This window comes from Hemitrygon akajei, chromosome 14 (assembly GCF_048418815.1).
Source record: "Hemitrygon akajei chromosome 14, sHemAka1.3, whole genome shotgun sequence".
Taxonomy (NCBI): domain Eukaryota; kingdom Metazoa; phylum Chordata; class Chondrichthyes; order Myliobatiformes; family Dasyatidae; genus Hemitrygon; species Hemitrygon akajei.
Genome location: NC_133137.1, coordinates 92,052,881 through 93,131,063, shown reverse-complemented (window position 1 = coordinate 93,131,063; position 1,078,183 = coordinate 92,052,881). Strand labels below are relative to the sequence as shown.

The window sequence follows — 1,078,183 nt, the reverse complement described above, 5'->3', positions numbered from 1 at the left end:
CATGGGTGCTACATAACCCCCTTCCTGATGGGAGAGGGAAACACAGTCGATGAGTGTGGTACATAAGATCCTTCATGATGTTACTGTCCCTTTTCTGTATATATGTCCTTGATGACGGGTAGGCTGGTGCCAGTGATGCACTGGGCAATTTTGACTACCCGTCGTAGAGTCTTTCTGTACACCGCAGTACAGTTTCAGTACAATGCATTGATGCAGCATGATAGGGTGCTCTCTACTGCAAATCTGGAGAATGGCGTGAGTATAGATGCACATTGTCCAGCTCTCTTCTGCCTCCTCAGAAAGTAGAGGCATTGAGAGCTTTTCTGATTGTAAAAAATTCTTTTTTCGGTATGGATACCAAAACTGTGCACAATACTCTACGTGCAGTTTCACCTGGCCCTATATAATTGCACTGAAACATCTTTACTCCTCTACTCAAAATCTCTCATAATAAAGGCCAACGCACCATATGTCTACCTTCCTTCTTTGTTTACCTGTTCAAATTATTTTAATCATTCTAAATATATCTGCCTATATCACTTCCACTGGTAGCTCAGTCCATAGATCCATCATCCTCTGTGTGAAAAAAACCACTGGTCACAACCTACATACATGAGAAAGATTCATTTCTTTGCATTCTTCACTTTCTGTCCAATTCTCAGTTCATGTCAGTACTTTACCTCAAACTCTGTATGCTCTATCCTTGTTGACCAACATCCTATGTGGAACCTTATCGAGAGTTTGCTAAAATTAAAATGCAACACATCCACCTATCTATTCCACCAGTCACAGACACAACTCCAATCCAAATTGGAGAAAACTCCAATCCAAACATAGAAAGACTCCTGACTGAGAAATGCCTGCAGGTACTGGCTGCCTTTATTTTTGTTTCTCAGAAGGGTGTTTGGGCTGTGGATGTCTTTGGCAAGGTTCAAATTGGCACTTATAGACTAATGGTACCTTTGATTATGTTGGAGAATCTGTATATGCCATGATTTTATTGAGTTGCTGAACTTCCTGTGCTCTTTCCAAAGGTTGCCTGTTCTTTATGTTTTGTTGGACATTGACCTTCAGGAAGCCTTAGAGCTATTTTTCTTTCATTAAAAAAAGGTGGAGATTTCAATCTACTAATATCGTGCAATTGTGGTTAATTATTTCCAGGTTCGGTTATTTTCATTAACCCAGTCTTGATAGTTATCCATTGACAAGCCAAGGAACTCTGTACAGGTATTAAATATCTGCAAGGTACTGCTTGAGAAGAAGTGTCTATTGTCTGCTATGTGATGATGTGCAAGCTGTGATCTTCAGTAAAGGATGTCCAACTGACCCATTCTCAATGTAGACTGGTGTCAGGCTAAGCTGTACTCTGTCCATGCTATTCATAATCTTTCTCACTCCAGTGCTGAAATCGCCTCCAACCAATGAAGTGCAGTCATCTACAAAACAAATCGGATACTCTTCATCCTACATCACCTCCACTCGAAAACAAAGGTCAACACAGCCAGTGTTCAGATGACATGTGCGTTTGCACTCTTTCGAACAGCTAGCTTCAAGTCACTATCATTTCATTCATTGAAACATGTTAGTATTTCGTTTGATAGCCACAAAACAGAGAATGGTTTAGCACAGGAACAGACCTTCAGCCCATAATGCCAGTGCCAACCATGAAGTCATTCCAAACTAATCCAATCAGCCTTCATGTGGTCTGTATCTCTCCATTCACTGCCTATCTAAATGCCTCTTAAACATTACTATTGAATCTCCTTCCACCACTATCTCTGGTAGTATGTTTTACATTTTATGCAAAAAAAAAATTACCTTGTAAACCTTCCCCTCTTCTTAAAGCTATAGCTTCTAGTACTTGGCATTTCCAGCCTGGGAGAAAATCTCTATCTGCTTTATCTTTGCTTCTATCAGGATGCCCTTCAGTCTTTGGTTCTCCAGAGGAAACAGTCCTAGTTTGTCCACCCAGGCTTTATAGCTGATGCACTCTCATCCTGGTGAACCTCTTCTGTACCCTCACTAAAGCCTCCACATCATTCCTGTAACATGGCAATCACAACTGGCTCCAATTACAGTCTAACCAAGATTTTAGACAAATGCAGCAAAACTTCCCTCCTGTTATACTCAGCACTGCTTCTTTACCTCCCTTCCTCCATGCATTGCCGCTTTCAGGGAGCTGTGAACTTGAAGCCTAAGATCCCTCTGTACTGTCTGCAAGCACCCTGGTATTTAATGTGTTCTTTCCTTTTGCACATGACTACCCAAAATGAAACACCTTACACCTGTCCTTACCAAACACCATATGCCATTCCTCTACTCACATTCCCAATTGATCTATATCCTGTTCAGTTCTTTGACAATCTTCTCACTTTCTACAACTCCAGCATATTTTGTGCCTTCTACAAAGTGGCTAATCAGCTCACCTCCATATTCATCCAAATCATTTATATACATCATAAACAAGAGAGGTCCTAGCACTGATCTTTACAGAACACCACCGGTCACAGACATCCGGTCAAAATAACACCCCTCTATCATTACCCTCTCTCTTCTATAGCCAAGCCAATTTTGAAACCAATCTACCCAGTTTTGGTGGATCCCGTGTGTTTTAGTCTTCTGGGCCAACCAACCATGAGTAATCAAGGTGGTGATGAATTGGTGTATAGGAGGGAGATTGAAAACCTGGTTGAATAGTGCTACAACAACCTCTCACTCAATATGCTGGAGGAATATTGGCCAGACATCTATAGAAGAAGAAGAATGGCCCTTAACTCGGCAGTGGAGTTATTGGGGCACCATCATGACGGTGTTTCCGTAGCTATTCTTGTTTTTACGAGGCCGAGTTGCGAGCTCGATGCTCAACCTGACTTGGATTCGAACTTGGGAACCTTCGCTCCGGAGTCTGGCACTGATATTATTGCACCACCAAGCGGGACAGGGACATCTATGGAAAAGAGTAAATAGTTGATGTTTGAGGTAAAGTGAAGGAGAGGGTAGGGGGCAATTACTAGAAGTTTGAGAAATTGATGTTCATGCCATCAAGGAGGCTACCCAGATAGAATATAAGGTGATGCTCCTCTATCATGAGTGTGGACTCATCGTGACAGTAGAGGGGGCCATGGATGGATATGCCAGATGAACATCGATTTCTCAAACTTCCATTAATGACCCCCCCGCCCCCACTGCTTCTCTATTCCTCATTTCCCTTTTCCTTTCTCAATTTATATCCTTGCCTGTCCATCGCCTCCCTCTGGTGCTTCTCTCCCTTTTTGTTTCTTCCACGGGCTTCTGTCCTCTCCTATCAGATTTCCCCTTCTCCAGTCCTGTACCTCTTTCACCAATCAACTTACCAACTCTTTACTTCACCCCTCCCCTCCTCCCAGTTTCACCTATCACCTTATTTCTCCCTACCCTCCCCCCACCCTTTGACTCATCTTTTTTCTCCAGTCCTGCTGAAGGGTCTCAGCCCAAAACGTTGGCTGTTTACTCTTTTCCATGGATGCTGTCTGACCTGCTGAGTTCCTCCAGCATTTTGTGGTTCTTACTTGGATTTCCAGCATCTGCAGATTTTCTCGTTTGTAATTAATCTACGCATATAGCTATCTTATGTATTTATATTGATTGTGTTATTTTATTATTGTGTTCTTTATCTTGTGCTTTTTATGTGCTGCATCAGGTCTGGAGTAACAATTATTTTGTTCTTCTTTACACTTGTGTACTGGAAATTACATTAAACAATCTTGATGTATCGGCCATAAAAGGGGTGCGACAAACATTCATTCATCTGGTTTGCCATATAGGGAAAGATTTAGTACATTTGGCCTCTATTCCCTCAAATTTGTAAGAATAAAGGAAGATCCCTTTGAAACATGCACAATTCTTAAAGTTCTTAGCAGGATGGATACAGAGAGGATGTTTTCTTTGGCCAATGAGTCCAGACCATGGGTCATGGTCTCTGAATAATGGGCTGCCATTGAGGACTGATATGAGAAGGCATTTCTTTAAAATTTTCTCAGTGGCTGAGTTTTTGTAATTCTCCATACTGAAAGGCTGTGGATATTGGGAAATTGACATATTTCTGGATTTTAAGGGAATCAAGTAATTTGGGATAGTGCAGAAAAATCACATTGAGGAAGAAGATCATTGGTGATCTTAATGAATCACAAATCATAAAATGTTAGCAGGCAGGTCCAGCAAGTAGTTAAGAGAGCAAATTGGCCTTCATTGCAAAGGAGTTTGAGCTTAGAAACAGGCAATTGTTAGTGATGTTGGTGAGCCCCGACCTTAAGTGCTGCTCACAGATTTGGTCCCCTTACTTAAGAGATCATATGGTAGATTCAAAGTTCAGAGTTTATTTATTATCATAGTATGTGTACATTATACAATCTTGGGATTTGTCTCCCAACAGGTAGCCATGAAGCAAAGAAACCCAAAAGAACCCATAAAGAAGAAGACCGTTGAGCACCCTATATGCAGAGAGAGAAAAAAAACAAATCACGCAAACCAATCGGGTGCTGTAGAGCTGTGAGGGCAGTAGATCTAGTTTTGTAAGAATAATTTCTTTTTAAAAAAAATCAACTTTGGTATAGGCTGTTTGTTAGGCATCCACTCTTAGAAAATCTGATGATATAGGTTATACTCTTCATAACTTTGTATACCTCTATCAAGTCTCCATTCAATCTTCTATGTTGCAAAGGTAAAGTCCATTTAAAACAGAGATGCAGAGAAATTTCTTTCACCAGAGGGAGGTGAATTTGTGGAATTTATTACTACAGGCAGCTGTGGAGGCCAGATTGATCAGTTCTTGATTGGACATAGTATCAGAGGTTATGGGCAGAAGGCTGGACAGTGGGGCTGAGGAGGGGAATGAATGAATAGTGGAGCAGACTCGATGGGCCAAATGGCCTAATTTCTGCTCTTATCTCTTTTGGTCTTATCAATAATTGCAAGCAAACGGCGTTCTGAATTTAAGTCTGCAAAGAGAGTTCCATAGTTCAGCACAGAGCAGAGATTCATCAGATTATCTCCTGGGATGAGAGAATTTCCCTGACAAGAGAGGCTCAAACAGGTTTAGTCCGTATTCTTTGGTCCTTTGAAGAATGAGGGAGTTATCTTATTGAAATATATAGATCTTAAGAGACATGTCAGGGTAAATGTTAGGATACACCTCAATTAAGATTCAAGATTCAAAAACTTTATTGTCATTCCAACCGTACATCAGCTCTGCAGGGCAGAATGAGACAGCGTTTCCCAGGGGCAAGTGCAATCATAACATATAAAGGAACATACTTTCAAGAAGAGAATGTTCATTTAAAACCAAGGTATGTTGAAATTTCATTTTGCAGAAAAAGATGACTCTTCAGAATTCACTGTTCCAGACAGCTTTGAAAGTATGTAAAGTGGAGGTAGATACATTTTTGAATTGTCGGACAGGATTGAGGGCCATGAAAATATGGCACTTTGGTGGAGGTAAGGCCTGGGGCTGATCAGTCAAGACCACATAAAATAGTGAGGCATGCTTGAGAGTTCTGTTGGCCCCTTCCTGCTCCTATCTTCTTGTGCTCTTCTGGTTTTAATGAATAATGGAGTAGGCTCTAACAGCTCCCTTCCTTTCAATTACATTTTCTCACTAATACTTGGTTTTAATGTGGTCCTGCATATTCCACATATGCCACTTTCCATGTACAGCATATTCCAGGTAATTGGGACAAGTACATTTTGGCCCAATTAAGCAGCTGCCCAATTAGCTGAATTTTCTTGGGAATAGTTTACAAGGTCAGCATGGTAGCATAATGGTTAGCACAACGCTTTACAGTACTGGCAACTCAGGTTCAAATCCCACCACTGCCTATGAGGAATTTGTATATTCTGCCCTCGACCGTGTGGGTTTCCTTCGGGTGCTCTGGTTTCCTCCCACAGCCCAAAGATGTACTGATTGAAAGGTAAGTTGGTCATTGTAAATTTTCCTGTGATTGGGCCAGGGTTAAATCAGGGGCTTCTAGGTGGTAGGTACAGCTCAAAGGGCTGGCGGGGCCTATTCTACACTGCATCTTGATAAGTAAATAAATAAATTGTTCAATTAATTAATACATAGATAGATAAATAAATAGAGAGAAACTACCATATAACTGAGTAACAAATTATGTATTAAATGAAAGACGGAACAAATTAAAACACTGTAAAAACTACTAGGGCAATATAAAACTGTCTATTAGTTCCTTATCATCTACAGAAGAATTCATCCAGTGTACCTGTATGCTGCCGCATTCTTTTGTAAGTTACTGTAAGTTAATAAAATTAGTGCAGATAATGGACTACCTTTTGAATAACGCTAATAACGATTGTATCTTCCAAATCTCCATTTCCATTGTGACATTCAAGATGATGGCCGATACCTTTAAATTCTTTGTAAATCCTAACTTGTTGAAGTAGTGAAATTGTTTCAGTTTCACTCCCGGCCATTTCTGGCATCTCTGAGCCTGAATGCTTGAAACTGTAGTGAGCAAAACAGTTCTGAATTGTCTCACTGCTTTTTGTCACCACTATCTGTGACAAAAATCACCGCTTTTTGAACACAAGCACATGTAACTGATGCTATTTAGAAACCATTCGCTCTAAGCACTATAGCTAATGTGCACGTGTTTGATGCTAGTTAACAGTTTCCTGCCCCTACTAAGTGGTATAGTGCCCCAAGAAAGGGAATCACGGCTATTTTCCGATTGTTTTTTTTTTCTTTAAGAATTGTCCCAATTGCGGCTGCCTTGATTAACTGATGGCCCATTTAACCAGAATCCACTGTAGTAATAAAATATTAAATTAACTTTCTGAAAATAAACATTAATTTTCATTCAACACACACAAAATGCTGGTGGAACGCAGCAGGCCAGGCAGCATCTATAAGAAGAAGAACTGTCGACGTTTCGGGCCGAGACCCTTGGTCAGGACTAACTGAAAGAAAAGATAGTAAGAGATTTGAAAGGAGGAGGGGGAGGGGAAAATGTGAAATGATAGGAGAAGACTGGAGGGGGTGGGGTGAAGCTAAGAGCTGGAAAGATGATTGGCAAAAGGGATACAGAGCTGGAGAAGGGAAAGGATCATGGGACGGGAGGCCTAGGGAGAAAGAAAGGGGGAGGGGAGCACCAGAGGGAGATGGAGAACAGGCAGAGTGATAGGCAGAGAGAGAAAATAAGGGGGAGGGGGAAAATAAATAAATCAGAGATGTGGTAAGTTGGGGAGGAGAGGCATTAACGGAAGTTGGAGAAGTCAATGTTCATACCATCAGGTTGGATGCTACCCAGACGGAATACAAGGTGTTGTTCCTCCAACTTGAGTGTGGCTTCATCTTGACAGTAGAGGAGGCCATGGATAGACATATCAGAATGGGAATGGAACATGGAATTAAAATGTGTGGCCACTGGGAGATCCTGCTTTCTCTGGCGGACAGAGCGTAGGTGTTCAGCGAAATGGTCTCCCAGTCTGCGTCGGGTCTCACCAATATATAAAAGGCCACACTGGGAGCACCGGACGCAGTATACCACACCAACTGACTCACAGGTGAAGAGTCGCCTCACCTGGAAGGACTGTCTGGGGCCCTGAATGGTAGTGAGGGAGGAAGTGTAAGGGCAGGTGTAGCACTTGTTCTGCTTACAAGGATAAGTGCCAGGAGGGAGATCAGTGGGAAGGGATGGGGGGGAACGAATGGACAAGGGAGTCGTGTAGGGAGCAATCCCTGCGGAAAGCAGAAAGTGGGGGGGAGGGAAAGATGTGCTTGGTAGTGGGATCCCGTTGGAGGTGGCGGAAGTTACGGAGAATTATACGTTGGACATTATAATACGTTTTCATTCCCCTTTTAGGGAGTTTGCATGGGAAATGTTCAGAGCAGCACTAAGCTTTAAAGATTAGTCTATTGACCTTCCAAGTATGATAATGTGTAAAAATATTGTGTTTAAAGTATTTAAACTTTCTTCTTGTTGGGACAGGGCAGAATTATGTTTCCAGCTGTTATGAGGCCAAAGAATGTTGATTAAATTTAAAAGATTTTTAATAGATGATCGCTGAAACACAAAATTCTCCAGTTGTGGAATTCGCTTCCAGGTTTACTCAACTTTCAAGGTTAGCTTGGAAGGGTTGACTCAATAGGAGATGAAGGGGCAATGGAAGACAGAGGATATATGTGATTCAAACTTTTTGTTTTAAATGAGGTTAACCAGTTTAAAAAACTGATATTGTTGCAGGACAAGATATTAAGTTGAAGGCATCTGATTTACATATTTTGGCCTTTAGCTCTCTTATAGCTAGGAGGGCGCTTTAGTTCAAATGGAAAGATGTTTTTCCTCCTACTCATGCTCAATGGTTATGCAACGTTATGTCATGTTTAGATCTAGAGAAGATCCGTTGTTCAATTTCTGAATCTCGTCAAGACTTTCAAACATTGTGGGGACCTTTTCTGAATTATTTTCAAAACCTTCATTCATTATTTAAACTCAGATGTTGGCTATTATTAATTTTTATTATATGAGAAGGTATTTACCTTCTTTTCTCCTTAATGAAATTCTTCAGTCTTGGTAGGGGTTAGATTCTTTTTTTTGGGAATAAATTAGTATATTTCAATATAACTATTGATTAACTTATATGAATACAGGGTAATGTAATTGTTATTATGAACACATATAATGTAACTGGTGGTTTTTTAAAATCTTTTCTGACCTCTTATATAAACTTTCTTATTTATTCTGTATTCCCCTATGTAGAAATTCCCCTATGTATTTAGGGGAATACATAGGGGATTCTATATTCCCTATAGATTCCCCTATATTCCCCTGTATTCCCCTATGTAGAAACTAATAAAAATATTGGAAAGATAAATAAGGTTAAATGCTGAAATTGTCTGGTTGGTGACTGTCTTTTTTCACATTAATTTCTATATTAATTCTAGATTCATATTTGTTTTTCTAGCAACATTTTATTCAGAATGCATTTAGCAGGTACATTAAGGACTTCCAAACTGTAGCTGCAGTTCTTGATCACTCATTCCACTAGAACTGTATTATATTTCTCTAAACTTCATGTCCTGGCATGAAGATGTGTGAATCAAGCATAAATACAAACTCCACCCTGTGAAAGAAAACCATGACTTGATTCTCGTTGGAAGCTTCTGTCTGCTATCGAGCAACAGCAGCTTAATCATTGATACCCTGATGAACAAGGTAGTGATGTGCTTAAGTTTTACTTCATATGTATTGTATTTATAGTAAGGACACATCAAACTGTTCTACAATTCACAATGCTTGTTCATCTTACTTCGATAATGGTGTAATTCTCCTAAAATTTGCTTTCTTTGCAAGGACAAATAATTAAAGTCATGTGACAAAGGGAATTCATGTCCTAAAGCAACTGAATTCCACTCTTCTTGTGATTCATTGGTTTCATACCAACTCAAGGCTATGACTCATTAGTCATCAAAGTTAAAGGTTAGCATGTACTTTATATAAAAACATTTGTATTCTAGTCAATTTCAGAAAACAGTTGTTGATCCAATACACACTATATTTACCTGCCTGTAGTTATCCCAAATAAAGCCTGTTGGTAACATGAAGGTGTCCCTACTTTGCACATGTTCTAGGACATTGTTTTTCTTCTGTTTTGTTCTACTCTTTTTTCATACACATCCTCAACCTGTTTTTTTTTTGCTAACAGAACTTATGTGATGCCTCTTTGATCAATGGGCTTCCAAGAATATGATTGTACGGCGGAAGGCAATGGGAATGGGAAGTTCCGTTCTGTTATATTGATCATTGACTGGCACATCCCTGGCACAAATATACTTTCCACATCAGCCCATATCTAGATGATCTGGACTGTATTATCAGTAAACAACTTCTTTTCTGCACCTTATTTCTGATAAAGTTCCTCCCTGCACTTTATTTGATGCATCGGGTCGCAACTTTGCCATTTCTTTAGCATTTATCTGTTTTACGAGCCCAAGTTGCTATCTCAACACTCAACCCAGCACAGATGGAAAGCATGCAAGAAATCATGAAGGATTTGAACCTTGGACCACTTGCTCCGAAGTCCAGTGCAGATGCCACTACACCACCAGCCGGCTATTTCTGATGAAGGGGCTGAACATAGTTGAGATGAGGATACCATCTTGGAAGACACTTGAGGCTGAGGTAATTGACAGACAACAAATAACTTTCTATATGTTAGGTATATATTTGTAATTCTGAGAAAAGTCATTTTCATCCAGTCTTTGGATTTCAGCTCTTTTGTTCACATTTAGACCAAGATTGCATTGAGATATGGGCAGAAACCCGAGGTTTGGATGATTTAAGCACTGAGCCAGATTGAGATGGTCAGGGTGTCAGGGTTCGAAGTGAGAGATGGGTCGGTAGGGATTATTTTTGGGGGGGGTTTGTTGTTTTACTTTTTAGCTGGTCGGGCACAACATCATGGGCCAAGGGGCTTGTTGCTCTGCTGTACTGTTGCATGTTCTTTGTTCGATGGTTCAGCTCGCTGCTCTGTGGGACTTGCTCGTCTCTGAGCTGGATTGAGGTTGTGGCCTGCACATAGCAGACTTCTGAATTGGCTGCTGTGATGTCTGATGTTGTGAATTTCAGTTATAAATGCTGTTCCCTTGCTTTTATTGTTTGCACATTCTGTTTTTTTCTTCTTTCTTTCTTTGCATACTGGATGTTTGGATGTTTATTTCTTAATGGGTTCTATTGGCATTCCTGGTTTCATGGCTGCCTGTGAGGAGACAAATCCCAAGGCTGGATAAAGTATACATACTTTGATAATAAAATATAATTTAAACTTTGGCTCATCGGTAGCAATGCAGAGAAAAAGTCATTATGTTTAACAATCTCTGACAAATTAGTTAGAAATTCAAATGAGTAGGTTTTGTTTCCTAGATATAAATGGTACATCCTTCTGTTGCATTTGCTTAAACCCAGAAAATTTTGGCATGTTAACAAGACCCATTATTTAGGAAAAGTAGATAGATCCTGCTACTAAAGACAATTGCTGAATTATTAGTTAACTGGCATGGGGAACCTTGGTAATCTTCCTATAGAAATAGGAATAGAAGTATCTGGATTTGGCATTGGTGAGGTGTACACAGATATCTGAAGGGAAGTGGTAAGAATTGTAAAGACAAAATAGGTCTACAGATGCTGTCAGCTGGATCTTGCAGAACAAAGAGGGCTGGGGGGGTGGACAACCAACAGCTTGGGTTAAAACCTTGCATCAGGACCAGTCTGAAATGTCAACCCTCACCCCCCCCCACCCCTTTCCCAATTGCTGCTCGACTTGCTGAGTTCCTCCAGCAGATTGATTGTTGGCAAGAGTTCTAGCTCCACTGATCTAGACTAGAATTCAACTATCAGCATTATCTTAGAATACACAATGTACAGAAAATTATCCAAGACAGCTGTACTAAAGCCAACAACAAATCCTCCAACTTCTGGGTAACTTGCTTTCTCAGTCTATATCAGAACTGGCCATTTTTGCTGTAAATCAATATCTGCTGTATTGGCTCAGTTCTATTTTCCCTCTCTGTTACTACACCTTGATCTGTTATTTGCAAAATCATGATATTTCTTTGTCAACCCCTAATTACCCCATTAGCAATCAATCTCCAGAGCCAACCAAGCCTCAATCTTTTGCAGATATGTGTATCTTCTTTGTATCATTTACTATTCCCTCTCAGCAGTGTGGATACACAGCCGTACAATAACTGAAACGCTCCCATGCACATAGCCTTTGTTACCGTGCAGCTGGAATTTTCTTTAATTTAAACGCACACAGTTTTCAGGTTGTGTCAAAATTTCCAGCTCAGAGCAATGGTTGGCCCACGTAGTTGTAAAAAAATAACTAGAGGGAATATTGGTACCCTCCATCCCTATACTCTCCTTTCTGCAACTTAAAACTAACAATGTTTTCTCTTTCCCAGTTCTAATGAAGGGTTTTCAATTTGAAACATTAACTCCATTTCTCTTTCAACAGATGCTGTCTTACTCGCTGAGAGTTTCCCGCATTTTCTGCTTTTGTTTCAGATTTCCAGCATGTACGCTTTTTCTGCTTTTCAAAGACTGCCACTACTTGCTCATTGGACAATTGGATAGAGCACTGACAAAACAGAAGCACGGGTTAATCAAAAACTCGAGTAGTAATCAAGTAATTCCAGATCTTAGAGATCTTCAATAAAATTAGAGAATGGGGGAAAAGCTCAATAACTCCGGTGGAAATCCCATTCAATTCCATGCGTAGTCACTGCTCAGAGAATTAAATGGTCCCTACTTTACATATTTAATAATTTCTCCCTCTCTCAGATCGCATCCTTGCTGCTCAGAGAATTAAATGGTCCCTACTTTACATATTTAATAATTTCTCCCTCTCTCAGATCGCATCCTTGCTGCTCAGAGATAAAAGTTGGCTTTCTTTATACTTCTAGCTCAACGGCGTCTCAATAGCGCTCAGTCTAGCTTCGGTTTCCCGGGTGTCTGCTGAAATGTTTCAGTATAATTATTAAATAACTTCTAGATTTTTCCTGAATATCATCAGAGGAAGATCGAATTACCCACTCCTCCTGAAACAGGAGCTCAGTGTCTTCGGGGATCTCTGGAGCATTCAGTTGGGAGGCGGGTGGGGGGGGGGGGAGTTTCGACCCGCAGAGAAGAGTGTCAGCCGGTTTGTCCAATCGAGAGGCAGGATTGGCGTGATGTCGGGCCACTGGAAGGGGCCGCCGTGCGCTAGGTGGACCAATGAGGCGCAGGAGAAGGGGTGGGCGCTGTGGATGTGTGTTGTGGGTGGGGGGAAGCGGAGAGGGCGGAAAGGAGCGAAGTGGCGACGGACGGAGCCTGAGGTTCGGTGGGGGGGGAGCCGTGCAGAGAATTACCGGTGACTGGGATCCGGTGCAACAAGGATAAGAACATCCCAAGAGAGAGAGAGAAAAATATAATTGCTGAGAAAGATGCGAAAGTGACGAGCGTTTGACCCCGTTTGTTGGTTTCAGTTTTCCAATGTGTTGAGAAGATGGAGCAAAGCGAGATACTGAAGAAATTCATTGATCGAGTGCTGGCTATGAAAGTCCGCGACCAGAATGGGGATGATAACTTTGCCAACGACTTCATGGTGAGTTGCTGTGCGTCTAGTTGGTTATAATATTCACTTATTTATTTTTCTAAATGTGATGAACTTTCTTTTCATCCCGCGAACGCGGATTTTTTTTTGTGTGTGTGAGTGAAGTCGGCTCGCCTGACTGTGTCTCCTCCATCCCCCCCCCCACCACCCCACCTCCCCTCCGTTCGTTCTCAGCCACGACCCACCGGGACCAATTCTGCCAGCTCCAGGCTGTGCGGCCTAAGCCGCCCCCTCATGGCTCCTCATTCACTTTCAGAAAAAATAAAGCCTGCGTTTGTCTCGGGTTCAGTGAGCGAAATGCTTGTGTGTGTGTGTTTTTTTTAAAAATCGGGGCACGATAATAATTCAGAACCGCGTAAAGCTATAGGGTTCATCTTGGGTGTAAGCTCCAGGTTTGCATAGCAAAAAAAAATGCAATGAATTTGTCAGCTGTGAGTCAGAATTATGGAGAGCTTGCGGATGTTGCGCAAGACACAGGGGCGTTGTGTTCACTCGAAGTATGCTATGAGTGGTCTCGTGTTGTTCATTTTAAATATTTACTAATTGTATTTCAGAGCTTTTCTCGTATTCGATATGACATTAGACAGGGGAAGTAAACTATTGTTTAATTCTGTTAATGCTCAGTACTTGTATCAAGGGAAGGTGTTATCATTTGGCTATGCAAGCTGTGTGAAGTGTAGTTTGTGGAGATTGTCTATTGTATAAAAGCAAGAATGGGCTAATCTGTGATAATCCCTTTGGTCGAAGATCTTTCCAGTATTCTGTGAAAAAAACTCTCATGAATTTCATCCAATTGTGAAATATTATAGCGTGGATGGTGCTTTTGGGGACCTGCGGTCTACTGGGGTTGGGAACATTCAAGGAGGAAGGAAAAATATTTAATAGAAACTTGTTATCGATATTGAAATTGAAGTCGGGCCTCTGAAGATTCCAATGGCTTTACCATATCATCTAAACGACTGTTGCCCTGTGGAACTGATGCCAATTATCATGAAGTGCTTTGAATAGCTGATAATAGCACCTATCAAAAACTCTATTCCAGCCACATTGGACACTCACCAATATGCTTACTGATAGAACAGGTTCTATATTATGTACCTGGCCCTGGCATGTAGAAAACAAGGACACCTATGTCAGAATGCTGTTTCTGGATTTCAGTTTAGCATTTAACACCATTGTCCCACGGATGTTTGTGAACAAACTCGTCCTCTGTCTTAGTATACCACTGTGCAACTGGATATTGGGCTTCCTAACCAACAGACCTCAGTCAGGATGCACAGCCGCTCCTCCCTCCCCATCATCCTCAACACTGGTGCCCCCCAGGGCTGTATGCTGAACCCATTGCTCTTCACTCTGCTCACACAGGACCCAAGTCATCATATTGTCAAGTTCGCTGATGACACGACAATGGCAGGGCTCATCGCCAACAATGATAAGATGGCTTACAGAGAGGAGATGGAGGAGCTTAAGGTCTGATGCCAGGAAAATGACCTCTTAATGTCAACAAGACAAAGGGGTCATCGACTTCTGAAGTACTTGGGCCACTCAACCCCCTACCCTCCCCCCCCCCCCCCCCGCACATCTTTACATCAGTGGCAGAACAGTGGAAACTGCATGTGGTTTTAAACTCCTGGGTGTGCCCTTCACACAAACCTCTCATGGTCCCAGAACGCATCCTATGCAGTTAAGAAAGCTCACCGATTCCTTAGCTTTCTGAGGAGGTTGAAGAGAGCTGGACTTTGCGCATGTGTACTCGCGTCATTCTACAGATGCGTAGAAGTGAGCATCCTGACAAGCTGCATCATAGCTTGGTGCAGTAGACTGCTCTGCATTGGATGGGAAGGCTCTATGATGAGTAGACAAAACCACCCAATGTATCCCTGGCACCCGCCTACCCACCATCAATAACGTATATACAGAAAAGGGCCAGTAATATGAAAGATCCCGCCCATCCGTCTCATGGACTAACACACACAAAATGTACAGTCGATGTTTCGGGCCAAAACCCTTTGGTCCTGCTGAAGGGTTTTGGCATGAAATGTTGACTGTACTTTTCTCCATAGATGCTGCCTGGCCTGCTGAGTTCCTCTAGCATTTTGTAAGAGTTGCTCAGATTTCCAGCATCTGTAGATTTTTCTCTTGTTTGTGACTTGATTACTACTCTCGGATTGTTTGTTCCACTCCCATCAGGGAGGAGACTACATAGCATCCACACCAGGACCACCAGAGTCAAAAACAGTTACTTACCCCAAGCAGTAAGGCTGATCAACACCTCCACCCACTAACTCCACCTGTTTTATTATTTTCTTCAGTTACCTTACATACAGCCTAGCGTCACTTTACGGACATAGAGTGAATCTATGTATATAAACTATCTTAAGTATTTATATTTATGGCGTCTCTTTAAATATTATTGTGACTTTATTTAGTGTTTTCTTTTGTGCTGTATCAGGTCTGGAGTAACAGTTTTGTTCTCCTTTACACATGTACAGGAAATGATGTTATACGATTTTGATTTTGCAGTCTGCACTTTTATGAATGACGCAGAAAATGCTGGAGGAGGTCAGGCAGCACTTACGGAAAGGAACTGTTCTGATGAAGGCTCTCGGCCTGAAATGTCAACTGTTTATTCATGTCCGTAGACGCTTCCTGACCCGTTGAGCTTCTCCAGCGTTTTCTGTGTGTTGTTCTAGATTTCTAGTATCTGCAGAGTCTCCTGTGTTTATACTTTTCTGAATAGTGTTATTTTCCATAACATATAGAGCCTTTGAAAATATAAGCACTGAAGCTAGCGTTGTAGATGTGTACAAAAACTTTATCCAAGGGGAGTGACGAGCAAGAAAGTTTTATTGGGGCTAAAGCAAGTTTGCACCTTTGGGAAGTTTTCACCTTCCTACTCAGGAAAAATCAATTTACTTTAGAGGAAGACAGCCTAGATTTGCCAGATTGACTTTTAGTCTGAGGGACATCTGAATGGCCAATAATCATTGGGTTTAATAGTATTGGTAAAGATAAAATTTAAGGGTATAAGGAGAGAGTTTTGGGGCTTACGACCAAGATAGCTGAGCTCATGGCTGTCATTGAAGGGATGGAGAGTTGAAAAGGACCAAGAGGCAGAGCTTAAAATAGGAAGTGTCTGTGGATTGTAGGAGTGGAAATAGTCTGATGTAAGAAGGTTCTTATGTCAAGTAGTTTCTGGAATGGGAACTCCATTTAGGTCTGCACTATACTGATACAAAAGTAATGTCAGTGAAGCCTATTGTATTACTCAGGTTTTTACCAAATCTACACCTTAAACCCATGGTTCTTGATTAACTTGGTGTTTTTAAAAAAAAATCTGTTAATTTCATTTTTTGAAAAGACACTGGCCATTCACATCTTTGTCACAGAGTATTTAAAGATTCACAGGTAAGTAAAACAAAATCTTCATCTTATTTGTAAGGCTTGTCCTACTGTGTGCTCATGCTGGATTCTCAACATTAATCCTTCTCACTACCTAATTTTATTCAATAAGTTGCTTTCTAATTCTAAACCCAAGTGATAATTGGCCAACCGTCAATTTGGTAAATCTAGGCCACATTCCCCAAAGCAAGTTGATTTTTTTTCTCTGAGTATGGAGATGAAAATTTCCCGAAGTACTCCTGACATGCTGTTGTTTAAGTTTTACTAGTGGCCTTAAGACTTTGTTGCTCTTCATTCCCCTTGGATGAAGGTTAATGTACAGTTTGCTTTGCCAGTTGGAATTTGTGGTAGAGATTGGCAAAAATGATCTTCCCAGTATTTAATTTCTTCAGTTTTTCCTTTTTCTCCTCAAATTGATGTAATACTTAATAGAAGAATTAAGCTTTTATTTCCCGTATCAATTGAGCCCTGATTTCCTTATTTGTTGCCTTACTGCTTCAGTTGAACTATGGAAGTTCTTTGAGAAGACATGACCTATTAACTTGAGGTATCTGTAAATCTGTCAGTGTTTAAAGCAATGGGAGCATTGTGAAGTTATCAGTAATGTTTGAGGGGAGTTCTTTTATTGGAAGGTGAGAGAGACCCTGCTTCAGCCTACCAACTGTATTAGCCATTTCCAGGTCAGAAACAAGGCTATCTCCATCTCTGGAGACAAACTAGCCATGAACTTTTTTAACCAAAGGTAACACCCAAAGTTACCTTGACTTTATGTCCTCTTACTCTGCCTCCTATAAGGACTCCATTCCCTTTCCATGGTTTTATTTGTCTCCAATGTGGCCTTCCTTCTGCTCTGCCCTGTTGAGTGGAGGTAAACTTTATCTTCTCTCTTTTTCTGCACGTCTGTTGTCATCTGCTCTCCATTGGGACAGAACAAAGATAAGAGTTCCTCCAGCACTCATTTTCCACCCAACTGGCCTATGTATTAATGCCAAAGGTGAGAAAATCTGCAGATGCTGGAAATCCAAGCAACACCTACAAAATGCTGGAGGAACTCAGCAGACCACCATCTGTGGAAAAGAGGAAAGAGTTTTGGGCTGAGACCCTTCATCATGACTGGAAAAAAAGATGAGAGATGTTTTTAATGTATTATCCTTTGCAGTTTCTGCTAGTTCTGACTTAATCCTACCAACAGCCCTATCTTCCCCTTATCTCCCCTTTTTGACTTCATAGGGACCACTCACTTTATGACTCTCTGGTCTGCTCTTGTGTTTTAGTATAGAGATGCAATGGGGTCCAGGCCCTTCAAGCAGAAACAACCCCTGACCACCCTGATTTAATCCTAACTTAATCACAGGACAATTTACAATGAGCAATTAACCTACTTGGTACACCTTTGGACTGTGGGAGAAAACCCATGTATTCCATGGGGAAAACCCATGTATTCCATGGGGAGCACGTACAGAGATTCTTTACAGAGGTTGCCGGGATTGAAACTCTGAATATTGCACTAGTTACTACACTACCCTAGTGCCCTCCCATCCACACCCACCAGTCTTGGTCCCGTGGCTCCTTCCCACGCAGCCAGAGGTGATGCAACAACTCTTCGCACATCTTTCTGTTCTGCAGAGCTGTCTCAGCACATCAGAGGTACTAGCCTCCTCTCCATTGACTCAGTTTATACTTATCACTGCTTCAGTAAAGCAGTCAGCATAATTAAAGACCCCTCCCTCCCCCACACCATCCTTGACATTCTCTCTTCTCCATTCCCCTGGCGGGCAGAAGATGCCAAAGCCTGAAAGTACATACCACCAGGTTCAAGGACAGCTTCTATCTGACTATTGAGTGGTTCCCTGGACAATAAGGTGGACTCCTGACCTCGCGATCTACCTCTTTATGATCTTGCATCTTATCGTTTATCTGCACTGCATTTCTACTGTAGTTGTTTAAGTTTAATTGTCATTCAACCGTACATAAATACAGCCAAACAAAGCAGTGTTACTCTGGAGCCAAGGTGCAAAACACTGTATCGACAATCATACACAGCACAGGGCACAGAGCACATATCAGATAGCAAGCACATATATCAGTAGATTACAGTCCAAGATCCTGAGTCTATGAATGTTGCTGCAGTCGACCACCATGCGGCTTGTCTTCCGTTGAACGAACATTCGCGGGTGGGTGGGGCAGCACCAACTTCAGCTTGGTCTGCCCACTCTGCCCCTAGCACTCTGGTGGAGTGCACTGACTCCAGCGCCTCTCTCCTGAGCTGCCTGTAAACAGGCCACGCTGTGGCTTAAGGCCTAGTCCTCACTATGACTGAGGCAATGCAGCTCCCTAACTGACCGCCCCGCCATCCACCAATTAAATCAGTGAATCAAAATTGCAGCATAACATATTAACAATGTCCAACAGGGTCTTGTGATCACAAGAAAAACGACTAAGATGACCACTCAAGTTAAAACTGCACACCGCCTTCGTGCGCTGACTCCTTAGAGGCCTCTCTGACGCTGGCAGGAGCTCGATTGGCATCAAGTCCAGCTCCTTTGTTTTTCCGCCAATGAGCAACTCGCTGATGAGATAGACGTGCAGTACTTTAAGTTCTTAATGTCCAACAGGGTCTTGCAATCGTAATAAAAAATACGTAACTCCTTTGGTTGGACTGTGTAATGAATTAATCTACATGCACAGTACGCAAGAAAAGCTTTTCACTGTACCTCAGTACATGACAGTATTCCAATCCCACCATTTTAGCAGTGATTCTCTTCCACTTTTTCTAAGCTACTTTACTTCGTTTGTTGTTCATTTTGGTTTCTCCAATGTAGAGAAAGTCACATGGAGATTGAATCATTGCTTTGTGGAGCACCTGCTTCAGTTCAGTGGTTTTCTCTGCTTCCTGTTGCATACCACTGTAATTCGCAATCCCACTCCCATCATGGTCAACGATCTCGTACACTGCCGTAGTGGAGCCCAACACTAACTCGAGGAACGTAATCTTATCTTCCATCTGGATCCTTTTCAGCTCTCTAGAGCTAGACATTTCAGCCTGGCAGAGAAAGATAGCAGCTGCCTATTTATGCTTCTCATAAACCTCTGAGGTCTCCCCTCATTCACTGCTGCTTTCGAGGAAGTAAAAGAAAACACAAACAATATCCTTATAGTACATGCTCTGTAATCCAGGGAGCATTCTGGTAAATCTCTTCGATGTCTTTCCAGAGCCTTCACATCCTTGTTATAATGAGGCAGCAGAAGAGCACCTGATGTTGGAAAATTCAGTGTTCAGAGGGTTACAAAAAGCTTAGTACCTCACGCTTTAGGTCACCCTGTCGATCTTCAGGCTATGCCATTCAGGAACTTGTGCTAGTATTATTCTGTGACTATACATGCTGGATCATAATTCTATATTTACTGTATTTTGCACCTTGGCCCCAGAGGAACGACGTTTTGTTTAGCTTTGTACATGTCCATGGCTGAATGACAATACATTTGAACATGAAGATCCGACATCATTGTTCTAGTTAGTGTTGGGCTTCTCTCTGGCAGTGTAGGAGACTGTTGATCACAATGGGAGAAAGATTGAGAATTACAGTGGTGTAGCACAGAATCACCACTGAACTGAGGTAGTTCTCCACAGAGTAATCACTCAGTTTGTATATGGTTACTCCAATATAGAGGAAGCCACATTGTGAACACCAAATGAAGTAGGCTCGAATTGAATGCGGTGTTCCAGACTAATTAGAATTTTATAAATCTGCAACAGAATTTCTTGACTCTTGAACTGAGTGCCTCAACTAATAAAGGTAAGAAGAATGCCCTATTTTATTTGCTACCCTCTCAGTCTGTGCAGCCTCTCTCAAGGAGCCTTGGACTTAGACCCCCCCCCCCAAGATCCCTCTGTGCATCAATACTGTTTTGGGTCTTGCCTGTATTGCCTCCATCTGCCATTTCTCTGCCTCTAGTTGTTGACTAATTTCTGAAGGCAGCATTTCTCTTTTTGGTTCAGAAGTGATGCCTGTTGGATATATGTTATGTTAATCTGCCCTACCCTTGCCTTGGCAAACCCTGAAGGACATCCTCTTGGATTTCCCACCTTGCCCATCGTTGCAGCTTTGCAGTGGATTAGTAGCGAAACTGTATGCTTTATAGTTAATCTTGCAAAATAAGTAATAATTAAATATCGGATCCTGAAAATTAATGGTTTGTATTTATGAAGGATAAGTATTTTAAAAAAGATTGCAATTACAAACCAGGGAAGCACAAGAAGACCTTGGTGTTTTTTTAAAATAGTCCTTAAAGAAGTTTAACTTGTCATTCTTTGTTCATAAATTTACTAAATGTATTAGAAGTCGGAATGTTATCTGAAGGAGCGTGGATTTAAGGTTGTCTAAAGGCAGGCTCCTTTTTACATTTAAAGTTATTGAAGTCATTGTTTTAACTTGAAAATGGGGAAAATGCTGGACATGATAATTGGGGTAAAAAATAGACACTTGGGTTACTTTTGAATTAAAGGAAAGCCAAAGCATAAGTAAATAATTTGTTTGCTTTTTGATGAGAGCATTGCATTTAATATCTATTTGGCCTCAAAGAAGGCATTTAATAAAGTGATATTTTTGTGAGCAAAATTGAAAGCTTAGAACAAAATGTACCATGTCAGTATGGGCTTAAAAAGAGATTAGTATATTTTCCTAGTAGTCCTGCTGAAGGGTTTTGGCCGAAGTGTCAACTGTACTCTCTTCCATAGATGCTGCCTGGCCTACTGAGTTCCTCCAGCATTTTGTGTGTGTTGCTCAGATTTCCAGCATCTGCAGATTTTCTCTTGTTCATATACTTTCCTTCACCTAAGTGGTCTTTGGTCCTAGAGTCAGTCTTGGGATCATAAAAATGCAGGATGCACAAATTTTGCAGATGGTATAAAACTTGGAGGAATCAACAAGATGAAGGGAGTGATGGATTTCAGGAGCCGATATTAGATAAATTCAAGTGGCACAAGTTTAAATGTGGGAACATTTTGGGGAATAGTGTTCATAGATTTTAAAGTTTCTAAAGAAAGATGCATGGCAGACTAGAATAAAACACTTAATTTGAAAGAGATGTAGATAGTTTGTTTGAAAATTGTGGATTGAAGCCAAGGTGAACTGGATTGTTAGGCAAAACTATTCAAACAGTGTATAGTTCCTAATGTAGGAGCAGTTCTGGTATAGTCTAAATATGCTTTCAGTGAGATAAAGGTAGGCTAAGCAAATGAATGAAATTGAGAACAGGATGGAATAGAACACAAGTGTGTGTGACATTGAGAATCGGCTTGGATTCTGAAAGAACAGAAACAACCATGGTTATTTAGACTAATCATTCTTGCACCGCCACTCATTGAGATTATGGTTGATCTTTCATCATTGTGCCACTTCTTTGCACTATCATGGAAATCTTAAATCTATATGTTCGCTCTATTCTCATTATTTTCGCACCAGTACCAAATACACACTACAACCCAGATCACCCATTTTCCAGCTATTTAAACATTGTGATGGTTCAGCATATGGCTCACCAGATGATATTGGTTATGCTCCTTTCCAATCACTGTAGACTCAATACCTGTACTTCCATCAAACTTAATATGTTCTTCCATTTGGTCTGCCTGGTATCTGTAGTTAGGGCAGCAATGAAGGTCCTTCATCTTGGCAGTGCTCAAGGCTTCGTTCGTGTCAGTAGCTTCCTCTCTGTTTTCACTACTGTCAGTCATGCAAGTCCCAAGTGGAGACTCAGGAATACAGTCACACTCAGATGTAGAAGGATTCATCGTTGGTATTTCTGTACCAATTTTGTTTTATTAGTCAGGGTTGTTAGCCCTGAACTGAACCCTCAAAAATCTTTGCAATCTACTTTTGTGCTCTTTACTCTTATTCTTGTATTCTATATTTCCTTTTTGCACCAATATTTCTGTCCTTTTTTGATTTCAAATTTCCAGTTTTTGGATTTGTTGCTTTTCTTGACAAAAATAAGATGCTACCTTTGAGTGTGTATTAGATGCTATACTGAGTAAAAATTAAAGTTTTGGAGGTACTGACTGTAGTTTACCCCATTTCCCAAGCTAGATCAGCAGAGCCTCTTCATTCATTGGACTAGAAATTTGCTGATCAAGAAACTTCTCAATTACAATTTAGTCTTCAAATTTTAATCTTGATACTATTTGCTATTCTAGATTATATTATATATTCTAGATTAGATCATATTAGAAGTTGAAGTCCTCCTTTATCACCATTCTATCATTCTAGAACTTCTATCATTTCCTTGTTAAATTTATTCCTTTTGTTTATAAACTCCTAACAATTATGTTAGGCAGAGAATTAGAGTTGTCTGTTAATAAAAGTAAACAGTAATCACTAGAAATCTTGACCTTTGTAGCTGTTGGGGAAAAAATATTTCCATTTGGCTATGACCATGTTCATGGAATGCATTCAATAATTTTCAGAATGCAAAAGGCAGATAGGGGCCAGATTATTTAGTTATTTGCAATGATACATGGTTAATAAATAACTTCATGATAACCACTTTGAGGATGGGCAGTCATGAAAGAATTTTTAAGTTTTAGCTGAATTCCTTGCATATAAACTTTGCTTGTTCAAATTTAAGAGACATGAGTAAATGGCCAAAATAAATTTGGCAATTAGGTTTAAAAAAAATGCCAGTTGGGTGGGGGAAAACAGTAGTTATTAAATAATGAGTGCATTCCCTTAAGGATGTTTTCAAATGCACGGAGATGATAGTGCAACCTTGGTTAATGAACTTCAATATCTGTAGATGAAGAGGTTTTAAAAGAAACAAACCAAAGTAAGGAAGACTTTGAAATTGTGAACAAAAAATGTGCATTAAATTGAAGTGAGGGGAAAGTGGGTTGGGGGTATCCACCAGAAGGCATTCCTATGATTATAGCACCTTCTTAACATTATAAAACACAAGGAAGCAAGTTAAGTGATAAGAAAAATCTAAGCAATTTGTGATTGGAATCTAACTAATACAAAATAAGGGGAGAGAGACTTGAGAGATCTGAAAGGTAACTTCTTTACACAGAGGGTAGTTAGTACAGTGGATTCCAGTTGATCGGAACACATGAAGACCATTTCATTTTGGCCCAATTGAGCACCTGACCCAATTAGCCAAAGTTCCACGGAAATGGAGGCCTAAAAAAAGACAAACTACCTTCTGAGTAGCAAATTATGTATTCAAATGAAATGCAGAACAAATTAGAACACTATCAATACTACGGTATAATAAAATTGTGTATTAGTTCCTTTGTTATCAACAGACAAATTTGTCTAGTGTTCACTGCCATGTTGTTTTGATTGACTGCTAATTAACAGATTCACCACCCTCTGGCTAAAGAAATTCCTCCTCATTTCTTTTCTAAATGGACATACCTCTGGTTCTAAACTCGCCCAGTACAGGAAACCTCTACACTTCCACTCTATCTAGTATTTGATAGGTTTCAGTGAGATTCTTGCAAGATCATTACTAATGCCTCCATAATCTCTTCAGCTACTTCTTTGAGAAGGCTGGAGTGTGGCCCATTTGGTCTAGGAGACTTGTCTACCTTCAGATCTTTCAGCTTCCCAAGGAATAGCAACTGCACTCGCTTCTGCCCCATGACACTCTTGAATTTCTGGCACCCTGCTAGTACCTTCCACAGTGAAGACAGATGCAAAATACTTATACACTTTGTTGTGTGAATGAAGTCACCGGAGAAAAGTAATGGTAGATACAAAGCAGCTTCTTTATTTAATGAAACTAAGTACGGGAATTTTGGAATCGTTTCCTTAAGGTGATGTTGCCTGACTTTTCTTTTCCTGAGCTGATCTATTGGTGAAACACTAATTTCTGCCTTTATCTTTTCGATTTGGTTATTCCAAAACATTGTTGATCAGCCTCCCTTGTTCTGTTCCCTGTTACTTTAATATAACTCAAAAGTTACTGCACAGGAACTGCATCAAGTCCTCCTTCACACATTATTCCTTTTCTGGTAGCCGGTAACAGTGCTTCAAATTTAAAATTCTTGCTCTTGCTCTCTCTTTCCCTTTCCACCCCTACCCCTGTCAGTTGGCTTATAGTCACAGCCAATTCCTTTGTTTGCTCTTCTCTCTCTAGTTAGAGGACACATGAAAAGCTATCTTACTCTTCATCTGCAGAGCATTTTCTCTGCCATTCAAAGCTCCCAGACGAGAGAATGGTTTGGGACTGACATCAGCCTCAGTTGTGAAGGTGAAGTAAATTCCGGTCTTTGGTATTGGAGACATTTAGTTGAGTGGACTTGCATTGGTTGTACCAGATATGGAGGATCTGTATTGATGGTCTTTATGCTTTTTGATTGAAGGTGACTGGGCTGTGATCTGCTCCGAAGGTTTTTGAATGGTGTTTTGCTAGCTGTAGGACATTTTAACAGTATGAAGGTTTAAACTCCTAAAATTTGATGTGTGTGTGTGTATATGTATGTATATATATATAAAAAAATTAACTAAAGTAGATGGAAGTTTTGAACAATTACCAACACAAAACTGAAGTAAACTAATTACAAGAAAACTGGCCTTCCGATTGATTTCTAAACCACCTAACAATCAGTGGAGTCTCAGGTGCTGCCAAGGTCTGATCAGGCTCAGAAAATGAATGGAGAATTCTTGGTGTAATGCAAGGGAATTCCAGCAAGCTTGAGATCCTTCCATTCTAAAGTATGTGAATAGAACAAAATGAGTGATGTGGCACCATTCCATGCTTGCAAGTGATGAATGGAAGTCCGGAACTTGCAGCTATTCAAATTGCTGAGCAGCCGTGTCAATGAAGTTCAGAGAGACTTTGCTCTAGAAGCTGTAACTTGTAAAGCTTTCATAATGCGATAGAAACTGGATTTAATCTCAGTGGTTTTTTTTATTCTCTGGGAAATGGGTGGAATTATTTTATTTGTTAAGGGTATATGGAAGTCACCAGAGTTTGTTTTTCCTGCTTGTTCTGGAACTAGCTTAGTGGAGGGATATGTACTTTTATGGATGTTGCACACATTAACCACTATGCTACAATACTCAATTGACTTTAATGTCGGAGATTTCCAGAATTTTTTTGTTTTTTTAAAAATTTCCTCCTTTTCTGACAGGACCAGACAGATGGAGCAAGGATTTTTTTTTTTGTGTGGCTGGGATTTCTGGAACCATGGATATGGGACAAGTTATGGGGCCAGGTTGAGAAACTTCACTGAGTGATGTATCTGTGGGAATCTTCGTGGGAGATGGTCAAGTCTTTGAATGTACGGTAATTAATAAGGTAGATGGATTTCTAGGAAAAAAGGCATTGAGGGGTATGGGATGATGGCTGTTGTATTGAGATTGGGGTTAGTCACTTTTGAGATTGGGGGCGGTAGCACAGTGGTTAGTGCAATGCTTTACAAAACCACCGATTGGGGTTCAATTCCTGCTTCTCTCTGCAAGGAGTTTGCAGGTTCTTCTCGTGACCATGCGGGTTTCCTCTGGGTGCTCAGATTCTGGGTGTTTTTCCGAAACATGGCTGACGGCTAACATCCCGGATGTAAATGTAGAATTACCTGGTTTTACTACGGTAAGATGCCAAAAAGTGTGGGAAGAAGAAAGGAGGGGGACTCGCTGTCTACATTAATGAAAGATGGTGTAACCCCGGGCATGTGAGTACAAAGATCTCCGTTTGTGAAAGAGATATTGAGCTGATCACCGTGAGTATGAGGCCATATTACCTGCCTCGAGAATTCGCAAGCGTCATTGTGGTGAATGTGTATGTCCCGCCGCGTGCCAACGCAACGGTAGCGTGTGACGTCATCAGCTCCGCTGTTGCTAGGCTTCAGACACAGCACCCTTAGGCACTGGTGATAATTACAGGGGACTTCAACCATGTGACTTTGGACAAGACACTACCTGCTTTCTCCCAGTACGTGGATTGCTACACCAGGGGTAATAGGACTATTGACCTACTGTATGCAAACGTAGAGGAGGCATATAGTGCATCCCCACTGCCTTCATTGGGGAAAGCTGATCACAACCTGGTTTTGTTACAGCCCAGATATAAATCAATTGTGATGAGGCATCCCACTACCACACGCTCTTTTAGGAAGTGGACTCCTGAAGCTGAACAGGCCCTGAGAGACTGCTTCGGTACTACTAACTGGGATGTACTGCAAGGGGGGCTCTGTGGGGGCGTTGAGGAGGTCACTGAATGCACAACGGACTATATTAACTTTTGTGTGGATGCAGTTGTCCCTGTTAGAACTGTTCGCTGCTATCCCAATAATAAGCCCTGGATCACTAGTCACATCAAAGGTCTCCTAAACCAGAAGAAGAGGGCCTTTAAAGATGGTGATCGGTTGGAGCTTAAAAGAGTTCAGAAGGAACTCAGAGTACAGATAAGGGGGGCAAAGGAGCAGTATAGGAGGAAGCTAGAACAAAAGCTGCAGAAAAAAAGCATGAAGGAGGTGTGGGATGGGATGAAGATCATCACCGAATGCGGTGCAAAGCGGGGGGCGAACATAAGTGGAGATGTGGAGAAAGCGAACCAGCTGAACAACTTCTTCAACAGGTTCGACAGCTCAATCTCATCCTCACCGCAGAAATCCACACCAGGCTTACTTCCCTCACAGGAAAATAGCCACTCACAGGAGACCTTGCCCACGCCCAGGATTACGGCTGCACAGGTGGTAGGTCAACTGAGGAAGATCTGTACCAGCAAGGCGGCTGGACCGGATGGAGTTTCCCCACGATTACTGAGGGCCTGTGCGACTGAGCTGGGAGAACCACTACAGCGCATCTTCAACATGAGCCTGGAGCAGAGAAGAGTACCCAGACAGTGGAAAACATCCTGTATTGTCCCGGTACCGAAGAAACCACAACCAAAGGAGTTGAATGACTTCAGACCTGTTGCCTTGACGTCGCACGTTATGAAGACCATGGAGCGGCTGATAATACAGAATCTGAGGCCACAAACCAGGCACGCCCAGGATCCTCTTCAGTTTGCGTATAAGGAGAAGGTGGGAGTGGAGGATGCTATCACGTATTTGCTGCACAAATCACTCTCTCACCTAGAGGGGGTCAGTTGTGCTGTGAGGATTACATTCCTTGACTTCTCTAGTGCCTTTAACACCATCCAGCCCAAGATCTTAAGGCACAAACTAACGGAGATGGGAGTAGACTCTCACATGGTGGATTGGATAGTGGACTACTTGACAGATAGACCTCAGTATGTGCGGTTGGGAGACTGTAGGTCTGACACGGTGGTCAGCAGCACAGGAGCGCCGCAGGGAACTGTACTCTCTCCGGTCCTGTTCACCCTGTACACATCAGACTTCCAATATAACTCGGAGTCCTGCCATGTGCAGAAGTTCGCTGATGACACGCCATAGTGGGGTGTGTCAGGAATGGACAGGAGGAGGAGTATAGGAAACTGATACAGGACTTTGTGATATGGTGCAACTCAAACTACCTGCGTCTCAATATCACCAAGACCAAGGAGATGGTGGTTGACTTTAGGAGATCTAGGCCTCATATGGAGCCAGTGATCATTAATGGAGAATGTGTGGAGCAGGTTAAGACCTACAAGTATCTGGGAGTACAGTTAGACGAGAAGCTAGACTGGACTGCCAACACAGATGCCTTGTGCAGGAAGGCACAGAGTTGACTGTACTTCCTTAGAAGGTTGGCGTCATTCAATGTCTGTAGTGAGATGCTGAAGATGTTCTATAGGTCAGTTGTGGAGAGCGCCCTCTTCTTTGTGGTGGCGTGTTGGGGAGGAAGCATTAAGAAGAGGGACGCCTCACGTCTTAATAAGCTGGTAAGGAAGGCGGGCTCTGTCGTGGGCAAAGTACTGGAGAGTTTAACATCGGTAGCTGAGCGAAGGGCGCTGAGTAGGCTACGGTCAATTATGGATAACTCTGAACATCCTCTACATAGCACCATCCAGAGACAGAGAAGCAGTTTCAGCGACAGGTTATTATCGATGCAATGCTCCTCAGACAGGATGAAGAGGTCAATACTCCCCAATGCCATTCGGCTTTACAATTCTACCGCCAGGACTTAAGAACTTTTTAAAAGCTATTATTAATGCTTTTTGAGATAGTGATCTAGATGCATATCATATTTTTTACTGAGTTAAGTATTGTATGTAATTAGTTTTGCTACAACAAGTGTATGGGACATTGGAAAAAAAGTTGAATTTCCCCATGGGGATGAATAAAGTATCTATCTATCTATCTAAAGGTGTACGGGTTAGGGTAAGTTAGTTGTGGGCATGCTGTGTTGGCGGCAGAAGCATGGCGACACTTGTGGGCCATCCCCAGCATATGCTTAAAGACTGTGGACATTGACACAAGCATTACATTTCACTCTGTTTAATTGTACATGTGACAAAGCTGATCTTTAAATCTCTTTATTGACTGGCAAAGCCAGCTCAAAGTGCTGGATAACTTATCCCTTTTATTTCTGTTTATAAACTAAATTTTATTTGCCAGTTTTAAAAATAACTTTGTTTGCTATATTTCTAGAATATGTAGAATATCCCTCAAAACTAATGAATAAGCTCCTAGACCTTGGCCTCAATACCTCCTTGGGCAATTAGATCCTTGATTTCCTCACTTGCAGACCCTTGTCTCTATGGATTGGCAACAACTCCTCCATAATCTCCATCAGTACAGGTGCACCACAAGGCTATGTGCTTTGCGCCATGCTCTACTTGCTTTACTCTATGTCTGTGTGGCTAAGCACAGTTCCAATGCCATGTTCATGTTTGCTGACAGCCCCACTTTGCTGAATGAAAGGTGGCGATGAATCAGCGTATAGGAGGGATATTGAAAATCTGGCTGAGTGATGCCATAACCAAACCTCTTCCTCAATGTTAGCAAAACCAAGGAACTGATTATAGACTTCAGGAGAGGGAAATCAGAGGTCCATGAGCCAGTCCTCATGTGAGGATCAGATGTGGAGATGGTAAACAACTTTAAATTCCTCAGTGTTATTATTTTGGAGGACTTCTCCTGGGTCCAGCATGTGTGCAATTATGAAGGTAGCATGGCCATCCCACTACCTAAGAGTTTGTGAAGATTTGGCATGACATCTAAAACTTTGCCAAACTTCTATAGACGTGCAGTGGAAGTTATATTGACAAGCTACATCATGGCCTGGTATGGCCCTTCAACGGAAAATCCTGCAAAATGTAGTGGATACAGCCTAGTCCATCATGGGTAAAGCCCTTCCACCATTGAACATATCTACATGAAGCACTGTTGCAGGAAAGCAGTATCCATCATTAGGGACCTCACCACCCAGAACATGCTTCTCACTGGTGCCATCAGAAAGAAGGTACAGGAGCCTCGGGACCCACTCCACCAGGTTCAGAAACAGTTATTACCCCTCATCCATCAGGCTCTTGAACCAAAGAGATAATTTCACTCAATTTCACTTCCCTCATCATTGAAATGTTCCCACAACCTATTGACTCTCTTACAAGGTCTCTTAACCTTATGTTCTGGACATTTATTGCTTATTTATCATAATTTCTTTTTGTATATGCACACTGGTTGAATGCCCAAGTTGGATTGGTCTTTTATTGATTCTGTTATGGTTGTTATTCTCGTGATTTATTGAGTATGCCTGCAAAAAGTTAATGTCAGGGTTATATTTGATGTGTATGTACTGTAATTTGATAATAAATTTACTTCAAACTTTGAAATCATAATTGTCCCTTGTAGCTCCAAGCTACTGAAGTTCATCACAAAAAAAGTAGTAATCATAGTATCGAACTTTGGGGAAGCAATTAGATTTCCAATTTTTTCATAAAAGAAAATGCTAGGAATACTGCAGATTGGGCAGCATCTCAAAGAGTCATAGTGCATGAAAGATCAGATACATTCATTTTGGCCCATCTAGTCCATGCTGACCTGCTTTTCTGCCTAGTCCCATCCAACTGTTCCTGGACAATAGCCCTGCACACCTCCCTCACGCATGTACCTATCCAAAGAGATATGTTATAAGAGGAAAAAAAACAAGTAGTTTTGTAGAAGTTAGAAAGAGGAATCGTTCAGGTAAAAGAAACATCTGTGAGGTGAGACCAGTGGTGTTAAGATGGTCAGTAAGTGAATGGTGGTAGTGAAGAGTTTAAGGGCAGATGTCAGCCATGAAGACTGAATGCAAGTGCCTCATAAAGCTTTGTGTTTGGTTTCTCAAGTGTAGAGAATTGTGAATATCAGTTACTAAAGTATATGCCAGTTTGAAAGCAGTGCCACTGAGTTGCTGTCAGGTTTGGTTGTCTGGTTCTTGTATGGTGGGAAGGGTAAAAGTGAAAGGATAGATGCTGCATCTCCTGCAGTTGCAGGGAAGATGTCAGATATGAACAGCTCATGGGGACAGAACAGCAGACCATGGAGTTGGGAGGGAGGTGATTCCTTTTGAACTGCTGAATGGGGAAAGAAAAGTATATGTGACAGTGAAATCTTGTGGAAGTTGAAAACCAGGTAATGCTGTCCTTGCCTAGTCTAGGAGAATACAGGAGAGTGAAAATGTATGTAACCAAGGGCTCACTTAACTATGGTAGATGGGAAACCATAGTGTATGGAAATGTGCTTCCATATTTGTATCAACTCAGGTTAATTCATCATCAGTCTGTATTTTGCATCCCTTAATAAATTTTGTTTCCATTATCTTTTTTGTTTTCCCTAATTATTTTTAACTTTTGTCAGCAACCCAAATGATGACATTTTTAAAAATCCATCTACAGCACATCATTGGTGTGTTGCCTTTTGCCCACTTTTTCTTGTTTCTTCATCAAAACAATTACAATTGTTTGAGTCGCATGGTTGTTAATAAATCTTCAATAGCTGTCTGGGAAGAAAATGTGAACACATCTCGCCTTAGTCACTGATTTCGTCAGTGATTCCAAGGGCATCATGTCATGACCTGAACTCGAGAGTTGGGTATGTTTATCTCCTCTGGCATGGCTCCATTCAATTGACTGGAGCTATGCATCTGCATTTTTAAAAAAAATAAGCATTTTTTCAGCCTCATGAATATTAATGCAATTGATGACATTTGGAAGCAGTGGAAAAGGTCTTCTAACAATAAAGATTGTCAGAGGGGTACCAGTCTGGTTGGTGGGCAGGGCCTAGTACCTAGTTAGTGCTCTTAATACCTTGTGAAAAGACTGTGGCAGTGAGGTCTACACCACTGAGTTAAGTCATGATATAGAGGAAGTGGTATTAATGCAGAATTGTCTTAGCATGAAATCATGCAAAGAAAACATGGATGAAAGAAAGCTATAGACCCCTAACCTGTGACCTTTCAATAGGGTGGAGTACACAGGGGTTAATATCTAGGGTATGTTTTAAGAGAACTGCAATTGTCTTGGAAGATTTTAATCTACATATTGATTGGACATAGCAGACTGGCAATGGCATGTAGAGGAAGAATTTGTGAAGTATGTCAGGAATTGCTGCTTAAAACAGTATGTTATGAAACCTATGTGGGAGCATACTATTCAGAAGGATTAAAAAGTGCTCTTGTAGTTAAAGATTCGCTAGGAGGTACTGACCGCAGTATGGTAAATCCCAAGTGCTGTTTGAGGGTAAACACCATGGGATAAATTCCATTCCTTTCAATTTAAGTAAGAGCACTTATAGTATTGTGAAAGCTGAGTTGTCAAAGCTCAAAGTAAAATTTATTATAAGAGTACCTGCATGTCAACACGTACAACCCTGAGATTCTTTTTCTGTGGGCATGCTTAGCAATCTATAGAGCAGTAAACAGGATCAATGGACAAATTGTGCAAATGCAGATATAAATAAATAATGAGTATGAAATAACAAGAGTCCTTAAATGAGTGTAGTTATCCCCTTTTGTTTGAGAGCCTGATGGTTGAGGGGTAGTAGCTGTTCTTGAACCTGGTGGTGCGATTCTAAATTGGACTGGGAAAATAGGCTAAGAAGATAAACAGTGACAGATATTCAGATTGTTGATCCATCACACTAAGGAGGAATTGATCCCAGTTAAAGGATTCCATGGAAAAAAAGATGCAATTCTTAATAGAAGAGTTAACAGTAATGTTGAGTTAAAGAGTAGGACATAAAATGTGGTAGGTCAAAGGACTGGGGAATTTGTGGGATGCCACAGTGAAAGACTAAAGACCTCATAAAAATGGAGAAAATTGATTTTAGAGGAAATGTGTGTTGTATCATAACAATGGATATATAAATCGAGTGAAAATTGGTAAGGTAGGAGTGGGACTTCCTGGAGAGTGAGGTTGGTTGACTAATAATAGTAAACTAAATGACAATTATTAAGTAGTGATTTTTTTTGGCACGACTGTGTGGGATACTGCAAATATCCTGAAGACAACAAATGGACTACGGTAATTTCTAATGGGGGAATACAAAAATTCCATGCATAAGGGAATAAGGTATTAGAGATTGGCTAAAGACAGATTGCTGAGACTTAATGGTCTGCATGTAAAGATTTTAAAAGGAGTGGCTGCAGAGAATGGTGGATCTTTTTTTTTGGGAAATTTTTCAAAAAGGCACTAAATTCTAGGAGGGTACCATAAGATTGGGAAAATAGTAAGTATAGGCCAGTTTGACATTTATTGGGAATATGCTGGTCAGTAATTATAAGAAATAACACGTCATTGAGTAGAAACATAGAAAATAGGTGCAGGAGTAGGCCATTTGGCCCTTCGAGCCTGCACCACCATTCAGTATGATCATGGCTGATCATCCAACTCAGAACCCTGTACCTGCTTTCTCTCCATACCCCCTGATCCTTTTAGCCACAAGGGCCGTATCTAACTTCCTCTTAAATATAGCCAATGAACCGGCCTCAGCTGTTTCCTGTGGCAGAGAATTCCACAGATTCACCACTCTCACTGAATAATCAAATCTGGCCTGCATGGTTTTATGGGAAGTAAATAATGTTGGACAAATTTGCAGAGCTTGTAGAAGGGAACTTGTAGATAACGTGTATTTGGACTTTCAAAAGGCATGATGTACCCCAGAGATCAGTTTCTAGCCTTCAGGTATTTATAATTCATAAGGACTCGAAGGAAGGTATGAAAAATATGGTTGCCAAATTTGTCAGTGACATGAAAATTGGTAATAGGTAAAGTTGTGTTGAACAACATCATGATTCTGGAGCAGATAGATTAAGCAATTGGTGAAGATGTGGCAAATGGAGTTTTTTGTGAGGTAATGTGTTTTGGTTAGAAGAATCTGCTGGTGGATTATTGACCAAATGTGGAGAGATTGCAAATGAGTGAAGTTGAGAGGGGTCCAAGTGTTTTCGTGGATGAATCACAAAGGTGGCATATCCAGCATATAGTAAAAATGGTAAATGGCATGTTGGTCTTCATTTTAAAGGGGTTGGAGATTAAGAATAGGGAGGTTTTGTTAGAATTTGTGAGGTGAGGCCACGCCTAGAATACTGTTCACAGATCTGGTGCTTTGGCTTAAAAAAAACAGGTGAATTCCCAGATTATCCTAGGGTTCAGTTCCTGAGAACAATCCATACATAAACTGGTTTATTTTCAACTGAATAAATAAATAGTCTCCTTCAAAGTTGTAATGTGAAATCTATAGCTTTGACAGCCATTGAGGACTGATTTGCAAAGAGAAGACTGGGAAGGTCATAGTAGGTGACTGTGACCTTCATAGTTGACACAGGCATTGTTACGAACTAGTTAACTTTGACAAATATTCATCTGAATGCAGTCTGCATAGAGTGATAGGGAGGGGGTCAGTGAGGGAGCAGGCAATTTAAGAGAAATGGTTTTGATGTTACAAGACTAATTTCTGGGATGAGACAGTTATCTAAGCAGGAGAAGCAGGACAGTTTGTATTCCTTGGAGTTTAGATGAATGACGGGTGAACTTATTCAAACATAAAAGATCCACAACATGGTAGACAGGATTGATGTGGAGATGCTTTCAGTAATTGGGAGTCATGAACAAGTGGACCATGTTATGGCTGTTCTTTTAAATCTGAGATGTGTAGAAAGTTGTTCGTTGAGAGGGTAGTGAATCTTTGGAACCCTTGAAGATTATGGACTTGCAGGTCATGAAGAATTAACATAAAAAAAAAAGTTGAAGACAGCATGGATCAGCCATGATCGTATTATATGATAGAGCAGCTACAATGGGCTCGATCACCTAGTTCTTCTATTGTGTTCTGATTGGGGTCCTTTAAATGTGTTTGATGTATTCCAAGAGATTTGAATTCAGTTCCAGTTTGGTATTAAGTGTTAGTCTTGTTGCATTGATGTAGATATCTTTGTCCTTGCTATCACCTTCATTCTTAAAGCTTAATACAATTTTTTTTTACCTCATAAGACATAGCAGAATTAGGCCATTCAGCCCATTGAGTCTGCTCCCCCATTCCATCATGGCTGATCCTGGATCCCACTCAACCCCCATACACCTGCCTTCTCGCCACATCCTTTCCTGACCGATCAGGAAACGATTAACTTCCTCCTTAAATATACCCATGGACTTGGCTCCATTTGCATTTCGTAGAAAATGCCAAACAAAATTGGTTAAATCCAACATAATGCTTTTAGTTGCTTTATAATTATTTCAGTTCATAGAGCAGACAAAGAAAATGGTGTAAAATAGGTATGCATAGCATAAGAGATGAAAATATTGTATGCTCAATTATTTACCAGCAACTCTTAAAATTGGCATGCTGCATTTCCATTGTACTTGTGCATTAACAAGGAAGTACTCAGATTTAACTTGACAGAATAATAATAATTATTCATGACCTGTTCCAGTTGTCTACAAATGCAGTTTCTCATGTACTGTATCTGCTTTGCACAAATCCATACATCCCACAGTTATTCTGGGGATAAATTCACTAAAAGAAAACAGACCAGAATTTTTGTTTGGTTTTTCTGGTTTCTGCAGTTTCATCTGTGAACCATTTCTCAATGTCTTTGCTCTGTGTAACCTTTAGTCAGTCTGCAGATGTTACAAATGTTGCTTTCACATTTTTGGGAGGCAAAACTGTTCAATGTCTTTCGTAGTAACCTTGCACTAAACAAATTATCTTCAGGGCATGAGAATTTTAGTGGTCTTTATTCAGTAGAATTCTCTAGCTCTGTCTTGCCACATGGGAGGCACCTAATAGGGAGGAGTCAGGTTGGCACATTAGAGGATGGAAAAACTGTTTTGCATGTAAACAAAGTTTAAAAACGTATTCATCAACAACACCATAGATGCAGAAATGAGCTCGTTTTAAAAAGGGAGCAAGGCCTGTTGGGACTTTTGTGACGAACAGGGGTTTTCTTGGGTTATTAGTAAGTTAGCAAAGGCCAATAAAAAGGAAGTGATTGTAAGAGGAGCTGCTGTTATTGGAGTGTGTCAGCCTTCGAAGGGTCAAGCTTTGGCTCAACAAACTGTCAGACGTGGGAATTCACATCTCCCTAATGACTGCATTTATGGGAAATGCACCTAACTTCATCTCCTGACTGACGAGGTCAAGGAGCCGGAGCTGGATGGACTTGGGGCCATCTGGGAGTCTGAAAACCTCATTACCTCATAGATGAAATGTTGACTGAAGTGGTCAGACCCAGAGTGCAGGCTACAGATAGTAGATGGGTGACCACCAGTGGAAGTAGATGAGTAAGCTGTCAGTGCAGGGTTTTCCTGTGAATATCCATGCAGCATGTTAGAATGGACTTTGGGTGGTGCAAGAAAAATTAAAGTTGGAGGAATTTGTGGACCACCAGGTTTGAATGTTGAGCAAATGAGTTTATGTACAGGTGGTGGAGAAAGAGAATTAGTGAAGTATGTGCTATTCAAATCCCTTCAACCTTCCACTGACTGTCCTTCCATCCATTCAGTATCCATTCAGTTTAAATAGTTATCACATCACATTCTTCCAGAGTTTGGGATTGTGTCATTGGAAACAGACTTACGATGTGGTGAAAGTTTTTAATTGAAGAACATCTTGCATATGCAGTGGATTCCAATTAATTGAAGACATTGGGATCAGTACATTTTGGATCAATGGATCAATTGGGCAGTAGGTCCAATTGGCTGAAGTTTCATGGAAATAGTTAAAGGTGTGGGGGAGGGGTGCGGAAGACAAACTGAGTAACAAGTTATGTATTTAAATGAAACACAGGAGAAATTAGGACACTACCAATACTATTCAGTACTGTAAAACTGTATTACTTCATAATAGTTATTGACAGAGGAATTCATCCAGTGTACACAGTGAATAAATCAGCACAGATGCCTGGAACAAATAATGGACTGCCTTCATTCAATGATTGCATCCTCCAGATCATTTCATTGTGACATTCAAGATGATTGTCAATACCTTCAAATTCTTCATAGTTTCTAACTTGATGAAGTAGTGAAATCACTTAATTTTAACTCCTGGCTGTTTTATCTCCTGATTTTCTTAATGTGGTTTCAAGTAAACGGTTATGAATTACTGTTTATTTCTTGCCAGCTATCAGTGACAAAAAACGCTGCTTTTTGAACAGAAACATATGCAATTGACGCTATTTAAAAACTGTTCATTCTAAGCACATTGTTTTGTCTAACAGCCATGCTAATGCAATTGAGTAATGCTAGTTGAAGCTGTTAGGCAACTGTCTCCTGCCTCAATTAAGTGGCATAGTGTCCCAAATAAACAAAGGGAATTCCAGCAATTTTCTGATTAGTTTTTGTTCTTTTAAGAGTTGTCCCAAATAAGCAGCTGCCCTGATTAATGTCTGGTCCAATCAATTGGAATCCACTGCTTTTTCAATTGAACAGGAACACTTGAAGATTTTATATATTGTTGATTTAAGTGGCATTTACTCAGAATTGTGGGATCTTTCTAGACAGATTTGGAAAATATTTGTCAACCATTTGATATCTGCAGGAGGTGAAATTAAACTCTGCATTTGAATGTTCATTTTCAGAACTGGTGCAGTCTGTATCCTAAAATTAAAGTTTCGACCTTCAAAATACTGGGAGGAATGTTAAATGTTAAATCTATTTATAGGAATACCAGAAATTATGGTGAATATTTTTCTTGTGTTGTGATCTATTTTAAGCAATACTGTGTTGGAATTGGTTTATTCTGGGGTACAGTGAGAAGCTTGTCTTGCATACTGTTCATACAGATCAAATTGCTACCATGCTTTGAGGTAGAACAAGGTAAAATAGTAAAGCCAAATGAAGTGCAACAGCTGCAGAGCAAGTGCATTGCAGGTAAACAAGGTGCAAGATCATACATAATACACTAGATTATAGAGTCCATTTTATTGTGCTAGAAAACCATTGAGTAGTCTTATTACAGCAGGATAGAAGCGGTCTTTGAGCATGGTGGTACATGCTTTCAGGCTTTTGTATTTTGTGCCCAATGGGAGAAGGAAGGAAAGAGAATATATGGGGACTTTGATTATATTGGCTGCTTTACCAAGGCAGTGAGAAGTACAGTCGGCCATCCTTATCCGGGAGTTCCGCATGCGCGAATTCAACCAACCGCGAGTCGAGAAAACCCAGAAGTGCTCTTCCAGCACTTGATGTTCGAGCGTGTACAGGCTTTTTTTTCTTGTCATTATTCCCTAAACAATGCAGTATACAACTATTTCACAGAGCATTTACATTGTATTAGGTATTATCAGTAATCTAGAGATTATTTAAAGTATACAGGAGGATGTGCGTAGGTTACTGTGGATTGGGATTGGAAAAAAAAATCGGAAGGTATATCCGGTATTATTTAACGTCAGTCAAACGTTTGTCTTAGTATATAGTATATATTATACCTTTCTATGCATATAAAACACTTAAGAACATATGTTTCAACGCCGGGCTCGGGAAGTTCCTGAGTTTGATCCCGTGACAGACCATTTCCGAGTGCACTCTCCTCTGTGCTTCATTGATGTGAAGGATCAAAAACCAAAACCCAATAATTAAACCACTGCAACACACACAAAATGCTGGTGGAACGCAGCAGGCCAGGCAGCATCTATAGGGAGAAGCACTGTCGACATTTCGGGCCAAGACCCTTCATTAGGTATAGTGCTTCTCCCTATAGATACTGCCTGGCCTGCTGCGTTCCACCAGCATTTTGTGTGTGTGGCTTGAATTTCCAGCATCTGCAGATTTCCTCGTGTTTGCTTTTTAAATTAAACCACTGCATTGCTTAGTAATAATTGTAGCTTTCATCTGGGCAGAGCCTTTCTCACTTTATCCTTTAAAATTGTTCCGATTGTTGACTGACTGTAGCCTAACACTTTTACAATGACCGATGATGGTGTTTCACCTCTTTCTGATCGCTTTATTATTTCCACTTTATTTTCAATCGTGATCATGATTATTTTCGTGAACAAAAACACTGCAGATTCAGAGCTCGGTCGCCGTGTCCTAATGTCCACCGCACTGAGACAGGTTAAATAAGGTTTGGGGTTCTGCTGGGTCCTAAGGTCCACCACATTGAGACAGGTTGAATAAGGGACTTGAGCATCTGCGTTTTTTGGTATCCGCGAGGGGTCCTGGAACCAATCCCTCACGGATAAGGAGGGCTGACTGTATAGATGTGAAGGGGAGGCTGATTTCCTTGACGCGCTGAGCTTTGTACACAACTCTGCAGTTTCTTGTAATCATTGGGCAGAGCATCTGATGTGCTAAGTCATGATGCGTCATGATAGAATGCATTTTATGCTATTATCAATTAAAAATTGATGAGGTTCATGCCCAATTTTTAAGCCTCCTGAGTTGGCAAACTTTCTTAGCCACGTCACCAATGGTGGTTGGACCAAGACAGGCTATTGGTGATGTTTACTCCTTGGAACTTGAAGCTCTCAATCCTCTCCATCTCAGTACCATTTGATGATGACAGGAGCATCTGCACTGCCTCCTTCCTGCAGTTGGTGATCACTACTTTTGCTAACGTTGAGGGGAAAGGTTGTTGTCATGGCACCAAATTATTAAGCTCTGTATCCCTTCCTTTACTCCAACTCATCATTCTCAAATGTTGTTTCAATGTGGACAAAACTATAGGTTGTGAACTTTTGGAAGGTGCAGTCTCACCACTTCTGACTGCACATTAAACAGCTCCTCTGTGGAGAGAGTTCGGAGCACCAAATTTCTGGGAGTGCACATAATGGATGATCTCACCTGGTCCCTCAACAACACCCTTTTTGATCAAGGAAGCACAGCACCATTTGCGCTTCCTGAAGAGATTGAGGCCAGTGAGGTTCTTCCACCCCCTTCCCCTAACTCTAAGCAATTTTTACAGGGGTATTCAGTGTCCTGACCAGCTGCATCACTTCTGGTATGGGAATTGCAAAGCATTTGACCACAAGACTGTACAAAGGATTGTGAGGACTACTGAGAGGATCATTGGTGTCTCTCTTCCACCCATTTGAGGTGTACTGCCTACGTAGGGCCCTTAGCATTGTCAAGGATCCCTCGCATCTGCCCCACAATCTCTTTAAACTCCAACCATCAGGCAGGAGCTAGTATAGTATTAGGGCAAGGGCTGTTAGAAAGGGAAACAGCTTCTTCCGTAGCCTGTGAGACTATTCAACTACTTCCACCACCCAGGTCTCATCTCATGAAATGCCAGTAATGTTGTGGTGTTCACTTTTCAACTTGTCATAAATGCACCTTGTGCTAAATATCAATCTTCTGGAATATATTTTATTATTTGTTAATTTATTTGTTGTAATATTATTTTTATGTGTTGAGTGTGAGTTATATGTTGTGCACCTTGGTCTGAAAGAAAGTTGTTTCATTTGGTGGTATTCATGTATGTGGTTGAACAGCAGTCAACTTGAACCTTGAGATACAGCCCACTATGGTGGTATTATTTGCAAGCTTATAGATGGAGTAACAATAGAATTTGGCCATGTAGTCGTGAGTGTACAGGAAGTAGGGAGCTGAGGAGATATTCTTATGGAGCACCTGTCTAGAGCAGTGTTTCCCAACCTGGGATCTGTCGACCCCGTAATGATATTGGTCCATGGCATAAAAAAGGATGGAGCCTTTTGTCTAGAGTGATCATGGCCGAGTTGTTGCTGCCTATCCTTGCAGATCGTGATCTGTAAACAGGAAGTTGAGGATCCAGCTGCAGAGGAGCATATTGACTCCTAGGTCTTGGAGTTTGATATTGCTTGGACTTGTAGTTTTGAAGGCAGTGATGTAGTCTATATAATAGTCTAATGTAGGTGCCTGTACTGTCAAGATGCTCCAGATATGAGTGTGGGCCAGGGAGACAGCATCCACTGTAGACTTGTTTTAGCATGAGATGAATTACCGTGGTTGAGGTTGTTTCGGAGACTAGCGTCAATGTGTGCTCTGACCAGCTGCTTGAAGCTCTCGATGTTGAGTAGCTATTTCTTTTGCCCTCCCTCTCTTGGCTGATACCTATTAACCCAGGTTCTATATAGTTACAATAATAGCAGATCTTCTAGTATTGCCACTGTTTCTCTCTGTGACCGAATCTGAGGGTTCTGATGCATGCCAAAACTGCTGTCATTGATCAAGGAGACATGGTGCACTGTTTTCAGTCCAATCCAGTATTATCTGTGTTTTGAGCCGGCATAAATTTAAACTGATAAACTAATTCCATAGTAAAGTACCTAAGAAATCTTACATAGTTAGAAGGTCTTAAGTTGTAATGGTACAGTCGGCGCTCTTTATCTGCGGATTTAACCAACCGCGGATTGGGAAAACCCAGAAGTTTTCTCTCCAGCACTTGTTGTTTGAGCATGTACAGACTTTTTTCTTGTCATTATCCCTAAACAATACAGTATAACAACTATTTGCATAGCATTTACATTGTATTATGTATTATAAGTAATCTAGAGATGATTTAAAGTATACAGGAGGATGTGCATAGTTTACTGCGGATTGGGATCGATAAAAAATGGAAGTTCTCTCTCCAGCACTCGTGGTTTGAGCATGTACAGACATTTTTTCTTGTCATTATTCCCTAAACAATACAGTGTAACAACTATTTACATAGCATTTACTTTGTATGAGGTATTATAAGTAAGTCCGAACAGGTACCTCCGGTATTATTTAACGTCAGTTAGTCAAACATTTTTTAGTATATAGTATATATTTTACTTTTCTATGCATATAAAACACCTAAGAAACATATATTTCAATAATTAAACCACTGCATGGCTTAGTAATAATTGTAGCTTTCATCGGGACAGGGCCTTTTACATGTTCCATTATTCTTACTTTATTCTTTAAAATTGTTCCGATCGTTGACCGACTGTAGCCTAACGCTTTTCCAATGGCGTTTCACCTCTTTCTGATTGCTATATTATTTCCACTTTATTTTCAATCGTGATCGTTTTCCATCAACAGAACAGAAACACTGCGGGTGGCGGGTTCCGAGCACCGCTGGGTCCTAAAGTCCACCGTACCGAGACAGGTTAAACAAGGGACTTAAGCATCCATGTTTTTTGGTATCCGCGGGGGGGGGGGGGGGTCCAGGAACCAATCCCTCATGGATAAGGAGGGCCGACTGTATTTAAATCATGATAACTGATTAGTCTAATAGAAAACCTTTTTTATATATTTTGCTATTTTCTTGCATAGATATTTCAAAAATGAAATTCCTTCTAACAATGTTCAGCCCAACTCTCTGGTCATGTGCTGATATTATTGTTTGTATTCTTTTTACTTCTGGACTCTGGCGAACCAATCGTCGTACAATCTCTATAAGCATTATCTGATAATGGAGCCAGGATGGTGAACAATGAACTACATTCACTTTTACAGCTTTTATTTTAAAATTTTAATTTTATTTTTTCCCAAATCTCTCATTCCCTCAACTTTCCCAATTTCTGTAACATTTGTGAATTTTTAAGAAAGCTTTGCACTTGGAATTCTGGCCTACGCTCATCGATTTAAGCTATTGGAATTCCATTCTACACCTGCTCTATCTTTTTTTCCCTTCCATTTGAAGCTTCTACTTAAACCTACCATTTCAATCATGCATTTGGACATTCTTTCGAAGAGCCAAGTTGTTTTAAAATGCATCCTTGAAGAGACTTGTGGCATTATGGTATTAATAGATCTACATTATGTTTTCAATGTATTCTATGTATGCAAGAAATGAAGAGGCTCACTTTGGGTTGGTGTTTTCATGTAGGGTTTGGCTAAGAATGGTATCAGCCGAAACATCGACAGTTTATTCTTCTCCATAGATGCTGATTGACCTGAGTTTCTCCAGCTTTATTTTTTTGTTACTTTGAGTAAGAAGCTAGGACAGCTGTTAATTAATATTGCGTTTTCAGTCATACCATTTCTTTTCTATGGCTTGTTGTGTTTAGTAACCTCATTTTATTGTGCCTTTATCTTGTTTGTCTCTTAAGTATCTCCTGGGAACCTTGGTTCTTACCCACAGCTCTTAAAAATTCTTGAGCCTCCTCTGCTCTTTCAAAGCTCTTGTTTCCTTTTTTTGATATAAATTTTTTTGGGTCAAATTTCATGGTCTGTATTCAGTGCTAAACACCCAAGGAAACAGGACCAAAGTCTTGTGGAATTGTCTTTATACTGGATGATATTGGCAAAAGTAGATTAAAGCCCATGTTTGCTTTACAGAAAGACAAGTATAACTATAGGCATCTTTAACAAGTAATGAATTAGAAAGTCTAATTAGTAACAATTAATTTATTACCTTCAATAGGTGCTGATAGCATAATTTTATAACCCCAAATACGCATGTTAAACTTAATTCGAGTTAGCTGTATCCATTCACTGAAAGTTCAAAGTAAATTTATTATCAAAGTGCATATATGCCACTGTATACAACACGGAGATTCATTTTTGTGTGGGCAATTACAGTAAGTACAAAGTTTGTACAAGAAACATAGTAGAATCAGTAAAAGACCGTGCCAACAGGGGAACAACCAGTGTGCAAAAGACTGGTACAAAAAGAGAAAAAAAAGTAGTAATAAATAAACACGCAATAAATATCGGGAACATGAGATGAAGAGTCCTTGAAAGTGAAGCAAAGTGGGAACATTTTCAGTGATGGGGCAAGTGAAGTTACCGTCCCTGGTTCAAGACACTGATGGTAGAGGGGTAATAACTTCCTGAATCTGGTGGTGTGAGTCCTGAGGGTCCTGTACCACTTTCCTGATAGCGGCAGCAAGAGGAGAGCATGACCTGGGTGTGAGAGTCCCTGATGATGAATGCTGCTTTCCTTCGGCAGCGCTCTGTGTAGATGTGCCAATGGTGGGGAGGGCATTGGACTGTGCTGTATCCTATACTTTTTGTAGTATTTTCTGTTCGAGAGCGTTGGTGTTTCATACCAGACTGTGATGCAGTCAATCAATGTACTCTCCACCACACATCTCTAGATGTTTGTCAGAGTTTTAGATGTCATACCAAATCCTGGCAAACCACTAAGGAAATAGAGGTGCTGCCTTGCTTTCTTCATAATTGCACTTGTTTACTGGGCCCTCTAATTCCATACCCCTTTTCTTTTGGGGGGAAAATAAGGTTATGCTTGGAAATACTACATTGTTTATGTGAAGTATATTGATAACGGAGAAGTGAAGATTATAAGGGATGGTATTTTTAACTGCTCCATTTCCATCCCCACCCCCCTCCCTCTACTGTAAATGACTAACAGTCATAGGAAGTTTGTTGCTATTTTTGGGTGCATCCTTTCTGAATAATTGAATTCACTCCTTGTCTCAGAGAGATTACAGCGCCAAACCATAGTAGCCTCAGTGCCAGCATTATATCATTCACACACAAAAAAGATTCAAATTTAAGGTGACCTTTCTTATCTAGTTTTGTGCTGTTGAAGTGGAAATTTATAAAATCACCAAGTTGCACATGCTGTTGCTGATACTCCATTTTATTGGAATTGCATGTCTTTCAGGTGTAAGTCTGTGGGAGAAGTACTGTTGCACTCTGCCAAGTGGGGAAGCAGTTTTAAAATAAAGAGATTATCTGTTTTGTAATAAATAACTAATGACTAGCTAATGACTTTATGAACATAAATCTCAATTTTATAATTAATCTGTTTGGTCAAGAGGTGGAATTACTGAATAAAGTAAGGAATGTTTACTGTGAGTTCATTATTGCTGATTGGATATGATGTGGAGTGGGAAATGTATTTCAACATGTCTTCATGTTTAAGGTACCTGCTTTCCTTTCCACCAATGTTTTAATTGCACAGAGACTACTTAAATATGTGAAAATGTTATTTTTTTCTTGATAGAGCCTTGCTGCTTTATCACAAACCATTACACAAATAAAGGAAATCAAGTGTTGTGGTTATAAGAGATAATGCGTCAGAATATGGGGGGTGTTCAGAGAGATAAAAAGGATATTTCTTTTGACTAAGCAACTGTCATTTAAGCAAATGCTTAAAAATAGCTATGAACAGTTGACCTTACTTATTTTTGGGAAGTGGAGTCCTGTGTTCCTTACAAAGTGTTAATTTTTAATTTTCACTTTTTGATTTTTGTCAAGTACTTGAAGAGTATGAATGTTTTAATTGACTGTAGTAAGCTGAGCTTCATATATTCTGTTATTTCTGAGTTTCCCACATTACAGTAATGGTTAAGTTGGCACACCAGTAGTCAGGATCCCTGGAGCATTTCAATAACTTGAGTTTACATTCTACCTGGGCCGCTGTGGAATTTAAACTCAGTTAATAATGCGGTTCAGTGTTGGGTTGGCTGGGATGAAAATTATTTGGAGGTAAGGGTCCCTGTTTCACAGTGTATTGATTAACAGACTATTCTATGACAGCTATAATTGGGGATTTAGTTTTGTTCTACAGCACGTTTATCAACTGTATAGAATAGATGAATAGAGAGTCTTCAAAACAATTCAGTGGCACGTTTCAACGCCACCTGTCATTACCCCAGGGAGGAGTGGTATGTTAGAGATTTCCTCTTGTATCGCACCAAAAATTGCCCCATAGATTCTCCTACGAGTGATTTGCTTCCAAACCTGTCAATGCTCCTTCTCTACCTTAACAGGCCCGAAATGTAGACAGTGCTTCTCCCTGTAGATGCTGCTTGGCCTGCTGCGTTCCACCAGCGTTTTGTGTGTGATAGAAAGATGTTTTTGTGTTTGTACTGTGGGATAGTGGCTTGTTACTTCGCACTGAGCTCTTTGAATTAATAAGTACATCATGCAAATAACATGCCTAGGTAATCCATGTAAGCTAGTAAGAGAGCAAAATATTTTAATACCTTACACTGCACTTGCTGAATGCCTTCATTTTTTTTCTCCCACATCCTCTTATCCAAAATAATTTTTGAAAATTCAATCTTGTGCAAAGGTGCTAGAAGTGCATTTCACACTTCCTCTTGCAATATTTCTTTGCACTTTTCTAAACCTTTTGCATTTGATTTTGTATCTTGAGTCAACTATAATAATGAAGGGACAATAGACTTGTATTTCCATGCTGCCCATTGCATCAATTTCTGGGCATGCAAATACCTTATACCTAACAAATGACCTTTTGAAACTAGTTGTTGTTCTAGTGCAGGAAATAATGCAGATTGTTTTCATACAGCAGCCTTCAATAAATAAAAACCAGCAATAATCATATAAACTGTTTTAGAAACGTGAATGGAAGAATATTAACCATAACATGGCGTAAAACTGGTTTGCTTTCTCATACTCTAACATGGCATCTTTTAATGCTGACTCTTCAGCAACTTGGCCTATTTTTAGAAGCTTTTTTAAAAACTAAAGGAGGAAATGAAAGATTTATGAAGAACTTGGGTCCCAGGAAGTAGCTTGGTAATAGTGGTAGAGTAAAAAGGTTGGAACTGGAGAACTGTAAAAATCTTGGTGGGTAGGAGTGCTTGAATGTATTGCCCTAGTAGAGAGGGAATTGAAAACGGAGATGGCAATTTAAAATTGCTTGTTACTCAACCAGGAGCGAATGTAGGTCAGTACACACAGGAGCAATAAGTGAACAAGTCTCTGCAAGGTAGGATTCCACCAGAATTGCACTGCCACTGTATGACAAATTCTGTGCTCTAGTCTATAGAGATTTCCATTCAATAACAATGAATGTCTTCTACGGCACACATTTATGAATATATTGTCACTTGTCTTTTTTTTCTTGCATCATTGAAATATTTACTCAGTTCTTAAATGAAATTCTTAAACTAATTTCTTAAAAGAAATTCTGATTTTTTTTTTGTTGCTTTTGTTGATGTCAAAATTCATTGTCCTAGAGATGTTTGAAGATCAAATGTGAGCCTGAAGAGTAACTACCCATTGTTAACAGATTACATGTAGTTTTGCTCTCACCTCTCAAATACACAACCACAAAATTGCTGTGCAGGGCATTGGAATGATATTGTGGTTAAATTACCAGACTAACAGGACGATCTTGATTAGTAATCCAGGGACATAGGAGTTGTAGAAATTGCATTTAGTTAATTATTTGGAATTTAAATTCCAAGTAGTCTTAGTAATGATGACCAAGAAACCACTGGGTAGGGGCTGGGTGGAAAAAAAACTTACTAGGAGAGGAAATCTGTAGGTCTCTGGATCTGTATTAATCTGGCTAATTTTAATTGCCTTTTGAAATTATGCATGCCTTTTCAGTTGTATCATAGTGGCCCTGTGAGAGGATAAAGCTGAACGGAGCACCTGGCATTGACCTAGGCTTACAATCAGTAGAGTTGCTCCCAGTCCACTTCACTTTGCAGATGTCTCCTCAAAAATGTCTGTAGGATTGCTATCCATTCTGGACACGAGTCTGCAAACCTGTGAAGCAAGTAGCTTGAGTCCTTATAGAAGCCTGCTTTACAGGCAAACTGGTGTGCTTCTCCATCACAATCTTAGATAGTCCTATCATACTGCCAAAACAGATTCACCAGTAATCTTTTGTACAGGTTCCAAGAAATTCCTTGCTCTTAAGGATGATGGTACCCTCCGCTTGAATGCTGTGGGTAAGGGGAAGCATTTCACAATCGTGTTTAACCAGTCATACTAAGTGTATCATCCAACTTGTGTTCTTCAAGTTAAGTCCATGATACAGAAAATGGTTAAGAGCCTTGAATTCAGCATAAAGTTAAAGGGACCAGACCACTAATCCTGGTTGTATTAATAAGGTCTTGCACTCAAACACTAGGTGTTGTTTTACCAAAGCTGTTGAGTTTATTTCAATGCTTGCATATATCTGACAATGTGCAGGTTGCTCAGGTATAGCCTGTTCTCTAGAACAATACAAGTCCAAACTTGGTAGTCAGCCTACTTCCAATCATTAGCAAAGTGTTGGGTTTTGATCACAGTGCAGTCAAATGTGACAATCACCCCTGTAGTTGGGTTTGCAGGATTTCTGAGCTCCAAATCTCATCAGTCTTGATCTAAACATTGCTGAAGAAATTAAATTCTAGAGTCAAGGTGAGAGCAACTTCTCTGAGTATCAAGACAATATGGGGGATTCTGAATAATTGGTTAATCGAGGCAGACGCTTATTTGGGACAACTCTTCAAGAACAAAAACTAATCAAGAAAATAGACGGGATTCCCTTTGCTTATTTGGGACACTATGCCACTCAGTTGGGATTGGAGACTGTTGCCAGTTTCGAAATAGCGTCAGTCACATATGCTTCTGTGGCTGTTGGACAGTACACTTTTTTTTTAAAGTAGTGTCAGTTGCAGGTGTTTTTGTTCAAAAAGCAGTTTTTTTTTGTCACTAATAGTTGGTGAGAGATGAGCAGTGAGACAATTCAGAACTGTTTTGCTCACTGCGGTTTCAAGCATGGAGATGCTGCAAATGGGTGAGAGTGAAAATTAAATGATTCCACTACTTTGACAAGTTAGAAATTATGAAGAAATTGGCAAATTGGCAACCATCTTGAATGTTACAATGAAAATGAAGATGTGGAGGATGCAATTGTCGGAAGAGTACTAAGGCAGTCCATTATCCACACTAGGTGTCTGCACTGATTTTTGTCATTTACAGTCGATCAGAACAGCCAGATGAATTTCTCTGATAACTATTAGAAATTAATGCAGTTATATAGTGCTGTAGTAGTATTGGTAGTGTTATGATTAGTTCTGTATTTCATCTAAATACATAATTTGTTATCCAGTTTGTCTTTTATATCTTTTTAACTACTTACATGAAACTTCAGCTAATTCGGATAGCCATTTAATTGGGCCAAAATGTACTGTGTGCAAATTAATTTGAAACTACTGTATTTGACCAAGTGCAGCATTAAGAAGGATTTATCAAGTTAAAGGCATGTGGAGGGAGTAGTATCTTAGACAAAGAAAGACTGTTGTTTTATCAAACATCAATTATCTGGCCCCAGAACATCTCTAGGAATTCAAGGCAGAGTCCTGATCCATTCATTCCATGGTAAGCTCAGAAATGGGGACATTCCCTGCTAGTTGCAGATTCCATTTTATTCACAGTTCCCTGGAAAATGTAGCAATCTCTGCCTGCTTGCAGAATACCATAACATTCAATACTGGGCTGATAGGTGGCAAGCCACAGGCTATCACCAGCTCCAACACGAGTCTAACCACTTTCCCTGATGTGCAATGGCTTTACGACTGCTGAGTGCCCCACAATCCATATCTAGGAGGAGGTAGGCAAGTACAATATAAGCACTGAGCAGAAACTCAACTGGACCAGCCAAACAACCACTACGGCAATGAGAGCCAGCAGAGATGAGGTATCCTGTAGCAAGTGACTTGCCATTTGACATTCTGCTCCACAATTAACGAGGCATACATCAAAAGTGTGGTGAAATACTCTTACCTCTTGCAATTCAAACAATGCTGAAGGTTATTGGGCAGGAAGGAATGGCAGCATTGACTTCCATATCCACTAGTCTCATCCCTACTACCACCCCAGCCCCTCCTTTTCCCTAATCCTAGTTGTGTATTGACTCAATCGGTTACACTGACATTGCCACCAAGAAAGACCAGGACAGAAGATGCCTGGGAAATGCTACAACCTTCCACAACTATGAAGTTCCCTTCTAGGTTGAATGGTATCCTGACCTGAGTACAAATACAACAGAAGATTGCACTGAGGAAGGTGGCTTGCCGACACTTCAAGGGCAGTTGTGGATGGACGTACATGCTGGCAATACCAGTAGAGCCCTCATCCCAAAGCTGAATAAAACTTTAAAGCAGGAACATAATAAAAACAAACTCTCATGGTGGTTGAATTGAGAATTAGAACCAAAAAGTAGAAATTTCTGCTACGTTCACATTGAGCCTTTGTTGTGCCATTGCGGAATTCCTTGATTTGCAAAAGGAAATTTGTAATACTTCTGAAAAATGTTTCATCAAACAAACATTTCTAAATGGAAAGCACTTGGCCTTTTCCTGTTTCAATGTAGAATTTATTTCCTGGAGCTCAAGAACCTTGATCAAAACATCTACCAGATCATTTTAAAATATTGGTGCACTTAATGTTAAAAACTTTGTAACAGTATAATGGAGAGTACACTAAAGTGCAGTAGAAATCTGTAACCAAGACATCTATGTAGAGGTATACCAAATTTGTCTGTAATGTTTTCTGAGGAATAGTTGTCCTATATTAAAAGAAGTAATTCATAGGTAATTTCCAGCTCTCGATCGGACATGAAGGAGCTGGAATTTAGACCAACTGCAACCAGAAGTGGAATGCTACCTTCATCCTTATGGGTCATTCTGTGAGTTTTCCAGTCAAGAATGTACTTGTTGTCTTACTGATTCTCTTGTTGGATGAGTAAATGTTAGACTTTCTCCCTCCTACCCAACTCCATTATGGAACCTGCATACTACAGTCAAAAAGACATACAAGAAATTGTGATGGCATTCAATTCTGAGCATTGGTACCTGTTAAATTGTCATTGTCAAAATAAGAGATTGCAAGCTGCCTGCATCTTACATCCCATGGTGAATATCAGTGACTCTTGGACGGACCATAGCCTAATCCAGTCTATTATTTCTGTTAATCTAACCACAAAGCAATATCTACAACAGAAATGCTGCCTTAAAAAAAGTAGATTTAGAAACTGTCAGTTGTGCAAAATGGGTCTCCTGAGTCAACATATCACAGATACCTGATGTGCCCTGATCAAAATGAGCTCTAGTGTCTCTGTTGTGCCGACTCTTGTCTGATATTCATCGTAACTTGCCTCTGTTGATACTAGGCCTTTCTACCAGAAGAAATCAGGGATGATTTGAGATTGACCAAGGCATTCTGGATTAGAAATTCCACTGTGCTTCAAGGCAAGAGTAACTTCCCTACAGGCACCTGATGGGCAATGTCCAAAAGAAAATTTGTGGTTAGAAGGAACACATCAGTTTGTAAGAACAAAAATCCAGCAATTCTCCAGATACATTCCTCAGCATTGTCAAAGTCATCTTGTGTCAGCCTAAACACCCATGGATCGATCCTGCAGAGAACCAAGAATGGAGTGGCGCTCAGAACCTTCACTACTAAGGAGAGAGCAAGGCTATTGTAACCCTAAAGGATTATATAAGGAAACAGTACAATTTCCCTAATACTGCTGTTGTTGTTGAACAATGGATTTACACTGCTAACACCACTTCAAAGTTTAAACCAATCAGGAAAGGACAATTTGGTTGGGGTAATGTCTCAGAAAAAAATGTGAAAAGGTGGTTTTAAACACCTGAAGAGCTTTGAGAGATTGAAAACTAAAAGATAAATTTTATTTTTGGAAGCTTGTATGGGAATGTAAAATAGTAGCAACTATGCATACTGTATATTCCCATTTCGGAAATGAGTCTGTGACAAATTTGTGATGTAAACTGTACAAAACAACTATGGATTGTATTTGTGCGGTGCGAGTGATTGAAGATGGAGTTCTATTTATTTCTGCTTGTGGGGGAAAAGCAAAACTACTGACCATCAATATGAGTTACTAAATAATTTAGAAACTACGAAGAGCGATATTAGAATGCAGAATTCAGTACTATAGCAGATGATGGAACTTGGAGGTTTGTGAGCTCCCAAGGAGATTAGTGATAGACCTTGAGGAGATATAAACAGGCTGTTGGACAGGAAGTACAAAGTAATGTGAAGTCACATTGTTAGGTTGCTTTCTTTTCTACTCCACCAGACAAGCTTTTTGAACCACCTTTCTATCTTAGTTTCCAAGGTGAAGCTCTGAAGAAAGGCAGAGGTGTTTTTCCTATTGTCCTAGGGTTGGTGTTTGTATCTTAGTATTGCCATAATCAAATTGGCCTTTTCCTGTTATGGGAGCTAGTGTGCAAATTGTCTGTTGGATAATGTCCTCTCATCAGCTGCTGCCTTAATTTTCACTGTGAGTGACTGGTTCTGCTTTTACAATTTCCCTCCACCCAGGCCCTTCATTGACCCTTTCTTAATCGTCTTCTCAATCTGGAGCTTTTCCTGTGACTCACTTCATTCAACACTTTGATCAGCAGCCTCTAGTCTAAGCAATCCTTTACTCCTATTCACTTCCTCAGACATCTCTGAAATGACGTGATTGTGGAGGAAGGAGGATTTATTTAACCAAAAGTGTTGCCTAGTGTCTACTACAGGAGTATATTGAAGTCTCATTTTCAGGGCTACAATCTCAAACCATGTGTTGCCAAAGACCAAATTTGATTTAGAAACCTTTTTTTTTGGTTCATCATCCTTTAAATAAATGTATTAATAATGAAGGATGAATGGGAGAAAGCTGAAATGGAGAATAAAATCCCATATGCCCAAATGACCCATGTTTTGCTATTGATTATATGTAACTTTTGTGTAATAACTAATTTTGGGTGCTGCAAATCCTTTGCCCCTACTGCTGAGTAGCCATTGTTCCTGCTGCTCTCCTTTCATCTTTCATCCCAACCCCCATGCACTAGTCACACTCCTTGTAAGCGGTCATCCCCTACTTGCTGAATGACTAAAAGCCTCATACTGCTCATTTACAATTAATGCTTTACTTTTCCCTTTATGCTTTGCAACTGTCTAGACAAATGAATATTTGCGTTTTACTCAAATTTACACAAATTTACATTTTGTGTGGTATTTGATAATCATGTTTAGCAAATTAAATTCTGTAAAAAATTTAAGAGTGATCAACACGGACTACATTTTATGGGAAATGTTTTGCTGATTAAAACATTTAACTTTTATTTGGAATTCTCTTAATGATCTCTCATGTTATACATCTTCCATTGTTGGAGAATGTTATTTCCTTTACAACTCGTGTGCCTATGGAAAGCTCCTGAAGTAAGGATGTTTAGGGGAACACAGACTATCAAAAATTAAGTTAAATGAACTATGGATTGTTTAATCATTGACTTGTTTCTGTTCAGAGCTGACTTTTTAAAGAAAACTATCTCTTTAAATTAGATCTGATGAATCAAATGAGCTATGATCACAGGAAATCTTTTGAAACAGAAGAACATTATTACTGTATAGCATATTTGACTTTGCAGTATATGCTTTTGAATAAAAAACATTTAATAGCTATGAAATCTGCTATTTTAAACAATTTTAATGAAGCAAGTAGGCAAGAACTAGAGCATTGACCTATTTTAGTTCCACAATTAGCACTACTAAAAATCGCAGTTGGAATTTATTTAAATATTGAAATAGCCTCCTTGAATATCTTGATATCCTTTTTCTGTTTTAAGTGAATTTCAAGTGCTTCTGTTACATGCAAGAGCAGTAAGTGATGATTTGTTGTATCAGGACACTTAATCTACTGATATGGTAATTTGACAGAAATGTGTTAAGATCATAAACTATAGGAGCAGAATTAGGCTATTCAGCCCATTGAATCTCCACCATTCCATCAAGGCTGATTTATTACCCCTCTCAACCCCAATCTCATGCCTTTCCTTCGTACTCTTTGACACACTGAGTAATCAAGAAGCTGTCAATCTCCACTTTTTCCAGTGACTTGGTTTGCACAACTGTCTGTGGTAGAGAATTGCACAGATTCACCACCCTCTGGCTAAAAGCAGTTTTTCCCTATCTCTGTTTTAAATGGGTGTCCCCCTATTCTGATGGTGTGCCCTCTGGTCTTAGAATTCCCCACTATAGGAAATGTCCTCTCCACATCCACTCTATCTAGACCTTTCAATATTCTGTAGTTTTCAATGAGCTAGCCCCCCCCCCACCTCCACCCATTCTTCTAAATTCTGTGGAGTCTAGGCCCAGAGCCATTGAACGCTGCTCATTAAACCCTTTCATTCCTGGGATAATTCTCGTGAACCTCCTCTGGACTCTCTCCAATGACAGCACAACTTTCTTGAGATAAGGGGCCCAGAACTACTCGCAGTACTCCATGTGGTCTGACTAATGCCTTGTAAAGCCTCCCCATAACATCCTTGCTTTTGTATTCTACCTCTCAAAATGAATGCTAACATTGCATTTCCATTCCTTACCACCTGCAAGTTAACCTTTGATTTCTTTTAAATTTTTCTCTCTATTTAGAAAATAGTACACACTTTTATTTCTTCTACTAAAGTGCATGATTCCCTACACTATATTCCATCTACTACGTCTTTGCCCATTCTTCCAATCTATCCAAGTATTTTTGCATACACCCTCTTTCTCAAAGGTCTCTGCCCCTCCACCTATCTTTGAATTGTCCACATTTTGGCCATAAAGCCACCAATTAATTTATACAAATCATTGACATACACCATGGAAAGAAGCAGTCCCAACACCAACCCCTGCCGCACGCCACTGGTCACTGGAAAAGGAACCCTATATTCATCTTTGCCTCCTACCAGTCGGACATTCTTCTGTCCATCTTTCCTGTAATACCATGGGCTCATCTTGTTCAGCAGCCTGATATGCAGCTCTTTGTCAAAGGCCTTCTGAAAATCCAAATAAACAACATCCACTGACTCTCCTTTGTCTATCCTGCCTGTTATTTCCTCAAAGAACTCCCAACAGATTTGTCAGGCAAGATTTCCCCAAAGGAAACCGTGCTGACTTTGGCCTGTTTTGTCATGTGCCTCCGAGTACTTCAAACTCATCCTTAATAATAGACTTCAGCATCTTTCCATCCACTGAAGTCAAGCTTACTGGCCTATAATTTCCTTTCTTCTGCCTCCGTCTCTTAAAGAATGGAGTGACATTTGCAATTTTCCATTCCCCTGAAAGCATTCCAGAATCGAGTGGTTCTTGAAAGATCATTACTAATAGCTTCACAACCTCTTCAGTTACGTCTTTCAGAACCCTTGGTTGTAGTCCGTCTGGTCTGGTAATAGCAAAGACACTCACTTCAGCCCCCTGATACACTCACATTTCTGGCATTCTGCGCTAGTGTCTTTGACAGAGAAGACAAACACAAAATACTTAATAGGTTTGACCGCCATTTCTTTGTCCTGCGTTACTACCTCTTAAAGGTTCAAAGATACAATTTAATGTCAGAGAAATGTATACAATATACATCCTGAAATGCTTTTTCTTCAACCATCCAAGAAAACAGAGGCATGCCCCAAAGAATGAATGACAGTTAACTGTTAGAACCCCAAAGTCCTGTCTCTCCCCCCCCCGTTCTCTCCTCTTGCATGTAAGCGACAGCAAGCAACAATCTGACCCCCCAAAAAAACGGCCAAAAAAAAAACAAGCATCAGCACCACCACCTAGGACTCCAGCATCATTTTTTAGGAGACCAATATCTTCTCTCATCTTTCTTTTACTCTTTATATATCTAAGAAAACTTTTTATATCCTCTTTGATAATTTTGGCTAGCTTGCCTTCATATCTCATCATTTCTCTCTTTATACCTTGTTTGCAGCCTTCTAGTTTTTAGAAGCTTTCCAATCTCCTAACTTTCCACTAATTTTTGCTCTATTATGCCCTCTCTTTTGCTTTTATGTTGTCTTTGACTTCCCTTGTCAACCACGGTTGCTTCATCCTGTGTTTAGAATACTTCATCTTTGCATCTTTTCTACACCTTCCAAATTGTTCTGCTGTTGTCCTTGCTCGTGTCCCGTTCCAATCAACCTTAGGCCAGCTCCTCTCCCATGCCTCCACAATTCCCTTTTACTCCTAAGGAACCTTTAGGAGCAGTGATCATATTATGATAGACTTCACCCTGGAGTTTGTAAAGGAGAAGCTAAAATCAGATAGATACGATTTAAGCTTCTCAAACTGCAAGATGAAGTCTATCATATCATGATTACCGACTCCTAAGTGTTCCTTTATCTTAAGCTCCTTAATAAAGTACAGTATAGGTCATTAGAGAACACCCAATCTATTGCTATTCCCCTAGTGGGCTCAACCACAAGTTGCTCCAAAAAAGTCATCTTGTAGGTATTCTACAAATTCCTTCTCTTGAGATCCAGCACCAACTTGATTCCAATCTACCTGCATGTTGAAATCCCCTATGATTATTGTAAAAATGTCTTATTTGCATGCTTTTTCTGTTTCCCATTTTAATTTATCACCCACATCCTGGCTGCTGTTCGGAGACCTGTACATAACTCCCATCAGGGGTTTGTTAACTCTAGCCATAAGGATTTGATGTCACTGATTCTACAGGCATGTCGCCTCATTTGAGGGATATTATTTCATTTTCTTCTAACCAACAAAGCCACCCTACCCCCTTTGCATACCTTCCTGTCCTTTCAGTACAGGCAGTCCCTGAGTTACGAATGTCTGACTTACAAACAACTCGTTCTTATGAACCGAGGAAGGAGAATGCTGTCCGCCATTTTACGTCAGATCACAATGTCGTCTGCCATTTTAAGTTGTTGCCATTGACACTGTGTTGAGTGTGTAACTTTGTATTTGGCTTAAATTTTTCTTAGCAAGATTCACCCTGAACCCCCCCCCCCCCCCACTTTTCTAGTCAGCACTGCCCCCACTTGTCCCATTTAACCTGTCTCAGTGCAGTGGACTTTAGGACCTGGTGGAGCTCCGGACCTTATTTAACCTGTTTCAGAGCAGTGGAATTTAGGACCCGGCGGAGCTCGGGACCCATCACCCGCAGTGTTTCTGTTCCGGAAGACGATCACAATTGAAAATAAAGTGGAAATAATAATGTGATCGGAAAGAGGTGAAATGCCATCGGTCATTGGAAAAGCATTAGGCTACAGTTGGTCAATGATCGGAACAATTTTAAAGGATAAAGTGAGAATAATGAAGCATGAGCAAGGCCCTGCCCCGATGAAAGCTACAATTATTACTAAGCAACGCAGTGGTTTAATTATTGGAATACATACGTTTCTTAAGTGTTTTATATGCATAGAAAGGTAAAATATATACTATATACTAAGACAAACATTTGACTAACTGATGCTAAATAATACCAGATGTACCTGTTCTGACTTATGTACAAATCTGACTTAAAGACGGACTCGGGAACGGAACTCGTATGTAACCCAGGGACTGCCTGTACAGTGTTTATCCATTGATGTTAAACTCCCAACTTTGATCTTTTTCAACCACGATTCATCAACACTCACAACATCATACCTGCCCATCTCTTTGCAAGAGTATCTGCCTTATTCCATATACTGCATGCATTTAAATGTAACACCTTCGGTCCTGTATTCATCACCCTTTTCGATCTACACTACACACTGCATCTAGTTGTGTACCAACTGCACCATACTCAGCCCTATCACTTTGGTTCCCATAACCCTGCTAAATTAGTCTGCACCGTCTCCAACTGATCTAGCAAACCTGTCCGCAAAGGTATTGGTCCCCCTTGGGTTCAGGTGTAACCTGTTCTCTTTGTATAGGTCATGCCTTTCCTAGAAGAGATTCTAATGTTGGGAAAATTCCACTGATTGACTTTGCAGTCAGTTTTTTGACATGATTTAAATGGGCATTTGTGGTTAATATCCAGTTGCTATTTAGCACTTGTGTGAAATAATAGCACTGTTTGAATCTTATGATCTATTTTTAAAGCATTTACAGCACACAAATAGTCATGTAATTTTGAAATCGCCTTCAGCTTGTTGCGTGAACAGAAACATAACAAAATAGGCAAAGGGACAGGCCCTTTGGGTCTGTTCCATTTGGGGAGGATTATGCTGATCTTCAGTGTCCTGTTCCCACTTTCCCATATTCCTTGATCCTGTTAGCATTAAGATACATACCTGCTTCCTAAATATCAGCTGAATCTTTTACTGGCTCCGTGGTACAGAATTCCACAGATTCACTATCCTCTCTGAAGAAATTTATTCAAACCTGGTTTCTCACGTATAGTCTGTTTCTGTGGTTGTAATCCCCTGTTTTGGATTCTCTGACTGTTAGGAATATACTCAGTCTGTATTTGTATGACTGAAGTTTTAGCAGAGCTATTTGCTCTAAACTCTAATGAATAGAGCTCCCAAGTGACCCAGATTCTTGTCAGTCCTGCAGTCCAGGAATCTGTCTGATAAACCTTTGTTCTCATCAGAACAGGAGACCAAATCTGTGCACAAAATAAGGTGGAATCTCACCAATGCCTGTACAGTTGCAGCAAGCCATCTTTGTTCACGTACTCATCCTCTTTCAAGGAAAGCCAAATGCCGCTTAGTTTCTGAATTACCTATTGTTAGTCATGAAATTGAGTCTGACTCTTCATAATCTCATGGACTCCTGCACATCAAACCTTTTTGTTGGAAACTGCTTCTCTAAGATCCCCCAAGGTCATGCGCATTGTTTGAGTAATATTATCTATCCATCGTGGCCTCTGTCGTCCTCTCCTTTTACCTTCAGTTTGACCTAACATGAGAGAGTCTTCTCCAAGGAATCCTGTCTTCTCATGATGTGGCCAAAATATTTGAGCTTTTGTCTCACAGTCAAGCCTCCAAGGGTGCAGTCTGGCTGTATTTCTTCAAGTATTGACTTGTTGGATCTTCTTGCTGTCCAGCGAACTTGGATGCTGGATTCAAAGGTGTCAATTCTTTTGTATTCAGTGTTACTAATAGTACAGCTCTCACAGCCATACATCACAATTGGAAATACCATAGACTTGACTATATGGGTCTTTGTAGACAATGTTATGTCTCTGCTCTTCAGTATTTTCTGTAAATTTACCATTGCTGCTCTCCCCAGAAGTAAGCACCATTTAATTTCGTGGCTGCAGTTACCACCTAGTGCAGATACCTATGCTCCTTAAATGCTTGCCTACAGTGCCTTGAGCCTTCTGTTTGGCAGTCCATCACTATACAGCAGGGGTTCCCAACCATTTTTTTTATGCCACAGAACCTTACCTTTAATTGAGGGGTCTGTGGACCTTAGGTTGGGAACCTACGCTCCTGTGCTATACAGCTTAAGGTGAATAAATGCAGGGCTATCGACTGATGTTCTTTCAATTTTAGAGCTTTGTGGTATACATTTGTTCACTCACCCAATTTCTCTCAATTACATTGAAGTATTCCTGGGTCTCAGTTCACATTCCCTTTTGTCCCTCCTATCTTCTGTTGCTTGCATTCATGTAGATGTACATTTAGTTGTCTTTTCCAGATCCCATTGACACCCCACTAGTCTCTAGCACCAGGAAAAAGAGGCATTCATTCGCATTTCCTGTCTGTTGATTAATTCTCAAAATAACATGAATCTCTTGTGCTTTGGAATCCAGCCATATATACTCATTAGCAAGTCCTGATGAAGGGTCCCAGCCCAAAACATTGACTGTTTATCCATTTCTGTAGATGCTGCCTGACCTGCTGAGTCCCTGCGCATTTTATGTATGTTTTTCTGAATTTTTTTTCATCTGTGGGATCTCTTGTGTTTAGGAAGAGCTGGGCAAGCTGCTGAAACAGTAGATCCTTTCTTGCTAGGCATCTGATAATTTTGGGTGCAGGATACAAATTTCAAACTGCAGATTAAAGATACAGATATCCAAATCAGCCATGAAGGGATAGGGGTTGTGTACTTCACTGACAGCTATCTGTCAAGTTTTCACAGGCTGTGAAATGCAGATTTACTCTAATCCCACTTTGCTTGTGATCTGGCGAACAGACCGAAGAAAACAGCAAAGCTCTTCAATGAATCAGGCTAAAGATTCTGCACTGGTTTATGCAGTGTCTAACCCAGAAAGTATATCACTGGAAATGTAAATTTATATACTAAAACAGAATCCAATATAACATTAAGAGAACCATAAAGAAAGACATGCTATACTAGTTTTCTAAGGGAATGAGTTTTCACACTTGTAAAATGCAGATTTTGGTGATTGTTTAGTGTTAATAAGCAAATATCACTTGAGAATAAACCCAGTCTAGATTTACCATCCTTAAGCATTTTCATACGCTTCTGCTATGGAGCTGGTAAATAGCTAAACTTCATGTTGTTGCAATTATTTTATTTCAGTTCAAGGACAGCACATCCTATGGAGGAGAAAGCCGTCTGATTGGTGTGTTTGCTGTTGCTGGTTTAGTACGATGAAGAATAATAATATCACCATTTTTCCTGGCTCAAAATTGGGCTAATTATTTTGTGGTTTTGGTCCCCAAGGAAAAGGAGAATAGTCCAATAAGGTTACAGAGGAAAGAAACTTTAATATCTGTATTTGATCCCCAACTAGTTTACTTTTGGGTTGATTGTGTGTTATTAATTTCTCCACTTAACATATTGCTCATCTGGAGCTCAAGAATTGCTTTTTGAATTTTGGGTTAAAATTTCTTGCAACTTAGGTAGGCAGCAGTCACGTTTTGATTTGAGCACAAGAACACAGAAACCCCCTTTCTCTGCCTCCAAACCCAGTTAAACTCTGGAAACTTCCCCCACACCTACAGCAATTGTTCTCAGCAGACTGCTGTGTCAGTTTTTACTGAGGAGAAGAATTGCCTAATATTTTTTACAGATTGCTATTAGAACTAGAATATATGGTTTGTAAGTTAACAAGGTGTACGGGGAATTTGAGTCTCAAAATCAACCAATAGAAGTGTAGTTCAAGTGAAAGCTCTAGTTTAGGAGTTAGCAGGAGGGAGGACATGCAGGTTTTGGCCACATCAAAACAATAGGCTATTTGAGGCAGAGTACACGGATGCTTTAAATACTGGATTAATTATTTATTGCATATAAAAACTAGAAAAGCAAAAGAATACAAAGGCCAGCTACCACCTGTGATGGCTTGTGAGAGATGAAATTATTTTAGCTCTTCAAACAGTAAGTGGTAAGTTATTTAACTCCTGCATTGATTCTCTTTAGAATCAGTGAGATAGCATTTGGTCTAAAATTAGCATTATCAGAGGCAGAATGGTTCATTGGCAATAGATTTTACATTGGACATTTAAAAAAATATATATACACTGAAATAAAGCATTGGAGAGACAAATAACTTCTTGCAGACAAAGTGAATAACTGGTTGATAGGGCATTTGGATAAATGTTGAAACTGATGGTGAGAGTTCATGTGTTGAGGACATTCAATATTGTCATCAGAGTCAAAAATTTAAAAGGTGATGTAATTGAAATGCTGTGGTTGGGGATGTTCTGGGATAAACTAAGATTGGTTGAAAGCTACCATAAATTATTATGAAAGAACTTTTGAAACTTCTCTAGCTTGTTTTATTATAGGATCACCAAAATGACCCTAATCGTAAAATAATTTTGAGTTTATCTTGATGCACCCATCATTACAAACTTCAGTACTGATACAAGCAAATTGATGTCTGCCATTGTGCTTGTAGTGTTTTCCTGTGTGATGCTATACAATATTTAGAGATCATGTGGCAAACTGTTGCCTTTGGAATAGCTGGATTCTGTGAAGTTCAATTTCACCTAAAGTGGAGGTCTTATCAGTATTGATCATTGTGTAAGAACTACATTCAAGTGTTTGGGCAGTGAATCTTTCAATTTAATAAACAGTTTGCAGAAATTTAAAAAAAAGGATATCTAATGAATTAGTATTTTTAAAAAAAACACTTGTGTGGTTGATCCAATGGAATCCATAGATGTTGCCTGACTTGGTGAGTTCCTCCCTCCAGCATCTTGTGCATTTTCATATTTTAAGTATAATTTTTAGTTTAAATTACGTTAATTGCAAGGTGGAGTTATCTATTATTCCCACTTGAATGATCAAGTAGCCATGGTCTGAATTGTGTTAATTATCTACACCTGTGGTGAGGAGCAGTCAGTTATGTCTCATTCTGTGTCTATCTCATGATGCTTTCATAATTACTGCACTTGCAAAGCTGAACTCAGTTGTGTGACTTTAATTGACTGCTGGACATGAGCCTTCTATGTTTTTCTTTAAAAAAAACTGGCTCCTGGGAATTTTGATATAGAATGGGCATTAAATCGATAGAAGAACATTTACATTCTTACTAGAAATTTCATTCTGCAGAGTTCTTTGGGATATTTGCCACAGTTTTGTTAATGTTAATTGTCTTCCAAGCAGGGAAATAAATTGAATTTGATTTTGCCAAGCTGCTAGTTTAACCATTTTTTTTTGTGATACAGAATAATTTTGAGATTCTGCCCACTTTATTTTAACTTGCTTAAGATTCAGTTTGCATTGCAGGTCCAGTTATTGTATCATACATTAGTAAGATTTAAAAGTTGGTAACATTTGCTTTTGTTGAGATTTGTCTCGTATTTTTGAGAAACTGGAATTTAATTCTAGTTTTGTAATAGTCATTGTGGATAGATTGTGATCCTGTAATTTCTTACAAAGTAAAATTGATCTTCATTAAGCATTCATTAGGCATGAGGAAGTGTTAAATTTGCTTGGTCCAAGAGGAAGCTTGACCCTTGTGCTGCCTATGCTATATTTGTGCATATGTCCTCACTCCAGCTGCTTCCTTCATTTTCTAGATTCGTTCATGCATTGGCTTTGCAACATGAAACTGTAAATGTTCTAATATATGTGAGTCAACTAAACAGGATTTCAGCGTGATGCGCTAGATTGCCTGGTGTGGTTCCAGAGAGCTGTTGACTTGTTATTTATCATTCCTTTGGCTGAGTGCCCACATTCCATGTCTGTATACATAAGAGTATCAGATGTTGCAGTAGCAACTTTTACACTGTGCAATTGAGCAGTAAATTGTCTTGTAGATTTGCATGTCCCTTGAGAATTGTGTCAAGGGTGTAATTCTTGCGGAGGTTTAGATCCGCAGATTATCCAGCCAGAGTGCTTGGAGTGAGATTGTAACGATCTGATCTGAATCCTGAAGCATTCTAAGAGTAACACCTCCTTTATAATTCAGTTTGTCATGGGTCTCTCACCCATCCCATTGGGTGAAATTTCCACATTAGCTATTGATGTAGTCCCCTTGTTCCAAAAAGGATTTGGGGACAAGCTTTGAAACTATAGGCTAGTCAGCCTTGCATCTGTGACAGTAAAGTTGTGGCAGAAGAGTCGGAGGGACAGAATTTAATGTTCATTTGGAAAGCTAGGGAGTTTGTGGAAGTAACTAAGAAAATTGCTGTTGGATGAGTGTCTTTTTCTGATTCTGTTTGTAACAATTGTACCACAGAAGTTGATGGGACCTTCTGTTTTGACTTGGATGAGAATGTACGTGATCTAATTAATTAGTCTACAGACAACACGTAATAGCGCAATAGGTTGCCTAAGGATAAAGTGGGACATAGATCACCTAGAAAATTAGGCAGATTGGCGACAGATTTAATTCAGACAGATATAAGGTAATTCTTGCAGGTCTAGTAAATTGTAGGGACCATAAGAGTGATATGTGGACTGACCATGTGGTGTGTCCATAGCTCCCTCGAAGTGGCGACTGGGGTAGTTGAGAAGGCATTTGATATGCTTGGCTTTGTAGGCTGAGGCATTGAGAATAAGGTTCACATGTTTTGCAAATTTCAAAGCATTGGTTAGGCAGCGCTTGGTGTATTGTGTACAATTCTGGTCACTACATTGTAGGAAGGGGAAATTTTTAAAGATCTGAGGAGGAAATTTATCATTCAGAGGGTGGTGGATATCTAGAATGATTTGCCAGAGAAGGCGGTAGAGGTAAATAAAATTACAATTCCTAAAAGACATTTAGAGAGATGGTGAATAGGAAAAGTCAAGGGGGATATGGGCCTATTGTAGGCAAATGGAGTAAGTATAGATGAGCATCATGGCCAGCATGGAAAAGGTGAGCTAAAAGGGCCCATTGTTGTGGTGTTCAATCCTAATTTGAACACTTCCTACCAAGTGCTTGAGTGATACTAGTTTTGGAATTGACCTGATGGAGTGAAAACTTGGGCCATTGTTCACGACCATGGCAATGGGGGGGGGGGGGGCGGGGGCGGGTAATCTACTGTTGAGGATTCAAGATCTTGCTGTGCCATTTTAAAATGTATACAGCAGCAACAGTTGTACTTGTTGTTGTGTTAACGGTAACTTGCTGCTTTACACAATTGTACTTTTGAAAAAAGTTGGTAATGTGGGGAAGGGGAAAAATCAATAATTTTTGCTATTTCCCAAATGTTCTATCACGTCACTTAGGTATCTGAGCAAGAATAAACTGGGGAATCAATAAGGTGGTTCTTTGGAAGAATGGATGTAGATCCTTGGACTTCTGTGGTTTGTTAGTGCACTGGTGTATGGCCACCTGGATTTGGTGTTCATTGCAATAATGTATGTATTGAGTCTATTCAAGCACATCCTTTTTCTTCATTATTATGCCATTCGGAAGAGATAAACTAGTCAAATTAGATGTAATTCAGAACCCTGGATGAATGATATAGAGAAGCACATTCAAATCTCATAAAGGCTTTTTGAGAAATTAAACTTGCATATTTTATTTGTGATGTATTCATCACAATGTCAAAGAAACCAGCATTGTCACGAAAGTCCTTTAAGGTTTGCTTGTGTTCCCAGAGCTAGTTAATCTTTTGGTTATATTGTTGCTCCATAACACTATAATTAGCTTTTAAATGTTTTCTGAAGTGGTTTAAAAGGCAAATAAGGATTGTCACTAAAATGTCTTGCCAGTATGCCCACATCTCATGTGAGCCTTATTTTGCATTATGGTTCACCAATAGCTTCAATAATCTCGGAACTCTGCACAATTCTGGTACTGCAGTGGATTCTGGTTAATTGGGACATATCAGGACCAGTATATTTTGGCCCAATTAAGCAGCTGCCCAATTAGCCGACGTTTCAAGGAAATAGTTAAAAAGGCATAAAAGAGACACACTACTGTGTAACTGAGTAACAAATTGTGTATTTAAATGAAATGCAGAACAAATTAGAACACTACCAATACTGCTACAGTACTATAAAACTATTAGTTCCTAACAGTTATCAACAGAGAAATTTATCCAGTGTACACTGGTATGCTCTTTTGATTGACTGTAAATGAACAAAATCAGTGCAGAAAATGGACTGCCTTCGTAGAATGCTTTTGACAATGACGTCCTCCAAATGTTCATTTTCATTGTAACATTAAAGATGATTATTGTTACCTTCAAATTCTCTGTAGTTGAGGTAGTGAAATTGTTTCATTTCCACTCCAGGCTGCTTCTGGCATCTCCAAGCCTCAATGCTTGAAACTGCAGTGAGGGGAAAACGGTTCAGAATTGTCTTACTGCTTATTTCTCATCAACTATCAGTGAATCACTGCCTTTTTGAGCAGAAACACACACACAACTGATGCTATTTAAAAGCTGTTTGCTATAAGAATAGAGTCAGGTCTAACAGCAATGTGAGTGCACGCAACTGATGCTAGTTAGAAACTGTTTAGCAACAGTCTGTTAACCTAGTTAAGAAGCATACTGCACCAGAAAGCAGCATCCCGGCTACTTTCTCGATTAGTTTTTGTTCTTTTAAGTGTTGTTCCAAGTAAGCAGCTACCCCAGTTTAACCGATGGCCCACTTGACCGGAGTCCACCATATTTTAGGTGAACTTTTAAAAGATAGCAAGAAATTCTACTACAAAAGAAATACTTGTTTTTGAGGAATTACAATAAAATATATACAGAAGTAGCAGGAGAGGTTTGTTAAGCCAGAATTCTACTATATAATTTGAGAACAAAATTTATTTATAGTTATTTTTCCATGTATAAATTGAGCAATTGTTCCATGTTCTGGGAATTTCTAGCGACATTTAATGTGATGTATTACTAATAGACATGTTTCTGTCAGAATTTGTTTGGATGGTCAACCATTAAAGAGTATATTTTGTGTATTAAACAGCGTCTCAGAAGACTGTCAACTAAGTATAGAACTGAAAAGATCTATCCAACAATTACTGGAGAAAAGGAAGAAAATGTTAAAAAGAACAGATATAAAGATATCTTGCCATGTAAGTTTTCAGTTTTACATTTGAAATTTAAGAGTGACTAACATTTTGTGCTTTGAAAGTGCTAGTATTAATATTGCTTTAATATATTTTGTAAAATGAAGTTGATTATTGTCATTTTACTATATTACATGTTACATCACATTCAATACTTTAAACTGGCGTATCTGGCCTTATTTGATTGACCACCCTGTCCATAACCCCATCAGTTTACTCCTTATGAATCTAATATATCTTTAGGGAGACTGTTTTTCAGTTTGAAAACAGAATTCTCAAAGTACTGGAGATACTCAGCAAGGTGGCCAGAGTCTCTGAAGAGAAAAGGAGAATAAAGATTTTTGGTTGCTGACCTCTCACCAATTTAAGAGATAAAATGTTTGAAGAAAGTAAATGGTGGGAAAGCAGGGAAGTGTGGTAGAATAGTCTGGAAGGTAACACATGGGATCTAAGGCGCATTAGTCATTGGATACAAAATTCACTTAGTGGAAGGAATTGAGGTCGTGGTAGACAGCTGATTTTTCAGATTGGAGGTCTGTGACGAGTGGTGTGCCACAGGTATTAGTGCTGTGTTCATTTATGCTTGTCACCTATATTAATGATTTGGATGATAGTCTAAGTTTGAGAACCACACCAAAAGTAGCGGTATTATCAATGGTAGAAAAAAATTCTAAGATTATGACAGGGCCTAGATCAACTGGACCAGTGGGCAGCTGAATGGTGAAGTGTTGTATTTTGGAAAGTTAAACCTGAGCAGGACTTGCATAGTAAATGGTAAACCCCGGCGAGTGAAGAACGGAGACCAAGGGGTACAAGTCCAGAGTTCCAGGAAAGTGGTGACATAAATAGTGAAGAAGGTTTTCCACAGGTGTACTTTCATCAGTCAGTCAATTAATTGAGTTGTATAAGATGTTGGTGAGACTACAATTGTGTATTTCTTGTTAACTAGCTAGAGGAAAAATTTCTTAAGCTACAAAGGGTGCAGAAAGTATTCCCAAGGTGGTTTCTGGGAACTGGAGGGCCTGAGTTATAAGGAGAGATTGCATAGGCTGATGCTTTTATATCTGGGGTGCAAGATGTTGAGGGTGACTTCAATGGTATATAAAATCATGATACACGTAGGTAAGGTCTTTATCCTAGATAGGGGAGCATAAAACTAGAGGATATAGGTTTAAAGTGAGAGGAAGGGATTTAAAGAGGACCTGGGGGGTGGGGGAGGTGGGGGCTGACATTTTCACACAAAGATTGGTGGTTACATAGTTTGAACTGCCAAAGGAAGTTGTAGAAGCAGGTACAATTAAAATGCTTAAGACATTTAGACAATTGTATGGATAAGAATGTTTTGATAGATTTAGGCCTACCTCAATGAGCATCTTGTTCAGCACGGGCAGGTTGGACCAAAGGATCTGTTACTCTGCTGAATATACTCTGACTCTACGTTCCTGGTCGTATTCCTTGAACTTGTGTATGGGTGGAGAACTGGTGCTTGGGGAGTCGCAGTTGGTACTGGAAGGTTTGAAGGGTGGGAAGCTTGGTGATGGGAAAATGTGCACGTGGGTTGGTCTCACCCTGGATGTGAGCAAGCAGCTTGTGGGGATGCATGGATCAGAGAGAAGAGGGTGAAGGCTGGTGTAGTGGCAGTTGGTGTGGAGGAGACGAGAAAAAGGAGTTGGGGAGGCACGAATGAGAAAGAGAGCAAAAGCGTCACTCAAACCCAAGTGATTCTAACCTGGGATCCATGGACCGCTTGCTTAATGGTATTGGTCCATGGCATATAAAAAAGATTGGGAACCCCTGCTCTAAGTGGTCACTATGTCAGTATCTGCTTGATATGATAACAGATTTCATCCTTGATGTCTGTCTTTGAGAGATGGCTATGAAGATTAGAGAGTTAGCTTATATTTTCCAGGATCTCGCCATGTACCTGGTCTCATTTGTGCTCTGCAGCCAGATTCTGTTAAACCAGAAACCAACTTTCTGCTCAAGGCAATTCTGTTCAAACTCTTGGTGTGGCTTCTGTCTATTCTTTAAAACATTTAATTGTATGTGTTAATTTAGGTGAGGATTGGAGGAGGGTGATAGTTTTTTAAATTGAATTACTGCTAACTGGTTCCATGACCCATTGTTTTCTAATCTAAAATCTTGGCATAACTTGGTGTAAGTATGGAAAATACTGCAAATTTACTTTGTATTAACTTAATTCAATTTGATTAATATTTTATAGTTCTTGTAAAATGCTTTTGGTTAAAGTGTTAGAATCTTCCCCGGTTGCTTTTAACCTGTGTTTCTGCTTGCTAAAAATATCACATTGTTGCAATGCTTTTGTGGTTGTATTTCAAGTCTATCTGTTATTTCTGTTTTAGTATAAACTAGTGTCACTATAATTTCTGACATCTCACTGCTATATTCTAGTCAACGCCTCACAGTTCAATTGTATGAACTACTTATTTGTATTATTAAGTTCTCAGTAAGCGGTATGCAGTATGTTACATATGTAAAATGTCTTTCCTTTTCCCTCTCACACCACAGTTGACCATAGCAGGGTGAAACTTGCATTGAAACTTACAGAACAGGATTCAGATTATATTAATGCAAATTTTATTAAGGTAATGATTGTTTATATTTCATAGTATTTAGTGGTTAAAATTTTAAAGTCTGATTGATAGTGAAATTTGAAAGGATTTTTAATCAGTGTATAGTGGATTCTAGTTAATTGGGACACTTTTGTGACTAGTACATTTGGCTCTATTAAGCAGCTGACCCAGTTAGCCAAAGTTTCATGGAAACGGTTAGAAAGGTATAAACAAGACAAACAACTGTTTAACTGAGTAACAAATGATGTATTTAAATGAAATGCAGAACAAATTAGAATGCTGTCGGAACTACTACAGTACTATAAAGAGCAAACATGAGGAAATCTGCAGATGCTGGAAATTCAAACAACACACACAAAATGCTGGTAGAATACAGCAGGCCAGGCAGCATCGACAGTGCTTCTCCCTATCGATGCTGCCTGGCCTGCTGTGTTCTACCAGCATTTTGTGTGTGTTGTTGACAGTACTATAAAGCTGTATTAGATCCTAATATTTATCGATGGAGAAACTAATCCATTGTACACCATCATGTTCTTTTGTTTGACTATAAATAAACAACATCAGTGCAGGCACCTAGTGCAGATAATGGACAGCCTTTAAGCAATGTTTTTGACAGTTGCATCCTCCAAATCTTTGTTTTCATTGTAACATTCAAGACACCTTAATTCTTCGTAGTGCCCAACTTTTGAAGAAGCGAAATAGTTTTGTTTTCACTCCCGGCTGTTTCTGACATCTCCAAGCCTGGATGCTTGAAACTGCAGTGAGCAAAACAGTTTTGACTTGTCTTACTGCTTATTACTTCCCAACTATCAGTGACAGAAATCACTGCTTTTTGAACACAACACATGTAAGCGACATTATTTAAAAACTGCTCTAAGCACGGTGTGTTGCCAAATGACATGCACACTACTGAGACTAGCTTCAGTTGTGTGCATGTCAAATGGCCATTAGACACTAATGTTAATTAAGTGGCAAAGTGCCCCAAATAAGCAAATGGGATCCTGGCTATTTTTTAAACTAGCTTTTGTTTCTTGAGAGTTGTCTTAAGCAAGCAGCTGCCCTGTTTAACCAATGCTCCAATTAACTGGAATCCACTGTATTTATTTGTGCTTTGTCTTTGAAGCATGTTTATTCATTTCCCGTGTTTGCAAATAGAAGCATTTCTTTCTGATTGAGAAAAAGTAGCTCCAGTGTGATGCAAACTAACAATGAAGTTGTGACTTTTATTTAACTACTGTGGTTTGCCAGGCAAGAAATGACAGCACTGAAGAAGAATTTTTAATATTTTTTTACTGACCTTTGGGACCAAAACCTCATGCTGGCTTCCCCTCAATAGAATTGTTTCCTCTTTTTGCACCAGTGGCATCATAGCACTTTGTTCTTAATGAGCATTGGTTCTCTTAGCCTTGCATCAAGCACTTAGAAAATTGTATATTCACTCACTTATTTTATCTTCAAGTTTAAATCAGAAGCAATTTTTGATATTTTTTAATATCCCTGTTATTTTTGAAAATCCATGTGCTAGTCACATTGTCTTTAAAGGATTTTTATATGGTGGTAACATCTGTGGGGGAGAGTAAGACCATAAGATCCATTGTCTGCTCCACCATTCAGTCACGGCTGATTTTTCTTTACATGGTCCCATTCAAAGCTCAAATAATTTTTATTATCAAAGTACATGTATGTCATCATATATCATTGTGAGACTCATGGTCTTGCAGGCATTCACAGTAGAACAAAGAATTAAAATAAAATCTGTTAAAACTATGCACAAAGTCTGACAACCAATATGCAAAAGAAAAGAAACTCTGCAAATACAAATAATAAGATTAAATAAATAATAACTGAGAATAAGCTGTAGAGTCCTTGAGAGCAAGTCCATAAATTGTGGAGTCAGTTCACAGTTGAGGCAAGTGAAGTTATTCATACTGGTTCAGAGCCTGGTGGTTGAAAGGTAATAATTGTTCTTAAACCTGGTGGTGTGGGATGTAAGGCTCCTGTACCTCCTTCCCGATGGTAGCAGCAAGAAGAGCATGTGGCCTGGATAGTGGGGGTTCTTGACATGGAAAATTGCTTTCCTGCGACAGCACTCCTTGTAGGTGTGCTAAATAATGGGGAGGGCGCTACCTGTGATGGGCTGGGTTGTATCCTCCACTTGTTGTAGGCTTTTCCATTCCTGGGTGTTGGTCAGGATGCTCTCCACTGTGCACTTATAGAGGTTTGTCATAGTTTTAGATAGCATGCTGATTCTTCGCAAACTTCTAACTTCATTCTCCTTGGAATCCTTTATCCCTTTACCTATCAAGAATTTATCAGTCTCTGATTTAAATACACCCAGTGATTTTTGCCTTCAAAGCCTTCTGGCATCAAATACCATAGATTCACCAGCTTTTGGTTGAAGAAATTCCTTTCAATCTCAGTTTTAAAGAAACATCCCTTTTATTCCGAGGCTGTGCCGTTGGATCCTAAGCTCTCCTACTTATGGAAATATTCTCTCCACATCTACTCTTGAGGCCTAAAGTATTCTATAAGATTCCCCTCTTATCCTTCTGAACTCCCTGAATACAAAGCAAGTGACATCAAACACTCCTCAACATTTTTCATGTAGGATTATTCTTGTGGGCCTACTTTGATACCTCTCAATAGCCATACGTCTTTCCTTGGAAATGGGACCCGGAATTGTTCAATATTTCCAATGCAGTCTGACTTTATAACGCCTCGGCAGCTTATCTTGGCTTTTATATTCTAGTTTTTTGACATGAATGCTTTCAGAGTATTTGCCTTAGTTGCTATTGACTCAATTTACCAGTTAATCTTTAGGAAATTCTGTGTTAGGAACCCTAAGCCCCTTTGCATCTCTGATGCTGTCAGTTCATCCACCCCTCTTGTCACCAGCTCCTTCATTCAGTTCATTAATGTATAAAATGAAATGTTGCCGTCCCAACACAGACCCTTGCTAAATTCCACTCTTCACTGGCAGCTATTCTGAAAAGGCCCCCTTCCATTCCCTCTTTCTGCCTTCTGCCAGTCAGCCTATCTTCTGTCCATGCTAATATCTTATCTCTAACGTCATGGCTCTTAACTTGTTCATTAACCACATGTCTAGCACCTTGTCAAAGGCATACTGAAAATTCTAGTAAGTACATACACTGGCTCTCCTTTATCTAATCTGCTTGCTACTTCTCAAAGAACTAAAGGTTATTTATCAGGCAAGCTCTCACCTTAATGAACCTGTACTGACTTCACCCTATTTTACTGTATATACTTGTACTGTAAAACTTCATCCTTAATAATAGACTCTAAAATCGTACCAGACTCCAAGGTCAAGCTAACTGGCCTATAGTTTTCTGGCTTTCGCCTTCCTCCCTCCTTAAACAGCAGTGACATACTTGTGATTTTTCTCATCTTCTGGGACCCTCCCTGACTCCAGATCACTACTAATGCCTCTGCAATCTCTTCACCTACCACTTTTCAGAACTCTAGGTGTAGATATCTAAGTCCAGGTGTCTATCTACCTTCGGGCCTTTCAGCTAACCCTCGTACCTTCTTGGTAGTGGCCACTGCACACATCTCTGCTCCTTGACTAAGTGGTTTAATCCCACTTTTGCCGCCCTCTTACCTTATTATGTATCTTTAAAAAGAATACTTTTGGAATCATCTTGTCTATTTACCCTCATTTCACCTTCTCACTTTTAGTTTTTTTAGTTGTGCAGTGGCTTTTAAAGGCTTCCAACTAATCTTTGCTATATTGTATGCCTTCTCTTTTGCTTTTATGTTGTCCTGACTTCCCTTTCCAGTTATGGTTGCTTTGCCCTTCCCTCAGTGTGTGGTACCGATTCCTTGGGATGAAATTCTGCTGGGTCTCTCAGAAATTCATTCCTTACTAGGGTTCCCTTCCAATCAACTTTAGTCAGCTTCTGTCTCCTAAAATGGTGCCTCATATGACGGCTGTGTTGTGAGTTCCATTCCAACTTTACAGTATTCTGCTAATTTCTGAAGTTTCCTTTGCATTTATTGTTCAAGTAGCTGATAGTCACATCAGATATGATAGACTGCTGATACAATTGTATTTCTGTTATATTGACTGTCCTGTTGTACATATAAATGACTATAAACTGCACATTGCAAAGTAGATGGAGATGTAAAGATTTTTACTCATGTATGTGAAAGATGTAAGTAATAAAGTCAATTCAATTCAATTCTATCTGTTCCTTTACTTTAAGCTCTCTGCCTCATCAGACAATACCAAATTCAGTTTCTACAAGCTGTCCTAAAAAAACCATCTTGTAAACGTTCCACAAATTCCTATTCTTATGGTCAACTGCCAGTCTGATTCCACCCCGCCCCAGCTGCTGCCTACTCACATGATGAGGTCTCCTGAAACCTTGACTTTCTCACATCTTTTCTGCTTCCTGTTGTATTTTGTACCCCACATCCTGCCTACTATTTGAAGGCTATATGCAACTCCCATAAGGTATTCTTACCTTTTGTGGTACCTCATCTCTGCATGCAAAGATTCTTCATCTTCTGATCCTTTATCACTCCTTACTACTGATCTTTCATTTTTTGCTAATAGTGCATCTTTATTGCCCTTTTCCCCCTTATCCACCCAGCAATCTTTTTGATAGGATGTGAAAACTTGAATGTGTAATGCTCAACACGGATTCTCTTTCGGCCATATTGCCAAGATGACAATGACCTTGTGCCCTCCAATTTCAATCTGTCCTGCAAATTTAACTACATTTTACATGTACTGTGCACATTTAAATACAATATCCTTAGCCCTGTGTTCACAGCCTCCCCCTGTGTTGCCTGAAGTTAGATTCCTAAACACCATTCTTTATTTTAATACTCTCCTTCAGTGAGATTAGTGCATGATTGTTGTAAATGGATGATTGAAGGCCCTGTGCTGTGCTCTAATTCAGTGACTACACAAAAATTAGCTGGAGAAACTATCAATATGAAAGTAGGATTATCTCGAACTCCATAATCTTATTGTGGAAATGATACTCAGCTTTATAATTATGCCTGCATATCTAAAGTGCGAAGCTGAGAGAGGCTTCTTGGATTCTATTTGTTTTGCACTCCTTTGTTATGGATTTGGACTAGGCATAGCTGTTTCTTTTTGGGTGGGTCAGATAAACTGCACTGCCTCCTTCATCCACAAGTATACTTTGCTCACTCCAAGTTTCTTGCCATCTATAGTAAGAAATTCTAGTTATGACATTGAATCTGCCCTTTCTTTCACTGCCTTTCAGATCTAATTTAACTTTGAACAAAGCAGAATAGGGAGCAGGGTACTATTTCAGAATAAGACCACCAAAAGGAATAGAGCAAAGTAAAAGAAACCACCACTGAGTGAAGATGAAGTTTTGCTGAGGCGAGAATGATGGGGTGAGAAAACAGTCCTAAGAGCTGTGTGTGAGATGTTGGTTCTTCAAGATAACTGAATAACCACATTAATAGTCCTCTGAATAAAATCTCTAACCTGGTCAGGGCTGAATAATTAAGAATGACGCATTATGACTTTTTCTGAAGGAAGAAGATGAGGTGAATAGAAACAGTTTTATAAGCATGCAGAATTAAAATTTGAGGTAATGTTTAAGGCTACATGCATTATTTCAAATTGCTGCCATTCTTTTTAAGAACTAAAATTCAGTAAACAAAATCCATTGCTTTGATTCAGATTAGACTTGAGCACTTCGTAATTGTACTGAATAATAACGATCCTTTTTGTTATAGGAGCTTATTTAGAATGATTATCTTAATGAGGTAGAAGATGAACTGTTTTGGAAACATTTTAAATTGATCAATGTGCATTCTAATTATGTTTGTAGGGAGTTTATGGGCCAAAGTCCTATATTGCAACGCAGGGTCCACTAGCAAATTCTGTCCTTGACTTTTGGAGGATGATCTGGGAATATAAAGTTGCAGTAAGTAGTCCCATTTTTCATAGTCTTACTGGTAACAACTTTGAATGGTGTGTGTGAAGTTGTTGGAAAAGATGCATGTTCTTAATTGTTCTGGTTGTACCTCCTCCCACTTTGCTTCCTGTGAGAACTCCATTCCTTTCTCCCATTTATAGAGTCTTAAAGCTATACAACACAGAAAATAGCTCTTTCAGCCCAACTTATTCGTATCAACCAAGCTGCCTATATGAGCTAATTCTGTAAGGCTTTGTTTTGCCCATAGCCTAAATGTTTTGCATCCATATACCAATCCTGATTGTAACAGTCTCGAAGTCTCAATTGCTTCTTCTAGCAGCGTATTCCATTGACACAAAGTGGCTACCTCACCAGTAGCTATTATACCTTTAGACCTTGTTAATGTAAATATCTAATCAACCAATCACGTGGCAGCAACTCGATGCATAAAACATTCAGAAATGGTCAAGAGGTTCAGACCAAACTTCAGAAAGGGGAAGAAATGTGATCTCAGTGACTTGGAACATGGAAAGATTGTTAGTTCCAGACAGGATGGTTTGAGTATCTCAGCAACTGCTGATCTCCTGAGTTTTCACACACAATAGCCTCTGGAATTTATGTAGAATGGTGCAAAAAAAAAAAAAAAAAAAATCATCCAGTGAGTGGCAGTTCCGTGGATGAAAATGCTTTGTTAATGAGAGAGGTCAGAAGAGAACTGGTTCTAGCTGACATGAAGGCAACGGTAACTCAAAACTACGAGGTACAACAGTGGTGTGGAGAAAGATGCCTCTGAATGCAGAACACTTTAAATCTCAAAGTGGATGGACTATAGCAGCAGATGACCACACTGAGTTCCAATCCTGTCATTAAGAACAGGAAACTGAGACTACAGTTGGCACAGGCTCACTAAAACTTGACAGTTGAAGAATGGAAGAGCGTCACCTGGTCTGACAAATCTCGATTTCTGCTGCAACATGCAGTTGATGGGGTCAGAATTGGGTGTAAACAACATGAATCTGTGGATCCAACCTGCCTTGGTGGTGATGTAATGGTGTGTGGAATGTTTTCTCGGTACACGTTAGGCCCCTTGATACCAATTGAGCATGGTTTAAATGCCACAGCTTACTGGAGTGCTTTTGCTGACCATGTGCATCTTTTTATGGCCACCATCTACCCATTTTCTAATGGCTACTTCCAGTAGGACAATACACCACGTCACAAAGCAGGCATCTCAAACTGGCTCCAGAAACAGAACAGTGTTCTCCAGTGGCCTCCACAGTCACCACATCTCAATCCAGTAATTACCTTTGGGATATACAGCTGACAAATCTGCAACAACTGCTTGATGCTTTCCTGTCAACATCAACTAGAATCTCCAAAGAATGTTGTCAGCACCTTGTTGCGTCCATGTCATGAAGAATTCAGGCTGTTCTGTGGGCAAATGGGGGTCCTGTCCGTTACTAGAAAGTGTACCTAATAAAGTAGCCCCTGAGTGTATACACCACCCACTGTGTGACCCCTTGGGTCTCTTTCAAAGCACTTCCCTTTCCTGTGGAGAAGAATGTGGCTATTAATCTTATTTGTGCCTCTCATGATCTTATAAACATCTTTGACTTCTCTCCTTTGTTTAATTTATTCAGGTGAGACTTCATGCACACTATTTCCCTGTCCACTGATGCTGCTTGAACTCCCAAGTACTGCCAGCATTTTGTGATGCTGAGTACAATCAAAATATTGCAAAAATTGTCTCATATGCAGTCAGCTCAATTTTATAGTATGTTAGTTTATTTTGTGCTTTGCATTGGGAGATATGAAACAAGAGAATGACTTGTGCGATTTAACTTGTCTGAGTAACTGTTTTTGTACTTGGATGATAATGATTTTTTTGGAATTGTTTCTTATCGTCACCTATTCTGAAAGTGAAATTCTTGTATATTGTTCATCCAGATCAAATCATTACATGGCGCGTTGTAGTGGAATAAGATCAAACAATAAGAGAATGCAGGTGGAAGTATAAAAGCTTCAGAGACAGTGTAGGGCAGATAAACAATAAGGTGGCAGATTAATAAGATAGGTTGTGAGGTCAAGAATGCATCTTATCATACTAGGGAACCATTCAATAGTCTTATAACAGCAGAACATAAGGCTGTTGATGAAACTGATAAGTTCATGAATTTGAGATCTTTATTTGAATGAGGAGTATTTTGTGGAATTTTTAAAAAATTACAGCCTCCCTTTTAAATCTCAGGGGCTAAGAATAGGGTATTAGCTTGTACCTGCAATTAGTAAATGTCATTGTTGATGATCAGATTCTGAATGGGATTTTAATTAATCTTCATGTTTATTATTAATGTTCAAATAACTGGTACAAAGTTCAAAGTGTAGTTACTTGCTCCATTACTATGGGGTTTGTTCTTGGACCCACTTGTTCATTTCAACTATGTCATTTGCTAGAAGATCTTGATGGGCAAATTCTTCAACCACCAACATTTAACTCAGTTCAGAAATCTATAACAGTTTACAAGCAGTACGCAATAAATAGCTGTCCAGATCCCAGAAGTTTTTTGGAAACGTAAGTACGATGGAGAAGTCAAGTGGTTTACTTTATTGTTCAAGGTATAAAATTGAAACAATCTGGCAAGGCTTTTAAAGCAAAGTTGCAATGTTGGATAAGTTATACAGTTTCCTTCAACAAGTGGAATGGCCTTCTGTATTGTAACCTTTTCTTGGCCTGCCTTTTAAATAAATTATCAGATATTTTACTATTTTCTATTTCTAGATAATTATCATGGCTTGCCGTGAGTTTGAAATGGGAAGGGTAAGTTTTTCTGTCTAATTTCATTTGTGGCATTAAGTCAGTTAATATATTAAAAATGTCTCTTCATAATTCTAGTTGCTGCTTCTTCCACAGAAAAAATGTGAACGTTACTGGCCATTATATGGGGATGGTCCTCTCAATTTTGGAGACTTTCAGATTACTTGTGTGAGTATTTTGCTGCACTTGAATCTAGTGTTTGAGTGCTGGGGGGTGGGGGGGGGTGTTATCATAGTGTTACATTTGCTAATTGGACTACCAAAATCTTTTTCAGACAAGAGTCTGCTTTTCTTTGTTTCTATCCAGGTTAATCAATATAAAAAGAAGATTCATGGTAGTTTTGCTGTGACATTGAGCTTTTCTATTCCTCCTGCTTTAGTAGGTTGCTTCACATTTTGCTCCACCTGCTATCATTTACTTTAAATTCACTCTAACTTGTACCCCATTTGGGCTCCAATTTCCTCACTTTTTCCTTGAGCAGTTCATCAAAAGGCTGCAATGGTGAACAGCCGAGACTTTATGGTGATGCAGGATCTGTTGTGAGCACATTACATGACATTTAACATCCATAACGTGCAGGCTTAAGATTGTCAGCCTATGATCAATGGTGAGTGTGGTTTAACTGTGTAGTTGGGGTGTAGGATAGATTTTAATCAATGATGCGGCAATTCCACTACACGCAATTCACTGCAGTATTTAAATAAGCTAATTGAATTTATCTTTATTTTAAAATCATTAATGTGTATCTTGAATGGGTTTATTTGAGTGGGAAGTGGGTCTATTATCATTTATTGGTCTGCCTATATTTTGATTGGTTAGAGATAGCTTGATCTCAGTGAATTTCTACACCGTAGTGTAGATCAGAAATAAGTTTTAATTTCTGTTGACTGTTTATTACTAAGTTTAACTGCACCTTAATGCACATTCAAAAGATTACGTATAGATGGACAAAAAGATCAGCATAGATGTGATAGGCCAAAGGGCCTGTGTTTTTAGAACCGAGTCTTGTGTTCGTTTTCAGGCTTTAAAAATTTTTTTTATTCAGATACGGTCTATTTATTCTAGCCCTTTGAGCCATTCCGTTCAGCAGATCTTCAACTTAATCCTAGCCTAATCACGGGACAATTTACAATGACCGATTAACCGACCAACCATATGGGGGTGGTGGGGGAGTAAACCGGGAGTAATGCTGTCACAGGAAGAATGTAACAACTTCCTACAGGCAGCAACGGGAATTTAACCCGGGTCGCCGGTACTGTAAAGCGTTGTGCTAACCACTATGCTACTGTGCTGCCCTACTTGGTGTGACATTAATAAAAACAAAGTGTTTCTTTGCAGTTGGACAAAATCTTGAGTGCACATGGCATAACAGTAGTATGGGAGATACATTTCTTAACTCTGACCAGAATTTAAGTTCAAGTTCTAATATACTGATTTATTGAATGGATATCATAATTTGTAAACTGGGGGAGAAAAGCATTCCTGAAAGATGCCACTCTGTGAAAAGCACAACTGATTCACAGATTCCTTTCAAGGATACTACTGGCTATCAACATCGTTGATTCCAATCTCAGATTGGATAGTTATTCATTCCCTCTGAATCAGCTGAACAAGTCATAGAATTGTAAATTAAATCAAAAGAATTGCTGCCGTATTATCTTAATTTAAGAAGTTAGTGACTTGTTCAACAGAATGGTCATTAACCTCATCAGAGTTGCCTAATTTCCAAGATTAAAAAATTGGGCAATAATTTATGCAATGTTTGCTGCTTCACTTTTATTATTATTATAGGACATAAAAGTCATAGCATAGAGACAGCATTCTCTTCAACTGGTTTGCAATGGCATTTAGTGTTCAAAATTCATCAATTTCTAATTATTCATCCCCTCTTTTTCATGATCCAAATTTGTCAAGTTGGTGTACGTTAGGACAGCACTGCGGCACAACAGTTAGTGCGGTTGCCTCATAGCTCGGAGACCTGAGCTTGATCCTGACCTTGTTGTGAGGATTTTGTACACATTGCTCAGGTGTTTTGGTTTCCTCCCACATCCCTTAATTACAGAAAGAATCAAATGGGAAGGACGTGAGACAGGATAAATTGCACAGATGCAGAGAAAGGAGAGAGGAATGAGATTAAAAGAATTGATCTTCTGGAAGCTGGCATAGACATGATAAGGTATTCAAGTGGTGGAAAGTATCATTGTTTTAGTACTCTGCCTTGGTGCCGTAAATTGAAATTATAGCAATAGTGTTCAGCTCTATCAAAAGAGTGAAACCCAGTGAGTTCTTGCATTTATATAGGTGTTTTTTGCAATTATAGAGTAATAACATAAATTAATTGGTCTCCATTGATAGATTTTTTTCCCCCTTGTCCTTCCAGGAGGAGGAACAGGCAAGAAATGACTATTTCATAAGGACTCTATTAGTAGAATTTCAAAATGTGAGTATTCATGAGCTATAAGTAATAAATATACTTATACATAATGGATTGAAATTTGATTTTTACTATATTTGCATTTGATGGAAAATAATTGGCAATTATTGTTTAAAGTATCTAGAAACTTTAAAAAAGTGAATCTGTGGAAGACTGAAGTTTATTGTACTACTTCATGAATTTGTAATTGTAATCTAAATGGATATACACATTCACTGTACATGGGCACAATTGGTAGCTACCGTAGATTCCGGACTACAGAGCGCACCTGATTAAAAGCCGCTGGCTCTAATTTTAGAAAGAAAATCAATTTTTTACTTGTACAGGCCGCACCGGATTTTCGGCCGCAGGTGTCCCACGTTGTAATATGAGATATTTACACAGAAAGATATTACACGTGAGGATTTTTTAACTTTTAATTAAATCCATATGGTAACATAAACAAATACATATTGCAAATGCTTTTTTTCGAACCGTGCCTGTAACGCGGCTACTTTTAAATATACGTTGCGTATACTTTTTTTACTGAACAACATTCCAATATCTCCTAACGACTGGTAAAAAATATATATACTGCAGCCTACCAGGAAAAGTTATTGATCGCCTTTAACTTAAAAGCAGCGTTCGCTCAGATCCAATGCCGCTCCACCGCTCCCCCCCGCCTTCCCGTTTATCGCAAACTGGCATTTTTCCCACAAGACGCGGCGAAACCGGGTGTGACGTCATAGCATCCCGCGATGTAGTACAGAAAACAAATATAGTTAAAACACTTCTAACTTTAACTAGAAAATGAATTACTAAGCGAAAATATTATAAACTAAATAACTGCCATAAAGGCAGCACAATGCTTTTCTTCGAGTGTTTTCCATGTTGATGAGGGTGAGTACAAATGACTGATTTACAATAATTTAATTGTGAAAGTGCGCTTGATTTATCGTACAATTTCATTGGACCTCTGTGAACTACTCATCAATTTTATTGGTCTACTGTTACGAGGCAAAATGTTTTTGGCGGCATGAAAAAAAACCATGCATTAGCCACACCGTATTAAAGGCCGCAGAGTTCAAAGCTGTTCAAAATGTGGGAAAAAAGTAGCGGCTTATAATCCGACATCTACGGTAGTTATTTCTATCCCTAGTTACCTGCACCTAAATCACTCTGGTGTGGCATTGGTGAATTAGACAGTGAATTGGTGAATTACGAGGGTGTTTGTGCAGTGATGTGTGAGCAGAATGTACAGCAATGGGTTCAGCACAGAGCCCTGGGGCTGGGTGGGGGAGGTCACCCAATTTGTTGCAACATTACATGCGCCAGATGAAGTGTTGGTCCTGTACACTGGAATGGTATTACAAGTTTATCAGTCATAATTTGCCTTTCAGCAATGAATCCATTGGTGTCAGTACATTCACCAAATACCAATCTGGCCATTTTCCAGTGCAATTATTAATTTTGCTCCTTTTGCTTTTAAATCTGTGCTTGCTGCTTCTCATTTCACAGGTTTTTTTGATTGAAAATCTTCCCTAATTTGGATATCTGATTGCTTTTAAACCTAATTCCTGGTGATAAAGGCATGAGTTTTAATTTGTTAGTACCACATAATTAACATTCTCTGTTTATTTTGGTTTTACAAAGAAAGTAACCACTCTTTCTTATCTCAGCATAATGAGAAAGCAAATAATGTATACAGAATTACCCTTTTGGGTCTATTTTTGTGGTGTTTATTATCCGTACACCTCTCTTCCTCTTAATCCAAGCTTCTGTTTCTTTGGCAATGAGCAGCTGATGACTATAGTTGGGTATTAACATTTCTTGAATGCATTACCGTACCATAATTATTTAGTGTTTTTCTGCCAAAATACATGTTTGATGATGTAGTTGTTAAAGGAGAGGTGCCCTTTGAATGTGCAAGTGCCTTAAACAGTTTGCTCTACTGTGGCCCAGTTCAAAAACTCGTGTTTAATGAAACTGCTGTACTCACTTCTCCACTTTTTTTCCCTCAATTCCAAAATCCCTCATTTTCTGTTCCTTATTTGAAATTGGTTACTTTTGTCAGTCTTGGTTGCAGTGCTTGGAAAGTAAGTTCTTAACACAATTCTACATTACATATGCTCTCTCATCCATAGCGTTTGTATGGAGGATCCAGTGAGGTTTTGTTTCTACTGAAGTTGGACAAGTTGTGTGTAGATAGCCAGAAACATGTTTAGAAGCAGCGCAAAGTTAATGAATAAACTCTCTTAGGCATCATACTTGAAGATGGCATCCCTTAAATGTCAGTTAAAATCAATACCTGTACTTGGCTGGAAGCCGAAGAAGAGTTTTTTGTCAAATATGCTGGCAAAGCAGTAGATCCTTTCTTTTAGCACAATATTAATTTTGTAGAAGCTGACAATATATAATTGATTAATACTTTCCCTTCATTGGTTAACCTTCATTGTGCTTGTTACATTCAAAACTTTTGGTGAATTTTTAGAAAATAAAGCCATTTAATCTTTTTTTTTTATGCACAGGAATCTCGTAGAATCTATCAGTTTCATTATGTCAACTGGCCTGATCATGATGTACCTTCCTCATTCGATTCAATTTTGGACATGATCAGTTTGATGCGTGAATATCAAGAGCATGAGGATGTCCCTATTTGTATCCATTGCAGGTATGGAGGAAAACCCCTCTTCTTTGGCTTCCTCGTCTCTCAAACTGTACAGAGATAAGTTTGAATGTTGTACCATTGTTTTGTACTAGTTACCTTTGCTCCTTTTGATGTTTGGATATGAGGCAGTAAATACCAGAATATGATGCTATTTGTTGACTGGAATTTTTTTTCCATTGGGTCCAATCACCAGTACAAGATGCTTACTGTTCCCCATTTTTTTTTTCAAATTGCTGCCTTCAGACCTGGAAAGCCAATTTTTTTTCTTCTGATAATTCAAATCATTCAAAGGTTATTTAAATGTACAGTTAAACAAAAAAAGTTTCACTAAAAAAACTTACATTTCGAAACTTGAGGATTTTCTGCATCTGTTTTTAGTTAAAAATTTGCTCATTGACTTCAGTGAATGAAAATTTAAAAAATAAACACTAGCAGATACTCAAAACCTAAAATACTTCTATTTTGCTTTATTTGTCAAATTATTTTAACTAGATTTTTGAGTAAGTAAACTTTTTGTCATTGTTTCAATCAAGGAATGCCAATCTGCCTTTTGGAAATCTGAAAACTTCCTCAGATCATTGACAGAAAAGCTAAGTTTACAAATGTTTATTAAGAACATTTCAAAAATGTTCATAGATCTACAAATGTAATTACATGTGAACATTTAAAAGAAAGTTAATCTACAATTGGCTCTGAAAATGCCTGAAGTAAAATGATGAGTCTTTAGAAACAAGACATAAAAAGCCAAAAGGACTTGGCTTCAAATAATTATGGGCATTACAAGCTATGTTAAGTGCGCAATATTTGAAGACAAAAATTGGCCTTGGCACTTCTGAACTGGAGGAGGTGATTCATGTCTGCATCTGAAGAACTTCTGATAAACCTTGATGAAAAAGCTTTCTCGCATTTATTATGTAGAATGAGATGGACTGATGCCTATGAAATCATAGCTATAACTCAAATGATGTTCAATGGGGAGGAAATTGGAGGATAATTCATTCTTTAAAAAATCTGTGAAGGTGTATCAACATGTGCTTATAATGGTTTGCTCAGCTGGTTGATTGATTATCTTCACAAAGTTATTGGGGTGGGGAAAGGTAAATAAGAATAAATGTTCCATAAATTATGGGGAAGATAAAATGTATGCATTCTTAACTTTACAGTAGGGTAGGACTGGCTATATGGAAAAAATATTAATGTTCCTTTTGAATGATTTGTCATTACATGTAATGTCCTTTATACATGCACACATGGGGACATGAACTCTGTATCTTGTAAATTGTACTTAAATATTTAATACCTGGGGCTGACTGGAACAAAATTATTGTAACAATTAGGGAAGGTTCAGTATTTCTTGGGGTTTGTTGATGTCCCATATCAAAGTATATTTTCAAGATTCCACCATGAAGTTGGGATAGTTCTTTCTTAATCATAAATTTGTTGTTCGCCTTTGCTTGTTCCATGCTGTTTCTTGCAGCATGACGTAAGGTAGTTTCCCACCTGAACCTGCCCTGCCTTGTATTGCTGAGACACAGCATAAGCATGACTTGTAGAATTTACTGACTGAAAGGATATTGTCAACCAGCTGTCTGATCCTAGACTGTCCTACTATTGGATGCATCCTCTCTACATCTATTCTACATAGGCCTTTGAATATTCGGTAGGTTTCAGTGAGATCCCTCCTTGTTCTTCTAAACACCTGCGAGTACAAACCCAAAGCCTTCAAACACTCCTCCTAAGTTGACTATTTTATTCCTGGGAATATTTTCGTAAACTTCTTCTGGATCCTCTCCAATGCCAACAAATGTTTCCTTGGATATGGGGCACTAAACTGCTCACAGTACTTGAAATGTGGTCTGATCAGTGTCTTGTAAACCCCCTACATTATGTCCTTACTTCTGTATTCTAGTCCTCTGGAAATGAATGCTAATATTGGACTTCCTTACTGTCAACTCAGCTTGCAGGTTAACCTTAAGGTAATCCTGTACTAGGATTCCGAAGTTCCTTTGTACCTCTGATTTTTGAATTTGATCCCTATTTAGGAAATTGTCTTTGCTTTTACTCCTTCTACAAAATGCACAGTCAGACACTTCCTTACAATATATTCCACTTGCCACTACTTTGCCATTTCTTCTAATATGTCTAAGTTCTACAGACCCCTTGCTTCATCAATACAACCTGCTTCTCCGGCTACCTTTGTATCATCCGCAAACATGTCCACAAAGCCATAAATCCTGCCATCCAAATCATTAAAATGTAATGTGAAAATTAGTGGACCCAACTCCTACAGAACACCACTAGCCACCATAACCAAATGGAAAAGATTTATTCCCTCTCTTTGCCTTCTGCTAGCAGCCAGTCTTGTGTCCATGCTGGTATCTTTGTGGTAATACCATGGGCTCTTGTTTAGCAGCATCTTGTCTGCTAAAAAGTCTTCTGAAAATCTAAGTAAACAACAACTGCTGAATCTCCGGTCTATCCTGGTTATTATTTCCTGAAAGAATTCCAACAGATTTGTTGGGCAAGATTTTCTCTTAAGGAAACCATGCTGACTTAAGCTTATGTTTTCATGTGCCTCCAAGTACCCTGAAACCTCATCCTTGATAATAAACTCTTAACATCTTGCTAACCACTGAAGTTAGGCTAACTGGCCTATAACTTCCCGTCTTTTGCTTCCCTCCCTTCTTAAAGTTTTTTTTTGGGAAGATTTCTTCTGGTGCCTCCAGACTCTTTCAGAACCCTGGGGTGTAGTTCATCTGGTCCAGGTGATTTATCTAGTTTCAGACCTTTCAGCTTCCAAGAACCTTTTCCTTAGAAGTAGCAACTACACTTCTGTCCCCTGACACTCAAACTTCTAGCATGCTGCTGGTGTCCTCCACAGTGAAATACTACTCCCAGTCTCATTGTCTTTAATTTTGCACATCAGTTTAAATCATGCTTTTATCTGAAGCCTTTTGAAACTATAAATCATATCTACTGATTTCCCCTTATCTATTCTACCAGATATATCCTGAAGTATTTGTATAAGTTTGTCTAGCAGTATTCCCCTTTTATAACTACTTGCAGACTTTGTCTAAATCTGCTGGTATTTTCCAGAGTCTGTTTGCCCATCCTTTTATAATAGACTATATCATGTTCTGTAATCTATTCCTTTCATCCACCACTTTTTTTAACTTCCCACTCTTCAATCAAATGTCTCTGAAATCTAAACTCATTCCGCTCCTTCTTCCCCCCTCCCCAACTATCTCTCAAGCTTACATTTACACGTTGTTCTATTTCCATGAGTTTGAAGCTTCTACCTCAGGATGATTGGGTGATAGTATAGAAACAGCTGTTCAAAAACCTCACATCCCTGAATTTTTAAAATACCATGATGGGAAATTAAAGCTACAATTACAATTATCAGTTGACTAGAAAGTACTGTTATAAATTATATGTGGCGGTTGTCCTTCGTCCGATTGATGACAGAATATTTGTGTGGGACAGATTTTAAAGTGGAAAAGCTATTGCACTGGGGCATTAAAATTTTATCAACCAACGAAGTCTTGAGTCTGTATGAACAAGGGTCACAAACTGGGGTCTTCCTTGGTTTCAATGGATGACCAACAGTGTTTTCTGTGTCTTGTAATGCCTTTTGCTGATCCTGGAGGGTTGCAGTACTACCTTGCTGGCCATTGGATCTCACTGTAGGTCTCATTCTCCCAGTCCACCGGAGCTGACTTCACATGCCAGGACAAGCATGTCCTTATAATTTTAAAAAAATATGTATTTTATATGCTTCCTATAAACTTAATACTAAATTTGTTGCTGGGATTTAAAGGGAAGGGAGAAAGAGTGGCAATTGATGAAGAAACAATAAGTAGTTCAACTATATGAAGCTGTTGATAAAATACAAATGGGTTAAAGAAGGGTTGATGGAGCAAAATTTTTATTTATTGATTGATATACAGGGTGAATAAGCTTTTCTGGCCCTTGAAGCTAGGCAGCCTAGCCATCCCCCAATTTTATCCTAGCCTAATGACAGGACTAATGACTATTGACCAATTAACCTGCTAACCAGTGTGTCTTTGGACCAAGAGGGGAAACTGGAGCACCCAGAGGAAACCCATGTGGTCACTGAGAGAACATATAAACACCTTACAGGCAACAGCAGAAATTGAACCCCAGTCGCCTGTACTGTAAAGCATTGTACAAACGTTTGTACTAACCACTACACTACCATGTTGTATATGTGTTTTTACCATGTTAACTCTTCCTATGTAATTTGAAGGTAATACAATATTTTAAAGGCTTATTGTGTAGGCAGACAATCTTTTAAGACATAAGGTTGAGGTTAAACCCAGGATTTATAGAATTTGAAATCTGTAAGCTTAGTGACCCAATAAATTTAAACTTTAGATTATTTAACAGATTAAATCTGTAATGCAACATTGAAGTTTCATTCTTTGAAGTTAAAGCAGTTCCTGTACATTGGTAATGGAGATGATGCTGATGTAAAAGGCAGTGGTCTCACCAGTTTATGGAAGCTGACTGAACTGAGTCATTTCCTGAAATGCTGTTTTCTCCCACAGTGCTGGATGTGGTAGAACTGGAGCCATATGTGCAATTGATTATACCTGGAATTTACTAAAAGCTGGGGTGAGTCATCTCTTTTACAACTTTCCTCTTAAAGATAGGAAACTAATTACTCTCCTGGGAGTAGAAAATAGACAATACTGAACTATTTTCAGATTGAGGTTGGTCTCTAACATTCTGATGTTTAAGCTTAGTGCCTTCTACAAAATATTAATCTGCTTATTGACATAGCACTGCCATAAAGTACCTTCAGGGAGCTATTCAAAATTTTATTTAGTGTGAATCCAACAGCGTTAGATACTTTTTAATATGCAAATATTAACATAAGTTTTAAATTAATATATTATGGCAACATTTATTCTAGCTTTTTTAAATAAATCCTAATTGTTGTGATTCTACACAGCTCTTAAATGTCCTTTGGTTGGGGTTGGGTGTAACAATCTAAGGAAATTGCTAATCTGGCTAAGTAAAGGCACACTTTTTTGGCAACGGATAGCAAGTTAGATCCTTCTACTAATGATTAATGTAGACAGCTCTTTACCTGGAAGTAATTAAGTTTGTTTTTAGTATCTAAGGAAGCAAATAAATTCTTTCTAATTAATGTGTGATTATGCTCATAATTGGGGAAAAGACGATACAGTCACAGCTGTCTGGAGAAGGGGCTTGGATAATAAAACAAGCTTGGATCTACTTAAACATATCTCAGCAAGATATTACTTAGATTAATTGGAGTGATGTACTTTACAATCTTGAAAATGCAGTTATAAATTATTGAAGCATTATTGCTTTCAATGTCAATTTTTCTTTAATATTCATGTGAAGTGCTTTGGACTTTTTACTAGAACAAACCTAAGTTTTATTAATAAAGGTATTAATTGAATTACAGTTTGCGGGCATTTTTCCTGTTTTTATTGCATCAATTATCTGTTAACACTGAAATTATGCATATGAATTTTAATTATGTTGATTTTAGTTCTCATTTGTGCAAAATGTGTTCTCTCCTAGAAAATACCTGAAGAATTCAGTGTGTTTAATTTGATACAAGAAATGAGAACACAAAGGCATTCTGCAGTCCAAACTAAAGTGTGTACATGTCATACTTATTTTTTTGCCATTTATCCCTTGTTCCCTGAACCACCTTAGGTTGTTTATCGTTTGGTTTCCAGTTGAATCTAATCTGCCATTATAATTTTAAATGCAGTAAAAGTGGAAATACATTTGTAGAAGTGGTCAGGTACAAGGAAATGTTGAGTTGTTTGGCAATCTGGGCCTAGTTTTGTTGACATAAAATTTATTTAAAATTAGTTCAAAATAATACCGTGAACTTTCTGAAGCTGATAGTCATAAATTGTATTTATTCTTGAGGCTTCTGTGGTTTAAGGTTTACATTACCTAATGATTTCTTTTAGTTAACAGGCTTGAATTAAAGTTTAACTTGGCTGAATTCTGCAAATAAGCAATCTGCCCTTCATTTTGAAGAAGTGGCCTTGCCATGAAATTTATTTTTAGTAGAGCATTATAATATTTGGCAGTTTCCTTAATAAGGGTAAAAGAGGTGCTTGCTTGACAACATTACAGCAAGGCCCAAATGAGTCAGAAGATTCAACTCCAGATAATTTGGCACAATGTCACCGTTAATTCCCGAGTGTAGTTTAAAGGATGTTCTGTAGTGTCAGTGCAACTGTATTTTAGCTGGGGCCTTTTTGTTGTGCATCCTTGATTGGACATAAGATTGTTTCATGCTATTTGAAAGAAGAATGTGTGAGTTCTTTGGTTCATCATCATCTAACTGATGATCATGTTCACATTATTGTTTGTGAAATGATATTGCATTCAAATTAGCTGCCTCTTTTTGTAATTACAACAGTGACTATGTTTATAAAATTGTAAGATGGTAACAAATCATAATGGCATTAAGATTTTCAATCCCTTGTGCCTGCTATTCAATAAGATCATGCAGATCTTCTACCTCAAAAACGCTTTCCAGCGATAAACATATCTCTTGATTCCTTTTAATACAAATGTTCTTTATTACTCCTGAGTACACTTAGTGATTGAGCCTCCATCTTCCTCATGGCAAGTTAGAAAAAAACGTTTATTTACTATTTTCACAAATTTCATGGGAGTATATTTTATCTCAAAATTTTCAGGTACTGATGTCTGAATTCTCAGGACAAATTTCTGTTGCCCAAAAGCCCAAGCATAGTTATAACTGTAGAATAATATATTAAATTGGTAAGCGTCTTGGTGTTTTGAGACCTGATTGGCGTAATTATGGTTTTAAATTTATTTGGCCTCCACATGATCCTGTAATGATCATTTTCTTGGTATGCATAAGTTAGTTAAACATGTTCCAGGATATTTTGCAAGATACATTCCATTTTCTCAGACTTCATGGTAAATTTTTGAATTTAGTTATCAAGGAGTGCCTATTGTTTTTCAGGAGCAATATGAGCTTGTTCACCGTGCAATAGCTCAACTATTTGAAAAAGAATTGCAGAGGAGTCACTGTGCTCAAAGGCTATCTGATACGGTATGTTCAGTCTTTAGAAACATCACTTGATAGAAAGTAATTTCATTTTCATTCCTTGCAGCATGTGATTCATCTCTTTTGTTATGGTTTGGGAGTTACTTTCAGCTGGTCTGTTACCATTATAATTATTGTTTAAAGCACACCAGATTAACTTTTTTCCCCAGAAGTTATGTAACTTTTATGTGAATTTATGTCATATAGTTGTGAATGGTAGAGACAAATGGGAATCATTTCACCAGTTGGAAAAAATATTGAGGTTGTTCATTTTTTTAAAAAAAGTTTTAAAGGAGTTCAATCCTAAAGTCTCCTTTTTAAAAAAAGAGAAAGAAATGCTGTATTGCATGCAGATGGCTATTTGCTATTTTCCGGAAAGCCTGCTTCCTCTTGTTCATTGAAATGTGGTCACTTACAGTACCTGTGACTTTGACATAATGCTTTTTTTTAAAGTAGTGAACCATGAGTAATCAAACATCTGGGAAAAGCAATTCAGTAACAGGAAATTTGGCCAGCTCTTAGCAGCATTCATGCTTTTTTTTTGGGTGCTCGCTTGTAGATGCAAAATTATTTTACCAACTATCCAAGACAGTTTCTTGTTAATGTGTATTATGGTTGCAGGCAGGATATCTGGGCATTAATTAACTTTCACATCAGTGTAGAGTTGCGCAGACACACAAAGAATAATACAGTGCAGCTTGGATGACCAACATGAATATTTATGCTGTACATTGGAGAAATTGTAATTTAATGCAGTTAATGATTGTATATCAAAAATGGCATATAACATTGAATTATTAAGCACAGAAGTGGGTCTATTATTAATTTAACTGACACACCTGAAATTATAGCTGGAAGTGCCTACGTGATCTCTAGCAATAATTACTTCTTATTAAGATAACAAAATATTGCTCTTAGCAAACTATGATGCAGCCAGATGTGTACTTGTTGCAATTACATACTGCAGTTTAAAAACTGTAGCTAACAATTCAGTGTCTTATAACTATTCAATTTAATGAATGAAAAGGAATGGTAGAAGGGTTCTGTATGTTGTAACTAATGAGTACGTTCATTTTTTTAAAGGGGCTGCAAAAGCAATATTGTCAAACACAAAGTAACTGGTGCAGCAGGTTGATAAAATGGTATAGTTTGATTTTGGGCACTATAACCAAATACCTTTGAATATTTGCAGTATTTAACCTTTTTAGTGTATAATTACCTTTAACCACTTGCACAACTAAGTTATGCATTATACAATTGTTTTATGCTGTGATGGTTGGAAGTTTGGAATTTACTGAGCATTTTTAGAGTTCATAATTTTATAAACTAATTCTTGGCTGTATTCAGATTACAAAGCATATAATATACGAAATGGTTCAGCCGCTGCCCACACCATAACACCTAGATAGCTATTACTTTTATGGATTAGTGACATAATAACTTTATCTTCGAAGAACAGAATAATCACCTTTTGGTTGGGAACAAGCTCTGCAGAGGAAAAATTCCCACTTTAATTTTAAATGCATTCATCTGAATTTGCAGAGCAGGGAGTGTTTGTACAGAAGTTCTCCATCTGTCCATCCTGAATGTATTTTCGCTTTGTTTAGAACAGTGCCAAGGTTTGTTGTTTTTTTGGAGTCATCTCCTTATCTATTTGCATTAGTACTGTGGCAAGCATTTGGTCCTAACTCAACAACAGTTTTTATTGTGATAAACACAAAACAGACCGGGCACCATGACCCAGAGCGTGAACCCAAACAGTCTCCCACAGATGGGGGAGGTGACCATCACACATCCCGGTTACAGTTAGGATGACCCTCAAATACACAAGAAAATAACTGTATAACCCAAGCTAAAATGTAACAGTAAATGAACTGGAACTTCCCACCATAATCCCACAAAAGCATTTTAACAATAAACAGTATTGGTCATTAGAAATGCAGAGGCGGACTGTCGACTAATACCACCACCCCCCCAGCCCCTGAGCATCACAGTACTTTCTCTTCTGTTCTTATTTACCAGGCTCAGGTGTGAACTTTGAACATTATTCCTTTTCCTTTGCAGGCTTTGTGTTAATGCACTGTTTGTGTTCTCCTTGAATAAATAAATATCAATGCTTGCTTTTTAAGATCTTTGTTAGTTAAACTTTTTTGCCTTTACAATAGGATGATAACAGTTCTAAAAGAACAACTACTTCCTCAGTTCCTGCAACTTCGGATTCACCACCACCCAAACCACCACGAGTACGAAGGTAATTTGTTTATTTGAAGTTTTGCATAACTATAGAGTCAGGTACTATTTGTCCTGGATAGTGATAACCACAGCACAGAATTTCCTGAATTAGATTTGAGTGATTATAAACTGAGTCAAAGAGCATGGAAACTACTATTACTAAATTGCCAAGAAAAGTCTCAACTATCATAAACAACATACAAAATGCTGGAGGAGCTCAGCTGCTGTGGAGAGAAATAAATGATTGATTATTTTTGTGGCTATCAATCATTAAGTGAAACAGTATTTAATTTTCTTTCCATTCTCATGTTAATCATTTGTATATTAGTGTGTTTACCTTTTTCTATTTTTAAGGTATTTTTGTTTACCTTGCTTTTCTATACAATTTTTATGGTTTGGCTTCAGGTTGTGTCTGATTTCTGTTCATGTTATGAGAATTTCACTCCTTGGAAATATCAAATAGTTTGTTTAATGGAAAGTTTGACTATAACTTCAAACACTAAATATATGGTATTCCTGTATTAGTAATGAGTTACCCCAGCTGATTTTGCATAGTAACTCATGCTTTAGTTTATAGGAATTAATTATATTTGCTGGCTTCTAAGCATAAGAAGTGTCAATTCATAAAATAACTTTGGTTTGGCTTGGTTTAGTTCTGTTGGAATGCATTTTAGAAAACAAAATTAGAATCATAGATCATTACAGCACAGTAACACGTCTAATTTGCCAAGTCCCATCGAACTGCACCTGGGCCTTACCCCTGCATACCCCTCCCATTCATGTACCTGTCAATTGCTCTCAAATGTTGAAATTGACCCTGAATCCATCATTTCCGCTGGCAGCTCGTTCCACGCTCTCGCCACCCGCTGAGTGAAGTTTTCTGTAGTGTTTCCTTTAAACATTTTGCCTTTCACCTTCAACCCATGACTTCTAGTTGTAGACTCACCTAGCCTTAGTGGAAAAAGCCTACTTGCATTTACCCTGTCTATACCCCTCATAATTTTATATACCTCTGTTAAATCTTACCTCAATCTGCTACATTCTAGGGAATAGAGTCCTAACTTATTCAATCTTTCCCTATAATTCAGGTCCTTAAGTCCCGGCAACATCCTTCTAAATATTCTCTGCACTCTTACAATCTTATTTACATCTTTCATGTAGTTAGGTGACCAAAACTGGACACAATATTCCAAATCGGGCCTCACCAACATCTCGTACAATTTCAACATAACGTCCCAACTCTTGTACTAAGTACATTGATTTATGAAGGCCGATATGCCAAAAGCTTTCTTTACAACCCTATCTACCTGTGACACCACTTTAAAGGAGTTGTGGATCTGTATTTCCAGATCCCTCTTCTACCTCATTCCTCAGTGCCCTCCACTCACTATGTAAGATTTGCCCTGCTTGGTCATCCCAAGGTGCAACACTTCACACTTGTCCGCATTAAATTCCATTTGCCGTTTTTCAGCTCATTTTTCCAGCTGAGCCAGATCCCATTACAAGCTTTCATAGTCTTCCTTGCTGTTGACTGTACCCTTAACCTTTGTGCCATCTGCAGATTCTGATCAAGTTTACCACATTATCACAAACAAGAGAACATCTGCAGATGCTGGAAATCCAAGCAACACACACAAAATGCTGGAGGAACTCAGCAGGCCTCTTTTACATAGATGCTGCTTGGTCTGCTGAGTTTCTCCAGCATTTTGTGTTACCACATTATCATCCAGATTGTTGACATAGATGACAAATAACAGTGGACCCAGCTCCAATCCCTGCAGGACTCCACTAGTCACAGGCCTCCAATCAGAGATGCAACCATCTACAATCACTCTCTGGCTTCTTTCATGAAGCCAATGTTGAATCCAATTTACTACCTCATCTTGAATGGCAAGTGACTGAATATTCTTGACCAACCTCCTGTCAGGACATTGTCAAAGGCCTTCCTAAAGTCCATTTAGACAACATTCATTGCCTTACCTTTTATTAGCATTCCTGGTAACTTCCTCAAAAAGATTCTATAAGATTGGTTAGACACAACTTGCCACATGCAAAGCCATGTTGACTCTCCCTAATCAGTTCTTGTCTATCCAAATACTTAAATATCAGGTTCCTTAGAATACCTTCCAGTAACTTTCCCACTACTGATGTCAGGCTTGCTGGTCTATAATTTCCTGGCTTATTCTTAGAGCCTTTCTTAAACAATGGAGCAATATTAGCTATCCTCCAGCACCTCACCTGTGGCTAAGGATGTTTTAAGTATCCAAAGGAACACATTGTCAGGCCCTGGGGACTTATCCACCCTACTTTGCCTCAACAGCAAACACCAGCTGCTCTGTAATCTGTATAGGGTCCATGACCTCACTGCTACATTGCCTCACATCCATAGACTCTGTTTCCCGAGTAAATACAGATGCTAGAGAGCCATTTAAGATCTCTCCCATCTCTTTCGGCTCCATGGGTAGATTTCCACTCTCATCTTCAAGATGACTAATTTTGTCCCTTGCTCTCCTTTTTGTTAATGTATCTGGAGAAACCCTTGGCATTCTCCTTCATCTTATCTGCTAAATCAACCTCTTGTCATCTTTTTGCCCTCCTGGTTTATTTCTCAAGTGTTCTCTTACATTTCTTATCCCTCATTTGTTTCTACCTGTCTATACCTGCTACGCATCTTGTTTTTTGTAATCAGGGCCTCAATATCTATCGAAAAACAAGGTTCCCTAAACCTGTTATCCTTGCCTTTTTATTCTGAGAGGACCATACAAACTCTGTGCTCTCATTTTCACTTCTAAATGCCTCCCAATTACCAAGTATACCTTTGCCAGAAAACAACCTGCCCCAATCCACTCTTGTCCAACACTTTTTTGACACCATCAAAGTTTGCTTTTCTCCAATTTAGAAGCTCAACCAGAGGACCAGACCTATCCTTCTCCATAATCACTTTGAAACAAATGGCATTATGATCAACAGATGCAAAGTATTCCCCTACACAAACTTGGACCATAAATTTTGCCTTGGGTTAATTGTGGATTGGGACAGGTTGTTTTCTGGCAAATATGTGATTGGGAGACCTTTAAAAGTGAAATTTTGAGATTAGAGTTCTGTCACATTCCCTAATAAGGAGATCTAGTTTTAGATAGATTTAGAAAATTGATGCTTTGAATTGGTAATTTCCATTTAAAATAAATATAGTGATCTCTGTCTTCTGCATTAGTGTTTGAAGATCAGCTGAACATTATTTGGTTTGCTTTGGTTATGGGAATAAATATAGCGTTTTTTTTCTCTTTCTAATTTAGTCTTGAACCAACTTATATCACAAAACTGCTGTGTATATGAATACTTAAGAGTTCAATTTTCCCTCATCTGCTGAAATCATCTAGATTGACTGAAGATGATAGGTTGATTGCTTGATAAACTAAAATCACAACCACTTCTATTTAATTAAAAATTAACTGGGGGAAAAAATAAACGTGAGAAATTTTGCAGATGCTGGAAATCCAAAGTAACACGTACAAAATGCTGGAGAAACAAGTTAGGCAGATTCTATGGAAGTGAACAAACAGTCCACGTTTTGGGCTGAGAACCATCCACAGGACTGGAAAGGAAGGGGGAAAACATCAGAATAAAAAGGTGGGGAGAAGGGAAGGAGGATAGCTAGTAAGTGATGGGTGAAGCCATGTGGATAGGAAAGATGAGGGCTGGTGGTGAAGGAATCTCATAGAAGAGGTGAGTGGACCATGGGTGAAAGGGGAGGAGGAGGTGATGGGCAGATAAGAGGCCAGAGTGGGGGGAAAGGAGAGTGGAAATCCTTATTTTACTGGAAAAGGACATCTGAATCCGTGCTACCCAGAGGGTATATAAGATGTTGCTCCTCTACCATGAGAGTGACTTCAACATGGCAAAGGAGGGAGGCCATGGGCTGACCTTTTGAAACAGGAATTGGAATTAGTATGTCTGGCCACTGGGAAGTTTCACTTTTGAGATCATAGAGAGAACAATCCCTGTGAAAAGCAGGAGGGAGGATCCCTTTAGAGACGGGAAGTTACGGAGAATGATCTGTTGGATGTGGAGGCTCAAGGGGTGATGGGTAAGGATAGGAGGGACTCTATCAATGTTAAGACAGCGGGAAGATGGCGTGAGCGTGGCTTTTTTGGGAAATGGAGGAGATGTGGGTGAGGGTAGTGTTGATGGTGGAGGAAGTGAAACCCTATTCTTTGAAGGAGGACAACATCTCTGATGTCCTGGAAAGAAAAGCTGCATTCTGGGAACAGATGTGGTTAAGATGAAGAAGAAAACAGATGTTGGGGAAAAATATTAACTTAAGTATTTTTTAAACATCAGCGTAATTCAAAAAGCATTCATCCCAAAAGATTAAATTGAAAGACACTGCTCACACTTTTCTAAGTTTTGAAAACAAGTGACCTTTGCATTACAGAGGGCTGTTCCTAGAAAACAGTCTGTATCACTATTTTCCATAACAGGAAGTAGTATTATTGACATAAAATTGCAAAAATAATTATTCTTTACTTCACACAAAAATTAGTGATCTGTGAATTTTGTAAGGGTGAATTTCCATAACCCAAAGACCATAATATTTTGGTGGTGGGGGTAGGTAGTTTGTCAAAAAGGGTTTCATAAGGTGAAATTGCAAGCTTTGAGCGCAATTATATTTCATAATATTTTGCTGGAAGTCAATTGGATATCAGACAAAAAGATGTAATTATTTGCATTTTCATGATTGAGTATGCAATTTGATCGTGAACATGGAAGGTTATTTCTGTTGGGCCTATTATGGTTGAAAATCTATTTTTATTTTGTGTGCACCTGCTTTGCTGTTGCAGAGAAATTGAAAATTGTGCAGTGGTCTGTCAGTGCAGCAAGAGGCTTGTATGGTGTGATGGTCTTGTTACACCACAGTGGAACTGAACTGTTGTTTTTACTTTGCCCAGTGGTTTTCATGAAGAAAATGTACAAACATTTTAAAGCATAAAACAACTGTTTTGTTCTTACAAACAGAAGAAAATCTGAAGATGCTGGAAATCCAAGCAACACTCACAAAATGCTGGAGGAACTCGGCAGGCTGGGCAGCATCTATGGAAATGAGTAAACAGTTCACATTTTGGGCTGAGACCCTTCATCAGGATGAGTCCTGAAGAAGGGTCTCAGCCCAAAACATTGACTGTTTACTCTTTTTCATAGATGCTGCCTAGCCTGCTGAGTTCCACCAGCATTTTGTCTTTTGTTCTTAGACATTTAAAAGGTTGGCAGAAAATCAACTTGAGGTAATTGCCAAACACGTTAAGAAGTGCAACTAATTCACCGGCTCAGAGGCCACATCCTGCATCAGGCTGGCTTCTTATGACCCATGGGTTGCTTGATCTAATCTACCCGAGTAAGCTGTCCCTGTTCATTGCTACACCCTCAGCTTTTGCCTGCTGTGAAACGTTGCTTCCAGAGCTTGCTCCTTTTCAGGGATGCATGTGGGCTTGCCTTTCTAGGTTAGGTGTAAATGCTAAGTCCTGATCCACGAAGCGTTTTGACAGGTAATCAAGACTTTCTGGTTGTCAGGATGTTTAGAAGAAGTTGGATGTTAGAAATTAACAGTACTTATTTTAAAAAAAACAGGCTCTAGAAATATAGATAAATGGTTGAATTAAATGATTTAAAATCAATATATTAGTTAATTAAATACAGTCATTTAACTAATGAAAATGTAACCTGAAAACTTGGCATGTTCTAGCCCATTGAAATAAAAGGTATTGCTAAATTTATAGCAGATTAACTATAGCCAGGAAGCAGCAAAAGGTTCATAAATCCTTCTTCATTGGTGCATGGTTGGAATAAGTTTCTAGGAATTTTCTGGAAGTTTGAGTTTGAGCACACAAGTAGAAATGAGTAGGACTGTCACTCCACCCTCACTTGCAGAAGAAAGTGTCTACTACTGTACACTACCACTTCAGCAGCTGTAAGTAAGTAGTTGGTACTTTTAGTGACATATTGATTTTAATTTCAGTAAACGGTCTGCCATTTACTATGTAACAAACTGCCTTTCAGTATAATATTAAGGTATTTACTTTTATTGTGTTTGCTTTTTGTTTAAATTTAAAATTTATTTGTTGTCTTTTTAAGTGGTGCTACTGCCTAACCCATTCCTATGTTTTTCTCTCTGTGTTCCTCCTCTCTTCTTGACCAATAATTCCTTTAGTTGCCTGGTAGAAGGAGATGCGAAAGAAGAAATCTTGCAGCCTCCAGAGCCCCAGCCTGTCCCGCCCATCCTCACTCCTTCTCCACCCTCTGCTTATCCAGCTGTTACTACTGTGTGGCAGGATAATGACCGATACCATCCCAAGCCAGTTGTGCACTCGTATACACCACCACTACCCACAGACCTCAATGAAAACTACAACAAACCTGGAGATACCTTCAAGCAAATTGAAAACTCTGCTGCACACATTGAACCTATAGAGAAAAAGCTAGAAAGAAAACTTAGTATTGAAATAAAGAAGATACCACTCCAAGAAGGACCTAAAAGCTTTGAAGTATCCCCACCTGATACCAACAGTGCTCTTAGTAGATTGCCATCGAATAAAGTGAAACCCACTTCAGCAGCTGAGATGGAACAAACAAGTAAATCAGCTGAAGCTAGCTCTGGACAAATTTCAGTAAATTCAGAAATCCTGCAACACTCTGATACTACTCAGGAAGACAAGAATTCAGATGTTGCCCTGAGACCAATTCAGTTACCACTTAAAGAGAGAGCTCATGCCGTGTGGAGCAAGCCAAGCCATGAATGTACCCCATCTTCCTCAAGCAAGAATTCCACAGGTGATAAGTTGTACAACAATCAATACCATTCTTCTCAAGCAGCTGCTCTACCAGAAGAACCATCACCGATAAAGATACCTGCACATGTAGCAATGGACACGAGTGTAAACAATCAGCCTCTCAGTTTTACTAATCCACTCCATTCTGATGACTCTGAGCCAGAGGAGATAGACGTTGGGAATATAGTACCCAAAAATGTTACCAGTATTTTAACAAGTGCCATTGTTACTGCAACCATACAAAATGAAACCCCTTCATCAAGAAAAATATCACCTGTGTCCATTGCCCGAGAGCATCCACCCACTACCTTAAATTTAGCAGCTGAAAAATGTAAGTATTTATTTCATTTGAGGAATGTGCTTCTTTGATTTAATTATTTTAGTAGAAATGAATTTATCATTGCCAGTTGGCCTCTCTGGTACTTTTTTATGATTTATGCAGAACAAGACTATTTTACTGATAGTTGAACTCAATCATGGCGATAAGAATAATAAAACGTATTGCTATTATGCCACCTTGGTCTTTGCAAATGGGGCATTCAGACATTCTGAGGCCTTCTGTATCTTAATTGTGGGCTTATCCAAGCTGGGTGGATGTTACAGTTTTGCACATCAAGTGCTTGTTCAAATTTAAATGATAGCCAGTTAACTTGCTGAAGTCAGGTTGAGGTTTTACTTTCCTCAGTATATTGCTCTTTATAAAGGCATGCAGGGAATGCATGGGGATAAGGATGCATTATATAGTAGAAATTGAAACCGAGATGCTGGAATCATTCAAGGGCTATAATAATGCAGCACACTATGGTATCTGCATGAATGGTTTCTTCTGGAGCACAGGACTCCTCTGAGGGATATAAAAAGGCCATCATTGTCATGAAGAGCACTGATGCTTTCTGATCTGTGTTAGCCAGTTTCTAGACGATGTTGACCCTTAATGGCAACCTCTTCCAGGCAGTCATAGCAGATTAACATGTGGAGTAGTTTCCTTTCAGGATGGTTTGGAGTGGGATCGCATTGCACACATTTACTGCTGATGGTTCCTTCAAGAAAATGGATTATTCTCACAATCTTGCTCTTAAAATTATTGCTGTTTCTCTAACAAAAATACTCTGACACAATTTGTGCAATAATTACTGATCTACAAATATAAACAGGAAAATGCCCTACATTGCATTGCTGGTCCGAGAAAATATTACAGCGGTGCTTTGGCAGGGTAGATTAGAGGGCTCATCTAGGGAGGCTATTTGGGTGGAATTGAGGAATGGGAAAGGTGTAGTAACACTTATAGGGGTGTATAATAGACCACCTAATGGGGAGCGAGAATTGGAGGAGTAAATTTGTAAGGAGATAGCAGATATTTGTAGTAAGCACAAGGTTGTGATTGTGGAAGATTTTAATTTTCCACACATAGACTGGGAAGCCCATTCTGTAAAAAGGCTGGATGGTTTGGAGTTTGTAAAATGTGTGCAGGATAGTTTTTTGCAGCAATACATAGAGGTACTGACTCGAGAAGGGGCAGTGTTGGATCTCCTGTTAGGGAATGAGATAGGTCAGGTGACGGACGTATGAGTTGGGGAGCACTCCGGGTCTAGCGATCACAATACCATTAGTTTCAATATAATTATGGAGAAGGATAGGACTGGACCCCGGGTTGGGATTTTTGATTGGAGAAAGGCTAACTTTGAGGAGATGCAAAAGGATTTAGAAGGAGTGGATTGGGACAATTTGTTTTATGGGAAGGATGTAATAGAGAAATGGAGGTCATTTAAAGGTGAAATTTTGAGGGTACAGAATCTTTATGTTCCTGTTAGGTTGAAAGGAAAGGTTAAAAATTTGAGAGCGCCATGGTTTTCAAGGGATATTGGAAACTTGGTTCAAAAAAAGAGTAAGATCTATAATAAATATAGGCAGCATGGAGTAAATGAGGAGCTCGAGGAATATAAAGAATGTAAAAAGAATCTTAAGAAAGAAATTAGAAAAGCTAAAAGAAGTTACAAGGTTGCTTTGGCAAGTAAGGTGAAAATAAATCCAAAGGGCTTCTACAGTTATATTAATAGCCAAAGGATAGTGAGGGATAAAATTGGTCCCTTAGAGAATCAGAGTGGACAGCTATGTGTGGAGCCAAAAGAACTGGGGGAGATTTTGAACAATTTCTTTTCTTCGGTGTTCACAAAGGAGAAGGATATTGAATTGTGTAAGGTAAGGGAAACAAGTAGGGAAGTTATGGAAACTATGACAATTAAAGAGGAGGAAGTACTGGCACTTCTAAGGAATATAAAAGTGGATAAGTCTCTGGGTCCTGACAGGATATTCCCTAGGACCTTCAGGGAAGTGAGTGTAGAAATAGCAGGGGCTCTGACAGAAATATTTCAAGTGTCATTAGAAACTGGGATAGTGCCGGAGGATTGGCGTATTGCTCATGTGGTTCCATTGTTTAAAAAGGGTTCTAAGAGTAAACCTAGCAATTATTGGCCTCTCAGTTTGACATCAGTGGTGGGTAAATTCATGGAAAGTATTCTTAGAGATGGTATATATAATTATCTGGATAGACAGGGTCTGATTAGTAATAGTCAGCATGGATTTGTGCATGGAAGGTCATGTTTGACAAATCTTACTGAATTTTTTGAAGAGCTTATGAGGAAAGTTGACGAGGGTAAAGCAGTGGATGTTGTCTATATGGACTTCAGTAAGGCCTTTGACAAGGTTCCGCGGGGAAGGTTAGTTAGGAAGGTTCAATCATTAGGTATTAATATTGAAGTAGTAAAATGGATTCAACAGTGGCTGGATGGGAGATGCCAGAGAGTAGTGGTGGATAACTGTTTGTCAGGTTGGAGGCTGGTGACTAGTGGTGTGCCTCAGGGATCTGTATTGGGTCCAATGTTGTTTGTCATATACATTAATAATGTGGATGATAGGGTGGTAAATTGGATTAGTAAGTATGCAGATGATATTAAGGTAGGTGACATTGTGGATAATGAAGAAGGTTTTCAAAGCTTGCAGAGAGATTTAGGCCAGTTAGAAGAGTGGGCTGAACAATGGCAGATGGAGTTTAATGCTGATAAGTGTGAGGTGCTACATTTTGGTAGGAATAATCCAAATAGGACATACATGGTAAATGGTAGGGCATTGAAGAATGCAGTAGAACAGAGTGATCTAGGAATAATGGTGCATAGTTCCCTGAAGGTGGAATCTCATGTGGATAGGGTGGTGAAGAAAGCTTTTGGTATGCTGGCCTTTATAAATCAGAGCATAGTATCGGAGTTGGGATGTAATGTTAAAATTGTACAAGGCATTGGTAAGGCCGAATTTGGAGTATTGTGTACAGTTCTGGTCACCGAATTATAGGAAAGATATCAACAAAATAGAGAGAGTACAGAGAAGATTTACTAGAATGCTACATGGGTTTCAGCACCTAAGTTACAGGGAAAGGCGGAACAAGTTAGGTCTTTATTCTTTGGAGTGTAGAAGGTTGAGCGGGGACTTGATAGAGGTATTTAAAATAATGAGGGGGATAGATCAGGTTGACGTGGATAGGCTTTTTCCATTGAGAGTAGGGGAGATTCAAACAAGAGGACATGATTTGAGAGTTGGGGGCAAAAGTTTAAGGGTAACACGATGGGAATTTCTTTACTCAGAGAGTGGTAGCTGTGTGGAATGAGCTTCCGGTAGAAGTGGTAGCGGCAGGTCCGATATTGTCATTTAAAATAAAATTGGATAAGTATATGGGCAGGAAAGGAATGGAGGGTTATGGGCTGAGTGCAGGCCAGTGGGACTAGGTGGGTGTAAACGTTGGCACGGACTAGAAGGGCCAAGATGTCCTGTTTCCGTGCTGTAATTGTTATATGGGTATATTCTCATAAAACTCTTGTTAATTTAGAATTGTCAAATATACTACCCTGGCGACTAGTGAAGAATTAAATGTGACTAATTACACTTTAAACTAAGTAAAGGGCATCTTGAACTTAATGTTAAGATTCACAATGGGCGAGCATGTGCATCGCTTTTATTGGTAAAATGTTGAGTTGAAATGCACTGTATTTGTACTTAGTATGTTTGTGTTTTACTTCCTTGACTTTTTTTGTGTGGTGAGCATGAAACCGGAGAAAGATTGATACATGAGACTGGTGGAAATTGCAGCTTAATGGCAAACTGGGCAAAGTGAGACTAACTGACAAAAACAAGTGCATTAAAGCAGCTCTTGGTGTGTCCACATGATCTGGATTGTACAAGTAAACCTGTGCAATGATGTAGATGAGCCAAACTACCAGTTACAACTATTGGGCAAAAAGTTAATAATTATATGTGGATTTCTTGTGCCTGAGAGATTTTATGGCAAAATTCTTAACTTTTGAGCGAGAGGAACACCTAAGCTTTTGAACTGCTTTTTGATATTTGAGTAAATGCTAAAGTGAAATTATTGGCTTATGTTTTGCATGAGCATTTTCCATTTAAAATGAGTGCTTGTGTCTTTAAAAGAAAAAAGTTGTTGCCATAGCTATACTGTTTGTGTTAAATTATTTTCATTGATTGCATTAATATTTTTGGTTAACTGACATCCCCTGTCTGGCTTCATTTGATTTCAACTATTCCTTGTTTAAATTATGCAAGGCTGAAATAAAAATAGTATACTTGGAAGCATTTATGCAAAGAGGAACAGAATTAGCATTTCCAATTGAAGATCCTTTATTTGAATTAAAAAAGCCAGGAAAACTAAACAATTTAATTTGCAGACAGGGAACGTTGGGATGAAAGGAAATTCTGATAGGGTGAGGCCAGGGCTGCTGTGGAGATAAGTTTTGAAGTAAGTTAGCCGATTAAATGATGAGGCTAGTTAGAGAGAAAAAAAACACAAAGAAACGCAGGTTGTAAAACGCAGAGCTGTAGGGGATATCTGCAGATCAGATTTATATTACTTGAGTGGAAAAAAAACTAAATCCTGAGTAAATATTACAGATGGATAGATTGTAGCAGAACTGGTAGTTTCTTATACAAACAAAAAAGCAAATTGCCTCCAGATGCTAATTTCAATATTGAATCTAGGAAGTTACGTGATGGCCAGATTGTAAATGAGGCCCTATTCTTCAGGCTTCACTGTGATCTTGTAATATCCTAGGAGGGCACAGCCAGATGGGTAAGGGTGGAATGAAGAATTGAATTTGTGGGCAGCAGAACTTAGAAACTGACTTTGCTGACAATAACTGCTGCTTTGCATTCCTCTACATATGATTTCTCCAGTATAGAGGGGCTGCGCTGTTGAAACATAAAAGTATTGCAACTAAATTCAAAGTTCAGGGTAAATTTGTTAATCAAAGTACATTTATGACACCATATTCAACCCTGAGATTCATTTTCTTGCAGGCATACTCAATAAATTCATAGAATAATAACAATAATAAAATCAATGAAAGACAACACCAACTTGGGTGTTCAACCAGTGTGCAAAAGACAACGAACTGTGCAAATACAAAAAGAAAATGATATATAAATAAATATCGAGAACATGAGATAAAGAAAGTGAGTTGATTGGATGTAGTAACATTTCAGTGATGGGGCGAGTGAAGTTATCCCTTTTTGTTCAAGAGAACCTGATGGTTGAGGGGTGGTAACTGTTCCTGAACCTAATAATGTGAATTCTGAGGCTTGTGTACCACTTTCCTGAAGGCAGCCCCGAGAAGAGAGCATGACCTAGATGGTGGGGTCCCTGGTGATGGAGGCTGCTTTCCTGTGACAGCATTTCATGTAGATGTGCAGTGGTGGGGAGAGCTTTACCTGTGATGGATTGGGTCGTATCCACTACTTTTTGTAGGATTTTCCATTGAAGGGTATTGTTGTTTCCATACCAGGCTGTGCTGCAGCCTGTTAATATACTCACCACTGCACATCTCTACAAGTTTCTTGTGGTTTTAGGTGTCAATATTCGCAAACTCCTAAGGAAATAGAGGTGCTGCTGTGCTTTCTTTGTAATTGCACTGGCCTGCAGGGCCCAGCACATAAGTGCAATTGAATTCTGTAACTGGTTTACCCCTTCATCTGTAAGGATTGTGTAGTTTCCAGAATGGTGTTAAAGGGAATCTTGCATCTTTGGAATTACATGAGAAGTTGTGAAAATGAGTGTAGTTAGTGAACATGGGAGCTGACCAGTGAGCTGGTTAAAGAACCCGTAGTAGGTCAGAGCTTTATCACAGAGAGAAGTTCAGTCAATTTCACAAATTGGTGACCCACAGCAGACCCACAAGAAAGCAAGAAACTCAGAAACTGTAGAATATAAGAGACAGTTCCTTTGCAATGTTGAAAATGAAATCTATATGTGGTGGTGAAATCTCATTGAAGGTATTGGAGATTGTGGAACAGTCTATTGAATATGGTGAGATAGAAAGAGGATTAGGAGAATTGTCTGTAGGAAAAGAGTTAAGAACAGAGGTGAAATAGAAAAGATACCAATGTCTCTGTCAACTGTAGTAGAAAGGAAACCACAATTCAGAGTTTTAAAAAAAGATAGCTTCGAGGCACAAATGTGAAAAGTTCTGTCATTGAAATCAACATGACAGATACAGAGAAACTGAAAATGGAATGTCAACCTTACAGGAGGAAGTTTAATTGAGACATCTGTGGGATTGTAGTGAATGGAGACAATTTCTGGTTTCTTGCTTGTACAGCAGTTCTGCTGTGGGTCATCTATGTGTGATATTGACTGAACTTCTCTCTGTGACCGTGCTCTGACCTACTCGGGGGTTCTTTAAAGTTCTGCATTTCACAGCTTTCACACTGTGGTATGTTCGTTTTACTAATTTATTAATCTGATCACCATATTACTGTGGTGTCTCATCCCCATGGCAACCTTAACTTAATTGCATCAGAGATTATCCTTTAATTTCTATTTCTAACACACAGAATGAAACCATTCAGCCCATTGAATCCATGCTGCTTCCCAAGGGAGCAGTCCCATTTGATTTCTACTTCTGACAGCATAAATGAAGCTATTAGGCCCATGGAGTCCATGCTGGTTCCCAAGGGAGCAATCCTATTAGTCAGGTTCCCTCTCTATTTTATTCCTTGCAACATATCTCTCTTTCATGTGGAACACAGCAGGCCAGGTGTGTTGTTTGAATTTCCAGCATCTGCAGATTTCCTCGTGTTTGCTCTCTTTCATGTGTCCGTTAACATCTCTTTTGATTCATCTTGTCACTGTAGTTTATAGTAGCCAATTAACTTGACACATCTGTGTGAAGTGAGAAGAAAATGGAACATTGGGAGGAACTTCAGTAATGAAGTGAATATGCAGATTTCAGCGGAAATGGGATACGCAGTCAGACTGTTCTTACCTGGCTCCCTGGTGTGAAGCAGCAGCACTGTTGTCTCCTTTCCGTCCGTCCTGTGCTAACATTTAACTAACTTGTCGTTGTCCTCTCTCCTATTTGTGGCAGACTCTTCAACCTCAAAGGTTTACTGCATTTGTCTATAGGTGCTGCCTGACTTGCAAAATGTTGTCAGTATTTTCTGTTTATATATTGCTTGATATGTCTTAAGACAATGTTATATTTATTTTATAAACTGCAACATTGTGTGATTGCTACATTCTTGCTCTTTTGAGTTTGCAGAAACATTTATTTAGATGTATCATTGTAACTCAGATTTTGAAGTAACTGCAATACCTCCTGTATTCTGGGGTTAGTAAATGAATTTTATTTAATGCCTGAAATCTTCATAGTGGCATATATTAGGCTGATACACTTTCAATGCCTGGTGTAAACAAAAATGGCTGCAAACCTGAACAATAATACAGTATTCCAAAATAAATTTTAAAATTTTATTTTGAAAGGTACTGGGAACAAAGAAGATAGTCCACCCCCTTTGCCAGAAAGAACACCTGAATCTTTTGTTGTGGCTAACGAATCTGGTAAAGCTTTACACTTCCTTTTATTGTTAAAGAATTACTTAGTCACTTATTCTATTTACGTAGATACTGGTGGTGTGCACTTCCTTACGGCCTCTTTCAGCCAGTTTTGAGTTGAGGCAAAATTGATTTCCTTTTTTAAAAAGTAATAAAAATAGAAAATTCAACTGAGTAACTTCTGCCTTTTACTTTGGGTAAGTACTTGAGGACATTGTATAGAAAATCTCAAGGTGAAATAAGCTTGCAGTCAAATATAATTTGGTTACAATTTGAGATTTAAGTTTTCAGGACTGAACTTTGAGAGATTGCCAGGTATCTACTAATTTTAAAAAATAGCAAGTTTTTTTGGCTGATTGTGGCGTACTCTAGTGGCAGTGAATTTAAATGGTAACATTTGTTGAACTATTTTTTTCCTACTGGATTGTGCTATGCAGAAACCATATGGCTAATGCAGTAAAACTACAATTTAATGTCCAGCTCTTTGAAATCTGGATTGTTTTTGGCATCAAGCTCAGAGAACTGATTCCTGTGCTACAGATCACTTATTAGAGCCTTGGTTCCCACGCTCCTTAGAAGCTCACCGGGGTCTTGGGAAAATACTATTTGCTGTCAGCAATTTTTGAAAAGTGAATTGCGTTTGAGTATTATAGTGATAACTTCTAGTAGTCTAGAAAATCTGAGTTCTGCATCATTGAAATCCCCCAAGTGTGATGGCTTAATGGAGTTTTACTGTAATGACTAATGTCCAAACTTAGTTTTAGCTGCGCACCACTACGGGGAGTTGTTTTCAATCACATTCCCTAACTATATTTCTAAGCATGAACACTGAATGAAGCCTTCTGTTGGGCAGTTCTCTTTTCAATTTGATCCATTGTATATAATTTTCCCATTATTTTTATTCTATTGATACCTTCCGATTTACTTGAGCAAAAGATCAATACTACATATAAGTGGATTATGGTTAACAATCCAAGTTTTAATGTGATACAGGTGACCCCTGCACAATGGGGACAGCTGACTTCCCAGAAAACTGTCCACATTGTGTTCTTCTACAACGTGAAGCCACAATCGTTTGCCCATGTGACAGAAAATAAAAATTTGTTTTTTTTTCACACAAGTCTGTGAGAGCAAATTTTATTCCGTATTTCAATTTTATTTTGTGTAGTGATTTGTGAACTCTGTAAAGGCAGATTTCCATTGCTCTAATAGCGATAATATAGTGATAACTTGTAGTTTATGGGCATTATTTCCAAAAGTCATTGTTGCAGCAGATTTTGCAGTGAAAATGAAATTTAACAGTTTAAAAATGTATTTAAATTTTTGTTCAATGGTTTGAATTTTCCTTATAACATTAATCAATTTTAATTAAAATGTTGGGTATTTTTCTAGATGCTGCTGTTAGATCTGTTCATATTGGAAAGTCTGCAGAATGGGGTGGCTTTCCACAACCACAGTCTGTTGAGCAAGCCAAGATGGTGAGGAGTAAGGTAATAGTTTTGTGGACCTGTGTAATGCCATATTTAAGTAAATCAAAATCAATTATTAATAATCATATTCCATTTTAAAAAGATGTTTAAATACTTTTCCTTTTTTTTAAGCAGAGCCTAAAAAATCCGCGAAGTCAAAGAAAAAGTGAGTAAACAGCATTTTAAAATTAGTGTTTACTCTTTAGCTGATTAATTTAAAATGTATTTACTGAATGAAAAGTTGCCTTCTCTGCCCTTAAGATGCTTTGTTATGCTTGTGGCATGAATATATTCCTTTTTTAAATTTTAAGATCATAAGGTTCTTATTGCAAACAAGTCGCTGAATGAACAAAGATGGAGGTGTTTATTTTTCCTAACTTGATAGTTATTTGATCTAACAATAATAGAGTTGTTGACTCAGTGTCACTGTCCATCTCCATTAGTTAGTAGACAACAAATGCAGGCTTTAAAGGTGTGAAAACCCTTGAAAGGTTTTGAAATAATGCATCCAGGGTCATCATTTTCCCTTAAACATGAAACAGAATAAATTGCTCTTTTACATTTTGTAATTGAGGAAATTCAGTTCAGCAAAGTGTTTAAGTAACCTTAATCTCTTCAGATGCTAACTTTTTTGAGAAATCCATTAGTGAAGGTCTATACATAATGCTGGACAAAGATTTTGGTAGTTGTTTTTGTTAGGTCAGGATATTGTGAGATTTGGCAAACTGGAGATGGAAATACTCTCCTGCAGCTCTTGTCTAAGTGGTGAAGATTGCAGTTTTGGCAAATGTGGGTTTCTGCGGAGCACTCTGTTAATAGAATGCATTGCAGCCTTGGTCCAAAACATATTCAGAATCATGACTCCTGTATCAGCAGTTTTTGTTATACAAGTTTTAGTTTAAACTTTCTACAGATTTTTCCTACTCAAAAATTCCTTCCACTGATTCAAGAACAGCAAATTATTTAGTGGGATTTTACTATAATTAATCTTAAAACCTTTGTCAATTGTTTTTAGACTGTGCCTCCAGGTCTTCAAATCATCTGCTAATGACAACAGCTATTTGTGTGTCTAATGTGACATTGTACACTTCTGTCAATTCTTTAAACAACTCCAGCATCTACAGTCTCATATTTGTGGACTAGAACTATTCTCGGAAATCTCTTGTACATCCTTTTGGGGACCTTCACTCCAAAATAGAATATCATAGATATATGCCCAAACACTTTATAAACTTAATTTAACCTTATTGCTTTTGCATGTTGCCTCTGTTTTCAGATCTCTACTAAATGAATTTCAAGGTGCCCTGCCAATTTAAAAGGTCAATGCTTATATATGCCCAGAATTATGCTCAGTCTTCAAAGGTGTCCCATTTGGCTTGAAATTTGAACACTATTAAATAGCAATCTTGTATCTCACCTAAGTAAAATAGTCCAGATGTTAAGAAATTAGAATAAAGTACGAAGACAACTGTGCTGCTCCAAAGAGCGCTATTGAGGTCATTCTTGCCCCTGGCCATTAGGCTCTATAATGAGTCAACCTATTGCCGGGGAAATGATGACCCCCCCCCCCCCCTCTGGTTAGACTGTTTGAAGTAACTTATTTTTTTATTCTTTCTTCTCTTCTAATACTTGTACATTGTGTATCTGTGCACTTGTAATGCTACTCTGACACCAATTTCGTTTGGGATCAATAAAGTATCTATTTCTATTTAAAGATAGCAAATGCAGATAACGTACATAGAATGAGGAGCAAACTGTAGCTCCTGTCCCTTTAAAACTCTTTGGTAATATTAGCTGACCTGAGTGAACATTGGGAGCACTTCGCTGAAGTTAGTTTGCTTTTCTGGGTATCCAAGCACTCTAGTTCCTCTGACAACTCAGCCTCAAGTTTGTCGAGGACACCACATGCTTTGTCAGTACCTGAATCTGTTGTGGTTTTCAAGCTCTTACACCATGCAAATTAATCCAAAGGAAAGAGAGGAGAGATGCCTGTGATTAATTGATAAAACTGATAAAGCTGTACTAGTGGAGTGGCATTTAAAGCCTATACGGGTATCTGTCCTGCGCTTTTCCTTCGCTACGTCAACGACTGCTTTGGCGCGTCCTCCTGCACACATGCTGAGCTCGTTGACTTCATTAACTTTGCCTCCAACTTTCACCCTGCCCTCAAATTTACCTGGTCCATTTCCGACACCTCCCTCCCCTTTCTTGATCTTTCTGTCTCCATCTCTGGAGACGGCTTATCTATTGATATCTACTATAAGCCTACTGACTCTTACACATCTCTCCCATTTCATGCACATCTGCTCTCACTCCATCCGCCCGCCACCCCACTCAGGATAGGGTTCCCCTTGTCCTCACCTACCACTCCACCAGTCTCCGGGTCTAACATATAATTCTCCGTAACTTCCGCCACCTCCAACGGGATCCCACTACCAAACATATCTTTCCCTCCCCCCTCTCTTTCTGGTTTCTGCAGAGATTGCTTCCTATGCAACTCCCTTGTCCATTCATTCCCCCCCCATCCCTTCCCTCCGATCTCCATCCTGGCACTTATCCTTGTAAGCAAAACAAGTGCTACACCTGCCCCTTACACTTCCTCCCTCACCACCATTCAGGGCCCCGACAGTCCTTCCAGGTGAGGCGACACTTCACCTGTGAGTTGGCTGGTATGATATACTGCATCCGGTGCTCCCAGTGCGGCCTTTTATATATAAGTGAGACCCGACGCAGACTGGGAGACCATTTCGCTGAACACCTACGCTCTGTCTGCCAGAGAAAGTAGGATCTCCCAGTGGCCACGCATTTTAATTCCATGTCCCATTCCCATTCTGATATGTCTATCCATGGCCTCCTCCAACCTGATGGCATGAACATTGATTTCTCTAACTTCAGTTAATGCTCCTCCTCCCCTTCTTGCCCCATCTCTTATTTATTTATTTCACTCCCCCCCCTTCTCTCTCTCCCTTTTTTTCTCTTTGCCCCTCTCACAATCACTCCTTGCCTGTTCTCCATCTCCCTCTGGTGCTCCCCTCCCCCTTTCTTTCTCCCTAGGCCTCCCATCCCATGATCCTTTCCCTTCTCCAGCTGTGTATCCCTTTTGCCGATCAACTTTTCAGCTCTTAGCTTTACCCCTCCCCTTCCTCTCTTACCCCTCTCCTATCATTTCGGATTTCCTCCTCCCCCTCCTACTTTCAAATCTCTTACTATCTTTTCTTTCAGTTAGTCCTGACAAAGGGTCTCGGCCCAAAACATCGACTGTACTTCTTCCTATTGATGCTGCCTGGCCTGCTGCATTCCCCCAGCATTTTGTGTGTGTTGTATCCTCTTCCAAAATTCTAGTTTGGAATTCTCCCTCCATTCTCTGCCTATTCGTGCGTCTGTCTAAATGCCTCTTAAATGTTGCTGTATCTGCTTGCACCACCACCTTTGGCAGCATGATCTAGGCACTACCCACAGTGTTATTAACATCTTAAATAATTTGCCCTGCATATCTCCTTTAAGCTTTCCATGTTTTTGTCTTAAAATTATGTTGTCCAATATTTGACATTGGGGAAAAAAACTGCCTACTCTGTTGATGCCTCTTAATATTTTTTTTAGAAACTTCTAGCTAGCTTCCCCTTGGTTTCCAATACTCCAGAGAAAATAATTGAAATTTTTTTTCCAACTTTGCCGTAGAACTAATACTTATAAAAACGTGAACGCGGTGGTTAAGGCAACCGAAGTGAAGTGTACTAAGACAGTTGTGCAGCATCCCCCAATCGGTGCCTTCATGTATGACCTCCTGGTGACAATGACATCAGCCCTAGGCACTAGATGGATCCTCCAGGGGCTAGAGAGGATCATCACATGGACAAGAGTGATCTTTAATCCAGAGAAATCCAGGTCTCTGGTGTTAAAGAAAGGCAGACTTGTGGACAAGTTCCTTGCTATCCCATCCATCTAAGAAACCAGTCAAGAGCCTGGGGTAGGATTTTGACTGCAGTCTGTGGTGTGGCTGCCAACCAGAAAAGAACTAAGGAGTTAGAGGTCTGGCTCAAATGTGTGGACAGGTCAGGTCCACCTGGCAAATTCATGGCCTGAATCGACCAGCATGGCATCCTCCAGCCAGTGCTGGTATATGTTGTACAAATGTCAATAATCGAGGCTCTTGAAAGAAAGAGCAATAGCTACCTTCAGGAATGGTTGAGCCTCTCTCTCTTTCTCTCCCCCCCCCCCCCAATGTACTCGGAGAAAAATTGCTCTGTATGGGAAGAGGAATAAACTGCAGCTTCCAGTTGGTAGCCTGAATGAGGAGTTTATGGTTTCTTGTACAATAGGATTGCTGTTGTATAGAGATTCTAACAACCCTAAGTCTTGACAGCAGGCATTGAGGGTCCGGACAGGTAGAAAGTGGAAGGCCCAGGATACAGTGGAGTTAGCTGAGCCTTGTCTGAGCCACAGGAATCTGGTAGGGACAGTGGCATCTAGGCAGGTGGTGCTGGGCAGCTTTGCTTCAATCCACATCAACAGGACGCAGGACAGGCACAGACACAAACTGGTCCAGGAAGAGGTGCGAGCAGCTGTTGTAGTGTGTCCCACCAGAATGGTAGGAATGGGGCAGCAGGGAGCTTGAATTAGGTGGGAGGGTCCATTGAAGTGGAAGATCTGATCCAGCATCTGGCAGTTTGAACCTCAGCTCCTCAAGTTCATAATCTAGCCTATACAAAGTCCTGCCTAGTCCATTGAACTTTTTTGCTTGGGGCAAAAGCAAGGCACTATCATGTCCCCTCTGCCCTGGCAGAGGCACCCCTGGAGCATATCTTCAGCAGCTGCCCAAAAGCCCTGGGACAAGGTCACTGGCCCAGTGCTGAAGGCAGTGGCTGAAAATATCTCCTTGGTCATTAACAACAGTAGACACCTCCACCAAGCCAGAAAGCTATAACTTTGTTAAAGCTGGAGACCAAGTACAGTGTCAGCCCAGACCACCAGCAGGCTTGCTGACCCAGGCATCTGACTGGCAACTGAAAGTCTATCTTGGTAAGCAACTAAAAGTTCCGTGATTTCATCACATCATCATCATCATCATCATCATCATCATCATTGAGCCAATCACTGCCAATGACCATGATCACATGGTCATTCTGTAAGAAACCTCAAAGCAGGTGATCATGGTAGAACTGATAGTGCCTTGAAGACTGCTTTGAGGAGGAGTTCAAACACAAGAAGGCCAAATACCAGGAGCTGGTAGAGCAGTGCCAGAGATGGGGGCAGAGGGCACTTTGCAAGCCTGTAGAGGTTTTGCTGGCTGCCCGCTGTGCAGAACCTACTGTCTCCTTGGCAAAAGAAAGAGCCTCCATCTGGAGGCTGCTGAGTGTGCCTCCAGATGGCTATGGATCAAGAGGTATGACCTGTGAACCATGCTGCTGGGACACAAGCTGGGGCATGATCAACTTGACTTGGTCATCTGGCAAAGGTGTCTGATGTTGAAAGACCCAGAACAACCAATGACTGTAGGTTACATCAGCATCAGAACTAACACAAGCAACACATGAGTGAATCCCTTCTGCATCCTGTCCAAAGCTTCTACAGCCTTAATGTAATATTGCAACCAGAACTGCAAACAACACTTCACATGTGGCCTAACCAAAGTTTTCTACACTTGAAACATGAATTTTACAACTTTTATACTTAATACCCTGACTGATGAAGGCAAGCATACCAAATGTTGTCTTTATTATATTCTCCACTTGCGTCGCTGCTTTCGGGAGATATGGACTTGCACCCTAAGATCCCTTTGTACATCAGTGCTCCTAGAAATTACTATTTACTTTCCTCTTGCAATTAACAAAGTGCAACTACTCACACTTGTCTAGATTATACCCCATCTGCAATTGCTCCATCTGTATTTCCAACTGATCTATATCCTGCTGTATCCTTTGAGACCCTTCTGACTATCCATAACACTGCCAATGTTTGTATTGCCTGTTAATTTACTAATTGACCCACTTGCATATTCATTCAAAATATCATAAACAAGAGGTCCCAGCACTGAATCCTGCAAAAAAAAACACTTAATAAATCTCGAGTCAGACTATACCCTCTACCTCAATCCTCTCTTCTCTAGCATAGATAATTTTGAATCTTGTTTCTCACATGGATCCTGCGTGTCTTAATCTTCTCTATTAGCCTATCATGAGGGAGCTTGTGGAACACTACTGAAGTTCATATATACATTTATTGGCTTATCTTTATCAGCTCCTAAAAATTAAACCAACATGCACTCATTGATTGACAATTATGGGATAGAAGACGGAGTAGGAATGAATAATTTGGCTGAAGGGAGCAACTGACATCCGTTAATACTAACCAGGTGGGAATCGCAAGTGCTTACATGGTTCTAAATCAACTGTGTGCACAAGCTAAGCAAGTGGACGAGTGCATGGTGACTAGAATAATATGGGAATATTGCACAAAACAAAAACAGAATATTTGTTAAATGGTGAGTATGTAGTTTTAATATTCAAAGACTTGTGTCTCTTTGTATGCAAGTGAAGCAAGCAATTAAGAAGGAAAATGTTACTGTTTAGTACAAGTGGATATAAACATAAGTAACAGTATTATTGCAGTTGTGTAGAGCCGAGATGAGACAGCACCTTGTGTATTGTGTATAAATTTTGTTTTTGCCTAAGAAAGAATTTTTGGTGTTGTGAATATTCAGTACACTGGCTTCGGTGATGAAAAGTTTCCCATTTGAAGAGGATGAATAGATTGGCCATTATATTCTCCAGCGTATCAAAGAATGAGCAGAGAGCTCTTGATGCTTACAAAATTATTATAGGACTTGACACTCTGGATGCAGGAAGGATATTTCTCTTAAATGAGTTTATAACCAAGGCCCACAGATTGAGATTAAGGAGTAGGTTGTCTAAACAAGATGAGGAATACTCTACCCCAGAGGAGCATGGATGCTCAGTATTGGGTTTGTTCAGAACAGATAGATTTCTGGACATTGAGTGAATCAATAATACGGAAAAAATGTTGGAAAATGGCTCTGGAGTAGGTGGTCAGCCATAATAGGCATGGCAGAACTGGTTTCAATGGCTTTTTTTTAATAGTAATTTGTCTTGTATTATGTTCATTGTCTCTTCTGATAGGCATTTTACTTTCCTTTATTGATGCATTGCCTTTCCCTCCTTGCCCATAGTTCAACTAAGTGAGTATTATTTATAGCTGATTTATAGCAAATTAGTGTCTGTAGAATGATTTTTTCCCCTTTTCTGCCACCTGAGAAATAAGTGCTAATTAGATCATGTAAACATCTTGGTGGTACAGCAAGGGAGGAAGTTAAGCCAAAAAGGAACAAAGCTCCTAAGAGATTGAACTTTTAAGAAGTGGTGAAGAAAATGTTGATTATAGGGAAATGGAATAGAAGAGTTGATCTTAAAGGCAAGTCATTTTCAAATAGTCTATGGGGTGCTACTAATTTTCTTTAAAAACTTGTACACAGCCTGATCAATACAGCATATTATCAGAGGTTTCAAGCAATGCAAGGGAGTCAGTGTTACTATATTTTCTTTATTTTTACTTTTTAATTTGACATCTGTGTTTTGTAGATCGTCCAGTAACATTTGTGCCTGTTTTCTATTCGTATGTTATGCTTATTGGTTGTGTCTCTGCCACTGTTAATGACATTGGCTGGTATGCAGTTGACTTGTATGCTGGTTTGTTTGAAAAATCTAGGTTTAGATTTGTTTTGTGGACTTAGAATTAATTAGATATTCATCTTGGTTTCAGATACTCCTGAAACAGGCGAATGTGGGAGGCCTTCGGGTCTGCCCGGATTAGCTACTGCTGTTACCAAGGGTGAGGTAGGACATAGCCCAGAAACAAATGCAAAAAGAAGAAATCGTTGTTCTGATTTAGGTGGGTATATGTGATGATATGAACCTACAAGATCTGTTCATTTTGGCTCAATGATCATTTTAATTGCCAATTACTTCATTGGTAAAGATGATAAAAATGTTTTTCTCTCAAGTTTTTTACCTTATCTATAATAAAATTAAATAGAATTAATTTTAAAGTAATTTCAAAGGAGTGCTTTTCCAATATGACATGCCAACCTTTTGATTTGCAGTCAGGTAAATACATTAAAGCAATGCAGCAAGTTCATTTGGTGTAATTTGGTTGCAACTGTGTTTCTCCAAGCAAAGTGGAGAAAATTGTCTTTATTTTGTCTACTCTGAAGATTGGGGTCCTGCCTTTTGAGAAAGCCATAAATAGTACTAGAGCATCATAATCTGTAATATATTTCAGTAAGAAATTGTAAACAAAGTAATCAACTAAGAATCCTAGTTAAAGAAAATATTTGTATTAAGTTTGTAATTAACTTTTAAAAGGGTTCTAAAATCAAATGTACAGGAGATAAAGATAAAAAAATAAATAACGTAGTTAAACTTCTATTGAAATATTTTGTGTAATTCGATATTTGTTTCAATTTCCAACGTTCATCTGTTAATGAAATTTGAAATGAGTGGATTAGGAAATGTTGTACAGGCTCTCCCTGGTTAACAGTTGCCAGCCCCATACATGCAATACATTCCAATAAGTGTATTATTAAATTAAAATGAGAACTAGTCTTGGGGAGTTGGGAAGGGATCCTATTTGTGTGCAACTTCCCTACAATAACAGATATGTTTGTCTTTTAAGGACACAGGCTGCCAGTTTCACAGTGGAAGGCCACATGAGAAAGTTGGCTTGGAAATTGACAAACACTTCTATTGATACTTGTGTAGTGATAATCTATTAAACAATATAACATGCACTGATACTTCAAGCCCATTAAAACCAGCATTGAGTGTAGAACTTGCTGATTCTGTACCATTGTAACTTGGCAAGGGAAGACAATAAATAAATGTTCATGTTAATTGGTTCTTACCAACACTATTAGTACTGTAGAGTTATGGTTATTATATTGAATGATTGTATTTTCCGTCTCATGGACAAAATTAACTGAAGCAAGTTTATAAAAATGGAACCCTTTCATAACCCAGTGTTGTGTTTTTAATGTATCTAGCTGGCTGCAAATTCTTTGGCATCAAACCACAACCTCTGCAGTAGAGGATACAATCTAATCTATATATGATATTTTAAATGAGAATTGGTTGGATCAAAGGATTTTCATTTTCTTAAAGTGCCAGACTGATGAGATCTCTGACCACAAAATTTCTGCAAGCTTGCACTGTCAATCCAATTGCACATATTTAATTTTGTTCTGTTACATTCACACAAAATTCACAATGGTTTCTGATTGCAAAATGATCTGTTTCTATATTGAGATAAAGATCATATTGCATAAGAAACTATAAGGGTAAAAATACCCTGATGGGAGTTGTGTATGGGGCAATGAACAGTAGCCAGGAAGTGGGATATAAATTACTATAGGAAATAGAAAAGGCATGTCATAAGGGCAATGTTACAATTGTCATGGGGATTTCAATTTGCAGGTAGATTGGGAAAATCAGGTTAGTGCTGGATCCCAAGAGGGAATTTGTAAAATGCCAACGAGATGATTTAGACTTGATTAGGGAACCTAAGGTAAAGGAACCCTTGGGAGGCAGTGATCATAATATGATATTCACCCTGCAGTTTGAGAGGAAGAAGTAAGATGTATCAATATTACAGAGAAGTGAAAGGAATTACAGAGGCATAAGAGAGGAGCTGACAAAAGTTGATTGGAAAGGATGACAGTAGAACAGCAATGACTGGAGTTTCTGGGGGCATTTCGAAAAGTGCAGGACAAATACATCCCAAAGATGAAGAAGTATTCTAAAGGAGAATGAGGCAACCATGGCTGACAAGGGAAGTCAAAGACAACAAAAAATCAAAAGTGAGGGCATATAATATAGCAAAATATTGGTAGGAAATTAGAGAATTTAAAAACCAACAGAAAGCAACTAAAAAGGCATAAGGAAAGAAAAGATGGAATATTAAGGTAAACTAGCCAATAATATAAAGGAGGATACAAAAACCTTTTCTCAGATCTTTCAAGAGTAAAATGGAGGCGATGCTGGAGAGGTGGTAATAGGGGACAAAGAACTGGCAGACGAACTTACTAAGTATTCGGTGTCAGTCTTCACTGTGGAAGATACTTAGCAGTATGCCAGAAATTGAAGTGTGTCAGGATGCAAAAGTGGAAAGCTATTACTAAGGAGAAGGTGCTTGGGAAGCTGAAAGGTCTGAAAAATGAACAGTCACCTGGGCCAGATGGAATACACCCCAAGGTTCCGAAAGAGGTAGCTGAAGAGATTGTGCATCTTTCAAGAATCATTGGATACTGGAATGGTTCTGGAGGACTGGAAAACTGCAAATGTCACTCCATCCTTTAAGAAGGGAGAGAGGCAAAACAGGAAATAGCAGGCTAGTTTGATGTTGGAGTCCATTGGAGGCACATGATAAAATAGGTGTTACGAAGGTGAGTGGAGTGATAGGTAGAGTTGAGGAAGCATGGAATCAGTCTGCAAAAGGACTTGGTGTTTGGGAAAATGGGCAAAGAAGTATCAGATGGAATATCGTGTTGGAAGTGTATGGTGATGCACTTGGTAGGAGTAAAGACATAGACTACTTTCTAAATGGGGAGAAAATTCAAAACTTGGAGGTAAATAGGGTCTTGGAAGTACTCATGCAAGATTCCCTAAAGGTTAACCTGCAGGTTGAGTCGTTGGTAAGGAAGGCAAATGTAATGTTAGCATTCATTTCAAGAGGATTGTAATGAGACTGTACTTTGAGTATTGTGAGCAGTTTTGGGCTGCTTATCTAAGAAAAGATGTGCTGGATTTGGAGAGGGTCCAGAGGAAGTTTGCGAGAATGATACTGTGAATGAAAGGGTTAATATATGAGGAGCATTTGATGGCTCTAGTCCTGTACTTGCTGGAGTTCAGAAGACTGAGAGGGGGATCTCAGGGAAAGCGATGAAATATTGAAAGACCTAGATAGAGTGGATATGGAAAGAATTTTTCCTATAGTGGTTAGGTTTAGGACGAGAGGGCTCACTCTCAGAGGTGGGTCCATTTAGAACAGAGATTGGGAGGAATTTATTGCCATGGATTGCTATGACATTGATGCCCTGCCTAATCATGAACCTATCAATCTCTGCTTAAATGTACTCGGAAGTTATGGGGAGAAGACGAGAATAGGAATGAGACGGATAGTAAATCAGCCATGATGAAATGGTGGAGCAGATGCAATGGGCTGAATGGCCTAATTCTGCTCCTCCTATGTCTTAGTCTTATATTGATGTAGAAGAAATAGTATCCTGCTATGAATTAATTAGTATAATGCTTTTACTGCATTTATGCCATCTGGCTGGAATATTTGCTACTTTATTTATAAACAGGACAATTGAATGCTTCATTACCAATACTAACGTCTTTAAAAAAACATTCTCCTCACACCTCCTTACCTACCCTGCAGACATATTTACTAAGCACCTTCACATGAAACATAATGCCTGCAGTCTGAAAATGCATGATACTGGGTAATTGAAAGAATGTAAACTGCTTTTGGGTAGTTGTCTCATTTAGCCTCAAGCAAGGTACATGAATCCTTATAAACAATGTAGTGTATGTGGCCTTGATAATTACACTCTTACCAAAGAATATTAGCTGATAATTTGTAATAGGTATTGGAGAGAGTGATTATTTTGGATTTTTATTGAATTAGATGTCTAAAACTGTATTTGTAGCTAATTTGTTGCTCTAGAGCTGAAGTTAGAGAAGTTTACAGGGCAAGTGGATTGAAAATTGCTCTTAACTGCTGAGTTTATGGGATTTTTTTTTTAGTAGTGCTGAAGTACTTCCATTTGGTAATTTGAGGTTTTCTTTCTGAGAGTGTACAGCCTGCTCTCTTACGCCTTCCTTTCGTCTGGTCTGAAGAAGACAGGAAGACTGAAAAGGGCAAGGTGGTAAAAACAGGTTTTCTTCCAAAAACTCAGAAGTTGTCTTGATCGGAAGCATGTAAATGATCCTGCTTTGTACATGAAAACTCTCATTACTGACACCTGCTGTCCGATTGTCTTAATTCTTGCTAAAGATTCTTGGCAATCCTTTTTTAAAGGAATGCCTCCCTAGTTATTAGACAACAATAAATCTTTATTTGCAAATCAAGCTTAAAAGCAAGGCAATACCTTGTGGTAATTCTGTGGATTTGTATTTTTTTTTGTTAAACTGAGCCTTAATTACATGGGCAAAAGTGGTTATGGTAGAAGAATTCTCATTAAGATACCAGTGAAAGTTAATGGGTCTGTCTGATGTCCAGTGCATTTTTATTTGCTTGCTTTGCTGCTTTCTTTGCTTGGCTTCAAACATCTTTATAAAGTTTCCTATTCAGCAGTGGGACAAATTCATATATTCAGTTAATATCCCATAATTTTGGTGCCCTTAAAGCTTAGGAAGTTATTAGGTAAAGTCTTGTCTACATTAAAATAAAATAGATTCAGCATAGCAGGAGATAGTGACCTCTTGCCAATAATACATGCTGTATATTCTCACTCTTCTACTGAAGCATAAATGGGCATTGTTTATGAATATTTATGATATTCCTGATAATCATTAACTCTAATAATTCAGTTGAAGAAATGAGATTTGTGCAACATTTATATCATGTAGAAACTGAATTCAATAGACCTGTAAATATAGAAAATGCATGTGGATTTTAAACAACTGGTATTAAGTCAGGGAAAGCCTAGAATTATAGAGATTTATGATACATACAGAGACCATTTGGTCCATTATTTTCACAAAGATTGAAAACAGCTTCCCAACTTTCAGCAGTGTAGTCTTGCAGGTCATGGCCCCTCAAAGTACAAGATACATTTATTATCAAAGTATGTATACTCTAAGCACCCTTGAGTTTCGTCTCCTAACGGGCAGCCACCAAACAAAGAAAGCCATTCAAACCTATTTTTAAAAAAGACAGTCTAACATCCAATGTGCAAAAAACAACATATCATGCAAATTATAAAAGCAAAAAAACATTCAGAACAGAAGTTCATGAAAGTTGAGTCCACAGCCACGAAATCAGTCATCACAGTAGCCAATTAGATAGATAGATAGATGATAGATAGATACTTTATTCATCCCCATGGGGAAATTCAACATTTTTTCCAATGTCCCATACACTTGTTGTAGCAAAACTAATTACATACAATACTTAACTCAGTAAAAATATGATATGCCTCTAAATCACTCTCTCAAAAAGCATTAATAATAGCTTTTAAAAAGTTCTTAAGTAGTTTACTTAAATACATTATTAAATTCAGCAACCATCTAAGTAATTATTCAATATGGTAAATATTTCATGAGGATCTTAAAGATCTTCAGGATTTGTAAGATGTGCACTTTTTATTCTTCTATAACTCAGTATCCTCCCATTTATTCTGTTTTGCTTTCCTTTTTGCTTCACCAAATGTATTATCTCCCACTTCATTTTAAATTTAATTTACCACAATTTAACATTATTAGCTATATACTCCTGTACATTCCAACCAGATGGTTAATATTTGAATCATCTGTAAATTTCATTTCAAGCATGCAGGGGACAAGTAATGAATTTTATAAAGCCTTGATTAAAACAGATTTTCAAAAGTACTAGTCAAGCAAAATAAGCCTTAGATTGCTGGGAACATGCAATATTATCAATCCTAGAAATATAAAAAGGTCAGACAGCATCTGTAGAGAAACAAACAGTGGTGTTTTAAGTTTACCTTTGATCAGAATAGATTTCTCATAATCAGTTGTCCCTTTCTGGTGCTGAGCCAATTTTGGATTTGATTTTTAAAATTCTAGACTTTTACTTTAATTTTCCAGTCTCCCAAAAAAACTTCACTGTAATCAATACTAACTACTCTAAATGCACAACTGTTTGTTTACATTATTACCTCTCAAAATTCAATGATAGTATTTGAAATATGACCTTCTCATTACAAATTCATGCTGATTGCATGTGATGGATTCCAGACTATCCTCAACTGATTCAAATAATATGTAAACCTGGAGTTAAACTACCTGATCAGTGTTTGCTTGTTTCGTCCCTTTCTGAGGATAATGCAACATTTACAACTTCCCAGTTCTCTGTCAGCCCTGCAGGGCAGATTTTTAAAAAATGATCAAAACTGCTGCAAATTGTTGCTGTATTTAAGTTTAGGATATCTCATCAAAGGTGCTCAGGCTCTTAAACCTAGTAAGCAAGTTATCCCAATCAATAAATGTATGCTATATATACTAATTGTTTATTTCCTCCTTCCCCCTCTAATTTTGCATGTTCATTCAGTTTCAAGTATTTGAAGCTAGTATAGCTTATATCATTGGAAGTTGGGAGGTTTATTATGGAGCTTGATCAAAAAATCCAGTCGAACTTACTGTACTTCATAATCAACTGTAATCATTTATATGGTGAATTACAGTCATACTGGAATTGTACCATTTGTCTTGATCATGTAGTTGTAAATATCTTGTACATTTAAGATCTCCTGCTTTTTAACCAAAGCATAACTCATTACTAATTTACTCAAAGTAAATTTCCTAGAATGCCATAACCTCCATGCATGCATGCATGCTTGTCTTCTATATACACCTTTCACCTCAAAAATGCTGTCTTAGATTTTAATCAAACTTCATAAGTGACCTCCTCTTATCAGACAGCGGGTTCCTTTCGAAAATGAGCATGCTGAGAACTGTCCTTGTATCCTGTCTCCAAAAATCAGGTAAGGACCTTCATCGTCACTGCCCCAATACTTAGCAATAAAAACACCTGGAGGTGAGTGATCCTGGATTTAGGAACATGAAAGTAAAATCCACAATCTTAAAACATGACCCTGGTTTTTAAAATTTGTGGGGTGGTGCGTATGAAAATTAAAAACCAACATACAAATTTAGGTGAGGAGTTCTGGGGATTTTTTAGTACTGAACTTTCTATTATCCTTTACTATGCTTGCGTCACAGGTTAACTTTAGCGTGGCTTTAAATAGTCAAAGGTGGTTCTAACTGTATAATTTCATTCAGTACTTTAATGTAGTCTCATCAACACAACTAATGCTTGAAATAGTAGTTATCTAATGCTTGGACATCCATTAATTTGGCTGTTTAACTATATAATAACTGGTTTGCATATTTCTGGTTGTTTTGATGTTCGATGGACGGTGGTGGCTTTGACAAGGTAAGTTCCCTTCTGAAGGGCAAAATGTAATCTATTATTATACTCTCAATTCCTAATTCCCTCACAACATAGCAATAAGGAAATGTGTTTGCCTGTGGACAAAACAAGGCTTTCACATTTTGCAGAGGAGAAAATTTGCATATCGAATTTTCACTAGTTCACATTCTCGCCCATTTTGCTATTGGTATGGTTGAATTTTCAAATGATAATATTGCCCTCTTTCCTTAAATTTATAAGGCTCTTAGTAAACATTATTATTAATGTTTGATTTCCATCTACAATCTAGTTCATATTAATTGCCTTTGCACATTTGAACTATTTATGGGTAACAACTTGATGAATTTACTAATTCTTACTGTCAGGCAGTTAAAGTAATAATTAAATCCCATTGGCCTTGTATATGTTAATTCAGTGTCCTTGCACTATTGAGCTCAGTAACAATGCAAATCTGTCTTTGAGAAATGATCAAATGATTCCAGTAGCTTTATATAGGGAACTTTAGATTTAATGTTTTGATCCTTAATTTGGAGCGAAGCCCAAAATATTTTTGTTTTGCTGTAGCCTATCATTGCAAGTTTGTATGAAATGTCAAATTATAGATTTTCTTAGTTAAATTTGTAGGTCTTATTTATTTTTTAATTTATGTGCTTTGATATGTGTCTGCTTTCCTTTGCTGTTGTAATTTCCCTTCTCAATTTTGCTACTTTGCATTTTCTTACTCTAGTTTTTACTGCAATTTTTCAGTAGTCTATTGAAACATCTAAATGGGTTTAATTTACATTTTAATGGTTTTGTTGCTGAAATGAGAAAACAAAGGTATTTAAAATAGTGTAACAGAAATTATAAATTATTATCATACTTCATCATCAACTCCCTCCCACCCACTACCAATTTGCATCTCCCTAGCTTTGAACTGTGGTGAATTATTTTTACTTCTACTTCAAATTAATTTGTTTTCTTATTACCATTAAATGAGCTCTCCTGTTTGCTTGAGCTAATGGCTCATTGGTACAAGTTTTGAAAATGGAAAACTAGATACTTTATGATAACCCTCTACAGAGAATTTTGCACATACAAATTTGAATGTTGAGCCATTTGAACAAAAATCAGTCAGGTTAAATTGTTTAAAAATGTACACATGTGGATTGTGTAAAAGTATACCAAGTTGAATATGGTGAAGTGATTAATAGATTCAAAATCAGCATAAAAGATGAGTGAAATTTTATTTCTAGAATTTCTTTGGCTAAAATTCCAGAATTGGTGCCTGATCCGGAGAAAATATTACCTTTTTAACATGTGTAAAACCAGAGTGTATTTTCTGTGTTGTCAGCAATTTGATCTCTAATCTCCTCTGAACAAAATGCTGTTAGAAGCAAACTATAGATGGGCCTGTTCCTTTTGTATAACAGAACTATTTTAAATCACCTGTGCTGTATATCTAGTTAAATAAACTTGGTACCCTTTGGGAACAAAAATTGGATCAACTGAATTTCATGTCCTTGATTTGTACTGTAATTAGACTGCATAGGTCAGAAGTAATAGCTCTTGAACAATAACTTTAACAATTCAATTGTATAATATCTGACTGAATACCCTTCCCATAATCATTTTTATAATATTGTAGAGTGTTGAATTTTGTAATGCTGCTGTATATAAATAAGTTTTAAAACTTTAATTAATTCATTTTTTTCTCTTCTGCAGGATTCAATAATCGTTACACAAAACCAAAAGGACCAAGGGATCCTCCTTCTGAGTGGACATGATGGGAAAAGTGTTCTGATGGACTTTAATACTGGAGTGTTTTTCTTCAAGTGCCACTAAAGGACTGAAACATTGACAAAATTATGTTCACTAATTTTTTTTTAAACTAACAAAAGGCAAGAGCAATTTCGGTGTCTTCTCATTTACAGAATGGTACACATTTTACATCTATTGTAACTTGCTAAGACCTTTCCCGGGGGTGGATTCCGGTGCTAAATATCTCTGCTGGGACCATTTTGACCTGCCTTATTTCACACTTAAGTATTAACTTTTTTTTTCAAAAAAAAAAGTATTACAGGCCTTAATTTTGGGGGAATTTGTTACACTGCTTGTAGGATTGTATATTAATATAGTACAATAAGTATAAATAGGGAGTCTGTGGACATTTATTCTTTGCTAACTTCCAGAAACTATTATGTGCATTACTCCTTTGTGTACAGGGCAGGGTAGGTATATAATTGACTGTGTTGCAGGTATTAAATATTCTTAACAGAAGATGTAAGAAATCAGTGCATGACTTAAACCTTTGTGTACCAATTTTTGTAAATTATTTGCCCTGAAAAAATAGAAACATATTCTTTCGGGTGTTCTTAACTACTGGAAATGAGCAGGAAATTGCAGTTTAACAGGGGTTGAGATTGTAATAATACATTTGTAAATTGTAAGCAAAAGGATATTTTTATATTATATGCTGTTAATAACCAATCCCATTTCATCTGTTCATTTGGCCTTGAATTTAGTAAGTGCCTTCGAACAGTATGCAATCCTGTTAACATGAGCATTTGATTTTGTGCATCTGGAATTAGATGACTATCAGCCACACAAACCTGTATTTTACATTATATGGACCTGTCAGTAAAGATCTTGAAATAAATTGTTTACATTTTTTTGCATTAAAATACTCTAACAATTTAAGTAAAAAGAACATTAAGGATTTATTATGTCACTAATCATTAAGCTATTTCACACTCTCAGAAAAGACTGTATACAATGCTTTTAGTACAATTCACTTTCCAAAGCAAAAATTGTTGTAAAGATCCCTTTATGACTTCATAAACAAACTTCTTTAAATATAGCTATGTATATAGTTTAAGCAAAATCAAGACATTTCAAATGTGGGGGTTCTCCTCAATATGGTTAGAAGATAATAAACCTAATAAACTCCAGAAAATCTAGGCCCATTTTATTGCACCTTGGTTAGAAGGCACCATCATTTTCCCAAATAATAGATTTCACTGCACCCACCTCCAAGGCAAGTAAATCCCAATATAAATGGGACCACAACCGAACACTGACCAAAAAATAAACAAGCTACTTGCAGAACTCAGCCACTTTTGAAGGAGAATAGAAAGTTGACATTGTGAACCAAGACTCTTCATATGAACTGAGGGTAGATAGCCTCTTAAAATGGTGAGGGGGGGGGGAAGGATGGAGCAAGTGATAGGGTGCCTCCAGACGACTGAGTCTTCTCGGGGAACAAAGGATGGAGATACAACAGAAACTGGGAGATTATAAATGGAGAGAACAAAGAGCTGCAGATTATGGAAATTGTTTACGTACACAACGCTGGAAAAACTCAGCAGGTCAGGCAGCATCCGTGAGAAAAGAGTAGCCAACGTTTCGGGCAGAGACCCTTCATCAGGAATGGGGGGGGGAGGGAAGAGAGGGCCGAAGCCCAGTAATAGAGATAGGGGAGGGGATAGGGCCTAGAGGCGCCAGGTGGAAAACCAATCAGAGGGAAGATAAAGGGGGAGTGGATAAGCATGAAAGAACTGTAGAGGTAAAGAAGCAGAAAGTTGAAAAGGGAGAGAGGCAAAGAGGGACCTGGGGGAGGGGGAGGGAATTACCAGAAATTGGAGAATTCAATGTTCATACCACCAGGCTGGAGGCTACCCAGACAGTAGATGAGGTGTTGCTCCTCCTCATCTACCGTCTGGGTAGCCTCCAACTTGGTGGTATGAACATTGAATTCTCCAATTTCCGGTAATTCCCTCCCCCTCCCCCTTTCCCTATCCCAGGTCCCTCTCTGCCTCTCTCCCCTTTCAACATTCTGCTTTATCTCTACAGTTCTTTCATGCTTATCCCCCTTCCCCTCCATCTTTCCTCTTATTGATTTTACACTTGGCGCCTCTAGGCCCTACCCCCTCCCCCTATCTCTTATTACTGGGCTTCGGCCCTCTCTTCCCCCCCCCCCCCATTTCTGATGAAGGGTCTTGGCCCGAAACGTTGGCTACTCTTTTCTCATGGATGCTGCCTGACCTGCTGAGTTCTTCCAAGCGTTGTGTACGTATTCTTTGATCCACAGCATCTGCAGTTGTATTTTTATGGGAATTTTAATGTAAGGTGAAGAAGGGAACAAATTAAGCACAATTATAAATAACTAATTTGGATCCTCGTGGCATACCACTGGTTCCAGGTCTCCAATCTTGAAAATCAACCCTCCACTATCACTCTCGGCTTCCTACCACGAAGCCAATTTGGGATCCAATTTGTGAACACTGCCTGGATGTCATAAATAACTGATTTGGACTAACCTACCATGTGGGGCAAAAGTCTATGTATATGACATCAAATGTCTTGGCCTTGGCAATCTTGTTGATCATCACAGAAATCTTGATTAAATTTGTAAGAGACCTCCCACAAACAAAACTATGCTGAATATGCCTTATCAGGCTTTGACTTTCCAAAAAAAAATACTCTCTGTCAGAATCCTTTCCAACCAGTGATGCTATACTCACTGGCTCATTGTTCTCTAGCTATTGTTCAGTCTGCTGGTACCTCAACTGTGGTGCATGCAGATACTGATACTCCCCTTCCCTGCTTCACACATCATGATACATTTGGGCAGGTGTACATAATTTATTTACCTTCAAGATTCAACACCTTGATAATGTAACTGATTCAGAATATTGCTATCCTCTTCTGAAAGCACAAGCTTCTGTCTTTTGCCATAATAAATGAGGTATTCATTTAAGACCTTGCCGATTGCTGGTTTCACACAGATTGCTAGTCTTTAAGGGCACCTCAGCTCTTCCAGGGCTGGCCAATGGTGTAATAGAATCAACATTGGACTTCTAGGTGGATGGTCCTGAGTTCGAAACCAGCCAGGTCCCAACATGGGCAGCAACAGTATCTGTGCAGAAGAAAGGTGTGGCAATCTACTTCTGTATCTTGCCACGAAAACCTGATTGATAACTACACTATCCATAGAGTCACTAGTTGTCAACGATGACTCGATGGCACTCAACAACAACAATCCATCCTTAATTACTCCTTTCTTTATCTATAACTGATATAATTTCATGATTCATCTGCCAAGGATATCTCTGCCCTTCTAATTTCAAGTGTATCCTTGCAAACCTTATTCAACACAAAGGACTAGCTTGATCCCAATTGTCTACATGAGATATGCCTACTTCTTTCCTGACCAAAATTTTTAAAAGATTAACTTGCTAACTACCTCTCCCAATCAGTTTTTGCATGTTGCTATCTAATACCTTCAAAATTATGCTTGTCCCAATTTAGTACTTTAACTTATGGACCAGTCCTTATCTTTTTTCCATAACTATCTAGAAACTAATCAAATGGTTACTGGTCCAAAAGAGATCTACTACTGACACATTAGCCACTTGCAGAGCCTCATTTCATCAGAGATTGCCAAGTGTAGCCTCTTCTCTAGTAGGACCAAATACTAAACAAATTCTGCCCTATTTGATCCCTTTAGCACTATGGCATACCAGTCAGCCATTTGTGGGGAAATTAAAACCATATATTATTGCAACCCTATTATTTATATACCTCTGATTTCCTTACATATTTATTACTTAATTCTATTGACTCTTGTCAAGCAGGGGATGGGGGTATAGTATAATCCTATCAAAGTGATTATCCAGTTTATTATAATTTTAACCCATATAGTCTCAAAGGACATTCATCTGGAATTCTGCTTCAGTTCTATGCTGTCCCCACTAATCAATATTGCAGTTTCTCCTCCTCTCTTACCTCCAATTATATCACCATCAGTACATGCTTAATTACCTAAAACATCCAACAAGACTTTTAGAAATACAAATTAAGAAATTAGAGGAAAATTTGATTACTTTCAGGAATTTGTGCAAATGGAAAGAATGAAATACTACTAAATTCTGATTTCTGTAAGATTCTCAATGGTAACTATAAGAAAAGTAAATGAACTTCCTACAACACACTTATTAGAAACATCAGCCAATTTGCATTATGTGCCAATTCCCTGCATAAAAAACAGGGCATTCCATCTAAAACAGCAGGGAGGTTATCAACCATGTTCTTCCGCCATTCCCTTGAGCTTCAGAGAACTATTGCATTGCATAGCAAGTTTATTTTACAATCAGCCTGAAGTCAACATAATATTTTAAAAAGTCATTTGGCCCCAAAAGGGCTGATCTTCTATCTCCTGTAATACTAATTTCCCTTGATTCTCTTGCATCTAAAACTCTGATTTCTGTCTTGAATGTACTCACAGCTGAGTCTCCAGTGCCCTCTATAAAGATTAAAGAATTGTAAAGATTCACCACCGTCTTACTAAAGAAACATTCTCTGCCCTGAGCAGCCAAACCTCTCAATGAGTCTGTGATACCAGGTTCTGCGTACTCCAGATGGGAAGCAATACACTTACACCTACTCTTATCAAGTCCCATAAGAATTGTGCATGTTTTAATGAGATTCTTGCTCTTGAAATCAAGACAGTATAAGTCCAGTCTGCTTTACCTCTCCTATGACAAACCTACCATCCCAGTAATCAATCCGGAGCATCTTCATTACACACTTAATTATAAGTACTAAATATTCATCCTTTGGTAGGGAAACCAGACATTTATGCAGTATAATATTTAAGTGGTCTGACTGGGGCTCTAAATGGAGCAAGACAATTATAACACTCAAATCCTTTTTCAAAAAAGGCCAACATACCACTCGCCTTTTTAAATGTCCAGTGCAGCTGTGCAATGGTTTTCAGTAGTTTATTTACAAGGACATTTGGATTTCTCTCAACACAAATGCATTCCAATCTCTCATTATTTAAAAATAACTTTTTTTCTCTACTAAAGTGGATTATTATGTTTTGTAACTTCAGAAATGAGAAAAACTTAAGAGCCAGGGACACTCATGTACTTAGTTTCTCTTTCCTTTAGTGCGCACATACAGTGTGGTGGAATAATTACGTATACTATTCACATACTTTACATATAACCCATAATGAATTGTGTAAACAATGAATGCTTAATCAAACAATGTATTTACAATATTACTGAAATATTGAATGCACTACACTCCTTCCTGAGCTATAAACACCCACTCTATATAAGATGCATCTCAACTCAAATATGCAATATATTGCTGCCTAGTCATTATATAATACCATATTGTACAACTACTGTATAAACATCAACAGCATAGTAAATTTTAAATTGTTCCATTCAGACAAATATTTAATCACTATGGAGTATTTCTTACTCATCTACGTGACTGGGTGGGTGGGGAGTCATTCTGCATGACAGGTGAAATTTGTGGTTGTGAAACAATTTTAGGTCTAGGGTCTCCTCCGTGGTGGTTATTGGAGTTGACTCTGGGATTGCAGGAAATGATTATCAGCTCTGGGCACCATCCTTCTCAAACAATTGACTCTGCTGTCCTCAATGGATCAATGTGTCATCTCCACATGCGATCTCCACTGTGTAGGAGGGTTGGTCAAGTTCTGTCTTTAATCTTTACAAGTACCCACTTTTGATTACCTCTGTAGTCCTTCACCAGGATTGCTTGTCCAGGAGTAAAACATTAGACCTCCTTGTTTGAGGAGTTCTCAATCTGTCTCAGCAGTTCGTCCTGCATGTTCCTCCTGAAATTAGGTTTGAGGAGATCTAAACATGAGTGCAAGGGACGACCTAGAAACAGCATAGCTGGTGAACTGTTGGCTGTGGAGTGTGCTACATTGGGATATGCAAAGGGGAAGTTGACAAGCTTCTGATTCAGTGTGTGTATTCTGCTGACATTGCTTACGGTGCATTCTTTAGATTCTGAACAAAACTTTTCCACCAACCGTTTGTAGCTGGGAGTTAAAGTGCAGATGTGATATGCCTTATTCCATTGCATTAATTTTCATGAATGCCTGAAACATCCGCAATGAACTGTGGTCCATTATCACTGACTAAGCATTTTGGAACACTGGTCCTTGAGAAGAGGCTTCTCAACACATGTGCAAGGCTGTAGTGAAGGTTATTGGGATTACTTCTGGCCACTTTGTAGCTGCATCCACTACTGCCAAGAAATTTGTGCGCATGAATGGTCTTCCAAAATCTACAGCCAGGGTAATGTAGGCCATTTCCAGGGATAGAGAGGCACTGATCTTGGCATCTTCTGGATGTGCTGGCATCCCAAATAATGCATGGCAAACTGTTTAATCTGCTGATCTATCCCAGGCCATTAAACAAAACTTTGAGCCAATGGTTTCATTTGGACCATGGTTTCAGATGGACAGCATATAACTCCTCCAATACTTTAAATCTCAGCTTGGATAGTACAATTCTCAATCCCCACATAAGGCAACCTTTTTCAAGGGCCAATTCATATCAGCACTAGTCCATAGCTTTCTGCCAGAGTGCAGATGCAGTTGTTACTCCAAAAATAAGCCTATTTTAGCAATAAAGTCCTTTGTGAGTGTTTATGGTGAAAAACATTTGGACTCTTCTATCTTCATCTCCATCTAAGTCCACTTTGCTGAAATGCTTCTTTCCAGAAAGGTTTGTAAAGATATCTATCTTGGCTGAGGGTATTGATCTATTTTCAGTACTGAGTTGATGGTGACCTTAAAATCACCGATTCTGACAGACCCATTTTTGTTGGCTATTGGGACCACTGGCATTGCCCATGGGCTCCACTCATACTTGAAAAGAATTTATTCAGCTTCCATGTGAGCTGGCTACTTCACAGATGGTATAAGGAACCAGATTGGTTTTGTAAAACTTTGGTGTGGTATTTTGGTTTAACACTATTCTACCCTTGATATGTTTGAGTTTTCAATGCCATCCTTGAATTACTGCTGTGGCATCCACTTTCTTATTTTGCTTTCAGTTGACTCTATTCCTGGGGATGTGGCAAGCAAATAGTGGATTGATCTCCAATAAAGTTATCGTTGTTTCAGCTAGTCATAGCCCCACAATAACAGCCTTACAGTTTTTACCACAATCAAACTCAATGTGGCTTTTTGGTGTTGTATTTCACTGTTACATATGTCATCACACAGGAGTTATCTTTGCTATAGTACAAGTTCTTAGTTGGATATCTGCAGGCTTCGGTTCAGTATCTTTGAAATGCCATTCACTCATTTTGTGTAACTGAAACATCCAAGCCAGTGTCCAATTCCATTTTAATTAATTTGCCATTCAATTCTGATGTAAGGAAAATGTATGGCAGAAATGTGGCAAATGTTCATGGGACATTTGCATGGGGTTCTGCGTAGATATGTTCCAATGAGACAGGGAAGGGATGGTAAGGTACAGGAACCGTGGTGTACAAAGGCTGTTGCAAATCTAGTCAACAAGAGCTCACGAAAGGTTCAAAAAATGAGATAATGACAGAGATCTAGAAGATTATAAGGCGAGCAGGAAGGAGCTTAAGAATGAAATTACGAGAGTCAGAATGGGGCCATTAGAAAGCCTTGGTGGATAGGATTAAGGAAAATCCCAAGGCATTCTACAAATATGTGAAGAGCAAGAGGATAAGACATGAGACAATAGGACCAATCAAGTGTGACAGTGGAAAAGTGTGTATGCAACCAGAGGAGATGGCAGAGGTACTTAATGAATACTTTGCTTCAGTATTCACTACGGAAAAGAATCTCAGCGATTGTAGGGATGACTTGAAGTGGACTGAAAAGCTTAATTTTGTAGATATTAAGGAAGAGGATGTGCTGGAGCTTTTGGAAAGCATCAAGTTGAATAAGTTACCAGGATCGGACAGTATGTACCCCAGGCTACTGTGGGAAGAGAGGGAGGAGATTGCTGAGCCTCTAGCGATGATCTTTGCATCATCAATGAGGACGGGAGAGGTTCCAGTGGTTTGGATGGTTGTGGATGTTGTTCCGTTATTCAAGAAAGGGAGTAGGGATAGCCCAGGAAATTAATAGACCCGTGAGTCTTACTTCAGTAGTTGGTAAGTTGATGGAGAAGATCCTGAGAGGCAGGATTTATGAACATTTAGAGAGGCATAATATGATTATGAATAGTCAGCATGGCTCTGTCAAAGACATGCCATGCCTTACGAGCCTGATTGAATTTTTTGAGGATGTGACTAAACACATTGATGAAGGTAGAGCCATAGATGTAGTGTATATGGATTTTAGCAAGGCATTTGATAAGGTACGCCATGCAAGGCTTATTGAGAAAGTAAGGAGGCATGGGATCCAAGGGGACATTGCTTTATGGATCTAGAACTGACTTGCCCACAAAAGGCAAAGAGTGGTTGTAGACAGGTCATATTCTGCATGGAGGCTGGTGACCAGTGGTGTGCCTCAGGGATCTGTTCTGGAACCCCTACTCTTTGTGATTTTTATAACACAATGGATGAGGAAGGGGAGGGATGGGTTAGTAAATTTGCTGATGATCCAAAGGTTGGGGGTGTTATGGATAGTGTGGAGGGCTTTCAGAGGTGACAGCAGGACATTGATAGGATGCAAAACTGGGCTGAGAAGTGGCAGATGGAGTTCAACCCAGATAAGTCTGAGGTGGTTCATTTTGGTAGGTCAAATATGTTGGCAGAATATAGCATTAATGGCAAGACTTTTGGCAGTGTGGAGGATCAGAGGGATCTTGAGGTCTGAGTCCATAGGATACACAAAGCTGCTTCGCAGGTTGACTCTGTGGTTAAGAAGGCATACAGTATTGGGCTTCATCAATTGTGGGATTGAGTTTAAGAGCCGAGATGTAATGTTGCAGCTACATAGGACCCTGGTCAGACCCAAATTGGAGTACTGTGCTGAATTCTGGTCGCCTCACTACAGGAAGAACATGGAAACTGTAGAAAGGGTGCAGAGGAGATTTACAAGGATGTTGCCTGGATTGGGGTGCATGCCTTATGAGAATAGGTTGAGTGAACTTGGCCTTTTCTCCTTGGGGCGATGGAGGATGAGTGGTGACCTTATAGAGGTGTACAAGATAATGAGAGACATTGATCGTGTGGATAGTCGGAGGCTTTTTCCCAAGGCTGAAATAGCTGGCACAAGAAGGCATAGTTTTAAGGTGCTGGGAAGTAGGTACAGAGGAGATGTCAGAGGCAAATATTTTATGCAGAGAGTGGTGAGTGCATGAATGGGCTGCCAGCGGCGGCGGTGGAGTTGGAAATGATAGGGTCTTTTAAGAGACTCCTGGATGGATACATGGAGCTTGGAAAAATAGAGGGCTATGAATAAGCCTAGGTAGTTCTAAGGTAAGGACATGTTTGACACAGCTTTGTGGGCCGAAGGGCTTGTATTATGCTGTCAGTTTTCTACGTTTTTAGATGCACTGGGCTGTCCGCACCACTCTCTACAGAGTCCTGCAATTAAGGGAGGTACGGTTCCCATACCAGGCAGTGATGCAGCCAGTCAGGATGCTCTCAACTGCGCCCTGCAGAAAATTCTTAGGATTTAGGGGCCCATACCAAACTTCCTCAACCGTCTGAGGTGAAAGAGGCACCGTTGTGCTTTTTTCAAAACACAGCTGGTGTGTACAGACCATGTGAAGTCCTCGGTGTTGTGAATGCCAAGGAACTTAAAGCTGTTTACCCTCTCAACTCCAGATCCATTGATGTCAATAAGGGTTAGCCCATCTCTATTCCTCCTGTAATCCACAACCAGCTCCTTTGTTTTTGTTTTTGAGGGAGTGGTTGTTTCCTTGACACCACTGTGTTAGAGAGATGACTCCACCTCGTTATTGTTTGAGATAAGGCCAATCGATGTAATGTCATTGGCAAATTTAATTAGCAGATTAGAGCTGTGGGTGGTGACACAGTCATGGGTATACAGGGAGTAAAGGAGGGGATGTAGTACACAGCCCTGAGGGGCTCCTGTACTGAGAGTCAGAGGGGTGGAGGTTAGGGAACCCACTCTTACCACCTGATGGCGATATGACAGTAAGTCCAGGATCCAGCTGCACAAGGCAAGGTCAAGGCCAAGATCTCTGAGCTTCTTTGTTGAGCCTGGATGGAACTATGGTATTGAATGCTGAAATGTAGTCCAAGAACAGCATTCTTACATAAGCATCCTTCTTCTCCAGATGTGTAAGGACAGTATATAGAGCATCCCCCTCCTCTTGATTCTGCTTATGAAACCTGAAGCATTCAGTAGTCAACAATGGTCTGAATTCTAAATGTTCCTGCAGTACATTCATGACATCAGCAAAGCTCATTTCGGCTGGTTTGGTTGGAGCAGTTAAACTCCTTCCTTTCTTTCTTTATCAATCTTTTTATTAATTAAAAAAAGTACATATATATATATATAAACAAGAGAATTATCTCAAATATCTATATCAATAACAATTCTTATAAAAGGTAAAATAAACACTATCAAGATCATACATAGTATTAATCTAATAGTATGAAATAAAGAATAAGATAATTGATTCTCCTCTTATCATTCCATGAAAAGAAAAAAGATAAAGAAACTTTTATAATTTTTATATATATAAAAAACCCACTAACAAAAAAAGGGAGAAAAAAAGGAAACTGGGCAGCTCATACTGAGGGTGAAATCAAGAAAAAATAAAAACTTTCTGATCAAATCCAACGTTTCAAGGAGGTATCTGGAAGAGCCATATATCAAACCATATGAAAATATTGAATAAAAGGTCACCAAGTTTCTTCAAATTTAAAGGATGTATCAAATGTCCAACTTCTTATTTTCTCTTAACTTAAACAGGACATAATGGAAGTAAGCCAATAAAGAGCAGTAGGTGGATTAGAGTCCTTCCATTTAAGCAAAATGGATCTCCTAGCCAATAAAGTTGTAACAGCTATCATCTGTTGAGCGGAAACAGGAATATATCCTGCTTCTGATGGAATGATCCCAAAAATTGCTGTAAATAAATTCAGTTGTAGATCCAAATTCAAGACTTTTGATAAAGTTTTAAAGACTTCTTTCCAAAAATTATGTATCTTGATACAAGACCAAAACATGTGTTAAAGTAGCCAGTTAAACTAAGCAAAGTAATTTTTCACTACTGCACTCTGGCACTTGTTTTGCATTCACTTTTTCATTTGCTCCAAAATACTGCTCAATTCATTCAGTATACATCATCCAGTTATCTGTTGTGTATTTGAACACATCTTTCCAATGCAGCTAGCCATTTCTACTTATTTACTTATTATCACTAGCACCCAGTACTCACTGTTTATAAACCTGTGGCTGTACTTCTTGCTTGTTAATTTTGACTATTTTCTGCTTTTTTTAAAAAAACTCGAAAGTCTCTCTCCCTTTGTGAGGAAAAATGTGCTGTCCTTCAACAGGTAGGTAGTCATCTCGGGTTCATTTTAAATCTTCCTTGTTTCCACTGTTGTGTTTTGTAACTCCATAATCAAAAGTAAGCCATAGGAGCTGGTGCTACCCATGTTTCTCTTTCTTTAGTGAGGTGCATACATATGGCATTCACATATCCATAATTATTTAAAAACAAAAAATGCCTAATTGAACAATATGTTTACAATATTACTCAAATATTAAATACTCTAAATGGATGACCTCATATTTTTCCATATTGTATTCCATAATGTTCATGTCTGTTCACTTTGCTTGTTTCTATCCTCTTGAAACTTCTATGGATTCTCCTCTCAAGCCCATACATCACATCAAAAGCAAATTCTCATATATACCTATGAATATCTAGGACTCCATCATCAATCTATTGTACATGTTCACAACCTCATAATCCAAAAATATATTCCTTCTGCTTGTTGTTTTAACCAATCAGTTCATGCCTGTATATTACTCTTATTGTTTAATAATCTTCCTTATTTGGTGCTGTCTCAAAGTATTCCAAAATGTTTGTCAAACACTATTTCCTTTCACGAATCCATGTTAAATCTGTCAAATTATTATTTTCCCATGTTTGTTGCTATTTCTTAATAATATATTAAAGCATTTTCACTATTTCTACCTCAAACTATCTCATTTATTATTCAGCTTTTCCTTCCCTCCTTTCCTACCTAGTGCATTTTGTGCACCACAGTTCCTAAGGGACATTGGATTGCATAGAGGGAGAGTGAATTTAAAAGAATTGAACAGGGGCAGTTGGCACATTTTGTGCACTGCAGTTCCTGAAGAGTATTTGGATTGCATAGAATTATGCACTTGGCAAAAAGAAGTTGGCTTTAAGCAGAGCAGCCATTCTGTGAGTAGGCTAGTGTTAAGAGAAGGTAGCTTGAGGCATCGAGTTTTAGGAGAGGTGAAGGACATAGATTAGTTTTCCATTATTTATTCCTTCTTTCTTATTGCACATTTAGAGCAGTGGGGATGTCAGGCAGGGTAGTGGAATGCTCCTTTTGCAGGATGTGGGAAAGCAGGGAGACCTCCAATATCCCTGACTACTACACCTACAAGAAATGTATTGAGCTGCAGCTTCTAATAAGCTGTGTTAAGGAATTGAAGCTGGAACCAGATGAACTCTGGATCATTCGGAAGGCTGAAGAGTTGATAAACAGGACATACAGGGAGGTAGTTACACCCAAGGTGCAGGACAGAGTTAACAGAGTGACCGCCAGGAGGGGAAAATGGTGACTGGCAGCCAGTACAGAGCATCCCTCTGGCTGTAACCCTCAACATCAGGTATTCTGCTTTGGATACTGTTGGGAGGATGACCAAGCAGAGGAAAACCACAGCAGTCAGTTCTCTGGCACTAAGTCTGACTCTGGCTCAGAAGGGAAGAGTGGAGAAGCGAGCTAAAGTGACAGGGAATTTGTTGCTTAGGGGAACAGAAAGGGGGTTTTGTGGATGAGAGCAAGATTATATTGCCTCCCGGGTGCCAAGGTCAGGGACATCTTGGATAAGTCCACAGCATTCTTTAGTGGAAGGGTGAGCATTCAGAGATCATGGGCCACATTGGTACCAATGACATAGGTAAGAGGGGTGACAAGTTTTGCAAAGAGAGTTCAAGGAGTTAGGTGCTTAGTTAAAGGACAGGTCCTCCACTGTTGTGATCTCAGGATTGCTACCTGTCTAACACATGACTAAGGAGATGGTGCAGGAGGGAGGTCTTCAGATTTTTTGATCATTGGGATCTCTTCTGGAGAAGGTGGGATCTGTACAGATGAGACAGTTTGCACCTGAACTAGAGGGGGCTAATACCTTAGTGGGAATGTTTGCTAGTGCACAGTTGGGGGGTGGGGGAGGGGGAATTTAAACTAGAGTTGCAGGGGAATGGTAACCAGAGTGCTAATGGAGTGGCCAAGCATTTGAGCTCTCACAACCAGACTATGTAACAGTTTCTTCCCCCAAGCTGTCAGACTCCTCAATACCCAGTGCCTGGACTGACACCTTACTGCCCGATTGGCTTGTTTATTATTTATTGTAATGCCTGCACTGTTTTGTGCACTTTATGCAGTCCTGAGTAGGTCTATAGTACTTTTTTTCTGTGTTGTTTTTTACGTAGCTCAGTCTAGTTTTTGTACTGTGTCATGTAATACCATGGGCCTGAAAAAAACGTCATCTCATTTTTACTGTACCAGCAGTTATGGTCGAAATGATAATAGAAAGTGACTTAACTTGTGGAAAAAGATGTTGTTAAGCCAGAATCAAAAGGTAGTCTTACCTTCCAAACTGCATATATTGCAATACAATTATTGTATGAAAGGCAGGTGAGCTTAGGGCATGGATCAGCATGTGGAATTATGATATTGTAGCCATTAGTGACACTTGGTTGCAGGACTGGTAGATCAATGTTCCAGGGTTCTGTTGTTTTAGATATGATAGATGAGGAGGGATTAAAGAGGGAGGGATATTGCTAGTCAGGGAAAATGTCAAGGTAGTGCATAGTCAGGACAGACTGGAAAGCTTGTCTAGTGAAGCTTTATGGGTAGAACTGATGAATAAGAAAGATATGACTGTGTTAATGAGCTTATATTATAGACCACACAGAAGTCCATGGGATTTAGAGGAACAAATTTGTAGATTGCAGACTGTTGCAAAAAACTTAAGGTTGTGATAGTAGTTGATTTTAACATGTTGACTGGGACTCCCATACTGTAAAAGGGCTGGTTGGGAAAGAATTTGTCAAATATGTTTAGCAATGTTTCCCTAATCAGTGCATAGAAGTCCCAACTAGAGAGAGTGCAATAGTAGATCTCATGTCAGGGACTAATACAAGACAGGTGACAGGATTGTGTAGGGCAGGGGTTCCCAACCTAGGGTTCACAGAACCCCTTGGCAAGAGTCCATGGTATAAGAAAAATTGGGAACCCCTGTTGTAGGGGAACACTTCGCATGTAGTGATCATAGTGTCATTAGTTTCAAGGTAATTATGGAAAGGGATAGGTCTGATCCTCAGTAAGGACTTGGCAAGTGTGGTTTGGGGCAGATTGTTTTCTGGCAAAGGTGTACTTTGTGAGTGGGAGGCCTTCAAAAGTGAAATTTTGAGAGTGCAAAGTTTGTATGTTCCTGTCAGAATAAAATGCAATGAAAACAGGTCTTGGTTTTGGAGAGATATTGAGGCCCTGGTTGAGAAAAGGAGGTACATAGCAGGTAGGAACAAATGATGTACTTGGAGCCAAAAAAGATAGGGGAGATCTTAATTTGTTTTTTTTGTGTTTGTATTTACTTGGCACATGGACACAATCTATAGAAGTGAGGCAAAATAACAGCTAGGTCATGGATCATACAAAGTTTACAGAGGAGGTGGTGTTTGCTGTCTTGAGGCAAATGGCTGATCAAGGTGTTCCGTAAGAATCTGTGGAAGGTTAGTGCAGAAATTGCAATGGCTCTAGCAGGAATATTTAAAACTTCCTTAACCAGGGAGTGGTGCTGGGGTTTTGGAAGATAGCTAATGCTGTTCTGTTGTTTATGAAAGGCTCTAACAATAAGCCAGAAAATTATAGGCTGGTGAACCTGACATCAGTAGTGCTAAAGTTATTGGAAGGTATTCTAAGAAAGTAGATATGTAAATATTTGGATAGACAGAGTCTGATTAGGGATACTCAGAATGGCTTTGTGCATGGTAGGTCATGTCTAACTAATCTTATGGAGTTTTTTTGAGTAAGTTACAGGGAAAGTTGATGAAGGCAAAGCAGTAGATGTTGTCTGTGTGGACTTTAGCAAGGTCCCACATGGGAGGTTGGTCAAGAAGGTTCAGTCACTTGGCATTCAAGAGGTAGTAAATTGAATTAGACACTGGTTTTGTGGTTGAAGCAGAGAATGGTAATAGATGGTTGCCTCTCTGACTGGAGCCTTTGAATAGTGGTGTGCCGCTGGGTGTTGTTTGTCATCTACTGTATATTAACAATCTGGATGATAATGTGATAAACTGGACAAGCAATTTTGTGGATGGCACCAAGATTTGGGGTGTAATAGACAGCAAGGAAAATATCAAAGCTTGTAGCAGGATCTGGACCAATTGGAAAAATGGCAGATGGAATTTAATGCAGGTGAGATGTGTTGCACTTGGGAGGATCAGCCAGGGATGGTCTTGCAATGTGAATGGTAGGGCACTAAGGAGTGCAGTAGAACAGACAGATCTGGGAATACAGGTCCATAATTCCTTCAAAGTGGCATCACAGGTAGATTGTTGTAAAGAAAGCTTTTAGCACAATGGCCTTCAAAATCAATATATTGAGTAGAAGAGTTGAATGTTATGTTGAAATTGTATAAGATGTTGGTGAGGCCTAATTTGGAATATTGTGTCCAGTTTTGGTCATGTACCTACAAGAAAAATGTAAATAAGATTGTAAGAACACAGAAAATTTACAAGGATGTTGCCTGAACTTGAGGACCTGAGTTATAGGGAAAGGTTGAATAGGTTAGGATTTTATTCCTTAGAATATAGAAGATAGAGGAGAGATTTTATATAGGCATACAAAATTATGAAGGGTACAGAGAGAGTAAATGCAAGCAGGCTTGTTCCACTGAATTTGACTGAGACTAGAATTAGAGGTCATGGGTTAAGGGTGAATGGTGAAATATTTAAGGAGATCATGAGGGGGAACTTCACTCAGAAGGTTGTAATAGTGTGGAACGAGCTGCCAAATTAAGTGTTGGATGTGGGTTCCATTTCAAAACTTAAGAGAAATTTGGATAGGTACATGGATGGGAAGTGTATGGACAGCTATGGTCCACGTGTAGGTTGATGGGACTAAGCAGATTTATCACTCTGCATGGAAAAGTGGGCCAAAAGGCCTGTTTCAGTGCTGTAGTGTTCAATGCCTCTCTGAAGTTACCTTTGCTATGTTACAAGTTGTGGGAGCCATCCTAGAATACACAGAACACAATACCAGGAATAGGCCCCTCGACTCACAATGCTGTGCTGAACTAATCAAATGTCCAACTAATATTTTCTGACTATACACCGTCTACATCGTTGCATTCCTTACACATTCTCGTCTATCTAAGAGCCACATGAATGCTTCTATTGTATTTGACTCCCTTATCACCCAAGCTATGTATTCCAAGCACCCACCACACTGTGTATGGGAAAAAATCTCACCCTTGCCTATTTCCTTTGAAGTTACCTACCACTCATCTTAAATGCATGCATTTTGGTATTATACATTTCAATCCTGGAATAAAAAGGTGTATCTATGCCTCTCATAATTTTATGAACCTCCATCTCCCCTCAGCCTCTATATCCATAGAAAACAACCTGCCCTGCAAATTTTTGAACTTACCCATGCCCTCTAATCCAGGCACCATCCTGGTAAACCTCTTTTGCACCTCTCCAAAGACTTGACATCTTCATATAATAGGACAACCAAAAATTGAATGCAATATAGATGTAGCCTAATCAAAGTTTTATAAGGCTACAACATAAATTCCCAATTCATGAATTCATTTCGACTAACCACGGCAAGCATGCCATATGCCATCTTTAACATTGTATCAACCCGCATTGTAACTTTCAGGGAACTAGACTTGCAAGATCCCTCTGCACAACAGCACTGTTAAGGGTCTTGCTATCAGCACTGTATTATCTGTTTACATTTGATTTCCCAGAGTGCAACACTTCAGATTTGGCCAGGTTAAACACCATCTGCCATTTCTCCATTCATATCTGCAGCTGAGCTATATTCCCTCTGCATCTTTTCAGTCTCCTGCACTATGCACAGCACCACCAATCTTCCCATTGCCTGCAAACTTACTAACCCCACCCATCTCCATTTTCCTCCAGGTCATATATACAGGTATGTACCCCAAACAGAAGAGGTTCCAGTATACATCCCTGCAAAACATCACCAGTCACAGATTTCCAGTTAACGCAAGTCATACTGACCACTACCATCCATCTTCTATAGTCTTGATGCGACATCTACAACCTCTATTAATTCACTGAGATTTACTGCCTTTCAATCTCACTAATTACTTATATTTATAAAATTTAATTTATTAAAACAAGATTATTTTAAAAAAATCTTTAGCCCATCAGTTTTCCAAGGTTTTGTATATTCACTTTCATGAAGTCAAAATAACTGGTCAATTTTTCTGCCATTTCTTTATTTTATTTATTTAGAGATACAGCACTGAACAGGCCTTTACAGGTTCAACTAGCCACTTGTATAACTCTAGCCTAATCGCAGGACCATTTACAATAACCACTTCAACACTAATCTCAATTTCACCTACCAGCAACTACTGCACACTTTACCTTTTCATTTTGCCTTAAACTGGGATAAATATTACTTGTCAACTGGGTATGCTTTTGAACATGCATTGCTGTTCTGCTATCATACCTTTATATCCGTTACAGTCAACGCCTAGATCAAGTGTTCTTAGTTTTTAAAAGATCGATTTCAAACCAGATTTTAGTTTGAATTAAACAGTTCTCGATCTTAACGCGAATTTATGGAGGTACAGCGCTTCGAATCGCGCCGCCCAGCAGCCCCCGATTTAACCCTAGACTAATCATGGGACAATTTATAACGCCCAAATAACCTACCAACTGGTAAGTAGGTCTTTGCACTCTGGGACATACAAATTCCTGGCAGGAAATGAGCCGAGTATCTGGTACTGTAAAACATAGCGCTAATCCTGACCACCAAAGTCTTTCTAGCTCAACTTTTATCTTTCAAACAAAAACGGACATACTTTAGGCGCAAGAGACTGCAGATACTGGAATCTGGTACCACGATCTGGTGGAGGGCAGATAGGGCCTTCTGCTTATATCGCCCATCTCTCCCAGTCCCTAGTCAACTTGAAACCTCTACAATTCCTCTTTCTTCCCGCACCCCGCCCGTGCCGCTACGCAATCCCCGATTGAAAAGATCTTCCCCCTTGCCCGTTAACGCAACGACTGCCGCCGATCACGAAGAGGCGGTGGATCCGAGTACCCAAGAACACGGAGAAATAACACCGACCATAAACACGCACACAATAATCCCGGGAGGATTCCCCGGCGACAAGCGGCGCCATCAACGTCGCCCGGTGCCGGCCGGCCAGCTGACCGTTGGTGACGTCGGCGGCGCGGGCTGGGCTCGGGGGGCTCGCGCGCTGAAAACCGGCGGGAGCGCGTCCTTTTCACGTCACCCCGGAACCTGACTGCGCTGGACGTTACGGGCTTGTAAAGAAGTTGCCTGACTGAAGTGCCGCCGCTTTTCCGGTTACGTGGAGTTTACATTAGTTAAATAATACTAAAATGGCGGCGCAATTGCTTTAAATGTTATGTTTTTGTCCGGGGGGGGGGCGGGAGGAGAAGAAAATCACACAACTCCTCCTTCTGCCATTATGTCACAGACCCTCTCGGCACTTAGGGCCGGAAATCCCTCTCTTCTCCCGACGTTATCCTTTCCGCTTTCAAGTTTAACGGAAGCGGCCCGATATGCGATTGACGCGCAGCACGGCCAATCAACGCGCGCAGTTCTTGCGAGGGTTTGGATGACTACACCAAAAAAAAGCAGGACATTTTTGAACAAGGTTCAAGATGGCGCAGTTGAGTTATATTCGCGTTGTGGTGGAGAAAGATGACAGTGCTGAGCGGTCCGAGCTGCCGTCAGCTCCCAGCACAGAGGTTCTCAAAGCGAACTCGGCTTTGAACGCCTCGTCGGAGCATAATAAAACTGCAACAAAGAAAAGGAAGATGCAACCGTTGCCCGAAGGTTACCATAAGCCTACGGTGGAAGTGCGTGGCGCCAATCCGCCGGCTAGTTTGTTGCCGGTGGAGAAGGATAATGATGGGAAAGACAGGGACAGAGATCGGGAGAAGGGCAGTGGTAACACCAACAAACGTTGCCCGGAACTTGGTGTTAGCTCTAAATATACAGTGGCAACTCCCGTTCCTAGCCCTCTTCCTTCTCTCTACAGCTCCGTGACCTCTTCGCTCTATCTCCACTCGAAATCCAGTAAACCTTCCAAAGAAAAGTACAACAGCAGTAAAGAGAGGGAGAAGAAGCACAGGGCCAAGAAAGAAAACGGCGACGTCAAATTGCTCCAGAAAGGTACAGCTTTGCACGTGTTGTAGATAAATTAGGTTCAGATGTATGCATCACTCTGTTTTTGCTTATATTGTTGATCATCTTAATGGAGTAACTGTTCCCAAATGAATTTTTGGCGCCAGGCAAGTCTCAGAGATCTGGAAATCGACCTCAAAATGTCAGATGTCATGGAGCGATTACTAATCTTTACGGTCTCACTATTAGAATGCAGACCTCGCAATTAGATGTTGTAAAGTAGAACGTCATCAAGTTGAAATGTTTTATACTGCATAAATATTTTTATTTAACGTTAATTATTTCTAGTAAGCTAATAGTCACTCATTCGCAGGTTCAATTCAGTTCCATCTAATTTATGCTCTACCAATCTACCACTTTCTTTTATGTTTAAGTCCCATATCTATACCCCTATACCATAAAAAATAATATGTAGGTAAGGGCAACATTTATTATTAATTTCTAATTAGCTTTTAGAAAATGGCAGTGACCACTTGAATTCTTAAGTAGCAACAGTCTGAACTAGAAGATACCCTATGTTATTCCAGATGGTTCAGACACTCTCACATTGACTAAGCAGCAATGAGTTATTGACACTTGGAGGAAAGCTTACAAGTGCAATTATTTACACGAGGCTGTTGCCCTTGTGTGCAATAGAAATTTTGGGTTTCAGAGGAGTTGTCAAAGTACTTCAAATTGCAGATGGTCATACATGATGCTGTTATGGTGCAATAATAGTGGAGAGAGTGAATGTTCAATCAGGTATGAAATGGAATTCAAGAGGGTTTCTGTGTTCTGGATAATCCAGAATTGCTTTAGTGTAGGTGGAACTCCAGGTAAGTGAAGGGCCTTACACTTCTGACTTCTGCTTTATAGATAGGTTTTGGAGATCCAGTTGAATCCATCCCTCTGTAGTATCTAGCCAATGTCTTGACCTTGTAACCACAATATTTATGTGCTTCTTCTGTTAACATTCTCATTAGTAATGTAGATTTTTGGATTTGGTAAATTCTGCTGCATATTTATGGAAGACTATGAAGATAATGGTGATAGTAATGGTTATAGTTGCTGAAGCTCACCTATTGGAAATGCTTATTGCCTGGCACTTAAGTAGTACAAATTATATTTGCTACTTATTACTTGTGCCTGAATGTTACCTAGGTTTTATGCCATGTATGGATGGATTGCTTTATTAATCTACCAGATTGTGTTTGAAACTGAGCATTTTGGATTTATCAACCTTCACACTTATAATCTTGTCAACTGAAGGAAATGCACCTGGAGAAAATGTGATTGTCCACTTGTAGAAAAAAAATGCAAATTGGGAAGGGTTCTTGTTCAGATGTGGACTTGTATGGCCCAATACACATTTAAGTGCAGTGGACAGTTAATAATATCGGCCTTCTTTGTAAAGGTTTCTTATGGCAGTTATACAGGGCCTTGGTAAAACCACACCTGGAATATTGGAGCACCATACAAAGGAGTTGGAGGAACTCAGCGGGTCAGGCAACACCTATGAACGGTTGCCATTTTAGTTGGTGTCAACATTACCTGAAACATTGACCGTCCATTTTCCTCTATAGATGCTGCTTAACCCATCAGGTTCCTCCACCTTCTTTGTGCATTGTTCTAGACTAAATTGTTCTAGTATTTGTTGTCTCTTAGAGTACTAGCTACAGTTTTGCTCTTAATTAAATAATTGGTATGGAGGAAATGCAGCAGATTCATTGTTTATTCTTTGTAAGCCCATCAGCCCTACAGGGTGATCACCAACAACAGTTTGACAGGATCCTTTGTCCTGGACCAGTCTTTCAGACGTTCAAGGTGTAGCTCATTGGAGATCCTGCCTCACCTAGGGATAAGATCTTTGGAGCTTCTGTAGCACTGGGTTTTACAGGATGGGTTTGTTAGTCCCATGTCCAACCCTCCTCCTTTTGTAGCTGGGCAACACAGTTTGCAGGGGCCACTCCGGAACTGATTATCTGTTATTTGTGAAGTGGGGTGCCGTGCGCAATCATAATCGATTGAAAACAGACGTGGAAGCACGGAGTAACATCGGGAAATTCCAGGAAGACCTTCTTCGTTGCTGCTGAGAGGTCCAGGACTCTACTGGGAAGAACAGGCCCCCAGTCCTCGGGGTTGCGTTGCCTGTGGCCGTTGGCGGGGCCGTCTTAATACGCTTGACAGAGGATGGTGCTCGGAGAAGCTGTGCCGGAGAGGATGGTCGTTGGCTCGGAGGTTCGACAGACTCAGGTGGCTTTTGGTGTGTGCTGCGTCTGCGAGGCTGGTTTCGACGGAGCTTCCATTGTGTGCTGCGTCTGCAAGGTTGAGTTGGGCAGTGCCTTGGAAGTCCATAGCGGGGGTACTCCCTTCTGCCGCCGGCATGGGATGGCGAGTCTGTCGGGACCCTGGGGACTTGTGGAAACTGTGGTGATTTCTTTGGAACTTACAGTCCTTTAACATCTTGGACTATTTTTACTGTGCCCATAGTCTTTTTTTTAATCAATTATGCTATTGTTTGCACTGTTGTATGTGGTTTTGTGCAGGTCTTGTAGCTTTAGTTTTTGTCTGGTGGATTTGGAGCTCCTTTCCGGGGAACGTGCTAGATGGTAGCGCAATATTAATACGCAGCAGCCTCTCCGGACTCTGGATTGGGGATTGCCAAACGTTACGTGGATTTTCTGGTGTAATCTGTTTTGTCATATGCTTTTGTGATATCATTCTGGGGGAATGTTGTCTCATTTTTAAACTGCATTGCATTTGTGGTTTCTAAATGACAATAATCTGAATCTATGGGGAGTTCATCATTCATTAGTGGGTTGAAAATGATATGTATGATAGTCTCATATTTCTCTTGCACTTGCAGCAACCCAGTGACTCCTGAATGAAAGAGGACTTTACTATATACCATGCTGCAACCACATCTTGTAAGTTTGAGGTGTGATGTGCCCAGGGATAGTGATGGAGCACTCCAGGGGCCAGCTGAAAAATATTATTGTGTGAACGTGACTACGTCAGAATATTGCCTAACAACAACACACATAAAATGCTGTGTTCCACCAGTATTTTGTGTGTGTTGTTGTTTGAATTTCCAGCATCTGCAGATTTCCTCCTGTTTACTCAGAATATTGCCTGCCTGTTTGGGTATTACATAGAACAATACAGCACAGTACAGGCCATTCGGCCCACAATGTTGTGCTGACCCTCCCACTTTTTGCCACATCCTTAAATGCTGCTGAACACAATTTTTCAAGTTTGATTTAACTACTTGTCATTTGCATTGTGTGGTAGCTAGATCATTGTACACCTCTTCATATTTTTGTGCTAAAGTAAAATACTGAATTCTGCAAAAATTTTGAAGTAGAGGATACTGTAATTTGCCATCAAATCATGAGCATCTGTGAAAAATACAACTGGTAGACTTTGGGTCTTTTTTTTAATATTGGAAAAAATTTAAGTGATTATAGTGGCTTGGAAAGGGATCGTGAAGTCTTTGCAAAATTGCAGAAGTAATTTAATTTCTTGGTTGAAGGGGTGTTGGTGTAAAGTAAAAGAGTGGTAGTGAGAAATGAAGCTGTAATGCCCACATTCTCACCATATCCTTCCTAATCGTTCAGGATTCACACACATCCCAGGTGAAACAGTTATTTACCAACACAGTTTTCAGTTTAGTATTATTCACTACTTGCATTGCATCTGTCTCTATGGAGACTGATGCATGTGTGGTGACCCTTAATGTAAGGTCTTCAGTCAGACTCAAAGTATGACTCTGAGATTCCAAATTGTCTGTTTCTTTAATTTTTCAACCTATTCTCACATTAATCACTGTGTCCTTGGGATTGTGTGCTATACAAATGAAGCTCATTGGAAGATTTGAACAAGCAGTACGTAATTATACAGGTCATGTTATGGTCTTCTGAATTCAAGGTAAATTCAGGTAATTATTTTATTCCCATTTAATCTAGAATCTTAATTTATCTAAAGGTTTTGATATGAGGACATTTAAGAACTAACCGTACATTAGAGACATTCAACTATGAATAGCCTAAAATGTTACAAATGGCATGATTCTTTCCCTAAAGGATTATTAATTAATTATCAATTAATAATTGATATGTTTCCATTATTAAGGATGAGGCTTCATGGTATTTGGAGGCACATGATAAAACAGAATGAAGTCACCATAGTTTCCTTGAGGGGAAAACTTGCCTTTCAGATCTGTTGTAATTCTTTGCTGAAGTAACAGGCAAGATAAGAGAGTCAGTGAATGTTGTTTTCTTGGATTTACAGAAGGCTTTTGACAAGGTGTCCACACATGAGGCTGCTAAGCAAGTCAAAAGTCCATTATTTTACAGGAAGGATACTAGCATAGACAGAAGATTGGCTGACTGACAGAAGCAAAAAAGTAGGAATAAAGGTGGGGGGTGGGGGGAGCGGATTTCCAGTTGGCTGGCAGTAGCTAGTGATGTTCCACAGGGGTCAGTGTTGGGTCCAGTACTTTTCCTGTTATGTACTCAGTGGCCACTTCGTTAGGTACACCTGTTCAGCTGCTCATTTATGCAAATATATGAGCAGCCAATCATGTGGTTCAATGCATAAAACATGAAGGCATGGTCAAGAGATTTAGTTGTTGGTCAGACCAAATATCAGAATGGGGATGAAATGTGATCTAAGTGACTTTGATTGTGGAATGATTGTTGGTGCTAGGCAGGGTGGTTTGAGTATCTCAGAAACTGCTGATATTATGGGTTTTCATGCACAACAGTCTCTACAGTTTATGGACAATGATGCAAAAAACCCAAAAATAAAACATCCAATGAGAGGCAGTTCTGTGGGCAAACATGAAAGTCCTGTAAATGACAGAGTATAGAAGAGAATGGCCAGTCTGGTTCAAGCTGAGAGGAAGGTGACAGTAACTCAAATAACCACGTGTTACATCAGTGGTATCCAGAAGAGCATCGATGAATGCACAACCCGCCAAACCTTGAAATGGATGGGCTACAGCAGCAAAAGACGACAGACATAGATTCAGTGGTCACTCTATTAGATACAGGAAGTATCTAATAAAGTGGTCACTGTGTGCATGTTCAATTATCTAGATCAGGGGTTCCCAACTTGGGGTTCACAGACCTCTCAGTTAATGGGAGGGGTCCATGAAATAAGAAAAGTGTGGATCCCCTGAAGTAGATGATAGGATTGATGGCTTTTTGGCCAAGTGTGCAGATGATACAAAGATAACAGGGGTGCAGGTAATGTTGAAGAAGCAGGGAGTTTGCAGAAGGACTTCCTCTGTCTAAGGACCTGGACAGATTAGGAGAATGGGCAAAGAAGTGGCAAATGGAATAGAGTTTAGGGAAGTGTATGGTCATGCAATTTGGTAGGGAAAACAAAAGTGAAGACTGTTTTCTTAACGGGGAGCAAATTCAGAAATTGGAGGTGCAAAGGGACATGGAAGTCTTAGTGCAGGATTCTCAAAAGGTTAACTTGCAGGTGAGTTAGTAGTAAGGAATGTAAATACAACGTTACCATTCATTTTGATAGAATATAAAATCAAAGATGTAAATCTGAAGGTTTATAAAGCATTGTTCAGACCACATTTGGAGTGTTGCGAGCAGTTTTGGGTATCAGATCTAAGGAAGGAAGTGCTGGCAGTAGAGAGGCTCTGGAGGAGATTCATGAGAATGATCCTGGGAATGAAAGGGCTAACATATGAGGAGTGTATGGCTATGGGCCTGTGCTCACTGGAGTTTAGAAGAATGAGGGGGATCTCATTGAAACTTGCTGAATATTAAAAGGCTTACACAGAGTAGAGATGGAGAGGATGTTTTCAATATTGAGAGAGTCTAGGAACCAGAGGGCATAGTCTCAATAGGAAGACATGCCTTTAGAACAGAGATGAGGAATTTTGGCCAGGGGTGGTGAATCTGTTGAATTCTTTGCCGCTGATGGCTGTGGAGGTCAAGTCATTTGGTATCTGAAGTGGAGGTTGATAGGTTCTTGATTAGCAAGGGTTTCAAAAGTCATGGGGAGAAGGCAGGAGAGTGGTGTTGAGAGGCAAAGTAAATGGCAGAACGGATTCAATGGGCTGAATGGCGTAATTCTGCTCCTACAGTATGTCTTACGGTCTTAAGGATGTTATTAAACATAAGGTGCTGAAAATACTTGAGGTTATGTAGCAATTGTGAATGAACAATCAAAACTGATTAAAAAGTCATCAACTTGTAATGTTAACTTCATATTCATGTTTGCAATACTCCCAGGCATTTAGTATTTCTAGTGTTTTCTATTTATTTTGGATTTTAGTAGTCAGAATGCTTACATGGTATTAGTGTATGGAGATTTTGTTTTCTTACAATGAACTGCTACTTTCATAGTTACCATTACAAATATTGGCTTTATTCCAGAATTGGTAAGTAAATGAATTTAAATTTCCCTGCTGACGTGTGTGGAATTTGGATCCTTTAAATTGTTATAGGTTAATTTTGATTTTATGGGCTCTCAGAGGGAGAGACCAACATTTCAGAGCAAACCCCAAATAATCACTAAACACGTTAAGGATATTCATCTCAGTGTTTATAGGTTGTTAATTTAACCTCTGGTTTTTAGTCCACAAATGTAAACTGTATTCATTGTGATCAAAGTGTTGTTGCACTACTGTGGGCCTCTACGAGTGAGTCCTTTAATGTCTGTCAATAGCAATTAAACCATACTGACTTTTGTTGCATAATTTTTATTTCATTAAGTAAATTTGCAGATTCAGGAACTGGTTCATCAGGCTCTTGAACCAGAGAGGGTAACTTCACTTGCCCCATCATCGAACTGTTCCCACAACTATGGATTCAATCTCAAGGACTCTTCACTTCATGTTCCTGATATTTATTGCTTATTCATTTATTATTATTTTTCTCTTTTGTATTTACATAGTTTATTGTCTTTTGCATATTGATTGTCCATCCTGTTGGGTGTGGTCTTCCATTGATTGTTGTGTTTCTTGAATTTACTGTGTATGCTCATAAGAAAATGAATATCTGGGTTGCACAGTACTGTATATTGGTTAAAATAGGAAGGTAGTTATGAAGCAGAAATAAGAGTACTTAGCATTGTATTAGCTCAGTAGTATTAAGTGTTATTTGGTAACCGGAAAGACATAATATTCAGTACTGTGCAAAAATCTTAGGCAGCCTAGTGATATATATGTGCCTACGACTTTTGCATAGTACTGTATATGATGACACATATGTACTTTAAACTTTGAAATTCTACTCCAGTGCACTTTGAGGGTGCTCACGGGAGATGCTTAATGAAAATGGTGGGTTTTCTTACAAAAATGCTGTCAAACTGCTTGTCTTGGTTAAATTAAATAAAATTATAAGAAGGTTAGGACTTTATCGTAAGCATATCTTATTATCAACGTATTAGGCCCAGATAAATTGCCAATAATGTTTCTCTACCTGAGGCGTTATCAACTAGTTTGGCTGTTTGTTGGCATAATTTTAGTACATGATGCAGTCAAACTGCAGATTCATTGTGATGCCAGAATGTTGAATGAAATAATGTTCTTGTTTATTGTTTTGATTAATATTTGGAACTTAGAATAGTCCTACCCCAGAACAGGCCCTACAGCCTTCATATCGGCATCCACAATGATGCCAAACTAAACTAATCTCATCAAACTGCCTGTGGTCTGTATTTCTCTGTTCTTTACCTGTTCGAGTGTCTGTCCAAATGCCTCTTGAACACTACTATCATATTGGCTTCTACCAACTCCCATGGCAATGCATTCTTTCCAGGCACCTACCACCCTCTGTTTTTAAAAAAAAACTTTCCCTGCACATCTTTGAAACTTTCCTCTTCTCATCTTAAGCCTTTACCCTGCACCCTGGAGAAAAAGACTGCGCTGTCTGTTTGGCATAATTTAATATTTCATTTGGGTGGCCCCTCAGCCTCAGATGCTCTATAGAAAACAATTAAAGTTCTTCCAACTTTCCCTTAAATATCCCTTTATTCAGTCTTTAAAGCCTTCACATCTTTCCTGTAGTGTGGCAATCAGAACTGCACATAATTCTCCAAATAGCGCCCAATCCTAAAGTCTATACAATTGGCAGCATAACTTTTCAAATTTTATGCTCATTGCCCTGATTGATGAAGGTGTTTGTTAGTCTAGGCATTACAAAGAGCAAATCTTCAAATGAGATGTGTATTTCACAACATATTGTATATCTCCTTGAATAGATTATTATTTTGTTGCCGGCTCAAAAAAAAGGGGGGGGGGGGATTTCTCCTTCAAATTGGGGCCTGTAAGAAAAAAGTGTGGTACTTCTCCAGGATAGGCCTTACACTTGAAGATGGGCTGAATGGCCTCCTTTGTGGTTTGTGATTTGTATGTAAACAGCAGACAGGTGAGGTGTAAGCAAATTCAATAGTGTATTTGTGTCCTCTTCCCAGTTACCCTGTTCTGCACTGAGTGTACGTCAGCAAAGTAGGCAAATTATTGCATTAGTATCTAGAGTTCTAAAACATTGATCCAGAATGAATTCCCACCATGGTAGCTGAGGAACTTAAATTCCAGCATTGAACTAAATCTGGAAATTAATAAGGAATCTCATTTTAGTAACAGTAGCCAAGTATTCTTATAACAGCCTTTAGTAGATGGCTGGTTTTAATTGTGACTAATCTAGGTGCATCTCAGAACTGAATTCTTTTTATCTGGTTCTCTGAGAAATGTTTTATAAACTGGGGAAGTCTTGCTCATTATGCAAGTTGTTTAATAATATGATATTTAAGTATACAGATCTCAGAAATATGATAACTCATTTGAGGAGGATGTAGACAGAATGGTTGAATTTGCAGGCATGTTGCAGTTCAGTATTATGAAGCCATGCAGTAAGTATAAAGGGTTCTTAACATTTATCAATAAAAAGCAAGGAACATTTACTGAATCTTGTAGCTTTGAAGTTTAGGGATGCCCATAATAAGCACTAATAATTAGAAACCATGTCATGACTTGGAGTATTGTAGAGATTCACTAGAAATTCCAGTAAAAGATGGGTTAATTATGAGCATCATTGTAGAGATTTTGGGTGCTTCTTGGAGAGAATTATGGTGAAATGGGATAGAAATGTTCAAAATTATTATGGTAAATATTGAGATTTATTCTGGTATTTGGAAGGTTGTTAGCTAAATGCAGGATCTAATTGTCTAACTCGAAGTGTCTACACACGATACCCTGCTTAGCTTAGCACTTCAAACACTAATGTGTCATAGTTTTCACTGCTGGAGTTACATACCTCCTGTATGATACACTTAGGTTTGCCTTGTCTATTTGTATATTGTATCATTTACGATGTGGGAATACTCATTTATACTGTAATCATTGCTCTTGTAATCTTTTATAGTTAGTTGAAATATGTATGTGTGTAATCTCATTATCTATGTATCAATTTTATTTTGTTATTAACAATGATAATAAAAAGATGGAAAAGAAAAAGACATTCTGCTCAAATTATGTGCTGCACTTCAGGAATGTGGTGCAAGTCCCTGCTCTGCTTTCAAACAGGAATGAAATGGTGATCATGATATGGATCAGCTCTGTGTGGTGTGAATTGCTGAGACATTGGGCTGAGGCTGTCTAAATGGTTTGGGCAGGTTGAGGCAAGTGCAGTGCTGAAATGAGAGTCTTGAGTTGCATAATGGCTGGCATGATGAGTGTGAGCCTTTGGTGGGGGCGAGCTATGATTGGTGTTAACAGATTTTTTTGGACTATGTGACTTCTCAGTCTTCTCTCATCACATCCTATTTGGATGTGATCCTTGTCAACATACCTGATAACCAGGGGACTCAGGGAATAGAATTAGGTACAGTCAAGATTACTAAAGAGAAAGTGCTTGGGAAGCTAAATGGACTAAAGATAGACAAGTCTCCTGGACTGCATGGGGTGCACCCACAGGTTCTGAAGGAGGTGGCTTTGGAGATTGTGGAGGCATTGGAAATGATCTTCCAGGAATCAATAGACTCTGGCAGGATTCCAGAGGACTGGAAGGTTGCAAATGTAGTTCCGCTGTTTAAGGAAGGAGGGAGGCAGCAGAAAGAAAATTACAGACCTATTAGTCTGACATCGGTAGATGGAAAGTTATTGGAGTTGATCCTCAAGGACAAGGTTATGAAATACTTCGAGGTGCATGACAAGATAGGCCCAAGCCAGCATGGTTTCATGAAGGGAAGATCCTGCCTCACCAACCTATTGAAAATTTTTGAGGTAATCTCAAATAAGATTGACAAGGGAGAGGCTGTGGATGTTGTGTATGTCGATGATTTAGATTATGGATTAAATGGTTTGTGCCTAAATTTGCGGATGACACCAAGAGCAGGAAGTGTTGAAGAAATGGAAAGGTTACAGAGAAACTTGGTCAGTTTAGGAGAGTGGGCAAAGAAATGGCAGGTGAGATACAGTGTTGAGAAATGTACAATTGTACATTTTGGAAGAAGAAATAATCGGGCAGATTATTATTTAGATAGGGAGAAAATTCAAAAATCGGAAGTGCCAAGGGACTTGGGGGTCCTCATGCAGGATACCCTAAAGGTTAACCACCAGGTTGGATCAGGAGTAAGGAAAGCGAATGCTATGTTGGCATTCATTTTAAGAGGAATAGTGTATAAGAATAAGGAGGTGTTGATGAGACTCTATGGGGCACTGGTGAGACCTCATTTGGAATACTGTGTGCAGTTTTGGGCCCCCTATCTTAGAAGGGATGTACTGATGTTGGAGAGACTTCAGAGAAGATTTACGAGGATGATTCCTGGAATGCAGGGGCTAACATATGAGGAGCGTTTGTCGGCTCTTGGACTGTATTCATTAGCGTATAGAAGAATGAGAGGGGATTTAATAGAAACATTTTGAATGTTGAAAGGGTTGGACAGAGTAGATGTGGAAAGGCCGTTTCCCTTGGTGGGTGAGTCCAGAACAAGAGGCCAGTCTTAGAATTAGAGGGTACCCATTTAAAACAGATGAGGAGAAATTTTTTTAGCCAGAGGGTCCTGGATTTATGGAATCCGTTGCCACATGCAGCTGTGAAGGCCTGATCATTGAGGGTGTTTAAGGAGGAGATTGATAGTATCTAATTAGTCAGGGTATCAAGGGATGGGGGGGGGGGGGGAAGCTGGAAATTGGAACTAAATGGGAGAATAGTTCAGCTCATGGTGGAGTGGCAAGACAGACTTGATGGGCTGAATGGCCTACTTCTGTTCCTTTGTCTTGTGATCTTGTGATTTGTCCATGATTGTAGCAGTTACCTCCCCTGCCAACCTCTGGTTTGACTGGACCTCCCTTCCTACACTGGAAATTTCTCTAAAATAAAACTCCAGACTGGCAAAAGCTGAGCCAATCAAAGTGACAGAGTGATGGCTGCTTCTGTCACTCCAACTGCTGATGAAAGACTTTAGCATGTTTGTGATCTTTTAACTTAAAGGCAGCCACTCCTGGTCCACAGTAATGTCCCACATGGATACAGCCATGAGCCCATGTGTTAGTGCTGAGTGGCTGCACTACTCTCCCGAGCACACCCAACACTAGCTGCCACAGGCAGCTTTTGATCTGTGGTTCACCCTATACTGAGCCATGCAACAGTAAGATAATTTTGTTTCCTTGCTGCAGGAGTAATACTCAAGAGTTGAGCTCTCAAACAAGTTTCTGGTATATTGATATGATTTACCCTAGTATCTAATGTTAAAATAATCATGTTTAGTTCTTCCAGAATGCAGATTTTCTCATTTCTAGAAGTGTATTCTAAGTGTTAAGTGAGATACCAGTGTGTGGAAACAATGGGACAAACAAAGTTCAAAGTTGTTTTAATTTAAATTTAATAATGCTAATTGATCTTGGTGTGGGAAAATTCTCTGGTGAAATTACGCAAGTACTCTCTCCACAGGGAATATTGCTGAGGCATAATTTGAGATGAGAATTGGAGATTAGTAAATTTGATAGATCAAACATTGAACTTATTTTTTCCACTTATAAAGTTGTTTAAAGTTATACATAATATAAAGTGTCTAAGCCCAGTAAGAAATTTGGAGCAACTTGTTTATTCAGAGTGGAAAGAATATGGGACATGTTGACACAAGCTATATGATGTGGGTTTAAAGCAAAGCCAGGAAAGCATGTTAAGAATAAAAAGTAAAATGTTGATCAGAGTTCAATACGGACTATGTCTACTGGCAGTTGGGACAAATGAATTTCTGTTCTGTAGATTTGGTATAACTTACATAACCCATTACTGGCAAGTGCCCTGGGTTTGCAGACCTAAATAAATTTTTTTAAGTATCGTTGGTTACAGGAACTTGTCATGTATTCTGTTAATTTAGAAGTTCTGTTTTATTTAAGTGTTTGATTTTATAGGACAGAGGTAGTGGAGGAAAACCATTCCTTGACTGTTAACAGGAAGTGCATCTTTACATGAGGAGTACAGCACAAATACTCTGTTATCTGACTATTCAGAGATTCTGATTGATTGTTCAGCATCTGACTCATGAGGTAATATGTCGTGCTCCCTTCCCACTCACAGGAATCCCAGCTACCGTGCTCCATTTAAATGTGGTTCAATGAAAAAATTCTATGTTACTGTGTCCTGATGAAGAGTCTCAGCCCGAAACCGACAGTGCTTCTCCTTATAGATGCTGCCTGGCCTGCTGTGTTCCACCAGCATTTTGTGTGTGCTACTGTGTAGCTTGTTTTTTTTTTAATGAAAATCAATTAAAGGGTTTAGAATCTGGATTATTAGCAGTGACATGTTGTGAAATTTGTGTTTTGCACTGTGCAAGACTTAAAACTTCCTTAATAAAATAAAATAATGCTATAGATGAGTAATGAGGTGGTGTTCATAAGTTCACGGAATGCTCATAAATCTGATGTGGAGGAGAAGAAGCTGTTGCTAAAATATTGAATGTGGGTCTTCCTTCTCCCCCCAATGGTAGTAATGCAAAGTGACATGTTCTGGATGGTGAGGGCCTTTAATAATGGTTGCTTCCATCCTGAGGCATTGCCTCCTGAAGAGGAGTGTGCCCATAATGGAATTGGCTGAGTCTACAACTCTCTGCAGCTTTTTTCGATTTTTTTTTTTGTGCGTTGGAGGCTCTATACCTGGCAGTGATGCAACAGTCAGAATGTTCTTCACCGTGTACCTGTAAAATTTTTCAAGAGTCTTTGGTGGCATACCAAATCTCATCGAACTCCTAGTGAAGTAGGGATGCTAGTGTACCACCTTCATCATTGCTTCAGTGTATTGGGGCAGGATATTGTCACACAAGAACTTAAAAGTGCTCAGCTGTTTCTCTTCTGACCACTCAATGAGGACTGGTGTGTGTTCTACCAACTTTCCCTTTCTGAAGTCCATAATCAATTCCTTGGTCTTGCTGATATTGAATGTGATGTTGTTGTGACATCACTCAACCAGCCGATCCATCTCACTCCTGGATTCCTCCTTGTCAAATTGACAAGAACACTGATAGTCCAACAGCTTGAAAATATCCCGATTATCAGAGTTGTACTGTAATAGTAAAAAGTGTAATATCTTGGTGAATTGAAACTTTTGATATTCAGGTGAGAGTTTAAAAGGCAAGTAAATAGGATTGAGAAACAGACAAGTAAATAATCTACTTAAATATTCCAAAAAGGAGTTGAATGGCATATACTTGTTTTTTCTGGCAGCCTTTTAAAAAGAGATTTGCAAATAAACCTTTCATTATATAGTCTATATTAGCTGATTCCTTTTTTTTCTGATTGCGGATCAATGGAAAAGTAATGGGTTTACTCTTCAAATCTGATGCACTGTTCTCATTGCTACCATCAGGATGGAGGCAGCAAAGTGTGAGGGCACACTGTCAATGATTCAGGAACTGCTTCTTCCCCTCCTGCCATTTGGATTCTGAATGGATATGTGTGTATATATCAAATCAGATTTATTTTATTTTTAACTCATAATGGTTTTATTTTAAGCTCATTTCATGTAGGATTGATATTGGAGATATTTATATCTTGAATAAAGGAAAGGGTTAATTCATAACTGCTGTTAATCTGCCTCTCTACCAGAGGACTTTAGGTTCAGACCAAGGGAATTAATAATTGTCAGACACAGTTTACTTAAGTTTACTGTGCAGAAGTTTGCTGATGACACGGCCATAGTGGGGTGTGTCAGGAATGGACAGGAGGAGGAGTATAGGAAACTGATACAGGACTTTGTGATATGGTGCAACTCAAACTACCTGCGTCTCAATATCACCAAGACCAAGGAGATGGTGGTGGACTTTAGGAGATCTAGGCCTCATATGGAGCCAGTGATCATTAATGGAGAATGTGTGGAGCAGGTTACGACCTACAAGTATCTGGGAGTACAGTTAGACGAGAAGCTAGACTGGACTGCCAACACAGATGCCTTGTGCAGGAAGGCACAGAGTCGACTGTACTTCCTTAGAAGGTTGGCGTCATTCAATGTTTGTAGTGAGATGCTGAAGATGTTCTATAGGTCAGTTGTGGAGAGCGCCCTCTTCTTTGTGGTGGCGTGTTGGGGAGGCAGCATTAAGAAGACGGACACCTCACGTCTTAATAAGCTGGTAAGGAAGGCAGGCTCTGTCGTGGGCAAAGTACTGGAGAGTATAACATCGGTAGCAGAGCGAAGGGCGCTGAGTAGGCTACGGTCAATTATGGAAAACCCTGAACATCCTCTACATAGCACCATCCAGAGACAGAGAAGCAGTTTCAGCGACAGGTTGCTATCGATGCAATGCTCCTCAGACAGGATGAAGAGATCAATACTCCCCAATGCCATTCGGCTTTACAATTCAACCGCCAGGAGTAAGATATGTTAAAGTGCCGGGGTTAGGACTCAATGTATTTAAGTAAACTACTTAAGAACTTTTTAAAAGCTATTATTAATGCTTTTTGAGAGGGTGATTTTAGATGCATATCATATTTTTACTGAGTTAAGTATTGTATGTAATTAGTTTTGCTACAATAAGTGTATGGGACATTGGAAAAAATGTTGAATTTCCCCACGGGGATGAATAAAGTATCCAGATAGATAGATAGATACTTTATTCATTCCCATGGGGAAATTCAACCTTTTTTCCAATGTCCCATACACTTGTAGTATCTTCTATCTATCTATCATCTATCTATCTTAAGGTTACATACTATATATTAGCAAACTTGCGTCGCTCTGTTGATCTATAGAGACCCACTCATAGAGCCTGGGTATCTATAACCAAGTGAGCCCTGAGCACTGTCTGCTGCTGCTTTTTAAACATTCGTTATCACATAAAACTCCGATCATTGCCAGACGTCCTTGATTAGTGGTTACACAAAGTAGCTGTGTCATGCAACAAGCACCCCTTTGTTCCTTGCGTCTTGTGTCTCAAGCAACCCTAAGCTTAGCAGTTTAGTAAGGTGCGATTAGTTATCTTGCAACATTATTCGCATAGCATGACTAGTCAAGCTGCAAACAAGTCAGTCAGGTTTTAGCCCTTTTTGTTCTGTATATAATTCCTCAATGTCTGGTTACAGTCACATTATTTTACTGTCATGCTGTAGTTGAATCTTCATCAGTGTAGCAACTTGTTAATTTCTGACAATGTCGAGCCTAACAGTCAGTCTTAATTTGTTTACTTTAGTACAAAATTCATATGATCCAGGATAAGCAGCATTAAAGTTTTTCCAATTTCATTCAGAAGTATGTGTATACAAATCTTAAAACTTTTTAATCTATTACTTTCACTTTATTTTTCAATGCTATTTGAGAGCAGCATATCCAGATATAAAAATACTTAATATTGTCATCAAATTATGTTTGCTAAATCCAGTCTTTTGTGTTAGAAGATGCACAGTGTGTGCCACTTGGCTGAGGGGCTGTCTGCACAATGCAAGAGCAGATGTTTGAAATCATGTGTTCTTTAAATTGGATGTTTATTCTGTAATAATCGATTGAAATTCCAATGGCAGTAACCTTAAGTGCCTTTTTTAATTCAAGCAGTCATTGAGTTAATTACTGGTTTGAGGAATTGTGGAGTAAAAGATATTCTTTCCTTGAGCAATATGCCTTTGGTTGTCATAAACAAAATCACAATGAAATTAGTGAAAAGTATTAGCAGAGATCTATATATATGCTCTCAGAATCAGTATCAGGTTTATATCACCGGCGTGTGACGTGAAATTTGTTAATTTAGCAGCAACAGTTCAATGCAATACATAATCTAGCAGAGAAAAAATAATAAATAAGATTTTAAAATAATCATAAATAAGTAAATCAATTATGATATAAGTTTTAAAAAGTGCAAACAACAGAAATACTATACATTCAGCCCTCCTTATTTGCGAATCGTGAAAACCCGGAAGTGCTCTTCCAGCACTTGTTGTTCGAGCATGTACAGACTTTTTTCTTGTCATTATTCCCTAAACAATGCAGTCTAACATCTATTTTATGTAGCATTTACATTGTATTAGCTGTTATAAGTAATCTAGAGATGATTTAGAGTATATGGGAGAATGTGCGTGGGTTATCAAGGATCGGGATCAGAATCGAAAAAAACAGGTACATCCGGTATTATTTAACGTCAGTTAGTCAAACATTTGCATTTATATATAGTATATATTTTACCTTTCTATGCATATAAAACACTTAAGAATGTATGTTTCAGTGCCAGGCTCAGGAAGTTCCGAGTTCGATCTAGCGACAGATCACTTGAGTGCACTCTCCACTGTGCCGGCTTGATGTGGAGGATCAAAAACCCAAAACCCAATAATTAAACTACTGTGTTGCTTAGTAATAATCATAGCTTTCATCGGGACAGGGCCTTTCACATGCTCCATTAAAATTGTTCTAATTGTTGACCGATAATAGCTTAATGCTTTTCCAATGACCAATGGTGTTTCACCTCTTTCTATATATTACAATAAAAGTGAGGTAGTGTCCAAGGATTCAATGTCCATTTAGGAATCCAATGACAGAGGGGAAGAAGCTGTTCCTGAATCACTGACTGTGTGCCTTCACGCTTCTGTACCTCCTACCTGATGTTAACAGTGGAAAAAGGGCATGCCCTGGATGCTAAAGGTCCTTAATAATGGACGCTGCCTTTCTGAGACACCGCTCCCTGAAGAGGTCCTGAGTATTTTGTAGGCTAGTACCCATGATAGAGCTGACTAGATTTACAACCTTCTGCATCTTTTGGTCCTGTGCAGTAGCCCCTCCATACCAGACATTGATGCAGCCTGTCAGAATTTTGTCCATGGTACAACTATAGAAGTTTTTGAGTGTATTTGTTGACATGCCAAATCTCTTCAAACTCCTAATAAAGTATAGCCACTGTCTTGCCTTCTTTATAACTACATTGATATGTTGGGACCAGGTTAGATCCACCGAGATCTTAACACCCAGAAACTTGAAACTGCTCACTCTTTCCACTTCGGATCTCTCTATGAGGATTGGCATGTGTTCCTTCGTCTTACCCTTCTTGAAGTCCACAATCAGCTCTTGCGTCTTACTGACATTGAGTGCCAGGTTTTGCTGCGGCACCACTCCACTAGTTGGCATATCTCACTCCTTTACGCCCTCTTGTCACCACCTGAGATTTTACCAACAATGGTTGTATCGTTGTTGTAAACTTCTTTCAATCTACCTGATGCAAAGACACCAGGTACTACGGTGAAAGTAACTTTAACTCTTTATTAGCAAGTTACTGGAGAGAACCCTCCTTAAGCACTCTCTCTCGGAGGCTGCTTCAAGGGTCTCTCTCTCCTGAAGCAAATACATTTATTTTTATATCGTGCAGTCACATACACAGATACATGTGGGTTCACCCCTCTTAGTTTCTCTACAGATGAGTATTGTTAACTTTATCAGTCATAAATTGTTCGTATAATAGTTTTAATTGCTACTATGTCTGGCACAGGCTTACCATCCAAAGCTCCTGCCCGTGGAAATAGCCACTCCTTTTTTATGCTTATCTTGCAGGTGCCATAAGGAATACAAGGCAAAATAGGTTTCTCACAGCAATTAATCAGGCAATAATACAAGTTACCCTAAGCAAAACTGAAGTTAAATGTAGATCGCACACCAAGGATACTGTCACCTGCTCAGCTTATTTTATGGGAAAGCATTTGTACATCTATACTCTCTTTCACAAGCTCAGTTTATCTTATGAGAAAGCACTTGTACATTTATACTCTTTTTCTCAAGCTCATAGCTGCTATGACCCTTTAAAAAAAAATAGCCAGGGTCACAAGCGGCCTACAAGATGCTAACTTCTTAATAATACATCGTCAGCAAATTTATAGGTGGTATTTGAGCTATGCCTAGCCACACAGTCACGTGTATATAGAGAGTAGAGCAGTGAGCTAAGCACACACCCCTGAGGTGCGCCAGTGTTGATCATCAGCGAGGAGGATATGTTATCACCAATCCGCACAGATTGTGGTCTTCCAGTTGGAAGTCGAGGATCCAGTTGCAGAGGGAGGTACAGAGGTCCAGGTTCTGCAACTTCTCAATCAGGATTGTGGGAATGATGGTATTAAATGCTGAGCTATAGTCGATGACCAGCATCCTGACGTAGGTGTTTGTGTTCTCAAGGTGGTCTAAAGCCATGTGGAGAGCCATTGAGATTGCATCTGCCGTTGACCTATTGTGGCGATAGGCAAATTGCAATGGGTCCAGGTCCTTGCTGAGGCAGGAGTTCAGTCCGGTCATGACCAACCTCTCAAAGCATTTCATCACTGAATGTGAATGCTACCGGGTGATGGTCATTAAGGCAGCCCACGTTATCCTTCTTAGGCACTGGTATAATTGTTGCCTTTTTGAAGCAAATGGGAACTTCCACCCATAGCAGTGAGAGGTTGAAAATTTCCCTTCTATTTTTACCATTTTAAGTAATTTAACCTGCATTTAATCATTACTTGACTTGGAATTATGAAGTCAGAATCAGGTTTACTGTCACTTGCATGTGACATGAAATTTGTGACGAGATCTATTTGAAAAGCAACCTATTAGTTCTTTGCTCTTGTGGTTGCATATACAGTCAGCCCATCTTATCCGTGAGGGATTGGTTCGGGACCCCTCGTGGATACCAAAAAATGCGGATGCCCAAGTCCCTTATTCAACCTGTATCAATGCGGTGGACCTTAGGACGCAGCGGAACCCCAGACCTTATTTAACCTGTTTCAGTGCGGTGGACATTAAGACACAGCGGCGGAGCTCTGAATCCGCAGTGTTTCTGTTCATAAAAATAATCATGATCATGATTGAAAATAAAGTGGAAATAATCAAGCGATTGGAAAGAGCTGAAACACCATCGGTCATTGGAAAGGCATTAGGCTACAGTCAGTCAACGATTGGAACAATTTTAAAGGATAAAGTGAGAAAGGCCCTGCCCCAATGAAAGCTACAATTATTACTAAGCAACGCAGTGGTTTAATTTTTGGTTTTTTGATCCTCCAGATCAACCAGGCACAGATAGAGAGCGGACTCGGGAGTGATCTGTCACTGGATCGAACTTGGGAACATCCGTTCCCGAGCCCGGCGCTGAAACATACATTCTTAAGTGTTTTATATGCATAGATAGGTAAAATATATACAATATATGAAGACAAACGTTTAACTAACTGACGCTAAATAATACCGGATGTACTTGTTCCAACTTAAGAGCTTCCGATTTTTTTTGTTCCGATCCCGCTCCACGATAACCCACGCACATCTCCCCGTATACTTTAAATCATCTCTGGATTACAGGCAGTCCCCGGTTATGTACGAGTTCCGTTCCTGAGTCCGTCTTTAAGTCGGATTTGTATGTAAATCGGAACAAGTACATCCGGTATTATTTAGCGTCAATTAGTCAAATGTATGTCTTAGTATATAGTATATATTTTACCTTTCTATTCATGTAAAACACTTAAGAAACGTATGTATTCTAATAATTAAACCACTGCATTGCTTAGTAATAATTATAGCTTTCATCGGGGCAGGGCCTTTCACATGCTCAATTATTCTCACTTTATCCGTTAACCTTTAAAATAGCTTTGATCGTTGGCCGACTGTAGCCTAATGCTTTTCCAATGACCGATGGCATTTCACCTCTTTCCAAACGCTTTATTATTTCCACTTTATTTTCAATGGTGATCGCTTCCCATCAATGGAACAAAAACACTGCGGGTGGTGGCTCCCGAGGTCCGCTGGGTCCTAAGGACCAACGCACTGAATTCCCCGGGTCCTAAACTCCACCGCACTGAGACAGGTTAAATGGGACAAGTGGGGGCTGTGCTGGGTTTGGGTATTTAATCCTCCACAATATTCCGCGTGGGAATTTAAACTGGAAATGGCAGTGTTTTTTTTTACGAGGTTGATTTGCAAGCTCAACATCAACCTGGCACAGATGGTACGGGAGTCACCGGATCAACATCAACCCGGCACGGGAGCAGTCTGTCACTAAATTGAACTCGGGAACCTCCGTTCTCCAGCCCAGCGCTGATCTCACTGTGCCACCAGCCAACCGGAACTGGGGGGGGGAGGGGGGGAGGGGGGGCGGGGCGGGTCAGGGTGAATCTTACTAAGAAAAATTTAAGCCAAATACAAAGTTTAACTGTGTCATCGGCAACAACTTAAAATGGTGGACGGCATCGCGATCCGACTTTAAAAGGCGAACTGCGTCGCGCTCTGACTTAAAATGGCGGACGGCGTTCTCCTTCCTCAGTTCATAAGTACAAGTTGTCCGTAAGTCGGACGTTCATAACTCAGGGATTGCCTGTACTTATAATACTTAATGCTATGTAAAATAATTGTTATACTGCATTGTTTAGGGAATAATGACAAGGAAAAAAAAAGTCTGTACTTGCTCAAACACACAAGCTCTTCCGGGTTTTCGCGATTCGCGGATGGTTGAATTTGCGCATGCGGAATTTGCAGATAAGGAGGGCCGACTGTATATACTAAGACAAACGTTTGACTAACTGACGCTAAATAATACCGGATGTGCCTGTTCCGACTTACTTATTAGTAAGAGAACTTCCGATTTTTCTTTGATCCTGATCCACGATAACCTACGCACATCCTCCCATATACTTTAAATCATCTATGGATTACTTATAATACCTAATACAATGTAAATGCTCTGTGAAATAGTTATAGTGCATTGTTTAGGGAATAATGACAAGAAAAAAAAGTCTGTACATGCTCGAACAAGTGCTGGAAGAGCACTTCTGGGTTTTCTCAATTCGCAGTTGGTTGAATTCACGCATGTGGAACTTGTGGATAAGGAGGGCTGACTGTACCTCTTATAAGATGCTTCTTTCTTAAAATATTATTCTGGATAAGTTTTTTTTCCTGTTTGTAATTTACCTTTGTTTACTTGTCTGGGTACGTTGCAGCTATCTGAAAAGCTATTTTTTGGTGCTTGGACACAGCAGTCTTGTTCCCTTGACCTGAAACATCTAATAATTAAGTGCTGACTATTCTACTTACCAAGAGAGCTCTCCTCTGTGATTCTGACTACAGCTTGCATACTGCCAAAGGTAGATGTTAAATGGGCACTCGAAGTATAAAATGCTGCTATCAGCAAACATTAAATAGCCTATCCCAATGCCTTTCAAATCATTGTGGAGGACCTCAATCAGGCTTGTTGGAAGAAATCTCTGCCTAATTATCATTAACATATAACCTGCAGTACCAGGGATCCCAATGCACTTGACCACTGTTATATTATCTTTGCTTGAATATGCCTACCATTCAATCCCTAGACCACATTTTAGGAAATCTTATCACTTAACTACCCTCCTCCTTCCTGCATACAGGTGGATTTGCTAGACTGCGCAGTGTTCAAGAACTCTTCAGAGGATCTGAATAAATCACCACTGTTGTCACAGACTTTATAAAAATCATTGTAGTCGAGTGTGCACCCACAATATCATTCAGATACTTTCCCAACCAGAAACCCTGGATGAACCGTGAGATTCTACAATCTGCTGAGAGCCAGATCAGTAATACTTGGGCCTGACAACCAAGTAAGATACAAGGGATCCAGGTACGATCTCTGGAAAGCTAACCCATGTTCAAAGTGGCAATTCTGTACCAAAGTTAAATCACTGAAGGATGCTCGACAGTTGTGGCAGGGCTTGAATGCTATTACCTTTTACAAAGTGAAACCAAGTGACATAGGTGACAACTAGACGTCGCTCCCAGATGAACTCGATGCCTTCTATGCTCACTTTGACTGTCAAAACAGGGAGGAACTTTGACAAAATACCACAACCCTCAATAACCCTGTGATTTCAATCTCTGAGGCCAACATGAAATGTCTTCCTTTCAGAATTCTCCGAGTGGTAGTGATGGTGAGGTCTTCAGAAGTAACAGGTGGTTGGGTGTTAGTGCTTCCAAATCATTGGGATCACAGGATGCTTTAGTGAATTGGATGACCATTGATAATAGCCTGTACTTCCCAGAGGACTGTGTGGAAGCCCTTTTTGTCAAGATTCTGTACTTTCATGGTAGATTTGAGGACCTTTCCTATTGACCTAATCAATCTTCCCCATGTTTCTCCATGATGTACATGCCACAGAATGACATCAGAAATATGGAGATCCTTTAGAGAGAGATCTCAGTTGGTCTGACCTTTAGCCTTTTCAATCTCTCTCTCTCTCCAACGAATATCCTTGTTGTTCTTTATCCAAGTCAGACTGAGCAAGAGCAATGTTCAATTGCTTCCTCTTGCAACTAGAAACAAGAACAAGTTCTTAAATCTAAGAATCCAGGCCACTGTTCTCCACAAATAGATCCAAGATGAGAAGTGATGAATTGTATGTGTTACAGAGGAGAAGATGGCGGCGTGACGCAGCGCGCACGACCTCTCTGGAGAATGGATATCTGTTTCGTGTTAAGTAGGGATCCATGCATAATCCTGATTTGATGGAGGCAGACGTGAGAGCGTGGAGGAACATCTGGAGGAGCTTCTGAAATGCCCTCTTTGCTGCAGCTGTTACTGTGTGGTCCGGAATTTCCAGAGCAGAAGGCCTCTGAGACCTTGGCTTTGCTTGTTTCGGGGGCCGGGACGAGGTCGAAGGCACTCGACAGAGGATGGCGCTTGGGAGGCTGTATCAGAGGGGCTCCCTTTTGCTGCCTGATATCTTCGGGACTATTGGGAGTCGATCGGGACTTTGAGACTTTTTTAAAAACAGGGTCTGTGGTTTGAGTTTATCGAATTACGGTATTGCTTTGCACTGCTGTAACTATATTCTATAATTATGTGGTTTTGTCAGAGTGAGTCTTGGTTTGTCCTTTATTTTGTGATATCACTCTGGAGGAACATTGTATCATAATGTATGCATGCATTTTTAAATGACAATAAACGAGGACTGAGTGTCCTCATAATCTAATCTAATCTCCTCGTCAATCTGCATGGCATTTACTCCTCTTGACTTTCAGATCACTTAGCAGTTCTCCAGAACAATTGGATTTCACAGGCTTTCAGGCTGAAGAAGATACTGAGGCCCTCATACCCTTGTCTCATTCTTCAGGAATGCTTTCATCTTCAACTCTCTAGAGGCCACATCTTTTGGATTGCTTCAAGTGTTTACATATGTCCATTGAGATGCTTGAGACCTTAAGAATTTCTGAAACTCTGTAACAAAGGGTCAGATCCTAGAAGTTTCATTGTTGATGTACTTCAGCACAGAAGTACTATCAATCCAAAAATCTTAGTCATAAAGGACCTGTAACTCCTTCCTCCATAATGTGTTCATGTGGGTTGCCACCGTAGCAGTGGTGAGCTCCATACAAGAGATAGAAACTGACTTCAGTGGAACTACCTTAGATTTTCCCATGGTAAATGCATTGTGCACCTGAGAGTGCTTGTTGTGCACTATGATAGGTAGGACACTGCTCCATAGCCATCTTTGCTTGTATCTGTAAATTGGTGTAACTGCAACAGTTAGTCATGACCAACTTATTTTGGTATAGAGTCATCCCAGCCAAACCATTTCTTGCGTAGATCTTGCAATCTTCTTTGCAGACGGCACCACAGGACTTAGCATTCCTAAAGAATCATAGATATAAATAAATGTGAGAGGATCTCTCTTCTGGTGAGTGGTCTATCTCAGATCATGATATTTAAATTTGAACTTGTGATCTTCTCTTGACAAGCCAGGTTGTTTATCCTAACTGCATACAGGGATGTCTGCCTTGAACTGCTGCTGCCAAAGTTCATTCAACTTCAAAACTGAGATCCTGTTAATGTCAGCTCTGGCTGTGCACATTCTCTTCCATTACCATGTTGTTCTTTCAGTGGTCCATTCACAGTCCAACCCAGCATTGTTCTAAACATAAATCATTATCACTGCAAATAATTTGCAATGGCTCCAATGCTTTAGGCACATTTATCCCTATCAGCGGCTCAATTTCTGAATTACCGTAGATTCCGGACTACAGAGCGCACCTGATTAAAAGCCGCAGGCTCTAATTTTAGAAATAAAATCAATTTTTTAATTGTAAAGGCCGCACCGGATTTTAGGCCGCACCGCTACTTTTAAATATACATACGTATCGGTAACACAAATTACGTTGCATATACTTTTTTACTGAACAGCACGAACAAAATTCCAATATCTCCTAGCGACTGGTAAAAATATATATACTGCAGCCTACCAGGAAAAGTTATTGATCGACTTTAACTTAAAAGCAGCGTTTTCGCTCGGGTCTAATCGGGTCTGACGCGCTTGCGCAATGCGATCGGGTCTAATCGGGTCTGACGCGCTTGCGCAACGCGATCGGGTCTAATCGGGTCTGACGCGCTTGCGCAACGCGATCGGGTCTAATCGGGTCTGACGCGCTTGCGCATTGCGATCGGGTCTAATCGGGTCTGACGCGCTTGCGCAACGCGATCGGGTCTAATCGGGTCTGACGCGCTTGCGCATTGCGATCGGGTCTAATCGGGTCTGACGCGCTTGCGCAACGCGATCGGGTCTAATCGGGTCTGACGCGCTTGCGCATTGCGATCGGGTCTAATCGGGTCTGACGCGCTTGCGCAATGCGATCGGGTCTAATCGGGTCTGACACGCTCGGGTCTTGCTTTTCTTCGAGTATTTTCCATGTTGATGAGGGTGAGTACAAATAACTGATTTACAATAATTTAATTGTGAAAGTGCGCTTGATTTATCGTACAATTTCATTGGACCTCTGTGAACTACTCATCAATTTTATTGGTCTACTGTTACGAGGCAAAATGTTTACGAGGCGGCATGAAAAAAAACCATGTATTAGCCGCTCTGGATTATAGGCCGCAGAGTTCAAAGCTGTTCAAAATGTGGGAAAAAAGTAGCGGCTTATAATCCGGAATCTACGGTAATCTCTAGCAAATGGACATGTTTTAAGTGAGATTATCACTGGAATGTTCCATTTGTGGACAGGCATACTTTCCTGTGTATAGACAATAGGTAGTTCACAATAGTTATCATTGTCAACGCCAGCCACTTCCAATCCTGAAACAATGAAGCCGGTCATGATCTTCTCTTGACTCATGGTGCATGTGAGAATCTGTGTCCTTTTTTCTGTGAGGTTGAGCTTGTTCTTGAGGCCCACTGTGCAAAACACTCCCATGCTTCCTTGATCTCGGAAAGCATAAGTAACCACTGTTTTGTTACCTTTCTTGGACTTCTCTTGTACCAGAACTATGGGAAGTTTGCAATTATGATCACCAGCCCTTGTAAGACCATTAGATAGCAGGGCACTAATCATTGCGATGTCTGATTCTTTCACAGCTTGTTTTGATTCTGCACCCTTTTCATTAGAGTAAATATTATAATCTTATTTATTATTTATTGTAATGCCTGCATTGTCCTGGGTAGGTCTGTAGTCTAGTGTAGTTTTTTTCTGTAAACAACACATACAAAATGCTGGTGGAACACAGCAAGCCAGGCAGCATCTATAGGGAGAAGCGCTGTCGATGTTTCGGGCCGAGACCCTTCGTCAGGATGTGATATAATTCGGAGTGCCTCATTAGTGCTGGCTGAGAGCAAACACCCTGAATTACCTCTTGGAGTTATAGTCCTGACAAAGGGTCTCGGCCCGAAACGTCGACAGCGCTTCTCCCTATAGATGCTGCCTGGTCTGCTGTGTTCCACCAGCATTTTGTGTGTGTTGTTTGAATTTCCAGCATCTGCAGATTTCCTCGTGTTTGTAGTTTTTTTTCTGTGTTTTTTTAATGTAGTTCAGTCTAGTTTTTGTACTGTCATGTAACACCATGGTCCTGAAAAACATTGCCTCAATTTTACTATGTACTGTACCAGCAGTTATGGTCGAAATGACAGTAAAAAGTGACTTGACTTGAAGTATACTGAGATGCTTGCAACTGTAAACCTTATGTGAAATATCTTGCTGTAATCCTTGCTGATGTGTCCTGTATACAGAGCCAAAGCAGGAACCATTTTCTTTTAGGAAGGCAAACTTCTCGCTTTGATCCATTTTCTTCAGTGAGGGCACAAATCTAATGTGTGTTCACTCTCGCTGAACAAACAAGCCCTTTTCCCTTCCATTAGTTCCATTAACATTGTGACTTAGTTTTGTTTACATCTTTTCTTTATTGGAGGTGATGTAGCATCCTGTGTATTCCCAAATGCCGGGTCTGTAGCAGTCTTTACTTGCTGTTCTATAAAATCAACAATGTCAGTGAAAATAATCTTATGGTTGTGCCTTTCTTGCAGTTCACAGAATAGCATTCTCCATTTATCGCTAAGCTTATAGAGTAGGAACCATGTGCCTAATTTCTGTCTGTGTTCTATTTTGTGTTGCGTGTTTACTATGAGTAATTTGTCACATGGGTTGGGGCATAGAAATGAATGAGTATAGTTGGCTATTCACAATTGATCTAAGTTCAGTTTAGTCTATGTAGAGCCGGGGTAAGCCATGGGGTGTTATGTTTTTGTTGAGCGCTAAAGCTACCACTGGATTGCTATTATATTGTTATTAGATTGCTTATTTCATTCAGTTGCTAGTTTTAGTTGTGTTAGATTTTTATTGCTACAAGAGTGTTCGTCTTTGCTGGTTTCTTAATAAAGGGTCGAATATACTCTGAACTTTAGAGTTTCGGTACTTTGAAGCATGTCATACAGTGTCTGCCCCCTTGGTCCCTGAGCAGTTTTGGTTCATATTCAAGTTACCATTACATAAGACAATCTCTTTATGATGTTACGAACCCCGTAACTGGGTCACTTACCAGCAAAGATAGAGAGGTCCATTGAAGTCTGATGGTACTATTTTTAACAGTATTTATTAGTAAAAATACACAAAAATAATATCAATGCAAACATACAGATAATATACGTCGTCAATACTAAATCTAAAAGTGCGGGTATAATAATAATCAATAAGAAATAAGCTCTATCGTTGTCTAGGGGTTAATGTATTGTCCGATGGAAATATAACAGTCACTCAGTTCATGCAGGCTGCAGCCTTTGTTGGAGAGAGAGAGGGTTTTTAGAAACTTGCCGGCTTTCCTTTTATGATTTCGATCCGTCGGGAGTCCCGTTGGTGTGGCCGTTCACTTGTGGCCTCTCCTTTAGCTAAAGCTGTTCTTCCGTGGTGAGGCCGCCAATCCCAGGCAAGGGAAGGACGCACACGAGCCCCCCACCGGCTGTCGCTATTAAACGCTGTCACAGGATTTCTAGCATTTCTCCTGGTGCGTCTAAAGGGGTTGTTCCCCAGACCCTCTTTTATCTTTACTCACGGGGTCTCAGATGTCAATCAGGTTGGGATGATGCAATCCCTCAACCAGCCCACTCTGGTCGTCCCCTAGGGCTTCAATGAATAGTACAGTACTCAATACACAATTCCATCTCCAAGAGACAATAGCCGTTATCAGGGGTTTTTGTTTCGCTGAGGCCAGGACACATTCCAAACCTTGAGGATTCTGCGTGTCTCTCACTCATTTCCTGGGTCCCTGACCCGAATTAATAGTGATCTTGCGATTCTCAAAAAGGAGGGGGCGACTTTGTACCATTCGGCCCCTCAGAGTTGTGGCACATTCGTAACAATGACAACATGTCCAGCTCATGCACGTACTATGCTTCTTCCATGGCACTGCAACAACCTCTAAGGAAAAAGACTAGTCTAAAGAGCTTTTTCGTCTTCAGATTTGATAGGTTCCCAAGAAAGAGCCTTTTACGTGAAGGCAGATGCAATTTTCTGTTCAATACCAAAATCTTCCTGTAGTAAAGCCTTAGCTTTTAGATATCCTTTCTTTGGATCAACATGGTGGCAACTTTGACAAGTTCTCTCTGGCAACCTCTAGTGTACTGTTCAAGGTACTTGCCTTCAACACTATTTTCAAACCCTCATGAATGCATGATACTGTAAAGGATCTCCATCGAAGATTTGAATCTCTCTTTTAGGCAAAGGTGAAATGTGTTGTAGTACCAATAAGGTTGTTTCCTCGTAACATAAATAAAGCTATTTTGACCTCTGTCATCTGAAGCAAGAATGTTTCCATGCTGTAAGTGAATGTCCCCATGAGCCCTTCGAGCTGTTGGATGTGATATAATTCGGAGTGCCTCATTAGTGCTGGCTGAGAGCAAACACCCTGAACTACCTCTTGGAGTTGTAGCTCATGTTTCACAGATATTTGAGGAACAAATGAATCAACATTGACATTGAGTATTTTTTGTTTTTCTTTGTCTTTTCAATGTAGGAACTCACACCATAGGATTGTCCTGCTTGGAGCACTTTTAAGATTCACCACAGTTGAAGCCCTTAGCACATTAACTTTAGCCACATGAGCAGCAATTTCTTCCTCCAACTTAAGCTATTCCTTCCCTTTCTGTGGCTGCTCCTTCCTTTTCTGTCGATGCTACACTTGCTCTTACGGCACATGTTTATCCTTAAATAATCGTTGATGTGGTTAATGCAGCTAAATTAGCCTCTGTTTTAATACGGGGAGATGAGGTATTAAGTACAGAAGATGCTCTAGCAGCAGCAGAACTTTGAGTGTTGACATATTGGTACACTGTCCTGTGGTTCTATGTCATTCTGTGGGTCATCAGCTATATGCGTAGTTAAAACCTGCTTTGAAATTTGAGAAACATTGGTGGAAGGCGAGATACATATTCACATGTTGTAGCAATATGATCTTAAGTGAATGTTCATATTTGGTTCAACCATTTCTTCCAAACCATTGTGATTTCTAAATGACAATAAACTGAATCTGAATTGTTTCACATCCCCTATGAATGCACTACCATAGTCCAGGAATGCTTGAAAACCATCTAGCTTGTCTTTCCTGCTCAAGCTTGTGAAGTAATAAGATTAGCATGTGATGTTGTTTTGCAACAGTTTCAGAGATTAGTTAAGTCCTCAAAACAAGGTTATACTTGTAAGGCATTTTCTTTGACTTTCATAAGATCATTAATTGATGATATTAAGCCTTTAATTTTGTTCATGTTTGTTTTATATTCCTTTTGAAGATTTTCTACCTCCTAAAGCTTTCAAAGTAAGTTTAATTTCTCTTTAGCCAGCCCCAACTGCAGGGTCGTTGGTGCCAATTCCATGCTTTGATACACACGTTGCTTTTTCTAGTGGCATGACTCACAATTAACTCTTTGTTCGCCCACAGCACTGGTGATATTCAAATCAATAAACATCAACAAGCTAAGTATCCAAGCATCCAGATCAGTTAAACCAGACCGAGTAAACAGCCTTCAATTCAAACGTAGGCAACCGGAATATTTCCGCACTCTAAACAAAATGGCAAACTCTCAGGCAAACACCACATGATCGAGCTCCAGTCCCCAATGGACAAGCAGTGATGACCATTCAAAACTTGTGTTCAAACCACAAATACACAGCATGAACCAAAAAAAAGGTTGTTCATATGCCACAAGCTGTTCTAGTTTTACCAAGAGGTCCATGGTAATCCTTAATCGTAGACTGGATTTTGGTATAACTTTTATTGTTGACAAAATGTGGCTGTTACTTTAAAACAAACCAAAATCACTGAGAGATGAAGCCAGGAGATTAACATGTATGATGCGCTTCAAAATAACAAAGTTCCAAAGCAGAATTTGGTTATTTTGATCCTTTATTACGAAACCAACAAAGACAAATGATGATGTAGTGATGAAAAAGCAGCAAAACTAAGATAGCAATTTAGTTCAAATTAGCGAAGTAACGAATTTAGCGGTTGAACTAACGTATTTAAGCAAAGTTAGCAATCCCTAGTTAACATTCCAATAAAGTCCCAATTATGCAACTAAACGGTCAATCTAAATTAGTGTTCTATACATATGTAAGTTGTTTTACTAGCAGTCAAAAAAAATATTCTCCATGTCTTACCACCATCAACTAGGCTAAACAAAACAACTAACAAAATGAGCATATGTAACTATACTGATTTGTTTCTACCATGCCCAGCCCACATGACAGAAAATAGATACATGGCTTCTACAACATTTAAAACTTGGACAGATTTCAGTAGATTTATGGTAGAGTGTATATAGACTGGTTGCATCATTGCCTGGTATGGAAACACCAATGCCCTTGAAAGGAAAATCCTACAAAAATTAGTGGACATGGCCCAGGTGATTGTGTGTTAAGGCTGATTTATACTTCTGCATACGGGTTACACAGTAGGCCTGTTTTATACTTATGCGTATGTTGGTGTGTCTGTGTCGCTCTGCCAGTTCACCGCCAAAACGCTAATTGGCGGTGGGGTTTCTATGCCACTATGAGTTTCTTCGTGAGAGACATGGACGAGGAAAAGCATTTCAAACATTTTCGGATGTCGGTCGGTAGATTTGAAGATTTGGTTCATTGTCTCCAACCATTAATTTCGCATTGGTGTACGCACAGCCTACAGACATGGTGGAGAAGAAGCAACCTGAAATGCGATGCTACCAAGCAGACCAATTACAGTTGTTGCTGTCTGCGAGATTACGACGCATGAGTTACTTTCTTGGGGAGGTGCGAGTCACCCTATGGCGTAGGGTACATGATACCTACAGCGTAGATTTGACGCAGAAGTTTAAATCTGGCTTAAAGCCCTCCCTACCATTGAGCACATTTACATAGAGAATTATTTCAGGAAAGCAGCATCCATCATCAGGGATCCTCCCCACCATCCAGGCTATGCTCTCTTCCCACTGCTGCCATCAGGAAGCTGGAAGACCCACACCACCAGGTGCAGGGACAGTTACTACCCGCCAGCCATCAGGCTCTTGAACCAAAGGGGATAATTTCACTTGCCCCCTCACTGAACTGTTCCTACAACCTATGAGTTCAGGACTCTCATGTTCTTCATATTCATTGATTATTTATTATTTTTTCTCTATATTTGCAGTTTTACATTTTTTTGCACATTGGTTATTTGTCCTGTTGGGTGTGGTCTTTCATTGATTCTACTGTGTTTCTTCTATTTACTGTGAATGTCCACAACAAAATGGATTTCAGGGTTGTATATAGTGACAAAATGTATTTTGATATAAATTTATTTTGAACTTTAAAAAGTAATACAATCAATTGTAAATATCTCAACCTGCTCTGATTTAGAACTCCAGCCCCATATCTAACCTCCAGAAGCGACCAGATTTCTTTACGATTTTGAGCATTCCTGTCAGTTGGGCTGAATAACCTGTTTTTAATTTGTAAATATTCAGCATTTGTATTCAGACCATTTTCCTGAAACAGTCTTCCAATCAATGATGGGTCATTTCTAGTGATCCTTCTGTAGTTTAAGTTATGAGGAAAGTACGTAAAATTAGTTTAAGACAATTATATACTTATATTCATAGATATATTGCAGTTTTTCCAGTGGACATTGTTTTTTGTGGTTTAGCACATTGCTTTTAAGCTAAAGCTGTTGTGTGATGGTTCAGCTTCCACTTGTTCGGTAAACAAGGGTTACCTTCAGGCATGATCCATAGCTTGAATTAGCTCAGGCTGTTGCAGTCATGCAAGTTTTATTCACATTACAAGTTGAAATAAGTGTGAGCACTTCATAGAATGAGTACTGCACTTTGTTGAAATTTTTATTTTATTTTTAAGATCTGAAGAGGGAGATACTGATTACAGTTTTATTTTGAATACCCTATGCTGGATCTGTCCTTTAGGTTGAATATGTTTTCCTGAGACCTGTTTTTATGAGTCATGTGTTAGTGTTGTTTCATATAGGTAATGAACTACCTGGTAAGCTTTTACTTTATTTGAAAGTTGTGTGACACCACAATTCTTATAAAGTCACCGACACTTACTACAGAATTTGCTATCTGGTGTTGAGTTTTCTTCATATCCTTTTAAAATATGTGAGTAAGAAGCATTGCCCTACCATTCAGCAAAATAATCAAGACAGTGAGATAGCTTGAGATGAAGTTACATGTTGAAAGTTTGCATTTTGTAAAATTCTATGAATTTATAGTAGACCCAAATTTGTCTGGATATATGGTAGTTGAATGTCAGACCTTGTAAAAATGTGAGTCACTTATGTAAAATCCATTTCTACAATTTATATTGTTGTGGATCTGATGCAACAATGTGAATTAGAAGGTACCATCTAGATATTTCTAGTTCTTGTATTGAAATCTTGTGTTGAAGCTTTCTACAGATGAAATATTATTATCTGATGCTAGATTTATACAAGCAGAAAAGTTAGTGTTTTTTTTTGCCTTTCAATGTCCTGTCTGCATCCATTGAAGTATTTTTGATTGGTTGTTGCTGTTGTGAGAAAGGTGGAAACACATTTGTCTAGAGAGCTCCCTTAATCAGTAATGTGATGGTGACCAAATGATTTTGTTTTTACTGTTAAATGATAGATAATTGCTAGCCAATCCACTGGGAATAAGTCATCTCTCCATGTTCAGAATGGGGCTGTGGAATTAAATTGTTATAAAGAATTAAATGTTTTGCCACGTGCAGATTTCCAAACAAAGGTTAAGTGTAATAAGGCAGAGTTATTATTCAGCTGTTAAATGTTTCATTGCCAGCTGTTCACTTGTTTTTCAATCATACCTATGTAGATAGACTAAAAGTGAAACTGATAGATGTGAATAAATGCATGACCAAATACATTTCTCTCGTATCTGCCTCCTCTTTAACATCTCGTGTGGTGGGTAGGGGGAAGAAATTCCAGCAGTCCATTACAGAGACTTGTTGAGGCTGTTACAAGGGCAGGATTGGCTACTTGAGTTTCTGGGGTTTAGATTGATTTATTTAGCGATACTGTGTGCCATAAGCCCTTGTGGCCCTTTGAGGCATGCCACTCCAGCATCCCCACAACCCCTAACCTAATCGCAGGACAACTTCTAACGACCAGTTAACCTACCTAGTACATCTTTGGACTGTGGGAGGAAACCAGAGCGCTCGGGGAAAAGCCACACATTCCATGGGGAGGATGCACAGAGGCTCTTTACAAAATGGGGTTGAAATTGAACTCCAAACTTCAGAATACCCTGAACTGAAATAATGTTGTGCTAACCATTATGCTACCATGGCACCCAAGGTTTCAGAAGGGATAGGGAGGGATTGAAAAACATGGTTTCGGGTATGGCTTTGCTAATCAGAGTTAATATTGAAGCTGCAGAAAGGGAGGACACCATGGAGGGATTGTCTACTGATAATAACAGGGTTATTATCATGGGTGACTTCAACTTCCCTAATATTGATTGGTACCTCCTTAGTGCAAAAGGTTTAGATGGAGCAGAATTTGTAATGTGTGCCCAGGAAAGTACATGTGGACAGGCCGACTAGTGGTGAGTCCATTCTGGATCTTGTACTAGACACTTAACCAGGTGACAGACCTGTTGCTGGACAAGTGTTTCAGAGATGGTGATCACAACTCTCTGACCTTTAGCATAACCATGGACAAGGATAAGAGCAGATGATTTGGGAAAGCATTTAATTGGGGGAAGGCTAATTACAATGGTATTAGGCAGAAATTGGGGGTTGTAAATTGGGAACAGATCAGGGAAATGCACAGTAGAAATGTAGAGGTTGTTTAGAGACCATTTGCATGGCGTTCTGGATAAATTTATCCCACTGAGACAGGAAAGGATGGCAGAGTGAAGGAATCATAGTTAAAGTCAAGAAGAAGAATAAAAAACATGAGTTTTACAAAGCAAAAATCAGACAGGACTGTTAGTTAAAAGATTGCCAAAAAGGAGCTTAAAGGGGGACTTTAAGAGAGGTAGAAGGGGACATGAGGGTGAGTAGTAAGAAAGAACTTTAAGATGTTCTACACCTACATGAGTACTAGGATAACTAGAGTGAAGGTGGGACCATTCAGGGATAAAGGGGAAAATGCACATGGAGGCTGAGGAGGTAGCTGAAGTCCTTAATGAATACTTTGCTTGGGACTGTGGCAAATGTGAGGTCAGTGTAGAGCAGGCTGCTGTGCTAGAAAATGTTGAGGTTAAGAAAAAAGCAGTTTTCTGAAAAACGTTAGGATGGCTTTATCTCTGCTACTGGATGGGATATACCCCCCTTCCCTTGGTTACTATGGAAGCTGGAACATTGATAATGATCTTTGCAACCTAGTTGCAATCTGGCCAGTTTCTAAGTTTATTCAAGATAGTACTGGATAGATTTTTAAATATCAAGGGAATTGAAGGTAATAGTTCAAGTCAGTGAAACTGAGGTAAAAGATCAGCAGTGATCATACTGAATGCCAGAGCAGGCGTGAGGCACCGAATGACCTTCTGCTCCTGCTTCTGTGTCTTATGTTTTAAATATAAACAATAAGAGAATGTCATTGAAATGACTGACATTTGTACAACTCCCAGAGAGAAACTAGCACCTGGGAGTCAAAATATATTTTCACTAGCTACCGTGTAGGCATTTTCCTACTGTAGTTTTCTCGTGGGTTTACTAAACACATTGGACAGATAGAATCAACGTTCCCTCTAATATTTTTTTTAAACATGTGTGGACCAACTATTGCTCAGAACAGGAAATTTTTACATGGCCTGAAAGTTTTGTGGCACTTAAAAAAAATTATATAAAAGCAAATTCCAGCTACATGGCAGCAAAGGCTATGAATGCGGGAGCATTTCAGTTACTGTGTGGCTGTGCACCCAAGCATCTTAGAGGGAACAGTAGAAAGAATGAAGATGGTGGTAGGTTGATGGAAGAGATTTGAGTGTTGGCACACAAACAAAATTTTGTGTTGATTTCTTGTATTTGGACCTTGTATTGAACCTTCATGAAATATTTTGTAACAATATCTTAAAATGCTTTTTGATAATGATGACTAGTTCTATAACAGGGATTTCCAGCCTTTTTCATGCCATGGACCATACTATTAAGCAAAGGGTCCATAGAGAACCCTTGGGAACCTTTGTTCTAGGGAATCACAGTACTTGAAATGTGTAAACTGTTGCTTTATGCCTGTGGCTTAATGACATACCGTAGATTCCGGACTACAGAGCGCACCTGATTAAAAGCCGCTGGCTCTAATTTTAGAAAGAAAATCAATTTTGTACTTGTACAGGCCGCACCAGATTTTAGGCCGCACCGGATTTTCGGCCGCAGGTGTCCCACGTTGTAATATGAGATATTTACACAGAAAGATATTACACGTGAGGATTTTTTAACTTTTAATTAAATCCATATGGTAACATAAACAAATACATATTGCAAATGCTTTTTTTCGAACCGTGCCTGTAACGCGGCTACTTTTAAATATACGTTGCGTATACTTTTTTACTGAACAACATTCCAATATCTCCTAACGACTGGTAAAAAATATATATACTGCAGCCTACCAGGAAAAGTTATTGATTGCCTTTAACTTAAAAGCAGCGTTTTGGCTCCGCCGCTCGCCCCCCGCAGTCCTGTTTATCGCAAACTGGCATTTTTCCCACAAGACGCGGCGAAACCGGGTGTGACGTCATAGCATCCCGCGATGTAGTACAGAAAACAAATATAGTTAAAACACTTCTAACTTTAACTAACAAATGAATTACTAAGCGAAAATATTATAAACTAAATAACTGCCATAAAGGCAGCACAATGCTTTTCTTCGAGTGTTTTCCATGTTGATGAGGGTGAGTACAAATGACTGATTTACAATAATTTAATTGTGAAAGTGCGCTTGATTTATCGTACAATTTCATTGGACCTCTGTGAACTACTCATCAATTTTATTGGTCTACTGTTACGAGGCAAAATGTTTTTGGCGGCATGAAAAAAATAATGCATTAGCCGCTTCGTATTAAAGGCCGCAGAGTTCAAAGCTGTTCAAAATGTGGGAAAAAAGTAGCGGCTTATAATCCGACATCTACGGTATATCACTCGCCCAACAAACGGATCATCTTTTTGCCAATTAGGAAACCTTGTTCCATTGTCTATCACAGTTCCCTATGATACAAAATTTTTCAAATATTCTTTGTTTATTTCTTCAGTTATTTCATTATAAAGTCTTCTTGGATGTGTGTGTTAGATTTAGAAGGTAATTTTATTTTTAATATCAGAATAAAAATATATTAAATTATTTTGATTTTTCTGGAGCTTTTGCAAGATGTGTCTAGAAAATCAGGTTGTAAGGTAAGGTACATTAACCTCGAGTGGAATCAGTTTAGAATTGATGAAAGTACTCTAATTTGTGTATTTGCATCTTATTCCAGAGATTTGGACATGTAATCCAACCTGGTATAGCAAAAAGTTCTATATGTAGGGGGAGGCTTTCGACTAAGCTTTCATCTGTCATAAATAAAGATAGGGCGCCAAGGTAGTGTGACAGTTAGCCTCCGAGTTCAGAGTTAAATCACAGTGTCCTCTGTAAGGAGTTTCTGTACCTCCCCAAGGAACGTGTGGGTTTTCTGCAAATGCCCAGGTTTCCTCTCACAGTCCAAAGACAATTGGTCATTTAAACGTGTCGTGGTTAGGTTATGATTAAATTGGGATTGTCGAGCACCGCTGGGTGGAGTGGCTTGAAGTACCAGAAGGGCCTACTCCATACTGTATCTCTAAATAAATAAATACGAGCCATGTTCTGTTTTGAAATAGAACCAGATAGCCCAATTTTTGTTCCTCGACCATAAACATTTTCTAATGCATAAAAAGCTTTTAAGTGTTGTTTTGTCAACATTATTTAATATTGCTTTAGTATTGTTAATCCTGCATGGGAATTAGTTGTATTGCTCCAGAAGGTCAAGGTTTCTACTTTATGGCAATGTTTGCCAGGAGCAGATTTGATTTTTGTGGGTACTGGGAGAGAAAGTTTTAAATGTTACATATTTGAGTCACTTATTATTCAGAATAATAAGTATCTTGACGCTGTAGTGCTCCAAACTACTTTGCATGCATTCTTCATTATTATATTTAGTTGAATAAAAGGCATTATATTGTTTGAAAAATTATAGCTGTGGATGCATTTCTCATCACGTGGTTTGGAATGAATTTTGGATGAGGAAGTGGGATTGTTTCTTATCTAAGTGTGCATAAAGCAATAAGGTAATCATGCTTTGTTTACCATGGAAGATGATTTTCTGTATTTCTATGGAATTGAATTGGAATCATTGTTTGCAAATGCTGACCAAATCTAACAATTATTTTCTGTTCGCATTGATATTTATTAGATTAATGTTAAAAAGACATGTGGCAGTACCACTGTGATGCATTGATAGGAGGCAGGTTTATTGTTACATTACCAGACTAATTACCTCACATGTAAGGGGGGTTGCTCGAATTTGTGGTGGAGATGTCTGTGCATTTCCTTGCAGCTGGCTCAAAAGCATTGGCAGTTTCTTGTACATATGGTTGATTATTGCAGATAAGATTATGAAAATTCAAAATGCACAATAGCAGTAAAGACTCCTCCAAACAGAACCACAACTAAAAATATAGCTTTTTTAAAAACCATTTACTCCATAACCCTGATTGAATTTGAAGAGTTTGGAAGGAATTGGTAAAATAGGCTGTTCCTTATAAACCTGAATTGAATTCTCAAAGAACCATTTAAACCGGCGTTACAAATTTGTTGAAGCTATAGATGTTTTCTGTTTCATTCGCTTGCAGGTAACGGTGAAAAAAGGAAACTTAGCACAGAAGAATTTCAGTTTAAAAAAATAAAGAAGAAAAAGAAAAAGAAACACAAGGAAAGTGAAAAACGAAAACAGCCCAAAATGTGCAGCAAATCCATTCAAACAGTTTGTTCAGCGTTAATATCAGAAATCAAAGACCAGCAGTTGGCTTCAATACAAGATGAGAAAAATCTAACCATTCTCTACCCCGATGGACTGCCTGAATGTCTATCAGAGGAAAGTGATCACCCTTTGCCTACTGTGTTCAGCAATTCCAGTGTTGAAAACAAAAGTTCAAGGCAAAATAACTTGGAATTCAAAAGGTTTATCCACATAGAAGACCAGCCTAATGGAGGAGCTTCGGTTGTGCATGCCTACATGGATGAGCTCTCTTCGCTGTCTCCTGTGGAGATGGAGAGATTTTCAGAGGAATTTGTGAATCTGACATTTAGTGAGAATAATTCTGCAGCCTATTACGTCATGGGTATTGTTCATGGAGCTGCTGCATACTTGCCTGATTTCCTTGAGTACTTTGCCTATAGCTTTCCAAATGCACCAGTGAAGATGGAGATCTTAGGAAAGAAGGATATAGAGACAACTACCATTTCAAACTTCAATGCTCAGGTAGGGTGTGTGGGTGTGTAATTTAAAATTTAATATTAATGGCACCTCAGGAATTGGTGCCAATGCTTTCATTTGGAAGCTACAGCTGCTATATTTGACTAACGTAAAAATTTGTTTACACTCTGCTAGATTGTTGGGCAAGGGAGGGGAAGCTGCCTTGAATATAGCTTTGTGTGTTAATGACTGCCATGGCCAATCACCTATTGGAAATCCCATGCCATCAGAAATAAAAGCATAAGAATTTGTACTTAAGTTCTTCATTATATGTTGTAAGGGACCCTTTTCTCACTGGTGTTGATGATTGTTAAGGTTAGTGAAATAAACTGAAAGCCTTTCAGAGGGGTTAGCTAGGTGTCTAGGTCTCTAATTCTTTCCTTCCTTTCTGGATCTCTCTGGTTGGCATGCCACAAATGTCCATTGGAAGTCCATGGACATTCTTGGCTCTTTTGACCCTGTTTTCTGTAAGGATTCCATTCTCCTACTTCTTCTTTGTACTTTGTGAAATAAAAAGACTTTACAGATGTGTCTGAAATATCCTCCTTCCTAAAGTATGGCATCCCTTCTCATAGTGTACAGGAACCTTGGCTGCAAGTCAACAAGTTATCCACACCTCTACTCTCACCCCCCCCCCCCCTTGAACAGAACAACAATAGTTCCCTTAAGCCTTGTCTTCCACCCAACAAAGCACCCTATTCAGTCGATCATCCTTCATAATTTACAACAGCATCAATAAAACTCCACCAGTAGACACACATCCCTTCTTTCCCTTTCAATATTCCAAAAGGATCAGTTCTGTTGCAACTCTCTCTGTTCTGTTCCCCACCCCACATCTCAACCCCATCTTACCGCAATTTCCCTTGCAGCCACAGAATTTCAAATACCAATCCTTTACACCACCCAGGGTCCCAAACAATGAGAAACAGAGATTTGCATGCAATCTTCCATTCTAGGATACTATATTTGGTTCAAAGTTCAAAGTACATTTATCATCAAAGTATGTATACTATATACAACTTTGAGATTTGTCTCCTTACAGGCAGCCACAAGACAAAGAAACCTAATAGAACCCATTTTTTTTAAAAAACATCAAGTACTCAGTGTACAGAAAAGAAAATCATGCAAACAATAAAAATAAGCAAATAACTTTCAGAGCTGAAGTTCACGAAAGTGAGTTCACAGCCACGAAGCTGGTCCAGGAGCCTGTTAATTGCAGGTCATAACCTAAGTTCATCACAGAGATGAGTAAACCTCACGAGCAGCGAGCTTGGCCCGTCCCTCTCCTCTGGCCCAACACCTTTACCTTTTCAATCTGGTATGGCACTTAGATAATCCAAACAGTGGGTTGTTCTTTGCTCTCGGGCCCGGGGCTCAGCTCTTGTGTTCAGCCCATACCCAACCTTTCCAATCTGGCCCAGCACTTAAATCCATCAAACATAGGCATGTTTCTCATTCTTGGGCCTGGGCCATGCTTCCTCGATTCTGCCTTGCCTCAGTCTTGCTGCTTTACGTTGCTGCCAAGTTTGCTGTAGCAACTTCACAATGTGATTTCCACAATGGAAGAAGCCATTGGGCGATTGCTTTTTGCTTAATTCACAAGAGTAACCCTAAGCTGATTGCCTATTATTTTAAATCTACAACCTACTTCCACTCTGAGCTATCAGTTACTGACCATCTACGCTCATACAACAAGGCTCAACAAAACGCCTGAGGAACAGCACCTCATCTTCCATCTGGGTTTATTGAAGTCTTTTAGACTGCATCTAATTTTTCAAGCTTTATAATTTGTTCGTTCCCTCTGATCACCTCTGCCAGTCATCCATCTGATTTGTTACTTGGATTTTTTCTTCCCCCTCCCCCACTCTCTCCCTCCCTCCCTCCATCAGTGTGGCCTGCCCTGATGGCCAAGTTCTACAGGTCTGCTGTTAGCAACAACACACAACATAAATAAGCATAATATGCTTTTAACTATTAGATCATTGGTCTAACTCCATCAGAGATGATCCATTTGTTCAACTCCTTCTCTCCCCTCCCCTCCCATCCCTATCCCTACACCCAACAATTCCTGGAATTCAAAACTAACTTGCTTTTTTATTTTTCCTTGTTCTGACAAAAGGGTTAAGATCCGAAATATTAACTCTGTTTCTCCTTACACAGATGCTGCCTGACCGCTGGATGTTTCTTGCACTTTGGTTTTGCTGTGGATATTTAGTTAGCTGAAAGAAAATAACTATAACTCTAGTAACTATTTCTATTGGGAGTAGCAGTCTGTGCGTAACTATATGTTATAATTCCATGGTAATAGTATTGAATATTGTTTACCTATGAATAGGTGCAGGAGTAGGCCATTTGGCCTATTGAGCCTGCTCTGCCATTCAATAAGATCATGGTTGATCTGGCTATGGTTTCTGCTCCACCTACTTGCCTTTTCTCCATAAACCTTAATTCCCTGTTATGCAGAAATCTATCTAACTGTATCTTAAATATATTTAATGAGGTAACCTCTACTGCTTTCCTCAGCAGAGAATTCTGCAGATTCACTACTCTCTGGGGAAAACTGTTGTCTCCCCTGTCTCTCACTGCTCATCTCTGTAGTACGTCTATTACCCTGTATCTCGATCTTGTCCCTAAGTTCAGGTCTAGCTTACCAATGGAAAAACATGTCCTGCCTCTTTCTTATTTATCCCTTTCATAATTTTACATGTTTCTATAAGATCCCCTCTATTCTGAATTCCAGTGAGTATAGTCCATTGCAGCCCAATCTCTCCTCATAGGCTAAACTCCTTATCTTCACAGTCAACCTGGCGAATTTCCTCTGCACTGCCTCCAGGGCCAGTATATATTCCCTCAAATAAGGAGACCAGAACTTCACACATTACTCCAGATGCAGCCTCGCCAGTAACTTGCTCCCAGCAAGCTCCCATGCTCTTAAATTCAATTCCTTTTATGATAGTTAATCATATATTTTAATATTATCATATTTAAAATGTGTAATCACATATACCGGTAGTCCTATCTGCCACAAATATATTGAACAAGTATAGATGTCCATGCTGAAGTACTGGTCATTGTCTGTATACGTGATGATCCGTTGTATCTGGTGGCTTCCTGCTTTTATGTTGCTCTAGTAGAGAACAGCTTTCACTTGTGTAGCTGCACCTCCGATTTTAAAAAATGATCACTGCTTATAAGTATTACTGAAAATAGTTTGTTACCCAATATTTCATCCCTTTTAGGTATTTATATTTTAATACATTAATATGTGTATAATGCCTTTAAAATACTATTAGGCATATTTGTTTAGTGGTTAATTGGATACAAAGGAAAGTGCTGTGGTGTTATCCATGTCTTATCCCCATGACGTGTATACAGGTAATGAGGGCATAGTGTGTAGTTATAATACAATGGATTATGGTTAATTTGGACACATCAGGAGCAGTACATTTAAGCCCAATTAAGCAATTGCCCCAATTAGCCGAAGTTTCATGGAAATAGTTAAATAAGTATATAAAAAAAGACAAACTACCATTTAACTGAGTAACAGATTATGTATTTTAATGAAATGAAACGTCACCAATACTACAGTGCTATAAAATTATGTATTAGTTTGTAATTGTTATTGATGGATGACTTCATCCAGTGTATGCTGTCATGTTCTTTTAATTGACTAAATGAACAAAATCAGCACAAACACCTAGTACAGATAATGAACTGCCTTCATATGAAACTTTCAATGATTGCATCCTCCAAATCTTAATTTTCATTGTAACATTCAAGATGATTGATGATGTGTTCAAATTCTTCGTAACTCCTAACTTGTTGAGGTAATGAAATTGTTTTCATTTTCACTCCCAGCTGGTTTTGGCATCTCTAAGCTTGAATGCTTGAAACTTCAGTGAGCAAAACAGTTCCAAATGTCTTGCTGTTTACACAAACACAAAACTGATGCTATTTTAAAACTGTTCATTCTAAGTTGTAGTGTTTAACGGCCACATAAGTGCGCACAGCTGACACTAGTATAAAAACTTCAGCAACAGTCTCTTGTCCCAATTAAGCAGCATGGTGTCCAAAATAAATGAAGGGAATCCCAGCTATTTTCTCAATTAATTTTTGTTCTTTAAGAGTTGTCCCAAGTAAGTGGCTGTCCCTATTAATCAATTATCTAAATAACCAGAATCTACTGTATTTATAGTAGGGTATTTTAATTGAGTTTTTGTGAAGATTGGAAAACAGAATTAAAATAAATAATTTTAGCTGAATAACCTATTCTAATTGAAGCAAGTTGATGTTGTGGTTATTTAACGTGTGCTGTGCAGAAAGAAAATGTATTTTTAGGAACCATTCTTTTGGGCAGAGCTGTGGTGCCCTATTTGGATTTGCCCTGTGGGGTATTGTTTTATTTGAATATTGGTCACCCAGCCAAACACAGATATATACCCATCTGTACTTTTTCTATGTTTTTAAAAATAATATCTGCTTGGTCTCTGCACTTTGCTATCCCCTTCATGCTCCAACAACAGGAATTATCCATGAATCAGTATGGATAAGTTGTAAATGGGAGATAGTGATGGGCAAGCTGGGTTTGCAAGAAGCATTTAGTGCTAACAATGTGAGCCTCAAGATTGTCCAACACAATGAGTGGCAGCTTCTCTTCACGTTGACAGATCATCTGGATCTAATCACCTAATGCTAGAAATGCCGGAATGCATTTCTAGTCTTTCTCCCTCTCCCTTTGACTGCACAGCTCTCCCAAGCCTGGAGACCTTTATAGTAATAATCTTGCCATTCAGTGATTACTGTTGAGTTTATTACATCTGAGGGCAGAAGTTTGTGACTGGTTCCCAGTACAGTACAGGTAATACCTGAGTTGCAAATCTCTGATTCATACATATGCCCTCTATATTAATTTTAAAAATTCAACCTGCACAGAACTAGATTTGTTCTGGATTAGATTAGCTCTAGATTAGAACTAGATAACAGAACTAGATTTCGCTCTCCCTCCATTTTTAGTAATTATTTCGTATCACTCTTACATTAATTTCAGTACTATGGAGTTGTGGTTACTGTATCCACTTTTTAAAGCATATTTTTCATTTTGTGGACTTAGTTGACTTGGAGACGTCTTTAAAAACGGAATCTGTTTATTGCTCAGGAGCAGCCTGTATTGTTAATATTGGCATCTCTTTTATGCTATAATGACCCAATTTGGCACATTCGATTATCATTCTTCTATCTGAGAATACAGCCTGAACACTGAGCAAGGCACCATTGCACCTAGTCTGAGACATGTGGTCTGAGAGATTTAAAGGCAAAGATTAGAAGACAAAGGGTAGCAGTGGAGGGAGAGTTTCTGACTTACAGGTCTGTGGCCAGAAGTGTTCCACGGAGATCAGGAGATAGAGGCCTCGTGTGGCACCTTGTCAGAGGCCTTCTGAAAATCTAAATACGCAACATCAACTGATTCTTCTTTGTCTATCCTGCTTCTTACTTCTTCAAGGGTTTCCAACAGATTCGTTAGGCAAGATTTTTCCTTGTGGAAACCACACTGACTACTTCATCATGCGCCTCCAAGAACCCTGAGACCTCATCCTTAATAATCAACTCCAACATCTTCTGAACTACTGAGGTCATATGAATTGACTTAGTTTCCTTTCTTTTGCCCCTCTCCCTTCTTGAAGAGTGGAGTTTGCAATTTTCCAGTCTTTCAGAGCCATTCCAGAATCTAGTGATTCTTGAAAGATCATTACTCCTACCTCCACAATCTCTTCAGCCACCTCATTCAGAACTCTGGGATGTACACCATCTGGTTCAGGTGACTTATCTACCTTCAGATCTTTCAGTTTCTCAAGAACCTTCTCTATAATTCTGGTAACTTCACACACTTGATACTTCCTGATACCTGGAACTTCCACCACTGCTGGTTGGTGTCTTCCACAGTGAAGACTGATGCAAAATACTTAATCAGTTTGTCCGCCATTTTGTTGTCCCCTATTACTACCTCTCCAACATCATTTTCCAGTGATCCGATATCCACTCTCACCTCTCTTTTATACTTTATGTATCTGAAGAAATTTTGATGTTCACTTTAATATTATTGTCTAGCTCAATTTCATATTCCATCTTTACCTTAATGGCTTTATTAGTTGCCTTCTGTGGTTTTTAAAACCTTCCCAATCCTCTAATTTCCCACTAATTTTTGCTCTATTGTATGCCCTCTCTGGCTTTGACTTCTCTTGTTAGCTATGGTTGTGTCATTTTCCCTTTAGACTACCGTAGATTCCGGACTACAGAGCGCACCTGATTAAAAGCCGCTGGCTCTAATTTTAGAAATAAAATCAATTTTTTAATTGTAAAGGCTGCATCGGATTTTAGGCCGCACCGGATTTTCGGCCGCAGGTGTCCCACGTTGTAATATGAGATATTTACACAGAAAGATATTACACGTGAGGATTTTTTTAACTTTTAATTAAATCCATATGGTAACAAAAACAAAAACATATTGCAAATGCTTTTTTTCGAACCGTGCCCGTACGCGGCTACTTTTAAATATACGTTGCGTATACTTCTTTACTGAACAACATTCCAATATCTCCTAACGACTGGTAAAAAAATATATATATTGCAGCCTACCAGGAAAAGTTATTGATCACCTTTAACTTAAAAGCAGATTTCGCTCAGATCCAAAGCCGCTCGCGTAATGCGCTCCCCCCCCCTTCCCGTTTATCGCAAACCGGCATTTTCCCACAAGACACCGCGAAACCGGGTGTGACGTCATAGCATCCCGCGATGTAGTACAGAAAACAAATATAGTTTAAACTAAGTAGGCAGCACAATGCTTCGAGTGTTTTCCATGTTGATGAGGGTGAGTACAAATGACTGATTTACAATAATTTAATTGTGAAAGTGCGCTTGATTTATCGTACAATTTCATTGGACCTCTGTGAACTACTCATCAATTTTATTGGTCTACTGTTATGAGGCAAAATGTTTACGAGGCGGCATGAAAAAAATCATGCATTAGCCGCTTCGGATTATTGGCCGCAAAGTTCAAAGCTGTTCAAAATGTGGGAAAAAAGTAGCGGCTTAAAATCCGGAATCTACGGTACTTTTTCCTCTTTGCAGGATGTATGTATCCTGTGCCTTCTGAATTGCTTCCCGAAATTCCAGCCATTGCTTCTCTGCCAGTGTTCTTTTCCAATCGACTGTGGCCAACTCCTCTCTCATGCCTCAGTAATTCCCTTTACTCCACTGTAATACTTGTACGTCTGACTTCTGCTTTATCAAATGTATTGCTAAATTTATTATGGATAGAAAAGGAAAGTTAATAGAATGTTATTTATTACTTGAGAAATTAAACTGGAAATATGCAGGTTATGTCAACGGTGATCAACCCAATGTAATGAAACAAATACCACAGTTGATTCTTTTCCACCTTTATTAGTAGCAAGCTACGAGAGAGAACATTCCATCTGCACTCAGAGTCAGACACTCAAAGTCTCTCTCTGTCGAAGGACAGAGATACAGAGTTTTTTATACGATCTTTGTCATGAATGCCATCAACAGTGATAGTCTGAGACAAAGGCCACGTAATCACCTAAAACAGAGGTAAATGTACTTGACAAAGAACACTTCATCACATCAGGCAGAGGTAATCAGAAAACAGAGTATAGATTGTTACATCCTGCACGTGAGACAGGGAGTCAGCAGGACAAATTGATCCTTTAACATCCCAATACAAAAGAACAGTCAGATCCATAGACATTCCGGCTTCTCAAATAGAGCAGACTTAGTAATTTAGATGACACTTCACCAAAATTAAGAAAGGAATGTAAAGAATATCCTGCCTTATCTCCACCTTTTTTTGAAACCAAAAGGTGTGAAAAGTTAGGAGACATCTTCTTGTGGGTTTTGTAAATTTATAATCCTTATTTTCACTCAAAGAAGCAGGTGTGAATTTAAACATGAAACCAAAAGGTTTGGAAAGTCAGAAGACAACAGCTGCTCAAACTGCAGCCATTCTCAAACCAGAATACACAGACTTAACCTTACTTTATTGATCCCGAGGGAAAGTGGGTTTCGTTACAGCCGCACCAACCAAGAATAAGGAAGAAATATAGCGATATAAAACCATAAATAATTAAATAATAAGTTAATCATGCCAAGTGGATATAAGTCCAGGACCAGCCCATTGGCACAGGGTGTCTGACACTCCGAGGGAGGAGTTGTAAAGTTTGATGGCCACAGGTAGGAATGGCTTCCTATGACACTCAGTGTTACGTCTCGGTGGAATGAGTCTCTGGCTGAATGTACTCCTGTGCCTAACCAATACATAATGGAGTGGATGGGAGTCATTGTCCATGATGGCATGCAACTTAGACAGCATCCTCTTTTCAGACACCACCATCAGAGACACCAGCAGAATCAACAAACTGTGCCAATAGGCTGGTCCTGGACTTATTTCCACTTGGCATGATTAACTTATTATTTAATTATTTATGGTTTTATATCGCTATATTTCTTCACTATTCTTGGTTGGTGTGGCTGTAACGAAACCCAACTTCCCTCGGGATCAATAAAATATGTCTGTCTGTCTGAGATTGCCCAATTCCCTTAAAACTTTATCAGTTATACTTAAGTTTTATGGAGCTTTGTTGAAACTATATCTGGAGTTCTATGTTTAGTATTCATCTTGTTTGTTTTAAACAGGTTAAGCAAGTTCTTGGGAGGTTTACTAGACTGACACCTGGGATTGACTGGCCAGGCTATTCACTTAGAATCAGAGGTTGGTTCCTGGGCTAAGGGTTAATGTATGAAGAGAGCCTGAGCAAGTTAGGCCTGCATTCACTGGATTTTAGAAAAGTGAGAGAGGACTTGATAAAACCATGTAAAACCTCGAAGGAATATGACAGATTGGGTAATGAAAGGATGTTTTTGTGAGATGATTCAGAACTAGGTGTCACTTTTTTAAGAAATAAAGGGTCATTCGTTTAAGGTGAACTGAGACGAGCTTTTTGTGTTTCATGAGATTTTGGAGCACTTCTTCCAAAGAGGTGGGAGGGGTCTTTGAATATCTATGTATCCTGCTGTAAAAAATTGTTAAGTGATGAAAGGTACCATTTGTAGATGGAGGTGCAGAGTTGAGACAGTAGTCAGATTGGTCCAGAACTTACTAAATAATGGAGCAGGTTTGAGGGACTGAAATGGCCTCCTATTTGTAATTCATGAGTATGTAAATGAGTAAAACTAGATACATATTGTTTTGTAAATTGTAATAGGATATTTATTAGAGGTGTGTCAGTATCCATCTATGTTTTAAGGTTTGTTCTCATATGATAGTTGCTCTTAGATCATGTGAAGTTCAAAGCATCTTGCTATCAACTGAGGAAAGCAAACTGCAAAGCAGCTAGAATTAGCTTGTGTCTCCGATGTCCAAAAATGGATGTCACAAGTACATCAATTAATTTGCTAGCTTTTATGCTTTCTCATTGAAATGCATAAAAATGCTAAAGTAATTGATAGCATGGTTGCAGACTCAATATCTCTTGGCTGGAGTGTCAGGAGGCAAGAACACATTCTCAAGATTAAGGGTTGGTCATTCAGGACAGATGAAAAATTTCTTCACCGAGAATGTAGTAAATCTCTGAAATTCTCTACCCAGGAGAGCAATGGAAGGATTGTTATTGAGTAGCTTCAAGAGAGATCAATACATTTTTAGTTTTGGGAGAATGGGGGGACGTGGGGTACTACAAAAACTTCATGTTGAGGTTAAAGCGCAGTCATGATCTTGAATTACGGAGCAGGCAGGATTGATTGAATGGCCTTTGTTCATATTTCTTACATTTCTATGTTGTCCCTAAGCTTACATATAATTAAACAAAAAAAAAGTAAATAGTGAACATCTCTGAGAGTCATTAAGAGAAAAGTACAGTAATTTGATTTTTGTCAATTATGTTAAATGCATTTTATAGGGCAAAAGAAAGTAATACATCTTGCTGAACAGTATCTTTCAATGACTCACCTTGTGACACTTTGAAACAGCAATTGGCAAGTACAGTTAAGTGAAAACACTGGAAATTTGTAAAGGCTCCTTATCATTTTGTAATTGGGGTTTCTTTGTTAAGTTATTTTAACATATTTAATTATTTATAGAACCGGGCCTTTTGACTGTTTTTTGAGGAACTCTAGACTATTTGTGTGCATGACAACACAGTCAGTGGGACTTTGAAAACAGCTTAACTAAAGCAATATTTAGCATAGTAAGTGCTGGAGAGATTCCTTAATGTGAAATAGAGGCAGGATTAACACCAAAGCCTACTTTTACACTGAATATGATCATGGTTGATCCTCTTCCTCAAGTTCATGGCTGAGCATCAATAACAGCTAGGGGTTAAGAGTTCTAAAAAAAAATTGCAGCCCTCTGAGTAACTTCTTGTTTAATTTCAAAAATGCTGACCTCTAACATTGGTACTTCAGCGAGAAGAAACAGCCTCTCAGCATTTGGCTATCTCAAACCTTATGTTTCTGCAGTAATTCTTCTCACTTGTTGATGCACCATCAATAACTCTCGGAGACGTGAGTCGAGATAGGCTTTTATTGGCTGGAAGAAAGCACAGTCAGCAGCGACAGCAGCAAGAGCTCACCACACAACATCCTGGAGACTGAGGGGGGAGCAGTGCCTCCAATCGCCTTTATACAGGGGTCTGTGGGAGGAGCCACAGGAGCAGTCAGCGGGGGTGGGGGGGGGGCGTGTCCAGACAGGTAAATGTAGTTCACCACATTTGTTTAAATGATATTGTATATAAAGCAATTCAAGTAAATCTTCCAGAATACTGAGGATCAACTCAGTGAATCAATGCTGGACTGCAACCAAGACTTTGTTGGATTCGAAGATCAAAACTTTGCACAGTTAAGCTACTCACTGGAGTTACTTTTAAACAGAAAAAGTGGGAAGTTCTCATTTGTGCAGTTGGAAATTGAATTAATGTTATTGGTTGATAATCTTTCATCAGGAAAAGCTAGAGATTTTTCTAGCTTTAAGATGAAGTTCTAAGATGCAAGAGATAGGATTTCTCTGTCCTCGCATTCTACCCCAACACATCATCTACTGCAATTTCTGCACATAAACGCACCTTTTTCCTTACAGAATTCCAAATGGATAGTTTTGACCTCATGCTTCCATCTCTACTAATACCCACTTTATTCAATAACACATTCTAATTTAATCACAGAAATCCAATAACCTGCCTCTTCTCTTATATTCTGCCTTCCCACTATTCAGAACCCTAAAACCTTCCTAGTGTTCATGGTTCACAACATTGTCGTCTCTATGTCAGGAACTAAATGCAGATTGAGCAACTACTTTGCAGAATATCCCTGTACAGTGCACTAGTGTGATTATACTTCAACTACAACACAGAGTCTTGCCATCTTCAGAAGTTTTCTGATGACTCTGCCATAGTTGGATGCATCAGCAAGGGAGATGAGGCTGAGTACAGGGGAAACTTTGTCACATGGTGCAAGCAGAATCATCTGCAGCTTAATGTGAAAAAGACTAAGGAGCTGGTGGTGGACCCGAGGAGGGCTAAGGCACCAGTGACCCCTGTTTCCATCCAAGGGGTCAGTGTGGACATGGTGGAGGATAACAAATACCTGGGGATACGAATTGACGATAAACTGGACTGGTCAAAGAACACTGAGGCTGTCTACAAGAAGGGGCAGAGCTGTCTCTATTTCCTGAGGAGACTGAGGTCCTTTAACATCTGCCGGACGATGCTGAGGATGTTCTACGAGTCTGTGGTGGCCAGTGCTACCATGTTTGCTGTTGTGTGCTGGGGCAGCAGGCTGAGGGTAGCAGACACCAACAGAATCAACAAACATATTCGTAAGGCCAGTGATGTTGTGGGGGTGGAACTGGACTCTCTGACGGTGGTGTTTGAAAAGAGGATGCTGTCCAAGTTGCATGCCATCTTGGACAATGACTCCCATCCACTGCATAATGTACTGGTTAAGCACAGGAGTAAGTTCGGCCAGAGGCTCATTCCACCAAGATGTAACACTGAGCGGCTTAGGAAGTCATTCCTACCTGTGGCCATCAAAATTTAAAACTCCACCCTCGGAATGTCAGACACCCTGAGCCAATAGGCTGGTCCTGGACTTATTTCCACATGGCATGATTAACTTATTATTATTTAAATATTTATGGTTTTATATTGCTATATTTCTTCACTATTCTTGGTGCGGCTGTTAGGAAACCCAATTTCCCTCGGGATCAATAAAGTATGTCTGTCTGTCTGTATAAACTTCCAGATGCCACACTCAAATCCTTGCATTACTTTTCTTTACCATTCCAAAGCAACCTTGGGAAATAAAACCTTGTCTTTCAACTAGGTATTTTTAGATTTTGTACTGAACACCAAGTTTGACAATTTCAAAAGGTCCTATTTTGCAATAAGTTTTATTTTAAAATTTAGATTCAACCATCAGCTTGCACTTCAGCATTTTAGACTGATTGTTTCTTCACTTACCAACCCAACTACCCTCTTCTCTCACCATGCATTTCCACTGCTTTTCTCCCCTGCCTCTCAATTTTGTTTTCTACTGCCCTCCCAAATTTCATTATATCTTAAAACTTACATCTTACAGATAAGGAGAGGGGAAAAAAGGGATAAGAGTGAAATTGCAGTCAAGTGCCCTTTCAGCCATGGTAGAAGGAATTAATGGTTGCTTCATGCATGGAACATTTTTGTTTGTCTTTGTAATGTTTATGTTTTCAGAAACATTATACAGGCAGTCCGTGGATTACATACGAGTTCTGTTCCTGAGTCCGTATTTAAGTCCGTACGTGAGAACAAATACATCTTGTATTTTTTAGTGTCAGTCAAACGTTTGTCTTAGTATATAGTATATATTTTACCTTTCTATGCATATAAAACACTTAAGAAACGTATGTATTCCAATAATTAAGCCACTGCGTTGCTTAGTAATAATTGTAGCTTTCATTGGGGCAGGGCCTTTCAAATGCTCCATTATTCTCACTTTATCCGTTATCCTTTAAAATTGTTCTGATTGTTGACCGACTGTAGCCTAATGCTTTTCTAATGACTGATGGCGTTTCACCTCTTTCCAAATGCTTTATTATTTCCACTTTATTTTCAATCGCGATCGCTTCCCATCAATGGAACAGAAACACTGTGGGCATCGGGTCCCGACCTCCGCTGGCTCTTGAGGTCCGCTGGGTCTTAAGGGCCAACGTACACCGTCAATGGAACGGAAACACTGCGGGCAGTGGGTCCCGAGGTCTGCAGGGTCCTAAGGACCACTGCACTGAGGCAGGCTGAATGGGACAAGTGGGGGCTGTGCTAGGTTTGCATATTTGATCATCCACAATATTCCACATGGGAATTTAAACTGGAGGTGGCAGTGTTTTTTTTTTACGAGGTCAAGTTGCGAGCTCGATATCAACCCGGCACGGATGGTATGTGAGTCACTGGATCGACATCAACCCGGCACAGAAACCTCCATTCTCCAGCCCGGCGCTGATCTCACTGTGCCACCAGCCGACTGGAACGGGGGAGGGGGGGTGGTTTCAGGGTGAATCTTACTAAGAAAATTTTAAGCCAAATACAAAGTTAAACACTCAACACAGTGTCAACGGCAACGACTTAAAATGGCGCATGGCATTCTCCTTCCACGGTTCGTAAGTACGAGTTGTCCGTAAGTTGGATGTTCGTAACTTGTAACTACCTGTATTCAGTGTTTTATCTTTTTTCCCCAAACTGTCCTGGGACCTTAAATCTTGCTTCTTAAATATTTGCTTAAAAACTAAATTGTTAGTTGGCCTTTATTTTTCTGTACTTAATTGAGTTATTCAGAAGTATCGTATACTACTCAGGTAAAGATAAAACCTTTCCTATAACTTTGTAGAAAGATTAATTTATCTTGCTGTAGTGACTAAGGAGAGCATTATTATTTGTCAAAGTCCAGTCATGGAAATAAACACTTTCTATATTTAGATATTATATTGTAAAGGCAGGTTCACTTTATTCAAGATTCAAGTTTATTTGTACATGGAAATATACAGTGAAATGCATTGTTTGAGTGAACAATCAACACACCTGAGGATATCCTGGTGGCAGCACACAAGTGACGCCACACATTCCGGCACCAACATAACAGAAGAACAAAATAACAGCAGTAAACTAAACTCCCTTCCTCCCTCCCTCCCTCCCGCCCATGCAGATACAGTACATAGTCCTTTAGACCATAATATCACAGGAGCAGCATCATGCCATTTTGTCTCAGCTCTGCTCTGCCATTCCATCATGGCTAATATCCCTCTCAACCCAGTTCTAACTTTTCTCTGTAACCTTTGACATCCTGAATAATCAAGAACCTATCAACCTCTGCCTTTAATACACCCAATAGCTTGGCCTGCACTGCTGCCTGTGGCAATGAATTTCATAGATTCACCACCTCTGACAAAAGAAATTCCTCCTTGTCTGTTCTAAATGGAGTTCCCTCTATTCTGAGGCTGTACTCTCTGGTCCTAGAATCCCCCACTATAGGAAACATCTTCTCCACTTTCACTCTATCTCAGCCTTTCAATATTCCTTGGATTTCAATGGGATAACCCCTCGTTTCTTCTAAACACCAGTGAGTACAGGCCTACAGCCATCAAATGCTCTCGTATGTTAACCCTTTCATTCCTGAGATCATTCTCATGAGCCTCCTCTGGGTCCTCTCCAATACCAGGACTTTTTTTCTGAAATAAGGGGCCTAGAACTGCTCACAGTGCTGTTTGATCAATGCCTTAAAAAAACCTTGGAATTATATACTTGCTTTTGTATTCTTCTCCTCTCGTAATGAATGCAAACATTGCCTTTGCCTTCCTTACCACCTACTCAATCCTGCAAGTTAACTTTTAGGGAATCCTGCAAAAGGACTCCTAAGTCCCTTTACACCTCTGATTTTTGAATTTTCTCCACATTTAGAAATCAGTCAATGCCTTTATCATTCTACCAAAGTGCATGACTTCCCTACAATTGCTCATTCTCCCAGTGTGTCTAAAGACATTCTGTAGACACTCTGCTTCAACACTACCTGCCCCTCCACCTATCTTCATATCACCTGCAAACTTGGACACAAAGCCATCAACTTCTAGACACCCTGCTTCAACACTACATGCCCCTCCACCTCACCTGCAAACTTTGTCACAAAGCCATCAACTTCTTCATCTGAATCATTGACATATAACATGAAAAGAAGCGATCCCAACACCAACCCTGCAGAACACTACTAGTTACCAGCAGCCAACCAGAAAAGGCCCCCTTTATTCCCACTCTTTGTCTTCTACCATTCAGACAATCTTCTAATGGGCTCTTATTTTTTTTAAAAATAGTCTTATGTCCAGCACGTTGATAAAGGCCTCCTGAAAGTCCAAATAAACAGTATACACTGGTTCTCCTTTGTCTATTCTGCCTGTTATTTCCTCAAATAATTCCAACAGATTTCCAACAGACAAGATTTCTCCTTAAAAAGCAATGCTGACTTTGGTCTATTTTGTCAAGTACCTTTAAGTACCCTGAAACCCCAACCTTAAAAATAGACTCCAGCATCTTCCCAACCACTGAAGTCAGTCTACCTGGCCTATAATTTCCATTCTTCTTCCTCCTTTCGAAAAGAGTGGAGTGATATTTGTAATTTTTCAGTACTCCGGAAAGTTATTCTTGAAAGATCATTACTAATGCCTCTACAGTCTCTTCAGCTACCTCTTTTAGAACCTTTGGGTGTCGTCCATCTCATCTACCTTAAGATTTTTTTGCTTCAAATGTACTTTCTCCTTGATCATAGAAACAACACCCACTTCTTCCCCCTGACACTCCTGCATTTCAGGCATTCTGTCAATGTCATCCTGAGTGAAGACTGATGCAAGATACTTATTAAGATTGATGGCCATTTCTTTGTCCCCCATTACTGCCTCTCTAATGTAATTTCCCAGCAGTCCTTACATCCACTCTTCTCTTTTATTCTTTATATATCTATCAGGAAAGAAAACTTTTTGTAATCTTCTTTATATAAGCTTACCTTCATATTTCATCTTTTCTCTCTTTGTGGCTATTTTAGTTGCCCTCTGTTGGCTTCCCACTAATTGTTGCTATATTATATTACCTCACTTTAGCTGTTATGCTACCTTTGACTTCCCTTTACAGTCATGGCTGCTTCATACTCCCTTCTTCATATTTATGATGTTTCTTTTCTGCATCTTCTGAATTGCTCCCAGTAACTCCAGTCATTGCTGATCTCCCACCCTCCCTGCTAGTGTCCCCTCCCAGTCAACTTCGGCTGACTCCTCTCTTATGCCTCTGTAATTCCCTTTACTCCTCTGTAAAACTGATACGTCTGATTTTAGCTTCTCCTTCTCAAGCTGCAGGGTGAAGTCTGGCATATTATAATCACTGACCCTTGAGTGTTCCTTTACCTTAAGCTACTTTCTCAAATCTGGGTCATTACCTAACACCCAATCCTGAATTGTCATTTTCCTTGTGGGCTCAACCACAAGCTGATCTAAAAAGCCCAGGGCAGGCTGTCTTCTTTGGCCTACAGCCTGTAGTGGATTCAAGGCTCAAGCATACAAATCCTGAGCTGATGTGGTGCCTTCTAAAGTTATCAATGATGTTATGTACTATCTGACTCAACATTGTGTATTAGTTATTTGCAATCATAATTCTTAAAGTATAGAGATCACATTGACATATGTAGAATTGTTCTTTACATGCAGAAAATGTGAATTAAATATGTTTATAAAATGCCACAAGTAACCCACAATCCCTTAAACGATGACATATCTTTTCTCTGTGGAGGCAGTAAAGAGAAGAGAAATAGAGAGAGTCCTGGAATAGACCGTAGAAGTGGTTTTCAGCATTGGTGATAGGGGTACAGGAAATTCAGCAGTGAGAGTGGGGTGTTGGACAAGATGGCAGCAGCAGGGATGAAGTCCTATATGCTTTTTCAAAGTTTTTGCATTATGTGAACACACAAGATATGTATGTAGCTCAGCTTAATGCAATAGTTGTGTTCCTAAGACATTGATCATAAAGAGTTGCATTGTAGTACTACTGGCTATTTTTGCCTTCAAAGTAGATTCCCCACCATAATCACAATATAACTAATGCAGCCTGTGTACTGCAAATAGGTTCCCTAATCCATTAATCATATATCTAACTTGCATTATGGAAAGGTGCATTACAGCGGAGCTAGCTGTATTGGTTTGGGATGATATGATTAGTCTAGAACTTGGATGTTAGCAGGGAGCACACATTAGGGATGGTTTTCCAGTCATTTGTTTTAGTTGCAAAAGTGCTTATTCACTGTATACTGGTTTACATGATTTTAACCTGAAATAATTAAAACATGTTGAAAATTAAACTGATATTAAAAACTGGTGATGTGTGAAAAAGGCATATTTTGAGATGGTAAACTCTAAGAATACTCATTTTTAAAAGCTATTGTGTCCTGTAGTTTGATGAGTATTCACACTTTTAAGGTACTGCCAAAGTGATGTCACGAGTTTGATTTTAAAGAAAAAGGGGTTTGTAATTCTTACAGGTGTGTTAAATGGTGTAGTAGACACTATCTATGTAGATGTATTCCAAGTATTTGTAGGATGGGTAGTTTCTAACATATCACTAGTAGTATATTTTGCATGACTTCATTGGAAAAGGACTTTTAACACATTTTCCATGCCACAGTGATGCCATATACTGTAAATCTAAAAGATCTATTTTTATTGTCTATCCAGAGTCTTCATTGTCATATCAAGCTTGGAAGGGAAGATGATGATCTGGAGTATTTCAGTAGTAGTGCAGCGATACAGAGAGCTGTGTTACGGAGGAGAATGTGGGTAGACTGAGTGATGAGCTGGATGAATGGAATGTATTTTTGGTGTGGTTTCTGATCACTTGAGTAAGACATCAAGCAGTTGACAAGAGATGTGAAATACACTATACTCCTTTAATCCAGGATACTTGGGACTTTTTTGCTGGACCACCGGATTTTCCAGACTCTTAGATGTTATTCTTATCAATACTCCCATACAGTTTCAATTCACTTTTAGCAGTAACATTTTGAGAGAACCCAGTAAGTTTGTTTGTTTTTTTAAAAAAAAATTTTTATTAGTTTTTCAAAACATTTTACAAAATTAAAAACCCCAAATCCCAATGAGGAGCATTAATACAGTGCAAGATTAAGCATACAATAACAATATGCTACAAAGGAAGAGAATTTAACAAAAAAGCACCTAAATTAAAGACAAGTGAGCTTAGTGTCCTCCCCAAGCCCCACAACACAAGAAAAAAAAACAACAACTCCAGACCAACCACCACACAGTATAAAGAGTATAAGTCCGGACAGTCAAACTCCCAGACTGTGAATACACTTAGCAACAGAGGATAATAATGCCTACTACCAGAAAAAAAAGGGAGCTGGAAGCAAGGGACTGAAAAGAAGAAAATAAAAAGAGAAAAAAAAACCCTAGTCAGGAGGAAGATTATGAAAGTACTCGATAAAAGGTCCCCAGACCTTATGGAACTTTAGATCCGAATTAAGAACTGAATAATTAATTTTTTCGAGGTCCAAGCAGGCCATAATGTCGTTAAGCCATTGCGCATGAGTGAAGGTATGGTGAACATGTGAGAAAAAAGAATAATCTCTCTCTGTCGGATGGAGGAAACGCCATATATCAGAGATACCAAAATTAGAGAGAAACGATTGAATAGCTGAGGCAGATTTAGTAGGTGATCTGGTAACAGAGGACGATCGGTCCAGTTTAGGATCCAACCAACAGTTGAAGTCACCACCCAGTATAAGAGAGTATGAGTTTAAGACTGGTAATGAGGGAAAAAACCGTTCAAAAAAGTTAACATCATCAAAGTTGGGGGCATACAGGTTTGCTAGTGTAACTTTAGTGTTATATAGTTTACCAGAAACAATAATAAAACGGCCATTTGTATCAGATATTTTATTATGGAGTTCAAAAGGAATATTTGAGTTAATAAGAATGGAAACTCCCGTAGCTTTAGCGGCAAAGGATGAATGAAAATGCTGACCCGCCCACTTTGACAGAAGCCTGGAGTTATCAGAACAACGAATATGAGTTTCTTGGAGGAAAGCAATGTCAGCTTTGAGTTGTTTAATATGTGAGAATACCTTCCTCCTTTTAACAGGGTGGTTCAGTCCCTTTACATTCCAGCTCACGAATTTAAGTGCACTAGCCATTATCAATTACTAATGCATAAAAGGCAGCAGGCATATAAAAAGTCAAGCAGTACAATAGCAGTCTGGGAGCAGAGATGTAAACATAGATTCGTAAGGTCAAAATATAAACATGTCCTAAGCAATAAAGAGATGTTGGAACTGGAAAATTCACCCCACCCGTACAACCCAAAACTAGACGGCTACCAAAACAAGTAGCTAGCTCTACCAAAAAAATTAACCCAAATACAACTTCCAGATCTGTGTCATTAACAACAGTTCCGTATAAATACTATAGCAAATAATAACTAGTTTATGCACTAGAAAACATAACTACAGATTAGAACACCTTCTGCAGAAATATAAAACTTAATACAGAGAAAATCGGAAGAAAACCAAAACTAACCTACCCGCGAAAAATTATAGAAGAATAAAGTAAGAGAAAGGGAAAAAAAAAGGTAAGGAGGAAAAAGAAAAAAGAAGAGAAAGGGGAAAATTATAAATTCAAGACGAGTATTTATCGACCGTTTACAGAGAAGGGAGAAAAAAATTCAGAGATTAGAAAAAAAAAGGGTGAAGAAAAGAAAAAGATAAAATAAATAAATATTTTAAACAAAGGAAAAATAAATCGGCAGTTGAACTGTGAACCGACAAACAGGGAGGCCTTCACTAAAGACTTCAAACCTCCAAAACAAGTTAGAGTTAGTTGTAGAACTCTGTAGGTAAAGTTATACAAGAATAAAAATAGATTACACACACACCAAATCCCGGGAGAGATTGTCAACAGCCCTTAAAGTTTCAATGAATAATGTCTGAGTGATTCAAGTGAATTCCGAGTCCAAAGAAAGTAATTTTACTACGAGGAGTACTTATCCACCATTTTAGGAGGTCCGATCAGATTCCGAAGATGACTGGATAGCCGGAAGACTTGCCACAAACGCTTCAGCTTCCTTCGCTGATTTGAACCACTTGAATTTCCCGGAATTAAGCTTGATTCGTAGATCAGCAAGATTACGAAGGGAAGGTTTGAAACCACGATCAAAAAGCACTTTCATTACGCCTTTAAACTCAGCGCGCATCTTTAAGGTCTGGGGTGCAAAATCTTCCACAAAGCGAATGGTTGTATCCTTGAAGGAAGCGACCCCCTGTGACGCGCCTCTACGATCAGACTGTGTTTTACCTGGTATTGATGGAAACTCAAGATTACTGGTCGCGGGCGGGAGCCCAGAATTCCGAGGGGAACGTAAACTCTGTGTGCCCGTTCGAGCTTGGGCGGCTTCGGAAGCAAATCTTTCCCGAATAACTCACAGAGAAACTCGGCGAAAAACTTCACGGTTGATCCCTTTTCAGTCGCCTCTGGTAATCCCAGAATTCTGATATTGCAGCGTCTGCTACGATTTTCGAGATCCACCATTTTGGAAAGAAGTTTATTAGATTTTTCCTCTAAGCTGGAACAGAGAATCTTCAAGTATCGAACACGACTCTCTAAACCTTCAGAAGTCGAATCGATGCGAGATAAGTGTGCAGCATGTTTGTCCACTTTATCGTTGATCCGATCCAGTTTGTCTTCTAACTGTTTGAAAGCGGTTTTAAATTCCTTTAAGATTTCGTCTCGGAGCTTTCCAAGCGCAACCAGCGTCTCGTCCGACGGGGTCATAGTTTCTTTTCTCCCGGATTTAGAACTCTTGCTAGACATTGTAAGTTAGATATATTCACAGGCAAGTAAGAGATACCGAAATAATTCCTAACTAAGGTTTAAAAAATGAAGACATTTAGTGCAAAGATAGCGACAGTAACGGAACAAAAGTTCGGAGCAGCTAAACAATCGCCATCTTACCGGAAGTCCAGAACCCAGTAAGTTTAAAAGGAGCATGGGAAACAAAGTTAAATTTCAAGGAAGTGTGAGAAGCTGTGCCAGGTACCAAATTTTCCCAGTTCCCAGATAGTCTGATAATTTGTTATTGGATCCATTGTAGCGTTATTTTGCTTAAAATGGCCTAGGTTACAGACCTGTGGATATCACTGGATACCAATAAGGGAAAAATTACTATTAGTATTTTATTGCTACCAGCAATAAAATATTTTAATAATTCAAGCCTTATAATGTCAGCAGCATCGTACTTCCTCAGTCACAGGCCTTCTTTCATTGATGAAAAGAGTTATTTTTCCATCTATAATAAGTTGGAGGAATCATTACATAGAATTTGTTCTCCAAAATTTTGAAATAATCTAGAACAGAGGTTCCCAACCTGGGGTGCACGGACCCCTCATTTAATGGTTGGGGTCCATGGCATAAAAAAAGTCTGGGAAACCATGATCTAGAGCCACCTTTTAAAAAAAAAAGTAATTGGTATGATTAAGATGGTTTTGCGTGGCATTCCTTCTGTTATAAATTTAAATTTTTTTGAACTTGTCATGAGTAATGCTGTTAGACATGTACTCTTCTGAAAATGGTTGCATGACTTTTTTAAATAATATTTTTTATATATCTAACTAAAATGTCTTCAAAATATTTTGCTTCAGGGTTGTCGAATATTTCTGGTTAAGAGTTAGATTTTCCTTCTTAATTTGAAGATATATTCACACTTGGAAAGAATTCATTTAATTATGTACCATTAAATGAACACTATATTGAAATGAAGCCTTTGGCTGGATGTGGTGTAATTATACTTTGTGCTAGTAAATGGAAAGGAAGAAAGAAATGAATTTTACTTATCTTACCACGTAGAGGAAATTGGATTGAAAATTAGTTTGAAGGTTGAGGAAATGATTCTTTAAAAAAATGGCAAATCAAAGATGGGTATGCTTATTTGAGAGATCTGAAGGGTATTTCTTTTGGGCATTTAATAATTGTGCCATCAGAAAGTACCATCCAGCATCTTTCTATACTTGGTGGTGGTTTTGCGTCATATACTTGACTGCTTTGTTAACTGTAAATTTTGGAATTTAAACAAAGGCATCTTGTACTTTTATTGTTTGTCATTTTAATTAGTGCTACATTACATGTCCTCTATTTCTTTTGGTTTATATTTTGCATCAGTGAGAAGGCCTTCATTTTCACCTCGATGGTCCTAATATAGTGATTGTTATTACTATTTTAAAATGCTTATAAGTCTATGACACAGTATTTGAAGCAGAATATTGAACAATCTAAAGTTAGAATGTGCTTATTGAGGTAATAGATGGAAATTGGTAACATTGGTAAAATGGAAATGTAAAAGGACATGAAGATGTTTGTGCTTAAATTCATATATTCCAAAGTGAAGCTGCTGTTTCACCAAGATGGTTTTTTTCCTCTAACCAATTTTTCTTTCACCACTGTATTTTTCTCTCTTCCTGATTTAATATTTAAGTCTCCCATTCCAATTACTGTTAATTCCCTAATTCTTCAATCTGGTCATAATCATGTTCAGTTGCATTGATTCATTCAGATCCCACCTGCCTCGTTTCCCCTATTGTGCCAGGATCAGCATATTTATTCAACAACTTTACACATTCTTAAAACTTTATTGTTAAAAAGAAGTCCATAAGACATAGGAGCTGAATTACCCCATTCCACCCATCAAGTCCACTGCCATTTCATCATAGCTGATCCTGGGTCCCATTCAACCCCATATACCTGCCATCTCACCATATCCCTTAATTCCCTGACCAATCAGGAAACTATCAACTTCTGCTTTAAATATACCCACTGACTTGGCCTCCACTGCAGTCTGTTGCAGAACATTCCACATATTCACCACTCTTTGGCTAAAAAAATTCCGCCTTCTGTTCTAAAGGGTCGCCCGTCAATTTTGAGGCTGTGCCCTCTAGTTCTGGATACCCTCACCCAGAGGAAACATCCTTTAGTCCTTTCGGCATTCAGTAGGTTTCAATAAGATCCCCATGCATTCTTATAAATCCCTGTGAGAATGGGTCCAAAGCTGCCAAACACTCCTCATATATTAACCCCTTCATTTCCAGAATCATCCTCGTGAACTTCCTTTGGACTCTGTCCAATAACAATACATCCTTTCTGAGATATGGGGTCCAAAACTGTTGACAATGCTCCAAGTGCGGCCTGACAAGTGTCTTATAAAGCTTCAGCATATCTCCTTGTTTTTGTATTCTAGTCCCCTTGAAATAATGCCAGCATTGCATTTGCTACCTTCACCACAGACTCAACCTGTGAATTAACTGTCTGGGAATCTTGCACGAGGATTCCTAAGTCCCTTTGCACCTGTGTTGTTTGAATTTTCTCCCCATTTACATAATAGTCTACACTATTGTTCCTTTTACCAAAATGCCATATTGTACATTTCCCACTGCTTTCCATCTACCACTTTTTTGCCCATTCTTCTACTTTGTCATAAGTCCTCAGCACTACCTACCCTTCCACCTATCTTCATACCATCCGCAAACTTTGCCACAAAGCCATCAGTTCCACTATCTAAATTACTGACAAACAATGTGGAAAGTAGCAGTCTCAATACTGACCCAAGGAACACGAATAGTCACTGGAAGCCAACCAGAAAAGGCCCCCTTTATTCCCACTCGCTGTCTCCTGCCTATCAGCCATTCCTCTATCCATGCCAGTATATTTCCTGTAACACCATCGGATTTTATCTTGTAAAGTAACCTCGTGAGGCACCTTATCAAATGCCTTCGGAAAATCTAAGTAAATGACGTCCACTGCCTCCTCTTTGTCCACCCTGTTTGATACTTCCTTAAAGAATTCTAGCAGATCTGTCAGGCAAGATTCCTTTTTGAAAGGAAACTCAACCATGCTGAGTTTGACTTATTTTATCTATGTACCCTGAAACCTCATCCTTAATAACACTTTCCCAGCTACTGAGGTTAGGCTAACTTGCCTGTAATTTTCTCCTTTTTTTGTCTTCCTCTCTTCTTAAAAAGTAGAGTAACTTTTGCAATTTTCCAGTCCTCCGGGGCCCATGCCAGAATCAAGTGATTCTTGAAAGATCATGACAGATGCATCCATCCAATCAATAGCAAATAACTTGAACATTCTGCCACATCAAATCATGCCTCTGTAACTCTCGAGGTATGTGGCAGACCAGCTGTTATTTTTTTTATTGCTGTTGGGTTTTACTTTCAACAGTAAATGAGGTACTTTACTGTGAACTGGGCATAAAGTGAAAATGCTCCAATTCTTGGCACAGGCCTCAGAGATTTACAAAGAAATTTATTTTGTGTTCATACTCAATGTTATATACTGTAACATGGCAGGACTAATGTATATTTGCCTAACATTGTGTGTTTTCTTTTGTTTAATCTGATATTAGGTGAAGCGTACATATTCGCATGGTACTTACAGGGCTGGTCCAATGCGACAGATCAGTTTAGTAGGAGCTGTGGACGAAGAAGTTGGGGACTATTTTCCAGAGTTTCTTGATAGACTGGAAGAATCTCCGTTTTTAAAAGTAAGTATTTTTTTAATGATTGGAATCTACAGGTATTGACAACTGTTAGGAAATGTTCTGGACTGCATGTATGGTGAATACAAAAACATAAGAAAATAGGAGTAGACCCCAACCCTGCATGCCATTCAATATTTTCTTAGCTGATCTGCCTCAGGCTTCACCTCTTTTTTTTGTGTGTGTGTCTTTTCCTGATAGCCCTCAATTTCTTGATCACTAAAATGTATCTACTTCCTATTTAAATAACCTAACCTCCAAAAACCTCAGGTTCAGAGAATTCTAGAACTTAGCAATTTGTGCACAAAACTCATGTGACTAACCTCATCATTCTTCCAAGCAATAGTCAGTCATTGTTTAGTGAATGGAAAGAAATAATTTGTTATTGAATACCAGCAAATGAAAAGTAACACTAAAACCTCATCCATGTCTATTATGATCTGCTTAAAATCCTCGAGTGCTATCTAGTTTATCTTTGTACAAATACATATCTTTATACAAATGCAAGATCAATTGGATCATAAACCATTTGAAGGACTTGCCCAGGGATTTAAATTTCAAGCAATGTCTAATCATGTAATATCTGTCAAGGTTGGAATAATGGTAGTTTATTTGTGAAAGCACAATTAAGTTATATTGTTGTTATTGCAAAAGTGACCGAAATAAGTAGTAATACAAAAACTCTGTGGTATGGCATGTTTTGAATCTTAATTCGGAGCTGTACTAATTAAATCTAAATCAGATTTAGTTAGAGGTGTAAAATTAACAAAGATCTGTACTATCAGTGAGCTCTTACAATATCAGCCAACAGCGTTTCTGACTTTGCAGAACCAACTGTTCTTGGAATCCTTGTCTAACCCAGAGAGTATTTATACTTAAAAAAAACAGTTCACCTCAGAGGAGGAAAGTGATTGTGAGGCCATTTTTTGTGATTCAGCACTAGTTAGGTCTCAAAGGTATCAGATGGGGAAGTTTCAGCTATAACAAGCATGATTTTAAAATAAAATGCTGAAGTTAAGTGATTTAGTTTGGATTTTCATAAAAATTAGAGGAGATTTCTGGTGACTGCTTTTGAGCAAAATTTAATTTTGTCAAGTGTATTTTTCTCCTTGGCAGGTATTTTTCTTTGATCTTACAGAAGAACAATATTTACTTGCCTTCTGACTCAGAAAGATTCTATGTTATTAAATGAGGAATTAAACCAATACAAGTGGTTGCTTTGGTCACTTACATTTGTCCCTTCAACTGAAGATAAATTTATAATTGTAATTAGCTATCATAAGTATATTGAAATTCATTTTGAAGGAATTTGGTTGAATTTTGTAATTCTAACTTGGACAAATTTCTTTGTGAAGGAGACATAATAAAATGTGAAATTTTTTTGTTCCTTTTTTCTGTTAATAGCGCACATTGCCATGGGGATCACTTTCTAGTCTCAAACTTAAGTGCCGTAAAGAAAGTGATGATGGTCCTATTATGTGGGTTCGTCCAGGAGAGCAGGTGATCCCTATAGCAGACATGCCAAAATCACCTTTTAAACGACGGCGGTGAGTTCAGTGCCTAATGTATTGTGTTAACCAAGACTGTAATTTTATCTTCTAGATGATAAGCAATTGTGGCTCACTTGCAGTCATTTTCCCTTTAGCTGTTTTTCATAGGAATAAGCTCTACAATCTTTGCTTGCCTTAATCACCATTTTTTTTTCAGTTTGTATAATATCAGAAATGTTGTACTCCAGAATTAATTAAGAATTTAGGCATCCATTATACATACCATGCAAATAAAAATAAAACCTAAAAATACTGAACATGCCAAGCAGCATTCATGGAGAAAGAAAAAAACATTAATGATTTGGGTAAATGAATAATCAATAGAACTTAAGCTTCTGAATTTCATATTTAACTGTGGATGATAGGGTATAATAAAACTGGGATTAATGTAGACTTAATGTATATAGGTGGTTATGGTGGGTGCTAACTTGATGAGCTGAAGGGCTTCCTTCTCTGCTGTAAGTAGTGATTCTATCGCTGTATAACTTTGAGAATCTGTGATCCTTTGACTTGTATCTTTCAAACCTACCACTTAAATTGAAAGTATTGTGGCGACCCACTTTCTGCGCAGGCGAACCGGCTCACAAATAGCCAGCACGCGGGGAGAGACTTTGGTAATGCACCTCTGATGTCATTTCCGCCCGGAGAGGGCGGGCGCTAGGGTTTGAAATACCAGCTCTACGAAGTTTGAATAAACTAGTCTCGAAACGACTTACTGACTGCGTGTAGTTATTTCAGCGCTGTGTGTAGCACATCGGTACATTGGTGACCCCGACGGTCCAAACAGGATTTGGACCAAAGATGACCAACTCTTCATCTGTTCACGCAGTTTCGCTACAACTGCCGACTTTCTGGATGCTGCGACCACGCGTGTGGTTTAGCCAAGCAGAAGCCCAGTTCCAGATTTGGCAAATATCCTCTGATTCCACGCGTTACTACCATGTGGTGAGCGCCCTTGACCAGGAGACGGCCGCCCAGGTTGCGGATTTCATACAGTCGCCCCCGGAAGAACGCATATATGAAGCATTCAAGGCGCTGCTCATTGGGACCTTTGGCCTCTCACGGTGTGAGCGGGGTGCCCACATGCTTCACCTGGACGGTTTGGGAGACAGAATTGATGAACGAGATGCTTTCCCTGGCTGACGGACACAAGCCCTGCCTCATTTTCGAGCAAGCGTTCCTAGAACAACTGCCCGAGGACATACATCTGCTGCTGGCCGACGCAGATTTCAGCGACCCCCGGAAGGTGGCGGCCCGGGCAGACGTGCTGTGGAAAGTCCGTCGGTCAGATTACCAGGCCACGCGCCCAACAGCGGACCAGACCAGGCCCGGCAGGGGGGCGCACACAACACAGAGACAGGAGTGAGGAGGCCAGTGAACAGTGGTGTTTTTTATCACCAGCGGTGGGGCACAAAAGCCCGCTGTTGTCGCCCGCCCTGCCAGGGCCAGGGCCAGCTGCCGCTAATGACTATGGCAGCTGGCCACCAGGACAGCCTCTTGTACGTCTGGGACAAACAATCGGGACGCCGCTTCTTGGTCGACACCGGAGCGGAGATCAGCTTCTTGCCCTCGACGGGGTACGACACCCACAACAGGAAGCCAGGACCCACCCTGAGGGCTGCAAATGACAGCACGATACGGACCTACGGCACCCGCACAGTGCAGCTGCAGTTCGGCACCAGCCGGTTCACGTGGGACTTCACACTGGCCGCCGTGGCCCAACCACTCCTGGGGGCGGACTTCTTGCGAGCTCACAGCCTGCTGGTCAACTTGCAAGGGAAAAGACTGGTACATGCCTAGACTTTCCAGACGTTCTCCCTGGGTGAAGCCCAGTTGCCGGCCCCACACCTGGACTCCATCACGCTGTCGGACAACAAATTCACCAGACTCCTGGCGGGCTTCCCATCGATTCTGACACCGCAGTTCACGGCGGCCATGCCCAGACACGGGGTACAGCACCACATTCCGACCCAGGGACCACCCCTCCACGCCCGCGCATGAAGGCTCCCCCCGGAAAAGCTCCACCTGGCGAAGGAGGAATTCAAGCGGATGGAGGAATTGGGGATCATACAGTGGTCCGACAGCCCATGGGCCTACCCCCTGCACATGGTGCCCAAAGCAACAGGGGGCTGGAGACCATGCAGCGACTACCACAGGCTGAACAAGGCTACGACACCGGACCGCTACCCTGTGCCGCACATTCAGGATTTTACAGCAAACCTGCACGACGCACGGATCTTCTCCAAGGTGGACCTCGTCCGGGGATACCATCAAATCCCGATGCATCTGGACGATGTCCCCAAAACGGCATTCATCACCCCTTTCGGCCTTTTCGAGTTCCTCCGCATGCTGTTCGGCCTAAAGAATGCCGCACAGATGTTTCAGCGGTTAATGGACGCGGTGGGACGCAACCTGGACTTCACTTTCGTCTATTTGGATGACATCCTCATAGCCAGCAGCAGTTGTCAGGAGCATCTGTCCCACCTCCGTCAACTCTACGCCCAACTGAGTGAATACGGCCTGACAATCAACCCGGCCAAATGCCAGTTCAGGCTCGACACCATCGACTTCCTGGGCCACAGGATTACTAAAGACGGGGCAACCCCTTTGCCCGCTAAGGTAGACGCAGTCCGCCATTTCCCCCAACCCAACACAATCAAAGGCCTTCAGGAATTCGTGGGTATGGTAAATTTCTACCACCGTTTCCTCCCTTCAGCTGCCCGAATCATGCGCCCCCGTTCGCCCTGATGTCGGGTAAGGGCAAGGACATTACCTGGGACGAGGAGTCCGCCGCCGCTTTCATTAAAACGAAAGAAGCCTTGGCAAATGCCGCGATGCTAGTGCACCCCAGAATGGACGTCCCTACCGCCCTCACAGTGGACGCATCTAACATGGCAGTCGGTGGGGTGCTGGAGCAACTCATCGAGTGTCCCTGGCAACCCCTGGCATTTTTCAGCAAATACCTACGACCACCCGAGCTCAAATATAGTGCTTTCGACCGGGAACTGTTGGTGCTATACCTGGCAATCCGGCATTTCAGGTACTTCTTAGAAGGCAGGCCATTCGCCGTGTTCATGGACCACAAACCATTGACCTTCGCCTTCACGAAGCTGTCCGATCCCTGGTCGGCTCGCCAGCAGCGACATCTGTCCTACATCTCGGAGTACACGACGGACATCCAGCACGTCTTGGGAAAGGACAACGTTGTGGTGGGCGCACTCTCCAGACCAGCTGTCCAGGTCCTGTCCCTGGGGGTGGACTATGCAGCACTGGCGGAGGCGCAGCAGGCTGACGACGCGATGCCCAGCTACAGGACCGCAGTCTCGGGTTTGCAGCTGCAGGACTTTCTCATAGGCCCAGGTGATAGGACCCTCCTGTGCGACGTGGCCACCGGCCACCCTCGCCCCATCATCCCGGCGGCCTGGAGGCGGCGGGTTTTCGATTCCATACACGGTTTGGCGCACCCATCTATCAGGACAACCATCCGGCTGGTCTCCAGCAGGTTCGCGTGGCACGGACTTCGCAAGCAGGTCAGTGAATGGGCCAGAACATGCACGCAGTGCCAAACAGCCAAGGTACAGCGGCACACTAATGCCCCGCCACAGCAGTTTGAACCCACCCACCGGAGGTTCGACCACATTCACGTGGATATCGTGGGCCCCCTACCAGTGTCCCGAGGAGCGCGGTACCTCCTAACGGTGGTAGACCGGTTCACGAGGTGGCCAGAGGCGGTCCCGCTCACCGACACATCTGCCGATTCCTGTGCCCGAGCACTGATCGCAACCTGGGTAGCACGCTTCGGGGTACCGGCCCACATGACCTCTGACAGAGGCGCCCAGTTCACCTCCAGCCTGTGGTCAGCTGTGGCCAACCTATTGGGAACGCAGCTGCACCACACAACTGCCTACCACCCACAGTCGAACGGACTGGTGGAACGCTTCCACCGTCACTTGAAGTCGGCTCTCATGGCCCGCCTGAGAGGACCTAACTGGGTGGACGAGCTTCCCTGGGTCCTGCTTGGAATTCGTACAGTGCCCAAAGAGGATCTGCACGCCTCGTCGGCCGAGTTGGTGTACAGCACACCCCTGGCCGTCCCGGGAGAGTTCATACCAGCCCCAAGGGGGCAAGAGGAAGAACCCACAGCAGTCCTGGACAGACTACGCGAAAGGCTCGGCAACCTGGCCCCCGTACCAACTTCACAGCACGGACTGACCCCGACCCATGTGCGAAGGGGTGGACAGCGGCCCTACGAGGGGCCATTCAGGGTGATCAACAACAACGGGTCCACGTACTCGTACGTTCTAGACATTGGGGGGAAAGAGGAGGTTTTCACGGTGGACCGACTCAAACCAGCCCATGTGGACTTGGCGCAGCCGGTCGCGGTTCAGGCACCTCGGCGCAGAGGCAGACCTCCCAAACAGAGTCCGACCCAGACTGAGGACATTGGGGGGTGTATCGCCGGTTCTGGGGGGGGGGGGTTATGTGGCGACCCACTTTCTGCGCAGGCGAACCGGCTCACAAATAGCCAGCGCGCGGGGAGAGACTTTGGTAATGCACCTCGGATGTCATTTCCGCCCGGAGAGGGCGGGCGCTAGGGATTGAAATACCAGCTCCGCGAAGTTTGAATAAACTATTCTCGAAACGACTTACCGACTGCGTGTAGTTATTTCAGCGCTGTGTGTAGCACATCGCTACAGTATATTGATATTTTTGATGTCTTAGGGCAGTCAAAGTTACTTGGGACTGGTTAAGAAGTAAATTGTTTCAAAAATTAAAAACTATTTGGAAAGAGTTAAATAGAATGTATGACTTTAAATGTTTATAACTTTCTTCATTAATTCATATTAAAATACTTTTAAAATCTTCTGGCAGCTAATAGGTTAGATATGTTTGCACCAGGTTAATTTGATGTGGGTTCAGTGAGCAAATTTCCCAAGCAGAAGTTTGCACTGCATTATTGAACATCGTGAGAAGTCCAACCAGGGCAGTGCAAATGTCTCTTGGCCAGTGTTTATTAAGGGAAAGCTATACTACCTTAAGTCAAGAATTTCCAAGTTACGGGTATTTCTGCTGGTATGTCTCGGTAGAAGATTTGACCCAACATGTTCAAGCATTCAAATTTCACTTTATTTCCTCTAGTTCTTAATTTCCTTCAGAGTGATACTCCAGGATTATGTTTATCATTCCTTTAAGCAATAGTGGAGTCCATCAGTGCCTTCAAGGTTGTAGAAATCTCTATTATTTTTCCTCTGCATTTAAAATTGAGATTGTTCATACTTAATAGAATAACAACACTTAATTGTTCATTTGTATAAAATTATGATCATTGAATTTTTTAAATTGCAGAACTTATTGATGAATATGGTATCAAGGGATAAAATGTTCTTGGGCACTCTTAAGCAAAAGATTGGGTGAAGGAGGAAGTGTGGAACATAATGAAATGACTTTCATGTGTGTGTTTGAGGAATTTGTTTTAAAAGATGTACCTACTTTTGCACAATGTTAAGGAGGTGTTCTGCTGGCGTCTTGAATTGCTACATTCTTTTGGCTGGAAGTACACTCAAGTTGGGATTTTAGGGTTTATGTCTGGAGTAATGAAGAAAAAGGCAATGCACAGTACTGTATTTCCATTATCAAGATGGCGTGTGACTTTGAGGGAACCTGCAGGTGGTGCTGTTCCCACACAACTTCTACTTTGGGTTTGGGTAATGTTGCCGGAGGACAAATAGCTGGAATGTACTTTAATTTAGGTGCCACCCACTGCAGCCACACTGGGGAATCAGGAGGCAGGTTATTCACTGTAGAATTTCTATGGCTGATTCAGATTAGTGGAAGTAGTTGGAGCTTTCTCTTATTGGACATTGGTTGCAGCATGGTATGAATGGTAATTTCATCAAGAGGTGCCTCCTTGTTGGATAGATTGGCCTTACATGGCCATAAAATGCTTTAAGTATGGTTATTGAATGCTTTGCTTATAAAACAGAAAATTGATTGTCTGTAAGGTATTATGGAGCGAGGGAGGATTAAGGTCATGAAAGAATTTGGGTGGGGGAAAGATTGTTTGATGTCATAGATATTTTCATAAATGCCAAATAGTAATTTGTGAGGAATGATGTAGATTATTTATCTATATATTTTTTTAAAAGTTGACTGTCAAGAATTGCAAGAGTAACAGATTCTGAGATAATGTATGCAGCTTTTTCAAGGTTTTTCCAAATGAGCAAATGTATCCTTGTCCTGAAAGATCGCTAAAATTGGTGGTGCTTGGTTCTGAATTTTTTTTTTAATTCCTTGATTTAATAACTTAAAGTCTATATTATGTACAGCCAGCATGACATGATTTTCTGATAAACTATTTTGGTAGTTCTTGGATATCTGGGGTATCATAATGATTTTTATTTTATATATATATAGCAACAGTTGAATTGTTCAAAATATTTGAATTACTTTGTTCATATCTCTGAGTTCCTGTTGTCCTGATTAAAATAACTCTACAACTTTGAATTTTAGTCAGTGTTTCCAAACAAATTAATTTCAAGATCTTATTGATCTTGCCTTTACAATTACATGGTGCACTGATATTGAGATGGAACACAAATATAGGTACTAGTAGTGAAAGTGAGTCATAGCAGGATTGTCCAGAATTAGTATTGCTGAGATTAACACTCAGTTCAGAAGTCTGGATATAATTTACTTTCAGAATCAGGTTTATTATCACTAATATACGTCATAAAATTTGCAATTTTGTACAGATATACAGTGCGAAACATTAAAAATACTGTAAGATGTAATAATAAATAAATAGTTCAAAGGATGAGCTTCAGTAGCAATTAAACCTAAAGTGATGTGCATGCTGTTGGAATTCAGGATCCCAGAGTCACTGGGAATGCTTGAGCAACAAACATCTTTTATTTTTAAACTTGCTATACATTTAATTATTTCATCTGCAAAAAGTAAGTAATTTGACCTTGGGGAAAATATTCTGTGCTGGAGTGCTTTTGGAACCTTCACTGCCAGTTTCCATATTATCTATTCCAATAATAGCTAGGTAGATCTGATGCAGCTTGCCCTGTGAACAACAGTTCGACAGCTTCACTTGATAATGCAAGCTATAATGACTTCTATGTTTTTTTAATCTATTCAATATATGTACTCTGTAATTGAGTTATTATTATTTATTTTGTTTTATTTATTTTTTCTCTCCTATATTATGTATTGCATTAAACTGCTGCTGCTAAGTTAACAAATTTCATGTCACATGCTGGAACGAAGCAAATTGAAGTGCCATATTGCAACTGGTAACACAGCCTGTTTTAGACCTTCCCCTTGAACACACTTCTTCAAGGTGGTAGAAATTGATAAAGCAGTCCACATTTCGCATGAGAGATGATTTAATCTGATGTAATGTACTGTGTCAATGAAATTACTTTATTGTCATTCTTATGGTCGGAAGACATTTACAAATTCATTCATGATATGTTCAACCCATCAAAACATCAGTGATCTGAAGATCTTTTTGTTGATAATTGCTTCGCTTTTCAACAGCTCTCTGCTAAGTTCAATCTGCCCAATGCTCATTTTTTTAGATATCTCCAAATTAGACACTTTATTACTCCTTTAATTCCTAACTTCCCTGAAATGCCTGAGAAAAATGTTATGGACTTATTTCTTTCTATTAATCCACTAGGTAAAGGTTTAATATCATTTATTCGTGATAAATTAGCAGCCTTACGACGTGCCCCTGTGGATAAAATTAAAATGGCATGGGAGTATGATTTAAATACCTCCTTATCTGATGAGACTTGGGACTCGATTCTCAAATCGGTTAATTCAACCTCTCTTTGTGCTCGCCATTGCCTTTTACAGCTTAAGATTGTTCATAGAGCCCATATGTCTAAATCTAAATGATCTCGATTTTACCCTAACATTAGTCCGCTTTGTGATAAATGCAAAAGGGGCGAGGCCTCTCTCATATGTACTGGCTTTGTCCTAGCTTGGAGAAATTTTGGAAAGATGTCTTTATAACGTTATCGCATATTCTGAATCACCACCTAGAACCTAACCCTTTAATTGCTTTGTTCGGTTTCTGGGGTGAGACAGATTTACGTCTGAATTCGACTAAGTGTCGAATATTATCTTTTGCTTCTCTCCTGGCTAGACGTTTAATCCTCCTTAGATGGAGAGATGTTGCCCCGCCCACGCATGCTCAATGGCTTAACGATATTATGGCCTGCTTAGACCTTGAAAAAATTCATTATTCAGTTCTTAATTCGGATTTAAAGTTCCATAAGATCTGGGGACCTTTTATTGAGTACTTTCATAACCTTCCTCTTGACTAGGGTTTTTTTTTCGGTCCCTTGCTTTCAGCTCTTTTTTTTTTGTTGGTAGTAGGTATTAATATCTTCTGTTGCTAAGTGTATTTACAGTTTTGGGGGTTTGATTGTCCTGATTTATATTCTCTATATTGTGTTGTGGTTGGTCTGGAGTTTTTTTTGTTGCGGGGCTTGGGGAGGATACTAATTTTACATGTCTTCAATTTGGGTGCTTTCTCAATTATCTTTCTTTGTATTATATTATTGTATGTTTATTTTTGCACTGTATCAATATTCATTTTGATTTAGGTTTTTAAAATCTGTAGCTATGTAGAAAATGTATAAAAAAACTAATTTAAAAAAACATCAGTGATCTGTTGTATTTTGCTTAAGAAGGAAATTTTCAATAACTTTTTGCGTGGGTTGGAGACTGCATTATTCCTAGCATCTTACAGTGTAAATATTTCATGCAAATTTCCCACTCCAAAATGCAAAGACAGTGTAATATTGTTAACATAATACAATAGAGTTGTGTTTTCTAATGCTTGTAGATGATAATTGTAGATGAGGCATATGAAGCAAAGCCAAGACTCTATTGCAGTGGCATTGTTGTTACTAAGACTGATAACCAAAACATAGTGTACCTTAATTGTAGATTAAGCACTGCAAAATCTTAATTTTCTTTAAATGGGTTAATCATATTTTGAGACTTAAAATCCTTTTGATGTCATTGCCAAGCTACTTGTTCTTGATATTGATAATACTCAGAAAGTGTTAAGCTATTCAGTTTATGTAGTGCTGTTCCAACAGAAAATGCCTGGCTTCTCTGGAAACAATTAAGCATATATTCCACATTCAATACTTTTGCTCCAAGTCGTAGAATACCACACCAGAGAAGCAGGCTCTTCGTTCCATCTAGTCTGTGCTGAACTATTACAATGCCTATTCCCATCGACTGGCATCTAGGCCATATCCTTCCCATCAACGTACCCATCTAAATTTCACTTAAATGTTGAAATTAAACACACTTCCACCACTTGTGCTGGTAGCCCATTCCACACTCTCACCACCTTCTGAATGAAGAAGTTAGCCCCCATGTTCCCTTAAACATTTCACCTTTCACCCTTAACTTATGACCACTCATTCTAGTCTCACCCAAAATCAGTGGGAAAAGCCTGCTTGCATGCCCCTCATAATTTTGTATACCTCTATCTAATCTCCCCTCAATCTTCTACGTTCCAAGGAATAGAGTCCTAACCTATTCAGCCTTTCCTTATAACTCGGGTCTTCCAGTCCTGGTAAAAACCTTGTAAGTGTTCTCTATACTCTTTCAATCTTATTGATATCTTTCCTGTAGATAGGTAACCAAAAATACACAATCTCCAAATAGACACATGCTCAACCTTTTGATTCCTTACTTTGTATGTAAGCTTTCTCCACAACCATTATACTCTGATCTGGTTCCCATCCCCCTGCACTCCAGTTGATGGCAATTTTCCCATACTTTTGAGAAGCATAGATTTCTTATAATTGTAGCTATTTGTACTTAATGCTGTATAAAATAGCAACTTTGCCCACCTAGAGAATATAATCCAGTTGTTTAAAGTAGTACCACCCTAAATGATTTTGTTTTACTAGACCAGAAGTAAGTTATATGCACATCTGAATTTTCCAGTTTCAAAGGAAGGATTATGTTTAGAGAGAAATGGTTTCAAATATAGTATATGCCTTCTTGCAGAAAGACTGCAGATGAGTAATATAGGCCACTTTATATCAGCATCACTTGGGGAAATAAAGGGACAAGGCTAGAAAATATATTACATGTATTTAAAATGGCCATCTTTTGTCATGAATTATATTTGGGGTTAGCAGTAATTTGAATAATGAATGCTGACTTGCCAACAGTAAATTGCTGACTTGTTATTCTTCTTTCCTGCCTTTGATTTCCTTGATGTTTGAAGACCTGTATTTTCTTTGCAAATGACAAAATGTTTATCAACTGGATAAAAATAAAAAACTGAACATTGGCCAAATTTTGCATTTATACTTTTATTCATTTCCTTTAGAACTACCAATGAAATAAAAAATTTACAGTATCTACCTCGTGCAAGTGAGCCACGTGAAATGCTCTTTGAGGATAGGACCCGAGCCCATGCAGATCATATTGGGCAGGGATTTGAGCGTCAGACTACAGCAGCTGTTGGAGTATTGAAAGCTGTACAGTGTGGAGATTGGTATGTGAACTTGATTGCTTTGTCCTATATGCTGTGCTAATTATAAAGGTTGAAGAATAATTTGTCTGTATTTACTGATTTTAAAGCTGAGGCTTTTATACCTATATTTAGTACTTTTAAAACATTGTTTGACAGAAATTTAAATGGGTGAAGGTAAATTTTGGTATTAAACTTAATTTGAAGGTGATGTATGGAGATAGGATATATGGCATCTTTTTTGGGGTATATGTCAAATTTGATACAGCAGTTGATACAGCAGCATAGATGAACTGTTCATGAATTGCTTCTGGGCTTTCTAAAACTTTACTTTCTCTTTTTATTTAACTCCTCTTCCATTTTCACCATGTGGTAAATGTAATACTTTTCTGAAAACTATAAAAATAATTGTTTGCTTTGTAAAATCCTCATATTTAGTCTCAAAATCCTTATATACATTTGAGAAACTAATTATGCTTTTCCTCTGGTATCTGGTCTTGAAAGGGAATATTACACTAACAGTCTTGAATGCTTTCCTTCAATGATGTTGATATATAAAGACAGGCCTGTGAATATTTTTTTGTAAAGTGTGGGTAATAAATGATGAGAGTTGATCTGAATGGATGAAGTATGCTATAAAAATGGTACTGTGGTGTAAAACCAGTGACATCCCATGCTTAGAGTACTGGGAAGCTTTTAAAAACGAACAGAAGGCAACTATAAAAGTCATAAAAGGGGAAATGATGGAATACAAAGATAAGCTATCCAATAATATTAAAGAGGACACCAAAAGTTTATTGAGACATATAAAGAGTAAACGAAAGGTAAGAGTAGGTATTGGACCGCTGGAAGATGATGCTAGAGAAGTAGTAATGGGGTACAAGGAAATGTTGACAAACGGAATATGTTGCATCGGTCTTCAATGTGGAAGACACTAGCAGTATACTGGAAGTTTGAGAGTGTCAGGGAGCTGAAGTGAGTGAAGTTGCCATTACTAGAGAGAAGGTGCTTGGGAAACTGAAAGGTGTGAAGTTAGATAAATCACCTGGACCAGATGGTCTACACCCCAGGGTTCTGAAAATGCTGGCTGAAGAGATTGTGGCGGATCTTTAAGTAAGGATCTTTCAAGGCTCAGTATATTCTGGCTTGGTATTAGCATGGCAGATATTTGTATGGATGGAGCATTGGCTAATTGGTAGGAAGCAAAGAGTGGAAATAAAAGGAGCTTTTTTTGGATGACTGCCAGTGCCGGTGACTGGTGGTGTTCCACAGGGGTCTGTGTTAGGACCGCTTCCTTTATTGTTGTATGTCAATGATTTGGATGATGGAATTGGTGGCTTTGTGGCCAAGATTGCAGACAATATGAAGATGGGTGAGGGAGCAAGTAGTGTTGAGGAAGCAGGGAGGCTGCAAAAGGACTTAGACGGATTAGGAAAATAGGCAAAGAAATGGCATTTTCTAAATGGAGAGAAAAAAATCTGAAGTGCAAAGGGATTAGGGAGTCCATATGCAGAATTCCTTAAAGGTTAATTTGCAAGTTGAGTTGGTCGTGAGGAAGGCAAATGCAATATTAACATTCATTTTGAGAATACTAGAATATGAAACCAAGGATGTAATGTTGAGGCTTTAAGGCACTGGTGAGGCCCCTCTTGGAGTATTATGAGCAGTTTTGGGGACCCTTATCTAAGAAAGGATGTGCTGGCGTTGGAGAATGATTTTGGGAACGGAAGGGTTACCATATGAGGATTGATTGATGGTTCTGGGCCAGTACTCTCTTGAATTCAGAAGAATGAGGGGGATCTAACTTAAACCTATTGAATGTTGAAAATCCCCAATAAGATGGATATTTCCTGAGGTGCGGTGTCAGTGACCAGAAGACACAGCCTCAGAATAGAGGGACGCCCATTTAGAATGGCGGTGAGAAGAATTTCTTTAGCCAGAGAGTGAGTGAATCTGTGGAACTCAAGTGTGCAATTCAGCTGTGGAGGCCAAGTGCTTGGGCATACTGAAGGCGGAGGTTGATAGACTCTTGATTTGTCAAGGTGTGAAATGTTATGGGGAGAAGGCAGGAGATTGAGGCTGAGAGAGAAATGGATCAAACATGATGAAATGGCAGAGCAGACTCAATGGGCCATCTGCTCTGATAGCTTATGGTCTTAAACTGTGATTTGTATTGAGAAGCAGACATTTCAATTGTGTTCAGTGGTTCTAGACTAATTAATACAATGGCTGGGAGCGATACAATAGACATTTATCAAAATGGTAGTATTTCTTAAGTTGAATATTAAGTTTTATACTCTTAACAATAAGTTGAGAAGTATTTCTACCTACATTACTCATTTCACCCCTCCATATGTCTCTTATTTTATTCATTATGAGGAGAATGTTCAACTCATGCATTCTACATTGGCTCTCAGCTCCTATCATCTCATTTCAATTACCTCCTTGGAACCCATTCTCTCTAAGTTCCTCCAATTCTACCACACCTACACAAAGGATAATTTACAGTAGGTGGTTAACTTGCTAGCTCACCCTTGAGTCTTTGAGGAAATTGGAGCATTAGAGAAAGCCATGTAGTGACAGAGTGTACTTAGAAACACAGTAGAGATGATGCCAAAGATTAGGATCGAGCCTTGGTTGCTGGAACTGTGCAGCAGCAGAATTAACAGTTGTGTTTTCTGTGCTGCCCAGTTTCTGTGAATACAATGTGCTTTGCAAAGAATTTACAATAGGATGCTCAAATTGCAAGTATTATCAGGAGGACAAAAGTTGGGGAGATAAAAAAGCATGGTTTAAACTACTTTGTTTTGGGGAGTACCATATTAGATCCATGTGGCATTATACCTACATCGGACGTTTATTGTATTTGTCATACTCTCAAGACATAGTCTTGACCAATTTTTTTCTTCAATTTTAATATTCAAATCACTTTCCCATTTTTGTCTTGACTTATGGACTCCTTGTTTAATTGCCTGTTTTTGAATCAAATTATACATACAAGAGATAAATTTTTTAATCTTTCCTTTTTGAATTAAAGTTTCTATTTCATTGAATTTCGGTAATAACATTGTTTGACCTAATTTTTCTCTTAAATAAGCCATTAGTTGAAAGTAACAAAAAAGAGTGTTGTTTGATACTTTATATTTATTCTTTAATTGATCGAATGACATTAATATACCTCCTTCAAAACAATCTCCTATATATCTAATCCCTTTTTGAAACCAGTTATATAAAAGTTGATTATCCATTGTAAAAGGAATGTCTATTTTGAATTAAAGATCTCTTTGCTAATAAGGATTTCTTTGTCTCATCGTCAACATTTATCTTATTCCATAAGTCAATCAAATGTTTTAATATAGGAGATTCTTTCTTTTCCCGTATCCATTTAGATTCCCATTTATATATAAAATCTTCTGGTGTGTTTTCTCCTATTTTATCTAGTTCTATTCTAATCCATGCCGGTTTATCTTTCTCAAAAAAAGATGCAATAAATCCCTGCCCAATATTTATGCTTTTGATTTTGTAACAACCTTTGTTGATCTATCTAAAACTGGATCTAGACAAAAGTTAAAATCTCCACCTATTAATATTTTATCATGTGCGTTAGCCAAATTCAAAAAGACCTCCTGTATGAATTTTACATCATTTTCATTTGGTGCATAAATGTTCATAAGGGTCCATAGTTCTGAAAAAATTTGACAATGTATAATTAGATATCTCCCTGCCGAATCAATTAATACGTTTTGTATTTTAATTGGTAAATTTTTGTTAACCAAAATTGCAACTCCTCTCGCCTTTGAATTAAATGAAGCTGCAATAACATTTCCAACCCAGTCTCTTTTTAATTTCTGATGTGCAATGTCTGTTAAATGAGTTTCTTGTAAAAAAAGCTATATCTGTTTCCATTTTTTTAATATATGTTAAAATTCTTTTTCTTTTTACCGGCCCATTAAGCCCATTAACATTAAAACTTTAAAAATTCAGTAGATTAGTCATTATTTTTTTAAATTATATTACTCCAATCTATAATAATACCTAATCTTTCAACTTTCGTGGTATCCTGGGAAATCTTTATAAAAATCTCCATGTTGCTATGTGTGTCCCCACCAATCATCCAGGCAAAAAGGAAGAAGAAAAATAGAATATAAAGAAAAAAACAAAATACCCCCCTACTAATGTTGTGGGGAAAAAAACACAACATTACCCCCCTCTGTTGTACGGGTCATGGCAATCGCCATGATTACACACGTGAATCCCGTAGTAACCGATCCAAGGCTCCCCAGCCCCCCTGCAACATAAAAAAGTGTATATATAAGAAGAAAAAAAAAATACTATTCTCAATTAGTATTTCTAAAATTTTGCTTTTCTCTTCTATAATATCCATAGATGTCCATCACTTCTGTTCGTTGACTCTATCTTCATCTTTAATCCATTATGTTTGGAAGCCTCTATGTGTAATTAGTCAATAGATGAAAGTTTTTGTACAAACTCCTCCGCTTTTCGATAATCGGAAAAAAATATTTTTCCCTCCTCCAAAAAAATTATCAGTGTTACTGGGTGACGCATTGTAAATTTATAACCCTTTTCCCATAAGGCTTTTTTCGCTGGGTTAAATTCCTTCTTTCTCTTCAAAAGGTTGTAACTTATATCAGGATAAAAAAGAACTGGTTTCCCTTCCATCATCAATGGCCCGTTTCTATTTTTGGCACTTTGGACAGCCGCCTTCAGGATCTTTTCTTTGTCTTGGTACCTTAAGCATTTAATCAAAATTGATCGTGGATTTTGATCAGCTTGAGGTCTTGACCTTAAGGATCTATGAGCCCTTTCAATCTCAATTGGAATTTCTCTTTCCATTTCCAATTTTTCAGGGATCCATTTTTGAAAAAAAGTTATTGGATCTTCTCCTTCTATATCTTCTTTAAGTCCAACAATTTTAATATTATTTCGTCTACTAAAATTTTCAAGCTTATCAATTTTTCCCATAAATTGTTTTCTTTCTGATGTCCAAGCAGTATTTTCATTTTCTATTTTGTCCATTCTTTCAACCACGTCTTCCGTTTTAGTTTCCAAGTCCATAATTCTCTTTTCCATTTTTTCCTGTCTCTTTGTCATTTTATCAAGCATAATCTCCATATTTGTCATTTTTTTGAGTACTTTTTGATTACTTTTAATTACTTTTAATGCATCTAATTTACACATTATTTGCCTCAAAGTCTTTTCTGTATTTCCAGAAGAACTTTTATCTCCCTCTTCGTCTGATCTTTACGGAGAATCTGACTCTCCCTCAGATTCGCTATCACTTTCAGTTGCAGTGGTAACTGGGCTTTGTAGTTCTGGTTGCTCCCGTTTGCGCATGCTCCTTCCTTCGCATTTGCGCAGTTCATGTTGGCCTTTTCCTTTAGAAATGGCCGATGTTGCCGCAGTTTCCTGTTCCGTATCGCCGGTGGTATAATGTACCTGAGACCGCGGTTCTTTGGTAGACGTGGGCCTTGCTCCTGCTCCAACTTGCGTAGTCTTCCCGGTATTAGTTTTCTTCATCTTCTGTCTTTGAGGCATAGCTTGACACAATCCGGAGTAGTTTATAAGTAACTTTTAGAAAGTATTGACTAACTTTTCTTCATTTAAACATTAATTTATTAACTTTTTACAGGAGAGCTGGGTTCCAGCGTCTCGATCCTACGTCATCACGTGACGTCCCCTGGACTTCAATTCAGCCCATTCACACCACATCACAACTGTCCTGCACCTGATCCATTTGGGCCGATGGACCCGTATTCAAAAAGCAGTGATTTTTGATCATTTTGTTTTCATTTTTTTTTATTTTGCCTTTATGCAGGAAGATAAGAAGGCATTGTCTGCATTAGTTGTCCTGATTTTGTTCATTTACAGTCAATCAAAAACACATGACAGTGTACACTTGATGAATTCCTCCACCGATAACTATTGGGAACTAAAAGTTCCTAATTTAATTTTTTAGTCATAGTAGTATGGTACTGTTCTAATTAGTCTGTATTTCATTTAAATGCATATTTTTAATTATTGAGATACAGTGCAGATAAAGCCCTTCTGGTCCTTCAAGCTACACCACCCATCTGCCCTGATTTAACCCTAGTCTAATCGTGGGACAGTTTACAATGACCAATTTAACCTTCCAACTGGAATGTAGGAGGAAACCAGAGTACTCAGAGGACACCCACATAGTCATGGGGAGAACGTACAAACTCTTTGATGGCAACAACGGGATTTTAACCCGGGTTGCTGGTACTGTGAAGTGTTATGCTAACCACTTCATGCATAAAGTCAAAATTTTTTTTTTAAATCATTATGTTTTGAATCAACATCTGTTGGCCCAAAAGGATAATGTAACACAAGCACTTGCAACTGGTACTAGGCACTATTTAAAAACTATTCACTCCATGGTGTCTAATGGCCACATAAGTGCACACAACTGACATCAGTCCTGCCAAAGGGACTCAGCCCAAAAAGTCTACTGTACTTTCTTCCATAGATGCTGCCTGGCCTACTGAGTTCCTGCAGCATTTTGTGAGTGTTGCTTGAACTTCCAGCATCTGCAAATTTTCTCTGCTTTCTAGCTAGAAGTGTTCGGCAAAAGTCCCTTGTCCCAATTAAGCAGCATAGTGTCCTGAATAAATGAAGGAAATCTTGGCTATTTTCTTGATAGTTATTGTTCTTTTTAAGAGTTGTCTCAAATAAGCAGCAGGACTGATTAACTGGGATCCACTGTATTCATATGGATATGGATTGGAATTACAGCAGTACAAGTAGCAACGAAGAACTCAACAATATTTGAAAGCTCTGTGATGAAATCTGCAAAAAGTGCTAATGAGATGCCCAGCTGCAATGATTCCATAGAACAGCTAATAGAAGTTATTCTAGGTCAGACTCAAAAAAAACTCACTAAGCTTGAATCCCTGCTAGGTCCATCAAGAGTGTGTAAAAAGAGTTAAAGTAAACAGAAGAGTTGTGTAACAAAAAGTTAACAAGTCTTCTTTGAAACTATGCAGTGAACCTTTGAGTTGCTTGAACTAATTACAATTAATGTAGTCATTAGGCAAAGTTATTGTGTGATCTGTTTTATCGTGTGCTACAACAGCGTAATTTTCAAGTTAAGCAGTATATAGTGAAATTCCTGAGGGATCAGTGTAAGGTCCTATGCCCTTAAAATCTACTTATGATTAAATGTAATACATGCAAATGTGCAGAAGGAACGAATAACAGAAAAACAAACCACAATGAAGTCACAAAGTTAGGATATATGATGCTTCATTTGAATACATAATTTGTTATTCAATTAAATACTAGTTTGTCTTTTTTATATCTTTTAAATATTTCAATGAAACTTTGGCTAATGGGGTACTCACTTAATTGGGCCAAAATGTACGGGTCCTGATGTGTCCCAATTACCCAGAATCCATTGTGTATGTTTCTTTAATTTCTAAAGACTCCTCCTGGTGTCATTGCACAATTACTTCAACATTGTGGTTTCTTAATTACCGGAGTGTTTTTCTAACTTATTTAATTGTACTTTCCAGAAGATGTCATTTTCCCAGAAATGACAACATTTGCTGGTTCTGACCTCCTGATGGCTCATAGTGAGATGTTTGCAATGAGATTGCTCACAGGCTCTAAAGCTGTCTCAGCTATACTGACATTATACTGATTATGTGACCTACCTTCACTGTTGCTCTTTGTTCTTTGTGCTTCCCAACATTTCTTAGCTAGCTAAGTATTCTCCCAGAGCTTAGTAGGATACTTGACTCATATATCATAACATTATTTTATCCCTTTTTGCTCCTCTACTGACTTAACCTGTTCAGATCAGTGTTAGACTTTTAAATGCAATTCTATTTTCATAAAGTTATGTCATTAGGCAAAGGCAAACAAGAAGTCCGTTGTTATAATTTCCCAGTTGGAATCCTGCTTTTTTTCTATTTTACTGACAATTAATGTTATACTTACTGGCGTATACTTCACTTTTTTAATCTGCTTTGCTTGAAAAGTTTTCCAAACCATTTTCACACATTTTCAGAATCTAACAAATCCTGGAAAATTGCAACCATTGCGCCCTTTTTGGCAGTAAGTAATGAAGTCTTTAAAAAAAAATTAGGATGCATATCATTAGGTTCATGGGATTTCTTATTCTTCCTCCTAATGTTTGTTTATTCTTTCCCAGTGATATCTATTGTTTTATACTCCTCTGTTTTACCATTTGGTTTCCCACTTTTTTGTGGCCTTAATGCTTTTCATTGTGAAGACAGATGCATGTTATTTCTTTATCATGTTTGCTGTTTTTTTGTTCTCCATTTTTAATGCCCCTGTCTGAAATGTTCAGGAATATTTGTTTATGTTACTTTCTTCCATTCAACAGCTTTGTAGAAGCTCTAACTTAATAGTGAAATGTGTTGATTTGTAAAACAGCTTTAGAATATAGCAAATTAAATCGTACTGCATTTATACCTTAGAGAATTTCTATGAAAGGATTAAATTAGAAAAAGTATCAGCTTTATAAACTGGATATATTCTGTTAAAGGAAATAGCTGGATGTTTCATTGTCTGGCTTCTGCAGGGGCTCATATAGAGAATGTGTACCAGGAGATTTCATCCTTAACCCTATTTTCCAATATCTATTTGCTATCTAAAAGATTAGCTAAAATGGACTCTTTAATTTATAAGTCTTCCCATTTGGATGTCTGTTGAATATGTTTGAAGAGATTGGAATACCAAAGTTTGTAGTGAAGGTTCAGCAGCCAGGATTTTTTTGCTACACATAATTATTGAAATACTGTAAGTCAACATGAATATTGAAATGAAGTAATAAAACTGAATGTACTTTAGGGATTATCATTGAAAGAAGATGTGCTGAGTAGCAGGGTTAAGTCAAATAGTGATTTAATTAAGTTGTAAAATGTCTGGTTGGTCTGTGATTTATCATTAAATGTGTGGTGAAGTCTAGGTTCCATATTGCTACCTATAATGTTGCATACACACATCAAATTGAGAATGACAGGCACTAACTGTCAATCACCCTTCAAAATGAACAGTTGCCTCATTACTGAATTCTAGCTCAATGGGGTAATTTATTTTTTTCATTTTCAGGTCTGATCAACCTCGTATAACCAAAGATGTGATTTGTTTTCATTCAGAAGATTTCTTAGAGGTGGTGCAGAGGTTGCAGTTAGATCTACATGAGCCACCATTGTCTCAGGTAACTCAAGTTAAATAATCAAACACATTTGCAATTAATATTTACATATTTTAAATTTCTCCAAAATAGAAACTCAAACGCCAACTTTCTAAATGATTATTTATAGTTTTTTTTTACCAGATTGTGTTTGCTTTTCACTGGTGGCAATGAACTATAGAGCCAATTAGGATGGGAAGCTCTTTGTTCAGTTCTTATGGTTTAGGGAAGGGAATAATCTGCCAAAGCCACCAACTCTACCTAATATCAATGACCCCATTGAAGAATGCACTTCAGGTGGTGGGTGAAGAAGATATAGAGCTGGCGCATTGCAACAAACTTGGGTAATGTGTTTCAGGAGGAAGAAATTAGGCTGTAAAATTTTTTGTTTATAAAATAGCAGTTTGATCTTAGTTCTTAACTTGAACTTTTAATGGGTGATGTTTCCTGTTCTCAATAGATGAATGGATATAACCATGTCAGTGACATAATCCAGGGAAAAGTGCTTGGTTCTTATAACTGTTTCCAGAATGCATTTTGCCTTGGTGAGGCTCACTTCAACTAGTGCGCAAAGCAAGAACTAATGAAACTTGGCAAGTGAGTAGGATAGGTGGGGGCAGAATAGTAAACACAAATGAGAAATTGTTTAGTTCTTATGAGTGATTTTGGGAGAAACATAGGTATACCTGAGCTTGTGTATGTCAGAAACTGTTGTATCGATACATTTTGTGTTTACAGTTTTAATTGTTGGACCTGTTTTCTTATTTTTAGTGTGTTCAGTGGGTAGATGATGCAAAGCTCAACCAGATAAGAAGAGAAGGTATTCGTTATGCTAGAATTCAACTGTATGACAATGATGTGTACTTCATTCCCCGGAATGTCGTACACCAATTCAAGACTGTCTCTGCAGTATGCAGCTTAGCATGGCATGTACGGTTGAAACAGTATCATCCAGATGCAGGAGATCCACCTGCTCAAGATTGTGCTTATGAAGGCTCAGAATTACCAGCAGACACCAAGTGCCCAGTTATGAAAATGGAGACTGAAGATAAAAAGCAGGGTGATGATGTTACTGCTGAAAGTGCAAAACATGAAGAAATCAAGATAGAACTTAATATCACAGAGCTCTCAGAAATTAAAGTGGAGTCTGGAAGCACTGACTCACAGTATGCAGCTGAACTGAAAGATCTAGCTTGTTCAAATACCAAAACTGACTGTGGAGATGACGAACAGCTACTCTCAGTGAACACAGATGTGCATGATTAGCAAAACAACTTTTCTTATTGATATGTGTATATTCTTTGGAGCTTTTATTTTTTTTAAATGTATCTTAAAACAATGGTGTGATGTTCTTGCTTATGTAAGCTCTGTGAGGCAAGCTTGTTACTGTTCTTAAGACTGTTACATGGTAGGACAGAAAAGTACATGTAGCTTTGTAACATTCCTCAGTGCCTGTCCATAACTGTGAAATATAACAGCACTTAGGGGGTGGGTGTACTGTCACACAGCAGGTTAAATGGGGGGAGGGAGTTAAAAAATACTTTTTTATTTTTAGATAAAAAAGTAGTACAGGTAGAAGCAAAGTTGACTTCAGCATATACTTTTTTGTAAGCTGAGCCAAAATTGTTTCCCAATTCAAGCTTATCCATAGAGCTTATGTTAAATTAGCTGCAGGTTTGAATACTGATATTTGTGTCAACATGGTAGTGTAAATACATTTTTATTATTATGTAGTATGATTTCAAACTAAACTCTGAACCGCTTAATAAAGGTTCGGTGTACTTTGATTTTTATATACTTAAAGCATCAATTGTACTAGCCTTTGGTTGTTTTACACCAGCATTATTTTATTTCACCTAATGTAGATGTGATGAAGTTTGTGTAACCATGCAGACAAATCCAGACTTTCTTTGTTCCCCTCCCAGAGGGGGAGCAAAAGGAATAGAGTGCAAAGTTATCATATTCTAGATTTCAAAATAAAGGTATTCATTATGTGCTGTTCTCCAAGATGATGAAGTACTAGTGTCCCTTTGAAGTCAGTTTATACTGTAAGCATCTTTGCTTCTTTACAAAGTATCTGCAAGCTCTTCAATCATTTATGGTTCTGATATTAGTGTCAAATATTTTCCTGTTTTCTTTTATTCATGTGGTTTAGCAGAGAAGTGTTAAAATCTTAAGAATTTAATCACAGTTACATAATACAGTTAGTTTTTATAGGTTTTTCTCCTTTTGGATTAATCGCCTAAACCATCCTTTTTATGAGCTGCTGGCTCCACTAAATATGTGGCATTGAGGAAAACTGATAAAACAAATTGATGGAGGTCAAGGAGAAAACATCAGTCATACCTCAGGAGATGAGAATGATTGGTAGAGATAAATCAACAGTGCATTAATTCGTTGGGGCAATGTCCAAGGGCCCAACAATCTTGTGCTGCTTCATCAGTGTTCTTCCTTCCATCATATAGATTCAGAAGAGGGCACATTTGCCAATGATTTTACACTGTTCAATTCCATTTACAGCTCCTCAGCAGTTAGACAGTGCACACTTGTACACAGCAAGATTTAGAAGACATTTGGGCCTGGGTTGATGTGGTGAGTAATATTCGTACCACAAAAGTGTGAAACAATGACTATCTCCAACAAGAAGTCACCTATCCACCTACCAGTAACATTAAAACTAATAGCTGAGTTTTCCCCCATGAACTCTCTGGAGGTCGTCATTGACTAGAAGTCCAGTCAGGCCAATCCCATGAATACTCTGATATGAAGAGCAGGTCAGAGGTTGGGTGTTCTGTAACAAATGACTTGCAATCTGACAGCCTAAGTTTTGCTATGTACAAAGCACAAGTGATATTCCTAGGTGAGTACAAATCCAATGACATTCAAGATGCTTGACGCCATCATGGTAAAAACATCCTGAGTGGCTGGTATGCTAAGCACCATTAGTGCATGGTGACTATGGTGTGTACCATCTACAAAATACAATTTAGATATCTGCCTAAGCAATTCCAGCAGGACTTCATTTCCCATTGTTCTCTGTAAGGGGTTTGAACGTTTCCCCATGACTGTGTGGCTTTCCTCTGAGTGCTTCAGTTTCCTCCCTCAATACAAAGACGTACAGGTCAGTAGGTTAATTGGTCACATGGGGGTAATTGGGGGCCACAAGCTCATTGGTCCTGAAGGGCCTGTTACCGTGCTATATCTCAAAATTAAATTCATGACCTCTACCCCTAAGTGTACAAGAAAAAAATAATCCCCTAAAGTTGTATCAAGATTATTGATGTTTTCCAATTATTCTGCCAAACCTCTTTGAGCTTGTTCTAGGAAGCCCTGCTGTTCAATTATCTCTTGCTTTTTATTTGGTCTTCATTTAGTCTTCTGTGTTTTCCACTTAATCTCCTCTGTGGAATTAGTCACACAAGCAACCCCGTGGGTTTCTTCATATGACTCTGATTACAGTGTTGTATCGAAATATGAATCTTTTACTTGCAGGTGTTATTGCTTACAATCTAGTCAAGAATCATGGCAAACTTTTCCATGTCCAAGTTCCTCTGCAGCCTCTTTTATTTTGCCACTGTTGAAACTCTTCAACCCAAGAGCTATCGATTTTTATCTTGCCAACAAAATCATAAAAAAGAATCTTGAGTTAAAACATAAAATGCAAGAAATACTCTACAGGTCAGGTTGTTTCAGCATTTTATGAAATATTTATTTTAAATGCAAAGAAATACCAGAGAAAAGTGTACAAATGTAACAATTTTATTGAACACTTACTGCTTAGCTATTTGTTGACTCTGACAATACTGGTTTTCTTGCTTTTTCCAAAGAATGAAATCTGATAGAGTAGCCTTGATCATTATGCACATTCAAGTTTTGTGTAGAGGATATGTTATCTGAAAGGGCATTTAAGAATATTAGCATGGATAGAAGACTGGCAAACAAAGATGTGGCAGATATTCAAGAAAGTGCTTCATTAACAATGAGTACACAATCCCTTATCCGAAATCCTTGGGGCCAGTTGCATTTTGGAATTCAGAATCCCTCCTTATTGGTTCTGCGCCCCCCCCCCCCCCCACGGATACTTATTGGGAGTGCCATAGAGTTCAATGCTGGGTCTGTAGCGATTACATTTAAGAAGTGAATATGCTGTAATCAAATATGTAAATAATACAAAATAAGTTGCTGGGATGGAGTGGCAATGGAGAAAGGCAAGTTGTGAGGGAAATGGGTTACAAAGGGAAATTGATGTTGTCAAAGTAATATGGTGAAGATGGAATTTTCTTGAGTTTGTGTGGAAGAATGATGAAATAGATAATTTAAATGCCGAACTAGGAATTTGGGCTCCTTATTCATGTGATAGAGATGACGTGAATGTATGCAGGTGCAGCAGGCAATTTGGAAAGCTAATGGAATACTGATTTTTATTTCAAGGACTTGGGAGTATAAAAGTACGGAAGTCTTGCTCCAATTGTACTAGGCATTCATTACATCACGTTAAAGTATTGTGCACAATGTCCCTTTAAGATTCACCAGGATGCTTCAAAGAATGTGGAAATATTGAATAGGCTGGGTCTGCACTCATTGGTATTTAAAAGCACAAGGTATAAGCTGATAGAAAGATTGTTCGAATACTTAAGACGGTAAATACTGGGAGGTTTCTACCTGACATGGTAGAGTCTCAAGATCAGAAGGCGTTGTCTCAGAATAACAGTTGCCCGTTTAAGACTAAGATGAGGAAGATGTTTTATAGTATCTAAAGACTTGAGCTACTCAAAGAAGAGAGAGACTTAATTCTTAAGTGAATCAAGTGATACATGGTCAGGATGGGAGTACACTATTGGCTATAATGTTAGTAAATGGTGAGCAAACAGAATGGGATACCCCATTCATAGACTTTTTGGTATTTAGAAAAGTCCTGCTTCAATCCAGTTAAAGTTGTTGAGTTACTGAAAACAATTTTATTTCTTTGGCTTTGCAATGCTCCAAATATGATTGAATATGCCAGGTGAAAAATTTTTGAACCTGGTGAAAACAGAAAGTCATTGAAAGTCTTGGTTTAAGCCAAACTGAAATGTTAACAAAAGTGATTTAAAGATGGTGATCACTTCTACATTATATTTTTTAAAATTACTGGAAGATATTCCAAGTACAGTACTTGAAAATAAGAAATTATTTGTATTTTATGTTCTTACATAATGTGAAACTGTCAATTTTAGGGAGAAAATGGTCTTTCATGGACATTACAATGTAGCATTTATACATGGCTAGGACCTGCGCTTCCGCAAGTGCCATTTCTGAAATTTGACTCCTGGCAGTGCTGGTAATCCAAGCAAGTATCTTCCTGACATGCCCTAATCAGCAAACCTAATTTTTTGCTTTTACTTCATGTATTGCAATAATTGGTGCATGTTAAATAGTTGACAATAGTTACACCTTTTACAACCCAAGTATGGTTGCTTGTTTTAGTTACAAAATATGCAAAGTGGCAGATAATTTCTGGTTTTAAAATCAGAAAGATGTGTGCAGTTGTGTATTGGCAAATATGTAGATTCCCTTGAACTGAAATTATTTGCTTCCTAAAGTTCACAACATTGTTATGTACAAGATGGATGTCAATGTTGCTACCTTCTCTAAGATGCAGATTGTGCTATAACTCCTAAATATGGCACAAGCAGTCCTGTTCTTTTTCTGCAACTTATAACAGAACTTCAGCATCTGTCCATGATGTCTGTACTGACTATAATGCAAATTTAAACTGCACATTTGCTTGCAGGTGGCCTGTGTCCTTACAACAGGTTTCCCATGTTTTTCCTATCATCAGCCAGGAAAAATAATAATGTTCCCCCACACAACAGCTGCTGTTGACCTGAGCATTTTCTATATTTTCTGGTTTTTTTTAAGATTTCCAGTCTCTGGATTTTGCTATATGTGGCCGTCTTATTGGCACAACCAAAGCTTGTAGGTAGCAGGAATGCCAATCTGAATTTTATAATTAAAGTATATCCCTAAGAAGGAAATATATACTCTAGATAACTGAACTATCATGCTTATGTAAATATATACTGTTTGTTTTCAACTTAACATGTTAAAGGAAGAATTTCAGTTGCATAAAACACAAACGGCTTTTGCTTAGAACAAATAGCAGGTGCGGTGGCAACCTGTCATTAATTTACAGGGTGTTTATATAAAAACATTCACATTTACTTTTATAACCACGATGACATCACAATGCACGGGTGAGATTGTTATAAGGAATAACATTTGAAGTCCTATGGAGTTATTTTGACATAAAAGGATGAATATATCACGATTTACCCATGCTTTAGTACCAACAGCAAATGCTGGGAATAATCTGCAGGGCAAACTACGTCCCTGTAGGAGAAACGGAGGCGATGACTTTCTATCGAACAGAGCTGTTCGCCCTGACAGTTTCTTCCAGCAATTTCCGTTTTTTTTTGTTGGATGTCTTGATTGTCGCAGGTTTCCTTTTGCTCCTATTCCAGCTATTTCAATTAATAGCCACATGATGGAGCAGTTTCTAGGCCGGAAATGAAGAGTTCACTCTGCGTTAGTTTTCATCAGTCTTGCCTCATAGAATAAGTATTGTACCCTAAATCAACAATCGCTCCGATTACTAACAGCCAAAGGGGTATAAAAATAAAACTGAGCTTCATTTGTGCAAATTGCTCCAATCTTGCGCACACCGCCAGCTGAAAACCTAATTTAAGCAGCATAGCACATAAGTACCAAACCTCCTTCTTTAGGTTGGTACCATTCCTATCGTAGCCGGATTTACATCTTCCTATTATCTTTACAATTAACATGATTAAAAGAATAGCATCAAAAATCCAGAGCGGAATAAAGATGAGGAACCAGTTCCACGGAGCTTTATCATCCAGTTTCAGCACCAACACAATTAGGAAAAGCAGGGTGAAGAGCCAGGTCATCAGAACCCTCTGCGCTAATGACATTCTCATCTAAGAAGATGAAGCCACAATGCTCGCCACTCGGTGGTTTGTTCAGAATATTTCAAGAAACTCTTGCAAAAGGTAATCCGTTATGAAAATAAGTTAGTTGCATTTCATTTCAATTTACGACTGCGCCATTCGCTCTTTTGATGTAACACGTGCACGTCCGTTTTATTATTGATGTTACTACTTTGATAGAAGAACACCGACTTTATTCACGTGGAGCGTTCTCAAGTCATTCTCGGCCTTTCTTGTTACGATATACTGTGCGATTCAGAATCTGGTAAACAACCTTCCATCAGCGATCTCGGATCTCTGCCCGCTTCCAGCAGGCGAACACTCGGCTTAGGTGCCCGCTTAAATTCCGTTCCAAACGCTTTCTCTTGGCCCTTTGCTTTGCCTCGCTTCGGTTCGTTTTTGATTTGCTTTCACTTTCCCTTCAAACCCGTTATCCTGCTGAAAAAGAGCAATTCATGCCCCTTTAATAAGACCAGAGCTCCGCCTATATGCTCTGATCTGATTAGTGCTTTATATTGTTGTCATCGGTGTACCCAGTTCGAATTGTGCAGTTACATTGTCAATCACCAGTGTGACACACTTCCGGAATCACTGACACGACGGTTCCAAGTATATCCAGCGCTTTGTAGAATGGTGCACTTTGATGCATATAAATCAGTTCTCGTAGTTTTAGCCTCATAATTTCAGCCCTCTAAGATATCTGATTTATGAAAAGATGTTTCAGAGCCGGTAACAGTCCAATGAGGACCGTCAGTGACTGAAGAGCAAATTGAATTGAATTATCTGACAGCTGTACTGATGTTAAATCATCTGACTGTCCTGCATAGTTCTTTAAGTGGAAGAACTGCAGTAGATAAAATGGCTTCTGTAATGGAATGGAATAACTGAGATATAGAGCAGGCAAAGACATTACATCAGCATCCTGAACACACTATTCTCAAGTATTAATCTCGATCTCTAACATCTCCAGTATATGGAAAAATTGAGTCTGTATCATTTAACCATGTATTGTAACTAAGGGACAGGAACGTAATTACTTTCCAGCCACCTGCAACCTCATAAACTCTTGGAAGAAACAAAAAAACTTGTCTAATTAGGTTATAAATACCATTTGGGAAAACTCTCTTTCACCTTATTAATAAATGGTAAAAGAAATCTGTTGATAATAACAGCAGTGAAGGTAGTGTTTAGTTGATAATACAACTACATTAGAAGAAATCTGTTAAATGAAAATTAGAATGTTCTGATCTCTGTACACAAAAATGGTTCCAATTTTTAAAAGGGGGTAAATTTGTTTTAGTTTAAAGAATGTAATTAAATCAAAACATTATGAAGTAGTCACTATAGAAAAGCATACTCCATTCAAAATTGCTATCATGCCCAACCAGCTAGCTTTTAAACATTTTAGCCATGAGTTTCCATCACTGAAATCCACTTTTTTAAATAGATGAACTTTTTTGCATCAACTCTTTTCTAGACTTTTCAACAATTGCCTCAAATCCTAATTAATCTTTACAGGAAAATTTGTATTCCTATTTAGCTTATCTTAGCCACTCAGTTAATCACTTTAGTCACTGCCACTTTGTTATAAGTTTCAATAAATCAAGTACAGCCTCTCCTCTTATAGGCTTACACATATTGTGTCAAGAAACCTTCTTGAACACACCTAACAAACTCCACCCCATCTAAAACCCTTGCTCTAGGGACATGCCAATTGATATTTGGGAAATTAAAATCTCCCACCACGACAACCCTGTTATTATTACACCTTTCCACAATTTGTCGTCCTATCTGCTGTTACTATTGGGTGGTCTATAAAAAACACCCAGTAGTGTTATCGACACCTTCCTGTTCCTAACTTCCATCCACAGAGACTCCGTAGACAATCCCTCCATGTTTTCTTCCTTTTCTACGGCTGTGACACTATCTCTGATCAACAGTGCCACACCCCCACCTCTTTTGCCTCCCTCCCTGTCCTTTCTGAAATATCTAAAGCCTGGCACTCGATGTAACTATTCCTGCCCCTGAGGCATCCAAGTCTCTGTAACGGCCACAACATCATAGCTCCAAGTACTGATCCATGCTCTAAACTCATCCGCTTTGTTCATAATACTCATTGCATTAAAATAGATACATCTCAAACCATTGGTCTGAGTGCGTCCCTTCTCAATCACCTGCCTATCCTCCCTCTCGCACTGTCTCCAAGCTTTCTGTAGTTGTGAGCCAACCGCCTCTTCCTCCATCTCTTCAGTTTGGTTCCCAACCCCCAGCAATCCTAGTTTAAACTCTCCCCATTAGCCTTAGCAAACCTCCCCACCAGGATATTGGTCCCCCAGGGATTCAAGTGCAACCTGTTCTTTTTTTACAGGTCACTCCTGCCCCAAAAGAGGTCCCAATGATCCAGAACTCTGAATCCCTGCCCCCTGCTCCAATCCCTCAGCCACGCATTTATCCTCCACCTCACTCTATTCCTATACTCACTGTCATGTGGCACAGGCAGTAATCCCAAGATGACTACCTTTGTGGTCCTGCTTCTCAACTTCCTTCCTAACTCCCTGTAATCTGCTTTCAGGACCTCCTCTCTTTTCCTGCCTATGTCATTGGTACCAATACGTACCATGACCTCTGGCTGTTCTCCTTCCCACTTCAGGATATCTTGGACACGATCAGAAACATCCCGTACCCTGGCACCTGGGAGGAAAACTACCATCCACGTTTCTTTCCTGCATCTACAGAATCACCTGTTTGACTCCCTAGCTATAGACTCCCCTATCACTGCTGTCATCCTCTTCCTTTCCCTACCCTTTTGAGCCACAGGGCCAGACTCTGTGCCAGAAGCGCAGCCACTGTTGCTTCCCTCATGTAGGCCATCCCCCACCCCAACAGTCCTCAAGCAGGAGTACTTATTGTCAAGGGGTACAGCCACAGTAGTGGTCTCTAGCCTCTGACTCCTGCCCTTCCCTCTCCTGACTGTACTCCTCTGCATAAGAATGATGAAGTAACAGAGAAGTGCAGTATATGTAGCATTTTAGCTAACCAATTCCCAATACACAGATGCATCAAAACATAGCATACATAACTAACCAGTTTTTTTTCTTCCATGGTCTATTAATCATTGTAACCAGCAAAAAACAATGAACACAAGATGTCTGCCTGCTATAAATTCAGACCTTCATATTTGACTGCTGTGCTAGGTGCTTAATTGAAATATTTCTTTCATTTTTTTCAATCCAGTATAATTAAGTATAGGCAACACATTCCTTGCCTCCACATGAATTAAGAGAAATTTTCTTTATTTCTTCTATACTTGTAATGATATAAAGTGATGACAAGTCCTTCACTAATCATGCTGTGAATCCTTAAAGTACCTACAAAAACCAAATACATTTTTGAGTTTATGCTGTTCCAAAGTACTTATAGGCAATAAATTATATTGATTAATTTAAGTATGGCAAGACTACAGCCCCCAATTTACATAATCAGCAGTTAGTCTGGGAAAACAGCAACTTCTGTAGTGCAGTACTCTCTCAGTACTGCATTGTAGCACCAGCCTGGACGAAGTGCTCAAGTCCGTAAGAGCGTTCATAAAATTCTAACTCAGGCAAAACTGAAACTAATTTTTTTGTTCTTACATTCATCATCATAGTTTTCAGCATCTTCCTAATTATTGATATGAGATTAATAAATCAGTAGTTTCCTATTTTCTTAAATAACGGGATTATAATGATTTACCCCAAATCCACAAGAGCAATTCCAGATTCTATAGAACTTTGAAAATTAACAAGAGTCTCTGTTATCTCTGATGCCAACAGATTCTTTGGTACTTTTTTTTTGACAAGCAATGGGTTATTCCAGTTCCTCAAGCTTTGCTGCACTATTTCTGAGAAGGAAAGGCAGAATTCTAAGGAAACATTAAATAAGTTCTAATAACTTACAGTCTTGACCTTGACATGGATAGGTCCATCAACCAAGATGTTAAGAATAACTTTCTAAATCAGGACAATTAAACAATAGAGAGTTAATGTAAGAGAAATGGGGCTTACCAGTTTGTATAACAAAATCTAGTTAAATTGACCCTGAGCAGGGAGGATGATGGTCCGAAGTGAGTGAACAGATTTTTTTAAGGCTAACATGATGGTTTCTTCCTAGCAATTCTTTTCGGGGATGCCTCAGGAACCTTTTGGGGATTTCAAGTAGACTGAAAAAAGAAGCTTTACAGTTAAGATAATTGCTAAGCATGGAGCTAAGTAAAGGTAATATTATCTAGGCACTTATTAAAATCATTTGCAAAGGATGATGTTAATTGTACCAAAACCTAGATGATGTGGTACAGCTAAGAGGTCTGTTTCAGTGCTGAAACCAAGCTGGGTAGGTGAAAGAGAGCTACTGGAGGAATAGAAATAAAATCAAAAGATGACAAGCTTCTTGCATGTAGTAGGAATGGGAAAAAAATGGGGGATCGAGAGCAACATTCTCCCTAATTTTTTTACAACTGTATAGACCAACCATTGCTCTGAGCAGGAAAATTTTACATGGCCTAGGGACTGCGGTGCTTTTAATGTTTTTTTTGTAACATGCACATCGAACATACACAAATCCCAAATCCCAACACAAGTAACTGATGTTAGGCAGTCAAAACAACTGAAAGGCACAATGGAAAACTATGATGAAATGACTTGATGGTGTTGGCGTTCAGCGGGCCAGCGGTTTATGAACAATGAGCTACCAATTTCCGTTTGGTGTTTATTGTTACAATATGTAACAGTATTGTAACTTGAAAGACTGACAATATAAATACACTGAAGCTCTCAAATGCTTCAAAGTAAAGGTTGTGGTATGTTCCATATTTAGAAAATATATGGATTACTGTATATTCATTGACAAAATTACAGAGTATTTCTCAATTATATTAGCGTAGGTTTCAGAATTATATTAGCATAATTTCAAAATTATATTAACACTATGTAAAAGAAAATTGCAGCTATATGGCAACAAAGGCTATGTGTGTGAGAGCATTTCAGCTACTCTACAGCCGCACAACCATGCACCTTGGAGGGAACAGTGAAAGAGTCTGTTTTGAGGAGCTAACGGACAAGAGGATAAAAGAAGATACAGCACAAGATGAGGGGAGGATCATTTACGGTGTCAAATTATAGTGAGAATAGAGTCATGGAAACAGTTACTAAGTTTGAAATATAAACAGAAACTTCTTGAAACATTGAGACTCCCAAACAATTTCCCTGAAACATTAGTGCAATTTCTCTTTCCACAGGTATTATAAGATTTTTAAAATTTCAAACCTTTTTAATATTGCTGTCTTTTGTGTATCATCTGTTAGGTTTCATTGACTTACATTGTTTGGTTCAGAGTTACTACTTTCAATAAAAGATGAGCTTTTGTTAAGCTGCTTTTTTCCTGTTCTGTAACAACACAAGACTCTCGAGGTACTACACTATTGAGTCCAAGGAATTAGATCTCATAATACTAGAGGGGACTTCCTGCAGGGTTCATCCAGTGAGACATTATGGGTTGAGCTCAGGAATAAAAATGGTGTAGTCACTAGCATGGATTTATACTATACATTTCCCAATAGCCTGTGTGAGACAGAGGAACAGATATACTCAGTAGCCACTTTATTAGGCACACCTGTACACCTGCTTGTTAATGCAAATATCTAGTGAGTCGATCATGTTGCCAACTCAATGCATAAAAGCTTGCCGACATGGTAAAGAGGTTCAGGGCAGGGTGGTTTGAATATCTCAGAAACTGCTGAATCCCTGGGGATTTTCACACACAACAGACTAGACTTTATAGAGAATGGTATGAAAAATGAAAAATAAAAATCCAGCGAGTGGCATTTCTGTGGGCAAAAATGATTGTGTTCAGAGGAGAAGGTTCAGGCTGGTTCCAGCTGACGGGAAGGGGACAGTAACTCAAATAACCACCTGTTATAACAGTGGCGTGCAGAACAGCATCTCTAAATGCACAACACATTAACTCTTGAAACGGATAGGCTACAACAGCAGAAGTCCATAAACATACACTCAGTGGCCACTTCATTAGATACAGGAGGTACCTAATAAAGTAGAGACTGAGAATATGTCAGATTATGGATGGAAGTAAAAGGAATAGGGTAGTTGCAGTAAGTGACTTCAATTTCCTCAATATTGCCTGTCACTCCTTTAGTGCTAGAGGGTCAGAGTTTCATAGTCATGTCAACCACCCTGACTTCTTACAAGTAGGTTCAGTATGTGGCTGAATAGTTTGATTATTTATTTTCATTACTTCCAAATACTTGCATCATTACTTAAAGAATTTCCCACATTTTCTACATTTTTCTAGAGAAACCACACCTCCAACTATGAGAAATGTTATCATTTACCCTAAATCCTGTAATTATCGCCTCAGTTGTTTTGATATAGAGAGTGGCGTTGCATGGCTGGAGTAGATATTTGGTTTATTTAGTCTATTTTACATGTCTACCATCATCTAAGCATTAAATCTTTGATTTATATTAAGGTTATTTATTTGAGTTAATACAGAAGATTGTTTTACTCAGTAAAATATTTATGTAGAAGAATCTGGCCTTTTGACCCAGTTTGACTCATGTCACTATTCATGTTGCTGGTGAGATTTTTCTCCCATAAAATTCATCTATCCTTTCTGCACTTCTTTTTAATCCCTCTGTTCCTGTCTCTTTCATAGTGTCCTCCAAATTCAACTATCCTATCCATTTCCACTTGTCCATTTGATATTGCATCCCACACTGAATTGTCAAGTCAGAAAGTGTTCTCAAGTCTTTTGGGCTTGTATTCATAATGTCCTGACTCAAAATGGCAAGAATGTTACCACTGAACCAAGGCTGTTGCTTGAAGTAGAGAAACATGCAAGGGTGAAACTTGTGTGAAGAATGCCAATGTGAATACAGATGTTTGGAGAAGAAAATTCTCTGTAAAAGGGCAAGGAATTGAACAGAATGCTGTATCTCTTGAACCATGTATAGATGAATGGAATGCCTTTGTCAGTTTCAACATTATGTTAAAAAGAATGACTATTAAAATAATTTCTGTTAAGTTTCAGTCATGGGAAAACAAAATATTATTTTAATTTGTTTCAGTCTAACCTTTTTATTCACAATGAATATTGTTATTTTGTAAAATTCATGTAATATTTTGGTTTTATTGTAAAAATCCTAAAATATTTCAGAGGAATATTGTTAAAATATATTAGTAGTGCACATTTTTCATTTCAAAGATGCATATTTTAGCTTCATAATTAATGGCCTTATATTAGTATTCCTCTAATGTAAAATATTGTGTATACCTAAATTTGATTAGTTCCTTTCTTTAGTCAAGAGTTACTACAGTTAGCACCAATTATTTTATAACTGTTGGTCAGATTTTGCTATTTTTGTCATTGGCATATGTAACAAACAGTAATTTATTAACCAATGTAAAAAAATAAACAGTTATATAATTCTCCACATAATTAAGGACAGAGTGAAACAGGAACCTATAGGACAGTTGGTCTAACATTTGCCGAAAGGAGAATGCTGGAATCCATTATAACCAACTTGTGGCAGGGTCACAATGGTTGCAGATGCTGGAATCTGGAGCAACAGACAATCTGCTGGAGGAGATCAAGCTATAAACAGCTTCCATGGGAGGAATGATTGACGTTTTGGATTGAAAGCCTGCATCAGGATGTGGTATGCTTCACAATCAGAGGAGGTATTAAACAAAGACCATCTGCTTGCTTAGGTGGGCTTTAAAGATTCTGCAGCATTATTTCAATGAAGAATTGGTGAAATATCCTGGTATCCAATCAAAAGTTACCTCTCAAGGAGCTTCTAAATCAGATGTCAATTAATTTATTTAGTGTTTGTCATGAGACCTTGCTTTGAAAAAACCACCTGTTTAAATTTGCCACATTACTGCTGTACCTAACATCTAAAGCAACTCTTGAATTTGAGAACATTCCTATTAAATATGATCGAACTGGGACTCTTTTCATTTGTTCAGGCTCAAATTCTTCTTTCATGGTATTCTTTCTTCCTCCTCATTCCCTTTCAATAAAGGCTTCCTTCTCATTTCTATAATATGTGGTACTACCAGTCTTCTTTTCTCATCCCTTTTCTCTCCCCTGCCCTAAAAGCTCCTGCATCAGTAGCCACATATGTTCAGTTTCTGATCCTCCCTGTGTTAGGAACATTCAGTTTATGGACACCTACACGTATGAACAGACTTTGAGAGATCGGAGGAATTAATTTATCAGCTTCTGCAGAGCTGGTGGTGCCTTGCTGTGCAGGAACAGGACATTTCTGCTTGCCTTCTTTCCTCGCTATATCCCCCTGAACCACACCTGTTGGGGGTTGAGTCAAGCTGAGCAGAGCTTGGAGCACTTTCCGCATGCTCACAGTCTCATATCCCTGTAATGCTCTCTTACTCACTGTTTTTGATCATTTCCAACACATGAACAGTTCTCAGCTACCAGTCATAACCTGGGAATTTCCTGTAGCAGGAAAGTGTTTATAATATGCGATGCTATGGCGCCTGTTCTTATTGGAGCACCAAGATAGAATATTGCAGATCCTTGTTAAAAGCACAAAATGGTGGAAACTCTTAATAATCCCAACTGCATCAAATGGAGTCTAATCTGCCTATATGCACTATTTTAAGTCTTTATTTCAATCCCCTGGAATTCATTGTAGATTGCATTGATTTGGTGCTGCCTGTTGTTTTTGTAGTAAGGTGTAATGCAATATATAGCCAATCTACCAGGCAGGTAACCTGCCTTAATAAAATATACAATTAATTTGATAAACTACACCAAGAAATTAAATACCTTTCTACAGTACATGAAATAACTAATCAGATCCTGTACTGTAAAAATCAAGTAGGCAAAAATGTAATTGCATAATACAAATGCAAATTATGGACTAGCAAACCCTACAATAATGCAGACAAAAATCAATGGACATCGAGGGGGAAATGTGCCCATGGTTAGTCTTATCTGGTACCAAGAAAAATGGCAGTCAGTCATTCTAACCCAGGACATCTCTGCAGGAACTCCCGAACTACTTTATCAATGATCAAAATCTGAGATGGGGATGCTTGCTGATATTTGAGTTTGATGTCTTCATCCATCTGTCATCACATCCATCATGCAGGAGAACACATTAGCTTTCCTCTGCTTTTCCAAAAAGCTGCCTTATTAGTAAATACAAAATTGAAAAAAAAAGTCTATCCATGCATTGCTTTAAGTATTCTGTTCCAAAAGCAAAACTTGAAAGCTCTAGAATGTATATATTCACAGATTACTTAAAATTGTCACTCCTCGAGTTCCATAGTGCGCCTTAGAACAGTAACTTGATCCTTGTTTTGCTTAAGTCCAGCAGCACCAACAAGAGTAAAAGCAATCATCACTAAGATAAGCCTCAATCACCCATGCTGTATATTTGATCTAGAGACATGTATGTTCTATTATTAATATGGTGAAGGAATCCTAACGTTCCTCTGCGTGCTCACAAACTATCAAGTTCTACTTGCCTGATATATCCAGTCATTTGAATAACTTAGCTTTATTTGGTTTTCTCTACTTTATAGTGGTGGATGCTGAAGGAACCTATGTCATATCTCTTCATTAAAATGTTCAAACTTGGCCTCAAGTCTCTTGCAGATGTCAACCTTCTTATTTAGTGCAAACACCACCCACTTACTTTTCTCAGCATAGCATTGAAGGCTGTTTACTTAAAACCATAGTGGATGGAGCCACCGATATTTCTTGATCAAGAAGTTGCAGTCACACTGACCACACTGGTAGAGCTGTGTTGAACAGCACAGTAATATAAATATCGTGTCAATAAGAGCTGGCCAGAGATTTGGCATATTGAGGTGAGTAATCCATCTTGTGACACCCCAAAGCTTTTCCAATGTCTATAAAGTGCAAGTCAGCAGTATGATGTAACAACCTTCACTTGCTGGGATGACCGCAGCTTCAACAGCACTCAAGAAGCTAAATACCACCCAGGACAATGCAACTCATTGGATTGATACCTCACTAGACATTTATTCTCTCCACCATAGGCATACATTGACTGCAGTTTGCATCCACCGAATGTACATTGTAGCTAAATTAATACAAAGCTTCCCCCCCAAACATGGAACCTCCATCAGCAAGCGAGACAAAAAGTTCAGACTCATGGAAATGCCACCACTTCTAGGTTCCTCTCCCCTCCAGGTCAGATTTCATCACGACTTGGAAATATTTCAACATGCCTTAGCTGACACTGCATCTAAATCCCAGAACTCCCTCCTCAAGATTATTGTGGGACTATGCTCATGTGAAGTTTAGTATTCAATATTCAACGTCCAACTTGTCAAGGGCAATCGGGAAGCCTTGCCTATAACATCCAGATTCCCAAATTGAATAAATTGAGAAAAATGGTATGTTGGTGTCAGTTAACATCATGTTGCAGTTGATCAGTTAGGGGATGGCATTTGTTGCGCAGTGACCATTCTATTTGAAGTTTTACGGTAACGCATCCGGCTACTGTACTTGCGCTGCTGGAGTGTCTGATCGCTTGCCGTATTCTGTTATGTTGACAGTACGTTTTAGTAGGACAGGTATTCTGTCTTATTAATAGAACACGTATTCGGTTTGAAGGGTTTATTCTGTGAATTGCTAGAAATGGGAAATTGGTATTTGGCTAAATTTTGAAAAATTATGGTAGTTTGGCTAACTCATTTTTGGAGTGTTAGAGTAAGTAGATGTACACTCGGGGTCTTGCAGTAGTTTATTTTAGCTTTCTTTCTAGGTGTATTACGGTGCGTTCGGTAGATATCTGGTGCTGTGCGGTGTGTTCACTTTTTGGTGTATTGCGGTATGGATTATTATGCATATTTTGTGTATTGTGGGTAACTCGCCGTACATTCGGTGTAGTGCAATATGGAGTTTTAGGGATGAAATCGGCTAAGTACGCTACACATCTGGCATATTGCTATTGACTTTCTATATACTGGGTTTATTACAGCATGCTTTCTGTGTATTGAGGTGGGCATGCTAAGTCTTCGGTCTGTTACGGTAGGGATGCCATATGCTTGATGGGAGGAACGGTGGTGTACGGTGCTCGAGTTGCGGTGGGGTGGACGAGGGGTGCTGTATATTCGGTGTATTGCGGTGGGGTGGAGTATTCGGGGTATTGCGGTATGTGGAGCGGGTTGTGGGGGTCGCTGTATTGGGTGTAATACGGGCCGGGATGCGGCCCCCGTGGTATTACGGTAGGTTGGCGCTCGTCTGGCGGGTGGATGGGAAAGGCTGTTGCTCGGCGAGCTCGGCAGCCAGCGTCGCGCTCAGAACCAGACTATTAAAAAAAAAGCAAAGAAATCTGAGAAATCGACTGCAATCAGCGTTTTGAGGAGAGGCGGGCGAGGAGAGCCTGTGTAGAAATGGGAACGACCGCGGAAATTTAATATGCTGGTGAGTGATAACTTCGTGAGGGGGCTTGGAAGAATCATTTTTTTTTAAGGGAAAAAAAGAATAAGGGTGGTTTTGGACAACTATCGTCGCTGAGCTGTAAATGATGTGGATTAGAAATGGACGAAAGCGCTAGGATTTGCTAATGCTGGAAATAATGAAGATGTGGCTGGATAGGGCAAATTTGTTTGAATTTAAGCTAACCATCATGCCGCGCTGTTCTCTGGAAATAACAGCTCTCTCCTCGAGGTTCACCACAGTCTGATTCTTAAAGTCTTGTTCCTGTGAGGGGCCTATCGATTCAATCTGCCGGGCTGAAGATGCATTTTGTTGAATAGAGTTTTAACGTTGCCTTGTTGATGTGATGGATGTCGGCTCGTATTCAGTGGGCTGTTCGAAAGGAATAAATAACGTACTATTGCAGTTTTGACAGTGGTGGTGCTTCATTCTTTTTTTTTTCTTCAGTAATTCAGTTGTGTAAAGAAAATTGCAAAGGGATTGGAAAGGAAGTTACCAATTTTTAAGCTAACTCCGGGAAGCATCGTCCAGGAATTCAATAAATCCGTAAACCCCAGTAAAGAAAGTATTCCTTTTTTTTTTCTTGCTGTATCAATAACTTTCTGTTTTTGCAAATCGTATATTGCAGACATCTGTCCTCCTACTTGATAATAAATGAACATCTAATCTTTCACTGATTTAACCGCGACTGAAATTAGTTGTTTAGCAAGTCTTGATGCACTTGTCAATACTTTGGTCTTCATGTGGGTGACCTTGGATTATCAGTGTGCAGCATCCACAAGCATTTTTGAGGCCTTGCATTGGTATGACATGGCACACTGTGTATAACTTGTTCTTCAGATGCCCTCTGTTTTATCTTTGGTTTACCTATGTCATTTTGAGGTATCCCAGCGATAATTCCTAGTATTTTCCCTTATAGAGACCATTCAACTAATAATACTGAATAATGAGGTAATTTTTGTTTTTATTACAATAGGTAACAAACCAATTAGATCTGCGGCCCAGGTTATAAGTTCAAATTGAGACATAAGAGACTGCAGATGCTGGAACCTTGAGTAACTCAGTGGGTCGAACAGCATCTACGAGGGGAAGGGAATCTGATAAGTAACCTTACTCTACAGTGCGTTTCTCCTACTTCAAATTGGAAAATATTGTGGGCATGCTGTGGTGACGCCAGAATGTATGGCGATACAAGCAGGCTACCTGCAACCCATCCTCGGGTGGGTTGGCTGTTAACTCAAATCATGCATTTTTTGAACGTATGCTCAAAGGTACATGTGATTAATTGGAATCTAAATCTGAATTCATTGTGGTACAGGAAGCATGACTTTTCATTTTCTGAGTGTTGGCATTGAAAGTCATCTACATATTATCGAATAGACAAAGGTTCTCTGTTGATTAGGCACGTGAAAAGAACCTGCATGTTTCTGTTCCATTTCTTTTTACCTCTTCAACTTGTTAACATGGTTCATGCACTGCTTCCATTGGGCCTATTCCCAGTAAGATGTTGCCCACCAGTATGCTTCATAGTTTGAATGTTAGCTGATTGTATTAATGGATCTTTCTAGGGAAACTGCCCATTCATCTTTGGATTTGCCCTTTCCTCCATGAAACTTGCTGGTGTTTGCCTTCTCCTTAAAACAAAACATTGACTATTCTGTTTTTGCAAATTGCTGGCCTATTCTCATTTTTTCCTCTTGGTGTGTTTAAGTGTATTGCATCATCTTTTGATTTCTGCCCATATTTCTTGAAATAATCATATTTAGCATTTCTGAAGCACTATCTCTCCAATCTGGAATCTGCCCCTGTAGCCCTCTGAAATGACCTTTATCGAAGTGGTTGCTGACATTATGATAAATGTAAACTCTCCCTCTTTGGGATAATTTATCTGTGTGCCTTTGATATGATTGACCACACTGTCTCACCATCCAATTGAGACAGCTACATGCAGCAGGCTGCATTCTTATCTGTCCAGTAAAGCCACAGGATATTTTGAAATGGGTTCTTTTAGTATTCTTGCACCACATCCTCTGCCAAGGATCTGTTTTTGGTGGCCTCCTATTTCTCAGTAATGGCTATAATTTGAGAAAGTACAGAAACTGATTCTGTGGTTTTAGGACATGTGCTGACCGCACACAGATATTTGCCACCAGCATCCTTGATTATTCTCCAGTGATTCTAAATTGTCAGCTTGATTGCCCATTTTTCATTACTAAATATTGAAAAGACAAGCGTTAGTCTTCAGTCCTTTAACTCCATTTATTAGAAATTGACTGAGGGCTTTTCAGGGTAATTGGCTATGGCTCTCAGTCTATTTGTAACCTTGTTGTCTTGTTTATCCTTTGTGCTACTGACTGTGTTAAGCTTTTTTAATCTCTATAATTTTGCCAGATTCTGCATTGACCTTGGATTAAATCATTATACTTGCCTATCCTACTTTTACAATAGTTTGTCTTTTACTATTGCATTGCATTCTTGTCTGGCCTTCCATGTCCAGCATTAATAAATTTGTTATTGGAACCCTGTTACCTACATTGTTTCTTTTGACCTGCCCCATTTTCCCATCACATCCATGCCAAATGATTTTTGTGAATAAGTAATATCTCAATTTTAAAGTTATCCTTTTCAAATTCCTCCATGACTTTGTTGCTCCTATCTTTATAGTTTGCTCCAGTTTCAGACTCGACAAAATATTTGCACTCTTCCAAGAATGGTCTTTTTGAACATCTGGATTTTATGTGTTGTTGCTGATTGTGGTTTCGGCTGCTAAAATCCTGAGCTCAGCCATCCCATCCATAAAGCACTTGATCTCTTTCGAATATCAAATTTTCCGATTTTAGGTAACCCATTTCCCCTTTCCCGCTCCCAGCATCCCACACTGGGTCTTCCTCCATTTTTCCATCCCTCCATCCCTCATTACTAAGAGGCCACCCGCAATTGCCCACATGCCTATCTACTTGTACCTCTTTTCCATTGGTTCACTTTTCTTATTGCAGCCCCCATTTGGTTCCATCTTCCTGTTGTCCTCTTCTTACCCAGTTCACCCATCACCTACCAGCTTCTGCTTTTACCCTCCACTTCACTTGTATATACTGGCTACCCTCTCTCTATACTCCCAGTCATGATGCAGGAACTTGACACAAAATATTGGCCATCCCTTTGCCTCCACAGATGCTGCTTGATCCACTGAGTTCTTCCTGCACTTTTCCTTCAGATTCTGGCACCTGCCGTGTCTTGAGCCTCATTGCTGGTCACTACATTTAATAGACTCCATCTTTAATCTTTATTTTGATGACCCAGCCTTTCATTATCTGCCCTACTGTCTTCGTTTGTCACTAGTTATTGGACACTGAACCCACGTCTGTGTAATATGCTGTAAAATTTTGCTCAGTTAGAAGTGTTGTTATAAGAGAAAAAATATGTTGTGCAAATTGAAGAAAAATATGGGTAATATTACTATTCTTCTTAACAATGAATTTGACTGTGTTATTTGCAGTTGGATTACAACTGCTTTGATGGCTGCATCACAGCCTGGTATGGAAACACCAGAAGATCCCACAAAAAGTAGTGGACACAGCCCAGTCCATCATGGGTAAAGCTCTCCACACCATTGAGCATGTCTACATAAAGTATTGTCCCAGGAAAGCAGCATCCAACACCACTGACCTCCAACACCCAGGTCATGCTCTCTTCTTGCTGCTGCCTTTAGGATGAGGGTACAAGAGCTATAGGACTCACCACCAGGCCCAGGAACATTTATTACCCTTCAACAATCAGGCTCTTGAGCCAGTGGGGATAACTTCATTGAACTCCACTTACCCCATCATTGAGATGTTCCCACAACCCATGGACTCAATTTCAGGGACTCTTTATCTCATGTTGTTGAAATTTATTGCTTATTTAATTTTTATTGTTATTTCTTTTTGTATTTGCACAGTTTGTTGTCTTTTGCACACTCGTTGAACACTCAAGTTGGTGCGATCTCTCATTGATTCTATTATGGATTTATTGAGTATGCCCACAAGAAAATAAATATCAGGGTTGTATTCGGTGACATATATGTACTTTGATAATAAATTTACTTTGAACTTCTGAACTTTGATTCTAAAATATCCCAAGGTTCTGTCTTCAACTCCATTCTACTTTTAAGCTGAATTGTACTGGAGAGGCAGCAAATTTTAGGTTGGGGATAGGTGTTATTTGAGAAAAATGGTACTGGAGGCAGGAGTATTATTTAAGTCTTAGATGAATGCTGCATTAAAATTGAGGCTGTGGGCATGCTCCAGTTGCTCTGGGCTCCACGACATTTACTCCACTCTGTGCTGATCTGAGGCTGAGCCCGTGGCCTGCTCCGGCTGCTCCGGGCTTCGAGTCTGAGGACTTACTTTCGTTCTAAATGCTATTTGTTCACTTTTATTGTTAGCACGATGTGTTTTTTTTCTCTCTCTGCCATTGGATGTTGGTCGGTCTTTTTTAAATGGGTTTCGTGTTTTGTGGTTGTCTGCAAGGAGACAAATTGAAAAGTTATATAATGTATACATACTTTGATAATAAATGTACCTTGATCTTTGTACTCTGTCTTGTGAAGAAGTGGGAAGTGTTTTAGGTTGGAAAGGTTAGTAAGACCATCAAGTCTGAAGGACATAAGAATCTAATAACAAGAGTGGTCTGTTTAATTGTTTTGAGTTTATTCCACGTTTCAGTGTAATTATGGTTGATCTATAACCTAACTCTTTATACATACTTTTCCTTGTATCTTTTAGGTTAATTGAAATTTAGAATTTGCATTTAACCCAATATTAATCATCACTTTCAGAAGAGTTCCAATTTTTTGTAATAGATAGATAGATACTTTATTCATCCCCATGGGGAAATTCAACTTTTTTTTCCAATGTCCCATACACTTGTTGTAGCAAAACTAATTACATACAATACTTAACAGTAAAAAATATGATATGCATCTAAATCACTATCTCAAAAAGCATTAATAATAGCTTTTAAAAAGTTCTTAAGTCCTGGCGGTTGAATTGTAAAGCCTAATGGCATTGGGGAGTATTGACCTCTTCATCCTGTCTGAGGAGCATTGCATCGATAGTAACCTGTCGCTGAAACTGCTTCTCTGTCTCTGGATGGTGCTATGTAGAGGATGTTCAGAGTTTTCCATAATTGACCGTAGCCTACTCAGCGCCCTTCGCTCAGCTACCGATGTTAAACTCTCCAGTACTTTGCCCACGACAGAGCCCGCCTTCCTTACCAGCTTATTAAGATGTGAGGCGTCCCTCTTCTTAATGCTTCCTCCCCAACACGCCACCACAAAGAAGAGGGCGCTCTCCACAACTGACCTATAGAACATCTTCAGCATCTCACTACAGACATTGAATGATGCCAACCTTCTAAGGAAGTACAGTCGACTCTGTGCCTTCCTGCACAAGGCAACTGTGTTGATCTGTGTTGAAGTCTATCCTAACATCACATCTGAAAGTCTTGGTTCTACACCAGTGTTTCCCAACCTTTTTTAGCCAACCTTCATACTTGCCAACACCCCTCTTAGGCACAATATACTTTCTGGCACCCCCAGTGTGTAAAAACATATCTACCATATGCTAACATGAGGAAAAAATGGTTCTGCTTTAATATTTTTTTAAATCTTTAAACCAAGCTTACACAGTAACTCTGCGCTGTATAGCAGCTTCAGTATCAATGTTGATCCTTGTCCAAGTGGTTTCTAGTTTTTGTGAGTATGTGGTTCGCTGTACTGAATCCTCTTTCAGCCAGGTAGGAGGATAGAAATGTAATGAAGAGCAGTTTGGCTCTTCTCCAAAGACCCGGAAACTTTGTATGACAGTGTAGCCTTGTACCACAAAAGCCAACATTTTTGAAAAGCTTTTTTCTTCATTCTGAATTTTGATGATTTCTTCTTGCAAGCTCTCTTCCTGTTCTTCCACCTTGCAAAGAAATGGGTTGATTACCCAGTCCAGAATTTCCAGTTAGTTCAAATCCTTGAATTGATTCTGAAAATCCTTCAGTGACTGCAGGTATAAGCAGTACTCTTGCAAATCACTGTCTGTGAAAGAGAGTGCCATACCTCCCATGCAGGGAAACTGTGAGAACATTCTTTTCCCAATGCTTTGCTTAAATATTTCCAATTTTCCATAAAAGTAGACACTGCACTTTTTAGCTGGATTAAATTGAAATTTGCACCCTGCAGTTTCATATTTAGAATGTTCCTTTTGACATACATATCGGCTAGGGATGCCACATCACCACGTAGATCTTGTTTTCCAAGCTCTTGTTGACTTTGAGCAAAAATTCAACACAGTGTCAAAGAGATCAAAGACAATTTTTAAGCTGCAGCCTTTTGACAGCCAACTCATGTCAGTGTGAAGAAGCAAGTGTTCAAACTCTTCATCATTATCTTGGCAATATTGGTGAAATATTCTGCTATTTAATGGATGAGCTTTAATTTTGATGATAGCAGATATTTCAAGTGTCATGCTTGAAAAAAGTTGCTGGCTAAGGATTTTGGCTATGAGATGTTGACTATGAATTACACAGTAGATTGCAAACAACCTTGAATTTTCTTTTTGCATAAATGGCACTAAACCAGTATGGTGACCTGTCATATATGGTGCTCCATCAGTTGCATAAGAAATCGTGTTCCTAACCAGAGTGCTTTTATCCTCAATATACGTTTTGAGCTTGATATAGATTGATCCTCCATATTTAGTTTTATCTTTTTATAAAAAATAATCTCTTCATAAGCTTTCCCATTATTGATAAACTATACATAAGCCAATAGCAATGCCTCATTGCCTCACACAGTTGACTTATCCAGTTGTATCCCAAATTCTGTTTTTTGTAGCTTTGTGCATAGTTGATACTCAATGTCTCCTCATTTTGTCAATATGATGAGCTACAAAGTTAGTACTGGTATCCATTTTGAGAACAGTGCTGAGCACTTCTGATACAGCAGGCATTATTAATCTTTCACAAATCCTATGAGATTTTCCACACTTTGCTATCATTTTGGAAATGTTATAAGAAGCAACGAGACCACTATCAAGGTCATTTTTCGTTTTCTTGGCAAATGACTCGAATGTGCAACACTTTTCAGATGCTCCTTCTTCTTGAACTGAGTAATACCATAAGCAGCCTTTTCAGGGTGTCTTATGGAAGTATTCCTGCAATCTTGATAGTTTCTTGGCTTCATTAGACAGTACAGTATTGCAAATAAGACACATGGGTGTCGCTGATCTGGTGGTATTGGAATAAAAACATACTCCAGGTATGTAAGGTTGTAGTAATGCACTTTCTATAGTTTCGGTTTCTTAGCAGGATTAGAATTCAAGGCTTCATCGCCTTTAGACTCAGAGGGATCGTGCCGTACGTATTTATCCATCATTAATGGGACTAAATTGAAATTTAAAACTAACACAAACTGGGAATGCCTGTTGGATGTTGACATCTACATTGAATTGACACGGTTGGTCATGTCTTGTGTCTCAAGTTAGTGTGCTGCCTACCAGCCCCCCCAAGGATCTTGAATGACCTCCTACGACTTCTATTTCCATTAACGCCCCCTTAGGACATGTGATTGCCCTCATTGGGAATCATTGGTCCACACAGAATGTTTTGACTCTTTGTTTTGTTGTCTCTTTGACCAGTAGAAATAGAGTAGGTGTGGAGAAACCATTAGCTGTATATAGTAAACTGAGAATTTAAATCAAATCACTCACGATTTCCCTTTAATCCAAATGGTAATCCATGGGGGTTTATGGGTGAAGCAAGATTGACAGTGATGACTGTTGCTTTGCCTTTCCAGTAATTCCAAACAATTGGTGTTTCAGACTTTTTTTAAGCAAAAAAGAAATCACGATGTACTGTACCTAACTGTAATATTTGTAAGAGTTAATTGTGGAACTGAACCATCATTAAAAAGAATATTTGGCACTCAGCAAATCTATAGAAATGTCATTTATTTACAAAAGTGCAACCTCTAAATAAGAGAAGATGCACATGATTAGATAACAGCAGGGAGATTGCTGTGCAAGAGGAAACTGAGTGCTCATGAAATTGGCTTCCAGAACTAGGATGCACACTTCTTCATCTTTTCAATTTCAATTAATGTTTTTTTTTTAGAGATTTCTAGATAATTACAAAATTATTTTTAAGAAGCATTCAGGAGCTCAGTCCCCATATTAAATAAGCAATAAGTTCACTAGCGTAAATACTATTGCTAAAATCGATAACCGCATTAGACCTGAATATTCAAGGCTAAGTATTCAAGTCCTGATGAAAGGTCTCTGCCCGAAATGTCAACTGTACTTGTTTCCATAGATACTGTCTGCCCTTCAACATTTTGTGCGTATTTATTCAAGGCTAAAGGTTGCTTAAGAGTTAAGAAAGTAACTTTAGTTACAATGTCATTTATCGCATCTTTAGGCATTGCCTGTACATCATGTTTCTGACAAGCTGGACGATGAATGGCAGTGAAGGAACTGAAAAAACACACTAACAGTGCATCAGATGGAGCACCATATATGACAGTGTTTGTTATTTGCCTTTGGGCAGTGGAGTTGCATCATCAAAGTCAGGGATGCTTAAGTGGGGAAGATGATAAAGGCCTCAATCTAGCTGAAGGCAGTTGTCAGGTCCTATTGAGTTGCCAGCATTTGGACACAAGCAGGGAAATATGTCCTGGACTTCTGTAGCCACTGAAGTCTGAGACAAGTTTAGTGATGGATAACTCCTCATTTATACCTCTACATGGAGTCTACTGGAAGAGCTTGGTCATGTTAAGTTTTCTGAACATTGTTTTGGTGAATTTGCCTCTGATTTATGACAGCTACATCAAGCAGAAGAGAGAGATTCCCCCTCATTTGGGAAGATTCCCAACCATGAAAATAGGAAGAAAAAGATAAATTCAGTTTTTTAAAAACTCATTTAAATGTCAGTTATGCTGGAGTTTCATGAATATGTGTCTTAGTGTCTGTATAGTGCTCTGAGCTGCAATCAAAGTTGGAGAAATACATTGTTATGGGCATAAGCAGAAAGGAATATTCCATAAAGCCACCAAATGTGTAATTGAACTGCAGTAGTAGGTAATTAGCTTTATTAAGTGTAAAAATAAACAGCAAGTCTCTTGCATTTTTAAAGATGTATTGGAATGGGACAAGTCCTTGCACACCCTATTGTTGAGTGTTCAAAAGATGAGAAATTCAGTGATGACCCTTTTAGTAAAGTTTAAATATTAAGGTGCAAATTTTAGTCTTCTAACCTGATGTATTTTTGCCTGCAATTTGGAAAATTGGGTAACTGATTTCATTTTCATCTTGTGGTTTGAGATTCATCTTTACTATTGAACTAAATATACTGTTTTCCAGTGTATGAGCTATTTGCTGTGTTTTCAGTAAGAAGTAGCCAAAACCAACAGTGGAAGGCACTTACAGAACAAGTGTTTGGATCAAAGTTGAGGAAAACCTCCATAACTTCAGGTGATTTATAAGGTTGATCAGGAATACGGTGGCGGAGCTGCAGGCTGTTCAAGCTCACTGATAGCAACTACTATGGCAGTAATCTTGATGGGTTAAACAGCAGGGGAAAGTTTGATAGATTTGATCTTTCAGAATTTTTGATAGGTTTCACTTGGCTTTCAAGATTGAGATACAAATGGTCTCTGATGAATCAAACAAGATGAAAAGGGCTTTTATAGCCATACTATTGAAGTCAAAGGATTTGCAGGAACACTGAGAATATCACAATGGATGAGGTATTTGAGCAGTATGGCATGAGCCATAAAATTTCTGTGAATTTTGCTTTTGGTCTCAATTCCCAGCCAGGTTGGAAAAAGGAACATTTGGAGAGATTTAGATTAAATTAGGTTTAGATTAGTTTATTGTCATATACACCAGGGTGCAATAAAGTTCTTTGCTCCTGTGAAGCTCACAGAGTAAACAGTGTACATGGTAATAAATAAAATAAATACAGCAACAACAAAGGCAGCAGTATAATCTGCAGTGCAAAAGGAAATGTTTAAGTAACAGTAATGCAATAACCAAGGGACATAGAATTAGCAGTTTGAGAATATGGCCGCACCACACGGAATGTGAAAGAAGTGATTAATTCAGAAGTCTTAATATTAGTGGGGAAGAAGCTGTCCTCAAGTTTGCACTTGAATATTCTCCCAGAAAGTAAAGGAGGGAAGATAGAATGGTCAGGGTGGCAGGCATTCTTGACAATTCTAGTAACCTTCCTGAAGCAATGCATTGTGAAAGTGGGCTGGATGGAGGGAAGTGACGAGTCTGCAATAGATTAGGTAGTATTTAATCACTGTTTAATACTGCCTAATCCACTGCAGACTTGTCACTTTCTTTCATCCTGCCCACGTTCACAAGGTCCAGAAGAGAACAGTTGCTGTTAGCAGGCCGAGATGCAACCAACAGGATGCTTTTTATAGAAGTTAAAGAGAATTCTTATAGACAAGTCGAATCTTCTTAAGACATGCTTTAAGTTCCTGGGTATCAACATTTGGAAGATCTGTCCTGGGCCCAGCAATTATTAAGAAGGCATGCCAGTGGGTCTTCGTCTTTAGGAGTTTGAGGAGATTTGGTATAACCCCAACAACTCTTGCAGTGTAGGAGTACTCTTACATACGTACTCTTATGGATGTACAATGTAGAATATTCTGACTGGATGCATCACAGGATTGCAAGAGATGGTAAAGGATTATAAATTTAACTGTGAAGCCACAGCATAACCCTCCCTACCATTGAGAATGTGTGCAAGAGACAGTGCCTCAAGAGCATCCATTATTCATTCATAACATCTATGGTGGCATCCCTTATTTAAGATCCTTGACTTCAGGGAAATGCCCTCTTCTCTTTACTACCATCTGAAGAATCGCACTCAATAATGCCGCACTCCCCTCTGCTGTTAGATTTCTGAACAGTCCATGAACACTACTTCATTATTCCTTTCTTTTTGCATTATTTATTTGCTGTGACTTCCAGTTAATTGGGCCATCGGTTAATTGAGGCAACTGTTTATTTGGGGCAACTTCTAGAGAACAAAAACTAATTTAAAAAATATTTTGGATTTGCTTTGCTTATTTGGGACACTATGCCACTTAATTGGAGTAAGAGATGGTTTTAAAAAATATTTATTTATTTATTGAGACATGGTGTGGAAAAGGCCCTTCTGGTCCTTTGAGCCATGCCTCCAGATTTAACCCGCTGATTTAACCCTAGGCTAATCACAGGGCAGTTTACAATGACCAATTAACCTACCAACCGGAACGTCTTGGGACTGTGGGTGGAAACAGGAGCACTCGAAGGGAACCTCCACGGTCATCGGGAGAACATACAAACTCCTGACAGACAGTGGAGGGAACAGTTGCTGAACAGTTTCTAACTAGCAACAGTCGTGTGGACTTGTGTGGCTGTTAGACATTACACCATGCTGAGAGTGAACAGTTTTTAAATAGCATCAGTTTTATGTGTTTGTGTTCAAAAAGCAGTGTTTTTTTGTCACTGATAGCTGCTGAGAAATAAGCAGTAAGATGATTTGGAACTGTCTTGCTCACTTGTGGTTTCAAGTATTTGGGTTTGGAGATGCCAGAGGCAGCCAGGAGTGAAAATGAAATAATTTCACTACTTAAACAAACTAAAAATAAATGAAGAATTTGAAGCTATCTTGAATGCCACAATGAAAATGAAGATTTGGAGGACACAATTGTTGATAGCTTTGTATGAAGGCTGTACATTATGTACAGTAGGTGTCTGAGCTAATTTTATTTACAGTCGATCATAAGAACACAACAGATGAATTTCTCCATTGACAACTATTAAGAACACAGTTTTATAGTACTGCAGTGGTATTGATAGTGTTCAAACTTGTTCTGATTTCATTTAAATACGTAAGTACATAAATCATTACTCAGTTAAAAGGTAGTTTATCTTTGTTTATACCTTTTATCTATTTCCATGAAACTGGTTACTGGGCTCCGCTTACTTGGGTCGAAATGTACTGGTCCTGATTTTTAACCAGAATCATTTTGTCATTTGCAGTAATTTTATGTCTTTGAACTATACTGATGCCACAAAACAACACACAAGACAGTGAGAATAAACCTGATTCTGATTATCTGGAAAAAGTAATGGATATAGTTTAAGTTACTTTTCCATTATACATGGCCCAAGGTAGAGCCCTCATGTAAAGTCAAGGGGGAGAAAAACACCCTTGTATATGGATGATATTTGTGCAAGGCGTATTTGGTAAATATGACTAACCATTAAAGTTTGGTGTAGAAAAATACTAGATGTTATTTTGGTACAGAAGGAAATAGATCTGACTTTTCAACAGGAAGCCACTAGAGAAGAAGGAAGAAGTTTAATGAATAATTTAGAGGGTCTTTGATGGAAATTGTGAAATATGGAACACGCTGCAGGAAAAGGAGTACAACAAAATGATAACAAGTGAATGTTTGGTCAAAGGTTTCCTTATCTTAATGTTTGGGTAGGTAGTTTTTTGACAACGGTTATAAAGGAGAAGTTAAAATCTAAATTGCTGATAAGGTGAGTAGTCCAGCTTTTGTACAGAAAATCACGAAAAAGAATAATGTGTTACTGCTACAGTGTGTCAACTAAATAATGCACAGTAGAACAGCTATATGCAGCATGTTGCATAACAATAATGGACTGATAAGCATTGGTCAACAACAGATTAATGACATGATTAGGGTTACGTGCACTGAAAGTCATTCTTTATAGTTGTACGCAGACTTTTTAATGTGATATCAGCTCGCAAACTTTCTATGCATCTGAGGAATGAACAATGTGCTTGGTATATTTCAAAATAGTGTTTCATGTGACTGGTGTTTACCTGATTTATGATGTGCTTCACAATTAATGTTGAGCTTAAAATAACTTACTTTGTCATAAGGATAATGAAAAGCTGGAATGGAATTTCTCTGTGGTTTAGTTGACGTATGAGAATTGCTATATAAACCTCCAGATATTGAGATCTACCATTCGAAGTTTCAACATTATTAGAGAAGAATTTACTTTTATTTTTAATAGTTCTCTTGAGAGTTTTTTGAAATATGACCTCTCCAATCCTGCAGTTATTTTTTCTGTTTATTGGAAAAGTGTTTACTTCTATTCTTGAGCCTCCTGTTCAGAGTACGTTGGAATTTGACTGCAGATTTTTTTGTCCATTTATCCATATGATCAATTTTAAAAGTGTTGGATGGAGGCTAAAGAAGCAGCATTTTTATGACTGCATCACAGTGATTTCTTGAATGATAAAGCATTTTGAACGAGTGCTCACATTTCAGAATACAGTCGGCCCTCCCGAATTGTGAGGGATTGGTTCCGGGACCCCTCGCGGATGCTCAAGTTCCTTATTCAACCTGTCTCAGACCCAGCGGAACCCCAGACCTTATTTAACCTATCTCAGTGCAGTGGACATTAGGATCCGGTGGCAAAGCTCTGAATCCGCAGTGTTTCTGTTCACGAAAATAATCACAATCACGACTGAAAATAAAGTGGAAATAATAAAGCGATCGGAAAGAGGTGAAATGTCATTGGAAAAGCATTAGGCTATGTCGGTCAATGATCGGAACAATTTTAAAGGATAAAGTGAGAAAGGCCCTGCCCCGATGGAAGCTACAATTATTACTAAGCAATGCAGTGGTTTAATTATTGGGTTTTGGGTTTTTGGATTTTTGATCCTCCACATCAACCCGGCACGGTGGAGAGCACACTCAGGAGCGATCTGTCACTGGATCGAACTCAGGAACTTCCGTTCCCGAGCCCAGCGCGGAAACATACATTCTTAAGCATTTTATATGCATAGAAAGGTAAAATATATACTATATACTAAGACAAATGTTTGATTGACGCTAAGTAATACCGAATGTACCTGTTCCGACTTACTTAGTAAGAGAACTTACGAATTTTTCCAACCCGATCCAAGATAACCCACGCACATCCTCCCGTATACTTTAAATCATCTCTAGATTACTTATAATACCTAATACAATGTAAATGCTATGTAAAATAGTTGTTATACTGCATTGTCTAGGGAATAATAACAAGAAAAAAAAGTCTGTACATGCTCGAACAACAAGGGCTGGAAGAGCACTTCTGGGTTTTCGCGACTCGTGGTTGGTTGAATTCGCGGATAAGGAGGGCCGACTGTATAGCTCTTTAAATTCGTCTCATGCCATATTCCATTAAGGTCTCCTGTAAGGACATGTTTGAAGAATTTATTGTCTAATAATATGCATATTGACATTACTCACTTACTAATATTTGTAAATCGTGTAGCCTGGTTTAAAAGTAAAAAAAATCACTTTGAAAACCCGCAAACGCAGTACCTTCGAAACTGATCTCTGCCCCAATCCCAGCCTCATCATCAAACCCACATATGGGGGGTGGGGTTATGCTGAGGCCAGGTGGCAACTCTCAGACACTTCCTGATACTTGCGTCTTGAAGAGAACACCACATGGGCCATTAGATGATTGTCTCCTGCATCATCACCAACCTCATCAACTCTGGAGATCTCCCATCTACTGCCACCAACCTTGCAGTTTCCTTACCACACACTGCTTGTTTCTACGTCTTACCCAAGATCTACAAACCTGACTGTTCGGGTAGGCCCATTGTTTTTGCCTGCTCCTGCCCCACTGAACTTGTGTCTGCATACCTGCGCTATATTTTAACCCCTTTGGCTCAGTCCCTTCCCACCTACATCTGCAACACTTCACATACTCTGGATCTCCTCACCAACATTAAGATCCCTGGTAACACACAGTCCTGATGAAGGGTCTCGGCCCAAAACATTGACTCTTTATTCCATTCCATAAATGCTGCCTGACCTGCTGAATACCTCCAGCATTTTGTGCATGTTACTCTGGATGTCCAGTATCTTCAGAATCATTTACGTTTTAGTTCCCTGGCCTTGCTCATTTTCACTGTGGCTATTGAGACCCTATACACTTCTATCCGCCATCAAGAAGGGCTTAAAGCTCTCTGCTTCCTTCTAGACAACAGACCTAACTCGTTCCCCTCCACCACCACCCTCCTACATCTGGCAGAACTGGTCCTCACACTCAACAATTTCTCTTTCAGTTCCTCTTACTTTCTCCAAATGCAAGCTGTAGCCATAGGCACCTGCATGGGCCCCAGCTAAGCCTACCTTTTTGTTGCCTATGTGAAACAGTCCATTTTCAAAATCTTCACTGGAAATTAATGCTTTCTGTGCTGCATTGACGACTGCATTGGTGCTGCTTTATGCTGAGCTCATCAATTTCATCCAACTTACACCTTGCCCTTAAATCCACTTGGTCCATTTCTAACCTCCTCTCTCCCTTCTCGTGATCTGTCTGTGTCCATCTCTGGAGTCAGACGGTTTACTGATATACAGACAGACAGACATACTTTATTGATCCCGAGGGAAATTGGGTTTTGTTACAGTCGCACCAACCAGGAATAGTGTAGAAATAACAATATAAAACCATAAATAATTAAATAATGATAGGTTAATTATGCCAAGTGGAAATAAGTCCAGGACCAGCCTATTGGTTCAGGGTGTCTGACACTCTGAGGGAGGAGTTGTAAAGTTTGATGGCCACAGGCAGGAATGACTTCCTATGATGCTCAGTGTTGCATCTCGGTGGAATGAGTCTCTGGCTGAATGTACTCCTGTGCCTAACCAGTACATTATGGAATTGATGGGAAACATTGTCCACGATGGCATGCAACGTGGACAGCATCCTCTTTTCAGACACCACCGTCAGAGAGTCCAGCTCCACCCTCACAACGTCACTGGCCTTACAAATGTGTTTATTGATTCTGTTGGTGTCAGTTACCCTCAGCCTGCTGCCCCAGCACACAACAGCAAACATGATAGCACTGGCCACCACAGACTCGTAGAACATCCTCAGCATCGTCCGGCAGATGTTAAAGGACCTCAGTCTCCTCAGGAAGTAGAGACGGCTCTGACCCTTTTTGTAGACAGCCTCGGTGTTCTTTGACCAGTCCAGTTTATTGTCAATTCATATCCCCAGGTATTTGTAATCCTCCACCATGTCCACACTGACCCCTTGGATAGAAACAGGGGTCACCAGTGCCTTAGCCCTCCTCGGGTCCACCACCAGCTCCTTATTCTTTTTCACATTAAACTGCAGATGATTCTGCTCACACCATGTGACAAAGTTTCCCACTGTAGCCCTGTACTCAGCCTCATCTCCCTTGCTGATGCATCCACCTATGGCAGAGTCATCAGAAAACTTCTGAAGATGACAAGACTCTGTGCAGTAGTTGAAGTCCAAGGTGTAGATGGTGAAGAGAAAGGGAGACAGGACATCTGTCTTTTATCTTTTATAATCTGATTGACTCTCTTAGCTATCTTGACTGTACTTATTCCCACCCTGTCACCTGTTTTAAAAAAAAATGCCATTCCCTTTTCTCAGTTCCTCCATTTCCACTGTATGTGTTCCCTGGATGAAGCTTTCCTTCCCAGAAGATCAGGGATATCCTCCTCCTTCAGAGGACAGGCTTTTCCTTCCTCCACCATTGATGCTGCCCTCACCCACATTTTGTCCATTTCCCAGACACCTGCCCTCAACCAATCTTCCTGCTGCCTTAACAGGGGTCTGCGATCTTCAATGGAAACCTACCACCAAATGTATCTTTATCTCCCCCAACTCTCTGTTTTCCTCAAGGATCGCTTTTTCTGTGATACACTTCGTCTATTTGTTCCTCCCCACAGATCTCTCTTCTGGCACTTATTGCTGCAATTTACCTCTCCTCTCAACATTATTCAGGGCCCCAAACAGTCCTTCCAAAGCAACACTTTACCTCTGAGTCTGTCTAGGTCATCTACTGTGCTCCTGGTGTGGTCTCCTCTACAACAGGGAGACCTGATGTAGATTTGGGGACCGCTTTGTTGAGCACCTTCACTCCGTCTGCAAGAAACAGGATTTCCCGGTAGCCAACCATTTTAATTCCAAAAAACCCATTCCCATTCCAACATGCTGGTGCACAGACTCTACTGCCACTCTCAGGTTGGAGGAGCAACACCTCGTATTCCATATGGGTAGCCTCCAACCTGATGGCATGAACATTGATTTCTCTAACAAATGATTATTTCTCCCCCTTTTCCCCTTCTCTCTTTTATTATTCCCATTCTGGCTTCCCTCTTACCCTTTCTCTTCTCTTCAGCTGCCCAGCACCACCTTTGGTTCCCCTTCTCCTTCTCTTTTGTCCACGGTCCACACTCCTCACTTATCAGCTTCTTTCTCCTCCAACCCTTTACCTTTTGCACCAATCGCCTCTCAGTTTCTTAGTTCTTCCTCCCTCCTTCACCCACCTACCTTCCCACTCATCTGGTTCACCTATCACCTTCTAGCTTGTATTCCTTCCCCCCCTCCCCTTGCCGCCTTATTCTGGCTTTTTCCCCTTTCCTTTCCAGTCCTGATGAAGGGTCTGAGGCCCAAAATCGTGACTCTTTATTCCTTTCTCTAGATGCTGCCTGACCTGCTGAGTTCCTCCAGCATTTTACAAACAACATTACCGTGTAGCCAAGAGTTTGCATGACCCAGCATTCAGCAAATTTGTGCCATTTCTGGTGCTTCGGAATCTACTGGGAAAATTGTGCACTGATTTTTGAATCATATTTTCATTTGCTCCAGCACTGTTTTGATGGGCTGAAACTGTTCCAAATGATCAACATTATTAACATATATGCAGCATTCAAATACAGCATTTAAAAGAAACATGGATATTCTGTAAGTAAATTAGAAATCATTTTCACTAACCTTTTCCTCTGAAACCCTGTACTATATATAAAAGCTCAATACTAAAGCTTAATTATTTTTTTGTCCTTGATGAGAGCTCTGACCTAAATTCAGATTCGTATTACTTTTGCAAAAGTTAGACCTTCAGTGCTAAATGTTGGTGTTGTCATTTCCTTAGGCCTTGATCATTTTGGTGGTAGCTGTTAATCTTACCACATTTCAGTTTTCTGTAGATTGCTGAACTGAGGAGTTTGCTAAGACATACATTGAAGGGGAGAGAAGTTTCTAAAGAGATTGATATATCAGGTATAGTTATTTGTTTAGATTGCACACTTCTGTAAAGTGAAGACATTCATCTTCACAGAGAGCTTTGTGGTAAAGCCTGCCAGATGTGTCTGCCTGTGAATAGAAAGAAGATACTTCCAAAGGCATTAATTCTTTGCCTTTTCACATAATTTTCTGACTTGCTTGTCAAGAAAAGTTGATAGCAGTTTGGCAATTTAAAATATTTTGCATATTTTAACTATACTGTAACCCATTTATCAGGCCTAAGTTGTTCAAAGTTAGACTGTTCAATTGCAGTTTTTTTATATTGCCTTTTCAAATAAATTAAAGAAAACCCATAATTAAAGAAAATTAAAAGTAACGTGGAAGTTTCTTGCTTTACCTACAGAAGTAACCCAGGGATGACCTGTGTTCTCCTTCAATCACTATCATAGTCTACTATGAGAACTACTACTAGTCTACTACTAACAGTGAGAAAAAGATTCAAAGATTTGCTCAAAGCTTGTCCAAAGAGAAATATCCACTCACACCCCCCCCCCCCCCAACCCCAACTCCTGACAATCTTTCATCTGTGACAAATCTAAGCGAAGAATAAAAGTTCAGGGTACTATTGAGCTCATAGAAGCTCTGTATAAGCAGCATACTTTGTATCACCTTACCCACTATGCACACGCATGCCTCATTTGTTGAAGTCTGTGGTTCTTGCATGTGGCTGACCAGACAATTTGGATCCCACAAACCCGAGTGGAAGCAATTCTCACTCTTGCGGGATAGCCTAAAAACAGCTATTTCTGTAATGACATGTTCATTTATTCTATTTTACGTGGTATTCCAATGAAAATATTCCCTTAAGATAACTGAATATAGAATGGATTTAGTATTTTCACAAACAAGGTTTGTTTCACTTCATTCCAAATTAAAAATGTTCACCAGCACTGAGAAATTAGTGTGCTGATGTATTTTCTGGTTTTAAAGCAGAGTATTAGTTTGATTTTATTCTAATGGACCACGGAATGAATTTAAACAAAATCTAGTTCCTGCAACTGTGGTTTTGTTAAGCCAAGTGTGAATTGTTTTATCTAAAGGGATATGGATTGTCACTTGTGTACTAATTTTCTTTATGGAAATGCTGTGTCACTCCTGATTCTACATTTTCTTTTCTCCCTGTGGGAATATTATTGTTTTCATTATTTCAGTTGTAGACAAATAATAATTTATTGCAAAAGATCCAAATGACTTGCTTTTGCAACCAAGAAAATCTTACGTGAAATGCTAATTTCTGAGCTAAAACTTTTGTGCTAAATACTGTCTAAAATCATTGCTTTACAGCAGTAGTTCCAATGATTTGCTGGAAAGTAAGATGTTAATGGAAAATATTTTTTAAACATTAATATAGAATGTCTTCCCACTACAGTATCTTTAATTTATTCCATGACATATAAACAGAAAATCTTGTAGAAACCCAGCTGATCAGACAGTATCTAGAATGAGAGATTGTTGTTGGTTTCATTTCAGAGTTACTCCATCTGAATTGAGGAAGAGAAAATGAATGAATCTGGTTGACGGAGAAGGTGGGGAGGGCATCGTGGATTAAAAGGAAATTTCCATGAAATAATGCAGTCATTAATGAGCAGGTGAACTCCCTTGTCTGTGTAATGTGGTGCAACTGTTATGGTGAGGAAAAAGGAAGATAGAAATGACTGGCAGAAATGGCTAGTCTCAATAATTAAAAAAAGAAAGCATGTTACCTAAAGAATTTGGTCACTCCAATGTAGAGAATGTCTCATTGCGAATCCTTAATGCAGTGCACTAGAGTGGAAGATGTGCAAGTGGGAAGACTGTTTGGGTCCCTTGATGTTGGGAAGGGATGGGGTAAATGGATGAGTATTGCTTCTCCTGAAGTTGTATAGGAAAATGTCGTATGAGGGGAGTGCTAGGCAGGGATGAAAGAGCTTACAAGGGAGTTGTGAGGGAGTGATGCCTTTGTGCTGGAAAGGAAGGGGAGGAGTAAGCATGCCTAGCGGTAGAATCTTGTCAGAGCTGGTGAAATTTGCAAAGTTTGATCCCTGGAATGAGGCAACAAGTGGGATGGAAAGTGAGGATAACCAGTGGTATCTGTTCTTGCTCTATACAGAAGGAGAAGGAGTTAGACCAAAGGTGTAAAAAATTCTGCTGTATGCACTTTCCCATGCAACCACAGTCATTTACAATGCCTGTCATTTCATCTCTTCCCTTTCATGGGCCAGGCACTATGTAAGAAATTATTCATTCTTTCCTGGTAAAATAGTGATTCACCTGCACCGCTTTTATACCATATTACTGCATTTCATTTCACAATGTGGCTTCTCCTATTTTGCAGAAACATGGCATGGATTGGGTGATTTGCTTTGTGGGGTACCTGTGCTCAGTTCACTGAATAAGTCCTGGGTTTGCAGTTCTCTGCCAATTTAGTGCCCCATTTCAGTCCCACTCTGACCTCTCTGTAGCCTCCTGTATTCTTACAGAAGGCCCAATACAAACTCGAGGAACAACACCTTTTGGGAACACTGCAACTTGCAAGATTCTATTGAAAATTCCAGCTTCAGATGACTTGGTCTCTTTCTTTATATCAGGATTGGCCATTTTTGGTTGCCGCATCCCACTCTTTCTTCAATTTGTTTTTTTTTGCTTCCAGGACTAACTTTTCTTTTTCATTTCTGATGAAAGGTTTACAACTTGTAATGTCAATTATTTCTCTCTCTGTATTTTCAGCCCGACCTACAGGGTTTATCTAGCATATTCTGTATTGTTTCAGATTTCCACCATCTGTAGTTATTAAATTTTCAGATATTTTTCTTTGATGTCTTTTTATTATTATTGCATAGTTTCTGTCATGAGCATGATGCAAGTACATAGTGCTGTAAGAGTTAAAATTAAATTGATTAACAAAGTACATATACGTCACCATATACAGCCCTGTGATTCATTTTCTTGTGGGCATGCTTAATAAATCCGTAATAGAATAATAACCATAATAGAATCAATGAATGAGCATACCAGCTTGGGTAGTCAACCAATGTACAAAAGACACCAAACTATGCAAATACAAAAAGAAAGAAATAATAAATAAATAGGCAATAAATATCGAGAACATGAGATGAAAAGTCCTTGAAAGTGAGTTCATAGATTGTGCAAACCTTTCAATGAATACTCAGTGAACACTCCAGCCAGTTGATCAGCACAGGTTTTTAGTACTTGGTCAATACCCTGTCTGGGCCAAATGCTTTTTGTGGGTTCATCCTCCTGAAGGCTACTCGTACTTTGGCCTCAGAGACTGAAATTACATGATCATCCCGTGGGGGGGGGGGGGGGGGGGAGGTTGGAGGATTTTGTGTGGTTGCACCATATTTTGATGGTCAAAGCAAGCACAGAAGGCATTGAGCTCATCTAGAGGTGACATCCTGTTGTTGCCTATGTTGCTTGATTTTACTTGGTAAGAGGTGATAGTAAATTCAAACTCTGCCACAACTGTTGAGCGTCCTTCACTGATTCAAGTTTAGTCCAGAATTGCCACTTCGCCCATGAGTTGGCATTCCAGAGGTCGTATCTGGACTTCTTGTAACATTCTTGGTCACCAGACTTGAATGCCCCTGATCTGGCCTTCAATAGATTGCATATCTCATGGTGTATCTAGGGCTTCTGGTTGGGGAAGACTGAATGATTTTGTGGGGACACACTCGTCTACAGCTGTTTTTATTAAGTCCATGACGGCCATGGTATATTCACTCAAATCCACAGATTGGTCCTTAAACATGGCACAGCCCACTGACTTGAAGCAATCCCTTAACTGCTCCTCTGCCTCCCGTGATCCTGTTTTAATAGCTGCTCTTAATTTCAACTTTGACAAACATATACCATAAATTGTTAATCTGAAATTTGGCTTAGTTTAAGAACTATTTTCTATCTCATCATTGATCATGTGGTTGAGTATGAACAGTGATGCATCAGCAGAATTAACTGTAGAATACACAAACTGGTAAAAATAGTAGATAGGCACTTAGTTGCTTCTTCATGTAATGTAATAGCAATTTCAGTTTTTTTTAGTTGCATTTTCATTTTTATTTGCACTTACTATTAGTTTAAAAAGTATTACTTACCAGACAACAATAGAGTGAACTTGTACAAAAGAGCTTAGTTTTTACATTTTATTTTAACTCTTTTGCATCCTCTTATGGAAACAATTTTAAAGTGTTTTATCTGCTGTGAAATACTCTTAATTTTTAATGAGTTTGCAATGGCATAGCATGAACCAGGACATGTACAATAATTATTTAAAGTACTATTTTATTATGCTGCTGTTTTGTTTAAATTAATGTAATTTTCTTTCATGATGGAGGATTTTGCGAGCCTCTTTAGCTTATGACCAATTCATAATGAGAATGGTAGGACTATATTTTAGGATTATGATATGTTAATGGAAATATTTCTTCAACTGTAGTAATTTGTTTTGGGGTTGATTTCTTTCTAAAAGATATTCACAAGATCATACACATTTTAATAAAACTGGCACAAGCTGTAATGTTATTTTACTGAAGAAAATTGTTAATTGCTCTGAAAATACGAAGTAAAATCTCCTTTTTAAATTTTACATTTTTTATTTGTATCTTGAGGTGGTGCCACAGGATAGATACAAGACATTTGCAATCCTTCTTACAAGATTATGAATGTTGGTGATGTATTAAAATCAGAGTTCATTATGTTTTAAAACCATTTACTGTGAAGATGAACTTTGTGGGCTAGTGTGTGGAAATTTTTAAATGATCTATTTTCACTTGGGTGCTGAAGAGGGGCCTCGGCCTGAAACATCGACTGTTTATTCTTTTCCATAGATGCTGCCTGATCTGTTGAGTTCCTCTAGCACTTTGTGTGTGTTATTTTCAGTTTTGTTTCTTTGTTGGGTTTATGCTGAGCATAATGAGGTAGTCTTTCTGTTAAGGGAATAACTGAGTTTGTGCTGTGGAAGTACATGACTAATACCATAGTAATGAATTTTTCTTTGCCAGTTCTTGCACTCTTAAGTTTACATCTTATTAAATGCTGATTTATTTTCGTGTCTGGCTTTTTGTTTATTAGTATGTGCCTCAGATTGTACAATATAAAGTTCAATAATTATATTTAAATAGAAAACGGTTTTCTCATTCCTTTTGGCCTCCTTTCCTCCTTCATTGTCTGTTGGTTTTCTATTGCACATACTTGCTAGTCCTTCAGTTCAATTTTTTTCCCCTGCTCTTAGGCATGCTAATTTTGTCAGACATGCTGATGGTGTGCTTTTTCCTCTGTGGGCTATGCTACTGATGGTTCTATCAGATTCTGGCATTTATGTTTTGCATGTGTTTCTCCCTGGGCTTATTTTTCTAGTATTTACTCTTTGTGGAAATTTGCACTCTGCTCATTTGTCAGCAAATGTCAGCAAATAATGAGCCAAAACAAAAGTCATCATCAATAGGTAATCTTTTAGTGGTTAACTTCCCATGTGCTGTACTGAGTAATGGTGTTGAACAAATGTATTGTTCAAGTTGTTCAACTATCTGAGCATTGAGTTTAATACTTTATTTTAGAAAAAGAACTATTTTCTTGCTTTTATGCAAGTAGAAGAGTGAAAACTGAAGATAGTAGATAATTAGTGGTGGTTTAAAGAAACTGTTTCTAACCAATTAGATTTTAATATTTTAGTTTTAGACATCAGTTTCTTCATAAGCTAATAATTCAAAGAAATAATCGCATTCAACTCTGCACAGTCTTGTCATTGATATTTTTGTGTACATTTTAGTATTTAGCTAGGAGAATGTCATTGTAAGTTATTGGCAGGTAGGTGGCTGCTTAAGGACCGAAGGAATTACTGTATGATTGATTGGGAGCTCCATCAATTTTCTGTTTTACTATACCATTGAAATGATTTTGTAATAGGCATAAATGACATCCTGTGTCACATAATTCCTTATTTTCTTAACCTAACTACATGTTTTGATGTGATGGATCACATTCTCCATTGTCAGCTAATGCTGCCAAGATCTAGGAATGGCTTCCTTGTCCTTGTACGTTATGGACTGCAAACTACCTTAGTTATTTCCTCCTGATGTGCAGCTAGCTCTCTGATAGAGAATTACCTAAAGTATTCAAAGCAGAAACAGGCTATTTGGTTCAACTAGTCCAACCAAGTACTTTATGCTGTATTTGAATAATCTTATCTTTTCTTGTTTATCAACATGTCTTCTTTCTTATTCAAGCACAGATCTAACTTGATTAGATCTGTACTATTTTCATTAATTGCTCCCATTGTAAGAAATTACATTAGAGATTAGGGAATTACTCTGAATTCCATATTCTATTAATGGCCTCTTTCTCCGACTCTTCCCCAACCCATTCTCACTACTTAGTCATCCTCTTTAGTATAGCTTTTTCCAAAATGTAAGAGTTTTATTAAATTGCCTGTTATCCTGTCTTTTCAAGAGGAGAGAGCGCCAGCATTTTTTTTCTTTCCTGATCATTTGCACTTCACCGAGTGACAGATGATTTCATTCTGATATTAAGGTTTCATTCTGCTTTCATTCTGATATTATAGAATGGGCTTTTAGACCATAAAACCTAGGAGCAGAATTAGGCCCTTTGGCCCATTGAGTCTACTCTGCAATTTCATTATGGCTGATCTATTTCCCTCTCAACTCCTTTCTTTTGCCTTCTCCCTGTAACCTTTCACACCCTGATTAATCAAGAATGTGGCAACATCCGCTTTAAATACACCCAATGACTTGGTCTCTGCAGCTGCCTGTGGCAATAAATTGCACAGATTCACCTGGGGCTAAAGAAATTCCTCCTCATCTCTGTGTCCCTCTATTCTGAGCTTGTGCCCTCTGATCCTAGACACTCGCACTATAGAAAACAGACTTTCCACATCCACTCTATCTGGGTTTTTCATCATTTGATAGGTTTCAATGAGACCCTTTTTATTCCATGTACTTTTTTATGTATCTATTTTCCATTGTACCACTCCTTAATCTAGCTCTATCACCAAACATTCTGGTTATCTGCCTGAATGTTGCACATGGTAGCTGTGTGTCAAATATTATTTGAAAGATCGGAATAGAAAGAGAAACATTTGATTGCTTGAGCTTGCTTCAGCATTCCAAAAGAATTGGCTTGTCTTTTTTATCAAAGTGCTTTGTTCCTGCACAAATCACAGATCCCTTGTTTGTGTTAATACCTAAAATCTCTGTATTGAATACATTCAGCTACTGAACCTCTACTGTGTTATGTAGGTAGTGAACTCCAAAGATATGCCATTCTGAATGTGAGAACATTTTTTTTATTTCTGTGCAGAATCACCTAATTTCTAATTTTGTATCCATGACCTTTTTGATTCTAGGCATCTGAACAGGGGAAGTGTCAACCATAACCCACCAAATGTCATAAGAGTTTTCTACATTTCTGTGAAATGGCCTAAATTTTTAACTCAAGTAGGCACACGTGACTAATTTGTTTTATCTCTTGTCAAATGACAAAGCCACTATCCCAAAGATGAATTTGATGAACCTACAGCACACTCTATTGCAAGTATAGGTACAATTGTGAAATGATTTTAATCCTTTAAATGTAATCAAATATTCTATACAGTTGGAAATTATTGTTGCCTAAGTTCAAATTTTGAAAGCTTAGACATAACATAGATTATTACATGACCTTAAGTGACACGATGGAACTAAATGAACACCTAGCCATTACTCTTGGATGTTTCTTAATCTAATTTCTTTAGCTGTGGAGCAACATTTTGATAAGTAGATATTTAATAATCAGAGTGACGAGGAAGCTCTGGTGTGGGAGAGTTTGTTACCAAAAAAGCAGCGCAGCAGACTTCTAACACTGTAAATCGGCGATTTGCTTGTTTTTGTTGGTCTCCCCTCTCGCTGAGAAAGGGTGACATCTCTGTCCCTTTATTAAGGAGAGAGAGAGAGAGTCCGTGGAATGTTGGATTGTCGGGTGAATGATTAGTTTTTGTTGTACTGGAGATCATGGTCTTGGGGGCTTTGCCATTGCTTGCTTGGTAGGTGGAGGGTGCTGGTGCTTTTTTTTAGCTGCTGTAAGTGGGGGAGGGAGGGATCGTGGCTTTGCTGCTGCTTGTGCTTGGGAGAGACTTTTTAAATGTCATTCATTATTTGGGGCACTACTGTTTTTGTGGATGTCTGAAGAACAAGAATTTCAAGTTTTATATTGTATACTATCTCTGATCTTGAATGGAACTATTGAACTATTAAAGTTGTACTTCAGTGGTATATTTAAGAATTGAACATTTGGATAATTTTTAATGAGAATCTATGAAATAAGGAAATGAAATGCTTCATGGAATGTCGAAACTTTTCTGTTGTAACGTTTCTATTACTTTTGATGATTTTTCTAACTCTAGCGTGAAAGAGGATCCCAATTGTCAATAAGATCTTGGTTAGATCTTTAGCTGCTATATTTTTTCTCGATAATTTAAATTTTTGCTTGGTTTTTATGCTGCGTAAATTTTGCGTGTGTGCAAACCCATTTGTACTCCTGCTGTGGGGCTTCCATTAGGGATACTCCCAATGGAAGGATTAAAACCCATTATTTTGCGGAGTTGAGGATCTTCATACAATAAGAGAAATTGCAAGTATTGTGTTCTCAGTCAGACTAAGTGTTTTCTGTGATGGAATTGTGCTGAATAATGTGTTTGAGTCACTTCAGACTAGAGATGGGTGGAATTTCTATAGCGTGTACAGATCTGTGGTTAGAACTATTCCAGTACAACAACTTTTGGTTGTTATAGCTACCAGCCACTGTAAAAGCACCACCTTAAATCAGTGACGAGATTAGATGTAATACTATTGTGGCACCTGTACACTTCACTTTCCAATCATGTTAATAACTTGCAAGTGCCATTAATTTATTGTTTACTTTCCTTTTTTCAGCCTGAAATACCCAGCTTGTGACTGAGGGGGGATAAATGGCGTCTAAAATGACAGATGCTATAGTATGGTATCAAAAGAAGGTAGGTTGTATTGGTTAACTTAACTTCTGAGCTCTATGTTAGCGTATTTGTATCGTAGATTAAAAGAAGTAATACAGGGGCAAGTCTGCATTTCAGACTACTGTTGCTTGTTTAACTTTTTCAATAAATGGAAAATGAATAGAGTTAAAGAGATCAAATTTCATTAGGTTTTCATGTCTCTGTTTCATTTTTCTGTTTTATGTTGTTACGAAAACCCCGTAACCAGGTAACTTACCAGCAAAGATAGATGGATCAGCTGAGTCTGATGCTACCATTTTCAAACGTTTTATTCAAAAAGGGGCACAAACGTAAGGTTAATACAAACATTCAGATCATATACGTCGTCAATACTCAATCTAAAACACCGGTGTAATAATAATTAATCAGAAATAAGCTCTATAGTTATCTAGGGGTAATACTGAGTCCAATTGAATATTAAAGTCACTTAGAAATCTGCAGTCTTTTCCGTTTGGGAACTGCTGGCATTTCACGTGTTGGAGAGAGAGAGGACTGGTGAAAGAAAGAACACTTGCCCGTTGTCTTTGCGAAACAATTCCCTGGGATCAGTTGTTAGCTAAAAGCGATTTTCCTTTGGCTTCAGCCACAGATTCCCGATCCGGAATCTGACGCACGTGGCCTCCTAAAAAAAAATGGCTTCCCGCTCCCACGGGAATCGGTATCATGCTTCCTTGGTGTCTCCTTGGTGCGTCTGAGGGTCCTCCCCTCAGACCCGCCTTTATACTTCTTCACGGGATCGCAGGTGTCAATCAAGTTGCAGGTAATGCGATCTCTCTCTCAACCAGCCCACTTTGCCCGAGGACTTTTCAGGTGGTCTCCATGAGACAATAGTCAAAGTCACTTTTTATTCTGCTTCTTGGGAGAACGTGGTCTTTCGCACGTCTCTCTCTCTTGGGTCAGTTGACCCCCCTTAACTAGAGTTCTTGCGATTTTCACAAAGGAGGGGGCCAACGGCATAACACCTCCCCCCATAATGGGTTTTTAACCAGCGGTTAAAACCAGGTTGACACAGGAATTTATTTTTTTTTTGAATCTACATACTACACAAGCTTTTCTCTTCACAGAGTACTACTGTTATACATTCAAGTCAGTATCTAAACAGGTAACAAGTACAGTGCCCCTTTTCTTTAATACCTTAACCTCATGTGCCATACTAACGCCTGGTAGCATCAAACTTCAGCTCAATAACCACCTTATTTATTTGCTTTCTTCAGCAACATAACTAAGGAGGAGTGATCTTAGCTTACATACATCTACAAAGGTTCCTGCAAAAGACAAATTTTTATGTTACTTTCAAACTTAACAGTCAATCTTCCATGGGGTTGTCTATTATTCACATACTTTGTCGAAATCCCTTAAAACCAGATCCTGTTATTTAAAATGGCATCCCGTCAACCCTCGCCCCGTTTCCAGTTAAGCTTGTGCACCAGTGTGGAATAGGCTTTCGCCTGCTCCTTTCATATGAGTTATTTTATCAACAATGTGTTCCAAACTTAGACCATTTTCCGATTTTTCCACACAATTCTTTAATTTTAAGCAAGTTGTTGGTTTTATCTTCAGGACCCTGCATGTTATTAGCTTTCAGTTTAAACTCTTGGTCCAAACAGCATTTCAAATTCTGCCTTTTCACAGCACCCTCTTGAATAACAATAGCGTGTGGGGCACCTTTACATTCCAAATCAACCTGTAATTGATTCGCAGGCACCGTGTTATCAAGCCATTGTCTCTGCAGCCTGGTTGCTGCTTCTGACATCAATCCAGACATTAAATTTTCTTCCTTCGATTTGGGAATTACAGATTTCCCGTCTCCCTCCACAACAACAGTTATCTCCCCATTTGTAAACTCCACATTAACTCTGAAGACCCCCTTCTGTACAACCCTCTGAGAACTCACACTTCCCAAGGTTAACCCCTTTTTCCCCGAACCAGGTCTATCTGACTCACGAGGACGGCCGCCCCGTTCCCCCGAATCAAATACCTCAGACTTCCCCTGAGCTTCGTTACCAGGGTCAGCACCACGTGCATCCCCATCTTGGACACACTCAAACGGGACATTGGCCTCTTCCAGGCTTTCAACACCCGTACCTTTTTCAAATTCTAACGTCCCCGGATCCTTCCAGTTACTCTCTAGGCAGCCCCCCGTTGGGGAAGGCGCAACCCTGCGAGCTGAAACAACCTCCTCGGCCATGTCAGCTGACTTCTCCACAGCAAGGATACCCTTCTCCTCTAAGACAGCCCTCATTTCACTCTAGGGACCATCGAGAACATCTTTAGAACTCTCAACTTCTCCAAACAATTCTGCCAAACCAGACAGATCAACCACGTCCAACTCTGGACATTTTAACAGCTTTATCCGTTTCTCATCTTTATTTCCTACCTCTAGGACCTTTCTCTTCACTAAGGGGAGGGCTATCTCCTTACCCTTACCCCATTTCACTTTACTACTTTTTGTTTTACCACCCTCGGAACCCTCGTGGTATAGGGTCGGTAAAAACGTCTTGGCCAAATCACTACTGGCCCGATTTAAACTGCTCTCGTTCTCAGCTGCTTTTCTCGACAGGCTGCGAGTGACCGCGCATGCGCGATAGCTTTGGGACTCTAGGGGCGGGGAGACTGTACTCGCCGGTCGGCGGGTCGGCATCATGGCTGCCCAAATCCTCCCTCCTGCTAACACACTTTGTAACAACGCGACCCACTGCTCTTGTGGCCACTTCTGGTTCACTGCCACCTTTTCAAAAAGCAAGAAATAACTATCAACATCCGTCTCCTCGAACGGAGGTACTAATCTCAGCTCCCGACTAACATCAAACCCCTCCTCTCTCTCTATCCCTTGAGCTCTTCGCTCTTGCCTTCGCCTGTCCAGCTCCAATTCATGGATCCTTTGTTTCTCTGTCTCTGCTCGTTCCTTCTCTCTCCCGACCACTTCTAGCTCTTTTGACTTAATTTCATGTTCCCACTGTAATCTCTCTATCTCTAACTGATCCGTCGTACCAGCGGGTACTTTTTCAGGGATATTTTCCAACTCCTCTGCTTCAAACACATTCTCCCCAATGTAATACTGAGTTATGGCCCTTCGCACCTCCGGGTTTTTCATGGACGACTTCACCTCTGCGAGGTTTAACCCCTTCCCCAAATTTAACAAGTCTGATTTGGTGGCCATCCCTAGCGCCTCCATAGTCGGGCTTTTCATAAATTCACCCACGTCCATCTTTGCTGGTTTCCTGTCTGGCTACCTGCGTAACCAGATTTACGTTTGGACTTACAGCCCGATTCACTGACCCTCCCGTTTGGTTTCAAATCCGGGACGAGAACCCCACTTGTTACGAAAACCCCGTAACCAGGTAACTTACTAGCAAAGATAGATGGATCAGCTGAGTCTGATGCTACTATTTTCAAACGTTTTATTCAAAAAGGGGCACAAACGTAAGGTTAATACAAACATTCAGATCATATACGTCGTCAATACTCAATCTAAAACACCGGTGTAATAATAATTAATCAGAAATAAGCTCTATAGTTGTCTAGGGGTAATACTGAGTCCAATTGAATATTAAAGTCACTTAGAAATCTGCAGTCTTTTCCGTTTGGGAACCGCTGGCATTTCACGTGTTGGAGAGAGAGAGGACTGGTGAAAGAAAGAACACTTGCCCGTTGTCTTTGCGAAACAATTCCCTGGAATCAGTTGTTAGCTAAAAGCGATTTTCCTTTGGCTTCAGCCACAGATTCCCGATCCGGAATCTGACGCACGTGGCCTCCTAAAAAAAAATGGTTTCCCGCTCCCACGGGAATCGGTATCATGCTTCCTTGGTGTCTCCTTGGTGCGTCTGAGGGTCCTCCCCTCAGACCCACCTTTATACTTCTTCACGGGATCGCAGGTGTCAATCAAGTTGCAGGTAATGCGATCTCTCTCTCAACCAGCCCACTTTGCTCGAGGGCTTTTCAGGTGGTCTCCATGAGACAATAGTCAAAGTCACTTTTTATTCTGCTTCTTGGGAGAACGTGGTCTTTCGCACGTCTCTCTCTCTTGGGTCAGTTGACCCCCCTTAACTAGAGTTCTTGCGATTTTCACAAAGGAGGGGGCCAACGGCATAACAATGTACTCTAAAGAAGAAAGGGGAAAAAGTTTATAGCTTTATTTATTATAATATTTTGGCATTAAATTATGCTTTTGGGTTTTGGTTTTTTTGCGTTTTTATTTTTCAACATGATGGCAATGAACCAGAAACACTTACGATTGAAGTAATTAATGCCTGCTTTTAAAAAAATCCTAACATTTCAGTTTATTCTTTGATAACTTTCATGAACTTGTGCTGCTGTATTTACAGTCTTTGGAAATAGAGCACATGTATAGTTTGAAATTAGATTATTTCTGTAGACGGCTACTTCCTTTTTCATTGCCATTCAGTATTAAATCTGCATTGTAGAGCAATGGATTGTAATCATAGACCCAAAATGAATGTGTATGTAGGCATGCTCCAATTCAGTAAGTGTGGGTGATATTTTTAAGCACTCTTTTTAATATCTTTATATATTTTACCACAGTGAAAGTGCCATCTAATTTTATTGTTGTACTAAACAAAGTATATATCAGCAAACTTGTCGCATGTTTACTTGAAAATGTTGGCATCAATTGAACTAGTCACTTTAGTCCTTGATTGCAGGTATTTGATCAGAATTTTGCTTGAGTGCATTTGTTTTCCAAGTATAACCTTGCTTACCTAAATATTAATAATGTAGCGGTGTGCTACACGCAGTGCTGAAATAACGACACGTAGTCGATGAGCTGCAGTTGCAAAAGAGATTTATTCGAACTTCGCGGCCTCGCTTTAAAGCCTTCCTGATCCCACCCTCCCCGGGCGGGAATGCTGTAGGGGGCGCGTATTCACAGTCCCGTCCCGCGCGCGGGCTTTTCCCCTTGCTGGTGAAGCAGACTTGGCACCCTTTTTGGGACTGGCCTCAATGCCGGCGCGCGCCGATTTGTCGCCACATAACCCCTCCCCATCCCAGAACCTGTGACCACCCGAGCTCAAATACAGTGCTTTCGACCGGGAGCTGTTGGCGCTATACCTGGCAATCCAGCATTTCAGGTACTTCTTGGAAGGTAGGCCCTCAATAAGCCAGTTTCACATATAGATCAACATTTTTACTGTAACAAACAGTTTTCAGTACATTGAAGGTAACCTGTTGTCAAAGTAATTATGTACAGAGTTATCATATAGGCAACACGTGGTTCTTGAATCACAGCAATCTCTGTCTGATCTTGTTCAAATGATTATTTATGTATGAGCCTCAAATGTGAATAATAGCGGGTGATTCAACACTATAGTATGTTACAGTGATGCCCAGTGCAGATGTTGCTTAATTTATGCATGTTTATACCAGCCCAGTTACTGCGTAACGCAGATGTGAATATGTTGACAGACTTTCTGAACCCAAGGAGGCAGAGTCCATTTATAATGGCCTCAAATGCTGTTTCAGCTAACATGGCATCGATTAGGGATTTTAAACAGAGTTGTTTTTGTAATTGCTTTGGTAGTACATCACATAATAAGTCAGTTATTGAGAGTAATATAACCTATTTTGGGCTAATAACTGACTAGTAATGGCTGCAGGATCCTGTACGTGTTCTGATGTATCATTGGTGTAACCGTCTTATTCCTTTGGGCCTAAATAATTTATTTTATACTTTAAATTTTTTGTCAAACTATCATTAGTATTGTGCAATGTTAGAAAATGAGGTGTTCTTCACTCATGATATTCTTCTTTGATGTTCTATTTCTCTCATGTGAGCTTAGAAAATGGTTTACTTATTGAAAAATTTGTGTGTGCTAGCTCTTCTGCTAGAGACACACCTTTTTTTCCACTATCAATCAACTTTATGATTGAGGAATATATCATATATTCAATTCTGGACCCAACATATCGATGCAGCTATAAAGAAGGCAAGACAGGGGCTATGCTTCATTAGGAGTGTGAGGAGATTTGGTATGTCACCAAAAACACTCGCAAATTTCTATAGATGTACCGGGGAGAGCATTCTAACTGGCTGCATCACCGTCTTGCATGGGGGTGGGCGGCAACTGCATAGAATCGAAATAAGCTGCAGAGGGTTGTAAAATTAGCCAGCTCCGTCATGGGTACTACCTTCCGTAGTATCCAGGTCATCTTCAAGGAGGAGTGCCTCAAAAAGGTAGTGTCCGTCATTAAGGACCCCCACCACCAGGACGTGGCCTCTACTCATTGCTACCATCAGGAAGGAGGTACAGAAGCCTGAAGGCACATGCTCAACAATTCAGTAACAGCTTCTTCCCCTCTGCCATCTGGTTTCTGAATGGACATTGAACCTATGAACGCTACCACACTACTTTTTTATTTACTATTTTTTTGCACTACTTATATATAAAATAGTTAAATATATATATATATATATTTAACACATTTCATGACATATGCTGGTGATATTAAACCTGATTCTGATTCTGATTCCTTGGAGCAGACTTTTGTCATTTGCTAATTTGTCAGCTGGTCTCTGTTTTGAGAGAACACAATTTTTGATTGTTATCACTCATTTAGCTAGCACAAAATTGTTGGTGTGGATATCCATTCTACACCTGTCATTTAGGATGTTTCTCAGTGAATAGGATTAGAGCACTTTAAAAGTCCTATGCATTTGAAAGTATAGAGAATCATATATAAAACAAATATAGCACAGGAGGAGGCCATTTATTGCATTGGTCCATGCTGGTCAAGAAAGCGTACTCTGAAATTTTCCAAGCTCATTGTCTGTAGGCTTTGGTTTACAGCCCATCAAGTGCATATCCTCAGTATCGTAGTTTGGGTTTCAGATTGTGCTGTGCTTTCGGGTTATTAGCTACAGCACCCTGCCATTCTGTGTGTTCCTTAAAACAGTCCTGTAATTCTTCCAGTAATCTTAAATTTTGACCTCTGGTAAAGGAAATGAGTTCTTCCTGCCCACTCTGTCCAGGCCTCTTTTTCCATAGTTCCTTAAAAAAAAAATCACTTCTCAGTCTCCTGGTCGGAAAGAAATCATCTCTAGCCTAGCCAACCTTTCCTTGTGACTAACTCTTGAACTCTGACAACACCCTTTCCTTTTTTCCTTGTGATTCTTCTCTGATGCCTGTTAAATGCTCAGATATTATACTTAAATACACGTTGTTTTTATGGGGGGGGGGGGTTTAATGCATCTGGTGGCCCCACTGCATGTGACTTTGCACTTTAATGCTTTTTCATCCTGACTGGAAAAATGGTGACTAAATTTATATGCAGGTGCTTCCTTTTGCTGCAGTCATTTTGGGGATATGTATTACTTTCATTTCAATGGAAATATGAAACTGTAGTCTCAATTGCAGTTCTTATATTTCTAAGTTAGTGATGCATATAAACACAGTTAAAGTTGTCAGTATAACTGAATGCAGGTTCTAATACAACTACTATTTGAGGGTTAATATATTGGATGGGTGGGATTTGTTCAATTAGACTACATTGACAATGTGAAGAGTCAGTCATTGTTGTGAGCTGTCTGTATAATCTTCAAATATCATTCCTGCATGTACCAATACCTTTTTAAAAAAAACCTGAGAGGAGTTTTCTCTTTGCCTCCCCTACTTAACCTTTTCTTTCTTTTTTCCTTTTATTTATTCAATCATTCACCAATTTAATATCAATAAAGTTTAAATGAATAGGTACTAATTTACTTTGCCTTCTGAGTTGGAATATCTAAAATTGAAGAATGAAAGGAGTTTCTTGGACTACTTGTTAAGTTGAGTGCTTTGCTTGAATCTGTTTAAGCCAGTGGTAAATGTTCTGTCATACCCTTTGCTGTTTATAGACAATTGAAAAAATCAGGATTTAAGTTAGATCGTCAAACTATTTAACTTGTGCCCTGTTCTTGCCATAACTTGATAATGAAGGTTGTTTGAGATCCCAGTTATTTGTGGTAATTGTTCCATGTCACCTTGACTTTAATAGTTTCGAACTCTTGCTGCCAAGTGGAATTGAATGCTGTGAAGTATTTAGTTGGCAGCCTTGTTTCTTAGCCGCTCATTAATGAACCAGCTGCAGATGTGTTTGGGCCAGGGATTCTGAGAAACTTATGTAGTGGTGAAACAATGATTCATCTGCACTTTTGCTGTTTATTCAATGTTCACAATGGTGTCTCTACCCTGGAGAACCACACGTAAATTGGTTGACTGCAGAGCACCTGTGTTCAGCCCTGAGTAGCATTTTTAAGCCTTCTATTCCCTGCCACATTAATTGGCATCTCACTTCTATTTTGACTTGTTGATATGAGACCCAGTATGAGCTTGAGAAACTGAACACATTACAGTTTTCGAGACACTAATGAATTCTCTAACTTCTGATTACTTTCATTCTCTGTCTGTATCAATATTGTCCATTTTATTCTGCAAGTCATCCACCTGTGATATTTGGTTAGTCTTTTTCTTTCGATTAGCACATCCCGACTTGCTAATTGCAACATATTACTTTGCTTTATCACTCTCTAACGGACCGATTTAGCAACTTATTCCCACACCAATATTGGCTACCACATACATTGCTTTTATCATATCTATCTTTTTTTCCCTCCCTCATAAGCTCCTGCCATGCCCCATCTTCTTTGCAACTTAAAGCTTTAACTTTTTCCTCTCTCTTTTCCAGTTCTAATGAGAGGGGTTTAATCTGATTGTTAGTTCTTTTGTAAGGTAATGTAATTAGTTGAAACATACATAATTCACAACCACTGACATTGAGCTGGGGTTCACTTTAAGAGGCTGGTCTGATGTGATGATGTAATTACATGAAGTTCAGTTACTGTGCTCTGTGTTCAGGTTTTTGAGTACAACACGAGTTGTTATGCTCATGTAGTTTTATTTGCGAAAACCTACATTAGTGAACCCGATGTTCTAGGACGATTCCAGAGTTATTGATCATGTCGGCCAATGCAGTCGCTTTGAAATTGCTGGAGTTTTGGAAGCAAAATGCTGTTGCTTGGTTTGCACAAGCCAAAGCCCAATTCACGCTGTGAGAAAATTCTGCCAAGAACGCCAAATATTTCTATGTGGTAGCATTACTCAGTAATTCCACGGCAGTGAGAGTGTTGAGTCTACTTGAACACCTGCCTGGACATGATAAATACAGATCACTGAAAACTCACTTTTTACGGACTTTTGGACTATCGGAGTCTGAGCGAGCCAGACAGTTGCTCTCCTTGCCTGGCCTCAACAACACTAAGCCATCGGAGCTAATGGACCACATGCTGTCTCTCCTGGGAAATCACCATCCTTGTTTTATTTTTAAAGAACTCTTCATGCAGCAAATGCCTGATCAAGTTCGCATAGTGTTCACTAATGCAGCTGTAAAAGTCTATAGGGAGCTTGCAAAAATGGCTGATTGTCTACACTCAGCCAGGCAGAGGTGCATCATTCCTTCTCCTTTCACTGCCTCAATAAGCTCGGTCCGCAAGGCCTCCAAACAGACGATGTCAGGTTTGTGATTTTACCACGCCTGTTTGGTACAAGCGCTAGGAAGTGCCTTGCAGCTTCGACAGTGCCAACGCATCGAGACATCAGAGGTCTGCGAACACTGTGGGTTTCAGCTGCCAGGGATGGCTACTGTTCATTATGGGCACCCTTTGAAGGCGACACCTCCTGTGTGACACAGGTGCTCAAGTAAGTGTGCTGCCAGCATAGCCTATTGATGAGAAGGCAAAGAGCAAAGAAACCTTGCTGGAGGCTGCCACTGGCAGCAGGATCCAGACTTAGAGGATACAATGAGTGACACTCTGCTTCAGTGGACGATGTTACACATGGAACTTCATTCTGGCTAAAGTGGCTAGACCTTTGCCTTGTACAAATTTCCTGTGTGCCCAAGGACTGTTAGTCAACCTTAAGAAATGCTGGCTTGTGGATGTCAAGGACTTTGGGTTGTTCCCTGCTCCTCACACCGACTCTGTCAACCACATGCACTGCTGCATGTGAGTTTACTTGATTGCTGGGTGAATTCCCAAACCTCACCAAGCCCACATTCTCCACTACGGTCACAAAAGATGGGGTCAAGCACGATGTTTCCACAGCTGGCCCGCCAGTCTATGTCCATGCACGTAGACTGGACCCAGAAAAGTTGGCACCGGGAAGGCTGTGTTTGCCAACATGGAAAGACTTGGTATTGTACACCAGTCAAATAGCCCCTGGGCTTCGTCCCCCTATATGATCCCTAAGTCCAATGGTGGTTGCTGCTCATGTGGCGATTACTGACGCCTTAATGAGGTCACCACCCCCAATCGCTACCTGGTCCCACATGTCCAAAACTTTTAGGCACATTTAGCTGGAAAGTTAATTTTCTTCAAAGTTGATTTAGTTCGGGGCTACTGTCAGATGCCTGTGTGCTCTGAGGACATTCCTAAAATGGCTGCGATAACCCCATTTGGCCTCTTTGAGTTTCTGTGCATGCCAATTGGGCTGAAAAATGCAGCTCAGACTTTCCAATGGCTGATGGACTCTGTATTAAAAGATTTAGATTTTCCTTTAGTTTAAATGAATGACATACTTGTCACAAGTGCATCCAAATCTGAACACGTATCCCATCTCCACACACTTGTCGAGTGTTTAAGCCAGTCATGGGCCTGTGGTTGGCTGACATTAATTTTAAGTTCAGGGAAGCTGGGGTTTCTCTCCTGTGTGAGATCTCAACCTGTTGCCCTGGCCTCATTGTGCGCACAAATGGAGACGGACTGCTTTTGGTTCCATACATGGCCTCTCGCGTTTGGGCCAGAAGGCTTCACAGAAACTGCTTACATTAAAGTTTGGGTGTCACGGCCTTAGAAAGGGCATGCGTGATTGGACTGCAGCCTGTGTGAAGTGCCAGTGAGCAAAAATTAGCCATCATTTTCAGGCACCTTTTAAGGTCTCTGAGCAATGGTTTGACCATGTCAAAGTGGATCTGGTTGGTCCTCTTCCTTGACCCTCCCCTACCCGCGGTTTCATGCTTCTTCTTACCAATGTGGACGATACCACCAGGTGGCCAGAGGGCATCCCTGTAGCATTGACAATGGCTGCAGACGTGGCTTAGATGTTCATCAGCACTTGGATTGCTCGGTTTGGTTCCCCATCTGATATTTCCTCTGACGGCGGTCCACAATTCATATCAGACCTCTGGGCTGTGATAGCTCAGAACCTCAGTGTTAGGCTATGTCACACCACAGCTTATCACCCACAGTCCAATGGCTTAGGTAAGCGGCTTCATCGCTTCTTAAGGGCTGCTCTGAGTGATTCTCTGACCAATGTGTGTTGGCTTGATTGTCTCTCGTGGGTCCTGCTAGGGCTCAGAACAGCTTCAGAAGAGGACCTGTAGACATTTGCGACTGAGTTGGTATACAGGCAGCTGTTAGGAGTGCCAGGTGATTTTATTCTTGATGCCACAACCACCTGGTCAGCCTTTTAACAGTGTTCCACCCCCCTTGGTAAATTCAATTCTTCTGCGCCTTTTCCTACCTTCCATCATGATATACAACACTCTTGGGTCCTGCTGACCTACATTCTGCCTCATTTGTTTACATCTGCAATGATGCACACCAACATCCCCCTTAGGTTCCTTTATGATGGCCTGTTTCAAGGTTTAGAATGGAGAGTAAAGACTTTTATCATAGTTAAGAGGGGTAAACCTCAATATATTTTGGTAGGTTGCCTTAAACTGGCCCACCAAGATTTGGAAGATTCCCCTACCATCATGACATAACTGTGAGCGGGTCAGTGCATCACAGGACAAGCCAGAAGCACCTGTTGTTCCAGCAGCTCATACGAGCTCTGGACAGGCTTGCAATGCTGGTTTTGGTGAACTCTTGGAGGGCCTGTGTAGGGTAATTGGTGAAACATGCATAATTCACAGCCACCAACATTGAGTTGGGGTTCCAGAGGCAGGTCTGATGTGATGATGTAATTACGTGAAGTTCGGTTACAGTGCTTTGTGTTCTAGTTTTGGAGCACGATAAATGTGTTGTTACGGTTTTTCTTAAACATAAAACGCCTGGCGTTGTTTTATTTATGAAAACTTAGACGTGAATGTGAACTTTATTTCTCTTTCCAAAATGATAAGGTAATGTTTGTATTTGGGGTTTCAAGTAGAGTGTATTCCATAAAATAGAATTTGCAAAATTTATTTTAAGAGCTTATGATGGAAATTAAACCATCTGTCAATTATAAAATCTATGTCCTTATATTTCAAAAACTCAAATATTTTGCAGATTGGTGCCTATGATCAACAGATATGGGAAAAATCTGTGGAACAACGAGAGATAAAGGTAATGTATTTTTCATTTAATATAGGTACTACGAGCAATAAAAGTAATATGCAAGAAAAAAGTGAAATAAGAGGTGAATTTTGTATTTAAATAGGACATGAGCTTCCAACGTATGCATATTAAGTATTGTTGATAAGTAGGAAACAGAAACATTGCAAAACAGTAATTGTGGACAGTACTGTTTTTTCTGGTGTAAAAGATTTGGCAGAATAGCTTTTCTGATTGGTGATGTAAACAAAAAAATTGGTTGAGAACTCTGAGATGGGTTTAAGATTCTGAAATATTTAATAATTAATGTCTTGGATGTTATGTGGCTGAAATATATAATACTTCGGCTAATATTTTCAGGGTGGGTGGTGACACCAATATATAAATATTTCTCATTTTCTTACTCTCACAAGGATTCAATGGGAAAAAAAAAGCTCTATATTTGGACAAGAACATCAGATAATATAAGAGAATTTGTATGTTGTTCAGAAATCTGAAACAGAAGTGTTTCTTGGGAATATTCAGCAAATCAGCCAGTGTTTGTGAAGAGAGGAGAAAGATGACACTTACTTTGGAGATGGGCTGATCTTGTATCAGAATTAGCCAGATCTGATGCAAACAGGATAGCTTGGCTTCCTGAAATTGGGATTGAAAGGGACAATGAATCAGCTATAATAGAATGGCGGAACAGATGTGCTGGGCTGATTGGCCTAATTCTGCTTTTATATTGTATGGTCTTATGGTTTTGTATGCCTAGACAGAAGACAAAGTACTGTTTCTTGTTCTTTCGTTGGCATTGTTAGAACATTGAAGGAAGCCAGTGTCAGAGGTGAGAATTAAAGTTGGGTGGAGAATTAAAGTAACAAGCAATTAGAAGCTCAGGGTCATCTTGTGGACTTGAATCAAGGTAATACACTCAATGGTCGCTGAATTTGGGTCCCTCAGTGTAGAGGAGATAACATCATGAGCACTGACTGAAGCCCATTAAATCGGAAGAAGTGCATGTGAATTGCTACTTCACCATAAGGGCTGTTTTTGTTGCTGGAGGATGGAAAGGGAAGAGGTAAATGAAGAGTTGTTGTAACTCCAGGGGTTGCACTGGAAAGAGCCATTAAAAGTGGCACTGGTGGAGATGGTATAGAAAGCTAGAAACTTGTGGAAGGAATTGTTCCTTCACAATACTGGGAATTTAGTAAAAGCAGAAATGTTTGAAGCGGAGATGTGTAGAGCTCTATTGTGGAAGGGAAGCCACAACTAAGTGAAAGAATATCAAAGGCAGTAGTATGGAAACATCTGCAGAAAAGATATAATAGAGATTTGGAATGGGGGCTGATGGGAGAATAGAATGGCGTCCTTGCAGGAAGCAGGGTCGGAAGAGATGTACTTATGATCGGTGTGGAGGTTGGTGGTTAACCTATACCCCCTGACATGAAGAGAGGAAGGAAAATCAAAAGGAGACAATTTTAAAGCGAGAACAGGGTGGAAAATTGACAGTGAAGTTCTATTTTAGTTCGGGGTGAATACAAGAAGTAGCACTGCTACAGTTATCAGTGTTGTGGGAGGAGGCTTGTAGGATTGTCCATCTCTCACATAACAGTGTGTTGTGTTTTTCTTCTCTCCATAGATGCTGCTTGAAATGTTGGGTACTTCTAGCATTCTCCTTTAGATTTCCAGTCAACATATTCCTTTACTTTCTGTAACTGCTATATTTGTGATGTCAAGACAATCTTAGTTTCCACCCTATTTACAGATAATCCATTCATCTCTTCCCATCTACAAATTAGAGCACACTTGTTTTCTCATTATCTAGTTCCAATAAAGATCTTCTGCCCTGAAACATAGACTTGACTTTTCTCCACAGTAGCTGCTTGATTTGTCAACTATTTCTGTCATTTTTTCCCCCATCATCTAGAGTTTTTTGCTTTGAGTACATCCTAAGCTTGTTTAAACATTATTTTTTGCCTTCCTGCTTTCTTTCTGTATCTCCAAGTACAAAATAATATGGAACTTTAGTTCATCAGGAAAATTACCAGCATTGCGTGAAGATTCCTGACTTTAGAATATGTGTTATTGTACCGGTTTTCCTACTGATTAAAAGGGTGGTGCATTGGGCGTCTATTTGATTAGTGATGCATGAATTCAGCTGCCTATCATGTAATTCAAGAGTTTAACACATATCAAAAGGGCAGGTAGGCAGGCAGAAAGGGTGGGGTGACTTTGTTGGCATAAAATGAAAGAAGTGACATACGATCAGATGATGTAGAATCCTTGTGGGTAGAGTTAAGAAATTGCAAGGGTAAAAAGACCCCAACAGGAGTTATATACGGGTCTCTTTCTATACTATTATAGCGTCAACAACCCAGGTTCAATTCCACTGCTGTCTGTATGAGCTTGTGCACTCTCCCCATGACCGTATGTGTTTCCTCTCACATTCCAAAGAGATACAGGTTAGTAGGTTAATTAGTGGGTGTAATTGTGCAGCATAGGCTCATTGGGCTAGTAGGGCCTGTTACCATGTTGTATCTCTAAATTAAAAAAAACTAAGAGAGGAGCTGGCCAAAATTGATTGGAAGGGGGCATTTACAACGATAATGGTAGAGTAGCAATGGCTGGGGTTTCTGGGAGTAACTTGGAAGAAGCAGGATCGATTCATCCCAAACAAACATTCTAAAGGGAGGATGGGTCAACAGTAGCTGATAAGGGAAATCAAAGATTGCATAAAAGCAAAAGAGAGGGCATACAATGTAGCAAAAATTAGAGGGAAGCTAGAGGACTGGGAAACTTTAAAAAATCAAGAACATGCAGCTAGAAAGCAATGAGAAGGAGTACGGTGAAATATGGAGGTAAGCTAGCCAATAATATAAAAAAAGATACCAGAAGCTTTTCTCAGATATGTAAGGAGCAAAAGGGAGGCAGGTGTGGATATCAGACTGCTAGAAAATGACACTGGAGAGGATGTAATGGGGAACAAAGAAATGGCAGATGAACTGAATAAGTCTTAATGGAACACGTCAGCAGAGTGCCAGAAATTGGGAGTGTCGGGGCAGAAGTGAGTGTTTGTGTGATTATGAAAGAGAAGATACTTGGGAAGCTGAAAGATCTGAAGGTAGGTAGACCAGATGGACTATACCTCATGGTTCTGAAAGAGGTAAATGAAGAAATTGTGGAGGCATTATTACTGATTTTTCAAGGATCACTGGATTCTGGAATAGTTCTGGAGAAATTAGCAAATGTAACTCCACACTTTAAGAAGGGTGGGAAGAAAATGGCAGGAGATTTTAGGCCAGTTAGCTTGACTTCAGTGGTTGGCAGATATTGGGGTCCATTAGCAAGGAGGAGGTTTCAAGCTACTTGGTGCGTCATGATCAAATAGGTCAAAGTCATCCTGGTCTCCTTAAGGGGAAATCTTGCCTGACATATCTGTTAGAATTCTTTGAAGAAATAACCTGCAGGATAGACAAAGTGGATGTCAGTGGATGTTGTTTACTTGGACTTTGACAAGGTGCTGCACACGAGGCAGCTAAATAAGGTAAGAGCCCATGGTATTACAGGAAAGAGACTAGCATGGGTAGAAGATTAGCTGACTGGGAGGATCCAAAGTGTGTGAATAGTTGGCTGCTGGGGACTAGTGGTATTCCTCAGTGGTAGCTGTTGGGCCCGCTTCTTTTCATGATGTATGTTATTGACTTAATGTGGCCAAGTTTTGGATAATACAAATATAGGTATAAAGATAACTAAATCACAGTCAAATACGATTCAGGTTAAGGTATTTATACAGTTTGAGCAATCCTTTGCATTTTTGCTTGTCTTTTTGTTTTAATTTGTTCACTCTTATCACTATCAAAAAGTTACTTTATTTTACTTTGTTGCAAATCTACATCATGCTGTTCCTTTCACTGTCTTGATTACTCAAGTAGTCTCTGCATACTTTTACTTTTCATTGTTTCTAATATTATTTTACTCTTTGCAGTTTATTAAATTGGTAAGTACTCCAGGAAATGGCTTTCTGCTTGTAATTTAAATTTACTGTGGTCAGCTGCACTTTACTTTTACACAAGAGTTTTGATTTTAAAGAAAGATTTCCTTTGCGTACTGCTGGTACAACCAATATAAATGTCTTTTCTATTTTGCTACAACGTGTAGGAAATCTTGTGTGGCCACCTACTAATAGCATGGATGTGAATTGTACTATAGGGTTTATTTCGCATTTTAGCATGTTCAATTGCAAAAGTGTCTGAAACTAATGTCTATGTGGTATTAATAAAACATTTGAAGGTTGCACACTCATTTAAGCTAATGAGCTGCCAACTGCTATAGGATGTTTTGAAGCTCTTTGTTATGCCTGATATTTATGCATATCCTCTAGTTTAAAAGCTTATGCAAACAATTTTGAAAAGTAGGATTTATTGTACTTTTTTGGCAATGCTAAACTTAAAAACCTATAATACAGCTTCAAAGGAGCTAAAGCCTGCACATACCTTTTTCAGACTTGCAGTCCCTAGAATATCATATGATGCTCCACTGAACATTACTCTTGGAATTGGTGGAAAAAAATATAGGAATTCCAATCCAATTCTGTGCAAGCTGCAAGATATCCAGATTAGAAATATGAAAGTCGATCACTAACTTTAAAAACTGGTACATAGTTTTTGGATTTTATTAGCAGTTCAAACTCATCAAGGCATTGCCCATTTCTTTAATTATTAATAAATATATATCATTATTGCAGCACCATTTTGGCTGATGTGCTGCACCCCTGCTTGTATTTAGGTGATTGAATATAATGGGGGGGGGGGGGTCACTGAAATTAAGAATTCTCAATGATTGTGTCAAAGGCAAGCCTAAATATTTATGACCAGAAGCGATGGTACTAGTGTTCAATACCATCATTCCCTCAGTAAAAATAACCCAGCTTCAAAATCTGGGCCTCTGTGCTTCCTGCAATGGATCCTTGATTTCCTTATTGGGAGACCACGGTCAGTGCAGATCAGTAACAACATCTTCTCACTGACTATCAACACCTTTAGGGTACATGCTTAACCCATTGCTCTCCTACTCTCTGTACCCCCATAACTTTGTGGTTATGCCCAGCTCAAATGCCACCTATAAATTCACAATGCCACTACTGTTTTTTTTGGTAGAGTCTCAGATGGCGATGATGGAGTTAGGCAGATTGGCTAGTTGAGTGCTGTTGCACTGACAATCCTGTTAATTGTCAGCACCCTTTTGAAACCAAAAGTTCTTTCCTGAATTTCAGGGATGAAGTCCTTTGCATAGAATTCATCACTGATATAAAAGCATTTTCACCTCTGCTGTGTTTGCAAAGTCTATTCTGCTGAGCATTTTGTTACTAGCCTAAACAAAAGCGTTAAAAATGAGGAAGCCAATTTTAGTTCATATATCCACAATGCCTAAGGCTTAAAGATTCCCTTCTGCAGTAATTGATAACAGAATGCCATCATTTGTACTCTTGGAAAGGAGGGGGGTAGAAGCCAGAATAGGATGGTGGGGGAAGGGGAAGACGTACACACTGGCAGGTAATAGGTGAGACCAGGTGAGTGGGTGGTGGAAGAGGATGAAGTATGAAGCTGAGAGGTTCAGAAGCCATGTGTTCCTCGAGATTTCCAACATCTACAGAATCTCTTGTGCTTATAATTTTAATTAAGTTGCAATACACAGATTTGATCACAACAGATAGTGAGTAATGTAACATTTCTAATGGGTTAGCTTGTTTTTGCTCTTTGCAGTGCTACCTTGGTGACAGGAATTAGAAGTCTGTAGTGGAGGTGTAATTTTGATCAGAGTCCTGCAGTTTGAATTGTATTCTCTTGAACAGATTAACATCCGATTAGTTTTGTTTGTTTTATTTAGTCATGGATCATTTTCGATTTGATCCATTTTGGATGTTTCAATATGACCACAAGTTCCATGTTGCCACTTTTGTACTTCCTTTATGTACTGTTTGCATTACAGTATATTACATAGAACATTTTTGTTTGTATATTTTGCTCTGCTAATTGTGAAATTTATGGTTTCATTACTCCTCCTATATTTGTATACAGTATCTACTTTAGTAATTGCAGCTTGCTGATTGAGCACTCGTATCTGACATAGTGCTTAATTTACATTTCTAACAGGTTAGTTAGTTTGATTTTCATCCATCAGAATAAACATTGCCCAAATTCTCACTTCAGAACAGAGCCTGAGAATCTTGACGTATATGGCCAAACATGTGACAAACTGACTGTGAAACTGCTATCTGAAGGGATGTTTTAACCTCAGCTAGTTCACAAATAATTTCATTCACATCCACTCCATGATAGTTACAGAATCATTCCCCAAAGCAACTGTAAGGTGATTGACACTGGCCAAGAAATGTTGCTTGTAATGTAGCTCATAAATGAAGTTATCGTACACAAGCCTGTGTGACATTAACGCAAAGCTGAGAATTAATTGTTAGCTGGCCCATATTAATGTTCACCCAGGATCTAGACTTTGTCATGTGCTTAGTCTAAATGCGTATAAAAGAACTGAATTCCATAATTGAGGAAAATATTAGTGCCAAGCCTTTAACATTATGGCAGCACCTGGCCAAGTTTGAATTCTAATAAAGTTGGAATCATGGGAGCTCATTCTGCTTGGTTTCAGAACCCTGCTGCAGGTTTTCCTTCGAAAGGAAGGTACTCAGTTCACCTACTTTCTGATTGCTGACCTCCCTCCCATCATGCCATCAGAAATAGGAATGTTTATTGATGATTGTGCTGTCAGTTCTAAATGCAAACAGTGCAGACCCACAATGTACTCTGGCGGAAAAGCAGCAAATAAAGTTGATGCTGCACAAGTACTAGGGAATGGTGACCGGCATTGAGAAAGAATCTAGATTAACAAGCATTGCTGTTGTCAAAGCAAATATAATTTTTAATCTTGGCATTTGCTGATGAACAGAAATTTAAATCGACCTGCCGTTATAAATACTGTGCTTTCAAGGCAGGTCAGAAGAGGAGTGTTGTAGTGAGTGGCTCACCTCATAATTTCAGTGTTTCAAAAAACCTGAAGGCCCAGGTTGGAGTGTGGAATATAAAATTATAATGCTGGAAATAATCGGTAGGTCTTGCAGCAATCGTCGAAGACACAAGCAGAGTCAGTGTTTCACATTGATGACCTTTTGTCAGTTATTGATCTGAATTGTTAAATCCTATTTCTGCATGGTTGCTGCCTGACTTGCTGTGTATTTGATTCAGATTCCCAGCATGAGTAGCATTTTGCTTTTGGTGCAATAAACTCCACTTAATTACATTTGTATGACTCTAACAATATTCCAGAAACTTAGCTTCTTCCAGGATGAAATCGTACATATGATTGGTACTCCCTCCTATGCTGGTATTCTGGGGTTATAAAGTGCATCATTCAAAGGTGCAATGCACTATCTTGCAAAGGCATTATAGGGAAGTCCTCTGATTCTGTGATCTTCACATTTAGAAGAGAGAATGGTATTACTGCCATGGTTCAAACTCCCCTCCACATTGCAAACCAACCTGACTAGGAAATGTATTTGTTTTATACTTGCATTTAAGGCCCTGCCCTGCAATAAGGCCCTATCCTTTCATTGTTAGTATATTGAAACTTTGTTTTCTCTAGCCAGGCGTATTGCAAGATATCTTCAACACAAAGATTTTTTAAGGTGAACAAAAGTTGGTTTTACCAGTGAGGTCTGATCCCTTGAATTAAGTAAAACAAAAATCATGTTGTCATATGTTATTACATCTTACATTATAGGTTCCAACTGTAAACATTCTTTTTTTTACAAGATGTGTTTCTTACTGCAGGGCATGAAGAACAAACCAAAGAAAACGGGCCATGTAAAGCCAGACCTCATAGATGTTGATCTTGTAAGGGGTAAATACATCTTTGTCTTAGAGAAAATGTGCTAGCTGTTAATATGTAAATATTTTGAACTCCTGTCTGGAAGTTGGATGGAAATATTCCCTATTGCCTTTATTATATCAATCACATTTGAACATAAAATAGATAGGTCTGGGCAAAAGTGGAATGGGAAACAGCGATTGGAATTAAAATGGGTGACACCAGGGATTTTTATGGATGGAGTGAAGATGCTCAACAAAACATTCCAGCAGTCATTACTAGGTCTCACCAATGCAGAGGAGGCTACATTGGGAGCAAATGATCCCAAAAAAGTTCGCAGGTGAAGTGTTGCCTCACCTGGAAGGATGTTTTGGGGCACTGAATGGAGGTGAGGGAGGATGTGAATGGACAGGTGTAGCACTTCTTCTACTTGCAGGGTTAAGTGCCAGAAGGGAGATTAGTGGGGGGGGGGGGGGGTTTGTGAGGTGGATGAATAAACAAGGGAATCACAGGGGGGAGAGATCCCTGTGGAAAGTGGAGAATAGGTATAAGTATAGTTGTGTTGGGTGGTAAGGTCTCATTGAAGATGGTGGAAGTTGTGGAAAATTATGTGCTGGATGCAGAGGCTCATTGGGTCTTAGGTGAGAACAACAGGAATTCTATCCCCATTAAGGCAGCTGGAAGATGGGGTGAGAGCAGATGTCTGGGAAGTGGAGGAGTTGTTAGTGAGGGCAGCATCAATGGTAGAGGAAGGCAAACCCCGTCCTTTGAAGAAGGGGGATATCTCTGATATCTTGCCAAGATTTCTTAGTGGCCAATCATTTTAATTACAATCCCCACTCCCATTCCAAAATGTTGGTCCATAGTCTCCTCTACTGCCATGATGAGGCCACTCTCAGACTGGCGGAGCAACACCTTATATTCCATCTGGGTAGCCTCCAACCTGATAGCATGAACATCAATGTCTTCAGTTTCTGGTGATTTTTTTCCCCTCTCCCCCTTCCCTTTTCTTCAATTCCTCACTCTGGCCCATCTCTTACCTCTTCTCTGCTCAACTGCCTATCACATGCCTTACTGCTCCTCCTTCCCTTTCTCCTATGGTCCACTCTCCTCTGCTATCAGATTCCTTCTTCTCCAGCCCTTTGCCTTTTCCACTCATCACCTCCTGCTTCGTGCTTCATTCCCCCACCTGGCTTCACCTACCACCTTCCAGCTTGTACTCCTTCCTCTCCCCCCGCCTGTTTATTCCTGCTTCATCCCCCTTCCCTTTCAGTCCTAATGAAGGGCCTTGGTCCGAAACATTACCTGTTCATTTCCATAGAAGCTTTCTGACCTGCTGAGTTCCTCCAGCATTTTGTGTGTGCTGCTCTGGATTTCCAGCATCTGCAGAATCTCTTGTGTATTTAATAAATTAAATTCTCTTTAATCAGTGACACATTTAGAGAAACCGATTAATAAGGTCAGTTATTTTTTAATTTAAACCTAGTCTGGATTTATGACTCATTTATGACTCATTTTCCATAACTTTTGCTAAAATCATGCTGGTGTCACTTCTGCACTGTAAAACAGGTGTATGAAAAAACAAACTATAAGAGATAAGTATTAATGTTATTGATGTTGGTTTACAGTTTCTAATCAATTTGAACTTACTTGCCGTTTGCTTTGGAGCTGCTAAATTTTTCTCATAACTCGCAAGTGACTTTTTGTGAGGGAGTAGAAGCAGTCTCCAGCAGTGCCAAATGCATAAGTAACATCATCACTCATTGTTCCATAAAAGAATACACAGACTAGCACATCCATCCTTCCATTTGCTAGAAGTCCAACACCTACAGAAGTTTTATTTCTTTTACCAAGGAAATGGTTATTAAATTAGCTCCACTTTCAACAAATGATAAATGTATTTTCTAGTGGTAGTACATAACATATTGTTGGTTAGTGCAAGCAATTTGATTTGCCCCAAAGACAAGCAGCAGGAATCAAATTATGATTCCTGCTGCTTGTCTTTGGGGCAAATCAAATTTCTATCAATTAATTTCTATCAATTAAGATAGAAATCACAAAGAATTTAAATCTCTATTTTATCCACATAAACACTCTCTTGCTCACTGCTACAAGCCATCTTAACAGCAAAAAATCACATTTTGTCTGATATCTTTTTATTTTGTTGTCAGCCATACCCAGTCATTCAAGTAAATGAGTTCTGCCTTAGGAGTTACCACCAGTGTCATCCATAAGGAGACTGTACATCTTCCCTGTGGAATACGCGGGTTTTCTCCAGGTCCTTCAGTTTCCTCCCTCGATCCAAAGATGTACCAATTAGTAGGTTAATTGGTCATTGTAAATTATCCCGTAATTAGACTAGGGTTAAATCAGGGGATGCTGAGTGGTGCAGCTTAAAGGGCCGGATGGGCCTGTTCTGCGCTGATCTCTAAATAAATAATATCTCTGGCATTTTACTAATTCCAGCATACTTTGACATTATTAGGTGCTCTTTTTGAAACACAATGATTCTCTGAACTGTGACTCATGACAATTGAGTTGTCTTGCTTTTTGAAGTCTGAATAGCTGGCTTTCACCCTATCTTTGGAGACCTCCATATATGAAGTAAGTGCTGCACCTGAAGCTAACTGATCAATTGGTGTGGGCCCAGTGTTCTACTCAATTACTGGACTCCACATTAGGTACAGCAGTGGAGTCCTAGCTTGCTGGTACTTCTCTCTGTTATGTGGGGGAAATCCCTTTTGTAATCCTACACCTGTCATGCCAGGCATGGGATTGGCATTTCCCCTTCACTTCATTTGGGACAGCTGTCCTTAATGTCAGAAGAAAGAAAAGTAATTTCTGTTTTTATCTTTTTTCTTAACAGCTTCTTACTTTTAATTTTTTCACTTCCATCAGTAATAGGTTTTAAATTACATCTTTTCATATCAGAAACCTAAATCTTTAAACTGAAGATATAGCGTTAAGCTGTCCCAGTGTTGTGTCTTCTGTTCATAAACCTTTGAGGTGCTCTTTGAATGGGAATGCCTTGGATGACTTCGGCTGAATCCTTGCTGTGTCCCACTTCCAGATGGGGATGGTCAGCCAAGTAAGAGCAATAAGAGGAATGCAGCTAGATGGGGACAGTGGGGAGCAACTTTGAATGGTAGGCAAGGTCTTGTAAAATCTTGACCAATGTGATCCCTTGCTGTTATGTCAGAATAACAGAATCCATTCACAAAAAATACTAGGAATATTCTGTTTTGTATTTTATTGCATACTTTCTGTTTTTCACTACAGAATTATTGCTTGGGAGCTTGCAGAAGTGGAGGGTACTCACAAGTTGGTGAAAAGTATATTGTCTCAGTCCATTGCTACTTGCAAGGCACCTTCTCATAATTTTCAATATATTAAAAACTTATGCAGTTAATTGTTACAGGCATGCTTTGTTAATTTTGAGGAATCTATGCAGGTTTTCATTTATTTGCTTATTCATTAACTTCTTTTCTGAACCTGCAGGATCTGCTTTTGCTAAAGCAAAACCAGAAAGTCCCTGGACCTCATTAACGAGAAAAGGAATTGTGAGAGTTGTGTTCTTTCCATTCTTCTTCAAATGGTGGATTCAAGTGACCTCAAAATGCATCTTTTCCTGGCTGCTTATTTTATACCTCCTTCAAGGTGATTCATATGAAGAGAACGTGGGGAGAATATTTAAAAGATGATTAATGTAGGATTAGTGTAAAATGAGTGGTTGAAGGTCGGTTTTGGCTTGAGGCCTGTTTCCATGCTGTATCTCTCTATAACTGTGCATAATTTGCATACTGTGAGGAGAACATCAGTGGTGCAGTAGTTTTGATATGCCCAGCACAACCAGAAAGTTTTGTGTTCATTTTGGAATAAAACATTTATCTAATACTAAAGGTTTTCCAAAGCTAATTAGTTTTTTTTTGTAAAGTAATTTAAAGACATTTCAAATGATAATTCATTTTATTTTGTAATGAATATGAATGTAGCATATTTGAAATCTTGGATTCCTTCAATGGTGTAAATCCAGTAAGGTCTGACTAAGATCTTCCAAGGATACTTTTTTATATCATGGTATTTTTACCGCTGTGTTCTATGTATTGCAGCAACAGTGTTTGCATCAGTAATTCTGTCTGTACTAGAAAACAATTTTGCAGAGCACCCACCTCTTTTTTTGTGTGGATTTTTAAAAAATTAAACATTATAAGGCTGCTAGTCTGAATGTTAGTGAATGACACTGCACATATGGAAACAATGTGTTGAGCTGTTGTGGGTGTGGTGACATTGTGGTTAAATTACAGGACTAGCAGCCAATTCTATGTCATTGATCCAATAACACTCTATGGAAGCTATGAAGGTTAAATTCAAGTACTTCAATAAAGTTTCTTTTGTAATAAAATAGTTAGCCTCAGTAATAGTAACCATGAAATTACAAGAAGACCCTAAGATTCATTATGGGAAATTTGTTGTCCTTGCCTAGTCTGGCCCACCTATGTTGCTAGTTCATTAACACGTTAAACTCTTAACAGCATCCTCAGTTTGTGGCAATAGCAGCTGAGTATGAATGCCAGCACTGCCTATCCTATCCATACCCTTTCAATGAAAAAAAAGATTGCCAAGCCAGCTGCAGGAAAGATCAATATATTTAGTTCAATTTCTCTGCACATTTTTCTCTTTCTTTCAGAGACTTTGTAGGATCTGCTCTCTATTAAGCCATTCCATGTCAAAGAACCTGAAATCAAGAAAAAAAGTTAAGCTTCTATTGTTCACTTTGACTTGCCGAAGGGTCTCAGCCGGAAATGTCAACTGTACTCTTTTCCATAGATGCTGCCTGGCCTGCAGAGTTCTTCCAGCATTTTGTGTGTGTTGCTTGAATTTCCAGCATCTGCAGATATCTCTTGTTTGTGATCATTTCGTAATTTTGGACCCTTCTGTCAGTTTTACAGAGGGAACTTCATTTGTCCTGGAAAAGTATTGATAAATCACTGTTTCCTTTTTCTCATCAGCTTCATATGCAGGAATTATATTTGCTTTAACAGTAAGGGCAATTTTATCAACCCACACTTATACAAACATCCTTTTAAAAAAGCACTGGTGCTGCATCCACTGAATTTGATTCATGAGTTAACTACATTAGAGTATGAAAGTGATGCTAAGACATAGGTCGGCTAGCAAAAGTTGCTAAATGGGCTGAATTGCCTACTTCATTTGCAATACTGAATTCTTTTAACAAATAAATTTATATGTGATTGTTACTTTATACGGATGCCATACCCATGTATCAAAATGTACATATAGGTGGTGAATTTATTTTGAAACACTTGTTTGGATGAAATGAATAACTGTCCGATTTAAAATTCCACAAGTAAATGGTATAATTCTTCTGTTTACAGTTACAGCAATCGTGTTGTTTTGCACATCTGAAGTTACACACAGTGTACCATACACTGAAGTATTTGGGTCTATTTGGTTGATGTTACTGCTTGGAACAGTACATTGCCAGATTGTGTCAACGCATACACCCAAACCTGCAGCAAGTAGTGGGGGTAAACGAAGAAGGTAGCCTCTATTTTTGGAACATGTTTTTCACTTCAAAAATATTGAAATTGTGTTTATGATATGTTAACATTTATGTTGTATTTAAGCTGTGATTATTGTTAATTTGTCTGAAAAGCAAATGGGCTCATGAGCCAAATACTATGATATTTAGTAGCACAGAAAGAATGTGGCATGCACTGGTGCCAGAATTTTACTAGCCTATGCATTAGTTTTAATCAATGTGTTGTGAAGATTAAAACAATGTAAACTATATTACATCACAGATTGCAATGCCACCTGGGTGGTTACTTGAAATGTTTTGCTCAAATTTCATACAGATAGTTAATCTCATTTTGTAATATGACTCTTCTATCGTTGTTGGTTGCAGATTATTGCACCGAATCAGAAAGCGTCAGTAGGTTGACAAAAATTTGAAATGGGTAAAATAAGATCTGGATTTATGATTGAGATTGGTAGTAAGTTAGAAGTAAAGAGATTGAGCTCGTAGTGCTTAGTTTCTTTCTGAAAAATAACTTTGCACACCTGTTATTCTCCTTTTGGAAAAACGTTGAGTAATCATTTCTTTCTTTAACTTGTAATTGCCACCACCTTTTAAAAGCATTCACAGGCAGGTAATAGTTGAAATTGGTGATGGTTTGGGTGGAGCAGAGTGGGGGGGTGGGGATGAACAATGTTACATTATGTTGTGTAATTCACTAACCCCACAGGTCGGAAAAACAATAAAGCAACCAATAGATCAAAGGCTGCTTAAAACCAGCTTCTTAAAATCCTTCTGTAAAACTATGTAAGGAACTAGAAATAGAGGTGAAGATGAAACTCAATAAAGAACCATTTTATTTTTTCAATTATTGCTACTAAAGTGGAAAAAAACTGTTTGGTAATATCACCTTAAGTCTTTCAAAGGAATCTCTGGTCAGAATCTAAAATTAATTTTTATGACTATTTAAATGAATAATATGAATGTATGATTAAAAACTGTATAGGAAGTATATGGTGGTAGGAGGGAGACTGTACTTTTAAATAGAAAGACATTTCATGCCAAGTTAAATAAAAGTTGTCTTTACTGAATTTATTTTTAAACTGAAGGCTTATTTTGCAGGTGTAAACAATCTATTTTGGTATAGTTATTTGCTTTTATAGCTGTACTAATTTGGCTATATTATTGAAATTTCTTTCAAGCTAGCTACTTGAGAGGGGGTAACTAAGAATATGACAAGGTGGTAGAATAGATCTACTCTATTTCACCCAAGCAATTACAAGTATAATCTGGCTTACTTTTGTTAAATTAAAAATACTCTTGTTGGCTATGTTGCATGATAGACTTTGTGAGCAGAAGCCATCTTACCTAAAAAGAGCAAAGACCAACAAGCTGCTTAGCAATAAGTTACTGAATGCTAGCAGTGGGGACCTCAGACTGGGAGATAATTTAATCTCAATTCAAATTAAATTCAAATCTATTCAATTCTGATTTGTACTACTTTAAAAAAAACTATTTAAATCCCAAAAAGCCAGTAACAATCTATTTTTAGTCGTCATTTGTAGACCTTTGTTAAAAATATTGTACAGATATAAATAATTTTGTATATTTCAGTACATAAATGCATTTTCTGTTAATATATCTGATTTTTTTAATTGCAAAACAAAACGTGAGCTGAAAACCACCTTTGAAAACCAGAGTGTTCAATTCCAGAAAATCATTCTGTAGATTTTTGACATTTTTGTGGGTGCAACACCATTGTGACTGAATTAACTATAAAACAGTATTTTTAATCTTTCTTGTACAGGAAGTTGAGGAAAGCAGCTCATCTCGAAGTACACCGAGAAGGAGAGGGCTCTAGCACTACAGATAATACACAGGAGGTGCACCACCAGTTTGGCACAGGGACCAGTTATAATGTTGGTGAAATTTTCCGAAGCATTTGGAATGCTCTGTCTTTTCCAGGGTGTGTGTTAAAATTCTTCTCTGTGTCTTGGTCATTTATTGCATTTGTGTTTAGTTAAATATTCATGTGCCTCAAAGCTTTGATAATGTTCTTCTTGTTTCATTACCATTTCTTTCTCTCGTCATTTGGCTCCAAATATTAGTGGGATGCAAATCAACTTGTATGAACTACAAATGTGGGGATTGTTTGCAACAATGCATACTTCTGATGATGGTCATGCTAGAAGAAGAATGCACTGGTCAGGGTTCAAGGAATTTCACCAGCATGTTGTTTGGGTTGAGATATTTTGGCTATAAAGAGAGATTGGATATGCTGAGGAACAATCTGATGTGAGATATTAAAAATCATCAAGGAGATAGATTGCGAGAAGCTTTTCCTCATAGCAGAGTTGTTACTAAAAGACATATGTTCAAGTATTTAGAAGGAGTTTAAGAAAGAATTATTTTATCCAATAGAGTGAAACATGAAATTGTTTGATGGGATGATGGAAACGGGACATTAAGGAGTTGGTAGATGAATACTTGAAATCCCAAAGAGTAGAAGGTGACAGGTTGGTACTTGGGAAATGGTATCAATGCAGTTAGGTACTTAATGACTTGCCTGGCTGTGATGGGGCAAGGAGTCTGTTTTTGTGGTGTTTTCTTCTATGACCTTATTGACCTTTCCTGCTACTTCTCAAGGATTTGTATATTCACATTTCTCAGTTTCCCCCAAACAATTCAATATTCCCCAGTTATTGTATGTTCCCTTTTCATATTACGCCTCAACTGCATCTCAGCATTAAATTTTATTTGTCATTTTTACGCCTTTTAAATTTTATTGCTGTCCTCCACACCTATCATCGTTTTTGTATCATCATTTTCATCACTTTCTCTGTCACGCCACCTACTTTTAGAAGCAGAATCAGGTTTGCTATCACCGACATAAGTCATGAAATTTTGTTTTTTTGTGGCAGCAGGCATAACAGATTATTTTAAGTTACAATAATAAATACTGCAAAGGAGTAGTGAGGTAATGGTTCATGAATTCATGGATCATTGAGATGGCAAATCTGATGGCAAAGGGGAAGAACTTGTTACTAAAATGTTAAATGTTGGTCAGCAGCAGCAGGAAGTGGAGGGGTCCATTAACTCTAACATTTCCCACTCTTCTGTTCTCACCGCCTCCCACCACCTCAGCAACTGTTTCCTTATTCTTCTTCCATCCCTCCAGCCTTCACACACATCATATCATTCTGTGCTATTTCTGTCAGCTCTGATGTGATCCCACCACCAGTCACATGTTCCTCTCCTGCTTCCTCTCTGCTTTCCACAGGAACCACTCTTCATGACTCCCTGATCTGCTCATCCCTCTCTGTCCTTCCTTGTTTTTCTATGCAACCACAGGTGGTGTAACTCCAGTTGCTTCTCCATTAGTGCAACATGGGGAGCTAAACAACCATTCCTACTGAGGCAGAGGCTCATCTGTGCCTCTCCCAACCTTGTCAACTGCATTTGGTGAGCATGATGTGAGCTGTCTACACTGGTGAAACCAAGCTTAGACTAGGCAACTGTTTTGCAGAGTGCCTGTGCTCTGGCTGCATTGATGATCTTCAGCTTCAATTTGCATGCCTTTTCACCTCTTCCTTCACACTCCAACACAGACCAGTCCTTTTGTATTGCTATAGAAAGCTACAAATTGGACTAACTACAAATTGGAAGAATGACATCTCATTCTGACAACCCAATGATATGAACCTAATTTTTTTCAGTTCCATCAAATATATACCCCTGTGTTCTCTACCTACACAGACTCGTCTGTCCACCCTGTTTCTTCACCTTCCCATCCCTCTCTCACCTGCTTCCATCTGCCCATTCTGTCTGTCATCTGCCAACCTCAATCCTCTTGTTCCCCCTCACCCTCTTCTCTTCAAACTGCTACCTACTAGAACCATAGAACTACAGAACAGAAAACAGGCTATTCGGCCCATCTAGTCTGCTGAAAATTTATTCCGCTAGTCCCATTGACCTGCACTCAGTCCATAACCCTCCAGACCTCTCCCATCCATGTATCTGTCGAATTTATTCTTAAAACTTCAGAGTGAGCCCGCATTTACCACGTCAGATGGCAGCTCGTTCCACACTCCCACCATTCTTTGAGTGAAGAAGTTCCCCCTAAACCTTTCCCCTTTCACCCTAAAGCCATGTCCTCTCATATTTATCTCTCCTAATCTAAGTGGAAAGAGCCTACTCGCATTTACTCTGTCTATACCCCTCATAATTTTGTAAACCTCTATCAAATCCCCCCTCATTCTTCTACACTCCAAGGAATAAAGTCCTAACCTGTTCAATCTTTCCCTGTAAATAAACTCCTGAAGACCTGGCAACATCCTAGTAAATCTTCTCTGCACTCTAGCAAATTTTCCTTTTCCCTCTCAGTCCTTGTGCATGGTCTTGACCCAAAATGTCAACATACTTGTTATATAGAAGCTGTTTAATCTGCTGAGTTCTTCAGTGCTTTGTTTATTTTGTAATAAATTTCTATTCCTACCTATCAAGCTGTCCAATGAAATCTAACTATCTTGTTTTTTTGGTTGCACTTTAACCCAATAAGGAAGAAATGCTTTTCTTTGCATTAATAACACAGCCAACCAAAGTCCAATTTTAATTATGAAGCATTAAGTTTACTTCTACCTTTTCAGGTCAAAAAAGATCAAGCAATCAATTGACAAATCAACAGAGACCGATAATGGCTATGTTTCTCTGGATGGAAGAGTGGGTAACAAAAACCGTGAAGATGGAAGATTACCTCATGATGCTCACTGTGAAGTAATTGGATCTGAAGAGTACAACTTGTCTATAGGAGCAGGAAGAAATTCACATACTCCTCTAAGTCTTAAAGTAGGTACCTTGAATTAGACTGGTTAAATCTGTTACGAACCCCGTAACTGGGTGACTTACCAGCAAAGATAGAGACGTCCGTTGGAGTCTGATGATACTATTTTTAATAGTATTTATTAGTGAAAATACACAAAAATAATATCAATGTAAATATACAGATAATATACGTCGTCAATACTAAACCTAAAAGTGCGGGTATAATAATAATCAATAAGAAATAAGCTCTATCGTTGTCTAGGGGATAATGTATTGTCCAATGGAAATATAAAGTTCACTGCAGTTCACACAAGCTGCCGTCTTGTGGTTGTCACTGTGTTGCAATTGTTGGAGAGAGAGAGAGAGAGAATGGGAACATTTACCGCTACGGGTTTTGCCAACCTTCCTTTATGATTTCGATCCGTCAGGTGTCTCATTGTCGTGGCTGTTCAGTTGTGACCTCTCCTTTAGCTAAACCGTTCTTCTGTGATGAGCCCACCACCCAGGCAAGGGAGGACGCACACGAGCCCCCACCGGCTTTCGCTCTAAACGCTGTCACGGGATTTCTAGCGTTTCTGCTGGTGTGTCTAAGGGGTGTTCCCGAGACCCGTCTTTTATCCTCACTCACGGGGTCTCAGATGTCAATCAGGTTGGGATGTTGCAATCCCTCAACCAGACCACTCTGGTTGTCCCCTGAGGGGTTTCAATGAATAGCACAGTACTCAATACACAATTCCTTCTCCAAGAGACAATAAGCAGTAATCAGTGGTTCCGTTCCGCTTAGGTCAGGAGACATTCCAAACCTTGTGTATTCTGCGTCTCCCTCTCTCATGATGTGTATCTCTCTCATTTCCTGGGTCTCAGACCCGAAATAATAGTGATCTTGCGATTCTCAAAAAGGAGGGGGCAACTTTGTACCCTTCGGCCCCTCAGAGTTGCTCCACCTTTGTTACAAATCATTTACTTAAAGATGGCAGCACTGCATAGACCTGTCAACAGTTATGTTTTTTGTTTGCAAATTCAGGCAAGTATAAGCAAATGCAAAAGTCCTGAATGTCCACACTGCTTGTGCTGGCAACTGGACAGTTGAGATTGATACTGAATTCCTGATGCAGTGCATATTTCCATAATTTCTCATTGCTCATGCTGTGAAATTTGCCTGCTGAATTAGTGCCAGGTTGGCTTTGAAGCAAGCCTGTGGATTTGAATGCTGGGGAATGACTGCTAGAGGCAAGAAAAGGAATTTGCTTGTTGCACATTTTGATTTAATGGACTTAATTCATATGTGTTCTGTTTTGTTTTCCTTATTTATTAATAGGTTTGATTCTTTTTTTAAATGATTGTAAATATTACTATGATTCAAACTCATTGTTGCCAGTAGGGTGAATAGCATGTCTTAGTCAGCTGACAAAGCATTTCTAGATGAGGTTTGCTATGTATGAGTAAGGGACATGTTTTTGCTAATCAGGTCCGAGCAGGCTTTGGTGAGAAAGTTCAGTCCAGGAGGATATATTCAAGGTAAGAGTGGATTTAGCAGGCAGTCTGCAGTCTGTAGATATGGGCTAAATTATTGATTAGCACTTGCTAAATTTGAACAAAGCATTATCACTGCCCTACTAGGAATTATTTCTGATTGTAGTGTAAAATTGTACATCATGTGTACCTTTATCTCTAGCAGTAAGGATCTCCAAATGTTAAATGCAGTACAGAAAAGGGAATTATATTGATTAAAATAATATTAATCAGGAGTCTATTTCTATGGTCAGCTTCCCATGTCACAGACAGCTATTCCAGGCAACATTCCAGTGAATCTCTTCTGCACTCTCTCTATTACTATCTCATCCTTTCTATTGTGTTGAGTCATGAACTGTATGTAATACTTGAAGTGTCCATCTGACAAATGTTTTGTATAATTTGTATGCAGTATGACTTTCCAACTCTTATACTCAGTGTTTCAGACTATGAAGGCAGGCATACCACATGCTTTCTTCACTACTTGTCTCACCATTTTCAGGGAGATATGGACCTGCACCCCAAGGTTTCTCTTTACTCAGTGTTGTTAAGGTTCCTGCCATCTACACTGTATATTATCCTACCAGAATTTGACTTCCCAAACCTCATTCTTGACTGGATTAAATTTCCACTGCCTCTATTCCATCCAATTTTCCAGCTATTCTGTGTCTCGCTACATCCTTAGGCAACCTTTCGCATTCTACAAAACCCACCAATTTTCTGTCATTTGCAGACATGCTGATCAGACCTCCTACATTCTCACCATGTTATTTAGAGATTACAAATAGCAAAGGTCCCAGCAATGATCCCTGTGGTACACGAGCTGCAGACTTTCAGTCATAATAAACACTTATCCACTATCTATCATCAAGCCAATTTTGGATCTCTTTTCCAAAGGCACCAAGGATCCTTTGTCCCTGACTTTCTGGACCAGCCTATAATGTGGGACTTCGTCAAAAGCTCCAACATAAACACTAGTTATATCTTCAGCTAAGTACTACAACACAGTTAAATTACTGGCATCTTTCCAGCAATGTAGAAAATTGCTTAAGTATGTTTTATCTACAGAAAGTAGGATATGTCTAATTTGGTTAGAGATAATGATTATTGAAGACAGTTGTGGTTATTGGACAACTCTTATCTTAGCTGCTGGGCTTGCAGATTTTCCTAAGGGTAGTGGCTTGGCTTGAGTGATCATCAGTTGCTTTATCAGTGACCTACCATAAAATCAGAAAGGGTGTGATGTTTGATGGTGATTAGATGATGTTCAAACTATTTGCATAACTTAGAAAATGAAATTGCGAATGCCTGCCAGCAAGCATCAAGATCAGGCGTAAGCTGATGATACAAGAGACTGCAGATTTGGAAAAACACCTGTGTGGTGTAGGAACTCGACAAGTTGAGCAGTATCTGTTGGGGGGTGTGTGGGTGTGGATGAGATGTTGAAAGTTTGGGTCAAAACCGGGCTGCTGATCGATAAATAAAATTTTATGTTACACAAAAATAGCCAATGAGCATCTCCAACAAGGTCAAACATAAGCCTTCCACTATTGGGTCTTCTGGTCTTCTGTCTCCACCCCTGTTACACCATGTAAATCTACCTGGACAAGCTTTAAAGATAATGTGACTTGTAGAGCAGATCTTAGGCCGGGAATCTGATGTTAAGTGATGCAGCTCTTGGCTCTCCAGTGGAAGTGATGACAGCAGAGTAGGAGACCACTAACTTGAGCAGAACAATCAGGAATGAGGCGGATTCACCTCCTTGATTTGAAGTTCCAGTGAGATCAGACTGCAGCTTCTAATCCTGGCCCAAGTTCCTGGAAAGGCCATTGCAAAGACGTGGGCCTCCCAAATCTCCTGCCTTTAATACCTATGATGTGTTTGATGAGTTTTCAGCTAAATCACCAGAAAAGGTAACAAGTTCACATAGTAGCCCTTAAATGGTCCCTCAAGGATTAAAGAGTTTTGAATTGGGTCTTATGTAGATGTGTTTCTGAGGCCAACTAGGATCCTCAGAAAATTAGTTAATTAAGCCCATCACCCCTACTCGACCAACAGCAACTTGCCAGAGCCCTCTGTACTGGGTCAGTCTCCATGGACCTGTGGCTTTCACCACACAACTTCATACACCTTCTAGGCAAAGATCCTTCCTCACCCAGGGATGAGGTCTTTGGAGCTTCTGATGGCGTTTCTATAGCTCTGGGATTTTGCCAGTTGGGGTTGCTAGCCCCATGCCCAGCCCTCCTTGATTTGCAGCCAGGCTTGGGATCATCCATGGTGGAATTTATTTGGGAAACTAGGTCCTTGTTGAATGGTTCCAGGACTTCATTGGCCTTTCTATGTCATAGGTCTGGAATGTGATGGTTAAATGGAGAGATAAAAAGGACGTCATAAAGAAATACAATAAACGTTTACGTGTAACAGCTAGGGCAGGATCTGTTATAGTTAGAGGGTTGGAGGAATCCCAATGGCAATAAGAACATCTAAACTTTCCAATATTGCTTGCTTAATTTGCATTCAGTTTTAACCAAACAATTTTGTAAAATTTTCTCTTACATTTCCAAGAATGATGATCAGTGGAGTGATTTTTATGAGAATATGTTGGGGTTACATGTTGCGTTTGCAGCAAAAAAGCAGTTTAGGGGTTTTTCTAATAAAGATAGATTTGAAGTTGGTTAAGATTTGACTTTAGAATTGGAGCATTGGAGTTTAGGTATGCATTCCATTTCTGATGATCTTCTGCTTGTTCATGGTATACTGTTTTTGAGGCTACAGAGATAATTGTTATACTAGGAGACCTTAATGGAGTGTCAAGAATGATTTGGTGGGATGTAAGGTCGTTATGTCTCAGTCAGAGAAAAGTAGACTGGTCAAGGAGATGTGGCGGGCAGGGATTAGTGATAGAAGTGATCAGGGACCTCTTGTAGGAAATCTGTTGTGTATGAACCCTGTATTGTGTAACTTATTTTGAAAGATGTTTACTTCAACAGTTCTTTCTCTAAAAATGAAGAGATACTTAGATCATGATGAAACTCAATGCATAATACTTACAATTATGCAAATGATGAACTCTGCCAAGACTTTTTTTTATTGATCTGGTTTTATTCATTTCATTTTTAAACAGGAAGCAGTTAAAGCAGCTGTAAATGTATCAGATGATGTTTCAAGTGATGAAGATGGAGAAGGTGGATTCCAATCATTCCCACAGCGTCGCAGTGGTGAACGAATTTCAAGTGACTGTGTGTTACGGAACAGAAAATCTCACCAATACAAAAGACACTACATTGCTGAGGTTAGAATCTAGAGTTTTTTAAATACTCTTAAAACCTGTGGAGCCCTGAAGTTTTGTTATTATACCATGGTTCAAGTACAGTAAGCAACAATGGCATTGTTGTCAAAACCTATTTGAACCTGAAACTCATCAGGGTTTCTTTTACTGTGAAAACATCTACCACTAGAATTGTCTGCGAATGGCAGGCAGATGGCATTTTATTATTTTAAATTGGCTTCAGTGGTAAATGCATTATTTTAGTTCTTTAGATAGTGTGTGCCAAGGGCATTTCTTATACATTTCTGATATAGATTTTTATATTCACTTGAATGTCAAACCTCCATTAAGAGCTGTTGCTGGCAGAGTTAAGAGCTGTTGAATGATTTTGATGCTTGTATTAAATGGCATGATACGTATGACTTCAGATCAAAATTTGACCTTTTTCTAGGAGACTGTTAAATCTGCCACAAGTTGCAGTTCACGAAGTTCACGACAAGATTCAGAAAGCACACGGCATGAATCAGAAACTGAAGATGTTTTATGGGAAGACCTACTGCAGTGTGCGGAATGCCGTACTTCCTGCACCAGTGAGACTGAAGGAGATAATGCCCACTTGAATTCCTCTGGGAAAAAGGAATACCGCGATGATCCATTTCACCTGGTTTGTTTCAGCACTTTTTCCTTTTTGAAAAGAAATAGTGTTACATATTTTTAATTGATTGAATTGTTTAGATTAACCAAAGAATCGTTCTAAAGTCTGCACTTACAAAATTGCAACCTGACAATTCTTTCAGTTTAGATCATTAATCTTGATTCCAGTTTCTCATGCTCATCATAAAAGCTGGCTTCTATAGGCTACCTGCACTATCAAAACTAAAACTTCCAAAGCAATCTGAGTGTATAATTTGTTCTATATTTATGAAGTACTTCCATAACAGTTGACTGAACAAGTTATTCATCACATTCCTGAAAAACGTAGAGGTGGTGCTGAATAATCTGAGAAATAAAACCAGAAATTCTAAACATACTCAGCAGGTCAGGAAGCATCTGTGGAGAGACAAATATGTTGAATTTTCATTCTCTAATGTCTGAACTGTTGAGTGTCTCCAGAGCACCAGGGTAGCGTAGTGGTTACTGCCACACTGTTACAGCTCAAGGCGTCAGAGTTTGGAGTTCAATTCTGATGTTACCTGTAAGGAGTTCGTACGTTCTTCACATTTCAAAGATGTACCGGTTAGTAGGTTAATTGGTCATTGTAAATTGTGCTGTGATTAGGCTAGGGTTAAACACGTGGGTTGCTGGGTGGTGTGGCTCCTTGGGCCAGAAGGGCCTGTTCCACGCTGTATCTTTAAATAAAAAGCAATTAGTGTTTCTTTCAGATGTTTAACATCTGCATTATTTTATTTTTGGATTAACAGTTTAGTTGAATACAAGATTTGAATGTATGTGTATTTGAAGAATATTGAAGTCCCATGATTTGAAGAGCAGACTGTGACATTCATACCTTCTGTATTCTCTGCTATACTTCATCTAGTTAAACAGAGTTTTGCTGTTATGATCACTGGATTTGATTTGAAAAGCTTGCATGTATTTACCCTATCTATACCCCTCATAATTTTACATACATCTATTAGAATTCCCTTTATTCTCCTGAGGTCCAGGGAATAAAGTCTGAACTTCAGAACTCAAATCCTCAAGTCCTGGCAACATCCTTGTAAATTTTCTCTGCATTGTTTCAATCTTATCGATATCTTTCCTGTAGGTAGACAAATGGCTCTGTGCTGCTCATTTACACCAATGTGACCAATTAACCTACTAACGTGTACATCTTTTGAACGTAGGAAACCGAAGCACCAAGAGAAAACCCACACGGTCATGGGGAGAATAAACAAGCTCCTTACAGACAGTGGCGGGGATTGAATCAGGGATGCTGGCACTATACTAGTATTTATGCTAATAGCTATGCTCCATGCCTGCCTTACTGCACACAATACTCTAAATGCTGCCTCACCAACATCTTGTACAACTTCAACATACCAACTCTTGTTCTCAATGCCCTGATTTATGAAGGCCAATATGCCAAAAGCTCTCTTTACAACCTTTTCTACCTGTAATGCCACTTTGAAGGAATTACAGATCTGTATTTTTAGGTCCCTTTGTTGTACTGCATAGCTCAGTGCCCTACCATTCCCTGTGTAAGTCCTACTCTGGTTTCCTTCATCAACTTTCTCAAAGAAACTTTATAAAATTGGTTAGACACAACCAGCTACAAGCATGTTGACTATCCCTAATGGGGCCCTGTCCTTTAGAATACATTCTAATAATTTATGCACAACAGACGTCGGGTTCACAGGCCTATAATTCCCTGGCTTATTTTTAGAGCCTTTCTTGAACAATGGAACATTATCTATCCCCCCAGCCCTCTGAAACTTGACATATGGCTAAGGGTGTTTGAGGTCCAAGGTGTTGGAAGGGAATAAGTGATGTTTAATCAAAAACAACTTAATGTTTTGAAAATGTATGTTGCTTTACTAGCATCTATCCTTTATCCAGAATCATTTGCCATGGCTTCATAGTTCCAGTATAAGCTTGGAAAGAGTAAGTGCAATTGTCTGGGAATGCAACGAATGCAAGAAAGCGGATATGTCTGTGATGGAAATCAGTGGCATGATCATGAAAAGAGTGAGTACGTGACTTTAAGCAGGAGAAAAAATCCTTTGAACTGTATTGCCAGTATTATGTAATAATTGTAAATGAAATATAATTTATGTAATAAATAGCTTTGATTGCGCTTGCTAGAAAATTGAAATAACAGAAAATGAGAAGAATGCATGGCTTTGGTTAACATTTATCAGAAGTGTAGGAATTTTATTGTGTAATTGGTACTGATGCTCAAGTGAGCTTAAAATCTTTTTTATCATCCTGATTTTGTATGATTCACAGTGAATGATTCCATAGTTTGTTTATTTATAACAATATTGTTTAAACGTTTGCAGGTTAACAGCTATAAGCAAGGAATTGGTTACCAGCTCTTTGGAAACGTTGTTTCTCTGGTTCTTGCCATCACTCCAGTTTTGTTCAGACTCTTTCAGCAGAAGGATATCGAGCAACTAGCATCACTCTCTGCTACTGAACTCTTTTTTATTGCATTTGGTTCAAATGTAAATCAAACTGTTATCATGGTCGCCTTAAGCTTTGTGGTGCGTGTGTGCCTCATGTGGATCTTTTTCTTTATGTTGTGTGTAGCTGAGAGAACATATAAACAGGTAAGCAGAGTAATTTCAACTTCTTTTCTTATCATTATGATTCTTGCTTGAATTAGCTTGTATTTCCCAGTTGCTCAAATATATTAGAGCATCAGTTTTGATTAAGTTATTCTGATCGTATTTTACTGTGCTTGGTGAGAAATGGGGGGAAAGAAAGTGAATCTGAGCCCAGAGAGAAGTGACAGCTGTTATGGATAGATCGATACTTTATTGATCCCAAAGGAAATTACAGTGTCTCAGTAGCATTACAAGTGCACAGCTATACAAATATACAAATATTAGAAGAGGAGGAAGAAAGAATAAAAAATAAGTTACCTTAAACAGTCTTAACAGGAGGGGACCATCACTTCCCCAGCTATAGGTTGACTCATTATAGAGCTGAATGGCCGAGGGTAAGAATGACATCATATAGTGCTCTTTGGAGCAGTGCAGTTGTCTGTGTCTATAAAGTGCTCCTCTGTTCAGCCAAGGTGGCATACAGAGGGTGAGAAACATTGTCCAGATTTGCCAGGACTTTCCGCAGAGTCCCTTGTTCTACCACAGGATCCAGTGTGTCCAGCTTGACTCCTATAACAGAACCAGCCTTTCTAATCAGTGTATTGAGCCTGTTGGCATCACGCATATTGGTGCCATTGCCCCAGCACGCCACTACGTAGAAGATTGTACTGGCTACAACAGACTGGTAGAATATGTGAAGGAGAGGCCTGCGTTACTCCAAAGGATCTCGGTCTCCTCATGAAGTAGAAGTGACTTTGGCCCTCCTTGGGCACAGCCTGTGTACACAGTGTTGGTGCTCCACTCAAGTCTGTCATCCAGGCGCACCCCCAGGTACTTGTACGTCCTCACCACATCCATGTCCTCACCATCAACAGTAACAGGGACCAGTGCAGGCTTAGTCTTCCTAACGTCCATCACCATCTCCTTTGTCTTACTGCTGTTGAGCTGCAGATGATTCAGCTTGTACCATTTGACAAAGTCCTCCACCAGGGCCCCATATTCATCCTCTCTCTCTCTCTCTCTCTCTCTCTCCCTCTCCCTCTCCCTCTCCCTCTCCCTCTCCCTCTCCCTCTCCCTCTCCCTCTCCCTCTCCCTCTCCCTCTCCCTCTCCCTCTCCCTCTCCCTCTCCCTCTCCCTCTCCCTCTCCCTCTCCCTCTCCCTCTCCCTCTCCCTCTCCCTCTCTCTCTCTCTCTCTAGAATTTCTGCAGATGACATGACTGTTTCTCAATGGGAATCAGTAATTTATAGGACCATTAGGAGGTTGTTTGTCCCTACACAGCAGCTGTAAAGCAGCTATTCACTTTGTCTCACTTTATTGTACCTGTTTTTAAAACTTTAAAGTTCAAAGTAACTTTATTATCAAAGTACATATATGTTACCGTATACAACCTTGAGATTCATTTTCTTGCGAGCATACACAATAACTCTAAGAAATAGAATAGAATCAATGAAAGACCTCACCCAACAGGACAGCCAAACAACCAATGTGCAAAAGGCAACAAACTGCAATACAGAAGAATAAAGCAATAAATATCAAGAAGGTGAGATGAGGAGTCCTTGAAAGTGAGTCCATAGGTTATGTGAACAGTTCAGTGATGGTTCAAGTGATGCTAAGTGAATAAATATTTGAAAAGCTTATATGGATTCTCATTTGTCAATGTCCCGAACCACACTCTATGTCCTAAAGTCATTTAACTTTTGGTTTATATTTAATAATGATCTTAAGTTTTTGCTTAGCAGTACTTTTGACCCATGGGAATACTTTAAAATTTATAATTTGAGTATCGTTATTAGATCTCTGCTTCACCTTTGCTTCTTTATTGAAGTTTTCCAATTTCTGTGTATTATCTGCTGTGATGCAGAGGTTCTGGGTTCTAGTCCTTGTTAAGTGAGCTTTCTACAAAATCTAAGTTCCATGGGTATCTATATAAAGAAATAACTTCCACTTTTGTTCAAATACTTTCTATAGAAAGATATCGCACAATTACTGTAGTTTCACTGTTTGCTGTTGAACTCTTTATTGCATTTGGTTCAAATGTGAATCAAATTGTTATGATAGTAACCTTAACCTTTGTAATATGCGTGTGCCTTGTGCATCTTTTTTTATTCTGTGAGAACATATAAAAATGGCTGTGGATCTCATCCTAAAAGTGAATGTGTAGAATTAAATAAACAGTGGATTCCAGTTAAATGGGCCATTTGTTAATTGGGGCAACCGCTTATTTGAGACAACTATAAACAGCATAACTGATCAATAAAATAACCGGGATTCCCTTTGTTTATTTGGGACACTCTGCCCCTTAATTGGGACAGGAGACTTGCATAACAGTTTCGAGTAAACAGCATTGAGCTTTCAGGCTTGGAAATACCAGAAATGCCAGGAGTGAAAATGAACTAATCACACTACTTCAACAAATTATGAACAACAAAAAATTTGAATATATTGACAATCATCTTGTATGTTACAATAAAAATGAAGATTTGAGTATGCAACTGTCAATAGTGTTGTATCAAAACACTAAGGTGAGAAATATGAAGATGAGTAAAGTGATGAACATGACACATCCAAAATTGAGCTAGTGATTACGCAGGATGCCAGGAAATTCATTGTTGGGTTACAACACTACTTCATGCAGAAAGCCATGAAGTCAATCCATTATCTGCACTAGTTGCCTGCTCTGATTATATTCACTCACAGTTAATTAAAAGAACACTGTAGCGTACTCTGAATGAATTCCTTCATTAATAACTCTTAGGAACTAATACACAGTTGTATAGTACTGTAATGGCATTGATAGGGCTCTAGTTTGTTCTGTATTTCATTTAAGTACATAATCTGTTACTCAGTTAAAACAGTAGTTTGTCTTTTTTTTAAATACTTTTTTAACTGTTTCCATGAAACCTCTGCTCATTAGGGCAGCCGCATAATTGGTCCAAAATATTCGGGTCCTGATGTGTCCCAGTTAACCGAAATCCACTGTATTGTTGTAAACCAGTATTCTTCTCTTGATAGCTTGAGTATTGTTTTAAGAATTTTAAAACAGAGGTCTAAAGAGACAACTACCTTTTTTGTTTATGCTAATTTGAATTGATTTATACTTAACATATGCTGATAAGATTCAAAGGATATTGTATTTTAACATGTTTGCTTAAGAAATTCTGGACAATTCTGTGTCGGTGTTGATTGTGTTTTTTCGCATTTTTCTAGATACCTATCTGGAAGGATAGAAAATTGCTTATACTTTTCAATTCCTTCCACCTCTGTTGTAAAACTTATCCTTCCAGGAACAGTTAAACAGCTTGCCTTTTGTTTCATAGAGATTGCTATTTGCCAAACTCTTTGGCCATTTAACCTCAGCAAGACGGGCCAGAAAATCTGAAGTTCCACATTTTCGTCTCAAGAAGGTGCAAAATATAAAAATCTGGCTTTCATTACGTTCATATCTCAAGGTAACTTTGATTTGTTGTCACATTCTGAGTCCAAATGCATCTGTCGAATTTGCTATTTTCCATTGTAATTCTATTTGGGAGTCTGTGGGGTAACTGAAAACAGGGATTAGAGGTTAGCTCATCTCTTGGCCCTGTCAGAGACTCTACTTCAGGAATTTCCACTTTCCTGGCATGAAAGGGAATGAGTTGGAAGCTTCATAGAGAATGAAATAAAAGATTCAAAAAGATAAAAGTCTGTAAGATTGGAGTCATAGAAAAGTACAGTACAGAAACAGGCCTTTCAGCCCTTTTAGACCATGCCGGGTCATTTAAACTGCCTTGTCCCATTGACCTGCACCCAGATCACAGCCATCTATACCCCTACTGTCCATGCACCTATCCAAACTTCTCTCAGATGTTGAAATCGAGGTTGCATGCACCACTTGTGCTGGCAGCTTGTTCCACACTCTGATGACCCCCAAGTGGAGAAGTTTTCCCTCATGTTCTGCTTAAAATTTTCACCTTTCACCCTTAACCACCCATGACCACTAGTTGTAGTCTACCCAACTTCAGTGGAAAAACCATGCATTGCAATTATCTGTACCCCCTCATAATTTTGTATATCTCTATCAAATCTCCCCTCAATCTTCGGTGTTCCAAGGAATAAGGTCCTACATATTCAATCTTTCCTTATAATATAGGTCCACCAATTCTGAGAACAGCCTTGTAAATTTTCTCTTTTACTTTTTAAACATTAATTACTTCTTTCCTTCATTAATCACTTCAGGTAGGTGACCAAAACTGCACACAATATTCCAAATTAGGCCTCATCAATGTCCTATGCAACTTCAACGTAACATCCCATCTCCTGTACTCAATACTTTGACTTATGAAGGCCAATATTACAAAAGCTTTCTTTATGACCTTATCTATCTGTGATGCTACTTTCAACAAATTATGGACCTGTATTCCCAGATCACTTTGTTCTACCACATTCATCAGTGCCCTTCCGTTCACTGTGTATGACTTACCCTGGCTGGTCCTGCTGAAGTGCAACACCTCACACTTGTCCGCATTAAATTCCATCTGCCATTTTTCAGCCCTTTTCTGCAGCTGGTCGGAATACCGCTATAAGCTCTGATACAAGTTCTTCACTATTCACTACACTGCCAGTCTTGGTGTTATGCACAAATTTGCTGATTCAGTTTACCATATTATCACCCAGATCATTTATATAGATGACAAACAACAAATAGACCCAGCACCATTCTTGTGGCACACCACTAGTCTCAGGCCTCCAGTCAGAGAAGCAACCATTCTCTGGCTTCACCAGTGAAGTCAGTGTCTAATTCAATTTACTACCTCATCTTGAATGGCAAGTGACTGAACCTTCTTGACCAACCTCCCATGTGGGATCTTGTCAAGTGCCATTCTAAAGTCTGTAGACTGCTTTGTCTTCACCAACTTTTATGGTAACTTCCTCAAAAAACTATAAGATCGGTTAGACATGACCTACAATGCATAAGCCCAAGCTGGTTATCCCTAATCAGTCCCTGTCTCTCCAAATACTCATATGTACTTAAAATACCTTCCAAAACCTTTCCCACTTCTAATGTCAGGCTCAGTGGCCTATAATTCCCTGGATGTTTATTTTTACATCCTTTCTTAAACAGTGGAACACACATTAGCCACCCTCCTAATCACTGATACCTCACCTGTCACTAAGGATGATTTAATTAACTCTGCTAGGGCCCCGGCAATTTCTGCACTTGCCTCCCACAGGGTCAGAGGGAACACTTTGTCAGGCCTGGGGATTTATCCACCCTAATTTGCCTCAAGACAGCAAACACCTCCTCCTCTGTAATATGTGTAAAGCTCATGATCTCGCTGCTGCTTTGCTTCAATTCTATAGGCTCTGTGTCTGTCTTCTGAGTAAATACAGATGCAAAAAATCAATTTAAGAGCTCACCCATCTCTTTTGGCTCCACACATAGATTGCCATTCTCATCTTCTAGAGGACCAATTTTGTCCTTTGCAATCCTTTTGCAATTAACATATCTGTAGGACCTCTTAGGATTCTCCTTCACCCTGTCTCCTAGGGCAATGTCATGCCTTCTTTTAGCCATCTTGATTTCCTCACGTGTTCTCAGCATTTCTTGTACTCCCAAGTACCTCATTTGTTCCTACTTGCCTATACCTTCTGAGCACCTTTTTTTTCTTAACCAAGGCCTCAATATCTCTTGAAAACCAAAGTTCCACAAACCTGTTTCCTTTACCTTTTATTCTGATAGCCATATACATGTTTCACTTTTGAAGACCTCGCATTTAGCAAGTACACCTTTGCCAAAAAACAGCCTGTTCCAATCCACACTTGCCAGATCATTTCTGATACCATCAGAATTGGCCTTTCTCCAATTTAGAATCACAACCTGTGGACCAGACCTATTCTTTTCCATATTTACTTTGAAACTAAGAGCATTATGATCACTAGATGCAAGCATTGCCCTACACAAACTTCTTTCACATGCACTGTCATTGGACTTCAATGGACTGATTAAGGACATATTTCTGAACACATTTAATAAACTATCTCATTTAGTCCTTTTACAGTACAGGAGTCCCAGTCAATATGTGGAAAGTTAAAATCACCTACTATAACAACCTTATGTTTCTTGCACCAGTCTGTAATCTCTCTGCAAACCTGTTCCTCTAAATCACGTGGACTGTTGAGTGATCTATAATATAGCCCCAGTAACATGATCATACCTTTCTTATTCCTCGGTTCCACCCATAAAGCTTCACTAGACGAGTTCTCCAGTCTGTCTTGACTGAGCACTGCCATGTTATTTTCCCTGACTGGTAAAACACCACCATACCCTCTTTAATTCCTTCTGCTCTGTTGCGTCTAAAATAACAGAACCCCAGAATATTGAGCTGCCAGTCCTGCCCCTCTTGCAACCAAGTTTCACTATTGGCTACATTATTGTAGCATAATTCCAGGCGTTGATCCATGCCCTGAGCTCATCTGCCTTTCCTACAATATGTCCTGCATTGAAATATATGCAGCTCAGAGCATTATTAGTTACATCATTCTCGACCTTTTGGTTCTTAACTTTGTCCGAGGTCTTAACAAATCTATCTCCACGACCTCTCCGCTATCTGTTCCTATCCTCTGCAATTCTAGTTTAAACCCCACCCCTGTGCAGCACTAGCAAACTTTCCAACTAAGATATTAGTACTCCTCCAGTTCAGGTGCAAACTGTCTTTTCTGTACATGTCCTGCATTCCCTAGCCGAGAGCCAAATGCTTCAAAATGTCAAAGCCGTCTCCTCTTCACCAACTCCTTAGCCGTGTGTTTAAATTTATGATCTTCTTATTTCTGGCCTCACTAGCATGTGGCATGGGTGGTAATCCTGAGATCACAACCCTGGAGGTCCTGTCCTATAACTTTAGCACCATTCTTCCTACCTATGTCAATAATACTTACTCTGAACCACAACTTCACCCTCCCACTTCAGGATGCTGAGGATTTGATTGAAGCTGTCCAGGACGCTGACACCCAGAAGGCAACGTACGTCTGGGAATCTTGTTCTCGTGCCCAGAAGCCCTTTCTGTTCCCCTATTACAACTCGCCTCTTCTACCCCCTTTCCTTTTGAGTCACAGTCAGACTCAGTGCCAGACAGCTGTCCACTGTGATTTTACTCTGCTTGGTTATCCTGCACAATACAGGCAGTCCCCAGGTTACGTATGAGTTCCGTTTCCGAGTCCGTCTTTAAGTCGGATTTGTACGTAAGTCGGTACAAGTACATCCAGTATTATTTAGCGTCAGTTCGTCAAACGTTTGTCTTAGTATATAGTATACATTTTACCTTTCTATGCATATAAAACACTTAAGAAAGTATGTATTCCAATAATTAAACCACTGCGTTGCTTAATAGTAATTGTAGCTTTCATCGGGGCAGGGCGTTTCACATGCTCCATTATTCTCACTTTATCCATTATCCTTTAAAATTGTTCCGATCGTTGACTGACTGTAACCTAACACTTTTCCAATGACCGATGGAGTTTCACCTCTTTCCAAACGTTTTATTATTTCCACTTTATTTTCAATCGCGATCGCTTCCCGTCAATGGAACAGAAACACTGTGGGCGGTGGGTCCCGACCTGCGCCGGCTCCCGAGGTCTGCTGGGTCCTAAGGACCACAGCACTGAATTCCCCGGGTGCTAAACTGCACTGCACTGAGACAGGTTAAATGGGACAAGTGGGGGCTGTGCTGGGTTTGGATATTTGATCCTCCACAATATTCCGTGTGGGAATTTAAACTGGAGGTGGCAGTGTTTTTTTACGAGGTGGAGTTGTGAGCTGGACATCAACTCGGCACGGATGGTACGGGAGTCACTGGATCGACATCAACCCGGAACGGGAGCGGTCTGTCACTAAATCAAACTCGGGAACCTTTGTTCTCTAGCCCAATGCTGATCTGACTGCGCCACCAGCTGACCGGAATGGGGGTGGGGTGCGGGGTCAGGATGAATCTTACTAAGAAAAATTTAAGCCAAATACGAAGTTAAACACTCAACACAGTGACAACGGCAACGACTTAAAATGGCGGACGACGCCGCGATCCGGCTTAAAATGGCGGATGGCGTTCTCCTTCCTCGGTTCGTAAGTACGAGTTGTCTGTAAGTCGGACTTTCGTAACTCGGGGACTGCCTGTAGTATCCGAAGTGGTATACCTATTGGTGAGGGGAATGGCCGTGGGGTATTTTGCACTGACAATTTAACCCCTTTCCTCTTCCTGACTGTCACCCAGTCTCCTGTGTTCTGCACTACTGTAACTACTTCTCTATATATCCTATTTATCACCCCCTCAGCCTCCTGAATTCAGCTCCAGCCCCAACTCTTTAACACAGAGTGTTAGAAGCTACAGCTGAATGCACCTTGCAGAGTGTTTACTTAACATTACATGCTGTCCTCATAGACTGATGGCTGAGAGGCACATTGGCCTCTTGATTTTCTGGAGAGAAGACAGAGCAGCTTTCTAGAAAGGAGGATATTGAAATTGCATCTATAATGTTATGCAACTGACAGCTGTTGGCATCAAATGCAAATTTTGGGAGTGGTAGGTTTGGTTCCTTGCAATCTTAGTAGCTACAATGAATCAGATCCAGTATGGTTGTAGGAGCACATTTATATAGAGAGGACTAGACATTGTGGTGGTATGCAGGAATACAGAAATAACGTCCTTTCTCCTTAGTGAAAAAGTTGGAAGTTTTCTGAAATGTATTTGCTATTATATTCTTTTCCTAGTAATTTACCAAGGGGAGATCATTATTGGGGTTGAACTTTCTTCTCTTTGCCAGTATAGATACTAGGACGCACTTCCATTTTTTAGTTTTGAGATGCAAGGCGGACATGGTATTAGATCCCTGGTAGCCTCCTCCAATTTGCTGCCTATTTTGCTGTCTGCCCCAGTGCTGTATTGGTGACCTTTAAATGAATTTCACTGAGGTAGCAGGAACTTCCTTTGGCTTCTCAGCACTGAAGGCAGAGACATCTGCCCACTGACTCTGCACCAGGTTAAATGTGTCATGAGTACAGGATACCTATGAGAAGGAGAAATCAGTTGGTAGTTGAGAAGTTAATGGAGATTTTTGACAGTGGGGTGGTTAGTTTAAATGTTCTTGGGGTTTTTTTATAGTGTATTTTTTCAGTCTTTTAACTTTAATCTTTTCAATATTCTCTAAATAGGTTGCAAGTGATCTGAATGCATGTTAAATATCTATCTGGCTTGGGGAGCGTCAACACCCAGTGAGTCTAGGGCAGGGACTTACCCGCTTTGAAGCCATTCTGTGAGGACTGTGCTTGTGGCCAATAAGGGAAATTCTGACCTGTTATTTATACATTTCCTTTACCCATGAGACTATAATCTTTGTTTATATATAGCATAAAAATACGAAATTGTGGAATTTTTGTCAAGTAAGCACTCTGGCTTTCAAGATAATATGCCAATAAATAGAACTTTCTGGAATTAATAATATAGAATATATGTTGTTTGGGAATAACTCTTATTTTGTACAATGATAGAAACATAATCCTGAGAGAACAGTGAGGAAAGTTTCATAAATGCAATAATACTGTCAGAAAGACATTATAGATGTTACAGATATGGGAATAGGATTCTGTATTAAACCAAGCTGACATAAAAAGTGCAATAAAGATGGGTTATGGTGTGACAGGATGTACAGGGACATTTTTAATATAAGCAGACATTTTCCCTGCCTGTTTATTGTACAGCTGATAACTTCATCCAGATTTAATTCTTTGACTTCAATGTTCAATGTCTTTTTGTGGGTAAGAAGACATCTTGATACCATTTAAATCGATGAGGTAACCAAGTCATTATTTTATTTTGGGATGGGTGGGTGCAGATCTTCTCTCCAGTTTTGGAATAATAATTTAATTTATGCAGTATATTCATTTTAACCATCATGCTCCATACAGTGCCTACTGCTGACAAACTCAATGGTTTCAAATTGTTAGGCAGCTGAGATTTAAAACCTAGATGTCTTAAGTGAGACTTGCTGCCTGTGCATCTAAGTTCAACTTAAGTAAACAGGCTGCATAACAGTGATTTATTTTCGATCTACATTTAATTATGATTAGCTTTTCAATAAGCCCAGGCAAAATTAAATTAATATTGTTACTGAAGTAGAAAATGAGAGTAGCATTTTCTTTTTGGCTATATTTTGGGAACTAGCAATTTATTGACAGGGACTGGTTTTCTTAATTTATAAAGGTGTCAACTTAATTATCACATGGTTTTGCATTTGGGAATTTGTCTAATAGAAAAGATTAACAACAAGAAAAAATATTGTTTCAGTTTCATATTTTGGAAAGATCCAAAACCTAAGGAGAATTGCTTGTTATTGTTCCAAGGGAATCTTAGCTCTATTGATAGGAGTTAATGGCCACTGATTGAAATGTTTTTGTGTGGGCACTTTCATAAAACTTTATCTGATTGCACCCATGAAATGGGCACAGCCAGTCAGGATTTCAGTTGTAATCATGCTGTTTCAGTTTAATTAACCTAATTGCTATTTAGCTTGTTGGCAATTACGCAGAATTATGCCATATAATTGGAAAATGGCCTGATTTGCCTAAAGGGACTTGCATACACTCAGAATCTGAGTGCAATAGAACCAGAGTGAAAGAACAAATCTTCCCTGTTCCCTGCCTATAGCAATAATTTCAAAGTTTACCTGTTTCAGATAGAAAATCCTAATCCCTGTGCTTCAGATCTTTGTTGTTTTCATTACTTCAAATTCCAGATTCAGTTTTCAGCAACATTATCTTTCAAGTCTTTTATAATTCTATTAAATGGCATACATTATTACACCAGTATGTTACATGTGTGTGCCTCACTAAAGTTAAAATAAGAAAGACCTGTATCCCTGGCTCCTGTTTTTTTTTCTCTCTCTTTCAATTAGTTTTTGGAGTTACAAAACTTAACAGTGGTGATTAGGTGGTTTTAAAATGAGCGTGAAATGACTACCTAACTGTTGAAATGAAGCAAGATATTTGAGTTAAAGAAAGGCAGAAAACAGACAAAATTCATGAGTCCATAACAGTGAGTAGTGGGTGATAATAACAATATGAATAAATTTAAAAAAATAGAAATGCCTGGCTACACTGGAAAGATAGATGTGATCAATTGCAAAACAGATAACTGGGTGATGTACACTGAATGAATTGAGCAGCATTTTGAAAAAAATTAAATCAACAATAAAAAGCATGTGCCAGTTTTGTTGTGTGTAATAGTTGGAAAAGCTTATAGTTTGCTTAGAAGTTTGACTGCTCCAACAAAACCAGCCCAAATGAGCTTTGCTGATATCATGAAAGTAATGCAGGAACATTTAGAACCAGAACTGTTGTTGATTGCAGAACACTTTAGGCTTCAGAAGCAGAATCAAAAGGAAGGGGAATCCATTTCAGCCTATGTGACTGAACTGAAGAAATAATCTGTGCGTTGTCAGTTTAGTGATGAGCTTAATGATGCACTGAAAGATGGTTTAGTTTGTGGAATCTTATAAGAAGGCATTCAAAAATTGGTTCCTTACTGAAGCACAGCTCACATTTAAAAAAAGCAGTTGAAATAGCTGTATCAATGGAAATAACAGTCAGAGGTGTAATTGAGTTGCGGCCAGGAATGAAAGTGAGTGTGAACAAATTGCTACCTCTAAATAGAAATCTGCATGGTCGAACAAACTGTGTTTCTGTTTCTGTTCTTTAGGGGCTCACATACAAATGGCCAATGTAGGATTAAAGGTGAAACTTGCAGAAAATGCCACAGAGTAGGAAACAAAAGGGCATTCAGGCAGCACCACTCTGCATGCTTTTGATGAAAAATCTGACAATGATGTCAATGACATAGTACTGGGTAGCCTTGAGATTTACAATGTGAAAACTGCCAAGAGACGAGCAATATTCTTTACACCAGAAGTGAATAGCAAATTACTTAAAATGGAGTTGAACACTGGCTCAGCTATTTCAGTCATTCCACAAAATGAGTTTGAGCAGCACTCCAAAGATACTGAAATGAAGCCTACAGATATCTAACTAAGAATTTATACTGGAGAAAAATGTAACTCCTCTGGGAATGACGTTCGTAACAGTGAAATACTACAGCCAACAAGCCGCATTGGGCTTGTATATGGTTAAAACAGGAGCACCAGGATTGTGGGGTCATGATTGGCTGATACAACTACAGCTTGATTGGAGATCTATCCACAAGTTTCATGCCAAATCCCCTGCAACAGTGTCAATGAAAGCAAATTAAGAAAGGTATGGATGATGCTAGTGTTCAAGAATGGCACTGGAAAACTCAAATATATCAAGGGTAAAATACTGTTGAATGAAAATGCCACACCCAAGTTTTATAAAGCCTGTCTGGTTCCTTATACCATCTGTGATAAAGTAGCCAATGAACTAGATTGCATGGAATCTGAAGGCTTACTTTCCAATTTGAGTGGAGCCCATGGGCAACATCAGTGGTCCCAGTAGCCAAGAAGGTTGGGCCTGTCAGGATCTGTGGTGATTTTAAGGTCACCATCAACCCAGGGTAGAGGATATCTTTATAAACCTCTCTGGAGGGAAACACTTCAGCAAAATGGATTTAGCTGAGGTTTCCTTACAGATGGAGCTGGGAGAAGAGTCCACAGTCTTTCTCACTATAAACACTCACAAAGGACTTTATTGCTAGAATAGGCTTATTTTTGAAGTTACATCTGCACCTGCACTCTGGCAGTAAGCTATGTATCAGGTGCTGCACGGTTGCTTAGGTACTCAGTGTTACTTGGATGACATCATTGTCACTGGTGAGGATGACAAGGGACATCTCCAAAATCTCAAGACACTGTTAAAAAAATTAGAAGGTTATGGGCACAGAGTACAATACGTTAAGTGTAAAATCTTTAAACCAGCATCACTTACTGTGGTCACACCATTGATGCGCAAGAATTACACAAGTGCTGAGAAAATTCAAGCAGTGGTGGATTCTTCAAAGCCAAAGAATATGTCACAGTTGTGATCCTTTTCTAGGATTTGTCAATTACTATAATAGGTTCCTGCCAAACCTGGCTACTGTGCTCCACCCTGTGAACTCATTACTACAGGTCAGGAAAATATGGCATTGGAGAAAGCAGTGTGAAGTGGCTTTCCAAAAGGTAAAGAAAATAATCAAGTCAGACACTGTACTCACACATTGATCCACATCGTCCAAAAGTCCAGTGAAGCTTGCCTATGATGCCTCGTCTTATGGTATAGGTTCGATCATGTCACATGTTATGAGTGATGGAAGAGAATGCCCCATAATTATTGCATTGTGTTCCCTGACTGCTGTAGAGAAAAATTACGTACACATTGACAGACCTTGAGTCTGTTTTGTGTTGTAAAATGTTTCAACCATTTCCAGTATTAAGCGTTTGCCCTCATTACGGATCATCAACCACTTGTGTCGATTTTGAATCCACAGAAGGGTCTTTGAAGAGCATCAGTGCAAGGGCAGAGATGGGCTTTGTTTCTTGAAGGACACAATTACAAGTTTAAATTCAAGAGGATAACAAATCATAGAAATACTGATGGATTGGCCCATTTACCCTTGGAAAAGGAAATACTTGAAAAATTACAAACGAGGACACTCCTCTTGACGGATTCTCCCTAATGCAGACTGAAAGACTCCCTATTATGGCAGAGTTGACTCAGATAGAAACCAGAAGAAAACCCACATTGTATCAGGTCTACATGGCAACCCAGAATGGCTGGAATGTATAGCAGAATCTCCAGTGCCAGGATGAACTTGCCCTTGATGTCAGTTGTGTTATGTGGGGATTGAGAGTGGTTGCACCATCCAAGCTGAGAACTGCAGTGACAGAGGAGGTACATGCTGGTCATCTAGGTGTGGTCAAAATGAAAGTGTTGGCTTGAAGCTTTATCTAGTGGCCTGGGATAGATTATCAGATGGTGCAGCTTGCCATGCACGGTTCAAGATGCCAACACATCCAGATGAAAGATGTTCAGGTTAATCAGAAACACTTCCTGCAGTTCCAAATTCAACTCCTACAACCACCATGGAAGAGGCCCCAGAACCTGAGATTATGCATATTCATACAGTGGTGCTGGAAAGTTTGTGAACCCTGTAGAATTTTTTCTGTTTCTGCAGAAATATGACCTTAACTGTGATCAGATCTTCAACTAAGTCCTAAAACTAGATCAAGAGTACCCAATTAAATAAATAACACAAAAACATTATACTTGTTCATTTATTTATTGAGAAAAGTTATCCAATATTACATGTATTTGTTGGAAAAAGTAGTGATCCTCTGGGGTAATGCCTTCTACAAAAGCTATTTGGAGTCAGGTGTTGCAATCAATGAAATGAGATTAGAGATGTGGGATGTAAAGGTGCCCTGCCCTATAAAAAAGACACAGAAAGTCAGGTCACTGACGGAGCCTGCCCTGAAATGTTTCCTCTGATGCTTGGGTTTGAGAGTGAGAAAAGATATCAGAAAGTCTTGAGTCTTATTGAAAACCACTTGGAAGAACTACAGAACAAAATTCAACAGTATTTTCCTCCCTTTCAACACAAGTGTTTGACTGGGTAAGGGACCCTTTCTCTGAATTAAGAACTTGACTGTGAGAGAAGAGGAAGAACTTTGTGAGCTGTAGTCTGATCGAGCACTCAAGATGAGATTTACTCACCTGCCCCGGGCAAGTTCTGGATTTCTGTGAAAGAAGAGTATCCTGCCATTCCTAGGAGAGCAATGAACATTTTGCTGCAGTTTTCATGTGTGAACAAGTTTTTTTCTTGTTTAACAAGCATCAAGAACAAGGTTAGAAATCATCTCATTTCAGTTGAAGATGAAATCCGTGTGTGCTTATCTCAAGTTTGACCCAGAATTGAGTATTTGTGTAGGAAAAAACAAGCAGAAGTATCACATGCTAGGCCTATATTTGAGCCTGATCATGTCACTTAGTAAGAAAATATTTTTTCAAAGTCTTGTATAAAATTATGTATCAAGCTATATTTTTTCACGTTGCTTTGGCTTATGGTTTTTAGTAACTTTACTATTCAACATTGTCAATAAATTTTCATCTTGTAAATAGCATTAATTAAAATAAATATACAACTTTTATTTAACATAAATCCATGGAGCCTACCTTTTAGAAAGATTAAATTCCATTTTGGCTTAATCCAGTTATTTAACAGAAATTTATTATGTTTGCCTTATGAGTTTTTAAAATTTGTGAAAGGGGAAGACAGATTAATTTCAAGAAAGCTAAGCTTAGCTACCTGTTTTTTCAAGAAAGGTTGACTAAAAATTCATTCTCTACTCAAAGGAGCATTGACAATTATTTTTAGATTATTATATCTGCAACTTACTGATCACGCCAACGTAATGTGAGCTGTAGATATAATAATTTTTACACAAGGGTTCCCTGAGACCTGAACATTATTTCAAGGGTTCCTCCAGGGCAAAAAGGTTGAAAAGCTTTACCATTCATGGACACTGTGGATTCTGCAGATGGTCATTTCATTTGTTCTCCCTAAATGCATCACCTCACATTTATTAGGATTAAACTCCACCCGCCATTTCACCAGCATGTTACAGCTTTAGAATCAGAATTGTCGGACAAGATTTACCTTTGACAAAGCTGTGCTGGCTGTCTTCAATTTGTTCCTGACTTTACAAGTAATTGTGAATTCTATCCCTCAGATATTTTTCCGTTAACATTCCTACTTATGTAAGGCTCATAGGCATTATTGCCAGCTAATTCCTGCTGCCCTTTTTGAAAAGGGGGACTACATTTGCATCCTCTAGTCACCTGGTACCTCACACCTGGCCAAGGAAGATGTAAAAAAAAAGTTCAGCCAGAGCTCCAGCAATTTCATTCTTTTCCTTCCTTGTCTCAGTGTTGGTTCATGGTTAATTTGGTTTACTCCATTGTAATGCTTTTAATTTTATTCATAGGAAAATGTTAAAAAAAAAACTGGTTTACTGTAACAAAAGGTAACAGTATCTTCCCTAGTTGATTTAGTGCAGTGGTATTTGTCTGGTAATCTACAGTATATTAAAGGGTGAATCTGTAAAATGCAATTAAATGTATATATAGAACTTGGTGGAAAGAAGATCACATTTTACTGGGATGTCAAAGGATATATTTTTATATGTTAAATACACGTCAAAGTTTTTGACTCGTATGTTGTATGCATATCTTGCGCAAAGGCCTGCAGAAATATATTCAATTAAAATGCACATACAAATTCTACTAGCCAGTTAACATGTGCATGGGGGCATTTTACTAAGAAACTTATAAAGAGTTTTTTTTCAAAACGGGAACAAGCTCACAACCCGAACAGTGCACGGCAAGCTGCTCGATCTGCTGATTTATCCCAGGGCATCAGAGTACGGTTTGAGCCAACACTTTCATTTTGACCACACCTAGATGACTGACATATAGCTCCTCCAACATTTTAGATCTCAGCTTGGATGGTTTAACAATTCTCAATCCCATATAAGGCATACTGATCTAGGCTTTCAGATAATATAGAAATATTTTACGACTACATGTCATTAGTACTATATATTTAAATGTCCTTGCAATAAGCAGTGTGTAAACTTTTTAAAAATCACCTTTAGTGTCTTTTAAAATACTAATTAAATTATTAATCTCTTCCATCAGAGACGAGGTCCACAGCGATCAGTAGATGTAATTGTTTCGTCTGCATTCTTGTTGACCCTGTCTGTGGTATTTATTTGCTGTGCACAGGTAAGGTTGTACTTGGCTGCCTAAAGGTTCAATTGTTAACTATCACTGTTTGCAATCTTTTAAAAAGTTTAAGCACCCAATCACTATCCAGTCTCTTTATTTCATGTATGATCCTCATTCTTCTTAGGCAAGGCCTTCTTTTGGAAGGGACAGAGTTTGCTAGCTGTTTGTAAATTGGTCAATGTATTCAATACTATTCTGAATGTTGGTGGAGAGGACTGGCTTTTTATTATCCCGACTGACTGCCAAAAACAGATTGTCCTTAACCCAGTAAATCAAGAAAAGTGGAAAACTTGGGTTTCACTGAAGTTCTTTCTCAATTTTCTTTCATCTTTAAAAGTTTACAGATCTGCACTGATTTGTTGAGTTGAATTGTCCTTTATGAAAGCTACAGTGGCTACATCCAAGTGCTTTTCTTTATGTAGAAATTTGGATCTTTCATTCTTAATTTTACCTTAACATGTTTTAAACCACAAATGTAAATTAACTAATGTAGATTTAACACTGTGATCATTTTTTAAAGTGAGTTCTTCATTGGCGACCATTTGCTAAGGTGTCAGGTTAGATGTTTTTTTTTATAAAGTCATGGAGACATACAAATAGACTGAGTTCATGTCAACTTCAGTCATCCATTTGCACTAATCCTGCATTTAATCCCACATTTTATTCTTCCCCATCAGTTCCCCCAATTATACCACTGAGCTACATACTAGAGGAAATTCACATTGACTGGGATGCTGGAGGAAACTGCAGCGCCTAGAAAAAATCCACATGATCATGAAAACATACAAACAGCAAACAAGATTAGCGATGAACCCAGGGCTTTGGCACCATGCATTTGTGGCTCTATTTTAAAGTAAAACATTCCCATCAATCCGGAATCAGTGGCCACTCAACATGAGGAGGAACATTTGGATTGGATTGGATTGAGGATGTTAAGTGCTTGCTTTTGGGAGGCTATAGAAACCTAAAGCAAAGGTGAAATGAATGCATTACCTCCCGTTACCACCTGCCTGTCCTTGATATCTCTGCCAGCAGTAAATAGGACTAAAGGAGGTTCTGCTCAAGTGAATGCGAGCCTTGGACATAAAGGTTCTTAAAAACTTGTGAATCAGAGCAGAGACTGCAGTGTGGATAAGCAATCTGACTAAAGCTTCTTGATAGAGATGGGGGCCATTTAAACTGAGGCTATGAGGAGGATTGTGATGATATATCATTCTATACGGCTGTAAACATGAAGACCACGTGTTTGTGTGAGTCACCAGCTGTGATGTGGTGTGGTTGTAAAGTAACTGTAGTTGGGAACTAAATCTACTTCACTTTTAGAAAAGTGAGGCAAGATAGAAAAGGAAGTGGGAAATTTTTGTGAGAGTGTTCGGGGATATACTTTATGCTGGCTAAGAGAATAGGTAAAACTTTCTCGCTGCTGTCTAGGAGTTTGTTAGTTTTCCCATGACTGTTTTCCTCTATGTGCCCTGGTTTCCTCCCACAATCCAAAAACATACTGGTTATTGTAAATTTCCTCCTTGATTAGGCTAGGGGTTAAATAGGGGGAGTGGCTCGTAGGGCTGGTAGGGCTTGTTCCACAATGCATCTCAATAAATAATATAGAAAAAAAAGTTAAATGAAATAAAAATAGTAAACATCAAACAACAGAAATACTGTATATTTAAAAAAAAAAGTGAGGCAGTGTCGAAGGGTTCAATGCCCATTTAGGAGTTGGATGGCAGAAGTGAAGAAGCTGTTCTTGAATCACTGAGTGTGTGCCTTCAGGCTTCTGTACCTCCTACCTGATGGTAACAGTGAGATAAGGGCATGTCCTGGGTGCTGGAGGTCCTTAATAATGGACGTTGCCTTTCTGAGACACCACTCCCTGAAGATCTCCTGGGTACTTTGTAGGACCTGATGGAGCTGACTAGATTTACAACTGCCTGCAGCTTCTTTTGGTCCTGTACAGCACCCCCACCCCCCCATACCAGACAGAGATGTAGCCTGTTAGAATGCTCTCTACGGTACATCTATAGAAGCTATAGAAGTTTATGAGTGTATTTGTTGACATGCCAAATCTCTTCAAACTCCTAATAAAGTATAGCCACTGTCTTGCCTTCTTTATAACTACATCGATACGTTGGGACCAGGTTAGATCCTCAGAGATCTTGACACTGAGGAACTTGAAACTGCTCACTCTCTCCACTTCTGATCCCTCTATGAGGATTGGTATGTGTTCCTTCAATTTACCCTTCCTGAAATCCACAATCAGCTCGTTCGTCTTACTGACGTTGAATGCCAGGTTGTTGCTGTGGCATCATTCCACTAGTTGGCATATCTCACTCCTGTACGCCCACCTGAGATTCTACCAACAATGGTTGTCAGCAGATTTATAGATGGTATTGAGCTATGCTTAGCCACACAATCATGTGTATGAATGGTGTCAGTTCAGAGGGATCTGAATCATTGTACACAAATTAATGAAAGTTAATCTGTATGTTCAGCAAGCAATTAAACAATTATGTTATCTTTTTTACAAGAGGATTTGAGCTCAATTAGAATTGTACAGCTGGAGAATAGAGATTAAGTAGATAATTCCTGTTAACAATTAGAAAGATTGGTGTGATCCATTGGAAGGTACAAAATTCTTAAGGGATTTGACAAGGTGGATGTGGAATATTTTTACTCCTAGCTGGGTGCGTAGGACCAAAGATAAGAGTGTCAAAATTAGGGGTTAGCCATTCAAGACCAACGATCAACAAAAACTTTCCTCAGGCAGACAGTAGTACATTTTTGGAATTCTCTAGTTGGGCTGTGGTGGCTCAGTCACGTATTCAAGACTAAGAATAATAGACTTTTGGATATTAAGGAATATGGCGTTACTGCAGGAATGTAGTGTCAAGGATCAATCATGATCTTATCCAATGGAAGATTGGGCACAAGATGCTAGGTAACTTATTTCTAATTAGCAAAATGGACTAACAACTGAATCGGAAGGATATGGCAAATGGAGAAAGTGGAGAAAATCTGAGGTTCTCTAAGTTGGAAGAGTGTGTTTTGATTTAATTTGTTTTCACTTTTTTTTTGTAGTTGCTTCATATCCATGAAACTTTTCTAGATTTTCACTACAATTGGGAGTTGGTGATCTGGTGTATCTCATTAACACTATATCTATTGAGATTTGTCATGCTTGGATCTGAGACAAATAACAAGTACAGCAATACCTCGATATTACTGACAGAACAGGTAATCAATTGAGTGCTTTTCTTATGATTATATTAAAAAATGTTATCTTGAATTCTTTACCATAAAAGCAAATTATTGTGAATTTGAAATAAAAGCATTTAGAGTTGCTTTTTGATTTTTTTAAGGATAATGGTGAATTTGAGTATAAGCAGTTACTGACTTGTTAAGTGAAGAATTTGCAATTAAATCTTAACCACACATCTTATCCCCAACCCACCCCATGTGCTGTCAAATTATACTTGTGATCCTCACTTTAATCTTGTTTCTTTTTTTGTGCTTGTTTCTTGGCTCCTATGACTTTGTGTAAAAATAGAAATGATATTTGATTTTCCGGAAGAACACAATGGGAACTGGAGTAGGCCCCTTAAGCCTGCCCTGCCATTCATTACGACAGTGGCTGACCTCTGCCTGTCTCCGCTTATCTTCTGTGCCAGTTCCCTATAACCCCAATCTTTCAAGTATCTATCTACCTTCCCTTTAAATAAATCTAATGGCCTGGCCTCTGTCACCTTTGGTGGCAGAGAATTCCAGGTATTCCTACCCTTAGATGAAATTTGTATGTACCTTAGTTTTAAGTTACTGGCTCTTTTTTTTAACTACGGTATGTCACTTTATTGTGATTCTCTGAGTAGTAGATTTACTGCTGTTCATAATGTACTAGCTGCTTAAAATGAGTAAGTTTTTTGGCAAAAGCCTTGGAATACTGCAAAGAACATTGCTTAAAAGATTTTGGTATATTTTGTGGGAATCTAGTACTGAAGGCCAGTCCTAGTAGGCAGAACACTAGATTGTTTGCACGCAGCACTGTTTTCGTGGTGGAATGTGCTAAGACTAGTTAACTGAAACCTTATCTGTTTTTCTATCAGTGTTACCAGTGATAAAATTAGACATTGTACATTGATTTTATCTATTCAAATCGTTTAAAAAATTTTGATCTGTAGTTGTCAATTTGAATAGTATATGTTGACTAACTTCAAATTTAACTTTCAAAGAGATGGTTTGAATATGTACTATCCATGGCTCTTCCTTTCCACTAGATTAATTTATACTTGAAGATGGAAAAGAAGCCTAACAAAAAGGAAGAGCTCAACTTGGTGAATAATGTTTTGAAGCTTGCAACAAAGTTGCTGAAGGTATAAAGAAATTACAAACCGTGTTCTGTGATTGAGAAACATGTGAATTTTAATTTTACAATATATATTGAAATATGAATAATACACTGATTGAAATATAAACTAATTTGATGGAGTAGGTCATTCTGGATTTAGCTCAATGTGTGTGATCCTGCCAAGTTACCGGAGCTGATGTGGACAGATTATGTTGAAGTCAACAACAAGATGTGGACAAAGAGAAAGTCTTAGATGGTCTGTTGCTGAGGTCCTGTCCCCAGTATGACCCTGACAGGCTTTGAAAAAAAAACATGGGTAGGAATGGAGTTTCTCCTTCAGTCAGAGGTGTCAGCGATGTTAATTGTGTTTAAATACAACATTCAGAGCCATTTGGAAAAATAAATTGAATAAAAACTTCAGAAATAATTACATAGATTTAATAAATTACAAAGCCAAATGGAATGATAAAATCCCGAGAACATTTGCCTTTAAAGATCGATGGAAGTGGTCGCCAACCCGTCGATCGCGATCGACTAGTCGATCTTTGAGACTTTCCCAGTAGATCCCAACAAAAATGAAAAATAAATACACAAATACTGTTGAGAGATTGTTTCCAGGTTGTGGGGTTTTAGTTCCGTTCTTTCTGCCTAGTGTGCATGCGCATAGCTCCCCCGCACTACACAGTGTACTTCAGTGGTCCCCAACCACCGGGTCGCGAGGAAACAATATGAGTCAGCTGCACCTTTCCTCATTCCCTGTCACGGCCACTGTTGAATTTGAACCCATGCGAGGTCATCAGTCGCCTAAACGCAGTGATACCCTTGTGCCAGTGTTCGCCTCACGCAGCCAGCAAGAACTGCCGATGCTACTGGCCTGGAGTGCGGCCGGCGGGAAGTGCCGATGCTACTGGCCTGGAGTGCGGCTGGCAGGAAGTGCCGATGCTACTTGACCCGGAGCGCGGACAGATGGGCGCCACCTCTAAACCTGTTTAGCACACTGAATGTTCGTGGGGAATCCAGTGCTAAAATATTCGCAGATGACCTAATTCGGGCTCAAGGTTTCATAAGTAGCAGAGCAGCTACCTCGCTGCGATATACTGAAAGTCATCCCTCCAGCCAAACTTTTGTTAGCTGATAGATCCTACAAGAGGGTGGGTGCGGGCCTGTTGCTTGGTCAGTCACTCTCTCCTGACTGCGACGGCCTCAGCCCAGGCACGGGGACCTCCGGCCCTGACCTTGTCCTCTTACCCCACCCACAACCAGCTGCACTTGGCCAGGGCGTCTGGCAGCGGGCGGGCAAAGGCTGGAGTTCGGTCCGGGAGGCTGTCTAATGAGGCAATGAAGCCCTCAAAACTGCTCCGGTACCCTGAGCACCCTGCACTTAAAGACAAACCCGCTAAGTTTTTTCAGCGGAAAAAATGTGAGCAGCACGGCACAGCAGCTAAGTGCTGAGAGCCGCGAAAGCTAAATTACGGAATAGACTGGACATAAGGAACCTGCTTCAAGTATTGCTGTATTCCTGTTGTGTTTAACACTCCCCCAGCCCTCCCTTCGGCTGGTCCGCAAGAATATTGTCAATATTAAACCGGTCCACGGTGCAAAAAAAAACGGTGGGTACCCTGGTGTTTATGCATTATTTCTACTTCTGGGTTGCGGGGTTTTTTACTTCCGGTCTTTTCTGCCCCAGTCCGCATGCGTGTAACTATTCGATCTGGGATCGATCTTGCCTTTCACTAAGGCCGAGGTAGGGGATCTTGGGCTTAAAAAGGTTGGTGACCACTAATCTGTGGTGTTGCACGATAAAATAGTTGCCATTTAAATTTGCTTGTTCTGATGGGCAGAATGATAGCAATGTAATAATGTTAGCAAAAATACTTAATGTGTATTATTAGGAGAATTGGGTAAGTTAGGAATCAGAAAAATTTGAAAGGGTTTTTATGCTTTCTTACATGAAATTGAGGTATAAGGTTATCTATAATAAAGTTGTCCAATTACAACAGTGCTAATGGTACTTGATGAGTGGGCATCATGGTAGTGTAGCGGTTGGCATGACACTATTGCAGCTCAGGTTGTTCCAGAGTTCAGAGTTCATTTCCAGCACCGTTCTGTGAGGAGTCTCTGTACATCCTCCCCTTGGAATGCGTGGGTTTTCCGTGGGTGCTCTGGTGTCCTCCTACTGTCCAAAAACATACCAGGTAGGTTAATTGACCATTGTAAATTGTCCCATGATTTGGTTAGGGTTAATCGGATTTGTCAAGGGTTGCTGGGATGGCTTGTCTTAAAGGGTTGGGAGGGCCCACTTCACACTGTATTGCTAAAATAAAAAAAAATTAAAATAATTTAAAACATTCAGTTTGAATTTTGGCTATAATAGAATTAACACTTTAGGATACATTTCCTCAATTTAGTGTTTTATTTCCTCTATAATGTTAGACAAAATAGTTATATGTAATGAGTACCTTTAATAATTATAATGAAACTGATTTCCTTTATAGCCTAATCACAAACAAGAGAAAATCTGCAGATGCTGGAAATCCAAGCAACACACACAAAATGCTGGAGGAACTCAGCAGGCCAGGCAGCATCTATGGAAAAGAGTATAGATAACGTTTCAGGCTGAAACCCTTCATCAGGACTGGAGAAAAAAAAGATGAGAAGTCAGAGTTAGAAGCAGTCGTGATGAGGCCAACTCAGGTTGGAGGAGCAACACTTTATATTCTGTCTGGGTAGCCTCCAACCTGATGGCATGAACATCGATTTCTCAAACTTCTGGTAATGCAACCCCCTTCACTATTCCCCATCCCCTTTTCCCTCTCTCACCTTACCTGCTTACCTGTCCCATCACCTCCCTTTGGTGCTCCTCCCCTTTTCTCTCTTCCATGGTCTTATGTCCTCTCCTATTAGGTTCCCCTTTCTCCAGTCCTGTACCTCTTTCACCAAACAACTTACCAGCTCTTTACTTCACCCCTACCCCCTCCCAGTTTCACCTATCACCTTGTGTTTCTTCCTTCCTTCTCTCCATCTTCTAACACTGACTCATGTTTTTTTCTCCAGTCCTAATGAAGGGTCTCAGCCTGTAACGTTGACTGTACTCTTCTCCATAGATGCTGGCTGACCTGCTGAGTTCCTCCTCCAGTATTTTGTGTGTGTTCCTTTATAGCCTACAGTTGATATTGGCATTCTAAAATATTCCTGTTTTCCTGTGGCAATTTATACCTAGCAAGCGGCATATGAAATTACAGGTGTGGCCATGTCGATAAGATCGCCATCTATTTGGTGTGTTTGATTGACATATATGCCTTAAATAGACCTTAGCAAACCCATATAATGGATTCCTTTTCAGATAATTTATCTTTGTAACCAGCCTCATTGTTGACAGAGGCTACATTTGATGCTGTTTCATCTTTTCTTGTTTGGTACTTGATTGGAAATATTTACTAGTTAACTGTAAATAAAATATTTATTGATATTTTATTCTGATAATACGTTAATGTATTTCTAAGTGGTTTGGGTATTCATTACTAAGATTATTGAGATCTTACATCCAGAGATTTTTTCTTTGAAAGTAATGGAAGATGCCTAGTTTATGAATTGAATTTTGAGTTTTCACCTAACGTCACACTCTCTTTAGAATGTCAACCTTTCGTAAAGCAGGGAATCTGTGAATAAATGTACATTGGCAATTTATTTTGCGGGCATCAGCACCCACTGTCTCTCATATAGTTCGTATTGCTTAAAAAGTGCTTTATTTTCTTTAGGAGCTGGACACCCCTTTCAGATTATATGGCCTGACAATGAATCCGCTGCTGTACAACATCACCCAGGTGGTGATCCTTTCAGCTGTGTCTGGTGTGATTAGTGACCTTTTGGGCTTTAACCTAAAGGTGAGTTTCTTATCTCAGACCCAGACATGAGCAAGTTGTCATACTCTAATGTATTTTATTGTTATGTCAAAAAGGTAAATGTCTTTAAAGATGTTTGAAGCAGAATTAGAAATCTGTATGTCTAAGAACAAGTGCTGAAGTGAGACCTGTGAGGCTCCTGAGGGAAGCAGCTTTCACTGAATGCTGCTGTCATCTCTCTAAGTGTTCACCACCCAGAGCAGACAGACACCAACAACACCTACTCTGGCTGATGTGGAGGGGGCAGAGAGCTTGTAGACTAAGCTAAAGAGGCATAAAAATCCTTACATGAGCAGTGTGCCTTGAGGGAGTTTTTGTCTATGCAGAAGTTAGATAACCTATCAGTGCCACTGATAACCTTGTAGGAGCTGGCTAGAGTGGGCTTCTCCAAGAGTAAGAAGCCCTGCATCTTGACATTATACTGGACAAATCTTATGATCTTGCAAGGTATGTTGTGATTTGCATATCTCTATAAATACAGCACCCACTATACGCACAGCACTGACATTCTACCCTTACAGTCCCACAAAGGTAGAATTACTGTAATCTGAGGGCCAATTGGATCCATGCTTAGCTGCTGCAATTGGGGAGTCCTTATGTGTGAGTAAATGGGGAATTAGAGGGTAGGCCAAATCACTCCAAATCTATCCCTTCAGGAAATGCATCTTGAAGTATCCATCAGTGTGGACTCTTGAGACAAAGTCATCATGTTTGTTGCCTGGAAATGTGGCATTATCTGAGGAAATTCTTGTGATCCACAAAGTCTTGCACATTGAGAGAATAGAAATGGGATTCTGTGAACTTTGACATTGTTAAGTCCAAATATGTTGTTGGTGAAGTGTAAGACTTGTCTCCGTGGAATTGTACCCAGTACTGGATAAATTTTGCAGCTGGTTTAATTTCACTGGAAGATTATCCCCAGTGCAACATACTCCAGGCAATGAGGTCTAATTTCGTGTCTGCTTTATCTTGCTTTTGAAATGTTGATTTATTTTTTGAAGATTTGTCATCTAATTTTTGCTAACCCCTGATGTAAGTTCATATTCATCAATTTATGATAGTTCCCTAAAAAAAATCTGTCCTGAAAAGGAACAAAAAATAATAATCAACTTCTAATACTGCACCAGGTGGTTGAAAAGCACTTGGTTCTGAATCAGCCCTGGATTTCAGCATTTCATTCTATTTGAAACAATCCCATCTTCCACACTTACTGCATCATATTCGTTCAATAATTGAGCCTGCTGAGATGACAGGTAAATGTCAATCATTGCAATGACTTGGTAATTACCAACTGCGAGCAAAGACTGATTCACACATGGCAGTTAAAATACTGAGACCTTAGCATAAAAGATGGAATTCATGGCCATCAAATAGTTTATGGCCATGAGTTAACCCTGTAATAAATTGAATGAGTTTACATCAGGAATGTGCGATAGAGGAAAGAAAGCAAAGTGATCATCAGAAGTGAGCATTAGTTGTTTGGAAGAGTTTTGGATGGAACATACAGATGATGTAATTAGTAAGATCCCATTTACACCACACAAATGACTCTGATGTTAAGTGTGTTATCACACAGATTTCCATAAAGTAAACCTAATGAATGGTTTAGAAAAGAACATTAAGAGTTTTATTGCTGCTAATTCCTGGGTAATTCTTGGAATTCTAACTCACAATGTTAAACAAGAACCATGCAGAAGGAAATTAACTGTTATAAAACCTGAAAAATGCTGCAGATAATTTGAGGCTTTTGAGGCACTATTTCCAAAGAAAAAATTGAAAAAACACATAATTGAAATGATGTTACTGAGCACTAAAGACATTTGGACCATGGCTTGAAGATAATAAAGTAAATTTAAAACTTTTGATTGTTTTTCTTAACAGCTCTGGAAGATAAAGTCCTGATAAGATGTAAAATATTATTGAAACACAGCAACCCAGGGAAATCAGGCACCTGTCTCCACAGCTGATAATTCCACTTTGGACATATGGAATTGCTTACATTTGGAAAAATTGTGCAATTTATATTTTATTTTTGTTATGTGTTTCACTTTTTAATGTTGTGTTTCACTGTTTTTGCACTTATTTAGTTATCAAATTATTTTGATTTATAAGTATTACTTTGTGGTCAATTTTTATTCAGTATGTAGCAAATGAAATACTTTTGATATATTCTCATTACAGCAATAAAGCTTTATGCCTTCCTCAATGGAAGGTGGTTTGATAGAAGCAACTTTAAAATTAGCAAGAAATGTATTTATTCAAACAATGGACTGTTATCACAGCTGCACCTCTGATGGTTGTTTTAGTATGGAAGTGATATCTACTTAATTAGTGGTATTTGTTTATTCTGATCTAGATGGAAACGTATGTTTGATAATGATTGAAGTGCATTTTGATAAGTGAAAGAATGTATTATTGCAGATTTAAGGACATATAATCTGTTAAGCTAAAAGTGGTGGTACTTTGATTATATGCCTTTGGAGGCATTGAAATCTGGTTCAGTGCAGTATATTCAGTTTAGCATATATGGCAGGTAATGGCAGCGTGTATGCAAAGTAATATCAACTACAAAACAAAAATTTTGTCCGGTAAATAGGAGGTATAACTGGCATTTACCTGTGAAGGAATAAATATTTTGTGACTGACAATTGAGAAAAGTTCTCCATAATTGTATCTGAAATTTATCACTTCCTATTTGCTTGTATATTGTTTATTTCTATAATGCAGATACTTTTATGGGAAGGTCTAAATAAGAACTAGTTATCAATTCAAGTTGTGTATTTAATATTTTATATTTAATGCAAGTTAATGCATGTATTACAACTGAACTTGCATTTTTCCAAAACTAATTTTTTGTATAATCTTTACGAAAATGAAGAATTGAATGTACTGAACTGAAAAATATTTTTGTGCTATTTGTGGAATAAATAGGAGGTTCCAGAGCACTATTTACATCCCTTCTCCACTGTTCTCCTCTGTGCTGTCATACTAAGCTGTTAACGTCAAGTGTGCCTTTGGGGACATCTGTGTATCCTTCTGTCACTTGTATACCATTTAATAATGGAACTGATTTATGCTTTTAATAACTAAGTCCCTGTCTATGATCTTTACAGATTTTTACATGTGTAAAGAGAAGAAATCCAGAAAAATATATTCTTTTATGATAGTCTTGTGACTTTAAAAGTTCAGATTAACTCTTTCCCTTGTATACAGTAACAGAAGTTTTAAAACATGGTAGCATAGAATGGGTATTAGACTTCTATCTTGAATCTTAACAGGCATTTATCATTCATTCTCACTGAGATCCTATAATAGATATTTTTTTGAACAGACACCAATCAAGGGAGTTCCTCATTCATTGAACTTAGCTGCTGTTAGTGGGGTGAAAGAATTGGGAAGGTTGTAAGAACTTGGAGTACAGGCAGGGAGGCGAGGAAAATTTGTAAATATGAGGCAAGGACAAAACCATGGAGGTATTTTAAGGATGAGTAAAATTTTAATTCTGAGAACTGGGAATTGCAGTAGGCATTAGATATTAGAGATAGGTGGGACTTTGCCTAGATCCCTGCCTCCAATAAATGCACAATGTGTAACAGATTTGGATAATCTGAAGTCAATGAAATATGCAGAATAGAAGGTAAATCAATATTGTGACAAAAGCCTGTGTATCTGAAGCTCAGTTAGGTTGCCGAATGTAGACAAGGAAATGCAAGGATGCCATTGAGTGTTATTAACAGACTTATAGAAGCTGATTCCATGGAGGTAATTCAGATATCAGAGTGTTTCGGGTGGGGAAAATCAGGAATACCACCACTTACAAGGTCATTTCCAAGATTGACATCATTCTCACTTAAAAATGAGTGCTTAATTGTTGCTAGATCAAAATCCTGGAACACAATAGCACAACAACAAAGTAAAAAGTACCCTTGTGGTGAAGATACTCCTACAATACTGTTAGATAGAGAATTCCAGAATTTTGACCCAGTGACGATGGAGTATGTTTCAGGATCAAGATGGTGGGCAACTTGGAGAGCGGTAGCATTTTCTGTGCCTAGGGACCTCGTCCTTCTTGCTTATGGGTTTGAGAGGTGTGGTTGACATGTTGGAATCCAGTTCTCATTTCCTTATTCATTCATGAACTATGATTCTTGAAATGGAAGCCCAAAACATTGTTTGACTGCATTCAAGAATTTGCTCCATTGTGGGTTATGTATGAGCACTTTCAGAAGACATCTGCCCTTAAATTCTTGCAGATGTGTCAAATTTCCTATCAGTAACATTCATCTTTCATGCTGCACAGTCTAAGCTGTTTGATCTCTTTCTGGGATGTTGTACGTACTTATCTTTAGTTGTTTCATTTTTGGCAGCTCTGCTTATAACTTTTTGAATCCCAGTACTTGTGCTGTGGGATTGCCTCACTTCATTAAGATGCTTTTCAAAACCAATCTCTTTGACTAACTTTTGGCCATCTTTTCTAGCCCACGGGTTAATACTGTATTCTAATTACTTTTCTGTTAAATATTAGATACTTAACTATGTTAAAGACGATGCAAACATAGTTGCTGTGCCAAGATAAACCTGGTTTAAACGAGGCCAAAAGACCATTTGTGAGGATCTTTGTTCCATGAGCAGTATGAAGCTATTGGTGTCTCATCAAACAAGCCATTGGTGAATAGGAGTGTCTTTGCTATAGATGGCAGCTACTTTTGGACTGCTCTAGGTTGAAGATTTCCAGTCACTGAAGCCTGCAAGAGGCTCAGCAAAAGGTGCCCCAACAGAAGCTTTAACCAGCAGAAGATTTTAGATATTAATTGAGGGACAGAAATGGGTAAGGAGAGAGGGCACCACAAGTCCAGTTTAAAATTCTTAAATTTTTTTGGTATGCGTTGTCATCTGCTAATCACAGTTCACACCCACAAGTGATTTAACTAAATGCTAGTACCTACAATTGTCATATATGCTAGTGTCCCATCCCTGAACTGTGAATCATTGTGCAAACCCAAATAATCACTTAACTGAATCCACTGAAGAGCAAGATTCTGCCTGTGGCAGTGTATTCTCAGAAATCTCTGCTTCTGGAGTCAACAGCACTTGTGGCTTTTGTGAAAGGATATATTTTAGTACAGCTGTTAAAAAATTATCAAATCAAGGTATGGATGCTATAGCTAATGCCAGTAGACTGCCCTTCCCTCATTGCTTTCAAAAGTGGCTGTGAGCTGCTTCTTGCAGTTTCACAGGTACCAACTGAAATATTTACGAGTTTGTTAGTGGCATAAAGCCATATGAGAGATGAATGGTGACAAGAGGCTTACAGGGGATATGGATGAGCTTAGTGACTACGTAAATAACATGGCAGATGGAGCATAATGTGGAAAAATGTGAGGTTATTTGCTTTGATAGAAGTAAAAGAGCTGAGTAGAGATATTAGGAATTATTAATAAAGACAGAAGAGACTGCTGATGCTGGAATTTGGAGGAATTCAGAATGGCAGGGAATGGACAGTTGATGTTTTGGGTTGAAACTCTTCATCTGAACTGACAGAGGCGAGAAAGCCTGTATTCTCTGGAGCATGGGCTAGCAAGTGATAGGTGGATCCTGATGAGGAGTGATAAGCAGATGGAGGACAGGAGAGTAGAAATAGTGACATAAGTTTAGAGGTTACAAAATGATGGAATCCAATTGGAATGGAAGGTGGAGCAGGGAACCAAATAAGGGAGGTGGGTGGGCAGATGAGACCAGGAGGAGGAGGGGACTCAGTAGAAGAAGTGGATGATGAGCAGATGAAATGTGGTGGTGGGGGGGGGGGGTTGCTGTTGCAAATTGTTGATGTTCAGAATGACCTGGCTGTCTTTGTGTTAAATTCACATAATTGTTCATTGCTTTTGAAAGTTGGCCACAAAACAACTGGAATGTTTGCCTTTATTGGATAAAGAACAGACTACAAGTGTAGATGTTGTACCAAAATTGTAAAAACACTCAACACTATTCAAGATACTGCAGGTTGCTTGAATGCTATCCCATCCTCCAACCTAAGCATTGATTGCCTAGAACACTGGCACCCACTGGCTACAAAGTGCAGCATCTGAAAATATACGATTATTTGCTTCATTGCTCCCACAGCATCTCCCAAATTGTGATTGTACTGTAAAGGATGCTGAACAGCAGGTATATGGGAACACTACCACCTGCAGGTTTTCCTCCATCCAGATGTGGAAATATATTGTCAGTCCTTTTTCCCTATTGAAGATGTTAGTATTAGTAAAATGATCCGTTTTAGGACCAGTTTTGAGTCTACACCCTATTTGCCCCTCTGCCAGAAGAATGGGGCTGTGGTTCAAGAAAAAGCACACTATCCTCTTGGGCAATGAGGGATAGGCAATAAGTAATAGATAATTAGGGCATGGATCATGAAAAATGTCAAACTTTTTTTCATTTGTACAATGTTATAAAACTTAGTAGTTACTGATGCATAGTTATGTTTTACACTTGTCTGTATTAAATTCCATCTGCCATTTTTTCAGCTGGTCCAGATCCCACTGCAATCTTTGATCACCTTCCTCACTGTCCACTACATCCCCAATCTTGGTGTCATCTACAAATTTGATGATCCTGTTAACTACATTATGATCCAGATTGTTGATACAGATGACAAACAATGGACCAACACCGATCCCTGTGCCACCATCTACTACTACTCTCTGGCCTGTCCTACGAAGCCAATGTCTAATCCAATTAACTACCTCATCCTAAATGCCAAGCAACTGAACCTACGTGACCAACTTCCCATGTGGGATCTTGTCAAAGGCCTCGCTAAAGTCCATGTAAACAACATCCACTACCTTGCCTTCATCAACTTTACTGGTAACTTCCTTGAAAAATTCTATAAGACTAGTTAAACATGACCTACCATGTACAAAGCCAAGTTAACTACACATAATCATTCCCTATCTATTCAAACACCTATATATCCAATCCCTAAGAATACCTTCCAATAACTTACCCAGAGCCTTTCATAAATAACAGAACAACATTAGCCATCTTCTAATTCTCTGGCATCTCACCTGTTTCTAAGGATATTTTAACTATCTCTGTTAGAGCCCCTGCACTTTCTACACTAGCCTCCCACAAGGTCTGAGGTCAGGCCCTGGGGATTTATCCACCCTAATTTGCGTCAAGGCAGCAAACACCCCCTCCTCTGTAATCAGTATACAGCTCATAACCTCATTGCTGGTTTGTTTCACTTCTGTAGACTCTGTGTCCATCTCCTGAGTAAATATAGATGCAAAAAGTCTGTTTAAGATCTCCCTCATCTCTTGCTTCTAAGCATAGATAACCACTCTGATCTTTAAGAGGAGCAATTTTGTCCCTTGTTATTCTTTTGCTCTTAACACATCTGCAGAAGCTCGAGATTCTCCTTCAATTTCCCTGCTAGAGCAGCCTCATGTCTTCTTTTAGCTGTCTTAATTTCCTTCAATAGAATTGTTCTCTTGCATTTCATATGCTCCAAGTACCTCATTTGTTCCATCCTATACCTGCTACCGTTGCAAGAAAAAGTTCGTGAGCCCTTTGCAACTACTTGGTTTTCTGTACTCATAAAATTTGGTTTGATCTTCATCTAAGTCACAATAATAGACAAACACAAGCTGCCTAAACTAATAACACACAAACAATTGTACTTCTCATCAATACTGAGTGCACCATTTCAACAATCAGTTTGGGTTCCAAAAATTACGTGAACCTCTGGGATAATGTTTACAAAAGCTATTTGGAGTCAGGTGTTCAAATCAGCTAGGTGAGATTAGAGGTGTGGGTCTTAGAGGTGCCTTGACCTTTCAAAAAGACACACAAAAGTGATGTTACTGACAGAGCCTGCTCTTCTCAAGAAAGACCTGATTATGTGCAGCACACCTCAATCTAAACAACTTTCAGAGGACCTTAGAAGAACTGTAGAGATGCATGAAGCTGGAAAAGGCTACAAAACCATTTCTAAAGTCCTGAGTATTCGTCAGTCACAGTAAGAAAATATACTTACAAATGGAGGAAATTCAGTACTGTTGCTACTCTCACTAGGAGTGGGTGTCCTGCAAAGATCACACCAAGAGCACAAAAAGCAAAGTTCTGTGTACAGATGAGACAAGAGTTGAACTTTCTGGCAAAAATGCACACCGCTATGTTTGGAGGGAAAGGGGCACAGCACGCCAACACCAAAACCCCATCCCAACTGTGAAGCACGGAGGGAGGAGAATCATGATTTGAGGCTGCTTTGCTGCCTCATGGCCTGGACAGCTTGCAATTATTAAAGTAACAATTCAAAATTGGTGGTCTGCCACCTAAAGCTTAATAGAAATTGAATGATGCAGCAAGGCAATGATCCAAAACACAAGAGTAAATAAGCAATAAAATGGTTTAAAAAGAAGAAAATTTGTGTTTGGAATGCCTGAGTACAGACCTTAACCCAATTGAGATGCTCTGAAATGACCTGAAGAGGGCTCTTTGTGCAAGGTATCCCGGAAATATTGATAAACTGTAACAGTTTCGTATGGAGGAATGGTCTAAAATTCCTCCTCACCACAGTGCAAGTTTGATCAGGTTAATGCTGCTAAAGGAGGTTCTACCAGTTATTAAATACTTTTTCTAGCCTGGACTGCAAATGATTAAACAAGGTGTTCAATAAAGACATGAAAAGTCTAATTATGTGTGTCCAATTATTAGTTTAGGCAGATTGTTTTTGTCTACTATTGTGATCCAACCCCATTTTATGAGCAATTAATGCAGAAAGCCAGGTAACTGCAAAGGGTTCACAAACTTTTTCTTGCAATAGTATGTAACTCCTTCTTAAGCAGGGCCTCAATATCCCTCAAAAACTAACTTGTTATTCTTTCCTTTTACTCTGATGGGAACATACAAATTCTGTTCTCTCAAAATTTCACTTTTGAAGTCCTGCCACTTACCAAGCACCTTTGCTTGAAATCAACCTTTTTCAGTTCACACTTTATAGATCCTTTCTGATGCCATCAAAATTGGCCTTTCTATAATTTAGAATCTCAATCGCAAGGACCAAACCTATCCTTTTCCATAATTATCTTGGTCATTAACATAGAAAACTACAGCACAGAAACAGGCTCTTTGGCCCATTTAGTCTGTACCAAACCATCGACCTGCACCATAACCATAGTCCTCTATACCCCTCCCATCCATGTACCCATCCAACCTTCTCTTAAAACGTGAAATCCAAATTACATCTACCATTTGCAATGGCAGCTTGTTCCACATTCATCACCTGCTAGGTGATGTTTTCCCTCATTTTCCCCTTAAGTATTTCACTTTTCACCCTTAACCCATGATCTCTAGTTATAGTCACACAACCTCAGTGGAAAAATCTGCTTGCATTTACCCTATCTATACCCCTCATAATTTTGTATACCATTATCAAATCTTTCCTCAATCTTCTACATTCCAAGAAATAAAGTTGTAATCTATTCAATCTTACCTTATAACTCAAGTCTTCCAGTCCTGGTAACATCCTTGTAAATTTTCTCTGTGCACTTTAAATCTTACATTTTTCCTGTAGGTAGGTGACCAAAACTGCACACAGTATTCCAAATTAGGCCAATGTCTTATACAACTTCAACGTAACATCCCAATTCCTGTACTTAATACTTTGGTCTATGAAGGCCTATGTGTCAAAAGCTTTCTTTATGACCCTATCTATCTGTGACACCACTTTCAATGAATTATGGATCTGTATTCCCAGGCTCTTTTGATCTAGTGCACTCCTTAGTGCCCTGACCTATGCTGATTGGTCCTTACAAAGTACAACACCTCACACTTGACTGCCTTAAATTCTATTTTTCAGCACATTTTTTCCAGCTGGTCCAGATCCCGCTGGAAGCTTTGATATTCTTCCTTGGTGTCCACTACATCCTCAATCTTGGTGTCATCTGCAAATTTGCTAATGCAGTTAATAACATTATCATCCAGATTGTTGATATAGATAACAAATAACAACAGACCCTGCAGTAGTCCCTGCAATTCTCCACTAGTCACAGACTTCCAGTCAGAGAGGCAATCATCTACTAGCACTCTCTGCCTTCTCCTGCAAAGCCAATCTCCAATCTAATTTACTACTTCATCTTGAATGCCAAGCAACTGAACCTTCTTGACTAACATCCTATGAGGTACCTTGTGAAATGCCTTGCTAAAGTCCATGTGGACAATATCCACTGCTTAACCTTCATCAATTTTCCTGGTAACTTCCTCAAAACATGCTAAGATTGGTTAGACATGACCTGTCACACACAAAGCCATGCTGACTACCCCTAATCAGTTCACGTCTATCCAAATACTCATATATCCAGTCCTTTTTAATAAGTACCTTCCAATAACTTCCCCACTACTGATGTCAGGCCTATAATTACTACTGCCTATAATTTTGTGGATTACCTTTACAACCTTTCTTAAAGACGAACAACATTAGCTATCCTCCAATCTTCTGATGCCTCATCTGTTGCTAAGGATGATTTAAGTATCTTTGCTAGGGCCCCTGTAATTTCTGCACCTTGATCATCTGATGCAGTGTTTCCCAACACAATGTTTTGAAAAATGCTTTGTATGCTATATCTGTCTTGATAAATCTTTTCATGCCATTGTAATTGATTCATAAATAGTCGTTCGTCAAAGACTGTCAAAGAGAAAGACTGTCAACTGCCAATGTTCTAATATCTGAAAGGCCCTAACAAAGTCTTGAATAAAGGGTGTTGGTAGAACATAACAATAATAGAAAATTGAAACACAACAATAGCTTGAATAGCACAATAAATAAATATACATAACATCATGAATGTGAATCCAAGTCTTAAGGTTCAGTAAATCTTATTTTCAGATATAAAAGATGTTGGAAGTCCCCAAGAAAACACTCATTATACAGTATGCATTTTATTTGACAGTGTTTCAGATAGAATATCATAAACAAGATTTCTGTAAAAGTTAATTTATCCATTGTGGTGCATTTCATAAAAATAGTTGCTCACTTACAGTCTTTGTGACTAATAATACATGGAATCATATTTATAGATACTGTACAAGGTAAATTCACAGCTAACACTAGACAGCAATACTGATCCAAAGGGTAAGTGACGTGCCATGTTCACAGATCATTTTGATTACAGACAGCATACAGCAATTATTGCACAAGTAACAGCTGTGAGTTGTGCAAAATATAGTTTGCTTATGCAATCGTAATCCCAGTTTTTCATGAATCTAAAACCAGAGAGTAATACAGGTACGTGCACTACAATACGGAAGCATTGTCCAAAACCTGATAATACTGTAGATTTTTAATGGCAGAAACCAGGTTATGGCTAGGCCAGAGGATAAAGTAGACAGAACCTTGTTCAAGTTCCCCTAAGTAAAAAGAAAATCATTTCCACTTCTTACTCTCACACTATTTTGTGCTTGGTTCACTGATAAGAATAAAAGGGCAGAGTACTTTTGAGATATGATGCCATTTAATTTGAATATGTTAGCTTGTGTTACTCTTAGTAACAAGGCCCTGGCATTATTTAGAATAACTTTAACCCCTGGGCTAGGCATTTTTGAAAATTGAATATTTACAAGAATTCAGACTTCTACTTTACTTCAGTGCCTCTTTTGTCAGTGCAGTTTTACTTAAGGCCAGACTCTTAACAACCAATGTCCCCACTATACAAAGATTACTGATACCATACATGTGACTACAGCATACAGATGAAGCAAATCCTTCATATATTTTGTTTTAGAAACTAAAGCACCAATATTGTTCTTGCTCATTGAGGTTAAGCTACCAACATAATCACACTGCACTGATCCACACAGTTCACAAGTTTTTCAATGGTCCTATAGCAAGAGTTGCAGCAATACAACTTCAATTTACTGAAGTCTCAAAATACTGCTGGTTGTACTTTTATTTAAAAAGATCTTTCATGCCCAAATATTTCATTGACCAAAGAATATTATTCCTATTATATTGTTAATGCAAATGCTTCCAGTTTATAAGGCTGGGTGACTGGTTCAAATTAAGTTAAAAATACAAGATAAATAATCTGATTAGAGGAAATAGTGAGACAACATCCTGCATCTATACTACAGTGGGGAGATAACATATAAACAGTTTATCTGCCTGTGGTGGCAGCACTAGGTTTAAGCGTACTAGGATATCGATCAGAACCAGGGATTTTCCATGGCCCAGGTGAGACAGTTGATTTCTGAGATACAGTGTTATTACCTTGAATAGCAAGACTTGAATGTGGATGCTTCTCACTGGAGGTCTTTTGGGGTCTTCCATCAAGGTCTTTGTTGACCTGTTCTAAGGCATTTTCGTGGAAATTACCAATTTCTCCAGTATTAGTCTGTAAGCTAAAATCTGCTTTTATTTTGTTTTTATGTGTTTCCAGCAATTTTCTCTCACTGATATCTGCAACTTTGTGATCCTCCTTTAAGCCAGGAGATCTTCCCCTCCTGGAAGCTGGCGACATGGATCTACCACGTTTAGGTTTCTCATTGCTTCTCTTGTCAAACTTGTCCTCCCCCAGTTTTTTCTTTGTAAAACATTTCCTTCCAGTTGCTCTGTTTTCAGAGGTGGTCCTGCCACCATCTTTCCTTCTGCTGTTTTCTGTAGAGAACCTTGTAATGTTCTTTTTAGAAGTTTGATGCTGCTTCAACTTGTCTACTCTGCTAGGGCTCTCCAATCTATGTCTTCTCTCATTGTGATCTACAAAGTGCTCCCTCCTCACAATGTCATGTTCTTTCTTAGTATCCCATAACGTCTCTGGGGGTAGCTGGTGAATGGAATCACAGGTTGGAGCAGAATGCAATGATAATGATGGTGCTATCTGATCGTCGGGGATCATGGTTATTTCCGACAGGCTAGGGGAGCCTGCAGTGGAGGCATTCCAGGAGCTGGAGTTGTCTGCTAAAACGATAATGAAAGGTTCAGTGTAGGCTTGGACTCAAAAAATATAATCCTGCTTTGGAGTGTAATTTGCCAGTTGTAAATTTAGACATTACTAATTTAAGTTCAAATTTTCAGATTCATGGTTCATACTCTTAATTTGTACATTCATATAAAATTTCTAGTAACTGAAGATAAATATATAAAAAACAAGTAACATTAATAAAAGTTTAAACAAATGTGATTACAGACTATTTGCAACTATTTCTTTTGGCATTTAGTGCAGAATGTAAGAACTCTGAGAACTCAAGACCAATGAAATTAGATATCTAAAAATTATTTAATGACTAGGACTACATTTTTACTTAACTTTGCATATAAACATTTGTGTACAGTACTCTAAATATGACTTGCTTTAATAAAATATTTTCCTCACCATCTTTTTATTTTCCTGGCTCCCACTATCCATTTTGGAGGTGGGAGGAACCTGTAAAAAGCAGATTTTCATTGGTTCTAGTTTTTAAGCCAACTACAAGTAAGAGGAAAATGGGCCAGTCAGATTGGGAAGGTTAACGAAGATGTGTGAACTATAATTACACAACAAAACTGAACAAAATAAAGATATTCACTGATGCCCAGCAGAACAAAGGATACCTGGATGTGTCCCAAATAATGGGATATCTTGTCAAAGTTGATTTCTTTTAATGAGAAAGTTGGAAATTTCTTCATAATTACTTCTACTCTCCTGCAATATGATACTTGCATGTCAATTGGGAGTTTATCTTTGCTAAAATTACAGAAAGAGTTATGATGATATTCCTGGCTCAAATTTGCTATGAAAAACTAAAACTAAAACTGTCCTTGCTCTTGCAGTAAAACAAAGATGAGTAAATTTGCAGATGCTGGAAATCCAAGCGACACACACAAAATGCTGGAAGAACTCAGCAGGTCAGGCAGCATCTATGGAAGAGAGTAAACAGTCAATGTCTTGGCCTGAAACATTGACCGTTTACTCCTTTCCATAGATGCTGCCTGGCCTGCTGAGTTTCTTCAGAATTCTGTGTATGTTCCTTTTCTTTCAGACTTTCACTGATTTTCATTAAGTATGCAATAAGAAAGTTTAGGGATCAGATTACACTAAAATCTTTTGAAAGGAAGTTTGGTATGGATCTTCTGAGATCAATGTTATGCATTACAGGTTAATTTAAGGGGAGCCTTGCCAGCTGGTGTCTTTTTGAAGAGTTTTCATAATATCCTTGTAGGCAAATCTTTGTTGGAAGTGCAAGTTTAGTTAACTTAAAGTAGCATTAGCTTATGTATGATCTATCAAAGTAAAAAATATCAAATTTATTGGAAAGTAGCAACAGCAGCAATAACCTGAAAATGTTTAGATATTGGACACAAGCAAACCGTTCAAATTCAAATGACTTGAATGCAGTAGGTCACTCTTCTATGTACTAAATCTGTAGGTGCAATTTACAGCTTTTTGCGTTTTGTAAAGTGTTATCACACAATCATATAACACCACTAACATCATAATGTGAATTTCAAGAACTAGGGAACTAGGGGCAGCAAGTACCTGAAAGGGAATAAGTAAGTCAGAATGAATAAGAAGGGAGTATATATCAGCACAATTTCAACATGAGAAACCGAGAGCTATTGTTGTTGAAATATGGTTATTAACCTGTTCCTGAGCTTATTAGACAGGGACACCAGGAGGGGCACAAAGTCCTTGACAAATATGGTTAAAAAGAATCTCAAGGCATTCTGTACATACATCAAGAGCAAGACGAAATCTAGGGAGAGAGTAGGATATGAAGTGGGCACCTGCTAGGAAGCAGAGGCTGTGGGTGAGGTCCCAAATGAGCATTTCACATCCGCATTTTCCAAGCAAAAGCATGTGGGGGACAGGGAGATCAGTGTAGATCATGCTTATTTGCTAGGACATTTCAAGATAAAAGAGGAAGTGGTGTTGTGTCTCTTAAAGTCTCCAGGGCCTGAACCTCACATTATTGCGAGAGGTAGGAAAAACAGTGCTTCAGCCTTGGCCAATTTCTTCACATCCTCTCTAGCCATGGGTGAAGTCTATTTTTCAAGAAAGGGAATATGGATAATCCTGGAATTATAGACGCGTGAGTGTATAGTTTCCAGGATTTTACAGATAGGATTTACGAGCACTTGGAAAAACATGGCCTAACTGGGGACATTTGGTATGGTATTGTGCAGAGCAAGTTGTGTCTTAATATCTTGACTGATTTTTTTTCCACAAAGGTGATAAAGATAATTCATGAAGGTTGAACTATGGATATCGCTCACATGAATTTTATTAAGGAGTTAGCTAGGGCTCTCACTGGATGCTCATTGAGAAGTTTAATATGCAGGGGATCCTCAGGTGAATTGGCTTGCCCATAGAAGACAGAGTGTAGTGATTGATGGGATCTATTCTAGCTGGAGGTCCAAAACAAGAAGTGTTCTGCAGGAACCTTCACTGAGACTTCTGCTGTTTGTGATTATATATAAATGACCTAGATAAAAAGGTAGATGGATAGGTTAGTAAGTTTGTAGATGATATGCAGGTTGGTGGTGTCGTGAATAGTGTAGAAGACTGCCAAAGGATATAGCAGGATATAGATCAGCTACAGATATGGGCAAAGAAATGGCAGATGGGAGATTAACTCAGTCAAATGCTAAGTGTTGCACTTTGGGATAACAAATGTAAAGGGATAGTACACTGCCAATGGCAAGACAGTGCTGATGTGCAGAGGGATCTTGGGGTCCAAGTCCATTGTCCCCAAAAGTGGCCACCGGGGTTGATAGGGTGATATAGAAGGCATAAGTCATGCAAGCCTTTATTAGTCAGGAAATTGAATGCAAAAGTTGGGAAGTTATGTTGTAGGTTTAGTAGGGCAGCATCTGGAGTATTGCATTCAGTTCTGATTACTTAATTATAGGAAGGATTCTGAAGCTTTGGAGAGGGTGCAGAAGAGGCTTAATAGAATGTTGACTGGATTAGATGGCATGTTCCATTAGAGGTTGGACGAATTTGGGGAGTTCACTTCGGAATGGTGGAGGCTGAGGAGAGATTTGATAGAGATTTATAAGATTATGAGAGGCATAGATGGAATGTACATTGAGTACCTTTTTCTCAGGACTGAAATTTCTAATACTAGAGGGCATGCATTTAAAGAGAGAGTGGATGTGTTCAAAGGAGATGTGTGGGCAGGATTTTTACGCAAAAGGATGTGGTTGCCTGGAATGCACTGCCTGGGGTGGTGGAAGCAAATATGATAAAGCCATTGAAAAGGACCTTAGATACACATGAATGTGCATGAAATGTAAGCTGATGGACCTTGTGGCTTACGGCTTATGGCATTAAGGGATTAGTTTAGTTGGAAATCTGATTATTAATTTAATTAGTTTGGTACAACATTTTGGGTTAATAAGGACATGTGCCTATAATGTTAAGATCATAAGACATAGGAGCAGAACTTGGCCATTTGGCCCATCGAGCCTGCTCTGCCATTTTCATTCAATCATGGCTGATCTTCTCTTACCCTCCTCAGTCCCACTCCCCAGCCTTCTTGGTAGCCTTCTCCCTGTAACCTTTGATGCCATGGCCAATCAAGGATCTATCAATCTCTGCCTTAAATACACCCAACACCTGCCTGTGGTAACAAATTCCACAAATGTACCAGCCTCTGGTGAAAGAAATATCTCTGCATCTCTGTTTTAAATGGATGCCCCTCTATCTTGAGGCTGTGCCCTCTTGTCCTAGACTCACCCATCATGGGAAACATCCTTTCCATATCTACTCTGTCTCGGCCTTTTAACATTTGAAATGTTTCAAAGAGATCCCCCAATCCTTGTAAATTCCAGCGAGTATAGGCCCAGAGCGATCAAACATTCCTCATGTGATAACCCTTTCATTTCCAAAATCATCCTTGTAAACCTCCTCTGAACCCTCTCCAATGCCAGCACATCTTTTCTTAGATGAGCAGCCAAAACTGTTCACAATACTCAAACTGAGGTCTCATGAGTGGCTTATAAAGCCTCAGCATCACATTCCTGCAAATTATACTCTAGAACCCTTGAAATGAATGCTACTGTGCATTTGCCTTCCTAACCACTAACTCAACCTGTAAGTTAATCTTTAGAGCGTTCTGCACAAGGACTCCTAAGTCCCTTTGCATCTCAGATTTTTGGATTTTCTCCCCATTTAGAAAATAGTCTGCACATTTATTTCTTCTACCAAAATGCATTACCATTTTCCAGCTTTGTATTTCATTTGCCACTTTCTTGCACATTCTCCTAAGTACTTCTGCAGCCTTCCTGTTTCTTCAACACTACCTGCCCTCCACTAATCTTCATATCATCTGCAAACTTGGCAATAAAGCCATCTATTCCATCATCTAAATAATTGATATACAGCATCAAAAGAAGCAGTCACAACATCAGCCCCTGCGGAACACCACTGGTCACTGGCAGCCAACCAGAGAAGTATCCTTTTATTCCCACTCACTGCCTCCTATCAATCATCCAATGCTCTAATCATGCCAGTAACACCATGGGCTCTTACCTTGATAAGCAGCCTCAAGTGTGGCACTTTCTCAAAGGCCTTCTGAAAATCCAAATATACAATATCCACTACATTCCCTTTACCTATCCTGCTTGTAATCTCCTCAAAGAATTCCACCAGGTTTGTCAGGCAAGATTTTCCCTGAAGAAAACCATGCTGACTTTGTCCCATCTTGTCCTGTATCACCAAGTACTCCATAACCTCATCATTAACAACTGATTCCAACATCTTCCCAACCACTGAGGTTAGGGGAACTGATCTATAATTTCCTTTCTGCTGCTTTTCTCCTTTCTTAAAGAGTTGAGTGACATTTGCAATTTTCCAGTCCTCTGGCACCATGCCAGAGTCCAATAATTTTTGAAGGATCATTACAAATGCCTCCACAATATCTACCTCTACTTTTTCAGAACACTCGGGTGCAGTTCATCTGGTCCAGGTAATTTATGAACCTTTAAGTCTTTCAGCTTTTTGAGCACCTTCTCCCTTATAATAGGTACTGCAGTCATTTCTCTTCCCTCACACCCTTCAACCCTGGCACTCTGTTAGTGTCGTCCACAGTGAAGATTGATGCAAAATACTCATTTAGTTTATCTGCCATCTCCTTGTCTCCTGTTATTATTTCCCTGGCCTTATTTTCTAACAGTCCTATATTCACCCTCTTTTTTTTAAATATATATTTGAAAAAGCTTTTTTCTATCCATCTTGATATTGTTTGCTAGTTTACTTTCAAATTTCATCTTTTTCCTCCTAATAATTACCTTAATCGATTTCTGTAGGTTTTTAAAAGCTTCCCAATCCTCTATCTTCCTGCTAATTTTTACCTTGTTGTATGCCCTCTCTTTTGCTTTTATATTAGCTTTGACTTCCCTTGTCAACCACGGTTGTACTATTTTGCCATTTGAGTATTTCTTTGTTTTTGGAATACATCTATCTTGCACCTTCCTCATTTCCCCAGAGACTCAAGGCCATTGTTGCTCTACTGTCATCACTGCTGGCACCTCCTTCCAATTTGCTTTGGCCAACTCCTCTTTCATACCATTGTAATTTCTTTTACTCCTCTGAAATACTGCTATATCAGACTTTACTTTCTCCCTATCAACTTTCATGTTGAACTCAATCCTATTGTGATCACTGACTTCTGAGGGCTCCTTTACCTTAAGTTCCCTAATAGCGTGCAGTTCATTACGTAACACCCAATCCAGTATAGCTGAACCCTAGTAGGCTCAACGACAAACTGCTCTAAAAGCTAACTTGCAGGCATTCAACAGATTCACTCTCATTACCAACCTGATTTTCCCAATCTACCTGTATGTTAAAATCTCCCATGACTATCATAACATTGCCTTTTTGACATGCCTTTTCTATTTCCCATTGTAATCTGTAGTCCACATCCCAGCTACTGCTTGGAGGCTTGTATATAACTGCCATCAGGGTCATTTTACCCTTGCAGTTTCTTAACTCAACCCAAAAAGATTCAACATCTTCCGATCCTATGTCACATCTTTCTAATGATGTGATGCCATTCTTCACCATCAAAGCCGAGCCACGCCACTCCCTCTGCCTACCTTCCTATCATTCCCATACAATGTGTAACATTGGACATTTAGCTCCTAACTACAACCATCCTTCTGCCACAGTTCAGTGATAACTACAGCTTCATACCCGACAATCTGTAAAAATGCAACAAGATCTATTTTCTATGTTATGATTTGCTTTTCAAGCACTGGTTTTAATTGTCATCCTTAATTAACAGTCAAGCAGCAGAACGATGTAATGGCATTTCTGGAGATGCTATTAAGGAAATACTTAGATGAAATGGGTAATTGATTTTAATAAATAACTCCATTTACTTTAATAAAGGGTGCTTTTTAATAGTTTGTTATCAATATTCCCTCCCAAGTGAACTGAAAAATGCTGGTTTAGTTTATATCAGTAGATATAAACTAAATATAAACTAGATATAAATGTTCTTTTTCTTCTTCCTGGGTCTACAGGACAATGTGTGCACAATATAATTGTGGACAGCCTGTTGCGTAAAGTTGCTTGTTGTAAAATATTCATAAATTAGGCAGCTTTTTAATTCTTAATTAATGATTTGGAAGTGTAAAGTATATATAAATATTTATGCATGTCCTGGCCTAAAAGCTAGTAAATTGCCTTGTCAAAATGCCTTGATAATAGTTGACTTTGCCTGGTGTGGAATGCATCAGATATACATAGAACTTAATAATCTATTAGTACCTTGTAAATTTCTTCTAAAAGTTTTCTTGAAATCTTTGGGATTCTCTTCCCTCTCCCACTACTCTCTGCTATATTGGCATACAAATTTTCAGATTCTTTTGAAGACAACTACCGTGGTGAGCTGTGGTAAGAGTAGGGTGCTCCAGCCCAGCGCGTCACTTTCTTTGTATGGTGACATTCATTTTGAGGCATGTGGAACTTGTAAACCCAGATAGAACCATTGGAAAGAACAACGGGAATAATAGTAACTGGAGGACCTGAACTTGCTCTTCTGTAGATCTCTTGAAGAGGCAGAAGAGTTCAAAGGCAAATCTAAGAGAGTCTGTAGAGACACAGGATAGGAGGAGATTTTTCTTTATTTTGGACAGTTCAATTATACAAGAATGGAAACTGGAGTGTAACTGAGCTGGACAATGATAGAATTGAATTTTGTTAACCCCATCAAAAGCTGTAGAGATTTCAATGATGCCAAAGGAATAATATGCCAGATTCCTAACATTAGGTGAGTTCAATTTGGGCTGGATATATTTGCACCCCTCATCTCAAACCATTGATATAGATTGTATGCAGACATAGTCCAGGCACTGATCCCCATGAGACCCTTACTAATCGTAGCCCCCCCAAGCTGAATATGGCCCATTTATCCTATTCTCTGCTTTTTGACCATCAATCCACACCAATATATTATCTCCAATACCATGCATTTTAATTTGATTTAATGATCTCTTTGGTGGCACCTTATTAAAGGCCTCCTGGAACTTCAAACACACCACATTGACTGGTTTGTTCTTTCTGCAAGTTACAAACTCAAAAGATTCAAGATTTGTCAAACAGGATTGCCTTCTTCCAAATCCATGTTTACTCTCCCTAATCCCATTATTATTGTCCAAATACCCTATTACCACATCCTTAATATTAGACTCCAGTATTTTCTTGATTACTGATGACAGACAAACTGACTTTGGTTCGTTCTCCTCCGTCTCTCTCTTTTCTTAAATCATGGAATTACATTTCAATTAGTAGAGTAATAGTTCAGCAACTCCACTATTATTCAAACCTCTGGACTATTAACCAGGAGATATTTTATTTCCTGCTATTACAGCTGGGAATCTTGTGTTCAATAAATCTGGCATTTTATTAAGAAAACTCGTCGTAATAATGGACCTGTCTGGTTCCAGTCCTGATGAAATGTCTCAGCCTGAAATGTTGGCTGTTTACTTTCCTCCAAAAATTTTGCCTGACCAGCTGAGTTCTTCCAGCTTTCTGTGAGCATGGCTTTTAATCTAATTTTAGGTAAATCCAATAAACATTACAGGGAAAGGTTACACGAGGCATCAACATAATATATAATTGACCATGAACCATTTCATGATCAACCACACACTATAACATGAATAATAAGGAGATGGAGAAAATGCAACTGGAGATGGAGAAAGTAAGTAAGTGTAAGCTGATAACATGGTCTCATATTTAACTGCCTTCTAAATGCTAAATTATTTATATTCTGTGCTTTTAGCAAGCATTCAGAAGCAAATTGAAATCTGATAATGATATTTCCACATTGTCATTAAATATTTCACTAAAGCTTTTTGAATTTATGTTCAAAGCAGCTATCTAAAATATCAGAGTGATTGCGAACTCTCTACATGTGAGGAATAGGGTGCAGTGTTTCCAAAATCATTCCATGAATCATATTCCATCATTTCTACTCCCTGTCATTTTGTTCAAAGTCATCAAATAGCTACAGTTTGCTCTTATGTCAGTGATACACTGATCATTGTTTTGTGACATCTGAAGGACTTTGATGCAAATTTCATGCCTCGGTGGGTGAGGGAACAGAAGGACAGCAGCTTCAGCACAGGAGTGTCCACATGTCTGCCAGCTACGCACAGTTAGCTGTTTGGAATTTAATAGTGGTGTATTCTCCTGACACAAAGGATGACTCTAGGGATTAGAAATTCTGGGTCATACCTTACTGCTCCTTTCCCCCTCATTTTTACAAGGATGCTACTCCTAAAAAGATAGATTTGCTTTTAACAAATCAAGGGACAAAAGCTGCTTCTAGCCCACAACCATCTATTGGCCTGATGCCTCGATTTGCCTCCTAGCTAAGCTCTAAGGATGCAGTTTCTGGTTTGCCTCTTGTATTGCCAAGATTGTGCTTCTATTGCCATCTCTGTCACCTGGTCGGACCAGCAAGGTGATCATGAGCACTGGAAAAGAAGGAGGACATACAGGCTCTACAATCAAACACAAAGGGTTAGCAACAGGCACCAGTTATCCTGACATTGCCTGCAGCAGATAGCAGTCACCAAGGAAGCTACTGATTAATTAATTTTGATCTTTGCTGGAGAAGATGTGAAGTCTATGCTGCATAAGCACCGAGCTGCCACTGATTTTCAAAGTAACAACTATGTTCTAAATTTTTATAACAAGGTCTTTTTGGGTCACAGCATGAATGCCATCAAAATTTGCCAGCTAAGGTAATAGTTTTCCAAGGGCTGGATTGCATTTGATCTGGCTTACTGCCTACACACATCTCCCCAACGCTTCTTACAGTTGCACTTTTGCAGCTTAGATGAGCTCCACATCTGGCTGCTGCACATTTCCCTCGAAGTAGAGCTGGTCACAAGAATTGACTAACTTCTAACATTGAATCCTGAAACTTGGGCCTTCCATTACTTTGGCCTTTTGACCGAATTGGTGGCGTTAAAAGAGACAGATTTAAGTAATTAACTTTATTTAAATTACTAGAAATTAATTAAAAAACAAAGCTGAAACAAACCACAACTGCACTGTTTAATCAATGCTTCCAATTATAAGGTTGAGTTACTTATATCGGTCTTGATTGGTACAAAACTGAGGCCAGGTGTAAAGTGCATCTGGCCACTTAGTGGCGACTGTGGAGGAAACCTGGCTCCTTCAAAGTTGTTTAGGTTGATTTCGGAGTAGGTTACAAGTTCGTCACTACAACATGAGACAAAGGGCCTATACTGTGTTGTATACTGTTCTACGTTCTATCTTTGGTAAAACTAAACCTGATACATGACCTTACATGACACTGATGCCACTGTGTAGAATAAACCCACAAATCACTCCTACTGGCCTGGTCAACCCCTTCCACTTAATGGAGAAGTTCTAGTGGCAGAGCTACCTGGCACAGATCTAAGTTAATTCATCACCATGTTTTGGTTTAGTTACTTCAATGGACAATATCATAGAGCAGGAATGTTGTGAACTAGCTCAGGGTGATCTGAATATTGGGTGAAACTCTACTTGAATTGAGACCAACTAACAATTCTTCCTTGTGATAGATACATCTGCATATGAGGTTGCTTACCAAGATAAGAGCCCATGGTATTACAAAAAAGTTACTAGCATGGATAGAAGATTGGCAGACTGGCAGGAAAGAAAGAATTGGATTTAAGGGGGCCCCATTCTAGTTGGCTTCCAGTGACTGGTGGTGTCTCGTAGGAGTGAGGATTGAGACTGCTTCTCTTCACATTATATGTCAACGATTTGGATGACAGAATTGATGGCTCTGTGCCCAAGTTTGCAGGTGAGATGATAGGTGGAGGAGCAGGTAGTGCTGAGGTATTACGGAGTCTGCAGAAGTACTTCGACAGATTGGGAAATGAATAAAGAAGAGTTAGATGGGATATAGTCTAGGGACGTGTGTGGTCATGCACTTTAGTAGAAGGAATAAAGGTGTAGACTATTTTCTAAACAGGGAGAAAATTCAAAATTAAAATGGGTGGGGGAGAAGGAATCACAATGCAATCTACAGGATATTGAAGTTGTCTACATAGAGTGGATGTGGAGAGGAAATTTCCTATAGTGGGTGAGTCTGGGACCAGAGGGCATAGACTCAGAAGAGAGGGACGCCCATTTAGAACAGAGATGATGTGAAATTTCTTTAGCCAGAGCTTGGTGAATCTGTGGAATTCATTGCCATGGACAACCATGAAGCCCATGTCATTGAGTAAATTTAAAGTGGAGGCTGATAAGTTCTTGGTTAGTTAGGGCATCAAAGGTGATGGGGAGAAGGCAGAAGAATGGAGTTGAGAGGGATAACAAGTCAGCTGTGATGGAATGACGGAGTGGACTCAATGAGCTGAGTGGCCTAATTCTGCTCCTCTGTCTTGTGATCATCTCTGACATTGAAATGTGCAAGGACTCTGGGTAAGTTCCAACTTTGTTTGGAAATCAGTGGCAAGCACTGGTGACCTGATGCTGAATACAAATTTCATACTATAAATATATTTAGCTTAATGGTTGTATATTAATGTCTTTATTTCACTAATGAATATTTCTATTCTTTCATTATTATGCTAATTAGTTTAAATGTTTTAATTTGGGCTTGGTGATCCAGTACTATTAGTAAGTAATGGAGAAGTGTCATGTAATCCAATGTTAGATGATTGAACATTACTTAACGGTGCTATATGACTGAAGTTGATTAGACGTGACAGAATCACATTACCAGAATCTGTCAAGACAGGGTTGACATCCTTGTATATCCTACAAATATTTAGTGGAAAATAGCATTTTACTGAATGCTGCACGTGGCCATTGAAAGTTAAACCGTGGATGAAGCCAGGTAATTGATCTTGGTAGAAGTAGGATAGGATAATGTTGAATTAGGATTAGCTACATTAAGTGATATTAATTCATTAACCTACGATTAGACCGATACCTCAGTATCCCTAACTGTGTGTCACTGGAAACAGTAGGCTGGTGTTCGCTGGAGGAGACTGTTGCAATGCAGCACTTGAAGGAGCTGCATGAGTGTCTGTACAGGACTATTTTGTAAATGAGGCAAAGTAATGAAAGAACAGTTGGAACATTGTGTTAACAGCACAATGTGATGTAGATGACTGGGGAGCAAGTGACTGATGAAACATTAATCATTTAACTCATGACTGTGTTAGAGCTGGGACATGGAGTTTCGCAGAACATTGGGTTAGATGACAGCACTAAATTAGTTCAATCTTACCAAGTTTGGGGAATATGACAGAAAATGACAGGATCGTGGGAAGCATTCAGTTGGTGACTCAACATGTCACGAGACTTCACAAAATGGCATTGTGATAGTCAACCAAAATGTGAAGGCAATTAGGTTAGAGATGGGAATCTAAAAGTTTTTTGTCACAGAGATGAGAAAAGTGCGATGCTGTTGACATAGGATAAAACCAGAGGAAAGCAAAATTGTCCATTTCTGATTCTCTCAGGACCCACTGAGAACATTTGACCCCCACTTTTCTAACTGACACCATTATAATGCCCAAGTTTTGACTTCAACGTGATCTTCTGAAACATGAGAGTATTAAAGTCACCGAACAATGGCTTTTACTGATCCCATTTTCCTCAAACATACTATTTAAGAGATCAATAAGCAAATAGCATCGTTTGTCAGGTTGCTCTCCAGCTGAATGCAACCTCAGAGCTCACAATGTTGCATCTTCAACCACATTTCTGCTCTCAGATCTAGCCTCCAAATAGACATCTGTCAACATGTAACACCTCCCCTGCTGGATGGCATGGAGGTGGACCATTGGCAACAGGCAGGCAGAGGGACTGCTGGAGACCGAATCGGCTTTATTGCCCAAGATTCTATTCAACTAGAGATTACTGGGACTCCTCCTAGCTGCACTTGCCAGAGGAGCAATGACAACATGATCTATACTTCAGCAAGACTGTCCTCACTCTGTGACCTAAAAGACAGGACCATAAATATATTTGGATTGTTTTCACTATCCCTGCTTCAGGATCATTCTCGGCCACAGCCACTATTCCAGGGAACTTTTAGATTTTCTGCTCATTGCTACATTTGGGAAGGCACTGTGGCTTCATACCCATCTACCTGTTCTTCAGTCAGCAGAAAGTCATTGAAACTTGATTATATTGCACTCATGTAGTATTAGTCCTAGCAACAACCTCGGGCTGACTCCTATTGGGTGTAGCTATCTGTAGGTGGTGTTCCAGGCCCAGAGAATATATTTCCTGTGGATAATTTTCTTCAGCTGCCTGTGTAACTCTGGAAGCACTTTTAATCCTCTCCCAGCAACGTAGTGGGAATTCTTGAAAAAACAGTACATTCCAGCTGGAAGAATGCTGTTTGATTCATCTTTGTGTCCTTCTAAGGTCAAGTGCTGGCAGCTGTGTGACCTTGCAACAATTCAACACCACATAGTGTGCTGAGACTGAGAGATTTCCCTTGGAATGCTCTGCTGTAGAAGAACAGTTCACTCTCTCTAATCGATGCAAAATAAGAGAAGTATCTTATCAGTCCCATTCCAGTAATATTTTTCTTTTGTTGAACTAAGACCTTGACAAACTTGCAGAATTTCTCAGAATATTCAAACATAAACTTAACCAATGGTTCATTAATATTATTGTGGTGAACTACATATACCTGTCTGGACACGCCCCCCCTGCTGACTGCTCCTGTGGCTCCTTCCACTGATCGTGGCTCCTCCCACAGACCCCGGTATAAAGGCGATTGGAGCCTGAGCCCTGCCCTCAGTCTCCAGGATGTAGTATGGTGGTCAATTGCTGCTTGTTCTTTCTTCCAGTCAATAAAAGCCTATATCTCGCCTCACGTCTCAGAGAGTTATTGATGGTGCATCAGTTATACCAACTCATTGCTGTTATAATCTCCACTTATAAAGTCAAGGAGCATGTACAGTTCAGTAAACTATGCAACCACCTTCCAGCATGTGTGTGCGTACATACACCTAAATCTGCCACCCATGTGAACATTTCACTTGTGCATTGATATTCATACCAATTATTTAATTTAAGGTTAAGTCAGAAAAAATAAATATTTTCTAAATATCAGAGCCATAGAGTTTTGGGTAAAATCAATATTAAAAAAACAAGATTAAATTTAACATTGTGTAAGTTAATAGAAACTAATTTTACAGTTATGCCAAATACAGCTAACTTACTGAAATTGATGAATTGTTATTGTACATTATTTCACAGAATAACTCATCAGTGCAGCCATAAAACATGTTAAATGCAATCGGTTTAAGTTTTGAGAATGATAATACGCATGCAGCTTTACAAACCGTGTCTTTAGGGTGGCCCAATAGGAAGAAATATGGGGACCCATGCTTGTCACTTTTCATGCACATGGAGAGGCTGGAAGGAACCGTTCCTAAAGGAAGGGGAGGAATAGCCTGGGACCAATCAGTAGAATTGACAGTAGCAATGACATAGATATTACTACTGTTAGCAAAAAGATATATAGTAAGTTGTTCAGCATAGAAAATTTTAACCAGGACAGAAGTAAGCTAAAATAAGCTTCAAGATAGAAGGCATGCAGAAAGTTAAACAGTTAGTGAAGAAACTGAAATGTTCAAAGCTTAGCTATAATACATGTGTAATTTTTTAAAATCTATGTACAAATGTAATCTGTAAAGCACCTCATAAAACGTATTTGGCAACAAGCTATCAATTACCTTTAAAAATTCGTTCGTTTTTATCTACACTTAATTATCTACATTTACTTAATAATGTACCTAAAACTCAAAATACTTCAATGGCTGTAAGATGCTTTGGGATGTCCCGAGGCCATTTAAGGCACTATATAATTACAAGTCTGTCTGTCTAATGTTTGTTGTGACAACGTTTTACGGCATGAGGATGCACACCTCGGAAGAGAAAAGCTGGTTTATCAGGAAATGCATCATTAACTTCAATTAATGTAGAACCATTGACAGAGAATGCTGTTGTTTTCTGCCAAAATACATTCAGCTAGATAACATTTGTCCTTCATAACTTTCTAGTTGATAGCTAGTTGCCAATCTAACATACTGTACTAGTACCACACAACAATGTTAAGCTACTGTTTTACACTAATTAACTACAAATAGGATTTATAAGCTGAAACCCACCATATTCTGGCACTTGACCTGTTCCCCTTTTAAGCAAGAGCCGCACTCTTCTTCCTCCTGATTTTATTAGCTCTATTGCTCTAGCATGGGTCATTTCCCTTGTGTTTTCTCCATTGATTTCAATGATTTGATCACCAACCTGTTGAAAATGAAAAGTTAAATTATGAGAAATACAGTGAAGCACTGACAAGCAATAATTGGTTGATAAAATTTCTGTTCTTATTTTAGTTCTGTGAAATTCTATTTTCAGATAGCTCGAGTTAAATGGGTGCTGCTCTTCTGGAGGCTGACAACCCTCCAGAATTCTTCCCATATTTGAAGGTGACAGGGATGAACAGTTCAAAGATGTTAGCATTTTATAGACTTCTTAAATACTTAGCAGATATAAAAGAGAAGGGAAAAGGTGGGTGTTTGGTGGAATAATTGGAGGCAGGTTCCTTAATGAAACCTTTAGAAATATTTACAGGAAAGTAGCAACAAAATCTAATATGGGGACTGCAGCAAACATTACGCTGGCCAAACCGGGAGAAAGCTATCCCCAAGGATCCATGAACTCAACTGGCTGTGAAGCCGCATGACCAACTGTCTCTAGTCTCTGCCCATGAAGATCAAGAGGGGCACAAATTTGACTGGGCGTCAGTGAAGGTCATGGTGTGAACACCAGCTTTTCTTGAACAATTCTGTAAGCAGACATGTAGCCCTCAATCTACAGGATAATCCACAGGATGTAATTATGGATAATCACATGCTAATACATATGATCAGAAACGGTTACTTTGAAGACTGAGACAGTCTATCTGAAATTTTAAACACAGGCTGACTGATACATTGTTATGACATTGCTTTCTTAATTCATTTTCCAGGATGCGGACATCACTGAAAAGGCCAGCTTTCATTGCCTATGCCTTCTTGCTTTGTGCAGGTGGCAGTGAGCCACCTTTTGAACTGCAATAATCCTTCTGAGTTCCAGCCATAATGAAGGACCAGTAACACATTTTTAAATCAGGATGATACGTGACTTAGAACATCATTTACTGGTTCCTGTCTATGTACCAACTGGAGGAAGTGGGGGGAGAAAGGGAGGCAATATTCTGTCACATTCTTTACTTGTGCCAGGATACTCAGCCTCTCACCTGTCATCCTAGCCTTGGTACTTACGTGGTGTTTCTGGTGAATGGGTGGGGGGGACTCACTTAATGTTTGTAACAGGGGCTTGGTATTAGGATGACATTGAGTGTCAAGGGTAAGTGTTTAAACTCTCTCTTGCTGGAGATGACTGTTGCCTGGCACATTAGTGATATGGATGTTACTTGGTACTTATAAGTGAATGCCTGAATATTGTTTAGAATGCAGTGCATTTAAATAGCTTTATTTGCGAAGACATTGTGAATGGAATTGAAGAGTGTACAATCTTCAATGATTGTCTTCACTTCTGACCTTTATAAGTAAGGTCATTGATGAAACCACTGAAAACCACAGGGCCTTTGATTTCCTTCAGAATCACAACAACAATAATCATCTTCTTTCATGCAAGGTATGATTCCAATCACTGGAGTGTTTTCCACTTGATGCCTATTGAGTTTTACAAGTGTTCCTCGACACAATACTTGGTCAAATGCTGCTGTAATGTCTAGTGCAGCCATTCTCATTTCACTATTTTAGTGAATGGTGTGAAATGCTGGAAAGACTTGCATTTTTCAAAATGGGGCTATTTCAAAATGTTTTACGGCTTACTTTTTTATATTTAATATAGAAACTGTCGCTGGAATTGCAGCATCAAGGACCTTTTAAACAGTAAGTTGATCATAAGTAGAAAACCTGGCTTAATGATGTTGACTGAGAGATAAATATTGTCCAGGAATACTGAGGATATCTCCACTATTATTTCTTCAAAATAATGCTATGGGATCTTTCAATGTGCCTGAGAGAGCATTTTGATAGTTTATTCTAAATTTGGCATTTCTGACTAAGTAACATTCCTTCAGTTCTACTCTGGACTAATACTTAGGCTCCATCTCTATTGTACAACTTAAATGCAGCACCTTCTGACTTACAGAGAGCTATCTCAAGATCAAAAGATCAATTCCAATTGACATTAAAGGTGGAATCGGATGCACCCTAATGTACCTAAGAAGACCAAGGTAACATGTCTGAATGACTAGCGACCTGTTGCGCTCACCTCAATAATAAGCAAATGCTTTGAGACGCTGGTCAAGGACTACATCTGCAGGATGCTACCACCGACACTGGACCCTCTATCATTTGCCTACCAACACAACTGATCGACAGATGACTCAATAGCCACACCGTCCTTAAACATCTGGAGAAGACAGATGTTTATGTGAGAATGATGTTCTTGGACTAGAGTTCAGCATTCAACACCAGGCTGGACAGGAAGCTCAGAGACCTTGGCCTTCACCCTGCCTTGTGCAGCTGGATCCTGGACTTCCTGTCAGATTGCCGACAGGTGGTAAGAGTGGGCTCCCTCACCTCTGCCCCTTAATACAGGAGCTCCCCAGGGCTGTGTCCTAAGCCCCCTCCTTTACGCTCTGTATACCCATGACTGTGTCGCCACCCACAGCTCCAATCTGCTAATTAAATTTGCAGATGATACTACACTGATTGGCCTTATCTTAAATAATAACGAGGCAGCCTGACACAGTGGTATCAAGAATCTCTCCCTCAATGTTGCAAAAACGAAGGACCTGGTTGTGGACTATAAGAGGAACGGTGACAGGCTCACCCCTATTGACATCAATGGATCTGAGCTTGAGAGGGTGAACAGCTCTAAGTTCCTTGGTATACACATCACCGAGGACCTCTCTTGGTCTGTACATACCAGGTATGTGGTGAAAAAAGCACAACAGTAAAGCCTGGGCCTCTGTACCCCCTCTGCAACTGGATCCTCAACCTCCTCACTGGAAGACCACAGTCTGTGCGGATCAGAAGTAACATCTCCACCTTGCTGATATATGCCTAGCCCATGCTCTACTCTCTCTACACCCACGATTGTGTGGCTAGGCACAGCTCAAATGCCATTTATAAATTTGCTGATGACACAATTATTGGCAGAATTTCAGATAGTTATGAGAAGATGTACAGGAGCAAGATAGATCAGCTTGTTGTGGGGCTGCAGCAACAACCTTGCGCTCAACATCAATAAGACCCAATAATTAATTATGGACCAGAAAGGGTACGAGGAGGGAACACACATCACAGAAATGGAAAGGGTAAGCAATTTCAGGTTCCTGGGTGTCAATATCTCTGAGGACCTATCCTGGGCTCAACATATGGATGCAGTTACAAAGAAGGTACAACAGCAGTGATATTTCATTAGAAGTTTGAGGAGATTAGGCAAGTCAGCAAAGACACTTGCAAATTTCTACAGATGAACCATGGAGAGCAATCTAATTGGCTGCATTACTGTCGGGCATGGTGGGGGACCACTGCACAGGATCAAAATAAACTGCAGAAAGTTGTGAACTCAGTCATTTCCATCATGGGCACTAATCTATCTCCCCAGCATCCAGGACAGCTGCCACATAACAACAAATTCCATGATATATACCAGTGATCGTAAATTTGATTCCGATTCTGATTGGAGACAGTATTGTATGCATTTGTATTCAAAAGCAGTGATTTTTATCATAGTCACAAAGGTACTGTGGCTCAGTAGTTAAATTTTCATATTAGTAGAATCCAGAGGCCTCCACATTTCAATTCCTACTATGGCAACAGAAGAATTAAATTTCAAGTAAATAAATAATTCAGTAATGGTAGCCATGAAATAAGTGGACTGTGGTAAAATAATCTATCTATTGTGTTTCAGGGCAGCAAGATTGTTCACTTTTTTGTGAGGGGGTTTTATAGGACTGTTGTTATGTGTGAAGCCAAGCAGAGCTGCAGAACGGATGCTGCTAATAAGAGAGAGATAAGGGAGAGCCATTCAAAATGCTAGTAAGAGAGAGATACCGAGAGAGAGACACATAATTCAGTATTTTGGCGTCTGCACTGATACTGCCACGGACATTTGCTTTGAACATGAACTGCTCGTTAACACTCCTGCTGAGACAACAGGAAGTGGTGAAGTTTGATGGACAGGTGATACCCCATCGGGGGGGGGGGGGGGATAAAATAGCGGGTTCGTTAAGACACAGGAGACACGCCACGAGACCCTGGAGAGAGCATTGTGCCCCCACAAGTTGGTGGGAGTTTGGAGGACCGATTCGCGGGAATCGGCCAGAGGCTCACTGGGTGTAAAGGTACGACCGGTGGGGACCTGTTGTGTGTCCACCCTTGGCTGGGTGACGGGTTCACCATGGAAGAGCGGTCGCATCTGGAATGGAGGGGTCACAGTCGGTGACCACAACGGGACAACGGTCGCATCTGGAACGGAGGGGTCACAGTCGGTGACCACAACGGGACAACGGTCGCATCTGGAACGGAGGGGTCACAGTCGGTGACCACAACGGGACAACGGTCACATCTGGAATGGAAGGGTCACAGTCGGTGACCACAACGGGACAAGAAGACAACGGAAGGTTTGCCTGAAATTTCAGCTGTATCTCTCACTCTCTCTCCAATGGTACCACAACAACTACCTCAAACTACACTAAACTGAACTGAACTCTGCTTCACTTGAAGACTGATCATTTACCCCTAGACTTCGATAGAGCTTGGCTGATTCCTATTCCCATATTTCTGTGTATATGTGTATATTATCATTGCTAACCTATTACATTTATATCCTTGCATTTAGTGTACTGTATTACTTAATTTACTAATAAACATTATTAGTTTCTAGTAATTACAGAGTCCAATGAGTGTTCCATTTCTGCTGGTTTGACAACCCAGTTACGGGGTATGTAACACTCTCAATTCAGAGCAGAGTGATTAAATCTTAACTACCCTCTAACAGGTCACATGCCATTGAGTTCACGGACAATAAATACAGCTCTGGCCAGCAACACAGCCCATGAATGTATGTAATTGATCAAAATGGTCAAAGAGATCATTTGTACCTGCAATTATCTTGTGATAACATACAGGACTATTACAATAGAGTAACTAATATTATTGTTTCTTTCTGGCCATTGAGCTGCAGCTAGTAAGCAAAACAGGGTTCACCAGATTCAGATTCAGTTTATTGTCATTTAGAAACCACAAATGCAATGTAGTTAAAAAAATGAGACAACGTTCCTCCAGAATGATATCAACAAAAGCATATGACAAAACAGACTACACCAGAAAATCCACATAAAGTTTGGCAATCCCCAATCCAGAGTCCGGAGAGGCTGCTGCGTATTAATATCGTGCTACCATCTTAGCGCGTTCCCCGGAAAGGAGCTCCAAATCCACCAGACAAAACAAGACCAAAAACTAAAGCTACAAGACCTGCACAAAACCACGTAATTACAACATATAGTTACAACAGTGCAAACAATAGCATAATTGATAAAAAAACAGACCATGGGCACAGTAAAAATAGTCCAAAGATGTTAAAGTATCTATCTATCTAAAAGACTGTAAGTTCAAAAGAAAGCATCACACAGTTTCCACGTCCTCAGGGTCCCAATAGACTCGTCGTCCCACGCAGGCAGCAGAAGGGAATACCCCCGCTATAGACTTCCACGGTGCCACCCAACTCAGCACACAATGAAAGTTCCGTCGAATGCAGCCTCGCAGACACGGCACACAGTGAAAGCACTCCAACCGCAGCGGACTCTGAGTCCGTCGAACCTCCAAGCCTCCGACCATCCTCTCTGGCACAGCTTCTCTGAGCACCATCCTCTGCCGAGTGTATTACGACACCCCCGCCAACGGCCACCGGCAACGCGACCCCAAGGCCTGGAGGCCTGTTCTTCCCAGCAGAGGCCTGGACCTCACAGCAGCAGCAGTAATGAAGAGGGCCTTCCTGGAGATTTCCAGATGTTCCTCCGTGCTCCATACTCCGACCTCCGTTTTTCATTAGATTAGGATTGCGCACGGCACCCCCACTTAACAAATAACATATCAGCTCTGGAGTGGCCGCTGCAAGCTGCGTCGCGCCGCCATCTTGGCTCTCTTATTCATCAATAAAGAGTAATATTTTCCAGTAAAGTATTTGAAATATACTAGACTGTAGAATGGATCCAGCTGAGTTCAAAGCCTGACTGTATAATTGAAAAATTTGTTTGTATAAACAAGTTATTCAACATGCCATGGCTCATCTTTACGTTGAGGAAAATTGAGGGGAGATACTACTTCAGAGATTTTCATGGCACAGAGGGACCTATTTAAATCTCTAACTAGACAAACTATTACAATAGTGCAGTTTCAAGTGCTGGATTCCAGTTAACTGGGCCATCAGTTAATCAGGGCAGCTGCTTATTTGGAGAACTCTTAAAGAACAAAAACTAATAGAGAAAATAGCTGCTATTCCTTTCATTTATTTGGGCCATTTAATTGGGACAGGGTACTGTTGCCAAACAGTTGCATACTAGCGTCAATCATGCAGACTTATATGGCCTTTAGACATTATATCATGCTTAGAGTGAACAGTTTTTAAAACAAATCAGTTGAGTGTGTTCGTGTTCAAAAACAAAGATTTTTTATCGCGGATGGTTAGTGATAAATAAGCAGTAAGACAATTCAAAACTGTTTTGCTCACTGCTGTTTCAAGCATTAAGGTTTGAGACACAAGAAAATCCCAGGAATGAAAATGAAGCTATTCCACTACTTCAACAAGTTTGGAACTATGAAGAATTAAGGTATTGTGGTGAACATTTGGCCCATGATAACAGATGAGTAAACTTGTTAAACTCAACAACCATTTTTATTGGCCTGTAATGTGCTGTAGTTTTCTATTATTCTATGAGACAGAAAAACAGACCGGGCACTATGACCTGGGGAGAGAACCCACTCAGTCACATACCGACGGGGGAAGTTGATTATTCCACACTTTGTTACAGTCAGGGTGGCCCACAAACACACATGAATAACCGTATAACCCGAGCTAAAATGTAGCAATAAATGAACTTGAACATCCCACCATAATCCCACAAAAGCATTTTAACACAAGAACAATAATAGTGCTGATCATTAGAAATGCGAAGGCAGGCTGTCACTCACACCACCCTCAGCCCCCTTCCCCCCACCCAGAGTGTCACAGTATCAAGAATCACCTTGAATGTTACAAAAGAAAATGAAGGTTTGGAGGATGCAATAATTGAAAGCATTGTATGAAGACAGTCTATTATCTGCACTAGGTGCGTGCACTGATTTTGTTCATTTATGGTCAATCAAAAGAAAATGGCAGCATACACTGGATGAATTCTTCTATCAAAAGCTATTAGAAACTAATCAACAGTTTTATAGTACTGTAGTAGAAATGGTAATAATCTAATTTGTTCTGTATTTTTAACAATTTCCATAAAACTTTGGCTAATTTGGGCAGTTGCTTAATTGGGCCAAAATGGACTGATCCTGACGTGTTCCAATTAACCAGAATCCACCACACGTGCTCAAATAAAAAATACAATTTAAAATATTGTATCGAGTAAAAGAAAAAGTTGATGTCTAAATATATCCCTCATACTGACTAATCCACCTACATTGTACGTATCTACATTAAAAAATCTCTTCATGAAAACTGAGTATGTAGAAATAAGATCGTTATGGTAGAGTTAGTAAAAGTGATCTGAAAACTATTTTTCATTTGCCCTTTTCATGTATCTCACTTTAATTCAATACAATTTCATAACTTTCCCAATACCTAAAGGCACATACTTAGAAAGTAGATTGTGGAATGTTAATTCTTAGGTTATTTCAAATAAAAAATAAACATAACTGAAAATCAGGGATCATTACAGCTTTAACAATGTTCAATACTGAACTTGTTTGGTCGTGGACTTGTCAATGTTGAAGGCAGAAATAGGAACTTGGCCTTGGTTCATTTTGGGGTCAGATGCGACATTGAGAATGTGAAAATTCTGGTTCAGACAGATGTTGGTGACCAGGGTATGCAGTTTGTGATGGACACCAAAGGCTCTGCTTTTCTTAAAGCTTCAATCTGTGCCTGACAATTTAAAGGCAGAGGAGAAGCTGAGAGTGGAGGTAAGGTAAAGGTGAGTGCTGTCACCAGGTTTGAATGATAGTTTTAAGCAATCATTCTCTAATACAATTTTATCATCCTTTGCTACTTAACTGAAATAAAAAGAAATTCATCTTTTTGCACTTCAGGTTACACACAATGAATCTGGTTTCATTTTCTGTGGCAGTGAGATGACATGCCGCTTAATATTCGGACAAAAATAATTAGTACAAAAAATACAGCAGAGGAAGAGTATGGGTAAGATTGGAAGAGTACAGAGGAAATGAATGAGGAGGTTGGCAGGACTTGAAGACATCAGTTATATGGAAAGGGTGAAAAGATTACAACTTTATTTTCTGGAGGGTAGAAGAATGAGGGGGAGATTTGATGGAGTTATACATAATTTAGGGGAAAAGGTAAGGTAAATGCAGACTATTTCTGCTGAGGTTGAATGAGACTAGAACTAGAGGTCATTTAATTTAAGAGTGAAAGGTGAAATATTTAAGGGGAACTTTACTCAGAGGCTAATGTGAGTGTGGAATCAGGTGCCAATGGACATGTTTTATGAGGGTTTGATTGCAACATTTAGGAGAAGTCTGGATAAGTACATGAATGGGAGGGGTATGGAGGACTACAGTCCAGGTGCAGGTTGATGGGATTAGGCAGAGTAACAGTTTGGCATGGGCTAGATGGGCCAAAGACACTATTTAGCTTCTATGGTGTTCAATGATTCTGAGTCTTAAACACTGTTTTTATATGTGCTTGTACCTCCTCCCTCAGCAGTGCATTCCAGCCACACCAGTGTGAGTGTACACAAAAAAAACCTGTAGCGAAAACAATCCATGTTTGCCCAATTATTCACTATATACCTCAAAGTCTTCTACAGAAACCTTCGAGGAAATTACAACATAACTATATTCTTGTCCAACTTTGAATTTAAAAAAATTACTAATGCAAAGAACAAACCATAAAATTAGATCCAAGTTTAGATTAAATTAGGGATGCTATTTATTATAACCATTGTTCTGAGAATTTAGCTATACAATAATTAAAAGACAGAAATTTGACGTTTTCATGTGGAATGACATAACAATAATCCTTTTCAATTAGTTTTGTCTAAATATTGAGGTATTTTAGCTCACTACTGTACAAATCATTCAGAGTATGTAATCTGCAATGCTTATCTCTATGAATTAACAAGAAAATCATATTAGAGAATTGGCTTTGAAAATAGTATCGTTTCAACTTCTTCCCCTCTGGTGATCCTGATTGAAGTATGATCATCAGGCCCCAGAGGAAAACTATTAGTTTTCAAAGGACACAATTAAAGTTATGAAGTGATGGTTTCAAGCGCTTACAATGGTGGGTAGAATTCTGACTTTTGGCTGTAGTGCATTTACCTCGATATCAAATTGTCTGAAACCTAGCCTTATGAATTGGCACTGGGGCATAATGGCATAAGGAAGAGCTATTTATATTCATATCAGCTTTTATCAGGTTTCAAATTTTGCACATGTCAAGTTCTGAATAAAAGTCGGCTTGAATATTGGATCCTGTCAAGTTATTTGTTTAGCAGAGTGGCTGGCACCTGATCAGAATCAATGAGTCACAAAATAGCAACTGCAAGTTTGTCATTTTTAGCAATGTTCATAAGTTTCAACAAGATATGTCCTGTCTAGTTTCACTCTTGTGCTGATCAAATGGTTGGAAGCCCAAATTGTTGCATTATGCCATAATAACTCTTAATATTTGGGCTATCATTTTAATTTTGGACTAAGATGCATTTTGATCGCATGAATTCTGCTTAAAGTGGCATTTTGTAATACTTCCTGTTACAAATTTGCATAACCATGACATTATTTATAAAACAGACCGTGTATTACTACTGTGGTTCCTATCTAGTTCTACACAACTACATGCACCAAAGTATTAGTTATACAATTCCAATAAAAATCCCAATTGGATGGATGGCTGAAACTTTATCTGAAGTTTTCATAAACTAACCCTGATGGGTAAATTGATAAATGCAACAGGAGTAATATAAAACCATTGAAATCATTAAAACTTCCAGGATGGATACAGGATCTTAATCGTAGTAACAGAAATGGTTGTAATACTTTCCTCAGCATTCAGAAGGAAGTGAAGATATTGCATTACCTCTTAAGGACTTTCATATACTGTCAGATTTGACAGCACACATACTGCTGCACCAATGATAAATTGCTCAAATTATTAGCTCTTGCATTGAAATTGTGAGAATTGTGAGAAATTCTGTGCTTTGTATTTACACCCTTCAGCCATCTAACAGTCTTACTGGTATTGATATCCAAAAACGTCTTCTTGCAATGGCAATTTTGTGGTTGATTTTCTATTTTCTGCAAACTTAACATAGTGCAGCCAATAATAAGGAGTTATACAGTCATGGGGCAAAGAAGCAGGTCCTTTGACCCACTGAGCTCACACTGACCATAAGGTGCCCAATCATATTAATCCTATTTATCTGCACTTGGCTCATAGCCTTCTATGCATTGGCAATTCAAGGACTTGTCTAGGCACATCTTAAAATGTCTGCATTCACCACCCTCACAGACAGCACATTTCAGATTACAACTGCACAATCCCAATTACAACTGCCCACTGGGTGACCAAGTTCTTCTTCAGATCCCCTTTAAACCTTTTGCTGGTTGATGGCAGAGTACAAAGTTATGGCGGGATCCTGAGCAGTATGGAGGAATTGAGGGCTCTTCAGGTTTCAGAGTTCTAGTGCAAGTTAATAGGGTGGTTAAGAAGGCCTATAGTGAGTGGGTCTTTATAAACTGGGGGGATTAAGTTCAAGAGCCACGGGATAATGTTACAGCTCTTTAAGACTCTGGTTAGACCACACCTGAAGTACTGTGTTCAGTTCTGGTCACTTCATTATAGGAAGGATGTGGAAGCTTTAGACAGGGTGCACAGGAGATTCACCAGGTTGCTACCTGGATCAGAGAACCTGTCTTATGAGGAAAGGTTAAGCTAGCTATGACTTTTCTCTTTGGAGCGAATGAGGATGTCAGAAGACTTGATAGAGGTGTATAAGATAAGAGACGTAGACAGAGTGAATAGCCTGTGCCTTTTCCCCAGGACAACAATGACCAATACCAGAAGACATCTTTTTGAAGTTTAGGGGTAAAACAGAGAATGGTGGGTGCCTGGAGTGCACTGCTGGGGGTGGTGGCAGAGGTGATAAAATAACACCATTTAGCAGACTCTTAGTTAGGCACATGGATGATAGAAAAATGGAGGGTTCTGGGCTGTGCAGGAGGAAGGAATTCTGCAGTAGGTTTACATTGTGGGCTGAAGGGCCTGCACTGTGCTGTACTGTTCTGTGTTCTAAACGTATGCCCTCTGTATAATCACTCTGGTTTTAAATATCTTAATTGCTGTGTCTGACTGTGATACATTTAACCAGAAGTAAATTGTTGTCTTACCTTCATTCTTCCATTTCTGATAGCTGGTCCATCCTCTGCTAACCGCAATACATAGAGATCCATTTTATACTCTCGGCCGCCACGAATACTAAATCCAAATCCCTTGGCACCTTTCTCCAGATCAACCGTAAAGTAATCAAAATCCTACGTGAAAATGTAAAGGAGAACAAAAGATACACCAACTACATCAAATGTTTAAAGATTTTAGTATCCTAACATAGTAAATCCAATCAGATTGGATAGAAACACTGAAAATTCCTGATATTTTGAAACAACAGCAGCTCAGGAATATTGCTTAGATGAACTGTAGGACAAATTAATAGTAATGGCAGAATTCCATTGTGAAAATCTTCTTAAATCAGTATTTTTTAAATGCTGGTGAACTTTTAACTTCAATTCATATGGTCAATATCTAGCCATTCCTATGTACATTAATATGAAGTACTACTTGATGTGGGATTTAAGAACTGTATGGCATTATTAATAACTGTGTTTCTTTTCCAAGCAGAGAAATATCCAGCAGTCTGCCCTCGTTATGTTACATAATGACAATGCACACAAACGCATTCTGATTAAACGACCATCATTAAAATTAATATTTCCCTAATATAATTTTGATTTAATAATATAACATTAAATCAAAATATCGACTTTTCTACTACATTGTAGAGCATTTGATTATAACTTGTGGTAGTTTATATAGAAAATGAAAACAGCTCTTGAGATTCAGTATTATAAAGGTGTGGAAATTTTCTTGGGAAGCAAGCAACTTCTGTTCAAAATTTTATCCCACATTATAGGGTAAATACTAAATATTCACAGAGACTGATTTTGTGGTCAGTGCAAACGGATTGCCAGCTATTATTGACATCTTCACTGTTCGTGATCCCCTGAGGGAAAATTTGTAGGAGGCTCTCTCCACAGGGTTCTCCAAAGCAGCAATGCCACCAGGTGGACAATGTGAAGCAGCCCACAAAATGAGTAAATAATTTTATGATAATTCAGCTTGGTTACCATGGCGACTTGATCAGATCCAACTTAGATATACCTTAAATCTTTTCCTCTTAGGCATCCAAAAGGAAAGGAATTGTTGAAGTCTCAGGTCAATGTCCTGCATTAGGACCCCAGAGATGTTGTCAACCCATTGAGTTCCTCCAGCAGACTGTCTGTTGCTCCAAATTCCAACATCTTCAAGCCATTTTGTTCGGCCTATGTTTTGTCTTGACTTTCTAAGCTGTTATCCTATTCTGCTAAAGGTTTACCAGTTGGAGGGAAAGTAAGTATATCGATCCTCTGAGCTATTCTCACACAATCACTTCACCAATGTTACAGGGTGTCCTATTAGCTCAGGAAATTATCTTTAATTTAAAGGCAAGTATAATTTTGTAAGCAGAGCATTGCTTCCTACAAAATGAGCTGACTTGTTGTACAATTTCCCTAATTCTATTAATTCATTAGTTAATGGTTGTTTTCAGAAATTATGGCATTAGTTTCCCTAGTGTCAGATCAAACATATTTAAGTGAAAACATAAAAGGTTTATAAATTACAAAAACTGCAGAATTGAAATTAAGTAAGGATTGTTGCAGGTAAAAAGGAATGGTAGAATCTGAAATAAGTTAAGATGGGACAATTTTTTATCTGTAGACTTGTATAATAACTATAAAATAGATACAGCAAGTTATTCAACCATTTTTGTTTCAAAACCTTATAAACGGATGGCACAGTCATGTCGTGGTTAGCACAATGCCTTACAGTACCAGTGACCCGAGTTCAATTCCTGCTGCTGTCTGTTAAGAGTTTGTATGTTTTCCCCATGACTGCACAGACCAAATTCATTTAATTGGTCATTGTAAATTGTCTCGTGATTAGGCTATGGTTAAATTGGGGGTTGCCAGATGACGTAGCTCCAAGGGCTGGAAGCACCTATTCTGCGTGGTCTCTCAATAAATAAAAAAAAAATATAATGAATAAACTTGCTGCCTTTTAAGTTTTATATTTAATTGAGTACATATTATACATATTTGTTAGCCTTTAAGAAAACACAAGGGATATCATTTTAACTTCAGACAGTAATGCAAAATGAATGCCAAGGCAATAACTACCTATCTAAAACTTGACCTAATTAAGTTTTCATGTCTATTGAAACAAATATTGGCACTCAATAATATTTCAATGATTTTATGCTGTTGCCAGAACTTTGGGGATAATAAAATCCTGCCGTCTAGCATTTGATTTTATAAACAAAATACGTACCTGCTCAATGCTTGCAGTGAACATAGCAATTATTGTATTTTATTGCTATTGGTTTGTAAATGTTCATTTTTACTCTCTTGTCCTTTTCCTCTAATTGTCCATTGCAAAATCAAAGATTCCACATGATTTGTAAATAAATTTATCAACGCCCTGCATATTTAAGGCATTAGAACATAGAATAGTACAGCACAGTACAGGCCCTTCGGCCCACAATGTTGTGCCAACCCTTAAACCCTGCCTCCCATACAACCTCCCACCTTAAATTCCTCCATATACCTGTCTAGTAGTCTCTTGAATTTCACTGGCATATGCTGTGAAATTTTTCTGGGTATTCCACTGCTATTAAAGTAGTGCTGTTCAGTTTATATTCATCCTACCAATATTCACTACTTAAAGTTACAGTTCATCTTCTATAGAACCATGTCAGCTTTCTTTGTTAAAGTCAAATATGATTTATAAGTGCAGCATTTTCCCTATAAATTGAGTTGATATTGCACACAAAAATAATTTTCTCAAATTCTATGAGCATTTTAGCCAATGTTGTGTAATGCCTTGTTCATATTTTTACTGTTATGCTGTATGTATTTCATTTTGGCAGTTCTGTAAGAGCAGCTTGTTTGGGTTACTGTTGAAGATAAAGAATGATGTGGAATGTGTGCCATCCAATTAACGGGAGGTTTTCTTTGTGAGGGTCAATAAGGTTGGGCTTGGTCTTTTTTTGTTTGGTGGGAGATGGAGAGAGAAGTTGCTGGGGAGAACCGGTTGTAGCGTACGATCTGGTGGGAGACCCGTTTGTTTGAGATGGATTGTGAGCGGTGTTCGGAAGGCGGTGTGGGCGTTCACGCCTACGGGGGCCCAGCTTGTGAGTGACAGAGAAGTTCAAGAAGAGTTCCAACTTGTGCATGTTTGACTGTTTAATTAGAATGGGCCCTTTTCTTTTTGTTATTTTTTACTAATCTTTTAGATGTTAAAGATTCATAAATATCATTAATTTAATCATATGCAGTGTACTGTCTGTTATTATGTGGCACCAATTTCTAACAGGGTAGCAAATGACACAGCAACCACACAAACTGGGGGTTTGGGGTGGGAGAGCACCTCAATCTCACTAGTTTGGCAGGGCCAGAAGTTGTCTTCCCTAGACTTACACAGCAAAGGAAACCAGGGTTTTTCAGTTGCAATTCAAGGTTATTTCACAAAACTATAGCATTCTGTTGACACTCTCCTGTTCTTATCTTCTGTCTGCATTGTCAAGTTTCTCTCAATATTGAATTATGTGCCTAAGTCATCAAAACATGTAATCTAAAATAGCATTATATTAATGTTGTAAAGTCCTGAAGAGATACGGCACAGATATAGTTCTCACAGATCATCAATCAACTATTATATTGTACTATGGTTTCAATACACGAAAGGTATCCTGAAATATTATTAATGTATTCACTTATGGAAAATTACTACGGTCAGTAAATTGGAATATTTGAACTCTCCCACCTGTGGTTGTCTGTATTCAGACACTGCATACTGTCGGTTGTCAGGAGGCTGCTGCCTGTAGTCTAATAAAGGTGGCTGCCTGTAATCGAGAGATGGTGGTTGCCGATAATCTGCTGCTGGAGGTTGCCTGTAATCTGAAAATGGTGGTTGCCTAATGTCTGGTTTGACATCTTGTCTTGCTTTCACTTCTGACCTGTAACTAGATAAACATACTCAATATTACAATTAACACAAACCATCTCAAGAAACATTTTGTTCCTTAAAAAAAGGTTCAAATAATTAGATTAATATATTTTAGCCTGACAGATTAAAACCTAGTGAACTTCAGAGAATGAGTAATGCAGGCCTATAGCAAGAATTGCATCTGGAATTCCAAGACGGTTAATTGGTGCTACGGTAAGTTACTTGATGCAACTCCTAGAAATATACAGTAAAAGGAATAACATATAAAATGGTAAGTTTGATGTAGAATCTTTTCTTACCAAATTTCTTTATGATACTACCACATGCAAAGGTTAGAATGAGCCTTAATTTTACTCAGCTCATACCTACTCTCATCAACACAATAGACTCTCTGTAAATGCTGGAAATTTTGAGCATCACACTCAAAATGCTGGAGGAACTTAGCAAGTCAGACAGCGTCTATACAGGCGAATAAATAGTTGATGTTTTAGGCTGAGGCTCTTCATCATTCTATCTGACTTGCTGAGTTCCTCCAGCATTTTGTGAGCTCATTTTTTTAAAAACTCTGTTCCTAACACTTGAATATTCCACATACATTTCCACTAGATGGCAGCAGCAGCCCTAATCAAAAACAACATCAGCCACTACAAAGGTCATTCACTTTTTAGTCATTTCAAGTGTTGTGATTTTCAGGGATTGATTAAGATTGAGGAAGTCTTCATGACTGCCATTTGTAATAATATCACAAATGTCTTTATACCGTGCTTGCTTACCTTTCCAAATGGATATCAAAGATCGAAAGACAATCTTTAAAGAAGTACAGGGTGTTCCCTGTATAGTACAGTAAAGGCATCCGTTAGTCTCATGAGACCATGGATTTGCGCCTTGGAAGGTTTCCAGGGTGCAGGCCTGGGCAGGGTTTGTATGGGAGACCGGCAGTTGCCCAAGCTGCAAGCCTTCCCCTCTCCACATCACCGATGTTGTCCAAGGGAAGGGCACTAGGACCCAAGCAGCTTGGTACCGGTGATGTCGCAGAGCAATGTGTGGTTAAGTGCCTTGCTTCAAGGACACGAACCAGTGACCTTCAGATCACTAGACCGATGCCTTATCCACTTTCCCTGTGTAACACTGCAAACTCCACTAATGCGGTTTAAGTGGTTATATATCTCATGCCTGTTGTAACCTCTGCCAATCGGATTAACTCTTGTGTTTCTCTGCATATACGTTTTGGAATGAAATGTGATTAATATACTGGTGGAAATTATCTTGGTTTAGCAGATCATTATCTGTTTCCATTTGGGTGGATTAAGAATAATAAAGGTCAATAAACATAGATGGGTGTTACCTTAGGCCAATAAAAAGTAGTTGTGATGTTGGGCATGTCAGGCGAGATGTAATCAGGTAGGTCAAATAATCAGTTAATGACATTATGTTGGTGAAGAACCATAAAGAGGACAGGGCATTTTAGAACGAGTACTATACAGTGAGGAAAAGTTAATGGTTTTGTTGTAAATTAACCTTTAGAAAAGAGTAATCATTAAAGATAATAAGATTTTTGAGTTTTAAAATTATGTAAGCCAATTACAAACAAGAGTCTTAAATCCAAATCCTCCTCTTTAATTCTTAAATCCCCCTATTCATGACATTTACCAGAAGCGTTGTGTACGAAGGGCCCAAAGCATTGTTGAGGATCCTTAACACCCATCTCAAAATCTCTTTAACACACTGCTGTTAGAAAGGAATACAGAAGCATCAGGACTAGGAATGCCAGACTGGGTAATTGTTCCTTCCCTCAGGTTGTGAAATTAATGAATACCCCGCCACAACCGAGGTCTCGTCACTAGGACAGAAATCTGTTTACCGTACTGTTTACCAATGCTGCTAACTACATGCACTTTGAATTATATTTTATTAATTTATTTATGGTAATAGTTTGCTTTATGTACTGAGTGTAACGTATGTTTTGTGGGTGCACCGTGGTCTGAAGGAACTTTGTTTTATTTGGTTGTATATATGTACATTCAGATGATAACAAATACTTGAAATCAGAACGCAATAACAAAATTCTGGGGGGCAGGTTAGCTGCGGTTAACTGGAAAACTATTATATTAGAAAATATTTCAGTGGACAGATAATGGCTAGTATTTAAAAGTGTAAAATTAAGAAAAAAATTCTTTATTCATCAATTATAAAAATTACAGAGAGTAGGGGTTCCAGAACAGATCCTTGTGGAACAGCACTGGTCACTAACCTCCAGGCAGAATATGCTCCATCTACTACTACTCTCTGCCTTCTGTGTGCAAGCCAGTTATGAATCCATGCTGCCAAGTTGCCCTGGATCCCATGCCTCCTAACCTTCTGAGTGGGCCTGCTGTAGGAAACCTTGCCTTACTAAAATTCATATTCACCACATGCCTGTGTAACACCCTGCGCAAGGTTTCACTGCTAATGTAATAGTCTTTCTGTAGAAGCAGTGTTTTGGTGATGGTTAGAGATAACAGGCACTTTGGAATGTGAGCCGTCTAATGACGGGAGGGTGTTTTCGTGCCATGTGCCTGACACTGGGGTGATCTGGGTCTTTGGTTCGGTGAGAGATGAAGAGAGGAGAGGTTGTAGGAGTGGACTTGGAGTGGGGCCAAGAGTCGACGAAGCCCGGGGGAATCGATGGAGGATTGGCAAAGGGGAAACCATGAGCTCCAACTTGTGCATGTTAGACTGTTTCATTAAAATGGGCCCTTCTCTTATTTCTGCTTTTCCTTTACTAACTCTTCAGTCAAATTAAGAACTATAAAGCTAAATCATTTAATTGTATATGGTGTACTGTCTGTTATTTTGTGGTACTGATTTGTAACAGGGTAATAAATCACTCAGCATCCACACAAACAGGGGGTTTTGAGTGAGCTTACACCTCAATCTCACACATTTGGCGGGGCCAGAGATAGTCTTCCCTAGACTTATGCGGCCAACAGAACCTGCTTCGTCAATTACTCAAATATTTCAATCAGGCTTGTGAGGCGCAACCTGCCCTTCACAAAGCCATGCTGACTATTTCTAATCAGGTCATGCTTCTCTAAATGCTTCTAATTCCTGTCTCTAAGTACCCTCTCCAAAAGTTTGCCTACCACTGATATAAGACTCACTGGTCTCTAATTTCCAGAGCTTTCCCTATTACCTTTCTTGAACAAAACAGTAACATTTGCTACTCTCTAATCTTCTGATATTACTCCAATGGCCAGTGAGGACACAAAGATCATCTTCAAAGGTGCAGTAATCTAATCCCTTGCTTCCTGTAGTAACCTGGGGTATATCCGTCCAGTTCCAGGGACTTACCTATCCTAAATTTAAACACATATTTTTTTCTTAATGTTGACATGTTCCAGCACTTTGGCCTGTTCTTTGCTCTGCTCACATCCATCAAGGTGCCTTTCACTGGTGAATACTGAAGCATTAGTACTTTCCCTACCTCTGACTCCAGGCACATCTTTCCTCTTTTATCCCTGACTGGTCTTACCTTCGCTCCAGTTACCCTTCTGTTCTTCATCTACATGTAGAATGCTTTGAAGTTTTTCTTAATTCCACTCAGTTTCTCATGAGTCCTTCTAGTGCTCTTAAGTCCATTCTCAACTTCCAGCTAACTTATAACTCTCAGGAGCTTTGTCTGATCTTTGCTTCATAAACCTTAAGTTTACTTCCTTTTTTCTCTTGACTCATGACAACAACCCTGTTATTTTTTAACCTTCTCAAAAACTGCCTCCTGATGTACTCAGTTTCTCTGTTGCTTGGGGGGGTGGGGGAATGATCTATAGGATACTCCCAGTAGAGTGATTCCTTTCCTATTTCTGACTTCCACTCACAATGACTCAGTAGATGATTCATTCACAGCATCCTCTCTTTCAACAACAGTAATACAATCCTGATTAGCAATGCCACTCCTCCACCTCTTTTACCCCGCGCCCATCCCTTTTGAAACATCTAAATCTTGGAACATCCAACAGTGATTCGTAGAACATAAAAAAGGCCCTTTGGCCAAGATGTTGTGTCGACCCTTTAACCTATTCCAAGATCATCTAACCCTTCCTTTCCGCATAGCCCTCCATTTTACTTTCATTCATGTGTCCATCATAAAGACTCTTAAATGTCCCTAATGTATCTGCCTCTACCACCATCCCAGCAGAACATTCTTTGCACCTACCACATTGTGTAAAAAAAAGTCACCCCTGACATCCCCCCAACCTTTCTTCCAAACAGCTTAAAGTTATGCCCCTCATATTAACCATTTGTGCCTTGGGAAAACGTGTCTAGGTGTCCACTCTTTCTATGCCTCTTTATTATCTTGTACACCTCTACCAAATCAACTCTCATCCTTCTTGACTCCAATGAGAAGAGCCTCAGTTTGCTCAGCTTTTCCTCATTAGACACGTTCACTAATCCAGGCAGCGTTCTAATTAATCTTCTCTGCAACCTCTTCAAAGCTTCCATATACTGTACTTCCTATCAAAACTGAATATAATATTCCAAGTTTGGCCTAACCAGAGATTTACAGAGCTGCAACATTACCTCATGATTCTTGAACTCACTCCCCTGAGTAACAGAGGCCAACACACCTTCTTAACTACCCTATCAACTTGCACTGAAACTTTGAAAGATCACTGGACATGAAGCCAAGATCCTTTTGTTCCTCCACACTGCCAAGAACCCTATACTCTGCCTTAAAGTTCGTGCTTCTAAAGTGTATCACTTCACACTTTACTGGATTGAACTCTATCTGCCACTTCTCAGCCCAGCCCTGCATCCTGTCAATATCCTGTTGTTATCAACCACAACCTTCTACACTGTCCACAACACCATCGAGCTTCTTGTCATCTGCAAACTTACAAACCCACCCTTCCACAGAGAGATGCTCTGGTTGTCTTCTTCCAAATTTTATGGATTCTGGAACAATTACTGCAAATTTGAGGTTTGCATACATGGTGGTATAACTCAGGAATAAGAAAGAAAACAGGAAACTACTGCCTAATATCCAGATCATGGAAATTGCTGGGACCTATACACTGGGGGGGGGGGTGTAGAATCAAGTGAATGTAATGTCTTACATTTTCAGAATACTTTCTAGAAAGTTCCACCCAGCTGATTGGTCAAGTCTCTGACTAGTGGAGTTCTCAGGTATCTGTGTTTGGGGCCCCAGCAACTCAATATAGCATTAACGTTTTGGCTGAGGGAACCTTTATTTCCAATTTTACTGATGGTATAACACAATGTGAGATGTGAGATCTTGCAATGCAGGGTGGGGGTGGGTGGGCGGCAGATATTAAGAGGCTTCATGAGGAGATAGGCACGTTGAGTGACTACGCAGGAACATGACAGATGGGACATGATGTGGGGGGAAAATGAGGTCATCCACTTTTGTATACAGCCACTGAAAGCTGACATGCTTGTGCAGCAAGCAAGCAGGCAAATTGTATGTTGGCCTCAATTACAAATGGATTCAAGTACAGTAGTCAAGATGTATTACTGAAATTGAATATGATCTTGGTGAGACTGCACTCGAAGTACTACGGTAATTACAGTTGTTCCCTCATCTAAAAAACACTTGTACCAAAGTGCATGATCCTACACTTCCCCACACTGTATTCCATCTGCCACTTTTGTCCATTTTCCTAATCCGTTCAAGTCCTTCTTCAGACTTCCTACTTCCTCAATGCTACCTGCACCTCCACCTATCTTTGTATCATCTGCAAACTTAGCCACAAATCCATCAATTCTGGCAACAAGATCAATATGGCAGGGAAAACTTGGACCAGATGGCTTACTCCTGCTCTTAATCCTTTCTTTCCAACAGCAAGACATTCATTAATTTAGAGTGATGCAACAGTAGTCTGTTAAATATAATTCACTTTTGATTGCTGAGACAGTGTCCAGTGGGCAAGATGAGACAGCTTACTATATTGCTGCATTTACATTTTAGTCCTTAGTATTTTGTTCTTCAAATGCCTATAAAAATTTGATCTCTTTTAGAAAAGGTCATTTGTAAGCAAGGAAGTTGAATATTAAAAAGATGAAAGTTCATTCTGTACTGAAAGAGTTAAATGATGTAAGTTTAAGACTCCTTATTATTCTTACAAACCACTGCAGAACGTTAAAAATGTACATGTGCAGTAATAAAAAAAATCTTGTTGTCATTAATATTTCAATTCGACAACATGTTGTCTTGAAATATTCTTAGCTGTCACCAGGAGAATGAAAAGAAGATCTCTCTGACATATAATCACTCATTAAGGAGTGACAGTTTCCATACCTGCCGTTATGTCCTTGTGACTGAAGAGGAGGAGGAGGTGGTTGTGCTCCAGGGCTTTGTTGGGCTAAAGGGCTCTGCTGTGCTGTTGGACTTTGCTGTGCCATGGGACTGTGTTGCTGTGCCATGGGACTTTGTTTTTCTGAACCTGGCGCAGAAGCAGGACTACTTGTGTCTACAATGGATGCAAACAATCAATAGAAAGCTTTCAGATTGCTGCACATGTTAAATATTTCTCATATTGGCACATTTCACTTCTCAAAATTTACTTTATAAAATTGCTTTGGCAAGACAATACCTTCTTGAGGGACAATGCGTAGTGTGACACTAAGGCCTGCATCTTTGATTAGTTTCACAATTTCTGCATGAGGCATACTAATGATGGATTGTCCATTCACTGCCAGGATGCGGTCACCCACTTTGAGTTTTGCACAGCGATCTGCAGGACTACCTTCAATGATACGTCCAATTTTGTGAGGTACTGCCACTATTTAGAATGTTTATTAAAGCATCAGGAGATTGCAGGGAGAAAATGAGAGAGAATAATAGACAAAGATTAGTGCAATGTCAAAAACATACTTCATATACAAACATACAAAACTAGAGAGTAGGAATACTGAATCTATGTTCAAAGAATACTACCACTGTCTTTCATACAGTCACCCCAGAACAATGCAATAGTAACAACTTTTTTTTACTATCATTGTTAAATCAACCCACTTTTGTCAGAAGGACATTCACAGGACATTCTCGTAAGAAACATCACAATGAGCAACATGAGGAGATGCTTGAACAAATGAATGAAAGTTTTGCTAAAGTGTTATGTTTTAAGGAGCACCCTAAAGATAGAAAGAGAGGTATGGACAAGAAGGTTTAGGAAGGGAATGCCTAAGCTTAGGGTTTAGGTAACTGAAGCCAAGGTCATCAACAGGGTAAAAGTAGTTCGATTTGTTATTAAATGCTTAAGGGTGTTTTTGACATTTATAAACACTCAAAATCACCAAGAACCTTTTAAAATCAAAATAATGTTAACAAAATAAAAATTAAAAAGACATACAAGTCAAAGGACTTTACACATCCACACATACCCACTTAATAATATTTAGACCGATTCAATTATATCACATAAAACTCTGCCTACATTTCAGTAACTCCAAACATTGGAGGCCCAGGACCATTCCCCATATCATCGTGCTCGCCAACAAGGAAATATGTTAACTGCTTTAAAATAGCTGACACACAAACACAAGTCATGTGGGCTATGTAAATTAAATAAGAAATAACCAAATAATACTTATCTACGACGCAAAAGAAATGAAGTGCATGGACACCTGAAAAAAGAAATCTAACAAAGCCATTGTGCAATGCAGTTCTGTGATGTATAATTCAACAGCATGCAGTACAGTACATATTAAGTTTCTGTATCTGAAAGACGTAATCAGGGTTAATTGTAGGTATTTTTTATTTCATAAAAGGACAATTAATTTTAGCAAAAGGGGAATAAGAAACTAAATCACAATTAACCACTTTATTCCTTATCACAAGGAATAATTCACCAGCCAATCTCCCTGGTCCTGACCTTCATTCTGCTGTTTGGGGTCAGTTGATTGAGATTGTATTTATTCTCTCCTTACAAACTATCTAGTGTGTTTTTTTTTAATTTCCCATGATAATTCATTTTCCATTTCCTGGAGCTGATGCTAACAGATTCCTTCAAGCCCTGCTCTCACACTCTCTTACTTCGCATTGCCTTTCAATTACTGCTCACACATTGCTTCCTTACATTTGTCTGCTCACAGCAGCGTCCACTTCCGTTTATACTCCTTGAAACCCATTTATCCATTAACCTCTTTTATTTCCACTTCCCCCTTTCATTAATATCACTTCTTCCGCTGCTATCTATTCACACTCAATGATGAGTGCAATGGTCTCCTTCTGACATCAAACACCGTGACTTCTGTTAATGTTCTGCAGCCCACAAGCTCAACAAATGTTTTTCAAAAACTCCTCCATTTCAACATCTTCTTGCAAAATTGCCATGCCCTTTAAATATGTAAGTTTATAGAAATTTTCTGTGTCCTCTTCTAAACCCAAAGACTAACATTTAGAATGAGCTTCACCATCAACAATGAGTTACCCTGCATATCAGCCATTTCTCCGCTCCCCCCAGGGATAAATCCTTGCTTCATGGCCTTCTACCTCATTCTAACATGGAACCAATAACTTATGATTAACAGAGTGCATATGGTCCAACCCCAGAGCAACGACCCTTCTAACTTTTTTACAGATGTGTAGATTAACCATTGCTCGGAGCAGTAAATTTTTGCATGGCCTGAAAACTGCACGGCAATTTAATAAAACATTATATAACAGAAAATCCCAGCTTCATGGTGACAAAGGCTATGTGCACGGGAGCATTTCAGTTATTGCACAGCCACACAGCTGTGCTGCTTAGAGTGAACAGTGCCCCAGAAGCTATTGATGAGACCAAGGAGGACTTCTATTCCAACCTTGAAAAAGATCACTGGTATACATCCCAGGGAAGGGAAATTTTATTCTCCTGGGTGACTGCAGTGCCTGGATAAGAAAAAATATAACCTTCTGGAAAGGCGTATTTGGCAAGGCTTCTGGGAAGCTAACTGCAATGGGATCTTGCTCCTGACAAGTACGTGGAGTGCTGTTGTCTAGTATTTAATCAGGGGAACCTGAAAAGGACTCTTCCCAGGTAAAACCAAGGCTTTGGTCACAAATAGTATCCGTGCTAAGGTTCTAAGTCTTGGCATTAAGGAATCCCGAACATCCATAAATTGGAATGGCGAGATTTTCCAAGGAACCTTTGAAACACCACGATTATGACATTATAAAGGATATATACAAATCAAAATATTATAACTGAAGAAGAGTCTCCTGCTGGCTGTTACAGGGAAAGTGCTTACGAGGGTCCTCTTCAACTGCCTGGCAAAGAGTTCTTCTCTGACTCATTGTTAATCTGTTCCAGTGGAGGCAGAGAATACAGGAATATCATTGCACAACAACCCCAAAATGAAATGAAGGGAGAAGCATTTGACCTTTTAAAGTCCTTTAACTCCTTCATTCAGTTTATCCTTCTCAAAAGTGGTTGTCTATAGAAATTTGTTACCATTTAATGTTTATTTCATTATAACATACAAACCGTAGTGGGCCCTCTACAGAGCCAAACTCAATACACATTGGTGCCAAAGCTGCATTATTGCTCCAACAGATTTTTCAATCTTTCTCCTTGATTTGCCACAACTTGTCTTTAACAAGCTTCCACTGGAATTGAGCTAATCTACAGGATTAATGGAAAACTGTTCAACCTGCATCACCCTCTGAGAGTATGGTCCTTAATTCCAAACTCTATTCAAGGGAACAGCTGTCGTTGAGCTTGGAATGCACCCCAATGACTAATCTTTCACTGAGGTAATTTGTTACCTAAAAGCAGATTTCATAAACTCTTGAGCCTCAGAACTGTCATTAGCAGTTGATATTTGTGCTGCAGGAATGTGAAGCTATACTTTGAAACCTATAACTCAAGGACTGAAAGTCATTAAAATGGCTTGTTAGATTGTTGTGGGCAGATTGATATTCATTATTTTTGTACAAGAAAGAGCCAATAAATCACAGCACAGTAAAGCATATGCATATTGAGCAACACTTAATAGTTCCCATGGAATTTCAATGAAAATGAAATAAAAGCATAGTTCTACAATGAAATTTTATACAATTATTATTGATGTACAGCATGGAATAGGCCTTTCTGGGCGTTTGAGCCACGACAACCAGTAACCCCCCAACTTAACCCTAGCCTAAGCACAGGACAATTTACAATGACAAATTAACCTACCAACCATTACATCTTTGGACTGTGGGAGGAAACTGGTGCACCTGGAGGAAACCCATGAGGTTATGGGAGAATGTACAAACCCCTTACAGGCAGCTGCAGGAATTGAACCCAGGTCACTAGAACTGTAAAGTGCTGTGCTAACCACTATGCTATTGTGTCGTCCACACTATGTTACCGTGCCACCCACGATTATGACTTGAAATGATTCCCAGATACCATTCTCTTCATTTTATCTGTACACCACAGCTCACTGAACAAGTGGCAATTTAATAACCAGCCACCTAGGGACTGCAGAGATAACCTTCCTGAGGCAATGCTTCACCTGCTAGTCTGTCAGGGTCATCTACTGTATCTGGTCCTCCCAGTGACTACTTTGTCAAGTGCCTTTGCTTCATCTGCCTCAACAGGCGGGATTTCCCAATGGCCACCCATTTTAATTCTACTTCCTGTTCTGATATGTCAGTCCATGCCCTCCCCTACTGCCACGACGAGGACATACTAACTATGAAGGAGCAATACCTCTCATTCTGTCTGGGTAGCCTCCAACCTGATGACACGAACATTGATTTCTCTAACTTCTAGTAATTTCTCCCCATCCCCTTCTCTCTTTCTATTCTCATTCTGGCTCCCTTCTTACTCCTTCTCTTATCCTCACCTGCCCGTCTCCTCCCTCTGGTTCCCCTCCTCCTTCTCTTATTCCCATAGTCCACTCTCCTTTCCCATCAGATTTCTCCTCCTTCAGTTTTTATCTTTTCTACCTATTACCTCCCACCTTCTCACTTCATCTGCCCTCCCCAACCACCCACCCACGTCCCCCTTCACTTGGCTTCACATATCACCTGCCATCTTGTACTCCTTCCCCTCCCCCACCTTCTTATTTTGGCTTCTTTGCCTTTCCTTTCCGGTTCTGTTGAAGGGTCACAGCCTGAAATGTCAACCTGAAGTGATTAGAAGTCAAATGGAATGTTAACTTTTAACACAAGGGGTATTAAATGTTTAAGTCTTTCTGTAATTATACAGGGTCTTACAATGACTGCACTTGGTGTACTGCCTACAGTTTTGGTCTCCTTACTTAAGAAAGGATGTACATGCCATGGAGGGAGTGTAGCAAAGATTTGCTAGAATGGTTCCAGCATTAGCATTTTTGCTGTAGGAGGGATTGTGTGCACTTGGTCTGTATTCTCCTGCATTTAGGAGAATGAAATCTCATTGAAAATTACAAAATTCTTACAGGTTGGGTCTAGGATGGATGTTTTCTATCACAATGGATTCTGGAACCACAGTTCTCAGTCTCAGAATAGGAGGTACACGTTTTTAAGACTGAGACAAGGGTTAATTCTTTCACTTGGATATACTGTATATTGCTGTTCTTCATTGTTGCTTACCCTAAATACTAGAATTCTCTACCCAATAGCACTATGGACATACCTTCATCAGAAATACTATGGCCACTTGGCACAATTTTCCCAATTAACATGGGAAATCAATGCTGTCTTCTGCAATAAATGATCAAATAAGAACATAGTTGTATAACCTCTCAACTATACAGCATTTTTAGAAAATTATGTAATATGTAACAAGGTTTCATATGTTAATGATAACCCTGATATGTAAAAATACTGCTTGGGCTAGCATTATTTTGCTTTATTAAGAAGCTGAAAGCACAAGTTAACAATTTATTTTCCTTACATCTACAGTATCTATTGTGGGTCCTTACTGCTCGAGGTATATTTCAGCTAAAATGGTTGCTGCTGACTGAACATCTCCATTGGTCATGCTCCAGTGAGTAATAACCTCCTTGGAAATACTAACAGCATTCATTGCCCTCATTTCTCAATAGTAAGTTAAAATTGTAATGGAATTATTACATCAACACAGAATGATAACAATGATTCAAAATTAATACATGCCATTCATCCATCCCATCAAGCAACCATCTACAAAAGTCCATTCAAACTTTACACAGTGCTGGCACCTTGGTTCTCCCAATGACCTTTCCAAGCTTTCTCATCCCTCACCCACCATCCCAAACCACCCAGATAACTTGATTTCCCATTCTAGTTGACCACTCAAACTCAACCATTTATAAACCTCTGATAGGGTGCCATGGGAGTGTACTGGTTATTGTGACACTGTAACAGCTCAGGGCATCAGAGTTTGTAGTTTGATTCCAGCACCATCTGTAAGGAGTTTTTATGTTCTCCCTGTGATCACATGGGTTTCCTCTGGGTGCTCTGGTTTTCTCCCACAATGCAAAGACATATTGGTTGGTAAATTACTTGGTCATTGAAAATTGTCTCATGATTAGGCTAGGTTTAAATAGTGGGTTGCTGGGCCAAAAGGGCCTGTTTTGCACTCTATTTCTGAATAAATGAATAGTTTGTTGATATAGATACTGTGGATGGTTACCCAAGGATATAGAGGGACTCACGTAGATTAGCTGGAAAGTTAAGCAAAGATGGAATTTAATCCAGATAAGTCTGAGGTAATGCATTTTGGGTCATATCTAATACTGACAGTGAACAGCAATGATTTCAGATGTATTAGTGAACAGAGAGACTTTGGGGTGTAAGTCCATGGCTCCTTGCAAATAGTGACACATGTATATAATGTTGTGAAGAAGGCATTTGGTTTGCTTGCCTTCATAGACAGGATCACTGATCATAATGGAACATCATGCTGTAGCTGTATCAGACACTGATTAGACCACATTTGAAAATATTGTGTATAGTTCTAGTCACCATGTTCTTAGTAGTGCAAGAAAATGTCGAAATAATTTACTGGAATAAACAGTTATTCTGTATTAGTGATGCAATGCATATTGAGAATGAACATACAATTTCACTGCAAATATTGAAAAGTGGATAAATTTAAAAACAAACACCAGTCTGAAAACTCTACGCATCCACTAAATGAAACTGGTTCAACTTAAATAGCTTCAGTCATGACAAGAGAAATATGAACAGGTTTCCAGAGACTAAGTAAGCTTGAGTCTGCTATATATGGCAAGAGATTATTCTTTAAACAAGACTATATTAAGATCTCTTAAAAATCACAGAAAGATACTGGAAGGTGTTTTATTGTCATAAGAGTAGATGCCTTGATTTATGCTTTATTAGTTTGAATTTCAGCAGAGGTATTGATCAACTGATGGTCATTGATGTGAATTGGATTTGTGAGTTCTTTCAGCTTTTTATTTGGGGTATACCAATGAAGCATTGTTATTAGTCTTAACTTCAATGATCCACAACAAAGTAATATATCATTAATTAGGCTTAAAGACTTAGAGAAGGTTTGCAAACACAAATCTACATTACTTATTAGTTTATTATCATCTACCATCCTGCTTTCCTACAACTTTTCCAAAAATGTCTGAACTATCACAAGATCAAGGGCTCAGGTTGCTCCCCACCTCCATCAAGAGAGAAAAATTTAAAAAAATGTATATCCTTTTTCTATTTTTGAGTTACACTAGCAGTCACTTAGTAATTTATATAAATAGCAGGATTGTTCTGTCTTTGTTGTGTATTTTACAGAGATGCAAGGGTCTACAGATGCTTGAGCCTGGAACAACAAACAATTTGTTGGAGGAACTCAGCAGATTGAGAAGCACCAATGGGGGAAAGCAATTGTCAATATTTTGGCTCAAACTCTACATCAGGATATTGTGTATTTTGAGACTGCTTTGTTTATGAGATGTTTATGGAAACAATTATCTAACTAAGTCTAGTTATAATTTCTGCAGAGCCAGTTAAGTCCCCCTAGTCAGTTTGGTTTACATGTTGTAAGTGTTCCAATTCCTCCCTCACCATTTTTGTCATGAGCTTGATAATTGCATTAATGCTGTTTGTTCTATGCAACTGGAAAATTTCATTGGTCTCAGTTGGGTTCTTCTCTGTTCCTTGCATGGTTGATCACTGATCTTTTTTCCTTCCACAACTTCCCAGTATTCATTTTGGGGCTGAGTCTATTAATGAATAGCAATCAAAAGCCTACTGATTCCCAACACTATCTTGACTAAACTCCTCTAAACCCTGGTTCTCATAAACAAACTACTCAATTCTCCCAGTATTCTGTCGTATGATTGCAACAAAATGATTGTAGATCACCTTCACTCTACCTCAAGGAAAAATTCTTTTTCACTATTGTTTTACTTTTCACAGATGCTCCCTGACTATTTTGAGAGAAACCTTTCTCGCTCAGTTCTCAAGTACATTACATATCTTTTCCTAAGTAGCAGAAGAAAGCCGCTACTTTATCAGAGAATAACATCCAAAACTAATCTAAATGTCCTGTTAGCGTAATGTTGGAATGAACTGGTTGCTGCAAAGCTCTTTGATAGTGATGGGATGGTTCCTTTACAGAGAAAATCAGAAAACAAGTTATCCTTTGGATCCTCTTTGTATCCCTTAGGAATGATAATCTAGTAATTTCATGTTGCGCTTTATTCCCTTTGAAATAGTCTCATTAATTACCCAGTTCAAAGACAACAAATGCTTGCCTTGCTGTAAAGTTAATTTCAAAAGCAAATGTCCAATCAATAAAGCAAATTTTGCTGATTATTTTTACAATTATTATAAATTTAAGTTGTTTTGCTTTAGTTTTTAATCTTAACAATATGTAACTGACCTCTTGATAGAAATAGATACAAATTTGTTCATTAAAATGAATTGCTATACTTCCAGTGGGAGGTCCTGGCGGTAAAAATTGAAGTGTCAATAAAGAAATGATGAAAACATCAGCTTAGGATTTTTCCTTAAAATTACACTTACCTGGCATTGCACCTGTTTCTGGCCTATTTAACGAACTAATGATCACAAAGCCAAAGCCCTCACTTTCTTTACGGTGTATAATTACATCATTTGCTTGAACAGCATGACTGACCAAACTCTCTGCAGGTGAGGAACCAGTGGGAGGGGCTTGTATGCTGTTTGAGAGACTGGCAAAATCACTTCTTGGAGAACTATGATGCGTGGATACTGATCCTGTACTTCGACCATTTTCTGAACATGGCCCACCTGAAGAACAAATTGAATATGGTCTATTAATGTAAGGGAAAACAGGATCACAAGAGTTAGCCTCACATTGATCCTAGTGGTAATTATTTGAAGGGATAAAACTCAAAAGATGCTTTACTTCTTGGTAGATCTCCCAGACACTGTGTCTATAACATTAAGCCATGTATTGCTGAGTTGTCTTTTAGGGCCAAGATGGAGGTAATTTCAAATCAATACTGGAAAGTAGTTGATGATTCAAATTAAAAACATGGGTATTTTATCAAAAGAAGCATATCATGAGGGATGGCATTTTTAAAATGCCTGACTTTCACATAAACAGACAGGTTCTGCCTTGTTATTTACTGAAATATTATTGGCAAGGTACAGTCACCAGTTGGTCTTAAAGATATTTACACCCAATATTGCACTATATACATATTTTCTAACTTGCATAGAAGTCACAATGCTGCTGTTGGAAATTGCCTATATGCATGGTGGTTGTGAACAACTACCTTCCACTCAGAAGAATTTGCTGAAAAATCATAAGGCTTTTATCAAGAAAACTTGCTGCAATTTCAGCCATAAGTTCTGTTTGTTTGAAGTCATAGAGATATTTTGTTTAGTTTGTTTTCTGTAAAATAATTCACTTGCTGACAGCAGATTGGCAGGCACAGTGTTGTCAGCAGACAAGCAGTATTGTAATGAATGCCATTTTCTCCAACAGCAATTTTTTCACTTTATAATCCAATGCTTAACTTCCAGGAGTGAACCATCAAGCTCAAACTCACATAGACACCGACAACAGACTTACTTTTTGCAAATCTGTTGATGGTAATTTGCTGTTAAGTGTCATGTCAATCAAAAATGGCCTCGAGACAGGGCTCAGTGTGAAGTAATGGCACTGCCCAGATGAGTCAGAAGTAGCTCACTTGATAAAGCTGCTGAAAGACATTTGACAGCCAGAAAAGCTACACTTCTAGGCTTTACTGGCTAAACAAAGCTTTTAAAGAATTTGAACACTTCTTAATGTGACTTACATTCAGAACCTTTAGAAGATTAGTGATAATGTAAAGGTTATTAACATTTTTAAAGATAAAGAATTCAAGATGTTATATCAAACTCAATTAATACAAAAATAGGAACTACTTTATTCTTGCTTTCTCCTTCCCAGCTGTTCCAGTCCATTCAAACAATTAGAATACAGGTATGCGTCGCTTAATGTCCACGATATGTTCTGTGAAATCGGACGTTATGTGATTTGGGCATTGTGCAAACTCCATATTATATACTTAGCAAACCTATATGGAGTACTGTAGTGTATCTGCATTGACTAAATAGCCAAAAACTTACACTAAAACTGTATACTGTACACTATAATACATACATACACTATAATTTTTAATTTCATTTTAAACTTTCTAATTTTATTCACTTTTTAAATTTTTATGTAAATAGCCTATATCACACACAATTTATCAAAGAGGATCAGAATCATCCACATCACTGTTCACAACTTCCTCATAGTGTTCCACTTCTTCAGAAAGTGTTGGTTTCTTCAGGAATATGTCCAGTGTTGTTTGCCTAGTTTGCTTTTCCTTTTCTTCATAAATTTCTCTATATGCAGCAAACACTACATGAGCATTCCTCTCTATCAGTGAAAAGCGTTCAGTGTTTGGGTCCATCTCTTCAGCAAGCTGTTAAGGCCTGCAGAGAATCTGGCTAACCCCTTAACAGTGAACCTCTTCTGCACCTGTTCTTCTTCTCCTTCTGCAGCTTCCTTTTCCCTTGCCTCTTCTTCAGCTATTCGCTCTTGCTCTAGCTCCAGCAACTCTTCATTTGCTAGTTCCTCAGGGACCACCTCTAGGAGTTCTTCAATGTCCTCATCATCTATGTCCAAGTTCAGATTGTTGAACTTGTTTGCCATGTCAACAACAACTTTATTAATCTTTGCAATCCCCTCATCCTTTTCAAATCCCTTAAAGTCATGCACATACCACTTCAATATTTTCTTCCATATGCCATTCATGCATTCTTTGGTTACTTCATCCTAGGCCCAAGTAAGGTTTTTTATGCAGTGGTAGATGTTGTATTCTTTCCAAAACTGCTTCAGTGTCTTGCCAGCGTCATCTGCTACAACAATAGCCTGAGCAAAAGTCCTCCTCAGGTGGTAGGCCTTAAATGCAGAAATAACCCCTTGGTCCACTGGCTGTATTAAAGAGGTGGTGTTTGGTGGGAGGAACACCACTTTGATGTTGGGGTGGAGGTCACCAATGAAAGGGGGGTGTCCTGGAGCATTATCGACAATTAGCAAAATCTTGAAAGGTATGCCTTCTTCTAAGCAGTTTTTCTCCATTTCACCGCCACAGCAGTTTAGAAGGGGATCCTGAAACAGCATTTGTGTCATCCAGGACTTTTTACTGCTCCTATAGTACACAGGTAGTGTGTGTTTATTGATGTTCTTGAAAGACCTGGGGTTTTCTCTATGTCAGATAACAAGTGACTTTAACTTGTAGCCAGCAACATTGCCTCCTAACAACACTGTCACTCTGTCCTTAACAGCCTTAAAACGTGGCATTGACTTGGCCTCCTTATGGATGAAGGTCCTTTCAGGCAGTCGCTTCCAGAATAAGGAGGTTTTGTCCATATTAAAAATTTGCTGGGGCAAATAACCTCCCTCTACAATTAGCTTATCTAGGGTTTCAACAAATTCTCTGCTGCCTTTCCATCAGCACTTGCAGACTCACCACTAACTTTTACATTATGCAGCAAAAAATGTTGCTGGAAGTGCTTAAACCACCCAGAGCTCGCACTAAACTCGGTATCGTAGTCTTGTCCTGCTTCTTCTTTAAGCATTTCGAACAAGCTCTGTGCCTTAGCAGTGTGCTGAGAGGGATTCTCTTTTGTGTTTGGTCCTCAATCCATGTCATTAGCAATTTTTCCATATCCAATATAGGCCCCTCTCGCATTTTCGTGAGCGTTGTAGCTTTCAGTGAAGCCGATCCTTTAACAGCTTTGAGAAGTTTTTCTTTGTTTTTCAGGATCGTCATGATTGTCGAGTGCGACATGCCTAAATCCCAAGCAATAGCATTCACTGGTTTTCCCCCTTCATGTTATGAAATAACCTTTTGTTTCACTTCCAAATCAACACTTTTCCTTCGCCTCTTACTGCTGCTATCACTAGGAGTGGTTTTGCTGCGTTTGGAAGCCATGATGCACTTTACGGTAATATTTTCAAAAGAAAATTAAACACAGAGATAGCGCTACTACACTCAAGAGACACGCGATACATGAGATTGGTTACGTCCGCTATGTCATGTTCTCCGATCGGGACTACGGACGTATATGCGATCAGACGTTAAGTGGTGCACGCCCGTAGATGTTCCGTACCTCGTGCACATTCAGTAGACAGATTGCTCAGTCAGAATACCAGAGGCCTACAGCTTGTTGATGCTCTGCCACTTAATTCAGGAGTGTAGTGTATCAATATTTCAGTAATATTTGAGTAATATTGTAAGTATATTATTTGATTAAGCATTCTTTGTTTATATAATGTATTATGGGTTATAGGTAAAAAGTATGCAAATTGCATATGTCATTACACCACTGCGTTATATGTGAGTGCCTCACTCAAGAAAAACTAAAAACTCAGTCACCCCATCTCCTGTGTTTTTCCTTCGATTATTTTCTGGAGTTACAAAACATAACAGTGGCAACAAGGATGTTTTAAAATTAATTCAAGATGACTACCTACCTGTTGAAGTACAGCAAAATGTTTGAGTTTAAAATTAACACAGCTTGTGTTTCTTTGGAAGCGGAGAGAGATGGCTGAGTTAAAAATAGCAGAAAACAAAATTCATGGGTTTATAAACAATGGGTACTGGGTAATAATAATAAACTTTAAAAAAAACTGTATCAGAAAGATAGATGTGATTGATTGCACAACAGGTAACTGGATGATGTATACTGAATGAATTGAGTGGTATTTTGAAGCTAATGAAACAGCCAATGAAAAATGATTGCCAATGTTGCTGAGTATATTAGTGGAAAAGCACAGAGCTTGTTTAGAGGTTTAACTGCTCCAACCAAGCCAGTGGAAATGAGCTTTGCTGATATTATGAATGTAATGAAGGGACATTGAGAACCGAAACCACAATTGATTGCAGAGTGCTTTAGGTTTCATAAGTGGAGTCAAAGGGGAGTCCATTTCAGTTTGCATGGCTGAATTGAAGAAACTGTCTGAGCATTGTATTCAGTGATGGGTTTAATGATGCACTAAGAGATCATTTAGTTTGCAGAATCTTACAAGAAAGCATTCAAAAATAGATCCTACCTAAAGCACAACTCAAATTTAAAAGTACAATTGAAATTGTTAATCAATGGAAACAGCAGCCAGAGATGCATTTGAGTTGCAGTCAGGAATGAAAATGAGCTTGAACAATATTGCAACAACATCTAATTAGAAACTTGCCTGGTCAAACAAATTATGTTACTGTTGTGGAGTATCATCTGCACCTACACTTCAGAAGAAAGCTACGGACCAGGTCCTGCAAGGCTGCTGAGGCACTCAATGTAACCTCAATTACATCACTGTTATTGGTAAGGATGACAAGGAACATCTACCTCAAGACTGTCTTTAAAAGATTAGAACATTGTGGTCGCAGCATGATGCGAAGAGTATGAATTCTTTAAGCCAAGTATCACTTACTGTAGTTGCACCATTGATGCACAAGAATTACACAAGTATGCTGAAAAAAATTCAAGCAATGGTGGATTCCCCAAGGCCAAATGATGTATCACAGTTTCTGTCCTTTTTTGATTTGTCAATTACTATAACAGGCTCCTGCCAAACATGGCTACTGTGCTCCACCCTGTGAACTAATGCTAAGATGTATTTTCAAAAGTCATTGAAGACTGATAAAGGTCCCCAAGAACTGGAAATGAGGTAACATCTTCTTGGTATATAAGAAGGGTGACTGCACTGCCCCTGGTAAGAACAGACCAGTAAGCTTAACATATATCATCAGGTAAGATAATTGAAACAATTAGAAAGAATGAGGTGGAAAAGCAGATGATAAGAACAGGCATGTTAGCAGAAAGCCAGCATGGGTTCAGAAAGGGGAAATCATGTTTTACTAATATGTTGGAATTCTATGAAGAGGCATCAAAATTTATGATAACAATAGATTGGTTGATATTATTTACTTGGAACTTCAGAAGGCTTTTGACAAGGTACCCCGTGAGAGGTTAATAATTAAATTACAAGAGGTAAGGTGTGCAAATAGGTGCAGAATTGGCTCAAAAACAGAAAACAACAAGTTGTGGTGAGAGGATCATTTTCACACCTAGACAGTGTTAATGATGAGGTTCCATAGGGATCAGTTCTGGGGTCACTGCTGCTTTTCATTTACATTAATGATCTGGATAAGCCCGTAACAAATAAACTAGTAAAATTTGCCGATGACACAAAATTAGGGGGATGGGCTAATAACATTCAGGCAGCAGAATCAATGCAGTTAGGTCTAAACCAAATCCAGATGCGGGCAGATAAAATTTAATGTAGGTAAATGTAAAGTGTTGCATATAGGAATGAGAAATATTAGATATAAATATACAATCGGGGGAGGGGGTTTGAGTTAAAAGTGCACTGTATGAGAAGGATTTGGGCTCACTGTCAATATCTGGACAATGCACAGAAGTGGTTTGGAAGGCTAATAGAATGTGAGCTATATAACGCACTCAGTGGAATTCAAATCTAGAGACATTCTCCTGAAGCTGTATAATGTGCTTGCGAGGCCACACCTTGTGTACAATTTTGGTCTCTATATTGTGTGAGGGATGTGAAGGCACAGGAGAGAGTTCAGAGAAGGGTGACTAGACTCATTCCATGTCTGCAGGGCTATGAAGAAAGATTGAAAGAATTAAATCGTTTTAGTCTAAGAAGTTGTAGAATGAGAGGAGACATGACAGAAGTATTCAAAAACATTTTTGTAAGGTGGATGCCAGCTGCTACTACAAAATTAATCCATCATTAAGGATACAGCGCCATAGGTGGAGACTGGTTAAACAGAGATTTCAGACTAACATCAGGAAGCCAGCTGTGGACACATGGAACAAACTACCTAGTTGTGTAGTTCAGAGTGTGAGAGACTTCCAAATCTAAACTCGATAATCTGGTAATGCTCCCCCACATCTACTTCACCATTCCCCATTCCCTCTTTCACCTTATCTCCTTGCCCACCTATCGCCTCCCTCTGGGGCTTCTCTTCCCCCCTTTTCTTTCTTCCAAGGCCTTCTGTCCTCTACTATCAGACTCCCCCTTCTCCAGCCCTGTACCTCTTTTACCAATCAACTTCCCAGCTCTTTACTTCATTCCTCCCCCTTCAGGTTTCACCTTGTGTTTCTCTCTCCCCTCCCCCTACCTTTTAAATCTACAACTTTTTTTCTCTAGTCCTGCACAAGGGTCTCAGCCCAAAACGTCAGCTGTGCTCTCTACTACAGATGCTGCCTGGCCTGCTGAGCTCTTCCAGCATTTTGTGTGTGTGTTGCTAGTTATTTCAACACACTATGTAAATAGGAGTGTAGGAAGCTTTGTTGGGCCAAATGGCCTGTTGTTGTCAAAAACTTTCTAATATTCTAATACTCGTTATGACAGATTGGGAAGAAATGGCATTGGACAAAGCAATGTGAGGTAGTGAGTGATGGTAGTGAACGCCTCATAGCCTTTGCATCACGTTCCCTTTTTGCTGCAGACAAAAGTTGTGCACAAATTGACAGAGGCCTGAGTCTGTTTTGGGGTGTAGAATGCTTCAACCAGTACTTTACGGGAGGAAGTTTCCCCTCATTACGGATCATCACCCACTGGTGCCCATTTTCAATCCACAGAAGGGTGATCCACTAACAACAACAGCATGGCTGCAGAGATGGGCTGTGTTTCTTTAGGCCACAGTGACAATGTCAAATTTAAGAGAACTAATCATGGAAATGTTGATGGATTGTCCCATTTGTCCTGGGAGCAGGAAATACCTGAAAAATTTACAAAAGAGGACAGTCCACGTGTCAATAATGCAAATCAAAAGTCTCCCTATTATAGCAGAGCTGATCCAAAGGGAACCAGAAAAAATCTCCAAACTCTCTCAGGTCCACATGGCAACCCAAAATGACTAGAATGTGTGGCATAAATTCCAGTCACCCTACTTTTACTAGCACCAGATGAACTCGCCCTTGTTATCAGATGCCTTATGTGAGGATTGAAAGTTGTTGCACCATCCAAGCTGAGAGCTACAGTGTTGGAGGAGCTATGTGCTGGTCACCTAGGCATGGTCAAAATGAAACCATTGGTTCAAAGTTTTGTCTGGTGGCCTGGGATAGATCAACAGATCGAGCAGCTTGCTACACACTGTATGGGATGCCAACGGGTTCGGAAGATGACAAGAGTAGCACCTCTTCATCCTTGGGAATGGCCTGCATTTCTCTGGGAGAGGATTTGCTTGGATTTTGCCAGAGTGTTCATGGGCATAAATTTCTTGGTGGTAGTGTATGCAGCTAGAAGGCAGCCAGAAATGTTCCCAATAGCCTCCACTATAGCCTTGTACACTATAGCCTCTTCTCAAGAACTGCAGTTCCAGAATACTTAGTGACAATGGACCAGGGTTTATGGCATAAGTTTCAGTCATTCCTGAAAATGAATTACATATTATATCTGCATCGTACCATCCAGCTATAAATTGTTTGGTAGAAAGGTTTGTTTAAAGAAGACACTGCAAGCAATGTCAACAGAACACACTACACTAACACAATCAGAAGCCCGCCTATTTCCTCCTTGCATATTGCAGTGCAGCACACTCCACAAGCAACAACTCACCAGCTATGCTGTTCCTGGGTCACGCCTTGATATCCACAGTCCCAGTCTTAGAAGGAGCATGCATGACAAACAGCTGCGACAAATTGAGGGCTTCTCAAACAAGGAGGTTCAGTGTTTCACACCTGGACAAACAGTCCTGGTGAGGGACTTCTGAAGTAACCAACAGTGGGTACTTGGAAAGATTAAGGACAGACTAAGGACCACTCTCTTACCCAGTGGAGATTGTGTTTGGTGTAATCTAGAGACAATGCATCAATCAGTTGAATACAGCAAAGTCAACTGTTAGAGGAAAAAGGTGCTCAGAGCTGTTAGAACCATTTCTTGCAGTCCCAGAGTCAAGTCTTACAACCACCACGGAGGATGCATGAGATTGGTTGACAGCTATGTCTCACCTATTTAGCAGAGTGATCTCCCTTGTCAGGAAAGACGTCAGGAAGAAAGCTTCCACAGCAATTCAATCTTTTGGCCTGAATGGTACAATTTAAAATTACCATGCTGTGGATGTCATAGAGTAGGTGTAGTATACTGCTGATATGACTAGAGAGCAATATGTTACATATATGAGTTGAGATACAGTATATATTGAATTGGAGTTTATAGCTAAGTAGCGAGAATGGTAGTGTATTTAGTATTTCAGTAATATTGTAAATATATTGTTTGATTAAGCATTCTTTGTTTATGTAATTCAATACAAGTTATACATAAATGCACGTGAATGGCATACGTCATTACACCACCATGTCATATGTGAGAGCCCCGCTAAAGAAAAACTAAGTGCACACATATTCTGGGCTCCCATGTTTTTCTTTTGATTATTTTCTGGAGTTCAAAACATAACATGGAGCACAATCAGGAAACCGCCCAGAGATTAGCCAGAAATGTCAGGTCTTCCACATTCACATAGTATTCCTGAAATTCCTGACCCTTATTGTGTAGGAAGGAGTGAAGGATAAATGGCAAGAACTTGAAGTGGATCTACTAACATTTCACAAGATCCCACAATACATGTACTGTGATGGAGCAGGAAAGGAAATCTAGCACTGTTACATATCATAAACAAGATGTTTTAGTTTGTTGAACTTTTTCCTTATAATTGTGGAGTCCTAAGACCCATACTGATATTATTTGATCAAAAGTTACAGTATTTTAAGAATTCTCTAAAGAATACTGTTTAAATCTATAAGAAACATATTAATTGTCCTTCTGAAGCAACAGGCAGCCCTGCTGTTTTTGCATTTTAATATCCTTGGGAATTGCATGTCCCTATCCCATACAGCTAGAAAGAATTTAGTGTAATGGTGAGTAAATTTTAAGTTTATTCAAAACTAGGATTTAACTCAAGTTTACACTCACAAAGCACGTGAACTGTTCTTGGTAGTACAGTTATGCAGTACTTACCTATAGACAGAACCTTTCTTCGCACAGTCAGACTGACATGGCCATTTCGGGCCGCATTATGCATCAGATCTATCACATAACGGTGAGATTTTCCAGTAACTAATATTCCATCCACATAAACTAACTCATCTCCTGGGCGAAGACGACCATCTCTGTCAGCAGCCCCCATTGTAATTATAGCTCCGATAAGAATCTTCAGCGATGAAACAGAAAGAGTGTCAGTTATTTTAAAAATGTCAATTTTGCTTAATGGTACCATAAACCAGGTAAGAACAAACACTAATTAAAATGATTGAAGACAAACACAAGTTATAACTTCTCACTTTTACCAATGTTATTGGAGAATTAGCTCCAGTTTATTAGTGAAAATTTTCACGTTATTTTGATATTTGTTCAAACAGTAAGTACATTGCATCACAGTAGGAAGATAAAAATTGATAATTTAGAATACATGACCATTGCAGTATTTAGCATAGCTCTGCTAGATTCTAAAAACTACTAAACAGCTTCAATTAATTGTAAAGGTGATATTACCGAAGCAGCAATTTATGTTCAAAGTGATTTTTGAGATTTGCCAGATTTGCAACTGATTGTGTTCAATTCAAATAAAATTCTGCTCACATTTTATATTCAGGAATCATAATTATGTTGATATAGATAATCCAGAAGAATGAACACTATTGTGAAATGTTGATTGAGGAAGATTTCAATTTATCCATTTTTTCTTCAGCTTTACCTTCAGAATCCTTTAGAATCAAAATATTATAAATAATGGTGAAGGAGAAGCCTACTGTATCTTAATGTATTACGACAAGCTTCCAGCTTCTTTACTGGCAAGAAATAACATATTGAAGACAGTTTTGTCTGATGTGGATCAGACATTGATGAGTTCATGAATATATCATTTATCTCTGAACTCAGTTTGCCACTGAAGCTGTTGCTTGGCAATAAGAATATTCTAATGCTCTTTTCGCTGTGAAGAGTTTTGTATTCCTTTTTGCATGACAAGAATGAAAAATAGTGATGCAGACAGAGACTTCCCGATGACAGTTGAATAATGTGAAAATGTCAGTTCAGACATTTTCACATTACCCATTCCTCTTGATTGTGTCCTTTCTGGACTAGGTGAAATATGTAGTCTGGAATCTTGTGTTCACGTAACAGTAAATCAAATTTTCTTTAATTTCTGTATCTTGAATATTAGTAATATTTTACAGTAAGGGTTTCATTTTGAAAATCTATATGGATGCATGGTAATATTTAGTTTAATCATCACTGGGCTGTGTTCCCCTGTGTTAAACAGTTAGCGATTGTGGGTTTTAATTAGCTTTGCATTTATTTCAGACTTTGCACTTAGATAACACTTGTAGAGATGCAATGTACAAATTACTAATATGTAACAGTCTTTGGGATTTTGATTAAATGCTAGGCATTTCTCAAAAAAAAAAGACATTTGTAAGGGTGGCCACCAGATGGGATCTGACATTCTTCCAGGTACCAAGCTCCAAACGCCCTGTCAGAAACCAACAAGCAGGTCAGCCGCTTGACTCTCATTTGCAACCTGATGGTGGCATGCAAAACAGGAAATGTTACTTACACTCAAACTATTTAAGACAAGTCCATAACTAGCATATATGTTTAACTCACTATGCTGAAGTAAGTGATTTAGAGCATAACTTACAACCATACACTTTTGGTTAATAGCTAAATTGCACTTTCAATTCTTTAAATTATTATATAAGAATACTTTTGTAGGGTAGAATGTGTAGTTGCTGCAAGAAATAATAAGGATCACATACAAGTTTTTAAAAAATATCTTGATCCATGACACTAGCCCAGAATTTGTTCATAGAAGCAAAATTGTAGTTAGGGATGATCTTGACAAAGTTTCCCACTGTGTAGAAAATCTTGCCTATAGATCTCCTTTAAATAAGTTAAAGAATTTTTACAGACAGTATTTCAGGAAGTAAAATAGAACATAAATCTATGTTAAAATATTTATGTGAGAGACTTAACAGAGCAGGTACCTACAATGAGATTTAATTGAGTCAGATGGTTTGCAAAGCAAATAATGCTATTTTACTTAACGTTATTTTAGGACTGATTTTCAGCACCCGGTGAGAATAGATTGTAAGTAACTTAAATGCATATCAATTCTATTTTCTCTAGACCAGAGACAGCGAATCTTTCAGAGAGCGTGTGCCCAAACTGGCAATAATCTTCCTGAAAATTCTCTTGCGTGCCACGATATTTTTCAGCAGAAATTATCGATGATTAATGAATTAGTAACAATATTAGACCACAAAACATAGGTGCAAAATTAGCTATTTGGCCCATCAAGCCTTATCTGCTATTCGATCATGGATGATCTATTTTCCTTCACAATTCCATTCTCCTGCCTTCTTCCTGTAACCTTTCTTTCATGTCCTGTTTTGATTTGCCATTATCTCCCCTTTCAATTTCATTTCCACATTTAGTATACTTTTAGAGGCAATGATGAGTCCTTTACTAAGGATGAGGTTTCGGGGTACTTGGAGGCACACAATGAATAGACCAAGTTCAGCATGGCTTCCTTAAGGGGAAATCTTGCATGACAGATCAGTTAGAATTCTTCTGAGGGAATAACAGACAAGATAGACAACGGAGAGTCCTTGTATGTTGCTTACTTGAATGTTCAGAAGGCCTCTGACAAAATGCTGCACATGAAGCTGCTAAACAAGATGAGAGCCCATGGTGTTACAGGATAGATAATAGCATGGACTGAAGACTGGCTGACTAGAAGGAGGCTAAGAGTGGCAATAAAGGGGTTCTCTTCTAGCTGGCAACTAGTGGTGTTGTGCAGGGGTCTGTACTGTTTCTCTGTCTGTTCCTTTTCATGTTATATGTTAATGATCTGGGTGACAGAATTGATGGCTTTATGTCCAAAATAGATGGAGGAACATGTTGTGTTGAGGAATCAGGAGTCTGCACAAGGTATTGGATAGATTAAAAGACTGGGCAAATAAAATGCAGTGTAGGGAAGTAAGTGTATGGTCATGCACTTTGGTAGAAGGAATAACTTTATTTTTTTGAGGAAAAAGGATGGGTCTTGTTGCTTATTTATGTTTATTCATTGTATTACTATTAATAAAAGTATAACAATGAACTCCACCATGGATGGTCCCAAGCTCAGCTGCAAGAGGAGGAGAGTTGGGCATGGGGCTAGCAACCCTATCCATTAAAACCCAGTGCAAAAGTAATTCCAACAGAAGCTCCAAAGACTACCCCCCACCCTGGTAGAGGAAGGATCTTCAAAGACGGGCTACACCTGGAGACATCATGAAAGTCTGGTCCAGGATAAAGGATTCTGGTGAGCTGCTGTAGGTGGTCTGTGCCCCAGAAAGGTGAGATGGGTATAAGAAGAAATAATGAGAGACTGAAATAAATGAAGCATTTTAGAAAACTTGTTCAAAATGTATAAATATAACATTTTCAAACAGACAATTGAAAAATAATGATTTCTAAATGGTATTACTGTTGTAACCGTTTACTATCTAAATACTGATGTGTACAGGAGGTCTGTGAGGTTTAAAAGAAAACATCCAATGTTTTGTGTTTTCACAATCATCTAGCTAGCACTAAACCAACATGTAACATTTCCTGTAAAAACGTCTCACTGCTTTCTGGTTGTAAAAGATTATTTGCTGCTTCATTTGGTGGTAAAGATTTAAAGAGTTGAGGGGCAGCACTGCATGCCATGTGCCAGCACGTGCCACTGTTTGCCACCTCTGCAAGTCTAGACTTTGCGGTGAAGGGTACAGAGATTGCTGTCTGTGAAGCAATGTCAGCTAATCTTTGAGAAATTTGTCTATATTTCAGAATTAATTACTCAGTAAAATAAGTACAGGCTCAGAATTTAGAGAAGTATGTTCACTGCAATGACAGTCCAATGAATTAGATTCAAATAGATTACAACAGATATTCAGAAATTTGAAATTAAAATTGTAATGTTGAAAATGCAGTGATCAGTCAGCCTCCGAAAAACTGCCATAAAATAAAATCAGGATTTTATTTATTGTTGTAAAGATTGAAATGTTTCTTCTTTGGCTTTTATTCTGGAAACTGAAATGAATATTACAGCTTACTTACTGGTTGACCAGGTTCATCTCCCCCCAGGATTCTGAAACCAAATCCAGATTCTTGTCTGCGTAAATACACATCTAATTCACGGTAATCTGGACCTAATTTAAATGAAAAGAAGATTAAGTACAATCAAATTAGTAAGACACAACCTCATGCTTGTGAATTCTCTTGGAGTGAATTTAAAATAAAACAACCAAATGTGCTTTACATTAGTTCCTACAACATGGAATATAAGGACTGCATTACACCAACAAAGACTTACACAAGTGAAACAAGTGTGAGTTCCAAAGATGAAAAATTTCTAGAATAAATAATCCAGAAAACCAAAAGAGGATCCTGCTCGCTGTGGCTGATTGCTTTTACATATCCATTAGATTAGAAGTGCTTCAAAGACCAAGAGATTTTGAGTTAATAAATAATAATAGAATCTATTGGATTCAGTTCTGTGATCCAGAATTCTCTGTGGCTGGCAACAAACAGAACTTAGTCTCCAAAGCTAAGGCAGAAATATGATGTGCCTCATGCAATTATCATCATCTCAACCAAACTTAGAAATGGTCAGCAATTTCTTCAAATGGAAAAAATAGTTTTGATATCAGGATTAAATGTTTACTTTTTTTATTTGCTCAAAGGCACCTTGCAAAAGGCATCTCAGCAAAACAGACCTGCTTAAGTATTTTAAGTATGTATTTACAGGTAGTAATTCAAGCAGCAAGAATAGAAAGAACAGTTTTATGGCCTGAACAACTTATAAAGAATCATTTTCAATCCGGAAAAGTGTGATTCACTTTGGAAGGTCATATTTGAAGACAGAATACAGGGTCAAGGGCAGGATTCATAACAGTGTGGAGGAACAGAGGGATTTTGGGATCCTCATTCACAGATCCATCAAAGTTGCCAAAGTTGATAGAGTTGTTAAAAAGGTGTATGGTGTGTTAGTCTTCATTAGTTGTTGGGGGGGGGGGGGGGTTGAGTTCAAGAGCAATGAGATAATGCACTACAATATGCTAGTTAAGACTACACTTGGAATATAGTGTTTAGCTCATTACAGGAATGATGTGGAAGCTTTACAGAGAGTGCAGAAGAGTTTTTACCGGGATTCTGACTGAACGTGTCTTATGAGGATAGGGAGCATGAGCTAGGGCTTTTCTCCTTGGAGTAAAGGAGGATGAAAGGTGACTTGATAGAGGTGTACAAGGTGATGAGGCATAGATCGAGTGGACAGGCAGAAACATTTTCCCAGGTGGAAATAGCTAATACGGGGGGCATAATTTGAAGGTGTTTGGAGGAAAATATAAGGGTGGATGTCAGAGTTAAGTTTTTTCTTTACAAAGTGTGTTGGGTGCATGAATCACACTTCCAAGGGTGGTGGTAGAGGCAGAGTCATCAGGGACCTTTATGACACTGTTAGAAAGGCTCATGGATAAAAGAAAAGTGGAGGGCTATGTGGGAAGGAGGACTTAGAATAATCTTAGAAGTAGGTTAAAAGGTTGGCAAAACATTGTGGGCCTATACTGTGCTGTAATGTTCTATGTTCTCTAATAACATCTGCCCATGTATCTCCCACAAAATTTTAATTAACGTTAATGTCTGAACTCTGTAACATTTAGTTAATAGCTTTGATTAAAAAAGTTATCTAGCATGCTAAAACATAATTAGTCTTTTTCAGAATTTCCCTCTGTTCAGCGAGCAGAATACCGTTTTGGATGAAAATGATTTGTGACTGAGGTGGATGACATGTGATTGACCAATCAGCCTGTAGAACACACAGTGTTTAAAATAGGCTGCTACAAAAAAAAGTTTTCTCTAGTCACTCAGTTTTCTAAATTAAAAATCTTTTACTTGTTCCTTAATTATTTGCATGTACTAGTCAATATAGGTAGGAAAATGGCATTTTATTTTCAAATGGAGTGCCATAAGTCAAAACTCAAGTTGTTAATAAACAAGAGGATTGGGTTGTGTATTTAATAATTTAGTAATATTTGAGTAATATTGTAAATCCATTGTTTGATTAAGCCTTCTTTGTTTGCTTAAATAATTCATTATGGGTTATATGCGAAAGTATGTGAAAAGCATGCGTCATTACACCACAATATTGTAAGTGTGCACGTCACTAAAGTAAAAACACAATGAAGTACACGTTAGCCCCACCTCCATGTTTTTCATTCGATTAGTTTTATGTTATGGAATTACAAAACATAAACTAATGTTTTGTAAGTACCTACCTACCTGTTGGAGAGCAGCAAGACATTCGAGTTAAAAAAAAGTACAGCATGTTTTTTTTTGCAAGAGGAGAAAGAAAATTGAGTTTAAAAAGGCAGAAAACAGACAGAATTCACAGGCTTATAAACAGTAAGTAGTGGGTGATAGAAAAAGCAGAAATGGCTACATTGATAAGATAGATGTGTTCAACTGCACAACAGATAATTGGATTTGGATACTGAGTGATTTGAGCAGTAATTTAAAGCAAATGGAATAGCTGAAGAGAAACAAGTTCCAGTTTTGCTGAGTGTAAATGGTGGAAGATAATATAGTCTGCTTAGAAGTTTGACTGCTCCAACCAAACCAACTGAAAGGAGCTTAGCTGATATGATGAACATAATGCAGAATCATTTAGAACTGAAACCAGTGTTGACTGCAGAAATCTTTAGGTTTCATAAGTGGAACCAAAATGAAGGGGGGTCCATTTCAGTGTACGTGGCTGAATTGAATAAGTTGTCTGAGGATTATCAGTTCAGTGAGGGGCTTAATGATGCACTGCAAGATCATTTAGTATGCAGAATCTTACAAAAATCATCCAAAAACAACTCCTAACTGAAGCACAACTCATATTTAAAAGACCACTTGAAATCACTGTATCAGCGTAAAAGCGCAACCAGAGATACAATCGAATCAGGAATGAAAGTGACTGTGAACAAAATAACAATGTCTAAATGGAAACCTGCCTGGCTGAACAAATTGTGTAATGTTGTGGCAGGGGATCACATACATCAGACCAATGCAGGTTTAAAGGCAAAACCTGCAGAAAATGCAATGAAGTACGACACATACAAAGAGCATGTTGGACAAAAATAAACGGACTGCACAGGGAAGAGAAAAAGATTAAAAAGTCAAGTTGCAGTTTCAAAAAGAGAACTAATCTGCATGCTGATGATGGAAAATCTGATAATGATAAGAGTGACACAGGATTAAGTAGCCTTGAGATTTAAAATGTGAAAACTAACATTAGACAAGCAATATGGTGTACACCAATAGTGAATGGCAAATTAATTAAAATGGAACTGGACATTGGCTCAGCTGTTTCAATCATTCCACAAAATGAGCTTGAATGGCACTTCCAAGATACTGAACTGAAGCCTGTAGATATCTAACTAAGAACTTACGCTAGAGAAAAAATAACTCCTGTGGAAATGATATTCATAACAGTGAAATATAACAGCCAACAAGCCAAATTGGGGTTGTACATGGTAAAAACAGGAGGGCCAGCAATGTGAGGCAGTGGCTAGCTGAAACAACTTGATTGGAGATCCATCACTATTTGCATGCACTTCCCCTGCAATAGAGTCAATTGAAAGTGAAATAAGAAAGGTACTGATGAGGCCGCACCAGTGTTCAAGGATGGCACTGGAAAACTCAAGTACATCAAAACACATCAGTGTTAAATGAAAATGCCACACCCAGGTTTCACAAAGCCTATCCAGTTCCAGCTACCATTCGTGATAAAGTAGTCAGTGAGTTAGATCGCATGGAGGCTGAAGGAATTCTTTTCAAAGTAGAATGCAGCTCATGGGCAATGCCAGTGGTCCCAGTAGCCAAGATGGAGAGATCTGTCAGGATCTGTGGTGATTTTAATGCAAACATCAACCCAGTACCGAAAGTAGATCAATGCTCTATGCTGAGGATGGAGGATATCTTCCCAAACCTTTCTGAAAAATAAAAAAACACTTCAGCAAAGTTGACTAAGTTGAGGACTAGTTACAGATGGTAATAGTAGAAGAGTCCGAAGTATTTCTCACCATAAACACTCACAAAGGGCTTTATTGCTGTAATAGGATTATTTTTGCAGTACCATCTGCAGCTGGCTATGGATAAGATGCTACAATGCTGTCCAGGCATGTAGTGTAACCTGTTACCAGTGAGGATAATGGGCTCAGAGCATGACACAAGTGTGAATTCTTTAAACCAAGTATCACTTACTGTGGTCACACAAATGATGCATAAGGATTACACAGTAGGCTGAGAAAATTCAAGCATTGGTGGATGCCCCAAGGCCAAAGAACATGCCACAGTTGCCACCCTTTTTTAGGATTTGCCAATTACTATAATAGGTTCATGCCAAACCTGGCTATGTGCTCCATCCCTTGGACTCATTACTACAGATCGGGAATAAATGGCAACGGACAAAGCAGTTTGAGGTGGCTTTCAAAAAGGTAAAGGAAGAATTGACATCAGACACTGTACTCACACATTATGATCCACATTGCCCAGTGAAGCTTGCCTGTGATGTCTCACCACGTGGTACAGGTGCAGTCATGTCACGTTATGAGTGATGGAAGTGAACGCCCTATAGCCTTTGCATCACGTTCCTTTACTGCTCCAGAGAAAAATTATACACAGATTGGTGGAGGCCTTAAGCCTGATTTGGGGAGAATTTGCATGGGAGACAGTTTACCCTCATTACTGATCATGAACCACTAATGTCCATTATCAAAACATTCAAGTGTGTTCCACTAACAGCAGCATCATTAATTCAGAGATGGGCTCTGTTTCTTGGAGGACACAATTACAAGATTGAATTCAAGAGGCAATTAACCATGAAAATGTTGATGGATTGTTCCATTTATCCTTGAAAAAAATACTTAAAGACTGTACAAAAGAGGATACTCCTCTTGATGTATTTTCCCTAATGCAAATCACAAGTCTCTCTATTACTGGAGAAATGATCCAAAAGGAAATCAGGTTTATGTGGCAACCAAAAAATGACTGGACTGTGCAGCAGAAATTCCAGTTCCCCCATTTTTACCAGTGCCAGAGTGAACTTGCTCTTGACAAGGGTTGTCTTATATCGGGATTGAGAGATGGCACACCATCTACACTAAGAGTTAAAATGTTGGAGGAGCTAAATGCTGGTCTACTAGGCATGATCAGAATGAAAGTGTGGGCTCAAAGCTTTGTCTGGTGGCCAGAATAGATCAACAGATTGAGCAGCTCACCATGCACTGTTTGGAATGCCAACACATCCAGAAGATGCCAAGAGCAGTGCCCCTCTATCCCTTGGTATGGCTTGCATTATCCTGGCAGAGGATTCATGTAGATTTTGCTAGAACATTCACATGCCCAAATTTCTTGAGCTACAGAGTGGCCAGAAATATTCGCAACAGCCTCCACTACAGTTTCATACACTGTTGATGTGTTGAGAAGTCTCTTCTCAAATACTACTGTTCCAGAACACTTAGTCAGTGACAATGCACCACTGTTTCTTGTGGAACAGTTTCAGTCATTCCTGATAATGAATGGAATAAAATATATTCCATTGGCACAGTGCCACCCAAATACAAATGGCTTGGCAGAAAGTTTTGCCCAGAGTTTAAAGAATGCACTGCGAGCAATGTCAGCAGAACTCACTACAACGACGCTAAATCAGAAGCTTGCCAGTCTTCTCCTTGTACACTGGAATGCAGCAGACTACATAGCCAACTTGTACTCATGCTTGGATCTCCTCACACTCAGTCTCAGAAGTAGTATGCAGGACAAACAACTGAGAGAAAGTGAGGGCTCCTTAAACAAGGAGGTTCAATGTTTCACTCCTGGACAAATAGTCCTGGTAAGGGGCTACAAAGTGGGTACTTGGAAAGATTAAGGACAGAACTTGACCACTCTCCTACACAGTGGAGATTGTGCCTGATATCATCTGGAGACACGGCATCGACCAGCTGAGGAAAGCAAAGTTAGAGAAGAAAGGTGTCCAGAGCTGTTAGAACCACTTCCTGCAGTTCCAGAGTCAAGTCCTGCAACTACCACAGAGGAGGACCCAAAACCGCAGATTGATTCACAGCCACAAGTCTCACCTGCCAAGCAGAGTGACTCCCCTCGTCAGGAAAGACATTATTCCACAGAGTAAGAAATTCTCCACAGCTATTAAACCCTTAGGCCTGAATAGGAGAATGTAAAATTTAAAATTTACTCTGCTGTGGATGCTTATATAGTAGTTCTGTTATATATATATATACATACACAAGAATGACTAAAGAGCAATACATTACATATTTGAGTTGAGATGCATTCTATATTGAGTTGGAGTTTGTAGCTAACTCCAGCTAAGGAGGAGTGTTGTGTTGTGTATTTAATATTTCAGTAATGTTGTAAACATATTGTTTGATTAAGCATTCTTTAAGCACCTCACAAAAGTAAAAGTACACATTTCCTGGCTCTGTGTTTTTCTTTTGATTTGTTTATGTTTTAGAGTTATGATGTGTAACAGGTTGGCTGTGCAAACATGAGCAATTCAAATTGTAAATTGCACAATAAATCATGTAAACAGCAGAAAGTGCTCATTTACTGATGATATGCTTGTGACCACATAGCACTGTTATGATGAATGCATTCACCTCCACTACCTCATATGTTGACTGATCTACACAAACCTAAATTAAATGCTCTTTAATCTCTTTGAGAAACTGACAGCTACTAAATTTTGGACACATAAATATATAGCATGATGCTGCTTACATAATAGTAGTGTAGTACAAGACATCTGATTTTAGTTTACTAACTGTAATAGGCAAACCAGCTCAAAAAATGAGAGAAATAAATGTAAAAATATAGTCCAGATCTTGTAAATACACATTCCAGTTTTATTGATGGCAAGTTCTTGTAATACATGTACAGGGTTTGAGGATGTTTCACTAAACTATTAAGTACATGCCTGTTCCAAACAAAGCAATCTGGTGAGTTTTGAAATGTTCATTACCAATGTGCTCAATACAGCATCACATACAGGTTGCAGCCAATCTTCTGAATTCCAGAATCAATGAAATTGGCACTTCCATTTACTTCAAACAAAACTGCTCAGACCTATGATCTGCTAAATACAGATATCGCAAGAAATTTTGTGTGTTTCCAACAGTGAAACCTTGTCTGGTACAGCAGACCTCCAGCCTAGGGGAAAGATGTTGGCAGTTCCACTACATGACAATTGTGAACTGGCAAAATTCCCACACATTTCATTACTTTTTGAATATGGTGTCTGCCAGACACTGGATTTGTGATTCTGGTATACCATGTGCATAGGCAGCAACTTTCCTACTGCCTCATTAAGTCATTGTGGAAAACTCAAGCTTTTCATCAAATGGGAATGAAATCTGAGCCAATGAACCAAATGATTAGTTAAAGCCTCTCTCTTTCTAGCTGCTGTTATTTACAATGCTTCAGACCTGTCAGTGTTAGAATAAAAGATAACAGGAGAAAGAAAATGATCATGCAGAAATAGTTGGCTGCAACTAGACGACTGATTAGACAAACACAATATCCAAACAAATGGGGAATTAGATAGAAACCATAGAATGATGAATGCTAAAGTACTTGCCGGAAGAATCAGCCCGATATGCAGTCCTTGGTGGTATTTGCTCTGTACAGGAAAATGTGGAGTTAAACAAAACTATGTATTCATTTGGAGACATTTCATGTTGCCCATAGTTATTCAAAATTACTCTTCATAAGCTTTAACCAAAGGCCTATTTAGAAATTGTTTTAGGAAATCTACTACATATATCAAGATTGAGATTGTAAGAAAATTATTCCACATTCCACCCAAATATGGAAAATAAAACTGATTCGAAAAATCTACACATAGGGCTGATAAAAAAATCTGATTTTACTGCTAATTCTAACAAAAGTAAATTTAATATATTTTTTAAAATATTCATCTTTTATTCCCACCATCTAGAGAGGCTAAAGTTGCATTCAATACCACTTATGCATGAACCTATTAATAAGTACCTGAATGTTTCAATTAAATCAAAATTTTAAACAAAGGAGCATATGTGTGTATTGCTTGGATTTCCCAGCATCTGCAGATTTTCGCTTGTTATGTACAGTACATATATATTGCTGAATGTCAAACTGGAAATCAATTGAACTCAAAATGTTATTGTATGTGTAATCTCTTTATAAATTATGTGGCACCAGAAAATATTACTACCTGTTGGAAGGTAGTCATTAACCCGCTTATTTCCCACTGGGAATAAAAGGCAAAGACTTCACTTACGCCTACTCTCATAGAGAGCTCTCGATTTCTCATATACTTCATATGGGTCAGGTTTCCTTTGATCAAATCCTTCAGAAGAATCGGGGAAAGAAGCCCTGTGGACATGTTGTTGGAAGGGCAGACTCTGTGGTAGGGGTTGTGCTGGGAAGTTTGCTCGAGGACTGCCTTGATTCTCCCATCTATCTAATGCCTGAAATAAAGAAAGTGTTAAAAATATTTGCACCTCATGTTTTCAATACTGTCTATTTTCACTCAAACTGGATACAGATTCTTGCTCACACTAATGGTTAAATGGTGCCAAACATTCAATCACAACTCATTCAAGTGCTGTCACTTATACCAAAATACACACAATTTTACAATACTAAACAAGCTATTAAGACTAGCAAGCCATTGAATTCCATTCAATTTCCCACCTTACTTCACCTCATCTCTTCAATGGATCTTCATAGCTGGGCTGACTACATGAATTTCAGGAAAAGAAAATATAAAATAAGAATGGTAAAGAGTGAGCATAAGAAAATATTGGTAGCAAATGTAAAAAGAGAAAACAAAAAAAATATCCTTTAGATATGCGAACAGGAAAGGAAATGTTATAAGGAGCAATTAGGTCAGGTCAAAGACCAAAGAGGAAGTTTTAGTCCTGGAAGCAAATGATATAGTTGAGGTATTAAATGATACCTTACTTAAGTCTTCAATAATGAATATAATATTGCCGGGACACAACAAAGGAAAATGTAATTGAGATATTGGAGGAGTCAGCAGGAGACGCTCATGGAGTGAGCACTGTTTCAGATTCGCTCCATAACCTTTACTTTTTTTAACCTATGATCACCCTTATTTAACTTATTTTTACCTACATCAAAGATTCTTGTTACTTTTTTGGACTTACCTTTAAGAGTTTATTGTGAATTTTTGAAGAAAGGAATACAGAAATGGCTCTTAGATCTAAAGGGCAAGAACTCGGGAAGGATCCTAACGGGAACGGGAAGAAGAAGACGACTGATCCTAAGGGCACTGAATTGACTTATGAAATGTTATTAGAGGTTTTAAATCAAAAATCTGAAGAACAACGACAAATTTTTTAAACAAGATATAAAGGCTTTTCAAGATTATATGGATAAGACGGATTCAGTAGTTAACCAGCAGCAAGTTCTAATTGCAACTCTGCAAGAAGACGCTCGGAAGCGAGATTTGATAATTGAAAAACTGGAGCAGAACTTACTTTCGATGGTTAAACAGGTGGAAACACTTAAAGCCAAGAGTGTCGACTTTGAGAATCAGTCCAGAAGACAGAACCTACGCATACTTGGTCTCCTGGAAGGTATTGAACAAGGGGACCCCTCGAAGTACTTTGCTCAACTTTTAAAGGATGCGTTCCCTTCTGTATTCCCAGACAGTCCTCCGTTACTCGATCGCGCTCACAGAATTATGCCTCGATCACCAAGTGCTTCAGCTAAACCACCGGTTGTAATTGTCCGATTTCACTATGTGCATGTTAAAGAGCAACTTATTCGTGTGGCTCGGCATGTAGGGATAGTCAAATTTCAAGATCACAATTTTCGTTTAGTAGAAGATTTTAGTCCAGAAGTAATGAAGGCAAGGCTTCTTTTTAAACCTCTGATGTCTGAATTTTATGAGAAAAATCTAAAACCTGTGCTCTTATACCCAGCGAAGTTCAGAATATTGCTTCCGAATGCACCACGGCGAGTTTTTCTTTCTACATCTGAAGCGAGAAGCTTTCTGAATGAGAACTTCCCTACTGCTACGGACACTCATTTCAAATAAATGAGTGATCTTGATCGTGCAAGATGGTTTTATTTCCAAAACCAGATTTTGTTTCTGGCTATTGGTGTAGGTTTACTCTATATTTTATACTCTAGTTAAAGTTTTTTTTTCTCGACATGCTAATCTTTTTATTTTTCTTACTTCAACCACTGTACTTTATCTTTGGTCATTATTATTAATCCTTCGAAGGTGGATTTTTTTTTTACTAAGATGGCGGTTTCCTCTCTAAAATATTTTTGGCTTTTGTTTGATTTTGCCATTTTATTTTCTTTCGTCTTCTTCCTATAATGCATCTCTTATCACAGTTTAAATTTTTTTTTGGTTTGTTTGGGTTTTAACTCAATTTATAAGTTACTAGTGATTATACTCTTTTTGTTTTTTTTTACTACCAATTATATTAAGTAGTTTGGTTTTAGTATAGTGATTATTATTTCTTTAGAGTTTGGGTGGATTTTTTTTATCCTTTATATACGGAGTTGTCTTCTGCTGATATGGGGGTAGATTTAGTTTCATCTTTTCTTTTTCCCAGCCTATCCCTGACTGGGGTGGTCTTTTTTTTCCCTCTGGGGTGGGGGGTGGGAGGTCTTTTTCTAAATCTTATGTTTCTTTTATCAGTTTTTTTTAGTTTTTTCATTTGGGCTGATTTTAAACTACAAAAATGTCCGCAATGTCGTCACTTCTGGGTCCGCCCCTTATTTTTGTTCCTCTTCCGGGTGCATGAGTTCATAATTTGGTTAACCCTTTATATACCAAAGGGTTGATTTCAGAAATATGGCTCAGACCATTAATTTTGTCTCTTGGAATACTAATGGCTTAAACCATCCGATTAAACGGAAAAAGATTTTCAAAGTATTCCAAAGACTTAATGCTCATATTATTTTTGTACAAGAAACTCATGTGAGGAAAGAGGACAATTATCGCTTTTTTAGGTTTTGGAGGGGTCAACAGTATCATTCGAATTCGAATGCCAAAGTAAAGGGAATTTCAATTTTTATTGACTCCTCTATTGCATTTGTCCAACATGATATCTTTTCGGATTCGAATGGTAGATTTTTGTTAATTACTGGCTTACTTTTTAACAAAAAGGTTGCTATGGTTAATGTTTATGCTCCAAATGTGGATTGTCCCGATTTTTTAAAGTCCTTATTTACTTCTCTACCTCATCTAAATGAATATAAGTTAATAATGGGTGGTGACTTTAATTGTTGTTTAAATCCTTTGATGGACAAATCTATATCTACTCAGACTTTACCTAATAAGTCGGCCGCTTGTATTAACTCTTTTTTGACTGATAATGGAATTTTTGATATTTGGAGATTTCGGCATTCTAAGGACAAAGAGTTTTCATTTTTCTCACATGTTTATCATTCCTACTCGAGAATTGATTATTTTTTTATTGACTCTTGTTTTATTCCATCGGTAATTGGTTGTAATTATGATATTATAGCCATCTCTGACCATGCTCCATTAAAACTTTCTATTAAATTTATGGATACAGCTTCTAGTGCTAGACAATGGCGATTTGATTCTACCTTACTGCAAGATCCGGATTTTATTAAATTTATGAAGGAACAGATCGATTTCTTCTTTTCAACTAATTCCATGGATGATATTTCTTGCGGAACACTTTGGGACAATTTTAAAGCATATATACGTGGACAGATTATCTCCTACTCTGTTGGTCTGAGAAAACGCATCAAGAAGGAAACTCTTTTATTGGTTGATAAAATTAAAGAGATTGACAAGAAATATTCGATTACTCCTATTAAGGAGCTTTACAAACAAAGGGTTGAACTTCAAACGGAACATAGTTTATTACTTACATCTTCGATTGAAAATCAATTAATGAAAACCAGATCTGATTTTTATATACATAGTAATAAATCGGGTAAACTGTTAGCTAGTCAATTGAAGAATGCTTTGGTTAAACATCAAATTACTAAGATCCGTCAGCAGAATGGGGATCTGACAGTTAACCATGATGAGATAAATAAATCATTTCAAGATTTTTATACCTCCCTGTATCATTCCAAATTCCCTCATGATCGTAATACCATGCGTGATTTTCTTGGGAAATTGAATTTTCCAAAATTATCATCAGATGATCTTTCAATATTAGAAACTCCTATTACTGATGCAGAAATTAAAGGGGTTATTTCCTCTATGAATTCTGGGAAAGCACCAGGTCCAGATGGGTATACAGTAGAATTTTAAAAATGTTTTTCCGCTACTCTTTCTCCTTGGTTATGCAGGGTTTTTGAAGAAGCAATTAGATTGGGCAATTTGCCACAATCTTTTTATAGAGCTTCCATTTCTTTAATATTGAAGAAAGATAAAGACCCTACTGACTGTGCATCCTATAGACCAATATCTTTATTGAATGTAGATTCCAAGATCTTTTCCAAGTTACTGACATCCAGGCTGGAGAAGGTATTACCCCAGATTATTTCGGAAGATCAAACCGGTTTTATTAAAAATCGCCATTCTTTTTTCAATGTTAGGAGATTATTGAATATTGTTTATACTCCTTCACACAGCACTTCAGAATGTGTCATTTCATTAGATGCGGAGAAAGCATTTGATAGAGTTGAATGGCCATACTTATTTAATGTGCTTGAGAAGTTTAATTTTAGTCCGACATTCATTTCTTGGATTAAATTGATTTATCATACTCCAGTCGCCTCGGTGCTTACTAACAATCAAAGATCTCCCTTTTTTCGTTTATTTCGGGGTACTAGACAAGGCTGTCCTCTTAGTCCATTATTATTTGATATTGTTTTAGAACCCATGACAATTGCTATCAGAGAATCACAGAACATTTTTGGCATTAATCGTGGGACAGATATACATAAGTTATCATTATATGCAGATGATTTATTATTATTTATTTCTGATCCTGAGAAATCCATTCCTGCAGTTTTATCATTGTTGGCTCAATTTAGTGATTTTTCTGGGTATAAATTAAATCTTAATAAGAGTGAATTGTTTCCTTTAAATAGACAGGTTCCAATTTATGGAAATTTACCTTTTAAATTAGTTAATGACTCTTTTATTTATTTAGGGATTAAAATCACAAAAAACTATAAAGACTTATTTAAGGTTAATTTTTTACCCTTAATCAATCAGATTAAATGTTTGTTTACTAAGTGGTCACCACTATCTTTATCTCTGATAGGTCGGATTAATGCTATTAAGATGGTTATTTTACCCAAGTTTTTATATATAGTTCAAGCGGTACCTATTTTTATTCCGAAATCTTTTTTTGCTAATGTTGATTCAAAAATTTCCTCATATATATGGCAGAATAAAAATCCTAGGTTAGGTAAAATTTATTTACAGAAGGCAAGGAAGAAAGGTGGATTGGCATTGCCTAATTTTAGATTTTATTATTGGGCAGTTAATATCCGATATTTGATATGTTGGTTAAAGGATTGGGATATATCTTTTAGCCCTCATTGGGTGAACCTGGAAATTAAATCTGTACAAGGATTTGCATTGGGTTCTATTTTAGGGACTTCTCTTCCCTTTGCTCTTTCTAAATTGCCGAAACGAATTGACAACCCGATAGTTAAACATACTTTACGTATATGGTTTCAATTTCGGAAATTTTTTGGGTTGACTCAGTTTGTTTTAAATATTCCTATTGTATCCAATTGCTTTTTTTATGCTTCTATTATAGACCAAGCTTATTCAGCTTGGAAGACTAAAGGATTACTACGATTTTCCGATTTATTTTTGGATAATTGTTTTATGTCTTTTGAGCAATTATCTAATAAATATAATTTGCCTAGATTTCATTTTTTTAGATATTTACAGATTAGGAATTTCTTAAATACTGTACTTCTTACTTTTCCAAATTTTGTGTCTTCAGGTATTTTGGAGAATTTGTTTGAACTAAATCCTTTTCAGAAAGGACTAATATCAAAACTTTACAATATAATTATGAAGATACGTTCAGAGCCCTTTTATAAGACTAAAAATGATTGGGAAAGAGAACTTAACCTTACTATCCCTATTGAGAATTGGGATAAAATTCTTCAATTAGTTAATACATCATCTATATGTGCTAAACATTCATTAATACAGTTTAAAGTTGTGCACAGGGCTCATATGTCCAAGGATAAATTGGCTTGTTTTTATTCCTATATAAATCCTATTTGTGACAGATGTCATTCTGAGATAGCGTCTTTAACTCATATGTACTGGTCGTGTCCGCTTTTGAAAAAATATTGGAAAGATATTTTTGATGTTATTTTTACGGTATTGAACATTGATTTACAACCACATCCTATTACTGCAATTTTTGGCTTACCAATGATGGACTCACTCCATTTATCCTCTTCTGCTTGTCGAATGATTGCATTTCTTACATTAATAGCTAGAAGATCTATTTTGTTGAATTGGAAAGAAATTAATCCTCCTACCATATTTCATTGGCTTTCTCAAACTATGTTATGTCTAAATTTAGAAAAAATTAGAAGTGTTGTATTTGATACTTCTATTAAATTTGAAAAGATATGGAGACTATTTATTCAATATTTTCATATGATGTAATATGACCCTGTTCCAAGCCTATTTGTTTTTCCAGTTTTTCCTATTTTATATATGTTGAGAGGATCGGAGTTGACAACACTGATGATTTTGTATTTTTGTGAGATATTATAAACAGCCCTTTTTTCCCATTTTTTTTCTTTATTAGTTATTAGATTATTAGATTAGTTTTCTTTTGCATAATTTTTTTTCTTTTTCTTTTTTCTGTTTTAAAAAAATATATATACTATGATAGACCTAGGTTTGCCTTGTTTATTTGTATATTGTATCGTCCATGATTTGGGAATACTCATTTATACTGTAATCATTGCTTATGTATTCTTTCATGTTCAGTTGAAATGTGTATGTTTGTAATCCCATTATCTATGTATCAATTTTATTTTGTTGATATTAATAACAATAATAAAAAGATTGAAAAAGAAAGAAAGAAAGAGATATTGGATGTGCTAAGAATTGCTAAAAAAGGAAGTACTAGAAAGGGTAGTGGCACTTAAAGCGGAAGTATCATCTCTTCCAGGTGGGATGCATTTTAAGATACTGTGAATAGGGAATTAGAGAAGTGCTGATTATAATCCTTCACCTTCAAACGTCAACAGATTAAAGGATTAATGCCTGTGGTCTGGAAAATTGCAAATGTTTTATCTTTGTTCAAATAATGATATAGATTCACCCAGTAATTACAGACCAGTAAGTTTAATATTGGTAGGGAAGATCCTAGAAGTAATAATCAGGGACAGAATTATCCTTGGAGAAAGTTTGCAGAGATTTGTTAAAACAAAGCATGCATAACTAGCAGGATAGAATTTTCACTGAATCGACTAATCAGTAGCTTGTTTTATTGTCCATCGTTTTAGGCCCCCCTAACAAATGAAAAGCTTAGCCAGGTGCTGGCTAGGCTTTATGAAAGTTGTCAGAGTCGACAGAGAGCAATGTGAAAAGCAGAAAAATGTTTTGAATTCAAGATTTGGTAATGACCAAAGGGGTGACACTAAATCTGATTATCTTCTCTTCACTCATTTCCTGTGGGAATGACTTTGACCTTTGTAATAACATCACCATATGGCAGATGCAAAATGCATCTGATGAAAAATACCGAATCAAACTACTTGCCGGTGCAATGCTTTGACGCTTGTAATTGAATTAATTAACATTGTATCTCTGGGCAAACGGAACTATCCAATATTTTCTGATTTTTGATAAAAACATGGAATTTTATTTTATTTCTTTCATGGCCACCAGCTTAACACTTAAATCGATCTTGATACAGACCAAAATGTAAAAACTCTGATCTTATTTTCTCCTGGCTTTTGATTGTAACAAATTATACTAAACATCTTATACATTTTATTTACAATTTAGCAAAACATTAATCTTGTAAAAGTTGTTGAATAGAATACATACTATAATTACATACAAGCATAGAGAAATGTTACTTCATCATTCACTGTACATCTATTTTAATGGGTTACTTTTACAATAAATTTTTAATATTTTATATGTCCAGAAAAATGGAATTCCTAAACTGAGACTTGGATACAATTGATTATAGGATTTATGAGCACTGACTGATATGTTATGTAGTGGTAAGATTACCATTATCTGTATGCACTATATTAGTCAGCAGTGACTGGTGATTTCCGGCATCATGTAATTTCTCGTTCACTACAACAAAGAACATCCAGTGCCACTCTATTCAGTAGCATGGGGAGGGGAATAGAAATTAGAGTGTGTGCCTGTCCAAGTGACTATTCTCTAAGCTTTCTTTCATCTTAAAAGACAGTTGTGCTTTGTTGTCTAATATTTTTGGTGCGTTGTTGTCTTATTTACAGTTAAAAGAAACATAAATGGTCACGCACTGTTTTAAATGTGGTTAGTGCAAATGACTATAGCTGAATTAGTATCCTTTTAAGCAATAAAATAGGTTAATAAATAAATGTCAGTACAGATTTGTTAAAAGCAAATGCATTTGATTATCTTGGTTGAATTCTTTGATAAGGTTGATGCATACATGCACTTTACAAAAGGCATTCAACAATGTACCACGCAATAATTAATTTAATTTTGTCTAAATTAATTTTATCTGAACCTAATGCTTCATGAGTTTATTGGACTCAATATACTTTAAAAAGTATTAAGTCTTTCAGGTGCTAAAAGATAAGTATAAGTAAATGCAATTCTTTTTCTATGCAAACACTTTTCTGCAAAGAATCAATAAATGGTTCTGAAGAAGGTCTCGGCCCAAAATGTCGACTGCTTATTCATTTCCACATATACTGCCTGACCTGCTGAGTTCCTCCATCATTTTGTGTGTGTTGCTTTGGATTTTCAGCATTGCAAGAATTTCTTGTGTTTCTAAAATAAATGAAATGGGTTCTACACTCTAAGATTTTACAGAGTTCACTGCACGGAGGAGGTTTGACATGATGTATTGTTCATTGTGGATAAAGGGGAACAGTTAATGAAATCACATTTCCATAAGACATTTGGCAAGATTATGTGAATTGATGCTGGAGTCTCAACTTTCCACAATTTATATAAATGATTTGGATGAAGGCAGGGTTGTTCAAATTGCTGATGACACAAAGATACACAGGAAAATAAATTGAGAAGAAAGCATGATGAGGCTACAATGAACATAGTTCTTAATGCATGGTTTACTAAAGGCTAGCATGCAGGTAAAGCAAGCAATCAAGATAACTAAGCAGCCTGTGATTATTGCTGTGACATTTTGGCAGCATGAAGAGGGTCTGGGACTATGATCTTGCAAGTTTTATCATAAGAAGCACCCCTCTATTATGGAGTCGCACATATCCCACACGAACAATGCCTGATCCTCTGCTTAGTAGACAGATGAGACTTTGGATAATGGAAAGGATTACTCCCCATTATTCTTATTTTTTCTCCCACCTCATAGTCCCTGGCCTTAGCCTCATATTCCCTGGGATCCAGGGTCTTGCTGCACATCCTCTGACACCAGTTGGCGTGTTTAATTGGCAAGAGTTTGCAGCAATGAATTGCCCATATCTGGTCAGTGTGTACTACATGGCAACTGGAACTGATGCAGATTACAGAATCACAACATTAGAAGGATAATGACAGTTTTACATAATTCTGTTATGTGTGTGATTCTCATTGTGTTAGTGCTGAGTTATTGTGGTAAGAGTGCAAATTGGTGTGGAGAACCATAGATGCAGAGGGTAATTAAATAAATGTATCTGGAATCTGAAAACAGCTTTATATTACCAATGAAGAATATGAAATTACCGAATTGTAGTTTGTTTTGCAATGTCCTTAATAAAGGAAACCTGCCATCCTTAACTAATCCAATGTCTCAATAACTCTTAACTTCCTCAGAATTGGCCAAGGAAATATTCATCCAGTGTTTGGAATGGACAGCAAATGCTTACCTTAAACAGAACAAACAGAACCAAAAACAGTAATGCTCAGCAATCCTTGATCCACCTTTTAATAATCATAGAAACCTAGATAACAAAAATGGGCCCCTTTGCTTGCCTTGACTTTGCTGACAGTGATGCCTATGTAAACTAATCACTTATTCACACATTTGGCTCGTGGTCCCCCTATGCATTTCCTATTCAAAAGCCTTTAAAACACCAATTGCACCTGCCTCCACCACCTCCTCTGGCCGCCCACTCCAGATATTTGCCACCCTTTATATGAAAAAATTACCTTCAGATCTCCTTTAAATTATTCCCTCACCTTAGACTTGTATCCTCTAGTTCAACCACTCCCACCCATGGAAAAATGATTCTGACTACCTATCCTTGTTTATGCCCATCATAATATAAACTTCTATAAGGCTACCTTCAGCAAGGATAAACACAACCAATCTCTTCTTACAGCCGTCCATTCCAAGCAATATCCTGGCAATCTTTTCTGAAGTGTCTCTATTGCTACCACATCCTCCCTATAGTGTGACAACCAGGGCTGTACACAATACTCTAAGTGTGTACACGAAGTTGTGTACAACTCCAGTATGACATCTCAACTCTTGTACTCAATGCATTGGCTTATGATAACAAGCTTGGCATATGACTTCTTTACTACCTCAACCATTTCTGTTTTCACTTTCATGTCGCTAGTGCCCCAAGTTCTCATTGTACATCAACAAGCCCAAGGACCTTGCCATTTACTATGTACGTCTCACTAGAATTAACCTTGCATTAGCTATAAAAAAAGATGGAAAAAATACAGAATTATAGTAATAATCAACTGTGCAGAAGCTTGCAACTTTCTTGTTTTTTTTACACATTTGTGTAATAGTCTTGAATTCCTGGCATTTACATACACGAAAGTTGGCAGTTCCAAGCAGACTGCAAACATTTTAACAAAAATAAAATCATTAATTTAAACTAACCTAATCTTTTCATGGAGATTACTTTTTGTTTAGAATAACTTGGACCAAATTTCAGAAACAGATAATGAAATTATGATACATTATTGGAATGTCTATAAATTGGATTGATTATCTGCAACTCTTTTATGCAGAATTTGCACAAAACCTAGGTGAAATTGCACTGATTGCAAACTATAAAATCAGAGTTTACTCAGCCATTGCATTTGTACAGAGATGAATTAATATGTTTTTATTTTAGTGACAATGAAATGGCTTCTTGGACAATAGGATTAGTTAGCATTGCTAACTTCCCAGAAATGCAGACAGACAGTGATTAGATTCATGTGCAGACAAAGACTGCTATCTACAACCTAACCCCTTTTATCAACAACAAAGATTTCCTCTTCCTCAGTGTTCAAGGGAATGTAAATTATCAGAGGATCTTCTGCATGTTCAATGCCATATTTCTGAGAAGCACACATGATGCACCAATCCTCTGGAAGAATGAACTGGCATAAAATTTTCAAGGCCTGTAGTTTCCAGAGAGATGAAATTTGGGGGATAAGGATTCCCTCCAGATCCTAATTCATACTCCCAAAACAGTGCTGAGCAATATTACATTGAGAGTCATGTAGGTACCAGAATTGTTCTGTAAAATGCTATTGTTTTACATGTGTGATTAAGTCTATGTGATCTCAAGACTTCATGGAGGAAGAGAAACATATAGACCTAGAGCTAGAGAGACATGATGAACAGGTGAACCAGGGGTAAGTCCTTGAACACCATCAGCTTTATCGTCCAGCAAAGCTGAGGAGAAAGGCTTTGAACGCAGGAACAATTAATGACTCCCTAACAAGGAGATGCTTTTCACATCTAGGAGCCTTCTAATAAATTATGGGCACCACTCAAGCATAGAGGTCCTTTCTTCATTCAAATTGTGAATGTCCACTTAGTACACTGATAATCAACTGAGGCAGCCCAGATGACATAAAATAAGCCCCCACATCATCGTTTGCAGGACTTCCCACATTGACCATTACACATCACTGGAACGATCCCAAATCAATTCACTGAAATTGCTCACTACATCTGTTTTTAGCAGTATGCAGTTCACACTGACATATCTCGTGGGCACGTGTTATTTGTCATTGTTTGACTCGGGGAGCTATCAGACATGAAGACTAGAGTTGTTAATATCTCCTACCAGAAACTTCTTATGGTGATCTATAAAGGTCTCCTGGCATTACAGACCTCTGTCCTGGCATTTATCTCACTAATAAGAATGGCAAACCTCTTTTATTAAAGGCTCTTTGCTGACATGTAATCTCTCTCTTTCAAGACAGACAAATTGTGTTTTGCTGGTTTCTGGCTGTCATAAAGCTGATATCTTTTTCTGATTGGTCTGCAACAAACTGTCAGAAGCTGCATTCAACTGAGCTTAGTTCTTTGAGAACTGAACAGGTCCCAGTTTAGAGCATGATTCTGCATGCAAATTGCAATAGTACTGCTTCTAACATTTTTTGTCAAACTTCATTACTTTTCTTTGTAAGGAATCCAACCAGGGTTAATGCAGCAGTGAAAATAAGTAAATAAGTAATCAATATATTGTACTTAGACTCAAGTTGTTTCAGTTGACAGTAGGAATTGGATCAATTAAAAGAAGCATTGTTAAGCTTACTTGAACCAAAATAATACTTACATGTTTTGAACTCTTCCAAGGTGAAAACAAGCCTGCAAAGGAACCAGAAGAGGGAAAAATGTGTTTGAAAGGTTGTCTACAATGAATAGATATTATCATTAAATACTGATCATAGTCATTATAGCTGCATGATTGATGTAAATATCTGCATTAATTTAACACAATCATCCCAGAATTTCCAGACATCTTGCACTTTTCAATTCAAGTTCAACTGTCATTTAACCATATGTGTAATACTCATGAATACAGCCAAACAGGACAGGGTTACTACAGGTAAAGATGCAAAGACACATTACCAACAGTCACACACAGGATCACAATCGTGTAATAAGAGTTTCGAGGTCCGCCTCCCCCCTCCTCCCACCTGCAATGCTGCAGCCTGAATCATACAAGTCAACAAACCCACAAAGAATATCAGTAAGAATACAACGACACAGAATATGCCTATATATATTTATAGTCCAGACCCTCCAGCCCACCGATATTATCTGTCAACTGGTCCCTGATGCCCACTGGGTGACACCATGGCTTTGAGTCCAGACCCCTCAATCCATTTTAAATCTTCAGTCACTGTAACTGTGCTGTGGCGCCCCCACTCCCGATAGAATACAATGGCGCAGACGCCTCTCTGGCAGCTGAAAAGCTATCGACCTTGCTGCCTGAGGCCTGAGTCCATCGAATGATGCTAAAATAAATCTGTAGTTGGTCAAAACGGAGCTTCTTCTACCGAGTGAAACCCTGGGAAGGGCAGTTCCGACTCTGTTGTGGACACTGTGCCACACAGCCCCTGGTGAAGTGCAACAGCTTCGTCCTGTCACTCAGGGCGGCTGCAAACAGGCAACACCGTGGCTTCAGGCCCAGATCTTGATAAGACCGAGGACTCGGTTCCCTCCATCCGCCCCTGCTCGCATCCAATAAATCAGAAAATTGAACTTGTAATGTCCAAAGGGGTCTTTCGATCCCAAGAACAGCGACCACGACAGCCACTCGTTATTTGACTGTGAGCTTCTGTTGAATCAGGCAGCAACACATTGTGCAGCTCCTTCATTATCTCTGCCAGCAAGCAACTCGCTGATAGCTTAGACCTGCAGTCCTTTGAGTTCTTAATGTATAGCAGGATCTTGCAATCACTAGACGTACGTATAAGTAGAACAGTAGCACCTATTGTTGACCCTGTAGAAACCACGGCAACCAGTCATGTTGCCATCATACCGGAAGACCATTTTGGAATAGTCCATGCATTGTGTCTTATCTACATTGTAAAAGTCCCAAGAAATTATTGCAAAAGTAAATTATCCTGACAAATAAACTCTTCTCGAGCTTCCAGCCGGGTACAGATATCAATTTTAACCGATGTTTCGATGACAAACTCTGCCATCTTCATTAGTGATGATGCCTAGGCACATGTAGTTTGGTGGTATATATACCCCTGTCATCCATCCTTCCTGATTGGTTAGTCCTCAACCAATCAGTTTCTGCTGTTCCACCTTGTTCACAATCAAATTCCAGTTTTTACTTAGAGAGAGAACTTCGTCTTTGTTAAAATTCTTATTCTCTAGTCTTATTTCAGTGGCTTCCTTCACCAGGTGGTCCAAAAAGCCATTGGAGTGGCACAGTAGTTTTGTGTCGTCAAAGTCAATCCTATGGCCATTGCGAATGTAATGTTCTGCTACCATCAATTTCTCCAAGCAACCCAAATGCATGCACCTCCTCTGCTCTTTGATGCAGGATTCCACCGTGCCAATATACACTGCTCCGCATACACGGGGAATTCTGTAAATGCCAGCCATCCTGAGTCCCAGGTCAACTCTGATCTACATAGGCTGGGATTTGAGCTTCCTTACGGGTTTGTGGATGGTAGTAAATTCTTCAGGATCTTGGCAATCCTTCCAGAAACTGTAGAAATATTCAGAAGACAGGTGGCAGTGACAGGTTCCTCCTCATTGTTAGGTTTCCTGGTTTTTCTGTCGGCCCTTTTAAGGATTGATTTCCTTTGCCTTGTAGCCATTCTGTAGGAACATCGTGTGTAATCAAAGTAGAAATAACCGCTCTATGTTGGGAGGCTTGAAGTATAAGTTTACAGGATTCCCTGTGAATGTGGAGCAGTGTATATTGGCCATACAGGGTGCAAGGAGCATTGGAGTTGTATCCATTTGGGTTAGAAGAGTGTATTCGTCAGATATGCCAGGAGAGCACTAGATTCTTCTTCAAATTATCCTATTTTAAAATTGCATAACAGCTTCCTGAAATATTGATGCAGCTCCAACTGTGATCACAGAAACTAGCTGAATAACCGTAGGGAATCTGATCTACCAAGGTTAACTTTGAATTAATGATGGTGAAAATGACCTCAGCGTTGCTTTAGTTTCTGTTCATTCTTTAAAGGGTGTACTGTATCCACAGTGTATTTGTTATGTTAATTAATTCTGAATTCCCATACACCTTAAATGTTTTCTTGGAAAACAGAGAAATTTATATACTAGGTGTTTTTCAGAGATGTTTGAAACCTTAAGAATTGGTTGGCGAAAAATGTAATGTTTTATGTATCACAGGCCACAGAAAAATCTGAGGTTGGAATACGTTTCTGAAAAGAACATAAGAAATAGGAGCAGGAGTCGGCCATCTGGCTCATCGAGCTCGCTCCACCATTCAATAAGATCATCGCTGATCTGACCATGGACTCATCTCCACGTTCCTGCCTTTTCCCCATAACCCTTAATTCCTCTACTATGCAAAAATATATCCAACCTTGGTTTAAATATATTTACTGAGGTATCCTCCACTGTTTCATTAGGCAGAGAATTCCACAGATTCATCATTCTCTGAGAAAAGCAGTTCCTCCTCATGTCCATCCTAAATTTACTCCCCCGAATCTTGAGGCTATGTCCCTTAGTTCGAGAATCTAACATTCTCATACAGCAATAATGGTTGCATGATCAAGCTGATACGTAAATAACTATCATAATCTATTACAAGATTAATATGGTAAGTGACATGGCCTCAATGCTGATATCTAGTTGATAATGTGGGAAAGCACTCCACAAATGTCCTGCCTGCAAGGAACAAGGCAAACTAAATCTGAGTACCGGTATTTCAATCATTTACAAAGTAATGGCTGGTGTCATGAATAATGTTTTCAAGTAGTACTTACCCATAACCTGTCCACCAATGCCCAGCTGGGGTTTCTCCAGAACTACTCAGCTTAGATGCTATTACAAATATGGACCAAAGAGCTGAAATCCATCTGTGTTAGCGTCAGGGCAGCATTTGACTGAGGGTGGCATCAAGGACCACTGGTCAAACTGACGTGAATGTGTATCATGAAGGAAACACCCCATTGGTTTCAGGATATTACCTCAGGAGTTTCTCAAGGTAGGGTCCGAGGCCCTGCCATTGTCAGTTATTTCAACAATGTATTTCCTACCATCACAAGATCAGAAATTTGGATTGCAGATAGTTTTGCAATATTTAATTTCATTTGGAATTCCTCAGCAAATACTCGCATCCAGCATGACCAAGGCAAAGTTTAGATATGGGCTGATAATGGAAGGAAACATCTATAACATGTATGCACCAGGCATGACATTCTTCAACAACCTATACCTTATGAGTAGAATTACAATATTTAAAAGATCTTTATATAGCCATATGTTTGGGAAAGATGTAGAGGGATACGAGTACAATTCAGGCAAACAGAGCTAGGTCACGCAAGTAAATTAGTTTTATGGATGAATTGGGTTGAATGGCCTGCTTCTGTGCTGAGATTTAATGTCATTATCATTATCAAGTCTTCCATTATCAGTTTCCTGGAGATCATTGAACAGAAACTCAACTGAACAGCCAGATAATAAAGCAGGTGCAAGGCCATGTATCTGACAGTAAGTGACCCAACACCTGACACCCCAAAACCATCTTATTATTTACAGGGCACAAGTCAGCATTGAGATGGAATACTCTACTTGCCTGTGTGAGTGCAGCCAAAACAAGTCTGCTTACAGGCACTCCATCAACTATTTCCCTCCACCACAGGTGCATTATGACTGCAGTACAAAATGCATCGCAGTTACTTGCTAGAGGTTACTCAGACATTATTTCTCTAACTGATAAACCTCTTTTTCTCAGCAATATATTTATTGGTTTTTTTAAATCAAGAAAGCATAGTACAAAGGAGGTTTGTGCAGTACCTAACAAATGTACAATTCACATCTATGAAAGAGATGCACCCATAGTACAATCATGCTTTGGTTGCCCTCCCTGCCCCAACCAACCCCTCCCAATTCCCATCTCCAAGCCATCATTGCATTGGCAAAAAGGGTTAAACAGAACCTTTATCCACACAGAGCTGCATTGGTATAGAGAATGTGTATTTTCCTAACATGTAAACTGTTGTATGTTTACACGTCAGAGTTCGTAGAATTTTACTGGAGAATGCTGAAAGTCAGGGAGTTATGTGCAGGGGAAAGGAAGAAGGGATAAACCTTTAGTTTGGCTGGGAAATCTGAAAATATTCAAGAAAGGGTCCCCACACCTTTTGGAACTTTATGTCCGAATTAAGAGTTGAATAATGGATCTTTTCATGGTGTAGACTGGACATGATGTCCCTAAGCCACTGAGCGTGGATGAGTGGGGCAGCATGCCTCCAACAGCGCGCCTGGCCAAAAGAGAGGCAAAAGACAGTATGCAACGTTTGGTTGGACTTAGGTGCGTGTCCCCCTCTCTGGAGGTGTTGAAAAGAGCAATCAAAGGGTTAGGTTCCAGGTTGTAATTAAGTATTCGGGATAGAGTTTGGAAAACATCTCTCCAGTATTTTTCCAAGCTAGGGCATGCCCAGTACATGTGAATAAGGGAAGCCTCGGCCCTTCTGCATTTGTTGCAGCAGGGATTAACAACTGGGTAAATGCAAGATAATTTAGTTTTAGACATATGGGCCCTGTGTACGACCTTGAACTGTAACAGGCTGTGGTAGGCACATAAAGAGGTTGAGTTAACTAACTTGAGAACTGAATCCCATACATTGTCTGACAGTGAAAAATTTAAATCTTGCTCCCACGCAGTTTTAATTTTGTCAAGGGGGGCTCGCCTCAGAACTGCTAGCTTGTCACAAATAGTAGATATTAGACCTTTGCGCAATGGATTCATGCAGAGAAACTTATCAACGATGTTTGTGTCGGGTGCCTCAGGGAAGTTTGATAACAGAGGGCTGATAAAATGTCTAATTTGCAAGTATCTGAAGAAATGAGTGTTGGGTAAGTTAAACTTTGCAGACATTTGTTCAAATGATGCAAAGCAGTTGTCTTTAAAGCACCTGATGCCCTTTCTATACCAGTCTTGAATTGTTGGATCATGTATAGAAGGCTGGAAGAGGTGATTATGTAGAATAGAACTTGAAAGAGAGAAGCCATAGAGACCACTACACTTTCTGAACTGAACCCATACTCTCAGGGTGTGCCAGATAACAGGATTAGCAATTGGTTTAGGCGTAAGAAAAGGGAGTGCGGATCCAAGAAGTGCGGAAATAGAGAAATTCTTAATAGAGTTCAGCTCTTTTGCCACCCATATTGGGCAGTCAGATTGGTTGTGGAAATGAGACCAAAAGACGAGATACAGTATGTTAGCTGCCCAGTAATATAAGTGGAAATTGGGCAGAGCCACGCCCCCAACACTTTTAGATTTTTGTAGATGGATTTTATTCAGTCGGGGACGCTTGCCCTTCCATAAGCAGGACGATATGACTGAGTCTAGCGAGTCAAAGACGACTTTAGGAATGAAAATCAGTGTGGATTGAAAAAGGTATAAGAATATAGGAAGGATGTTCATTTTGACAACATTAATTCAGCCCATCAGGGACATGGACAAGGGTGAATACTGTGCTAGGCTCTGTTTTGTACAAATTAGTGAAATTTTCTCCAAAAAGATGCTTACTTGTTACTGTGATGCCAAGGTAAGTAAATTGGTTATTCACTACCTTAAAAGGGAGGTTATGGAACTCTGACGTTTGTACTTCTCCATTTATTGGAAAAAGTTTGCTCTTGTGTAAATTAAGTTTATATCCTGAAAACAGGCTAACTATTTGTTAAGGAGTGAGAACATGGGGGGTAAGGAGGTGATCAGGTTTGATATAAAAAGTAAAATATCGTCAGCATAAAGGGAGACTTTGTGCTCAACTCCCTCCCTCCAAATCCCCATCAGATCCGCACAACTGCGGAATGCCATCGCCAATGGCTCTATGGCCAGATCTAAAAGTAACGGGCTTAAGGGGCATCCTTGGTGGTTCCATGTTTGAGATTGAAAGGTTGGGATTGCTGAGAGTTGGTCAACAGAGGCAGTGGGACACGAATTTAACAGTTTAATCCACGTGATGAAACTTGGTCCAAAATTAAATTTTTCTAAAACAGCAAAGAGGTAAATTCCATTCCACATGGTTGAACGCTTTCTCTGCGTCTAAGGAGATAACACATTCAGGAATCCCAACTGAAGGTGAATATAAGATATTTAAAAGACAGTGTATGTTAAAAAAGGGGAGGCGGTTTGGTTTTCAGAAATAATAGAGGGTAGGATGTTCTCCGATCTACGGGCCAGAACTTTAGCTAAGATTTTGCCATCAACATTTAACACAGAGACTGGGCTGTATGAGAAGCGCTCTGTTGGATCTTTGCCTCTCTTTGCTAGAAGAATGATGCATGCCTCATTAAATGATGCTGGCAGTTTACCTTGTTTAAACGAATCAGATAAAACCAAGGTTAGTTGAGGTGAGAACAGTGACGAAAATGATTTAAAGAATTCTACAGGGAACCCATCGGGTCCTGGAGATTCATCAGTCTGCAGTGACGAGATGGTTGAGGATATTACCTCTAATGATATTGGCTCATTCAGTCTCATTTTGAGATCAGCAGAGAGCATAGGGATATTTAAGCTATTTAAAAAATTCTCGACCAAAATGTTAACATTTGGGGATTCAGAGATGTAAAGTAGGGAGTAAAAGTTGCTGAATGTGTCGTTGATTTCAGAGTGATTCGAGGTGATGCTTCCATTTTCCATTCGAATTTTTGTGATGCGTTGTTAGGCTTTGAAGCCCCTTAATTGGTTGGCTAAAAATTTACCAGACTTGTCACCATGAACATAGAACCTGACTCTTGCTCTTCAAGATTTGGCGTTCAATTGGGTGAGTGGAAATAAGGTCAAATTTAGTTTGGAGTGCCACCCGTTTTTTATACAGCTCTGGATTTTTAATTTGAGCATATTGTTGATCTATTTCTTTAATTTGATTGGCCAGGTTAAGTCGCTCTTCATGGTCTTTCTTTTCATATTTGCAGTGTAAAAAATTATTTGACCCCTGAGGTATGCTTTCAAAGCGTCTCAAACAACCAGGCTTGAGATTTCAGGTGACGTATTGGTATTAAGGAAAAAGATTATCTGGTCCTCCATAAATTTTACAAAGTCATTATCTGACAGTAAGTCGAATTAAAATGCCAGTGCTTATTTATTTGAGGAACGCCAGGAAGAATTATAGACAGGACAACCGGAGCATAGTCTGATATCACTATGCTCTGATAAATACAGGAACAGCTGATTATCAATTAGAAAGTAGTCAATTCTAGAAAAGGTGTGTTGGGACGTGTGAGAAGAAAGAATATTCTCTCTTATTTGGGTGGAGAAAGCGCCATGCATCAGAGATGCCATAGTTGGAGAGGAAGGACTGAATTAATGAGGCAGATTTGCTTAGTACTTGGGGAACAGGAGACAATCAATCCAGCACTGGATCTAACCAACAGTTGAAGTCTCCACTTAGTATGTGAGAGTATGAACTCAAATCAGGCAGCGCAGAAAAAAAACTTTCAAAGAAGTCCACATCATCTGAGTTAGGAGCATATATGTTAGCCAACACTACCAGTGTGTTATATAATTTCCCTGAAACAATGACGAAATGGCCGTTTGTATCTGATATTGTGTTGTGGAGCTCAAAGGGAACGTTTTGATTTATGAGAATCCACCCCCCCCCCCACCGGCTTTAGCCTGAAAATTGGAGTGAAAGTGCTGCCCCGCCCATCGTGACTTAAGACGGGAATTATCAGAACTGCGAATGTGTGTTTCTTGTAGAAATGCAATTGCTGTGTTAAACTGTTTGAGATGTGAGAACATTTTCCTTCTTTTAACAGGATGATTCAGCCCCTTGACATTCCAGCTTACAAAATTTAACGGATTAACCATTCTCCTTTAAAAAGGGTAACAGGTTGATAGGCATAAGCAGTGTCACGTTTTCGGGTATCAGCTCTAAGACAAAAGTGTAATACAAAGAGAAACAGGGCAGAAGTAAATCCTGTATAACAAGGACTTATAAGAGTTCTTAAAACAAAACCGGCATTGGAGTACCCTCCCCCCACCCCCCAATGCACAAGACAGCTGCTAGAGAACCTAGCAGCAAGTTCTTAAGAACAATGATCATCCAATAGTACAACTTCCTGTCAGGCGTAGTGTCTTCAACTCCATTATTGTTATTTAAAGGAAATGGTAAGCATTCAGCACTCCTAAACTGTGCTTAGTGAGAGATAGAACAATTCCCCCATGGTTTATTAAACATGGTTCTAAAAATTGAACCATAAAATGGAATTATAAACTGATATTTGAAAAACAACAGACTTTACCCAGTGCTCTTCCCGCAAAAGGTTGTAGAGTTCACTGAATTGGAGGTAAAGGAAATACTTGAGAGAGAGAGAGAGCAGACTGAATGAGTATTATTCCACCTATCATGGTAGTCAATACCTAACAGGACCAAGTCACACCAGACCTCACTGTCCAAGCACTGCAAATGTTACCAGGCAGAGAGTATAGGAGAAAATATTTTATAAAGAATCCAGTGTAGTGGGGAGGCTATCAATGCATTTCTGTGCTTCTCCGTTTGGCTGCCGACTGGAAGTCATCTCTAACTGATAAACTTTAACACAAAGAAAAACACAGGTAGGTACATGAAACATTACAACCTGCATGGTTTCCTTCGAAGTCACATACCATCCTTACTTGAAATATATCAACAGTCCTTCAGGCCTAAATCTTGAAATTAAATTCTTAATTGCACTGTTGGAGTACATTCACCAGAGGAATTGTATTATCATTTCAAGGGCAATTGGAGACGACAATGATACCTACATTCCCCCCCCACAAAAAATAAAGACTAGTATAAATTAATCACACTTTGCAATAATGAGTGCATGCTTCTACCATCATAAAATAGGCAGGGTGAAACCTTCTGCAGGGTGCAATGAAGTAGCAATTGAAGGCACTCATTTTTAACTTCTTGTACAATTGATTTCTAATGGAGCTGAAAAAATGTCTCCACTGTGTTGGTACTTTGCTTAATGTATGCTGTTTCGCAATGTAATAAATGTTTTAATCCTTGCATGGTTAAAGGAAATTACAATAATTTAATGCTATTGTCTGGTAGATAGGGAGCATTGTGGTTACAACCCTGTTAATTACCTGACAATGCATTAACTTTATGAGGTAATTTGATTCAAAATTGGTTAAACAGTAATGAAGCAGGTATTTCTAGAAAAGACACAAGTTAAAAAAATATATATACTCTCATTTTACTTGTTTTTCTTCCTTTTATTACTTAACATGAGGATCTGGCAGTTCCAGAATTATGAGGATCAGGATTTGTCAGTTTCAACTACTAAATATTTCAGTTGGTGAGTTTGAAATAAGCAGCAGCATTTGACAAGTGCACCAGTTCCTTATTTCATCTCCTCAGGAATTATCAGGAGTAGCAAATGATCTTTTCATTGATGTGTAATGGTTAATGTGGGAAGTCATACAATGGCTGATGTGAGGGATCTGGGCTGTCTCAGCTGATTATCAGTCTACTATGCGGATGTTAATTATCTGAATGAGAAAAGGACCACTATGCTTGCGTGGGTTCTATGATTTAGAAGCCTCCTTGAGAAAAGCATCTCTTTATTAGGGAGTCATTAATTGTTCATGCATTTAAAGCCTTTGTCCTCAGTTATGCTGGCAGATGAGGCTGATGGTATTCTGCAAAGACTTACTCCTGGTTCTTTGACTTGTTCATCATGTTTCTCTAGCTCTGGATCTATGTGTTGCTCTTCCTCCACCAATGGCTGAAGTCCTAAGATTGCTAGCTTATGCAGTACACAGTGAAGTCTCTACATACAATAGATACCCCTGCACTTAATCTCACTTTTGGAAGACCAGTAGCATTTTTCACAATTCTGGTACCTACTGTACATGACTCTCAATGTGGTATTGCTCAGCACTATTTTAGGACTATGAAATTAGATGTTGAATGTACCCTTATCCCCCAAAATTCACCTCTCTGGAAAGTGTTGGCCATGACAATCTTGTGCCAGTTTGATCTCGTTGAAGATGGATGCATCATGTGTGCTTCTCGGAAACATGGTTTTAAACATGCAGAAGATCTTCTAATGATTCACAATCCTTTGAAGATTGAGGGGCTAGAAATATTTCTTGTTGATTAACAAGATAGACTGAGGATAGCAATCTTAATACACACATGAATGTGATCACCATCACTCTGTCTGCATTTGTGGGAAGTTAGCTTCCCTAACTAAACCTATTGTCCAAGATGCCACTACATTATTACTGAAATTAAAAAAATATATATATATTAACTCATCTCTGTACAAATCCAATAACTGGGTAAATTCTTATATCCTATTTTACAATCAGTGCAATTTAAGACCATAAGATACAGGAGCAGAAGTAGCCATTCAGCCCATCGAGTCTGCTCCACCATTCAATCATGGGCTGATCCAATTCTTCCAGTCATTCCCACTCTCCTGCCTTCTCCTCATACCCTCTGATGCCCTGACTAATCAAGATTCTATCAATCTCTGCTTTAAATGCACCCAATGACTTTGCTTCCATAGCCACTCTTGGCAATAAATTCTACAGATTTACCACCCTCTGACTAAAGTAATTTCTCCGCATCCCTGTTCTAAATAGGCGTCCTTCAGTCCTGAAGTGGTGCCCTCTTGTCCTAGACTCCCCTTCCATGGGAAATAACTTTGTCATATCTAATCTGTTCAGGCCTTTTAACATTTGGAATGTTTCTGTGAGATCCCACCTCATTCTCCTGAACTCCAGGGAATACAGCCCAAGGAGCTGCCAGATGTTTCTCATGCGGTAACCCTTTCATTCCTGGAACCATTCTCGTGAATCCTCTCTGAACCCTCTCCAATGTCAGTATATCCTTTCTAAAATAAAGAGCCCAAAACTGCACACAATACTCCAAGTGTGGTCTCACCTATACCTTACAGAGCCTCAACATCACATCCCTGCTCTTATATTCTATCTCTAAAATAAATGCCAACATTACATTTGCATTCTTCACCACCAACTCAACTTGGAGGTTAACCTTTAGGGTCTCCTGCACAAGGACTCCCAAGTCCCTTTGCATCTCTGCATTTTGAATTCTCTCCCCATCTAAATAATAGTTGGACCATTTATTTCTTCCACCAAAGTGCATGACCATACACTTTCCAACATTGTATTTTATTTGCCACTTCTTTGCCCATTCCCCTAAACTATCTAAGTCTCTCTGCAGGCTCTCTGTTTCCTCAACACTACACGCTGCTCCACCTATCTTTGTATTATCGGCAAATTTAGCCACAAATCCATTAATACCATAGTCCAAATCATTGACATACATCGTAAAAAGCAGCAGTCCCAACACCGACCCTTGTAGAACTCCACTGGTAACCAGCAGCCAGACAGAATAGGATCCCTTTATTCCCACTTCCTGTTTTCTGCTGATAAGCCAATGCTCTACCCATGCTAGTAACTTCCTTGTAATTCCATGGGCTCTTATCTTGCTAGCAACCTCATGTGCAGCTCCTTGTCAAAGACCTTCTGAAAATCCAAGTATACTACATCTACCTCATCTCCTTTGTCTACCCTGCTTGTAATTTCCTCAAAGAATTGAAGTAGGTTAGTCAGGCAGGATATTCCTTTCAGGAAACCATGCTGCCTTTGGCCTATCTTGTCATGTGCCTCCAGGTACTCTGTAATCTCATCCCTAACAATTGATTCCAACAACTTCCCAACCACTGATGTCAGGCTAACAGGTCTATAGTTTCCTTTCTGCTGCCTCCCACCCTTCTTAAATAGTGGAGTAACATTTGCAAATTCCCAGTCAATTGGTACAATGCCAGAATTTAGTGATTCTTGAAAGATAATTTTTAATACCTCCACAATCTCTCCAGCTATTTCCTTCAGAACCAGAGGCTGCATTCCATCACATCCAGGAGATTTATCCACCCTCAGACCATTAAGCTTCCTGAGCACCTTCTCAGTTGTAATTTTCACTGCACAAACTTCACTTCCCTGACACTCTTGAATGTTCAGTATACTGCAGGTTCTTCCATTGTGAAGACTGTGCATTAATGAAAAAATGTTCATTACTGAGAAATGGCAGATGCAACTCAAACAAATATGAAGTGTTGCCCTTTGGGAGACCACTGATAATGGCAGGACTCATAACAGAGATGACATGCAGAGAGATCTTGGATCCAAGTCCATAGATCCCTGAGAGTAGCTACACAGGTAGATATAGTGGTAAAGAAGGCATATGGCATGATTGCCTTTAATAGCTGAGGTGCAGAGTTCAAGAGTTAGAAAATTATGTCAAAGTGTTTTGAAACACTAGTTAGGCTGCATCTGGAGTATTGCAAAACACACAAAATGCTGGAGGAACTCAGCAGGCCAGGCAGCATCTATGGAAAAAAGTACAGTCGACGTTTCGGGCCAAGAACCTTCAGTCCTGCTAAAGGGTCTCAGCTTGAAAAATCAACTGTTTTCCATAGATGCTCCCTGACCTGCTGAGTGTCTCCACTTGCTGATATATTGCTGAGTGCTGAGTGCAATTTTCTCTTGTTTTTTGTTTCTGGAATGCTGCATTTAGTTTTGATCGCCCCATTATAGGAAGGATGTGAAAGCTTTGGAGAGCTTGCAGAGGGGTTTACCAGGATGTCGCCTGGATTAGCTGGCATGTGCTATAAGGAGAGGTTGGACAAATGGAGATTGTTTTCTCTGGAGTGGCAGAGGCTGAAGGCAAATCTGATAGACATTTATAAGATTATGAGAGGCATAGATAGGGTTGAAATGTCTAACACTACAGGATATACGTTTAAGATGAGAGGGGGATGGTGTTGGAGGCAAACATGATACAGGTACCTAAGAGGCTCTAAGACAGGCACATGAATGTGTAGGAAATGGAAGGATATGAATATTGTATGGACAGTTTAGCTGGGCATTTAATTATTAATTTAATTAGCCTGGCAAAACATTGTGGGCCAAAAGGCCTGTTCTTGTGCTGTACTCTTCTATGTATGTGGAACCCAGTTAATTTGGAAACAGATAGATGGTGAGTTCTATTATTATTTACAAGGTACAGTACATAAATTATTTTAAGTAAAGGTAGAAGTACAAATATCTCAGTTTTCTGGAGAAACCATATTGGTAATGGAGTTGCAAATACCCTAAAGAGGTTGGACAGAGTGAATATTTTAATACTACAGTAACAGAATGACTTTGGAAGCCAATTGATGATTAAAAATGAATAGAAAAAATATTCTGTTGAAATAATGAAGAGATCTAATTATAGGGAATGAAGTGCAATAATCCCTAAAATATCTACCAGGCTGTCAAATCTTATTAGACTTTTTAACAGGCTGATAAATGGAAGCATTTTGAAATTCCCTAGAGGTCAATTTATTTAAAATCCGATATAAAAGCATATGTAGATATGTATTTTGAAGAAGTTAATCAGTTTGTGAAAATAGCTGTAATTGTGAAAATCCCTTTGCATTACTTGCTCAAAGGAAGCAATAAACTGAGTAGCACTGCTGACATATGAGAAGAATGTTTGACAATAGCATGCTAGAATAAGCCCAAAATAATAAATGCTGCAGACAAGGGGTTAAAACAATGGACTGAATTAAGATGCCTGACACATTTGTCACTTGGCTCTATCACTAGCATCTACTAACCTGGATGTGCTGATCTCCCCCAGCATTGTAATCTTAGAGCAACCAGAGCTGGGACTGGATCAGAGCCTCCATTCATTTGAATAAGAATTGCCAACCAGAAATTAGATGGAAAAGAGTATTTTTTTACAGTTTAATTTAATGTTTAAGTTATTACTTAATACTCTAATGAGTCTTCATTTAATTACCTCTTTAGGAAAAAATGTTAATTTTAAACTTTTAATTATTTATATCTGCTTAAAACATTTCTTCATTTTTTTCTTTTTGCTGTAAATGCTTGCAAGAAAACGAATCTCAATATATTACACGGTAATATATATGCATTTTGATTAAAAATTTATTTTGAACTTTGAAATGCTATCAACTGCTGTAGGCCATCTAGCTCTAAGCATCATATATAACAGCAAAATCATGAAGATCATGGCTTGTGTGCTGGATTTAAGGTCTTGACCTCCAAATACCGTTTTCCCAAAAGGACCAAAAACTGCGCTGGCACAGTAATAGTAGTGGTAAACCTCATCATTGATGTTTGCCTTCAACTAGACATTGCCCCTGAGAAATAGGAAGCATTTCATATTTTCCAGGCTCTTGTCATGAATTTTTATTGAGAGCAGTATGGTGCGACGTGACCTTAACCTTGTGGCCCATCCACCTGTTTCAGTGAAAGCCTCAATGGTAGTATAGGTTGTCTCTTAAGTTTATTTTTAAAAAATTTCTACCTTACATTCAAATCTCAGTATTGTTCCAGTCTCAACATTCCTCCAAAACTGCTCCATCTATGTATTTCTTCAACAAATCTTTCTGAATTCCTCCATACATTATATAGACCATCATTGGCTATAAGATGAAAACAGAAAATACTAAAAGCACTCAGCAGGTCAGGCAGCATCCAAAGGGAGGAAAACAGAGTCAACTTTTTATCAGCAGAACAGATTGCTGTATGAAGGGTTTTTTAGCTGAACTTCAGCTATTTCTCTCTCTACTAAGGTAGCTTGACCTGCTGAGTATTCCAGCTTCTATTTCAGCATCTGCAATCTTTTTGGTCCCAACTGGCTCTAAAAAATGCTTTAGAGAGCCACTTTCTAGAGATAAAGCAAGATTAAAAAATGGTATTTTCACCCAATGCATCAAACATTTGGGTCTTATGATGGGATCTGCCACGGTTAAGCTCACATATAGTACACACGTTAGTGTGAAATTAATTGCCACCAGCTGAAAGTTGTTGCTTATATATTGTTCTTGGGTAGCACCAAAATGTTAACACAGTTTGAAGTATTACATTTTTGGAACAGAATATGCTCTCTTGATTTAGAAATTAAAAGTTAAAGTATAGTGATCTAAAATGAATAAAGGGTTTGATGGAATAGATAAAAGTTGTTATTTCTGGTTGTGAAAATCAGAACATGAGATGTGAACCCAATAATTGCAGATAAATTGTTCTGGAGTAAAATATATAGCTAAATTGAAATAGCTCTATACAAACAATTATAACCTGGATACGTAATTTTATTCCTAAAAATAAGCAATTTCATCCCTAGTAATTGGATGATATCAGAGCAAGAAAGCATTTCAGACATCTGAAAGAAATTATGAATTTTATACAGACTCAACAAAGTATTGAAAGCTCACTGAGTTTGATAAAGCTTCAACAGCAGGTTTGACAGTGCATTTCTTGGATTTTCCAAAATTTGTGCCTATACGTCAGACACAGAGTAAGCTATGCTAAAGGAACTACAGGTGCACTCAATATTTGATCTCGTTGAGCAATTTGTTTTTTGCTGGTTCATTTACTTAATGCACAAACATTGTGTTATGCAATAGATTTTGCAGTATGCAGCTGGTGCTTTGTCAGTAGTGTTCACATTTCAGATAATATATTAAAGCAAGCAATGTGCATATTGTAAAAACACACACTGCATTCGCAAATAATGCACTCCAGCACAGAAACATGCTCTTCAGCCTATTTAGTCTGTGCCAAACTATAATTCTTTCTAGTCCATTGACCTGTAGCTGCACCCTAGTCATCCTTCACCCTCCCATTCACGTACTTATCCAAACTTCTCTTAAATGCTGAAATGGAAATGCATCCACCACTTCCAATGGCAGCTCATTTCATCTTAATATATTTTGAATATTTACATAATATGGCAAATGAGAGCACAGACTGTTCTGTTGTTATAGTTTAATTAATTTATCTTGAAGAGTTGAGATACGGAATTTCATCTATTCAATTCACATGCAACTTCTATTTCACATTCCAGCAACTTTGACAGATAATCTGGATGCTCTTAAGCGCACATAATTATAATTGCTAGAATATGACACAATAATGTTACATTTGTAAAGTGGAACAATCACAAACATTCTACCTTGTCAGGCAAGATATAATACTGATGACAACTATACACAGAACCATTACTCTGGAGATGGTCTGGAGCATACTGTATATTGTAATAGATTTAAGTAGCCAGTAATAACAGCCTGCATCTTGTGGCTGATGAAGGAGTGAGAAATATCAGCAGGGTGAATGTTTTTACAACAGCAACCTTGCACTCAATGTCAGTAAGACCAAAGAACTGATTGTGGACTTTAGTAAGGGGAAGTCCAGGAAACATACAACAGTCCTATCAAGGGATCAGCAGTTCAAAGGGTGATAAGTTTCAAGTTCCTTGGTGTCATCATCTCTGAAGATCTATCCTGGGCCCAACAATTACAAAGAAGGCATGACAGCTGCTATATTTCATTTGGAGCTTGAGGAGACTTGGTATGTCAACAAAGACTCTAGCTCATTTCTACAGATGTACTGTAGAGAGCATTCTAACAGGTTGCATCATTATCTGTTATAGAGGGGTCACTGCACAGGATTAGAAAGCTGCAAAAGGTTGTAAGCTCAGCCAGCTCCATCAAGGGCACTAGCCTCCCCAGCATTGAGGACATCTTCAAAAGGCAATGCCTCACAATGGTGACATCCATCATTAAGGACCCCCATCATCCAGGACATACCCTCTTCTAAATGCTACCATCAAGGTACAGGAGTCTGAAGACAAACATTTAACATTTCAGGAGCAGCTTCTTCCCCTCTACTATCAGATTTGTGACTGGACAATGAACCCGTGCACACTTGTTCACTACTGATTTTCTGTTTTTTGCTCTTTTTGCACTACTTATTTAAGGTAATTTTCATTATATATTTCTTATTGTAATTTATAGCTTTTTAAAACTTATCATGATTGCAACATACTGCTGCCGCAAAACAACATATTTCATGACATATGCTAGTGATATTAAACCTGATTCTGATTCTGAATAGTGCTTGCTGTTCATTTGCTGGAAGAATGCAGAGTTACTGGAGGTTTTGAGCATCCACAGGACTCTGCACCCTACAGGGCATTAGCCACATATAAGTACACAAAGCAGACCGAAGAATCATCACTGATCCAAGTTTAAACAAAGAAATATGAACGAGGAATCATACATTAAATTTCAATCACATGCTGAAAGTAAAATTACAATTGGGGAGGAATACTATCGATTATAGATAAAGTGGTGGACAAGAATATCATCTATAATTTACTGATAACACCACTGTTGTTGGTTGAATCTTAGATGGGAACAAGGAAGCGGGCATATGAATCTTAGATGGGGGTAAGTTAGATAGATTGGCTGTTTAAATGGTGTTGCAACAACAAACTCACAATCTATGTTAGCAAGAACAAAGAACTGATTATGGATTTCACAAAGGGGAAATTGGGAGAACGCACACTAGTTCTCATTGAGGAGTCAGCAGTGGATAGCATGAGCAGCTTCAAGTTCCTGGCTGTCAACATCTTAGAAGATCTATCCTGAGTCCAACACACTGATGCAATCATGAAGAAGGCACACCTACGGCTGTACTTCATTAGGAGTTTGAGGAAATTTGGTGTGTTACCGAAGACACATACAATTTCTATTGATGTACAGTATGTTGGAGTGCATTCTAACTGGTTGCATCATAGCCAGGAAAGGAGGCCCCAATGTACTGGATTAAAAGAAGTTGAGGAGGCTCGTGGACTCAGCTAGTCCATGGGCACAACTTCCTCACTACTGAGGACATCTGCACAAGGCAGTGCCTGAAAAAGGTGGCATTCATCCATAGTTTGAGGACCCACACTGTGCAGGATGTCCTCTTCTCATTATTACCATCAGGGAGGAGGTACAGGACCCTGAAGTCTCACACTCAATAGCTCAGGAACAGTTCTTCCCTTTAGCCATCAGATTTCCAAATGGTCCATGAACCATGAACACTATCTCATTATTCCATTATTTGTGCACCATTTAGTTTAGTAATTTACTAGACAATGGGGTGACCCGTTGGGGCACCCTTTGAGAGAAGGGTAATGTAGTTGATGTGACCAGAATGAACATTAAATTTTCCTGAATGCTATTGGTATCACTTTGCTTTGGAAATTGGAGAAGAAAAACTCAGTTTATTAAAGAAGAAAGATGCATAGCAAGGCAAATATAGCTCCTCCTTGTTTAACGAAGGACACTTTTGATGGCATCATTTCTGGTTGATCTGCTACCCTTGTGACTCTCGTTGTCATTCTGGAGACGTGCAGCCCTTTCATCCCCCGTCTCTTCATCTCTTCTGCTGTTTGTTGTTTGACTCTGATCCTGGAGACGTGCATTTCTCAGCTCCTTTGTCTCTTCCTCTCTCCTCCTCCTGTGCCTGTGCTGTCATTCTGGAGATGTACATGCCTCTCCTCCTCTGTCTCACCTTCTCTCATCTTTTTTGTCCTGACTCTGATCCTGAAGTCATGCGGCCCTGGCCTCATCTGATTCTTGTTCTCTCCCTCTCCTTGCCGCTTCCTGATGACATGTGACATCATATCACCATAATGTCCCCCTTCTCTTTCCAAGCAGCATAATTAGGCTGACCATATTTTTTTTACCCTAATGCTGGATAGAAGATAAGAAGCAGTAACACCGAAGCCTCCAGGACATTGATTATTCTTGATGATGTGGTTGGCGCTCTCCTAAATGGACGTGATAGTCACTGCTGTCCTTTGACTGCAGCAAAGGGTTTGATGGGTGTCTCAAAGTATGTCATTACAATAAGATTTATTTATCTCTTATTGACGGGTGGCAGTTAAATCTGTCCCAATCCTGCACATTCTGATGCTGATTAGCAGAATGTGACCGCTCGAAATAGAGCTGCCCTACCCTTTTGCTCCACTTGGTGTCGCTGCTGTGAGCATCACGAGTCGCTTCTGAGGCTGGTCGTGCGCATGCGTCGTGGTGTCGCGTCGCAGTTTCCATCATGGCTGACATCGGCTCTTGAGTGAAAGAGGGGCTGTTGATTTTGGCGAGTGAGCAATTTTATACGAATATATAACCCTGAACTTTGCTTGCATTCTGTAAGCGCATTTTAAGTCGATTTAGCCAAAAATAGTGCCACTGTAATGCACCGTTTGCTCTAATTGGAGGTCACAAACAGACAGACAGAGCATGAGAGTTTTAGTAGCATATAATTAGTAATTTTTATGTCTTTACATCTGCTGCCATCAAGCAACATATTTCAAATATAAATTAGTGATAATAAATCTGATTTAGATACACAAAATTAAATTTAGAGAATTATGGACTTTCAGAGAGATTTTTATCAAAATTGTGACTGATTTAATTATTTAAAATTCAGCTCTGAATATTTCAAATAACTTTTTCTGACATGTTCAGAAGGTAACAATGGTTAAGTGATACCACTGTATATTGTTAGTTTGATTTCACTGCTGAGTGTATTGGGTGTAGTACTTTCAAACTGTTATGTGACTACAACTTCCACACTCCCTTTCCTTAACTGCACATGTTCCAGATTCAGATGGTACTGACCAATTTATTCCATAATAACAGGATGTACAGTTCACTTCACTATTACTCTTTATATAAAGTCCAAGCCAATATACGCTTTTCAGATTGATAATATTATGCAGCTAACATTTTCTTTTATTTAAATCACCATCATCACATATGAACCAGATAAAAACAAAACTTAGTATGGTATAAAAATAGGAAATATTGGAAATACTTAGTAGATATCATCTGTATAGAATAAGTAGAAATAACATCGTAGCTCATTAAGCTTTCAGATTTGATGAGGAATCATTTACCCCGAAGCAATAACTCATTTCACCTCACAGAACACATTTCAAAACTGCTTTAGAGAACTAATGTTTTCTATTTCTGTTTTTCAACATTTATGGTCTTTTATTAAAATAACATAAATACTGGAACTATGAACATTTCTTGGTGTACCATTTTGAGTATATTACCATTGAGAGGTATTAAATAATGAGCTATCAAGAAAAGTTTCTATGGATTGGTGAGTCAGTTTTATTATTGCCATTTTTATGATGAGTTAAATTTGTAAGACTAGACTTACCACTTCTCTGGATGACCAATGTGGTTTCCACTCCAACTGAACATTCCTTAAGAATTTCCACAACTTGTGCATGCCCAAGATTTTGTACATTCTGCTGATTAATCTCCACTATCAGATCACCTTCATTAAGGCCACCACATCCTTGAACATCTAAGATCTGTTTTACTCGTTGTCCTGAAGGACTGTCTGCAATGGTGAATCCAAAGCCTTGTGCTCCTTTCACAATAGCAATTGTCATGAATTCAGACTGAGCAGCACCTGATGAGGCCATTGAAATGCTGTCCTCTTGAACTGCTGATAAGGTTCCATCCATCTGGCCATCAGTGGGCATTGGATTAAGAGAATGCAAATGTCGGTCAGAGATATCTGGTGCAGACCGAGAAGTCCGGGAAGTAAACTCCACATACGTGTCTGAATTATTGCGCCCATTTATTTGGGCTGGTTGCCGATCTACTATTGTTATAGGAGGCACCATACTGTTGCTTGGGTCATCAGGGTCAAAGGGTAAAAGATAACCACGGCATAGTACAAGATTGACACATTGACCAATTGGGACGGATTGGAAAATTTTGACTACTTCAGCATGAGTGTGCCCAAGTACACAAATGTCATTTATATAGACAATCACATCACCTGAGGGGAGAGAAAGAAACAGGAACATAATGAAAAAATGTGTAATACATGACATGAAGTTAAAGATATGCTTTATTTCTTCGTCACCCAATTTAGAGTGCCCTAATTGCTGCGTTAATAGGTGCTGCAGAATAACTGTGAATTAAAGTGATTAAATGAACTAAAAGGAGCTTCAGATAATAATTATCCTATGATTTTGTAGAGTTCTAGTGCAATGGCTCCACGTGTGACAATCAAACATGGCAGGAGATAATAAGATAAGAAAGGTTGAGGATTGAAATATTTCTTATGCCCTACACTTACAAGATTTGCAGGAATGTCATTGATAAATAATTCATGTAATAAAACTTGGGAAAATATTTAACAAACATACTTAAGTTGAAATTGTTTAACTAAGATTGGAGAGTTCTGACTTAAAATACTAAATGAGATCACACCTTATTTAGCAACTATTTAAAAAGAATCTCCAGGACTTACTTTAATTAACTTAGCTTGAGAAACATAAATGTTAACAGAGATATTTACAAATTTAGTATCAGATCTAACTATCATAATCACATACAAGTCGATGTGTACCATTCAGTAAACTCTTCTTCTTAAATCAGGAGACACAAGAAAACTGTAGCTGTTGTAATCTGGAGTAAAGGTCAAACTGTTGGAGGAACTCAGCATGTCAACAAAATCTATGGAAGGAAAAGAATGACTGGGACCCTGAATCAGGACAGAGAGTGTAGAGGGAAGAGAGCCAAAATAAAGAGGTGAGGGGGGAGATGAGACAGGGCCGACAGATGATAGGTTGAACCAAGTGAGGTGACAGATGATGAGCAGATAAGACTTACAGAAGCCTAACTAATCTAAAGGATCTATGTGATTGCTTTTCTCCAGGAATGGTCTGTTCAAATATCAGAAGCTTATTTTCCCAAATTCTTTAATAGTCCAATTTTACCAGCATATATCATTAATTTTAATTATCTGATAACTTTTAAGAAGTTTGTGGGTTTCTATTGAAGGACTTGATGCACATCATGTATATCAGAAGGACTAGTGGGAATTTGCAGGTGGGTTGCCAATTTAGACTTTTTAAAAACAGGCTATCTAAGTCTGCTACTCTCTTAGAGGACCAGAACCTTGATGTGATTTGGAGGCTAACTTGCCTCAATGATCCAGAAAGCTATGTTGGCTGGAGTCAGGGCTTTATGCTTTGACTCTTGGTAGGGTCACATGTGCTAAACAGGTCAAAGGGAAAAGGCCAGACTAAGAGTGGTCCACAAGTCCTCCAGGTTCGGGACTTCACCTCAAGGCTAATAACCCTGAATGCACAAACAAAACCGTTGTGGAAATACCAATGAAGAATCCTTCTTCGTCTGTGTGTGATGGTGTTCCTGAGTCTCCACCAAAGACTTGCATGGCTGACAGTAGTGAAAACTGAGAGAAAGCTACTGGCATGATAAAGGAAGCCCTGAACACTGCCAAGACCAAGGTCAAAATTGGTGGCCAAGAACAGACAGAGATGGAGGACCTTCATTGCTGCCTTGTTACGAACCCCGTAACTGGGTGACTTACCAGCAAAGATAGAGACATCCGTTGGAGTCTGATGATACTATTTTTAACAGTACTTATTAGTAAAAATACACAAAAATAATATCAATGCAAATATACAGATAATATACGTCGTCAATACTAACCCTAAAAGTGCGGGTATAATAATAATCAATAAGAAATAAGCTCTATCGTTGTCTAGGGGATAATGAATTGTCCGATGGAAATATAAAGTTCGTTTCAGTTCACACAGGCTCCAGTGTTTGTTCGTCGCTGTGTTGCAGGTGTTGGAGAGAGAGAGAGATAGAAGAATGGGAACAGTTACCGCTATTGTTTTTGCCAACCTTCCTTTATGATTTCGATCCGTCGGTGTCTCGTTGTTGTGGCCGTTCAAGTATGACCCCTCCTTTAGCTAAACTGTTCTTCCGTGATGAGCCCGCCACCCAGGCAAGGGAGGACGCACATGAGCTCTCACCGGCTTTCGCTATAAAACGCTGTCACTGGATTTCTAGCGTTTCTCCTGGTGCATCTGAGGGGTGTTCCCCAGACCCTCCTTTTATCCTCACTCACGGGGTCTCAGATGTCAATCAGGTTGGGATGATGCAATCCCTCAACCAGACCACTCTGGTTGTCCCTGAGGGGTTTCAATGAATAGTACAGTACTCAATACACAATTCCTTCTCCAAGAGACAATAGCAGTAATCAGTGGTTCCATTCCGCTTCTGTTAGGAGACATTCCACCTTGTTGTGTATTCTGCGTTGTCTATAACAACTGCCTTTGCTGTGATCCTGCGTCTCTCTCTCTCTCTCTCATTTCCTGACATGCTGTGTATCTCTCTCATTTTCTGGGTCTCAGAACCGAAATAATAGCGATCTTGCGATTCTCAAAAAGGGGGGGGGGGCGACTTTGCTCCCTTCATTCATAACAGCCCTAAATCCCTAAATGCCAGTAGTGTAAGGGGCAGTAAGTAAGTCAGCTGTAGGCAATTATATTCTATTCCCCATTCTGGTTACCCTCACACCCCTTCTCTTCTCCTATCCCACCATCCTCGGGTTCTCCACCACCTGCCTGTTATTCCATGGTCCACTGTCCTCTCCTCTTATAAAACCTGGATGATTGATTATGGACTCAGTAATAGGTGGGTGTTAATTCTCACCTTTTCAGTGACACTCAATTCCCATGAGACAAGGAAAAAATTGATGCACACTCAAGACATCATAATGCACTTTATAGTCAATGAAGTACTTAATATTGATCAACACAGTGAAGACTAGAGGAATCAAGCAGATAAAAGTTGACTGAAATCTGATTTCAAGATAATTAACATAGAATGTAACTGTATTTCTACTGGGTATGGGAGAACATGGATGTAGGATCCTATTTGATGCCAGTTAACCTACTGTAGTATTTAATTCTGCTTTCCAGTCCTTATTCCTGCCTTTCATTTTAAATTACTTTGTCTAAAGAAGAATAAAACACAAGAGCAAACCCAAAAATGAAGCTGAGGCACCAGAGCTCAGGGAACACCATTTAATTTTAGGTATGAAAGTTAGAAGTATAGACACAGAAAAAGATATAACAGCACATATTGGAGGAAGCTCCTGGTTGCTCATGCAGCAATTAACTTTGTTATGAAAATGACGTCCTTAACCTAAGTTGGTAACATCTGTACCTTTTATGGTGCACTCACCCATTTCCATTTTGCCATCCATTGCAGCTGGTCCTTCCGGTATCACACTTTTCACTTGCAGAAACTCATCAGGCTCATCACCACCAATAATGGTGAATCCAAATCCCATGTTGCTCTTTTTCAGTGAAGTTGTAAGAAATGTTCCCTTCAGCTGTGAAACATCCCGAGTGAAGAGTGGCTTTTCTATGTTGATAATACAAACAAAAACAAACACATTATAAAAAATCCTTACAAAACTTGAGCCATCACAGTGTTAAAGGCCCTGAGAGTGTGTGGTTTTTGTTTTTAACCCTTTTTAAAACAATTCTGAAAAAATTAAAATAGTTAATAATTTTATAATAATTGATGCAAATGAATAACTGATTTCAATTCTCTTCATCCTTGATTAGAGAATATGCTATTTGAATAATATGAAAGAGAAAGGGTTAAAAACAATGACTGTAACAATGCTGTGAGCAGGTAACAGAAAACCACATTTCACTTCCAGTGTCTTTGACAACAAATAATAAGCTGTGATGTAGAATTCCCCACTACAAATGTCTGCTTTACAACAGTGCAGCTTGACTATGAAGTTGCACTTTGACATACCATACAGCCTGTACATTCCAGCACTGTCACTCCGATACTGAGACAGGTCATTCGTACTGCGCGACCGCTGAGGCAGAGAGCCTGGGCAGGTATGTTTGGGTCTAGGTAATGTTGATGATGAGCCTTCTACAGTTATAAAGGAGAAAAACCCTCATTCTTAGGCCTTGATCTTATGAATAATGATTATACTCTATAGAATATTGATAGTTCCATGCTACAATTCAAAAGAACATTTATCTTCAGCAATTCCAGTAAGTCCTAGTTTGTAGCTACAGCTTCATTTCTGCTATGATTGATGCTTTAATAATATTATATTTTCTTTATGTATTAGTCCTGAAATACTGAAAACTTCTAAATGTTAATAAAGGTAAAATAACAATAATATAATTTAACATGTCAGAAATGCAATGCAATAATGAAGCTATTATCATTCTAAATTTTATGTCATTTACATAACAGTATTACCTCGGAAACCTGCTGCTGGCATAAGGTAGGGCACTAGATCCTGCTGCATTGGATGTTGCTGCTGCAACCTCTTCTTTGCTTCGAGCACAGGATTTTCAAACTGGGTTTTTCGATTTATGTGACTAAAGCGTCATATGAAAAAAGAAAAATAGCAAGAGCAGAAGAATGGCACAAAAAAAAGCATCGAAATAAGAGTAATCAAGAATAGAAAGTATGCAAGAAGAAAAAATCCAAGGGACAGTGAGAGGTGACAAAAAACAAAGGCATACTTAATATATTGTCTTCAGGTCATACAGATGCCAATAAGATGTATGTAAGATAGTCTCATTTCAAAAAGAGAACAACTCATTTATACTGCAAAGCTTATCACTTTGTTATAGCTATTCACAAAATTACTAAAATCTCAAAATGAAACAACTGACACTACAATTCATCTTAACTGAAAAAAATGAAAGCATAATGAGAAGCTGATCATTGAATGAAGTTGTAGTATGGGTTATTAATTGACACACACAACTCAATCACCTTAAAACAATACTGAAAGTTCTTACACAGATTTATCTTTTTTTATTTAAAGCTATTAATTCAACAAACTTACTCAACATAATAGGTGCCATATATTGGATCATCTATTTTCTCCCAACCATATGGTAGTTCTGAAATAACAGAAAAAAAATAATCACAGATAAAAATTTGTATTGACAGGAAAGGCTGATTTGAGGATTTTCTCCCTGACATCTCTCTAAAGAACAATGAACTACTTCAAAATAAAAATTACAAATTGGAGAGTCAGGGTTCCCAAGATTCCTAATCAAGTTCAGGAACAGATTACTCAGAAAAGCAAGAAATAGTGCTGAAGCAATACGAAGCTTGGGTTTGAAGAACTTGTAGAGGCTGTAAAAGGAATAAAAGCCTGAACGTGTTCAGGCATTCTTTAACTTTGAGGAATGAGCAGAGGATAAACATGTATTTTGGAATTCAGGGGATGAATGGTGAAGTAAGTTCATTTAGTGTTGTTTACTAAAAGCTTAATGATTAGAAAGATGAAGGTACAAAGGAAATCTGATGTTAAGGGATTGATATAATAGAGAAAAATTTTGTAATGGTGTGTGAAGGTCTGGACACTGGAATTGTTAAAGGATTCCCTATCAAAAGACTTCTTGTGTGTGTTGACTTAGATCATGAGAAAAATGCAAGGTGAAGAAAAACAGATAAGACAGCAGTATTGGTGTCTAGGACTTCTTGGTAGGGGGCAGGGGAACTAATAATGGACTTGTTACCCCCATTTTTTTGACTGTGAATCATGCACTCAGGATGCCAAAATAAAACCATAGGTTGTGAAAAGATGTATACCCATACAAAGCCAGGGCAAAAGCTTCACACTGTCCCGGAAGCCAAATTTTCTCTTTCCTGACAAGTGATTATTTTGACTGTTCATAATCCGCTATGTCCCAGATGATTAAGGCACAAATAAAGCTAACCTATCTTATTTTCTTCATCTTCCATTTTTCTCATAACCTAGGTCAAGATACTCAAAGTCATCTAATAGGGATATCTGCCTCATTCCTATCATAATGTAACACCCTGATAAAGGTTTTATTGCTAACGTAATGGTCTTTCTGTAAAGCAGTGTTTGGGTTATGGTTAGAGATAACGGGTGCTTTGGAATATGAACCATCCAATCTGGGGAGCTGGATTTTCTGTGTGTCTGACACCGGTATGAGCTGTGGTTTTTGTTCGGCAGGAGATGAAGTGAGAAGACACTGGAGAGAACCAGCCGCAGCATTCGACTCAGTGGGGGACCGTGATTCGATGGAGCAAGGTGTAGAGGTCTACTGAGGATTGGTGAATATGACTTTTGGAAAAGTTGAGCTCCAACGTGTGTACATTTGACTGTTTAATTATAATGAGCCCTTTTAGTTTTTTTCCCCTTTACTAATCCTTTAGTTAAGTAAACATTCATAAATATAATTCCTTTAATTGTATGCAGTGTGCTGTCTGTCATTTCTTGGCACTGGCACTGAGTTGTAACAGGTTAGCAAATTACACAGCATCCACACAAACCGCCCCAATCTCACGGATTTGGTGGGACCAGAGTGTGTATTCCCCAGACTTATGTGCCGCAGTGAAACTGGGGGTTTTAATAAGTTGTGGGGTGGGGGAGGAATGTGGACTGTAATTTACTGTTCTTGATTCTCAAGATGAAATATCAACTCCACATACATTCTGTTAAAACCTCTGACTCCCCCACCCCCAGGATCCTCTACATTTCTATATAGTCCCTTCTCAATCTTCTAAATGCAGGTAGATACAAATCTAGAAAGCCTAATCTGTCCACATTAGACAATCCACCCAATCCTTCAACACAAATAAGGAGACCAATATCTTATTTGGTTTCTCTAATGCTTATGCAACTGAAGCAAAACCCACCTATTTTTGCATTCAATTCCATTAACAATAAGCAATGTTATACTGTTAGCTTTCCTGATTCCTTGTATCTGCATACTGTCCTTCTTGCAAATAATGGAGAATAATATATTGTGTATTTTAGAGCTTTACAATCTCTCATCATTAAGATTTATTTTTAAATTTTCCTGCCAAAATGGAAAATTTTACATTTGCCCAAATTATACTTTAATCTCCAGATCTTTGTCCACACACTTAACATTATCTATCTCTTTATATAAGGTTTCAATATTTCCTTTAAAATTTGCTACCTATATTTATGTAGTCAACAAATTTAGTAACTACACTTCTGACACCTTGATCCAAATCTTTTTGCGATTTCTGTACTTCCCAAGCATCATGCACTCTTCAATAATCTATGTAATCCTGCAGCCAGGTTCCTTTATTGGCTATCAGATCAAACTTACAGATAGTTATTGCTATTTATCTATTTTGTTCTGAATGCCACATGCAAGGGAGTCTTTAGGTTTGGCCTTTATATTGCCTTTGAAGTCTCCAGACTTGCCAAATGACTTGCTCCTAGACATGTACTCTATCCCTTCCTAAACCTTTCTAGTTTTGTCTCTACATATTGATTTACCATATCTTTGTAACTTTGATCATTCACTCCATTATTTTGATTTAAACCCTTTCTGCTTCTTTTGGCATCTGGCTTGGTAGAATACTGCTCCTAGCACTGTTCAGGTGTATAATATTCCTTTAGTACAACCCTCACTTTTCTAATGAACGTTGTCAGTGCATCATGAACTGAAATCCATTTCTACCAACTAGTCTTTGAGCATACATTAATTGATTTAATCTAAGGAAACTAAAACATGATATTCTGGGTTCCACAGCTCTTTTTGTGATTATTTTCATTGCCTTTCTTAATGATTGCTTGCTGGAATACGGTGCATTAATAGACAAAGCCCCTAGATCCGACTTCCAGTGACCTGGATTCAATCCAAATTTCTGGTCCTGTGTGAAGATGGAACTTTCTCTTTGTGACTGTGTGAATCTGAGTGCACCAGTTTTGCCTTACATCCAAAAGACAAGTGAACTTGAAGGTTAAGTGGGCATTAGGTGAGTGGTAGAACCTGTGGAGAGTTGATGAGAAAGTGAAAACAATAAAATGCCATTACTGTAGATTAGTGTAAATGGGTGCTTGATGGTTAATGTGGATAGTGGGCTGAGGGGTCTTTTCTATATGAAAATTTTGGCCAAATCCCTTGAAGGATTAAACTGAATGTCTTTTCTTCACAATCTGGCACATGCATATTTTTAAGCAGAATCCACTAGGTATCATTCAGGAGTTTTTTTCTACTTTTGCAGTTTTGCTCAGATTGAAGATAGTGGAGTGAGATAGAGGCTGACAAAGATAAGGAAAGATAAATAATTTTTATTGCACTCTCATAATGTCTTGATCGTGGGTAGAATAATTTAGGCATTTTAGCATTTGTTTTAAGTAGACATACATTTACAAAGCTATGACAAATTTAACGGAGGGAAGACATTAAGGTTTAAGTTAGTTTTCATGCACATCACAATCTCAGAGGATCACCCAATAGACTAAGACTAGTTGGGGAGTGTATGTTTGGCTTAAAGGTTACCGTGTAGAGCGGATAAGCATACACAACTAAATGGAAGATTACAATGAAAATGACAAAAAAGTCAACAACTCTTCATATGTTTGCGAACTGTTTATACTTAATTAGATACAAGGAGGCAGGGGAGAGTCCAATTTGCCACAGCGAGAAGAAACCAGGAGTAATTCTGCATCTTAAGGTGATTCTAAAATGGTGGACAGTTTTGGGAGATGGCACCAGGAGGTAATAGTGTTTTAAATGGCCATCAATTGTCAGCTATAAGCATTCAAATATATGTGTTGCTGGAGTTTGAGAGTGGGGGTCAGTGTGGATGTGGAGTAAATACGTGCCTGGACAGATGAGGTCTTGCAAAAGTGGCATGGAATGTTGGGCCAATGGATGGATAGTTGAGACTTTGAAAATGAAGATGCTAGTGAAGTAAGGTGGACATTCATCTGGATGGATTCACGGGTTTTGGTGTTCAAAGTTTTGTATAGCAGATCAATTTTGCTTCCAAGATTCACACTATTTGCAAGTTCACCATTTTATTTAGATGATAAGCTTTGGAAGACTTTGTGAAACATTATTTACATGTATAATATCTTTGATGGTGCGCTAAGAGTCTGCTCAGAAGACAGTAATCAGAATACCTTGGTTAAGGCATGACACACAACATCACCAGAATGATCTTTTTTTGAAATGCTTTTAATATAATGATTATGGGCTAAGCAATACAATCTGAGTTTGTCAGAATACATATTAACATTTTAGCAATTACAGTTTCCTAATAAAGCTATTTTAATGCACAATACAAGAGATTTGAGATGTTAGTGAGCAGTTTGATATGAAATCTGTTAGCTACAAAAAATATTATAATTTCCTTTCATATTGCAGGGATTTCTAAATGACCCTGAATATGTTAAGTACTGAATTGAATGTACTGTATGTTAGAATAAATACAGTGCAGTGCAATCTTCTGGCATGAAAATTGAGAAGGCAAAGACAATTACACCCATTAGTGGGCTTATTTTGATAATGTTCTTTTACACTAAAATTTCCCGCCAATCTCATTAGCATGGCTAATATTTTGTGTAAGCAAGTGGACAGCCAAAAAGACGACGGCAACTGAGGGAAGTAGTACATTTGCCCCGCATATTCCTTCTCTGTTATGAACACTAAGCTTTAAAAATTTTAAATGCTTACTATGACCTATACAAACATTCTTTGCATACAAAGAAACAATATGTCTTGGTGCAGATAAATTTAACATTCAAAATGTCACAATTGATAGCCAGAAATTATTCCCCCTTGTTTTTAAACTTTCAATTAACGTAATTATTGAATGTTCACTTGACTCATTCTTTAGGCTGTGGAAAAGCAATGAGATGCATGTGTGCAAAGGTTTAAACAGGCTCCTATGAAAAAAATTATTTACATCTGACTTGTTGCCTTTCTCCCCTTTATTCTGGTGTTTACTTTGTAACTGTAAATTCATCAAGACCCAAACATGAAGAAAATTCTATCCTGTAAATTAATTTAAAATTTCAATTCATTGCTTACATATTAAAATATAATTCAAATCTCTCATGACTTCATCCTATTGAGCTTATACCACCTTTCAAATTATAATACCAATCTATTTTTTTCAATTATTTTAAAGCTAAACATTATTCATGCAGTAATATCATTGAATTTCATTATTCATTACAGCACAATTCAGCAATATAATTGTTCTTCATGAAATAAAAGAATGCAAGTTATTAATATCTTGCTAAATTCCACTGTGACACCGGTGTGCAGGTCAAAAGGTAATTGTAATGATTCTAGTCAACTTGGCTGTAATTGTTTCCTTAATTATATTTCAAAACTTACATTAAGCTCCACTGCCCTTTGCAGTAAGAAATGAATCTATTCCATTCAATTCCTAGCTCTCCAGTTTAACAAAATGAATTCATTTGAACTTATTCAGATTATTCTTCAGATATTATTCAACATAATACACCACAGTGAATTGACCACATCAGAAATGAATTCTCTTTATGAATACAAATAAAGCTACACTTGTTGATTTAAGAGTAGTTTTGTACTGTGAATACTTGATATAAAGGTTGATATTATCTACAGTCATCAGACTTTCAGCCAGTAGCCATTGAGAATTTCATAACCTTATTTTAACATGTATTCAAATTTGATCTAGGGAATTTAGTTTTTATATTTTAAAGACATTGTACCACTTTGTTTTCCACTATTTTTAAATTTAAAATAAAAAAAATATAACTACAATTGAATTTTATGTATATTATTCAGCACCAATTAGTGCTTGGTTATACACACATTAAATTGGTAATTAAATGTTTCTTCTTCTTCGTATTTGTTGGCCAGAATAAAATTCAATTTTAACACATTTTGGTGAGATATTAACACAAAACAAAGTGGTTTAACAAAGCTATAACTGACCCATTAACAAACCAGAACAATAATATTGCTTTTCAATGGTTAAAATTACATCATGCAACTATAACTACATCATAGCCGTAAACTACATAAACCTAACTTAACTTTGATAATTTAACTATTAACTTTCAGGATTTGAACATTGGTGGGTGACATGCCAGCAATTATTGTCCATCCCCAATTATTCTGTAACTGTAGACCATTTGAGATGTCATATAAGAGTTAACCACATTCATGGATCTGAAGTCACATACAAGCCAAATGAGCTAGGAGCATCAGATAATGAAGGACATTTGTGAGCCAGTTACATTTTTAAAATAATTGTTATTTTTGTGGATTTTACTGGAGACTTGTTAAACAATTCCTGATTATTATATGTAATGGTGTGATATGCCTTTAATTTGTTAGCCCAGGACTCTGAATTATCAGTCCAGTAATTTAACTGCGGCACCATCACATTATGTGTGCCACAGAGGGGGCAGAAGATTTACTCTGTTATTTATATTCAAGCATACCACTCTGCATAAAGTAACTCTAAATTTTCAGTGCAGAGTATAACTATATAAGCAAAAGTAAGCAGAAAGATTACATTTTCAACAGCTCATAAGTAAAAATTCAGTTTTAATTGTAGAGAAATTACTTTATAAACATATTGTTTTGGTACATATTCTGTAAAATTATCAGCAAATATTTATTTTTCTCTCTTTCAACTTTCAAATGTGCGGCTGATATCAGAAAAATGTCCTTCATTATCTTGATTAGGACTGTACACACTGAAAGAAGCCATCATCCTGGGATCAATATTTTCCTCTAGCAAAGAAACTTAACCTTCTCCAAATAAAAAGCTAACTAAATATAGCCTGAATATATTTCATGGCAATCTGGAAGCACTACTTGACATTGCCAGGAATGAATAACCATTTGCTAATGGAAATGTGTTGTTAAATAATTTCACTAATGCTGAGCAGATGCTGAGAAAAAAATGCTCAGAAGCCAAATGAATGTTTAAAATTACTTTTCAAGCCATACCTTGCAAAAAATGCAGGACTATTATTTACATAAGTATTTCAACCAATATCCTGTAAAATGTTATTTAAAATAGCTGGAAAAATGAATGATAGATCTTGGATAAAGATGTCACGTTTTAACAAACATAAGATCAGAACTATTCAACATAGTACCAGAAGCCTATACTTACCTAAATAATGAACCATGAATTGTCACTGAAAACATGAAATCTATTTTGTCAGCTATTCTGGACTTATAATTTCTTGAACAATATATATTAAGTACTCTTATAAATAATGCAAACATTCAAAAACCTATTCTAAAATTTAAATGTGGATTTGAGTGATAACTTGATGACTAATTTATAAAAAACTGGTTCAGATTCAACCTTCCTCATTTGGTAACATCTAAACTTTTCTGGTCCATCATTACAAGTGTTGTATGGCGATTGACAGTAAAGGTGGATGATTAGATATAAGTATTTTTATTTCAAGCCTAGGCCTCAAAGATCATTCTGGGGGTTCAAATAACTCTTTTTGTTCCTTTGCTATGGCACACTTAAGAAAGAGAAGAAAAATGGGGTAATGCATGGCAAAGAAGATTGATTTGCCTATGCTTGCTCTTAAAGAATAACGACTTTCCCATGTTGGTCTTTAAAAATACAGATGTACTTAATCTAAAGTGTCTATTTTATATACAAAAGGAAAAGTTCCACATGTAATGTAATTGCTTAATTTCCTTTCAAAATTATAGAAGTGATTTCTATCTATGATCCAGACAAACCTGAGGGAAAAGTTTCTCCTAAATTCTACTCTACATCATATGCCCATGAATTTAAATCTAAAACTCTACTCAGCAGAGAAATAGGTTTTTCAATTCACTCATACCTCCAAGCTTTGAAAACCTTGTCAGGTTACCTCATGATATTCTCTCCTCTAGGGAGAATTGCCTTAACCTCATAAGACCAGAAGTTACAGGAGCAGAAATGACCCATCGAGTCTGCTCTGTCATTTCAGCCCCAATCTTCTGTCTTCTCCCCATATCCCTTCATACCCTGACCAATCAAGAATTTATCAACCTCTGCCTTAAATATACATAAATACTTGGCTTCCACAGCTGCCTGTGGCAAAGAATTCCACAGATTCACCACTCTCAGGCCAAAGAAATTCCTCCTCATCTCCGTTTTAAAATGATGTCCCTCTATTCTGAGGCTGTGTCCTCTGGTCTTAGACTCGCCCACCATAGGATACTTTTTCCAATAAATACATGTAATATTGGATCATTTTTGTCAATAATAAATTAACAAGAATCTTTTTTTTGTTTTATTTATTTAATTTGGTTCTCTTTATCTGGTTTTAGAACTTACGTGAATATCTGATCACATTTTAGGTCGTATATATGCAGAAATAGAGAAAATTTTACGGGGTTCACAAACTTTTTAGCACCACTGTACATATATACAACCAAATGAAACAACGTCCCTCTGGACCACAGCACACCGACAATACATATATCACACACAGCACAAAAAAAAATATTACCACATATAAGTTAATAAAGTAAAATTCAAAGTGAATGTGGTGCTCAGTGCAGGTAAACAGTAACGAGCTTGCTGTCTTAGTGATGAGATCTCAGTGGTGGTAAGGCATTTATTGGTTTCACAGCCTGAGGGAAGAAGCTGTTATCCAGTCTGGCAGTCCTAGTCCTAATGCTCTTGAACCTCTTTTCTGATAGTAGTGGGTCAAAAAGGTTGTAGGATGGGTGGTAGAGATCCTCAGCAATGTTTTGTGACCTTTGTATAAAATAATCACAGTAAATGTCACAAATCACAAATGGTGGGGGGAGGAAGAGACCCTGGTGATCTTCTTGGCAGTTTTTATTATCCTCTGTAGGGTCTTGCGGTCCGATGCCTTGGAGTTTCTGTAACACATAATGATGCAGCCAAGCTGGACACTCTTGATGGTTCTCCTGTAGAAAGTTTCTAGAATGGGGGTGAGGAGCCTTGCACACCTCAATCTCCTCAGAAAGTGTAGATACTGCAGCGTCTTCTTTTAATAATGACAAGGTGCTGTGGATCCAGGTTAGATCGTCTGTTATGAGCACACCAAGGAACTTCGTGTTCTTTACTCCCTCCTTGGCAGAGCCATTAATGTGCAATGGAGAGTGGTCAACCTGCACCTTACTGAAGTGCACAATCATCTCTTTTGCCTTGTCCACTTTGAGACAAGTAGATCTTGCACCATTTCACAAGCCTTTCTACCCTCTCTCTGTATACTGATTTATCATTGTTGTTGATGAGGCCAACTAGCATTGTGTCATTAGTAAGTGTAATGATGCATTTTGAGTTGGATCTGGCAGTGCAGTCGTGAGTCAGCAGTGTGAACAGGGACTCAGTGTGAATGGGGGGGGGAGGGGGATGTAAACAGCAACCAATCACAATGGCTGTAAACTCCCTCAGAAATTAGACTACACCATTAAAATCTCTACCTGTATATAGCAGTAAGTTCTGTTACTACCGAGGCGGTTATACACAAGTTATTATTGACATAGAAACACAGACCTCCTCCATGGGTTTTACCAGAGATCACAACATTTTCATCTGCCCAAAGGAGATTAGATCTTCTAGCTGGATGACCAAGTCTGGAGTGGTGTCCTGGAGTTATGTTTCACTGCAGCAGTTCCTCATCTCCCACAGGTTCAAATGCAGATGCAAGAAATCCAGTCTATTTTCTAACGATCAGACATTAGCAAGTAGAATTGCCAGGAGTGCGGGCCTGCAGGGATCTGCTTTAAGTCTCATTAAATACCAACGTGCTTACTGTGTTTTTGTATCCTGACTCACCACTTCCAATGACCGCTTCCCCAAGTAGCTGTGGTAGGCTGCCATGTGCAGAAGAGCTTGTGTTAGATTAGGCTAGTGGTCGCCAACCCGTCGATCGCGATCGACTGGTCGATCTTTGAGACTTCCCCAGTAGATCTTGGAAAAAAATGAAAAATAAATACACAAATACTCTTGAGAGATTGCTTCCGGGTTGCAAGGTTTTAGTTCCGTTCTTTCTGCCCAGTGCGCATGCGTGTAGCTCCCCCGTACTACACAGTGTACTTCAGTGGTCCCCAACCACCGGGCCACGAGGAAACGATATGAGTCAGCTGCACCTTTCCTCATTCCCACTGTTGAACTTGAACACACGCAAGGTCATTATCCACGTGAAGATATTACCCACGCGGGGTCATCAGTCGCCTAAACGCAGTGATACCCTTTCGCCAGGGAACATTGGTTGGCCTCGCGCGGCTGGCGGGAAGCGCCATTGCTACTGGCCTGGAGCACAGACAGATGGGCGCCGCCTTTAAACCTGTTTAATACACTGAATGTTTGTGGGGAACTCAGTGCTAATATATTCACAGACCTAATTCGGGCTCAAGGTTTCGTAAGTAGCACAGCAGCTACCTTGCTGCGATCTACTGAAAGTCAACCCTTGAGCCAAACTTTTGTCGGCCGATAGATCCTACAAGGGGGGCGGGCGCGCGTCCAGTCTCACTCCTCGCTCGGTTGGTCGCTCTCTCTGGACTGTGACTACCACGGCCCTGGCATGGGGACCTCCGGCCCTGACCTTATCCTCTCACCCCACCCACAACCAACCGCATCTGGTGGGTGGGAGGCTGGGGTTTGGGCCCGGAGGTTGTCTAATGAGGCAATGAAGCCCTCAAAACTCCTCCGGTATCTTGAGTCAAAGCTCCCTGCACTTAAAGACAAACCTGTTGAGTTTTGTGAGTGGAAAAAACGTGATAAGCGGGACAGAAGCAAGTGCTGAGAGCCACATAAACTAAATTGCAGAATAGACTGGACGTAAGGAATCTGCTTCCAGTATCACTATATTCCGGTCGTTTTTAACACCCCCCCCCCCCCCCCCACCCCGTCGACCAGTCCGCAAGAATATTGTCAATATTAAACCTGCCCGTGGTGCAAAAAAGAGTGGGTACCCCTGGTGTTTATACATTATTTCTACTTCTAGGTTGCGGGGTTTTACTTCCGGTCATTTCTGCCCCGGTGCGCATGCGTGTAACTAATCGATCTGGGGTCGATCTTGCCTTTCACTAAGGCTGAGGTAGGGGATCTTGGGCTTAAAAAGGTTGGTGACCACTAGATTAGGCTGTAACTGCACAGCACCTTCATTATCCAGCTTGCTAGCGAGGTAGATTTGCAGATTTTAGTGTTCCTTATGATCAAGTGTTTATCAATCATAGAAAAGACAAGCAGTGCAAGAAATTTCACCATTATTTGGAACCAGAGAGGCTGCTGCGACTGTGTATGCCACCATCTTGCAACAAGCAAGGATTCCATACAAAATCTAACTCATCTCAGCACAATAGAAAGAAGGCTGTTATGGTAAAGTCAATCATGTAAGTCCTAGGACATCTCAGTATACTATCTTTGGAACAACTACCTCCAGCTGCTTTATCAATGAAGAAATAACTTTCCCTCAGTTATATCAGACATGAAGTTTTTTTTAAGTGGAGGATACAAAATGTTCACAAGTTTTCAGATAATGAATAGTTGATGCTATATGCAACACAATCCAGACAACATTCAGGCATCATCTGAAGTGGCAAGTAAAACTTGCATTACACAATCAGACAAATAATCATCTCCAACAAAAAAAATTAACTACTTCCACTTGCCATTTATTTGCCTTACCATCACAAAATCCCTAAGCATTAACATTCTTGAAGTGAAGTGATGCTGCCAGTGACCTGAAACATAATTAAACCACTTATAAAAATACTATGGCCAGGCTTAGAGGTCTAAAGCTGGGTATCCTCCTGTGACTCTATTTCTGACTTTGTAGGGCCTTTCGAAAATTGGTAAGTTAAAGGTCTCGGCCTGAAACGTCCACTGTACTTACTCCTATAAATGCTGCCCGGTCTGCTGCATTCCACCAGCATTTTGTGTGTGTTGCTTCTTAAGGAGGTGCATGGCATGATGTTTGGGATTGAGTTCAAGAGCCAGGAGGTGATGTTAAAGCTATATAAGACCTCAGTTAGACCCCACTTGGAGTACTGTATTCAGTTCTGGTCACCTCACTACATGAAGGATGTGGAAGCCATAGAAAGGGTGCAGAGGAGATTTACAAGGATGTTGCCTGGATTGGGGAGCATGCCTTATGAGTATAGGTTGAGTGAACTTGGCCTTTTCTCCTTGGAGCGACGGAGGATGAGAGGTGACCTGATAGAGGTGTACAAGGTAATGAGAGGCATTGATCGTGTGGATAGCTGGAGGCTTTTCCCCAGGGCTGAAATGGCTATCACGAGGGGGCATAGTTTTAAGGTGCTTGAATGCAGATACATTGGGGATGTCAGAAGCAAGCTTTTCACACAGTGGTGGGTGCGTGGAATGCACTGCCAGTGTCAGTGGTAGTGGTAGAGGTGGATACAATAGGCTCTTTTAAGAGTCTCTTAGATAGGTACATGGAGCTTAGAAAAATAGACAGCTATCTGGTAGGGAAATTCTAGGCAGTTTCTAGAGTAGGTTACATGGCCAGCACAGCACTGTGGGCTGAAGGGCCTGTATTGAGCTGTAGATTTCTATGTTCTAAAAGTACACACCCAGTGTGCAATAGAGTAATCTTTACCTAGCTAGATAAGGGGCAAAACACTTTTGAATGCTGACCTAATCAACATAATTGAACTACACATTTTCCATAACGGGCTTCAAATACATCGAGGTGTACTAGCTATCCATAATGCACAATACTGCCAAGATATCTTCAACAGCAAAATACTTGACCTTTACTAACTTCCTAAGAAATACATTACATGTGGAAATAGAACACAGTCTTTGACCATCACTGGGTCAGTTTTCTGAAACTCTCTGCCTAAAACCATAAAGGCTGACATGTTAAGAAAGCTGTTCAAAGTCTTCTTGTCAAGTGGAATTAACTTGACAAGAAAACTTGAGCTAATGGGCATTAACTACAGGCTTTGTCAGTAATATCTACTTCCTGTGAATGAATTAAAAGAAAAATTCTATCTGCAGAGAATTTGATATGAATGGTTAATTCTCATAGTAAATTGTACCACAATTAAGCTTTCCCAATAGTTAATGGATTACAAAATTATAATCATATTAAGTCATAGTGGCAATGTCTAAGTCACACACACTAGAACAAAGTTATTAACTTGGGTATAACCAAAACTTGACGAGGTGATTTGGCAAGAATATAAAATGAGGAAAAACTTAATTAAAACATACAACAATTTCATTGACCTGATATTCATTTGATGATATACCTGTACAAATAATATAGTTTGTTATCTATTATACCTTTCTAACAAAGCACAGCTCCTTTTGTATTTTATGCTCTTGAAAACTGGCACAAATAACAAAGACACAAACAACTTCTTGAAATGATCTGTCACAGAGATGGACATAGAATACTGAGTACTGAGAAATGCGACCACAGGATCAGATTAACTGCTCTGGAGAAAAATAAAGGTCATGCTTGTATCATAAGGAGAAGATTGAATTTAAAAGGGTCTTGGCATTTATGTTTTATTTAAGACAATTGTTCTTCTCTCAAGTGCCTTCACATCCCTCACAAAATATGGAGACCAAAAGAGTACTGTATACAATTTTGGTCTCCGTATTTTGGGAGGGATGTGAAGACACTGAACAGAGTTCAGAGATGGGCAATGACTCTTATTCCAGGTCTGCAGGGTATGATCTATGGAGAAAGATTGCAAGAACTAAATCTTTTTAACCCAAGTAGATGTAGAATGAGAGGAGTCATGATAGAAATGTTCAAAGTCATTAAGAGTGTAAGTAGGGAGGATGCCAGCTTACTTCAAAATTAATCCATCCATGAGGACATGGGGCTGTAGGTGGAGACTAGTTAAAGAGAGATTATAGACTAACATCAGGAAGCATTTCTTTACACAGTGAATTGTGGACACATGGAACAAACTACCTGGTTATGTAGCTGAGAGAAGTTCTTTAGAGACTTTCAAATCTAAACTTGATAGTTATTTCAACACACTATGTGAATAGGAATTTGGCAAGCTTTGTTGGACCAAATGGCCAGTTCCTGTCAACTTTCTAATATTCTTATGTTCTAATATATTCTATCAATTAAAATCTAATATGCTTAATCGTATTCTCTGAGGAATTTTCTCTTCTGTTCACAACTTCAAGGATTTGATTTGTAAGAGCTTAAACAACTGTCAAATGTCAAACAATAAACTTTCTCAAAAGGAGACACTTGTTCTTTGCTGTATTAATCTGTTCGGAATAAAATGCACATAGATAATTCTGCTTTAACTGTTATCTTCATCTGCATATTTAAATAGAACATTCCACAAATACTTAACATGTTGCAAATTAAATCAATTGGAATTTAGACAAAGATGTTAACTAGTTTTTAATACACATAAACGGATGAAGAGAAACAGCAAATTAAATAGCCCAGGAACTAGCTGTGAATACAGTCTGTCAAGTAGGAACTGTGTAAATTTATAGAGCTTGAAGAGTACAGGAATTTGAGGCTGGAATGCACCAAGACATTTCTTCCCTGTTCTGATGTTTAGTCTGAACACTAACTGAACCCCTTGACCATGTCCGCATTGAGTTGTTGGCACGTGACTGGCTGAGTGTAATTTGTATTAATGAGGTATACATGTGTACCTAATAAAGTGGCCACTGAGTGTATGTTTTGTTGTTGTCTAGGTGCTTCAAAGCTGAGTGGAAAGCCAGTCGGATTGTAACTGATGTGGACCTGTTGTAGCTGTAGGCAAATTGCATTGGGTCCAGACCAACTTGCCCTACCAACCAACTGCCTACCTGACCTAGTCCCATTTGCTGGCATTTGGCCCATATTTCTCTCAACCTTTCCTATCTGAGTAACTGGCCAAATATCTTTTTGTATGCACCTCTACCATTTCCTCTGACAACTTGTTCCATATATCCATCACTCTCTGTGCGGAAAAACTTGGCCATCAAGCCCCTTTAAATTTTGCCATCTCATTAAAACCTGTCTTCTCTGTTTTTTGACTTCCTTCCCTGTGACCATTCAACTTAACCATCCCTGATGATTTTATAAAACTCTATAAGATCTTCCTTCAGCCTCATTTGCTCCAGGGTAACAGTCCCAGTCTATCTAGTCTCTCTTTATAACTCAAGTCCTTCAGGCCTGGCTCCATTCTTGTGAATGTTTTCTGCATCCACTCTAGCTTAATCACACCCTTCCTACAGTAAAGTGAAGAAAGTATGCTGATTAGATTGAACAAGGCCATATACAGCGACTTGAAAAGGTATTCAGCCCCCGCAACCATTTTCACATTTTACTCTCTCATTTTCTAAACTTAAAATATATCGAAGTAGGATTTTTGAGCTAATCTGCATGATATCAAATCAAAACAAAAATTCCAAAACCCGTCAACAATTTACTAAAAGTTAAAAACAAAATTGTGAGGCTGAATAAAGTATTCACCCACTTTGTAATTACTACACTAACTTTCCTCAAGTGCAATACTGTATACTACCTTACCAAGCCACCCAGTTTGTTGATGTAGAAAATTGGAGGATCATCAGTTTTCAATGAATTCTTAAGAATAAATAGCCCCTCTCTCTGTAAAGTCTAACAATCAAGTCAATTTTCAACGGACCAAACCAAAATTACGACAAAAGAACATCAATGCAAGTCAGAGAGATGATAATAGAGAAGCACAAATCTGGGGAAGGGTACAACATCTCAAAGACTCTGAACGCACCTCGGAGCTCAATGTAGTCCATCATGAAAAAGTGGAAAAAATATGAAGCCTCAGGCACACTGTGGAGGTCAGGCTGCCCCACCTAAAGTTACTTGCCAGAGAAGAATAGCCTTATAAGAGAGGCTACTGTCACGCTGACAGTCACTATGAGTGAGCTGCAGAAGTCAGTGGCTGCAACTGAAGATGAAGTTTGTGGCTCCACAATCTCTAAGGCCTTGCACAAAAAGAGTGTTTACTTTTATTGTCACTAAACAATTGATACTAGAGTGTACAATCATCTATGATTGAGTTGATTTTAATATTTGATATTTGATTCTGCGCTTCATGCTCCCTGAAATAGAAATCTAAGTAAATATAATAAAAATTTAAATTATAAATCATAATTAGAAAATAGAAAAGGGAAAGTAAGGTAGTGCAAGTCAGGTCCGGAAATTTGGAAGGTACAGCCTAGATCTGAGTCAGGATCCGTTCAGCAGTCTTATCAGTTAGAAAGAAGCTGTTCCCAAATCTGGCCGTACGAATCTTCAAGCTCCTGAACCTTCTCCCGGAGGGAAGAGGGACAAAAAGTGTGTTGGCTGGGTGGGTCGTGTCCTTGATTATCCTGGCAGCACTGCTCCGACAGCGTGCGGTGTAAAGTGAGTCCAAGGATGGAAGATTGGCTTGTGTGATGTGCTGGGCTATGTTCACGATCTTCTGCAGTTTCTTCCGGTCTTAGACAGGACAACTTCCATACCAGGTTGTGATGCACCCTAGAAGAATGCTTTCTACGGTGCACCTATAAAAATTAGTGAGGGTTTTAGGGGACAGGCCAAATTTCTTCAGCTTTCTCAGGAAGTAAAGGCGCTGGTGGGCCTTCTTGGCAGTGGACTCTGCTTGGTTAGACCAAGTCGGGTCATTTGTGATATTCACCCCGAGGAACTTAAAGCTTTTGATCTGTTCCACCTGCGCACCACCAATGTAGATGGGGTCATGTGGTCTGCTACTCCTTCTGAAGTCAACAACCAAATCCTTCGTCTTGCTGACGTTGAGGGATAGGTTATTGTCTTCACACCATGCCACCAGGTTCTTAATTTCCTCTCTGTATTCAGACTCATCATTACCCAAGATACGGCCTACAATCGTGGTGTCATCAGCACACTTATATATTGAGTTCGATGGAAACTTGGCTACACAATCATGGGTGTACAGTGAGTACAGCAGGGGGCTGAGTACACAGCATTGTGGGGCACCGGTGCTCAGAGTGATTGTAGAGGAGAGCTTGTCCCCTACTTTTACAGCCTGGGTCCTGTCTGTGAGGAAGTTGAAGATCCAGCTGCAGATCTGAGTGCTAAGACCCAGGTTCCAGAGCTTAGGAATCAGTTTATTTGGAATGATGGTAGCTGTAGTCAATGAAAAGGAGTCTTACATATGCATCTTTATTCTCATCGAGGTTAGCTGCCGAGTCCTTGAATACTAACCAGTCCACCGATTCAAAGCAGTCATGAAGGACCTCATCCGTTTCCTCTGTCCAACGCGACACCGCTTTTGACACCGTGACCTCCCGCTTCAGTTTCTGTTTGTAAGCCGGGAGGAGGAGTACGGCCTGATGGTCCGATTTTCCGAAGTGAGGTCGTTGGAGAGAACGGTAGGCATCCTTGACTGCTATGTAGCAGTGGTCAAGTATATTTGGGCCTCTTGTGGAGCAGGAGACATGTTGGTATAACTTTGGCAGCGCTTTTCTGAGGTTGGCCTGGTTAAAGTCCCCGGCTGTAATGTGCAAAGCCTCCGGATACCTGGTCTCAAGTTCACTGACGTTGGCATACAGTGTATTCACAGCACACTCCACGTCCACCTGGGGGGGAATGTAGACTGCTGTCAATATGACCGAGGTGAATTCCCATGGCAGATAATAGGGACGACGCTTCACTGACAGATCTTCCAGGTCCGGACTGCAGGAGCTTGTCAGTGCCACTGTGTCCGAGCACCATGCAGTGTTGATCAGTAGGCAGATACCACCTCTCTTCGTCTTGCCCGAAGATGCCATGTGGTCCATCTGATGGATTGAAAATCTCTGTGGTTGGATGGCACAGTCGGGGGTGGCTGGGGAGAGCCAGATCTCCGTGAAACAGAATACACAGCAGTTCTGCATCTCCCTGCAGTAGGTGAGTCTACTTTTAAGATCATCCACCTTGTTCTCTATGGCTTGCACATTAGCTAGTAGGATAGTGGGCAGAGGGACCCTAAAGCCCCTCTGCTTCAATCTGACCAGCTCTTTTCCCACGCTGCCTCGGTAAATAGTGCATCTTTCCAGGTTTCCATCGATGCAGTGTGTTGGTAGCTCTTTGAGGTTGGTGGACGCGTCCTGTGGGGATCGATCGGTGGGTCACGGTGTCGGGCGCTCCAGGTCGGGCCAAGTGACGGGGGAGGCTCTGCTGCCAGTTCCAACTGCCGGGTGCCCGGGCTGTCGATCGGGTCGGACCCCGAAGCCGACAATTAATCCCGGAGGGCCGGGCTGCCGGCTGAAACAAGTCCGTGAACTGAGTCACAGTTGCAGAGGTCTCCACTCCAGCCGAGCCCCGGGCTCGACTTCCGAGGTAGGCGGCGGAGGCTTCACTTCCGGCAGCTGTGGATGGCTCTATGGTGGTCGCTCTGGGGAAATGTCTGGGGTACCTTGAGGTCTCCGACGTCACTTCTGTGTGGTTGTCTGCTTCAGAGAGGTGCTGGTCAGAATGGGCCGCATCTCCAGGCGCTCCGACACGGTAACAGGCTGCGAATCTCCGGGAACGTGGTGGACCTCGGACCAGACTTCGATGATCGGGTCCAGGTGTGGTCCGGAGTTGAAGCAATTCTGGCGCGTCGGTGATCTCCAGCTGGGTCAGTAGCTTCGCCAGGGTGTCGTTGATCTTGCTAGATGTAGCAGATTGGAGGTTTAGAAGGGTTTCTCGGGTCTAGGATAGTGTAGAGGGCAGTTTGCTCGGAAGAGCATGCGCAGAGTTGCCAGATACCGGCGTCATCTTAATTAAGTTTATGGAAGAGTGGCAAAGAAGCCCTGGCTAAAAATAAAACGTTATCCTTGCCTGTAAAGACTTAGCAAAGCATCACTGCAAAGATATTAACACGAGGAACTCTGCAGATATTGTAAAGATGTGGAAGAAGAATGAGACTAAAGTGGAAATTTTCACCTTAACACTCAGTGGTAAATGTAGTGTAAATCTATTACTGTGCATCTTTACAATACCGTAAATCATGTTGTGGGGATGCTTTTCACCAGCAGAGACTGAAAATCTGGTCAGGATTGATGAGAAGATGAATGCTGCTAAATAGAGAGACATTCTGAATAAAAATGTGCTAACCTCTAATACAAAGTTTAAACTGGGGAGGAAGTTCGCCTTTCAACAGGACAATGACCCAAAGCACACTGCCAGAGCAACCATAGAGTGGCTACGTATAAAGAAAATTATGTCCTTGAGTGGCCCAGAGTCTAGACTGTAAACTGATTAAACATCTCTGTCAAGACTTCAAGACTGCTGTCCATCACCGCTTCCCAACTAACCTGGTGCAGCTTGAGCAAATTTTGCAAGGAGGAAGGGCAAATCTTGCTCCATCACATTGTGCAAAGCAAATAGAGACTTATCCAAATAGAGTACTGTTTATAATAGTTGTGGGAGACCATTCAACTAAGCACTAAGCAAAGTGGGATGAATACTTTTGAATTGCTGACTTTTCAGTTTTTTAAACTTTTAGTTTTTCATGCTTTACCGGTACTATTTTCCCTTTTTGTTTGGGCTCTACTGTGGAAAAAGGGAGCATGTGATTTGCAAATAAGAATTCTCAGTTAAATTGATCAAAATCCTTGGTTGAAATACTCATTTAGGCAAACAAAGGCTTGGGTACTGAAGATATTTACAAGGCACTGTATAGAAGCTGGTGCGGCTCCTCAAATTTTTCTAGGAGTGATGAGTATGTCCATCACCTCTGGATGTAATTCAGAGAGCATGTCCTTGGCCACTGTGAGAAGGTAGTGCAGAAAGACCAGCCAATGTCTTTCCTTATGGTGAACAGCAGGGACACCTGCCCGGAGATGCCACCGTGAGACCTGACTGCTTTCTTGATGATGGTCATATTTCCAACCTCTCTGAGGTCTCCTAATAAATCATGAACTGAATCAATTATAGTATTTGCAGCTAAGGAAACTACCAAATATATGGCACTACCTCTTCAAGACACAAGTTCAAATCCTGAAGAAAAGGAAGTAAGTCTTGCAGCAAGGTGCAAGATTACTTCCATAGAAAAAGAGTAGCAAATTCATGGAAACATCAACACCTTCCGGTTGTATTCCAAACCACACAACATCCTGATTTGGATGCCTATCATAATGTTTCTTCTATCAAAGCAAATTCAAAGTCTTGGAACCACATACCAATCAGTATTGCCGAAATATCAAATATGTTGAATGCTTGTATTTCACTCCTATTTCTTCTCTCTCTCAAATGTGTTCTGTATTTCCATTCCTCACTTATCCATTGGGAAGTGTCTGGCATTTGCTCAACTTTTTTCAAAAAAGGAATAGTTGATTTTAATATCTTACTTCCATCAAGTCATTATTTAACTTCAGGCATGAACCAAAAGTATAAATAAATTAGATGAATCTGCATTTATGCCAATTATTTTTACACGCAGAATTTGCTATCTTAGATGTATTCCATTACTTCTTCAATAGACTGCGCTGGTGGTGGATCTGTAGAGAAATATAATAGCCAGATATCTGCAGTTAACTTCTTTGACATGTCTGTCCTTGAACATTTCAACACTGAAGTTAGGAATGAACTGGATGTCGATGCTGGCTGAAATATTTAAGATATTAACTAAAGAGTGTGTCTTTCCTTCAGATTTGCTGAATCTGCTATGTCTGGTTGCATGAGGCTTATCAACACTGCTGAAAATCAGAAATCCCTAACAACAACTGACTTTTGGAAAGGGAATTGCTAAATATTTTGGGCAGTTTTCTTCAAAGTCAGCAAAGATTGCCACACTTTGCCTCCTGCCAATCAATTACTTCTTTATCCAAGCTAGAAAATTTCCTGTAATACCAGCCTGTTAAGCAGCCTCATGTGTGGCAGCTTGTCAAAGGCCTTCTGAAAATCAAGAACACAACATTAACCGATTCTCCTTTGTCTATCCTGCTTGTTATTTCTTCAAAGAATTCCAACAGATACCACTATAGTGGGCTGTATCTCAAATAGTGATTCTGAGTACTGGAGAGATAAAGAGCTAAGTAACAAGGTGTCAGGTCAACATTTTTTCTCCTAATGCCAGCAAAACAAAAGAGCAGCTCATTGACGTCAAGAAGGGGACGGTGCACAAGCTCCTGACTTATTCAACGATGCTGAGGTTGAGAGTTTCAAGTTCCTAGCAGTGAGCATCTCTGCTGGAGTGGAACCTGTCCTGCTCTTACCACGTGTACACTATTGCCAGGAAAGCTCACCATGCCTCTATTTCCTCAGGAGGCTAAAGAAATTTGGCATGTCCCCATTGAATTTTACCAATTTTCAAATGATGCAACATAGAAAGCTTCCCATCTGGATGCATCACAGCTTGGTATAGCAACTACTCCTCCCATAACCACAAGAAACTGCAGAGACTCATGAACACAGCTCAGCACATCACGTCTCCCCTCATGGACTTTGTCTATACATCTTGCTGCCTTAGTAAAGCAGCCAGAATATTCAAAGTCACCACCAATGCATTCTCTCTTTTCACTTCTCCCATTAGGCATAAGATTCAAAAGCCCAAAAGCACGTATCACTAGGTTCAAAGACATAAAACTATCAAATGCTTCCCTAGCATGATAAGAGAGACCCTTGGCCTCATAATCTACCTCATTATGATCCTGTACCTTATTGTCTACCGGCACTACACTTTCTCAGCAGCTGTTACACTTTATTGTGGATTGTTATTGGCTTACCTTGTACTATCTCAATGCACTGCAATGCAAAACAAGCTTTTCACTGTACCTCAGTACATGTGACAATAACAGGAAATCCCATAGGTATTCTTTACTCTCTCTCTCTCTGAGGACTTGCAATACTGAAACATACCATGCAAAGCTGTTGGTTTGATATGTATACATTTCTTCTCACATTGCTCAATCCCCTTCTATAAATATGTCCTTTTCGTAAAAATATCTGAATTAGTTCCTGCAATCTCTCCAAATGGTAGACACAGAGTGGCACATTCGTGCAGCCAGTAATACTGCCCTCTCATAACTTCAGCAATCTAGGTTTGATCTGACCTCTCGTGCCTTCTACAGGGAGTTTGCCTATTCTCCCTAAGTTCTCAAATTTCCTCCTACTTCTGGGTTTTTTCATAGGTGCTCTGATTTTCATCCCTTGTCCCTGAGACATGCTGATTATTAGGTTAAGAGGCAACTATATATTAGCCCCAGAATATAGGGAAATAGACTACTGGTCAAACATAGGGGCATAATATTGATGATATTATGAAAGACCATTCCTAACAGGGTGTACAAAGAATCAATGTGCAAAAGACAAAAAACAAAAGAAAATAATAACAATAAATAAATAAGTCATTTGAAGTGAGTCCATAGGTTGTGGGAACAGTTCAGTGATAGGACCCTGATGATTGAGGGGTAACAACTGTTCCTGAAACTGTTAGATGTGAGTCTTGAGGCTCCTGTACCTTCTTCCTGATGGCAGCAGTAAGAAGACAGCATGGCCTGGGTGTTTGGGGTCACTGATCATGGATGCTGCTTTCTTGTGATAGTGCTCCAGGTAGATGTGTTCAAAGATGGGGAGGACTTTGCCTGTGATGGACTGGGCCTTATCCAGTACTTCTTTGTAAATTTTCTGTTCAAGGGCATTGGTGCTTCTATACCAGGCTGTAATGCAACCAGTCAATATACATTCCACCATATATTTGTACAAGTTCATCAAAGATTTAGATGTTGTTCTGAATCTTCACAAAATTCTAAAGATATTGAGGTGCTGCCGTACTTTCTTCATAATTACACTTATGTGCTGGGTCCAGGACAGGTCCTCTGAAATGTTAACACTGAGGAGGCAGTATCCATCACTGGGATGAGCCCCACCACCCAGGCTATGCTCCCTTTTTGCTGGTGCCACCAGGAAGGTGATACAGGAACCTCAGGACATACACCACCAGGTTGAGGAACAGTTACTACCCCTCAACCATCAGGCTCTTGAACCAAAGGGCACAACTTCTCTTGGCCATCACTGAAAAGTTCCCTCAAGGAATATACTCACTTTCAAGGACTCTTCATCTCATGTTCCTGATATTTATTGTTTATTTTATTATTATTCTTTCTTCTTGCATTTGCACAGTTATCTTTTGCACACTGGTCGAACACCCAGGTTGGTGCGGTCTTCCATTGGTTTTGTTATGGCTATTATTCAATGGATTTACTGAGCATGCCCACAAGAAAATTACTCTTAGGGTTGTATATAGTTACATATATGTACTTTGATAACAAATTCATTTTGATCTTTGAATTTACAGTTGTTGACATCTCCACCTCTGATCCTCATGGACCTCGAGTTTCCTCCTCTTGAAGTCAATAATCAGCTCCTTGGTATTATGTAAGAGGCTGCTGTCAAACCACTCGGCCAGATTTTCATTCTCCCTCCTATATACTGGTTTGTCACCACCTTTGATTCAGCCAATGACAGTGATGTTGTCAGCAAACTTAAATATGGCATTGGAGCTTTGCTTAGCCATATACTGTAGTTGTAAGTGTGAAGTAGATAGAGCAGAGTGTTAAGCACACAGAATTGTGGTGAACCTGTACTAATGGTGATTGTGGAGATGTTGTTGCCAATCCAAACTGACTGGAGTCTGCAAGTGAGGAAATCGAAGATCCACGCACAAAGTATTGAGGCCAAGGTCTTGACCTTCACCGTAACCCTTAACCCTAACTCCAACCCCAAACCCAACCACCTGCACAAACCCTGGCCCACATCCCCCAACCCTAAACACACCCCTAACCCTAAAACAGATTCCTAACACCAGAACTTTTCCCTCACCCTAAACACATTCCCTACAAACCCCCTCCAAAACCAACCATAAGCAATAACCCCACCAACCTTACTCATAACCTTAAACCTTGGCCTGCTGAGTCCACACCACCAATGAAGCACTCATGTATACAAACGCTACACCAATCCCATTTTTCCCCTTATTCCCTTCAACTCCCCCAAGATTCTACCATTCAGTTCCAAACTAAGGGTATTTAACAATAACCAATTAACCAATGAAGCTGCATGGATTTGGATGTGGATGGAAAGTGCAGTGCCCAGGGAAAACACACTCAGTGATGGTGTGTGTACCCCATACACTGCACCAGAGTTTAGGACTGAACCCAGGGCACTGTGCCATTTCTTAGCCTAGTGGTCACCAACCTGTCGATCACAATCGACTGGTCGATCTTTGAGACTTTCCCAGTAGATCCTGAAAAAAATGAAAAATAAATACACAAATACCGTTGAGAGATTGTTTCCGGGTTACGGGGTTTTAGTTCTGTTCTTTCTGTCCAGTGAGCTTCCCCGCCATGCACTACACAGTGTACTTCAGTGGTCCCCAACCACTGGGCCGCGAGGAAACGATGTGAAAGGATATGAGTCAGCTGCACCCTTCCTCATTCCCTGTCACGCCCACTGTTGAATACACATGAAGTCATTACCCTCACGAGATCATCAGTCACCTAAACGCATTGATACCCTCGCGCCAGGGATCACTGGTTGGCCTCGGGTAACCGGCCACGTTGCATGGCCAGTGAGAAGTGCCGATGCTACTGGCCTGGAGCGCGGACAGATGGGCGCCGCCTCTAAACCTGTTTAGCACACCGAATATTCGTGCGGAACCCGGTGCTAAAATATTCGCAGATGACCTAATTTGGGCTCAGGGTTTCGTAAGTAGCAGAGCAGCTACCTCGATGCGATCTACTGAAACAAACTTTTGTCAGCCGATAGATCTTACGGTGGGGGGGGGGGGGGGCAGGCATGCGTCCTGTTGCACTCCTCACTCGCTCAGTTGCGCTCTCTGGACTGTGAGTGCCGCGGCCCTGGCACGGGGACCTCTGGCGCTGACCTTGTCCTCTCACCCCACCCACGACCAGTCACACCTGGCCAAGGCGTCTGGTGGCGGGCGGGCAGGAAGCTAGAGTTAGGGCCCGAAGGCTGTCTGATGAGGCAATGAAGCACTCAAAACTGCTTCAGTACCCTGAGTCCAAGCACCCTGCACTTAAAGACAAACCCATTGAGTTTTTTCAGCAGAAGAAACGTGAACAAGCGGGTCAGAAGCAAGTGCTGACAGCCACGTAAACTAAATTGCGGAATAGACTGGACATAAGGAACCCCCTTCGAGTATCACTGTATTCCGGTCATGTTTAACACCATCACCCCCCATCCCCACCCCAGTCAAACGGTCCGCAAGAATATTGTCAATATTAAACAGGTCCACGGTGCAAAAAAGGGTGGTGACCCCTGGTGTACATACATTATTTCTATTTCTGGGTTGCGGGGGTTTTACTTCCGGTCTTTTCTGCCCGGTGCGCATGCCTGTGACTAAACGATTTAGTAGGTTAATCTTGCCTTTCACTAAGGCCGAGGTAGGGGATCTTGGGCTTAAAAAGGTTGGTGACCACTATCTTAGCTAATTGGATTTGGAAGTGGCAATAGAAGAATAAATCCAGCACTTACAACAACTGCTCTGATTTTTTCCAGAGGTTGATTATGCTATTGTTCTTTAAGATGCATTTCGATTTTTACTTGCTATTCTTAATAGAAGCTTAAATCCCCCACCACCAGGTTTAGGAGCAGCTACTTTCCAAAAATCATCAAATTCTTGAACTGACATCTTGCACGACCATGGATTTGTCTCTGATTGCGTTTTATTTTGCGCTAATTTCGTTTTCTTCTCCAGAGACTGATGGAGGGTCTCAGCCTGAAATGCTGACTGTTTACTCATTTCCATAGATACTGTCTGACCTGTTTCTCCAGCATTTTGTGTGTGTTGCCATCATCTTGTTTTGAAGTCATTTTTGTTTTTCTGAACTGTCTTGTACAATTTATGCTTAATTTATATCGTGTTATCTGAATTTATGAGCTTGTGATGCTGTTGCAAGTAAGATTTCCATTGTATTTGTACCTCACCATACTTGCACGCATAATAGTAACTTGTACTTCACTGGACTTATATCTCGATACATTGCATTATTAACTCTCATATAGAACAGTACAGAACTGGAACAGACCCTTCAGTTCACTATGTATGTGTTGACCACGATGCCAAATTAAACTAATCCCATCTGCCAGCACATGACTCATATTCCTCCATTCCCTGCTTGCTAAGCACCTATCGAAATGCTTCTGAAATGCTGCTATTACATCTGTTTCCACCACATTGCCTGGCAGTGCAATCCTGGCATACACCACTACTCTCTGTATAGCAAAATAAACTATCTTCCTTTAAACTTTTTCCCCTCTCACCTTAAACTACGTTTTTTGCCTTTCTGGGAAACAAACTGTATCCACCTGATATATGACTCTCTTAAGTTTTATGTCAGGTTGTTCCACAGCCCCCAACACACCAGGGAAAAAACCTATCCAAGTTTGTCCAACCTCTCCTTATATCTAATACTATTTAATCCAGGCATCATTCTTGTAAACCTCCTCTGCCCCACTCCAAAGCCTCCATGTTCTTACTGTAAAGTGGTGACTACAACACTACACAATACTTCAAATGTAGCTTAACCAAAGATTTTTACAGTTGCAGAATTACTTCTTGACTCCTGTACTCGTTGCCCTGACTGTTAAGAGCAAGCATGCTGTACACCATCTATACCACCCTCTCTATTTGTATAGCCACTTTCACTTGCACCCCAAGATCTCTCTGTACATGAGTGTTTCTGAGGCCGTACTATTTATTGCATACTTTCACCTTACATTTGACCTCGCAAAGTGCAACACTCATACTTGTCCAGATAAACTTCAAAGGGTTATAGAAAAGACAAGCACAGAAACAGGATCTTCAGCCCATCTAATCCATGCCAAGTCCTTTAAAACTCCCACCAGCCTGCACCACAACCAAAACCCTCCACACCCCTACTATTCATGTAGCTAAATGTGGGAATTGAGCTTGCATGTTCTACTTGCACTGGCAGCTCATTCCACACTCTCATAACCCTCTGAGTGAAGAAATTTCCCCTCATGTTCTCCTTAAACTTTTCACCTTTTATCTTTAACCTTTGTTGTAGTCACACCCAACCTCAGTGGAAAAAGCCTGCTTGCATTTACCCTATCTAGAGCCCTCATAATTTTGTATTGTTACGAATGAGGAGCAACTCTATTGGGCAGAAGGGTGCAAAGTCGCCCCCCCCCCCTTTTTGAGAATCGCAAAATCGCTACTATTTTGGGTCTGATACCAAGGAAATGAGAGAGATAACAGCAAAAGATAGTTGTTATTGATAAACAGCTCATGTCAGTTAATGAGAGAGAGACAACGCAGAGATACACAAAGTGGAATGTCTCCTCCTAACAAAAGCGGAACAGAACCACTGATTACTGCTATTGTCTCTTGCAGAAAGATTGTGTATTGAGTACTGTTCTATTCATTGAAACCCCTCAGGGGGCAACCAGAGTGGGCTGGTTTGATGGTTGCATCATCCCAACCTGATTGACACCTGAGACCCCGTGAGTGGGGATAAAAGTAGGGTTTGGGGCAACACCCCTCAGACGCACCAGGAGAGATGCTACGAGACCGGTGGGGGCTTGTGTGTGTGTCCACCCTTGCCTGGGTGACGAGTCCGCCACGGAACGGTCTAACTAAAGGACGGAGGGGTCATACGTGAATGGCCACAACAACAACGCATCGACGGATCAAGATCGTAAAGGAAAGTCGGCTAGTCAATAGCTGTTACTCTCTCTCTCTCTCTCTCTCTCTCTCCAACAATTGCAACACAGCGACCAACAACTACCGCAGCCTGCATGAACTGAACTGAACTTTATATTTCCATCGGACAATTCATTATCCCCTAGACAACGATAGAGCTTATTTCTTATTGATTATTATTATACCCGCACTTTTAGGTTTAGTATTGATGACGTATATTATCTGTATATTTGCATTGATATTATTTTTGTGTATTTTTACTAATAAATACTGTTGAAAATAGTATCACCAGACTCCAACGGATACTCCTATCTTTGCTGGTAAGACACCCAGTTACGGGGTTCGTAACAGTATACCTCTATCAAATCTCCTCTCAATCTTCTATGTTCCAAGGAATAAAGTCCTAACCTATTCAAACTTTCCATACAACTCAGTTCTTCCAGACCTGGCAACATCTTTGTAAATTTTCTCTGAACTCTTTCAACCTTATTTACATCTTTCCTGTAGGTAGGTGACCAAAACTGCACACAATACTCCAAATTAGGCCTCACAAACATCTTATACAACTTCAACATAACATCACATCTCCTACACTCAATACTTTGATTTATAAAGGCCAATGTGCCGAAAGGTTTCTTTACCACCCAATCAACCTGGTACACTACTTTCAATGAAATACAGACCTGTATTCCCAGATCTCTTTGTTGTACCACATTCCTCATTCACTGTGTAAGACCTGTTCTAGTCCATCCTACCGAAGTCCAACACCTTGCACATGTTTGCATTAAATTCCAGTTGCCATTTTTCAGCCCTGTTCCTGCTGCAAGCCATGATAGTTTTCCTCGCTGTCCACTACACAACCAATCTTGGTGTCATCGGCAAATTTAACCACAACATCCACTGCTTGCCTTAGTCAACTTTCCTGGTAATATTCTTGAAAAACTCTACAGGATTGGTTAAATACAACCTATACCATGTTGACTATCTCAAATCAGTCCAAATACTTAATATATTCGGTTCCTTAGAATACCTTCCAATAACTTTTGCACAACTCCTGCAAGGGTCAGCAACCTATAAATTCCTGGTTTACTTTTAGAGACCTTTGTAAACGGTGGAACAACATTGGCTATACTCCAGTCTTCTGGCACTTCACCTGTTGCTAAGAGTGATTTAAATATCTGATAGGGCCCTGGCAATTTCTGCTCTTGCCTCCGTCTGGATCCAAGGAAACACTTCGTCAGGTCCTAGGGTTTTATCCACCCTAATTTGCCTCAAGACATCAGATGCCTCCTCCTCTGCAATCTGTATAGAGTCCATGAACTTGATGACTTTTTGCCCCACTTCAAAAGACACTGTGTCAGTCTCCTGAGTAAATACAGATACAAAAAATTATTCAAGATCATTACACATGGATTACCATTCTGATCTTCCAGTGGACCAATTCTGTCCCTTGAAATCTTTCTGCTCTTAACATATCTGTAAAATCCCTTAGGATTCTCCTTCACTTTGTCTTCTAAGGCAACCTCATATTTTCTTTTAACACTCTTGATATCTTTCTTAAGTGTACTCTTGCAATTCTTATACTCCATAAACTCATTTGTCCCTAACTGCCTATATCTGCGATGCACCTCCTATTTTTCTTAACCAGGGCCTTAACATCTCTTGAAAACAAGGTTTTCTATACCTGATATCTTTACCTTTAATTCTGACAGGCACATAACATCTTTGTCTTCTCAAAATTTCACTTTTGAAGGCCTCCCACTTATCAAGTACACCTTTGCCAGAAAACAGCCTGTCCCAGTGCACACTTGCCAGATAGTTACTGATGCCATCAAAATTGACCTTTCTCCAATTTAGAATCTCAACCTGCTGACCAGACCTATCGTTTTGTGTATTTACTTTGAAGCTAATTGCATTGTGATCACTAGATGCAAAGTGATCCCTTGCACAAACATTCTATCACCTGCCCTGTCTCACTCCCTAATAGTAGATCAATTATTGCACATTCTCTCATTGAGACTTCTACGTATCGATTAAGAAAACTTTCCTGAAAACATTTGACAAACTCTACCCCATGTAGTCCTTTTATAGTATGAGAGTCCCAGTCAATACATGGCAACTTAAAATCACCTACTATAACAACCTCATGTTCCTTGCAACAAGATGCGATCTCTACAAATTTGTTCTTCTAAATCCCAAGGACTGTTGAGTGGTCTGTAATATAGCCCCATTAATGTGGTCATACTTTTCTTATTACTCAGTTCCACTCATAACACTTCACTAATTGGTCTGTCTTAAATGAGCACTGCTGTGACATCAATACATACTAGTAATGTCACCCGTCTTCCTTTAATCCCTCCTGCAACCAAGTCTCACTAATGGCTGCAATATCATAAGTCCAGATGTAGATCCATGCCCTGAGCTCATCTGTCCTTCCTGCATACTTCTTGCAGCACAAGGGCATTACACATCTTAGGGCATTAGTCACACCATGCTCAAACTTTAGGTTCCTGACTTTGTCTGAGGTCTTAACAACATCTGTCTCCACAATCAGTCCTGGCACTCTGGTTCCCATCCCTCTGCAGCTCTAGTTTAAACCCCACCATGATGCACTAGCAAACCTTCTCAATAGGATATTAGTTCCCTTCCAGTTCAGGTTCAAACCATCTCTTCTGTACAGGTCCCACCTTCCCTGGAAGAGAGCTGAAAGATCCAAAAATCTAAAGCCCTCCCTCCCACACCAACTCCTTAGTCACATGTTAAACTGTATGATCTTCCTAGTACTGGCCTCACTAGCACATGGGACGGGTAGCAATCCCGCGATCACAATTTTGGAGGTCCTACCCATTAACTTAACAGCTAACTCCTTGAACTCCCTTTGCAGAACCTCATTACTCTTCCTACTTATGTCATTGGTACCTACATGGACCACGACTTCTGACTGTTCACACTTCCACTTAAGAATACTGAGGATTTGATCCGAGATATCCAGGACGCTGGCACCCAGGAGGCAACAAGGTATCCGGGAACATCCTTCTCATCCACAGAATCTTCTTTCTGTTCCCCTTTCACCACAGCTTGCCTCTCTCTCCCCTTTCCTTCAGAGTCACAGAACCAGAATCAACACCAGAGACCTGACCACTGTGACTTTCCCCTGTTAGGTCATCCCTCCCAATAGTATCCAAGTGATATACCTGTTATTGAAGATGGCCACTGCTTGCTTAACCCCTTTCACCTTTCTATCACCCAGTTTCCTGCATCCTGCACCTTGGGATTTAACTACCTTTCTATATGTCCTTTCTATCACACCCTCAGCCTCCCAGATGATCTGGAGTTCATCTAGTTCCAGCTCCAACTCCTTAATGCGGACTGTTAGAAGCTGCAGCTGGATGTACTTCTCCCAAGTGTAGTCATCAGGGACACCAAGCCTTCCCAAATCCTGCAAGAGGAGCATTTAACTATCCTGCCTGGCATCTCTACTGTTTACTGTTCTAACTGAGCAAATAAAAAGAAGGAAGAACAATAAACAGTGGTGGGGGTGGGGGGGGGGGGCGATATGAAAAGTCTCTACCTGCAGCTTTCTTTTTTGCCTTCTCTCACTCAAGCCTTTCCTCGCTGGAGCCTAAAAGAATTAAAGCCTCAAAATCTCCACTCTAATAATAGCTGTCCAGCTTGTCCCTGCCTTACTTTAATTTGTTCTTGTCAATCAATCCTGAATGCTGATTGGCTGCTGCTCAAAACTCCAAATTGCCATGAGTCGCTGCCTTTTCTACTCAATTGGTGAAGTAACTGAACTACATCTTCTCAGGCTTCTGATCTCTCTGAGTGGGTGCTGTTCATCTTTTATTTTTCTGCCCAGATCTCCAGCTTATCTATAGCTTGTAACCTTTGACAACCTTCTTTACTACACACAACTTTGAAATCTTACTAATTAGCCCACTACATTTCATACAACACTGCACAATACTGGTTCTTCGATCCACAACCCCTTAACCTACTCTAAGATCAATCTAATCCTTCTCTCCAAGAGCCTTCCATTTCTCTTTTATCCACATGCCTGTCTAAAAGCCTATTAAATGTCCCTTTCATATAGATCATTCGCATATCTGCTTTCTAAAACAGTGACTACTCTCCATTCCTTTGGGATCTCGCCTGTGGCTAAATCTCTTGTCAAGGCCCTACTAATCTTTCTTATCACAGTCAATAACCTGGGACAAACCCATCAGGCCCTGGGCCATCTATCTTACTGTTTTTCAAGAGACACAACACCTTCTCCTCCTTAATATCAATATGCCCAAGAGTACTTGCATACTCCACATTAATCCTGTTTTCCTTCACACCTCCTAGGTGAATACAAGTGCAAAGTTGAGTACACTCCATTACGTTCTTCTATCACTAAAATTGCATCTACACTATAACAGATCTTTCCTTGCACATCACACTTTCCCATCTCACTGAATTGCTTGCTTCTGCAGCTGCTAAAAAAAAGTTGCACCTGTAACATTTTCTAGTTCTGACACAAAAAAAAACCTGCAGAGCTGAAACAGTGACTCGCTTTGTAGATTCTTGTTGGCATCATCAACATGCTCTGTTTTTGTTTTATATCTAAGATTCCTTGCATTGGATTCGATAAGTTGAAATACATTCACAACATTATAGAATTCCAAAAGTTTCCAGTCTTTACTTTTCCATTGAAAAGAGCCTGTACACTATCTAAAAGGATTGTGATGGAACACTCTTCATCTGCCAGGATGCAACACCCTAGAAGCTGAACAACATACAGGCATCACAACCCACTTTTATAGTGTCTCATTTACATACATTTACTCACTCCACCACTAATACAGAGTAGCAGCTGTTTGTACAATATTCGCCTACAGAAGGTAGTGGATTCAAGCCAGTATATCACAGGTAATGTCCTCCCAACCACATCTACATGAAACGTTGCTGTAGAAAAGCAGCATCCATCATCAAAGATCCTCATCACCCAGGCCGTGCTCCTTTCTTGCTGCTGCCATCAGGTAGAAAGTACAAGTACCTCAGGACTTGCATCACCAGGTTCAAGTACTACCCCTCCACCATCAGGCTCTTGAACAAAAGGGGATAATTACACTCATTCTATTTCTGTTACAGCCTCAACCGATGGTCTCACTTGTTATTTCATGCTCTCATTATTTACTGCTATTTAATACTTGCATCAGCACAGTTTGTTGTTCATTGATCCGGTTTACAGTTACTGTTCTATAGATTTGCTAAGTATCCCCGCAAGAAAAAGAATCTCAGGGTTGTACGTGGTGACATGTACGTACTCTGATAATAAATTTTACTTTGAACTTTGTATATTATGCACTACAGTAACTCCCCAAGGCTCCTTAGAAAGTATTTTATAAACCCACAAACTCAGCCATTGAGAACAAGAAGTGTGGATATATCACCAATAGGAAGATGTCTTCCAAGCCACACACTATCCTGAGTTGGAATTATATCATTGTATCTTCATTGTCACTGGGTCAAAACTCTGGACCTCTTTCTCTAATAGTACACTGGGCATTAGAGTCAGAGACTAACTGTGTTGCTCATCAACAAGTTCCATCTGCATGCATTTAGCTCATAACCCTCTTGACCTCTGCTATCCATGTACTTATCAAGATGACTTTTAAATATTGCTAATGTGCTTATCTCAACCACTAATTCTGGCAGTTCATTCCAACTATGCACTGCTGCTTGCATGAAGAGGCTGTCACTGATGTCCCTTTTCTGCAGTGTTTAAAATCAGAAACAATAATCTTCATGGTCTGTATGACTGCAGATGAATACAGTGATTCTGTAGTAATAAGGAGATAACTATTTATCATTAAAACAATCTAATTTATCAGATACCTATATATTTTGTAGTGGACACGGGATTTTTATTGTACGTCCTATTTGGTATAAAGTTAGTCTTTAGTGCACTGATTACTCCTGATTTGTGATAGATTAACCCCACTCAGAAACATTTCATGCAGCCATGAATCATTTTTCCAGAAGCAAAAAATTTTTTTTGGTAAGCGAAAGATACATACACACTGGGGACTTTTTTGGGTACAAGAGACAAGCAACCAGCAGCTTAATCAAATACAAGATACTGCAAATGCTGGAAACCTGAAATAGAAACAAAACGTGCTAGAAATACTCAGCAGGTCAGGGAGCATACTTCCAGAGATAAACAGAGTTGTCACTTCCATTTGAAGACCCTTTATCAGAATTCATAAAAGATTACTGAACTGAGATATTAACTCTCTCTCCCTCACAAATGCTACTGTTATGTACTCTTTCCTTTGCGTAGGGTACAAACTAAAGAATAATAGATGACAATGGTTTAGAACAAATCATAAGAAAAATAAAACCAGATGGACATACAATGGAGTTAGGTGATGAGACATCTTAATAAAGAAATAAAAATGAATCACCGTTTCTGTCATTGTTGCCATGGATGTAACTGCAGAGACCATTTTAATTGATGACTTTGGGTCTCCTGCTCATTGTGGCAATCCTGTTGCTAGGGAAACGTTTGTTTCAGTGCAGCAGGCGGATGAAGAGGATAAGATGCTGGGTTTCAGACAGTTGCTGTGTTCTGATACACACATATTGAAACTGCAATTTTTTAAAAAAATATGTTTGCCTAAGGTGCTATTTCAATTCCATAAAAATATCCAAATATAATGTTTAAAAATGAATCTGTGAGATGGTATACAGTTATATAAAAAAACATTTTTTAAGTAATTGGTTAAGGTTTCTCGACGGCAAAAGTAAATTAAGATTCTCTGTAAACACTGTACTTCCATGTACACAGCAGTTTAATTACACAATCTTCAGAGCCCATCTTAGATTTTCGGTTCATAAACACTATACATGTTGAAATTTATTGATATGAAATTTAATTTCATGTGGAGGTGGCTTAATTTTGAAATTTAAAAGCAAAGACATATTAAAAAATGTCTTGCATTATGCCTTCATTTGATGCTCTGGGATCGCAGATAAAATAATCATAAAAAACTTTTTACTACAAGTATTTGATTTTTCTTACAGATTATTGATACTCAGGATTTCCTTTTTTGTATTCAACCTTAAAGTCTATCAGCTTGGATTATAGGATGTATATATATATTTTTTAGATAATGTGCCTTTCAAATAAAACAGAATGAAGCTGCAATGTTCCATGGTTTAATGTAACATGGAAATTATTTTCCTCACAGTAATCTAAAACTGGTTTCTGAATGGCTTCATGAAATCAAAACAAATTGTGCCAGAAGAAATGCAGAAAAGAGATGGCAAAAATTCTCACAGAAATGAAACAAAATGGCTATATGAAAAGAGCTATATCTTGAAATTAAAATGAGAAAATTACTTAAAGTTACAGTACCTAGCTTCTGTCCAGTGTTTCCAGATTGCAGCTTGTCTCCTTCAATTTTAAATCAGAAATATAAAATTAACACAGAAAATTCTCCAAGGCACAGAAAAAGACAACCTCAGTTTCTACACTGCTGCAGTTGATATCATTGGGTTGTTGAAGAACAAACAATATGTAGCGAGCATTGAAGGTCACCTGTGTCCCAGTGTTAGCTGCTCTCATTAACTATTATTCAGCAGCAAGATGCACACTTCAGCTACCAAATCTAAAACAAAAGCAACTGAATTAAAAAAATGTTATGCAGACATGCAGAGTAAAGGAATGTGGATTTACTCACCATTATCTTTACATTCTTCTGGAGGCTTTGCCTTTTTAGCTAAACGAGGATCCAGCCAGGATGTTGTTTTGGTGTTATGGCTAACAAAGAAATAAAATGGCTCTAAGCTTATTCTTAAGAAATTCTTGCTCAAGTTATAATCAAGGCACTCAATTTGCTAACGCAATCTAATTAGCTGCAGAAGTTGTGAAAAGCACCTTTATTTCGGCTGCATTCTATTCATTTAAACTACGCTAAAACCTTAAAACATTTAAGAGAAGCAATCTAAAAATGTTCATCTAGAAATCACATATGTTTGAATAAATGCCCTTACTCAATGAAGTAGACTTCGCCTTTTTCAGTATATGCCATCTCCCAATTCTCAGGCAGTGGACCCAGATGGTCCCCATCCTCTGGTTTGGTTTGCTTCTCTGAAACTGAATCGTCTTTTGTTCCTTTTGTAAGGCCATAGACTGGTGCAGCACAAGGATGTGAAAAAATTTCACATGGGGCATCAGTGCTTTTGTCTTCATGTTCACTAGATTCTGTTGGAGGACACAGATAATCAACCTTAGTGAATATACAACTCATGCTCAGACAATGTAATCATTTTGTTTTTGTGTCAGATATAATTAGGTAAAGCCTCAAATTTGGCACATAAAAGCTTATTAACTGATCTGAATTTAAAATCAAATAAAACAACGTGTTTCATTTAGTAAACCCAGACTCCACTACATAAGATGATAGTAATGACGAAGAACACCACATTTTTAAAACTAAATGAATTCAATGAAAAGACACATAAAATTTAAATAAAACATGCAATTTTAAAGGTCAAGTGTAGCTGGAAATGTACCTAGTAAATCTGATATGGGGCAAGTTGGTACAAGTGTACTTTGAAATAAACCAAGTTAAAATCTATCTGCCTTAAAATAATAAACATCATAGTAAACTAAAACTTACCCTACATTACCTTATCCTTAATGTTTGAAATATGTTTCATAACAGGCAACTGGATAGAACTTACAATTGTGTAGCAATATTTGTATGAATGCCATGTAATGGAAAACTTATATACCATACAGGAAAATGCAGTAACAATCATCTGGGCCATCTTGTTACTCTAGAAAATCAACTAGACATTTCTCTACATGAGTTGTTAGTGTGTCTTAAGTGATTTCCACATCAATAAACAAAAAATAACACCAATTCTCATATAACACACTTTCTCAAGTAATATTGGAGAAATTAACTTACATTACTCCAAAAGTGGTCATTACTAGCACTCCAAGGACATCTAGATCTTGAGAGCACTGTGACAGATTAAAATGCAACACTTACCATTTTCACCTGTTGTCCTTCATTCTACAGTACTGTCCCTTCACACCTGCCAAATTTCCTGCTGATTGGTGTAGAGCCTAAAACCCCCAATCACTGACCTTCCCTAAATGAGTCCCTGATTGGCCAAGGCTCCGAACGCCCCTCCATCCACCAATCTCTATCTGCAACTTAGTCCCTTAATCACTAATCTTCTGTCAATCCAAAATCACCTCCACACTCATATGAGTCAAGTTCTAATTCTCCTCTGCCCACTAAGCTCTCACTGATTTGCTCAGTCTAAAAACAACCTCTTACACTACTCTTGCCTTATCACCATCTCTAACTCTCCCAGCATGATCTAGTGGTGTAGTGTGTTGTTTACTGCTAATAGTGTCATTAAAGAAATTCAGAACTGAACTTGTTGAGGACATGGACTGACATGTTAAATCATAGGCAGATTCAGTGAGTTTTCTCTCAGGAGAAAACATTAGAATTTAGAAATGTAACTGAAAGCACAGCAGGAGCTGGTGATTTGAGATTTATTTACTTAGGGAATATATAGAAATGCTACCCACATATTTTGGAAGTATAGCTCTGACACTTTGAAAATTTGGTGACAATTTGATACATTAAGAAATTCTACCTTTGAAATTGAAAGGTAAAAGTTTTCCACAAGGTCTGGGCATTTTAATTACGGTAGTAGATAGTTGTCCAGATTTCAATGTTACATCATTCAATATTGATTCTGTTGAAGAGAAGCTAAAGTCAAGTTACATGACTATCACTTTAGTTTAAAAAATTGAAATTACTGACATCTCATCATTTCCAACATGGAATTTTTAAAATATATTCAGCAGGGACTCCAAGTTGCTAATACACCTGGCTTTTTCCACAACACAGTGACACTCACCCTGAGGCACTTGGCTATCTTCATTATGAACATGCTGGCAAAAATGTTTCAAATAAATATACTCAATTTTATTTACTTTCAAGCACGTTTGAATGAGCCAGTAATAAGTCAAAATAAGTGATGGCCTGAATTTAGTGCTTGCACTCTCTTCTTGGCCCAAATCCCAAGTAGATCAGGGCTCGTACATGCTGGAATTAAGGAGATTGAGAGGGGATCAGATTGCAACATATAAGATTATTAAGGGATTGGACAAGATAAAGGCAGGAAATATGTTCCAGATGCTGGGGGGTCCAGTACCAGAGGGCATGGTTTGAGAATAAGGGATAGGTCATTTAGGACAGAGTTAAGGAAAACCTTCTTCTCCCAGAGAGTTGTGGGGGTCTGGAATGCACTGCCTCGGAAGACAGTGGAGGCCAATTCTCTGGATGCTTTCAAGAAGGAGCTAGATAGGTATCTTATGGATAGGGGAATCAAGGGATATGGGGACAAGGCAGGAACCGGGTATTGATAGTAGATGATCAGCCATGATCTCAGAATGGCGTTGCTGCCTCGAAGGGCCGAATGGTCTACTTCTGCATCTATTGTCTTTTGTCCATGTTTCTTTATTTCCTTAATAACTGAAAAAATGTACCTATCTCTGTTACTCAACAAAATAGCCCAGTAGGGTTGTGAATTCCAAAGATTCATTAGTTTTTAAATGCAGAAATCTCATCTCAATCCTCAATGGTTAATTCCTTATTTTGCAACTGTCACCCTTAGTTCCAGACACCCTAAGGAAAAGATACATCAACCCTGCATCCACTTTGTTAAGGCTTCTAACAATATTGGACGTTTCAATGAGGTAACTTTTCACTCTTTCTAACTTAATATATTAAACTTTAAGATTTGGATTTAAGATGATCTCATGTATTTCCACATTTTATTCCATCTTATTCCACCTTTCTTATCCTGTCACTAGCTTCCTCGAAGACCTTCTCCATCCTCTCAATGATCCACAATCACTCAGCTTTGTATCAGCAGCAAATGTAGATATCTTATATTCGGCCTGCTCATCCAATCGTTGACATAGATTGTGAATAGTTGGCACCCAATAATAGTTTCCTTTTTCTGTCTTACTAATTTTCAATTTATGCCAGTATATTATCCTGATCCAATGCATTTAATTTGTTGGTTAATAAACTTCATTTGCACTTTACTGAATGCTTTCTGGAAGTCCAAATACAAGACATCTACTGGCCCCCTTATCTATTCTGTCAGTTGGTTAGAAATGGAAATAACTATCTAACTGTATTGTCACATACGATTTACTTTCTTTTCTTTTAAATCCATATTGACTTCGGCCAGTCCTGGATCCCTTTTCTTTGTTTCCCTTTTTTTCAAATAAAGGAGTTGCATTAGAATCAATGAAATAGAGAATTTCAAAATCTTTTAGAATCTTTGACATTTTGGAAGATGGCAAACAGTTATCCACCATTTTCTTATCTACATTTTAAAAATCATTATGACTCATGTGATTAGTTCCTGGGGATTTTTCAGCTTTTGTCCCATTTGTTTCTCTTACAGTTTTAAAATTAATACTGAGTTCTTTCAGCTCCTCATTCACCCTGGATCTACAGCTCACTATTATACCAAGAAGCCAGAAATAAAATATTTTGTTTCAATAGTACAACATTAGTGGGGGCTGTCCAAGGTCCACATGTCTTGATGAACACTTGTCAGAGTTAATTTAGCAGGCTGGGGTAAAGGGCAAAAATAGGGCACAGAGAGATGCTTCTGGAATAGATTTTCAGCATCCATTACAGTTGAAAACAAAGAGGTCTCACCCAGCACATTTGAATGACAAGAAGTTGATATCTAAGGTTCAAAGTCAAGTGAGACTTCTACATGCACCTTACATTATTCCACATCAGCAGATTTCTTTTGGACTGGATTATCACCCACAGTCCTTGCACATCAGTACATTATTTCTGGGGTGCAGAGGCTAAATTATACGACTTTAAGCACTTGACTAATCTATCACGAGTAGGCCTCAGTTGAATAATTCTAGGCTCTGCCCTTCTTTGCCAGCTGCCAAAGATCATAAAAGACTAATAGTTTTGTGTCTCTGATAGTCAAAAGCATTTAAATAACATTAAATAGATTAGAATAATTAGAAGAAACAAATTTTAAATCAAATATAATAAAACAAAACATTTAGAACAGAGTAAAGCAAGCAAAGTACTTAAGTTTCTCCATAGAGTTGGCAATTCTGTTCAGATGAATGTGCTCAATGTCCCTATATCAAGCATTCCTAGCATAATGCTCAGAAGCCACTCTTCAGCAAACTGCTGTTCCACTGTTGAGCTCAAAGGTGTGTCCAGCAACAGAGAGGACAGGCATCTAACTTGGATGGGCATGCAGGGAAGAGCTAATGGTCAACAACCAGTAATTTTCTTCAGATAACATGATTTAACCCATTATATATTTGTTTTCTTTAAGCTCATGACACTTCACAGAAATTTATAAGGGGATGAAGCAGATGGTGACAGTTAAAATAAGAGACATACATGAATATTTCAATCTTTCTTAAAAATTATTAACACAACTAAAATTGATGATTAGTGTATTGCATTTTTATAAGAATTAGTTTAGATATTTTTAAATGCATTACTGGGATTAAAGTTTTTTTAAGTGTAAAGTGATGACTAGATAGATAGAAAGATACTTTATTGATCTCAAGGAAATTACAGTGTCACAGTACACAGATATACAAATATTAGAAGAGAAGAAATAACTTTTTAAAAAGTTACTTTAAAAATAAGATGAACAAGATTTACAAATCAAAAATTACATGACTTACAAGGTTTCCAAGTTCACACTGATAGTGTATGAATTACTGTAATATTGTACAGTAATGGGTGCACATTCACTCTGCCCAGATTAGAAGTGACAGTAGTATTGCACAGCATTGTATAGGGTTTCCGCGACAGCAGGGTGTGGTAAACAGGGGTTAATAACAGTTTAACGGGAGGGTGTCATCACTTCCCCAGCTACAGGTTGACCAACGGATTGCTGAACAGAGCGATCCACGAGCCAACAAATGCTCATGCCACCTTCGCAGTTGAAATGGAAAAGAGTGGCACTGCCTCCGGCCAACGTGTGGTCCTATCAACGATGCTGAGGAAGTGAGCAAACCCGCAGGACGGGGACAATGGGCCATCCAAATCCACATTCATGTGGTCAAAACACCGCTCAGGGACCGTGAAAGGAGCCAAAGGAGTCTTGGTGTGTTGATGCACCTTCACGCATTGATACGCCAAACAAGCACCAGCCCAGTCTTTGACATCCTTCTTAAGCCCGTGTTACAGAAAATTTTCTGTCAGTAGCTCCTGTGATGCCCTCTGGCCCAGGTGAGAAAGTCTGGGGACCACATTGAAAATGCACTGCCACCAGCTCACTGCCTCAACCGGCCTGGGTCGCCCTGTTGACATATCACATAGTAGTGAAACACCACAGTCACCAAAAGCAACATCCACCAATCTCAACCCTGTGTCTGTCGAATGCAGCGCCTGTGCACTTGGGTCTGAAACCTGGTCACGTCCAAATGGACAGCACCAGTGAAGGACTGGAAAAGGCCACAAGGTTACGCTTCTCCATGACATGCTGGATGTCCATGGTGAAGTCTGAAATAAAAGGACTTAATGGTGACTAGCCAAGCGAAGGACTTAACTGTCTCAACTTTAGCCAACAGGGAACTGCCACTGCTGCATTAACGCAGTGTCCAAAGAATTCGACCATGGACAGTCCAAACTGGCACTTTGCTGGGTTGACAATAAGACCGTGCTGACTAAGGTGTTTGAAAAGGGTTCTTAAGTGTAACAGATATTCATCCCTAGAAGAGCTGGCTACCAAAATGTCATCTAGGTAACAAACAGGAATGGCAAATCCTTGAGAATACTTTCCATGAGGTGCTGAAAGGTCTGGGCCATGTTGTTCTGCCCGAATGGTATTCAAAGGAACTCAAACAAACCAAATGGTGTAATAACAGTGACTTAAGGAATGTCAGTTCGGTGAACAGGGACCTGGTGATAACTGTGAAAGAGATCCATCTTCGAGAAAATAATTTCCCCTGCCAGGCAGGCAGAGAAATCCTAGATGTGTGGGATCAGGTATCAGTCAGCGGTCATAGCGTTATTGAGGTGGTGGCAATTGCCACATGGACTGCCGGATAATGCCCAGGTGCTCCATAGCATCAAACTTAGCCTTGGTGATGGCTAGCTTCTCTGGATCGAGGCACTTGGCACGGGCTTGAATGGGTGGGCCGATGGTTGAGGATGTGGTGTTCCACCCTGTGTTTAGCAGTGGAGGAGGAGAAGGTGGGCTTGATCAGGTCTGGGAACTCAGCGAGGAGGTGGAGGAAGTCGTCGGAGGTGGAAAGGACACTGGACAATTTTGAAGTGCCGGAGAGGGAATAGTAAGTCTCAGCATTGACGAGGCGGCGGTTCTGTACATCAGAAAGGCTGCTGGTGCAGAGGACGTCGGCTCCCAGCAGGGGTGTAGACACTGACAACACCAAATTCCAATGGAGTTTCTGCCCGCCAAAGCACAACATCATCCCATGCTACCAAAAGTCCAGATGGCGCTGCCATTCGCAGCCTCGAGAGATGGTCCATATCGCCCAGTACGTATGTCCAATTTAAAAGCGGACAGGACTCTCACCTGAGCGCCCATGGTACAGAGGAAATGGCGCCTGCAAACAAAGTCTGTAACGAACAACAAACTGTCTGACCTGCCAATGCCCATAGCAACTAAAGGGCTGTTCTGTTTCCTTGAATCTGCAGGGTGGGCGGCACTTCTTAGCTCTCAGCCCAAACCTCGCGTGGTAGAAGACCACGGTTGAGCTGCAGCAATTGTCACATGTTCAGATGGCGGTGAGGCAGTGAAGTTGTCTAGCCGCAGGGTTGTACATGTCCTATTGGTAACAGAAAAAACCTTGTCAGTCTCCACCACTAGAGCCAGAGGTCTTTGAGGGGAGAGCCAGCCAGAGCCGAGTGTACCTCGCCTGGTAGTTGCTGCAGGAAAATCTCTCTGAAGATGAAACACAGCTGATCTCCACCAAGGAAGGACAACATGTGTTTCATCAACTCCGATGGCTTGGAGTCACCTATGCCAGGCAGTGAGAGGAGCCGATAGGCACGCTCAGCTTTGGAAAGTTCGAAAGTCTCTAGAAGGAGTTACTAAAGAGTTTCATACCTGCCAGCTTCCAGAGGGTGCTGTAGGACACTCATCACATTGTTCATCATAGACCTGTATAACACTGCAACAAAGTCATTTTGCGAGATTCCCCACACTGCAAACAACCTCTGCCTGAGCGAACCAAATAGTGGCATATTCCTGCCAGAATTCAGGGAGCTTGAGAGCAGCAGCATTTGCAGTCGTGATTGTAAAATGGGCAAAATCACTCCAGAATCATCGGGGTCACCAATGTAGTAGTGTTGACAAAAATTGACACGAGTGTAATTACTTCTAATGCACATCTAATTCAACTGGCAAATAAGTGGTGATGTTGTATATACATTAAAAAAAACCCTGCCCGCAAAACGTTATAATGTACATTGCAACATAGGTGGCAAATACAACCCTTAACAGGCTGGGTGAATTCTACTTAATGAAATTAACCTCATATAGCGCTCTTTGGAGCAACGCAGTTGTCTTAGTCTAATACTGACAGTGTTTCTCTGTTTTGTCAAGGTGACAAGATGAGAAACATTGTCCAGAATTACCAGGATTTTCTGGAGGGTCCTTTGTTCTATCACAACCTCCAGTATGTCCAGTTTGACTCCTATAACAGAGTCAGCCTTTCTAATCAGATTATTGAGCCTGATGGTGTCACCCATTTTGATGCTACTGTCCCAGCACACCACCACATAGAACATATATGTCAAACTCAAGGCCCGCGGTGGAATTATCTTTGGCCCGCGAGATAATATCTAATTACTATTAAAGCTGGTCCCAGTAATCGAAGCACCTATGGCGTATGATATGGCTAATGCTGAGTTTATTCAGGTACCAGGTTTTCAGGGTTTTTAGTGTTTATTCGGCAGTCTTCTTCATAAGAAATGGAATTTGTAAAGTGAAACACTTTGTAGTTATAGCAGAGACTGAGACACATGAGAGCAGGCTGAAAAAACGGAGGCAACGAAAGCTGCATTCGCACGTGTCCGACTGATCCGGCCCGCATGAAGCTGCATTTTGCTCAATCCGGCCCATGACCTAAAATGAGTTTGACACCCCTGACATAGAAGAATATCAGTATTGATAAATATTCACACAAACTGGCACAAAAGTTATGTTTTTGATGGAGATGAGTGAGGACAGGCACTACTTACTGAAACAAAACAATAAACAAGTAATAGATGTGAACAAAGTGAATTTAAGAAAAATGCAAAAAAATACTTCACACAGAGGTTATATGTTATTTTTCTTCAAACTTATATTTTAGCATTTTCCACTAAAGGCATTGCTCAAAATAGTTAGATCTAATAAGTGTAGCTCCAATCAGACAGATGGATTGTGTTCTTACAGAATTTTCCAATAGTTCTTTCACCTGAATGTTGGAAGGAAGATAAGTTCAAGTTGCAGCCAGCCAAGAAGCACAGGATTGCATTGTTTTAATTCATTGCATCCACTGTTACTGAGGCTTCTCCTTCCTTCAAATTAAATTAAAATAACATGCTCAAGCTAAATTAACACAAAATACCTTCAAGTATCATTTCAGGAGCTGCAATAGCATGCCACTTCTTACAATTCAATGTCCTAATCAGGGAATGGCAGAACTCCAAAGTGAAAGCAACTCATTTCAGTTCATATCTTTACTGTATACTGCAAACTAACATTTCATGTTTGGTTCTGCATTTCACATACTGGTCATTAAAACAGTAAGCAGGTTTTTTATGGAATGGTAATACTGCCACCAAACAAAACAATAAACTCATTTCATGTCACTTGAGAATTAGACAGCATCTGCCAAAACATCTTTTACTTGATCATTTACTGCTGTCAGTGAAAGGAAGCTTTACATCCTTTAAATCGAAAAGACATGACTGGTCTCTGGGGTGATGTGCAAGGGAAATGTTAACACATATTCCAGGCAACCAAGTTGTTCTAATATGGATCATTTCATGTAGAAATGAAGCAGATGGAAAGTTCTCTGATGATATTTATTCATGCTTTTCTACAATAAAGAGAGGTTGTGCCTTGAAGAGTTCATTAACATGTTAAGTTGCAAATTAATGCAATGTTTATATGTTGTTTTTACCTCTATCTCAAGGTGTCAACAAAACAGCATTATCATGAAATCCACACATTGAATTATCTTCTCATTCCTTCAGATCTGGAAATATATGTGAGTGTACCACAAACAGAATCATAATCAGGTTTACTATCTCTGACATTTGCTGCTTTGAGGCAGCGATACATAAAATATCCATAAATTTGCAAATTATTCTGAATAAGTTCTATTTAATTTATTCCCTCTAACAATTCCAATTTATTATTTCTTCTATTTTTCCATCTGGTCAAGATAGCACTGAGCTGCGAACTCATTAAGGTCATGGTTCCAACTTAGTTGTTTCTTCTAAGTTCGTACGGATGGTTTGTGGGACAAAGGTAAGAGTTAGGGGTCAGATTTGTGTTGAAGGACAGGAATGTGTGGAGTTCGAAGTCAGATAAAAATTAAGAGACAGGGTGTTAGAGGTCAGGCCAAAGTCTAGGTCCATGCTCAAAGGCCAGCAACGTGGACAGGTAACAAAGGACATCCAAAGTCTAGGCCTTTGCTCTGTGTTTGAAGGCCAGCAATGAAGACATGGGACGAATGACATCTGGAGTCCAGAACTCCTTTCCAGGCTTGAAGGTTAACAACATGGACTGGTGATAAAAGAGAGTACAGACTGCTATCTGATATGGACAAGTGATGAAGGACATGCATGGATGTAGGGCTGTCAGTTATCCGTGTAAGCGGGATGCAAGAAGCTGTTCATTGGAACCTGAAGTTCAAGTCTGGATTTCAGGGTTCTGTCATTGTCTAGTACAGTAGCTGATACCGCAACGCAAAGGTCGGTCGAAAGTCTAAAAATTGAACCCCAATGGCTAGAGCCTGGAGTCTGGAGGCCTGAAGGACTGTCAGTGTGAGTGGCTGGGGTGAGGAAGGAAAGGGGCTTGTTCGCTGTTGTCCTTTTGTTGCTTGTGATCTGTTGTTTTTGGCTATGTTCTATGTCGATCTGCTGAGCATTGTGGGCATGGTATGTTGGCACTGCAATGTGTGGCAACACTTGCAAGCTGCTCCCAGTACATTCTTGGGTGGGTGTGTGTGTGTTGGTTGTTACCACATACATGCACTTCACTGTATGTTTCAATGTATACGTGACAAATAAATCTGATTCTGAATCTAATATATTACATCTAGCAATTTCACATGTTGTTTCCTTTTTTCCATTTACTTAAATTTAGAAAATGATATTCAAATGTCTGATACTCCTCACTGATGCTTCAACATGATTAGTTTCTCTGGTGCTTACGTTAAGGACATACATCATGTTAGGATACAATTTTAAACAAATATTTGTTAAAGGAACAACACACACAAAATGCTGGTGGAACACAGCAGGCTTAGGCAGCATCTATAGGGAGAAGCACTGTGACGTTTCGGGCCGAGACCCTTCGTCAGGCCACACCGGGAGTACCTTGTAAGTGGAACAAGTGCTACACCTTTCCTTACACTTCCTCCCTCACCACCATTCAGGGCCCCAGACAGTCCTTCCAGGTGAGGTGACACTTCACCTGTGAGTCGGCTGGTGTGGTATACTGCGTCCGGTGCTCCCGGTGTGGCCTTTTATATATTGGTGAGACCCGACGCAGACCGGGAGACCATTTCGCTGTACACCTATGCTTGGTTCGCCAGAGAAAGCAGGATCTCCCAGTGGCCACACATTTTAATTCCACGTCCCATTCCCATTCTGATATGTCTATCCATGGCCTCCTCTACTGTCAAGATGAATCCACACTCAGGTTGGAGGAACAACACCTTCTATACCATCTGGGTAGCCTCCAACCTGATGGCATGAACATTGACTTATCTAACTCCTGTTAATGCCCCTCCTCCCCTTCTTACCCCATCCCTGACATATTTAGTTGTTTGTTTGGTTTTTTTTCTCTCTCTCTGCCCATCACTCTGCCTGTTCTCCATCTTCCTCTGGTGCTCCCCCCCCCTTCTTTCTCTCGAGGCCTCTCGTCCCATGATCCTTTCCCTTCTCCAGTTCTGTATCACTTTCGTCAATCACCTTTCCAGCTCTTAGCTTCATCCCACCCCCTCCGGTCTTCTATCATTTTGCGTTTCCCCTTCCCTCCACTACTTTCAAATCTCTTACTATCTTTCCTTTCAGCTAGTCCTGACGAAGGGTCTCAGCCCGAAACGTCGACAGTGCTTCTTCCTATAGATGCTGCCTGGCCTGCTGTGTTCCACCAGCATTTTGTGTGTGTTGTTTGAATTTCCAGCATCTGCAGATTTCTTCGTGTTTGTTAAAGGAAAGTCACTTTATTTACTTCCTTAAAAACAATTGTACAATTTTATATTATTAATGTGTTTCTAACACTAATGCTATCTAGCAAACTTTACAATGAAATTCTCTCAATTCGTAAATTTGAAATGCACCCACTGAATGTTTTATTTTAGGAACAGGAAGCATCGAACAACCTCTCCAGTGAAATACATTCTCACTTCTGCTTAAAATGCAAACACTTTAACGAGAGTCAATACATACTCATACAGTAACTGCTACAGGATTATTTCAAAAACAGGACCTATTTAGTTTTGGTATATGAAATAGTAATAATTCCAGCTTGTCATATTTATCACAGTAAAACTTTTGTTATCAATGGCCTGCTTCTAAGGCTACAATATGTACAGTATATGAAGATATGAGTTGAGTGGGGAGCTGGGGGCAGGACTTTGGGGTTCTAACATTTAAGTGTCATTCATTCTTTTGGGGTACTCCTCTGTTTTCATTGATGGTTGCAAAGAAAAAGAATTTCAGGATGTATATTGTATACATTTCTCAGAAATTAAATGAAACCTTTAAGTATTTCTAGAACTATAGCTACCAAAGTGAAAATGCATTCATTTAATCTAAATTACTGTTTTTAAAAGCTTTGTCTGCGTGTCTCACCATACATTACACTGTGTGGATAAACGATAATTTACTTCTGAACATAACATTTAACTGAATTTTACACAAGCATGTCAGAAATACTGGTATGACATTCATCATCAAAATAGTAACTTATTCCCAATCAAAGCTTTGATTACAGATGAATTAATACCATTTAAAGCTATAAAACTAGACACTGGAAAAAGGAAACTAATGGTAATAATTACAGTGCAAGCAGAGAAAGATTTTAAAATTTTAATATCCAACTTATGGGAGAGAAGATTATGCAGTTTCATGTAAAGGAATTTGCTGTATTTGATCCACAACTATAATACTGATGTCAGAGTAACTGGAAAAAAATCAAATAGTTATAAAGAATAAATTTGAGCATGTATTTTATTCATGTACAAAATTAAATTATAGCAATTGTGGCTAATATTCTTAGAAAAAATTATGAAAAATAGAGGGGGACAGGGAAACCAATAGTCTTTACATCAACAAAGAAGCAATTTTAGAGAAATCAAGGGACTAAATCCTGACAAATCCTTTGAACCTGATACTCTGCATCTATAGCTTTTAAAAGTAGTGGCTACCTTGTAATGTACTTCTAAAAATCTCTAATATTTTAGAACAGTTACAGTAGATAGTATTCATAACATTACTATTTAAGAAAGAATATCCAGACAAAATACAGGAACAGCAGTCTTTACTTACTTTATTTAGAGATACAGCAGGGTAACAGTGCTTCCAGGCCAAGGAGCCTTGCAATACCCAATTACACCCATGTGGCCAATTAACCTACTAATCCACACATCTTTGGAATGTGGGAGGAAACTGGAGGACCCAGAAGAGACTCATGTGGTCATGTGGGAGAATGTACAAACTTGATACAGACAGTGGCGGGAATTAAACCCAGGTCACTGTGCTGTAAAGCAATGCACTAACTACTATGTTACCATGCTGCTTTGACATCCGTTGTCAAAAATGTTTAGCACATCATTAGCAAAGCACTTAAAAATAGAATGATTAGAAAGGGCAAACACAAGGAAATCTGCAGATGCTGGAAATTCAAACAACACACACATGATTAGAAAGGATAGGCATAGTTTTATGAAGAGAAAACTAGTTGGCAAATTTTACATCTTTTATGAAGGTGTAAAGGGCACAGGTGGATTTAGTGTTTTTCTGATGTCAAAGAGAATTTTATAAGATTATTGCGTATAATGTCCACAGAGCTGTCAGTCTAGATAAAGCATTGTATAAAGAACATAAAACAAAAAAAACGAAGTTAAAAGATACTTTTTAGGTTGTCATCATGGAAATTTGTTTAGGGTTTTTATCAGTTAAGTGAAGATATGAAAGCAGGCAGGAAAACAGAGTTGAGAAGGGAATAACCTATAAAGGGATAGAGCCAGATGGAATAAGAGTACAAGGGTATGAAAGGTAAGAATACTGTAGGAAAAACTGAAAAAAAATTATATGGTGAGAAACTAGGAAACATTTAAACAAGTGATCTGAGTGTGGTAGTTGAGGAGATGCAAAAGGTGAAGCTGCAAGTATGCAAAAGAACAAAAGCCTAAGTGGTCACTACTGATTGGAGATCAGAGTAGAGATTAGCATGTCCTCTGGATTATGCAGATCTCTGGAAAGACAACATTCAAAATGCAATGTGGGTTTAGGTCTCTAATCCCCAGGAATCACCTTGGAAATGAGTGCAGCAAAGATTCACATGGTTAATTCCTGAATGGGGAGCTTGTGGCGCTTGGGATACATTCACAGGAGTTTAAAAGAATAAGGGGTAACATTATTGAGACATTTTGTAAAGAATTAATGAATAGATATCGAGGCAAACTTCAATGGAAAGTCCAGAACAAGGAATGTTATGTTTTGCAGCTTCAAAACATTAAACTAATTCAAAGGAAAAACATAAAAGCTGGGAATGTGAGTCTAACTTCACGTTTACTTTAAGCAAGGCATACACATATCATGTGGTAGCATGATGACATATGCATTCCATGTATTTATACATATAACCTGTAATGAATTAAACAAACATAAATGCTATATATATATATACAAACACGCGCGCGTGCGCACGCAAGATTACTCAAATATTACTGAAATACTAAATACACAACACTACTACCTGAGTAGCTAAAAAACTCCAACTCAATATAGAATACATCCCAATTATATACACAATATAGTATATAATACAAATACCATATAGGCATCCCCAGCATAGTAAAATTTAAATTGTCCCATTCAGGCATAAAGATTTAATCGCTGTGGAAACTTTCTCACTCTTGTGGGATAACATCTTTCTGGACAAGAGGGATCTCTCTGCTTGGCAGTTGAGACTTTAGGCCGTGAAACAACCTCAAGTTTATGGTAGTTGTAGGAGTTGACTTTTGGACCGCAGTAAGTGGTAATGACAGTGGTAGCTACCTTTCTTCTCTTAACAATTGACTCCGCTCTGAATTGATCAATGTGTCAACTGCAGATGACATCAGACACAATCTCCATTGTGCAGGAGAGTGGTCCAGTTCTGCCCGTAATGTTTTCGATTATCCACTTTGGATCATCTCGATAATCCCTTGCCAGGACTGCTTGTCTGGGAGTGAAATATTGAGCCTCCTTCTTTGAGAAACCTTCAAGTTGTCTCAACTGTTTGTCCTGCATACCCTCTCTGAGAGTTGCTTTTGTGGAAAAACAAGCTTGAATGCAAGGGATGAGCTATTAGTTGCGGAAGGTGTTGCATTGTGATATGGAAGGAGAAAACTGATGAGCTTCTGATTCAGTGTCAGTGTAGTGTGTTCACCTGACATTGCTCACGGTGCACTCTTTAGATTCTGGATACACCTTTCTGCCAAGGGTTTGACACTGTATGATGTATTTCCAAAATAGTATGTTTGATCCTTTATTGAGAAAACAGCAAAGTGGAACAATCTTGTAGCAATAAAAAACCTAACAAAACCAAATGAGTGATGTAGTAAAATAAGTGGTCTAATGATGACATTAACAATTTAATTCGCAATCAAATAGTATATTTAAGTGATCTCAGCATAACAGAGAAGTTAACATAACTAGTGGTTAACAAAAAAAATCACCCCCGGCTCCAATTAGACTAAACAGAACCTAAAGACAAAAGGTAAATATGTAACTACGTATACTCATTTGGTTTTACCTCTCCCCAACCCACATGTAGCACAACAAGTAGATCCATGGCTCCTAAATCCCAGCCCCAATTATTACACACTAAAATCGGAGACATGAAATCTTCAAGAATAAATATCTTAACATTCATGCAAATGTTCTTGTTCATCTTTCTTCTTCCATTCAAGTCATGCAACAGTCATCTAGGCTAGAAGTCACTAGCACTTAGCCCAGTACAGAGTGATCTTTACCACCACTCGCTGTCAAGTCAGTAAGTCAAGTCGAGGTCATGAAGCTTTTAGAGCTGTAGCTCCTCAAATCTTGGCCTCCTGTAGAAGACAGATCTTGGTTATAGGCCTGATCAGACAGCTGGTCTTGGTCTTTATGCCCACCTGCTTCACAAATCCTCTTCCGTCTGGAAAGACTTGAATGACTCTTTTCATGACCCATGAATTTTGAGGTGCTGTGTTGTCAACTGTAAGCACAATGTCTCCTGGGAGGAAACTGTATTTTATTCCTGACTACTCTGATGTTCCTGCAGCTATGGCAAATACTCCTTGACCCACCATTTCCAGAACAAGTTTGAAATGTATTGGACTTACTTCCATCTACAACTGGCATAAAGGTCTTCCTTTTGGAACTCTTCTGGATGGTGAGGTGTTCAGAAGCAACAGAAGGTTGGGTGTAGGTACTTCCAAATCATTGAGATCAAGAGGATACTTCAGTAATTGGATGACCATTGATAATAGCCTCTACTTCACGAAAGACTGTATGGAAGCAATCTTCATCAAGATTCTGTACCTTCATGGTGGACTAAAGGACCTTTCACACAGACCTGATCAATCTCTCCCATGTTCCTCCGTGATGTCGACTAGCTTGTTACAGTGCTGGGGGGGTGGGGGGGGGGTAAAAATCCACTTAATTCCTTTTTGAAGAAGGGCATCACTGATCGTGAATGATTCCACTTCTCAATGGGTTCTTGCAACTCATGCTGAGCTCCAACAAAGTTTGTCGCATTATCCTTCACTAAGGAGAAGGATATTGAATTGTGTAAGGTAAAGGAAACAAGTAGGGAAGTTATGGAAACTATGATGATTAAAGAGGAGGAAGTACTGGTGCTTTTAGGAATATAAAATTGGATAAATCTCCGGGTCCTGACAGGATATTCCCTAGGACCTTGAGGGAAGTTAGTGTAGAACTAGCAGGGGCTCTGACAGAAATATTTCAAATGTCATTAGAAACGTGGATGGTGCTGGAGGATTGGCATATTGCTCATGTGGTTCCATTGTTTAAAAAGGGTTCTAAGAGTAAACCTAGCAATTATAGGACTGTCAGTTTGACGTCAGTGGTGGGTAAATTAATGGAAAGTATTCTTAGAGATGGTATATATAATTATCTGGATAGACAGGGTCTGATTAGGAACAGTCAGCATGGATTTGTGCGTGGAAAGTCATTTTTGACAAACCTTATTGAATTTTTTGAAGAGGTTACGAGGAAAGTTGACAAGGGTAAAGCAGTGGATGTAGTCTATATGGACTTAGCTTTGACAAGGTTCCGCACGGAAGGTTAGTTAGGAAGGTTCAATCGTTAGGTATTAATATTGAAGTAGTAAAATGGATTCAACAGTGGCTGGATGGGAGATGCCAGAGAGTAGTGGTGGATAACTGTTTGTCAGGTTGGAGGCCGGTGACTAGTGGTGTGCCTCAGGGATCTGTACTGGGTCCAATGTTGTTTGTCATATACATTAATGATCTGGATGATGGGGTGGTAAATTGGATTAGTAAGTATGCAGATGATACTAAGGTAGGTGGCGTTGTGGATAATGAAGTAGGCTTTCAAAGCTTGCAGAGAGATTTAGGCCAGTTAGAAGAGTGGGCAGATGGAGTTTAATGCTGATAAGTGTGAGGTGCTACATTTTGGTAGGAATAATCCAAATAGGACATACATGGTAAATGGTAGGGCATTGAAGAATGCAGTAGAACAGAGTGATCTAGGAATAATGGTGCACAGTTCCCTGAAGGTGGAATCTCAAGTGGATAGGGTGGTGAAGAAAGCTTTTGGTATGCTGGACTTTATAAATCAGAGCATTGAGTATAGGAGTTGGGATGTAATGTTAAAATTGTACAAGGCATTGGTAAGGCCGAATTTGGAGTATTATGTACAGTTCTGGTCACTGAATTATAGGAAAGACGTCAACAAAATAGAGAGCACAGAGAAGATTTACTAGAATGTTACCTGGGTTTCAGCACCTAAGTTACAGGGAAAGGTTGAACAAGTTAAGTCTTTATTCTTTGGAGTGTAGAAGGTTGAGGGGGACTTGATAGAGGTATTTAAAATTATGAGGGGGCTAGACAGAGTTGATGTGGATAGGCTTTTTCCATTGAGAGTGGGGGAGATTCAAACAAGAGGACATGAGTTGAGAGTTGTGGGCAAAAGTTTAAGGGTAACACGAGGGGGAATTTCTTTACTCAGAGAGTGGTAGCTGTGTGGAACGAGCTTCTAGTAGAAGTGGTAGAGGCAGGTTCAGTACTGTCATTTAAAGTAAAATTGGATAGGTATATTAAGGATATTTAAGGATGATTAAGGATAAAGGGGAAGCCTTTTAGGACCGAGATGATTAAGGATAAAGGGGAAGGCTTTTAGGACCGAGATGAGGAAAAACTTCTTCACACAGAGAGTGGTGAATCTGTGAAATTCTCTGCTACAGGAAACAGTTGAGGCCGGTTCACTGGCTATATTTAAGAGGAAGTTAGATATGGCCCTTGTGGCTAAAGGGATCAGGGGGTATGGAGAGAAAGCAGGTACAGGGTTCTGAGTTGGATGATCAGCCATGATCATACTGAATGGCGGTGCAGGCTCGAAGGGCTGAATGGCCTACTCCTGCACCTATTTTCTATGTTTCTATGTATATGGACAGGAAAGGAATGGAGGGTTATGGGCTGAGTGTGGGCCAGTGGGACTAGATGAGAGTAAGTGTTCAGCACAGACTAGAAGGGCCGAGATAGATAGATAGATAGATAGATAGATAGATACTTTATTCATCCCCATGGGGAAATTCAACTTTTTTCCAATGTCCCATACACTTGTTGTAGCAAAACTAATTACATACAATACTTAACTCAGTAAAAAAATATGATATGCATCTAAATCACTATCTCAAAAAGCATTAATAATAGCTTTTAAAAAGTTCTTAAGTCCTGGCGGTAGAATTGTAAAGCCTAATGGCATTGGGGAGTATTGACCTCTTCATCCTGTCTGAGGAGCATTGCATCGATAGTAACCTGTCGCTGAAACTGCTTCTCTGTCTCTGGATGGTGCTATGTAGAGGATGTTCAGAGTTATCCATAATTGACCGTAGCCTACTCAGCGCCCTTCGCTCAGCTACCGATGTTAAACTCTCCAGTACTTTGCCCACGACAGAGCCCGCCTTCCTTACCAGCTTATTAAGGCGTGAGGCGTCCCTCTTCTTAATGCTTCCTCCCCAACACGCCACCACAAAGAAGAGGGCGCTCTCCACAACTGACCTATAGAACATCTTCAGCATCTCACTACAGACATTGAATGACGCCAACCTTCTTAGGAAGTACAGTCGACTCTGTGCCTTCCTGCACAAGGCATCTGTGTTGGCAGTCCAGTCTAGCTTCTCGTCTAACTGTACTCCCAGATACTTGTAGGTCTTAACCTGCTCCACACATTCTCCATTAATGATCACTGGCTCCATATGAGGCCTAGATCTCCTAAAGTCCACCACCATCTCCTTGGTCTTGGTTCCATGCTGTAATTGTTATATGGTTATATGGTTATCAGCCTGCAGTACACAAACCTGTCCTCGTGTTGCTATAAAGCATTGAAGTGCATTAACAAAGGAATCTGCGTCTTAAGAAGGTGCCTCTTCAATGTGAATCGTTTGTATAGCTAGACAGGTAAAATGAACCGATACATCTTCACTATGTAGTCCACTCCCACATGTGTAAATGGAGGTTCACCTGGAGAGATGCTGTCCAGGGTAGATCTCCCATGTGCTGGCATCCTGAAGCTGCATGCAACCATTGACAAAGAGCACACTTAGACAAGACACTATTACTCCAGAACACTTTAGCCCTGAAGCTGCATGTGCAACTCCTTCCTCCACAATGTGTCCATACAGCTTGCTATTGTAGCAGTGTTAGCTCCATACAAGGGATGAAAAGTACTTCAATGGAGTTACCCTGGATTTTCCCATGATAGAAGCACTGTGCACCTCAGGGTACAAGTTGTGCAACAATAGGTAGGTCACTGTTCTATAGCCATCTTTGCTTGCCTCTGTAAAGTGGTGTAACTGTGCAACAATAACTTCTATAAAATCCAGGGTTTCCCAACATCTAACAACATCTAAGTCTCCCAATTGGCAGAGTTCTTCCAGCCAGCTTGTCCACTCATAAGCAACCGATGTAGGTATAGTGTCATCCTGGCCAAGTCCTTTCTTACACAGATCTTGTAGGATCTTCTTAGCAGATTAATAGCACGCAGTCTCAAGATTACTAAAGGATAATCTTTGACCATGATATTAAACTTGAAAGTATCAGACTGAATGCACCATTGCACACCCAGTACTCCCTCCACCACAGGAATATCTTGATTCAAATACTTCATGTCTTTCTCTCTTTGCTCTTCTTGTATCACAGATAGGATAGTCTATTGCTTATCCATGTTGTGAGTTGAAAGCCGCCTTTAGCACAAATGGATACAAGGTCATGATAGAAAACCACTGCTTCTTCCTCAAAGGACACTGACACAAGAAAGTCATGAACAGAGAAGCAATGCAAAATCTTATCCACCATCTTGTGGCTGAAATGTTCTTCGTTATCTTCTGTGTATATTCTAAGAGTGAAATTACACAGCTTGGTGATGAAGTTCCTCCAAAGAGATGTACCATTATTCTAAAGTCCACCATATCTTGGCTGAGGTCACCATCATGCCACCAGATAAACCTCAGTAGATCTGTATCTTCTGCCAGTACTTTAACATGATGAAACATTGATTCAATATCTGCCATGATAATCACTGGTTCTTTCTGAATCTGGTTACGATTCCAATCAGTGAGCTAGTAAGATCTGGTCCCAGTAAAAGCTGAGCATGAAGTAATATGTACTGTAAAGTTGTTGACAATCAAACACAATATGAAGTTTCTCTTTTCTGGGGTGGTAAATACCATGATGTGGAATATACCACACTTTTCCATCAACACACACAAAATGCTGGAGGTACATTTTGTATGTGGTTCTCGGATTTCCAGCATCTGCATATTTTCTCTTGTTTGTATTTTACACTTTTCCATCACTGTGTTCTAGCTCCTCTACTGGCTCTCTTTCGGCATTATTTTTGGAGATGACATCCTTCATGAAAGCTGTATAGTTAGTGTGAAATGACAAATCCTTTTTAAACTTCTTCCTTAGATTTAGAACACGCTATTCTGCAATCTTCCTATAATTTGGCATGCTAACTACCTTCTTTCTCAAAGGTAAATTAATCTGATAATGGTCATTGACCAGTTGTGCAGAATTTGCAATCATCTCCATGAACTTGTGATCTTTTCTTGACGAATCAAGTTGCTCATTCTGATGACATTCAGTGAAGTCCATCTTAAATTGCTGCTGCCAAAGCTCATTCAAGTTCAAAACTGAGATCTTGTTTATTGTCAGCTCAGGCTGAGCCCAATCTCTTCCATTACCAATGTCTCCTTTCAGTGGTCCATTCACAGTCCAACCTAACATTGTTCTAATTGCATAGAGTCAATCATTAACACTTGCAACAGCTCCAATGCTGTAGGCACTTTTGTCATTATCAGCAGCTCAGTTTCTGAACCAATCTTTGGCAAATGGACATGTTTCAGGTGAGACCATCCCTGGAGATCCCTCTGTCATGGAATGTTCTGTTTGTCGACAGACATACTTTCCTGCGTATAGATGTTAGGTAGTTCACACTGTTTTCACTATCTAAGCCAGTCACTTCCAATCCTGAAAAAATGTAGCTACTCACAATTTCCTCTTGATCCATGATGCTTAAAAGAATGTGTGTCCTTTTTTCTGTGAGATTGAGCTTGTTTATGAGGCCCATTGATGTACTTCATTGATCTGGAAAAGCTTAAGTCACCACAATATTGTTACCTTTCTTGGACTTCACCTGTACTGGAACTATGAGTTTACAATTATGATCACCAGCCCTGTAAGAGCATTAGATACCAGGGCACTAATCGTTGTGATATCTGATTATTTCACAGCTTAATTTAATTCTGCACCCTTTTCATTAGGATGAATATGAAGGATGTTGAGATGCTTGCCATTGCATACCTTGCATGCAAGACGCTTCCTGTAATCCTTGCTGTTGTGTCCTGTGCACAAACAGCCAAATTATCTTCTTTTAGGAAGGCAATCTTCTCACTCTGAGTCCTTTTTTTCCAACTAAGGATACAAATCCAATGTGCGTTCACCCTCACAGAACAAACAAAGCCTTCCTTTAGTTCCAGGTTCAGTTTTAGCTTTACTTGCCATACTGGCCACAGTATTGGCAAAACTGCTTCCTTTAGCTTTAGAATGAAGTTGGGACTTAGTTTTGTTCACGCCTTTGCTTATTGGAGGTGATACAGCATCCTGTACATTCCAAAAATTACGGCCAGTAGCAATCTTTATTTACCCTTCAATAAAATCAACAATGTCAGTGGAAGTAGTCTTATGGTTGTGCCTGTCTTGCAGTTCACAGACCACTGTTGTCAATGTATTCCTAAGCATAAAGGGCAATTTCTTTACAATAAATGACATACAGGGCACATGCCCAGCACTTCTTCCATGGCATTACAATAGCCTCGAAGAAGACTGTAACGTTGGAGAGCTTTCATGACTTCAGCTTTGATAGGTACCCAAGAAACAGCCTTTTGCATGTAGGTGGATGCAATTTTCTGTTCATGATTAAAATGTTCCTGCAGTAAAGCCTTAGCCTTTAGATATACTTTCTTGTAGTCAACATGCTGGCAACTTCTGACAAGTTCTCTAGGGTGACCTCTATTGTACAGTTCAAGGATAGAGAGGCAGTCACCAAAGCTGTCAGTCTGGCCTTCAACACTATTTTCAAAAGCCCTTATGAATGCATAATAGATCTCCATTGAAGATTTGAATCTCTGTTTAGGCAAAGATGAAATGTGTTGCTGTTGTACCAATAAGGTTGCCATTTCCAAGATGGCAGCGCGAGGCAGCTTGCAGCAGCCACTCCGGAGCTGATTATCTGTTATTTGTGAAGTGGGGTGCCGTGCGCAATCATAATTGATTGAAAATGGACGTGGGAGCACGGAGGAACATCTGGAAATCTCCAGGAAGACCTTCTTCGTTGCTGCTGCTGCTGTGAGGTTCGGGACTCTGCTGGGAAGAACAGGCCCCCAGTCCTCGGGGTTGCGTTGCTGATGGTCGTTGGTGGGGCCGTCTCAATATGCTCGGCAGAGGATGGTGCTCGGAGAAGCTGTGCCGGAGGGGATGGTCGTCGGCTCGGAGGTTCATGGATGTGGACTCCGTTGCGGTCAGGTCGCTTTTGGTGTGTGCTGTGTCTGCGAGGCTGGTTTCAACGGAGCTTTCATTGTCTGCTGCGTCTGCGAGGCTGAGTTGGGCAGCGCAGTGGAAGTCCATAGAGGGGGTATTCCCTTCTGCCGCCGGTGTGGGATGGTGAGTCTGTCAGGACCCTGGGGACTTGTGGAAACTGTGTGGTGATTTCTTTTGAACTTATAGTCCTTTAACATCTTTGGACTATTTTTACTGTGCCCATGGTCTTTTTTTTAAAAAATCAATTATGCTATTGTTTGCACAGTTGTAACTATAAGTTGTAACTATGTGGTTTTGTGCAGGTCTTGTAGCTTTAGTTTTTGGTCTTGTTTGTCTGGTGGATTTGGAGCTCCTTTCCGGGGAACGCGCTAAGACGGTAGCGCGATATTAATATGCGGCAGCCTCTCCAGACTCTGGATCGGGGATTGCCAAAGGTTATGTGGATTTTCTGGTGTAGTCTGTTTTGTCATATGCATTTGTGATATCATTCTGGAGGAAAGTTGTCTCATTTTTTAACTGCATTGCATTTGTGGTTTCTAAATGACAAATAAACTGAATCTGAATCTGATTTCACTTTGCTTCGTTATAGTATCAATAGTACTATTTTTAACTGTCATCTAAAACAAGAGTGTTTCGATGCTGTAAATTAATGTGCCCATGAGTACTTTGAGCTGTTGGATATGACACAGGTTCAGATGTCACATTAGTATAGGCTGAGAGTAAACACTTTGAACTACATCTGAGGTCTTGTTCATGTTTCACGAACGTTTGAGGAACAAATGAATCAACATTCACTTTGAATGTTTTTATTTTCCTCTTGCTCTTCCAGAGCAGGTTTGTCCTTCAATAATTGTTGCTTTGTGATTCATGCAGCTAAATCAGCTTCTATTTTAATGCGTGCAGAGGAGGTATTAGATACAGATGATTCTCTGCCTGCAGCAGAACTTGGAGCACTGACATTTGACATTGCTATTCGAGTTTACGTCATCCTGTGGGTCCTCTGCTATATGCGTAGTCAAAACACGCTGTGGAATTTGAGAAACATTGTCTGATGGAAAGCGAGACACATTTTCACTTGTTTCCCATAAGATCTTTAATTGATGGTATTAAACCTTCAATTTTATTCACATTTGTTTTCAAATCCTTTTGAAGACTTTTGATTATACCCACTAAAGCTTTCAAAGTAAGTTTAATTTCCCTTTTGCCAGCCCTGAAATGAGGGTTGCTGACGTCAGTTGCATGCTTTAATTCACTCATGTCACTTTCTCTTTATCCTGCCTCTCCCAATTAACTCTTTGTTTGCCTGAAACACTGGCGATATTCTGTTTAATAAACATAATCAACAAACAAACTGTCTGCACATCCACAGTGCTTAAACCATGCCAAACAGACTTCAATTCAAATATTAGCACCAGCCTATTTCAGCACTTCAATAAAGCAAAGCGACACATCCTCAAACAAACACCATGTGATCGAGCAACAGTCCCCAATGGACAGGCAGTGCTGACTATTCAAAACTAGATTCAAAGCACAAACACATAGCATGAATCAACAAGAGGTTGTTTACTTGCCACATGCTGTGGGGGCTGCAATTCCAATTTCATCAACAGGTTCATGCAATCCTTTGCCATCACCTGGTGCTCATTTTCTATAACTATTTTTGTTGTTGACAAAATGTAGTGGATACTTGAAAGCAAACCAAAATTGCTCAGAGTTGGGGGTTCATACTGTATGATGCACTTACAAAATAACAAATTTCCATATCGAAAAATGTACATTTGATCCTTATATTATGAAACCAGCAAAGATGAACAATTTTGTAGCGATACAAACTAATAAAACTAAATTAGCAATCTAGTGAAATAAGCACTCTAATAACAATACAATGGACTAATTGATGATTGAATACGCTGTATAAGTGATCTTAGTGTAATAGAGAAATCGACGTAACTAGCAGTCAACAAAAAAAATATCATCCCAGGCTCACCCTTAGCTCTAACTATACTAAAGTGAACTTAAAGTCAAAACATGAATATGCAACAATACTCATTTGCTTACCACACCTCAAACCATGTGACAAATTACCCTTGTTAAACTCGCAACACAAAATACAATACAGATAGAAAAAAAATAGACACACGGTTCCTATAACATTTGCAGCTGGGTTATACTGTGCAGATGTAATATGGTTTATACCATTCACTTTTAGGATTGGCTGAAATTGTTCCATCACAAACTGTGGCCCGTTGTCACTGACTAAGTGTTCAGAAACCCTAGCCATTGTGAAGAGTCTCTCAACACATTCACTGTCTGTAAGGCTGCAGTGGAGGTTATTGGGAATGCTTCTGATCACTTGGTAGCAGCATCCACTACTACTAAGAAATTTATGCATTATCTTGATGTTTTGGAGATGTTCCTTGTCATCCTTATAAGTAACAATGATGTCACCTAGGTAACACAGAGTGCCTGGTCAGCCTTGCAGCACTTGGTCCATAGCTTTCTGCCAGAGTGCAGGTGCAGATTCTACTCGAAAAGTAAGTCTATTATAGCGATAATGCCCTTTATGAATGTTTATGGTGAGAAACACTTTAGACTCTTCTTCCATCTCTATCTGTAGATTGGCCTCAGCTAAGTCCACTTTATTGAAGTGTTTCCCTTCAGAAAGGTTTGCAAACATATCCTCTATTTTGGGTAGAGGGTATTGATTTACTTTCAGTATAGGATTGATGGAGACATCACCACGGATCCTGACAGACCCATTCTACTTAGCTACTGAGACCATTGACATGCCCATGGTCTCCGCTCAATCTTGGAAAGAATTCCATCAGCCTCCATGTGACCTAGATCACTGGCTACTTTATCATGGATTGTATAAGGAACTGGACAGGCTTTGCAAAACTTGGGTGCAGCATTTTTATTTAACATTATTTTACCCTTGATAGGTTTGAGTTTTTCAATGCCATCCTTGAACACTGCTATGGCATCACCTAGCACCTTTCTTAATTTGTTTGCAGGGGATGTAGCATGCAAATGGTGGATGGATCTGCAATCAAGTTGTAGTTATCTCAGTCAATCATGTCCCTACAATGCTGGTCCTCCTGTTCTTTCTACTCGTTGCAGCAGTCCAGAAGAGGAGACGCATGGCACCCATGCTGGGTTGGGGGCCTGCCCCTCCTGTTGGTGCTGCCCACCACTGTTCGATTGGTGGATTAGCAAGTTGGATGTCATATGAGCGTACGGATGTTCGTCTGTGCAATGCTGAGAACTGCTTGTTTTTGCCGAAAACATCCATGCACCATCAAGTTACAGGACAAATCACGAAGGGACTTAGGCTATATATATTTTTTGTGTGACTGTATGTTTACTTGCTGTCATGATTGTGCTATATGTGCCTAGTGTTGTGTATGACTGTCGGTACTGTGTTTTGCACCTTGGCCCCAGAGGAATGCTGTTTCATTTGACTGTATTCATGGATATTCATGGATGGTTGAATGATAATTAAACTTGAACTTGAACTTAATTCATAGAATGCATTCAGGATAACTTTGGATAGTAATATGTTTTGGATCCAACTGAGAATTGTGAATCTGTTAATGTATAATAAGGAGGGTTTAGTAAATGATCTGAGAATAAAAGATCCTCTGGGAAGTACTGATTACAGCATGAAACGATTTAATATTCAGCTTGAGAGTGAGACATTTAAAGAAATAATTCATGGCTTCCAGCAAAACTATGTCCTAATGAGGAGGAATAATTCTAAGAGAATGAAACAACCACAGCTTACTGGGGAAATTAAGGAGTGCCGCCCCCAACACAATGCTGGAAGAACTCAGCAGGTCAGGCAACATCTATGAAAATGAGCAGTCAACAAAATGAATTAAGGACCATACCACGTTGAAGGTGAAGGTTACCTGAAGATCAGATAAATTCAGGTTTTGGCAAAGAGTAAATGATAAAAACTAAGATAAATTATGATGGCAAAATAATGAGAAATATAAAAAGCAAAAACTGACAATTACAGCTTCTTCCAGTGTAAGAAAAGGATGAGAGATCAAAATCAATATAATTCCCTTAAAAAAGGAGGCGGGGAAATTGTTACAGGAACAAGGAAATGGCAGAAGTGTTAAACATAATTTGCATCAATCTTTAAGATAAAACATAATATAGACATCCCGATAATACTAAAACAACCATGGGAGGAATTAATTACCATCATATCTGTAGAGAATTAATATTGGGAAACTAATGAGAGTGAAGGGTAACTAGTCCCTTAGACCTTAAGTTCTGCATCCCAGATCCTAGAGAAATGGCAACAGAAATTGTGGATGCATCAATTGCATTTAAAAAAAAATCTTTTGTTTTTTAAGTACCAAAGGATTGGAAAATTGAGCTTACTCATAAAGAATGGGAGACAATAAGTAGGTAACTAGGGAGGTTCGCGTCAAGGCCATGATTGAAGAATTGTTGGATTCAATTATTAAGGAGGTAACAGCAAAACACATGGATAGTTATAATCTGATTAAGCAGAGTCAGCATAGATTCATGAAGGGAAAATCATGCATGTATTAGAGTTCCTTGAGGAAGTGTCAGCCAGAAGGGAAACAGCAGATGTAATATATATTTAGATTTTCAAAAGGCACTTAACAAGATACTATGCAGAAGTGTAATTCACAGGGTATGAATTAATGGAATATATTTATACGAATGCAGCATTGGTTAACTGGCAGGAGATAGTGATTAGGAATTTCCAGGTTAGCATATTGTAACCGGAGGGGTGTTGCAGGGATCAGTGCTGGGAGTGCTGCCATTTCGTCGTCATAGCTATCCCTTGAGGTCAAGGATGATGGTCTTCGTTCTGTTGATCTATTTATGGGCTCTCAAGTGGCTTATGAGTCTAATCTTGGCTTTGAAAGTTCTTCCGCATTCAGGACAGGTAGTTCCAGATGGCAGATTGGGCTTTGGTTGTTGCTGCCTCTCTTTCCATTTTCTTCTCTTTTCTTCTAGTTCTGCACATCTGGTGGCTTTGAAAGATGCTGTTTTGCCAGAGTTTCCTGTCCTTGGTATTAGTTTCTCAATTGTTGGCAATTGTCATAATAAATTGCCATTTATAACGTAAACTAATAACTTCAAATAAGGACACAAATGTACTACAACCAAATTTGACAATGCTACCAAAGTAGGAAGGGAAATTGTGAAAGGATGAAGACTGATTACAAAGACTAATAGGTTGGGTGAGTAGACAAAAGTCTGTCGTCTTCGTCTCAGGCACTCTTTCATGTTCCATACCAGTTTTGTTGGTTCTGAGGCAGGCCCTTGAGATCAATGATAACCTGCTTTGTAGATCCTGAGGTAAATAATGTGACCAATGTGAGAATCAAAGGTACTTCCACACAGAGATCAGGAGGTGCTGAAGGAAGTGACTAGGTAATAGGTGAGGTGAGAGTGAGCTCCTTCTGCTGCTTATAAAAGGCTTCTTGCTGCGGTATTCCTGAGACCATTCTGAATGCTCCTACTCCACTCAGAGTAGGAGAACGTGGGCCAGGGATTTCTAGGATTCAGGGGACTATTACATTTTCTCACAAAAGCTTTGAGCATATCATTGCTTAATTTTTCCTCTCTCTAGTTGTTTTTTTAAACTTTATAGAGCTTATAATAGTTTTCAAGAATCTGAAATTCAGCATGTTACAATGTCAACAAGAAAAAAATTTGCAGATTCTGGAAATCAAAGGAATACACACAAAATGCTGGAGGAACTCAGCAGGTTAGGAGCATCTACAGTAAACAGTCGACATTTCCGACTGAGACTCTTTATCAGGGCTTGTGTGTGTTCCTTTAATTTCCAGCGTTTGCAGATTTTTTCCTCTTCTTTGTGATGTTTACAATGTGGTAAGCAACTGAGTGTAATTAAGGTCAGATTGTTGGACTGACCAGAGGATACTGATTAATATGCTTGTTCTTTCAGTGAATTTGGGGGAAGTTTTAGAGGTATCTGTGGTAGATAATCCTAGCTTGTGGAGGATGGGAATCATAGCTGCTTCTCAGACTGTGAGTTTTGTGCGGGGTGTGGCATCTTGATCTTTAAATACCCATTTTCCTCAATTCCACATTTTCCAGCTCCAATTACGGGTCTTTGTTTTAAAATGTTAACTTTCTTTTTTCACATACATGGTATTTCCCTAGCTGAATGAGGCATTCATTCATCTCTACTTAAGATGGTGCTGAGCTGCAGTCTCTGTTGAGATCATGGCTCAGACTTAGGTTTGCATAGATGGTTTTGAGGACAGGGAGGGGAGTTAGGGATCAAGTTAGGATTTAGAGACAGTGAGGCAAGGAATTAAAGGTCAGATTACAGTTTAAGGACAAGGATTTGCACAGAGTTAGAGGTCAGGCCTCCGCACTACACTGCGTGTTTGAAGACCAATAATGCAGACAGTTAACAGAGTTGAGGCCACTGCTCCACACTTGAAAGGCCAGTGACGTGGACCATGGGATGAAAGAAATCCAGAGTCCAGAAATCTGCTCTGTGCTCAAAGGCTAGTGATGTGGACATGGAACCAAGGACAGCTGGAAGTTGTCAAGGGTCAGTGATGTAGAGACGGGGATGAAGGGCACCCATGGTTGTCGTGCTGTCCCAGGTTGGTGCATATCTATGTGAGTAGTACGCACAAGGATCGGCCAGGTGATGCAGTTGGAGTTCGTCATTTGCTAGCCTAGAAGATTGAAGCCTGAAGGTCAATCGAAGTCCTGAAGTTGCAGCCCAATGATTGAAGCTTCGAGGCCAGGAGGCCTTTTCTGGAGTTGGAGGACTGTCCACGTGTGTTGATGGGAGGGAAGGACAGAGAAAACTGCTTATTTTGTTGTTGTTGTTTTGCTGCCTATTGCATTCGTTTCGTTCTTTGTATGTTTTTCTGCCAAGCATTGTGGGCATGCTATGTTGGCACTGGAATGTGTGACAATTCTTGCCCCCAACACATCCTCAGAATGTTAGTTGTTAACACACAAACAACACATTGCTACATGTTTCATTGTACATGATAACTCTGAATATGAATGTTTGCAACATTTTTTGGGAGCACTTTAGCATTACTTGTTATTTGATGGTCAGATTGGGCCAAAGTGTCTGTTTCTGTGCTGTATAACTAGGAGTTTTAAGGAATGAATTCCAAAACTCTGGGATAAGTCATTGCCATCAACAATGCAGCAACTCAAAATCAGGAACATGCAAGAGGAGAAAACTGTAGCTATGAAAGCTTTTAGGACTGGAAGATAGTGCTGTAATTGAAGGCACTGTAGGATGGTGGTGTTGGAGGGGAACAGGGCGGGATTAATGCATGGTCTTGAAAATACGAACAAGATTTTAAATAGAGGCATTGGGAGAGTAGCAGTCAGATTAGTTCAGGATACGTAGGTGCTAATACTTGCGCAGGAATGCTTTGAGTGAATACAAGGTTAACTGATTAAAAACTGGGAGGCTGATTTTGAAAGTGTTGGATCTGTGAAATCTGCAGTTTCACTATATTCATTGATGCTACAGAAGTGGAAATAGACAGTTGCATGCGAGTACCTCTATTAGGTTTCCCCTTAATCTGAACTAATGTACACAAGGTTGCAAACTATCAACCACTTACTCTATTTATTAGTATCTGCACAATGAGTAAAATCCAATTGACCAATGTCTGTAAAGGAGGACTTAAGTGAGAAAATACTTCAACTTAGACTGTGGAAGCTGTGGTCAGATGAACATTATTTTCAAATTGAATATCTGTATGATAATGATACTTGATGTTACCATTGTTGCATTCTGGACAGCCAGCATTTCAAATGGCAAAATATCATGCTGCTGATATCTTTCTAGCACATCAACTGTAAAAGCTTGAAAATATTTCACGAGGCAATCAAATTCTGCTCAATACATAAAAATCACTAATATTTCTTCGAAGCCTTGAAATAATGAGTTCTGCGAGATCTAATGAGGTGTTTGCTAAAAGACTATTATCTGAGATATTTGTTCTCAAACTTGGATTCACGGACCCTGGAGGTGAGTGGGGACAAATTGATCACGTAGTATTCTCTTTTCTCCCAGACTGATTTTGACTTTTTGACAAAGCTTGAAATTGTATAGTGATAAATAATTGGTACTTTAGCAACATAGAAAACCTACAGCAGAATACAGGCCCTTCGGCCCACAAAGCTGTGCTGAATATGTCCTTAGAAATTACCTAGGGTTACCCATAGCCCTCTATTTTTCTGAGCTCCATGTACCGGTCCAGAAGTTTCTTTAAAGATTCGATTGTATTCGCCTCCACCACCATCGCTGGCAGCCCATTCCACACACTCACCACTCTCTGAGTAAAAAGCTTACCCCTGACATCTCCTCTGTACCTACTTCCAAGCACCTTAAAACTGTGCTTGAGGATGCTAGCCATTTCAGCCCTGGGAAAAAGCCTCTGATTATCCACACGATCAATGCCTCTCAACATCTTATACACCTCTATCAGGTCACCTCTCATCCTCTGTCACTCCAAGGAAAAAAGGCCGAGTTCACTCAACCTATTCTCATAAGGCATGCTCCCCAATCGAGGCAACATCCTTGTAAATCTCCTCTGTACCCTTTCTATGGTTTCCACATCCTTACTATAGTTAGGCGACCAGAACTGAGCACTGTACTCCAAGTCGGGTCTGACCAGGGTCTTATATAGCTGCAAAATTACCTCTCAGCTCCTAAACTCAATTCCACGATTGATAAAGGCCAATGCACCGTATGCTTTCTTAACCACAGAATCAACCTGCACAGCAGATTTGAGTGTCCTATGGACTCAAACCCCAAGAATCCCCTGATCCTCCACACTGCCAACAATCTTACCATTAATACTATATTCTCCCATCTTATTTGACCTACCAAAATGAACCACCTCACACTTACCTGGGTTGAACTGCATCTGCCACTTTGCAGCCCAGCTTTGCATCCTATCAATATCCCGCTGTAATCTCTGACAGCCTTCCACACTATCCACAACACCTCCAACCTTTGTGTCACTAGCAAATTTACTAACCTATCCCTCCACTTCTTCATCCAGGTCATTTATAAAATCATGAAGAGTAGGGGTCCCAGAACAGATCCCTGAGGCACACCACTGGTGACCAACCTCCATGCAGAATATGACCAGTCTACAACCACTCTTTGCTTTCTGCGGGCAAGCCAGTTCTGGATCCACAAAGCAATGTCCCCTTGGATCCCATGCCTCCTTACTTTCTCAATACACCTTGCATGGCGTACCTTATCAAAAGCCTTGCTAAAATCCATATACACTACATCTACAGCTCTACCTTTATCAATGTGTTTAGTCACATCCTCAAAAAATTCAATCAGGCTCGTAAGGCACGACCTGCCTTTGACAAAGCCATGCTGACTATTCATAATCATATTATGCCTTTCCAAATGTTCATAAATCCTGCCTTTCAGGATCTTCTCCATCAACTTACCAACCACTGAAGTAAGACTCACTGCCTATAATTTCCTAGGCAATCTCTACTCCCTGTCTTGAATAATGGAACAACATCTGCAACCCTCCAATCCTCCGGAACCTCTCCCATCCCCACTGATGCAAGGATCATCACCAGAGGCTCAGCAATCTCCTCCCTCACCTCCACAGTAGCCTGGGGCACATCTCGTCTGGTCCTGGTGACTTATCCAACTTGATGCTTTCCAAAGTCTCCTGCACATTCTCTTTCTTAATATCTACAAACGTCTGTACATGCTCAAGCTTTTCAGTCTGCTGTAAGTCATCCCTACAATGTGAAGATCCTTTTCCGTAGTGAATACTGAAGCAAAGTACTCATTAAGTACCTCTGCTATCTCCTCCAGTTCCATACACACTTTTCCACTGTTACACTTGATTGGTCCTGTTCTCTCATGTCTTATCCTCTTACTGTTTGATACAGAAGTTTATGAAGTCTATGACATTCCTTGGATTTTTAATTTCTACTACTTTCTTTATAACCATTGTATTATTTTGTTGGCTATACAAAACTGTCCATGTTCCAAGCCTTCATTGGTAATGCTCCCTGACTCTTTTCTGCTACATTGACAACTGCATTTGGTGCTGCTTCATGCACCCATGCTGAGCTTGTCAATTTCATCAACTTTGCTTCTAACTTCCACACTATCCTTAAATTTATTTGGTCTATCTCTGACACCTCCCTCCCCTTACTTGATCTCTGTCTCCACATCTGGAGACAAACTGTCAACTGACAACTTTTATGAACCTACCGATTCCCACAGTAACCTCTTCCCATCCGGTCTCCCATAAAAATTGTCTCAAATTCCTTCTGTTCCTAGGAATAGAGTCCTTCTTGTCCCAACCTACTACCCCATGAGACTCCAACACATTATTTTCTGCAGCTTCTGCTATCACCAAAAGAATCCTATGACCAAACACACCTTTAACGTCTCCCTTCTCTTGCTTTCCGCAGGGATAGCTCCCTCTGTGATTCCCTTCTCCATTTGTCCCTCCACACCAATCTCCCTCCCAGCACTTATCCCTGCAAGCAGTCACCTCTTCCCTGACCTCCATTCAGGATCCCACACAGTCCTTCCAGGTGAGGCAACACCTTACCTGCAAATCTACTAGGGTCGTCTTTTGTATCCGGTGCTTCCAATGTGGCCCCCTATACATTGCTGAGATCTGTTTAAATTGGGGGACTGCTTTGTCGAGTACCTCAGCCCCATCTGTCAAAAGCAGAACTTCCCAGTGCCCAAACATTTTAATTCTCATTCCTGTTCCAACATGTCAGTTCATGGCCTCCTCTTGTGCCAAGATGAGGCCACCCTCAGGTGGAGGAGCAACACCTTATATTCAGTCTTCAGTAGCCTCCAACCTGATGGCATGAATATCGATTTCTCCTTCCAGTAAAAAGATGATTCCGCTCCTCTCCACTCTTCTTTTGTTCCCCACTCTGGCCTCTTACCTCTTCTCACCTGCCTATCATCTCCCCCTGGGTGCCCTCCTCCTTCCCTTTCTCCTGTGGCTCACTTCCACTCCCATCAGCTTCCTTCCTCTCCAGCTCTTTACCTATTTCATCCAGCTAGCTTCACCAATCACCGTCCAGCTGTCCTCCTTCCCCTCTCCCCACATTTTTATTCTGGTATCTTCCCCCTTTCTTTCCAGTCCTGATGAAAGGTCTTGGCCTGAAATGTTAATTGTTTATTAATTTCCATAGATACTGCCTGACCTGCTGAGTTCCTCCAGCATTTTGTATGTTGCACAGTATTGGAGAATTACATTGGCAAATCAGTTAAGGAACCTGTAAGAACTGCCTAAAGGTGAGATAATCCACCAGCCCAATTTCCATTAACTCAACATAATAAAACCTACATTTTATTTTGATTGTCTATGAATGAAATATTGCATACTGCAAATAAAAAAACATCGATCCAAACTAAAATGTTCTGCAGGAAGCAAACCGTACCCCTGTAAATATTACAACAGACTGACTCAGTACCAGTTAAAGTCACATCTTGTCTTTGCACAGATGGTAGAATATTGATCTGCTGTTACTGAACCAATCAGCTCACAATGAGCAATTTGTTTTTCCTACAGTTATGATGTAATGGAGGAATTATGAGAAGAAGCTTTGATAATTATTTAAAATTAGTTTAAATAAAATGATATTTTGGTAGATCATTACAAAAATAAAACTGGAATTCATCACCACTATTCATGCATAGCCAAATTTTTCATTTTTACTGGAGCCTTTCTGAAAGCAGTTGGAGAAAAAAAAAATAGCACACTAGGACTCCAGTTGCATCATTTCTGAACTACTGGCTTAGAGGTATTTGGAAGGACTGTCAGTTTGTCTATTCTTCTAGTTTTTTTTTCCACTCTTCATTCCTAATATACATTCTTTATTCCTTCAGTTGATACAGTTGAGAGTGAGAGCTCAGTAGCTTTGAAATTTTGAAGACTGTTTTGACCTACCTACACTAATCGCATTTGTCACCATTAGGTCCATATTTTTGTGTGCCTTAACTTTTGAAATACCTGTCAAAATGTTTCTTAAAGCAGTCATTCTATCTAATTCCACCACATTTCCTGGAAGATAGTACCAGATATCAACCTATATGAAAAATATTTCCCTCATATCCCCTTTCAATCTCCTGCTTCTCATGTATGCCCTCTTGCTTTTAATACCCCAACTTGAGAAAAAAAAGGTGCTAACTATCTACTGTTTTTATATCTCTCATAATTTTATATATCTCTAAGTTATCCCCCCTCAGCATTCTCCATGCAGGGAAAACAAGTATTTTTTTCTAATCTCACCTTCCAATCCTGGAAATATCGAGTTGAATAATCTCCATATCTTCTCCAGTGCATTCACACCAAAACTGCACACAGTATTCCGCAATATGTAGCCTAACCAATGTTACGTAAAGTTGCATCGTGATACCCCAATTCTAATATTGTGTGCCCCCACTTCTGAAAGCAAATCTACAATACTGCCTTATTTACTAGTATTGCTATCTCTAGTACTTTCTGTTTATTAAAATTCCTCAGGGCCCTACTATTTATTTTATATTTCCAGACTTTATTTGAATTCCAAAATGCATCATCTTGTACTAATTGGGATTAAATTTCATCTCTCAAACTTCCCAGTTGATCTATGGTATATCTAGTTGTAGTCTTATTTGCTATTCACACCACCAATTTTACTGCAGAATTACTAATGATACCTCCAACATTCATATTCGTGTCATTAACATACAACACAGACAATGAACGTCCCAGCACTGATCCTTATAATATACCATTGGTCACAGATTTCCAATCAGAAAAGCAACCCTTCTGCAACACAGCTACCTCCTATCACTCAGCCAATTCAGGATCCAGTGCTAGTTTGCCTCACTTCAAACCCTTTCTGTTATGTTTATAACTGCACGAAATAAAATACATGCAGTCCCTCAGTCAATAATACATTCAGTTCAGATAATGTAGCACAGGAATAAATATTTTCTTACAATTATCATTGCAAGTACACTGGTGAGGAAGTAGACACTGAAGACTGTTATAGTCACTGCCTTAATTCTTGTTTATAAAGTAAAATAGGCAAGGAAGAAAATTGGAAAAGACCAGGATTTATTAATGAAGTTGTGTATAGTTCTATACTGAATATACATTTGTAATATATTAATGACATTTGTTTAATCCATTTTTCAGGGCCCGTCATTACGTCTATGCAAGTTAAATGTCACACAGTATGTAATTTATGATTCAAGGTTTGATACATTACGTGCAGCACTTGACTGCAAGATACTGCTGCACTCGTTGTTCAAACAAAATGCCCCACCTGGGATCAAATTTATTGGGAAACATATTACCATAAATGTCAGCAAGTAAACAGAAGAAAATGTTAGAACACATGATTATAAGATAAATCTCTATTCACACACCTGAAGGTGGATAGTTGTTTAATACATCCTAAAATAAACATTCTTTTACCTTTGTTTTTATAGATATATAAAGAAATACAATTTTAAAAGAATAATTACTTGACATTGGTTCTTTAAATACTATTTGATTTTAGGAAACCATAGACAGATTGCAAGAATTACCAATATAGCATTATTACTCAAAGAACACCTAACCGAACAAGCCATAACAATGAAAATTCCACCAAAAAAATGTTTCTTTTTTAGTCATTATCATAGGTGATATACAAACATCAACTTGACAAAAACTGGAAGGAACTGTAATTTTTGTAAACTATGGGAGTGTATTTACATTATTGAAGATACAATTAATAAATACTAACTAGAAGATGTGACACACATGATTTTCATGATTCAATTGTTAAGTTACTGTGTTTAAAATAATTTACAAAACTGACTAAAGTAAATAACTTGTTTCTATTAACCTAATTTATTTGTGTGTAAAAATGTGCAGCACTGCCAAGTTTACCTTTATTTTCACAATGAAATCCAGGCTCGTAAATAAATAGATAGATAGACAGATAACTAAATGGGATTAATATTATTGGCATTCAGCAACTTTCATGATGGCACATGCACAATTAGAAGTGAAAACCCAGGAACTCTGATACTCTTTAAATCTATTGAATTGCATTCATGTATTTTTACTGCAGATACATAATTAACTTGATATAGAAAGTTACATCAAGTCATTCAAGCCTATGTAAATAAAATTTACTTTCCAAACAACTTAACATGCTTTGAAAGTCAACCTCACAATCATGGACTCTCAAACCTTCAAATCCTAATTAGTATGAATGATTTATGAAAAAGATTGAAACAAATTTAGTTTCTCTTTTTATCTTTTTCGTCTCTGTCCTAGATCTCATCTTCCTTCCCCTCTCTTTGTTACTCTTTCTCTACTGATCAATGTACTTCCGCAGTTTACACCTTATTGTTTGGACTCATTAACTTTTTTTCTATTTCATTGATTAAGGGAACTTAAAATACCTTTCCCAGTTCACATAAATCTCAAGGAACCTATATTATACTTTGGATGCTCTGCTTATAACAACTTTCCTGGCAATAGTTATTGGAATATTTGTGAGCAAACGCAAAGATGAATGATCCATATTAATAGAAAATTCAGGCCCAATATCTCAAACGTCCATGCCACTACAAAACAAAATCTAAATCTTTTGTTCCAGTCTCATTCCATTATTTCTCCTGTACTGATATACTGACCTGGTGTTATTGTTTCTCCATTTCCATTGACAACAGGCCTTTCTTCTTCTTCTTCCTCCTCTGCTTCAGGAGGGGCAATTTCAGCTTTTTCCATGTTACTTACAGACTTGTTTCTTTTCCTTTTGCCCTCTGAACTAGGTCTGTCACCAGGCAGAATCTGATCTGTTACACTGAGCAGAAGTGGAATCGGTTCTGCTGGGGGTTTTGGTGTACCATAGTAGTTGTCTGCAAAAAGAGAACCATAAATTCTCAAATTCTTTGCATGCCTATAATGTTTGCATGTCAAACATTTTTAACATGAAATAGAATTAATTCCAATGCCTGGTGAAATTAATATCACTGAGTCTACCATTTTAACAGACAACGATTTAATCATCTGGTAGCCTCCATGTACAGTGCATAATACTTTCAAAGTTTGAGTAATTTTTAATTTATTTACCACATAATGTTCAACAGAAATATAGCGCTATCTCTTGTTCATTTTATTTGTCTATGATAAATAGTCAATGTAATTTTCTGTGCATGTTTTCTAGTTTCCAAGCCTGTTTTGATAAATCAAAATAGAAATAGAATTATGAATGGAACACATTCCACAACATTACACTTTAAAGCACTCTACAGGCAATTGGTCTTCATTGTTACTGTTGTATGTAGAAAACAGCAGTTGATTACTAAATAGAAAGCTTCCATTGATCGCCATGTGATATAATGACCAGATAACTGTTTTAGTGAAGTTGACTGATGTTAACCTCAATCAAAATACTGCAATAGGATACTTTACCTCTACCTGAAGGCGAAGATAGGGCCTGGGTTTAACATTCCATCTAAAAGGTGACCATGAGATTTATTTGCCATGTTTTTATTGTGTTAAGATCAGCAATCCCCCTATTACTCTGTCAAGATTCTCTACCTCCCAAAATCACTAAATTTCTTACTGTCAGATGCAAAAGATTACTAGTGTGTTCCTTAGGCAATGTTTTAGGAGCAGAAGGATTCAGGACTTGATTTCCCTTACCAAAAATGGCTTTTCTCAGAATGTAGCCCTTAAAAGGATAAGCCATAATAACCAGCAATTTTCCTGCTACTAGAGTGTGCTGATTGAGAATGAGTGCACACCACAGTGATCGCAAGTAGTAAGCAGAGTTTTCTCAAGAAGCAAAGTAGAGCAGTTTGCAGGGCCAGCCTCATCATGGAAACTGAAAGACATTACCAATGGATGCTGTGGTGAAATGAGCATTGTTGTGAATATCTCCAATTTGTGGAAACCTTGTTTTGCAACCCGATGTCCACTCCAGGTATAAAGACAAAGGACAAATTTATTGAAGGTTCCCTTTTTGATGGCAAACAATTTATTGATTTTTGTGATACAACAGTGAGTTGTGATATGTTGTATATAGCATCTCTCAAAAAATAAAGGTTGGGAGAATTCAAAGTCTACATTTCTGAGAGTAATTGTGAGCATTGGCGCTAATGCTTGTTTGTTTGGGGGTTTTCTAGCAGTTAAGTAAAATGCATGGCTTCCAAAAGTGCAGGCTTTCATAGAGGACACTTCTGCCCTTACTGACATCTCTGCCAAGTTTCTTCCTTGAATGGGAAAAAATGTGGATGCTGAAAATCAGAAATAATAAACAAAACTGATAGAAACAATCAGTAGGTTGAAAATTCTTTCTTAGAATTGGTGCTTGGCCTGAACAATTCAACAGCTGGCATTTCTTCCATTCAGATATATTTTTTGCCTGATATCTTCCTTCTGTTTATGACCTGAATCAAAATCAGAATCAGCGAGGAAGTCAAAGATTTCCTTTTTTTTTGCAAGGTCAGTTATTTCTGGCTTTTTAACCAACTTTGACAGAATCACGTTGAAACTACCTTGAAGTATGATTTATCCAGTTTCAGTGTAGCCCAGTCTACTTGAAACATGTTTGGCAAAAATTAGGACTTCAGGAAAATTGTGTCTCATCTTTGAATTCATATATTGCTTTAGTCAGCAGTATTATTAAAAGTTGGTTCCTCATTGAGTAAACAGCCCTTCTTCTGAGTCAGGGCATGTAAATAGAAAACTTTGCAAGAGCTGATATTGGATATTACACTACTCTGAGCAAGCTGGAAAAATAGTGCAATGGTGCCCAAAATTTTCACACCAGTAGATATACATCTTGTTAACAACTGACATTAATTTGCTTTGAAAATGTACAAAATTGGTTAATATGATTTTCACTTCTACAAAGCTTTTTTTGCAGCGCTAACAGCTGAACTGTTCAGCCAGCAATTCTGATAGAGCACCATTCCATCAGTATTGTATTGGGAAGTTGTTTTTGGAATTTTCCTGTCAAGCTTCTGGAATGGAATTTATACCTGAAATATTCTGCCTCAGATTGTTGGTGCACTGACTTTGTATTTTTGAGTACAGGAAAAATGTTATTAGAATTAAAAAGGACCTTGGTGAGAATATACCAGAGTAATGTGAATAATTTTGGTCTCCTAACCTAAAAAGAGCATTAACTTGCTCTGGAGAGAGCATAACAAATATTCACCACAACTCACCATACTATTTTTTTTGAACAGAATGTTGCACATATATGAGGCTTGTCCTTGCTCTCTAGAAATTCAAAGGTGAGAGGTGATCTCTTTACAACATTCAAAATTTTTAGAAATCTCTATTGGATAGGCACAAGAAAGATGTTTACCCTGGCTGAGAAGTCAAGAACCAGGATGCACAAGTGAAATAAATTAAATTTCTTGACACAGGGAGTGGCATGTCTTTGAAATTTCTACTCTTGGCAGTTCTGAAAGCTCAATTATTGATTGTGTTCAAAAGAAAGATTGACAGATTTTGGAAAATGGTGCTGGGGTGGAGAGCACTTTGATTCAAGGCTTGTTCAAACAGCCTTGAACAATGGAGGAGATTTGAAGGGGTGAATAGCCTATTTCTGCTCTTGTTTCTTAACTATTTTCTCTAATTAACAGTTCTACCCTTTGAGTTACAATTAATATTTAAACTTAGGCACCTCTCCACATTCAAGGAAGCTATAAAGCTACTTTTGCTTTAATAAGCTATTCATTACTTTTCATAAGATTTTAGCCATGAGACATGGAAGTGCGAAACAAACGATTACCAAGCTACAAACCAGGAAAATGAAGGATATATTGTACTCAATTTCTACCTCAAGCTCTTTGTGACTCCTGGTGTCATTAAAAGCTGTCATGGTTTACACCAAGCTCACAGCAGGGTTCCTCTTAGTCAGTAATGGTGTATGCAAACACAGAAGGGCCCAAGTTGTTAAATTTGCATGATGACATATGAAGATTGTTTGAAGACCAACATAGCATGGTATAAATATTTAGTATAAATAAAGACAATTTGGCAGGAACTATTGAATGATGTTTATCCTGTGCTTGCTGTTTCAGTGCAATTTGCCAAAAGCAGAGCAATCCTGATGCAAAATGCTGCACATGTTGAATTCAAAAATAACAAAACAAAAACAAATTGGTTACTCAGGTGACATCTATGGAGAGAAAAACAGGGTAAATGTTTCATCTCAGCTATCTTTAAGCAATCTGCACTGATTTCTAAACACACTTTATAACAAGATGCCAGTTTATTAGAGTGTTACAATCACAGTAATAGCCATCTCCAACTGGTGTTCACAACTTTTGACTCCTGAAACAGACACTCTATTCTGAGTGCTATAGTGGGAGCAGATTACCACATATATTTAGTAAAAAAATTCAAGGATACACTCAGTGTTTCTTTCTGGAACATATCCACTGAGTCTTGGGCTCGTAATTTGGCTCTAGCTCATAATTACAGAAAATAGAGAAAAAGTACTTGGATTTGCATGCAGAACCTCAAGACTGTGCATTGGGAGCACACAGAATGCCTGCATAAGCAAAAGATGAGGTGCACCACCTCACAAACTACTCACCCACCCTCTTAGGCAATTCTTGTTCTGTGGAAGAGTCTGCGATTCCCACATTGGCCTCATTGGGCATCTCAAAACCAGAATGGAAGCAGGTTCCTGCTTTTGCCAACGTACAGGCAGAAGCTGAAACAAGAGGCAGTGTTAAAACAGTCCACTGTTGATCCGACCAATCTTCATGCTGTAGGACTGCTTCAATGATGTTGACTGGAATGTCTTCCATAATGAGGATGTCTCCAAGTTCACGGATGAAGTCACGTGCTTCAGCCGGAAGTGCATTGACGATGTTGTCTCCCAGAAGTCGGTCCGGGTCTTCCCGAACCAGAAACCCTGGATCAATGATTCCGTGTGAATAACACTTACCTCACAATACAGCTTATGCTGCCGGCAATTAGCAGGAGCTCAAGAAAAGCAGCTACAATCTGCGCAAAGCTATCAAGGCTGTGAAACAATACAGGGGCAAGATTGAGTCAAAATTCATAACAAATTGCACACATGACTTGTGGCGAGGGTTGCATACTATTGCAGACTTAAAGCCAAACATAGTGGTGTCGCCAACATCGCGGCCTCCATCCCAGATGAGCTCAATCGCTTTTATGCTCGGTTTGATGTAGCTAACTCTGAGCCTCCGAGGAAAGCTACCGCTACAACCTGCAACCAGGTCCTCTGAGTCTGTGGTATGCAAATGTTTCTAACGAGTGGACAGTTGCAAGGCTGCAGGACCGGTCAGCATCTCAGGGCAAGTACTCAGGATGTGCGCAGCACAACTGGCAGGTGTGTTTACAGACATTTTAATCTCTCCCTCTCCCAGTGTAGCGTGCCCTCCTGCTTCAAATTATCCACAATTATCCCTGTGCCAAAAAAAGACCAAGGTAACATGTCTGAACGACTGGCGTCCTGCCACACTCACTTCAATAATAAGCAAATGCTTTGACAGGCTGGTCAAGGACCACATCTTCAGCATGCTACCACACACACTGGAACCCCTACAATTGGCCTGCTGACACAACCGATCAACAGACGATGCAATAGCCACTGCTCTACATACCGTCCTGACACATCTGGAGAAGGGTGCTTATGTGAGAATGCAGTTCTTGGACTACAGTTCAGCATTCAACACCATAATTCCATCCAGGCTCGACAGGAAGCTCAGAGACCTTGGCCTTGACCCTGTCTTGTGCAGTGGGTCCCTGGACTTCCTGTCAAGATTGCCAGCAAGTGGTAAGAGTGGGCTCCCTCACCTCCGCTCCTCTGACTCTCAATACAGGAGCCCCTCAGGGCCGTGTACCAAGTCCCCTCCTTTACTCCCCGTATACCAATGACTGTGTTGCCACCCACAGCTCTAATCTGCTAATTAAATTTGCCGATGACACTACATTGATTAGCCTAATCTCAAACAATAATGAGGTGGCCTATAGGGAAGAAGTCATCTCTCTGACACAGTGGTGTCAAGAAAACAACCTCTCCCTCAATGTCGCAAAACCAAAGGAGCTGGTTGTGGATGACAGGAGGAATGAAGATGGGCTAACCCCATATTGACATCAATGGATCTGGGGTTGAGAGGGTAAACAGCTTTAAATTCCTCAGCATCCACATCACCGAGGACCTCACTTGGCCTGTATACACCAGATGTATGGTGAAAAAGGCACAACAGTACCTCTTTCACCTAAGAAGGTTGAGGAAGTTTGGTATGGGCCCAAATCTAAGAACTTTCTACAGGGGCACAATTGTGAGCATCCTGACAGGCTGCAACACTGCCTAGTATGGGAACTGTACCTCCCTTAATCACAGGATTCTGCAGAGACTGGTGTGGACAGCCCAGTGCAACTGTAATTGTGAACTTCCCATGATTCAGGACATTTACAAGGACAGGTGTGTAAAAAGGGTCCGCAGGATCATTGGGGACCCGAGTCACCCCAACTACAATCTATTCCAGCTGCAACCACCCGGGAAACAGTACCGCAGCATAAAAGCCAGGACCAACAGGCTCCAGGACAGCTTCTTCCCCCAAGCCATCCAACTGATTAACTCACGCTGATTTGAGTGTATTTCTATGTTACATTGACTGTTCTAATTTATTATAAATTACTATGACTGCACATTGCACATTTAGACAGAGATGTAAATATTTTTTACTCCTCATGTATGTGAAGGATGTAAGAAATAAAGTCAATTCAATTCAAGTTATTTCTGATCCAAGACTGATGAAGACAAGAAGAATGAACAAGACATTAGTATGCCTCTTAGTTTAAGATGAAATTTAAGGCTGGATTAAAGGATGAGAGGGGTTTGGAGGGATATGGCCCAGGTGCAGCTCAGTGGGACTAGGCAGAAAAATGGTTTGGCACAATCAAGAAGGGCCAAAAGGCCTGTTTTTGTGCTGTAACGTTCTATGGTTCTATTAAGCTGGATTAACCCTGCTTCGAAGTGCTGACTTCAGGTGTCTGCACTAAAGTGGGTCAGATGCAGCTTCTACACATTCAAGTGGATTGTCAAAGTCTGAATGGCAACTAGCCCTCAGGTGCTGCTGTACAGAAGCAGGGTTCCCCAGAAATGCTCAGACAAGATTTGACAAAAGGCAAAGCTGAGGGCAGAATTTTGCCTTCTGTCAAAACTATTATTGTATCTAACAGTTTTTAACAGGTCACTGACATTCAAAAACATACAAAAATTACTGAAGCAATTAAAACATGTTTATAATTACTTAAACATTTAAAAAGCTAAATACAAAATGCAAAAACATTTGAAGCAAAATAATTAATATAGTGACTAGCCTTGCCCTTTGCTTCCCAATCTGCAGACCTAAAATAAATGAGTTTTAATCCTCCTGAGTGGGGAAGGATTTGTAAAGCATTTCTTCAAGTCCTCATGGTGGAAGTCACCTGTCACGCAATGAAGAAATGCATTTTCAGATGCTGCCTTCCAAATCTTTCAGTAAGTCCTGCATTCATGGCACATATTGGGCAGTTCATGTATATGTTATGAATTCTGGACATGCATTAAATTGAATAACTTAATGCTAGTAAGATTTAGCTCAATGTCTTACACTATATTATTTAAAAGGTACAATCAATTTGACAGTACAATCAATTTCAAAAATTATCTTTTCTTGAGGAACAAATTCACAGCACACTTTCAGAGAAGATCATGAAGTGATTAAATGATACCAAACTTGAGAATCTAGTAGAAAAGTGTAGTTCATTTAATACTTCAGTAATATTTGATTAATGTTTGATTAAGCATTCTTTGTTTATGTAATTCAAAATGCAAGCACATGAAAGAAACAAATTAAGATACATACAAAGAGTATGTTGGGCTGACAAAAATAAATGGACTGCAGAGGGAAGAGAAAGATAAAAAGGCAAAGAGCAGTTTCAAAAAGAGCACTAATCTGCATGAAAAATCTAATAATGATGTAAGTGACAAAGGACTGTGTAGCCTTGAGATTTAGTGTGAAAACTAACAAGACAAGCAAAATGGCTTACCGAAGTGAACAGCAAATTAATTAAAGTGGAATTGGACACAGTTTCAGCTGTTTCAGTCATTCTACAAAATGAGTTTAAATGGCATTTCAACAATACTGAACTGAAGCCCGCAGATATCCAACTAAGAACTTATACTGACTTGAAGAGAACTCCTGTGAGAATGACATTCTTAACAGTGAAATACAACAACCCACAAGCCAGATTGAGCTTGTATGTGTTAGAAACAGGAAGACCTGCATTGTGGGATCATGCTTGGCTGGGACAACTGTAACTTGATTGGAGGTCAATTCATAATTTGCATGCCACATCCCCTGCGATAAAGTCAACTGAAGGGTAAATAAGAAAGGTACTGGATGATGCCACAGCAGTGTATAGGGGTGGCACTGGAAAACTAAAAAAAATCAAAGGTAAAATAATGTTAAATGAAATGCCATACCCAAGCTTTACAAAGCCCGTCCAGTTCCTTATACCATCCATGATAAAATTGCCAGTGAGCTAGATCATATGGAGGCTGAAGGAATTATTTCCAAGGTTGAGTGGAGCCCATGAACAACACCAGTGCTTCCAGTTGTTACGTACCCGTGGGTATTTTGTACTTGTCACGTGACAGTGGTGTTGAAGCTATAACGGATTTAAGGTAGTGGTCTTGTGATGGTGGAGTGACGTCATTTTTCTGCCAGTAGAGGTCATGTGACAGGTTTTTTTTTACAGGGTATAAAAGGAGGACCCCTCCCTGTGAGGAGGAGCAGTTTGTGGCTGGATTTGCCATTTCGACTCCATGCCACTGCATGGTCCAATGTTATGATGCAGTTTGGTTGAAAGATGGAGTTTTATTTAATGCCTAAAGTTTAAAAGGTCATTGCCTGTAGTTTCTTTATAATACTGCCAGTTAAAAATCAGTGGAGAGTGAAGATCGGAGTTCGGGAGTTAAAAGATTGAGGAAAGTCGATTTCGACGGTGAAACAGATTCGACCTTGTTTGATCCTCATTCAGAAGGAATTCGTTGGCTGTCCCCGTGTTAATCCCTGCGAAATATAGCAGAAAGGATTGGGGCACAGTTTTGTAAAGGAAAGGTCAGTGCCTTTAAGCCGTTTCATTTTCATCTTCGTAAATTCTCCGGGGAAAAGTATAGTTTGACTGGGAACCGCAGCAACACGACGTGAAAGAGAATTTAAATCGTCTAAAAAGTCTCTCCTTTAACGGACTGTAAGCATTTTGAACTTTTGCAGTACTACTTTGAAGAACTGTTTTTGCAACATCGCTTTAAGAACTGTTTAAGCTTTATTGCTTTAAGAACTGTTTAAGCTGCCGCACAGCAGCTGATTTCCGGTTACGTTAGTGGTTTGTTTACTTTTGGGGGTTTGTTTTTCAGTGTTTAATAAATGTTTTATTTGTTATAAAAACCCGGCCTCGCTTATATATTTATTGTTGCTGAATCCGTAACACAGTAAACAAGAAAGATGGGTCTGTCAGGATTTGTGACAATTTCAAGGTCAACATCAACCCAGTATTGAAAATAGATCAATACCCTCTGCCCAGCACAGAGGATATTGTTACGAAGGATGAACAGCTCTGATGGGCAGAAGGGTGCAAGGTTGCCCATGTCCCCTCCTCTGGGAGAATTACAAATCGTTACTGTTGCCAGGCTGCTAATGAGAGAGAAAGAGATGGAACAAAGACATACTGGGACTGGAACATTTGTTTCAGACAAGGGCGAGATAACACCGGGGGAGAGAGACCATATTATGACTCCTGTAAGACTCACAGCTCCGGAGAGGGCTGTTTACTTGGTACTATTCTGTTCATTAAAATTCCTCAGTGGACAGCCGGAGTGGGCTGGTTTGATGGGCTAAGCCATTCAAAACTGATTGACATCTGAGACCCCATCAGTAGGGATAAAAGTGAGGTCTGGGGAGACACCCCTCAGACACACCAGGAGACGCACCAAGAGACACACTAGTGAGCACTGTTTAAGGACTGGAACCCACGAGAAAGTGTGGGGGCATCGGAGACTGAACGAAGGATCGGTCAATTTTAACTCACAGTGTTTATAGCGAGGCCGGTGGGGGGCTTGTGTGTGTGTCCACCCTTGCCTGGGTGACGAGTCCACCACAGAAGAATGGTCTAGCAAAAGGACGGAGGGGTCATACTTGAATGGCCACAGCAACAACGACTCGACGGATCAAGAAAATAAAGGAAGGTTTGACCGGCTGTCACTGTTCGCTCGCTCTCTCTCGCTCTCCAACGATTAAAACACCAGAACCAACAACTACCTCAGCCTGCATGAACTGAACTGAACTTTATATTTCCATATGACAATTCATTATCCCCTAGACAATGATAGAGCTTGTTTATTATTGATTATTATTATACCCACACCTTTAGGTTTAGTATTGCTAACGTGTATTATCTGTATATTTGCATTGATATTGTTTTGTATATTTTACTAATAAACACTGTTGAAAATAGTACCACCAGACTCCAACGGATACTTCTATCTTTGCTGGGTACGTAACAATATCTTTGCAAACCTTTCTGGAGGGAAGCACCAACAAAGTGGACTTAGCTGAGGCTTAACTACAGATGGTGATGGAAGAAGAGTCCGAAGTATTTCTCACCATAAGCTCTTATAAAAGGTTTTATAGCTTATTTTTGGAGTATCATCTGCACCTGCACTCTGATGGAAAGCTATAGACCAGGTGCTGCAGGACTGTTCAGGTACTCGGTGTTACCTGGATGACATCATTGTTACTGGTGAGGATGACAAGGAACACTTCCAAGATCTCAACACAGTGCTAAAAAGATTAGAAGATAATGGGCTCAGAGCATGATGCGACAAGTATGAATTCTTTAAACTAAGCATCACTTACTGTGGTCACACCATCGACACACAAGTAATACACAAGTGTGCTGAGAAAATTCAAGCAGTAATGGATAACCCTGGGTCAAAGGACATGTCACAGTTATGGTCCTTTTTAGGATTTGTCAATTAGCGTAACAGATTCTACTGTCGTCCACCCTTTGAACTCATTACTACGGACCGGGAAGAAATGGCAATAGACAAAGTAGTGGGAGTTGACATTCCAAATTGCTAAGGAAGTGGTGACATCAGACACTGTACTCACACTTTATAATCCACATTGTCCAGTGAAGCTTGCTTGTGACACCTCGCCTAATTGTATTGATGCAGTCATGTCACATGTTATGAGTGATAGTAGTGAACGCCCTGTAGCTTTGCATCTCATTCCCCTTCCATTGCAGAGAAAAATTATGCACAGATTGTCAGAGCCCTTGAGTTTTGTATGGGGTATAAAATGTTTCAACGAGCATCTGCATGGGAGAGAGTTTACCCTCATTACTGATCATCAACCACTGGTGTCTATATTCACTCCACAGAAGGGCGTTTCACCAACAGCTGCAGCACAAATGTAGAGATGCACTTTGTTTTTTGGAGGCTACATTTACAACACTGAATTCAACAGGGCAACTAATCATGGAAATGCTCACAGATTGTCCCGTTTATCCTTGGAAAAGGAAATTCCTGAAAAATTTAAAAGAGGGGACATTCCTCTTGATGTATTCTCCCTAATACGAATCAGGAGCCTCTGTGATACGGCAGAGATGATCCAAAAAGAAAGCAGAAAATTCTGTACACTGTCTCAGGTCTACGCAATACAAAATACAAAATGCCTGGACTGTGCAGCAAAAATTCCATTTCCCCCCATTTATATCACAGCCTGGATGGGGATTGCCTGTTGTGGGAATTGAGAGCTGTTGTACCATTCAAACGGAGCTAAAGTGTTGGAGAAGCTACATTGCAGTCACTTAGGTGTGGTTAATACAACAGCATTGGCTCAAAGCTTTGTCTGGTAGTCTGGAATATATCAGCAGATCAAGCAGCTTGCCATAAACTGTTCAGGATGCCAACATGTTCAGAAGATCCAAGAGCAGTGAACCTCAATCCCTGGGAGCAGCCTGCATTGACCTGGCAGAGGATTCATGTGGATTTTGCCAGATCATTCATGGGCACACATTTCTTGGGAGTAGTAGATGCTGCTACAAAGTGGCCAGAAGTGTTCCCAACAATCTCCACTACAGCCTCACACACTGTTGATGCATTAAGAAGCCTCTTTTCAAGGACGCTATTCCAGAACATATAATGACAATGGACCACAGTTTGTTGTGGAACAGCTTCAGTCATCTATGAAATAAATGGAATAAGGCATATTATCTACCACCCAACCGCAAGTGGCTTGCAGGAAAAATTCATTCAGAGTCCAAAGTACGCACTGCAAGCAATGTCAGCAGAACACGCTACATTGAATCAGAAGCTCACTAATTTCCTCTTTGCACATTGCAATGCAGCGCACTCCACAACCAACAACTCATCAGCTATGCTGTTCTTAAGCTGCCCCTTACTTGGATCTTCTCAAACACATTCTCAGAAGGAGAATGCATGACAAACAGGTGAGATGATGGCTCCTCAAACAAGGAGGTTCAATGATTCACACCTGGATAAGCAGTTCTGGCAAGGGACTACAGAGATAATCAAAAGTGGGTACTTGGAAAGATTAAGGACAGAACTAGACCACTCTCCTACACATTGGAGATTGCATTTGATGTCATCTGGAGATGGTACATCAACCAGTTGACGTTGCCTTTGTGTTTTTATGAGTTTGATATGTGCCCTGAATTACATTCATTTGTTCTTGTTCTATCTGGTCTTGTGTTAATTGAATGCCAGTTGGTTGCTTACTCCAGCTCTGGATATCCAAAAGCAAAAAAAAACCGTAGGAGGAATAATTAGTGGATTGACTGGCATCTAATGTAGGAGGAATATTGAGATGTCAGGCTGAGATTGAGATGGATTGAGAAGGAGAGTGAATCCTTACAAGGTGGCAGGCCCCGATGAAGTACCTGGTAAGGCTCTGAAAACTTGTGCCAACCAACTGACGGAAGTATTCAAGGACATTTTCAACCTCTCACTGCTATGGTCAGAAATTCCCATGTGCTTCAAAAAGTCAACAATTATTCCAGTACCCAATAAGAGTAATGTGAGTTGCCTTAGTGAATATCATCCAGGAGCATTCATATCTATGGTGATGAAATGCTTTGAGAGGTTGGTCATAGCTAAAACGAATTCCTGTCTCAGTATGGTCCTGGATGCACTGTAATTTGTCTATTGCCACAATAGGTCTATGGCAGACACATTTTTAATGGTTTTTCACATAGCCTTAGATCACCTGGACAATACGAACACCCATGTCAGGATGCTGTTCGTTGACTATAGTTCAGAGTTTAATACCATCGTTCCCACAGTCCTGATCAAGAAACTACAGAACCTGGGCCTCTGTACCTACCTCTGCAATTGGATTCTTGGGCTTCCTAACCAGAAGACCACAATCTGTCTGGATTGGTGATAATAACTCCTCGCTGATGATTAACACTGGCACACCCCAGGGATGTGTGCTTAGCCCACTACTCTATTCTCTCTATACCCATGCTAGGTATAGCTCAAATGGCAACTATAAACTTGCTGATGAAACAACTAATGTTGACAGAATCTCAGATGGAGATGAAAGGGCATACAGGAGCAAGATATACCAGCTAGTTGAGTGGTGTCAGAGCAACAACCTTTACATCAGTGTTAGTAAGATGAAAGAGCTGATTGTGGACTTCAGGAAGAGCAAGACAAGGAAACACGAACCAATCTTCAGAGAGATCAGCAATGGAGAGAGTGAGCAATTTCAAGTTCCTGGATGTCAATATCTCTGAGGATCTAACCTGGTCCCAATATATCGATACAGCTACAAAGGCAAGACAGTGGCTACATTTCATTAGGAGCTTGAAGAGATTTGGTTTGTCACCTAAAACACTCAAAAACTTCTTTTGATGTACCGTGGAGAGCATTCTAACAGGCTGCATCACTGTCTGGTATGGGGGGGAGGGTGCTACTGCACAGGACCAAAAGAAGCTACAGAAAGCTGTAAAATTAGTCAGCTCCATCTTGGGTACTAGCCTCCAAAGGACCCAAGATATCTTCAAGGAGCGGTGCCTCAGAAAGGCAGTAACATTACTAAGGATTCCCTCCCCCAATCACCCAACAGATGCCTTCTCATTGTTACCTTCAGGAAGGAGGTACAGAAGCCTGAAGGCACACACCCAGCCATTCAGGAACAGTTTCTTCCCATACAATTCCAAATTGAACTTTGAAGCCATGAACACTAACTCACTTTTAAAAAATTTGTTATTTCTGTTTTGCACTATTTTTAATCTAACTAACATATATATCACTGTAATTGACTTACTTATTTTTTCCTTTCTATATTATCATGTATTGCATGCACTGCTGCTAAGCTAACTAAGCTAACAAATTTCATGACACATGCCTTTGACAATAAACCTGATTTTGATTGTCTATAGAGGGAAGGGAATCAGGACCAGTGCAGGGTCTTGATCCAAACAATTCTTTACCCTCTAACAATGCTGTTTCACCTGCTGAGGTTGCCCAGTAGTTCGGTTTGCACAACAATTTACAACATTTGTATTCTCTTGTTTCTCTCTACTTACAGTCTCTTCTTTCTACTATATAAATATACGTAAATGCCATCTAGTTTTGCAGGGCCAACTTATTTAGAAGGGATACGAATTTCATTTCCAATGGAATTCATTAAATAATTTAACTTACATATTGTGCTCATAGAAACTGGTGCCAGTTCATGGAAAAGTCAACAAACATTAAATTCAGATTTTCTGGTCTCTTGGTAGTCACTTTGGCATCCCAGGAAGAAGCAAGTCATTTGTAATGTATACTGACAGTTCATCTGTGGTTTTTCTATACAGTGACATTATTAGGAAGCACTGAATTAAATTAATTTAACTCATCTTCAAAGTGACTTGTAAATAAGGATAGTGGGAGAAATTTTAAATTGTTATCCCCAAACTGGACGACTTCCAAATTTTCCTACATACGATTTTAAAAAGATAGCTTAAGACCTATTTTTTTTTAAAAAAATTACCAAGTGGGTTATCTGGTTCCTTGTTGTAGTGGCCAACAAAATATAGTAAATTGACCTGGGTTAATCAGTGATACTCATTTTTAAAAATATTTCTCAGGGATTAGGTATTAAGTGGTGGCTGAAATATCTTAAATGGAACATTAGTGGACTTGACAGTGTGACAGATTGTGATGGTGTTAAGCCATAGTTCCTGGATTTGAGCCATTAGCAAAATCTATTGTAAGTGCGAAATTCTATCCATGGCAAATATAATTTAGACAAAGCACATTAATCTCTAAACTAAAAAAGCAGGGAACTCTCAATCAGGAAATGGCTATGTGTGGATGATATTTAGGTTTTTTTTCAAATGAACCACTAGAACTACACAACTTTCCATATTAATGTACTGCTTATTAATAAATGTATTTACCCCAAAATAGATTAAAACAATGAATTAGATCTTAGAATCTACATTTTAACTAATAGTAATTTTATTTTAAGCTAGCCAATTTATCATTAAAAGTAGGTGAGCAAAATTATGATTTAATGATTGAAGCTTTCCTTTTGAAATTGAATCTAACAAGTGCAAGTCAATTATTGGTATTTTAACAGCTCTGTAGTTGTTTTCAAATGCTGAAAATCTCAATATTGATTTAATTCTAGGATTTGTAGTAGTTATTTGTAACTATTATATTTAAAAATAATTCCTGTTTCATATTTCTGATCTACTAAATTACCAAAAATGTATCGAACATTTGTAAAAATCTTTTCTTATGGACACCTGTTAGAATTTTTTATCTGGGTTTCTGACAGCCTAAACCAAAATTTTAGCAGTAGTAGAGAGAAACAGAAAAGAAACTTGGAATCATGGATTTATTATAGAGCTACAATACATGGAAACAACTCTTCAGCCCAACTTGACCTGGGCTAAATCCATTTGCCTGCATTTGGCTCATATTCCTTTACATCTTTTCTATTCAGATAGCTCTCAGAATGTTTTTAACATTGTACCCAAATCTACCACTTTGTCTGGCAGTTCATTTTATATAGCATCACTCGCTTGCTACTCAGGTTCCTTTTAAACACTTCCTTTCTCACATTAAACCTATGCCCTCCTACTTATCACCTGGTCTTTTCCCCTCATGATTTAATATACCTCTGCAAGGTCACCCCTCAGTTTCCTATGCTTCGGGGAAATAGGTCCTAACCTACCCAGTTCTTCCTAATAGCCCAAGCCCTCCAGTGTCAGTAGTATCCTTGTAATATTTTTCTGTACTCTTTCCAGCTTAATGACATCCTTTCTGTAGCTTAGCAACTAGAATTGCACACAATACTCCAAATCTGGTCTCATCAATGACTTATACAGTTGTAACAAGATATTCCATATCAAACTCCTTTCTCCCTCACCCCATTTACCAATATCTCCACTGTAAGAGAAAATGTACGGGTATCACAAGGACTCTGACCTACACCATTCTTCAGGGCCCTTCCATTTAATGTGCAAGTCTTGCCTTGGTTTAACTTCCACAATGAAACACTTCACACTTGTCAGAGTTAAATTCCATCTGCCATTCTTTGGTCTATTCCCCAGTTGATCAAGTCCTGCTGTAACCTCAGATAACCTTATCCAATCTCTACTTATCAACACTTTTGGTCTTATCCATGAATATCATATCCAAGCCAAATACATTCTTCTCCAAGACATTAATATAGATGACAAACAACAGCAAACCCAGCACTGATCCCAGGTGCACACCACTGGTCACAGGCTTCCAATCTTATAAACAACCCTCCACTTCTACTCTCCGACAAGCAACATTTTGTACCTAATCAGCTAGCTCACCGTGTTCTGTATGGTGTAATCTTCTGGATTAGTCAATATACAGGGAGTTATCAAAAGTCTTGCTAAAGTCCACACAGACTGCTCTGCCCTCATGGTCACCTCTTCAAAAAAAATACCAGCCATATTTTTGGGAGACAATTTCCTATACACAAAGCTATACCAACTATCCTAATTAGCCCTTACTTTTAAAAATGCTTGTAGATCCTGTCTCTCAGAAGTTCCTGCCTGTAAACTTCCTACCACTGATATAAGGTTCCCTGGCCTGTGGTTCCTTGGCTTGTCCATGCAGCGCTTTATAAAAGATACAACATTCATCTTCTGATGATACAAATATCTTTGCCAAGGCCTCTGCAGTTTCTTCCCTAAGTTCCCTTAATGCCCTAGGTTACACCTGGTCAGGCCTGCAGATTCATCCTTCTTCATATCTGTTAAGGCCCACATCTTTAGTAATATGGTTATATTCTACGTCATCACCATTCATTTCCCTTAAACTTTCAGCTTCCATGACCTTTTCTACAGTAAATACAGATCAGAAATATTCATCTAAAATTTCATCTCTCTTCAGTGGCTCTACACATACACAACCACACTGATCCTTAAGAAGGACCTATTTTCTCCCTAATTACCCTTCAAATATACAGTTCAGGTAGAACCTCTTAGGATTATTCTTTATCATATATATATTTGTACTAGTTTTTCTCTTTTTTTAAATGTACACACTGACCTGAACTGTCCGTATCTCATTTTATAAGTTTCCCACTTTACCTACTAACAGCCCCTCCCAATCAACTTTCGCCAAGTCTTGCCTAATTCCTTCAAATTTTACCTTGGCCCAATTTAAGACTAACTTGTGGATCAGCCCTATCATTTTCCATAACGATTTTGAAACTAACAGAATTATGGTCACGGATCTCAATATGTTCCCCTGTGACATTTCAGTCACTTGTTATGCTTTTTCCAACAGGAGGTCTGGTGTATGCCCATTGACATATTGCTTGAGAAAACTTTCCTGAACACATTTGCAAATACTGTCCAGTCAAGTCCTTGATAATCCTTGCTAATATGAGCAAAGCTGATATCAGCTACTATTACAACCTTAATATAACATCTATTTGTGATCTTCACCATTTGCTCCTCTAAATCCTGTGACTGTTGGAGGGCCCTACAGTACAATCCCAATTAAAATGATTGCCTCGTAGCTCCACCTATATACAGGCATAGCCTCAACAGGCGATTTCTCAACCTTATCCACCCTAAATACTGCCATGATGTTCTCTCACTGTTGTAATGTGAGTATTATTAAAAGTAAGTTAATACTAATCGGGAAGCTGTCGGTAACCAGAGCTGGTTCCCGGGCTGGTGGGGTTTTACTTCCGGTATGCATTGTATGTAGTTCCTCCGCCATGCTGTATGAGTTACCTGAAAGCCTCTGTAAATAAATATGGGTTTTGCTGTTCAAGATAAAGTTGTTCTATTGTCGAGTGGTCCTTTTTAAAAGTAGAAGTTACCATATATTTTTGGCGACGAGGTGAACTGGTTTTGTGGACGTGTTGGCCCTTTTTGAACAGGAGCTGCGCAGGGTCGAGGAGCTTCACATTCAGATGGCTACATCTGGGACTATCAGTGAATTTGTGGAGGGAAACGAGGACTGGTCGGAGTATGTGGAAAGGTTGGGATACTTTTTCTTTGCTAATGGAATTACTGAGGAGGCTAAGGAATGCTCTATTCTCCTTAGTGTGTGTGGGGCAAAGACGTACAAGCTGAAAAGGAACTTAGCCACACCGCAGAAACCAGAGGACATTCCATATGGTGAACTGGTCAAGCTCGTGGGGAACCACTACAATATGAAAACTTCTGTGATAGCCCAACGGTTTAAGTTTCACAGCCATTTCAGGAAGCCAGGTCAGTCTGTGGCCAATTTTGTGGCTGAGCTTCGGCAGCTGTCGGAGCATTGATTTCAGAGCAGGGTTGGATGACATGCTCCGTGATAGATTAGTATGTGGCATTAATAACGACACCATGCAATGCCGCCTGCTGGGGGAAACCACACTGTTGACTTTTACGAAAGCCCTAGAGATTTCCCAAGGCATGGAGATGGCTGCTAATAATGCCAAAGATATCCAGAAAGGACATTGGTGGTGGGGGGAGTCGCAGTCGGTGGCAGTGCACCAAGTCAGGAGGGAGTTTGGTAAACAGAAAAAGCAGTTGGAATGTATTTGGAGTGGAGGGATGCACTATGCAAATGATTGCAAATTCAAAGATACTGTCTGCCATGCTTGTAGCAAAAAGGGACATTTAGCTAAAAAGTGCAGGAATTCAAAGGGTAAGGTTAAGCCTGGGCAGGGAAAGCTCAACAGACTCAGGCAGCCACACACCATCTAGAATAGTGGTTGCCAACCAGTCGATCGTGATCAACCAGTCGACCTTTGAGACTTTCCCAGCAGATCCCAAAAAAAAGGAAAAATAAATACACAAATACATTATGCCTGATAAACCTTTTGATGCAAATATGTAGTAACTTCTGCTTTGAAAAAGGACCACTCGACAAACTTCATGTCCAAAAGGAACAACTTTATCTAGGACGGTAAAACAATATTCACATACAGAGGTTTTCACTAATGCGCACCGGGCAGAAAAGACCGGAAGGAAAACCCCACAACCCCGGAAACAATCTCTCTTTACAAACAGCTTTACCATGATCCTAATTGGTATTAACTTACCTTTATAATACTCACAGTACACAACTTCTCCCCCTTTAAATTCCAACATTCCCCAAATGTAAAGAAATCGGAAACAAAATTAGTGGTGTCATTAGCTTGCGTACCTCTGAAACTTATACTAGTGTCTCAGTAACAGTTTACCAATACCAGGAAAGTTGAGGAGCTGAAATCGGGGTTGAAGGCTCAGAGGACATGGATCACAAGTGTTAAAGGACTTGTTACTCTGTGAATATTTTTCACGACAGTTTAATGAATCCCTGGATGTAATGCAAACAGCTCAGCTTGTCATATTTGTCAGAAAGGCTTTCCAGAATTTAACAACAAAGGAGGACTTACTCACTCTTTTGCACTTACAGGAGAGAATGAGAGGTGAGGATATTTACAATGAGCTTTAAAAAAATGTCTGTGAAAATGACATCCCCATTCATAAACTGGTGGCAATTACTACTGACGGGGCCCCAGCAATGCGTGGTGTGCGCGTTGGTTTTTATAGCACTGTGCCGTAGTGACCCTGATTTTCCCGACTTCCTGGATTATTACTGTGTGATTCATTAGCAGGCCTTGGCTGGGAAGGTCATGGACTCTTCTCATGTAATGACACTGGTGGTCAAACTGATAAACTTGATTTGAGCAAAAGCGCTTCAGCACCACTTATTTAAGGCATCATTGGATGAGCTCGATGCTGCTATGGTCTGTTTGATACGCTAGTTACAGTGTTTTCTTGGTTGAATTCATTTGAAAGTTCGACAAAAGCATTTTATGTAATTAAAATACAATTAGCCAAAATAAAAGGCCTCAAGTTGGAAGTACAATCTGAGCTGTTTTTTCTCTAAATGACTTAATAGGTCGATCTTGACTTTCACTAAGGCTGAGCTAGGGGATCTTGGGCTTAAAAAGGTTGGTGACCGGTAATCTAGAAGAAGTAGACGAAGAGGCAGCGTGTGCCTACAACATGTTTGGAGTGGAAACAGATGAGGAACCACCTGAACCATATTATGCCACAGTCACTATCAGGGGAAAGGACATTAAGTTTGAGATTGATTCATGGGCTACTGCATCAGTCATTAGTGAGGAGACCTACAGGAGGACATGGGGGTCCAACCTGCCTCCCATCAGATCATCAAAACTCAAACTCAGGACCGATACAAGGCAGCCCGTACCTCATTTAGGGGTGCTATATGTGGACATTTCAGCCGGGGGTCAGAAGGCTGAAGCCAGACTGGTGATAGCTAAGGGCAGGGGGGCCAGTCTTTTGGGCTGCGATTGGCTTCGCAAAATCCAGCTCAACTGACATGAAATTAAGTATGCACACATGACAGAGGACATCCGCCGTGGTATGGTGACATTTTTAGGGACGAGCTGGGCACACTGAAGGGCGTGACAGTGAAACTCCATGTCGACCCTGGGGCCACACCACATTTTTTTAAGCCCAGGTCGGTGCCCTATGCCATGAAAGGCAAAGTAGAGGAAGAGCTGGAACATTTACAGGGGCTGGGCATCATTGAGCCCGTCCAGTTTTCAAGGTGGGCGGCTCCCATTGTTCCAGTTTTGAAGGAAGACAAAATGGTGAGGATATGTGGGGACAATAAACTGACAGTGAATCAGGTCTCTAAGCTGGAGGAATACCCATTACCACGGGTGGATAACCTGTTTGCGACCCTGTCAGGGGGTAAGCTGTTCACAAAGTTGGACATGAGCCATGCCAACCAACAGCTGAAGCTCGACAAGGTTTCAAAGGAGTACGTCACAATCAATACGCACAAGGGATTATTCAAATACAATCGCTTGGTGTTTGGAATGGCATCCAGCCCCGCCATTTTCCAAAGGACAATGGACTCTTTGCTGCAGGGTTTATGCACGTAGCAATGTATCTTGACAATATTTTGATCACGGGGGCCATGGAGGTGGAGCATCTGGCTAACTTAGAACAGGTGCTGAAGAGGCTCTCAGATGCAGGGCTGCGATTGAAATGTGGAAAATGTGTGTTCTTAGCACCAACTGTAAACTACCTGGGACACAAGATCACAGCTGAGGGGCTCTGCCCAGTGGAGGATAAAGTGAGAGCTATCAAGGAGGCCCCAAGCCCCAAGAGCGTCACTGAACTCAGATCATTTTCGGGCATGGTGAATTATTATGGCAAGTTTCTTCCTGACCTCTCAAAGGTTTTGGCCCCACTGTACAAGCTGCTTTACAGTGATACTAAGTAGCAGTGGGGTGAAGAGCAGGGGGAAGCTTTCAAGGAAGTGAAAGAACTCCTCCACTCAGCAAAGTTGCTTGTTCACTATGACCCAGACAAGGAGATCATCCTTTCATGTGACGCTTCACCCTATGGAGTCAGGGCAGTTCTCTCACATGTAATGGAGGACCGTTCAGAGAAGCCGATTGGTTTTGCTTCACGTACCCTGATGGCTGTTGAGAAGGGATATTCACAACTAGACAAAGAAGGTCTGGCCATAGTTTTTGCAGTCAAACACTTTCATCAGTACCTCTATGGACGTGTATTCACAATTTATACGGACCATAAACCACTGATGAGCCTATTCAGTGAGACTAGATGCATCCCGCCGCCAGCCTCAGCCAGGATACAGCGTTGGGCTCTCACATTGTCAGCCTACCAGTATACTATAGTGTACAGAGCGGGTGGGGATAATGCAAACGCCAATGCACTGAGTCGACTACCTTTACCTGAGACACCTGCTACTGCATATGTGCCTCCAGAGACTGTGTTTTCATTGGAGAGGCTGTCAGGTAAAGGTGTACAGGTACAGAGATACCTGTAAAGGCGACCCAGATCAAGCAGTGGACAAAGAGGGACCCAGTCCTGTCTCAAGTCAAGCCTTTCCTTTTACAAGGTTGGCCCAGTGTCGTGGAAGGAGAGGAACTGAGGCCTTATGCCAAACGCAAGACAGAACTGAGTCTGCAGGATGGTTGCATTTTCTAGGGGGTGAGGTTCATCGTGCCCCCCCCGGCCATTCACAGGTTGTGGAGGAAATTCATGAGACTCATCCAAGGGTGTCTCAAATGAAAAGCCTTGCAAGATCTTACGTCTGGTGGCCAAGAATGGATCAGGATCTGAAGAACAAGGTAAAATCATGCAAGCAACATCACACCAATCAGAAAATGCCACCACCAGCCCCCTTGCACCCATGGGAGCGGCCAGTCTACCCCTGGTCAAGGCTACATTTGGACTTTGCTGACCCCTTTATGGGGAAGATGTTTCTTGTAATGATAGATGTGCATTCCAAATGGTTCAAAGCTCACATTATGAGCAACATCACAGCCCCCTCAACTACAGACAAACTCAGACAAGTGTTTGCAGTCCACGGGTTGCCTGACACTCTGGTCACTGATAATGGCCCGATGTTCACCAGTGAGTTGTTCAGTGAGTTCATGCAGCAGAATGGCATTCGTCACATTCGGACGGCCCCTTTCCACCCAGCCTCAAATGGTTTGGCTGAGCGGGCTGTTCAGACAGTGAAGGAAGGCCTGAAGCGGATGACAGGGGACTCTCTTAGTAGCCGGCTTTCACGTTTCCTGTTTAATTACCACTTCATGCCACAGACTATGACTGCATGCACCCCAGCAGAGATGCTGATGGGGCATAGGCCCAAGTCAAGATTGGACCTGCTGCACCCGGACATGAAGGCAAAAGTGGAGAGAAGGCAGGAAAAGCAGAAGGAGGGACATGATCAACATGCGCGAGAGAGACAGAACTGGATGACAATGTCTATGTGAGAAACAATCAGCAATGGCTACCTGGGGTTATTCTTAAGCAGAGTGGTCCAGTCTCCTATGTTGTTAAGCTGACTGATGGGCGTGTTTTCCGCAGACATCAGGACCACTATGTTACGATATCGACTCAGAGGTAGACAGTTCCATGGAGTTTCCAATGGTGAGACAGACTACTGAGGAAGCATGTCCACCAGTGACTTTGCTAGAGAAAGAGACACTGGCAGAGGGGGCAGAGCCCCCGAAGAGGATGGACATTCTCACACAGACCCCTCTCATGCCCCCAACACCAGATCCACCCAAAACATCCTCACCAGCAGTGCCCGCTGGGTCACCAGGGGTAGTACGCAGATCGCAGCACACTCGTAAACCTCCTGACAGACTGAATTTTTGACTGGACAGTTGTTGGATTGAATGTTGAATCTGCCATGTTTTCCAGGTGTTTTTATATTGGTAAACTAGTATAAGTTTCAAGAGAACGTAAGCTAATGACACCACTGTTTTTATTTCTCAGCTCTTTTATATTTGCAGAGGTTGGTTTTTAAAGGGGGAGAAGTGTTGTAATGTGAGTATTATTAAAAGTAAGTTAATACTAATCGGGAAGCTGTTGGTAACAAGGGGCTGGTTCCGGAGTTGGCGGGGTTTTACTTCCCGTATTCCTCCGCCATGCCGCACGAGGTACCTGAAAGCCTCTGTATATAAATATGGGTTTTGCAGTTCAAGATAAAGTTGTTCATATGGGCTTGATATTGTCGAGTGGTCCTTTTTAAAAGTAGAAGTTACCACACTCACTGATACACCTTATAAAGACGCATAGGTCAACTTGGCAGCATGATTCAAGATATTTCTGTAGATTTGATTGTGCAATTGATTATATTATTGTTAATAAAATAGGTATTTCTCATGAGACACTGATTATGTAATTCATAAGTACAATATTGAATTATGTGGCCTTTGCCTAGTTTACAAATATTACCACATGTAATTCTGCTGAGAAACTTATCATCAAGCTCTGAAGAAATATGTCAATTTAAGATAATTTACAAGTCAAAGAAGGAACACATCTGTGATGTTTCTACAGTATCAACTACAAAGGGAAATATGAGACTTCAATTAAAGCTTAACATTACATGACAAAACAAAAAATATTTCAATTCACTGATTTCACACCTCATCATTGAAGAGAGATGTGATTCACTCCTTAGGAAGAAGCACTAAAACTGCCGAACCTAGTATAGGAAGCATTAAAATGTTATCTAGGTGTGGACGAGCCCCTCTTTCTGCAGAACATGTCCCACATTGTTGGAATGGCTGATATTTGTGCTGTGGCAATATACAAGTACTGAACCTACTCCTTGACTGATTTGTCACTGACTTTTTACACCGGGCTATCTGTCCAACTGCATTAAGAAAGATCTTGAGATGTTTCACCTGAAATGTTGACAGTATTTCTACTTCCACTGATGCTGTCTGATCTGATGAGTGCTCTCAGTATCTTAAGTTTTTTAATTTTCATAGTCTGCCTCCCTTAGATGGCATTTCTACATTTCTCTGTCCTGCAATTAGTTCCACCCCTCTCCAATCCGTTTTGTTTTCTCTACTGTCCTCTTCAGTGTGTTCTCTCTCTCCCCAGTCTGTGCAGTTCTTTCCCTCATTGTTCTTCTAGTTTGTGCTGTATTCTCTCTTTCCATGACCAAAAGAGCTCACTAATGCTTCAGGTGGCTAAGGAAATTTAGCATGTCCTCGTCAACTCTTACTAATTTCTAATGATACAACATCGAATGCATCACAGTTTGGTATAGCAACCATTCTGCCCATGACCATAAGAAACTGCAAAGATCTGTGGTTGCAGTTCAGCACATCACAGAAACCAATCTCCCCTCCACGGACTCTGTCTATACATCTTGCTGCCTTGGTAAAGCAGCCAGCATAATCAAAGAGTTCATCCAAGTTATGTTTTTAATAAAGACAAACTTAGTTTGGTTTAACACTAGAACATTTTATTACTCCTAGTTGTTCAACACTCAAGCGCATGTGACCAGCTCACCATCATCACTTTTGGTTCTGGGGTGAAATGTCTACATTGCCCACTGGGAAATGAAGTTCTTTTATGTACACACATAACACATTTCCCCCCCTTTAAGGAAAAACAAACTCAATATTATGTCCTCATAAACTTGCAAGCAACAATAACCCTTTCTAACAAAGATATCTATATTTTCTTCAATTATAATGAGCAAGTACAGTCTCTTATTCACTCAATAACTTTCATTCATCTCTGAAGTGGTTTGATAATCCTGTTTGGTCTGCTGCTTGTTTTCACAGATGTGTTGCTTTCATTTGTTGTTCCTTTTTGTGCCTTGTGGTGTATCAGGTGGCAATTTTTGCCATTTCCATAGTATTTGCCTTTTTTTTAAAAATGAGGTCGAGTTGCTTGATCGATGTTTAACCCAGCATGGCTGGAAAGCATGCAAGGAGCCAGCTAGATTTGAACTCTGCACCGTTCACCTCGAAGTCAGGTGCTGATGCCACCACATCACCAGCTTGGCTTATTGCTTTTAGTTGCTGTGTTAATATTAGTGTCTTTCTGAGAATGCTGATCAACATGAACATTTCTTTCACATCCTTCTGCCAAGATCCTATATGCTTGTCCATGATGTTCTTCTTGCCGTGTGAACATAATTCACTCCACGTGCCCCATAATGGAGTACTGAACTACATGCATGTGATCAATCAGTCTTTGCACAAGTTCCAACTGATTCAGTCTCAATTCACAGAGCTCCCTCTGTTGACTGTGTTTCATATAGTGGTGCTAGAAAGTTTGTGAACCAACTTCCTCTATTTCTGCATAAATATGACTTAAAATGTGATCAGAACTTCATTTAAGTCCTAAAATTAGATTTAAAAAAAGAACCCAATTAAATAAATAACACAAAAAACATCATACCTCTTCATTTCTTTATTGAGAAAAATGATCCAATATTACATGTTGGAAAAAGTATGTGAACTTTTGCTTTCAGCAGTTGGTGTGACCCCCTTGTACAGCAATAACTTCAATCAAATGTTCCCAGTAATCTTTGACCAGCCCTGCACATCAGCTTGGAGGAATTTTAGGCCATTCCTCCTTACAAAACTGCTTCAACTCTGGGATGTTGGTCAGCTTTCTTGCATGAACTGCTTGCTTCAGACCATTCCACAACATTTCTATAGGATTATGATCAGGACTTTGACTCAGCCATTCCAGAACATGAATTTTCTGGGTTTTTTTAAAACCATTCTGTTTTTGATTTACTCTGGTCTTTCAAATCATTACCTTGTTGAATTATCCAACTTCTATTAAGCTTCAGGTGATGGACTGCTACCCTGATATTCTCTGATAAAATGTCTTCATACAATTTTTAACTCATTGCTCCCTCAACATTTGCAAGCTGGACAGCAAAGCAGTCCCAAACCATGACACTCATTCCACCGTACTTTACAGTTGGAAAGAGGTTTTGCTGTTGGTGTGCAGTGCCCTTTTTCTTCCAAACATAGCAATGTGCATTTCTGCCAAAAAGTTCAACTTTTGTCTCATCTGTCCATAGAACATTGTCCCAGAAACATTGTAGAATATCCAGGTGGTCTTTTGCAAACTTGAGATGTGCAGCAAATTTTTTTTGGAGAGCAGTGGTTTCATCCATGGTGTTTTTCCATGAACACCATTCTTGTTCAGTGTTTTTCTTAATAGTGGACACATGATCAGAGATTTTAGTAAGTTCTAGAGTTTTCTGCAGGTATTTTACAGTTACCCTTCGATTCTTTTTCACCTCCAGCATTGCACATTGTAGTCTAGGTGTGATCTTTGCAAGATGCCTGCTCCTAGGCAGAGTAGCAACAGTCCTGAGTTTCCTTCATTTGTAAACAATTTCTCTTACTGGGGATGGATGAACACGCAGGTCTTTAGAAATGCTTCTGTAGCTCTTTCCAACTTCATGCATCTCTACAATTTTTCTTCTAAGGTTCTCTGCAAGTTGTTTTGATCGAGGCATTCTGCACATAAAGATCTTTCTTGAGAAGAGCAGGCTCTGTCAGTAACCTGAATTGTGTGTCATTTTTATAGGGCAGGGCACCTCTACAACCCACACCTCCAATCTCATCTCATTGATTGCAACACCTGACTTCAAATAACTTTTGTAGAAGGCATTACCCAAGAGGTTCACATACTTTTCCCCAACAAATACATGTAATATTGGTTAATTTTTCTCAATAAATAAATGAACATGTATAATGTTTACTTGTGTTATTTATTTAATTGGGTTCTCTTTGCCTAGTTTTAGAACTTACATGAAGATCTCATCCCATTTTAGGTCAAAATTATGCAGAAATAGAGAACATTCTACAGGGTTAACAAACTTTCTAGCACCACCGTAGATAGCAACTCCTCCTGTTGGTTTGTGTTGAACTGCTGTTGTTTTGACCTTGGGGATTGTGTGATGTCCCCACTTTCTTTTTAATTTTTTTCCTCTTCAACTTTGGCGAGGATCGAGAGATATCTTTCATTTCCAGTCTTTAGAGTCGATGAAAGCCGCACTTTGAATCAAAGCTGCATGTGGAAGCAAGACTGGTGATGATTTCATCATGAAGACTCTGTTCAGCACTGACATCCTGACTGTCATGCTGGTGTAGTTGGTACAGATGTCTATGGAAGGTAGAGTTCTATGCTTCTCTTGCATAACCTCTCTGGAGCTCTCATAGATGCTGTTATGAATTTATTGAGTTCCCAATATGCATTCAAGCCACTCAAAGACATCTGCGTACTTTTCCAGTGAAGTGTGGTCATCTTTGGTGTGTGAAGCCTCTATGAAAACTTTTCACATGCACTCAGACCAAATACTGACTGTACTTGATTTTCTACAATCAGTAGCTGTGCCTTTAGGTGCCGCTCCTTGTGCTTGAAGATCACTATACAGCTCTCTTTTACAGGAACATTCTCTCCAGTAGAGCCCGTCAATTTTAATTTCACTGGGTAAATCTTGCTCTTTACTTTAAGAGTCTTGTAGTTATTCAGGGCTAACAGATTCACCTGGGCTCCGGTGTCAAGTTTGAACGGAATTACTGTCTCATTCACAGTCAATGGAACAATCCATTCTGTCTTACCTGTACCAGCAGTATGTAGAAAATTAACAAAGGATTCCTCAGCAACTGTGTGCACCTTTCTCTTGGCAAAATGATTCTTCTTTCCACAATTATTGCAGGACTTTCCATAAGCAAGACACTTGTTTGGAAAGAGCCTAATTTTGCATTTGCTATTTGAGCCTTCCTTTTTGCCCTGCTGTTGCTTTGGGAAATGCCTTGTGCTCTGTCCCTGTATTTTCACAGCATGTGTTGTTGTATCAGTCCTATGTGGTTCCTTAGTTTATGCTCCATGATCTCTACTGACCTTTATATATCCACAGTTTTTTCCAGTGTCAAATTTATTACACAGAGCAATCTTTCTGTGAGCCCATTATCTGGGACTCCACAAACTATTTTGTCTCTAACTAGCGAGTCTCTCAAAGCTCCAAACTCACAGGACTTACTCATTGTGTGAAGCTCAGTTAAGTATTGGCCAAAGCTAACATCTCGTTTCAGGCCGTAAGGAAAAAGAAATCTCACTCTCAAATGTGATATTTTTACTTGGGACAAAATACTCCTCAATTTTTGTCATCAGAATGTCCAATATAAAAACTGTCTCATCAGTTTGAAAGCTGTTATACAGTAGATGTCCACAGCATCTTCTCAATTACATGCAAAATAACAGCTGCTTTCAATTTTTCATCAGCCCTTCCCACTCTGCTAGCTGCTAAGTATATATTGAATCACTGTTTGAAGTGTTTCCAGTTATCTGTTAAATTGCTGGTAAACTCCATTGATGTGGGAGGACTTAGCTTATCCATGACAGGAAGTTTTGGCCTCTCACCACATTTGTTGGTGAACTTAAGGGACACAATGTACTCACTTGCCTTCCCGGCCATCTTCTTTCTGTCAGAACTAATGTCTCTTTCTCAGTTGCTTACAGTATTTATTTATGCTCTGTATTTAGACCCTATGCCAACTTCTGGCACCATGTTATGGTTGTTCTAACGTGACTTTAATGCTAGAACATTTTATTTACAAAGTAGCTTTGGCTCAACACCGAGCATGTGCGACCAGCTCACCATCGTTATTTCAGGTTCTGGGGTGAACCGCCTGCATTGTCCACTGGGAAATGAAGTTCTTTATCATGTACACAAATTAATAACACAATCCACCTCGGACATTCTCTCTTCTCCCCCTTCCATCAGGTAAAAATATACAAAAGCCCGAAGCTTGTACTATCAGTCTCAAGGACAGCTTCTATCTCGATGTTATAAGACTATTGAACAGCTTGCTAGTAGACTAGATAGATTCCTGACTTCACAATCTACCTTGATATGATGTGGCACCCTACTGCTTACCTATGCTGCATCTCGTCTTTAGTTGTTACACTTTATTCTGCACTCCATTAACTCCTTGTTCTACCTCAATTAATTGTGTAATGATGCAAGGCAACCTTTTCACTATATTTTGGTACATGTAACAATAATAAACCAATTCCAATTCTCTTTCCCACTTTGAATAGAACTCGCCCTTCCTTCCTACAAGTCCCTCTAGATTATTGAGTTTGAGTCTATGCAGACATCTCACAGAAGGTCAGAAAGTACTGCATTGAGAATCAAGGACTAACCTACAGAATCTGACCGTAAGCTATGACAACTAGGATTCTATGCATTTCTGAACCATCCATTTCTTCAATTATTTGCAGCACCACTCAGAGGGATAAGCAGTAATTCTGACTGGCTCCGGTAAGTGGGTGAATGTGGATGTCCATTGGTTCGAGGGTTCACCAAGTTGTGTCACAGGTTCGATAAATAAACAATTTTTAAAAGATGAAAGGTTGTAGGAAAAGCCAAAGGAAAAAAAACAATGCCAAAATTAGGGTGCAGCATAAGTAGCCAACATCAGCTGCAATTAGGAAAGTGTGCAGCCTTCGAGGTCAAATTTAAAGCAACTGTTAGAGGCTCCCGTGAAAAAATATCCAAAAGGTAGATGTATTTTCAGCACAGCCTGCGACCTGGAGAGCAGGAAGATACTCTGTGCATGCCTTTCCCTCCTCCAAAATCTTCCTCACACATTCACTGACAACTTCTTGGGTTGGTTTCTCAATTCTCTCCATCACTACATTGTATCTGCCGCTTAACTCTTAACATACAGTATCTTAATTTCCTCCCACTTCTCATAAATGCAAACTATCCCCTCCACACTTAGCAGATGTTTTCTATCTGACTGAATTGTTTTAGCTGACAGGCAGGAAAATGAGATTTGCCCACATTTTTTTAAAACCCTGCCATCATTTTATTTGTTCTGGTGGTTCATAAATTCAGATGGAGAAACTTTAATTTCATCTTTACAGTATTCTTCAGTACTTTGACCTTACGTGGAAATGCCCTCTTTATAAATATGTCCTGTCCCTTCCTGTCACAGTCTGATCTTCAGAACCCATATCATTATTCTACACTATTGCCTTTCCTTTTCTTTTTAAACTTTGCCTTAATTGAATGCTCTCTGATCATTATTTAGTTTAAAGTTTTATCTGCAACCCTGTACAGTGATCTAAACTGGATTCAAGTGAAGTCTGTCCAAATAGAGCATCTCTCTTTCTTCTGTTTCAGTGCCAAGTATTTCATGAATTCAATCTTTGAAGCATGCACTTAATTCAACAATTTTACTAACCCTATACTAATATGCATATGGCTCAGGTGCTAATTTAGAAACTAACATCTTAGAGGTTCTACTTTATAACTTATATTCTAGCTACTCACATTACCTGCCTTTCTAGCTTATGTTGCTGAGGCCTACACAGATTATGACAACTGGATCAGTCCCTCATTCTAAATTCCTCTCAGGCTTCAAGGAGATATTTGTAACTCTCAGCTTGGGGTTCACGTAGGTGACTGCAGAATATCCAACCTTTAAATATCCCATACCCTGCCGTCATATTTTGTTTTACTTCCATTGTGATTAATAATGTCATTAATTTACAGTAGTTCTTAGTTGGTGTTACAGCAGAAGTAATGAGTACGTGAAGTACATTGAACTTAAAAGTGGCAAGAAGTTCAGGCTTGAAATTTCCATGCAATCTTGATAATTAAAGCAGAGTAATTTTGAGTACAGGAATTAAGCAACTATGTAATTGGAAAGTATATTTACATGAAGTGGCTATTTATTGTTTCATTCAGAATTCAGATCAAAATTAAGTTCACTGATTAAGACTAATTTTTGTTCATTTGTCCTATATAATAAAAAATACATTTACTGATTTTGTGACTAAACCTAAAATCAGTGAAATGATTCAGTTGATTATCTAAAATGAGAGAACTCATGTGGTAGCATGTGATATTTGAAATATTCCACTGGCTGATTACAGTGAAAACATTCACTTTCAAAATCTTAGGGTCATACTATTGTTTATTTCAATATTATGCAGAACAGATTGCCATACATTATCAGGAGTGTTAAGTTCACTTCATTAAATTCACAATGTGATCAAGGGTAAAGCCATAAAACTTCATAACATTTTCAAAAGAATAAAAAAAACATACAATTATCTCAGTGCTGACCTACATTTTGCAGTCAGCATAGAGTTCCAGTGCTTACAGAAAGCTGGCCACAGTGATCTAGTGATCTCTATGGTGCTTATTATTCCTTAGTTCCCGTCATTTCAGGGGGCTCCCTGACCTTTAGCAACAACAAAATTGTTAAGTTGGCTGAGGAGTCAATAGCACTAATTAGTTCTCAAAGATAGAAAATAAGAATGAATAAACATGTGTATGAATATTTTGAACAATTTAGATGCCAAAACAAAACTTGGAGCATACATATATATGATCACGGTGGAAGTAGCAATGTCATCAGTAAACCTCATTAAAATAAATAATCTATTATAATTATGAAGGAATTACAAATTTCCATTTACATACATAAAATTAATCCTTTGCAAGGCAGAAAGTTTGTTAAGTTATAAAGTATGCTATTAAAACTCATTTATACCTCATGCAACTAAGCTTAACGTACTCAAGTTAATTTACAGTGAAATCAGTAAGTATCTTAGGTTAGCATCGGTTGCAGTAGTGAAGGAAGGAAAACAGGCCTGCAATTCAAGACTGCATTACCAACAGTAGCTTCTACATTTCACAAGTGTTAAACTAATAGTGCAACACATCATGTAGTTGCTGTTTATTTAACTATGAAATGACATAAATTCTAGGGTTTGAATATTATTTTAAATATGAAACCAATGGCATTAGTACAGAGGGGAGAAGAGAACTAATCATGCTCTGTAATAGATATGCATTTAGAGCCATGACAGACCATATCAAGATTCAAAGATCAAAGACTCAAAGTACATTTAGATTTATTATCACTGACTTGTATGTCATGAAATTTGTTTTGCAACAGTACAGCCAAAGATAAAAATTAATATAAATTACAAAATACATAAATAGCGCTAAAAGAAAATAGTGTTCATGGACTACTCAGGAATCGGATGGTGGAAGGGAAGAAGCTGTGCCTGAAACATTGAGGGTTGGTCTTTTGACTCACATACCTCCTATGGTAGTAATGAAAAGAGGGCATGTCCCAGATGGTGACGGCCCTTGATGATGGATGCTGCCTTCTTGAGGCACCCCATTTTAAAAGGTCCTTGATATTGAGGAGGGTTATGCTCATAATGAAACTTTGAGTCTACAACCCTCTGTGTCCTCTTGCAATCCTTTGCAGTGGAACCAGGTTCTGATGTAACCAGTCAGAATGCTGTCCAACTTACATGTCTAGAAATTTGCAGGAGTCTTTGGTGATCTACCAAACCTCAAACTCCCAATGAAGCAGAGTCACTGGCATGCCTTTCTTCATGATTGTATCAATGTGTTGGGCCCTAAATAGATAGCTAGTGAGTGCTACCAGGTGACAGGCATTGAGGAAGCTCACCCTACTTTTCTTGGGCACCAGTTTGATTGCTACTCTATTGAAGCATGTGGAACTCCAGACCTCAGCATTAAGAGGTTAAAGATGTCCTTAAACACTCCAGCCTGTTGGTCGGCCCAGGTTTTTTGTTCCCTGCCAGATACCCCATCTGGGCCTAAAATGTTTTGTCTTCTTGGATATTCTGACATTAGCTTCTGAGACAGAGATCACAGGGTCGCCGGATGTTGTGGGGATTCATACAGGTGTATGTGTTATTCTCCTTTTCATAATTTATCATATTGAGCTAAACAGGGAGTGAAGTATCACTGCCACTTATGCTGTTATGCTTCACCTTATAGGATAGGTATATGGACAGGAAAGGAGTGGAGGGTTATGGGCTGAGTGCGGGTAGGTGGGACTAGGTGAGATTAAGAGTTCGGCACGGACTAGGAGGGCCGGAATGGCCTGTTTCCGTGCTGTGATTGTTATATGGTTACATGGTTATGGAAAGCAGTGGCACGCAGACCTTGCAACAGCTCTCTTTCATCTCATTGTACCTCTTAATTCACATGTAACAGCCTGGTTGCTTTCATAGTTGGACTTCTGGGAGGATTAGGGATCACCAGTCTTGAATGGCACAGATCTAGCCCTCAGCTGACTGGCTCATCCAGGGCCCTGGTTTGGGAACACTTGGTATGTTCTCAAAGCGCACATTCATCCATGCAGGTCTTAATAAAGATGGTGACGGCTGTGGCATATTCATTGAGTAACTATTCTAAGTTTCTGACTTCAAAGAATAAAACCAAAATTAAGCAATACATGATTGCATTCCCAGGCAAAATTATCATAATGTTAGCAAGTTAGTAATTGTCATCTATCATATAGCATTCCAATCACATTTCTCTGACATGTTTACACCGCATAATCGTCTAGTTAAAATTTATGCATTTATAAAATAATAAACACGGACTACATGGCTTTTAAAAAATTTTCTGATCTATCTAATTATAAGTCAACTGTGATTTTCAATAGCTTGGCTTGCATTGTTCTGGAGTAATGTGAATGAATTTCTAGTTCACAGTGCTAAAAGAGAAACAAAGATTTGCATTTCTATGAGGGCACTCTAAATTAGTGGTAACATTGCAGCCAATTTACACATGGCAAAGTACAAAAGAACAAGGATGCGAGAATAGATATTCCAATTTCTGCATCACTTAGCTACAATATCACTCCATACAGCTGTTTAAAAAAAGTCTTGCACAGACTGAACAACATATTAAAAACATTACTAGCCTTTGATGACTCACTTAATATTCTAATTCTCCCTTGCTTCAATATGTACAAAGATGTTTATAGCCACCTGCTGGTTATTTTTTCCCCAAGAGGGAAACATTTCTCAGTGAAGCAAGAGATGGGGTGCAGATGAAGGGTGAATTTGCTTGGTTAGAACAGTACAGCACAGGAACAGGTCTTCCAGCCTTTGATGTCTGTACTGACCACAATGCCACTTTGAACTGTACATCTGCTGGCATGCGGTCTTTTATCCCTCACTTCCTGCTTGTTTATGTGCCTGTCAGAATCAGGTTTATAATCACTGGCATGTGACGTGAAATTTGTTAACTTTCAGCAGCAGTTCAAAGCAATACATAATCTAGCAGAGAGAGAAAAAAAGAAAATAATAATAATAAACAAGTAAATCAATTACAGTATACATATATTGAATAGATTTTAAAAACGTGCAAAAACAGAAATACTGTATATTTTTTTAAAAGTGAGGTAGAGTCCAAAGATTCAATATCCATTTAGGAATTAGATGGCAGAGGGGAAGAAGCCAATCCTGAATTGCTGAGTGTGTGTCTTCAGATTTCTGTACCTCCTGCCCCAGACTTTTTTATGGTATCTGGTTTAACCACCTCCCCAGCAGAGCTTTCTGAGCACCTATCACACTTGAGTAAAAAAAGCTTTAAACTTTGCCCCCTCACTCTTGTATTTGATTCCACCCAGACAAAAAGATTCTTTTATCTGCTTCAAGCTCGTAAGAATGAACATCACCAATAGCTCTCCTGGTCCAACAACAGAGATGCCACAGGCAAGAAAACCCACTGATGACTCTACTTCCTCATGAGGCTAAAGAAATTTGGAATGTTCCCATCAACCTTAATCAATTTTTATCAATATACCATAGAAAGTATCCCATCTGGATGCATCATTACTTGGTATAGCAACCTCGTATGTCAAGAAATTGCAAAGTTGTGGACAAAGATCAGCACATCACAGGAACTCTTTGGACTCTGTCTGTACCTCTCACTGCCTCAGTAGAACAGCCAGCATAATCAAAGACCACACCCATTCCAAATATTTTCACTTCTTCCCCCTCTTGTCAGTCAGGAAAAACACTTTTCTTCCCTAGGGAGTGGTTAATGTCTGGAGCTTGAGGGCTATGGGGAACTAACACACAAGAGGCACAACACCTGAAGCAGATCATTCATGCTGAATAGTGAGGCAGGCCTGAGAGCTGAGATGGTCTACTCCTTTTCTTATGGATTTACAGAACTATGAGAAGAACAAGCTGGAGTCTTTATGTTGGCCTCCATCTATGCTGTAACCACCCTATGATTCATTGATCAATTTTTGAAAGTAAAATGATTTGCTTTTTGATGTTTAATGATTTAAATGCTAATGATTTAATTTTTTTGTGGTTTTAATGTTTTCTTTCAGACCATTTCCACTAGGTCGTAAATCAAAATATGAAACAATAAACTGTACAATCAGATAGATTCAAATTGCACAATTCTCATTTATACTTTCTCATGATTTATAATTAAATTAAAATGGCTAATTTCCTATAGGAACCTATTGGAGAGAGTGATGTGATAATTTCTGCCAGTGATGGATTTCATGTATTGGATTGAAAATTTAGGAGACCTAATTATATAGGCATGATTATAACTGGAAAATCCAATTTAAAGACAATTTAGAATGATCATGACACAGCATCTTCCTTTTCAGTTTTAAAATAACAAGTTATTTTTATAACTTAGCAAATAAAATACCATAAGGTTTTGAATTCAATTCTAAATATCATGAAATATTGACATTTTGACACCAATTTATTTCCTACTTAAAATGTAGGATATGCTAAAAATCTGTAGCATTCAAGATAATCAATCTGAAACCCTACAAGAAGTCCGTGCACAACCTATGGAAGACCATCATGAGAGCAAAAGGGCAATTCTGTGTGAAGTTAAGACACAGATACACGTCAACTGTGGCAGGCAATGCATGCCTTTTCTTCCTATAAGGTAAAACCTCACAGCATAAATGGCAGTTATGCTTCAATTCTCGATGAGCTTCATCCTCTTATGTAGGTGTTCAAAGGGCGCATGACACCACGCGTGTGCAAATTCCCACAGCACGTGGCAACCCTGTGATCTCTGTCTCAGAGGCCAATGTCAGAACATCCTTCAAGAGGGTGAACCCTAACAAGGTGTCAGGCCCCGACAGTGTACTAGCAGTGTACTGAAAAGCTGTGCTGACCAACTGGCTGGAGTGTTCAAGGACATCTCCAACCTATCACACCTGCAGTTGGAGGTTCCCACCTGCTTCAAAATGGCAACAATCATAGTGATTACCAAGAAGTGAAGGGTGAGCTACCTCAACAATCATCAACTGGTAGCACTCAAACTTATTGTGAAGAACTTTGTGCAGTTGGTGATGGCTAGAACTAACTGCTGCCTGAACAAGGACCAAAGATCTAGATCCACTTTGATTTGCCTACTACCATAACTGGTCTACAGTGGACACAGTCTCACTGGCGCTTCACTCTATTTTGGAGCATATGAACAACAGGAAAATATACATTAGACTGCTATTTATCAATTACAGCTTGGTATTCAACACCATTATCCTCTCAGCAAGCTTCAAACATGGGCCTCTGTACTTCGCTGAGCAACTGCATCTTTGACTTCCATATCAGGAGACCAGTCAATGCAGATCAGTAATAACATCTCCATGCTGACAATCAGTATAGGTGCACCTCAAGGATTGTGCTTAGGCCACCACTCTATTTTCTCTAACTTTATTAATGACACCAATATTTTTGTCAGAATCAGAGATGGTGACCAGGAGGCTTACTGTGATAGATCAGCAGGTTGAGTGATGTCACAACACCACCCTCACACTCAATGCAGCATCAGCAAGACCAAGAAATTCATTGTGAGCTTCAAGGGGAATTTGGAAGAGCACACACTGGTATCGAGGGGTCAGCAGTGGAAAGGGTGAGCAGCTTCCACTTCCTGGACATCAAGATCTCAGAAAATCTAACACATTGGTGCAATCGAGATTCTAGCAAATTTTAAGCAGACGTATAGTGGTGTGCATTCTGGCTGGTTGAACTATAGCCCAAAGAGAAGCCTCCAATGCATAGGATTAGAAGAGGCTGCAGAGGGCTCAACTTCAATCGACTCAGCCAGATCTATCATGGGCGTAATCCTCCCCATTTGGAAGACATCTCCAAGGAGCAGTGTCACAAGAAGGCAACATCCATCATTAAAGACCCTCACCACCTGGAAAATGCCCTCTTTGCTTTATTACCATCAGGGAGGAGGTACACGAGCCTGGAGGTCCATACTCAAACACTTTAAGAACAACTTCTTCCACTTCACCATTAGATTTCTGAATGGTCCACGTTCCCGTAAACACTACCTCCTTTTTAGTACCGTAGATTCCGGACTACAGAGCGCACCTGATTAAAAGCCGCTGGCTCTAATTTTAGAAAGAAAATCAATTTTTTACTTGTACAGGCCGCACCGGATTTTAGGCCGCACCGGATTTTCGGCCGCAGGTGTCCCACGTTGTAATATGAGATATTTACACAGAAAGATATTACATGTGAGGATTTTTTAACTTTTAATTAAATCCATATGGTAACATAAACAAATACATATTGCAAATGCTTTTTTTCGAACCGTGCCTGTAACGCGGCTACTTTTAAATATACGTTGCGTATACTTTTTTACTGAACAACATTCCAATATCTCCTAACGACTGGTAAAAAATATATATACTGCAGCCTACCAGGAAAAGTTATTGATCGCCTTTAACTTAAAAGCAGCGTTCGCTCAGATCTAATGCCGCTCGCGTAATGCCGCTCGCCCCCCGCCGTCCCGTTTATCGCAAACGGCATTTTTCCCACAAGACGCGGCGAAACCGGGTGTGACGTCATAGCATCCCGCGATGTAGTACAGAAAACAAATATAGTTAAAACACTTCTAACTTTAACTAGAAAATGAATTACTAAGTGAAAATATTATAAACTAAATAACTGCCATAAAGGCAGCACAATGCTTTTCTTCGAGTGTTTTCCATGTTGATGAGGGTGAGTACAAATGAATGATTTACAATAATTTAATTGTGAAAGTGCGCTTGATTTATCGTACAATTTCATTGGACCTCTGTGAACTACTCATCAATTTTATTGGTCTACTGTTACGAGGCAAAATGTTTTTGGCGGCATGAAAAAAATCATGTATTAGCCGCTCCGTATTAAAGGCCGCAGTGTTCAAAGCTGTTCAAAATGTGGGAAAAAAGTAGCGGCTTATAATCCGACATCTAGGGTAGTTTGTACTATTTCTTTATTGTTGTAACTCAGTACTGCTGCCAGAAAACAATATTCATGACATATCAGTGATAATAAATCTAATTCCAATTCTGAATTCTGAATACTTAAAGTAATATTTTTTAACTTCTTAGAACTAAGATTTGTAGGAAGAGATTAAAACAGAGCTAGTATTTCACATAGATAATCTTAAAGCAGCACTGGAAAATCTGACACAAACCGAAAAGCAAACCACCTGAACACATCAAATTTGATACTGTGCCCCAAACATTGCTAAGTTTTTATCTGCAATTTGAGAAGGATAAGGGCAGTTCGGAGGTGTCAGTGTTGCAGTTGAACAGGGGAAACTATGGAGTCATGAGGGAGGAGCTGGCCAAAGTTAACTGGACGGATATCCTAGCAGAAAAGACAGTGGAACAGCAATGGCAGGTATTCTTGGGAATAATGCACAAGGTGCAAAATCAGTTCATCCCCCAGAGAAGGAAGAATTCAAAGGGGGGAAAGGGGCCACAGTGGTTAACAAAGGAAGTCAGAGATTGCATAGCATTAAAAAAAAAAGGAAATATGACAGAGCTAAGGTGAGTGGGAGGACAGATGATTGGGAAATTTTTAAGGAACAACAGAACTTAACTAAAAAGGCAATACGGGGAGAAAAAATGGGGTACGAACGCAAGCTAGCCAGGAATATAAAGGAGGATAGCAAAAGCTTTTTTAGGTATGTGAAGAGAAAGAAGATAGTTAAGAACAATGTTAGGCCCTTGAAGAATGAATTGGGTGAAATTGTTATGGGAAACAGAGAAATGGCAGTAGAATTTAATAAGTACTTTAGATCTGTCTTCACTAGGGAAGACACAAGCAATCTCCCAGATGTATGGATGGGCCAAGGACATAGGGTAACAGAGGAAATGAAACAGATTGACATTAGGAAGGAAACAGTGATGAGTAGACTGATGGGACTGAAGGCTGACAAATCCCCAGGTCCAGATGGTCTGCATCCCAGGGTACTAAAGGAGGTGGCCCTGGAAATTGCAGATGCATTGGTAATCATTTTCCAATGTTCCTTAGGTTCAGGATCAGTTCCTGAGGATTGGAGAATGGCTAATGTTATCCCACTTTTTAAGAAAGGAGGGAGGGAGAAAACAGAGAACTATCGTCCTGTCAGCCTAACATCAATAGTGGGGAAGATTCTAGAGTCCATTATTAAAGATGTAATAGTGGCATATCTAGATAGCAGTGATAGGATTGGGCCGAGCCAGCATGGATTTACCAATTGCAAATCATGCTTGACTAATCTATTGGAGTTTTTCGAGGATGTAACCAGGAAGTTAGACAACGGAGATCCAGTGGATGTAGTGTACCTCGATTTTCAGAAGGCATTTGATAAGGTCCCACATAGGAGATTGGTGGGTAAAATCAGAGCTCATGGCATTGGGGGGAAGATATTGACATGGATAGAAAACTGGTTGGCAGATAGAAAGCAAAGGGTAACGGTGAATGGGTGTTTCTCGGAATGGCAGGTGGTGACTAGTGGGGTGCCACAGGGCTCGGTATTGGGACCACAGCTGTTTACGATTTACATCAACGATTTAGATGAAGGCATTGAGAATAACATCAGCAAGTTTGCTGATGATACTAAGCTGGGTGGCTGTGTGACATGTGATGAGGATGTTAGGAGAATTCAGGGTGACTTGGATAGGCTGGGTGAGTGGGCAGATACTTGGCAGATGATGTTTAATGTGAATAAGTGTGAGGTTATCCACTTTGGGAGTAAGAACAGGAAGGCAGATTATTATCTGAACAGTGTAGAGTTAGATAAGGGAGAAATACAAAGAGATCTAGGAGTCCTTGTTCATCAGTCACTGAAGGTGAATGAGCAAGTGCAGCAGGCAGTGAAGAAGGCTAATGGAATGCTGGCCTTTATTACAAAGGGAATTGAGTACAAGAGCAAGGAAATCCTTTTGCATTTGTACAGGGCCCTGGTGAGACCACACCTGGAGTATTGTGTACAGTTTTGGTCTCCAGGGTTAAGGAAGGACATCCTGGCTATAGAGGAAGTGCAGCGTAGATTCACGAGGTTAATTCCTGGGATGTCCGGACTGTCTTACGCAGAGAGATTAGAGAGACTGGGCTTGTACATGCTGGAATTAAGGAGATTGAGAGGGGATCTGATTGCAACATATAAGATTATTAAGGGATTGGACAAGATAGAGGCAGGAAATATGTTCCAGATGCTGGGAGAGTCCAGTACCAGAGGGCATGGTTTGAGAATAAGGGGTAGGTCATTTAGGACAGAGTTAAGGAAAAACTTCTTCTCCCAGAGAGTTGTGGGGGCCTGGAATGCCCTGCCTCGGAAGGTAGTGGAGGCCAATTCTCTGGATGCTTTCAAGAAGGAGCTAGATAGGTATCTTATGGATAGGGGAATCAAGGGATATGGGGACAAGGCAGGAACCGGGTATTGATAGTAGATGATCAGCCATGATCTCAGAATGGCGGTGCAGGCTCGAAGGGCCGAATGGTCTACTTCTGCACCTATTGTCTATTGCTATGTTTCCAGATGGAATACAAGTACTGCTCCTCAAGCTACATTGGAATAGTGTAGACAACCTAAAGGCAGATGAATCTGAATGGGAGTGAGATGGAGAATGGACTTGAGAATTCAAGTTCTTCCACAAAATGCTGGAGGAACTCAGCAGGCCACGCAGTATCTATGGAAAAGAGTACAGTCAAAGTTTTGGTCCGACTTCGGTATCCTGACCAGGGCACTTTTCCCTTACCCTTTCTCTTGCTTCCTTCCCTTTCTTTTGTGTGCCCTCTTTTTCTCCTAAAATGTGATCTCCTTATGGGATAGTTCATAAAGTGTGCATGCCCAGGGGGGAAATTGGCTTCTAATGAACTAGAATGCAGGATCCTTAAATTTTAGACTTCTGCAGGCTTCGATATCTGAATAAAAATCTGAATGAAATATCATTCTAACTCACTGATTATTACTGTTAATAATGGTGATAGGGTGCAAAATACTAGATACTCCTAATTACTTAACCACAGAAATCATCTGGAACATTATGGTACAATTTAGCCACATTGAGATCAAACTGATGTTGTGTACACATTGGCATCACAGCCTGCCTACACTGCACATTTCCAGCATACGAAATATCACAAGCACAGTGCTGACTCCAGTGCAAGTATTAGTTAGAACATTATGTGGACATGTAATAATCAATAGAGTTAATTCACTCACACAATTTCTTAAATTTGTTTTCTATAGAGTACTGTAAGGATTTGATGTAATAATATACGAAACTTCCAAGCAGCTAAATTCTTTTGTTATCAACCAAAGCAATTTGCAACAGCCATCATCTAAAAAAAAAGTGCGGCTAGGCTTAGCAAAAAATAATTTTAATAATTGTTTAATTTTTTATATATTTAAATAATAAGAGCCACACTCAGTTGAACTCACTGGGAATTGGATGAATTGTTAATGAAATGAGCCAAAGAAAAAAAATTCTGTAAAGTGCTTCAATTTTTCAAAGTGTTTCAATTTTTCCAAATGATGTAACATGAGATTCAACCATGATCGCGAAATTACTTAATTACATGGTGCAATTATATCAACTCAAGCACAGAACTTCTGAATTTTATCAAGAAATTGCTGGTATTTTTTCAAAAAAGAAATTTGAGATGATCACGATACTGCTTGTAGACTACTGCTGCATTAGGTTACATTTTCGTACAAAACACATACTTTCTTTTACATCAAATTTTTTTTTACTTTTCTTTAGTATTCTGCATCCCTTGAGTATTATGTACTGTTCCTATAAAAAGTATTCTCCAGCCCCCCCTTGGAAATTTTCATGTTTTATTGCTTTACACCATTAAATCACAGTGGATTTAATTTGGCAAAGTTGCTTAAAGTGTTTTTTTTGTCTTCGTGGTGTAGGTGTTGCCAGGATGCTGACTCACCAGCAGCTGGACCTTCTAGATACAGTACAAGTGTATTTTTACTACAATCAATTGAAACACCTTGATGGCACACAAGTGATCCCAATTTAACTAATTACATGACTTCTAAAACCAACACGGCATGGATGGAAAGTGTGTCCGGGAGCGGCCCGACTGGGTTTGAACTCGGGAACCTGCGCTCTGGAGTCCAGCGCTGATGTCACTGCGCCACCAGCTGGTCAAGTGATGATTTGGTGTGCCATATTAAAGGGGGTAAATAACTTTGTGTTTTATATTTGTAATTAATTTAGATTGCTTCGTAGAGGTGTTTTCCTTTGACACAGAAGAGTCTTTTTCTGTTGATTGGTGCCAAAAAAGCCAAATTAAATCCATTGTGAATCAATGCTGTAAAACAATAAAACATTAAAACTTCCAAGGGAGTGAATACTTGTTATAGGCACTGTATAGAAGCAATGAATTACAAGAGACAGCTATGAAGGTACTTCACAGTGACTCCAGCAAAAACAAAGCCAGAGTAAATGCAAATATTTGAAAGCATAGTTATCCTCTGTGCAATGGCATTTGAAATACTTATGTAAGAATACGCACTTACAATTTATTTTATGCCATGAACAGTTGAAATATTTTGAAAGTAATTGCATAAAGACAAGAAATTCCAAATCATAAGCTCCAGTCCTACTGAAACAACATCTCATCCTCTCACCCTGTCATGACAGATACAGCAAGAACAGAGTTCCTCTGGTTCTCATTTACCATCCATCAGCGTCCACCTCCACTGAACTCATCAAATTCTGACAGCTCTAAAAAGATTCCACCACCAGTTACATCTTGTCCTCCTTGCCCTTTTAGCATTTTCAAGGGGTAATTTTTTTTCACCACTCTACTTTTCCTTCCCCTCTAACTACACCCAACCTCTAGGCACTTCCAGTTGCAAGTGCATGAGATACAAACACACATCCTTTCATGTCTTCCTTTCCTACCATCTGACAATCTTTTTATCTACATCTGTGATTCATTTGCTGTACTCTCAAGTTAATATACTGTGAACAGTGTTTTCAATTTGGCCTCCTCTACAACTGAGAAAAAAATTTGGATGAATACTTTGTGGAGCACCTGTATTCACTCTGCAGGCATAACCCTGACTTTCCTGTTCCCTGCCACTTTTATTCTCCTTTCCAGTCCCACTCTTACTTATCTGCCTTTCACATCCTACATTGTTATAATGAAACCTAACACAAGCTTAGGAAGTACACAAGATATTTGGGGTCACTGCTGCATGATAGACCATGATTATAATGTTGGGCTTCAGATCTTGGTTGGACATTGTTTTCCTTATGCAGGTGATGACTTTGGGGACATGCTGCCAGAGTGGTGAATTTCATCTCTTCTGTCTGCCCTCACAGAGCAATGACTCTCAAAGATATGGGTAATGAATCATGTTAATCGAGTCTCTTTATGGATCTTCAGTGTAAGAGCATAGTGTATTGCAATGGGAACAAGTTGGTAAAAGGGTTTTGTCTTCTGCACAGTTAGGTACAGTTAAGTAAACTGTACACATCTTTATGCTTCATAGATTTGGAACTTGGCTTCCAAGCCTACTCATATTTAAGATAAGAGCCATCTGCATATTGACTGAGATTAAAGTGATCTTAAGTCAGGAGACGAGGTGGCAAAGCCTGAAAAGTTTTCTTCATTTTAGTGCGGAGTATCTTGGAGTTTTCTGAAGAGGTAACTAAGGGAATGGATGAAGATAGGATAGTGGATGTTGTCTACATGAACATTTATAAGGCAATTGGCAAGGTCTCACATGGCTTTTGGATTCAGAATTGACTTACCCGTAGTAGATAGAGGGTGGTAGTGGATGGAGTGTATTCAGCCTGGAAGCTGGGAATCAGTGGTATTCTACAGGGATGTGTTCTAGGATGCCTGCTCTTTGTGATTTTTACAAATGACTTGGATAAGTAAGTGGAACGGTGGGTTAGTAAATTTACAGATGACATCAAGTTTGGTGGTGTTGTGGATAGTGTAGAAGGTTGCTATAGGTTACAGTAAGACGTTGATAGCATGTAGAACTGGGCTGAGAAGAGGCAAATGGTATTCGATCTGAAAAAGTGTGAAGTAATTCACTTTGGAAGATCAACCCTGAAGGCAGAATACACAGTTAATGGCAGGATTCTTAACACTTGGTGGAACAGAGGGATCTTGGAGTTCATGTCCAATGATCTTTCAAAGTTGCAGTGCAAATTTATAAAGTGGTAATGAAGCCTATAGTGTATTAGTCAGGGGATTGAGTTCAAGAGTTTAAGATAATGTGTTGCAACTGTATAAAACTCTGGGTAGATCACACATGGAGTATTGTGTTCAGTTAAAGTTACCTTATTATAGGAAGGATGTGGAAACTATAGAGAGGGTGCCTGGATTAAAGAGCATGTCTGATGAGGAAAAAGTAAGCAAGCTAGGGATTTTCTCTTTGGAAAGGAGGAGGATGAGAGGTAACTTGATAGAGCTGTACAAGATGATAAGAGGCATAGATATAGTGAGCAGCCAGGCACTTTTTTCCAGGGCAGAAATGATGAATATGGGGGGGGGGGCATAATTTTAAGGTGCTTGGTAGAGAGTATAGGGAGGATGTCAGACATAGTTTTTTTTTACACAGAGTGGTAGGTGCACAAAACCCACTGTCAGGGCTGGTGATAGAGACAGATACATTAGGGACATTTAAGGAACTACTAAATAGGCACATGGATGTGAGAGCTATAAATGGAGAGCTATATGGGACACAAGGGTTAGATTTATCTTACAGTAGGTTAAAGGGTTAACACAACATTGTGGGCTGAAAGACCTCTACTGTGTTTACTAAGTTCTTTGTTCTCTGGCAAGCTAATCTGAAAAGGTGGGTTGCATGGGAATCAAGTGTAACCAGTACTTCAGAATCAGCTCAATAATGGAAACTAGAGGGTGATGGTTGAAGGTTGATTCTCCAACTGGAGGCCTGTGACCAGCAGAGTTATCCAGGGGTCAGTATTGGAACCTCTGTTGTTCATTAAGGGTGTAAGTTCAAGTCAAGTCGTCACATTTTATTGTCATTTCGACCATAACTGCTGGTACAGTACATAGTAAAAATGAGACAATTTTTTTGTATCTGTACATTTGTATATTTGTGTATTTATGTAAATGTCATGATTGGCAAATTTGCTGATGATACTAAACTTTGGGGTCTTAGTGATAGTGAAACAGGTTACAATGATTATAGAAATCTTGATCAGTTAGGAAGATGGGCTGAGGAATGGCAAATCAATTTAAACTTTAATCAGTGTGCGGTAATGCATATTGGACAGTCAAACCACGGTAGAAAGCCCTGGGACTACAAGTACACAGTTTGCTGAAAGTGTTTGTGCAAATATATAGGGTGGAGAAGAAGGCATTTAGCATGCGGTCTTTGTCATTCAAGGCATCAAATTTAGAAGTAGGGGTATTATGATGCTATTATTTAAGTAACGGGTGAGGCAGCAGTGACTTATGCACCAATTTGAAGAATTGTGTACTGCTTTGGTTACCTTGTTAAAGGAAAGATGTTGTCAAGCTAGAGAGGGTGCAGGAGAGATTTATCAAGATGCTGTCTGGGCTCGAGTTATGGAGATAGGTTGGCAACACTGGATCTTTATTCCTTTGAGCACAGGAGAATGAAGTGCAACATCATGGGAGTATGGATAAGGTGGACAGTCATGGTCTTTTCCCCAGGGCTGGGAGTCTGAGACTAGTGGCAAAGATACAAGATAAAAAGTGACAGATTTAAGAGACCTGAGAGGTAGTTTTTTTTAAAAAAAGAGTGTAGTGAGCACCTGGAATGAATGGCCAGAGGAAGTTGTGGGTTTAATTTCAACATTTAAGAGGCATTAGGATAGGTATATAGAGGGGAAGGTTTAGAGGGTTTATGGGCAAAAGCAGACAATTGAGTTGAGATAGGAGGATGCTATGGTTGGCATGGATCAGTTGGGCCAAAGAAGCTCCTTCCATGCTGTATTACTTGATGACTCTATGAAGTAATACAGTTAGCAAAATTGAGAAGATAACACAACCTTGGCTAGCGCATCAACTGAGATGGCTGTGCAGTGACAATTACAGCTTACATGTCATCATGAAGCAGAATAATTATGACCAATTGCTGTTAAATTCCTACTCTAGATTTTATTAACACTTAGAGGTCTACAAAATGCTCAATATTATAATATTTAGTGTTATTAAAATGCAATAGTTGCAGGTAATCTGTGGTAACAGTGAAATTGGGCGCTTAAACTAAAGGCTGTTTTATACTTGTGCGTCGCATCTACGCCGTAGGTACCGCAAACCCTATGCCGTAGGATGACATGCACCTCCCCAAAAAACTCACTCAGTTGTTGCGGCGACACAGACCGCAACAACTGTGACCAGTCCACTTGGTAGCATCGCATTTCCTCCTACACATTTCCGGTTGCTTCTTCTCTGCCATGTCCGTACACCAATGCAAAACAGATGAACCAAATTGTCAAATCTACCTGCCGACATGTGAAAATGTTTGAAATGCATTTCCTCGTCCATGTCTCTCACGAAGAAACTCAACACAGTGGCATAGAAACCCCACTGCCAAATAGCAACGCATGCTTGCTACGGCGTAGAGCAACGCAGAAGTGAAAATCAGAGCTACGGTAGCCCGTATGCACAAGTATAAATCAGCCTTTAGTATCCACTTGCAAAGCAGATGATGTACAATAAAACCTCCCTTTACTTCTAAAATTAAAAACAACCATTGTTTTCACTCGCCCTACAGGATGAATAAAAGCAAACTATTGTAAAAAAAAATAATGCAGGTACTAAAATTCAGGAATATTGATGTTTGAAATATTGCTGAGGGTAAGGTACCATAAACTTACTGGCCACTTTATTAGGTACTTGCGTCTAATAAAATTGTTCCTTTTTTTTACAATTGGATCATAAAGAAATTAGAAACCTGCATATTTACAGTTATAACTGAATCCCAAATATAAAATATTCATATTAACAAATTAATATTTTATATTTGAGATTCAGTCATAACAGCCAATGTTAATAAAAAAGGATTATCTAAAAAAAGATAATTGCCCTATTGTTTAGAAAAATAAAAGATTTTATCGCTAACTTTGTAAGTATAGGTTGAGTACCCCTTATCTGAAATGCTTGGGGGCTGGAAGTGTTTCAGATTTTGAAATTTTTTCGGATTTTGAAATATATAATGAGATAGCTTGGGATCGGCATCATTTCCAACTCAAAATTTATGTGCTGCCAATAAGCAGTTTTTGTCTTACATTTGTTCTTAGCAACATAAATTTTACATTTCAGTTATATCATGAAAATATAATGTGCCTAGGGTGTGATGCAGCACAGCAGCATCAGAATACCTGAATTAGCTGTTGAACAACAAACAACAGGCTTTCAGTCTCCACCTTCAATGCTGTGTTTTGATTAAAAGGTCACAGTACACTGTATTTGTATTTTTGTAAAGGTTTTATGTAGGGTATAAAAACAGTCAGTATCGTAGATTTGTTCTGGTAGTAGACTTCCATCAGCGATTATCTTGGCGGACTCCTCAATTAATTTCTCTGCCACTTCATGATCAGCAGACATTTTATCCTTAGAATTTTTCAAATCTTAAAAAAGTTATTGTCGTGCCTTTTCTTAAATTTCTGCAGTCAGCCTTTTGAATATTCACAATTACCTTCAATTTATCAGTTTGTTGTGATAAATCTTTGTTTATTTCATGATCAGCACACTGTTAAACAGCATTTGTTCACTCCAACACTGATTAATCCATTCTTTCAATACACAATTGAGATGTTCATTTTTTGCTTTATGCAGTGTTTTTCTATTTTTCATTAACTTCTGTTCATTACATATGTGAGGTCATTTTTCATCTCAGAACTGTCTGGGACATGCAGAAACCTACACATCGCCCAGCACATTGTGGAATTTTCCAATTGTAACGTCATGTCAGTGCTCAAATAAACTTTGCATTTCAGAACTTTTCACAATTTGGAACTTTGGATAGGGGTACTCAACCTGTATTCGAATAAACAAAGTAACCACAGAAACTACCTTATTCAGAAGCATACATATGCATGTACAGAAGAGCCTAATGGAACATTATTCACTTCCTTTGTGCTAATATTTTCCCAAAAAGTTTCCCTATTGTGAGCTTTATTATTCTGTAGACAATGCTCATTAAATAAACACATCAGTGGTTATTAGCTTAGCAAGTATTTTTTGATTTGCTTACTCCATTTAAGAATAGGAAAATTAGCTCAGGAAAATGCCTTAGCTATTGGAACCACTGAGTCTTATTCTTTTGCACCAAAGCGGTTTTCATTTCTTACAGAACAGTAATTTTGCTGGACGATTGCTAATAATCCAAAAGGTTAGTAGCATTTTGTACCAGACATATCATTTAAAAATTATGTAAATGAAAATAGCCACTCTTTGTCCACTTTAGATTGTGCAGGTATAGTATAAAGGCAAAAATGCCACAAATACACTGCACAACAATTTTGCCTGAAATTTAATTAATCAATTATTTAATTTATCAATACATTTATATTTTAAACTATATAACAGCAAAATAATATTAAACTAAATCAAATATTTGAGTAAATATTGTTAGTATAATTATTTAATAACATATTTCATATACTTGTAAGAACTCATTAAATAGTATAGAATTTTCTATTCCTTTTGACTAATAGTTTGCTAATATTTTGAGGACTGTTGAAGGCTCCACCTTAAGAAAAAAATGCATTTGAATAGAAAACAATTTGCAGTTTCTTTGATTTCTGAGTAGGATGTAAACATACAGCATAGTGACGAGTAATTGACAAATCCAATAGTTGTGATTACACCAAGTCATGTGCCAAACAACCTACTTTGTGATACACATAACCTGTCCTGTACACAAGAGTGCTTTGGTACTCTTGAGCAATTGCAAAAGATTTGCCTAGTGTCTACTGGGCGACACAAAATGTGTGCATCTGTGAATGACTCTTAAATGCCTCCTTTGTATTGGTGCAGTAAGCCATTCAATTTGTAGGAAATCAGGCACAGGCAATAAACACTGAACTTGGCAGTCATGCCCAGATCCCAAAAATGAATTAAAAGCATTTCCTCATCTTTTGTCCTTTCAATTTGAACTCTGATTTCCTTGAACTGCAAAGTCTTTTGTTTAATGCTACTAGTATCTGAAGAATCATTATCATGATTGTGTGTAATTTTGGTTCTTTGTAGTACTGAAACCTGCTTTCACATCATCAGGCATAAGTATGGGAAAGTTATTGTGAAACACTTTGGACATTTATTACAGTAAGGCCATGGTATAAATGCAAATTTTCATTTCTACAGCTGGATATGCTTGACATTGCAATACAGTAGCCCTATAAATATGCCCTATAGTAGTGCAGTTCTAGGAACTTCTGTTGGTTTCACTTTGGCCATGCTGAAGTGATTTACAAATGTCAATGGCAATCAAGGCATTCAACACATAAGCAGCATACTTCCTATGTCTTCGGTTCAATTATCAATCATAATTTTTGAAGTATTGTGTGAAAGTAGTCGATAAGCCCAGTCCATCACAGACAAAGCCCTCCCCATCACTGAGCACACTTATAAGGAGCACAGTGACACAAGAAAGCAGAATCTGTCAAAGACCCACACCATCTAAGGTCATGCTGCCTTTTGGCTACTATCATCAGGCAGTAGGTACAGGAGCCTTAGGTCCCACACCACCAGATTTACGAACAGTTATTACCCTGTAACCACTGGGATCCTGAACTGGTGTGGATGACTTCAATCACCACTACTCTGAACTGATTGACAACCTACAGACTCACTCTGCAACTCACATTCTCAGTATTATCTATTTATCTATCTTAATTCCTTTGCAAAATTATTTTGCACATTGTCAGTCTTTCTTTATTTAGAGTAATAAAATTCCTTTGTATTTACATTTTCCTGTAAATGCTTATAAGAAAACAAATCTCAAGGCAGTATACGGCAATATATATGTATTTTGATAATAAATTTACTTTGACATTGAATAGCAAAGATACTGCATAATGTCCCACCATGACTAGAATTCTTAGCACCATGTTGTCATTGGAAATTAGTACAAGAAACAAAGGGACGGCAGCAATTGACAGGTATGGGAAAGGCGATCCCACTTCTCCAGTACTCATTTGAACACTGTGACTGGAGAAAGGGTTGCCTTGGGAGAGGATCTGAAGTGCCTGATATATGCATCCAAAAAATATAGAAGCCCCACTTGCATAATACTAAGTGATTTACGGTCTTGGCACACCAGTGCTGAATCCATTTGTATTTTGTACAGTGGCCATGTCAACAAGGCTTAAGGACTTGTAAGTGAACTTAATTCTTTTATTTCATACTCCTTTTTTGGCCACAGTCCAAGATGTTTTCTAGTGAACCATTTTCACATCACACTTTGCAGTATCATCATCAATTTTGTGTCTGAAAATTCTGTAAGACTGATTTCAAATGGCTGTTTACCTTATAAAATAAGAAATTGTGTTTTCTATTCATTTGAGGAATGTGGGTTTTGCAGACTGAGCCAGCATTGCATTGCCCACAGCTAGTTAGCTGTCGAAAAGATGACAATTAACTGCCACCTTGAACCACTGCAGTCCTTACAATATCAGTATACCCACAATGCTATTCGGTAGAGGATTCCAGAATTTTGACCCAGTGATGACGAGGGATGGTGATATATTTCAAGGTGTAACTTGGAGGACCACTTCCAGATGGTTATGTTCCCATGCTTTTGCTGCCCTGTCCTTTCAGCAAGTAGAGGTTTTGGATTTGGAAGAGTCGATACAAAGAAACAAATGAACATTCAGTATGGATTTAATGGCAACATTTATAAAGTCTAGTGAGTGAAGTAATTTGCAAATGATACAATATGAGATAGTACAGTATTTTATATTCTGGCAAAGGCACAGAGTTCAGAAATCTATAATTTTTGTTGAACACGAGTTCGATAACAAGGGACCATGGCAATATTTAAGAATATCTTGGAGTTTTTCATTGACTAACTTCAGAGACTGAGTAGCTTAAGGTGAATAGACTCACCTCCGGACACTCCAAAGCCTTTTCACCATTGACAGGGCAGGAGTGTGACAGAACAATCTCCACTTGCCTGGATGAGGGCAGCTCCAACAATTCTCCAAAAGCTTGTCACTATCCATGACAAAGCAGCTCAAATGACTAGCATTTAATTAACCAGCCTAAATATTCATTCTGTTCAGCTTTTCAGCACAGTGGCAAAAGGCAAATTATGGAATAGCATTTCATTTGTGTCCCTTTGAAAATTATTTGAACAAATTAGTTTTGGCAATCCTGTTTAAGTAGTTGTCTTTTAAGCCAGAATGTATAAAACAAAAGAAACTTTATGGATCATATTTCAGGTTTGGGTTGGAGGTTGCCCTGCGTTGTCAGTTAAATATTTTAAATGACAAAGTAGGGCATTCATAAGGGATGATGTTTACAAGCTACAAACCTCAAATTCAGGTTTCAAAAGAAAATTGGTGATTTGACTTTAAAACTAAAAAAAACACCATTTATTTAAAATAAACAATATTCCAGACTTGGCATTCACTAGTGAACAACTTCCACACGTTGTTCATTAGGTTTCAGTTGCCCACCTTTTTCTAAGGTTTTGTACATTGTTATTCAGAGGGTGGTACAGCACGACACCCTAAATGGATGATTTGGTGCTGAACCCACAGAGAAAGCAGCACTGAACAGGAGAAGTTAAAATTTTTAAAAAACTGTAGATAGCCAGTCAGCAGGATCACAGCAGACCCTGCTGAGTATCTCCAGTATTGTCAGTTCTTACTTCATATCTCCAGCATCTGTAGTTTTTTGCCTTTCATCCATAGGGGAGAAATTTGTCATTGATTGCTAGTGCTAAAATCATGCATGAGAACCAGCAACTGGTTATTTCACTTTAGCAAATATGGTTTTAATAATGCCTAGGTAATTAAATGTACTAGAGATGAATGAAATTTTTCAAATGCACAGAGAATATGGGTTGAAAATTAAGACTTAAAATGTTTTTTAAAATTAATTTACACATGAATGAATGTGCACTAACTACTCCATTGTGCATGGTAGGAAGGAAATAAATCAGTACTGTAAATTTATTTTGAATGCTAAATCACCTGGTGATGAACAGCTAAGGCAAAGCTTTTAGAAGAATGGAATTAATGGACAGCAACTTCTTGATTCCCACATTTATCTATGCAGATGTGATGGAGGTGTCTGATTATCTGACTGTTGGGTGTCTGACAATGTATGTTTTACCGAGCTAAGATAATTCATACAGAAGAAAACCTTAATGCTATTTTTGCAGTTACAGCAGTGCTTATAAGTGGAGATCAACATTTCATACTTCTCTAAGGAAAAATGTAAAAATGTTTACCCAGTGTCCTTACACAAATCTCCTATAGGTCAATGTTGCTAGAATCCTTAATGTTGGGCTTCTTTCACTGCATATAACATAGGGAAAATAGGGACGTTTCTAGTGAACAGTACATTCATTTTCAAAGGTTCCAAATTTCATCTGGGGATGGGGAGTGTAGATTTATCCATGCTTGTATTTGCCTTGTTATTACAGACTTTCTTGAAATATATTTTTATATTTGTATGTTGTTGCACACAGACTCATGACCTCTTCATCATTTCTAAATGGTGTTTCTATGGGGTGCATATGTTAGAAACAAGAAAATCCTAGCTCTGTAAAATTATATTTATTATTAGCTGACACCGCTGCATTTCTGCAAACCAGGGAGTTGAAATTCTGATGCTGTTTAAATGGCAGAAATGGTGCTTGCTGGTTTGTTGACTTACACAAACTTACTAACACAAATGTCATTTGTCAGCTGAACTTAAGTTAACAATCAGGTTACAAAGTCACTTTTCTTACTGATTGGTTAAGTTTCCATGACTACTAGTGGATGCTGTCAATGTTGCTCCCAATCAACCAACAGGAAGAGTACTCTGACAGCTAGGAACTATTTCATTCCCAGGAGATAATGCACCCTGCTATCCAAAGTGATTAATCTAATGATCCAATGATTTATAGAGTTCCTACTGAGAGTGAGGAATCTACATTCACAGATCAGCATTATCAATAATTTGATATTAAGCTCTAATTCTCCTGAATTCTACACCTGTGTCCTGACTGTTAATGTACTGTACCTCCTCTCAAATATTTATATTAACTATATTAATCTAGCTCCCACAACAACTGTATAAATATATTCTGTTTAGTTAGCTAAGAAATTTATTTTCATTTCTGTTGAAACATGTCAGCAATATTTCCTTTAGGTTATTTTACTCAGCAATACAATGAATTACTCCACAGAACATGATGTCAACTTAAACTACATATCTACTTGTACGTGGTCCAATAATTTCCCGACCACAGAAGTAAGGCACACTGGCATATAATTTTCTAGTTTGTCTCTATTGCCCTTCTTAAAAGGAGGAACAACATTGGTAAAGTTCTCCTGGCCTCTCAGACCTGACTTGTGGCTAAAGAGTAAACAAAGATCTCTGCCATAACCACAACAACCTCCTCTCTTGTCTCTCTCAAAAAGCTAAGATTCCATCAGCACCTTTTAATCTAACCAGCTTAATTCTCTTCGAGCTCCAATACCACCTCCCTGATTCTGGTGTCCTCCACGTCCTTCTACTTCATGAATACCAATGTGAAGTACTTGTTTAGTATCTCACCCACTTCCTTTGGCTCTAGGAACAAACTCCACCCTTTGTCCTTGAGTGGTTCTATCCTCTTCCCAGTTACCCTCTTTTAAAATATATGTACAGAAAACCATGGGATTCTCTTTAATCCTACTCACTAAGGATAGTTCATGTTTGCTTTTAGCCCTCCTAATTCCATTTTTAAGCTCCCCTCTACTTGCTTTAAATTCCTCAAAGGTCCTTTCCAATTTCAGCTTCCCAAATTTACATGCATTCTTTTCACTAAATTTGCAACATCTCTCACCAGCCAAGGTTTCTGAACCTTGCTATCCTTGCCTTTATTTCCTAGAAGAATATGTTAGTCTTGAATTCTGACATTTAAATGACTCCCATGTTAGATGTGGACTACTCAATAATAGCTGCTTCAAATGTACCCTCCTTAGCTCTTGCATACACTTTTGCACTGAACAGTACAGCATAGGAATAGATTCCTCTATGCTAACCATGCTGCTCACACAAACTAATCTCATCTGCACATGGTCTATAACTCTCCATTTTATGCCTGTTCCTGTTGCTGTCTAAATGTCTCAAAAACTCACATCTATTGATCTTTCAATTTAAATAATTTCAAAGCAGAAATAAGCCTACATAGTTCAGAGATGTTACTTGTAAAATATCTGTCAGTAAAGAGTGCTACAAAGATCCTCGGGCTGGAATGATCTTGAATGTTGAAGTAGCAAGTTACACATTCTTTGAAAGCAATGAATCACATTACACAAAAAGACCCGTTATGATATTACTTTCATCACTTCGCTAACCTTTTATGCTACCATCTGTCATTCTCTTGAATCTGTTTATACAATTATTGTCTGATGCTTCCATTGGTCACACATTTACCATCCTGTGTGTAAGGTTGTTGAATTATCATTATTATTATTTTCAACTTCAGTTTTGTATTTTTGAGAAATATTAGATGCCCAGTTGTGGAACCTTAAACTATTCATAATCTAGCTTCACCTTTATCTTAAAAACATTGAATATTTCAACACAATCATTTTGGAGCCTTCCTTTCTCCAATATACAGTAAAAATCCCCAGATTGCTCACCAACTTCTCAGAATTCAAACTATCAAAAACTATCACGTTAACTATTGTTTGATGTACATTTAAGGCCTGTTTAATTTTCTTTATGACACAGTGACCAGAATTATATGTAGTACTCTGACTGGTGTCAGGCATTGTTTCAAACTCAAAATGGATCAGATATGTGTTCTATTTCTGTGGAATTAAAATTTAAAATCCAATTTTGGCTCTCTGTCATGCATAGATGATGATTTTAGAGATTGGTTCATCAGTATGTTAATATTTTTATTTTGTGGCACTTCTTACAGAATAATACTATTAAATTGTTAATGCTTAAGATCCTTTTGATTGGCACCCGATTCACCATGCTAAATACTGACTTCCTGCAGATACAATGTCTAACAATTATGAAATGCATTACAGCAACTCAGCAAAGCTACATCAACACTGTCTCTCCAATCTGCAATCTTTATCTCCAAATTGGACAAAGACTAAGGCACTTGGGAACCATCATCTGCCAAGCATTAAGGGTGGCTCAGTAGCATAGCCTATCAGTTTACAGCGCCAGCGATCCATGATCGTGGTTCAATTCTACCATTGTCTTTAAGAGATTGTACATTTTCCCTGTGACCGCATGGGTTTCCTCTGGGTGCTCCAGTTTTCTCTCACATTCCAAAACCATACTGGCTAGGGTTAGGGTTGGTTGGCTGTGGGCATGCTGTATGGCACTAGAAGCATGATGTCACCTGCAGGCTGCCCCCAGCACATGTTCAGACTGATGCAAAACGTATGTTTTGATGTTTCGATGTACATGTGAAAAATAATCTAAACAAAAAAAAGCAATATGGGAATACATTCACTGAATAGTTGAAGCCAGATTACTGCCATCTTCTGAAGGGCTTTTGCACTATAGGTTCTGGATTCCAAGCGACAGTCACATCATGGAAGTGAATACAAAGAAGAATCAAGAATATATGCTCGAAACAAATGCATTTGTTGGCACAATCTTACCCATTAAAATCATTATTACTTAACTAAATTCTTTATTATCATTTTCATTCTTTGATAGATCATTATCCAGGTCACTGTTATTTGAAGATTTTTATTTCTTTTCCTTAAGTTTATTCTTGTAGAACTGACCACAATGATATTGCTCAAATTTTCATTATGTTCCTGCCACAGTTTTGGCTTTTCTCCTCCTAAAACAGTAATACAATGTAGCAGTATAGTTAAATGGTTCCTGGCATTGGAATTGTTGAATGGTAACCCCACCCTTTTCTTAGCTAAGATCAGTGAGTTTCATAAATTACAAAAGTCAATAATGAGAATTTTTAAAAAATCTACTGTAATATCTGGTTACAACTTGCAGTAATACGGTGATGTACACTGCCAATTATTTTGACTTCAGTGTTAAGTTAATAAATTTGCCATAAAGATTTTTGTTTGTGAAATTCTTAACAAATGAGTGTGTGATACTTGATCTGCTATTAGGGAATGAGATAAGGCAGGTGTCAGAAGTTTGCATAGGTGTACACTTTCCATCTAGTGATTACGATACTATTAGTTTTAAAGTAAATATACAAAAAGGTAGGTCTGGTTCATGGATTGAGAATCTAAAATGGAGAAAAACTAATTTTCACAATTCAGAAAGGATCTCACAAGTGTGGATTGGGACAGGTTGTTTTCTGGCAAAGGTGTACTTGGTAAGTGGGAGGTCTTCAAAAGTAAAATTTTGAGAGTACAAAGCTTGTATGCGTCCATCAGAATAAAAAATAAAGATAATAGGTGTAGGGAACCTTGGTTTTCAAGGGATATTGAGGCCCTGGTTAAGAAAAAAAGCATGTGCATTACAGATATAGGCAGGTAGGAACAAATGAGATGCTTATGGAGTATACAAATTGCAAGAGAACACTGAAGAAATAAATCAGGAGGACTAAAAGAAGGCATGAAGTTGCCTTAGCAGACAAGTTGAAGGAGAATCCTAAAGGATTTTACAGATATGTTTAAGAGCAAAAAGATTGCAAGGGACTAAATTGGTCCTCCAGAACAGTGGTCCCCAACCACTGGTCCGCAGCCTGGTGGTTGGGGACCACTGTTCTAGAAGATCAGAATGGTAATTCATGTGTGGGCCCAAAAGAGAATGGGGAGATCTTACATGTATTTTTTGCATCTGTATCAGGAGATGGACATAGAGTCTATAGAAATAAGGCAAAACGGCATCAACTTCATGAAGTCCATGCAGGTTACAGAGGAGGAGGTGTTTGCTGTCTTAAGGCAAGTTAGGGTAGATAAATCCCTAGTGCCTGACAAAGTGTTCCTTCAGACCCTACGGGAGGCGAAGGCAGATATTGCTGGGGCCCTAGCAGAGATATTTAAATTGTCCTTTGCAACAGGTGAGGTACCAGAGGATTGGAGGATACCCAATATTGTTCCGCTATTCAATGAAAGGCTCTAAAAATAAACCAAGAAATAATGGGCCGGTGAGCCTGACATCAATAGTGGGAAAGTTATTGTAAGGTATTCCAAGAGACCTGATATAGAAATATTTGGATAGACATGGACTGATTAAGGATAGTCTAACCAATTTTATGGAGTTTTTTTGAGGAAGTTACCAGGAAAGTTGATGAAGACAAGGCAGTGGATGTTGTCTACATGGACTTTATTGGGACATTTAACAAGGTCCCACATGGGATGTTGTTCAAGAAGGTCCAGTGCTTGGCATTCAAGATGAGGTAGTAAATTGGATTAGACATTGGCTATGTAGGAGAAGCCAGAGAGTGGTATTAGATTGTTACATCACTGACTAGAGATAGTGGATTGGTGCTGGGTCCATTGTTGTTTGCCATCTATATCAATGATCTGGATGATCGTAAGACATAAGAGTAGAATTAGGCCATTTGGCCCATCAAGTCTGCTCTGCCATTCAATCATGGTTGATCCTTTTTCTCCCCTCCTATTAATCTGCTTAATTTGTTTAGCAAATTTGCAGATGACACTAAGATGGGGAGGGGGAGGGGGGAATAGCAAGGAGGACTATTACAGCTTGCAGCGGGATCTGGACCAGCTGGAAAATTAGGCTGAAAAATGGCAGATGGAAATTAATGCAGACAGGTGTGAGATGTCACACTTTGTTAAGATCAACCAGGGTAGGTCTTACACAGTGAATGGTAGGGCATTCAGGAGTACGGTGGAACAAAGGGATCTAGGAATACAAGCCCATAATTCACAGGTTGATAAGGTTGTAAAGAAAACTATTGCCACATTGGCCTTCATAAATCAAAGTACTGAGTACAGGAGATGGGATGATATGTTGAAGTTACTGTATGTTATGTTATGTTATGAATAAGACATTGCTGAAACCTAATTTGGAATATTGTGTGCAATTTAGGTCACCTACCTACAGGAAAGATGTAAATAAGGTTGAAAGAATACAGAGAAAATTTACAAGGATGTTACCAAGTCTGGAGGAACTGAGTTATATGGAAAGATTAATAGGTTAGGACTTTATTCCTTAGAATGTATAAGATTGAGGGGAGATTTGATAGAGGTATACAAAATTATGATGAGTATAGATAGGGTAAATGCAAGCAGGCTCTTTCCACTGAGGTTGGGTGGGACTACAACTGGAGGTCATTAGTTAAGAGTCAAAGGGGAAACTCCTTCATTCAGAGAGTTGTGAGAGTGTGGAATGAGCTGCCAACACAAGTGGTGCATGTAAGCTTAATTTCAACATCTAAGAGAAGTTTGGATAGGTACATGGATGGCAGGGGTATGGAGGGCTGTTGTCCTGGTGCAGGTAGATGGGAGCAGGCAGTTTAAATAATTCTGCAAGGACTAAATGGGTTGAAAGGCCTGTTTCAGTGCTGTACTTTTCTATGATCCTTAGACAATGCTGTGTAATTATTCAAAATTCAGTTTGCTAGTACATGTAAACAAATATCACATTTTCAAAATGAAAATGGAGTACACTATAATAAATATGTAATTTTTAGCTTTTTTTCTCTTGAGAGTCCATCCATTTAAAAATAAGAAAAGAGAAGTTTGCTGCATTATAATAATGTAACAAACAATACTGTACATTACATAATATACAGTAAATATACTTAATATGCTGTGTGAAGATATATCTTAACAATAAAATGAAAATAAGCTTCACGTGGTATCTCATTTCTACGAAGAGATATCTCTTTAAAATCTCTTAATGCTTGTATTTTGGTAATCAGTAATAATAACATGATGGAAAGCTAAAAATTCAACTCAGATGTTAGCTTTAACTCTCATTCACTTTCTAAGTTTCAAAAAATGCTACTTGATCCAATAACACCCAGATGAGTGTTGTCAATTTTTATTACAGGGTTAATTAAGCAAAAATATTTCTGAAATAATCACTGCTGAGAAACCACACAATATGCCATACATTTGGTAGTGATTTTTTATAGTTCCAAAATTCTGTAATAAAGGCACTTGATGTTATGTTTGAGAGAGAGAAAAAATAAGCAAATGCTACCAGAAAAATACATTTGGGGCAAAAAAGCTTGTTATAACTGCATGTGAGCTGGAATGTCACATAAAATCACAATTCAATTTTATTGTTGTAGCTTTTTTCTGGCAAAATGGCATCCACAATTAACTAGCAATTTTTATATGGCTGCAAAAGTCTTTAGGAACTGTTTTTTGCTATTTTAGATAAATGAAGTTGAGATTCTTTTTTTTTCGCTGGTTAAATGAAAAAAAACATAAGAGAGTTACTAATAAGTTTAGGTTCTATGTTATCTTAAAGAGGCATCCTTAGACAAAGGAGATGGTGATGGACTTTAGGAAGATTAAGCCTGCACTGTTCCCTGTTACAATTGATGGTGAAGCTGTGGATGTGGTGAGGACCTACAAGTACCTGGGGTGCACCTGGATGTCAGATTTGAGTGGAGACCAACACAGTGGCTGTGTACAAGAAGGGCCAGAGTCACCTCTACTTCCTGAGGAGACTGAAGTCCTTTAGTGTATGCACGTCTCTCCTTCGTATGTTCTATCAGTCTGTTGTTGCCAGTACAGTCTTCTATGTGGTGGTGTGCTGGGGCAATGGCATCAATACGGATGATGTCAATAGGCTCAATAAACTGATTAGAAAGGCTGGCTCTGTTACTAACACTGGACACACTGGATCCTGTGGTAGAACAAAGGACTCTAAAGGAAATCCTGGCAATTCTGGACAATGTTTCTCACCCTATGCATGCCACCTTGGCTGAACAGAGGAGCACTCTTAGTATAGACTAAGACAACTGCGCTGCTCTAAAGAGCGCTATATAAGGTCATTCTTAGCCTCGGCCATTAGGCTCTATAGTGAGTCAACCTATAGCTGGGGAAGAGATGGCCCCTCCTGGTAGACTGTTTGAGGCAACTTTTTTAAAAATTCTTTTTACTTCTCTTCTAATATTTGTATATTTGTATATCTGTGCACTTGTAATGCTACTATGACACTGTAATTTCCTTTGGGATCATTAAAGTATCTATCTATCTATCTCTCTATCTAAATGACAGCAATTTGATTGAAGTACAATAGAAGTAAAATTCCAATTTCATGAAGACTTAGACTGGCATTTCTAAACATATGTTACACTTGAAGTCACCACCTATCTCTAACCTATCAGTTTTTTCCATTAATTTTGGCACTAGATTTTAGTTGTTCATTTCTTAGACTCTGGGCATATTGCAGTCTTCACTGTCTTCCTATTCATCATTTGCTGCTTGATTGGAGTTTTATATTATCTCTACCACACACACAATTTTCAGCAAAATGTTGCTAAATATACTTTCCAAATGAGAGTTTAATTGTATCTCTCTTTGACAAGCTCACCTATAATGAAAATAACCATTTACTAGCTCCAGACTTTGTTTAATTAAATAGGTTATATTGCACAATGCAGCCAGCAACTTGTAGCACACTTCCCAAGGCACTGGGAGAGGTCAGACTTCGTAATAGCTGACACGTTACTTTTTCAACACAGTGATTGAAATACATTGTGAGGGATGTGGTCTCCTCTTATTAAATATAACTCCTACAGCAGAATCTAAAGGCAAAGCAGGAAAAAAGAGAAATACTCAATATAACTAAGTCTACTGATATTGAACAGGCATAAATAGATAAAAATATTAAGTGCAGTGAACTAGAATTAATACCTGCACAGCATGCCTGCAAACTCTTAGGTCTTAATCTGACAGCCATATTCCAGAATCCTACTATTGAGAGTGACAGGAATTGAGCCTAGTAGTTTCATTAGTGAATATCATTAACTTGCAAACATGCAAAGTACTCATGTTGTGTCAAAAATGTTGTTCTATAATTCATTTCTGATTTCTTTTGTTTTAATTTATTGCTGGGCTTTGAAAATGCATGAACATCTGCTCTATTCAGTGAGATATGAATTTTCTAATTTTACATGCAAATTTTGAACTTTGGTACTTTATGTATTCAGCTTATTTCTATGCATTTGTTTATCTCTCAGAGATCAAAGGTCAAAATATATTTTCCTCAATCAAATGTAATAGCTTGTTTGTAAAATTCATTCCTCAAAATACCAGTTGATAAAGTGATGATCAGAGGTGAATAGAGGGCTGCAGCATTGTACCTTCAGGCTATCCATACAAGAAAATGCTAATAGCTTCCAAGTAGCAAAAAAAACCACGCAAATTATCATCAAATAAATGTATTTGTCATGACATTAGATTACTTTCACTTGCTGATAGTGACCTTGAAAGAACAAGTTTATTAAGAGTACTAGAGATATTTATATGAAAACAAGACAAGAAAGTTAGAGAAAAAGAGTCTTTTTTTAATAATTAAGGCCACAGATGTCCTTTGCAGATCAACTGAATACTCATAAAAAGAAATTCCAAACACAGTCTTATCATATGTTCCATTTAGCACACAATAAAATGAACATTTGGAATGCCAGAGACATGTGAGTATATACAGTTTAACTGTTGTTTAAAGCAACTTCTTTAAAACAACTAATTTGTTCTGATCTTACATTTCTGACATTAAATGGAATGTTTTAAGTCCATATGTCTGTTAATAAAGACTCCATGGGTTCTCTCTGTATCTCTCAATTCTATACTTTCTACCCAAGATGGAGAACAAACAATACAGTCATCATCAGCTCCATCCATTATTAATAGCTTCAATTAAATTCATCAGGCTGATCACTGTAATGACATCAAAACATGTTTACGACTACCCAGATATTTCAAGTGTCATATTGTCAGCTATTCAGATGTTATGAATTCAATAATCATACTTAAATATAGTGAGTGATTCATCCCTATGCAGAGCATGATTACTATGTGTGCTTCAACCTGCATGGGGAATGGCTATACCATTGCAGAACTAGCTTTGATGCACATAAATACCTCTCCCGAGACATGGATAAATTCCCCTTGTACAGACAGTGCTTATTGAAGTTGAGAGTGAAAATTTCAATTTGCTTTAATGCATTAGTGATTGTGCCAGAATTGCTCCAGCTAGATTCTTATCTCATGTATGCTGAATAAATTCCATGGTGTGTGTGTGAAAGAGTAGTCACATTGTAGTGCATTTAGCCACATAAAATTAATCAGTCTTCAGTTTTTATACCATATGCTTGAAAGTGTTCAACTAAAGAACACCAAATAATGTTAAACAATGGAAATGATTTCCAATGTTAATACAGATGTATAAAAAACCTGATGCATATGTATGCAGTTGCACCTTTGCTATTATATATTCTTTACAAACATCATTTGTATTCTTACTTATCTGTCTACACCCCCTAATGTCTTGCAACAAAATACCCTTTGATTTTAACACTTAAGAATTAAATCAACCAAGTAAAGTGTTAATTTCTTCAGTACTGTGCAATTGACAATTGATTTGACCAAAAGTATATTATATTTACCACTATTTTGTGCAATCATGCAAATTATGAAATTCAACCAGACATTTCCAATCAAGGTTTACTCCAGTGTATCTTAACATTTTCTCAAATATCAACATGAACCTAGTGTCACTTAATGACATAGAAAACTGCTTCCAACATTCACAAAATAAACTGGAGCTTCCAGGTTCACAAAATGATTATCACCTGACAATAACGGATAAACAAGTCTGCAACCTACCATGTTTTCCATTCAGCAATTAAAGTGCTGCTCAATTAACAATAAGGGACTTCTGAAAGCTGCTCCAAACCTTACTGGAGACTCTTCCTGTGCCTTTTTAAAGTGCTCAGAGTTTGTTCAGCAAAATAAATTCCCGGTTAACAAACATGGCAGCATTTTGAGTGGTTATGTCTAGGCATTGCAGGTACAAGTGACCATACAGATCGTTATGGAGATAACTTCATGCTTTTGCACATAAGAACAGCTTCCGTTCTGTTGTGTGGTGCTTCAATTGTGCTAACTGGGACAGAAATAAAAAATCAAAACTCAGACTGACATGGTTTCGGGATGACTCGTATTTGGACTTAAATGTTAAAGAGTGCATAACATTCGGGGAAGACGTGGCTGGGGAAAAGGTTCAGTTATTTAATAGTTTAAGTAAAAGGGATAGATGACCTAAGTTCAGGAAACTGGGGTGCAGCATTAGTTTCGACGGAGAAGGAAAATGATCAAGGCAGAAGTGGCTTGTGGTAGTAGTATAAAGGCTCCCTAAACTAGTAAGACAGGATATAAAAGACAACATAATGGAGATAGTCAGAAAGGTTCAGCAATATTCATAGGGGATTTGAATCTACATAGTGAAAGGAAGATTCTGATGGTTAAAGTTATACTGGATGAGGAGCCACATATTCTGGAGCCAACAGGACAGAAGCCTCTACTAGATCTAGTATTGAGTAATGGGATAAATTAATAATCTCATAGTCAAGGGTTGAACTACTGATGCCTACTATTCCATCCTTGAATTTCATTTCAGGAACTCTGACCAACTGGCTGTCCTTCTCCTACCTGCATTTGGGCAGAGACTAAAGAGCAAGGCATCAGAGGTAAGGACACCAAAGAGGTGGTCACATGAAGCAGCTAAAAGATTGCTTGGAGACAGTGGACTAGGCCATGTTCAATGACTCATCAGGAGATCTGAATATGTCATAAAATCATACAAAATCCTGCCCACAAAATTGTTCAGACTTTTAAGCCAAGATATTCACAATCTGCTGAGGGCTTGATAGGTGGCGTACAGGACTAATGATCCATTATGACCCCCAGAAGGCCACCTCACTTGTAAAGTGGCAACTCTGGACTAAGGGTTTGAATGCAATCACATCCTACAGAGCAAAAACCGATAATATAAATCCCAACAAAGTTTCACTTCCAGAAGAGCTTAATGCCTTTTATACTCACTTTGATTGAACATGAAGGCACCTTCATGAACCCTCAGAACCCCTGATGGTCCTAAGATCTCAGTCTCTGAGGCCAACTTGAGAGCTTCTTGAAGAAGGTAAATTCATGGAAAGCATCTGGGCTAGACAGTGTACTTGGCTAAGTACTGAAGGCTTGTGCTAATCGACTGACTGGAATGTTTACAGATATCTTCCACCTCTCACCTCAGCAATTTGAGATACCCACCCGCCATCAATCATACATGTGCCCAAGTAGAATCTGGCAAACTGACTCAATGATTATTATCCAGTAGCACTTACATCCATCATGATGAAAAGCTTTGAGAAATTGGTAGTAAAGTATTTCAATTACTACTTAATGAACAAATTGGATCAGCTCCAATTTGCCAACTGTCACAACAGATCAAAAGGAGATGCTATTTCATTGACTCTTCTATCAACTCTGGAACACCTAGACAATGAAGATGCACATGTCAAGATGTTCTTCATGGATTACAGCTCAGCATTCCACACTACTATCTCGAAACTAATCACCAAGCTCCAAGACGTTGGCTTTGGTAGCTCCCTGTGCAACTGGATCCTCGATTTCCTCACTGGAAAACCCCATTTAATACAGATTGGCAACAACATCCCCTCCCAAGGCAGTATATGGTAATATACAGTGGCATGCAAAATTTGGGCACCCCTGGTCAAAATTTCTGTTACTGTTAATAGCTAAGCGAGTAAAAGATGACATGATTTCCAAAAGGCATAAAGTTAAAGATGACACATTTCTTTAATATTTTAAGCAAGATTACTTCTTTATTTCCATCTTTTACAGTTTCAAAATAACAAAAATGGAAAAGGGCCTGAAGCAAAAGTTTGGGCATTCTGCATGGTCAGTACTTAGTAACACCCCATTTGGCAAGCATCACAGCTTGTAAACACTTTCTGTAGCCAGCTAAGAGTCTTTCAATTAATTCTTGTTTGGGGGATTTTCACCCATTCTTCTTTGCAAAATGCTTCTAGTTCTATGAGAATTCTTGGGCCATCTTGCACGCACTGCTCTTTTGAGGTCTATCCACAGATTTTTGATGATGTTTAGGTCGGGGGACTGTGAGGACCATGGCAAAACCTTCAGCTTGCGTCTGTTGACATAGTCCATTGTGGATTTTGGTGTGTTTAGGATCATTAACCTGTTGTAGAAGCCATCCTCTTTTCATCTTCAACTTTTTTTTTTACAGATGGTGTGATGTTTGCTTCCAGAATTTGCTGGTATTTAATTGAATTCATTCTTCCCTCTACCAGTGCAATATTCCCCATGCCACTGGATGCAACACAAGCCCAAAGCATGATTGATTCACCCATAGGTTTAACAGTTGGAGAGGTGGTTTTTTCATGAAATTCTGCACCTTTTTTTCTCCAAACATACCTTTGCTCATTGCAGCCAAAAAGTTCTATTTTAACTCCATCAGTCAACAGGACTTGTTTCCAAAATGCATCAGGCTTTTTTGCAAACTTCTAACACTGAATTTTGTGGTGAGGACACAGGAAAGGTTTTCTTCTGATGACTCTTCCATGAATGTCATATTTGTGCAGGCGTCGCTGCACAGTAGAACAGTGCACCACCACTCCAGAGTCTGCTAAATCTTCCTGAAGGTCTTTTGCAGTCAGACGGGGGTTTTGATTTGCCTTTCTAGCAATCATACGAGCAGTTCTCTCAGAAAGTTTTCTTGGTCTTCCAGACCCCAACTTGACCTCCACCGTTCCTGTTAACTGCCATTTCTTAATTACATTACGAACTGAGGAAATGGCTACAGAAAACACTTTGCTATCTTCTTATAGCCTTCTCCTGCTTTGTGGGCATCATTTATTTTAATTTTCAGAGTGCTAGGCAGCTGCTTAGAGGAGCTCATGACTGCTGATTGTTGGGACAAGGTTTGAGGAGACAGGGTATTTATAAAGCTTTGAAATTTGCATCACCTGGCCTTTTCTAACAATGACTGTGAACAAGCCATAGCCCTAACAAGCTAATTAAAGTCTGAGACCTTGGTAAAAGTTATCTGAGAGCTCAACTCTCTTGGGGTGCCCTAACTTTTGCATGGTGCTCCTTTCCTTTTTTTCACTCTAAAATTGTACAATACAAAAATAATACACTAACCTTGCTTAAAATGTTGAAAAGAATATTTCATCTTTAACTTTATGACTTTTGGCAATCAGTTCACCTTCTACTCACTTAACTATTCACAGTAACAGAAATTTTGAGCGGGGTGCCCAAACTTTTGCATGCCACTGTATATTTACTTTGATATAAAACCGTCTTTGAGCTTCAGTTTTAGACAGAGAAGAAAAGGCTCAGGATAAATATTTTCAATTTAAAGAAATGTACTTGTAAGGTATGAAAACATTTAGCTGAAGTAAATTGCCAAATGAAGTTAAGAAATTGGTTATTTGAGATGGAGGGGTATTCAGTTAAAGGTATCTTTTAGAATTTACAGAATTAAATTTAAATATAGCATCAAAGTTGAAGAGAGCACATAGAATTGAGCAGAGACAGGTGGTAGATCAGAAGATTGGAATGAATACAAATAATGACTGAAGAATTACAAAACAAAGCTACCTAAAATGTAAAAACAGATGGTAAGAGTTTCAATGTTAATAACATTTAAAAGATGTTGAAAGTGAATTGGTCCTTTAGAAAGTTAAGTTGAAGAATTAATAAATGAAAATCAAAATAAAATTAAGTAGTTGAAAATCTGAAATAAAAACAGAAAACTCTTAAAACGCTCAGCAGATCAGGCAGTATCTGTGAAGGGTCTTAAATCAGAAATGCTAACTTTGTTTCTCCTTCTGTAGATGCTGCCTGATCTACTGGGTGTTCATAATATGTTCTGCTTTTACTACTAAAGAACTAAATACAGAAAATAAAGAGATTGACTTGAACAGGCATTTTGCATCAGTGTTGAGTATAAAGGATAGGAGAGACATTCCAATGAGTTAAAAATTCTGAACTGAAAGGGAGGGAAGAACTCAAGAAAATCACAATCAGAGAAGTGATAGCCAGCAAATCATTGATAAGAAATGACCAATGAGATTGTTGATGCATCTAGCATCATGCAGGAAGCACAGGTAAACATTAGAAACTATTCGTAAAAATGTGACAGTAGGACATTAGGAAAACATCAAGGCAATCAGTTAATGGTTTAGTGAATTAGAGTTGGAAATAATGTTTGGATGGTTTACTGGAATTCCTCGAAGTAACAAACACAGTGAATAAGGAAAACCAGTTGATGCCCTGAGCTCTGATTCCCATACGACAAAATCAACACACAATGTGGGAAATAACATATTGGTATGGCTGGAAGACTGGTTGTCAAATGGAAAACAGAGAGTAGGAACAAAATGTCTTTTTTGATTGACAAATATAAGAGGATTGGTGTTGGGGCCTTAACATTTACAATTGAAATAATTTGGATGAAGGAACCAGAGGTGTGGTTGCTAAATCTACTCATGTCTTGTAGTAGGTAGGAAAACAAGTTGTAAAAAGGGCACAAGGAGAATCAGAATCAGATTTATAATCACTGACATAGGTCATGAAATTTGTTGTTTTGAAGTACAGTGCAATACATAAAATATACTACAAATTATAAGAAATATGATATATATATATCAAATTAAATAAGTAATGCAAAAAGAGAGCAAAATATGTAGGTAATGTTCATATGTTCATTGTCCGTTCAGTGATCTTATGACAGAGGGAAAAAAGCTGTTCCTAAAATATTGAGTGTGTGTCTTCAGGATCGTGTACCTCCTTTCTGATGATAATAATGAGAAGAGGGTATACCTTGGGCGGTGGAGGTCCTTGATGATGGATACCATCTGTTTGAGACATCACCTTTTGAAGATGTTCTCACTTAAAATGACTTACAAAGCGGGATGATATAAAGTTGCAGTAAACACACAGGACATTGATGCTGCTAATCTGCCAGACTGTTCAGATATAATTCCTATTACGTACTTCTTATTTACTTTTTTATATGTTACACAAGTCGTATGATGGTTGTTTCAGTGAACCCAGTGAGGGTCTTTCTAATCATGACACATTTCTTCCACAACAGCTTAAGTTGACATGTGGCACTACTTACATACCCATTCTAGAGTACACAGTTTAGGTTCCTCACATATAATCAATTCATGTTGTGAAATCACTGGTCAAATCACTGGCAGAGCTTAGTCATGATGGTGCTAAACGGTGACTCCTTTGCTTGCATCTTTGGAACAGCTCTATTTCTATCTTTAATGTCTCTATTTTTCCCTTTCAGGATTCTTTTGAAGACCCCAACCTGGAGTCACATGCTGAGTTTGGTTCTTTATGGGAATGCGACCTGCTCTTGGGGTTTCACAACTGGCCATTATTTGACATGCCAAGGACGCGGCCTAAGGGCTTAGCTCACCTTCAGAGGTCCGAGATCTCATAGTCCTGGAGATGGGTAGATCGAAAGTCGGTGTCCCAGCAGGAGATCGGTGTGTCATGGGGGTTGGAAGATCTATGGCTGTGTGCCCAGAGACCTGAGATCTTTGGGCACAGAGCTCGTAAAAAGCCATGCAACGGACTTTTAACATCATAAACCAGAGAGCTGGTTGTTATGTATCCCCTCTTTTGCTGTGAAACGGAGACACTTCTTTCTCCCATTTAAGGGAGAGAGACAGAGCCTGTGGTATGTCAAATACTGGATGAACAAATAGTCTTTGGAGTACTGCAAGTCTGTGTCTTTGCTGTTGCTTTGCTGCAAGCTTGGAGTGCTTGGTGATGGGTGCCAATGCTTTTTTTTGCTGGTGGTGGTGGGGGGGGGGGGGGAATCGCTGCTTGCTGCCGCTTACGCAGGGGTGGGAGGGGAGCAGGCAGGGACTTTGAGGTTCTAATATTTAACTGCCATTCATTCTTTGGGGGCACTCCTCTGTTTTTGTGGGTGGTTGTGAAGTAAAAGCATTTCAGGATGTATATTGTATACACTTCTCTGACATTAAATGTACCTTTGAAACCGTCTTGATCCATAACTGTCATCTCATTAGAGGGTTACTGTGGTTGAAAGTAATGGATATTACACTATATAATAAAAATGGATTGGAGGATACAGTCCTGCAAAAAGGGTCAACACTCCAAGCCAACAAAGCCAATGTTCAACCAACAATGACCCTCATAAAAGAATCCTTATAAAACTCACTTTGTGTAATGAGATAAAGCCAATACTACTGATACAATCGAAGCCCCCAAGAAATATAACAATTAACTAATAACCCAGCCTTTGAGCCAGGATTTTCACTCCTCATTGCAATAAAATGTTATTGCTCACTCAGAAGGGATCCCTGAAGCAAGCATCTATGTTGACTCTCTCAATCAGACTATACAGGGATGATGCTAGCTATATCCAATGCAGCAGTGAAGAGATGCAACAGTTATCTCTAAAGCTTTGCTTACATCATTGAGCCTATCATAACTACCCTTCTTCAATATATCAGAGAAATCAGACATCACTCTTCCACACTGGCAGAATTACAAGCCAGTTACAGAAGCTGTGTAAACCTGAGAACCATTATTTTCACAGAGCAATCATAAAGCACCTTTCAGAGGAAAGTTTATCTCCTTTGTGCACTGATGTGTGGAGTTAAGTGCCTTCCAATTGTGGGTATAGTAACTGAAAAATGAGCAAGCATTGAGCACTGCCACCGCTTCGATGATAGCTTTAGGTTTGAAAGTAAATGGGTTAGCTGACATTAGTAACTGAAGTGACATATGGAAATTCATACTTCATAACCTGGGAGTACCTTGTTAAATCATGTAATGATGACACATACCCCTGCACGAACTCAGCTAGATAATGATCAGTACAATGTTCTTCAATACATCACAATTTCAAAGAAACTGGTCTACTTAAACAGGAGGTAGGCTTTATGAGTATGCAGTAAATCCGTTTCATGTCTAGACATTAAAATAAATATGTCTATGAGATATGCTATTGCCTTGAACTATCAGATCAAAATGCGGCTGTTGACCAAGTCATGACATAATTCTATGCCCTGGAAGATCACACTGGGCTGCCAAATATCATTTGCAATATGTGTTGAAAGTATATGCAAATAGCAATTTCAATTATCTAAAAGAAACAATACAGAAAAATATTCTTTTCAGAAGCACTTCGGTGACCACCTTGTAGTCGGGAATCATTGGCCTCACCTCTACAATGCAATGTTCTCCTCTACTCCAGCAACTGCAGCCATCAGACTGATAGACTGCTCCCTTTCACTAGTTCTGAAGATGTTCGTGATGATTGAGTTCACCTTTAATGAACTGGCTAACTGACTCTGCAACCTGGTTTGGCTGACATGAATGACAGTGTTGCCTGAGAGGCAGTGGAAGGTGGAGAAACTAGGTGTTGTGAGCAGACAGGGTCAGCTACATCTGACTACAGCACAGCAGTGAATCTCTCAGTCTACCCACTGAGTAGGTGGGTAGCGCCCTGATTTCCTGCAACCTGTACCGCACTACCATCATTTCAATCTCCAAATCTATTGGAGAGATGGCTGATAAATGGTTTTCAAATGCTTCTTTCTTCAGTAATAGAGTCATACAGAATAGAAAATTGCCCTTCAGCCTCACTCTTCCATACCAACTGTACTGCCCAGTGAGCTACACCCATTTGCCTTTAATTGGCCCATAACTTTTTAAAACCCTCCTATCAATATGCTTATCTAGGTACATAGCTTTGAAATGTTGCTAATGTGCCTACCTCAACCACTATTTTTGACAGCTTATTCCAAATATATATTGTCATCTTCATGAAGAAGCTGCCCCTGATGTTCTATTTAAACCTTTTACTCTAATCTTAAACCCTGGGGAAAAAAATCACGTACTTTCAGTCTGTCTATGCATCTCATGATTTTATATACCTCTATCAGGTCACCATCCAACCTCCTACATTCCAGGGATTGTCTACGCAATCTCTCTTTATAACTCAGGCACCCTAAGTCCAAGCACTAACCTGTTAAATCCTTTCTGCATTCCTTCTAGGTTAGTAATATCTTTCTTTTAACAAGGCTTTTATTTATTCATTTACAGGATGTGAATGTCGCCAGCTAAGCCAGCATTTATTTCCCAGTCCTAGTTGCCCTTGAGAAGCTGGTGATGAGCTGCCTTCTTAAGCTGCTGCAGTCGTGAGCTGTAGGTACACCCACATCTGCAGGTGACAAAAACTGTACATAATACTCTATGTAAGGCCTCACTTTATAACTGCATCATAATTTCCTAATACCTGCATTCAAAGCCTTGACTGATGAACACCTTCTTCAATAATCTATCTGCTCGTGATGTTGTTTCAGCCAAATATATGCTTGCACTCTTTATTATACACCATGCAAGTCCTACCCCATTTGATCTATCAAAATGCAATACTTCACATTTATTAGGATTGACAACTATTTGCTAATCTTCAGCCTATGCAACCAATTGATCTAAATCCCCCTGTGATTTTTCACAAGCTTCGACACTATCTACAACACTACATATTTTGGTATTATCTGCAGCCTTACTAATTATTGACATCAATGGATCTGCGGTTGAGAGGGTAAGCAGCTTTAAGTTCCTCATCACCAAGGGCCTCATGTGGTCTGTACACACCAGCTGTGCGGTGAAAAAGGCACAACAGCGCCTCTGAAGGTTAAGGAAGTTTGGTATGGGCTCCAAATCCTAAGAACTTTCTACAGGGGCACGATTGAGAGCATCCTGACTGGCTGAATCACTGCCTGGTATAGGAACTGTACCTCCCTTAATCACAGGATTCTTCAGAGTGGTGCAGACAGCCCAGTCATCTATAATTGTGAACTTCCCATGATTCAGGACATTTACAAGGACAGGTGTGTAAAAAGGGTCCGCAGGATCATTGGGGTCCCGAGTCACCCCAACTATAATCTATTCCAGCTGCAACCATCCAGGAAACAGTACTGCAGCATAAAAGCCAGGACCAACAGGCTCCAGGACAGCTTCTTCCCCCAGGCCATCTAACTGATTAACTCATGCTGATTTGAGTGTATTTCTATGTTACATTGACTGTTCTATTTATTATAAATTACTATGACTGCACATTGCACATTTAGACAGAGACGTAAAGATTTTTACTCCTCATGTACGTGAAGGATGTAAAAAATAAATTCAATTCAATTCAGTTCAAATTCAACTATGTTCACATCCAAATCGGTATTTTGCGTCAGTCGTCACTGTTTAAGACACAAGTAGTACACCAGAAGTTCAGGAATGTTAGTGGGCAGAAGTAGATGTAGTCACTATTACTAAGGAGAAGGTGGTTGGGAAGCTGAAATGTCTGAAGGCCGATAAGTCACCTTGACCAGATGGACTACATGCCAAGGGTTTTGAAAAGATTGCGGAGGCATTCAAGAATCACAAAATTCTGGAATTGTACTAAAGGACTGGAAGATCACAAATGTCATTCCATTCTTTAAGAAAGGAAGGAGCCAAAAGACAGTAGATTAAAGGCCAGTGGTTGTCAAGATGTTCAGAGTCCATTATTAAGGACGATGTTTCTGGGGTACTTGGAAGTACATGATTAAATAGTGTGAAGTCAGCATGGTTTCCTTAAGGGGAAATCTTGCTTGATAAAACTTTGAAGTTCTTTGAAGAAATAGCAGGAAGGATAGACAAAGAAAAGTCAATGCATTATGTTTACTTATATTTTCAGACCTTTGACAGGGTGCTGCACATGAGACTGCTTTAGAAGATAAGACCCCATGGTATTACAGGAAAAATAGTAGCACGGACAGAATATTGGCTGGCTGGCAGAAGTTAAAGAGTTGGAATAAAGGGGGCCCTCTCTGGTTGGCTGCTGGTGATTAATGGTGTTCTGTAGTGTTTGGTGGTGGGTACACCACTTTTCATGTTATTTTTTTCATAACCTGCATGATGGAATTGATGGCTTTGTGGCCAAGTTTGCAGATGATACAATGATATCAGGTATCAGGTCTACCCAGTTCAGGACATTAAGCTGTGAACTGGTCATATCCTTCTGCATAACTATTGTAACCTTCTCCTAGGGCTTGTAATAAACTTGGCTCATTAGCTAACTCTGGCTAAGAGCCATGTGACTCAGCATTGCATGGGTAATTGTGAGAAGGCCACTTCAATAAGCAACACACATCTAGAGTCAGTATGATTCAGTTTCAACCAATCAGGAAAGTTGGAAAATTGTGGTGAACACTGTGTAAATGCTGACGCATGCAAAGTTATAGTTCACCAGGAAATAACAGACCTTACGCAGTATAAAATTAAAATGGAAGCATATTCACAGATATTTTGACTTTAACAAACAGTAAATAGAGATCCAAAGAAAAGGGGCCAGTACAGTTAAACCAGTCTAAATGTGCACATAAATGATGGAGCTCATTTCTGTCGCTGGGATGCTTCACTTTGATTATTCACACACTGAATCTGCATTCTATGTGAAAGACACCAGCCACAGTTTGAACTTCCCTCGAAGATCATTTCAAATGAACTGGCTAACTCAGAAGTATTGGCACTTCCTCTTTGAACCATTCATCTGCACAAAGCACTTCTTACAATAGGGTCTCCCCTTTGTGTGGGATCCTCCGAGTGTCTTCCCTTTGTGCTTTTCTCTGCACCTCCCACCAAAAGACCCCAAACCAAACTACTGCCCTTCAGAAATCTGATCCCACCCAACTCTGGAGAATATTCTATTGCATCCCACTAGATGTTACAACACAATACCAAACAAACCCAGCTGGCTGACACAACATTCCTAGGCTAAGCAAACAGGTCCCAGGCCTCATCTAAACAGAAGTCAAAACACTAGTCTATGAAGCCTAACTAACAGGACATACTGCATTTGCAGAAAACTGCTAAAATAAAAATGCCTCACAGCATAGCAGTGGAAATACAATAAAACATGGTCTTAACCAGGACATTACACTACTAATAGAATTATTATCATTGGACCCAAAATGCTCACTGATAGTCACTGCCACTAGCCCTGCCTCATTCCCCAGGATAAGGTCCAATGTTGCACTTTCTCCAGTAGGTCCTTCATAAGGAAGATTTCTTAGACACATTTCACAAATTCCATTCCAACAAATCCTTTCACACTATAGTTAGCCCAGTCAATATTAAAGTTGTTAAAATTTCCCACTAATACTACATTATTACATTTATAGCTAGCTGCAATCTCTACACATCTACTCTTTCAACTCCTGCTAATTATTAGGGGCCTATTATACAATCCTGTCTGAGTGCTGCCCATGAACTTAAGGACTTGAGAAAAAGGAGCAATAGTTAGGCAGTTGATTTCTGTCTGGAAGCATAGAAATGACAGATAACTTTCATACAGGAACAGGAATATTGCATGTCTGAGCTCTTTTCCAGTAGCAAAGAGATGTTTCCTACTGTCAACACCTCTCCACTATGACCATTGTCTTACTCTGATTGAGCTGAGAGATTCATCACATGGGAGAAGATTGCTAGTGCTACTTGGAAGGGTTAAAAACTAGTGTGTCTATGAAAAATCAGGTGGTCATACTGAGGGGAAGTTTAGTTGTCAGGATGACATGAGCACAGTAAAAGGAGAGGAAATTGGGGCCATGGTACTGTAGTGATTAGCACGATGCTATCACAGTTTGGCGCGTTGGAGTTCAGAGTACAATACCAGCATCCTCTGTAAGGAATTTCTGTACATCCTTCCTCCCCGTGAAATGTGTGGGTTATCTCCAGATCCTCTGGTTTCCTCCCACAGTCCAAAGATATATCGGGTAGGTGAATTGGTCATTGTAAATTGTTCCATAATTAGGTTAGGGTTAAATTGGGGCTATCGGGGGTTGCAGCGATGGTGCAGCTCAAAGGGCCAGAAGGTGTGACAGGTAAGGTGGATGAACTCCTTATATAAGGTATAAGTTGGCTCTGGGAACTGAGACATCATAACCCAGAACAGAAATGTAGCTGAGGGAAGGGCTGGCAGCTCAATATTGCAGGGCAAGAGAGGACAGCGAATTTCCTTCTTGATGAAAGAGGACATAACACAGTCCTAGGAGAGGTAATTCTTCAGACGTCATGCAATATTGGCAGAGCTTAGAAACAGTTGACACTGTCAACACTGTTACATTGACTGCTTTATTTATTATAAATTACTATGATTGCACAGTGCACATTTGGACGTAAAGATTTTTACTCCTCATTTATGTGAAGGATGTAAGAGATAGTCAATTCAATTGAATTCTATTCAGTTCATGGGCAACACTATTCTTTCTAAAAGTAGGCAGCAACTATATAAAGATGGGATTTCATTGCTCAGTTATAGGAGCAAACTGCTCAGAGTTGCACAGTTCTGCTGAATGAAGACTGGGGACTGCTAATGCTCCTGCAGAAACAAAAGGTCTACATGGATCTACTTGACATTTTACTGTGTATTAAGAGGCAAGTAAACTCTGCTTATTCCTCCATCCAGTAGCAACTACGTGAGGAGACTATTGTCAGCCCCTTACAAAATTCATGTTAGTTTCAGAGTGGAAATGATAAATCCTGGTTTTGTATAAGGTAGCAGATGGACTTTCCAACCCTCCTTGTTTTGTTTCTGCATATCTGTTTGTACTTGCAGCCAGTTTCTCGTGGACATTTCCTGATGATAGTTCCTGGAACAATGTGAATGTATGGACCCATTTTGTCTCTCACGAGTTTCCTTCGCCTGCCCATCTCCCAACACCTCCTGCCTAACCATAGCGTTCTAATGTCAAATTGTTGCACTACCCTACAGAAAGCATCAGCCATGGATGGAATCCCTAGCTGTGTCCTCAGATCATGCGCAGGTCAGCAGATGGGGAGTCATTTTTAACCTCTCCTTTCTTCAATCTGATGTTCCCACTATCATTCTGGTACCTAAGAAAAACAAAGTAATATGCTTTAATGACTACCGCCCAGTGCCTCTGACATCCACCATTCATGAAGTTCAAGAGGATGGCCATGGCATAATTCAAGTCCAGCCTCCCAGACAAGTTCAACCTATTTCTCTGGCCCACACTGGAGTACCTGGACAGAAAAGACTATTGTTTATTGACTATAGCTCTGCCTTTAATTCTAAAATTCCAAGCAAACTCATCTTCAAATTCTGAGACCTGGGAGTCTGGAACTCAACACATCTCTCTGCACATGGATTCTCGATTTCATGACCAACAGCAGACAGTAAGGATAGGCAGCAACACTTCTGCAATGATTATTTTCAGTACTGGTGCCCCACACGACAGTGTCCTTAGCCTCCTACTCTACTCCCTGTACACTCACAACAGCATGGCCACATTCTGCTCTAATTCCATCTATAGATTTGTTGATGATACCATCATAGTAGACTGAATCACAAAAAAACACTGATTCTGAGTACAGGAAAGAGGTACACAGCTCTAGAAGTTTGGTGTCATGACAACAACCTTTCCTTCAATGTCAGTAAAACAAAAGAGCTAGATATTGACTTCAGGAAGTGGGTAGTGCATAAATGATGCTAAGGTCAAGAGCCTCGAGCTCCTAGGAGTGAACATCAATGACTGTCTTCTTGGTCTAATCATGCTGACGCTAGGGCCAAGAAAATGCATCAGTACCTCTGCTTTCTCAGGAGCCTAAAGAAATTTGGCATGTCACCTTTAACAATTGACAATTTTTGTCAATGCACCATGGAAAGCATCTTATACAGATGTGTAACAGCTTGGAATAGCAACTGGTCTGCTTGAGACTGCAAGAAACTGCAGAGAATCATGAGAACTAGCTTCCCTTCCTTGGACTCTGTTTACACTTCTTGCTGTCTCCGTAAAGTAGCTAACATAATCAGAGACCCCACGCATGCTGGAGATTCTTTCTTCTCCCCTCTCCCATTGGGCAGAAGATGGAAAAGCCTAAAAACCTGTAACAGCAGGTTGAAGTACAGCTTCGATTTATAAGACTATTGTCCTCTTAGCATAAGGTGAATAACTTGACCTTACAATATACCTCATTAAAGCCTTATACTTATTGTCTGCCTGCACTACATTTTCTCTGTAACTGTAACACTATATTCTGAATTCTGATATTTTTTTAATACAGTGTTGTAATGAAATTATCTGCATGGATGATATGCAAAACAAAGATTTTCACTGTACCATAGTGTAAGTGACAATAATAAACAAACTTACCTGTCTTGTTTAACCTTTTGCAATGACAGTATCTGAGGTGATGCTATGTAGTGTCAGATGTAATATCCATTGAGATTGCACAATAATGCAATGAGATGTGCACGCCACTCTGATTTCCTGCATTCTTCACTCCTGACTTGAGGGTCTCACTGGTCCATTTGCCATAAAGGGAAGGACATTCTTGAGGACCTGGTGGCCTCACTGAAGTTACTGGCAGTCTTTACCAACAGTATGAAGGTGAGGTCTGGCTCTATACCAAGTTAAAATATCCTAAATGTAAAGATTTAATCAGCATGTATGTATTATATGTATAAAGTCATGATTGCATGATTAGGAATGTGTGGTGTGTATATGGGATTGTGTTTATCTGTTAATGAAGGTAGCTGATCTTCATTGTGAGTGGGAGTTAGTATGGGGGTGACAGAGAAGGGGCTGCGGGTGCACTTCAGCTATGGCATTAAAAATGAACAAAATAAGCGTGCAGAACTGACCTTGATAGATCTAGTGAAGTCAGAATATTTCCTTTGAGCTTGTTTAATTGTCCTTATAGAATCACTCCCTCTGAGATGTCAACATTTTTCTGTCCTGCTATACTTATGGCCACATAGGAGTTCTGCCATTTATCTTTTGAACCAAGATCTCTAAGTTCTCTTCATAGAACCTCTGATCTCCCTCCCTTTCCCCTACACAGTCTCCCTTCAATGGTGTTCATCAACTGCATTGCTGATATTCTGTTGCCTTGGGAAGCTCTGCCCTGATTGCTGCAATTCAGATTCACAGTTCATCCGTAAGAATCCATATGACTGCTATGTAAGGAAGTGCCAAAGGTGTGATGGCTAGTTGGAAATTGTTTGGAAACAAGATTGACAAAACCAAACCCCAAGGGCAGCTTATGGCCTCATGAGAGGGAACAGACTCAGGGTGTAGGTGATCTGGTACAGATGGTGTCATAGGTACCAAGTTCAGATCAGGTGCACCATGCAAAAAGTTAAGAGTTCTAGAAATATAGTAAACCAACCTTGATGTTAATAATTTCTCTATTCACACTGACATTATACATTATTCTCTCCTCTTTCCTGCCTTTACAACTCTTTAAAGCCTGTAATATCTCTGGTTTGGGATATTTATTTTTCTTCTTTGATGCTGCTTACCCTGCTGAAAAGTTCTAGTATTCTATGTTTTCACTAGAAATATTGGGGGTCTCTGATATTTTGCTTACAGAGAGTTCTGCTTGTTTTATATCTGGAAGATACAAAACATATAACTGGCAGTCAACACATGAATACAATTCCCTAGATTTTAGGAACCTAGTAGTAACTGATCCATTTTCCTTCTGTGGGGATTATGATAATGAAATTTGCTCAATTATTGCTTTAGAACTACTGAAGTGGGGCACCTCAAAGTTTATTGCTAGCTTCCAGCTCTCTCTTGCTCAAAGTAACTACACAGCAAATAAGTGTAAGCGCATGCTTGTAGTAGTGAGGTTATCTAAGACATTAGTGAATAAGGGAGCAATACATTGTCACTTTAAATAATGAGATTAAAGAAGTAGGCAGGAATTGAAGAACCACTGAAAAGGAAGGTAAATCAAATTAAATCATTTACCAAAGTAAATTAAAGCAAATAAGAAATACTGGATGGAGGTGGGGGATGGAGGTGGGGCTGGGGGGCTGAAGGCAGGGAATGATGAATGGACAATGGAAAGTAAGAAGTGTGTATTATCAATTAAGTTTTAGAACTTTCTAACAACAGTTTATCACCAAGGGAAATAAGGTCCTGTAGTTTAAGTTACTGTAATTAACTTTCTGTAAAGAATTTAATAGGTAATCATATGAAAAGCCAGCAAATTTTTCAGAATAATAGGTAAACCATCAGTTATATGTTAATTTTAGGAGGCATAGATAGAACTATTTAGAATAACCGAACAGTCCTTTAAATTCACAGTTCCTAGTGTAGTTCTTAATCCCCAAGACATGCTGCTTGATTTGCACGTAAATAGCGGCGTTCTCCACAAACATTCCCTACTTGTCCAGCAAAATCCAAATAATTGTGATATTGTTTACCTACTTTCAAAACTCGGCTTGAAATATTTTGTTCTAGCAGTATCCTCTATGATGCACCAAAGAGTAATTTTAACATAAGTGCTGATGCTGGAATTAAAAACATTTAGAAGGTCCCACTCTGATAGGTAAATGCAAATGCATTAGGATTGGAAGCTCCTACAGAGTCTATTCAAGCATTTAATTGTTTTATTCCCCTAAATATGATTCTAGAAAAGAAATGATTAACAAAATTATTGGAACACTATCCAAAAAGTTTTGTTACGACAATCTGTAAAAACCTAATTTTTGAGAATATAATAATAATCACAAACCAACCAGCAATGTATCTGCAGTTGCTACAATCTGACATTTATAGGAAGTATTGTTAGAGGCATAGATGATTTCTACGCAGTATTGCAAAAAATACATCTGAAAGGATTGATCAAAACAATTGTAATTACCTTCATACGTTCCACTTTCTAATAGAGAACCACTTTTCTCAAGTTCCATAAATTCTTCCACAGTCACAAAATTGTAGTCAACACCAGGGACCTCTCCCTCTTTAGGTGGTCTTGTAGTGCCTAAGAGAGTAAAAAGCAAGGCAAAAGTTAACTACAGTTACAGTCCACAGACAAACAGATTCAATTTTTTAAATTGAGCAAAATTTGTGAATCTAAATGCTAGAAACAAGTTAACAATAAATAATATATATATAGATAGTTCATTTTTTACAATGCCTTTGACTGTCTAAATGTTGTAACTCCAAAGTGACAGAAGAAAATAATGAAGATAATACATTTGGTCTAGATATAAAAGAAATCTGGTTTCAGATCTTAAAACTTCTATGTTATTATAGAACTCTCTTTTTAATAATGTAAATTTAGGTAAACTTTCACCATGATGATTAACTTATTATCAAGAAGAACAGTTTATTTAGAAAAAAATCAAAAAGATGATTACCCATATACCTAAATGACAACTTTAAGATAACAACTTAAAGAAGCCACACTTTGAAAAGAATCTTCTGATATGGAAAATTCAAAGTAATATTAAAAATAAATTAGAATTCACCATGCCTGAATATAAAAGAAGTGACATTGTTTAATAAGGGTATAAAACCATATGTCTGGAAATAAAAAGCTTTCTTTTGTGAGAAAATTCAAAATTAATCTCATGTAATTAGGTAGAAGTCCAGTGGTTAATACTGATGGTAAGTCTAATGCATGTTTGCTATTGGAATAACTAGCTAAGCGAAACAATAACAAAAACAGCCTGTTTATATTGATTTGCAATTAAAAAATAAACCAAATATGCAGAAAATATTAGTCATTATAGAGTAATTATGCTTAATGTATACTGCATCCTATGAAATTTAAAATACTAAATAAAGCTTATTAACTTAAAATGTCAAAACTCAAAAAGATGAGAGAGAACTTCAAGATTATTGTCAATATATAAAATGCTACTAAAATAACTAGGCTATGTAATAATATATACAAATAGCTGGAGTTGAGAGGTGAGCATAAGCATGCTGAGAGAAATGCAGACAGGCTTGCAGACTTGACTGTAAGATTAATGAAAGCAAGATGGAAAGAAACCCAAGTTGTTTTTAAAAAAACTGCACAAACCACAGTAAACTTCATTAAGATTGTAGTTTGTTTAAAACAGTATCATCAAGAAGTTTGTCGGAGTTGAGGTGCAAAAATTACCATATGCAAATGGGCTTCAAACTAGGATTCAAGCAAGAAGATAAATTATATGAATGATTATTTCATTTGAGTAATACAGAAAAAAGCTTCAATTATGTAGTAGAGTATGACATCTTTCTGTTTTGCAAGCAATGAAATAGTTTTGCACTACAGTCAATGTTGTACTGTAGGAAATGTGGCAGCCAGATTTTGTGCAAATTCCTATGATTAATTTGGTAAAACTGACCAGATAATCAGCTTTTAGGATATTAGTGATGGTTAAATAATAACCAGGACACCAGGGAGCATTTTCCTGCTGCTTTTTTTTTTTATGATAGTCATAAAGTTATAGAGTTGTGCAGCACCAAAATGGGCTCTTCAGCCCAGCATGTAAATGCTAACCCATATGCGCATCTAAACTAATCCTGCTCACCTGCATTTGATCCAAATCTTAATGTGCCTTTTCTGTAATGACATAGAATGTTTTATCTCCATCTCAGTGGACAGAGGGGTTCTCAGTTTAACATCTTATCCAAAAGATGCATCTTTGACAATGCAGCACTTGTTCAGCACTGCTTTGAGCTATCAGCCTAGACCATGTGCTTCAGTGAGACTTGAATCCACAAATGTCTGACTCAAAGTTGCAGGTGGCACCAAGAGAATAGACACATTATCACATACAAAAAATGCATTATGACAATTCAAAGCTTTAAAATAAATGAAATGGACATGCATGTCAAATTGAAAGATTTAAAAAAAACAAAGCAACATCAGACCAGAAAAATTGCCAGAAACAATACATATACGTAGTGTAGTGGGCAATGGAGAAAGTGCAAATGAATCAAGAAGCTAACATGACAGCCTTGTCCAAAAGGTACAAGAACATTAATAGAAAACTAGAATACCATTCAAAAGACAGAATTAATCCTCACTATCAACTTAAGTATTAGTTCAACAGCAACATGACTATAGATATGAAAGATTTTGCCTGACAATTCTCTATGAGAATATAACAATGCTAATTCAGTTCAGATGGAACATCACCCCAGTACTCTGTTAAATAGACCCTAACCTAAAGACATTATGCCTCATTTGCATTTCTCATTTGTATGCATCCTGCGTGCAAAATCTAATAAAATCACACAATCTCAAAAAGAATATTGATGTACTCAAAAGATTCAGGCAATAGTCACTGCAATTTTTCTGGTTTTAAGGGATTAAGCTATGAAGAAAGGTCAACCAACACAATTTATTTCACACAAGGCCTTTGACAAGGTTCCACATGGAAGGTTAGTTAGGAAGGTTCAATCGTTAGGTATTAATATTGAAGTAGTAAAATGGATTCAACAGTGGCTGGAAGGGAGATGCCAGAGAGTAGTGGTGGATAACAGTCAGGTTGGAGGCCGGTGACTAGTGGTGTGCCTCAGGAATCTGTACTGGGTCCAATGTTGTTCGTCATATACATTAATGATCTGGATGATGGGGTGGTAAATTGGGTTAGTAAGTATGCAGATGATACTAGGTGGTGTTGTGGATAATGAAGTAGGTTTTCAAAGCTTGCAGAGAGATTTAGGCCAGTTAGAAGAGTGGGCTGAAAGATGGCAGATGGAGTTTAATGCTGATAAGTGTGAGGTGCTACATTTTGGTAGGACTAATCAAAATAGGACATACATGGTAAATGGTAGGGCATTGAGGAATGCAGTAGAACAGAGTGATCTAGGAATAATGGTGCACAGTTCCCTGAAGGTGGAATCTCATGTGGATAGGATGGTGAAGAAAGCTTTTGGTATGCTGACCTTTATAAATCAGAGCATTGAGTATAGGAGTTGGCATGTAATGTTAAAATTATACAAGGCATTGGTGAGGCCAAATTTGGAGTACTGTGTACAGTTCTGGTCACCGAATTATAGGAAAGATGTCAACAAAATAGAGAAAGTACAGAGAAGATTTACTAGAATGTTACCTGGGTTTCAGCACCTAAGTTACAGAGAAAGGTTGAACAAGTTAGGTCTTTATTCTTTGGAGCGTAGAAGGTTGAGAGGGGATTTGATAGAGGTATTTAAAATTATGAGGGGGATAGATAGAGTTGACATGGATAGGATTTTTCCATTGAGAGTAGGGGAGATTCAAACAAGAGAACTGAGTTGAGAGTTAAGGGGCAAAAGTTTAGGGGTAACACAAGGGGGAACTTCTTTACTCAGAGAGTGGTAGCTGTGTGGAACAAGCTTCCAGTAGAAGTGGTAGAGGCAAGTTCGATATTGTCATTTAAAAAAAATTGTATAGGTATATGGACAGGAAAGGAATGCTGAGTGCAGGTCAGTGGGACTAGGTGAGAGTAAGCATTCGGCACGGACTAGAAGGGCCGAGATGGCCTGTTTCCATACTGTAATTGTTATATGGTTATATGGTTATACAACAAAAAAATGACTAAGATGTAATATCATGTAGAGCTACAAAAGAAAAAAGACAGAAACCTAAACTAGACATGCTATTTAATTAGCAGTGTGTCTAATAGGCTCCAGTGCCTGGATGAGGATCACTGCCATGAGGTTTTATGCATTCTGGAGAACTGATTGTTGGTTATGATGAGACTGTGAATCTAGTACTTCATCAGCAGGAGCACCCTATTGCAACTGGCTTTCCCTACTCATTTCTTGCTAATCATACCTTACCAGAAAATTGCATCTCTTTCCAACTAGTGAAACAGTTTTTTCTGCCTTTGGGATATGGGTCAGAAATGTTTTGTAGGTCAGAGTACAAGGCCCTGGGGCCCCTTTGGTAGCCTTTAGGATTAGATTGTATTCATTTATGATCTTAGTGTGCTGATTCCATGTTAGAGTAAGCCAGAATTTCATGAAGTCACTGAGATCATTCTTGTTGACAAAGCTCATTTCAGGAAGATAGGGTTTCTTATTGGTTTTTGACTATTAGAAGGAGGTGCCTGCACTGATTTGGTTTATGAGCTGGTCCCCTCTTGCCTGCTGAATCTTACTAAGGGCAATAGACCCTGAATTATGATAACTTGAATTCCATTGCCATTAGTTCCTTAACCGCTCCCACTATCTCTATTATGAAGCAACCTGCTTTGTCAGAATTCATCTTCTGATCATCAAACTCAGATCTACAGCTGAGCTATTTCTTGCCTTCAACCATGCAAATGCCTGTAACTCAGAATTATTTTCCTAATAATTATATCTCTTCATCTTTGAGGAGTGCCTCAAAATATTGCTCCCAAGGCCAATTCTTTTAGCACTTTTCTCAGTCCTTCCTCTCCCTGCTTTGATTTCCTGACTGCCTGTAAAAGCTTTTCAGAAAATTTCATTATAAGAAAGCTGCTGTAAAGATATGCAAGGCCTGAAGCAGCAAGATTAATGGCAAAAGGTTTCAAGGCATCAATTCTATAAATATGGTGGAAAGTATTTCACAAAACTATAGTTAGGGATAAATGAGTTGACTAATCCATTTAGATTATTAGTTATTTGCTTTTAGTGATAGGTCGGCCAGTTCCTAATAAATATTCCTAATAAGTGCATGTCATCATTATTGAGAGACTTACTGGGTTACAACAGATTAAATACTTCACCCCACAAAGCTAAGTGCTTCCCAGAACCTAGTTATAACAGTATAGTACATCTCTTTCATCCTTCTTAAAATCATGAGTGCACTGGTGTTCTATTTTTAAATTGGCAGTACTCTTACTGTTTTCAGATACAGGCATCAGGCAATGGTTAGAACTGGATGAACAGAGTTATTGATCCTAGTTACTCAGACCAGAATTTAATATGCATAAGGCATCTAAACAAACAAAAAAACAAATTTAATTCCACACATAAAGCTACTTGTTTCTGGCAGCAGATATTATCAAGCATAATCATACAATACTCACTTAGAAATACAAAAATATGCAATTCAGATTATGAATTTAACACAGGCTTGAAGCATAAACAAATTTGAATCCTGAGACTAGCCATCTTATTGAGCCAAGAAAGCTTCTAAAGCTCTAATTAGTATACAAAATGTGATGTAGAGAATGAACTAAGCCACTGTTCTGGAACACCCTGCATCCTGCCACTATTGTTTTATGAATTAGTTACGACTAGTTCCTGCCTGAAAATAACAGCGGATACTATAGCACAGTTCTTTTTCTCCTTTTTTTGGTTGTAGGAAAAAGACAATATTTCAGAAAGAAACACATTGCTAAGTGAATAAATGTTCTCTATTAATGTAAATATTGATAAAGCATATTTTGAAAATGGTTACTTCAGTGCACAATTTTTCAAAAGCAAAATAATCAGCAGGTATACGAAACAAATGACATCCCACTAATAGAATGAGCATCAATTTGAATGTAGGCCACATGCATATATTAAAAATCTTTTTAGTATGAATACCACTGCCAGTTTGATTTTACTCTGATATTGTACTTTCTGTCCTTAAGGCTGTCACTGAAGAGTTATGAGAAAAATAACAATCATATGATTGCATACAATTTAAGACAATTGACTAAATCTATAATAGTCCCTTTTTGTGGTGATAAATATATTGACATTATAAACATCATGAAAAAAAATGGGATAAAATGCATACACAAAGATTACTGAATATATGTGGTGACCAGACATCTTGTTGTTTTCATTAAGCTCAATCTCTTCAGCAGCCTGCTCTGAAAATATTGCAGTGTTGTCATGTTCCCAATAAATTCTGTAGCAAATCCGATATTCCTAGCTCTGGAGATATTTGTATGAGTAAATGTGAGGTGTCACAGTTGTATTATCACTTACAGCAGCAACATGGGGTTCAATGAACTGATAGGGCATTAATTCAACCTTCCTCTTTTGAAGATTGTCACGAAGGGTCTTAGACATGAAATGTCAATGTTTTCCCTTCCAAATATGCTGCTGGTCTGCATTTTATGCTTGTACTTCAGATTTTCAACTTCTGTATTTTTTGTTATTTACCTTTTCTAAAATTCTTTCTTAGTAGCGCTGGCAGTGAGTCTAATCACTGACACAGACTTAGAGGGAAAATTCAGCCCAAAGTTGTCACTGGGCCATTTTGCCATCAGTATTTCAGAAGGCTGAAGATGCCAAGTCAACTTTGTAGACCAGAATGTAGTAAAAGAGAATGAACAAACCAGAGAATTAGGTTTACTTTGAACTGCAGAAAGGATTAGTGATAAAAAAAACAAGTTAATGACAATGGTGTAGCACCATTATACGCTACTCTGTTTGCAGCCTTAATCATATATCTTTCAGACATTTTAGCAAAGCAACAATGCCCCACTAAATGTTTCATTGTATCCCACATGACAATTACTGCCTACTATTCAACCATGGCAGCCTAACTTCTATAAATACTGACTATTTAAAAACATAGTATAATGCTGTTGCTTCAACACTTGCAACCACAGTTTAAAAATGTAATTTTAAAAGATTTTCTCCATCATATATATGAGTAATTCCTCATTTGTAAATTGACTTTTGAGTCATGGCCGTTTCTTCTCATCTAGGATTAATAGGTAAAACCCTTATATTACCTTTACTTACACGAATATTTGCTTCAGGACTGTGACTTCTATAGAAAGTAAACTAGGGCATAATGTAAAACATGAAACCCATTAATCCTCCAGTTTCGTGCTAGGTAAGTTGTATTAAAGTTATCTACAAAATGTTGCTTAAGGAATGCCTTTCCTTAAAAAAATCTACTTGAAAATTAAAATTAAAATGTAAATTACCATTTAATCCTTCAATTTCAAATAACTAATGAGGTTTGCATGCTACACGTGGAGTTGTACAGTTGAATCTGTATTCTTACAGTATAGCCACAAAACTTTGACAAGTAGTTTCATTGCCTGAAATGTATTTCAATTTCCATTCATTTTTTATTTACTGGTCGATGTCCTAAAGTCAGCCTCAGAAGAAGAGGGCTGGGTGGTATATTTTAAATACAAAACTGCACAATACCCACTAACTTAAGACCAGTTTCCACTGTGTCAATGCTATTCCAATGCATTCCTCAAGTAGCAAAACAAAAGAGCTAGGGAGTGGCAGAACACAGGTTCCTCTTTACATCAACAATGCTGAAGTCGAGAAGGTTGAGAGCTACAAACTCCTGGGAATGAACATCACCAATAGCCTGACTTGGTCAAACTACACATCAGCTTCTCCATTTCCTCAGGAGGCTAAAATAATTCGGCATGACCCCATTGATCCTCATTATTTTTAATGGATGTACCATAGAAATCATCCTTTTCTGATGCATCGTGGTTTGGTTTGGCAACTGCTCTGGACCTGACTGCAAGTAGCTACAGAGATGTGGACATAGCTCAATAGATCACAAAATCCAGCTCACAATCCACATACTCTGTCTACACTGCATGCCATCTCAGTAAACTTTACTTACTTACTGTCTGTTACACTGTTCCAGTTTAAGACAGCAATGAAGGTCTTCCATCTCTGGCACTGTTCAGATTTTCCCTCATTGTGTCAGTAGCTCGGTTTTCATTACTGTCAGTCATGCAAGTCCTGGATGGAGACTCAGGAATATTGTCATACTCAGATGTAGAAGGATTCTTTATTGCATAGAAAAAGCACACACACTAAAAGAGCCCTAACAGTGATACAACTGAGTCAATGTACTTGACATTCACCTGTGGGATCAGGGTTGGAATTAAACCCAGATTATTTGATGAAACTTGCTTCTTGTTATTAACAAAGTATCAACACTTTGGGCAATCTCAATCCAATTCAGATTCTTTGACACTATTTTATCCCTTTATCTAATACCAGATACATACGTATCCCTTTCCGGAAAACACAATATAGTACTATGTGACTTATAACTGATCATGATTCTTCTACAGCCCAAAACTAATAATTTTATTAGGATTTTAAGCATGATTTTACAGGTGTGAAAATGCATAACATACCTTTAGTTAAGGATGAGATTAATTGTTTGGTGCTAAGTCATAGAAATGGCAAAGAAAAAGAAAACAAAAATATTATTCTTTACAGTGCTTAGTTCAAACAACAAAACTTCAAAATTGATTCAAAAGTGTTGCACAGTATTGATAACCTTCACCCGATGAGAACAAAATTAAAATTGTGCATTAGCTGATTAAGCCTCAATATCATCATTGATTAAATGGGAAAACTGATGCATAATCACTGAAATGAGTTATATTAAATAGATACTTGACAGCAGAGGAATCTCACAGGAAGAAGTGGTTGCCTGTGATACTCATCAACAAAATACTGCAATTTATATGATAAATTCATCAGAAAAAAATTATAGCTGTCTATATTTAGATTTGAGTTAGCAATACAATTTGCTAAGTATCTCACTAAAATACAGATTTTTCTATTTATTGTAGCATATTAGTTCTATTGTTAAGTTTTCAAGCAAATAATTATATACATCTACATTAAAACTATACCTTGTGATAAGCCAACAAACAAGTACTACAGTGAATTTGGATTAATTAGGGCATATTGGGACCAATACATTTTGGCCCAATTAGCCTAAGTTTCATGGAAATAGTTTAAAAGGAATAAGAATGATAAACTACTGTAACAAATTATGCATTTAAATGAAATACAGAACAAATTAGAACACTATCAATATAACTACAGTACAATAAAACTGAGCATTAGTTTCTAATAGTTATCAACAGAGGTAGTTATTCAGTACCATGATCTGTGGAGTGACTGTAAATGAACAAAATCAGCACACCACCGAGTGTACAGTAGATAACGGACTACCTTCATACAATGCTATCGATGAATACATCCATCAAATCTTCATTTTGATTGTAACATTCAAGATGATTGTTGATACTATCAAACTCTTCGTGCTTCCTAACTGGTTGAAGTAGTGAAATTGTTTTATTTTCACTCCAGATCATTTCTGGTATGACAAGCCAGAATGCTTGAAACTGCAGTGAGCAAAACAATTCTGAATTGTCTCACTGCTTGTTCTTCATCAACTGTCAGTGACAAAAATCACTGCTTTTTGAACACAAACACATGCAATGGATGCTATTTAAAAATATTCGCTCTAAGCATGGTGTAGCGTCTAACGACTACACAAGTGTGCATGTCTGGTGCCAGTTAGAAACTTTTTGGCAAGATAAATGTCACTCAACTTCACTCATACCAACACTAAACTGTTTCCACAACCTATGGACTCACTTTCAAAGACTCTCCATCTCATGTTCTTGATATTGATTTTGTTTTCTCTTTTGGTATTTGCAGTTTGTTATCTTTTGGACATTAGCTGTTTGTCCATCTTATTATGTGCAGTCTTTCATTGATTCTATCATATTTCTTTGTATTTACTGTGAATGCCGGCAAGTAAATGAATCTCAGGGTTGTATATGTTGACATATATGTACTTTGATAATAAATTTATTTTAAACTTTGGCCCAATTGGTCCACGTTAATCAATTTGCCCCATCCAAGCTAGTGCCATTTGCTAGCATTTCACCCATGTTATTCTAAAGCTTTCCAATCCACATAACTGGTCCAACTGTCTCTTAAGAGCTGATACTATAGCCCCTTCCTCAACCACTTTCTCTGGTAGTTAATTCCACACAGGCACCATCCTTTGTGTAAAAAAGTTGTCCTTTGAGTTCTTCTTAAATCTTTCCCCTCTCACCTTAAAATTGTGCCCTACTGTTCTTAATCCCCAACCCTGGGAAAAAGACTGAGTGCATTCACTCTATCTATGTCCCTCATATTTTTATACACCTCTGTAAGATCACCTCTTACATTCCTAAGCTAGAAGGAATAAAGTCCTAGCCTGTCCAACTCAGATAACCCTTAAGTGCTGGCAGCATCCTTGTACTCTATCATGACCTCTCAACTTTTATACTAAATGCCCTGATATATGATGGGCAATGTGCCAAAAATCTTCTTCATTACCCTGTCTACCTGTTACTCCACTTTCAGTGAACCATGTACTTGTACTCCAAGGTCATGGTCTATATCCCACTATTCTCTAAGTTCACATCTGTCTAAATACTTGTCAAGTGTTGCTATCATATCTGCTTCTGCCATCTCCCCAGCACTGAGCTCAGGCATCAGCCACTCTACATGCAAAAAAAAACTTTCCTCACACACCTCCTTTAAACCTTCCCACTTTCATCTTATACCTATGCCCTCTAATATTTCCTTTGTGAGTAAAAGACAGTGACTACCTACCCTACGTATGCCTCTCATAATTTTATTTAGTCCTATCAAGTCACTCCCTTAGCCTGTGACACTCCAAAGAAAACAGTCCATGTTTGTCCAGACTCTCCTTACAGCTTATGCACTCCAAACCAGAAAGTATTCTAGTGAACCTCTTCTGCACTCTCTCCAAAACCTCCACATCCTTCATACAGTATAGAATTATACATAGTACTCTCCCTGTTCCTGATTAAAAATTTGCTCTGCATACAGTAGTTCAGATTCAAAATAGTGCTTTTATACAAAAAGAGTTAACAGCTGATAGCAGGCAGATGTCAAGATTATAAAACACAGGAACCATGAGCAAAACCATTATGCCTTAGTCTTCCCTTTTAGATGACTGAATTGCTAATTTTATTTTCAAAACAGTCAAAAGGAAATGTTTCTGCATTGTCAGAGTTAATTTGCTATCAAATGTGGATAGATGACAGATGCTTCTTTAGAATGTTGGCCTTTGCACAGCATAGCCATAACAAAATCCAGCATAAATGAAATAACAGTTTAAATAGTTATCTCGAGCAAACCCTTGGGGACAAGGGTAATTTGCTTCCACTTCATTTCTAAGCATTACCTTCATTAATCCATGAACACTACCTCATTATTCCTCCTTTGCCCTATTTATTTTTGTAGTATAGAGGTACACCTACTCTGTAATGCAAATATCTAATCAATCATTCATGTGCCAGCAACTCAATGCCACCTTATGCACAGACACCCCTGGGCCTAGCTTACTTTATGGACAATCGATTTATGTATATGAACTTTTAAGTACTTACATCTATTGTTTTTTATTATTATATTCATTATCTTATTGTGTCTTTTCTGTCCTGCACTGGATCTGGCATAACATTTATTTCATTCTCCTTTACACTCGTGTACTAGAAATAACATTAAACAATCTTGAATCTTGAACAGCATGCAGACAGGTTCAAGAGGTTCAGTTGCTGTTGAGAACAAACATCAGAATGGGGAAGAAATGTGATCTAAGTGACTTTCATTGTGGAATGATTGTTGGTGTCAGATGGAGTGGTTTGAGTATCTCAGAAACTGCTGATCTCCTGTGATTTTCACACATAACAGTCTAAGGTTTATAGAGAATGGTATGAAAAACAGTGAGTGGCAGTTCTGTGGGTGAAAATGCCTTGTTAATGACAGTGGTCAGAAGAGAATGGCCAGACTGGTTAAAGCTGACAGGAAGGCAGCAATGACTCAAATAACCATGTTACAATTGTGGTGTGCCGTAGAGTGTCTCTGAATGCACAACAGATTGAACCTTGAAGTGGATAGGCTACAGCAGCAGGAGACCACACCCAGTTCCACTCCTGTACCTAATTAAGTGGCCACTGAGTGTATTGTTAGTGATAACAAAACCTGGATGGCAGATATGGCCAATGTTGGAATTATAGATCAATCCATAAATGTTGTCACAGGCGAGCAGAAGAATTGCAATGTGACAAGACACAGAGAGTGATGTACTCCTTTCGTCACTTGCACTAGGCTTCTGTATGCTTTTGGCAACGACATTCGAGATTCAGTGCTAACCTACATCCTCCTAAATTCTGTGTGGCCGTGTGTACAAGCACTCCTTGAGATTGTTGGAATCATTATACTTTGTAAAGGAGGTTTGAAAACATCTGCTCAATGGAGTCAGCTGAGTGTCACTGATATCTGAATACATGGAGTGTAAAAAATGAACCACATTGAATAAGCATCTTCTGCTGGTGTGCTTTTCAGTATATAACTATCATGAAAAAGATGTGATCTATTTTGTTGCACTACATTAATCATGATTGCTTGATTGCTGTAATCCCTTTTGACTTTGGTCCTTTGCTTCCATTTGCCCTCCACATATCTCTTTCTTGATTCTATGGTCCACCTTCCTCTTCAGTCTAATTCTATCATCTTCAGCCCCTTGTCATCTCCAACTATCACCGCCCAGTTTCTGTCACTATACACACCCCTCCTCAACTGAATCCAACTATTTCTTGCTCCACCAGTTTTTATACTGACCATCTTCCTTCTATCTTTCAGTTCAGATGAAGGGTCTTGACTGAAAACATTGATGGTTCAGTTCCTCCACAGATGCTGCCTGACCTGGTCAGTTCCTCCAGCATTTTGTGTGTTACTTTATTACTTGTTTCACGCCACAGAGTTAACCAGATTTACTTCGGCATCAACTCTGTCAATCCACTAGTGTCTGCTCTCTGATTCTTCCCTTTGATATCATAAGCATAATAATTGGACAATTACAAGACATTTTACAAGAATGCCATGAAATCTTTTGATTCACCTATTTACAGAAGTGATACCAGTTTAGTGGGCACTGTGGAAGCAATGACAGCTATAGAGACACAGCAAAAAAAATGGAATGCTATTACAAGGCTAATGATGCTTAGTAAGTTTATTTGCTTTAGTAGAATGACAATGGAAATTTATGACTGTACGATAATGAAAAAGTCCCTAGAGCACAGGAAACCTTATTACTATATTTTTCACCTCTTCACGTACTAAATAGACACATATAATTTGTCATGCAAAAGCTTTGGATGTATTATGTCATATTGTTATCTGAAAATAAATAACTTACACCAATAACTAACATGATGTTGTTAGTTTCTCAGACTTACATTTATCAGGAGAAATATTCTTTATTTGCCTGATGTTATATGTAATTTTGATGTCTACATAAAAACTTAAAGCAAAATAAATTTAGTTTCATAATTTCGCTGTATAGTTAGCAGCATAACCAATTATTAGTACAATTATACAAAAAACAATGCTTGTAATCTACGTACAGTACAGGGCAAGAGAGAGAGAGAAAATGAACACACTAAGGTGCCTAAGACTATTGTACAGTACTGTATTTGTCTATGTAGAATGGAGAGCAAGTTTATAAATCTGGTGGGAGCAAAGGATGTTGAGGATGGACCCCCACAGGAGAGGTGTGGGACAGGTGGCGGAAAAAGAGTACCAGGGAGTGGGGATGGTGTGGTTGAATACACATCCAGCCCTGAGGCACCAGGCAAGGTCATTTGATTCCAAAGAACTGATTTATTGATCGTTACAAAACGTTTCTCTGGTGTTTCCCACTCCCTCCCCTTTCCCCAACCATGATTCCTCACTCCCTGTCTCTTTCCCACTCTCAGCCCACAATAGAGACTCATATCAGAATCAGGTTGATCATCACTCACATTTCATGAAATTTGTTTTTTTATGTGGCAATACAGTGTAGTACATAAAATTACTACAAAGCTGTGCAAAAGAATGATGGTTTAGCTCTATTTCCTCCCTAGCTCAGCCCAACTGTATCCTTGGGAGTACAAACAAGTATTCAGGTCAGTGCCTCTTAAGACTGGTCAGAGGAATGCAAATCTAGCCAAAGCAAATAATTCTCCACTGCTATTTACACTGTTAATTTCTAATAGCATGAACATAATTTTTCTCTTATTATTTCATATAAGCAACACCTAACAATTGCACACAATTTTGCTTTGAACTTAAGTTTATGTTCACCAACTACTAACTTTTCAATCATATGAGGGGCGATTGATAAGTTAGTGGCCTAAGGTAGGAGTCAATTTTTGAAAACCTAGCTCATTTATTTTTCAACATAATCCCCTCCTACATTTACACACTTAGTCCAGCGGTTGTGGAGCATACTGATCTTGGACCTCCAGAAAATGTCCACAGCAGGGGTGACTGATAAGTTCGTGGCCTAGGGTAGAAGGAGATGAGTTATACAGCTCTCATTACATGCACATGCAGTTCAACTCTGAGTGATTATGCAGAAAGTTTGAAGTTAATAACTCATCAGTTAATAAATCATCAGTGGTGATTAATAAGGTTGTGGCCTAAGACAGAAGGAGATGAGTTCACATCAATGGGTCTACGGTTGAAAGGGTGAGTAGTTTCAAGTTCCTCAGTACACACATCACCAAAGATCTCACCCAGACTGTACACTCCGGCTGTGTGGCAAAAAAAGCTCAAAAGCATCTCTTCCACCTTAGGTGACCGAAGAAGTTCAGCATGAGCCCCCAAATCCTCAAAACCATCTACAGGGGCATCACTGAGAGCATACTAACTGGCTGTATCACCAGCTGGTACGAGAACTGCACCAATCCTGATCACTGGGCACTTCAGAGAGTGGTATGGACAGTCCAGCGCATCTGTGGATGTGAACTTCCCTCTACTGAGGACAATTACAGCAGTAAATGCATAAAGAAGGCCTGGAAGCTCATCAGGGACACCAGTCACCCCAACCATAAACTGTTTCAGCTGCTTCCGTCCCGCAAATGGCACTGCAGCACTAAAGCCAGGACCAACAGGCTACGGTACAGCTTCTTTCTACAAGCCATTAGATTTATAAATTCACACATCTGTACATTGTGAGAGTCATTTACTCCCTCATATTGTAGGATGGATGTAAGATTTAAATAAATTCAAAATATTTGCAAAGGCAAAATTGATAAAGGATTTAAAATGTCAAAGGAAAATTACCACTTTGACACAAAAACCGGAATCACCATGTTAAAGACTCAAAAGACAGCAGAAGCTGTAGTCTGGAGCAAAACACAAACTCAGTGGGTCAGGTAGCTGAGGTGTTGAGGTTGAGGGATAAATCAGCTTTTTAGATAAGTCCTGATGCAGGATTACAACCTGATATATCAACTTTCCCTCTGCTTCTGCAGATGCTGCCTGACTTGTTGAGATCCTTCAGCAAACACCAAGACTGAAGGTGATCAACTGAGCATGTTTCAGATTTTCAACTGAACTGCATTATCTAAGTTCTCAGTTTCATATCAGATCTTCTTCTGAGTGCATTCCACTTCACATTTATCCCTGCATTATAGCAAATGTTCAAGTATTAAAATCAGAAGTCTAACTCAAAAAACAGTAACATTGAACCTTGATGTCTGCTCAGGAAGTACGTCTTTTCTTGTTGTTTTAAACCAGTTACTGAATCAGATAATATATCCAATTTAGTAAGACAGTAAAATCTTTTCAGCTGACAAAAAGCTGGTTCCTCTCTACCCACTAAAAATATTTTTCATTTATAAAACTAGAAATAATTGCTTCTGCAATAGCAACTGAACAAGCAAAACAGATTTGGGTGCTTTTAATGGCTTACATTCAATTTTGTGATTTCTAATACTGGTTTAAGATTCAATTTGTCTATATCAAATATGTGAGATTCCACCATCTCTGTTGGTTAAGGATGGTGCTTTAAACTGGCTTCATTTTCTCCAGTGCACAAACACAAGTCGCCATGACTGAACATCTTTTGTATTCTAACCTGCTGAATATGCTGGAAATTTACCTCCCTGCACATTAACTGCTAAGAGGTTAGAAATGTTGGTAAAGTGAATTGGGATCAATGTCAGTGTGAATTCAGCGACCAGTTAGAGGCATTGTAAAATCAACAATGATTAATTTAAAAAAGCAACAATAATGAGTGTTTAGTGACACTACTGATATGCTGAGATGTTTTTCTTTATATTCTACAAAGAATATTGACTATATTTCAATACTATTCCAGCAGCAGAAACAACTTGATTGAAATGAAGTGGTAACTACACAAAAAGGTCTTTTAATCAAGATCTTCAAAACTGAAGTTGCTATTATCTTTATAAGCTTGAAAAACCTGACAGTACACTAAAAAGATTCATTTATTATACTGATGCACATTCACATCCAAACACGTAAACCCACCAATATAATTGAGTCAATGGCAAGTAAGCAGTTACAGAAGCCTGAAGTCTCACCAGGTTCAAGAACAGCTATTAAATTTTTGTACCAATCTGCGTAACCCGAATCATGACCTCAGTACAGCCACTACACCACTTTGAACTTGCTCCTCTAAAACGGAGTTTTGTTGTATGATTCTATAAAACATTTACCAAACTGGAGAAAAGATCAATGCAATCAATTTAGATCAGCCCAGAGTTTTAAAAAAAAAATGTTGTTGTCTTTTCTGCTATTTTCCTCAATTAATTATTTTGACAAATTCTTTCTAGAATTAAAAAAAATGCTATTTCACTTCAATGCCTCCCTGGGCAGTCTGACTTACACATTCCATACTTTTTGTGTAAATCCCAAGTGTACATTTATCTTTCTTGTTCTGAGCTTCACTCGTTGCCCCCAAGGTTTGCCTACTACAGAATATGCCAGTCTGTCAGATAATATATTGGCTAATTAATTTTTTTCAAGTAAATGTGAGTTTTGCCACTTTTCTATTGTTAAATTAGACTATATGAAGTGACTTGACAATTCTTTCCATCATAGTTTAAATGCTGTGAAATTACCATCAGCACAAGTTAGAATCTTGAGGCCACTATTTACATCTTCTCATGCTTTCTTTTCTTCAACATAAATTAATACTTCTTCTTATGCTTCCATTATCATTAAAATAAACGAGACCAGAAAAGCCAGAAATAGGAGAATATCTGCAGATGCCGTAAATCCAAGACAAAATGCTGGAGGAACTTAGCAGGCCGGGGAGCATCTATGAAAAAAAGTAGACAGTCAACTTTTCAGGCTGAGATCCTTCATCAAGACTCAGAAAAGTCAGGTTGAGTTGTTAACGTATGCTGAGATAATTTCAGCCAAAGTAATAGTAAGGCAAATACAATCTATTTCCCTTATCTAAATGGCTCAAATAAGAATACATACCATCGGGATTCATATTCCTTATTATTATCTTGAAACTCTTGCTATAAATATTCATATGTAGATGTCTGGTCAAAACCATATCAGATAAGCCATGGTTTTCCCAAACTGAATTAATTCATCAATTTACACAAATTCATCACTACTGGGAAGTCTTTGGCATCTTAACGTTTATTACTATCTAATCCATTCAATCTAGGAACTCTGCGTTTTTGTCCACTTGAATATTGTTAAAATAGATTTTATGTAAATTGACTAGTGTGTTGGATATTCACTTCCTGGGCCAGAGGAGCCTCTTGTTTTTGCCAAGCTTGGCTTTCTAAACACAGCAGCTGCCACTTGTAAAGATCAAACAGTTGTCTACCTTCTGGTCATAAACAGGAGCCAGTCTTCAGTTCTAAAAATGTAAATGCAAGCAGTAATCAGTTTGAAGTTTGAAAACACAGCTTTGCAAACAGACACATCATCTATAGAAAGCAGGATGTAGGTCACTGTTGCTCAAGAGGTGCAGTATAAGATAATGGATTATTTAATTTGGATTTTTTCAAAATAGTCAACACTAGCTAAGTTTCTTAGTTCAAGGAAGCTTGCAGACCAGTTGGAGACAATCACTTAGCAAATCAATAACTGATCTATTAGTGTATGAAGGCTTATGTCCTCAATGAAGTTAGCTTCGCAGCATTAATTGTGGGTAACTAGGATTTGTGCCTCCAAGAAGCTTTTAGATCATTTGTGTAAACAGGGTATCTGAGGAAATATCATATATGTGTGAAGACATCCAAGTGGCAAAGAAACTGTATAAGTGTAGAAAGCAGTTCAGGCTTATTAGGAATAGGGTAAGGAACATCAAAAAGTATGTAAGAAACACGAGGTGAACTAAAATCCATTATTCTGCCTTCAATTTCTGCAACGGACAATTCATCCATCTGTGTTGCTGGTATTTTTTTTAGTTTATAGAAATTGTATCTGTGATTTGGAAATTCTTCCTGTTTTAGAAAGGGTTTGTAATTTAGAAATGTTTTATAATGTACTTGATAATCTGGTCAAGTTAGCGTTTGCATACAATGCTCCTTCGGTTGCCATCTCCTGGATAGATTATGAAACCATATATTTCACTTCTTTTATGTCTTTAATGTTTGTCTTTGAACTTGGATATGATTCTGGAATTATTGGAGCCTGTGATTTGCTATTTGGAGATCTTTTGGGTGTTCCAGTGCTCTGCAGTCTCCGAGAGGATTCCAGGAGGCAAAGGCAGCATGAGAGAACCGAATGGTGGGCAGGCTGTAAGCCGATGTTCAACTCCATTTCGCCAATTAAATCTTTCATTGTTCGCTGATTAAAGCGACGAGAGAGATTGAAACATCGAGGTGAATGTGGAAGTTTGGCGATTGTTTAGGTGCTTCAGCACTCTGCAGTCTGCGAGAGGATTCTGGGAGATTGAGGCAGCATGCAGGAACCTTGTGGAGAAAAGCCTGCAGGACAGGGTGCAAACCATTGTTTAACTCCATTAAAGCTTGCATTGTTCGCCAATTAAAGTGACGAGGGAGATTGAAGCATCGAGGCGAGTGCAGAGAGTGAGCACCAGCTGCCTCTCTTTTGACGGCTCTGATATGGAGAGGGAAAGACCTACCACTGGACCAGGAGAGTGTTCCCAGGTTTTCTGCATTTTGGATGTGGACTTGGACCATAGACTTTTTTCAGTCTTATAGTTTTTTATACTCTGTGTTTTTCAATCGATCTTTCTTGTTTTTTGTGCAAGGGGATGATCTGGTGTGGGTTAATGTACCTGCTAGGTTTTGTTTGCTTTTTTGTATGGGAGGTGGGATTTGGGGGGGGTGATGTGCCTGTTCTGTTTTGTTCATTTTTTGCATGGGAAGGGGGGATTTTTGGGGTTGATGATCATGCTGCCTTTTTCTCTCAGTTTCATGGCTACCCAGAGGAGAAAAATTCCAAGTCATATACTTTGATAATAAAAATGAACCTTATAAGATAGAATTCCTCTGTGAGTTTTAAATGTGTTTTAAGAATATCCTTTGGATTTAAATATGCATCACTAAAAACAAATTAACTGTGTTTAAACTACTTTGTTAGCTTGAAGTATCTTCTCTACTACTCAGACTGTGGATATTGACAGCTAAACTTGCTGTGGTGAATTAACGGGGAAGTGAACTAGTCTTAGAAGATTGGGTAGTTACAGTATAATCTCCCTTTAGTGAGGATAGTCATGGCATTTATATCCAATAGGATTAAGGTCTTCGTTTAAGTTTAGAATTTTGTAGTCAGCAAACCCAATAACGTCATACTAGATGACTCATCCCATCATTATATGATGAATACTGCTTGTAGGAACCATGTATCTGTTTTCTATCTGCATTGTATTCTGTGCTGCACGTTTGTTATGTTTATTATGGTAGTTAGTCATGTGGGTGGGGCATGGTAAGAGTGAAGAGTTTGGTTACATATTCATGCTTTGTCAGTCTAGGCAGTCAGCGCTAAAGGCAGCCGGGTGTGAAGTGGTGTTGACCACTTAATTCTGCTAGTTTTAGTTTCATTACTTCTATCGCTTCAAGATTGTTAGTTTTGCTAGTTGCTTAATAAAGGATCGAATACACTTCTTTGACTTTGAACGTTATTATTGGATTGGATCAGAAGGTGCGTCATACAGGATAACTGCCTGTGCTTGGTCTCTAACAGTGGTATTGGCTTGTTTGAGTAGCCACTATATTTTGTCAACAAAAAGATTTGAGAGTTATACCAAATGAACATCAGCACTCGGATGTGTTAGCAAAATTAAAAGCAACATTGACAAGCCAGGAGCGGGTTGTGGCAAGTGATGCTTCATGCTGAGCACTTGGTGTAGGAACACAATTTGTAATGGTCATGGCTGACTGTATGGTCTATGGCATGGCCTTTGCTTAAGAGTTCATCACTTGGTTCTGTTGAAATGCTCAAATATTTTGATTGTCGACGTTTGAATTAGATGTTGTTTCTTCAGTCTGGTTTGTATGCATGGAAAACAACATGAGTCAAGCTGTAAATACTGACATTGAATTTGGAACTAACAGAAACTAAACTTACTGAGAAAGCTTTAGCAAGTAGAATTGAAAGCGCTCAAAAGGAATTTAGACCATTGTGAAAAAGTTTAAAGATTATTATCCTGGCAATTAAAAGTTTTATGAAAGAAAAGCAAAATGTCTCACAAGAGCAGTCTCATTTGGAAGATTTGAGAAATCTTCCTGAAGCTGTTGCTAAGCAACATAATATTCATCATATAACATTAAAGACATAAGGTCTTTAATTCCTATCTTGGAGCAAGGTAATCAAACTGAAAACTTCGCAAATATTGAGACTCTTAGTAATTCAGTCACAGCAGAGACTGAACAATGGCTATAACAAACATGTGATGTTGAAGATCATGTTGCAGAAGCAAGAGCAAATATTTATCAAATTCCACAGCACACTTTGACTATTATGTATAAAGCTGATAATTTACAGGATGATGTACACCCAGACGACAGTGCATCTAATGTGCATGCAGCAGGTTCGATTGCCAGCAAACCTTCCCACGTGTCTGATACCTCCTCAGCATGCATTAGAATAGAGGCTCATTTAGCTGAGTTATTCACAAGGCAACAAATATTGCAAGATAAACATCGGTTGGAAGAACAAGAGCAGCAGATGGAAGAACAACTTCAGAAAAAATGAAGAGCAAATTCGGAAAGGAAAGGAGCAGATATGAAGAAGGATGGAGCAACTTAATCTGCAGGAAGAAATTGTAGACAAGATGGCTAAACCGAAAGTGCTTAAGGTGTCAAGTGCTGCGGGTACTACAGCTGCTGCAGTAGAACAGTTCTATGGTGTGACATGGCAAAGAGAAAATCCAACATACTTGATATCAATGTGGATACACTTGTTCTTCAAATATCTATGAGCCTGAAGCCAGAATCTACCCAAGCGATAGTTCAGGTTGTTCATTCTCAGCCATCTTTGCCGGGAATCCATTGCAATATCATGCATTTTTGTGGGCTCTCAAGAATAGTGTTGAAGGCAAGAATGACAATTATGGTCACTGTCTCTAATTCTTTGAACAGCTCTCTGGAGATCACCCTAGACAGTTTGTCAAAAGTTGCTAGTGAGCCAATCCAGAGGAAGGATAGCTAAAGGTCAAAGGTTTATGACAGGAACATTTTGGTAATGAGCATAAAACTGCATCAGCCTACATGGAAAATGCTCTTTCTTGGCGACCTATCAAATCTGAAGATGATAGGTCTCTATGGTCCTTTTCTTACAGACTGTTGCAATGCAATGGGAGATGGTCAACATATGCGCAAACTGAACATGCCTATTAATATATTGATTGTTGTAAAGATGTTGCCTTATGCAAAATGGAGATATTTTGCCTGTGATCTACGAGATTGGTTATAGGTGTGATACTACTTTCATCAATTTTGTTGAATTTATCGAAAAACAAGTGAGGATTTCTACACACCTAATGTATGGAAATGCACAGGATACTAAACCACCTGCAATAAGCAAAGGTGTGAACAAAACTAAGTCACAAATTCACTCTAATGTTAAAGGAAGCAGTATTGCCACTATTGTGGCTACTGTGAAAAGTAAAGCTAAAACTAAGCCTGGAACTAATGAAATAGAAAAGATTTTGTCTGTTCTGCCAGGGTGAGCATACTTTGGTTTCGTGCTCTCGGCTGGAGAAAAAGATTCATAATGAGATTGCTATACCTTCAATTTATAAGCCGGAAAACTACCCACCGTGGATCAGAACTCAAGAAGTCTCTCAGATGAGTGGCAAAACATCTTCTGGACAACACAGCAAGTCCAGTTGCCTTTATTTACTACTGTTGATTAGCCTAATAACAGCAAGTTTGCTGAGCAGCATGCTCTGAATCTAACAAAGAGATTAAAGAAGGATTTGTCATGTCACTCTGACTACACAGTTTTCATGAGGGCTGTCATCTCTAAAGATTATCCAAAAAGAGTGTCAGCAGAGGAGCTGAAACATAGTGATGGGAAAATCTGGTATATTCCTTATCACTGTATTTATCATCCCAGGAAAGGGAAATATTGTGTTGTGTTTGCCTGTGGAGTGACTTTTCAGGGAATGTCCCTTAAAGCTAAGTTAATACACGAACCTGATCTTACCAGTTCATTGATAGGAGTCATGACCAGATTCATAAAGGAACCAGTGGTGATCATAGTGGATATTGAATCAATATTTCATGGTGCCAATGGAAGATGCAGACCTACTCAGGTTTCTTTGATGATGACCTCAGCCAAGGTATGGTGCACTTTAGAATGGTGGTACATCTCTTTGGAGCAACTTCATCACTGAGTTTTGCCAATTTCACTCTCAGGAAGAGCGCCTCAGACGATGAAGGACTGTTCAGCCATGAGACGGCGGATAGGGTTTTGCACTGCTTCGATGTTGATGACTGCCTGGTATCAGTGTCGTCTTGAGGAAAAAATGGTGTCTCTCTATCATGACCTTGTATAAAGGCATTTTTTGACTTATGAAGTGGATAAGTAATAGACATAGTATGCTATCTGCAATACCAGAAGAGCAAAGGTTGAAAGACATGAAGGATTTGGATCAAGATATTCCTTCTTGGAGGAGGGAGGAGGGAGGGTGACACAGGTCAGATTGGCCAAAATTATCTCTCAGTGGAAGAGCTCAGAAAAACTGAATTGGAGATTGTTGCTTTTTGTCAAAGAAAGAGAGTTCCACATGAATTCTCCAATTTACAAAGAGGAAAATGTGTGAAAAGCAACAATCATATTTTCAAGCTTAATCCAGTATTTGAAGATGATGTCTTGAGAGTTGGTGGATCACTTAGCAGGGTTGCCATGCCTGAAGAGCCTAAACATCCTGTTATACTGGCAAGGGATCTTCATAACATAGATATTATTCTGAGGTATGTACATCAAGAAATGGGACATGTCACGTTAGCCAGGTTGCGCCAAAGATATTGTATTCCCGGTGCTAGTACAGCTATAAGAAAAATCTTGTCTAAGTGTGCAGTTTGTCAACAGTTGCACGCAGTACTAGAATATTAGTGCATGGCAGATCTACCTTTGGACAGTGTCTCTCCAGATGAACCTTCATTTACACATGTAGGAGTGAACTACTTTGGACCCTTTCATGTGAAAAGCAGGAGTACAGTGAATAGGTATGGTATTATATTTACCTGTCTTGCTGTATGAGCTATACATTTTGGAGCCACATCTTCTTTGGACACAGATTCCTTTGTTAATGCACTTTGATGCTGCAGTAATACGACAAACATTGTTGAAACTGAGTGTGAATTGAGAGAACCACTGAGAACCGGAATCATTCACAGAACAATGATGTATTTCTTCAGAAGGAAATTAAGTGGATTTTTAAACACCCACCCCCACTAGAGATTGACCAGGTTGGTAAGAATGGCTCTCAATTCTACCATAGAGGTGCAAAATCTTAATGAAGAGTGTCTTTACACAGTTATTTGTGAAGTAGAGGTTATTATCAATGGTCATCCAATTATTAAAGAATCATATAACCATATAACAAGTACAGCACGGAAACAGCCCATCTTGGCCCTTCTAGTCCGTGCCGAATGCTTACTCTCACCTAGTCCCACCTACCTGCACTCAGCCCATTCCTTTCCTGTCCATATACCTATCCAATTTTTTTTTTAAATGACAAAATCGAACCTGCCTCTACTACTTCTACTGGAAGCTCGTTCCACACAGCTACCACTCTCTGAGTAAAGAAGTTCCCCCTCATGTTACCCCTAAACTTTTGCCCCTTAATTCTCAACTCATGACCTCTTGTTTGAATTTCCCCTACTCTCAATGGAAATAGCCTATCTACATCAACTCTATCTATCCCCCTCATAATTTTAAATACCTCTATCAAGTGCCCCCTCAACCTTCTATGTTCCAAAGAATAAAGATCTAAAATATGACCCCAATGATTTGGAAGTGTTAACACCCAATTATTTGTTGCTTCTGAAGACCTCACCATCCTTACTGCTGAGAGTTCCAAAAGGAAAATATTAAAGCTCGTCATAGATGGAAGCTAGTACTTGTTTTGGAAATGGTGGGTCAAGGAATATTTACTCTAGCTATATATTGTCAAGTATAAGATGCAATTTCCTCCCAGGAGATATTGTGCTTGTAGTCAATGATGCAGCGCCTTGAAACTCATGGATCATGGGAAGAATCTTTCAAGTTTTTCCAGATAGAAGAGGATTTGTGTGACAGCTGTGCGTCAAGACCAAGACCAGCTGTTTGAATCAACCTATAACCAAGATCTGTTTTCTATAGGAGGCAAGGGTTAAGAAGCTACAGCTTTTGAAACTTCATGATTCTGTTTTTTCAGAGAGTGGTGGTAAAGATCACTCTTTACTGGGCTAAGTGCTAGTAACCTCTGACCTAGATGAGGGTTACATGACTCGTCATGAAGAAAAAGAAAGGAGAAAGAGGACACTTGTGTGAATGTTAAGATCTCATGTCTCCCATGATTTGGTAGTATGTATTTGTAATTTGTATAGTACAATAATTAGGGGTCTGTGATGTAGGAGCCATGTATCTGCTTTCTATCTGCATCATACCCTGTGTTGCTCATTTATTACGTTTATTATGGTAGTTAGTTACATGGGTGGGTGTGGTAAAAGTGAAGAGATTAGTTGCGTATTCATGCTTTGACAGTCTAGGCAGTTAGAGATGGAGTCAGGCAAATGCGAAATCTTTTTGTTGACTGTTTAAGTATGCTTAATTTTGCTTAAGTACATTTAATGTTGCTAGTTTTAGTTTCATGAGTTCTATCATTTCAAGACTGCTTTGCTAGTTGCTCAATAAAGGATCAAATACATTTCTTGTTCTCTAACAGCGGTGTTGGTTTATTCAAGTAAGCGCTATACTGTTAAGTTACTAACATGGATGTTATTTTTAAAAAAGAATATCACATATAATGTTTTACGATCCACATGAGAAATAGGGATATTACTGAACAGCAAGAAGAGGTATAATGACCATGGTCAATAGAGACTGAAGAATTTATGAATGGATGTAGAAGCAAAGATTTAAGAATATATTGCTTCCCCCATACAAGGAGATTCATCTGACGCTGAGAAAGAAATAGATAAAAATGTCACTAAGGGGGACAAATCCCCAGTCCAAGATAGTTGTCTTTCCAGGATTTTAAAGGCCACAGGTGAAAACATTACATATGCTCTGACAATAATTGTCTAAAATGCTGTTAATTTAGGAAGTATTCTATTGTAAAGGAATAAATATACAAACTACTCTACTATGTGAGACAGGATAAACAGGAAATAATTACTAATTAGCATAATATTTATTGTTAGGAAATTATTAGACTGTAAAATTGAAGTTTGGATGCCAAAGCACTTTGAACATTTTCAGTTGACTGGAAAAGTTCTCTGATTGGCAGTCATGGTTGGTGCTGTATTTGCATCTGTGTTTGAACTTCAGTTAATTGCATTGCTTATTGGGCCAGTTCATCCTCTATCTGGCCCATTGCCAGAACTCATCACCAGAGGTGTTTGCATATTTGCACTAACCTGTTATAGATGAGAAGGGCCGGCTGAGTTGAATCCGTGGAACTGACAATTGCCTGGAGCAGCAGTGCAGACTGCCAGTGGTAACTAGGCCTCAGACACCAGCTCTTGAGTACCTTTTCATAATGCTCCTGGAACACACTGTCAACCTTTCAGATGGGTTCAGTATTGTCAAAGACCTCTTAATAATTCAGAAGTGTTAGAGATGCTCTGTCGCATCTAAAACTATGGAACCTCGGAATATTGTGCTGCCTGTTCTGCCCCTCCTGCAACCAAGTATCACAAATGGATACAGTATTGTAATTCCATGTGCTGATCCATGCCCTCAGCTCACCTGCCATTCCTACAACACCTGTCTCCGCAACCACTTCACTATCTGTTCTGGCACTCTGGTTCCCATCCTTCCTGCAACTCCAGTTTAATCTCACCACCAATCCCCCCTCCCCCCACCCCACCACCATGCAGTACTAGCAAACCTTCCCACTAGGCAAGTTCAAGGCATGGATCAACCTGCATGGCACCCTCCCCCGAATCCTCTGGGCAATGCTGGTATATGAGGTAGGCATGTCAACAACTGAGGCTCTTGAAAGATAGATCCACAGCTACTTTTGAAGATGGCTGGCCTCCCATGTAGCCAGAGCAATATTGCTCTGTATGGGAAGAACAATAAACTACAGGTTCTCTCCAGTAACCTAAACAAGGAGTTAATGGTTTACTGTATAAGAGAATTGCTGCTGTACAGAGATTCCAGCGTTCCCAAAGTCTCAAAAGCAGGCATTGAGGACCAGCCAGGTTGGAACTGGAAGGCCCAGGATGTGGTGGAGATAGATTGCAGGAGGGGCAGGGGCACTAGCAGAGATATTTAAATCACTCTTAAAGACAGGTGAGGTACCAGAAGATTGCAGGATAGCTAATATTGTTCTGCTCTAAGAATAAGCCAGGAAATTACAAGCCGGTGAGCCTGACACCAGTAGTGGGAAAGTTACTGGAAGGTATTTTAAGGGACTGTTGATATAAGTATTTGGATAGACAGGGACTGATTAGGGATAGTCAGCATGGCTTTGTGCACGGTAGGTCCCGTCTAACTGATCTTATAGAGTTTTTCAAGGAAGTTACCAGGAAAATTAATGAAGGCGAGGCAGTGGATGTTGTCTACATGGACTTCAGCAAGACGATTGGCAAGGTCTCACATGGGAGGGTGGATAAGAAGGTCAGGCGCTTGGCATTCAAGATGAGGTAGTAAATAGGATTACACATCGACTTTGCAGGAGAAGCCAGGGAGTGATAGATGGTTGCCTCTCTGACTGGAGGCCTGTGACCAGTGGAGTGCTGCAGGGATACGTGCAGCACTCCATTGGTGTTTGTCATCTATATCAACAAACTGGATGATATTGTGGAAAACTGTATTAGCAAATTTGCAGATGATGCCAAGATTGGGGGTGTAGTGACTGCAAAGAAGACTACCAAAGCTTGCAGCAGGATCTAGACCAGCTGGAAAAATATACTGCAAAATGACAGAAGGGATTTAATGCAGACAAGTGTGAGGTATTGCACTTTGGGAGAACCAACCAGGGTAGGTCTTACAGAGTGAATGGCAGGGCACCGAGGAGTGCAGTGGAACAGAGGGATCTGGTCCATAATTCATTGAAGTGGTGTCACAAGTATATACAGTCTTAAAGAAAGCTTTAAGCACATTGGCTTTAATAAATCAAAGTACAAGAGATGGGATGTTGTATAAGAAATTGGTGGGGCCCAAGTTGGAGTATTTGTGCAGTTTTGATCACCCACTGACAGGAAAGAAGTAAATAAGTTCGAAAGTGTACAGAGAAAACTTTCAAGGATGTTGCTGGGTCTGGTGGACCTGAGTTATAAGGAAAGATTGAATAGATTAGGACTTTATTCCTTGGAACGTAGAAGATTGGAGGAGATTTGATAGAGGTATACAAAATTATGAGGGATATAGATAGGGTAATGCAAGCAGACTCTTTGCACTGGGGTTCAGGAAGAGATATGAACAGCTGTTGAGCAAGTGTGTACCACCCAGATGGTAGGAATGGAACAGCAGGGAGCTTGAACAAGGTAGAAGAGTGCACTGAAGTGGAAGATCTGCTGGTCCAACATCTGGCAGGCAGAACCCCAGCGCATCAAGTTCATGATCCAGGCTGTGTACGATGTCCTGCCTAGTCCAGTGAACCCTTTTGCTTGGGGCAAAAGTGAGGCAGCATCATGTCCTCTCTGCCCTGGAACACATCCTCAACAGCTGCTCAAAAGCCCTGTGAGAAGGCTGCTACCACTGGTGCCATGACCAGGTGCTGAAGGCAGTGGCTGAAAGTAACTCCACAGCCATTTCATAAATCAAAGTATTAAGTACAAGGCCTAATTTGGAGTATTGTGTGCAGTTTTGATCACTCGCCGACAGGAAAAATGTAAATACGTTGAAAGTGTACAGAGTAAGCACCTCTGCCAAGCCAGAAAGCCCATAGCCTTTGTCAAAGCTGGAGACCAACTAAAGGCTCAGCCCAGATCTCCTGCAGGCTTACTCACCACGGTGATTGACTGGCAACTGAAAGTTGATCTTTGTAAGCACTTAAGTCCCTAACTTCATTGCATTATCATCACTGAAACCTGACATGGCTATTCTGTCAGAAACAGGTGGTCATGGTAGAAATGACAGTGCCTTGAGGAAACTGAATTGGTGAGGTGTTTGACTGAAAGAAGGCCAAATACCAGGAAATGGTAGAACAGTGTCAGAGACAGGGATAGAGAGCATGTTGTAAGCCTATAGAAGAGGGTTGTAGAAGTTCTGCTGGCTCATCACCTACTCTCTCCTTGGCATAACAGGGGCTGCAAAGAGAACAGGCGTCAGGGCCATCACAGAGGTTGCTGAGCATGGCTCCAGATGACTGTGGATCTAGCGGTTTGACCTGTGGACCAAAGGTGCTAGGACACAAGTTAAGGCCTGATCAACCCTGACCAGGTTGCCTGGGCAAGGGTGTCTGATGCTGAAAAAGCCTAAACACCCGATGACCCAGGTTACATCACTGATGATCTCAGCATCATGAAGAACATGCCTAGACTTAATATTTCTTTCAGAGTGAAACCAGCCATCTTTGCTTCCAGTTCACTTCCCATCAAGTCTTAGACTGAGTGAAATAGGAGTTCAGACACTCTGATCTTGAGCATCTCTTCAAAACTGATCATAGAAATGCCAAAAGTTCAAAGTAAAAAAATTGTTATCAGAGAACATACATGTCACTACATACAACTCTAAGATTCTTTTTCTGCAGGCATACTTAGCAAATCTATAGAACAATAAATGTAAACTGCAACCATTGGGAAGTGTTAATTGTAAACAAGTTGTGCAATGCAGATATAAATAAATAGAAATAAATAACAAGCATGAAATAACAATATAATACAGTCCTTAAATGAGTGCAGCTATCCCCTTTCATTCAAGAGCCTGATGGCTGAGGGGTAGTAACCATTCTTGAACCTCATGGTGTGAGTCCTGAGGCACTTGTACCTTCTACCTGATGGCAGCAGCGAGAAAAGAGTATGGCCTGGGTGGTGAGGATCTTTGATGATGCATGCTGCTTTTCTACAGCAATGTTTCATGTAAAATGCCTATAAAAAGTATTCACCCCCCTTGGAAGTTTTCATGTTTATTATTTTACAACACTGAATCACAGTCGATTTAGTTTGGCCTTTTTGACACTGATCAACAGAAAAAGACTCTTTCGTGGCAATGTGAAAATAGATCTCTACAAAGCGTTCTAAATTAATTACAAATATAAAACACAAAATAATTGATTGCATAAGTATTCACCCCCTTCAAGTCAGTACTTAGTAGATGTACTTTTGGCAGCAATTACATCATTGAATCTGTGTGCATAGGTCTCTATCAGCTTTGCACATTTGGGCACTGGAGGACTAGGCCTTTAAGCCATGGTGTTGCTTAGCGAGTGTCGGGGCGTGTTGACGTGTGTGTGTGTGTGTGTGTGTGTGTGTGTGTGTGTGTGTGTGTGTGTGTGTGTGTGTGTGTGTGTGTGTGTGTGTGTGTGTGTGTGTGTGTGTGTGTGTGTGTGTGTGTGTGTGTGTGTGTGTGTGTGTGTGTGTGTGTGTGTGTGTGTGTACACACTGATATGCTATATGATTTTGTTGATTTGTATATGTGAGACTGGGTATTATCAAGCCATGTTGTTGTGAGGTTGGGTGGGGGTTGGGTGTTGGACTCTTATTACGTGATTGTGATCTTGTGTGTGCTTACTGTGGTTGACTGTTGGTAATGTGTCCTTGCACCATCACCCCATAGTAACACTGTCTTATTTGACTGTATTCATGAGTATTCATGTATGGTTAAATGACAATTAAACTTGAATTGTATTGAATATATGACCACTCAGTAAGTTGTTTCAAATCATTCTTATCCAGATGTCCATTCTAAAATTATATCAGTTTCATTAAATCAAGGCATAAATCAATAGCCACAAACAGAATGATAAAGGCAAAGAAAAAATCTGCTTTGATTTTCTGTGCAGCCAGCAATATTAATTCAAAATCAATATTCAAAAATAAATGGATTATGAAATCACTGTAAATTCTGTACTCTCAGAACATCAAACTGATAGTTCAGCTGATGCACTTTTAGAAACAGGAATCATTCCTTCTATCAAAATTACCACCAATGCTACAAAACCCTTACAAAACATACAATGTACACATATGAATGCAAGCCAAAGAATCAAGACAAAAGGCTTTTCAAGCCTGCTCTTTCATTGAACAATATCTTGGGTGATCTGATTTTGCCCTCAGCTGCATTTCTTGCCCATTCTGCATAACTTTCCCATAATGCAAAAATCTGTCAGTATCACCCCTGAATACAATGACTTAAACTTCCTCAGTTCCCAGACATTGAAAATTCCAAAGACTTACGACCCTCTCAGAGAAGAAATTCATCCTCAGCTCCACCTTCTTACCTACTCCGAAAAACAAACTCCTGACATATAAAATATGTTATGTCACATCTGCCTCTGACTTGAAATTTGAACTTCAATTTCCCTGTCAATATTCAGATGGCCACTCTACATCTCTACATTACCCAACTCCTCCAATACCTCTGCCATTGAAGCCTTCATCCATAATTTTGTTAATTATGAGTTTGATTATTGTATTACGTTTTTCATCAGCCTCCCCCATTTTATTTTCTGTAAATTCTACCATCTGTCTTTTAATGCATACCAACCCTTATAGCCACCACTCCAGTGTTTGCTGATCTATACCAACTCCCAAGGAAACAAATTCCTCAGTTTACAAAATCTCATCCTTGCTTTCAAATGCCTCAGCTGTCTGTAACCTTTTTCAGTCTTACAAACATTCAATATATCTGAACACCTCTGCTTTAGGCCTCCAAAGTTTCCCCAATCTAACTGTCCCATCACTGGAGGGCAACTCTTCAGCTTTCACAACTGTTTAGGACTATCTATATGAACACTTCTACCTTCATCCACCACATCCATAGCAACCATTCTGCCCATCTACATCATCCCATTTGACAAAATTATGTCTAAATCCTTACACCTCATCTTTTCAAATGCTTTAAATAAAGTGATGAATTTGATTCCTCTACCTCATTCTGAATATTTTGGAAAAAAAAAAGTCACATGAAAAAATTGACACTTGTTTGGATCAACAACTTTATGGAAAAATTATCAAACCAAAAGAGAAAAAAAACTTTCCAAGAGAAAAAAAAACCTGCAACCACTGTTATGCGGTGGCCCAGAACTAACATCAAGATTACTGTTCACTTGACTTCCTCTATGCTTACCCATGCATGCCATTGCTGGAGGCCACTTTCTCACAAAACCTATATGTCTACTTGATTGTTGTCTGCAAGTATTATAAAAGCAAGATGAAGCTGACCTAGTATATTTTTGGTTATCAGACCCATCTATCTGAAGTGGCAATCCAGCATACAAGAGGGAAATTGCAAGTACTGTCTCTGCAGTATTCCAGTTAGCACTGTTGGTACATCATTGTCGAGGATTTAGTATTCAATAGATACATCATCAAACAAAACCAACAAATAAAACTTGGTCACATTATTTGAATCATCATTATTTTTCTAAAACAAAAGGAAATCAGAAAATTATAGTTCAATAAAATAAACAGAAATCTCATTCTTTTTAAAAATGTTTGCTCATTGAGGCTACCCTTGGAGTTTTGTTCTCGTCATGCATTTTTCAACATACTTGATAACACCAGACAGGGCAACAGCTGAAAACCAAGAGAGCAAAGACTACTTCAAAACTTTGGCAACACACACAAAATGCTGGTGGAATGCAGCAGGCCAGGCAGCATCTATAGGGAGAAGTGCTGTCGACGTTTCGGGCGGAAACCCTTCATCAGGACTAACTGAAAGGAAGGATTGTAAGAGATTTGAAAGTAGAAGGGGGAGGGGAAAATGCAAAATGATAGCAGAAGACCGGAGGGAGTGGGGTGAAGCTGAGAGCCAGAAAGGTGATTGGCAAAAGGGATAGAGAAGCTAGAGAAGGGAAAGGATCATAGGACGAGAGGCCTTGGGAGAAAGAAAGGGGGAGGGAAGTACCAGAGGGAGATGGAGAACAGGCAGAGTGATGGGCAGAGAGAGAAGGAAAAAAAAAGGGGGAAGAAAAACAAAAAACTAAATATATCAGGGATAGGGTAAGAAGGGGAGGAGGGGCATTAACGGAAGTTAGAGAAGTCAATGTTCATGCCATCAGGTTGGAGGCTACCCAGCTGGTATACAAGGTGCTGTTCCTCCAACCTGAGTGTGGCTTCATCTTGACAGTAGAGAAGGCCATGGATAGACATATCAGAATGGAAATTGGACGTGGAATTAAAATGTGTGGCCACTGGGAGATCCTGCTTTCTCTGGTGTTCAGCGAAACGGTCTCCCAGTCTCCGTCGGGTCTCACCAATATATAAAAGGCCACACCAGGAGCACCGGACGCAGTATATCACACCAGCCGACTCACAGGTGAAGTGTCGCTTCACCTGGAAGGACTGTCTGCGGCCCTGAATAGTGGTGAGGGAGGAAGTGTAAGGGCAGGTGTAACACTCGTTCCGCTTGCAAAGATAAGTGCCAGGAGGGAGATCGGTGGGAAGGGATGGGGGGGGGGGGGGATGAATGGACAAGGGAGTTGCGTAGGGAGCGATCCCTGCGGAAAGCAGAAAGGTGGGGGGGAGGGCAAGATGTGCTTGGTAGTGGGATCCCGTTGGAGGTGGCGGAAGTGACAGAGAATTATACGTTGGATCCGGAGGCTGGTGGGGTGGTAGGTGAGGACAAGGGGGACCCTATCCCGAGTGGGGTGCTGGGTGGATGGGGTGAGGACAGATGTGTGGGAAATGGGAGAGATGCATTTGAGAGCAGAGTTGATGGTGGAAGAAGGGATGCCTCTTTGTTTAAAAAAAGGAAGACATCTCCTTCATCCTGGAATGAAAAGCCTCATTCTGAGAGCAGGTGTGGCGGAGATGGAGGAATTGTGAGAAGGGGATAGCATTTTTGCAAGAGACAGGGTGGGAAGAGGAATAGTCCAGGTAGCTGTGAGAGTCTGTAGGCTTACAGTAGGTATCAGTAGATAGGCCGTCGCCAGAGATGGGGACAGAAAGATCAGGAAAGTGGAGGGAGGTGTCAGAAATAGACCAGGTAAATTTGAGGGCAGGGTAAAAGTTGGAAGCAAAGTTAATGAAGTCAACGAGCTCAGCCTGCGTGCAGGAGGCAGTGTCAATGCAGTCGTCGATGTAGCGAATGAAAAGAGGGGGACGGATACCCATATAGGCTTGGAACATGGATTGTTCCACAAATCCAACAAAAAGGTAGGTATAACTGGGACCCATGCGGGTGCCCATGGCTACACCCTTGGTTTGGAGGAAGTAGGAGAAGCCAAAGGAGAAATTATTGAGAGTAAGAACTAATTCTGCTAGACGGAGGAGAGTGGTGGTAGAGAGGAATTGGTTAGGTCTGGAATTCAAAGCTTTGGCAATATTTTACATTTTGTTAACTCTTTTTGTATGGAAAATATTAATTAGACTAGAGGTAGCTCAGGTAGAGTTATTATTATGCAAGGCTTTGTTCTAATTAATAATAATTAACAAAATATTTCACCCTTTAAATCTAATGTTTACTTTTAAATGACTATCCTTTAATTTGGCTTTATTTAAAAAAGAACAAAGTTGACAATATATAGGTTTTCAACATTACCATTCATGTATTTTCATATAATTTCCTTATTCTCATAGAAAATCAACTGTAATAGTTCCCCCATTTGAACAATCATAAAAACACACAGGCCACAAATAGTTGCACTATTTCATGAGTTAGGTTACATATAGCAGACAAGAGAAAAAATATACTGGTCTTTCAATGAGCATTTAATTGTTTTTTGTATTGTGAGTCGATTTACTTCCTGCTACAGCTGGCCTGACAAAGCCAACATTATCCACTGAGGAAATGATCACGCTGCAGCAACTCATTTTCTTTTCCCCAGTCTTTTCCTCAAGAGCATTTCACTGAATTAATTCGACAGGACAAATGTGCTAATTTATAGTTTGTGATCTCACTGTACATCTGATGAGCTTATCACACATAATGCAATTAAGGCAAAGTGCTTTTAGAAGTATTTTTGAGATGAGAATACAAAATAACAAGGCCTCAGCAGATAACTTAACAGAGCTACTGTTTTTAAAGTGGTTGAAAACTATACTCAACTGGCTTTGTAAATATATTTAAAACATGTGCGTAGGCACCAAAAGATGCCAGGCCAAGTCATTTCAACAGAATAGCTTTACATCTCCTAATATCATGGAACAAATATTTCACAGTATACAAGTCAAAGACAAGTCATACGGGGAAATGTACTGGGAGGATGTTATTATTAACACCATGATCAGCTGTGATAATAGTATTGCAAGAAGTCATGCTGTCTGTAGTCTCATGTTTTAATAGTATCTGTAGTTAGCCTTTCAACATTTGTCTTTAGAAAAATAGTAGCAAGCTTTTGACAGCAAACTATCATAGCAGAAGAACATATTAAGTCATCCTCTGAGATATTTATTACTGTTACAGTTATAACCACGATTTCTGGTTAAAAAAAAGCAACCTTCATTGCATAAAGAGACTTCCTACCCAAATAAGATGGACAATTTGTCAGTTTTTTTAGTTAGTTGTTAAAATCCATTTTGGGTAAAAAAAAAGATGATTGTGACCGTATTTGCCTCAGCTGTGCAAATGGCTGCTGATTTTTTTTAATCCTTCCCCCTTTCAACTGATGAAACAAGCTATTTCCAGACGGCCACTATTTAATCAAGTCATTTGCATCTGCCTACACAATACCCCTGTATCCATTTCTATCTTTTACAGCAAAATTTTCTTATAAAATTCAAAGTTCAAAGTAAATTTATTATCAAAGTAGTTATGTCACTATATACAACACTGAGATTCATGTTCTTTTGGGCATACTCAATAAATCCACAATAGATAATAACCATAAAAGAATCAATGAAAGACTGCACTTGGGCATTCAACCAGCATGCAAAAGACAAAAACTGCATAAATACAGTACAAAAAGAAATAACGATAAATAAAGAAGCCATAAATATCAAGAACATGAGATGAAGAGTCCTTCAAAGTAAGTCTATAGGTTGTGGGAACATTTCAATGATAGGGCGTGAAGTTGAGTGAAATTATCCACTTCGGTTCAACAGCCTGATGTTTGAGGGATAATAACTGTTCCTGAACCTGGTAGTGTGAGTCCTGAGGCTCCTGTACCTTCTTCTTGATGGTAGCAGTGAGAGGAGAGCATGTCCTGGGTGCTGGGGGTCCCTAAAGATGAAGGTTACTACCCTATGGCAATGTTTCATGGTTAGGAAGGCTTTACCCATGATGGACTGAGCAGTATCCACTACTTTTTGCAGTGTTTTTTGTTCAAGGGCATTGGTGTTTCCATACCAGGATGTGATGCAGCCAGTCAATATACACTCCACTACACATCTATAAAAGATTGAGAAAGATTTAGATGTCAAAGTGAATCTCCACAAACTCCTAAGGAAGTAGAGGCACTGCTGTGCTTTTTCTGTAATTGCACTTACATGCTGGGCTCAGGACAGGTCCTTCAAAATAATAACACCAAGGAATTTAAAGTTGCTGACCCCTTCCACCTCTGATTGTTCAAAGAGGACTGGCTCATGGACCTCTGGTTTCCTCCTCCTGAAGTCAATAATCGGTTCCTTGGTCTTGTTGACTTTTAAGTGAGAGGTTGTTGTTATGACACCATTGAGCCAGATTTTTAATTTCTCTGCCATATGCTGATTTATTGCCAGTTTTGATTCAGCCTATGACAGTGGCGGGGTCAGCAAAACTAGAATATGGCATTGGAGCTGTGTTTAGCCACACAATCATAAGTGTTAAGGTGAGTAGAGCAGGGTTGTGGTGCACTTGTGCTGGTGTAGAGCATGGAAGAGGTGTGACTGGGGTTTGCAAGTGAGGAAACTGAGGATCCAATTGCATAGCAGGTATTGAAGCCAAGGTCTTGCAGCTTATTGTTTAGTTTTGATGGGCTGATGGCATTGAATGCTGAGCTATTGTCGATAAAGAGCATCCTGACATATGCATCTTTGCTGTCCAGATATTCCAGGGTTGATTGAAGAGCCAGTGAGATGGCATCTGCTGTTGACCTGTTGTACCAGGCAACAGAGGATAAAAGGCTAGAATTGTAAGATATTAATCACATAACTTCACATACATAAAGTGCCGCTTGGTGGTGCAATAATATCAGCACTGGACTCCAGAGCGAAGGTTCCTGAGTTCGGATCCTAGTCAGGTTGAGCTTCGAGCTAGCAACTCGGCCTCATAAAAACAAGAATAGCTTGCTACAGAAACACCGTCATGACAGTGCCCCGATAACTCCACCGCCGAGTTAAGGGCTATTCTTTTTCTTCTTCTTCACATACATAAAACATACATACACACGAGGTAAGACAGCCAGTGTTTCATGATCAGAGTGACTGTACACAAAAAAAAATTCAAAATAATTACCTACACCTTGAAGACAGCGTTCTGTGAATAAAAATGCTTTAATTGATCTCTAATGAAGTTTTACATTACAATGCAAGTACATATCCAGCTAGCCAAAGATTGACAACATGATAAAAGAAGTCCAATATTTATATATCAGCCAACCTGTTAACAAAATCAACAGGCAGAAGCTATCATAACCAGATAATAGAAGAGATCTTCATTTAACTGAATGAAGATTGACAGAGTATATTTGCATTTGCTTGTACTGTCTGTGCAATTATACCTTCCTAGCAATGCAAATGTTACTTAAAATTGAGAGAATTAAAGTAGAATTAAGGTAGTACAAGAGTATTTCTTTTAGAAAATACTGAAAGGCAAAGCAATCTCATTTTGATGAATACAAGTGGTTGATTATGTAAAATGTTTATTGTTCTCACCATTAAGGTATCAATATGTGATGCTACAGTTGCATGTATGTGATTCTTCATGCAGGTATGGAACTCAGTTTTCCCAAATTATAAATGCAGCAAATGAACTAGCACAGTTCATGTTAAATCCATGCATTATGAAAAAGTAGCAGTTATTCAAAACACACACAAAAATTATTTCCCCTTTTGGGACTAGCAAAATGATGGTGAATCACACTTACAGAATACACTTAAAGTATACAATATGGTCTCCTTTATTCTCACGGTAATACTGCAATCCTCACTCTTTAGATATCTTCTGACTAGAAATTCAGGCAATGCCTCCATTATCAAGGCAGTAGCCTCTTCATAGGACTGAACATGGAATTGTCACATTAAAATAAATGGCCAGTGAACCTCACAGCTTACTACACTCTGAAGTACCAGGTGATAAACAAAGTCTCTGTAAAATAATGGTGAATTTGCAGGTAAGCGCCCAGAACTAACTCAGTCTTCTTGATATCCTTTAACTGCATCTCTTGCAGCTCAGCTGTGGTTTTGTGGTATCATTGAGCAGGTCAAAAAGAAAAGCATCTTGGGTCTTCAAACAAAATGTAAAACTTTTACAAAGATTTAAATCTGCATTGGGAAATACAGAGGTGAAAGATGAAAGTAATAGGAAAAAAAGTTAAACAAAAAACTCAATTGGCCTGAATTTTGCATCAAAGTCACGGCAAAATATCTGCATCTCTTGCCATCACACTATGAACCTGACAATAGCTTCTGGAGTATGCAATAACTAGTTAAACAAAGAGATCTGGAAGTCATTACAACCACTGACGGATGGTAAAGAGAAATCCTAATCTCCTTCATAATGCAACTGGCTTGTTATCAGCAGCACACTGTGCATAATACTACATCAGCCAATGAGTTTGGTGTATGGGAAGAGTATTGCGTACATGCAACAGAAAACCATAAACAAAGTCAATCTGTGCTGAAAACAGGCAATTTAAAGGATGCAGAAAACAAACCTTTAGTAACTCTTCCAAAACAAAAAGCACAGTAATTTCTCAATAAAAATACTGTGGTGATTCAAACATAAATCAATCTCTATCATTTGTAGCAATATGGTCACCAGTCTTGGTTGAGAGGAAGTTACTTGATCATATTCTCTCTGCCTGATTATAGTGAGCCCTGCATCTGCAAGCTACTCAGAATTGGTGTACAGTATTAGAAGCTGTTTAATCATAGCAGCAGCCCACTTTACAGTAAAGGGGCAAACTAGCAAAAAAGATGAAACAGTTCTAATTTTCATTTTCCTTTTGCTGACAATAAAAAATACAAAATTTATTTGTAAAATCTGCTTGTTGCATAATCAGCTAAATCTTCCAAGTTCTCTGTCAGAAGTAAAACACTGTGGTTATCAATGGAGGTCCAATGGAAACAGTGTGTTCACTGACTTGTACAGGGTGAGTACCCCTTATGCAAAATGCTTGAGGCTGGAAGAGTCACAGATTTCGGAATTTTTCAGATTTTCAAATATATAATGAGATAGCTTGAGATTGCCATAATTTCCAAATCTGAACTTACTTGCTACCGGTAAGCAGTCTTTGTCACACTTGCTCTTCACACATATGTACTTTACAGTAATTATTACATACCATTAATATCATGAAAATATAATATGTATAGGGTATCAAAAGCAGCACAGCAGCATCAGGAGAATACCTGAATCAGCTGTTGAACAACAATAAAACAACGGCAGGCTTTCAGTCTCCACCTACGATGCCATGGTTTGATTAAAAGGTTAGAGTACACTTTTTATTGGGTTTTATGTAAAGTATAAAAACAACTAGCATTGTACATTGTTCTTGTGCTAGATTTTCACCAGCAAAGATCTTCACAAACTCATCAATGAATTTCTCTGCTACTTTGTGATTAGGAGACACCTTATCTACAAAATCTGAAAATTATATAACATTTAATGCTGTGCCTTTTCTTAAACTTCTGCAACCAGCCTGCTGTATATTTAAAATTACCTTCAATTTTCAGTTCGTTGTGATAGATCTTTGCTTGTTTCATGATCAGCATACCATAAAGCAGCATATGTTCACTCCGACGCTGATGAATGCATTCTTTCAATATGTGATCCAAGACTCATTTTTCAATATGCAGAGTTTTTCTATTTTTCATTAACTTCTGTTCAATACATATGTAAGGTCACTTCTGAGAACTGTTTAGGATGCACAGAGAGCTGCACATTGCCTGGGAACCTTCCCGGCAGCTTGAGGAATTTTCCAATTGTGTCAACGCGTCAGCACTCAAAAAATTTCAGATTTCAGAGGTTTTCAGATTTTGGAATTTTGGAGAAGGGGTACTATACCTGTAGTTTAATTCAATGATAGAGTAGTTAGAAACATTTTTAGACACTGTGAGGATTTACTGAGCTGATCGTTTCAGAGTATAGTTGGAAGACAAGGCTTTCCAAAAGTATGGGATTCAATTTCTACAATAAATACACCAAGATCACTAGGGCTCAATTTAAAATTTTAACCATTGCTTTTAAATGTAAACAAAAAAATTCAAAGAATTGAGGATAATTTGAGGGAAATAAATGAACAATGATAATTAACATTAAAAATAAACACAAGGAAAGAAAACACTGAAATCCAGAGCTGTAGGGAATTCTAACCAGGTCAGGTCATGCTAATGAAGAGAGAAAAATATTGAGTTCAAACAGAGAGAAAAAGTTACATGAAACTGTTGAATTTTTAAATCAAATCTGGAAAGCAGCATTGCACCCAGATGGAAGATGAGTTGCTTTTTCTCAAGTCCCTGGGCCTTGCAGAAACCTCAAATATAGTTAAGGGTGTGAGTGGAATTGGGGTACAATACTACCTAGAACAAACCCTGAGGTAGTCTTGTCTACATTAACTCACATTGTGACATAAATATCAGTTAATAAAAATCCATATGGACAATAGATAAACATAATCCCAGCTTCTTAAATGCATGAAAAATGAAAAATCATTCAAACTGTAGTCAATTAATTGTTTCTATTCCTTTATACTTATTTCTTATATATAAAACTGCTCCATTCTAAACACTTCTTGAAATCTATCTTTTGTTTCACTGGAATATTTTTTGATTCACTTTAGTACAAAACTTACTTTTGAGGATGGAAAAGGAACAACTTGCTTTTCAGCAAGAAAAGTTTCATTGACTTTCCGAGAAGAACCCAAGAATGATAAATAAATACTATCAACAAAGTCAATTAACATTTGATAGCCAAAGTTTCGATGCAACTATTAGAGCTGGTTTAAGGTGGCAATGGTGAACCTCAGCAACTTCTGGCTGGTGGCTAACGAAACAAGGAATACAACTAAATACTTTGTGAATTACACTTTTCCTGGCAAACAATCATCACAAGTAATAGTCAGTAACTTCCTTTTGGACTTGAAGGCAATTTGATGCGGCAGAACTGAGGCAAGGTGAGGTGGTGGGCCCGTGCCAAAGGCCAGATCAAGGCAGTGAGGTCCAGGCACCAAGTGTATCTATTTGTCTAAACTCACAGTTTGGATGGAGACTTAAGTGCAGGGCCTTATCAGAAAGGTCGGTTAAAGGCCAAATCAAAGGCCAGATCTGAGACAGTCTTTTTTTTTAAAACAGGTTCTCTTTTTTTTGTGGGTATGATCTGTTTTTTCTCTGCAAATTGGGTGTTTGATGGTCTTTTTTTTTTAAAGTATGGATTCTTCTAGTTTTCTTTGTTTCGTGGTTGCCTGTTAGGAGACAAATCTCAAGGTTGTATAATATATACATATTTTGATAATAAACATTCTTTGAACACAAAAATATATGCTTATCAGTTTTCCTGTAGCTTGCTGGTAAGCAGTTTGTGCTATCTGAATGCATAATAAGTTATCTTAGGGCACTGCCAAATTTTTACACTCTCCAGTACATTAAACAACAAATAAAGTCAAATTATAGAATTGGAGAAGCTGCGGCTTAAGGAAAATTTCTTCACTTCTTATTCAATCGGTTTAATGAGCCAGATCCTGCTGGATTCAGGCAACTGCTTGGACATGTCTTCATGTCTTCAAGGGGTGCAAATGATAAACTCATTCATTTAAATAGTTTAATTCAGCCCATCATTTTTCAGAGTAAATCCAGAACAATTAGGAATCAGCCACATTTCATTATGAAAGCGCAAAACACAAGAACTTTTTTAGCTGCATTAATAACCAAATAAAAGATTTTTTGGATGAGAAAAATCAGTAGATGCTGGAATTCCAAGCAACACACACAAAATGCTGGAGGAAGTCAGCAGGTCTGATGAAGGATTTTGGCAGGAAACATTGATTTTTACTCTTTTCCATAAATGCTACCTGGCCTGCTGAGTTCCTCCAGCATTTTGTGGGTGTTAATAATTTTTTTTGGCTCTTTTTCTTGAGAAACTCAGTATTATTACTTCATCTAGCTTCTCTAATTAACAAACATTCAAAGTTAATCCGTCAAATAACCAATGTGTTAATTGCAGCAATTAATGGAAATAATTGATGCCTAACTTTGGTCGTTTTATTTTAAATTGAGCTACAAAATCTCTCATGGATAAACCCAAGACAACCACCAAAGATTTTGCGATTTGCAATGAGGTAGGATTGAGGACTGAAGGCTATGTGCAGAGTGTTTATGGTGGAACAGGTTACAATGGAGTGGGACAAACTTGAGGAAGAATTTTCCAATTAGAATTTAAATGAAATTCAGCGCACTGGAGTATTGATCAGTGAGGGGAAGACCGATATCATGTGAAACATAGAGCAGATCAACATATGGACAGCTGAATTCTAAAATGTGATGATGAATAAAACATTATTTGTTGGCCTTGGTACTTACAGGGAGAGCAATGATAACAAAGGTTCCAGGAATATAGAGGCCCATCGGAATAAAGACAAGAACAAAAACTTGTATTTATATAGTGCTTGAATGGTGCAAAATTTCCCCTGAGCTTCACATGAGAATTGCCAAACAAAATTTGACATGGAGCTCTTGAGAAATCCTGGTGGAAGAACAGAAACTTGATCAAAAGTTTTAAGTGGTACCTTAAAGAGGATCTCAGAGTGTGGTGGAGAGTTATAGGAAGGAAATTTAAGGGTTTAAGGATGGTAGCTGAAGACCTGGCTATAAATGAGGACAACACTTAATTTCCAGAGAGCTTGGAACTGGAAGGGATTACAGGCATAGGAAAGGATTAGGGCATGGAAGAAGATTTTAAAGTCCTTAATTGGGAACCAATACAAGCTTGGTAGCATACAGTTGCATGATAGAAGGGATTACAGGCATAGGAAAGGATTAGGGCATGGAAGAAGATTTTAAAGTCCTTAATTGGGAACCAATACAAGCTTGGTAGCATACAGTTGCATGATAGAACATGGGCATCAGCACTTTGCACAACCTCAGCTTATGGTGGATGGAATGCGAGCAGAAATCTCATTCTAATTGTTATAATGCATTTCCAGTAAATGTATGTCTAGTCTAGAGGTGAAACAAATGAGGACAACTGTTTAGTAGCAAATGAGGTAAGATACCGCCAGAGTCAAATGATGCTACAGAAATGAAAATAAGCACTCTATGGTTTGCTACAGAAATATAATATAAACTCATTTTGGAATCAAATGGGACATCAATGCTACAAGTAATCTGGCTCAGTTTAACTCAATGACAAGAAAACAAAGTTTATAGTCTGAATTGAAGATAATAACTTGTTTAATTGGAGGAGATTTCTATTCATACAATACTGGTATTAGACAAGTGATTAGACAAGTAATACACATTGTGATAGAAGAAACTGAAGTAGCACTGGCTGCCATTTGGGTAAAAGTGTAAATTTATACCTTGCATTCAGATGCTCCTAATGAGAAATAGTAAGGAGTTATGTTAATTTCCTTGGGGGCACTATGAGCAATGGTGTGAGCAACAAGAGGGAAGTCTATAACCATCACATATTTTCTTGAATGTAAAAATATAATTACATTATATATTAAATGAATTCAAACATTTATAAATATATTATTGTATATCACTGAAATACATTGTCTTGCTGTTAAAGTATGCAAGTTCACAGAACATATCATATATAAACAGATCCAGAGCCTGATTATTTCTAGGTAGATTGGTGGCTGCTTCTAGATCTTTATTTTCTAATGTAGTATTACAGTATTTGTCTGTTTCTAATTAAAGCAGCTGGATTCCAAAATGCAATGCAGTCCGATCAAGTTTACAAATAATACATTGTTAGTTTGAACTAATGAAGCAGGCAATAGACTATAGGAGGATGTGGAAAAAGTATGCAAATGGATAAATTAATCTGTGGCGAATGGAATTCAATACAAAACAGTACATACTGGAAGAAAGAAAAAGACAAGGGTTACATAATAAATAATGCTGAGCAAATTGGATGAAAATGGTCCAGGATACATAAATGGAATTACTTAGCATATCTAATCTTTGTGAGGAATATAAATAAAACCATTGGATAGAAATAATATTTCAGAGTGCAGTTAAGTTAATTTATTTGCATAAACCTGTAGCAGCACTAAATCATAACACTGAGGTTATTTAAAACTAATCAATAATACATCACAAATATATGCACAACGAACAGCTACTGAAATCCTTGAAGTACTTGGATGTTGCTTGTCATTAATATGAAACCAAACTCATTTGGAATGTATGAGAAACTAAAAGTCAAAGATTTATCAATAATGTTTTCTACTTTGAGTTATGCAGTACTATTAAAGAAAACAGACAAGTAGTTAGAAAATTTAGAGACTGTTGACAGAATCAGAGTTGAAACAAAGCTGGTACTATTAGTATACTGTATTGCTATATTTTCAGATGCTGGTGACACTGAGGAACAGCAGGCAGATGAGTATTAATAAAGATCTAAGTAAAATTTCTTGGCAGTCAATAAGCAACTTGAGGAAAATCCTTTTTATTCAGTGACAGTTTAGGATCTGGAATGCATTGCCAGTTGTGGAGACAAATTCATTGGTAGCATTCTGAGCCTTAGGGATAAACAGCTAAAAGGAAATAATCTGCAAAGTTATGGGAAGGTGGCAAAGAGATGGAATTTGATGGACTCACTAGCCTCTTTTCCTATGGCAACTATTCTATGAAATACTGGAGGAACTCAAGAGTCAGGCTACATCTATAGAGGGAAAAGGATAGCTGATACTTCAGATTGAGACCCTTCATCTGGACTGGAAGGAAAGAGGGAATATAACCAGTATAAAAATGTAGGGGAACAGATAGAGCAAAAGCTGGCAGCTGATAGGAGATCTCAATTGGCACAACAGATGGGGAGTAAAGTAACTTCCAATGACCAGCAATCTTAAACCAATTTTCCATCCCACACCTACTGTGTTTCCACTCCCTTTGAATCCACATCCAGATCTCCATTGTTTGCTCCTTTCCCACTCCTTACTCACCAGATTCTTCTCCCCATTTGTCCTTCATTTCTCAAAAAAATGTTCTTCGTTACTCATCAGACTTCCGCACCACTAGTTTTTGTGTTTATACCCATCATCCTCCCAGCTGTGTCTAACTTCAAAATCCCCTCCCCTGGCATCAATGCATTTTTTGTTGTCTGCCTCCATCTGATGCTGTCTCCCAACTCCACCCCTCCCCCTCCCCTACAGGTCTCTATACGCCAGTTATTCTTCACTACCATCCCACTTTAGTCCATCAATCACCACTTTAGTCTCACTACTCCCCTGCTCCTCTTTATACTCGTTATCTTCCCTCTTCTCTCAATAATGATGCAGGGTCTAGACTTGAAAAGTCAGCAGTTCCAGTCCACAGATGTTGCCTCATCCACTGAGTTCTTCCAGTAGGTTGTTTGTTTGGTGTTTTTCAGGGATCCTAATCTTAGTGATCTTTATAAATGACTTGGATAAGGAAATGGAAGATTTGCAGATGTCACAGAGATTGGTGGTGTTGTGAATAGCGCAGAAGGTTGTCATAGGTTACACAGGACATTGATCGGTTGCAGAGCTAGGCTGAGAAGTAGAGATGGAGTTCAACCTAGAAAAGTATGAAGTGATACACTTTGGAAAGTCAAACTTGAAGGCAAGTCCAGGGTTAATGACAGGATTATTAGAAGTATGGAGGAACAGGGTGATCTTGGGGTTCATACCCATAAATCCCTCAAAGTTGCAATGCACTATCCTTTAAAACCCTAAAGGGCTTGTACTGTATTGTACTGTTCTATGCTGTATACTGTATGTTCTATCCCACTGTTCCCCAACAATGCTAGAATCCTGATATTAACCTTGTACTCTGCCTTCAAGTATGACCTTTCAAAGTGCATCACTTCACACTTTACCAGTTTGAACTCCATCTGCCTGTTTTCAGCCCAGCTCTGCATCCTTTCTATGTCACCCCCATTGTAACCTATGGTAACGTTCTACATAAAACCCCCTTCTACTGGGTATCTCTGGAAATGTGGCTTATTAGCTTCTCTTTAACAGCCACAGGATTTTGCGGTGAGAACCCACCTTTCTCAGGCTTCATACGCCGAGGTTGTATATGACTTCAGTCCCGTCAGATCTGTGAGGTTGGAATGTCTCGCCCACCCAAACTCCAGTTTGTGTGAATGCTGTGTGGTTTACTGATCTGCAATAGCCCATCAGCATGAAATAATAGATTGCACATTGCATACAATTACACAGAAGTATATTTGTAAACATCAACTTAACCCAGAGTTAGTAAAGGAAAGAAAGGAAAATAAAACAAAAAGAGCCCATTATACTGTAGCACCATGGGAAAGGTTTCACTGCTAACGTAATCTCACAAGTTTAGCAGTACTGGAGTGTGTACGCAGCCAAAGAAACCAGGGGTGTTTCAATACTTAACCAGTCACATGTGCATGGCGCAGTTCAAATCTTGAACTCGTCTGTAACTCACGCGCTGGACCCTCGGTCTATGGGAAAGCCTACATCACCTTCCAAAGGTTGCTCTAAATCTATCTTGAACAAACAGGCTTTCCCACAGGAGTATTAGTCCTTCCTCGTTGAATCCATTCATCTGCACAAAGCACCTTGTGCAACAGGGACAGTATCCGCTACCATCTTGCCTCCTGTTGTCACCCAGCCTCCCCCAACAAAGACCTCTCTGCCCAGTGTTCTCTAGAACCTTCTCCCAATTCTACCACCTTGACTGGCAGACACCACATTCCTACATTGAACAACAAGCTTCTTATCTCAGCTGAAACTTGTATTTGTGGCAATGATAATAAATCTCATTCTGATACTGTAATGAGTTAAAATTCTATGAATAGACTAAAGAAGCCGGGCCTGTTCCCTTTGGAATAAAAAAAAAGTCAATCAGATAGCAAATAATTCAAGGACCAGAGAATCTAATTTCAAATTTTAGGCAAAATATACCAGTGAAAACAGCTTTTATTCCTGTTTTTAAAAAAAACGAGGGTAATGATGATCTGGAATTCATTGTGTATAGGGAGGCAAAAATAAAATTAATTAGTTCTTTCAAAAGGGAATGGAATAAGCACTTGAGAGAGGACTGCAAGAATAATATGCATTCGTTGGAGGCAATAAAAGCATAGGTCAAAATGAGGTAGAAATTCATTCCTAGTTGCACACCTGAAACTCACAATGTACTAGTGTCTTCATGTTGTGTTCTGTTTCCAAAATACACTTTCATTGACTTCAATGAATTAACTGTCCCCATTTTCTACCATTTAACTCCTGATACCATGCAATGTCATGTACTTCATTTCACCAAGTAGAGGGGAAATGTGTTTGTGAGTATTGTATCACACATGTAAGGAGAATGTATCTATGATGAGTTAACGCTGTGCATCCTAAAAGACTAAGGTGTGAGGTTTACAGTAAACTGTACAGTAGATTGCCATTAATTGAGCACATCCGGAAGGTGACACGTGAAGCCAAGAGGGTGGGAAAAGTTAAGGGCTGGAAAAGAAGGGAGGAAAGTGAACTAAAAGAGAAAGGGAAGGAAGAGGAGACCTTAATGGTAAGTAATAGGCAGATGAGAAGAGGTAAAACATTACCTTCCAGCTAGCCTCCTTCTCCTCCCCCCTTCTTTTTATTCTGGTATCTTCCCCTGCCTTGTGAATCCTAAAGAAGGGTCTCAGCCCTAAACATTGACTATCTATTCATTTCCTGACCTGCTGAGTTCCTCCAGTTTTCTGTATGCATTGCTTTGGATTTGCAGCATCTGCTGACTTTCTCATCTATATTATTTGGCAATAGTGTGCACTAATACTACAAAGTTGTGGTCTCAAACCCCATTCCGAGATCTGGGTGAATAATTGGTCTAATGCTATGAGACAACAGTATTGCTGGAAATGCAATACTGTTTATTGCATTTTATTCTGTTTATTCCTTACAGTAGTAGCAATAACTGTTATCCTAACAATGGCAGAAAAAATATATACCAATTGAAAAGTGGTAGGGAAGTTACCAGAGAGGATTCTTACGGATAGGATTTATGAGCAGATGGAAAACCATGCCCTAATTAATGACAGTCAGCTTGATCTTGTGGAGGTCACTTTGTGTCTTACCAACTGTTTTTTTTTTGAGAAGATAACAAAGGTGATCGATGAAGGTGGATGGATTTTAGAAAGTCGTTTGACAAGATCTGTCATGTGACACTCATCTAGAAGATTTGATGCACGGGATCTGTGGTGAATTGGCTGTTTGGATTCGGAACTGGTTCACGGCTCCCTGAAAGTGGCTACACAGGTAGATAGGCTAGTAGAGATGGTATATGGCATGCTTGCCCTTATTAGTCGAGGAACTGAGTTCAAGAGTCAGGAAGTTATGTTGCAGTTTTATAAAATTCTAGTTAGGCCACATCAAGTGGATTGCATTCAGTCAAGTTGCTCCATTACAGGAAGGACGTGGAAGCTTTGCAGAGTATGTAGGAGAGGTTTACCAGCATGCTGCCTGGATTAGAGGGCATGTGCTAAAGAAAAATAGAATTATTTTCCCTGGAGCAGCTGAGGCGGAGTGGAGATCTGAGGGAGGTTTATGAGACAAGGAGAAGCATAGATGGACAGCCAGTATCTTTTTACTATGGATAAAATGCCTAATGACAAGGGACTGTGTTTAAATTGACAGGAGGTAAGTTCAAGGGGGATGTGCAGCGCAAGTTTTGTTTTAATATATTAACACAGAATGGTGCATATCTGGATTGTGCTGCCTGAGATGGTGGTGGAGTCAAATACAATGGGCACATGAATGTGCAGGAAAAGGAAGAACATTGTATAGGCAGAAGGGATTAGTTTAGTTGGGCATATGATTATTAATTTAATAAGTATGACACAAGATCAAGGGCTGAAGGGCCTGCTCCTATGCTGTCTTGTGTTTGCTCTATAATTTTTTTAAATATTTCATGTCTTGGGATCATACTACTTTCAAATTCATTATCTTCTTGTGTATGCAACACTTTGCACTATGTCACTACTCATGAGGAATATAGTGAGATTCAAAATTACTACTTTCTTGTTCACATTTAATGGGTTCCTCAGAAAAATTAACGAAGCAATAGAAAAAGTTCTAAAATATAAAAAGCAAGTAAAGTGATCTATTCAGTAAATGAGCAGTCGTTTTGATTAGACCTTTTAGAATATTGGATCAAAAAGCACTTGGAACAGTCAAGTGCAATGCTTTAAAGCCAGCATGGGGAAAATCTGATTTAAGTTACATTTATGTGAAAAAAAACCTACTTTTCCATCATGTACAAAGAATAAATTATTTGCAATAAGTACTAGAAAACTGGGGATACTTAACAAGGATAATTTCTGCAGTCCACTGTTCCCTATGCATCTGCAGTTGTGGGGGCATAGTTTGGTCAATCACTAGCATGTCTGAAATAATCATCCAACAAAGTTCATCTTAAATTGCATCAGCAATTTCTCTAGAAAAACACCAAACACAATATGCAGCCACTGGATTCCAATAAAATTTTGGGCAATAATTAAATGACAAAAATTTCTTCAGGAAGTGTGAAATACTGGGTACAGTACTTACGATTCCATCTAGACATGAGTTAACAAATACAACAGGCCAATAGTTTACCAAACAGAAATGTATTCAGGGAGGACAGAGAAGACAATAAAACCATTTAAGTTGGAATATGTCTGAAACATTATAATTTGTCCAATAATATTATAAAAGTAAAAACAATGCAAGTAATGAAACTTTGCAATCAATGGCATTTGAAAACTGGAAGTCATTACAAATCACCAAGCATAAAAGCAATCCATCAGCAATTTTTATAGTTGGGAAGGTATAGATAGCAACATTTCTTATTAGCCACAGTTTATGAAAGATGGGAGGTTAGCAATAACAGCAAAGTTGAGTCAGCATGTTACATACTCTAAGTATGATTGTGATATTCAACAGCAGATTAACTCAAGACTGACAAAATAGGAAGGTTATAGTTTTTAAAGGAGGAAAACAAAGAAATAACGAAAATAGGAGCAGGAGTTAGAGTAGCCATTTGAGCTTGTTCTGCCATTCTACATGATCATAGCGCATCGTTCAAAGAAATGTCCTTGATTATCTTTTTCTGATAAGCCTGATAAGTCTGATGATCACATCCTACTCTCCAAATTTAAATGTCATTTTAAAATTTCTTAACTAGTTAAGATTATGAATCAATTCCCCAGGTAATTTTCAGTCACATTTTCTGGGGATCAGGATGGATAATTGGAGTCTCAATGCCAGGAAAAAACTAGGGAGTTGAATAGTTAAGAGATGACTGGGAAGTCATGCCTCTCAGTAGGTTGGGGTAGGAAGATCATGGATGTGTGTAATCAATAAGTTCAGCAATCAGCTCATTGGGAAATCATCAATCAGGGACTGCTGAGTGGTTGAAGAGAAGTGTCAGAGACATAAGATGTGTTGGTAGAGGCAGCGAAGGACCTGCATTAGTAGGATTCTAGTCTGTCACAGCACAGTGAAAGTATGATTTCACCTGAAGCAACAAATGTTAATCCACGTTGTTCAGAGGAACAGCTAATTCCTTAGGTATAAAACTAACTAAAGAGGAAAATAACCTCATTAGAAAATCCTGTCAAACACTCCAAGTTGACAATATACAGGAAGTGCTTCATTAGATTTTTGGAGTTAATAGAAAAAAAAATGTTAAGTGTAATGTCAATTATGTGGTGTTAAAATAAAAAATACTATGCCATCAAATTTGTCGGTTTTGAAGCTCCCCCACTAAGTGATCTTGTTTCCTTCCACTCACAACAAGAAGTTGCCTCTTGGTAGCATCACCCAAAGTTATGCAATTAGTCTCAACACTCAAATTTCAGACTCAGAGTTCAATTGATTTCTCCACTGCCTCCATGGCATCATTCTGCTTGGATGATATAGAGACTTGGATAAGCTACAGTATTTTTACAGTCAAACAAAAAGACTAAAGCTATCAGAATCAGGTTTAATCACCAGCCTATGTCCTAATATTTGTTAACTTACTAGCAGCAGTACAAGACAATACCTGATAAATTTAGAAAAACATATAAATAAATGAATTAAAGCATATAGATTTATATTTAATAGTTAAATTAAAAATAGTAGTGCAAAAACAGAAATAATTTTAAAAAGTGAGATAATGTTCATGAGTTCAGAGTCCATTTAGAAATCGGATGGGAGAGGGAAAGAAGCTGTTCCTGAATCACTGAGTGAGTGCCTTCAGGCTTCTGTACCTCCTTCTCGATGGTAATAATGAGAACAGGGCATGTCCTGGGTGATGGGGGTCCTTAATAATGAATGCCGTCTTTCTGGGGCACCGCTTCCTGAAAATGTGTTGGATACTACAGAGGCTAGTACCAATGATGGAGCTGACAAACTTTGCAACTTTCTGTAGCTTATTTTGATCCTTTGCAGCAGTTCCCCCGCTCCCCATTCCAGATGGTGATGCAACCTATCAGAATGCAGTACATCTGTAGATGTTTTTGAGTGTTTTAGGTGACAAACAAAATCCCCTCAAACTCCTAATGAAACATGGCCACTGTCTTGCCTTCTTTTAAGCTCCATCAATATGTTGACATCAGGTTAGATCCTCAGAGATATTGACACCCAGGGACTTGAAATTGCTCACTCTCAACCATCCTATAAGTGCTATACTTTAGCTGGTATATCCATCCTTTTGCAGCTCAACTCTCAGATTATAGTGAATTATTTACAATCTAATCAAATAAAATGGGTGGAGAAGCAGTGAATGTGCTGAAAGTATTATCTCAACTGTAAGAAAAAGGAAATTTTTGACATCATGTAACTTGTTGAAAATGAGTACCTTGGGGAAATGGATTTAAGGAGATTGAAAAGGCAGTAAAATCTTGAATTGAACTTTTCACTAGCAATTACTATCTATTATTTAAGTGAAAATCTCCCAGAAAATGAACACTTACAAACACATTATTTCACTTATTTTTGTAGGCTAAGAAACTGATGAATATGAAAGGTTAGAGTCACAGTCACAGAGCAGAACAGCCTGGAAACAGGCCCTTTGGCCAATCTAGTCTATGCTGAACTTTTATTTTGCTAAGTTCCATCAACCTGCAACTAGACAATAGCCTTGCATGCACCTCCATCTATGTACCCATCTAAACTTCTCAAATGAAACCACATCCACCACTTCCGCTGCATCTTATTCCACACATGGATTACCCTCTGAGTGAAGAAGTTGCCCCTCAGGTTCCCCTGAAATAACTCACCTTTCATCCTCAACCCATGACTTCTAGTTTGAGACTCAACCAACCTCAGATGAAAACACCTTCATGCATTTACTCTATCCATACCCCTCAATTTTGTATACCTCTATCAAATCTCCCCTAATTATTCTGCACTCCAGGGAATAAAGTCCTAACCTATTCAATCTTTCCCTATAACTCAGGTCCTCAAGTCCCAGCAACATCCTTGTAATTATTCTCTGTAGCCCTTCAACCACATTAGTTTATTTCCTGTAACTAGGTGACCAAAACAGCAAACAACACTCCAAATTTGCCCTCACCAACTTCTTAAACAACTTGAAAATAACATCCCAGCTCCCATACACAAGAAAATCAGCAGATGCTAGAGATCCAAAGCAACCCACACAATATGCTGGAGGAACTCAGCAGGCCAGACAACATCCATGGAAAAGAGTATAGTCAACATTTCAGGCTGAAACACTTCTTCAGGAGCGGAAAGGAAGGAGAGAAGTCCTGACTTCTCTCTTTCCTTTCCAGACTTGATGAAGGGTCTCGAACTGAAACATCAACTGTTTATTCTTTTCCATAGATGCTGCCTATCCCAACTCCTGTACTCAGTACTCTGATTTCAGAAGAGCAATGTGCCAAGAGCTCTCTTTATGATCCTATCTACCCATGGTGCCACTTTTAAGGAAGTATGGATCAGATCCCTTTGTTCTACTATACTCAAAAAGCGCTCACTACTCTGACTTGTCCTCCCAAAGTGCAGCACCCCACTCTTGTCTGCATTAAATTCTATTTGGCATTTTTTAGCCCAAATCCCACTGCAAGCTTTGATAGCCGTCCTTACTCTCCACTACACCCCAATCTTGTATCATTTGCAAATCTACTGATCTAGTTTCCCACATTATCACCTCGATCATTGATGTAGATGACAAAGAACAATGGACCCAGCACCAATCCTGGTGGCACACCAAAAGCCACGGGCCTCCAGTTAGAGAGGCAAGCATCGATTATCATCCTCTGGCTTCGCTTGCTAAGCCAATGTAGAATCCAATTAACTACTTGATCCTGAATTCCAAGCAACTGAACCTTGTGAAATAGATTCTCATGTAGGAATTTGTCAAAGCCTTGCTAAAGTCTATGTAGACAATGCCCACCATCTTTCCTTCATCAACTTTCCTGATAGCCATTTCAAAAATCTTTCTAAGTTTGGACATGACCTACTATGCACAGAACCATGTTGACTATCCTTAATCAAACCATGTCTATCCAAATACTTAGAATGCCTTCCAAAAACTTTCAGACTTGTGGTATTCTGGCTCACTGGCCTGTAATTTCTTGGCTTATTCTTAGAGATGTTCTTGAACAACAGAATAGCATTAGCTATCCTCCAGTACTTCACTTTCAAGATTGTTTAATTTCATATCCAATATATGTATAAAGTACAACAAAATAATTGTTACTCTGAATCCAATGCAGCACAAAAAAACCCACAATAAGGTAAAGAACACAATAATAAAAATACAATAAACACAATTTCTGGATTAACCTCCTACAAAGGCTGAGGGGACACCTTGTCAGGCCCTGGGGACTTATCCACCCTAATTTGCCTCAAGACAGCAAGCACTACCTCTTCTGTAATCTGGATATGGTCCATGATCTCAGCAATGCTTTACCTCAGTTCTATAGACTATCTTTGTCTCCCAGGTAAATACAGATGGAAAAAATCTATTTAAGATCTCCCCTATCTCTTTTGGCTCCAATGGATGGCCACACTAATATTCAAGTGGATCAAGTTGTTCCTTGTTATCCTTTGCTCTTACTGTACCTATAGAAGCCCTTGGGATTCCTCTTCACCGTGTCTGCCAGTACTTCTTTTCTCCCTCCTGATTTTCCTCCTGTGTTTTTGTTTTGCAGTTCTTATGCTCCTCAAGTTTCTCATTTGTTCCTTGCTGCCTATATTTGCTAAGTACCATCTTCTTCATAACCTGGGCATCAATATCCCTTGAAAACCTATTTATTTAGCCACACCCCCCTCAACCACTACTTTATCATTTCCTGTCAGAGCAACCTTATGTACTGACACTTCTGTACTTAGCGTCACTTTATGAATATACAATCAATGTTTATAAGCTATCTTATTCATATAGATTCATTGTTTTTTTATTATTGTGTTCTTTATCTTTGCTATTTATTTATATCTGCACAGTTTATTTACAGTTGACAGTTCCTGATATTTAGTTTACCGTTACTGTTTTATAGATTTGCTAAGTATGCCTGCAGAAAAAGAATCTCAGGGTTCTATGTGGTGACATGTATGTACTCTGATAATAAATTTAATAAATTTTACTTTGAACTTTGAAAACAAAAGTTCCCTAAATCTGTTAGCCTTACCTTTTTATTCCATCAATAACATACAAACTCTGTACTCTCAATATTTCACTTTTGAAGACTTCCTACTAACCAAGCAAACATTTGTCAGAAAACAATCTATTCTAATCCATACCTGCCAGATCCTTTCTGACGCCATCAAAATTGGCCTTTCCCCAATTTAGAATCGTATCCCAAGGGCCAGACCTATCCTTCTCTATAATTACCTTGAAACTATTGGAATTATGAACACTACATTCAAAGTGTTCCACTACACGCACCTGTCACCTACCCTGACTTGTTCCCTAATACGAGATCTAGTATCACACCCTCTCTAGCTGGAACTTCTATATATTGATTAAAGAATCTTTCCCAAACAAATATGACAAATTGTATTGTATCCAGTCCTTTTACAGTATGGGAGTTCCAGTTATGCGTAAAGACAACATCAAAGCTCGAAGTTTGAAGTAAATTTACTGTCAAAGTACAAATACAGTCTGTCACCAAATAGTGCCATGAGATCCATTTACTTTCAGGCATTCACAGCAGATCAAAGACGTACAATAAGTTCAATGAAAAACTACAAAGACAGACAAGCAATTAATGTGCAAAAGACAAACTGTATAAATACAAAAAGAAACAAATAATAAATAAATACAGAGAACCTGAATTGTAGAGTCTTTATAAGTAAGTCCATAGGATGTGTTCAATGAAATGTTCAGTGTTGTGGTGAGTGAAGATGTCCACACTGATTTAGGAGCATGATGGTTGAAGGGTCAGAATCACAATCAGGTTTAATATCCTCAGAGATACTGACACCCTGGAAGTTGAAACTGCTCACTCTTTCCATTTCTGATCCCTCTATGAAGACTGGTGTATGTTACCATTTCTGAAGTCCACAATCAGCTCTTTAGTTTTAATAACACCAAGTGCAAGGTTGTTGTTGTGGCACCACTCAACTAGTGGATACATCTCACTCCTTTATGCTCTCTTGTCACTATCTGAAATTCTGTCAACAATAGTTGTGTCATCAGCAAATTTATAGACGGCATTTGAGCTGTGCCTATCCATACAATCAAAGGTTTAGAGAGAGTAGAGCGATGGGCCAAACATATATCCTTGAGGTTCGCCAGTGTTGATTCTCAACGAGGTGGAGATGTTATTTCTGATCCATACAGATTGGGTTTTTCTGGTTAGGAAGTCGAGAATCCAGTTGCCGAAGGAGGTACAGAGACCCAGGTTTTGGTGTTTTTCATTCAGAACTGTGGGAATGAATAAAATGGTTCCTAAACCTGGTAGTATGGGATCCAAGGCTCCTGCACCTTCTTCCTTATGGTAGCAGTGAGAAGAGAGCATGGCCTCGATGGTGGGGTTCTTGATAATAGCTGCTGCTTTCTTGTTGCAGTGCTCTTTGTAGGTGTGCTCAATGGTGGGGAGAGCTTTACCTGCAATAAATTGGGCTGTATCCACCACTTTTTGTAGGCTTTTCTGTTCTTGGGTACTGATATTTCCATACCAGGCTGTGATGAAACCAATCAGGATACACTCTATAGTGTATCCGTAGAAGTTCCTCTGTCTACAAATTTGCTCCTATTGGGATCTGCTTACTATTAGGATGCCTATAATATAATCCCATTCACATGGTCATCCTTTTCTTATTCCACCCAGAAAGCATCAATAGACAAACCCTCCAGTCTGTCCTGTCTGAGTACTGCTGTATCATTTTCCCTCACTAGTAATGCCACCCCTCTCCCTTTAATACCTCCCACTTTATCATGTCTAAAATGGAAACACAAAACACTGAGCTGACAATCCTGCCCCTCCTGAAACAAAGTTTCACTAATGACTACAATACAATAACTGCAGGTGCTAATCCATACTCTAAGCTCATCTGCCTTCCTACAATACTCCATGCATTGAAATAGATGCAACACCCATTTGTCCCACCTTATTGTTAAGCAAAGTCCCAGTCTTTCCAGGACCTTCAGCTGTTTAGGGAAAGTTTAAAGACTGATCAAGGTCACAGAGGAATGGAATTTGATTTCATCAATCATATTCATATAATGTTTTTCCCCATGGAAACAAGAAGTGTTTTACACCTGTAACATTCTTAATACCAAATCTTGATGTTTTCTAATTTTAATGTAGAAATATCTGAAAACAGCTTAATCTTATTTCACAAGCATCACAAGAAAGTCTATCCCCAAAAATAAGCTGTTTACAAATATACAAATACAAAGCAAGGTTATGGAATCTTAAAATTACTTCAAGGCAGTTCAGAAGGAAAATCATGATGCAAGTGTAGAGGCAATCCCCTTTCCTCCAAAATGTTGTGTATACTGAGAGGCAGCTTTATAAAAGCCACAAACTTTGTACATCTACAAAATTATGTCCAATATCTGAGATACTATATTTCAATATTTTACAAATCAGAATCAGAATCAGGTTTATTATCACCGGCATGTGACTTTGTTAACTTAGCAGCTGCAGTTCAATGCAATACATAATCTAGAAGAGAATAAATAAAATAAAAATAACAAAAAGTAAACTAGTAAATCAATTACTCTATATGTATATTGAATAGGTTAAAAAAACATGCAAGAACAGAAATATTGTATATTAAAAAAGTGAGGTAGTGTCCAAGGGTTCAATGCCCATTTAAGAGGGGAAAAAGCTGTTCCTGAATCGCTGAGTGTGTGCCTTCAGGCTTCTGTACATCCTACCAGATGGTAACAGTGGGAAAAGGGTATGCCCTAGGTGCTGGAGGTCCTTTATCACCAAGACCAAGGAGATGGTGGTGGACTTTAGGAGATCTAGGCCTCATATGGAGCCAGTGATCATTAATGGAGAATGTGTGGAGCAGGTTAAGACCTACAAGTATCTGGGAGTACAGTTAGACGAGAAGCTAGACTGGACTGCCAACACAGATGCCTTGTGCAGGAAGGCACAGAGTCGACTGTACTTCCTTAGAAGGTTGGCGTCATTCAATGTCTGTAGTGAGATGCTGAAGATGTTCTATAGGTCAGTTGTGGAGAGCGCCCTCTTCTTTGTGGTGGCGTGTTGGGGAGGAAGCATTAAGAAGAGGGACGCCTCACGTCTTAATAAGCTGGTAAGGAAGGCGGGCTCTGTCGTGGGCAAAGTACTGGAGAGTTTAACATCGGTAGCTGAGCGAAGGGCGCTGAGTAGGCTACGGTCAATTATGGATAACTCTGAACATCCTCTACATAGCACCATCCAGGGACAGAGAAGCAGTTTCAGCGACAGGTTACTATCGATGCAATGCTCCTCAGACAGGATGAAGAGGTCAATACTCCCCAATGCCATTAGGCTTTACAATTCTACCGCTAGGACTTAAGAACTTTTTAAAAGCTATTATTAATGCTTTTTGAGATAGTGATTTTGATGCATATCATATTTTTTACTGAGTTAAGTATTGTATGTAATTAGTTTTGCTACAACAAGTGTATGGGACATTGGAAAAAAGTTGAATTTCCCCATGGGGATGAATAAAGTATCTATCTATCTATCTAATGGATGCTGCCTTTCTGAGACGCCGCTCCTTGAAGGTGTCCTGGATACTTTGTAGGCTAGTACCCAAGATGGAGATGACTAGATTTACAACCTTCTGCAGCTTCTTTCAGTCCTGTGCTGTAGCCACCACCCCCCCACCATACCAGTGATGCAGCCTGTCAAAATGCTCTCCATTGTAAAACTATAGAACGATAGAAATTAATATACCATCTGTTCAATCCTGAGAGATATTAAAATAAAACTTGTACTGTTATATCTGAAAAAATCTGTGAAAAAATATGAAGGAACAGATTTATAATCTTTAATTTGTCCCCTGAACAAATAACTTCGGAATGTGAACAATGCACAGGTAGAATGAAAAAAATAATCAAGATTCCCAGTAAAGATAGGAAGCTTTCTCAGAAATGATGCTGTTGTAAGGATGTTAAGTATATAGAGAGCATGAGAAATTCTGCAGATGCTAGAAATCCAAAGCAACACACACCCAAAGTGCTGCAGGAACTCAGCAGGCCAGGCAGCATCTATAGAAATGAATAAAAAGACGCCATTTCACGCTGGACCTGTTCTCAGGACTAGCCTTTCCCACTACCCTTTCTCCACTGCTTTTAGGAACTCACTGATTTGCTGCTTTCTTTAAAAATGTACAAATAAAACAGACCATTAGTCATATTCACAATAGTTGCAAAAGCAAACACAAGGAAATCTGCAGATGCTGGAAATTCAAGCAACACACACAAAATGCTGGTGGAACACAGCAGGCCAGGCAGCATCTATAGGGAGAAGCACTGTCGACATTTCGGGCCGAGACCCTTCGTCAGGACTTGGATGGTACTTATGCATGGGCTGACAAAGTGCAACTTGATATCAGTGTCACTCAAGTGTCAAACACTAACAATTTCCAACAAGACAGAATCCAGTCACGTACCCTTGATATTCAATTGTATTACTTCTACTGTGCCCCCACTACCACCATTATAGGGATCCCCATTGAGTGGTAACTCAATTTAACCAGTCACGTAAACATTATGTATGAAGAGTAAAATTGGAGTTGGTGATTTTGCTGCAAGTAATTCTACCCCTAACAATCAAAACACTTTTCCTCCTATTACATAATGTAAAGCATGATCATGCACTTTGCCAACGCCTGGATGAGTACAACTCAAACAACACTGTAAACTTGAGTTGCATTTTCTCAGTGAACCCTGACCAAACAATAGAGCTTCCAGAATTTTTGCTTTTAGAATCTAACATTAATTAGTTTACATAAGTGAAATGAATTGGTTTAATCTCTGGTAAATCACATACAAACCCTATATTTACTATTATAATGATGGCAAAACAATCACTTTCATTACACTGCAAAATTGTCAGAAAATCTGGCATCAACAGATGAGTAAATGTATGTGGAAATCGAGAAGCTGTTGTTACCTTTACCCTTTTCCACAAAATATGCTGCTTTAGTGTGAATCCCTACTACTAATGCATTATTCATTTTATAAAACCGCTTAACATGCTAACCATTACTTAAGTATATAAACATAAATTAGCTTGCTATATTATATAAACGTAAATTAGCTTGTTATACTATATAGAATTACCCTTCCGGTGCAGAAAAATGAGTACTGAATCTCATTTGCAATACAGATTTCAAAATTCCACAACTGCTTAAAATAATAAAATTAGTTACTTCTTTCTTTTGCAAACATGAGGAAATCTGCAGATGCTGGAAATTCAAGCAACGCACACAAAATGCTGGTGGAACACAGCAGGCCAGGCAGCATCTATAGGAAGAAGTACAGTTGACTGTACTTCTTCCTATAGGTGCTGCCTGGTCTGCTGTGTTCCACCAGCATTTTGTGTGTGTTACTTCTTTCTTTTTCATACTTATGATATCTCAACTTCCACTGTAACCTTACTTGACTATTTTCTATTTGCTTTGGAGGGTGAGACATTTTCAACTTGAGTGGCAATCATTTTCTGATGAAACTTGAATGTTAGTGGCCAAATTTATTTGAAATCAGCAATAACGGCCTTTCCTTCCCTGCAGATGTGCTAAGTCACAGTTAATCATATACTCCAAAGAGGAATCAGAATCACAGAACCATAAAAAAAAGGTATAGAAGAATGCTATTCGGTTCATTCCATCTTCATGTTTGAACAAATTAACTATCTTTAGCCTGCCTTGCAGCACTAGGTAATAAGTCAAAGCCATGCAAGTACTGGACATAGTGTTCATGATGTTTTTTTAAAAGTTGCAGCAAGTTTTTCTTTGTGCCTATACCTTACCATACTGGTACACATGACAATAAACTCAATTTGACTTAATTTCTGTCTACACTGTCCTTGCAGGCAGTGAGATCTAGAAACCCTCTGGATGTAAATAAAGTTCATCATCTCCAACTTTGTTCTTTAAATACAATCTTGGTTTTTGACCAATCTGCTACAGGAAACAGGTCTCATCTACTTTGTCTAACACAGATAGTAATAAGTTTTATTAACTTAATTCAAGACTACCCCCACCCCATAGCTTCTTGTCAGTACCTCCAGTTGAACTTTGTCTTTTGTGTGTTTTCCCCCAAGCCATCAGTCTGTGGTTTTGTATTGCCATGTTCTCCTGTTCCTGTGCCTGCTCTACTCCTGCCCCTGTATTACTGAGTACTCTGCCTCTCACCTGTTTCTCATTATTACCTGTTTTTCTGCCACTTCTGTCTCATTGTGCTCCACCTATCATCTGCCTCTCTGTTTATTGTTCAGTGTATTTTAGTCCTGTGTTTTCAGCTTTTTGTTGCCAGATTGTGCATTTCTATCTGAATATTGACTCTGCCTGCTTCTGGTTTTTGGATTTCTCTGGATGTTTTGATCTCTGCCTGAACTTTGATGACTTGATTTGTTACTCAATTAATATTACTGTGTGCACAGTACTGGGTCTGTGATTGCATCCCTGCTCCAGTACTTTAACAATACAATCTGACCAGAATGGATCCAGCAGACCATGGTCATTTGAGAGCTGCCCTGGAACAACAGGGAGTGATGCTGGGGAGACACCAGAACCAGCTGGACTCTGTGTTCAGGGCAGTGAAGTTGTTTTCTGCCAATATAGCCAACCTTGTAGCCCAGACTCAGTCATTCCAGCTGTCCCAAAGGGTCCATCAACATTCTGCGACTGCATCTTCTGCCCTGCCCTCCACATCCTCCTCTGTTCAAAAGCCCTGCCTGCCTCCTTCAGAAAAGTACTCGGGTGAGCCCGGTACCTGCTGCTCTTCTCTTTCCCAGTGTGCCCTCATTTTTGAATTGCAACCAACAACATTTCTGACTGACTAAGCCAAGGTGGCCTATGTCATCACTTAACTGTTTGGTCGGGTGAGAGAATGGGGATCAGCTGTCTGGGAGGCAGGCTCACCTTTCTGCATCAGTTTTCAGTTATTTTCTAAGGACATGAGAAAAGTGCTTCAAACATGGGAGTGAGGCTGCCTGTGAAATGCTGCACATGCACCGGGGTACCATAGAGTTCCGGACCTCCAGTGGCTGGAACTCGGAGGCACAGTATCACACCTTTCTGAATAGCCTCTCTGAAGACAAAGATGAGCTGGTTACCCAGGACCTTTGAAACCCTGGTGGATTTGTCTGTCGGTACTGATGTTCGCCTTCAGCAGTGCTGCAGAGGGAGGGGTTCCAGAGGGTCCCTGGGAACACTGGGTGAGTTCCAAGCTCCTCGTCAGTCTACATTGCCCTGCCATTTTCCCCCATCTATAATTCCTGTTCCAGAGCCCAAAGCTATGAAGGTTGATTGTGACTGTATCTGCCTGAAGCCAACTGAAAGACAAAGCAGAATCAGCACCTGTTCCTGTCTGTACTGTGGCCAATGAGACCACTTCATCTCCACCTGCCCAGCAAAAGCCAAGCACTCACCAGTAGGACAAGGAGTACTGGGGAGTGTGACCCCTGTCCAGCTCTCCTCAACGCCACTCACACTCATACTTGCTTCTCTGGAGTGGGGTGTCCAACAGTGAACAGTCTCCATCTTGGTCAATTCTGCTGCAGAGGGGTGTTTTATCGAGTCTGGATTGGCTGCCCAGTGGGGATTACCCACGCCTGCTTTCCAGTCATCATTGGTGGCCAACACCTTGAACGGTCAAACTGGCTAACATCACCCAAGTCACGGCCCTGGTGAGTCTGTTTATCCAGCAACCATCATGAACAGTTAACCCTTTGTTACTGACTCTCCTCAAGCTCCCATTGTTCTGGGCCATCCCTGGTTAGTTAAACACAACCCCTGCGTTGACTGGCTCAGTCACAAGATTGTAGGCTGGAGCCCATTCTGTCACTCCTACTGCCTCCACCATGCTCAGATCCCCCCGAGGAATTTCTGGACCTTGGTGCCATCCCTCCTGAATACATAGATGTCAAGGATGTGTTCAGCAGGTCCCTACCACCTCATCATCCACATGATTGTGCCATTGACCTCTTGCCTGGCACATCTCCCCTAAGAGGCCGCTTGTATTCCCTATCCGTACCTGAAACCAAAGCCATGAGTAACTAATTCAAGAGTCTCTGGCTGCAGGTGTCATCAAGCCATCTTCCTCCCCTGCTGGTGCCAGTCCTTTCTTCATTGAAAAGAAGGACTGCTCCTTACGTCCATGCAATGATTACTGGGGACTGAATGAAGTCACTGTTAAGAACTGTTGCCCTCTTCTGCTCATGACCTCGGCATTTCAACTACTGCAAGGAGCCTCAGTTTTCACCAAGCTTGATCTCTGTAATCTTGTTTGCATCTGCGAAGGGGATGAATGGAAGACTGCCTCACTACACCACCTCTGGTCATTATGAGTATCTGGTTATGCCATTTGGGCTCACCAATGCCCCCGCCGTCTTCCAAGCCCTGGTGAATGATGTTCTCGGGGACAATGCTGAACCAATTTGTTTTTGTGTATCCTGATATTTGATTTTAATTTTGCTGATTGTGCTCCACCTATCATCTGCCAGTACTAGGTCTGTGATTGGATCCCTGCTCCAGCGCCTTGACACTTTTGTTCAAAAAAACAGCCCATGCTTTTCCAAACTTTCGTCACAGCTGCCCACCAAACCTTTGGCACTACTCCCAAGAGTCAAGAATGATTGAAACATATTGAACAGAGCCTCTGCTCCTTTTTACAGCTTATCATACATTGATATAGGTTTATTTACTTTTAAAGACATGAAAGTTGTTAAACACTTAATTAAACCTTTAATACATCCTCTCTTGCTATGTCAATCCCAATTAAATATTTATCCTCAGTAATGAAAACTGATGCCTCCATGCCCTGGAATGGGATGTGCATGTCTCTCATGTCATATTCCACAACATGGGAAGCATCTAGGAATTCTCACATTAGTATACTGTATGTTTGAGGCTTTCAGCTGATTCTGCCTGCAGTGGATACTTGCTTATTTCTCAATAATCAGGATATTAAATGGTCTTCTGATTTCTTTACCATTGCTATACTTCATTTCTCTTGAACGGGGTGAAAAATCATTATTGAAATGATTGCAGTTTTTAAATAATCTTCCTCTTCTAAGGACATACTGACATGGGTCTGCTGTCCTGAAACAGCCCAGTATAGCACTTCTCTCTTGAAAATTAGCAGTCTGCCCCCAGATATCCCATGAGCAGTTAAATTTCACTATAGGTTTACCAATCATGAAAGGAATTGAACTTTTGTTAATGTACCTGGTATTTAAAAATCATGCAGGGACTTCTACTCCTTGATTGTATATCATGACTGTGTGATCAAATACTGTGCAAAGCTGATCTTCACCAATGGCACCACTGTTAAATGGATCAGCAAACCAGAGGGAATACAAGAAAAAGATCTCAAACCATGTGTCATAGTAACAGCACAATAATCCTTAACATCAGCAAGATGAAAGAAATGATGTCATTGTCCTTAGGAAACAGGGGGTGGGGTTGATTACAACCCTATCCTCATTGATGGAGCAGCTGTCGAGATGGTCAATAGATTCAAGTTCCAAGGCATCCATATCCATATCACCAGCAACCTCTCCCAGTCCTTCCATTCTGATGCAGTAAAAAAAAACACATCGATCTACTAAGACATTTGAGAATATCTAGATTTTCCACAAGTATTTTCTCAAACTTCCACAGATACTCTATAGACAGTAAACCGGCAGATTATATTTCATCCTAGTAAAGCAATTCCTTTCCATCAAAACCACAGTGTGTATGTTAAACACAATTAAGGCACAACATATCCTGATTGTAGTCTTTAAGGAGGGGAAGTCAGATGACTTACTGTCCATCCTTATTGAAGGGTTTGTGGTAGACAGCAGGAGCAGCTTCAAGTTCCTGGGTGTCAGTATCTCAGAGGATATATCTTGGACCCAGCCATGAAGAGGCACAGCAGTGTCTCTATTTTTTGAGGGGGGTGGGTTTCAGGCATGGGTTCCCAACCTATTTTTTATGCCATGGACTCCTACCATTAACTGGGTTGGGAACCCTGGTTTATGGAGATCTGGTATGTCATCAAACATTTTAACAAACTGTTACCAATGTACAGTGTAAAGCATTCTGACTGGTATCCCGGCCTGGTCTGAGAATTCTAATGCATTGGAACATACAGGCCATCAAGAGTAGTGGACTCAGCCATTTCTTTCATGGGTATAGCTTTCCCCACTGAGGGCACTGACAAGTGTTAATGTCTCAGGAAGGCAATATCCATCATGAAGGATCCCACCATCTGAGCTATGCCTGCTCCTCACTGCTGCCATTAGAGAGGTTTGCAGAGGTTGAACACCCAATCTAAAGATTCAACTACAACTTCTGACCCCCTACTATTAAGTTTTGAACCGACTTGAAAAACGTTAATTGTACCTTGGATTTTATTTCCCTCAAATTTCACTAATGTCATTAAGTCTTTTTTTGTTATGTAATGCAAGTTGTACATAAAAATGCTAATTTAGGTTTATATATTTTATCTTTGTATTTTCTGTAATATACTATATGCTGCTCAAAAAGCTAACTCTCTGTGCTTAACTTTACCCTGTGCATGTATCCCCATGACAACACACTTGAACTTGATCTGTCCAACAAGTCCATTTTCTGTATGTTGCATCAGGAAAACTAACAGTACCATCAAGGATGCCTGCCAACTTGGCCATTCCCTTTTCTCTCTTCTATCTTCTAAGCAGGGGTTCCCAATCTGGGGTCCACAGACCCCTTGAAAATGGTATTGATCCATGGCATAAAAAAGGTTGGGAACCCTGTTCCAGAAGAAGATACAGAAGCTTGAAAGCCTTGATGACTAGACTCAAGAACAGCTCCTTGCCCACTGCTAACAGACTTCTAAACAAATCACCTCTTTCATATCCCCTTCCCAGTGGTACTGCTATGTTCTCAAACACTTCATTCCATCTCTTCTATTACCATCACTTCAACATCTCTTGTTATTTTACCTGAGCTGGCACAACTATACTTTGTATCATTTGGTTGTTTTTGCATGCATCACTGTATTTATTTTTGTAGTATTTATTATTACTATATATACATTTCCTCTGTGTGTATCACGAGTAAGGAACTTCACTGCATCTTGGTTTATATGACAATAAACTAATCTGATAACACTGAAATATGCTATTAAATAATGTTTGCTGTCAAAAGATCTTCAGGGAAGAGAGCTGATGTGCAGTAGGTAAAGATGTGTGGGACACTTTGGTCAAAGCAGCAGAGAACCAGAGAATTTTTCAAATGGTAACTTATATTTTAAATAAACATAAAACCTTAAAAACAACAAGGAAACAATTAAAACATTTGAATCAACTTGTTGAAGGAAATGGTGGGGTAGGCAACTGTGGCTGACAAGGAAAGTTAAGGACTGCATAAAAGCCAAGGAAAGGGCATATATGGCAGCAAAAGTGAGTGAGAAGATGGATGATTGGGAAGCTTTTAAAATCCAATGAAAGGCAACTGAAAAAGCTATAAGAAGGGAAAAGATGAAATATGAGAGCCAACTAGCAAATAATCTAAAGCAGGAAACCAAAAGTTCTTTCAGTTATATAAAGAGTAAAAGGAAGGTGAGAATTGATTTTGGACCATTGGAAAATGATGCTGGTAAGGTAGTAATGAAGGCAAAGAAATGACAAATGAAATGAATGGGTACTTTCACCGTGGAAGACACTAGCGATGTGCCAGAGGTCTGTGAGTGTCAGGGAGCAGGGGTGAGTGCATTACTATTACAAAGGAAAAAGTGTTAGGCAAACTGAAAGGTCTTAATGTGGATAAGACACCTGGACCCCATGGACTACATCCCAGGGTCCCGAGAGAGGCTGCCGAAGAGATAATGGATGCCTTGGTCATGATCTTTTAAGAACCATTTGATTCTGGCATAGCTCCGGAGGACTGAGATGTTGCAAATGCCACTCCACTATTTAAGAAGAGAGGAAGGGAAAATAAATGAAATTATAGGCCATTTAGCTTAAACTTTGTGGTTGGGATAGTGTTGGAGTCTATTATTAAGGATGGATTTTCGAGGTACTTGGAGACTAAGGATAAAATAAGTCAAAGTTAGCATGGTTCCTGTAAAGGGAAATCTTGCCTGGCAAATCTGTTAGAGTTCTCCGAGGAAATAATAAGCAGGGTGGACAAAGGAGAAGCAGTGGATGCCATTTACTTGGATTTTCAGAAGGCATTTAGTAAGCTGCCACATATGAGGCTGCTTAACAAGATAAAATCCTATGGCGTTAGAGGAAAGATACCAGTATGGATCGAGGAAAGGCTGACAGGCAGGAGGCAGGGAGTGGGAATAAAGGGGGCCTTTTCTGGTTGGCTGCCAGTGACCAGTGGTGTTCCTCAGGGGTCAGTATTGGAACCTCTACTTTTCACATTGTTTGTCAATCATTTGGATAGTGGAATTAATGGCTCTATGGCAAAGTTTGCAGATGATATAAAAAAAGGTGAAGGAGTAGGTAGTGCTGAGGAAACAATGCAATTGCAGCCAGACTTAACAAATTGGAAGAATGGGCAAAAAAGTGGCAGATAGAATGCAGTGTTCAGAAATGTATGATGTGAATTTTGGTAAAAAGGAACAATAGTCTAAATTGTCCGGACAATTATTTGAATGGGGAAAAGGTTCAAACATCAGAGGTGCAGAGGGACTTAGGAGTCCTCGTGCAAGACTCCCAGAAGGCTAATTTGCAGGTTGAGTCTGTGGTAAAGAAGGCGAATGCAATGTTAGCATTTATTTCAAGGGGAACAGAATATAAAAACAGGGAGATAATGCTGAGCCTTTATAAGACACTAGTCAGTTTGCACTTGGACTATTGTCAACAGTTTTGGGCTCCATTTCTCAGAAAGGATGTGTTGTCATTGGAGTGGAGAAAGCCCGGAGGAGGTTCACAAGGAATGAAGGGATTCGCATATGAGGAACGATTGACAGCTTTAGGTCTTTACTCACTAGAATTTAGAAGAATGAGGGAGGATCTCATTGAAACCTACTGAATGTGAAAGGACTGGATAGGGTGGATGTGGTGATGATGTTCCCTATGTTGGGGGTATCCAGAACTAGAGAGCATAGCCTCAAAATTGTGGGGCAACCTTTTAGAACAGAGGTAAGGAGGAATTTTTTTTAGTCAGAGACTAGTGAATCTGTGGAATGCTCTGCCACAGACTGCGGTGGAGGCCAAGTCTGTGGTTATATTTAAGGCAGAAATAGATAGTTTCCTGACTGGTCAGTACATCAAAAGATATGATGAGAAGGCAGGTGTAAGGGTTGAGTGGGATCCAGGATCAGCCATAATGGAATGGCCGAGCAGGCTCAATGGCCTAATACTGCTCCTATGTCTTATCATCTTAGGGAAATTAAGTAAATTCTTCCCTGTGGCCAACTTTATCTGCTAAACTGAAAAGCCCACTGGACTTGTACCAAGTTAATCTGGCACAGGTTCAACAGGCAGACTTTCCATCCTAAATATATTCAATGCAAAGGCTGAACATAGAATTGACAAGATTAGCTCAACATAGCGAAACTAGTTGAAAGGAAAGTAGCTGGGGATTATTAAGTCATTATCTTCTGTTTGTAAATTAATAATTACAGTAATGATTTGTTCCTTTTTAAACAGTAAAGTATTTAGTGAATGTTCTTCATTTATAAATATCCTCACAAAAAGCAAATATTTTACTTAAGTAATAAATTCATTACCTTGTAAAATTTTGTGTTAAGAATCTTTGCTTTTGACTACGAAGACTCTGGCAAAATAGTGAAAAAAATCCTCTGACCGGATATTTGATCACTTTTCATTTGAAGTATTAACTCTGTGCTGCATGGTTACCAAATGCCTATGTGTTTTGCCGCAGTTTGTAGATGGTTTTAGATCATGATTCACATTGAAACTCGGCATGCGCATTTATTTTGTATAATTATTTCTTATTTATAACTATGCATAACAATCACTGTTTAAATTTAGTGTACCTGCTGGCAACATTCCACTGTTAAATCTTTATCAGGGCTCTAATTTCTGTCCTAAACCCAAACCTTTAGATACTCTTACAATGTAAGAATCTACTGATCTCTGTCTTAAATACACCCAGCAACCAAGTCTCCACATACTTCTTATGTATATGATTCCAAAGGTTCATCTGCTCTGAATTGCTGAATCCTTATTTTGGAACTATGACCTCTGCTTCTGACACACTTGCCGGGGAAATATCAAGACTGTGTCTACCTTGTCAAGTCTTGCAAAAATTCTGTACTCTTCAATGAAATAACATCTTGTTCTTCTGAACTCTAGAAAATATGGGCTCAAGCTCCCTTTATACAATAAACCCACCATCCTGGGAGTTAACCCTAGGATCCTTCCTAGGGTGGGGATACTAATCCTGTGCACAATATTCCAGATGTATTCTCGCTGGGACATGTTTCTACACTATATTCAAATCCTATTCAAATAAACACCAATATATGATTTACCTTCCTGAGTGTTTACTCTGTATGTGATTTAACTTAGAGTGATTTGTATACAAGGACCCCTGGTCCCTCCAATCATGAACACTTTTCAATCACTCACCATTTAAAAAATACTCTGGCTCTCTGCTCCTTTTACCAAAGTGGCCTGCACATCTTCACCTACTCCACATCCTTTCTCTTCCCTGAAAATCTTTTAACAGATCTAAACAGATTAGTTAAGCCTTTCTCAGTGCACAATGCTACATCAAAAGTATCCTCTTTTTTTAGTTGGTTCTACAACATACAGGTCTTCCCCAGCTTACAAACAACTCAACTTACCTACAGCCTCTATACACAAGGCCTTGAAAATGTATTCAACACCCACAAATATTTTCACATTTTACTGTCTCATTTTCTAAACGCAATAAATTTTGAGGTAGGATTTTTCAGCTAAATACAAAACATTGTGCACCATGTCAAATCAAAAGAAAAATTCTGAAACTTGTCAATAATTTGCTAGAAATTAAAACCCAAAATTGTAGAGCTGAAAAAGTATTCATCCCTGTCTGGCACCCTGAATGGTGGTGAGACAGCACTTGGAGATGCTTAAACAGGTAAGTGCCAGGAGGGAGATCATTGGGGAGGGACAAGTGGACAAGGGAATCATATAAAAAGTAATCCCTCCAGAAAGTGGAGTTTGGAGAAGGGAAAAAAAACAATCTTCCATCATCCTCTGCTTCTTACCAACAAATCAATTGTGTACCCGATTAGCTAGCTTTTGCTGGATCGCATGTGATATAACTTGACATTCATATAAAGCTTTATCTATGTCACTTGGCTCCATGCACAGATTGCCCTTAAAAGACTACTTTTTCCCTGGCTATGCTCTTGCTCTTAATATAATAAAACACCTTATGATGTTTCTTTATCTTGGCACCGCTTTGCCTCTAATTATTTTTTAAATTCCCCTTTACGTATTCTATACTCCTGAAAGGCCTCACCTGCTTTCAGTTATCTACATCTGCCATATGCCACTTGCTTTTTTAATCTAACCTGTGTCATCCCGATTTATCTGGACTTGCCTTCCTCACTCTTTACCCTGACAAGAACATGTTGGTCTTGAACTCTCACCATTGATTTGAAACTGTTTTAATTTGGATAATGGCCAAAACTGTATATGAATTATAGTTATCCTGTAACTTTCAAAAATTTGTTCATTCAGTCTGCTATACCAGATTTTAACCACCACTGACTGCCCTTATTCTCTGAAATAACACTTACTGAGTGGCACAAGCTGAGTATTTTTTTCTTCTCCCTGGTAAAAACAGTTTAATGTTACTTTTTCCTTCTCCCAGATACATTTTAACTTCCTAGTACATCAAACCCTATGCATTTGATATTTAGAGGTTTTGCTCTTAAATATGGACCTGAAATTTTTAGTTACAGTGACAAGGAACCATCAGCATTTCCTATAATTACTCTGTGTAATTGACAGCACCTTCTGTCTACCTTATCTGTAGTATTAAATGGATAGGTGGTGCATAAATGCACAGATTGCATTTGTAGGCTTCACTGAGGCAACCAACATAGAATCACTTTAATGTAAATTAGTGTTATGGTTTGTAACTTCAAATCTAATCGAAAGAAAAAACGGGAGCACGGGAAAATATGTTTATTTTACTTCAGTGAGGAGCTCAGATATGATGTGGTGGTGTAATGCACAGTAAATTTTATATTGTCCCATTCAGCCCTTAAGATTTAATTGCTGTGCAGGATTTCCTATTCTTGTGGGAAAACATCCTTCCTGACTGGGAAGTGGGTGGGAAGGGGTCACTCTGCTTGGTAGCAGAGTCTTGAGGTTGTGAAAAAATCTCAGGTTCTGGGGCCTCCTCCATGATGGTTCTAGGAGTTGATTCTGGGACCATAGGAAGTGGTTCTGACAGCTCTGGACACCTTTCTTCTCCAACAATTAACTCTGCTGTCCTCAACTGATCGATGTGTCGTCTCCAGATGACACACAATCTCTTCTTTTGAAGAGTGTTCCAGTTCTGTCCTTAGTCTTTCCAAGTACCTACTTTTGATCACCTCTGTAGTCCCTCACCAGGACTGCTCATCCAGGAGTGAAACATCAAACTGCTTTATTTGCTTAATTTGTCTCAGCTGTTTGTCCTGCATATTCCTTCTGAGATTGTGTCTGAGGATATCAAAGTGAGAATGCAAGGGACAAGCCAGGAACAGCATAGCTGCTGAGTTGTTGGCTGTAGAGTATGTTGCACTATAATATGCAAGGAAGAACTTGGCAAGCTTCTGATTCAGTATTAGTGTAGTGTGTTCTACTGACATTGCTTGTTCTGTATTCTTTAGACTCTGGACCAACCTTTCCACCAAACAATTTCTTGCTGGGTGGTATGGTGCACATGCAATATTCATTTTCAAGAATGACTGAAACTGTTTTACAACAAACTGTGGTCCATTGTCATTGACTAAGTGTTCTGGAACAGCAGTCCTCAAAAACAAGCTTCTCACCACATCAGCAGTGTGGGGCTGTAGTGGATGCTGTTGGAAACACTTCTGGCCATTTTGTAGATGCATCCAGTACTACAAAGAAATTTGTAGCCATGAATGGTCTGGAAAAATCCACATGAATCCTCTGCCAGGTCAATACAGGCCATTCCCAGGTATGGAGAAGCACTGCTCTTAGCATTTTCTGGCAACCCAAGCAGTTTGTGGCAAATGTCAATCTGTTGATCTATCTCAAAGGTTTGCAAAGATATCCTCTATGTTGGACAGAGGGAATTGATTTACTTTCACTACTGGTGACCTTAAAATCATCACAGATCCTGACAGACCCATCCTTCTTGGTTACTGGGACGACTGGCATTGCCCATGGGCTCCGCTCAACCTTGGAAAGAATTCCTTCAGTCTCCATGCAATCTAGGTCACTGGATACTTTATCACAAATGGTATAAGGAACTTTAAGGAACACAATTTATAAAACTTGGGTGTTGCATTTTCATTTAACTCTATTTTACTCTTGAAACAGAATATTTGAGTTTTCCAATGCCATCCTTGAACACTGCTGTGGCATTACCCAGTACCTTTCTTAACTTTCTTTTAGTTGACTTTATTACAGGATATGTGGCACGCAAATAGTAGATAGATTTTCAATCAAGTTGTAATTGTCTCAGCCAATCACGACCCAACAATGCTGGCCCTCCTGTTTTACCACCTACAAGTCAAATGTGGCTTGTTGGTTGCTGTATTTCATTGTTATGAATGATATTCCCACAGGAGTTACCTTCTCTCCAGTATAAGTTCTTAGTTGGATATCTGCAGACTTCAGTACAGCATCTTTGAAATGTCGTTTACACTCATTTTGTAGAATGACTGAAACAGTCGAGCCAGTGTCCAATTCCAATTTAATAAATTTGCCATTCACTTCTGGTGTAAGCCATATTGTTTGTCTATTGTTAGTTGTCACATAGTAAACCTCAAGACTACTCAGTTCTGTGTCATTCTCATCATTAGCAGATTTTTCATCATCAGCATGCAGATTAGTGCTCTTTCTAAAACTGCTTCTTTACCTTTTATCTTTTTTCTCCCCTGTGCAGTTCATCTATTTTTGTCTGTCTGAATGCTATCTGTATGTGTCCTACCTTGTTGCATTTTCTGCAAGTTTCACTTTTAAATCTGCATTGAACTGGTATACGTGAGCCCCTGACACAATGGTGGCACAATTTGTTCAGCCAGACCAATTTCTGTTTAGCCGTTGAAATTTTATTCATGTTCACTTTCATTCCTGACACAATTGCGTGTCTGACTGCTATTTCCATTGATACAGCGATTTCAACTGCTCTTTTAAATGCAAGTTGTGTTTTAATTAGGAGCCATTTTTAAATGCTTTCTTATAAGATTCCACAGACTAAACAACCTCTCAGTGCACCATTTAGCCACACAACTTCTTCAATTCAGCCACGTAAGCTGAGCTGAAATTTAAAGTGTTCTTCAATCAACAATGACTTTACTTCTAAATGTTCCTGCATCGCATTCATGATATCAGCAAAGCTTATTTTGGCTTGCTTGGTTGGAGCAGTCAAACATCTAAGTATGCATTCCCACCTATTGCACTCAGTAACACTGGCACTCTCTTTCCATAGGCTATTTCTTTACTTCAAAATACTGCTCAGTTCATTCAGTATACGTGATCCAGTTATCTGTTATGCAATTGAATGTGCCTATCTTTCTGATGTAGCCAGACATTTCTGTTTTTTAAATTTATAATTATTTTCTCCACCTGGGGTACTCACTGTTTATGAACCCATGAATTTTGTCTGTTATCTACCTTTTTTAAAAAAAAATCTCAACCATCTTTCTCCCCTTGCAAAGAAATGTGTGCTTACTTTTTTTAAAAGGTTGACCATCTCTCTCTCCCCTTGCGATGATAAAAATGTGCTGCAGTTCAGCAGATAGGTAGTCATCCTAGGTTCATTTTAAAATTTACTTGTTATCACTGTTATGTTCTGTAACTCCAAAACTAATCAAAAGAAAAACACAGGAGCTGGACAAATGTGTCTACTTCGTTCTACTTTAGTGAGGCCCTCAAATATGACATGATAGTGTAATGACATATGCCATTCACATACTTCATACATATAACCTATAACAAATTATGTAAACAGAGAATACTTAATCAAACAATATAATTTAATATTACTGAAATATTTTTGAAATATTAAATACAAAACAATTAGCTTTTTACAGACTGCTCCCACAATTAAAATATAATTGGAAACATAATGCCTTATTGAAGGAGCTGCAAATGGGGCAATAATAGTACTAAACTCTGGTTACCAATGAATACTGGACACCCTGTCACGGAGTAGTTAACTTCACGTGAATGGTGTCTAATACTCCATAATGTTTATTTCAAAATTCATGTTTAGCATTCTGACATCACAGATCCCATATAGCCAATGCTGTCACGGACCCACTCTCTTGCAATGAACAGTGGTGGTGTGCTTGGTGGTAGGATCCCGGAAGCAGAAAGTGGGGGTGATGGAACTCACCAAGCACATCTTTCCCACCCCTCCCAATCCTTCTGCTTTCCGCAGGGGTTGCTCTCTCTGCGACTCTTTTGCTAACTCATCCCTCCTCACTGAATCCCCTCCTGGTACTTATCCTTGCAAGCAGAACAAGTGCCACATCTGCCTCTACACCTCCATTCTCCATGGTCTCACCACCATACAAGACTTCAAGCAGTCCTTCCAGATGAAGCAACACTTCACCTGCAAATCTGATGAAGTCATCTATGCATCCACTGCTCTTGGTGTGGCCTCCTATACATCAGTGAGACCTGACAAAGATTGGGAGATTGCTTCATCGAGCATCTTCACTTTGTCTGCCACAAAAAGCACAATTTCCTGGTAGCCACCCATATCAATTCTACTTCCCTTTACCATTCCAACATGCCAATACATGGCCTCCTCTACTGCCATGATGAGGCCACACTCAGGTTGGAGGAACAACACATTATATTCCGTCTGGGTAGCCTCCAACCTGATGGTATGAACATTGGTTTCTTGAACTTCCAGTAATTGCCCCTGCTCCTCTCCTTCACCATTCCCCATTCCTGTTTCCCTCTCTCATTTTATCTTCTTACCTGCCCACACCTCCCTCTGGTGCTCCTCCCCCATCCCTTTCTTCCATAATCTTCTGTCATCTCCTATCAGATTCCCCCTTCTCCAGCCTTTATCTCTTTCACCAATCAACTTCCTAGCTCTTTACTTCACCACCTCCCCTTCTTGGGGTTTCACCTATCACCTGCCTCCTTGTACTTCTTCCTCCCCGCCCCTCCCACCTTCTTAGTCTGATTCCTTCCCCTTCCTTTGCAGTCCTGATGATGGTTCTCAGCCCAAAACGTCAACTGTTTATTCTTTTCAATAAACAATATCAAGTCATCTGCCCACAGGAACTGATATTTAATTTCATTGCTTTCATTGACTGACCTGATACAGTTTTTGAAGCAGCTACCACAATTTTTATAGTCTGTTATTTAGTGTTATATTCTTAATTTAAACTGTATCTAATGAAAAGGAAGAAAAGAAAAAAATGAATGATAAGAAATTATGCAGGCTATAAAGATTCAAAGCCCATCCTTGACTGTATACCTAAACTTTGAAGCTTAGTACAATGTGATTTATAATCTACCATTTGTGCATTACAATCTCATCAGATATTTAGGCACTGTTGAGTTTTGCCGATTGATTCAACCCTGCTCAACTGACCACATCCTGCTGGTTACCCATAGCTAATGACTTATCAAACCTCAAATTCAATGCCACACGATGGATTTTTTTAAAATGGAAATTGATAACACTTTTTCATGGGTAGTTGTGAAATTTGATTGGGTGGCTGTGATTGTAATAGATGCCACTGCAAATTATATGCAACAGACTTCACTTTACCAGGAAATATTCTGTTTCAGTTGTCTGGGTGATCATATTGGTAATCCTCTATTCCATCTATGATCTGTGTTCAGTCTCAACTTTTCAAGGTAGAATAAAACTAGACAAGACTAAAAGAGCAGCACAAATCAGAATATTTTAAAATTCTCTAAATTCATACAAGTAATATAATTAGAAGAATACACAAGATCTTGTGTAAGAGGATTAAAAGGGATCTGAGCCCTATTCCCCCACTCGGAGTGCAACTGTAATCTTAAATGCACTACCTGTGAAGACAGTGGAGGCAGTTACTTTCAGAAATTATGGATTATATCAGATGCAGCATTTGAATTGCTTAGGCATAGGAGACAAAAGATTTAATTCTGGTAACTTGGGATTAGTATTGATAGCTAGCATAGACTTGTGGGCTGAAGGGCCTGTTGTGGTCCTATACAACTAACTTTAAAAGCTGGGAAGCTTTCATAAAGTACTGGTCTGGCCTCAGCTGTACTATTGTTTTCAATTCTTTTTGTCACACTACAGATAGGATGTGGGGATATTCTTTTTTTTTAGAAATACAGCATGGTACAGGCCCTTCTGACACAATTAGCCCATGCCTCCCAATTACACACGTGACCAATTAATTTACTAACCTGTATGACTTTGGAATGAGGGATGTTTGGATGTGTGGAGACAGGTACCAATTCAGCCTTAGAGAAAATTGGATAAGTATATTAAGCAGAAAAAGGTTGCAAGCCTACGGAGAAAGGACTGGGACTAGAACTGGTGAGTTACTCTAGTACAGTGCTACTATGGACATAATGAGCAAAATAGCCTTCTTCAGTGGTATAAATATTCTATTATTTTAAAAGCTTTCACCACATAAACCAGAATGTTTTAAGACAGTAGCATCACCACCTTTTGAAAGTTAATAAGAGATATGCATTAAATGCCAGTCATGTAGAGTTATTCAGATCTAATAGGGAAAATGTCATTATTTCAGAATAGATATGATAATCTTAATCAAAAAGCATTTTGTATAGGTATATATAGAGCAAGAGAGAGAGTCTGAGAGAGACAGATAAGGGGAGAGAGAGAGAGAGATTACATATAGCATTTTGATATACTCAAAACATGAACCAGAGAAATTATCTTGGCCTAATGAATTTTCCAAGAATTGGTAGATTCAGTCAATTATGCACAGAAGTCAATATTTGGTTATAGAAACCATTTATCCTACAAATATTTATCCAGTTCCTCGAATATCTTCAAATTCAGCTTTGCCTGATGCTATATGAATTTGGTTAATTGGGCCAGTGGTTAATCAGAGCAGCTGCTTATTTGGGGCAACTCTTAAAGAATAAAACTAATTGAGAAAACAGCAGGATTTTATTCATTTATTTAGAACACAATGCTTATTTATTGGGATTCGAGACTGTTACTGAACAGTATCTAACTAGCATCAGTCGCATGTACGTGTGTCGCAGTTAGACACTACACCGTACTTAGAGCAAACAGTTTTTAAATAGAGTCAATTGTGTATGCTTGTGTTATAAGACCATATGATAATAAGATATAGGAGCAGAATTAAGCCATTTGGCCTAAGGAGTCTGCTCCACCCTTTCAGCATAGCAAATCCGATCTTCCCCTCAGCTCCAATCTCCTGCCTTCTCCCTGTATCCCTTCATGCTCTGACCAATCAAGAATCTATCAACCTCTGCCCTAAATATACACAAAATCTTGGCCTTCACAGCTGCCTGTGGCAAAGAGTTCCACAGATTCACCACTTTCTGGTTAAAGAAATTTCTTCTCATCTCCATTTTAAAAGGATGTCCTTCTATTCTGAGGCTGTCCCCTCTGGTCTTAGACACTCCTACCATAGGAAACATCCTCTCCATATCCAATCTGTCAAGGCCTTTCACCATTCGATAGGCTTCAATTAGGTCACCCCTCATTCTTCTGAATTCTACTGAATACAGGCCTAGAGCTATCAAACACTCTTCATTCGACAAGCCATTTAATCCTGAAATAATTTGAGAACCTTCGTAGAACTCTCCCCAGTTTCAGCACATCCTTTCTCAGATAAAAATCCCAAAACTGCTCACAATACTCCAACTGAAGCCTCATCAGTGTCTTAAAAACCCACATTAGATCTTTACTTTTATATTCTAGTCCTCTTGAAATGAATGCTAACATTGCATTTGCCTTGCTCACCACACTAAACCTGCAAGTTAATCTTCAAAGAATCCTGCACTGTGCCTCACAAGGTCCTTTGCACATCAGATTTTTGTAGTTTCTCTCCGTTTAGAAAATAGTCAACTCTCATTTCTTCTACCAAAGTGTATGACCATATACTTCCCAAGACTGTATTTCATCTGTCATTACTTCACCTACTCTCCTAATCTGTTACCCATTCGGACTGATATATGCTGATTTAAAAAGCAGTGATTTTTGATTATTTTGTTTTTTCTGACTTTGACTTTAAAAAATTTCAAACCCTTGTCAAGATGCCATGAAAAGATTTAAGTCAAAAAAAATTACCCTAGGTATCTGTGCTGTTTTTGTTCTTTTACAGTCGATGAAAAAAAATGGTAAAATACAGTGGATGAATTCCTCTATCGATAGCTATTATGAACTAATACACAGTTTTATAGTACTGTGGAAGAATTGGTACTGTTCTAATTTGTTTTGTATTTCATTTAAATACATAATTTGTTACTTAGTTAAACAGTAGTTAGCATTTTTATATCTTTTCAACTATTTCCATTAAACTTCAGCTGAATGGAGTAGCTGCTTAATTGAGCTAAAATGTACTGGTCCCGATGTGTCCCAATTAACCGTGTACATAAAATAAGTGAAATCACAGCTCATGCTATCAGACGACTGGTGAAAACTATCTCCTTTCCCAGGTCCTAGTACTTTAGAGGCAATACTGTTCTTACTTTGTTTTCAAATGTGAGAATTCGGTTGGCTATTCAGAAGCATATAACTTCATAAATTAAAGATGAACTTTTCCTACACTCAAATATAATATTACTCGGCAATTCATCTGTCATTTAAAAGACCATTAAATTCAGTTCAGGGTAAACCATGTTAGCTGTTCCATACTTGTCATGCTTTTAGCACATTGTCATGTACAAGCAAGACTAACACACCATTTATCTTTGGCTTCAATATATCACTGTCCCTTTGGTCCTACAACATTCCAACAGGGATATATTATCTTTAAGTCAATAAAGTTTATTTTCAGCTTTGCAGTCAGTATGAAGGTGCAATGTGGAAAACAAGATTACTTGGAACCATAGTTAAAAAGCAAAATACTGTGCAGAATTCCTTTCTATATTCTTGTGACATCCCTGAATGCTACATTGATAAAATAAAAATGTATTTGTATTATGGTCATCACTAGATAAGTAGACCAGTATTGTAGCAATACACAGGTAAGACAGCATGTTTGAATAAAATTAATTATGAAAGGATCTCCCCCATTGGTAAAACTTTTTTTTCTTCATGTATTATCAGAAGATCACGTCTGTTAGACACCAATCCTTCATTTCAATATTCTACTTTACAATGTTAATAGGAAAATTCAGATTCAGATTCTGTTTATTGTCATTTAGAAACCACAAATGCAATGCAGTTAAAAAATGAGACAACGTTCCTTCAGAATGATATCACAAAAGCATATGACAAAACAGACTACACCAGAAAATCCACATAACGTTTGGCAATCCCCAATCCAGAGTCCGGAGAGGCTGCTGTGTATTAATATCGCGCTACCATCTTAGAGTGTTCCCCAGAAAGGAGCTCCAAATCCACCAGACAACACAAAACCAAAAACTAAAGCTACAAGACCTGCAAAAAACCACATAGTTACAACAGTGCAAACAATAGCATAATTGATAAAAAAAAAACAGACCATGGGCACAGTAAAAATAGTCCAAAGATGTTAAAAGACTATGAGTTCGAAAGAAACCACCACACAGTTTCCACAAGTCCTCAGGGTCCCGAATGACTCATCATCCCACGCCGGTGGCAGAAGGGAGTACCCCCGCTATGGACTTCCACAGCGCCGTCCGACTCAGCCTCACAGACGCAGCACACAATGAAAGCTCCGTCGAACCCAGCCTCGCAGACGCAGCACACAATGAAAGCTCCGTCGAACCCAGCCTCGCAGACGCAGCACACAGTGAAAGCGACCTGACCGCAGCGGATTCCGAGTCCGTCAAACCTCCGACCATCCCCTCCGGCACAGCTTCTCCGAGCACTATTCTCTGCCGAGCGTATTAAGATGCCCCCGCCAACGGCCATCGGCAACGCGACCCTGAGGACTGGGTGCCTGTTCTTCCCAGCAGAGTCCCGGACCTCACAGCAGCAGCAGCAACGAAGAAGGTCTTCCTGGAGATTTCCAGATGTTCCTCCATGCTCCCACGTCCGTTTTCAACCGATTATGATTGCGCATGGCACCCTGCTTCACAAATAACAGATAATCAGCTCCAGAGTGGCCTCTGCAAGCTGCGTCACGCCACCATCTTGGCTTTGTACTATATCAATTAAAGACAGGAAGTTAATCTATTTTGGAGTGGCGCTCATGGCGGTAGGAAAATACAAGGAGACAACAATGGGAAAAACTGCTGTAAATTGCCTCCCGTGGGCTCAAGGTCATGCTGATCAAAGTCACCGGGATATTGCGCACTATATTTAAATGTGAGCCAGCATTTCTCTGTATTCATGGACAGCTTTTATTACTGTAAGACACCAACAAAATGAATTCTGCATCTGCCATGTACTTTGTATGCACTGACAACTTCAATTAAAATACACACCCTTCACTTCCATAATCCAATAAAGCCCATACGAATGGGAAAGAGAAAAAGATTGATGGGATTGATATACTATGGGCAAGCACAGACCTGAAGATCTAAATGATGCACTTCTGAGTCATAACAATTCTGCAAGAACCCTTGCCTTGCTTTTAGCGAACCAGCATATCCTGTAGGATACTCTTGTGGGAAACATAACAGGCACATATTATTCTGAGGACTAATAAAAATTGGCAGAGATACTGAGGTGACACTTCGTTTTTGTGTTTCCTGTAGATTAATGAGGAGGAGGTAAGTTGTGAATTAGTTATCTTAAGTTTCAATTTAAGCAATCTATCTCAAATGTTGTTTCTAATTATTATATCATGATGTAGCAATCTATAATTTTATTATTTCATTAACAATTTTCTGCACTACTTGCTTTTCTCATAGTGGCTGATTCTATTGCTTCATTCTATTGATTTTACTGACGCATTTCATTGTTTTGACGTACATGTGACAAATAAAACAAATCTTTAATCTTTGATTTCTTGTAGAGATTCACCTCAGTGATTTTGCATCTTGCTGTGATTTGAACAGTGATGTTTTTTTAGTTTGTTCAGAAACCACAACTTCACATTTGTGTATATTCTGCAATTATTCTTTTGATTTCTTGTGACATGCCTCCAGGCTACTTTACTCTTCAGCCCACCCCAAGTGTTGCCCACCAAATTACAAATGGGTTTTCCTGCTTTGAGGGATTGTATGCCAAACCATGTTGCTGTAAATTCTAAAACTGCCCTCATTTTTTATAGCAGATTGTGAAAATTGTGCCATTTTGGGCACAGTCATTCATCATACCAATTTACTCTGACACTACTGGCTTGCTAGGTTCCAGCAGTAATTTATCAGAGCAACATGATCCAGTAATTTCTTCCATCAACTCACTCCATTTGACACTCAGCTTCTTGAGAAAATAGTTTCTCACTAGATCTCTGTAAACCAATTTCCTGTAAGAGTCACTGAGATGTGGCTCATTTACCAAAAGATAAGTTTTACTGTGGTATAACATGTCTCTATAATTTTCTACCACAGATTCACTTAAAATTTGCTATCATATGTACTGTTCCAATGAAACTTAGTTGCAAAATTTAAGGCAATTGATTTTCATTCTGAGCTACAGTAGTGGTCTTGTTTTGCACCGAGCAACTGCAAGGGGTTGATTTTATTACGATAAATCTTCGCAGCAATTCACCAGTACAATGGCAGAAATCATCTGCTATCCTGACATTGGTGGTTGTCTGCTCCGGCATCCTGCTGTTTATATCAGCGTGACTCAAGATACAATCTTCCTCTGGATGCCAGGATCCTAGGTATCGTTGAGGCCCAACATAGTACAGCAAGATTCCTTATTTGCCACTGAGGTTTATTGCCATGGTGAGACTTCTGCATGGCAATATGACAACCACAGTCCCAAATGGAAGACGTAACTCGGGCACTTTGATTATCCAAACTAGTGTCAAATAATGTTGCATGATCCCTTTCACCTTGTTTTCCATCTTCTGACTGTCATCAGTTACCTTACTGGAAGTGACCCACTCCTCAGTTTTTTAATATCAACTGGACGGGGTTTTTAAAAAATTATTTGTCACCTTCAGTGAAAACAAAAATTATTACTAGGACATTCATGATCTTCAGTTTGCAGGCAAATGCTGTGTAATACTAGCCTTTGCACTTGATCTGCAAGTGATGGTGGATCTCTTCAATGGCAAAACAATAGCACATACTAACTTACTCATGCCAGCTACTCTTCCATTGTAACATCTACAGTAGGTGCACGGGGCAGCTCTGGACTATGTAAGGTGTTTTTAATATCTTTGTCGTCACTTTTCTCAATGAGGTACAATCGATGAAAAAAGTCTAGAACTGGATCTCTGTACGCTACTGCTTTCATCAATATGCGAAAAGAGTCTTCAAAAATAGAGACTTTTAGAGGCCAACTAAGGACTAGGTTTATAGTGCCTTGTGTTTTCTAACCCCCATAACATAACAAAACCTGGACCAACTACTGATGCCCATATTAAGACCACTGAAAGATTATATGAAATTATATGAACTGTAATTATATGAAAAAAATGTTGCTGGAAAAATCAGCAGGCCAAGCTGTATTTATGGAGGCAAAGGGATGGCCAATGTTCAGGTTGAGGCTGAGTACATCAATCACCCCTTCACAATTGCAGCCTGACCTGCTGAGTTTCTCCAGCAGTTTATTTTTTGCTCCAGATTCAAGCCTTTGCAGTACCTTGTGCCTCCATAATCATACCAAATCTAGGCCAACACAAGTATGAAGCTGAACCCTCTAGAACTGAAGTTTTAATTTTGAGAAAACTATAATAGGTTGCTAAGTACGGATGTATGGGAACCATCTCCCTTTCCAGATTTCTATCTCGCTGTTCTCTGTTAAGCAAGAAACAGTACACATTTCAGACTGGTCAGAAACACAGAGGCATGGCGGTTGTGACTGGAAACAGCATGCTTTAAGTTGTTGAGCTTGGCACCACCATTTCAAGATCCAACAACTTGATGCTGAAGAGGTGAAGAAAGGGGAAGGGAACAATCCCGTTCCACAAATTTTACTCCCCTATGCAACAAAATGTGCTCCACTGCAGAAGAACATGTACATCCACACAATGTTTTTTTTAGTAAACTTAAAACTCAGCAACCCTGATGGATTATATCCTTGATTCCAATAGATTACTGCTGTATTCAGGGCATGGACTCTCACAGTGTAACTGGCCAGATGTAATTAAGGAATAGCTTTGACTGCCAGTGAGCAATCACCAGTGAACCAAACCACAAAGCACAGGAGATAGATGGATGATTTTTATAGAGATGTATAACATCATGAGGAATATAGATAATGTGAACATACATCATCATTTTCCCAGGAAAGAGGATATAAAAACTAGAGAATATAGGTATAAAGGAAGACAGGCAAGATTTAAAAGGGACCTGAAGGGGCAGCTTCTTCACACAGAGGTCTGTTTTTGGACCAAGCTGCCAGATGACATAGTAGAGACAGGTACAATAACACTTGAAAGTTATTTGGATAAGTATATGGATTGAAAGAGTTCAGAGAGATATGAAATGCAGGGAAATGAGGCTAGCTTGTTAAGCACCATGGTCAGTATGGATAAGCTGGACTGAAGGGTCTGTTTCCTTGTTGTATTACTCTACTTCACAAACTTTAAAATCACTCAGATGTACGATTTAGATGTACGAAAGGTGGCCACCTTTTACACTCCATGCATCAATACAACTCGTGTGTGTGTGTGTGCGTGCGCGCGCGCCCTTAACTCCTGGTGGAGTCATCGGGGTGCTGTCATGACAAGCTTTTTGCACCGATCTTTTTGGTGATTACTCATCGCACAGTGTGTCTTGGACAGAGCCCATCCCTCTCCAGATTTTTGGAGCTGACTGGATTCGAACTCGGGAGCCTTCGCTCCGAAGTTCGGCACTGATGCCACTACGCCACCAGCCGTACCCCATTCAATTCTTGTAAAAATGTTAATATAGATGTACTTAGCATTTCTACATGATATAGTGATTTAATATAAAAACAAGATAACCACTACTTACCTTAATGAGACTTTTAACAAATATATTTTGTCTTCTTATGATTTCTTCCTTTTCTTAATCACATATTCTTTCTGTAACTCAGACCCAAGCTCTAGCTTCAGTTTTCCTTCTATTTCAGTCTGATATTGTGTTTTGTAGTGTTTATTAAGAATCATGTCTTCTATTATGTGAGAAAGTGTTTTCACAAACAATGCACAACAGTTTTCCTGACGGACCCGCTATAAATAAGAATTTATTTTCCCACTGTTCATTGAATTCACGCTTACTATCACTTTCTGTTTTTCTTTTGCTCATTTTCTTTTGCACTGTGATGGGTAACTGAATGTAAAAACAAGGCTCAATTTTTGAAAAAGTACAAAACTGCAAAATGTTCACGAAGGATGAACAAAGCACAACTCCGTAGTGCACGAGTGTCAATTATAAACTGACTGGCAAAAAACTGACGCACCGCTGGTGCAGACGCCTGGCGCCTCAGGATCAAACAAGTATCAAACGTGTATTGAACAGTTATGGAACAACTACAGAACAAATGTCCTTCTTTCCTAGATTGACTCATTGAACATTTTTAAAAATTGAAAACAGATTAATGTGAAAGATAACATTCACCAAAAGATGTGCACGAAATAATAAAATCGCTAAAAATAATTGCTAAGTTTTACAGATTTATTCTCAGTAAAACCCATTTCTAGCTCTAAGCTACTTGAATTCCTGTTACAGATTTTTTTTTCTACAGATCGGTTTTTGGTTAACACTTCTTGCATGAGTAGGCTTACTTTTTAATTACTATCACTGGGGTGCAATGCGCCACTTCGAATCATCCAATGCTCCACTGGTTGGCCATCCATGATTCACGGTATGGATCAGTACATAGAAGTAAGCTTATACATGAATCTAGAAATGGAAATGTGATGTTGTGGCCATTACAGAGACTTCATTGAGAGAGAAACAGGAACGGGATCCTTAATTGTTCCAGAGTTTTGATGTTACAATAGTAATCAGGGACAGGGTCAAAGGAGATGTTACAATAGTAATCAGAGACAGGGACAATAGCAAAGCTACGTTCATCTGAGACTTCTTGAGGCGTTTGCTAGTGCAGAGGAAACTGCCATTACATTTTCACAAACTTTTTATAAAGAGATATACATGGTTTTTAAAAACTGTTTTTTATCAAACAGCATCTTTTTACACATAACCACTTCAGATTATATCTGCTATGTATCGGCTTATTGCATCCCTTTGTCTTTCTAAATTCCACAGCTATACCATCCGCTACTTATGGCAAGTTTTGCTTTAACTGAAAACAATACAATTGCAATCCTTGTACACAATCCATTTCACTACATTTATGTAACATTACCAGAAGATCTCAATCATTATGCTAAGTGACATAAAATGCAATAAGGAACGAGCATTTTTATTTCTCCCTGCTTACTTCTACACAAAGCCAACTTCATTTAGTTTTTCCCCCACCATTATTCATGGCCCAGAATCACAAAATGATCTAATTTGTATTTAAATGAAGTATTTATTGCGTGTTTTAGTAGCCAAGCAATAAACAAAGATAATATTTTTCTACTTTACTTTGTGGGTTTTTTCTGTCACTGCTAGATTTACATAATATTTCTATGAATCTGGATATATTTCCTCTACTATTTTGAAAATTTGATCCTGTTTTTCATTTCCCATTTAAAGTTGTCTCAGTTTCCCACGCCTCTCTTTGAAGCAATTTAATCATCTAAAATTCAGCACCATAGTGTTGCTTTCTTTCAGTCCATTGCAGTACTTCTGGGACTTTTCTTACTGCTTTTATTACAAATGATCACAATAATACTTTTTTTTGGTTTTACTAGTGCCAGTGATTATCTATCTAAGCTCAAGGACTGGTAAAGAAAACTTATTAAATGAAAGAATATCAACTACAATATATTATCTACAAAACAGATTTGCAGCTAAAAGTCATCATGGTTTTGAAAAATAATCATTGCACCAGGTTTCATTCATCAACATCTTCCAGCACTCTAGTTGATACTGAGTTATTGATTATTGTACTTCAAAGAACGTATGCTAAGATTTTGAAATTCAGGTCTGGCTTTTAAAAATCACCCTTAGCATTAACTCATTCCCAAACAATTAATGTGGTAATCATTAACGACAGGCAACAGCACCTCTTCTGTGGTAATCATCAACAGTGGTGCCCCACTAGACTGTGTCCTCAGATACTTACTTTAATCCTCATACGAGCATGACAGTGTGTCCAAATTCTGCTCTAACTCCATTTACAAATTTGCCGATGGCATCATAGATCTCAAACAACGATGAGATAGAGCACAGGAAGAAGACAGAGGAATGAGTGGCATGTATCAAGATAACAACCTTTCCTCTGTGTAAGCAAAACAAAGGAGTCACAAGGTCATACAGCACAGAAGCTGGTCCTTTGATCCAACTGAACCAAGATGCCCAATCCAAGCTAGACTCATTTGACTGTTTTTGGCCCAGAACCTTTTAGTCCTTTCTTTCCATGTATTTTCCCAACTGTCTTTCAAAAATTGTTAATGTAGCTGCCTCAACCACTTATTTGGCAGTTCAGTTGTGTAAAAATGGGCTTGCCTCTCAGTTCCTATTAAATCTTTCCACTCTCACCTTAAATCTGTGCCCTCCAAATCTTGATTCCCCAATCCTGTGAAAAAGACAGTGTATTCACCCTATTCATGCCTCTCATTATATTATACACCTTTATAAGATCAAATAGACCTCTATAGGGTGAAAAAAAGGAGTTGGTCATTGACTTCAGGAAGTGTGGTGGAGTACATTCTCCACTTCCCCCCCACCCCACCGTCAGTATCAATAGTGCTGAGATGGAGATATAAGAGCTCCAAGTTCTTAGGTGTAAATACTGTATCACTAACGATTTGTCCTGGTCCAACCACATGGATTCTATGGCTAAGAAAGCACAAAAACTCCTCTACTTCCTCAGAAGGCTAAGGAAATTCAACATGACCTCAACGATTCTCATCAGTTTTTACAGATGCAACATTGAAAGCATCCTGCTTAGTACGATTGCTTTGCCCAAGATTGTAAGAGTTTGCAGAGAGTTGTAATGCAGCCCAGTCCATCACACAAACAGGCCTCCACCCCAATGACATCATTTATACTTTCTGCTTCTTCAGCAGCCAACATAATCAAGGATATCCCCCCCAACACCCAGTCATTCTCACTCCTCCCCCACTCCCACCAGGTACTCGAATCTTGAGAGCTCGTACCACCAGGCTTAAGAGCAATTTCTATTCTACTGTTATGAGACTTTTGAATGACTGAGTATAGTTGAGTTTATCATCATGGATACAAGTCCAGTGAGGCAGAGGTACAATGAAAAACTTGCTCAATAACAACATCACAGGCACATAAGTAGAATCTATACACACAATATAAATGATACGTAAATTATACAAGACAGCTCATAGTCTTCCATTGCTGAGGTAGGGTCCAGATGTGCAGGTTGGCTCAAACACCTGATGGCTGTAGGAAAGTAGCAATTATTGAACCTAGTGGTATCGGACTTCCAGTCTTCTGTACCTCCTGCCTCACAGGAGCAATGAGAAATGGATATGGTGGATATCTTAATAGTTAATGCTGCTTTCTTGAGGCAGTGCCTCCTATAGGTGCTGTCAATGACGGGGGTGGGGGTGGGGGTTGTCCTATAATGGACTAGGCTGTGTCCACTCATACACAAAAAGATAAACTCGATCTCCCAACTTAACTCATCTTGGCCCTTGTATTTTATTTGTCTGCTTGCTCTGTGCTTTATCTATAACTGTAATATTCTGCAGTGTTTCTCTTGCTTTTGCCTCAATGTAATTACATATGGAATGATTTTTATGGATGGCAACCAGACAAAAGCGTTTCACTGTATTTCAGTACATGTGACAAAAATAAACCAACTCCAATTGTTCAGTGGATGGGTTGATGACTGGATTACGCGTTAACTTTGCCCAAATCTTTTCTCTCCTGGTGGGATGTTATAATGCAGTAAATTCCTCTATATCTTGATTTTTGAACACTATTCTAAGTGGTTACATCATGGCCTGGTGCAACGTTTCCAATATATAAAAATGTGAGAGTCTGCAGAGAATACTAGACACAGCCCAGCTATCGCAGGTATAGTTCTCCCCAGATGAAAGGATCTGCAGGTGGCTTTGCCTCAGGAAGGTAGCATCATTTATCAAGGATCCCCACCATTTTCATCATGCCCTCTTCTTGCTGCTACAGTCAGACAGTGGGTACAAAAGTCTGAGGTCCCATCGACCAAGTTCAAGAACAGTCACTTTCCTACAATCATCAGTTTCTTAAACTGATCTTTTTGTACACAGTCTTCTTCATTATCTAGTATAATTTATGCATTTTAAATTCTGGGTGTAGTCTGTACCTATGATGCTGCTGCAAGCCCCTATTTCATTGTACCTGTATTTCAATGTGCTTGTGCACAAGAGAATAAACTTGACTTGACTTGCTTTGTTCCCTTTTGTACATATAAAATATTATGCTTGTTCTTTTAAAAGAGGAATTGATACAAGGTTTCAGCAGTAATGGAGATAGTTTAAAGCAATTCTCTCCAGGTGACCTATAGAGCTTGAGATTTAATATTGTAGAAAAATGGAAGTTTGAACAAACACAGGGAAAATTGCTTTGGCTGTGGAGAATTTGCAATGAGGTTAGATAAGAAAATTTCTTACAGCAACAAATCAACTGATTAAGTATACTTCACTGGGACAGATTGAAACAGGGATAGAGACAAGTTAACACTAGTTGGCAAAGTTAATCCAACACTGCCAACCACAGAGTGTAAGTCAGCACAACACCAGATGAAACATTTCAAGTATGAATTTTGGTTTTAAAAGAATGATAAAGATTAACTTAAGGAATTAATCTAACCTTGAGAGAAAGATGAGATATATAAAAATGGGTGAAACTACACTTCTGTAATCTAATACAATTAGTGAGTTGGAAAACAAATCTGCAATACATAAAATTAAAAAAACTCAAAAGCTTTGGAATAAAGTTAAAGAACTGCCAAAGACAAACAAGTGCTATAAATGTTAGAAAAAGCATAAGCTGTACACAAGCACATTGTGTACTGCTCTTGATAAAGCAACATTTAATAATAGCAGAATGTGCAACCATTTTGCAAAAAAAAGATTTCAAACTTGTTATAATGGAATTATTTAAATCTGCAATTCTGGTGACCAATCCCGCTGTTAGATGACAAATCTAGTTACTATAGGTGCAAGCTGAAAGTAACTTTATTCATTACTACGATACAACTTGGTTAAAAAGCTATGCATAAGAGCAACAAGTTAATGCAGTAATAATGTCATTCATAGATCAACTACTACTGGGTGATAACATACATAATCAATTACTATGGGTGTCTAACATAAAGTGGTTTATTTATAAACATCCAAAGGACTTCGGTGACAGAGTAGGATGTCAAAGGGCCATAATAGACCTGATTCCACAAATCTTGTGCTTTCTGATGTTTAAAGTGAAAAACTGACTCAAGTATGGATTGTGTGTTCGGATAACACACTCAAAATGCTGGAGGAACTCAGCAGGGCAGGCAGCATCCATGAAAGAGAGAAAACAATCAACGCTTCGGGCCGAGACCCTTCTTCAGGACACTGAAGTCCTGATGTAGGGTCTTGGCATGAAATGTCAACTGTTTACTCTTTTCTATAGATGCTGCCTGGCCTGCTGAATTCCTCCAACATTTTGTGTGTGTGCTTGAATTTCCAGCATCTGCAGGTTTTCTCTTGTTTGTTGTTTGTGTTAATGTGCATTTTCTGCAACACACATATTAGGGATAGATTCTAACTTCCAAAATTTTGTAAAGTGAATTACATACCATATTTCAATTTTAGAACACATTAAATTTAATAAGAAATTAGTTTTTAGTTTTCACACTAAAGATGCAAATACTAATTGATCTCTAGGTGTGCTCACTTCTCTCATCAAATTCTACTTAATTACTGGAATCAAAGGTATGGAGTTGAGAACAAATATATAAGTTTAATGCTGGTGATCAAAATTAAATTCTTCTCAAAATGACTAATATTTTGAACCAAATAAAGGTACTAGCGATTTTCTATAATTACCACCTTTCCAAGAAATTTCTGAGTTATATGCTCTAAGAAATTATTTTATTTTGTTCTATAAACATACTTCCCAGATTGCTAACCTTTGAAAACATCTTCCTTTTAAATTCACAGACTGTTCCTCAGTGAGTGGAAAAGTTCTCTAAAACTATTCTTGAGAGATTCCAAAATATCATAATGTAAGCAAGACTAAGGGAAACTTACTTGTGCACCCTTTAAGCTATCAATTTAACAGTCACAAAACTTAGATACCCACCATAGGTTAATATATTTTCCTTAGACTTTCATAAAATCTATGAAGTAATTCTTATTGGTACAATAATTTTTGATAATACCACACTACATAAAGTTCCCTGGTTAGATATTGTTGGTTTATTTACATTAATTCAATATAAAATAATCCAAATTTATTTAATTCTATAGAAACAGTTTTAATTGCCAAGGATAACTTAATCCAACATATATTATTGTTGCCCAGAAGAATACAATGGAAGAAATAAACTAAGCTAAATAAACTAAAAATGAGAGCACCAAATATTTATTCCAAAACAAAAATGATGTGCACATTACCCTGCAACAACTTCAACTGAAGTTTCAGACCTGAAATGAAATACCGATGATGCTGCTGGAAGTTTTTCATTATACACGTTTCTCACTAAACTTATGCAGATAACAATAAACAGCTTGAAATTAAAAATATTTAGCATAGTACAAAGCACAAAAGAATTTAATACTTGATGCCAAAGTGAACACATTTGAAGTTCATCAATCCATATATTTTATCACTTACAATTAGTCTTAATTATCAGCCTACCAATCTAATCTTTAGATTTTAACAGCTCTGTGAGTTTGGTTGTAGAAGATAACTAGATCTGCTAAAGAGAAACAAAATCCCATTTAGGGTATTTTCAACACAATATCTCAATAGCTGAAAACTGACATCAGGGACAATGAACCTGATGTATATCTAAAATTACTTTGTTATACAGTTATTTTGTAGTTGTTAGGTAAGATGAAGAGACTTAATTGGAACAAACACTGGCAAAACTTTAAAAATCCAAATATTAAGCAGTGGGATTTGATATTTACTCTATAGGTGGGCAAATACCTAGCAGTAAATCATAACACCTTTTTCAAATTATGATTAATATGGCACAATATTTCTAACTTTTGCATTATCTTCACATGTCCTCAGGCATGAGGGTCTTGAACCAGAGGGGATATCTTCACCTTAACTTCAGTCACCCAATCACTGAACAGTTTCTACAAACAATGGACTCACTTTCAAGGACTCATCATCTCATGGTCTTGATATTTATTGCTTATTTATTACTATTATTTTCCTCTTCTTGTATTTGCACATTTTGTTGTCATGCATATTGGTGTTTACCCGACTTGTTGGGCACAGCCTTTCATTAATCCTGTTGTGTTTTTTGGTATTTACTGTGAATGCCCACAAGAATATGAATCTCAAAGTCGTGTATGGTGCCATATATATACTATGATAATAAACTTGTTTTGAATTTTTGAACTTTGAACATGTAACTCAGAAACAGCCATAGAATTTATTCAAATTCACTGAGCAATTTGAAAGCAGGATTTTAAAAAAATATTGCTACACACACACACACACACACACACACACACACACACACACACACACACACACACACACACACACACACACACACACACACACACACACACACACACACACACACACACACAATGGGAATGGAACAAACAGTTGACATATTGGGCCAACTCCCTTCATCAGTACTGGAAAGGAAGAGGGCAGCAACCAGAATAAGAAGGTTGGGCTGGGGAAGGAGTACAAGCTGGGAGGTAATAGGTGAAACCAGGTAGATGGATGGGGGAGGGGAGAAATTAAGTAAGAAGCTGGGAGGTGATAGGTGGATGAGGTAAAGGGCTGAAGAAGATTCCTCTCCTATCAGATTCTTTCTACTTCAGTCTTTTGACTCTTCTAACATTGGACTTCCAACTATAAGATTATTTTAAAAACTACTGTATCTGTATACAGATAAAATGAAAATGCACTATTCTCTTATTAAAATGATTTTAGGTCAGAACACAAAAATATATAATTTCCAGACTAAGTAGTGAAGTTCACTTAGAAGATTAAAGATGATTTGAACAAGAGATTTGTTTTAATTTGGAAAGCATTGATAAAAAGGGATAGAAATTCCCGTTAAAAAGAGAAAAGTCAAATTATTACATTTTATCTATGAATAAAACTTTTAAATTGTTGATTGAGCTATCATTACACCTTCAGTCAATTTGCATGTTTCCTAGCTTCTCTTGAGAGCATTCTAATTCTTGGCTCAGTTCTTGAATACGAAGGATATTACTGTATGACATGGCTGGATTGTCTGAAAGACCTTTGCTTTCAATGTGTTTAGTGAGGCCCATTCCCAATCTGCTTCAGTGAAGACATCACTGTTTTTTGGAGCTGTGCCTCTGCATGTGCGAACACAAAACGGTTGTCTGCATACTCTAAATTGATGGTTAAAGTCAATCTTGGTTTTGCAAAGGATACAGAATGTTTGAAGAGTTTCCCAATTCTCCATAAAAGGGGAGGTGAATTATTAAATCATCAAAAAAATAAGAACAATCAGTTTTTAATGCAAAGGCACAGCCCTGCTGAACTCCAGTTTACTACTGCATTAGATGCTAGGTGGATCTTTCAATAAAGATCTGCATTTCAGTGGAGAACAGACAAAAAAAAAATTAGTGACAAACTTTATATATATTTGTTGAATTCCATGTTGATATGCTGTTGCTTTAGTTTACATTGAGTTTCTCTAGAAGAACGTAGGAGAGAGATGAAGAACTTGGATTGCAAGTGGGACAGAGAATTAAAGTGACAGGCAACTAGAAGCTTTGTGGAGTTAATGGAAGAGTTTCTGCAAAGTGGGCACTCAATCTGCATTTGGTTTCCACACTGTAGAGCAGACCTTGGCATAAGCATCACATGCAATTCACTACATTGGAAGAAGGGGAGAAGTGGGAGAACAGGGTTAAGTGTTTTGGTCTCTCAATTTTGGGCAACGGGTATATGGGAAGTTGTTGCTACTCCTGTGGTTGTATGGGAAGGTGTATGCAAAGGAGAGCAGATATTAGTGGAGATGCAAGAATGCTGGATGTACGCCAGGGGAAAATGTGTCAGATGGTAGCAGGAAATATGGAAAATAATCCTTGAACACAGAAGCTGCTGCAGATAAGAAGAACCCAATCCTCATTTGGGTGGGAAGAAGAGGAGAGAAAGTAGAGGTCTGGAAATGCAGCAGAGATGTTGGAGAGCCCATTCAGGTATGATAATGGTGAAGGCATAGTCAAAAGATGTCCCAAAAGCACTTGTGGAGATTGTCATTGTTAAAAAAGACACAAAACACTCAGGTAATCTGGGCTCTTACAAGAGGGAATGGAAGGCCAAGTTGCAAACAAAACTAACTGGAATGATACTTACAATTTCTACTTCCACTTATGTCAATAAAGTTAACATGATAAATTAAAGAAAGGTTCAAAATAACTTTTACAGTTTAATTCAACACTGTGTTGCTGTACAAAACCATGCATTTACAAACCTTTTTATTTTTCAACATGAACAACTCATGAATATACCTAGTTTCACAGTAAATGAGCATGTGTGCATTGGGTGATAAAACATTAAAGGATGAAAATGTGAAATTATAGGTTGCATGTCTGTTAGTTGTTAACAAATGTGAAATGCTGAGGCTAATAATAATTGCAACATATGAAAACTGAAACTAAGGCTTATAGCATTAAACATACATTTGATTATTGTAATGATCATCAGAGATTTCTTTGGATAATGTTTTAGGAAATGCTTATATACATTCATTGGAATTGGTGTCACAAGGCCAGAAATAGCCATCTTTAACTGCCATGAGAAGTCATGCTAAGATACTTTTTGTAATGTGATTCTCAATTAGATGGGTAAGTTCAGGATTTTGATATAGTGATGAAGAAGCTAACCTCAGTTTCATTTTCTAACCATTTATGCTTTCTCTAAAAGGTGTACACACAAATATATGAAAGAAGATGAAGATTTTGTCTGTTATTTAGTCTGAGGGATTTGCTCCAGCTGCTGCGTTTCAGCACAAGAACAGGCCCTTCAGCCCACTATGTCTCTAATCTAATTTAATTCTATTTGTTTGCAAATGTTCTATATCCCTTTATTCCCTGTTTGTTCAAGTTCTTGTCTAAATGCCTCTTATTGATTCCAGTACTTTCCCTCGGTACATAATGGTTCTGAATAGTCCTGCCATTTACTTTATACTTTTCTCTTACATTTGATTTTACAAAATGTAACACCTCACACCTGTTTGGATTAAATTCTATTTGCCATTTCTCTTCTCAGATTTCCAACAGGTCCATATTCTGCTGAATCCTTTGGTGAAGTTGTAGATAGTGAAGGAAGTTATTTTTATCCGGTAGAATGTTTTTATTAATATTCTTCATTATTCAATCATGACCTAAGATCTTGGTTAAAGAAAACCAATGGTACAGTACATCAGTCAGGATCACTTAGTAGATTGAACAGTAGATTTTAAATTATGGAACAGCTTCATTATATAACTTTCAGAATTTAGCTGTTGTTCAGTCATCATATGGAATCAGTTGTTATTTTGATTTAGTAGAGCTTATAAATGTTACGAAGGATGAACAACTCTAATGGGCAGAAGGGTACAGGATTGCCCATGTCCCCCTCCCATGGGAGAATTACAAACCGTTACTGTTGCCAGGCTGCTAATGAGAGAGAAAGAGATGGAACAAAAACATACTTGGACTGGAACATTTGCTTCAGATAAGGGAGAGATAATACCGGGGGAGAGAGACCACATTATGACTCCTGTAAGACTTACGGCTCCGGAGAGGGCTGTTTACTTGGTACTATTCTGTTCATTAAAATTCCTCAGTGGACAGCCAGAGTTTGCTGGTTTGATGGGCTAAGCCATTCAAAATTGATTGACACCTGAGACCCCATGAGTAGGGATAAAAGTGAGGTCTGGGGAGACACCCCTCAGACGCACCAAGAGACACACTAGTGAGCACTGCTTAAGTGTTGGAACCCACAAGAAAGTGTGGGGGCATCGGAGACCGAACAAAGGATCGGTCAATTTTAACTCACAGTGTTTATAACGAGGCTGGTGGGGGCTTGTGTGTGTGTCCACCCTTGCCTGGGTGACGAGTCCACCATAGAAGAACGGTCTAGCTAAAGGACAGAGGGGTCATACCTGAATGGCCAGAACAACACATCGACGGATCAAGAACATAAAGGAAGGTTTGCATGACTGTAGCTGTCACTGTTCGCTCTCTCTCACTCTCTCCAACAATTGCAACACATCGACCAACAACTACCTCAGCCTGAATGAACTGAACTGAACTTTATATTCACATATGACAATTCATTATCCCCTAGACAACGATAGAGCTTGTTTATTATTGATTATTATTATACCCACATTTTTAGGTTTAGTATTGCTAACGTGTATTATCTGTATATTTGCATTGTTGATATTGATTTATATATTTTACTAATAAACACTGTTTTGAAAATAGTACCAGACTCCAACGGACACTTCTATCTTTGCTGGTAAGACACCCAGTTACGGGGTACGTAACACAAAGATCAGAAATTAATCTTATTTACAAAATTAACTTATTTTGCAAACACATGAATGAAAGAAACCTACTTTCCTGAACTGAGCAAAAAAATTAAAACTGTAAAGATTCAGTTGCATCAACACACATCCATATTTTTAAATAAGGTGGTTCCCAACAAAAAAAATGGATGCAGATACAAGCAAGGATCACACTTGTTTCCTGACCATAAAGTACCTGACAATTGCTGTTAATGAATACATTGCTCCAACATGTCTATTCCAACAACTATATGATTATAGAACCTTTAAAATGGCAATACGTCTCAAGATGGTGTGCGTCGCAAAGCTAAACTCCAAAACATTGAAGGTGGTGTTTTCATACAATCCACTGGATGTCAGATTGCGTAGCTTTTCTATGGCATGCTAAGTTCATTGGTCATGTACTCCCACTATCAGTTGCAGGCTCAGTCTGGGGGCCCTATCCTTCAAGACTCTCACCAACTTATTCTACAATGATACCACTCAGACATTCTGATTAAAAATACTCCCTCACCTAGAGGATAGTCAGGGTTCCTGTTTACGTCAATACTGCTGCATATTTAATATTTTGGTAATATTTCAGTAAGATTGTAAAAATATATTTTTTGATTAGGCATTTTTCATTTGTTTACATATGGGCTATATGTAAGAGGTATGTGAATGGCATACATCATTATGCCACCATGTCATATTTGAGCATAAGGTAAAGTAAAATTAAATGTACACGAGTTATCCTCAGTTTCAGTGTCTTTCTTTAAATTAGTTTTAAGTTTTGGAGTTACAAATCAAAACAGTGGTAACAAGGAAGTTTTAAAATGAATCCGAAGTGACTACCTACCTGTTGAAGCACAGAACATTAATTTTCTTTGCAAAGGGAGAAAGAGATGACTGAGTTAAAAAAAGGCAGAAAATAGATAAAATTTACAGATTCATACAGTGAGTACCAGGCTAATATAACAATTGAAAAAAACAGAAGTGGCTGGCTACATCCGAAAGATAGATGTGTTCGATTGCACAAGAAATAATTGTATATTGAGTGTATTGAGCAGTTTGACTGCTCCAACCAAACCAGCTGAAATTAGCTTTGCTGATATTATGAACATAATGCAGGAATACTTACAACTGAAATCACTGTTTTTTTTGCAGAACACTTTAGGTTTCATAAGCAGAATCAAAAGGAAGGGGAATCCATTACAGCTTATTGAGACTGAATTGAAGAGATTTCCCAAGCATGGTCAGTTCAGTGGTGGACTTAATAATGCACTGAAAGATCGTTTAGTTTGTGGAATCTTGCAAGAGAACATTTTTAAAAATGGCTCCTAATGCAAGCACAATTCACATTTAAAAGAGCAGTTGAAATCACCGTAGCAATGAAAGCTGCAGCTAGAGGCGCATTGACTTGCAGTCAGGTATGAAAGTGAGTATGAACAAAACTGCAACATTTCAAAAGAATCTGTCCTGGCTGTACAAATTCTGCTACTGTTCTGGCAGGGGCTCACATACACCAGACCAGTGTAGATTTAAAGGTGAAAATGCAACAAAGTAGGACACATACAAAGAGCATACTGGGCAGACAAAAATAAATGGATGGTACAGGAAACAGGCCACTCATGGCTCCACAATGCTGGCCTTCCTGTTTTTTTCAATTATATACAAGCTCAGAGTGGCTTCTTGGTTGTGGTATCTCACTGTTACCACAGTCATTCCCACAGGAGTTAACGTTATCAGACTTTTCATCAACAGCATGTAGATTAATGCTCTTTTTGAAACTGCAACTTGACTTTTTGATTGAGATATTGTTAAAAAGATTAGAAGATTATGGGCACAGAGCATGATTTAAACCAAGCATCACTTACTGTGGTCACAGCAGTGTTACAGGATTACACGAGTGAGCTGTGAAATTTCAAGTGGTGATGGATGCCCCAAGGCCAAAGGATGTGTCACAGTTGCAGTGTTTTTTTCAGGATTTGTCAATTACTATAACAGACTCTGCCAAACCTGTCTTCTGTGCTCCACCCCTTGAGTGCATTACTATAGATCAGGAAGAAATGGCAATGGACTAAGCAGTGTGAGGTGGCTTTCCAAAAGGCAAAGACAATAGTGATATTAAACACTACTCACACGTTATAACCCACATTGTCCCATGAACCTTGCCGGTGACACCTTGCCTAATGATATAGGTGCAGTCATGTCACATGTTATGAGTGATGGAAGTGAAAGTCCCATACATAGCCTTTGCATCATGTTTCCTTACCATTACAGAGAAAAATTAAGCACTGACTGATATTGAGAAATATACCTGACATAATCATTATATATACCTGCAATATAATCACTATGTATTAGCTATTTACTATACTATGTACTCACTTCTAGGTACTGAATATTAATATGTATTATTTTACTAGACACATTTTGCTATGTGTTGTTTTCACTAGATACTTTGTACTCTCTTAGCTGCATATTATGGCACTTACAGAACACCTGTTTGGTTAGCAGCACTATTAGCTGAGATGTACCCCATGTATTACACTCAGCCTTTGTTTAGTACGAGATAACGGTGGCTGACAGGATGCTGCGAGCAGGAATGTAATGTGAGGGAAGTTGTCTGGAAAACATAATCTTGGCCACGAATAAGGCCCCAATGCGAACGGGTGAAATATAATGGTGGCGCACCACGGGCTAGGCAAGAGCGATTAATTAATTCATATATAGATGATATGCAATTAAAACTTGATTGGGTATGCTGATGAAACCGAAATGTAACTGAGATAAGAAATTACTAAAAAAAATGCTGTACACCGGAGCTCGGTGGGCTTTCGGTGACAAGTTCATTGATTGCCTCAGCCTTTGTTTGCAAATAAAGGTTTACTTTTCTTGATGAATTGTCTGTGTCTCCAGGTCATTTCAAGTAACCACGACAAAATTGGTGACCACGGCAGGACCGGAAAGAGACCCGCGGAAAAGATTCGGCGGGTTGAGGCCGCTTCCCGGTCCCTCGGGAGCCCTTACAGAGCTAATAGAATTACGGGTGCACCCAGAAAAAGGTAAGCGCTTTTTGCGACAATTTGGATTAAAATTCTGTTGGTTTTGGGGGTCTCGGGGACTCAGAAGTGTGTAGCAACTGCCGAAGGGTCTCTCCGATCCAAAGAATCTGGCAGAATTGAGGGTTTGACAGGAGGCTCAGAGGATTGATCGAGAACACTGTAGTGGGGGTAAGTACGAATAAGGTAATAAGAGGTTGAGTAAAGAAAATCCACGTGGTGTTGGTAAATCCCTGTGGATACCGCTTCGCACAAAGCGAAGGGCTGAACGGGCAGGGTAAGGAAACATAGAGCAAATCCCTGTGGATACCGCTTCACACAAAGCGAAGGGCTGAACGGGCAGGGAGAGTGAAGAGAAACTTCTGTGAGTACTGCCCTAGGTTGAGGGCTGTTCGGGCAGAATGGAATAGAAGGCAAGAAGAATTTGAGAAATTGCTTAAACACTGGTAGAATAAACTGTAGGGCTAGGTGTAAAGATAGGATCGGGGAAGTATTTGAACTGTGAGACTTTTAAGAAATAGTACCTAAGAGAAGGAGAAAACACCATGGCGGAAGAAAAAGGAACAGCAGTAGACATACTGTGCAAGAAATTCCCGGTAAGTAGAGGTGAGATTATTGCAATTTCAGAGAAATGGGAAAAAAGAACCAAAAACCTGCGCACGAAATGGCCAAAAGAAGGGACATTCGATGTAAGCTTGTGTGAAGAGATGGAAGCACTAATTAAAAATCATAAACCAAACGATGTCCAAGAAAAGGGAGGAAAGTAGAGAGCAGGAGATAGAAGTATTGAAACTTTTTAGGATGGAGGGAGAGAGATTGAGAAAAATAGGCAGGATATTGATAATAAACGAAAAAGACAAAAGGGAACAGGAAAAACAGTTGGGTGATGGAGAGGAAAAATCTAACAGAAGCCCGGCTTCAGCTCTATACCCGGATCTGAAAGAAGTAGAAAGACCCCCTCCCTATCATGAGCAGGGAAAGCCCAAGCAATGCCCCATTATATCAGGAACAGTAAGCCTGCAGGGGGAAGTAGAGGTCTGGGACCCTGAGGAGGAAAGAAGGAAATATGAGAAGGCGAGAGAGGTGCTGAAGAACGAGATAGAGGGAGAAAAGATAAAGATAGAACAGGAAAGAAGGAAGATGGAAAGAGGAGTGGAAAGGCTACAGCGGCTGAGAGAGAAGAGGGATTATGAGGAGTATCGGTTATACTGTAGTGACAGACAGACTAGAAGAGAACAGGAATCATCCAGACAGCAAGAATGGAGTGAGTTGAGAGGAAGTTGGAGGAAGGTAGGAGACGAGAGTTTGGAGGAAATACGAGAGAGGACGGAGAGGCAGATATTGGAGATGGAAGAGGGGACTAGAGTGGAGAAGGAGCAAGGAAGAAGGTATACCCCAGGAAGGTATGAGTGGCAGACAGTAGTACTAGGGCCAGCAATAGATAAAGAACCAAGTGAGGAAGGAAGCTTGATTACATGGAACGGGGAGAAGGAAATGCTGCCACTGCTGGTAAAGGGATCAGGACAAGTACAGTATATCCCTTGGGGATCCCAGGACCTGGAAGGGCTGAAAAATACTCTGCCTAGTCTGCACGAGGGGGCAGGAAAGTGGATTAGAGCCTTTGAGGAGGAAACAACGGGACGATTGTTGGCTATGGGAGATTTGAAGGGACTGCTGATAAGGTTGATGGGAACTTCCAAGCTGAAAGAACTGATGGAAATGGCTGGCTTACAGAATGTGGACAGCCCACAGACTGATGGGGCCAATTTTGATCCAGTGAGACAGAGGGTATGGCAGGCCCTCAGGAAGCTTTATCCACCCAGAGTAGACCCCAAAGCCTTAAAGGGGGAACTACTGGGAGACACTGAAAACCCAGCAGCCTATGTAGAAAACCAGTTGAAAAGGTGGAGACTGGAGACTGAGCAAGAGGTGGAAAATAGCTTGTTTCTGAACTCACTGTTCCGACAGAGCATTTTGGATGCAATGCCTCCGCAGGTCAAGTCTAAATTGGAGGAAGTGGTTGGGCTGTCATCACTGACCCCATGAGCATTCAGTGATCATGTAGTCCACGCGGTGGAGAAATATCGGAGAGACAAACGAAAGCTGGCTGAGCAGCAAGAAGAGGTGCAGTGAAAGCTACTGCAAATGCAGCTCGAAGAACTGAAAAAGAAGGACAAAGAAAAAAGCAAAAAGATGCTGCCAGCCACCACTAGTATGAGTACAGCCATTACACCATTAGATGGAGGAACCGGTCATTCTGTCAGTCAAGGGCCAGAAAACCCCATGCCAATAATGAATGTCTTCAGCGGAGCATTTCCACAGATGCCCTATTGGGGACAGAGTAGAGTTAAGCAACAGCCCAGACAGGACTGGAACTCCCAAGGAGGGGGACAGAGGAGTTATGGGCAGAGAGGATTAGTGAGGAGACAGGGGGAAAGAGAGATAGAAAGATTGTGCTGGGGATGCAACCAGCCTGGACACATGAAGAGAGACTGCCCATTTAAACCATGGCCTGTCTCGTATCAGCAGGAGCCGATGGCAAGGGAGTCACATTTTTGCCACATGCTGGCTCCTGGGGGTCCGAGCGGACCTGTAAACCCCTATGCAAGGTATTAGGGGTGCCCCGAGAACTCGAGTGGGAAGGGACATTACCCAATGATAACGAGGGAGGCAGAGGAGGAACCTATGGTTCAGGTTATGTTAGAAGGGCAACTGACACCAATGATGATAGATACTGGAGCCACGTACACTTGCGTACAGCCACAGTATGCCCTTCACCTTCCCATGTCAGGAAAGTTTATTAAGACAGTAGGGTTCTCGGGGAAAACACAGTTAACACTGTGCATGGCTCCAGTGCATTTGAAAATGGGAAATAAAGGAATTGTCTTACCAGTACTAGTATCTAAAGGAACTCCGATTAATTTGTTAGGCAGAGATGCTCTATTGAAACTGGAATTAAAATTAGAATGCACCAGAAATGGGTTAAGTGTGGAAAGAGCAGGGGCTCAATTAATAGTGTGAGAAGATAAGAGAGCCAATGTTTTTTGGATAGGGGACATAGAAGATCAGATCTGGGATACCTGGGAAAAGTGGAAACAGGGCGTGCAGGCCATATTACCTGAGGCTGTAGCGCCCAAATCTGAGTTACATTGTACTGTAATTTTCGATGAGGCTCAGAATAAGGAGGTAGAGAGGAGATGGAACATGAGGACAGATATTCGACAACACCTAAAAGGGGAAGCCATTGTAATTGGGAAGCAGGGGGCAGCCCTGCAAATCAGGTGGAATACCTTCTTGAAGGAATGGTACAGGATGCCAGAAGCTGTACCCCACAAAATCTGCTGGTAAATGAGGGATACCAGTCTAAAGACCTAGGACCCCTAGTAAAGCAGGTAAGCACCGAAATGGTTTGGAGAAAGGTTATGCCTGAGGTATGGATATCCGGAGACAACAACTACATTAAAATAGGGGTAAACATAAATGTGACAGGAACTATGAAGGAAGTTGAAGTAACTCCTCAGCCACACATGCCGTTGTTGGGGAAGGCAAGGGGTCAGCAAAAAAATAAAATATTGGACAAGTTGCCATCTATTCTGTGGTCGCAACATGACACGGACGTGGGGAAAATAAAAACAGCCAGTCCGGTGGAGGTAAGGTTAAAGAAAGGAGCAGTTCCACCTAGGAGACCACAATATCCCTTAAGACCGGAAGCAGAGGAAGGTATAGCACCGACGATACAGGGACTGTTAGGGGCAGGAGTGCTTAAGAGAGTAAACAGCCCCTGCAATATCCCGCTGTTACCTGTCCCAAAAGCGGACAGGTCCAAATGGAGACTGGTGCATGACTTACAAGCAGTGAATGAGGTAGTGGAGGATTTGGCAGCAGTGGTCCCGAATCCACACACACTGCTGACTAATATCCCGCCAGAAGCAAGCTACTTTTCAGTAATTGATTTGTGTTCGGCTTTCTTCAGCATTCCCCTAGCCGAACAGTGTCAGTATTTGTTTGCATTTACATACAGAGGCAACCAGTACACCTACACTAGAATGCCACAACGATTTAAGCATTCACCACGTTTTTAATAAAGTATTGAAGGAAGATTTGGATGGCATTCCACTGGAAAGTACACTGATACAGTATGTGGATGATTTGTTGATTTGCTCTGAAAGTGAAGAGCAGTGTGAACGGGATACTGTGACACTTTTAGAGAAACTGGCGTATGGAGGGCATAAAGTATCTAAGAAAAAGCTGCAATTTTGTAAGCAGCAGGTGGAATATTTAGGAAGGATGGTATCTAAAGGCGTAAAGGCAGTAGCACCGAGTCAGATTGAGGCGATAACGAAGGCTCCAAAGCCCCAAACAGTAGGGCAGATGATGACGTTTTTGGGAATGACAGGATATAGCTCAGATTGGATTGGAGAATATGCTGAGATTGTAGCACCACTGAGGAAGATAATGAAGGAAGCAGGCCATACCAATTTGAGAACTAGCCTGCAGTGGAATGAGGAGGCGGAGATAGCTTTCAATACTATTAAGCAGGAATTGCAGTCAGCCCCGGCATTAGCATTGCCTGACTATGAAAAGGTTTTCCATCTGTATGTATCTAATCGATGGGAAGGCTATGCCGCAGCAGTGCTGACACAAGTGACAGGTACAGGGAAAGTGAAGCAGCCAATAGCGTACTACGGTGCAAAACTGGACGAGGTGGCCCAGGGGTATCCACCTTGTTATCAGGGATTGGCAGCACTGTACTATGCGTATGAGAAGGCATCATCTGTAACTATGGGTTATCCTGTGATACTGTACACACACCACAAGGTAGCAGAATTGCTGGATAGAGGGAAATTTGTGTTAACATCAGCCAGGATAGCAGCGTATCAGATGCTGTTGACATTTCCAGATGTAGCCATACAAAGATGTACCACCAGTAACGTAGCTGATTATGTCCCTTTGAGCTGCGAAGGAGAACCCCATGATTGTGGAGGGAAAACTATGACATTTGCCAAGCTGAGAGCAGATTTATGGTCAGAGCCACTAGAGGATTCGGATAAAAAGGTTTTGTTTGTAGATGGTTCTTGCTATAGGGATTATGATGGAAATCATGCAGGATTCTCAATAGTACAGCAGGACCAGTCAAGCTTCAAGACCATCAGAGTGGAAGCTTGCCCACAACCGTGCTCCGCCCAATTAGCAGAACTTAAGGCTTTAACAGCAGCATGTGAGATGATGGAAGGTGAGAAAGTAGACATTTACACTGATTCGGCATATGCCCATGGAGTGTGTCATCTGTTTGGGGCAGTGTGGAAACAAGAGAGGTTTCAGGAAAAGTAATGGAGACCCCATACAGCATTGTCAGCAAATTTCAGACTTAATAAAAGCACTTATGAAACCCCAAGCACTGACTATAGTGAAATGCCAGGCACACAAGAAAGGGAATGGTATGATAACAAAAGGAAATCAAGCTGCAGACGAAGCAGCCAGGAAAGCGTCTGGGTGTACATCAGTTATTATTGCACCCCAGGTAAGCCTAGAGCCGGAACCCATGATAGAGGACCTGGTTGAAATGCAAGGTAGGGCAATGTTGGCAGAACAGACAATGTGGAGGCGACGGGGGGCCAAGCAGAACTCAGAAGGCCTGTGGAGCACGGAGGATGGTTTGTGGGTAGCACCTACTCCTTTGTTGACTATCCTAATTTCAGAAGCACATGGAGTGGACCATTGTGCAAGGGGGGAAGTAATAAGGAATATAAAAAAGGATGGTTTCTGGTCGCCTTACTTACAGGCTTCGGTAGACTATGTTTTAGCACAATGTGAGGTTTGCGCACAGAATAATGTTCGAAGGGGGATTGCAACCCCAATAGGTCACATACCCGTGCCTGAAGGACCATTTCGACATCTGGTGATCGACTACGTAGATATGATAAAGACAGTAAGAGGGACAAGATACATTCTGGTGGTAATTGACAGGTTCAGCAGATGGGTAGAGGCAATACCCTCAAAGGATCAAGGGGCAGGAACAGTGGTAAAGTTCCTGACAAATGAAGTGATCCCAAGATTTGGAATACCTATGGAAATCAGCTCGGACAACGGTTCGGCCTTCATCCAAAAGGTGGTCAAATTGGTATTACAAGTACTGAGAATAAAACAAAGGTTTGGATGTGTGTACCACCCACAGTCACAGGGCATGGTGGAAAGAATCAATGGCACTCTGAAGGCCAAGCTGAACAAAATTTGTGCAGAGACTAGACTGAATTGGGTTGATGCATTACCGTTAGCATTAATGAGTTACCGTATGCAGACTAATCGGGTAACATGCTTGACACCACATGAAATGCTAACTGGAAGGCCCATGCCAGTGCCCCAATGGAGAGGACCATATAAGGGACCCAGTTTAGAGCAACTGGAACTTGAACTAAGACAATATATGCGGCAATTAACTATGATACATCAGTCTATTTATACACAGGAAAAACAGAAAGAGCTGGAGACTGTCCAAAGGGAAGGACCAATCCAACCGGGAGATCAGGTCTACGTGTGAGCGTTTCGAAGGAAGTGGAACGAACCAAGAAGGGAAGGGCCTTTCACGGTAATCAAAGCATCACCCACTGCGGTTCAGGTGGAAGGGCGTTCCACTTGGTATCATCTCAACCACTGCACTAGGGCAGTTCCGCAGGTACAGTCAGAGGCGGAACCCGAGGTAAGTGGTGAGGAGGAGCAGACTGCAGAGGCCAGCCAGGAGGATCAAGAAGCCGACACTGCAGCACAGGAATTTGACCAGGTGGTAAGGGAGGTCTTTGGTAATTCTGATGACTCCGGGAATGAAGTTGGGGATAGTAGTATTCCTCCAGATAATGGGGATAGTTTGGGTACAATCAGTTTTGCCCCACAGAATAACACACCTGCCTACTATAGCGCAGATTTGGAAACCATCAACATGGAGGATATGGCATGGGAATGATGTAACCCTGGGAAACTCGGGAGCACGCAGTAAGAGAAGTAGCACACGCACCGTTTTGCCACGACAAGAGAACACATGGTACCAATGGACAATGCATACAGCAAGCATGATGGAAAGACAGAATTGCTACCTGTGCTCAAAGGCAAACCCTGCGCAGCATGTAGTCCCCATGCCTTATAATTCTTCCACTTGTGCGCAGTGGCGTGGGGAACACAGGGAGCGATGTGGGCAACAATGTCCTGGTCCAGTCAGTGCCAGGGCTTGTTACATGAGGATTTGTGTTAACACTGATCCCTGTTATAGAAACTGTCTGAACAATGCACCCATGTGCCCATATTGGTGTATGCTATATCAGGCGTCCTCGCATTTTGACCAAAACAGGCTTGCCTATCACTATAATTATAGTAGACCCTGGGCTATAAATAAAAGGAGCCAAACACCTATGCAGGAACAATTTATGATGCAGGGTCATCTGAGTTATGAATGCTTCATGTGGGTGGGCACTCGCCCGGTTGGCCATTTCCAAGGTAACTGCACTCAGACGTGGGATGTCACCCCAGGTAAAAAACATACAATGGGTACCCCTCCTCCTGAGGGAGCATTGAACTCTCATACTATCCCATTAGCAGACACTTGGTGGCTGTGTGGACAGAAAGGAGGTCTGAGATCTACGCTCCCCCTCAATTGGGCAGGAACATGTACGCGTGTCATGCTGCTTCAGGAAGTTATAATGTCCCCTGAAGTACAGTCCAGCGCTAACTTCCCTGAGCAGCGGACACTGCTACGGTGGAAGAGAAAATATGAACCTAACCTGACAATCCGGATTGACAGTATAGGACAGCCAAGAGGTATACCTAACGAATTCAAGGCGCGGAATGAGATTGCTGCAGGCTGGGAAGCTCTCATACCTGTGATAGGGATAAGCAAAAATGTTGAATGGATAAATTATATATTCTACAATCAACAGAGGTTCATCAACTACACCGATGATGCGCTGGAGGCCTTAGGGCAACAGCTGGATGCAACTAGCAGGATGGTGTGGCAAAACAGACAGGTACTGGATTGGCTATTAGCAGAAAAAGGGGGTGTGTGTGTAATGTTTGGAGAACAATGCTGCACTTTCATACCGAACAATACTAGCCCAGAAGGGTCTTTCACCAGAGCAATGAATAAATTAAAGGATCTGCGGAAGGAGGTCAAACAGAATGCAGGATTTGGGCATCAGTGGTTTGACTAGTTAGAAAGCAAACTAGGGGGATGGGGTGCGTGGCTGACTAAATTGGCAATGACTGCAGGCATTGTGCTGATAAGTTGTGCATTTATTCTGTGCTGTTTTCTTCCATGTCTCAAGACTTTAATAATGTGTGCGACAGCAAAACAATTCCCGATGCTCCTGGAAATTGTTGAATCTGATCCCAGACAAGGAGAAAAACCGATGATGTACTGTTAGTCTGCACGATGCATCAAGCGGACTGGAGGGTTTTAATGATGTGGACACTAGTCTGTAAGGGTGTCTGAGTCTTCTTTCCTGTCTCAGCTACGGAGGGACAGGTTTTTGGCTCAACATCCTAGGATAACAGAGAGAGATCATTTTGAGCTCCCAGTATGGAAATTGTAGTTGACCCAAATTTGGGATTAAAATGCTGGACTTTATTTTGGCTTTGGTACACGGCCTCTGAGTGTTCTCTTTCTGTGTGAGACCCTGTGGGTCTCAAAGGGGGGATTATATTGAGAAATATACCTGACATAATCATTATATATACCTGCAACATAACCACTATATATACCTGCAATATACCGGTAATCACTATGTATTAGCTATTTACTATGTACTCACTTCTAGGTACTGAATATTAATATGTATTATTTTACTAGACACATTTTGCTATGTGTTGTTTTCACTAGATACTTTGTACTCTCTTAGCTGCATATTATGGCACTTACAGAACACCTGTTTGGTTAGCAGCACTATTAGCTGAGATGTACCCCATGTATTACACACAGCCTTTGTTTAGTACGAGATAACGGTGGCTGACAGGATGCTGCGAGCAGGAATGTAATGTGAGGGAAGTTGTCTGGAAAACATAATCTTGGCCACGAATAAGGCCCCAATGCGAACTGGTGAAATATAATGGTGGCGCACCGCGGGCTAGGCAAGAGCGATTAATTAATTCATATATAGATGATATGCAATTAAAACTTGATTGGGTATGCTGATGAAACCGAAATGTAACTGAGATAAGAAATTACTAAAAACAATGCTGTACACCGGAGCTCGGTGGGCTTTCGGTGACAAGTTCATTGATTGCCTCAGCCTTTGTTTGCAAATAAAGGTTTAATTTTCTTGAAGAATTGTCTGTGTCTCCAGGTCATTTCAAGTAACCACGACACTGACAGAAAGAGCCCTTGAGCAAACACAAAGAAATCTGCAGATGCTGGAAATTCAAACAACAACACACACAAAATGCTGGAGGAACACAGCAGGCCAGGCAGCATCTATAAGGAGAAGTACTGTCGACGTTTCGGGCCGAGACCCTTCGTCAGGACTAACTGAAAGGAAAGCTAGTAAGAGATTTGAAAATAGTGGGGGGAGGAGGAAATGCAAAATAATAGGAGAAGACTGGAGGGGGTGGAATGAAGCTAAAAGCTGGAAAGGTGATTGGTGAAAGTGATACCGAGCTGGAGAAGGGAAAGGATCATGGGACGGGAGGCCTCGGGAGAAAGAAGGGGGGGGGGGGAGCACCAGAGGGAGATGGAGAACAGGCAAACAACTAAATATGTCAGGGATGGGGTAAGAAGGGGAGGAGGGGCATTAACGGAAGTTAGAGAAGTCAATGTTCATGCCATCAGGTTGGAGGCTACCCAGCCGGTATATAAGGTGTTGTTCCTCCAACCTGAGTTTGACTTCTCTAACTTCCGTTAATGCCCCTCCTCCCCTTCTTACCCCATCCCTGACATATTTAGTTGTTTGCCTGTTCTCCATCTCCCTCTGGTGCTTCCCCCCTCTTTCTTTCTCCCGAGGCCTCCCGTCCCATGATCCTTTCCCTTCTCCAGCTCGGTATCACTTTCACCAATCACCTTTCCAGCTCTTAGCTTCATCCCACCCCCTCCGGTCTTCTCCTATCATTTTGCATTTCCCCCTCCCCCGACTACTTTCAAATCTCTTACTGTCTTTCCTTTCAGTTAGTCCTGACGAAGGGTCTCGGCCCGAAACGTCGACAGTGCTTCTCCTAATAGATGCTGCCTGGCTTGCTGTGTTCCTCCAGCATTTTATGTGTGTTGTTGAAAGAGCCCTTGAGACTAGTTTGGGGTGTAAAATGTTTCAACTAGTACTTGTATGAAAGAGAGTTTACCCTCATTACTGACCCTCCACCACTGGTGTCCATTTTCAATCCACAGAAGGGTGTTCCACCAACAGCAGCAGTACACATGCAGAGATGGGCTCTGTTTGAGGACACAATTACCAGATAGTATTCAAGGGGCAATTAACCATGGAAATGCTGATGGATCATTCCATTTACCCTTGGAAAAGGAAATACCAGGAAAATTTTACAAAAGAGGACATTCCTATTCTCCCTATTACAGCAGAGATGATCTAAATGGAAACTAGAAAAGACCCCACACAGTTTCAGGTTTACATGGCCATCCAAAAGGGATGGAATGTGCACCAGAAATTCCAGTTCCCCATTTTTAATCAGTGCCAGAATGAACTTTCCCTGGATGGAGGTTGCCTTATGTGAGGATTGAGAGTTGTTGTACCATCCAAGCTGAAAGCTAAATTGCTGGAGGAGTTATATGTCAGTCAAGTAGGCATAAACAAAATGAAAGTGTGGCTCAAAGCTTTGCCTGGTGACCTGGGATAGATAAGATCAAGCAGCTTGCCATATGCTGTTCAGAGTGCCAAGAGGAGCTTCTAGCTAAGCAGGGTGGAGTGTTGTGTATTTAATATTTTAGTAATATTTGAGTAATACTGTAAATATATTGTTTGAGTAAGCATTCTTTGTTTACATAATTCATTATGGGTTAGATGTAAGAAGTATGTGAATGACATGCATCATTACAGCACCAAGTCATATTTGAGTGCCCCACTAAAGTAAAATTAAATGTACACAAGTTATCCCTGGATCTTGTGTTTTTCTTTCAATTAGATTTTTTGTTTTGGAGTTACAAAACATAACAAATACTTCTTCCAATTACAACTCAGCATGGAGATGTATTGAGTAAGGTGGGGATGGAAATCAACAAGATGTCTTCTTGCTCTGGCTGATATTATGAGACAACATGTAGTCAGGAGTTAATGTTGAATTTGTACCATCACTTCTGCTAAGTTTGAGATACAAATAGAGTAACTTATGAGATTGAAAACAAATCAATTCTAAGGACTTGAGGATCTACATACTGGAATTTTAAAAGGAGTGGCCCTCATTTCTACACTGACATAGATCTGTGAATGATTCTTGCAAATTACAGGGTAGAAAATGTGACTTCATTGAAACATACAAAACATCTTAACAAGCTTGACATGGTGGATAAAACATGTCTGCTTCCCCTGGCTAAGAAATTTGGAAGGTGTTAGAAGGTGTTAGTGTCACAAAATTAAGGAGAGGTTATTTAAAAGTAAGCAGAGGAGAAATTTCTTAACTCATTTTGGTGCATCTGGAATGAATCTGGAACATTGTCTGAAAGGTTGATTCTGGGAATCTAGATGTGTTTAACTCTTGCTTTACTTATTCTCAAGTTTTTCACAATAAAGATTTTGCAGGAATGCCTGGCTAGTGTGTGCTGTTTTCATGTCCAAATCAGTATCTGCTTAAGGGCCCATTCAGTTTTAACCTACAGTTTTCCTTTGCTGTTTGCTGGGGCTTTTCAGAGAGAAATTAAAAGTCAACCACATTACTAGGGGCTGAGGTCACATAAAGGTTAGACTAAGCCACCATATTTTCTTTACTAGAAGATGAAAACTAGAAGGCTTTCATTACAGTCTGGAGTTTTCATCCTCACAATTTCTAATGACGACGACGATGATGGCTGGTTCTTTGCTTGTAAAGATCAGGAGGGAAGAAGAATCCTCAGGAGAAATAGCATGATTGTTGATTAATGTAGAGGCCAATTCTGGATCTGCAGACTCTGGAAGAGTTGTGACGCAGGAACAGCTGGGATGTGATGCTTGGATAACAGGATCCTTCCTGCGCCTCCTCTTCTCTACAGCAGTCACTCTTCTGGATTCCTCAAAATTCTTGGCTGCTGCGTAGATCAGTGTTTTCCAGCGGTCTCTTTCATAAGCTAGATACTGCCACTCATTGACCTTGATATTTGCCTGAGAGCTCTGCTGCTTAAGTTGATCTTTGTACCTCTTGCGCGGGTACCCATGATCTCTTGCCCTGAAAGGATTCTCTGTAGAGCACTGCTTTCAGTAACTTGGGAGCTGTCCATGAGAGACTTGTGGCTTGACCAGTGGAACTGCTTGAGCAGCAAAGTGGCTTCAATGCTTGGAAGTTGAGCTTTCTCCAGGACCCCATTGTTGGCGACATGATCCTGACAACTGATAATCATGATGGAGCGGAGGCAGCACTGATGGATGCACCTGAGCAACCAGATTCGCTTGCAGTACAAGACCCAGGCTTTGGAGCTGTATAGTAGTGTTGTGACAATGGCAGCCCTGTAAACCTGAATTTTTGTGGTCAGACACAGCCAGTGCTTCTTCCACACATGTCTGAGGGGCACGAAGGTACTGTTGGCTCTGGCAAGTCGTTTGTCAACGTCCCATACTATATAGCGTTTTTGGAGATAATGCTGCCCAGATAGGTAAACTGCTCATGGTGAGAGGGTGGTAGTCAATGAATCCATATTTTCCTTCCTAGAAGATGAAAACTAAATGCCTTTCATTTCAATCTTGTGTTTTCAAAGTCACAATTTCTAATACCAGCTGATACATTATACAAGTTATTTTTGATTAAAATCATTGGAACATTTAAAAAAAATTATACCCCTAAGAATCAAGTGACCTTCTCATTCTGTTGCATAACCTGCCTCATTAGGACACTGATTTAATTTCTTTTTTTTTAAACTGGAGATGGCAGTCATGAGGCTCCAGGTAATAGCATGAGTTCTTAATATAACACACCAAGACATCATAATTCCTTCAAGCCATAATAGGTCAGAAAGATAAACTAGAGAAGTCTGGTTTTGAGATTTGCCATTGGAGGCTTAACTTCATTCAAAAGAGTGTAGGAAACTCTACATGTGTCTGGAAATCAAAGCTTGTCCTAAGAATTCATCTCTCATTTTCTGGAATAGATTTAATAAACCACAAAGTCTATTATCATTGCACTTTCTCCTCCTGCACTCATGCTCTGATTTATAGCAGAGAGGTAACATGATTATTGACCAGACAGATTATTTCACGATTGAAGTGCATAACATAATAATTTTCTTATTCTCTGACTAACACTTTAGTTGCTTGTGATGACAAACAGAGCATGATAGAAGCCCAGCCACAGTTACTAATCAATATTGAGACTGACAACTAAGCATTTTTTGCACTCTCTTTTATGGTTACCATCCTAGAAACATAAGGGAAATTAACAGTGAGTTGACAGAATTATTGGTAACACCAAAGATAATATACCTTTCATAAATTCAACTAAAGCTGTCATGCATAATATTCTTATAGCGTTTCCAATATGTTGGTTACATAAATGAAGGAGGCAATTAATTTACACAGTCAGATATACATTAATGTTGCAAGTAAAATATTTATCCAGGTACTTGTAGGTCAGCATCTCTCATTGTCAAAATATTACTTCTCAGAGCACAAACACAAATTCCTGATTAAATTTTTAAAAAATTGTTTATTTACATCAGTCTCCCTGATTATTAAATAATTTATCACTGTAGAATGTAGTTATGCTTGAACCATTACATTAACCTTTCATACAAGCTACACTGAGCTTTAGGGAAAATGCATTCTGGCAGAGTATGCAGATGCATTTTCTCAAACATGCTGTTTATCATATTGAGAAACTTCATTTCAGTCATGCAACACAAAAGATATCAACACGGATGAGGGCATGTTTATTCTGTCCCTAAAAATTCTACCAGTGGGCTACATAAAACTTTGAAGGGGGTTTCTGAACAGCAAAAATTGAACTTGGCAAAATGGCAGAGTATAACTTTCCAATAAATTATAACTATTGCAACTTTTGTAACAATGCCAAATGTAATACAAAAATGAAACACACACACAGAAGCTAATGACTTCTTAATGTATCACCAAGTGAGCAAACAAGACACACGCAACAAGTTTGTTGTAGAATCAATTTCTGATTTGTGGTGTTAGCAAACACTACAGATGTCCTCAATTAGGTAATGGCATTAATCCAGGCTACATATTAAACCCATTTTTAATGCTTATCTAGGAATGAGCGTTGGATGTCTGTTGAGGGAAAGATCAGAACTTAATGGGCTGGAAATTGAACACTTTACCAGTGCTGAGTAACAAAGCTTATATTACTAAGATACCAAAAGCTGATCATCAGCTACGATTTATATTCTTCCAATGTGTTGACATATTTTGAAAAGGATAAAATTTGTGGAGATAAAGACAGGCATTAGACAATTTTTAATTCAGCAGGCCCATACTCACTTAAACAAGTAAGATTCATCGAGTAGATGATTTACACAAATATTCCTCACAGAAATAAAAGATTCTTTTAAAACTTTCCCAAAATTAATGCAACAGACACTTATGGTATGTTAACAATGGCATCTTCCTAACAAAATTCAACAGGGTTCTGGATTTGCCTAAAGGAAATACTTTGAACTTTACACTTGGAACTTAAAATTCTGGGAAGGCAGAATTTTATGTACCAAAGAAAACAACTGTGATTTAGTGGACACTGCATTGCATGAACTCCATATACCTGTAATTGATTTGGAAATAAACTATTCATGATGTTGGGGAAGGTAATTCATAATTGCAATTGAATGTTGAACATTTTCTAATTTGCATTCATATCTAAACTTTACTTGTGACCTCATCTGCTTGATGACAAGGAACAAAGTGAGTGTGTTGGACCAAAACAAAATGTCATGCAACTATAATTAAAAGTTCCAGAAATAATTTCTCAAACACATCTGATTTCCCTACTATGAAGAAACTGAAGTGAAAACTTGTGATTAGCTTTTCTTGAGAAGCTTTTAGTGAATTTACCAATCAGCGATGGAAGACAAAAATGTACAAATGAGGGTTAAAACAGAAAACCAAAAAAAAACCATGAAACATAAGCATATCTATAATGATTTTCTGATTGTCTAACAGATGTAATACAATTGTCAAAATTCAGTTGGACGATTGGGTCATTTAGACCTTTGTTTAATTCTAATTTTCTGTGGAATGGCTCATGGAAATGAAATTTGTAGTTCACTACCCTTTCATATTTTTCCTTTACTATCTTTCTCTGCATGACATCCTTAAAACATGACTAAAAATACCTTTTCTGAGGTAAATTGTGTTAAATTCTGAGGGTGAGCTGAGATGGTGGTTTGCAGAATTATTGCTAATGAGAGTACCGATCTCTGAGAGTTTTTATCAACTGGCCCAGGGATGAGGCTGGGTTACTCTGAGCGCTAAGAGAAGTCAGGGCCTAGGCAGAGGAGATTTGATACCCATACAGCCGGCTCAGGTACGAATGGATCACTCTGGGTGCCAAGCAATTTCAACTAGGCGGTGAAATCTGGGCCCAGAGCAAGTCATGGGGCTGTGTGGTCTAGGCCCAGTGTCCTTCACAGTATCTGGGTTCTAGTGTGAGGTACGATCTGCAGTTTAGACTATTTAAACACCAGCCCAAATTGAAGGCAAGATGCAATTTCATTCTATTACAAGCCTGCGGTCATACTTTAAGAGTGCCTGAGTGAGTCACAGTCATGAAGTCTATGACTTCAGTCACAGGCTGCTGTGGACTTAAAACAGAGAGTGAGGGGGAGGAGGAGAGGAGTGGGGGAGAGGGAGAGGGAGAGAAAACAGTTACTCTCGCAGTCTTCGCAAGACTTGGAACTACGAACTGCTGGGACAAGTTTGCTCCAGAATGGGTGAAGCCTAAAGCTTTCCCATTAGCCAAAAGATTAGTTTCTTCGACGATACCAGGCACAACAAATGTATGACTGTCACTTCGTATAATCCATAGGAGTGGATTTTGGAGATATCTTGTGGGACCACTTGTGTTAACCCTTGCCTGGGTATGTTGTGTGGTAACTACTCGAAGACAATATTCCTGTGACAGTTCACTTTCAGTGATAATTCGTATGTGGACGAATTCTACGGGCAAGATCTGCAGCGACTATTACTTTGTTTACCTGATGTGGAACCTGTGGAATACTTCGTACTTACCTTTTTTCTACATTACAGCGTTGGATTACAAATATCTCTCTCCCATCGTTTGTTCCCCCATGCTCGATAGTTTTGGAGCTATATTTACACACATATATACACATAACACTGTTAGCTTTTGTTTATCTTGGTTTAAGTTTCTATGTACTGAGTAGATACTAATAAAGATAGCGGTTTTAACATTAAAACTTGACACAGTGTGAAATCTCTTGCTGCTGGTTTGTTGCAAGATGTTACAGTTTCATAACAATTCGTTCTCCGTGGTGTTTGCTCCTCTCTCCAAGGTGGCAAAGCTTTTCGCCGTTCCTTTGTTTGGTCAATTTAAATCTGGCGCAGATAGTCTGAAAGGACAGAATGTTGGGATCAGAGGCGAGAGTTGATTTTGCTCGCTCTCCGTGATGGTCACTCCTCTCTCCATGGCACTGAGGCTATGAAGATTGCCCTGGCTGCTGTGCTCCTTGCCCACTAGTATGACGAACTGATGAGTGAGGCTTTGGCCTACTCCAGGCTGCTCCAGGGTTCAGATCTGATTACTCACTTTGGTGCGGAATGCTGTTGTTGTGTTTTTTTTCTTTCCCTTGTGCATCGGATGTTGGTCTTTTATTTTTTTTCCCTTTAATTGGGTCTTTCAGGTTGCTTGCTTTGTGGCTATCTGCGAGCAAACAAATCTCAAGGTTGTATAATCTATACATTCTTTGATAATAAATGTACTTTGTATCTTTGATTCCAAAAGCTTTTTCTCTAGGTATCTCTATAGCTATTAGTTTTTGAGGCTCTGGCTAAAAAAAACGATTCCTTGGTGACTGTTCTTTATGCACTTTGTTTTGTGTCTGCCATACTCTGCCAGAGCTTCGGCAACCACTTTTTTTTTCAAGTGGTTATCTTGGAGGAAGGATTCTGTGAGTGGTCCCCCACGTCCTTCTCACAGCACAGTGGTTTTTTTTAACGAGGCCGAGCTGCAAGCTCGACACTCAACGCGGCATGGATGGAAAACGAGTCCGGGAGCGGCCCAACTGGATTCAAACTTGGGAACCTTCGCTCAGGAGTCAGGCGCTGATGTCACTGCGCCACCAGCCGGCCTTCTTTATGTGCTATGGATTCTTAATTACTATCAGTTTAGTGCCCGATATAATTAGTTGTGCAAGTCATTCCTGTTGCCATATGGAGAAAGGCACTGGTGCATGGAACACTTTGGCTGCTTGGAAACATGCAGAGGAGACAGATGTTGGTTAATCAGTGTATAAGGATAATTTAATACCAATGTTGTTAAGGTAGAGCTAACTAACTTATTTATCAGGGCATGTGGTCCATTTAGTCCTTGCCAACAACAATACCATCCGTCCAGCTCCTGTTCTCCTTATTTTACTGCAGTCTTAAAACTTATTCTCTTCAATGTGCCCATAATCTCTTCTTTGATTCTTTTGGACATTTACCAATATAAAATGGCTTTTTATAGTTAATCTGCCACTATGTTAGGCAACAGAAACCCATGTGGTCACAGAAAACAAAGTCTGCAAACACCACACAGATAGCACTGAAGGCCAGGACTGCATCTGACTCCCTGGAGCTGTAAGCCAGCAATGCCAATGGATGTACTATCTTGCCAAAACAGCAAGCTTTCAATAGAATCAGAATCAGGTTCAATATCACCGGTATATGTTGTGAAAATTGTTGTTTTACTGCAGCAGTATAGTTCAATATATTATAAAAAAGCTATACATTTCCATAACTATTATATATATTAAAATAGTGAGGCAGTTTACATGGGTTTGCTGTTCATTGAGAAATTTGACAGCAGAGGGGAAGAAGCTGCTCCTAAAATACTGAGTGCGTGTGTTCAGGAATCTGGACCTCCTTCTTGATGATGGCAATGAGAAGAGGGCATGTCCTGGGTGATGGGGATCATTAAAGATGGATACAGTCTTTCTGAGGCATCGTCTTTTGAAGACGTGTTCGATGCTGGGAAGACTGGTGCCCAGGATGGAGGTAGCTGAGTTTGCAACTTACCTTATCTTTTTCTGATTCTTTGCAATGCCCCTTCATGCCAGATGGCGATGCAACCAGCTAGAATACTGTCCATGGTACATCTGTAGACATTTGCTAGAGTCTTTGGTGACATATCAAATCTCCTCAAACTCCTAATGAAATATAGCCATTGTCATGCCTTCTTAGTAATTGCATCAATATGTTAGGCCTGCGTAGGTCTGCAGAGACGTTGACACCCAGGAACTTGAAACTGCTCACTCTTTCCACTGCTGATCCCCCAATGAGGACTGGCATGTGTTCCCTTGACATCCCTTCTTGAAGTCCACAACCAATTCTTTGGTCTTACTGACGTTGAGTGCAAGGTTGTTGCTGCAACACCACTCAACCACCTGATCCATCTCACTCCTGTGCACCTCATCACTATCTGAAATTCTGCCAACAATAGTTGCATCAGCAGAAAATTTACAGATGGCATTTGATTGGTCTACTCATACAATCAAAGGTTTAGAGAGAATACAGCAGTGGGCTAAGCACACATCCTTGAGGCTCGCCAGTGTTAGTTGTCAGTGAGGAGGAGTGTTATTACTGATAACAGTGAGGAGGAGATATAATTACCGATCCACACTATGGTCTCCCAGTGAGAAAGTCAAGGATCCAGTTGCAGAGGGAGGTAGGAGGCCCAAGTTTTGTAGTTTGTTTGATTAGAAGTGAGAGTATGATTGAGTTGAACACTGAAACATAGTCAATAAACAGCAAACTGACATAGATATTACTATTGGCCAAGTGATCCAAGGCCAAGTGGAGAAATATTGAGATCACATTCGCTGTAGACCAATTATGGTGATAGACAAATTGCAGTAGGTCCAGATACTTGCTTAGGCAGAAGTTGATTCTAGCCATGACCAACCTCTCAAAGCACTTCATGACAGTAGCTGTGTGCGCAACTAGGCAACAGTCGTTGAGACAGCTCACCCTGCTCTTTTTAGGCAATGGTATGATTGTTCCCATTTTAAAGCAGGTGCAAACCTCCAACTGCAGCAGTGAGAGATAGAAGATGTTCCTGAATACTCCTTACAGTTGGCTGGCATAGCTTTTCAGTGCCCTACCAGGAGCTCAATCAGGGCCCAACTGCTTGCTAGAGTTAACTTTCTTGAAAGATGTTCTGACAACAGCCTTCAAGACAGAAATCACAGTGTCACCAGATGCTGCAGGGGTTCACACAGGTTTAACTTTTATTCTTCCTTTCAAAGCCTGCATAAAAGGCATTGAGCTCATCTCGGAATGAAGCATCACAGCTATTAATGATGCTAGGTTTTGCTTTGCATCAAGTAATGAATTGCAAACCCTGCAAGAGATGATGTGCATCTGATTCTGTCTCTAATTTCAATCAGAATTATTTCTTTGCTCTTAAAATAGCCTTCCGTAAGTCATACCTGGACTTCCTGTATAGTTCTGGATCATTAGTCTTGAATGCCACAGATCTAGCCCTCAGCATACTATGAGTCTTCCAGTCCATCCTCATTAATATGTCATTACATTACAGAAAGCAACCTCCATCTATATTAGCAAAATGAATCATCTAATGATTGTGGGTAGGTTACTAGCTGTGTGGTGATTTCAAACTTTTAAACTGGTAAAGTCTACATTTGTATGAAAAATTGATGGACTTTGTCTTGCATTCAAAGATTCTGCATAACTTGTTCCTCCCTGATCACAGGTGATTGGTAGCTTTTCCTCAACAATGCACTGTGAGAAGAATGAACAGAATGGGACCAAAGTGGGACCAGCAGGATCCCATATCCAAAGTTCTTTAGAGATTATACTACAACATTCAGCTTGTCAAAGAATACTCTAAAAGGCATCTGTGATTTAGAAAGGAATGGTTTAAGCCTCATTGCCCTGCGGCAACTTCAAATAAATAGTTGATAAGGAAACAGTATGAATTAACTTCAACACATTGGATTCATTCCAAGCTGGATCTGCAATGTATCTCAAGTTGTTCCCTATTGCATAGAGAAGGTTACTGACATGGTATATTCCAGAAAAAAACTTGTAGTCTACATTGGGACCATTGTTATTCATTATTTATACAAATAACTTGAATGCGAATTCACAAGGTACAAGTTTGTGGTTGACGTGAAATTAGGAAGTGTTGTTGTAAAGTCAAACCAGCACAAGATTTCTACTATGAATGGTTGGGCTATAGGGAATGCAATGAAATGGAGAGCCCCAAGAATACAAGAGTATAGTTCAGCAAAAGCAGTATCACAGTTATACAGAGTGGTAAAAAATGTGTTTAGCATACTAGTCTTTATTTCATCAAGGCATTGAGTAAAGAAGCTGAAACACTATGTTACAGCTGTAAGTTGTTAATGACGCCACACTTGGAGTACTGTGTACAGTTTTGGTCACCAGGTCATAGGAAAACCATGGTTAAGCTTGAAAGAATGCAGAAAAAAATTAAGTGGAGTCATCAGGAATACAAGGTATAGTCTACAGGAAAAGGTTGGTCAGATTTTTCCAGTTCTCCTTGGAATTTAAGAGAATGAGTGACCATCTTGTACAAGTATTTAAAATTATTCATGGCACTTTTAAAGTGAATGGAGGCAGTTTTTCCCCCCAGGTTAGGGGAATCCAAAACTAGGGGGCATAGGTTTATGGTGAAAGAGGATTTTAAAATGAGGAGCAACTTGTTCAAGCAGAGGGTGGTGAGTATATGTATATGCTGCCTTTGTAAGTGTTTGAGGCAGGTACAATGGTATCATTTAAGAAGAATTTGGATGGGTACATGGAGGGGCAGGGCTGGAAGGGATATGGGCTGAATGCAGGAAATTAGGATGTGCTGGGTGGCCAACATGGTTGGCACAGACTAGTTGTTCTAAAGAGCTTGTATCCATGCTGTTTTGCTCCTTTGGCAAAACACAGTCAGAGAAGTGAAGGTGCAATTTTATAACAGGATGAGATTGATTCCATCTATATCAAATTTTGGAAAATGTTTGTTAGATTGGACAGGTTCATCAACCAAACTGCCTCCCACATCTTCAACATCCAGCCATTCTTGATAAATAAAACACGATACCTTCTGTTGTGCAGTAGTGAATCCATAAAGGGTATATGGTTTATATTAGAACTATTGATATTAAGTATGGGAAATCATTGTTGATTTCAGGAAGGATGCAGACGAACCATCCTCCTCTGTGATTACATAACTCTTCTGTAGGGAAATTTACGTGCACTAAGTTCCTGGGAGTTCACATCACCAATATACTCAACTGGTCCCTTTATCACCTCCTTGAAAAAGAAAACATAGCAGCACTCCACTTCCTAAGAAGATTGAGGCAAACAAGACTCTCTTTTCCCTGCCCCACCACATCTTTACTACATTTTAGAGGAGCACCATTGACAGCGTCCTGACAAGTTGCATCTCCATCTGGTATGGAGGCAGTCAAGCATTGGACCAGAAGTTCCTACAAAGGATTGTGAGAACAGCTGAGAGGATCAAAGGGGTCTCCCTACCATCCATCGAGGACATTTATCAGGAGTGCTGCGTATCCAGAGCCCTTAGCATCATTAAAGATCCCACCCATCCAGCCAGAATCCTCTTTAACTTTCTACCATCAGGCCGGAGATTATAACCATAGAACCATAGAACATTACAGCACAGTACAGGCCCTTCAGCCCTCCATGTTGTGCCAACCCATATAATCCTTAAAAAAAAGTACTAAACCCACACTACCCCATAAGCCTTCTATTTTTCTTTTATCCATGTGCCTGTCCAAGAGGCTCTTAAATACCCCTAATGTTTTAGTCTCCACCACCATCCCTGGCAAGTCAATCCAGACACTCACAACCCTCTGTGTAAAAATGTCTCCCCTAAACTTCCCTCCCTTAATTTTGTACATATGCCCTCTGGTGTTTGCTATTGATGCCCTGGGAAACAGGTACTGACTATCCACCCTATCTATGCCTCTCCTAATCTTGTAGACCTCTATCAATTCCCCTCTCATTCTTCTACGCTCCAAAGAGTAAAGTCCCAGCTCTGCTAACCTTGCTTCATATGACTTGTTCTCCAAACCAGGCAACATCCTGGTAAATCTCCTCTGCACCCTCTCCACAGCTTCCACATCCTTCCTATAATGAGGTGACCAGAATTGAACACAATACTCTAAGTGCGGTGTCACCAGAGATTTGTACAGTTGCAACATGACCTCTCTACTCTTGAACTCAATCCCCGTTAGCCTAGCATCCCATAGGCCTTCTTAACTACCCTATCAACCTGCGCAGCGACCTTGAGGGATGTATGGATTTGAACCCAAGGTCCCTTTGTTCATCCACGCTCTTAAGTAACTGACCATTAATCCTGTACTCAGTCTTCTGGTTTGTCCTTCCAAAATGCATCACCTCACACTTATCTGGATTAAACTCCATCTGCCATTTTTCTGCCCAACTCTGCAGCCTGTCTATATCCTCTTGTAACCAAATGCATAAAAATAAAAACAATCAGGATGAGAAACAGTTTTTTCCCCCAGGCTATTAGGCTTCTGAACTTCCTGCTGCATCGTATTCTAAGTGTCACTGGTTAATCTGTTCTGTATCTTACAACATACAATATCAATGCACTTTAGTTGATTATTTACACGTGATTCCTCTGTAGATTTTATCCTTACTTTCATAAATTATTGTATGCTATGTGTGTTATGTGTACTACTGTGCTTTACACCCTGATTTGATGAAACATTATCGTTTCTATATACATTATATAGTTATGTACATTATATACATGTATATAGGTAAATTACAATAAACTTGACTTGAACCAGTGTTCAAGCTACTTCTATTGAAGGTTATGCTACCTCTTTAATCAATGTTAAATGGCACAAGCAAACGATGTGACCAATGGCGATGCACTTCAGACAGTTCATTTAACTACTACTTCTTTCAGATATGATTTTTCTACTAAGCTGTGTGCAATTAGAACCCGTGATTTACAGTTTGATGGTGTGTTATTGCACTGATTGAGTGATCTACCATTTTGCTGTCTCCAAGAATGTTTGATGAGGTTTGGAGCATAGTGTGCAGCTTGGAGGCCAAGAAGCCTGGAGACAGGGCATGAAGTTAATAACTCATCTCCTTCTACCTTAGGCCACAAACTTATCAATCACCTATGCTGTGGACCACTTCTACAAACAAGGGATCCGTATGCACCATGACTGCTGGACTAAGTGTGTATATGTAGGAGGGGACTATGTTGAAAAATAAATGTGGTAGGCTTTTTAAAATTGACTCTTTCTACCTTAGGCCACGAACTTATCAATAACCCCTTGAATACACACAAACTAGTTCAAGGTTCAAGTTTCAAAGTAAATTAGTTATCAAAGTACATATATGTCATTTTATACTACCATGAGATTTATTTTCTTGTGGGCATTCAATATAAGCGCAATAAAATCAATGAGAAACTGCACACAAAGATGGACAGACAACCGATGTGCAAAATACAACTTGTTGAAAAGCAAACCAGACAGACAAAACAATCTTATAGAACAGAATCTGGTTTAATATCATCGGCATACATTGTGAAATTTGTTAACTTTACGGCAGCAGTACATGATAAATAAATATAGAGAAAAACTGAGTTACATGAAGTATATACAGTGGTGTGCAAAAGTTTGGGCACCCCTGATCAAAATTTCTGTTACTGTGAATAGCTAAGCAAGTAAAAGATTATCTGATTTCCAAAAGGCATAAAGTTAAAGATGACACATTTCTTTAATATTTTAAACAACATTACTTTTTATTTCCAATTTTTACAGTTTCAAAATAACAAAAAAAGGAAAAGGGCCCGAAGCAAAAGTATGGGCACCCTGCATGGTCAGTACTTAGTAACACCCCCCTTTGGCAAGTATCACAGCTTGTAAATGTTTTCTGTAGCCAGCTAAGAATCTTTCAATTCTTGTTTGGGGGATTTTCACCCATTCTTCCTTGCAAAAGGCTTCTATTTCTGTGAGATTCTTGGGCCGTCTTGCATCCACTGCTCTTTTGAGGTCTATCCACAGATTTTCGATGATGTTTAGGTTGGGGGACTGTGAGGGCCATGGCAAAACCTTCAGCTTGCGCCTCTTGAGGTAATCCATTGTGGATTTTGAGGTCTGCTTAGGATCATTACCCTGTTGTAGAAACCATTCTCTTTTCATCCTCAGCTTTTTTACAGATGGTGTGATGTTTGCTTCCAGAATTTGCTGGTATTTAATTGAATTCATTCTTCCCTCTACCAGTGAAATGTTCCCCATGTCACTGGCTGCAACACAAGTCCAAAGGATGATTGATCCACCCCTGTGCTTAACAGATGGAGAGGTGTCCTTTTCATGAAATTCTGCACCCTTTTTTCCTCCAAACATACCTTTGCTCATTGCGGCCAAGAAGTTATATTTTAACTTCATCAGTCCACAGGACTTGTTTCCAAAATGCATCAGGCTTCATTAGATGTTCCTTTGCAAACTTCTGACACCGAATTTTGTGGTGAGGATGCAGGAAAGAATTTCTTCTGATGACTCTGCCATGAAGGTCATATTTGTGCAGGTGTCGCTGCACAGTAGAACAGTGCACCACCACTCCAGAGTCTGCTAAATCTTCCTGAAGGTCTTTTGCAGTCAAACGGGGATTTTGATTTGCCTTTTTAGCAATCCTACGAGCAGTTCTCTCAGAAAGTTTTCTTGGTCTTCCAGACCTCAACTTGACCTCCACCGTTCCTGTCACCGTTTCTTAATTACATTACGAACTGAGTAAACGGCTACCTGAAAATGCTTTGCTATCTTCTTATAGCCTTCTCCTGCTTTGTGGGCATAATTTATTTTAATTTTCAGAATGCTAGTCAGCTGCTTAGAGGAGCCCAGGGCTGCTGATTGTTGGGATATGGTTTGAGGAGTCAGTGTATTTATAAAGCTTTGAAACTTGTATCACCTGGCCTTTCCTAATGATGACTGTGAACAAGTCATAGCCCTAAAAAGCTAATTAAGGTCTGAGACCTGGGTAAAATTATCTGAGAGCTCAAATCTCTTGGGGTGCCCAAACTTTGATATGGTGCTCCTTTCCTTTTTTTCCCACTCTAAAATAGCAGCAAACAAAAATAATACACTATTCTTGCTTAAAATGTTGAAAAGAAAGTTTCATCTTTAACTTCATGACTTTTGGAGATCAGTTCATCTTCTACTCACTTAACTATTCATAGTAACAGAAATTTTGACCAGTGGTGCCCAAACTTTGGCATGCCACTGTATATGTCTATGAAAAAGTAGTGTTAAAAAAAAAGAAATAAAAAGTAGTTAAGTAGCATTCATGGGTTCAATGTCCTTTTAGAAATTGGATGGCAAAGGAGAAGAAACTACTCCTGAATCACTGGGTGTGTGCCTTCAGGCTTCTGTACCTCCTTCCAGATGGTAACAGTGTAAAGAGGGCATGTCCTGGGCGGAGGGGATCCGTAATGATGGACACCGATTTCCCAAGGCACAGCTCCTTGAGGACATGTTGGATGCTATGGAGGCTAGTACCCATGATAGAGCTGAATAATTTTACAAGTTACTGCAACTTACTTCAATCTTGTGCAGTAGCCCCCACTCCATCCATACCAGCCAGTCAGAGTGCTTTCCACAGTATGTTTGTAGAAATTTTTGAGTGTTTTAGTTGACAAACCAAATTTCCTCAAACTCCTAAAGAAATCTTGTCTTCTCTATAGCTACATTAGTGTGTTGCATCCAGGTTTGGTCCTCAGAGATATTGATTCCCAGGAACTTGAAATTGCTCACTTTCTCCGCTTTTGATCCCTCTATGAGGACTGGTTTGTGTTCCCTCATCTAGCCCCTTCTGAAGTCTATAATCAGCTCTTTGGGATTGCTAATGTTGAATGCAAGGTTATTGCTATGACTCCACTCAACTAACTGGTATATCTCACTCCTGTATGCCCTTTCGTCTTCAACTGAGATTCTGTCAACAATGGTTGTATCATCAGCAAATTTAGAGATGGCATTTGAGCTATGCTTAGCCACACAGTCAAGGGTGTAGAGAGCGCAGAGCAGTGGGCCAAGCACACATCTCTGCTGTGAACCAGTGTCAACTGTCAGCGAGGTGGAGATGTCATTTCCAATCCATACAGATTGTGGTCTTCCAGTTAAGAAGCTGACAATCCAGTTGCAGAGGGAGGTACAAAGGCCTAAGTTCTGTAAGCTTTTAGAACATAGAAAACCTATAGCACTATACAGGCCCTTCGGCCCACAATGCTGTGCCGAACATGTACTTATTTTAGAAATTACTAGGATTACCTATAGCCCTCTATTTTCTAAGCTCCATGTACCTATCCAAGAGTCTCTTAAAAGACCTTCTGTATCTGCCTCCACCACCGTCACTGGCAGCCCATTCCATGCACTCACCACTCTCTGCGTAAAAAACTTACCTATGACATCTCCTCTGTACCTTAAAACTTGCCCGCTCATGTTAGCCATTTCAGCCCTGGGGAAAAGCCTCTGACTGTCCACACAATCAATGCCTCTCATCATCTTATACACCTCTATCAGGTAACCTCTCATCCTCCATCGTTCCAAGGAGAAAAGGCCAAGTTCACTTAACTTATTCTCACAAGGCATGTTCACCAATCCAGGCAACATCGTTGTAAATCTCCTCTGAACCCTTTCTATAGTTTCCACATTCTTCCTGTAGTGAGGTGACCAGAACTGAGCACAGAACTCCAACTGGGGTCTGACCAGGGTCCTATATAGCTGTAACATTACCTCTCAGCTCTTAAACTCAATCCCATGGTTGATGAAGACCAATGTACCGTACGCCTTCTTAACCACACAGTCAACCTACGCAGCTGCTTTGAGTGTCCTATGGACTTGGACCCCAAGATCCCTCTGATCCTCCACACTGCCAAGAGCCTTACCATTAATACTATATTCTGCCATCATACTGACCTACATATTTTCAATCAGTGCTGTAGGAATGATGGGGCTGAATGGTGGGGAGTGTTTTACCTGTGATGGACTGGGTTGTATCTGCTGTCTGGATTGCCCTGAGGAAGGGGATTAAATCAGCATATTTCTAACAAATCCATTCCACTGGAAATCAGTTGGTGTAAAAGATACAATTTCTATCATCCACTCCACCTCCAGCACCATGGTATGCGGTGTCTTCAGTTCCACTTTCTGCAACAACACTAAGTTTAACCTTTAAAAAGTATATGCTGTCTTTGAGCAATAAAAACTAGATTTAATGGGTGTCCAACACTCACAAAGTTGAGGCTTATGCTGTACCAGTAAGGTATTGAACTATGTAAAGTTATTCATGCAATTGATGCTTGCGAGATGCTGATTATCAATAATTAACAAACAGGACAAATTTTGTGCACTGCATAAACTAAGTCATACACCTTGCTTCCTATGCCTATCCCATGCCTACTACCTATCCCCTCTTTCTCTTAATACCAGCCCTGCTCACACTGTTTCATTACTTCCCCTCTTAATCATTTTAGCTAAAGTCTTTCTAAAATCTAGCACTCTGCAAGAAGGTATCATATTTTTCAATCTTTTCTATTAATTTTCTAGCTACTTGAACTCATTTAAATTTCTTTAAATTCCCTGGCGTTATTATTTCAGAGGACTGCAGTTAAGTGTCATTACAAAGAAGGCATGACAGCACCTCCACTTTCTTAGAAATTTGTGCAGATAAGGTATGTCTTCTGAAACTTTGACAAACTTCTATAGGTGGACAGAGGTGATGGTAGAGAATATACTGACAGGTTGCATCATGGCCTGAGATGCAAACACCAACACCAATGCCCGTGAATAGAAAAGCCTAAAAAAAGTAGCGGATACAGCCCCCACCCCCACCACTGAGCACATCTACAAGGAGCAGTGCCACAAGAAACCACCATCCATCATCAATGACCCCCTCGTCCAGGCCATGCTCTCTTCTCACTATTCCCATCAGAAGGGAGGTAGAGCACCACCAGGTTCAGAACAGGTACTATAGTTCACCAACACGGATAACATCACTCACTTCAACACTGAATTAATCCCACAACCTACAGACACACTTTCAAGGACTCTACAGCTCATGTTCTCATTATACCATGCTGTATTTTTATAAACATACAGTGCCTTGAAAAACTATTCAGTCCACACAACTATTTTCACATTTTACTGTTGCGTTTTCCAAGTTTAAAATTTATTGAAGCAGGAATTTTTGAGCTAATCTAAATTAGCTCAAAATGTGCATCATATCAAATCAAAAGAAAAATTCCAAAACCTGTCAATAATTCACTAAAAATTAAAACCAAAACTATGTGACTGAAAAATGTATTCATCCCCATTGTAATTACTATGCTAACTTTCCATAGGTGCAATACTGTATACTACTTTACCAACTCACTCAATTTGTTGATGTAGAAAATCCGAGAATCACCTGTTTTCAATGAATTCATAAGAACAAATATCCCCTCGCTCTGCAAGGTCTAACAATATAGTAGATTTTCAACAGACCAAACCAAAATGAAAACAAAAAAACATCCAAGCCAAGTCAGAGAAATAATAATATAGAATTGGGGAAGAATACAAGACCATCTCAAAGGCACTGAATATACCTCGGATCTCAGTGCAGTCCATTGTGAAATGTGGAAAATATATGAAGCCACAGCCACATTGCCAAGGTCAGGCTGCTCCTCTAAACTTAGTCATCAGAGAAGAATGGCACGTGTAAGAGAGGCTACTGTGACGTCAGCAGTCACTCTGAGTGAGCTGCAAAAGTCAGTGGCTGTACCTGAAGATGAATTTCGAGGCACCACAAACTATAAGGCCTTACTCGAGAAGAGCATTTATGAAAGAGTGGCAAAGCAGCAGCCTTGGCTAAAAAAAAAAGCATATCCTTGCTCGTAAAGACTTTGCAAAACATCACTGTAAAGATATGGAAGAAAAATGACACTAAAGTGGAAATTTTGACCTCAACAGTAAGCTATACATATGGCATAAATCTGGAACTGTGCATCAGCCAGGTAACACCATCCCTACTGTAAAGTATGGTGGAAGTAGCATCATTCTATGGGAATGATTTTCAGCAACAGAGATTGGAAATCCAGTCAGGTTTGATGGGAAGACAAATGCTGCTAAATACAGAAAAATCCTAAATAAAAATGTGCTAGTCTCTACCAGAAAGTTTAAACTGGGGAAGAAGTTTGCATTTCAAAGCACACTGACAAAGACATCATGGAGTAGCTTCAAATAAAGAAAATCATGTCCTGAGTGGCCCAGTCAGAGTCTAGACCTTAGCTTGATTGAACATCTCTATCAAGACTGTCCACCACTGCTCCCCAACTAACCCAGCATAGCTTGAGCAACTTTTGCAAGGAGGAATGGACAAATCTTGCTCCATCATGTTGTGCAAACCTAATGAAGACTTATCTAAAAAGACGACTGGCTGTAATAGCTGCAAGAGATGCTTCAACTAAGTACTGAGCAAAGGGGGATGAATACTTCTGAACTGCTAACATTTCAGTTTTTGTATTTTTAGTTTTTCATGATCAAAATTCACAAATCAAGATTCTCAGTTAAATTGGTTAAAATCCCTGGTTTAATACTTATTTATGTGAACAAACGGTTGGGGGTTGAATACATTTACAAGGCACTGTATCTAAAGAAACAGTAAAAAAAAGAAACACAAATGGAACTCAATCATACACCCAACTCTCACAGGACTTTGACACAAACAATGGAATAAAATAATTGGTATCAATTCCTGATCAGTTTAATCAGAATTGTTTGACACAATTTTAAACAGTATTGTCTTCTGCCCAAAACCAATCCATAATAATGTTTTTATCCATGTAATAAACAAAACTAACAGATTTTGAAGCTGAATGCAACTCCACGGGTCTCTTGTGCCTGTCACAGACTACATTCTCCACAATTTCTCCTCCCCAGTTGATAATAATTTGTTTTTCTTGTGGTTTGGACTTGCTATCTACTGGATGCTTTATACACAAACTCAATTGTGGTATGAGTTTTTACCTAGTATGTGGCTTAAGTACATCATCTTGGAAATGGAGCTTTTGAATGTGTGACATATTTTAGACTTAATGGAGAGTTAAATGAATTTTACATAACTTTAATCTTTACAATTCACCAAGTGTTTTACTCCAACTCCATATTAAATTCCTGAGTCCCTACCCAATCATGATATTAGCTACATGACATAACCACAGTTGCTTGACTCTACTCAAGAGATTATTTCACATAAACAAACAGATGTCGGTAAGCCATCAGACCATCTCAGGAATCAGAAGGTTGAACATGGTGCAACCAGTGTCCTGAGCTGTGTCTATCTATTTCAGTGCAAGAAATATTGTAGAAAAGGTGGATGAGCTCAGGGCATGAATCAACATCTGGAATTATGATGCTGTAGCCATTAGTGGGACTTGGTTGCAGGAGGAGCAGGATTGGCAGCTCAAAATACAGTAGTTTTAGACATGACAGAGTGGGAGGGATAAAAGGAGGAGGGTGGCGTTACTGGTCAGGGAAAATGTCACAGCAGTGCTCTGGCAGGACAGACTGAAGGACTCAACTGGTGAGACATTATAGGTGAAGCTGAGAAATAAGAAAGGTATCACCACGCTATCTGGGCTATATTACACCACCCAACAGTCCTAGCAATTTAGAGGAACAAATTTGGAAAGAAGTCAAATAAGATTGTTATAGCAGGTGATTTTAACTTTCCACATATTGATGGGAATCCCATTCAGTAAAAGGACTAGATGGGATAGAGTTTGTCAAATGTGTTCAAGAAAGTTTCCTTCATTAGTAAGTAGAAGTCCCAAAGAGAGAGTGCATGATATTGGATCTTCTGTTAGGGAATGAGACAGGGCAGGTGACCGAAGTTTGTGTATGGGAACACTCTGCATCGAGTGACCACAATGCCATTAGTTTTGAAGCAAGAAGATAGGTCTGATCCATGTGTTGAGATTCTAAGTTAGAGAAAAGACAACTTTGATCATATCAGAAATGATCCAGCAAGTGTGGACTGGGACTGGCTGTTTTCTGGCAGAGGTGTACTTGGTAAGTGGGAGGCCTTCAAAAGCTAAATTTTGAGAGATCACAGCTTGTATGTGCCTGTCAGGATAAAAGATAAAGATAACGTGTTGGGAACCTTTGTTTTCAAGTGATATTGAGGCACTGTTTAAGAGAAAAAAGGTGCATAGCTGGTATAGGCTAGCAGGAACAAATGAGTTGCTTATGGAGATAAAGAGATGCAAGAGAACACTTAAGATATCAGGAAGGCTAAAAGAAGGCATGAAGGAGAGCCCTAAGGAATTCTATAGATTGCAAAGGCCAAAATTTGTCCTCTGGTAGACCAAAATGGATCAAGCCAAAACAGATGGGGGAAAATCTTAAATGAATTCTTTGCATCTATATTTACTCAGGAGACAAACACAGTCTGCAGAAGTGAGGCAAAGTGGCATCAACTTCATTGACCCTGTACAGTTTACAGAAGAGCTGGTGTTTGCTTCCCTGAGGCAAATCAGGGTTGACAAATCTCTAGGGCTTGACAAAGCATTCACTCAGACTCTATGGGAGGCAAGTGCAAAAAATTGCCAGGGCCCTATCAGAGGTATTTAAATCATCCTTTGTGACAGAGGAGGTACTAGAGGTGGAGGATAGCTAATGTTGTTCTGCTGTTTAAAAATAACTCTAAACATAAACCAGAAAATTATACGCCAGTGTGTCAGAAATTTGTTGGAGGAAAGTTAATGGAAGGTATTCTAAAGGACTGGATATACAAGTATTTGGATAGACATGGACTGATTAAGGATAGTCAGCATGGCTTTGTGAGTGGTTGGTCATGTCTAACCAATTTTATCGAGTTTTTTTGAGGAAGTTCCCAGGGAAGTGAATGAAGGCAAGGCAATGGACATTGTCTACATGGACTTTAGTAAGGCATTTGACAAGGTCCCATGTGGCAGTCTGGGCAAGAGGAGTTCAGTCACTCAGCATTGAGGTAGTAAATTGGATTAGACATTGGCTTTGTGGGAGAAGCTAGAGAATGGTAGTAAAGAATTAGCTCTCTCTGACTACAGGCCTGTGACTAGTGGTGCACTGCAGGGATTGGTGCTGGGTCCTTTGTTGTTTATCTTCTTTATCAATGATCTGGATGATAATGTGGTTAACTGGATCAACAAATTTAAGAATGACAAGATTAGAGATGTAGTGGACAGTGAGGAAGGCTGAAAAATGGTAGATGGAACTTAATGCAGACAACTAGGAGGTTTTACATTTCTGTAGGACCAACCAGGATAGGTCTTACACAGTGAAAGGTAGGGCACTGAGGAGTGTGATAGAACAAAGGGATCTGTGAATACAGTTCCATAATTTGTTGAAAGTGGTGTCACAGGTAGATAGGGCATATAGAAAGCTTTTGGCTCATTGGCTTTCATAAATCAATGAACTAAGTACTGGAGATGGGATGTTATGTTGAAATTGTATAAGAGGGCATGACCTAGATAGTGGGGGTCTTTGATAAAGGTTGCAGCTTTCTTGTGGCAGCACTCATTAAAAATGCTCAATGGTAGGAGGGCCCTGCCTGTGATGTTGTGTCGTCTGTTGAAATAAAAGATCAGACAAGATCTTCCTCATTGCTGGACCAAGCACAAGGGCATGAATGGCAAACTTATAACTCTGTTTCTTACAATATTATATTTGTTGTTTAAGTTTCTTTACTTTTTAACAGCTCTTTCCATCTTGTAGTGCCTCCTTCAATGCAGTCACAGAACCACATGTTCCTTTTTAGCTCTAATCTTTTTGCTAAGTAGATTCCATTGCTTTGTTTTCTCTTTATCAAATTGTACACATTCTTCATTACATTCATTGAAACTAATTGAAAATAATTTTAACAAATTTGAATTATGACTGGAGCATCTACTGCATATCTCCCACATCTAAATTTCAAGCTTTTTTATGTAAGACAATTTTCTTGGGTTTAAAGCTGTTCCCACTAGTATACCCATGTTCCTTGATGTTCAGGATGTGTTTTGCCTATTTAATACCTGTGTCTATTTGTATTCAGTGTTGGGTGGAGACTGAGCCTGAATTTCCTGGTTATATTTTCTACCCATTAATAATCTCATCTAGGTTCAGAAATCTGTGGGACAGTAACTTATACTGCCAAACAGATGCACAAAATAATAAATAGAAACCTTAGCAGTGGATGTGACCCAATTAAAATTTAAAGTGGCTATCTGGTTAGCTATTCCTTCTCAAAAAGATTAAAAACAATAAATGTTTTGTAGCTGATTGTCTACAGTATGTAATCTATTATTTCTCTTTGAGAAGATGATTAAGATACTGAATTCTTGCTGAAATATATTTACTTTCTTTCGCTTGAATTTATGTTTGATTGGCAATACTACTTGTTTCTAAGACTACTCAATTGAATGAATGACCCAGAATGAACAATGCATTTGAAAACTTAACTTAGGAAATTGAAATAAATGTCTCAAATTCAAATAGAGCTGTCAATCAAATATAAAATCAAACAAACCATAAGAAGTTGTATTTGAATCCAAAGATTTAATCTCTTCCTCAAGGCATAAGACACACTTAACAAAGAAATATTTCAGTAGTACTGCACCTCAAAGCTAGCAACATTTTGTGAAAGCTATAATGCAAAATGCTTCATTTAAAAATACCTTGAATGACAATAGCAAGAACATATATATTGTCCATCTCAAGTTATCCTGGCATTAGATGTTTAGAAGTGCATCAGAAGTATGCCAGATTTCCATTTTTTATATTAATAATTTTGATTGCACTCTGAAGAAATTATCCCAATGAGGAAAGGGTAAGCAGATTGTACCTACACTCTAGATTTTAGACAAATGAGAAATGAACTTCTTCCAACATATAAGATTCTGAAGACAGAATAAATGTTGGAAGTATGTTCTTCTAATGCAGTAATCGAGGTTTATGAATGTTCTTCTCAAGTCTGTGATCTAAGACCACAATGAGGAGAAACTTTTCTCAAAGGACTATGACATTTTAAAATTCTCCACACCAGAGAGATTTAGGGACCAGATTATTAAGTATATTCCTTAAGACTGCAGTTTGTGTATTCCAGCAACACCCACAAGATGGCTGGATGGGAGCTCCCAGCTTTTGACTGCAGGAGCAATGAAGTATGGTAATATATCACCAATTTGGGATTAGTGAATTATTGGAATAGAACTTGCAGGTGATGTTGTTCACATATGCCTGTCTTGTTTACCTTATTCTTCTCAATATAATTGGCAAACTAGGAAGGCGTGTACAATGGAGACAATTTGCTAGTATTAGAGGGGTTCAGTATTTCTAAAAGAGGTACAGCACCTATGAAGTGAGCTTCGTCTTGGTTAGTTTCAAACTCACTAATGTTGGACATCTACTCAAACAATCAAATGTAGACTATTGTATTACTCTTCTACTTTGTACTTTGGAGATTGAATAGTTATACTGGAGATTCAGTGTTGAGTCACACTGCAAAGTAGCCAAGATCTGACCTACTCTTCGGTTAACAGTATGTATGTGACTACTCTGGTTAAATTTATGGTCTTTACATTTCAGTGTAACTAAGTTCAACTCTGTCTCATCCTCAAACAAGTGTAGAAGACAATTTATATTAAATCAGGTGGATTGTTATTTAAAGAGCAAGTAAGGTAAACAAAATAGAATTAAATTGGAAATTTTATGAACTTCTTCATAAAATGTGCTATTAAAAATATAAACCTAAGTTTTTTAAATTAAAATAATGAGCTTTAAGACAAAGAGAATAGATGGAAAATTACAGTGGCATGCAAAAGTTTGGGCACCCTTGGTCAAAATTTCTGCTACTGTGAATAGCTAAGCGAGTAAAAGATGACCTGATTTCCGAAAGGCATAAAGTTAAAGATGACACATTTCTTTAATAGTTTAGGCAATGTTACTTTTTTATTTCCATCTTTTACAGTTTCAAAATAACAAAAAAGGAAAAGGGCCTGAAGCAAAAATATGGGCACCCTGCATGGTCAGTACTTAGTAACACCCCATTTGGCAAGTATCACAGCTTGTAAAGGCTTTCTGTGGCCAGCTAAGAGTCTTTCAGTTCTTGCTTGGGGGATTTTCACCCATTCTTCCTTGCAAAAGGCTTCTATTTCTGTGAGATTCTTGGGCCGTCTTGCATCCACTGCTCTTTTGAGGTCTATCCACAGGTTTTCGATGATGTTTAGGTTGGGGGATTGTGAGGGCCATGGCAAAACATTCAGCTTGTGCCTCTTGAGCTAGTCCATTGTGGATTTTGAGGTGTGTTTAGGATCATTATCCTGTTGTAGACACCATCCTCAGCTTTTGTTTTACAGATGGTGTGATGTTTGCTTCCAGAATTTGCTGGTATTTAATTGAATTCATTCTTCCCTCTACCAATGAAATGTTCCTCATGCCACTGGCTGCAACACAAGCCCAAAGCATGATTGATCCACCCCCATGCTTAACAGTTTCTTTTCATGAAATTCTGCACCCTTTTTTCTCCAAACATACCTTTGCTCATTGCGGCCAAATGTTCTATTTTAACTTCATCAGTCCACAGGACTTGTTTCCAAAATGCATCAGGCTTGTTTAGATGTTCCTTTGCAAACTTCTGACGCTGAATTTTGTGGTGAGGATGGAGGAAAGAATTTCTTCTGATGACTCTGCCATGAAGGTCATATTTGTGCAGGTGTCGCTGCACAGTAGAACAGTGCACCACCACTCCAGAGTCTGCTAAATCTCCCTGAAGGTCTTTTGCAGTCAAACAGGGGTTTTGATTTGCCTTTCTAGCAATCTTGCAAGCAGTTCTCTCAGTAAGTTTCCTTGGGTCTTCCAGACCTCAACTTAACCTCCATCTTTCCTGTTAACTGCCATTTCTTAACTACATTATGAACTAAGGAAATGGCTACCTGAAAATGCTTTGCTATCTTCTTATAGCCTTCTCCTGCTTTATGGGCATCATTTATTTTAATTTTCAGATTGCTAGGCAGCTGCTTGGAGGAGCCCATGGCTGCTGATTGTTGGGACAAGGTTTGAGAAGTCAGGGTACTTATAAAGCTTTGAAATTTGCAACACCTGGCCTTTCCTAATGATGACTGTGAACAAGCCATAGTCCTAACAAACTAATTAAGGTCTGAGACCTTGGTAAAAGTTGTCTGAGAGCTCAAATCTCTTGAGGTGTTCCTTTCCTTCTTTTCCACTCAGAAATTGTACAAAACAAATATAATACACAACTCTTGCTTAAAATGTTGAAAGGAATGTTTCATCTTTAACTTCATGACTTTTGAAGATCAGTTCATCTTCTACTCACTAACTACATTTATTAACCATCATCGAACTGAACTCAAGAAAAGTAATCATTCAGGAACCTACAACTTCTGTGATATCAATTAGCATTAGAATTGATAGTTTTTTTTCAATTTTTAGACAAGTAGATAACTCATTGTCTGGTTTTTAGTTATTCTGAGCAGGCAGTCTGTCTTCCCACTGAAGAATTGCATTATGAAGTAACTATCTTTCAATGGTTATATGCGATGTCTATTGATCCAGAATAATTGATAACAATTAACATTTCTGATAAGTTACCCAAGTTTATCACAATAAATTGCAAGTCAATGCTGATGACATGTATACATGTCAGAAAAGGTCAGAAAATACAGAACATTACACTGAACCTAAATTGTCTCTGCTGAGCAGTTAAACTCATCATATAGGTAAATGTTGTTCTCTATGCAAAACTTACTCAGCATCAGTACTGAGAACATGGTACTAACACTATGCAGAGTATGGCCAATATGCTGACTGAAAAACATTACCAATAGATATTTATGAAGGGTAAGTAGGCAAACTAGTTGGGAGGTGATTAAACTGCTTCCATGATTGTTCTTGGCAAAGTTTTCTACACAAGTGGTTTCCCATTACCTTATTCTGGGTAGTGTCTTTACAAGACGTTTGGCCCCAGCCATTATCAATACTCTTCAAAGATTGTCTGCCTGGTGCCAGTGGTTGCATAACCAGGACTCGTGAATCAACAACTGCTCATACAACCATCCACCACCTAATCCCATGGCTTCACGTAACCCTATTTGGGGGAGGGGGGGGGGCCCTAAGCAAGTCCTATGCTTTGCCCAAGGGTAGCCTGCAGGCTAGTGGAAGAAAGGAGCACCTTACACCTACTTTTGGTTTGTATCACCCTGGGATATTATAGTCAATACATTATAGCCATAACAGAAACTTAGTGGAGGAAAGGGCAGGATTAGCAGCAGCTCAGTGTGCTTGGATACAGATGCTACAGATGTGACACAGTTGCAGATAAAAGAGGAGGAATTACCATCTTGATGAAAGAAGATATTACAAAGGTCATTAGAGAGGATATTCTTGGGAGAATCATCTTTTGAGGCATACAATAGAACTTAGAAACAAGAAGCAAACGGTCACACTGATGGTATTGTAGTATATGCTCCCCAGCAGTCAGCGGAAATAGGAGGAACAGAGATTGCACCTGTTGTAAATATAACAGGGTAGCAATTGTGTGAGATTTTAACTTCCCTAACATTGACTGGGCTAACAATAGTGTAAAAGACTTAGAATGAGTGGAATTTGTGAGACAGTGCTCAAGAAAGCTTGTATCAATATAATGAGGGAACCACTAGAGAGAGTCCAACACTGGAATTCCTTTTGGGGAATGAGATGGGGCAAGTAGCATAAGTGCCAGTCAGTGAACACTTTGGGTCTAGTTATTATAATTCTATTTGTTCTAAAATAGTAATACAGGAAAGTACAACTCATTCATAGCATAATGCTCTGAACTTGGCAGAGCAAATTTTGGAGCCATTAAGTGGAATCTTGGAAACAATCTCCCCCCGTCAACTCTGCAAGGAAAGGAGCATCAGCCAAGTGGGTGGCCCATAAGAGTGTGATGTTAAGAGTTCAGAGCCTGCATGTTCCTCTTTGTGTAAAGGACAAGGCTGGCATACAGTATTTCAGGAATGCTGGTTGATGAGGTATTAAGGCATTTCTTGCAGTCATCGAGAGATTCTCTCATTCCCAATTGCTTATACACTGTACATAAGCAATTGGGAATGAATTAATCTCTTTATGACTCCAAGAGGTGTAGGGGTGAACTTAAGAGAGAAGCTAGGAAGGCGAAAACAGGATATTGGAAGTGTCTGGCAGACTGGATGAGGCAAAAATCCAAAATATTCTATAGTAATATTAAGACTAAAAAGGTGGCAAAAAGAGAATAGGTCTCATAAAGATCAGCTTGGCCATCTGTGTCTGGACCCAAAGGAAATGGGTGAGATTTTTAAAGAATCTCTCTTCAGGTTTTACTGTGGAGAAAGTGATGGAATCCCAGGGAATGGGGAAATTACTGGTGTTGTCTTAGACCATATACAAATTAGCAGGGAAGAAGTATTCGAGGCCTTGATGTGCATTAAGGTGGATAAATCCTCAGTGCTTGACCTGGTACATTCTTAGAACTTGTGGGCAGCTAGAGAAACAATCGTTGGAGGTCCTTGCAGAAATTTTTGCTTCACAGTGTTATAGATAGTATAGAAGGTTATGAAAGATCACAGGTGGATCTAGAACAGCCAGTTTTGTGGGCTAGTTAAAGGCTGATGCATATATAGAATGAACTGCCAAAAATTGTAGTTGAGATGGGGATGGGGACATTATCCACATTTAAATCTGTCTACATAAGTACATAGATAGGAGAGGTTTAGATGCAGGCAGATGGGACTAGTTCACTGGGCATGGATGATTTTGGCTGAAAAGCCTGTTTCCCTGCTGTATCACACTAGAGCTATCAGTGAAGAATTTTCTCCACATCTTGATCCTGACTGAGCCACCCCTTTTGTGAAAGTGTCCTTTGGTTCCAACCTTCTCAAAAAATGCAACTTCCAGCATCCTGCCAGTCAAATCTGTCAAGTTTTAACATAAAAAAGTACAAAATTCTTTCTTGTCTTTTGCTCTTTTCCAGTTTGACAATTGTTGTCTATGTAGATTTTGCCTAGCATAATGTATGTCTCAACATTTTACTTAGATTTTACAGTCATAGCAGTTTATTGACTTTGATTTGATGATTTTATGTCATTATGATCTTCTATGATTCTTGTAAGTTTTAGAGAATACCATCCATATTTTCTCAAGCTCTCCTTATGTGGCAAACTCATTTATTCTAAAACCAAGAAAGATCTGTAGCACTCCCTCTATAGCAAATACATTCTTTCTTGAGTAAGGAAACCAGAATTGAACACAGTACTTCAGTTTAAATAAAACTTCCCTATTCCTACATTCAAATCCTTGAAAAGATTAAAATATTATTTGTCATCTTAATTTTATGCTGTACTTGATATGTTCAGCTTCAACAATTTGTACAAAGTAGCACATGAAGACCTTAAGGCAGTTTTGAGTCTGCTGACTGCAGAAATTTGTTTCCTCCTCACTGTACTGCTAAAAAAAAATGTGATTCTGATAAGGGATGTTAATGTAGATACATTCAACTGTGCCCAAATGGATAGAGAATTTCCTGATTCATTGTTAAAAATGGCATGAAGCAAGGCAACACCATTGCTCTGAAGTTGTCTCTTTCATCTACATTTTACTATGCACTGTTACTAAGACCTGTGTGAGATGTTCATCAACTTGGATGATGAAGGTGAAGTTACCCACCTTATTGTGACAAGCAAAATGTGCATTGCTACAGAGCAGATACAGGACCTGAGTGACATGCAAATAAAAGTCAATATTGTTGAAATGGCAAAATTATTCTGTTTTCATGAAATCTCAAAATCTCAAATGTTTGCTGCCAGGCAGGAATTTAAAGTCAAATTTCATGAACACACAATTGCATGGAACTGTTACATGTTGCATGAAACTCAATTGTTACATCTGGTACACACCGGCAGCAAAGACATGCAGTTCAAATACTCATATGAGGTTCCATAATGTGGTCCTTGCATAGGAAATTGAATGCACAGAGTACTTTATATCTGCTTCAGCAGGCATATTATCAATCATATATTTCTTGTTGAGCAATACATCCAGTTTCATTTATTCTCACATCACTTCAACAGATGCTCTATACATTATATCAGAGCATTGTTATCATTGGCCTAATAAAGGACTGGAGCCAACTTTGTGGAAGACCACAACCAACATGGATATACAGAATGAATACTAACTTGAAACACTACTCAGTGGTGGTACACCAATCAGTGTAGAATTACATTATTATAGCTTCTTTTAAGGACTTATATGCTGTAGCTAGGGTCACGTCACTTGAGAGATTGCGGTTGATTGTTTTAGAGCACAATAACCAGCAGTTTGGGACTCTCACGTGATCTGATATCACATATTGACAGTGGGGTACTACAGGGATGTGTGATTGGGGTCTCAGCTATTCATGATATGCATTAATGACATGCCCTTATTTCCCAGTATGAGGTATATACTAGAAAATAAGTGCGATTGTGAACGCAGTGGAAGACGTAAAGGGGCTTGAGAGGATATAAACAAGCTGACAAGAATATGTGAGATGGAATGCACTGTGAAAAAAATGCAAGGTGATCCAGTTTAATGTAAAAAAAAGAAAAGCTGGATAATTGGTATGTGGTGAGAGATTAGGTGGTGTCAAAGGGTCCTAGTGTGTTTCTTGGCCAAGATATAGGCGCAAGAATTAATTAGGACCCTAAATGGTATGTCGGCTATATTAAAAGAATACTTAATTTAGTAGCAAATAAATCTTATTACAAATGTATAAGGCCTTGGCAAGGATGCGTGCAAATTTGTTTGGTTTCTTTACTAGAATGGACTTGCCATAAAAGTAGTACAGCAAAAATTCACTGCACATCCATCCATTCATTTAGTGTACATTTTCCAAATTTGCCAATTATACTGAGAAGAACAAGGTAAGCAGGCATATGTGAACAAAATCACCTGTAAATTTTATTCCAATAATTCACTAATCCCATTATAATTTTAATCTAACCTTTTGAGCAGAAAGTTATGTGATCAAAACTTTCATACAAAGTAGTTTACCATCTACTGTAATTTTTATTTTCTATCACTTTTTATGAAAAATAAAATTGAGCCAGTCAGATTCTGTTAATTTTCTACAGGGCAGATTAGGTTAAAGTTACAAACCAGAGGAAATTTGCAGATGCTGAAAATCAAAGCAACACACACAAAATGCTGGAGGAAATCAGCAGGCCAGGCAGCATCTATGGAAAAGAGTAAACAGTCCATGTTTTGGGCCAAGACCTTTCCTTCAATATTGTTTGTCATCATGGTCATGAGACCATGATCACCTATGTCATGCTGTGTTCATTGGCCATTCAAAAATCTGATGGTGATGGGAAAGAACCTGTTCCTAAAGCATTGAGTATATGGTTTCAGGCTCCTGTACCTCCTCTCTGATGGTAGCAATGCAAAGAGGGCACGTCCTAGGAGATGGGGGTCCTTAGTGACAGATGCCGCCTTTTTGAGTAATCACCTTTTCAAGATGTCCTCGATGCTGGGGAGGCTAGTGCTCATAATGGAGCTAGCTGAGTTTACAACTTTCTACAGCTCTTTCCAATCCTCTGAAATGGCTCTTCCATACCAGGCAGTGATGAAACCAGTTAGAATGCTCTCCACTATACATCTGTAGAGATTTGCGAGAGTCTTGGGTGACATACCAAGTCTCCTGTACTTCCTTAAAAGGTTGGCGTCATTCAATGTTTGTAGTGAGATGCTGAAGATGTTCTATAGGTCAGTTGTGGAGAGCGCCCTCTTCTTTGTGGTGGCGTGTTGGGGAGGCAGCATTAAGAAGAGGGACGCCTCACGTCTTAATAAGCTGGTAAGGAAGGCGGGCTCTGTCGTGGGCAAAGTACTGGAGAGTATAACATTGGTAGCAGAGCGAAGGGCGCTGAGTAGGCTACGGTCAATTATGGAAAACCCTGAACATCCTCTACATAGCACCATCCAGAGACAGAGAAGCAGTTTCAGCGACAGGTTGCTATCGATGCAATGCTCCTCAGACAGGATGAAGAGATCAATACTCCCCAATGCCATTCGGCTTTACAATTCAACCGCCAGGAGTAAGATATGTTAAAGTGCCGGGGTTAGGACTCAATGTATTTAAGTAAACTACTTAAGAACTTTTTAAAAGCTATTATTAATGCTTTTTGAGAGGGTGATTTTAGATGCATATCATATTTTTACTGAGTTAAGTATTGTATGTAATTAGTTTTGCTACAATAAGTGTATGGGACATTGGCAAAAATGTTGAATTTCCCCATGGGGATGAATAAAGTATCTATCTATCTATCTAAACTCCAAATGTAATATAGCTGCTGTCTTGTCTTCTTTATAATTGCATCAATATATTAGGCCTGGGATAGATCTTTAGAGATGTTGACACCCAGGAACTCGAAACTGCTCACCCTTTGCACTGTTGATCACTCAATGAAAAGTGGTGCGTGGTTCCTCAACGTCCCTTCCTAAAGTCCACAATAAATATTACTGATGTTGAATGCAAGGCCATTTTTTTTTGACACCACTGAACCAGTTGATCTTACTCCTGCATGTCTCCTCATTACCATCTGAAATTCTGCCAGTAATAATCATCGGCAAATCTATAGCTGGTGCTTGAGCTGCATTAAGTTACACAGTCATGGGTTTCGAAAGATTAGAGCAGTGGTCCAAGCACACATCTTTGGGGTGCACCACCGCTTACTAACAGCAAGGAGGAGATGTTATTTTCAACCGACATTGACTTTGGTCTCCCAATAAGGAAGTCAAAGGTGGAGGGAGGTACAGAGTCCTCAGGTTTTGGAGCAAGTCTCACAGCCAGAATATTGGTCCTCTCCAGTTTAGGCCCAACCTGTCTATCTTGCACAATCCACGCCTATTCCAGAAAAGACTCCAATGATCTAAAAACTTGAATGCCTGCCCCCTGCACCAGCTCTTCAACAACACATTCATTTGAGCTATCTATTTCTACTCACGTTAGCACATGGCACTGAGACTACTCCAGAAAATACTATCCTTGAGACCCTGCTTTTTAGATTCTCCCATAACAAATTAAAATTCACTGCAAATGACCTTTTCCCCTTTTTAATCAAAATGTACCATGACCTCTGACTACTCACCCTCTCCACTGAGAATGTGCTGCAGCTGCCCTAAGATGTCACTATTAGATTGCAAGGTATGATGTTCACTATTACAGATTGCAAGGAATGACTTTTTGGCCATCACTAAATCGTGGCTGAAGGATGGTTGCAGTTGGGAGCTGAATGTGCAAGGTTACACTGCATCGGAGGGATAGGAAGTATTCAGAGGGGGAGGCGTAGCTCTGCTGATAAGGAATGAGATCAAATCATTAGAAAGATGTGACATAGGATGGGAAGATGTTGAATCCTTGTGGACTGAGTTAAGAAATTGCAAGGGTAAAAGGACCTTAATGACAGTTATATACAGGCCTCCCTACCTAGGCTGGAAGGTGGACCACAGATTACAGGAGGAAATAGAAAAGGCTTGTCAAAACAGCAATATTATGAGAGTCATGGGAGATTATAACATGCAAGTCAATTGGGAAAATCAGGTTGGTAATGGATCTCAAGAGAGAGAGGTTGCTGATTGCCTAAGAGATGGCTTCTTCGAGCAGTTTGTTGTTGAGCCTACTAGGGGATCAGCTATACTGGATCGCGTGTTATGTAATGAACAGGGGTCGATTAGGAAGCTTAAGGTAAAAGAACCCTTAGGAACCAGTGATCATAATATGACTGAGTTCAACTTGAAACTTGATAGGGAGAAAGTAAAGTCTGACATAGCAGTATTTCAGTGGTATGAGAGATGAGTTGGCCAAAGTAAATTGGAAGGAGCTGCTGGCAGGAATGTCAGCAGAACAGCAATGGCATGCATTTCTGGGAAAAATGAGGAAGGTGCAGGACACGTGTATTCCAAAAGTGAAGAAATACTCAAATGGCAAAATAGTACAACCATGGTTGACAAGGGAAGTCAAAGCCAATGTAAAAACAAAAGAGACGGCATACAACAAAGCAAAAATTAGTGGAAAGATAGAGGATTGGAAGTTTTTAAAAACCTACGGAGAGTAACTAATTATTAGAAGGGAAAAGATGAAATATGAAAGCAAGCTAGCAAATAATATCAAAGTGGATAGTAAAAGCTTTCTCAAGTATATAAAAAGTAAAAGAGAGATGAAAGTGTATATAGGACCACTAGAAAATGAGGCAGGAGAAATAATAACGAGGGACAAGGAGATAGCAGATGAACTAAATGATTATTTTGCATCAGTCTTCTCTATGGAAGACACTAGCAGTGTGCCAGATGTTGTAGTGTATAAAGGAAGAGAAGTGATTGCAGTTACTATTACAAGGGAGAAAGTGCTTAAAAAGCTGAAAGACTTCAGGGTATATCAGTCACCTGGACCAGATGAACTGCACCCTAGGGTTTTGAAAGAGGTAGCATTAGAGATTGTGGCAGCATTAGAAATGATCTTTCAAAAATCATTGGACTCTGGCATGGTGCCAGAGGACTGGAAAATTGCAAATGTCACTCCACTCTTTAAGAAAGGAGGAAGGCAGCAGAAAGGAAATTATAGACCAGCTAGCCTAATCTCAGTGGTTGGGAAGATGTTAGAGTCAATTGTTAAGGATGAGGTGATGGAGTACCTGGTGACATAGGACAAGATCGGGCAAAGTCAGCATTGTTTCCTTCAGGGAAAATCCTGCCTGACGAACCTGTTGGAATTCTTTGAGGAGATTACAAGTAGGACAGATAAAGGAGATGCAGTGGATGGTGTATATTTGGACTTCCAGAAGGCCTTTGACAAGGTGCCACTCATGAGGCTGCTTACCAAGTTAAGAGCCCTTGGTATTACAGAAAAGTTACTAAGATGGTTGGAGCATTGGCTAATTGGAAGAAGGCAACGAGAGGGAAAAAAAGGATCCTTGTCTGGTTGGCTTCCAGTGATTAGTGGTGCTCCGCAGGGGTCAGTGTTGGGACCACTTCTTTTTATGCTGTATGTAAATGATTTAGATGACAGAATAGATGGTTTTGTTGCCAAGTTTGCAGATGACATAAAGATTGGTGGAGGGTTAGGTAGTGTTGAGGAAACAGATAGGATGCATAAGAACTTGGACAGATTAGGAGAATGGGCAAGAAATATAATGTTGGAAAATGCACGGTCATGCATTTTGGTAGGAGAAATAAATGTGCGGACTATTTTCTAAATGGGGAGAAAATCCAAAAATCTGAGATGCAAAGGGATTTGGGAGCCCTTGTGCAGAACACCCTAAAGGTTAACTTGCAGGTTGAGTCAGTGGTGAGGGAGGCAAATGCAATGTTCATTCATTTCAAGCAGTCTAGAATACAAGAGCAATGATGTGATGCTGCGGCTTTATAAGGCACTGGTGAGGCCTCACCTTGAGTATTGCGTACAGTTTTGGGCTCCTCATCTTAGGAGATGTGCTGGCATTGGAGAGGGTCCAGAGGAGGTTCACAAGGATAATTCCAGGAATTAAAGGGTTATCATATAAGGAATGTTTGATGGCTCTGGGCCTGTACTCACTGGAATTCAGAAGGATGAGAGGGATCTCATTGAACCTTTCAGATGTTCAGGATAGAGGTGTGTGTATTCAAAACAGAAATACGGAGAAATTTCTTTAGCCAGAGGCTGGTGAATTTGTTGCCACCGGCAGCTGCGGAGGCCAGGTCGTTGGGTGTATTTAAGGCAGAAATTGATAGGTTCTTGATTGGACATGGCATGAAAGGTTACAGGGAGACGGCCAGGAAATGGGGTTGAGAGGAGAAAAAAAGGATCAGCCATGATTAAATGGCGAAGCAGATTCGATGGGCTAAATGGCCTAAATCTGCTCCTATGTCTAATGATCTTATGCCTCTGACTCTGGCACCACCTGGGAGACACCTCCCTGTCTGTCCCTCTAACTATCGAATATCCTAACACTACCAGCCTACCTGATTTCTCCTTACCTGCTAAGCCTCAGAGCTGGTCTCAGTGACACCAACTTGGGTGTTGCTGCTGTTCCTACAGAGATCAGTTTTCCATCCCCCTCTCACCTCCCCACCTCCAAAGGATATACTGGTGCTCAGAGAAATGGCCCCTAGGGGATCCTGTACTGTCTGTCTCTTGCTTTTACATCTCCTGACAGTCATCCAACTATCTGCACCCTGCAGCTTACCTGTGACCTATCTTACCAAATCCTGTTTGTGATACTCTCAGCATCCAACTCCAGCTCCAGTTCCTTCACATTGTCATAGCTGCAGTTGGTCCCACTTCCTATTGGTGAAGTAATCAAGGAAAATGACAATCTCCCTGATTTCCCACATCCTGCAGGAGGGACATACCACTGCTCTGACTCGCATCCCAGTTTCTCTAATAGGGAGAATAATTCTAAGAAAAATGTACCTAGACTTGCCCATTCTTACCTGCTCAGCCTCCTCTCACCAAAGTCTCAGCAACATGGCACTTGGGGATGGCAAAATTTTTGAACTCTCTTTCCTGCAAGAATGTGGAAGATCTGTCATCATTTAAAACACAGATCAATAGATTGCTGGGTATTAAGAAAATCAAGAGATATGGGGATAGTGTTGGATAATATCACTGAGATAGATCAGCCATGGTCTTAATGAATGATGGAGCAGCCTTGAAAAGCTTCATGGATCTGTTTCAACTTGTTTCTTATTTTCTTGTGCTAAAAGGCTTGCAAAAACTCTCAACGTGTTAGCAAGACCAGGAATCAATGTAATGTAGCTATGGCTTAGTATCTGGATGTAAAACTGTTTTGTTCTTTGTAGTAATTTTTGAAAAGTTTGTTTTCAACTTTAGCCAGCTGAATTATGTGAATAATTTCCTGAGCAGAAGAGTAATTTAATGCCAAAATATTTCTTGCATCTGTGACTTTTTCCTTTATAAGAGGGTAATAAGATCCCATTCCAATCTGTTTGTATTAAATTTGTCCTCCATGTTTACTAAAAAACCATAACCTAGTTGTTATGTCTCAGAATTTCAACATTTCCTCTGTGATATCACATTATCTGGGCGTTGCGTTAATTTTAATTTTGCAACAATGCTCACTTCATCCTCAGCTGGCTCAGAGCAAAAGATATTGGAATGTTCAACTGCAAATACTGCAGCCTGCAAGAAGTCTTCAGAGGGGGTGCAGAGAACATTTCAGGAGATGGGAGTAGAGTTCTTTGTAACATGTTAAATAGCTAGCTAAGAATATCAGCAATTCGGCTAGAAATATTCTAGTAGGCTTCCTGACAAACCTGAAGTTGGCAAAAAGCATCCTTCATTTATCTATTTGTATATTTTAGTTTTCAAGTTGTACATTGCACATAGCTGATGTACGATTCTGATATTCAATTCACCAACCACAATTGTTTGTGCAGCTTTATCTGTCTGAATTCATTTATAGTACCTGCCCGATGAGAAATATGAAGTACATATTCTTTGGTAACCTGAACAATGAATGATACAATATGAAGATTTGTTTGGTTGAATGATCCAAGGGGAATGCTTGCATTTGGTTTCCCACCAGGCTCAACTCTTGTCAAGAGATTACAAGATGTATACACTCAGTGGCCACTTTATTAGATACATCTTTACACCTGCACATTAATGGAAAGATGTAATCAGTCAATCATACATCAGCAATACAGTGCATAAAAGCATGCAGTCATAGTCAAGAGGTTCAAATGTTGTTCAGGCTAAACATCAGAATGGAGAAGAAATATGGTCTAAATGACTCTGACTGTGGAATGATTGTTGGTACCCTACAGGGAGGTTTGAGAAGCTCAGAAGCTGCTGATCTCCTAGGGTTTTCACGCATAACAGACTCTAGACTTTACAGAGACTGGTGGTTAAAAAACACATCCAGTGAGCAGCTATTCTATAGATGAAAATGCCTTATTACTGTGGTCAGAGAAGAATGGCCAGACTGGGTCAAGCTGACAAGAAGGCAACAGTAACTCAAATAATCATGCATTACAACAGTGGTGTACAAAAGAACGTCACTTAATGCAGAACATGAAGTAATAGCCTACAGCAGCAGAAAACCACAAACATACACTCAGTGGCCACGTTATTAGCTGCAGGATGTACCAAATAAAGTGACCACTGAGTATGCACATGAACAGTGATGTTAGAAACTCTAAATCCAGCTATCCTACTACTTCAAGTCAAAAGAAATGAATCGAACATCAGGACTTTACTCAGACAGTGGTGTGCAGAGCATGTTGCATTTTGGAAATGTAAGTCAGCTTGTTTTGATAAATTTGGAGTTACAGATTCTCTCCAGCCATTTTCTTCATTACAGCTGGCTTGCCACATTGCACCTTCACTCCTTCTAACAATGCATTTAATTAATTTCTTTCAATTGCCCATGTAGCACTGCTTCTACTCTTATTGAACTATTTAAATGAGGCAAATTAGAAAAAATTATTTATCAAATCACACACAAGAATATAAATTGCAATGCATACTACCTTCAAAAATTTACACAGCTAAGAAAGATACAAATTAAAAGAGAATACCAGAAATTTTTTTCCAGATATACAAGTAAAAGAGAGGTGAGAGTAGTTATTTGACCGCTGGAAAATGACGCTGGAGAGAGTAATGGTGGACAAATTGAATAAATATTTTGCACCAGTCTTTACTGTGAAAGACACGAGCAGTATGCTGAATGTTCCAGAGTGTCAGCAGGCAGTTGTGAGGGCAGTTACTATTACTAGGGAGAAGGTGTTTGGGAAACAGAAAAGTCTGAAGATAGACAAGTCACCTGTACCAGATGGACTACGCCTAGGGTTGTCAAAGAGGTAACTGAAGAGATTGTGAAGGCACTAGTAATGATCTTTCAAGAATCATTAGATTCTGGAATGGTTCCGGATGAATAGAAAATTGCAAATCTCACTCTACTCTTTAAGAAGGGAGGGAAGCAGAAGAAAGGAAATTATACCCAGTTAGCCTGACCATAGTGGCTGGGAAGATGTAGGAGCCAATTGTTAAGGATGTGGTTTTGGGGTACTTGGAGGCACATGATAAAATAGGGCAAAGTCAGCATGGTTCCTCCAGGGAAAATCTTTCAAAGCAAATCTATTAGAATTCTTTGAGGAAATAACAAGCAGGATAGACAAAAGAGAATTGTTGGATGTTTTGTTCTTGGATTTTCAGAACATCTTTCAGAGCCCATGGTATTACAGGAAAGATATTACTGGCATGGATAGAGCATTGGCTGATGGCAAGAGGCAAAGAGTGGGAAAAAAGAGTGCCTTTTCTAACTGGCTGCAAGTGACTAGTGGTATTCCACAGGGGTTGGTGTTTGGACCACTTCTTTTTACGTTGTATGCCAATGACTTGGAGGATGGAATTGATGGAATACAAAGACAGATGGAGTGCAGGTAGTCTTGAGGAAGCAGGGAGGCTTCAGAAGGACTTGGACAGATTAGGAAAACAGGCAAAGAAAAAGCAAATGGAATAAAGTGCTGGAAAGTATATGGTCAAACATTTCAGCAGAAGGGATAAAAGCATTGACTATTTTCTATACGGGGAGAACATTCAAAAATCCAAGGTACAAAGGGACTTGGGTGTCATTGTGCAGGATTCCCTAAAAGTTATTTTGCAGGTTGAGTCTGTGGTGAGGAAGGCAAATGCGGTTAGAATTCATTTCAAGAAGACTAGAACATAAAAACAAGGATGGAATGCTGAGGCTTTATAAGACACAGGCGAGGCTTCACCTGAGAGTATTGTGAGCAGTTTTGGGCCCTTATTTAAGAAAGGATGTGCTGACGTTGGAGAGGTTTCAATGTTTCCAGGAATGTAATGCTTACATTATGAGGAGCAATTGATGGCTCTGGGCTGGAATTTAGAAGAATGAGGGGGATCTCAATGAAGCCTTTTGATTGCTGAAAGGCCTCAATAGAGTGGATGTGGAGGGGATATTTCTATGGTGGGGGAGTCTATGACCAGAGGGCACAACCTAAGAATAGAGGGACATCCATTTAAATTGGAGATGAGGAGAAATTTCTTTAGCTGAGGGTGATGAATCTGTGGCAGCTGTGGAGGCCTGGTCTTTGGGTTTATTTAAGGTGGAGGTTGATAAGTTTGTGATTAGTCATGGTGTGAATGGTTACAGGGCAAAGGAAGGAGATTGGGGTTGAGAAGAAAATGGATCAGCCATGATGAAATGCCAGAGCAGACTCAATGGGCCATCTGGCCTAATTCTGCTCCTTTGTCTTATGATCCTATAATCATTAGACAATAAAACATTTCCTGATACTGAACAATTTGAACTACATAATACCATTCAAGTCAACAATATTATTTGGTATTCTTCTTCATTGTCACTTCATGGAACCTGGTAGAATATTTTCACTTTTAAAATAAATTCATAGTGAAGAATTTGAAATTGCAATAATAAAGTCAGTATTTGCCTTAAGGACTTTGTGAAATTGTTGGCAACACCTGGAATAAGCATCTATATAGTTAAGTGTGAAATCCAAAAACTATCAATAATTCCTTGCTCAACCATACCATGTGTTGTAATGCAATCTACCTCATGATAATTAGTAAAACTGGAAAAATTGAAGGGCATGACATATCACAAACATGAGAAAAATCTGCAGATGCTGGAAATCCAGAGTGACTCATACACAATGCTGGATGAACTCAGCAGACCAGGCAGCATCTATGAAAAAGAGTGAACAGTCAATGTTTCAGGCTGAGACCCTTCCTCAGGATTCCTGATGAAACATCAGTAGAATACAGAAGGATTCCTGATGAAGGGTTGCGGCCCAAAACGTCAGTTGTTTACTCTTTTCCATAGAAGCTGTATGGCCTGCTGAGTTCCTCCAGCATTTTGTGTGGCTTGTGAAGGGCATGGAGTTCTATACTGCAACTATGTCATTCCTTAGAAACCCTACATTATAGAAAATCACATTATAAAAACAATTGTGTTAATGGGGTAAAAAGGTTAGGGGCTAGACAACCTCAGATTCTTTCCGCCACAGGAATTTCAATAATAAAGGCATTTTCAAAAGTTATAATCTCATTTTGTTACTACAAATTAGAAGAGCTAAAGGCTGTGTGTTGCCATTGTTCAATAGAGCATTGTTCCACACATATCAATAGAAACAATTCTTGTTAATTTCTAATGACCTCCCACTGTGAAACTAGCAGCCTATGTTCTTAACAGACAATGAGACAATGTTGCATGATCGTCTGATTGCTGTGGATAGATTACAAGTAAACAGGGTTCTCTCCCTTCCCCCCCCCCCATTTTTGTTCGCCAATTTCCCAAGTAACTCCCAAGTGATTTTTCTAGTTCCTGATCAAAATCGCTTTATAACCAATTCAGCTATGCAATAAAATTAATGTTCCCTAATTAATCGACTGCATTATATCCAATGTGTTAGCAGAACACCTGCATCTGACCTGTGATTATTCCTAAAAATATTAAAGTCTGTACTACAAGATGGAAGTGAGTTTCTGATTGGCTGAACTTGTACTTGAAAGACAAATATTGTGTAATGGCTTCTTTGAAATGTTTCACTGCTGATGTAACGATTTCTCTGTAGCAGCAATGTTTGGGCTATGGCTAGGAGATAACAAGGTTGGTATGCAGGGGTTAGCCAATGAGGGCATGTTGTTCTTTCTTGTGTGTCTGGGAGCTGGGTTTTCGTGGGCTTTTGTTGAGGAAAGATGAAGAGGGAAGACGTGTGGAGAACGCTGGTAGAACACCAGACGGAGTGGACTGGGATCCGAGGTCTGAAGGTTGGTGACGTTCGGAGGAGATTGATGGTGAAAGGATGACTACTGAGTGAGCTCCAACTGGAACTTTGACTTTGACTTGGGCCTTTTTTTGTTTATTTTCATTACTAACCCTATATTCAGATTAAGATTCATAAAGTCTGGTGAGAACAGGTTGGTCTGCAGTCTCCAGACTGCACCAAATTGCATCTGGTGTACTGTCTGATATTTTGCGTTGTGGGTTTGTAACAGGGGGTACGTTTCACAGCATCCACACAAATGTGATTACCCAGTTTGGCGGGGCCAAAGGCTGTTTTCCCCTAGATGAACGCGAGCTGGGTGAGCCTGAGGGTTACAATAGTTTTTGTGGAGTTTTATTCTTGTACAAATATCAAAAATTAACTGGATTTTAAAAATAGTTATTTTACTTTCTAAAATAATATATTGCAGCTTCTATTTAAGTTTCATGAGTAAGATTCACCGTTTATTGCACATTGCCTTAATACTGTGTTTTATTAAACTTTCCAATTCAAAATCAATGAGAATTCCTCAACGTAAAGTCTGTACAGCCTGCTTGATGTCACTATTCATATTTCACACCAAAGATCCCCAAGAAATTGAAGTTTCGAGCAAACCAGCTTTGAAAATAAGAAATTATCCAAAAGGAAAAAAAATCTATTCTTGAAACTGGTCTTTTTCCAAAATGCAAAGAAATAGTACCTCTAAGTAATTTTCCACTTACTAATTCTGCTCTATTTTTAAAAAAAACCTAGTTGATTGAAATACTTACAAACAAATGAATTGGGAGGATTAGTATACTCCCAAGACTATTTCATCAAATAGTAAGATTATGGGTGATCTGACTTTGATGTCAACACATTCCAATCCACTCCCAGTAACCTTTCATACTCTTGTTTATCAAATACCTATTTACCTTGGTCTTAAAAATACTCCAGTACTGTTTCCATCATTTTAGGTGAAATGTTTTTCTTCATTTCTTAAATGGAAACCCCTTCAACAGTAACCCCAGCTTCTTGATTTCCCCAGAAAATCAAACATTCACTCCACATCCATTTTCAATATCATTCAAACAACCCCCCTTTCATTCTACTGAACTATCGCAGATACAAGCCTAATCCAATTGTTCCTCATAAGACCAGATATTAGCCTCTTAAAACTTCCTTGAACTGTTTTCAAGGCATCAACATCTTTCTTTAAATAAGGCAAATGCTGTATATAGATTTCAGAGCTGACCTTACCAGTGTGCTTTATACCTGAAGCACAACCTCCCCAATTTTGCATTGTTCCCTGTAATAAATGTTGCGATTCAGTTAGCCTTTTATGTGCGGTAGCTACATACAAGCCTTTTGCAAACAGACGTCATGTTTTTCTCCATTATATTTAATTTACCAGATCTTTGCCCATTTTATTAATCCATCTATAGTAACTTCTATGGTTTTATCCAAGTCATTTATATAAAATGTAGAAAGTTGAGATCTCAGAACACCACATTACATTTTGCCAATCTGAGTTCTCTGTTAGCCAGCCAAACCTCTCTCTATGTCACTATATGTCAGTCAATATGTTACCTTCTCTGTCATGGGTTTTCATTTTCCACAATAACGTACAATGGCGTACCATATTAAATAGCTTCTCAAAGTCTTTCTATTGGTTAGTTTTCTGAACAACTAACATGTTCCTACAACAGATGCTTAGCTAACCAGTAATACACATAACTTGATTGTAAAGCATTGCTTTATGTAATTTATTATATCTGTGTCAAACTTCTAAGAATAATTATTTGAGGCAATAATTATCAGGCAAGAGTGGTTCAAAGAAGGAAATCTGCAGCATTACCTGGTCTGATTTATGTGTAACCCCTTTCTTACCAATATGATTGACTCTTAATTGAAGATTGACTCTTCAGTTCAGCGGCAATTAAATGGACTGAAAATACTAGCCCTGCTAGTCTCACCCACATATCCTGAACAAATTATACAAAATTAAACAGCTTCCCACAAAGTACAATGGTAAATCAATTGACAAGGAAAAGAAAACTAATCAGTTAAACATTTGGCAGAAATTGCTTATGATTGAAATTTTTCATTATTTATTTTTACTTCATGTTTTCATTACTCCAGAATGAAGTAATTATCATATCAGTGTTCAAAATATACATGTAAATGCACTTAAAATATGCATAGAGATTAATGCCATTTCTTAAAATCTGGCACTTATGAGTTTATACTGTAAAATGTGTATTCCAGTTTCTCACAGCAGCCCAACCAACAAAAATACATTTCTGAGTGCAAGTATGTGATGTGAGAAGCTATTGGGGGCGTGGAAGTATTAATTATACAGAGATTTGTGGAGACCACACCTGGTATGCAGTTTTGGATCACTTGCCTAAAAAAAAGGATGCAACCTCAATGAAGTACAAAAAGGGCCTGATAAGCTTGATCTAAGGAGACTATATGCCCTGGCTGAAGAGCCTGGAACCAGGAAAACAGATTGAGAATAAGGGGGCTGAAACAAAGTGAACGTTCTTTACTTGAGGATGGTGAACCTCTGGAATATTCTGCCTTGGAGGTAAATGGACAGACTGTTACTGTGTTCATTCAATATACAGATTGATTAATTGACTGACTTCTGGACACTAAGAGAATTAAGACACATAGGGACAATGCTGGAAAATGACACAAGAGACAGAAGATCAGTAATGATCTTAATGAGCAGCAGTGGAGGATCAAATAACTGCATGGTTTACTTCTCTACCTATTTATTCTTTTCTAGTATATATTGACTCACTTTTTTCCTTACTGGTATACCATCCATCTATTTTACACCTCCAGCACCACCCATAAACTAAGAGTCCACTCTTTAGTGCAACTAAACATGAAATAAGTAATGCTATCACTAATATTTTTGTAAATTAATTCCAGATTAGTTTATACCAAAATTTGTCCAAATACTCAGAATTAAAGCCATTTCTCAAGAAATATGCACAATTAATTTCAGTAAGATGAATTACAAGTATTGAATATTACAGGTAGAGTACTGCTTTTTTATTTTTCTCAATGATACAAGTGAAACTATACAACCAACTACACCAATTTCTATTCTATCATAACCAATTTTATATGTACTTTAATAACCTGAAACTCATGTCAGGTTATGATGCAAATATTGATTTAATTGGTGTTACCTTTGTAACAATATCTGCATACAACCTCATAAAAGATGCCAAATATCCATGATCTCCATATCCCATAGTTATTTATTTGGAATTGATGGTTTTTTAAAATTCCATTTTGAATTAAGTTCAAAGTCATTGCAGCAACTGAAGCACTCTTAATTTTAGTTTAATATACATTTCAATTTGACATAAAAAGTTTTCACATTATAACTTACTTGATTAGCTATGTTTTGTTCATATAAAGTATGAGTTCTTTAAAAATCGAAATAAATTCGCAGCTATCTAAAAAGCAGGCAGAGACATAACTATTTCTGTTGGAAAACAAACCAGTTCTAGAAAATGGAAGATCCTTGTCCTTTATCTTTCCCCAATGTTACGATTTCCCTCCAATGCTTTTCTTTCAACCGATATTTTAAAACGAAGGTTTTATCAAGAATAAAATGCTGAATACCAAAAATATCGAATATAACGAATAGTAGATTCTGGTTCGCACATATTACTGTTATTTTCAAGGGTTCGAATCGACGTAATTTATTTTACTTTTATAGACTATTATTTAAAATACCAAACTAATTTTCACCGACTCTAAGGGTACTACTGTAGCTCTTTAACCATTTCGGCTCTTCGCTTCTTGTCTGAACCTCAGCAAAAGCACGATACTTACATGGCACGGTCCGCAAATACAGGTTATCGCGGATAATCTGCTGAAGCTCGTGGTCAACCGAACCCTTTTGGAACCGTAAATTGAGATAGTGTCGAAGGTCCTTGTCAACAGTGCCCCCTGCAAAAAGGAATACAAGTTACATTTAGCACTACCGGAAAGATAGAGTCCAGAGTGAAAAGAAAAGCAATCAATACAGAACCCTCCGCTGTTCCGATTTGAGCTTGCGAACTGCGAATCAAATCCCACCTCATATATTCCTCGCACGGAATCTCAACGATAAACTGGCCATTCACACAGTAATGCAAAGTTCAACAGTTAAAGCCATACCAATATCATCACTGGACGAGCCTGAACACAGCCTCACTTGAGTCCAGTTCCTCGAGAATCACAACTGCACAGCTAAAATAGAATTATGTTTGATTCTTTGTTATATTTTATACAATTGGAGCTGCCGTCCTTTAAGCTACATCTGCTTCGCCTTTCTTTATAAATTTTTGTATTTATACTAACTGGATTGGGCAGCCCGAGCGGGTGTTCGGTGGCAGCAGACCGTCAGTTCCACGCCCAGCCACCCAAAGGGCACACTTCAGCCATCCACCAAGAGCTCCCGTTATTGCACACTGGCGGGAAAGCCTGAACGATCCCGCTCTTGTCTCGGCGCTGGTGCCTCAACAAGGCACTGCCACACCTCTTATCCTTGCTGCATCAGCTTCTATTCGCTGCCCTTAATGCCCTGTCCGTGGCTACTGTCACACAGCATGCCGCCGTGGGCACTGGAGACACACAGCGGCGGATCCCGTAGGAGCAGCTCACGCTCGTTCCAATTGGCTGCGAAAACGATAGGTCCTGCAGCTACCTCCGGGATGTGAAGCCCGCCGATTGATGCAGATGCTTTCTGGCAGCCTGTGAAAATGCCGGGCAGACAATAACAGATGTACTGTGACTACTGACATAAGCTCGAATCACTCACATTATAGAGAAAGCTGTGACGTTTGGAAACGGGGCAATCTATAATGTAGTCCTGTAGAGACTATTCTCCCCGATAACGGATGAAATGCTAAAAACCAAGCCAAGACTAGGCATCAAATTGTTCAGCAAATCTGTGAATAAACCCAGATTTCAACCTAATGTGCCCGGCAGGAACAGGGCGGATTCGGATTGCCCATCAGTTTTAAAGCTCTGTTATCGGAGTTTATATTGTTCATTTTTACTTGCCTTTGAAAAAAAAATGTACAACAGTGATCGGGTGTTTTCTTTATCCCTACCGACAGTTGCAGAAACAGTGTTTTTGGGCTACGCACGAAAATCCATACAGAGCTCTACATCACAGAGCTTTGTATCTTATAAGAACTGGCATTACAGCATTCTAGTACAGTACCCTAAAATATTTTTTTATTAAAACCTTATCTTTTATGTCAATTAAGTGGGGTTTTATTGAGGCCATGTCTGGATGACTGTTTACAGTTAGGCCTCTTTTACTAAAATAGGGGGCATACTTGCTCAAGAGTGCAGAGGGGATTTACAAGGTTTATTCCAGAAATTGCAGGCCAATCTTAAAAGAGTTTGAATGGACTGGGTTAGTGCAGAAGAATGAAAGATGATCTCAACAAAAGGTATAAATTTCTTGGAGCACTTTGGGGTAGATGGCTAAGGAGTCAAAAACTAAGGATCACAGTATCAAAATAAGGCAGCGGTCTTTGGACTGCAATGAAGACAAGTTTCTTCTTATGAAACAATGGTGAATTTTTGGAATTGTCTCCCATTGTGGGCTGTTCATATATCGACTACTTTCAAAACAATCATCAATAGATGTGGACACAAGAGACTACAGATCCTGAACTCTAAATCAAAAAATAATCTGCAGGTCGAACAGCATCTGTTGATCAATGGATTTCTGCATGTTAGAAATATATTGATAAGGTAAGAAAAGTGTGTTTGAGATGGATCAGCCATGCTTTTGATGAATGGCAAAACAGGGCCATAGGGATCCACTGGTTTACTTTGATTCCTATTTCTTATGTTTGTCCATAGTGAAAATGCTCTCATGGTGAAAATGTGGCCTTTGGTTCTCAATAAAAGTTCAGCTAAAATAAAAGAAAACCAGAACATTTTACTAAAAATAATTAATCAGAACCCAAATGATTTTTTACCAATGAAGTCCATTTTAAATATCATCACTGTTACATTCAAATTGAAAGGTGATCACAATAATTTAATTTAATAATGTCAGTACTAACAAATACATAGCCCAGCCTAACTTCTAACTATTTAATGATTTTCCATTTCAGCCAGCTCTTTTACTTCACTTGACATATGCTCATCTTCTACAGGTCCTGCAATAAAGGCAATGCCTGTCATTGTCAGCCCTTGCTTGGTTGTATCACACTTATATCTAACTAAGATGATTATGGATGTACTGTCTCACCAATGTTGACACTCCACAGGGGAAGATGCATAATGACAGTGTTTCTTGAAGAGAAGTGTAGTTACACTCAGACCAATAGTTACTTCCCAAGCAACATAATTAATACAAATTGTCTGATCACAACCAATATCAAAGACAATTAAAAGTGTAATCTAGTGCATAAATTAGAGACAGTAGCCAAGAAAGTGGACCCCTTTGTGCCTGTGGCTATGCATAAAATTTCTTTTGCACATACTTTGTTGATTGTGTTCATTTCTATTTGAAGTCCAACCCACCAGTAAACTGGACCATGCACTTTGGCTGCAGATTACTTTAACTTGAGTGTCATTTCCATCATATTATTCATGCACACGAAACCATAACTAAAAGGTGCAATGCTCCTTTCTCTAACGCTAAAAGAAATTGGAGCTAGACATTCTTTATCTTATGCAAGAAGTGTAGTAAATGGAGAACAATCATTGATTTATGTATGTATTGGCTGAGTTGGAAATTATTTGTAAAAAGCTTTGGAGCACCACAAAAGCATGAAGGTTGCTGTGCAGATTCACTTTCTGTTCACTTTTACAGGACTCCTTAAAGGATCATCCTGATAAATATAGCCAGGAAATATTACACCGGAAAGAGAGCAAATGCTTGCACATCATTATAGTTGATAAATGCCACAAGATACTATATTAATGGCTAATTGTCCACAAGGTACAAATGGCAGGATATCTGGGGAATGTTAAAACTTCTCAATTATATGCTATCTACAAGAGAGTAAAGGAGGGGGCTTAGGACACAGTCCTGAGGGGCTCCTGTGTTGAGGGTCAGATGGGCAGAGTTGAGGGAGCCTACTCTTACCACCTGCTGACGATCTGACTGGAAGTCCAGGATCAGCTGCACAAGGCAGGATGAAGGCCAAGGTCTCTGAGCTTCCTTGTCTAGCCTGGAGGGATTATGGTGTTAATGATTTCTATCAGGAAAAATATTATTTCAGTCCAAGTTGTTTGGCAGTAACGAATCTTAACTTTCCAATAACATTTACTTGCATTGCAATGGATGTCCTGATAATTATTTTTCATCCTAGTACTACAGATGAAGTAGTCAAAAAAAAACACAAACCAAAACCTCTTTTCGGTGTATTCTCTTTAAAGGATCTTTTGTATTGTGTAGGTGAAATGAAAGTAGAAATCATATTCCTGAACAATCCGTATCTGTCCTTGGCATTTCACCATGAATTTGACATCACTATGTGCAAAACTTAAAATTTCACTATCATCTTCTGGGCCTAAAATCTAATTGATACTAATGTAACAACTAATCACTTGCCCTAGTTTTCTAAATAATTATTAGACTGGTACAGTAACTTTACTTCATTTTATGTGCCTAATGCTGACACTTGTAACAAGACATTGTTGGGAGGGTGAAGCTTCTCGTTGAACAGGGCAACTTAAGCAGTGATATTCTTTCACCAAAGTTGCTGCCTTATTTATAATTTAGAATAATTAATTAATCAATGAGTGCTGAAACTAGAAAATTCTTGAAGCATTCAGCAGATCAGGCAGCATTTGTAGAAAGAGCAACAGAGTTAGCATCTCGATTTAGAGGCCCTTTTGTTAACAATGGCAAAGTCCCAGTTCTCACAAAGGATCTCTGATCTGAAATGTCTCCATTTCCATGCATGCTGCCTGATCTCATGAGCCTTTCCAGCAATTTTAATTAATGGCTCCTGAGAGCTTGTTAATTTTACTGCAAATTCTTGATTATCTATTTAGGAGTTCTTCTATAGATATTAAATCGTGATGGAAGGAGAAAAGAGTTACATTCCCTTGTACTCTGCTCTTGGTGTAGCTGGATATCTGCATCAAAAATGCTAACCAAAGTTATAATCGAGATCCCTGGGTAGTAAGTAAAAGAAATCTCAGATGTTTTTCCTTCCTTGTCAAATACTATCTCGTGTTTACCCATTAGGATATGGTGCAAGTCAGTAAGCTGAGACAGAATTGTAAGCTGAAAACTGCAGGCTATTCTTTAGTATTCTCCAAAATCTCTTAAATATACAAGCATTATGTAAGAAATGAAAATGTATAATGAAGCAGATCTAACATGTTAAATCCCTTCCAAAGTTCCACTTTGAATATTACACAAATTCTGCATTAACTTCCTGATACACATAATGCACAGTGGCACAGCTAGCAGAGCAGCTGCCTCACAGCATCAGAGTCCTGGGTTAAAGCCCAAGATGCGTGAATAATCATCCTAAGAATCTGTCAATACCCATAAATTTTACATAAGTATATAAAATGCCAAATCTTTAAAAACAAAATTGCTTTCACAATTGATCAACTTTACCTCTGTGGAAGTTATTTTAAGGGCAGTGCTGATGCGCATACATTACCAATATATTATATAACATTTCCTGTGGTATCAGAATGCCAGCCAATGGAAATCATATTCCTATTCATGTTGATATTAAGGGAGAGGAGGTGTTGGAGTTGTTAAAATACATTAGGACGGATAAGTCCCCAAAGCCTGATGGAATATTCCCCAGGCTGCTCCACAAGGCAACGGAAGAGATTGCTGAACCTCTGGCTAGGATCTTTACGTCCTCGTTGTCCACAGGAATGGTACCGGAGGATTGGAGGGAGGCGAATGTTGTCCCCTTGTTCAAAAAAGGTAGTAGGGATAGTCCAGGTAATTATAGACCAGTGAGCCTTACGTCTGTGGTGGGAAAGCTGTTGGAAAAGATTCTTAGAGATAGGATCTATGGGCATTTAGAGAATCATGGTCTGATCAGGGACAGTCAGCATGGCTTTGTGAAGGGCAGATCATGTCTAACAAGCCCGATAGAGTTCTTTGAGGAGGTGACCAGGCATATAGATGAGGGTAGTGCAGTGGATGTGAACTACATGGATTTTAGTAAGGCATTTGACAAGGTACCACACGGTAGGCTTATTCAGAAAGTCAGAAGGCATGGGATCCAGGGAAGTTTGGCCAGGTGGATTCAGAATTGGCTTGCCTGCAGAAAGCAGAGGGTCGTGGAGGGAGTACATTTGGATTGGAGGGTTGTGACTAGTGGTGTCCCACAAGGATCAGTTCTGGGACCTCTACTTTTCATGATTTTTATTAACGATCTGGATGTGGGGGTAGAAGGTTGGGTTGGCAAGTTTGCTGATGACACAAAAGTTGGTAATGTTGTGGATAGTGTAGAGGATTGTCGAAGATTGCAGAGAGACATTGATAGGATGCAGAAGTGGGCTGAGAAGTGGCAGATGGAGTTCAACCCGGAGAAGTGTGAGGTGGTACACTTTGGAAGGACAAACTCCAAGGCAGAGTACAAAGTAAATGGCAGGATACTTGGTAGAGTGGAGGAGCAGAGGGATCTGGGAGTACATGTCCACAGATCCCTGAAAGCTGCCTCACAGGTAGATAGGGTAGCTAAGAAAGCTTATGGGGTGTTAGCTTTCATGTCAAGGGATAGAGTTTAAGAGACGCGATGTAATGATGCAGCTCTATAAAACTCTAGTTAGGCCACACGTACTCCTAACTCTAGTTAGGAGTACTGTGTCCAGTTCTGGTTGCCTCAGTATAGGAAGGATGTGGAAGCATTGGAAAGGGTACAGAGGAGATTTACTAGGATGCTGCCTGGTTTAGAGAGTATGGATTATGATCAGAGATTAAGGGAGCTAGGGCTTTACTCTTTGGAGAGAAGGAGGATGAGAGGAGACATGATAGAGGTGTACAAGATATTAAGAGGAACAGACAGAGTGGACAGCCAGCACTCTTCCCCAGGGCACCACTGCTCAATACAAGAGGACATGGCTTTAAGGTAAGGGGAGGGAAGTTCAAGGGGGATATTCGAGGACGGTTTTTCACTCAGAGAGTGGTTGGTGTGTGGAATGCACTGCCTGAGTCAGTGGTGGAGGCAGATACACTAGTGAAGTTTCAAGAGACTACTAGACAGGCATATGGAGGAATTTAAGGTGGGGGGTTATATGGGAGGCAGGGTTATATGGGAGGCAGGGTTTTAGGGTCGGCACAACATTGTGGGCCGAAGGGCCTGTTATGTGCTGTTCTATGTTCTACAGATAAGACTGATAGGACCATACCTATACACAATTTCAATTTTTAATGATTTCAACGCACCTTGCATTTTTACTGTTAGCTACACAAACTTCAAATTCCAAAAACAAAGGATTCCAAGAATAAATTATACAACCTTGAGATCTGTCTACTTACAGGCAGCCTCAAAGAACAAAACTTGAAAGAACCTTATTAAAAAAAAACCACCACCAACCGTGCAGAGAAAGAGAAAAAAACACAAATCATGCAAACAATAAAAGCAAGCAACAGCATTCCGAACCATATTGAGTCCATAGGCCCGGAGCCTGGAGTAGGCCATTAGCCTCTGTCTCAGTTCATCACACAGCGGGGCAAATCACCAGTAACTTGAAATCACTAAGCGCATAGCAACTAGAATAGTCTCACAGCCTCAGTGCCGTGGACAGGGGAGTGAACATGTGGTGAACTACATATACCTGTCTGGACTGCTCCTGTGGCTCCTCCCACAGACCCCTGCTGACTGCTCCTGTGGCTCCTCCCACAGACCCCTGCTGACTGCTCCTGTGGCTCCTCCCACAGACCCCTGCTGACTGCTCCTGTGGCTCCTCCCACAGACCCCCTGCTGACTGCTCCTGTGGCTCCTCCCACAGACCCCTGCTGACTGCTCCTGTGGCTCCTCCCACTGACCCCTGCTGACTGCTCCTGTGGCTCCTCCCACTGACCCCTGCTGACTGCTCCTGTGGCTCCTCCCACAGACCCCTGCTGACAGCTCCTGTGGCTCCTCCCACAGACCCCTGCTGACTGCTCCTGTGGCTCCTCTCACTGACCCCTGCTGACTGCTCCTGTGGCTCCTCCCACAGACCCCTGCTGACTGCTCCTGTGGCTCCTCCCACAGACCCCTGTCTGACAGCTCCTGTGGCTCCTCCCACAGACCCCTGCTGACTGCTCCTGTGGCTCCTCCCACAGACCCCTGTCTGACTGCTCCTGTGGCTCCTCTCACTGACCCCCTGCTGACTGCTCCTGTGGCTCCTCCCACAGACCCCTGCTGACTGCTCCTGTGGCTCCTCCCACAGACCCCTGTCTGACTGCTCCTGTGGCTCCTCTCACTGACCCCTGCTGACTGCTCCTGTGGCTCCTCCCACAGACCCCTGCTGACTGCTCCTGTGGCTCCTCCCACAGACCCCCGCTGACTGCTCCTGTGGCTCCTCCCACAGACCCCTGCTGACTGCTCCTGTGGCTCCTCCCACAGACCCCCGCTGACTGCTCCTGTGGCTCCTCCCACAGACCCCTGCTGACTGCTCCTGTGGCTCCTCCCACAGACCCCCGCTGACTGCTCCTGTGGCTCCTCCCACAGACCCCTGCTGACTGCTCCTGTGGCTCCTCCCACAGACCCCCGCTGACTGCTCCTGTGGCTCCTCCCACAGACCCCTGCTGACTGCTCCTGTGGCTCCTCTCACTGACCCCCTGCTGACTGCTCCTGTGGCTCCTCCCACAGACCCCCGCTGACTGCTCCTGTGGCTCCTCCCACAGACCCCTGCTGACTGCTCCTGTGGCTCCTCCCACAGACCCCCGCTGACTGCTCCTGTGGCTCCTCCCACAGACCCCTGCTGACTGCTCCTGTGGCTCCTCCCACAGACCCCCGCTGACTGCTCCTGTGGCTCCTCCCACAGACCCCTGCTGACTGCTCCTGTGGCTCCTCTCACTGACCCCCTGCTGACTGCTCCTGTGGCTCCTCCCACAGACCCCTGCTGACTGCTCCTGTGGCTCCTCCCACAGACCCCTGCTGACTGCTCCTGTGGCTCCTCCCACAGACCCCTGCTGACTGCTCCTGTGGCTCCTCCCACAGACCCCTGCTGACTGCTCCTGTGGCTCCTCCCACAGACCCCTGTATAAAGGCGACTGAGGCCTGTTGCCCAGCCTCATTCCCCAGGATGTAGTGTTGTTCATTCTTCCAGTCAATAAAAGCCGATACCTTGCTTCCTACGTCTCAGCGTGAGTTATTGATGGTGCATCAGAACATCGTGGAACAGTGAGCAGAATTGGCCCGACCCTCGCCTCTGGTCCCAACATCCTGTCTTTTCAGTCTATCTGGTCCAGTGTTTAAACTGTCCAAACACTGGATTGTGCCATGCACGACAGCCTTGACCCCAGCACAGTGATACACTTTGGGCCTAGACCTCGCTGCCCAGCCCAAGGCCGTTTTCTACCTTTCCAAATCAGCTTGGCACTTATAGCAACCCAATCTCACTCCCAGTTTAAGGGAACAGGCTCCAAAACTCCTCCACATCAATTCCACTCCGATTTGCTCACTCCAATTCTATCTTTGACTTCAACACAGTCTCGACCATGCCTCAACCTCGCTTCTTCTCAACAATACCATGCTCCAAATTTCCATTGCACTCACACGGCTCAACCCTCGAGTCAGTTTCACCTTTACTCTTCATTGTTTGCAGTGATAGTTTATAACAATTACCACAGAAAAAGTTTTATTAATAAAGTATTTAGTTGTATTTCTTACCTTTTAAACTATCAGTAAGCTGTCACCTGACTTCAGTAGTACCATCTTAAATCAGAAGTTTTAAGGGCAGAAGCCTCCTGCTCTGTTTTCAAAGTTGGTGCCACCCTCACTTTAGGAAGGAAGCCTTTCCTTGCAATTGAGGAGGCAATCTCTCTGATGATACAAGCCACATATGATAATTTTGCTGCTTGTTACTGCAATGCAGAAATATAAAAAATGCTCTACTAAAACAAAAAGGGAACGTTTAAAATTTTTGATAATTGCAACTTTTAAATTCACGTTCGGAAGGGCCAGTTTGCTTCACTACAGGGCTCCCAATATCAAGAAGTTTCAGAGAGACTGTTCAGTCATTATGGCCTTTTAGACACCTCTTTGCCATACATGCACTATGTACATGGAGGCTGCCTTCTGCACAAAAATTTTTCAGAAATCTGTGTAGGTTTCTCAACCTCCTGAAAAGTCTTTGTCACCCTTCCCTTGATTCATTCACTCATTCATTACTGTCAAGTCAGTGTTGCTGAACAATAGTGGTTGTATTATGGTATGACCCTTTAACAACTAACTCCTGTGGTCAGAGCTTTGTGGAAAATTGTTATAATTTGAATGATTTGTATCCTAACACTAGTGTTCCTCTTTTGTAATTCATGCTGCTGGATTTCATGATTTTTGGTACATTTTGTAACAATGTTAAAGAGATTGCCAGTGGTGTTATGATACCAAGAAAGCAATGGTGACAAATTTCCACCTCTAGTTTTAATTAGCAGGCAGGATTTTGTAAGGGCAACTATTGGGATTTTTAATCTTCAGAAAAAAGGTCTTCAAGAAACAATATTTTAGGAATCCTCTCAAAAGAAATGCAATGATAAAATAGTAGGATACGAAGTCACAAAGTAAATTTTCTCACACTATTTACTTTTTGGAAAACAATGTTGTATAATATATTTAGAATCACTAGCTAATTTTATCACAGTATTCTAATTCTATCATACAAGGAGAACTTGGTAGGTAAACATAACATAAAATCTTCCTGAATACAAAAGACTTATTTAATTATATACTTCCCAAGTTTATCCAACAGTTAAATTAATACAAAACTTAACTATTTAGAGAAGGAGAATTGGGTAACTAAGAGTTCATAAAGAGTCAAATGAAAAATTTTATTTGTGCTGTGTTGCAAGTTGAGCTGAAACATAACTTGATATGTGTGCTTACTAAAATGTACTTTAACTTCACATTACGGTTAGGTGATATGAAATTTCTTTCTGTGAACAGTGAGTGTGTTGGTCTAAACTCCAGTATTCAAGAAAACCTACTTATGTAGATAATTAATTGCTACATTTTCCAAAACATTGTTATAACTGTGATGTATGTATTTGGTGTGATATCATTCACTAATGAAACTAAGAAATGAAAAATATTCCCAGGAGTATAGCACAATATTAAATAGAAATTACCAATATATTAAAATGTTTCATAAAAACAATGATAACTTATATTATTGCCATAAATACAAAAGTATAAGCAATTTTTAACCATTACACTTATGTGGCAATTGGTAATCTATTCCACCTTGTCTATGTGAATAATTCCAATTTTTAATCATTATGATTAAAGGAAAATCTTTGCTTCCTCTGTTTTGTTACACCTCTATATGTTACAACAATGTTCTTCCTTCCTGCCTGAAGATTCTGGAAGAATTCCACTTTTACCAATAAACTTCTTTTCTCTATCCACCTAGTTAGTTCTTCCTATAACAAAGCTTTGAATAAAGTGTTTGTTTCTCAAAAGCCTGGTGTCAGGTACGTAAATGTAGATGACAGAGAATGATTAGAGTCTTATGCTGGGGATGTTGCCGTGGAAAATATGCTGAGACTTATCCTTCCAGTTAATTTGGAGGATTTGCAGAGACCAGCATTGCTAGTATTTTTCCAGTATCTTGAAATGCCTATTTAAAATAGTCCAGATCTCAGAATCATACAGGCGCACAAACATCTTTCCTGTCCGGTGTACCATAAATTTTGAGCCAGATCTAAAGTCTTCTTTAAATATCCATTTCCTTAAATGACCAAAGGCTATGGTAGTGTGTTCAAAGTGATGATGAATTTCAGCATGGACGTCTGTCTTTGCTGAGGTGGCACACAAGATATGGGAAGCATTTCACAATTACTAGGATCTCATCGTGAACCTTGGTGGCTAGAGATCAATATGGTACATCATGGACAGGAAGATAAATGAAATTGGTTTTTCAGACATTGTCAATTCATTCATTGAATCACGGAAACAATATTTTAGACCTCAGCATTCACATATGTGCAAATACAAGCTTCATCTGCATAATGCAAAAAGGAATAAGTAATTTATTAGTTGGAAATGCAAAATGAAATAAAGCAATCTTTTGACTGACGGTATTACATGTAGGTTCCCAATTTATCAGTATAATACGTTAGTATAAAATGGTACTAAAAGGCTGCATTTGCCTGGTGAGAGAAAACAAATGTGGGAGCCAGGCTTTGCTAAATGAAATGGGAGCACAGAAACCTGGGTCTTGATGAGTGGAAGGATGTATGGGAATCTGAGCCCCATTGAGTGGAAGGGAGCATGGAAACTAGCATCTGAGTGGAATGGAGTACAGGAATTACAACAAAATGAATGCAATGGATTGCAGGAATCAAGGCCAAACTAAGTGCAAGTCAATATGGAATGCAACATCCCATTAGATAAACGCTAAATCATCAGGATTTCTGAATAGTCAGATAATGGGTTATTGGTGTTTTTATGAAAATTTAGATTCAGTTGTAACTCGATTTATGTTTACTATATGCAATCTTTTTTTTCCTTTAAAATATATGGAACGCTTCACGAATTTGCGTGTCATCCTTGCGCAGGGGCCATGCTAATCTTCTCTGTATCGTTCCAATTTTAGTATATGTGCTGCCGAAGCGAGCACTACTATATGCAATCTTATTAAAGTATTGTAATTAGGGTTATGTGAAGAAGTAATAACAATACCATTTCTGTGAGTTCCTAATTTCTTGATAATGATGGTAAATAGGGGTTATAGTGCAAAGCACTCTTATGACTAATTGACCTGGTTTGAGCAAAAATTCTCTGTCTTTGAACTGGGCTTCAGAGTACCATATGTACTGAGATAATTTCATCAGTACAAATGAAACCACAGGAGTGAAATAAAAAATTCAGGTGAAACTACGTATGAAGGTGGTGCTAACTGGCATCCCAGGATGAATGTAGACCAAATGTTATGGTTTCCACTAGCACATTAGTTAAGTGCATGTTTGTTTAATTCAAATTAGGAACTAATCACAACATTATACTGTTAAACTTTCTCATGTGTCAGCATCATAAACTACTTTTTGTGTGTGCTTAGGTTACGACGTCACTTCTACAGCTGTGAACTCAAACATATGTACACAGGCCAAATCTTTAAGTCACTCACTGAATACATATAAAGAAGCTGCCTTTATTAAATATTCTCAACATACTTATGACAGAGACACATTATTTGGCCTACTAGCTTGTGTAGCTCACAGTGAGGTATCTCATTCTCTCTCTTATTTCCCTTAGGCTTTGCAACCTATTCCACATGTACCTGTAAATCCCTTTTAATCCCCTTGGGTGACTTAACCATAGCAAGGAGAAACTTACGATAGATAACTAAGCCACCAGCTTCTGGATGTGGGCAGAAGCTAGTAGAAATACACATAGTTACAGACGTACAAACCTCACACTGATAGCACCTCTGGGTCCCTGGAGCTATAAGGCAGCAGCATTAAATGCTGTACCATTGTGCTTCCTGGCACGTAAACAAAAAAATGGCAAAAAATAAAGAAAAAGCACAAACTACATATGATATGAATCCAGCTTCCTAACTTTAAGTGTTTTAATTTAGAGTTGTTTGGGGGATGCTGCTAAGAGAAAATTAAGCAATGACATTAATTTACTCCCCTCAAGCATAATCTAATTTATTAGACATTCAGGATTATATTGAATCATGATTTGATGTGATGAACATAATCACATCCAGGAGATTAAATGGTGGAAATGACCTCTGTAAAATTATATAATAAATGCTATTAAACATTATTTTTATTCTCAAGATACAGTGAGTGGTTATTCAACCAAGAAAACTTTATGACACTGTCAGCTTCATTTGCTAAGAACTTGAAAATTGAAGTTCCAATTAGTCACAGAATTCTGTAGTAGTTCACATTTATTTTCCTTAAAACAATGACTTTCTATGATGATAACTTAAAAGCATTTTGAAGAGTTTGAAAGGTTATCTTTAATAAAACCTTCAATTTTTGAATTTACTAATATACAGCCAATTCAAAATGCTATTTAAATAAGTTGATTGTAATAGTCCAAAGTGTATTGTTTTCTGTTGACATTTACAGTGACTGCAAACAGATTTTCAATGTGCTGAGAGCATGTATATCTCATGACACACTTAGGGTGAAATTACATACAATGCTGACATTAAAGTGACATTAAAACCAGTGTGCAAACAAAGACATACAAAACATAAAAAACAAGAAATGCTGATTCACTCAGTTCTTAGGCAGCAGCTGTAGAAAGAAAAACAAGGTTCACTTTTCAAGTGCAAAACACTTTGTCAGCAGACTTTAAATTTAACTTTGCTTTTCTTTCAACAGATGCTGCCTGACTGGCTGAATGCTTAAAGCTTTTTCAGGTTTTATTTCAGACTTCCAGCATCTGCAGGTCTTTTAATTTTTGTTTACTGACAATGCCAGATTGTACAACTATAGATGAAACAAAACATTCAAGAGAAGGTAGTTTTATAGCTGAGTGATAAATCCCCACAATGCAGCCTAAGAGCTATTTTCTGAGGTTTTATTCACAGATTTCACAGTCAAGAACAGAACGCTATAGCACAATAACATCACTTATATATGAATTCCACCACCACCAAATGTTGTTTTGTGGTTCAGATTTCCATAGTCAAATTTATAGAACTGTCACCATTTCCTGGCACAAGCAGTGTATGTTTTCTTTATGACAGACAGAAAATATTTAAATTGTATTTTTTCTAGGCTGATGGCTAATACAATGTCTGGAAGTTTAAGAACAATTCGAAAATGGTAGTCAAAATATATAGGCTCCTGCTTACTGATTTCAGGACTAGTACAATTTTTTCAGGCATTTTGAAACTGAAAGTCCAACTCAACATTTGCATTAATCACCATAAGCTAGTATTCAAGATTGTACGGACAACCATAAATTAGCATTCCACTGTAAGAAATGGTACCTAAATACTTGAAGTTGAAATTGAACCTTTGACTAAATGCAAGATGAGAATGGATGAGGCAAAACAAGGAAAGCAATAATTCCATCCACTAGATGGACAAAATAATGAATTAGTGCTGATATTTGGGATGGGGATACCTACATAGTACTCTAATATCTAGAATATTGAATATTGTGGAGCCATCAAAATCAGAGATTAAAAAAATTGTAAAGATGGGAATATATAGTTAAACTAAAGGCAGACAAAAAACTACGTTTTAACAGGATATAACCATGGGAAAGTCTTGGGCAAAAACAGTGCAAGGCTTAGAATATCTATTTATGACTTATTAAGAATGAAAATATCCAATGCATCCTTGACCTGAGCACTACTGGACTCAACTACAGTGGATTCTGGTTATTTGGGACACCTCGGGACCAGTACACTTTGGTGCAATTAAGCAGCTGCCCCAATTAGTCAAAGTTTCATGGAAATAATTAAAAATGTATAAAAAAGACAAACACCCATATAATTGAGTAACACATTATGTATCTAAATGAAATTTAGAACAAATTAGAATGCAACCAATACCACTACAGTATTATAAAAACTGTGTATTAGTTCCTAATAGCTATTGATAGAGGAATTTATCCAGTCTCTATTATGAACAACAAATCCAAAAGAAGAATGCAAGAAATAGACTCAAGACTCAGGAGTGAAGTTAATAATTTAATGATTTCATATAACCATCCTCTCCTACTCTAGCAAAGTTCTACAGATTACCATGGACCAACTCTGATTGGTTGAAACATAACCTGATATGGAGTTTCCAATGCACAGGATCAAAAGGACTGCAAAGGCTTCCTTAGCACATCTTTTAAAAAAAACATTCAAAAAAGATAGGATCCATCATTAAGGACACACAGCATCTAGGACATGCCCTCTTCTCAGTACTACCATCAGGAATGAGATACTGGAACCTGAAGACCCACACTCAACATTTTTAGTACAGCTTCTTCATTTCTGCCAAAAGATTTCTGAACAATCCATCAACACTACCTTGCAGTTCCTCTTTTGCACTATTTATTTATTATTGTAATTTATAGTAGTGTTTATGTCTTGCACTGAACTGCTGTCACAAACAAATTCCATGAAGTAAGTCAGTGATAATACTACTGATTCTGCTTCCTGTTTGAATCTGACCCTGCAGGTTCTGTTGCAAGATCAACCACAGATGCTTCTTGAATGGGTGACTATCCATAACTTGCTCTGCTTTTAATATTGCCTCTGTTTTGTCAAGGTTCTGTCATGGGTTCTTTTATAGCTACCTGGTAGATCAAATAAGGCTTGGATTTAATATCTTATTTTCTGAAATTATTACTTTAAGAGATGTGGGTTTTGCAGGCTGAGTCACCACTACGCTGTCCATCTCCTACTGCCCTTGATAAGATATTGGTGAGTTGCCTCCTTGAACCATTGTAACTCTTGAGGTGTGGGTATATCCACAATGCTGTTAGGGAGGCAGTTCTAGAATTTTGACCAAGTGACGGTGAAGGAACAGTGATATACTTCCAAGTAAGGATGGTACGTAGCTTGGCGGGCAACTTGCAGGCAGTGATGTTGCCATACTTTTGTTGCCCTTGTTCTTCTAGCCAGAAGAAGTCAGGGGTTTGCAAGTTGAACCCTAAAGAGTCGTGGTGAGTTGCTGCAGTCCTACAGATTTTACAAACTACACACACAAAATGCTGGTGGAATGCAGCAGGCCAGGCAGCATCTATAGGAAGAAGTACACTCGACATTTCGGGTTGAGACCCTTCGTCAGGACTAACAGAAAAAAGAGATAGTAAGAGATTTGAAGGGGGGAAGGGAGACCCAAAATGATAGGAGAAGACAGGAGGGGGAGGGATGAAGCTAAGAGCTGGGAAGTTGATTGGCAAAAGGGATACAAGGCTAGAGAAGGGGGAGTATCATAGGACGGAAGACCTTGGAAGAAAGAAAGGGGGAGGGGAGCAGCAGAGAAAGATGGGGAATGGGCAAGGAGTTATTGTGAGAGGGAAAGAGAGAGAAAAAAGGGAAAAAAGAAAAACATAAAATAAGAAAATAAATAAATATTTATTTATAAAAATTAAATTATTTATAATTATTTGTAAGTCGATTTATAATAATAATAAATAAATAAATTTTAAATTATAAATAAAGAGAGAAAAAAGGAAGAATAAAAGAAAAATATATATTTTTATTATATATATTTTTTTTCATTTTTTTCTCTTTCCCTCTCACAATAACTCCTTGCTCGTTCTCCATCTTCCTCTGGTGCTCCCCTCTCCCTTTCTTTCTTCCAAGACCTTCCGTCCTATGATACTCCCCCTTCTCTAGCCTTGTATCCCTTTTGCCAACCAACTTCCCAGCTCTTAGCTTCCTCCCTCCCCCCTCCTGTCTTCTCCTATCATTTCGGGTCTCCCCCTCCTCCTCCCACTTTCAAATCTCTTACTATCTCCTTTTTCCATTAGTCCTGACAAAGGGTCTTGACCCGAAACGTCGAGTGTACTTCTTACTATAGATGCTGCCTGGCTTGCTGCATTCCACCAGCATTTTGTGCGTGTTGTTTGAATTTCCAGCACCTGCAGATTTCCTTGTGTTTGCGATGATACAAACTGTTGGTACTGTGCATTGGTAGTGGAGTGATTTAATGGTTCTGGCTACTATGTTTTTTTTATTCTGTTGAATTTCTTGAGTGTTGTTGAAGCTGCACTCATCATACAAGTGGAGAACATTCCATCACACTCTTTACTTGAGCTTTGTGGATGGTGAACATGCGAGGTTAGTTAAGATGCAAGTTAAGTACAACAGGATTCCTCGCCTCTGACCTGCTCTTGCCGCCACATTGTGCATAAGGCTACTCCAATTCAGTTTCTGGATAATGGTAATCCACAGCATATTGATATTGGGTGATTCAGTGAGAATAAAGTATTGAATGCCAAAAGGTGAAAGGTGGATTTTCTTGTGTTAGATATTGTCATTGCTTACCACTTGTGTGGCATAATTGTTACTTGCTATCTATCAGTACAAGCTTGAATATTGTCTTGCACTTGCTGTATTTGGGTGTGGACTGTTTCATTAACTGAGGAATCATGAATCCCTTCCCCCCTTCAAATCTCTTACTATCTCTTTTTTCCGTAGTCCTGACGAAGGGTCTCAACCCGAAATGTCGAGTGTACTTCTTCCTATAGATGCTGCCTGGCCTGCTGCATTCCAACAGCATTTTGTGTGTGTAGTTTGTAAAATCTGTAGGACTGCAGCTGAACTTCATGCAATCATCAGTGAACATCACTATTTCTGTTCTTACGATAGAAGAAGTAATTGATGAAGCAACCAAAAATGAATAAATCTGAGAAACTGCTGCAGAGATGACTTGTGGATGAGATGATTGACCTTCAACCTTCAGTAATCTTCTGTAATGCTAGATATGATTCCAAGCAGCAGAGGATTATACATAGATTCCAACTGACTCCAACTTAGCCAGGGCTTCTTGATGCCATATTCAGTCAAATGTTATCATCATTTGCATCATTTCACCTCTAAGGTTCAGCTCTTTTGTCTATGTCTGGATCAAGGCTGTAATGAGGTTAGATGCTGAGTAACTGGCAGAACCCAAACTGAGCTTCTGTAAGCTGGCATTTGCTAAATAAGTGCATCTTGATAGTACTAGCTATTGCCCCTTTCATCACTTTGCCAATGATCGGGGTAGACTAATTGGGTTGAAATTGTAAGCGCCTGATTGCTTATTGCACAAGAGGAGCCCATCCTGTCTAAGGTTTGGGTCAGCTCTCTACTAGAGCAACCTGCTAGTTACAACCCTGGACCTTTCACTGCAATTTTCCAATGTTTTGTTCACTGCCTGTTTTTCAATTTCTCTTTGAAGGCCACATTTGAACCTGCTTTTTTTCATTCATTCAATGGATATGGATTCCACAGGCAGAGCCAGTATTTAATTGCTTATCTGTAATTGGAGAAGGTGAAGGTGGACTGCCTTCTTAAATTGCTGTAGTCCTCGACATGTGGGTTTCTTTACAGTGCTATTAGGTACAGAGTTCCATGATTCTCTTCTAGCAATAGTGAAGGAGTGAAGGAATAGTGATATACAGCATTTTCAAAACAGGATGTGTGTAGCTTAGAGGGCAACTTCCACCTGGTGGTCCTTGCTTTTGCTGCCCTACTCCTTGGTCAAGGTCTTGGGTTTGGAAGGTGCTGTTCAAGGGGGCTTAGATGGTTGCTGCAGTGCATCCTACAGATGGCCTCTGCAGTGCATTCCAGATTCCAATCATATGGTGTACCAAAAACATTTTCTTTATGTCATTCTTAATTCACTTCTTTTTTTTATTTTCTACCTGCGACGTTTATCGCTTGACTCTCTTCTGGAGAGAACAAGCCCCACTAACTACTCTGTCCAGGTCTCTTGTTATTTAATATATTTTTATCGAGTTTCCTCTCAATCTTCTCTACTCTAATCTCTCTCTCCTTGTAATTGTCATTCCTTACCTCAGAAAAGGATCAAGAAATCCAGGGATGGAATGTTAACTTGCAAAACTGAAAAAATAATGAAACAAAAATAGAAACAAAGTAACAAAATATATTTTGAAAAAGATTAATGGAATTCATCATGAGTATAAAGTGACCAAAATCTGTGAACAGGTCCAAAATGATCACTAATCAGACTTAACATTTTACATGTTTTTTCTCATATTCTCTTTTTGCACCTCTGTTTTCTATCCTTTTGTTGCTTCTATAGTTCTCCCTGCCCACAGGTTTTTGAATTTTCCATGATATTGATACTGTTTCTCACCTCATTTATGATGAACAGTGCTCAATGACTAAAATAGAGCCCTTGCATTTTTAGGGATTATGTTAGCTTTGCATTGTATCAAAAACTACCGGTACTTTAAATACTGTCCACTGTCCACTCTGGTAACAGTTAAATGCTTAGCCAATGTTACAGCTTACTTTAATTGATTTTTATAACTTGCATGAGCGAACCATGCAACATAATATTCAATAATTTTTGAGAACCATCAGCTAATATAATCATTGTTCAAAAATGCACATCTTACTTTTTAATAGCTTTATCTGTTTCCATTCCTAAATAAAGTTCATGAATTGTTAAAATTAAATGCTTTTATCTCTGGTTGTTTTCTGTTTTAGGGTAGGTGCTACCATGAAAATTTAAAGTAATTAATCCTGAAATTAATTTCATGGACAAACTAACCCTGTCATTTTCAATTCATATAATTGATGCTCCAAAAGTTCAACTAGCTGAAAGCAAAATTATAGTAGAACAAAGAATGGCAGTTGTAAATTGTATTCTTGAGTAAAAAACTGTCCATTTATAATGATAAATATATTTGCCCAATCAAGAACCTTCATGCTAAATTCGACATAAATTTATGAAGCAAAGCTGTGAAGCATTAAACATGATACTTGAACTGTATACTTTCCCCTAAGGTGTAAATGTTCTTTATTAATTGCTTTAAGATAACAATTCCACTCATTAAGCAATAAAAGTCAACACATGTTCAATCTCATTTAGCATTATTTTTTGTGACTTTTCTTGACTGGTGACAGATGTGATGCATTTGATTTTCCGTCAATCTCCATTTATCGTTCAGTTAAAGGCAAAACATCTTTTAAACCGAAGAACACTACTGTCCCATGTAAAGCAACACAAACAAAATGCTGGAGAAGTTCAGCAGGTTAGGCAGCACCTTATCGGGGTGGGGTGGGAATAACAGTCAACATTTCCGGCTAAGATTCTTGATTAGGACTGAAAAGAAGGGTCTTGGCCTGAAGTGTCAACTGCTCATTTTCCTCTTTTGCTCCTGACTGACCTGCTGAATTTCTCTAGTGTTTCGCATGTGTGCTCCAGACTTCCGGTATCTGCAGTCTTTCATGTGTCCCAGGTATAGAACCCAACATCGAACTTTTTTAAATGGGTGAGGGAAGCAGATATTTAAATCGGATGATAATATGGCCTTTGTAATTTTACATTTTGCTATACAACAGTGAAAGGTAAAATCCATTAATTCTTCTGATCCATCTTAAATATTTTCTCATCGTGCAGAAAATAAATTCATAATTAGTCTATTTATTACCATTGTTAAGAAAATGAACAGAACTTCTTTTTACAAAAGGTACATAATGTTATAGAATTATTGACTAAGTTTAATTATCATAATCACATATAGTAAAACTTTAAACTGATGTTTACAAAAATTAACTTTTGGAGTGTACAATGATTGCAGAACTCTGATATTGCAGATACCCAAAGTTTAACTAATGCTTAAATAAGTGGGCATTACAAAATGTCTTCACAGAATGAAAGTATGGAATATTCAAATCATGATGAATGAGACACTATCCATATTAGAAGCAATCAAAATCACATCCTGGGAGTAGTAGTAGGTAGGCCTCTGTTAGTCTCGATAGACCATGGATTTGTGCCTTGGAAAGTTTCCAGGGCGCAAGCCTGGGCAGGGTTTTTTTTATATTGAAGTCTGGCAGTTGCCCAAGCTGCAGGTCTCCCCTCTCCACGCCACCGATGTTGTCAAAGGGAAGGGCATTAGGACACGTACAGCTTGGCACCGGTGTCATCGCAGAGCAATGTGTGGTTAAGTGCCTTGCTCAAGGATACACACGCAGCCTCGGTCAAGGCTCAAACTAGCGACCTTCAGATCACTAGATTACCGCTTTAATCATTTGAGCACGCAGCAACACACCTGGGAATAGTATTCTCTTGATATCAAGGCATCTTTTTCTTTTGACCAAGCAAGCTATCAAGGAGGTCTAACAAAACTGAAGCAAGTAGGAATTAAGGGAAAAATTCCCTACTGGTTTATGTTATATCTTTACAAAGGAAGATGCCTGCTGTTGATTGTCAAATAACTTCGGGACATAGCTGCCAGAGTTCCTCAAGCTAGAATCCCAGGTATAATTGTCTTTAGCCACTTCATCAATAACTGCCCTTCCACGAGCTCTGAACTGGGGATACTTCTTTACAAATGCACAATGTTCAATTCTATGTGCAACTCCTCAGAAAATAATGCAGTCAAAAAATTAATATTTGCCAAGTAACATTTGTGAAAGATAATTGCTAAGAGATGAATATCTTCAATAAGAGAGTCCAATTTTTTGTACCAGTAGACCTCTTGTCAACTTTAAAGAGGTAATTTACAAAGTGGTGTAAGAACTAAGGTAGAGTGATTTTTCCTACCGGTAGGGCTAGCATTGAAAGCAACATATGAAATGGAGGCAAGATCTGTAAGAGAAGCAATCTTGGAGCAGTTATTTTAAGACAGCTGTTTTGAGCTCTAAGTGCAAAGACTTTGAGTAGGGAGACTTTGGCGAATAGGAAGGTCTTTTCCTTTTAAAGTCAGTTGTAACTTGATGGGTAGAAATAGTAGTTATTGGAGTAGTATGCTCCTCCTGTGAAATGCTGGAACAATTAAAGAAGTCAATGTTCCTGCTGACTATGTTTTCAAGAGGTTTGATCTGCTACTGCTTTTCTCAGATCGGTTGGAGCAGCAGTTGGATTCATTGAAGACTGTACAAGAGGCAGAAAGTGTTACAGATAGGAACTTCAGATAGGTAATCATGCCAAAGGTTCAGCAGATGTAGCTGGGTGACTGCCAAGAGAGACAAGCAGATAGTGCAGGAGTCCCTGTGGCTATCTCCCACCCCTCTCTAACAGATATACCACATTGAATATTGTTGGAAGGGATTGGTGGCCTCTCAGTGGTTAGAAAATGACAGTAGCTGTTAGATTACTGACCCCATGACTGGCTCTATTGGACTGCAGGGACAAACAAAGTTTAGATGAGCAACGGTATTAGGGGACTTGATAGTCTGGGGAATAGGCAGGAGTTTCTCTGGTCGTGAGTGAGACTTGATTGTGTGGGCCTCACTGGAACCTAAGTCAAGGAGCAGGTGCAGAACATTCTGAAAGAGAAGTGTGAACAGCCAGCTGTTCTCATTTTGGTACTGATTACATAATAGGAAGTGAGGTGATATCATGCCAAGAGAATTTAAGGTGTTTGGTAGAAAGCTAAAAAACAGTTGAGCAGAGAAAATTTTGTCTCAGAAATCTGACCAAAATCTTACAGGAAGTAACTGAAAAAAACAAAGGTAGAGTGGCAAATATACTTTACTTAGACTTTATCAGGCTTTTGACAACATCCTGCATAGAAGGCTAGTCTACATGGCTTGGACTGTTTCCTTTGGAGCAAAGGAGGCTGAAGGGTAAAATCATAAGGGGCCTGAATAAGGTGATGGTCACAACAACTTTTCCTGTCAATAGGAGAGTCTAAAACTAGAGGGCATTGGTCTAAGGTGTGAGGGGGAAGATTACAAGAAAATGTGAGGGGCAAAATTTTCACCAAGTAGCTGTATGAAATGCAATGCTAATGGAAGTGAAAGAGGCAAGACCATAAGACATAGGAGCAGAAGTAGGCCATTTGGCCCATCGAGTCTGCTCCACCATTTCATCATTGCTGATCCATTTCCCTCTCAATCCCATTCTCCTTCCATCTCCCTGTCACGTTTCACACTCTGACTAAAGAAGAATCTATCAACCTCTGCCTTAAATACACCCACTGACCTGGCCTCCACATCCACCTGTAGCAATGAATACCACAGATTCATCACCCTCTGGCTAATTATATTTCTCCTCATCTCCATTTTAAATGGATATCCCTCTACTCAGAGACTATGTCCATTGATCCTAGACTTCCCCAGTATAGGAGACATCCTCTCCATATTCAATCTATTGAGGCTTTTTAACATTCAATTAGATCCCCTTTATTCTTCTAAATTCCAATGAGTTAAGGCCCAGAACCATCATTTGCTCCTCATAGGATAAGCTTTTATATTCCTGTAATCATTCTCTGAACCCTCCCCAAAGTCAGCACATCCTTCCTTAAATAATGGGCTCAAAACTGTTCACAACACTCTAAGTGATGCCTCACCAGTGCCTTATAAAGCCTCATTTATATTCTAGTCCTCTTGAAATGAATATTAACATTTTGTTTGCCATCCTCATCACTCTCAACCTGTAAATTACCCTTCAAGGACTCCCAAGTCTCTTTGCAGCTCAGATTTTTGAATTTTCTCCCCATTTATAAAATAGTCTTTGCCTATATTACTTCAATCTAAGTGCAATACCATACACTTCCTGACACTATACCCCATTTGCTACTTCATGTCCTTTCTCTTAATCAGTCCAAGTCCTTCTACAGCCTCCTTGCTTCATCAACACTACCTATCTTTGTATGGTCCACAAACTTGGCCACAAAACCATCAATTCCATCATCCAAATCACTGACATACAACAAAAATAAAAGTGGTCCCAACATCAATCACCAGTGGCCAATCAGAAAAGTTCTGAGCAGAATCAGAAAAAGCACTCGTTGCCTCCTGCCAATCAGCCAATGCTCTATCCATGCTCATCTCTTTCCTGGAATACCATGGGCTTTACTCTTGCTAAGCAGCCTCATGTGCAATACCTGGTCAAAGGCCTTCTGAAAATCCAAGTACATAACATCCACTGATTCTCCTTTGTCTGTCCTGCTTGCTATTTCCTCAAAGAATTCCAACAGATTTATCAGGTAAGATTTTCCCTTAAGGAAACCATGATGGCCCATTCTATCATGTGCTTCCAAGTAACCAAAAATCACATACTTAACAATTGACTCCAACATCTTCCAACCACTGAGGTCAGGCTAAATGGCCAATAATTTCCTTTCTTCTGCCTCCCTCCCTTCTTGAAGAGTGGAGTAACAGTTGCAGTTTTCCAGTCTTCAGAACCATTCCATAATACAGTGATTTGTAAATGATCAATATTAATGCCTCCACAATCTCTTCAGATACCTCTTTCAGAACTCTGGGGGTATGGTCCATCTGGTCCAGGTGACTTATCTACCCTTAAGACCATTTCAGTTTCCCAAGCACCTTCTCCCTAGCAATATCAATTGCACTCAACTCTGCCCCCAATACGCTTGAACATCTGGCATACTACTAGTATCTTCCACAGTGAAGACTGATGCAAAATGCTTATTAAATTCATTTCCTTGTCCCCCATTATTACCTCTGCCTCTCTTTTACTGTTTATTTATCTGAAAAAAAAACTTTTGGTATCCTCTTTTATTTTGTTGACTAGCTTACCTTCATATTACACCTTTTCCCCCTTATGACTTTTTTAGTCCCCTTCTAATGGTTTTGAGAAGTTTCCCAATCCTCTAACTTCCCACTAATTTTTGCTCTATAATATGCCCTTTCTTTGGCTTTAGATTGGCTTTGGCTTCCTTTATCAACCACGATTGTGTCATCTTGCCTTTTAAATACTACTTCTTCTTTGGGATATATCTATCCTGAGTTCTCTGAATTGCTCTCAGAAACTCCAGCCATTGCTGATTTGTAGTCATCCCCTTCCAAGATTCCCCTTCCTAGGAACTTTGGCCAGCTCCTCGCTCATGCCTCTGTAATTCCCCTTACTCCACTGTAATACTGATACATCTGAGTTTAGCTTCTCCCTCTCAAATTGCAGGGTGAATTCTATCATATTATGATCACTGTTTCCTAAGGGTTCCTTTTCCTTAAACTCCCTAATCAAATCCATTGGATTATACAGCATCCATCTGGTTCCTGGATAGTGAAGGTTTAGAGGGTTCTCAGGAACATTGATTAACAGAGACCTTGGAGTATAAGTTCATAGCTCTCTGAGAATCCCAACACAGGTGGATAGGATAATGCAAAAGACATTTGGTATACTTGCTTTTACAGGACAAGGAGCATAAGAGTTGAGAAAGCCTGTTTCCATTGTATAAAGCATTGATCAAGTCACAGTTGTGCGATGATATTGGGTTTGCTGACTGCAAAATTTTAAATTTAACCAATTACTTTAAGCCCTATCGGCTATAAATAGCTATGAGTACTCTCACTAAAAAAAGAGTTTTGACCAGTGGCCAATCCGGATATCGGATGTTTTGAGAGGAGGGGACTTCAATCAGGTCCACTGCCTGAGTACAAAAGGCAGCAGTGGGTTAGCATAATGAAAAAGAACTTTGACCAGTGACCAACTGATGTTTGCAATTGTTTAGCAAGAGCAAGTTAAAGGAAGGCAGGGGAAGCACAGCAGCAATTATCTGAGTGGACAGAGCTAGAGTGGTGATCTTCAGGCTTTAGTTCGTCGAGGCTTCAGTCAGAAAAAACAAAGGAAAGAAAAGCTCTGGGTTAAGTTTTTTTCCCTTTCTTCCTTATATCTGCTCAGCTTGCATAGTAAAGAAGCCAGGCAGGATAGATGAATGCTTCTCTTGCAGGATGAGGGAAGGCAGGGAGACCTCCAGTGTCCCTGATGACTACAACTACAACTGCAGCTACGACTGTTGCTGAAACTTCTAACAATCTGTGTTAAGGAGTTGGAGCTAGAACTGGATTAATTCCAGATCATTCGAGAGGCTGAAGAGGTGATAGATAGGATGTATAGATGGATAGCTACACCCAAGGTGCAGGACAAAGGAGACTGGGTGACAGTGAGGAAGAGGAAATGGTTTTTAAAAATATTTTTATTATATTTTCAAATAGGATACATATATAACATGTCCCTATATATAAAAAAAAGAAAAAAAAGAAAGAAAGAAAGAGAAAGAAAGAGAGAGAAAGAGAGAAAGAAAGAAAGAAAGAAAGAAAGAAAGAAAGAAAAAGAATGAAAGAAAGACTGCCTGGATATCGGAAGATCCCCACATGCTCCATGGAATTCAAAATAACTTTAATATATATATTTATTTATTTCCCCAGATAACCAATAACTTTATCTTCGGAGCACCTATATATTTAATCCTATCTTTTGTAAATAAGGGTGCCAAATTTTCAGAAATATGTCATATTTATTTCTTAAATTATAAGTAATTTTTTCAAGTGGAATACAGCTAAAAATTTCATTCTTCCAACGATCCATACTTAAGCATGAATCTGATTTCCAAGTAACTGCAATAGCCTTTTTGGCTACTGCCAATGCAATTTTTATGAATTCTTTCTGATATTTGTTCAATTTAGGTTTCAGTTTTATCCTTTCAATATCACCTAGTAAAAATAATATTGGATTATGTGGAAGTTGTGTTCCAATAATTTGTTCCAATAAAACTCTTAAATTTGTCCACAAAGTTTGAATTTTAAAACAAGACCAAGTAGAATGTAAAAAAGTACCAGTTTCTTGATTACATTGAAAACATTGATCAGATAAATTTGGGTTTAATCTATTTATTTTTTGTGGTGTAATATATAATTGATGTAAAAAATGTCGGACATTTATTGTATTTGTCATACTGTCAAGGCATAGTCTTGACCAACTTGTTTCATCAATTTTAATATTCAAATCAGTTTCCCATTTTTGTCTTGACTTATGAATTCCTTGTTTAATTGTCTGTTTTTGAATCAAATTATACATACAAGAAGTAATTTTTTTAATTTTTCCTTTTTGAATTAAAGTTTCTATTTCATTAGGTTTCGGCATTAACATTGTTTGACCCAGTTTATCTCTTAAATAAGCCCTTAATTGGAAATAACAGAAAAGAGTGTTATTTGATATTTTATATTTATTCTTTAATTGATCAAATGACATTAATATACCTCCTTCAAAACAGTCTCCTATATATCTAATCCCTTTTTGAAACCAGCTATATAAGAGTTGGGAAATGGGTTAAGGAGCAAGTGCAGACTACCCCTGTGGCCATTTATCTCAACAACAGGTATATCACTTTGGACACAGTCAGGGGGAATGGCCTAACAATAAAGTCACAGTGGTTGGGTCTCTGGCAATGAGTCTGCCTCTGTGACTCAGAAGGGAAGGGGGGAAGAAGAGGCATGCTGTGGTGATAGGGGATTTGTTAGGGGAATGGATAGGAGGTTCTGTGGGCGAGAATGAGATTCCCGGATGCTATGTTGCCTCCCGGGTGCCAAGGTCTGGCGTATCTCGGACCGAGTCCTCAACATTCTTAAGTGGGAGGGTGAACAGCCAGAAGTCATGGTCCATATAGGTACCAATGATATGGGTAGGATGAATGACGGAGCTTTGCATAGGGAGTTCAGAGAGTTAGATACTGAGTTAAAGGACAGGACCTCCAAGGTTGTGGTATCAGGATTGCCACCAATGTCACATGCTAGTAAGACCAGAACGAGGAAAATTATAGAGTTTAATACATGGCTAAGGAGATGGTGTAGGAGGGAGGGCATAAGAGTTTTGGATCAATGGGCTCTCTTCCAGGAAGGTGGTACCTGTACAGAAGGAACAGTTTTCATGTCATCTGGAGGGGGACTAATATCCTAGGGGGTAGGTTTATTAATGCTACAAGGTGGGGGTTAAACTAGAGTTGCAGGGAATGGGAACCAGAGTGCAAAAACAGTCAGCGGAGAGGTTATGGAGGCAGATGTTGGTAAGACCTCAGACAAAGTTAGGAGTTAGGTTGAGCATGATGCAACTGGTGTCCTAAGCTGCCTATATTTCAATGCAAGGGGATATTGTAAGAACGGTGGATAACAGTGCTGACGATGAGGTAGGTGGTTTCCAGAGGCAATGTGCTGTGAGGAGAGGCTGTTGATAGGGCGAAGTTGCAGTCAACAGTATGAGATGCAACGTAAAAGGGGGACAAAATTGAAAATGGTGAATAGGTGTTATTTTTGTATGTGTGCAATATATGGAATAAGGTAGATGAACTTGCAGCACAGTTGCAGATTGGTAGGTATGATACTGTAGGCATCACTGAATCATGGCTGAAAGATTATAGCTGGGAGATTAACGTCCAAGGATACACCTTGTACTGAAAGGACAGGCAGGAAGGCAGAGGGCGTGGCATTGCTCTGTTGGTAAAAAATGAAATCAAATCATTAGAAATAGGTAATATAGGGTCAGAATGTGTTGAATCATTGTGGATAGGTCTAAGGAACTGCAAGGGTAAAAAGACCCTGATAGGAGTTATATATAGACCCCCAAACTGTAGTAAGGATGTGGCCTACAAATTACAATGGGAAATAGAAAATGCACACCAAAAGGGTTATGTTACAACAGTTATGGGGTCTTCAATATACAGGTAAATTGGGAAAATCAAGTTGGTACTGAATTCCAGGAGGGGGATTTCTAGAATGCCTACAAGATGGCTTTTTAGAGCAGCTCGTTGTTAAGCAAATGTCATTCTACCCTACAAGAAGTGAGAGAGGTGAAAGAAAGGAAACTATAGGCCAGTTAGTCTGACCTCAGTGGTTGGGAAGATCTTGGAGTCAAATATTAATGGTACTTGGGAGCACATGATAAAATAGGTCATAATAATCATGATTCCCTCAAGGAAAAATCTCCCAACAAATTTGTTGGAAGTCTTTGAAGAAATAAGAAACAGGATAGACAAAGGAGAATTGATTGATGTTGTGCACTTGGATTTTCAGGAGGTCTTTGACAAGGTGCCACACATGAAGCTGCATAACAAGCAGCGAGCCCAGGGTATTACAGGAAAGATCGGCAGGAGGCAAAGAGTGGGAATAAAGGGAACCTTTTCTGGCTAGCTGCTGGTGACTAGTGGTGTTCCACAGGGGTCTATGTTGGGACCAATTCTTCTTATGTTAAATGTCAATGATTTGAATGATGGAATTGATGGCTTTGTTGCAAAGTTTCCAGATGATATGAAGATTAGGTGGAGGGGCAGGTAGTTTTGAGGAGGTAGAGAGGTTACAAAAGGACTTAGACAGAATGGGCAAAGAAATGGCTGATGGAATACAGTGTTGGGAAGTACGGTATATGTTCATGCACTTCAGTAGAAAAAATGAAAGGCTTGACAATTTTCTAAATGGAGAGAAAATACAAAAAAACTGAGATGCAAAGGGAATTGTGTCCTTGTGTAGGATTCCTTAGAATTTAACTTATAGGTTGAGTCAGTGGTGCAGAAGACAAATGCAATGTTAGAATTCATTTCAAGAGTTCTACAATATAAAAGCAAGGATGTAATATTGAGGCTTTATAAAGCACTGGTGAGGCCTCACTTGGAGTATTGCGAGCAATTTTGGGCCCCCTGTCTTAGAAAGGATGTGCTGAAACTGGAGAGGGTTCAAAGGACTTTCACAAAAATTATTTCAGGATTAAATGGTTTGTCATATGAAGAGTGTCTGATGGCTCTGGGCCTGTATTCACTGGAGTTCAGAAGAATGAAGGGTAACATCATTGAAAGGTGAAAGGCCATTGATGAAAAGCCAATGGTGAAAGGCCTTGATAGAGTAGATGTGGAGGAGGATGTTTCCTATGGTGGGAGAGTCTAAGACCAGAGGACAAAGCCTCAGAATAGAGGGCCATCCTTTTAGAATAGAGATGAGGAGGAATTTCTTTATCTAGATGGTGGTGAATCTGTGGAATTCTTTGCCACAGGCAGCTGTGGAGGCTTAGGTTCTCTGTATATTTAAGGCAGATGTTGATAGATTCTTGATTGGTCAGGGCATGAAGGGATATGGGAGAAGGCAAGAGATTGAGACTGAGAGGAAAATCGGATCAGCCATCTGAAATGGTAGAGACAAGTCGATGGGCCTAACAGCCTAATTCTGCTCCCATATCTTACAGTCTTATGGTCTAAAGGGAGATTAGACAGTAATACCCAATCCTTAAAGATTGATTTACTTCCCTGTTTATTCTCCATGGCAAGTTTAACTGCCTATACCCTCAGTTCGAATGGTGGTTCCAATCGCTTTAAAACAGTTTTTTTTACATTTACAGTGATACACATTTAAATCCACACATTCTTAAAACACATGGAAAACTCAGAGGATTTCTATCTTAAACAATTCTCACATATAAACAGTTTCTAAAACACAAACTATTTCTAAAGTGCAAAGCACTTCTCAGACATAAACGATTAAGGATTTTCAAAAAAAACAGGTACAATTCTGATAAACTAAAAAGGCCATAAGACATAGTTGAGGAGGATAATGGCACCTAATGGCGTCCCTTTTGCTTACATCTTCGGAAACAGCTCTATTTCTATCTTTAATATCTCTATTTTTTTCCTTTCAGGGTTCCTTTGAAGACCCTGACCTGAAGTTACACACTGACTTCGATTCTTTGTAGGAATGGGACCCGCTTTTGGGGTCTCATGACTGGCCGCTATTCCATATAACAAGGATGTGGCTTCGAAGTCTAGCACGCCTTCAGGATTCTGGGATTTTGTGGCCCTGGAGGCAGGTGAACTTATATTCTATTCCCCTTGAAATTAATGCCAACATTGCATTTGCCTTCTTTACCACAGACTCAACCTGTAAATTAACCTTCTGGGAGTCTTGCACAAGAACTCCTAAGTTTGAATTTTCCCCCTATTTAGATAATAGTCTGCACTTTTGTTCCTTTTTACCAAAATGTATTATCATACATTTCCCTAATCTGTATTCCATCTCCCACTTTTTTGCCGATTCTTCCAATTTGTCTAAGTCTTTCTGCAGGCACATTGCTTCCTCAGCACTACCTATCCGTCCACCTATCTTCATATCATCTGTAAACTTTGCAACAAAGTCTTTAATTCCATTATCTGAATTACTGACGAACAATGTGAGAAGAAGCAGCCCTAATACTGATCCCTAAGGAACACTACTAGTCACTGGCAGCCACCCAGAAAAGGCCCCCTTTATTCCTCTCGCTGCCCCCTGCCTGTCAGCCATTCCTTTATGCATGCCAGTATCTTTCCTGTAACACCATGGGATTTTATCTTGTTAAGTCCTCCATTACAATTGTGGCATTACCCTTATTACAAAAGACATACCAAAGGTGCAGACAAACAAATTGTCTATCACAGAAACTAAAGCTGGAGGAATGGATTCTTGCTTTTCCATGTTTCTTGATGTTCCTTATTCCTTATTTAAATGGATATTGAACCCATAAACACTACCTCACTTTTTTATTATTTCATAAAAAACCTGCTGCACAATACAGGCCCTTTGGCCCACAAAGCTGTGCTGAACATGTCCTTACCTTAGAAATTATCTAGGGTTACCCATAGCCCTCTATTTTTCTAAGCTCCATATGTACCTATCCAGGAGCCTCTTAAAAGACCCGATCTTATCCACCTCCGCCACTGTTGCTGGCAGCCCATTCCACGCACTCACCACTCTCTGCGTAAAAAACTTACCCCTGACATCTCCTCTGTTGCCACCCACTTCCAAGCACCTTAAAACTGTGCCCTCTTCTGCTAGCTATTTCAGCCCTGGAAAAAAGCCTCTATCTATACGATCACTGCCTTTCATCATCCTTATACACCTCTATCAGGTCACCTCTCATCCTGTCGCTCCAAGGATAAAAGGCTGAGTTCACTCAACCAGGGCGAGTTCAGTCAACCTGTTTTTGCACTACTATTTTAAAATTTACCTGTTTAATATACATATATACTTACTGTAATTAATTAATTTTTTCCTATATTTATTTTGTTCTGCTGCTGCGAAGTTAACAAATTTCACAACATAGGTTGGTGATATTATATCTGATTCTGTTTGCAAAAGTTAATTATGGGGACCCTCAAGAGACACATTCAGATAATGGGGATAAAATGCTATCCCCTTCTCGCAATTCCTCCGTCTCCGCTGCATCTGCTCTCAGGATGAAGCTTTTCATTCCAGGATGAAGGAGATGTCTTCCTTTTTTAAACAAAGGGGCTTCCCTTCTTCCACCATCAACTATGCTCTCAAACGCATCTCTCCCATTTCATGCACATCTGCCCTCACCCCATCCGCCCGCCACCCCACTCGGGATAGGGTTCCCCTTGTCCTCACCTACCACCCCACCAGTCTCTGGGTCCAACGTATAATTCTCCGTAACTTCCGCCACCTCCAACGGGATCCCACTACCAAGCACATCTTTCCCTCCCCCTCTCTTTCTGCTTTCCGTAGGGATTGCTCCCTATGTGACTCCCTTGTCCATTCGTTCCCCCCCCCCCCCATCCCTTCCCACCGATCTCCCTCCTGGCACTTATATTTGTAAGCGGAACAAGTGCTACACCTGCCCTTACACTTCCTCCCTCACCACCATTCAGGGCTCCAAACAGTCCTTCCAGGTGAGGCGACACTTTACCTGTGAGTCAACTGGTGTGGTATACCACGTCCGGTGCTCCCGGTGTGGCCTTTTATATATTGGTGAGACCCGACGCAGACTGGGAGACCGTTTCTCTGAACACCTACGCTCTGTCCGCCAGAGAAAGCAGGATCTCCCAGTGGCCACACATTTTAATTCCACGTCCCATTCCCATTCTAATATGTCTATCCATTGCCTCCTCTACTATCAAGATGAAGCCACACTCAGGTTAGAGGAACAACACCTTATATACCGGTTGGGTAGCCTCCAACCTGATGGCATGAACATTGACTTCTCTAACTACCATTAATGCCCCTCCTCCCCTCCTTACCCCATCTCTAATATATTTATTTTTTCCCTCTTTTTTTCTCTCTTTCTGCCCATCACTCTGCCTATTCTCCATCTCCCTCTGGTGCTCCCCTCCTCCTTTCTTTTTCCCTAGGCCTCCCATCCCATGATCCTTTCCCTTCTCCAGCTGTGTATCCCTTTTGTCAATCAACTTTCCAGCTCTTAGCTTTACCCCCCCCCCCTCCTGTCTTCTCCTATCATTTTGGATTCCCCCCCCCCACTTTCAAATCTCTTACTATCTTTCCTTTCAGTTAGTCCTGACGAAGGGTCTCGGCCCGAAACGTTGACAGTGCTTCTCCCTATAGATGCTGCCTGCCCTGCTGTGTTCCACCAGCATTTTGTGTGTGTTGTTCAGATAATGGGACTCATTTCTCAGGAGTAGCTGTGAAAGACTGGGCTGCCAATAAAGGCATTTATTGGGTGTCTCATATACCTATTACCCCCAAGCATCAGAGCTGATTAAAACAATGAATGGACTTTCAAAACAACACATTTATGAAATGACACCAACTCACAGAATACAGGGGTGGCTGGCTGTCCTATCCCAAGCCTTAAACAATTTGAACAACAGACCATTATCCAAGGATAGCTAATGACCAGGACGATCAAGTGTACCCCAGAACCGGAAGAGGAATCAGGCATTGAAGAAAGAGCTCCCATGATAATAGGGAAGTATGGTTTGCTGATAAAAGGGGAAATTGTGGCTAAAGGAGCAGGTAATTCTTGCCGGGTATCAGTACAAAGGAAAGACCATCTTATTGTGTTTCAACAGGGAGAAATTGACCAAACAAAAATGATTTAAACTTGTATAAGAGTGACAGTAACAGATGCATTGTTTTCTCCCAGGTGAAATGACAGCCTTGGAATTAATCTTATGAACAGCATGGGCCTTCCCTTGAGTAGAGGTCACCGTCTGGACATGCGGGAAGAACGTACAAAGACCAGCAATGAAAGAAGATGTCTCCAATAGAACATACACATTTGTGCCTCGTTATTATTTGAGATTGAGCCAATGTAGTATTGTCGCAAATTTAGTTAGCAGATTGGAGCTGTAGGTGGTGACACAGTCACAGGTATACAGAGAGTAAAGGAGGGGGCTTAAGGGGCCCTAAGGGGCACCTGTGTTGAAGGTCAGAGGGCCAGAGGTGAGGGAGCCCACTCTTACCACCTGCCTGTGATCTGACAGGAAGTCCAGGATCCTGCTACACAAGGCAGGGTGAAGGCCGAGGTCTCTGAGCTCCTTGTCATCTCTAAGCCTGGAGGGAATTATAGTGTTGAATGCTGAACTGTAGTCCAAGAACAGCATTCTCACATAAGCATCCTTCTTCTCCAGATGTGCAAGGATGGTGTGTAGAGCTGTGGCTATTGCATCATCTGTCCATTGGTTGTGTCAGTAGGCAAATTGTAGGGGTCCAGTGTGGGTGGCAGCATGCTGCAGATGTAGTCCCTGACCAGCCTCTCAAAGCATTTGACTATTATTGAGGTGAGTGCGACAGGACTTTGGTCTTTTTAGGTACAGGAACAATGGTGGATGGTTTGAAGCAGGAAGGCACTCTATACTGGGAGAGGGAAAGATTTAAAATGTCTGTAAACACACCTGCTAGTTGTGCCGCGCACATTCTGAGTACCCGCCCTGGGATGCTCATTGGAAACACCTGCGTACTTCCGCCTCAGAGATGACCAAGGTGCAGGTTGCTTCGGCAGCTCTCCTCAGGGGCTCAGTGTTGGTGACATCGAACCAAGAGTAAAAAGATTTAATAAAGCTCATCTGGGAGACAGACAGCAATGTTGGAAACACCACTGCGTTTAGCTTTGAAGTCTGCGACGGTGTTCTGACCTTGCCATAAGCTGTGTGTGCTGTTGGTAGAGAGTTGTGTCTGGATCTTGTTGCTTGGTATTGTTGTTTCGCACACCCTTATCCAAAATTCCAAAATCCAAAAACCTCTGAAATCCAAAATTTTTTGAGTGCTGACATGATGTCACAAATGGAAAATTCCACGAGGCACTAGGAAGGTTTCCAGGCAATGCAAAGGTCTCTGAGTACCAGAAACAATTCTGAGAAGTGAAATCACATATGTAATGAAAAATTAAAAAACACTCAAAGTGTTTGACTGAAGCAACCTGCACCTTGGTCATCTCTGAGGCTGAAGTACGCAGGTGTTTCCAATGAACAACCCAGGGTGGGTACTCAGAATGTGCGCGGCATAACTAGCAGGTGTGTTTACAGACATTTTAAATCTTTCCCTCTTGATTGTGTATTGAAGAAATGCACTCATCAGCATCAGAGTGACCATATGCTACTTAATGGTATGCTGATCATGAAACAAGTAAAGATCTATCACAACAAACTAAAAATTGAAGGTAATTGCAAATATTCAGCAGGCTAGTTGCAGAAATTTAAGAAAAGGCATGGCATTATATTTTTAAAGTATCTACTGATCACAAAAATCTAGCACCAGAACCAGTCTATGATGCTGATTGTTTTTATACCTTAAATATTATATTTTTAAAGCATCGCTGATGAAACCTTACATAGTAGCTAAAAAAATGTGAAATGCAAATAAAGTATCGTGGCACCATAGGTGGAGACAGAAAGCTCAATGCTGTTTGTTATTGTTCAACAGCTGATTCAGGTATTCTCCCGATGCTGCTGTGCTGCTTTTGTTACATGTTATATTTTTATTACATTAATGGCATGTAATCATTTTTACTGTACATGTGTGTGATGAACAAGTGTAAGATAAAGACTGCTTGAATTTATGTGCACTGGTATGCAATGATCCTGTATTGAAGTTGATACATATTTTATTTACCAGTTTGCAGTTTATTTACCAATAGCACATAAATTCAGTCAGAAATGATGGTGATCCCAAGTTATCTCATTATATATTCCAAAATCTGAAAAAATCCAAAATTCAAAACACTTCCAGACTAAGCATTTCAGATAAGCAGTACTCAAACTGTATTTTAAAAAAAAGCTGCCACTAAACAAACTAATTCCTAGGCTATGATTTTATGCATTGTCAAGAAAGTGTTATTGCCATTCTATCAGTGAACTTTTAAATAAAAGAGGGGAGAATACAAAGTTAAATTTATATTTATATTTATACAATGTGTTATGCTCATTCTAAATTGTAACAGCAGTACAATGCTTCTTATTAGCGTTTGCTGTTAACACAATATTTCTGGTTCAGGGATTAATCTCGGGAAGAAGCAGCACGCAAGTGAAAAAGTGGTATTCTTATGCAACGTGATCTAAATTTGTCATGACAGAATTTAATTGCATTCAAAATTACCTTAATACTTGCCATTTTTCAATTATAGGGATTTCAATAACATTTTCAAATATGTTTACAGAAGTCAGTAGCTCAACTACAATAGAATATTTTAATGTAAAATATTCTATTTTATAGTTGATGCATGGATATTGTGCAACTAGAACAGAAAGGGTTACTCTACTGCCCTTGCAGTGCATATATACAAAACTATGCAGTGATTTAAACACCTTCTCAAAAATCACTCAAGATGGAAGTGTTCTTCGGGGTTTTTAATGAGATCTTACTTGTGAAACTGCAAACTGGTAAATAAAATATGTATAAACTTCAATACAGGATCATTGCATACCTGAATATACTGTCGATTATTCTCATAATTGGTGTTAACCAAGGTAACATACACACACACACCCACCATATAAACAGGAGTAAACTCGTGGCATGATAACTTAATAACAATAGACATAATACTTCCTTCAAAATATATCTACCAAATGTTTACCAATATTAACAAAACTTGGAACACACAGATATTTCCATCCCAAGGGCAGTACTGAATACGTACGACAGCTCACTGGTAGTAAACATTGGTGTAAGTTGTCTATAGGTCATTAAGTAATAGAAATGTAGGGCACAGTATAATTCAGGAAATAATATAATCATATATATTGCTTTGGAGTTATTGCACTCAAATATTTTCTGTATTGAAGATTGTCTCAATTACAGTGAATGAAACAAGGAATTGAGTCAGATTGCATGGCATTTCTAAGGTCAAGACATGAGAAATTTCAATGAATTTCTGCTGTGAATACAATCTATAACTGGTGCCTTAACACCATTATAAGAACTAAACCAAGAAAAATATTCCCATGCACATTTATCAAACTTTTAACTGTGATATATTGGCTCTAATAATGGTGATTTAATGGGCTTATGGCTAACTACAATACCAATGCTCAACCAGAGACTGTAGATTCTAAAAGAAGTGGAAGTGTTGCTAGGCAATTGTAGCTTTACATTTCACATACAAAGAAATATTGGCTTTTCATTTTTCTTCCAGCTGTGAATAGCAACAACACTAATTATTTTTCCTACTTTTAATGCTTTAATAAATTTCCTTCACAACCAACATACAAATGGTAGCTGAATCCAGATTGTGCCATCAATATTTATGATTTTCCACAAGTGCTTTTGCAATAAACACCCAAGATCAGCTCAAATCCTCCTCAGGTTATTCCTTGCAAGATATTTTAGTGGTAACAAGACAGGAGAAAATTAGATTCTAAATATTCCTTCACTGGAATATCATCCGTCTGGAGTGGGATTTTCCGTCTATTTTGGAACAGATCCATTAAGGTTTGGTTCAGAAGTGAATCAAAACAAATTCTGGTACAGTTCAGGGTAAATTAAAGTGTTGGTTAATTTTGGTGCCCAGTTTTAAGATTCACACATCTAGATCACCATATTTTTCAAAAATTATGAGAGGCTAAAAAGGAATTATGTAAAATTCTCTCAGCAGCAAGTTTAAGGACTTTTCAATAACTCCTTTGCTGAATACTGCAATCTGTTCAGCTCACCAGTTTATTGTTCTTTTTCACATCATTGCATCTATATGATTTTTAAGCAACACACACAAAATGCTGGAGGACCTCAGCAGGCTATGCAGCATCTATGGAAAAAAGTAAAGTTGATGTTTTGAGCCAAACCCCTTTGACAGGACTGGAGAAAAAAAGATGAGGAGTAGATTTAAAAGGTGGGGGAAGGGAGAGAGAAACACAAACTGTTTAAGGACAAGGCTGTCCTTAATCCCAGCAGTACCCTGACACACAACTTTCAGAATTTCCTATCAGTTGACGTATAATGGCTGAGGCTCCTCCAACAGCATCTCTAGATTCCTGTGCCTGTCAGCCAATAACTGGTAAAGATACCACTCCCTTAAAGTCTAGATTACAAGTATCACATGATAAAGCTCAAAATCTGAGAAGGCCAAAAATGTTACTGTTTGCCATGAACCTCAACAGTGTCAGATGTCATTCTATAAAGCTTATCCAATTTAGCATGGGGTAATTGAGGAAACTAATGGAGATAAGAATGTTTCAGTAGAAAGACAGCCCTCCCAAAAAGAAACATTTCTGATAAAATTACAAATTATATAGGAGGGTGATGTCACTAAACTATTAGATTTACCAACTGAACTTCAAAGATAAGCTAAACCCTTGGAAGAAAATAAACCTTTCTCAAGATGACCAGGATAAACATTCAATTAAACACTCAGTAATAACTACAATTGTGGGGAGCTCCTAATCCTTCCACCTGTTGAAGGCTTATCCATATTAAAGATAAGTTTGATTTTATTTGTCACATGTCCATCAAAACAGTGAAACATACAGTGAAATGTGTTGTCCGCATTAATGACTTACACATTCTGATGATTGTGCTGGGGGTAGCCAGTAAGTATTGCCATGCTTCCAGCACTATAATTCCAGCGCCAGCATGGCATGCCCACAACTCACTAACCCTCACCTTAACTGTACAGCTTTGGAATGTGGGAGAAAACCAGAGTACTTGGTGGAATCACACACAGACACGTGGAGAACGTACAAACTCCTTACAGACAGCAGTAGAAATTGAATACCAATCAGTGATAGCTGGCAATGTAAAGCATTGTGCTAACCACTATACTATTGTGGTTGCCCTGTTAGAGCTTCAGTCAATAGTGTACTTGGTAATTGGGAGGTCTTCAAAAGTAAAATTTTGAGAGTACTGAGTTTATATGTTCCTGTCAGAATAAAAGACAAGGACAAAGTGTTTAGGGAACTTGGTTTTCGAGAGTTATTAAGGCCCTGGTTAAAAAGAAGGTGGTGTATAGCAGATATAGGCAGGAAGGAACAAATTAGGTACTTGAGGATTATAGGAAATGCAAGAGAACACACAAGAAGAAAATCAGGAGGGTTAAAAGGCAAGAGGTTGCTCCAGCAGACAAAGTGAAGGAGAATCACAAGGGCTTCTACAGATCTATTAAGAGCAAAAGAATAGTAAGGGGCAAAATTGGTCGTCTTGCATATCAGAATGGTCATCTATGCATGGGGTCAAAAGAGATGGGTGATATCTTAAGTGAATTTCTTGCATCTGTATTTACTCAGGAGACGGACACAAAGTCTATACAAGTGAAGTAAGACAACAGTGAGGTCATGGACTGTATACAGATTATGGAGGAGGAGATGTTTGCTATCCTGAGACAACTTAAGAGTGGATAAATCCTCAGGGCCTGACAAGATACTCCCTTGGCACTTGTGGGAGGCTAGTGCAGAAATTGCAGGGGCCTTAGCAGAGCTATTTAAAATATCCTTAGCAATTAGTGAGGCGCTAGAGGTTTGGAGGACAGCTAATGTTGTTCCGTTGTTTAAGAAAGGCTCTAACAATAAGCCAAGAAATGATAGGCTAGTGAGCCAGACATCAGTGGTGGATACATTACTGGAAGGTATTCTAAGGGACTGGATATATAAATATTTAGATAGACAGGAACTGATTAGTTTACATGGCTTTGTGTATGGCAGGTCATGTCTAACAAATCTTAAAGAGTTTTTCAAGGAAGTTATCAGGAACGCTGATGAAGCCAAGGTAGTGGATGTTGTCCACATGGAATTTAGCAAGGCCTTTGATGAGGTCTCACGTGAAAGCCTGGTCAAGAAGTTTCAGTTGCTTGGCATTAAGGATGAGGCAGTAAATTAGAATAGACATTTGTTGGCCATGAAGGAATTAAAGTATGGAAGAAAACATTGAACTTGAATGAGTCAAGGACAGTGGAAGCAGACTAACCAATTGTTTTTGTTCTTGCCATGTGGTTGAAGGAATGCAGGCTGTGATTTTGTGAAGCTGCTTTGTAATCTCCATTTTGTGAACCGTCTTGTGAGCTGGTTTTGCTCTGTAATAGGTGTATCAAAGTGCTTTAAAGTGAGCACAGTGATCCTCCTGATAATCCGCTGAACTAGAGATTATTTCCAAATAAGAAGTTATTTGTGAGGTGTTCTTTGGTAAGATAGAACATGCAGTTTTATGAATAGGGGAGTCTGTGCTGACTCAAGTAACCCAAGCCTAGTAACTTGCTGGTTGCTCTGATTCAGAACAAAAGAGACATTAATTACAAATTGTCACTTGTGAGAGGAGCAATAAAATGATGCTGGCTTAGACCAGAGCACATGGGAAGCTGACACAAGTTAGCCAGAGCCAAAGAGATCAAAACACTACATTTGAACTGATAAAGAAAGAGCACAAGAATGAGGGGCTTTAAAGCAAAGCAGCAGGAACTCTGGAGACCAACTATCACAAGGAAGATGCTCATGCTAGGGGCTGCAAGAAGAAGCAATTGTTTGACCAATGGGAGATTCCCTGTTTTGGTGTTATAAATTGGAGAAGTGGTCTGAGTGAGTATTAGTACAGGAGGAACAGCAGAATTCATATTTTAAGTTGTTGGCCTGGGGTCAACATAGTTATGTTGATACTTGCACAGTGACAGTAAAGTTCAAGCTTTGATTAAGAGTTATGTACTTAATTGCCTAATCTAGATCAGTAATGATAGACAACATATTAGCTTTGCAAGAGAAGTCAGAAAGTAGTAGGAGATGGTTGCCCCTCAAATGGAAGTCTGTGACTAAGTCACGTGTCACAGGGATCAGTGCTGGCCCGTTGTTGTTTGTCACCTATATCAAGGATCTGGATGATAATGTAGTAAATTGGATCAGCAAATTTGCAGATGACACCAAGATTGGGGGTGTAGTGGACAGTGATGAAGGGTATCAAAGCTTGTAGCGAGACCTGGACCAGCTAGGAAAATGGGCTGAAAAATGGCGGATGGAATTAAATTCAGTCAAGATTGAAACAATGCAAGTTGGGAGCACCAACCAGGCTAGGACTTACAGGGTGAATGGTAGGGAACTAAGAAGTGCAGTAGAATAGAGGGATCTGGGAATACAGATCCATAATATCTTGAAAGAGGTGTCTCAGGTAGAGTCAAAAAGAGCTTTTGGCACATTGGTCTTCGTAAATCAAAGTATTGAGTGTACAGGAGTTGGAATGTTACGTTGAAGTTGCATAAGACATTGATGAGGCCTAATTTAGAGTACTGTGTGCAGTTCTAGTCAGTTCCTCAGTATCTTGAGGAAATATATCAATAGATTGAAAGAGTGCAGAAAAAAAATTACAAGGATGTAGCCAGGACTTGAGGACCCAAGTTATGGGGAAAGGTTGAATAGGTTAGAACTTTATTCCCTGAAGCGTAGGAGAGTGAGGAGAGATTACCTGATAGAGGTATGCAAAATTATGAGGGATATAGGTAGCGTAAATGCAAACAGTCTTTCTTCACTGTGAGACAAGAACTAGACATCATGGGTTAAAGGTGAAAGGTAAAATGTTTAAGGGGAACATGAGGGTGAACCTCTTTACTCAAAGGGTGGTGAGAGTATGGAATAAGCAGCTGACAAAAGTGGTAGATGCGGGTTCAATTTCTACATTTAAGAGATTTGGATAGGTACATGGATGGGAGGGGAATGGAGGGCTACGGTTTGGGTGCAGGTCAATGGAATTAGGCAGATTAATAGTTCACACAGTCTAGATAGCACAAAGGGTTTGTTTCTGTGCTATAGTGTTCCATGACTAAGACCAGAGATCCGGACTATTGTGGCAGACAGAGCTAAGGTACTCATCAGCAATCCTCCAATTTTCATCTGCTCTCACCAATGTAGGGAGTACCGGATACAACAAATGAAAGGATTGTTTTGGGCTCTGAACAGTGGTCAGGGTGGAAGTGCAAGGACAAGTATAGCACATATTATGGTTGTGGGGATGTACAGGAGGAAGATCTGTCAGAGGGACAAGTGGACAAGGACATCATAGAAAGAGTGATTCCTGTGGCGGGGGGGGGGGGGTGAGATGTACCTGGTGGTAGGCTTCTGGATCCTGCCGGTGATAGCAGAAGCTCTGGAGAATGATGTGGAATGGTAGGTGAGGCCAAGGGGAACCTTATCTCTGTGATATCAGGGGTAGAAAGATTGGGTGAGCACAGATGTACAAGAAATGGTGGATATGAGGGTTGGGTGGTGGAAGGGAAACACCATTTTTTGAAAAAATAGGACATACACTACAAACTCACCTATGCCATCAGCCCCATCTTTGGAACAGTCTGTAATTATCCTTGATCCTGATGGATGGCTTAAATGAAAAGAGTGGCTTAATTGCACAGATCTATTTGATCTGAAGCTAGAATTCTTCATACATTTTGTGTAAGCAAATTGCTTAAGTATTTTCATACCTAATAAGTATACAAGCTGACCTAAAGGACTAGATTATTTAAGGTTTTGCCAGCAGGTCCTCTGTGAACTGTTGACATTTATTAAGCTAAATGCCAATTAATTCAGAACCTCAGTAGAGCAGAAGCCCTTCCACACATGAAAATCCTAAACTAACAGACAGATTCCTGATGTGAAATTCAGTGGCTCATGCTTTCATTCCACAGCAGGTGCTTGCTGAAAGTTTCCAATATTTATGGAAGGGATCTGCTCCAGGTACAAAGTCCATGAATACTTTTATTAGGATAGTGATTTTACAGCTACAAGGAAGTAAAGAAAAATAATAATTTTCACTACTTTTTAAAATTGTGTTTTTGCATTAATGTTTTAAATAAGTTAAAAATACTTTAAAGTGTTTAGGTTATTTCAATTCTTAATTTTATTTGTAATTTTAAAGTGCTTACTCCATTTTTAAGAATTTGAATCCTCTAAAAAATTAAAGACTCATTGACAGAAAGGATGATTAAATTTTTGTCTACTCTCTTTTCCCTCAACCTGTCCTCCTCTCATATCACCACCCCTCATTTTCACTGCTACTTAATGCTAGACACTAGTGCAGCAACTTTGTGAAGAGAACTCAAATCCCGCTATCAAGTTCATGAAGATCGTTACATTGTTCCCAAGTTATTTAGCTGTTTGAATCAGTTAACAATATGCATGGAGGAGCCCAACATACTATGCGATAACCAAATACATCACTTTGATGACATTCATTCATGCATGTGTGATCCACAAGACCCAACATAGTAGTTGTGAAGCCTGAATCAGCATTTCTTCAAGAAAAGCTTCCTCAGCAGCCCCCAGCCTCTGTAATCCAATGCTGGAGACCTATCTTATCTGTACATTTTAAGAAATGTATTTTGTTGTATTTTTCTCAGGTTCCTCACCACCCCACAAGGTTACAATGTTTGTTTGATTATATCCTTAATCATTAGAAGTTCTGCCTACAGTCAGTCATATTTAATGAACTATCCTATAGGTTTCTCATTCTGACCTGTTATATCTTTCTGCCCTCGTAACCTAACTCTAGTTTTAAGTTCTTTGTCCAAAGCTAAAACTCACTCCAAATGTCCCTAACAATTCATGGCTACCAAATTCACTTCCTATATACACACTTCAGTCCCCACCCCCACTCCCATTTCCTAACTGTAGATATTTCCCTGATTTAGTTTCCAACAGTAAAACATGTGAAGAGAAATCTTTTCATCTTGAAAGTCCTGGTCAGTACCAAATGATGCCTTGGATCTTGAGCATTACCGTGGTAACAAAATGGGTGACTATGTACCTTATCTAATGGAGGTGCTGCCTCATGGCCCCAGGGGTTTTTTGATATCTTTAAATTGTTCTTTGTATGTAGGTGAATAATAGAATCCAGGGGAAGTTAATAGAAGCTGTGAAGAAGAATTTGGGATTAGAGAAAATTGTTCATGTGGACTCAATGGACAAAATGCTTGTACTGTATCATTCTATAACTTTATGTCACTTTCCTTATCCTCCTTCAGTTACAGGTATAATCTCCATTGTGCATAGCAGTATGGACTTTTCAGCATTAGGTTCATCAATCAATGATTTATCCTTTCAATTCTTCAAATTTCATAGAAAATACTATCAGGTCATAGGACTGAACTTGTGTTAGTGGAACTGGGAGGCTGCTAGTTGCACTGAAGTGGTGAGGCAAGTGGAAAACAACACATGGGAAAGGCGACACATGAGACAGCAGATGCTGAAAATCTACAGCACAATCAAAAGGAGACCAGAGGGACTCAGAAGGTCAAGCAGCATCTATAGAGGAAGACGTCCAGTCAATTTTTCAGGTTGAGACCCTTCATCGGAATGAGAAAGGAGGGACTGCCATGAGAAAAAAAAGTGGGGAGAAAGGGGTGCAGCATGAGCAAGCAGGTGGTAGGTGCATCCAGGTGAGCTGAGTAACAAGCAGGAGATGGGAAGGAAGAACGCAACCAGTGTAAGAAGCTAGGAAGTGATAGGTATAAGTGACAATGGGTTGAAGGAAGAATTCAACAGTGGATGAGAGTTGATCAAAGAATAAAGGGAAGGAAGTGAGGACAGGAACCCACTAGGAGTAGAATGTGAGTGATGGGCAGATGCAGAGGGTGGGGAATGGAAAGAGATAGGGTGATAGGGGTCAGTGAGATCAAGAGGAAAATGGGGAAATAGTGAGGTGTTGGAAGGGACAGAAGGGAGTGGTCACTAGCAGTTAGAGAAAATGCTGTCAGATTGGAGACTACCAAGGTAGAATATGAGGTATTGTTTCTCTAATCTGTGTCTAGCTTCAACTCAGCATTAGAGGAAGCTGTGTATAGACATGTGAGAATGAAAGTGGAATTAAAATGGTTGGCCACTTGGACAGTCCACCTGGTGGAGCGATGGCGCCCGAGAAAGCGATTTTCCCAATCTGTACTGGGTCTCAATAATTTAGGGGAGGTCACACTAGGAGCCCCAGAAGCAATAAATAACACCTATGAATATACATATGGAGGAGTACCTCACCTAGAAGGACTATTTAGGGCCTTGAATGGTGCTGAGGGAAGTGGTGTAGGACCAGATGTTATCAACGTGGTCACAGCCAAGTGTCTACAGGTGGATCAGTGAGGTGGAATGAACAGGCAATTGAGCCATGAGAGAACGTTCCCTAAGGAAAGCAGAGAGGAGAGGGGAAGACAAGAACTGCCTGATGGTAGGATTCCATTGAAGATGGCAGAATTTGCAGAGGATGACATGTTGAATGCATAGACTGGTGGTGTGAAGGGTAGGTGAGTTATTAGAGAAACACTAACTCTGTCATGCTCAGTAAGGCATGATGGGGCAAAGGCAAATATATGGAAAATAAAAGAGATGTGAGTGACTGCTCCGTCAATAACAGTAGCCCACTGCTTTACTACCTTTACATCCACGACTGTGTGGCTAGGCACAGTTCAAATGCCATCTATAAATTTGCTGATGACACAACTATTGCTGGTGATGGTGACAAAGGAGGCGCACAGGTGTGAGACTGATCGGCTGCTCGAGTCGTTTCCCAACAACAACTTTCCACTCAACATCTGTAAGACCAAAGAACTGATTGTGGTCTTCAGGAAGGGAAAGTCAAGGGAACCCACACCAGTCCTCTTTGAAAGTGAGCAGTTTCAAACTCCAGAGTGTCAACATCTCTGAAGATCTATCCTGGAACCAACATATTGATGGAATTACAAAGGCATGATAATGGCTCTATTTCATCAGGAGTCTGAGCAGACTTGTTACGTCACCAAAGACTCTTGCAAATTTTGACAGTGTACTGGGGAGAGCATTTTAACTAGTTGCATCACTGTCTGTAACGGAGAGGCCACTGCACTGGATCGGAAAAAGCTGCAAGATGTTGCAAACTCAGCCAGCTCCATCATGGGCACTAACACCCCCTCCGCCCACCGCATTGAAAACATCTTCAAAAGGCAATGCCTCAAAAAGGATTCTGTCATTAAGGAACGCCATCACCCAGAACATGTCTTCGTCTCATTGTAACGGAGGAGTTACAGCAGCCTGAAGACACACACTCAACATTTTAGGAAGAGCTTTTCTCCTCCGCCATCAGATTTCTGAATGGACAATGAATTTATGTACTCCATCTCACTTTTTCCTTTTTTCTTTTTAGTTGTTCTTTTGTGCTACTTATTTAATATTTTTGTGTGTATTATACATTTCTTAATGTAAATTATGAAATGCTGCCATAAAATAATAAATTTTGCAACATTATGCCAGTGATATTAAACCTAACTCTGACGGGAGTCATGCTTTCTGAAAGATGAGGACTTGTAAGAGCAGGAGAAGGGGTTAGGAGGGAAAGAACAGAAGGTGACAGAACTGGGAGCAAGTATTTGGCTATTAAAGCCTCTTAAAATATTTTTTCAAGGAACTTCCAAATCAGAAGGTTTTAATTTCCAGTAGAGAGAACTCAAAGCAAAATAGGGACAAGAATAACAGTGGTAACAGTGGAAAATGCATACAGTCAGAGGCTATGAGCAACTGGAATGATACAGGAGACCAAAAAGAACAGAACTGGGTTTGAGACAGTTTGATTTGAGTGGAGAAGTGGTTGGTGGTGCAGGGATTTGTATCTTGATATGGTGCAATAACAAATCTAAAATACTAAATGCAAAAATTAACCTTAATGTCAGTTGTGAACAAGTTGAAAATAATGCTTCCACTGAACACATAGTTATATGAAAAAAAATCTACCCTCAGTTAGGTGTGAGTTGTAGTCATGGGGGGGGGGGGTTGTGTGTGTGTGTGTGTGTGTGTGTGTGTGTGTGTGTGTGTGTGTGTGTGTGTGTGTGTGTGTGTGTGTGTGTGTGTGTGTGTGTGTGTGTGTGTGTGTGTGTGTACGCGTACATACACACACACAGGGTTGCCATCTAGTGACAGTAGCCCAAAACCACATGTAGCATCTAATGAACTTTTTGGTATTTGAAGTAATAAACAATATACTGGAGGAAATCAAGTATAGTCCTGATGCAGGGTTTTGACAAAAAGTGTCAACAATTTGCTTTCTGCTCACAGATGCTGCTAAACCCACAGAATTCCTCCAGGAGATTGTTAATAACAGTTGTAGACAAGTGTGTCACTACAAAATCTTTCACAGTCATCCCCAACCAGAAGCCCTGGATGAACCATGAAGATCCATAATCTGCTGAGTGCCATATCAGAGGTGTTCAGGTCCCACCAGAGCTGTACTGCTGGGATTAGTGAATGAGAGAGTATTATGAGGATGGAAGACCTAAATAGAATTTCCAATAGTTAAAACTTCACTTTTGATAAAAAATGAAAGCAGCACATCAGACATTTGTCTAACATAAGTAGCTTTTTTTTTCAATTGCACAACCGGAACTGCAGTATATCAATTAAAGAAATCAAAAATTAACCTGTTCCAATGCTCAGAATGCAGTTTTCCATATAGAACAGCCATTTTATATATATATATTTGAAAGTGAAAGGTAAATGCTCCTTTAAAACATTTTCAGAACATTGAATAATTATAAACAAAGCAGAGAGACTGAATATCCATTCATTTATTTAGGGCAGATGTAAAGTGGTCTCTGCTTCATTTTTGTTTTAATATTCTTTAGTGAGGAATCAATGCAACTCTGGCCGAGACAATGAGAAACTTGTTAGAGAGGAGATTCCCACAGAATTTCTAACAGCTCATGGAATATTACTCATGGAACTACTTAAGAACTTTTTAAAAGCTATTATTAATGCTTTTTGAGAGAGTGATTTAGAGGCATATCATATTTTTATGTATTGTACAATACAATGTACAATACAAGTATTGTATGTAATTAGTTTTGCTACAACAAGTGTATGGGACATTGGAAAAAATGTTGAATTTCCCCATGGGGATGAATAAAGTATCTATCTATCTATCTATCTATCTATCTATCTATCTATCTATCTAATATAAATCCAGTGCAATGTCCATGACTTCAAGACCTACTGAGGCCAATATATGGCCAAGCTAGTGAATAGTTTTTTAGTTTTGATAACTTATAACATTCTTAAATGACTCTGTGCTTATAATTGACATGGTTTGCCTAAAAGAAAAATACAAATGATATGGTGAAAGCAATAACTCCTTCTGAATTGCAGGTTTAAGTTTGATTTTTTGTGTCATTGAGTCTGTTCAGTGATGCAGCTATCTATTCAATGTAGATACTTGGTTACAGATTATTGCATTCTGCCGACTTGTCTCTGAACTCTATTATTCAGATATTGATAATTAATCATTGCTTTTACAGGGCCTTGTAAAAATATTCAGCCTCCAGCCCTTTGTTATGTAAATGAGTATTGCAATCAGGGATTATGATCAGTTTAACTGAGAATTTTATTTGTGAAACACAGATTGGATTGGAGGAGAAATAGGGCAGGGATGACGTTAGAACAGAGGTGGCTGAAGTTTCTGGGAATAGTTCACAAGGTGCAGAATAGATATGTCCCACAGAAGTAGCTGTCAAATGGCAGGGGTAAACAACTGTGGCAGACAAGGGAAGTTAAGGACTGTATAAAAGCTAAGGAAAGGGCATATAAGGTAGCAAAACTGTGTGGGAAGTTGGATGATTGGGAAGCTTTTAAAATCCAAAAAAAAAGCAACTATAAAGCCATAAGGAGGGATAAAATGAAATATGAGGGCAAACTAGCCAATAATATAAAGCAGAATACTTAAACTTTTTTTTCAGGGATTGACATATGAGGAGTGTTTGGCAGCCTTGGGTCTGTACTCACTGGAACTTAGAAGAATGTGCAAGGATCTCAATGAAACCTACCGAATATTGAAAGGATGGATGTGGAGAGGATATTTACTATGGTGGGGGTATCCAGAACTAGAGGGCACATCCTTAAAATTGAGGGGTGACCTTTTAGGACAACGGTAAGGAGGAATTTTTTAGCCAAAGAGTAGTGAATCTGTGGAATGCTCTGCCATAGAATGTGGTGGAGGCCAAGTCCATGGGTATATTTAAGGTGGAAGTTGATAGTTTTCTGATCAGTCAGGACATCAAAGATGGGGAAGGCAGGTGTATGGAGTTGAGTGGGATCCAGGATCAGTCATGATAGAATGGCAGTGTAGACTTGATGGGCTGAATAGCATAATTCTGCTCCTGTTTTAAGGTTTTAATATCTCCTTTTTTCACAGTAGATATTAAAAAACAGGGAAAATTGTAAAATGTTGGGAAATGTTCCTTTTCAACTGACTAACAATTCTCTCACGAATTTTGGCACAAAGGGGGAAGCCACAACCCATCCTTGCTTGCAAAGACTGAGCCTTTGATGGACGCTACTTTTATACCCAGTCATGATACCTCACCTGCTACCAATTAGCCTGCTTAATGTGGAGTCTTCCAAACTGGTGTTACTTGAATATTCTGTGCACTTTTCAATCTTATTTTAACTCTGTCCCAACTTTTGTTGAGTGTGTTGCAGCCATCAAATTCTAAATTTGTGTATATTTACAAAATACAATTAAGTTGGTCAGTAAAACTATTGAAAATCTTTTCTTTGTACTTTTGTCAGTTAAATAAAGGTTCACGTGAATTAACATATCACAGATTTTTGTTTTTATTGCATTTTGGAAAATATCCCAACTTTTCTGGAAATGGGGCTTGTATAAATTTGCTGATGATACAACCATTGCTGGTAGAATCTCAGGTGGTAACGAGAGACCGTACAGGAGTGACATGTGCCAACTAGTGGAGTGGAGTCACAGCAACAACCTTGCACTGAATGTCAGTACGATGAAAGAGCTGATTGTGGACTTCAGGAAGGGTAAGAGGAAGGAATGCAAACCAATCCTCATAGAGGGATCAGAAGTGGAGAGAGTGAGCAGTTTCAAGTTCCTGGGTGTCAAGGTCTCAGAGGACCTAACCTGGTCCCAACATATCAATGCAGTTATAAAGAAGCAAGACAGTGACTATACTTCATTAGGAATTTAAAGAGATTTCGTATGTCAACAAATACACTCAAAAAATTCTGTAGATGTACTGTGGAGAGCATTCTGATAGGCTGCATCACTGTCTGGTATGGGGCGGGGAGGGCTACTGCACAGGACCAAAAGAAGCTGCAGAGGGTTGTAAATCTAGTCAGCTCTATCTTGGGTACTAGCCTACAAAGTACCCAGGACATCTTCAAGGAGCGGTGTCTCAGAAAGGCAGTGCCCATTAATAAGGACCTCCAGCACCCAAGGCATGCCCTTTTCTCACTGTTACCATCAGGTAGGAGGTACAGAAGCCTGAAGGCACGCACTCAGCGATTCAGGAACAGCTTCTTCCCCTCTGCCATCTATTTCCTAAATGGACATTGAACCCTTGAATACTACCTCGCTTTTTAAATATATATTATCTCCGTAATTGCACAATTTTTAATCTATTCAATATACATATACTGTAATTGATTGATTTATTATTATTATATTCATTTATTCTTCTGTATTATGTATTGCATTGAACTGTTGCTGCTAAGTTAACAATTGTCATGACACGTGCTGGTGATAATAACCTGATTCTGATTCTATACGATAATTTATTCCTATTATAGTTGGACGTTTTGTCAACAGACAGAACAGGTTGAGAGGTTGGTCTTTTTGAAAAAAAAATTTTAGACTTCACAGTACACTCTGACAAGAAAAACTCCAAAGGGAAAAATCACCATCTGTAGTTAACTAAAAAAAAAATAAAAACTGTATCATACAAAATAAAGTACAGTATATAATTGTGCAAAGATGCATATTTGGTTATAAGACTAGACAAAAGAAAACACAAAGAATGACTCAAAAAATTAAGTTAAAATTAAAATGAGGTAAGCTGATCAGCAATCTGAAAGCAGATAGTTATTGTTTCCATAGATACTTAAAGGAAAGAGTTAACAAAATGAGTACCAATCCTATCAATATTATATCAAACCAAATCAAATCAAGTTTAATTGTTATCCAAAGCATACATGGACACAGCCAAATGAGACAGCATTCCTCTGGAGCCAAGGTGCAAAAGCATACATGGGCATTTGGGATTTTTCAGAATGCATTTAATATGGTACCATATGAAAAACTGAAAGTGTAAAATAAAATCTGAATATATAGGAAAAATTATATTGGCATGGATAGAAGATGGCCTGGAAAGAGAGGGCATAAATAAATGGCAAACACGAGGAAATCTGCAGATGCTGGAAATTTAAGCAACACACACAAAATGCTGGTGGAACACAGCAGGCCAGACAGCATCTATAGGGAGAAGCGCTCGAAGCGGCCCGAAATGTCGACAGCGCTTCTCCCTATAGATGCTGCCTGGCCCGCTGCGTTTCACCAGCATTTTGTGCGTGTTGCATAAATAAATGGATCTTCTACTAATTAGCAAAATGTCAAGTCTGTTGTATCTGGAGCCTCACCTTTCACAATTTATATTTAATGACTTGGTTTAAGCCACCATAGACTGTTGACTTGAAGTTAGGGTGAAAGGTGAGGTGCAAAGAGGCCATAATAGATGCAGGAAGGTAAAATAAGTGGCCAAAGATCTGGCAAATAGTGTTTAATGAGGGAAAATTGCCCATTTAGGCAGGAACATTAAAAAAATACATTTCATTGGAGGGAAATTGCATGGCTTAAAGATGCAAAAAGATCTGGATGTTCTTCCCAATGATTTGCAATAGGCTTGTATGAAATACAGCAAGTAATTAGGATAGCTAACAAAATATTATCATTATTATAAGGGAATTGAATATAAATGTGGGAGGGTTGTGTATTGGTTATATAAGGTATTAGTAAGTCCACATCTAAAATACCATGTATAGTAAAGGTCTCATTCAAAATAAAAGTGAATACATTGGAAGTCATTCAAAGATGTACGAGGGGTGATTGATACGTTCGTGGCCTACAGTAGAAAGAGTCAATTTTAGAAAACCTAGCACATTTATTTTTCCTACATTTACACATTTAGTCCAGCGGTTGTGGAGCATATGGATCCTTTCTTTGCAGAAGTCAGCATCTTGCAGAAGTGGTCCACAGCATGGGTGATTGATAAGTTCGTGGCCTAAGCATATGAGTTATTAACTTCAAACTTTCTGCATTTTCACTCAAAGAATTGAACTGCACGTGCATATAACGAGAACTGTATAACTCATCTCCTTCTACCTTAGGCCATGAACTTATCAATTACGCCTGGTGTGGACCACTTCTACAAGGAAAGGATCCGTATGCTCCACGACCACTGGACTAAGTGTGTACATGTAGGAGGGGACAATGTTGAAAAATAAATGTGCTAGGCTTTCTAAAATTGACTCCTTCTACCTTAGGCCATGAACTTATCAATCACCCCTCGTACTAGATTGATACCTGGGAAGTGTAGCTGATCTTGTGAGGAGATGTCTGACAAACCATACTTGTATTCAATGGTGCTTAGAAGGGTGAGTAGAAACTTGATTTAAACACGGAAGGTCCAGAATGGTTGGCAGGTTGGAAAGGATGTTTTCTTGCTTGGGAATACCTAAAACTGTTTAAAAATATTGAGTTCCCTTTGAAAAATAGATCTAGGGTAGGAGGATTTTCTCTCAAAGAGATGTGATTCTTTGGAACACTGTTCCTCAAAGGGTTGATGAAGCGATTTTGAGTATTGTTAAGGCTGAGATAGGTAAATTTTTTGACAAGCAAGAAGATGAAATGAAGTGAGGGTTGGCAAGAATGCAGAGTTGAGGTTACAATCAGAAGCAGAGCAATGCAGGCTCAAAGAGTTAGTGCCCCTTCGTGTTCCTACTTCTCTACCAACTCAGAGGAGTACACGGCATCAGTGACTAGCTACATCAGCAAGTGCATCAATGACGTCACTGTGTCCAAGACCATCACTACACATGCTAACCAGAAGCCATGGATGACAGTGGAGGTGTGTGCACGGCTGAGGACCCGTGACTCCGCCTTCAGAGCAGGCGACAAGGCAGCTCTAACAACAGCAAGGGCCAAACTGTCCCGGCCATCAGAGAGGCAAAGCGTGCACATGCTCAGCGAATCCACATCCACTTCCAGGACAGCGGTGACAAACAGTGCATGTGGAAGGGCATTCAGGACATCACCAACTACAGGACACCATCACCTGACTGTGCGGGTGATGCCTCCCTCCCAAATGCGCTGAACAACTTCTAAGCTCGTTTTGAGGCAGAGAATGACATGGCGGCAAGGAAGTCCACCCCTCTTCCAAATAACCAGGTGCTGTGTCTCACCAAAGCCGATGTGAGGAGAACCCTGTACCAGACAATATTCCTGGCAGAGTGCTTAGAGGATGTGCAGACCAGTTAGCAGATGTTCTCACTGACATCTTCAACATCTTCTTGAGCAGCGCCGTCGTTCCAAAGTGCTTCAAGGCCACCACCATCGTCCCTGTGCCAAAGAAGTCTTCAGTGTCCTGCCTAAATGACTACTGTCCCGTTGCACTCACATCCATCATCATGAAGTGATTCAAGAGGCTCGTCATGAGGCACATCAAGACCCTGTTGCCCCCCTCACTGGACGCCCTGCAGTTCGCGTACAGTCCCAAACGTTCAACAGACGACGCTTTTGCCATCACCCTCCACCTGGCCCTAAACCACCTGGACAAAAAAGACACATACATTCGAATGCTGTTCATAGACTTCAGTTCAGCATTCAACACAATCATTCCTCAGAAACTGATTGGAAAGCTGAGCCTACTGGGCCTGAACACCTCCCTCGGCAATTGGATCCTAGGCTTCCCAACTGGGAAACCTCAGTCAATCCAGATCGGGAGCAGCATCTCCAACACCATCACACTGAGCACAGGGGGCTCCCCAGGGCTGTGTGCTCAGTCCACTGCTGTTCTCTCTGCTGACCCATGACTGTGCTGTAACACACAGCTCAAACCACATCATCAAGTTCACCAATGACATGACCGTGGTGGGTCTCATCAGCAAGAACGACGAGTCAGCATACAGAGAGGAGATGCAGCAGTTAACAGACTGGTGCAAAGCCAACAACCTGTCTCTGAACGTGAACAAAACAAGAGAGATGGTTGTTGACTTCAGGAAGGCATGGAGCAACCACTCTCTGCTAAACATTGACGGCTCCTTGGTAGAGATCATTAAGAGCACCAAATTTCTTGGTGTTCACCTGGCGGAGAATCTCACCTGGTCCCTCAACACCAGCTCCATAGCAAAGAAAGCCCAACAGGGTCTCTATTTTCTGCGAAGGCTGAGGAAACTCCATCTCCCACCCCCCCCCCCCCCCCCGATCCTCACCACATTCTACATGGGTTGTATTGAGAGCATCCTGACCAGCTGCATCACTGCCTGATTCAGAAATTGCACCATCTCGGATCGCAAGACCCTGCAGCGGATATTGAGGTCAACTGAGAAGATCATCAGGGTCTCTCTTCCCGCCATTACAGACATTTACACCACACGCTGCATCCGTAAAGCAAACAGCATTATGAGGGACCCCACGCACCCCTCATACAAACTCTTCTCCCTCCTGCCATCTGGGAAAAGGCACTGAAGCATTCGGGCTCTCATGAACAGACTATGTAACAGTCTCTTCCCCCAAACCATCAGATTCCTCAATACCCAGAGTCTGGACTGACACCAACTGTGCCTATTGTCTTGTTTATTATTTATTGTAATGCCTGCACTGTTTTGTGCACTTCATGCAGTCCTGGGTAGGTCTGTAATCTAATGTAGTTTTTTTGTTGTTTTACATAGTTCAGTGTAGTTTTTGTATTGTTTCATGTAGCACCATAGTCCTGAAAAATGTTGTCTTGTTTTTACTGTGTACCGTACCAGCAGTTATGGTCGAAATGACAAAAAAAAAATGACTTGACTTGATGTTCTTATTAAAGAGAAAAATAGACAAGAACATGATGAAGAGGAGAATATAAGGTAACAAAAATGGAATTAGATTAAAAAGGCTGGTAGATGGCTGGCACTTTGCACAGACAATTGTATAGTTTGCTCGACCAAATGTCCATGTTTCTGTGCTGTTAATACTTTGGAATGCAATTACAATGCAGCTAATGGCATTTTGGATTACACCTAACATTACTAACAAAGGGAATGAATATTAATAGTTCTCTTCCATGTCATACTTTAATGTCTCACAAACTGATACATTGAGACAATAATAACTTAGATACTTAGAGGCACAATATAATCAATTTAAAGTAATTAAATTTAAAATTATGAATATTGAATTGGAGTACTTTATAATAAAGCAATTTTGCTGATTGGAGAAGTCCTGTTTTTTAAGTCAATGGGTCACTGCCAAGTTAATTAATTTTGGTGCAAGTTGCAAATTACTTAATGCAAAACTACTTTTACAGAGTTGTTCACCACCTTACAATCAAGTATTTTCAACTCTCCATCTTCCAAAATCAGTTGTGTGTGTCAAATAAAGTATAAAAATACCAGACATTTTGTTAAGATTTAGAAACAGAAGTTGGAGTACACCATACTTTTCATCGAGCGTGTTAAGCCATAAATATTATCATGCCAGATCCTGTGCCTCAGGGTCCACTTGCTACTACATCTCCATATCTGATTATTTAGTGTCAGAGATTCTGAGGATTTCAACCTTGAATAAACTCAGTGATTGGGCTTTCACAGCCTTCTTCAGGTTACTATGAGCTTCAGCCCACTCGGCCATAGAAGATGAAAACCATCTAGAGTTTTTCCTCTTTGTGTACATGTGATTATCCCTACTGCAAATAACAAAGAGGGAATCAGAGTAAAGGCTGATTTATACTTGTGCGTTGCATCTACGCCATAGGTATTGTGTACCCTACACTGTACCCTATACCGTAGGGTGACATGCACCTCTCCAGAAAAGTAACTCACACGTTGCAGCGACGCAGACCGGAACAACTGTGATTGGTCCGCTTGGTAGGATCGCATTTCCTCCTATGCAATTCCGGTTGCTTCTTCTCCGTCATGTTTGTAGGCTGTGCGTACACCGATACAAAATAGGTAAACCAAATTGTCAAATCTACCTGCTGACATGCTAAAATATTTGAAATGCATTTCCTTGTCCATGTCTCTCATAAAGAAACTCAACACAGTAGCATAGAAACCCCACTGCCAACTAGCGTTTTGGCACACACCAAGGCATGCTCGCGACGCATAAGTGAAAATCAGGGTTACGGCATATACTGCGTCGTAGCCCGTATGCACAAGTATAAATCAGCCTTAAGAGTGAGCTTGACTGTGATGCTCTCATAGACGGTTAGCATGTAGTCATGCTGCCAAGTTTCATAAGCAAATATTAGCTCTCTGGGAAAAATGATGCTTAGAAATTGAAGTGTTACAGCACCATGATTTTGTTCACAATGCCATTCAGTTTGTGAAATCAGAAACTGCAGTTGTTGCCAATATTATTCAGATCTGAAAGTTATTTGGTCAGGACAAGGAAGTGTCAAAATTTTTTCTTTGTGTCAAGAGATTGAAGCATACATTTATGTGTGCCTCTGTTGTCTTTCTTAGAAGCATTTGGCTGCTTTTACAGAATCCTCTGCCTTTCCACTGAATTGTAGATAGTGTGATAATGACGATTATGAAGATGTGCTTGTTATTCCAATTTAGCTGAAAAGCAATCCCTCAGGTACTCAGAAGATCTCAGATGTGGAATTAGGTCAAGCTTATTCAGGAGCTCTTACTGTGTCTCTGGCTCTCTCTCAGTTCTTGCAGTGTTGTTTCAAGTAACACAGCTTACTGTAGCTTTTTCAGAAATGGCTTTGGTAAAGGCCAATCCACCAGTATTTTCACTTGCACTGTCCTACTGGCACAAAACAACAAATACTATATGTCAATGATAATAAACCTGATGCTGATTTTACTTCCAAGACTGTCTTCTGCCTTTCAAGCAAGGAGTTATGAATTACTCAATTCATTGCGCCTCCATTATTCATCTGCTATCAATAAAATTCATCAGATCTATTACCTCACATTCATGTGCCTACCTTGTTCTCACATTTTAGGCACTGCAAGTCTTGCAACTGTCAGGCACAGCGTGTAGTCACTGGCAGTTATTCAACTATGTCAGAAACATTAGCCAAATACTGACACACTTCACTCTTGTTTGTAAGAAACTGCAACTCATGGCAAGAATTAATGGAAGGATGAAGCAATTAAATTGAAGGTATCCACTTGCTTATTCCTATTTGTCCCATTTCAGCTCATCTCTCAAACTCTTCTGCTTTAAAACTGTAAGTACCTTGTTTTTACCTTTCATGCATACAAATTCTTACATTCTTCTTCAAGTCAAGGTTGGTTTCCTTTTCTTTTCAAATATTCAAGAACAGTACTGCCTTAAATAGTGAAGGAAAAAAGGAAGTGAAGATAGAATAACTGTCTCACATGATTTCATATTTACAGCTGCCAGCTCTAATACTTAGTGGATGGCAAAAAGAATCTTCATGTTGGACAATCAAGTGTGCTGGAACCACAGCTGAGCTGAAGAATAGTCAGCTGTGAACAAACAGGAATACCTCCATGTAGTAACCTGCTCTGCTTCCCTGCCGTTTATTCTCCTGTTCATTCTCTTATTCATTCCTTGTGTCATTTTAAGTAATGGTATTTCCCATTGTAAATACAGGTATTTTTTCTATTCTTTGCTACCTTTCAGTTAAGTTTTATCAGTTAAGCTTTCTTATAAGCCATAACCCTCCTTGCGTGATTTTCCTCTTCAACCCCCGTTCAAATGGTCAATATATATGAGCCTAAATAACACTTAATTAAATTGTTCAACTATGAGCTTCATCAGAGCTTAATTTTCACTGCAGTATATAACAAACAGCCAGAAGGAATCCTTGCCAATTGTGATTTCACAAGCTCAAAGAAGCAGAAATACAATTATAGTATCACTGCCATTGCTCTATTTTAAATTAATGCAAATTAGGGAAGAAATGCTGGGAATCTTCTTGTCCATGTGTAGCTGCTGAATTCACTTAAAGAGCAGAAAACCCACAATGTTTTAAACTGTGAAAGACTCTTAAACAAAACCACCATTCCTCAAAATAATTGGCAAAATGTACAAAACTATTTTAGTGGCATTAATCATTATTTTTTCAAATTAGAGCTGTTAATAATGTATAAATTAAGCAGCAGTAATTAGATTGTAATGGTGACTGAAATACACACCCTATTAATTAAATCTCAAACATAACATTAAATGAGTATACTAAAAAATGAATATGATTTTTCTTACTAGGCCTGGTAGTCAAGAAGGAGGGTTATATATCTTTTTGTTTTAATGGAATAATTATCTAATCTTGGACTCTGAATATTCATCTGCCCCCAGTATCAATGTTTCAGTTCACAATCTAAAACAGTTCAAGTGAACTAATTGCCATTAATAATCTACATAAGTGGCAGATCCAACCATGTTAAGCTAATTTTTATGGTGTAATCTCCTGTATACATTACATTCTTTGCCACGACTTTTTTTGAATAGTAATTAATTTAAGGAAATCAGAGAGGTAATACTTCTGTTATGCAGTAAAATAGACAATGTGAAAATGATCAAATTAACATGGGACAACATTTTTTCCAAAAGTACTGCTTCCTCAGCAATTTATTTTGTTTATGGTAGACCGCTTGAAGTTAAACACTAATATAATATAATATAATATAATTTTAGACTACTTGTATCACATAGGAGTTTGGAGTAAGAAGAAATTAGCATTTATTGAATAAAATGTGCTTAATTTCATAATGGTGCTAATGCTCTGCAATTGTTCAACTAAGCTAAAATGTTTTGTTGTTGATTTCCATTTGAACCTAGTGTCTGAGGCTTCTCGTTTAAGTGTCCAACAATAATCAGCCACCATTTCTCCGTGACCACTGTATCCGAGTGAAACCCTTCATCATGCTCGTAACTGACAGCGTTAACATTTGGATGGAAGAAGCCTAATTAGAAATGCAGAAAATGAATCTTTAGTTGCACTTTCTGGTTTTGTATGCTTGAAGCATGTTGTCAACCAGCTGGGCATAGTTTGGTGCTCTGTAGTTGCCAAAAAAAAATTCAATATAATTGAATACATTCCATGCAATTTTCTCCGGTCCCATTAGAAATTCTTCAAATTGCCTGTCATTAATGACCTGTTTGATTTGTGCACAAGCAAAAAGTGCCTTGCTTAATCTTGGCATCAGTTATACTGAATTGAATTATGAATTGAAATAACTAATGTAGGCAATTTTGAAAAATGGTGCATGATCAGAAAATTTCATGGTGATTTTCATGATGAGCAGCCCAAAATCCATAAGATATACCTAAAAGTACTCAGGAAACAAAATCTTTTTTGTCTAGTGTAATCTTTAATTTTGTAATATTAAGTAAGGAATAAAAACTTCAAGATAAAAGGAGCTAAGTCTCAATTTAATTGATATAATGCTATGAGATTTTTTTCAGTCCCCCTGAAAGTAGTGAAGATAATAGTTTAACATCTCATTTGGGATGTTAAAACAAAATTTGGGTATTGTGCATATAAAACTATCTCAAAAGATAAAACCTTAATCCTGGTTTTACGATATTAATGTTTTAATTATTTTTCTTTAGATACTTACAACCTCAGTTTTTATTTTTATACACAGTGAAGTTTGGTGGGTACCAATTCATGTGAATCAGAATGCTTTGTATTCATGAAATTTAAATATATTAATCTAGGCCAACATGTCTTTGCAGTGTCAAAGAGGTATTGCATTGTTGAAAATTCATTCTTTTGATATGAAGTTAAATTAATACTATGCTTTTTGGTGTGAATATAAAAAGCATTCCATTCCATTATTATGGAGAACAGCTGAAGACTTAATTAATTGTCAATAAATATCACCTAAACACACTTCCAGGGCATTATCATCCTTTTGTTCAGGGAAATGTGATAATGACCAAAGGTGGCCCATTGCATTTTCTACGTGTGATTAGTGATTAGAGTAGAGTCATAAAGTTATTAAAGGAGGAATTTATTTAGCGAGATTATGGTGAATTTATGGAATTTATTGGCAGATGGCTGTGGAGGGCAACTCTTTGGGTATATATAAAGCAGAGGTCAATAGGTTCTTGATAATATGAGGGTCAAAGATTAAGGGGAGAAGGTGAGAAGGCAGGAGAATGGGATTGAGAGGGAAAATAAATCATCCACAATAAAATGGTGGAGCAGACTCATTGTGCTGAATAGCCCATTTCTGCTCCCATGTCTTATGGTCATAGAGTTGTCCTATATAGAAGAAAGCCCATTTGCCCAAACTGTCCATGCTGACCAAGATATGTACCCATGTTAGTTCCACTTGTTTGCATATGGCTCACATGTCTTTAAACCTTCCCTATTCATTTTAAGTGTCTTTTAAACACCATAGTTGTACCTGTTTCTACAGTTTCTTCCAGCAGCTTGTTGCAACACCACCCACCATCTTTCATGAAAATGTTTCCCCTTGAATCTCTTTTAAATCTTTCTCCTCTCACCCTAAATGTATGTCCTGATTTTAGAGTCCTTTACAGTGGGAAATTAACTCGGGCAGATGGAGCTCATCAGCTGTGGTTGGCAGTTCACTAAGAAGAAGGAAAACTCTAATTGCAGCTATACCCACTCATGGGGGAGGCTTCAGGCTTCAGGAGTAAACCCTGAGGGAAAAATCTGGAGCTGGAGTCCCTAAGGCAGTCCTACATTGAGTTCAATATTGACTGGCAACTCCTGCGATGCTGCTGATACCGAACTGTATAAGTGCCTACTGTTCCTTTGGGTTCATCAGATGCATGGAGGGGGGAACTTGCTACATGGGCAACAGCTTGCTCTCCACATCGTACTGTCCATGCTTGTGTATCTAGGCAGCTAGGACACAATATCCATGGTCAACTCTGATTGACAGAAGCCTCATCTCAACTCAACAGTGGGGGAGTCTAAATTGTCAATGCCCCACTTGATTTTATATACCTCTATAAAGGTTACCTTTCAGCCCTCTGCATTCCAGGTAGCAAAGTCCCAACTATTCACTGTCTCTTCATAATTCAAGCTCTTCAATTCCAGGAACATTCTTATGAATCTTTTCTGCACATTTTCCAACTGCAGTTGCAGTAGGCTAGTATTAAAGCCTATATGAAAATCATTTTATGACTTTTTTCAAACCATCATGGATTCACAGGCAATTTGCTCACAATCCTCTTTAGAAAATAAATAGTCACATTTCTCCATTCATTTTTTCAGAATAGTCTTTGTGATCTGTTTATTAACTGCAGTAAAATTTGTTAACTTGTAAAATTTTAAAAATATATTTGCCATTTTCTTCTCAGCAGATGTATTTTTAGATATTTCCAAATTTCCAAAATGGTAAATCAGCTAAGAAATGAATTTTTGGTAGCCCATTCTATTTTTCACCAATGATAGCACAGTAAAATTTTCAAAATTAACTTCCATTCAGATAGCACACTTAATATGTGAACAGTGTTATAAAATAGTGAAGCTTTTTCCTAAGTACTCATGGCTTTATTGAATGTAAAAGTGTGAATTTTCCATGTTATTTCCAAAATAGATAGATGCTTGATAATTGGTATGAATATTCTGTGCCAATAAGCCTGATTCTATGACTCCATAAATGAACATGTTAGTTTCACTGAAGTTTAATGAAAACAGAACTTTGAAAAACTAATATGAATACTTAAATAATTTCAATATCACCATTATAGTACCTCATGAATTTAAACAAAGATAAAGCAAACGTGAAAGGAAATTTGTCCTTCAATTGTAGTGTTAAATCTGTTGTATCGGTGCAGCTAGTCCATGATTAAAATTCAGTTCCAATAAAATTAATGGAACTGATCTTTGGAAATGGAACAGAGCATACATCTGCTATTAGATAGTATGCCCAGAGTTACTGATAAGGGCCGAACTTCTTTATAGTATTGTTACTTTGGTTCAGTTAAGAAACTAACTCTGAAGACCTTTAAAAGAGGCACCAAGCACTGATGATTACATTCCATACACTATCATTTTTTTGTTAGTTTGTTTTTATTTACCACTATAGCTCTACAGCATATGCTCTAACTTGTGCACATGTGCCATGGTTAAAGAAGCTAATTTATGTTAGAATGGGAGATAATTATACCTTTTTGATGTTACATACACTAAACTCTGCTCTGTGCACATCAACTACAGTTCTTCTAAGCATTTCATGTAATTACACCCAGAAAATATAAATACTTTAAATCAATACCAAAGCATTTAACTCTAATTTTCACCTATGATAATGCGCCACATATTACAACTTTGAATATGAAATACATCATTCTTTTTTGTTTATATTATCACAATGATACCATTCAACCACAAAAGAATCAAATATTATCTGTTGTACAACAGATAATATTTGATTCTTTTGTGGTATAATATTTAGATAAATATTATCCAAATTTACTTAGTTACCTTGGACATTAAGGTAAAGATCAGTGCAGAAATTCTACCCTGAAAAGGGTCCTATGAGTACTCAAGACAGCAGGCACTTACCTCGGTTAACACCCATTGTCTGCTCCAATGAAATCATCACTGAAGAAAATGTACATTTATATCCAATGTTGTACTTAATATTAATCTCTGAAGTGGGAGCCTTATTTGTCAAAAGACAATCCTCAGATTTATGGTGGGATTGCTATGTTGTCATGGAATGTGGTAATTATGAATTTCACCTCATAGACCAGTCTATGCCAGTAGTGATATTCTACACTGCTTTCCTTAAAATAAGGACTCCACAGATGTTGCTCCCAAAATATTTCCAGCAGTTTTACTGAAACTGTAAATGATACTCCATGGTATTTCCAGTGAGAAACAATACAGATAAGCCAAAACAAAGTCATCATGAACTAAAGTAAATGTGCAATGGAAACAATTAAGAAAAGGAGGGCAGTATCTGGGAGTACAGTTAGACGAGAAGCTAGACTGGACTGCCAACACAGATGCCTTGTGCAGGAAGGCACAGAGTCGACTGTACTTCCTTAGAAGGTTGGCGTCATTCAATGTCTGTAGTGAGATGCTGAAGATGTTCTATAGGTCAGTTGTGGAGAGCGCCCTCTTCTTTGTGGTGGCGTGTTGGGGAGGAAGCATTAAGAAGAGGGACGCCTCACGTCTTAATAAGCTGGTAAGGAAGGCGGGCTCTGTCGTGGGCAAAGTACTGGAGAGTTTAACATCGGTAGCTGAGCAAAGGGCGCTGAGTAGGCTACGGTCAATTATGGAAAACTCTGAACATCCTCTACATAGCACCATCCAGAGACAGAGAAGCAGTTTCAGCGACAGGTTACTATCGTTGCAATGCTCCTCAGACAGGATGAAGAGGTCAATACTCCCCAATGCCATTAGGCTTTACAATTCAACCGCCAGGACTTAAGAACTTTTTAAAAGCTATTATTAATGCTTTTTGAGATAGTGATTTAGATGCATATCATATTTTTTACTGAGTTAAGTATTGTATGTAATTAGTTTTGATACAACAAGTGTATGGGACATTGGAAAAAAAAGTTGAATTTCCCCATGGGGATGAATAAAGTATCTATCTATCTATCCATCTAGTAGAAAGGTAATTTTTGAAACAGAAAAATACTTTAAAATACAGAGGAAAGAAGCTTTAGATTTTTTTCTCCCCTTACTTTTGGATATACTTAAATATTAAAATCAGCACAATTTAATTTTAAGTCACATTTCCCATAATATTTCAAATACTTTCTAATACCAAAAATAAAAGCAGAGGTAAAATTAGTATATTAAACCTAGATTCATGGCTTATCGTAGCAAAGGAATGTTCATTGTGCTTACAACTTCCCAATGATTTTTGAGGCATTTTAACAGCAAGTTCTGATTGTTAAGAGACCATTTCCAGAATAGTAACCTCTACAAATGATTGAGTTTATTTGAGTTTGAGGAGGACAAACATGCTTCCAGTACCAACTGAGCATGCCCACAGCTTACTAAATCTAATCCATATAGCTTTGGAATGTGGGAGAAAACTGAAGCACCTGGAGGGAACCTACAAGGTCACAGGAAAAATGTACAAGCTCTTACGGACAATGGTGGGAAGTGAATCCTGATCACTGGAGCTATAAAGCAGTATGCTAATTGTTACACGTGTCGCTGCCATATAGAAAGTATGGGATAAGCATATGGGATCCTAAAATTCATGAAAAGAGGTATAGAGTACAGAATCAGGAAGTTGTATTTAGAGGTAGCATAGTTGTTAAATTAGCAGTAGTCTATATAGTAATACATAGACCTCAAGCCCTATCTAATAACTGTTAAGTTTAAATTTAGCTTGTTCAGACTATCATTAACACCAATTTGGTTCATTCATGCTCATCTGACATAAAGAGGAGACTCCATTTACATCATCATCCTCAAAGATATCAGAGGCCATGTGAATCTAAACACAAGGCTGAAGTATTTCAGTCATAACCCCAAATAGATGATACAGTTTGACTTCTTCACAAGAATCCTCATCATTACAGAAGCCAGGCAATTCAATTTACTCAGAGATATCAAGTGACATCAGTGTCAAGTAGTGACCGTCTCAAAATGAGTGACAAATTAACATCCTTGGCATTAATGGCACTACAATTGCTAGAACTTCTACCATCAACATTGTGAGGAGGAGGAGGAGGAGGAGGAGAGGGTCACCACTGAACAGAAATTCAACTGAATTACCATAAAAATACCAAAGAACAGGTCAGAGTCAATGACTATCTCCTGACTCTTCAGTGTCTTTCCAACATTATCAGGTATTCTATGCAGGTATAATGACTGCAGTATCCATAAAATACACAGCAGTTAATTGTCCAGGGTACTCCAAAACAGCATCCCAAGTTCTCAACGTTCCCACTATAAAGGACAAGGGCAACAGCCAAATGGCTATACCATCACATTCTCTTCCAGGTCACACATAATCCTGATTTAGAATTATATCACTGGTCCTTTAGTGCCACAGTGTCTAAATCCTGAAAGAGCACTGTGGAAAGTACTCTTACAGAAAAGCATTCTATTGTCCAAGATAGCAGCTCCTCAATACCTTCTGACAGGCCTAATAACAATAACTTTACAGAGCACTTTGCATACAAAGTAGTGCAAACTGCTAATTTGGAATAGGCAATATATCAACATCTTGTCAGTACTGTTTAGAGCCTGAGAAGTTAATAAATACTAACAAACTCTCTACTACTAGAGTATTGCATCAATTCTGGTCACCTAATTTTAGGAAAGACGTAAATAAATAGAGAGGGTGCTCAAAAAATTTCAACTCCAAGGTTAGTCTTTTGGGAAGAAAATGACCATTCTCTTTTGAGCAAGGAGATTGAAAGGGGATTTAAGTTCAAGTTTATTGTCAACTGACAATACATATATACAATCAAATGAAACAGTTCCTCCAGACCAAGGTGCACTCACAATACAAATATTACACACAGCACATAAAAGAAAAATATTACCACAAATTAGTTAATAAAATATAATTCAAAAAGTATGTAAAGTGTGTAGCACAGGTAAACAGTAAACAATAAACAGCTTGCTGTCCTAGTGACAAGAGCTCAGTGGTGGTACGGTATTCATTAGTCTCACAGCTTGGTGAAAGAAGCTGTTACCCAGTCTGACAATCCCTGACTTGATGCTCCTTTATCTCCTTCCTGACAGTAGTGGGTCAGAGTTGGGGTGGTGGTAAGGATCCTCAACAATGCTTCGGGCCCTTCATATGCAACACTCTCAGTAAATGTCACAAATAAGAGGGAGACAGAACCCAGTGATCCTCTTGGTGGATTTTATTATTCTTTGTAGAACCTTGCAGTCCAATGCCTTCCATTTTTGTACTACACAATAATGCAGTCAGACAGGACACTCTTGATGGTGCTCCGTTAGTAAGTTGTTAGAATGGGCAAGGAAGCCATACACACCTTGACCTCCTCAGAAAGTATAGATGCTACTGTGCCTTCTTGCCTAACGAGGTGGCTTTGTGGATCTAGGTTAAATCATGTGTTATGTGCACACCAATGATTTTTGTGTTTTTCACTCTCTCCATGGTAGACCTATTGATGTGCAATGGAGAGTGGACAACCAGCGCCTTACTAAATTCTGCAATCATCTCTTTTGTCTTGTCAATGTTGAGACTCAAGTTGTTGTTGTCACATTATTTGACATGCCTCTACCTCCTCTCTGCATGCCAACTACTATTGTTGTTAATGAGGCCAACCAGTGTTTTATCATTAGTAAATTTAATGATGGGGTTTGAGCTAGATCTGGCAGTGCTGTTTTGAGTCAGCAGCATGAACAGCATTGAGCTAAGCACACAGCCCTGGCAAATCAGACTAATTGGGGTCTTTCCATCAATAAGTACAAGATCCAGTTACAGAGAGGGGTGTGAGTTCCAACAAGGACAGTTTATACACCAGCCTCTGAGGGATGATCATGTCAAATGCCAAGCTGAAGTCAGTGAATGACATCCTGGCGTATTAGACATAGTTTTCTAAGTGGGACCGGATGGAGTGGAGGGCGGAGGCTATAGCATCATTAGCACACTGGTTTAAGTGGTAAGCAAGCTGTAAATGTTCCAATATAGCTGGAAGGTAGGACTTTATTGATCTACTACCAGCAGCTCAAAGCACTTGGTGATTGTTGAGGTCACTGCAACTACTCAGTGATCATTCAGGCTAGTTATCATCACTCTCTTGGGCACCAGAATGATGGTGGGTGCCTTGAAGTCTGCAAGGACAGTAGTCTGATATGAAGTGATAGTAAAAATATCTGTTAAGACCTCTGTCAGCTGGGCCACACAATTCCTTAGCACCTGATGAGATATATTTTCCGGCCCCACAGCTTCACATGGGTTTATCCTGGCTAGGATCCTCTTCACCTTGGTTGTGGCCAGTCAGGATGCCTGTTCCTCAGGAGAAGGTGGAGCTTTCCTCAATGTGACATCATTCATTGCATCAAATCATGCATAGTTGATGTTTGGCCTATCAGAAAGGGTGTGTTGCTGTCTCTCATGTGCAGAGCAGAATTGTAATCTCTTAAGGTTTGTATATCTTGTCACATGTGCCACGTGCCCCTGGTGTCACAAAGGTGTCTGTGAATTTTCTGTGAGTACACTTGTTTTACCCTCCTGGTAGCATGGGAGAGCACAGAGATCTTGTTGACTTTAGAGTCACTTTATCCTCCAGTCTGAAGGGAGCATCCCAATTCCTAGGCAGTGCATGAACCTCTGCAGTCAGCCATGGTTTCTGATTTGCCCTGGCAGTGTAGCATTTAATCACAGTAATGTCCTCAATTCTGTTTTCTATATAGTCAGTCACTAATCATGCATATTCATCAAAGTTTGCATGATGATTGTAGGTAGCCAATTCTACAGCATCGAGGTAGGTGACACCATCTGGCCAGGTTCTGATCTCCCTTTAAACTGGTTTGACTCATTTAACCAGTGCTCCGTGTCCAGGGATTTGGCAAAATGGATATGTGGTCCAAGTATTTAATACAGCTATACAAGATAACAATGGGCTTAGATAGTATAAGTAGAGGAAACTGTTCCCATGTGTAGATGGATCAAGTATTTGGATAAAGGCTGAAAGTCTGGGCAAAAGATTCAAGATGTGAGGAATATTGATCAGAGTGATTATGATGTAGAACTCACTCTCTATAAGGACGATGGAAACCGAATCAATCAGGAATGTTGAAACGGAATTTGAATGGTACTCAAGAGAAAAAGATATCCAGAGCTTTGAGGAAAGATCCATTACAATAGGCTGAATTGATGTCTATTGTGGAATAATAATTATATTAATCTATGATATCAAGAGACTCATGAGTCAAGATTCAAAATGTGTAGATTGAAACATACAGTGAAATATGCTGCTTGTTTTAACAACAAACATACTAGAGGGTGTGGTGAGAGCAACTCGCAAAAGTTACCACACATTCCAGCACCAACACAGCATGCTCACAATGCTCGGCAGAATAACAGAACACAACAAGCAACAAAATAAAAACAGCAAAACTAGCCCCCACCCATACACGTGCACAATCCTTTAACCAAAGGGCAAGCCATATTCTTCAGCTTCCAGCAGACTCAGGCTTGCAGACATTGGGCTTTGGCTACCCAAACGGACTCTCACAAATTCACTGGCTCGAGGCCTCAGCGAACAGGTTTCAACTTCTAGACTTCCAATTTAAACTTCAGGCTTTGATCCTTGGCATCAACCTCAGGACCCACCAATCACCAAACACTATCTCAATTCTGATGGTTTTCAAGATTCTCAATCAGGATTAGGGTTCCTCTTGTCCTCACCTACCACTCCACCAGCCTCTGCATCCAACACACAATTCTCCGTAACTTCTGCCACCTCCAACTGGATCCCACCACCAAACACATCTTTTCCTCTCCCCCACTTCTGCTTTCTGCAGGGATTGCTCCCTACACGACTTCCTTGTCCATTCGTCCCTCCGCACTGATTCCCCCCCCCCCCCCCACTGGCACTTATCCTTGCAAGCGGTACAAGTGCTTCACCTGCCCCTACACTACCTTCTTCACTACCATCCAGGTGTGGGGACACTTCACCTATGAGTCTGTTGGGGTCATATACTGTGTTCATATACTGGGGTCATGCAACAGTGTGGGTTCTTGTATAGCAGTGAGACCAGACGTAGATTGGGAGACCTCTTTGCAGAGCATCTACACTCTGTCCACCAGAAAAAGCAGGATCTTCCAGTGGTCACCTATTTTAATTCCACTTTCCATTCCCATTCTGATATATCCATCCATAGCTTCCTCCACTGTTGGGATAAGGCCACGCTTAGTGAAGGAGCAACGCCTTATTTTCCGTTTGGGCAGCCTCCAACCTGATGGCATGAATATCAATTTCTCAAACTTCCAGTAATACCTCCACGCCCCCTTCACCATTTCCCATGTCTTTGTCCCTCTCTTGTTATTTCCTACACACCTGTTGCCTCCCTCTGGTGCTCCTCCCCCACTTCTTCTTTCTTCCATGGCTTTCTGTCTCTATCACCAATCAATTCCTAGCTCTTTGCTTCATCCCTCCCTCTCCAAGTTTTACCTATCGCCTGACGTTTCTCTCTCCCCTCCCCCCACCTTTCAAGTTTATTCCTCAGTTTTTTCCCCCCAGTCCTGCCGAAGATTTTCAGCCCGAAACGTTGGCTGTACTTTTTTCCATAGTTGCTGCCTGGCCTGCTGAGCTCCTCCATTATTTTGTGTGCGTTGCTAGGCCTCAAACCCTGGCCTCATTGCTGATGGGACCTTGAACACTAGGCCTTGAACTCCAGTTTCACTGATTTGTGAACCCAGGGTGTAATTGGACCTTGAACCCCTTGCCCGCACAGAAATCCAAAATCCAACTCTGGGACTCGCTGACAACTTACTGACTCAGGTGGGGGAGGGGTGAGGCACTAGCTCTCATTTGTATCGGTCTACCAGTCCAACGTCTGAACACAGGTGCCTCCATCTCGCAGTTGCAGGCCTTCCAATGTGCAGTAGAGACTTAGTTTTCAGCTTGACTTACATTTCCTCACATTCTTGTCTCTAAACTCTAACCAGACCCCTAACTCTCCTCTCTGTTTGGGAACTGTGGTGGCATCACTTGCAATGATGTGCTAGTACATGATTGGACAGAGCACTGAGCATGTACGGGATTGCCAGAATGTTCCAGCACGTGGCTGGGTTAAGACGTGTTTGTTTATTACTGTAAATAAAAGTTCTCCAATTCTTCCAGAATATGATTCTTCATTGATAACACATGGTACATTTAAACAGAAGTAACATATCATGGTGTCAGAAGTGGTTCTGGAAGAATACGGGAGAATTGAGAATCGAAGATAATCCAGAAAAAGTAGGAAAAAAAGTTCGAACTGTAAACAGTAAAATGGAAGGCTTAAAACTTCATCAAAACCCAGCAAAACTTCAGCTGACTGGCAATATAGCTGAGAATTAGAAGATATTCAAGCAACAGTTTGAACTGTACTTATCAGTGATCAATTATGAAGAAAAATTGGAAAAAACGAAAGCTGCGCTTCTCCTCCATGTAATCGGGAATGACGCAGTAGAGGTAATAATAATTTTGTCTTTGGATTTAATTTAAGGACAATAATGGACAGATTTGAAATATTTTATATATGTAAGCCTAATTTAACGTATGAGTGATAGAAAATCTTCACATGTGCACTGAGTGGGGCTGAAACAATTGATCAGTATGTTGCTGAGTTAAGAAAGCATAGTAGGACATGCAAGTTTGTATTGCTCACGGACTCCCTCATTAAAGATAGACTTGTTTGTGGCATTCGAGATAATGCTCTGAGAGAAAGCCTATTGAGAGAGCAAAATTTAAATTTTGAAAAAGCTTTGGTGCTTTGCAAAGCTTCTGAGACCGTGACTTTGCAGGTTGAAGAGCTTTTTGTCGAAAACTGCAATGTGAACACTGTAAAAAAGCACGAATACATCAAGAAATATAATAATTAGTTGACGAAACCGACAGAGAGCAAGACAGCATTTGAAAGAAAAAAGTCATGTGATCGCTGTGCGCGGGAACATCGTCCAAATCAGTGCCCTGCATATGGCAAAATTTGCAATGACTGCGGAAAGATTAATCATTTTTCACGCTGTTGTTTCATTTTATTTTCCTTCTTTCTACTTTTACAACAGCGTGAAAAATGACTAATCTTACCGCAGTCATTGCAAATTTTATTTTCCTTCTTTCTACTTTTACAAGTAAATGCTGTGCTTGAAGATGAACGTGAGGAATTTTATATAGATGTGCTTTGTGAAAATAAACAAAGTAAGAATGACTGGACTATTCCGTTGCAAGTGAATCAAAACAATATTCTGTTTAAACTTGATACTGGATTGCAAGTAAATGTTCTTGCAGAATCTGAGTTTAATGCTTTAAAGCCAAGACCAAAGTTACATCAGATAAATATAAAAGTGACTGAGTATTCAGGTGCAGATATTCCAGTTAAAGGAACATGTGTGGCAAAGGTATCACACAAAAATATTGTGCATATGCTTTCATTTGTGGTCATGCCAAAAAATGTACAGTCAATTCTGGGTTTATCTGCCCGTGAAAGACTTAATTTGGTGAAAAGAATGGTAGTCCTGGTTAGCAACACAGAGTCAGAATACAGTGACTTGATAAAAGAGTATGAAGACTTGTTTAAAGGGTTTGGTTGCCTTGCAGGAGAGCACTCGATTAAAATTGACAATACATTGCAACCCCATAATACATCCATGTAGAAAAATACCTTTTACATTACGTCAACAACTGAAAACAGAGCTAGACAGAATGAAAGGGCTAGGAGTCATAAAAAAAAATTGATGAACCAAATGAATGGGTCAATTCACTTGTCGTTATTGACAAGAAAAATGGAAAGCTGAGGATTTGTTTAGATCAAAAAGATTTGAATCGGGCTATTAAAAGAGAGCATTTCAAATTGCCCACTTGTGAAGAAATTATGTCACAGTTTGCTACTGCTAAGTACTTTAGTAAATTAGATGCATTCTCTGGATTCTGGCAAGTCAAATTAGATGAACCGAGTTCAAAATTGTGTACCTTTAACACTCCTTTTGCCAGATACTGTTTTCTTAGGCTTTCTTTTAGAATTGCATCAGCTCCTGAAGTGTACCATAAAACTATTCACATGTTATATGAGCACAATGAGGGCATAGATACATCCATGGATGATATTATTATTTGGGGATCAACTAAACAAGAGCATGACGCCAGGCTCAGACAAGTCTTTGAGGCAACATGCAAGGCTAACCTGAAATTGAATAAAGAAAAATGTCAGCTATGTGTGACTGAACCTACATTTGTGGGTGATATCATCAGCAAAGAGGGTGTGCGTCCTGATTCATTGACGGTTTCTGTCATTGAGAACATGCCAAGACCGTAATGTAAAAAGGATGTTCAGAGGTTTATGGGAATGGATAGCTATATGGGAAAATTTATACTCAGTCTCTCGGAACAGCTTGCTCCATTGAGGCAGCTAACAGAAAAGAGAAGTGATTGGAGCTGGAACCATGAACAGGAGAAGGCATGGCAAAATCTTAAGAAAGTACTCACAAAAGAACCTATGTTGAAACTTTATGATGCTGAGAGACCCATCAAAATCTCATGTGATGCATCTCAAGTGGGCTTAGGCATATGCATCTCATTCAGTATCTGATCCAAAAACAAGGTATGCCCAAATTGAAAAAGAATTGCTTAGCATTATGTTTGCTTGTGAGAGAGTTCGTCATTTGGTGTCAGGGCAATCTATTGATCCTAAGCTGTTGATTGCATTGTTTAACAAACCTTTGTGAATTCAGCAAATGATGATCAAATTGCAAAGATATGTATTGAATGTGTCATACACACCTGGAAAATTCATGTACACGGCTGACTCACTTTCCAGAGCAGTGGATCCAACAACAAAGGACAGTCACAGGAACATTATTGATGTTCAGGTATTCATTGATATTGTCATAGAACCTGTATCTGTTGCTCCCAAAAAGTTGGAACTGCTGTGTCTTGAGACAGAGAAGGACAAAATTCTCAATCAGGTAATACAAGTGGTGTTGGATAGATGGCCAGATAATAGGCATGACTGTACCTCAGTAGTACAAGATTATTGAAACCACAGATCAGAATTGTCTGTTGTGGATGGGATATTGTACAAAGGTAGTAGAATTGTTATACCTAAAAGTCTCCATAAAGAAATGCTTGATAAAATTCATGAAGGCCACCTAGGCATTGAAAAATGTAAGTAAAGGGCACAGGAAGTGATGCTTTGGCCCAAGATGAATCAAGACATTGCAGAATTGGTGTCTTCGTGTCAAATATGCCTTAAATACCAACCTAACAACCCTAAGGAGCCACTACATCCACATCCAAATCCTCATAGACCTTATCAGAAGGTAGGCTTTGATCTTTTTATAACTAACAACAAAGACTAACCATTAATAACAGATTAATACTCATTGTATCCTGAAGTGTGTTGTCTGGGCAGAGCAACTGCAGAAAATGTAATTACATGCATGAAGGAACTTCACACCTGATGAAGTTTTCACAAACAATGGTCCATAATTCAGTACACCCTATCCTCGTTATATGGGTCTTCAGACAATGCGGATTCACAGTTATGCGAGGAACCTATTTCTACCAACGTCTTCTTATAGGCGTCCAAAACTCACAGTTATGCGAGGAGCATTGCTTTCCCGCTAATACAAGTCAGGTGCGTGCGCTCACAATCTCACTCCCGCCATTCTTGCATTGGTTTTGGCAAGGTGTGGATGTGCGATCTTGTGCTCTTAAACTTTTATTGGTTTTATCTACAGTGCAGTGATTTTGTGCTTGAAATATTTAACCAAGCCTTCTAAGTGTCCGATGTCATGTCCTGGGCTATCAGCTAAGCGGCAGAGAACTGCTTTAACACTTGAAAAAAAGTTGGAAATTATAAACAGCGCGGCATCAGGTGAAGGTAACACAGCTCTGGGACGTTACTGCCAGGAACAGAATCTTGCCTTTAAAGTTCTTTTGTTGCTTGACAATGCGCCAGCCCATCCTAAACATATGGACAGCATTCATCCTAACATAACAGTGCATTTCCTGCCGCCTAACACAACATGGCTGATTCAACCACTCGACCAAGGTGTGATCCACATTCAAGACGTTTTATTTTAACAGTGAACTATCTCTCAGATGCTGCAAGCAACAGACGATTTTGAAAATCCCGGCAGTTTCCCAACGGTGAGGGAATGGTGGAAGTCAGAACACTTGGCACAAATAGCGATGGACATGGACCCAAGTTTAGAACGGAGTCAGCATTTCAGTCATTCCCTGCCATCAACCCTTCTTCCCTACAAGCAAATTCATGCTGAAAAACAAAATGCTGCCAAGCAAACAACCCTCACCACTTTCTTCAAACCGGTGTCATCTCCTGCTGCTGGCAGTTCTAAGAGTTCTGTGAGTCTTCCTTCACCCCTTGCTGTGCTTGATATGATCCCAACAATCACAACCATCCATGCACCTTATCCACATAAAGTTGCCCAACACCACAACAACCACTCATCTCCCGGAGTGAACACACCTACCACTGTTGGTGAGTACTGTACACCCTAGTATGTTAACTTTCTATGATTTATTACATTGAATATTACCTTAAGTTGATGAAATATAATACAAATGCTGCTTTATGGTACTGCTTTTGTGTTGTATTGGTATGAAAATGTGAATAAGTTACAGATAAAACATACTTAGGAAGCCCTCTGGAACGCATCCCTATTTTCTCCATTTAAATAATTATTCGTATTACGCAATTTCATATTATTAGTCGACTGCAAGGAACGTATCCCCCACATATAACGAGGATAGGGTGTAGTGAATGCATGAAACATTTTGCTCATGAATGGGGCTTTATTCATACAACATCTAGTCCATTTTTCCCCCAGTCTAATGGATTAGTTGAGAAATCAGTAGGAATTGTCAAGAAACTGATGCACAAAGCAAAACAAATAGTGGAAGTGATTTTTATAAGCTTTGTTAGCCTATCAAAATACTCCACTTGAATGTGGATTTTCACCTGCTCAGCTCTTGATGGGACGATGCTTGAGATCTAATCTGCCAATGGATGAGAGCCTTCTGGGAACAGAGGAAGGTGAACAAGTGAAAAGATGGAAAGATCAACAAAAAGCAAAGTAGAAAATATACTTTGATAGACGTTCTCGTCCATTACCTGAACTGCATCAGGGAGATGAAGTAAGAATACAAGACAAAGTGAACACATGGACACAGAAAGCTACAGTACTTGAAGAAGTACAACCCAGATCATACATGGTCCAAACAGAGGAGGGAGCAGTGGTAAAAAGAAATTGCAAAGACCTCAAGAAAGAGCCTACTTCAGAAATTCAGTTAACGGATGCAGACGCGATAAAACATGTAAATAACAACAAGGAAACACAAGATCTGTGTGTACCACTTAGGAGGTCTACTCGTGTTCGTAAACCCACAGAGAGACTGAGAGAGACTTGTTGAATTATGTATTTGCTTTGATTCATGTTGTTAATTGTCTTTTTCTTTCTAAGGAAAAGAAAATGTGGTGATATCACGTGCAATGATGTGCCAGTACATGATTGGACAGAGCACTGAGCATGCACGGGGTTGCCAGAACGTTCCAGCACGCAGCTGGGTTAAGAAGTGTTTGTTTATTACTATAAATAAAAGTTCTCTAATTCTTCCAGAATATGATGCTTCATTGTTAACCCACAGTACATTTAAACAGAAGTAACATAACAGGAACCAGAACCAATTAAGTCACTAATATTTTAATTTAATAGAGCACAGATATGACCGAACAGTTGGAGAATGTTAACCATTTCTATATAAAAAAATACTGGAATGTACAATTTACTAGTAAAGCTAAAGTAAACCACAAAATTCACAATTGTTTCCATACATAAGACTAACATTCAGCCTGTCAAGTCTCCACAGATCTTCCATAATAATAATCATCCAGCTAAGCCCATCTTTTTTCTATAGCCTTACAAATTCACTCCTTTTAGATAATTATCCATTATGAACATCATCATTCAATACAGCTCTTCCACTACCGCTTAAAGAAATTCTCAGACCCTCACCATTTGCTGTGTAAAAGAGCTTATAACATTTTTATTCTTCTGCCAATTATTCTATGCCTGCTGATTCTTCACCCTTCAGCCAAAGAAAACAGTTTCACACCATCTTCACAGTCTACATTCATTATGATTTTAAATTACTTTATCAAATCCATCAGTCTCATTGGCTCCAAGTGCAATATTCCAGTTTCTCCAGTTAACAGTCCATTGTTCCTGAAATCATGTAGTCTATCTCTTCTGCATCTTCTCTCTTTGCAGAAATGTGGCAACCAGAGCTGGACTAAATACTCCAGCTGTGACCAAACCAGTATTTTATTGACATTTATAATTATGAATATCTTGTAGGGTGTGTTTCTATTATAAACTCAGGATGTCATTGGATTTGTTTAAACACATTATCAACTTACCCTTTTCATTTCAATGTTCTACTCCAGTACATTGTCTAGAGTAGGGGTCACTGGGTAGTTTACTTCTCCATTTTTCCAATAAAAATGACTGAATGAAATTTTCTTTGCTACCCTTCCTCCCATTCCACCAAGTCATTAAGTTTCCTCCTCATTTTGCCTCCAAATCCTATGTCACCTTCAAAATAAAAAATTGTGTCCTGCATACCCAAGTCCAAGTCATTAAATCTGCAGATGCTGTAAATCCAAGCAGTGCACACAAAATGCTGGAGGAGCTCAGCAGGCCAGGCATTTATGGAAAAGAGTACAGTTGACGGTTCAGGCGGAGACCCTTCATCTGGACTGGGAAGAAAAGCAGTGATCCCAGTATCAATCCCTAGGAACGCCATGGCACACTTGTTGAGGACAACAAACAACCTTTCAGTACTGTGCTCTGGTTCTTATTATGTGGTCAATTTTCAATTCTTGTACAACATGTTTACATTATTGTTGGCCAGAGGAACTACAGTCTACAAATTTGTGGATTTGAATGAATCAATAATAGGGGAAGCAGTCAAACCAATTGTCTTTGTTTCCCCCCATTTTGTGTACTCTGAACTGAGTCCAACTATGGGATAATCTAATTAGAGCAATTGAATGTGCACACAAGGAGCTTCAGGTATTGACCTGCTAACCTTGAAACCATTCTCAGACGAGTAGCTATTTATTATGTAAAATGCCAGACCTCCCACAGAAGCAATCTGTAATCTTGTTAGACTCTGTCTGGCTCACCTAGTTTAACTCGTTTGGACCAGTCAAAGTTGAAGGACACAAATAAACAAGGCTGGCAGGCAGAACCATAAAACAATGTTAGTTGTAGCCCTGGACTAGAACCAATAAGAAGCTGACCGAGGTAGGTCAGATGACCTTGAGTCAATGGGATGGAGATCCACCAGTTCAACTGATGAGGAACACTATAAGAGTCAGGAGCTCCAAATAAATAATGACAATAACTCTCCAGTAACCAGAGACCAACCATTGCATATTAGGAGGATCCCACAGACCTATGGAGATTGGGACCACAAGGAAGACCTGGCCAGCATAGATTCCTTGCCCAGGTACTACCTTTTCTCTTCATCAACTGTTTATGGCGGGTCAGGGATTCTAGTGAAGTGCACACAGTAGTTAGTTTTTGGACCCACTTGCTTTTTAGTTGAGACAATAAAAGTTACTTGCCAGTAAATACAGATTCTCTGGGCCTCACTGATCATTATTACAAGGGACGATCCATGTAACATTATACTGCCTTCAATCTTGACGGCCTGACTTATAGGCCTGTTTCATGTCATAGTACTCTAAGACACTACTAATTTTGCTTTAGATTTTGATTGCAGGCAATTAATTGATTGTAGGACTGATTCAGTGTGTATTATCCATATTTTACTTTCTATGTCAATACTTGAATGGATGGGAATTTTACCACTAACTTCCATTACTTATTTTGATTTGCTGTACAAAGATTTTATTTTTAAGTGATTTGAGTCACTTTCAAAACTAAATTTATATTTGAACATATAAAATATAAATCTTCATGTTGGTATAAAACTTTAATTTAATTCTTCCTTTGTCGAGATACTGTGCAATTTTGTAGTAAATTACCACACACAACCTCAACTTTTGATGTCTCAACACAAATGAGAAATGGGTGCTTGTATAAGCTCTTATTTTTTTCAATTACTTATTTCTTGAACCCCAGATATAAATAAGACATTGTATATTATATCTACTTTGTATCATGTCTAAAAAGCTAATGATTGAATTGATAAAATACAACTGGTTCATTTCAAGAGCAGTTGCTACGCCCAAGTTCTGTTAAGTCTGCTGCACTGCCATCTACTTGACAGCTTTGGAATTTTTAACTGTTGATGAAGTTACCAAAAATCAGAATGAAGAAGCCAAACTTTTCAGACTAGATCATTGTGTCTTAGAAACCTAATGTTCTATGGTTATAGTATGTAACAGAAATGCAGCTTCTATGTTGCAAATATAAATTTTAGGAAGTCCTTGACAAAGTGTCATGCAAGTCACTATTCAAGAAACTGAAACAAATAAGGAATTAGTTTAAAATTTAATTTGCAGAAGGGCTCCATAAAACAATTTTGGTTAGAAATGAACAGTGCTATTCTTAAGAGCACTGCATCTATTACTTTCCCCCCACTTGGATTTTAATTTGGATTTATAGCACAAGGCAACACCTTACTTGCAACCTCTATCTGACTTAAGTGGGATAAGTTAAAGACAATCTTCAAGAACAAACAATTCTATCATGATTTTAAGTGTAATAACATTTATTATCAAAGTCCTTGTGTTATCTGAATACTTAAAACAGTTTGACTGATCCACAGCTTTAACTATCTGTCCTGCATTAACACCAATGAAGCATTGCAAAGTAGAACACAGATATGGGCTCTTTAGTCAGATAGATAGATAGATAGATAGATACTTTATTCATCCCCATGGGGAAATTCAACATTTTTTCCAATGTCCCATACACTTATTGTAGCAAAACTAATTACATACAATACTTAACTCAGTAAAAATATGATATGCATCTAAAATCACCCTCTCAAAAAGCTTTAATAATAGCTTTTAAAAAGTTCTTAAGTAGTTTACTTAAATACATTGAGTCCTAACCCCGGCACTTTAACATATCTTACTCCTGGCGGTTGAATTGTAAAGCCGAATGGCATTGGGGAGTATTGACCTCTTCATCCTGTCTGAGGAGCATTGCATCGATAGTAACCTGTCGCTGAAACTGCTTCTCTGTCTCTGGATGGTGCTATGTAGAGGATGTTCAGGGTTTTCCATAATTGACCGTAGCCTACTCAGCGCCCTTCGCTCTGCTACCGATGTTATACTCTCCAGTACTTTGCCCACGACAGAGCCCGCCTTCCTTACCAGCTTATTAAGACGTGAGGCGTCCCTCTTCTTAATGCTGCCTCCCCAACACGCCACCACAAAGAAGAGGGCGCTCTCCACAACTGACCTATAGAACATCTTCAGCATCTCACTACAAACATTGAATGATGCCAACCTTCTAAGGAAGTACAGTCGACTCTGTGCCTTCCTGCACAAGGCATCTGTGTTGGCAGTCCAGTCTAGCTTCTCGTCTAACTGTACTCCCAGATACTTGTAGGTCTTAACCTGCTCCACACATTCTCCATTAATGATCACTGGCTCCATATGAGGCCTAGATCTCCTAAAGTCCACCACCATCTCCTTGGTCTTGGTGATATTGAGACGCAGGTAGTTTGAGTTGCACCATATCACAAAGTCCTGTATCAGTTTCCTATACTCCTCCTCCTGTCCATTCCTGACACACCCCACTATGGCCGTGTCATCAGCGAACTTCTGCACATGGCAGGACTCCGAGTTATATTGGAAGTCTGATGTGTACAGGGTGAACAGGACCGGAGAGAGCACGGTTCCCTGCGGCGCTCCTGTGCTGCTGACCACCGTGTCAGACCTACAGTCTCCCAACCGCACATACTGAGGTCTATCTGTCAAGTAGTCCACTGTCCAATCCACCATGTGAGAGTCTACTCCCATCTCTGTTAGTTTGTGCCTTAAGATCTTGGGCTGGATGGTGTTAAAGGCACTAGAGAAGTCCAGGAATGTAATCCTCACAGCACCACTGACCCCATCCAGGTGAGAGAGGGATTTGTGCAGCAAATACGTGATAGCATCCTCCACTCCCACCTTCTCCTTATACGCAAACTGAAGAGGATCCCGGGCGTGCCTGGTTTGTGGCCTCAGATTCTGTATTATCAGCCGCTCCATGGTCTTCATCACGTGCGACATCAAGGCAACAGGTCTGAAGTCATTCAACTCCTTTGGTTGTGGTTTCTTCGGTACCGGGACAATATAGGATGTTTTCCACTGTCTGGGTACTCTTCTCTGCTCCAGGCTCATGTTGAAGATGCGCTGTAGTGGTTCTCCCAGCTCAGTCGCACAGGCCCTCAGTAATCGTGGGGATACTCCATCCGGTCCAGCCGCCTTTCTGGTACAGATCTTCCTCAGTTGACCTTCCACCTGTGCAGCCGTAATCCTGGGCGTGGGCAAGGTCTCCTATATCATATCTGTACCATATCTGTACCAGCATGATGCTAAATTGAAGTAATCCCATCTACTTGCACATGGTCTGCATCCCTCTCTATTCATGTATTTGTCTAACTACTTTTAAATGCTGCTGTCATAGCTGCTTCAACTACCCCCATGCTCCAGGCAGCTATCACTCTTTGGCAAATGGTACTAGCTGGAATGGGCATCTTGATTAGCATGAACCAGTTGGGCCAAAGGGTCCATTTTCATGCTGTAAGACTCAATGACTCTATAACTCTACACAAAAAAACTTACCTTGCATAACTCCTTTGCGCTTCCCCCCACCCCCCCACCTTAAAACTATACCCACTAGTATTCGATATTTTCAGAAAGGGAAAAAGGCTCAAATCAGCTACCCTCTCTTTGCCTCTCCAATTTTTTTTAAACATATACTTCTTTGAGGAAATATTGCACTGGCAACAGATTCCACTTCCAAGGAATACCGAACATGCATTCGAAGTCACCACTTGAAAGCAAAGACTAGCTTGAAGCTTTAGTTGCAAAACTTGGGCCTCTGTACCACCTCTGCAATTGGATTCTCAACTTCCTAATTCGGAGACCAAAGTCAGTGTGGATCAGTAATTAATATCTCCTCCACGCTGACAATCAACACGGGTGCACTGTAAGGGTGCATGCTTAGCACACTACTCTACACTCTCTACACTCATGACTGGCCAAGCACAGTTTAAACACTATACTGTGAGCAGGAATCCGTCCTGGACACACTTAACAAATTCTGCCCATCTAAACCATTGGAACTAATCAGGTGCCAATCAATATTAGGGAAGTTAAAGTCACCCATGCTAACAACCCTGTTATTTTTGCACCTTTCAAAAATCTGCCTCCCAATCTGCTCCTCAGTATCTCTGCTGCTACCAGGGGGTCTATAGAATACTCCCAATAGAGTAACTGCTTCCTTTCTGTTCCTGACTTCCACCCATACTGACTCAAAAGAGGATCCTTCTACATTACCCACCCTTTCTGTAGCTGTAATAGTATCCCTGACCAGCAATGCCACCCCTCCTCCCTTTTGCCCCCCTCTCTATCCCTTTTAAAGCACTGAAATCCAGGAATATTGAGAATCCATTCCTGCCCTGGTGCCAGCCAAGTCTCTGTAATGGCTACTACATCATAATTCCATGTATGTATACAAGCTCTCAGTTCATCACCTTTGTTCCTGATGCTTCTTGCATTGAAGTACACGCACCTTAGCCCTTCTACCTTACTACCTTTACACCCTTTATTCTGCTTCTCTTTCCTCAAAGCCTCTCTATATGTTAGACCTGGCTTTACTCCATGCACTTCTTCCACTGCTCTATCGCTCTGGGTCCCATCCCCCTTGCAAATTAGTTTAAACCCTCCTGAACCATGCTAGCAAACCTACCTGCAAGGATATTGCTCCCCCTCAAGTTCAGGTGCAACCCATCCAATCTGTACAGGTCCCACCTTCCCCAGAAGAGATCCCAATGACCCAAAATCTAAAAACCTGCCCCCTGCACCAATTCCTCAGCCATGCATTCAACTGCCATCTCCTCCAGTTCTTACCATCACTATCATGTAGCACTGGCAGTAATCCTGAGAATGCCATCCTTGAGGTCCTGTTCTTCAGCCTTCTGCCTAGTTCCCGAAACTCACACTTCAGGACCTCATCCCTCTTCCTGCCTACATCATTGGTACCAACATGTATCATGACTTCTGGTTGCTTTCCTTCTCATACCAGGATGCCGTGCACCCGGTCAGAGACATCCCAGACCCTGGCACCTGGGAGGCAACAAACCATGCGGGTGTCCTTCTCACTTCCACAAAATCTCCTGTCTGCTCCCCTGCCCCAATGATGACAGCTCTCCTCTTCTCTATCCCACCCTTCTGCACCACAGGGTCAGACTCAATGCCAGAGGCCATGCCACCATGGCTCACCCCTGGCCGGTCATCCCCGCCAGCAGTATCTAGGACGGTATACTTATTATTCAGGGGAATGGCTACAGGGGTGCTATGCACTACCTGTCTACTCACCTTCACTTTTCTCCCCTCTGACTGTCACCCAACTACCTACTTCTGGCAGCCTAGGTGTGACTACCTCCCTGTAGCTCTCATCTATGACTGCCTCATTCTTCCTTATGAGTCAAAGATCATCCAGATGTTGGTCCAAATTCCTTACACGGTTTTCTATATTGCCCAGCCGCATGCACTTCTAGCAGATGTGACTCGGTGGGAGAGGGGAATTCCCCCAAGACTGCCACATTTCACATGAGAGGCACATCACCATCTCAGGAGGTATTGCAATGCCTAACTCGGAGCAAGCTCGTCCTCTGCCTCTTCTTGTCGAAACCACTGAAGTCAAAGCCTCAAAACTCCACTCCTTCACTGGCCCACTCACTCACTGGCCGGTCCCCTTCAGCTACCCCTCTTTTTATTTGTTTGAGCTTTTCAAACTGTTTGGTCACCTGACCTCAATTGCCCAATCAACTGCTTTCTGCTGAGTCTGAGATATTCAAATCTTGATTGACTTGATTGCAAAGTCCAACTGCCAAAACTGCCAGAATCTTTCGAGTCAAAGCCTCAGAGCTCCACTCCTTCACTGGCTCACTCACTCACTGACCACTCTGCTTGAGCTACCTCTCTATTTATTTGTTTGAGGTTTTCAAACAAGCTTTTCAATCTCTAGTGCATCTGGACAGTTTAAAAAAAGCCTATGTCACACCATTGTTTATTAACCATAGCTCTGACTTAAACTCATCGACAAACCCTGGACCCTGGGAATCAATGCCTCCATTGACTTCCTAACTAATACACTGCATTCAGTAAAGATAGGCAACAACACATCCACTGCAATTATTCTAAACACTGTTGCTTCATAAGATTACATCCTCAGCTCCTATCCTGCATTCTGTAAACTCGTGACTATATGACCAGATTCTGCTCTAACTCCATCTACAAATTTGCTGATAATACCATCTTTAGTGGGCCATTTCTCAAATAACAATGAGTCAGAGTACTGAAAGAAGATGGAGAGCTTACTGACATGGTGTCATGACAACAACCTTTCCTTTAATGCCAACAAAGCTAAAGTGCTGGTCATTGATTTCAGGAAGGGAGAACAGAACACATGCTCCTGCCTACATCAAAGGCGTTGAGGTTGAAAGCTTCAAGTTCTTTGATGTGAACATCAACAAGCCTGTCCAGGTCAAACCCAGATGATGTCATGACCAGGAAAGCTTACCAATGCATTGACTTCCTCAGGAGGATAAAGACATTTGGCATGTCCCCATGACCTTGAACAATTTTTAGAAAGTGTCTGGATGCATACGGCTTGATTGGGAAACTGCTCTGCACATGACTGCAAGAAACTGCAGAGTTGTGGACACAACCCAGCACATCATGGAAACCAGCCTCCCTCCTACAGATTCTGTTTATAGTTCTTGCTGCCTCAGTATGAAGCAGCCAGCATAATCAAAGACCCCACCCACCCCGGACACTCTTTCTTCTTCCCCTCTCTCAGCAGGCAGAAGACACAAAAGTCTGAAAGAATAGGCTCAAGGACAGCTTCTATCCCACTGACTCGTGAATGAATCTCTTATACGAGAAAATGGACCCTGAACTTCACATTCTACCTCGTTATGATCTTGCACCTTACCATCTACCTGCATTGCGCTTTATTTGCACATTTACACTTTACTCAGCATTGTTATTGTTCTACCGTGTTCTACCTCAATGCATTATGTAATGATCTGATCTGTATGAACAGTATGCTAAACAAGATTTCATGGTATCTTAGTACACCTGACAATAATCAACCATAGAAACATAGAAAATAGGTGCAGGAGTAGGCCATTCGGCCCTTTGAGCCTACACTGCCATTCAGTATGATAATGGCTGATCATCCAACTCAGAACCCTGTACCTGCTTTCTCTCCATACCCCCTGATCTCTTTAGCCACAAGGGCCATATCAAACTTCCTCTTAAATATAGCCAATGAATCGGCCTCAACTGTTTCCTGTGGCAGAGAATTCCACAGATTCACCACTCTCTGTGTGAAGAAGTTTTTCCTCATCTCCATCCTAAAAGGCTTCCCCTTTATCCTTAAACTGTGACCCCTCGTTCTGGACTTCTTCCTGGACTTCTTCCTGCATCGGAAACTATCTTCCTGCATCTAGCCTGTCCAATCCCTTTAGAATTTTATACGTTTCAATAAGATCCCCCCTCAGTCTTCTAAATTCCAGTGAGTAACCAATACCTATAACTGATAGATAAACAACTAACCAAACCAAATAGTATTACTGAAATTTAAATACTATCTCAAGCATGAAAACATAGATTAAATAAGACTTAGGAAATTAACTACTCGTTTTGGTGTAAATGTTTTCTTGTAAAATCTTGATGCTTTAGACAAATTGCTTGTGTGACTACAAAATAAAAAAAAATCAACTTGCACCACAGTTTAATGAACATTTATTCTTGTGAAGTTTTTCAATGTCACTCCTTATAGTTGCTATTATTACTTCCCTGTGTATGATACAAACATATTAGATTCAAATTAAATACATGATAAAAAGCATCATTAATACACTAACAATACCAAAAAAACAAATGTTCATTTAAGAGAGAAAACTAGAGATACAGGAACTACTCGACAGGAGATTTTGTATCTGCAAAGGGAGATCTATATCAGATCAGTGATATTTCATTAAAAGAGACTATTCAGGTTGGGGAAAGCTGTGTAACTAACAAAAGCAGGAAGGGAAGGGTAGAAAGGCAGCATCGTCTGGCATATTCAGCAGGAAGTAATGAGATTAACTGAAGGATCTGAGTAAGCTGTGAACACAAGGAGCAGTCTGCTCATCATCAGCAATGGCCCACACTCACCACATGCACCACACATCATCCCTGAGCAACCGCCTTGCCTGCTCTGGTTATCAACAACACACCTCACAAGCAGTCCAGCCACATATTCTCAGTGACTCACAATACATTGAGATTGTGTGGCCATGAGACCATTCTTTGTTATTGCAAGAATCCTAGCACCAGGTAAGGAGTCTGTGCCATATTCCTATAACAATTGCATGTATTTACTAAAATACAGAAAAATGCATAACTATGTTGGATTCCAGAACGCGAAGTAGGTTAACTCCACAGAGTAACATTAACTGGTCTTTATTCTTAATGCTTACCACAGAAGAAATTCTAGACTTGCATTTCTCATAAATATAGTTCTCAAAGATGCAGATAACAGCTTTAAGCTTGAAAAATATAAAGATCCCTTCCAAAAAGAAAAACAAATCATTTTGGTTGTTTCCTTCCTAAAAGCACAAAATACTGAAAATGTTCAGCAACATCCGACAAAGGGTCTTCAACCTGAAAAGTCTATTCCATATTTCTTTCCACAAGACCTGCTGAGCATCTGCAACGTTTTCGGCTTTTATTTCAAATCTCAAATGCCTTTAATGCTTTTTTTCAGTTTTCAAAGTGCCTAAATTCTTATGAAACACCCTGGTTTTCTTTGCTGCCCAAGTCTAGGGAAGACACTCTCAAGTCCTCAACTCTTAAGATTAAGAAAGCTCGTCCCACCCTAAACCCCAGTTTGTGTGGATGCTGTGTAATTTGCTACCCTGTTACAAATTAGTGCCACAAAATAACAGACAGTACACTGCATACGATTAAAGGAATTATATTTATGAGTCTTAACTAAAGGGTTAGTAAAGAATAACAAAAAGAAAAGGGCCCATTCTAATTGAACAGTCAAATGTGTACAAGTTGGAACTCGTCTTGAACTTTTCTGTCACTCACGCACTGGGCCCTCAGCGTGAAAGCACACACCACCTTCTGAACGTCCCACGCAGTTCATCTCAAACAAACGGGTCTCCCACCGGATCGTATGCTACGGCTGGTTTTCTCCAGCGTCTTCTCTCTTCATCTCCTGCCGAACACAAGCCCAAGACCAAGCTTACTGACCCTCACCAAGAAAACCTCCCGTTAATTGGACGGCACACTTTCCACATCATCTCTTATCTTCAACAATAACCCAAACAGGCTGAAAGCAGAACAACTGTTCTTACAGAGCTGCTAAATGAAATACGAACATTACATGTCACAAGTTAAATCTGAAATTAAGATGAGAAAAAGAAGTAATCAAAAGGTCCTAGGAATAAGGCATCTATCCTTCAACTACTGGCCGTTCTCACCACTTTGTTAGCAAGTCCTTGAGGCTAACAGTAACAACTTTCAGTCCTACGAGGAGCTACGGAAATATATTACAAAGCAGCCATAACAAAATGGGAAATTTCACCAGGGCAATCAAAATAGTAGGGCAAATGTTAAAAAATCTACCTGGTGTTTCCCTTCACTAAGCAATTACTTGTTTTAACAAAACTAGCATAAAATATTGTTTTATAGAAGAAAAACGACAGATGCACTGAGAAAGAGGTAATAATGGGAGTTGATATAAAGAATCTTAAAGGAAAATAGGAAGAGAGAATGGAGAAAGTTTGGAAGATAATTCCTTATAGAGGTATCCAAGCAACCAAAAGATTGGGAAATGAGTTTGACTATTGTCAATTATAGGGGATTTTGAAAACTGAATGAGATTTAAAACATAGGATGTTGAGAGAAAGGAGGCCAATACAAGTCCTTGATGATGAGGGGTTGGTTGTATTAAATGAAACATAATAAAGAACCAAAATGATGTACTTTTAGTAAAAGGTACTACCCGGATATGTGTTCTAGTTTCAGCTGTAGATACATGAATATAAGGCAGATATTACAAATGGTAAAGAAGGGCATGAATTCGGTCTTGCACATATGGAGTTGGAGAATGTTCAGACTCATTAAAAAATAATTATTAAACAAGCAACCTGACAGCATGGAGGCAATGATGAATTATAGCTGAATACCACAGAGAGACAATGCCTCAAATTTAGTTGCTGTCTCGAAAAGGCAGCATGTAGATAAGAAAATGAAGTTGTTCTGATTAGAGGGTACAATTGTTATATTTCTCATGGTTTAACTTTTCCTATGTTTTCTGGTATATTTTACATAATTACCTACATATGTGAATTTTTCAGTAATTGTTGTATAGCAGATTCTGTATTTTTCTAAAAGCTTCTTTTTCTGCAGGTGTCACGTCAACTTGAATCTGGCTATTTCACAGATTATTTGTTATCATGGTGTATTGTTATCCTTCTAATTTGAACTAATTTTTAGTTTAAACTGGCCACAACTTCTTTGTTCTTTGTCTTTTTTGTTTGTTCTTTGCTCTTATAACACTTAATAAACAGCAGAAAACAACAAGTTTGGTGCCTCATCCTTGACTTGCAAAGAACCTTTGGTTTACAAAATCAACAGGATCCACCAGTGGGTTTTTGAATTTATCTGTGCGGTACTCTTAAAGTGAGAATTGTAGAGATAATATACTAATGCAGAGACATTAACCATACAAATTCTTTAAGGAATTTGAGTGCAAGAAAATAATGTGGTGGGCAAAATGTGCTCAATGTTTTTAAAGTTCAAAGATATGTGAGCTATTCTATTTTTTCCAGCGTATCTTACATTCATGCTCAACGTTCTGTTTCTTTCTCATTGCTTTATATTTACTCATAGCCAGAGACTCCTGTTAGTTTGCCTCAATTTTGTGGCCTTTGCTAATTTTAAGTCATGAGCAAGTTTTTTTCTATTATTTCAATCACCATTACAAATTAATAAAATATTGTTAACCTGGTTTATGTGGTCCGGGCATTTAGCACAATCTCTGAATATAGCACATAGGTAAAATTTGTATACTAATTACTGAAATGTATTTTTTCTATTTATTATGTTTAAAAAGTTAATTAGATTTGACATACATTACCTCCTTCCATTGTTATGATAATTTTTCCTTTGATAATACTTGTATTATTTCATATTAAAGAAGCTTTGTAGCATGATCACCTGCTCCAATTTATTGATTTGTAGTACTATTATATTTATGCCAGTTTTATAAATTAGCAATTCTGCATTTTTATATCTTGTTCATTTTTAATAGCTGGACAAAAACAATAAACAAAAAAGTCATTTAAGTAAAGGATGTTAATATGCATACCAGGAGAGAAATGTTCCATTTCAAGTCAGAGTAATAAAATAGATTCGAAAGGTCATTTGAATGTGGGTATACTGTATGAAAGTAGTGCCATTAATATAATGTAATTCAAAATCTAAATGGAAATGGAAATGCAAAAAGCTAGAGCAAAAGAATATAAAACTGATTGTAATAAAGCAAACATTAAAATGAAATAGAATATGGAAATATTACACAGTTACTTTATTAAACCAAGATACCATTTTAAGGGAGAAATAACATCTTCATATGCCAGAAAGCATGAATAAAAAGTGTGAAGAATGCATATGATGTCTACTGCTTAAAGGAAAGACACAAAAAATCAGATAAGTGATTTTGAAAGATACATAGCAATGAAGAAAATGATTGAAAACATGGATAAATTAGCATATTGTTAAAACAAATTTGCTGATAAATTAAAGTTACAACTTTATATATTGGAGTTTTACAAAATTCCAAATCGTAATGGCAAAGGTAGGACATTTGTATCCAGTGATTATAGGGTGATGAAGTGAAGAGAATGAGTATCTTCATTAACAGGGCCTTTCACAGAGATGTCAAACTGAAACAAAGCTTTGGATGAACAATATTAGATGTAATAAATCAAAATTAAAGAGAACAAAATACAGAATGATCACAATATTTTATCCAAAACGTGAATGTGGAGAAGATGGTGCCAGTGAACAACGCGATCAAGGGTGATATTCTCCAAGCAGTTCATAAAACTACTTCTTTCACATCTTCTTTTTCTTTCACATGTAGTTCTGCTACTTTTGGAGCCAGTGATCTACATTTTGATCATGCGATTTCAGGCCAATTGAGTGATTTGGTGCTTTGCTATCTCTGAGGATGTTCTGGGAGGCTTCAAACGAAGTGAGTGGCCTTGAGGCCAAGTAGCCTGTAGACATGGTGCAAGCCCATGATAGATTCCATTTCTTGCCAATTACTGAGAAAGAGGAAGATTACTGAGGAAGATTAAATTGAAATGATTGAGGTGAGTGCAGAAGGCTAGAGGATGGTCAACGACGTCTACCAGCCTCTCACTCACTGCTGCTGCTGGAGGAAGGTGTTTGGGTGTGACAGTTTCTCGATCCCTCTCCCTCGCTGCTCCCGAAGGAAGGTCCTTGCGTTCAAATGGTCTCTCTCTCCCTAACTCATTTTTTCTTTGTTTTGTGGCCGTCTGTGAGGAACACAAATCTCAGGATCATATACTGCATACATACTTTGATAACAAATGTACACTGAATCTTTGATTTCTTAATTCTTGAGTCAAGAGAACACACACCATTCCTCTATGAGGGGTCAGCAGTGGAAAGGGTGAGCAGTTTCACATTTCTGGTTGTCAACATCTCTGAAGATCTACAGTATCCTGGGACCAATACATTGATGTAATTACAAAGTCATCATGACAGTCGCTATATTTCATTAGGAGTATGAGGAGATTTTGTACGTCACTAAAGACTCAAGCAGATTTTAACAAATGTACCGTGGACAGCATTCTACCTAGTTGCATCACAATCTGGTATGTTGGGGCCACTGCATAAAACCGTAAAAAGCAGCCAAGGGTTATAAAGTCAGCCAGCTCCATCAAGGGCACTAGACTCTCCATTATTGAGGGCATCTTCAAAAAGCAATGCCTCAAAAACATCATTAAAACCCCCCCATGACATGACTTCTTCTCATTATTACTGTCTGAGATAACACTCCACACATAAGATACCCAGACAGAAGTGTTGTATGTATAGCCAAAGAGGAAAGGAAAGCATTAGTCACAATGGTGAGTAGAAATACAAAGCAGTCAAAGTCAATACAAAGCAAAGATTGAGGACATATTCAATCTCTCCCTTCTGTAGGAGGAGGTTCCCACTTGCTTCAAAAGGGTGACATTTATACCAGGGTCCAAGAAGAGCAGGGCGAGTTCCCTCAACGAATATCGACTAGTTGTACTCACATCTACTATGACAATGTGCTTCAAGAGGTTGGTCATGGGCAGAACCAATACCTGCATGATTAGGGGTTTTTGAAGGTTTGAACTAACTAGAAGGGATATGGGGGAGAAGACAGGAGATTGGGGCTAAGAGGAAAAATGAATCAGGCATGATGAAATGGCAGAGCAGATTTGATGGGCCAAATAGTATAATTCTGCTCCTATATATTATGGTCTAGTAGAGTAACCATATGAAATTTGATTTAGAGGACCCATATATGAAAGAAACTTAAGTGTTAAAGATAGTTATTTTCCTTAGGGAGTACAAACAGGACAAGACCCCAATGATGTCAACTATGGACATCAAAAAATATCAGACTGGTATCCTATACATAAAATGAAAAAAAAAGGGTAAGAAACAAACAGAGTGCTACTGGGATGAATAATTCTGGCAAGACCAGACACCCGAGTTCCATCTTAGTACAAGGATCAGAGTGTGAGAAAGCTTGGTTAATCTGGGGCTATTGATAGCATGTGTTTGTATAATGAACACTTTATATAATTCCTTTGTTTTAAACTCATAGCTAGGTGGAAAGAGAGGGGATGGAAATATGTGGATGAGAGTAAAACCTGTTAAGAATATGTTAAACTTTGTACTACACAAAGCCTAAACAAATTATGTACCAGAAAATAGAATGCTTTTTAGAGAAAGATTCTGTTATTTTATGTGAAATTAAATTGGAAATGTCTTATGCTTAAAGGCTGATTTACACTTCTGTGTATGGGCTATGCCGTAGGCCTAATTTATACTTTTGCGTAGGCTGTACGCTGTAGTGAGCATGTGTCGGTGTGCGCCAAAACACTAGTTGGCGGTGGGGTTTCTATGCCACTGTATTGAGTTTCTTCGTGAGAGACATGGACAAGGAAATGCATTTCAAACATTTTCGCATGTCGGCAGGTAGATTTGATGATTTGGTTCATCTACTTCACATCGGTGTAGACATGGTGGAGAAGAAGCAACCGGAAATGCATAGGAGGAAATGCGATGCTTCCAAGTGGACCAATCACAGTTGTTGCGGTCTGCGTCGCCGTGATGCGTGAGTTACTTATTTGGGGAGGTGCCTGTCAGCCTACGGCGTACGTACGGTGTAGGGTACATGGTACCTACGGCGTAGATTCAATGCATAAGACTTTAATCGGTACCTCTCTCAGAAGTCTGTAAATGTGAGTGAGAGCTGTGCAAGGCTCCACTCAACTTGATTCAACTTTGGTATGAGTTTGAAGTTTTATTTCATTGTGAAATATTAACTGAGTATTAAAATTACTTGCAAAGATTCCTAAAGAAACACAAGCTCATTTATGTTCCTGTTGTAGTTTCTTTGGTTCCCTTTCTACTCTCTTTCCTTTTGTTTGTAAGCCAATGTATTTTCATGAATACATTTTTATCAGAATTCATATTGAAAGAATGAAAGGTCTGAATTCCTATGCAGATTAGGTTAATTTAGTGAATTGTGTGCAATCTGTCATTCTTAATACAGGATTCAAGTATCTTAAAACTTGGTACTGAAATTCAGAACAAAATTATCTTCTTTAGTACAGGTATTGAAATTTAAAATGAAAACCTAAACAAAAAGCACATGCAGCATTGATTTTTATTTATTATTAATCAATCTAAAAAGTTGCATATTATGTTGGACAAAGACTTTTCTGTTTTTGTAATGCTCTCTCCCATTCTCTCACACCATTCTTACACTGTTGAATTTATGGTATTTTCTATGCTATCTTTTCTTGAGTTTTCCAATAAAATTCATTGTGCAAATACATGATTGATGCTGAGATACATCCAAGGACACATCATCAGACACTGGGACACATCATCAGTGATGCAAATTGGGGTAGTCAGGTGCTTGGGTCTTTCAACTTCAGACACTCTCATCCAGGCGACTCAGCCAGGGCTGATAAGGTCCTGTCTCAGCAGCATTGGCCCATGGGTCACACTTCTTGATCCATTGCTATCTTGAGGCTTGCTCAGCACCCTCTGTGATTACCCTAATGGTTCTTTTCCTTGCAGCCCACATAATGCCAAGGAGAGAGTAAGTTCTGCATAGTGAGCAGCCAGCAAAACCTCTACATCCCATGTTTATAGGCTTACATCATGCACTCCACCCCAATCACTGGCACTGCTCCACCACTTCCTGGTATTTGATTTTCTTACATTCAAATGCCTCCTCAATTCAACCACTGTAGTTTCCGAAAAGAACAAATGTTCTTAAAAAGTCAGGAGATTTGATAGGATTGTGGAAAGCCTGCGGAAGTTGTTATGTTTTTGAACTCCAGAAATAAATCGAAAGAAAACGTGGATGCCCAGGGATATTCATACTTCATTTTACCTTACTGAGGTGCTCACATATGAAGTGGTGGCATAATGACAAATGCCATTCACATACATATATATAACCTGTAATGAATTATGTAAACAACAAAGAATGCTTAATCAAACAATATATTTATATTATTCAAATATTACTGAGATATTAAATACACAACACTGCCTCCCCGTTTAGTTATAAACTTTAATTCAACAGTGAGTGCATCGCAACTGAAATATGTAACCTATTGTTCTCTGATAATCATATACAAGGGACGATCCAGAAATAGCATTGCTGTTCAATCGTTGGTTGTGGAATGTGCTGCAAGAGGAAACGGGTGAGATTCTTATTCAGCATCAGTGTAGTGTGTTCTGCTGACATGGCTAACAATGCATTCTTTAGACTCTGAACAAACCTTTCTGCCAAGCCACTTGTTGTTGGATGGTACGGTCAGATGTAATGTGACTTACTCTATTCATTTTCAGGAATGACTGAGACTGTTCCACAACAAACCGTAGTCTATTATCACTGACTAAGTGTTTTGGAACACCAGTCCTTGAGAAGAGGCTTCTCAACACATCAGCAGCGTGCAAGGCTGTTGGGGAGGCGATTGGGAACACTTCTATCAACTTTGTTGCTGCATCTGCTACTACCACCAAGTAATGTGTATGCATGAATGATCTGGCAAAATTCACATGAATTTTCTGCCAGGGTAAAGTAAACCATTCGCAGTGACGGAGAGGTGCTGCTCTTGGCATTTTCTCAATGTGTTGGCATCCTGAATAGTGCATGGCAAACTGCTTGATCTGCTGATCTATCCCAGGCCGCCAAATAAAGCTTCAAGCCAATGCTTTCATATTGACCATGCCTAGATGACCAGCATCTAGCTCCTCCAACACATTAGCTGTCAGCTTGGTTGGCACAACAATGCTCAGTCCCCACTTATGGCAACCCTGTCAAGAGCAAGTTTATCTTTACGCTGTTAAAAATGGGGGAACTGGAATTCCTGCTGCACACTCCAGCTACTTGGGTTGCCACATACACCCAGGACAGTGTAGGTTCTTTTCTGGTGTCTCTTGGATAATCTCTGCCATAATAGAGAAACTTTTAATTTACATTAGGGAGAATACATCAAGAGAGTTTCCTTTTGTAAATTTTTCAGTTGTTTCCTTTTCCAAGGATAAATGAGCCAATACTTCAGCACTTCCAGTTGCCCTCTTGAATTCAATCTTGTAATTGTGGCATCCAAGAAACAGAGCCGATCTCTGCATTCATGCTGCTGCTGATAGTGGAACACCTTTCTGTGGATTGAAAATGGACACTAGTGGTTGATGATCAATAATCAGGTACTGGTAGATATGTTTTACACCCCATACAGTTGCAAGTCCTCTCAGTCAATCTGTGCAGAGTTTTTTTCTGCAGTGGTAAGAGAATGTGATACAAAGGCTATGGGGCATTCACTTCCATCACTCATAACATGTGACATGACTGCACCTATGTCATAAGGTGAGGCATCACAAGCAAGCTTCACTGAACAATGTGTTTCATGTGTGAGTACAGTGTCTGATGTCACCATTTCCTTTACCTTTTAGAAAGACATCTCACATTGCTTTGTCTATTGCCATTTCTTCCCAATCTGTAGTAACGAGTTCATGGGGTGGAGCACAGTAGCCAGGTTTGGCAAGAACCTGTTATAGTAACTGACAAATCCTAAAAAGGACCATGGCTGTAACATGTCCTTTGGCTTTGGGGGCATCCACCATTGCTTGTATTTTCTCAGCACCCTTGTGTAAACCTTGGGCATCAATGTTTTGAAGAATTCACACTTGTGTCATGCTCTGAGCCGATAATCTTACCTTTTTAACACTGTTGTGAGATTTTGAAGATGTTTCTTGTCATCCTCACTGGTAACAATGATGTCATCCAGCTAACACTGAGTGCCTGGGCAGTCCTGTAGCACTGGTCCATAGTTTTTTGACACCATAGACCCATCCATCCTGGCTCATGGGACCACTGGCATTCCCCATGGGCTCCACTCAACCTAGGAAAGAATTCCTTCAGCCTCCACGCAACCCAGCTCACTGGCTACTTAATCATGGATAGTATAAGGAACTGGAAAGGCTTTGAAAAATTTAGGTATGGCATTTTCATTTAAACACTATTACACCCTTGATATGTTTAGAGTTTTCCAATGCTACCTTGAACACTACTGTGCTATACTCCAGTACCTTTCATAATTCGCTTTCGGATGACTCTATTACACAGGATCTGGCATGCAAATACTGGCTGGATCTACAATCAAGTTGTAGTTGTCTCAGCCAATCACAGTCCCACAATGCTGACCCTCCTGTTTTTACCACATACAAGCCCAATGTAGCTTGCTAGTTGTTGTATTTCACTGTAACAAATGCATTCTAACAGGAGTTATCTTTATCTCCAGTACAAGTTCCTAGTGGGATACCTGTACGCTTCAGTTCAGTATCAAATTTCATTTATTATCAAAGTATTTATAAATTATACAAACTTGAGATTCATCTAGCAGGCAGCAACGACACAAAAAAACCCCAAGAGAACCCATAAAAAAGACCGAACACATGATGTGCAGAGAGAGGGAAAAAAAACAAATCATGCAAACAGTAACCACAAGCAAGTAGCAAATAGCAAAAAGTGTTCTGAACTGAAGTCCACAAAGCACAGAGCCAAGTAAATGTTGCAGAGCAGCGAGCTGAACCGGACCGTCCCTTGCCTTGGGCCCTGACACCCTAACTTTTTTCAATCTAGCCCAGTGCCCAAATCATCCTCCATACATTGGGTCCAATTGCCTCGATATGCTCTGAGGCCTCGATACCGCCACCTCAATTCAGCCTGCGCCCGACCTTTCCAATTTGGCTTGGCACTTAAATCTTCGTCCAAACATCAGGTTCAGTCACCTTGACACGATCTGGGCCTCAACCTCATGCCTCAATTCAGCCTGTACCCGATCTTTCCGATGTGGCCTGGCGCTCAAATTGATCGAACCTTGGGTCTTCTTCACTCTTGGCAATGGCCCGCTGCCTCACCTCACCTCAGTTCCAGCACATCAAATTGCCTCCAAAGGGAAGTTACAGACTATTACTTGTGATGATCCTTTGCCAGAAAAAGTGTGATTAACAAAGTATTTAGTTGTTTCCCTTGTTTCGTTAGCCAGCAACCAGAAGTTGCTGAGATTCACCAGCGCCATCTTCAACCTGATGGTATCTTTGAAATGCCATTCCAATTCACTTTGTGGAATGACTGAAACAGCAGAGCCAATATCTAATTCCATTTTAATTAACTTGCCATTCACTTCTGTTGTAAGCCATATTGCTTGTCTTGTTATTTTTCAGTTGTTAATCTAAAAGCTACCAGTCTTGTGTCACTCTCATCATTATCTGATTTTTCATCAACTGCATGCAAATGAGTGCTCTTTTTAAAACTGTAAATGGACTTTTTAAGCTTTTTCTCTTCCTGTACAGTCTCTTTTTGTCTGCTTGCATCTCTGGTTGCTGCTTCCAATGATACAGCAATTTCAACTGCTCTTTTAAATGTGAGTTGTGCTTCAGTTTAAATGCTTTCTTGTAAGATTCCACAACTTAAATGATCCCCAAGCCTATTGCTGAACTGACAATGTTTAGGCAACTTCAATTCAGCCACGTATGCTGAAGTGGATGCCCAATGCCTTTGATTCTGCTTATTCAACCTAAACTGTTTTGCAGTCAACAATGGTTTTGGTTCTAAATGTTCCTACATTACATTCCTGATATCAGCAAAACTCATTTTGGCTGGTTTGGTTGGAGTAGTTAAACTTCTTAGCAAACTGTATACTTTTCCACCTATTACACCAGCAATATGTTTCTCAATGGGTATTTCATTTGCTTCAAAATACTGCTCAATTCATCCAGTTATCTGATGTGCAATTGAACACGCCTATCTTTCCAATGTAGCTAGCCATTTCTGCTTCATTTACTATTATCACCCAGTGCTCATTGGATGAAATTCACAGGTTCCTAAACATTTTCTGCCTTTTATAAAACTCCACTGTCTCTGCCTCTTTGCGAAGAAACACATGGCTTTTTTTTTTAATAAAAGCTTGAATGTCTCTCTCACCTTGCGAAGAAATAACACGTGCTGCAATTCAACACGGTATAACTCCAGGAATTAATTTAAAGAAAAACATGGGAGGCCAGGGATACTCATGCACGTCATTTTACTTTAGTGAGGTGCTCACATATGACATGGTGGAATAATGACGTATGCCATTCACATACTTCTCATGGATAACCCGTAATGAATTCTGTAAACAAAGAATACTTAGTGAAACCATACATTTACGATATTACTCAAATATTACTAAGATATGAAATACGCTGCAGAAGACTGCAGAGTTGCAGTTTACAAACGGATTCTCATTACAAGTAAGAGTAAAAGTCATAATAGAACAAATAATTATGTAACTCTTCTAGTAACAAGAGGCTTAGAATAATAACCTTGAATCATGAGTTCAAATCCCATTAAGCCAAGGAGTTCACATTAAATAAATTAATTACAAAAGTTGAAAGAGAATTAAAAGCTGACATCTGCAATGGATCTACTGGTAGGTCAGTCATGGCTCACAAAGTTCTTTTGGGAAAATTAAGAATCCGCTATTACTCCTTAGCCTGGCACAGTAACTCCAGCCACACAGCTATGAGGTAGACTCTAAAAAGGCCTCTGAAATGATCCATCAAATTAGTCTCTGTAAAAAATTTTGAATTTTTTTTTTAAACTGGAGAGCCCAATCACCACCAACCTGGTCATTCGATAAAGGATGTCCAGCCAGTCCAACCAGCTCTTTTTGCTTGGAAATGAGACAAAAATGGGAGAGAGAAATATTCTGACATAGCTATATACACAGAATCCAATATTGTGGCCAATGCTCCATCATCACTGCTGTATATTTCCGGCTGGATTGACACACTAGAGGGTGGCAAAACTGAGGAAGTAGCCTTGTGGGTCAACATTGAAACCATGAAATTTTGTGCTAAAAGGACATATGTTAGAAAAGAATCTGTCAGCAGATTACCATTTTCTCCATGTTTAACACTATGTGGAAGCAGCACAGAGGAAAAAAAAACAGCAACAGATTGTGGAGGATCTCAATCATCTTCATCAGTTCATTACAACAAATACAATTACCACCACATAATTTATAGAAGCATGATTATCACAAAGATGACCCCCTCCATCATATTTTGCACCACCACTACTGCATTAAATATCAGAACTCAATAACGGGCATCTTTAAACTACTATGCACCAACAGTAGCAAAAGTACTTGATCAAATATGATCTTGTTGAAAGTCAACTATTCAACAAATTCAAACCATATTAAGTCGCCTCAACATCACAACATCTGTGACGTGGAAACATACTGCAGACATAAAGTCATGAAACTACAGATTTAGCAACATTTTGGCTATTTAATCTAGGATATGATAACAGAATGTCAGGCAGCACAAACATGGAATGCATGCAGATTATCAATTACTAATAAATTAAAGACTATCAATCCATACTTTCTAAAAGTGCTCCAAGGCTATAAAATATTAAGTTTCAAATACATTACCACAGTTCATTACTCTAACTTCCATTCATTTCCTTTCCACATTCTGGTTCCCCTTTCAGCTCTTCTCTTGTTCTCGCCCACCCATCAGTTCCCTCTGGTGTCCCCCTCCTTCCCTTTCATCCATGGTTCATTGCCCGATTCCTTCTTCTTTGGCCCTTTACCCTTTCCACCTAACACCACCCCGCTCCTTACTTAATTCTCCCCTCCCCCATCCACCTACCCTCTCACTTGGTCTCACTATCACCTTCCAGTTTGTACCTTTTCCCTTCCCTTCACCTTCTTATTCTGACTTCTGCCCCCATTCTTTCCAGTCTTAATGAAAGGTCTGCACTCGAAACGTAGACTGTTTGTTCCCTTCCATACATGTTGGCTAACTTGCCGAGTTCCTCTAGCATTTTCTATCTGTAGCTCAAGATTTCCAGCATTTGTGGAATCTCTTGTTTCTACATTACCAAAGTGCTATATCCCACAGAAAGAGGTATCATTGCTACTTTTAAAAATAAAAAGGTGTTTGAACTATTCAGTAAAAAGACTAAAAACTGTCTTGAAACAGGACACAGAGAATATATATTCAAATAAGTATTTATTTATTCAAATGAAATGTGTCGTGCTTACTTTTCATCTCAGGATCACTCAGTACTGGAACTACTTACCTAAATTACTTAGCTTACATAGAAATATAGAAGGCCTACAGCAGAATACACGCCCTTCGGCCCACAAAGTTGTGCTGAACATGTCCCTACCTTAGAAATTATTCGGCTTACCTATAGACCTCTATTTTACTAAGCTCCATGTACCTATCTAAAAGTCTCTTAAAAGACCCTATCGTATCTGCCTCCACCATCGTTGCCAGCAGCCCATTCCACGCACTCACCACTCTGAGTAAAAAACTTACCCCTGACATCTCGTCTGTACATAGTCCCCAGCACCTTTAACCTGTGTCAACCACTTCAGCCCTGGGAAACAGCCTCTGACTATCTATGCGATCAGTGCCTCTCATCATCTTATACACCTCTATCAGGTCACCTCTCATCCTCCATCGCTCCAAGGAGAAAAGGCCGAGTTCACTTAACCTATTCTCATAAGGCATGCTCCCCAATCCAGGCAACATCCTTGTAAATCTCCTCTGCACCCTTTCTATGGCTTCCACATCCTTCCTGTAGTGAGGCGACCAGAACTGAGCACAGTACTCCAAGTCTGGTCTGACCAGGGTCCTATATAACTGCAACATTACCTCTCAGCTCCTAAATTCAAATCTACAATTGATGAAGGCCAATACACCATACACCTTCTTAACCACAGAGTCAACCTGCGTAGCTGCTATGAGCGTCCTATGGACTCGGACCCCAAGATCCCTCTATCCTCCATGCTGCCAAGAGTCTTACCATTAATACTATATTCTGCCATCAAATTTGACCTACCAAAATGAACCAACTCACACTTACCAAGGTTGAACTCTATCTGCCACTTCTCAGCCCTGTTTTTCATCCTATCAATGTCCCGCTGTAACCTCTGACAGCCCTCCACACTAACCACAACACCTCCAACCTTTGTGTCATCAGCTTGTTGATCAGCATCTATGTAGTAGCTTACCAAAGGAATTATAACATTTATGACAAGTGAAAAGAAATATATTATTAAATATATATAAAGAATCTAATAGAAAGAGCACACATCAAGCATTAATATCTATAGAGAATACAAAAGTGGCTCACATTAATACTTGAGAAGACACTGCAAGTTACTTTTCCATTCCTAAAGTTACTTTCTCACCCCCAAGAGACTAAAAACGTTCTGTCAGTAATACTTGAAACATGAAATTCATAGAGATGAAGGAATCTTCATGGCAAGTTATGGTTTTTTCCTATCCATGGGAAATTGTACAGAAAAATAAAGTAGCATTACCACATTCTGCAGGTTAGTCACAGCATTTGTGTACACACGAATAACAGTATTACTAGAATGTGTAATCCATGTTGGGCTGAGAAAATAATTTGTAAGCCTGCTTGAAAAATGTCAGCTTAATATTAGAATTTTTTTCATTCAGTGTCAGAGCAACCTATTTATTCTATAATTGGGTCAGCAATCCAGAGCATAAAAGTGAAAATATACCAAGATAAACCAGTACCAGAAAAATAACCACAAAATACAGGGTACAGTCAGTCCTTCTTATCCGTGGAGGATTGGTTCTGAGATCGGTCATTGGTAAAGAGTTAGACTACAGTCGGTCAACAATCGGGACAATTTTAAAGGATAAAGTGAGAAAGGCCCTGCCTCGATGAAAGCTACAATTATTATTAAGCAATGCAGTGGTTTAATTATTGAAATACATATGTTACTTAAGTGTTTTATAAGCATAGAATGGTAAAATATATACTATACACCAAGACAAACATTTGACTAACTGACGTTAAATAATACCGGACGTACCTGTTCCGACTTACTTAGTAAGAGAACTTGCGTTCTTTTTCTGATCCGGATCCACGGTAACCTACGGATATCCTCCCGTATACTTTAAATCATCTCTAGATTACTTATAATACCTAATACAATGTAAATGCTATGTAAATAGCTGTTATACTGCATTGTTTAGGGAATAATGACAAGGAAAAAATGTCTGTACATGCTCAAACAACAAGTGCTGGAGAGAAAACTTCTGGGTTTTCCCGATCTGCGGTTGGTTGAATCCATGCATGCGGAACCCACGGGTAAGGACTGCATATCAAAATTTCAGAAATATATAATTGTGACACTCCAGATTTTCAAGACGAAACCAATGATCCCACCACTCTTTAGGTACATGACATTGAGGATTTACACACAAATAAGAGAAAATCTACAAATGCTGGAAATCCAAGAGACACACACAAAATGCTGGAGGAACTCAGCAGGCCAGGCAGCATCTACAGAAAAAAGTAAAGTTGTTATTTTGGCCGAAATCCTTTGGTCCTGTTGCCCGAAACATCGACTGTACTTTTTTCCATAGATGCTGCCTGACCTGTTGACTTACTCCAACATTTAGTGTGTGTTGACGATTTATAAATCCTTTGGGGCAAGTTGGGATAGACACATAGGTAAGGCACCATTGGTGCAATACTGAGTACATCAAAAGGAGAAATAATAAAGAAAGAAGAGATTTCAGAATAAAAAAAAGTAAATGATAGTACAGTTCTAGTTTGGAAACACAAGAACTTGCAATTTTAACAAGTTTAAAATTTAACAAGATGTCCTGTACTTTACTCAAATTTTGTAGTGAAATACTCATTATTCAATATGGTACTTAGCAGAAAAAAAGTCTGAAAATTGGTTTGCATATCTAAAAATGTTCTTACAAATCCTGAGGTTTACTATATCACAGACATTACATTAAACATAAGATTTTTGTTAAATTATTTCAGTTTTTGATCAATTTCTCAAAAATTCTTTTACATTATGTACAGTATAAACTTACAATTTTAACCAAGCAGGAGAACCTCCCTCACAAGAGATTTACTTGGATATTGGATGATAGATTTAGTAGCATTTTAGGATGATTGGTAAAGTGATTCCCCAGCAGTTAGAAGAAATAAATGAAACGATATTTGTATTCTGAAATAATACAAATACATTTGTCTACATTTCCAAGACCAAAGTACTCATTACATAATTTCCTAAAACACAGAAACATAATTTTACACCCTTAATCAAAAACATTCTTACAAGCATTAGTTTGCACTGCTGCATGCAGATATAACAAGTATCTGCATCTAAGCAGTACATTTTTAATGGAGGGAAAGATTCCAAGCATTTCAAGAATCTGTTTACTCAGCTGGATTAATTACAATAAGGTATAGCGACAGAGACTTACATATTTGTAGGACTCTCAGTACCAGTAACAGTGGTGTTAACTGTTCAGGCTAACAAAATGGCTTCTCTGTATTGTTATAATGAAATGGCTTCTCTGTAACGCTGTAATGGTTTCTGTGTCTGGTATGTTTGGGTTATGACTACCAATAAGGGGGAAAATAACCAATGGAGAATTGTTATGCTATCTTGTAGGTGTAAGCTGAGCAGGAGTACGTGATCTTTTTCGAGAGGAGAGCGAGGAGTACGGACGTGTGAGGAGTGGACAGCGGTTCCAGAGCGACAGATACTGGACGTCGGCGGTTCGGATGGTGGCTGAAGGCTCTGAAGGTCGTTGTGGATGGAACCGGAGGCATGGGCTCCAACGTATTAAAATATTATGTGCAAAAACTGATAAATTTATTTATTTGGTGACTTTAGGTTATCTGTTTCTACTAACCCATCCCTAAGAGATAACTATAAAGTTGTAATTATTTACTCACTTTTGTGTGTATTGTCTGGTATTTGTCTTGCAAGCGTGCACTGGGGGGGCATTACTCCATATTTACACCAAAGTACTGCACTATTGGCGGGGCGATGGCGGTTCACCCTAGGCGAACAGGGGCCAACTGGGGAAAAAAGGTTACATTTTGAAAGAATGAAGGAGATTGGTTTACTCTTAGTGTAAACAAGAAGTGAAGGATACTGTAACCACTACATTAAAATAAATAAAGAATAAAACCAATCAACCAATGAGCATCACTACAAACACCAAATTTAGACATAATAAATTTTCTCCCAGCCTAGTTCACCTCAACAAGTCATCCTCAAACATCTGGGGATTGGTCCTATTTAGAAAGCTGTCCTACTGATTTTAAGCAATAACCTGACATAGTTGCACTTGAATCATTCATTACATGTGTAATGCCCTGGTTAAGAACATGTTTTATTGCATTTCTACTGCTATGCTGTGAGGTATTTTTATTTTAGCAGCTTGTCTGCAACTACCATGTGTCCTGCTATTTAAACTTCATACACCAGTGTTTTGGCTTTGGCTTAAGGTCAGGAGCCATTTGCCCAACTTAGGAATGTTGTATCAGCCAATCGAGTATGTTTTGGTAACGTGCTGTAACATCTGCCCAGTAGGATTCTATGGAAGATTCAAGAGAGCTGGGCAGGATCAGATTTGTGAAGGACAGTAGTCTGCTCTGTTGGGTGAGAAGCTGACAGTGATGCAGGTGGATGCTTCCCTGGTGTCATGGATTATTGATTACCTGACTGGCAGACCACAGTACGTGCGCTTGCAATACTGTGTGTCAGACAGAGTGGTCAGCAGCACTGGGGCTCCACAGGGGACTGTCCTGTCTCCCTTTCTCTTCACCATCTACACCTTGGACTTCAACTACTGCACAGAGTCTTGCCATCTTCAGAAGTTTTCTGATGACTCTGCCATAGTTGGATGCATCAGCAAGGGAGATGAGGCTGAGTACAGGGTTACGGTGGGAAACTTTGTCACATGATGCGAGCAGAATCATCTGCAGCTTAATGTGAAAAAGACTAAGGTGGACCTGAGGAGGGCTAAGGCACCGGTGACCCTTTTCCATCCAAGGGGTCAGTGTGGACATGGTGGATGATTACAAATACCTGGGGATATGAATGGACAATAAACTGGACTGGTCAAAGAACACTGAGGCTGTCTACAAGAAGGGTCAGAGCCGTCTCTATTTCCTGAGAAGACTGAGGTCCTTTAACATCTGCCGGACGATGCTGAGGATGTTCTACGAGGCTGTGGTGGCCAGTGCTATCATGTTTGCTGTTGTGTGCTGGGGCAGCAGGCTGAGGGTAGCAGACACCAACAGAATCAGCAAACTCATTCGTAAGGCCAGTGATGTTGTGGGGGTGGAACTGGACTCTCTGACGGTGGTGTCTGAAAAGAGGATGCTGTCCAAGTTGCATGCCATCTTGGACAATGACTCCCATCCACTCCATAATGTACTGGTTAGGCACAGGAGTACATTCAGCCAGAGACTAATTCCACCAAGATGCAACACTGAGCGTCATAGGAAGTCATTCCTACCTGTGGCCATCAAACTTTACATCTCCTCCCTCGGAGTGTCAGACACCCTGAGCCAATAGGCTGGTCCTGGACTTATTTCCACTTGGCATGATCAACTTATTATTATTTAATTATTTATGGTTTTATATTGCTATACTTCTACACTATTCTTGGTTGGTGCGGCTGTAACGAAACCCAATTTTCCTGGGGATCAATAAAGTATGTCTGTCTGGTTTGGAATCTTTTGTGAGGAGGTGCAGAGAAGAGCACAAAGGAAGACGCTTGAAGGAACCCACTGTAGGGGAGAAAGGAGTGCTTTGTGCAGATGAATAGTTTCAAGGAGGAAGTGCCAATATTTCCGAGTTAGCCTGCTTGTTAGTTACGTTCTTCGAGAGAAGTTTGACCTGAGGCTGGTGATGGGAGTTCAGCGTCATGAATAAAGTGATACACCCAACTACTACAGAAATGAGCTCCAATATTTATGTGCACAATTAGACTCATTTAATGGGCCCTTTTCTTTTTCTGTTAATTGTTTATTAAAGTTGAAATATTGGTAAATATACTTCCACTGTAATTGTATGCCAGTGTACAATCTGTTATTGCCTGTCAAATGATAACTCTGCATGGAGCAGTATTTACACAGCATTCACCACAATTTTCATTCTCTCATCGAAATATTCCAATGTTCCTGTTTGGTTGAACCCAAATCATACCGACCCTAGATGTGTGTTGTTTATTGAAGGTGGCCTTCTCACCATTGAGTCATGTGGTTGTTAACAGAGTTAGCTAACAAGTGAAGTTTGTTACGAGCCACAGTGAGAGGGTTACACGCACAAGCCAGACTTCTCTATCATAATCACTAGTGAGTGATTATGAAAAGAGTGATCATGGCTTCCACAGTGTCTCAAGATCCCATAAAGTCTTATGACATCAGTTCATAGTTAAGAAACCCTCCTCCTGATCATGGTCTACTGTCCACACACAATTGATAAAAACAGTATTTTTTCAAGTTGCACGATACTTCAAACATGGATCAAAAGCAATAAAAACACAGAATCTGCCCTTGGAGGGAACATCAACATCCATCACCTCATGCGACTGGATACTGCCACCAATTAAAATGGATCAAATAAAGAAAGAAGATAGAAAAGATGGTTCCTGGTTCCACCTGCCCATCATCTCCTCCCCATCTAGATCCACCCATCATCTACCAACCTCTAACATAAGATCATAGGGTAGGAACAGAATAATACGATTTGCTCCATTGAGTCTTCTCCACCTCTTGATCATGGGCTGATTTACTTCCACTCTTGTCCATTCTCCCTCCTTCTCCCTATGAAGTTTGGCACCCTTACGAATCAAGAACATATCAACTTCCACTTCAGATATGCCCAAAGATTTAGCCTCCACAGCCATCTGTCACAATTAATTCAATATATTCACTACTCTCTAACTAAAGAAATTCCTCATCATCTCTCTTCTAAAGGGATATCCTTCTATTCTGAGGTGTGCTCTCTGGTTCCAGACTCTATTATTTGAAACACCCTCCCCACCTCCATTCTATCAAGGCCTTTCAATGAGATCCCTACGTATTCTTCTGAACTCCAGCATGTACAGGCCCAGAGCTATCAAATGTTCCTCATATATCAACCCTTTCATTCCTAGGATTATTCTTATGAAGCTCCTCTGAGCCCTCTCCAATGCCAGCACATCTTTTCTTAGATATATGGGGTCCAAAACTGCTTACAATACTCCAAATGCAATCTGACCAATGCCTTATAAAGCCTCAACATTACACCCTTGGATTTATATTCTAGTCCTCTTGAAATTGAAATGAATGCTAACATTGCATTTGCTTTCCTTACTACCAATTCAACCAGCAAGTTCACCTGTAGGGAATCCTGCACAATAACTCCAAAGCTATTTGCACATCCATTTTCTGAATTTTAGAAAATAGTCTATGCCTTTATTCCTTCTACCAAAAGTGCATGACCATACACTTCCCTAAACTGTATTCCATTTGCCACTTCTTTGAACTTTCTCCTAATCTGTCCAAGTCCTTCTTCAGACTCCTTGCTTCCTCAACACGATCTTTGCTTCATCTATAAACTTGGCCACACAGCCATCAACTTGGTCATCCAGATCAGTAACAGATAACATGAAAAGCAATAAACCCAACGTCAACCCTTGTGAAATACCACTTGCCAGCAGCCAAGCAGGAAAGGAATCCTTTATTCCCACTCTGTGTTCTACCATCAGCCAACTTTCTGTCCATACAAGTATCTGCCCTGTAAAAAAATGAGCTCTTACCTTGTTTAGCACCCTCATGTGTAGCACCTTGTCAAAGGCTTTCTGAAAGTTTAGAAAATAAGATCCACTAACTTCCCTTTGTTTATCCTGCCTGTTATTTCCTCAAAGAATAGTAAGAGATTTGTCAGGCAAGATATCCCCTCAAGGAAACCATGCTGACTTTGGGCAATTGTTTTGTGTGCCTTTCAATACCCCAAAACCTCATCCTTAATCATGAGCTCTAACACCATGCCAATACTAAAGTCAAACTAATAGCCTATAATTTCCTGTCTTTTGCATTCCTCCCTTCTTAAAGAGTGGAGTGATATTTGCAATTTTCCAGTCCTCCAAACCATTCCAGAATCTAGTGATTCTTGAAAAATCACTACTAATGCCTCAACAATCTCTTAAACTGCCTCTTTCAGAACCCTGGGGTGTAGTCCATCTGTTCCAAATGACTTGTATAACTTCAGACCTTTCAGTTTCCAAAGCATCTTCTCCATAGTAGTAGCAAATGCACTCATTTCTGTCCCCAACACTCAAATTTCTGGCAAGATGCTGGCATCTTTCACAGTGAAGACTGACACAAAACAGAGTCAATTCATCTGCCATTTTTTGTCCCCCATTTCCTCTCCCTTATCATTTTCCAGTGGACCGATAACACCCTTGCCTTTCTATAGCTTACTTTTATATTTCATCTTTTCTTTCCTTGTTGCTTTCTTTGCATAGTAGTTGGATAATAAAAGCTGGGTTGGCAAACAATACTCTTACCCCAATAAATGAATTTTAAACAGACCTGCTGACATCCTGGGAAAGGCAAAGAAATCAAATACAGGTTCTCCCAAGTTGAAAGATCTATCGACAGGTCAGCAATTTGGAGATAGTGACTACAAATCCCTGACCTTTAGGATAGGAGCAGACGGAATGGGATCATATTTAACTGGAGGAGGGCAAATTGTGCTGCTATTAGGCAGGAACTTGGGAGTGTAAACTGGGAACTGATATTCTCAGGAAAATGTACAATGGAAAGGTGGAAGTTTAGAGAACACTTGCATGGGGTTCGTTATAGGTTTGTCTCACTGATAAAGGATGGTATGGTGAAGGAACCAAGGTTTACAAGAGAGGTACAACATTTAGTTAAGAGGAAGAAGGAAGCAAACTTAAGGTTTAAGAAGCAAAGATCAGGCAGGGCTCTGGAGAGTTATAACAGAGTGATGCATGTGAAGAGTGGGAGGATGGCTGGAGTGACAGTAGGACCAATCGGGGATAAAAGAAAATGTGCCTGGATTAGGAGAAGGTAGGGGAGGTCCTTTGTTTCAGTATTCACCAAAAGGACCTTAACAAATATGAGTAAACACACAATAGGCTAATGTCCTGGAACATAGAGATTAAGAAAAAGGCAGTATTAGAACTTTTAAAAAAAATTAGGATAGATAAGCCCCAGGAGCTGGATGGAATATACCCTTGGTTACTAGAGAATGCTATGCCATTGGCAATGATCTTTGTGTTCTCATTGGCCATAGGGGTAATACCAGAAGATTGGAAGATTGCAAATTCTACTCCTTTATTCAATAAAGGTACTACAATAATCACGTGTTATAGACCAGTGAGTATTTCATCAGTGATGGGCAAACTATAGACAGCATCCATAGAGACAGGATTTCGCAGCATTTCAAGAAGCATAGGCTGATTAAGGATAGTCATCCTGGCTTTTTGAGGGGCAGATAGTACTGTATGAGCTGGAATGACCTTTCAGGAAATGACAAAACAAACTGATGAAGGTAGAGTTGTAGATTTGATGTATATGGATTTTAGCAAGGCATTTGACAAGGTTCCCCACGGTAGGCTCATCTAGAAAATTAGCAGGCATGGGAAACATAACTGTATGTATTCAGAAATGACTTGCCCACAGAAGGCAGAGGGTGCTAGCAGATGGGCAGTATACTGCCTATTAGTCTGTGACTGTTCTGGGATTCCTACTCTTTGTGATTTTCACAAAATGACTTGGATAAGAAAGTGGAATGGTGGATTAATAAGTCTGCAGATGACACGAAAGTTAGCGCATAACGTTGTCATAGGTTACAACTGGATATTGACAGGATGCAGTGCAGGGTGGAGAAATGACAGTTGGAATTCAATCCAGCAAAGTGTGAAATGATACATTTTGGAAGGCTGTGTATAAAGTTATTGGCAGGATTCTTTGTAGTGGGGAGGAACAGAGGGATCTTGGAGTCCAAGTCCACAGATCCATTGAAGTTGCTGTGCAACTTGTGCAAGTGGTTAAGGTGGCGTATTGTCTGTGACCTTTGTTTGTCAAGGGATTGAGTTCAAGAGCCGTGAAGGAATCTTTCAGCTCCATTGAACTCTAGTAAGAGTATTGAGTTCAGTTCTGGTCACTTCATTATAGGAAGGACATGGAAGCTTTTAGAGAGGGTGCAGAGGAAATTTACCAGGATGCTTCATGGAATAGAGAACATGTCTAATGAGGGTAGGTTGAGCAAGCTAGGGAGTTTATCTTTGGAGTGAAGGAGGATGAGAGGAGACTCAATTGAGGTGTATAAGATTATAGGAGGCATAGACAGAATGAGCAGCCCTCACCTTTTTCCCCCCAAGAGTTGCAAAGGCTATATGAGAGGACATAATTTAAAGGTGATTAAAGGATAATATGGGGAATCTCTGAGATACTTTTTCTGTATACATAAAGAGTGGTAAATGCATGGAACATACTGCTGTGGTTGTGGTCCAGGCAGATACATTCGGAGCATTTAAGATGAAGGAAAAATTGAGGGCTATGTGGGAGGGGCGGAAGGATTAAACTGATCTTGGAGTAGGTCAAAAGGTTGGCACAACATTGTCAGCCAAAGGGCCTGTATTGTGCTATAATGTTCTATGCTACAGCATGGTTTCATTCCTGTAAATTACAAAGGTTCAAAGTCAGAAATGTGACCATGACACGAGTTCTTACACAGTAAGTGCCTGAATCAGAAAATCCACCACACTGGTCTCAGAAGTCACAAGCAACACCCCTGAAAATAAAACATCAGCATTTGAGAAAAGAGCATAAAGAGATCACTGGGTCACCTAGCCTATCCAATCAGATGGAGCATAACCCATATATACCATAAAACTGCCAGGCACACAATTTCACCAAAAAGGAAAAAGCTTTAAAAATGTCAAGCCAACTGACTATAGATCTCCTAAGAATTATTATCTCCCACTATCAACAGCAACTAAGAAAGCCAGGAGATTGCAGCAACCAGTTCAAGGACAGCCCTTTTCAACTATTTACTATTTCAGAGGTTCTCAACCATCTTCTAAAATTAATTGATTCTGTTATTTTCTTCAGATTAAAATAAATTCTGGGGGCAATTCACACATTTTCACTGAAGAATTGAGTGTGTAGCATATATCACAATTGCCCAGCCACAATCATGCATTCCTATATTCCATAAATTCTTAGCTTCCCAGCATCAGCTGGATTAACATCAAGAATATAGAGCTTGTTAGTTAAGGTTAAAGATGTTATATTCTGCAGTTTCAGCAGACATGCCTATTGCTAGCTAACAAAACATTAAAATGCATACTCTTTAGCCACTGGATGGTTCAATTACTTCTGTTTTGTGTTTAATTTGCATCTTCTTCCCCATTTTGATCTATTTTAATAATTTAAATGTAATAAGTAAAATTAGCAGAACATTTACTAAAACTGTCTTGACAATATGTAAACATTGGCATTCAATGGTCATTAGTAGCAACACTTCCCCTTTGTTGTTATGTTTGTAGGAGTATACTGCAATATGAAAAGCTGTGAAGGATAGGATTACTTTTAAGGGTGATATGCTAAATTTATTGTATACTTCAGAGATCTTGTCAACACAGAAATATCTAGGTCAGTTACACTTCATAGTTAGATATGAACTAAGTAAAAAAAAGGCATGAGGTACAAGTAAGGCTTAGGGCATAAAAAGGGTAAAACTGTGCATTAAGATTTGAACTATAACATTTTAAAAGAACCTTGTGGCAATCATGGCTAACAAAGAAAGTCAAAGACAGCACAAAACCAAATCACAGGGCATACAGTATAGCAAAAGTTAGCATTAGCTAAATGACCGGGAAGCTTGCACAAACATACAGAAGACAACTAATACAACAAAACCAGGAGAACAGATGAAATATGAAAGCTAGGCAATAATTTAAAAGAGGATACCAGAAGTTTTCCCAGATATATAAAGTGGAAAAGAGAGGCTACATGGATATCAGACCACTGGAAAATATTGCTGAGAAGCAGCAATGGATGACAATGAAATGGCAGACTAATGGAAATGGAACTACAGAAGTTTTCACTGTAGATGACACTAACAACATGAAATTACAGTCAGAGGGCAGAAGTGAGTGTAGTCATGATTATGAAGGAGAAGGTACTTGAGATGCTGCAAAGTATGTATTTGAATAAGTCACCTGGATCAGATGAGCTACAAGCCATCTGATGCGTTGTATCTGCAGGAGCCATGTATCTGCTCTCTATATGTTTGTACACTTTGTTGTGCATTTATTATGTTTATTATAGTCACATTAGTGGGAGTGTGGTACAAGTGAAGGGAAATTGTATATTCATACTTATTCATCGCAGTTTGTAGCTTGGGACTGTGAAAGTCAGATTTTTGCTGACCACTGCGATAATGCTCAATAATGCTTAATTGTATAGGTAAGCCTAGTAATTTCTGAGGTAGGGACATGTTCGGCACAACTTTGTGGGCCAAAGGGCCTGTATTGTGCTGTAGGTTTTCTATACTTCTATATATGTTTGCTAATTGCTAATAAAGGATCAAAATAGGGAATTTGACTCTTTGGAGCAATCATTGGAGCTGTGGGCGTGTCATGAAAGTATAACAACTCCGTCAGGTTACTAGCTGGTGGCAATTGTTTTGTTTTGATTTTGGATCCATTTTTTCTGCTACATTTTGTCAGCAAAGATTTCGACCGTTATACCAAATGAACATCAGCACCTGGATGTGTCCGAGAAATTGGAGGCACCAGCCAGTATGACCTGTTTTGTTGTCATTGTTGTGTGTTTGGCATGAATCACAATTTTGAAGTGGTCAAACGTAGCTAGCATCTGGGTTGGACTGAAAAGCTGTAGTGGTGTTGTCTGAAGTGTTCGAGCCTTGGTTCCATTGAATGCTGAAGAATTGAAATAATTGAATTGCTTCTATTGTTGAAACGCTAACCTAAAACTGCCGTTGTTTTGTCTCGATTGCGCACTTGGAAGACAAAATGATTTCAGCTAGAAGCAGCGATCTTGAAGCTACGAGAGCAATTAAACAAACATAACATGTTGAAGGTCAATTCCCTGGAAGAAATAAAAATATTTATGAAGTCAAAGAATAAGCTGTGACTACGTATAAAGGTGACGAATTACAGGATGACATACATGCTGAAGACAGTACCTAAAGTGCGAGGAGCACCACATCCTGTTGTTAGCAAGATGTCCTGAGTATCTAATATCACACTGATTTAGCTGAGTTATATGAAAGACAGATATTGAGAGATATACATGCCTTGGAGGAACTGGCAAACCAACTTCAAAGAAGCCAGGAGCAACTGGCGGAACAGCTTCAGAGGAAGATGGAAGAGCTTAAGTTGCAATTAGAAATTGCAGCCAAGATGGCCAGAGTTAAAATGCTACAGACTGCAAGTGCTGTGAGTGCTAAACATACTATAGCAGAGCAGTTCTCTGGTGAGAGTTCCCATGTTGACATGGAACAGAGAAAATCCAGCAAACTTGCGTTAAAGTGGACATATCTGAAGATCAAATGCCTATGAGTTTGAACCCTAATGGGTAGTTCATTCTCAGCCTGCACCAAGGAGGTCTCTGAACCAATGTCATATCTAATAGCACAAGGTGATTCTGAGAACATTGATTTACAGTATAGTGACACTCGAGTTTCAGATGATTAAAGGTCTAAATGCCATACTGGAGGCCATAAGGATATGAAAGGAAATAACAGGCATAGTGATGAAACAACAATACATTGCATTTCTGCCTAAAAGAGAAACTGAAATCTTTAACGGTGATCCATTACAGTATCATTCAATTATGAGAGCTTTCAAGAATAGTATTGACAGTAAAACTAAAGATTTTGGTGACTGTGTCTATTTTCTCAAACAGTACACTGGAGGTTACACAAAAGTTGCCAGTGGACCAGAGCAAAGATATCTATAGTTCCAAGCTTTACTACAGGAACATTTGGTTATGAGCAGAAAATCACCACGGTTTTTTTTTGACCACGTATCATATTGGAAGATGCAAAAACTCTTCAGGACTACAGGACTACAGGACTACAGTCTTTTTCTTAACAGTTGCTCCAATGCCAAGGAAGATGTGCAGGCCATACATGAGTTGAACATGCCTGCTAATATAACGATTGTCGTAGATAAATTGTCTGATGAGCTTTGAAAAGAATGGAGGTTGGCGGTGTATGAACTGCATGTGAAGATTGTTACACATCCAGTGTTTGGGAAGTATATGAGGCTACATCATGTAAGTAAAGATGTGAGCAAAACTGGATCACAAATTTATTCTTGAGCTAAAGGAAGCAGCTTTGCCACTACTGTTGCTACTATGAAAAATGAAACTGAGACTGGAGCTGATGAAAAGGGTGCAGATTCGAAACAAGCTATGAATGAAGCAAACACAGTAGTGAGTACCACTCTGGTATCTAATGGTCATATGGAGGATGGTGACCATAATTGTAAACTTCCTATAATTCCAGTTCAGCTGAAGTCTAACAAAAGTTACAAGACAGTGATTACTTATGCTTTTCTAGATCAAGGAAGTACAGCAGTGTTCTGCACAGACAGCCTCTTGAACAAGCTCAACCTGACAGGAAAAGGAGCATGCATGTTCTTATACACCATGGGTCAAGAGAACATTGTGAGTATCTATGTCATTTCAGGATTGGAAGTGGCTGGCTTGGACAGAGAAATCTATTGTGAACTGCCTAACGTCTATACACAGGAAAGTATGCTTATTCTCAGCTGAAGCATGTTTATTTGCCAGAAATTGAGCTGCTGATAGGGGCAAACGTACTGTACCAAAGGTGTTTGAGCCATCGCAAGTGATTCACAGTGTTAACGATGTGATCAGATCATTGCTATCTTGGACTGAAAGAGACCATGAAACTACACTTAGCTCTAGCTAACAGTTAATGGGACTTCAGTTCTGTGCTTGGATGAGCTTTGGCAGAGCATTTCAAGACAGATTTTCCTGAAAGTAGTCAAGAAGGTAACCTGGTTTGGCAGGAAAAGAGCACAATCTTACCAAAAGAGGTTATTTGCGTAGATGTTGAGATTTCATGTCTCCTCTGTCTTAGTAGAATGTAGTTATAATTATTAAAGTACAGGATAAAAATTAAGGGGCTAGATTGTAGGAGCCATGTATCTGTTCTCTATTTGCTTTGTAATTTGTGTTGCGTGTTTATTATGGTAACTAGTCACTTTAGTGGGGGCATGGCAAAAGCAAAAGGGAATAAATTACATATTCATGCTTATTTTTGTGGTAGTTTGCAGCTTGGGACCGCAGAGGTCATACCATTGCTGACTGCTCAGATACCGCTCAATAATGCTTAATTATATGTTTGCTAATTGCTAATAAAGGATCAAAATAGGGAATTCAACCCTGGAGCAATCACTGGAGCTGTGGGCATGTCATGCAGTATAACAACTCTGTGGGGTCATAGGCTGGCAACAATCGTTTTATTTTGATGTTGGATCAATTTTTGCTGCAACACCTATGATGTGAATTAAGTAGATGAAGAGATTGGAGAGACATTGTAAGTGATCTTTGACTGATCACTAGAGCCAAGAATGGTTCCAGAGGACTAAAAAATTACAAATGTCATTCCACTCTTCAGGAAATGGGGGGGGGGGGGGGGGGCAATTAGCCGAACTTCAAATGGTTGGTAAGATTGTAGAGTCTATAATTAGGAAGAGATTTCAGCATACTTGGAAGCACATGATAAAATAGACTGAAGTCAGCATGGTTTCATTAATGGGAGATCTTGCCTGAGAACTCCATTGGCTGACTGGCAGAAGGCAAAGAGTAAGAATAAAGGGTCAGCTGTCAGTGGCTAATGGAGTTCTGCAGCGGATCAGTATTGGTCCACAATTTTTCATGTTACATGTTAATGATCTAGATAATGGAATTGATGGCTTTGTTGCCAAGTTTATCAAGGGCTCAAAGATAGGTGGAGTGGCAGATAGTGCTGAGGAGCTGAAGGACTTGGACAGGTTGGGAGAGTGGACAAAGAAGTGGCAGGTGGAATAGTACGTAGAGAAATGTGTGGTTATGCACTTTAGTAGAAGGAATAAAGGTGTAGACCATTGTCTAAATGGGGAGAGAATTCAGAAATCAGAGATGTAAAAGGAACAAGGGAACCCGAGAGCAGGATTCCTTAAAAGTTAACTTAAAGGTTGAGGCAGTACTAAGGAAAGCATTTTTTTTTGAGAGGACTCAACTATAAACCCAAGGATGTAATGCTGAGGCTGTGTAAGGTGATAGTCAGACCATATTTGGAATAGTGTGAGCAGTACTGGATATGTTGGCGTTGGTGGAACTTTAGAAGAATGATCCTGGGAATGAAATGAGTGTTTGATGGCTCTGAGCCTGGAGTTTTGAAGGAGATGGGGTGGGGGGAAATTTATTTAAATTTGCAAAAAATTTAAAGGCCATGATAGAGTGGACGTGAAGAGGATGTTTCCAGCAGGGCAAAAGTACAGGTCCAAGACCACAGCCTCAGAATGTAAGGACGTCGCTTTAGACAAAAAACGAGGAGGAATTTATTTAACCAGAAGGTGGCAAATCTATGGAATTGATTACCACAGACAGCTGTGAGCCCAGGTCATTATAAATGGAGGTTGACAGATACTTGATTAGTAAGGTGTCAAGGGTTACAAGAGAAGGCAAAAAAAAATTGGGTTGAGAGGGAAAAATAAATCTGCTATAATTGAATGGCAGAACAGACTCAATGGGCCAAATGGCATAATTCTGTTACCATGTCTTAGGGACTAATTGTCAGTTGTGATTCAAGAAGATCCCGAAGAAGGCAAGTGGCAAGACGCTTCTTTTGATAATTACAGACTTAAAATTCAAGGTTTATCTATCCTATTTCTCCACAGTTGTTTATTCTAAGGTCATAATATCTGCAATGGCTACAACCACTCAAAAATTTTCCCATGTAATCATGCACAAAATCATCACAGGCAGTGCCACACTAGGATTGAGTGGTGTACATGAGACCCATGGATTAAAGCAAATTAACCTTGATTAAACTCATAAATCTTAGTTTTTAGATCTTATTGATCATGGATAACACACAGTGGCTCATCCTAAATAGATCTAATCAAACAATAAAAACACGTAGAATTAACACAATGTGTGAGGATGTTGAAATCTGGTCAAAAATTAATTATTATTGATTTTTTTAAAAACAGCACCACCTTGAATCAAGAGGTAATAAGCATGTATAATGCCCATTCCGATGGGGTCCTGAATACAACAGTAACCTGACAATTCTCATTCGCAGATCTGAAGATCTTTCCAAATTCCAAACTGACAGGGCAGCAAAACTACTCCAGTATCTCAGGTACATGTATAAAGAGAAATTTACTCTGAGCAATAATGGGTTCAGAATAAAAATCAAAGGATCTTGTAACAAAAAAAATCTTGAAACAAGTCCAATTCAGATTCATAATAAGCACCCTCAACCAAGACCCAGCAAATGATTCCTTTATAAAGTACCTGCCCTCCCTTTCAGGTTGTGATTCCTGATTTCATAAAGAACTCACAAAATTTGGTTTTCCTAACTATCAAGCTTAAACATTGTACTTTATAGTAGATAAATATTAACATTGCTGTAAACTGCATTAATGTATTGCAGGAAAAAAATGGAAATCATAGTCACAAAACACAAATTGTGAATAATATATAGTTCAATTTTCACTGCGATTGGGCAAACTATAAATTCAATTTGAATTTCAATTTCATTAATATCTGTCAGGGTATGCAGAGTGAACTTCTTGATACATAAACAATGAGTTGCCAACAAATCTATTAAGTTCTCATGAAGTAAACTGAAGAAAGTTGACAATGCCAATTCTAATAGTGAAAAATTCATATTTCAATGTTTCAAAGCAATAGCAACTCCTAATGGAAGTAAAATAACTGGCTGTAGTTTTTAAAAAAACTGTAGCAAAAAGACTAATATGGCAGGATAAAGGCTTCTTGTATAATGAAGAGCGAAGAAATTAAAAATTATACTATAATTGTACATGAACATTGACAGTGAAACTGAGAGATAAAAACTTGCAGACTTGCGGAATGCACAAAATTAATCCAAGTTCAAAGTAAATGTATTACTAAATTACATATATGTCACCATATACATCCCTGAGCTTCATTTTATTGTGGGTTTACTCAATAAATCCACAATTGAATAATAACCATAATAGAATCAATGAAAGACCGCACAAAATTGGGCATTCAATTAGTGTGTATAATTTTTTTAAAAAGCAAAAAAAATTAAGAACATGAGACAGAGAGTCCCTAAAAGTGTGTTCATAGGTTGTGGGAACATCCCAGTGATGGAACAAGCAAGTGAAGTTGTGTGAAGTTATCCCGTTTGGTTCAAGAGCCTGATGGTTGAGGGGTAATAACTGTACCTGAATCTAGTGGTACAAGTCCTGAGGCTCCTGTACCTTCTTCATGAAGGCAGCAGCTAGAATAAAGCATGGCCTGGGTGGTAGGGGACCCTGATAATGGATGCTGCTTTCCTACGACAATGTTTTGTGTAGATGTGCTCAAATGCGAGGAGAGTTTTATCCGTGATGGATTGGGCCATATCCACTACTTTTTGTAGGATGTTCTGTTCAAGGGCATTGGTGTTTCCATACTCAATATACTCTCCACTACACTTCTATGGAAGTCTGCCAAAATTTTAGATGTCATGCTGAATCTATGCAAAGTCCTAAGGAAGCAGAGGCATTCCTGTGCTTTCATCGAGGGATGTGGGAACTTGTGATGGTTCCACCATACTTTGATAGTCAAAGTGAGTAGAGAAGCCTTTGGGCTTATCTGGAAGCAAAACTGCTACATATTCACTCTGACAAAGTAAAGACAAAGCTTTGTGAGAAAATCTAAAGAGGTTAACTGTGTCATAGGAATTAAAGGAGCAAAGGTAAAAAGGAAGATTATGGAAACAATAACGAACATTTGTAGAAGTGCCTAACATAACAATTGTGCGGGAATGTAAATGTCACCTTCTATTGCCCATTTAATTTCACATAAGCAGCAATGGGAACAAAATCCCTTTTAAAAAGTTAACAATTTAAAACCACAAGAAATGAAAGCACACAAAATGCCTCACCTTGGCAGAACAAGAAAAAGCTTTGAACATTACAAAATTAAAACAAGTCATTCAACACAAATAATTTTCTCCACAATCCATTTCTTCTTCTTCCACTCCCTTGCTCATTGTCCCTACAAGATTCAAAGGTACAATATGATTTTGTTACATCCTTCTCCATGGTAAAGCCATCTTACATGATCAGTTTCCCTTTGTTTCACACAAAATATAACATTTTGAGAAATAGAATATATTAGATTTAGAACTCTAATTTGCCCTATATGCTGGCTTGTTTGTCTTTAAAATTTTTGGTCACTTTAAGGATAAAAACCTATTTTAAATTGCCCTCATTAAAAATCATCAGACTATTGTAATATCATAGGAACAAACACATCTCTTTGGGATGAAGACTCATCTTTGTTCTGGAGTGCCTCCATTATGTTGTGGTTTTGTTAATATGTTAAATAGGATAGATTCATAACAGATTTAGTAGCTCCAAAACTAAGGAGCTGTTGGCCATGAGAAGTAGTAAAGTATTTTATATAATCTGAAACATCACAGCCTAGTATATCCTACGATCTTACTGTCAAACAGTGACTAACCTTGATTCATTTAGCATTGTTCTTAAGGTAGCAGACAGAGTTCTCACAAAATTCATGTACCATTAGTCCATTCAACAATGGTCAGCTTGAGGCTTATGTTATGCTTAGTAACTCAAAACATTAAAAGAAAAAGAAGGGACTGGGAATGAAAGTCTAACTTTGGCTTTTACTTTAGGCGAGGCACATACTTATCACGTGGTAGTGTCAATGATATGCACTTCACATATTTTTACATGTAATTAATTATTTAAATAAACAAAGAATGCTTAATCAACATACTTATATCATTCAAATATTACTAACACATTAAATACACAACAGCTCAGACTTTGAGAACAGCTGAATAGCACATATGAAGAACTAGTTAAGGTTCTTAATATCAAGGCAATATTTGATAGAGTGTGGTACCAAGAGGCTCCGTTAAAATTGAAGAATACAAATCATGGGGAAAACACTGCACTCTCAAGATTCATATCTGCCACTCATCAGCCTACATCAATAACAATAACTCATCCTCAGCACATCATGTCAATAATTTCTGACTCTTGTACCATATTTTGGGAAACTTTGGCAATTACCTATCAAGAGGTTTAAATTTACTGGGGGTTATATAATAGCAGTTCCATTCACAACTCTTCAACTTGACCCAATTCAAAGATTCAAAGTGCATTTATTATAGTGGACAACAAAGATTTTGCTCCCTGAATACTTTTGGGTGTATCTTATGGATTTTGGACTGCTAATCATGAAAATCACCATGAAATATCCCTAGCATGCATTTTTTTTGTTTAAAAACAATTACCTATATTTGTTATTTCAATTCATAATTCAAGTCAATTAAAATGTTGCCCACAATGCAAGCTGGAAAGTTTTCCAACTTGTCCAGGCATGCCTGGGTATGCTGAGGCAGGGCAGATGCTGCATAGCAGGACAGGTTTTAGAAAGGCTATAAAAGGATCGCGCACACACTATTCTCTGCATTGCGTTTACATGTATATCGGTTTGCGATCACGTTGATTTGCAAGTTCTACGCAAATAGCATATTGTGTGTTCTCGTTATAATCAAGTAATTATATTTCTGGACTACTTGTGACAGCAAAATGTCTTGCCAATGTTGAAACAGCCGCTATAGTTCTGTTATGTTTGTGGCGAATATACGCTTAAATCTTAAAGACACAGCATGACTCCTCTTATTAAGAAAGCCTTTGAGCTCTACTTTGGGTGTAAAATTGACAACCAAGACAAAGCCTGGGCTCCTCATATTTGTTGGGCAACAGGTGCTGTTAATCTTAGAGCTTGGCTCAGAGGTACTCAGGGAAGTCAATGCTGTTCACTGTCCCAGTGATACAGTGAGAGCAGAAGGGTCATGTGGCAGACTGCTACTTCTGTCTGACCACTGTGTCCAGTTCCTCGGCTAAAAACAAGAAATCCATTGAATACCCCAATCTCCCTTCAGCCATGAGACTTGTGCAACATGACGATAGTCTTCCTATTCCAAAGCCACCAGAGACATGGAGTTCAGAGGAGGCAGACAAAGACGCCATTATGCACGAGCCAAGAATGGAAAACAACACTGATAATGATACAAATTTGCAGCCCTGTCAAGTGAGCCTCATCTGATAACTCAGTCAGAGTTAAATGACCTGGTCAGAGACTTGGGTTTGTCAAAAGCAAGGCAGAATTATTGGGTTCAAGACTGTAATGACCAGGCACAAAAATATCCATGAAGGAATTCAATATTTGACACTGATGTTCCCCAGAATAACTGATGCCAAGACTAAGGATGGCATTTTGGTTGGTCCACAAACAGGTCATCAATGACAGGCAATTTGAAGAACTTCTAGGGGGACTGGAGAAAATCACATGGAAGGCATTCAAGGATGTTAAAATTTTATTGTTACTTACAGAGCACTGAACTACGTGCTGCTGGTTGACAACATGCTTCAATCATGCAAAACCATGTCACTAAAGATTCATTTTCTGCATTCCCATTCCGACTTCTTCCTTGCAAATCCTGGCACCGTAACAAGCATGGTGAAAGTTTTACCAGGACAATGGAGTGATGGCAAAATAGTATCAGGGCTACTGGAATCTATCAATGCTGACTGAATACAATAGACAGCAAATTTCCTCAGAAGCGTTGCTTCCTCAGAAACAAAGAAACCATGCGAACCAATTCAACATCAAACCCCATCCCCACCCCACGCGCAACAGCAACAAAAGAAAACGAAAAACACAAAATTGCAAGAGTCCAGGCATATTCAGTTTGGCTCAGTGTTTGTTACCTGCAGGCCGCCAGATTCAAAATTGCCCAAAAAAAATCAAAGGAGCGACTAGGAACATATCGCAACATGACCTACAGAATCTAATCCAGAAACAGTTGACTAAATCTTGCCCAAGTCCCGAACTCTGTCTCCAGAACCATCCTCCAGCAGCAGTGAGGGAGAGAGAGACCATTCGATGCAGGGACCTTCCTCCAGTAGCAGTGAGCGGAGGCTGGCAGATGGCGCTGAACACCCCCCTCACCTTCTGCACTCGCATCAATGATTTCAATTTTCCTCAGCACTTTAATTGGTGAGATCAGTGAGAAATGGAATGCCGATCATGTGCTTGCGCCTTGCCTACAGGCTTCACGGCCTCAAGACTGCATGCCTCACGGAACACCCTCAAGAGACAGAAAAGTGCCAGATCACTCATTCGGCCCAAACACCCCACAAAAATGTAGGTCTCAGAACAGTAGCAGCCACATTTGAGAGAAAAAGACATAAAAGAAATGAAATAAGTAGTTTCGTGAACCATCAGGATGTCAACTTTGGTCACATTGTTCACGGGTGCTATCTTCTTTCAATTTCCAATTTGTGGCCATTGGCATTTACATTACTTTCAAAATTAAGGCCAACCTTTTGATATTCTATGGTATAATCATCAGCAGAACACCTGTGATGAACAGCCTGATTATTGACCAGAAAAATATGATTACTGACCAGAAAAAAATAACTAGACCAATTACCTAAATAATGTATTTACAAGGTTTGATACCAAAGCCCTTTAACCATCTATAAAGTACACTCAGTGGCTACTTTATTAGGTACACCTCTAAACCTGCTTGTTAATACAAAAATTCATGTGGCAGCAGCTCAATGCATAAAAGCATGCAGACATGGTAAAGAGGTTCAGTTGTTGCTCAGACCAAATGAAGAAGAAATGTGATTTAAGTGATTTCAACCTCAGCATGATTGTTGGTGCCAGACAGGGTGGTTTAAGTATCTCAGAAACTGCTAAGCTCCTGGGATTTTCACATACAACAGTCTCTAGAGTTTACAGAGGATGATGTGATAATCAGAAAATACTCAGTGAGCTGAAGTTCTATGTGCAAAAACTCCTTGTTAATGAGAGAGGTCACAGGAAAATGGCCAGACTGGTTCAAGCTGACAGCATAGAGACAGTAACTCAAATAACTACAAATTAAAACAGTAGAAAAAACATCTCTGAATACACAATGCGTCAAACCTTGAAGTGGGAGAGCTACAACAACAGAAGGCCACACTGGATTCCACTCCTGTACCTAATAAAGTGGCCACAGAGTGCATATTGCAAGTAGGGAATACTTCCTACTTGTATATATGCTTTGCAGTTCCAACAGCAATCTGGAACCTCATGATCATCTAAGACAGAACAGTGCTTGATTGGCACTCTATCTTCTGCCCTAAACATTCATTCCCTCTGCCACCTGTGCAGTATCAGAAGCATGCCAGTTTTCAATAAATTGACAACTATACCTAATTGTACATCCAGAGGAACAAGATCAGTAGACACACATAGTAATTCTGAAAACTATGACTTAAGTTCCCTTCAAGTCATAAATCCATTTTAATTCAGAAAATTTGCTGATCCTCTCCCTAGCAGAAGTGTTTAAAAAATTGTAATCCTCTGGATAGATACAGTAATTTTATTGATTCCAAAGGAAATTACAGTGTTACAGTGGCATTATGAACGCACAGATATACAAATATTAGAAGAGAAGAAAGAACAAAAAAATGTTACATCAGTCTAACAGGAGGGCATTATCAGTTCCTCGGCTATGGCTTGACTCACTATAGAGCCTGATAGCCAAGGGTAAGTATGACCTCAAATAGCACGATTTAGAGCAGCGCAATTATTTTAGTCTACTACTAAAAGTGCTCCACTATTCAGCCAAGGTAGCATGCAAAGAGTGAGAAACTTTGTCCAAAATTGCCTGGATTTTCCATAGGGTCCTTTGTTCTACCACAGCCTCCAGTATGTCCAGTTTGACTCCTATAACAGGCCAGTCTTTCCAATCAGATTATTAAGCCTGTTCACATCACCCACATTGATGCCACTGTCCCAGCACACCACCACATAGAAGACTGTACTGGCAACAATAGACTGATAACATATGTAGGAGAGGCCTGCATACTCCAAAGGACCTCAGTCTCCTCAGGAAGTAAAGGTGACTCCAGCCCTTCTTGTACACAGCCTGTGTTGGTGCTCCACTCAAGTCTGTCATCCAGGTGCACCCCCAGGTACTTGTAGGTCCTCACCACATCTATGTCTTCACCATCAATAGAAAAAGGGAGCAGTGCAGGCTTAGTGTTTCTAAAGTCCATCACCACCTCCTTTGTCTTCTGATGTTGAGCTGCAGATGATTCAGCTTGCACCATTTGACAAAGTCCTCCACCAGGGCCCTGTATTCATCTTCCTGTCCTCCTCTTATACACCCAATTATTGTTGAGTCATTAATTGACTTTATTTCTTAAATCCTTCACATACATGAGTTAAAATTTTTACGTTACATCTCCGTCTAAATGTGCAATGTGCAATCATAGTAATTTATAATAAATGGAACAGTCAATGTAACATAGAAATATACTCAAATCAGTGTGAATTAATCAGTCTGATGGCCTGGTGGAAGAAACTGTCCCAGAATCTGTTGGTCCTGGCTTTTATGCTGCTGTAATGTTTCCCAGATGGTAACAGCTGGAGTAGATTGTGGTTGGGGTGCCTTGGGTCCCCAGTGATCCTAAGGGCCCTTTTTACATACCTGTCTTTATACATGTCTTGAAACATGGGAAGTTCACATCTCTAGATGCGCTGGGCTGTCCACACCACTCTCTGCAGAATCCTGCGATTAAGGGAGGTACGGTTCCCATACTAGGCAGTGATGCTGCCAGTCAGGATGCTCTCAACTGTGCCCCTGTAAAAAGTTCTTAGGATTTGGGGGCCCATACCAAACTTCCTCAACCATCTGAGGTGAAAGAGGCGCTGTTATGCCTTCAGAATTATCTGAGAATCTCTGCAGATGACATGACTCACTGTTGTATCCAAAGTCCGAGGAATATAGGGTAAACAGTTAGAGAGGCAATACTGTCCCCTGTGGGGCCCCAGTGCTGCTTATAGCCATGTCTGACACGCAGCTCTGACGCTACACAAACTGTGGTCTTCTAGACAAGTCATCAATTATCCAGGATGCAATGGAAGTGCCAACTTGTATTGAACAGAGCTTCCCCCCAGCAATGAGAGCTGTATGGTATTGAAGGGACTCGAGAAATCAAAAAACATGATCTGCACAGTGTTGCCCTGCTTATCCAAATGGGAGTAAGCTCTGGTGTTCAGCAAACTGCAGGGGGTCAAGGGCTGGTCTGACCAGGGGTCAGAGGTGAGCCAGGACTGACCTCTCTTGGGCTTCATGATGTGTGAGGTCAGGGCCACTGGACGGTAGTTATTCAAGACTTTCAGTTGGCACTTCTTGGGTACTGGGACCACACACACGATGTTTTCCACATGGTCACGGCCCTTTCCAGGCTGAGACTCAGATTGAAAATGTGCTGAGAACTCCACATAGCTGCTCATCACACTCCTTCAGGTCCCTGAGGTTCACACCATTCAGTCCCAATACTTTGCTGTGTCTGAGTTTCTCCAGAGCTCTTCCCATCTGCTCAGTAGTGAAGGCGAGACCATGATGTCTGGGAAGTTGGTGGAAGGTGGGGGCTGGGGAAGCTGAAGATCAGAGCAATAGCAGTTGGTATGCAGAGGTGTGGATGGTAGGTGCAGGACAAGGAGAGGATGTAGACAGTGGTATTGTTCATCCATGTGTTGAACTGGAGTGGGGAGGAGAGGAGGTATTGGTGCTGAGGGAGCATAGGGTGCCTCTGCACCTGGACTGGTATGCCAAGGGGGTTGTGAACAGGAAGGCAATTGTCAAATCTATTAAAGAATTGGTTTCACTCATTAGTTAAACAGCATCGACACTGCATCTACATGTCAAGAACAGCAACTGAACAAAGCAGTAGCTCTTTGCCAGCTTTTTATTTTTATTAGGGATGGACAGGAAATGCATACCTTTCAAAATTCCAAAACTAATATAACCACAATTTAATGTCACCAAGATTTGAGTATTAATCTTGCCTATCAGAATCAGATTTATTATCACCGGTATGCGATGTGAAATGTGTTAACTTAGCAGCAGCAGTTCAATGCAATACATAATCTAGCAGAGGGAAAAAATAATAATAAATAAAATAAAACAATAATAATAAACAAACAAGTAAATCAATTACAGATAGTGTCCAAAGCTTCAATGTCCATTTAGGAATCAGATGGTAGAGGTGAAGAAGCTGTTCCTGAATCATTGGGTGTGTGCCTTCAGGCTTCTGTACCTCCTACCCAATGGTAACAGTGAGAAAAGAGCATGCCCTGGGTGCTGGGGGTCCTTAATAATGGACGCTGCCTTTCTGAGACACCGCTCCTTAAAGATATCCTGGGTACTTTGTAGGCTAGTGCCCAAGATGGAGCTGACCAGATTTACAACCTTCTGCAGCTCCTTTCGATCCTGTGCAGTAGCCCCTCCATACCAGACAGTGATGCAGCCTGTCAGAATGCTCTCCATGGTACAACTATAGAAGTTTCTGAGTGTATTTGTTGACGTGCCAAGTCTCTTCAAACTCCTAATAAAGTATAGCCACTGTCTTGCCTTCTGTATAACTACGTCGATATGTTGGAACCAGGTTAGATCCTCAGAGATGTTGACACCAGGAACTTGAAGCTGCTCAGTCTCTCCACTTCTGATCCCTCTATGAGGATTGGTATGTGTTCCTTCGTCTTACCCTTCCTGAAATCCACAATCAGCTCTTTCGTCTTACTGACGTCAAGTGCCAGGTTTTTGCTGCGGCACCATTCCATTAGTTGGCATATCTCACTCCTGTATGCCCTCTTGTCACCACTGGAGATTTTACGAACAATGGTTGCATCGTCAGCAAATTTATAGATGGTATTTGAGCTATGCCTAGCCACACAGTCATGTGTATATAGAGATTTATTTGTAGGGCTCAAATTTTTCACCTTTTATTCTGGAGTCTGGAAATATTTCATTTAGTTTCATTAGAGTCTGGCAAGAAGCGGCACTATTCATTTGAAAAATGCATCAACATTTAGAGCAACCAAATCAAAATAGATAATAATGAAAATTATAATTACAAATTATTTTGGAAGTTCCTTCAATTATTCCTTTATAAAATCTTGATTTCTAATCAAAGGCAAGTTTAATATTTAGCCTAATCTTTGTCAACACTTTCACTTTCCTGTCTACTTTCACCATCCTCACATCACTAACTATTGCATTTTATATAATGGATTGCTTAATCAATGAAATTATAAATTCTGCATTGTTGACATTTAGTGCACTATGATTTATTGGTTAAGAAAAGCTGCATTTTCCAATTGACCTTCATAGTTACTTTTTCATTTTGTTTGAAATGAAAAAATAACCATGATTTGAAGCTGCTCAGTCTCTACACTTCTGATCCCTCTATGAGGATTGGTATGTGTTCCTTCATCTTACCCTTCCTGAAATCCACAATCAGCTCTTTCGTCTTACTGATGTTGAGTATTTGAAAAATCATGTTTGAAATGTAATTCAAGTCCCAAGCATAAGTTCTAACATAGAATCCCATGGAATATTATTCACCAGATCAGGTTTGAGAAACTTATTTAAAAATACATTCAAACAGTATCCACTCAATTTCATCTATGTTCAGTTACTTCTTTAGATTATTTTGGCATTTATCAAAAGTAACCTGATGTTTAGAAACTTATGTTAACTTGTTCTGATTAATTCAAGTTTTATCGAATAACATGGGCACTTGTGTAATGTGCACACACATGTAAAACAAAACTGTTCCAATACTGAGAAAACAAGAATAACAATGTTTACAAATTCCTTTACTAAACCTTGTAAGTCAACATAACTCAGTTAGGAATAACGGTAGAGCTTTAAAATTTGTCAATACAGAGAACATGTCAGCAAGAATTTTCAGTTTTATCAACATTGTCTGGTTTTCTATATCATTGTCAAAACAATTTTGTACATGACTAGTAATTATTTAAATATACAAAATAACAATGGTGAGGTTAAATTCATAAATACGGTTTTTGATGTTGAACGATTTTAAATGCATATAATTCCTAAACAAGTAGCTAATGATAACTCAGGCTAAATTATTACAACTTTTGACAGAAACTAAAATTAACAATTTGAAATGAAACAGAAAGCAAAACTATGCCACTTGACTCACATAAAATTACTGCAAGTTGTACACTACACTTTGCTTGCACAATGAAACTGCTGTTTTTACACTAGTCAAGCTATCTAGGGAATTTCAAAGTAGCAAAGACAACTGCTAATTTTGTAAGAAAACTTTGCCATCTAATTTCCAATATTTTAACTGTACAGCATTAAGCAATAAATGATGTCAAAACATAAACAATCACATGCTTCAAAATCCACCTTTGTAGTATGCTGCTGAATCTTATTTACATATTACAACTCTGGAAAAATATCTTGACACCAAATAAGAAAGTGGCAGTTATTTACTATAAGAGAACCATACCTTGTTTCACACACTTCAAACGAATTGGGTCCTTACAATGCTTGATCACAGCCAATACATCTCTGATAGTGAGTCCAGACACTGCTGTGTCATTGACTTCCAACAACAAGTCATCAGAATGCAGTTTTCCGACCTGATAGATTATTTTGTTTTGTTTCATTTCTCCCAGATAAGAGAACAGACCATTCTCAGCGCCACCTTTAATCTCCACATTAAGTTCCCCATCCTTATTTCTACATATCACAGTTTCGTGGACTTTATTGGTCCAATGACTTTTCTTTTTTAAAACCTTGGACATCGTTGCTGCAGAAGCCTGCAGAGTCTTGGGTTTGAAAGGGAAGGCGTAAGACAGCAGTGAGCAAAAACTACAGCCGAAGCCCGACAGAGTTGTCAGAATAGCCCGGAACCTTGGAGGTGACAGCGGAAAATTCAACTTTCCTTGACATATCCATGTAGCCCGTTTTAATGATGGTGATGATGGAAGAATCGAGAAGTGAAGGGTGAGGGAGTGAGAGGCCTGTGGCAGATTTCCAGATTTAAAATGCACACTCCTCGCAAATACTCATAGCGGTAATTCCTGTCCCTGCGCCGCTGCCCTCGGCGAATACGCATTTTTGTCTCTTCACGGAGTAAACAGCTGACACCGGGCGGTAATGACGGTGGAGTTCCTCCTCCATCGCGCAAAAAAACCACACACACCTTACAAGATTTAAAGAAGGTGCGCGGGTGTTAAAGAAGCGAGCAGACTTTGGGAGACGGCCGAGCGAGGGTGGGGAACTGCGGGGGGGAGGGAGAGAGGTGGCGGTGAGGAGGGCGCTGCGCGGATGTCCCCCGGGGGTGCTCGCTCCCACTCCCGTCCACACAGGACAACTGAATCCGCTTCCAAGTTGCTCCAACTTCATTCGCGCTCGCGCTGCAGCCTCGGTCCAATCGCCGGCAACCAGCCCCGGGACCGCGCGCGCGCGCGCCTGCCCGCCCGCCCGTCCGCCCTCGCGCACGGCGGACGGTCGAGGTGCTCGGAGGAGGGACGGTGGCCGCGTCATCGCGCGATTTCACTGCCGGCCACTCGAATCGGGTGAGGTGAGGTGCGGTAACGGCGACCGGCCCGCGGGGCTGGCCTCTCTGTTCCCCCGACATCTCTCCTCATCCATAAGTGAAGAGGCCCTTGTTTAATAAATGACGCGTCCGTGGCGGCTCTTCAATTATTTAAAATCATTATGCCATCAGCGGCGCACCAGAAGTGATTTAAATCTTAACACTATGAAGCTGCATCTGCGGTTAGACGTATTCTGTAACAGTTCAAAGGGGTAAATTACTGTTGGTAACTTACGCCAGCACCTTTGATGACAATAGCCCCGATGCCAGGGATGAGTTAATTCAGTGCATGCAGTGGAGGAACTCTATACCGTTAAGATGGTTTAGTGGAGAGTCTTTTGAGAAACGAACTTTACAAATATGTGGCTAAGTTGTGGTACGACAATCAAAAATTGAGGGAAACTAACCGTATTTCGGTAATATGATGCAGATGATTTTGTTACTGAGTAGAGTATAGCTCAACCTATATCAACACAATATATTGGTGAAACATTAAAATCATGATATTAAGTCATGCTTCTCTGGTGTTTCACATTAGGAACTGCGGATTTTTATTCAAAATTCAGTGCCTATAAAAAGTATTCAACCCCCCCCCCCCCCGGAAGTTTTCACATTTTATTGTTTTACAACCTGGAATCACAGTAGATTTAATTTGGCTTTTTTGACACTGATGAACAGAAAAAGACTCTTTTATGTCAAAGTAAAAACAGATCTCTACAAAGTGATCAGAATTAATTACATATATAAATAAAATTGATTGCAGAAGTATTCACCCCACCCCTCAAGTCAGTATTTAGTAGATGCACCTTTGGCAGCAATTACAGCCTTGAGTCTATGTGGTCTCTATCAGCTTTCCTCATCTGGACACTGCAATAAACCCCAATTCTTGTTTATAAAACTACTCGGGCTCTGTCAGATTACATGGTAATCATGAGTGAACAGACTTTTGCATGTCCAGCCACAAATTCTCAATTGGATTGAGGTCATGACTCTGACTTGACCACTCCAGGCCATTAACTTTGTTGTTTTAAAGCCATTTCTGTGTAGTTTTGGCTTCATGCTTGGGTGGGGGGGGGGGGGAGGGGGTGTCATTGTTTTGCTAGAAAGCAAGTCACAGTTCTCTTGCAGACTGCATCAGCATTTCCCTGATTTTTGCTGCATTCATTTGACCCTCTATCTTAACAACCCTTCCAGGATCTGCTGCAGCGAAACATCCTCACAGCATGATGCAGCCACCACTATGTTTTACAGTAGGGATGATGTGTTTTTTATGATGTACAGTGTTTGCAGTCTGTGGCCAAAAAGCTCAATTTTGGTTTCATAAGACCATAAAACCTTCTTCCAGCTGACTTCAGAGCCATCCACATGCCTTCTGACAAACTCTAGCTGAGATTTCAAAGGTACATTTAATGTCAGAAATGTATACATATACATGTATACAGAACAGTATACATCCTGAAATATTTCTTTGCAACCATCCACGAAAACAAAGGAGTGTCCCCAAAGAATGAATGACAATTAAATGTTAGAACCCCACAGTCTTCCCCCCCCCCACCCCAGCTGTGAGTTTTTCTCAACAGTGGCTTTCTCTTTGCCACTCTCCCATAAAGCTGTGACTGGTAAAGAACCTAGGCAACAGTTGTTGTATACGCAGTCTCTCCCATCTCAGCCACCGAAGCTTGTAACTCCTGCAGGGGTGTCCTAGGTCTCTTGGTGGCCTCCCTCACTAGTCCCCTCTTGCACAGTCTCTCAGTTATTGAGGATGGCCTGCTCTAGGCAGATTTACAGCTGTGCCATACTCTTTCCATTTCTTGATGATTGACTTAACTGTACTCCAAAGGATATTCAGTGACTTGGAAATTTTCTTGTATCTATCTCCTGACTTGTGCTTTTCAATAACCTTTTCATGGAGTTACTTGGAGTGTTCTTTTGTCTTCATGGTGTATTTTGCCGGGATACTGACTCACCCGCAGTTGGACCTTTCAGATACAGGTGTATTTTTACTACAATCAGTTGAATAACCTTGACTGCACTCAGGTCTCTAAAAGCAGTTCTCCATTTAACTAATTGTGTGACTTCTAAAAACAATTGGCTGCACCGGTGACGATTTGATGTGTCATATTAAAGCAATCAATTATTTTGTGTTTTATAGTTGTAATTAGTTTAGATCATTTTGTAGAGATGTGTTTTCACTTTGACATGAAAGATTCTTTTTCTATTGATCTTTGTCAAAACAGCCAAATTAAACACACTGTGATTCCATGCTGTAAAACAATAAAACATGGAAACTCCCAAGGAGGGATGAATACTTTTTATAGGTGCTGTACATGTACATTGTTCCAGTCCTGGGAAGTAATCGGATTGATTTCTGGGGTTGCTCCTGAAATGATAGTTTCTGGGGTTGCACAGTAAGATGTCAAGTCCACGGTCTGCCCAAAACTTGGTGGTTTTCTTGGGTAAGGAGATATCTGGAAGCAAAAAAAAAAGTGGGAGAAATATAGGGCTAGAGAAAAGTGAAGGTCATGAAGAGTGTTTGCATTTAAGAGTTGTTTGTCTTTGTATTCTTAACAAGTGTATGAAGACTATTTTAAAATTAAGTGCCATTTATCCAATGTAACTTTGCAATTGTTCTCCTGAGATAAGTGAGATTCCATGCAATGTAGCAACCAATATGATCTTAATTCTAGAACATTGGATGATCTATTCCTAGATTGAAGTAGAAAAAAATGATTCTCTAAAGAGTTCAATTAAATTATTTTAAGGAAACATTTTTAAACAGTTCAGAGAAAGAAGGATGGAAAAGATTTGAAATAGATAACAGATAAATAGTGCACATTGCAACAAGTTACTTTTTTCTGTTTGATTTGGACCATGTGACTTTATGTCCATTCATCTCTTCAATAACACATCATTCTAAACTCAATTAAGACACCACCCCTTTACTAGATAAAATCTGTTAATTTCTTCTTTTTGGTTTTAGTACTGTTAGCTGTGCCCTATGAAATGAAAGACTAACTCTGTGTAGGAGAGTTATGTAATTCATAACCTTTCTGACAGAACGAACAAAACAAAAAATAGTGTTTTTACATTTCAGACTGGAAGGTTTCCCAGAGATGTAATTGATGGAATGCATGCGGTACTCAAACTCCCATTTAATGTATGATAATTGTGAGCATCCTATCAATTTTCAGCTACTGCCTAGTGCCTCCAATTTCATATTACTGATGAACATTGGAAATGCGGGAAGGTGTCATGCTACTTTCATCACACAACAATCTAGTGTATCAGTTCTCAAGATTCGAAAACATAAATTGTGAAGACTGCTTAATAATTAGGGATGTCTGCAGTTGTACCTAATGATATTGATTACACTTCATAAATAGAGTAGTTCACAGGTACAATGAGTGAGAAGGAACTACCATTACCATTGAGTTAATTGGATGCTTTAAGTCATAATAGTGGATCTCTGCAACGTTGTCCACTAAGGATTTGCAAAATCATTGTTGCTTGCTATGCACTTCCCACTGTTCCTGGGTTACATATGGATTCCTGTTTTTTTATTGGTCTAATAATTAATTTTGTCCATAAGTCTGAAAATACACAAAATCACACCATACGATATTGCACTGAATTGTGTTGATGAGGGCCAATTATTATGAACATTTATTGTCTTCCCCTGCCTGGTTTAAAATGAAGAATCAAGATGTCCCACATTCCGTAGCTAATGTTAATGGGTTTGAAGTATTAGTGACTGTTACATAGTAGAGTATAAATGCACAAATACCAGTAGAAGTGATTGCATATCAATTTTAAAGCAACTCTCTTAAGTGACTGTCCATGTGAAATTGGTAGCCTTTGTCCTTAAGTGCAAAATGGCATCTAATAGTGCAGGGAGATTGTGGGAAAACAGGATTTTTTTCCTGAGACTGGTTCTTTTTTAAATTCAATATATTTGTGGGAGCTCATTAATATGTACTAGTGTTTATGTCAGGTGTTCATAACGTGGGGAAGGCCTGTGCATGACATAATAATAAGCAGCTATCATGCTGATCATGAAGAATGAGGAAGAGGCACTAAAGGCAGGGAACAAGCATGAAAGAATACAGACGTACAAAAATGTTGGATGAACTCAGCAGGTCGGGCAGCATCCATTGAAAGAAGCAGTCAACGTTTCGGGTCGAGACCCTTCGTCAGGACTAAAGAAGGAGGGGCAGGGGCCCTATAAAGAAGGTGGGGGGGGAGGGTGAAAAACCAGTAAGAGGAAAGATCAAGGGGTGGGGGAGGGGAAGCAGGGAGGGATAGGCAGGAGAGGTGAAGAAGGAATCTAAGGGGAAAGCACTATGGGTAGTAGAAGAAGGCAGAGTCATGAGAGGTGATAGGCAGCTAGAAGAGGAGACAAGAGTGAAGGTGAGATGGGGGAAGGGAGAGGGAGGGAATTACTGGAAGTTGGAGAATTCGATGTTCATATCAAGGGGCTGGAGACTACCCAGACGGTATATGAGATTTTATTCCTCCAACTGAAGTTCGGCCTCATCATGGCAATAGAGGAGGCCATGTATGGACATATCCGAATGGGAATATGAAGGAGAGTTGAAGTTGTACGTCTTGATTTGACCACAGCATCTGCAGTGTACTTTGTGTTTATGAAAAAATACAGGACTCTTAATATTAACTGTTCTCAATGAATGGTGAATGACCCTAACAAGCAAAGACTGCAGATATGCATATTTCCCCATTTTCATAAAATGCTTTTGCTAGTTCCCTTTTCAGATTACTCCCCAAAAATGTAAACATTCAGACTGTTCTTGGGTAATTGACAGATATCCTTAAGTCAATTTTGTCAGGTCACGGATCTTTCAGTGGGTGAGCATCTGGGGGACAGTGACGACTGCTCCCTGGCCTTTAGCATTATCATGGAAAAGGTTAGAATCAGAGAGAACAGGAAAATTTTTAATTGGGGAAGGGCAAATTATGAGGCTATAGGGCTAGAACTTGTGGATGTGAATTGGGATGATGTTTTTGCAGGGAAATGTACTATGGACATGTGGTCGATGTTTAGGGATCTCTTGCAGGATGTTAGGGATAAATTTATCCCGGTGAGGAAGATAAAGAATGGTAGGGTGAAGGAACCATGGGTAACAAGTGAGGTGGAAAATCTAGTCAGGTGGAAGAAGGCAGCATACATGAGGTTTAGGAAGCAAGGATCAGATGGGTCTATTGAGGTATATAGGGTAGCAAGAAAGGAGCTTAAAAAGGGGCTGAGGAGAGCAAGAAGGAGGCATGAGAAGGCCTTGTTGAGTAGGGTAAAGGAAAACCGCAAGGCATTCTTCAATTATGTGAAGAACAAAAGGATGACAAGAGTGAAGGTAGAACCAATTAAAGATAAAGGTGGGAAGATGTGCCTGGAGGCTATGGAAGAGAGCGAGGTCCTCAATGAATACTTCTCTTCGGTATTCACCACTGAGAGGGAACTTGATGACGTTGTGGACAATATGAGTGAGGTTGATGTTCTGGAGCATATTGATATTAAGGGAGAGGAGGTGTGGAGTTGTTAAAATACATTAGGATGGATAAGTCCTCGGGGCCTGATGGAATATTCCCCAAGCTGCTCCATGAGGCAAGAGAAAAGATTGCTGAGCCTCTGGCTAGGATCTTTATGTCCTCGCTGTCCACGGGAATGGTACCAGAGGATTGGAGGGAGGTAAATGTTGTCCCCTTGTTCAAAAAAGGTAGTAGGGATAGTCCGGGTATTTATAGACCAGTGAGCCTTATGTCTGTGGTGGGAAAGCTTTTGGAAAAGATTCTTAGAGATAGGATCTATGGGCATTTAGAGAATCATGGTCTGATCAGGGACAGTCGGCATGGCTTTGTGAAGGGCAGATCGTGTCTAGCAAGCCTGATAAACACAAAGTATACTGCAGATGCTGTGGTCAAATCAAGACGTACAAACAAACTGGATGAACTCAGCAGGTCGGGCAGCATCTGTTGAAATGAGCAGTCAACGTTTTGGGCCAAGACCCTTCGTCAGGACTGAAGAAGGAGGGGGCAGGGGCCCTATAAAGAAGGTGGGGGGAGGGTGGAAGGTGCCAGGTGAAAAACAGAGGAAAGATCAAGGGGTGAGGGAGGGGAAACAGGGAGGGGATAGGCCGGGGAGGTGAAGAAGGAATGAAAAGGGAAAGCATTATGGGTAGTAGAAGAAGGCAGAATCATGAGAGAGGTGATAGGCAGCTAGAAGAGGAGGTAGAGTGGAAGTGGGATGGTGGAAAGGAGAGGGAGAGAATTACCAGAAGTTGGAGAATTCGATGTTCATACCAAGGGGCTGGAGGCTACCCAGACGGTAGATGAGGTGTTGCTCCGCCAACCTGAGTTTGGCCTCATCATGGCAGTAGAGGAGGCCATGTATGGACATATCCGAATGGGAATGTGAAGTAGAGTTGAAGTGGGTGAAGCCTGATGAAGTTCTTTGAGGAGGTGACCAGGCATATAGATTAGGGTAGTGCAGTGGATGTGATCTACATGGATTTTACTAAGGCATTTGACAAGGTTCCACGTGGTAGGCTTATTTAGAAAGTCAGAAGGCATGGGATCCAGGGAAGTTTGGCCAGATGGATTTAGAATTGACTTGTCTGCAGAAAGCAGAGGGTTGTGGTGGAGGAAGTACATTCAGATTGGAGGGTTGTGACTAGTGGTGTCCCACAAGGATCGGTTCTGGGACCTCTACTTTTCGTGATTTTTATTAATGACCTGGATGTGGGGGTAGAAGGGTGGGTTGGCAAGTTTACAGACGACACAAAGGTTGGTGGTCTTGTGGATTGTGTACAGGATTGTCAAAGATTGCAGAGAGACATTGATAGGATGCAGAAGTGGGCTGAGAAGTGGCAGATGGAGTTCAACCCAGAGAAGTGTGAGGTGGTACACTTTGGAAGGACAAACTTCAAGGCAGAGTACAAAGTAAATGGCAGGATACTTGGTAGTGTGGAGGAGCAGAGGGATCTGGGGGTACATGTCCACAGATCCCTGAAAGTTGCCTCACAGGTAGATAGGGTAGTTAAGAAAGTTTATGGGGTGTTAGCTTTCATAAGTTGAGGGATAGAGTTTAAGAGTCGCGAGGTAATGATGCAGCTCTATAAAATCTGGTTATGCCACACTTGGAGTACTGTGTCCAGTTCTGGTTACCTCACTATAGGAAGGATGTGGAAGCACTGGAAAGGGTACAGAGGAGATTTACCAGGATGCTGCCTGGTTTAGAGAGTATGGATTATGATCAGAGATTAAGGGAGCTAGGACTTTACTCTTTGGAGAGAAGGAGGATGAGAGGAGACATGATAGAGGTATACGAGATATTAAGAGGAATAGACAGAGTGGACAGCCAGCACCTCTTCCCCAGGGCACCAGTGCTCAGTACAAGAGGACATGGCTTTAGGACAAGGGGAGGGAAGTTCAAGGGGGGTATTAGAGGAAGGTTTTTCACTCAGAGAGTGGTTGGTGCATGGAATGCACTGCTGAGTCAGTGGTGGAGGCAGATACACTAGTGAAATTTAAGAGACTACTAGACAGGTATACAGAGGAATTTAAGGTAGGGGTTATATGGGGGGCAGGGTTTAAGGGTCGGCACAGCATTGTGGGCTGAAGGGCCTGTACTGTGCTGAACTATTGTATGTTCTATGTTCTATGTCAGTAAGTACAGAAAAAGAATTCCATTGTTGTAGAGGTAACCATACCTCTACAACATTGTAGTTAATGGTATCAAAGACACATGAAACTGAAAGAACAATTAATATAAGTGGAAAGAGAGAGAGGAAAGTCTGGTCATTCATAGGAATGGACACGTATATACAGTTTATCAGATCTTGTTAGTAAGTAAAGCTAAAATAATTCATGCACTCATAACCTGCGGAAAGTATGTACAGTATACAGAAATTAAAACGTAACTTGATGTATCTGAACTATACACCCATATAAAGATTCAACTACAGTGCCATTAAATCTATTCATTCTAAGCAGAGTATTGTATCTCCTTTTGTTCTACAGAACCTTTTCAAGTAGTGTGACGGTTTCAATTAAAATTTTGGTAGCCCGAAATCAAAGATCTTCTGGAACTAGCTAGTAGCCTTTCTCTTGCAGTGACCAATGGAATTACCATACCTGGATTTAGATGTTAAATGCTGCAGTGACCTTTATGTACAGGTGCTGGAGTTAAGGTGGCTTGCACAACATTGTTATTTGGGGACATCACATCTAGCCTTTTCTCCAAGAGGACCACAACCTTGTTGTGGTTTGGAAACTTGCATGGCTCAATGACCTGAAGAGCTATGCTGGCTGGAGACAGGGCTCTTGGTAATGAAGGATCCTTTTACATTTGAGTCTCCACCTGAGACTTGCATAACTCACAGTAGTGAAAACTGAGAGAAAACTACTGAGAAAGGTGTATAAGATGATGAGAGGCATTGATTATGTGGATAGTCAGAGGCTTTTTCTAGGGCTGGAATGGTTGCCACAAGAGGACACAGGTTTAAGGTGCTGGAGAGTAGGTAGAGAGGAGATGTCAGGGGTAAGCTTTTTACTCAGAGAGTGGTGAGTGTGTGGAATGGGCTGCCAGCAACGGTGATGGAGGTGGATACGATAGAGTCTTTTAAGAGACTTTTGGATAGGTACATGAAGTTTAGAAAAATAGAGGGCTATGGGTAAGCCTAGTAATTTTTAAGGTAGGTAGATGTTTGGCACAACTTTGTGGGCCGAAGGGCCTGTATAGTGCTGTAGGTTTTCTATGTTTCTATGACATGACGAAGGAAGCCCTGACTACTGGAGGAGATGGAGATCTTCATTGCTGTCATAAATGCCAGCATCTACCCTTGCATTTTACATGTTCAAAGGTGTATCAAATAATTCAAGTCTTATTAGTATTATAGTTAAGCCTTTAAAATTTAGGGTGTTTTTATGGATCTCTTCCACACTCACACCAAAAAAATACAGGCTGGCTTTAGAAATTTCCTGAATAAAGTATTTGAATTTTTCCTTTGGTTCTATTTTGCACATTACTTTGAAAAGAAACTTAAGAGATATCATTACAAACTGGAGTAAAACGTTTCACCTTTTAACCTGATGGAATTCTGCCACTGTATGTTGGGATTTTGTGTCCTCTGCCCATCGTTAGAATCTGCTTTCAATGAAGTGAAGAGTCACAGAAAAAAATTGTCTAAAGTCAGTGTTAATGACCATACCTGAAGTTATTGCATAAAAATATTAATTGTGGTATATTAATTAATGGTTTTCCTTGACATGCATTGTGAATTGTTCATCACCTGAAATACAGAATCTTTTCATCAATACATGCTTTATAGTACATAAAAGCTTCACTATCCAGGAATAAACCAAATAAACCTCTTTCAAGATGGTAGTTTATGAGACAATTGGTACCACAGCGCCATTTTAAATATGTTATGACCCATTTGTACAAATTGAAGTTAAAATTGGCTCTACTGAATGCCTTTGAGCTTAATGTACATTCTGAAATTTACATGAACTGAACCAACATGTTACAAGTTTTGTCAACATCTCTCTCTCTCTCTTCTCTTTCTCTCTGTCTCTCTCTCTCTCTCTCCACCCCCACAAAAAGAAGTAATGTCCATGACTTGTGTAGCAAATAGGCATGCTCAGGCAGTGGTCAAATCTAAGCATTGATTTATTGAAACCAAGATTTCTCCAAAACAAAAATATCAGTATTGAAACTTGGTAGTCATTTGGGTTGATATAAACATTTTTATTAGAACTGTCAGAAATGAATGCTCTGAAACTTTGCACTGGTTCTACTATGTGACTTCCTGATGAAATGATTTAATCTGTTAAGGAGTTAGATGGTAGAAATCCCACATGTTCATAAACTAAACTATAAAAATTCATGGAGAAAGAAAAGAAACCCTAAATGTTATTAAGTACTATTATTTACCATTATTAAGTTTTTGGCATCTCGTCAATCTAAGAATTCTCATTGAAATAAGCTATGGAAAATTTGACTATCAATTTTTTTTCACAATCCACATGTAAAGTGTAATTTCTCTATGTTGGAAGTTCCTAACAGCAGAATCCATAAAGGTATCACAGAATTTAAATAGGTAATGTAAAGCCTGAACTGTTGAACTTCCTCAGAGTAATTCCATATGGATTTCCTTCTACATTTTCAATTTGGAACAGTTATTAAAGGATAGAGCAATAATGCTACAAGTATTGCAGACAAATCAGAGATCCAGCAACCTATCTTTGATTCTGGCCTCAGGTTCATTCTGTGGGGAATTTGTATGTCTTACCTGTTACTGTGTGGGTTTCTCCTGTATTCTCTGGTTTCCTTTCACATCCAGAAGAAGTGCCTGTTGTTAGATTAACTGGTTGCTGTGATTTACCCCTAGAGCAGGTGGGTAGCAGAAGAATTGGTGGGGGTAGAGTGGTGTTGACAGACAAGTGAGATAAATACTTAGTTAACATAGAAAATAGAAGTGGCTATAGGATTGATGAGATAGTGCTGAGAGCAGGCATTAACTCAATAGGTTGACTGGCCTCCTACTATATCACAAGGATTTATGAAAATTTTAAATATGTCAAGTGAAGCCTGACTTAGCACTCGAGTATCTGTGAAAATGTGTAGCATGTTGAATGTGTGTTCACTATTAAAATCTGAAGATATTTAACTTGGTATATTGTAATGTTTATCATCACCTTATATTTTTCCATGGTCATATTTTAATAACAGAATAGTATATCATTTAAAATCACTGTATCATTTTCAATTAATTGCATTTATCACTGCTGCTTATTAATTAACCTCCAGGAGGACCACGTCCTTGTTGTGTTTTGGAGGTTTGTGTGCCTCCATGACCCAGAGAGATACGTTGGCTTGTGTTGGGGCTTTATACTTTAGCTCTTGGTAGAGTCACCCATACCAAACAGGTCAAAGAGTAAAGGCTAGACTAAGAGTGGTCCACCAGTCCTCCAGGTTTGGGGCTAGCAACCCTGTCTGGTAAAACAGAACTGTTACGGAACCAGCAATGAAGAATCCTTCTACAGTTGAGTGGCCATGGACAGAGAAGGAGGATCTTCATTGCTTTCCCAAAACTTAAGTTATTAATTAAGGTTTATGAAATAAGAGGTGTATCTTCATCCCTTCAAGTTGAGAAACTGTAGCTGTTATCAATATGAGGGAATGGCAAGTAGTACAGTTTTCAAGTAGTACATGCTTCATTTATCATCATGTTTTCGTACATTTCATGGTTTCATTTTGCATTTTGCGTGACAACATTTTTCCTGATCTGATGTCAAGTACTACAAATGACATTCAATGAAAATAAAATAAAACCCTGCAGGTGCTGGAAATCTGACATAAAAACCGAGTTTATTAGAAACAGTAAGCAGATAAAGCATTTTCTGTGGGAAGCAAACAGAGTAATGTTTCAGGTTAAAGACCTTTTGTCAGAAATGGAATGAAAGAAAGCAACATGATTTTAAATTGCATCATGTGGTAAGAATTCAGAATGTTTCTCCATCTGTAACCTTGTGCCCCAGCCTATCATTGACTTACAATTACCATCAAGCCAAGAGATGAATCTTGTTTTATTGATGAATGCAGAAGGTCATGCTGGGAACAGCACCAGTGATGAATAAAAATAACTTGTCAGTCTGGTAAAGCTAAAACAGGAGAACTTGTGTGCTACAGTATGATACAATAGATAGGGCTGAGCTATCTCATAACCAATGGATTAGATCAAAGCTCTGCATTCCTGCCACATCTACCTATAAATGGTGACGGACAATTAAACAGCCAGTGGGAGGAACAGGATCCAACAATATCTCCGTTCTCAGTACCGGCTCCTCTGATAGCTAAAGAAAAGGTTGAAGCCATGTTTCATCAGAAGTGCTGAGTGGATGAACCATTTTGGCTTCCCACTGAGATTCCTACCATTATAGAGGCCAGTTTGCAGTCCACAGAATTTACTCCATGTAACATCAAGAAATGTCTGAGAGCTCTAGATATACTAAAAGCAGTGGGATCAGCTAATATAGCAGTTGTATTACTGAAGAAAATGTGTAGCCCTTCTCTTTGACTAAATATTGCAATACAATAATAACGCTGACAACTTACCTAGCAAGGTCAAAAATAGTCAAATGGAGTTTGGTATCAATAAATAGCCTACTCAGTGATGCCTAGTTTTACAGGACCACTGAACTCCAGATTTCATATGGTTATATGGATCAAATAGCTGAATTCCCAAGGTGAGGTACTATCAATACGATATTTGATTGAATGTTGAAAAACTGAAGTCATTGAGCATCTTGGAGAAATGGTTATAGTAACTGGAATTCTATCATATCACCTCCTAATTATCATTGCAGGATATCTTGACAGTGCCCCAAACCCAGTCATCTTTTGGTGGTTCATTCATGATCTTCCTTCCACAAAATTTCAGAATGTTTGTTTAAGATTGCACAATGATCAACTGCATTTTTGAAGCGAAGCAGTCTGTACTTTTATGTGTCAGAATCCAGATAATATTCAGGCAAGTAATGTTTACTTACAAAAATGCCAGGCAATAATCACCTTAAACAAATGAGAAATGAATCACCTATCCTTAACATTTATTAGATTACCATTGTTGAACTCTCCATCATCAGTACCCTGGGATTCGTATAGACAAGAGCTGCAACTGAATAGCGATATAAATAATTATTTTTGTTCTTTTGTACATAGATTCCAAGATCCATTGGCAAGACATTATTTCATAGCCTTCATTAAAATTATAATTTATGTTTTCAATCAGAATGAGATTTATTATCACTAATATATATGATGTGAAATATTGTGCTGGGGCAGCAGCACAATGTAAGACATTGAAACCTATAAATAACAAAAATAAATAATGCAAAAGAAAAGGAATAATGAGGTCATGTTCATGGGTCATAGACCATCCAGAAAATTGATGATGGAGAGGAAGAAGTCGTCCTTCAACTGTTGAAGGTGGGTCTTCAAGCTTCTGTACCCCTCCCTGATGGTAGAGGACATGTTACAGGTGGTGACAGTCCTTAATGATAGATGCTGCCTTTTGAGGTACCACCTCTTGAAGGTGTCCTCGATGATGGGGAGCTGACTGAATCTATAACCCTTCGTAGACTCTTGTGACCTGTGCATTAGAGGCTTCATTCTTGGCTGTGATGCAACCAGTCAAAATTCTCTGTTATGCATCTATAGAAATCTGTAAGAGTCTTTGGTGACATCCCACTTCTCCTAAAAGAGAGCCACTGGTGTGCCTTTTTTGTGATTGCTTTAATGTATTGGGCACAAGATAGATTCTCAGAGATGTTGATGCAACTTCTCACCTTTTCCAGTGCTGATCCTTCAGAGAGGATGGAGTGTGTGCTTCTCTCCTTCCCCTTCCTGATGTTCACAATCAACTTCTTGGTCTTGCTGATGCTGGGTGCAAGGTGGTTGTTGTGATGCCATTTAACCAGACAATTTATTTCACTCAAATACATCCCCCTGTCACTATCTGAGATGCTACTAACTACACTGGTGAATTATAGATATTATTTGAACTGTGCTTAGCCCCACAGCCATGAATGAAGAGAGAGTAGAGCTGTCGCTAAGAAGGCATCCTGAGGTGTGCCTGTGTTGATTGTCAGAGAAGAGGAGGTGTTAATACCAAACTGCACTGACTGTGGTCCACCAATAAGGAAGTGGAGGATCCAGTTGCAGAGAGAGGTACAGAGGTTAGGTTTTGAAGCTTATTCATTAGTATTGAGTGAATAATGGTGTGGAACACTGAGCTGTAATTGATAAACAGTAGCCTGACATATGTATTGCAGATGTTTAGCCAAAGCACGTTGGAGAGCTGGTGAGATTGCATTTGCTGTTGGCCTATGCAGCAGCAACAGGTCCAGGTCCTTGCTCAGACAGGAATTAATTCTAGCCATAACCAAACTCTCAAAGCACTTCATTATGGTAGATGTGAGTGCTATCAGGTGGCAGTCACTGAGGCAGCTCACCCTGCTCTCCTGGAGCACCAAAGTGATTGCTGCCCTTTTGAAGAGGACAGGAACCTCAGACCTTAGCAGTGAGATTTTGAGGATGTCCTTGAATACTTTTTCCAGTTTTCAGTTCCTGGCCAGGTACACCATCAAGAACTGATACCCTTTTGAAGGATGTTTGGACATCAGCTTCCAAGACAAAGATCACAGGGTCACTAAATGCTGTGGGGATTCATACAGATGTAGTGTTATTCTCCCTTTCTAAACATGCACTAAAGGCATTGAGATTGTAGGGGAGTGAAGCATTACTGCCATTTATGCTATCAAGTTTAACCATTTCTTCATTTCAAAGTTGATTGTGTCATTTTTTTCCCCACATTTGTGCTCCATATCCCATTTGCTTTCACACTTCGCCTATTTTTATCCTCTGCAGATTCTTTGTGTCCTTACAAATTGTTAACCTACTTAGCTTTGTATCAGCAAATTTGGCTACAGTACCTTCAGACTCTTTACCTGGGTTATTAAAATAGTTTATAAATGATTGAGACACTGGGTCTGAGGTCTGTGGCATCCCACTTTTTTCAGGTTGCCAAATCTGAAAATAACCCATTCATCTCTATTTTCTAATATTTGGAACTTCCCTATTCACGCCAATACATTTCATCCAACAACATGCACACTAGTGACTTCTGAACACCAAAATGCACTGCAGTTACTATTTTTCCTTTATCCACCCTATTTGCTTCAATAAATTCAAAGAACTTCAACAAATTCTCAGCTTCAACATAATTTTCTGATCATAATCTTTTTATGAATATCAATTCAATTAACTCAATAAATCAAGAACAGAAACATTAGACCGTAAGAGATAGGAGAAGAATTAGACCATTTGGTCCACTGAGTCTGTTCTGTCATTCAATCTTGCTTGATTTGATATCCTCTCAAACCCATTCTCCTGCCTTCTTCTTGTAATCTTTGACACGCTTACTAATCAACCTCTTCTTTAAATATATACAAAGCTGTCTGTGGTATCCTCTGACTAAAGAAATTCCTCCTTGTGTCTCTTGTAAAGGAACATCCTTGTATTCTTGGGCTGCGCCTGCTGTTCCTAGATTTATCCACAATTGGAAACATCCTCTCCATGTCTTTTCTATCTAGGCCATTTATTATTATTCAATAGGTTTCTATAAGATTTCCCCCACCCTCCCATTCATCTAAGCTTCAGTGATTACAGGCTCAGGGCTATCAGATGTTCCTTATTCGTTAACCCTTTCAATCCTGGGATCATTCTTGTGAGCCTTCTCTGGACCCTCTCCAATGCCAGCACACCGTTTCTTCGATAAAGGGCACAAAACTTCTCATAATACTCCAAGTGCAGTCTGACCAGTGCCTTGTAAAGCCTCAGTATTACATCCTTGCTCTCGAAATGAATGATAACATTGCGTTGGCCTCCCTTACTACTGACTCAACCTGCAAGTTAACCTTTAGGGAATCCTGCTCTAGGAGTCCCAGGTTGGTTGCTGGCATGCACTGTCATACTTTTCAATAACTATCACCAGCAAGAGAAAGTCTGAACATCTGTTTTTGATAGTCAATGGGAGTCAATATTCTTGGTAACGTCAGTGATCTGATTATAAAAATGCCATTCCTGTTGCAGCAAGTCAGAGATTGAGAAACTTTTTATATGGCTTGTTGCTCCCCCCTCCAGAATATACAAGCTAAAGTGTTCAAAAAGCTCCACAATATCCAGAAAAATGTATTCTGAATATTTGGCACAATCTTAATCATTTTAGCTGCAATGTGTAGTATATAAAGGATCTACTACAGCAACCTGACAAGGCTTTTCCTTGGAAACCTATGAAACCAAACTTAGTCTGGTTACTTCTGGCCTCACAGCAGATAAATCGAACATTAAAAGCTGCATTATTCACTTTCAGGAGCTGGAAGTTTAGTCCCTGTTGGTACAGCATAAAGCCTCACATAATTTTTTTTTAATACTTACTATTTTCTGAGGAAGACCTGTCCCCTCTGATGAAGACCCTTCATCATCTTCTCAGAGCAACTACAAATGTGTCAATAAGATCTGCTACCAATGTTTTGTCCTGTAGAACATGCTCTGCCACCATGAGTAATACTTTCAAAATAATATAATACTTAGCTGACTTCAGTTTGAGCCTGACTTTTTAGCCTTTTGAACATCTTTTGGATACACCTCCACCATACTCAGTACTCTGATTTATGAATGACAATGTGCCGAAAGCTCTTTACGATTCTATCCACCTGTGATGCCATTTTCATGGAATTATTTATTTTTTTATATTTATTGAAATACAGCAGAGAATAGGTCCTTCTGGCCCTTTGAGCCATGCCACCCAGCAATCCCCCGATTTAATCCTAGCCTAATCATGGGACAATTTACAAAGACCAATTAACCTATCAGCTGGTACTCCTTTGGACTGTGGTAATTATGATCTGTATATCCTGATCCCTTTGTTCTACCCTACTCCTCAGTGCTCTACTCTTCACTGTGTAAATCCTACCCTGGTTTGTCATCCCAAAGTGCAACAGCTCACACTTATCTGCATTAAATTCCATTTGCCATTTTTCAGCTGCTCCAGATCCTGCTGCAAGCTTTGATAGCCTTTCTTGCAGTCCACCACACCACCAATCTAGGTTTCAAATACTGTAAATGAAAATAAATATTGACTAATATCACCTACAACAAATCTGTAAAAAGATTAACTTCATAGAACCTCAGAAGTTTAATTTTTCCATTAACAAGTAACTGCTTGGCCATTGGCAATACTGTACAGCTAATAGAGCACCCTCAAAAATTCATATACAGGTCAGGCAATGTGATGATTATGCAATATAGTAATTATCATAGTTCTTATGAAATTGATTAGGTTACCTGTAGCATTATCATTCACTAGTTAAATTTCAATATTTGGGATTGCGATGTAAGCTTATTTAAGATAGATTATTGTAGACCTATACACTAAATTTTAATCTTGGTAAGGTAGGGGAAATAGTATTAAAGAAATGTACTTGATCCAGTGCTCAATTTTGTTTTCGTGCAATCCAATTTCTGCAGTCTGCTATCTTTACAGAACATTCCCTACTTAAAGACCAAGTCTAAATTTTGAGGCTTTCAATATCCTTAAATTAATTGATATCCCGAGGTTATAAAATCTTTAGCATTCAGATCATAATGCCTGTTTTGATGGATGAGGCTTAAATCACAACATCAAGTTCTAAAGCAAAGACATACTTAGAATTTATTTGAACATGTACCTTCAGGGTTAGCAGCTTCCCACTCTAATAAAGCTCACCATTATATCTCTATCGATCATTAACCACAATTCTATTGACATTTATTTGGCATCAACAAAATGCTTATGACTTTATAAAAACATGAAATATTTCATATTATGATGATTATCTTAATAATATGTATATTTTAGTTTATTGAAATGATCTTGGGTGCATAAAATTCTGTATATTTTATACCTAAAGCTGCTAGTTATTGTCTTTTCAGAGGGTGATGAATAAATGTACTTTAAAGCTTAGTTGTTGTTATATTGATAGTAACATTCATAAGTCATTCCATTTTTTTTATAATTTTCAATCACAGCTTGAACTAATAAGGTTATATCCATGTTCATTATTTTTAATATGAGTGACAGCAGTTGTTGTAGAAAACACTTATCAAATCAAAAGTTAGTTTCAAAATATCCAACGTCAGGAGAAATTCTCCTAGATGTCATGAATTTCCTATTGAATTTGCAGCACAAATCATGCCAATTGATGTTGCTGGTTTGTTGATCAAATCTTTGTTTTATAAAATTCTTTATCATTGAAATTCTCTTCCTAACCTCACAAAAACACACAAAATGCTGAACAAACGTTTTGAGTTTGGCACTGACTTCTGAGTGTAGAAGTGTAAGGAAGTAATTTAATTTGTATTGTTGTTTCCTTGGTGACTTATAATATAACTCAATAGAATACGATGGTGCAAGGAATAAAAAAAGATCTGGAGGATACTGACTTCAGGTAGTACATACTGATTGCTTGAATCTTTTGAGTATTAAGAAGCTGGAGGTGTTAGACATCTTGGAACATTTAAGGGTAGATAAATTCCTTGGGCCAGATGAGAGTTCTCCCAGAATGCTACAGGAAACAAGAGAGCTGATTATTGGGCTTCTAACAGAGCTTTATTTTTTAGCCACAAGTGAAATACCAGAAGACAAGGGGAAAGCTAATGCTGTCTCTTTATTTGAGAGGTAATTACAGGCCAGTGAACGTTATTATGTGATAAGGAAATTATTGGAGAAAAATATAAGGGACAGGAAAGCAAGCACTAATTTGGGGACAGTCAGCATGGCTTGGATAGGCCAGGCCTATTTTCCCTAGACCTAAGAAGGCTAAGGGGTGATTTTACAGAAATATACAGGTCCTTCCTAGGTAATGACAGGCTCTGTTTTACAGATATACATAAGTTGATTTTGTCTCTAAGTTGAAACATACACAAAAATCACTCAGCATGGTATCCATATCTCCACAGTATTGTAACAAGTGGAATCAAAAGCACCTAAAACTGATAGCAATGAACAGCTAATAAAAGTGAATGGAGGAAACTAGTTCTGCCATTCGTAGGAAAGAACATGTATACATACATCAGATTTTGAAGTTAATAATATTCAGGGAGCTCATTCATATGTAAGGGTCTTCATAAATCAGGCTGCCTTCATCCAGGTGCAGTTTTTTTTTTAATTATGAGAGGTTTAACAGAATAGATAGTCAAAAGCTTTTCCCATAGTAAGACTATCAAAAACAAGAGGGTGTAGTTTCAAAGATGAAAGGTAATACTTTTAAAGAAGATCCAAGGGTTAGGGTTTTTTTTTGCACAGAGAGTGATTGATAGTTGGAACACACTGCAAGAGGAGGAGGTGGAGTCAGAGATAAATCACGATATTTCAGAGGCATTTAGACGGGCATGACTTTGAAGGATAAGGTCCTAATACAGGCAAATGGGATTAGTTAGACTGGCAAAAAGATCTACATGCATGAGATGTGCTGAATTGCCCATTTCTGCGCTGTACAACTCTGCGTCTATGACTCTATTTATGGTGCCTTTCACAAACCTAAGAAAAGCCAAATGGTTTTTGAATCAATTAAGTGTTTTTGAAAAGCCAGTTCTCATTGTTCAGCTGTCTCACTCTGCCATCAATTCTATTCTTTACAGGATGCACCCAATTCAGAAACTAAAAAGGTCATCAGGTTGCTTTCAAGTGAGAAGCCGCTAGGTAGTTCTGTTGCTGCCCGATATAAAATATATTAAAATTGGGTCATCTACTCAGTTAAATTCATGAATGAATTGTTTCATTGTATGTCTCTGATGATAGATTGTTTGGGATCTGCAAAGTAGTTCAGTTTTTACCCTCTAAAAGGGAATACGAAATTGTTTTATCTTTGATAATTTACAAGAATGATGCTCAAGCATTTTATATGTTGATTGACTTGCAGTAATTTTTCAATATGGATTAACAACAAGAAAATCTTCTTTTCCTTTGCTAATGAAGAAACATGTAGAATACAATTGATAGACTTTTATTATTGCTCATTGGCTGGAGACATATTAAACATTGTTGGAAGTCACTGAAAAATCCTTCCCAAAGTTGGCTTCCACTGAAGAATTCTGAAATACTTTAGTTAAAACAATTCCCATGGCTAGATTTATGGAGGATGGAGACGTTTTAAGGACTTCTGAGCAAGAATGTGTTTCTGAAATATATATATTTTTTAACCATTTTGGGTGTATCTATGCTTGTTACGGATTGTAATTTCCTCAGAGTTAAGGTATGATTCAGACCAGATAAACAGTTTTCAGCCTTTTTCTGTAGACTAAAACTAAAGTTTTCAATGCACTTTGCTGTGAAGTCCTTTTTGCGAATATCAGTAGTCCTATTCCCCTGGTGAAGTACAAAGGAACTTGATTTTGAGTTTTAAAATAATTGTGACATTCTTCTAGTAAGTCCCAGGTCATGTTTCATCAGTATCAGTGGTTGTATACTTAAGGCTGTGGATAGATTCACCCAACTGGAGAGTAAATTGTTTAAAATAGTCCATGTTGTTGTAGAAACTCTAGTGAATTGTCAATACCAGTTTGGTTTTCGCTTGATCCCTTCTGTGCTATCAATCACTAGATCAGTTTCAAAGGCTACAGGATATTATTTTGATTACTTCTTTCCTATGAAATTTTGGAAATTTATATATGTAATTTAAAAAATCATGTCCCTGTGATCATAGTTAATGATCAGAAAGCAAAATCCCTGAATCAAAGTTCTTAAAGAAAACATACTGGTCATTCATCATGACAACACAATTTTGTTGGTCAGATTGCAATCCCAGTTTATCTGAAATTGGAACATTCTATATTTAAAGCAACACACATAAAATTCTGGAGGAACTCAGCAGGTCAGGCAGTGTCTATGAAAAAGAGTAAACAGTTGATGTTTTGGGCCAAGACCATTCATCAGGACATAAATATTCTATATTTATGTCATCAGCTCTCCCTCTGCCTTTTTTCTTTTTTTTCTTGATCTACCTACCTACTGTCCTACACCCATCCCAGTCCTCACTTCATTACTTATCACCCACACATTCCTTCCGCTGGGTACCCTCTCCCATTGTTCCCACTGCCCACCTCACTTGCTTTGTTTGATTCCATTCACCATCTTCTTCTCCCATCAGATTCCATCATCTGCAGCCCTTAATTACTTCCACCTATCATTTCCTAGCTTCTGACGTTATTCCCACTCTTCTCTCACCCTGATTCATCTATTGTTTGATACTTCTTGCCTCACCCATTCCCTTTTTTAATACTTGCTATACCCTCTCTATTTCTCAGTCAAGATGAAGAGTTTCAGCCAGAAATATCACCTGTCCATTTCCCTCCATAGATGCTGCCTAACCCACTGACTTCATCCAGAATCTTGTTTATTGCTCCCGATATGAGACGAAGAAGCTAAAATCACATGTATTGGTATTAGAGTGGAATAAAGGGAACGACAGAGGCATGAGAGAGGAGCTGGCCAAATTTGATTGCAAGGGGATACTTGCAGGGATGATGGTAGAGCAGCAACAGCTAGAGATTCTGGCAGAAATTTGGAAGACACGGGATCAGTTCATCCCAATGACAAAGAAGCATTCTAGAAGGAGGATGAGGCAGCCATGGCTGACAAAGACGGCATAAAAGCAAGAGAGAGGACATTTGATATGGCAAAAATTAGTGGGAAGCTAGATGATTGAGAAGTTTTAAAAAAGCAAAAGGTGTCAATTAAAGAAGCAATAAGGAAAGAAAAGATGAAATAGGAAGGTAAGCTACCTGATAATATAAAAGAGAATGACAAAATTTTCTTCAGATACGCTGTATAAAGAGAGGCAAGAGTAGACATTGGACAGCTAGAAAATGACGCTGGAGAGGTGGTAATGAGGGTCAATGAAATGCCAGACAAACTGAATAAGTATTTTACATCAGTCTTTACTGTGGAATACACCAGCAGTATGCCAGAAATTTGGGAGTGTCAGGGGCAGCAGTGAGTGTAGTCATTATAACCAAGGAGAAGGTGCTGGAATTGTTTGAAGGAATAACAGGAAGACAACAGATGTTGTTTACTTGCATTTTCAGAACGCCTTCAACTAATTGCCAAACAAGGTCACTAAACAACACAGTAGCCCATGGTAGGACATAAAATATGCTAACATGGACAAAAGATTGGCTTTCTGGCAGAAAGCAAAGAGGGGAAATAAAGGAGGCCTTTTCTGGTTGGTTTCCAGTGGCTTGTTCTATTTCCCCCAAAATGGTGTTGCGTGTACAACTTTTCACATAATATGTCATTGATCTGGATAATGGCATTCTTGGCTTTGCACACAACTTTGCAGAATATACAAAGACGTGTGGAGGGCCAGGTAGTGTTGAGGAAGCAGAGAGCCTGCAGAAGGATTTGGACAAATTAGGAAAATCGGCAAACAAGTGGCTGATAGAATACATGTAGGGAAGTATATGGTGATACAGTTTGGTTTCTAAATGGGGAACAACTTGAGAAATTAGAGGTGCATAGGAACTTGGGAGTCCTAGCATAGGATCCCCTATAGGTTAACTTGCAAGTTGAGTTAGTATGGAAGACAAGTGCAATGTCAGCATTCATTTCAAGAGAACTAGGATATTAAAAAAAACAGGCATATAATGCTGAGGCTTTATAAGTCATTGGTCAAACCACATTTGGAATATTGTGAGCAGTTTTGAGCCCCGTATCCAAGAAAGGATATGCTGGCATTGGAGAGGATCCAGAAGAAGTTAATGAGAATGATTCCAGGAATAAAAGGATTAACCTATGAGGAGCATTTGATGGCTTTGGGCCTGTACTCACTGGAGTTTAGAAGAATAGGGGGGTGGGGGGAATCTTATTGAAACCTACTGAATAGTGAAAGGTCCAGGTAGACTGGTCATGGAGAGGATGTTTGCAATAGTGGGAGGGTCTAGGACCAGAGGGCACAGCCTCAGATTAGAAGGATGTCCCTCTAGAATAGAAACAAGAAGGAATTCCTAAGCCAATGGGTGGTGAATTTGTGGAATTCATTTCCATGGACAACTGTGGTGCCAGGTCATTGGGTGTATTTAAAGTAGAGGTTGAGAGGTTCTTGATTAGCAAGGGTGTCAAATATTATAAGGAGAAGACAGGAGAATGGGATTGAGAGAGAAAATAAAGCAGCCATGATTAAATGGCGGAGCAGACTTGATAGGCTGATTGACCTAATTCTTCTCTTATATCTTATGGTCTAGATTCCAGCATCTTGTGTCTTCATTTCAATAATTTAAGGTAGAACCTGGAAGAGAAGTAGATTGGGAGATGTTGTTACGGTGGTGGTGTGATGGGGGGAAGGGTGGAGGGTATAACACCCAGTAAGTGGCAGATGTGTAGAACCAAGATGGTAAAAACTCGAAGTCAATATGTCCCTTATACTGTAAATGTAATCCTTACTGAGATGTATGGATTTGGAAAATGCACTGCAGATCACTGCGAGTTGTAAATATGCTTTCATATTTCCTTTTGACACAGGCAGCCATTTGGAACATGGAGTCTATGCTGGATCTCACAGCTATCACTTCAGCCCAATGCCCCCACTTATTTCCCCGTAACCTGCTCTCCCTTAATCCCCAATTCCACCCCCCCCCACAATTCTCCCACCATTAGAGGTCATTTACAGTAGCCAATTATCTTACCACTTGCATGTCCTTTGGGATGTGTGGTCAAACCCATATGGTCATAGGGAGACTCTGCAGACCCTGCATAGCCGGTACCTGAGATGAGCATTGAACCTGGGTCGGGTCACTGCAGCTATGAGCTAGCAACACTAACTGCAGCATCCCTTCCAAAATTATTTAGATTCTGGGGTGTTCCTACCGTTTGGAGGGTGACAAATGTAATCCACTATTTAATAAATTAAGGAACAAACAGAAAACAGATAAATACAGACCAATAAGCCAAACATCATTGTAGACAATATTTGACCCCCATCTTTTCCGATTGTGAATCTAGTGACTATTATTTATTCACTACAACTAAGGTCAGAGAAGCCCCACCATGTTGGAGACTACTTTCTGGTTGTACTATAATGGATACAATCTGTATCTCCAAAATTTTCTTCAATCACATGCAAGCACTGTGTATGGACCATAAATGTCTCAAATATTTTTGGTCAGTGATTTATTGTAAATGGAAATGCCACAGCAAGTAAGTTTGGCAAATATTCCACTAGAACAGAAGCAAGAGGAGTATCTTTCATATAAAGTATTACATAAGTATAATTCCAAAGTTTCAGAAAATATTGTTCTCTTTGTTAGATTATTGATAGGTTGGGCATGGCAAATAGTTAACTGAAGTTAATTCACTTTTGATCTGCACGTATTTATAACCACTTTCTCACTAACAATATCTGACTTCCTGTGGATGATGTCTTTATTTGCCAAATATCTGATGTAGTATGAGTTAAATTATAATTATTAACATATTTCAAATGATGGTTATCAAAGTTTGGCCATAAAACAGTCCAGAAAAATATTTTAATATGTTGGTGCTCAACATACTTCTTTTAATAATGTACCAATCACTATTAAACCATGTCTAACTACGAATCATAAATAAAAATTCTGTGCGCTTTGTATTCCAGTTCACTGATTTTGCTTCTAACATAAATGTATTTTACCTTACCTTAGCTCGGAGGATTTTGATATATCTGAGGGACATTCCCATGAACTGTGGGAATTAGAACTCCATAATCAGCTTTAGTTTCTCTATAATTGTTCGGTAACTGATAGGAAGTGGCAATACATCTCAATGTTAATAGATTGTCTCCAAATATCCACCTTTCATCCTGAAGAGTGAATAGGAGCTCGTAGGTGGCTGCAGAGCCATGAACTAGATTCAAAAGGCAACATGTTAAGTGACAATGTTCCTTAGGGTATATGTAACAAATATACAACAATAGGAGGATCATGTATTTAGTAATTGAATAGTAAAATCCAATCTATTTGTTGCCAGTACATAAAATTTACAAGTGTGGCTTTCAAAACCAGCTGGAAAAATCAATAGATCATGTTTACGAATAAATCACAATTCTCTTTTAAGCCATTAAAAGCTTGCATGGAGACACGGTCTATTCCTTGAATTGTAATATCTGTGATAAGACTGAGTTTCAAATAATTAAATACCGTCTGAATGGTTGAATCTAGATATTGGAATATGTAGAAAATGACAGCCATTGTAGTTCTTGGGACTAGGAACAATGGGTGAATCAAGATTAATGTATTTTTTGTGTCAAATACAGTATATCTAAGCTTAGTAGACAGTTACAAATCAATAAAACTGATAAGTTTAATGAAATAAAGGGAAAAATGAAAACACATAGATTGAGGACAGCTGTTCAATGAATTAGAGAAACATTGTGGGAAAGAGAAGTGTGTATTATAGCAATAGAAATGCAGTCAAGGCAATGGTCTAAAATCATTAAAGATATAAATAGGCTTGAAATTGCTATGTGATATGATAATAATCTGCATAGTTAATTCTTTAAAATAAAAATAGGGACAAAAACGACAGGCTCAAACAAAATTAATGGTTTTAATTTAAATAACGTGCAAATCTCAAGTAAAAAGAAAGAACTTAAAGTCATCCTTAGAAATTGTAATTTTTAGAAAACAGTACCCTTATCTTTCGATTTACCTTAAACATATGAACTCCAGCTCTGATTGTTTTTTCTGGGAAAAGATTGTGTGTATCTATCCTATCTATTGCCCTTCATGATTTTATACACCTCATTCAACAAGGTCATCCAAAAGTCTCCTATGTTCCAAGGAATTAAGTCCTAGCTTGCCCAACCTTTCCCTAGAATACAAATCCTCGAGCTGTGACAATATTCTCATAACACTTTACACTTTTTCCAGCTTAAAGACATCTTTCCTGTAACAGGGTAACCAAAAGTATACACTACCAACATCCTGCACAATTACATCATAATGTCCAAATGCCTGTACTCACTGCCCTGACTGATGAAGGCCAGTTTGCTAAGTGCCTTCTTCACCATTCTGTCTGTCTGTAATGCCACTTTCTGGGTGCTACGTCATTGTACACCTAGATTCCTCTGTTCTACAACGTACTTCAGTGCCTTAACTATTTACTCTGATTTGACGTCCTACCCTGGTTTGATATCCAAAATGCAGCACCTTGGACTTAACTGTATTGTACACTACTTGCAATTCCTCAACCACCTTACATAGCTTATCATGATCCCCAGGTAATTTTTGATAATCTTCTTAACTATCACCAATACATCGTTTTAATGTGACCTGCAAGCTTACTAACCATGCATATTATCATTGAAATTGTTTATTAAAATGATGAATAGCAATAGGCCTTGTGTCCCACCATGAGTCACAAGCCTCCATTCTGTAAAATAACCTTCTACTATCACCTTCAGCTTTGTTACCATCAGGCCAATTACTTGTCCACTTTGCCAGCTGTGCCTGAAGGATGGAGATTGAGTGCATTGGTGCAATGAGTCAGGTCAGCAGTGCATTGGTTGATAATGCTGACCTTGTCGTTTAACATCTTCCAGCAGTAAAACCATGCCCTTAGGGGCTGAATTCTTGCTCAGGTCCCAACAGATCTATGCCCCCTTTATTACTTTAGTATGTGCCTGTAATGTTACAAAACACCCTGCAGGTAAAAGACCTCACCCCCCTTAGCCATTTTATCTGCCGGTCCTTTGGGGATGCATAGAAAATTTTGGTGCCATGTTTCGCCATGTTACTCAGTAAGTTGTAAAGATCTATGGATCAATGTGCATCATTGATTCTACATTTCCTTAAACACAGAAGGAGGTCATTTGTTCCACCTGGACTATGCTGACTCACAATATAATTATATTCCCAACAAATTTACTCTATAACCCATTTTCCCCACATTCCCATCAATTTTACCATTCATGCTAAGGACTGATTAACCTGCCAGTCAGCATACTTCTGGGATGTAAGAGGCAACCAAAGTACCTGGAGGAAGTCTGCATTTTCAAGAACATAAAAACTCAACACAGAGAGCATTGGAAGTCAGGATTGAACCTGACCTGCTGCAACAAGCAGCTGTACAAGCTGCTCTAGGAACATCTATCCACTTTCAGACCTATAGGTCTGCTTTCAACAGTATCAGGAAGCTTAAGCTGTTGCTAGTCACTAATGAAATTGAATTCCATGATGATGAGTTAATTAATAATGTAGTTAGAGCACAATGAATGCTGAAGTCATCACAGTGAGTAAGTGGCATCAACGTTGTGCAGGCTTTACATTGGGCTGAAAAGTTGCAGGTTAACTGTGCGTTGTGACCCAAATTCCCATTTTCCACTATTAATCAGCTCAGCCTTCTTGATGACCTAGATGATAAACAATTACTAGTTAATTTCTAGTCTTATTCACACCACTATTTTCTATATGTTCAGCTAAGATGAAGGTGGTGTTTTAAAACTTTGTTTTGCTTTGTTTTGGTAATTCCATAGTGTAGTTCATTCCTCCAGTGCTTCAGTCACAAAGTACAGCCTATCAGCTGCTGTGCAACAACTGTCATAAAAACATTGTTGTCTCCAACTAACGGAAAGTAATTAAGATTTAAGAATAATTTGCAGTTCTGTTTTGTCTTCCCTATCATTATCAATGTTAAAGGATTGAATATTTGGTCTTAATTATTCACCTTATACACTTTCAGAAACTTACATCTCTATTGTACATGTGCTTCAATAAAGAGTACGGCTCTACTTTATGTCACACAGCAGTGCTTTAACCAAGGAGCCTGTCTATTTTCAATCACTTCTCATTTTGAGCCTGAAGAAAGAACGACCCACTTGCTGCTTTTTGACAGTGTTTGTTGTCGTCGTTAGGTCGCATCTGGAATTTCCAGTTGGTGGATGATTTCCCTCCACGCCGCTCTGACATATTGGGAAATTATTCACTTGGCAGGTTACAGCAGTGGTTTGCCATTGCCTTCTGCTGGGTGATTTTAAAGAGATCACCACCTCTTGCGGTGGATGACCAGGATGTCTAAGTGCCTTGTCATGCTCTCAGCGCTCCACAAACGCCTGCTAGCCTGCTTCTTGACCATTGGACCATTAATCAGTCTCCTCCGCTCAATCTGCCAGGGCCAGACTTCACACGCTGGGACAGACAAATCCCCTCCCTCACCGAGGGTCGAAGACCCATCGGCTACCCTCACCTGGTTTGGCCCGTCTGCTGAGACGGTTTACTGGGGTGTGGCCGCTGCGTTTGTTACAGCTACTTGGAGCCATAGGTGAGAGCTGAATGCCCAGTGGGGACCAAAGGTGGACGAGATGTCTTGAAAGAGGGCACGGCAAGCCCCCCACCAGAGGTGCTGCCCCTCCCTGGACACCCCATACACCCCTTGACAGGTTAATACTTTGATTAGAAATGTCTCCTCAGACTTGAAAAGTATCTCTTTTATCAGCATTGTTCATTTTTTGATGACAGCCTTGATAATTTCCTCTAATGGAAATACTGTATTGATTTATCTTCAGAAGGCCATTATTTGCTTTCTAGATTCACAAAGTCAAAATGCATTTGTAACAATGGCAGAACCCTACAGTGCATTATTCAATGGTTGAAAGAGGTGGAATTTTGTAAATCTTCCTGGTCACCTTTTTTATTCCTCTGCCTGAATGTTTGTGTTTTATTTGATTTACCCTTCTGTATCCTAATTGCATTTGATTCTTCTTGAAAGGAAGAGGATGTAAATGATTAGGTGTACCAATGACCAACAAAAATACCCATAATAGTGTTTTAGGATCTATAAGTTTCTGTGACTAAGAGAAATTTAAGTTTTATGAAAATATTTTATTTGGGTTGAATAAATTTTATGTTCCACAAAATATGGAGCCTCAATCTTACTAGTGGTAGAATGGAGCTCCCAGTCACTATTAGGAAGACAGGGGGAGACGGGGGAATGTTATCTTGACAATCTGCTGCAAGATGCAGATGCACATCTTAGATTCACTACTTTAGAATGTGTCAGCCAACGGCACAGAATGGTGCAGTTATGAGTTAAGATAGGAGTGGGGATATAGAGTTACGGCAGAAGCCCCAGTCTTGCACTTCTCAATCAAGTTCAAGCTTCTTGGAACCTGGTGTGGATGAGAACAGAGACAGCAGCATGGATAAAAATGATGACCACAACACAGAAATGTGGGAACCATTCAAGTTAAGGGAAGAAATAAAGCAATTATTTTGATGTTCATATCTTATCACTTATATGATAATAAGTGTGTGAAGCTCAAAAGACTTATTTTTTACAAGTGGTATAGTTAGCAGGATAGATGCTGTTAGTCTGCAGCTATGAGCATGACTCTTGAATGCTGTGCTTTGTGTGCTTTGTGTGTTCAGCACTGGAAGTACGTACCAGGAAGGAAACAGATCTTGAAATCTTGGTCCACGTGAGAACTGATTACTCAGATAGGATAAAGAAAAAGGTTCCAATGAAGGAGTATAAGCAGCTGACTGAATACTTAAAACCATAAGTACAAATATGATAATAACTGGGTTACTGAGCCACAGGCAAGCTACATAGGGCAAAGAAGGTCATGGCTTTAACTGCATGGTTCAAAAATTGAAGGAATAACTGGGCCATTGACACCAGTACTTTTACAGGAGAGAGGTGCATAGTTGAAGTGGGATTCAGTGAATTGGGCTGAGAATTGGAATTGTGGAGTCAGAAGAGGGAAACATGGTATAAAGACTAAAACTCAAGGTTCTTTTTTTTACCAAAATGAATCATTGATAATGGAGTAGGTGAATTGATGGAAGAAGTAAAAATAAATTTGTTCGCTCAAAGTTCAAAATAAGTTTATTATCAAAGTGCACATATGTCACCATATATAAACCTGAGATTCATTTTCTTGAGGGCATACACCGTAAATCCAAGGAATACAATGGAAGACTGCATCCTACAATACAAACAAACAACCGGTGTGCAAAAGACAACAAGCTGTGCAAACACAAAGGTAAGTAAGTAAACAGACAAATAAGCAAGCAATAAAAATTGAAAACATGAGATGAAGAGACCTTGAAAGAGAGTCTATATGTTATGGGAACAGTTCAGTGATGGGGCGAGTGAAGCTGAGTGAAGTTATCCCCTCTGGTTAAAGAGCCTGATGGTTGTGGGATAATAACTGTTCTCAGACCCGGTGGTATGAGTCCTGAGGCCCTGTTGGCCGTAGGGAGAAGAGAGCACGGAGAGACATTGCCAACGACCAGGTTAAGAATTAAATATGCTAGAATATTTAAATGTTAGAAGGAGAAAACAGAAAGAAAAGTGAAGTTGCACTGATTTTAAAATACTCGACAAAGGTAGAAGAGAAGATGGGTCTAAATTCAGAAAATCAATTAAAGATCAGTTATGGTGGAGCAAAGTAGTAGCGAGTGTCAAAAAGTACTAGATGCAAATGGGCTGCCTTAAGAGTAATGATAATGCAGGATCTTGTGAAAAAAAACTCACAATATTAAAGGGGCATGTAATAAAGATGATGCAATAATCATAAATACTTTAGAAAGTATATAGACTAGACAAGCCAAATGATAAGTAATAGTTTAGAGAATGAATGAGAGGTAGTTTACTTGGTCTAGGTTTCAAAGGTACATTTAGTGTCAGAAATATATACAATATACATCCTGAGATGCTTTTTCTTTGCAATCATCCACAAAAACAGAGAAGTGCTCCAAAGGATGAATGACAGTTAAATGTTAGAACCCAAAAGCCTCCCCCCCCCCAGCTCCCCATCCCATGTGTAAGCAGCAGCAAAGCAATGATCCCCCTTCCACCCACCAGCAAAAAAGCATTGGCACTCAAGCATGCAGCAAAACATCAATGAAGACACACACTTGCAGTACCCCAAAGACTATTTGTTCACCCAGCAATTTGACATACCACAGGCTGTCTCTCTCCCTAATAAGGGAAAAAGAGATGCCTGAGGAACCAATGAGGAAACAAGCTAATTTGGATCTTATAGTAGCGTTTCTATAATCTGCAGTCAGACTTTAGAAATACCGATGTCTTGCAATCTAGCTGACTATGTGATGTCTGCTCTGTTTACATTCCACTAACCATGGCTGCAGTCTCCATCCTTCCTTTCAGCACACTGGGACCCTAGTCCCTGCACTCTCATTGAAATCACTGAGATCCGGCACTAAATACAAAGTTTGAGGTATTGAGGTGATGTGCTGTAATCTAGAAAATCAACCATTCCATGCAGTCTATAAAGTTCCGTCCATGCTAGGTTATTGGAGTTTTGCTGTATTGTGTAATGAGAAGTGACAATGGATGATCTGATAACATTTTTGTATAAAGATTAAAGTGATTTAGTTCAAAATGAAAACAGTGCCTTAAATCTGAATAGCGAAAAGCCATGAGGCATCATATGAATATGGTAGAATTGGAAATTACATGAAAAGGCAGAGTAATAATAATGGCTAATATTTAAAATAATTAACGCATAATTTTCCAATGACTGAATTGTAAGCTTTCTTATATTATTAATAATTTAATACAAACCTGCAATAATCTGCATTTTTAAAACTTTAATCCATATATAAAGTGTACAAAATATATTGATGGCAAACTTGGAAATGGGATTAGTGAAAATAACCTTTTCATTTCATCTGGAGTTCCGTGATTCACTTGAACTTCACCAAGACCCAATCTTCCTCCCATGACAGCTACTTTTACCATTGTCCTTCTCAGTCGCCAAGACTTAAGACGATTTTTCCATGTGATGTTGAGATATTCTTATTTCAGTTTAGTTTTCTGTGGTTGCAGGTCACAAAGTTATCTCCTCTACACTGGGGAGACCAAAGACAAATGAGGCAGCCACTTCCTAAAACATCTAAATTCAGTGTGTATGCATGACCTTGAACTTCAGTAAATTCAGCTTTGGCATCTATGACCTCAGCTTCCCTCATTGATTTAATGAAACTCACTGTCAGTGCAAGGAGCTGTAGTTTATTTTCTGACTCAGCGCAGTCCAATTCTCCACAGTCAGCACTGCTGTCTTCACCATTTCCAGACAATCTCATGCACTTCCATCACAAGTATCTTGAATTCCTTTTAAATTTGTTTGGTGATTTTAGTCAATTATTCTCCTTCCTTTTTGTATCAGCTCATAATCTTCCATTTTGTTCTCCACTCTCTTTCCATCTTTTTTCTGCATCTCAGAGGTTGTATACCTCATGCTACATGATGAAAGAACATGAACTTGAAAGCCAACTTTATTGCTTTCTTGCATTTTCTGTTCATATTTTGCATTTTCCGTATCTGCAGCATTTCCTTTGGATATAGCAAAAATATTTTTCAAGGCTCTCTTTTTCAGGCTCGAATTAATCATCTTTGCTCCTCATTTTGAGCAAGCTTTCTCTGTGCCCAGGATGCTAATTATTTTCTTTTACCTATCCATATTTACATTGTCATCCCAATTTAATTTTGCTTGTTTTACTCCCATGTGATCCTGCGCTTTTAATCATCATAACTATACATCTCTATTTTTGAAACTTTGTGCAGATTTCTGAATAAAAATGAGTCCAAGTAGAATCTGATATTTTGACTAAATGATTTGTATAACATTGTTTCAAACGGTATACTTTAATTTTATTCATCTATTTCTGAGGTATAATCAAAATTTTACTTTTTGTGTTAGATTTGTTTTGAGTTGTTTTTCTTAGCTTTCATCCAGAGAAAAAGAAACATATTTTTACTTTGGCTCCAAGTTCACTTTATGGTTTCATGCCCATTTTTTTCTTAATCATTTTGTGAATTGCTTCATATATTTCTATTTGACTTAGAACTGAAACAGCTCTTGTACATTATTTAATAACAGAAGCATTAAAAATGGCTGCCTTTGGATACATTGATTGGCTATGAGTTCATTTTAAAGGTGTCCCTGTAGTAAATTACCGATTACAATTCCTGTTCAAGCACTTCATTACTATCCTGAGAGAGTACATACCACTGGAAGTAACATCCTCTTGATACTGTGTTAAATTTTCTTCCAGTTTTTTTGGGGTGACTGTAAGATCATGTATAAGCAAAAGAATAAAATGTTCTCCCTATGTGCTGGCTGACAGTTATCCCTGAAATACCACTGTCAAAACTCAATAACAAGATAATGAACTCATTGTGAATGACTTTGGAATAACCTGTGATTGTGAAAGAATCATAAAATTATCAAAGAAAGGAAACATACCTAAATGTAAGGAAAGATGTAGGTACCAGGGATAAAATAAGGCATTGCAGGCTAGAAAGACATAAAAGGTGGGAGAAAATTAATGCCAATTTTGGGAACAATCAAGTAGTGCAGTATTTATTTAAGGGATGTGAGCAGAAAGTGATAAATTCATTGCCCTTTTTCTTGCGGTTCTGAAACTGTCATTAGCAAAGGTATCTGGCGTTATGCACATTAATCTAGACACAGATAACTGCTCTCTCCCCAACCCTCTGCCATCTCTGACTAAAAACAGTATTTTTAATGGTAGAAGTTAAATAGCTGATTTATTTTAAATTATTAAAATATGTATGGTCATATAGTGATTTATTATAGGGTGCTTTCTTATCTTTTTTTAGCTATCCTATTACAATCAATGCATATTGCTACCATTCTGAGTCCATTTTTTAGATAGTCTCTCTTCAGCAGAGTGAAATACTAGTGACACCTAGGGTAAACAAGTCTGCAAAACTGTAACATATCAGAGTAAAAGTCGTCATTATTTCATGTAATGTTGGTAGCATTGTAAAATAAACCCATGGTTTCACGTTCTGAATTTGGCCCCAGTAACACACACAAAATGCTGGAGGAACTCAGCAGGTCAGACAGCATCTATGGAAATGAATAAGCAGTGGACATTTTGGGCTGAGATCCTTCTTCAGGACTGAAAAGGAAGCGGGGGTGGGGGGGGGGTTGCCAGAATAAAAAAGGTTGGGGAGGGGAAGGAGGATAGCTAGTAGATGATAGGATAGGTGAAGTCAGGTGGGTGGAAAGGTCAAGGGCTGGAGAAGAAGGAATCTGATAGGAGAGGAGAGTGGACCATGGGAGAAAGGGTAGGAGGTGGGGTCCAGGGGGAAATGATAGGTAGGTGAGAAGAGGCAAAAGACCAGAGTGGGGAATAGAAGGAGGGGGAGGGAATTTTTTTTAATCTGGAAGGACAGATCGATATTTATGCCATCAGGTTAGAGAGTACCCATATGGAATAGAAGGTGTTGCTCCTCCACTCTGATGAGAGCCTCATCTTGGCACAACAGGAGGCCATGGACTGACATGTCTGCATGGAATTAAAATTTTTGGCCACAGAGAAGATCTGCTTTTGGCAGGTGGAGTGGAGGTGCTCGACGAAGCGGTTCCCCCAATTTACGATGGGTTTCACCAATGTAGAGGAGGCCACATCAGGAGCACTGAAAACAATAGATGACACCAGTAGATTCACAGGTAAAGTGTTGCCTCACCTGGAAGGGCTGTTCAGGGCCCTGATTGGAGGTGAGGGAGGAGGTGAATGGGCAGGTATAGCAATTAGGCTGCTTGCAGGGACAAGAGCAGGGAGGGATATTAGTGGGGAGGGACAAATGGACAAGGGAATCGTGGAAGGAGTGATCTCTGCAGAAAGCGAAAGGGGAGAGATAGAGATAGGATCTCTAGAGCTGGTGGAAGCTGCAGCGGATGATGTGTTGGATGTGGAGCCTCGTGGGATAGTAGGTAAGGGCAAGAGGAACTCTATCACTGTTAAGGTGGCAGGAAGCTGAGGTGAGCGCAGATGTATGGCAACAGGAGGAGATGTGGATGAGGGCAGCATCAATAGTGGAGGATGGGATACCCTGTTTGGTGAAGAAGGATATCTCTGATGTCCTGGAAAGGAAAGCCACATCCTGGGAACAGATACAGTGGAGGCAAAGGGACTGAGAAAAGGGAATAGCTTTTTTACTGGAGATAGGGTGGGAAGAGTTATAGTCAAGATAACCATGGGTATTGGTAGGTTTATAAAAGATGTCATTGACAGTTTATCTACATCCATAATGTATCCACTTAAAGGTTCAACATGTGTTCAAATATACTTTTCTGCATATCTCTGTTGTAATGTGTGGTTATTTGTGTTACTGTCCCCTTCCCTGAATCAGGCTGCTCATTCTCCTCTGACCTTTCTCATTAACAGGGTGTTTTCAACCACAGAACTGCTGTTCGCTGGATTTTTTTGTTTGCACCATTCTTTGGAAACTCCAGAGACTTGTGCATGAAAATCCCAGTTTGGTACCAACAATTATTCCATGGTCAAAGTCACTTAGATTACATTTCTTTCCTATTCGTATGTTTGGTCTGAACAACTGAACCCCTTGACCATGTCTGCATGCTTTTATGCATTAGGTTGCTGCCACATGATTGGTTGATGAGATATTTGCATTAACAAGCAGGCGTACAGCTGTACCTAATAAAGTGAGCACTGAGTTTATTTTAAGTAGCAGGAAGTACATTTCAGGAAACTGAATTCTGTCCGTCCTGCAAAACAATAAGATAATAATGATCAAAAGGAAGAAGCAACCAAAACTTTTGTAAACAAAAAAAAATAGATAAAATGGTAAAACTCTAAAATAAGCATTGAAGCCTTGGCAAGCAAGGTTAAGGAAAACCCCAAGGCATTCTACAAGTATGTGAAGAGCAAGAAGATAAGATGTGAGAGAATAGGACCAATCAAGTGTAACAGTGAAAATGTGTGTATGGAATCGGAGGAGATAGCAGAGGTACTTAATGAATACTTTGCTTCAGTATTCACTACGGAAAAGGATCTTGGTGATTGTAGGGATGATTTAGAGCGGATTGAAAAGCTTGAGCATATAGACATTAAGAAAGAGGATGTGCTGGAGCTTCTGGAAAGCATCAAGTTAGATAAGTCACCGGGACCAGACAAGATGTACCCCAGGCTACTGTGGGAGGTGAGGGAGGAGATTGCTGAGCCTCTGGCAATAATCTTTGCATCATTAATGGAGACGGGAGAGGTTCCGGAGGATTGGAGAGATGCAGATGTTGTTCTCTTATTCAAGAAAGGGAGTAGAGATGCCTGGGAAATTATAGAGCAGTGAGTTTTACTTCAGTGGTTGGTAAGTTGATGGAAAAGATCCTGAGAGGTAGGATTTATGAACATTTGGAGAGGCATAATATGATTAGGAGTAGTCAGCATGGCTTTGTCAAAGACGTGTCATGCTTTATGAGCCCGATTGAATTTTTTGAGGATGTGACTAAGCATGTTGATGAAGATATAGTGTATAAGCAGTAGATGTAGTGTATATGGATTTCTGCAAGGCATTTGATAAGATACCCCATGCAAGGCTTATTGAGAAAGTAAGGAGGGATGGAATCCAAGGGGACATAGCTTTGTGGATCCAGAATTGGCATGCCCACAGAAGACAAAGGGTGGTTATAGATGGGTCGTATTCTTCATGGAGGTCGGTGACAAGTGGTGTGCCTCAGGAATCTGTTCTGGGAACCATACTCCTTGTGATTTTTATAAGTGACCTAGATGAGGAAGTGGAGGGATGGATTAGTAAATTTGCTGATGACACAAAGGTTGGGGGTGCTGTGGATAGTGTGGAGAGTTGTCAGAGGTTACAGCAGGACATTGATAGGATGCAAAACTGGGCTGAGAAGTGGCAGACAGAGTTCAACCCAGATAAGTGTGAAGTGATTCATTTTGGTAGGTCAAATATGATGGCAGACTATAGTATTAATGGTAAGACTCTTGGCATTGTGGAAGATCAGAGGGATCTTGGGGTCTGAGTCCAAAGGACATTCAAAACAGCTGCACAGGTTGACTCTGTGGTTAAGAAGACATACGGTGCATTGGCTTTCATCAACCATGGGATTTTGTTTAAGAGCCAAGAGGTAATGTTACAGATATGTAGGACCCTGGTCAGACCCCACTTGGAGTACTGTGCTCAGTTCTGGTCACCTCACTACGGGAAGGATGTGGAAACTATAGAAAAGGTGCAAAAGAGATTTACAAGGATGTTGCCTGGATTGGGGAGCATGCCTTATGAGAATAGATTGAGTGAACTCGGCCTTTTCTCCTTCGAGTGATGGAGGATGAAAGATGGGCAGCATGGTCTTGGCCTGGGGCCTTTTGCAGCAGTAGTGCCTGGGTGCTAATGAGAGGTGAAATGCACCGTTCAGACAATTTAAAGGCTGGCCCAGATTAGAGGAGAGAGCCAATTTCACTTGCTCTCTGCAATTTTCACTCCTCTCATCAGGGCGCCCAAGACTTTCACTGTTCCATCCTTGGGTCAATTTAAATGCCAGCCCAGATAGACTGAAAAGCCAGGGTGTCAGTCAGGACAAGAGTTGATTTCACTCTTGTTCCAGGTTCCAGGTCCAGATAGAAAAATACTTTCAATTTTGGAATGTAACCTCTGTTGGGATGCTTTGTCCAAATACATCACGTCTGCTGACCTTCTTATCTATTCTTGCCAACCATATCTTGAAATAATTCCATTAGATCAAATGTGAATTTTCATTGTCTAATCACAATATTTCAAAGTGTTTAACTACCATACACTTTATCATAAATTTTCAAGTGTTCTAATTTGGCAGTTTCCCTTTTGTCTCTCCCAACGTTTTACGTAGTGGAGTTATACCGATTTTGCCACTCTCCAAACTGAAGGAATTATTTCATAATCTAATTTTGGAAGATACTGAATGCATTCATACTTTTCCATGGCTAGCTCTTTTAATAATTTGGGATGCAGGTGGTCAGGTGCTAGGGTTTATCAGCTTTCAGTGTCATCAATTTCTCCAGCACTAATTTTTTCTAATAAAACTTATTTTTTAAGTCCTCCTTTTTGCTTGTTCTCTGACATTTTTTCTTTTTCCTTCCTAATCAAATTCTTAGTCCAGTTTACTAAATTCTAAATTGCTCTTGATACTTTTGCCTCTTGAATTGTCTTAGTTTTGTAGGCCATGGTTCAGTTATGTTGTATTTTACTTAGAAAGAAGAGTTATTGTGTTAAGATACATTTGTATAAGTAAGGAGAGTGGCTGTAGATTCCTAGATGATCTCAAAATTCAAAGTAAATTTATTATCAAAGTGCGTATATGCCACCATATACAGCACAACCCTGTGATTCATTTTCTTGTGGGCATTCACAGTAAGTAGAAAGAAACTCAATAGAATCAATGAAAGACTACACACAACAAAACAGACAAGCAACCGATGTTAGACGAGAAGCTAGACTGGACTGCCAACACAGATGCCTTGTGCAGGAAGGCACAGAGTCGACTGTACTTCCTAAGAAGGTTGGCGTCATTCAATGTCTGTAGTGAGATGCTGAAGATGTTCTATAGGTCAGTTGTGGAGAGCGCCCTCTTCTTTGTGGTGGCGTGTTGGGGAGGAAGCATTAAGAAGAGGGACGCCTCACGTCTTAATAAGCTGGTAAGGAAGGCGGGCTCTGTCGTGGGCAAAGTACTGGAGAGTTTAACATTGGTAGCTGAGCGAAGGGCGCTGAGTAGGCTACGGTCAATTATGGATAACTCTGAACATTCTCTACATAGCACCATCCAGAGACAGAGAAGCAGTTTCAGCGACAGGTTACTATCGATACAATGCTCCTCAGACAGGATGAAGAGGTCAATACTCCCCAATGCCATTAGGCTTTACAATTCTACCGCCAGGACTTAAGAACTTTTTAAAAGCTATTATTAATGCTTTTTGAGATAGTGATTTAGATGCATATCATATTTTTTACTGAGTTAAGTATTGTATGTAATTAGTTTTGCTACAACAAGTGTATGGGACATTGGAAAAAAAAGTTGAATTTCCCCATGGGGATGAATAAAGTATCTATCTATCTATCTATCTATCTATCTAAAAAGACAACCGTGCAAATACAGAAAATAAATAAATAAACAATAGGGAACAAATATCGAGATTGTGAGATGAGGAGTCTTTGAAAGCGAGTCTATCGGTTGTGGAAAAAGTTCAGTGTTGGGTTATCCCCTCTGGTTCAAGAGCCTGATACTTGAGGGATAATAACTGTTCCTGAACTGGGTAGTGTTGGTTCTGAGGCTCCTGCAGCTGTGAGGAGGGAACATAGCCTGGCTGGTTGGGATCTTTGACATTGGATGCTGCTTTCCTGTGACAGCGATCCATTGGGATGTGCTCAATGGTGAGCAGGGCTTTACCCATGATGGCCTGGGCTTGTCCACTACTTTCTGTAGGATTTTCCATTCAAGGGCTTTGGCGCTTCTATACCAGGCTATGATGCAGCTAGCCATTATACTCTCCACCACACATCTATAGAAGTGTGTCACAGTTTTAAATGATGTGCCAAATCTTTGCAAACTTTCAAGAAAGTAGAGGCACTGCAGTGCTTTCTTTGTAATTGCACTTACATGCTGGATCCAAGACAGATCCTCTGAAATAATAACACCGAGGAACTTAATGTTGCTGACCCTCTGATCCACTGATGACTGACTGACTCAAAGACCTCTGGTTTCCACTTCCACAGTCAGTAATCAGCTCCTTAGTCTTGCTGACTTTGAGTGAGAGATTGTTACGGTATCACTCAGCTAAATTTTCAGTCTCCCTCTTATATGTTGATTTGTCACCACCTTTGATTCAGCCAACGATTGTGGTGTCATCAACAAACTTAAACTTGGAATAATAGTTGTGTGCTTAGCTTCATAGTCATGTATAAAACGATTAGAGCAGGTGTCTAAGCACATGGCCTTGTGGTGCCCCTGTGCTGATGGTGGTTGTGGAGAAAATGTTATTGCCAATCGAAACTGATTGGGATCTGCAAGTGAGGAAATTGAGGATCCAGTGGAATCATGAGCTGTTGTCAATGAAGAGAATCCTGATGTATTTACCTTCACTGTCCAGATGTTTCAGGGTTGAGTGAAGAGCCAATGAAATAGCATCTGTTGTTGACGTGTTGTGACAATAGGCAAATTGGAGCAGATCCAAGTTGCTCCTCAGGCAGGAGCTGAAACATTTCATCACTAAGTTCCAAAGCGCTTCATCACCATGGATGTAAGTGCTACTGGGTGATAGCCATTGAAGCTGGTCACCACGTTCTTCTTGGGCACAGATATAATTGAAGCCTTCTGGTGGCTGCCTCAGGCTGCCAAAGTGAAAGGCTAAAGGTATTAGTGAACACTCCAGCCATTCAGTCAGGGGTCTTGGCCAGGTACCCTATCTGGGCCTGATGTTTTCTGTGGGTTCACCCTCATGAAGGATGCTCTCGCAAGCCTCAGAGACTGAAATCACAGGGTTCTTGGGGGCTGTGGGAATTCATGAAGGTGCTTCCATGTTTTGATAGTGCAAGCAAGCATAAAAGGCATCGAGCTCATCTGGGAGTGAAACCTTGTTGCTACCTATGTCGCTTTGTAGGAGGTGCTGGCATTCAAGCCCTACCTCAGGGCTTGATCTGGTCACAGATCGGTTTCTGGCTTTGCCTTTAGCAATGTTTGCCTTGTCAATTCCAACGATTATCAGCACAGTCCTTAGTAGAATCATCATGCTTCCTCTGTCCTAATAATACAGTTTCAGAAGAGAAAAACAGGTGCTGGTGAAGGAGTGCCTGATGTCTCTCATGAATAAAGAATAGTGAAATGTGTCTGAGGTACGTGTGCTCAGGATACATAACCTGAGTTTTGTGAATGTCAGTGCATACATAACATGTGGTTAGTGATATTGGTTGTCATGCAGTTATTAAAAAATTAGTTGAAACTTCTCCATGACCACTAATATAAAAATTTTCATTTTTGGTGACAGTAGAGCAATATTCTGATGCTATCCCCCTCCAAACACATACATGCCACTTCAGTTATCACTTCTCTTCCTATGATTTCAGGACATGCCTCATTCGCTTCCAAGAACATTTCCAGCTCTACTTCTGAAAGCCTGTGAGTTCTCCCCCTTGCTCTCTGAGCTGTTCTTATGTATGTGTGTGTATATATACCATTGTCAGCTAGCCGTCGAAAACTACCTCTTCAGTGGCTATTAGCTGTAGTTCATTAAAATTATTCTCCTTCATAATCAATTCTGAAAAATTATTTAATGACTGCTTTGTTAATAAATACTGTTCATTCTCTGACCTTCTGGCTTGACTATCCAATATGAAATGTTTTAGTTTCTCATGAGGATTAAATATTAATTCAAATCAGCATACTGTTTTTGAAGCTAAAGTAGACTGGCTCTGGTGGATTAATGACTGTAGTACAGTATTCACAGATCTGACAAACTATTATATTGGGGTTACTGTCATTTTTCTGTTACTGAATCAACCTATGAAAAATATCTCATATTCTGCTCCTTGTCATCTACGCACTTGAGTCTGAGGAGATAAGCAAATTGTAGTTGCAAATGCGGGGAAAATAGCGTACTACCAGAAAAAAGAAATACCTGGAAGGCGGGATATACAAATCAAGGGGGCCTTTATTAAGGTCATAACATTTGTGGTTCTGCTTTGTCGTTCAGGATGATTTGAGGATGTCATCAAGAATTTCCTGTGCTCACAATACCAAAGAAAATTATTGTTAATTATTTTGCTACTTGATCATTCCTTAAAGCCACTTATGATTTTTTGTCATGCCCACAATGCATTGCTGCAATTGCTTAGCTAGTTAGGCCACCACACCCCTGTTTATGTGGTTTGGCACTCAGAATAGATGACTAGCCAAGCATCTGTGTTTACAGAAGTTAAGGGTTTATCAAAAATTAGGATGCAATTAAATGCAAAGTTATCCATCCTCTGTAGACCCTAACCGTCGTAACAACTAAAAAGAATTTTATGCTGTGGCATAAAATATTTGATATGTGCAACCACAGGTGTTAAGTTAATGTTGAGCTACAGGAACCTATACTGGCTGAAAATAACTATCTTCACTTCCTTGCATCAAAAGATGGATAAGTAGTCTCCATGAGTACAAAAATAGCTTTTAAGAAATATATGTAAAGCCGTATGACTTTTGATGCACTGTTGTATCACCTGTGCAGAATTTGAAAGTTGACTGCTTACAATAACTGAAGTTTTGCTGGCAACTCTATCCTAGTTACTTGCCTTAGTGAAGAACAATACAAAAAGAGTCTACATGGTGAAGAAAGCATAATTCATTCTGAAATTTAAAAAGTATTGTAAAGTATCAGTAAATCATGCAGCATCAATCGAGAGAAAACTGATTTCAGATTAGTGACTGTTCTTCAGAATTCTTTACGAGAATTTTTTTCTATTATTGAAACCTGCCACTGTGCACCAGAATAACATTGGAGAACAATGACAATAACAGAGACAACATCTGCCGGAAGTAAATTCCTTGTATGTGCACAGGTACTTGGCGATTAAAGTCTGATTCTGATTCTGATTCTGATTCTGAGAAGGGAAGCATCTTAATGCTCCACTCAGTGGTATTCCAATAGAGAGAATTGTTGGCAGTTTAGAGTGGATTGTAAACACTTAAACTGGAGTGTTTATCGAACAATATCCACCACAAACCTTACTATGAACACTTACTGAATAAGAAGAAGGAATCATACGTAAGGTTTGAGGAGCAAAACTCACGCTGGGCTCTTGGGAATTATAAAGTAGCCAAGAGTTTAAGAAGGGACTTAGGAGAGATAGAAAGAAGCATGAGAAGACAATGGTGAATAGGATTAAGAAAACCCCTGAGGGATTCTATATAATGTGTAGTATAGACAGGGCTGCTCAAGGATAAATGGAGATACACGGAGGCAGAGGAGATAGGGCAGCTCTTTATTCCTTTGCTACAAAGGAAGAGGGAGAGGGACTTCGACAAATGTGAGATCAGCTTAGAAGATTGTACTGTGCTGGAACATGCTACAATTAATAAAGAAGCAGTGTTGAAGATTCTGAAGAACATTAGTCCCTGGGGCTGGACCAAATATACCCCAGGTTAGTGCAGGAAGTGAGGGAAGAGAATGCCGGGGCTTGACATTGATCCTTGCCTCTCCCTTGGTCAGAAAACTAGTATCCCGTGATTGGAGGATGGGAAATATTGTTTCATTTTTTCAACTAAGATAATAGAGATAATCCTGGGAGTTATAAACCAATGTGCCTTTCATCAGTAGTGGGCAAAGTACTGGAGAAAATTCTTTGGGGCAGAACTTAAGAGCATTTGGAGAAGTATAGTCTTGTTAGGTTTAAGCTAATCAGAATGTCTTGGCAAGGCTAATTTAGTTTTTCAGAGAGGTGATAAAACAAATCAATAAAAGTAGAGCAGTGGATGTGGTGCATATGGATTTTGAAAGGCATTTGGCAAAGTTCCCCATAGTAGGCTCATCCAGAAAGTCGTGACGTATAGAATCAATGGAAACTTGGTTGCTTGGATTTGGAATTGGCTTGACCACAGAAGGCAGATGTGACTAGTTGTGTTCTGCAGGGATCTTTTCTGGGACCGCTATTCTTTGTGCTTTTTATAAATATCTTGGATAATGAATTGGAGGGGGGGTGGTTGGCAAGTTTGCAGATGAGACAATGGTTGGAGGGGTAGTGGATGGTCGAAAAAGGTTGTCTTAGATTACAGTGGGACATAGACAGGATGAAGAACTGGGCTGAGAAGTGGTAGATGAAGTTCAATACAGAGAAGTGTGAAGTGTCAAGCTTTGGATGATCAAATTTGAAGGCAGAATATGAATGACAGGATTCTTAGCAGTGTGGAGGAGAAGAAAGATCTTGGGGTACAAATCCATAGATTCCTCTAAGTTGCTGCACAAGTTGCTAGGGTGGTTAAGAAGGTGTACCAAATGCTGGCCTTCATCAGTTGGTGGGGTTGAAATGAAGAGCTGCAGGGTAATATTACAGCTCTAAAGCTCAGGTTAGACGATACTTATGTGTTCATTTCTGGTCATCTCTTTATAGGAAGGATATGAATATTTGGGTGGTAGGATGGAGATACGTCTCTACCAAAGGAGGTATAAGGTGTTCCTTCCCTCTGCTAGCCTGCAAGTCATCCTGTTTAGCTCATTGATCAGGGTCATATAAAGCCATGGGAGCAGATGTTGGATGGTCATATGAGCATCTGGTGCATATGCTCCTCCTTAAGTATATAAGTATATGGTTTCATTGCACATTTGTATTTTGCACTATTACTTTTTAATGCACATTTTGTATTTTATTTGTACTTCAATGCTTACATTTTGTATTTTAAAGTGTATACTTCCGATTGAGCAACCTTCCAACAATAATTTCCTTCAGGATAAACAAAGTTTTATCTTTTCTTATCACAAGTCCTGGTTATGCGACCGCTGATGTCAGGCAGACATTCTCTGAAAAGTATTGATAATGGCTGGGATCACCCATCTTGTAAAGATACTGCCCAGAAGAAGGCAATGCAAAGCACTTCTGTAGAAAAATTTGCCAAGAACGATCATGGTCATGATCAGAATCAGAAACAGAATCAGGTTTATTATCACCGGCATGTGTCGTGAAATTTGTTAACTTAGCAGCAGCAGTTCAATGCACACATAATATAGAAGAAGAAAAATAATAAATAAATAAATAAATCAATAACAGTATACATATATTGAATAGATTAAAATCGTGCAAAAAACAGAAATAATATACATTTAAAAAGTGAGGTAGTGTTCTTGGGTTCAAATGTCCATTTAGGAATTGGATGGCAGAGGGGAAGAAGCTGAGTGTGTGCTTTCAGGCTTCTATATCTCCTACCTGATGGTACCAGTGAGAAAAGGGCATTTCCTGGGTGCTGAAGGTCCTTAACAATGGATGCTGCCTTTCTGAGACACCGCTCCTTGAAGATGTCCTGGGTACTTTGCTCCTTGAAGATGTCCTGGGTACTTTGTAGGCTAGTACCCAAGATGGGGCCAACTAAATTTACAACCCTCTGCAGCTTCTTTCGGTCCCGTGCAGTTGACGTACCAAATCTCTTCAAACTCCTAATGAAATATAGACACTGTCTTGCCTTCTTTATAACTGCATCAATATGTTGGGACCAGGTTAGGTTCTCAGAGATCTTGACCCCCAGATACTTGAAACTGTTCACTGTAACGAACCCCGTAACTGGGTCACTTACCAGCAAAGATAGAGAGGTCCGTTGAAGTCTGATGGTACTATTTTTAACAGTATTTATTGATAAAAATACACAAAAATAATATCAATGCAAACATACAGATAATATACGTCGTCAATACTAAATCTAAAAGTGCGGGTATAATAATAATCAATAAGAAATAGCTCTATTGTTGTCTAGGGGATAATGTATTGTCCGATGGAAATATAAAAGTCACTCAGTTCATGCAGGCTGCAGCCTTTGGTTGGAGTCAAGAGAAGGATTTTAGAAACTTGCCAGCTTTTCCTTTTTATGATGTCGATCCTTCGAGATTTCGTTGGTGGCCTCTTCTTTAGCTAAGCCATTCTTCCGTGGTAAGGCCCCAATCCCAGGTAACGGGAAAGGAAGCATGCGAGCCCTCCACCGGCTGTCGCTATTAAACGCTGTCACGGGATTTCTAGTGTTTCTCCTGGTGCGTCTAAAGGGGTTGTTCCCCAGACCCTCTTTTATCCTTACTCATGGGGTCTCAGATGTCAATCAGGTTGGGATGATGCAATCTCTCAACCAGCCCACTCTGGTCATTCCCTGAGGGCTTCAATGAATAGTACAGTACTCAATACACAATTCCGTCTCCAAGAGACAATGGCCGTTATCAATGGTTCCGCCTTTCTGGGGCCAGGACACATTCCAAACCTGTGTATCCTGGACGTCTCTCTCTCATTTCCTGGGTCTCAGACCCGAATTAATAGCGATCTTGCGATTCTCGAAAAGGAGGGGGCTACTTTGTACCCTTCGGCCCCTCAGAGTTGTGGCACATTCGTAACATCACTCTCTCCACTTCTGATCCCTCTATGAGGATTGGTATGTGTTCTTTCGTCTTACCCATCCTGAGGTCCACAATCAGCTCTTTCGTCTTATTGACGTTGAGTGCAAGGTTGTTGCTGTGACACCACTCCACTAGTTGGCGTATCTCACTCCTGTACGCCCTCTCATCTCCACCTGAGATTCCACCAACATGATCGCATATATCATATGACGCAGCACATAATAAGTGAATGACGGAAGCTTTAGGAAAATGTAGTAGAGATTTACCAGGAGGCTGTCTGGATAGAGGGTATGTTTAAGGGGGATGGTTGAGCAAGCTGGGGCTTTTCTCTTTAATAAGAAAGAGGATGGGAGGTGACTTAATAGCGATGTATAAGGTGATAAGAATAGATAGAATGGACAGCCAGCACATTTTTCCCAGGCAGCAATGGCCAATACCACAGGACATCTTTTTAAGTTTTTGGGGAGATGTCAGAGTTAGGTTTTTTGCACAGGTGGAGCCTGGAACACAGTGCCAGGGTGGTAGCCGAGGTTGATACAATAGTGGCATTTTAAAATCTCTTAACCAGGTGCATGGAAGAAAAATGGAGTGTTATGGGCTATGTAAGAGGAAAGAATTAGAATGGTCATGTAGTAGGTTTATAGTGGATGGCATAATATCATGAGAAGGTCAACGTATACTTTACAGTACTTTCTATGTTCTATGTAGACCCACTGATTCACACAACTATCGAATTTTCATTTATGAGCACCCTATTGTACTCTTCCAGCTTTTCTGTTCCTGTCACTTTCCCCCTCAGTGTTTTTTTTTTCTTCATCCAAGGTTTCTGATCCACCATGGTGGACAGGATCTGTTAATCTGTCCATTCCATTTTCCACATTTATGCTCAAACCCCTCAATTCCCCTTGGAATTGTAAAAGAGGGTCTCCCTACTTTTAACAGATAATTCTTTGCCATTTCTCTCATCGCCAAATTCATAATGCTATTCCTTCAGAATTCTGAAGAACATGTTCATCAAGAATAAGTGATTTGCTTGTCTCATTTATGCTTGTGCAAGACTTATCCTTTGTTCTCTTACTTCCCCCAATATCACCCCCTTTCGTTATGATCATCATGACATTATTTTCCTGCCTTCCAACCTTTAGTTTCATGTACCTCCTTTTTCTGCCTTTATATTTTGAAACCTGTTGTATTTCTAACTTTTTCCAATTCTGACAAAAGTTCATTAACCTGAAATATTAATTCCTATCTCCTTCCTCGATTGTCACTAGGTCTGCTGTTTAGCTTCACCATTATCTATTGTTTTTATTTTAGATTTCCAGCTACAGGAGTCTCCGTTTGTTTCAACCACTGTGTCTTCTCTTGCTCCACAATTTTGCTTCCTGCAAAGCTTGGAAATAGGTATTCTCAAGAAGCAATAAGACACAGTGGTTGTAAGCATTGAAGTAATAAGACCATAAGACCATAAGAAATAGGAGCAGAAGTAGGCCATTTGGCCCATCGACTCTGCTCCACCATTTAATCATGGGCTGATCCAATTCTTCCAGTCATTCCCACTCCCCTGCCTTCTCCCCATGCCCTTCGATGCCCTGGTTAATCAAGAATCTATCTATCTCTGCCTTAAATGCACCCAATGACTTCGCCTCCACAGCCAGCCATGGCAACAAATTCCACAGATTTACCACCCTCTGACTAAAGAAATGTCTCCGCATCTCTGTTCTAAATGGACGTCCTTCAATCCTGAAGTTGTGCCCTCTTGTTCTAGACTCCCCTACTATGGGAAATAACTTCGTCATATCTAATCTGTTCAGGCCTTTTACCATTCAGAATGTTTCTATGAGATTCCCCCCTCATTCTCCTGAACTCCAGAGAATTCAGTTCAAGAGCTGCCAGACTTTCCTCATACAGTAACCCTTTCATTCCTGGAATCATTGTCATGAATCTTCTCTGAAACCTCTCCAATGTCAGTAAATCCTTCTAAAATAAGGAGCCCAAAACTGCAAACAATATACCAAGTGTGGTCTCATGAGTGAATTATAGAGCCGCAACATCACATCCATGCTCTTATATTCTATACCTCTAGAAATGAATCCCAACATTGCATTTGCCTTCTTCACAATCGACTCAAACTGGAGGCTAACCTTTAGGGTATCCTGCACAAGGGCTCCCAAGTCCCTTTGCATCTCTGCATTTTGAATTGTCTCCCTATCTAAATAATAGTCTGCCTGTTTATTTCTTCCACCAAAGTGTATGACCATACACTTTCCAACATTGTATTTCATTTGCCACTTCTTTGCCCATTCCCCTAAACTATCTAAGTCTCTCTGCAGGCTCTCTGTATCCTCAACACTACCCACTCCTCTACCTATTTTTGAATCATCGGCAAATTTAGCCACAAATCCATTAATCCCATAGTCCAAATCATTGACAAACATTGTAAAAAGCAGCGGTCCCAACACGGAACCTGCGGAACTCCACTGGTATCCGGCAGCCAGCCAGAATAGAATCCCTTTATTCCCACTTTCTGTTTTCTGCCGATTAGCCAATGCTCCACCCATGCTGGTTACTCCCCTGTAATTTCATGGGCTCTTATCTTGCTAAGCAACCTCATGTTTGGCACTTGTCAAAAGCCTTCTGAAAATCCAAGTACACCACATCTACTGCATCTCCTTTGTCTACCCTGCTTGTAGTTTCCTCAAAATTTGCAGTAGGTTAGTCAGGCAGGATTTCCCTTTCAGGAAACCATGCTGGCTTTGGCCGATCTTGTTATGTACCTCCAGGTACTCTGTAATCTCATCCCTAACAATGGATTCCAACAACTTCCCAACCACCAATGTCAGGCTAACGGCTCTATAGTTTCCTTTCTGCTGCCTCCCACCCTTTTCAAATAGCGGGAGTAACATTTGCAATTTTCCAGTCATCCGGTACAATGCCAGAATCTATTGATTCTTGAAAGATCATTGTTAATGCCTCCACAATCTCTCCAGCTACTTCATTCAGAACCTGAGGGTGCATTCCATCAGGTCCAGGAGATTTATCCGCCCTCAGACCATTAAGCTTCCTGAGCACGTTCTCAGTCGTAATTTTCACTGCACATACTTCACCTCCCTGACACACTTGAATGTCTGGTATTCTGCAGACGTCTTCCACTGTAAAGACTGATGCAAAATACGCTTGCAGTTCCTCTGCTATATCTGTGTCTCTCATTACTATATCTCCAGCTTCATACTCTATTGGTCCTATATCTACCCTCAGCTCTCTTTTACCCTTTATGTACTTAAAAAAGCTTTTAGTATCTTCTTTGATGTTGCTCACCAGCTTCCTTTCATAATTCATCTTTTCCTTCCTAATGACCTTCTTAGTTTCCTTCTGCAAATTTTTAAAAGCTTCCCAATCCTCTATCATCCCATTGACATTGGCTTCCTTGTATGCCCTCTCTTTTGCTTTTATTTTGGCTCTGACTTCACTCGTCAACCACAGTAGTGTCCTTCTTCCCTTTGAAAATTTCTTCTTATTTGGAATATATCTGTCTTGGACTTCCCACATTTTTCACAGAAACTCCAGCCACTGCTGTACTGCTGTCCTTCCTGCAAATGTCCCTTTCCAGTCAACCTTGGCCACTTCCCCCCTCATGCCATTGTAATTTCCTTTATTCTACTGAAATACTGACACATTGGAATTTAGTTTCTCCTTCTCAAATTTCAAAGTGAACTCGATCATATTGTGATCTCTGTGCCCCAAGGGTTCCTTAACCTTAAGCTCTCTTTATCGCCTCCAGATCATTGCACAACACCAAATCCAGCACAACTGATTCCCTAGTGGGCTCAAGAACAAGCTGTTCTAAAATTCTCTCTCGAGGTCCAGTACTGGCCTGATTCTCCCAATCCACTTCCATGTTAAAATCCCCAATTATTATCATGACATTGCCCTCCTGACAGGCCTTTTCTATCTCCAGCTGAATTTGTAATCCACATCCCGGCTACTGTTTGGAGGCCTGTATACAACTGCCATTAGGGTTCTTTTACCCTTGGCATTTCTTAACTCAACCCACAGAGACTCTACACCTTCCAATCCTATGTCATCCCTTTCTAATGATTATACACAGGGCCACACCACCCCCTGCCTACTAACCTGTCTTTCCAATACACCATATATCCTTGGATGTTCAGCTCCCAATGGCAGCCATCCTTTAGCCAAGTTTCAGAGATGGCCACAATGTCATACTTACCAATCTGCAGCTGAATTTCAAGATCGTCCATTTTATTTCTTATGCTGCTTGCATTCAAATACAGCACCTTCAGTCCAGTATGTGTTGCTTTCTGTTTTAACTGCAGCACGCTTCTAATGCCCTGTAACTCATTCCACTGGTTGTGATTATGCTTCATCTCCTGCCTGTCCTTTCTATCATCTCTGTGGCATGCTATCTTTGATTTATTTCTGTACAACAGTAGACTACAGCACTGTTAGGAGGAGGCGGAGAGTTTATAATCCTCTGCATTAAGCAAATGTAAAGCCAATAATGATCCAACTTTTAATCATTACACCTCCAATACAATGAATCACCAGCAATATTGCACACCCAACTTTCAGTACATTGTTAACAGTAGGAAAATAATGGAACATGTCATTCATTATTACCATCTGCAATAGAGCCTATCACCAGGTTAAAATATGCTTTTGAAATAGGCAGCAATTGAAATGGTGTAATCAATCATAAGAGTTCTGGAAAAAAGATTTTGAAATCAAAATCAAAGACTCACTCATCCTTGTGAGCCTATGAAATTGCAAGTTTAATGATGAAGATACGTTCTGAAATGGCTTTGCTATTAAAAGCAGAAACTTCTAGAAACACGGAGTGGGTGAGAAACACCTCTAGAAAGAGAACCCCGAGCTAATGGTAAATATTAACTTTCCACAGATACCGTCTGACCTGCGAAGCATTTCCAGCATGTCTTGTTTTTATTTTAGATCTCCAGCATCATAAGTTGTTTTGATTTTCACCATTATTGTTTTGGTATAGTTTATATGAAAGAATCAGGAATATCATGACTTTATGAATTCTGCTCTTTTTCTTCAAGATGCGGAAAGCCACTGCATGTTAGATTGTTTAAAAATAAATGTAATTGGTGAATTATATAAGGAAATTTACTTTGAAGAACATTGAAAATATAACAATATATGCATCAAATCTCCAATAGCAATTTAAGCCTTTCAGATAGCCAAAATATATTTCCATTTAATTAGCATATTCCAGATGTAAAATGCATTTGGCTATCAGAAAATTTATGAGTATTTCATATTATATTGAAAAAGCTAAGTCAGATGAATGAAAGGGAGATTTTCTTTTGCATGAATCCAGGTTTCTGTAGCAAACACAAGTCTTATTACAATGTTTTCCGATTCAATTAAAGAATATCTTCTTACCTTTCTAATATGCTACAAACCTAATTGTTAAATATATCAAACTTTAAACTTTAAGTGTTTATGGTTAAATTCTCGTTTTATCCCCCGAGTTATTTATTTTATATTGTTTAGTAAAAGTAGCAACATTAGATTTTACAAAGAATAATCTTCTAATTTATAACATGAAATACTCAAGGTAAATTGGTATTTTATTGCAGCTGAATAACAGATTTGAAGCCACTTTCTACACTACCTGATGTTCTCTTGCCATTGTAGAGTTAGAGTCATACAGCATAGAAACAGATCCTTTGGCACAATTGGTCCATGCCAACCATTATGGAGGCAAAATTGGACAGGCTATAAAACAATACAATATGCTTCAGTTGTTTGTATTATGATCAAAGAGAATTTCACTCCCAGACAAATAAAAAAAAAGACAACTCTGAAGATCCATTTTACCCTATTGCTCTGGTCTTTGTTATTTTTCTATATGATTACCCCTTTAGAAGAGGCAAAGTTTTATCTTGCTGTTTTATTAATAAACAGAGCATAACTTTACCACAGAAGGGAATAGTCAAGAAGGCCACCATTTCAATCGCGGATTCTCTCCAATAAAAACTGAGTACCTGAGGCCCTTTAAAGTAGGATGTAGTTTAAAGGCAGGTAAGTATGGGCCAGTTATGGGCCACTGTAGTGGGGAAAATGCTTGAAGCTTAAGGGAGGAATGGTGTGGCATCTAGATGGAAATGGTTCCATAAGGCAGATGGTATGGATTCAGGAATGGCAAACTTACTACAGTTTTTTAAAGGTAAACAGTGTTGTGGATATGGGGTAACGTGAATGCTGTCTACTTAGATTTCTAGAAGGCATTTGAACATTGGCTTTTAAAAAGATAAAGTTGTGTGGAGAGAGGATTGGTTAGCAAATAGAAGGCAGAGAGTTGGGATAAATGGGTGTTTCCCTGGTTGGCAATCAGTGGTGAGTGGAGTACCACAGGGACCGGAGCTACACACGCACTGTTCATGATACACATGAACAATTTGGAAGATGGGACCTAATGTCAGTTTGCTGATGACGGTAAATTGAGTGGAAGAGCAAATTGTGCAGAGGATGTGGAGAGATATAGATAGGTTAGCTGATTGGGCAAAGGTCTGGCAGATGGAGTACAATGTTATTAAATGTGGGGTCATCTACTTTGGAAGGAGAAATAGAAGATCAGATTGTTATTTAAATGGTCAAAGATTGCAGCAAACTGTTGTACAGAGGGACTTGGGAGTGCTTGTGCATGAATTGCAAAAGGTTGGCTTGCAGGTGTAACAGGCCATCAATAAGGCCGATGGAATGTTGGTCTTCTGGATGGATTGAATGTTTTGGAGCAGGGATGTGATGCTGCAACTGTACGGGGTACTAGTGAGTCCACCCCTGGAGTACTACATGCTCTTACTTGAGCTTTGGAGGCTGTGCAGAGGGGGTTCATGCAGGAGATGAAGGGGTTATCCGAGAAGAAGAGATTGAGTTGCCTGGAGCTTCTCTGCTCACTGGAATTCAGAAGAATGAATGGTGATCTTATAGAAACATATGAAATTACGAAAGGGAAGATAAGATAGAGGCAGGAAAGTTGCTTCCACCCCTGGGTGAAACTAGGACATAGCCTCAAGATTTGGGAGAGTAGATTTAGGCCATGATTTAGATTTAGAGATGAGGAGGAACTACTTTTCCCACAGAGTAGTGAAACTGTGAAATTCTCTGCCCAGGGCAACAGGAGGTACACTCAGTGGCCACTTTCTTTGTTATAGGAGTGGAACCCACTGTTGTCTTCTGCTGCACTTCAAGGTTCGATGTATTGTGCGTTCAGTGATACTGTTGTAGTGTGTGGTTATTCGAGTTACTGCCACCTTCCTGTCAGCTTGAACCCATCTGGCCATTCTCTTCTCACCACTCTCATTCATAGAACTGCCACTCAGTGGATGTTTTTTTGTTTCTTGTACCTTTCTCTGTAAATTAATTCCAGAGCCTGTTGTGCATGAAAATCCCAGCAGATCAGCAGTTTCTGAGATAATCAAACTACCGCATCTGGCACCAACAATCAAAGTCACTTAGATCACATTTCTTCTCCATTCTTATGTTTGGTCTGGATGACAACTGAATCTCTTGATCATGTATGTATTGAGTTGCTGCCACATGATTGGCTGATTAGATATTTGCATGAAGGAGGAGGTGTACAGGTGGACTTAATAAAGTGACTACTGAGTGTAGAAATTTGTCTTGTAGGGAAATTAAGGGTTATAGGGAAAAGGCAGTTTAGTGGAGGTGAGTGGATGGCCATGATCTTTTGAATGAGCTGGATTGTCTACTTATGTTCCTATTTCTTATGTTCTTATGAGTACTTTGCTCTTAATGTTGGAATATACCCTTGATCTCTTTACAGTTCAAAGTTTGAAGTAAATCTATCATCCAAATATGTCACCATATTCAACTCTGAGATAAATTTTCTTGTGGGCATGCAGGTGTATAAGACCTTATTGAATAATACGTAGCTCAGAAAGTATTTGGACGATATTTTAGGTCTATTGTTGTAATTGAATACAATCTTAGACTAGCAAAACTAAATAATGGAGCATACTTTCCTAGCATAGGTTACACTACTTATCAGTGAGAAGGATCAATTATCTCATAAAAAATGCAACAGGTTCCACAAATTGGTGGATCATCTTATTGCTGCAGTGAGTTAATGATTATGCATTGTTCCTTGAATACAGCATAATTAATCAGGTTTAATATCACTGGCATATGCTGTGAAATGTGTCAACTTAGCGGCAACAGTACAATGCAATACATGGTAATATAGAGAAAAAATAAGCAAATCAGTAAATCGTTATTGTGTGTGTGTGCGTGTGTGTGTGTGTGTGTCTATATATATATATATATATATATATATATAAGTTAAATTGATAGTGCAAAAATAGAAATAATATAAAAACAAAGTGAGGTAGTGTCCAAGGGTTCAATGTCCATTTAGGAATCAGATGGCAGAGGGAAAGAAGCCTTCAGGGTTCTGTACCTCCTTCCGAATGGTAACAATGAGAAGAGGGCATGTCCTGGGTGATGGGGGTCCTTAATAATGGGCATCGCTTTTCTGAGGCACCGCTACTTGAAGATGTCTTGGACTCTACGGCAGAGGCAAGAACCCAAGATGGGACTGACTAATTCTACAACTTTCTGTAGCTTCTTTCGATCCTGAGTAGTAACACCCCCCCCCCCCCGCAAATCACCTATACCAGAGATGCAGCCTGCCAGAATACTCTCCAAGGGTCATCTGTAGAAGTCTTCCAATGCTTTAGGTTACAAACCAAATCTCCTCAAACTACTAATGAAGTATAGCTGCTGTCTCGCCTTCTTTATATCGATATGTTGGGACCAGGTTAGATCCTCAGAGATCTTGACACCCAGAAACTTGAAATTGCTCACTCTCTCCATGTCTCTATGATGATTGGTATGTGTTCCCTTGCCTTACCCTTCCAGAAGGCCACAATCAGCTCTTTGCTCTTACTGACATTGAATGCATGGTTGTTGCTGCAACACCACTCAACTAATTGGTATATCTGACTCCTGTATGCCCTCTTGTCTCCATCTGAGACTCTGCCAACAATGGTTGCATCACCAGCAACGTTGTAGATGACATTTGAGCTATACCTAGCCACACAGTCATGGTTATAGAGCGAATAGAGCTGGGGGCTAATCACACACCCCTGAGGTGCGCAAGTGCCAGCGAGGAGCGATATTATTACCAATCCACAGATTGTGGTCTTCCGGTTAGGAAGTCAAGGATTCAATTGCAGAGGGCGATACAGAGGCCCAGGTTCTGTAGCTTGTCAATCAGGACTATGGAACGATGGTGCTAAATGCTGAGCTGCGGCAACGAGCAGCAACCTGACATAAGTGTTTGTATTGTCCAGGTGAGCTAAGGCCATGTGATGAGCCATTGAGATTAAGCCTGTTGTAGACCTATTGTAGCAGTTGTTTACTGAATTTAGTAAGTAAGCTCTTCATGTTGGTCTCATTAAGATCATGGAGCACTTGATGGAAAGAAAATCTATACAACTATAGGGAAAGAGCAGGGGTGTCAGATTAGTTTCTTCGTTTGACCAGTCCTGCATTGGTGCAAAAGGTCATGTTCTGTGCTGGATTGTTGTACAGCAGTGCCAATGATAATTGATCTTTTTTGCTGTTCTTGTAAGATGAATGTAAAATCCTACAAAAGGTTGTTTGAATGGAAAACTCAACAAAAAGTAGTGGAATGACACACACAAAATGCCGGTGGAACACAGCAGGTCAGGCAGCATCTATAAGGAGAAGCACTATCGACGTTTCGGGCCGAGACCCTTCGTCAGGACTCAAAAAGTAGTGGATACAGCTCAGTGAATCGCAGATAAAGCCCTCCCCACCATTAAGCACATCTACATGCTGGCCGAGCCTGAGGGTTACATACTTTTAATGTCTTTTTTTCCTCTCTTTTCAAGGTGGTTAGGTGCTATCAATGCCCTTGACCTGCACTCAGACCGTGGTTCTTTACAATGATTGGACCTGCTCCCAGGGCTCACTGACCAGTTGTTTCTCAATATCCCAAGGACACGGCCTAAAGAACGAGTGCGCCTTCGGGGTGCCGAGGCTTTGCAGTCCTGTGGACGAGCCAATTCTAAGCCAGTGCCACCAACTGAAGCGTCAAGGGAGAAAATGGAATATTGGGAACAGTGGATAAGCTGTCGGAGGTCTCGGCACTTGACGAACCCCTCTCTTTCTTTCTCTCATTGGTGGGGGATGGTTTGCTGCCAATTCTTGAGTCAGAAAATTTGGCAGATTTTAACACCATAAATCAGTGACTTCTTCGTTCTTGTTATCTCTGCTCTCACTATGTGACATCTCTCTGCCCCTTATTAGCAAGAGAGAACTGTGGCATCTTGAATTGGTTGGGTGAACAATTGTTTTTTCTGTATTGCAGGTCATGGTCTTTCTTGGGGGCTTTGTTATTTCATGGGTGGTGGGTGCTGATGCTTTTTTGCAGAATAAGTGGGGGGGAGGGGAAGGGTTGATGCTTTGCAAGGGGGAGAAGTGGGCTTTGGGGTTCTAACATTTTTTTATTGTCATTCATTATTTGGGGTACTCTTCTGTTTTCATGGATGTCTGTGAAGAGCAAGAATTTGAGGTTGTATATTGTATACATTCTCTGATATTAAGTAGAACTATAGAACTTCACTTGCCCCATCATTGAAATGTTCCCACCATGTATAGACTCACTTTCAAGGACTCTTCATCTCATGTTCTAAATATTTATTGCTTATTTTTTAATCATTATTAGTTTGTTCTTTCTTGTATTTGCACAGTTTGTTGTCTTTTGCACACTGCTTGAATGCCCAAGTTAGTGCGGCAAGAAGATGGGTCTCAGGGTTGTATATGGTAACATATATGTACTTCGATAATAAAATTACTTGAACTTTGAACTTTATATTTAAACTGAAAAAAGAATTGAGTATTCATTTATTTGTGCATCGTATGAATAATAACTAATAATGTTGTCAATATTCAATCATTAGGATCAAAGTCAAAAAGAAACTTATTGGGTATCTGCTTCAGTGGAATATTCATCTAGTCACAGAAGCAGGTTCTTTGGCCCATCTAGTCTGCTGACCTCCTCTCATCTACCTGCACCCAGACCAGAGATCTCCATTGTCGCTCAACCATGTGCGTCTTTAAGTATTACAATTTAGCCTGCATCAACCACTTCCGCAGGCAGCTCATTCCACACTTGCACCACCCTTTGAGTGAAGAAATTCCCCTTAAATATTTCACCATTTACCCTTAATCTGTAACCTCCAGTTCCAGTCTCATTCAACATACTGTAAGTGGAAAAAGCCAGCTTGCACTTATCCTATCTATACCCCTCATAGTTTTGTATACCTCTATCTTTCCCTATAGCTCAGGTTCACAAGTCCCCGCAGCATCTTTGTAAATCTTCTCTGCACCCTTTCAAGCTTATTGATATCTTTCCTGTAGGCAGGTGATGGGACCTACACACAATACTTGAAATTCAGCCTCACTGACATTATATGCAACTTTAACATAACATCCCAACACTTATACTCAATATGAAGTCCAATATGGCAAAAGCTTTCCTTACCATCCTATCTGGCTGTGATGCCACTTTCAAGGAACTATGGATCTCTGTTTCCAGACCCCTTCATTCTCATTCTCTCTCTCCTCTCTCTCTCTCTGTCTCTCTCTCTCCCCCCCCCCCCCCCATCCCTCTCTCTCTCTGTCTCCCTCTCTCCCTCTCTCCCTCTCCCTCTCCCTCCCTCCACCATTCCCCAGCAGCCCATTCCGGGAACCTAACACTTTCAGTGTAAATAAAATCTTGCCTCACATATCTTTCCCTCTCTCATCTTAAATGCATGTCCTCCAGTATTTGACTTTTCTACCTGCATTTAACTCCGACTAAGTGTTGTACATTGTCTTTCACCTCTCTTTTGGCCAGACATGCAGTCCTTCTTAGGTGGAGAGATGCTGCCCCTCCCACCCATGCTCAATGGCTCAGAGACATTATGTCCAGCTTAGACCTTGAAAAGATTCATTATTCACTTCTTAATTCACATATAAAGTTCCAAAAGGTGTGGAGACCTTTTCTAGAATATTTTCATAATGCCCGTTTAGATTAAGGGTGCATCCCTTCCTTTTTTTCCTTTTGCATTTAAATCCCTTACTTCCAGCTTCTTGCGGTTAAGATCAATGTTTTTTTTTTGATGTGTAAACATATTATAGTTTAGGTAGTAGGCAATATACCTTCTTTTTATAAATACAGCTCTGTGGTGATATGGTTCTGATTAATTTTTTTTATATCGTAAGGTTGGCTTGGAGTTGGGTACTGGGAGGGTGGGGTGGTAACTAACTTTATACGATTCTACTATGGGTGCTTTGCTTAAACGTTATGATTTGTACTTTGACATGTTTCTTTGCACTCTTTTTTATTGTTTTGTTTTGTTTTGTTGCATTGTAAAAACTCATTAAAAAATTAATTTTAAAAAAGACTTTTCTACCCTGGGAGAAAGATTTTGACAGCCCACCCTATCAATGCCTTTCATAATTTTAAAAACTTCTATCTGGCCTCCGACACTCGAGAGAAAACAACCCCTCCTTGTAGCCCCTACCCTCTAATCCAGGCAGCATTCCACACATTTCTAAAGCCTCCACATCCTTCCTGTAATGGGGTGATCAGAATTGCACACAATGCTCCGAGTGCAGCCTAACAATATTATTATAGATATAGCTGCAACTTAACTTCCTAACTTTTATATTCAAAGCCCTAACTGGTGAAGGCAAGCTCGGGCTGGCAGCTGTCAGCCCTCATAGAAATCATAGTCATACAGAATAGAAGCAGGCTATTTGACTCATGATGTCCTTGATGACTACTGAACATTTTTCTTTATTAGTCCCATATTCTCTCACCTGCCACATATCCTTCTATGTCTAGGTGATTCTAGTGCTTGTATAGACAATTCTTAAATGAGGTCACTAACTAACTCTGTTTCCACCACTCTCTCAAGCAGTGTGATCTAGCTACTCACAAGCCTCTGGGTGAGAAAGGTCCACTTTATATCCCTTCCACATTTCTTACTGCATAGCGATGTCCTCTAGTTTTATCTACCTCTGACGTGGAGAAAGGTTTCCTGCAGTCTACCCCCCTTTGCCTCTCATAATTTATTTCCACTCAATTATGTCCCCTTATAACCCCCTCCTCTCCAGGGAAAGCAGATCTATCTTCTCCAATCTCTTCTCATAACTGAAACACTCCATCCCAAGCTAACTCACTTGACCCTTTTCAGCCCTATCGCATCTTTAAGGGTGATGGAAGTGTAAGCAAGACATATGATGAATAGTATAAGTTGCTGAATTGGAATACCTCTGAGAGTCTTTTTATATACTTGTCTAAGATGCCTTAAAGTTGAATCAGAACAAAAGTATTTCTATTTAAAATAACATAAAATCGATTATAATATGTGTGCAGTTCCATTTATTTATTCCGAAGGAGAGGTATCTAACTAGAAAGAGTCATGCCATCTGGATTGTTGACTGATACTCACTCATGACTCATGACACCTGCCATTGTGAAGCAGGAACCCAGCACACATCACTATATTTCAATCATAGCATGTTTCCAGATGTGAAGGAAGCACTCCAGATGGTGAAACGCTGAAGGTGACACAACAGCCATCTGAATTCCTCTCATTCATTTGTATTCAAGGCAGGAAAATGACTGCATACGTATAAAAATAAACATGAGAATGGCAGCAGGTTGGAGTCCTGTTACCATTTGGGTGTTTGTGTGTAAGAACATACAGTATTTGATTCCATATACGCATGTTGCAACAATTTTTCAAGCAGTTGCATGGTCTTCTCGCTTGATTCTGTGATTACCTTGATTACATTTTCAACACAGCTGGAATTTTACATTGTTTTGAACTTCTTTTCATTTTCCAAATGTCCAGCTGTGAAGTGAATATTTGCTTTGAAAAAACATACCTTTCTTTCCCCTGTAATACTTTGAAATGCCAACTGTATATCATTCTGAAACATACTGCTAATTTTACTTTGCTGTCTTTGAATACAAGGATATTTTGATGTAACACTCGCTTTGCCTAGCGGCTTAATAGAGGGGGTGATAACCCCCTGCCTGGCCAAACTTTAAAAATCTCATTTGGGTAGATGCTGCGCGATGTGTCCCCTGTTACAAATCGGTACCCCGAAATAACAAACAGTACACAACATGTGATTAAACGATTAAGCTTTATAACTCTTACTTCGATGATATGGTTAGTAGAGAAACAAAATATAAAAGAAAAAGGGCCCAAATCTTATTAAACAGTCTGTGCACACAAAGTTGGAGCTCATGCAGTTCAGTAGTTCTTCTTCCATCATCGATCTCCTCCGGGTGTCGCTGACCTCCGGACCCCGGTCCACCCCATCCGGCGGGCTACCAAATTACTCCATTCGTGTCTTTTCCCTTCATCTCTCTCTCTCCCTCTCGCAAAAACCCATGAAAACAACTGCTTCCAGAATCATAAGACGACAACAAAATCCTGATTGGCTAACATGTATCAACAGTCTGGTTATCTCCGGCCATAACCCAAACATTGCTGCTACAGAGAAACCATTACTTCAGCAGTGAACATTACAAAAAAACTATTACATAGCAGTGAACACTTGCAGCGCGTTACATTGAGAACAGCCTTTGCTATTTTGCTTTCATAGCATTGAAGGATCAAGGCCGTGCATGTCAAGGTAAGATTATAAAAAAAACCTTTCAGGGTATAATGTGCATGTGAGATGTGTGATCAGCTGAACACTCCATTATCCAAATCATTGAGGTATAATGTATAAAGAATCAGTCCGAACACAGACCCCTGTGGAACACCTCTTGTCACCAGCAGCCAACCAGAAAAGGCTCCCTTCATTCCCACTCTTTGTCTCCTGCTGATCAGCCATGAAACCATATACTTAACAATTGACTCCAACATCTTCCCAACCAGTGAGGTCAGGCTGCTAGCCTATAATCCTCTTCTTCTGCCTTAAGGTCTCTAATCAATTGTGGTTCATTGCACAACACCTAATCAAGAATAGCTAATTTAGTCTAGTAATTCACCCTCTTGGAATTCAGCATCAACCTGATTTTCCCATTCAACCTACATATTGGAGACCCCATGACTATTGTAACATTTCCCTTTTGGCATGCATTTTCTATCTTCCATTGTAATTTGTGGACCACATCCTTACTACTTTTTAGGGGGATCTGTATATAACTCCCATCAGGGTCTTTTTACCCTTGCAGTTCCTTAGCTCTATTCACAATGATTCAACACCTTCCAACCCTATGTCTCCTGTTTCTAATGATTTGATTTAATTTTTTAACAACAGAGCAATTCCATCCCTTTTGCCTTCCTGTTTGTCCTTTTGATACGACGTGTTTCCTTGGACATTAAGCTCCCAGCTGTAATCTTCTTTCAGTGATGCCTACAATATCATATGTGCCAATCTGTAACTGTGCTACAAATTTATCTACCTTATTCTGTATACTGCATGCATTCAAATATAACACCTTCACTCCTGTATTCACCCTTTTTGATTTTGTCCTCCTTTGACATTGCAACTCATCTTGCTGACTGCCATTTTGCCCTATCATCAACCTCACCTTGCTAGGAGTCTCACTACACATTGCCTCCGTTTGTGAACCAGCTGCCTCATCTTCAGCACTATCACTCTGGTTCCCATCCCCTTGCCAAATTAGTTTAAACCCACCCAAACAACTCTAGCCAACCTGCCCACAGGGATATTGGACCCCCTTGGGTTCAGGTGTAACTGTCCCTCTTGTATAGCTCATATCTTCCCCAGAAGTGATCCTAATGATCCATTAATCTGTATCCCTGCCCCCTGCGCCAGTTCCTCAACCACACATTCACCTGCCAAATTATTCTGTTTCTTACCCTCACTGGCACATGGCACAGGTAGCAATCCAGAGATTACTACCCTGGAGGTCCTGTTTCTCAGCATTCTACATAGTTCCCTGAAATCTCCCTTCAGGACCTCCTCACCTTTCTACCTATGTCATTTATGCCAATATGCCCCAAAACTTCTGACTGTTCAACCTCGCCCTTGAGAATGACAAGGACCCAGCTTGAGACATCCCTAATCCTGGCAACAAGTAGGCAACATACCATCCAGATATCTCTATCGCGCCCACAGAACCTCGTCTCTGTTCCTCTGACTAAGGAATCTCCTATCAACACTGCCATCCTCTTCACCTCTCTGCTCTTCTGAGCCACAGCGCAAGACTCAATGTCTGAGATCAAGTCACTGTGGCTCCTCCGGTAGGTCAGCCCCCTCAGTAGCATCTAAAGTTGTATACTTATTATTGAGGGGAACAGCCACAGGTGTGCTCTGCATTTCCCTTCTTTCTTCTGACAGTCAACCAGTTACCTGTCCCCTGCAAGCTAGGGGTGGCTACCTCCCTGTAGCTCCTGTCCACCACTGCCTCATTCTCCCATATGAGTTGAAGGTTGTCAAGCTGCAGCTCCAGTTCCTTAATGCGTTCTCTCAGGAGCTGCACCTCCTGCAGATGTGTTTATCTGGGAGACTGGACATCTCCCAGGCTTCCCACATCCCACACAGAGTACAAAACACTGCCCCTGGATCCATTCTCACTAATCTACTATGCCCTTAACAGATGAGGAATGAACAAATAAGGACTGAAACAGAGAAACGTACAAGAGAATCTACCTCACCCAAACCTGATCTCACCTAAGCCTGATGGGCCAAAGCCTCTCTAAACAATGGCATGCTCCAAATTTAGTCATCTCAACTTTCCTAGGCTATAAGAAAGGAGAGCCTCAATGAAGGTAATGTGGTGAAGGAAGGTGACTGATTTGGGATTACTTGATAGTGTAGGTGTAGTTGATATTCAGAGCCCTGTGCTTGATTCGATTTGATTTACTAGTATCTCACAATGTACGAAGTACAGTACATTGTTGATTTCAGGAGAATCTGAATCTGTGTCCTATATTCTAAATTTTTGAATGCAACTTCCCATTTCCATAATTCCTTCTGTTTGTCCTATTGAGCTGAAGTTTTCTAACTGTAGTCAACCAACAGTTCAATGGGGAGCATGAAAGTTCAGCTGTTTCTACTGATAAGAACAAAAGAAACAGGAGCAGGAGTAGACTATCTGGTCCATCGAGTCTGCTCCACCATTCAATAAGATCATGGTTGATCTGACCATGGACTCATCTCCATCTACATACCTTTACCCCATAACCCTTAATTCTCCTACTAAGTAAGTAATTGACACCCAGCAAACATGGAATGATGGGCATTACTGGATGGCTGAACTCTCTTTTGGACCTGGGATAGGATTGGAGCCTTCAAATGATTAAGAGAGGATTCTTGACCTGCAGAAAAAGGGATGATTTATTAAGTATTCTTATTTGTTTTTACTGAGTTTTTTATTGATTGATTGAAGCAATTTAAATGTCTTTGGATGAATAATTTACCTACTTACTCAAGTAAAGTCCTTTTCCACTTTTGCTTTACAGAGAAAATATAGCTTTCCCAAAGATTCAACTATTTATTGCTGATTCATTTGTTCTTTACAGATGATATGATCTTCTTCAGCTTCCCCAAATTTCATCAGTACACCAGATTTTACCTTGCTCTTATATTTTAAAAAAATCCATTCACCTTGTCCTTGATCATAGACATACAAAATGTTGTACTTGACTGATTGTCAATGATCAAGATTCATCACATTAAAGAATCAGATGTGGTTTGTACTTGGCTTGACAGCCTGGGTGTACTCTAGGTCCTAGCAGATGGCTTCTCTGTTATCCAATTGACTTTAAACATCTATCCAAATGACAAAGTTACCAGATGAGATAATTAGGATACTCCTTTTTTTACTGATTGTTTTGTTAATCCTGTGTGCATAAATCTGTGAAGTTAATAGAAAATCCATGAACGAGAAGAATGAATGAAATGATGGCCATGCTTTTCAAGTGCTCTTGAGATCTGCCAAAGTATTTCAAAGTCAATTCACTATATTAGAACTGAAGTCAAATGCAAACAATCTGATGAAAAGCCATTGACCTGAAATGTTAACTTTGTTTGCATCTCCTCCATTCTGCCTGACTAACTGCATATTTCTAGAATTTTCTGGTTTTGGTTCAAACATTCCAATCTATTTGCACGTGGCAAGTTTCCCAAATAGAGTGATCATGTTAATTGAAAAAAATAATGTAAGCCAGGACACTAGGAGATTATTTTACATCCAACTGGCATGAAAATGATTTGAAGTTTCAAATGGAAAACATTTTTATCACAAGCACATAAGCACATAAGATCTGTACACATCAGACTTCCAATATAACTCGGAGTCCTGCCATGTGCAAAAGTTCGCTGATGACACGGCCATAGTGGGGTGTGTCAGGAATGGACAAGAGGAGGAGTATAGGAAACTGATACAGGACTTTGTGATATGGTGCAACTCAAACTACCTGCATCTCAATATCACCAAGACCAAGGAGATGGTGGTGGACTTTAGGAGATCTAGGCCTCATATGGAGCCAGTGATCATTAATGGAGAATGTGTGGAGCAGGTTAAGACCTACAAGTATCTGGGAGTACAGTTAGACGAGAAGCTAGACTGGACTGCCAACACAGATGCCTTGTGAAGGAAGGCACAGAGTCGACTGTACTTCCTAAGAAGGTTGGCGTCATTCAATGTCTGTAGTGAGATGCTGAAGATATTCTATAGGTCAGTTGTGGAGAGCGCCCTCTTCTTTGTGGTGGCGTGTTGGGGAGGAAGCATTAAGAAGAGGGACGCCTCACGTCTTAATAAGCTGGTAAGGAAGGCGGGCTCTGTCGTGGGCAAAGTACTGGAGAGTTTAACATCGGTAGCTGAGCGAAGGGCGCTGAGTAGGCTACGGTCAATTATGGATAACTCTGAACATCCTCTACATAGCACCATCCAGAGACAGAGAAGCAGTTTCAGCGACAGGTTACTATCGATGCAATGCTCCTCAGACAGGATGAAGAGGTCAATACTCCCCAATGCCATTAGGCTTTACAATTCTACCGCCAGGACTTAAGAACTTTTTAAAAGCTATTATTAATGCTTTTTGAGATAGTGATTTAAATGCATATCATATTTTTTTTACTGAGTTAAGTATTGTATGTAATTAGTTTTGCTACAACAAGTGTATGGGACATTGGAAAAAAGTTGAATTTCCCCATGGGGATGAATAAAGTATCTATCTATCTATCTATCTATCTATCTATCTATTATTTCATATAAGGTGGAAGGTGGCTTGAACACCAAAATATGAACTTTAAAGGGGAGAGTACTTTCACTAGCTCAACCTACCACATGAAGAACAATTGAAGGGAAGGGTTGTGAACAGTTTTTTGAGGCTGGAAAGAAAGTTGATGGTGTGACAAAGTTTCTGGCTCGGAAATAATGATTCAGGGATGGTAATGACGTGGGCTTGTGATTGTTAAAATCACAGTATTCTGGTTAACCTGGCCATAATGGAATGTGAGAGACCAATGGAAAGACCAACAGAGAATTCAAAAATTGAAAGCACCTTTTTAATCAAAGAATGTGTATGTTATACACCTTGAAATTTCAAACAAAAGAAAATCTGCAGATGCTGGAATTCCAAGCAACACACACAAAATGCTGGAGGAACTCAGCAGGCCAGGCAGCATCTATGGAAAAAAGTACAGTTGATGTTTTGGGCCGAGACACTTCAGCAGGACTGGAGAAAAATTTGCTGCTTATAGATAGCCACAAAGCAAGAAACTCAAATAACCCAATTTTAAATAAAGACAAATACCCCAGTGCACAGAAAACAAGTGAAAAAGAAACACACATCATGCAAACAAATAAAGGCAGGTCAACAACGTCCCGAACCTGAATGAGTCCCAAATCAGTTCCTGGAGCAGCTGGAGTAGGCCCAATCCAGGCTTCGGGCCTCAGTTTTCACACCACTGGGGCAGAAATGTACAGCTGTCAGATCAGTTCACAGCCTCAGCGCCATGGAGAAAGGAATGAACATTCAAAGGAGAGCGAGCGAAGTCAGCCCAACCTTTGCCTCCATACCCAACACTTGGATTTCCAGTCTATCTGGGCGGGCTTTTAAATTGTCCAAGCACCAAGAGGTAGGACCTGGATTCCGGCCCCCCGATATGCCTGGGCTGCCTCACCAAATCAGCTCGGCGGTTGGAGTGACCCAAACTTGCACCCGAGTTAGCTGGACATCAGATAGAAGTTTAAGTGAGAAATGGAAGTGGATAGGAGCAGGTGGAGTTGTTCAACTGTACATGATGAGAGAGTTGAGTTAGATGTCAAATTGCAGCACAGCAAAGTGGCATAAATTTAACCTCACAATTTGTGGCATCTCCAAAGATGCAATGATCAATCAGAACTGACTTGAATTGTTACCATTGAAAATAGGGAAATAGTCTTGTCATTTGTCATTTCTGAAAGCAATAGCTTTTCTAGAAATTTTGGCTCATCTAAGTCATAACATTAGGAGGAAAGAGTGATAACATTTGTTGGTTTGATGGAAGTGATGAGGTAATAGAGCTCAGTGTTGTCTTTATCACACTAGTAATTGCTGATACAATTTTTTTCTTTTTTATACAAAATGCTGAAGACGAAAAGCTACAAGAATACCACATTTTCCCTTCTGGTTGTCTGCAAACATCTCAGTAGTTTGCAGGTTTGTCTGTGCCTTGGTTTGCCCTGATGAAATGTTTTGAGTGATTTCCTACCGAGTTGGTCCATGGCAATCTAATTATTCAGAGGCAGCGTGTTGTGTCCTTGAGCAGGGCACTTAACCACACATTGCTCCAGTCCACCCAGCTGAAAATGGGCATCGGCAAAATGCTGGGGGTTAACTTCGAGACAGACTGGCGTCCTATCTGGGGGTGGGGGGGGAGGGAAGTCTCGTACTCTCAGTCGCTTCACGTCGTGGAAACCGGCATAAGCACTGGCCTGATGAGCCTAAAAGGCTCGGGACAGACTTTAACTTTAACTAATCTAATAACTAATGTCAGTTAAATGATCTCCTTCAGAAAGAGAGGAAGACATGAAACATTGAACTCTGTTTAAGGGAAAGATGACTATTCTAAGATTCTTTTTAATGTGACAAACTTGAGAAAAGTGATCTTTAAAGTAGGAATTACATCAGCTTTCACTTTTTTCATTGATTTGGTGGTAACCATTATTCATAGTCATTCCCAAAATGCAAGATTCATAGATGATACTTGTGAGTGGTTGATCTAGTGCACTTATCCAACAAAGGAAAATTCAGTCTCACTCAAATGTTTGGAAATACCTCAGTGTTTCATAGACAATGAAGTCTAATGACTTCAGGTGAACAATGTGAGAAAATATTTATACAATAAAATCCCATAAGTAACAAGGGGGATGACTTACTAGAAAATTCAGTGGCTGATCAAGAAATGTTGGCCAGAACACGGGATATTTGACATCCCTCTGAAGAGGCAGATGGTGCATAAATTTAAATTCTCACAATTTGTGACATCTCCAAAGATGTAATGATGAATATGAACTGACTTGAATTGTCAAACCAGATTATGTGTTAGCTTGTGATGATGAGGGACAAATGTACTGTTCTGCTTTACTGTGTTCAATCGTTCATTGATCCATGCAAAAAGTAGGCTTACACCCTCAATAACTATAAATGAGGTCATTATTACTTTCAGGGTTATGAAGCACAATGATTGGGTGCACAATAATTGCTTTATTGTGAAACAAATGTATCCATTTTATTAAGGATGTTATATTTTAAATAATTTGATATATATTCATTATTGGATTTAAAACAAATATTTATGTGTTGTAAAGCATGAAGAGCAGAATAGGGATCAGAGAAGTTCAAGGAGACGATTTCATTTTGCAACAGTTAATTTCTTCTGACAAAACATGCTCAAAACAGGAAAAAACAGCTTGATGCAGAAATCAGCTCTGACTGCCCCAGCCAGTGCAGCTGCTTCCACATTGGTATTAAAGGAACCCATTAAAAATATTCTCCGGCACAAAGTTAGGCAGGATATGACTGTAGAAAAAGACTGTAAAATGATCTGAAGAGGAAACAGTAACAATATTAACCAAGTTGGTGAAAAGTTGAAAAATTGAAGGAGAGATTCAGAAAAAAGGGAAGATTCTCAGATCACAGAAGAGAATGAAGTAGTATTGAGAGAGTAAGAGTAGATTAAACTATTAAGAGGAAGACCAGTTGAATGGCTTGCATTATAAAAAGTAAACTCTGATGCTTCCTTTCAAACTGTTACTAAACAGGAGTGATGGAAGCTACTTGGATTCATGAAATCTGAATGCATGGAACAATTGCACAATTTAGCATGCGTGTGCAAAGGGATGGATAATGGAACACTTTGTTCTTACTTTAAATGGCAAACAATATCCAGTGTGTAGCTGAGCCCTGTATGATGTGCAGGATCTGATCTCAGATAGAACAATGACAGAAACTGACCAGGGTTCATATTTATGTTGGAATTGCATATACACAGACAGCATTTGACCTAGTATTAGATGAGCTCTTAGAGGGCTCCTAGAAATCTATATAGCAAATATTGTATTAATAGTTTTATGTACATGCAAATAATAAAGAAATACTGGCATAAATGAAAATCAAAACATTATTCATTTAATTAGTTGGAGGTATTCCTGTTAAATTTATATACTTCGTAACTTCTAAATCCCCTTTTTTACAGTGACAAAATATATTTGCATCAAGCTTCAATTAATGTTGATGATGCAAGCTGACAAGCTGAAAATAGCCTCCAGCTGCCTTAATGCAATAAATGTACATGAAGTAACGGAATCATTAAACTATTAATTTTTCATATAAGTATCCATCTGATTCATTAAAACGGGAAGCCCTCATCAAAACTTGCCCTTGCATTTTTTTTCCAGATTCATTGCTATTGCTCTTCAAAGCGGCTAGCAGCAGTTTATTTACCTAGAGACACAGAGCAGAACAGGTCCTTGTAGGGCCTGAATCATATGAGTCGAACTGTTCAGTAACCCACCTATTTAACCTGAGCCTAATCACATTGACCAATTAACCTACTAAACGGCGCATCATTGGACTGTGGGGGGAGACTGGAGCAAACGGAGGAAACCCATGTGCTCACAGGAAGGACGTACCGACTTACAGGTAGCGTTGGAACTGAACTCTGAACTCCAGCGCTGTGAGAGCGTTGCACTAACCAGTATGCTACCATGGCATATCTACCGAATACCCATCCTTCCACATGGACCACAGTGGAGCAAGAATGTAGCTCAGTAGCACCTACTTAGGGTAACTGGGAATTAATAATCATTACAAATTCCATGCATGAAGTAGAAACAACACATGGTTAAAAATTCTAGGGGAAAGGATATATAAGTATTTGGATAGACTGGGTCTGATTAGGGATAGTCAACATGGCTTTGTGTGTGGTAGGTCATAATCCAACCAATCTTGTATATAGTCTTTCGAGAAGAATCTGATGAAGGAAAGGCAATGAACATTGTCTACTTGGACTTCAGCCAGGCCTTGAACAAAATCCTACATAGGAGGCTGGTTTGGAAGGTTCAGTCGCTTGGTATTCAGAAAGAGTTAGTACATTGGTAGGAGATGGTTAGCTCTCTTACTGGAAGTCTGTGACTAGTGGGGTGCTACAGGGAGTAGTGCTGGGTCCATTGTTGTTTGTCATATTTATTAATGATCTGGAAGATAATGCAGTAAACCGGATCAGCAAATTTGCAGATGATGCCAAGACTGCAGGTGTAGTGTACAGCGAGGAAGATTATCAAATCTTGCAACAGGATCTGGACCAGCTGGAACAATGAGCTGACGAATAGTGGACGGAATTTAACGCAGACAGTGTGTGGTGTGAATTTTGGGTGGACAGACTCGGGTAGGACATACATAGTGAACATTACAGCACTGAGAAGAGTGGTAGAATAAAAGGATCTGGAATTCTGTGAAAGTGGCATCACTGGTAGATAGGGTTGTAAAGAGAAGTTTTGTCACATTGGTCTTCATAAATCAGAGTGTTGAGTATGGGAGGTGGGTGTGATGTTGAAGTTATATAAGACACTGGTGAAGCTTAATTTGGACTGTTGTGTGCATATCTGGTCACTTATCTACAGGAAAAATATCAAGAAGGTTGAAAGAGTATAGAGAACTTTTACAAGGGTGTTGCTAGAACTCAAGGCACTGAGTTTTATAGAAGGATTGAATACGTTAGAATACGTGTAGGAGAATAAGGGGAAATTTGATAGAGGGGTGAAGATAGGGGTGTAAAAAGCAGGCTTTCACCACTGAGGTTGGGTGAAACTAGGACTAGAGATTATAGGTTAAGGGTGAAAGGTGAAGTGTTTAAGGGATACACGGAGGAGCTCTTTTCCTACTCAAAGCATGGTGTGAGTGTGGAACAAAGTGCCAATGGAAGTAGTGGATACATTTTTAATTGCAACATTTAAGAGAGGCTTGGATATGTACATGGATGGGAGGACTATGCTCTATGGACTATTATTGTATGACTTCTCTATACCTGGTATTATTATAAAAATGCACTATTCTTTGATCACAATGCAGGAATTTCATATGTGTACACTTGTATTAAAGTTAGAATCAGCACAACAGCTCCAAAGAGTACTGAAGTGTTCTCATTCACCTAGGAGGAGGACTACCATAATGAATGAAATATTCCACTAGTTTTCAGTCTTGCATTGTGAACACCCATTTAAATTTCTTTTTGCATATACTTTGGAGTCCCAGGAGCAAAGAAAAAGAATGAGGAGGTTAATGGATGAATTAATATTAATTAACAAACATGGAAATTTTTTTGACAAATAAAACTCTAAATACTTTGTATCAGTCAGAACAATGACTATAGCTATCTGATAAAAGTACAGAACAAACAACTAACTCTTCCTGCATTGTACTTAAGCAGTGTTTGATACTCTGCGTCCTATTTAATGTTGTATAAAAGTGCTGGTCAAATAGTGTTATGACATTTCTCATATTTACTATTGCTTTATGCTTAGTGGTGTAACAGATGACCTTACTGATATTAATAATTTGCTGTCTGAAGGAAGAAGAAATCTACAGTAAATGTCAGCTGAGGCTGAGAGCTAAACCCAGCTCATCTTGCATGTGACACATCACATCATTCACCTGCATATTTAATGATAAACTACTTGTTTTTAAATATATTTTGGTACCAGTTCACCTATTAGATATCTGAACTGTTGTGACAGTTCAGACAATGGATAATAACACCGCACATTATGCATAACATTTTCAAATACCTTTGATTCTTAAAACACGGAGAGTGTTTTCAATTTGTCATTATGTTAATATAACTACCAAATATTAGTCGGTGCAATGAATTTAAATTTTAAATGAATGTCTGAGAATTCAAAGGCTATCAGTTAGTTGGAGATTCAGAACGTAAAGTTAATAGACATGTTTTAGAGTTTTTATAATATATTAAATCTAATTATTTTTAAGAAACATCTTCATTTAGTAAATGAATTGCTGCTGAATGTATTAATTATTTCCATCTGGAAAACAGCATATTACTCTAGTGTTTACAGTTCAGCCTTCACATAATGAGGAAACAGAAATGAATAAAATCTGGAAACATACTAATTCCAAGAAAGAGACCATTCAACATCATCATGAAATGCTTCGAGAGGCTGTCACAGCAAACATCAACTTCAGCCTCGCAGACAATCCCAACTCACTGGATTCACCTACCATTGAAACAGGACAATAGCAAATGCTATCTTACTGGCTTTATACTCATCTCTAGAACATGAATAATAAAGACACCTACCTCAGACTATTTTTCATTGACTACATCTCCAAATTTATTACTATAACTCCAAGCAAACTAATTCCCAAATTCTGAGAACAGGGACTCAACGGCTCCATTGGAACTGGGTCCTTGACTTCCTGATCAACAGACCACAATCAATAAAGAATAGGTAGTGACAATTATCCTGGAATCCACATGGTTGTATTGTCAGCCCTCTACTCCCTGTGCACAGGCAACTGCATGGCCAGATTCCATCTATAAGTTATCAGTTGATACCACTGTGCTGAGCCAAATCTCAAATAATCATGAGTTGGAGCGTAGGTGAGATAACAATATTTATTCCTCAATGTCAGTAAAACAAAATAACTGGTCATTGACTTTAAAAAAAAAGGGGAGCAGAGCACTTATTCCTGTTTTTATCAATGGTGCTGAGGTTGAGAGCTCCAGAGTGAACATTACCTTCAGCTCATACCGAGGATGAGAAGGTGAAAGGGTGGAGCGACAGGGAGGTAACCACCCCTGGGTTGCAGAACGCAGGTTACTGGGTGACTGTCAGGACAAGAAAGGGAAATGGGCAGCCAGTACAAAGTTCCCCTGTGGTCGTTCCCCTCAATACCACTTTGGTCACTGTTGAGGGGGATGACCAACTTGGGGAAGCGGCAGTGACCAGGTCACTAGCACTGAGTCTGGTGCTGAGGCTCAGAAGAGAAGAACGGTGAAGAGAATTGCGGTGACAAATCTGTTGGAATTCCGTGAAGAAATAACAAGCAGGACAGACAAAGGAGAATCAGTGGATGTTGTGTACTTGGATTTTCAGAAAGCCTTTGACGAGGTGCCACACATGAGGATGCTTCACAAGTTAAGAACCCAAGTTATTACAGGAAAGATACTAACATGTATAGAACATTGACTGATTGGCAGGAGGCAAAGAGTGGGAATAAAGGAAGCCTTTTCTGGTTGGCTGCCAGTGACTAGTGGTATTCCACAGGGGTCGGTGTTGGGACCGCTTCTTTTTATGTTGTATGTCAATGTTTTGAATGATGGGATTAGTGACTTTGTGGTGAAGTTTGTGGATGATACGAAGATAGGTGGAGGGGCAGGTAGTTTTGAGGAAGTAGAGAGGCTATAGAAGGACCTAGACAGATTAGGAGAAATGGCAAAGAAGTGGCAGATGGAATACAGTATTGGGAAGTGTATGGTTGTTGCCTTGGTAGAGGAAATAAAAGCATAGACTAATTGTTAAATGGAGAGAAAATTCAAAAATCTGAGGTGCAAAGTGCCTTGGGAGTCCTTGTGCAGGATTCCCTAAAGATTAATTTGCAGGTTGAGTCAGTGGTGAGGAAGGCAAATGTGACATTAACATTCATTTCATGAGCATCAGAATATAAAAGCAAGGATGTAATGTTGAGGCTTTATAAAGCACTGGTGAGGCCTCATGGAGTATTGTGAGCAGTCTGGGCCCCTTATCTATGAAAGGATTTGCTGACATTAGAGAGGGTTCAAAGGAGATTTACAAAGATGATTCTGGGATTGAAAGGTTTGTCATATGAGAAATGTTTGATGGCTCTGGGCCTCTATTCACTGGAATCAGAAGAATGAGGGGTGACCCTCGTTGAAACCTCTTGAATGTTGAAAGGCCTCTAAAAAGTTGATGTGGCGAGGATGTTTTCTATGGTGGGAGTGTCTAAGACCAGAGGACAGAGCCTCAGAATAGAAGGGTGCCCTTTTAGAATGGAGATGAGGAAGAATTTGTTTAGCCAGAGGATGGTGAATCTGTGAAACTTGTTGCCACAGGTGGCTGCCGAGGCCAAGTCATTGGGTGTGCTTAAGACAGAGGTTGATAAATTAACGATGGCATGAGGGGTATGGGGAGGAGGCAGGTGACTGGGGCTGAGAGGGAAAATGGATCAACCACGACGAAATGATGGAACGGGCTCGACGGGACAAATGGCCGAATTCTGCTCCTATATCGTATGGTCTAATTGCCAGGCATGGACTAACCACGTGGATGTCGTGTTCAAGGAAGCTCAGCAGTGCCTCTACCTCCTCAGGAGGCTAAACAAATTTGGCATGCCCCATTTGTCACCAGTTTTTATTGATGTAGCATCGAAAGCATCCTATCCGGCTGCATTGCAGCTTGGTATGGCAGCTGCTCTGCCTGTGACACGAACACCCCTGTTGTGGATGCAGCCTCCCTTCTATGGACGCTGTCTGTAGTTCTCACTGCCATGGTAAAGCATCCAACATAATCAAAGAGCTTATCCACATAGACGTTCTCTCTTTCCTACACACCCCGCTCCCATAAAGCAGAATAAACAAAAGCATGAAATAACATACCACTAGACTCAAAGAGAGGTTCTGATCCCCTACTGTAAGACTATTGACTGGTCTCCTGTACAATATAATGGACAACTTCATGATCTACTTCATTATGCCCTTGCACCCTATCAATTTATTCTGCCTTTCGTTATTGTATTTTCCTGTACCACCTCAATACATTGTTTTAATGAAATGATCTGTAAGGATGGTATGCAAAGCAAGTTTTTCCCTGGATATATAATAATAATAAACCAATTTACAATGTCACAAAATTGGGAATATTTTCTCTGAAGGTAAATGCCCATTATTTTTACCACTTTTCTTCTCTCCTTGAGAAACTTGTAATAGGTTAAATGGAAGTCAGTAATAAAGGTGCATGGCTTTGATCTCGATCTTTATAATGAATCCACACTTGTATGGCAGGTTACTGTGATTTCCTTATGTGAAATACCAGAATGATTCTGCATTTATGAAATTGTGTGGACATTTGCTAGCAGCTGCCTGTTGTTAAACATTGTATTTCTCTTCTCTCCAATTTCATCTATCTTCACATTTTATCCCACGGTTGAAAAAATTGCATAATGATAGCCCACAGTCCCTGCAAGCACTGTTCTGCAGAAAACATCAGCAGCAGCATAACAATTGCACCACATGATAGTCTAACACAAATCAACCACTTTCCCTCGGGAGAATCACATTGTTCTGCTCTTAAGCTTTTATACAGCTGTATAATGCTATTGAACTGCTATTTGGCTATCTTCTGTGTTGATTCTTCATTTTATTTGCTTACCTTGCAGTATTTTTACTTAAGGACAGATATTAGCACCACTGAGTTTACTAAAGCAAGAATGATGAAGTGCAGTCCCTTAGTTGTTCCAGACAGATCAGGCCAATGCCATGGTTAAATTGTTACAGTACAGAACAATAAGAATGGTTATCAGCTTACAATTCCAGTGAGAATTTATTGGCTGCTTTTCAAAAATTGAAAAACAAATGGCACATTCAAATTCATGATCATTTATATTAAATGAAGCAGGTTTGCCAAGGTACTATTGCAAGTTCAATTCACATCTAAACGAATTAAACTGGAATCTGATCCTGTAAAATGAAAACAGCATTGTTCCCATACACACTTCGACACATTCAATATTAAGTTAAGAATCATTTTTAAATTTCTATATTTTGTTCTGCAATTTTATATAGTTGCTCTCTGAGTAAAATATTTCTTGGCATTAATAGGATATCAAAGAGGTAACTTAAATTTTTTGCAAAATTTTAATCCATTTATTCTGCAAATATTAATTTGTGTAAGATATAATTTGGCATTTCTTTATGATATCAAATATAAATTGCTGAGTTGAAGGAAAATTTTCAAACCCACTTATGGGGAATTTTATCAAAATAATTAGGAATTAAAATGATACTTTCAGCAAAACTTAATAATAATCACAACGCAAGCTTAGCAAGAGTTTATTTTATGAACTCAATGCTAATAGGAAGCTATCCATTTACTACATAAAGCTAATTTGCCTCAGGCAATCATTTTTATTGCAGTGCCGCCTATTGGAAAACCTAGCTATCAGGTTTGATGTGTGTTCTCTTCCACTAATCTAGTCAGCAAAGATTTATTTATCTATATTGTTTGAGTAGACAACATGGTGCCCTAGAAATTGGAGAGTTAAAGCATAATGTGCAATAGTCTAGCAGAACACACTCCTGATATTGCTATTTTAATTATCCTCCCTCACCGACCCCCATTACCTTTACTAAATTGGATTTGACTGTGTCTGTGTGGCTAGAGATAAAAAAAAACGTTGTAGCAGAGCAGTGCTAAATGAGTACCTCTGAATCAATAAGGGCATTATGTTGGATTAATATATCATTTGCATTCTCTTGTTAGCCTTCATCTTTTCAATTGTAAGGAAGATTTGATATTTTAATTTAAAGTAAACCATTTAGCCACCATTTCAGTACCATGCTGATATATTAAACCATGTTAGATTTTTCATACATTACTATTAAATTATTAAGCTATAACTTTATGCCTACTGAAATATTTCAATAATAAAATTTCAATATTGCACCATAGGATTCTTTTAGTTTATACATATATTTATTTCTTATTGCTTTCCTATTAATATACATTTAGAAATATAGAACTACCTATCAATTATTCAGCATTATCAGTTGGAGATACAAACTGTTCCACCAAATACATGCAGCAGGATTACCTGGAATGCAGGAGTGTATTCCTTTAATAGTGTTGATGTGCTCGTGTTCTAGCAATGTCTCTGCTTTATAATGTTGTGGGGAATTGTATGGGCAGTTGTGAAGCTATAGATTTCACCTTCTTATCTTAGCAAACTGATTTAAATTAATTTAATGTCATGGAAGTCAAGCAGAGAATGCACGTGGGAAGTCGATCATACTGGTCGTATTGGCACCTGCCTCTTGCTTCAAATTTCACAAATGTGGTGGTATCCACAAAGCTGGCTTTGGGGAAGGAGATGGGCATAATATTAAGGAATTATGATCTTCATCATCTTGCTCGCATGTGTTGGAGGGGTAACCACTGGGCATGTATTGCCAGAAATTGTCAAGTTTCCAGGTGCTGAATTTTCCTAAAACTTTAATGTGGCAGTATTACAGATTTAGACCATAAATTGCCACATTTACATGTAAGGGGTTTCTTCTTTTAAGTTACTGCTAAGGCTAATAAAATGGCTTCTTTGTTATGTTAAAAGTAAAAATGCTTCTTTGTTATGTTAACTAGTGAGAGAGTGCTTTCTCTCGCAGCTTGTTTGGGTTATAATTACTGATAACGAGAATTGTATTCATTTGTTAAGCAATTGGGATAGATGTTATTCTTTCTTGTGAGTCTGTAAGCTAGTGTTGTGCGGACTTTTGGGGAGACGGCGTGAGGGGGTTAGAGCGAGAAGCTGCGGGGAGAAGCCCCGAGCAGGGGTCTGAGGCCCAGGGTTTTCGGCGAGGGAGAGGGGACGAGGACCGATTCGTGTGGAGCATCTGGTCGACCACTGTTGTTGGTCCCAGGTGGCGGGTCGAGGAGGTCTGAGGTGATCGAATGGTGGCAAGAAGACTTCATTAACCGAGCTCCAACGGTTGTGCACAAAGTGGTTGAACTTTGATAAGTCTGGCGCCTTTTACTTTTCCTTTTATATTGTATCTCTATTAAGTACATAGTTCTAGTAAGATCTATAAAGTGTAATCATTTAATCGCATATGGTGTACTGTCTGTTATCTGGCGGGGCGGGTACATTACACAGTATCCACACAAGCTGATTACCCAGTTTGGCGGGGCTGAAGGCTGCTCCCCCTAGACAGAAGCAAGCTGAGTGAGCCCGAGACTTACCAGGGGGCTACATGCATAATAATAAAAGGGGCAGAAACTTAGAGGATATTGTTGGATTCTGATGTTTTAATCCAAGGTTCTTTTCAGAGGCACAAAACTTGATGCTTTGCAATCATTTTATTAAGCATTAATAGAAAAAGGAGTTGGAAATGAACAGCGATAGAAGTCTACTCATTGAAAAGAGGGAGAGTCAAAGAGAGTGCCACTGCACAGTCAGCTCTTCTTATACTACATGCAATAGATAAGAAAAATTCTACTCAGGTTTTCAGATAAGAGTCAATCAAGCAGAAAACTCCTATAGAAATAATACAACACCAAGATCATACAAATTTAACCACTAGAAGAGAAAATGAACAATTGTATATATACACACTGTAACTGCTAGGAAGCATACTAATCAGCTACTTGTATATAAGTAATTATATAAAATACAACCAGACAATTCATTGTTAAACTGCAAAAACAAAGTAACAATTCAGTAGTTGAATCCAACAATATCTTACCTGCAAGAAACAAGATGAGGATCAACATTTTTAAATCATTACATACTCCATGTCAAGCCTTTATGTGTTTCAATGCTACTAAAACATTTAGGGACTTTCGGAGGATCGGCTTGAAGTTTATATTCCAGAAATTTAATAGAATGTTTTTGTCTAGGTGGAAATTTCAAATACCAGAGGTATAGCTTTAAGTGAATGGAGGAAAGTTTAAAGGAAATCTACACGCCAAATTTATTTACATTGAGAGTGATAGGTGCCTGGGATATGTTGCTAAGGAAGTGATGGTAGGAAAAATGATACACTTTTTAAGAGGCATTTAGGCTGACACATGAATGGGAATTGAGGGGCATAGATTACACAAATGCAGATGAGCAGTTTAAATTGACAGCATGGTTGATAGAGACATTGTGGGCTAAAAGGTCTGTCCCCATGTTGGACTATTCTATATGCTATGCTTTATGTTGATTATGTGCCTTGTATCTAGTACCACCACCCTCACAGTATTATTCCTGGGAACACACTAAACTTCTCTGCTCCCACAGGACAATTCAGGCTCCATTACCTCAGCTATCCTTCAAGTGACAGATCCTGAGGCCCTGCAGTGGACCACTTATCAGCACTTTTGGCAGCTTGTGCTTTTAAAGCGCCTTTCAGTTCTTTTTAAATAGCTCTGATAAGCAAAACCATTGGGTTGAGTATGATAGAAACCATTAAATAATACCAGCTCCAGTGATGACTGCTTACATGTCTTCATCCTGTTAATATGGTTCAGCCGTCAATTCTCCACTGTCTACTGCCTGATTGATAGGAGGGCCTTCAGATCCATTGTTATGCTTCCGATAGGGACATTTAGAAACAATTACATAGATTTAAGTAAATATAATAATTAAAATTATTTAAATGGTGAATGTACTTAATGCATTTAACTGTTAATTTTCAGAAAAAAAATAAACAACATAAAGGAAATGAAAACAAACCATTTATCTGCACTTTTTGCCAAAAATGATAGTGTTCAAATGAATGGTACATGCACCAGCCATAGCTGTCATAAGACTGAAGAGCCAAGTCTAAAGTTCATATAACTCCCCAGCTCCAGATGACTGAGTTCTGTCCTTGCTGATCTACTAAATGTTGCAGGTAGGTGGTTTGTATAGAATTACTGGCTATGATCCAGGCCAACATATGATGGTGGTTGACTGATTTGATTTAATGGCCAAAACCTAGCCCTGTGCCCTAGTTTTATCTACCTCTGACATCACAAAAGATGGCTTAACTTGCAAAATATGAAATAAAAGCTACCCCGATTTGATTGTGTCAAAGGTTGTTTCCTATTTTGCATAGCATGTCAAGTCTAATGTCACTTAACTACATACACGTATACAACCCAATTAGACAACATTTCTTTGGACCAGATGTTGCTGCCCACACAGACTGACCGTAGCCTTAAAAAGTCCAGGATCCAGTTACAGAGGGTGACATTGAGACCCAATGAGGACAGTTTCCCCACCAGTTTCTGGGGTATGATGGTGTTGAATAGCATCTAGCAGGTAGACCCTATTTTCCAGGTGGTGGGCAGAGGCTAGGGCATTGCCAATGGATCAATTGGAGTGATAAGCAAACCTGAAAGGGTCCAATGCAGCTGGGAGAAAGGGTCCGTGACCAGCTGCTCAAAACATTTCATAATGTTTGATGTTATTGCAGGGTGATAGTCATTTAGGCAGGTTATTATCACCCTCTTTGGCACTAGAATGATGGTTGCCATCTTGAAAACCAAGGGAACCATGGTCTGTTCCAGAGAGATGTTGAATACATCTGTCAGCACTTCAGTTAGCAGGTCTGCACAGAACCTGGCCTGGCTGGTTATCGGGCCCTGCAGCTTTGCGTGGGTTGACTCTGGCCAGGATCTTCCTCACCTCAGCTTCAGCCAGATGGAGTGTCTGCTCCCCTGGGGGGCGGGCTGCCTTCCTCGCCAGCATTTTGTTCTGTGCATCAAGCCGGCCATAAAAGACATTTATCCTGTTGGGGTTTGAGGTGTCCTGGTCACTGACGTACACAGTAGACTTGTAGTCTGTAATCATTGGAACATAGAAAACCTACAGCACAATACAGGCCCTTCGGCCCACAATGCTGTACTGAACATGTATTTACTTTAGAAATTACCTAGGATTACCCATAGCCCTCTAATTTTCTATTTTTCTAAGCACCATGTACCTATCACCGCTGCCACTGGCAGCCCATTCAACGCACTCACCACTCCCAGTGTAATAAACTTACCCCGACATCTCCTCTGTACCTACTTCCAACTACCTTAAATCTGTGCCCTCTCATGATAGCCATTTCAACCCTGGGAAAAAGCCTCTGACTATCTACACGATCAATGCCTCTCATTATCTTGTACACCTCTGTCAGGTCACCTCTCATCCTCCGTCGCTCCAAGAAGAAAAGGCCGAATTCACTCAATCTATTCTCGTAAGCCATGCTGCCCAATCCAGGCAACCTCCTTGTAACAACACACACAAAATGCTGGTGGAACACAGCAGGCCAGGCAGCATCTATAGGGAGAAGCACTGTGGATGTTTTGGGCCGAGACCCTTCGTCAGGATGAAGGATGAATCCGGAACCTCTCCTGTCCCAATTGATGATGCAAAGATCATTGCTAGAGGCTCAGCAATCTCCTCTCCTCTCCGGAAATAGCTTGGGGTACATCTCGCCTAGTCTCTGAGACTTATCCAACTTGATGCTTTCCAAAAGCTCCAGCACATTCTCTTTCTTAATGTCTATATGCTCAAGCTTTTCGACCTGGTGTAAGTTTTCCCTACAGTCACCAAGATCCTTTTTCCATAGCGAATACTGAAGCAATGTATTCATTAAGTACCTCTGCTATCTCCTCCGGTTCCATACACACTTTACCACTGTCACACTTGATTGATCCTGATTTCTCATACCTTATCCTCTTGCTCTTCACATACTTGTAGAATGCCTTGGGGTTTTCCTTAATCCTGTCCGCCAAGGCATTCTTTCTCTGTCTCATTGGAATGCACCTATGCAGAATGCCACTCAAACATCCCCTGAACATTTGCCACATTTCTTCCATACATTTCACTGAGAATATCTGTTCCCAATTTATGCTTCCAGGTTCCTGCCTGATAGCCTCATACTTCCCCTCACTCCAATTAAACGCTTTCCTAACTTGTCTGTTCCTATCCCTCTCCAATGCTATGGTAAAGGAGATGGAATTGTGATCACTATCTCCAAAATGCTCTCCAACTGAGAGACTTGACACCTGACCAGGTTCATTTCCCAATACTAGATCAAGTACAGCTTCTCCTCTTGTAGGCTTATCTACATATTGTGTCAAGAAACCTTTCCGAACACACCTAACAACTCCACCCCATCTAAACCCCTCACTCTAGGGAGATGCCAATCAATATTTGGGAAATTAAAATCTCCCGCCACAACAACCCTGTTGTTAGTACACCTTTCCAGAATCTGTTTCCTTATCTGCTCCTTGATGTCCCTGTTACTATTGGGCGGCCTATAAAAAACACCCAGTGGAGTTATTGACTCCTTCCTGTTCCTAACCTCCACCCACAAAGACTCCATAGACAATCACTCCATGGTGTCCACCTTTTCTGCAGCTGTGACAACAGCTCTGATCAACAGTGCCATGCCCCCACCTCTTTTGCCTCCCTCCCCGTCCTTTCTGAAACATCTAAAATCTCTCACTCTGTTGACCCAAGACTGTGCTGCAACACACAGCTCGAACCACATCATCAAGTTCGCCAATGACATGACCGTGGCGGGTCTCGTCAGCAAGAACGACGAGTCAGCTTACAGAGAGGAGGTGCAACGGCTAACGGACTGGTGCAGAGCCAACAACCTGTCTCTTAATGTGAACAAAACAAAAGAGATGGTTGTTGACTTCAGGATGGCACAGAGCAACCACTTCCCGCTGAACATCAACGGTTCCTCGGTAGAGATCGTTAAGAGCACCAAATTTCTTGGTGTTCACCTGGCAGAGAATCTCACCTGGTCCCTCAACACCAGCTCCATAGCAAAGAAAGCGCAGTAGCGTCTCTACTTTCTGTGAAGGCTGAGGGAAGTCCATCTCCCACCCACCCCCCCCCCCCCCATCCTCACCACATTCTACAGGGGTTGTATTGAGAGCATCCTGAGCAGCTGCATCACTGCCTGGTTTGGGAATTGCACCATCTCGGATCGCAAGACCCTGCAGCGGATAGTGAGGTCAGCTGAGAAGATCATCAGAGTCTCTCTTCCTGCCATCATGGACATTTACACTACACGCTGCATCCGCAAAGGAAACAGCATTATGAAGGACCCCACGCACCCCTCATACAAACTCTTCTCCCTCCTGCCATCTGGGAAAAGGCACCGAAGCATTTGGGCTCTCACGACCAGACTATGTAACAGTTTCTTCCCCCAAGCTATCAGACTCCTCAATACCCAGAGCCTGATCTGACACCTTACTGCCCTATTGTCCTGTTTATTATTTATTGTAATGCCTGCACTGTTTTGTGCACTTCATGCAGTCCTGGGTAGGTCTGTAGTCTAGTGTAGTTGTTTCTTTTCTCTCTGTGTAGTTTTTTACATAGTTCAGTCTAGTTTTTGTACTGTGTCATGTAACACCATGGTCTTGAAAAATGTTGTCTCATTTTTACTATGTACTGTACCAGCAGTTATGGTCGAAATGACAATAAAAGTGACTTGACTTGACTTGACTTGTTCCATGCTCTAAGCTCATCCTCTTTGTTCATAATGCTTCTTGCTTTAAAATAGACACATCTCAAATCATCGGTCTGAGCATATCCCTTCTCTGTCACCTGTATATCCTCCCTCTCGCATTGTCTAAGCTTTCTCTATTTGTGAGCCAACCACCCCTTCCTCAGTCTCTTCAGTTCGGTTCCCACCCCCCAGCAATTCTAGTTTAAACTCTCCCCAATAGCCTTAGCAAACCTCCCCGCCAGGATATTGGTCCCCCTCAGATTCAAGTGCAACCTGCCCTTTTTGTACAAGTCACATCTGCCCCAAAAGAAGTCCCAGTGATCCAGAAATCTGAATCCCTGCCCCCTGTTCCAATCCCTCAGCCACGCATTTATCCTCCACTTCACTCTGTTCCAATACTCACTGTTGTGTGGCACAGGCAGTAATCCCAAGATCCTGCTTCTCAGCTTCCTTCCTAACTCCCTGTAGTCTGTTTTCAGGACCTCCTCCATTTTCCTACCTATGTCGTTGGTACCAATATGTACCACGAGCTCTGAATGTTCACCTTCCCACTTCAGGATATCATGGATGTGATCAGAAACATCCCAAACCCTGGCACTTATGAGGCAAACTACCATCCGTGCTTCTTTCTTGTGTCCACAGAATCGCCTGTCTGACCCCCAACTATAGAGTCCCCTATCACTGCTGCCTTCTTCCTTTCCCTACCCTTCTGAGCCACAGGGCCAGACTCTGTGCCAGAGATGCGGCCACTGTTGTTCCCTCCGCATTGCCTACCATATGTGCCTCCTGTCTCTAGTATCACAGAAATGGTTGTATATTCTCTAAGAATGCTCCCATTTCACCTTCCTGACTGAGTGGGAAAGCACAGTTCTTCCTTCCCTGAGAGCAGTCTTGTTCTCTGATCTAAAAGTAGCACTGCAATCCATCAGCTGTCACGGAGCTCCGCAGTAAGCCGTAGCTTCCAATTTGCCCTCACACAGATGTGTTTTGTGTTAGTAATATCCTCAGTGCACTTTTCTATGTAGCTGGTCACAGAATCCATATATTTCTTGATGTTACCGTGGTTGCCAAAGGTAGTAGCCTCCCTGAACAATCAAGGCAGTCCTGCAATGCTGAGATTGCCCCCTCAGGCCAGGTTTTCACCTCCTTCAGAGCTGGTTTGATCCGTTTAATCAGGGAGCTGTTTGCCGGAATTAGCATAATAGGTAAGTGATCTGAGAGCCCATCGTGAGGGTAGGGGAACTGCTTTATATGCACTCGGTATGTTAGTATAAACAATCCTTATGAGACTATTCCTGAATGTGGAATCTGGAGACGAATAGGTATAGAGAATGAAAATATTCTTCATTTTCATATCTATTACAAAAAGCAGCTTGCAGAGAATTGTGAATTGTGAGCTGGCATTTTTAACGATAAATATTTAATCAATATTTAGAGAGAATTCTTTATCCTCGTATTTGTGGATACATTGCACTAAACTGTTGTCCATAACGCTGCCTCTTATTTTTCAGTAAAAGACTCCAATGCATCTAAATATTGTGCCAATCACACTGACCAGTGGGAACCAATCTGTTATTAATTCCATCTTCTGGCACTTGGCTCATAGCTTTCTCTACCTCGGTAATGATGACTGCTGTAACAACTCTGCTTCCACCTCTCTGTCAGGGAGTGTTGTCCACTTATTCCCCACTCTCTGGATGAGAAAGGACCCCTTTAGATCTTCTCTAAACCCTTCTCCTAAATCTATGTCCTCTACTTTTATCTGCATCTGATTTGTGCAAGTTTTCTGCAGTCTAGCCTACCTATACCCCCTACAATTTCATGTACCATTCATGACCTTGTCTATTGTCTATTCTAGACAAAATAGACCTTGTCTTTCCAGTCTCTCCTCACAAATGAAATGTTCCAATGCAGGCAACCTCCTGGTGAAGTTCCTCTGCACCCTCATCAAACTTTATTATAATATAGTGACCAGAACTACACCAATACTTTAGCTACGATCTGTCTTATAAAGTCAGAAAATGGCCTGTATGCTACTGAAGGCCAGTATCCCGTAAACTTCTTAACAATGTTGTCTATGTATGGCATCACCTTCAAGGACCTTGTACACCAAGGTCCCTTTGTTCCTCAGCATTCCCAAGTACCCCCCCCCCCCCATTCATGGTGTATGTCCTAGCCTCATTGGTCATCACAAAATATGTCATCTCACACTTATCTAGATTAAACTTAATTTTCCATTTCTTAGCCCATTTCACTAAAACATCATTATCAACCTGTTGCCCAAGACTTAGGTTCTGGATTGGCAGAGATATGGGTTGAACAGTGTCAATTTATCCTGTAGATTGGTTCCACTCCAGCTGGAGACTTGGAGGACATCTGGTGTAACATTGCACCCAGGAAGGTTGAGAAAAGCATTGAAGCAAAGATACAATCTTGTCTGCACAAGGGTTGAGTTTGTTGATCTGCTGGTGAGAATCACAGCTTGCATGCTATCATGTAACTGACACAGAATGGAAACAAATTTCTGATGGCAGCCAAATCTGAAAAGATTCCCTCAGTTCTTCTCAATCGATTGGGCCAAAAGAGGTCATGTATAGTAATTGGCACTGACATACAGTGAAATTTTGTTCACTGTGCAAATTATACAGATGGAATAGATGCTACAGTTCAGACTGAAAATCTTTAACAACTGAAAGGAGATGGTTGAAAAAGACCCTAAGACATAGTTCTTTCCTTTGGCAGACAGTGGGAAGACCCCTTTGCAGATAATATATTCTGAAGATGGCCTCATTTATGGCATCGCTAATGTCCTTTGAATACAGTAATAATGTAGGGTCGGCTGATGGTGTCGTGGCATTAGTGTGGGCTTCCAGATGAATGGTCCAGAGTTCGAATCTGGCCGGGACCCAACCTGGACAGCAGCGGTATCGTGTGGAAGAAAGGCCTGGTAATCTCCTTCCATATCTTGCCACAAAAACCCTATGGACAACTACAACTGCAATGAGTTGATGGCACCCAATAACAACAATAATGTTTTATAATCTGAGAGTATTCAGTGGAATAGAAACCTTGTTTGACCAAAGAAGGCTCTCCTTCTTCCCAGGTTTGAGAGAAGAGGTTCTGAATTTGTGTATGAAGTTCCTTTCCGTCAAGTTTTAGAATCTTAACAGGAAAACCATTTGCTGCCCAAGTAACCTCTCAGGAAGTAACATTTACTATTGAGTTACTTACTTAGCACCCATTATGCTGCTGGCGTTTAGCACAGCAATGAAGGTCCTCCATCTCTGCCTGCCCTTGGCCGCACTCAGATGTAGAAGGATTCTTCATTGCTGATTCCTTAAGAGGTTCGTTTGACCCCTCAGGGTCATTAATCCTGAGCTGAGCTCCCGAACCTGAAGGACCGGTGGACCACTCTTAGCCTGCCATTTACCCTTTGATGAGTTTGGCCTGGTTGACCCTACTAAGAGGTAATGCATAAGGTCCTGACTCTAGTAGCTCTACTACGGAATTAGCTGTAATTTTATTGGTATCATTTTTCTCTACCAAGTTGACCTGATAAAAACTATGTTGCACCGAGCTACTGAGAACGGCTTAGTTTCTCTTTAAAAAACACAACTGAAATCTTACATTTACTCACCTTCTTCTCAAGTTTGAACAATATTTTTGTTCCATTGGATGCGCTCAGATTTTTAAACAAAACTTTGACAATATTGTTTCATTAATATGGTAGTTCAAATCCTAATTAAATCAGGTATGAATAGACTGTGGATACAAGAGATAATTTAAAGAATATGACCCTGTCTTAGTAATTATGCAAGGATACTTGTTAGCAATAATACTTATTTCAATTAAGTTTTTTTAAATCATTCTTACAAAAGAGGGACCTTTTAGTTCACGAAGCATTGAAGCTGCATTATTTTGATAAGGGTGAAATTTAATTTAAAATAATATGTCTAATACATACCTCATTAGAGAGCAAATGTTAGATAAACATATCATAATTAATAGATGAATTTCGTACTCTGATTTGATGTGTGATATTTCTGATGCCCTATCTTTCAACAAAAACTGATCATTTTGATTTTCCAAGAAATGTTGTGAACATGTCACAACAAGTGTTGTATGACAGGAAAAAGAGAATCATTTACATAGAATCATGAAAAGTCAATTCTCTTCTAAGTATTAAAACCCGTGTGCTTTTTACTCCAATGGTATTAAAAATTGGGAGATTGCTTTTAATCAAAGGTTGTTATAACTATTATGGTTCCTAACAGAAATTGATAACCCAACTAATGAGTTCTGCTCATCTACATTATATAGACTACATTTACAAGGGAATCAATATAAAATTTGATATATGAATGAATAAAAAAATATGCTGGACGATAAACAGATACTAATTTCAGCAAAAGAAAATAATATTTCAGGAAGAGTTAAGTTATCTTTTTTGTGTATTCTATTGTGTACTTAGAAAAGTTTATGAATGATTTCTACTTTGAATTTGGTTGGAAGTGGTAATGCCTCAAAATCTATTATCAATAGCAAACTCGCATTCTAGCCAATAGCCTTCAAAGAAAAGATTGCACATACCTTGTGCAAATCTGCTGAGAGCAACTTTTTGGATGAACAGCTTTGTCCTTAGTACAAAGGCCTGCACTGTGACAAGGTCTTCTGTATATACCAAGATGTGCTGAGCAAGCACAAACCTTGTGCACAAAGTACTAAAGAAAATATCAACAAGTGACTAAGTTATGGCCTTGGCTTAGCTAGCTTTCAAATACATTTTTATATAGAAACATAGAAAACCTACAGCACAATACATGCCCTTCAGCCCACAATGTGATGCCAAACATGTACTTACTTTAGAAATTACCTAGGGTTACCCATAGCCCTCTATTTTTTCTAAGCTCCATGTACCTGTCCAGGAGTCTCTTAAAACAGGGGTCACCAACCTTTTTTGCACCGCAGACCGGCCGAGAGGTGGGGTGCGGGGGGGGAGGGTGTTAATCACGACCGGAATATAGGCGATAAGTCAACTATAAGTCACTTATAAGTGGCTAATACACTCAATTTCGTTTCTAAAAAGGGTTTATCTAATGAATTTAATATTAAACACACAGCGCATGTTTTCCTCACATGAATATAGTAATAAATCAATTATAACTCACTTATAAGTCAATAGCATCATAACATTTTAAGTAATGTTTGGATATTAAATACACAGCACATATTTTCCTCATATGAACATATAAAATCATTGCAACACACCAGTGAGAGGATAAGGTAAGGGCCAGAGTTCCCGTACCGGGGCCGCGGCGGTCGCAGTCCAGAGAGAGCAACCGAAACCCTGAGTCCGAACTAAGTCGTCTGCGAATATTTTAGCACCGGATTCCCCACGAACATTCAGTGTGCTAAACAGGTTTAGAGGTGGCGCCCATCTGTCCGCGCTCCAGGCTGTGTGAGGCAACTGGTTACCCGAGGTCAATCAGTAATCCCTGGCGCGAGGGTATCACTGCGTTTAGGCGACTAATGACCTCACGTGCATCCAAGTTCAACAGTGGGCGTGACAGGGAATGAGGAAAGGTGCAGTTGACTCATATTGTTTCATATCGCCAAATCATATCGTTTCCTTGTGGCCTGGTAGCACATGCTTTGTGGCCCGGTACTGGTTTGCAGCCCGGTGGTTGGGACCACTGTCTTAAAAGACCCTATTGTATCTGCTTCCACTACCATCGCTGGCAGCCCATTCCATGCTCTCACCACTCACTGTGTAATAAACATCCCTGACATCTCCTCTGTACCTACTTCCAAGCACCTTAAAACTGTGCCCTCTCATGATAGCCATTTCAGCCCTGGGAAAAAGCCTCTGACTATCCACACGATCAATGCCCCTCATCATCTTATACACCTCTATCAGGTCAGCTCTCATCCTCCGTCACTCCAAGGAGAAAAGGCCGAGTTCACTCAACCTATTCTCATAAGGCATGTTCCCCAATCCAGACAACGTCCTTGTAAATCTCCTCTGCACCCTTTCTATAGTTTCCACATCCTTCCTCTCGTGAGGTGACCAGAACTGAGCACAAGTAGGATCTGACCAGGATCCTAGATAGCTGTAACATTACCACTCCTCATGTATGTGAAGGATGTAAGGAATAAGTTAATTCAATTCAATAAGCAGGACAAATTGTACTTTTCTGAATTTTTCCTGGAAGGGGATTACATAGTTAATAGAGGATAAGATTCAAGAGGTGGGTGAGAGGGGATAGACCTCAGACCCTCCTTGGATAGATGCAACATCACCATTGATTTCTTGAGATCTCTAAACAGCTGAACATATGACTGTTACATTTTGTAAATTCAAAACAAAAAACAAGTCCAAAGAAAGACACAGGAAACTGAAATAAAGGTCTAACTTCAAGTTTACTTTTAGCAAGGTGCGCACATATCACGTGTTAGTGTGATGACATATGCAATTAATGTACTTTACAAATCATAATTAATTATTTAAATGAACAAGAATGCTTAATCTCTCTCTCTCTCTCTCTCTCTCTCTCTAATATATACACACACACATATACATACAAATATGCATACACAAGGGGTGATTGTCAAGTTCGTGACCTAAGGTAGAAGGAGTAAGTTTTAGAAAACCTAGCATATTTATTTTTCAGCATAGCCCCCTCCTACATTGACACACTTAGTCCAGCAGTCATTGAGCATACGGATCCCTTCTTTGTAGAAGTTGGCGTCTTGAACCTGAGATGGAGATCACTCAGCTCTTGTTACACTCACGTGCAGTTCAACTCTTTGAGTGATTATGCAGAAAGTTTGGTTAGTAAGTCATCGCCTTCTACCTTAGACCACAAACCTATCAATCACTGTGTGTGTGTGTGTGTGTGTGTGTGTGTGTGTGTGTGTGTGTGTGTGTGTGTGTGTGTGTGTGTGTGTGTGTGTGTGTGTGTGTGTGTGTGTGTGTGTGTGTGTGTGTGTATTTTATATATATACACACACACATATACACACATACAAGATTATTCAAATATTATTGAAATATTAAATACACAGGAGACGTCTTCTCAAACCACCCACCCACCAATTGCATTGGTTACCACTTACCTATCTGTGATAGAACCATAGAACATTACAGCACAGAAACTGGCTTTTTGGCCCTTCTTGGCTGTGCCGAACCATTTTTCTGCCTAGTCCCACTGACCTGCACCTGGCCCATATCCCTCCAAACCCCTCTCATCCATGTACCTGTCCAAGTTTTTCTTAAATGTTAAAAGTGAGCCCGCATTTACCACTTCATCTGGCAGCTTATTCCACACTCCCACCACTCTCTGTGTGAAGAAGCCCTCCCTAATGTTCCCTTTAAACTTTTCCCCCTTCACCCTTAACCCATGTCCTCTGGTTTTTTTCTCCCCTAGCCGCAGTGGAAAAAGCCTGCTTGCATTCTCTCTATCTATACCCATCATAATTTTATACACCTCTATCAAATCACCCCTCATTCTTCTACACTCCAGGAAATAAAGTCCTAACCTATTCAACCTTTCTCTGTAACTCAGTTTTTCAAGTCACAGCAACATCCTTGTAAACCTTCTCTACACTCTTTCAACCTTATTAATATCCTTCTGTAATTCGGTGACCAAAACTGCACACAATACTCCAAATTCGGCCTCACCAGTGCCTTATACAACCTCACCATAACATTCCAACTCTTATACTCAATACTTTGATTTATAAAGGCCAATGTACCAAAAGCTCTCTTTACTACCCTAACTACCTGTGACGCCACTTTTAGAGAATTTTGTATCTGTATTCCTAGATCCCTCTGTTCTACTGCACTCCTCAGTGCCCTACCATTTACCTTGTATGTTCTACCTTGATTTTTCCTTCCAAAGTGCAATACCTCACACTTGTCTGTATTAAGCTCCATCTGTCATTTTTCAGCCCATTTTTCCAGCTGGTCCAGATTCCTCTGCAAACTTTGAAAACCTTCCTCACTGTCCACTACACCTCCAATCTTTGTATCATCAGCAAATTTGCTGATCCAATTTACCACATTATCATCAAGATCATTGATATAGATGACAAATAACACTGCACTGATCCCTGTGGCACACCACTAGTCACAGGTCTCCACTCAGAGTAGCAATCCTCCACTACCACTCTCTGACTTCTCCCACTGAGCCAATGTCTAATCCAATTTACTACCTCTCCATGTATACCTAATGACTGAATCTTCCTAACTAACCTCCCATGTGGGACCTTGTCAAAGGCCATACTGAAGTCCATGTAGACAACATCCACTGCCTTCCCTTCATCCACTTTCCTTGTAACCTCCTCGAAAAACTCTAATAGATTTGTTAAACATGACCTACCATGCACAAAGCTGTGTTGACTCTCCCTAATAAGTCCCTGTCTATCTAAATACTTGTAGATCCTATCTCTTAGTACTCCTTCCAATAATTTACCTACTACTGACGTCAAACTTACCAGACTATAATTTCCCGGATTACTTTTAGAGCCTTTTTTAAACAATGGAACAACATGAGCTATCCTCCAATCCTCTGGCACCTCACCTGTAGATATTGACATTTTAAATATATCTGCCAGGGCCCCTGCAATTTTAACACTAGTCTCCTTCAAGGTCCGAGGGAATACCCTGTCAGGTCCTGGGGATTTACCTACTCTGATTTGCCTCAAGATAGCAAGCACCTCCTCCTCTTCAATCTGTATAGGTTCCATGACCTCACTACCTGTTTGCCTTATTTCCACTGACTCCATGCCAGTTTCCTTAGTAAATACAGACGCAAAAAACCCATTTAATATCTCCCCCGTTTCTTTTGGTTCCATACATAGCCGACCACTCTGATCTTCAAGAGGGCCAACTTTATCCCTTACTATCCTTTTGCTCTGCAATAGATTCTGCATTTCCTGCATTGGCCTCATTAAACACCTCAAACTCATAAAACTTGATAGGTAGCAAGTCATCCTCAATCCCGATAGATGAACTTGGGTCAATCCAGGTATTCTATCTTCCATACTATTGAAGTAAATAGTATACTTCAATGTACTGCCCCTCTCTCATTGCCATTAAGAAGCCGCAGTGAATGGTAACCTGCAGGATCTGATAAGGGGGAATATACAAACGTTCGTATTTGTGGTACTAAAGCAGAAAATGTTGGAAATACTCAACCCCATTCTTGCCCCTTCTCCCTGTAACTATTAACCCCTACTAAACAAAATCTATCAATCTCTGCCATAAATGCACCCAATGACTTGGTCTCCACAGCACTCTACTACAATAAATTCCACAGATTCACCATCCTCTGGCTGAAGAAATTCTTCCTCATCTCAGTTCTAAAGGTGCAGTCCTTCGTTCTGAGGCTCTCCATGTCCACTCTATCCAGAACTTTCAGTATTCAGTAGGTTTCAGTAAGATCTACCCTCAGTCTAAGCTCCATTGAATACAGGCCCAGGGACGTCAACTGCTCCTCATGCATTAAGCCTTTCATTTCTAGTATCATTCTTGTGAACCTCATCTGGACTCTGTCCAGGAACAGCACATACTTCCTAGATACAGAATCCAAAATTGCTTATAATTGTTGCGTTTTTAATATTCCACTAATATTTGAATAATATTGTAAATATATTTTTGATTAAGCATTCTTTGTTTGGATAAATAATTCATTATGGGTTATATGTAATAGTACATGAATGAAAAATGTCAACACGCCACCATGTCATAGGCATACACCGCGCTTAAAAGAAATGAGAATGAGCTTTGCTGATATTGTAAAAGTAATGCAGGAAAATTTAGAACCAAAACCATTGTTGATTGCAGAACAATTTAGATTCCGTGAGAGGAATCAAAAGGAAGGGGAGTCCATCTTAATTTACGTGGCTGAATTGAAGAGACTGTCAGAGCGTTGTCAGTTCAGTAATGGACTGAGAGATTGTTCAGTTTGTGGGATCTTACAAGAAAGCATTTAAAAATAGCTCACAACTGAAGCGCAACTCACATTTAAAAGAACAATTGAAATTACTGTATCATTGGAAGCAGCAACTAGGAACATAAGTGAGTTGCAGTCAGGAATGAAAGTCAGCGTGAACAAAATTGCAACGTCTAAAAAGAAACCTGCCTGGCCAAACAAATTGTGTTACTATTGTGGCAGGAGCTCAGATACATCAGAGCAATGCAGGTTTAAAGGCGAAACTTGCAGAAATTGCAACAAAGTAGGACACATACAAGACCATACGATATAGGAGCATATTTATGCCATTTAGCCTATCGAGTCTTCTTCACCACTTCATCATGGCTGATCTATTTTCCCTCTCCACCTCAATCTCCTGCCTTCTCTCCATATCCCTTCATGCCCTGACTAATTAAAATCTATCAACCTCTGCCTTAAATATACCCAATGACTTGGCCTCCACAACCATTGGTGCCAATGAGTTCCACAGATTCACCACTCTTCAGCTAAAGAAATTCCTTCTCATCTCCGTTCTAAAATGATGTCGCTCTATTCTGAGGCTATGTCCTCTGGTCTTAGCCTCCCGCACCATAGAAAGCATCCTATACACATCCTCTCTATCGAGTCCTTTCAACATTCAACATCAGTCAATGAAAGCAAGCATGCAGGTACAGCAGGCAGTGAAGAAAGCTAATGGCATGCTGGCTTTTATAACAAGAGGAATTGAGTATAGGAGTAAAGAGGTCCTTCTGCAGCTGTACAGGGCCCTGGTGAGACCCCACCTGGAGTATTGTGTGCAGTTTTGGTCTCCAAATTTGAGGAAGGACATTCTTGCTATTGAGGGAGTGCAGCATAGGTTCACAAGGTTAATTCCCGGAATGGTGGGACTGTAATACGTTGAAAGATTGGAGCGTCTGGGCTTGTATACACTGGAATTTAGAAGGATGAAAGGGGATCTGATTGAAACATAAGATTATTAAGGGATTGGACACACTGGAAGCAGGAAGCATGTTCCCGCTGATGGGTGAGTCCAGAACTAGAGGCCACAGTTTAAGAATAAGGGGTAGGCCATTTAGAACAGAGATGCGGAAAAACTTGTTCACCCAGAGAGTGGTGGATATGTGGAATGCTCTGCCCCAGAAGGCAGTGGAGGCCAAGTCTCTGGATGCATTCAAGAAAGAGTTAGATAGAGCTCTTATAGATAGCGGGGTCAAGGGATATGGGGAGAAGGCAGGAACGGGGTACTGATTGTGTATGATCAGCCATGATCACAGTGAATGGCGGTGCTGGCTAGAAGGGCCAAATGGCCAACTCCTGCACCTACTGTCTATTGTCTATTGTCATTCAATAGGTTTCAATGAGATCACCTCTCATTCTTCTGAATTCCAGTGAGTATCCAGAGCCATCAAGCCTTTCAATCCCAGAATAATTCTCGTGAACCTCCTTTGAATCCTCTCCAACATCAGCACAGCCTTTCTTAAACAAGGGGCTTGAAACTGCTCACAATATTCCAAGTGACGTCTCACTAACGCTTTATAAACCCTCAAATTTACATCCTTGCTTTTTCATCCCAGTCCTCTCAAAATTAATCCTAACTTCATATTTGACTTCCTCACCACTGACTCAACCTGCACATTAACCTTTAGGAGCATGTTAGGCAGACAAAATTACATGAGCATCTGAGCATGGGGAGGAAAAAAAGATAAAAAGTCAAAAAGGGTACTAATCTGCATACTGCTGATGAAAATTCTGAAGATGATAAGAGTTTCACAGGACTATGAAACCTTGAGATTTACAATGTGAAAACTAACATTACACAAGCAATATGGCTTACATCAGAAGTAAATGGCAAATTAAATAAAATGGAATTGGACTTTTCAGTCATTCCACAAAAATGAATTTGAACAGCATTTCAAATATACTGAACTAAAGCTTGTAGATATCCAGTTAAGAATTTATACTGGAGAAAGGGTAACTTGTGTGGGAACGACATTTGTAAAAATGAAATACATCAACCCACAAGCCACATTGGACTTGTACATGGTAAAAACAGGAGGGATAGCATTGTGGGGTCATGATTGGCTGAGATAACTTCAACTTGATTGGAGATCCATCACTATTTGCATACCACATCCCCTTCAATAGAGTCAACTGAAAGGTACTGGAAGATGGTGCAGCAGTGTCCAAGGATGGCATTGGAAAACTCAAGTATGTCAAGGGTAAAACTGTGTTAAAAGAAAATGCCAAAGCTTGTCCAGTTCCTCATACCATCATGATAAAGTAGCCAGTGAGCTAGATTGCATAGAAGCTGAAGGAATTCTTTCCAAGGTTGCGTGGAGCGTATGGACAATGCCAGTGATCCAAGTTGCCAAGAGGAACGGATCTGTCAAGGTTTATGGTGATTGTAGGGTTACCGTCAGCCCAGTAATGAAAGTAAATCACTACCCTCTGCGCAGGTTAGTGGATATCTTTGCAAACCTTTGTGGAGGAAAACACTGCATCAAAGTGGACAGCTGAGGCCTACCTTCACATGGAGATGGAAGAAGAGCCCAAAATGTTCTCAGGAAGGGCTTTATCACTATAATAGGCCTATTTTTGGAGTAACATCTGCACCTGCACTCTGGCAGAAAGCTATGGAGCAGGTACTGCAAGGCTGCCCAGGCACTTAGTGTTACCTGGAAAACATCATTGTTACCAATAAGGATGACAAGGAACACCTCCAAAATCTCAAGACTATTAAGAAGTTTAGAAGATTGTTGGATCAGATCACCACGTAACAAGAGTGAATTCTTTAAACCAGGTATCACTCACTGTGGACACACTATCAACACACAAGGGTTACACAATTGTACTGAGAAAATTCAAGCAGTGGTAAATGTCCCAAGATCAAAACACATGTCACAGTTGTTCTTTTTAGGATTTACCATGATAAGTTCCTTTCAAACCTTGCAACAGTGCTCCAGCCCTTGAACCCATCCACGTAGCTTCACCTATCAACTTCTAGCTAGTACTTCTTTCCCCTCCCTCCTCCTTTTAATTCTGGCACCTTCCCCTTTTCTTTCCATCCTGAAGAAGGGTCTTGCCCGAAACATTGACTGTTTATTCACTTCCATCGATCCTGTCTGACTTGTTGAGTGTGTGTCAGCTATCATTGGCTGCTTCATCAATAACCACTCTTCCTTCAAGTTCACTGATGATTACATATTGTTCAACTCCATCTATAGCTCCTCAGACAATGAAATGCAACTAGAGTACACTTTACACTCAAGTTTTCAGAGCATTCAGGTTGGGGCTGATAAATTACAGCAGTAGAGTCCATCAATTTACTCTTAATATTCAATGGCAATTGTAGCAGCAAAAGCGAATCCAAAACAAATCAATTGCTGCCAGCTTGCGACCCTGGGTGGAGTTGTTATCCTTGTGTGACTCACCCTCAGCTCCAATGAATTGATTGTTCCAAAGAGCCCAAATCCTTTATTAGCAATTAGCAAACATATAATCTTGAAGCAGGATTAAATGGTGTTGAGTGGTCAGCAAAGATATGACCTCCGCTGGCCCCCAGCTGCAAATTGCCTGAAATGAGCAAGTATATGTAACCTATTTCCTTTGCTTTTATGACACCCCCCACTAATGTGACATAATAAACATGCAGCACAGAATGCACGGCTCCCGTAACAATATCATTGTTATATCTCCCAGCTTCAATAAAAAATGAGCCAGAGACTGGTTATCCTGCAGAAAATGGCTTGCCCTCTGACATCTCCTAAAACTTTCCAGATCTACAATGCCCTAGTCAGAATCATAATGGCATACCCTCCACTTGCTTGGACGGCATACCTCCACTAACAGTCAAGAAATTTGGCATCATCCAGGACAAGGCTGGCTACTTGTCTGCCACCCCATCTACTCTTCCACATTCACTTGTTTCACCAGTGAGCTGTGGCTGCAGTATGTAGTTTCTACAAAATGCATTCTTGGCTGATACTCTCTCCCAAATAGCTAACCTCTGCCACTATGTTTTGCTCCCAGATACATGCAACCCATCAGATGGACGTTGGAAAGTAAATGGATGTGGAACAATTACTAGTGCTGCCTTTGTTCTCATGGGCAATTTGCTGTGCTTTTCTGCAGAGCACGTCATTTATTGCATTGGAGCTTTTTACCCATTATGATTCTGTTAAATTTAAATAAATAATTTCAGCCTTACTTTAAGGTAATTATAGTTTACGACGACTCAAACTATTCATGTTAACAGGAAATGAAAGCTGTCTGAACCAGTAATATGTGTTTAGAGAAAATTGATGGGTCTGTGGCTCTCATTTCGCATCTACGATTGAATCCACTTCACAACCATCATCTTTTTGAGACCTAAAAGTGACTTATTTTTCTTACAGCCTCTTATCAAAGTGTGTGACTCATGGTTTATAGCTCCTGCCAATAAAAGGTATTTTTATGTTTGCAAAATCAAGCCCTTGAAGCTAGTGTTTGCTTCAAATAAAGATAAATGAAAAATTACAGTGCTGCAGATATCAGGAGCATGACTCCAGAGTTGCCCAAAACTGTGTCATAAACACAGAACACTGGTAGCTTATTCCACAGGAATGATAAGTGGAATATATTCAGTGGTACAATGTAATACTGTAAATAATTTTGTTCTTATGTTGAATGTGTTATCAGAGCTTATTCTTTTGCAAGGTTTGTCACTCCATAATTCATTTCTTATTAAGGGTATTGCAACAAAAGTAAAAGTTCTTTCGAGAACATCCCACCCATGACTTGATGAGTGAGGCAGGTAAGGCTCCTTCCCCAGAAAATGCAATAACTAACAATCCCCCCCTTACCCCACCCCCCGATATAACAGTAACTGTCAACAATGATGGAAATGTGATTGGTTTTGAGTGTTGCCTTAATTAAAATACAATGAACGATTTTTCAAAGCCATCTGATTATATCATTGGACAACACTTGATCTATTCAGGTTCTTCGATGTGGCATATAGCATTCCATGCAACCATGCAATTCATGATTCATGCTATAAACCTTGATCTTGTTCATATTTCATTTTTATTGAAATTGTATCATATAGAGCACAAGAATATGGCTTTATGTGATAAAATTTGAAGGCATACAATTTTTCAACTAAGAGAAAATGACAGAGAAGCAAGGTTGAAGAAAATGGAAGTTCCACCATTATCTTGTCTAAGTTCATGAATATAAGCCTCCAAGATCTGGGGAACTTGCCAACTTATATATGTTTTCAAGGAGTGAGGTGCAACAGAACTCAGATGTTTTGGCATTTTGAACTGGAACAAAAAGAAAAGTTGAAGCAAAATCAACTATTGGTACACCTTACAACGTTTGGCTTAAGAATAGAAATTGATTTCAAAACAACAGTGTTAACTCCTTGAAGGCTATCAGCTTAAGAAAAACCATTACAAGTAGCATGTGAAATCTACTTCAACATGTGGAAGTAACTGTTCAAAACTGATTGTTGAATTGCTTTGGTGTAGTTTGGTGGGGGATGTTGGTTAGGGTTGGACATTGATCTCTGTGCCTACAATAGTGAGTCTTGAAAGCTGTGTTGCATCCTGAGTGCCACCAGAAGACCTTAAGATATAGGAGCAGAAATAGGCCATGTGGCCCATTGAGTCTTCTCCACCACTTCATCATGGCTGATCCAATTTCCCTCTCAGCCCCAATCTCCTGCCTTCCCCCTGTATCCCTTCATGCTCTGACCAATCAACCTTTGCCTTAAATATACATAAAGACTTGGCCTCCACAGTTACCTGTTGCAAAGAATTCCACAGATTTACCACTCACTGGCTGAAGAAATTCCTTCTCATCTCCATTCTAAAAGGATGCTACTCTATTCTGAAGCTGTGTTCTCTGGTCTTAGACTCTCCCACCATAGGAATCATCCTCTCCACATCCACTCTACCAAGGCCTTTCACCATTCAATAGGTTTCAATGAGGTCACCCCTTGTCCTTCTGAATTCTAGTGAATACAGGCCCAGAGCCATCAGACACTCTTCATATGACAAGCCATTCAATCCTGGAATCAGTTTTATGAACCTCCTATGACCCCTCTCCAGTTTTAGAACATCCTTTCTAAGATAAGGAGCCCAAAACTACTCACAATACTCTAAGTGAGGCCTCACCAGTGCTTTATAAATTTCAATGTTACTTTTATATTCCAGTCCTTACATCCTTGCTATTATATTCTATGCTTAAGGGTGTTTTCTTGATACTAGAGAAGAACAAAGTAGGAGGATAACAGCCCATTTGTTCTTGTCCATGTGTAGACCACAAAACTAGTAAGGAAAAAGAAGGAGCTTCTGCTGAAGGAATATAAACAGCTGGTATCTGAATTAAAATGCAGAAACAGAGAGGGTAGTTTGACAATGAACAATGCCCAATGTTTAAACAATTAATTTACAACTCAAGGAGATAGATATTCCTTTAAACTTCAACAGTAAAAGCGGTGCAAATGTGAGTAAAAAGTTTAAATACTACTACACCGACGAACAATGCTTTCATATTTTCAAAAAAGATGCGTAAGCCTGGATAATAGAAAATTCCAGTAATCACCGAAGGACTAAAATTGAGAAGGAAAGAACAAAATACAATACGAGAGTAATCTGACAAGAAATATCAAAAATAGGTAATAAAATTCTCTATAAATATGTAATAAGGAGATTAAGTATGATGTGCCCTTTATGACTGAGGAAGCAGAAATTAGATTTAGGATGAAGACAAATTAAAGGAATCAGAGAAATTAAAGACAAGAACAGGAGAAGATACCAAGTGTTGACACCAGGCCTCTCAAGCCTAATCCACCATTCAATATGATTATTCTGTTCTAAGCTAACCTCAGCTTCTCTTCGGCATCAGTTCCCCATAACCCTCAATTCCTTGTTCTTTCATTAATTCATCTGCGCTCTAACTTAAAGAAATGGTAATGTGGCATTTAGAAAATGATAGTAGAAGCAGTATAATTTGTGAAAGGGCTGACGTATTTGACAAACTCTTCAGAAATTTTGAGATTGTAACTAGCTGAATAGATAAGTGGGATGCCTGTGGATTTGGTGTGCTTAAATTGAAGATGGCTTCAATATGGTTCCATGTAAGAGGTTATTAAATAAGAGTAAAATATAGAGTAAAATAAAGTGTGAATTAAAGCACTGATTGAAGATTGTTTAATGGGCAGAAAAAAAGTATGGCATAAATGGCAATTTTGATATTCAGAGGCTCCAACAAGTGGGGTCCTGTAGGGTTTTCTATCGATGATACTGGTGATATCAGTGGTCGCATAACCAGGACTTGTGACATGCATCCACCGACTACTCCCATGGCTTCCTGTCACCCTGAATGATGGGATGAGGTGGGTGGTCTAAGCAAGTGCTACACCCTGCCCAAGGATGACCTGCAGCCTAGTGGAGGGTAGGAGTGCTGTACATCTCCTTTGGTAGAGATGTATCTCCACCCTGCTGCCCTGTAATATCTCGGTTTTGCTAAAGATGCAAAGCTGGGTAGCAAAGCAGGCTGTGATGTGGATGCAGAGAGGCAGGGTATACACATAGGTTAAATGAAGGGGCGAAGATGTGGTAGACAGAATATAAAATGGTCATCCACTATGGTAGAAAAGCATTGTATTTAAATAGTGAGAGACTGGAGGGTATTCATGCCCTTGCACATGAATCACTTAAAGAAGGCTAAGATTGAATCTAGAGAATGGGAAGTGATCACATTGACAAATACAGAATTGTCTTGAGGTTTGACAAGACAAATGGAGGAGTAAAATTTTCCCTGCTTGGCTAGTGAACCATTAGCTTTCTTGATCCAAGTGAGCTGCATTGGCTAAATTGCTAAAAGAACTCAAGACAGATAAACTGCTGAGGTAAACACAAAGTACACTGCAGATGCTGGGGTCAAATCAAAACGTACAAACAAGCTGGAGGAACTCAGCAGGTTGGGCAGCATCCGTGGAAATGAACATAAATGTTTTGGGCCAAGCCACTTCATCACTACCAGTTAGATAGAGCCTACTTAAATCTAATGTCAGCATCTTTACAGTTCACAGTGGAGTATTTCCTAGTGGGAGATCTAAAATTTTCTCTGAGATTAGCTGAAAAATATCAAGGGTCAGCTACTGAAAGGAGCGGTAGAAATGGCAGGAGACTGGCTTCATTGAAACCTATTGTTTGTTGTTAATACTTCAAATACTATAAATAAAGTACTCGTGTCTCTACTGCTTTTTCAGGTTAAAATTTGTATTCTGCAAATGAAAAGCTGGAACAAGGTAACTAAAAATTGTATTTCACATCAAAACTGCTCCTTATATATCAGATCATCTGGAAATTGGCTCCGGCACATCTGTCACTTGGTCTTCCCCCGTTTTACAGCCAATAAAATCATAAGTCATGGAGAAAATGCAAAAGCTGGAGGTACGAACTCCTATTCCTCCGATGCCAACATAATTTAAATTTTATGTAAGAATTTTCCCTTTCCCTACTCTTTCCCCCAATTATAATACAAAAACTGAGTTGTGCAAGAGAAAACTGCAACTTCAAAAGAATGAAATCAAGAACTTCACACTGCGCTTGAAATCTCTGCTGCACAGTGGTTTTGTATGGCACGTGCATGAAGTTGAATGCTTTTGTGTGTAAAGAAAGTCACTGCAAATATGGTAAAACAATACTTTGTAGTACCCAACTACTTGTGAGATAGCACACGATGTTTGATAAATTGAGTGATGATAGATGATAAGAATTCTACTTGTTTACACCATTCACAAATAAAATTACATCTCCGCTGTCTGATTAAAAAACATCATGGGATGTTCAAAACTTTCCACGGCAGCCATGCTCTTTAAAGGTTACGTTGCTCAAAGGTTTGGAGGCTGCTAGGGGGCCACAGGACAGGATCCCAAGCTTTGAAGGGACACTTACTAAGCTGTGCAGTTATTCCTCTTTGTTATAGGTGCTTTGATGAAAGATGTGTCGAGGAAAACAGGACCCTGAAAAGGGAACGCAGACCATTTTTCCCAAGAGTGCACTGTGGGCAATGCTTCTATCACCAGTTTCTGAAGACCAAAGCGTTTTGGACACTGGTGACAGAGATCTGCAGCTTTTTGCAGGCAGACCTCCAGCCACACCACGGCAATTACTCGGTCCAGACCCATGCCAAGACATGCACAGTTTCAAAGACAATGAGAAGTAAAATCTTCATATTAGCATTCGTGACCATGAAGCTACTGGATTGTCATAAAACTCAGTGCACTAACATCCTTCAGGACAGAAAATTAACTTTTCAATCTTTTTAGGGCCTCTTTGGGATTTGAGTCCCACAAGAATCAGGCAACTAGTAACTAACACACAGTTTAGAGGCATCTGGGGATGAACAATAAATACTGACAAACTCAGCAGCTTCCACGTCCTTCACAATGTGAATGATTAAAGAGCTCTTTAAGTCTGAAGAATAGAATCGTGATAATGTGTTAGTTTAAAGCTATAATTGGGTATGAAAATGGTTTCAAGGATTAACGTTCAACTCACTATGGAATATATATCCCTCTATTTTATTTTTATAGCACTGATGATGATTTAATGACGTGCAATTAAAGAAAAGCTTTTCTTGGCAAAATTAATATAATGGATTTGCACTTAGCAATATTAGATGTAAAGGGATATGAAATTATAATTTTAATTTTCCAGGTTGGATCGTTGGGACCTACTGTGGTAATTACTCTTGTAAAGGGAGCATTTTATAAATGCAGGGACCCCTGTCATTTTTCCATTGGGCTCCAACCTATTATACACATCCCTTTTGTTCTCTCTGCTCCCCCTTTTCATTTTTATGAACATTAACTCTTTTCTCTCTCCATAGATTCTGATTGATTTACTGAATATTTCTAAAATACTGTATTTCAAATGTGGAGCATCTGCAGATTTTTTGCTTTTCGTTACAAGTTGAGTACCCCTTATCCGAAATTCCAAAATCCAAAAACCCTTTGAGACCCAAAATTTTTTTGATCACTGACATGAAATCACAAATTCAAAATTCCACAAGGCGCTACAAAGGCTCCCGGGTGATGTGCAGGCCTCTGCACACGACAAACAATTCTGAGAAGTGCCCTCAGATATGTAATGAACAGAAGTTAATGAAAAATGGAAAAACACTGCATAAAGCAAAAAAAAAAGATCTTGATTAAAAGAATGGATTAGTCAGTGTGGAGTGAGCATATGCTGCTTAACAGCACACTGATCATGAAACAAGCAAAGATCTATCACAACAAACTGAAATTGAAAGTAATTACGAATGTTCAGCAGGCTGTTTGCAGAAAGTTAACAAAAGGCACTGCATTTCTTTTTTAAAGATTTGTGGTGATAACATGAAGCAGCAGAGAAATTCATCGACGAGTTTGCCAAGATCATCGCTGATGAAAATCTAACACGCCGAATGGCCGCATCAGTAGACTTGTGTGACGAACAAGTATAAGACAAAGTCTGCTTACCAGTAGCACATAAATTCAGAGTCAGGAATGATGGTGATGCCAAACAGCCTCTGACTGTCCACTGGGTGACTGGGATAGTGATAGCTTACCTTTCCGATGGTTCAGTGTACACATTATTGTTTCATGCACAAAACTATTAAATGTATAAAACTACTTTCAGGGTATGTATAAAGTGTACACGTAATTTAAATGGATTTTATGTTTAGACTTGGGTCCCATCCTGAAGCACCATCAATAACTCACTCTGAGACGTAAAAGCGAGGTATCGGCTTTTATTGAAGGAACAAGCAGTGATTGACCACCATACTACATCCTGGAGACAGAGAGGCCGGGCTCAGACCTCCATCACCTTTATACAGGGGTCTGTGGGAGGAGCCACAGGAGCAGTCAGCAGGGGGCATGTCCAGACAGGTATATGTAGTTCACCACACATCCCCAAGCTACCTCATTATATAGACGCAAATATTCCAAAATCTGAAAAATTCTGAAATCTGAAACACTTCCAGCCCCAAGCATTTCAGATAAGGAGTACTCAACCTGTGATAAGTTCATTTTATTGTCAAACTAGGATACGAATATCAGTAGCCTCTGGTAAAAATAAGCAAACTGGATCAAGGTAATGTTAACAATGCTTTCTTATTATATACTCTAATATAGCAATCGACTTCAACTTTTGCATAACATTAATATAAAAATGTAATTAAACATATTGATTTAAGCTATGTCAACATTGATATACATAAATAATAAAATATGGAAATTTAGATGTCAATTTAAAATGCTACTGTTTATACACCCAGACAATTGTAATGTTTCTATAACCTCCAAATACACTTAAGCTTTCTAAAATATTTGATATTAGATCAGCCACATGATTAGACCTCTATAATTTCATGTTAAATTCTCTTAATGTAGCAAATGAAAGAGTAGCTCAATTTCATAGGACTTTTCTCCAAAGCAAGATACCGTATTGAAAATTAAACATTCCCGTAGATAAGGGTAATCTGATACAAAATCAGGAAAATGCTGGAAAAAAACATGTTAGACTGCATCTATAGAAAGAGAAACAGTTAATATTTCATACCCAAAATGCTGGAGGAACTCAGCAGCCCAGGCAGCATCTAGGAAAAGAGTACAGTTGACGATTCGGGCCGAAATCCTGAAACATTGACTGTTCACTCTTTTTCTTGATGCTGCCTGGCCTGCTGAGTTCCTCTAGCATTTTGTGTGTGTTGCTCTGATTTCCAGCACCTGCAGATTTTCTCTTGTTAATGTTTCATGCCTGTAGTTTCAGATGTAACTGATCCTGCCTGACCAGTTGAATTTTTCAGCATCTTCTATTGTTACTTTCATTACATATTAGGTATTTTATGCTTGACTAAAGGCCTATTACAAAATTTGAGTAGGTTATTGACTCTGGTCTATTCTTTGGATTGGGTCTGGTGAAGCAGGTTTAATTAAAAATAGTTTACTTATTGTACATTTAATTTAAAAAGGCATTTTAATAACAAATGATAACAAGTTCATTAATTAGGCATTATTTGCAATGTGCAGCAAACGATTGCTCATGCCTATGCAATATCAGCAAAATGGAAATTTATCACTGAATTAGAGTGATTTTTTCTTGAAGCAGACAACTGATTTTTAAATGCATATTGGGAATTAGCAGTAACCACTGATAAAAATTCATGATAATTGTTGTTAGGACATGCAACCTTTTCAAGGTGGATTAATATTTAGCATGACACTACTCACTTTAATAGATCAAATGAAATTTTAAGTGCAGTGTCCTTATTGAAAGAACTTCAGTAATACTAACTTTGTTGTTAAATTGTATCTCCATATGCATTGTGACAGCACTGCTCAGCGCCAGAATCAGGTTTATTAACGCTGTCTTATATGGCATGAAATTTATTGGTTTGCAGCATTTACATTTGAGGAAAGCATCCAAATGTTTGAAGGATTAGAAGTACTTTCATAGTCACACACACAAAATGCTGGAGGAACTCAGCATAGAACATAGAAATCTACAGCACTTTACAGGCCCTTCGGCCCACAATGTTGTGCTGACCATGTAACCTACTCTGGAAACTGCCTGGAATTTGAGCATAACCCTCTATTTTTCTAAGCTCCTTGTACCTATCTAAGCGACTCTTAAAAGACCCTATCATATCCACTTTCACCACTGCCACCGGCAGTTCATTCCACGCACCCACCACTCTCTGTGTGAAAAACTTACCCCTGGCATCCCCTCAGTATCTATTTCCAAGCATCTTAAAACTATGCCCCCTCATGTTAGCCCTTTCAGCCCTGAGAAAAAGCCTCTGACTATCCACACAATCAATGCCTCTCATTATCTTGTACACCTCTATCAGGTCACCTCTCATCCTCTGTTGTTCCAAGGAGAAAAGGCCGAGTTTACTCAACCTATTCTCATAAGGGATGCCCTCCAATCCAAGCAACATCCTTGTAAATCTCCTCTGCATTCTCTCTATAGTATCCACATCTTTCCTGTAGTGAGGTGACCAGAACTGAACACAGTACTCCAAGTAAGGTTTGATCAAGGTCTTATATAGCTGTAACATTACCTCACAGATCTTGAACTCAACCCCACGGTTGATAAATGTTAACACACTGGGTTCTTAACAACACTGTCAGCTCTGTGTGTCCTATGGACTCTGACCCCAAGATCTCTCAGATCCTCCACACTGCCAAAAGTCTTACCATTAATATTATATTCTGTCTTATCTGGGTTGAAGTCCATCTGCCACTTCTCAGCCCGGTTCCGCATCCTATCAATGTCCCGCTGTAACCTCTGACAAACCTCCACACTATCCACAACACCCCCAACCTCTGTGCCATCAGCAAACTTACTAACCCATCCCTCCACTTCCTCATCCAGGTCATTTATAAAAATTGCAAAGAGGGCGAGTCCCAGAACAGATCCCTGCGGAACACCACTGGTCACTGACCTCCATGCATGTCAGACAGCATCTATGGAAATGAATAAACAGTCAATGTTTCGGGCTGAGACCCTTCTTCAGGACTGAAAAGGAAGATGGGAAGATGCCGGAATAAAAAGGTGAGGGGGAAGGGAAGGAGGATAGCTAGAAGATGATAGGTGAAGCCAGGTGGAAAGCTAAAGGGCTGGAAAGAAGGAGAGGAGAGTGGTCTATGGGAGAAAAGGAAGGGGGTGACCAAGGGGGAGGTGATAGGTAGGTGAGAAGAGGGGAGTAAAAGAGGGTGTAAATATTTTTACTGGAAGAACTAATCGATATTCAAGCTGTCAGGTTGGCGACTACCCAGACTGAATATATGGCATTGCTCCTCCACCTTAAGGGTGGCCTCATCTTTGTACAAGAGGAGGCCATGGGCCAGCAGGTCAGAATGGGAATGGGAATTAATATGTTTGGCTGATGGGAAGTTCTGCTTTTGGCAGATGGAGCGGAAGTGCTCAAAGAAGCCCCCCACCCCCCCTTAATTTACAATGGCTCTCAATAATGTAGAGGAGACCACATCAGGAGAACCAGACACAATGGACCACCCCAGCAAATTCACAGATGAAGTATTGCCTCACCTGAAAGGACTATTTGGGACCCTGAATGGAGTTGATGGGGGAGGTGAATGGGCAGGGGCAGCACTTAGGATGCCTGCAGAGTTAAGTGCTGGGAGGGAGAACATAAGAAATAGCAGCAGGCATAGTCCATCTGGCCCGTCGAGCCTGCTCCGTCATTCAATAAAATCATGACTGATCTGGCCATGGACTCATCTCCACGTCCCCATAACCCTTAATTCCCCAATTATGCAAAAATCTATCCAACCTGTCTTAAATATGTTTACAGAGGTAGCTTCCACTGCTTCATTGGGCAGAGAATTCCACAGATTCACCACTCTCTGGGAAAAGGAGTTTCTTCTCACCTCCATCTTAAATCTACTCCACCGAATCTTGAGCCTATGTCCCCTAGTTCTAGTCTCACCTACCAGTGGAAACAACTTTCCTGCCACTATCTTATCTATCTCTTTCGTAATTTTATATGTTCCTATAAGATCTCCTCTCATTCTTTTGAATTCTAAGGAATACAGACCCAGGTGACTCAATCTCTCTTCATAGTCTAATCCCACCCCACCAACTTGGTGAGCCTCCGCTGCACTGCCTCCAAAGCCGGATGAGTGAGGAGGGTCAAATGGACAAGGGTATCATGGTGGGGGCAATCCCTGTAGAACGTGGAGAGAGTGGGGGAGGCAAAGATATGTTTAGTGGTAGGATCCTTTCAGAGAAGGCAGACATTGCAGAGGATGATGTGTTGGATGCGGAAGGTCATGGGGGGGTGGGGGTAGGTGAGGATACGAGGAACTCTATCCCTGGTAAGGCGGTAGGATGATGGGGTGAACACAGATGTTCAGGAAATGGAGGAGATGCAGGTGAGGGCAGCATAATGTTATGAATGAGGAGCAACTCTGATGGGCAGAAGGGTGCAAAGTCGCCCCCCCCCCCACTTTTTGAGAATCGCAAAATCGCTACTATTTCAGGTCTGATACCAAAGAAATGAGAGAGAGACAACACAGAGATACACAAAGTGGAATGTCTCCTCCTAACAAAAGTGGAATGGAACCACTGATTACCGCTATTGTCTCTTGGAGAAGGATTGTGTATTGAGTGCTGTTCTATTCATTGAAACCCCTCAGGGGGCAACCAGAGTGGGCTGGTTTGATGGTTGCATCATCCCAACCTGATTGACATCTGAGACCCCGTGAGTGGGGATAAAAGTAGGGTCTGGGGAACACCCCTCAGATGCACCAGGAGAGACGCTACGAGACCGGTGGGGGGCTTGTGTGTGTGTCCACCCTTGTCTGGGTGACGAGTCCACCACGGAAGAACGGTCTAGCTAAAGGACGGAGGGGTCATACGTGAATGGCCACAACAACAACGCATCGACGGATCAAGATCGTAAAGGAAAGTCGGCAAGTCAATAGCTGTTACTCTCTCTCTCTCTCTCTCTCTCTCTCTCTCTCTCTCTCTCTCTCTCTCTCTCTCTCTCTCTCTCTCTCTCTCCAACAATTGCAACACAGCGATCAACAACTACCGCAGCCTGCATGAACTGAACTGAACTTTATACTTCCATCGGACAATTCGTTATCCCCTAGACAACGATAGAGCTTATTTTGTATTGATTATTATTATACCCGCACTTTTGGGTTTAGTATTGATGACGTATATTATCTGTATATTTGCATTGATATTATTTTTGTGTATTTTTACTAATAAATACTGTTAAAAATAGTATCACCAGACTCCAACGGATACTCCTATCTTTGCTAGTAAGATACCCAGTTACGGGGTTCGTAACAATAAATAGTGGAGGAAGGGATACCCTGTTCAGTGAAGAAGGAGGACATCTCTGATGTCCTGGAAAGAAAAGCCACATCCTGGGAACAGATATGGCAGAGGTGAAGGAACTGAGAAAAGGGAATAGGACATAGGGTGGGAAGAACTATAGTCAAGATAACCATGGGAATCAATTTATAAAAGATGTCAATTGACAGTTTGTCTCCTTACATAGTAAGGTATATTAATAGAACATGTGGAAGTATTGGTAGGCAGAATAACACTGACTTCTAGCTGAAGGCAACATCCATCATCAAGGATCCCCCTATCAGGCCCTTGTCATCTTTTCTCAGTTACCATTGAGCAGGAAGTTCAGAAGCCTGAAGTCCTACACTACCAGGTTCAAGAACTGCTATGTCCCTTCACCATTTGATTCTTGAACCATCTGGCAAAACCTTAATCTCCACTACAGTTTGAACACTCTGATCACTTTGCACTAAAATTGACTTTTTTTTTCTAATTGTGCTATTTTCTTATAAAAAATTGTGTATATTTCATATTTAATTAATGCTTTTTGTGAATGCTGCTTGTATGGAGCCATGTTTTTGTGGTGCTGCTGCAAGCTTTTCATTGCTCCCGAGCTTACATGTACAAGGCAATCATCTCGATTTTGACTTTGACTATTAGCTATCAGCCAGTTGCACCTCAGAAAGTCTTGCATACGTGGCCAAGTGCTGAAATCTGAGGTTTGGCTTTGGTTGCCTTCTGTGTTGTCAATGACACCCAGCAATCTGTGGGGAGGCCTTCAACCCTGAGTTCACTCTGCCTGCTAGTTCAGACAGGAAAGAATAAATGTAGTTCAGTCTCTTTAAATATAAAGCATCAAAGACCCCTTTATGCACTGGTGAATGATCAACTCCAAGGTTTTTGCAACCATCTCCAGTGCCGGAATAAAAGAGAGCTGACACATAAAATCTGATTCTTTCCTTCAGGCTGTATTAGAAGGGGAACATCAATGAAAACATCACAGTTGTGAACAATAAGCCTTGAACTTGGCACCATTACGATCACAGCCTAGAGATGAGCAACTATAGAAAACTATAAAATAATCATTGTTAACATGAGGAAATCTGCAGATGCTGGAAATTCAAGCAACACACACAGAAAATACTGGTAGAATGCAGCAGGTCAGGCAGCACCTATAGGGAGAAGCACTGTCGATGTTTCGGGCTGAGACCCTTCATCAGGACTAACTGAAAGGAAAGATAGTAAGAGATTTGAAAGTAGGAGGGGGAGGGAAGATGCGAAATGATAGGAGAAGACCAGAGGGGGTGGGGTGAAGCTGAAAAGGTGATAGACAAAAGGGATACAGAGCTGGAGAAGGGAAAGGATCATGGGACGAGAGGCCTCGGGAGAAAGGGGGAGGGGAGCACCAGAGGGAGATGAAGAACAGGCAGGGTGATGGGCAGAAAGAGAGGAAAAAAGGAGGAGGGGGAGAAAAGCTAAATGTATCAGGGCTGGGGTAAGAAGGGGAGGAAGGGCATTAACGGAAGTTAGAGAAGTCAATGTTCATGCCATCAGGTTGGAGGCTACCCAGCTGGTATATAAGGTGTTGTTCCTCCAACCTGAGTGTGGCTTCATCTTGACGGTAGAGGAGGCCATGGATAGACATATCAGAATGGGAATGGGACGTGGAATTAAGATGTGTGGCCACTGGGAGATCCTGCTTGCTCTGGCGGACAGAGCGAAGGTGTAATAATTGTTGTATTTTAGTTCTTCCACTGCAGCCTATATCCCTTATTATGATGACTCCAAATTACAGTCAGAGGAATAGTGGTAAGAAACAAACAGTTACTAACCTGAAAACAGTGGATGACTCCTTTGCATTGTGCTGGCAGATGACTTCCCTGGTGCCAAGTAAAACTTGGAAGATTGAAAGAGAACGGTACCAGGGTCTTTGAGCTCCAAAATGATGTTAGTGGCTTCAAATCAGTGCAGCACAGTTCAAGCCTTGATGGCTTGTACACATGGCAATCTTTACAGCTGTTGAGTTGTATAGATGCCAATACACTGCATTTAGCACAGGTTATGTAACAGATATTGGTGTTCATCGGGCACCAATATAAAACCCATTCAGCATTCATAGTGCCAAATAATACTGAACTAAATGCTGTAGCCTAGATCTTTACTAGTTTTGTTTCCATGTGGACCAATTATTCTCCAGATCAGCGTTCTACCTATCTTCAGGAGCCATGTATCTATTTTCTGTTCCTATTGTAAATTGTAGCGCATTTATTATGATAATCTGTCACGTGGGTTGGGGTGTGGTAGAAGCAAATGAGTACAGTTACATATTCTCACATTTAGTTAGCTGCTTAGTTTAGTCTAGTGGAGGAGGTGAGCCCTGGGGAATGATATTTTTTTGCTAACTGCTATTGGATTGGTAACTTCATAATAATATTGCTAACTTTCGCCACTTGATTGCTAATTGACCCTTAGCTATGCCAATTTGAAGGCTAAAATCGCTATGTTGCTCATTTAATTTCATTAGCTTTTTATCGCTGTAAGATCATTTGTCTTTGCAGGTTTCATAATAAAGGATCACACGTACCTTTCTCAATTTGGAAATTCGTTATTTGGAAGCACGTACACAGTGCCGAGTACCCTAGCTTAGTCTCTCAGCAGTTGTGGTTTGTTTTCAAGTAACCACTATAATATCCCAACTGTGAAGCATTTTAAAAATTAGGTGAAAAATGCAAATCCTTTGCAGACTACATTGATGATTCATCTCAAGATTGATTTGTTTATTGTACTTGCTAACCTGTTACAAAATAAGTGAAATAGCTAGGGACAAAAGCAGTAGGAATGAATTTGAGAATAGCAATTAAATAAATAAAAAGGAAGATTAGAAATTCACAGCCTTTGCATGCTGTTCATTCTGGAGAAGGCTTGTTTAAAATCACTTTATGAGTGAGCTACTTTATAAGTGCTAAATGATGAGCCATGTGAATTTGCAGACACAGAATTGTAGTAATAATAAAGGGATGAAGGCTGCAGTGGAAGAATACTAAAACTATTAGCTGGGCAAATGATTCTTTCTTCTCTCTGACTTCTCCAATAATAATTATTCCTTGTGCTGGATATTTTAATCTCCATGCCCTAAGCCAGCTGAAAACTTGAATATATTTGAGCACAGCATCTTAATATTCATTTTTTTGTAAATGTCTGTGGGCTATTCATTTCTCATTGCACTTCCGAACTGCTGAGTTTGCGGGATCCTGTAGCAAATAGGAATCATGGCTCACAAGCAACATGCACTGCTACTTAAATCTTGCTGCGCCGAATAAGCACCTGGATTCTTTTTTTAAAGTTTAACTAGGTCTATTTACATTAGATTAATTTGCCTTGTTAAATTTCTCTGGAAAGAAAGTACATTGCCTTCAGAACTCAATTCTCCCACCTGAACAGGGAAGTCTAGAAGAATTTTATTGAAAAATTGTTCCTCTATTGCTTGAGGCACAGATTAGTGCCATGATCCCCAGACATTAAATCCATAACTCATCCAAGCTTTTAATAAAATTATATGAATATATCTACAGCTTTAAAACAGTTAAGTGAAAAGAACTGGAACGTAGCAGGTTATTTCAGCTAGGGTGTCTAAGACTTTTGCACAGTACTGTAGTAATTTTATGTATTGCACTGTACAGCTGCCACAAAAAAGTCATGACCTAAGTGAGTGATGGTAAACCAGATTCTGATATGCATCTCTTTTGGGGACTGAGAGTGGAAAGGGGGCAGGGAGAGGGGAGGGAGCAGGAAGCAGCAGCAAGACGTTCTGTAATGAATATTGTTTGGAATAAAATGACCTTGCCTGGTGTCTCAAGGCTGGGTGTGTCTGCAACCACACTATCCCCTGCCCCCAGCACTCCTTCCCTGCCACCTATCCCACACCCCTCCCCCAGTGCTCCACCCTCACTGTTCCCAACATCCTTTGCTCCTGCCAGCAGAGGACTGAGGCACCCTAGCTCTACATATGTGCCCAAGACTTTTGCACAGTACTGGATATGTATAATATGATGGCTGAAGAAAAAGCATCATAAAAGAAAAATTACCACTTGTCTGTGTGAAAGAATGAAATGGAAATGTTTATGATCACCTGATTTGATTTATGTGCTTTGTCACGTTTATTTTTGCAGATTGCATCCTTGTAGAGGAATGGAGCAAGAGGAGAAATGAGGGGAACAGCACTGGCCTTGCTACATGGCCAGTATCACTCTGCATTTTATTTTTCAAACTCATTGAAGCTCTTGACACCATCATCCAGTAGGAACTGTTCAGATCTGTCCTCAAACTCAGTTCCAGTTAATGACTTCTTCATGATGTCATGCAAGTCATGATACTTATCAATGGGGCTACAACGGAAATAATCTTAGTGAAGACAGTTGTCAAATAAGGCTGTAGCATTGCTGTGATAGTTTGATTGATCTTTCTTAAATTATGGCACACCTCACCTCCAACAGATGTCCTGCAGGAGTGGAGCTAGTCAGCATGAATTGGAAACTATTCAGCCTATAACAACCACACTTTTGAAACAGGGGTATTCAAGAAGGACTTGACTTGAAGCATGTGCCCTTTGCCTTCACAAAGCTTCATCTGTGTATTTGTGAAATTTGCTGCATTTCTCCAGCTGCTTATATTTATACCTAAGCCTTTGTACTCAAGCTATACAGATAAAGCTCGCATTAGGATGTTCTTGGAAACTGAGCGACAAGCCATTGTCAATACAATCATTAAAGAAGGGACCTTGTACTCAACATCCACAAGGTAAAATCAGGTGATCATAAACATTTCCATTTCATTCTTTCACACAAACAAATGGTCACCTAATTACAGGAAAGATATTAATAAGGTTGAAAGAGTGCAGAGAAGGTTTACAAGGATGTTGCCGGGACTTGAGAAACTGAGTTACAGAGAAAGGTTGAATAGGTTAGGACTTTATTCCTAATGAAACACACTTCTTCACGCGGAGAGTGGTGGGCGTGTGGAATGAGCTGCCAGATGAAGTGGTGAATGCGGGCTCACTTTTGACATTTAAGAAAAACTTGGACAGGTATATGGATGAGAGGGGTTTGGAGGGATATGGCCCAGGTGCAGGTCAGTGGGACTAGGCAGAAAAAATGGTTCAGCACAGCAAGAAGGGCCAAAAGGCCTGTTTCTGTGCTGTATTGTTCTATGGTTTATGGTAAAAATTCTCTAACAACATACTCTGGCTGTTCAGCACCTCCCATATCTTAAGAATCTGTTCCCAATCGAGGCATCAAAAGTGATGCAAAAAAACATCAAAAATGAAATTCATGATCTCTACAATGCACCAACACTGTTTTTGGTTGATTGAAGAAAACACTATTTGAAGATCAATTTTCAGGCTTGGACCTCAATTCAAGGTCTATCAGGCACCAGTGATCCTTGCCCTCCCTTATGTTTCTTGTTATGTTTCATAACTGTAATATATGGATCTATTTCTTTTAGCACAATGACTCCCCTAGCACTACTTATTGACTGATAACACGTCCTTGCATATGGGTCTGTCGTTCTCTCTTTCTCTGCAAAGTGAATATACCAGTTAACCTCACCTCCATGTGGTGCTTTTATTTAATTGATATGTAGTTGTACAGACACAACAAATTGGCGATGAGTACGAACCTGAATGTCAGTGAATATCACCAACTGCACCGACAGTCTTTGCAGGTGGGAGTTGTGACGGTAAAACAATCTCAGGTTCTCGGACACCTTCCTTGGTGGTTGTAGGAGTTGACTCTGGAACTGCAGGAAGTGGTTCTGACAGCTCTGGGCACCTTTCTTCTCTCACAATTGACTTTGCTGTCCTCAACTGATCAATGTGTCATGTCCAGATGACATCAGATGCAATCTCCACTGTGCAGGAGAGTGGGCCAAGTGTGTCCTTAATCTTTTCACATATCACCTCAGTAGTCCTGCGCTGGGATTGCTTGTCCAGGAGAGAAACATTGAACCACCTTGCTTGAGGAGACCTCAATTTGCCTCAGCTGTTTGCCCTGCCTATTCTTTCTGAGATAGGGTTTGAGGTGATGCAGGCACAAGGGATGACCTAGGAACAGCATAACTAGTGAGGTGTTGGTTGTGGAGTATGCTGCTTTGGGATTTGCAAGGCGGACATTGGTGAGCTTCTGATTCAGTGTCAGTGTGGTGTGTTCTGCTGACATTGCTTGAACTGTGTTCTTTAGACTCTGGCCAAACCTTTCTATCAAGCCATTTGTAGCTGGTTGGAATGGTGCAAATGCTATTTGCCTTATTCCATTCATTCTCAGGAATGACTGAAACTATTCCGCAACAAACTGTGGTCCATTGTCACTGATTTAGTGTTCTGGTACACCATTCCTTGAGAAGAGGCTTCTCAACATATTGGCAGTTTTTAAGGTTGTAATGGAGGCTATTGGGAATACATCAGGCCACTTAGCATTTGCATCCACTACCACCAAGAAATGTGTGCCCATGATTGGTCTGGCAAAATCCACTTGAATCCTCTACCAGAGCAATGCAGGCCATTCCCAGGGATGGAAAGGCACTACCCTTGGCACCTTCTGGATGTGTTGGCATCCCGCATAGTTCATGGCAAGCTGCTTGATCTGCTGATCTCTCCCAGGCCACCAGACAAAGCTTCGAGCCAATGCTTTCCTTTTGACCCACTTTAGGTGATGGGCATTCAGCTCCTCCAGCACTTTAACTTTCAGCTTGGATGGTAAAAAAACTCTTAATCCCCATACAAAGCAATCCCCATCGAGGGGAAATTCATCCTGGCACTGGTAAAAATGGGGGTCTAGAATTTCTGCTGGGTCATGTTATTTTAGGCGGCCATGTAGGCCTGAGACAGTGTAGGTTTTTTTCTGGTTTCCCTTGGGATCATCTCTGCCATAATAGGGAGACTATCAATTTGCATTAGGAAGAATATGTTAAGAGGAGTGTCCTCTTTTGTAAATTTTTCAGATATGTCCTTTTCCAAGGGTAAATGAGACCATCTATCAGCATTTCCATGATTAGTTGTCCTCTTGAATTTGATCTTGTAATCATGTCTTCCAAGAAACGGAGCCCATCTCTGATTTGTGCTGCCGCTATTAGTGTTACATCCTTTTGTGGATTAAAAGTGGACACTAGTGGCTGATGATCAGTAATGAGAGTAAACTCTCCCCCATACAAGTACTGGTTGAAGGGTGTAGGCCTCAATGTCAAACTGTGCAAGATTTTTCTCTGCATTTTCTGCAAGTTTCACCCTTAAACCTGTCTCTTGCATATGTGAGCCCCTGCCACAATAATAGCACAATTTGTTCAGCCAGGCAGGTTTCTGTTTAGACATTGCAATTTTGTTCACGATCACCTTCATTCCTGACTCCAACTCACTTATGACTCTGGTTGCCATGTCCATTGATACAGTGATTTCAACTGCTCTTTTAAATGTGAGTTGTGCTTCAGTTAGGAGCCATTTTTGAATGTATTTTTGTAGGATTCCACAAGTTCTCAGTACATCATTAGGCCCATCACTGAACTGACAATGCTGGGACAATTACTTCAATTCAGCCACGTAACTGGAAATGGTCTCCCATTTCTTTTGATTCTGCTTATGAAGCCTAAAGCATTTTGCAATCAATGATGGTATTGGTTCTAAATGTTCCTGCATTATGTTCACAATATCAGCAAAGCTCATTTCAGCTGGTTTGGTTGGAGCAGTTAAACTTCTAAGTAAACTGTATGCTTTTTCACCCACTGCACCCAGCAACACTGGCAGTCGTTTTTCATTGGCTATTTCATTTGCTTCAAAATATAGCTCAATTCATTCAATATGCATCATTCAATTATCTATTGTGCAATCAAACACATCTATCTTCCTGAGATTTTCTTAAATATGCAAAGTGTTTTCTTGGGAAATATGTTTTAATGTTTTACTGTACATCCACTTATAAATTCATTTTAAAATTCATTTCTGTCCCAGTGCAAAAGAATGTATGCTTAAAATAATAACAATGTTTGAAAAAGTGCACTTTAATTTAACTGATTGCTGAAAACTGAATGCAAATAGGAATGACTTTTAAAAGTTTGTAAGTATTCTTTTAAATTAATAAATTATATAATGTTTTGCATTGCTGGGAAGAATTTATACCCTGACCCTCAGTGCCTTTAAGAATATCTTCTGAAACTGCTGCAGTTCTTGTGAAAGTACTTCCATACTGGATGGTTTGAAGTTTCTGTATCTTGTTCTGGAGATGATGAGGGAAAAATATGTATTTCCAAATCTGGATACAAGGGTACTTGTAGGTATAGTATCCCATCTATGTATTGTCCTGTATTTCTTGGAGGCAGAAGTCTTGGTTTTGGTCAGAGGTTTAAGGGATGTGACTTAGGAATGGCCAAGACTTGTAACTACAGTCCACTTTGTAGATAACATGCATTGCAGCCATGGTGTACTGGAAGATCTCGTCAGCTGTTAGACTCTTACTGGAGGCAGTCGCTGCATGGCAAGTTTGATGTGGCATAGTACAATAGAACTTTGATTTAAGATATTGATAGACTGATGACGTGTTCTTTAATTTACTTCTCTGGGTGAATGTTGAAGAATAAATACAAATATTGGCCATGATGCTGCAGTAAATGCAGCTTGAAACCTATTGGTTGACAGCTTCTTTTTCTGGGAAATTACAAATGGAACTACATATCAGAACACATTCTCATCTTTAACATTAAGGTAGTGAAAACAGAAATTGCTAGATACACGGATCAGATGGTATCTGTGATAAATGGAAAGAGAAGCAGGCTTAATGTTCCCTGATCTTCTGAGGGCTTTCTAATTTTCTAATTTATTTCAAACTCCTTGCATCTACATGAGTTTGATTTTCATTTGACCTTAAGATTATTAATGATATATCTGAAGGCAGGTTGGCTTAATAATCAGCCTGCAACAAAACCCTGGGATTATGCTGACTGACTTCAACAAAGACCAGCATTTTTCTGTAAGTAATATAAAGAAGATTGAAAAGCGTAAATATGGATAGATGTCCACCTTAATTCAGTCAGTTGGTATTTCCTGATATCTCTGAGAAAAAGACGAACAAAATGATTATACTTGTCTATTCAAAGATGCCTTTCACAAAATGCTGAGTGTCACTGCAAGTGAAAAGTACAAGTAGAAGATGTGTAAGTGTAGAGCAATGCCAAAATCTGAAGGAAAACGGAAGCAGCCATGTGTACAGTTGCTTTTACTTGGTTGGGCTCATTAGTATCATATGACAATATTCTGCCACACTGTAGAGTGACTAACAGCTTATGGTATTAAGATATTGTATTAATAGTTAAAGAAATCAAAAGACCTGAGGAAAAAGCAGCAATAGGGTACTGAATTCGATAGATTGCCCACAACAATATTGGAAGTTTGAGCAACTGAAAAGGGTTGAATTCTGCCAATTTATGTATTGCATCTTATAACTAATATAGCCACTTTATCTCAAATTTTATATTTCTTAACATTGTCTTGAGCTACCACACAAGTGTCTGTGATTTGGAATTTCCTGCATCTCCCAATCACTCTCATCTCCTTTAACATGCTTCCCATAATCTGTCTTTTTGACCAATATTTTTGGTCACTCCTCGTAGTTCCTTTCATTGGCTTCCCTTCTTTGGAGCATCACAAGTCATTTTATTGCACTTAAGGCAGAACTGAGTTGGATTATTGTTCCTGATGCATTTCAAACAAAAATCACAAGAGATTTTTCCTTTGCTTCCTGAGCAATTTCCAAAAGGTGCCACTAAAAATGTGATGAAAAAATTTTCCATTTTCCTATCAATCACTTTCATGAGCATGTTGGCATATGTCACAGATTTAGTAGATCACTATCCATAAGATTTGGGGATTTCTGAATCAATTAATAAAGTGACACAGATAGAGGCATGACCTAAATGACAAGTAGATTATTTCTGACAGCAATCTTTCCACGTAAAATTTAAGATGAAATGGCAATATTAGTTATAGGATGCAATATATAAATCATGTCTGAATTTAGTTTCTTTTTAAATTATGAAACTATGAAACCATTCATTGAGGATTTTATCTCATAATTATGTCACACTTTACAGGAATCTCATTAATACAGGCTAATTGTGGAATGGTGTTAAGATTTAAAGTTTTCACTGATAGTTGCTTTTACCTTCTCCTCATACTCAAGCTCCTTAATCTTTAAATTTGTTTTGACAGTCAGCTATTGGTTTGCAGTTGTTTATTCCTGTGAAATAAAAATATTTTTCTATCCAGTTTCAGCTGTTAGCTGGCCTTCCTTCAGTAAGATGATTATCATGAAAAAGATTAATGTTATGTGTTGGCATGTTGTTAATTCATGAGTGTTTTAGCATCCCTAGAGATAGAATGCTCAGTTTTTAAATTGAATATTACTAAAAATGTCAGTAGTCTCAAGTAATATTTAATTTGAGACTTTTTAATATTCTACTTTCTTATGCCTCAACACATTAGATACGGAGGAAATATTAATATCTTATCAAAATAGTGGCAAAGGCACAGGATTATATATTAACTAGTGTCCTGCCCTATGGTTTGTCTCCTATGACTGAGAAATTACATTGTGAAATATTCTATATACATTCATGTTTCTGCGAAAATAGTGCAGAATAGGACTGGCAATTCCAAAAGAACTGTTGCTGTTCAGCCATGTTGGGTAAGAACATCTTTGATTTAGGTTGATGTGTGGAGTGACCAGTTTGGTGAAAGAGTCATACAGCACAGAAGGAGGCCCTTCGGCCCTACATACCCATGCAGCCCACTTTACCTATTTACAGTAATGTCACCTGCCTGCATTTGGTCCATAGCCTTCTTTGCCCTGGTAATTCAGGTACATGCCTAGATACTTTTTAAATGACATGAGCAGGCCTGCCTCCATCACCCTATTGAGGCAGCACATCCCAGACTCTGACCATTCTCTGTGAAAGAAACCTCCTCAGATCTCCTCTAAACCTCCTACTTCTCACTTTAAACCTGTGCATTCTTGTCTGAGACAGTGCATGAGAAGAAGTTTTTTTTTACTATCTACCCTATCTTTACACACCCATAATTTCATTTATCTCTTTTGGGTCACCTCTCAGCCACTTCTGCTTCAGGAGAAAGAAACTCTCCCATCCATACAGGCACCATTCTGGCGAATCTCTTCTGCACCCTCTACCATGCAATCACATCCTTCCTACAGTGTGGTGACCTGAACTGCATACAATAATCCAGCTGAGGCCTAATTAGTAATCTATAAAGCAGTAACATAATGTCCCAGCTATTATATTTAGGGCCGTAGCCAGTGAGGAAAACATCTCATAAATCTTCTTCACCACATTTTTCAGCTCAGCTGCAAATTTCAGAGAACTATAAACTCATAACCCAAGGTCCATCTGTTGACCACTGCTTATGTCTCTGCCATTTACTCTGATTTTTCTACCCTCATTTGTCTTTCCAAAATGCATTAGCCCCTCATCTGTCAGAATTAAACTCCATTTACTACTGTTCTGCCCAACTTTCCAGCTGACATATTGCTGTTTTTTTTTAAACAACCCCTTGAGCACCAAGATTCTGGTGCATCTCATGTTCTGCTCCATCGATGGATTCCACGTGGAGTCTGGCAGCAGTATCTGAGCAGTCGACTCCTCCCCCTTCAGTCAAAACTGTGTGTATACTGCAGGACAGGGTACCAATAAGTACAACCAAGACCTGCTCTCTCCTGAGTCTCACAGTGCTCTGCCACTTGGGTTGGAGAGTCAAACTGGATCATAAGCAGAGAGGTGAGAGCTCAGCCCTCTGCCTCTGATCCAGATAGGTGCAAGTGAAAAGGCAGGGGAGTAGGCGTAGTATCTGTTCAAAAGCCAAATCCAGATTCATTTGGCCCATTGGTTGTGTCATGCTGACATTCCATTAACATCTTATAAGGTCTCAGAATACTTCTCAAATTTTAAATTGCGTTTGAGAGCACTGGGAAAAAAATATATATCCTACACTTGTGGGTCTTTTCTTATTCACACTTAGCACTCATTACCACACTTTTCAGAAGCAGTAGCAACTTCTCACATCTTCAGTGTATTTGTAATCAGTCACTGCATAGGAGCAGTGAATAGCTTTTAGTGCTTCTCACTTTAGGATGCATTTATCATGTATGGAAAATTGCCCAGATTTGGCTGACTGAGTTGCCATGGTGTGCATAACCACCCTCAGAAAGGCAGCCTTGCTGCAAGTGAACTCTGAACCATGTGGATATCTAAGAACAGAGAGGATGTTTCCTCTTGTTGGGGAGTCTAATACTAGAGGACACAGAATAGAGGGGTGTCCTTTTCCAACAGAGATGAGGAAGAATTTCTTTAGTCAGAGAATGGTGAATCTGTAGAATCATTCTCACAGGCGGCTGTAGAAGCCAAGTCATTGGATATATTTAAGGCAGTGGTTGATACATTCTTGATTAGTCATGGCATGAAAGGATAGAGGGAGAAGGCAGGAGATTGTGGCTGAGAGGGAAAATGGATCAGCAATGATGAAATGGCAGAGCAGACTCGATGGACCATTTGGTCTAAGTTTGCTCCTATGTCTTATGGACTTACAAATGTTGGGCAATTCTAGTAAACTGTCCATACAGTAGTAGTACCTCATCTGGAGTCTGCAGGCAAAGCACAGCCAGGAAGTAACAGGCACAGCTCTCCTTCCACATTTGTATAGGAGGCTCAAGGTTGCTCACATGTGAAAAATGTATGAAACTCTAAAAACCATCATGGCTCAGGAGGTCAAGGCCATAAACTTAGCTGATCCTAGCATATTCTTCTTAGGTTCAGGGAGATGAAAAGAAAGTCCAATGACAAAGTTTTAGTTTTGTCTGTTTTGATGTGGATTTCTATTTGGCACCATCTTTTGGTGTCCAGGGGAGTTGACCTATCAAGTAGGCTGGGCAATCAATTATCCTGAATATTTTTATTGAATACAATCCAGAAATTAAAGAAGCACTGATTAATTTAAAATAAAAAATGGCAAATGCTGAAAATCTGAAGTAAATTGGAAAATGCTGGAAACACTTTAAAAGGTCAGGAATGGAGAGTGAAATAGAACTAACATTTCATGACCTCTCATCAGAACAGAGAAAGATAGAAAACAAAGCAAAGGGTTAGGGCAAGAATAGTTTACTTATCACCATGGTAACCCTATCACAGTCTACTTTTGTCCTACCCAACCTTCCTCTACCCTTTCTGCAACTTAAAACAAACTTTTTTATCTTTTCCAATCCCAGAATCTGAATGACAATCAGGTTTAATATCACTGTCACGTGTCAGGAAATGAGTCGTTATGCGACAACGTAGCTGTAGTTTTATTCTCCCTTTCAACGTGAGGGTAAAAGGTTGAGCTCACCCTAGTGTGAAGCATCACTGCCTTTCATGGTGTTACGTTTTGCTTTGTTGGAAGTGATGGCTTGCAATCCCAGCCAGAGGTGATGTGCATCTGATTTTGCCTCTAACCTCAATGGGAATTGTTCCTTTGCTCTTGAGATGGTTGTACCTGGCCTTCGTGTATAGTCCTGGATCACCAGACTTGAATGGCACATATCTCGCCCTCAATAGACTATGAATCTCCTGACTCATCAATGGCATTTGATCTGGGAATGTGCATATGTTCTCACAGGCACACACATATCCACACAGGTTTTAATGAAATCAGTGGCAACTGTGGCATTTTTATTCAGATGAATCCCTGAATACTATCCAGTCCATCCCTTCTTGGTCCTCTGTACTGGTGCTGCAGTCTTCAGTCTCTGGCTATACTCAGGGAGTAGAAGTACAGCCAGGTGATCAGACTTTCCAAAGTGTGGGCGTAGGATAGCATGGTAAGCATTGTTGGTGGTGGTGTAACAACGGTCCAGTGTGTTGGCTCCTCCAGTTCCAAGTGATATGTTGGTGCTAATTCCAATGAAGCATTTCACCCTGAAACATGAATTCTTATCAAAACTTTCAGTAATTTTATATAAGTTCTTGATGCTCTTTTGACAGGAAATCCTACGCCATTGGCATGTTTGTCAAATTCTCTGCTGTACATGGCCTTCCTCAGTGAGCTGTTCACTGAGGTTTTTCCACGTGACTTCACAGAATCCCACGATGTGCCAGATTTGCCTCACTAGCCCGTATGTGAGCTCCTGCAATATCGCTGCTTGGGCAAGTGTTCTCACATTCTATGCGGCTAATGAGATGTAGTCTTTCCCATGGATCTTCTGTGGTGAGGTCTTACCCTAGTAGCATACCTAACACCTCCATCCTGGTGTGCAATGGATGGCGCGGTCGATGAAGACCCGGGCGGTGACCGATCCGGTATGGGGGCGGTTGCTGTGTCCATCATGTCGTGTGCTTTGGGCTGGCGATCCCTGGTGGTGTCCATTCCTTTCCAGGCCAGATCACAGCCAATATCCTCCAACTCGGTAGCTCACATGGCTGCTGACTTCATCGACGAGATCCTTCGCCCTGTGGGGCTGTGTTTGCACCACCCCCTCACATCGTTTAGCCCCCTCCACCCCCCCAGCTGAAGCGGTGTACTGGGTGTGCCACTTGGACGCAGACGTGAGAGATTTATGAGATGGATGAGGGCCAGTGATTCCCATCCACCCTACGAGGTGGAGTGTAGCTGCCAGACATCAAAGCTACTACCTCTATCCTATTGCATGTACAATTACAATGGGACAATTATGTCCTTAGAGGAGAAACAGAGTCCTGACTGTGAATAAGAGTATAAAACAGCAAGTGTCTGCTTCTAACAGTGGCATAGTTTGATTACTTTTGGCATGTTTTTGAGTCAAATGTATGCTGAGAAATAAAATTACTAAGATTGTTTCGTCCTTACATAAATTGACTGACTGCCATGCTGCCTTCTCCCCGATTTAGGTTGGATAAAGAAAACTGAGTATCTTCAGTAACAGTAACTAAATGAAGCAGAAAACAGATCGAGTGTCTTATGCTGACTCTGCTCTATCCAATATTTATGTATCTCTTTGCTAATGAATGATTCAAGCCTATTTCTTCTTACAATTGAGCACTGGAACCTTGCTTATCGCTCGGGATATATTCCCAGCAAAGACAGCTCCAATAGAATCCATGCTAAAAGAGGTCATTGGAGAAAATTGTACGCAGGGTTGTGTTACTGACAGCACCACTGAGCTGCAGTCCCTGTCGCTACTCTCTGCAGCGCCCTTCCCCACTGCCACTCCCTGCCTTCCACAGGAACTGCCCCCAGTGAGAGTGCTCTGCTGCTGGGGACTGCCAGCACATGACACATGTGTTGATAGATTCATTGGAGAGACAGAAGGATGCAAACAGTCTATCAACACATAGAAGAGGTGCTGCTGTTACCCACCTGGGTGCCCCAACTCTCAATGTTCAGCTGCCAAGTTGGTTGCCGTGGCCTGCCCAGCTATCGTCCACACCGAGCTGGAGGGGGAGCTTTGCCTCACAGTGTGGTGTAGTTGTGCATGTTCAAAGTGACGATCAAGAACGCCGTCATGGTGTCGTGCTCTGTGGGTATCAGTGTAATAATCAACATAAAAGTTTTAACTTTTAGATTTTCAGTGTTAAATGCCATAGTGCATAGAACAACACAGCACAGGAACAAACCCTACGACTCACTTCGTTGTGCCGAACTAATCAAGCTCATGATACCTTGACAATGAGAAATATTAATGATGAATTGTCTTTGGAAACATATATTCTTACAAATTAATGGCAAAATAAAACCTAGAGCATTGAAGGTGGAAGACCAGTGCTCAAATAAAAGCACTTTGGTGAAAAGTTAAACATCGATATAAAAAGAAAAAAATGAAGAGGAGTTGTGGTAGATGGAGGGTATCATTTTACAGCATAACACATAGGCCATTTGGCCCATCGAGTCTGCTCTACCATTTGATCATGGCTGAATTACTGCCAGGCCTGTCGCTTGCCAGTTCTACTATAAACAGGACAATGATATTCTGCAGCAATAATCATCAATAGACATTTGGCCATTCGGCTTGGCTAATGGCTGAGCTGCTGGTAGCTTGTGGCCTACAGCTCTTTGATTATATTTTTATAGACTAAGATCATTCATATGGGAGATGCAGTTCGGCAACTTGTGGTGTAGAATACAATGCCTATCAGTATTACAAAGAACCATCAACCTAGGCATATTCAATTCCGGATGTGGGAGTCAAGTAATTGACTTCTGAATCGGGCATCCTCTTAATTCTATACATACCTACTCTTCTCAACTTATAACAAACATTTTTCATACAAACATACTTTTCTAATTCTAAATAAAATCCATCTATGTGAATTGTTACTAATCCACCTATTGCTCTCTGTTTACAGCAAACTCAGTACATTGTCTACACAGCATTCCAGAGCAGGGTATTCGAAAGATTCAATGAGAAGAAATTGCTTCACAGTTTAGTCCTAAAAGACCTACCCTTTTAAAAAAATCTGTGATTCCCAGTTCTGCGCTCCTCAACCAGTTAAAATATTTGATTTGTAAGCCTTCACCCCCCCCCAGCTCCAACCCCGAACAAAAACTGTTTACACTTCAATGTGACCATCTCTCCGTCTTCCAAATAGAGATGTAGCCTATTCAATCTCTTCTTATATTACAGATCCAGCATCCACAGGATCATTCTGGTGGGTCTTTATTACTGAGCTCCATCACAGGTCAGGAGACCAAAATTGGCCAGATGTCCAGCATGGCCCTCTATAATGGTAAAATGGCATCTTTACTCTCGTACTTTGTGTTGGCACGTGGCCTAGTGGATAAGGCATCGGTCTAGTGATCTGAAGGTCACTGGTTCAAGCCTCAGCTGAGGCAGCATGTTGTGTCCTTGAGCAAGACACTTAACAACACATTGCTCTGCGACGACACCAGTGCCAAGCTGCTTGGGTCCTAGTGCTTGTCCATCAGTGGCATGCAGCATGGGCAACTGCCGGTCTCCCATACAAAACCTTCCAAGGCGCAAATCCATGGTCTCACAAGACTAACGGATGCCTATAAACTCTTGTACTCAAATCTTCCAGCAATGAAGGCCAACAGATTTCCAGCATGCAGTTTTTCAGGGACTTTTAGTACTTTTCAGGGATACTTCAGATGGTTATTGTGCTTTTAACTAATGAGATCACAGTAAGTGAGTCAGTAGATTCTATGGCTAATTAGAATGCAGAGCTAATTAAAGCATAAATTGAGAAGAGAATTACTTAAGTGATCTTAAGGGCTTCTATTTTAGCATGACCATGCTGCTTTACACACCATTTTAATCACTAGCTGACTTCAAGACTTATGAACAACTTTTATATTTATTATGATGTTTTTGTGAATCTCTTAAGAATTTAAATTTGGCTCTAAAATAATGCTTTTCAGCTTTTTTTAGTAGCTCAACAATAATCGACAACTGAAAATAATACATTTTACTCAACAATGTATGAAGTGTCAAGCATCAAGAAAACCCTTTATGACTTGTTCCCCAGAAAGATGTTATGAATTTTAGGAGATGCTGACAGCTTTGTTTCTGCACAGTATGCTTTAATCTAATTTAGAAGGAGTAATGCTATTTTAATGAAGTAAGTACAACTAAAGATGCATCCAATGCAATGTAACTCCTCCAGGATAGTGGGACTGAGATTAAAAATAAACAAAGGGGGGATTGAACTCAGCAAATTTATTAAATCTCTGCCAGCTTTGCCACATTCCTCACTTATGAGAACGACATGACACAAAACCACACAGTGCGTTAAAAATGCAACCACTTCCTTGCCAAGCTGTCGCCATTCCACACCGCGAGCCTCCAGAAGATGCTCTGTGTTTTCAGGCTGAGAAAGATCTTGAACCATGCCATACTCCTTCAGTGTCACCAAGACGTGGCCACAATCGTCATGAGGAAACGTTCGAGATGGATTCGGCATGTGATGAGAAAGAGAGGCCAACTTCATCATCAAGGCAGCACTTCATTGGACCCCTGAAGGGCCGAAGAAAATCAGGAGACTGAAAACAACTTGCCGCCATACCCTAGAGGCAGAAATGAGGACCCTGAACCACACTTGGGGCACCAAGAAAGATGGCTAAGGACAGACAGAGATGGAGGACCTTCATTGTTGCCCTAAATGCCAGCAGTGTAACAGGCATTTGATAATGATTGATGATTTTATATCAAGGATTTATCAATAGAATTGGAAGTGAGAAATAAGTATGTTTTAGTTGGAGAGAGCAGAAATAACGCCTGTATTAGGATGAGTTGATTAATGACAACAAAATGTTAGATGATGGAAAACATATTTACAACGCTCAGAAGAGCTCAGCCATTCGAGCAGCATTGATGATAATGTTCTTCCAGCATTTTCTGTTTCTGCTTCTAAAAAGCTGAAATGATTAATGGAAAAAGTAAGCAATATCCTCTGAAGAATCATTGCAAAATGGTTGGAATTTAATCCCTTATGGATCATTCATGCTTGACTGCAGTAGCCTTTAAGTTGTCTATACTGGCAAAGTACTGTTTGTGTTTATTTATTTCTTTAGAGACACAGTGTGGAGTTGGCCCTTCCGGCCCTTCGAATCACATTGCCGCAGCAACCGCCGATAACCCTGATTAACCCTAACCTAATCACGGGGCAATTTACAATGATCATTTAACCTACCGGTAGATCTTTGGACCTTGGGAGGAAGCTGGAACACCCAGAGAAAACCTACTCATTCCTTGGGGAGGACGTTTAAAGACCTCCTGCAGACAGGGCTGGAATTGAACTCTTAACTCTGGTTCCTCAAACAGTAGTAGTATTGTACTAACCGCTACACTACCATGGCACCCAGATCTCGTAATATCCTACCAATTCACAATTTGCATCGCTTCTTCAAATGCTGCGATTTTTAATCTGTATGTTCATCGTTATGACAAAATCTCTAGTAGCAATTACCTGTTTAAAGCCTATTCTCTACACCAGAGTCATTATGTAATTAAGGCTGCTGTCTTGAAGTTGCTGGCATTCTCTTGGAATCTGTATGCCTGGGCAAATTTCTGACAACTGTTGTGTTGTTGGATTGTGTCGTTGGTATTGTTCAAGGACAAAATTATATCAGTTTTCAGCACAAAAGATTGAACATATGATTTCAAATTGAGCTTGAATTTCCTCATTTTTTGTTTGTTGATTCAGAAAAACTTTAATCAAAAACATTCTTCTGCACATTAACAAAACCTTGTTCCTATTCAGAAGACTGATGAATGGATTGACTGCAGATGTGATTATTTTGAACTGAGGTAAACATGATGAAAATGTAATAGTTCAGATATAAGGGATTTAAAGGAGAAATACTTTCTAATTATCTACAGTACAAGCATATCTATTACTAAAAGCCAGTTTATATTCTGTAATACGCAAATAAAATTTTCAGAAATTTCAATATAGGTATCTGTTGACAATAGAGACAAAAGAAAATATTGATATAATTTTTCTGATAATGTATTTTAAGAAAATTCTAACTCTGGTTTCAGTTGTAAAATTTAATATTTTATCTGCTTTGGGAAATAAATTCTCAACCGACACTAGGTTCTTGATTGGACATGGCATCAAAGGTTACGGGGAGAAAGCCAGGAACTGGGGTCGAGGAGGAGACAGAAAAAAAGGATCAGCCATGATTGAATGGCGGAGCAGACTCAATAGGCCAGATGGCCTAACTCTGCTCCTATGTCTTAAGTCTTATGGTCTAACACAACTTCTACGAAGTTGATACTACATAGAACATCAAACAAGTACAGCACAGGAACAGGCCCTTCAGACCACAATATTATGCTGTACCAATTAAATTAGTAATCAAATGGCCAACCAAACTAACATCTTCTGCATATTCAGCGTCCACATCCTTCCACTTTCCTCACACTCGTGTGCCTATCTAAACGTCTCTTAAATGTCACTATTATTTCTCTCTCTACCACCACCCCAGGCAACATATTCCAGGTCCCCACCAGTCAGTGTAAACGTTGCTCCTCACATCTCTTTGAAATGTCTCCCTCTCACCTTGTATGCCCTCTTGTATTAGACATTTCAACTCCTAGAAAAATATATCATCTGTCTACTCTGTCTATGCCTCTCATAATCTTGTATATCTCTATCAGATCTCCCCTTAACCTTCAGTGTTCTGAAGAAAGCAACCCAAGTTTGTCCAACTTCTCGTTATAGCTCACGCCCTCTAATCCAGGCAATATCCTAATAACTCTCTTCTGCACTCTCTCCAAAGCCCCAACAACCTTCCTAAGATGGGAAATATGCAATACTCAAGGTGTTTCCTATCTAGAATTTTATAAAGCAGCAACATAACTTCCTGAATTCTGAACTCAATGCCTTGACTAATAAAGGCAAGCATAGCATTTACCTTCTTAACCACCCTATTAAATACTTCTACAAAGTTGTAATTCAGTACCATTCCTTCAGAGTTAAGGGACAGGCTATGGTGCAAAACTCTTCAACATACTCTTTTAAGGCATAAGGACAGATTGGATTTTCCTCAATTATGAAACAAATGATTCGAGATTGCACACAGTAAATTCACATCCATCTGTTTCCTGTGAAGAGACAACAGAATCACACTAAGCCTTTATAATGCTGATTGGTATGTGACATTTTATCACACCAGGAATGATACCACAGCTGGTCTATGTCTTGCTCCCAACTCCAGAGGCTATTTTTTTTTTACTGGCCTTGTTTCTATAGAAACAATTATTACCAAATATTCTTGTTGCTGCTGCAACGATTTTCTCTTTCCTGCTGCGTGTAATTTTGGCTTTCTGGCCAGCTTTTTGGTTCAATTCTAACACTGAAAATTTTCCTTTGATTTTCCTTGAAAAATCCTTTGAAGGTGTTATGATGATTAAACTCAGAAACCTCAGCATCGCAGTTTTCATTTCCTCATGAAGGCACGCCAAAGTCCGTGATTTTTAGATTTTATAGGTTTTAAGGCAGTTCACTAGCTGCTGGGGAGTTGTGAAAATATACATCTTTCCCAATCTGTTAGGATTAAAGTGTTTTCTGCAGAAAGAATGCTGTATGATGACTATGAAAAAAAAATGGATCCCTGCAATAGTTCAATTAGAAGGTGGAAGCAAAACTGAAAATTTGATCAAATTCAACAATTTTTATTAAAATCTTTAAGGATGGCAAGGTAGCACTGTGTTGCCATCTTAAAGCTCTGAGGACCCAACTTCAATCTTGATCTGCAGTGTTGTTTGTGTGGAGTTTGGTTGTTCTCCCTGTGACTGCACTGGTTTCCTCCGAGTGCCCTTGAAATTAAGTTGCAGAGGTACAGGGAAGTAAGGACAGGGAATTTGGACTAATGATATTGATCCCTCAAGAGTTGGCATAGACCTGATAGGAAAATGGTTTGCTTCTACATTACAAAGGGTGATTGATAAGTTCATAGCCTAAGATAGAAGGAGTCAAAACCTAGCACATTTATTTTTCAACATAGTCTCCTCCTACATTTACACACTTACTCCAGCTGTCGTGAAGCATATCGATCTTGGACCTCCAGAAAGTGGATTGATAAGTGATTGATAAGTTTGTGGCCTAAGGTAGAAGGAGATGAGTTACGCAGCTCTTGTTACATGCACATGCAGTTCAACTCTTTGAGTGATTATGCAGAAAGTTTGAAGTTAATAACTCATATGGGTGATTGATAAGTTCATGGCCTACAGTAGAAAATGAGTTATTAACTTCAAACTTTTTGCATAATCACTCAAAGAGTTGAACTGCATCTGCATGTAAAGAGAGCTGTATAACTCATCTCCTTCTACCTTAGGCCACAAACTTATCAATCTCCCCTGCTGTGGACACTTTCTGGAGGTCCAAGATCTGTATGCTCCACGACCACTGGACTAAGTGTGTAAATGTAGGAGGGGACTATGTTTTCTAAAATTGACTCCTTCTACCTTAGGCCACGAACTTATCAATCCCCCTGTACTACAAAGAAAGAAAACTATAGACCGGACATCGGAAAATAATTAATAATAGCAGGATGGCTTCCAGGTGCCATTATCCACCCTCTGCATTTAAAAACATTTTTTTTGGCGGCGGTTCAAGTAATTATACAGAGGGAGCATTCTAATTGGTTGCATCACTGCTTGGTAAAAAGGATCCAAAAGGATTGAAAGAGGCTGCAGAGGGTTATATATACAGCCATCTCTACCATAGGCATACCCTCCCACCTTTGAGGACATCTTCAAGAGAGGATGTCTTAAAAAGGTGTCACCCATCATTAAGAGCCCTCACCACGGGGACATGCCCTCGTCTCAGTACTACCATCAAGGAGGAGTTACAGGACACTGAAGACCCACTCTCAATGCTTTAGGATCAGCTTCTTCTGCTGTGTCATCAGATTTCTGAAAGGTCCATCAACACTACCTTGGTTTTCCTCATTCATACTATTTATTTATTGCAGCTTTTTAACATAGTGATTTTTTATGTCTTGAACTGTACAACTGCTACAGAACAAGTTTCACAACATGTGTCAGTGATAGTAAACCTGATTCTGATTCAAAGTACAAGTTCAAAGTCCAGAGTAAGTTTGTTATCAAAGTACACATATCTCACCACATACAAGCCCGAGATTCATTTTCTTGTGGGCATATGCAGTAAATGTAAGAAACATGATTGAGTTAATGAAAAACCGCACCCAACAGGATGGATAAATGTGCAAAGAACAACGACCTGTGCAAATGTGGAAGGGAAATAATAGCAATAAAAAAGCAATAAATATTGAGTACATGAGATGAAGAGTCCTTAAAATGAGTCCATAGCTTGTGGGGAGAGTTCAGTGATGGGGTGAGTGAAGTTATCCCTCTGGCTCAACAGACTGATGGTTGAGGAGTAATAACTGTTCTTGAATCTGGTGGTGTGGGTCCTGAGGCTTCTGAATCTGCTTCCTCATGGAGAGCGAGAAGAGAGCAAAGCCTAGCTAGTGGGGGTTCTTGATGATTGGTGCAGCTTTCCTGCAACAGCACTCCATGTAGATGTTCTTAATGTTGGGAAGGCCTTTACTGGTAATGGACTGGGTCTGTATCGAAGATATTTTGTAAGATTATCCATGGGAAGCATGGTGTTTCTATACTAGGCCATGATGCAAACAGCCAATTAACTCTCCACCACACATCCATAGAAGATTGTCAAAGTTTTAGATGTCATACTGAATCTTTGCAAACTTCATTGGAAGAGGAAATGCTACCATGCTTTCTTCATAATTGTGCTTAGGTGCTGGGCCCAGGACGGATCCTCTGAAATTATAACAGTGAGGAATTTAAAGTTGCTGACCCTCTCCACCTCCGATCCCCAATGAGGACTGGCTCATGGACTTCTGCTTTCCCCCTCCTGAAGTCAGTAATCAGCTCCTTGGTCTTGCTGACATTGAGTGAGAGGTTGTTGTCATGGTACCACTCAGCCAGATTTTCAATTTCCCTCATATATGCTGATTCATCACCACTTTTGATTCAACCAACAACAGTGGTGTTGTCAGCAAATTTAAATCTGGCATTGGGGCTGTACTTAGCCTCACAGCCATAAGTATAAAGTGAGTAGAACAGGGGTGCACCTGTGTTGATGGAGACCGTGGAGGAGATGCTATTGCCAATCCGAACTGACTGGGATCCGCAAGTGAGGAAATTGAGGATCCATTGCACAAGTAAGTATTGAGACCAAAATCTTGAAGCTTATTGATTAGCTTTGAGGGGATGAAGGCATTGAATGCTGAGCTGTAGTCGATTAAGAGCATCCTTGCTGTCCAGGTGTGCCAGTATTGAGTGAAGAGCCAATAAAATGGCATCTGTTGTGGACCTGCTGTGCCGATAGGCAAATTGGAGAGGTCGAAGTCGCTTCTCAGGCAGGAATTAATGTGTTCCAATGCGGACCTCTCAAAGCACTTCCTCACATTGGATGTAAATGCAACTGGGCAATAGCCATTGAGGCAGGTTACCGTGTTCTTCTTAGGCACTGGTATAATTGAAGCCTGCTTCAGACTGCCAAAACAAGAGGTTAATGATATTGGTGAACATTCCAGCCCATTGATCAGCACAGGTCTTTAGTACTTGGCCAGGTACTCCATCTGGGCTGGATGCTTCCCGTGGGTACACTCTCCTGAAGGATGTTCTCACAGGGTTATTGGGGGTCTGTGGGAGTTTGTGAGGGTTCCTCCATGTATAGAGCAAGCATAGAAAGCATTGAGCCAATCTTGGAGTGAAGCCTTGTTGTCACCAATGTCGCTTGATTTCAGTTTGCAAGAGGTAATAGCATTCAAGCTCCGTCAATGCTGTCGAGCATCCCCCAGTGACTCAGGTTTGGTCCAGAATTGCCACGTTGCACATGAGATAGTTTCCCAGAGATTGTACCTGGACCTCTTGTACCTTACTTGGTTGCCAGACATGAATGACACTAATGTGGCCCTCAGCAGATTGCGGATCAAATGTTCCATCCGGGGCTTCTGGTTTGGGGAAGACTCAATGATTTTGTGGGCCACACTCACCCATGACAGTTTTAATAAAGTTACTGACAGCAGTGGTGTATTCATTCCAATCCTCTGATGACTCCTTGAACATGCCCAGTCCGCCAAATCCTGTAGCCTCTCCTCTGCCTCCTGTGACCATCTCATTGTTGTCCTTATCTCTGGCACCTTGCTCTTTAGCCTCTACCTGTATGCAGGTAGGAGGAGAACAGTCAAGTGATCAGATTTCCAAAATACGGTCTAGGCATGGAACAATAAGCATTCCTTATCGTCCTATAGCAGTGGTCTAGATTGTTAGGACCCCTGGTGCTGCAGGTTACATGCTGATGATAATTAGGCAGAGATTTCATCCCCTAATTGAAATCCCCGACTGGATTTGAAATGTGTCTCAGTGGACTTGGTGCAACAGGACTGAGACCCGTGCGTCTGAGCACCACAGAGAATGTATCATGAAACCCAGATCTGCACCCTTCGATTTCTCCAAATCAGCCATTCAGTCCATCCTGGGTATCAGGAAGCTCTTAGGTCTGTCTGGTTGCTGAACCCGGTGTGTTCAGAGTAAACCATGTCTCTTTGAAGCACAGAATGTAGCAGTTCCTCATTTCCTTCTGACATAGCAATATTGCCCCCAGGTCCTCAAACTTGTTCTCCAGTGACTGTACATTTGCTAATAAGGTGCCGGGCAGAGGGAGTTTCATTTCCTCTGTATTTCAGCCTGGCTTGGAGTTCTCCCCCCTCTCTCCTTCCAGCCGTGGAAACGTAACTTCATCTGCTTAAAGATGCCATACTTGAGAATTAAGTCCATTGAATCCTTCAAAAGATTGTGAAATCACTAGTTCATTGAGATGGTTCAAAAATATGTTGCTTAAAGGGAAATTACAGATTGCAGGTCACAGTGAGTGTAATTCAGAAGAGGTATATTTTGAAGTTTTGTAAGGAGCCCGCAATAGGTCACCATGGTTTACTGGCACCGCCATTATAAGAACATTATAAGATGCTTTCAAGAAGGAGCTAGATAGGTATCTTATGGATAGGGGAATCAAGGGATATGGGGACAAGGCAGGAACCGGGTATTGATAGTAGTTGATCAGCCATGATCTCAAAATGGCGGTGCAGGCTCGAAGGGCCAAATGGTCTACTTCTGTACCTATTGTCTATAAAAAGATTTGAAATAGGAGCAGGAGTAGACTATCTGGTCCTTCGAGCCTACTCCGCCATTCAATAAGATCATGGCTGATCTGGCCATGGACTTATCTCCACCTACCTCCCTTTTCCCCATAACCCTTAATCCCCTGCTATGCAAAAAACTATCCAACCTTGTTGTTGTTATGAGTGATGAACAGACCTGATGGACAATGGGGTGCAGAGTTAACCATTCCCAACCCCCTTCCTGAGAACTACGAACTATTGCTGTTGCTATGCTGCTCATGATAGAGAGAGAGACGAAACACAGGCACGAACATTCGCTACAGATAAGAGAGAGAGAGACTGTTGATTTATTATGACTCTTCCTGGATTATTTACATTTTTGCTGCAAGGACATTATGTTGCTCGTTAACATTCCTCAGTGGACTGCAGGAGTGGCTTGATTTGATGGACACAGTCATCCAGAATTGATGGATAGCTGAGACCCCGTGAGAGGGATAAAAGACAGGTCTGGAGAGACACCCTTCAGACACACCAGTGGACACTGACTGAGTGTTGGGAACCCACAGAAAGGTGGGGGCTTCGGAGACCGAACCAGGAGATCGGTCAGTAAAGCTCACAGTGTTACAGCAGGGCCGGTGGGGACTTGTGTGTGTGTCCACTCATGCCAGAGTGACGAGTCCACCACAGAAGAACGGTCTGGCTGAAGACCAGAGGGGTCATAACTGAATGGCCACAACGATACGACGGATTAAGAAAGCCACAAAAGGTTTGCCTGCCGCAACAGTTGCTGTTACATCTCACTCGTTCTCGTTCTCTCTCTCTTCAACAATTACAACACAACAAGCATAACTACCTCAGCACTCATGAACTGAACTGAACTTTATACTTTTCTATGACAATTCATTTACCCCTAGACATCGATAGAGCTTGTTTATTATTGCTTATTATTATTCCTACACTTTTAGGTTTATTACTGCTAACTTGTGTTATATGTATATTTGCATAATTGGTATTGTTTTGCTTATTTTACTAATAAACACTTTTGAATATAGTACCACCAGACTCCAACGGATTCTTCTTTCTCTGCTGGTCAGACTCCCAGTTACGGGGTATGTAACATCGTAAATATGTTTACTGAGGTAGCCTCCACTGCTTCATTGGGCATAGAATTCCACAGATTTACCACTCTCTGGGGAAAGCATTTCCTCCTCATCTCCATCCTAAATTTACTCCCCTGAATCTTGAGGCTATGTCCCCAAGTTCTAGTCTCACCTACCAGTGGAAACAACTTTCCTGCCTCTGTCTTATCTATCCCTTTCATAATTTCTATAAGATCTCCTCTCATCCTTCTGAATAACGAGTACAGTCCAAGGCAACTCAATCTCTTCTCATAGTCTAACCACCCCCACCCAATCTCTGGCATCAACCTGTCAACCTGGTGAATCTTCCTTTCCCCTTTTGCACTATTTATTTATTTTATATATTACAACTTTGTTCCGATTCTGGATTAGGAGCACATGCAAAGTTTGTAGTCAAATTAGCTAAAGGCACCGCGTTAATAGCATGTTCTCTACAGTCATTTAATTAACTGAAGAAATCAGGGTTGCCTACAAATTAGGTTTAATTGCAACTATTAATTTAGCCCAATAATAAGCATATAATATATGGTTGAATGTCCTCTGATAGCAACAGCTGCTTGAACATTATTAATTTTTTCTTAGGAACTAATGTCAAGTAGTGTAAGATAACACAATTGATAGGGTCTGCATTATAATACTATAGTGGCAGTTAGGGACAATTGTAAGACCCATTATAACTTGAAGGATTTTAAACTGAATGGTTGAGCAAATTTAATCTCTACCTGCAGGAAGTTGTTTTTTGAAAGGGAATAACGAGATGCACTTCGGTGCACAACTACTAACGCTCTGCCTCTCTGATGTGGCCATGCCTTGCCTTGATAGCCCTGAAGAAAAAGCATGGCTTTCTGTAACTGGATTACATAAAAAATATTATTTAACTTGATTTTTTTAATAAAGCTTTTTGTTGGTTTGGACAACTCTGTCCCTCTTACAACCACTTCCCTCTAAAACAACAATTTTTATGAGCATTTACTTTTTGGTTTGAGATTAATGGGACAACATAAAGTTTGTTTATGGGTTCTAGTTAAAGAGACATGCCATGCAATTCCTATCAGAGATTGTGAAGTATAAAAGCATATGCACATAAGGCAGATGCACATTAAATCTTATTCTCTTAAATGTTAGTCTATTTGGGGGTATTCCTCTCCACCCAGATGATGTTGGAGGGTCAATATAAATTTTAAAAATGCACTGTTTTCTAAGCCTGTTGTATTCATACCTGCAACTACCTACCGTAGTAAGCTGTTTTATGTGTAATGGGGGGGTTTCAAATTATCCACAGTGTGTTTGCTAGAAATAGTATACCAAGGAAACTTTACAACATTTCTTCAGTGATTTCTTTCATTCGTAAAATGTCTACTTTATTTATTAAACATTTTCATCTTTGATTCATCAGTCTTCAGCGTTCACCCCCTTCTTTGTAGTATATGCATTAATTATTTTGGTTTTTAGTGCAGATCATCTAATTACTTGGGGAGTAACCAAATAACAACACAGTCTCCTCCCATGTATCCCCCATATGCATTTCTTTTTTTTTTGAAATAATTATCTTTAATAGGTAACTCTCAACTGGTATTTGAAGCATTTTTAAACATAACATTCATGTTGTTGTAAAATGAATTGTAGAATAATCAGCATTTTTAGTTAAACTTCTGGGACCTGACAAAAGTATGCCAATTCCCTCTGGGTGACACTGCTCTCCATATTTTATTAATTGTGTACGCCAGTTGTTTTTGATCTGAATTTTAAGCTTACTTTGTCCTACCTCACAGGCCTTTGTGAATAAAATATGAATGCAATTAAAATGTGCATTGATTTTCAAATGAAGTTCCATACAAAATAAAAACATATCAGAAGCTCCCGTTAGGTTTCTTGATACAAATGCACAGACCCTTTCAAGCCAACGTGCAGAATATGGTGAGTTGAGTTTTGGACACTATTCAAAAGAAGATTTGGTGTATGATAAAATGTGCTGTAAATCCATACTTCTCAACAAGTTGACTGTTTTCACGCAGAGGGGTGAAGCACTGTAAATGATTTGAACAAATGTGATGCAACTTGATTAAATTTGCCTAAAACTGTAAGGGTACTGAAGAAAATGGGCAACAAGGTTTTGTTCATGACAGTTTTTATCTGCCGCTTGATTCAGTTTAATAGTTGCTATAATTGGTAGGACAGCTGGTAGGAAGTTTATTTCAGCCTAATCTAACTGCTGGGATACATTTTGAACATTTATATAGTCTATTTAAACTGAACAGAAATATATAATGGATTTTTAATTTCATTTATCATATTGACTAATACAAAATTTGCTTAGAGGGCTTCATTTTTCCTAAGCCTCTTGTTTGTCAGTAATATAATTATTTTCTGCTATCACTCCTTGTATCATTTTTAGTGTAGATCAGTCTCAAATCTATACATATGGTAATCATGGTAAAAGTTCAGAAAATAAACTTTAAATTTGCACTTTCCAGCTGTTAGCACAGCCTACCAAATGGTAATGAAATTCACAACTTTTCATATTTTGCAAACTACTGGTTTTCCGTACCTCATCAAATGAAATGTGCAGCTTTGGACAGGTTATGCTAATTCATTTTGTGGCCTGGTCATTGCTGCAGACATTCAATGTCACGCAGACCCCTCTCTCACCACATCCCCCTGTCCACCTCTACCCCATAATCAATGCACACAAATTGCTCCATTTCTTCTGGTGGAAGTAGTCCCGCTATAGTATGGAGAGTCCCAGAATTTAGACTTAACAGTTTATGTCAACAGAGCTTTGTCCGTGTAGTTGAAGAACATTTTGTAGATGGCGCATATTACAGACATGGTGTGCCCGTATTGAAGAAGTAACTTGGATAGTTCGATGCCAGTAAAGCATATTGTTTTGTGTTCTTAAACTTCATTAGAATTGCTGAGTCACTGTGGACAAGATTTCTGACAAGTGACTTGTGGTTTTGGAGGAGGAACACGGCAGGAGAGCGTGGAGTTACGTTGTCTGAGACATTCTTTGGAAATGCTCCCATTCCATTGCCAGAACTTTACCAGAATTGCAGCAGGAACCATATCCCTGTTCACATACAAGTTTTTCTGGCCTTCATGCTTTTAGTGGAAGTATTTTAGATTGACTAAAAGCTGGCAAAATGGTGGACAAGGTCACTTCATAGGAAGTGTTAATGTTAGTTGGATGATATGTAAGTTAAAGGAAGAATGCACTCATGCTGGAGGCCAAATTTGAAATCAACAAGATGGCGGCACGACGCAGCTTGCAGTGGCCACTCCGGAGCTGATATCTGTAATTTGTTAAGCAGGGTGCCGTGCGCAATCCTAATCTGATAAACAATGGACGTGGGAGCACGGAGGAACATCTGGAAATCTCCAGGAAGGCCCTCTTCGTTGCTGCTGCTGCTGTGAGGTCCGGGTCTCTGCTGAGAAGAACAGGCCCCCAGTCCCCAGGGTCGCGTTGCAGGTGGCCGTTGGCGGGGGTGTCGTAGTGTGCTCGGCAGAGGATGGTGTTCAGAGAGGCTGTACTGGAGGGGATGGTCGGAGGCTCAGAGGTTCGACAAACTTGGAGTCCGCTGTGGTCAGGGCGCTTTCACTGTGTGCTGTGTCTGCGAGGCTGGGTTCGACAGAGCTTTCATTGTGTGATGCGTCTGCGAGGTTGAGTCTGGCGGTGTCATGGAAGTCCATAGTGGGGTTATTCCCTTCTGCTGCCTGCGTGGGATGACGAGTCCATCGGGACCCTGAGGACTTGTGGAAACTGTGTGGTGGTTTCTTTTGAACTTACAGTCTTTTAACATCTTTGGACTATTTTTACTGTGCCCATGGTCTGTTTTTTATCAATTATGCTATTGTTTGCACTGTTGTAACTATATGTTGTAACCATGTGGTTTTGTGCAGGTCTTGTAGCTTTAGTTTTTGGTCTTGTTTTGTCTGGTGGGATTGGAGCTCCTTTCCGGGGAACGCGCTAAGATGGTAGCGCGATATTAATACGCAGCAGCCTCTCCGGACTCTGGATTGGGGATTGCCAAACGTTATGTGGATTTTCTGGTGTAGTCTGTTTTGCCGTGTGCTTTTGTGATATCATTCTGGAGGAACGTTGTCTCATCTTTTAACTGCATTGCATTTGTGGTTTCTAAATGGCAATAAACTGAAACTGAACTGAACTGAAATAACATCCTCAGCAATTCCAGGCTAAATGGTACAAAGATAGAAGTGTTTAAGCATTGAAAAGGGGAGAAAAATTTGCCATCCAAGCCACAAATCATTCTGACGGGGAAATATATTGCCATTCCTTCTCTGTCACTGGGTCAAGATCCTGGAACTCCCCCCCGTAACAGCACCTCAAGAAGGCAGCTCACCAGCTCCTTCTCCAGGTCAATTAGAGATGGGCAATTAAGTGCTGCCTCAGCCTGTCAAGCTCTCAACCCTTGAATGAATTTACAAAAAGTCCTTGCTATGTCTACAGCATTCATAATGTATCTTGTTATACACAGCACTCCCTGCCTGCTTTCCTTCAGATGCGAGGGACATCGATTTCATTATCTAAGCGGGATTACATTAGGATATTTTTCTCAGACAAGTGATAGCATTCCTGGTACCTACTTGTTCATCCATCTCCATTTTCTAAATGGGCTTTTAATCAAAGGCCTGGGGAGTAGACTGCGCTTTTTATTCGCTTCTTTTATCTGACCACGTTACGCAGATAATCTGTCAAATTAATATGGCGTCTGTAATTAATAAGGGTTATGGGCCTCACAAACTTGGCTGCAGGTTTGCAGCCCACAATGGCAAAAAAATTCAACAAGGTAGTACATTTATATTGTCCGACTTCCCTAATGTAGATGAAGCACAAGATTAAAATCCAACCACCAACTGGAAAGCAGCCAGAAACTGATCAGGAAATCATTTCCTGACGAGATTCAGGAGACATCCGTGTCAAAAAAATTAATTTTTGATTCCGATTTAGGCTTCTTTTAAAACCCTGATGATACTGTCTTGCAAAACTGGTTATTATATTCAGATTCAGGTTTATTCGTTTATCACACGTACACCTAAACATACAGTGAAATTGCATTGTTCGAGTTCACAGCCAGCACAACCTAAGGAGGTGCTGGGGCAGTCTGCAAGTGTTGCCATGCGTTCTGGTGCCACGTAACGTGTCCATAATGTTCAGCCCAAGCAACAACCAAACCAAACAGTGTCAGCAAAACAAACCCCTCTCCTCCTCTTCACACACACACACACACACACACACACACACACACACACACACACACACACACACACACACACACACACACACACACACACACCTCCCCGCCCCCCCCCCCCCCACCCCCGACAGGCCATTTCTGGGCCTTCAGCCTCAAGTGGGCTCACAGACACTGAGCTTCTGACTTCCCCAGTGGACTCATAGACCCAGGCCTCGACCTCCGGGCTCACAGAGTTTAGTCTTCAATCTTCGGGCTTTGATCTTCCACATCAATCCTGGGACTTGCCGATGATGGGACCCCAAATTCAAGGCTTTGAACTCTGGGACTCGCTGATGACAGAACCCAAATTCAAGGCTTTGAACTCTGGGACTCGCTGATGACAGAACCCAAATTCATGGCTTTGAACTCTGGGCTTGCTGACTCACCAATGTAAGAGGTCACCGTTTTTGTTTTAACCTCCTGCCCACAAGGACCTCTGATTGGGAGACTTGCCGACTTAGAGAGAACGGGGTGGTGACAACATCCATCCACAGGGATCACTGGCCTTCAACCAGCGGAATCAAAGACTCTGATCTAAACTCTAACTCTCTCACGTTCTTCTCCCAGAACCCTAACCTGACACCCAACTCCCCACTCTGTCCCCAAAACCTCTCCATAGATCTCCCCCATAGAGTTCATTAAGAGTACCAAATTTCTTTGTGTTCGCCTGGCAGAGAATCTCACCTGGTCCCTCAACACCAGCTCCATAGCAAAGAAAGCCCATCAGCGTCTCTACTTTCTGCGAAGGCTGAGAAAAGTCCATCTCCCACCCCCCATCCTCTCCACATTCTACAGAGGATGTATCGAGAGTATCCTGAGCAGCTGCATCACTGCCTAGTTTGGAAATTGCGCCGTCTCGGATCGTAAGACCCTGCAGCGTATAGTGAGGTCAGCTGAAGGGATCATCGGGGTCTCTCTTCCTGCCATTACAGACATTTACACCACACACTGCACCCGCAAAGCAAACAGCATTATGAAGGACCCCACGCACCCCTCGTACAAACTCTTCTCCCTCCTGCCATCTGGGAAAAGGCACCGAAGCATTCGGGCTCTCACGACCAGAGTATGTAACACCAGAGTATGCAAGACCTTAAGCCTTTAGACTCCTCAATTCCCAAAGTCTAGTCAAACACCAACTTATATATATATATACACATCCGCATCCACATCCACATACACACACACACACACATCCACATACACATACACACACACATCCACATATACATACACATACACATACACACACACTCTCTCTCTCTCAACTGAACACCACTCCACTCCCTTTGCAATTTTTGCTCATTTCTTTCTCAATTCCTGCTAAAACATTGTTTACATTTACATTATTATATTGTAATTTGCCCTTTACTGTGCCTATTGTCTTGCTTATTAATGATTGTACTGTCTTGCACTGTTTTGTGCACTTTATGTAGGCTTGAAGTCTAATGCAGTTTTATGTTGTTTCATGCAGCACCATGTTGTTTCGTTTTTACTGTGTACTGTTCCAGCAGTTATGGTTGAAATGACAATAAAAGTGACTTGACTTGACTTTACTTGACCCTAAAAAACAACTAAGTATGTGCCACGGCCTCAATGGGCATCACAGCTCGTTGCCACCTTGACCCGAAGGAATGTTTTGAGGATGAAAATCAATTTAGGGACTTCAATAGAATAATTAAGTGGTAATGCACTCAGAATGCATTGCCCGTTAATTGTTCTATTGAAATCTCTAAACTGCATCACGTATGTCTTTGTCCTGAGCTCTGTAACTGTTGGTAGGTCAGGCTCAGATGAATTCAGCCTTCATTCTTTGTGACACAGTTCAACGTCGAATGTTGAGGCAGTGAAACTTGGACCCGGAATAGCCAGAACCCTGAGTATGGCTTCTGGGGGTGTGGTGGGGTGGTGGGGTGATATGTAAGGGATCTGCTTTCATGCATGGTGGATACTGGCAGGATGTGGCCCCAGAGAGGTTGAAATTGGCTGTCTCCTCAGCACCCCTGATTATTTTGTGCATCAGGACAATTTTGGGCAGGGCTGGAAAAAATCCTGGACTGCCCCTAGAAACTGGGGAAGTATAAAGTCACTGCGATAAGGCATAGATTGCAGATGTGCTAAAGTAACTATTTCTAACACAGAGACTTCTTATATGAGCTTAAGAGTCAGTGTACTTAAAACAAAAGCTTAAACTTGGAACAGTTCAAAATATCAACCTATCTTTTCCCTTTTACATAATCTGCTGTGCAATCTGCTGTGCATTTCAGCTGTCAAAATATCAAAACTGTTGATGTCATTTTGGTATTTCTGTGCAATAACCTCACAAAAGTGGTAGCTTCATTGAAAAACACAGCAATTGGAAAGATGCCGAGTGTGTCGTATTCATGTGCCATTAACTTCACGAAAACAGTTTCTTACTGCATGTCTCAGTGCACTTGTCTGCTACATAACAGCTAATATCACCAATGGAATTAGGTTCCCTTTACTGACTTAGTAAATGATAATTATTGTTAAATAGCCTGAAAAGAAATGCTACACATGCAGGGTCACATTCTTTCAGATTTCTATGGTTAGATAGGGGTTTATTTTAAATTCTCTCATAATTCATTTTTTCTTTCTTTTGTTTATTTCCTGCTTGACATGTTGATCTTAAGTCTTACCGGTTAATTTTGTAATACTGAAATATGATTTTTACAGAGATTTTGTACTTAGTTTCTGGGTCTATTTACAATCTGCTGCAAAAGTACCAGAGTAAGTCTGACAAATACCAGGTACAGATTTGCAAATGATGCCTCTAAATTTCTTCTTATAAAGACCCATGCAAGTACAACTGGTGAACCTACTGGTGTGGCATTTCTCTGTGTATTTTCGCAGTAAAACAGTCAACTCATTTCAATGAACCAGGCCGAAATGTGTCCCACTCTGATGACTGATTAATAGACTCTAATTCTAATGAAAATAGCTGTTATTTTTCATACATCCCGACAAGATGCAAGTGCAAGTAATTTAACTAGTGCATGGACCAGATATTTCTTTTCTATTGTACTGCAGGGAGAGATAAAAAGCAATATAGATAGTGTCACCTTTGAGTCGTAACAATTGAAGCTGCATTGTCCATTTTATATGCCAGTGTGGAAGGTAAATCTTCACAAGAAAATATGTAGGCTCTGAACAAAAGGTCCATTCTGAGTGGCAGGCAATCTACAATACCTCCTAATACAGCAAATGGTGTCTTGGGGCACATTTGGAGTTGAATGCAGTTTGTGTCAATCTCATTGTGGTCAGGAATTAAATCAACTTGAAACACTGCCATCTAGTGGAGTGAAAGGTATACCTAATAATATGGATTTCACATTCATGGAACACACAGAAAATGCTGGTGGAACGCAGCAGGCCAGGCAGCATCTATAGGAAGAAGGACAGTCAACGTTTTGGGCCGAGACCCTTTGTCAGGACCAACTGAAAGAAAAGATAGTAAGAGATTTGAAAATGAGAGCAGGCATTCATGGAATTGTCTGAGGAGTCAATTACAAATCAATATAAGCTTAGTGGTACTGTGATTTTTCATTAGTAGAACAAGATTATATCATAATAAATTATATAAATTAACAATAATGTCCTTTTTCACAATTAGAAGAAGATTTTTTTGTTGATCAATGCTCCTATCACCTGCCTTTTTGTCTCATGTTTCAGATAAATTTGTGAGATTGAACATGAAAATTCTGAGAATAAAGCCAATATATTATATTTGCCGGCTGGTGGCATAGTGGCATCAGCACTGGACTTCGGGGCGAGAGGTCCCGAGTTCGAATCCGGCCGGCTCCCTTGCACGCTCGGCATCCGTGCCTGGGTTGAGTGTCGAGCTAGTAAAAAATACCTGGAGAGGGATGGGCTCCACCAAGTTTCAGATGCCCAAGACACGCCGTACGATGAGCAATCGCCAAAAAGATTGGTGCAAAAGGCTCGTCATGACGGTGCCCTGGCGACTCCACCAAGAGTTAAGGGCGCACACACACATATTAAATCTGCATGCCCATGCCATAACATAAACTGTCACTCAACTAACAAGTCTGCCTCAGTGTTGATAATAAGTTACAGAAATTGGATGTATTTTTTCCAGAAACTAGTAATAAACAAACTTAGTGTCCTAATTTTAAAGATGTGCTCAACATTTTCATTAATATGAAAGCAAAATGCTCTGAGCAGACTTTCCTTCCTTACTCAATGGACTCAGATTAGCTGACAAACATGCAGCAATTTGAGAGAGCAGCGAACTGTTACATTCAGTTTCGTAAATAAGGGTGTGAAGTGTACAAACTTGTGAATGGTAAGGGGCAGTGGGACCCAGGCTTGCTGGTTAACACTGCTGCCCACAACTCAGGGGATCTCAGGTTTGCTGCTTACACTCTCTCCCTGGGACAGTGTTGGTGCCTGTTGGCGCTCTCAGGGGTATGCTGGTAAGGTAATTGGCTTTTGTAGATCACCCTTTGGTGTAGGTAAGTGGGGAAAAATTCAAAGCAAGTGAAAGCGCATAAATTGCAGATTAGGCAGGGAAGTACTGTGAAGTGGTTTGGGATAATTGATTTCTCTGTTGGGAACAGACATGGACCTAATGACTTCCTGCATTGTAATAACGTAAAGAAATGATAAATAAACAATAACTGAAGCAACTGGTGCATCTGATATCCTATTATCTAGCCAGTGGAGGATTGTAATAGAATTTGAAAATTTCTTTTTATTTCTTGGCTGACTTGCTGTTTAATATTTGATAAAATTGTTAAAAGTCGTCTGTTCAGTTCTGTAGATTTCAGTTGTTACTGGCACAATTCTCCTCTTTTCTCCCTGCTACAAACTGGCAGTCGCCTCTATCTTCCCAAATTCAGCTGGTGTTTACCATCTATCTTTCCTTCCTTTCCTCAGGGCAGCACCCAGAGTCCAAATGTTGATGTACACCCAGAGCCTGGAGTCAGTGGGTCATGTGGCTGGCTGGCTACATGTGATTTTCCTGCGTCACAAGTGTAAGGAATCAATTATTTATGCCCACATGAAATGATAAATCACTGTAAAAATGTGGAATTACATTTAAAAGAAATGACATTTCAGCTCAATCTTATCATCCATTTCCATTTTCCCTCAGGGCCTCAGGTTATTGTTGGTTCCTTATTATTTGATATCTTCAATCATGTTTGCACTCATAGAAAATGCTCCTTTCCCAAGGATTTCCCAGTGGGAACCACCAAGCCGACTGTTTTGGTGAAAAGGAAAGGGAACGAATGGAGGTCAGATCAAGCTTCACTTAGAGCTGTCCCACAGCCAACCTATACATATATATCTGCAATAAGAGGTCCATGTATTACATGAATCTTACCCCCTGTGATCCCAAATCCAGAATTAAAGGTAAACAAAATAAAATGCACTAGTCATAGAATCATAAAAAAATGATATTAAAGGAGGACTTGTCAATAAGGACACTTTAAGTCCAGAGAAATGCTTCTAGGTAGATTAACAACATCCATTTCTCATCCAGAATTTAAGTACCATGCTGAAAATTATGGTGATTATTTATTTATTGAGATACAGCACAGAATAAGCCCTCTGGCCCTTTGCGCTGTGCTGCCCAACAACCCTTGATTTAAAATTAGCCTAATCACAGGTCCCAAGGTTGTCAAGCTGAGGAGTGGTAGTGGGCACAAGCTCCCACTACTTAAAAATGCTCCTCACGGCATGCGCCTCAAATAGCCTCTGACAACCAAGTCCAACTCCTGGCCTTCTCGTGTGGCTTAGCCTCTAAGCCGGCGGAACTGTTTCTACTGACAGGAGAAGGGGCGAAGGTGGGTCCTGGCGCCTCAAAACCAGTGCTTCGGGTAGATGGAGCTCATCAGCCTAGGAAGGCAGTCCATCTAAGAGAGGGAAAACTCTGATTTCAAACCTCCGCTGCCTTACGCAGTTGAAGGTACACAATTCCAGTATCTATGCATTGCTTATTTCAGAAAATGTATTCTGTTTCTTAAGCCCCATCAATAAGGTCTCCTTTTGCACATCAGGAATGAGAAGCTAGATGTAATAGCGTCAATCCAGTTTTGCAAGCATTGCTAAGTGGATTTCTCTAGGATCATTCCTCAAATGGCAGTGAATAAGGAGAGACAAAGCTGTTAAGATTGCAGGTGGAAATAGTTTAGCAGTGTCTCCACAGAAATCATAAAGGCATATTCTAGAGACGCTACCTCCAGAGACAGTCATGGAGATGTGCCAAGTATTTCCAGGAAACTATCAGCTACCTTCAAAAGTGGAGATGATACTGTCAGTGCCTACAGGTGGTAAGTAGTCTCCATTTTCTGTTTTCATCTGGTATATAAGGGATAATTATTGTCACAGTCAATTTGTTCAGCCTAGGTAAATGCCTTGTTGTTTTCAAAAGATTCAACATTTCCATTGAAAATGTGTCGTAGATTGGCTTATTTTATGAGGAAAGACTGACTCTATAATTTAGTTTAGGAAAAGTCCGAGTCCATCTTATTGAGGCATGCGTATTTATTAACTCCTTTTACAGGGCAGATGCTGAGAGGATCTCTCTGTTGTTGGGAATCTAGAAATAAGAAGTGTAATGTGAGGAAAGGACACAGCAAAGAGGGGAAATTTCATCTCTTGGGGGGGTTTATAAATCTTTGGAGTTCTCTACCCCAAAGTCCATCAGTGGTGCAACTTGAAATATGTCCGACGCTGGAACAAGTTTGAGCATTGTAGGCAAATTAAGTATAATGGGGATCAGTAACTAACATGAGATGAAGTCGAAGTTCAGAACAGTTGCTACCTTATTGAACGGCAAAATAAGCTGGAAAAGTTGTGTGGTTCCCAGCCCTTGTGGCAAGGCATTCCTCTGCTCTCTCTGTTCCTCCCACTTTCTCCAACATCAAATATGGCCGGATTTTCATTTCTCCAATTCCGGTGAAAGGTCATTGAACTGAAAAATTTATTCTGACTCTTGGGCCAATGATCCTCTCTGATCTGTTGAGCTCTTCTAGGATTTGTTTGGATTCTCCCTGCAGATTTTTTTTTTGATCCGTTTTTTTTCCCTGCAGCAGTTGATTCTTGGGGATTTCTTCAGAGCCGGAAGTTGGCTGCGTGAAGGTCATGGATGCTGTAGTATGGATACTGCTTTCCTGTGTAAGGACATTCACTTTTTAAGAATCTTGTATGTTTCCCCTTTAAAGCTGGGAAAAGTTTCATGCACTCCCAATATCTTAGATACAGCGATGAAGAAAGAAGACATTGTTTACATTGAACAGCTGAGAGTTTGACTGATTAATCTCACTTAACAGCTTAACTATTTCAAGATTATACCAGCAATTCTCCTTCATATTTCACCCGTGAGTCTGCTGGGGTCAACTACTGTGTCTGGTGCTCCCGGTCTGGCCTCCTGTATGTTGGTGAAACCAGGTGTATGTTGGGAGACCACTTCGCCGAGCACCTACGCTCTGGCCACCAGAAAATGCTGGATCTCCCATTTCAATTCCACTTCCTAATCCCATTCCAACAGGTCAGTCCATGGCCTACTCTACTGCTGCGATGAGGCCATCTTCAGGTTGGAGAAGCAACACCTTTTATTCCGTCTGGGTAACCTCCAACCTGTTGGCATGAACATCGATTTTTCGAACTTCTGGTAATGCCTCCCCCTTCCCCACACCCATTTCCCTTTCTCATCTTATCTCCTTACCTGCCCATCACCTTTCTCTGGTGCTCCTCTTCTTTCTTCCATGGCCTTCTGTCCTCTCCTATCAGATTCTCCATTCTCCAGTCCTGTATCTCTTCTACCAATCAACTTCCCAGCTTTTTACTTTAGCTCTCCCCTCTCCCAGCTGCACCTATCACCTTGTGTTAGGGCCTCTGCCACCTACCTCTTCAGTCCTGATGAAGGGTCTCAGCCCGAAATGTTGACTGCTTGTTTCCACGGATGCTGCCCGACCTGCTGAGTTCCTCCAGCGTGTTGTGGATGTCACCTTGTGTTTCTTCCTCCCCTTCCCCCACTTTTTAACTCTGACTCCCCATCTTTTTTTCTCCAGTCCTGATGAAGGATCTCGGCCCGAAATGTAGACTGCTTACTCTTTTTCAAAGACGCTGCCTGGCCTGCTGAGTTCCTCCAGCATTTTGTGGGTGTTGCTTGCTTCAGTCCTTCTCTGCAGTTTGCCTTGCTTTTTTTTTCACGTAATTCAGATTCAGATTTATTTACACAGGGAAATTACCATCATGCTCTGCTTCTTTACCTTACTCCATGTTAATACTGAGTTACTAGGTATTGTCATAGTTATAAACCGAATCAGTGCACATCTCTATTTAACTGACACAAACAAAGTATTATCTCATGAGTTTAGGCTACCTCCTATACCGTCACATCTGCGAGACTTTATCACACAGTGATATAAGAACTAAGAGGATTGGAATGATTCATTCAATTAACATGAGAAGGGATGTAGTGTTGTTATTGGTATGCTACATTAATATGCTTCCCTTTTTTGAATAATACTGTGTGTTTATTTACGCTTTGTAGTTGTGTACAGTTTTGAGCCAAGATCTTGAGTGTGGTATAAAATAAAGTAACCATTAATCCTACATTGTGCTGCAATGAGTTTGTCTGATTAATCAGAAATAGTGTCAGCTTACTGGCCCTTGTTTTAAATCTGAAACCCGACAGAAATCTCAGCGTTGACATCTAACAGCAGTGCACTAACTCATAACAAAACATGTGAACAGCCATTGTTCTGCTGAAGGTCAACATCTAGAGACACTCCATAGAACCTACAAACCAGTGCCTGCAGAATAACTGCTGTGCTCAGTACAACATCAATAATTAGACTTGCAGAATGAACGAAGATCTTCCTCAAATAGTTCAACTGGGTAGAGGATGATGAAGATAATGGTATTAAGTATCTGCCTTTGTATAAAAGGTCTATTTATCAGAACTTCACTGGAATTATAAAAAATAAGCTATGTTGTTTATTCTAATAATCATCTACAGTCACAGAGAGAATTTGGCACTCTTATCAGCTGAGAGAGAAAGAGAGAGAAATAGGCTGGAGGGACAGTTGCCAGCAGTAAAAGAAAGATGAATTACTTCATCTGTGCCTGAGCAAGAGACAAACAAAAATTGAGCTCTTGACATTGGAATAAGATGTCTCCTGGAGTTGTGAGCTGGTTAATTGCAGGATGTTGCAAATGGAAGATTATTAATCTTAAGAGAGAAAAAAAGATATTAATATCATTGAGTGAATCCATAAGACATTGGTTGAAAATATGTTTATTTACTCCAGCCAATGTCATTTTAAAATCACCTGTTTACTTATTTATTCTGAGTAAATAATTAATTGATAATTAATTAAATTGTTTATTCATTTCTTAGTACAGTGAATCAAATTTTACTAAGATGATTATTCCTTGCTGGCACTTAATTTATTATGTAAATAGGATAAATATTTATATATTTACAGGTTTGATGTATTACAGTGAACAAATTATTTACTTGTTCATTTAAAATTGGCCAGCCAATAACTTGCATTTTCCTGAAATTTGGTGAAGTGTTTAGCCCTTTACAATGTATGCAATCAACAGCTGATTTATGTTTTGCCTGTCAAGGCAGCCTAAATGAGCAGAGGAGCTCTGATTAGAAATATTGGACCAATCTTGATGGGAAAAGAATGGCATACTGTATGTAGGATTTATGCATTGTTATGCAAATTGGCCAGGAGATTAAAGGAAATATTGCACAATCAATATCTTATTTATCAATTAACATTTCTTCAATATCAGTTTCATACATGTCCAATTACTTCATCCTTGACCTCCCTTGTCAATTTACCATGTCTTTTGCAAAAATCCTTGAATATATATCTGCACGTTTCCCTACTTTGTGTCCTTCTCAAAACAATACCACTGAACATTGTATTATTTTGTTTTCTTCCCTTCACTTGGGATCACTTTATTCAATTGTATTTTCATCTGTCAGTCCATTTCTTCCTGAAGTTTACTGGTATCTTTCTCATCGTTTGTTGCAAGTCAAAGACTGCTACTATCTACAAAATTATATCCAGGCTCCAGTTCACTAATACTTAATGCAGTTTCTCATGCATGTTCTTCTTCAATCAGAAAGATTATCCAGTAACATCCAGCTGTAGACTTAATTCAGCATCTACAGCCATATACAATACTCAATAATGTGCTTTGGGTAAAGAACGTAACAGCTGGTAAGCCAGAGTTTACTGTCAACTTTTCTGTATTGAGTTTGATTTGTTAAGTAGCATGGGAATACAGAAAAGTTAAGGGATTGTGACTGTGGTTCTTAACATGTGATCAATAAAGCAAATTGAAATCTATTGTTGCACCAAGGCTGAAGAGTCCTACAAAAAATTGTGAAGTGCAGTTGTGCAACTATTTGAACCTTCCTCCTATTAACAGAAAAGTTACTTACTATTTTAATTCAGGTTCAACGTTTCTGGTTGGCCATATTGAATAAATAAAAAGTCTCCTCTAAGCAATTGCCACCAGGTTCAAAACGTGATGTAATCTCAACTCTTCTTGGGCTTCCAGCTGGGTATGGGTATCAATTATAATCGATGCTTCAATGACAAACTCCGCCATCTTCATCAGGGATCCTTTTTCAATCTTCTATAGCTCAACAATCAAAAATTGCAGCTATTTTCATAGCAATATTTTCATTGTCAAATCACAGCTTTCTATTAATTGTGTCTTCCCTTTCCTCATTGCCTACTCAAAAACGGCAGAGCAGATGTCACAAAATAGGCTACAAGCAATTCTCCACACAATAAACAATTTCTACTTTGCAGTAGGACAAGCTAATTTCAAGGGTATTTTCATCTTAAGTATCTTTCAATGGATTCTACCCTATGTCCTCATGGCTTACCAAATGGATCATGTTGGACATCATGACCTCTTCCTCTTTGTTTCACTGTCCCAAACACACTAATTTACTTCTTAGATGGTATGTTTCTGTCCTTATGAAATTTAAATCCTTGGTTCTATTTGAAGCTGTGAGATGGGGAGACAAAATTTTACCAGCCATTCTTGTATTGGTATCCCAGTCTTTGAAAGTTCAGAAATAAATCAGGTTTTAAACTACATTACATCAGTGCTGTACAGGAAATATTATTCTGTTCACATGAAATTGCTTTGTCTGCTAATGAAACAAGAAATTAGTAAACTACAAGTAAACTTCAGTTTTTACCGAAATGCAAAATGGAGACACAAAACAAAATGTCTCCTAAATGGTTTATTAACATTTTTTTAAGTGTAACACGCTGTAAGATTTCACTGTTAATGTAATGGCTTCTCTGTAATGTTCCACTGCTGAGGTAATGATTTCTCTGTAGCAGCAATGTTTGGCTTATGACCAGAGATAACGGGGTATGCTAGCCAATGAACGGGATGTTGTTGTTTCTTGCGTGACTGGGAGCCGAGAATTCGCGGTCTTTTGCCGGGGAGAGATGAGGAGAGAGGACACGAAAGGAGAGAGTTGGTCGACCTTGGACAGAGTGGACTTGGAGCGAGGGTCCGAAGGTCAGCGACGATTGGAGGAGGTCAATGGTGGGCAAGCAGTCTATCAGTGAGCTCCAACGTTGCGCATTAGACTGTGTCATGAGAATGGGCCCTTTTCTTTTTTTGTTTCTTTACGAATCATATTGTCAAATTAAGAATTATAAAGCTCAAACGTATATTGTGTACTGTTTGTTATTTCTGAGTACTGATTTGTAACGGGGGCACATCGCGCAGCATTCACCCAAACGAGATTTCTTAAGTTTGGCCGGGCCTGGGGCTATCATCCCCTATATTAAGCTGCTAGCCAAAACGAGAATTACATAAATAACTAATGCATATTTCTTTCCTACACAGAGAATTGCTTTCTCCAAGCAGAAAATGGTTTCCTGGGAAACTTGCGCAAAGCCCTTGTTGCTCTCCTTGCTTTAGTACTTCATTTCACCTCAATCAAAAGTGCTCTATTTTCAGAATAAATACAATCCATGTTATTTTGTTACAATGTAAGCTATTCACATAGACATGAATGTTTTCTACCTTCAGACCAATGCAGTTTATGGTGACACGATTGCAGAGAAAAAGTATCAGACAGAGTTTCCACTTTGGACACAACTGTCAGAAGGTCAGAAGTTCTTCTTGAATTGATGCTGCTTTTCTTAAGTGCCATGAGCATTCAAATTTCTGTCCAAATCTATTTGCAAGCGGGAAGTAATGGGAAACCTGCCATAAAACCACACAGAGCTTAATGGAATGTCCTCCTTTATTCTTTTTCTTTACGTTAAAGGTATTCATTAATGTTCTTAGAGTGGAAATCTGCTGCAGTTTCATTAAGCAACCCAAATGAAAAAGAAACAGAAAGGCTTGCATTTACATATTGTCTTTCATAAGAAAAGGCTCGTGCTAGGAAATTTAAAGCATAGTGCTACCTTTTTCAACACTAAAAAATTACATTTCCTTGATGGGATGAAACTAATCTAGTTTTTGCATCATTATCATTTCATAATTTCAAAGCAACGTTTCCTGTGGCATTTTCTATTTTCTGTGGAGCATGTTTTGAGGAATCAGAGCCAGTGTGGGATCTATCATCACTGACATATACAAAATTTGTTGTTTAATTCCAACATTAGAGTGCAAAGGCTTACAAATCTATAAAGCCCTGAAGTAAATATATGTGAAAAATTGAGTAATGAGGGTTCATGGATGGTGGAAAGGAAGAAGCTGTTCCTAAGTTGTTGACTGCGGGTCTTCAGGCTTCTGTGTGTACCACCTCCTTGGCGATGGTAATGAGAAGGAAGTATATCCCGGATGGTAGTGCCATCTTGAAGCACTGCCTCTGGAAGATGCCCTCAGTGTTGTGGAGGGTTGTGCCTGTGGTGGAGCTGGTTGAGTCTACGACCCTCGACAGCCTCTTGCGATCCTGTCCCGTGGAGTCTCTGTACCAGGGCCGTGATGCAACCAGTCAGAATGCTATCCATGTTATTCTGCCACTCAGCTCTCACAGTACAACTACATAACCGCACTGGTGCTCTGCGGCCTGCTTCAGGGCACCCAGCTCAGCAGGTCCTGGCAAGTTATCTACTGACTGTCGCTCCTCCGCCTTTCTGGGGTTCTGACCTCACCCTTTCTAGCTCAAACCTTTTTCAATCCAAGTACTCCAGCACTCGACACAAACACCCCATCTTCCCACCAATGTGTCCCATTGCCTGATAGTTGTGTCATGTTTTTTTTCTAAATTTCTTATTTTAAAAATGGAGCCTACCATTTCTTTGTGTAGTTCTATCAACATAATAGGATTCTTTTTAAAGGTTCACTAATCACCAGCGTCTGAGCCAGAGCTCAGACCCCTCTTTCCCACAACTACAGACCTGGATCCAGACCTAGCTGTGTACTCATCTCTTTTTCTCTGTGTGCTTTGTACTAGTGCAGGTGTGAACTCACTCAACACTACTTAAATCTAAAACAACACACACAAAAATGCTGGAGGATCTCAGGAGGTCAGGCAGCAGCTATGGAAAAGAGTAAACGGTCAATGCTTCGGTCAAGGCCCTTCTTCAGGACTCACGGCGACTGTTTACTCATTTCCATAGTTGCTGCCAGACCTGCTGAGTTCCTGCAGCATTTTGTGCATGCTGCTTTTAATTTTCAGCCACCTAATTTCCACAGCAAGCTGATGGCCAAAATAATTACCAGTGACTCTTGCACCAACAAATCAATTATTAGGGGCATTATTTTCAATTTCTTGGCATTCATATTTCTTTGAAAATATTTGACAATTGTGACAGAACTGTTTTGACCTTAAGGTATCAGGACTTGGATGGATGTGGTTTCATTGCGATAGTGGAGAGGAAAGTGGAAATTATAGACTGCAGTAGATCTCGTAATTGTATTGTCAATAATGATTGAACTTGAGAGGCCTTGGCAGTCTGGCAGTCAGAAAGAGGAGTAGCTATAGCAATAAAAACTGTCATAAATGACTTTTTGAAGCATTACAGATCATGTCCTATTGTCTAATCACATCTCTTTCTAGCTTTCTGCTTTTTGCCTCTGAGTTGTAACCGAAAGTAAAGATTGAGAGTTACAGGGCTTATTTATTTAATTCATGCAACCCTATGGATTAATTTATAAAACTCTCTACTCGAGTCTGCAATTAAGTGCGCTAAGATCCGAGATTTAAACCAAGCGTTTTGATCCTTTTGCAAAGTGACCACCAGTTTAAGCTGCTTAAACATCAAAGGGCACCTACACAAACCCAACGTCGTTATGTTACGGTAATGTGAAAGATGAGTTGACAATAATATTTGTAGCCTGACGGGAATTTATTTAAAATGTTGTGGTTTGAATGTATTTAATAATGCTTGAAATATATAAATCATTTGACTATTGATACTGATATAGTACTGGGGCTAATCACAAACTTCAAAGTTTGAAGTATATTTATTATCGTACTCATATTCCCTGACTTGGAACGACACAATAGTCACAGCTCTACATAACATCCTGACACATCTGGAGAAGAAGGATGTTTGTGTGAGAATGCTGTTCTTGGACTAGAGTTCAGCATTCGACACCATAATTCCCTCTCGACTCGACAAGAAGGTCAGAGACCTTGGCCTTCAACCTGCCTTGTGTCGCTGGATCCTGGACTTGCTGTCAGATCGCCGGCAGGCGGTAAGAGTGGGCTCCCTCACCTCTGCCCCTCTGATCTTCAACACAGGTACCCCTCAGGGCTGTGTCCCAAGTCCTCTCCTTTACTGTCTGTATACCCGTGACTGTGTTGCCACCCACAGCTCCAATCTGCTGATTAAATTTGCTGAGAACACCACACTGATTGGCCTAATCTCAGATTACAGCCAACAGAGGCAGCCTACAGAGAAGAGGTCATCACCCTGACACAGTGGTGTCAACAAAACAACCTCTCAATAAACGTCGCAAAAACAAAGGAGCTGGTTGTGGACTACAGGAGGAATGGAGACAGGCTAACCCCTATTGACATCAATGGATCTGGGGTTGAGAGGGTGAACAGCTTTAAGTTCCTCAGCAAACACATCACTGAGGATCTCATTTGGTCTGTACATACTGGCTGTGTGGTGAAAAAGGCACAACAGTCAGATGGTTAAAGAAGTTTGGTATGGCCCCCCAAATTCTAAAAACTTTCTAATGGGGACAGGATTGAGAGCATCCTGACTGGCTGCATCACTGCCGGTATGAGAACTGTACTCAGGACATTTACAAAGACAGGTGTGTAAGAAGGGCCCGAAGGATCATTGGGGACCCCAGTCACCCCAACCACAAACTGTTCCAGCTGCTACCATCTGGGAAACGGTACCGGAGCATAAAAGCCAGGACCAACAGGCTCCGGGACAGCTTCTTCCACCAGGCCATCAGACTGCTTAATTCATGTTGATGCTACTGTATTTCTATGTTATATTGACTATCCTGTTGTACATACTATTTATTATAAATTACTATAATTGCACATTGCACATTTGAACGGCAACATAAAGATTTTTACTCCTCATGTATTTGAAGGATGTAAGTAATAAAGTCAATTCAATTTAATTCGGTTCATCTAACTGTTAAATGTTGTCCATTCTATTCACCCCGGGAGTTCTCCTCTGCAACCCTGACTGCAGCTTATATACCACCAGCATCCAACCGCATGATGTTGTCTGCAAACAGGAAACAGCCCATCCCGAAACATTTCAAATTATAGTCAACCAGGCTTATTTGAAGAAAACCCTGCCCATTTAACACCAGCATATAACCTGCAGCACCAGAGGACCCAACAAACTAGACCGCTGAATTGAATTGAATTGACGTCTCCATCTAAATGTGCAGTGTGCAATTTATAGTAATTTATAATAAATAGTATGTACAACAGGACAGTCAATATAACATAGAAATACAGTTGTATCAGCGTGAATTAATCAGTCTGAGGCCTGGTGGAAGAAGCCGTCCCGGAGCCTGTTGGTCCTGGCTTTTATGCTGCGGTACCGTTTCCCAGATGGTAGCACCAGGAACAGTTTGTGGCTGGGGTGACTTGGATCCCCAATGATCCTTCAAGCCCTTTTTACACACCGATCTTTGTAAATGTCCTGAATAGAGGGAAGTTCACATTCACAGATGTGCTGGGCTGTCCGCACCACTCTCTGCAGAGCCCTACAATTGAGGGAGGTACAGTTCTCATACCAGGCAGTGATGCAGCCAGTCAGGATGCTCTCAATTGTACCCCTGTAGAAAGTTCTTAGGACTTAGGGGCCCACATCAATCTTCTTCAACCGTCTGAGGTGAAAGAGGTGCTGTTGTGCCTTTTTCACCACACAGCCGGTATGTACAGACCATGTGAGATCCTTGGTGACGTGTATGCTGATGTGATATGATATGATCTCTATACTAAGATAAGGAATACCTACAGTTCATAGCCCAGACCTTATTTTGGTGAATCGGATCACTTGACTGTCCTCCTAGCTGCATACGGGCAGAAGCTGTTCCAGAGATTAGAACAACAAAGAGGTTGTTGCAGGAGGCAGAGGAGTGATTACAGGATTGCTTAGACTCAGTGGACTGGGCCGTGCTTAAGCACTCATCTAGAATGAATACACCATGGTTGTAATGGACTTTATTAAAACAGTTGTAGATGAGTGTGTCCCAATCAGAAGCTCTGGATGAACCATGAGAGCCAAAATCTGCTGAGGCCCAGATCAGAAGCATTCATGTCTGGAGACTAAGAATGCTACAAGAGAAGCAGGTATTATCTCCAGAAAGCCATCCATTGGGTGAAGCGGAAATTCTGAACCAAGCTTGAATCAACAAGGGATGCTCAACAGCTGTGGCAAGTCTTGAATGCTATCACCTCCTACAAAGTTAAGTAGGAGACAGGAGGGCTCACTGCCTCCATTGCTCACGTTTACTGTCAGAACATGGAGGAACCAACTCAAACCCCACATCCTCAGATGATCCTATGATTTCAGTCTCTAACGCTGATGTGCGGGCTGCCTTCAGGAGGGTGAATCCATGGAAAGCGTCCAGACAGGACGGGGTACCTGGTCATATACTAATGACCTGTGCTGACCAACTGACTGGTGTGTTCACTGGCATCTTTAACCTCTCGCTTTGGCAGTGTGTGGTATCCACCTGCTTTAAGCAGGCTTCAGATATACCGGCACCCAAGTAGAGTGTGGTGATCTGTCTCAATGACTATCACTCAGTTGCTCTTCCATCCAAGGTGATGAAGTGTTTTGAGAGGCTGTTGATGAAAACATATCAGCTCCTGCCTGAGAGGCAACTTGGATCCACTCCAATTTACCTACCAGAGCCACAGGTCCACAGCAGATGCCATCTCATCGGCTCTTCACTCATTTCTGGAACATCTGGACAGCAACGATGCATACATCAGGATGCTCTTTAATAACTACAGTTCAGCATTCAATACCACCATCCCCTCAAAACTATTCAATAAGCTCCAAGACATTGGCCTTAATATCTTCTTCTGCAATTGGATCCTGGATTTCTTCACTTGTAGACCCCAGGTCCAGGCATGTCTGGACATGCTTAGGCAGGGTGGATGCCGCATGGCAAGACAGGTTTTAGAAAGACTATAAATTTCTGGGAAGGATTTTGATATCTGAGATAGACATTTCCCAGAATAACTGATACCAAGAAGGCATTTTTGTTGGTCCATAAATCAAACAGGTCATCAATGACAGGCAATTCGAAGAACTTTTACTGGGACTGGAGAAAATCGCATGAAAGGCATTCAAGGATGTTGTTGAAGATTTTCTTGGCAACGACAGAGAACCAAACTACATGCAGCTGTTTGACAACATAATTCCAAGCATACAAAACCATCAAGTGTTTACAAGCCAACAAACCCATATAGAATATCAGTAAAAATCCAATGACGCAGAATATGCATGTACATATACAGTCCAGACCCCCCAGACCACCGATATCATCTGTCGACAGGCCCGTGATGCCTGCTAGGCGACACCATGGCTTTGAGGCCTATTCCTTGACCCAACGCCGACTCCCACTGGGCGAATCTCTGGCTTTGAGGTCCAGTCCTCGCATGTACAAAACACAACCAGACATGCATATAGTCCAGACCCCTCAGTCCAATTGAAATCTTCAGCTGACCACAACTGCACTGTGCCGTGCCTGGTGGGGCATAATGGGTCGGAAGCGTTTCCTCTGGCAGCTGAAAAGCAAGTGAGCCTACAGCTTGAGGCTCAAGTTGATTGAATGCCTCCATAAAAGCTGCAGTCAGCCACACCAGAGCTTGTCTTCTGCTGAGTAAAACCCTGGGAAGGGCAGTTCCGACTCTGTTGTGGACACTGTGCCACACAGCCCCTGGCGAAGCGCAACGGCTTCGTCCTCTCACTCTGGGCGGCTGCAAACAGGCGACACTGTGGCTTCAGGCCTAGACCTTCCTACGACTCGGCCCCCTCCATCCGCCCCTGCTCACGTCCAATAAATCAGCAATTCCAATTTATGGTGTACCAGATTAACAATCTCCAAAGGGGTTTTTCAATCCCAAGAACAGCGACCATGACAGCCACTTGCCATATGACTGTAATCCTCCATCGGCTCAGGCAGCTACACCTTATGTAGCTCCTTCATTATCTCTGTCAGTGACCAACTTGGGGGATGGTGGAGACCTGCAGTACTTTGAGTTCTTAATGTACAGCAGGATCTTGCAATCATTAGATGTATGTTTAAGTAGAATGATAGCACCTATTGTTAACCCTGTAGAAGCCACTGTGACCAGTCGTGCCGCCCTCTTGCCATGTGTACGTGACATAATGTGCTGAAAGATAACCTTGTCTATTATGGCGAAGTCCTGTCCATAGAACATTCCCACCTCTGTCACCAGATCTCATATCGAAAATGCTTTTTTAAGTGAGTTCCAGTACTTCTATATGACTGATTGCTTGCTCAGACTATTATTGTCTGTCAACCATAAGTCAGCAGATTGCATTGAGTCAGAAGTTGTGGGTTCACATTCAACCAAAGCTGACAAGTTTGAGAAGGCAATAAATTGAGCTTCTGTGTGCTTTCTTGGGTCGACATGAAAGATTGCTTGGCAATATTTTGAAGAAAAACTGGGAAATTATCAGAATCAGAATCAGGTTTATAATCACCGGCATGTGTCATGAAATTTGTTAACTTAGCAGCAGCAGTTCAATGCAATACATGATATAGAAGAAAAAAATAATGGCTGTATCCGATTCCTAAATGGACATTGCTTAACTAATATTTATCCATCAGTCAACAGCTATAAAATACATTACTTCTTTATTAAGACATTATCTTCGTGAGAGCTTAAGGAGCAAAAATTGGAAGCTGCTTTTGCCACAACAGTAATTAAACATCAAACACACCTTATTGGTTACATTTTTTGGGATGTCCTGAAATCATTAAAAGCACATTATATTAATGCAAGTATTTTATTGCAATGAATAGTTTCTGTATTAAACTTCGAATCACAAATTATGTTCTTGAACCTTTAAGATACAATGACAAATTTTCAAATTTGCTGTAAATTTGGATATTCTCCTCTGGAGGTGCCATGGTGCATTATGCTGAAAAATTACATAAGAAAACAGACCTTGCGATTCTTATGAAATCTGCTATTAGCACTTTCAATGTAAAACATGCAGGCCCACTTTCCTGAATTGTAATCCTGTTTAAAATACACCAGGAAGATGGAATATTTGTTCTGTCAATTTTATTTCCAAGCATAAGAACATAGAATTCTAACTTTAATTTATTTACTCATAACTCAGACAATAATGTGGTGCATCTATTTGTTTATCAATGTTCTGTGCAGCATTTTATTCAACAATTGCTTTCAAAACTCTTTCAACTGTGCCGAGGAAAAATGTTGTTGTGAGTATATCCAAAATTCATAGGGCTCTCTGTCTATTTCCATTTGAAAGACTAGGCAATTCTCACCAAGGAAAGTGAAAAACTGGCAGGACAAATGATAATATCACTTGTGCAAATTATTATAGGCTAAGCAAGATATATGAGCTAAAGCACTTGCTACAGTCGCAGAGGAAAGGATGGCAAATCTGCAAATTTACTTGACGTAATTACCAATACTGGGCAATACATGTGCTGTACATATTGGAAGGACAATAAAGTTGTTTGACATCACCCAGAATGCAAAACTCAGACTATAGGTTGGCCCTCTCACTTTCTTTCTCATCAGTGTTCTAACCCTGTTTGAGCTGAAGACTGCCACCTACTGGTGGCTCCAACATTTGGGTTTGATACAGCACAAAGCGTTAACAGTCAACAAATCGGAAAAAAAATACTCATTGCTTTCCGGGACTGGTTTATGGAAGTTCGTGAATTAATCCAGACAGTGGAAATGTTACGTCAGAATTCTAAAACTATGCTGGTTGAGAACCTTAATTAAATCATGAAAATGGTTGCGGGTACAGTTGGGCTGTTCTGCAAGATTCCCTGAGAAGTTAGTTAGACCATTCCAGGGCAAAGAAGTGGATGATGGAGGAATGGTGCAACTCTAAGTGTTACAATAGTTTAAACAAATTGTGAAATATTTTAAATTATATGCCTATTTAGCGTGTTCCCAATGTATCTAAGTGATTTTAATATTGTTGCTGTAAGGGAACAATGTTTTTATAGATAGTTAAAAAATACATCTGATATTGACTCCAATTAAAATTGTACAAGTTCAATAAAAAGAGGATGACGGTTAAATACATCAAAAATAAAGTGGATGGTGGAAAATATGTTGAATTGAAATTATGTTTAGCAGTTGCAGGATGTGAAAGCCAAAATACTAAGGTAACTAGCGGGACTGGTACTACGTTGGAATCAAAGCAATAGAACAGCTACATTCAATCTACCAGGAACTTGTAAATGGAGTATGGTACCTGACACACATCTGACTTGATAGAGTGATTTAGAGAACAAAGAGAGACTGAAAAATCTAAAGGACCATGTTGCTGAAACGAGTAATGTTTGCCTCAATTATTATAAGGCTACCATTTAAATAGGAGATTACTCTACAAGGATGATAAAGAATGGCTCAATTAGCTGGAGGAGAAAGAGCCAGTAATAAATGAAACAAAATGTATTTTTGTAAAGAATAGGGATAACAAATAAAGATCAAAACAAAAGCAGATGCTGAAAATATGATTGGTAAAGCCGTTTATCATTAATAGTTCAAATGATCTGCATTCAATGCATGCCTGAAATGTGAGTTAAAAGTTATAGCACATTTTCTGCAAGTAGGTTTTCTGTGAGCGTCCAGAATTACAGGTGAAATCACAGAACAGTAACAGTTGTTAAATGGTGTTGACATCCCAAATTTGCCATTTGATCCTATTTTACATCTTTTGTTTTAGATTTATCCTGCTTTAGCGGTAAGTCCAGTAGCCTAAATTAATGTCAGGCCAAAGGTCAGAACTGGCGAAAAGCTAGAATTAGTTTGTTTCACATCTGATGTTAGTTTCAAAACCACCCAGAGTGTAGGTGAAATTATAACAGTTGAAACTTCCCCTGGTCATAGGGGGAAAGTCAGCTAAAACCCAATTCTTCTGCAAAAAATATGAACCATAATGACTTTACAGACATTTGCTGTCTGTGAAGCTCCAGGCCAAGTTTTAAGAGTTGGCACAGTTATTATTGTTTCTTATGCATTAGTCAACCAGATTGAAGGAAATGACATGGATTCAGAAATGAGATAAATTAAATTCTTGATTTTATTACAGTTGCTTCAGCACATTTCATAATTATATAAATGCAAATGAAATTTTGGTAGCTAAAGGCTGAGAAATCCATCAGAATTGCCAACAAGTAAATTTATTTACAAAAACTGAAAATAAATAAATGGTAAAAAAAAAAGAGAACAAAAGAGGGATGTGGTTTTCATGGGTTCATGGACTGTTCAGAAATCTAATGGGAGAGGGAAGAAACTGCTCCTGAATTGTTGAGTGTACATCTTCATGACTTCGAGCTCCATTACTTCCTCCCTGATGGTAATAATGAGAAGAGGACATGTCCAGAAGGGTGAAGCATCACCTTCTGAAAACATCCTTGATGGTGAGGAGGCTAGTGCCCCAGAATGGAGTTGGCAGACACAACCCTCTGCAGCTTTTTCCGATCCTGTGCACTGGTGCCTCCGTACCAGACGGGGTGATGCAACCAGTCAGAACACTCTCCTTGGCACACTTGTACAAATTGAGGCCTTGAGGCTGAACAAAGTAAAACTATAATAGTATTCAGAATAAAGTGTTTTAACTACAGAGAAAGTGCAATGCAGGCAGACAATAAGGTGCAAGATCATAGCGAGGTAGATTGTGAGGTCAAAATCCATCTTATCATACAAGGGAACTACTTAATAGACTTCAGCAGCTGGATAGAAGATGCCCTTGAACCTTTCAGATTCTTGTATCTTCTAATTGATGGAAGTGGGGAGGAGAGAGAGAATGTTCTTTGTGGGTGGGGCCTTCGATTATGTCTGCTGTTTTACAGAGGCAGCGAGAAGTTCTAGACAAAATCCATGGAGGGGAGGTTGGTTTCCATGACGTGCTGAGCTATTTTCACAACTCTTTAAACATTGAGATACTGTCCATGGTGCAGAAGGGAAAGAGGGAAAAGAGGGGAGAGGCAGTGATAGAGGACTTAACAGTCAGAGGAACAGGCAGGAGATTCCATGGATGTAAATGGGACTCCCAGATGGTATGTTGCCTTCCAGGTGCCAGGGTCAGGGACATCTTGGATTGTATCCACAGCATTTTGGAGGGCGAGGGAGAGCAGCCAGATGTCTTGGTACATATCGATACCAATGACGTAGGAAGAAAAAGCAAATAGGTCCTGAAGAGAGAATTTTGAGAGCTCGGCAGAAAGCTGAGAAGCAGGACCTCCAGAGGAGCAATTTCTGGATTGCTCCCTGTGCCGTGTGCCGGGGAGGGTAATAACAGGGTGATCTGGCAGATAAATGTGTGGCTGAGAAGCTGGTGCAGGGGGCAGGGCTTCAGATTCTTGGATCAGTGGGATCTCTTCTGGGGGAGGTATGACTTGTACAAAAGGGATGGGCTGCACCTGAACACGAGGGAGATTAATATTCTCATGGGCAGATTTATTAGAGCTGTTTGGGAGGGCTTAAATCAATTTGACAGGGGAGTGGGAAGCAAAGTGAAGGCACTCAGGATAGGAAAGATGGTAAAAAAGCAAAGACAGCATGCAGTCAGACTGTCAGGAAGGGCAGGCAGATGATAGGACAAAATTGCAGCCAGCAGAGAGAGTAGCAGTGTATTAGGGATGCAGAGGGTTGCAAATGTAGTACTCATAATGTTGATTCTCAATGCATGGAGTATAAGAAATAAGGTGGATGATCTTGTTGCACTATTACAGATTGCCAGCTATGATGTTGTGGCCATCACTGCCTCATGGCTGAAGGATAGTTGCAGTTGGGAGCTAAATGTTCAAGGTTACACGTTGTATCAGAGGGACTGGAAGGTAGGCAGAGGAGGTGGCTGGTGAAGAATGGCATCAAATCGGTAGAAAGATGTGATATAGGATCAGAAGATGTTGAATCCTTGTGGGCTGAGTTAAGAAACCGCAAGGGTAAAAGGACCCTGATGGCAGTTATACACAGGCCTCCAAAAAGTAGCTGGGATTTGTGCCACAGATTACAATGGGAAATAGAAAAGGCATGTCAAAAAGGCAATGCTATGATAGTCATGGGAGATTTTAACATACAGGTAGATTGGGAAAATTGGGTTGGTAATGGATCTCAAGAGAGTGAATTTGTTGAATGCCTATGAGATGGCTTTATAGAGGAGTTTGTCATTGAGCCTACTGGGGGATCAGCTACTAGGTGTTATGTAATGAAAATGGGGTGATTAGGAAGCTTAAGGTAAAGGAACCCTTAGGAGAGCAGTGATCACAATATGATTGAGTTCAACTTGAAATCTGATAGATAGAAAGTAAAGTCTGATGTGGCAGTATTTTTGTGGAGAAAAGGAAATTACAGTGCTATGAGAGAGGGGTTGGGCAAAGTAAATTGGAAGGAGCATGGCAGAGATGACAGCAGAGCAGCAATGGCATGAGTTTCTGGGGAAAATGAGGAAGGTGCAGGATAGATGTATTCCAAAAATAAAGAAATACCTCAAATAGCAACCTTGGCTGACAAGGGAAGCCAAAGCTAACGTAAAAACAAAAGAGTGGGCATGTAACAAAGCAAAAATTAGCAGCAAGATAGAGGATTGGGAAGCTTTTAAAAACCTACAGAAAGCAACTAAAGGAATCATTGGGAGGGAAAAGATGAAGTATGAAAGCAAGTTAGCAAACAATATCAAGGTGGATAGAAAAAGCCTTTTCAAGTATATTAAAAATAAAAGAGATGAAAGTGAATATAGGACCACTGGAAAATGAGGCTGGAGAATTAATAATGGGGGTCAAGTAGATGGAAGATGAACTAAATGAGTATTTTGCATCAGTCTTCATTGTGAAAGACACTAGCACTGTGCCAGGTGTTGAAGGGTGCGAGGGAAGAGAAGTGACTGCAGTTACTATTACAAGGGAGAAGATGCATAAAAAGCTAAAAGACCTATGGGTACATAAGTCACCTGACCAGATGAACTGCACTCTAGGATTCTGAAACAGGTAGCGATACAGATTGTTGAGGCACTAGTAATGATCTTTCAAGAATCATTGGACACTGCCATGGTACTGGAGAACTGGCAAATTGAAAATGTCACTCCACTCTAAGAAAAGAGGGACGCAGCAGAAAGGAAATTATAGACCAGTTAGCTTGACCTCAGTGGTTGGGAAGATGTTGGAGCCAATTGTTCAAGACGAGTATTTATCAACCGTTTACCGAGAAGGGAGAAAAAAAAATTCAGAGGATGGAAAAAAAAGGGGGTGAAGAAAAGAAAAAGATAAAATAAATAAATATTTAAAACAGAGGAAAAATAAATCAGCAGTTGAACTGTGAACCGACAAACAGGGAGGCCTTCACTAAAGACTTCAAACCTCCAAAACAAGTTAGATTTAGTTGTAGAACTCTGTAGGTAAAGTTATACAGAGGTAAAAATAGATTACACACACACCAAATCCCGGGAGAGATTGTCAACAGCCTTTAGAGTTTCAGTGAATAATGTCTGAGTGATTCAAGTGAATTCCGAGTCCAGAGAAAGTAATTTTACTACGAGGAGTACTTATCCACCATTTTAGGAGGTCCGATCAGATTCCGAAGATGACTGGATAGCCAGAAGACTTGCCACAAACGCTTCAGCTTCCCTCGCTGATTTGAACCACTTGAATTCCCCGGTATTAAACTTGATTCTTAGGTCAGCAAGATTACGAAAGGAAGGTTTGAAACCACGATCAAAAAGCACTTTCATTACACCTTTATACTTAGCGTGCATCTTTAAGGTCTGGGGTGCAAAATCTTCCACAAAGCGAATGGTTGTATCCTGGAAAGAAAAAGAGCCTCTGCGACGTGCCTCTACAATCAGACTGTGTTTTACCTGGTATTGATGGAAACACAAGATTACTGGTCGCGGGCGGGAGCCCAGAATTCCGGAGGGAACGTAAACTCTGTGTGCCCGTTCGAGCTCGGGCGGCTTCGGAAGCAGATCCTTCCCGAATATCTCACAGAGAAACTCGGCGAAAAACTTCACGGTTGACCCCTTCTCAGTTGCCTCTGGTAATCCCAGAATTCTGATGTTGCAGCGTCTGCTGCGATTTTCGAGATCCACCATTTTGGAAAGAAGTTTATTAGATTTTTCCTCTAAGCTGGAACAGAGAGTCTCCAAGTATCGAACCCGACTTTCTAAAGCTTCAGAAGTCGAATCGATGCGAGATAAGTGTTCAGCATGTTTGTCCACTTTATCGTTGATCCGATCCAGTTTCTCTTCTAACTGTTTGAAAGCGGTTTTAATTTCCTTTAAGATTTCGTCTCGGAGATTTTCAAGCGCCTCCATCGTCACGAGAGATAAGGTTATGTAGTACCTGGTGACAACAGTTTGGGGCTCCTTCTCTAGGAAAAGATGTGCTGGCATTGGAGAAGGTTCAGAGGAGGTTCACAAGGATGATTCCAGGAATTTTCATTCAGGGTTATCATATGAGGAACATTTGATGGCTCTGGGTCTGTACTCGCTGGAATTAAGGATGGGGGGGGGGATCTCATTGAAATGTTTTGAATGTTGAAAGGCCTAGACAGAGTAGATGTGGAAAGGATGTTTCCCACGGTGGAGAAGTTTAGGGCAAGATGGCACAGTCTCAGGATAGAGGGTCATCCACTTAAAACAGAGATGTGGAGAAATATCTTCAGCTAGAGGGTGGTGAATTTGTTACCACGTGCAGCTATGGAGGCCAGGTCTTTGGGTGTACTTAAGGAGGGATTGACAGGTTTTTTGATTGGCTATGGCATCAAAATTTACGGGGAGAAGGCCAGGAAGTGTGGCTGAGGTGGGGAAAGAAAGGATCGGCCATGGTTGAATGGTGGAGCAGAATCCATGAGCCAAATGGCTTAAATCTGCGCCTATGTGGAGCACGTTTCTGATCAAGACCCTGCAACAGGACTGGAAGGGAACACAAAGTAGTCAGTATATAGTACGTAGGGATGGCATAGTGGCTGATAATTGATAGGTGGAGTCTGGTGAAAGAATAAAATGGTTAGATGGAACCAGCTGGTGGAGGGAGGGACTAATTCCATCTGTCCTTAATCCTGTTAGTCTAGCTCCACCTCGGTCACACCTCAACCCCTCTCCTACCACAAAACTCCATTTTCCAATATAATCACCCTATCTGGCTCCATCAATTATTAACCAAACTCTGTCCCACCCTCCCTACACACTGGCTATCTTTGCTGTTCCCTCTCAATCCTATTGCAGAGTCTTGACCAGCAATGTCGACTACACTCCTTTTGAATCCATGAATACTGCTTGACCTGCTGAGTTTCTCCAGCATTCTGCTTTTGATTGTTGTGTGTGTCATATTGATTCAGAACTAGTTTCTTCCTCTCTGCCATCAGGTTACTGAATGGACGTTGAACCCATGAACACTACCTCATTACTTTTTTTGCACAATTTATTCAACATTTTTAATAATATACTTACTGGAATTCACCGTTTTTATTACTATGTATTGCAATGTACTGCTGCTGCATAATGACAAATTTCACGACATATACCAGTGATATTAAACCTGATTCGGATTCCAATTCATATTGCTCCTCCTGTAGGTGGCAATATTGCAGCATATATACCAAAACATGCAAGACATTATGACATTGAATTTTAATCGGCTGGTGCCTATCCCTCTTGGTGAAATGGTGTTTTTGAGAGATATATTCACAGAGGAGCTAACAGAATTTCCCCATTTTTAACTGGCATTTTCAGTTTGGTGAAAGTGAGAGGTTTACAGCAAATATCTTCCTCTGGCAACAGCAGGTTTCTTTCAACAGGGGAGACAGGTTTGTAGTCAGTATAATGCAAATTGTCCTCCTTAATCAGTTCTCCATTCAGTGGGCAGAGGACAAGGATCCATTTGATTTGATGGATATGAAGGGTAAAATAGAATGTTTAATGGTATATACAAACACAAATATACTGTAGTCCTAAGTTTATATATATTTCCATTATCACCCCGCTCTATTCACACTTCAGCTTAAACTTCTCCATCTCACCACCTCTGTCATTATTTATGGTGTTACTGCAGTTCTTGACTTAATTGCCCCTATTAACTACCTTATAACTCCTGGTCAGATTGGTTTGATCATAATCAGGCGACATTTTGCTGCACTAGAGCTCAATTTACGAGCAAGTACCAACTAGTGTGATACCAGTGTGTTCATGAAATTAGGTGTCAATTTGGATTGTTTAACATCCATTTCCCCCAATTTGCACTTTAACATTTGTTGAAACAAGCAGAGGGAAAAAAAGAGTAGAAGCTTGGATCTTGCTTAGCTTTCCTCCCACGTTGCTTTCTGTTGCTTTTGTTTTCAACAAGTACCGGTACTATCTGGTTGCAGGCATGTCCTTATATGCAAGCAAGTTCGATATAAATAATATACTAAGGTAGTACATTCCATTTCAGCTTGACTTGTCCAGAACTGATGATCCAGAGTCGGGATCTCAGAATCTACTGCAGCAACAGGGCAATTTCAATGTAGTTATTAAATAAATCACAAAATAAAAACAATCATCAAAATGGTGGCTATGAACCCACTAGATTGTTATATAATCCCAACTGATGCCCTTTGTGGAAAGAAACCTGCTAATCTATCTGATCTCAATTTTAGTCTCTAGACCTACAGCATTTTTATTAACTCTTAATTGTCCTCTGCAATAGACAGGATTAAGAAATGCATTGGTGTACTTGTTGCCAACTGTGGAATGTGATTTGATTTACCATAAGACCAGTTGGGGATAATCTTTAAAATATTGAGATTGTCAACCTTGCTTACATGCTGTGAATGGATATAAATAAACAGGGTGGTTTCATATTCATAAATATAAAAGGTATTCATATGCCCAGATGTTCAACTGAAGACTGAATTTTGTTTAAAATGTTTGGGAGAAGAAAATCGTTACAAGAGACAAAACGTTCTTAAACTATTTTTTCTGGTGCAGATTGTTTCTCTCGACAGTGGATGATTTTAGCTTTTGACATTTGCAGAATGCAGATAACAGAAAATTAGCCACTTATTCATCACCTAACTTTATTTTCCTTCTTACTGAAGCCATCAATAAGGATTTAGAGCAGGTTGTTAACTTCTAGAGACATTCTAAAATTTTATAAGCGAAAGGACAAGGTGCAGGGTAGGGAAATGGGTAATGATATGTTTTGTATACTCAGGAAGAGATGAAGTGTAAAAATGTAGGTGTTGTACCTCCAATTAGAATTTAAAATTTATCTGAATGCACAGTGCATTCATGATATCAATAAACTGAGTAGTAAAAATGAAATAAGTGGAACTGATTGACTACTCATTGTAGAGACAAGGGTATCCATCTGTATTCTAGAGTATTTAATGTTTAAAAGAGAAGAAAAACAAAATGGGGAATAGAAGAAGAGGGAAGGGGGAGGGAAGATATTACCAGAAGGCGAAATTGATGTTCGTGCCATCAGTTTGGAAGAATTCTAGACAGAATTTGAGGTGTTGCTCCTCCACCCTGAGAGTGGCCTTATTGTGGCAAAAGATGAAGCTGTGGGCTGACATGTCAAAACAGGAATGGGGAAAAGGAATTAAAATGATTGGCCACCAGAAAATTGCACTTTTGGCGGATGGACTGGAGGTGCTCGACAAAGCAGTTCCCCCTATTTACATTGGGTCTCAGCAATGTAGAAGGGGCTGAATCAGGAGTATGGGATACAATATACCCCTACTGATTCACAGGTGATGCGTTGTCTCACCAGGAAAGACTGTTTGGGGCCCTTAATGGAGGTCAGGGAGGAGTTGAATGGGCAGGTGTAGCATTTCTGGCACTTGCAGGGGTATGTCCCAGGCAGGAGATTAGTGGGTAGGAATGAATGGAGAAGGGAATCACAGAGGGAATGAGCCCTGTGGAAAGTGGAGAGTGAGATGGAGGTACAGATGTGTTTGGTGGTAAGAGCAGATGTGAGTATTGAAATACACCAGATGACACCTTTGAACATTTCTGAAATTACTTCTACAAACTGGAAGATTGCAAGTGCAACTCCACTACATAAAGGAAGAAGACAGGAAACAGAGGACTTCAATTCAATAGGAGAGAAAGTACACTAATTTAACATCTAGCAAGAGCTATCAAGATACTTAAAAATAAGAATAGGATTTGGCAAGATCAACCTGTAATGATGAAAAGGAAATAAAATTTCACAAATTTTTCAGAATGTGATTGGCAGGATAGAGGGGAAACAATGGGTATATATCAATGTTCAGAAAACTTTTAGTAAAGTGCCACAATGTTAAACAAAATTAGAGCATGTGGTATTATAGAAAATACACTGTTATGGTTTAAGCATGGGTTAATGGACAAAAAACAGAGTGGGGTGTGAGGACGTATTCTGGAGATATGCAAAATAGCAAATATTAATTTCAACAGCAACCAGTCTTCAGACCTGAATATGGATTGTAGGTTGAATTTAAAATGCAGCTCGGAATAATGGTCTTCCTAAAGCTGCATTTTAGACTAAACTGCAGATCAGGAAACACCCAACTGACTGAGATGTCTGCATATACATGAATGCAATCAACACCCCATTGACCTAAGATTCTGCATAGGCATGAATATGTCTTAGAGATAATGATAATTAACACTCATTTTGGGTGTATTGGTGGTAAGATCCAGATATGTGAAAAAATACTCAAAAGAGGCATTATGAAAGCATTGTAACTATATATATTGTCCTGTTACCTTTGTTCTTTAACATATGAAAATGTGCTATAATATTGGGTTGGGGAGTCAGCCCCTCTCTCTGTTGAGTGACTCCAAATGCTGTCAACTTGAGTGAGTCATGAATAAAGACTTTTATTTCTACAAGCTGTGTCTCTCTTGTGACTTTGTTCACAGTCATGACATGGGATCTGGATAATTTCCATTTGGGAGGTTATGTCCAGTGAGTGCTGGAGGATTTGTGAGGAAATAGGGCATTGATTTATAAAGAGAAGTTAAACAGAGCAGTTCTATAACCTCCTGCGTTTAGAACAATGATTTCCTCAAGCTAGGCCTCTAGAATTTGGGGTCTCAGTCTCAAAATGAACTTCAGCCTTTCAGGACAAATTTGAGAAGGAACTTCTTCACCCAGAATCTTTGAAAATCTCTACCCAAGAGCTCAGTTGCTCAGTATACTCAAAATAGAAACCAAAAGGGTTTTGGATGTCAAGAGAATCAGATGATATGAGTTCAATACAGAAAAGAAGTGCTGAATTAAAAGATCAGTATAATTTATTTAACGTTGGAGTTGGCCTGAGGAACTGAATGATCTGTTCTTACTTTTATTTATTTTCTCAGTGGAAAGAGTATCCAGTCCAAAACTCTTTACTAGTGTCATTGAAAGTAACATTCCTCCCCTGTTTCTGTGCTGTGGTTCAATGACCTTCCTCGGTTTTACATCTACTTTTAAGGTTTTTGCTATGGTTGCCTTTATTTCATGGTTGTGGCAGGAGTAGGGAAACAGAGATGTTCAGTGTTCTCCATGCAATAGCAGCTACAGATAAATATGCCCCAAAAGGTTAGTTTTTCTCTTCTCTTGTGAAGTTGATTATTTGGACCAGACCAGATGGTTAGTTTATGATATGTGGACAGCTGAATAACAATAATGCTGGCTGAATAGAACAGTTGTCTCAAGAACACTATACTACAATTAGAAGGTGATGCATTAAAGAAGACATGTTAATTATACGTGCAGGCGTGTTTTTTTGCACCCGTGCGAGCTTCACTAAAGAAGATTCTCAAATGTATCAACAGATTCTCAAATGTATCTTTATCAATCATGTCAAGAACTCTGTCAAGAACAAAAATGTAGAGACTTGGCTCAGCCACTCAGTACCTCTGCTCTCTGTCTCTTTCTGTCTTGGTTATCTCAGTATAGTAGAGTCTCACAACCCCAAGTCCAGATTGTTGCCCGTCCCAAACTGGATTTCCCCTTGTCACTAACCATTAGAGCATTCACCAGGCTGCAATTGAACATTGAAACTAATGCCGCTTATTCAGCCCTTTTCTGTCCATCTTCAATGGCTTTGTCTGCCCAGGCAACTCCATACAGTACAAGTCTACTGGCTGCAGCATGGCTGGTGAAAGGCTGCAACGATTTGGTGATGCAGACTATAAAAAGACTTGGAAGCTAACATTGAGCTTCACTGGGCCTAGTATAGTTGGCTGGCCTTTGACTATCTCATCTTAACCAGAAGTCAAAGTTGGCATTAACCAGGGCGCTGTTAAAAGAGCAAGACGGAAAATTCTGACTTCCAAAAAGTAACCATAAAAATTATATTTCAAGAGCATACTTTCCCCAAGTTTCTTTGGACCCAGAGATATACTACATTTATTTATGCTAATCATTAATTTACACAGTGACTACCAGTTGAGCTGATGACTGCAGTTTGAAAGCAAGGATAAGGATGTCTTCATATTCACACTTTTGCTGTCCTTTCACTGCCTGAAATGGTTGTAGTCTTAAGAATTTGAAGGAGATAGGTTGCCCAATATGAAAAGAGTAAGAGGAGTGCATTGCTGATGTCTGCAGTCTGCAAATCAGAAAAGAAAATGAGTTGGGGCGGGGGAGATGCGAAATCTGAAGTAGGACTAGATGTAAGATTCTTTGGCTTTTTTGACCCACTGCTAGACAAAGCCTCAACAATAAATGTTCTAATAATAATCACTATTGTCTCCTGCTTGGAGCAAGTTAGATATACAGACAGGCCCATCTATCCTTTGATTCTCACTGCTTTTGCATGTTTGGTACATTGTCATGTAAGAGAAGAGGGAAGGAAGTGCACCAATGAGCGTTGTACAATTTTTTTGTGTGATGTGGTGGAGTAGCTGGCAATGTCTGCATCTGTCAAAGATGAGCATTGGCCTTCTAAAAGTGCCAAATATATTGCGGTGCGGTGAACAAGAACGCTGGGCATGACAAAAATTATAAGTAACTGAAATGGGCGTGGTGTACTGAGTTATTTTTGAGGCTAGTGGTTTAGTTATTATGTTAAGTCATTTGAAAATGCAATCACTGATTTTGATCACTCATTTAACTCTTCTGCATGCAGGTTCTTGGGCTTGCATTGTGGCACTGACACCCACAGCTACCTGTTTGTAGTGTTCTTACTTTTAATTATTTCCTCCAAGTCATCAGTGCAGGGCTCAAAAACAATGATACCTACTCCTTCCCAAGGAGATATTTTTAAATGGCAGTAATGACTTGTTACAGCCGATCTGTATCTCTCTTTTAAGTTGTACAGGCAACCCTTATGCTGAAATCAATTTTATTGAGTTGTCAGCATAAAATTGACATGCAGTCTGCACTGCAGTCAATGCATACAGTATAATCTTGCATCTTGACCTCTGCACCCCTTTTAGAGGCTCCTTTTTAATGTCATTCACGCTGGCTCATACTGTGTAAATTATTCTCCTCTGACTTTTTCTACATAACAACAATGATGGCACAGCAAAAAGACTTCATTGTCAGTAAGTCACATTGGAAATTGATGGACTATGAAAATAAAGTTTGTTTTTTTTCTTTCAATTCATCCAATTCTCTTTTGAAAGGTTTATTGAAACTAGTTGCACTACTTTTTCAGGAAGAATAAGACGTAGGAAAAAAAATTTATGAGTAACCGTTTGCTCTTACACCAGGTATCTTAAATTTATATTTATTTACTGATTGTAGGTCACTGGAAACAGCTTCTCTCTATATCACCTATCAAATGTTGTCTACTGTGGAAGATATCTGCTTCATTGTTTATCTTAAATACTTCTAAATCTATCATTAAAATTGCACTTTTGGATTCTACCGCATTAACACAGCTATAGTTTGTTATGAAGATTGATAGAGATTTGTTACATCAGATTGATGAATTTTGTATGGATGCTCTACATAACTCATAAATAACTCAGCTGATTGAAAAATATTCATACAGGTATTTTTAATGGTTATTTTACCAACCATTTTTCTTCTTTTGCCATTCTCTTCTGAGATTAGTAATTCAGTTTTGTGATAAAGAAATATTATTGCTGCATCAATGATTCAGAAGAATAAGGTGGTTTTATTGTCATTAGCTAGTATTCCCTCTGGTGATTTAACCACATCCCTATCTAGAAACTAGCTTAGAAATAGAACACTGCTGTACCTGCATTAAATGGGCACTCAAGCATCCATCATGGCAAGTAGGACTCTGGTCAAGATGCAAGTCAATTTCAATCATTTCTGAGTTCAAAAAATTGCTGTTACAGGCTGAAAGGAATAAGATAAGCAATTAAAATTCATGCACTTGATCTTTAACAATGAAGCTTCTGGTCTTGACCTTGATGGCTCCTTTCCTGTTGACCTAATCTTTTTCTTGTCATGAACTGTTTTCTCTGGGAAGACTCTAATGTGATTGCAACTTGTATGATAATGAGGCCTGATGCTCAATATAGTCTACCCGTTAGGCCTACCCATGGATTACAGAGATCATCCCTTGTACCCTAATCTTATTGTTGAGCAGTTTGAACAGAGTATATTTTTGGTTGCATCACAATTTTATTTTTTGTTTAGGAAACAGGACAAATAATCCATTCTTTGATTTGTGCTTTCTTCCCAATTAATAGATTGCTGACATTGTTGCTGCGGGCAACCATTTTATTTCTCTATGTGGGTCCATACAGTGAAAAAGATTTCACTTAAAACCTGCTTATGTTTTGCATGGTATAGTTAAATTGTTTCTCACATTCAAAATTTGATTTGACAATGCATAGATGCTTAAACCTTTATCTAGTTTGTGATCTTAGTATTCAAGAAACAAGCAGTTTTTCAGGAGAATATTAAAACAGGAGCAATAAAGTTTTATAAAAACACAAACACGCTGATGATTCATTACTAAAAGTATAGTGTAATTTCACCATAACATAGTTTCCCATGGTGCTGTCAGATTATGTCATTTCTGTACAAGACTGTCTTCTCATTGTAGATAATGTCTAACCAAGCTGATAGAGCTTTTGAGGAAATTTTGAGGAAAGTTAGTGAAGGAAAGGCAGCTGACCTTGCCTACATGGACAACCAGACCTTTGACAAAATCCCACAACGTCCACAAGGTTAAGTTGCTTAGCATTCAGGACGGGGTAGTGAATTGTATTCAGCATTAGCTGAGTGGGAGAAGACAGAGAGTGATAGTAAATGGAGTCTCCCTGTGGATAGTGGTGTTTGGGGCTGGATCCATCATGTTTGTCATCTACAATAATGATTTAGAGGATAACATACTAAACATGTATCATCAAATTTGCAATGACATTAAGATTAGAGGCATAGAGGACAGGGAGGAAAGCTATCAAAGCTTGCAGTGTGATCTGGACCAGCTAGAAAATTAGTTTTAAAAATGGCAGATGGAATTTCAAGTAGACAAGTGTGAGGCGTTACACCTTGGCAGGATACGCAAGGGTAGGATTCACACAATGGTAGTGTAGTGAGGTGTGTGTGGTAGAACAAAGGGATTTGGGAATATAGATTCATAATTCCTTGAAAGTGGAGACACAGGTAGGTAGATGACAAAGAAAACTTTTGGTGCATTTAGCTTCATAAATTACTGCACTGAATACAGGAATTAGGATGTTAAATTTAAGTTGTGTAATATGTTGATGAGGCCGAATTTGGAGCATTGTATACAAATCAGGTAATTTGATTGCAGGAAATATATCAATAATCCTGAAAAAGTCTTGAAATAATAATTTTATTGCTTTATAATTGTTGCATTTCATCAGGGGGTTGGTTGAGATTTTTGGGTACTTTTTGTGGGTTAGAACCTGGGCCTAGAGGGCCCAGAGTTGTTCTAGACTGGTGTGCCAGCCCAGTTACAGCCTTCCATCATCCATCCTATAGCAGCAGGAGAGACAATGAATTGGAGCACCGGGAAAGGCAAAGGTGCAAAGAAAATAGTCAAGTTAACCACTAAGGGAGAGTATATGGATTGTCGTAGAACATTACTTTTGTTTACAAAGTTTATTTTGTGTTTTCTTTACTATCTCAAGCGGACCCTGTAATAACAGAAGATGTCAGTTATCAGAAGATCAATAAATGAGAAATTCACATGCTTATTCGTGGTTCAGTCTAATTAGTTGATCATAATGGTACTACCAAGGGTAGACATAGCCGAAGGGTGGTAGTGAGGACGAGCTCCCACTGCTAAACAAATGCTCTTCTTGGCGTGCATCTCAAACAGCCTCTGACAACCAAGTCCAACTCCTGGCCTTCACGTGTGGCATAGTTCTTATGCCCAGCAGAGCTGTTCTCACTGACAGGAAAAGGGGCAAAGGCGGACCACTGGCGCCTTAAAACCAGTTGCTCCAGGCAGATGGGGCTCGTTAACCACGGATGGTAGGTCATCTAGGAGGGAAAACTCCGATTTCAAACATCTGCTGCCTTGCGCCTATACCCGCTCACGGGAAAGGCTTTGGGAGTAAACCCCAAGGAAAAATCCGGAGTCGGAGTCCCAAAGGTGGCTGACTGCTGCAACCAGCACCGGCACGGCAAGTCCAGCAATGCTGCTGGCACCAAACTGTATCGACTTTCGTCGTTCCTTTGGACCTGTCATCAGCACGGAGAGGGGGATCCCACTGCATGGGCAACAGGCAGATCTCCATATCAATCAACTCTGTCCTGGCTTGCGCCCTGGAGAAACCACTCCCAGTGACTACCAGAGGCGCAGTACCCATGGTCGACCACGACCGACGGAGGCCACACAATGGTACTGTCCAAAAAGATGAAAACTACGTGGTCTTGTGCTTTCCTTTTATTTTGTCATGAACTTATTGAAGAATACAACAGCCTTGAGGGGCCAACTGTTGCTCCATTTCTTCTATTTTTATTAAGTAAAGGGTCCACAATGCTAACCGCAGTTTTAAGAAAACACAACTACACAGATACAGATAATCATGAAATAGTGCATTAGTCATAGCTGTTCTATGCCTGGGGTTCTAAACTTGTAATTTTCTTTTCTTCTTCAATATCGTCTTAAATGGCTTATGATCCATTTCTTATAATAAAAAAGGCCTTTGCCTTCAGTCGTCATATTCAACAAATCATATTCAGCCATACACATGATCTTATTACTGAGTGTACCTCCTTCTCGTTTTCTGGAAGGATATTTTCCTGTAAAGTAGCTCTTTACACTCTCTCCACTCTTTTCCCAATATCATCACTTTCTTCAATAGCCAAAGCAGTGACACACATTCAGTAATACTGTTCTTGTAGACTCAAATCATCTATGTCAGAAACATCAATTTGTGTTTTGTTGCTCCAGTTGCGACTGACTAATAGTGTATTTCTTATTCTGTTGATTTCTAGTTTTATGATGTGACATTTATTCTGTTGATTCTAGTTTTATAATGTGACATTTTTTCCCTGAACTTTTCAGGCACATGTGATGCATAGCAAGGAAAAGAATACCTATCAAGCTCAGAAATATCTTACAGGTGCTTCTGCTACTTGCTAAACTCATTAATAAAATGACCACATTTATAATTTCTAAATTTAGAATTTGGCCAGCTAAAAGAGGATATAAGCCAATTAAATTCCAATGGGTTTAAGTCATTCCCAAGATCCTGTTACACTTATCCTACCAAAATCCTATTAGTGGCTTACCTGTAGAAAATTAATTCAAACAATCTATCAACTGAGTAAAATGCAGGATAACAAACCCAAGTCATTATTTTCTAGATGAACCAGAATACAGATAAGACAAGACCGTTTGTAATTATGTAGGAATGTTGAAGAATCTACTTTGACACTACAATTGATATCTTCCTAAATAGAGCATGCAGTTAAACAAAGGAGCAAATTCATTCTAAATTATAAAACATATGACATTTGTATACAGAGTAGTACAGAAATGCCTGTTACTCCCCTAGCGTTTAGGGCAGCAATGAAGCCATTCCATCTCTGGTGGTGTTCAGGGCTTCCTTCGTCACGTCAATAGCTTTCTCTTGGTTTTCATCATCGAAAGTCACACAAGTCTTGGGTGGAGACTCAGGAATACTGTTTCACATATATGTAAAAGGATTTTTCATTGCTGTTTCCATAATAATTTTGTTTTACCAGTCAGGATTGTTAGCCCTGGTCTGAACCTCCAAACCTGGAGGATCGGTGGCCCATTCCTAGTCTGGCATCTACCCTTTGACCTGTTTGGCACAGGTGACCCTACCAAGGGCCAAAGCATAAAGCCCTGGCTCCAGCCAACATAGCTGTCCGGGTCATTTGTATGTGCATGTAGAATTGCTGTCATAAATAGTGTAAGAACTTCAGTGGTATAAAATGTTGTATATAGACAAGAGTTTGAAGCAGGTATTAAGTTTATTTCATGTGAATGAGTTTGCAGGAAAAGCAAGATTACAGAGAGAATGAATTTAATGGAGACAATAGAGATAATCCATCATAAGAGTAGTAGTTTTGAGCAGTAAAATATTTCAAATGGAAACAGAGCATACAGCCTCTGCATGTAAGGCTGAACCAGGAGCATTAGCCAGAACAAAGTAGGTTCTCAGTATGAAGCCAATGTTACAACAGCAAGCTATAAAGAAAAGGCTTGTGCAATATTAAAACAGGTACTGAGTGGAAACAGTGAAGATTAATCAGCATACAGTATATACTACTGTATACGTGCAACAAACAAAAATGTAGCAGTTTTAAAATTACGGTGAAAGTTAAAGATCAATGTTTCACTGTTAGCTGCTGATTGCTCAATTTTGCTGGAGATACTTATATCAACAAGTTGTGCAAAAGTGCCAAGAAGCAAGCCTAATCTGAGTTTTTGGCAAAAAGTGTTATAATACTCAAAAGATAAAACTCCGTATGACAAATACAATAAACGTTCGATTAAGATTAGTGCAATACAATTTTTTACATCAACTATATATTACACCACAAAAAATAAACAAATTAAACCCAAATCTATCTGATCAGTGTTTTCAATGTAACCAAGAAATTGGTACTTTTTTACATTCTACTTGGTCTTGCTCTAAAATTCAACCTTTTTGGACAAATTTAAGAGTTTTACTGGAACAAATTATTGGAATACAACTTCCACACAACCCAATATTACTTTTACTAGGTAATATTGAAGGGATAAAACCGATATCCAGATTGAATAAATATCAGAAAGAATTTATAAAAATTGCATTGGCAGTAGCCAAAAAAGCTATTGCAGTGACTTGGAAATCGGATACATATCTAAGTATAGATCGTTGGAAGAACGAAATTTATGGCTGTATTCCACTTGAAAAAATCACTTACAATTTAAGAGATAAATATGAAACATTTTTGAAAATTTGGCGCCCTTATTTACAAAAGACAGGATTAAATATATAGGTGCTCTGAAGATGAAATAATTGGTTACTTGGGGAAAGAAATAAATACATACATTAAAGTTATTACGAACTCCGTGGAGCATGTGGGGACCCTCCAATATCCAGGCATTCCTTTTTTTTTCTCTTTCTTTTTTTTAATAGGGATGTTAGGGGGGAGGGGGGCTGGGTAACACATTTTTTTTTCTCATACACATTTATTCTGTAACTATTTGAAAACAATAAAAAAAGTTTTAAAAAAAGATAAAACTCCCAATCAGAGTTGCTGAATACACAGCAGACCAACTTCATTGTAAAAAGATAAGCACAAAGAATTAAATGAGGAGTTTTAAATATTTATTATGAGGACTTCACAACCACAACTAGATAAGCTTGTAGAACAATATGCAGATACATTCATCAGCATTAAGGACCAGAGGGACTAAATATATGTTATGCTAAATACAAAGCCAATTCACTGGCAGACTAGACCTGTACCATATGTGCTGAAGGCTCAAGCAGAGGAAGAGTTGAACAGATGTGAACATGCTGTGATGGTTGCAATATGGATTGGACAACAGCTATTCTTGTGAGGCCTTAAGTAGGTGAGATCGCTCAACAGGCAAAGAAGGTCACTTTCAAGGAGCCTTGAAATTACAGCTATTTCCCATGATATGGGAACAAAATGCTGAATTTGTGGGACCCAAGGTCTCTGAAAAGTTGGACCTGTCATTGGTATATGCTCACTTAAACGTGAATATAAAAGGTCAACATTATGTAATATTTAATAGCCATAATAAGTTTTATTCATATACTAAATGACTTTATGGTATAAAGTTATCTTCCAAAATATTTTAGGCCATAAGTGACAAAGGAAAACCCAATTCTGTCAATGCATCTAAGATGATGTTCACAACTATCGCCAAGCAGGAAAAGCTCCAAATAGTTGATCTTTCCAAAGTTTTATGGCATTATGCTCTAGAAGACTAAATGGGCCTTTGTGTAAAAACAAATGATGTATTTGGATGGAGACAAATTGATCATAGAAACAGCTGAGTATACTTTGTAAAGGCTAGAAAACCTAAGAATCTCTTTAAATTTCAATTCCTCCTTGGTTGGTCCAACATTTCTGCTGATACTTGCAATAGTATGAACATCACTGTGACAACTACTGAAGTAGAATGGTTTCAAAGATTTTAAAGCTACATTTGATGTCAGAGAAATGCATACAATATACATCCTGAAATACTTTTTCTTTGCGACCATCCACAAAAACAGAGGAGTGCCTCAAAGAATGAATGACAGTTAAATGTTAGAACCCCAAAGCACCCCCAGCTCCCCCCATGCATAAGCAGCAGCAAAGCAACAATCCTCCCATCAGCAAAAAAAAAAGCATCGACACTCACCACCGAGTACTTAAGTGTGCAGCAAAGCATCAGCAAAGACACAGACTTGCAGTACCCCAAAGACTACTCGTTCACCCGGTATTTGACATACCACAGGCTCTCTCTCTCTCCCTAATAAGGGAAAAAGAGGTGTCCCCGTTTCACAGCGAGAGGGGAGACATAACAAACAACTCGCTGATATACGATGTTAAAAGTCTGTTGCGTCACTTTTTCCGAGCTCTGTTTTGGTCTGTTGTGGAAGGGAAAGAAAGAATATGCAGCACCTGCCTTCTAAAAAAGCCTATGCTGCTGCACTATACACATGCTAAGGTATGCTTATGATGACTCCATTTATGAAGTTGGGATAGTGATAGTCCAAACTACAGACAATGGTCATTAATAGTCCCATTTCTTTTGCATTGAGCACATTAACAAAGAGTGAGAAAAGCTATAATCACATACAAAAGGTTGGCAATCATATGTTGGATCAAAACTTACCAAATTTACTCTTGCTCAAAAGACCTCATATGCTGTCGCTGACCATAACGTTGGATGGATATTTTTGGACTCGGATTCAAAACTACCATGGCAGCCTCAAGAAAGCAGTGGAGCAACTTTTCCCAAAGCAATAGAATTGTGATACTTATTAAACAGAATGCACATTTGGTACATTGTACATATTGGCTTGCAAAAAATGGCATAAGCATTGTAGTGTTCTCACTCAGGTGTAAGAGAACGCTGAACTAAACACCGAGGTAAACCGTTGTCAATGAAAACAGGACCGCAGTAAGTTTAACCGTTTACAGTTCACTCTTCCACATTAACGTATGGTGAAAACTGTTGATAAAACAATACAAGATTTGTACAGTATTTGTTTCCTTCTTGATATCACATTTACATCGTAAATACTTGCAAAAGTAAACTACAACAACTACATTACATTAAAATGCAGCATACAGTCAGAATCTACTTACGCCATTGACTGCTTTAAATACACTTCAACACAAACTATCCGCAACTCTTTAACTAACGAAAACATAAACCTTATCGACCATCGTTACTTTTAACAGAATCAGCGTTAACATTTTAATTCAACATATCGATTATCTCATGAACTTACGGCGTTGCTTCACTATGTTTCTAATGCGTAGAAGACAACTTTTCTTGCGCTGATCTCGCACATGTGAGCCCCCTCCTTCCCGTTTCTCCAAACCGGTATTTTCCCACAAGACGCGGCGAAACCGGATGTGACGTCATCGCATGCCGCGATATATCACAGACAACGAATTTACTTTAAACAATCCTAACTTTAACTAAAAAATGCTAACAAACGAATTACTAAGCGAAAATATTATAAACTAAATAAATGCCATAAAGGCAACACACTCCCCGCTTGAACTTCGTAAGGTCACAATGAACATAATACAAAACTACAGTCTCTAAATCAGTCCTTAGGTAGAAGTAGAATGACTTCTGTAACTGGCCTTTGGTAAATTTTCACATCACCTTGGTCGGTAGTTTTCAACTCAACCTTCCTGACCTGTCCATCCCTACTAGGGAATGTGGCAGTGACTCTGGCCATTGGCCAGCAGTTGCGGGTGATTTGCTTGTCCTTGAGCAGGACTAAATCTCCAACTTGAAGATTCCTGCAGGGTTCTGTCCACTTTTGTCTGTGTTGCAACAAAGGTAGATATTCCTGTCTCCAATGAGATCAGAACTGATTTGCCAGAGCCTGGACCTGTCTCCATTGCTTTGTGTACAAATCCTTATCAGAGAAGTCCCCTGGTGGAGAGGGGGCTCCTGCCTTCTGTGTAAGGAGCATTGATGGCGAGAGTATGAAGAGGTTTTCCAGGTCAGAAGACACGGGTAGGAGTGGTGGTTCATTTATAATGCCCGTGACCTCTGCCATTAGTGTGCACAGTACCTCGTGCGTCAATCGGGTGCGTTGCTGCATCTCAGGTTTCCTTTTCAGGGTTTTTTGCAAGGACGTGAACCGCTTGACTGCCTGCTCTTTGTTGTTTGGCAAGCACTGGCGTGGTTCTCTGAAAGGTAGTGGGGCGACCCAATTATTTGCTTCGTCTCTGAAGACCTTGGTGTCCTTTGTTTTTAAGAAAATGGCGTCTTGGGCTGATGGAGCAAGTTTATTATCATGCTCAGTTTGAGCGAAGACTGACTGACCCAGCGTCTCGTCAGTTACTTTACATTTGTTAAAGCCTTGTCGTGCTTCCTTAATACACATGACACTGGTGCGGGGTTGAAAAATTGAATGGCGGCCACTCTCTAGCACATTGGTCTTGAATGTGTTAACCGTTGGTTTGTGTACATTGCCAGGGCACACCTCTCCTATCACCATCCAGGCGTTGCGCAAAGGGGGCGTCGTGTGGTCCATTGACCTGCTGCCTAACTTTGTGCACCCGGAGAACATCTCTTCCTAATAGCAGGAGTATTTCTGCTTTTGGATCCAGTTCTGGGATGTGCTTGGCAATGTGGTGGAGATGTGGCTGGTGTAGCACTGCACATGGCGTCGGGATCTCAGTGCGGTTATTCAAGATTTCATTGCACTCTAAGAGTGGAGGGAGACAGATGACGACTTTACCATCCAGGGACTCGAGCTGGAAGCCTTCTGCCTTCCTTCCATAAGTTTCCACGCTGCCTGAGTAAGTTCTAAGGTAGTATGGAAACTGATTACTCTCAATGTGGAACAAGTTAAAGAATCTGGACTGACTAGTGAGCGATTGCTCTGATCGTCCAGAATTACGTAGGCTTTGATGGCCTTGTCTTTGGCTCCCTTAGGGTACACCTTAGTGAGACAGATCTTTGAACAAGAACGGCTTGACTGAGCTTGACCGCAAACTTCTGTACAGCTCGAGCTGACAACAGTTGTCCTGGAGTGAGCCTCTCCCTCCCCGCCATCCTGTTGTGGGGGTGAAGGAGCTTTGTCGGTTTGTGGTAACGGGCCAGGATGCATGGCCCCATCGTGATTAGTGCTATTACATTCCGGGCACTTCACGGCGATCGTACACTCTCTAGCAAGGTGAGAGGTAGAGGAACAGCATTTAAAACATATTCTTTTCTCCTTGAGAAGGGCCAACCTCTCTTCAAGGGGTTTTTCCCTAAACGTTCTGCATTTCTTGAGGGGGTGGGGTTTGTTTTGCAATGGACAATTCTTGCTAGGGTCGTTGTTAGTTGTAAAGGCTTCAGTCTTGAGCACTGAGACTGGTTTATTAATGTTGAAATTATTCGAAGAGGATTTATCTGGCTTGGTGTAAATTGTACTGCTTCCTGGACCCATGAGGCGAGGGTCGTTTCGCTTCTTCGCCTCCTTGCACACAAACCTAGTGAAATACTCAAAGGGAGGAAATTGACCATTGTGGTCTTCCTTGTATTCTAAGGCAATAGACACCCACCTTTCCTGCAGCCCAAATGGAAGTTTGTCCACGATTGGTCTAATCCCATGTGGAGTATCTAGGTATACTAAACCAGTTGAGTAGCCATCTCCTTTGGCGCCTTGAATCTCCATGAGTAAATCTCCGAGCTCTCTTAATTTAGTGTGGTCCTTGGCTGACACCTTAGGAAAATTTTCCAGACGTCGGTATAGCGCCGCTTCAATAATTTCGGGGGCCGCATAGCCCTCCCGAAGTCTCTCCCATGCTTTGCTTAAGGCTAGCTTGGGGTTGTTGATGTACACTGAGCGTATGCATCTCACCTGTTTGCATGATTCTTTTCCCAGCCATTTCACCATAAGATCCAACTCTTGGGTTGCTCTGAGCTGGACTCCGTCGATAGCGTTGGTGAATGTGGAGTACCATGCACGGTAATTTTCAGGTTTATCGTCGAACTGGTATAGTCCTGAAGTGACGAGATCCCGTTGTGCTAAATACTGTGCCATGGGTTCAACCGCAAGTGGCATGCGGGCTGGGGAAATATGTCGGCGGGTATATGACTGAGGGCGTACATCTGTTATGGAATTTGCTGTTCTGAATTCGGTCTTTGCCTCTCTTCTCGCCAAATCTGGTAAGTTCGGTGTCGAGAAGTACTTGTCATGAGCCCTTTCATTCTCGAGTTCGTCGCGGAGTTGCAAGGGTAAATTGTCTTCCTCGGATGGATGTGATGCAATCGGGCCTCTCTGAGACTCCTCATGACATGGGACGTTATCAAATAAGTATTGGGAGGAAGAACGAATCTTCCAGTCTATTTGAGATTGGACATAGTCGCTTGTGCGTTCCAATCTGATCTTTTCTGAAGTAGATTTTATGTCAACCAGATCATGCATTTCTTCAGCATCTTCTATGAACTCTGCTTCCACCCTGGCAGCTTCTGCTTCTCGTTCTAGCGTCAGCACTTCTAACTCTGATGCTATCCTTGCCCTTTCCAACTGGTTTTTGGCTTCTCTGGCAGCCGCTTTCATTTTCAATTTTGCTTCTTGTTTGGCGTAGAGCGCTTGCACCCTGGCGGATTCTGCTTTAGCTCTTGCATGGGCGGCCTTACTTGATGATGCCCTACTGCCCCTGTCGCTGGATGGCAACGATTTGATGCTGGATCGAGTTGTCATTGCAGCACTTGAAACACCTGATAATGCCGCCTTTTCACTATAGTGTTCTCGCTCAGGTGTAAGAGAACGCTGAACTAAACACCGAGGTAAACCGTCGTCAATGAAAACAGGACCGCAGTAAGTTTAACCGTTTACTGTTCACTCTTCCACATTAACGTATGGTGAAAACTGTTGATAAAACAATACAAGATTTGTACAGTATTTGTTTCCTTCTTGATATCACATTTACATCGTAAATACTTGCAAAAGTAAACTACAACAACTACATTACATTAAAATGCAGCATACAGTCAGAACCTACTTATGCCATTGACTCCTTTAAATACACTTCAACATAAACTATCCGCAACTCTTTAACTAATGAAAACATAAACCTTATCGACCGTCGTTACTTTTAACAGAATCAGCGTTAACATTTTAATTCAACATATCGATTATCTCATGAACTTACGGCGTTGCTTCACTATGTTTCTAATGCGTAGAAGACAACTTTTCTTGCGCTGATCTCGCACATGTGAGCCCCCTCCTTCCCGTTTCTCCAAATCGGTATTTTCCCACAAGACGCGGCGAAACCGGATGTGACGTCATCGCATGCCGCGATATATCACAGACAACGAATTTACTTTAAACTATCCTAACTTTAACTAAAAAATGCTAACAAACGAATTACTAAGCGAAAATATTATAAACTA

The 1,078,183-nt window shown here is 39.5% G+C and overlaps 6 protein-coding genes and 1 non-coding gene across 32 annotated transcripts; 3 read left to right on the top strand and 4 right to left on the bottom strand.

Moving 5' to 3' along the window:
* Positions 1 to 12,817: 12,817 nt before the first annotated feature.
* LOC140738785 (tyrosine-protein phosphatase non-receptor type 12-like) lies at positions 12,818 to 125,458 on the top strand. Of its 5 annotated transcripts, none has more exons than XM_073066615.1 (19): positions 12,818 to 13,137; positions 65,572 to 65,680; positions 68,204 to 68,280; positions 74,106 to 74,201; positions 76,972 to 77,010; positions 77,104 to 77,175; positions 79,388 to 79,447; positions 81,949 to 82,091; positions 86,660 to 86,726; positions 87,669 to 87,746; positions 89,107 to 89,196; positions 91,356 to 91,441; positions 97,628 to 98,577; positions 106,066 to 106,143; positions 107,530 to 107,627; positions 107,742 to 107,772; positions 115,383 to 115,511; positions 122,281 to 122,346; positions 124,500 to 125,458. In XM_073066615.1, exons 1-19 carry the CDS (start codon positions 13,039 to 13,041, stop codon positions 124,559 to 124,561), a joined length of 2,430 nt encoding a protein of 809 aa, XP_072922716.1. In that variant the 5' UTR covers positions 12,818 to 13,038; the 3' UTR covers positions 124,562 to 125,458. The 5 variants fall into 5 exon arrangements, with proteins under 5 accessions (XP_072922716.1, XP_072922715.1, XP_072922717.1 ...); XM_073066614.1 differs by having other exon boundaries at positions 107,739 to 107,772; XM_073066616.1 differs by lacking the exon at positions 122,281 to 122,346 and having other exon boundaries at positions 107,739 to 107,772.
* Positions 125,459 to 143,308: 17,850 nt separating this feature from the next.
* Positions 143,309 to 230,760, top strand: LOC140738787 (lysine-specific demethylase RSBN1L-like). The gene is made up of 7 exons (XM_073066619.1): positions 143,309 to 144,191; positions 182,192 to 182,820; positions 207,348 to 207,485; positions 208,884 to 209,026; positions 219,408 to 219,575; positions 228,669 to 228,777; positions 229,525 to 230,760. Exons 1-7 carry the CDS (start codon positions 143,678 to 143,680, stop codon positions 230,017 to 230,019), a joined length of 2,196 nt encoding a protein of 731 aa, XP_072922720.1. The 5' UTR covers positions 143,309 to 143,677; the 3' UTR covers positions 230,020 to 230,760.
* Positions 230,761 to 232,432: 1,672 nt separating this feature from the next.
* LOC140738784 (transmembrane protein 60-like) lies at positions 232,433 to 236,209 on the bottom strand. Its single transcript, XM_073066613.1, has one exon. The coding sequence runs from the start codon at positions 235,728 to 235,730 to the stop codon at positions 235,332 to 235,334; it is 399 nt and encodes a 132-aa protein (XP_072922714.1). The 5' UTR covers positions 235,731 to 236,209; the 3' UTR covers positions 232,433 to 235,331.
* Positions 236,210 to 246,333: 10,124 nt separating this feature from the next.
* On the top strand, positions 246,334 to 340,911 carry LOC140738783 (protein PHTF2-like). Of its 3 annotated transcripts, none has more exons than XM_073066611.1 (18): positions 246,334 to 246,364; positions 274,285 to 274,364; positions 286,642 to 286,698; positions 294,513 to 294,582; positions 298,048 to 298,206; positions 299,946 to 300,111; positions 301,896 to 302,054; positions 304,735 to 304,933; positions 309,546 to 309,713; positions 310,141 to 310,353; positions 312,246 to 312,374; positions 312,689 to 312,958; positions 316,274 to 316,405; positions 329,629 to 329,715; positions 332,794 to 332,949; positions 333,987 to 334,082; positions 337,816 to 337,941; positions 339,841 to 340,911. In XM_073066611.1, exons 2-18 carry the CDS (start codon positions 274,320 to 274,322, stop codon positions 339,859 to 339,861), a joined length of 2,253 nt encoding a protein of 750 aa, XP_072922712.1. In that variant the 5' UTR covers positions 246,334 to 246,364; positions 274,285 to 274,319; the 3' UTR covers positions 339,862 to 340,911. The 3 variants fall into 3 exon arrangements, with proteins under 3 accessions (XP_072922712.1, XP_072922711.1, XP_072922713.1); XM_073066610.1 differs by lacking the exon at positions 246,334 to 246,364 and adding an exon at positions 247,009 to 247,217; XM_073066612.1 differs by lacking the exon at positions 246,334 to 246,364 and adding an exon at positions 266,935 to 266,952.
* On the bottom strand, positions 276,631 to 295,927 carry LOC140738910 (uncharacterized). Its single transcript, XM_073066925.1, has 2 exons — positions 295,855 to 295,927; positions 276,631 to 278,483 (listed from the first exon to the last, which is right to left on the bottom strand). Exon 2 carries the CDS (start codon positions 277,588 to 277,590, stop codon positions 276,631 to 276,633), a length of 960 nt encoding a protein of 319 aa, XP_072923026.1. The 5' UTR covers positions 277,591 to 278,483; positions 295,855 to 295,927.
* magi2a (membrane associated guanylate kinase, WW and PDZ domain containing 2a) lies at positions 335,193 to 892,147 on the bottom strand. Of its 20 annotated transcripts, none has more exons than XM_073066601.1 (27): positions 891,195 to 892,147; positions 764,081 to 764,197; positions 609,545 to 609,664; positions 529,337 to 529,561; positions 493,455 to 493,556; positions 491,826 to 492,036; positions 491,513 to 491,592; positions 491,188 to 491,226; positions 456,224 to 456,281; positions 455,626 to 455,747; positions 455,161 to 455,286; positions 454,573 to 454,755; positions 450,710 to 451,342; positions 430,271 to 430,302; positions 417,876 to 418,065; positions 417,195 to 417,236; positions 409,616 to 409,707; positions 405,488 to 405,680; positions 396,004 to 396,249; positions 387,665 to 387,853; positions 387,370 to 387,541; positions 380,892 to 381,090; positions 377,144 to 377,287; positions 365,606 to 365,744; positions 364,778 to 364,866; positions 351,324 to 351,374; positions 350,697 to 350,908 (listed from the first exon to the last, which is right to left on the bottom strand). In XM_073066601.1, exons 1-27 carry the CDS (start codon positions 891,490 to 891,492, stop codon positions 350,849 to 350,851), a joined length of 4,152 nt encoding a protein of 1,383 aa, XP_072922702.1. In that variant the 5' UTR covers positions 891,493 to 892,147; the 3' UTR covers positions 350,697 to 350,848. The 20 variants fall into 20 exon arrangements, with proteins under 20 accessions (XP_072922708.1, XP_072922707.1, XP_072922691.1 ...); XM_073066602.1 differs by having other exon boundaries at positions 350,697 to 350,905; XM_073066607.1 differs by lacking the exons at positions 350,697 to 350,908; positions 351,324 to 351,374 and adding an exon at positions 335,193 to 336,233.
* LOC140739044 (U6 spliceosomal RNA) lies at positions 775,908 to 776,014 on the bottom strand. The gene has a single exon (XR_012101553.1). It is a non-coding gene; the product is annotated as a U6 spliceosomal RNA (small nuclear RNA).
* Positions 892,148 to 1,078,183: the final 186,036 nt, after the last annotated feature.

Coding starts and splice junctions, on each gene's coding strand:
- LOC140738787 (XM_073066619.1), top strand. CDS start 143,678: ATGGCGCAGTTGAGTTATATTCGCGTTGTGGTGGAGAAAGATGACAGT. Junction 144,192..182,191: donor CGTCAAATTGCTCCAGAAAG/GTACAGCTTTGC, acceptor ATTCGCTTGCAG/GTAACGGTGAAAAAAGGAAA. Junction 209,027..219,407: donor TCACCTTTTAAACGACGGCG/GTGAGTTCAGTG, acceptor CATTTCCTTTAG/AACTACCAATGAAATAAAAA.
- LOC140738783 (XM_073066611.1), top strand. CDS start 274,320: ATGGCGTCTAAAATGACAGATGCTATAGTATGGTATCAAAAGAAG. Junction 309,714..310,140: donor AAAGACACTACATTGCTGAG/GTTAGAATCTAG, acceptor ACCTTTTTCTAG/GAGACTGTTAAATCTGCCAC. Junction 329,716..332,793: donor TATTTATTTGCTGTGCACAG/GTAAGGTTGTAC, acceptor TTTTTTTTGTAG/TTGCTTCATATCCATGAAAC.
- magi2a (XM_073066590.1), bottom strand. CDS start 891,492: ATGTCCAAGGTTTTAAAAAAGAAAAGTCATTGGACCAATAAAGTCCAC. Junction 491,593..491,825: donor GGCGAAGTCTACTTCATTGA/GTAAGGGCATTT, acceptor TTTCTTTGTTAG/CCATAACACCAAAACAACAT. Junction 451,343..454,572: donor GGATGGCAAAATGGAAATGG/GTGAGTGCACCA, acceptor CTCTCCCCTCAG/GTGATGTGATTGTCTATATA.
- LOC140738785 (XM_073066614.1), top strand. CDS start 13,039: ATGGAGCAAAGCGAGATACTGAAGAAATTCATTGATCGAGTGCTGGCT. Junction 74,202..76,971: donor TCTGGGAATATAAAGTTGCA/GTAAGTAGTCCC, acceptor TTCTATTTCTAG/ATAATTATCATGGCTTGCCG. Junction 98,578..106,065: donor AAATTTAGCAGCTGAAAAAT/GTAAGTATTTAT, acceptor TTATTTTGAAAG/GTACTGGGAACAAAGAAGAT.
- LOC140738784 (XM_073066613.1), bottom strand. CDS start 235,730: ATGAGAATGTCATTAGCGCAGAGGGTTCTGATGACCTGGCTCTTCACC.
- LOC140738910 (XM_073066925.1), bottom strand. CDS start 277,590: ATGGACGTGGGTGAATTTATGAAAAGCCCGACTATGGAGGCGCTAGGG.